The sequence below is a fragment of the Grampus griseus genome (assembly GCF_964374135.1).
Source record: "Grampus griseus genome assembly, chromosome: 2".
Lineage (NCBI taxonomy): Eukaryota > Metazoa > Chordata > Mammalia > Artiodactyla > Delphinidae > Grampus > Grampus griseus.
In genome coordinates this window covers 97,726,268-98,848,003 of record NC_139018.1, presented here as the reverse complement: position 1 = coordinate 98,848,003, position 1,121,736 = coordinate 97,726,268, and the positions used below count along the sequence as shown (strand labels likewise).

Below are 1,121,736 nucleotides of genomic sequence, written 5' to 3'. Positions count from 1 at the left end.
TAGAAAGTGGGCATAGACAGAACCTACCTCAAGATAATAAAGGCCATATATGACAAACACCACAGCAAACATCATTCTTAATGGTGAAAAACTGAAAGCATTTCCTCTAAGATCAGGAACGAGACAAGGCTGTCCATTCTCGCCACTTTTATTCAACATAATTTTGGAAGTCTTAGCCATGGCAATCAAAGAAGAAAATGAAATAAAAAGAATCCAAATTGGAAAAGAAGTAAAATTGTCACTGTTTGCAGATGACATGATACTATCCACAGAAAATCCTAAACATGCTATTAAAAAACTACTAGAGCTCATCAATGAATTCAGTAAGGTTTCAGACTACAAAATTAATACACAGAAATCTCTTGCATTCCTATACAATCACAGTGGAAGTTCAGAAAGAGAAATTAAGGAAACAATCCCATTCACCATTGCATCAAAAAGAATAAAATACCTGGGAGTTATTTTACCTAACCTACCTAACAAGGCAAGAGGAAACTATAAGACATTGATGAAAGAAATCAAAGACAACACAAACAAATGGAAAGATATACCATGATATCAGATTGGAAGAATGAATATTGTCAAAATGACTGTACTACCCAAGGCAATCTACAGATCCAATGCAATCCCTATCAAATTACCAATGGCAGACTGAGCTGGAGGAATCAAACATCCTGATTTCAGTCTATGCTACAAAGCTACAGTAAACAAAACAGTATAGTACTGGCACAAAACAGAAATATAGATCAATGGAACAGGATAGAAAGCTTAGAGATGAACCCACACACCTTTGGTCAATTAATCTATGACAAAGGAGGCAAGAATATACAATGGAGAAAAGACAGTCTTTTTAATAAGTGGTGCTGTGAAAACTGGACAGCTACATGTAAAAGAATGAAATGAGAACATTCCCTAACACCATATACAAAAAAACTCAAAATGGATTAAAGACCTCTTAGAGGAAAACATAGGCAGAGCACTCTGACATAAATCGAAGCAAGATCTTCTTTGATCCACCACCTAGAGTAATGAAAATCAAAACAAAAACAAACAAATGGGAACTAATTAAACCTAAAGGCTTTTGCATAGCAAAGGAAACCACAAACAAAGTGAAAACACAATCCACAGAATGGGGGGAAATATTTGCAAACTAAGCCGCCAACAATGGATTAATCTCCAAAATATACAAACAGCTCATGCAGCCCTATTTATATAAAAAAATTAAAAATAAAAAAATGGGCAGAAGATCTAAATAGACATTCCTCCAAACAAGACATACAGATGGCTAAAAAGCACTGAAAAGCTGCTCAGCACTGCTAATTATTAGAGAAATTCAAAAACTACAATGAGGTATCACCTCACACTGGTCAGAATGGATATCATCAAAAAGTTCAAAAACAATAAATGCTGGAAACATGGATGGTCCTCAAGATTGTCATACTGAGTGAAGTAAGTCAGACAGAGAAAGTGAAATATGATATCACTATATGTGGAATCAAAAAAATGATACAAACGAACTTATTTACAACAGTTACTGGGGGGAAGGGTGGGGGGAAGCGATAGTTAGGGAATTTGGGATTGACATGTATACACTTATATTTAAAATGGATAACAAAAAAGGACCTACTATATAGCACAGGGAACTCTGCTCAATATAATGTAACAACCCAAATGGGAAAAGACTTTGAAAAAGAATAGATACATGTATATATGTAACTGAATCACTTTGCTATACACCTGAAACTAACACAACATTGTTAATCAACTATATTCCAATACATACAAAAAAACAACAATAAATGCTGGAGAGGGTGTGGAGAAAAGGGAAACCTCCTACACTGTTGGTGGGAATGTAAATTGGTACAATCACTATGGAGAACAGTATGGAGGTTCCTTAAAAAACTAAAGCAATCCTGGGCATATATCCAGAGAAAACCATAATTTGAAAGGATACATGCACCCTAATGTTCACTGCAGCACTATTTACAATAGCCAAGACATGGAAGCAACCTAAATGTCCACTGACAGAGGAATGGATAAAGAAGATGAGGTACATATATACAATGGAATATTACTCAGCCATAAAAAAGAGTGAAATAATGCCATTTGCAGCAAACATGGTTGGACTTAGAGATTATTATACTAAGGGAAGTAAGTCAGAGAAAGACAAATATCATATGATATCACTTATATATGGAATCTAAAAAAAATGATACAAATGAACTTATTTACAAAACAGAAACAGACTCACAGACATGGAAAACAAACTTATGGTTACCAAAGGGGAAACATGGGGTGGGGGGACAGATAAATTAGGAGATTGGGATTAACATACACACACTACCATAGATAAAATAGGCAATCAATAAGGACCTACTTTATAGCACAGGGAACTCTAATCAATATTCTGGAATAACCTATATGGGAAAGAATCTGAAAAAAGTATATATGTATATGTATAACTGAATCACTTAGCTGTACACCCGAAAGTAACACACAATGTAAACCAACTACAGTCCAATATAAAATAAAAATTAAATTAAAAAAAGAAATCATATCAAGCTTCCTTTCCATTCACAATGGTATGAAATTAGGAATCAATTACAAGAATCTAGAAAAAAAAACCCCACAAATATAAAGAAATTAAACAACATGCTCCAGAACAAATGGGTCAAAGAAAACAAAGGGAAATATGAAAAATATTTTGAGACAAGTGAAAATGGAAAGACAACATACCAAAACTTATGAGATGCAGCAAAAGCAGTTCAAAGAGTAAAGTTTATACAGTTTACCCGTGAACAACACACGTTTGAATGGCATGGGTCCACTTAATACATACAATTTTTTTCCAAAATTGTTGGCTCTCTGTATCCATGGGGTCCACATTTGTGGACTCAACTAACTGTGGATTGAGTACTATGTTTACAACCCACGGTTGGTTGAATCCTTGGAGCAGAATATGCAGATACAGAGGGCTGACCATGGGACTTGGGCATCTGCTCATTTTGTTATCCTCAGTCTTGGAGCCAATATCCCACTGATACTGAGGGATGACTATAGTATTAAATGCCTGCATTAAGAGAAAGCAAGATCTCAAACAACCCAATCTTACACGTAAAGGAATTAGAAAAAGGATAAACTAAGCCAAAAGTTAGAAGGAAGAAATAAAGCTCAGAGTGGAAATAAATAAATTAGAGATTAAAAAGACAATAGAAAAGATCAATGAAACTAAGACCTGGTTTTTAAAAAGATAAACAAAATAGACAAACCTTTAAATAGACTGACTAAGAAAAGATGGGATTTAAAATTATAATTGCAAGAGGAGACAAGACAACTGATACGACAAACACAAAGAATCATAAGGCAGCAAAAGCAAAAATCAACAAGTAGGTTTACATCAAACTAAAAAGCTTCTGCACAGCAAAGAAAACCATCAATAAAATGAAAAGGCAACCTACCAAATGGCAGAAAATATTTTCACATCATATGTGCAATAAGGGGTTAACATCCAAAGTATATAAAGAACTCATACAACTCAGTAGAAAAAACCTAAATAATCATATTAAAAATGTGCAGAGGATCTGACTAGACATTTCTTTAAAGATAACATACAAATGCACAACGGGTACATGAAAAGGTGCTCATTACTACTCATCCTGGAAATGCAAATCAAAATCACAATGAGGTATCACTTCACACCTGTTAAAACGGCTACTATCAAAAAGACAAGAGATACGGGGCTTCCCTGGTGGTGCAGTGGTTGAGAGTCTGCCTGCTGATGCAGGGGACGTGGGTTTGTGCCCCAGTCTGGGAGGATCCCACATGCTGCGGAGCGACTGGGCCCGTGAGTCATGGCCGCTGAGCCTGCGCGTCCGGAGCCTGTGCTCCACAACGGGTGAGGCCAACAACAGTGAGAGGCCCGTGTACGGCAAAAAAAAAAAAAAAAAAGGACAAGAGATGGAGACCAAGATGGCAGAGTAGGAGAATGCTGGTCTCACCTCCTCTCACGAGCACATCAGAACTACAACTGCATATAGAGCAACTCTCACTGAAATTGACCAAGGAGCTAGCAGAACAGTTCTACAAGCAAGGCTGTAAAGAAAGATCCACATGTACTCGGGTAGGAAGGGAGGAAATGCAAAATAGGTGGGACTGGTACCCCTAGTGGGGGACAAAGAAGAACAGAGGGCTATCACAGGCTCAGGGATCCTCCCTGGGGAGTGAGGGGTTTGAGCCACGTATTAGGCACCCCAGCCCTGGGATACGACACTGGGAAGATGAGCCCCTTTGCTGTTTTGAAAATCAGTGTGGCTTACTGGAAGAGTGTATGAAACTGAGACTCTGATCTTGAAAAGCACATGCCTTAATTTCCTTACTCCTAGTCATAGCATGAAGCGATCAGACTGAAAACTGCCTGGGGCTCTGGTAGGCTTGCCAAGACTGCCCCAGCACACCCCCACCCAGCCCACGCCAGGCACTCGCTCCAGCCCCTCTTGCGATGGTGCTGCTCTCCACTAGGGTGGAGGCTGCTGTTGCCAAAAGAGTGAGCACACCTAGAGGGAATGGAGCCAGCTTGGACACAGCTCTGTCTCTGGCAGCAGTGGATACAGCCATTTCCAGCTTGCACATTCTGCCCATGTTGAGGAGTAAAACTAGCTCCAGGGTGGAGACCAACGTTGCCAACAGGAGTGAAACAAGCTCAGTAGTGTGGCACCAACCCCTTCGTTCCTGACCCACCCTCTAACAAAGGTGTGAACATGGGGGAAAAGTGAAACCAGCACAGAAGTACAACCCCATGCCCTCAGGCCCCAGTCACATCCCAAATCAAGGCAGAGATTGTCATCATTCCTGAAAGAAACCCAACTTCCTCAGGGGTCCTGCTCCAGCCACTTGGCCCCCAACCCTGACCCTGATAGGATGGTGATGGCCATCGAGCATAGGAGAAACCTCAGCTTGCACCTGGCTCTGGTGTTAGCCAATCCAACTCCAGCCCCCACCTCCCACAAAAGTAGTGGCTGCCAGCACATCCTGGGGTGAAAGATGCAGCTCATGCTCATTTCAGATCTAGCTCTCTCACCAAGCCACTGGGCAAAGGCAGATGGCATACACAAGCTCTCACAGAAGGACATGCCTTCAAGACCAGGAGAAGTAACCCTTTCACATAATTTCATAGAGATAAAGTTAAACAAAATGAAAAGACAGAGGAGTATGTTTCAAATGAAAGAACAAAGAAATAACCTTTAAAAAAACCTAAGAAAACAGATAAATAATTTACCTGATAGCATTCTCATTACTATTGCTTTGAACTCTAACTGACCTGGGGAAAGAACAGATGAACACATGATAATTTTAACAAACAACTAGAAAATATAAAAAAGAACCACTCGGAGCTGAAGAATACAGTAACTGAAATGAAAAACACACTAGAGGGAATTAAAAGGAGATTAGGTGATACAGAAGAGCACATAAGCAATCTGGAAGATTAAATAATGGAAATCACCCAATCAGCACAGTAAAAAGAAACAAATTTTAAAAAATGAGAACAGTTTAAGGGACCTCTGGGACAACATAAAACATACTAACCTGCATGTTATAGGGGTCCCAGAAGGAGAAGGAGAGGAAAAGGTGTAGAATATTATTTGATGAAATTATGGCTGAAAGCTTCCTAAACGTGGAGAAGGAAACAATCCAAGAACAGGAAGCACAGAGTTCCAAACAAGATGAATCCAAAGAGATTCACATCAAGATATATCATAATTAAATGTCAAAAGTTAAAGAGAGAATTCTAAATCCAGTAAGAGAAAAACAGAGTAACATTCAAAGGAACCCCCATGAGGCTATCAGCTGAATTTTTAAGAGAACTTTGCAAGCCAGAAGGGATAGGCATGGTATATTTAAAGTGCTGAAAGGAAAAAAACCTATAACCTTGGATACTGTAGCCAGCAAGCCTATCATTCAGAATTGAAGGAGAAGCAAAGAGCTTATAAGACAAACAAAAACTAAAAGAATTCATCACCACTAAACAGACTTTACAAGAAGTGTTAAAGGGTCTTCTTTAAGTGAAAAAGAAAAGGCTACAATAAGAAATTATAGGAAGGGAAAAATCAGACTGTTTAAGGCAAATATATACTAGTGGCAGTGGATCAACCATTTAAATAAGATAGTATGATGGTTAAAAGACAAAAATTGTAAAATCAACTATAGCTAAAATAAAGTTAACAGATACACATGAAGATGTAAAATACGATATAAAAAATATAAAACGTGGGGTGGGGAGCAAAAAATGTAGAGCTTTTAGAATGTGTTTAACCTTCTAAATGGCTATTAGTTTAAAGCCAGTTGATATAGTACTGGTCAATGTATATGAACTCCACGGTAACCACAAATCAAAAATCTACAATGATTTGGTAAAGTAGCAGGATACAAAATTAATGCACAGAAATCTCTGGCATTCCTATACGCTAATGATGAAAAATCTGAAAGTGAAGTCAAGAGAACACTCCCGTTTACCACTGCAACAAAAAGAATAAAATATCTAGGAATAAACCTACCTAAGGAGACAAAAGACCTGTATGCAGAAAGTTATAAGACACTGATGAAAGAAATTAAAGATGATACAAATAGATGGAGAGATATACCATGTTCTTGGATTGGAAGAATCAACATTGTGAAAATGACTCTACTACCCAAAGCAATCTACAGAGTCAATGCAATCCCTATCAAACTACCACTGGCATTTTTCACAGAACTAGAACAAAAAATTTCACAATTTGTATCGAAACACAAAAGACCCCGAATAGCCAAAGCAATCTTGAGAACGAAAAATGGAGCTGGAGGAATCAGGCTCCCTGACTTCAGATTATACTACAAAGCTACAGTAATCAAAACAGTATGGTACTGGAACAAAACCAGGAAGATAGATCAATGGAACAGGATAGAAAGCCCAGAGATAAACCCATGCACATATGGTTACCTTATCTTTGATAAAGGACGCAGGAATACACAGTGGAGAAAGGACAGCCTCTTCAATAAGTGGTGCTGGGAAAACTGGACAGGTACATGGAAAAGTATGAGATTAGATCACTCCCTAACACCATACACAAAAATAAGCTCAAAATGGATTAAAGACCTAAATGTAAGGCCAGAAACTATCAAACTCTTAGAGGAAAACATAGGCAGAACACTCTATGACAGAAATCACAGCAAGATCCTTTTTGACCCACCTCCTAGAGTAATGGAAATAAAACCAAAAATAAACAAATGGGACCTAATGAAACTTCAAAGCTTTTACACAGCAAAGGAAACCATAAACAAAACCAAAAGACAACCCTCAGAATAAGAGAAAATATTTGCAAATGAAGCAACTGACAAAGGATTAATCTCCAAAATTTATAAGCAGCTCATGCAGCTTAATAACAAACAAACAAACAACTCAATTCAAAAATGGGCAGAAGACCTAAATAGACATTTCTCCAAAGAAGATATACAGACTGCCAACAAACACATGAAAGAATGCTCAACATCACTAATCATTAGAGAAATGCAAATCACAACTACAATGAGATACCATCTCACACCGGTCAGAATGGCCATCATCAAAAAATCTAGAAACAATAAATGCTGGAGAGGGTGTGGAGAAAAGGGAACCCTCTTGCACTGCTGGTGGGGATGTGAATTGGTACAGCCACTATGGAGAGCAGTATGGAGCGTCCTTAAAAAACTACAAATAGAACTACCATATGACCCAGCAATCCCACTACTGGGCATATACCCTGAGAAAACCATAATTCAAAAAGAGTCATGTACCAAAATGTTCATTGCAGCTCTATTTACAATAGCCAGGAGATGGAAACAACCTAAGTGTCCATCATCGGATGAATGGATAAAGAAGATGTGGCACTTATATACAATGGAATATTACTCAGCCATAAAAAGAAACGAAATTGAGCTATTTGTAATGAGGTGGATAGACCTAGAGTCTGTCATACAGAGTGAAGTCAGAAAGAGAGAGACAAATACCATATGCTAACACATATATATGGAATTTAAGAAAAAAAAATGTCATGAAGAACCTAGGGGTAAGACAGGAATAAAGACAGAGACCTACTAGAGAATGGACTTGAGTATATGGGGAGGGGGAAGGGTAAGCTGTGACAAAGCGAGAGAGAGCCATGGACATATATACACTACCAAACGTAAAGTAGGTAGCTAGTGGGAAGCATATGCATAGCACAGGGAGATCAGCTCAGTGCTTTGTGACCGCCTGCGGGGGTGGGATAGGGAGGGTGGGAGGGAGGGAGACACAAGAGGGAAGAGATATGGGAACATATGTATATATATAAAACTGATTCATTTTGTTGTAAAGCAGAAACTAACACACCATTGTAAAGCAGTTATACTCCAATAAAGATGTTTAAAAAAATCTACAATGGCTATACAAAAAACTATAAAGAAAGGAAACAAACATATCACTAAAGAAAATCATCAAGCCACAAGGGAAGAGACTAAAAGAAGAAGAACAGAGAAGAACTAGAAAAACAACCAAAAAGCAAATAACAAAATGGCAATAAGTACCTACCTATCAACAATCTCTTAAATGTCAATGGACTGAATAGTCCAATCAACAGACATAGGGTGGACCCATCAGATCAAGATGGCAGAGTAGAAGGACCCAGAGCTCACCTTTCCCACAAATATATCAAAAATACATCTACATGTGGAACAATTCTCACAGAATACCTACTGAAAGCTGGCAGAAGATCTCATACAACCAAAGCTTCAATAAAGATCCCCATGTAACTGGGTAGGACAAAATGAAAGAGGAAAGGTTCCCTCACCATGGGGACTTCCTTCACCAGCTGGGAGGTACGCCAGGACAGATAGGGAGTTTCAGAGGCTCTAGAAGAGAGTGTAGGAGCTGCCGTGTGGGAAAATAAGGTAGAGAGAGACCAACATAGACCGTCCTGGCCACCTCACTGCACTTCCCAGCCCAAGATGTGTGCCTGCTGTTGTACTCAGTGGCTGGGTGCTGAAACTTGGGCTACCCTGGACAGCCCTGGGGAGAGGATTAGGTTTGAATGCACAGAGACAGGCCAAAGAGCCTGAAGTGTGGTCCACAGCTGGTGGGATGGAGTATAGGTCCACCATAGGAGCCCCATTGTCAGCGTGTGAAGACAGAGGTGTGGGGCTGCCCCAGCAGTCTCATTGGCAGTGCACTCACAGCAGGGCATGGCTCTAGCTACTGCAGACATTGGGAGTGTGCAATCACCAGCAGGGTTTGGGAGCATGCATGCACCACTGGAGGGTCATCCAAGCAAATCAATGGTGCTTCTGCAGTGGAGACGTGTCCACTGCCAGCAGCAGTGGGCTTTGTGGGTGCACACACACAAGTGGAGGTGGGGCTGAAATCTAATCCAATTACTGGGGCTCCCACAGGAGGTGTGGGAGCATAGCTTTGGCAGATTTTTTTGCCAGTGGCGTTGTGAGTGCAGTGCCTGAGGGATGTCCAAGCTGATTACCAGTGCTCTCACAGTGGAGGTGGGTCCCAAGGCAGCACCAGCAACAGTATACTTTGTTGGCATGCATGCCAGGTGTCAGGTGGCATCAGAGTTGCATGTCCTGGTTGATAGCTCCTGGAGAGGAATACAATGACTCCTTTCCCAGTGGGAGCACTCCACTCCTGCCTAACTCACATTATAGCTTGGAATTGGATCTGGGGGCTTCTACTCCAACAACTGGGGAGCAGACCCCATGAAACACACCCCATATTAAGGGAACAAGGGCCAACACACCCTGAGGAAATATGTGGCGGGCATCTATAAGAAAAACAGCCCTCATACCAAAAATATTGTCTTGTGCAGCCTACACAGGGAGGCTCCCACATAAAACAGATCTTCAAGACCACAGTAGATAACTGTTTCTCCTTAATTCATAGAGTCAGAGAAATAAGTAAAGTGAAAAAGCAGAGGTGCTACTCCCAACTAACAAGAGAAACTCCCTGAACAATGAAACAGACCTCTCCAGTCTACCAGACCCCAAGTTCAAAAGTGAGGTCATAAAAATACTAAAGAAATTAAGAAAGATTATTGATAGAAATGCAGATGACTGTAACAAGGAACTAGAAACTGTAAAGAGGAGCCAATCAAAATTACACAACTCAATTGCTGAGATAAAAACCAAGCTAAAGGCAATGAGTAGCAGACTAAACAAGGCAGAAGAATGAACAAGTGATCTGTAAGTCATCCAATCAGAACATCAGAGAGAAAGACAATCAGAAAAAAAATAATGAACGCAACATATGAGATGTATAGGATAACATAAAGCATGCTAATCTCCATGTAATAGGGATCCCAGAAGGAGAAGAGAAAAGGGGATCAAAAATGTATTTGAAGAAATTATGGCTGAAAACTCCCCAAACCTAAACAAGGAAACATACCCAGGTACAGGAAGCACAGAGGGTTCCAAACAAGATGAATCCCAAAAGACCTGTAACAAGACATATCAATGAAAATGGCAAAAGTTAAAGATAAAGAGAAGATTCTTGGGCTTCCCTGGTGGCGCAGTGGTTGAGAGTCTGCCTGCCGATGCAGGGGACACGGGTTCGTGCCCCGGTCCGGGAAGATCCCACATGCCGCGGAGCGGCTGGGCCCGTGAGCCATGGCCGCTGAGCCTGCGTGTCCGGAGCCTGTGCTCCGCAACGGGAGAGGCCACAGCAGTGAGAGGCCCGCGTACCGCAAAAACAAACAAACAAACAAACAAAAAAAAAGATAAAGAGAAGATTCTAAAGGCATCAAGAGAAGAAGAAACAGTCACTTACAAGGGAACCCCCATAAGCTGATTTCTCTACAGAAACTTTGCAGGCCAGAAGGGAGAGGCAAAATATATCCAAAGTCCTAAAAGGCCACCTAAAAAGAAAATTACAGGCCAATATCTTTGATGAATACAGATGCAAAAATTCTTAACAAAATATTAGCAAACCAAATCCAACAACACCTAAAAAAGATCATACACCATGACCGAGTGGCATTCATCCCAAGTTCACAAGGATGGTTCAACATACACCAATCAATAAATGTGATACACCACATCAACAAAAAAAGACAAAAACCACATGATCATCTCAATAGATGCAGAAAAAGCATTTGACAAAATTTAACATCCATTCATGATAAAAACCTTCACCAAAGTAGATATAGAGGGAACATATCTTAACATAATAAGAGCTATTTATGACAAACCCACAGCCAATATAACACTCAATGGTGAAAAGCTGAAAGCCTTCCTGCTAAATTCTGGAACAAGACAAGGATGCCCACTCTCACAACTTCTATTCAACATAGTATTGGAAGTCCTAGGCACAGCAGTCAGACAAGAAAAAGAAATAAAATGTATCCAAACTGGAAGGGAAGAGGTAAAACTGTCATTATATGCAGATAATAGGATACTATATATAGAAAACCCCAAAGAATCCACACAAAAACTACTAGAACTGATAAATGAACTCAGCAAGGTAGCAGGATACAAGATTAACATACAGAAATCAGTTGCATTTCTTTACACTAACAATGAAATATTAGAAAGGGAATGTAAAAAAAATATTTAACTTGCACCAAAAAACCCAAAACAAAACTTAGGAATAAACCTGACCAAGGAGGTGAAAGACTTATATGCTGAGAAGTATAAAACATTAAAAAGGAAATTAAAGATGATTCAAAGAAATGGAAAGATATCCCATGCTCTTGGACTGGAAGAATTAATATTGCCATTAGTATGCTATTTAGCCATATTACCTAAAGCAATACACAAATTTAATGTGATCCCTATCAAATTACCCATGACATTTTTCACAGAAGTAGAACAAATAATTCTAAAATTTATATGGACCCATAAAAGACCCAGAATTGCCAAAGCAATCCTGAGGAAAAAGAACAAAGCAGAAGGCATAACTCTCCCAGACTTCAGACAATACTACAAAGCTATAGTAATCAAAACAGCATGGTATTGGCACAGAAACAGACATATGGATCAATGGAACAGAATAGAGAGCCCAAAACTAAACCCACACATCTATGGTCTATTAATCTTCAACAAAGGATGTAAGAATATAAAATGGGGAAAAGTCTCTTAAGTAAGTGGTGCTGGAAAGTTAGCTGCATGTTAATCAATGAATTTAGAACACACCCTCAAACTACACACAAAAATAAACTCAAAATGGCTTAAAGACTTAAATATAAGACATGACACCATAAAACTCCTAGAAGAGAACATAGGCAAAACATTCTCTGACATAAATCATACCAATGTTTTCTTAGGTCAGCCTCCCGAGGCAATAGAAATAAAAGCAAAAATAAACAGATGGGACATAATCAAACTTAAAAAGCTTTTGCACAGCAAAGGAACCATAAACAAAATAAAAAGACAACCTATGGAATGGGAGAAAATATTTACAAACAATGAGACCAAAAAGGGCTTAGTTTCCAAAATATACAAACAGCTCATACAACTCAACCACAACAGAAACAAACAACCCAATTGAAAAATGGGCAGAAGACCTAAATAGACATTTCTCTAAAGAAGCTATGGCCAACAGGCACATGAAGAGATGCTCAACATTGCTAATTATTAGAGAAAGGTAAATCAAAACTTCAATGAGGTACCACCTCACACTAGTCAGAATGGCCATCATTAAAAAGTCTACAAATAACAAATGCTGGAGAGGGTGTGGAGAAAAGTGAACCCTCCTACACTGTTGGTGGGAAAGCAAGCAGGTGCAGCCACTATGGGAATTACTGTGAAAGTACCTCAGAAAACTAAAAATAGAATTACCATATGATCCAGCAATCCCATTCCTGGGCATATACCTGGACAAAGATATAAATCAAAAAGATACATGCACCTCTATGTTCATAGCAGCACTATTCACAATAGCCAAAATATGGAAACAACCTAAATGTCCATCAACAGACGAATGGATAAAGAAGATGTGGTGTATACACAAACACACACACAACGGAATACTACTCAGCCACAAAAAAACCCAAAATAATGCCATTTGTAGCAACATGGATGCAACTACAGATTATCACATTAAGTGAAGTCAAGAAAGAGAAACCCAAATACCATATGATATCACTTATATGTGGAATCTAAAGTATGGCACAAATGAACCTATCTACAAAACAGAAACAGACTCACAGACAGAGAACAGCATAGTGGTTACCAAGGGGGAGGGATGGATTGGGAGTTTGGGATTAGCAGATGTAAACTATTAAATATAGGATGGACAAGCAACAGGGTCCCACTGTATAGCATAGAGAACTTATATTCAATATCCTGTGATGAACCATAATGGAAAAGAATATTAAAAAAAGAATGATTATATGTGTATAACTGAGTCACTCTGCAGTACAGCAGAGATTGGCACAGCATTGTAAATCAACTATACTTCAATAAAAAAAAAAAAGAAACAGAAAAGAATGACACAGCCGTTGAAGATATGACATAAACCGGTTACCAACTATGCCCAAGATGGCAGAAGATTCAACTTCTGGTAGACCTTGAGCCTCAATATATGCTCATTATAAATTTTAACATGCTAAATGACAACTACAGATACCATGACAGTTCCCAGGCTGACCAAAAAAGGCCAAAAGGTGGGTGGTGGCCGAACTCCTGGAAGTCCCTGACTCTTCTCCAAAATAGTTGGAATAATCCTCCTACTCTTTAGTGCATGAAATTAGCCAGCACATAAAAACTAACCACCCCCTTAGCCTGGGGCCACTTTCACCTTCTGAGACAACCATATTCTACCTATGGAACGTATATCTCTCTCAGTATACCTGTTTTCACTTAAAAAACGAAGTCTACAAATAACAAATCCTGGAGAGGGTGTAGAGAAAAGGGAACCCTCCTACACTGTTGGTGGGAGTGTAAATTGTTGCAGCCACTATGGAAAACTGTATGGAGGTTACTCAGAAAACTGAAAATAGAATTACCATATGATCCAGCAATCCCACTCCTGGGCATATATCTAGACAAAACTCTAATCTGAAAAGATATATGCACCCCTATGTTCATAGCAGCACTATTCACAATAGCCGAGACATGGTAACAACCTAAATGCCCATCAAAAGATGAATGGATATAGAGGATGTGGTATAAATATACAGTAGAATACTACCCAGCCATAAAAAAACACCAAAATAATGCCATTTGCAGCAACATGGATGCAACTAGAGATTATCATACTAAGTGAAGTAAGTCAGAAAGAAAAAGATAAATGTCATAGGATATCACTTATATGTGGAATCTAAAATATGGCACAAATGAACCCACCTACAAAACAGAAACAAGATCACAGACATAGAGAACAGACTTGTAGTTCCCAAGGGGAAGGGGGAGTAGAGGAGGGATACATTGGGAGTTTAGGGTTAGTAGATACAAATGATTACATATAGAATGCATGGGCAACAAAGTCTTATTTTATAGCACAGGCAACTGTATTCAACGTCCTGGAATAAACCATAATGGAAAAGAATATAAAAAAAGAATGTATATATATATATATATATATATATATATATATATATATATATATATATATATATATGTATAACTGAGTCACTTTGCTGTACAGCAGAAATTAACACAACATTGTAAATCAACTATACTTCAACTACAAAAAAATACAAAAACCAAAGTCCTGAAACAGAAAAACCTGCAACCTAGGATACTCAATCCAGCAATATTATCATTTAGAATAGAGGGAGAGATAAAGAATTTCTCAGACAAGCAAAAACTAAAAGAAATACTGAAAAGTCTTCTCTAAATAAAAAAGAAGAATCTACAGTAAAGGGAAAATCACAATAGGAAAGGCCATATATAAATATGGCCTTTCCTACTGTGATTTTATATATATATAAAGTAGATAAATAAGCCCATATATTGATTAAAAAAACAAAAAAACTCTGTGAAAGCGATTATAACTACAATGAACAGCAAAGGATAAACATGAGAATGTAAAATAGGACATCAAAATCACAAAATGTTGGGGGAGTAAGAAAGTGTAGATTTTTTAAGACTGTGTTTGACCTTACATGGCTACAAGTCAACAGTAAGCAGATATAGTTATGGGTTAACATACTTGAAAATCAGGGTGATTACAAATCAAAAACATACAATAGATTCAGAAAACCTAAAAAGCATAATACAAGAGAAAACCATCAAACAACAAAAGGGAAAACAAAAAGAAGAAGAAAGGAACAAAAACGAAATACAAAATCAACTGGAAAACAAGGTTTAAAATTGCAATAAATACATACCTATCAATAATTACTTTAAATGTCAATGAAGTAACTGCTCCAATCAAAAGATGTAGAGTGGCACACTGGATAAGAAAACAAGAACCTACAATAGGCTGCCAACAAGAGACCTACTTTAGGGCAAAGTATGAACACAGACTGAAAGTGAGGGGATGGAAAAAAATATTTCACACAAATGGAAATGACCAGAAAGTGTGGGTAGCAATAGTCATATCAGACACAATAGACTTTAAAACAAAGGCCATAAAGACAGACAAAGAAGGACACTATATAATGATAAAAGGATCAATACAAGAAGAGAATATTATACTCATTAACTTATATGCAAACAATACTGGAGCATCTAAATACATAAAATACTAACAGACATAATTGGAGAAATTGATGAGAATACAATAATAGTAGGAGACTTTAACTCCCATTGACATCAATTGACAGATCTAGACAGAAAAATCAGTAAGGCAACAGAGATTCCAAATGACAAAATAGAACTGTTATCTACAGGACATTACATGGCCCCCCTAGAAAAAAAGCCCAAACAGAATACACATTCCTCTCAAGTGCATTCATTTCAAGGAACATTCTCTAGGATAGACTGCATACTAGGACAGAAAATAAGTCTCAACAAATTTGAGAAGATAGAAATTATTTCAAGTATCTTTTCTGACCCAAACAGCATGAAACTAGAAATCAACCACAGAAAGAGAAATGAGAAAAAAAATGATTACATGGAGACTAAACAACATACTCCTCAAAAAGCTAATGGGTCAATGATGAAATCAAAGAGGAAATTAAAAAACTACCTTGAGACAAAGGACAATGAAAACACAACCATACAAAATCTATGGTATGCAGCAAAAGCAGTCCTAAGAGCAAAGTTCATAGCAATACAGGTCTTCCTCAAAAAAGAAAAAGCCCAAATAAATAACCTAGCCTACCAACTTAAAGAATTAGAAAAAGAAGAAGAAACAAAACCTAAAGTCAGCAGAAGGAAGGAAATAAAGATCAGACAGGACATAAATAAAACTGAGATAAAAATCAATAGAAAAAATTAATAAAACCAAAGTTTTTTTGTTTTTGTTTTTTTTTTTTTTTTTGCGGTACATGGGCCTCTCACTGTTGTGGCCTCTCCCGTTGCAGAGCGCAGGCTCAGCAGCCATGACTCACGGGCCCAGCCGCTCCGCGGCATGTGGGATCCTCTCTGACTGGGGCACAATCCGTGTCCCTTGCATCGACAGGCAGACTCTCACAACCACTGCGCCACCAGGGAAGCCCCCAAAGTTGTTTTTGAAAGGATTTACAAAATCTAGAAACCTCTGGCCGGGCTCACCAAAAAGAAAAGAGAGAGGACCCAAATAAACGAAATAAGGAATGAAAGGGGAGAAATAACTGATAATGCAGAAATACAAAAAATCATAAGAAAATACTATGAACACTTATATGCCAACAAAATGGATAACCTAGATATGGACAAGTTTCTAGAAACATATAGCCTGCCAAAACTGAATCAAGAAGAAACATAAAATTTGAACAGACTGTTCACTAGAGGTGGTCTAGATTCTGTAATAAAAAAAAAAAAGTCCCTGCAAACAAAGTTCAGGACCAGATGGCTTCACTGGGGAATTCTACCAAACATAGAGAGAACTTATACTTATCCTTCTCAAACTCTTCCAAAAGATTGAAGAGGGGCTTCCCTGGTGGCGCAGTGTTGAGAGTCCGCCCGCCGATGCAGGGGATGTGGGTTCGTGCCCCGGTCTGGGAGGATCCCACATGCCGCGGAGCGGCTGGGCCCGTGAGCCATGGCCGCTGAGCCTGCGCGTCTGGAGCCTGTGCTCCACAACGGGAGAGGTCACAGCAGTGAGAGGCCCGCGTAATGCAAAAAAAAAAAAAAAAAAAAAAAAAGATTGAAGAGGAGGGAACACTCCCAAAGTCACTCTATGAAGCCACAATCACCCTGATAACAAAACCAAAGGCAGAATCAGAAAAGAAAATTACAGGCCAATATTTATGATGAATATAGATGCAAAAATCCTTAAGAAAATATTAGCAAACAAATTCAATAACACATAAAAAGGATCATACACCACGATCAAGTTGGATTTATTTCAGGGTCAGAAGGATGGTTTAACATACACAAATCAATCAGTGTGATACACCACATCAACAAAGGTAAAGACAAAAGCCACATGATCATCTCAATAGATGCAGAAAAAGCATTTGATAAAATTCACCACCATTCATGATAAAAAATCTTCACCAAAGTGGGTATACAGAGAACATATCGCAACATAATAAAAGCCATTTATGACAAACCCACAGCCAACATAATACTCAATGGTGGAAAGCTGAAAGCCTTCCAGTTCAATTGTGGAACCAGACAAGGATGCCCGCTCTCACCACTTCTATTCAACATAGTATTGGAAGTCCTAGATACAGCAATCAGACAAGAAAAAGAAGTAAAATGTACCCAAACTGGAAGAGAAGAGGTAAAATTGTCATTATATGCAGATAATAGGATACTATATATAGAAAACCCCAAAGAATCCACACAAAAACTATTAGAACTGATAAATGAACCCAGCAAGGTAGCAGGATACAAGATTAACATACAGAAATCAGTTGCATTTCTTTACACTAAGGTATCAGAAAGAGAAAGTAAATATTAATCCTGTTGGGCTTCCCTGGTGGTGCAGTGGTTAAGAGTCCGCCTGCTGATGCAGGGGACACAGGTTTGTGCCCCGGTCCAGGAAGATCCCACATGCTGTGGAGCGGCTGGGCCTGTGAGCCATGGCCGCTGAGCCTGCGCGTCTGGAGCCTGTGCTCCGCAATGGGAGAGGCCACAACAGTGAGAGGCCCGTGTACCGCAAAAAAAAAAAAAAAAAAAAAAAAAAAAAAATCAATCCTGTTTAAAATCGCATCAAAAAAAAAAGTACCTAGGAATAAACCTAACCAAGGAGGTCAAAGACTTTTATGCTGAGAACTATAAAACACTGATAAAGGAAATTAAAGATGATTCAAAGAAATGGAAAGATATCCCAATTCTCTTGGATTGGAAGCATTAATATTGTTAAAATGACCATACTACCCAAAGTGTTATGCAAATTTAATGCAATCCCTATCAAATTACCTATGACATTTTTCACAGAACTAGAACAAATAATTCTAAAATTTATATGGAACCACAAATGACCCAGAATTGCCCAAGCAATCCTCAGGAAAAACAACAAAGCAGAAGGCATAACCCTGTCAGACTTCAGACAATACTAAAAAGCTATAGTAATCAAACCAGTCTAGTATTAGCACAAAAACAGACATATAGATCAATGGAACAGAATAGAGAGCCCAGAAATAAACACACACACTTACCATCAATTAATCTTCAACAAAGGAGGCAAGAATATGCAATGAAGAAAAGACAGTATTTTTAAATTAAAAAAACTTTTAGGGCTTCCCTGGTGGTGCAGTGGTTGAAAGTCCGCCTGCCGAAGCAGGGGACATGGGTTCGTGCCCCGGTCCGGGAAGATCCCACATGCCGCGGAGCGGCTGGGCCTGTGAGCCATGGCTGCTGAGCCTGCGCATCCGAAGCCTGTGCTCCACAACGGGAGAGACCACAACAGTGAGAGGCCTGCATACTGCCAAAAAAAAAAAAAAAAAAAATTGTATACAGCAGGTTTTTATTAGTTATCTATTTTATATATATTAGTGTATATATGTCAATTCCAATCTCCCAATTCATCCCCACCACCACCCACCCTCCTGCTTTCCCTCCTTGGTCTCCATACTTTTGTTCTCGAGAAAAGACAGTATCTTTATCAAGTGGTGTTGGGAAAGCTGGATAGCTGCATGTAAATCAATTAAGTTAGAACACTCCCTCACACCATACACAAAAATAAACTCAAAATGGCTCAAAGACTTAAAGACATGACACCATAAAACGCCTAGAAGGGAACACAGGTGAAACATTCTCTGACATAAATTGTAGCAATATTTTCTTAGGTCAGTCTCCCAAAGAAATAGAAATAAAACCAAAAATAAACAAATGGGACTTAAACTTAAAATATTTTTCACAGCAAGGGAAACCATAAACAAAACAAAAAGACCACCTATGGAATGGGACAAAATATTTCCAAACAATGCAACTGACAAAGGCTTAATTTCCAAAATATATAAACAGCTCCTACAACTCAATATCAAAAAAACAAACCACCAAATCAAAAAATGGTTGGATGATCTTAATAGACATTTCTCTAAAGAAGCATGGCCAACAGGAACATGAAGAGATGCTCAGCATCACTAATTATTAGAGAAAGGCAAATCAAAAATATAATGAGGTATCACCTCATACCAGTCAGAGTGGCCATCATCAGAAAGTCTACAAATAACAAATGCTGGAGAGGGTGTGGAGAAAAGGGACCCCTCCTATACTGTTGTTGGGAATGTAAATTAATGCAGCCACTATGAAGAAAAATGGAGGTACTTCAGAAAACTAAAAATAGTTTTACCATATGATCCAGCAATCCCATTTCTGGGCATATATTTGGAAAAGATGAAAACTCTAACTCAAGAGGATACATGCACCGCACTGTTCATAGCAGCACTATTTACAATAGCCAGGACACGGAAGCAACTTAAATGTCCATTGACAAATGAGTGGATAGAGAAGACGTGGTACATATATACAATGGAATATTACTCAGCCACAAAAATGAATAAAATAATGCCATTTGTAGCAACATGGATGGACATAGAGATTATCATATTAAGTGAGTCAGACAGAGAAAGACAAGTATCATATGGTATCACTTATATGTGGAATCTAAAATAAATAGTACAAATGAACTTATTTACAAAACAGAAACAGACTCACAGACATGGAAAACACACTTATGGTTACAAAAGGGGAAAGGGGAAAAGGGGGGAGAGATAAATTAGGAGTATGGGATTAACAGATATACACTACTATATATAAAATAGATAACAAGGAAGTACTGTATAGCACCAGGAACTATATTCAATATTTTGTAATAACCAATAATGAAAAAGAATCTGAAAAAGGATGTGTGTGTGTGTATATATATGTATATATGGAACTGAATTACTTTGCTGTACACCTGAAACTAACACAATATTGTAAATAAACTATACTTCACTTAAAAAAAGATATAGCTTGGGTAATTGAGAAAAAAAGAAAAAACAAGATCCATCCTTATGCTGCCTACAATAGACTCACTTCAGAGGTAAAGACACACAAACTTAAAGTGAGGTGATGGAAAAAGGTATTCTGGGCATACTGAAATGACAAGAAAGCTGGGGTATCAATATTCATGTCAGTCAAAGTAGACTTTAAAACAAAGTCTATAACATAAGACAAAGAGATAAATTATATAATGATAAAAGATCAATACATGAAATGGCTATAACGTTCCTATACATATGCACATAATATAAGCACACCTAAGTACATAAAGCAAATATTAACAGACATAAAGGGAGAAACTGACAATAAAAAAATAGCAGGGGGCTTCCCTGGTGGCACAGTGGTTGAGAATCTGTCTGCCAATGCAGGGGACACGGGTTCAAGCCCTGGTCTGGGAGGATCCAACATGCCACGGAGCAACTAGGCCCGTGAGCCACAGTTACTGAGCCTGCTCATCTGGAGCCTGTGCTCCGCAACAAGAGAGGCCACGACAGTGAGAGGCCTGTGCACCGCGAAGAAGAGTGGCCCCCGTTTACCACAACTGGAGAAAGCCCTCGCACAGAAATGAAGACCCAACACACCCAAAAAATATAATAATAATAAAAAAACCAGCAGGGAGTTTTAACACCCCAGTTACATCAACGGACAGATCATCCAGAGAGAAAATCAAAAAGGAAACACTGGCCTCATATGATACATTTGACCAGATGGACTTAGTAGATACCTACTGGACAGTCCATCCAGAAACAGCAGAATACACATTCTTTTCAAGTGCACATGGAAAGTTCTCCAGGATAGATCACATGCTAGGCCACAAAGCAAGTCTCAAAATTTAAAAGGATAGAAATTATAGCAAGCAAGTTTTCTGACCACAGTGGTATGAAACTAGTAGTCAATTGCAGGAAGAAAAATAGGAAAAACACAAACACTTGGAGACTGAACATCATGCTACTAAAAAAACAATAAATCATTGAAGAAATTGAGGTGGAAATCAGAAAATACCTTGAAACACATGAAAATAAAAACACAACTTTCCAAACTCTATGGGATGCAACAGAAGCAGTTCTAAGAAGGAAGTTTATAGTGATGCAGGCCTGCCACAAGAAACAAGAAAAATCTCAAACAATCAACCTAACCTACCACCTAAGGAATTAGAGAAACAAGAACAAAGCCCAAAGTCACCAGGAGGGACATATTAAAGGTCAGAGAGGAATTAAATCAAACAGAGACCAGAAAAACAACGAGAACAAGAATAAAAACAATAGAAAAGATCAAAAACACCAAGAGCTATTTTTTAAAAAAAGGTAAACAAAATTGATAAACCTTTAGCCATGTTCATAACAAAAGAAGATCCAAATAAACAAAATATAAAAGAGGAGAAATTACAACTCATACCACAGAGATACAAAAAATTTCGAAGAAAGCACTATGAACTGTTATATGCCAAAAAATTGGACAAACTAGAAGAAATGGATAAGTTCCCAGAAAGATACAATCTTTCAAAACTGAATCAGGAAGAAGTGGATAACATTAACAGGCCAACTACCAGTAATGAAATTGAATTTGTAATAAAAAAATTCCCCAAAAGCATTCAGGACTGGGTGGCTTCACAGGTGAATTCTATCAAACATATAAAGAAGAGGTACTACTTAACCTTTTCAAAATATTCCAAAAAATTGAAGAGAGGGGAACACTCTCAAATTAATTCTATGAGGCCACCATTAGCCTGACACCCAAACCAGACCAAGACAGTACAAAGAAACTTACAAGCCAGTATCTGATGAATACATAGATGCAAAAATCCTTAACAAAATATTAGCAAACCAAATTCAACAATACATACAAATGCTCATACACCATGATTAATTGGGATTTATTTGAGGGTTCCAAGAATGATTCAATATCCAAATAAATCAATATGATACACCACATTAACAAAACAAAGGATCAAAATCACATGATCATCTCAATAGATGCAGAAAGCACTTGACAGAATTTACCACCCATTCATGATAAAAACTCTCAATTAAAGGGAGTGTAGAGGGAACATATCTCAACATAATAAAGGCCATCTATGACAAACCCACAGCTAACATTGTACTCAATGGTGAAAAACTGAAAAATTTTCCTTTAACATCAGAAACAAGGATGTCCACTCTTGCCTTTTCTATTCACATAGTATTGGCCACAGCAATCAGATGAGAAAAAGAAACTGAAGGCATTCAGATTGGAAGGGAAAAAACAAAACTGTCACAATTTGCAGACATGACACTATATGCATAAAACCCTAAAGTCTCCACTAAAAAAATATTAGAATAAATGAATTCAGTGGAGTTGTAGGACATAAGATTAATACACAGTAATCTGTTCTTTTCTCTACACTAATAATTAACTATGAGAAAGAGAAAGCAAGAAAACAATCCTGTTTAAAATTGCATCAAAAATAATAAAATGACTTGGAATAAACTTAACCACAGAGATTAAGACCTTTACTTTGAAAACTATAAAACATTGATGGAGGAAATTGAAGATGATACAAAGTAATGAAAAAATATCACGTGTTCAGGGATTGGAAGAATTAATATTGTTCAAGTGTCCATATGACCCAAGGCAATCTACAGATTTAACACAATCCCTATCAAAATACTCATGACATTTTTCACAGAACTAGAACAAATAAGCCTAAAATTCCTATTTATCTACAAAATACCCTAAATAGCCAAAACAATCTTAAGAAAAAAGAACAAAGCTGGAGTTATCATGTGCCCTGATTTCAAACTACACTACAAAGCTACAGTAATCAAAACATTATGGTACTGGCTCAGAAACAGACACATAGATCAATGGAACAGAGAGATCAGAACTAAACCCACACATATATGGTAAATTAAACTACAACAAAAAGGAAAATATATACAATGGGGAAAATACAGTCTCTCTTCAATAAATGGTGCTGGGAAAATTGGACAGCCACACATAAATGAATAAAATTAGAAAAATTTCCCACACCATGTACAAAAATAAACCCAAAATTGTAAAGACCTAAATATAAGACCAGGAATCATAAAAATCCTGGAAGGAAGTATAGGTAGTACACTCTGACATAATTCTTAGTAGAATTTTTTTGATCTGTCTCTTCAGGCAAGGGAAACAAAAGCAAAAATAAACAAATTAGATCTAGTTAAACTTAAAAGCTTTTTCTTAGCAAAGAAAACCATGAACAAAATGAAAAAACAACCTACTGAATGAGAGAAGATATTTTCAAATGATATAACTGATAAGGGGTTTACATCCAAAATATATTTAGAATCTCATACAATTCACTATCAAAAAACAACCTGATTTTAAAAAATGGGTGAAGACCTGAATAGATATCTTTCCAAAGAAGATGTACAGATGGCCAAGAGGCACATGAAAAGATGCTCAACATCACTAATTAGGGAAATGCAAATCAAAACCACAACGAGATATCACCTCATACCTGTCAGAAAAGGCTAAAATCAACAAGACCACAAATAACAAATTTTGGCAAGGATGTGGAGAAAAGGGAACATTCATTCACTGTTGGTGGGAATATAAATTGGTATAGCCACTATGGAAAACAGTATGGAGGTTCCTCAAAATATTAAGAATAGAACTACCATATGATCTAACCATTCCACTCTGGGTATATATCTGAAGAATAAAAACACACTAATTTAAAAGGATATATGCACCCCCCCATGTTCATAGCAGCACTGTTTATAATAGCCAAGATACAGAAACAACCTAAGTGTCCATCGACAGATGACTGGGTAAAGAAGATGTGATATTATACATATATAACATATATACAATATATATATAACATATATACTATATATAACATATATACAATATATTATACATATAACATATATACAATATATTATACATATATAATATATAATACTCCATTGGAATATTAGTCATAAAAAAGAATGAAGATTTTCCACTTGCAACAATATGGATGGATCTGGATGTTATCACTAATGAAGTAAGTCAGACAAAGAAAAATAAATACTGTATGTTTTTACTTATATGTGGAATCTAAAAAACAAAAAAATGAAGGTCACAAAACATAGATACAAAGAACAAATGAGTGTTTATCAGAGGGCAGAGGGGTGGGGAGAGCAGCAAGACGGGAAGGGGATTGAGAGGTACAAAATACTACATATAAAATAAGATATAAGGAAGTAATATACAGCACAGGGAATATAACCAATATTTTATGACAACTTTAAATGGAATATAATCTATAAAAATATCTAATCACTATGTTATACACCTGAATTAATATAACATTAGTTATATTATAAATAAAGTATAAATAAATTATACTTCAATAAAAAACAAATAAAAGAGATAATACATAAATTCTGGTTTGGTTGTGGAGAAAATCCAACATTTGTACTGTTGGTTGTAATTAAAAAATTAAAAATAGAACTACTACATGACCCAGCAATCCCACTTCTTGGTATATATCAAAAGGGAACAAAACCATTATGGCAAAGAGGTATCTGTATACTTCCATGTTCGTTGCACATTATTTACAATAACCAAGACATAGAAGCAATCTAAGTCTGCTGACCATAAATGTGTAAAGAAAATGTCAATACACACACACAATGAGGAATATTATTCAGCCATAAAAAGAAGGAAATCTTTCCTTTAGTGATAATTTGCATGGACCTTGGGGGCATTATGCTGAATGAAATAAGCCAAATACACAAATACTGCATGGTGTCACTTATATGTAGAATTGAAAAAAGAGGTGAAACTCATAGAAACAGAATGAAAGTGATTGCTGGGGGCAGGGGAATAGAGGAAATAGGGAGGCTGGTAGAAGGGGACAAACTTTCCGCTATAAGAGGATCTAATGTAAAACATGGTGACTATAGTGTCTTAACACTGCATTGTGTCATTGAAATTTGCTAAGGGTAAAACTTAAGTGTCTCAGTCACACACACAAACGGTAAATATGTGAGGCAATGGATGTGTTAATTAACTTGATTGAGGAATCCCTTCATAATGTATGTTTATGTAGATTAAATCATCAGGTTGTATACTTCAAATATATTACAATTTTATTTGTCAATTTTAACTAAGGAAAGCTGAAAAATGCTATCAGATGATCCTGATGTGTTCCCAAGGTTGAGGACTAACATCAATAACATCTAGAATTTCTTAGTTTAGGCAATTAAGGCAAAGTTGTTTTCAAATAGTGCCTTTTCAAGAGGAATTTTACCAAACACTCTAATGTGTTTCATCATGTTATCAAGTGGCTTTCCAAAATAATGGAAACATTTTTAGCATGATGTGTGTATAATTTCAACGCAGTTATGTAATTTTCCAAGTACCTCATGACTCCACTATGGTAATTAACTGGATAGTTGTGGCTCGCAGGCTCTAGAGAGCAGGCTCAGTAGTTGTGGCGCGTGAGCTTAGTTGCTCCGCGGCATGTGGGATCTTCCCGGACCAAGGCTCGAACCCATGTCCCCTGCATTGGCAGGTGGATTCTTAACCACTGCACCACTAGGGAAGCCCTTTAATTCTTACAATTATGAATGGCCTGGCTAGGACTCCTTGAATCCTACATGAGGCTCTCATCATATTCTTTATCTTCCACTTGTGTTTCTTCCACGAAGTAGCTTATCACAAAAAATAAAATTTACCTTTAAAGAGAGGTTAAGAGAATGTATGAGGGGAACAAGTTGGGCGTTTTGTTTAAGAGAGATGTATTGTACCATCTGTAGGTGGACGGAGCCAAAGGATGGAACATTACTTGAAGCATTTTTCTCATACCCTTGTTATAATCAAATTTGTATTTTCTCAATCACTTTGGGGTTCGGGGTCCACTAATTAGATATAAACAGGTACAAAATGTTAGCCCAGATGAACTATTCAAACTCATTTTGGAATGTTTCCATCACAAAACATCAACGTTTAGTCAAAATGGCATCTTCCAAATTTCTTAGTCTTGATTTACAATAGTATTCAAAGACACCAGTTTCTCTCTTTATTTTCTTCTCAGTAAGGAAGCTGTAAAGTCATGAGGCAATGAATAGGTATTATCTTCGAAAGAAACAACAGAGCTAGGGAGACTCACTAAATAATTCATCATTTCCCTACCTCCACCAAATTCTCTTCATTCCAACTGCAAACTTGAAACTGAAGTGTTCAGGTCTTGGACTTTTAATCTGCCTCTTAATACACTTCCTTCTTCTCTGAAGTCAAAGTACATTTATAACCTATTTATTACTTCAGAATCAACCTTAAACGTACTCTTTTTGGATAAGCTTCAAAATTAGCAGTTTGCAAGGAGTTTGAAATTTTAACTGCCATCTTTCACGTATCCATTCATCTATTTAATGGATACTGAGCTGCAACTATGTGCCAGGCACAGCTCTAGACAATGTGTGGATATTGTAGCATATAGAAAATAGAGAAATAAATCCCTGAACTCACGGTGCAGTGTGGGAGAGAATGTCCCAGGTAAAGACTGACACCAATCTCAAACAGAAAATAATGCAAGGGTATGTCAAAAGTTTTAAAATAAGAGGACATTAAAAAACAAACAAACAAAAAAAACCAAACCAAAAAAAACCCCCCATCTTGACCCAGAAATCTTAAGAAATATAATCTAAGAAATAATGTGGTGCCAGCATATGTATGTACAAAGATGTTCATCATATTTTAGCACAACACTGAAAACAAGGACTGGTTAAATAAATTAAGGACGGGTTAAATAAATTAAGGACAGTTTACTAAATTATAGCGCATCATGTAGTAGAATAGTCTGAAGCCATTAAAAAAGATGCCACAGAAATGTTTCTTATTACACAGAAAGATGCTTATAATATATTGTTAAGTGAAAGTTGAGGGTTTCAGAAACAGACTCACAATTACAAAGAACACACTAGTGGGGAGAGGGAAAGGGGGAGGTGCAAGATAGGGGTAAGGGTATAAGAACTACAAACTACTATGTATAAATTAAATAAGCAACAAGGATCTATTGTAGAGCACAGGGAGATACAGCCATTATTTTGTAATACCTTTGAATGGAGTATAATCTATAAAAGTATTGAATCACTGTGTTGTACACCTGAAACCAATAAAAGATTGTAAATCAACTATACTTCAATAAAAAAAATTGGGGGGCTTTTGAAATTGTATGATGTGACTCCACTTAAACAGTGGTTTTCAGCTGGATACTATTTTGCCTTTCAGGGGACACGTGTCAATGTTTAGAGACATTTTTGGCTGCTACACTGAGGTGATGCATCTCGTGACTAGAGGTCAGGGATAAGACAGTCCCCCACAACAAAGAATTATTTGGTCCAACATGTCAGTAGTGCTGAAGTTGAGAAACCCTGCTCTTAAATAATTACATACAACATTGAAAGGAAACATACATTTTGGATAAATAGGGTCATGGACGTTTTTTCATGTTATTTTTCTTTGTGTGTTTATCTGCATTTTGTTTTAAATGAGCAAGTATTGACTTTGTAATTAGAAACAAAAAGAAACTATTATAAATGTGGTGCTAAATCTTGGACTCATTATCTCAGCCCAGGAATGTTTTTTTATTAAAAAGTTCAGGCATTTCTGTCTTTTTCTACTGCTCTTCTGGCCTGTACACACCTGATTGCTGGTATCTGTGATGCCTCCATTTCTCTGATGGACATGGTTTACTCCTATAACATGGGTTGAGGGACTTGCCTGCTTAGTAATGAGCTATATCCACCAAGGAAGTCATCTGTTCATGCTTAGAATATCATGTTCTTAGACATCCATGAGTTCTATTCTGAGGAAGTCAGAGGACTGTTTCATCCCTCATCACCAAAGTGCACAGTGAATGCTTCGACTGCTGAGAACTCTACTTTGGCAGGTCCAATCCAGGCTTATCTCCCGGAAAGCTGGGGTCTAGTTGAGTCTTTTTTGGTTGAAATATTGTAGCTACCACTTTTTAAGCCACCATGGGCTTAAAAAGATTAGCCATAAAATACCTTTAATGAGTCCCCAGATTTTATCTGCAGGGAATCCAGGGTCAGTGGCATTATGCTGGTTTGTAGAAGTCTACTGTGGTCTCTGCAGAAATTCTCAGGTGACCACCTGGGATTTTTATTACTTTAAATGTGCACGTTTTATTCATCAGAGAATTAACTGTCTCCATTCTTTGATTAAAAGTCACATTACCTTGAGCTTCTCTGTATCCCAGTATCTGTCTCCACTTGTCAAATCCCAACTTTGCTTCAAGACCCATCTCAAATATCTGCTCTTACATAAAGCTTTTCATGACCACTGCTATTGGAAATATTTTCTCCATCCAGTTTTCCCTAACTATGTATTGTTATGACTTTTTTGGGGTATTTATCTCATGTAGTATTATAGACAGTAATAATCTTACTAAAAACAATCTTCTTGAAAGGCAGGGTCTCTTTATTTCCTTTCTTATATACACCAAAGCACATAATAGATACCTGTTAAATATTTGTTGAATGGAAGATGATCATAGTGTCCACAGAATGTTTCAGTGCCAGACCCTTTGCAAAAATGTGTTATAGGTGCTGTTCCCCTAGATGAATCTCATCTCTACTATGGTAACAAGTTTAGTTTAAGAGGTCTTTTTTTTTTTTTTTTTTTTTTTTGGCCGTACGCGGGCCTCTCACTGTTGTGGCCTCTCCCGTTGCGGAGCACAGCCTCCGGACGCACAGGCTCAGCGGCCATGGCTCCCGGGCCCAGCCGCCCCGCGGCATGTGGGATCTTCCCAGACCGGGGCGCGAACCCGTGTCCCCTGCATCGGCAGGCAGACTCTCAACCACTGCACCACCAGGGAAGCCCTAAGAGGTCTTTCTGAGTAATCTGTTTGATTTTTGAGGAGAAGTATTGAGAGAAATTACAGAACTACCATGAAGTGCTGGTGCCCAGCTAGAGAGTTTACTGGTCCTAAAACATTCATCCGTCCATTCAACAAATACATAATGAACACCTACTATGTACCAAGCACTGTTCTGAGCACTGGAGATACAGAAGTGAATAAAACAAAGTAGAAAAAAAGTCACATTACCTTGGTAGGACAAACATCGTTGAGTGGGCAAGGCTGATCACGTTTTCTCTTTCATTGGACTCCTCATTTTTCTAACTAGAGACTGCATATCCTGTGCTAGGAGAGCTTCTTCAAATTAATTTACTGTCATTCTTGTAACATACCCGTTTATTGGGGTCCACGAATGTGTGTACTCCATTTGATCTCATCAAATGTTTTCCCTGAAATAAAGTGTACAATTATCTCATTAGTGAATGGTTTGTTTCTGTAGGTAAGCACCAGTTTATGATGATTCCATCCACACTTGCATCACATTAATTTATTTCCCATTTAATCAGTGTTTAAACTGAACTAGGATCAGGCTGAACAAAACACACAGTTTTGCATAATTATAGTAGAGCAAATGGAAACAGTCATAGGATTTTAGCGTTAGAAACCTTACTGTAGAAGCACAGATGGATTAGGAGATGTTGATAAAAAATATGTCCAGGAATAAATCCTCTATAAGCACTATATTAAATTCCCAATGCCTGCATGATAATTAACTTTGCATTAATTAAAGTTTTCTTCTGCTGTCTACAGCTCTGAGTAGAAATCCTGCAGATTGAACAAACTGTCAAGGCACATCTTGTCATGTTCCATTAAGTGAAATCATTAGATAGTTCAGAAAGGCATTTCTTTCCAGACTTGCCTAGGTGGTAAGTTCAGTATTTATAGCTGTTCCTCGCATCTTCTCTAACCTTTTCTAAGCCAGTGTTGTGGAAGTATGGGTTTGCCTTGTGGGAAGATGCGCTACCTTAGAAAACGGATTTGAGATGGAAGCTTGTCGAGAAAGTCTCTAGATTAAGAATTGCATTTGCTGGTTTTATTTCCTCAAAACTACTAAGAGGCTGAACAAAGTGTTCTTCAGTCAAGGGACTTCCTGAGCTGTAGTCATTTGTTAACTGCCTAAGTCTTTGTCTTAAATATTTTCTCCTCCTCCTCAATAAATCATTCCAAATACTGTTGAAGTCTTACTTTGCACACTGTCACCCAATTTCCCTCCTTCCATCACCAGAGAACCACTCTTTGAAAGTGGATGTATATCTTTCCAGGCACGTCTTCATAACTGCATGTCATTAGCGTATATTCACAAACAATGTATTACAGAATTTTACATGTATATAAACTTTAAAAATTGATCTCATACTGAAGGTATCCTATAATACATTTTATCATTAATCTTTTTTAAGTTATAACTGTGTCATGCACACATGTAGATCTAGTTTGTTCATTTAAATGATGTGTTATATTCCATCAGGGGAATATATGGGAATATACCACAATTTGTTATGCATTGCCCTAGTGAGGGAAATTTAAACAAATGCTTAATTTTTCACTATTGTAAACAATCAATTAGTGAAGATCCTTTTATCTACCGTTTTGCTGAGATTTTAATTTGAGAACGTCTGACTATAAAGCCTGTGCTCTCCCCACCATATCAAATTGACTCTCGAGTGATATCCTTCTATTACAGTTCACTTAGATTTGGTAGAACCCGTTAGTTAAGTATCAAAACTTGGTAATGCCATTTTATCTCCAGATGGGAACCACTTTACTAATTTAATCAGACATGAAGAACAGATTTAATGTCTAAGGCTAAGACGTAGAATACTGAAGTCACTAGCCACATGTGGTTACCTGAGCAGTTGAAATGTGGCTAGTGCAAATTCAGATGTCCTCCAAGTGTAAAATATGTACCAGATTTTGATGAAAAACAGAATGTAAAATCTCATTAACACATTTTTGGTATTGTAATGATAATATTTTAGATATATTAGGTTAAACGAAATATTTTATTAAAATTAATTTCATCTATTCTCTTTGTTAATATGGCCTCTAGAAAATTTAGTTACAGATATGGCCGTCGGAGAGTGCTCACAAGGGATTAGACTGAAATGATGGAGTCTGTACTTCTGGGCGCCAGATGGGGGCAGCAGAGAGTTGCGAGAATCAGGATTCCAAGTAGGGTAACACCAGGCAAACGTGCTGTGCTAATAAGCTGAGAGGCTCAGAAAGGCAGAATGTCAGTGAAGGGGTTAAATAGGGCTACAGTCAGTATAGATCCAGGGATTAGATCCTGGATTCCGATTGGGAGGGATTGAAGCCAGGGCCATCTACAGGAGAGAGTCCTGCTTAAAAAAAATGAAAGTTCTGATACAGCACGGCTTTGAAGTCACACGATGCTCTTTGAACCCTCACTCTGAACTCAGGCAAATTATCTGACCTCTGTAAAACTCAGTTTTCACATACGTAAATTGAGGATGATAGTATTTATTTTTTCAGTTGATGCATATTAAGAGCTTGTCACATATACTGAATGTTTGCTATTATATTTTGAGTCATTGGGAAAGCATCAGAAGTGGTCTGCTCCCTTCTGAAGTAGTAGATACAGGCTACAGTTCTTACCATGCACAGGTTTAACGTGACCCATACAAAGCTTAACGTGAAGTTCTCTCAGCTGAGAAGTGATACATGGGAGTTCTTACTATCTTATCTCCTGCCAAGCTAGAGCCTTAAATTTATTTCCTTTCCTGGCTCTAAGTTGGGGTAATGAATGCATTTGTTCGTCACAGAAGTTTCCAAGTCTTGTGTTAAGTAAGCATTAGGGATGCAGAACTTAGCCAACTGTGGTTAAAATGTTTACAGTTAAGTCAAAGAGATAGAAGGTTTGTCACCTACCAATGATACAATGTGATGGGAGTCAAAGTTGAGTTATGAGAAAATTATGAATTCCATGGAGAGGATGCAGAGGGCTTCAGTGATGATGCTGAAAAGTAGAGGACATTATTGAGGTACCTGTCATTCTGTCCTGTTTCCCCAATCTCCTGAGGTCCAATGTCCTTCATCTCTGCCAATGATCTCCATCACCTACCAGCAAAGTGTCACCCTAGAGTGCATCACCAACAGAAACCGCCCCATTTTCTAAGATCTGAGCTCTGATTTTCTCAGTAGTGCCCAACCTCCTGTCTCACCCTCCTAACTCCGTTCATAGGTGGTCTCTAAAGTGAGATGTGACCATTCAGGGACTTTGTAAGATAATTCAAAGGGGTTCAGAAAGAAAACATTAAATCTTTTATTTATATTTAGCTTTTAATCATCCTTTTATGACATATATATTTTGTGTATTCTTTAATTACACAGTATGTTAGTACAGCAACGCAAGTATGTAACAAACACATGCATATATGTGTATTTTGAGAGTCAGCACAAATTTTTAGTGCTGAGGTACATGTAATCACAGAACTCTGCAGCCAACTGCCTTAATGTATTATTCAGAAGTTGTGGTTTCTAGTGGACGAAACCCAACTCATACTAGCTTATGGAGAGAGGGTACTTACTGAAAAGATCACCTATGTCGCTAGCCTAGGTATGTGAGGTCTAGGTCACAACGATATTGTCAGCGAGCCCTCACTCTGCCTTCTCAGCTCTTTGTATTGGGCAAGATGGCAAATGGAGTCCTGAACTCATACTTTTCCAACTTAACACCCAGGGGCAAAAGACTCTTTGGCGGTAGCAGAAAAGTCCCAGGGGAGACTGACTGATCTGGTTGGATTCCATGTCCATATCTGAACCAATCACTCAGTCCAGGGAATGGAATATTCTGGCCACCTGGATTAGATCAGGTTCTTGGGGAAAGGGGGTGATATGGATAAATCCTATGGGAACCATATGGCAAAGGTGTCCCCTAGGAAAGAGGAAGGGAGCACAGGGAAGCGGGCAGACAGGACACATAGCAGCCTAGGTGAGTGTGGGACTTACTACCCCAGGACAAACAGGTTAGGATAGAAAAGGTCCCATCTGAAGATGTTACGATCCATAATCCAATGAGTAACTTTTCCTAAACTTTAAGTGGGCATGAGAAACAGAAGTAAGCTGCTGGGCTTATTCACAGGCCAAGGAAAGTTTTAGGTTAAATGTGCAAAAAGGAACACTACCGAGTTTAGGTGAACATGATCTCTGATATCCCCAAATGAAAGAGGCTGAGATGTAATTTCTGTTCAGGACTTCTGAGGCAGGAGATAGATGGGCCCCAGGCTGAGCAGCTGCAGCTCGTCCCCTGTGGACACATACTCCATAATAGCAGGATAATAGGAGAGTCCGAGCCCTGCCCAGATACATAGAGACCCCATATTTCTCATTCTTGAAGTCAAGGACACCATCTGGACTATGCATGCACAGAAAAGGCTCCTTGAAGCTCAAAAGGTAGGAGGCGCCACCCCATAGTAGGCGATGTCAACCTACCCATAGGCCTCTTCGCTAGAATCTGTCTTGGCTAAGAGATGCACGCACACGTGGGAGGACCCCAAGATATACCAAATATGGACTCAGAACCAGGCAAAGCCAGATGATTGGCCAAAGGAAACCCGGAAATAATGCCCCATGTAAGTGATTTAACGTACCATGAGGGCGTGACTCTGAGTCCACCTGTCTATCCACACATACTCTTTTTCCTCCTAATAAACACTTAACTTGTTTCACTACTTCCGTCTTTGTGGGAATTCATTTCCGCAAAGCCAAAGGGCCAGGGCCTTGTCACTGACCACTGGCCTAGTGGCTAGGATTCAGCGCTCTCACTGCCGCGGCCCGACCTCAATATGTGGCCGGAAAACGAAATCCTGCTTCAAGCTGCTGCAGGCCGAGACCACCTGAGATCACTTCCAGTGTACTTTCTCTGAGTGTATCCTATGCTGTGCATCAAGTTAGAGGCTGTGGGGTCAGAGCGGCCTTTTCATCTTGACTTTGCCACACGCTAGCTGTGCATACGTGGTCCAGTTTACCAGAACCTCCGAATCGCACTTCTAGCATCTGTACCTCCCTGGCAGAGCTGTGGCGAAGATGAAATGAGACTACCTAGCACAGTTCCTAGTGCTTGATAAATAGGAACTATTAGGGTGATGTTGCTGATGCTTTTGTTTTCCTTTTCAACCAGTTTGGCCAAATTCCTATGGTGAAGGATGCAGGGCTGATTCATGTTTGGAAACCCCACCGAGTCCCCAGAGAGCCTGGCGTAGTAAATGTTAAGTAAATACTTGAATGACCAGTGAGGCAGTGACTGTAGCCTATTCTGTTTCCAATCATTCCCAAGGGGCTCTATTGTGAAATGCTGCTCAGACTTCCAGCTCTGCCAAACGACAAATTATTCTTTGACCAAGAAAATTACTTCTTAGTACTTTCCCTCCAGCCTCCTGAAATATGGGCCAATATTACGGCAGGGAAACTTTTCAGAGTACTGAGACTCCTGCATTGGCCTTGTAAGCAAGTATTAGAATTTTTCATGGCTTATTCTATTGCTTTGTAAAATATTTTGATCTATATTCCCGCACTGACCACGCAAGACCTGAATGAGCTGTTCTCATTAACCTCAGCAAAGACCCTTCCCCTCTATGGACGGGAGGAAAAGGCTGGCATGGCTTGGGATGGTCTGGGCTGCTTGAAGACGTAACTTGGGAACAAAGGTTATGAGTTTTCTCGGGCCAGCTTTGGACTACTGTGACTCTCAGGGTGGAGGAAGTTGCCATGGAAAATAGTTATTTAAAAAGACAGGCTGTTCTTTTGGGAAGTAGTGATCAAGAGAAAGGGGTGTACCTTTGCCTACATGCTGCTGCAGAAATCATTTTTGACAGCTTTTATCTGCCCAAGAACCTGGTAGACTGGAGCTTTTTCCAACAGTGGAAAAAAGGGGTAACTTTCCCAAAATGCTATCAGAAATTCCAGCCTCAGCAAGTTATTATGCAGTCACCCAGGCTCTCATCTCAACCCCCAAATTGCATGCTTACTGAAGACAGAGCAATGATACTGGAAGGGCTGGCGAACTGCCCAGAGAACACTCCTGTCACCTTGGTTTTGAGAGTCAGACAGACAGATGAAGTTGGTGATTTCAGGGCTAATTACCGACTTCAACCAAAGTCATTCTGGACTTTTTTGTTTAAAGATCAGAAAGAGTCTACTTGGAACAAGGAAGCTCCTTGATCTAGTCCTTAGAGATGTAGTCCATCAGTCCAGGCACTGAGCAAAAAATGGAAAAGACCGAATTGAAACCGTGAAGCTGATGGGCAGTATTCAAAAGTACAATTCAGGAGTGATGTCATAAAAATGGTGGCATAGGAGGCCCCAGCCTTTGTTCCCCAACAAAGATTAACAGTTAGACAGCCATCCATGAACAAAAAGAGCTGAGAGAGCTCTGGAATCCACTTAAACTTTAGCAATGCAGTTGAACAAAACCCCTGAGAATAACAGCTCAAAAAGGGAAAGAAGACAGCTTCATCATTTGTGTGCCTCATCCCTTCCCCAAGCTGGAACTGCTCAGCACCAAAAGTGAACTTCCCAGGTAGGGAGGGCTCCCATCCCTTGGAAGAGTTGCAGGGGTGAGCTACCAGCTTCCCCAGCCTTTCAGGGCACTGCGTGAATGTCCTCCACCAGTTTCACCCCACTCCAACTGGCAAAGCTGAGGCATACAGAGACGGCTAGGAACAAAGAAGAGAAGCAGGGGCTACTAGGAGCAACCACACAGCAGGAGTGATCGTGTCTCCCAGTGACCTGATCTGCAGACAGACCTGGCAGCTCTCCCCACTAAAGAAACCAAGGGCCAGCAGAGCTGCCTGGGACCCCCTGCAGATTTCACCAGCTTTTGCCCTACAGGTATTCACACATTCACTGATGCCAGCTGCCTGAGTCCTTGTCTATTCCCAACCCCTCCCCCCAGCCCCCTCTGGAGCCCAGGATCTGTATTGGCAGCCAGCCCAGGCCGGTGCAGCTGTACAAGTGCAAGACATCAGCCTAGATTCCTGCAGCTGATCCCCCCTGCTGTGTGTATACTCAGGGAGAGCCCCTTGGGTAGTGTGCTGGCCTTACACTCATCACTGGGCTTCAATGAAGTGCATGGGCCCAAGGGGACACTGTCCAGCCATGGGAGATAGTCCTACCTCCCACACTCCCCCACAAAACTCATACACTTGTGGGCCTGGAGAAGCCCTTTTCTTCTGTCACTCGCTTGCACTGTACTCACCTGCAGCTAGCCCTTCCAGCTGTGCACCTGCCTAGCCTCAGCCTGACCCCCATAGCTGGCCACCACTGCTGTGCACCAGCAGTGAGACGCCACAGCCAAGGCATGCATAACGATAGCCAGGGCACCTGCACCTGCCAGTATGCCCAGTGGCTGCAGCCTTTTCTGTCTGCTCTGGCCCCCACCACTACATGTGTATGTCTGGGACCAGCCCCTGGCACGACACAGGCACTTGCAGCTGGCCCCTGCAGCTGAGGGTATGTACACCACCAGCTCCAGCTCCCTCTGCTGCCTGTCCTGGTCCTTAGCTCCTGGACTTGGAGGCACTGCTTAGGACCCTAATAGCTATTGTAGCCACTGTGGACACCCACAATGCTCACCAAACTGTGTGGCTGTTGGTGCTCTGCACCCCAGGAGGCTGAGTAGAAGATTTATCACAGTCCCCTGGACCCAGTGCTGCTATACCCCTCCCCTAACACGTGGTACCCTGCACACTGCTCCTGGGGTCACTACATGCTCCAGCATGTCCCTACCTGCAGGTAAAAGTCTTCCCTTACCAGTTAGTCCATAAAGTCTGGAAGAGGTAACTGCTTCTTCAAATGTGCATACACCTATACAAGGCTACAGGGATCACAAAGAACCAGAAATAGGACTCCACCAAAAGATTACAGTAAACCTCCAGAGATGACCCCCACCCCCCAAAGGGAGATCCAGCAATTTCCTGATAAAGAATCCAAAATAATTGTTCTAAAGATGCTCAGAGAGCTACAGGAGAACACAAGTAATTTAAGGGTATCAGGAAAACAGTACAAGAACAAAATGAGAAGTTCAACAAAGAGAAAACATAAAAAAAGAAACAAATAGAAATTTTGGAGCTGAAGAATGAACTGAAAAATCAATAGAAAGCTTCAACATTAAACTTGACAAAGCAGGAAAGAATAATTGATCTTGAAGATAGATCAATTGAAAATATCCAATCAAAGGAGCAAAAGGAAAAAAGAAAAACAGTAAAAAGGACTGGATCAAAATAGCAGTGTAGGAGGATCCTGAACACACCTGCTGCCATGGACACACCACATCTACAGCTACATAGAGAATAGTTCCCTACCTATGAAAGAAATCCAAAAGTAACTGAACAACTCCTACACATCAGGGGAGTAAGAAAAAAACTCACATCAAAGTGGGTAGGAGAGACTGACACAATCTTGCCATGAATCCCACCCCTGTCACAGTGACTCACAATAAGGAGGGAACTCACAACTCTGAGATTCTCTCTGAGGAGTGAAGGGTTTGAAATTGCCACCTCAACTTTTAAGACCTGCAGCTGAGAGATTGGGCCCCCAACATCTAGTTTTGAAAGCCAACAGGGCTTGTATGCACAAAAGCCACAAGACTAAGAACTGGTCTTAAAGGCTTGGGCAGGGCACTCCCAAAGCCCCAAGTGCCAAGCGCATACCTCCCCTAACTCTGCTGCTGGATCCTGGTGTGTGCTCCTGAATGCCTCTGTGAGAGCAAGCTCCAGTAGGGAGGGAGAATGCTTAGGAAACAGGTCATGGATGGTTGGCAGAGGAGAAGCCAAAAATGAGCTATAGGGCTTCCCTGGTGGTGCAGTGGTTGAGAGTCCGCCTGCTGATGCAGGGGACACGGGTTCGTGCCCCAGTCCGGGAAGACCCCACATACCGCGGAGCGGCTGGGCCCGTGAGCCATGGCCGCTGAGCCTGCGCGTCCGGAGCCTGTGCCCCGCAACGGAAGAGGCCACAACAGTGAGAGGCCCGCGTACCGCGCGCGCGCACACACGCACACACGCACACACACACGCGCGCGCGCGCGCACACACACACACACACACACACACACACACACACAGCTATAGCACCACCTTGTGGAATACAAAAGACAAGTTTCAAATGGCCAGCCTGGTGAATATTAAGAACCAAAGAAAGTATAAAAGCTTAGTTAATGTGTCTGCTACTTCGAAGGTAAAAGAAGTGAGTAACTGCAAATATGAAAAATCAAGGAAATATATTATCACAAAAAGAAATACAGTATCACAAAAAGAAAATAATAATTCTTCTGTAACCATACTCAAAGGCATGGAATATTGTGGTCTAAATGATGAATTCAAAATAGCTGTTGTGAAAAAATTCAACAAGTTACAAGAAAATTCAGAAAGGCCGTTCAATGAAATAATGAATAAAATTAATGGAAAGGAGTTCTTTACTAAAGAGAATGAAAATATAAAAAAGAACCAAGTGAATTCTGGAGCTGAAAAATTCAATGAATGAGATTAACAGTGCAATACAGAGCATCTGTAGCAGGGCAGAGTGGATGACAGAAAGCAGTAGTAACTCGGAGTGTAGGAATATAAAAATAGTTCCCTCTCATCTTCTAACTTTACTAAGATTTAAAAAGAGTGAAGAAGGCCTACAAGAGCTATCCATTTCCATCAGAAGGGCAAACATTTGAATAACTGGAGTCTGGAAGAGAAGAAAAGAGAGAAAGGGGCAGAGAGTTTAAAGAAATAATAGTGAGAACTTGCCAAACCTGAGGAAGGAGATGGACATACAAGTCATGAAAAAGACAGAAAACTATCCCATTCACATTAGCATCAAAAACAATAAAATACCTAAGACCAAATTTATCCAAGGAAGTGAAAGATCTGTACAGTGAAAACTACGAGACTTTGCTGAAAGAAATAAAAGATACAAACAAATGAAGGGACATCCCATGTTCATGGATTTTAAGAGTTAATACTGTTAACATGTCCATGCTACCCAAAACCATGTGTAGATTCAACACAATCCCTATCATAATTACAATGACATTTTTCACAGAAATAGTAAACGTTTTAAAATTTGTATGGAGCCACAAAAGATGCCAAATGGTCAAAGCAATCCTGAGAAAGAACCAGAGGCATCACACTTCCTGACTTCAAACTACACTACAAAGCTACAGGAATTAAAGTATGGGGTTGGCATAGACACATAGATCAATGGAAGAGAATAGAGCGCCTAGAATTAACCACCCACCCCAATAAATATTTGATAAGGGAGCAAGGAACACCCAGTGCAGGGAGGATAGTCTTCAACAAATGGTGTTGGAAAACTAGATAACCAAATGCAGAAAAATGAAATCAGACCTTATCTGACATCACTCAAAATTTACTTGAGAGAAATGGGTGAAGGGGATCAAAAGGTAAAAATGAACACCACCCTCTGAACACCTCCCTACATGAGTCATCTGTGGGCTGCTTATTTTGTTTCCCAGAGCTTAATGCCAAAGCTGCATTCCTTTCCCCGCACCCTCCTTTCCTCCTTCCCTTACCATATCAATAGTTAAAAAACTACGTGGGAACACAGTGGATAACGAAGGAAGGGCAGGTAGGGGGAGTGATATTCTATCATCAAGGAAGCTGCAAAAAAGATATACTGTGGTCAAAGAAGGAGAAGACAACAAGAGTAAAGATGGACACACATTCTGTTCCAGTTGTATTTCCTTTCCTTATCCCTAAAACGATTCTAACAGAAATTGGGCTCTGTCTTTTCCCTTTCTCAACTCCTATCCTGGCAAAGACTGTAAGGTTACTTTGCTGGTACAGCTCCTGAGGTTAGGTAAAGATCCAGGGAAAGCAACAAGATTCCAGCATTCTGTTTTTGACCTTAGTCTTGATGCAGAACTACCTCTTTCACATGTGTGCTATTTGGTAATTGTGAGATTTGTTACAGTATGGAAAAAAGAAAAACTTAACTTGAAATGGATCAAAGCATTAAACTTAAGACCTGAAACCATAACACTCCTAAAAAAAACAGGGAAGGAACTCCTCAATACCAGTCTTGGTAAAGACTGTTTGGACATGACACTGAAAGCACAAACAGCAGAAGAAAAAGTGAAAGTATGTCAAACTTAAACACTTCTGCACAGCAAAATAAACAATTGTCAAAATTAAAAGGCAACCTACAAAACTGGAGAGAATTTTTGCAAATCACGTATTGGATAAGGGGTTAATATCCAAAATTTGTAAAGAACTTATACAACTGAATAGCAAAAATCCAATCCATGAAAGAATGGGCAGAGAAACTGAATAGACATTTTTCCAAAGATGGTATACAGATGACCAACCGGTACATGAAAAGATGCTCAACATCACTAATCATCAGGGAAATGCAAATCAAAACCACAGTGAGCTATTACCTTACATCTGTCAGAATGGCTATTATCCATAGACAAGAAATAAGTGTCGGCAAGGATGTGGAGAAAAGGGAACCTTCGTGCACAGTTGGTGGGAATGTAAATTGGTGCAGCCACTGTAGAAAACGGTATGGAGTTTCCTCAAAAAATTCAAAATAGAACTACTATATGATCCGGCAGCTTCACTTCTGGGTGTATATCAAAAGGAAATGAAATCATTAGGTGAAAAAGATATCTACACTTCCCTGTCCATTGTAGCATTATTGACAATAGCCAAGATATGGAAAAACCTGTCCATCAGTGGATGAATAAATGAAGATGTGATACATACATACACACATACAAACATAATGGAATGTACTTCAGCCATTAGAAAGAAGGAAATCCTGCCGTATGTGACAACATGGATGGAACTTGAGGGCATTATGCTAAATTAAATGTCAGACATAGAAAGATAAATACTGTATGACATCACTTACGTGTGGAATTTAAAAGTCCAAGCTCAGAGAAACAGAATGATAGTTACCTGGGGCTGTGGAAAATGGGAAGCTGTTGGTCAGAGAGTACCAACTTCCAGTTATAAGATGAGTATGTTCTGGGGAATCTCACATACAGCATGATGATCCTAGTTAATCATTTTATATTGTATACTTGAAAGTTGCTAAGAGAATAACCTTAAATATTCTAACAATAAATAAATGATTACATGATGCTATGGTGGTAATCATTTGGCTAAACATAAACATAACAAATTGACATGTTGTACATTTTAGACTTGCACAATATTATGTCAGTTATATCTCGATAAAGCTGGGAACCCTCCTCCACCAAACCCAAAGAAAAAAAGTACAATTCAAATCATGTTTTGTTCAATGGGTGGGGGATGGAAAGATTCTACTGGAAATATTAGATATTCCTTAGGTCTGAATTGCAGGATAGGAATTATGTTTGAATTTGGCAACTTATATTTGCTCCATTGCTGGGGAAGAGAATAAATAATAGGGCTTGCATGTATTGGGCAGAAAATCAGGGCTGGAAGCTCCTGATCCCAGCTGAGGAATGGTAGGCAGTGGAGGCCATGACTTAGGGCCATAAATACAGTGGAAAGGCTGCACATCTCTCTGGCTGATCTTACCATGCCAATTTGGACAGATGTGGAAGACAATACAAGTGGAGCTCTGAGGCTGCTGAGGCTACTGTTAACCATGGGCTCAGTCTACCAGTTGGGACGATCTGTGTCAAAGGCAGTGATGAAAGCTGGATAGACAATATTCTTACCAGTAAGAGAAGCTAAGGAGGTTAGGATCGATTCTGGTCAAGGTCTCTAATGGAAGTAAAAAAGGAATGGCTGGGCTTCCCTGGTGGTGCAGTGGTTGAGAGTCCGCCTGCCGATGCAGGGGACACGGGTTCGTGCCCTGGTCTGGGAAGATCCCACATGCCGCAGAGCGGCTGGGCCCATGAGCCATGGCCGCTGAGCCTGCGCGTCCGGAGCCTGTGCTTCGCAACGGGAGAGGCCACAACAGTGAGAGGCCCGCGTCACGAAAGAAAAAAAAGGCATGGCTTACTTTTTCTTCTGTCCTCTTTTTTCCCCCATCTCTACTTTTAGTTCTATCAGGGAAAGGCAGTGGCCTTTCATACATGGGTTAAAATTAGATATTGATTTGAACGGAAAAACTATGTGAAAGAAAATAGTGAAATAAACCTATTTATAAGGATGATTTGGGATATTTCCCATCAATGAAGTAGCAGGAAATAACTTCAGATTATACGCATAGAAATGGGGCAAGGATGATTTAGGTTATGGAAATCTTTGGAAGTAAGTGTCTCTCCACTACCATGAGATTTCACTCAGAGATGATAATCTGGTATTTGTACAGAGCTCTAAACTTTTCATAGCATTTTCATACACTTCTTTCACTTGAGGTGCATGACAATCCTGTATGGTTTGTAGAACACCTATTATTCCTCTGTGACAGATAACTAAACTGTGACTCACAAAGGCCCAACAGACTAGCTCAGGATCACATATCCAGTTAAAGGCAGAGCTATGCCTAGAAGTGGACTCTCAATACTGTTTGCTCTGTTTTCTCTAGTTCTGTTTTAGCACGACCTGCAAATGACATGTTATGCTTTGACATGGACCAGTTTTTGGATGACTCAGACGTTCAGAAAATGTGCTGGATCTTCCTTGGTGGGTGATTCCAGCATATTATGGTGTTTAGAGGAACAGCTAGGGGCTAACAGTGGGAGCAGAGTGGTTGCTGCTTCTTTCTTAGGTGAAGAACGGGACAGTTTAAACTGACTTGAAGGTGAAAACTGCCTCTTGAAAAATCTTTGTTTTGTAAAAAGAGACCATTTGGTTGCAGCCTTGTGCAGGGATAATTATGGCTTGAATCAGCTGAACTTTTGGTGGATACATTTATTTCCACAAAATTATACTTGGAGAGTTTTAAATGACCACAGTTTCTCAAAATATCAGCAAGTAGAAAATGAACAAATCAAATCCCAATTAATTTTCTGGATCTAATATTGCAATGATGGTTTTTAGTCAAATAAAAATATATTTACTCAGAACATAGGGCTTCCCTGGTGGCGCAGTGGTTGAAGAGTCCGCCTGCCGATGCAGGGGACGTGGGTTCATGCCCCGGTCCGGGAAGATCCCACATGCCACGGAGCGGCTGGGCCTGTGAGCCATGGCCGCTGAGCCTGCGTGTCCGGAGCCTGTGCTCCGCAACGGGAGAGGCCACAACAGTGAGAGGACCACGTACCGCAAAAAGAAAAAAAATATATATATAATATATATATTATATATAATATATATAATATAATAAATATATAATATATATAACAATTATATATGTAATATATATAATATATATATTATATATATTTACTCAGAACGTAAGTACACATGAGAATGGGCAAAGACAGCTATATTAGAATTAATTTTTTATGTTTCCTTTACTGTTATTTATTTTCTGCATCAAAAGATATTCACTAGGTACTCTTTCCTGCAAAAGTAGGTAGGGCAAGTATCCCTGTTTTTCAGAGGGCACTTATTTTGTTTTCCATTTTTAAGGCTACCTTAGAGTTGAAAATTCATGTCTTCAGCTAGGGGCCAAATTTGCCATAAGGGCAATCAATGTTTCACATCCAAGAAGGGACATTTATTTATGGTGATCACTGCCATGGGCCTTGGGGAAGTGTTTAAGATAAAATATTCATGACTCTGTCCTTTTCCTCAAGACCAAGAGCTGGTTCTCGTTAGCTAATCCTCCAACAACACAGGCAAGGGACTGGACCCTCACTGCCTCAGTCATTTGATCTGAACTAGGTTTCAGATTTTCTCACCTGTTCATGACTTTATGGAGAAGCTTGAAAGACTTCTCTTACTTGGCTTGATTCGCAGAGTGGTCTGGACTCTGCTTATGAGTTGACCTGGTGGGGACATTGGTCACAAGGATCTGAAGTATTCCTCTGCATCAACCGAATTATACATGGTATATACTGAGAGTGGCAGAAAGCATCTTAACAGGGAAACAGGTAGCAGGAAAAAAAAAAAAGGTTCAAGAAATGAAGTAAGCACAGTGATTTGTCAACGTTGAGACTGATTCTTACAGGTCAGAATTTCAACATGGCACTATTGACATTTTGGGCTAAATAGTTCTTTGTTGTGGGGATACCCTGTGCACTGTAGGATGTTTAGCAGCGACCCTGGCCTGTACCCATACGTGCCAGTAGTACTCCTCCCCACTTGTAGCATCGAAAAACGTCCCCAGACATGGCCAAACATCCCCTAGAGGGCAAAATTGCTCCCTATCGAGAACCACTGTTATAGGCGAACATAGCTGTAGTTGATGACTAGTAGGTTGTGATATAATCAGCCTTAGGTTTGCTCTTTAGATGCTTCTGGGAGCATGACCGAGTTGAAGGAGCATGGGCTTTGCAGTCAATCAAACCTGAGCTTAGATTCCAGTTCTGTCACTTACTTGTCATGTGACACTGGGTAATTTAATCTCAAACTCTTCACCTGTAGTGGTAACAGTGCCTATCTCCCTGGGCCACGTGACAGATACTCTCAGCATTGTGCCAGGAACAGTCAGGGCTCTCTAGATGTTAGTCTCCATTCTTCCCCCCTTTCTTCTTTTCCCTTCTCCCAAGGTGGGCTGTGAAAGCAGGGAAACCAAGGGACTGAGCAGGTGGAAGTTCTGATCCATATTCTATGCCCTTACCTAGTATCAGACTTCTTGTGAGCTCCATAAACTTTAAGAAGGTGAACATTCGAGGTTTAGCCATAAGGAACACCTAAAAGCTTGGCAACTGGAGATGTCTAGGAATATGTATGTGTTTATACATATATACAACACACTGCTCAAGTCATTTGCTGTGTGCCTTTGGGCCACATCTCCACTGGCATCCTGAAAAGTGATCCACTTCGGGAAACTGAGGCAACAAAAGATATATCCTCAGACCATTCTACAGATCTGTGGAGTGACTGGGCTGATGGTCACACTTCCTTATGGACCTGACCCTACAATCCTGAAAACTTATCAGCTCTGACCACTACTGCCAACCTATAGCAAGCATACAACTCTAACTCTGGACCCTGCCCACCAGTGTGGACGTAGTGCTTTTGCTGCACAACACAGGTGGGAGGATCTGAGCTGTGGATGGCTGAAGGAAAGGCAGCTTGTTAGACACTGCACAGGGAGGGGAGAGGCTGTCAGCATGAGAAGTGTGGGAAAAGGAACATCACGACACTGCCTCAAACGACACAGCACTGAACGGCTTGCTGGGAAGCTCCACAAATAGAACCACACTGCATATGGGAACCAGAGATAGGATCAGGAGACATCAGGTGGGGAGACAGTGGACTGTGTACCAGTCTGCTTGCCTTCTCAGCAGTTTTTGCTGCTTAATAGCAGTCTGCAAATCACTGCCCATTTCCTCAGTTTCTACCTCTATAAAGCTTACCCTGCCTGCTTCTAAGGATGTTGTTAACATCAAACGAGGCAACACACATAAACGCACAATTGAAGCCCTGAGCATGGCAGGTGTTACTTTTCTATATGAGGTCCAAAACAGTCAAGAAACAGCACCTGTTGCCAGTATCACAGTAATGGTGACTAATGTAGTAAACATGTGCCAGGAGATTTACATGAATCATTGGTATCTCTACAACTCTGTGAATTTGATATTTTTATTCCCATTTCACCAGTAAAGTGATTTGTTCGAGGAACTCAGTCCTGCCTATTTCCAGAGCTTGTACTCTTCTCACTACCTTACGTGCCTCGCCTAAAGTCTTCGTACATTCATGGGCTGTCAGTACGGTGAGACTGAAGTATGACTCTTAGTTTTTTATTTTTTTGTGGTACGCGGGCCTCTCACCGCCGTGGCCTCTCCCGTTGCGGAGCACAGGCTCCGGATGCGCAGGCTCAGCGTCTATGGCTCACGGGCCCAGCCGCACCGCGGCATGTGGGATCTTCCCGGACCGGGGCATGAACCCCTGTCCCCTGCATCGGCAGGCGGACTCTCAACCACTGAGCCACCAGGGAAGCCCTGACTCTTATTTTTAAGCTTTCCTTTCTTCCTAACTACTCAGTCCAGGAATTTGCCACCTTAGAAATGTACACAAGCTTTGATCTAGTAAAGCTGTTATAAAAGCTTCAGTCTGCAGACTGGCCTTCCCATTTTCCTGAGTATGTGAGTTCTAGCCGAGCAGGATTCCGGCAACCTTGCCATGGCCCTGGGAGCAGCTTAGAAAGCCACCTGTGCAGAGAGTCCCCATTACACACTGAAAACCACAGCAGTTGTAACAAAGCTAAGGATTAGGGATAGTGGGAGGATGAGGTCTTCTTTTTTTTTTTTTTTTTTTTTTTGTGCGGTACGCGGGCCTCTCACTGTTGTGGCCTCTGCCGCTGCGGAGCACAGGCTCCGGACTCGCAAGCTCAGCGGCCATGGCTCACGGGCCCAGCCGCTCTGCGGCATGGGGGATCCTCCCGGACCGGGGCACAAACCCGCGTCCTCTGCCTCGGCAGGCGGACTCCCAACCACTGCGTCACCAGGGAAGCCCGGATGAGGTCTTTGATCTCTGTATTATCGTTCTATCATTGCTATAACAAATCACCACAAATTTAGCCACTTAAATCAATACAAACATATTATTTTACAGTTCTGTAAGTCAGAAGTCTGACGTGAGTCTCACTAGACTAAGGTCAAGGTATCAGCAGGGCTACGTTCCTTTCTGGAGGCTCTAGAGAAAAGTCTGTTTTCTTACTTTTTTCAGCTTCTAGAGACGGTCCTCATCCCCAGGTTCACAAATCTCGTCCTCCATCTCCAAAGCTAACAGCTTTCCCACTGGCTTTCCACCATCACGCCTCTCGCTGACTGACGCAGGCAGCAAAGGCGTTCTCCTTATAAGGGTTCAGGTGATTCGATTGGTTCCACCTGGGTAATTCATTCTCCCCTCCCCTTCTCAAAGTCCTTAACCTTAATCATATTTGCAAAGTCCCCGTTGCCACATAAGGTAGCATACTCACAAATTCTGAGGATTAAGATGTGGACATCTTTGGGGTATTATTTTGCCTACCACAGTCCCCATTCAGATTACAAGTACAAGAGGCATAAACAGGTTTGGGAACAAACACAGCTGACTCTTAGTAAACATACAGCTAACTTATTAGGGGAAGCAGAAGTGTGTGGGTGTACTAGGGAGTGGCTGACTAGCCCACAAAATGTGACTGTTCAGTATGCATTGTCATCTCTGTTTTATAGACAGAGCTGGTGAACATGGTGAAATGTTAAATGGGCGTCAATTAATAAAATTTCTACTGCCATTTGTTCGGCAGGGCAGGTTTGGGAAGCTGAGTTTGATAGTGTTGGCAGGAGCTTGAGTGCTGGTGTTTTAGCCTCGAGCGAAAAAACAATTAAAAACTATCCCTTGATGCCACATAGGAGTGAAGTGAGAGCACCTGCTGGCCTTCAGGGCTGGGCATCTATTGATTTTGAGGTGAGAAGCTGGGTGGTTGTTGAAAGCGAATGATAATGGGCTAAAGAGGAACAGGAATAAACAGATCTTTACGAATTTGAACTTGGCTCAATAATTCTTCTCTATGAAGATGTCTTTTTCCCTGTCCTCAGCCAGAGGTTTTAACATTTTGAGTTCCAAATTCTCCATGTATACGTCTCACTTGCAGCTCTCATAACATGGAGTTATAATTACTTAGTTTTATGCTCAGACTGGGTGCCCCTTGAGGACAGACCCTGTATCTGATTTACTGTTGCATACCATGATCTGGTTCAGCGTCTGTTACAGACTGAGGGAACGAGGGCGTGCAAAATCTAGAGGATTTACACCCATGGTTAGCAGTCGGCGTCATACATAGTCTTCCAAAGAAGTAGAGGGTCCCACTTAATGCCTCATGAGAGGCTAGAAATGGTGCTTGGCAATGGAGGTTTAAATTAGGATCAGCTGTTGGGACTTCCTGGTGGTCCAGTGGTTAAGGCTCCACATTTCCACTGCAGGGGGCATGGGTTCAATCCCTTGTGGGGCGAACCAAGATGCCGCGAGGAGCAGCCAGAAAAAAAAAAAAAAGAAAAAAATTAGGATCAGCTTTTATTGTTGGCAGGGAAGGGGCTGTCTTCCAGATCATTCTGTGGGGGATTGTAGGGTTCTGTTGTGCTGGCTGGTTTTCATTATGTCTTTGACTGGTTTAAAAGCAGATTCAAGTTGACTAGTGCAGCAGAAACTGATAGAGCTAATTGCCCAGGAGGCGGCCAGCAAGATTACTGTGTGATGATGCAGGTGTGTAATCCTTCTAGGCATAGGATTGCTAGTTGTGGTGATTTGCAATGATCACGTAAGGCAGTGAAACACCTAATGCCCCCTTTCTCTTCAAATATGTTTAATGAAGTAGACATGGCATCATATTAGTACAATTAAACAGAGTTGCTTTAAAATGTGTGTTTACTGTTTTTGGCTCAGTTATTTCAGGGTCTGTTCCTGCCAAATTATTTTGCCAGTGGTGCAAACCAGCTCAGACTATTGTTCATAGAGCTGGGATGGTCTACAGTTGTGGTGTATGGATGGTAACCTTGTCACAATTGCAGGTTTGATACTAGATTTCATTTCTTCTACCATTTGAAATTTAGAAGTGGTCTAAACTCATTGTGGAAGTCCTTTGGAAATAGTCCAAATATGTTTTGTGTGGTCAGTAGGGGTGGTCTCTGCTGAATGGTACAGAAATTGGTGGAAAGTACCATGTAGTTTTATCACAATTCTTGGTCTGATTGCTCTTGTCCTCAATTCATTTGAATATTTCTCTCAGGCTGGTTAATGCTACTTCATCTATTTCATGTTGGCCTGTGGTGTTTGATTCGTATACATTCTCAGAATAGTTTGGCCTCGTGGTAGTTCTGAGTCAAATGCAGCAGGAAAGGATGAAAAATAGCTTTACTTTTGCAACTTACTTTCTTAATCAACATTTAGGAGTAAGAAACTAGAAGAAACCATGAGTGACTCCCTGAAGTTTGTCCTGAGGCTGAATCTATTAATCCTTTGGAGAGAGCCAAATCTGAGAATTACCTGCAGCAGCAAAATGCTACAAAAGGTGAGGCAGTTGTTATGTGTATTGGTCAAGGTTCTCCAGAGAAACAGAACCAATAGGATGAATTGAGATATTTACACATTTATACATTTATCTATCTATCTAATCTATAAAGAGGTTTATTGTAAGGAATTGGCTCATGCAGTTATAGAGGCTGAGAAGTCCCTAGATCTTCAGCTGGCAAACTGGAGACACAGGAGATGCTGTGCAGTTCCAGTCCCAAAGATGGCAGGCTCGACATGAAACACCAGTCTGAGCCTGAAGTTTGGAAAAGACCAATGTCCCAGATCATTAAATCAGGAGGGAGGAGTTCCTGCTTCTTCAAAATTTTTTTGTTTTATCCGGTCTTCATTTCATTGGATGAGGCCCCACCCACATTAGAGAGGGCAATTTGCTTTATTTAGTCTATCAATTCAATTGCTAATCTTATCCAGAAACGCCCTCAAAGACATACCAAGAATAATGTTTGACCAAATGTCTGGGCACCTTTTGGCCCAGTCAAGTGGACGTAAAATTAATCTATATGGTATGCAAGAAAGTGTTCCTTCAAGAATCCCCTGATTCTGCCAGAATTTGGTTCTACAAAAATTAAGAGCCTCAGGTGACACAGATTCTTTTTCAGAATGGAAAATAAGCATAGATCTCTACTTATCCGTGTGTCAATTTTAACTGGATAACAGAAGATACCTGATGATCAGACATTCAGTCAAGAAAAATAGAGGTGACAACTTTAAGATACAGCTACAGCAAATTTAAGTTTGCTTTTTAAGATAAGAAGGCAGCTGTCAGATACCACTTCTAGGATAGTAGTGTGAGGAATTCTGTGGACCCATTCTTCAGTGAAATAAGTATACCTTCTGAAAACCATAAAATAAAGCCAAACTATTTTAAAGCCTGGAAAATTTCCAAAGGGCATGCAGTAAATGAAGAAACATTTATTCAAGAAAATATGTGAAACAGAGTAAGATTAGTGAGAGTCCGTGGCACTTGAGCCATGATCAGCTCCCCTCACCACCAGCTTGATGGAAGCACTACTTCTGGTGGGTGTGACTAAGAAGATGGGGCTCCCTCTCCTCTCAGCTTCTGATCAGGGGATGTGGTATTTACCAGGAGGGGCAGGTCTCCAGCCCTTTTCATCCCCTCAATCTCTGAGTTGAAGAGGCTAATTTACTGGTGAGAGAGACTGAGAACTCAGGTGGCTCCCTTCATCCACCCAGCCCTCACTCATTGGGCAGATCTACCCCAGGTGGGACAGGATGAGCATATTGGTCCCCAGTTTCCCTGTCCTGGCTCACTTGTAGAGCAGAGTTTCCAAGCCAGGAGAGGTAAGTCAAGAAGGCCAGAGGCTACCACACCTGCCCAGTGCCTGGAGAAGGAGCTCAGAAATTTTGCCCAAGAGGCAAAAGATATATCTGAAGCTCTCCACAACGGGACAGAATTTATTTGAAAAAGAATGTGGGGAAGTTTAAACCTGGGATGCTCTCCAAAATATGAACGTTTTGATGGTAAGCAAATAAGAGGAGGCTGGTAGCTCTTACAAATTAAAAGCAACAAACTAAATCACAGACAAGTTATTTTAGCAGTGAGAACTGGAGAGAGACCACGAAGAAGATCCTTCTTCAGGTCAGAACAAACCTCAAAAACTGGTTTCAAAAATGACTACTATCTGAATTTAATTGGATGAGATTGCGGAGCAATTTATGCCCAAAGCATTGTTGAAAACAATAGCCCTGTGGGCTAGTGGAGCCTAACAATTAGGTGTGATACCAAGTGAGGCAGACATCTTAACAGAGAGACTCTCAAAGACAGCTCTGCTAAAACCACTTTCATCCAAAAGGCTTCATCTCTGGTGAGGTATTGGACTTCACTAAAATAGTATCCAAGTGTCCAAACACGTAAAAAGGCAAACATGCACAAAAAAGAAAAATCCCCAGAGATGGGGGATGAAATCAATATCCAGAGTTTCTAAAATGTCCAGTTTTCAACAAAAAATTATGAGAGATGCGAAGAAACAGTGTGACCTATGCACAGGGAAAAAGGTAGGCAATAGAGACTGCCTGTGGGAGGGCTCAGACGGCAGATTTAATACACAAAGACTTCAAATCAGCCATTATAAATACGTTCAAATAACTAAAGGAAATCATGCTTATAGGAGTAAAGGAAAGTATGAAGACAGTTTCGTCAAATAGAGAATATCAATAAAAAGATATGAACTATAACAAAGAATCAGGACTTCCCAGGCAGTCCCAGGCAGTTAAAACTCTGCTCCCAATGCAGGGGAAGATCCTGCATGCCCCACGGTGCAGCCAAAATAAGAAGAATCAAATTGAAATTCTGGAGTTGAAAGCACAACTGAAATGAAAAATTCACCAGAAGCGCTTTACAGTAGTTTTGAACTGGAAGAAGAAAGAATCATCACACTTAAAGATAGCTTGATAGAGATTATATAATATGAAGAACAGAGAGAAAAAAGAATAAGGAAAAATGAAGAGAGCCTCAGAAAAATCTGGGAAAACACGAAGCACACTTACATATGTGTAATGAGAGTACCAGAAGGATAGGATAGAGAGAAAGGAGCAGAAAATATTTTCAAAGAAATAATGGCTGAAAAATTCCCAAATTTGATGCAAATGATTAACCTACATTCCCAAGGGGCTCAACAAATTCCAAGTGCGATAAACTCGAAGACTCACACCCAGACACATCATTGCAGAAATGATGAAATCCAGACAAAGAGAAAATCTTGAAACCATCAAGGGAAAAATAACTTATGTATGAGGGAACACCAATAGGATTTGAAGTACATGAATCATAGACTTACAGAGCTGCAGCCTCAGAAAAGAACTTTCACATATGGTGAATCATGCGTCAATACTTTCTAATGTTGTGTGCATTGCAGACATCACGGTCCTCTTTCTCTTTGTACCTAGCTTCAGCCTCATATTCCTCGCAAACAGCCATCCATGCACCCAGTGAGAGTCAACTACTTCATGCATACGAGATGAAATACACTATTTATCATCCCAGCCTCATTTCACAGACGAGGAAAATCAAGGGCTAGAAGTAACACAGAGTCAGAGGCAGATGCAGAAATAGCTCCCGAGACTCCTGACAGCTGGTCCATGGTACCATTCTGCAGTTGTTCAGATCTACCAGCATCACAGGTCCTTTTAAATTTCTATCTGCAGCATCACAGGTCCTTTTAAATTTCTATCTGAGGAGCTTTTAAATAACCAACCAACCTTGTTTGTTCTATTCCATATGAGCAGAGAGCTCTAGGACTGGAGCATTCACGCTTGAAAAGGAGTGATTAATCTGCACCGAGAGAGGTTGTTATATACAGTATATTAAAAAAAAAACCTCTCATATTTCAGGTTTCCCTGGGATTCCCCTGGTGTTCAAAGCTATGTCCCTGAAGTTCTCCTTTCTGTCTCCCCCCTCCACACCCCCGGCAGGCACAGGGGACATCCTGCTGGCGAGGCTGTGCATTATTGGTACCCCAGAGGCAGTTCTAAATGTCCACAGGTAAAGCCTCCCACCTGTCTCAAGTTGTGATCTTCAAAACTGAGAACTGGCAGACCAACAGGTGCATCAGTTTAGCAGAAATTGACAACTGAATGTACCTCATGCCTTAGAATTTTATTTATTTAGTTAGGTTTTCTTCTCTCTCTCCTCTCTTAGTTTGAAGAATCAGCTCTGAGAGCCCAGCGGGCTTGGTAAATCAGTTACATAACAGTCTCCTGCCCCTGCCCGAACTGATTGGGAGATATCAGTGGTTGAGTTAGTGTGAATCACAGCTTCCAAAGAGAATCCGACGAAGTCTCTTTCCACTGTCCCCACTTACCCATTTCTCACGCAGTTCTCTACCCTATGCAAGTCCATCCTACATCCCGGAAATTTCCCTCATGTCACAGGTCTACCTGCTGTGCAGGGTTGATGTTGGCATTCCAGAAGGCTAGGATTGCAACTGTTTTCCTCTTGTTTATTGTCATGAATGTCAGGTGATGTCACTACTGCCTTCTAGTCTTCAACCTCCTACTCATCTGACTGATTTTGCTGAGAGACCAACTTCTACTGAGAACTGATAGATAATAACTGTCTCTAAGGATTGCCTAGAATTACTTTATAAATACTTCAGGGCTACATTTTATTTATTATTTTAGCTAAATCCACTCAGATTGTTCCTACAAACACAGCTGTGTGATATTTGATAAATGGAAATGTAAAAATCTGTCTCATCTATTTGGTTTCTTTTAGATGCTATTCCTGCTTCTTTTCAGATGACAGTCCTTTCAGCTGGGAGCGACTTGCAGTATTGATCCTAGGAAGGCGGCCAGCCACCAGTGGCTTCAGACTGAACCCACACCTCTTTGCATTGAGATCTGGTTGTCTCTTCCCAAAGCCCTGCTGTATTAGTCACTGGAGGGTGTTTATGTTTTTCCAGCTTCCCTTGAGTGGTGTAGCCAACTGCCACGCAGCTTCTGTGCACCTTTGCTATGGTGTAATTGCAAAACTATTGTTTCATTCAGTGCATCACTCTGGATTGCCTTTACCTTTTGTTATACTTATAAATAAAAACATATATTATTTATTACAATTCAGGGAATAGTTCTTTGCTGGGTCTGTGTTTGGGGCAGTTGTAGAAATGTAATGTGGGAGCAAGTGTTTGCTTTGTAAGAAATCTCTGAGAGTGTTTTCTGAGTTAAGTTAAATCCTGGGCCACCGAGTATCTTCTGAAGTTAGGGGAGTGTTTCAGGATTTAGTGAGGCCTTGGTGAATGCTGAAGGATATTAACTCCACCCAGACTGTAGTCTAGTTTCAGCATTTCCGTGATGAATCTCTGGACCAACCTAGATGACAAACTCAGAATCTTTTAGGGTTAACACAAGACAACAACAACAAACATCTTCCTGATTGTATAAAATAATCAACAATTGAGGTAAAAAATTTCGTAGGAAAAGTGGAGGAGGTGATTTGTGTCACATATCTCATCATACCCACTTAAAAAAAATCCCCTTTGGACCTATTTGTTCTCTTCCAAAGCCCTTTCTTGGTTGCTTTGCCTTCAAGGGTTTGCTTCTTTTTTCCTTTTCGGAGCAGCATTTGGCCTCTTCTTCTGAGCTCATTGGTTGATGTTGCCCAATCCCCTTATTGTTAGTCTGGCCACTAGAGTTAGGCCACTAATACTAAATGTTATCCTTTCCACGCAGGTTGTCTATTCAGCCCAACTCATCAGTACCTTGAGACGGAGGAAGAAGTCCTCCTTACTCCAGCTCTTTCTTTAACATTTCTCGAACTGAAAATCTTGCTTTACCTGTTACTGTGTCAGAGTAGTCCCTAGACCTAGTACCGTCATTGGCTTACTCTTCCAGTTTCCTAAAATGCCTTCTCTTTCTTATATAATCTTCCGCAAGTGCCCTGGGACCTGGATTAGAAGAAGCCAACTGTCATTGGCTTACTCTTCCAGTTTCCTAAAATGCCTTCTCTTTCTTATATAATCTTCCGCAAGTGCCCTGGGACCTGGATTAGAAGAGTATGAGTGATGCCAATAGGGAAATCATTTTAAAATATTCCTCCTCCCTGACAGTTAACCAGAAGCTATGAACTAAGTTCGAACCACTTGGGCTTGGGTTGAGAACTCACAGGATGTGTGATGAGAACCAAGCCGCCTTGACAAAATCAGAACATCTGGTTGTTTGGACACCCCGCATCTTCCGTACTCAGCTAGAAGTGCTTTTGATCACTCTTGTCTTTTTGTGAGGTGGAGATGCTTCTGTAAGCAACTGTTGCCACCGTCATTGCCGTACAACATCAAAATGGGCCAGAAAATTTGCTGACATGTCTGTGTGGGTGAAAACAGATGCGGCCACCAGCTTCTTAGAACATCTGCAGGGAGAGGCATCTCCATTAAACACTTTAATGTTCAAGTCAAATTTAGAAGCTAAAACCTCTATGATCCAGGGTTTAAAATTAAGCAGCTGGTCGTTCACAGTTAGCATGTCAGAGACCCAAGGAACTTATTCAGTGAAGACTGGAGAACTAGAAGCTCACACCTGAGTTTGCCTAATGATACTGATGATGAGTGTCTTAATCTTAATGAAGATGAGATATGACATATAACTACAGGAATATGGCTTTGAAAAAAATCTTATAATTATTTAAAGAAGAGGGGTTACTTAAAAATTAAAAAAAATTTTAATATAATTTTTAAAGGTTACTTTCCATTACCAGTTATTACAAAATATTGGCTCTATTCCCCATGATGTAAAATACATCCTTGAGCCTGTCTTACACCCAATAGTTTGTACCTCCTACCCCCCTACTCTTATACTGCCCCTCCCCCAGCCTGGCACCCACTAGTTGGTTCTCTATATCTGTGAGTTGGCTTCTTTTTTGTTGAATTCATCAGTTTGTTGTATTTTTTAGATTCCGCATATAAGTGATATCATACAGTATTTGTCTTTCCCTGTCTGACATATTTCACTTAGCATAATGGAAGAGGGGCTACTTTTTAAGGGTCCTTAACAAAATAGGTTTAAAGATAGTATTTTTCTTGTGTAAACATATTTCATTTCTATACATTAAAGTATAAGATTGAACCATGTGATATTGCAGTAATTGCACGGTTTTTGACTTACAAAAATGGAAATTCCATGTATTTCCTAAAAGCCTTCTGGTAGCTCTGAAGGGTTAGGAGGATGCTATGAATGCTCTCTGTGTTGAAGTCACTGAGCCTCTCCTGACTTGGTATGGAAAACACTGAGTATCTCATCCCCAAATACCAGTTGCTGCCATGAACTAATCTTGCTGCAGTACAGTAGTTGAAACACAGTAAAAACAAGAATAATAACAACATGCATATGTGTATATTTTTTAACAACAAGTACCAGACACGCTTCTAAGTGCCTTACCTTTATAAATTTACATTTAGACCAAACAACAACCCTATGGGGATAATTATGTGATTCTCTTTTTTACGGAAGAGGACACTGGGGTGCATAGAGGATAAGTAATTTGCCTAACATTCCATAGCTAGTGCATGAGGCAGTCAGGATTTGAACCTACCAGTGTGTCTCTAGAGCCTGAGCCATCCCACACTCTAGTATGTGGTAGTAAGCTACACTCTTCATTGAAATAGTCTAGGAAACAGCACATGGGGACCTGACTAAGGCAACAGCAGTTGGGACAGAGATGAGGGGATTGATATGACAGGTGTTAATAGAATTGACAGGATTTGTGCTAGACCATGAATTCGGTCTTGTACATGTGTTGGGTTTGAGTTATTGGGGGAACATGAGGGTTGAGATTTCCTAGCAGACAGTTGAGTAGATAGATCTAAGCTCAAGGGAGAGGATAGCGCTTAATAGGACTATTAAGAAGTCATCAGCATATAGGTAGGAGATGAAATTGTGAGCATGAATATAATCACCCAGAGAGAGTGAGCAGCGTGAGGGAAGATTTCCAGTATCTGCCTTAGATTGGGCTCCCCAGGAGCAGTCCTAGAGATAGAGGTTTGTGTAAAAGTGACTTAATAGGCAAGACAAGTAGGGAAGTAGGGAAGTGGGTCAGGAAAAGGAAGGAAGTCAAGCAATGGATGCAATATTAAACTTCCACGGAGGATGACTTTGCTTTAAATCCAAGGGGAGCTCTGGTGACAGCGTAGTTCTCACTTGAGAGATGTCCTGATTTGGGGCCAAGAGAGATGGAATATGTATACTCCTCATCTGTCAGCACTGGCCAGTGGCTGCTTTTGGTGATGTGAATTCCCAAGCACTTCCAGGTCTAAGTGCAGACAAGCAAAGTGGACTCTAGCACTCTCGGGCAGCGCTCCATCAGAAAGAAGTGGGAGCAGACTGTTGGGAGTGTATTAAAATTGCAAAAGGAATCTGTTGGATCACTGACACTCTCAGCCAAATGACAGAATCCCAGGACGTGTCAACATACCAGGGCCATCCAAGACAGAGGAGTTGAGTCAGCAAATGAAACTGACAAGTAGCAGTCAGGGAGATGAGAGGAGAAAGCTCTGATAGAGGAGTCAAAGAATAAGAGTTTCAAGGAGAGTGAAGTGGCTGATGAGTCACGTGCAGCAGAGAGGCCCAGACTTCAAGCAAGATCAGGGGAATGGACGTTGGATTTGACAATGGAGGTCACCAGTGATCTTTGCTAGGCAACATGGGAGTGTTGGGGATGCAGTGTTGGAAGCCTTCAGTGGTGAGTGAATTGGCATAAGAAAGTAGAGGTAATTTAATTCTCTTGAGAAAGTTGGCAGTGGTGGAGGAGAGCTATAGAAGGGTAGGTTCAGAGAGTTACACAGCTGAAGGAGAGTTTTGAAAAAACTCTTGAAGGGGTTAAGGAGGAGAAGGAAAATGGAAAGTAGAAGATTATAAAGTTAGGTTGCAATCTTAGAGATAAGATATGGGAAGAAAGAAAACTCTTCCACTGGTAGTGGAGGGAAGCATGGTGAACTGAATTCAGACACTGATACATACACTGGTGTGGGAACAAGAATATGGTGGAGTTCATGTCTCATGTTTCAATCTGGGTTCAATTCTCCTTTCCTTCTGGGTCCATAGCACCTTTCTTCTCTGCGTCTTCTGCTATCTTTTAAGTTACAGTTGTTGGAGCTTTGTTTTTCATATTATTGTTTTTTATTGTACGTGAGTTGGCTTATGATACAGGAAGCAGAGTGTTTCCAAAATTTCATTTTATATAATGATCTGTTGGTAAAAATTCAATAAATATCAAAGGAGTAGAGTGTTGTAACACCCAGTTGTTATTAGTGGGGTTCATTATATAATGCAAGATTGTTTTTACTTAAAACAGTTTTTTTCCCTGAAGATTCTAATTTTCACTTGACTTGTAATGATTTTCATACATACATGAAAATAAATGACAATCCACAATATTATTTTGATATAAATTTTAATTTTGGATTCTGGGTGTTTGAAAATGTCATAAGCCAATGAAACCAGTAGCCTCTGATCATATAGCATCTGCTGTGCTAAGTGTGGTATTGGATGCTTTAAATACATCGCCTAATTTTCTTCACCGACTGTGTGGGTGTCCTGTTTTCACCACTGGGGAGGAAACTGTTAAAGATCACATGCTGGTAAGGCTTTAGGTGGAGATCTTTTTAAAAAAGTATTTTCGTTGGTTTAAAAAATTAAACAAAATAAATGAATAAAAACAACAACAAACAAGGATACAGAAGTATACTTGTTAGGAGTGGTCATTCTTTATTGCAGTATAATTGCTTTACAATGATGTGTTAGTTTCTGCTTTATAACAAAGTGAATCAGCTATATATATTCATATATCCCCATATCTCCTCCCTCTTGCGTCTCCCTCACACCCTCCCCATCCCACCCCTCTAGGGGGACACAAAGCACCAAGCTGATCTCCCTGTGCTATGCGGCTGCTTCCCACTAGCTATCTATTTTACATTTGGTCAATTCTTTGATAAATAATATTTTCTATTTGGGGCAATTGAGGTTTTTATCACTTTTTTTTTTAATGCTGTTTAAATATGAGTTTTGGTTATAAGTAACCAGATGTGTTAAACTTGCCTTTCCCTAAATTCAAACCATGATGTAAAGGGGGCTGGAAGATGATGTAAACATAAAGCAGTACATGTATATAGAAATCGTCACTTGCTTTTGTTTGTAAGGCCATCGGTTTTCACAATTTCGTGTGTTTCACTGTCCATAGCTCCCTGGCCTGTGATTCATGCTCTGTCTAGTATACAAGGTTAAGGTAGCCAGATGTCCCAGATTTAGATGTAGATAAACGGTGAGGTTTTACCCATCACCATAACAAAGAACCACTCCATGATTTACAAAGTAATTACTGGGGTTGTAAGATGAGCAATTTTTCTATAGCGGAGTTGGGAGCATTCACTCCCTCCTTCCCGAGGTGATTAGCCTCTGAGATGTTATTTGTTTGGATACTGTTAACAACCTTGAGCAAACATTTCCTCGTGGAAATGAAAGAGCAGCTGATAAGCTGTGAACTATTAGTTAATTAGATTTCCAAAAGGAAATGAGGAGAAACAGCATCTTTTCAGGGTATCATGGTGGTTCACGTGTAGACTGGAATTACAGTCTTTTTCTTAAAAAAAAAAAAAATTGGCCTTTATTTCTATCTTATTTTCTCTCCCTCCACTTAAAACTTTTACTTTTTTCCTTCTGATTCTTCATGTGTCTTTCTTCTTTCTGTTCTCACCAACTCACTGTCATCTGACATGCCTACTTTTTCCTCTGGTTTTGTGGTTCCATATGGAAACTTTTTTTTTTTTTGAGGCTGAAACCTCAGTCCTGGGAAAATGCCCTAACAATTGACCATATATCATAAGAGAACATTAGAGAATTTCTTCAGTCTGATGCTTGAGGAGAAGTAAAGGAAAAAATTCTTCTTGGAGCCTTTGCAGTGCCTTGCATGCGTCTTAAATTTTGGAGGTTGTAGCCAAGGAGAGAGACTCTTCTTTGTCTTGGCTTGCTAGTCTATAAGTTGATTTGGTTTTCTGTCACTTCCTCCTGTGTCATTCTCTATATCCTGAAGTAAGTGGTTAACAACACCATCAATTTAGACAAGTGGCAGCTCAAATCTCTCTCTCTTTCTTTTTTTTTTGTGGCTGCATTGGGTCTTAACTGTGGCACACTGGCTCTTTGTTGCGGCCCATGGACTTCTCCTTAGTTGTGGCGCGTGGGCTCCGAAGCACGTGGGCTTAGTTGCCCCGCGGCATGTGGGATCTTATTTCCTTGACCAGGGATCGAAGCCTCGTCCCCTGCATTGGAAGGCGGATTCTTAACCACCGGACCACCAGGGAAGTCCCTCAAATCTCTTTTTAAGGTCAAAGATAAAGTGAGGTTTGGAAACAAAACCGAGGTACCCTATATATTATTTTAGTAGCAGTTATTCTGTAGTTCATAGAAGTTGGGAAGGCTGGCAATGTGAATTTTGTAGGTTAGTCAGTATGTAACTGGCAAGTTGAGCTAGCATGATGCATGGGATGTGGCCTGTGATTGAGACACACCTTTATTTTTGTCTCCCATCTTCCTTACGAAATTTATTGAGGGAGAGTAATCTGCGCCTGCCATTGGATGAAAATTCTGGCCAACCCATGACCCTTCTGGTTACTCTTAGGTAATAACACGGTCATAGTCACTTTAAGTTGCAAACGTAATCTCAGTTCAGCAGTTGGATTGCCTAATGCTAGGGAATAAATAAACAAACTCTGACAGTTTAAAACATAAAGTAATTTCACCTAGTAACATTAAATTCTTATTATGACATTACATTTTCTCCCCCCTGCCCCCCATGCTAGCTGTTTGCAGGGGGAAAGGGGGACACGGTTCTTCATTTTTCACAAAAGTGAACGATGTTTATTCAGCCTTGTGGGTAGCGGCCTTTGGCTTCCAAGACTCACTAAAAATGTTCCTTTTTTGGAGAAATCTGTTTCTTGCTCCTAGAGAGGTGAAATAGTATAGTCTGGTTAAGAATATGGAATTTTGCATTAGATTTGGGATGACGCTTCTAACTTGGGGAAGTTTCCCTCCTCTATTTTTTTTTTTTTTCTTTTGCAGTACCTGGGCCTCTCACCGTTGCGGCCTCTCCCGTTGCCGGAGCACAGGCTCCGGACGCGGCTCACGGGCCCAGCCGCTCCGCGGCACGCGGGATCTTCCCGGACCGGGGCACGAACCCGTGTCCCCTGCATCGGCAGGCGGACTCCCAATCACTGCGCCACCAGGGAAGCCCCAGTTTCCCTCCTCTAAACTTCAGTTCCTCAACTGTTAAATACACATACCTCATAGAATTGTTGTGAAGATTAAATAAGTTCAGGAGTGAGAAGAGCCCAATAGAATGTCCGGCAGGTATTATCCACTCCATCAGTGTTTGCTCTATGGCCACTCTCCGGGTTTCAAGCCCACATCCCTTCCTGACTGGGGTAGGTATTTCTAGGGCTCTTCCGTGTCCGGTGCTTCTTTACTTCTGGGTCCACAGCATCATTAGTCCGGGAAGATGATTCCCCTCAGGCCTAAATTGGGGCAGGTGGCTAAAAGCAGATCCTGTCAGAGCCCGTCCGTATCCCACTGGCATCTCTCATTGCTGCGCGCTCCCACCCAGCCTCCAAGCACCAACCCCATGACTCTGCCCGAAGGCTTCCTCTGGCAGCTGCAGCCTCCTGTGCACGGGGCACGCCATTTATGGAAGGAATTATGTCCTCAACCAATGAATACCTCAGCTCCTTTGCCCCTTGGGTGGGATAATTCTAAGGCACATGTTCTATACTGTTTCTTAAACTTTTCTGGTGGGATTGAGCTCAATGACCCATAGTGGTAAACTGCTTGACAACACATTCTGTATTGGCTCCCTTCCCTTCCCTGTTGCAGGTGGGGCTTATTAGCATGCACAGTGTTTATTGGGGAGTTCTTTCAGGATCAGCACCTGTGGGAGGGAGGAGACGGAAGCAGAGTAACAGAAGAAGAAGCTGGACCACAACACAGTCCAAACAGAAGCCTCGGCCGACCCCTTAGGGAACTCTGGAGCTGGAGGGGCCCTGCAGAGTTGTCTCCAGTTGGGGTGAGTAGGTTGGATGTTTATAACCTCACAGTGATTAGTCCATGGGTGTGGGCTGTGCCTAGAAGGAGGCCTGACCTCGGGAGAGGCAGTTGTCTTCAGCCAACATGATCTCCAAAGAGGGCCGATAACTGAGGCTCTGCTGTAACACACACAGCCTTCCTACTTGGAGGATCTGGGCGATGCATCAGAGCCCACCAGACCTAGGCTTCCCACTCCTTGCCAGTGTTTTCTGAGAGAATCTCCTAAATAAACCACTTGCGCTTGAATCCTTGTCCCAGTGCCTGCTTCTGGGCGGACTCAAGGCAAGATAGGGCTTTCACAACACTATCTGGAGGGCTTGCTATGTGTCCACTGTGGCTGCCAGGCGTAGAGAACTGGGACGCGACTCCTGCCCAGGGAGTCAGAAAAGAGACTGCTTCGCTGATGGGGGCAGCAAAGAGGTTACTGCGTAGGGATTAACCTACACCTCAGTGTTTGTTGGGGCAAAGGAGAGTGACTGTGAGTGTCTCCTATGGAGTAGAGACGGGCCTTGGGTGAGAGAGAGCCTGTGTGGGCTTGGCTAGGTCCTGGTCAGCTAGTAAAGGGACTCGTGTAGCAAGAAGCTGACAGTGGACACCAGATTCCTGGGGGCTGTGAAAGGAGGCACGTGTGCCTACTCAGTGTAATAAAACCAAGAAGATTTAAAAAAAAAAAAGCGCCAAATCCAATTCCTTCTACCTACATGAATTATAGAAAACCTAATTTATTTGCTCTATAAAGTAACAGTGTCCAGGGGTTTCTCTGGATTGCTAATCTTTTCACATTCACTGCTCCAGCTAATTGCATTCTGGCAGCCAATCCAGAGAACTCTTTACGTGGAGGACTAACTATTCCATTTCAGGGTTATGCTTCCTGATTTTACATTCCCTTTCACTGAACCCACCATAGAGAATAATAGGATAATCAGGGCTTCCCTGGTGGCGCAGTGGTTGGGAGTCCGCCTGCCGATGCAGGGGACACGGGTTCGTGCCCCGGTTCGGGAAGATCCCACATGCCGCGGAGCGGCTGGGCCCGTGAGCCACGGCCGCTGAGCCTGCGCGTCCGGAGCCTGTGCTCCGCAGCGGGAGAGGCCACAGCAGTGAGAGGCCCGTGTACCGCAAAACAAACAAACAAAAACAAAACAAACAAACAAAAAATAGAATAATCAAAGTTGTGCTACCTTTGGTCGCGATTATACTAGTATTATCCTCAATCAGGGCATCACAAAAGTCCCTAATACTGATTTATGTTTTCCAGGGTAGATGTCACCAAGCAACAAAGTTTATAACAGTCCAATAATTCTAATTATATGGTCAAGTATTTGGCATCCTATTGTTTTCCTATGTTGGTCAGAACAGGTTCATTGGAGCCCCAAGGTGTTCAGTCCTTATGCATTATAAGTATTCAATCTGCTTGGTATTCCTCTTGACTAACAGTATAAATATGTCAATTTGGAACATCACTGAAAACCAAATTCAGCAATGCTGCAGGAGAAAAGATTTATTTTTTAAATTAAAACTTGATTCCACACCTCTCCAACTTTGGTATTAATATTATACCTGATTTTCAGAGATTTTGATTTCCATGGACAGTTATATTAATCCCCAGGTACATCAGAAATATTGAAAGATTTGAAAGCATCAACTTACTCCCAATTTGCCTTATATATTTTTTTTATTTTTTTAATTTTTTTTCATTTTAACATCTTTATTGGAGTATAATTGCTTTACAATGGTATGTTAGTTTCAGCTTCACAACAAAATGAATCAGTTATATATATACATATGTTCCCATATCTCTTCCCGCTTCCGTCTCCCTCCCTCCCACCCTCCCTATCCCACCCCTCCAGGCGGTCACAAAGCACCGAGCTGATCTCCCTGTGCTATGCAGCTGCTTCCCACTAGCTATCTACCTTACGTTTGGTAGTGTATATATGTCCATGCCTCTCTCTTGCTTTGTCACCGTTTACCCTTCCCCCTCCCCATAGCCTCAAGTCCATTCTCTAGTAAGTCTGTGTCTTTATTCCTGTTTCACCCCTAGGTTTTTCATGACATTTTTTTTTCTTAAATTCCATATATATGTGTTAGCATATGGTATTTGTCTCTCTCTTTCTGACTTACTTCACTCTGTATGACAGACTCTAGGTCTATCCACCTCATTACAAATAGCTCAATTTCTTTTCTTTTTATGGCTGAGTAATATTCCATTGTATATATGTGCCACATCTTCTTTATCCATTCATCTGATGATGGACACTTAGGTTGTTTCCATCTCTGGGCTATTGTAAATAGAGCTGCAATGAACATTGTGGTACATGACTCTTTTTGAATTATGGTTTTCTCAGGGTATATGCCCAGTAGTGGGATTGCTGGGTCATATGGTAGTTCTATTTGTAGTTTTTTAAGGAACCTCCATACTGTTCTCCACAGTGGCTGTATCAATTTACATTCCCACCAACAGTGTAAGAGGGTTCCCTTTTCTCCACACCCTCTCCAGCATTTATTGTTTGTAGATTTTTTGATGATGGCCATTGTGACTGGTGTGAGATGATATCTCATTGCAGTTTTGATTTGCATTTCTCTAATGTTTAACGATGTTGAGCATTCTTTCATGTGTTTGTTGGCAGTCTGTATATCTTCTTTGGAGAAATGTCTATTTAGGTCTTCTGCCCATTTTTGGATTGGGTTTTTTTTTTTTTTTGTTATTCAGCTGCATGAGCTGCTTATAAATTTTGGAGATTAATCCTTTGTCAGTTGCTTCATTTGCAAATATTTTCTCCCATTCTGAGGGTTGTCTTTTGGTCTTCTTTATGGTTTCCTTTGCTGTGCAAAACCTTTTAAGTTTCATTAGGTCCCATTTGTTTATTTTTGTTATTTCCATTTCTCTAGGAGGTGGGTCAAAAAGGACCTTGCTGTGATTTATGTCATAGAGTGTCCTGCCTATGTTTTCCTCTAAGAGTTTGATAGTGTCTGGCCTTACATTTAGGTCTTTAATCCATTTTGAGCTTATTTTTGTGTATGGTGTTAGGGAGTGATCTAATCTCATACTTTTACATGTACCTGTCCAGTTTTCCCAGCACCACTTATTGAATAGGCTGTCCTTTCTCCACTGTACATTCCTGCCTCCTTTGTCAAAGATAAGGTGACCATATGTGCGTGGGTTTATCTCTGGGCTTTCTATCCTGTTCCATTGATCTATATTTCTGTTTTTGTGCCAGTACCATACTGTCTTGATTACTGTAGCTTTGTAGTATAGTCTGAAGTCAAGAAGCCTGATTCCTCCAGCTCCGTTTTTCGTTCTCAAGATTGCTTTGGCTATTCGGGGTCTTTTGTGTTTCCATACAAATTGTGAAATTTTTTGTTCTAGTTCTGTGAAAAATGCCAGTGGTAGTTTGATAGGGATTACATTGAATCTGTAGATTGCTTTGGGAAGTAGAGTCATTTTGACAATGTTGATTCTTCCAATCCAAGAACATGGTATATCTCTCCATCTATTTGTATCATCTTTAATTTCTTTCATCAGTGTCTTATAATTTTCTGCATACAGGTCTTTTGTCTCCTTAGGTAGGTTTATTCCTAGATATTTTATTCTTTTTGTTGCAATGGTAAATGGGAGTGTTTTCTTAATTTCACTTTCAGATTTTTCATCCTTAGTGTATAGGAATGCCAGAGATTTCTGTGCATTAATTTTGTATCCTGCTACTTTACCAAATTCATTGATTAGCTCTAGTAGTTTTCTGGTAGCATCTTTAGGATTCTCTATGTATAGTATCATGTCATCTGCAAACAGTGACAGCTTTACTTCTTCTTTTCCGATTTGGATTCCTTTTATTTCCTTTTCTTCTCTGATTGCTGTTGCTAAAACTTCCAAAACTATGTTGAATAAGAGTGGTGAGAGTGGGCAACCTTGTCTTGTTCCTGATCTTAGTGGAAATGCTTTCAGTTTTTCACCATTGAGGATGATGTTGGCTGTGGGTTTGTCATATATGGCCTTTATTATGTTGAGGAAAGTTCCCTCTATGCCTACTTTCTGCAGGGTTTTTATCATAAATGGGTGTTGAATTTTGTCAAAAGCTTTCTCTGCATCTATTGAGATGATCATATGGTTTTTCTCCTTCAATTTGTTAATATGGTGTATCACGTTGATTGATTTGCGTATATTGAAGAATCCTTGCATTCCTGGAATAAATCCCACTTGATCATGGTGTATGATCTGTTTAATGTGCTGTTGGATTCTGTTGGCTAGTATTTTGTTGAGGATTTTTGCATCTATGTTCATCAGTGATATTGGCCTGTAGTTTTCTTTCTTTGTGACATCCTTGTCAGGTTTTGGTATCAGGGTGATGGTGGCCTCGTAGAATGAGTTGGGGAGTGTTCCCCCCTCTGCTATATTTTGGAAGAGTTTGAGAAGGATAGGTGTTAGCTCTTCTCTAAATGTTTGATAGAATTTGCCTGTGAAGCCATCTGGTCCTGGGCTTTTGCTTGTTGGAAGATTTTTAATGACAGTTTCAATTTCAGTGCTTGTGATTGGTCTGTTCATATTTTCTATTTCTTCCTGATTCAGTCTTGGCAGGTTGTCCCTTTCTAAGAATTTGTCCATTTCTTCCAGGTTGTCCATTTTATTGGCATAGAGTTGCTTGTAGTAATCTCTCATGATCTTTTGTATTTCTGCAGTGTCAGTTGTTACTTCTCCTTTTTCATTTCTAATTCTACTGATTTGAGTCTTCTCCCTTTTTTTCTTGATGAGTGTGGCTAATGGTTTATCAATTTTGTTTATCCTTTCAAAGAACCAGCTTCTAGTTTTTTTGATCTTTGCTATCGTTTCCTTCATTTCTTTTTCATTTATTTCTGATCTGATTTTTATGATTTCTTTCCTTCTGCTAACTTTGGGGGGTTTTTGTTCTTCTTTCTCTAATTGCTTTAGGTGCAAGGTTAGGTTGTTTATTCCAGATGTTTCCTGTTTCTTAAGGTAGGATTGTATTGCTATAAACTTCCCTCTTAGAACTGCTTTTGCTGCATCCCATAGATTTTGTTTTGGTTTTTTTTTTTTTTTTTTTTTGCGGTACATGGGCCTCTCACTGTTGTGGCCTCTCCCGTTGAGGATCCCAGGCTCCAGACACGCAGGCTCAGCGGCCATGGCTCACGGGCGCAGCCGCTCCGCGGCATGTGGGATCTTCCCGGACCAGGGCATGAACCCGTGTCCCCTGCATCGGCAGGCGGACTCTCAACCACTGCGCCACTAGGGAAGCCCTCCCATAGATTTTGAGTCGTCGTGTCTCCATTGTCATTTGTTTCTAGGTATTTTTTGATTTCCTCTTTGATTTCTTCAGTGATCACTTCGTTATTAAGTAGTGTATTGTTTAGCCTCCATGTGTTTGTATTTTTTGCAGATCTTTTCCTGTAATTAATATCTAGTCTCATAGCGTTGTGGTCGGAAAAGATACTTGATACAATTTCAATTTTCTTAAATTTACCAAGGCTTGATTTGTGACCCAAGATATGATCTATCCTGGAGAATGTTCCATGAGCACTTGAGAAAAATGTGTATTCTGTAGTTTTTGGATGGAATGTCCTATAAATATCAATTAACTCCATCTCGTTTAATGTATCATTTAAAGCTTGTGTTTCCTTATTTATTTTCATTTTGGATGATCTGTCCATGGGTGAAAATGGGGTGTTAAAGTCCCCTACTATGAATGTGTTACTGTCGATTTCCCCTTTTATGGCTGTCAGTATTTGCCTTATGTATTGAGGTGCTCCTATGTTGGGTGCATAAATATTTACAATTGTTATATCTTCTTCTTGGATCGATCCCTTGATCATCATGTAGTGTCCTTCTTTGTCTCTTCTAATAGTCTTTGTTTTAAAGTCTATTTTGTCTGATATGAGAATTGCTACTCCAGCTTTCTTTTGGTTTCCATTTGCATGAAATACCTTTTTCCATCCCCTTACTTTCAGTCTGTATGTGTCTCTAGGTCTGAAGTGGGTCTCTTGTAGACAGCAAATATATGGGTCTTGTTTTTGTATCCATTCAGCCAATCTGTGTCTTTTGGTGGGAGCATTTAGTCCATTTACATTTAAGGTAATTATCGATATGTGTGTTCCCATTCCCATTTTCTTAATTGTTTTGGGTTTGTTATTGTAGGTCTTTTCCTTCTTTTGTGTTTCTTGCCTAGAGAAGTTCCTTTAGCAGTTGTTGTAGAGCTGGTTTGGTGGTGCTGAACTCTCTCAGCTTTTGCTTGTCTGTAAAGGTTTTAATTTCTCCATCAAATCTGAATGAGATCCTTGCTGGGTAGAGTAATCTTGGTTGCAGGTTTTTCTCCTTCAACACTTTCAATATGTCCTGCCACTCCCTTCTGGCTTGCAGAGTTTCTGCTGAAAGATCAGCTGTTACCCTTATGGGGATTTCCTTGTGTGTTATTTGTTGTTTTTCCCTTGCTGCTTTTAATATGTTTTCTTTGTATTTAACTTTTGACAGTTTGATTAATATGTGTCTTGGCGTATTTCTCCTTGGATTTATCCTGTATGGGACTCTCTGTGCTTCCTGGACTTGATTAACTATTTCCTTTCCCATATTAGGGAAGTTTTCAACTCTAATGTCTTCAAATATTTTCTCAGTCCCTTTCTTTTTCTCTTCTTCTTCTGGAACCCCTATCATTCGAATGTTGGTGTGTTTAATGTTGTCCCAGAGGTAAAGATATTGGCAGAGTTATGATTAAAATACTACATTCCCTTAACGTTCAATTAAAAATGAGACATAAAGCAACAGAGTACCCATAGTATAATGCTTTTAAGAGGATTCATTATCTGATCTAAACTATTAAAGTATTAGCAAGGAGGTATATTTCCACTGAATTACTTAACAATGTATTCCTATAGTACAGCTAAGAGATGCACACACATCAATGGTTATCATCAAAATATAAAAAGGAATACATCCACATACTTCCCTCCCTTTTATACTTCCTTCTGCCCCTCTGCTGCCAACCTAATGAACAAGTCCTGGTGTACATTTCTCAGATGGTTTAACAATTCCATGTCCAAGATGCTACTTTTTTTACCAATTATAACAAAGATATTTACAAATTGGTTAATTCACTAGCTCTACTTTTTATCATACACTGTCACCTCAGGACTCCTAAAAAGCCTAGATGTTGCAAAATAATGAATGAACCTTGTCCATAGTAAGCATTGGTACTTTACAAAAATGCACATTTAGACCTATGGTTATAACCTAAAACTGTCTTCTAGGTATGGAGATATTAGCTAAGAGCCCTTCCCTTCACCCTTCCTCTCACCCATCCTCCAGCATATCAGCAACTAAGTACAGGACTATATCTAGCTCCAAGAGGTGGATTAACATAGACGCTCCCAGAAGACACAGCCCTTCCTAAAAACCAACAAAAGGGCATTTATTAAGGGGTTATTTTACTACCTCTACTTTTAATATACTTTGGGCATTAGGACTTGCTTATTCTTTAATACACAGCAATATTAACTAAAACACACAAATAGAACAATGGTTAGACAATCTGAACTTCTCTAAAGACTCATGGGCACAGATCCCTTCTCTGTACTTCCTTCCCTGTCTGCTCCCCGCCTCCCCACCACCCAGTGAATAGTCAGCTTACGCTCCAAGACTCAAGTTTAACAATTTCCACTCCCCCAATACAACCATTCCTATGAATTAACAGAAAAAAAATACTTTAAAAGGTGTTATTTTTAACTCTCTATTTTCAACATGTTGTGTACTTTTACACATCTAGAAAGATTAGATGTTTCAAATACAGATTTAAGTTTGTCCACTATGTATACACGTAGTAGCACTGAAGAAACTGCACACAAAGGCTATAGTCACAAAGTGTCTCCTAAACAGGAACACTCTGGCCTAGAAGCTTCCCCTTCTCATCTCTATCAACCCGGTGGACAAGAATAAGCATCTGTAATGCTTAGAGGGGATTTTAACAATTTTACTTCCTCCAGTTGTTCTCAGAAGTCTTTCCTATGAATTTTAACACAAAGTGTACACAATGTATTTATCGGCTATTTTTGTCATACACTGGCAACCTCTTTAACATCTAGGAAGACTAGATGTTGTAAATTTGGACCCTCTGTCCTTTATGTACACTATGTACACAGCCAAGTAAAACAAAATGCAGAGACACACCAGACAATGGTTAGTCTTGGTATAAAGCCCTTTACACTTTCTTCTTTCTCCCTGAACCAGCACAAATAAAATAATGTGTACTGCTCAGAGAGGTGGTTTGATCACTCCATTTCTAAAAGACAGTATTTCATATGAATTTTAACAAAAGGATATATCTACAAAATATGTTACTTCACTACCTCTACTTTTAACATACTTTGTGCACTTCTAAACATCTAGAAAGACTAGATGTTTCAAATAAGGACTAAAGTTTGTCCACTATATACACAGTAGTGTTGAATAAACTACACACATGTAACAATGGTTAGATCTGAAAGTGTCTTCTACATAGGGACATTCTAATCTAGAACACTTCATTTCTCCCAGTACCTCCTTTCTGCCATCCATCCAACATTGGGCAAGTACAGGCACAGGTGTCAGGCACAGGTGTCACTTAGATGTGATTTACAATTTCACTTCCAAAGGCCCTTTTCAGAAGACGGCTTTTCAATGAAGTTTAACACAAAGTGTACAAAATGTGTTAGTTTACTAACTCTACTTTTGTCATACATTGGCAACCTCTTTAATATCTAGAGACTAGATATTATAAAATTGGGACCCATTGGTCCAGTATATACAAAATATATACAGTAAAGTTAAACAAAATGCATGTAACATACAGAGCAAGGGATAAGTTGAAATGTTCTAGTACCTGCTAGCAAAACATCTTTTGCAATCTTCCCTCCCACCTCCCTAAACCCAATGAACAAGCACAGAGTATACTGTTCAGAGAGGAGGTTTAACAATTCCATTTCCAAAGACAGTATTTCCCATCAGTTTTTAAAAGCTATTTACAAGAAGCATTATTCTACTAAAACTACTTTTAAATACATCAAGCACTTCTAAACATCTAGAAAGAATAGATATTTCATATAAGAACTTACTTGTCCACTATGTACACAGCACTGTTAAATAAAATTGCACACATGTAACAATGGTTATAATCTGAGGTATCTTCTAAATATGACCATTTTGGCCTGAACCATTTCCTCCCTCACTTCCTTCTCTCCACCACCAATCCAGTGGACAAGTACATGCATATGTAATGCTTAGAGGTGGTTGAACAAATTCATATCCAAAAGTCATTTACAGAGGACAAGCTTTCCTATGAATTTCAATAAAGTATACAAAATGTGCTAATTTTACTACTTTGTCATACACTGGCAACCCCTTTAACATCTAGAGACTAGATGTTGCAAAACTAGGACTCAATTTGTCCATTATATACACTATATACACAGCAAAACAAAATGAACATACAAAAAATGGTTTTGTCTGAAAATGTCCAGGTATGAACACACTAGCATATTACCTTTTGCAATTCTTTCCCTCCTTCCTCCAAACCACTGAACAAGTATAGACAATAGTATACCGCTCAGAGAGGTGGTTTAACATTTAACATTCCCAAAGACAGTACTTCCTGTGAATTTTAGCAAAAAGTTATTTACAAAGTGATATTTTACTACATCTACATTTAACATACGTTGGGCACTTCTAAACATCTAGATGGACTAGATGTTTCAAATAAGGACTTAATTTGTCCACTATATACAGAGCAGTACTGAATGAACTGCACACATGTAAGAGTTATAATCTGAAACTGTCTTCAAAATAACAGCATTCTAGCCATTCTAAGACCAACCCCCTTCTCTCTCTCTCCCCTCCACCAACCCAGAGGGCTATCACGCTCAAATTTTCAGAAGACAATATTTCCTAGAAATTTTAACACAAAATGTACAAAATGTATTATTTACTAACTCTATTTTTGTCATACACTGGCAACCTCTTTAACATCTAGAAAGACTAGATGTTGTAAATTAGGATTCATTTGTCCATTATATACACTATATACACAGCAAAGTGAAACAAAATGCGGGAACATAAAAAAGACAATGGTTAATCTTGCCTCACTATAAACACACTGGCACAGAGCTCTTTGCACTTCCTTCTCCTCCCCGCGACCTTGAACCAGTGCACAAACAAACACAGTGCATACTGCGTACTGTTCAAAAAGGTGGTTTGGCCACCCCTCCCCCCCCAAACAACATTTCATACGAATTTTAACAAAAAGATATTTACAAAATGTCTTTTTACTAACTCTACTTTGAACAAATATCAGGCACTTTAGAAGATCTAGAAAGACTAGATATATCAAAAAAGTACTTACTGTCAACTACACATACAGTAGTAAGGAGTAAAATGCACACAGAAAACAATGGTTCTAATATGCAAATGTCTATTGTGACCAGTCTGGCACAGAACCTTCTTTTCTTCCTCCTCAACGTCTTCCATTCCATGTCCTCTAACCCACTGAACAAACGTGGACCTCTGTGGCTCCTGATGTCGCCTCTAGAGGTGGTCAAACAACTCCATTTCGAAAAGTCATTTCCAGAAGACATTTCTTTTCTACGGTTTTTTTAAAGAAACAAATGGGCATTTACAAGACATGTGACTTTAACTCTATCATACGTCGGCAACCTCTTCACATCTAGAAGGCCTATATGTAGCGAAAAGTTTTCTTTCGAAAGGTTGGGGGCAAAGTTGAGAGCAGCTTTTTCATATTATATACACAGGCCTTCTATAAACGGCCAGTAAATCTTCCCAAAGGGTGGCAGGCACTTCCTATTGGCCGCATGTGGTACGTTATTCTACCATTTCTATCTTCCGACATCGAGGTCTTGGTAGGACGACGACCAACTGCCCGATGACCGGCTAACGTTCCACCCGTCGTCCACCGGGGCTCTGCTCACCTTCCGGGCCCGTTAAGGCGTTTGTCCGTCGTTGTCCGGACGAGGTGAGGTCTCGTCCAACTGGGGCAGAGAGGTCACCTCAGGTCCCGGATCCGCGCGGGCTCCAAGGCCTAAGGGTGGCTGAGCTGGCGTCCACATAGAGGCCCCTTCCCCGGGCCTTCGAGGCTCTAACGGCCCTCCGCAGCGTTCCAGTGGCCGCCATTCTTCTCGCCCTGCCACGCCCGACGCCCAAAGGCGCCACGTCCTCGGTGGCCTGCCGGAGGCTTCGCCTAACCCCTGCAGCGTGGGGTCAAGAGACCTGGCGGTGGGCGGGATCTGGGCTCCGAGGGGCCGCCGCCATTAGGTCGCGGAGGTGGGGGTGGGGGAGCAGTTCGTTGCTGCTTCCAGGCTCGGGCCCTGCCAGTGGGCGGCTGCGGCGAGGGCTCTGGGGCTTGGTAAGACACAGCCTGAGCTTGTCCCGGGGGCCCCCCAGTTCACCTGCCGGCCAGAGGCCGGAGGGCCTGGAGGGCCCCGGGCAAGAAGGCCGCGATCCGCTTCTCACCGCGCTCTCTGCCGGAACCGACTTGGCACTTCTCTTTTATATTTTTAATGAAAGAATAAAATTTTGGTGAGTACGGAAGGAAAATAAGTTAAGAAAATGCATTCAGTGTCCAATTATACCAATAGCTCCAACTTAAAACAAATTTAAAAAATGCTAGAACAGTGCTTTAAAAACTTTACTGTACACACAAATTACCTAGGGCCCTTGTTAAAATAAGGATTCTTATTTGATATGTCTGGGGAGGAGGCTGAGATTCTGCATTTCTAACAAGATCCCAGGTGATGTTGCCACTGCTGGTTTGTGGGCCATATTACAAGTAGCAAGGGCCCAGAAGATGTTTTGAAACCCTTGTGAATTTAAGCGAAATGTTCCCTTTAACATTTCTTCATAACCCAATTTGCATAAAGCTAGGTCAGTTACTCAACTGCTCCAGGGTTAGGGACTAATTCTCTCATTAAATCCAAGTTGTCATTGATAGATGAGCCATTATTTTATGTGCTGCTAAGAAGGGAAAATACTGACAAACTATGATGCATGCTGATTTCAGATATGTTAAAATAGGAGTCTTAGAATTCAAGGAATAGGGGGGTTTCTCTGACTCCTTCCCACTTTCCACAGTGAGTGTTTACTCTGTGCCAGGTACTTTTTCTATGAGATAGGTGCTCTGATGATCCCATCTGACAGAGATTTGGAGTGGCAAATTACTTTAAGTGGCACAGCTGGAATTTGAACCCAGGTCTCTATGACTGGAGGGCCAACACTCTCATCTTCTCCCCCACAGGAAAGGCTCTTGTCCCTGAGGAAAATTTCCCACTGTGCTGTCTCCAAAGGCATTCACTTAAGGTAACTGCTCCTACAAGAGCATCTGTGCCCACGGTGTTTATTTCCTTTTTAAACACATTTTCTTTGAGCCTGGCTTCTTGTATTCATCACTCTATTGAAGTGGCTTGTCTTGAACTCACCAGTGACTTTTTACTGCTAAATCCAGCAATCCTTTCAGTCGGAATGTTCCCTGACCTTCTCTATTGGACAAGCCTACCATCCTCTCCTTGAATGTGTTTCTTCTGTGTTTTTGAGTAGCTTGTTGTTTACGTTTGATGCTTCTCTGATATGAGTAAATCACACTTCACTTAATATATTTATCACCAGCTTTGCTTTGCAGCCATGCATCAGAAGGGTATGAAAGAATTCAGGCGGTTCCTGAGTCCTCAGTGAATGAAAGTGATGCATTTTGGGGTACAATACAAACTGTGATTTGGAATCATGGATCTTTCCTGCTAGAACCATCTCTTTTTTGCTTCCACTTTGTGTATACTTTTATCATGGAGTTTACAGTGTTAGGTTCTAATTATATTCACTTGTCTTTGTATCCTGCTTGACTGAAATCCTTGTGGGTAGAGACTGTGTTTTATTTATTTCTATTGCTCCAACCCCTGTCCAATGCCTGGCACACAAATGATTCAACAGTACTGAGGCAGGAATGAAATTCACTATTTTAGTTGCAAGAGTAGCTATTTGCTGATATCCATCTTGTGTTGCAAGGCAATGTCACCTATGAGGTCTCTAGCCTCAGGAAAGATCAGTCAGAATGGGGCTGGGGGCTGTGGTGATGTCCCTTCTCTCTTTTACATGGAGACCGCACAGGTCCCAGATTGAAATTATTCTTGGCTTATTTGCTAGGTTTTTTTTGTTTGTTCGTTTCCAGCAAATTTGGAAGTTTTGATTTTTTCACACAGGAGGGTAAAATAAACTTTTGTATGGAGGGCAAAGTCTTCTAATGCAAAAAAGAAAAATCCATCAATAAGGGTCACCTTATAGTGTCATTAAAAATAAAAAACAACAATTGGATGAAGGACTGTAGGGTTAAATGTTCCTGTCAAGAAATGGTTCTCTAGGAGTTTGAAAGGGTTGCTTTCTGAATGTGCCCAATTTGTCCTCCTCAAGGAACTTCTTCTCCTCATAGCATCTGACTCCCTAAGCCCATTCCCAACTTGGTCTAAGATGATGTAAGCCTGAAGGAGCTTAGCCCCCCTCCTCCCTCAGCCCTTATGGGCTAGCACGATGGTCTCCCATCACTCCCCTGCTTGCTGGGTCACTTTGAGTAGATTTGATTCAGTTCATTGTCTGCTTCTGAAGCCAGCCAGGTAAAGCCACACTCAATGGTAATTCAGCAATATAACAAAGCTGTTTTTAAGAAAAGTCAAATTAAATCTTTTCTTGAAAGAGGAAAGTGACATAACTGTTGACCCACCGTAATTAATTTTACTGCTTGATTTCAGAGTCCATCATACCTATTTCTTCTTTTGTTTGTCAGATGATTTGTGTTCAATCCAAACAACACTTTTCTTAAGCCACTAATTTATCTGCGGAGCTGTGGCTGCAGAATGTTTAAAAACAACCCAGGTAGCTGCAGAGGCCATAGAGAAGCAGTGTGTCAGGAAGGCCAATAGAGGGCACTGGGCTATTTGTGATAACTTTGGAAGGGGTGGAGAAGTCTGTATACCAGCCTTTAGCTTGGGGGGGTTGGGGGAGTGGGGGCGGTGGGGGGGGGTGGGGAGGGAGTAAATGAACACAGCATTTTTTTGTTGTTGTTGTTGTTGTTTTTTGTGTGTGTGTGTGTTTTTTTGCGGTACGCGGGCCTCTCACTGCCGTGGCCTCTCCCGTTGCGGAGCACAGGCTCCAGACGCGCAGGCTCAGCGGCCATGGCCCACGGGCCCAGCGGCTCCGCGGCATGTGGGATCCTCCCGGACTGGGGCACGAACCCGCGTCCCCTGCATCGGCAGGCGGACTCTCAACCACTGCGCCACCAGGGAAGCCCGAACACAGCAGTTTTTATCTCACTAATTCTGTTAGAAGCACAATGGAATTTTAAAAAATGAAGATGGAAAAATTCATCAGCTATATCTTTAGGTCTGAATTCTATGCAATGAAAGTTTTCAACATTGGCTGTTTATCCCTTACAAAGAGCTTAGAGGACCTAACACACTCTTCCTTTTCCTGATATATTTCAGTTTGCCTGGGGGCCATGGTAAAGTACTTAAATTACCCAAAGATTGGTGGTTTGGGAAGTAATAACTTTGTAGAAGACAGTTGAAATAAAAGAAATGCTGAAGATGCAATATCTGGTTTCTAAGGAACATTTTGTATTTCCCTCCGGGATTCTGATTCCCTCTCTCCCTCCCTCCCTCCCTCGCTGAATTCCTTCCTTCCTTCCTATTTTCCTTTAGAAGTTGGAGTGGTTGGTTTGTTTCTTCTCTGGGGGAACTGATTGGTAAGCTTACGTTCTGCTGTGCCTTCCCTTGTATTCTCGGATACCATGATAGACTCTTGCCTGTTGCCTTATCTCCTCTCCGTTCTCCAGAGGCCTCAGTTGGAAAAAGTTAGGAGGAAGGTGGAAGAGGGAGGAAGCCGGGTCAGTGGGGGTTGGCTGAGTTTGGAAGGCATCTTCAGGGGTTCCTCTTGGCTCCTTACCACAGGGCAGCTGCTATGGGCACATGGCCTAACCTCTTTACTCTAGCCCTGGGAGCTCTCTCGCTTTTCACTCCATACACCTCTCCCCATTAGATTTTTCAGGCCTCTAGTATTTGTGGTCTTCTGAAATTGTTTCACATTTCTCTCTTCAGATCACTGTATCACTGTCACAGCTGGCTGGGCAAATAGGTGATTTTCATTGACACAGGTCTAAAGCACCTCATAAAAACAACTCACAGATATATTATCAAAGCAAAGCAAAAAAGTAATTATCTCAGGACTTTCAAATTTGTGATAGCGACTTAAAAGTGCTCTTAAGCAGGGAATGCTCAAACTCTTCCCTCTGAATTAATCTGCACTTAAAGTTAAATCAATCTCAGCTGTTTTGACACAATTAAAATTTTGTAAAGCCTCACAAAAATTACTTCAGTAGATCCTTGGGCTCTCTTTAGGGATAATAATTTATCTTGAATGATTTATTTTGAAAAGAGTCATGTGACTTAAACCAGGATGGTTATGGTAATTTACTCATGTGAAACTAGTGGCAGGTGTGTTGGTTAGGGCGAGCCAGCTGGAAAAGAGGTAGAGAATATCCATAAAAGAGAAGGTTGAGAAAAGGTAAATTTGACCCCCCAAGGAGCCAGCAGGAACAAGGAAGGAGACGGGGGAAGCAAATAAGAAATGTAGAGTAAAATTTGTTTGTTTTTGAGAATTTACCTCAGAGTGTACCAGTGAAATACTTTTAAGAAAGATAATTTATGCAACATTAAATGAATAGAGAGAGTCAAGGAAAGATAAATTGTTCTTTTCTCCTGAGATAGTAAGAAATGGGTAGAGGGAGTAAAGTAGTGTTAAGCTTAGGAATCTTCATAAATTTCCCCCATTTCTAAAGCACATCTTCACTTTCCTCTGAAAATCTAACATGTTGCAACTCTCTAGCAATAAATGCCTTAATACAGGTTGTTTTATAATGAATTTTCAAAGACATCCCTAATTGCACTTCACAGAGTGATGTATTCTATAGGCAATCAAATCACTGTTGGTTAGATTGATACACAAAGGGGACCTCACTCTATGGATTACGTATGATCGAGATGTGGTGTAATCTATTAAAGCCTGAATTCTCATTCTCAGTAGAATTCTATTTTGGATGCATATTTTTACTAATAACCACTGGTGCCATTTGTGTCAGAGCCTGATGTGTGGTCTGGTCTACATAGTAGAAAGGTGGCCAGAGAAAGCCTGTTGTGACCTTAGTCTTTGGCTGTGAAACGGGAGACTGAGGCATCCCCCGGCTTCATTACCAGCGGGGTCCCTCAGCCTGTCTCAGGCATGGTTGCTGCAGATGTTAGTGTTTATAGATGGTATGGGAGGGATGTTGCCCTGCATGCAGTAGGCCCACGACAAGACTTGTGTCTTAGGATGTGCGTGGTTGAGATAGGAAGGGTAACGCAGTGTGCTGGAGCCGCTTAGCAAGGTGTTGTGTTTAGAGAACTGGGAGGGGAGTTGACCCAGTCAAAACATGAGTTTATCAGGCTCAGTTACCTCAAGCCATCTGCCTATTCCATGGGGAGGCTGGGACACTGAGGGGAGCAGTTGTAGGATAGGGGTAGAAGGATGCTGATTGCAGGAATCAGACAGAAGAGATTTCCCTCCTGGTAGAAGCTTAGACGATTTAGAGGACATGACAAATGCTTTGGTTTTGGAAGTGAGACCTTCAGTCTAGATGAAGTTGACAACAGTCCTTCTATTAAGAAAGCTGAACGCTGGGAGGAGGAGAGGAGGTTGGAATCATTCATTGGCATTTTTGTAGGAGTATGTCGTGTGAGGGCAGCAACGCTAATAACTTCATTCTTTGGTGTCTTCTCCTGAAGGCTTGGGAGACGTGCCTTGAAAGTGCAATCAGAAATGAGTAGAGCCAAGAGTTCTTCTGCTAAAGGTGGGAACAAAGAAGTCTTTCTGAGGAGCTCTCACCATTTCTCAGGAAGTCATGAGTGGCAGAATGATAGTGAAATATGTGAGACTAGTAGTGTGAGAAGATATCTGAAAGTTGCATGTCTTTCTGGAGTACTGGCAGTGGTGACTCCCTACCCTTGGGCAGAGTGTGTCAGACTTTGGCTGGTTGCAGCTGTGACAGTACTGTTGGCGGTAAAGGAGCAGTAGGAGACCACTGGGTATCTACAGTAGCAACAAGCAACCTCTACTATTTGTGCCAGAGACATTGACCTTCAATTACATGTGGGTTCTTAGATCTCATCCAGATGGCTGAAGCCATTTTACATATGACCTTTGCATAAATGTGATACAATTGTGCATATTTTAAGGATTTTTATAGGATTTGGTAACCAAAATACATAAATCTATTCCTCTCTGCTACACTCAGACATATTACTTTGGTATATGAAATGAAAGCTAAAAGTTGACACAATTAAAAGAAATGCATATTTGATTTCAGATTAATTGAATGGAAGGTAGGAAAATGAAAGTGCATTAACTCTAACAGTAGCTTTAAACAGAATAAACAATGGACTTTCAAAGGATTATGGTTAACCTTAAAATGCCAAAATGAAACCTGAAGCAATTATTGGTAATATAGATGTATTATTATTTTTTTTTTAGCACATAATCTTTTTTTTAACATCTTTGAGTATACTTGCTTCACAGTTCTGTGTTAGTTTCTGCTTTAAAACAAAGTGAATCAGCTATATGTATAAATATATCCCCGTATCTCTTCCCTCTTGCGTCTCCCACTCTCCCTATCCCACCCTTCTAGGTGGTCACAAAGCACTGAGCTGATATCCCGGTGCTATGCAGCTGCTTCCCACTATCTATTTTACATTTGGTGGTGTATATATGTCCATGCCACTCTCTCACTTCGTCCCAGCTTGCCCTTTCCCCTCCCTGTGTCCTCAAGTCCATTCTCTACGTCTGTGTCTTTATTCCTGTCCTGCTGCTAGGTTCTTCAGAACCATTTTTTGTTTTTTTTTTTAGATTCCATATATATGTGTTAGCATATGGTATTTGTTTTTCCCTTTATGATTTGCTTCACTCTGTATGACAGTCCCTAGGTCCATCCACCTCACTCCAAATAACTCAATTTTGTTTCTCTTTATGGCTAATATTCCATTGTATATATGTGCCACATCTTCTTTATCCATTCATCTGTCGATGGACACTTAGGTTGCTTCCATGTCCAGGCTATTGTAAATAGAGCTGCAATGAACATTGTGGTACATGACTCTTTTTGAATTATGGTTTTCTCAGGGTATATGCCCAGTAGTGGGATTGCTGGGTTGTACGATAGTTCTATTTTTAGTTTTTTAAGGAACCTCCATACTGTTCTCCATAGTGGCTGTACCAATTTACATTCCCACCAACAGTGCAAGAGGGTTCCCTATTCTCCACACCCTCTCCAGCATATATTGTTTCTAGATTTTTTGATGATGGCCATTCAGACTGGTGTGAGGTGATACCTCACTGTGGTTTTGATTTGCATTTCTCTAATGATTAGCGATGTTGAGCATTCTTTCATGTGTTTGTTGGCAATCTGTATATCTTCTTTGGAGAAATGTCTATTTAGGTCTTCTGCCCATTTTTGGATTGGGTTGTTTGTTTTTTGATATTGAGTTGCATGAACTGCTTGTAATTTTGGAGATTAATCCTTTGTCAGTTGCTTTGTTTGTAAATATTTCCTCCCATTCTGAGGGTTGTCTTTTCGTCTTGTTATGGTTTCCTTTGCTGTGCAAAAGCTTTGAAGTTTCATTAGGTCCCATTGGTTTATTTTTGTTTTTATTTCCTTTTCTCTAGGAGGTGAGTCAAAAAGGATCTTGCTGTGACTGATGTCATAGAGTGCTCTGCCTATGTTTTCCTCTAAGAGTTTGATAGTGTCTGGCCTTACATTTAGCTCTTTAATCCATTTTGAGTCTATTTTTGTGTATGGTGTTAGGGAGTGTTCTAAATTCATTTTTTTTACATGTACCTGTCCAGTTTTCCCAGCACCACTTATTGAAGAGGCTGTCTTTTCTCCATTGTATACTCTTGCATCCTTTATCAAAGATAAGGTGACCATATGTGTGTGGGTTTCTCTCTGGGCTTTCTATCCTGTTCCATTGATCTATATTTCTGTTTTTGTGCCAGTACCATACTGTCTTGATTGCTGTAGCTTTGTAGTATAGTCTGAAGTCTGGGAATCTGATTCCTCCAGCTCCGTTTTTCTTTCTCAAGATTGCTTTGGCTATTCCTGGTCCTTTGTGATTCCATACAAATTGTGAAATTTTTTTTCTAGTTCTGTGAAAAATGCCAATGGTAATTTGATAGGGATTGCACTGAATCTGTAGATTGCTTTGGGTAGTAGCGTCATTTTCACAATGTTGATTCTTCCAATCCAAGAACATGGTATATCTCTCCATCTGTCATCAGTGTCTTATAATTTTCTGCATACAGGTCTTTTGTCTCCTTAGGTAGGTTTATTCCTAGGTATTTTATTCTTTTTGTTGTATTGGTAAATGGGGGTGTTTCTTTAATTTCTCTTTCAGATTTTTCATCATTACTCTATAGGAATGCAAGAGATTTCTGTGTGTTAATTTTGTATCCTGCTGCTTTACCAAAGTCATTGATTAGCTCTAGTAGTTTTTGGTAGCATCTTTAGGATTCTCTATGTATAGTATCATATTACCTGCAAACAGTGACACCTTTACTTTTTTTCTGATTTGGATTCCTTTTATTTCTTTTTCTTCTCTGATTGCTGTGGCTAAAACTTCCAAGACTAGTTGATTAATAGTGGTGAGAGTGGACAACCTTGTTTTGTTCCTGATCTTAGAGGAAATGCTTTCAGTTTTTCACAATTGTGAATGATGTTGGCTGTGGGTTTGTCATATATGGCCTTTATTATGTTGAGGAAAGTTCCCTCTATGCCTACTTTCTGGAGAGTTTTTATGATAAATGGGTGTTGAATGTTGTCAAAAGCTTTTTCTGCATCTATTGACATGATCATATGGTTTTTATTCTTCAATTTGTTAATATGGTGTATCACATTGACTGATTTGTGTATATTGAAAAGTCCTTGCATTCCTGGGATAAAACCCACTTGATCATGGTGTATGATCCTTTTAACGTGCTGTTGGATTCTGTTTGCTAGTATTTTATTGAGGATATTTGCATCTATGTTCATCAGTGATATTGGTCTGCAGTTTTCTTTCTTTGTGACATCTTTGTCTGGTTTTGGTATCAGGGTGATGGTGGCCTTGTAGAATGAGTTTGGGACTGGTCCTCTGTCTGCTATATTTTGGAAGAATTTGAGAAGGATAGGTGTTAGATCTTCTCTAAATGTTTGATAGAATTTGCCTGTGAAGCCATCTGGTCCTGGACTTTTGTTGGTTGGAAGATTTTTAATCACAGTCTCAATATCAGTGCTTGTTATTGGTCTGTTTTTCTTTTCCATTTCTTCCTGGTTCGGTCTCAGAAGGTTGTGCTTTTCTAAGAATTTGTCCATTTCTTCCAGGTTGTCCATTTTATTGGCATAGAGTTGCTTGTAGCAATCTCTCATGATCCTTTGTCTTTCTGGAGTGTCAGTTGTTAATTCTTCTTTTTCATTTCTAATTTTATTGATTTGAGTCTTCTCCCTTTTTTTCTTGATGAGTCTGGCTAATGGTTTGTCAATTTTGTTTATCTTCTCAAAGAACCAGGTTTTAGTTTTTGATCTTTGCTATTGTTTCCTTCATTTCTTTTTCATTTATTTCTGATGATCTTTATGATTTCTTTCCTTCTGCTAACTTTAGGGGTTTTTGTTCTTCTGTCTCTAATTGCTTTAGGTGTAAGGATAGGCTGTTTATTCGAGATGTTTCTTGTTTCTTGAGGTAGGATTGTATTGTTATAAACTTCCCTCTTAGAACTGCTTTTGCTGCATCCCATAGGTTTTGGGTTGTCGTGTTTTCACTGTCATTTGTTTCTAGGTATTTTTTGATTTCCTCTTTGATTTTTTCAGTGATCTCTTGGTTATTAAGAGTGTATTGGTTAGCCTCTATGTGTTTCTTAAAGATTTCTTAAAGATTTTCCCCTGTAACTGATATCTAGTCTCATAGCACTGTGGTCAGAAATGATACTTGATATGATTTCAGTTTTCTTAACTTTACCAAGGCTTGATTTGTGACCCAAGATATGATCTATCCTGGAGAATGTTCCATGAGCAATTGAGAAGAAAGTGTATTGTGTTGTTTTTTGGATGGAATGTCCTATAAATATCCATTAAATCCATCTTGTTTAATGTATAATTTAAAGCTTGTGTTTCCTTATTTATTTTTATTTTGGATCATCTGTCCATTGGTGAAAATGGGGTGTTAAAGTTCCGTACTATGATTGTGTTACTGTCAATTTCCCCCTTTATGGCTGTTAGCATTTGCCTTATGTATTGAGGTGCTCCTATGTTGTGTGCATAAATATTTACAACTTTTATATCTTCCTCTTGGATTGATCCCTTGATCATTATATGTAGTGTCCTTCTTTGTCTCTTGTAATAGTCTTTGTTTGAAAGTCTATTTTGTCTAATAGGAGAACTGCTACTTCAGCTTTCTTTTGATTTCCATTTGCCTGGAATATCTTTTTCCATCCCCTCACTTTCATTCTGTATGCGTCCCTAGGTCTGAAGTGGGTCTCTTGTAGACAGCATATGTATGGGTCTTGTTTTTGTATCCATTCAGCCAGTGTATGTCTTTTGGTTGGAGCTTTTAATCCATTTACATTGAAGGTAATTATCGATATGTATGTTCCTATTACAATTTTCTAAACTGTACTGGGTTTGTTATTGTAGGTCTTTTCCTTCTCTTGTTTTTCCTGCCTAGAGAAGTTCCTTTAGCATCCATTGTAAAGCTGGTTTTGTGCTGCTGAATTCTCTTAGCTTTTGCTTGTCTGTAAAAGTTTTAATTTCTCCGTCGAATCTGAATGAGATCCTTGCTGAGTAGAGTAATCTCAGTTGTAGTTTTTTCCCTTTAACTATGTCCTGCCACTCCCTTGTGCCTTGCTGAGTTTCTGCTGGAAAGTCAGCTGTTAACCTTATGGGGATTCCCTTGTGTGTTATTTGTTGTTTTTCCCTTGCTGCTTTTAATATTTTTTGTTTGTATTTAATTTTTGATAGTTTGATTAATATGTGTCTTGGCATGTTTCTCCTTGGATATGTCCTTTATGGGACTCTCTGTGCTTCCTGGACTTGATTAACTATTTCCCTTCCCATATTAGGGAAGTTTGCAACTATAATGTCTTCAAATATTTTCTCAGTCCCTTTCTTTTTCTCTTCTTCTTCTGGAACCCCTATCATTCGAATGTTGCTGTGTTTAATGTTGCCCCAGAGGTCTCTGTGACTGTCCTCAATTCTTTTCATTCTTTTCTCTGTATTCTGCTCTGTGGTAGTTATTTCCACTATTTTATTTTCCAGGTCACTTATCTGTCCTTCTGTCTCAGTTATTCTGCTGTTGATTCCTTCTAGAGAACTTTAAATTTCATTTATTGTGTTCTTCATCATTGTTTGTTTGCTCTTTAGTTCTTCTAGTCCTTGTTAAACATTTATTGTATTTTCTTCATTCTATTTCCAAGATTTTGGATCATATTTATTATTATTACTCTGAATCCTTTTTCAGGTAGACTGCCTATTTCCTCTTCATTTGTTTGGTCTGGTGGGGTTTTACCTTGCTCCTTCATCTGCTGTGTGTTTCTCTGTCTTCTCATTTTGCTTAACTTACTGTGTTCGGGGTCTCCTTTTCGCAGGTTGCAGGTTCATAGTTCCCGTTGTTTTTGGTGTCTGTCCCCAGTGTCTAAGGTTGGTTCATTGGCCTGTGTATGCTTCCTGGTGAAGGGGACTGGTGCCTGTGTTCTGGTGGATGAGGCTGGATCTTGTCTTTCTAGTGGGCAGGAATGTGTTCGGTGGTGTGTTTTAGGGTGTCTTTGACCTTATTATGATTTTAGGCAGCGTCTTTGCTAATTGGTGAGGTTGTGTTCCTGTCTTGCTAGTTGTTTGGCATAGGATATCCAGCACTGTAGCTTGCTGGTCGTTGAGTGGAGCTGGGTCTTAGCATTGAGATGGAGATCTCTGGGAGGGCTTTCACCATTTGATACTACGTGGAGCTGGGATCTCTCTGTTGTATCAATGTCCTGAACTCGGCTCTCCCACCTCAGAGGCACAGGCCTGACAACCAGCCGGAGTACAAAGGCCCTGCCAGCGACATGGCTGGTTTCATTTGATTAAACGCACCATTCCTGTTTGTCATTACGACTGTTAGCCTGTTCATCCACTGCCATCCTATGTCTTCATTCAAGTGACTGATTAAAATATTCACCACAGGTCCACTGGGAGGCTTTGAGGGTTGTATTGATTTGGAGAGGGTCCCTTGTTCAGCACTCCTGCTCAGATTGTTCTGAATCAATCACCACACCAGCACTTAGCCAACCTAGACGTATTATTAATATCAGCTGTAACCCAGGTTTTGATTATGTAGGAAAACAGGCTTAAACTTTTGGCAGATAGTAAACTTAAAAGTTCAAGCAAACCCAAGTTTTTACATACTGAAGATGTAGGGAGCATTTCTATTTGAAGAACCCAGATTTTTCCTCCACAGGGAATACACTGAAACTGGAATTATCCCAGTGATCATCAAATGTGACTTCATTCTTTAGAAAGTAACTATGTCCTTATTTTTCTGAATCCTCAAATTTATAATTTTTCCAAAGTATTGTATTTGTCAAACTGTGATGTAGGAACCTTTTTTGGACATGTGCAGGCTTCCATTAGCTTTTCTTCTCCTTTAAAAAACTTTCTTGATTCTCCTCCTACAGGAGGTACCTGAATTGTCATAGTGCAAATAAGCACTGTGGTACTGTGGTGAGTGGGATATCTTTCCTTCCTTTTTTTTAAAAAAAATTAATAAATTAACTAATTTTTGGCTGCATTGTGTCTTTGTTGCTGAGTGCAGGCTTTCTCTAGTTGTGGTGAACGGGGTCTACTCTTCGTTGGGGTGTGTGGGCTCTTCATTGTGGTGGCTTCTCTTGTTGTAGAGCATGGGCTCTACGTATGTGGGCTTCAGTAGTTGGGGCACACAGGCTCAGTAGTTGTGGCGCACCAGCTTTGTTGCTCTGCAGCATGTGGGATCTTCCAAGACCAGGATTGAACCTGTGTCCCCTGCACTGGCAGGTGGATTTTTAAGCACTGCACCACCAGGGAAGTCCTGGGAGATCCTTTCTTGCTACAACAGTGTGATCCCTCTAGTGATGGATCTGGGGCATGGAGGCAGGACAAATTAATGGGCTGAATTTGATGGAGCTAATAGAATGGTTTCTTATAGCTTCAACAGGGCCAAGATAGAATCTTTGTCTTGGCAAGGTCACTCAGCAGGACTGCAGGCCAGGGTCAAGATGTCAGCACTGTTGTCTCACCTTCTTGCTTCAGTATTCTAGAGTATGGTGTCTGCCATGCTTGTTTCCATTCCTCCTGATAAGGGGAGCAGCATTTTTACTCTTCTGGAAGTAGAGGAGGGGAGAGAGACTGGAGCCCCTACCTTGGGAAATTAAATTATACTTCATCAGTTAGGGATTTGTGTTTTATGGAGGAATGTGATTTGCGTTTTAGATGACTGTACAACAAACCAGTGACAAGAGTTTGATTGCAAATATCCAGTGTAACTTTTTGGAATAGGGGATTGAGGTTGAAGATAACAGCAAGATTGAGAGAAAGAGAAAAATAGAAAAAGAAGCAATAGGGCTCAGAATATTACCTGAAAATAACATGCAGATGCATAGTAACAACCTGCAAACCCATGACATCTTTCTAATGGCTTCACAACTGGATGCTATCTTTAGGAAAATGTAAGTGAAGATTATTAATTGGGGATGGATGGAATCACCAAAAGTGAGTACAGCCTTTTTTGGTGAATATTTTTATTAGTTAAAATGAATCATTATCAAGGAAAGAGAAACAGGGTTTCTTCCTTTAAGGAATTTATCCTGTCAAAGGAAAAAAGAAGACAAATACAAACAAGACAGAAAAGAATGAACATTCACTAGACACATTATTTGCTAGGAACTCTACTTATAGTATACCATATTTTTGCATGCACCATATTTGTTACAATACTATGAAGTATGTGTTATTATTATCACATATTTTGATGATAAAAATGGAGACTTAAGAGGTTAAAAAGCTTGCCCAAAGTCACACAGCAGTTAAAAGACAGATCCAGGAAACTGACTTCTGATCCCAGACTCTTTTTCTTTTTTTTCATGAATGTATGAACTTTATTTTACACACAATATTATCTCTTGGTTTCCAGATCAGCTTCTCTTGTCTGTTAACTGATTTATCTCCATTTGCAATGACTTATGTCATTTCCCCCCTCAAAAAGGTCTTCATTGTCAATTTTTACAGAGAAAAAAGCAAAAACAGGAAGAAAGATCACATTGCAGCACTGGAAGCCAGATGTCACGGCCTTTGCTCTCAGATGTCACCAGGCAGAGCTCCCAGAGTCACAGTGGCTCATTATCTGAGATGAGAGATGAGCTCTGTGGGTCCTGTAACCCTAACAGGGGGAGCTTCTGCTGTGGCTGGTTCTGTGGTAGCTTTTAATTCATCCTCCATGATACCAAATGCCATTTTTGGTGGTAGCCTACTGGTGTTGACGCTTGTTTCTGTATGCCAAAGTTTAAAGAACCACACTATGAAATAGCTCCAGAATGTGCCTTGTAACATTTAGTCACAATAAGGGCATTTACCTACTTCCCAAATTTCTGTTGCTGTTGTTCAACTCTTTTAGCAAGTTTCAGTTATATGATACAGTGTTATCAACTTTTTTTTTTACATCTTTATTGGAGTATAATTGCTTTACAATGATGTGTTAATTTCTGCTTTATAACAAAGTGAATCAGTTATACATATACATATGTTCCCATATCTCTTCCCTCTTGTGTCTCCCTCCCTCCCACCCTCTCTATCCCACCCCTGTAGGAGGTCACAAAGCACAGAGCTGATCTCCCTGTGCTATGCGGCTGCTTCCCACTAGCTATCTATTTTACACTTGGTAGTGTATATATGTCCATGCCACTCTCTCACTTTGTCACAGCCCACCCTTCCCCCTCCCCATATCCTCAAGTCCATTCTCTAGTAGGTCTCTGTCCTTATTCCTGTCTTACCCCTAGGTTCTTCATGACATTTTTTCCCCTTAAATTCCATATATGTGTGTTAGCATATGGTATTTGTCTTTCTCTTTCTGACTTACTTCACTCTATATGACAGACTCTAGGTCCACCCACCTCATTACATATAGCTCAATTTCGTTTCTTTTTATGGCTTAGTAATATTCCATTGTATATATGTGCCACATCTTCTTTATCCATTCATCCGATGATGGACACTTAGGTTGTTTCCATCTCCTGGCTATTGTAAATAGAGCTGCAATGAACATTTTGGTACATGACTCTTTTTGAATTACGGTTTTCTCAGGGTATATGCCCAGTAGTGGGATTGCTGGGTCATATGGTAGTTCTATTTGTAGTTTTTTAAGGAACCTCCATACTGTTCTCCATAGTGGCTGTACCAATTCACATCCCCACCAGCAGTGCAAGAGTGTTCCCTTTTCTCCACACCCTCTCCAGCATTTATTGTTTCTAGATTTTTTGATGATGGCCATTGTGACTGGTGTGAGATGATATCTCATTGTAGTTTTGATTTGCATTTCTCTAATGATTAATGATGTTGAGCATTCTTTCATGTGTTTGTTGGCAGTCTGTATATCTTCTTTGGAGAAATGTCTATTTAGGTCTTCTGCCCATTTTTGGATTGGGTTGTTTGTTTTTTGTTATTGAGCTGTGTGAGCTGCTTGTAAATTTTGGAGATTAATCCTTTGTCAGTTGCTTCATTTGCAAATATTTCCTCCCATTCTGAGGGTTGTCTTTTGGTCTTGTTATGGTTTCCTTTGCTGTGCAAAAGCTTTGAAGTTTCATTAGGTCTCATGTGTTTATTTTTGTTTTTATTTCCATTTTTCTAGGAGGTGGGTCAAAAAGGATCTTGCTGTGATTGATGTCGTAGTGTTCTGCCTATGTTTTCCTCTAAGAGTTTGATAGTTTCTGGCCTTACACTTAGGTCTTTAATCTGTTTTGAGCTTATTTTTGTGTATGGTGTTAGGGAGTGATCTAATCTCATACTTTTACATGTACCTGTCCAGTTTTCCCAGCACCACTTATTGAAGAGGCTGTCCTTTCTCCACTGTACATTCCAGCCTCCTTTATCAAAGATAAGGTGACCATATGTGCGTGGGTTTATCCTGGGCTTTCTATCCTGTTCCATTGATCTATATTTCTGTTTTTGTGCCAGTACCATACTGTCTTGATTACTGTAGCTTTGTAGTATAATCTGAAGTCAGGGAGCCTGATTCCCCCAGCTCCGTTTTTCGTTCTCAAGATTGCTTTGGCTATTCGGGGTCTTTTGTGTTTCCATACAAATTGTGAAATTTTTTGTTCTAGTTCTGTGAAAAATGCCAGTGGTAGTTTAATAGGGATTGCGTTGAATCTAGATTGCTTTGGGTAGTAGAGTCATTTTGACAATGTTGATTCTTCCAATCCAAGAACATGGTATATCTCTCCATCTATTTGTATCATCTTTAATTTTTTTCATCAGTGTCTTATAATTTTCTGCATACAGGTCTTTTGTCTCTTTAGGTAGGTTTATTCGTAGATATTTTATTCTTTTTGTTGCAGTGGTAAATGGGAGTATTTTCTTGATTTCACTTTCAGATTTTTCATCCTTAGTGTATAGGAATGCCAGAGATTTCTGTGCATTAATTTTGTATCCTGCTACTTTACCAGATTCATTGATTAGCTCTAGTAGTTTTCTGGTAGCATCTTTAGGATTCTCTATGTATAGTATCATGTCATCTGCAAAGAGTGACAGCTTTACTTCTTCTTTTCCGATTTGGATTCCTTTTATTTCCTTTTCTTCTCTGATTGCTGTCGCTAAAACTTCCAAAACTATGTTGAATAAGAGTGGTGAGAGTGGGCAACCTTGTCTTGTTCCTGATCTTACTGGAAATGCTTTCAATGTTTCACCATTGAGGACGATGTTGGCTGTGGGTTTGTCATATATGGCCTTTATGTTGCTGAGGAAAGTTCCCTCTATGCCTACTTTCTGGAGGGCTTTTATCATAAATGGGTGTTGAATGTTGTCAAACGCTTTTTCTGCATCTATTGAGATGACCATATGGTTTTTCTCCTTCAATTTGTTAATATGGTGTATCACATTGATTGATTTGCATATATTGAAGAATACTTGCATTCCTGGGATAAATCCCACTTGATCATGGTGTATGATCCTTTTAATATGCTGTTGGATTCTGTTTGCTAGTATTTTGTTGAGGAATTTTGTATCTATGTTCATCAGTGATATTGGCCTGTAGTTTTCTTTCTTTGTGACATCCTTGTCTGGTTTTGGTATCAGGGTGATGGTGGCCTTGTAGAATGAGTTTGGGAGTGTTCCCCCCTCTGCTATATTTTGGAAGGGTTTGAGAAGGATAGGTGTTAGCTCTTCTCTAAATGTTTGAAAGAATTCGCCTGTGAAGCCATCTGGTCCTGGGCTTTTGTTTGTTGGAAGATTTTTAATCACAGTTTCAATTTCAGTGCTTGTCATTGGTCTGTTCATATTTTCTATTTCTTCCTGATTCAGTCTTGGCAGGTTGTGCCTTTCTAAGAATTTGGCCATTTCTTCCAGGTTGTCCATTTTATTGGTATAGAGTTGCTTGTAATAACGTCTCATGATCTTTTGTATTTCTGCATTGTCACTTGTTACTTCTCCTTTTTCATTTCTAATTCTATTGATTTGAGTCTTCTCCCTTGTTTTCTTGATGAGTCTGGCTAATGGTTTATCAATTTTGTTTAACTTCTCAAAGAACCAGCTTTTAGTTTTATTGATCTTTGCTATCGTTTCCTTCATTTCTTTTTCATTTATTTGTGATCTGATCTTTATGATTTCTTTCCTTCTGCTAGCTTTGTGGGTTTTTTTTTCTTCTTTCTCTAATTGCTTTAGGTGCAAGGTTAGGTTGTTTATTAGATGTTTCCTGTTTCTTAAGGTAGGATTTTATTGCTATAAACTTCCCTCTTAAAACAGCTTTTGCTGCATCCCATAGGTTTTGGGTCATCGTGTCTCCATTGTCATTTTTTTCTAGGTATTTTTTGATTTCCTCTTTGATTTCTTCAGTGATCACTTCGTTATTAAGTAATGTATTGTTTAGCCTCCATGTCTTTGTATTTTTTACAGATCTTTTCCTGTAATTGATATCTTGTCTCATAGCATTGTGGTCAGGAAAGATACTTTGTATAATTTCAATTTTCTTAAGTTTATCAAGGCTTGATTTGTGACCCAAGATATGATCTATCCTGGAGAATGTTCCATGAGCACTTGAGACAAATGTGTATTCTGTTGTTTTTAGGTGGAATGTCCTATAAATATCAATTAAGTCCATCTTGTTTAATGTAACATTTAAATCTTGTGTTTCCTTATTTATTTTCATTTTGGATGATCCAATGATGTCCATTGGTGAAAATGGGGTGTTAAAATCCCCTACTATGATTGTGTTACTGTCGATTTCCCCTTTTATGGCTGTCAGTATTTGCCTTATGTATTGAGGTGCTCCTATGTTGGGTGCATAAATATTTACAATTGTTATATCTTCTTCTTGGATCGATCCCTTGATCATTATGTAATGTCCTTCTTTGTGTCTTCTAATACTCTTTATTTTAAAGTCTATTTTGTCTGATATGAGAATTGCTACTCCAGCTTTCTTTTGGTTTCCATTTGCATGGAATATCGTTTTCCATCCCCTCACTTTCAGTCTGTATGAGTCTCTAGGTCTGAAGTGGGTCTATTGTAGACAGCATATATATGGGTCTTGTTTTTGTATCCATTCAGCCAGTCTGTGTCTTTTCGTGGGAGCATTTAATCCATTTACATTTAAGGTAATTATCGATATGTATCTTCCTATTCCCATTTTCTTAATTGTTTTGGGTTTGTTATTGTAGGTCTTTTCCTTCTCTTGTGTTTCTTGCCTAGAGAAGATCCTTTAGCATTTGTTGTAAAGCAGGTTTGGTGGTGCTGAACTCTCCTCAGCTTTTGCTTGTCTGTAGAGGTTTTAATTTCTCCATCAAATCTTAATGAGATCCTTGCTGGGTAGAGTAATCTTGGTGTTGTAGGTTTTTCTCCTTCATTACTTTAAATATGTCCTGCCAGTCCCTTCTGGTTTGCAGAGTTTCTGCTGAAAGATCAGCTGTTAACCTTATGGGGATTCCCTTGTGTGTTATTTGTTGTTTTTCCCTTGCTGCTTTTAATATGTTTTCTTTGTGTTTAATTTTTGACAGTTTGATTAATATGTGTCTTGGTGTGTTTCTCCTTGGATTTATCCTGTATGGGACTCTGTGCTTCCTGGACTTGATTAACTATTTCCTTTCCCGTATTAGGGAAGTTTTCAACTCTAATGTCTTCAAATATTTTCTCAGTCCCTTTTTTTTTTCTCTTCGTCTTCTGGAACCCCTATAATTCGAATGTTGGTGCATTTAATATTCTCCCAGAGGTCTCTGAGACCATCCTCAGTTCTTTTCATTCTTTTTTCTTTATTCTGCTTTGCAGTAGTTATTTCCACTATTTTATCTTCCAGGTCACTTACCCATTCTTCTGCCTCAGTTATTCTGCTATTGACCCCTTCTAGAGTATTTTTAATTTCATTTATTGTGTTGTTCATTGTTGCTTGTTTCACCTTTAGTTCTTCTATGTCCTTGTTAAATGTTTCTATTTCCAAGATTTTGGATCATCTTTACTATCATTATTCTGAATTCTTTTTCAGGTAGACTGCCTATTTCCTCTTCATTTGTTAGGTCTGGTGGGTTTTTACCTTGCTCCTTCATCTGCTGTGTGCTTCTCTGTCTTCTCATTTTGCTTAACTCACTGTGTTTGGGGTCTCCTTTTTGCAGACTTCAGGTTCGTAGTTCCTGTTGTTTTTGGTGTCTGTCTCCAGTGGCTAAAGTTCGTTCAGTGGGTTGTGTAGGCTTCCTGGTGGAGGGGACTAGTGCCTGTGTTCTGGTGGATGAGGCAGGATCTTGTATTTCTGGTGGGCAGGTCCACGTCTGGTGGTGTGTTTTGGGGTGTCTGTGGACTTATTATGATTTTAGGCAGCCTCTCTGCTAATGGATGGAGTTGTGTTTCTGTCTTGCTAGTTGTTTGGCATAGTGTGTCCAGCACTGTAGCTTGCTGGTCGTTGAGTGAAGCTGGGTGTTGGTGTTGAGATGGAGATCTCTGGGAGATTGTCGCCATTTGATATTACGTGGAGCTGGGAGGTCTCTTGTGGACCAGTGTCCTGAAGTTGGCTCTCCCACCTCAGAGGCACAGCACTGACTCCTGGCTGCAGCACCAAGAGCCTTTCATCCACACAGCTCAGAATAAAAGGGAGAAAAAGTAGAAAGAAAGGAAGAGGATAAAAGAAAAATAAAATTAAATAAGGTAAAATAAAATTATTAAAATAAAAAAATAAATTATTAACAAAAAAATTTTTTTTAAAAAGTAAAAAAACACAAAAAACAACACCACCACCAAAAGGACGGATAGAACCCTAGGACAAATGGTGAAAGCAAAGCTATACAGACAGAATCTCACACAGAAGCATACACATACGTACTCACAAAAAGAGGAAAGGGGGAAAAATAATAAATCTTGCTCTCAAAGTCCACCTCCTCAATTTGGGATGATTCGTTGTCTATTCATGTATTCCACAGATGCAGGGTACATCAAGTTGATTGTGGAGATTTAATCCACTGCTACTGAGGCTTCTGGGAGAGATTTCCCTTTCTCTTCTTTGTTCACACAGCTCCCAGGGCTCAGCTTTGGATTTGGCCCCGCCTCTGCATGTAGGTCGCCGAAGGGCGTCTGTTCTTCACTCAGACAGGACGGGGTTAAAGGAGCCGCTGATGCGGGGGCTCCGGCTCGCTCAGGCCGGGGGGAGGGAGGGGTGCGGATGCTGGGCGAGCCTGCGGCGGCACAGGCCACCATGACGTTGCACCAGCCTGAGGCGCGCCGTGAGTTCTCCCGGGTAAGTTGTCCCTGGATCCCGGGACCCTGGCAGTGGCGGGCTGCACAGGCTCCCCGGAAGGGGGGTGTGGAGAGTGACCTGTGCTCGCACACAGGCTTCTTGGTGGTGGCAGCAGCAGCCTTAGCGTCTCATGCCTGTCTCTGGGGTCTGCGCTTTTAGCCGCGGCTCGCGCCCGTCTCTGGAGCTCCTTTAAGCAGAGCTCTTAATCCCCTCTCCTCGCGCACCGGGAAACAAAGAGGGAAGAAAAAGTCTCTTGCCTCTTCGGCAGGTCCAGACTTTTTCCCGGACTCCCTCCCGGCTAGCCGCGGTGTACTAACCCCTTCAGGCTGTGTTCACGCCGCCAGTCCTCTCGCTGCGCTCCGACCGAAGCCCGAGCCTCAGCTCTGCGTGTGAGAAGAGAAGCCTCTCGGGCTGGTGAGTGCTGGTCTGCACCGATGCTCTGTGCGGGAATCTCTCCGCTTTGCCCTTCGCACTTCTGTTGTTGTACTCTCCTCCGCGGCTCCGAAGCTTTCCCCCTCCGCCACCTGCAGTTTCTGCCCGCGAAGGGCCTTCCTAGTGTGTGGAAACTTTTCCTCCTTCAAGGCTCCCTCTCACAGGTGCAGTTCCCGTCCCTATTCTTTTGTCTTTGTTTATTCTTTTTTCTTTTCCCCTACCCAGGTACGTGGGGAGTTTCTTTCCTTTTGGGAGGTCTGAGGTCTTCTGCCAGCATTCAGTAGGTGTTCTGTAGGAGTTGTTCCGTGTGTAGATGTATTTCTGATGTATCTCTAGGTGACAAAGGGGTAAACTGGACGTTTTTGCTGGTAGCCTCGTGTGAACTGTATCCTGTCAACTCTTCCTCTCTCACAGAGACTGATGTTGATATTTACAGAAGATTATTGGTCCCTGCTAGTGTTGGAGGGTCTCCTGCAGAGGCAGGGGGTGGCTTCATCTCACCATGAGGACAAGGGCACTGGCAGCAGAAGTTCTGGGAAGTACTCCTTGGACTGAGCCCTCCCAGCGTCCGCCATTAGCCCCACCAATGATCCCAGACTCTTAGTCACTGTGCTTTACTCTCTTATGGACACCTTCAGTGCTCTTCTGTTGCTCATTAGGGAATAAACCCATCTTCATCTGTGCCAAATGGTTGAGAAGCTGAAACACGAAAGATGGTCAGCATGATTTGGTTGACAAGAGTCGGATGAAGCTGAAGATGTGTGGTTTTATCGCCAACAGACATTTAAAGAGGCAGAAAATATGAACTGGTCTTATATGGAGGCAGTTGAATAATTTCTTGGACTGATTCCAAGTCTTAATTTCCTCTTTTTAAAAAAGTAATTTCCCTAATTTTCTAGACCATCCTCTAATTATGGGGCTCACAGACGTTTATTCATTATATTAAAAGTGCAAGTTTTAATGGTGCCATCTTCAGAGACTCAAACAACAAGTAACAATTAGCTCTGTGGCTCTTGGCCAAGCAGTGCTAATGCCTGAATTCATCTCATATTTCACTTGGCCAGCCTATAGGATGGAGTTCTCCTATGGTAACTTTCCTTGCATCTTGACTCTCTGCCTTAAATGTCTCTACCAAGGAAATGAGCCACTATCTGGGCCTCCTTCCTTGCAGTCGTTGGTTTTAATGACACTTGCAGTCTTTCCCACAATTTCTCAAGGTGACAGGTTACTTATGTATAACCTGTACATTTATTCATTCATTTAGCCATTTAGCACTTCTTTCTTCCCTCCTTCCCCTCTCCCTTCCTTTCAACCATCCTTCTTTCTTTCCTCTTTCATTCCCTTCTACCCTTTTTTCCCCTTTCCTCCCTTTAACAAATAATTACTAGGTTCTCAAGAAATGCTAAGCCTTGTACTGAGTTCTGTGGGGGATACAAAGATATATAGATAGATGAAAAAGTTTTATGATTGATTTGTTCATTTAATGAATATTTACTGTGTGCCAGGCTCTATTTTGCAAGCTAGAAATGAAATCTCTTTTGTCAGTGAGTTGTTTTCCTGGGTGTGTATTTGAGAGACAGACAAAAAATATATGCCAAGTAGTAGTCAGAGCTATAAATAAAAATGAAGCAGAGAATGAAGAGAGAGGTGAGGGGGATAGGGTGGTTTGGGAAGGCATCTCTGATAAAATGACGTTTGATCAGAGATACATTTATCTGAGGGAAGAACAAGTACCAGGGCCCTCAGGGAATTCATTTCTAATAAGGAAAAAAGGTGTAAAGGTAAACTCATGTAACAGAAGGTGGAACAGGTAAGTGATGTAAGGGAGGGATAGATGAAGACCTGCTGGGTGAGTTCAGAGGAAGGGAAGATAGCTGCCTGCTGGGGAGGAGGTGCTATGAAGAGCACTCCCCGCTTCCTAGGGGGTAACTCACACACTCTGACACCTCAGGGCAAAGCCTTTCCCCCCAGGCCCTTTCCTGAATTGACCATTCTCCTCCGTTATGAGATAGTTGTGTGCACACCTAATTAGGGTGCCCTTTGGTTAAGATGCTGAGGTTGTAATAGAGACAAAAAGAAGTTACATCATCTGTCCACTTTCCCTTCTGGCTTTAGACTCCTCTAAATCGTGTTTCTTCTTTATAAAAAGACTAACCATCTGCTCATGCCCAATGTTGGCCACCAAAGGCTAGAAGGCAAAGAGATTACTCTTGTTTTTAGATAACTGTGCCTTGTGCTCAAGATTAGGACACCTTTATTTTTACTTGCTTTGGTCAGCTTGGCAAGGTCCTAGCTCTTCTACTAGGATGCAAATACCCCAGTGAAAAAGGAAAGACTTTAACGCAGTATCAACTCACATTTGTCTATTAGCCAGAGAGAGTGCAAACAAGGAACTATAAAAATAGAATCCAGAAGATTATATCATATTTTTATTTTTAAAATGGGATGCTGGCAGGAAAGGAATATAGGACTCTAAGTGGAGAGGTAATGAATAGAAAGAGTACAACGTGGTGGGAAGGAAGAAGGAAAGAGAAAAAAGGATATTATTTAATTTCACAGAGATACATATCCAAATCTTGAAACTGATCCAATTGGGACCTTTTGAGATACAGTGATAGATACATTTAGAAGAGCAAAACTACCTTGATAAGCTGCTTGAAGCAAAGATGGGATCCTAGGGTGGGGCATGGGGACCTCCAGGAGCTGAGGCAAACTCATAATAGCTGAAGCGGTGTGCCTTAGAAATGAACAGGAATTTAGAGGGGACTGAAGGTAGAGGGGGAGACAAAAGAGAAGGGAGAGGGAAGAGAGAGGGTGGCTGGTGCCCAAGTCAAGGAAAAAGCCAAGCGACCTTTAGCAATACAAATATCTATTACTGAATTTTAAATGATTTCTGCTGCTGCAGTGTAGATTTTTCTTTCCCAAACCTTCAATAATATTTTCTCTTTACTCAAAATGCCTTGATTGGAGGGTGCATTGGGTTGAAATTAAGGGCAAGAACACCTGAAGGCAGAGCAGGGTTGAGCCAGATGGGAGTGGAGGGTGAGAGAACTGCTGATCTCAGTATTCACTCAACAGACACAGGGGCAGAGGTAGCCATTATAATGAGGGCCCCCCTACCCCTAAGCCACAGAAATGAGCAGAAATCCCAAGGATGCCACTGCATTTTTCTACAATAGATAATGTGGAGATTTTAATCTATCTTTATCTAGATATTAAGAAATAGGTCAACACCAGTTGATATCCGACTTACATCTACTTGAAAGACTATCATAAAATTTTATAAGGATGTTAGTGAATCAGAACTTTAGAAGAGAATTTGAAAGCTGAAACTTCAGTGTTCAACATGAAGGGGAAAGGAATATTTGAAGTGTAGCACTAAGCAGCTCTTCCTTTTAGTAGATGGGAATAAAGCTGTCCTTGGTCAATAATTATCTTTTTTGTCTGTCTCTCAGGAGGGTCTTTCACAGAAGTGGGGCTTTGCTACGGGGACTCTGGAAGTGGAGGGGTTCTACACTATTTCTTCTCATAGCACTGAGGGCACATTTGAAAACTTTGAATATCCTACTCCATTTCTTTGCTTTCAAAGCTGTGGAAAACCCCAACTATCTAGAGAGGACAAACTTGTGTAAGGCTGAGCAGGGAGATTCCTGAGTCATTACCATGCTCTTTGATTTGAATACTGACTAGCCAGGAGCAGTGTGTGTTCAAACCCTACTTTCAGTCCTGTGTGGAGATTTCTGACTTCTGATAATATGATTCACCCAGGGTGGGTTCCTGGCTCCCTTTCTGTAACCAACATTAAAACATTGCAAAAGCCAGAGGGAAGTCAGTGGGCCTGATAAACTAATAAAAACAGACAAGCAAACTCTAAGGAACACTGAGGCAAAGATCACATCTGGGTTACAAAGTGTGGGAAATGGCAGCATGTTTGGAAGAGCGTTGGACCAGACCGCTACTGCCCAATATGGTATAGCCACTAGCCTCAGGTGGCTATGGGGTATTTACAATGCAGCCAGTCTGAATTGACATGAGCTGCAAGTGTAAAATACCCCATTCCCCCACCTTCCACCAGATTTTGAAGACTTAGTATAAAAAAGGGAAGGTAAAATATGTCACTAGTTCATTTTTATGTTGCTTACATTTTGCGATGATAATGTTTTAGATATGCTGAACTAAATAAAATATATGTATTAGTTTTTTAGGGCTGCTGTAACAAAGTATAATACTATAGACTGGGTAGCTTAAACAACAGAAATTTATTTTCTCACAGATCTGGAGGTTAGAAATCCAGGGCCTAGGTGTCAGCAGAGTTGGTTTCTTCTGAGGCCTTCCTTGTTGGCTTTTAGATGGCTATCTTCTTCCTGTAACTTCATATTGTCATCCCTCTGTGTGTTTCTGTGTCCTAATCGCCTTTTTTTTTTTTTGCGGTACGCGGGCCTCTCACTGTTGTGGCCTCTCCTGCCACTGAGTACAGGCTCTGGACGTGCAGGCCCAGTGGCCATGGCTCACGGGCCCAGCCGCTATGCGGCATGCGGGATCCTCCCGGACCGGGGCACGAACCCGTGTCCCCTGCATCGGCATGTGGACTCTCAACCACTGCGCCACCATGGAAGCCCTTGCCTCTTTTTATAAGGACACCAGTCTCACTGAAGTAGGGCCCATTCCAGTGACCTCATTTTAACTGAATTAAGACCTCCTTAAAGGCCCTAACTCCAAATACAGCCATTTTCTGAAGTACTGGAGGTTAGCTTTTCAACATATGAATTGGGGGGTGGGTGCTAATTCAGCCTATAACATTATTAAAATTAAATTCACCTGTTTCTTTTTATTTTTAAAAAATGTGGCTACTAGAAAATCTAAAATTCCACATGTGGCTGCATTAGATTTCTATTGGACAGGGTTGCACTAGACTATAACTCCAAAAGGGCAGACTGCTTTATATGTTGTTCACTACTGAGTTTCCTGGTACGGACAGAGCCTGCCATGACTACAAGCTCAATCACAATGGTTGAATGTAAAATAAATGGGCACACTACAGACAGTAGACAGGGTGGGAGAGGATTTTAGGTGGGAATCTCTAGGTAAGATTCCTTGCCCTGGTTTTTACTTGAGTGGCTTGTGGTTGGCTGCATTGCTACCATGAAGTGGGAAAACAGTAGCCATCCTGACAGCTATCCAACAGCATGGAGGTGAGTCTGGTTGGGGCAGTGGGAGTTTATAGTAGGTGCAGGCAGACCTACTGGTCTTCAAGCCTTCTCTCCTCCTCAGCACCCTTCTCCACTTTGAGAGCTGTGTGCTAGCACGAAGGTCTTGAAGGTTAGTGTTTAGAGGGTTACAGACTATAATATCAGAATTTCCGAGGAGGCCAAAACCTGGAGTCTTCTTTCACAAAAGTGATTTAAATTTATTTATTTATTTTATTTTTGGCTGCGTTGGGTCTTCGTTGCTGCGTGCAGGCTTTCTCTAGTTGCGGTGAGCAGGGGCTACTCTTTGTTGCGGTGTGCAGACTTCTCATTGCGGTGGTTTCTCTTGTTGCAGAGCATGGGCTCTAAGGCGTGAGGGCTTCAGTAATTGCAACACGTGGGCTCAGTAGTTGTGGCTTGTGGTCTCTAGAGTGCAGGCTCAGTAGGTGTGGTGCATGGGCTTAGTTGCTCTGCAGCATGTGGGATCTTCCCAGACCAGGTCTTGAACCCGTGTGTCCTGAATTGGCAGGAGGATTCTTAACCACTGTGCCACCAGGGAAGCCCCTCACAAAAGTGATTTAAAAAACTATTTCAAAAAATGTTTTGAAAAATTAGATGAGCTAGGTTTCTTGAAGAATATGAAATTACAAAATTGGTGTCAGAAGAAAGAGAACATTTGAATTTGAAGTAGTAATCAAAGACCCTCACCCCTACCCTCATCCCCCAAAGCTCTAGACAAAGATGGCTTTATGGGAGAGTTCTACCAAATTTTCAAGGAAAGAAAATCAATGTTTTATACATTTTAGAAATAAAGAGGAAAACCTCCCAACTCATTTTTTAGGCTAGTATGACCTTAAGCCAAATAAAGACAGCACAAGGAAAGATAATTACAGGTCTGCTTAAGAAAGGCATGTGGAAATCCCAAATAATCTATGAAACTAAGTGTATTGGTGTATGACAAATATCAGATCAAGTAAAAGGATGGTTTAACTTCAGAAATCCCAGTTCACTGTCTTAATTGAGTAAACAAGAACTCTTTCATGGTTATCTTGATGAATGCAGTGGAAGCTTTTGATAAATTTCAACATCTATTAATGATTCAAAAACAACTCTGCATCCTCTGCTCTTGCCATGTCAGCTGAGTTAAATGCTTCCCACAAGTCAGTTGTGTTTGTTTCCAAAGCTCTTTGTACCAGTTGTACTTGATATTGTAATTATGTAATTTAGTTAAATATTATATAAACCAAAGTGTGAAAAGAGAATTGTTTCTCTGAAAGCTCAACTGAATGTTTTGGAAAGACTTGTTAAAGGAAAGCCACTAATAAATATTGTGATCAGATCATTGTAATTTCTATCATATTAAAAGCAAAGGCTTTGGTCCTACATCAAAAGATTGATGAATGAAAATGGATTTATATGTTAAAACAAAAATTTTAATGAGTGCATCACTTTATATAATTCTCTCTCCCTACTGTTATTTTATTCATTTACTAATTGCTCTCAATTATGTCAGATACAAGGGCTCTCATTGTATTATTTTGATAACACTGTCTGAATTCCCAGTAACACCCTGTCCATTCTTTTCAGCCTCTCACTTGATTATGAAGAGGACTTGTAAGTGAATTAATTAATATGATTTCATCCTACCTAGCCTGCTGTGTCACAGCAGGAGTAGGAAAGGAAATGTATTTGACTGCCTATGTTAGGACTCCTCTCTCTCTCTCTCTGAAAATAATTAAATCTACAAAAGTCAGAGATTTAAGGATCGTAAACATTCCCATTTATTTTTTCTCACCTCTGAAACTTTTCTCATGTTTCTGTCAACTTTGTATTCCTGAGTCTGAAGAAATACAGTATCTGAAACCTCTTTCTCTTCCCCCTTTGCCAATAGATCTCAGCCACTAGAACTATTTTTTGTTGTTGTGGAAATGTACTGGCATACAATTCTATAACTTCTTGCTTAAAATTGTGCAAATTGAAATAGCATTCCAGAGCCCAGCTTTCTGGAAAAATAACAGTGTTTCAACTTTTTTCTTATGGTAGGAGGGAATTTTGGAGAAAAGCGTTATAGAAAGGTGTTAAATATGATTCAGTTGTGAACATATATGCTGGTCTCCTGCCCATCACTTTCTTTTTTGATACATGTGAAAATCGTCTATTTTTCCCTTCACAGTATGTACAGAGAAAACCAAAAGTGAAGAGTAAAATAGGAGATGGTCAAGGTGCAGTTTCTTTCTTTTTTTAAAAAATGGCTTTCTTGATATATAATTCACATATCATACAATTCAACCATTCAAAGTGTACATTTCAGTGGCTTTTGGTACTTACAATAATTTCTTCTTCCAGTTTTATTGAGACTGTAATTGGCATATAGCACTATACAAGTTTAAGGTGTACAGCATAATGATTTGACTTACATACATCATTAAATGATTACCGTGATAAATTTAGTGAGCACTCATGATCTCATATAGATACAAAATAAAAGAAAAACAAAACTTTTTTCCTTGTGATGAGAATGCCTAGGATTTATTCTCTTAACAACATTCATGTATAACATCCAGCAGTGTTAATTATATTAATCATGCTGTACGTTGCATCCCTAGTATTTATTAGCCTTATAACTGGAAGTTTGTACCTTTTGACCACCTTCATCCAATCCTCCTTCCTGCCACCTGTCACCTCTGGTAACCACAAATCTGATGTCTTGTTTTCTGAGTTTGTTTGTTTTTTGAAGTATAATTGACCTACAACACTGTGTTAGTTCCTGGTGCACAGTATAGTGATTTCATATTTCTATTCATTAAAAATTGATCACACAATAAGTCTAGTTACCATCTGTCACCACACAAATATATTATATTATTATTGACTATATTCCCTGTGCTGTACATTTCATCCCCATGACTCATTTATTTTGTACCTGGAAGTTTGTACCTTTTAATCTCTCTCACCTTTTGACATCCGCCTCCCCTCTCCCCTCCCCTCTGGCAACAATCTGTTTGTTCTCTGTATCTATGGCTCTATTTCTGTTTTGTTATATTTGTTCATTTTTGTTTTTTAGATTCCATATATGAGTGAACTCATATGGTACTTATCTTTCTTTGTCAGACTTGTTTCACTCAGCATAATACCCTCTAGGTCTATCTATGTTGTCACAAATGGCAAGATTTCATTTTTTATGGCTGAGTAATATTCCATTGTGCATATATAGCACATCTTCTTTATCTACTAGGTTACTTCCATATCTTGGCTATTGTGTACATAGGGATGCATATATATTTTCAAATTAGTGTTTTTGTTTTCTTTGGAAAAATATCCAGTAGTGGAATATGGTAGTTCTACCTTTTAATTTCATGAGGAACTTCCAAACTGTTTTCTGTAGTGGCTACACCATTTACATTCCTAGTGAACAAGGGCTCCCTTTTTTCCACATCCTCACCAACATTTGTTATTTGTTGACTTTTGGGTAATAGCCATTCTGACAGGTGTAAGATGATATCTCATTGTGGTTTTGATTTGCATTTCTCTAATAATTAGTGGTGTTGAGCACCTTTTCATGCACTGGTTGGCTATCTGTATGTCTTCTTTGGAAAAATATCTATTCAGGTCCTCTGCCAATTTTGTATTGATTTTTTTTGTATTTTTGATGTTAAATTGTGTGAGTTCTTCGTATATTTTGTATATTAACCCCATATCAGATGTATTGTTTGCCAATATCTTCAATTCAGTAGGTCTCCTTTTCATTTTGTTGATAGTTTCCTTCACTATGCAAAAGCTTTTTAGTTTGATTTAGTCCCATTTGCTTAATTTTGCTTTTGTTTTCCTTGCTTGAGGAGACAGAAGCAAAAAAAAAAAAAAAAATTACGTTGCTAAGACCAGTGTTAAAGAGTGTACTGCTTATGTGTTATTCTAGGCGTTTTATGGTTTTAGGTCTTACATGTAAGTCTTTAATCCATTTTGAGTTAATTTTTATAGATGATGTGAGAGTAGTCCCATTTGATTCTTTTGCATGTAGCTGTCCAGTTTTCCCAACACCATTTATATATGAAGCTGTCTTTTCCCCATTGTATATTCTTGCCTCCTTTGTCATAGATTAATTGATCATGTAAGTGTGTGTTCATTTCTGGGCTCTCTATTATGTTCCCATGATATATATGCTTGTTTTGTGCCAGTACCATACTGTTTTGATTACTGTAGCTTTGGAGTATAGTTTGAAATCAGGGCGTGTGTTTCTTCCATTTTTGTTCTTCTTTCTCAAGACTGTTTTGGCTATTTTGGATCTTTTGTATTTCCATACAAATTTTAGAGTTATTTGTTTTAGTTCTGAAAAAATGCCATTGGTATTTTGATGTGGAATTCATTGAATCTGTAGATTGCCTTGGGTAGTACGGTCATTTTAACAATATTCCTTCTTCCAATCCATGACTATGATATATCTTTCCATTTGTTTGTTTTTCCTTCAATTTCTTTCATCAGTGTCTTATAGTTTTCCAAGTACAGGTATTTTATCCCCTTGGTTAGATTTATTCCTAGGTATTTTACTCTTTTTGATGCCGTTGTAAATAGTATTGTTTTTTAAATTTCTCTTCCTGGTAGTTAGTTGCCAGTGTGCAAAAACATAGAAGATTTCTATATATTAATTTTCTATCCTGCAACTTTACTAAGTTAATTTATTAGTTCTAATAGGTTTTTGAAGTTGTCTTTAGGATTTTCTGTATAGAGTATCATGTCATCTGAAAAAATTGACAGTTTTATTTCTTCCTTTCCAATTTGATTTATTTGATCTCTTTTTCTTGTCTCATTGCTGTGGCTAGGACTTTCAATACTATGTTAAATAAAAATGACAAGAACGAACATCCTTGTCTTGTTCCTGATCTTAGAGGAAATGCTTTCAGCTTTTCACTGTTGAGTATGATGTTGGCTGTAGGTTGTCATATATGGCCTTTTTTATGTTGAGGTATGTTCCCTCTACACCCACTTTCTGGAGAGTTTTTATCATAAATGGATGTAGGATTTTGTCAAAAGCTTTTTTTCTGCATCAGTTGAGATGATTATATATATATATATATATATATATATATTTTTTTTTTTTTTTTTACATGAAAGTAGGATTTATTGGTGGGCACGAGTAAGGAGGGGACAGTGCCAAGGTACTCATGAATGCAGGTCCCACCATTTGCCGAGGGGCTCATGATTAGAGATGTATTTGACCCCACAGCCATCTCGGCTGATCCACTTTTCTGCCACCATGTTTTCGAATACATCCACATTAAATTTAGTAAATGTCCACTTCTTAGAGATGTGGATCTTTTGTTGGCAAGGGAACTTGAACTTGGTCATGCATAGGGCCTCAATCATATGCTCTTTGTTCTGCAGCTTGATGTGGATGAACATGATGACTTGGCCAATGGGGACCTTGGCCACTTTTCATGGGGCTTTTCAAAGGCACCCTGCATACCTGTCTGGAGCCTAGATTGGGGAAATCATGTCAGACTAAATGTCCACTGGAAAGGGCTATCTCCAAGGTCCCTTAGGGCCACCCATGCAAGCAACAGGCTGCATACATTACTGAGGAGGCCGCTGTTTGCAGCCATTGCATACTGGGTCCCTAGGTTATATGATATTTATTCTTCAATTTGTTAATGTGATATATCACATTGACTGATTTGCAGGTTTTGAACCATCCTTGCATTCCTGAGATAAATCCCACTTGGTTCTGGTGTATGATCCTTTTAATGTACTGTTGAATCCAGTTTGCTAGTATTTTGTTGAGGATTTTTACAACTGTATTCATCAGGGATATTGGTCTGTAATTTTCTTTTTTTTTAATATTGTTGTTGTCTGGTTTTGGTATCAGGGTGATGCTGACCTTGTAGAATCAGTTTGAAAGCATTCCTTCGTCTTCCGTTTTTTTTGAAATAGTTTGAGAAGGATAGGCATTAACTCTTCTTTAAATGTTGTGTAGAATTCCCCTGTGTAGCTGTCTGGTTCTGGACTTTTGTTTGATGGGAGATTTTAAAATTAATGACCAATTTCAAGCCCAGTAATTGGTCTGTTCATATTGTATATTTCTTCTTGATTCTGTCTTGTGAGATTGTATGTTTCTAGAAATTTATCCATTTCTTCTAGATTGTCAGATTTGTTGGCATATAATTGTTCATTGTATTCTCTTAAGATCCTTTGTATTTCTGTGACATTGATTGTAATTTGTCCTCTTTCATTTCTGATTTTATTTATGTGGGCTCTCTTTTTTCTTGGTACATTTGGCTAAAGGTTTGTCAGTTTTGTCTGTCTTTTCATGGAACTAACTCATTTCCATTGATCTTTTCTATTTTTTTTTAGTCTCTATTTCATTTATTTCTACTCAGATTTTTATCATTTCTTTCATTCTACTAACTTTGGGCGTTGCTTGTTCTTCTTTTTCTAGTTCCTTTAAATGCACATTTAGATTATTTATTTTAGGTTTTTCTTGTTTCATGAGGTCGGTATGTATTGCTATGAACTTCCTTCTTAAAACTGCTTTTGCTGCATTTCATAGATTTTGGGGAGTTGTTTTTCCATTTTCATTTTCACAGCAGTTTTTGATTTTCTCTTTGATTTTTTCATTGACCCACTGATTGTTTAATAGCATGTTTTTTGGTATCCACGTGTCTGTGTTTTTTTTCTTGTAGCTGATTTCTAGTTTTGTACTGTTGTGGTTGGAAAAGATGCTTGATATGATTTCAGTCTTCTTAAATTTATTGAGACTTGTTTTGTGGCCTAATATGTGATCTACCATGGAGAATGTTCCATGTGCACTTGAAAAGAATGTGCATTCTTTTGCCATTGGGTGTAATGTTCTCTATATGTATTAAGTTTATCTGGTGTAATGTGTTGTTTAAGGCCAGAGTTTCCTTACTGGTTTTCTGTCTTAATGAATATATCCATTGATATAAGTGAGGTATTACAACCCTTACTATTATTGTATTGCTGTCTATTTCTCCTTCTGTTTCTGTTAATATTTGCTTTATATTATTAGGTGCTCCTATGTTGGGTGCATAAATGTTTACAAATGTTGTATTATCTTGTTTGATTGACCTCTTTATCATTATGTAATGCCCTTCTTCGTTTTTTGTTGTAGTCTTTGTCTCAAAGTCTACTTTGTCAGATGTGAATATTGATACCCCATCTTTCTTTTCATTTCTATTTACATGGAATATCTTTTTCCATATCTTTTACTTTCAGTCTCTGTGTGTCAGTTCTGCAGTGAGTCTCTTGCAGGCAACATATATAGGTCATTTTTTTTTAATCCATTTAGCCATACTATGTGTTTTGATTAGAGCATTTAGTACATTTACATTTAAAGTGATGATTGATAGATATATACTTATTGCCATTTTATTAATTGTTTTCTTGTTGTTTTTGTAGTTCTTCTCTGTTCCTTTTGTCCACTTTTAGTCTCTTTTCTTGTGGCTTGATAATTATTTTTAGTGTTATCTTTGGGTTTCTTTTTATTTTCTGTGTATCCATTATAGGTTTTTAGTTTGCAGTAACCATGAAGTTCATAGGTATTGATATATATAGTAGTTTATATTATTCTGATATTTGCTTATATTCGAACACATTCTAAAAGCAGTTTTACTTTGTCCCCCCCACCACACATTTTATGTTTTTGATGTCATATTTTACATATTTTTTGGATATATCTTTCTTCTTTGTGTATTCCCTAACTACTTATTGTAGTTATATAGTTGATTTTATGACTTTTGTCTTTTAACCTTCATGCTAGCCTTTTAAGAAGCTAATCCTCTGCCTTTATTATATATTTGCCTTTACCAGTGAAATTTTTTGTTTCATGTATTTTCTTATTTCTAGTTATGAGATTTTCTTTTCTGCTTAAAGAAGACCCTTTAACATTTCTTGTAAGGCTGGTTTAGTGGTGATGAACACTTTTAGTTTTTGCTTATCTGGGAAGCTTTTTATATCTCCTTCAATTCCGAATGATATTCTTGCCAGGTAGAGTATTCTTGGTTTGAAGTTTTTTCCTTTCAGCACTTTAAATACATCATGCCTCTCTCTCTCTGGCCTGCAAAGTTTCTGCTGAAAGATCATGTGATAGCCTTATAGGAGTTCCCATGTATGTGACTAATCGTTTTTCTCTTGCTGCCTTTAAAATTCTGTCTTTATCTTTAACCTTTGCCATTTTACTTATGATATATCTTGGTGTGTATCTCTTTGGGTTCATCTTGTTTGGGACTTCCTGTACTTTTTTTTCCTGGATATCTGTTTCCTTCCCCAGGTTAGGGCAGTTTCCAGCCATTATTTATTCAGATAAGTTTTCTGCCCTTTTCTCTGTCTCTTCTCCTTCTGGGACCCCTATAAAGAGAATGTTATTGTGCTTGATGTTGTCCCAGAGGTCCTTTAAATTATGCTCATTTTCTTTAGTTTTTTTTTGGTTCTGCTGTTCTGATTAGGTGATTTCCATTATTTTGTCTTCCAGATAACTTATGTGTTTTTCTGTATCGTCTAATACAGAAATATTAGACAATACAGATGTTGATTCCTTCTAGTGTATTTTTCATTTAAGTTATTGTATTCTTCAGCCCTTCATCCCTGATTTGTTCTTCTTCTATATTTTCTCTTTGTTAAAGTCTCACTGTGTTCCTACATTCTTCTCCATGTTTGGTGAGCATATTTATGACCATTCCTTTGAACTCTTTATCAGGCAAATACTTATCTCCATTTCACTAGGATTTTTTTTTTTTTTTTTTTTTTTTTTTGGTGTGTGTGTGTCTATGAGTTTTTAATCATGTTCTTTCATTTGGAACATATTCTGCTGTATCCTGCTTTTGTTTCTTTCTGTGCTTGTTTCTATGAATTAGGTAAAACGGTTATTTTTCCCATTCTTGAAGTTATGGCCTTGTGTAGGAGTGTCCCCTATGTGCACTGTGATTGCTGGGTGGCTTTGGCAGGCAGGCAGGGGCTGGAGCAGGCATAGGCTGGGGGTGTCCTGGGGCATGCCAGGCTGGGGCCACCTTGGCAGTATGGCTGGAGCTGTAGTGGATGTGGCCTGGGGGGGTGGTGTCCCAGATCATACTAGACTGAGCTGGGTCACCTTGGCAGAGTGGCTGAAGCTGGAGTGGGCGTATGCTAGGGGCATATTGCAGCAGCCAAGGCAGGTTGCCATTTACTTTAAACTGCTACCGCTGTTCTGGGACTCAGAGTGAGTGAGTCTGTGCTTGAGTCCTTTAAGAGTGGAGTCTCAGTTTCCTGAAACTCTCCTGCTCTCAGGGACATAAGCCCTGTTCTTTTTCAAAACCAGATATTATGGGGGCTCATCTTCACAACGCTGGTTTCCGGGGCTGGAGTGCCTGATGTATGGCTTGAACCCCTTGCTCCTTAGAGAGGACCTCTGCATGTGTGATATCCCCTCCTACTTATGGGTTACTGTGCTAGATGTATGGGTTCTGACTCAGTTGTGCCTCTGCCTTTCCTACCTATGTCAATGTTGTTTTTTCTTTATATCCTTAGCTGTAGAAGAACTTTTCTGCAAGTCTTCAAGTTGTTCTCAGGGAATGGGAATGGGAAAAATAACTGTTTTGCCTAATTCATAAACAAGCACAGAAAGTCAAACAAAAGGAGGAGACAGCAGAATATGTTCCAAATGAAAGAACAAGATTGAAAACACACACACACAAAACCCTAGTGAAATGGAGATAAGTATTTGCCTGATAAAGAGTTCAAAGGAATGGTCATAAATATGCTCACCATATTTGGAGAAGAATGTAGGAACACAGTGAGACTTCAACAAAGAGAGAGAAAATATAAGAAGAATAGATCAGAGCTGAAGAATACAATAACTTAGATGAAAGATACACTAGAAGGAATCAACAGCATATTAGAGTTGTAGTTTTGGTGTACCCATGGAAGGAGGTGAGCTCAGGATATTCCTACTCTGCCATCTTTATCCCTCCCTCAAGAGGTTAAGCAACTTGCCCCAAATCACACAGTAAATAAGCAGGAGAGCAATATTGTGTAGGAATATTTATATTTTAACTAGTAGTCAAAAACCTTGGATCCAGTTCTGATTTACCACTAGTTAATGACTATATGACCCTGTATAAATCATATAAGCTCTGCAGGTCTGTGTCTTTATGGGTAAGATGTGAAGTTGGAATACTCAGGGTCCTTTGCTTTATATGAATTCATTTAATGTTAAGAATAGTAGAATACAGACAACTGAATAAGCAGGGAAGATGTTTCTCACTTGAACATAATATTTTCTCTTATAGCAGAGTCCAAATGATTTTCCATTTTAAATAGCGAAAGTAGATCTTATCAAGTATTTATAGAAACTGCAGATTGCTCAGACATGCAATCCAATACCTCATTTGATACTCGTGAAAGGCAAATGATGACTCAAACTTTAACACATGCTTGAGCCAATTCAGTGAACAAAGGAATATCTGAAAATGGCTCAAGTTTAAAGGAAGCCATATGTTTATTGAATGATATGACTTTGGGGACCACTTGAGAAAATAAAGTTTTTCTAAAATCTTCACAGTTAAGCCTAAAGCATGCATCCTTACAAATGTAAATTCTCTTAGTTATCAGTGGCATAGTATACCTCTATAAAAACTAAAGGGAGGAAAATGGCCAACTGGAAATTGTTGATATTACTTCTTGACAAGGACTCATTACTGTCATGGAGCCCTATGATTTCTTTTCCACTGAAAAATTTTAAGAACCAGAAAAGTTTAAAGAAGAGTACAGTTAGTATCTATATACCCTACAACTATATTCAACAATTGTTAACATTTTACCATATTTTCTTTATCCCTTTCTATATCTAAGTTTTGGTAGAACCGTTTGAAAGTGAGAAGCAGATATAACTTGCTCCTCTATACATTAGCATGCATCACTTTAATAATAGGATTATTCTCCTGCATATACACAATACTGTTATCTAAATTACAAATAGTTTTATAATGTTTATATCCAGTCCACATCTTATAACATTCTATTCTATAATATTTGATGTCCTGTCCAATATTTAGTATCCAGTCCAATTTCTCCAGTTGTCCAAAGAATGTCATTTAAATGTTTATCTTTTGAATGAGGATGTAGTCAAGATTCACACATTGCATTTGGTTGTTACGGATATTTAAGATCTCTTAATTGAGACCATCCCCCTGCCCTCTTGTTGTTGTTGTTGTTTTGGTGGCATTGATTTATGAAGAGTCCAAGCCAGTTGTCATGTAAAATGTCCCAAATTTTGGATTTTTTGATTGCTTGTTTATGATGTTATTGAACTTGTACTGCTATTTCCTATACTGTCTGTAAATTGTAAGGTAGGTCTGGAGGCTTGATTAGATTCCAGTTAAACCTTTTTGGAAAGAATATTTCACATGTATTGTATATTTTTAATTGCATCACATGACACAGGCAAGGTTAGGTTGTCCTGCTGTTAGAAACTCAAGGTTGGCTATTTGGTTAAGGTAACTACTTATGCTCTATTGTAAAGGTATATATATATTTTGATTTGCAATTTGCAAGTAATCTATGGGGAGAGACTTTGTACCATGGGACATTTTTTCAATCAGTGGTTTTATTGTCCATTGAGGATCCTTGCCTAAATCAATTTTTACAGTAGGGGTAGCAATGTGGTGATTTTCTAATTTCCATTACTACTTTTACATTTATTATGAAATAAGAACTTTTTTTTCTCCTCTTTTTTTGTCTCTCTTGAGTTTCATTATGGTTCATGGACCGCTGTTTACTCAGAACATTATATTCATTACTGTCATTATTCTTTTTGATGCTAATTTGTTTCAAAGGCCAGTGGAAGACCCTTCAAGCTGGCTCTGGGCCTCTTAGTCTTCAAGTGCTTCCTTGCTTTTTAACATAATGAGATGCCCTAGGCTAATCTTGTACATTTCCTTCCCAAGACCTAAAATCAACTGATTTTCACAAAGAACCTCAGTATATGTACTAGTGGAAAATTAGAAGCCAAGATCTAGGGGCTAGATATCTTCATTTCTACTGAACTATGATTGTGTTTTGAGTCTTTTCAGTGGACAGAGATAGGAATATATTTTAAAAAGTCATGAGTTCATATCCATGTTTGTAAGTAGATTTACTATTACAGCATTTTTCTTAGTTCTGTTTCCTTTATTATCCATGTTTTCTCAAATATATGGAGTGGGGGAAAAAAGGACAGGGAAGGGACAAGAGGCAATTAACAGAACAGTTTCAGGTAGAGTGCCACAGGGGGAAGTTTCAGCCTGATCCTGCAGGGGAACTCTGGAGGTTAAGTTAAGGGCAAGGGAGCTGGACTTTTATCCTCAACATTTGTCAGTAACTCTCAAGAGCTGCTCCCAGGGAAAGTAAATTCTGAGGCACTTGGTTCTCTGCAAGTGTAGGTGAGGGTCTGACACTGTCTGCTACAAATTGTAACTCTGGTTTAGAATGGAATTCCTAACCATCATTTTAGAAAAACAGCCATAAATATTGTTATTAATCAACCATAAACAGTAGCTCCATCTATATTTAATAAAACTTTCTAACGGGTATTTAAACGAATAACCAAATAACCACATAAATGTGTATTTCAGATGAGGCTTATCATTATGTGCAATACAAAGTTCTCCTTAATTCCTGCTTTATTTCTACTTCAACAAATCAGAATTCACTGTCATTAAGGTCATGATATTTATAAGGGGTTCTCTCTGAGGAGAATTTTTCGGGGGCGGGACCTAGGACAACTTGGTGGATTTTGGGAAACAAATTCAGAAATTTCAGTTTTGTTGTCCTGTTCTCATTGCGGATTTTCCTGTAGAAAAGAGGCAGTAAAGACCACTCATGGGCTCTTATATATTGCCTTGGAAACAGGCTTTCTATTTCCTTGAGCTGCCATCTCAGTGGCAGCAATGGCAGCTTCACCTTGTTTCTTGACAAGATTCAGGCAGATCCATCTTCAATTTGCACGAGTCAGCTGATTTGCATTGACTTTTCTCGTTCTTTACTCCTACCACGTACCATTGTTTTCCAGCATCAAAAAGACAGAAAACTCTGGGCAAGTTTAGCTTTTTAAGTCTCTGAATCACAAATTCCTTTTCTGCCGCAAAGTCTGTCCTTTGCCCTAACAAAGGATCACGATCACTTCCTTAAAAAATGAAAATGCATAAAGTAGTGGAGCAATTCCCCCCCAACCCCAAACTGACATAATGGGGTTTACCTCTCCCAGTGAGCATGTTTTTTCTTCAAAAACTCCTCTTGGGGGCTTCCCTGGTGGCGCAGTGGTTGAGAGTCTGCTTGCCGATGCAGGGGACACGGGTTCGTGCCCCGGTCCGGGAGGATCCCACATGCCGTGGAGCGGCTGGGCCCGTGATCCATGGCCGCTGAGCATGCGCGTCCGGAGCCTGTGCTCCACAACGGGAGAGGCCGCAAAGTGAGAGGCCTGCGTAACGCAAAAACAAACAAACAAACAAACAAAAAAAACAACTTCTCTTGGGAGGCCATTTACTTATTCCAAATAATTTAGGAATTCATTCTTTGGGATCATCAACTAAATTGCTGTAGGTTGGGTTCCCCAGAAGCAGACACTTTCAGCAGAGTTTGAGGTGACAGATGTTTATTAGAGCTCAACTCCTGTGAAGGGATGGGGAAAACCAGGATTGGGTAGAGGGAGAAATTGAACTGTGATGCAGGCCTGACGAAGACTTGACTAACCTGGGGCAGACAGCTATGCGGCAAGGCTTGCTTGTTAGGGTGTTTTGATTCAGACCGCAATGACTGTGCCTTTATACTCCTCCTTGCTCAGTCACTGGAAGCAGGCTGTCCCCAGAGTGGCATGACCTTGGGCAAGGAGGCTCTCTGCAACTGAAGCAGACCCTGCAGGAGTGGACAGCTGGAAGGGGCACGTGGGGTGGGGACACATATATTCATGTCTAGCACATAGAACCAGTTGCAAGCCCAAGGAAAAACTCAACCTTATTACAATATTGTTCCATCTCTTGCTCAGCTTTACTGAATGTGAGGACTGAAAGGTTTATAGAGACTTCCTGGTCTAACCACTCCCCTCTCCCCCACATTTTAGTGATGCCTGAAATTTCCCCCCGAAATGCTGCACTGACATAAGGTGGCACGATGCCTTCCTGTACCCCACTTTCCCCACCCAGCTACCACCCCTCCTACTCACCTTCAAGGAACACAAATGACTTTACCACTTCACAGGTATATTTTCTCACTTAGATTGGCATAAGAAGGGACAAAAATTTGAGGGAAAGAGAGGAGAAGGAAGGTAAAAATTGGGAGGAAAAGATTCTTTGGGGTTATAACCATGATTTGTGAGAAATACCCAGAGAAGCCTAGATCAGTCCCCAAATGCTGATGGGTAATTGGAGAACAAAACAGACTTCATGAAAAGGTCCTCTGTCTTTTTTAAAAAAAATTTTATTGAAGTATAGTTGATTTACAACGTTGTGTTAATTTCTGCTGTACAGCAAGTTGACGCAGTTATACCTTTCAACCCTTTGTTGGAACTCTTGCAAAAATTATGTAGAGATTTGATTGGGGAACCTAAGGAAAAAAATGTTTTAAAGGTCCTCCTTCACTGGTATTAATGGCCAGATCTATGAATAGGTAGGTCACCTCCAACCCCCATTCTCTCAACAGAGTAGCTGTGTGACAGTTCTCATAAACCATTCATTCATTTATCCATCATGTGTTTTTTGAATGCCTACTATGTGCTAGGCCCCATGCCAGGCTCAGGAGACAGTGGGGAACTGTACGATGGCATAAACTGGCTCACAGCCAAAGTTGGCCAACAACTTCAGCCAGAACTTCTGGCTGTTTCCCTCCGATTTTGACATCTTTTTCCAGGTTGTGCTACACCTATTCATTTACGTGAAGGTGTTCTAAAGCTCAGTGTAACAGTTTTATTTTTGTTTTGAAACATTTCACTTCTCTTAATCCAAAACCTCTCCTTCCGGGGTCTGAGGGAAGCTGAGGATTGGCTTTTATTGTTAATTTTCCTCCCTGTCTTCTCCCTTTTTTCCTTCTCTGTCTGCTCCTCTCTCCTTCCTTTGCTGTTCGTGCTGGCAGTCAGGATTCTAAGGAAGGACGGTGCTGGTCTGGAGAAGGTGAGGGGGTGGGAAAAGGAAAGGGAGGATTGGGGGATGTCTTCTGAGGCTTCCATCAGGAAGCTGGTGGACTGATTAAGTCCATTAATAGTAATAGCTAATGATTCTGTAACATCAACCATGTGCTAGCACATATATTAACTCATTAAATCCTTTGAACAATCCAGTAAGTTAAGTTCTTCTGATATTTTTAAATCCCTGCTTTACAGATGAGGAGATCAACATACAGAGGTCCACACAGATAATTGTCAGAGTTAGGAATGAATTTAAGTTCTTTACTCCACACTCTAAGCCACTACACGCAAGTACCCTTTGAAAGTGAGGGCAGCTGTCTGCTGAGGCACCTCTAACTCAGTGCTTCTCAACTGGGGGCAGTTTTGCCTCCCTGGGGACACCTGGCAATGTTTGCAGGCATTTTTGGTTGTCATGACTGGAGGCAGATACTTGGGGCATCTAGTGAGTAGAGACCAGGGATGCTGGTAAACATCCTACAGTGCACAAGCCAGCGCCCTATGACGCAGAAGTATCCAGACCAAAAAGTCAGTAGTGCCAGCTGAGAAACCTTGCTCTCTCTGGATGTATACCCCCTGTGAAGCCTGAGCAGAAAACCACAATGTGACTATTATCTATCTTTGGCAAGAAACAAGGATGGTTATAAATGCAACCAAATACTTCACTGGCTTTTGGCATTCATTCATGTCATACTGTTGACTTATATGGAGCTACTCATTACCTAAACTCCTTGGAGGTAGTTTCCCCCTCCTTCATTAATTATTTCAAGTTACCTATATTTTTCAAAAAAATTTTTTTGAACCAAGATGTAGAGCGTTAAGTTTGGCTGTTTAAGGTTCACCTTGTTTGTTTTCCCCTTTTTTTTTCCAGGGTCCATCTTTTTGAACCCTGATTTTGCTTTCCAGTATATAGACTAACACTGTCAACTTGGTGCCATTGGCAGATATAATAATTATGATTTCTGTGTCTTCATCCATGCTGCTAATAAACAGAGGGGGTCACCATCTGAGCCCTGGGACATACCACTAAGCGCTGTATTTCAGAGCACTGTTTCATGAATGCACATCTTTGCATCAGCGCTATCAGTGATATCTGGGAAACTTAAAAATAATTCCTAGGCCCGATTTTGGACATTCTGTTTTCATGTATTCTGTTTTCATGAATCATGCATCTTTAAAGCACTTCCTAGGGTTGTGATTTTGATCAGCAACAATGCTGGGAACCATTGTTCTAATTTGACAATAATCCATAGCTTCAACTGGCAGTGAATTTCCCTTACCTATTTTTTTTTTTTTTTTTGCGGTACGCGGGCCTCTCACTGTTGTGGTCTCTGCCGTTGCGGAGCACAGGCTCCGGACGCACAGGCTCAGCGGCCATGGCTCACGGGCCCACCGCTCCGCGGCATGTGGGATCTTCCCGGACCGGGGCACGAACCCGCATCCTCTGCGTCGGCAGGCAGACTCTCAACCACTGCACCACCAGGGAAGCCCTCCCTTACCTATTTTATCCATATTTCTCCTTCTAAAGATGGATGTATATTGATTAACCACGGCCTGTATAACAATAGAAGTAATGTTGATTTGCAATAATATGGGACCTAGAAGTACATTGTGATTTGTAGGCATTAAAAAAGTGTTTGCTAAGTAAATGAATGACTGACTGACTGACTGACCGAATGAATAAATGACCAGTTGTGGTGTCTAATGCAGTCTTTAATTTCTAAATGAATATTTGCTAAACAATGACACCCAATTTGCTGGTCTATAATTTCTGGAAACCAAAATTTTCTCTCCCCTTGTCCCTGTCCCTCTTGGAAAACTGGTACAACATTTCCTCTCTCTCCCTTTAGAAGCCTTTTTCGTTCTTCATGACTTCTCAAATCATTGATGGTATAAGCACTTTAAATGCCCTGAAGGTAATTCATCTGGATTTGAACGGTTGGATTCCTTTAAATAGCTGGGCAGAACATTAATTCTCTTTAATGTTGGACTTAGTTCTTCCCACTCAGTACTTGTTTTATCCTTTCTGGTTTGGAAATCGTTCTCCCTTGTGAGATGGTTTGCAAAATAAGAATTCAATTGCATGGCTCTCTCTGTTTTGAATCATCTTCCCTAATTAGTGATTCTACTCCATCCTCGCTTAGTTTCTCATCGGCAACTAAGGGAAAAAAACCCCAAACAACAAAACTCAAAAAACTTTTTTTTAAAGCACTGTTCACAAGCTGCATCTGATTCTTGGCCAGTTTTGCTGACACTATTTTTCCAAGTGTGTGGCTCTAACTTATTCCCTAATTAAGTACCTCTTCCTCCTTTTATAGACGAGGGTTTCTCCACAGTGACGCAATTGACATTTGAGCCAGATAATTCTTTGTTGTAGCAGCTGTCCTATGCATTATAGGATATTTAGCAGCATCTATGGCCTTTATTCAATAGATGCCAGCGGCAACGCCTGTGATAACCAATAATGTCTCCAGAACATTGTCAAATGTCTCCTGGGGGGTAAAATTGCTCCCTGTTGAAAACCACTGCTATAAATATTACAAAACAAAAACAAAACCCCAAAACCTGAACCCAAGTGTAGATGCAGTGAAATATTTGTTTCTGCTCCACAATTAAATAGAGTTTTACTTCCTAGAGTATTGCTTCATCCTTAAAAATGGCAGTGGCTATTTTAGTTTAGGATGGAAGACATGGGGTACACATACTGAAACAGGAGGGAAAGGGGCAGGGCACAACTTTTAAAAGAATAACATAGCCATAGGATATGACAAAAACTGCTTACAACTAACTAGATCAAAGATGGCGGAAGATTCCACTTCCAGTAGATTCTGATCCTCGTTATACACTCACTGTAATACATTAGCATCTAAATGACACACCCACCAGCGCCATGACAGTTCTCAGGCCAACCATAAAAGGTTAAAAAGTGTTTGGTGGCCCACTTCCTGGAAATCCCCACCCCTTCCCCAAAATAATTGTAATAATCCTCCCACTCATTAGCCTATGAAATTACCCAGCCCATAGAAAGAAACGACACCATATTTTGGGGCCTCTAGCCTTCTAGACGGCCCACACTCTGTGGAGTGTGTTTCTCTATAAATAAATCCACTTCTTACCTATTACTTTGTCTCTCACTGAATTCTTCCTGCCATGAGACATCATGAACCTGAGCTTCATTAAGTCCTGAGACCAGGTGTGTGATGTCAATTAAAAGACCATGGGTTCAAGTCCCAATGTGAGTTACATGGTTTCAGCACTACCAGTCTCCCGTATGGGAGTCACTGCAGGCATCACTAGTTGGTCTTTTTTTTTTTTAAATCACTGAGCTGTATGCTCCCTCATAGTCCCTCTCATTACTGGGCTCCAGGTAGACAATTGATTGGCATTAGAGTATGAAATGGAACCCATTCACCACCCATTCATTTTAGAGTTTCTTGTAGGACATCCAGGATTTTTCTTTGAACCCTCTTGAAATTTGGTTCCGAAACCCTGGGGCACATGCTTGACTGTACCTAATGTCTCATTTCTTTATCATCATAAATCTCAAGGTTAGAGGGTTATTTTCTCACAATATTCCTGTCAGTTTTAACCAGTTTTTCTCTGTTGATCAGAATCAGGTCCAGAGTAACAAATCCTCCTATTGCTGCTTCTAATTTATGAGAAATGAAGTAACCAAAATCTGTCAGACTATTTTTCATCTATCATACTGGCAAAGCTCAAAACTGTTGAAAATATACAGGGCTGACAAGGATGTAATGAAATGCATTATAGAGAATGATACAACCCTTTTGAAAGACAAACTGTTAATATCTATCACATTTCTAAAATATGCTTTCTCTGGCCATCATCAAAAAATCTACAAACAATAAATGCTGGAGAGGCTGTGGAGAAAAGGGAACCCTCTTAAACTGTTGGTGGGAATGTAAATTGATACAGCCACTGTGGAGAACAGTATGGAGGTTCCTTAAAAAACTAAAAATAGAACTACCATATGACCCAGCAATCCCACTACTGGGCATATACCCAGAGAAAACCATAATTGGAAAAGAGTCATGTACCACAATGTTCATTGCAGCACTATTTACAGTAGCCAGGACATGGAAGCAACCTAAGTGTACATCGACAGATGAATGGATAAAGAAGATGTGGCACATATATAAAATGGAATATTACTCAGTCATAAAAAGAGATTAAATTGAGTTATTTATAGTGAGGTGGATGGACCTAGAGTCTGTCATACAGAGTGAAGTAAGTCAGAAAGAGAAAAACAAATACCGTGTGCTAACACATATATATGGAATCTAAAAAAAAAAGTGGTTCTGAAGAATCTAGGGGCAGGACAGGAATAAAGACGCAGACGTAGAGAATGGACTTGAGGACATGGGGAGGGGGAAGGGTAAGCTGGGACAAAGTGAGAGAGTGGCATGGACATATATACACTACCAAATGTGAAATAGCTAGTGGGAAGCAGCTGCATAGCACAGGGAGATCAGCTCGGTGCTTTGTGTTTACCTAGAGGGGTGGAATAGGGAGGATGGGAGGGAGACACAAGAGGAAGGAGATATGGGGATATATGTAAACATACAGCTGATTCAGTTTGTTATACAGCATAAACTAACACACCACTGTAAAGCAATTATACTCCAATAAAGATGTTAAAAAAATCGTTATACATTAAAATCCAGAAGAAAAGGCTGAGGTCAGCCTGTGAGGCAAAAGCAGTAAATGGAACCACAAAATAAAAGGTCAGTCTCTACGGGAAAGCAATTTAGAAGCTGTTGCCAGTGACAGAGAAGCTTCTCAATATACCGTATATCACCTCTATACATTAAAGGTACTGTATATTTACTTCAAGAAAGATAAACCTAACAGCCAAATGCAAACAAGAAAATATGCATCTTAATATCTAATTACCATTCAGGACCCCAATAATTTAAGGAACCCACTGAAACATGTTAGATTAATGTTGTTATAACTTGGTTTTGATTATAATACTAGGATTTTCATTCCCCCGAGTCATTACAATCTGTTAATTAAAAAGATATCTATTACAGCTTCTTTTTAAAATTGTCACGAACTTTTATTCTAGGAGTGTCTCTAGGATTAAAGTTCATTCTGCTTTTAGTCTCATATGTTTCCACATCAACTGTACTTGTACCATAACTGATGTCTCTAACAGGAAAAGATAATTTATGTTTAGTGTACCATTCCATAAAATCGAGTATGTATATGTGTGTTGTGTGTATAAAGTTTTTAGAATCATTTATTTTGAAATTTTACAATAAAAATTCTGCTAGTCAAAATATTAAACTTAAGTTCTCTAGACATTTTATCATTCCTGAAAACATCTGGGCAAAAGGTTTTAGAATGGATCACAGCATGGTACAAACAGATATCATGACTCAGAATATAAGTGAACAGAAATCTATGAGCTGCTTAGCAGACTGGAAAATTATTAGCTGGTATAATATGCTAAAACTTCATGAAATTAAGATAAGTGCTTTCTGCAGCCACGGTAAAGCTCTGGTCACATTCTTTAAGTTCTTCTTACATAGACATATAACTAATAGCATAAGCAAATTTCAATCAAGTAAGAAGAGCTTAAGTGTAGAAAATACATGATCAACCCAGTTTCTTCCTTGCTGTACCACAGGGCATAGCTACATGCCATCTGGTGATTATTAGGCAAGAAAGCTGCCATCTGCCACTTCTTCTAATACATAGGAGAGAGGTAGCACTCCCCACCCTGTAAGCCTAGGAGATTCTCTTATGGCTGTTTACATGCCCCAGAGCTCCAATTGGAGATAGAATTTACTCTGTGTGTGTGTGTATGTGTGCACCCAACATATTCAATACCAAAGTGAGATAGCCCTTTCTTACAACCTCTTAAGTGGCATAGGAGTCTGTGTTTGGCCAGGTGAACTCACCCTACAGCAAGCCTCTTCTATTCTGCCTGACTCAAAGCCAAGATACTATTAAATACAACCTAGGGAGACAAAACTGGATTGTAGCCATAAAAATAGATTACAAAGTGGACAGAAATAGAATCTAAGGTGTGAAAAGGGCTTGCTTGTCCTTCTGCTTTACATCCCTTCAAGGGAAGGTAGAAGCTAAATCATCCTCATACTTTTTCCATAGTCTCCATAGGAGTATTTTTAAGGCGTCATATCTTTCCTTAGGCCAGACAGAAGTTCATTTCCTTACATTAAAAAAAAAAAGAACGCATAAAATTATTTCAAAGGAGCCTTAGCTAAGATCCAAATTTCAACTATTTCTAGACATCAATGTGACAATAGGGAGGGAAAAACAGGATGTATAAACAGACATAAATTTTTCTCCAAATTGTGTCAGGCCTGTCAGTTTCTCAAATCTTTGCATATAATGGGTGCTTCATATATATTTCTTGAGTAAATGAATGAATGACTGAATAGAATAGACTGAAACGAATGACTCCATAGAATGGGACCAAGTGACTCCACTTAAGGATTCAATCTCACCTACAGAAGTTTTATATTCTAAAGAAGTAAATAATGAAATTTTAAAAATTCCCTAAATAACCTGCAGTATGACTCTTCTTAAAACACCAGTACAGCAGGCTGATGTAGTACAAAGATGACAGGAATCTGATTCTGGATTTCTAGGTTCTAGTCTCAATTCTTAAAGTTATTGTGAATTTTGGAGTGAGTCAGTTGGACTCTCTAGGCCTCAGTCTTCTCTTCCATCGAAGAATCACTCCTATTTGCACAAACCCATCGAGGGCTTTGGATGCCAGGAAAACCTATAAGACACTGAATGGAAATGGAGTCATATGCATCCACAGAAGTATTAAATGCTTATCAGAAATCTGTGTAGAGCAAGCTGCTAAACAAAATAAGCTTTTTCCAGGCAATATTTATAAAACCTTTGCATAAAGTGGCACAGGAGAACTTCTACCTCCAACCAAGATGAAGTAACAAGGACTGGATTTACCCTATTGCCTTGACAACTAAAAAGCAGGACAAATGAATGAAACAACTCTCAAGACACTGGATATCAGAAAACAGAAAAAACCCCCATGATCCCAAAAAGAAACAGAAAACAAACGTGGTGAGATCTAATATTGCCGCCATCTTACTGCCTAGATAAAGTTTCTAGGCCAAGGCACAGGATTCATTCAGAGCCCAGATGTAGCCCTGAGTTTAGGAGACAAAGCTGGAAATCTGGGGAGGTCAGGACAACCAGAGTTCATAGGAAAGGTTATCGGAGAAGAGGCAGTTACACAGAGAGAGAACACTAGAAATCTGCAGAAAGTCTACTTCAAGACTTCACTTGAGTACTGATCATCACATACACATTTTTGTTAGAAAACCACCCCAGTCTGAGCAAATAACAACCTAAAAGTAATAGAGGCAATAATGCTTGAAGTTCACAAAGGGATGGAGATAGTGTCTGTTCCCAAAAGTCAAAATGAGAGTATTTCACACCCTGCAGGGCATCAGTCAGAGTTCAAAGAAGAGTCTCACCTCAGTGGGTGGAAAAGTAACTCTAGAATAAATGCAGTTCTGATCTCACCTAACAGAGGTTTTAAAAAATGTCTCAAGATCACTTTATTTCCAAATAGCTGAATTACATCCCAGAACAAAGTTCATGAATATTTATAGGAATACAAAATATCCAGTACATTATAGCGTAAAATTCGTAATATCTGGCTTCCAATAAAAAATTACCAATGATGAAAAGAAAATATATCCCATAATGAGGAGGATATTTAATCAATCAAAATGGATTCCCAAATGACACTATAGAATTAGTAGATGACTATTAAAATAGTTGTTATAACTATATTTCATACACTTAAAAAGCCAGAGGAAAGATCAAACTTGTTAAGCAGAGATGTTAAAGATATAAAAAGTGACTCAGGAAAGGGTCCAAGATGGTAGCTTAGGAAGACCTTGAGCCCACCTCCTCTCACAGACAACACTGAATCTACACCTACATATGGAGCAGTTCCTCCTGAAAAGACCTGAGGGCTTATTGAACTTCTTCTTTACATAGAAGGACCATATAAAAATGGGTAGGAAAGATGGAGAAACAGTGTCCATGGAACCCCACTCCTGAAGTTGTGACCCACAATAGAGATGGCTATTACTGAGGGACCGGAGCCCTGAGACACAGCAAAAACCCAGCAGTTTAAAGGAAACCTAGACCATACAGAAAATAAATCCATTTACTAAATTTAGAGCTTCTGCCAAACAAGTGGGGAACTGCTGGAGTCCTCTCTGGGGTTGGAGGTACCTGAGAACACCATTGTTTGAATCCCCCCAGGACTCCTCCTGGCCTGTGTCCACTCTAGCTCCAGCTTTCCTGCCAAGGCAGCCTTGATGTAGTGCTCCCTAGGACTGCCCCAGGCCTGTGCCTGTTCCACTGCCAACTGTCCCACCAAGGTGACCTCAATGTGGCCCTCCCCAAGACTACCCCTGGCCTGTGCCTGCTCCAGCTGCAGCTGTCCTGCCAAGGAAGCCTTGGTGTCTTGGTTCCCAGGGACTGCCTCAGTCCTGGATCCACTCCACCTCCAGTCACCCCACCAAGGCAACCTCAATGTGGCTCTTTCCAGGGACTGGCACTGGCATATGCCTGCTCCAGCTCCAGCTGCCTTGCCAAGGCAGCTGTGGCACCACACACCCTGGGATTATCCTTGACCTGCACCCACTCCAGCTCCAGCCATCCTGCCAAAGCTGCTGGGCACAAGCAGTTTACACAGATGATGCTCCCACACAAGGCCACTCCTTCAACACTAGGAGAGGTAGCTATATTGCTTAATTCATAGAAACAAACACCAAATGTCAAACAAAATGAGGCGACAGGAGTATGTTCTAAATGAAAAATCAAAATAAAACTCCAGAAAAAACCCCCTAACAAAATGAAGAAAAGTATTTACCTGTTAAAGTGTTCAAAGAAATGGTCATAAGGATGCTCGCTGAACTTGGAAGAATGGAAGAACTCAGTGAGAACTTCACAAAAGACTTAGAATATATAGAAAGAACCAATCAGAGCTGAAGATTACAATAACTGAAATGAAAAATACACTAGAGGGAATCAACAGCAGATTAGATGATGCAGAAAAGCAGATAAGTGATGGAAGATGGAATAGTGAAAATCACCCAGTCAGAAGAGCAAAAAGAAGAAATAATTTTAAAAATTAAGGAGAGCTTAAGGGACCTCAGGGACAACATCAAGTATACTAATGCTTGCGTTATAGGGGTCCCGGAAAGAGGAGAGAGAGATGAAGGGACAGAAAACATATTTAAAGAAATAATGGCTGAAAACTTCCCTAATCTGGGGAAGGTAACAGACATCCAAGTATAGGAAGCACATAAAGTCCCAGATAAGATGAACCCAAAGACATCTACACCAAGACATATCATAATTAAAATGGCAAAAGGACGAAGACAGAATATTAAAAGAAGCAAGAGAAAAACAGAGTCACACGCAAGGGAACCCCCATAAGGCTATCAGCTGATTTTTCAGGAGAAACTTTGCAGGCCAGAAGGGAGTTACATGATATATTTAAAGTGATAAAGGGAACAAAACATAGTATCTTAAGTCTTATCCACAGAAATCAGACAAGAAAAAGAAATAAAAGGCATCCAAATAAACCTGTTACTACTTGCAGATGACATGATACTATATATAGAAAAACCCTAAAGAGGCCACCAAAAAAGTGTTAGAATTAATCAAGTAATTTAGCAAAGTTTCAGGATACAAAATTAATATGTAGAAATCTGTTGTATTTCTAGACACTAATTAAGAACTATCAGAAATTAAAATGAAGAAAACAATCCCAAGTACAACTGCATCATAAAGAATAAAATACCCTGGAATAAGTTTAACCAATGTGGTGAAAGACATGTACTCTGAAAACTAGAAGACATTGAAGAAAAAATTGAAGATGACACAAATAAATAGAAGGATATACTGTGCTCATAGAATGGAAGAATAATATTGTTAAAATGTCCATACTGCCCAAAGTGATGTACAGATTCAATGCAATCTCTATCAAAACACCAGTGGCATTTTAAACATAACTAGAACAAATAATCCTAAAATTTGTATGGAACCATGGAAGACCCCGAGTAGCCAAAGCAATCTTGACAGAGAAGAACAAAGCTGGAGGTGTCATATTTACAGACTTGAAACTATACCACAAATCTACAGTATTCAAAACAGTATGGTACTGGCACAAAAACAGATCAGTGAAACAGAACAGAGAGCCAAGAAATAAACTCATGCTTATATGGTCACTTAATTTACAAAAAAGGAGCAAGAATATGCAGTGGGGGAAAAACAGTCTCTTCAATAAACGGTGTTGAGAAAATAGACAGCTACATGCAAAAGAATGAAATTGGACCCTTTCTTACTTGGTCTAATAGGTAGTATGCTCTTTGACATTAATCTTAGCAGTGTTTTTTTTAAAGATATGTCTTCTCAGGCAAGGGAAACAAAAGCAAAAATAAACAAATGGGACTATATAAAACAAATAAAAAAACAACAAAACAAAACAAAACCCTTTTGTACAACGAAGGAGACCACCAATAAAGTAAAAAGGGAACCTCCTGAAGGGGAGAAGATATTTGTAAACCATACATCCAAGAAGAGATATATATCTTAATTATATAAAGAACTCATACAACTCAATATTAAAAAAAACCCAACCTAATATAAAATGGGCAGAGCATCTGAATAGACATTTTTCCAAAGAAGATATACAGATGGCTGACAGGCACATGAAAAGGCATTCAACCTCAATAATCATCAAGGACATGTAAACAAAAACCCACAAGACATCTCACACCTGTAAGAATGGCTATTATTCGAAAGAAAAGTAACAACAACTTTTGGTGAAGATGTGGAGAAAAGGAACCCTCCTACACTGCTGGTGGGAATCTAAATTGGTCCAGCCACTATGGAAAACAATATGGAGGTCCTTCAAAAACATAAAATCAGAAATACTATATGATCCAGCAGTTCTATTTCTGGATATTTATCTGAAGAAAATGAAATCACTAATTTGAAAGATGTATGTACCTCTATGTTCATTGCAGCATTACTTACAATAGCCAAGATATGGAAGCAATCTAAGTGTCCATCAACAGATGATTGAATAAAAAATATGGTATGTATGCACACACACACACACACACACACACACACACACACCAAAGACCCAACAAAAACCTCATAGAACTAGTGAGTTCAACAAGATCACAGATTAAAAAAAAATCAATTGTATTTCTAGAATCTCAAGGGACCCTGAATAGCCAAAACCACACCAAAAAAGAACAAATTTAGAGGGTTTACACTCCCTGATTTCAAAGCTTATTACAAAACTACAGTAATCAGAACAGTGTGGTACTAATGATTTGCAAGTGATATTTGTAAAAAATAACAGAAGATCTTTTGCCAACAAATTGCCTGATAATCTATCAGTTGGGGATTGGATTAATATTCACCCCCTTAAAGACTAAGACAAAGGCAGAGGATGAGGTAGGGGTGGCATAGATATGGATTTAATGAGAGACTATACTAAGGGACAAAGCAGAGGTACAAACAAAGTTCCCATAGGAACAAAGGAGGTAATCTTAAGTCTTCCTGGAGGCATACAAGAAGCCATTATAAACAAAGTGGTAATATTGGAATTGCTTTAAAGGATGAGTGGGAATATGACAGGTGGAAAAAGGACAAAAGTGAATAGTAGGGCGAGGGAACAGAATGAGCACATGGCATAGAGCTGTGGAAGACTACAGTTGGGCTGGGAAATGGTGGTGGTCAGAGCCCAGCTCTATATTAATAATGCCCATATTCCCATTGTCTAGGGCTGAAATCCATTAAATGTGCAAATTAACCTCTTCATTATCCACTTTAGATTCTGTGTTAGGTTCCTATTTCTGCTGTACAAACCACTACAAATTTAGCAGCTTAAAACAACACAAATTTATCTTACAGGTTTGGAGGTCAGAGGTTTTAAAATTCAAGGTGTCAACAGGGTGTGTTCCTTGTCAAGATATTAGGGAATAATCCTTTTCTTCACCTTTTTTTTTTTAACAACTTTATTGTGTTATAATTGCTTTAAAGTGTTGTGCTAGTTTCTACTGTATAACAAAGTGAATCAGCTACATGTGTACATATATCCCCTTTCCCATCCCTCTAGGTAGTCACAAAACACTGAGCTGATCTCCCTGTGCTATGCAGCTGCTTCCCACTAGCCATCTATTTTACATTTGGTAGTGTATATATGTAAATGCTATTCTCTTCCGTCATCCCAGCTTACCCTTCCCCCTCCCTGTGTCCTGAAGTCCATTCTCTATGTCTGTGTCTTTATCCTGTCCTGCCCCTAGGTTCATCAGAACCTTTTTTTTTTTTTTTTTTAGATTCCATATATATGTGTTAGCACATGGTATTTGTTTTCTCTTTCTGACTTACTTCACTCTGTATGACAGACTCTAGGTCCATCCATCTCACTATAAATGACTCAGCTTTGTTTCTTTTTAAAGCTGAGTAATATCCATTGTATATATGTGCCACATCTTCTTTATCCATTCATCTGTTAATGGACACTTAGGTTGCTTCCATGTCCTGGCTATTGTAAATAGTGCTGCAGTGAACATTGTGGTACATGACTCTGTTTTTGAATTATGATTTTCTCAGGGTATATACCCGGTAATGGGATTGCTGGGTCATATAGTAGTTCTATTTTTAGTTTTTTAAGAAAGCTCCATACTGTTCTCCATAGTGGCTGTATCAATTTACATTCCCACCAACAGTGCAAGAGGGTTCCCTTATCTATACACTCTCTCCAGCATTTACTGTTTATAGATTTTTTGATGATGGTCATTCAGACTGGTGTGAGGTGATACCTCATTACAGTTTTGATTTGCATTTCTCTAATGATTAGTGATGTTGAGCATCTTTTCATGTATTTGTTGCCAATCTGTATGTCGTCTTTGGAGAAATGTCTATTTAGGACTTCTGCCCATTTTGGATTGGGTTGTTTGTCTTTTTGATATTGAGATGCATGAGCTGCTTGAATATTTGGAGATTAATCCTTTGTCAGTTGCTTCATTTGCAAATATTTTCTCCCATTCTGAGGGTTATCTTTTCGTCTTGTTTATGGTTTCCTTTGCTGTGCAAAAGCTTTGAAGTTTCATTAGGTCCCATTTATTTAATTTTGGTTTTATTTCCCTTTATCTAGGAGGTGGGTCAAAAAGGATCTTGCTGTGATTTATGTCATAGAGTGTTCTGCCTATGTTTTCCTCTAAGAGTTTTATAGTGTCTGGCCTTACATTTAGATCTTTAAACTATTTTGAGCTTATTTTTGTGCATGGTGTTAAGGAGTGTTCGAATTTCATTCTTTTCCATGTAGCTGTCCAGTTTTCCCAGCACCACTTATTGAAGAGACTGTCTTTTCTCCATTGTATATCCTTGCCTCCTTTGTCATAGACTAGGTGACCATAGGTGTGTGGGTTTAGCTCTGGGCTTTCTATCCTGTTCCATTGATCTATATTTCTGTTTTTGTGCCAGTACCATATTGTCTTGATTACTGTAGCTTTGTAGTATAGTCTGATGTCAGGGAGTCGGATTCCTCCAACTCCATTTTTCTTTCTCAAGATTGCTTTTGCTATTAAGGGTCTTTTGTGTTTCCATGCAAATTGTGAAAATTTTTGTTCTAATTCTGTGAAAAATGAGATTGGTAGTTTGATAGGGATTGCATTGAATGTGTAGATTGCTTTGGGTATTATAGTCATTTTCACAATGTTGATTCTTCCAAGACAAGAACATGGTATATCTCTCCATTTGTTTGTATCATCTTTAATTTCTTTCATCAGTGTCTTATAGTTTTCTGCATGCAGGTCTTTTTTCTCATTAGGTAGGTTTATTCCTAGGTATTTTATTCTTTTTGTTGCAATGGTAAGTGGAGTGTTTCCTTAATTTCTCTTCCAGATTTTTTGTTGTTAGTGTATAGAAATGCCAGAGATTTCTGTGCATTAATCTTGTATCCAGCTACTTTACCAAATTCATTGATTAGCTCTAGTAGTTTCCTGGTAGCGTCTTTAGGAATCTCTACGTATATTACCATGTCATCTGCAAACAGTGACAGCTTTACTTCTTCTTTTCCAGTTTGGATTCCTTTTATTTCCTTTTCTTCTCTGATTGCTGTGGCTAAAACTTCCAAAACTATGTTGAATAATAGTGGTGAGAGTTGGCAACCTTGCCTTGTTCCTGATCTTAGTGGAAATGTTTTCAGTTTTTCACCATTCAGGATGATGTTGGCTGTGGGTTTGTCATACTTGGCCTTTATTATATTGGGGAAAGTCCCCCTTATGCCTACTTTCTGGAGGTTTTTATCAAAAATGGGTGTTGAAGTTTGTCAAAAGCTTTTTCTGCATCTATTGATATGATCATATTATTTTCATCCTTCAGTTTGTTAATATGATGTATCTCATTGATTGATTTGCATATATTGAAAAATCTTGCATTTCTGGGATAAACGCCACTTGATCATGATGTATGATACTTTTAATATGCTATTGGATTCTGTTTGCTAGTATTTTGTTGAGATTTTTGCATCTATGTTCATCAGTGATATTAGCCTGTAATTTTCTTTTTTTGTGACAACGTTGTCTGGTTTTGGTATCAGGGTGATAATGGTCTCATAGAATGAGTTTGGGAGTGTTCCTCCCTCTGCTATATTTTGGAAGAGTTTGAGAAGGATCAGTGTTAGCTCTTCTCTAAATGTTTGATAGAATTCACCTGTAAGCCATCTGGTCCTGGGCTTTTATTTGTTGGAGGACTTTTAATCACAGTTTCAATTTTAGTGCTTGTGATTGATCTGCTCATATTTTCTATTTCTTCCTGGTTCAGTCTTGGAAGTTTGTACTTTCTAAGAATTTTTCCATTTCTTCCAGGTTGTCCATTTTATTGGCATATAGTTGCTTATAGTAATCTCTCATGATCCTTTGTATTTCTGGAGTGTCAGTTGTTACTTCTCCTTTTTCATTTCTAATTCTATTGATTTGAGTCTTCTCCCTTTTTCTCTTGATGAGTCTGACTAATGGTTTATCAATTTTGTTTCTCTTCTCAAAGAACAAGCTTTTAGTTTTACTGTTCTTTGCTGTTGTTTCCTTCATTTCTTTTTCATTTATTTGTGATCTGATCTTTATGATTTCTTTCCTTCTGCTAATTTTGGGTTTTATTTTTTGTTGTTGTTGTTCTTTCTCTAATTGCTTTAGGTGTAATGTTATGTTGTTTATTTGAGATATTTCTTGTTTCTTGAGGTAGGATTGTATTGCTATAAAGTTCCCTCTTAGAACTGCTTTTGCTGCAACCCATAGGTTATGGGTCACTGTGTTTTCATTGTCATTTGTTTCTAGGTATTTTTTGATTTCCTCTTTGATTTCTTCAGTGAACTCTTGGTTATTTAGTAGCATATTGTTTAGCCTCCACGTGTTTGTATTTTTTATAGTTTTCTTCCTGTCGTTGATATCTAGTCACATAACATTGTGTTGGAAAAGATACTTGATACGATTTAAATTTTCATAAATTTACCAAGCCTTTATTTGTGACCCAGGATATGATCTATCCTGGAGAATGTTCCATGAGCGCTTGAGAAGAAGATGTATTGTCTTGTTTTTGGATGGAATGTCCTATAAATATCTATTAAGTCCATCAAGTCTAATGTTTCACTTAAAGCTTGTGTTTCCTTATTTATTTTCATTTTGGATGATCTGTCCATTGGTGAAAGTGGGGTGTTAAAGTCCCCTACTATGATTGTGTTACTGTTGATTTCCCCTTTTATGGCTGTTATCTTTTGCCTTATGTATTGAGGTGCTCCTATGTTGGGTGCATAAATATTTACAATTGTTATATCTTCTTCTTGGATTGATCCCTTAATCATTATGTGGAATCCTTCTTTGTCTCTTGTAATAGTCTTTATTTTAAAGTCTATTTTGTCTGATATGTGAATTGCTATTCCAGCTTTTTTTGATTTCCATTTGCATGGAATATTTTTTTCCATCCCCTCACTTTCAGTCTGTATGTGTCCCTAGGTCTGAACTGGGTCTCTTGTCTTGTTTTTGGATCCATTTAGCCAGTCTGTGTCTTTTGGTTGGAACATTTAATCCATTTACATTTAAGGTAATTATCAATATGTATGTCACCAGTTTCTTAATTGTTTTGGGTTTGTTTTGGTAGGTCTTTTCCTTCTCTTGTGTTACTGCCTAGAGAAGTTCATTTAGCATTTGTTGTAAAGCTGGTTTGGTGGTGCTAAATTCTCTTAACTTTTGCTTGTCTGTAAAGATTTTAATTTCTCTGTCAAATCTGAATGAGATCCTTGCTGGGTAGAGTAATCTTGGTTGTAGGTTTTTCCTTTTTATTACTTTAAATATGTCCTACCACTCCCTTCTGGCTTGCAGAGTTTTTGCTGAAAGATCAGCTGTTAACCTTATGGGGATTCCCTTGTATGTTATTTGTTGCTTTTCCCTTGCTGCTTTTAATATTTTTTCTGTGTATTCAGTTTCTGAGAGTTTGATTAATATGTGTCTTGTTGTGTTTCTCCTTCGATTTATCCTGTATGCAGTGTATCTTGTCCCTCTGTTGGGCAGGACCATGTCCAGTGGTGTGTTTTAGGGTGTCTATGAACTTAGTATGACTTTAAGCAGCCTCTCTGCTAATGGGTGGGATTGTGTTCCTGTCTTTTTTTTTTTAATTTTTATGTATGTATGTATGTATTTATTTATTTATGACTGCATTGGGTCTTTGTTGCTCCATGTGGGCTTTTCTCTAGTTGTGCTGAGCAGACGCTAGTCTTCATTGCAGTGCGTGGGCTTCTCATTGTGGTGGATTCTGATGTTGTGGAGCATGGGGTCTAGGCACATGGGCTTCAGTAGTTGTGGCATGTGGGCTCATTAGTTGTGGCTCATGGGCTCTAGAACGCAGGCTCAGTAATTGTGGTGCACATGTTTAGTTGCTCCGTGGCATGTGGGATCTTCCTGGACCAGGGCTAGAACCTGTTGCCCCTGCATTGGCGGACGGATTCTTAACCACTGCACCACCAGGGAAGCCCTATGTTCTTGTCTTGCTAGTTGTTTGGCATGGGGCATCCAGCACTGGAGCTTGCTTGTCATTGGGTGGAGCTGGGTCTTAGTGTTGAGATAGAGATCTCTGGGAGAGATCTCGCTGATTGATATTACATGGACCTGGGAGGTCTTTGGTGGTCTACTGTTCTTGAGTCAGCTCTCCCACCTCGGAAGCCCAGGTCTGACACCCACCTGGAGCACTAAGACCCTGTCATCCACATGTTTCAAAGAAACGGAAGAAAAAATGGAAACAAACAAACAAACAAACCTGAACAGATAAAACCCCAAACCAAATGGTAAAAGCAAAACAATACAGACAAAATCACACAAAGAAACATACACACACACACTCATAAACAGTAAAGAAACAAACAAGAACAACAAAAAAGAAAACCAACTCTCAGAACCCTAGGACAAATGGTAAAAGCAAACCTATTTGGGGATTCCCTGGTGGCGCAGTGGTTGAGAGTCTGCCTGCCGATGCAGGGGACACGGGTTCATGCCCTGGTCTGGGAAGATCCCACATGCCACGGAGTGGCTGGGCCCATGAGCCATGGCTGCTGAGCCTGCGCGTCCGGAGCCTTTGCACCGCAACGGGAGAGGCCACAACAGTGAGAGGCCCGCGTACCGCAAAAAAAAAAAAAAAAGCAAACGTATTCAGACAAAATCACACAAAGGAACATACACACTCACAGAAAGAGAAAAAAAATTTTTTTAAAATAAAGAAAAATTAAAAAAAAGAGAGCAACCAAACCAATAAACAAATCCACCAATGCTAACAAGCACTAAAAACTATACTAAGATAGACATAAAAACCAGAAACAGATCAGGCGCACAAAACAAACCCTGCAGTTGCTCCCAAAGTCCACCACCTCAATTTTGGGAACATTCATTGTCTATTCAGTTTTCCACAGATGCACGTTTCAAGTTGATTGTGGAGATTTAATCTGCTGCTCCTGAGGCTGCATGGAGAAATTTCCCTTTGTATTCTTTGTTTGCACAGCTCCTGGTGTTCAGCTTTTATTTTGGCCCTGCCTCTGCGTGTAAGCCGCCCTCGGGCATCTGTTCCCCACCCAGACAAGAGGGGGTTAAAGCAGTGGCTGATTAGGCCTCTCTTGCTCACTCAGGCTGGGAGAGGGAGAGGTATGATAGTTATAATTAGAATGCGGGTTCAGCCTGTGGTGGCAGAGGCTGGCGTGACATTGCAACAGCCTGAGGCGCTCTCTGTGTTCTCCTGGGGAGGTTGTCCCTGGACCCCTGGACCTTGGCAGTGGTGTGCTGCACAGGCTCCCGGAGAGGTGTGGGTAGTGACCTGTGCTCGCACAAAGGATTTTTGGTGGCAGCGTTAGCATTTCACGCCTATCTCTGGGGTCTGAGCTGATAGCTGTGGCTCGTGTCCATCTCTGGAGCTTGTTTAGGTGGTGCTCTGAATCCCCTCTCCTTGTGCACCCTGAAAGAATGGTCTCTTGCCTCTTTGGCAGGTCCAGACATTTTCCCGGACTCCCTCCCAGCTAGCTGTGGTGCACTAGCCCCCTTCAGGCTGTGTTCACACAGCCAACTCCAGTCCTCTCCCTGGCATCTGACCGAGGCCTGCGCCTCAGCTCCCAGCCCCTGCCCATCCTGGCGGGTGGGCAGACAAGCCTCTCAGGCTGGTGAGTTCTGGTTGGCACCGATCCTCTGTGCGGGAATCTCTCCACTTTGCCCTCTGGACCCCTGTTGCTGTGCTCTCATCCATGGCTCAAATGCTTCCCCCCCCCCCCCCCGCCAACCCCTCATCTCCACCTGTGAAGGGACTTCCTAGTGTGTGGAAAATTTCCTCCTTCACAGCTCCCTCCCACTGGTGCAGGTGCCGTCCCTATTCTTTTGTCTCTGTTTTTTCTTTTTTTTCTTTTGCCCTACCCAGGTACGTGGGGAGTTTCTTGCCTTTTGGGAGGTCTGAGGTCTTCTGCCAGCGTTCAGTAGGTGTTCTGTAGGAGTTGTTCCACGTGTAGATGTATTTCTGATGTATCTGTGGGGAGGAAGGTGAACTCCACATCTTACTCCTCCACCGTCTTGAAGATCTCCTCCCTTTCTCTGCCTTTTCCAGCTTATAGAAGCTGCAGTTATAGAAGAAAACGATTCAAGGTGGGAATGAAGCCTGCTCCTGCATCTCTAGGAGACTTCTCTCCTGATGCTGAGCTGCGTACTGATGCCCTTCCGGCCAGAGGCTTTCCTGTACTAAGAAAGCAAAAATATGACCATCTCAGGATGGAAGGAGCTAGAAACAGCTGCACAGATGTGCCCAAGTCACCCTGGCTTCTTAGAGATCTTAGTTTCTAACAACTTTCACTTTTAGTTATGTATTTTTCATATAATCAATTACGTCTTTTGGGCTGAAGATGAACAATACATCATACAACCAGGGAAAGAGATCAGTTTTGTTTTGAAAATTCAGTATCCTATTAAATCTTTTAAATTGTCTTATAAAATATTTCAAGCTTGGATTTTCTGTAATTTAGCTTATAATAACCACTGAGGGAGATCTTACAATGGTTGATTAGGCTTTAAAAGCTTTTCCTGATTATCTTCAGAAAGACCTGATTATCTTCCTGCTTCTGGGGGAGAGGGTCTATTGGGGAATGCTCCACAAATGAAGTGTGAAGGGGGAAGGGTTGCCTCTGTTCTTGTGTTAACTTGTAGTAAGTGAATAGCTAATACAACTTTGTTTCTTCATTCATTCAGTGTATTTACAGAGGCCTTTGCATGTGCTAGGGTCTATGCTGGCAGTAAGCATAGATATGAATTAGACACAGATTGGCTTTCAGGGGGCTTCCAGTCTAGTATGATAGATAGATATGGAAATATCATATAAACTAAGTGCAAGAAAATGTCATGGATTTTTCTGAAGCATCTATATAGTATACAATGAGGATAAAATGGGAATGGACCCATGATTTTATTATCAGAAAATGGGGGAGCATCACTTGATATCCTTGTAAGTTCTTACCCAGAGTAGCAGACATATGAATGAAACAGCATTCTGAAGGAGGCCTGCCAGTATCCATATACTGGTTCAAGACTCCCGTAAATATTTCTGGAGTATCCACCTTAAGTCAAGAACTCTTTGATGATTAAGAATTTATTGACTAAATGGTCAAGTAAAAAGGGAAATTCATTACAGAAGAAGCAAAGAAGGAGAATATTCTTCTTGCCAAAAGAATAGAGAAAAGGGAAATAAAGAGGTAGTGAAAATTCAAGGGAGTCTACCTTAATATTAAATATTTATCTAGTAGGTGTTGAAAGTTTTTCTATACTCTAATCAGGCTTATGAAATTTGAAACAACCCCATAAATGTAAAAATATGAGATTTCTTTTGTGGCTTTCCTTGCAGTGGTAAAAACAGAATATGTGACTTATAAAATAATCTTGGCTTTATAAATCTATGGGGAATAGCTTAAACTCTCAAGTGTTCTTATATTTCTTGAGAAAGAAAAGATATTATTTTCTATAACAGTCATTTTAAACCAAAGCAGCAGTAGATGATTTAATATGGGGGAAAAAAAAACCTAATAACTTATTAGAAATACAGGCTAAGAATAGGCAGTTCATAGAGAAAGAAATATGAATGGGTTATACAGATATAAAAGATATTCAGCATTACAGTTAAAGATATGCAAAGAAAAGCAAGGAGATACCTACCTGATTGCCAACATTTAGACATTTGATAATATCTGGTGTTGAAGAGTGAAGAAGCTGTTAACCTCGAACATTGTAGATGAGAGAAATATGGGTGCAACCATTTTGGAGAGCAGTTGGATGCTAATAGAATTGAAGATGGACACATATCCTGTGACCTAGTAACTCCACATCCAGAAATTTATCCTAAGATAAGTGGTCAAAGAAGTTAGGAACAAAAATGTTTCTGTAGCCTTGTTTCTAATAGCAATACCAAAATGTAACTATCAATTGGAGATCAGTTAAGTAAATTCTGGCTGATTCATACCATGGAACATTACACCACTATTAAAGAGTAAGATATAAATACATTTGTGCTAACATAGAAATATCTCTATCATTACAAAGCAAGATGCAGAGCCGTGTGTTTGTTGCCTGTAAATGGAAGATATTTTAATGGGTACCCAAGAAACTTCTAATAGTGGTTCTACAGGGAGTGGAATGGGTGGATTTGGAGTAGGAAGGAGATTTACCTTTTATTGTATACATTGGATTCTGTTTCACTTGTTTCCCTATGTATATGTTTCTTTTTTCAATTAAAAAGAAAAAAAACTAGTTTAAATAGTAGACAGAAGAGCTCAGTGATGGAATGGTAGTGTCAGAGGACTATTTGTAGTCCACGAAATACAGAAAAATTCATCTACTTAGTCATTCTGAGCTCTAACAGTACTTCTAATTCTTTTTCTGCAGCCTCTAGTGAACCTCCAGATAGCGTTCACCAGTGCTTCCTTGACTCTCTCTTGGTTTCCGCACATTAGAAAAAACAGCCACGTCCATCAACTAATGAAGGATAGATAAAATGTAGTATACCATACAATGGCATATTATTTGGCAGGTAAAAAGAAATGAAATATTGATACATGCTACAACATGTAGTGTGAATGGCTGAACCTGGAAAGTATTAATGGTGAATGAAAGAAGCCAGACACAGGGGGCCACATACTTTATGATTCCATTGATGTGAAATATCCAGAATAGGTAACTCTATAGAGACAGAAAGTAGATTAGTGTTTGCCTAGGGCTGAGGGGAAGGATTTCAGGAGTGACTGTTAAAGGATGTGGAGTGAGGTTAGGGTTATTCACACAGCTCTGTGAATAAACAAAAGGCTGTTGAATTGTATACTTTAAATGGGTGAATTGTATGGTGTGTGAATTATATCTCAATAAAGCTGATAAAAAAAGGAAAGGTGAGGAGAACTTACAGAGAACTGAAAATGATTCTGGAATGACTATGTGATACCTGTCTCTCTAATGTGATTATCACTGTAGTTCTCTTTTTGTTCTTCCTTCCTAGCTTTCTTTTTCATTCATTCATTCATTTACAAATATTTATTGAACACCCATTCTGTATCAGGCATTATGTGAAATGTTGCTTATATAGTTGTAAAGAATACACATGTAGGCTTTGCTCACATGGAGCATCCAGTCTATTGGGGAAAAGAGATATTAAATAAATATTTACACAGATACATGTCTGACTACATACTGTGCTCTGAAATCTGAGGGAAAAGGCTAGGATGCTGTAGGAGATGGAGGGGAGATATGATCCAGATTTGTGAGTTGTTGAGGGCTCCCTACAAAGTGACATTGAAACTGAACTCTGAAGGATAAGTAGGAATTAGCTGGGTGAAGATTGTGTTGAAAAGCATTCTAGGCAGTTGGATCTGCCTGTGTCAGTGCTCTGAGGTGTGAACTGATTTGGTGCTCTTAAGGAAGGGCAAGTGGGTCAGAGCATGGTGAGCAAGGGAGGTGTTGTGTATTTCATATTTGATAAGCAGAGAAAGGAAAGATTCCTCAGGCATTTTGGCCATATCATATTAAGTTTATGAAAGAAATAAGAACCACTTAGAGTTTTAAAGTGGAATTCCGGCATGATATTTACAATTAAAGATATTGTTTTGATTGGTGAGCTGAGGGCAGCGTCAGTGGAAGTGCAAACACCAGTTTGGTAGTAATTGCAGTGTCCAGATGAGATATCATGAAGGTTGATGATAGAGGTGGCTAAAAGCAGATGGATTTAAGATATGGTTCAAAGACTAAGACTTGATGGATTAGACACAGGTGATGATGTAGGTATCCAGGATGACTCCCAGATTTTTGGTTTGAAAAGCCAGTATCATTAACTGAGTTGGGGAAGAAAGAAGTAGGAGCAGATTTGGAATGCTACAAATGGTATTCTCAATGCCTGTAGGTGGATCACTGTAAATATTATTCAGTGGGCAGAGTTGCTTCCTTCTTGGATTAAAAAAGAATAAAGACAGATCCTCTTGGCACTTCATGGATAATACAGATAAACCCTGCACTAATTGCAGACATTCAGGATGATTCTGTTGAACTGTGTCACATACTGTACTGTGTGGGCTAAATTAATTACATTTACTTTTATCTGTTTTTATGTCTCTTTTCTTTGTTGGGCTGAGCTCCTTGAGGACTGCATCTGCTTTGTATTCATCTTTTGAGGTCCTAATGCATAGTGCAGATTTTGGTAATAAGCATGACATACTGAATAAATGAAGGGAGAGGGTACATAGCAAAGTGTTCAAACTAACATGTTGACCTGGAAAAAGAAGAGGGAGAGAGGACAGTTTATGGGCAATGACTCAAAGATGCAGGGAGAGGATGGGCCTAAAAGCACAGGTTGAAAAAATGGTGCTGTACAAAGGAAGGGATAACCGCCACCCTTTTTTTTTGAGACACTAGTAAGGAAGAGTGAAGACTCCTTCTGGCACAAAGATGAAGCAAAGACATAGATGTCATTAGAGTTGAGTAAAGGCTAAGTAAAGAGAAGCCTAATGGGTTGGATATAGAAGTTTTTCCAGAAGATAACAGGACTTTGAGATGGAGAAGACAATTGGAAGAGTACAAGTTATCAATGAATGGAATGGTCAGTAGGCTTCCCAAGGTCCATAGGATAAAAAGCCCCTTATGACAAAGACACTGCCCACCTTTCAGCTCCATGTTTCGCTGATTCCACTTTCCTAAATATTTTTCATGTTCTCCTCTGCTTCATGTCCTTTCATGTGCTCTTCCCTATTCCTTCTTCATCTACTCTTTTTAGAGAATTCTTGTTCATCCTTCAGGACCTACCTCATGTCTCATATCCATTTGGAAGCACAGTTAAATGCCCCTTCTGTGAGATCCCACACATCCTGAATTTATCTCTGTCACAGGGCTTATCAAATTCTATTGCATTGTCTGTGTACACCCGTTTTATTTGGCACACTATGAGTTCTTTGAAGGCGCGACCTCTGCTTTGCTCATCTCTTTGCTTCCAGCACCTAATTTTTACAATGTCTCCAGGAGGTGCTGAAGTATGCTCAGTGAATGAACTGTAGATATCTTGTCTTTTGAACAGGAAATATGCATGGTACATTTTCAGACATAGCCACGATGAGGACTGACTCTGTGCATTGGGCATCTCCTTAAACTGTCACTTGGGAACAAGACTCAGTGCTCTATAGCCTTATGACAAAAGGAATCTGGATAGTTCAGAAGAAGGAATGGTTAGCAAAGAGCAACTGACTTACATATAAAAGAACCAAAAGCTGCATATAGATTGGTCTGATTAGATAATTTCAAAAGAAACAACACACACAAAAACGTACAACCAGGGGCTTCCCTGGTGGCGCAGTGCTTGAGAGTCCGCCTGCTGATGCAGGGGACGCGAGTTCGTGCCCCGGTCCGGGAAGATCCCACATGCCGCGGAGTGGCTGGGCCCGTGAGCCATGGCCGCTGAGCCTGCGCATCCGGAGGCTGTGCTCCGCAACGGGAAAGGCCACAACAGTGAGAGGCCTGTGTACCGCAAAAAAAGAAAACCAACACAACCAGGCTTTTCCCACATGGAGACACCAGAAAAAAAAATTCATCTTCAGAATTTCATGCACTCTTAAGGTTGTATGTGACTTTGAAGGACAAAGTAGCATGATTTTGAACTATTCTCTGCTACATAGAAACAGCTTTGTTGCACATAAATACACTAATGGGATTTTACCAGTGTCTTTAAAAAACTGATGAGTGTACTAAAAAATCATTTGTGGCTGTAAAGAACTTGGTAATGCCTAACTGTTAGAAGCAGCATGAATAGTAGAGAGGGATCCCAGCTCTGCCTCTAACTAGATTTGTGACCTTAGGCACGACTCTGAGCCTCAGTTTCACCATCTATATGTAAAAAAGAGTTGGAGTAGGCATTCTTTAAGAGACCGCATCCTGCCGAAATATTCAGAAACTGTATCCATTGGCTCTTTGGAGTGTGTGTGTGTGTGTGTGTGTGTGTGAGCATGTTTCTGTAATGGAAAACAGTGGTCTCTGTAAGGCTCAAAGGGTTAAGGTTCTGTAAAAACAAAAGAGAGTCATAACTTATTGATTCAAAATCCAGTTATTCAAATTCCTAATAATGTGGTCATGAGGCAGTCCTCACTGGAATATCTAATTATTTGAGTTTCTAAACATGAAGAGGAATAAAACTGAAGAGAGGGCTCTGGAATCAGCCAGATATGGTTTGAATCTTGGTTCTGCCACTGACTTTGCCATTTTGGGAAAACTATCTAACCTCTTTAAATCTAATTCCTCATCTGTAAATGTGGTCAGTAACGGTCTCTGCCTCTGTAAGGACTTGAAAGGATTAACTGTAATATAATATTTTAAAATACTTAGCACAGTGTTTGGCCTATTGTAAGTGCTAAATACTAATATTAATACTTGTATTTCAATTTGGTCTTGTATATGTAAAATATGGTTTTAACTGATCTGTCTTACCAGAACTCGGGCCAGGAGGGAGTCTTTTGAGGGCATATGAGGAAAGAGCAGCTGGGAGTGACCACAGATCTTCAGACTAAGAGTAATTCAAGATTTTCATTTTTACAGATGAGGAAATAATATCTCAGGGCAGTTTTGACATACCCAATGTCATACAGATAAAGTCACACAAAAATGCAATATAAAGAAAACCATAGGAAGATGTTGTATGAGGCCACTAACATTACATATAATGACATCACAATCTATAATAAGCTTTCTGTATGGTTGAATTATACACCTGAGTAACAGTAGGTGTGAGCTTTGGACCTAGGTTGATTTCTCTACATGCCCAGTTTGGGAATCTTCAGCTTAAGTTTCTAGATTTTGTTGTTTTTTTAGGAAATAGGATCCCAAAAGATCCTACCCACTTCATTCTTTAAGGCTGTTACTACATGAGATAAAATATTCTCAACCAAGATGGGCAACAGAATTCCCTGGGAAAATTTAAAAAATTTCCTGATAACTTGGCCTTACTACCAGAACTTCTGATGTTTAGATCTGCAGAGGGGAATGTCTCAGAATTTTTTATCTCACTTTTTCTTAAGAATTTCCAAATAATAATTTTAATATATACAGTTGGTTCTTGGTATCCACAAGTTTCACATCTGCAGATTCAACCTACCAAAGATGAAGGATATTTGAAAAAAAAAAATTTCCAGAAAATTCCAAAAAGTAAAACTTGAATTTGCCTTGTGGTGGCAGCTATTTACATAACATTTACATTGTATTTACAACAATTTACATAACATTTACATTGTGTTAGGTATTATAAGTAATCTGGAGGTGACTTAAAGTATGAGAGGGAGGACCTTCAAGAAGGCTGAAGAGTAAGACGTGGAGATCACCTTCCTCCCCACAAATACATCAGAAAGACATCTACATGTAGAACACTCCTACAGAACACCTACTGATCACTGGCAGAAGACCTCAGACCTCCTAAAAGGCAAGAAACTACCCACATACGTGGGTAGGGCAAAAGAAAAAAAAAACACGGACAAAAGAATAGGGACGGGGCCTGCAGCAGTGGGAGGGAGCTGTGAAGGAGGAAAGGTTTCCACACACTAGGAAGCCCCTTCGCGGGCGGAGCCTGCGAGTGGCGGAGGGCGGAAGCTTCGGAGCCACGGAGGAGAGCGCAGCAACAGGGGTGCGGGGGGCAAAGCAGAGAGATTGCCGCACAGGGGATTGGTGCTGATTAGCACTCACCAGCCAGAGAGGCTTGTCTGCTCACCCGCCGGCACGGGCGGGGCTGGGAGCTGAGGCTCCGGCTTCCATCGGATCGCAGGGAGAGGACTGGGGTTGGCTGCGTGAACACAGCCTGAAGGGGTTAGTGCACCACAGCTAGCCGTGAGGGAGTCCGGGAAAAGTCTGGAGCTGCCAAAGAGGCAAGAGACTTTTTCTTCCCTCTTTGTTTCCTGGTGCGCGAGGAGAGGGGATTAAGAGCGCCGCTTAAAGGAGCTCCAGAGACGAGCATGAGACACTAAGGCTGCTGCTGCCGCCACCAAGAAGCCTGTGTGCGAGCACAGGTCACTATCCACACCCCTTCTGGGGAACCTGTGCAGCCTGCCACTGCCAGGGTCCCGGGATCCAGGGACAACTTACCCGGGAGAACGCACGGCGCGCCTCAGGCTGGTGCAACGTCACGCCGGCCTCTACCACGGCAGGCTCGCCCCGAACTCCGTGCCCCTCCCTCTCCCCTCATGAGTGAGCCAGAGCTCCCGAAGCAGTGGCTTCTTTAACCCCGTCTTGTCTGAGTGAAGAACAGACGCCCTCAGGTGACCTACACGCACAGATGGGTCCAAATCCAAAGCTGAACCCCAGGAGCTGTGTGAACAAAGAAGAGAAAGAGAAGTCTCTCTCGGCAGCCTCAGGAGCAGCGGATTAAAACTCCACAATCACCTTGATGTACCCTGCATCTCTGGAATACCTGAGTAGACAACGAATCATCCCAAATTGAAGAGGTGGACTTTGGGAGCAACAATATATATATATTTTTTTCTTGTTCTTTTTTTGTGAGTGTGTATGTGTATGCTTCTGTGTGTGATTTCGTCTGTATAGCTTTGCTTTTACCATTTGTCCTAGGGTTCTGTCTGTCTTTTTTTTTTTTTTAAGGATAGTTTTTAGCACTTGTTATCATTGGTGGATTTGTTTTTTTGGTTTGGCTGCCCTCTTCTTTTTTTTTAATTACTTAAAAATTTTTTTTTAATAATTTTTTTATTTTAATAACTTCCTTCCTTCCTTCCTTCCTTCCTTCCTTTCTTTCTCTCTCTCTCCCTTTTATTCTGAGCCATGTGGATGACAGGCTATTGGTGCTGCAGTCAGGCGTCAGGGCTGTGCCTCTCAGGTAGCAGACCCAAGTTCAGGACTTGGTCCACAAGAGACCTCCCAGTCAAATAATATCAAATGGCAAAAACCTCCCAGAGATCTCCATCTCAATGCCAAGACCCAGCTCCACTCAACGACCAGCAAGCTCCGGTGCTGGACACCCTATGCCAAACAACTAGCAAGACAGGAACACAACCCCAACCATTAGCAGAGAGGCTACCTCAAATCATAATAAGGTCACAGACACCCCAAAACACACCACCAGACGTGGACCTGCCCACCAGAAAGACAAGATCCAGCCTCATCCACCGGAACACAGACACTAGTCCCCTGTACCAGGAAGCCTACAAAACTCACTGAACAAACCTTAGCCACTGGGGGCAGACACAAAAAACAAGGGGAACTACGAACCTGCAGCCTGTGAAAAGGAGACCCCAAACACCGTAAGTTAAGCAAAATGAGAAGACAGAGAAGCACACAGCAGATGAAGGAGCAATGTAAAAACCCACCAGACCTAACAAATGAAGAGGAAATAGGCAGTCTACCTGAAAAAGCATTCAGAAAAAAGAAAGTAAAGATGATCCAAAATCTTGGAAATAAAATGGAGAAAATACAAGAAAAGTTTAACAAGGACCTACAAGAACTAAAGAGCAAACAAACAATGATGAACACACAGTAAATGAAATTAAAAATTCTCTAGAAGGGATTAATAGCAGAATAACTAAGGCAGAAGAACGGATAACTGACCTGGAAGATAAAATAGTGGAAATAACTACCACAGAGCAGAATAAAGAAAAAAAAATGAAAAGAATTGAGGACAGTCTCAGAGACCTCTGGGGCAACATTAAATGCACCAACATTCGAATTATAGGGGTCCCAGAAGAAGAAGAGTAAAAGAAAGGGACTGAGAAAATATTTGAAGAGATTATAGTTGAAAACTTCCCTAATATGAGAAAGGAAATAGTTAATCAAATCCAGGAAGCACAAAGAATCCCATACAGGATAAATCCATGGAGAAACATGCCAAGACACACATTAATCAAACTATCAGAAATTAAATACAAAGAAAAAATATTAAAAGCAGCAAGGGAAAAACAACAAATAACATAAAAAGGAATCCCCATAAGGTTAACAGCTGATCTTTCAGCAGAAACTTTCCAAGCCAGAAGGGAGTGGCAGGACATATTTAAAGTGATGAAAGGGAAAAAGCCACAACCAAGATTACTCTACCCAGCAAGGATCTCATTCAGATTTGATGGAGAAATTAAAACCTTTACAGACAAGCAAAAGCTAAGAGAATTCAGCACCACCAAACCAGCTTTACAACAAATGTTAAAAGAACTTTTCGGGCTTCCCTGGTGGTGCAGTGGTTGAGAGTCTGCCTGCCGATGCAGGGGACATGGGTTTGTGCCCCAGTCCAGGAAGATCCCAAATGCCATGGAGCAGCTAGGCCTGTGAGCCATGGCCGCTGGGTCTGTGTGTCCAGAGCCTGTGCTCTGCAACAGGAGAGGCCACAACAGTGAGAGGCCCACATACCGCAAAAAAAAAAAAAAAAAAAAAAAAAGAACTTCTCTAGGCAGGAAACACCAAGAAGGAAAAGACCTACCAAAATAAACCCAAAACAATTAATAAAATGGTAATAAGAGCATACATATCAATAATTACCTTAAATGTAAATGAATTAAATGCTCCAACCAAAAGACATAGACTGGCTGAATGGATACAAAAACAAGACCCATATATATGCTGTCGACAAGAGACCCATGTCAGACCTAGGGACACATACAGACTGAAAGTGAGGGGATGGAAAAAGATATTCCAGGCAAATGGAAATCAAAAGGAAGCTGGAATAGCAATTCTCATATCAGACAAAATAGACTTTAAAACAAAGACTATTACAAGAGACAAAGAAGGATACTACATAATGATCAAGGGATCAATCCAAGAAGAAGATATAACAATTGTAAATATTTAGGCATCCAACATAGGATCACCTCAATACATAAGGCAAATTATAACAGCCGTAAAAGGGGAAGTCGACAGTAACACAATCATAGTAGGGGACTTTAACACCCCACTTTCACCAATGGACAGATGATCCAAAATGAAAATAAATAAGGAAACACAAGCTTTAAATGGTACATTAAACAAGATGGACTTAATTTATATTTATAGGACATTCCATCCAAAAACAACAGAATACACATTCTTTTCAACTGCTCATGGAACATTCTCCAGGATAGATCATATCTTGGGTCACAAATCAAGCCTTAGTAAATTTAAGAAAATTGAAATCGGATCAAGTTTCTTTTCCAACCACAACGCTATAAGATTAGATATCAATTATAGGAAAAAAAACTGTAAAGAATACAAACACATAGAGGCTAAACAATATGCTACTAAATTACCAAGAGATCACTGAAGAAATCCAAGAGGAAATCAAAAAATACCTAGAAGAAATGAAAATGAAAATATGATGACATATAAAGTATGGGATGCAGCAAAAGCAGTTCTAAGAGACAAGTTTATAGCAATACAATCCTACCTCAAAAAACAAGAAACATCTCAAATAAACAACCTAACCTTACACCTAAAGCAATTAGAAAAAAAACAAAAAGCCTCCAAAGTTAGCAGAAGGAAAGAAATTATAAAGATCAGATCAGAAATAAGTGAAAAGGTAATGAAGGAAACAATAGCAAAGATCAATAAAACTAAAAGCTGTTTCTTTGAGAAGATAAACAAAATTAGCTGGACTCATCAAGAGAAACAGGGAGAAGACTCAAATCAACAGAATTAGAAATGAAAAAGGAGAAGTAACAACTGACACTCCAGAAATACAAAGGATCATGAGAGATTACTACAAGCAACTTTATGCCAATAAAATGGACAACCTGGGAGAAATGGACAAATCCTTAGAAAAGTACAAACTTCCAAGACTGAACCCGGACGAAATAGAAAATATGAGCAGATCAATCACAAGCACTGAAATTGAAACTGTGATTAAAAATCTTCCAACAAACAAAAGCCCAGGACCAGACAGCTTACAGGTGAATTCTATCAAACATTTAGAGAAGAGCTAACACCTATCCTTCTCAAACTCTTCCAAAGTATAGCAGAGGGAGGAACACTCCCAAACTCATTCTACAAGGCCACAATCATCCTCATACCAAAACTAGACAAAGATGTCACAAAGAAAGAAAACTACAGGCCAATATCACTGATGAACATAGATGCAAAAATCCTCAACAAAATACTAGCAAACAGAATGCAACAGCACATTAAAAGGATCATATACCATGATCAAGTGGGGTTTATCCCAGGAATGGAAGGATTCTTCAATATATGCAAATCAATCAATGTGATACAATATATTAACAAATTGAAGGAGAAAATCCATATGATCATCTCAATAGATGCAGAAAAAGCGTTTGACAAAATTCAATTCCCATTTATGATAAAAACCCTCCAGAAAGTAGGCATAGAGGGAAATTACCTCAACATCCTAAAGGCCATATATGACAAACCCACAGCCAGCATCATCCTTAATGGTGAAAAACTGAAAGCATTTCCACTAAGATCAGGAACAAGACAAGGTTGCCCACTCTCACCACTGTTATTCAACATAGTTTTGGAAGTTTTAGCCACAGTAATAAGAGAATAAAAAGAAATAAAGGAATCCAAATCAGAAAAGAAGTGAAGCTGTCACTGTTTGCAGATAACATGATACTATACATAGAGAATCTTAAAGATGCTACCAGAAAACTAATCAATGAATTTGGTAAAGTTGCAGGATACAAAATTAATGCCCAGAAATCTCTTGCATTCCTATACACTAATGATGAAAAATCTGAAAGTGAAATTAAGAAAACACTCCCATTTACCATTGCAACAAAAAGAATAAAATATCTAGGAATAAACCTACCTAAGGAGACAAAAGACCTGTATGCAGAAAACTATAAGACACTGATGAAAGAAATTAAAGATGATACAAACAGATGGAGAGATATACCATGTTCTTGGATTGGAAGAATCAACATTGTAAAAATGACTATACTACCCAAAGCAATCGACAGATTTAATGCAATCCCTATCAAATTACCACTGGCATATTTCACAGAACTAGAACAAAAAATCTCACAATTTGTATGGAAACACAAAAGACCCCGAATACCCAAAGCAATCTTGAGAAGGAAAAATGGAGCTGGACGAATCAGGCTGCCTGACTTCATACTATACTACAAAACTACAGTAATCAAGACAATATGGTACTGGCACAAAAACAGAAATATAGATCAATGGAACAGGATAGAAAGCCCAGAGCTAAACCCATGCACATATGGTCACCTTATCTTTGATAAAGTAGGCAAGAATATACAGTGGAGAAAGGACAGCCTCTTCAATAAGTGGTGCTGGGAAAACTGGACAGTTTCATGTAAAAGAATGAAATTGGAACACTCCGTAACACCATATACAAAAATAGACTCTAAATGGATTAAAGACCTAAATGGAAGGCCAGACACTGTAAAACTCTTAGAGGAAAACATAGGCAGGACACTCTATGACATAAATCACAGCAAGATCCTTTTTGACCCACCTCCTAGAGAAATGGAAATAAAAACAAAAATAAATGCGACATAATGAAACTTAAATGCTTTTGCACTGCAAAGGAAACCATAAGCAAGATGAAAAGGCAGCCATCAGAATGGGAGGAAATATTTGCAAATGAAGCAACTGACAAAGGATTAACTTCCAAAATTTACGAGCAGCTCATGCAGCTCAATATCAAAAAACAAACAAACCAATTCAAAAATGGGCAGAAGACCTAAATAGACATTTCTCCAAAGAAGATATACAGATTGCCAACAAACACATTAAAGAATGCTCAACGTCATTAAACATTAGAGAAATGCAAATCAAAACTACAGTGAGATATCATCTCACACTGGTCAGAATGGCCATCATAAAAAAATCTACAAACAATAAATGGTGGAGAGGGTGTGGAGAAAAGGGAACCCTCTTGCACTGCTGGTGTGAATGTAAATTGATACAGCCACTATGGAGCACAATATGGAGGTTCCTTAAAAAAGTAAAAATAGAACTACCATACGACCCTGCAATCCCACTACTGGGCACATACCCTGAGAAAACCATAATTCAAAAAAATCATGTATCACAATTTTCATTGCAGCTCTGTTTACAATAACCAGGAGATGGAAGCAACCTAAGTGTACATCAACAGATGAATCGATAAAGAAGATGTGGCACATATATACAATGGAATATTACTCAGCCATAAAAAGAAACGAAATTGAGTTTTTTGTAGTGAGGTGGATGGACCTAGAGTCTGTCATACAGAGTGAAGTAAGCCAGAAAGGGAAAAACAAATGCCGTATGCTAACACATATATATGGAATCTAAGTAAAAAAAAAGGTCATGAAGAACCTAGGGGCAAGACGGGAATAACGACACAGACCTACTAATGAATGGGCTTGAGGACACGGGGACGGGGAAGGGTAAGCTGGGACAAAGTGAGAGAGTGGCCTGGGCATATATACACTACCATATGTAAAATACATAGCTAGTTGGAAGCAGCTGCATAGCACAGGGAGATTAGCTCGGTGCTTTGTGACCACCTAGAGGGGTGAGATAGGGAGGGTGGGAGGGAGGGAGACGCAAGAGGGAAGAGATATGGGAACATATGTATATGTATAACTGATTCACTTTGTTATAAAGCAGAAACTAACACACCATTGTAAAGCAATTACACTCCAATAAAGATGTTAAGAAAAATAAATAAAATAAAAAGAATGAAAAGAGTGGGGTTTTTTTTTTGGTAATGATATGGAACAGTCTCTAAGATTTACTGTAAATGAATGAAGTAACGTGCTGAAAAAAAAAGTATATGGGAGGATGTGAGGTTATATGCAAATGCTATGCTATTTTATCTAAGCATTTTAAGCATCTGTGAATTTTGTTATTCGTTCCAGGGGGTCCTGGAACGAATCCCCTGTGGTTGCAAAGGAACTGCTCTATATAATATACAAATTAAATAATGGAAACACTGTGCTGCTGGAGATATTTTTAAGATCAGAATTTGCACATATAACGTGTCCCATTGTTTATATTGGATGACAGTAGAAGAATCCAAATCTCTATTTGTTAAAAAAAAAATCTCCCCTGGCAATACTGATGTCCATTGGGATTGAGAACTTTTGAAATAGGGAATTAGCTTTAGAATTCAGTGCTAATTTGTAGGTTTATTGATTCTTATAGATTATTTATAATCACTGTATTGTTGGTATTTAAGGGTTATTTTCCCCAGGTAGACAAAGGAATGATTGATAAAACAAAATGAAAGAAAACACAGAGAATGTATTCTAATGTCTTAAAGGATGTTTATATGGTGTAGCTTCCCAAACTCAGACAGTAAAATGCCCTTTATTCAAGCTCCTGCTTGACAACTGTCAGTGGTTGACCAGCCAGGGGAGGTGATGTGGCATAAAGGAAAGAGCTTTAAGCTTGGAGCCAGGAGGCCAGGAACCCTGGGATTCTGTTCCAACCTTGCTGCTTAATGAGCTCTGTAACCTTTATCACTTATTTCACCTCCTTGAGTTTCTGTTGCCTCATCTATAAATTGAGGGGGACTTGAACTAGATTCTTTCTATGATCCAGTGTCTCAAAATTCAGTGGTTTATTTAATGTTCTAGTAGTTACAAAGCTAAATTCTTAATTTTGCATTTCAGAATCAAGCTCCTAAATACTTGAGAGTAAAAGCAGAGGATTAGATTGATCCAGGGTGAGGTAAGGCAGCAAATCAAGACAGTAAGCCTGCTAACTGGGTGACTCTCAGGAGTGACTATGCCCATGGGGATCCAGGATATGTAGGATATGCTGTGAATCTAGGAACTGGTGATTATTTGGGAAAAATTAGAGGGCTCAAGATACTACAGATAGTGGTAAAGTTGAAAAATGGGTGTGTGGGGGGGAATACGATGGTAACTGATCTATAGTTGAGTAGAAGTTTTGGTCGGCAAATGGAATAATGGAGTCTGATTTGAGGTAGAGCAGTTCTGCATGCTGACCAGGAAGGTCCAGTGTTGGCCATGGGGTTGAGTTTTACTGTGGAGATGAGATAAAGGTCACTGGTACAGAGGAAATCAAGGAACTGTCTGAACTCGACCTGTATAGGTTGTCCATACCAATTTGGGGATCTACCAGAATGGTGGTAGTATTAGGAGTAGGGAGGAAAACTATAATCAGAAGTCAAAATTCTCAGTGAACGTGAGGCCATGATCAGGAGTGTGGTGGGAAACTAGGACAGTGGTCTTCATTAAGGGAAGAAATGAATGACTTGAGAGACTTTTGCATAAGGGTGGAAGAAGAATATTCTGGAAGTAACAGTGGAAATAAGAGTGATGCTTATATTCTCACTTGGTGGCAGTTTGGAAGAACAAGCAGCTCCTATCTGAGAGCCCATATTATGCTGTGATGTTATTCTACCTAGAGATCATCACATCCACTCGGGCGGCTGCCGTGGCAGAAAGAATAGGCCCTTGAACCTTTCAAATTACTTGGTTGCCCTACTTTTAAGACTTTTGCTTTTTCCATCTAATTTCCCCAATGTTGACTTTCTTTGTGAGTTAAATATTCTCCCCAGCCCTCAAACTTCTTTTGAAGATTTAGAGATATTTTGTTCGTCAGCCTAAATAGAAGCTGATTTCTTCGAATGGATAATTCAGCTAATCGTTGCAGTAATGTGTATTGATTCTTCTTGCTCTAGCAGCTGGATCAATGTGAGGAGTGAATGTCATTCTTTCCTGTGCTGTCTACAAACCCAGATATATTCACAAGAGAGGCCAATGGTAATGACTGTGAAGTTTTACTTGAAAGAGTTGTAAATAGTCTGTTACACCTTTGAAAAACTCAGGACAGAAATCCGGTTATGCCTGTTTGTAGCCAGCGCATTGTCAAAGATCAAAAATTCTGGGATCTTTGGTTCTACTTTGGTATCCAGAAATGGAGGACTTCAGTTCTTGCTTCTTCATGCTATAGGATCATGGGACAAACTTCTAGAAATCTAGATCACCTTGAACTGCTTGACCTGTGAATATGCAGAATTAATACCTATAGTCTTTCAGAGATGAATATAACCATTTATCTTAGATTGAGATAGAGTTAAATATAAACAAAATGCATAATTTTGTAGTAAATAAATGTACTATAAAAACAAATATTTAGACCTTAGTTTAACATCATTTTTCCACAACTGAGCAAACAAAGTCCAGAGAAACAAAGAGACTTTCCCTAATCCATTCAGCATGGTGTTGGCGCTGGGGTCCAGGTATACCAGTTGTCTTTTGTTACTTAATAATTTTCAATAGAGGTATTAGTGGAAACTGTGTAGTTTGAAGACCAAGCAGTACATTGTTCCATGTTGGTATTTTTAATTTTAGATAATATTTAAAGAAGGATCAAAAATGTTCAAAAGACAGGTTTTTGGGGAAGGCTTTAAATCCTCTTTGGTAAGGGAGAAGGTGATGCTGAGAGTGGTCTTGGTGTATGCAGAACATGGGGTTTGTGTAGGGGTCTGGGATAAATTGGGTGTTGGTAAGCTACTCAGGAGGCCCAGTTCTGGGAAGCAAAACAAGCATAACCATTTACGGCTCGGGGAAATGTTGGAAGATGATGTCTAGATAATGCTAAACTGAGGAAGTGGACCCACTCTGTGTAAAGGGACTCTCTAGTGGTGCGGTTTCCAGACAAAGTGTCTTGGACTTCCTTGACATGATGATGGTGTAAATGTCAAAAATTTCCAAATAGTCCTAAAAACTACCAGATGGTGTTTTCTTTCTCTCTTTTTTTTCTTTAGGGAAAATTGTTGGAGAATTTAGGGAGATAGTAGTGGAGTGGCTAGAGTTAAGTTGCTTAGTGTTTTCAAATGGTATCACTGAGATGCTATTTATTTTACCCAGCAATCCAATATGGTGTTGACAGAAGGAAGGTATCTGCTCAATTTCCCTTTCTCAGGGAAAAGTTTATTGCCCATAACTCTATACATTTTTACATACTGAGGATATTACATTTATAGTGAGGAAATAATTTTTAAAGCTATGTCTTTTCTTAGTGCTGCTGTTGGTTGAAAAAGAGAAAAATTCAATTTATCAGGAGAATATATTGGTCATACACTGTGAAAAAATTAACTTATTTTGACTGAATTTTTTTCCCCTGGTGAGTTGACTGATTTTTGGACAAAACTGGCTGACTTCTTTGGCACGGTTCACTCATAGCCATAGGATAGCCTTTGCAATGCAAAGTGAATTATAATAAATTCTTGTTTTATTTGGAATTGTTGGGGTATGGTCTATTCTGATGAACTAAGAATTATCATTAACACCATAAACAGATAAGCTCTTTTAGAAGAAATATCTTATGTTGAAAGTAATATAACTTTTATAGTTCAACTACTGACTCACTCCATCAAGGTTCTTAGAAGCGTGCACCAGAAGCTGACTATGGCTGGCTAAGCGGAAAAAGTTTGTTAAAATGTTATCCGGAAGCTCATAGATTCATTGGCCTGACTGGAGAAACAGGGCTGAGGTTAAGTTCCCAGGAACCATGTCCAAAACTACACCTCAGCAACACACAGGCACTTTCCCCAGCACCAGTGCCACTTCTGCACCAGAAACTTGGCCTTCCAGTTGTTCCCAACCCCCAAATCTGGACACCTTTTCTGTCACCCACAGAAATGAATCATGAATTCCTCCTTTATAAAGTTTCTTACTTCTGAATCTTAGTCACACATGGAGTCTAGAACACATGTCCATGTGTTACCTTCTAAGGGGGTTGGGGTAGTGATTTCTCTAGGTTCTACCTCGATATGAGATACAACTTAGAGGATCTTCCAAACATAGCAAGGTGTTCAAAATATGCTGGGTCTCTAGAAAGCTTTACAAATACCCAGCTACACTGTGTGTCTTTGGGCATGCCACCTAATCTCATTAAGCCTCGGTTTCTCCTTTTGTAGAGTGGGATTAGTTATTCTTCCTCATATCTTTTCATAAAGCTAGTATATAAGCAAATTTGTTGTCCAAATTTAAGTCTAGGGTCCCAGAATTACCTTCTTACTTCTGAGAATTTGTGACTAGCCATGACAGGTCTGATTTTCATTTTGGCTCCCATGCTTTCTGGAGTAATAACATTGCTATAATAACATTGCTGGGGAAATTTGTAACTTCTTAGATGCCCTATTTATCATTGCATTTTTCACTGTAGAGCACTAGCCTACCAGAAAAAAGATAGGTAGTTCCTCTTTGCTTATTATAGAGGATGCCCAGGCAAGATAGGTGGTCTTCCCCAACCTAGGATTCAGTGCATTTGTGTGCCACTACATGAGTATTGGAAAATGAAAGTTATGGCTCAGCATATTACAGAGCTTTATTTACAATAGCTTCTCCCAAATCGACTGGAAAGAATTTTGGTCCTCAGTGTGGGAAAATGTAATCAGTAAGGCTTAGGCTATTTTATATCTTTCTTGAGTATTTGTTAATGTGCTAGAACTGTGCTAAGTGCTTCCCATACATTATCTCATTAAGTTCTCACTACAGTCCTATGACATATACGCTCTTACCATCTCCATTTTATAGATCAGGAAACTGAGTCTCAGAAAGAATAGGTAATTATTCCAAAGTCACAGGGCTGTAAGTGACAGATCCAGGATGTGACTGGAAGTCTATATGATGCTATATCTGGTGCTCTTAACCACTATGTATGGTATACTGTGAAGCCCTCAGAACTCTGTTCACACAAACGGCTAGTCAGACCTGAAATGTAGAGCATCCCTGAGTCCTTCCAAGTAATGTTTGGTTCTGGTGAAGTTAGGACCCCAGTCTGCCCAGTGTCTGTAATTTTGTTCAAAGGGTCATCTTTATTTCTCATTTGACCTTTTCCTGTGACTTGATTCAGATTTAGGTTTGTTGTTCTCCCTCATACAACTTTTCCTAGTTTTTATTTTCCCGGACCCAACTTGGTTCCTGTCTTGGGCAAAGATATTTTTTTCTCACACTTCATTAATTTTTGACCATGGATAGCTTGGGACTCCATTCCTAGGTCCTCCTCAGGGACTGGTGCGACTATATGATGCTTCCTTGGCCCTCAAAAATGAGGCAAGTGAACGCAGAACCTTCTTCCATCACGAGAAACATTGTCTACTTCATTACCTTCAGTGCCACCGTGCTATCCCCTTCCTCTACCTCTCTCTCTGCCTTCCCCAAGGTGCAGTTGATGCCCTCTGAGTCTATTTTTTCTATTCTTTCTACTTCAGAAAGGAAAATCTTATCCATTCTGATAAGGGGTTGGCTTTAACCAACCCCTGTGCTGAGGACTTCCAAATCAAGACTTTTAGCTCTAACCTCTTTCTCAACTTCTATTTATATATCTCTAGTTGCTAGTAGATATCTGTCTCAATAACTCTTACTCATAGCAAACAAACAAAATTCTTATAAAACAAAATAAAATAAAACTCTATCTCTTCTTTCTCTTTTGCCTAATTCCTCCTTTCCAGTTTATTTCCCACTACTTTTATCCAATATTAGAACTACAAGTGTCCCTACTGGTATCTTAGGAACAGATATTTTGAAGTTGAATAGTTCAGTATTTTTCATAAAAGGACCATAGATTCTTATCTAATATGCATTTCCATCCTGCTTTTCTGAGCTTCAGTAAACAAAGGAGTTCACCACGAAGGGTAGAGTTTATCTTGGACACTGAGCGGTAGGTGAAATCAGAAGGTTTGAACCAATGAAATATACTGGAGTGGAACAACCAGATAACTGGAAAGGTAGAACATTATTGATTTTTATAAAGATGTGCTTTTGAGGTCAGTGAACTGACCTCTGGCGAGTGGTTTAGTACACCCTTGTCATCCCATGTGATTAAAGAAGCAACCTCTTCTCCTGTCTCCCTGATTCTAATTCTCTCATTCTAACATACCTTTCATCCCAATAGTGAATAGTTAGGATTTTTGGGGGGTGGGTGGGAATGGGAGTAGAGGTTTTTATCAAGGTGCTAGTTATAAAAACTACTGGATTGATAGGTAAGTTTTAAATGGATTTGTCATACACTTTGACAGATCCAAAAGCAGATTTTATGACTTGCTTTAAAATAAAACTCAACTTAATTTTCCCATTATACCTCAAGAGACTTGTCTTTTTGGTCTTGCTAACAATCTCATGACATATTATTCCTCAGCTGTGATGGATTGATATAGAGTAGACTTGCTTTTAGTGCCAAAGAATCCCCAAGGCACCTCTTCAAATCAGGTTCATGAATTATTGTCTCCTCTGAGTCCATCACATTATTAATTACAATCAGGAATAATTTGTGTCTATTCTGAAACCATGAATTGTTCCCTTAATGTTGAGAAATTATGATATATATTTACATATATATATATAAAATGATAACATGGAGCTATAGTGCACAAGGTAATACAAATATTTGGGGACACATGTTGTGATGTTTAGAGCTGGCCAAATCTCTGAAGTTATTTGTAAAGCGTGGAAAGGAATGTTCTTTGTCATCCTTATGGGTAAAAACTACCATGGAATGTCAATAAATGTATCCTGGTCTTATCATGGAATGACAAAATGGGCTCATCTTTATATTTGTATTATACGTGCATAATATACATTATATTATGTGTAATATACTTATAATTATTTATAATTAAATAAATATGCATTTATATTAATTTCCAAATCAAAATGATATTTGAAACTTTTCCTGGCATTAACTCAGTTCCTTATCCCACAGATATTTCTGTGACCCCCCCCACGCAAGATGTGTCTCACATGTGCATACAAACTAGTTCATCAAATACAGTGACTACCAGTATATTTTTTCAGTTTGTTTTGAATTGCGGTAAATAAAATATAATACAAAATTTGCCATCATAATCATTTTTAAGTGTAAAGTTTCATAATGTTAAGTGTATTCATATTATTGTAAAACAGTTGTCCAGAACTTTTTCATCTTGCAAATGTGAAACTCTATATCCGTTAAAAACAACTTCCCTTTTTCCCTCCCCCAGGGTCTGGTAACCATCATCCTCCTTTGTGTTTCTATGAATTTGACTACTGTAGATACCTCATGTAAGTAGAATCATACAGTATTTGTCTTTTTGTAATTGACTTATTTTTCTTAGCATAATGTCTTCAAGGTTCATCCATGTTGTAACATGTGACAAGATTTTCTCCATTTTGTAAGGTTGAATAATATTGCATTTTTGTATATAGCACAGTTTGTTTATCCATTCATCCATCAATGGACATTTGGTTTGCTTCTACCTCTTGACTATTATGAATAGTGTTGCTATGAATATGGGTGTGCAAATATCTATTTGAGACCCTGCTTTCAATTCTTTTAGATATACATCCAGAAGTGAGATTGCTAGATCATATAATAGTTCTATTTTAAATTTTTTGGTGAAGTTTCATACTGTTTTTCGTACTGGTTGCACCATTTTATAATTCCATTAACAGTGCACAAGGGTTCCAATTTCTCCACATCTTTACCAGCACTTGTTATTTTATTTTTTTCTAATAGCCATTCTGACAGGCATGAGGCAATATCTCATTGGGGTTTTGATTTGCATTTCTTTAATGATTTGTGATGTTGAGCATATTTTCATATGCTTGTTGGTTAATTGTATACCATTCTTGGAGGAATATCTATTCAAGTCCATTGCCTATTTTTATATAGGACTATTTGATTTTTTGTTGCTGAGTTATTTGAGTTCTCTGTGTATTCTGGATATTAACCGCTTATCAGATATATGTTTTGCACATATTTTGTTCCATTTCCTAGGTTTCCTTTTCACTCTGTTGATTGCGTCCTTTGGTGCACAAAAGTTTTAGGTTTAATGTAGTCCCATTTGTCTATTTTTGCTTTTGATGCCTGTGCTTTTGATGTCATAGACAAGAAATTGTTGCCACATCCAATGCCATAAAACTGTGCCCATGTTTTCTTCTAGAACTTTTACAGTTTTAGGTCTTTAATTTGTTTAAGTTAATTGTGATATATGGTGTAAAATATGGTTCCAATTTTGTCTTTTTCATATGTGGATATCCAGTTTTTCCAACAGCATTTGTTGAAAAGTCTGTCCTTTCCCTATGGAATGGTCTTGGCTTCCTTGTTGAAGATCATTTGACCATGTATGCAAGGGTTTATTTTGGGGCTTTCTATTCTATTTGTCCATTTCTTCTGTCTTTATGCTACTGTCACACTGTTTTGACTACCATAGCTTTGTAATATATTTTCAAGTCAGGAAGTGTGAGACTCCCACTTTGTTCTTCTTCAAAATTGTTTTTTCTATTTGGGGTCCCTTGAGATTTCACATGAATTTAATTGTTTAAATTTCTGCAAGAAATGTGGTTGGGATTTTGACAGGGATTACATTGAATTTGTAGGTTGCTTTGAGTAGTATGGACATCTTAATATTAAGTCTTCTAATCCATGAACACAGGATATCTTTCCATTTATTTGTATCTTTAATTTCTTATAGCAATGTATAGTTGTGTTCTGTATAAAAGTTTTTAACCTCCTTAGTTAGGTTATTCCTAAGTATCTTATTCTTTTTGATGTCATTGTAAATGGAATTGTTTTGATCACCAGGATTGGTTCCAGCCCCCTTTACTGATCACACATGAAAAGCTGCTTGAGGAAGTCTTGCCACTGTTTATGCTGCAAGTGTCCATTGTGGACATGGCATTGTCCACTCCAAGCATGTTGTCTTCTTATGTCCCACCAAATACCAGTGCTTGGGGCACCAGAATGTTGCCAGTCTCTTTTGCAGAAGTCAGTGAATGGTCACCTCTGCCACATTGACCTCTAAGCCCTCAGACTGTCCTGCTTATGCCTCATCTCTCAATGTCCATTTGCTTCTGTTCCTCAGCCCTTGACCAGACTCTTACAAAGATTTTCATCAATTTTAGGACATCACCCTGTAATCTTAAGGCTCAAATCTAGTATTAGGGCTTCAGTTAGTCAGAAACACTTTGTTTACATACATATATGCATCTTTGTTTATATATATAATCTGTGCAGCTTCAGTCTAACTTAAATGGACAGGACAATATTGGGCAGTAGAGAAAGAGGTCAAGAATGCTTGTAAACCCTACCTGTTCCATGGAAACCCTAAGCCCACATAGAATTAGTTCAGCAGATTAACAGAGCTAGCTTCAGCCTCTTGACTGAATAATTTCTGAACTTTCTTTGCAGATTTCAACAATTTCTTGGTCAATAAGACAGTCTGGCATAAGTTGAAATGGTCATGTAAGTTTCCTGAGTGGCTTTCTGCTCTAGAAAGATGAAATCCTACAAGGGCCATGGGCTAAGGAAGTTCCGTTTGGGAACAGTATGGCCACTGCATTGGAAGAAGAGCTAGGACTGAAAGGATCAAGATTCTTTTTTTGGTTTTAAATAAAATTACTTATTTATTTATTTTTGGCTTGTTGGGTCTCTGTTGCTGTGTGCGGACCTTCTCTAGCTGCGGCAAGGGGGAGCTACTCTTCGCTGCGGTGCACAGGCTTCTCATTGTGGTGACTTCTCTTGTTGTGGAGCACGGGCTCTAGGCATGTGGGCTTCAGTAGTTGTGGCTCATGGGCTCTAGAGTGCAGGCTCAGTAGTTGTGGTGCACGGGTTTAGTTGCTCTGTGGCATGTGGGATCTTCCTAGACCAGGGATTAGAACCTGTGTCCCCTGCATTGGCAGGCAGATTCTTAACCACTGCGCCACCAGGGAAGTCTCTCTTTCTTCACATCCTAGGCTTTTCTGATATTCACCTGCTGGGTAGGTGGCTTGCTGGGAAATATGTAGGCTGGAACCAAGGGATGCCATTGCCTAGACCTGCTCTCTGAGTAAGCAAAAGGGAGCCTGGCAGCATGGGCAAGTGCCTGTTTCTAAAGTTAATGCAGGTAGAAATAATTTTCCTCAGTTGTCCTACTCCATAGCTCCCTTCTGCCAACCACACACACACTTAGTGAGTAATCCAGATTATTTTTAGGATTTACAGATATGTGTAACTTCACTGACAAGTGTCAAGATATGCACTCTTTGGCCTTTGTGTAGGTTTTAAGACTATGTTTTTGGTTGGGAAGCTGGCTCAGGTTTATAAATCATCTGGATATGATTTGGATCTCTAGATGAGAAATGACTAAAACTAGTGTAACATAGTTACACTAGTAACTTATTATAACTAGCTCCACAGAATTGAATTGAGAAAGAAGAGCAGTACATTCATTTCAGTAGAAAATTGACTCAGTTGAAAGCATGATATATTGACATCTTTGGTCATAAATATGACGGGTATTGGAAAGAGAGATTTAATTCTTCCTAAACTAAAAAAAGTCATTGTGGATATTGGTTTGGTACATTTCCCTATCATTACCTCAAGCATACTTGATTTTGGGGAAAAGATGAAGTAATCAGTAATATCCAACTATTTACCTGATGGAAATAAAGTCACCAAACGTTATTGCAAGTCCGTGGTAAAGATGGTTCAGACATGCTGGCAGTGAACCAATATCAAATAAATTATTTATTTTCCTATTGAGTATGAGTTCTGAGAGGGTGTTTGGAGTGCTTTGTACACCACAGATTGCACTACCTCAATTATTATGGATGATTTCACTGGCAATGGCTATATCACCCAACTGACTACATCAGTTGAGGGGCAGAGCAGCCAGAGGTTTAGCTCAAGGTGAAAAGCTTAGAAAGGTCAGAGTCAGCATCATGCTCCAGCTTTGGATATGACAGTTCCCACTGTCCTAAGGAAACTTTATTCAGTGAATACTTTTTGAATTTCTCTTGTATACTACATCTTGTGCCAGGCACTGGGGAAATGAAAATGAATGAGATGTTGTCCTTGCCCTTGAGAAATGTCAAGTGCTGATAGGGGAGACATATATACAAACAGTAATGACAACAATAACAGTGTTAACTATAATGATAGCTAGTGTTTATGTAACGGTTACCACGTGTCTGGCACCATTTTAAGAACTTTATATGTATATTAACTAATTTAAATGGTAAACTAAAATTCAGTGAGATAAGTGGGAAATATATCACAGTAGGGAAATATATTAAGGACCGTGGGAGCACAAATGAAGGATCAATTAATTCTCTCTGTGAGGATAGGAAGATGAGGTAACTCTACAGAGAGGAGATAATATTTAAGCTGGGCCTTGAGGAATGAATAAGAGTTCACTGGGTTGATAGGAGGCACAGTGGAAAGGGAGGGTTGTCCAAACAGAAGGAAGAACTTAAGCAAGTGCATGAAATTACGTAGTGGTTTCAGGACACAGTGGAAATGTACCTTCAGTGCTGTAAATGACTATCAGGAAAACTTAGAGGGAAGTAGTATGTAGTTTATGACACTTGGAATAGGAGTACTTTGGAAGAATAAGCAAGGGAAAAATGTATTTCTTACCACTGACTAGTAATACAGTGAATATAGATGAGTTCTGGGATTTTGAACATTTCAGAAAGTTAGTTCTTCTTTCTCTATCTTAGCTACAGAATCAATTGATTTTCAACAGAGAGGGGCTCGATTTTTTAATGTACCCTTTCTCTTTCCTTTACTCAGTGAGTGACATTTTTTTTCCTAAGAAACAGGTTCTCTTGCAGCTCTATTTTCAGAGTTATTCATGCCTGCTTTCTTCAGGTGAATACAGTTTGAAAGACCAAGGTCTTAGGACAATCTCCCATTTGCCTAATATTTACCTCTCTGAATCAGACCACAAAATTCTGAATATGAAGCCCATAATTCTACCTGATAATAGAACAGAGAGTATAATATCAGATGGCAGGATTTTCTTCCATGATATTAGCCTCAGAGAGCATGTACTCGGTCACACCTTCAGTTTCACTTAACTGACTAGGGGATGAATAGTCTAACTTATTTATGGTTTCAGACATCACTATTTCTTGGAGATAATAAGTTTTTAGTTTTTCAGATATGTAAAAAGTACTTGAGAGAAATATATCCTTAAATCAAGTTTTTTTGGTAATTTAGGTGATGCCTTTTAAATCTTGTTTCCACTCTAGTGAAGGGCATAAAGATGATCTGAATAATTGGGAAAACACCATATTCATGGTTGAATATTTTAATATTGTAAATTTGTCATTTTCCCACAAATTAATATACCAATTAAATTCAATTCTAACTTAGAATTTTAGCAGAACTTTAAAGAACACAAAAAGCTTATTCCAAAGTTTATAAGTAAAAGGTCTTATATATAGACAATCCAAAGACTCCACCAAAAAATTGCTAGACCTAATAAACAAATTCAGTAAAGTTTCAAAATATAAAATCAACATACAAAAATCAGTTGCATTTCTATACACTGACATGAACTATTAGAAAGAGAAATAAAGAAAACAGTCCCATTTACAATAGCATCAAAAACAATAAAATATTTAGGAATAAATTCAACCAAGGAAGTGAAATATTTATACACCAAAAACTGTAAGATGCTGGTGAAAGAAATTGAAAACACAAGTGAGTGGAAAAATATCCCATATTCATGGGTCTGAAGAGTTAATGCTGTTAAAATTTTCATACTACCAAAAGCCATTTACAGATTTAATGCAATTCCTATTAAAATTCTAATGGCATTTTTCACAGAAATAGAAAAGAACAATTGTAGCAATCATTTAGAACCACAAAAGACCCTGATAGTCAAAGCAATCTTCAGAAAGAGCAAAGCTGAAGGCATCATGCTTCCTGATTTCACACTGTTTCACAAAGTTATAGTAATCAAAACAGTATGGCATAAAAATAGACATATACCAAGGGAACAGAATTAAGAGTGCAGAAATAAACCCATACAGATATAGTCAACTAATATTTGACAAAGGAGCCAAGAATACCCAATGGTGAAAGGAAACTCTCTTTAATAAATGGTGTTGGGAAAATTGGATATTCATATGCAAAAAATGGAACTGGATCTCTATTTTACATCACTCACAAAAATTAATTCAGCGCTTCCCTGGTGGCGCAATGGTTGAGAGTCCGCCTGCCGATGCAGGGGACACAGGTTCGTGCCCCAGTCCAGGAGGATCCCACATGCCGCTGAGAGGCTGGGCCCGTGAGCCATGGCCGCTGAGCCTGCGTGTCTGGAGCCTGTGCTCCGCAACGGGAGAGGCCACAGCAGTGAGAGGCCCACGTACTGCAAAAAAAAAAAAAAAAAAAAAAAAAATTAATTCAAAATGAATTGAGGACTTAAACATAAGACTAGAAACAATAAAACTCACAGAAGAAAACATAAGAAAAGAACTCCTTTGATATCAGTCTTGACAATAATATTTTTGGATATGACACAACAAGCCCAGACAACAAAAGCAAAAACAAAAAGTGTGACTACATGAAATGGAAAATCTTCTGCACTGCAAAAGAACCAATCAACAAACTGAAAAAATCATCTATGGAGTGGGAGAAAATATTTGCAAACCATCCATCTGATAAGGAGTTAATCCAAAATATATAAGGAACTCATACAACTCAGTAGCCCAAAAAACTAACAATCCAATTTAAAAATGGGCAGAGGACTTGAATAGAGGGTTTTTCCAAAGAGGACATACAAATGGACAACAAGTACATGAAATGGTGCTCAACACTACTAATCATCAGGGAAGTACAAATGAAAACCATAGTGAGATATCACCTTACACCTGTTAGAACAAGAGATAACAAATGCTGGTGAGGTTGTGAAGAAAAGGGAAACCTGGTGCACGGTTGGTAGGAATGTAAATTGGTGCAGCCACTATGGAAAACAGCATAGAGGTTCCTCAAAAAATTAAAAATGGAACTACCATACTATTCACCAATCCTACTTCTGTGTATATAACCAAAGGAGATGAAATCACTTTATCAAAGAGGTATCTGGACTCCCATTTCATTGCAGTATTATTCACAATAGCCAAGACATGGAAACAACAGAAGTGTCCATATATATAGATTTCATCATTAAAAAAGGAGGGAAATCCTGCCATTTGCAACAACATGGTGGACCTTATGCTAAGTGAAATAAGGATGTGCTCATTTTTCTCTTTGCTAAAATGGGCAAAATTAATAGCAACAAAACAGTAATAGTATCTAACGTTTGATGAGTGCTAGGTCCAAGCAAGGTACTATGGACTTCAACATGTATAATTTCCTTGAGTTCTCAAAATAACACTTTACCATGCCCATTTTATAAAATAGTGAAGGCAGGGAAAATGTGAGACTTACCCAATGTCACATAGCTAATAAGTGGTGAGGACCAGACTTGATTCCAACCTATTTGGCTCCCAAGTCTGTGCTCTTAAACTGTATGTTACACGGCTATTTATCAAGCTAAGCTATGCTAAAGAGATAAGGATGTAAAGAGATACAAAGCGAACGTTCCCTGCCTTTCTTAGAGAGGTTGGAACAGGAAAATTCATTCATCTTTGACTAAGTAGGGAGTCACAGTCTGATATTTCTCAAAAGGCAAAACAACCTTAACCTCCCTTTCAGCCTATTTCGCGCTGCCCAGGGTGCAGCCTGATGCTCCAGCCAAATGGATCTTTTGTGTTCCCCACCCACATGCCATGATTTTCCTCTTTGCACAGTTGCTCATGCCTTTGTCTAGAGTGTCCTTCCTGGTCTACAGAAGTCCCTAATGCATCCTTTGAGGTCCAGGCCAAGAGTAACTGCCTCCATGAGAATTATTGCTCTTTGGATGGAATTTCCTTGAGTGTCAGATTGTATGTTTCTGCTCAGTCTTTTCTTAAATTGTAATTACTGCAGCTCTTTGTGTCAGGAAGGAGCATGGTTGCTGAATTTAAATTGATTGTTATAAAAAAAAAATTCCAGGGAGCACTTACCTAACAGAAGAGAATATATGAGGAAGGATTAACAATGAACTTGCCTTTTTCCTGTCAACCAGCACTGTTTTAAGCAAAACCTGAGGGCATATAAATGTGAAATGTTATTTCAAATGACTAGAAATTTATTTTAAACGTGATTTTTCTCTTTTAGCACAAATGGTGAACTGAGGAAATTATAAACTTAAACTGTTGTAACATATTTGATTGTGAAAGAGCAGCATGTAAGGTGCCAGGAATTAATTTCTCAGGGAATGGCTTTGGAGACTGTCTTCTTTAATTATAGATTAAAGCAGACCTTGGCGGTGTCCTTTTGGATCAATATAAATACAGAGCATAAATCAATACTGTTACACTGTTACACAGTGTAGTGTAGAAATTCTTAAAAAGAAAATGAAAATTACAAATTGTCTTAAAGAAATAATGATTTTTACTTGACAATGACTCCATTGTAACCAAATTAAAAATTAGTGCTGTATAAATGCATCTGTGCTTAGATTGCCTATTTGTTCATTAGAATGTGCTCATTTTTCTCTTTGCTAAAATGGCCCAGAATTAGAAAGCGGTGTATAATTCCAGTTCTGTCATTAATTAGTGGGAAATTATTTTAATTTCTTAGGTTCTAGTTTCCTTACCCTTAAGAGAGTTGGACTAGATGGCTTCAAAGATTCTCCAGTTTCTCAAACGTGTTATGATCCTCTTATAAGAAGGATCTTTGAAATTTTACTGAATCCAAAGAGTTTGAGGAAATATTAGCATATGGGAGGCGTTGAGATGAGAGGAGGGAAGGTTGGTTAAAAAAAAATAAAGAGTAGAAGTGTTTATTTGCTTAGAGTAGAGAGGAAAAGCTGGTGTGGAGGGAAATGTCAACTTAACTGGTAGAGACACTGAAACTTCTACTTACATTGAATTTCATACTTTGCAAAAATGTTTCAGGTACATGTTGTGTTTGAGACCCTTGATAAGGAGTTTCCAGTCTCAGAGGCAACTGGAAGCATTTCAGGTTTCTGAGAAGGATGATGTGTTTGAAATGATGCTTGAGCAATTTGGTGACTTCTTAAGGGAATATTTGTAAATCAGTTAGAGCAGTGCCTGGCATATCACAAGTGTTATGATATGTTAAAACAAAAATGGAGGTTTTGGTGGGAAAAGGGAAAGCCTGGTTGGGAAGCCACTGCCATCATCTTTGTCCTGGGAGAGTAAGTAAGACTTGTTTTCTGAAGATACCGAAGGTACTTGGCATTTCTCAGGCTCCCCTGGTTTCCTCTCTCTCTTAATTTTCATTAGGTGATCAAAACTTTTTTCCCCATTTCTAAGCATAATCTCAACTCGCTGGAGCTGAGCCATTTATTTATTTCTTTTTAGAATTTCTTTTTAAAAAATACAATATAGAGTACAGAGAACTGTAATAGAGAGTGCATAAAGTGCATAAGCTTTTATTTTCAAATAAGATAACTTATTCGGAATAGTTTTAGTGAAAAACATGTATAGTTTGTAGAAAGGTTGGATAATAAACACATTTAACTCTGAGTCAAGTGCCTATGTTTAGTCCTTCCTTTACCATCAAATGACTTGGTATGGTATTGGACAAATCATGTGATTTTTCTGAGCCTTGGTTAACTCATTTGTGAAACAGAAATGCTAATAACTAATCTCCTATCCATGGAACTGTTATCAGTACTTAGGACAGTGCTTGGCATAGACAAAACACTTTACAAATATTTCTTGAATGAATAAATGGACTTTAATTTAGATAACATGTGTGGATATAGGTACCACTGTATAAATAAAAGTTATTTTTAATGTAATGAATTCTCTGTATGTCAATCCTAATCCCCCAATTCATCCCACCCTCCCCTTGCCTGCCATGTCCACATGTCCATTCTCTAAATCTGCATCTCTATTCCTGCCCTGCAAATAGGTTCATCTGTACATTTTTCTAGATTCCATATATATGCGTTAATATACGATATTTGTTTTTCTCTTTCTGACTTACTTCACTCTGTATGACAGACTCTAGGTCCATCCACATCTCTACAAATGACCCAATTTAGTTCCTTTTTATGGCTGAGTAATATTCCATTGTATATATGTGCCACATCTTCTTTATCCATTCATCTGTTGATGGACATTTGGGTTGCTTCCATGTCCTGGCTATCATAAATCGTGCTGCAATGAACATTGTGGTACATGTCTCTTTTTGAATTATGGTTTTCTCAGGGTATATCAAAAACAGTAATCAAAACAGCATGTACTGGCGTGAAGACAGGCATATAGACTAATGGAAGAGAATAGAAAGGCCTCAAATAAATGTAAGCATATGCAATCAACTGATCTTTGACAAGGGTACCAGTATTACACAGTGGGGAATGGATTGTCTCTTCAACAAATGGTGTTAGGAAAACTAGATTTTCATATGCAAAAGCATGAAATTAGACTCTTATTTTACACCATGTACAAAAACCAATTCAAAATAGATTAAAGACTTAAATGTGAGACCTAAAACTGTAAAACTCTTAGAAGAAAATATAAGGGAAAAACTTCATAAAACTGGTCTTGACAGTGATTTCATGGATATGACATCAAAAGCATAGGTAACAAAAGCTAAAATAAAGAAACAGGACTACATCAAACTAAGAAGTTTCTGCACAGGAAAAGAAATAATCAACAGAGTGAAAAGGCAACCTATGGAAAAGGAGAAAATACTTTCAAGCTATATATCTGGGGCCCTCCAATATTAAGAGGTAAGGGAGAAAGGAGAAGCCAGGAAAGGAAATTGAAAAGAAGGGAGCTGTGAGGTAGGAGGAAAATAAAGAGATTATAGTAGCATGGAAGGCATGTAAAGAAAGCATCAAGGAAGAAAGAGTGATGAACTGTGTCAAATGCTGATAAGTCAAGTAAGATGAGGTCTAAGAATTACCATTAGATTTATCAACATGGAGGTGTTGGTGACCCACTTAAGAGCAGTTCTGATGGTGTGATATAGACCAAGAAGAGCTGATTGGGGTGGGTTGAAGATAGAGTTAAGAGAGAGGAATTAGAGACACAAATTATGGAGCAATTCTTTGAGCATTTTTGCTGAAAAATTGTGCAAAGAATGAAGCACTAACTTGTGGGGAAAGTGAGTCGATATAGACCTTTTCTTTTTTTTTTAAATGGGAAAATAATGGTATGTTTGTGTTCTGTTTGGAAAGATTCAGTAGAGATAGAAAAATTGATGAGGGGGAACTTCTGGAGAAGTCCTTCAATAGGTGAATGGAGTGGTGTTTAGTGTGAAATTGGACGGGAAAGTTTTAGATAGGAATATGTTTATCTCTCTTAACACATGGAAGACAGAGCATGCAGGGGTGATACTGTCAGATGGATTGATACGTTAGTTAGAGTCTGAGTATTTTAGTAATCAGTAATGACAGGTCCAGCATATGACCCTGGGAGTCAGAGGTTGAGGTAGGATGAAGGACAAGGTGATGGGGAAGAGGAAGTTGAGGAACAAAGAGACCAGGGTATTTGGAAGATTGCTCATAAGTCTGTTGAAATTGCCAAAAATTAAAACAAGAGTAGAATGACAGTGAACTAAGAGCTAAAATCAGTGAGAAACAGGTGAGATTGGTCTGGGGGTTGCTGAATGACAGTAACAGTGGAGTATAAAAGATGATATAATCTGATGACTTGAGATTCAAAGATGGAGATCTTTAGGGAGGAGTGAGGGAGAATTAAAGTGGCAATGAAGAGCAAGGATGACACCTGCTGCACCCCTACGTCCAGTGGTTTGATGGTTGTGGAAGAAAAAACAGGCTTCATTGTGAGAGCTTCATGGAAGTAGCATCCTCATGGAAGACTGGTTTTAGTTAGAAGAAGATAAAAAGTAGAGGTAGAGAGAGGGCATTTTGAGAATGAGTGAATTCCAGAGAACATGGCAGACTGATTTCAGGAGTTGGGCAGGGGTGAGAAGCAGGGAGAAATAGGAGACATGTAGAGCCTTAAGGATTAGAATGTTGGCAGTAATGGGCAGTCTTGGAATCTGGGGATTCTTATAATGACATATAATCAGGGATAAAGGGCTTAAGTAGATTATTGTGTGTGGATTCAAGCAAATAGCAGCAGCAAAGCTGTGAGAGTTGGGGAGTAGGGAATGCAATTATTAACACATTTTTGTTCATATTGGAACACCCTGCAGCCAAGCTAAACATGATGTAATTTATGATAAACAACTCTCACTTGCACAATAGGAGACTGTTGAAAATGCCAACTCCCTGAGGGAAAGTCACCAGTGGCTCAGCTCCCTAGCAAAATGTCAAATACTTGGCCTGATTCTAACTAGGGAAAAGCAGGAGAGCAGTGTTTCCTCTCAGTCCATTCATCCCTCAGCCAGGTTATCATTGCCTGTGATGTTAAGGCAAGAGGCGACAGGAGAGAAAAAAGTTGTGTGGGTGTGAGTGACCTTCCACTTTCCAGGAGAAAGGGGATCATCTCCAGGCAGTGACACTCAGCCAGGTGTGAGGTACTACCATGTGCCCAGATGGATACATTACTAATTTACTGGGAAACCTTCCAGATTTACCAGTTTCTGGTACCTCCATGAGAAGCTTATAACAACTTTATAGCAAAAGCTGAAGGTGGAGAACTTCCTTGGGTGTGAATACTCACAAGTGTGTTGCTAGAAGGACCAAATATTAGAACTAAGCAACCTAAGTGTCCATCATCAGATGAATGGATAAAGAAGATGTGGCACATACATACAATGGAATATTACTCAGCCATAAAAAGAAACAAAATTGAGTTATTTGTAGTGAGGTGGATGGACCTAGAGTCTGTCATACAGAGTGAAGTCAGAAAGAGAAAAACAAATACCGTATGCTAACACATATATATGGAATCTAAGAAAAAAAAAAAAGATCATGAAGAACCTAGGGGTAAGATGGAAATAAAGACACAGACCTACTAGAGAATGGACTTGAGGATATGGGGAGGGGGAAGGGTAAGCTGTGACAAAGTGAGAGAGTGACATTGACATATATACACTACCAAATGTAAAACAGCTAGCTAGTGGAAAGCAGCCACACAGCACAGGGAGATCAGCTCGGTGCTTTGTGACCACCTAGAGGGGTGGGATAGGGAGGGTGGGAGGGAGATGCAAGAGGGAGGGGATATGGGGATATATGTATACATATAGCTGATTCACTTTGTTGTACAGCAGAAACTAACACAACATTGTAAAGCAATTATACTCCAATAAAGATGTTAAAAAAAAAAAAAGAGAACCAAGAGGGGGCCTTAGAGATCACTAGAGATGAACTGGTTTCACAGCATCCAAAGTTTTATATTTTGTAGGGGAAATTTTATTATGTCCAATATTTAGAAATCTTATGAGGAAGCACAGTATACTTAGATAAAAATAAAACTTCATTGGGTAGTTTTTGAGATGCTTCTGAATTCCTCCTGAATTTCACTTTATGAGCGCTCATGTGTACCTTTGGGGAAACTCAAGGGATTTTGTAACGCACAATTTTGACAGACATTGATCTAAATGCCTTCTACTGGCTTGGGTTCCTTAAAACAGCATACTCTGTGATGAGGATACAAGTGCAAGTTGTTTATTCAAGAGGTGATTCCAGAAAGTGGATTCAAAGTGAGGCCAGTTATCATAGATCGTATGGTTTTCTTCAGTCACAGGGAGCTGCACAGGGGCAGGCATAGTATAGATGGCAATTTGTGTTGTGGTTTTGCCAGGGCAAATGTAATGACGTGAGAGAAGGGCAAGGGAGATGAAGGGATACAAAGGAACGAATTCATTGCAATTATTTACCAAAGAGTAAGCTGGGTAAGGAGGGAAGAGGAGATATCAGTAGATGAGGGAGAATGAGACATTGGTAGGATCAATGAATTGGAGGTCGTATCTGGGGTCATAGTATTGATGGAGTCGGGGTACCAGAGGGGTGTGAGCTGGAAGGGAATATGGTGGTCAGGGAGTAAGATGCATGAAATTGAGTTCACAGAGGGGTCGCAGTTATTGGTCATGACAAGGTCATTATGGACATGACCATGGGAGTGAGTGGTTGAGACAAGGTGGCGGGCAAGGTCATTTGAGGAGAGGAGCTCTAGGAACTGAAAGTCTAAGGGTGTTGGAATCATCTATTTATATATGGAAATCTCCTTGAGTTAGGACTGGAAAAGTGTTGTATAGCAAAGAGAGTAGAATAAAATCTACCAATATATGTACGAGGGCGTATCTGGGTGGTGAGTTATACTCACTTTAAATTTATTTCTTACACTTCATGTATTACTTTTATAATCAGAAGTAAATGATTAAAAAAGATAAATTGTTTCAGTTGGGGTTCAGTCAGGAAAACAGGAATTTTATATAATTTTATGCAGCTATTTGGGTGCATACAAATCACAATGGAGCCTGGAGGAGTGAAAGGGGATCAGCCATCAGTTTTCAATTTTGCCATGTTCCCATGGTCCAAAGTCAGAGTGCCGTTACCCGAGAGTTGGGAACCTGCAGGAAACTGCTGCTGACTTCACAGTTTCTTCACATCTTGAGATGAGTGAATGGCAGGGGACTGCACAGGGTGTTGAAAAACTTATCTGTGTAAAGCCCACGCATCTGGTGGTACTGCTGGAGGGAGAGGAAAGTGGCTTCTGCCTCTTTTGCTCCTCTCAGATCTCATGTTAATGCATCTCACAGGCAAAACGTAATTAATGTCCATCTCTCTGCAGGCAAGGAAACCTGCAAACTGCAGTTCTGGGTGACCGTCTCCTGTGATACAGCGAGAGCATAGAAGAAGAATGGGAATGAATGTTGACTGTAGAACCAGGCCAAAACCAAACCAGACAGACTAAATAATATCCAGCCTAGCAAACATTGCTTCATAGAGCCAAAATGCATTTCATGGCTCAGTTTGTACTGTCCCCTCTTAAGCTTGGCACTTTGCCTTTTTAACTGAAATTCTCCCTGTCTTGTGTCTTTCTAGCACGGATTTTTGTCACTGTAGGATCCAGCATCAATGAAAAGGTTTCTTAAAAACTGCACGTATGTATGTATGAATGTGTGTGTGTGTGTGTGTGAGTGTGTTACCTCATAAATATTACCTAGATTAAAAGGCAGGAAGGATTAGGGTTTCATCGGAGGCAAGTTACCATTGTATCCAGTTTAAAGAATCAGAGGAGTGGAGTGAAGGGAGTGAGCAAAATGGGCCAGGGAGGTCAAGAATAGCTTTTCAAAGAAGGCAGAATTTAATTAGGGCTTGAAGGACAGGGAAAGAGAAAAAGATATGAACAGGGTGCTGGAAGACTAGAGTGCTAGTTTTGGTTCTGCACATAACTAGTTTCTTGACTCCGGTTGTCATTAGGGCTGTTTACAAACATTGCTGCTCCCTTCCCTCTGGCTAGGCACCAGGCTTGCACTTCTCTAGCCCCTTGAAGTCAGGTGTGGCCATGTGACTTCCTTTGACAATGAAATGTTAGTGGAAGAGGCATATGCTACTTGTAGGTAGAAGCATCAACTTGCTTGTGCCTGATGCCGACGTTCCTTTTCCTCGCTGTGGTCGTCCTGCAAGCATGTGCTAAAAGGGAGCCTCTGTTACTCTGGGTCCCTGAGGGATTATGAAGAGATGTGCTGGGCAAGGAGTGTGAGAAAGAAATACACCTTTGTAGTGTTAAGCCACTGGGAATTTTGGAGCTCTTGTGTCAGTGGAATAACCCTACCCATCTTACCTATTAGGGTGACCTTGAGCAAGCCCTTTCATGTGTGGGAGCCCCAGTTTCCCACGGGTAAGATGAAAGATTTAGAATAGATTGTTTTCAAGAATTTTTCTTTTCCAGCAGCAGATTTCAAAGGAAATCCACCAGGAAACCTAAAATGTAAATGGCTCCCAACAGAGCTGGGTGTCCTCTCGGTGAAAACCACTGGATAGAGACTTCTAACATTTTGTCCAGCCCTGGCATGTTTTAAGTCTCTTGGAAGGCTCATAGTCTACCAGTTCCGGTCAGCTTGGCCAGCTTCTCTCTCACTGGAGCAAATCTAACTAGTATGAATTTCAGTAGCATAAACCTGTTTTCCGGAGTTTTCCACTTATGGGTAAGGTGAACATCATGATTCTGGTTAGAGAACAATCTGTGTGGTCTGACTTACATAGCTTTCTGGTTTCCCCTTGATGCACTGCGGCAAAGGCAGCTAAGATGACCTACTCCTTGGCAGGAAACCAGGCATGTGACTGACAGATGATGCTGAAGATCTGCCACTGAATTCCATTACTGATGCTAACATGGACTCAACTGACCTCTGCAGGGGAGAGACTGAAAAGTCTTATCAGTGAGCATGATGGTGTTTCAGAAGCTGGGAAAAGAACTGTTAAATAGACATAGTGCAGCCTACAGAGGTACCGATGGTTTGACTGGGTGAGATGGACACTGAATTATGAACTTTTTCTAAAAGAAAGGACCTGTATGACTCCTGACGTCTCTCTCTTTCTCTCCTCATTCTCAGTGGTAAAATGATTGCTGGCTTCAGACAACCTGGGTTTGAATCCCAAGTCATCTACTGGTTGACCATGGGCATATACCCTAATGATTCCACCTCAGTTTCTTCTATTGTAGAATGGAATAATAACACCTTCTTGGCCAAGTGGTTGTTAGGATTAAATGAGATGAAGCATGCAAAACACGCGGCACTTGCTTCTTTCTCACTTCCACGCTCCTTATTTTCTGTTCCCTTATTTTTTAAATTCAAACAGAAAGTCACAAAAATTATAATCATCCTCATCAGTTCACTCAGTCCCATGTAATTAATTTTTTTTCATCTCGATCTTTTGTTAGCAGTTTTATGAATTCATCAGTTTTTCATTAGCGTTCTGAAAATGCTTAGTCATTCAATTCAGCAGTAGAGTCAGTTACCAGAAACCTGTACTTGTCAGAGCCTTTTCCATGAATTCCTTGAAGATGAAATCTTTTTATAGGAACATTTTTGTGACAGCAACAGAGTACAGCCAGAACTGTCTGTAAATGACAGAAGACATAAGAATGACCACGGTTAAAGATTTGATGAAAGTTCATAATAATACAATTGACAAGGAAATTTAGTTATTTCTGAGATATACATTTTAAAGTAATAACTAGAATTATGACTTATAACATTATACCAGAACATAAGATTTTTAGAAATTTCATGTAATGTTTGAAACATTTATATTAACATACTTCCATACAAATAACCCAAAGAAAGTTTAGTATTAGTTTTTTGTTTGTTTTTTTTATACTGCAGGTTCTTATTAGTCATCAATTTTATACACATCAGTGTATACATGTCAATCCCAATCGCCCAATTCAGCACACCACCATCCCCAGCCCACCGCAGGTTTCCCCACTTGGTGTCCATATGTTTGTTCTCTACATCTGTGTCTCAACTTCTGCCCTGCAAACCGGTTCATCTGTACCATTTTTCTAGGTTCCACATCCATGCGTTAATATACAATATTTGTTTTTTTCTTTCTGACTTACTTTACTCTGTATGACAGTCATTAGATCCATCCACGTCTCAACAAATGACTCAGTTTTGTTCCTTTTTATGGCTGAGTAATATTCCATTGTATATATGTACCACAACTTCTTTATACATTCGTCTGTCGATGGGCATTTAGGTTGCTTCCATGAGCTGGCTATTGTAAATAGTGCTTCAATGAATATTGGGGTGCATGTGTCTTTTTGAATTATGGTTTACTCTGGGTATATGCCCAGTAGTGGGATTGCTGGGTCATATGGTAGTTCTATTTTTAGTTTTTTAAGGAACCTCCATGCTGTTCTCCATAGTGTCTGTATCAATTTACATTCCCACCAACAGTGCAAGAGGGTTCCCTTTTCTCCACACCCTCTCCAGCATTTGTTTGTAGATATTCTGATGATGCCAGTTCTAACTGGTGTGAGGTGATACCTCATTGTAGTTTTTTTTTTTAACATCTTGATTGGAGTATAATTGCTATACAATGGTGTGTTAGTTTCTGCTTTATAACAAAGTGAATCAGTTATACATATACATATGTTTCCATATCTCTTCCCTCTTGTGTCTCCCTCCCTCCCATCCTCCCTATCCCACCCCTCTAGGTGGTCACAAACCACCTAGCTGATCTCCCTGTGCTATGCGGCTGCTTCCCACTAGCTATCTATTTTACGCTTGGTAGTGTATATATGTCCATGCCACTCACTCACTTTGTCACAGCTTACCCTTCTCCCTCCCCGTATCCTCAAGTCCATGCTCTAGGAGGTCTGTGTCTTTATTCCCATCTTACCACTAGGTACTTCATGACCTTTTTTTTTCTCCTTAGATTCCATATATATGTGTTAGCATACGGTATTTGTTTTTCTCTTTCTGACTTAATTCACTCTGTGTGACAGACTCTAGGTCCATCCACCTCACTGCAAATAACTCAATTTCATTTATTTTTATGGCTGAGTAATATTCCATTCGATATATGTGCCACATCTTCTTTATCCATTCGTCCGATGATGGACACTTAGGTTGCTTCCATGTTCTGGCTATTGTAAATAGAGCTGCAATGAACATTTTGGTACATGACTCTTTTTGAATTATGGTTTTCTCAGGGTATATGCCCAGTAGTAGGATTGCTGGGTCGTATGGAGTTCTATTTTTAGTTTTTTAAGGAACCTCCATACTGTTCTCCATAGTGGCTGTATCAATTTACATTCCCACCAACAGTGAAAGAGTGTTCCCTTTTCTCCACACCCTCTCCAGCATTTATAGTTTCTAGATATTTTGACGATGGTCATTCTGACCCGTGTGAGATGATATCTCATTGTAGTTTTGATTTACATTTCTCTAATGATTAATGATGTTGAGCATTCTTTCATGTGTTTGTTGGCAATCTGTATATCTTCTTTGGAGAAATGTCTATTTAGGTCTTCTGCCCATTTTTGGATTGGGTTGTTTGTTTTTTTGTTATTGAGCTGCATGAGCTGCTTGTAAATTTTGGAGATTAATCCTTTGTCAGTTGCTTCATTTGCAAATATTTTCTCCCGTTCAGAGGGTTGTCTTTTGGTCTTGTTTATGGTTTCCTTTGCTGTGCAAAAGCTTTTAAGTTTCATTAGGTCCCATTTGTTTATTTTTGTTTTTATTTCCATTTCTCTAGGAGGTGGATCAAAAGAGACCTTGCTGTGATTTATGTCAAAGAGTGTTCTTCCTATGTTTTCATCTAAGAGTTTTATAGTGTGTGGTCTTACATTTAAGTCTCAAATCCATTTTGAGTTTATTTTTGTGTGTGGTGTTAGGGAGTGTTATAATTTCATTCTTTTACATGTAGCTGTCCAGTTTTCCCAGCACCACTTATTGAAGAGACTTTCTTTTCTCCGTTGTACATCTTTGCCTCTTTTGTCATAGATTAGTTGACCATAGGTGCATGGGTTTATCTCTGGGCTTTCTATTCTGTTCCATTGATCTATATTTCTGTTTTTGTGCCTGTACCATATTGTCTTGATTACTGTAGCTTTGTAGTATAGTCTGAAGTCAGGGAGTCTGATTCCTCCAGCTCTGATTCTTTCCCTCAAGACTGCTTTGGCTATTCGGGGTCTTTTTTTCTCCATACAAATTTTAAGATGATTTGTTCTAGTTCTGTAAAAAATGCCATTGGTAATTTGATAGGGATTGCATTGAATCTGTAGATTGCTTTGGGTAGTACAGTCATTTTCACAATATTGATTCTTCCAATCCAAGAACACGGTATATCTCTCCAACTGTTGGTATCATCTTTAATTTCTTTCATCAGTGTCTTACAGTTTTCTGCATACAGGTCTTCTTTCTCCCAAGGTAGGTTTATTCCTAGGTATTTTATTCTTTTTGTTGCAATGGTAAATGGGAGTGTTTCCATAATTTCTCTTTCAGATTTTTCATCATTAGTGTATAGGAATGCGAGAGATTTCTGTGCATTAATTTTGTATCCTGCAACTTTACCAAATTCATTGATTAGCTCTAGTAGTTTTCTGGTGGCATTTTTAGGATTCTCTATGTATAGTATCATGTCATCTGCAAACAGTGACAGTTTTACTTCTTCTTTTCTAATTTGTATTCCTTTTATTTCTTTTTCTTCTCTGATTGCTGTAGCTAGGACTTCCAAAACTATGTTGAATAATAGTGGTTAGAGTGGACATCCTTGTCTCGTTCCTGATCTTAGAGGAAATGCTTTCAGTTTCTTACCATTGAGAATGATGTTTGCTGTGGGTTTGTCGTATGTGGCCTTTATTATGTTGAGGTAGGTTCCCTCCATGCCCACTTTCTGGAGAGTTTTTATCATAAATGGGTGTTGAATTTTGTCAAAAGCTTTTTCTGCATCTGTTGAGATGATCATATGCTATTTTTTCTTCAGTTTGTTAGTATGGTGTATCCCATTGATTGATTTGTGTATATTGAAGTATCCTTGCATACCTGGAATAAATCCCACTTGATCGTGGTGTATGTTCCTTTTAATGTGTTCTTGGATTCTGTTTGCTAGTATTTTGTTGAGGATTTTTGCATCTATATTCATCAGTGATATTGGTCTGTAATTTTCTTTTTTTTGTAGTATCTTTGTCTGGTTTGGTATCAGGGTGATGGTGGCCTCATAGAGTGAGTTTTGGAGTGTTCCTTCCTCTGCAGTTTTTTGGAAGAGTTTGAGAAGGATGGGTGTTAGCTCTTCTCTAAATGTGTGATAGAATTCACCTGTGAAGCCATCTGGTCCTGGACTTTTGTCTGTTGGAAGATTTTTAATCACAGTTTCAATTTCAGTGCTTGTGATGGGTCTGTTCATATTTTCTATTTCTTCCTGATTCAGTCTTGGCAGGTTGTGCATTTCTAAGAATTTGTCCATTTCTTCCAGGTTGTCCATTTTATTGGCATAGAGTTGCTTGTAGTAGTCTCTTAGGATACTTTGTATTTCTTCTGTGTCTGTTGTAACTTCTCCTTTTTCATTTCTAATTTTATTGATTTGAGTCATCTCCCTCTTTTTCTTGATGAGTCTGGCTAATGGTTTATCAATTTTGTTTATCTTCTCAAAGAACAAGCTTTTAGTTTTATTGATCTTTGCTATTGTTTTCTTTGTTTCTGTTTCATTTATTTCTGCTCTGATTTCTTTCCTTCTGCTAAATTTGGGTTTTGTTTGTTCTTCTTTCTCTAGTTTCTTTAGGTGTAAGGTTAGATTATTTACTTGAGACTTTTCTTTTTTTTTGAGGTAGGCTTGTATAGCTATAAACTTCCCTCTTAGAACTGCTTTTGCTGCATCCCATAGGTTTTGGATCATTGTGTTTTCATTGTTATTTGGTATTTTTAAATTTCCTCTTTGAGATTCAGTGATCTCTTGGTTATTTAGTAATGTATTGTTTAGCCTCCATGTGTTTGTGTTTTTATGTTTTTTCCCTGCAATTCATTTCTAATCTCATAGCGTTGTGTTCAGAAAAGATGCTTGATATGATTTCAATTTTCTGAAATTTACTGAGGCTTGATTTGTGACCCAGGATGTGCTCTATGCTGCAGAATGATCTGTGCGCACTTGAGAAGAAAGTGTAATCTGCTGTTTTTGGATGGAATGTCCTATAAATATCAATTAAGTCTATCTGATCTATTGTGTCATTTAAAGCTTCTGTTTCCTTATTTATTTTCATTTTGGATGATCTGTCCATTGGTGTAAGGGAGGTGTTAAAGTCCCCCACTATTTTTGCGTTACTGTTGATTTCCCCTTTCATGGTTGTTAGCATTTACCTTATGTATAGAGGTGCTCCTATGTTGGGTGCATAAACATTTATAATTGTTATATCTTCTTCTTGGATTGATCCCTTGATCATTATGTAGTGTCCTTCCTTGTCTCTTGTAACATTCTTTATTTTAAAGTCTATTTTATCTGATATGAGTATAGCCACTCCATCTTTCTTTTGATTTCCATTTGCATGGAACATCTTTTTCCATCCCGTCACTTTCAGTCTGTATGTGTCCCTAGGTCTGAAGCGAGTCTCTTGCAGACAGCACATATATGGGTCTTGTTTTTGTATACATTCAGGAAGCCTGTCTTTTGGTTGGAGCATTTAATCCATTTACGTTTAAGGTAATTATCGATATGTATGGTCCTATGACCATTTTCTTAATTGTTTTGGGTTTGTTTTTATAGGGCCTTTTCTTCTCTTGTGTTTCCTACTTAGAGAAGTTCCTTTAGCATTTGTTGTAGAGATGGTTTGGTGGTGCTGAATTCTCTTAGCTTTTGCTTGCCTGTAAAGCTTTTGATTTCTCCATCAAATCTGAATGAAATCCTTGCCGGGTAGAGTAATCTTGGTTTTAGGTTCTTCCCTTTCATCACTTTAAGTAGATCATGCCACTCCCTTCTGGTGTGTAGAGTTTCTGCTGAGAAATCAGCTGTTAACCTTATGGGAGTTCCTTTGTATGTTATTTTTCGTTTTTCCCTTGCTGCTTTCAATAATTTTTCTTTGTCTTTGATTTTTGCCAATTTGATTACTATGTGTCTCGGTGTGTTTCTCCTTGGGTTTATCCTGTATGGGACTCACTGTACTTCCTGGACTTGGGTGGCTATTTCCGTTCCCATGTTAGGAAAGTTTTTGACTAAAATCTCTTCAAATATTTTCTCTGGTCCTTTCTCTCTCTCATCCTTCTGGGACCCCTATAATGTGAATGTTTTTGCATTTAATGTTGTCCCAGAGGTCTTTTAGGCTATCCTCATTTCTTTCCATTCTTTTTTCTTTATTCTGTTCTGCAGCAGTGAATTCCACCATTCTGTCTTCCAGGTCACTTATTCATTCTTCAGCCTCAGTTATTCTGCTATTGATTCCTTCTAGTGTAGTTTTCATTTCAATTATTGTATTGTTCATCTCTGTTTGTTTGTTCTTTAATTCTTCTAGGTCTTTGTTAAACATTTCTTGTATCTTCTCGATCTTTGCCTCCATTCTTTTTACAAGGTCCTGGATCATCTTCATTATCATTATTCTGAATTCTTTTTCTGGAAAGTTGCCTATCTCCACTTCATTTAGTTGTTTATCTGGGGTTTTATCTTGTTCCTTCATCTGGTACAGAGCCCTTTGCCTTTTCATCTTGTCTGTCTTTCTGTGAATGTGGTTTCTGTTCCACAGGCTGCAGGATTGTAGTTCTTGCTTCTGCTGTCTGCCCTCTGGTGGATGAGGCTATCTAGGAGGCTTGATGGGAGGGACTGGTGGTGGGTAGAGCTGGCTGTTGCTCTGGTGGGCAGAGCTCAGTAAAACTTAAATCCACTTGACTGTTGATGGGTGGGGCTGGGTTCCCTTCCTGTTGGTTGTTTGGCCTGAGGCAACCCAACACTGGAGCCTACCTGGGCTCTTTGGTGTGGCTAATGACAAACTCTGGGAGGGCTCACACCAAGGAGTACTTCCCAGAACTTCTGCTGCTTGTGTCCTTGTCCCCATGGTGAACCATAGCTCCCCCATGCACCCTGCCTCTGCAGGAGACCCTCTAACACTAGCAGGTAGGTCTGGTTCAGTCTCCCCTGGGGTCACTGCTCCTTCCCCTGGGTCCTGATGCACACACTACTTTGTGTGTGCCCTCCAAGAGTGGAGTCTCTGTTTCCCCCACTCCTGTCAAAGTTCTGTAATCAATTCCCACTAGTCTTCAAAGTCTGATTCTCTAGGAATTCCTCCTCCCATTGTCAGACCCCCAGGTTGGGAAGCCTGATGTGGGGCTCAGAACCTTTACTCTAGTGGGTGGACTTCTGTGGTATAAGTGTTCTCCAGTCTGTGAGTCACCCATCCACCAGTTATGGGATTTGACTTTACTGTGATTGTGCCCCTCCTACCATCTCATTGTGGCTTCTCCTTTGTCTTTGGATGTGGGGTATCTTTTTTGGTGAATTCCAGTGTCTTCCTGTCGATGACTGTCCAGCAGCTAGTTGTGATTCTGGTGTTCTCACAAGAGGGAGTGAGAGCACGTCCTTCTACTCCACAATCTTCGTTCCTCCTCTCCTGTTCCTTTTAGTTTCCATCTGTTTTGCAATTCCTATGATACATCTTTCCTGTTTAACATATTGGTTGTGTCTTCACAAGTATCAGATGTTTACTTATTTGAAGTTCTGTGGGTATCACTTTGCACCATTATGTTCAGGGGACTTTGGAAATTTCTATCCTCAATGTTTTATGAGGATGTGTGTTGAAGATCCATTTTAGCTTTTGCCAAGTACCTACTTGTATGGTGGAGACGCCTAGTTGCACTTTCTAATTAGAAGAAGGTCATGGAGTACAATGAAAACTATATACCTTAAAACTGGCTCTTAAAACTCTTCCTGTGTCCTCAGCAAGGGGAAGAAAAGTTCTCAGAGTGTCCTAAGTGGCGTTCACTCTTCATTTGCTATAGGGTAAAAGTGGCAGCCAGAAATGGTGTACAGAGATCATAAAAGGCCATAAGTTTGTGACCTGAGAGGTCACTCTGAGAGTCACATGTAAATGGGGCAGCCTGGTGGTGTAAGGAGTGGGATAGACAACAATGCAATGAAAGTGGAGTGAGATTCAGATACAGAGGGCCTGATCTTGGTCCTTGACTTCAATATGGACCTTGATAAAATTTTATAATGTTGTTGGCCCTCAGTTTATTCATCTATAAAAGGAAGACATTGCCTAAGAGCAATGTTACGTGCATGAAAGAAGATAATATATGTGAAAAATACTTTGTGATCTCTGAACTACCGTCCAATGGTTAGGAGTCATGATCACCCTTTCATCTGTTACTGGGTGGATATATGGGTAATACCTTACAGGGGGCCCAAGAGCCACATCCAGCAAGATGACTCATGGGCAACGTCTCTGAGGCAGGGCTGTTGACTTTGGCTCTACTGCTCTCTAATATATTTGGCATGACTCCTGTTTGGTGACTGTGGGGCTCAAAGTACAGTACTGACAAATAACTTGATGAATGTCTTCTAGAAAATTGAAAACAGAGTTGAGACTACAATTTATACTGAGCAGATCCCTGTATCCTGGTTAGTTAGCTAGTGATAAGAGAGTGAACATGAGATTATAATTGGTATAAATACATAGCTCTGTAGCATCATCCATGTGGATTCTTGCAGGTCTTCCTGCAAGACTTGTATCAGATAAAAGACAAATCTACTCACAATGGATATTGACAAGATTTGGAAAAAGAATCAGAGGTTATCATTTCCCTCAGATCTTAGACACCCATGTTTAAATCCTTTGGGCTTTGTGTTGTTTTCATCACTGGACAATGTCCCTGTCAAAGTATTTATCACTCACTTGTGGTTTTATCTGACAAACATGTATTGAGCATCTTCTGTACATAACCTGCCATGTTAGGGAGCCATGGATTTTTTTTTTCCCCTCAACATTTTATTATGAAAATATTCAACCATAGAGAAAAATTGAAATAATTTTATAACTAGCAACTGGCTTATACAGTTATATATCTAAATAAATTTTTCTTCTATTTTTCCATCAATATATGTTACTGTTCCCCCTAAATTCTTGAGTATGCATATCAGAAATTATGGAGGATTTTTGAGCAGGGGTGTAATAAGATTCAAGCTGCGTGTCATGTAAATGTCTCCTATGAAAATATGGGTGTGATGGTGCTGGTCCTGGTGATTGTGCCCTTCTCACTGCCTCTGTCCTTCTCTTATTTTTAGGAGAATCAGTCATTGACTAACATGGTGGGAATGTCAGAGAGTTTCCCTAAACTGAATGGGAGAGATAAGGATGGTGCTGATCTATAGAGCATGCTTTCACACATGTACTGAAAAGACAATATTGGCATGTGATCATGTGGCATAGGACTCCTCAAAGTTTCTTGGCTTAATTTATCCATTTTCCAAAGTATGCAGTTACTTTACTAGGAATTTTATCTGTATTCTTTCTCTCTTGTTATTTTCACAATGGTCCTTTGAGTTGGCATTACTACGCCCATTTTTCTGATGTGCATACCGAGTATGAGAAAATTTAAGTCATTTGCTTGAATTACTTGACTGGGAAGTGGTACTACTGGATTTATACTCTAGAGACACAATGTTCTTTCCCCTTCATTGGCTGTTGCCTAAAGCTGGTACTTATTCTACCCCTTGTAAGCCACAGTGCTTCAGAAGGAAGTATTATAGAAGCAAAAGAAATCAGCAAAAATTATGTCTCTTCTAACAGACAAATTATAGGATTCCACAGTCCCATGGTAGCAATTATCCAATGTTCCTTTCAGTCTATGAACATTGGTGAGGAAAGATTTCCCTCTTGGGCAGTCTGCAGATTTGCTGTTGCTGGCACAGATATGCATCTCTCTCCTGGCCTGATCTCTGCCGATCTGATTGGCCTCTGTTCACCAGCGGTATTCTTTCCCAAACATCTAGGGCACTCACTGCCTTTCCTGATCAAACCATAAGGAGCCCTGAAGATTTTCCAACTTCATCAGGGACTACAACACTTTCCCAATGCTCATGTCTTAGTAATATGAAATCAGATTAGGAACTTGTTCCTTGAGGCCATTACTCTCAATTTATGTGTCAACTTTATTTCTTTGGTGGTAGGAGGTGGGAAGAAATAAGGAGAGCTTGTTACTTCTGAGAGATTTACATCTGCCTCTTTTTTTAAAAAAAAAATGATTAAGGACATATAAATTTACCTTCTTTTACCATTTTTAAGTGTGCTAGGATCAATAGTGCTAAGTATTTTTGCACTGTTGTGCAACAGATCTTAAAAAGTTTTTCATTTTGCAAAATGAAAACTATGTATCCATTAAACAGCAACTCCCTATTTTTCCTACCTCCCAGCCCCTGGCAGCCTGTTTCTATGAGTCGGACTACCTTAGATACTGCATATTATATTGGGTGGGCCAAAAAGTTTGTTCAGCTTTTCAGTAAGATGTTGTGGAAAAACCAAAATGAACTTTTTAGCCAACACAGTATTGTACATATCATATCGTATTTTACAGAATTCATTTTTCTGTGACTGATTTCACTTAACATAATGTCTTCAAGGTTCAGCTATGTTGTAGCATATGACAGCAGCTCCTTCCTTTTTAAGGCTGAATAATATTCTGTTGTACGTATATACTGCATTCTATTTATCCATTTATTTGTCAGTGGACACTTGGGTTGCTTCTATCACTTGGTTATTGTGAATAATGAGACTATGGATATGGGTGTGCAAATATCTTTTTGAGATCATGCTTTCAATTCTTTTAGATAAATATCCAAAAGTGGGATTGCTGGATCATATGGTAATTCTATTTTTCCTTTTTTTGAGGAACCTCCATACTGTTTTCCACAGTGGCTGTAACATTCCCACCAACAGTGCAGGTGGGCTTCCCTGGTGGCGCAGTGGTTGAGAGTCCGCCTGCCGATGCAGGGGACGCGGGTTTGTGCCCCGGTCCGGGAAGAGCCCACATGCCATGGAGCGGCTGGGCCCGTGAGCCATGGCCGCTGAGCCTGCGCGTCCGGAGCCTGTGCTCTGCAACGGGAGAGGCCACAGGAGTGAGAGGCCCACGTACCGAAAAAACAAACAAACAAACAAAAAAAACAGTGCATAAGGATTCCAATTTTTCCACATCCTCACCAACACTTGTTATTTTCTGGGGTTTTTTGTTTTTAAATTTTTATTGGAGTATAGTTGATTTACAATATTGTGTTAGTTTCAGGTGTACAACAGAGTAAATCAGTTATACATATACATATATCCACTCTTTTTTTTTTAGACTCTTTTCCCATATAGGTCATCATAGAATACTGAGTAGAGTTCCCTGTGCTCTACGGTAGGTTCTTATTAGTTATCTATTTCCATTGTGGTTTTGATTTGCATTTCTCTAATTATTAGTGATGCTGAACGTTTTTTCATAAGCTTGTTGATCTTTGTATAACAGCTTTGGAGAAACATCTATTCAAATCCTTTGCTCATTTTAATAGGGTTATTTGTTGTTTTTTACTTGTAGGAGTTCTTCATATATTGTGAATATTAACCCCTTATCAGGTATATTATTTGCAAATATTTTCTCCTATTCCACAGATTGCCTTTTCACGCTGTTGATTGTGTCTTTCGATCAGGTTTGCCTCTTTTTTGAAGATCAGTTTCTACAGTCAGTATCAGAAATGCTTCTCAGATTAGGACTTATTACCTACCTCTAGTATAGCACCTACTACATTTAACTATTTATCATTTAATTACAATCTTTAAAGGCAGGTACTATGTACTATTCAACTTATACTCTTAGTGCCTAGATCAGTACATGTTTATAATGAAAATGAAATAAAATTATTCTCCCTCTTGCCTCTTATGTATGTATTTGGCATTTGTTTACCCAGAGACAACTCCTTCTCTATGCTGGGGCTATCAGAACAGACCACCTCATTAGTTAGGTTTGAATGGGAGGATTCCAGCAAGGTGAACTCTTAGAAACAGGAAGTGGTCACCAACCAGTTCCACTGGTGAAGCATTTTCTAAAATCTGCATATTCTGGTGATTTGATTTCAGCTCTCCCTGGGGAACAAGGTAGTTATAGTTCAGAATTCTTTCTTTAAGTATGACCATACTAGCAAGAGAGCTCTAGTAAATTCCTAGTTTTTCCTCATTGGGTTTTGATCATTTTTGTGGTTTCTATAGCTCCTAGAATTGGGTCAGGCATAGAGAGTACCAAGATAGTCCAGGAAGTATAAACAGTATTGGGCAAAATACAACAGCACATTAAAAGGATCATACACCATGATCAAGTGGGGTTTATCCCAGGAATGCAAGGATTCTTCAATATACTTAAATCAATCAATGTGATAAACTATATTAACAAATTGAAGGAGAAAAACCATATGATCATCTCAATAGATGCAGAAAAAGCTTTTGACAAACTTCAACACCCATTTATGAAAAAAATTCTCCTGCAAGTAGGCATAGAGGGAACCTTCCTCAACATAATAAAGGCCATATATGACAAACCCACAGCCAACATCGTCCTCAGTGGTGAAAAACTGAAACCATTTCCACTAAGATCAGGAACAAGACAAGGTTGCCCACTCTCACCACCCTTATTCAACATAGTTTTGGAAGTTTTAGCCACAGCAATCAGAGAAGAAAAAGAAATAAAAGGAATCCAAATTGGAAAGGAAGTAAAACTGTCACTGTTTGCAGATGACATGATCCTATACATAGAGAATCCTAAAGATGCTACCAGAAAACTGCTAGAGCTAATCAATGAATTTGGTAAAGTTGCAGGATACAAAATTAATGCACAGAAATCTCTCGCATTCCTATACACTAATAATAAAAAATCTGAAAGAGAAATTAAGGAAACACCCCCATTTACCATTGCAACAAAAAGAATAAAATACCTAGGAATAAACCTACCTAAGGAGACAAAAGACCTGTATGCAGAAAACTATAAGACACTGATGAAAGAAATTAAAGATGATACCAACAGATGGAGAGATATACCATGTTCTTGGATTGGAGGAATCAACACTGTGAAAATGACTATACTACCCAAAACAATCTACAGATTCAATGCAATCCCTATCAAACAACCAATGGCATTTTCCACAGAAGTAGAACAAAAAATTTCACAATTTGTATGAAAACACAAAAGAGCCCGAACACCAAAGCAATGTTGAGAAAGAAAAACGGAGCTAGAGGAATCAGATTCCCTGACTTCAGACTATACTACAAAGCTACTTTAATCAAGACAGTATGGTACAGGCACAAAAACAGAAATATAGATCAATGGAACAGAATAGAAAGCCCAGAGATAAACCCATGCACATACGGCCATCTTATCTTTGATAACGGAGGCAAGAATATACAATGGAGAAAAGACAGCCTCTTCAAAAAGTGGTGCTGGGAAAACTGGACAGCCACATGTAAAAGATGGAAATTAGAACACTCCCTAACACCATACACAGAAATAAACTCAAAATGGATTAAAGACCTAAATATAAGGCGAGACACTATCAAACTCTTAGAGGAAAACATAGGCAGAACACTCTATGACATAAATCACAGCAAGATCCTTTTTGACCCACCTCCTAGAGAAATGGAAATAAAAACAAAAGTAAACAAATGAAACCATAAGCAAGACAGCAAAGGAAACCATAAGCAAGACAAAAAGACAACCCTCAGAATGGGAGAAAATATTTGCAAATGAAGCAACTGACAAAGGATTAATCTCCCAAATTTACAAGCAGCTCATGCAGCTCAATATCAAAAAAACGAACAACCCCAAAATGGGCAGAAGACCTGAATAGACATTTCTCCAAAGAACATACACAGATTGCCAACAAACACATGAAAGGATGCTCAACCTCACTAATCATTAGAGAAATGCAAGTCAAAACTACAATGAGATATCATCTCACACCAGTCAGAATGGCCATCATCAAAAAATCTACAAACAATAAATGCTGGAGAGGGTGTGGAGTAAAGGGAACCCTCTTGTACTGTTGGTGGGAATGTAGATTGATACAGCAACTATGGAGAACAGTATGGAGGTTCTTTAGAAAACTGAAAATAGAACTACCATATGATCCAGCAGTCCCAGTACTGGGCATATACCCTGAGAAAACCATATTTCAAAAAGAGTCATGTACCACAATGTTCACTGCAGCTCTCTTTACAATAGCCAGGACATGGAAGCAACCTAAGTGTCCATCAATAGATGAATGGATAAAGAAGATGTGGCACATATATCCAATGGAATATTACTCAGCCATAAAAAGAAATGAAATAGAGTTATTTGTAGTGAGGTGGATGGACCTAGAGACTGTCATACAGAGTGAAATAAGTCAGAAAGGGAAAAACAAATACCGTATGCTTACACATATATATGGAATATAAAAAGAAGAAAAAAAGGTTCTGAAGAACATAGGGGCAGGACAGGAATAAAGACGCAGATGTAGAGAATGGACTTGAGGACATGGGGAGGGGGAGGGGTAAGCTGGGACAAAGTGAGAGAGTGGCATGGACATATATACACTACCAAATGTAAAATAGATAGCTGGGGGAAGCAGCCACGTAGCACAGGGAGATCAGTGCAGTGCTTTGTGTTCACCTGGAGGGGTGGGGTAAGGAGGGTGGGAGGGAGACACAAGAGGGAGGACATATGGAGATATATGTATATGTATAGCTGATTCACTTTGTTATAAAGCAGAAACTAACACACCATTTTAAAGCAATTATACTCCAATAAAGATGTTAAAAAAAAAAAGAAAGCCACTCCTAGAGAAAAGTATGGAAGGATTGAAATATTAACCCTGATTATTTCAAGAGGTATAATGGAGGGAAGGGGGTAGATCCTTAACCCTTCGGTCCTCCCTCTATCCCTCTCTCTCTCTTTCTTTCTTTCCTTCTCTTTCTTTCATTGTTACTAAAAGCTATGCTTTCAAGTTAATAAATTAAATGAATTGAAAACAATAACAATGAAAATTCCCCAAACTCCAAAACTAGAATGAACCACTAGTGGCAGCTGGGTTCTAAACTGCCTGATTAGATGGGGATCCAGACACTTCCTGGTATTAATACTATGGGTGAATAATAGTCCTAAAACGGGAAGAAGGAAAGACAAGGATGAGGAAGGATGCAAGCGATAGAGTGTACTGATGGTTAAAACCACACAACTCTGCTATTACACTGAGAAAGGAGCCCAGACAATATGTAGACAAATCAATGTGGGTGTATTCCAATAAGCCTTATTTACAAAATCAGGCAGCTGACTAGATTTGTCCCACATGCTACCATAGTTTGCTGGTACCCCTGTTTTAGAGGGAAGGAAGAATTGAGGTAAAACTGGCAGCCATCTGGGATTCCATCAGTCAGGCTTGCCTGGAATAGAGAAGTTCTCTGTATTCGGTTGCTTCCAGTGACGTGCTTTCTGGTTCCTTGTGATGTCTCTAGGTATACTGGTATGAGGTGCTGAGACTACAGCTGAAGGTTTCCGTTAGCTACAGAAGACCAATCATACCTTATCTCTGGGAAGATGTGTGACTAATAAATTTAGTCAAACAGTTAAATATTTTAATGAATATACCTTATTTTGGACATGTCGTACAAAAGTGAATTTAGTTGTTACCAACGTAACCACCGCACACAGCTTTGATGAGGAGCTCAGGTCAGGCAAAGCCAGGCCAGCATCAGTTCAGCTGCTGTGGTATCGACTCATTTGTCATTTTCCTGTGGGTCTTGCAAGGGGTTTATAGCATCCCTCTGTAATGTCTTTGTGTCTGAGGCTTTGCCGACCTCCTTGCAAAACTCATCGTTTGAACTTTTTCTTGATGTGGTCTTTTGAGCAGTTTGTTGCCTGCTCTATCTTCAGTTGGGGCAGGAGTCCTCTTCTGCTCCCTTTGCTCTTCCTTCTGCTATTGTGACTTTAAGTTGTCAGCCTGTAAATGGCTCTTATACAGACCATTGGTGCTATTTCTGTTGTGTGGCTGCTTTCTCGTGGTATGCAGTTTAGTTAGTCTTTCTTTTTTGTTTCTCAGGACAAGGCAGGCATATAGATAACGGTCCTGAGGCTCTCTTCTTAACAAACTCCATAGAAAGTAAATGGCCATTTATTTCTCTCAGTATAACCCATAATTTTGGAGTAAAATAGCTGGGCTCTTAGTAACGACCTTTAAGAGCAAAAGAAAGACTTCATATTGTCCTGATGGCTAGGATATTTCTGAGTCTCTTCATTTCAGCCTCTTTCATTTCATTTCATTTCTTCATTTGAAAGATAAGAAGATCAAAGGGGGTTTGTCAGCCCCTTGACTGTTAGCAGCTGTAGAAGAGCTGTTTGCTTGTAATTCTTCACTGCTGTCTTTACAGCTGCTTCTCCTTTCTGATGCTCCCTTGCAGGGGTGAACGTAGGAAGGTAAGATGTTCTGACACTGTCATGCTGAAGCCTGGTGGAGGGCCTCCAGAGTTTTGGTTTGTTTTATTGTAGAATATAACCTGCTGTTGACTCTGGCTCTGTTAGGGCCCCAAGAGAACCTTACCTACCCTGAGAAAGTACTAATTAGAGATGGAGAAAACTTTGTTTTCTGTGATGATGTGTTATAAGATTTTTAAAATGTTCACCTTCCAGGAGAGTTCCCATTGCTGATATTATTGATGTGGTTATTGGTCTCTTTGTATGAATTGAAATCACATGGTGTCTTGGTTGCCATATACACTGAGGAGGAATCGTGAAGTATTAACCAATCAACTTTCTCTTGCTTGTGCTCTGGATCGTTCTATATACAGGCAACGTGATCAAAGGTCCATGGCACTGTGTTTTAGATAAACTTGGAGAAGAATAAATATTTTACAAATTAAAGCATCAGAAGAATTTTGAAATGGTCTCCCTAACACTGATCCCAGAATATGACCAAAGAGAGGAATGGCCTGATCTGAAGTTATTCTTTCATCCTAATGTTTGTAAATGAGCACTAGAGCACAAAGTGCCACGAGTCCTCAGCTTGCTAAGCAGCTAAGATTGGTTGAAAAAAGAGTGTGAACCTCTGTCCAAAAGCATTCACCTGTCCTGGGGAACCGGTAAGGCTATTCCGCTTTCCAGTGTTGACCATTGAACTCCATTTCATAGGTCTTGACTTGAAAAGCTTGAGCACCATGTCAAGAGTGTTTAATGTAGTCAGACTCATTAAGAATGAAGAAGAAACTAGGTATCATAACAGGTAATAATAGTGCTACAGTTTTTTTCTGTGCTCAGGAGCTGTTAGGAATAGGAGAGGAGGACCTACGGGGACTACATTTGAGGATCTGGTGAACTGAAATTATCAAGGAATGGAAAGGTCCCTTGAGGGGAGGGACCTACTGTTTATGGGTTTGACCCTACATGAGGGGTGTGGGGTGGGCCCTTTTCCCAGTGTGGAAGCCTAATCCAACCTTTTGGTGGGACTGTGGGCATCTACAAAGAACACCTGGGGGGATAACAGGTACCTAGTTCTTATAAGAGTCATAGAAGAACCCCATGGGGTTCAGCCATGTAGGGCCCTGTGCTCAAATCTTTCCACTTAAGACGCATCTTCAAGCCTCTGTGCAGGACCCTGCACAGCCCTTCCATGAGGTGAGGGTTTGCCCAAGAAAAGAACTCCAGGTTGAGTGAATGAAGGAGGGAGGATCATTCTCACAGAATAATGTAATGAAAGAGCACTGGACTCCTCTGACTTTAGGGCTTTCAGACCTGGCTCAGCCACTTAGCAGCTGTGTGACCTTAAAAAGTTGAACTATCTGAGCCTCACCTTCATTCCTTTCCTGGAAAATGAGGGAGTTACATTTTATAACTTCTAAGATACCTTCCAGGTCTAGGATTCAATAAATATAGGAGGTTGGGATTTGAAGAAAAAGTTGAAAATCAACAAGCAAGGAGAGGTCTGACTCCTTTAAAAATGCCCCACATGATCACTGGTTAGCATGGCCTTTTGCTTTCTCAGATCTTTGTTGAATTATATGGGTTTTTTTTTTTTTTTCTAGGCCAAGCCATTCAACTCTTAAATTTGGAGAACTGTTGAGCAGATGTCTCCTCCCCAGCTTCCCCAAATTACGGCTTTGGGTGAGTCGAGTTCTTACGGTCAAAACCTACAAGTCATTCCTCATGCTACAGCCTGTGTCAGAATTTGTCATCCAACCAATTGCAGTCATTTCCTGGGTCTCTTTTGTGGATCAGGCACCAAATACAAGGTCCAATAAAGGCACAAAGTACAAAAGAAGCTTTATATTAGGAAAAGTAGATATGTAACCCATGGGCTGCTACTCCCTGCTTCTACATTCATGATAGACACAGCCTCAGTATCTTCTTCAACACAGCATTCCAATCAATCACTCCCAATTAAAGTTGGCTTATGGAATGAAACTCACATGTCATCTATATTCTCCATTAGTATTGCAATGACATCTCTGATAATTGTGTTTAACTCTGTATTCCTAAAACATACTGGTTACTGACCACAGGTAACTTAGCTCTCTGAAACCCTCACTAAGATTTCCTCTATATCCATCACCACAGGGCCATGTTTGTTTTGCTGTTGTCTATGCATGGGAATGATGCCTGTCTCCAACACGACTGCTAGTTCCTACCCCATGGGGAAACACACGGCTTCCACTAGCAAATATCTGTCAAAGGCCAACTGATATCAGTACACAGCAGCTGGTGGGAGCGAATATGCTTCCAAAGGGTTTCTATGGTTTCAACGACCTAATGAAATGTTTTGTTATAGAAAGATGGTGATTTCAGTAGAGCACAATGACTGTTCTGCTATGTAGCCTACAGATGTTTAGTAGGATTCAGATATACCAATGAAAACACCTGAAACACTATTTTTTTCCACTTGGAAAAATTTTCAGATGTCCTTTCAACATTATTAAATGAGTCACAATCTTTTTTTTAGGACAGAAAACTCAACTTAAGGTCACTTCTGATCTTTACTTACTTGGAATCAAGTGAAAAAAAAAATGTTCTAAAATTTTTTATCCAACAATAACAAATACAGCATTGAAGACATCAGCTGCTGAGAAGGATAAATCAACACTCCCAAACTATGTGTATTTTGAGTCTATCTCTTTCCCTATAGGCATAAGTGTCTCTTGAAGTAGGTTTGTATGTTAATTTTCAATGTGTCAGGAAAGGAAAGGTTGGTATCTTTTGGAGGAATATAATTAAAAAAAGAGTCTTCTCTAAATCCAGAAATTCTCTTCGCAAAGTTAGTAAGAGAAAGAAAACACTTTTATTGCTGAATAAGCATTAAACCAGAATGTGCTGAGTGTCACAGGCAATCAGCTTTAAGAGACTGCACTGACAGAAAGGAATCACATCTCCTTATATAGCAAAGAAGATACAACCAATTACATACATGTTTTCAAGATAAACAATAACTGGTCTTCAAGTAAGAGAACTTGATAACACCATTTGTCACACACAATTCATCTTAACTTTACCTGGTAATTGGGGTGACCGTCTGTATTAGCTAAATTGCTTTATTCAGTAGAAAAACAAACTCATCTCTTTATGATAAGGAGGTAGTTTTGCAACTTGGAGCAATGTGCCCACTGAAATTAGGCTCATACCTCCTAGTAGAAACTAGGAGATAAGGGTGCTATCTTCTTTGATGTTTGCATTTCAAACAGATGACTCCCCTGTCCTTGAGAAAGACATTCTGGGTCATAAAATAGACAAAAGACTAGCTGATGAAAAGCCCATCTGGTCTTTAAAAGGATTTATATACATTTCAAAGAGATGAGAAAGTACTTACAATTCCAAATTTTCAAAGAAAAAGGAGAGGGAAATCTATTTTCAACAGGGAGAATTGTCTTATTTTAAATTTGTATGTGTCCTTAATCACCTAAACACTCTAGGAAGAGTGTAGGAAGACTCTAAGAAGGTTGAACAGGACTGTAGGAGTTGACTGATAAAAGAATCCACCTAGAAAATGAGAGTCTTGGGAAGAAGGAGGTGGCTCACCCATGTACAGATCTAAATAGATTCCCTGGCATAAAAATTCTGTAGGACCAGGAAGGACATGGAAACTCAAGGACGTCAAGGTGGTACTTCCAGGGGTGAAAAACCAATTTCACTGAAGCTCAACCCACCACTCTTTCCATTTTTGTTCCCTTGTCTATGAGTTGCAACTGATATTATTTAGTTAATTTCTCTCCTTTGCCATTAAAAATATTTCCTTATGTAGCCCCCATCCATCCTTTCTATGTTTATTCTTCTTCCCTTTGTCCCAATTTTTCTTCAAGCCTCAGTTTACTACAGGTTTTAGCAAAACCTCACACTTTTTTCTAATTCTAAGACTTCTTTTATAGTCATACCTGATTATGCATCTTATTTCCAACTTTTGGAATAATATTTCCAAATTTTTACAAATTAATGTGAAATTAATTTGTGAGAATGTGAGCTCCCCAGAGAACCTCCTGGGTATCTATTCTCTCATTCCATAGCCTTCTCTCCTACCTATTTCCATTTTGAAAAAAATCCCATATAACACTTATTTGAATACATTTCTTATCCTTTTAATCAGGACTTGATGCTATATCATCAAAATTATCTTAAAAATCTTCCAGCTTTGTGAGTCATTTTCTTTTATGGAGACCAGAGCATGGAATCAATCTTGCCTTTCTTTTGAATGTCTTGGAATCTGGCTTCCCAGATAGTGTATACTCTTGACTTGGCCAACTTTCCCTTTTTCCAATTATTGCAAAAATCCAAGGTTATATGATTCCTTTTCCTCAAGGTTTTGACATTTTCATTTGACTAACTATTTATTCCCTGTTAGAGAAACAGTTTCCACAGATGACTCTCTATACTTTCAGAGAGAAACACATTTTGGAAGCAAAGTCCAGAGTTTCTCAGATAGGATTTGACCAAATGTGGTGTGTTGATTGTTGATCTTCTACATCACTTGTATATATAAAGTTTATAATCTGCATAAAGGTTTAATAAATCATATGTTTTCTGAACTTGGTATGTAGTCTGTTGTATAATTTTGCAGGTTTTCATTCCTCCCCCCAGTCTGGTTGTTCCTAAAATCAAATGCTTGACAGGTTCCTTTCACTCTCCAAAATATATATATTTTTCCTGTAGGTATATATTTTTTGATAATGAAATTTACTACATCATCTCTCCTAATGAGCTGTTTCTCTTGAATCTGGGCTGTGTTTCCTCTGCTGTATTCTAGCTGTGACCTCTCACCAAAGCTTAGTGTAATCTCTGGAGCATATTTACCACTTCCTACCTCATATAACACTTGTTTTTATACATTGCTTATCAGGCTGTAACTAACATAATGGGTATAAACTGTCTTCATTTTATTTTTCCCTGTGGTGCCTAGCCTAAAGTTTGATACAAGGTGATTGATAACTATTAATATAAATAAACGAGTGAAGGCACAGCCTGTTAGTCTTAATAAATACATTAACATAAGACTAATATTTGAAAATAACTTTTTTCTCTTGTTAAGCTTTAATAGAGTAGTCAGGCAGATAAAGAAATAGAATAGTTTAGTAGCAAGAACAGGACAAGCAGCCCAAAATTAACTGACAAATCAGACACAAAGACCAAACAGGAGTAATGTAGGTAAGTTTATAGGAATCAGGAACAAATAAAAATGGAAGTAAAATCAGGGAAGAGTGATTTATTAAGCAAAACTAGTTTGGGAAGCCTTTTTTTTTTTTTTTTTTTTTTTTGCGGTACCCGGGCCTCTCACTATTGTGGCCTCTCCCGTTGCGGAGCACAGGCTCCGGACGCGCAGGCTCAGTGGCCATGGCTCACGGGCCCAGCCACTCCGCGGCATGTGGGATCTTCCCGGACTGGGGCACGAACCGTGTCCCCTGCATCGGCAGGCGGACTCTCAACCACTGCACCACCAGGGAAGCCCTGGGAAGCCTTTTATAATTAGTTATTTTGTCCATGAATCCATGAATAATACATACAGCAATAGTAAGTAGAGTTCTTATCCTTCACAGTTACAATTCTGAACAGAATAGTGTCTGATAGCCCTATGCTTTGAACTCTAGCTTCTCAGCCTTCTAACACATATTGTGGCTTATTTGGATGGTGAATGGGAAAGAAAGACTGTGCTCTCTACTTTCCCTAGAGAAGGAGGATGGGACGATATCCCCTGGGCTTAAAAAGTAATTTGTGAGAAAAAAGAAAACCAAACAAAATTCTTCCTCTGATCATTCATTTAGTTTAAGGCCTTACATAGTAAACCCTGTTTGACTTACTCTTGTTAAAAGCATGACCACTTGAATGAGGATGACCTGATAATGTACCTTCCAGTGATGGGTATGTTCCTCCAGGAACTTCACCTGCCTACTAAAACAATTACCAAGATAGTTTAAATTCAACAAGACGCTTAAAGAAATTTATAGGACATGAACACCATGTAAAACAGAAATCATTCCCTTTTGAAAGGTTTTGTCCCTTTTCAGGTGAAGTTCAATCATGGGCAGTGGCTGGGGTAGTATTTTGAGAGTCAAAGACATCATCTCTCAACTATAAATCCTGCCTCATCGGTAGCTGCTGATTCTGCTCATTCATCAGGACAGCCTAGCCTTGGTAAAGAGGCTTTTCCAATTGCAAAAGGAGGTTGAAAACAGAATATGGGGAGAATCAATTCGTCTAACCCGTATGATGATGTCCCAGAAGGAGGCAGGGAGGGTGCTTCCTGTAAGTTCAGAGTAGACAGTCAATCCAGGGAACAGGTAACTTGCAGGTACTGGAGGAAGAAACAAATTATTCTATCACTGTGCTCCAGATGCTCCGGAGGGTGCCCTTTGGACGGAGTTTCTCTCTGAAGAAAAAGTGAGAAAGAAGTTTTTCAACTCCCCTAGGCCATGCTCCTTTCTAAGCCTATCTCTGATCCCCTCTTTAGGAAACTGACTTGAATTGCTGGGCCAGGTTAAGTGAATGTTAGTGACTCCACTCTCTGACTTATATTGAAATGTATACCACTATTAAAAAACACAAACGTATGAAATAATCCCTTATCTTGTTCATTACAGGAAGCTCTCTGGGTCAGAGACAGAATATTTTCTCTGCCCTTAGTGACTTTTGACTTTGAAAGTTGCTGCCCTTTCTTTTGCTGGCATTGCTGTAGTCTGGTGTATGGATACATTGTCAGCTGTCTTTATACAGCAGGAGTTTTGATAATCTTTACTTGATCTCTTATTGAGAATCTGGGTGCCCTATATGTAGATGCAATACATAGTTCTCTACATGGAGTCATTTCTTTTTGAAGGGAATCTTTGAGAATTACCTTTAAATATCTTCTCTCAACAATCTTTCTGAAATTCTCAAATTTCTTTCTCAAATTCTTTTTCATTTGGAAAAAGTCCAGATTTATTTAAAAATGAGCATATGTTAGCATTTTTAATTAACTCATTAAACAAATATTTGTTAATTACTCACTCCATTCCTACGCACTCTTCCAGGCACTGGAGATAGGGAGATGAACAAGATAGAGATGGTCACAATTCTCATGGACCTTACATTGTAGAAAGAGAGGAGGTGGTGAAGGTTGAAAAGGAACACAGATGTACAAATACTAGAATATACTTTAGGATGGTGTAACTGCTCTGAAGGAAATAAAATGGGGTAATAGAGTAAAGAGTATTGGAGGTAGGTGGAGAACACCACTTCAGATTGTGTGATTTGGAAACATATCTTTGACACCAGATTTAAGACTTCAATGACAAAAAAGAGCCAGCCATGGGGAGGTCTGAGGGCAGAGTGTCCAGGTAGAGGGACTAGCAACGGCAGATCCTGATGTAGAATGAGCTTTGCAGGTTTGAGAAACTGAAGGCCACTGTGCCTGGAACTAGTAACTGATGAGGAGAGTGGGAAGGGATAGGATTTGGAAGGTAGTGTCTCAGGATGATCTTAATTATCAGAAACCAAGCATTATGATTCAAATTGGCATAGACAATTAGGAAATAATTTATCTCACATGGGATGTTTGAAGAGCCGGTGGACTCCAAGGTTAGTTGATTTAATAGCTCAATGACATCATTAAAGATGCAGGTTTCCCCATTTTTTTGCTATGCCATTTTTTTGCCGTTTCCCACTTGATCTCAAGCTGGTTGCTATATTTAAGTACAATACATGCAGGAGAAGAGAGGGGTCTGTGCCTTCCTTTTAGGATGAGGAAGGCTTTCCCAGAAGCAGTTCATCTAATTTCGTCTCATGTAACTTTTGGCTGAGTATGGTCTCATATCCATTTCTTAAAAAACTGGGGTAACAATGGAGTACCATTCTTGGTTTTGCCTAGTGGTTCTCAAAGTGTATTCCCTGGAACAGCAGCATGAATATTACCTGGGAACTCAGAAATACAAGACTTAAGGAATCAGAGACTTTGAAAGTGACATCCAGTTACCAAAGTTTTTACAAGCCCTCCAGGTGGTTCTGATGTATGCTCAAGTTTTTTGTTTTTTGCTTTAAGCTTTTAAGTATATATATTTGAAGTGGAACAAGGTATAAACTTGTGAGATTTGTTGACAATTGTGCCATAGCCCTAAGTTTGAGAAAGCCAAAGAGAAGTGATCATCAGAGCTTCTTTGGATAAACACTTCAGTCTGAGAAACCTCAGACTAATTTTACTATGCCTTTGAGAAGGAGAGAGGAAAGTAGATTTTTATTTACACCTGGAGCATTAAAGCTTTGCTTCCTCTTAGTGAGTTTGTGGTGGAAATCAGAAGTCACCTGGGATTTGAATAAGATTGACTCATACTCCTACTTCAAGCCCTGGCGCAATCTGCTGCCTTCTCAGAAAGTTTATAACTTCCCCAGAAGGAAGTTTGTCCTTCTTTTCTCTTTTTAAAAAAACTTTAAAAAGACAGACATTATTTTTTAGAACAATTTTAAATTTACAGAAAAACTGAAGAAGTAGTACAGATAGTTTCCATATACCACCCTCCAATTTCCTCTGTTATTAACATTTTACATTAGTTTGCTATATTTGTAATAATTAGTGAAGCAATTTTGTTACATTATTGTTAACAAAAGTTTGTAATTTATTCAGATTTTCTTATTTTTATCTAATGTCCTTTATCTGTTCCAGGATCCCATTTAAAATGCCATGTTGCAGTTAGCTGTTGTTTCCTTAGGTTCTTCTTGGATATGACAGTTTCTCAGATTTTCTTTTTTATTGTTTTTTATAAATTTTTATTGGGGTACAGTTGATTTACAGTGTAGTGTTAGTTTCAGGTGTAGAGCAAAGTGAATCTTTTATACATATACATATATGCACTCTTTTTTAGATTCTTTTCCCATATAGGCCATTACAGAGTATTGAGCAGAATTCCCTGTGCTATACAGTAGATCCTTATTAGTTATCTATTTTATATACAGTAGTGTGCATGTGTCAATCCCAATTTTCCAACTTATCCCTCCCTCCGCCCTTATCCCCTGGTAAACATAAGTTTATTTTCTATATCTGTTACTCTATTTCTGTTTTGTAGATAAGTTCATTTGTAGCTTTTTTTTAGATTCCACATATAAGTGATATCATATGATATTTGTCTTTCTCCATCTGACTTACTTCATTCAGCATGACAATCTCCATGTTGCTGCAAATGGCATTATTTCATTCTTTTTTATGGCTAAGTAATATTCCATTGTATACATGTACCACGTTTTTTTGACCCATTCCTCTTTTGATGGACATTTAGGTTGCTTCCATGTCCTGGCTATTGTAAATAGTGCTGCAGTGAACATTGGGGTGCATGTATCTTTTGAATTATGGTTTCCTCCAGATATATGCCCACAAGTGGGATTTCTGGATCACATGATAACTCTATTTTTAGTTTTTCAAGGAACCTCCATACTGTTCTCCTTAGTGGCTTTACCAGTTTGCATTCCCACCAACAGTGTAGGAGGGTTCCCTTTCCTCCACACCCTCTCCAGCGTTGATTGTTTGCAGACTTTTTGATGATGGCCATTCTGACTGGTGTGAGGTGATACCTCATTGTAGTTTTGATTTGCATTTCTCTTATAATTAGTGATGTTGAGCATCTTTTCATGTGCTTTTTAACCATCTGTATGTCTTCTTTGGAGAAATGTCTGTTTAGATCTGCCCATTTTTTGATTGGCTTGTTTGTTTTATTGATATTGAGTTGCATGAGCTGTTTGTATATTTTGAAGATTAGCCCCTTGTCAGTTGCTTCATTTGCAAATATTTTCTCCAGTTCAGACTTTCTTATTTTTTGTTGATTGACAGTTTTGAGGAGTAATTGTCAGTCATATTGTAGTATGCCCTTCTACTAGAATTTGTCCAATGTTTTTCTCATGACTATACTGGGGTTATAGGTTTTGGGAAGGAAGATTACAGAAATGTCATTTTCATCAAAGGTACATACTATCAACATGATTTGTGACTGTTGATGTTGACCTTGATCATCTGGCTGAAATAGTGTTTCTCAGATTTCTGCTTTATGGTGAAGTATCTAAATAATTTATTTGGAATCTATCTGCATGGGAGATTGTTTCTTCTCCCCATTTATTAATTTATTCAATCATTTATTTATATTGGTATGGACTCATGGATATCATACTTTGGATTATAACCCAATACTACTTTATGTATTTTCTTGCTCAGATTATTCCAGTGTTGAACATTGGGAATTCTTTCAGTTGGCTTCTGTGCCTATTTGATATACCTCTACCAGGTGTGTGTGTGTGTGTGTGTGTGTGTGTGCATGCATGTGTGTATGTGCGTGCATGTGTGTGCACATGTGTGTGTGTTAGCACTTCCTTACTTTATGACACTACAAGATGCTCCAGGATCATCTTTAATATTTCCTGTTTCTGTCCTAGAATCAGCCTTTTGACACTCAAGTTTGACAACCACTGGTTTAGGCCAATCATTTGAAGAAAGAATATATGTTAGGGAGAAAAGCATAAGGACCACCACAGGAATCAGACCATTAGAAATGTAGGCCAAGTAAAGAGTTAAATGTTATTCTAAGTATAATTAAATGCCAGTGGAAGTGGCATTAGGGGAGAGGGGTTCTTTGATCATCTGCTAAACTGAGAGTAGACTGTAAAGAAAAGAAGAGCAAAAGCAGAGAGACAACTTAAGAGGTTATTACACTTAATCTGGAAAAAAACTGACAATGGCTTGAAGTGGTAACAACAAAGATAGTGAGAGGCGGCTGGACTTGGAATGTGTTTCAGAGGTAGAACCAAAGTATCAGCTGATGGACTGATGAGTGGTATGTGGGGGTGGGGTGGGGGGATGAAGGGAACGAAGAGAGAAATCAAGGATAAAGGTGAAGGACAGAAGAGTCAAGGAATCAAGAGCAAAGGGTGATTGGTGGTGCTGTCAAGTGGGATAGGGAAGCTTGCAGAGTTTCAGGTTTTCGGTTTGCAAATTAAGAGTTCTGTGTTGGATGTTAAATTTGAGATACCTATTAAACACACAATTCACATCAAATGGACTGCTTGCAGTTTTGCAAGTAGATATGCAGGTTTGGACTTGGGGAGAGGTCAGGGTTGGAGACGTAAATTTGGGAATGCTTAGCACCTAGGTAGTATTCAGAGTCATGTAAATACATGATAATCCTTTTTGGGGAGAATTTGAGTAGACAAATGGGTGAGGGATAACACTCAGAAGTTGGGCAGAGGAGGAAGACCCGTGAAAGGAGACTCTGAGGGAGCAACTAACAGAAAAAAAAACAAAACATGGAGCCTGTCCTGGTGTCATGGAAGCCAAGGTAAGAATGTTTTTCAGGAAGGAGTTAGTCGTAACACTGTAGAATGCTGCTGAGAGTGAGGAAGATGAAAGCAGAGAATTGCCCATTGATTTGGCAAGGAGGAGGTAGTTGGCAATTTTGTTGAGGAGCTGTTTCAGTGGAGTAGTGGGGATGAAAGTTCGTTGGTCTGGTTTCAGAGGGAATAGATAGTGAGGAAGTTGAGAGTGACTATCGACAACTCTAAACTGATTTTATTATACAAGGTGTCAAAAATGGGATAATAGCTTTGTGGGCTCAAGGAAAATTTCTTTTTAAGATGGGGAATATTTGAATATGCTTGTATGCCAGTGGGAATGAACCAGTCGAGAGGAGTATAGTAGTGTAGAAAAGAGAGGAGATAATTGTTATTTAGCAGAGAATCAAGGGACTTTAGTATGGGATGGTTACATTTTGATAGGGAAAGAGAAATAGGAGAAGGTCTGAATAATGTGAGGTCCTAGTGACTAAAGAGAGTAAGTGAAGTATGCCAAAGACAAACTTTAGCTTAAATTAAACTTACGTATAGGACTTGGGCCTGCTGCAATTCTGACTCTTAAATCTGTATCTGAGTTTTTTTGGGTTTTTTTTTGCGGTACGCGGGCCTCTCACTGCTGCGGCCTCTCCCGTTGCGGAGCACAGGCTCCGGACGCGCAGGCTCAGCGGCCATGGCTCACGGGCCCAGCTGCTCCGCGGCATGTGGGATCTTCCCGGACCGGGGCACGAACCCGTGTCCCCTGCATCGGCAGGCAGAGTCTCAACCACTGCACCACCAGGGAAGCCCCTGAGTTTTTATCATTAAGAAAATGCTGATTTAATTGATATTAATACAGACATCAATTGCTATCCAAGCTCACTTTTTAAATATTGAAGCGTAGTTGATTTACAATATTGTGTTAGTTTCAGGTGTTGATCGACATCTTTCCTGCATGCCCTTAAACTAAGGGGTTATACAGGGATGAGTGTATTGAAAAGATGCAAAGCTGGAGCATGACTAAATGTGCGATTTATACATGTTTAAGAGAAACATTCCCACACTTGAATGCTGTTCCATGACAGAGAGGGGAGGGGCTGAGAGACAGGTGTTGAACCTATTGTAGACATTTTAATTTAAAAATCTGTTTTTCTTATGGGCTTTAAAAGATGAATGACTTCCACCCACTTATCAGTCTGTGTTTCATTTCTGTGTTCTTTCTAACTGCTGGTCTCTGTGTAAGTGCCCTTGATAATTTTGAGGCTGGTCCTTTTAGAGGCATAGTGAGATGCTGTAATATTCTCAGAAAAGCAAGATGAATTCCAGTGTGTAGCCATTGTGCAAAGAACCCTTTTCTAAACCACAGAGAGGCCAAAATAGATAACTTATCTTTACTTTGAATATGCTGAAGGATGCCAGCTATTTTGTGGAAATATGCATCCTATGTTTTTTCTCTGTAGTCATCTAATTACAATCTGATGTTTTGTGTTCTTTAGCTAATCCAGTAAATCCTCACAGGATGCCTGCATTATCTGATTGTTAAAATATGGCATTTGGATATAAAAATAAACTTTCCTTTCAGACAAGCAAAAAAAAAAAAAAGAAAAGATACAAAGAAGTACAAATGAAATTTACTTAAATTGAAAAACATCCTGGGTAATTAATTTACCAAGGGAGATTGAAGGAATTAACTACAAGATAGAAGAAGCAGTATAAACAAGAAAAGAAATATATCTGAAAAAATCAAGTGACAACTGTAATTGGCTTCTGAAGGACAAAGAATTAAGATCAATTTGAAAGATCAAATTGAAAGAGTAGAAGAAGGTTAATTGGAAATAGTTATTTATAGGTTTGTATCTCTTCCATTCCTTAGTTTGTGAAAGTACAGACTGTGTTATGCTTGTGTAGACAGAGAATTGTGTATGAAAACAAATAAGCACATTCTGGTGATTTTTCAGAACTATACTGACAGTACCACCTTTGAAGAATTGCATTATGACTTTCTAGGACAGTACGGAAAGGTCTGCAATTGACAAGTTGGCCTGAGGGAAGGGAAAGAGCAGAACAATTACCAGAATGCTGGTAGCACATGTGCCATATCCCATCAGCAAAGACATTATTCTCTCCCTTCCCAGTGCCTCCTTTCAACCCTGTATGCACACCAATATTTGTCTTTCACGACAAGGAGGTAGCTATTGTAGAAAGGAGGTAGAATGGGATGGTTAAGAATCTAGGATTTGGGGTTAGGTAACCTGTGTTTGAATCTCAGCTTATTGCTCATTATTTAGCCCGCTTTTGAGTTTCAGTTTTCTCACCAGTCAAACAAGAAAAACAACAGTACTCCTACTCTATGGGGTTGGTGGGAGGTTTACATCCAATAATACACAGAATTACACTTTTTAAAGAAAATATTCCCTCATACATGGAAGAGAAAGTAAGTAACATTTCATCACCTACAATGTCCAAGGTGTTTTACATTATAAAATTTATTATTCTTAGAACATTTTGAGTTAGTTGGTTTTTTCTCCATTTTATGGATAAAGACACTGAAGTTTATCAGGATTAAAAACTTGCCTAAATCCACTCAACCAATGGGTTAATTAAACCCCAGTTTTGTCTGATTCAAAACCTATGTTCTTTTCCTTACATTGTGCTTCCATTCACTCAACTAATTTTAGGTTGAGGTCAAAAGTAAAACCCATGATTTTAAAGCTAACATAATTTTGATTTGTATTGGAATACTGTTGTATGTCACTGCTATGTCCACTATTTATTTTAACAGAGGTTTTCACGGTTGGCTGCAAATTGGAATAACCTGGGCGGATTAACAATATTATTGTCTGGATCCAACCCAGGGATTCTGAATTAATTATTTTGTGGGGTTTAGGCATTGAGATTTTTAAGCTCCCTGGATTATTCTAATGTGTTGTCAAGATTGAGAAACATTGTACTACAGAAAACTACATTCCCCACAGCCTTTCTGAGCAGCAGTGGTTATGTTTTGGGTCATGTAATCCTGCAATACTTACTCTTTCCCCCACAGTTGGCTGGTTAAATGCCCATGGCATGCCTTTGTACTAAAAGATAAAACAGGTTAATCAAATGCCCTCTTTAAAAAAAATTAATTGGGAAATACCAAGCAAAGAAGGTTGTAAGCTAATAGTTCCCAAACTTCATTGGACATTAGAATCACCTGGAAGCTTCTAAAACTTCCAATGGCCTGTCCTGACGCATACACATCAAGTCAGAATGTCTAGGTTGGGAGCCGGCAGTTTTTAAACATCCCAAGTAATTACAAGATGCATCAAAATTTGGGGGCCACTGCAGTTAGTGGTGGGAGCTTAAGCCTAATGGTCATAGTGTAGAACAGCATTTCTCAAACTTAAGTGCTGATTCTGATTCAGTAGGTCAGGGGTCAGGCCCAAGTTCTGCCTTTCTAACAAGCTCCCAGGTGAAACTGATGATGCTGGTCCACAGACCAGATTCTGAGCAGCAGTAAGAGAGTCTAAGAAAGCCTGGGGGGGAGGTACAAACCAGAAGGAGGGAATGGAGATTATGAGATTAACAGCAACAAAAGATATAGGACGTGAGATGGATGGACTCTAGGAAGAGGAGAATGGAACAAATACTTCTTGAATTAACGTTGGAACAGCACTGCAATAAAGATCCCTGAACTCCTGATTCTGAGCTTCCTAGAGGTTGCTTGAATATAGAAGGACTTTTAACTTCGTGTTGTTCCTTAAAATCTAGTTTGGATTTCCCGAGTTTCTTGGCAGGTGTGTTTTTATACTGAACTTTCATTGACTGAAGCAAGCTGTAGCAGACACTATGAATTACTCAAGATGGTTTCTCTTTTCTCTTTTGTTCACTTATTGTCTTAGTTATCTGTTGCTGCAAAACAGATTATCATCAAAACGTGGTGGCTTAAAACAACAAATATTTATAAACATATTCCTGTGGGTCAGGAATTCAGGAGCAGCCTGTTTGGGAGTTCTGGCTCAGGATCTCTCATGAGTTTGAATCAGGATGATGGCAAGGGCTGCAGTCATCTGGTGACTTGGCTGGAGCTGGGGGATCTGCTTCCGAATGGACTGGCTCACGTGTCTATGCACTGGAGGCCTCAGCTCTTTACCATGTGGGATGCTCCTTGGAGTGTCCTCACAACATGGCCATTTGTTTCCTTCGGAGTGAATGATTCAAGAGAGAGACTGACCAAGATGGAAGCTGCAATGTGTTTTATGACCTACAATTTAAATCATACACCATCACTTCTACTTTATTGTTAGTTAGAAGTGAGCCACTAAGTCCAGCCCACAGTCAAAGGAAGGGAAATTAGAGTCCAGCTTTTGAAAAGAGTGTCAGAGAATTTGTGGACATATTTAAATAACCACAGGTGTTTACTTTTTCACATAACCATGTGTTTTAGGGAAAGCTGCTTACATTGTCAGCTGGTTCTCAAAATGGTTCCCAAAGTGCATGAAAATTGCTTTGGGAACTGAGTATGCAAGTCCTTGGGCCCTACTCTAGAAGAACTGAATAAGCATCTCTGGGGCAGGGCAGTACTCTGAATCAATACATTCTCCAGGTGATTCTAAAGCACACTCAAGTTTGAGAACAATCACTCTCAGCTGGTCTTGATAATTCAATTACCATCCTCAGCTTGTGCAATTAGCCATGAGTATATATGTGTTGGGGGCTGCTGGGAAAGGTTTCGTTTCCGTAAAGCAGCAGCTACTGGGCGTGCTTGGGTGTGCGGTGTTGAATGGCTGCAAGCCATCTTGCTACCAGCCTGAGGAGGAAGGCGTCCGTTAGAGCAGGGGTGGCAAAACTTTGGAGAAATATACCTGTGACCTGGATATACCTTGACAGAAGTCTGCATTATGAACTGTGACTGGGTGAGCTGATAAATTTCCTTATTCATTATGCCAATTCGAAGCAATGTTTTCTCTTATTTGATGTTGATATCCTGATTGACAAACCGAGTATTTGTAACTTCAAGTGTTTGGTTCAGTGATTTTTATCAATCCTATCTGCATATTTGGGTTATAGGAACAGTTTTAAAATATACCACTCTTGGACTCACCTTTAGAGAATCTGAGTGCAGTAGTGCAGCATGGAGCCCTGGCAGTGGAATTTTTTCATAGGTGATTTTGAAGTTCAGGCAGCATTGAGAACCATTGGTAACAACAACTACTAAAGGTCTGCTTGTCCAGGTGTTGAAAAGTTTTTCTTCTAACATTCCTGAACTCTCCCAGCATGAGAATTTCATGAACGAAGGAGTTGATTAGCAGTATCCTTATAAGAAGTGGAATAGTGCTTGCTTGCTTTTGTTCTTATACAGCTGATACTAAAATAATCTTTGCTAGGTTAACATGACTACTTTTCTAAATTTACAAACTAATTCCTTTTAATTAAGTGACTTGTCCTGAACTCTAATACTTCTGGTTTCTCAGTCCCCGGGTGGTTATAGGAGCATGTCTGTGAGGAGTGTTTCTTGTCAGTTCTTGAAAAAATCAGTTTTGCTGCTTTTCCTTTGCTTCCCATAAGGCAACACCAGCAACACTTACTGTAAAATCATTGAAAAATTATTTTCTGCCTAGGTTTTGAATTTTTCCGTTTCTCCACCTATTTCCCACCATCACTTCTCACCTTGTAATTATTTCATTCTGCAATAGTTCACTAAGAGACAGTAACAGAATTTTCACAATAACATTGTTGGAAGCAACTGAGCATTGCTGGTAACTTCAGTTCATCACTTGGAGAGTGGAAAAACAAAATATGGTGGATATGCTCCATGGAATACTTTGCTGCAGCTAGAAGTAATGAACTAGATGTACATTTAACTGTAGGATTAGAATTCAAAAAGGTAGTGTTGAGTGAAAAACATAAGTAGGGCTAAGTCTACAGTGTAATGCAATTTTTGGAAGTTAAAAACACATTGACCTCAAGTAACATGAATATATTTAAAGAAATATGTATAGTTTCTGTATGTTTCTACACACATGCACCGTACATTCAAATAATACATATATATATAGATAGATAGATACTGTTAAACACAGTATGTTTCCTGTAAGGGAGGGGAAAGGAAGAAGACTAATGGTGAAGAGGGGAAATATAAGCAAGAATCTCCTAGGGAATAATAATGAGAGTATTCCACAGACAGAGGAATTATCCAAGATTTGTACCTGAGTTCCATCCCCAACCACCTTGTAAATGTCTCTAAAACCTTGAAATATGCTGTGGGATTTGAAAACCCTATTTGACTTTGAGAACTACAGATTAAATAGGAATAAACAAGACAGTTTAAGCCTAAGGGCTTTGTATAAACAAGTCTCAGGGTGACTCTGTTTATGCAGGTCTTAGGCTGTACAAGGGGCCAGCCCAGGGCGAAGGAGGAGTTAAAATGTAGCCAGTGTTCTACTTGCTGTATGAGAACTTTTTGTACTTCACAGGAAAACATGATATGGACTAGTGGAGCCCCTGCTGGGACTTTTATTTTGGGAGTTTAGTGTAAGCTCCAGGAAAGAGGGATTCTATTTCCTTTCTACAGTGTGCCAGTGCTTAGCTCGATACTGGGTCGCATGGTTAGTCCCTAATAAACGTTTGTGGAAAGAATGAATTTTAAGTGTTTGGCACAGTATTGGGGCAGCTCGAAGTTCCTGGAAATCCCAGTTTCTTTAAGTGGAGTATTCTGGTGAATCTGGTTCAAGACTTTGCTCATGCATATGCATACAAATTAAATATTTTTGGTAGTTTGGAAAAATGCTTTAAGCAAAAACATGTCAGTATGTAGGTAGTATGCTCTAGTGGTCAGGGGTTTGGGCCCTGGACATGGGCAGGGTCAATTTGAAAACCTTAGCCCTGGAACCACCACCTTAATCAACAGCACCTAGGAACTTGCTAGAACAGTGTTGCTTAGGGTCTTACCCAGGTGTACTGAATCAAGCTGAAAGTGGCGGCCCCCACCATTTGATTTAACAAGATCTCCAGGTGATTCTGATACAGGCTAATATTTGAGAACTCTTGGCTTCAACTGTTAATTGTACTGCATTTCATCCCCTCTACTATTAATTGTACTGCATTTCATCCCCTCTACCTTTTCTTTTCTTTGGGACCCATTTGATTGGAGGCCCCAAATAATTGCTGTGTTCTTATTCTTTTTCCATTTGCAGGCAATGGAGAAACAAAAAGTCTTCTCTTTGGCATATAGTATTAAGGTTGGTTTTGGGTTCAGTGGGACCTGATTATATTTGTTGTTCAGGTCACTTCCCAGAGAAGCACATATATGGTCTGGAGACTAAAAGACCTAATAGAAAAAGGTGAAACGAAAGTAGTCATCCCTTTCATTGTAATAAATAGTTCTTTCTACTCCCTTATTCTAGTATTGTTCAAGTTGGCTGTGGGTAGTGTTTTGAAATATGCAAAAGATAAGTTAAATAAGAAGAGAGGGTCAATAGCTAAGATCTGAAAATCATGATGGGACGGAAGAAATGAACCAATTACTTGGAAAATAAGTAAATAGTAAACAATAGTAACTCAATAGTGATATATATGCAAGAAATAGTTTTGTTACAGGGAGGGTCATGGTACCGAATAGGTAATTGAGTTAAGGAACATTGTTTCATCTTGGTTTGTTTTGACAAACGAAAGCAGTGACTACCGTCTAATGGTAATACAACAATTGCCTTTTACTGCCAGAGACCTAGAAGCTTCTCTGAAGTGAAAAATTAATGGTAACATACCAGTAAACAAGAAGTATTATAATTGTATTATCACTGGCCCACAGAAAGCCTCTTATTTTTACTTTTGTATTCTCTTTATTGTTCCTTCTACTCCCTCAGGTAACCATTCTGTGCATTTTATGTATATTCTCTTTTTGGGGTAAAATTTGTACTTTGTATACATTTAAAAATTACACAAAATGTTAAGTATACAAGAGTAGAGAGAAAAATAATAATACTCCAATAATAATAAACTCATGGCCCAGATTATCTTATCTATAATTTCTCCCCCCTTAACTACTTAGCCTGACCCTACCCAAATTACTGTGAAGCAAATTCCAGACTTCATTTTTTATCTTACGTATTTTAAACTTAGATAAATGATATTTTTATAGTATTTTGTATATTCCTTAACATGGTTTTTTGGTGACCTATCTTTGATTGTGGGTACATCTAGTTTACTACTTCTTACTACTTCATGGTATGCTGTGGTTTATCTAGCATATATTGTGTATCCATTTTCCTGTTGTATTGGGTTGGCCAAAAAGTTTGTTCAGTTAATGAACATGTTCAGTAAAATTCTTGGTGAAAATGAAAAATGTCTAATTTTTACTTAAAGCTGAATGAACTGTTTGGCCAACCCAACAGCACCAGAGAGAAAGCTGTATTTCCTTCATCTCCATCCTATCACCAGTAGAACTGCAATAAACACCTTTATACATGCCCCCTAAAGGCAGTGTGAGAATTTTTGTGATAAATGCTCAGGTATGGCATTTTAGGTCAAAGAGTATGTAATTACTTGATTAAGTGCAGCCGGATTGGTGCGGACATTCTAGAGCTCAATCTGTACACTCACCAGGGGCACTTGGCATTCTCTAGCAATTTTTTCCCAGTTTATTAGGCATAAAGCGTAAAATGATACTGCATTATTGTTTTAATTTGCATTTTTCTGATTACTAATAGGTGTGCCCATCATTTCACATGCTTATTAGATTTTTGGGTTCTTCTGTAAACTGTTGATATCCTTTGCCTGTTTTCTTATTGGACTTACAGTGATTTACAAGAATTCATTTTTTTAATAGTTAGACCCTTGTTTACTTTGTACATTGGTAGTATCTTCTTCACATTTGTCATCTGTTCAGCTCTTTCCATGGTGTCTTTGTGTAGAAATTCTTAATTTTGGTACAAATTCAGCCGTTTGTTTTGCCTCGTGGTTTGTGTTTCTGTTGGCCTAAGAAATTCTTCCTTGCTTTTATCTTGAGGATATCTTCCTGTTTTCTTTTGTTGACTGTAGAGTTTACGTTTCATCTTTAGGTCTTTGTTCCATTTGGAGTCTACCCTTTTGAATTAAGTAGGAATCCATTTTAATTTTTCTAAATGCATGAACCAGTTTCCCTAGCTCTCTTTAAATCATCCTTTCACCATTGATTTGGGGTGCCCCTTTTTTATTACATACTAAGTTCACATATGTAAATGAGTCTATCTCAGTTCATTACACTATCCCATTAGGTTATTTCTGTTTTTGTACTAGTTCCATCCTACTTTTTATTGGTGTTTATTGTATAGCTTCATGTCTGTGCTACAACATCATAACATTTTTTTAGTTTTTCCTTCTCAAGGCTGTTTGTGCCATTATTTTCATACACATTTTAAAATCAATGAGTTCCTTGAATCCAGTTGGAGTTTAGATTAGGGTTACATTTGATTAATCTGGGGGATGAAATCTCATAACGAATCCTCTCACCTGTGATTGTGGAAGTCTCCATCTATTTATATCAGTCATCTTCTATTAGATTTTTCATTAGATTTTTCAAATTTTTCTCTATAGAGGACTTAGTTTTTTAAAGCTAAAACCTGGGTACTTTGTTTCTGTTGCTATTAAAAATAACTTATTTTTATGTTTCCTAGATGATCATCTCGGGTTTAGAGAAAGGTATTGATTGTTTTGGGGGGTAGGCAGATTTTTGAATCCAATCTTAACTGAATATTCTCATTCTAATAGTTTCTCTTGATTATTTCTCATCATCTTCTTCCTTAATGTATTCTGCAGTGTTTTTGTAGATATTCTTTTTTTTTTTTTTTTTTTTTTTTTTGCTGTACATGGGCCTCTCACTGCTGTGGCCTCTCCCATTGCGGAGCACAGGCTCCAGACGTGCAGGCTCAGCGGCCATGGCCCATGGGCCCAGCCACTCCGCAGCATGTGGGATCCTCCCGGACCCGGGCACAAACCCATGTCCCCTGCATTGGGAGGCGGGCTCTCAACCACTGCACCACCAGGGAAGCCCTTTGTAGATATTCTTAGTCAGACTTGGGAAATTCTTCTTTATTCCTGGATTGCTGATGTTTCCTTTTGAATTCATGAATGGATGTCAAATTTTAGCAGAAATAGTTTTGCCTCTATTGAGAACTTTTTTTTTTTTTTTTTTTTTTTTTTTTACTGTTAATCAGTTGTTGGCACTTCTGTCTTCCACAGGCTTTCTTTTGAAAACTTACTTTCTTGTGTTCTGAGTGCTTCAATCTGAGCTTCTGACTTTAAGTCTTGAACTTCTGCCATTCTTCTTATTCCAAATATTTTGAGTTAAAAAATGTCACCTATTGTTACTTAGAAAGCTTTTATTTTTATTGTGGTAAAAACTCCTAACATGAGAGCTGCCCTCTTAAATTTTTAAGTGTGCAATACAGTATAAACTACAGGCCTGATACTTTACAGCAGATCACTAGAACTTACCTTGAATAACTACAACTTTGTATCTGTTAAACAGCTACTTCCCATTTTCCTCACTCCCCAGCCTCTGGAAACCACCATTCTATTGTGTTTCTGTGAGTATGACTATCTTAGAAAACTAATAAGTAGAATAATAGCTGTATTTATATTTCTGTGACTGGTTTATTTCACTTAGCGTAATGTCCTTCATTTTTTATTTTTGATCTACTCACTTGTCAATGGACATTTCAGGGGTTTCTGTGTCTTGGTTATTGTGAATAAAGCTGCAGTGAGTGTGGGAATGCAGCTATCTCTTGGAGATCTTGATTTCAATTCCTTTGGATATATACCCAAAAGTGAGATGGTAGGTCCATTTTTATCTTTTTGAAGAACTGTCATACTATTTTCCATAGTGGCTGTACCCTTTTGCATTCCCACCAATGGTGTAAATTTTCCAATTTCTCCACATTGTGGCCAGCACTTATCCTTTCTCCCCTATTTTTTTTTTGATAATAGCCATGCTAACAGGTGTAAAGTAATATCTCATTGTGGCTTTCTTTTACATTTCACCGAAGTTAAGCATCTTTTCACCATTTGTAAGTTGTCTTTGGAGAAAGATCTATTCAAATCCTTTGTCCATTAAAAAAAGAAAATCAAGTTGTTTGGGGCTTATTTAATTTTTCTGCTAATGAGTTGTAGGAGTTCCTCATATTTTGGCTATTAACCACTTACCAGATACATGGTTTGCAAATATTTTCTTTTGTAGGTGGCCTTTCACTCTGAGGTTTCCTTCGCTGTGGAGAAGCTTTTTAGTTTTGTAGTCCCACTTTTCTATTTTTGCTCTTTCTTGTCTGTGTTTCTGGTGTCATATCAAAGAAATTATTACCTAGACCAATGTCATAAAGCTTTCCCCCTATGTTTTCTTGTGGAAGTTTTATAGATTTAAATATAACACCTGAATCTTTAATCAATTTGAGGTGGTTTTCATATATGGCATAAGAGAGGTCCAATTGCATTCTTTTGCATGTTAAAATCCAGTTTTCCCAGCACCATTTGTTGAAGAGACTGTCCTTTTCCTCCTTGTGTGTTCTTGACATCTTTGTCAAAGATGAATTTGCTGTAAATGTGTGGGTTTATTTCTGGGATCCCTATTCTGTTCCATTGGTCTATCTGTTTATACTATGCTGTTTTCATTGCTGTAGTTTAGTAATATAGTTCGGTATTAGGAAATGTGATGCCTTCAGCCTCTAGCTTTTTACTTATGCTCTTGTGCTCTCTTATTATTAGCTATTATGTACAATCATGTATATTGGAAAAGGACCAAAGGTCATCTGCATCCCTCCCTGTGAATTCAAAAGAGAGAAGCGGGGAGAGGTGAGTGAGAGGGCAGAGAATCCCAAACATCACAAAACTGCTGTGTGCTATTACCACTCCTCTAGGTCAGACTTTTGCCTTTAAACTCCAGAGGTACTGAAGTTAGGATATGAGGGGATTGGGATATGACATAACCATCTTGGGGTTTAGAGAAGTAGTAAGTGATGAATGAATGCTGAAGGATGGCTCTTCTCATTAAGTCCTCAACTTAGGAGGGTTCTATGTTGCTCTGGTTTTATTCTGTCCATGCTGGTCCCAGTGAACTAATGACTTTTATGATGGAGAGGCTGGCAACTGTTTTTCCAGTGTAATGTGGGGAGAGAAATAAGCAGAATTTAATTCGAAACCATCCTTTCACTGACACCCTCATCCAAGACACTCATCCTGAAGAGAATGTGATCTTCCAAGTACACAGCCATGGGAGAGAAAAAGAGTAAATGCATGATAGTCCAAGGGTAACAATCTTTTACATGAGGCCAATAGTGAAAAAATTCATTGCGTCTCTACCCTGAATTTAAAAAGGAAAGTATACTTGTCTTCCTCAGGAAATTGTGTTTCTATCAGTAATAGGACTGATGCATAATTTATGGCATTTTGTTGGCTGGAAAGTCAGGAACAATATATTCAGCAAACTCTGCAGAATTTGACTATAATGTTCTGACTCTAAACAAATTTTTGGGTGACATGAGATTTGGTGGAATTGAGTTGAAGAAAGTAGGTTGTGAGAATTGGCAGGAAAGCTAAATCTTGTGGGACAGGTAGGAGTTAGCCCAGGGAAACTGCTGGCTAGGAGGGAGCACTGTGTGGGAGCATAAGAACAGTGTGCGGCATATCTGTTCAGGAGACCACAGGTATTCTAGAAAAAAGATTGTGATTAGGTGAGAAATGATGCCGGGGAATGAGTGAAGTTGGAGCCAAATCATGGTAGGTTTTGTGTAACATGCTAAGGATTGGAAATTTATCTTACAGACAATGAAGTATATTGGTAGTATTGATGAAAAGTAAAATATATTGTAATAGACAAGGGGAATTTATTTGGTTAAGTAATATTACATGGGTAATAAACCTAAGTGGTTTGGACTTAAAGATACAATTATTTGTATTGTTTTGTTTTCCATAGGTGGGTTTGTTTTTTTTTTTTGTAGGTAGGTATGTTCCAAATATTACATGGAGCATACTTAGATATGATTCCTTGTTTATCTGAAATGCATACTTAACTCGGAATTCTGTTTTTATTTGATCTATGAATAGTATGTATTAAGTCAACAGAATCAGGTGAACATGACGCAGGCAATAAAAGAATATCTTGATCAGGAAGACGCGAGATGCTTGTCTGATAAAGAGATCATTTTTGATAGTTTAGACCACAACAGAGTGAGAGGCTTGCTTGGAGATTTGTAATGAATTTGTACAGAAGTACCTATGGAAAGGGGTTTGAATTGTGGCTGAACTCTTGACTCTGAGTAGGTGGGAGCCAGTGGAGAAGTGCTCCCTGCTTCTTTCACTGGGTATATGGCTTGAGATGGGTTCTATGAGGGTCTCACAGGATGGAGCAACCAGCCACTTGGTGGCAGCCATTTCTACAGATCCTTGTTCTGGTTCTCCTTCCTTCTTTTTCACTTTAGTGTGGTTTTCTAGGGTTATATATCCAAATAAAGTACTCTTACATAAGGAAAAATGAAACAAGGAAAAATCTCCCCCAAAATAGGGATCAGAGTAAGATGGTAGAAGTAAATCGAAGTAATTAATCACTAGCTTCAATAGAGAGTATAATTAACAAAGAGATTGTTAGGCTAAAACGGATCTCTAGCCTGTCAGGAAAGGTTAAATATGCCAGATGTATACTAAATTAAAAGCTATGGTAGCTACATCTCAGACAAAAAGCATTTTTAAGGGTATAGAAGATGCCTACAAATTTAAACCTAAGAGAGCCCAATACCTGTAAATATTTAAAATAAAAGTAGATAAAACTGAGAAGACTGAGAACCATTGTAGTCTAATTGGGATTGTAGCAAAATGGACAGCCTTCATTGCTCTGAATCCCATTTCTTATATCTTAAGGCCAGCAAGGAAGGGTGAGACAACCTGGAGCTGCAGATTGAGGGGGTAGTTATCCAGTCAAATGTAGACAAGTGGTCAAATAAAATGAATACTGAAAAAATGGAGTGAAAACAAATAGGTCACTTCAGATCTTTGTAAAAATAGTTTTAGAAATGAAGTCAGATTTTGGAAGGTCTAAGACTGAATGTGAAGTGGCAGTGTAGCTGTAGGGAACTCTTGCATCTCTTTCATGCCACAGGCTGCCACAGGAATCTTGGTGGGGTAATGAGCCTTCTTCAGCCATATTGCCTTTTCTATTGCCCTTACTGTGCTCAGATCGGGGTTTCTCTCAGAGGCAGCAGCTCTAAAATTCCCAGCCATAAACGAGGCACAAGACCACTAAATTCTAATTTCCAAACTTAAAGGAGTATTTAAATTATTCTCTTTCAGTAAATCATTGGACTAAGGGAGAGTGATAGGGTAGGACAGTATCAGTCAGGATTTATCAAGGAAAACAAAGAACCCACACTAGATCATTTAACAGAAATAATTTATTATAACAAATTGGTTACTTAGATGACAGAAGAACTAAAGGAGCAACTAGGGGTTCTCACAGAAACTTGGGGCCATTGTGGGCTGGAAGGGAACAGGGAGGGAAGGTGGTGATGTCTAGAACTGTGGAGAGGGCTGCCACATGGGGAGCTAGGACTGCAGAGGGAAGGGTTGTTCAGTGGTAGCTGGAGCCATGGAACAGGCAAAATCGTTGCTGGAGGCATTGCCTGAATTAAAGCAAGAGGCAGAAATATTCTCACTCCCTTTAGTCTTTTATTAGTGTCTCCAGTTAACTGATGGTGCCTGGAAGGCAGATGGCAAGGGAGCTGAGGCATAAAGAGAATGGGAAATAGGTCTGAGAACAGGCAGGCAAATGACATCCTGAGTAGGCAGGAGTGGAGCATATGCATTCTTTCCTCTCTTGCCTCTGCCCTAGGATAATCCTCTTCCTCCCCAGCTAATCAGGGAATAAATAAATACTTGCTCTTCTTATTATATAGTAAGTGGTACTTTGAGTTTCTATCTCGCACAGCCTTTCAAATTTGAGAGGTAAGAATATGGTATCTTTTCCTCTGCAGTTGATCCCACACCACTAAGCTGTTGTATTGCCTATCTAGGGAGGAAAAAAGGAGGGCTATCTACTGGATACTATTGGTCCCAGAGTCCGGACAGGGCTTGAATTTCCAGGTAGGATTTAGATGACATAAACCACAGACGTAGCATACAAATTTGTACACAGTGCTCCAGATGTAGCTTACCTGCTTATGAATACATGACACTTTTTTTTTGAAATACATTTTTGTGTTTTTTATCATTATTGAATGGTGAAAACAGATAAAGGTATCATCTTTTTTTACTGAGTTGAAATGCATATATTCCAACTGCACTGTCACTGTTTATCCATTACACCATTGGAAATGCCACTGTAGGCTACTAAGGGGGAAGCCAATATATTTCTACTGTTTATAATTAGAGTACAGACTGAAGGGGAAGGGAACCAAAAATCTCAAAAACTGAAGTTTATATAGAGAGAGTATATTGACAGAATATAGAGTATACTTGTATTGGAATGAATTGAAAGACAGACTGTAAAAAGTTTATGTTCTGGGGCTTCCCTGGTGGCGCAGTGGTTGAGAGTCCGCCTGCCGATGCAGGGGATACGGGTTCATGCCCCGGTCTGGGAAGATCCCACATGCCACGGAGCGGCTGGGTCCGTTAGCCATGGCCGCTGAGACTGTGTGTCCGGAGCCTGTGCTCCGCAATGGGAGAGGCCACAACAGTGAGAGGTCCGTGTAACGCAAAAAAAAAAAAAAAAGTTTATGTTCTGAAAAAAATGTTTCAAAGAATAAAGCAATTGAATTTAGATATATTTTAAAGGAACCAGGGATTGACTGACTCTTCATCTAATAAAATTTTACATCTTAAAACTTTATTTTTCAAAATCTCCTTCAGATAACCGGAGAATAATGGACTATTAATATTCATGTATTAATATTTTCACTTAGCTAACACTAGCATAGTTTAGATGGATTTATTTATTTTTTCATTTCAACTGAAAGTTCATTCTACATTAGAATCCTATTTTTTTCCACAACTCACACACTGTAATTTATTTTTACAAGAGATAAACTGACACCAAGCATTGTAAATGGATGACCACAACAAAAGCAACAATGATTGCAATTACCAAACATGAAACGCACTCATACCATGTCATAATATTGACATTCAGTCCAGTAATCCTCCACTGTAACAGCTCCTTTACTTTGCAGTGAAAATTGATTTGTATATTTTTTGCCTCTGAGTCCTTGAAGGATTTTTTTTTTTAATTCAAACAGAAAGTCACAAAAATTATAATCATCCTCATCGGTTCACTCAGTCCCATGTAATTATTTTTTCATCTTGATCTTTTGTTAGCACTTTTATGAATTCATCAGTTTTCCATTAGAGTTCTGAAAATGCTTATTCATTCAGTTCAGCAGTATAGTCAGTTACCAGAAACCTGTACTTGTCAAGAGTCTTTTCCGTGAATTCCTTGAAGATGAAACCCTTTTATAGGAACATTTTTGTGAAAGCATCAGAGTGCAGCCAGAACTGTCTGTAAATAACAAAAGACTTAAAATGAGCACGGTTCAAGATTTGATGAAAGTTCATAATAATGCAATTGACAAGGAAATTTAGTTATTTCTGAGATATACATTTTAAAGTAATAACTAGAATTATGACATAACATTATACCAGAACATATAAGATTTTTAGAAATTTCATGTAATGTCTGAAACATTCATGTTAACATATTTTCATACAAATAACCCAAAGAAAGTTTAGTATTTTTTTGTTTTTTTATACTGCAGGTTCTTATTAGTCATCAATTTTATACACATCAGTGTATACATGTCAATCCCAATCGCCCAATTCAGCACATCACCATCCCCACCCCACCGTAGTTTTCCCCCCTTCGTGTCCATACATTTGTTCTCTACATCTGTGTCTCAACTTGTGCCCTGCAAACTGGTTCACCTGGACCATTTTTCTAGGTTCCTCATACATGCGTTAATATATGATATTTGTTTTCCTGACTTTACCCTGTGTGACAGTCTCTAGATCCATCCACGTCTCAACAAATGACTCAATTTCATTCCTTTTTATGGCTGAGTAATATTCCATTGTATATATGTACCACAGCTTCTTTATACATTCATCTGTCAATGGGCATTTAGGTTGCTTCCATGAGCTGGCTATTGTAAATAGTGCTGCAATGAATATTGTGGTGCATGTGTCTTTTTGAATTATGGTTTTCTCTGGGTATATGCCCAGTAGTGGGATTGCTGGGTCATATGGTAGCTCTATTTTTAGTTTTTTAAGGAGCCTCCATACTGTTCTCCATAGTGACTCTATCAATTCACATTCCCACCAGCAGTGCAAGAGGGTTCCCTTTTCTCCACACCCTCTCCAGCATTTGTTGTTTGTAGATTTTCTGATGATGCCCATTCTAACTGGTGTGAGGTGATACCTCATTATAGTTTTGATTTGCATTTCTCTAATTATTAGTGATGTTGAGCAGATTTTCATGTGCTTCTTGGCCATCTGTATGTCTTCTTTGGAGAAATGTCTATTTAGGTCTTCTGCCCATTTTTGGATTGGGTTGTTTGTTTCTTTAATATTGAGCTGCATGAGCTGTTTGTGTATTTTGGAGATGAATCTCTTGTTGGTTGCTTTATTTGCAGATATTTTCTCCCATTCTGAGGGTTGTCTTTTGGTCTTGTTTATGGTTTCCTTTGCTGTGCAAAAGCTTTGAAGTTTCATTAGGTCCCATTTGTTTATTTTTGTTTTTATTTCCATTACTCTAGGAGGTGAATCGAAAAAGACCTTGTTGTGATTGATGTCATAGTGTTCTTCCTATGTTTTCATCTAAGAGTTTTATAGTGTCCAGTCTTACACTTAGGTCTCAAATCCATTTTGTGTTTATTTTTGTGTATGGTGTTAGGGAGTGTTCTAATCTCATTCTTTTACATGTAGCTGTCCAGAATACATGATACATTTATTAAAGGTATCCATCAAGACAATATAGCTTGATCAGAAAATTTTACCTTTGTTAAATTAGCCTGAGTTTGTTTTAGCTTTCTTAGGCATTTCAATACGTAGAATTATTTGGAGCTTTTTTTGGTATCAACTGCTATCAAGCTTAGTTTTACAAAGCATTCTTGGATATTTTATTCTCTAGGTCATAAAAGCAAAGCTCTTATGTCTATTCTCTGGGAGATGATGAGATTTTGACTGTTTCATGTAACAAATTAACTATTCCTCCTAGCTTATCTACAAAATTGATAGACTTTTAGAATCTTTTTCTAGGATGTTGATAAAATACTGATACTATTGGTTCTCTTAACATCTATTCACTAATTGGCCCCTTTTGGGCATAGTTATTTGATTAGAAACCTGCCTAGCCATATACTCTGCCAATCCATGTTTTTCCACCTTACCCAGAGATGATATCTGTGATATCAATCAGTAAATAAATAATCAATGATCAATAAATGCTGCAAACTTGCAAACCTATTTCTTAGGTAAAGCCATTAATTTAACAGAGCTTGTTCTTAATGAGTTCATACTGCTTTATAGTGATGACTGCTTCCTATAAGTGCTCACAAATCATTTGATAGCTTATTAATAGAACTTAATGGGAGAATCAAGCAAACATACTGGTCTAATGTTCTAAGGAAACATACTAGGCATTTTTTCTTTAGAACTATTTCCATTCTGTATGACTTCACAGAGAATAAAATTAGTGCTTCTGGGAACCCATAGACAAGGTGTTGTAGTGTTATGAATAAATAACATGAATTTTCTTGGGGTGGGAACAAATGAGATGTTCTTCCCATGTGTAGGGTTCCTTTATTTTGTAAATTTGGAAAAACGTAACAAATGGGGGAATCAAAACAATAGGAAAATTGAGCTCACTTTCTCCCATGAACACAACAAAACTATGATTGTATGTAGAACAGCTCTTCTACAATTAAGGACATAAGGGAAAAAAGTACACTAAGATGGGTAGGAGAGGAAGAGAACTGTCTATTCAGGACCTACATCTCTGGTGGATAACCCAATAGAGGAAGAGGATATCACAAACTTGGAGGTTCTCTCTAAGGAGCGAGGGATTTGAGCTCCACATTGAACACCACGGCCCTAGGGACCAGCACTGGGAAGATGAATCCCCTTAACTGGTTTTGTAAACAGGCAGGGCTTACCATCAGGAGAGCTGGAAGAGTATAGGAAACTGAGACTCTGCTCTTAAAGGCTATGCGCACAAACTTGCTCAACATATCAGTGCAGGGGCAGCAGGTTGAAAAGCACCTGGTGCTCTAGCCAGCCTGCCAAAGCCACTCCAGCACCTACCTTCTCAGTCTGTGCCTGTATCTGGCTCCAGCCCGTCACCAAGGCGGTGGCCCCTGGTGCACCCTGGGAGAAGCCTCGGCCTATGCTGGGCTCTGGCTCTAGCACACCCCCAAAAAACCCCTGGCCTGTGCTGAGCTATGGCTCCAGCCCCTACACCCTGCCAAGGTGGCAGCCCCCAGTGTGTGCTGAACTTTGGTTCTACCAAGGTGGTGGCCCCACTGCACCCTCAAAAAAGCCCCAGCTCATGTTCACTTAGTTCCAGCCCTCCTATCAAAGCCACTGGGCACTTGCAGTCTGCATAGTCTGCCTGCTCCTACCAAGGACACACCTTCAAGACAGAGATGTAACTGTTTCTAATTCTAATTCGTAGAGACATGAAGTCAAACAACGAGAAGACAAATATATCCACCACCGCCCTCAAAAAAGAACAAAACCCCAGGAAAAAACCCTAATGAAATGGAGATAAGTAATTTACCTGATAAAGGGTTCAAAGCAACAGTCATAAAAGTGCTCACCATACTTAGGAGAATAGAGGAACACAGGGCTAACTTCAAAGGATTAGAAAACATAAAAATAACGAATCTAGACCTTAAGAATAAAATAAGTGAAATGAAAAATACACTAGAGGGAATCAGTTGCAGATTACGTGATACAGAAGAACACATAAACTATCTGGAAGACAGAATAGTGGATATCACCCAGTCAGAACAGCAAACAGAAAAAATTTTTGTTTAAAGGGCCTCTGGGACAAGATAAAATATACTAACATTCCCATTATAGGTGTCCCAGAGGAGAGGAGAAAGAGAAAGAAGTAGAGAACTTACCTGAAGAAATAATAGCTGAAAACTTCCCTAACCTATGGAATAAAGAGGCATTCAAGTCCAGGAAGCACAGAGTTCCAAATAAGATGAACCTAAAGGGGTCCACACTGAGACACATATTACAAGACAAGCAAAAGCTAAGAGTTCACCACTAAACTGGCTCTAGAAATATTAAAAGTCTTCTATAAGCGGAAAAGGAAAGGTCACAAATTCAAATATGAAAACTATGGGAAAAAATCTCATTGGTAAAGGTAAACATACAGTAAAGGTAGTAGATCAACCACTTATAAAGCCAGTAGGGAGGTTAAAAGACAAAAGTTGTAAAATCATCTGTATTAACAATAAGTAGTTGAGGGATACACAAAAAGTATAAAATATGTCAAAAATACTACACGTGGTGGGGGGGTGTAAAAATGCATTTGAACTTAAGAGGTAATCAACTTAATAATATATACACACATATGTTCTATACGAACCTTATGGTAACCACAAACTAAAAACCCACCATAAATGCACACACACACAGAGAAAGGAATCCAGACATTAACACCTAAAGGTAGTTATTAAATCGCAAGAGAGCAAAAGGAACAAAATGAACTACAAAATCAACCAGAGAACAGTGAACAAAATGACAATAACTATATGGCTATCAATAATTACTCTTTACGTGTAAATGGGCTGAAGCCTCCAATCAAAAGACAAAGTGGCTGAACAGTTTAAAAGCAAAACCAAGACCCATCAATATGCTGCCTACAAGAGGCTCACTTCAGATCCAAAGACACACACACACTGAAAATGAGGGGATGAAAAAAGGTATTGCATGCAAATAAAAACAAAAATCTCCAGTCGTAATACTTACATCAGACAAAATAGATTCTAAAACAAAGCCTGTGAACAAGAGGCAAGAGGACATTACACAATGATAAAGGGATAGAGAGCTCATTCAATAGTGAGTAACAATAATCTGAAAAACCGTGGCTTAAATTTGGACTTGTATATACTTGGTAAAATCTCGAGAGATGGGCAGTCCAGAGCTGGCAGGGCATCCCATGATTCTGTCAGACGGAAGTTCCTTCTCTTGTTCATTTCATAATGGCAGGACGGCAGTTCCACCTTCAGCCTTGTGTGCACATCCCAGGCAGGAAGAAAAGTATGTGCCTACTTTTCCAGCATATGGTGGGAATAAGCATAAATAGTCTAAAGCTTGAAACAGAATTGTACAGAATATCGTATTTGGTTTACTAAATGGAGAAAATGGAGGCCCAATTTCCCAAGGTATACAAGTAGTGAAGCAGGAAGTCTGGGGTTCATTCATACGTTTCTAACTCCCAGATTCATGATCTTTCTCATATTTTTTTTGCCATTTTAGTAGCAATGGTTTAAATTGCTTCTTGACTTCAAAGAAATATCAAAGAAAAGATTCACCCAAGAACTAAATATCGTGATCTCATGTGGCTCTTCCCTCCCCCACTTCTCATTCATAACTAGAATTGTCTTTTTCTGAGAGCGACCCTTAGCAAAGTGTGCTCTGTGAGCCACCTCCATTAGGTTTGCTTGGTGGCGGTGGCAGTGGTGATGGTGAGGCTTGTTAAGCACACGTTACTAGAACCAATCACAGATCGAGTGAATCAGACTCTGGGGGCTAGGTCCCCTGAAAATGCATTTTTTTCCTTTTTTTAAAAATTTATTTATTTATTTATTTATGGCTGTGTTGGGTCTTCGTTTCTGTGCGAGGGCTTTCTCTAGTTGTGGCAAGCGGGGGCCACTCTTCCTTGCGGTGCACAGGCCTCTCACTATCGTGGCCTCTCTTGTTCTGGAGCACAGGCTCCAGACACGCAGGCTCAGTAGTTGTGGCTCACGGGCCCAGCTGCCCTGCGGCATGTGGGATCCTCCCAGACCAGGGCTCAAACCCGTGTCCCCTGCATTGGCAGGCAGATTCTCAACCACTGCGCCACCAGGGAAGCCCTGGAAAATGCATTTTTAATAATCTGGACAAGTGAATGTCATAACCATTAAACTTTCAAACACTATACTGGAGGATAATTTTATTTTTTTAATAAGGATTAATTTTTAAAAACATCTTTATTGGGGTATAATTGCATTATAATAGTGTGTTAGTTTCTTCTGTATAACAAAGTGAATCAGTTATACATATACATATGTTCCCATATCTCCTTCCTCTTGCGTCTCCCTCCCACTCTCCCTATCCCACCTCTCTAGGTGGTCACGAAGCACTGAGCTGATCTCCCTGTGCTATGTGGCTGCTTCCCACTAGCTATTGGTTTTACCTGGGTAGGGCAAAAGAAAAAAGAAAAAACAGAGACAAAAGAATAGGGACAGAACCTGCAGTGGGAGGGATCTGTGAAGGAGGAAAGGTTTCCACACACTAGGAAGCCCCTTCGTGGGCGGAGATTGTGGGTGGCAGAGGGGGGAGCTTCGGAGGATAATTTGCTGCTGAGAACAAATTTGTTCTCTGAGTTGTAGCTGCTTCTATGTTTTATAGGACTTTGGTGTTAAATTAAACAAGAGCATCATCCTGTCTTGCAGCAAAGGGATTCTTACCTCTGCTCTGGGAAGTGGTCCCACACCTCCTGCAAGGCATGAAGAAATGATTTCTTCCAGCAAGTATAGTTGATGAGACTGGTGTGTGTGTGTGTGTGTGTGTGTGTGTGTGTGTGTTTTGGGTAATAAAGCATACTGGTTAAAATTTTAGACTCTGAAGCCAGAATAACTAGGTTCAAATTCTGACTCTACCACTGAACTAGTTATAAAATCATGGGCAAATTACTGACTTCTCTGTGTCTCACTTTCTTCTGTAAAGTGGGAATAATACCTACCTTATGACCGATGTAAGGATAGGAGAGTCAAAGCATGGAAAGCACTTAGAGCAGTGTCTGGTTTTCAGTAAGTTCTCAATAAGCATTGACTATTAATTACGCTTTTGTGATGTCCTTGGTGAGAGTTTTTGTAAGGCCTCTTATCACCCTTTTACCTGATAATCTATTTCTTCTAGAAAGGGTATGTGTATATGTGTAGGGAAGAGATAGGATGGATCTGCATGATTACTTTTGTTACTGGCCAACAGCTTATGGCTTAGAGCCTATTAATGCAAAGAACAGAGCTTGCAGTGGTTCTCAGGCAGACTGTCATCGTAGCAGAGTTCAGTTGAGATTAGTTGGCTAACTCTTTAGCCGTTTCCTCGGAGCAAGCAGGACGGTGGGGAGGTGGGTCACAACTTCTCTGAACCTCAACTCTTTTTTTTTTTTTTTTTTTGTGGTACGCGGGCTTCTCACTGTTGTGGCCTCTCCTGTTGCGGAGTACAGGCTCTGGACGCGCAGGCTCAGCGGCCATGGCTCACGGGCCCAGCCGCTCCGCGGCATGTGGGATCTTCCCGGACCGGGGCATGAACCCGTGTCCCCTGCATCGGTAGGCAGACTCAACCACTGCGCCACCAGGGAAGCCCTGAACCTCAGCTCTTAATTGAGGAATACTTGATAGCATCCGTCTTACCTCAGAGGAAAGCTGAGACTAATTAAGGTATTTCTGTGGCTCAGCATTTTAAGCTCTTAAGAGAATGAACTGTGTTAAAGCATTATCATCACAGCCTGTGGTTTATGTAACTATGATCCCCGAAGCACTTACTTTTTCCAGTTTGGAATGTGTACAGCAATCCCAAATGCACTAAAGTGAGTTAATGATCAGATGGTAGGTCACTTTTATGCATGGGTAGAAAGAAAAATGAAGTCTCCATTTTGGGTCCATGGATTTGATTCAGCAGAAGGCAGAATCAGAGACCTTAGTTCACATGTCTATTGAGATATGTTGTTAGAGAGACTTTGCTGTCTCCTTTAGGATGCTGAGGACAAGTGAACATACAATAGATCTGTCTTGGTTATGAAGAAACAGTGATAGGTGAATGTGCTCATTTGTGAGGTAGAAACACTTTTTCAGATGTCATCTCCCCTGCCACCAACTATTCTGTGCCTTAATTCCACCCCACCTTTATCTATCATGTAGCAGCTTTATCTATCATGAACATTCCTGCTTGGAATTCCTCTTGATAACTGGTTATAGAAAGCTCTGTGCTACTGTGAGGGTTGCTACAGGAAGAATCATATGGCGATCACTTCTACAGTGTCCTCAGACATGGCTTTCTTTTATTTTCTCTCATACCCTGTGTACTCCTAGTCTTGGAGGTGGGGTGGATATTCTTGTTCATTAATGCTGCTTTCCAACCACGGTTTATTTCTCCCCCATCCCTTCTTGGGGCTTTTGAAGCATCTTAGTGCCTACTGCTCCTTGTAGTAGTAATTTATGATTCTTTCCCTTTCACTTTGATTTTAGCGCCTGACTTACTGTATTTAGTTTACCACCACTTCTGTTACCAAGTTTTAGAATTTCAGTATCCATAGGAATGATCCATCCAATGTCCTGACCTCTCAGTTCTTTAAACTCCTCACCTCTAATGCTTCTGTCTTCCAGCCTACCTCTACCCCTCCTCTCATGTCATACCAGTTTAAAGCATCCTACTCTGACCATCACCTCCTTTCTTTCCAATTTACCCTCTAGGATGACCCCTCCAATAATTTACTATACAGAATGTACTACAGTTGACCTTACCACTTTTTAACTGTTCATCAACTCCCTCAAAGGGCCTTACTTCCTTTTCCAGTTTAGATACCATCTTCCATTATTACTACCATTCTTATGCATCTGTACTCAACTCTCTTGAGACCTTCTTCATTTCTGCTCAGTTTCACACTTGCACCCAAACACCTGAGAGAGGCTAGAAGAACAACACACAACCATGCTGACTTCTCTCACATTAAATTCATATATGTATCAAATAAATATGCAGTGGGCTTTCAGTGCTGCCAAACAATCCTATTGTATTTTCTTTGTGAATTCATTGTTCTGCTCCTGTCCTCAAAGATGATCTCATAGCTCTGCTTTCTCAGTCTCTAACATTCCTTCCCCTTCCTTGCTCTCAGTTAATGACCTTCTTACACGTGATGATAGAAATAGCATTAAGAGTGCACCACATCTTCCAAGCACAGAACCTACTGACATGTATGCATCTGTGCCCTTATACTCTGCTTCTATCCAGTGTTGATATCTAAGGCCAGCTCCTCAACTTATGCACTGGATCCCATTCTCTCTTACCTGCTTAAGGACTTCACTCATTCATGTGTTCATTCTTTTTTGTATCACTTCTCCTTTCTAGTGCAACATTCCCAGCAGCATACATGCGTATGATATTTCCCATCTTAATCTTTTCCATTTGATCTACGCACACTATTCCAGTAGCCACCCAATTTCCCTGCTCCTTTTACAACAAACATTCAAAAATGTTGTATAAAGAAGATATTTTACCTCCTATCCTCTTTTGAATACGTCCATAGGATCTTCACTTCACTGAAACTGTTCTTTCTAAAGTTATTATCTCTTCAACCCAAATGGTCAATTCTCACTTCTAATCTTTATTATTTAAACTGCTGATTACCCCTCCCCCACCCAAAATGATTTTTCTTCTGTTGGTTTCCGGTATCCTACCCTTTGGAATTCTACCCTCCACAGTAGCTACTTCTCAGCCTACTTTGCTGAATACTAACTTTCCCAGCCTCTAAATGGTGGAGTGTCCTCAGACCTTTACTCTTCTCTATATATGCATTCTGGGTGATCTCATATAGTCTTATAGCATCAAATATCATCTGTAAGCTGACCTCAAAATTTATATCCTAGGCTCAACCTTCCTCCTGAACTCCAGATTTAACTACATATATCACTACCAGACAGAGCCATGTGATGGTTAATGGGCATCTCACCATGGCTAAAACTGATTCCCACTACCCATAAGCCATTCCTCCTCACGTCTTCCTGCCTGCATGAATGAAAACTACACTTTCCCTATTGCTTAGGTGTAAAATACCAAAACCAAACAAAAATCCCAACCTTTAAAATTATTCCCTTGCTTCTCATTCTCTTATACCACTGCCAATTCACCAGCAAGTCCTGTGGCTTCACATTCAAAATATGTCAAATCCAAACATTTCTACCACTTCTCCAGATACCACCCTAGTAACAAGTCACATGCATCTCTGTGTGGATAATGGTGAAGACTTCTTCACTGATCTTGTTGACTCCACCTTTGCTCCTATGATATATTCTCCCCATGGCAGAAGAATGAACTTTTAAAACTTAATATTCTGAAATATTACAGATCCACCAGAAGTTGCAGAGTTAGTACAAAGAGGTTTCAAGTACATTTCACTCAGTTTCCCCTTATAGTTATATGTTATGGAATTATGGTAAAATATCAAGAACAGGCATTAGACATTGTTACAATGTACATATGTAGATTTGTGTCACTTTATCACATGAGTAGGTTCCAGTAACCACCACTACAATCAAGATACAGAACTATTCCATCATCAGAGATTTCCCTCTTGCTACCATTTTATAGTCTCTCACTCTCACTCAGCATCTCTAAGCCTGGCAACCACTCATCTGTTTTCCATCTCTATAGTTTTGTCATTTTAAGAATGTTAAGCACGTAAATGGAATCACAGGGTATGTGATCATTTGATACTGGCTTTTTTATTTAGCACAATGTTCTGAAGATCCATGCAGTGTCACTGAGTCAATATTAATTCATCTTTATTGCTGAACAGTGTTTCGTAGTCTGGATGTAGCCCAGTTTGTTTAACCGTTAATGTATTGAGGGACTCACCCACTAGTTCAGGAATATTAATGTGCAGATTTCATTATGAACATTCTTGTACAGATTTCTGTGTGGACATAATTTTTTATTTCTCTGAGATAACTGCTCAAGACTGAGAATGCTGGATCACGTGGTGTGAGTTTTTTAAGAAACTACCAACCTGTTTCTCAGAGTGGCTTGTAGTTTCATACAGTCACCAGCCATGTAAGACCAGTCCAGTTTCTCAACATCCTTACCACGATCTGGTATTGTCACTTAAAAAAATTCAGCTATTCTGATAGGTATATGATATTTCATCATGGTCTCAATTTCCATTTCCCTAATAACTGGTGGTGCTGAACATCTTGTGCTTATTTGCCATCTCTATATTCTCTTCAATGAAATGTTTCTTTTTGTCTTTTGCCTTTTTATTTTTTCCCAGTTTTACTAGTACATAATTTAAATATGACATATAAATTTAAGGTGTACAATGTATTGATTTGATACATTTATATATTACAAAATGATTACCACCATAGCATTAGCTACCACCTCCATCTTTTCACACAATTACCATCTCTATTTTTTGTGGTGAGAACATTTAAGAATCACTCTTTTAGCAACTTTCAAGTATATGATACGGTATTAGGTCTAATTGCCATGCTCTGCATTAGATTTTCCAGACCTTCTTAATCGTGTACATGAAAATTTATATTCTTTGACCAATGTTTCCGCACTTCCCCTACTCCCAAGCCTCTGGTAACCACCACTCTACTGTTTTTCTGAGTTCATCTTTTAAAAATTCCATGTAAGTGAAATCATAAAATGTTTTTTTCTGTCTGATTTGTTTCACTTAGCATAGTGCCCTTCAGGTTCACTGATGTCACAAATGGCAGAATTTCTTGTTTCTCATGGCTGAATAATATTCCTGTGTGTGTGTGTGTTCACATCTTCCTTATCCATTCATCTGTTGATGGACTTTTAGATTATTTCTATATCTTGGCTATTGTGACTAATGCTGCAGTAAATGTGGGAATGCAGGTATCTCTACAAGATCCTGAGTTCATTTCCTTTGGATATATACTCAGAAGTGAGATTGCTGGATCATATTGTAGTCCTGTTTTGAGTTTATTGAGGAACTTCCATACTGTTTTCCATAGTGGCCGTACCAACTTACATTCCCATCAACAGTGCATAAGGGGTTCCTTTTCTTCACATCCTCACGAGTATTTGTTAATTCTTTTTCATGCTAGCCATTCTAACAGGTATGAGGTAATATCTCATTGTGGTTTTGATTTGAATTTCTCTGATTAGTGATGTTGATCACGTTTTCATGTACCTGTTGGTCATCTGTATGGCTTCTTTGGAAAAAGGTTTATTCAGTTCTTCCTGTTTAAAAAGATTTTTTTTTTTTTTTACTATTGGGTTTTATGAGTTCATTACATATTTTGAATATTAACTCCTTACCAGATAGGATTAGCACATATTTTCTCCCATTCCACAGGTTGCCTTTTCATATTGTTGATTGTTTCTTCTCCTGAGCAGAAGTTTAATGTAGTCCCACATATTTTTTATTTTGTTGCTTGTGCTTTTGATATCACATCCAGGAAATTTCTGTGGAGACCAGTGTCAAGGAGATTTATCCCTATATTTCCTTCTAGGAGTTTTACAGTTTCAGATCTTATATTTAAGTCTTTAATTTGTCTCAAGATAATTTTTGTGTATAGTGTAAGATAAGGGTCCAGTTTCATTCTTTTGCATATGGCTGTCCAGTTTTTTCAACAACATTTATTGAAGAGTCTGTTCTTTCCTCATTGCATATTCTTGTATCATTTATCATAAATTAATTGACCATATATGCATGGATTTATTTCTGGGCTCTCTATTCTGTTCTAGTCATCTATATATTTATTTTTATGCCAGTATCACACTATTTTGATTACTACAGCTTTGCAGTATAGTTGGAAATCAGGAAGTGTGATGCCTCTGGCTTTGCTCTTGCTCAGGAGTGTTTTGGCTATTTGGAGTCTTTTGTGGCTTCATACAAATTTTGGGATTGTTTGTTCTATTTCTGTGAAAAATGCCATTGGAATTTTGTCAGGGATTGCATTGAATTTGTAGACTGCTTTAAGTAATAAGGACATTTTAACATTATTCGGCCAATCTGTGAACATGGGATAGCTTTCCATTCATTTGTGCTTTCGATTTCTTCCATCAAAGTACAATAGTTTTCAGCATAGAGATCTTGCACCTCCTTGGTTAAATTTATTACTAAGTATTTTACTGCTTTGGTGCTGTTGTAAGTGGGATTATTTTCTTTATTTTTCAGATGTTTTGTTATTGGTGTACAGAAATACAACTGTTTTCTGAATGTTGATATTGTATCCTATAACATTACTGAATATGTTGATTACGTCTAGTAATTTTTTTTGGATATTTAGGATTTTCTGTACGTTAGATCATATTATTTGCAAACAGACAATTTTAATTCTTTTCTATTTGGATGCCTTTTTTTGGTCTGTTTGCTCTAAGACTTCCTGTTCTTTTAGAATGATTTTTAAAAATATAAATATGATAATATTACTCCCTTTCTTCCTGCCTTGAGCATTCTTCCTCTATAGTTATTTCATTTACATCCTCACTTCACTTATGTCTATGTTCAAATGTTGCTTGCAGAGAGAAGCCTTCTGTGACAATTTTACCTAAATAACCCTCCCTTTCCCCGCTGTCCTGTTATTGTAACTTAATATATATATATTTAACACTTATACTACCTAACAGTTTTGATTCAGTTTGTTTCTAATTTTGTAATGAAGAAGGTACATTAGGGCACGTGCTTTGTCTATTTGTTTAATGATTTATACTCAACATCTAGAAGAGTTATTGGTATGTACTAGGATGTTACAAATTATTTACAGACTGAATGAATGAATTGCTGTGAAACATTGTCAGTGTCTAATACTGGCCAATATCTTCCCCATAAAATTTTACATCTAATGTGATAAAAATCCTTTCAGAAGCTTATTTAGAAAGACATGTTTGTTTTTTCCTTGAAAATCACATATTAGTCATGGCCCCAGCAATAATAGATGATAATTTGAGGTGAGTTTAACACATGGATTATTTAAAAGTTATGGGCAGGGTGTTGAAACCAAAAGGGATGGTGCCAAACATCAAGTGAGTGACATCTGGAAGTTACTGTCCTTGGCTGAAGGTGTGAGGGAGGGAATGTTACCAGAGCCTGGAAGGAGATTTATGTGAAGAGCTGCCTCTACAGGAACTGAGATGTTGGATGGAGGTGTGTCCTCAGCCTGAAATGACCTTGCATGGGAGGGATCCAGGGAAATAAATATTCTGACCTCACTCCCCTAAATTTCTCTGACCTCTAGCTGGGCTCTCCAAGACCAGAACCCTGAGGGAAGGGAACCAGTTGATTAAGTCCACACAGGCCAGCCTCTTTAAGCATGGAGCAAAATGAAGAAGAATGGAGAGTAGATTTGGAGGGGAAATGGAAGATAAACAGCATAACTAGGATGCTTCTATCTTGCATCCCATTATTTTGCTGGACACATCGACTACAAGAGTGTCACATTTATAATAGTGTGACACGTCTTAATGTTCTGAGCAATCTCTTGCTTGATTAACAAGAAGTCTAGTCTTTTCTTCCAGAAGTCATGCATGTGCACAGAATGGTTTCTCTATTCTGATCAGAGACGCTGCCTTCTTCCTTTTACCTCCTGACTATGTTGTGGTACTGGGCTGACCAGGTTCTTTGCTTCTGTGGCTTTTAAAACTGTTTAGATATTAACCCTCAGGTCTGAACAGAAGGGAGCTTGTGCTACACTACAGGGCCAGGCGTTTCTGAAAGGTTACCCAGTGCTGCTGGGCTCTGACCACATGGTTGTGTCTTTTTCCATTGTTCTCTTCCTGTAGTTGAGAGTTAGTAAGGTTTAGTTGAGAGTTGGTGGAGGAGAGGCTGATTGAGGAATGGTCACACAGCCTCACACTAGACCTGGAACTATTATTTCCTTGGATGTGAAGGTCTTGTTTCCCTGTCTGATCCATTTTCTAGACTTGTGGTTTCATGTTGGTTTTCATTCAGAGGTCCACTTGCCTTTCCTTTCTGTTCAGGGCCTTCTCCAAAGACCAATAGACAGATGGATTCATCTACCTGTTGGACTTCAGTGTAGACCGAGGTCCAGAGATAAGTATCTCTAAATGGGTTGAGATCAAATCTTCTCCCACAGGAGAATGAGGGAATGGGTTAAGTTGGGAGCATACCACACACTGTTTGTGTTTTAACTCTTTTAAACTTGGAGATTTTTTTTCTTAAGAGCACATGCAGATCTCTTTTTTCTTTACTATCTGAAAATATTCCATTTGATAAAGATATATTCCAGTATGGATATATCATTGTTATATTTAATAGTTTAATTCTAGTTTTTAATTAATATACTATGAAAATCATTTTACAAATATCTGTACATATATGTGAGTACACTCATAAGAAAAAAATTATGGTAAATGTCATTGCTGAGTCAGTGTTTTGTGCATTTACAGTTTTGATAGATATAGTTCAATTAAATAGTTCTGTTGCCTAAGAAATGTAAGGCTGTTCCAATTCTTATGCCTTTCCTCCTTTCAAAGGCATTTGGTATATCCGGTTCTGGAGTCCATCTAGGGTTCTAGAATGTATCAGTAAAGTGGCTTGTTTACGGTTGGCTTTCCAAAGTCATTCCACTTTATCAGTTCAGCTAATTAAGGACTATTTAATACCCACTTTTTATTTCTAAAACTTTGGTTGACAGTTCTGACAGTTCTCATCTATTTCTTTTCTCCTACTCTTTATCCATGTATGTAGTGTATTTTTATTACTTTGTTGTCATTTTAATAGGGATTTAGAGTGACAAAGTAGTGTTCAATGCATTATGTTGAACCAGACACACAGTCTTATGTTTACTCCTAGGTATTTTATCGTTTTCTTTCTTTCTTCTTTTGGTCATTATTTATTTTATTGAAGTATAGTTGATTTATAATGTTTCAGTTGTACAGCAAAGTGATTGAGTTATATCTATTTTTCAGATTCTTTTCCGTTTTAGCTTATTACAAAATATTGAGTATAGTTTCCTGTGTTATACATGAGGTCTCTGTTGGTTATCTATTTTATATATACTTACTTAATCTTTTTCTTGTAAAAGTCACTTCAATTTTATTCAAGCTGGTTGTTTTTATATAGAATATTTTATTTTTGTAACTGCTTTTTAGATAATAAATTCTGATTATTCTTAAAATTTTCCAATTCAATATCATTTGATAATAGAAATTTTACTTTAAAAAGATGTTCGAAGTTATCATGAAGGACAACAGAGTTTGGGCACCACCAACTTATACATCTTTCTGGTTATGTTTGAAAAACTACCTATCTTATTTTCACTATGGTTATTCTAATATAAACACATTAAGAACAGAGGCCATGTTTTAAATTATTTTGTATTCCCAGTAAGTGTCTGGCATAACTTTATCCATCCATCCCTTTATCCATATGACATATAACACCTCTGTAAGTAAACAAACAGATTTTCATGTATGAAAGGACCCTTTCAGTAATATTTACAAAATAAACCTGATTAAGCTAAATAGCCCAGGGATACTTATATTCAAATAGGACAGTACAGAATAGACCCAAAGGAAGGACTCTTGAATCATGGGCATTCTGGCATTGTGACTGGTGTGCAGGGCCCTGTAGTGGCCCTCAAGTCACTTGATGTACATGGCCAACTGGAAGGGAGATTTTCAAAGCCACTTCTGGGCAGATGTCCACTGGGTTCTGCCCATCAGCCCTTGTTGGATATGGCATTCTTCATCCACTTTTTCTAGATCAAGCCTTAAGGGGCTCATAGCTGTAGCAATGTTGTGGAGCTGGCAACTGTTAAGGCTTTGTCATATGGTGGATAAAACCCAGGATCAGAAGTCAGACCTGGCTGAAGTCCTAGCTCTGCTCATTGCTGATAGTGTAAACTTAGATCACTTGACCTTGGTAAAACTCATTTTTCTTATCTGTGAAATGGGGCTAACTTTTAGGGGTTGAACTGTATTCCTCCAAAAGATACGTTGGAGTTCTAATCAGTGGTTCCTAGGAATGTGACCTTATTTGGAATGAGGGCTTTCTCAGGTAAATCAAGTTAAGACGAAGTCATTATGGGGAGCGGTAATCCAACATGACTGCTATCATTACAAGAAAGAGAGAACACTGTCTGAAGACAGACGCAAAGAGAACCTAGTGCTGTGAAAATGGAAGCAGAGATTGGAGTCATGCAGCCCCAAGCCAAAGAATGCCTGGGGTTACCAGAGCTGGAAGGAGCAAGGAAAGACCCTCCTCTAGAGGTTTCAGAGGGAACATGGCCCTGCCAACACTTTGATTTCATATTTTTAGGCTCTAGATGTGTGAGGGAATAAGTTTGTTTTTAAGCCACCCAGTTAGTGGTAATTTATTATAGCAGCGCTAGCAGACTAATACAGTAATCATTCCTACCTCACAAGGTTTTTGTGAGGACCCAATGCCATAATGTATGTGAATGTATGTGAAAGCAATCATGTACCATGAAGATGAGCAAATGGAACTTAGTGTCATTCCCATGCAGCAGGAAGGAGGGGTTCACATTTCCAGCTCTGCTCGGTACTCTGGCACTACCTCTTTTCTTCCAACTTATGACTCTGTAAGAGGCCACCTCTGGACATCTAATGTAGCACTTCCTCTTGGTGCAGGTGCAGACTCACCTGTGGGACATCTATGTCCTGTTTAATTTTCAGAATATTCTTGTCCTGTGACCCTTACTCTGAACTCTTTTTTTCCCCTTTAGCTTTGAGTGACTGTTCTGACAGCTAGGGGAACTTACTGCTTCCCAATTCATGTCCTGGGGAAGGAAAACAGGTATTAAAGTCAAGATCTGCGGGTGATTCCTACTTTGAATATTCCTACAAACAACTTGTGTGTAATGTCCTATGAAAGTCAGACTGAACTGGATTGACCTCACATTTGCTGAGAAATGAAGTTCACCCTGAAGACCTCCTCACTGATGGCCCTGCCAAAACTGACAATTTTTCTTCCAAGTCACCTTAGCTGACTTTTGCTGTTCAAGATGTTATAAAAAGAGTCTTCAAATCTGCATGAGTATCCGTGTACCTGTCATGGCTGAGATACCAATTTAGAAATTGCTCTCAGTCAGAAATTATCACCCGGTGCCGTCTCGTTCTTGCTGGGTTAGAATGTAGGGAATAGCTTGATGGATAATTCTTGCCCCTAACTGCCACCCTCAGGTGCTTTCCCACTGGCTTGCAGTGTTGTAGGCTGCTAGCAAAGACAATAGATGAAATGAGGGAACAAAAATCCATTTTGTTCAGTCTATGAGTATATAAGTAATGCTGATCCTGTCTTGTCATAGGGAGGGGCACTCTGAGATGCCTAAGAAGGAGATGGAGATACATATAATTATGACTTCTGTTCTATTTGAAGGTGAGGTTTTCCTTGAGGAATGGGTAAAATAACCTATCCTTAATGAGCTCTCTTCCTTCTTCTCTTTCTAGTGGAGGATACCTTTCACTCATAGCCTTCGTTAAGGCTATTCAGGGATGCAGTTTTGTTTGTTTGTGTTTTTAAGGATTTAGGGGGAAATGATACACAGGAATATCTGACGATGGTCAGCTTAGAGTTCAGGAAACCAGATAGGAATGTGGAGCAGAAGCCCAAGCAAGGAGTAAAAACGATTATGTGAATGTTTCGCTTGGCTATTAATAATAATGCCTAATAATAACCCCTAAAGCTCAGAGGCTTATCAAAATAAGGATGTATTTCTCACTGATACGTTTGGGTCTTGCTATTACAGCTTTCTTGGGCTTGGCTTGGTTTGACTGGGCCTTGGTATGGACAATGATTTAGGTTCAGGTCTGTTCCATGTATCTTTTTATTCTGGGCTAGTGGCTACATGGTGGACGGCAGAAGTACCAAGAAGACTGTAGGAGACTTGCCAGGCCTCCTTAAGGACTCAGCTTGAAACTAGCACACTGGCTCTTCTTTCCTCATTTCATTGGTGAAAGCAGGCTCATGGCCAAGCCCATGAGTAGGATGAGGAAGCATTTGCACCTACTCTAATGAGAGGCACTTGCCAAGTTACATGGCTAGAGGCATGGATTACGTATTTACTGGGAGGTACTGAAGAATTGGGAACAATTGATGTTTCTCAGGTGGCAGGACAGGATGGCGCAAGGGGCTCAGTGAAAGTAAAGAGCCTCCAACCACTGGCCTTAGTGCCACCTGTATTAGTTTCTTAGGGCTGCCTAATGAAGTACCACAAACTATGTGACCTAACACAACAGAAATTTACTGTCTCAAAGTTCTGGAGGCCAGAACTCCAAAATCAAGGAGTTGACAGTGTCACGTTCCCTCTGAATCCTTCTTTCACTCTTCCTGGCTTCTGGTGGTTTGTTGACAATCTTTGGCATCCCTTAGTTTGTAGGTACATAACACCAGTCTGTGCCTTTGTCACATGGCATTCTCCCTGTGTTTCTCTCTTTACGTGTCCATTATCTCTTAAGGACATCAGTCATACTGGAGCAGGGGCCACTCTGCTCTAGTCTGACCTCATCTTAACTAATTGTATTAACAAATGACCTAATTACCAAATAAAGTCACATTTTAAGGTACCAGGGGTTAGGACTTCAAATCTTTTTAAACTTTTTTTTTTGGTGGGGACACAATTTCACCTATAACATCAGCAATGTGAAATTTTTAAGTCTAGCACTGTACCAAATGTTATAAAAAATGAAATAAAAATGTGTCATTATATCAGGTATATTTCTCTACTTATTACTAATAGTCCTGACCAAGTGAATGTTTTCTTTATATGTGCGAGTGAATAATTATTTATATATGTATTTATTCTCATTAAGAGTACAGTTTTTAGAAACAGCTGGGTCTATCTAAATAAAAGAGAGGAGGTATTTTATTCCACAGAATATTGTTTTTGGAAAAATCCTCTAAGGGATTAAAAAAGTACTCAGTTCTATTAAAATTTCTTAATTATGATCACATTTTCTTGAGTAACAACATTCAACATTGAAAGAATATAAATGACTTTAAAAAAGTATTGTCTGTTTTCCAGAAGCATTCAGGCAACTTAAAGGACCCAGGGTAAGTCCTAAAGCTGTTTTATTAACCTTGCCTTGTTCAGTACATAACTATTTCTAGGATAAACTTGCTTTCCAAGAATCAAATTTTCTGTACTCATGCGTGGTATTTTATTGTGTGATTTGACAAAGTCTTACCAGCCTTTGGACAGGAATGTCACCTTGGCTTAAGTTAGTGGTTCATGTACCTACTATATATCTTAGCTTCTTAGCTCCAAAAAGCTCTCAAATATTTCTGACAGTCCTCAGGAACCTAGCACATGCTCACAAACAGTGCTCTCCGTTCCTTGGAAATTCAAGCTCTGTCTTCCTCTTACCCTTTCTCCTGCCCTTGTAGCTGTGTAGAGGGCACATGAGCAGTGCCTTCTGGTTCTTGCAGGAAAGTACTGATGCTCTCGATCCTAGGGATCTCTGCTGCTGTGCCTCGTGCTGCCTACCCTAGCAGTTCCAACATGGTTCTTCTTGCCTTGGGACTGCACTGTATCTTGCCCATGAGGAGGAAGAGTGTTCCTCTTCCCCACTCTATGCAACATTTTAACCTCTGAGCTGTAAGGAATACCCTGGGATCCCTTGTTCTCATGGAACCCAGCAAGAGAGGGCTGCTCTACCCCATTCTATGAAATGTTTTCTTACTGTGATAAGAACACACAATGTGAAGTCTACCTTCTCAACCAGTTTTTAAAAATTATATAAGTATTCAGGTGTACGGTATTATAATTTGACGTCTGTATACACCGCAAAGTAATAACCCCCAAAAGTCACCATCCATCACCAAATGCACCTTCACCCCTTTTGCCCAGCCCCGTTTTCTCTGGTAATCACTGATACGTTCTCTGTCTTTGAGTTTGCTTTTATGTTTTGCTTTTCAGTTTCCAAAAATGAGTGAAATTATACAGTATCTGTTTCCTTCTGACATATCACCTAGCATAATACCCTCAAGGTCCATCCATGTTGTAGAAAATGGCAAGATTTCATTCTTTTTATGGCTGAGTAGCATTCCATTTTGTGTGTGTGTGTATATATCAAGCACACCTTCTTTATCCATTCATCCATTGATGGACACATAGGTTGTTTGAATATCTTGGCTATTGTAAATAATGCTGAATATATCTTTTCAAATTAGTGTTTTCATATTCTTTGGATAAATACCCAGAAACGAAATAGCTGGATCATGTGGTAGTTCTTTTCTTGAGGCATCCCTGTAATGTTTTCCATAGTGAGCAACACTTTACAATGCCACCAACAGTGTACAAGTATTCATTTTCTCCACATCCTCTCCAACACTTGTTATTTCTTGTCTTGTTTATAATAGCTGTTCTAATGGATGTGAGGAGATATTTCGTTGTGGTTTTTATTTGCATTTCCCTAATTCCTGTTAACCAGTTTTTAAGTGTACAGCATCATACTGTTAATTATAGGCACCATGTTGTACAGCAGATCTTTAGAACTAACTCATCTTTTATAACAAACTTTATGCCCATTGAATAGCAACTCCTCACTTCCCCTTTCCCCTAGTTCCGGGAAACCCCATTCTACTGTTTCTATGAGTTAGACTAAATACTTCATGTAAGTAGACTAATGTAATATTTGTACTTCTGTGACCAGCTAGTTTCACTTAGCACAGTGCCCTTCAGCTTGATATATGTGGTCACGTGTGGAAGGATTTCCACCTTTTTAAAAGATAGATGACGTTCCATTGTATTTATTTACTATATTTTCTTTATCCATTCATGTGTTGATGGACAGTTGGGTTGTTATATCTTGGCTATAGTGAATAATATTGTAATGAACATGGGAGGGCAGTTATCCCTTCAAGATCTTGCTTTCAATTCTTTAGGATATGTACCCAGCAGTGGGATTGCTGAATCATGTGGTAATTCAGTTTTTACTTCTCTTGAGGAAACTTCATACTGTTTTCCATAGCAGAAGTTACATTGTACTTTCCCACCAACAGTATACAAGGGTTCCAATTTTCTCTAAATTCTCACCAAAACTTATCTTTATGTTTTTTAAATAATAAGCCTCCTAACAGGTGTGAGGTGATGTCTCATTGTGGTTTTGATTTGCATTTCCCTGATGTTTATTGATGTTGAGCATTTTTTCATGTATCTGTTGGCCATTTGTAATTTCTCATCGAAGAAATTATGTAGCTTTTTGACCAGAGCTGCTAAGATTACTCTGGGACCCCTTCCCTCCTCATGGAACCTGGCCTAAAATTGCTGCTCCACCCACTTTCCTCTTATGCTCTCAGCTGTGCACACAAAGTCCTTCCCTTGTTTTCTCGCCACAGAACCTCAAAACAGTACAAAGGAAAGTGAATATAAACAAGTTAAAAAGTCAAACACACGCTTAAGGAAATTTCTGGAGGACACTTGCTAATCAATTCATTAGTTATGTCTGAATATCTTTATAGGCTTGTACTGGATCTTCCTTAAAAGAAGTATCACTTCCTTATAGATAAAACAACAGAATAATGGAATAAAATTCAGGAGTAGTATTAGGAGGAAACTATCCCTGGAGACCACAGTTTTGGTAGGAAAAAAAAAGTCCAACTGTGAGTGAGAAGAGCTGACACTGTTGAAGCCTGATAATTTCCAGCTGATTGGCTTAAAAGAACGTTCCAATGTTAATTCCTTGATCTACAAACATGAGGGAGTTGGATACTAAAGCACTATAGCTGGTTTATTAAAACATAATCTGAGGATAGGATGGAATGAAGAAGTAGAGTGATAGAAAAATTAATATTTTTAATATTAACTGCTGAGAGTAATCTGGATCTGGAAGTCAGGGGACCTCAGCTTTGTTCTTGAATCTGATAACAATCAGCTGTGACACTTTAGTCAAGCCACATGTCTTCTCTGTGCTTCACTCTCCTTGTAAAATATGGGTATTACTCGCCCTACCTCCTCTTAGGGCGACTATGAGACTAGTTCATGTAAAAGAATTCTGAAATAAGCAGAATGGGATGAATAAGACACGTATTAATCAAGTGATCGATGTTGTGGTCACTGCTTCTCTTGTCTTTTTTTCCTTGGGAGATTAACATGGCTTCTGTTGGCTCCAGATGTCTCTCCCAGTAAGTCTATGAATGACCGAAGGCATTTCACCTTGGAGACATAGATCATCTCATCCTTCACTTTTCCAATTTATGGGGTGAGGTTAGACTAGTTTCTCTTCCAGACAGTGCCAGTAGAGATCCAAGTTGTTGGAAGAGGATAAAAGAGGACAGTGTTGATAACAAAAAGTCGTCACGGCTTTTTTTTTTTTTTTTTTTCAAGGGAGAAGGAAACTTGGCAACAGACACACTGTCTTGTCTAGTTAGATTGAAATTAACAAAAAGTTAAAATGCAGTGGCAAGGGCAATAGTCATGTCACGGGCATTTCTCATTTTGGCTAAGAAGGAAAGATCTGTGAACTTGATGTAAATGTTAAAATGTCACTAGGATGAGGGAGAATATATATACCAATTTCTCCGATTAAGGACAGAGAGATTGACTTTTTGGCCGTTTATGTTCTAGAGTTAAGAAATTTAGTTTTGCCCTGTATTGGAATAACGGAAAGGAAAGGGAACCATCACTGAGTAGTCACCTAGTATGTGGACTGATTTAATCTTCACACTGACTCTATGAGGTAGATGTTTTCATTCCTCCAGATGAGGAATCTGGGGCCCAGAGATATTTGCATGTGTCAAACACCCAGTACGTGATGGAGTCAGTGGTCAATTCTAGGACTAACGCTGAACCAAGGCCCCAATTTTCTTTTCCTCTATGACTTTCAACTGAGTGAGAACTATTGATAAGTTATTATATTTAGACCTTTCTTTGGCTGCTATGCTTAGCTGAAGAAATTAAGAGAGATTTTGTTCTCTGAAGTGTGACATAGGACTATCTTCAGGAGGTTCTTGGCAAGTGACAAACCCATGTAATTACTCCATGCCAAACTCTCCCCTTTAGCATTGCCTGATTTTGTATTTATGGCTTTGATTCCTTCATATTTTGGAGTCAATGACATTCATCTCTGCAGCCATTATGGGATAGAGACTGGAGGATTGGCAGAACTACGGAAACCTATACATAGGGATGATATTTGAGCTGAGCCTTAGAAAACAGATTTTACAAGTAAACAGGGGCATGGGATGCTGGAAGAGAGAGTTCACACTGAGACTGACTGGAATAATCTCACAGAACTATGGCAATACACAGTATATTGGTTGGACATGCACTTGGGTATTGTACAGGGTACATTTGTAAGATAGAAGATGAAGCTGAAAGTATAGCTTGGGGTTCAAGTGTGAAGGGTCTTGAATGCCATTCAAAAGGGCCTGGACTTTGTCTTGGATCATTCATTCACTGACTTACCCATTCATACACTTAAACATTTATTAAACTTCTAACATATGCCAGATGTTGTTAGAACTTGTTCATATGGTATAATAGTTTTGTTCTAAAGGTCTGGTGGAAGAAACACACATTTTTGGTAAGTGTTTATTTAAAGGAGTATAACAGAAACATGGGACAATATGGAGAAGCTAGTTAGAGCTAATGGAATCTGGAAAAGTTTCCCAGAGGAGGTGATATTATAAGTTTCAAAAGATGACTAAATATCAGAAAATTAAGGAATATGAGGGGGTGGTGAGTGGAGAGATCAGACCAGGCAGAGAGACCAACGTGTACAAAAGCATGGAAACGTGAAAAAGCATGAATCTTGGAGGGAAGAGCTAGTCTGATGGATTGTGTGGAATAGAGATACTAGCCTGGAGATGGAAGCCAGGGCCAATCTTAGAGGGCGTGGAGTTCAACCATGTGGGCACTAATCATGCCTATGTAATAAAGCCCTAATATAATGTAGGACACTGAAGCTGGAGTAAGCTTCCTGGGTTAGCAAAACGCCATGTATATTGTCATACAGTGATGCTGTCAGGGTGTTGGAATTCTGAGAACAGCTGAAACTTCACATTTGGAATCCATCTATACTCTGCCCTATGCCTCTTTTCCTTCAGCTCGTTCTAATTTGTATACTTTTTAAGGTAATAAATGTAACTATGAGTACCATAGGTTTCAATGAATTCTGTGAGTTTTCTAATGAATTTTCAACACTGAGGATGATTTTGGGAAACGCCCAAACTTGCAGTTGGTGTCAGAAATGACAATGATCTTGTATGGACTTTTCCCTCTAACTTTGTAGTCGTACCCTAATTTCTTGCTTAGAGACATAAAAAAAACTTTAATTAGTGCTGAGACAGTAGGGATGGAGAAAAGGGAATGGATTCAAGACATTTTAAGGATGGAAGCAACAGGATTTGGTAACTGATTAGGTGTGTGATTATGTGGGGATATGGCTTGGGGAGTAAAGGGGAAGGAACATGAGTTCTGTTGTTCAGGATATGTCTCACTAACTTTTGAACATGCTCTTGTCTCTCCCATTAGAAAACAAAACACAATAAAAATCTTCCCTTGAAACCATATCACCTCCCATCAAACTGGCCTGTGTCTCTGCTTTATAACTTAGCCTCTCTGATAGAAAGTTGTCAACATTGCCATCTTCATTTTCCATTTTTAGTCATTCTTCAAGTCAGCCCAGTCTTGATTTCCCTTTTAACACGATACCTAATTGATCTTCCTAAAGTGACAAATTATATTTATTTGTCACACTTCATGAAAAATTGAGTACTTAAGTATCTTGAAATTTCTAATCTCCTTTTCCGCATTGAAACATTGGTCTCTTGAATTACGATTCTTCCTTCTCCAGCTTTGCCTTCTACCTCTTTGACTACTACTTAATCTTATTTGCCAGCCCCTCTTCCACTAAAAACTTCTAAGTGTTGGTGTTCTTTAGCATTGTATTTTATTATGTTTTTTTGCATCTCACCTTCTGTCCTCTCCTAACTTAAGACCATCTATTTCATCGGCTTAAAATGCCAGTGAGTCCTAAATTTGTTACTAAACCATGCAATTCTTCTTAGATTTAGATTCCTGTATCCAGTTTCCTATTAGACCCTTTTCTTGGATACCCCGTAGTTCTCCCAAATCTAACATGTCCCAGACAGTGTTCTGTCTTTTCATCAGGCCTTTGCCTTGCCCGGTCACTCATCTTTCCCACAAACCAACCTGCTTCAGGAGCCACTCATTGGACAGTAATTCTTGATACCCTGCTCTCCATCACTTTACATTCAATCCTTTATCAAATTTGCCAATTCCACTTCACAAATCCACCATGTTCTCTATTTCTACTGTGGCTACCTTCTGCAAGCCATGACATTTCCTGCTGACTACTAGGATGGTCTCCCAGTGTGTCCTGTTTCTTCCACTCTGTCTCCCCCAGTATTAATCCATTCTTCCCACAAGGTCTAGAGAGATACAATTAAAAATTTAAATGTTTCTGTAGTATGTAAGAACCTCAAGGGAATTCTGCATCTGGGAGAAAATCTAAAATATTGAACACAGTCTCTAATATCCTGAATAGTCTGTCCTTGGAAAACTTCTCCACGCTTATCCTTCCATATTTTCCACATTGCTCACTATGTCATACCCACCTGGTGTTCTTTCCATTTCACAAATGAACCAATAGCAATATTTCTTCAAAGTTTTGGATTTGCTATTCCCTTTGCTGAGAATACTTTCCTCACCTCCCCCCCCGCTTTCTCCCTGTGTCCTATTTATCTTTTGGGTCTTGGTGTAAAAAGCTGTCTATGCTCAATGTATCACTCAGATTAGACTAGATTATTCTGTTTTTAACAACCCTAAAACAACAGTGACTTGTTTCATTCACCATTGAATGATGCTCCAAATTCTTTCTTTCTTTTTGAATTTTATTTTATTTTATTTTTATACAGTAGGTTCTTAATAGTTATCTATTTTATACATATTGGTGTATATATGTCAATCCCAATCTCCCAGATGCTCTAATTTCAACATGATGTTTCTTATTCTGAGGCAGGGGAAGAGCACAGAGAAGATTTTGAACTGGTTCAAAAACGCTTCCTGATGAACCTAGTGGCAGGGCAGGAATAAAGACACAGAAGCAGAGAACGGACTTGAGGATATGGGGGGGGGGGAAGCTGGGATGAAGTGAGAGAGAGGAATTGACATATATACACTACCAAATGTAAAATGGATGGCTAGTGGGAAGCTGCTTCATAGCACAGGGAGATCAGCTTGATGCTTTGTGATGATCTAGAGGGGTAGGATAGGGAGGGTGGGAGGGAGGCTTAAGAGGGAGGAGATATGGGGATATATGTATACATATAGCTGATTCACTTTGTTTTACAGCAGAAACTAACACAACATTGTAAGGCAATTATACGCCAATAAAAATACTAAAAACATTTTTGTTCTTAAATGCTGCTGCCTAGAAATGCTGTATCATTTCTGCCTACGTTTCATTGGACAAAGCACTGGCACATGTAATTTTAAGGGGCCAGGGAAATATAATTCTCCCATAGGCCTGGAAGGAAAAGAAAACTGGCAATATCAGTGATTTGAGCCCCGGTATTGTCTACTATGCTCACTGCATTTGTTCTTCATGAGATCTTACAGCACCCTGTTGCTTGATTTCTTTTTTTTAAATACATTTATTTATTTTATTTATTTTTGGTTGCATTGGGTCTTCTTTGCTACGTGTGGGCTTTCTCTAGTTGTGGCAAGCGGGAGCTACTCTTTGATGCAGTGCGGGGTCATCTCATTGCAGTGGCTTCTCTTGTTGTGGAGCATGGGCTCTAGGCGTGTGGGCTTCAGTAGTTGTTGCACGTGGGCTCAGTAGTTGTGGCTCACAGGCTCTAGAGCTCAGGCTCAGTAGTTGTGGCGCACGGGCTTAGTTGCTCCGCGGCATGTGAGATCTTCCTGGACCGGGGCTCGAACCCTTGTCCCCTGCCTTGGCAGGCAGATTCTTAACCACTGTGCCACAAGGGAAGCCCTGTTGCTTGATTTCCAATTGTGTTTCTCAGAATTTGAAATATTTGTAGGTGTTTTCAATGTTTGTCTCCCCATTGGATTCTGAGCTCCATGAAGTCATGGTCCATGCCTATTTTATTCATCACTATTTTACTCAGTGCCTAGCACAATATTTAGATTAGAGTAGATACTCAGTAAATACTTAGTGAATGTTGAAGGATATTCTGGAGATGTACAGCATCATTTGATGCCACACAGTAGGAAATTGGAAGTTCAGGTCTAAAGTAAGACAGAGATCCTTCTCTTCCATATCCTGGGTAATTTGAATTTTGTATCTTTTTTTTTTGATCTTTCCTATTGATTTTTTTGGTGTGGTTTAAAGGTATATCTCTAAGTGGTGGCTCTAGAGAATACAGTGTACTTAATTAACTTACCATAGTCTATATCTTCAGGAAGATCACAATGTGTGAACTTTGTAAAACTATAATCCTATTTATCCCAACTTCTCATCTTTAGTGCTATCGTTGTCATATATTTGACTGTTTTATACCTACCATTTGGTGTACTTATTTGGGCAGAAATCATGATACTATGTTACTGGTGAAAAGATAAACATACAGATCTTTGGAATAGAATAAGAAATTCAGAAATAGACCCACACAGCTATGAGCAATTAATTTTTTAAAAAATTTGACAGAGATGACAAGGTAACTCAATAAGGAAAGAATAGTCTTTTTTACAAATGGTGTCAAAACACTTGGATATCCATATATAAAAAAGTAAACCTGACTTGTACCTCTTATTTACAAAAATGAACACTAAGTATATCACAGACTTAAATGTAAAACTTAAAACTACAAAATTTCTGAGAGTACAGGAGAAAATCTTTGTGGTCTTGAGTTAGGCAATGACTTAGAAAACACGAAGAGGATAAAGTGTAAACAAAATTAGTGTGGATTAAAGTCCATCAAAATGAAATACTTTTTTTCTTGAAAGACATTAAATAAAAAGACAAGCCACAGACTTCAAGAAAAAATTTACAAAATATGTACCTGACCAAGGATATACATCCAGAATACATATAGAATTTACACAACTCAATAAGAAAACAAATACCCCATAAAATCACAAAAGATTTGAACAGACATTTCAAAAGAGAGAGATGACAAATTAAAAAATCCCTGACATCACTAGTCATCGAGGACTTGCAAATTAAAACCACAATGAGATGTCACTACATATCTATTATAATGATTAAAATTAAAATATCAAGTGCCAAGTGGATGTGGAGCAACTGGAAATCTCATAGCTTTTAGACTTTGCTAGTGGGAATTCAATAATGGTAGCCTTACTTTGGAAAACAGTTCAGCTGTTTCTTATAACATTAAACATTCACTTACTATGTAACCCAACAGTTTTACTCTTGGGTATTTATTCAAGAGAAATAAAAACATGTCACCAGAAGAGTTTGGTAGAAAAATGTTTATAGCAGTCTCATTCATAATTGTCCAAAACTAGAAGTAACCCAAATTCTCATCAGCAGGTGAATGAATAAATAAATTGTGGCTCATTCATACAATGAAATCCTATTCAATAATAAAAATGGTTAAATTAGTAATATAGGCAACACAGTGCATGAGTGTCATCTGCATTATGCTAAAAAAAAAACTTGAACACAAAAGATTACATACTATAAGACTGAATTTATATGACATCTGGAAAGGCCAGACTATAGAGATAGAAATCAGATCACTGCTGGGTTGGGGGTGGGAGTAGTGATTGATAACAAAGGGGAATGAGAGAATTGCTCACAGATCTTCCAGCTCTATACCTAAGAAGGATGAATGACTGAAGTTTACTGTATGTAAATTATACCTCAATCAACCTGACATTTAAAAAAGATTCTGTGTAGGTATACGCATATCACATACATATGCATATATATGTGTGTATGTGCATATAGATGCACACAGATATTTTTATTTGCTGGAATATTTTGTCATTGGATATCTTTCCACTGTTTTCTGGCCTTCATTGTGTCTGATGAGAAGTTAACTTTCTTTCTCAATCTAGTGTTCATCTATGTAATGCTGCTGTTGTTTTTTCCTGTTAATGCTTTTGAAATTTTCTCTATTTTTTAGCAGTTTGCCTATAATGTTCCCAGGTGTGGTTTTCCCTGTATTTATCCAGCTTAGGGTTCTTGAGCCTTACTTATTCTCTACCTATTATCTCTTTGCTTCAGTTGGGGTAACATGTATTGAACTAGAGTCAAATTGACTGACCTTTTTACCTGCAGTGTATTAATAATCTATTGTTATAAACCACTGTGAAACTTAGTGGCTTAAAACATTATCAGATTATAATTTGTCAGAAGTGTATGTATTGACTGTACATTCTTCTGCTGGATGCATCTAAATTCACACATGTAGTTTCATTCAGCAGGGGAATTGGCTGGAAGCTAAGCTTAGCTGGGAGAAGGTTATATCTCTTTGTCACATGGTGTTTCATACCAGGCTTCCTCATAGCATGCCAAGACGTTCAATATCTGTTTAGGTGTAGCTTCAGGTTAAGGCCTTAGAAGAAAAACTAACAACTGCTGCTGCGTTTTCTTAGTCAAAGAAAGCTGCAAAGCCATTTTATATTTAAGGGGTATAGAAATAGTCTCCCATCTCTGTATGAGAAGAGTGGCAAAGTCACATCACAAAAGGATATGCCTACTGTGTTGGAATTCATTTCTGGCCACTAAACAAATTTCTACATGCAGTTTTCAATCTGCTTCTAAGCTATCCAATGAACGTTTTATTTTAGGTACTCTATTTTTTCAGCTCTAGGTTTTCTATATTTTGTTTTCTATATTTACATTTCTCTCCTGAAATACCCTCTTTTCACATATTCATATTTTCCTATAAATTCTTTAACATTTTTATAGTAGTAGACTTAAAGTCCTTAGTTAGTAATTCTTCTGTGGTTTTTATTTGCTATGCTTTCCTTCTTTTAAAAAATTTTTATTGGCGTATAGTTGATTTACAAGGTTGTGTTAGTTTCAGGTGTACAGCAAAGTGAATCTGTTGTACAAATGCATATATCCATTCTATTTTCGATTCTTTCCCATGTAGGCCATAACAGTGTATTGAGTAAAGCTCCCTGTGCTATACAATAGGTCCTTATTAGTCATTATTTTATATATGGTAATGTGTATGTGTCAATCCCAATCTTCCAATTTATTCCTCCCCCTCCCCTTACCTGCCAGTAACCATAACTTTATTTTCTACATCTGTAACTCTATTTCAGTTTTGTAGATAAGTTCATTTGTAGCCTTTTTTTAGATTCCACATAAAAGTGATACCATATATCTGTCTGACTTACTTCACTCAGTATGAGAATCTCTAGGTCCATCCATGTTGTTCTAAATGGCATTATTTTGTTATTTTTTTATGGCTGAGTAATATTCCATTGTATATATGTACATCTTCTTTATCCATTCCTCTGTCAATGGACATTTAGGTTGCTTCCATGTTCTAGCTATTGTGAATAGTGCTGCAATGAACGTTGGGGTGCATGCATCTTTTTGAACTATGGTTTTCTCTGGATATATGCCTGTTAGTGGAATTGCTGGGATGAATGGTAGTTATATTTTTAGTTTTTTAAGGAATCTCCATACTGTTCTCCATAGTGGCTGTATCAATTTACATTCTCACCAACAGTGCAAGAAGGTTCCCTTTTCTCCACACCCTCTCCAGCATTTATTGTTTGTAGAGTTTTTGATCATGGCCATTCTGACTAGTGTGAGGTGACAGCTCATTGTAGTTTTGATTTGCATTTCTCTAATAATTAGTGATGTTGAGCATCTTTTCATGTGCTTTTTAACCATCTGTATGTCTTCTTTGGAGAAATGTCTATTTAGATCTTCTGTACATTTTTTGTTTGGGTGGTCTTTTGATATTGAGCTGCATGAGCTGTTTGTAAATTTTAGACATTAATTCCTTGTCAGTTGCTTCATTTGCAAATATTGTCTCCCATTCTGAGGGTTTTCTCTTGGTTTTGTTTATAGTTTATTTTGCTGTGGGAAAGCTTTTAAGTTTAATTAGGTCCCATTTGTTTATTTTTGTTTTCATTACTCTAGGAGGTGGATCAAAAAAGATCTTGCTGTGATTATGACAGAGACTGTTCTACCTATGTTTTCCTCTAAGAGTTTTAAGGTATCTGGCTTTACATTTAGGTATTTAAACCATTTTGAGTTTATTTTTGTGTATGGTGTTAGTGAGCGTTCTAATTTCATTCTTTTACATGTAGCTATCCATATAGAAGAGGCTGTCTTTTCTCCATTGTATATTCTTGCTTCCTTTGTCATAGATTAGGTGACCATAAGTGCATGGGTTTATCTCTGGTCTTTCTATTCCATTGATCTGCATTTCTGTTTTTGTGCCAGTGCCATACTGTTTTGATGACTGTAGCTTTGTAGTGTAGTCTTAAGTCAGGGAGCCTGATTCCTCCACTTCTGTTTTTCTTTCTTAAGATTGCTTTGGCTATTCATGATCTTTTGTGTTTCCATACAAATTGTAAAAATTTTTGTTCTAATTCTGTGAAAAATGCCATTTGTTATTTGATAGGGATTGCATTGAATCTGTAGATTGCTTTGGGTAGTATAGTCATTCTCACAATATTGATTCTTCCAATCCAAGAACATGGTATATCTCTCCGTCTGTTTGTGTTATGTTCGATTTCTTTCATCAGTATCTTTTAGTTTTCTGCAACAGTTCTTTTGCCTCTTTATGTCGTTTTATTCCTAAGTATTTTATTCTTTTTCGATGCAGTGGTAAATGGGATTGTTTCCTTAATCTCTCTTTCTGATTTTTGTTATTAGTGTATAGGAATGCAAGAGATTTCGGTGCATTAATTTTATATCCTGTAACTTTACCAAATTCACTGATGAGCTCTAGTAGTTTTCTGGTGGCATCTTTAGGATTTTCTATGTATAGTATCATGTCCTCTGCAAATAGTGACAGTTTTACTTCTTTTCTGATTTGGATTCCTTTTATTTCTTTTTCTCTGATAGCCATGGCTAGGACTTCCAAAACTATGTTGAATAATAGTGGTGAGGGTGGACATCCTTGTCTTACTCCTAATCTTAGAGGAAATGCTTTCAGCTTTTCACCATTGAGTATGATGTTAGCTGTAGGTTTGTTGTATATGGCCTTTATTATGTTAAGGTGTGTTCCCTCTAAGCCCACTTTCTGCAGAGTTTTTGTTTTTTTAATCATATATGGGTATTGAAATTTGTCAAAAGCTTTTTCTGCATGTATTGAGATGATCATACGGTTTTTATTCTTCAATTTGTGAATATGGTGTATCACATTGATTGATTTGCATATATGGAAGAATCCTTGCATGCCTGGGGTAAATCCCACTTGATCAGGGTGTGGCTGTGCTTTGGGTGATTATGGGTCACATCTGCCTACTTCTTGTCATGTCTCAACTTTTTATTACACACTGGATATTATGTATAATACATTGGAGAGAATTATCGTTTTTTGGCTTGGTTTTGTAGATGTGACATAGACTGCCAGATATTTCTCCAGCAGAGAATTGAATTCAGTGTGTGCCACCATGATGAGCCACATTCAAGTTTCTACACAGCAAGGGAAGGAGAACACGTTTACAGAGAGGAAAAAGAACTTGGGAGGGCTATAGTAAATAAAGAGTCTATGGATTTTCATTGACTGAGTCCTTGCTAGGAAGGAAGAAAACTTCTTCCTTCAGGCTCTGCTATTCTGGCAGGGCATGAGAGCTTCCCCTTCTGGTCTCCCAACTCTATTTAATTGAGGTGTCTGTTCTTTTTTAAAAATAGTTTCTAAAGCCTGAAGGTCTTTATCCATGATGTGGTTACGGTAAGGGGCTAATTATTTAGATTTTTCCTGTAATCCAGTTGAACCAGACAGGTAACAACTTGAACTGGATTGAATTCTTCTCCGTTCAACCAAAACCCCAACCTCCTATACCAGCACTGTCCCTTTGATCTGGCCAGTAGTTCATCTGGGATGGGATTAGGCTCTAACACCAGATGGTGTTGGTCTACCTTTATATTCAACTCTGGCAGGGTCATAGGATTGAAGCTCTGAGATTGTATAGGATTACACTTTCTCTCTGCTTCATAGTCCTGCATTCTCAGCTGCTTCTGGGGTGGAGAGTTACTCGGTCAAGTGATTTGTGTTCATGTTTTGGGCTCTTTGAGATTCCAACTGATACTTAGGTCCAATGCTGTAGTCATCTCTGAAGTCCCCCAGCCTACAGCATGCCTGCTCTCCCTTTGCTCTTACACAGATCAGATGCCTGTCCCCAGTTATAGAAGCTGCTACAACTTTCTGCTCAGTTCAACCATATTTTCTTGATTAGCCCTATAGAAAAATAAAATTTTATCTAGGTTTATCTTGTTACCATAGGAGTGAGGTTCTTTTTACCCTCTCTATCATCACTGGAAATGAAAAGCAGTATTGGGTTTTGACATGATTATGGGTAGAAGTACCTCCTGAACTACAGAGATATTGATCTGTATCCTGGAGGTTCTCTAGTTTCATGTTAGTGGTTATTGAATTTCTTTTAATTCATGTAATTTTATGCTGTAGCACATTTGGTAAAGTTTGCAAGGAGTTTCTTTCACTGCAATAAAGATTATTCTTTGTTCTTTATATGGCCTGTGGACATCAAAAAGATAATGTAAGAGTGAAAGAAACATGGGAAAATGGTAAAAAAAATATGAATATCTATGGCTAAATGACATAGCAACTAAATACTGCTTTTTCTGGGTAAATTTCCAGACATTTAAGTGTAGACAAATTGAGCTACAGCTGTGTGTTATAATAATGCAAAATGGTTCCTAATATACTCAGAGCGATTTTCTTGCCCTTGACAGTGGGAGGTAACTCTGGAAGATGTCCTGTGTTTAATAAATAAAGGTAGGGTCTTTACTTCCACACCTGATGCAAGCACTTGGCTAAGGGGTCTCATAATTACCTAAGGCAGTAGTGGGAGGAGAGTACACATGCAAAACAATAGTACGCATGTGAAGGAGGAAGGCACTGGACACCAAAAAGTCTGTATGGCAAGACGATAGCATTGTTGTCAATGTTGTCTTTGGAAATACGGCCTGGAATAAATGTTTCAAGAATGAATAATCATTTTAGGATACCTAACAGCTCAGCCCTGACCTTGAGATTGACTCAGAGATGTGCTGGCCTCTACACTACCTGAAAAATGGGCTCAAGTATGGCTTTATGTGCTCTTCCCTAAAGAGCATGCCTGCTTTTACCTTGCAATTACTGGAATAAACAATTTCTATTTGTTCATGAAATTGAGGCTTTAGTTCTATTGGTACTTTTTTTTTTTCCTACGAGTAGACTATCTTGTATGGTCCTGATTCTGAGAGGTCCTGTCCTAGGTCCCATCTTCTTTCTTGCTCTCTTCGGTGACAGTCTTAATTTTACCTTTTGAGCAGGGCCAGATCTTTCTCTTTTTCTCTGTCTTTCCCTCTCTCTTTCCCCCCTCCTACCCTCCCTCTCTCCCTCTCTCTCTTCCTTGCCACCCTTCTAAAGGAAGTTTAGGGTCTAACTGCTGGACTACTGACATTTTGTTATGTTAATTATGCTAATAAATAGAAAGAGCTAGAAACTTGGAGTAAAGCAAGAAATTTCAAACAAGAGAAGAGTCCTAGAAAGTGGAAGGGACCAGGAAATCAATGTTTTAGGAACTTCCTTTGTTTGGGATTGAGTTAGACAATTTGGGGGGAAGCATTGCCATCAGGAGGAGAGTGAGAATTGCCAGGATGAACTAAAGCATTTTAAAGATTTTAAACTATATATTAAGTAGGTAGTTAAGCCTTTCACTACAGATAGAAATTTTTTATTTTTTAAAATTGTGAGAATCAAAATTGTCTTTTATTATCAAGCAAGGGCTTGTGTGGCCAAAGAGCTGAAAGCCAAATCCTTACAAGCAGGTGTTTGCAGCAAAGTAAAGGTTTATTTGCAATGCACCAAGCAAGGAGAACAGGCAGCTTATACTCAAAAGGCCTATACTCCACAATGGCTTTTAGGAAAGCGTTTTTTTATTTTTTTTAACTTTATTTATTTAATTTATTTTTGGCTGCATTGGGTCTTTGCTGCTGGGCTTTCTCCAGTTCTGGTGAGTGGAAGCTACTCTTCATTTCAGAGTGGGGACTTCTCATTGTGGTGGCTTCTCTTGCTGTGGAGCACTGGCTCTAGGCACACAGGCTTCAGTAGTTGTGGCGCACAGGCTCAGTAGTTGTGGTGCACGGGCTTAGTTGCTCCACGGCATGTGGGATCTTCCCAGACTAGGGATCAAACCCGGGTCCCCTGCACTGGCAGGTGGATTCTTAACCACTGTGCCACCAGGGAAGTCCAAGGAAAGGGTTTTAAAAGACAATATTAGGGGAGAGAGTCTTAGGATGTCTGATCAGCTTGTGGACCTTTTTCTGATTAGCTGGTGGTGAGATAACAGGGTGATGTTTTGGGAATCTTAGTAGTCAATCTTCAATCTTCTGGTTCCAACTAGTCTGGCATCAATGTGCTTGTGGTCATCAAGTAGTCACCATCCGCCTCCGGGTGGGGGTCTTAGTTTCTGCAGAACAGCTCAAAGATATACATCAGATTGTTATCTATACCCCTTCTGGAGGAACTAGGAGTCCTGTGAGTCTATTCTAATCATTAATTGTTTGAGTTTGCTCCTTGGATCTCAGGGGAAGGCCTAAGAGACTAAAACCTTTTTTATTCAAACAAGAAATGGGGGACATGGAGGGGCTTGTATACCTGGGAAGGCCCTGCTTGGTTTCAGTCCCCACCTTTCTTTGATACTCCTCAATCCTGAGGAGAACAGGGATGGCATGAGAAAGAGAATAAAGTTTTGGATAGAGAGATTAATCATAAACTTGGTGAGGGAACTCAGTTTTAGGGGGACTCAGTTTAATTGTAATTGACACTATGCCACTTGGGGGCCCCAGTAATATTTGGGATATACTTTCAAATGGTACTCTATCTTTGTACTATAATCAATAAGAAATTATTTACAATTTCTTCATATCTCTCTCTGAAAAAACAAAAACAAAACCTCCTGTACCCTTTCACCCATGGACAACTGGATTTCTACTTAAAGAATTTAATGCCTTTCTTTTCAAGCTTTGTTCCATTTGAAAATGTAACGCTTGCAGGACTTTAAATTTGTGTGCACATTATCAAAAACAGGCCTGTCTCCTAATTCCCAGCCCAATGTTCTAATCTCCACTGAGGAAGTAAGAAGCCAAGTTTTGTAGAGAATGTTTTCTCATTAAATAAATGATAAAATTATTTATCAAAACAACCAAAAGTTTGTGTACACAATTTACCCTGCAGGGTAAGGGATGTATCATATATTGGTGGTGCAGCACAAAGTTGAAGAGAGACCCTAAATGGGGCTACACAATGCCACTGGGAAAAGGGGAAGAAGAAGGAACAGGGAAAAAAGATGAGAAATGTGGCCAATTTCACAGCTTTGCTAGGAGCTTGTTGTATTGCCAGTAGTGTAGATACTGGCTCCAGGGCCCAGAAGGCTTGTTATATTTTTGTTATTTCATAAAGTTAGGGCATTTGGGGACAAAAAGGAAGTGGAGAGGGAGTAGGTAGGACTGGGAATGGAGTTTCCCACTGAGGCAAGTTTGACCTCTTATTTGAAGAGTCAGGGGAGAAAACTAACATTAGGTTAATGAGAAATAACATTAGTAACATGAATTGTAACTCATAGAACTTGAGTATTTGTGTGCCAGGCACTGTGCTAAGCCCCGTGCTTCCTGCCACAGCAATGAAGTTCAGTTATTTAAACTGGATAAATGGGTTTCTCTGCAGCACTAGAGACTCTGAGTTAAAGCAATACACCTCCTACTTCTACATTTCCTCTGCCTTCCTTTTCTTCCTTTTTAAAGTTCATTTAAACTTGCTATATTGTTTGACTGTTAAACTGCTTGAAACCTTTTTTGGAAATAAGATAGGATATAAATAAACTAACAACCTTACACAAACTAGTTAAGCTATAGTTGCATGGATATTTCAGCCTCTTGCTTTTCTTTATAGTTCCTTTTTCTGGCTCTAACCAAAGCTCTCTTTCATAGTTTTCTGGCCACTTAGGAAGTTATCTTTTGGTGTGGCCTCCAGGCCACATTCCTGACTCTCACCCATATCCTGAATCACCAACTGTAGTCCTTCTGTGAAATGTTCCTTTAATTATGACTCATGGCTTTTTGGTCTCTTAAGTTCTCTTTGACTTTAAAATACTGTGATTCTGTGAGTCCCTGGTACTATAATTATTGATCCTTGGTAGGCAGCTTCTTTTAAATACTTCTAGGTATTCGCTGATCCTAGGAATCAGGGTATGACAGGGCTGAAAGGTAAAATAAAATCTTTGAGTCAACGATACCTTCTTTTAATTTTCTACTCTTTCTTTTGCAGAGCTCCTTCTAAATACTGGCTTCATATTTATATTCATCAGTTTTTATAAAACATAAGCCAAATTTCTATTTGTTTCCGTTTTCAAAATCAATTGGTGAAAGAAGGGCATGTGTCAGCCAGAAGCAAGAAAATTCCTTGTGGGACATGAAATGTTAGCTACCAAGTAAATTGTAGATACATAGAGATGATCAAGCCAAGTCTCTGCATTTTACAGATAAATAAACTGAGGGCTATCACATGTCAAAGGGCTCTGAGTTGTATGAGGGGTGGGAAACCTGGCATGGGCCTTTGCCTTGAGTCTTTGCCTCCTACAGTGTGTGATCTTAGTTGAGTCATCTCCCTTCATGGTGGGAACACCAGAGACAACCTCATGGAGTACTTCAGGAGACATAAAATGGGTGAGAAAGTTCATGATATGTTTGCCAGTGAAGATAACTTCTGTACAAGTATGAAGCATCATTACTGTGAATTGAGGTACTTGATAGCACATATGACTGCTCACAAATGAAACCTAAAAATACTCCAGTATGTGGGATGTAACTTTGAAGGTGTCTGTGACAATAAATGCAGAACCAGAAATAAAACGGGATACAGGGTGTTGCTTAGCAATACAAATGAAAATGGGATAAAAAGAGTTCTTTAGCAGAGAAGAAGTTGGTTACTATTTATAAAATAGATAAGCAACAAGGATTTACTATATAGCACAGGGTATTTTACCCATTATCTTGTAATAACTTATAATGGAATATAACCTTCAAAAGCACTGTATCACTATGGTAACACAGTATTGTAAGTCAACTATACATCAGTAAAAATGGTTGTGCTCTGCAATATATTTTCTTTCTTAGAAATTATACATGCTTGCTATACTCATGTTTCTTCATAGGAAATAGGGGGGAAATGCCTCTTAGTGCCTTACATGAGAAGAAAAATCTTAAAATTTTATGTCATCTCTATAGATAATTTCTACTCTGGGGTAAGTAATCAAAAGAGATCAGAATGCCTATCCCCTATGAAAAAGACACTAATTTGAATGCTTGAATGATGGCCTTGGGGAAATCTTTCTTGTTTCTGCGCTTACTGGGTATCCAAAATTGCTTGGACTTTTGAAAAGGGGAATAAATGTCACTAGTCTGAGGAACAGTTTCAGTCATATTCAGTTTTCACTTAATCTAATTTTGGACAGAGAGTAAAGGGGCTTTGGAAAAACGCTTTTGGCCTGTCTCAATATCTCACTTTGATTTTGTACCAAATAACAATAAATAAGCATAAAAAGGAAAAGAGCTATCTGTGCTCTTGCAAAGGGCCCAAAAGAACAGAAGAAAGAATGATTTAAAGGATGAGAATGAGGGATATGGCTTTCATAGAACTTTTTTGGAGGGGCGTATCTGAAAGATAACTATGCCTTCCTGTGTGTCATTGGAAAGGAACCAGTTTACATATATAATTAGCTAAGCCATAAAACAGGTATCATATTCTATATGAAGGTATAGTAAGACAGGAAAGGGTGTGCAATGTTAATTGTAGTTGTGTTAGATTCCTTAACAAAATACTCCAAACTGGGAGGCTTATAAAACAGAGATTTATTCTCACAATCTGAAAGCTAGAAGTTTGAAATCAAGGTGTCGTCAGGACCATGTTCCCTCTGAAGGCTCCAGGGGGGGAGTGTTCCTTGCTTCTTGTAGCTTCTGGTGTGTGTCAGCAATCCTTGCTGTTCCTTGGCTTGTAGATGCACGACCCTGTCACAAGTCCACCTTCTCCTTGTGCCTTCATTTCTCCTTCCCTCTGTCTATAACTGCTTTATGCCCAAATTTCCCCTTTTTGTAAGTGTGCCAGTCATATTAGGCTCCAACCTAATCGCATCATGTTAACTTGATTGTTTTTGTAAAAACCCTATTGCTAAATGTCACGTTCTGGGATGTGGGGCCAGGACTCTATCGTATCTTTTGGGAGACATGATTCAACCCATTCCAGCAGAGAAAATGGCATTGTTCAATAAGCGTTTATCAACGTGTCTCTTAGTACCTAAAAAAAGAAAGTCCTTCAACAGAGAATGTGAATATTCTAGTTTGGCAAGAATATTACTACAAAGAGGAAGAGTGGTTCACTAGGTTACCCCAGTTTGATGAAGGCAGCACCTATTAATTGTATTCAATGCCTTTTGCTCAGTTGCTGTATTGTTCAAACAAATAGGGAATTACCAATTAGATTGTTGATGTATTTCAAATCTAGCGAGAGTATATCCTGCCCAATGAGCAAAGCTTACCAGGTGTAGTGACAGGCCCCACAAAGCCTTTAAAAAATTGGGAACATGGGAGTGCTGCTCTCCAAGATCCTGGTTGCACTTCTTTTGGATACATTCCTAGCAGTGGGATTGCTGGATCATATGGTAGTTATATTTTTAATATTTTGAGGTACCTCCATACTGGTGTCTATAGGGGCTGCACCATTTAAAAAAAAAACACCAACAGTGTGTAAGAATTCCAGTTTCTCTACATCTTTGACAACACGTTTTTGTTTTTTTTAAAAATTTACATGGTAAGATTTTAATTTGGTAAAGTATTGATAATTAAAAATTTTGACAATGTTTAAAATCTTAAATAATTGCATTTAGTTGAGTTAACAACTACACACAACAAAATGCACATTGATATAAGACAGACTTAGTAAACTTTGGTCATTAAATTAAATTTTTTTCTATAATAGTAATTTACTAAGGAATTAGAACTAGTGAAAATATGTTTAATGAAATTTTTTTTTAAATTGGGGTAGAGTTGTTTTACAATGTTGTGTTAGTTTCTACTGTACAGTGAAGTGGAGTTCCCTGTGCTTTACAGCAGATTCTCATTAGTTATCTATTTTGTACGTATTAGTGTATATATGTCAATCCCAATCTCCCAATTCATCCCACCTCCCTCTTTCCCCCATTGGTGTCCATACATTTGTTCTTTGCATCCGTGTCTCTATTACTGCCTTGCAAACCTGTTCGTCTGTACCATTTTTCTAGATTCCACATACATGTATTAATATATGATATTTGTGTTTCTCTTTCTGACTTACTTCACTCTGTATGACAGTCTCTAGGTCCATCCACATCTCTACAAATAGCCCAATTTCATTCCTTTTTATGGCTGAGTAACATTCCATTGTATATGTGTACCACATCTTCTTAATCAATTCATCTGTTGATGGGCATTTAGGTTGCTTCCATGACCTGGCTATTGTAAATAGAGCTGCAATGAACATTTTGCAGCTCCTGCCTCCATTTTTTTTTTTTTTTTTTTTTTGCGGTACGCAGGCCTCTCACTGTTGTGGCCTCTCCCGTTGTGGAGCACAGGCTCTGGATGCACAGTCTCAGCAGCCATGGCTCACGGGCCCAGCCACTCCACGGCATGTGGGATCTTCCCGGACTGGGGCATGAACCCGCATCCCCTGCATCAGCAGGCGGACTCTCAACCACTGCACCAGCAGGGAAGCCCTCAAAGCAGTCTTGAGAAAGAAAAACGGAGCTGGAGGAATCAGGCTCCCAGACTTCAGACTGTACTACAAAGCTACATTAATCAAGACAGTATGGTATTGGCACAAAAATAGAAATATAGATTAGGAAATTCTATTCTTAAAAAAAAAAAAAAAAAGGATGGGGTCTTCCAAATATTTCTGCAGAGGAGGTATCCTCTCTTGGGAGGAAAAAGTCCTAGAATAACTTATGGATGGTAAAGCTCAGTACCCCAACATGCGTCACCTTATCTGGAGTGCTTCAGTGGGCACTGACCCTAATTGGGCTACTTGTTAATTTCCCTGTACTTCTGTCCTAATTTTAGTTCTGTATCCTTTAGAGAAGGGGTCTTCATGTTGAGTAGAAATATGTAGAGAAATGCTTTATTGTAAGAAAAACCCACAAGAGCTTTTAGGGAGGGTTTAGGGATATATGGATACCACGTATAAAAGGAGTAAGGGGCGCTTACACTGTGACTTCTGTGAGTGGATATTTAGTTCTCCTAATATTAGCAGTAAAAATAAAAGACTGGAGCATTTTTTAGGTAACAGGAAGTTCAGTGCAAAGAGTGAAGACATTACTCTGTAGCCAGTTTTTGGGCAGAGAAATACTGAATAACCTTTGTGAAAAGTTTTTTTTTTTTTAATTAATTTATTTTTGGTTGCACTGGGTCCACTGCTGCGCATGGGCTTTCTCTATTTGTAGTGAGTGGGGGCCCCTCTTCCTTGTGGTTCACAGGCCTTTCACTGAGGTGGTCTCTCCTGCTGCGGAGCATGGGCTCCAGGCACGCGGGCTTCAGCAGCCGTGGCCTGCGGGCTCAGTAGTTGTGGCTCGCCGGATCTAGAGCACAAGCTCAGCAGCTGTGATGCACTGGCTTAGTTGCTCCATAGCATGTGGAATCTTCCCAGACCATGGCTCAAACCCATGTCCCCTGCCTTGGCAGGTGGACTGTTAACCACTGCGCCACCAGTGAAGTCCTGGAATTGCTGGAAAGAATAAGAAAGCTAGCTGGTCATCTGGGACCTTTAGGGGATAGTAAGTGAAGAGTGACTGGGAATTTGGAGGTACTTAAAAATAAATGAGTTGGCCTAACATTTATTTCATCTCTTATGGTTTATAGAACTTTAGATTTCAGAGAGCATGAAGGTCTGTATGTGATTTTTTGTATGAGAGATTTAAGACCAAGGGAGATTAAGTAACTTGGCCAAGGTCACAAAAATGGCCAATGATGGAACGTAGCACCCAGGAATCCCAGTTTCTAGGCTGATCCTGTCCACATCCCTCCCCACTGCACAGCAATGTTTTCTTTTTTAAGATAGTTTATTTATTTATTTATTTATTTGATTAATTATTTATATTAGAGTAAAATTTCTTTACATTGTTGCGTTAGTTTCTGCTGTACAGTGAAGTGAATCAGCTGTATGTATACATATATCTCCTCCCTCTTGGACCTCCCTCCCACCCACCCATCCCACCCATCTCTCCCATCTCACCCATCTAGGTCATCACTGAGCACTGAGCTGAGCTCCCTGTGCTATACAGCAGGTTCCAACTAGCTATTTTACACATGGTAGTGTATGTATGTCAAACCTAATCTCCCAATTCGTCCCACCCTCCCCTTCCCACAGCAATGTTTTCTATCTCTTCCTTTTGCTGCTGTCCTCTGCCTACAGCTCCCTTTAAGCCACACCCATGGAAGAACAAGAGAAGCATGGAATCTTTTTATTTGCTAGTAGGTAGCATCCTATATAGGTATCAGCCTATGGTGTGCCTCATAATCATCCTCACTCCAATCTTTTTAACTCTCATCCCTGCTAGCCTTCATTCTGGGTCTCCATTTAAACAAGAATTAGCCTGAATGACTAGAAACTCAACGTAGAAGTTTCAAATTCTAAGGACCCTCCCCTTTTCTCCCATAGTTGAAAAGAACTTTCTATTAATTTAGCTTTTGAAACATTTAGCTGCCCAGTCCTTGAAAGATATCCTTTCAAACAAAACCTGAAGCTGTGGAGGCAAAATGGAAACAATTGAGGTCTATGGGTTATTCTAGAATAAGTACCAAATAGGTGGGTGGACCAAGGGGAAATCTCTGTATTTACTAACATTTAATTAACTTCATTGTATAATCGATTGCTTACATATTAAGGCACCTATGTGTTTTTCAGTTTCCATTTCAAGTTAAGTGAAGTCTTAGTGCTGCTTCTGGAATTCAGTTTATTTTGACCTTCCCTCACTCATGCTTTGACTATGTGACACTTGTATATTTCAGGATCGGTGCCAGTCAGTACAGGGACACTAAAAAGAGTAAACATTTCGAAGTGTTCTTCCATCAGTGCTCAGTATTTGAGGTTTACCACAGTTGAGGCTTACTCACAAAGGGCAAGTCTAGAGTTGAAAGGTGATGATCAAATCCAACTCCTTCATGTTATAGATGGAAAGCGAGACTGAGAGTTAGCTGACTTCAGGTGACTTGGATGTACTGGTGTAAGGGAGCCAGTGTTTGTTTCCACAAAGTTCTCCTGCTGAATTCCATATTGCTATGGTGTCTAGTTTCAGTTTCTTGCCAACTGAGGGTAAGTTTTTCTAGGCTCAAACATGGCTGGTTATGATGACGGTAGACCCTCTAGGGATGAAGTATCTTTGCCATCGACTCAGGAGTGTGGTGTGGTGAGAAGGGTATGGGTTTTGGAGCTAGATTCCTAGTACCACCACTTCGTAGATCTGTCATTGAACAAGCTTAAAGTCTGAAACTCTGATTCTTCATGTGTAAAATGATCTAAAAGTAGCTTTCTTAGAGGTGATTTTGAAGATGAAATGAAGGTAAGTAAAAACAGCTGTCATAAATAGAAATTAACATTCACCCAACCCCTTCCCCTTGTAATCTCTTTTGGATGAATTTGTGGTTCTGCTGAAGGTATGTGCTCTCCAAAGGCTCCCTGGGAACAGGGTTGATGGCAGTGTGAGGGGTCTGGTTTTGCAGAGAGGAGTTGGGAATATTTTAGCATAAAAATTATTTCTTTAGTGGCCTTAGTTCCCCTTAGGTCTGGGATAGAGCTTGTGAACAGGATCCTTGGAAACTAAATATAATGGTCTCACTGGATTACTGTTTATAAAACATTTTACTTTGCTTCCAGAAGCTGTAACAAAACACTCTCCATTAACGTTGCTTTCCTCCGTTGCCTCTGAGAGACAGGCGTTGGCCCCTGTGGCTAAGTTCTCGATCAGAGTACCCTTGTCACGTAATAAATTCATTTGTAATCTGTTACCTTTGATGTGTTGGCTTCTTGGGGCTTAATTTTCTCAAGCTTTACATGTTTCCTATGTTTTTCCAAATGGAATTGTAATGCTCTTGTGGAAACACAAGGCATCTTGTGTATTTTAATTAGAAATATTCTCTACATAGCACTTAGTGTAAGAGTATATGATATTATGGGTGCCTAAGGAATGCCAAGACAGTTCCTCACTGTTCATTTAGAGTCACATTTGAACTTGTTGGGCTAAGCTAGTTTTCTTTGAACACATTCATGGTGAAAATTTTTCTAGTGAAAAAAATGAAAAGATGGTCTTTGCAAAATGAGCAAGTCTGCTTAGTTTTTGTGGCCACGGAGTGCAACTATGTGGAACAGACATAAATACTTTTTTGGTTTTCTATCCTTTCATTGTCTCAGTTGCCTGTTCATTTTTCAAGTTTAATGACAACTTAGTGACTTTATATGAAAAGTAACATTGTGGGTCATCTGGAGAACAAAGAGAAGTCACTTGTAAGTGCCACGGGTGCTCTCGTGATGTTGACAGTCTGGTGATTTCTGTATTTTTGTTATATCAAAAATTAACAGATTATACCTTTTCTTCAGAGTACTGTTTCCATATAGATGGGCTCATAAGAGGGGAGTAAGTTTACTTGCCAATATGCTATCTTACCCACTAAGAGGCGATACATTGTGTGTGTGTGTGTGTGTGTGTGTGTGTGTGTGTGTGTGTAAACATACCAATGACATCCTCTGGCCTTCCTCTGCCATCATGTATTAGGTACAGGTGCTGAAGTCTGTACTGGTAAAATGGTCACAGGGCATTGGTTTGGTTCACCAAGTTGTTGTCTCATTGGCCAGAAAAGTGGGGAGATAATGTAGGCAGAGGGAGGGGGTAGGAGAGTTTACTATCAGTTTCTTAAAATGAGTTTTATTATTTCAATTTTTGATGATGGTGGTTTATAAAATGTTTTAGTACACAAGGCTATTTGGAAAAATTGAAAAGAGTCAAAAGCCAAAATAAAACAAAAATTATTTAATACCATAGCCCAGAGATAAGCAAAAGTCATGGCTGGTATAGCTTTTACGAAATTGTACATGTACTATACATATATATATACTTTTGTTCATAAATATGCCTCATCATTTAAAATGATGACAGTTGACCCTTGAAAAACAAGGGGTTGGACTGCCTCGGTCCACTCACATGCATAAATTTCTCATTAAACACGTAATGTAGTACTCCAGGATCTGTAGTTGGTGAATCTGCAGATACAGAACTGTGGACATGGAGGGCCGAGCATAAAGTTATATGCAGATTTTTGATGGGGGGGTTGGTGCCTTTCACCCCCTGCATTATTCAAGGGTCAACTCTATAAAAGTAATCTAAATGCATGATAAAAACAATATTTAATGATATGAAATAAAAAGTTAGTCTTTTGCCCAATACCACCTCTTCATTGCTCTTTCTACATGCAGAAGTTTTTGACCATTTCTGTTTTTTATTCTTGTGACAGCACTTTCATAGCTCCAAACAATAATCTTATAACTCCATTATAGATTTATCAGGGGATCCCCACACTAGAAAAGAAATCTAGCTCACAGACAGTAATAGTCATCTCTCCTCCAATTTACAAACTTTAGTAAAAAATATATTGGCTTCTTTCATTTGCTTAGTACTATAAATAGTAAACTTAAGTATATTTTTATTGATCCGATAAACTTAAATATACGTCTCGACTCCCTCACAGGTAAAATGTATAAATGTGCATTTCTAGCAATCCTCCCTTTTTGGCTTTATCTACAAGTTGTGTTAATTACAGGGACACAGTTGATAATTTTGTGAACAACTCCAGGGAGCACCATTCCTTTAGCATATGTTCACATCGTTATTGCAGTAAACTGTCTTGCAGAGGGGATACTATTTTGTAATTCATATAAATATACCATTCGGCCAAGAATAGACAAGATAAATTTTGTGTAGAATATTCCACAACTATAATGAAATGTTTTGTCCATATGTCTATGCTAAAACCTGAAAACCAATAAATATGATAACTTTGTATATTTATTCACTCTGGAATTATGAAGTGTGATATGAGCCTTCTGGAAATGTAGACTCCGAGGTGACTGAAGGTCCGCTGCTTATAGAAGAATGTCCTAAGCATAAAGGTCAAAGAATTATCTTGTTTTACATGCCTTCGCTTGATTTAAAATCATGTTATGTTTCAGTTTGCTTCATATTTTGACCATAAATGTTTTTGTTTGGCTTTTTGTCCCTCTTGAGTTCTTAATTTCAATTTTTGTGACTCTTGAAAGCCTATCATTCAATCTTAAATGAGATATTTGTTAAAGCTACTTTCTTAAAGTCCTCCTTCTAGGAATGCTTTGACTTCTTGTTTTCGTTTAGATCCATTGAGTCTAAATTTCTAGGTCTGAAGTTCAGGTTTTTTCCTAAGATACATGATGTTTTCAACCTTCTCCCTGCCTTTGGTTAGGTTCACAGCTTTTTGGATCCCATGTTTTCCTTTATTCTAAAATTCTTACTGTGTTTGCTGGTATGTATCCTCAAGAGATTTTGTTAGAAAATGTGCATGGGAGATAACTTTGAGTCTTTAAATGTCTGAACTTCTTCCACTCCTATTCCAAAACAAGGAAAAATATACTCTGGAGTACGACCATCCATGCTGAGAGTCTAATTCTTCCCTGGTTGAAGAATTGGTCAGTATACTGGTTGGTCAGTATACTTACTTTTAAAGAGCACATCTTCCTTTATTGCCTAGATATGAACACTATGCTGCCAGCCTTTCTTAAAGTGATGTGGTTTTACTCCATCATTTTTAATGGTTTCTTAGTAGTACACTATTGATTTAACTGATAATCAGTGGGAATCTAGATTGTTTTTTTTTAAGAACTTTTGTTCCCAAATGATGCTATGAAGAATGTGCTTATCCTTATTTAATAACAACAAACTCTTATATACAGGATACTGTATGCCGGTATCTGCCTATGAACTTTATATATACTAAATTATTCCTATAGTAACCCTAGGAGGTAATTACTATTATTAGTTCCATTTTACAGATGGGGAAACTGATGCACAGAGAGGTTAAGTAACTTATACAAAGTCAAACAGCTTGTAAATGACAAAGTTAAGGTTTGAAGTCAAGGAGTTTGGCTTGAGTCCCTGCTCTTAATCCATCTGCTCTTTCCTTCACATAAGTCCCTGGAGGTGGAATTGAGGGGTGGCAAAGAGGGCATCCATCCCATCTTTATTAAAGAAGAAAGCACTCCTGGTAATTATTTACTAGGCACATAAGCATCAGAATGTTAGAGGTGATAATAATCTGAAGTTTTGAGTAATGAAAATTGAAAATTCCAAAGACTGGCTCAAGAGTGGCTCAGAGGGCTTCTCGGTGCTCAAGGAGCCAGCTCTGAGAGTTGAAGGAATCCTATCCATTTACAGTTCTGTGGTGGAAAACTGCATTCTGAGCTAGCAAAACTCGATTTTATCATCTCTGCCTCGTAGGAAGCTTTCTGTTGTACCGTTTATTCCCTAGAGAGGGAGGAAAAACTAAGCCGAAATAAAAATGAGGTTAGTTATGGCCTAGCAATTGCACCATGCTGAAAGTGGCATTTGGAACACCCCATCAGAGCTCATACTTGTACATGCCACTTTAAAAGTGTAATCCACAGTTTATATGGTTTTATTAAAAAGAGGGCTAATGTGTTTAGGGAAATAGAACCCAAGGCAGGGGAAGGGATATTAATGTATAAAAGCCCAAGGGCTGTCAAAATAACCTTGCAGTGATCTGATATTTATTTTGAGATTATACTGTCATTCAAAGAAAATTTATTGCTGAATAGTGGCTGAATTTGCCCCCCCTGCCTACCCTCTTTTTAAAGGGGAATGAAGGTTTTGAATGCCTCTAATTAATTCATCAGTTTCTGCTGCCAGATTTCTACATGCCAAGAGAGGAAACTTTCAGAAGCTGATGCTACAAGGAAAGCGGCAATGACTAAAAATTTTTTTGCTACATCTTCTTATTTGCTATCAGGCAATGGAGTAGCATTAGAAGATTACTAATAGTGAAGGATAAAGGAGTAGTCGGTGTAGTTTAGCTAATGAAAAAGCCTTTTGAAAGAGTTAGTGTTTAAAAAAATGGGCAAATTAGATGCCCAAGAAAGTGTATGTCTAAGGAAATAGTAACAACCTAGAATTCCATCACTAACCCTAGTCTTTTCCTGAGTTGCTGAGTTGCAGCTCGGTTTTAGTGATATGTATTAGAAAAAGTTTTTGTTTTTTTGAGAGGATTTTTCCAAAGATGTGCATAGGAATATAGAAAAGAAAGAATTAGGTATACCTAGAGAATGGAAAGATGGGTATATGCTACAGAGCTGGATTCTGCAGGGTCAGACTTGTCAGTGTGTTGATGCAGGTGAGATGGACCAGGGACATTCTCAGTATTTTTTCCTATTAGTCAACTTCTATCCTCCATCCCACTTGTACACATAGGACATTGTTCTCTACCAGAATAACTTCTGATAGAATCATGTTCCTCTAAGTAGTGAAATAAATTTCAAAGTATTTTTGAAATATTTCAAACATAGGAGCAAAGTGTTAATCTAAAACACAGCTGAAGGCAAAAAAACATTGTGGAAAAAAAGTTGGGAGACTTGACCTATGAGATATCAATATTATTTTACTTCAACTTAATAAAACCTTGTGGTATTGGTATAGGTAGAAAAACAGATTAATGGGATTGAATAAATCAGTGAATAAACCTGCACACATATGGAAATCTGATAACAAACAAATGGTATTCCAAAGGCATATATACCAGACACAGTCAATAGATGATCTAAATTTGGGAAGCAGAATTTAGAATAAAATAGATCATCTTTATGACTTCAGGATAGGGAAAGGTTTCTTAACATACAGAAAAAGTTCAGAAGGGAAAATACTGGATAACTTTAGCTACATCAAAATTAGAAATTACTTTTTATCAAAAGATGCAAAAAGAAAATCAAAAGACAAGCCACAAACTGAGAGATAAGTAATACATATAACTGATAAAAGAATAGTATCCAGAATATGTAAAAAGCTCTTAAAAATCATTAAGATGAACAACTCAGGAAACAAAAGATAAGGGCAAAAGATAAGAGCAGGCAATCCTCCATCAGAAACTGAATGGCTGGTAACCTATGACCAAGATGGCTGAGATGTTCCCCTCAGCTTGACTAAACTTAAACAGGCTTCTCCCCGACTCTAGGCTCCTGAAACTTCTCATCGTAAATTCTTCCTCTGTGCCTTTGAGATGTAAATTTTTAAAAAAGCCTCTTGCCAGTTTTATAAGCTAAGGATGTTTTTCTCAAGAACCTGGGGGTCAGCCCTTTGAAATGTAATCATCAAGAGAGACAGCACCCCAGGCTTCCCTGGTGGTGCAGTGGTTGAGAGTCCACCTGCTGATGCAGGGGACACGGGTTCGTGCCCCTGTCCGGGAAGATCCCACATGCTGTGGAGTGGCTGGGCCCGTGAGCCATGGCCACTGAGCCTGTGCGTCCGGAGCCTGTGCTCCGCAACAGGAGAGGTCACAACAGTGAGAGGCCCGCGTACCGCAAAACAAAAACAAAAAAAAGAGAGACAGCGCCCCTACACCCCCATCTCTGTGGGAGGGAAGCACAGATGGTCCAGTCACAGAGAAGACAATTGAAAACTCAGAGATAATTGGATGTGTTGGACACATACCATGAATTGACCTCCCTCCTAATGTCCTCTAGTACTCTTCTGCTAGCTCACCCCAGCTTTTAAAAATCCTCCTGCCCTTTCTTTCAGCAGACTTGAGTTCAGACTGCATTCTCTCTACCATTGAAACAGCCTTGAATGAAGTCTCCTTACCTGTTTAAACTTGCCAGTGCAACTTCTGCTTCGATACCCCTAATCAGGAAAATTATAAAACTACACATACATACCATTTCATAGCCACAGAATGGCAAATGTTAGATTGGAGAGCAATAGGAGCTCTTCTGCAATCTTGGTGTAAATATAAATTGGCATAATCCTTTTGGGGTACAATCTGACAATCTTGATAAATTGAAAGTGTGCCTATCCTCTGATCCAGCAAACCCATTTTTAGATACTGTAAGAGGAAAATTTTTCCTCTCCCCTCTTAGGTTCTTTTGGCTGGTCTAATAATTAAATTGACATAAGACAGAGTAACAAGAGAAAAACAAACTTAATTTTGTATGTATAGGTGCCCCACATAGACAAAAGAAGCTCCCAGAAGGTCAGGCAATTGAGGATTATATACCATCCTGAGCTAAGGAGAAGGAGGGTAGGTGTCTGGAACTACAGAGGGGAGAAGATGGGAACTACAATTCACAGAAAGGTGGGAAGAGCAAATATTTGGTAAACAAATGTTTTGCATGCCATGCAGAAACAATGGGGCCCAGAGAGGACTTTGAACGAAGAGGTCCTGCTGAGCTCCCCCCAGCTTACCACACCTCGACCATACTCTCTGCAGTTATCTCTGGTGAGAATTCTTTTCCTGAACCAGACTCATCATCTAAATTCTTTTAGGCGGTTAAGGGGGAGGTAAAGAGTTCTTCTTGAATCTATTGGGACTTTATTTTTAGCTCAAAATAATGCACATGCCAAAGGGACACATTCTGGGGTGGCTTTCCCTGAACACCATCAATACATACCCTAAAGAAACTCTCCTTCAGGTACACAAGGAGATATGCAGAATAGTACTTACAACAGCTATGTTTGTAATTAAAAATGAAAAGAAAACTGGAAACAACCTAGTTGTCTATCAGTGGGAGAATGAATAAAAATTTATGGTATAACCATAAAATAGAATACTGTAGAGCAGTGCATAAGTCAGAAATAGAAAGTTAACTAAAGAAATGAAGTTTCAGAAAAATATACACGGCATCACATCCCGAAAATAAAAATTTAAAACATATTGCCTAGGGATCCATACATATCACCATGCATTTCCTAATTATTTTGTGCTGTGATAAACTTCAAATTTTGAGAGTAATTACCTCTAAAGATAGGGGTCGGGACAGGGTGAAGGTGATGGGTCTGGGAGGAACACATGGGCTTGACAAATGGGTTGTGAAGTGTTTTGTTTCTTGAGCTGAATGGTAGAAAGGAGATAAAATATTCTTTATACATTTAATGTCTGACATTTTCTTTTATAATAAACCACAGAAAATGATTTTGTGGCAAAGAGTTGGGTGCTTATACCTCATTATGTCAACATCCAGATGTCACTTGAAGTTTTACTGTGTCCTTGAAGTAGAACACTCTTTGATCTGTAAATGGGATTCAGCCAAGTTTGGGCCAGTCATTAGATATAACTGTCTTCCCATCTCTGGCTCTGGAATACGGTATGATCTCCGAGTCATCAAAGTATACTTCCGGACATGCAAGGCTCCTCAAGGAGTGGGGGAAACGCCAGTACTTGGTACACAAGTCTTAGGAACAATCCTTGGCTCTGTGAGTCCATTAAGCCTCTTTTACCTCAAAGGCAGGGTGGTGGGAGATGATCATACTGAAGGTCCAAAGTGACTATGACTGAGCTAAGAAGGTGGACAGGGGCCTGGGGTTGGAGATGGGTTCCCTCTAATATGTCTACCCTTGTTACTCCTCCTTACTTAGCTCAGTTTTCATGATGAGGGACTGCTTTTTCTACAAGTTGAGAAGTTCCTGGGAACACAGGTGGATGTTGGCAGCATTTTTAATGAAGTCCCTGGCTAGGAGGGGTACTTGTGGTAAAGCCTGCAAATGAAGGTTGGGGGTGGCAGTGCTGGGGAATGCCACTGCTGTTTGTTTTCTCCTCACTGCTACACAATTTAGGCAAACCATGCAGAGGGATTTGGGATGAAGGGTGAGGTATTGCATCATTACCTAGTTGGGAAACCTATTAGAAAATGCTTTCAGATATGTAAGAAGACCCTAATATAAGGATCCTCATTTCAGGACAGCCATATAAGTTCCCAAACTAAAAGAAGCAATGTCTTCTAAGTGCTATGTAGTTGCTGTTACCTTTCATTAAAAAACAAACAAAAACAAAACTGTCTTACAAAATGGCTTTCGATTATCGAGAGAGATTAAAGAATGGCTTTTCCAAGTTCTCCATGGCCCACTCACAACCTTCAACTGATTTGAGCAAAACAGGAAGCATTAAATGCAAGAAAAGAGTGCTACTTGGGAGTTCTGTGGACGTAGTAGGCAAATGTGGAGTGGTGCTGACTCCCCTTCTTCATATCATTGACCTGGTGGTCCCAAGGCAGAACAGTGATGTGTGTGGTGATGATGGGTTTTTTTGTACCACATCTTGGATGATTGTTATGGGAGAAAGGATAGAAATAGGGTTAGAGGGGCCAACCCCTATACAGTAAAAATTCCACATATAACTTTGTAGTTGGCCGCCCTTATCTGCAAATTCAACCAATTGTGGATTGTGTAGAACTCTAGTACATATTTATTGAAAAAAAAATCCATGTATAAATGGATCTGCGCAGTTCAAACCTGTGTTGTTCAAGGGTCAACTGTATATAGTCATCCTTCAATACTCATAGGGAATTGGTTCCAGAGCCCTGTGGGTACCAAAATCCAAGGATGCTTACATTCCATACATATATGGCATAGAATTTGCTTGTAAGCTACACACATCCTCTTTACTTTACATCTTCTCTAGATTCCTATAATACCTAATACAATATAAATGCTATGTAAATAGTTGCTGGCATATGACAAATTCAAGTTTTGCTTTATGGTACTTTGTGGAATACTTTTCTGAATACTTTACATCTGAACTTAGTTGAATACTCTCTGTGGAACCTGTGGATAAACAGAGCCAACTGCATTAGATCTTTGTCTCCTTTCTGGCACAGAGCTCTCCAAACTCTTGGCACTTCCCAAGAGAAGAGAGCAATAAAGGTGTCTTTTATGTTAATGAGGTGACTTTCGGAAAGCACCTAAGGATGGGGCCTGGTTGCCAGGAGAACCAACCTTGTGATTAGAGGACTTACAGTCCCACCTCCTGACCTCTGAGGAGAGGAGGGGCTGAAGGTTGAATTAATCACCAACGGCCACTGACTTAATAAATCATGCCTATATAATGAAGCCTCCATAAAACCCCCAAAAGACAGGATTTGGAGAGCTTCCAGGCTGGTGACCACATGGAGATCTGGGAAGATTGTTGTGCTCCCAGGGGGCCTGGAAGCTTCACAACCCTTCCCCACATACCTTGCCCTGTGCATCTCTTCCATCTGGCTATTCCTGAATTATATCCTTTTATAATACACTGGTGATCTAGTAAGTAAAATGTTTCTCTGAGTTCTGTGAGCCATTCTAGCAAATTAATTAAACCTGCAGAAGGGTTGTGGGAATGTCTGACTTGTAGCCAATCATTCAGGAATACAGGTAGCAACCTGGACTTGGAACTAGTGTCTGAAGTTCGGGGAAGGGATTGTGCGAAGCCCAATCTATAGCATAACTGCCCCTTTATACTCACTGAACAATAACGCCCTGTTTATATAACTCCTGTCAGTGGAATTATGTACTATTTGTCCATTTGTAACTAGCTTATTTTGCTTAGCATAATATCCTTTAGGACCTTAACTGCTAACTTCCTGAGAAAAAAATAGGGATTTTTCTCATTTTTCTATTGTCCAGATATATGCATAAATAAATTAGAAAAATGAGTTTGGTATGGCCAGAAATACTCACAAAAAACTCCTAAGAGGAAAAGGCAAGGTCTTGAGAAAAATGGGGAATATGATTCTTTGGTTAAAATAAAAAAACAACTAAGAAATATCTAATACATGTTACAAATATGTGAATATTTGAGCAAGGAGAAAATGTGGAAGAACACACACTAGATTGTTTCTGTTGGTTACCTTAGGATATGGGACAGAGTGTGGGGGGGATAGGATTAGACTTTATATGTTTTTCTGATGTTTCACATAATAGTGATTTGTTGAAAATCATAAAGTAAAAAGGCTTAAAAATATTAAATGATATAATGGATGTAAAGCTATTGGCACTCTGCTTCATAGATTGGTTGCCTTCATTCTTTATTCTTTGTCCTTTGGTGAAATTTCTGGCTCTTTCCCTGTATATTTCCGTTCTCTACCAGGGCTCTGCAGACTTTGGAGGGATGTAAGTAGCTCTTTGTTATATGGGCATTAGAGATGCTTCAGTAGTCCCAGCCTGAAGCTTGAGATTTCATTCTTATTTATAGTATACCTATACACAATTTCCATTGAGGAAATCATTCAACAAATATTTGTGTGACTATTATACCCTAGATATTCTGCTAGGCCTTGGTGACATAATAGGGGAATAAGCTAGGCCCAGTTCCTGCCCTTAAGGAGGTTACATACCGGTAGAATGGTCCCTCCAGAAGGGACAGGAATAGTTACAAGCAGAGATGTTCAAGTTATTATCTGAAAGGGACCCTGGGCTTAAACCTTGGACATTCTGAAAATGTAACAAAACTAGTCATTTAACAGAAGACTTTATGCCAAAAAGAATAAGGTTTCCCAACTAAGGAACTTCTCTCTCATCCTAACTGATAATCAGGCAAAGCCCAATTCAGTCTCATCAAGGAGTTTAATGCTTGGGTTTAATTTGGTGAGAGTGAAGTTAGTATTCTATCAGTGGCAACAAATGGCAACCATCATTATTCCACTTGAGTGCTTTATTGCAGCTTGAAACACCCTGAGCTACGCATATGGGGTTTCTGCTTCAGCTCAGCAGTAGGCAATACAGCATATGCAGTCTCCCTGGGATTCTCAAAACCTGCAAAGGAAGTGACAGCTGCTTTACAGAATCTCCCCCTTCTTTTCAAATGTGTTCCACAACAAGAACTTCATCCGGCATCATGTTAGAACTTCTGCTTCAGCAGATGTCTAGAGCCCTAAAATAAAAAATTCTCTATTTAATGCTTCTATTAAAAGTCCCTTGTGGCCACACACAGTAGTGATCGCCACATGACTGAAAACACTTCAGGGGAATATGGTACAAAATGCAAATTTGGAACATGTTGAGATGTGAATCTCAAATATCTGAAGTTACCCTGCTATCTCAGAGGACTTGGGGAAATAGTCATTTGGGGAGAAAAGCAAAGATGCAGCCCAGAAAAGAGATTTGAGTGTGAGTTGTACTATGTGGTCTATTTAAGAAGGCAGCATGGAAATCCCATCTGCTTCATGGAAGTAAGCCATTCAGAAAGTATGGATGCTAACTGCTCAGATTGTAGGACTGGAGGATGATCAGAACCTTGCATTTAAATCTTCCTCATAGCCCATTTGTGTTTCCTTCTTTTCAGTCTCTAGAAGTTGTGGATTGAAAAGAAAATACCTGTCAGGAAAAACTGTGAAAGATGTTGAAATGGGCAAAGTAAGATTTGTCTTGCCTAGCTCATCCATCTGGGATATAGCTGTCTTTCCTTGTTTTGAGTTACTTTACAACCCTGAAAATTGTAGCAAACTGATGATCATATAAATGGTTCTTGCTTACAGAAGTGCAAAGTAATTGTATCCAGTGAAATGCAGTTATTGATTGCCACATCGGTTATTTATTGCCCATGTTACATTATTTTTGAATTCATTTAAGAGTTCCTTCTTTCTATGTGTCTACTCTTTGGGGTTCCCTTTGGATTTACTGTAAAATCTCACTGGCTCCCTCATAAATAAGTTAAACATGATGTATGATACATGTTTATTTTATGTTTGTATGGAAGTTATGATTTAATCTTAAAAATTATCCCTTACCACATTTCTGGGAGAGATGAATCGTTATGTCCTAAACATATCCCAAAGAAGGTACTACAAAATGTTGGTTCCACTGGATTCTAAGAGGGATTTTATGATCAACTCTATTTGGGAAGTGTAGGATTAAACAAAATCTTTACTGAGGCATCTTTCAGTCTTAAATATGCCAAGGTTCAATATTAATCTCCAGGTAGAGGATGTAATTTTCCGAGTTTTGCCAAACCACTTGGATAAGGAATTCTCTGGGAAAGGAATGCTTTTGAGAAAACCTGTCTCAGGAAGAATTGCTAAGGAAGTGCTGAACCCAGCTTGGCTCTGGTTTGGGAACGTAGATAAAGTAGAAAATTTATAAGAAACGAAAGGAAAGGTGGACAGGGGCCAAAATAAGCTTTATCTTTGTGGAGTTTCATGTTGGATTGGCCTTGCTGAGTCATTGGCCACAAATGATGTGCCCAAATCTCTGGCACTTTTGTGGTCAGAGAAATGTGTGCCCATTAACATGTCTTATACAGGGACTATAGCCACACTCAGAAAGGATCCTGATAGGTTTTCCTAGAGTACCCAGGACCACTGAAGCCATGCCCAAAGTTTGGGTTTAGGACAGATCTGCAAAGCTTACAACCAACCAATCTGGGCAGATGATGGTATTTGGAGGGGTGAGGAAGTCTGGTGTGGTTAGTGGAGAAGAAGAGCTATATGTTCTGCTCCTGGTCATTTCTGAATACTTGGAAGGTTCCCACATTCATCAGGTCATCATGTATCTTTGATTGGCTTTTGTACCTAGCATTGCTGTAGTTGTGCTAGGGGCTAGCGATTAAGAAACATGAGCTCAGAGAGTGCTATTTTCGAGAACACATGAAGGGGCTTCTCTTGCCTCTGACTTCATGGGCATGCCATGAGTCTTCAGCACCAGCCTAGGTCTAGTTCAGACTTCCTAGTCTGATACAGATTTGTACTCCTAAGCTTCCTGACACTTTCCTCTGGCCCTGGGATTGGGCCAAGAACACAGAAATCTAATTGGACAGCTATATGGTAGTTTTCACTGGAAACTGAAAAATATCTTTGTTTGGAACCAGAAATGTATCTTGTAGATGAATATTGATCTTCTTCACCCCTTTATTTTTTTTAACATCTTTATTGGAGTGTAATTGCTTTACAATGGTGTGTTAATTTCTGCTTTATAACAAAGTGAATCAGTTATACATATACATATGTCCCCATATCTCTTCCCTCTTGCGTCTCCCTCCCTCCCACCCTCCGAATCCCACCCCTCTAGGTGGTCACAAAGCACCGAGCTGATCTCCCCGTTCTATGTGGCTGCTTCCCACTAGCTATCTATTTTACGTTTGGTAGTGTATATATGTACATGCCACTCTCTCACTTTGTCCCAGATTACCCTTTCCTCTCCCCATGTCCTCAAGTCCATTCTCTAGTAGGTCTGCATCTTTATTCCCCTCTTGCTCCTAGGTTCTTCATGACCTTTTTTTTTTTTAGATTCCATATATATGTGTTAGCATACAGCATTTGTTTTTCTCTTTCTGACTTACTTCATTATAAATGACAGTCTCTAGGTCTATCCACCCACTACAAATAACACAGTTTCGTTCCTTTTTATGGCTGAGTAATATTCCATTGTATATATGTGCCACATCTTCTTTATCCATTCATCCATTGTTTGATACTTAGGTTGCTTCCGTGTCCTGGCTATTGTAAATAGAGCTGCAATGAATATTTTGGTACATGACTCTTTTTTTTTTTTTTTTTTTTTTGTGGTACGCAGGCCTCTCACTGTTGTGGCCTCTCCCATTGTGGAACACAGGCTCTGGACGCACAGGCTCAGCGGCCATGGCTCACGGGCCCAGCCGCTCTGAGGCATGTGGGATCTTCCCAGACCGGGGCACGAACACGTGTCCCCTGCATCGGCAGGCAGACTCTCAACCACTGTGCCAGCAGGGAAGCCCCATGACTCTTTTTGAATTACGGTTTTCTCATAGTATTTGCCCAGTAGTGGGATTGCTGGGTTGTATGGTAGTTCAATTTTTAGTTTTTTAAGGAACCTCCCTACTGTTCTCCATAGGGGCTGTATCAATTTACATGCCCACCAACAGTGCAAGAGGGTTCCCTTTTCTCCACACCCTCTCCAGCATTTATTGTTTGTAGATTTTTTGATGATGGCCATTCTGAACAGTGTGAGATGATACCTCATTGTAGTTTTGATTTGCGTTTCTCTAATGATTAATGATGTTGAGCATTCTTTCATGTGTTTGTTGGCAATCTGTATATCTTCCTTGGAGAAATGTCTATTTAGGTCTTCTGCCCATTTTTGGACTGGGTTGTTTGTTTTTTGGATGGTGAGCTGCTTGTAAATTTTGGAGATTAATCCTTTGTCAGTTGCTTCATTTGCAAATATTTTCTCCCATTCTGAGGGTCGTCTTTTCGTCTTATTTATGGTTTCCTCTGCTGTGCAAAAGCTTTTAAGTTTCATAAGGTTCCATTTGTTTATTTTTGTTTTTATTTCCATTTCTCTAGGAGGTGGGTCAAAAAGGATCTTCGTGTGATTCATGTCCTAGAGTGTTCTGCCTTTGTTTTCCTCTAAGTTTGATGGTGTCTGGCCTTACATTTAGGTCTTTAATCCATTTTGAGTTTATTTTTGTGTATGGTGTTAGGGAGTGTTCTAATTTCATTCTTTTACATGTAGCTATCCAGTTTTCCCAGCACCACTTACTGAAGAGGCTGTCTTTTCTCCATTGTATATTCTTGCCTACTTTATCAAAGATAAGGTGACCATATGTGCGTGGATTTATCTCTGGGCTTTCTATCTTGTTCCATTCATTTACATTTCTGTTTCTGTGCCAGTACCATACTGTCTTGATTACTGTAGCTTTGAAGTATAGTCTGAAGTCAGGGAGCCTGATTCCTCCAGCTCCGTTTTTCATTCTCAAGATTGCTTTGGCTATTCGGGGTCTCTTGTGTTTCCCTACAAATTGTGAGATTTTTTGTTCTAGTTCTGTGAAAAATGCCAGTGCTCATTTGATAGGGATTGCATTGAATCTGTAGATTGCTTTGGGTGGTAGAATCTTTTTCACAATGTTGATTCTTTCAATCCAAGAACATGATATATCTCTCCAACTATTTGTATCATCTTTAATTTCTTTCATCATTGCCTTATAGTTTTCTGCATACAGGTCTTCTGTCTCCTTAGGTAGGTTTATTCCTAGATATTTTATTCTTTTTGTTGCAACGCTAAATGGGAGTGTTTTCTTAACTTCACTTTCAGATTTTTCGTCATTAGTGTATAGGAATGCAAGAGATTTCTGTGCATTAATTTTGTATCCTGCTACTTTACCAAATTCATTGATGAACTCTAGTAGTTTTCTGGTAGCATCTTTAGGATTCTCTACGTATAGTATCATGTCATCTGCACAGAGTGAAAGCTTTACTTCTTCTCTTACAATTTGGATTCCTTTTATTTCTTCTCTGATTGCTGTGGCTAAAACTTCCAAAACTATGTTCAATAATAGTGGTGAGAGTGGGCAACCTTGTCTTGTTCCTGATCTTAGTGGAAATGTTTCAGTTTTTCACCATTGAGGACGATGTTGTCATACATGGCCTTTATTATGTTGGAGAAAGTCCACTTTATGCTTACTTTCTGGAGGGTTTTTATCATAAATGAGTGTTGAATTTTGTCGAAAACTTTCTCTGCGTCGATTGAGATGATCATATGGTTTTTCTCCTTGAATTTGTTAATATGGTGTGTCACGTTGATTAAGTATACTGAAGAATACTTGCATTCCTGGGATAAACCCCACTTGATCATAGTGTATGATCCTTTTAATGTGCTGTTGGTTTCTGTTTGCTAGTATTTTGTTGAGGAATTTTGCATCTATGTTCATCAGTGATATTGGCCTGTAGTTTTCTTTCTTTTTGACATCCTTGTCTGGTTTGGTATCAGGGTGATGGTGGCCTCATACAGTTAGTTTGGGAGTGTTCCTCCCTCTGCTATATTTTGGAAGAGTTTGAGAAGGATAGGTGTTAGCTCCTCTCTAAATGTTTGATAGAATTTGCCTGTGAAGCCCTCTTGTCCTGGGCTTTTGTTTGTTGGAAGATTTTTAATAACAGTTTCAATTTCAGTACTTGTGATTGGTCTGTTCATATTTTCTATTTCTTCCTGGTTCAGTCTCAGAAGGCTGTGCATTTCTAAGAATTTGTCCATTTCTTCTACATTGTCCATTTTATTGGCATATAGTTGCTTGTAGTAATCTCTCATGATCCTTTGTATTTCTGCAGTGTCTGTTGTTATTTCTCCTTTTTAATTTCTAATTCTATTGATTTGAGTCATCTTCCTCTTTTTCTTGATGAGTCTGGCTAATGGGTTATTATTTTTGTTTATCTTCTCAAGGAGCCAGCTTTTACTTTTATTGATCTTTGCTATCGTTTCCTTCATTTCTTTTTCATTTATTTCTGATCTGATGTTTATGATTTCTTTCCTTCTGCTAACTTTGGGGTTTTTTGGTTCTTCTTTCTGTAATTGCTTTAGATGTAAGGTTATGCTGTTTATTTGAGATGTTTGTTTCTTAAGGTAGGATTGTATTGCTATAAACTTTCCTCTTAGAACTGCTTTCGCTGCATCCCGTAGGTTTTGGGTTGTCATGTTTTCATTGCATTTGTTTCTTGGCAGTTTTTGATTTCCTCTTTGATTTCTTCAGTGATCTCTTCGTTATTAAGTAGTGTGTTGTTTACCCTCCATATGTTTGTATTTTTTACAGATTTTTTCCTATAATTGATATCTAGTCTCATAGCCTTGTTGTCGGAAAAGATACTTGATACGATTTCCATTTTCTTGAATTTACCAAGGCTTGGTTTGTGACCCAAGATATAATCTATCCTGGAGAATGTTCCATGAGCAGTTGAGAAGAACGTGTATTCTGTTGTTTTTGGATGGAATGTCCTAAAAATATCAATTAAGTCCATCCTGTTTAATGTATCATTTAAAGCTTGTGTCTCCTTATTTATTTTCATTTTGGATGATCTGTCCATTGGTGAAAGTGGGGTGTTAAAGTCCCCTACAATGAATGTGTTACTGTTGATTTCCCCTTTTATAGCTGTTAGTATTTGCCTTATGTATTGAAGTGCTCCTATATCGGTTGCATAAATATTTACAATTTTTATATCTTCTTCTTGGATTGATCCCTTGATCATTATGTAGTATCCTTCTTTGTCTCTTGTAATAGTCTTTGTTTTAAAGTCTATTTTGTCTGATACGAGAATTGCTATTCCAGCTTTCTTTTGATTTCCATTTGGATGGAATATCTTTTTCCATCCCCTCACTTTCAGTCCGTATGTGTCCCTAGGTGTGAAGTGGGTCTCTTGTAGACAGCATATATACGGGTCTTGTTATTGTATCCATTCAGCCAATCTCTGTCTTTTGGTTGGAGCATTTAATCCATTTACATTTAAGGTAATTACTGATATGTATGTTCCTATTACCATTTTTTTTGTTTTGGGTTTATTATTGTAGGTCTTTTCCTTCTCTTGTGTTTCCTGCCTTGAGAAGTTCCTTTAGCATTTGTTGTAAAGCTGGTTTGGTAGTGCTGAATTCTCTTAGCTTTTTCTTGTCTGTAAAGTTTTTAATTTGTCCGTCAAATCTGAATGAGATCCTAGCTGGGTAGAGTAATCTTGGTTGTAGGTTTTTCTCCTTCATCACTTTAATTATGTCCTGTCACTCCCTTCTGGCTTGCAGAGTTTCTGCTGAAAGATCAGCTGTTAACCTTATGGGGGATTCCCTTATGTGTTATTTGTGTTTTTTTCCCTGTTGCTTTTAATATTTGTTCTTTGTATTTAATTTCTGATAGCTTGATTAATATGTGTCTTGGCATGTTTCTCCTTGGATTTATCCTGTATGGGACTCTATGTGCTTCCTGGACTTGATTAACTCTTTCCTTTCCCATATTAGGGAAGTTTTCAACTATAATCTCTTCAAATATTTTCTCAGTCTCTTTCTTTTTCTCTTCTTCTTTTGGGACCTGTGTAATTCAAATGTTGGTGCATTTAATGTCCCAAAGGTCTCTGAGACTTTCCTCAGTTCTTTTCATTATTTTTTCTTTATTCTGCTCTGCAGTAGTTATTTCCATTATTTTATCTTCCAGGTCACTTATCTGTTCTTCTGCCTCAGTCATTCTGCTATTGATCCCTTTTAGAGAATTTTAAATTTCCTTTATTGTGTTGTTCATCACTGTCTGTTTGCTCTTCAGTTCTTCTAGGTCCTTGTTAAACGTTTCTTGTATTTTCTCCATTTTATTTCCAAGATTTTGGATCATCTTTATTATCATTATCCTGAATTCTTTTTCAGGTAGACTGCCTATTTCCTCTTCATTTGTTAGGTCTGGTGGGTTTTTACCTTGCTTCTTCATCTGCTGTGTGTTTCTCTGTTTTCTCATTTTGCTTATCTTACTGTATTCGGGGTCCCCTTTTCACAGCCTGCAGGTTCGTGGTTCCCTTTGTGTGTGTGTGTCTGTCCCCAGTGGCTAAGGTTGGTTCAGAGGGTTTTGTAGAGTTCCTGGTGGAGGGGACTAGTGCCTGTGTTCTGGTGGATGAGGGCAGATCTTGTCTTTCTGGTGGGCTGGTCCATGTCTGGTGGTGTGTTTTGGGGTGTGTGTGGCCTTATGATTTTGGACAGCCTCTGCGCTAATGGATGGGGTTGTGTTCCTTTCTTGCTAGTTGTTTGACATAGGGTGTCCAGCACTGTAGCTTGCTGGTCGTTGTGTGGAGCTGGGTCTTGACGTTGAGATGGAGATCTTTGGGAGATTTTCACCATTTGATATTACGTGGAGCTGGGAGGTCTCTTGTGGACCAGTGTCCTGAACTTGGCTCTCCCATCTCAGTGGTACAGCCTTGATTCCTGGCTGGAGCACGAAGAGCCTCTCCTCCACACAGCTCAGAATAAAAGGGAGAAAAAGAAAGAAAGAAGAAGATAAAATAATTATTAAAAAAATAATTATTAAGAAAAAAAATTTTTTAAGTAATAAAAAAAACTAAAACGGACAGACAGAACCCTAGGACAAATGATAAAAGCAACGCTATACAGACGAAATCACCCAGAGAAGCATACACATACACACTCACACAAAGAGAAAAAGGGGAAAAAATATATATGTATCTTTGCTCCCAAAGTGCACCGCCTCAATTTGGGATGATTCGTTGTCTATTCAGGTATTCCACAGATGCAGGGTACATCACGTTGATTGTGGAGCTTTAATCGGCTGCTCCTGAGGCTGCTGGAAGAGATTTCCCTTTCTCTTCTTTTTTCGCACAGCTCCCTGGGTTCAGCTTTGGAGCCGCCTCTGCATATAGGTCGCCTCAGGGTGTCTGTTCTTTGCTCAGACAGGACGGGGTTAAAGGAGCAGGTGATTCGGGGGCTCTGGCTCTTTCAGGCCGGGGGGAGAGAGGGGTACGAATGCGGCGGCAGAGGCCAGTGTGACGTTGCACCAGCCTGAGGTGCGCAGTGCGTTCTCCCGGGGAAGTTGTCCCTGAATCACGGGACCCTGGCAGTGGTAGGCTGCACAGGCTCCCAGGAGAGGCGGTGTGGATCGTGACCTGTGCTCGCACACAGGCTTCTTGGTGGCAGCAGCAACAGCCTTAGCGTCTCATGCCCGTCTCTGAGGTCCGTGCTTTTAGCCGCGGCTCGCGCCCGTCTCTGGAGCTCCTTTAAGCAGCACTCTTAATCCCCTCTCCTCGCGCACCAGGAAACAAAGAGGCAAGAAAAAGTCTCTTGCCTCTTCGGCAGCTCCAGACTTTTCCCGGACTGCCTCCCGGCTAGCTGTGACGCACTAGCCCCTTCAGGCTGTTCACGCAGCCAACCCCAGTCCTCTCCCTGGGATCCGACCGGATCCCGAGCCTCAGCTCCCAGCCCCCGGCCACCCCGGCGGGGGAGCAGACAAGCCTCTCAGGCTGGTGAGTGCCGGTCATCACTGATCCTCTGTGCGGGAATCTCTCCACTTTGCCCTCCGCACCCCTGTTGCTGCACTCTCCTCTGTGCCTCCGAAGCTTCCCCCCTCCGCCACCTGCAGTCACCGCCCGTGAAGGGGCTTCCTAGTGTGTGGAAACCTTTCCTCCTTCACAGCTCCCTCCCACTGGTGCAGGTCCCGTCCCTATCCTTTTGTCTGTTTATTCTTTTTTCTTTTGCCCTACCCAGGTACGTGGGGGGTTCCTTGCCTTTTGGGAGGTCTCAGGTCTTCTGCCAGCGTTCAGTAGGTGTTCTGTGGGAGTTGTTCCACATGTAGATGTATATCTGATGTATCTGTGGAGAGGAAGGTGATCTGCATGTCCTACTCTTCCGCCATCTTGAAGCTCCTCCTCTTCACCCCTTTTTTGTCTGTGTAAATGGAAAGCTTGTATATCACCATTGAAGTCTGCTGCTATGTATGTACTATCTTGGATTACCCTACAAAAGAAAATTGCATAGCAGCGATGAATGCTGTAACCTTAGCAGAAGTCTCCAGGAGAATTCGTGAATTCTGTTAATCTGTGGGTGTGGAGAGCTGATGCACTGAGGTGCTGGGCAGCAGGCGCTGGTGATGACAGCAGGAGCAGCATCTGCAGAGAGCAGGTGAAAGCTTGCTTGAGTAGTACTTGAAGAGCTATGTATTTCTGAAAGAATTAAACAGTATATTGAATTTTTACTGCTGCGTTTTTTCACTTGAGTTATCATGAACATTTTCCCGTGACAGTAACTATTGTTCAGAAGTATTTTTTTATACTTAGTAATATTTAATTTTGTTGACCTAGTACAATTTATTTAATCAAATCACTATTTGTTTCCAAGTCTTTGCTCTCACAAATAGTAATTTAATTGACCCTCTTTTACATAGGGCTTTCAGCAAACCTCCAATAATTGCTTTAGGATAAATTTTTGTAATGTGAAATTAATATGTCAAAGCGCATGCACCTCTTTCATCGTGAAAGGTTGAGTCAAATTACAATCTCACCAGCACACTATGAATAAAGCTTATTTCACTGATAGTAATGTTTTTATGGCCTGGCTGTAAGGACATGAGATCACAGTGTTGGGAAAACTTTGAGCAAGAAGGCAGAGAGGGCCTTGATGAGGTGATTATCCTTTTTTTGCCCTGATGTAGCTCCAGCCTCTGGGAGGGAATGTGATCAGAAAACTCAACTGTGGACCACTGTTCTCTGTAGCCTGGTCCCCTGGCCAACAGCCAACTGATTCTGGAGGGCAGCTGGTGGGAGGCTGTGGGCTAAGAGACACTCTGCCCGTGGATGCCTAAAGCTGGTCATTCTCTGGCCAAACCCCAGGGATTCAGATCAGGGCCAGTGTGTCCCTGCATTCCTGCTAAAGCGTGGCTGAGGCCAGCTTCCAATCGGCAGCTGCTCTGCTACTCAGAGTGGTTTCAGGTCATCACTGTCACGCATCTTGAGGTGTGCTGAGCTTTCAGGAAGGTAGGAGAGGTAAAGTACCCACACTCGGAAACAGAGCAAAATTAACCAGCGGAGTTAAAATGGCCCAGGGCTGAAGGAACCCAGCCCTGTGCTCTGTGCCTGCTTGATTTTAGCTTTCACATGTGCAACTTGGGCTATGCATTTGCCACCTCTCCTTTGATTCTGCTGCTTTGGGAAGTAAGGATCTTGAAACATGTTTTGATCCTGCTAGGTTGCAGTCTGCCATAAAAGAGTATAACTAAATTCTGGTCTCATGAGATTAAAAGAGATCTGAAGTTTGAGACCTTTCTCTATCTCAATTAAGTGAATATACATCCTCTGTTAGAATACCTCCACTGCGCTGCTCATCTGTGCTATTTTTCTTATGCTATTGAAAAGTCTAGCTCATAGTCTGGGACTGTGTACAATAGTTTTGTAGAACATAGAAGTGAGGCCAGTAGATGCAGAGCATGGCTCTTCTTCAACAGATAAGTAGGGCTATATGTTTATTCACCTGTGAGTCCTACATATGTATCATTCTTCTTTTCTCATTCTGTCCCTTATTTCTGACCTAATAGAAATTCCTAATTGGAGGCTTCTTATATTCATCTCCATTTTGTAGATAAGGAATCTTTATGACAATTAATTTGTTGAAGGTCATGCAGATAGGCAGTGCTAATGCAAGAAACTTGCAGATATTCTTAGAACATTTGATTATGCTGTAAGAAAGCCTCCTTTTGTTTAGGTCATTTTCTAGGGTGTTGCTAACCTTGGATAGTGGGCTGAACTATAGGTGAAACAACTGTGAAGATCAGTCAAAATAATAGAATAGACATGCATCTCTTTTCCATCATATTAGGAGGAACCCAAGAAATAATAATGCTTGACACTTACCTAGTGCTTGTCATGTGTCAGGCAGTATTCTAAGTGCTTTACCTATATTATCTAGTTTAAATTCATAACAACTCTGAGGTAGACACCATTATTTCCCTAACTTTATAACGGGGAGAAAAATAGAAAGGAAAAACCCTGGATCAGGGAGGGAAGGAAAACCATGATTGGTACAGAGAAAAGCTTCAGGTAGAATGGGGTCCATTAATGAAGACACTTGGGTGCTGGTGATATTAAGTCCAGTTATTATTCTGAAAATTCTTAGGAAAAAAAATCCTCAGAATGTCACTCAAGAATGAGACACTGGGCTTCCTTGGTGGCGCAGTGGTTGAGAGTCCACCTGCTGATGCAGGGAACACGGGTTCGTGCTCCGGTCCGGGAAGATCCCACATGCCGCAAAGCGGCTGGGCCCATGAGCCATGGCTGCTGAGCCTGCGCATCCGGAGCCTGTGCTCTGCAACGGGAGAGGCCACAACAGTGAGAGGCCCGTGTACCGCAAAACAAACAAACAAAGAATGAGACAGTGAGCAATTGGCTGGTGAATGCATTTCAGACATACTCAGTGAAGGAGGGAAACATGGCCCAGGGAACAGAGTAGAACGCCCAGGGTATGGAGTCACAACGACCTCAGTGTACAGAACAATGAGGTATTGCAAATCAGTGAAGAACAACCCAAAGCCCAGCTGAGGAATATCTGGGGATTAGTTAAGGGAGGAGATTTTCTGAAGAGGTATCAGGCCAGGACCCATTAGCATTAAGAGAACTATAGAGCAACAATTTCATGCATCCCGGGATGTACAGCTTGGACACCTGTTGTGTGGGAGAGGTGGAACAGCATAAGCATCCTACGTAATCAGTCAGGAATGCTATTATGACTTTTCCTCAGTTGAAATTCTGAACAATGACATTACTGTTTAGTGAATGGATTAAAGTATAAAGAGGAAATATGGACATTTGTTCCTGAGAAACTCTGTGTGTCCACAATAGTTCTGGCTGGATTTATGAAAAAATACTTAATTCCTAAAACTATTGGGTCCTCAGTATTGCCTTTTCCCTTTCTTGAGGTTTCCATGTTACCCAGGTCTCCCTTTTTGTCTGCTGTGAAGTACAAACCAATTTGATCTTTCTCTGTTTTTTAAAAATTATAGTGAAATAAATATAAAATTTGCCATTTTAACCACTTGTACGCATACAGCTCAGTGGCATCTGGCACACTCAGATTGTTGGGCAACCATTACCACCATTCATGTCTCAATTTAGTTTCAAAAAAGGCACATATGTATTCCTTCTTTCCCTAGCAAGAGAAATAACTTGACTGCTGTTAAAGTCTATTTTTCTTTGCCTGCATCCTCAGCAGTCACTTGAAAAGTATGATTGTTTTCAAAGTTTTAGCTATTCTGAATAAAGCTGCCATGAACATTCATGTATAAGTCTTCGTGTAGATATATAGGGATATATAGTCATTGTTTTGTAATAATTTTAAATGGAATATGATCTCGAAAAATACTGAATCACTATGTTGTACACCTGAAACTAACATAATATTGTAAATCAGCTATACTTCAATTAAAAATATTCCATACCTAAAAGTTGTTTCTAAACTTAATAATACTAAGCTTTCCAATCAATGACAATGGTATATCTCCCCATTTATTTAGGCCTTCATTAATTTCTTTCAAGAATATTTTGTAGTTTTCATTGTAGAGATCTTACACATATTTTATTAATGTCTCTAATTGTTTCACGCTTTGATACTACTATAAAAGGTATTTAAGAAAGTTTATTCCTGACCATTCATTCCTACCATATAGACATGTAATTAATTTTTGCTTATTGACCTTAAATTCTACATACTCTCTAGACTCTCATGTTCTAGTTACTTTTTTTCCATAGGTTTCTTAGGATTTTCTATGTATATGATCATATCATCTGCAAAAAAAATACAATTATTTTTCTTCCTTTACAATCTGTCTGACATTTATTTACATTATTTACTTACTAACTAGACCTCCAGGACAATATTAAATCGAAGCAGTGAGTGTGGATATCCTATTTCAGTCATGAAAGAAAGTATTCAGTCATGGGCCAATAAATATGTTAGTTGCAGATTATTTTCTTTCTTGTAGATGACCTTTATTAGCACGAAGATGTTTTCACATATTTTTAGTAGTTGAAATTTTTTTCTATAATAAATCAATATTATAGATTTTGCAATGATTGAGATGAACTTTTCTGTTTTTCCACTTAAGCTATTAAAATGGTAAATTACATTAATAGATTTTCAAATGTTAAACTAACCTCACATTTCTAGTATAAACCCTACTTAGTCATGATTTATTATTTTTTACAGTACTGTTTGATTCTATTTGCTAATTTGTTAAGTTTGCGCCTATATTCATGAGAGTTGTAAATGTTTTTTCATGGTAATATCTTTGACTGGTATTGTATTAAAGTAATGCTGGCCTCATAAAGTGAGTTGGGAGGTGTTCCCTCATTCTCCATATTTTGTAAGATTTTGTCTGGTAGAATTTACCAGTGCAGCCACCTGGCCTGGTGTTAGACACTTTTTTTTTTTCTTCTAGAGGGGAGGAAGGTTTTTAATTATAAATTCAATTTCGTCAATAAACATAGGGCAATTCAAATTTTCTGTGTTTGAGTCAGTTTTACTAATTTGTGCCTTTCAAGAAATTTTCCCATTTTATCTGTTAATGAATTTATTTGCATGAAAATTTTAATGATATTCTCCTAATATCCTTTAAATATCTGAATAATATGGAATGACGTCCTTTTAAATTCTTTATATTTTTAATTTGCTCTCTTCTTTTCTTAGTTTAGCTAAAGATTTATCATTTTGGTCAATCTTTCCTAAAAACCTAGCTTTTGATTTAATTAAATTATATAATTTTCTGTTTTCTAGTTCATTGATTTCTTCTCTGTATTTAATTTTTTCTACTTATTTGGAATACAGTTTGCTTTTGTGTTTCTGTCCTATGAAGGTGGGAGCTTAGATTTTTGGTTTTAGAACTTTTCTAATATGTATAAGTATTTAAAGCCACAAATTTCCTTATAAACACTGATTTAGCTGCATTTCATGAATTTTGATTCACTGTTTTCATTTAAGTTCAGTTCAAACTATTTTCTATTTCTCTTTTTTTTTTTTTTTTTTTTTGCGGTATGCAGGCCTCTCATTGTTTTGGCCTCTCCCGTTGCGGAGCACAGGCTCCGGACGCGCAGGCTCAGCAGCCATGGCTCACGGGCCCAGCCGCTCCGCGGCATGTGAGATCTTCCCAGACCAGGGCACGAACCCGTGTCCCCTGCTTCGGCAGGCGGACTCTCAACCACTGTGCCACCAGGGAAGCCCATCTATTTCTCTTTTGAATTATTGTTTAGTTCGTGTTATTTAAAACTTTCTAAATAATTTTGAATTTTTCTATTTTAATGATTTCTAATTCAATGTTATTGTAAACAGAGAATATCTTAATAATTTTTCCCTTTAAATTTCTTCAGACTTGTTTCCTGTCCCAGAATATTTTATGTTCTTGCGTATGTTTCATGTATATTCCATTCTTATTGGATGGAGTGGCCTGTAAATGTCATTTAAGTAATGATTCATAATATCATTCATGTTTTATTTTTCTATGCTGGCTTTCTGTTCATTTGCTGTATTGATTACTAAGAGGATGGTTGAATCTACAGCCCTAATTATAGATTGTCTATTTCTCTTTTAAGTTCTGTCAGTTTTTATTTATTTTGAAGTTCTGTTATTGAGTGCATTTGTTTTAGGATTATTATGCCTTTTGGATGAAATATCCACTACTTCATTCTTCTTAATATTTCATGTTCTGAAATCTACATTTTCTGGTATAGCCACTGCAGCTTTCTGATTAATTTTTGCATGAAACATATTTTCCCATCCTTTTACTTTTAAACTTTCTTTGTCATTATATATATATACATATATATATATTTATATGTATATGTTTTTATACATCTCTACTGGAGTATAACTGCTTCACAATGCTGTGTTAGTTTCTGCTGTACAACAAAGAGAATCAGCTATATGCACACACATATCTCCATATCCCCTCCCTCTTGTGCCTCCCTACCACCCTCCCTATCCCACCACTCTAGGTGGTCACAAAGCACCAAGCTGATCTCCCCGTTCTATGCAGCAGCTTCCCACCAGCCGTCCATTTTACATTTGGTAGTGTATATATGTCAATGCTACTCTCTTGTTAAGTTACAGCCTCCCCTTCCCTCTGTGTCCTCAGGTCTGTTCTCAACCTCTGCATCTTTCTTCCTGCCCTGCAACTAGGTTCATCAGTACCATTTTTCTAGATTCCATATATATGCGTTAGCATATGGTATTTGTTTTTCTCTTTCTGACTTACTTCACTCTATATAACAGACTCTGGGTCCTTCCACCTCACTACAAATAACTCAGTTTCGTTCCTTTTTATGGCTGAGTCATATTCCATTGTATATATGTGCCACATCTTCTTTATCCATTCATCTGTTGATGGGCATTTAGGTTGTTTCCATGTCCTAACTATTGTAAACAGAGCTGCAGTGAACACTGTGGTACATGACTCTTTGAATTATGGTTTTCTCAGGGTATATGCCCAGTAGTGGGATTGCTGGGTGATATGGTAGTTCTGTTTTTACTTTTTAAAGGAATCTTCATACTATTCTCCATAGTGGCTGTATCAGTTTACATTCCCACCAACAGTGCAAAACGGTTCCCTTTTCTCTGCATCCTCTCCAGCATTTATTGTTTGTAGATTTTTTGATGATCGCCATTCTGACTGGCGTGAGGTGATACCTCATTGTAGTTTTGATTTGCATTTCTCTAATGATTAGTGTTGTTGAGCATCTTTTCACGTATTTGTTGGCCATCTTTATGTCTTCTTTGGAGAGTTCTTCTTCTGCCCATTTTTGGATTGGGTGATTTGTTTTTTTTTTGATATTGAGCTGCATAAGCTGCTTGTATATTTTGGAGATTAATCCTTTGTCAGTTGCTTTGTTTGTAAATATATTATCCCATTCCCAGCGTTGTCCTTTCGTCTTGTTTATGGTTTCCTTTGCTGTGCAAAAGATTTGAAGTTTCATTAGGTCCCATTTGTTTAGTTTTGTTTTCATTTCCATTACTCTAAGAGGTGGGTCAAAAGGGATCTTGCTGTGATTTATGTCATAGAGTGTTCTGCCTATGTTTTCCTCTAAGAGTTTTATAGTGTCTGGCCTTACATTTAGGTCTTTACTCCATTTTGAGTTTATTTTTGTGTATGGTGTTAGCAAGTGTTCTAATTTCATTCTTTCACATATAGCTGTCCAATTATCCCAGCAGCATTTATTGAAGAGGCTCTCTTTTCTCCACTGTATATTCTTCCCTCCTTTGTCAAAGATAAGTTGACCATATGTGCATGGGTTTATTTCTGGGCTTTCTATGCTGTTCCATTGATCTTATTTCCATTTTGTGCCAGTACCATACTGTCTTGATTACTGTAGCTTTGTATATAGTCTGAAGTCAGGGAGCCTGATTCCTGCAGCTCCGTTTTTCTTTCTCAAGATTGTTTTGGCTATTTGGGGTCTTTTGTGTTTCTATACAAATGGTAAAATTTTTTGTTCTTGTTCTGTGAAAAATGCCACTGGTAATTTGATAGGGATTGCGTTAAATCTGTAGATTGGGTAGTATAGTCATTTTCACAACGTTGATTCTTCCAATCCAAGAACATGGTATTATCTCTCCATCTGTTTGTATCATCTTTGATTTTTTTCATCAGTGTCTTATAGTTTTCTGCATACAGGTCTTTTTCCTCCTTAGGTAGTTTTATTCCTGGGTATTTTATTCTTTTCATTGCAATGGTAAATAGGAGTGTTTCCTTAATTTCTGTTTCAAATTTTTCATCATTAGTGTATAGGAATGCAAGAGATTTCTGTGCATTAATTTAGGAATGCAAGAGATTTCTGTGCATTAATTTTGTATCCTGTTACTTTACCAAATTCATTGATTAGCTCTATGAATTTTCTGGTGATATCTTTAGGATTTTCTATGTATAGTATCATGTCATCTGCAAACAGTGTTTTACTGTTTTACTTCTTCTTTTCCAATATGGATTCCTTTTATTTCTTTTTCTACTCTGATTGCTGTGGCTAAAACTACCAAAACTATGTTGAATAACAGTGGTGAGAGTGGGCAACCTTGTCTTGTTCCTGATCGTAGAGGAAATGCTTTCAGTTATTCACCATTGGGTATGATGTTTGCAGTGGGTTTGTTGTATGTGGTCTTTATTATGTTGAGGTAGGTTCCCTCTATGCCCACTTCTGGAGAGTTTTTATCATAAATGGGTGTTGAATTTTATCAAAAGCTTTTTCTGCATGTACTGATATTATCATATTTTTTATCCTTCAGTTTGTTACTATGATGTATCACATTGATTGGTTTGCATATATTGAAGAATCCTTGCATTTCTTTGACAGATCCCGCTTCATCATGGTATATGATCCTTTTAATGTGCTGTTGGATTTTGTTTGCTAGTACTTTGTTGAGGGATTTTGCATCTATGTTTATCAGCAATATTGACTGTAATTTTCTTTGTGACATCTTTGTGTGGTTTTGGTATCAGGGTGATGGTGGCTTTATAGAATCAGTTTAGGAGTGTTCCTCCGTTTGCTATATTTTGGAAGAGTTTGAGAAGGATGGGTGTTAGCTCGTCCCTAAGTGTTTGATAGAATTCCCCTTTGAAGCCATCTGACCCTGGGCTTTTGTTTGTTGGAAGATTTTTAATCACAGTGTCACTTTCAGTGCTTGTGATTGATCTGTTCATATTTCCTATTTCTTCCTGCTTCAGTCTTAGAACACTGTACTTTTCTAAGAATTTGTCCATTTCCTCCAGGTTGTCCATTTTATTGGCATAGAGTTGCTTGTAGTAGTCTCTCATGATCCTTTGTATTTCTGAGTGTCACTTTTTACTTCTTGTTTTTTATTTATAATTCAGTTGATTTGAGTCCTCTCACTCTTTTTCTTGAGTCTGGCTAATGGTTTATCAATTTTATCTTCTCAAAGAACCAGCTTTTAGTTTTATTGATCTCTGCTATTGTTTCCTTCATTTCTTTTCCTTTTACTTCTGATCTGATGTTTATGATTTCTTTCCTTCTGCTAACTTTGAGGGTTTTTTGTTCTTCTTTCTCTAATTGCTTTAGGTGTAAGGTTAGGTTGTTTATTTGATTTTTTCTTCTTTCTTCCTGTAGGATTGTATTGCTATAAACTCCCTCTTAGAAGTGCTTTTGCTGCATCCCTTAGGGTTTGGGTCATCGTGTTTTCATTGTCATTCGTTTCTAGGTATTTTTGACTTCCTCTTCGATTTCTTCAGTGACCTCTTGGTTGTTTAGTATCATGTTGTTTAGCCTCCATGTGTTTGTATTTTTTACATTTTCCCCCCTGTAATTGCTATCTAGTCTCATAGCGTTGTGGTTGGAAAAGATGCTTGATATGATTTCAGTTTCCTTAAGTTTACCAAAGCTTGATTTGTTAACTCAAGATGTGATCTCTCCTGGAGAATGTTCCGTGTGTACTTGAGAAGAAAGTGTATTCTGTTGTTTTTGAATGGAATGTCCTATAAATATCAATTAAGTCCATCTTGTTTAATGTATCATTTAAAGCTTGTGTTTCCTTATTTATTTTCATTTTGAATGATCTGTCAATTGGTGTAAGTGGGGTGTTAAAGTTCCCTACTATTATTGTGTTACTGTCGATTTCCCCTTATATGGCTGTTAGCAGTTGCCTTATGTATTGTGGTGGTGCTATGTTGGGTGCATAAATATTGTAAATTGTTATATCTTCTTCTTGGATTGATCTCTTGATCATTATGTAATGTCCTTCCTTGTCACTTGTAAGAGTCTTTATTTTAAAGTCTAATTTATCTGATATGAGTACTGCTACTCCAGCTTTCTTTTGATTTCCATTTGCATGGAATATCTTTTTCCATCCCGTCACTTTCAGTCTGTATGTGTCCCTAGGTCTGAAGTGGGTCTCTTGTAGACAGCATATAGATTGGCCTTGTTTTTGTATCCATTCAGCCAGTCAGTGTGTTTTGGTTGGAGCATTTAATCCATTCATATCTAAGGTAATTATTGATAGGTATGTTCCTATTACCATTTTCTTAATAGTTTTGGGCTTGTTTTTGTAGGTCCTTTTCTTCTCTTGTGTTTCCCGCTTACAGAAGTTCCTTTAGCATTTGTTGTAGACCTGGTTTGGTGATGCTGAATTCTCTTAACTTTGCTTGCCTGTAAAGCTTTGATTTCTCCATCAAATCTGAAGAGATCCTTGCTGGGTTGAGTAATCTTGGTTTTAGTTTTTCCCATACATCATTTACATATATCCTACCCCTCCCTTATGGCTTGCAGAGTTTCTGCTGAAATGTCAGCTGATAAGCTTATGGGGATTCTCTTGTATGTTATTTGTTGCTTTTCCCTTGCTGCTTTTAATATATTTTCTTTGTATTTAATTTTTGATAGTTTGATTAATATGTGTCTTGGCGTGGTTCCTCCTTGGATTTATCCTATATGAGACTCTCTGCACTTCCTGGAGTTGATTGACTATTTCCTTTCCCATGTTAGGGAAGTTTTCAACTATAATCTCCAATATTTTCTCAGACCCTTTCTTTTTCTCTTCTTCTTCTGGAACTCCTGTAATTCGATTGTAGCTGCTTTTAATGTTGTCCCAGAGGTCTCTGAGACTGTCCTCAATTCTTTTCATTCTTCTTTCTTCATTCTGCTCCATGACAGTTTTCTCCACCATTCTATCTTCCAGGTCACTTATCCTTTGTTCTCTCTGTTATTCTGCTATTGATTCCTTCTAGAGTAGTCTTAGTTATTGTGTTGTTCATCACTCTTTGTTTTTTCTTTAGTTTTTCTAGGTCTTTGTTAAATGTTTTTTGTATTTTTTCCATTCTATTTCCAAGATTTTGGATCATCTTTATTATAATTACTCTGAATTCTTTTTCTGGTAGACTGCCTATCTCCTCATTTGTTTGGTGTTATGGGTTTTTCCTTGCTCCTTCATCTGTTGCATATTTCTCTGTCTTCTCAGTTGTTTAACTTACTGTGTTTGAGGTCTCCTTTCTGCAGGCTGCAGGGTCATAATTCCTCTTACTTCTGTTGTCTGTCCGCATTGGGTGAGTTTGGTCCAGTGGCTTGTGTAGGATTCCTGGTGGAGGCGACTAGAACTTGTGTTCTGGCGAGTGGAGCTGGATCTTGTCCCTCTGATGGGCAGGGCTGCATCTGATGGTGTGTCTTTTGGTGTCTGTGAGCTTAATATGACTTTAGGTAGCCTGTCTGCTAATGGGTGAGGTTATGTTCCTGTTTTGTTAGCTGTTAGCTGTGAGGCATCCAGCACTGGAGCTTGCTGGCCTTTGGGAGGAGCTGGGTCTTAGTGCTGAGATGGAGCCCTCTTGGAGAGCTCTCACCAGTTAATATTCCATGGGGCCAGGAGTTCTCTCGTAGTCCAATGTCCTGGACTCAGCTCCCCCACCTTAGAGGCTCAGGCCTGACCCCTGGCCAGTGCACCAAGACCCAGCATTCAATAGTTTTTCTGGTGCCACTGTTTCACATGTAGATGTATTCTTGATGTATTTGTGGGGAGGAAGGTGATCTCCCCATCTTACTCCTCCACCATCTTGAAGATCTCTTGTCATTATATTTTAATTTGGTTTTGTGTAGACTGTTTATAATTGGATCTTGCTTTTTCATCAAGTCTGACAATCTCTGTCTTCCAAATGGAGTGGTAAGCATATTTATATTTCATATATACTTACCTATATGGTTAGGTTTAAATCTACTATACTATTAGTTTTCTGCTTGTGTCATTTGTTTTTTCTCCTCTTTTCCCTCTTCTGTCATCTTTTGTATTAGCTGAGCATTTTTCAGAATTCCATTTTATCTCTACTATTTAATTATTAATCATCTCTCTCTTTTTTTTTTTTTTTTTTTTTTTTTGTGGTACGCGGGCCTCTCACTGCTGTGGCCTCTCCCATTGTGGAGCACAGGCTCTGGACGCACAGGCTCAGCGGCCATGGCTCACGGGCCCAGCCACTCCACAGCATGTGGGATCCTCCCGGACCATGGCACGAACCTGTGTCCCCTGCATTGGCAGGCAGACTCTCAACCACTGCACCACCAGGGAAGCCCCATATCTCTTTTAAAAATTTTTTTTTAGTGGTTGCCATAGGTTTAGAATATTCAACTGTAAGTTTTCACAGTTTACCCTAAAAAATATTAATGTCCTATCACTTCATGCATAAAAAACTTGCAAGAGTATAGTTTAATTTTCTCCCCACCCATCTTTAAAATTTTTTTTGTCAGATTTTACTTCTACAGGTGTTATAAACTTCAAAATATATTGTAATTTTTGCTTTAAACAGTCATTCTCTCCTAAAGAAATTTTAAAATGTGATAGCCTGGTTTATATTTAACTTACTCAGCTATCATTCATCATTGCAGGTTCTCTTCTTTGTTTTCTGTCCATCTGTTGTAACTTTGTTTTTCCTGTAGAGATTCCTTTATTATTTCTTGTAGTGAAGGTACACTGTTGAAAGAGTTTCTCAGGCCTTACTTGTATAAGTCTTTGTTTTACCTTCATTTAAAAAGAATATTTTTTTGTTGAATATGGAAAACTAGGTTCATGGTTGTGCTTTTTCCTTTTAGCCCCTTAACATTGTTTCATTATCTTCCTGCTGGAATGGTTTCTATGTTGAAATCAATTTCTATGTTGATATACACAAAAAAGAAATTTTTGGTATATATCATAATGTGTTCAACCCTATCTGCTTTTATGGTTTTCCCTTTATCACTGGTCTTCAGCAATTTGATTGTGGTATGCTTTAGTATTATTTTTTTGTGTGTTTATTCTGCCTGAGTTTCATTGAGCTTCTTGGGTCTGTGGGTTTATAGTTTTAATTAAATTTGGAAAAACACTTGGCTGTTGAAAAATTGTTTCCCCCTCCTTCTGGGGCTCTAATTACATATATATTGTATTACTTGAAATGTTGCACAGGTCACTGAGTGAGGCTGCATTATTTTTTTCGTCTTCCTTTTCTCTGTGGCTCCTTTTGGATAATTTCTGCTGCTATATTTTCAAATTTACTAATATTTTCTTCTGTAATCTTTAATATGTTGTTATCTGAACCTAATAACATGTTTGTTTCAAGTATTTTAATAATAATTTGTTCATTTTGGGTCTTTTGTAAATCTTCCATTTCCTTTCTTACTGTGTTTGTTTTCCTCTAAATCCATGACCATCTTTCTGTCACATATGCCCATGGTGCTGTAAGCTTCCCTTTCTGTGGTATCCACCACAATTTAAATTGCTCAATTTAAAAGCCTTGTATTTATAGATAGCTTTAGCATTGTGAGGAAAGTGACCAAGTTTGTCTTACTCTCCAAGATATCCTCAGAATTTGTCAGTGTCTGGCACAGAGTAAATTCAGTAAATATTCATTGAAAGAATTAATTAGTGAATAAGTGACTTTAAAGAAGTCTTATTTTCTATCCCTTAGATCCTAACCCCACGGTCAAATAGAAATTTTGACTCTGGCATAACGCTGCCAGAATGTATGAGAATAAGGCCCAAGGATGGATAAATGATTCACCCTCATGATCAGAGTGAAAAATTATTAACAACCAGGGCAGAAATTGTTACTCTTGGGGAACAGGTTAGCAGGAGGCAGGGCTACAAATAAGAAACAAATTTTTCTATTTGGAAATGAACTGGAATCCAGGATTTTGAGAGCATAGAAGAGAGGAAAGAGAGAAGACAAAGCAGCAGTACTTCTGTAGGTTGGAGCTTGAATTGCAAAACAGGTCAAGGGACCTTTAAAGAACAAAGGTGGCTAATACAAATTTTTAAAGTTCTGTTTGATCCAATATAAATCCCACCCGTTACTCAAACTGAAAAGGCTTGTCTAAGTTATGGGTACCCAGGCTGTGTGTGTGTGTGTGTGTGTCTGTGTCTGTGTGAAAAGAGAAGTAGAATGTAAAAAAATGATTACTAATCAACTGAAGAAACTAAGTCCCATGCCTATTAGTTGAAATTGGGAATAGGGATAGCATGCCTGGGACAGGAAGACAACTCAGAAACTGAGCTAGTTCAGTGAGAGCTTGGAGCCAGAAGTAACAAAAATAGAAGCTCTCCCTACCCTCCTAGGAGTGTGCAAAAATATTGTGAGGTCATGAGAATTTCTGCTAAGAAAGAGTGGGAGTTTGTGTGAATGTTACCTAGATTTTAAGAGACGTGGTAACTTCGCAACATTTGAGTCACAAATAATATTATTCATTGGCATTGTATTACATGCAGATGTAATGCTTTAAAAATGTTATTATGTAACACTCATAACTTCTATGAGAGAAATGGTGTTAAAATCCAATAGTAGTGATGGAGAGATACAGTTTTAGGAGACTGTAACTTATTTAAGGTCACACAGCTTGAGAAGAGGACATTAGTAGGAAATATTCTGGCAGGTGGCTCAAGGACAGGTGGTTACAGTAAAAAAAAAAAAAAAAAATGCAAAATGGAAAACTCCAGTTCCTTTCTCAGGAGAAAGACCCACTGAAGGGTCCAATTTGACAAGTCAATTTTTCTACTTTTTAAATGTATGCACGGAAGAGTCCCAAAGTTGCCATTATTTCTTTTGCACATGTCTTGGCCTGGAAGCTATCTTAGTGAGGCTGATGGTATGATGGCTAAGAGTGTAGGAACCAAATTAAAGTTCTAGATTTGGATATTGATTCCAAAACTGGGTATGTAATCTTTTATCAGCTCTTCAGCTTCTGAGCCTGAGTTTCTTCATCTGTATAATAGAGGACATTAGTACTAATGTTGGCTGTTCTTGTGAAGATTAAACAAGATACTGAGTATAAAAAGCTTAGCGCTGCTCCTAGCACGTAGTCAACAGTTAATAACTTATAGTTGTCACATCTCCCCTATTACATTCTGACTTGATTGAGGGATTAAAAAGACGAGGAAGAGAACAACACTTACTCAGGACCTACAGTGAGTTAGGCATCCTTTTAGATACTTTACATACATCATTTGATACTCACAGAAGCCCTGTGCTGGGTTCCATGTAAACTACATTTGGCAGCGAAGAGAACTTCAGACTAAAAAGGTAAAGTAACTTATCCAAAATGACTCACCCATATGAATTTGGCTATTAACCCAACTTTTAGGTGAGAAAACTAAGGCTGAGAGAAGGGAAATGTATTCATATATTCATTCACCTAACATGTATTGATGACACATTTGTGCCAGAAGTTCTCTCACTCCAAAGCTTATATCCCACAATTACATATTGGTTTCCCCAGTTTGTGTCCCCATATGGGGGGCAGGTAAGTCTGAGCACTTTGGGGAAATTAGTAGGAAGCTGGTAAGGAATCTATTTACATGAGATATTCTACATGAAGGCTTTCTGTGTGATGGAGGAAGTTCAAACATAACTTCTTGGGAGACATACTTAAGGAGGACAATATATTGTGTGTCCGCAAGTCTAGCCCAGGTTGAATCCTCAGGGAGAGACCACCTGTAGGATAAAGGTACTTCAGTTCCCACTTGACAATTGTAACCCAGGGTTGAGGATATAGACCCACTTGTTAAACCTATGTGTGGAGTACAAGAAATTTAGTTGTAAAGATGACTGAAGTGAATACAGGCATTTACACCTACTTTAACAGAATCATACTCTTCTGGAGAATATTGGCAGCTTTAGAATTGGTGCTGTGTTATACTTAAGGGCTTTGTGGATAGTGAGCTTCAAGGGGAGAAGGGTAAGAACCTGGTGAGATTGGAGGAAATCTTTTAACCAAGCTACAAGGGGCAGCTCCAGGCAGAATACCCAAGTGTGTGAGAGGGTTGTTTGGTTGGTGTAATGGTCATTGTACTTGAAGTCCTGATAGCATTTCAATCTCCTCCTAATGTGATTTGGAGAATTGTCCTCAGCTCTAGTGGTGGGCTTGACTGAACTAAAAGTATTTTCATCCCTCTTGGTGATGATTGTCTCAGAAAAGGACATGTTATCTTAAGGATGCAAGGAAGAGTATACTGAGTCTTCTGGGAAAGTGTTTGTCAGTTTCCAGTTTTTCAGCCTCGTGGGAAATTGGTCTTTCTTCCCCTCATACATAAATGAGGAACCTATAGCCCCAACTTGTTACTGACAAACAACTACAAAGAGAACCAGAATTAAGATGAAGCTGTACATGGCAGTGGAGAAATAGAAAGAATGCAGGTCTTGGATGATGTGGTTGAAGTGGTAGATCAATCAGTCTTGAACCTATTCTACTTCACCTTTTGTGAATTTTTTTTGTAGTTCTGTAAGTTGATTGTAGTTGACTTTTAATTTTGGCTGAAGGCATCCTGATTTGGATAATGGAATCTGACAAAGATTTTCCAGTTTTGTTTTTGTAACTTAGGTATTAGCCAACTTTGGTCAACACATGATCTATGAGTAGGAAAAACAGCTAAATATAAACTATTGCTACTAAATTAGTAGAAGGGTTGAACTTGGAACAGATGACAGTCTTATTTGGAGGTGGAGGTGTAAAGAGAAAATTATGCTTGGAATTAAGACTGGGTGATGATGGGATGACAACTGACAAAATTAATGCCTTGATGAATTTTTAGACTTGGTTATTCACTGAGAATAAGGGATGTGGTTCACAGGACTTTAGGAGGATGATAAATGTTTTAACAGCTGATATTTGAAATGGGAAAAATGAATGGAAGATAGGTACTGAGAGGCACTGAGGGCCCAGCTGATGTTGAAGATTATAAATTTAGAATGGGGTTAATCATTTTGTTTATAAAATTGTCTCCAGCAAGGCTTGGGCAAGCAAGAAACAGAAGCACAAGGAGAGTAAAAGGACAGTAGGGAGTACTCAAAAATTGGGAATTGGAAGAGCAGGTGCAGTGGAAGGACTAACTCCAAGAGAATTGAAAATTCTAAGAGTAGAGTGTTATATTTTTTAAAAATAAAAAACATTCTTGGGCATATTAATTTTAAACAGTTTTGAATAATATAATCTTATTTGATAACTACAATGATATTGTGAGGCAGAATTAAAAAATTATTTTATTGAAATATAGTTGATTTACAATGTTGTGTTAACTTCTGTACAGCAAAGTGATTCAGTTATATATATATATACACACACACATACACACACACACACACATATATATATATATATACACACACACACACATACACACACATTCTTTTTCATATTCTTTTCCATTATGGTTTATCACAGAATATTGAATATATTACCATGTGCTATAGATTAGGACTTTATTGTTTACCATTCTATATATAATGGTTTGCATCTGCTAATCCCAAACTCCCAATCCATCCTTCCCCCTTGGCAAGCACAAGTCTGTTCTCTATATCTGTGAGTCTGTTTGTTTTGTAGATAAGTTCATTTGTGTCATATTTTAGATTCCACATGTAACTGATATAATATGGTACTTGTCTTTCTCTTTCTGACTTACTTACCTCGTATGATAATTTCTAGGTCCATCCATGTTACTGCAAATGACATTATTTCATTCTTTTTTATGGCTGAGTAGTATTCCATTGTACATATGTACCACATTTTCAGCCATTCATCTGTTGATGAACATTTAGGTTGTTTCCATGTCTTGGGTATTGTGAATAGTGCTGCTATGAACATAGGGGGTGCATGTGTCTTTTTGAATTAGAGTTTTGTCAGATATATGCCTAGGAGTGGGATTGCTGGATCATATGGTAGCTCTATTTTAGTTTTTTGAGGAACCTCCATACTGTTTTCCATAGTTGTTGTACCAGTTTACGTTCCCACCAACAGTGTAGGAGGGTTTGCTTTTCTCCACACCCTCTCCAGCACCTGGTGTTTGCCGATTCTTTAATGAAGACTCTTCTGACTGGTGTGAGGTGGTAGGTACATCATTGTAGTTTTGATTTGCATTTCTCTAATGATTAGCAATGTTGAGCATCTTTTCATGTGGTGAAACAGATTATTAATTCTAGTTTACTGATGAGAAATTTGAGATCTGGAAATCAAATTCACTCATTCATCTTGCTCATTTATAAAACTCTTTTAAAAAATGTGTTAGTTCTATACCGGATTTGGCTTTAGGCACTAAAAATGCAGAAATGTGGGCGATAGAACTTCCCCTCAAAATGCTTAGTCTTTGCTGGGAGTAGAGACAATGTAGTAATAAATAGGACAATACCGAAGGAAACATGACTATCTATGGAAACACAAAAGGTCCCCTCAGTTAGACTGTGGAGTTAGAGAAGTTTTCCTGGGGTGGGTAAGGTGTGAGTGAGGTTTGAATGAAGAGTGTGAGCTGGCTCGGTAGATGAAGGGGTGAGCAGAGGGGATAGAGTTACAGGGAGCAGCAGGTGTAAAGGTATGTACTTATAAGAGGGAAGGATGAGTTCTGGGAACTGTAGCAGTCCTGTGTAGCTGGAGAGTACAGTTCAAGAGGAGAAACCATGGGAATTAAGTGCAGAAATGTAGGTAGCAGCTAGATAACAGTCATACTGTGGAGTTTGTATTTTATCCTAAAGACATGGTTCCTCTGAAGGATTTTAAGAAGAGTGCATGATAATAAGCAGTATAAAAGATGAAATGTAGGTAGTATACTTGAGACAGAGAAATCAATTATGAGCTCTGGTATCTGGTAAGAAGTGACTAATGGGTTTTAAGATGATGGGAAGACTCTGAGAGCCATTAAAGAGGAACTGACTGAATTTCATAGGTGTGGGTAGTAAGAGAGGTAGGAGTCTCATATAACTCTAGAGTTATTAGATGAATTGCAGTGCTTACAAGTCAGATTATGGGAGGAATTTGGCAGCTGATAATTATTTACCTGCTCTCTCCATGAAACTCCACTTCATACCTTAAAGGCATCCTCATAGTGTGGTTCTCCCCATAGAAGCTACACTGATGTAATTAAAAGTGGAGGAAAGCATCAACTTTTGTAAAGCCTGATATTATAAATGAAGATATACCAGTGTCCTTAACCCAAGTGATCATGCAGGATCTTCAGTACCTTTCAAAGTCATCTTGGGACTTCTGGGAATTCCTTTCAAAACATCCTGTCAGCCATAATACCATGGAGACCTTGTGTCCTTGCTTCAGCATCCTGTGTCTCCTACCCTCAAATCCATTGGAAAGGGTTTTAGTGTTGTTTGAGCTGGAACATAAGGACGCCATTTTCTGTGCCCAGGGTGCCTTCTCCTGTTGTCCTCAGAGCCATTGTCTTCTGCAGGTGGTGGGAGGTAGGATCTCCATGAAATAGTGATGTTCTCCATTCTGTGTCTCACTTTGTCATCTGGCCCCTAAACAGCAACACAGCTAGTGCCAGCAACTCAAATGGTCCTTTAGTCTATAGTCCTAATCCTGCTCTCCTTGATATTTAAAACCAATCCCAAGGGCTGGATGGGGGAACATCTCCCTTTTTCTGGCCTACTCTAATTTTCCAAATTAGACAATTGCCCCAAACAAAGAGACTTCAAGCATATCATCTCATGTAAAGAAATCCCATAGGGGTCTTGAAGTCTCCATTAGTTTTACAAAACCTCAAGTTGTGTTTGGCTCCACTGACTCATCCTGGTGTAATTCATTTTCTTTTTTCATCTCCAACCAACATGCCTTCATATTTCTACCTGTCCACACTCTTCCACTTTTTTCTTCTCCTTTAGAATATACTCTTTTTTTTTTTTCTGTACTGAGAGCTGTTATTCCCTGAGGGGACATGCCTTCTCCACTGCAGGTTCCTGGAAAGGAGAGGATGTGCTTTGTAGCAGTCTCTTATTATCCTGCAAAGATATTCTTCATATCGTTTGCCTCCTGGGAAGTTGTTAAGAAGCTAGTTTTCTAGCATGTCCTTTTTCCTTCATCCTTTGCAGGTTTGATGTATTATTCTCAGTATGTACAACTCATTTTTAGCCCATAGAGTATTCATGCTGTAGGAAACCCTAGAGAGAGTACCCTATCTACCCCTTCTCTCCATCCTCCCTCAGCTTATAGATAACAGTGTCCCAGAGAGGTTTCCTTGGGGTCAGAACCAGGACTGGTGTGGACTCTCCTGACCCCCATGCCAGTGTACTTAGAATCATGAGAGGTGGGTGAGGTGAATCAACTTAGATCCTCACAATAGAGTTATGAGATGAGGTGCTTGCGAATTCATTTCACAAGTGAAAAAAGGGGAACTCAGAGACTTAACATCTCCAAGTTCATATATCCGGTTAGCAGTGGAGCCATTTTGGATCTATATTCTTTACAGTGGTTCCCTCTGACTTTATGAAAATATGAGAAATTGTGTAATTTTAAATTAAACTTGTAACCTAGGTCCATACTATCCAAGCATGTTGAGGCAGATACACAATATATAACCACATTTTTTGGACCCCTGTATTTCCTGAAATCTGGAGCTGTTCCTGTGAATTTGTTGAATGAGAAATGAACTGTTAATTTATCCCCAAGCCTTAAAAATGCCATTGGGGAAAAACCTTAATAAAAATCCATCAACTTGGCAGGAGGATATTTTATTTCTGAGAGCTCACCTGTCTGTGTTGGATGAACTCTGAGACTAGAGACAGTATATTTCAAGTTTATCAATTGCATTTTCTTGCCAAAGCTGGGAAGTTTTCTCTGATTTGGGCTGGCTATTTCTTCTTTGATGGGCTGATTGACATGTCTACTTATAAGTAAGAATTTTTATAGTTTTTCATTTTTGAGGAAAATTAGGTCTGTTCCTCATAATATGGGAATGTGTGTACATTTCCATCAGCCTCCCATGTAGTTAGGAAATCCAACTAGTAAAAGTGTCCTGCAAATTTAATTATCTCTAATGGACAATCTTTGACTTTATGCAAACCCTGGGTTATAGAACAGACCTCTTCCTTATGCCATGAGCTCAGGCAAAATTGATGCTCTCAGGGCCTCTATTTTCTGTTCTTAGAAACTAGGTAATCTCTGAAACCTCTTCCAGATGTAGGACATTAAGTCCCTTGCCTTTCTGTGACGTCACCTGACTATAAACTGGGAGTAAGAGGCCTGTCTTGTCTAGTTAGGAGCTGAGTAGTTGCTATAAAAAATAAATGAGATAATGTATATGAACGCTGTTTGGAAAGCAAAAATGATGGAGAAAATGATAGGTGTAATTATTATTTAAATACCCAGATTATTTTTCATTTTTTTCCTAAGTAGCTAGCTACTTAAGTATCAGACTTTTTCTAAGAAGACTTGATACATGATTTTTTTTCTCTTTTGGAAGGCAAAGGACTACAGGAGATTGTGCTCTACATAAAGTCTTTAAAACTCTGAATTTTTATTTTACAAAATGATTCAGAATACACAGAAATGCATCTCACCTTCTCCCCCTGGGTCAGTGTATTCTGTATGACAGGACTTAGCTGTTGGGAGTATAGTCACATTGAACCAAGTATATTCTGGGCTTCTTCTGAAAGAAACAAAGAAACAATTGTACCGGGAGAGGCCTGGGGTATGTGTGAGAAGATGGGTTAGTAATATTTATAGTAGAAGGAAAACATAGAAATCAAAGGTTCATGAAATCAAATGTCTTTGGAGTCAAGTCAGTTACGTGAGTGAAGTGGGACAGTGAAGGACTGTGTTGAACTAATGGGGGCAGCATGGCGTCTCCAGCTGATTAATGCTATGTTGGGAATGTGGGACGAGTGTTGGTGATACTTGAAGAAAAGCTAAAATCTGGATTTTAGGGGTGAACCTTTCTGATTTTGAAATGTTGGAGAATGTGCTTCAATTTAGGGCAAGATCTAGTCTATAGACTATGGATTGGAGGTCTCTGATCTCGACCAAGCCCTGTCACTTAAAGTAATTTTTTGTTCTCTTGTCTATCAAATATGTATTGAGTACTTACTATGTATTTGGAAATGTTCATAGCTTTAGGGATACAAAGAGGAGTAGAGCCCAGTTACAGGGAAGTCAGTGATACAAGTGATGGTAATCATATAATATAGGAGGGGTACAATGATAGAGGTGTGTCCAAGATAAAGTAAGAAAAAACACATGAATTTAATTCACTGTATTAGGTGTCCTATATTCTCTTAGCACCATCAACAAAATGAAAAGGCAACCTGATAAAGGGGAGAAGATAATTGCAAGTGATATGCCTGCTAAAGGGTTAATATCCAAAATATGTATATAAAGAGCACATACAACTTAATACCAAAAAACCCAAGCAACTCAATTAAAAAATGGGCAGAGGACCTAAATAAACAATTTTCCAAAGAGGACATATAGATGGCCAACAGGCACATGGAAATATGCTTAACATAACATCAAGGAAATGCAAATCAAAACCATAATGAGATATTACTTCACACCTGTCGAAGTGGCTATTATCAAAAATACAAGAAATAACAAGTGTTGTCAAGGATGTAGAGAAAAGGGAATCTTCAGGCACTGTTCATGGGAATGTAAATTGGTGCAGCCACTGTGGAAAGCAGTATGGAAGTTTTTTAAAAAGTTAAAGTAAAAAAAAAAAAAAAAAAAGTTAAAGTAGAACTAGCATAGGATCCAGTAATTCCACTACTGGGTATTTCCCCAAGGAAAACAAAAACACTAATTTGAAAGATAAATATACACGTCTGTTCATTGCAGCATTATTTACAATAGGCAAGATATAGAAATAACCTAAGTGTCCATCAACAGATGAATAGTAAAGAAGATGTGGTATATATAAATACATAATGGAATATTACTCAGCTATAAAAAGGTGAAAATTTGTCATTTGTGACAAGATAGATGGACCCTGGGGGGTATAATGCTTAGTGAAATTAAGTCAGACAGAGAAAGACAAACACTGTATGATTTCACTTATATGTGGAATGCAAAAAATGAAGCTAATGAACAATTAAAACCAAACGAACAGACTCACAGATACAGGGAAAAAACTGCTGACTACTGGTGGGAGGGAGGAGCAAAATAGGTGAAGGGGATTAAGAGGTACAAACCACTAGTTATAAAATAAATAAGTTACGGGCTTCCCTGGTGGCGCAGTGGTTGAGAGTCCGCCTGCCGATGCAAGTGACACGGGTTCGTGCCCCGGTCTGGGAAGATCCCACATGCCGCGGAGCGGCTGGGCCCGTGAGCCATGGCCGCTGGGCCTGCGCGTCCGGAGCCTGTTCTCTGCAACGGGAGAGGCCACAGCAGTGAGAGGCCCACGTACCACAAAAAAATAAAAATAAATAAATAAATAAGTAAGTTACAAGGATGTATGTACAGCCCAGGGAATGTAGTCAATAGTTTATAGTAACTTTCTCTGGCATATGATATATATATCAGACTACTATGTTCTATATCTGAAACTAACATAATATTGTTAGTCAAGGGTATTTCAATAAAATACTTGTGAAATACTTTACAGTTTAAAAGGTGCCTTTTAAAAGTAGCGGTAGTGACAAATAATTAGTTGTATTAGAAAACATCTGGAAACACTGACAGCTGAATTTGCGGTGGTCCCAGCTGAGCTACATAGGGATGAATGTGTCTGATTTTTTTTTTTTTTTAAGGAATATGAAGGGGAGAATTTTTTTCTTTTGATTGAATGACAAAGGAGGAACTGTTTCTCAGCTTCTGGGGAGGATGAGAATAGAGGGACTGAAATGATCAACCCCATAAGATTTTTATTTCTTATTTCTTTGGCATGTAAGGGAGAGTTATTTCAAGCAAATCCAGAGGGAGTTAAGCTCTTTTCTTTATTTTAATTGAAATATCCAATATTTGACATACAACATTGTGTAATGTTAAGATGTACAACATGCTGATTTGATATATTTATATATTGTAACACGATGGTACGTGGGGCTATAATTAGTACTGCTATCATGTTACATAATTACTTCTTTTTAGTGGTTGGAATAATTAAGATCTAATCTCTTACCAAGTTTGATTATAATATGATATTCTCTATATTCACTGTACTGATCTTCAAGCTATTTTTTCTAATGGACATTGGCTTGTGGAGTCTGGGAATATTGTATAGATCCACCAGGAAACAAAGCATGACATGGTGACATTGGAAATATTTTCCCAGTTTCTTCTTGGAATGCAGCATTTTGCAGCATGAGGAAGGAGGACATTGGGCATGTGGAATGGACAGCATCATTGCAGACATTGGCATTCTCTAGGGATAGGGATCATCAGACAGTGGAAGCCTGAGGTACTGTCATGAAGCTTACTGAGCAAAGGACATTGCTCTTGGAGAGCAGGAAAGGAAAGTCGTGGCAGCTGCCTTAGGATGACTGTAGTTCTTAGATCAGCCTGTGCATGTCATATACCCCTCGGAACTTCCAGAAATAATGGAAGCCAAACAAGGGAGAAACTTTTAAATCCAAATATTCTTCATAAACAGATGAGGGCAAAGGTAGGAAATTGGCTTATAGCTGTTAATATCACTTCATTTGTACTAATAAATGTGACCTAGGGACGTTGAGATTATATTAACTTTCTAGAGTATATTCACTTTTTGCTCACAGCATTGCTATACCAGCATAGAGCACATGAAGCTTTTCTATTCATAATGAAACGACATTATTTCCCGATGTTATTCTCTTCCCCTTCTAGGTGCAGAGAGCAGAGTCTCCCTACTCTACAGGGTTGTGAGAGACTGCCTTTATTCATCACTTGGAAAATCAGGTTACCTGAATTGCACAGTTGCACTAGGGTGTTACATTCTTTAATAAAATTTCAGTATACTCTTCAGACTCACTTGGGAAAGTATCATTAGGCTGCGAATATTTGTTAGTGCCCAGTCGGCACAATCCTGATATCACAAGATGCTGTGAGGTTAGTGCAGGATTTTGTAGTGATTTTTCACATGGAAACTGTTGAAAGGTGGTTGCATTACAAAGATTTATGAAAGCGATTAAATACTGGAACATTTTCCAGGTTGGAAGAGAAGTTATTTGGGGCTGGTATGAATTTATTTTCCCATGGGAAAATGGGGAAGTAAGCAAGAGATAGATATTCGGTCCATCCTCAGACATGTTCTCGACTCAGAGGTATTGAGTTAGCTCTTACCCTTGCCTGCATTGCAATCTCTTGTTCTCCCTTATTTTTCTTCTTTACACACTTATTTGTTCTTTTTCCTTCTCCTGGTCCCCATAAGAACATGTGTCATAAAAGTAGATCTGGACCTTCTCTGCTTGCTTGCACTGTATTCCTGTCATAAGATGATGCCTGGCAAATAGTAGGCACCCTCAAATATTACAATATCAGTAATTTTGATACCATTTGGCAGGATTTCAATAGAAAACTTGGTAAACAAAAGTTTCATGTTAGTTTATATTTTTAAACTGTTCATTTTGAGCTAATTTTAGAAAAGTTGCAAAAATCCTAGTGTTTCCATAAACTGTACTCCATCATCCCCTATTTTAACATCTTACATAAACATAGTACAATTACCCAAACCACTAATATCAATGTAATACTGATACCAGTAGTATCAATATAAAACTACCAAGTAATCTACCTACCTTATTCAAATTTCATCAGTTTTTTTTTTTTATAATGCCCTGAATTGGTCCAAGAACCAATCTCGAATACTGCATTACTTTTAGTTATCATTACTAAGTTATCTCCTTAGTTTACAACCTCTGACAGTTCCTCAGGCTCTTTTGCTTTTCATGACCTTGATATATTTGAGGTCTACAGGTCAGTTATTTTGGAGAATGGTCCCCAATTTGTGTTTCCTGATGTCTTCTCATGATTAGATTGAGGCTATATATATTTGGCAAATATACTACAGAAGTGATGATGTGACATTCTATGCATTATTTTAGGGGGTACATGATGCTGATCTATCTTATTGTTGTGACGTCAGCTTTGATCACCTGGTTAAGAAGGTGTCTGCCAGGATTCTTCACTGTAAAGTTATTTGTTCTTCTCCTGTATGATAATCTATGATAAATATGATACATATTACATATGTATGATAAGTGCAGAGGTTCTTTGAGACTAAACAAATACTATACCCTTTCTCATCACACTTTTGCCCACTAATTTTAATATCTGTTGTTCTCACCTGCAACAGTTATTGCTGTAATGTTTGCCTAAAGGTGATTTTCCATCATTCTTTCTACATTTATTGATCAGAATTCCTCTGTAAGGAATTGGTCCAACTTCTCCTCCATTTATCTAGCTGTTCAATTATTTATTTATATCAGTATGGATTCATGGATATTTAATTTTTTCTATGGGATAAAATCCAATATTGTCATTATTTTATTGCTCTCATTGTCCCAAATTTTGCCATTAGGAGCTGTTTCATGTTGTCCCCTGTTTCCTATCAATGTGGCCCATCAATTTTTGAGCACTTCCTTACTTTCTGGCACCACAAGATATTTCAGGCTCATTTTGTATTTTCTCAGCCCAATTGATCTGGAATCAATCGTTTTCCCCAAGGATTCCTGATTCCTTTTATTGGAGAATGGTGTTTAGAACCCAGGATCTTGACTATAGATTTGCTTATTGATTCTGGAGTATCATTGTTTCTAGGCCCTTTTGGCAGCATACAGAGAATATATGTATTCATAAACATGCATATACACACGTGCACAGACACACATCTATATTTCCGTTTCTATTCATAAGAAGCTTATTGATGTTTACTATTGATGGTGTTAAATTAATAAATTAATCTGGGGGGAACTGACATCGTTAGAAGTTGTCATTTCTAATAGGTGAATTTCTTTCCGTTTGTTCAACTTGATTTTTGTGTATCTAATAGGTGTTTAACAATTATTCTCACATAGATTTTGTATGTTTATTAGGTATGCACATTTATTAAGCACATAATCTTTGTCCCTATGATAAATGGGGTTTTCTCTACAATTACATCTTCTAACTTTACTGTTAGTGTATATGAAGGCTAAGATGCCCTTATTCTTCTGGAGATGGTTTTAGAATGCCCATAGGTCCTTTCACTAGCTTCCATCTTCTGCATTCTTAGCAGTTTTTCTCACCTTGCTCGCCTAAAAATCTCAAGATGAGGTAAGAGTGGGGCAGAACATTAGAAATTGCATACTAGATTTGGTGGTTTCTCTTCTCTGTTATTTTGAAGTATCAACGTTGTCTGTCTTGAAATTAAGCTGAGAGTGTGGTCTTTTATAGGTGTATTTTGTCCCTTCCTGTTCTGTATATATATATATATTTTGGTAGGAAATACTGAGAAGCAGGTAGCTAGGTGGCTACTTGGAAGTCTGAGGTTGAATTTTTCATTTTTGAAACATTTTGAGTGTCAAGCTTAGCACAATTGTGTTTTGTTGTAATTTATACTTGTAGTTTTACCAGGTTTCTTCTTCCTTGCTTTCTTTTCCACCTGTATATAGGTAGAGTAAATATAAATAGAGTTCAGATTGGAACTTAAGCTTGAAAATTCAGACTGATGGGGCAGAGAACAAGAAAAAGGACTGAAGAGTTGTGGGAGAATGAGAGGTTGGGAATACAGGGCAGGAGAAAAGCTTAAGTGAGATTGATAGGGAACAGGCGGAAAGCATGGAGGGAGGATGGCTTGCTGACTCATTGTGCCCCTCACTAGTGCTCCTTGGGTCTCAGCATCCAGGGCTATGTCCCCATCCGATCTGAGATTGCTTTCTCCCCTGACTTCTACTCCCTTTACTCAGAGCCAGGCTCTAGGTTCAGGCAGAGGAAGTCCTGCTGGAAATTTGTCTATGGACTCTATCTGTCCGGGCAGGGAACACCTTCTCCCTAATGGGTCCTCTGAAAATTCCAGATATCCATTGTTTACATCTTTTCATGTGCCTTGGTAGCACCTTTAGGATGAGAATTGCTTAGTCCCTAGAGTCCTCTTTCTCTCTGCTGAGTGTCTGTATTTGTAGCTTTGCTTTAATACCTACTGGTACTTTGACTACCCATCTTAGGCTCTTCACCTTCATCTCACCATTATTTTATTTGTATTAATTTTTTAATGATTAATGGGTTCTTATAAGTGAATCTACTGAATATCAGGCTCTGTTCTAGCACTTAGTGATGAATATAGAGGAGAATTATGTACAGTTCATACTCTCAAATTTTGTATAAGACTTAAAGCATACCCGAAAAAATTTAGTACAAGGCAGAACGTACAGAAGAAGGGCCTTAACATTCTCTCTTCTTTAAATATGTTTTATGTCAAATTTAAGGAAGGGGAGGATGGCTATTAGAGATGGTTTCTGGGGAGGAGACATCATCCTTCCCATCTCCCCTTAGTCTTTCTCTAGAAGATTCTCTCCCCTGATTCTAATCTGACTATTGCCTGGCTGTGTCTTTGTTCTTTAAGCAGCCCAATTTTCCCTTACCAAAAAAACATTGAACTTGCCTGCCACCATCATTCAGGCCCCTTAATTCTCTGTTTAACTTCCTTTGCTTCACTTGGCTGTCTGTAACTCTTCTTTTATTCATGCTAGAAGGTGGAGGTGGAGCTCTCAGCTCTAAGTAGGATGTTTAACAACCTGTTGGCCCTTCTCGGTTGTAAACCAATGGATAGAGACTGGAGGAACCTCATGAGACAAAGGATATTACCCTTTGTGTCATTTCAAAATACAGGGTTTGTAATGGATTAAACTGGAGGAGTGATTTGGGCCTGAGGCTAAGGTGAGATCTTCTGCCTTTTTTTACTCCTAAGTTTAGATATTAGGAGCAGTCTTGGAGAAGGTTAAACATGAGGAGTAAGCCGCAAGCACATTCTCCTAGCCATGTAAATAGAGGTTTGAAGTTCACTTCACTGCATTTGAAGGACAAGAGAAAATAGATGGGCCAGTACTTTTTCAGTGCAGTAGTACTTGCTACCTAGATGGTGAAACTCAAAGCACCTTAGTTTGTTACCACCCCTCAGCCTGCATTGTTGTTTCCAATGCTGCCCTTTGTTGGGGAGTGGAATGTAGAAAGGAGCGACCACGTGGAAACATGAGGATAGTGGAATATGTTTCCTAGCCTGCTGGAGCCCATCTGACTATCTCCCATGCCTATGCACAGTGCTGCCTCTGTGTCTCTGTCAGACAAAAACATGGCTGAAACCACACCTGTTTACCTTTCATCCTGGGCCAATATGCAGCCTTATTTTAATTTTTATTCTCTATAACTCAGATATTAACTCTCTTTTCAATGGTTTACCTGGCAGATAATTATGGACCAGAACATGGCTAGCTTAATTATAAAATTGGTGTGTGTGTATAAAAAATTTTCCTCAAATAGTGTTTTGGTATGTAACAGAGTTTCAGAGGGGAAGGAGCAGATACCATACCTACTTTAAAGATATCATCTCTGGAGGTATCTTACAGAACTTGATGAAATTGTGTCAAGAGCCATCCACTTGGCCTCATGCCTTGACATCCTATGGAGTGACGGGTCAGGGAAAACAGTCATAATTTCTTATGCCTGTAGAGCCATTTCTGGACTACAGTCCTCTTTGCTTCTTAGCCCACACATTGCTGAGGCTTTTAGGTGCCCCATGTAAAGGTTTACTTCTTCCAACACTATCTCTAATTCTGTCTACATTTCAATTTTCTCTATCTTCCTGATTCTCTGTTGTCTTCTCTCCACAACTTCTTCAACAACCTTAGTCTTCACTCTGTGACTTACTTTCCCCTTTATTTTGTTCCGTAAACTTTTTTTCTCCATACTTGAGGGTAGAATTCAGTCTTCTGTCCCTTCTAGTACCTTTGGCTTTAGCTAAGTGTTAAAAATGGGCTTTCCTCTTCCTTTCTATTTTTTTTAAATAAAATATCTAGTGTCCATACACCTTGCTACAATGAGCACTAATGTTTTTTCCAAAGTCCAGTACATGTGAGAAATGAATGTTTCTTCAGTTAACATACTCCCCACAAAATATTCACTCTGGTGTTAATGTGCTAAAGTGACATTCACCTCCATACCATGCCTGCTTTTTGCTTTAACTGGAAGTGCCTTTGTCTAACATTTTAAACTTTCTAAGACAATTGGCATAGCCCCCAAGTAGATTGAGTTTGTTCCCCAAATTTCTTCCTTATTTAAAAATGCCTGTATGTGTGATCATCCCAGTTTGTAAACTACCACTACCAAGAATGTATTATAATTCAAACATGATGTTTGAATTACAAGGAAAAAGAGATTCTCCTGAATCTTTGGAAACCCCTATAGTTTTCTGCACGTGGGCTTTCTCTAGTTGTGGCGAGTGGGGGTTACTCTTCATTGTGGTGTGCGGGCTTCTCATGGAAGTGGCCTCTCGTTGTGGAGCATGGGCTCTAGGCACAAGGGCTCAGTAGTTGTGGCTCGTGGGCTCTAGAGTGCAGGCTCAGTACTTGTGGTACACTGGCTTAGTTGCTTCACAGCATGTGGGATCTTCCGGACCAGGGCTTGAACACGTGTTCCTTTCATTGGCAGGTGGATTCTTAACCACTGTGTCACCAGGGAACTCCCAACCCCTATAGTTTTGATAAAATGTTTATAACCAGCAAGCATCTAGTAAACTCTACTTGGGGTGATTATCATGACTTAAAAGAATTGGATTATCATGAAAAGCAAAATCACCATTCTATGTAAATTATGAAAGCAGTGTTGCCAGGGACTGAGACTCATATCTTTAGATCATTTTCTTGGAAAAACTATCATAATCTGTTCTTTAAAGGTATTGGTACAGTGTGCAATCCTTTCACTAGAAACTTTGAAATATGTAAGGCGTCAAGAGACTTGAAATAATATATTAGATACCCAGCTTATAGAGAACAAATTTTTGACTCATTTGGGAACAGATTGAGCGATGGTGAAACATTAAACAGCTTTCAGTATATGATTAATTCGACCCCTCTATGCAAATAAAGATAATAAAAATGTCTCATAAGAAATATGTGAGGCAAAAGGAACTTATTCTTACTCCTCACTGACAGACAAAGCAATGTTGCATCAGTAGTAATGAAAAAAGGTATCTTGAATCCTAATGCTTGGTGAAAAAAATCCTTCATATATTTTATACCAAATATAGTTTTATAATGTGCTGTGAAAGGTAAAATGGCAGGATGTTTCTTTTCTCCATTGAGAGTTTGAAAGGTTTATGGTTCCAGCTCATTAGTCAAAATTAAGTAAAGTGAGAAAAAAACAGTTTTCTGATGGAATTTTTCAGTAAGCTTGTCAGAAAAACAATAGTGTGCATGAGCAAGCAAGTGAAAGTTTGGCAATATAGACTTATCATTTAATGAGGAACCAAAAACGGAACCAGAAACAAATAGAAGAACAAACAGAAAACACATTCAACCTTTGTGAAAGGTCTTCACTGTTATTACTACAACACAAAAAAGCCAGCACGATATAGTAGAAAAAACCCTGAACTTGTCACAAGCCTTACAAGAATATCTAAACTTTCTGGATCTAGGTTATCTCACAGAAGATAAGTCTAAACTAATTCAGTGGTTCCAAAACACATTCCTCAGATAAGTGCTAATTGATGATAAATTTCTCATGAATAGAAGGAGAAAAATATTAAGGATATTAAAAAAAATTTCATTCTAAGGACTGGTTTTTAATTTTATATTTTATTCTTTTGGGATTAAAATGTAATAGTAGCTAGTGGTAATATTGAAATCCTAACTTGAAAAATGTTGACAACTCTATGCTAATGACAAAGGTGTTTTTTTTTTTCTTCTAAACCTTATGTTGTTTTGATAAATGAAAAAGAAAATTAGAAAACTCAAGATTGTAGGATTTCTGTGCGGTTTCCTGCAACCTCTAATTTTGTATGTACTGTGAACTCTTATGAAAGCAACTGCTACAAGTAATATTATCTACAATTTAAGCAACATTTTGGGCAATACTTTCAACAGTCATTGTAGGGGTAGCTGAGGTAATGGAAACGGTTGAAATCTGAAACTCTCCCCAGCTCCCCACAATTAAATGGATCAACAAGAAGATAAGTTAAAACCACACAGGTCTTATGCCTTTAGAGTACCTGGAATACAAAGGGCACTAAAACTTCAAGTTACCTGCAAATAGAAATGTAAACACTAATTTTCAGTAGAATTGTCTTTTAAGTTTCTGCCCCAAGCCTTTGTAAAACAGCTATCTGGGAAAACTGTATGGAAGAAAGAAGAGAGGATAGTGCTATGAAATCACTTCCAGAAAGAGAAAGTCCTAGATTTTCACACTTAAAGATGACAGTAATGAAAAAAAAGGAGTCATAGGAGATCAGAGCACTGACATAGGGAAGGGATTTAAAGTGTATGCTGGGATTTAGGAAGAAGTCTTAGAAAGGGAAATACTTTAGGAGAAAAGGAGAATAAAAATGAGGAAGTCGTCATCCTTTGGAAACTGACTGGAAAAGGAAAAAAAAAAAAAAAAAAAGGAAATTTCAAACCCTGCCAGACAACACTAAACAATGGAAGGACAAAAAAGTCCTTCTCCCTGACTCCCGCAAAAAGTCCACATGTTAAGGAAAGTGCTACACTGACTAGGGAACGCATTCTTGAATTAGATATCTTATAAATCACCCCAAATGCTAGCTCTGTCCATGCAATGCAAAGATGCAAGCCATCTTATCTATACAAAGCTATTTAATAAAAAAATAGAAAATGAGAATAAAAACGTTTGAGCTGATGATAAATTTCCCACAAAGCCAACCACGAAACAGAAAACAAAAGTATTATAATATTTCAAACGGAATTAAATATCCATAAACACATACGAAGTAACACAAATCAGAAATTCAAAATTTACTAACAAATGGATAGTAAATAAAAAGAAATAAGAATTGATTGGTGGGCTTCCCTGGTGGCGCAGTGGTTGAGAGTCCGCCTGCCGATGCAGGGGACATGGGTTCGTGCCCCAGTCCGGGAAGATCCCACATGCCGCGAAGCAGCTAGGCCCGTGAGCCATGGCCGCTGAGCCTGCGTGTCCGGAGCCTGTGCTCTGCAACGGGAGAGGCCACAACAGTGAGAGGTCTACATACCGCAAAAAAAAAAAAAAAAAAAAAAAAAAAAAAAAAGAATTGATTGGCATCAGTAAATAAAACAGTGAAGTAAAAATGTCAGCAATGACTAAATTGTAAGTGCCCAAAAAAGAATGGATAGAAATGAAATTTAACAAAGGGCATTGAATGAAGCCATCAAAAATAGCTACTAGAATGAACATGAGAGGAAAAAAATAGTGTATCAGAAAGAAAGTGGCTGAAATGGATGTTAGGTAAATGAAATCCAATATATGTGTAATTGGAATCTATGAAATAGAAAAAAACAAATAAAACTATAAATCAAAGTTTCCAGAAATAAAGGACCCAAATTTATTTATTGAAAGGATCTATGAGGGAACCTTGGAAAATTTATCTTGAACAATCAACTCTAACATATATCCTATTAAAATCATTAGACTTTAAAGACTCAAAAAATTCTCAGGGTCTTCAGGGAAAAAAGAGCAAGTGACTTAAAAAGCCAAGAGAATTATACTTGCATTAGAATTCTCAAAAGCAATAAATAAGGGAACAATGGAGCAGTATTTTCAAGAAACAAGGAAGAAAAATGTAAACAATAGATTTTACATTTAAAAATCCTGTCCTTCAAGTGTCAAGACTATAGAAAAACAGTTGGGAAAACAAGGACTCTGATAATTTGCTGGTGAGAATAAAAGTTTATACTACTCTTAGGCACAATTTGGCAACATTTGAGAAAACTAAATACGTATGTGTCATTTGATATAGCAATCCTGCTTGTAGGAAACTATTCCAAAGAGACCCATACAGCAGGATACACACAATGCATATGCTTAGGTACATTTACTACAGCATTATGTGTAATTGAAAAATATTAGGAACAATATAAATACCAACAGATAGAAGAGTATTTAATCTATGGTACTTTAACACAATGTAGTATCACAGGAGTATAAAAAGAATGAGGGAAATTCCTATGAACTTATATAGAATGATTTCCAAGATGTATTGTTAGGTGAAACAGTGTAAAAGAGTATCTCTAGGATGCTAACTTTTGTGTAGGAGAGAAAAGGAAGTGGCAAATACATATGTATCTACTTATTTTTGTAAAGACAGTCAAAGGAAGAAAAAAATAATAATAAAATTGTTTACCTGCATTGCATGTATGGGAATGAGGTGGAAAAGATGGAGAAGGGAGTGTTATTTCTTTAAACATATCTTTAAGGCCGAGAGAATCATACCTAAATTAGACTTCTCAGAAGCAACAAACAAAGTAAGGGAATAATGGAGCAGCATTGTCAAGAAACACAGAAGATAAGTATACACAAAAGATTGGTATGCTAACACATATATACAGAGTCTAAAAAAAAAAAATGGTTCTGAAGAACCTAGGGGCAGGACAGGAATAAAGACACAGACGTAGAGAATGGACTTGAGTACATGGGGAGGGGGAAGGGTAAGCTGGGATGAAGTGAGAGAATGGCATGGACATATATACACTACCAAATGTAAACCCAATAGCTAGCGGGAAGCAGCCTCATAGCACAGGGAGATCAGCTCGGTGCTTTGTGACCACCTAGAGGGGTGGGATAGTGAGGGTGGGAGGGAGGGAGACGCAAGAGGGAAGAGATATGGGAACATATGTATATGTATAACTGATTCACTTTGTTATAAAGCAGAAACTAACAAACCATTGTAAAGCAACTATACTCCAATAAAGATGTTAAAAAAAAAAGATTGGAACATGTTAGTGTCTTTCACATGTAGAAAAAAACCACACACACACACACACACACACACACACACACACAAGAAAACAAGCCTCAGTGGGGATGAAGAAAAGGATTCCCTATAATGAAATACAAATATAAACAGTTACCCCCAACTATACTCCAAATTAGCAACAGAAAAAGATAACTTCTGAAGAGTCTTTTGACAGTATACTTTCAAACTAAAGAGAAAATAACTGATGACCAGATATACTGAACTCTGAAAAGTAATTTTATTTTTGTAGTCATATGGCTTAACAATTCTAAAATTACTTTCCATGTATAATATATAAGTAAATATATTTAAGGTAATGGGTGCCATATGTCTCATTTTGGGGGAAAGGAGTTAAAAATTTAGAAAAAGGGAAGATTTGAGTGAAGCATAGTGATGGATTGCAAGTACAGCTATCAGTATGGATGCATAATGTGTGTGTGCTTGTTCATACATGTGTGTATACACATAAATTGATTTCCTAACACTTCTGTTAAGATGTCTTAGAAGCAAGACACATCAGCAGTGGTGATCACATGTAATGGCCAGGTCTTGGTTCGAAATATCATTCTCCAGTAAAAAGAACCATTTCTTCTTGGAGACATAGCTGATTTCAGAGCTGAGGGATGGGAAGTACAACATAAACTTAAAACATCTTGCTGTGCAAAAGAAAATACTGCTCAAAGTATTATGGGGACAACTTGAGCATCAACATGATTAATGATCATAATGGACTATATCCCATTGAGCAAAATAAAAATTTGTTAGTCCACACTAATATACATTTACAAAAGAAAACAAAAGAGAGACATGGGGGGAGGAGACGTTTTTCCTTGCAGCAAAACGTCAACTTTTAATCGTTATTTTTACCTCTATGGTAGTAATTGATTCAAGCAAGAATCATCAGTGCTGTTGAAGAAAATGATTTCCACAAAATATACACCTAATTCTGTATTAAATCCAAAGGGAAAAATAGTAGCTTTGCATAGGGGAAGCTTGGCAGACCCAACCTTAACCAAGTAATTAGTTACCGTCTGCTCGAATGGGACAAACTGACATCACGTACCTCCTGATAGGTCTTGAGAAAGGCAAAACATAACTTCAGTTTCATACCTTACCAAACATGCATAAGCAGAATATAAGCATGAGAAAACATCAGAATTGAAGGACATTCTATAAATTAACTGGCCTACAAACATCACTGTTTTTTTTCTTTTCAAAAACATCAAGGTCATGAATGAAAAACAAACGAGTGAAGTCTTCCTGTTGAAAGACACTAAAGAGAGATGATGACTAAATGCAATGTGTGATCTTGAATCAGGTTTTTTCCCCCCATTAAGTGATCTATAAAGAATAGTACTGTGAAAATTAGTGAAATTTGAATAAGGCTGGTAGTTAGATAAGAGTATTGTATCAATTTTAATTATTGATTTTGATTACACTGTATTTATGTAAGAGAATATCTTTATTCTTAGGAAATGCACACTACAGCACTTATGAACAAAGGACTTCAGGTCTGCTATTTACTTTCATATATAGTTCAGAAAAAAATGTGAAGAAGGAGAGAGGTAAAGGTAGTAAAATATTAACAGTGGGTAATCTTGGTAAAGGGTAAATGGAAACTCTTTGAAGTCTTAAAACTTTTATTCAAGTTTGAAATTATTTCAAAATGAAAAGTAAAAAGCAACCAAAACCTTAAAACTAAAGCAGAAAGTCAATGCATATACCTTTAGTACTTATGCTTACAAATTGCAGTATCTTTTTACCATTTCAATTACAATAGCCTTTAATAATTAGACAATACCATATCAGTAACATATATATAATTATATATATACACATATATACATATTTAGAAGCCTAGAATGTGAAAATGAATAAGATAGCAATAGATGATATAGATAGAAGTATCTATATTATGTATCTACTGATAAATTATCATTTGAACAACCTCTGTGTTTGTCCCTTCTCCTGCCTTTTTTGATTATCGATCAGTTTCCAGTGGTTGTTAGAAAAGGTAAAAAATAATTTGCTCATGTGCTAACCCAGTGCAGGAAGAGAGCTCTGAACTTTATACTTTCAAATGAGAGAAAGAAGATTGGTATGTGTGTTTTATTTTGGGCCAATATTTTAACTTCAGCTTGTTTTCCTTTTATTGTTCAAATTATTCTTTACTGTTATTACTGTTATATATAGTCCATTTTTGTATTTAGTGACGTTTATGATATTTTTGCTCACCATTTCTTCTCCAATTTCAGTTCTTCTTTTAGAGTTTAATACTTTTGTTTTTCTTCAAATATATATTTAGTAATTCCTTTAGTAAGAATCTGTTGTTGCTGAACTCTTTTTTGTTTGTCTGAAAAATGTTAATTTTGCTATCTTTCATTACTGGTTAAGCAGTTATAGGATTTGAGGTTAACAGTAATTTTCTCTTAACACCTTGAAGATAGTTTTTTTGAAGATACTGTTTGTATCTTTCTATATTTTACTTAGTGTAATTATGGATTTTCTGTAGATCTACCATCTTTGTCTCTGTTTCCTTTTATGATACTTCTTTGTCTTTGGTGGTCTGCATTTTCAGTATGATAGATATAGCTAGGTATAGACTTCTTGTTGTTCATTTTACTATAGATTTGTGATTCATAGCAGAGGTTTTACAAGTTTCACTAAATGATAAAAATTTCTCAGGGAATATCTCTTCAAAATATTCCCCATTTACTGTATTCTCTCTTTCAGGAACTCTAACTACTGGTACTCTTTCTCATTCTGTCCACCATAGTCTCCTATTTTCTTTCAAGATTTCAGTCTCTATCTCGATATCTCTGTGCTTCATTCTAGGCAATTTCTTCACCTATATATAAACCAGGTAATCAAAGTGTGGTCTGTGGACCAATGCTGGTTTATGGTTTGTTTGCCCATGAGATAAATAGAGAAAACGAGTAAGCAATTGGAAAGTTTTATAGCTGTTTGACATTGTTGTGACATTATTGTTGTTATTACTTTAAGTATATCAGCCTGAAATAGTGTGCAATTTAAAAAGTGCTGCTTTACTACAGTCTGAAGTGCACAGCTGCTTATACACATACACATATTTGTAAGTGTGTTTATTTCCTGAACTGTCATTGGTATTATCTTCAGAAAAAAAGGTTTAGGTATTAAAACTTCTTTGTATCTTCTCTATTTATAACTCTTCTCTGTCACTTCATTTTGCTTATTTTTCTCATCTCTCTTGTCCTCTTTTTAATAGTGTCTGATCTGCTTTATGTAGTTTCCAAAGTATTTGTTTCTATAACAGTTGTGAGTTTTCCCTCCAATCTTATTTCTGACCTCAGCATGTTTTTTTTTTTTTTCTTGCTGTGGTCTTTATCACTTATTTCCACAACTATTATGCATCTGTTGAGCTATTTTGAAGGAGGTAATTATTTCAGTCCTTCGAATTCAGTTGCTCTGTTTGATTTTTGTTTCCTCTATGGCAATTTCTTTTACTATGATTTTCTTTTATTTTCTTATTCTTTACTCCAAACATTAAAATAAAATTGTGACATGCTTATATAGCTCTAGTGCTGGTTCTTTTTCCCTTATTACTCATCTTTGAATGAGATGAATTTTTTCTGCAGTACCTCTTTGCAAGAGATTCATGCTGGGAAAGAGCTGTCATGATGTTTTAGGCTGGCCACCAGAAATCTTCCTTGTTCATAACAAAATTTCTTATAATACACTGCATATGTAAGTGGGAATTTTGGGCCTTCACTTATCTCTGGTCATCAAGATTTGGAAGCTATGGGATCTGACAGACATGGTGCAGATCAAACCCTTGCTGTTAAACTCCAGATGTTACTGGTTTTGCCTTTTGGGTGTTCCATATATTTGAAGACGTGATCTCTGACACCATTCTCTGAGAGTGCAGCCTGAGATGTCCTCTCATAGTCGTTTTGCATGCTTGCTTGACTTTAGGGCATTTGGAAGGTCTTTGATATATTCTGTTTTGAGGTTGACTTACCTAGTTTCATTAAGAATGTTTCCATTTGTGTTTCTTGTTAAGCTTGTTTTGGGGTGATGTTTGAAAGGAAATCACCACCATTTTATAGGTAGAAGTCTCATAGTTTTTTTTCTTTTAAATGTGATTTTTATGATAACCTCAGAAAAATAACTAGAAAAGGATTCATTTTGTAAAAATTTAGAGTACATTTGTTAAGATTTCGGTTGTATAATACAACATACCTATTGCTTTTTTTTTTTAACTCCATGTAGGTAGAAGTGATATCTCTATTACATTTTTATGGTTGCTTCATTTCCTAGTAAGCTAGAAAAGTGTGCCTTTTACATTAACACAAGAATTGGATTTGCCAGCAAAATCATACCTAAGAGGCAGACAATTTGATTGGCTTGAATATCTCACCATTATTGTTAGCTCATTGTTTTGAGTAACAAAGTTTTTTAAGTTTTCCCTTAGATTTATATATTTCCTACATAAATCACAAGTCTGCTTGTGCTGGAAGCATTATGGTAACTAGGGCCTGTGGAGATTACAAAGAAATGAAGACTGGTTGTCACCTAGTTCAGCAACTGACGTAATTTTGGCAAAGACCTGTGAGGTTTGTCAGATTAGGGAAGTATGGTGTGGGGTGTATAAGGATTCCCTAGGGGGGATGTGACACCTCCCCGTGATACAAGATTCTAGTACCATAAAGTTGGATGATAGGGCATTTGACCCTTATATGAATACTTGGGGATCACAAAAAGTCTAGATTCAGATTCCCATGTATTTATTGTTTATTACATACTTGAGGTTTTCTCATCGATAACCTTATTTAATAAATATAGTAACCCTTAAGGTAAATGCTGTTACTCTCACTTTATGAATGAAAAAAAATGAAAGGCAAGGAAGTCATATGGTTTTCACAAAGTTACACAGGCCAGTTCTTGGAAGAGCTGGGATTGGACCTGAATTTTTAAACTTCTACACCAGAGTTCCTTCCACTCTCTCATTCTGCTTCTAGGTGTATGGTTTCCTGCTATACAATAATTCTTTTTCCTTTCTTTTATTGAATAAATTGGATATGTAACATTGTATAAGTTTAAGGTATATAGCATGTTACTTTGATACATTTATATATTGTAATATGATTGCTTATATATCAGTATTTATCATTGTATATAATTACAATACAATACTGTCCGTATTCATTGTACCTTGCATTAGATCTCTATGGCTTATTTACTACTAATTACAAGTTTGTACCCTTGAACACCATTCTCTCTTACCCCTTCTCACCCCCAATAACCACCATTTTACTTTGTTTTTGTCAAATATTAGTCAACAATATATGCTGGAGTTTAATTATGGGCTCTTAATTGTATACCATTTGTCTATGTGTCTATTTTTGTGCCAGTACCATACTATATTGAGGTGTATGGCTTTTTAGCATAGTTTGAAATCTGGAAGTGTGATACCTCTGGCTTTGTTCTTTTTTCTCAGTATTGCTTTGGCTATTTGGTGTCTGCTGTGGTTTCACACAAAATTTAGAATTGTTTCTTTTATTTCTGTGAGGAATGCCTTTGGTATTTTGATGGCGATTGCATTAAATCTATAGATGGCTCTGGGTAGTACAGCCATTTTAACAATATTAATTCTTCTGATTCATGAAAATTGTATATCCTTCCATTTGTCTGTGTCTTTTTCCATTGCTGTCAGCAAAGTTCTGTAGTTTTTACTGTACACATCTTTCACGCTTTTGGTTAAATTTATTCCTAAGTATTTTACTGTTTTTGATACTATTGCGAATGGGATGGTTTTTCTTATTTTTCAGATGCCTTATTAGTGTAAAGGAGTGCAATTAATTTCTGTTTGTTTATTTTGTATCCTGCCACTTTCCTGAAATCTTTATTAATTCCAACAGTTTTTTGACTTTGGGATTGTTTGGGACTTATATATATAAGATTATATCATTAGCAAAGGATGACAGTTTTACTTCTTTCCCTTTAATTTGGATGTGTTTACCTCTTTCTTCTTGCCTAATTGCTCTAGGTAAGACTTCCAGTACTATGTTGAATACGAGTGGTGAGAATGGGTATTCTCGCAGTGTTCCTGATCTTTAGGGAAACACTTTCTGTTTTTCTCCATTGAGTATTATGTTAGCTGTGGGTTTGTCATATATGGCCTTTATTATGTTGAGGCATGTTCCTTCTATACCCAGTTTGTTAAGAACTTTTATCGTGAAACGATGTTGAATTTTATCAAGTGCTTTTTCTGCATCTGCACATGAAATGATCATGTGATTTTTATCTTTTATTGATTTGATTAATTACATTTATTGATTTGCATATGTTGAACCATCCTTGCATCCCAGAGATAAATCCAACATGCTGTATAATCCTTTAAATGCATTCTTGAACTTTCTTTGCTAATATTTTATTGAGAATATTTGCATTTATATTTATCAGGGATATTGGTCTATAGTTTTCCTTTCTTTTGGTATCATCTGATTTGGGTACCAAAGTGATGCTACCTTCGTCAAATGAGTTTGGAAGTATTCTCTCTGCTTTGGTATTTTGGAAGGCTTTGAAGAGGATTAGTGTTCATTCTTCTTTAAATCTTTGGTTGAAATCTTCAGTGAAGCTGCCTTGTCCCAGAGTTTCCTTTGTTGGGAGTTTTTTGATTACTGATTCAATCTACTTGTGTTTTGTTTTGTTTTTTGCGGTACGCGGGCCTCTCACTGTTGTGGCCTCTCCCGTTGCGGAGCACAGGCTCTGGATGCGCAGGCTCAGCGGCCATGGCTCACGGGCCCAGCCACTCCGCGGCATGTGGGATCCTCCCGGACTGGGGCACGAACCCGTGTCCCCTGCATCGGCAGGCGGACTGTCAACCACTGTGCCACCAGGGAAGTCCTGGGAAAGCACTTTTAGAGGCCAGGTGAGGGAGGGGAGTCACAGGGCATGTGATCAGCTTGTGCACAATTCTCTGGTTGATGGTGAGGTAACAGGGTGGTGTCATAGGGGTTAACATTAGCCATCCTCAGGCTCCAGTAGGTCTGGAGGCTAAGGGGCTCATGGTCATCAAGTAGTTAACTTCCAATTGGTGGAGGTTTTAGCATCTCTTAAAACAACATAGGAAATGTGCATCGGATACCATTATCTAGGTACTTCAGAGAGAAGCTAAAGATTCTGTGATTGCCATGTGACTTTTTTGGAGGTGATGGATATCTTCATTACTTTGATTGTGGTGATGATATCACAGGTGTATGCATATGTTAAAGTCATCAAATTGTATGCATTAAATGTGTGCAATTTTTATTGTATATCTATTATATTTGAAAACTGTTAAAGTCAGTATAAATAGAGAACAAAAATAAAATGTCAGGGCAGAATTAACTTAAGTATTCTATAGGAATTACAATCAAGTTTTCAACCACTCAGTAGTAAACATAAAGAACTGTGGGGCGTGTCTTAGCTATACTAAGGCTGTGGCTTATTCCCATTTGAATGACTTTTCTTTTGGAAGGACGTTAAGCAGTGTCCATTGACATTTCATGAGATTCCTCAGCACTTCATGAAACCAGATATGGAGATGAGAATCACTCTGTGTGTGCATTTAAAAAAAAAAAAACAGTGTAAGAATTTAAATGCATAATCAATCTCTAGAGAGCTACAGAAGCACCTGATAACAACAGTTCCTTAGGGGCTGGTAACTGGGTGACTGGGGGCAGTGGAGAGAGGATAACTTTTCATTTGTGAAATTTATAGATATAGGACATAGGAGATAGGGTCTTTATACAGGTAATCAAGTTAAAATGACATCATTAGGGCAGACTCTCATCCAATATGACTGATGTTCTTATATCAAGGGGACATTTAGTGACAGATACTGACAGATCACCATGTAAAGATGAAGCCAGAAATAAGAGTGATACTTCTGCAAGCCAAGGAATGCCAAGGATTTCCAGCAAACCACCAGAAGCTAAGGGGCAAGCATGAAACAGGTTCTTCCTCAGAGCCTTCAGAAGGAACAAACTGTTAACACCTTGACCTTGGACTTCTAGCCTCCCAAACTGTGAAATAATAAATTTCTGTTGCTTCAGCTCCACCCAGTATGTGTTGCTTTGTCACAGTAACCCTAGCAAGGCAATGCAATCTGTATGCAGTGATCTGGGAGAGGGCATTTTTAGCAGAAGGTCCAGACTTGTTATGTTCCAGCTCTGTCATAGACTAGCTGGGCGACCTTAAGCAACTTAACAACTTTGAAATTGTCTTCTTACATTGTTAGTGGCCTAACAAACAGTCATCTTCACTGTTATAGTTTCTTTGCTAGCAGAAATTACACTAGAGTGTGAGAATCCTGATAGTTGCTTTCCCAGCCCCCATTATGGTCTGAGGGACACAAGGAAAAGTTGTCTGGGAATGGCTTTCTTCCTTCTTAAAATGAAAACAAGAAAGGAAACAGCTTTCTTCTTCCTTTCCTGTCAGACATTATTTCTACATGTGATGCCTGAAACTGTGGCTCCCATCTTGTCACATGAGATTAACAGTCAACACACTGGAGGTGACAGGACAGAAAGATGGGACACTATTGCTTCTCACTGATGTCACAGAAACTGAACCCAACCTGGACTTTGCTCACCCCAGACTTCCTGGACTTGCCAAACTCTGTTCAAAGTGCTTTGCAGGGATTAACCCTTTTTACATTTGCAGCAATCCTAGGGTGGAGATACCATTATTTTCCCATCTTACAACTGAAGCTGAAGCATAAAGTGCTTGAAGTAAATTGTCCACAGTTGCCCATACACCTAACAATAGAACAAGGATTTAAAAACCAGCATTCTGTCTCCAGAGGCTGCCCTATTAAGCACCACACCAAAACTAGTGTGGTGTGGTGGTTAAAAAAACCACTCTTTTTTTTTTAAAAGATTAATTTATTATTTATTTTTGGCTGTTTTGGGTCTTAGCTGCGGCACGTGGAATCTTTTGTTGCAGTATGCGGGCTCTTTGTTGTAGCACGCGGGCTTCTCTCTAGTAGGGGCTTGTGGGTTTTCTCTAGTTGTGGTGCATGGGCTCCAGAGCATGTGGGCTCTGTAGTTTGTGGCACATGGGCTCTAGTTGAGGTGCACGAGCTCATTAGTTGTGGTGCACAGGCTTAGTTGCCCCACGGCATGTGGGATCTTAGTTCCCTGGTCAGGGAACCTGCGTCCCCTGCATTGGAAGGCAGATTTTTACCATTGAACCAACAGGGAAGTCCCTATAATCGACTCTTGTTGGGAATTCTTTTTTTTTTAATTTAATAGATCTTTATTGCTTCACAATACTGTGTTAGCTTCTGTCATACCACAAAGTGAATCAGCCATATGCATACATATGTCCCCATACATCCTCCCTCTTGAGCCTGCCTCCAGTCCTCCCTAGCCCACCCCTCTAGGTTATCGCAAAGCGTGGAGCTGATTTCCCTGTGCTATGGTGCTGCTTCCCACTAACTCACTGTTTTACATTCAGTAGTGTATATATGTCGATGCAACTCTCACTTTGCCACAGCTTCCCCCACCCACCACATGTCCTCAGGTCCATTCTCTACCTCTGCATCTTTATTCCTGCCCCGCAACTAGGTTCATCAGTATAATTTTTTTTTTTTTAGCTTCCATATATATGAATTAGCTGAAGGTATTTGTTTTTTTCTTTCTGACTTACTTCACTCTGTATGACAGATTCTAGGTACATCCAACTCACTACAAATAACTCAATTTCATTTCTTTTTCTGGCTAAGTAATATTCCATTGTATATATGTGTCACATCTTCTGTATCCATTCATCCGTTGATGGACACTTAGGTTGCTTCCATGTCCTGGCTATTGTAAATAGAGCTGCAATGAACATTTTGGTACATGACTCTTTTTGAATTATGGTTTTCTCAGGGTATATGCCCAGTAGTGGGATTGCTGGGTCGTATGGTAGTTCTATTTGTAGTTTTTTAAGGAACCTCCATACTGTTCTCCACAGTGGCTGTACCAATTCACATTCCCATCAGCAGTGCAAGAGTGTTCCCTTTTCTCCACACCCTCTCCAGCATCTATAGTTTCTAGATTTTTTGATGATGGCCATTCTGACCGGTGTGATATGATATCTCATTGCAGTTTTGACTTGCATTTCTCTAATGATTAATGATGTTGAGCATTCTTTCATGTGTTTGTTGGCAATCTGTGTATCTTCTTTGGAGAAATGTCTATTTAGGTCTTCTGCCCAATTTTGGATTGGGTTGTTTGTTTTTTTGTTATTGAGCTGCATGAGCTACTTGTAAATACTGTTTGGAGATTAATCCTTTGTCAGTTGCTTCATTTGCAAATATTTTCTCCCATTCTGAGGGTTGTCTTTTGGTCTTGTTTATGGTTTCCTTTGCTGTGCAAAAGCTTTTAAGTTTCATTTGGTCCCATTTGTGTATTTTTGTTTTTATTTCCATTACTCTAGAAGGTGGGTCAACAAGGATCATGCTGTGATTTATATCATAGAGTGTTCTGCCTACGTTTTCCTCTAGGAGTTTGATAGTTTCTGGCCTTACATTTAGATGTTTAATCCATTTTGAGCTTATTTTTGTGTGCAGTGTTAGGGCGTGTTCTAATCTCATACTTTTACATGTACCTGTCCAGTTTCCCAACACCACTTATTGAAGAGGCTGTCTTTTCTCCACTGTTTATTCTTGCCTTCTTTATCAAAGATAAGGTGACCATATGTGCGTGGGTTTATCTCTGGGATTTCTATCATGTTCCATTGATCTATATTTCTGTTTTTGTGCCAGTACCATACATTACTGTAGCTTTGTAGTATAGTCTGAAGTCAGGGAGCCTGATTCCTCCAGCTCCATTTTTCGTTCTCAAGATTGCTTTGACTATTTGGGGTCTTTTGTGTTTCCATACAAATTGTGAAATTTTTTGTTCTAGTTCTGTGAAAAATGCCCGTGGTCGTTTGATAGGGATTGCATTGAATGCGTAGATTGCTTTGGGCAGTAGAGTCATTTTCACAATGTTGATTCTTCCAATCCAAGAACATGGTATATCTCTCCATCTATTTGTATCATCTTTAATTTCTTTCATCAGTGTCTTATAATTTTCTGCATACAGGTCTTTTGTTTCCTTAGGTAGGTTTATTCCTAGATATTTTATTCTTTTTGTTGCAATGGTAAATGGGAGTGTTTTCTTAATTTCACTTTCAGATTTTTCATCCTTAGTGTATAGGAATGCCAGAGATTTCTGTGCATTAATTTTGTATCCTGCTACTTTACCAAATTCATTGATTAGCCCTAGTAGTTTTCTGGTAGCATCATTGGGATTCTCTATGTATAGTATCATGTCATCTGCAAACAGTGATAGTTTTACTTCTTTTTTTCCAATTTGGATTCCTTTTATTTCTTTTTCTTCTCTGATTGCTGTGGCTGAAACTTCCAAAACTATGTTAACTAATAGTGATGAGAGTGGGCAACCTTACCTTGTTCCTGATCTTAGTGGAAATGTTTTCAGTTTTTCACCATTGAGGACGATGTTCACTGTGGGTTTGTCATGTATGGCCTTTATTATGTTGAAGAAAGCTCCCTCTATGACTACTTTCTGTAGGGTTTCTGTCATAAATGGGTGTTGAATTTTGTCAAAAGCTTTCTCTGTATCTATAGAGATGATCACATGGTTTTTCTCCTTCAATTTGTTTATATGGTGTATCACATTGACTGATTTGCATATATTGAGGAATCCTTGCATTCCTGGGATAAACCCCACTTGATCATGGTGTATGATCCTTTTAATGTGCTGTTCGTTTCTGTTTGCTAGTATTTTGTTCAGGATTTTTGCATGTATGTTCATCAGTGATGTTGGCCTGCAGTTTTCTTTCTTTGTGACATCTTTGTCTGGTTTTGGTATCAGGGTGATGGTGACCTCATAGAACGAATCTGGGAGTGTTCTTTCCTCTGCTGTATTTTGGAACAGTTTGAGAAGGATAGGTGTTAGCTCTTCTCTAAATGTTTGATAGAATTTGCCTGTGAAGTCATCTGGTCCTGGGCTTTTGTTTCTTGGAAGATTTTAAATCACAGTTTTAATTTCAGTGCTTGTGATTGGTCTGTCCATATTTCCTAGTTCTTCCTGGTTCACTCTCAGCAGGTTGTGCATTTCTAAGAATTTGTCCATTTCTTCCAGGTTGTCCATTTTATTGGCATAGAGTTGCTTGTAGTAATCTCTCATGATCTTTTGTATTTCTGCAGTGTCAGTTGTTACTTCTCCGTTTTCATTTCTAATTCTATTGATTTGAGTCTTCTCCCTTTTTTTCTTGATAAGTCTGGCTAGTGGTTTATCAATTTTGTTTATCATCTCAAAAAAACAGCTTTTAGTTTTATTGATCTTTGCTATCGTTTCCTTCATTTCTTCTTCATTTATTTCTGATCTGATCTTTATGATTTTTTTCCTTCTGCTAACTTTGGGGTTTTTTTTGTTCTTCTTCTCTATTTGCATTGGATGTAAGTTTAGGTTGTTCATTTGAAATGTTTCCTGTTTCTTAAGGTAGGATTGCATTGCTATAGACTTCCCTCTTAGAATTGCTTTTGCTGCATCCCATTTTGGGTCGTCATGTTTCCATTGTCGTTTGTTTCTAGGTATTTTTTTATTTCCTCTTTGATTTCTTCAGTGATCATTTCGTTATTAACTAGTGTATTGTTTAACCTCCATGTGTTTGTATTTTTTTACAGATCTTTTCCTGTAATTGATATCTAGTCTCATAGCATTGTGGTCAGAAAAGATACTTGATAAAATTTCAATTCTCTTCAATTTACCAAGGTTTGATTTGTGACCCAAGATATGATCTATCCTGGAGAATGTTCCATGTGCAGTTGAGAAGAATGTGTATTCTGTTGTTTTTGGATGGAATGTCCTATAAATATCAATTAAGTCCATCTTGTTTAAAGTATCATTTAAAGCTTGTGTTTCCTTATTTATTTTCACTTTGGATGATCTGTCCATTGGTGAAAGTGGGGTGTTAAAGTCCCCTACTATTATATGTTACTGTCGATTTCCCCTTTTATGACTGTTAGTATTTGCCTTATGTATTGAGGTGCTCCTAGTTTGGGTGCATAAATATTTACAATTGTTATATCTTCTTCTTGGATTGAGCCCTTGATCATTATGTAGTGTCCTTCTTTGTCTCTTCTAATAGTCTTTATTTTAAAGTCTATTTTGTCTGATATGAGAATTGCTACTCTAGCTTTCTTTTGATTTCCATTAGCATGGAATATCTTTTTACATCCCCTCACTTTCAGTCTGTATGTGTCCCCAGGTCTGCAGTGGGTCTCTTGTAGACAGCATATATATGGGTCTTGTTTTTGTATCCATTCAGCCAATCTGTGTCTTTTGGTGGGAGCATTTAATCCATTTACATTTAAGGTAATTATCGATATGTATGTTCCTATTCCCATTTTCTTAATTGTTTTGGGTTTGTTATTGTAGGTCTTTTCCTTCTCTTGTGTTTCTTGCCTAGAGAAGCTCCTTTAGCATTTGTTGTAAAGCTGGTGTGGTGGTGCTGAACTCTCTCAGATTTTGCTTGTCTGTAAAGTTTTTAATTTCTCCATCAAATCTGAATGAGATCCTTGCTGGGTAGAGTCATCTTTGTTGTAGGTTTTTCTCCTTCATCACGTCAAATATGTCCTGCCAGTCCCTTCTGTCTTGCAGAGTTTCTGCTGAAAGATCAGCTGTTAACCTTTTGTGTTATTTGTTGTTTTTCCCTTGCTGCTTTTAATATGTTTTCTTTGTATTTCATTTTTGATAGTTTGATTAATATGTGTCTTGGCATGTTTCTCCTTGGATTTATCCTGTATGGAAGTCTCTGTGCTTCCTGGACTTGATTAACTATTTCCTTTCCCATATTTGGGAAGTTTTCAACTATAATCTCCTCAAATATTTTCTCAGTCCCTTTCTTTTTCTCTTCTTCTTCTGGGACCCCTATAATTCAAATGTTTTTGCGTTTAATGTTGTCCCAGAGGTCTCTGAGACTGTCCTTAGCTCTTTTCATTATTTTTTCTTTACTGTTCTCTGCAGTAGTTATTTCTACTATTTTATCTTCCAGGTCACTTATCCGTTCTTCTGCCTCAGTTATTCTGCTATTGATCCCATCTAGAGTATTTTTAATTTCATTTATTGTGTTGTTCATCATTGTTTGTTTCCTTTTTAGTTCTTCTAGGTCCTTGTTAAATGTTTCTTGCGTTTTCTCTATTCTATTTCCAAGATTTTGGTTCATCTTTACTATCATTATTCTGAATTCTTTTTCAGGTCGACTGCCTATTTCCTCTTCATTTGTTAGGTCTGGTGGGTTTTTATCTTGCTCCTTCATCTGCTGTGTGTTTTTCTGTCTTCTCATTATGCTTATCTTGCTGTGTTTGGGGTCTCCTTTTTGAAGGCTGCAGGTTCGTAGTTCTGTTGTTTTTGTTGTCTGTCCCCGGTGGCTAAGGTTGGTTCAGTGGTTTGTGTAGGCTTCCTGGTGGAGTGGACTAGTGCCTATGTTCTGGTGGATGAGGCTGGATCTTGTCTTTCTGGTGGGCAGGTCCACGTCTGTTGGTGTGTTTTGGGGTGTCTGTGGCCTTATTATGATTTTAGGCAGCCTCTCTAATAATGTGTCAGGTTGTGTTCCTATCTTGCTAGTTGTTTGGCATAGTGTGTCCAGCACTGTAGCTTGCTGGTCGTTGAGTGAAGCTGGGTCTTGGTGTTGAGATGGAGATCTCTGGGAGATTTTCACCATTTGATATTACGTGGAGCTGGGAGGTCTCTTGTGGACCAGTGTCCTGAAGTTGGCTCTCCCACCTCAGAGGCACAGCACTGACTCCTGGCTGGAGCACCAAGAGCCTTTCATCCACGTGGCTCAGAATCAAAGGGAGAAAAAGAAAGGAAGGAAGGAAGGAAGGAAGGAAGAGGATAAAATAAAATAAATTAAGATAAAATAAAATAGTTATTAAAATAAAAAATAATAAGAAAAAATATTTTTTTAAAGTATAAAACAAAAAAAAAATGGACAGATAGAACCCTAGGACAAATGGTGAAAGCCAAGCGGTACAGACAGAATCTCACACAGAAGCATACACATACACACTCACAAAAAGAGGAAAAGGGGAAAAAATAATAAATCTTGCTCTCAAAGTCCACCTCCTCAATTTGGGATGATTCATTGTTTATTCTGGTATTCCACAGATGCAGGGTACATCACATTGATTGTGGAGATTTAATCCGCTGCTCCTGAGGCCGTTGGGAGTAATTTCCCTTTCTCTTCTTTGTTTGCACTGCTCCTGGAGTTCTGCTTTGGATTTGGCCCCGCCTCTGCGTGTAGGTTGCCTGAGGGGTCTGTTCTTTGCTCAGACAGAATGGGGTTAAAGGAGCAGATGATTCGGGGGCTCTGGCTCACTCAGGCCAGGGGGAGGGAAGGGCACGGAGTGCGGGCGAGCCTGTGGCAGCAGATGCCAACATGACATTGCACCAGCCTGAGGCGCACCATGAGTTCTCCCAGTGAAGTTGTCCCTGGATCACGGGACCCTGGCAGTGGCGGGCTGCACAGCTCCTGGGAGCAGAGGTGTGGATAGTGACTTGTGCTCACACACAGGCTTCTTGGTGGTGGCAGCAGCAGCCTTAGCGTTGAGAGCTCACTTTGATAAGGGAAATTAGAGTCCTGCTAGTGTTGGACAGTCTCCTGCAGAGGCAGGGGCTGTGACTCACCATGGGGACAAGGACACTGACAGCAGAAGTTCGGAGAAGTGCTCCTTGGCGTGAGCCCTCCCAGAGTCTGTCATTAGCCCCACCAAAGAGCCCAGGTAGGCTCCAGTGTTGGGTTGCCTCAGCCCAGACAACCAAGAGGGGGAGAACCCAACCCCACCCATCAACAGTCAAGTGGATTAAAATTTTTTCGCCACATATTCTTTATCCATTCATCTGTGGATGGACATTTAGATTTCTTGCATGTCCTGGCTATTCTAAATAGTGCAGCAATGAACATTTTGGTACATGACTCTTTTTGAATTATGGTTTTCAGGGTATATGCCCAGTAGTGGGATTGCTGGGTCATATGTTGTTCTATTTTTAGTTTTTTAAGGAACCTCCATGCTGTTTTCCATACTGGTTATATTAATTTACATTCCCACCAACAGTGCTGGAGGGTTCACTTATCAGTACACCCTTTCGAGCCTTTACTGTTTCTAGATTTTTTGATAATGGCCATTTTGACCAGAGTGAGGTGATACCTCATTGTGGTTTTGACTTGCATTTTTCTAATAATTAGTGATGTTAAGCATCTTTCATGTGCCCTTGGTCACCTGTATTTCTTCCTTGGTGAAATGTCTATTTAGATCTTCTGCCCATTTTTTAACTGAATTGTTAGTTTTTTTGATTTTGAGCTCCATGAGCTGTTTGTATATTTTGGAGATTAATCTTTTGTCTGTTTTTTCATTTACAAATATTTTCTCCCATTCCGAAGGTTGTCTTTTTGTTTATGGTTTCCTTTGCTGTGCAAAAGCTGTTATGTTTCATTAGGTCCCATTTGTTTATTTTTGTTTTTATTTCCCTTTCTCTAGGAGATGGGTCAAAAAGGATCTTGCTGATTTATGTTATAGAGTATTCTGCTTATGTTTTCCTCTAAGAGTTTGATAGTGTCTGGCCTTACATTTAGACCTTTAATCCATTTGGAATTTATTTTTGTATATGGTGTTAGGAAGTGTTGTAATTTCATTGTTTTACATGTAGCTGTCTAGTTTTCCCAGAACCGATTATTGAAGAGGCTGTTTTTTCTCCATTGTATGTTCTTGCCTCTTTTGTCATATATTAGGTGCCTGTATGTGCGTGGGTTTACCTCTGGGCATTCTATCCTGTACCATTGATCTATATTTCTGTTTTTGTGCCAGTACCATACTGTCTTGATTACTGTAGCTTTATGATATAGTTTGAAGTCAGGGAGCCTGATTCCTCCAACTCCATTTTTCTTTGTCAAGATTAGTTTGGCTATTCAGGGTCTTTTGTGCTTCCATACGAATTGTAAAATTTTTTGTTCTGTGATGAATGCCACTGGCAGTTTGATAGGGACTGCACTCAATCTGTGGATTGCTTTGGGTAGTACTGTCATTTTCACAATATTGATTCTTCCAGTCCAAGAGCATGGTATATTTTTCCATCTGATATTATTTCATCAGTGTTTTATAGTTTTTTGAGTACAAGTCTTTCACCTCCTTAGGCAGGTTTATTCCTAGGTATTTTATTCTTTCTGTTGCAATGGTAAATGGGAGCATTTCCTTAATTTCTCTTTCAGATTTTTCGTCATTAGTGAATAGGAATGCAAGAGATTTCTGTGCATTAATTTTGGGTCTTGCAAACTTAACAAATTCATTGGTTAGTTTTAGTAGTTTTCTGGTGGCATATTTAGGATTCTCTATGTATAGAATCATGTCATTGGCAAACAGTGACAGTTTTACTTCGTCTTTTCCAATTTGTATTCCTTTTATTTATTTTTCTTCTCTGATTGCCTTGGCTAGGACTTCCAAAACTATATTGAATAAAATTGGCAAAAGTGGACATCCTTGTCTTGTTCCTGATCTTAGTGGGAATGTTTTCAGTTTTTCACCACTGAGTATGATGCTTGCTGTGGGTTTGTCATATATGGACTTCACATTGATTGATTTGTGTATATTGAAGGATCCTTGCATCCCTGGGATAAATCCCACTTGATCATGATGTATGATCCTTTTTTCCCCTTAATTTATTTTATTTATTTATTTATTTTTGGCTGCATTGGGTCTTCCTTGCTGTGCACAGGCTTTCTCTAGTTGTGGCAAGCAGGGGCTACTCTTTGTTGCAGTGTGTGAGCTTCTCATTGTGGTGGCTTCTCTTGTTGTGGAGCATAAGCTCTAGGCATGTTGGCTCAGTAGTGTGGCTTGTGGGCTCTAGAGTGCAGGCTCAATAGTTGTGACGCACGGGCTAGTTGCTCTGCAGCATGTGGGATCTTCCTGGACCAGGGCTTGAACCCGTGTCCTCTGCATTGGCAGGCAGATTCTTAACCACTGTGCTACCAGGGGAGCTTGGTGTATGATCTTTTTAATGTGGTGCTGGATTCTGTTTGCTAGTATTTTGTTCAGGGTTTTTACATCTATGTTCATCAGTGATATTGGTCTATAATTTTCCTTTTTTGTGATATTTTTTTCTGTTTTTGGTAACAGGGTGATGGTGGCTTCATAGATTGAATTTGGTAGTGTTTCTCCCTCTGCAATTTTTTGGAAGCGTTTGAGAAGGATGAGTGTTTGCTCTTCTCTAAATGTTTGATAGAATTCACCTGTGAAGCCATCTGGTCCTGGACTTTTGTTTGTTGGAGGATTTTTAATTACGGTTTTAATTTGATTACTTGTGATAGGTCTGTGTATATTTTCCAATTCTTCCTGGTTCGGTCTTGGAAAATTGTACCTTCTCAAGAATTTGTCCATTTCTTTGAGGTTGTCCATTTTATTGGCATATAGTTGATTGTAGTAGTCTCTCATAATCCTTTGTATTTCTGTAGTGTCAATTCTGATTTCTCCTTTTTCATTTCTAATTATTGATTTGAGTCCTCTCCCTTTTTTTCTTGATGAGTGTGTCTAGAGGTTTATCAATTTTGTTTATCTTCTCAAAGAACCAACTTTTAGTTGTATTATCTTTGCTATTGTTTTCTTTGTTTCTATTTCATTTATTTCTGTTCTGATCTTTATGATTTCTTCTGCTGACTTTGGGTTCTCTTTCTTCTTCTTTCTCTAGTTGCTTAGGTGTAAGGTTAGATTTTTATGTGAGATTTTTCTTGTTTTCTGAGGTGAGATTTAATTGCTATAAACTTCCTTCATTGAACTGCTTTTGCTACTTCCCATAAGTTTTGGGTCATCATGTTTTCATTGTCATTTGTTCACATGTATTTTTTTTTTTCCTCTTTGATTTCTTCAGTGATGTCTTGGTTATTTAGCACACTGTTTAGCCTCCATGTATTTGTGTTTTTTTTACAGTTTCTCTCCTGTAATTGATTGCTAATCTCATAGAGTTGTGGTTCGAAAAGATGCTTGATATGATTTCAATTTTCTTAATTTTTATGAGGCTTGATTTGTGACCCACAATGTGATCTGTCCTGAAGAATGTTCCATGTACACTTGAGAAGAAAGTATATTCTGCCACTTTTGTGTGGAATGTCCTATAAATATCAGTTAAATCTTTCTGGTCTATGGTGTCATTTAAAGCTTGTGTTTCCTTATTTTCTGTTTGGATGATCTGTCCATTGGTGTAAGTGGGGTGTTAAAGTCCCCCACTATTATTGCATTACTGTTGATTTCCCCTTTCATGGTTGTTAGCATTTGCCTTATGTATTGAGGTGATCCTATGTTGGGTGCATAAACATTTATAATTGTTATATCTTCTTCTTGTATTGATCCCTTGATCATTATCGTAGTGGCCTTCCTTATCTCTTATAACAGTCTTTATTTTGAAGCCTGTTTTATCTGATATGAGTATTGCTACTCCAGCTTTCTTTTGATTTCCATTTGCATGGAATATCTTTTTCCATCCCTTCATTTTCAGTCTCTATGTGTCCCTAGGTCTGCAGTGGGTCTCTTGTAGACAGCATACATATGGCTCTTTTTTTTGTATCCATTCAGCCAGTATTTGTCTTTTGGTTGGGGCATTTATTCCTTTTACATTCAAGGTTATTATCGATATGTATGTTCCTATTACCATTTTCTTAATTGTTTTGGATTTGTTTTTGTGGGTCTTTTTCTTCCCTTGTGTTTCCTGCTTAGAGAAGTTTCTTTAGCCTTTATTGTAAAGCTGGTTTGGTGGTGCTGAATTCTCTTAGCTTTTGCTTGTCTGAAAAGCTTTTGACTTCTCTATCGAATCTGAGTGAGATCCTTGCTGGGTAGAGTAATCTTGGTTGTAGATTTTTCTCTTTCATCACTTTAAGTATATCCTGCCACTCCCTTCTGACCTGCAGAGTTTCCACTGAAAAATCAGCTGATAACCTTATGGGGGTTCCTTTTTATGTTTTTTTGTTTTTCCCTTGCTGCTTTTAATATTTTTTCTTTGAATTTAATTTTTGTGAGTTTGATTAATATGTGTCTTGTGTATTTTTCCTACGGTTTATCCTGTATGGGACTCTCTGTGCTTCCTAGACTTGGGTGACTATTTCCTTTCTCATGTTAGGGATGTTTTCAACTATAATCTCTTCAAATATTTTCTCAGACCCTTTGTTTTTCTCTTCTTCTTCTGAGAGCCCAATAGTTCGAATGTTGGTGTGTTTAGTGTTGCCCCAGATGGCTCTGAGATTGTCTTCAATTCTTCTCATTCTTTTTTTTCTTTATTCTGCTCTTCGGCAGTTATTTCCACCATTTTGTCTTCCAGCTCACTTATTCGTTCTTCTGCCTCAGTTTTTCTGCTATTGATTCCTTCTAGTGTATTTTTTCATTTCAATTATTGTGTTTTTCATCTCTGTTTTTTCTTTTGTTCTTCTAGATCTTTGTTAAACATTTTTGTATTTTCTCCATTCTATTTCCAAGATTCTGGATTATCTTTACTATCATTACTTTGAATTCTTTTTCAGATAGATTGCCTAGTTCCTCTTCCTTTATTTGATCTTTTAAGATTTTACCTTGCTTCTTTATTTGTGACATTTTTTTTACCGTCTCATTTTTTTCTGTTTTCTTTTTATGAGTGAGATTGTGTTCCTGTTTTACTCGTTGTTTGGCCTGAGGCTTCCAACACTGGAGTTTGTAGGCTATTGGGTAGAGCTGGGTCTTGGTGCTGAGATGAGGACCTCTGTGAGACCTCACTCCAATGAATATTCCCTGGGGTCTGAGATTCTCTGTTAGTCTGGTGTTTCAGACTTGGAACTCCCACCACAGGAACTTTTGCCCAATTCTGGGCCTTTCACTCTGGGCTTCCTCCCATCTCCTTGGGCATCAGAGTGCCCCACCAGTGGCTGGCAGGTGCCTTAGTTGTGAGGAGATGCTAATTTCATGTCTTCTCACACTGCCATCTTGACTCCATCTCTGTTTCCCCTTTTTGTACTTATAACTCCCTCCTCCAACAGTAAGAAACTTAGGTCCCCTTAATAATTTTTTAAAATAAATTTGTGATTTTGACATAATTTTAGACAATGGAAAAGTTGCACAGATAGAACCAAGAGTTCCTGTATACTTCTCACCTGGTTTCCCCTAATGTTATCATCTTGAATAACCCTGGTACTATAACCCTGGTACATTTGTGAGAAGTAAAAAATTAACAGTAGTAATTAAACTCCAGACTTTTTTCATATTTTACTACTTTTTCCATTGATGTCCTTTTTCTGTTCCAAAATCCAATCCAGGATACTGTATGGCATTTAGCCCTCGATATTTTTAAAGATACTATCCAAATAGTGCTGGATCTGCAGCATGAATATAAGGTGTAGGCCTCTTTTCTGTGCCCGTTGATTTAAATTCAAACCTGTGGCTTTTCTGAGTAAAACTGAATTTTTATCTCAGTTTGAAGGAGAGAGGTTTAGAGATGTCAAGACACACTAGTAGGAAAAGCCACGTGAAGTAGTCACTTTCTTTCCCACACATAATAAAACTCCAAAATCACAATATTTCCTTTACAAGAACATGGACAATGTGAATAGTGACTTTATTTTCACTGAGTGGGGTGGGCTCAGATGGACCAGGAGAACTAAGCCTCTGGTAGATTTTAGTTTATCCTTCTCCCTGAAATGAGCCAGGCTGGGTATCAGAAATTTTTAAGTGCATTATTTTAATTGTACAAAACTTGGTGTAGTAATTGTTCTCTTCATTTCTGGAGTTGAGAAAATTTAGTCATGAAGTATTTAAAGAAATTTTTAACATTACATAGCAGCCAGCCTCAGGGAAAAGAAGCATCAGACCCCATTTCCCTGATTCCAAAACTGTGCCCTTCCAGCTGTGTCACATGGCCACTGCCCACCATGGGATCAGTCAGAATAGAATGTGTGTATGTGGAAGTACTTGTAACCTTCAAAGTGGAACAAAAGATGAGGGTTACAATCATTGCAAATTTTAATAATTTCCTAATTTGTTCTATAACCTTTTTTGATTCCTGCATGTGTGAATTTACATACAGGTAAACCATACTTAGGTATCACAGTTTGAAGATACTCTGAGCAGATGCTTTATCCTAAAATATAAATTTTTTTGTCTCATGTGTAAGTGCAGCAGAGGGTCTCTATTTTTATATATTATGGATTTCTAGAAACTTATGTAACTGCTAAAAATTGAACAACAGACTTAATATTATAAGAGGATTTCCTTTCACAGAATGCCAAAAATACAGAATCCCTAAATGTATTTTGACTTTTAGATGTCATGTTTCAGACTGTGTTATAATAATTTTGTTTACTATTTTTAATTTTGTTGTTTTTTGTGAAGAAAGAGACTTGACCTCTCTGGCCCCAATATACTTAGCAGTGAGTGCACAATTAATACTTCAAACTGATGAACCTCTGGTTGGGGATAAAGGTGCTTGGCTTCTAGCATATCTAAAAATATACCTCTTTATCTAACTTCTATACCACTTATTACCTTTAGAAAGATACTTAACCTCTTTGGCCCTGATTTACTCATCAGTAAAATGGGATATAATAATCACACCTACCTGATAGGGTTACTCTGATGATTCAGTAGGATAATACGTGTAAAGCTTGTTAAGTAGTGCTTGGCATATAGTAAGTACTACATAAACCATCTGTTAAATAAATAAGGCTAGTGCTTCATTACAACAAAAATGTAATGGTAATAAACCTTCATCGATTTCTTTCTATATTGCCATATTTTACCTCAGTACCGTGGAGAAAAGTAGCTTGTCTTAGTTACATGAATAGTTAAGTAATAGAGCCAGGATTCGCATCACAGGCCTGAATCTGAAGCCTACTCTTCCTCCCCCTAAGCCTTCCAATTTTCTGAGATGATGAAAGAATTTAACATGATTCTCCAACTTCCCTCCTCCCTGCCTCAGAATGTTTCTGTCATGCTCCTTTCCTTTTCACCCTTGAGTTCCCTCTCTTATCCCAGAGGTGTCAAATCCCCTTTCTTTTCCAGTGTGAACTTGTTCACTTTGTGGATGATTCCCTCCTCCGAGACTCTGCCTTTTCAGTCTCTTTTTTGATCTCTAGTCTTTCTTTTCACCTGTGACTCACCTCTTCTTCCACGTTTAGTCTACATCCTCAGTTCAGCCTGGTGTAGGAGTCACATTCTAATCTCAGGTCTGCCCCAGTTGTGTTCATTTAGACACACAAGTCCAAAGTTTCTCAAGTCCCTCACTTAGATAGCAGAAGACAACTCCAAGTTTCCAGCTCATTTATCGTGTAGAACAATTGAAGGCAAATTGTAGACTTCTCACATCTGGGCTGTGCTTGTAGGTAGAGCCTCAGAATTCATAACCAAGGAGTTACCTAGGTAAGTAGATGTTCTCGCCCTAAGAATGTTCTGCCATCCTCTTTTCCCAGCTGGTTCAAACTACAGTGTTTTTCTTCCTCTGAGTTTTGGGACACAAACTAGCATGACTTAGTGTTTTAGAGTGCACACGAGAATATTATTAGATTTTAGAAGACTCACTATAAAAAATGTATTCTTTCTTGTTCACATTAGCATTTCCTGAAAGCATTTGTCCACTGAACTTTTTTTGCATTAAGCTAATACAGGGTTCTCCAGAGAAACAAAACCAATATGGGGGGGAGGGGCAGAGAGAGAGAGATTGATTGATATGTTAAGGAATTATTACACAGAATTGTGGAGGCTGGCAAGTTCAAAATATACAGGAAAGGCTGGCAGGCTGTAGACCCAGGGAAGAGCTGCTGTATTGCAATTTGTGTCCAAAGGCAGTTTGCTGGCAGAATTTTTTTTTTTTTTTTTACTCAGTCTTTATTCTCCTAAGGCCTTCAACTGATTGGATGAGAACCACCAACATTATAGAGGATAATATGCTTTGCTCAAAGTCTACTGATTTAAATGTTAACACTCATCTAAAAATATCTTCATAGAAACATCTAGACTCATGTTCGAGCAAATATCTGGGTTACATGACCTAGCCAAAGTGACACGTACAATTAATTGTGACAGCTAATTAACCTAAAAATAGTATTTTATGGACAACATAGTTTATTTTTTATAAATTTATAAATTATTATTTTTGGCTGCATTGGGTCTTTGTTGCTGCACACAGGCTTTCTCTAGTTGCAGCAAGTGGGGGCTACTCTTTGTTGCGGTGCATGGGCTTCTCATTGTGGTGGCTTCTCTTGTTGCGGAGCACGGTCTCTAGGCACATGGGCTTTGGTAGTTGCAGCACACAGGTTCAGTAGTTGTGGCTCACAGGCTCTAGAGTGCAGGCTCAGTAGTTGTCGTGCATGGGCTTAGCTGCTCCTGTGGCATGTGGGATCTTCCTGGACCAGGGCTCGAACCCATGTCCCCTGCACTGGCAGGTGGATTCTTAACCAGTGCACCACCAGGGAATCCCAATGGAGAAATTATTTTAGAAATACAAGCCAATAGTATTTTAATGCTAGGCCAAGGGGATTTGGACTTTATCCTGTAACTAAAGAAGAATTCTAAGTTTTGAGCAGAGCTGTGACATGAAATTCAGGAAGATTATTTCAAAGGAAGATAGATCACAGAAAGGGGAGACGAAGTAGGGAGGAAAAAAGAGAACTTTTTTTTAATGGTCTAGGCAAGGTGAATTATGGGATAAGCAGGAGAGTGATAGCAGGAGTGGGGAAGGCAGAGTGAATTTCAAAAACATTTTAGAGGTACAGGTGAGAGACTGGGTCAACTGACCAGATTTGGGGGCTAGAGAAGGGAAAGTTCGGTGATAGTGCTAAGGCTTTCAGCTTTGGTAACTAAGAGGATGGTCATGGCACTGGAAGAAGCAGAAACAGTGCAGGAGAAGCAGCCTTTATAGGTGCTGGTAGGAGCTCATATGTGGATAAATAAACAACAGTCTGGCTTCTTAATAATTTAACATTTATTTGATTGCTTATAAAGACAGTTGAAAGCTGGAATTAATAACTTCATGGGAGCTGCATGAGGAGAGTACAGCTATGCATATCACTTTATTATTGTGTCAGGCCAAATTTTTTTTTCCTTTCTAAAAATGAGGAACAGAAGAGATATTGGCAAAAAAACTAAATGCTCTTCAGCCGCTAGCTCTTTGCTCAGAAGTGGTGAATGCTGACTAGTGGGCATTCACAAAACCAGCCCAGGCTAGCAGTTATTGCTGAATTCATCATAGGCAATATTGCTGAGGCAGGGAGAATCAAGGTCAAGAGGCTTGTCAGGATTTGATAAAGTCAGTGGCCCATAGGAATAACAGTTCTATTTCTTCTTTTCAATTTTTTTCGGTTTCATCTGCCCTCATTCTTTGTTGCAATGAGCAATTCCCTAAGTTTGGCTTAACCCGCTGGCTCTGACAAAGATACTGTTCTCATTTTCTACACTGTTTACAGTTATTTTCCTTTTGTATGGTATCTTTGAGATGCCTACCAGCAGATTTGCACAAAGGAATTCTGCCAACCTTGAATTTTTAAGAGGGGGGTCAGGAAATGATTTACATAAGCCTATTACTGTCAACCAGGATGGGTTGAAGGAAGTCACAAGAGCCCAACTAGTTAGAGTTGGAAGAGATCATCTAGGCCGTTGCCCTCATGCCACAGATGAGCAACCAGAGGTCTGGAGAAGTTAAAAGACAGTTTGTAAGGTAAAGGCAGGGCTTGGAGCAGGAAGCCTGTGGCCTGATTTCCAGTCCAGAACTCTTCTGCTGCACCATGATCTAAGCACCCAGCCTTGTGACAGACCCTCTGCAGGATACAAGAGAAGTGCAGGCATGAATTATATGTTTGAACAACAACAATAAAAATTTTCTTAGATAATAAAAGGCACTGGCTCTTCATGCATTGGGAAAGCTTTAGGTTCATTTTTGCCAGATCATCTCAGTTTGAGTTTTTCCACCAGACTTACAAAATATTGTGACCATTTAAAAATCCTTTTCTTACTAAATCTCTAGATTAGGGCCAGGGACAGTGACGACGATGACTTGGTTAGCAAAAAAGGAATTGCTACATTGCCCTATGCTTTTCCCAACTTACCATATATATACCAGCAAATCTTTTGACTGCCGTGCTGCCTGGGATGTATCTGGTCAAGAAGAATTACGTTTGTTAAGGCAACATGTGTTGACGTCCCTCATGCAAATTGTCCCTGAGTCGTGGCATATTTTTTGAGTCTAGGGGTTGTTTACAATTGTTGACTTCCTTTGACATGTGCTTTTGAACTGAGGACTTGTGTGTAAAATACAAGTGGCAAATGTGTTTGTGGGCTGCGGGGAGTCACTGTGACCAGTTATGTGTGTGTGACCTAGAATCAAACAAAGCAAATCCCAAATCATCTAGGTGGGAAGAATAGACATCAAAATCATTTTATTAGTTCTGGGTTGGATTCAGATGTGAATTATTTACACAGGGAAACAGGTTGAAGGACTAAAAATGTAGGACAGATGAGTAGTTTTGTATAAGAGCCCACTATGCACATATATGTGTAAAGAATACATAAAACGTGAAAGTGGAAGGATGCTGGGTTCTCTGCAAAGTATAGCATTTAGGGCTTTAGACCACCTGGAAAGCTAAGGCCAGGAGTGAGATGGGAGGGACTAGGTTTGATGTCTCTTGAGAAAGACGTAAAACAGGAGCTAAGGAGCCCAGGAGAATTTCGATGTCAAAGCACAGATAGGATAGGCAGTGCAGGCTCTGCAACTGGGGTTAGTGAGACCCAGAGGAGCAAGGAGAGCCTGATGGGCCAGCAGAAAGCATAGCTGGAGAGATGGAGGAAGCAGTTAATATGATACCTGTGGGTTTATCCATAGTAGAGGAGTGTTTTACGGCTGGATTAAAGGATACCAAGCTGACTGAATATACTGGGAGCCAGGATTTGGAGGTTTGAGTTTTTGCTCTACTATGTATAATTCTGTGGCTTAAATTTATAATAAATGTTTCATAGAAAAACCTCAACTTCTCTGAAACTCAGTATCCTTACTTGCAAAATGAGTGCAATGATGCTCTTCTGAGTTGTTAATAGAATTAAATGAGAGTGTGCATGTGAAAGCCCTGGCTAGTAACAGCCTATATGAAAAGATACAGTTTTGTTTATTGAAAAGGAAAGGTGAATGATAGCTTTAGGATATATGTGGTCATTCCTGTGCCATAAAACCATTATAAAACAGTTGTAAATTATATGTATTTCCATTACAAGGTTAGGAAGTGGCTGTGAGAGGATAGTTTCTTGTCCAAAGGCTTCTTACTTAATCAGAGAATAGTCTCTAAATTTTGAAGAAGAGCACTTCTCTCATAATATATTCATTTTACTCCCTAAATCAAGAGGATATAGGTATACACTGACAATTTAAAAGGTAGAATTTATGTATTTCTTTAGTGTAGAAATCATCATTATACCCTCAGAGCATCAGGAGAATCTATCATCTATGCATTTTTTATAGACTCATTTGGGAAATGTCATGGCTTATCAGAGCCACATAAATCAGAGCTTGCTGAATTAATTCAATCTTTAAATGTCACCTGGAGATGATGGAATAATATTGAGTCAATTTTTTGTGTGTGAGATTAAATAAAAGGAACAAAAGCAGGTAGAGAAATCACTAAAACTTTGAAAAAAATTACTTGAGCTAGGAATAGATATCGCTGGATATAAGAACTTGCAACTTTTCTTAAAATGTAGGTTCAAACACAGCAGGCTTCACTTTCTTTTCATATACCTTAAGCAATAAAACTTTGGAACTATTGCTCTTCATAAATGTTTTCCGAATTCTCTCATTTATTTGCCATCTCTATTGCCACATATTCAAATTCTGGTGAAGCAGCCAGGGTAGAGTAAATTATGCTGCAGTCATCAGTGGTCTCCAAATCTCGGTGACAACAAAGGTTTTTTTCTCCACTGTACCGCAGGTCCACCCATTGTTCTTTTCCAGTGAGCAGGAAACCCCCTTGACCGTAGGTTGGGTTTGAGGTCAGCATTACAGCCTGAATGTGGCAAGCGGAGTCCTGACAAAAGGAAAATGTTGGCAAATGAGGCTAGCAAACATGGGCTGCTAGTGAGGGCAATAAAGGCGAGGAGGAAAAAATTACTATCTGTGACCTTGAGAAATGTTGTCTACTTGGGCTGATGGTCTTGGTGTTGGCTAAAGGGAGTAGCTAGAGGGGAAAAGGAGAGGCCTCAGTGGACATCACTCTGGTATGTGATGGTTGATAGAGCAGTCTTCATTTGGACATCTGTAGGTGTCCCACCCACAAACGGGAAAGAGCCAAGGCAAATACACACACACTTTCACTTCGATTTGTGGCAAAGCAAATCACATGGACATTCTGAATTCAAAAGGGCAGGGATATATAATTCTCCCACAGTGTGGGAAATTGAGAACAATCGTAATTGTGAATAATACCTGGATTATTGACAAAAGATACATGCATCCCAATGTTCATAGCAGCACTATTTACAGTAGCCAAGACATGGAAGCAACCTAAGTGTCCATCAACAGGTGAATGGTAAAGAAGATGTGGTACATATACCCAATGGATTACAGCCATAAAAAAGAAGGAAATAATGCCATTTGCAGCAACACGGATGGACCTAGAGATTATCATACTACGTGAAGTAAGCCAAGCAGAGAAAGCCAAATATCATATGATATCACTTGTATGTGGAACCTAAAAAAATGATACAAATGAACTTATTTACAAAACAGAAATAGACCCACAGACGTAGAAAATAAACTTATGGTTACCAAAGGAAAAAGGGGCGCAGGGATAAATTAGGAGTTTGGGATTAAAATATACACACTACTGTATATAAAATAGATAACTAATAAGGACCTATTATGTAGCACAGGGAACCATACTCAATAACTTGTAATAACCTATAATAGAAAGACTCTAAAATATATTTATTTATTTATTTATTTGAATCACTTTGCTGTACACCTGAAAGTAACACAACATTGTAAATCAACTATATTTCAATAAAAAATGAAAAACAAAACTAAACAACCAAAAGGGCAGGGATATATAATTCTCCCTCAGTGTGGGAAATTGAGAACAATTGTAATTGTGGACAATACCTGGATCTATCCTTCAAGTATTTTCTCTAGGGGCATTATATCTTTCAAGTAGTTCCCTGGCCCCAGTGAAAGTTTCCTCTCTGTTCTCTAGACACCTGTGATATTTTCTCCTTCCTTTCAAGGCACATGTCCTTTTTCATCTTTTATTATGGTTATCTGTGTATGTTTTATGTTCTGCCTGATAGGTGGTGGATGAGCTTTTTGGGGCTATAGATTATACCTTACTAATGAACCTATGTCTAGTAATAGACATTGTACTTAGAGCAGTGTTTAATCTTTTTACTCAATTAATGGGTCTGGGTAAGAAAATAATCTTTCATGTTTCTACACATGTATAAGAAAAGCTTTCTTAGATCAGTCACCCCCAGGTATTCTGACTTGAGTAAGAAGGCAGTTTTTAACAAAGATGGAACAGAATCTCCCCGTCACTTCATATGCTCCCCCCCCCCAACTTTACTGTAATATAGTTGAGAAATAAAATGTTAATATTTAGATGTACATGATTATCTGATAAACATAAACATTGTGAAATGATTCCTACCATCTGGTTAATTAGCATATATATACTTTCTTGCGTGTGTGAAAATGCTTAAGATCTATTCTATTAGCAAATTATAGTTATACAATACAGTATTATCAACTATAGTCACCATGCTCTACATTCCTATGAAAAAATGCTGTTGGCATTTTGATAAAAATTGCATTGACTTTGTAGATTGCTTTGGGTAGTATGGACATTTTAAAACATTCATTCTTCCAATCCATGAACACAGGAGGTCTTTCCACTTACCTATGTGTTCTTCAATTTCTTTCATACACCTCTTACAGTTTTCAGTGTATAGATTTTTCACCTCCTTGGTTAAATTTATTGTTTTTGATGCTATTATAAGTGGGATTATTTCCTTAATTTATCTTTCAGATAATTGTTGGTATATAAAAATAAAACTGATTTTTCTATTTTGAATTTTGTATCTTACAACTTTACTGAATTCATTTATTTAGTGGAGTCTTGAGGGTTTTCTATATGTAAGATCATGCCATCTGCAAATAGAGACAGTTTTATTTCTTCGTTTCCACTTTGGGTGATATTTCTTTCTTTCTCTTGCTTGATTTCTCTGGCCAGGACTTCCAGTACCATGTTGAATAAAAATGGTGAGAGTGGGCATCCTTGTTTTGTTCCTGATCTTAGAAGAAAGGCTTTCAGCTTTTCAACATAGAGTACAATGTTAGCTGTGGATTTGTCACATCCGGCCTTTATTACGTTGAGGTGCGTTTTGTTGAAAGTTTTTACCTTGGAAGGTTTGAATTTTGTTGTATGCCTTTTCTACATTTATTGAGATGATCCTATGATTTTTATCCTTCATTTTTTTAATGTGGTGTATCACATTGCTTGATTTGTGTATGTTGAATTATCTGGTATCCCAGAACAAATCCCACTTAATATAATGTATAATCCTTTTAATGAGATGTTGAATTTGGTTTATTAATATTGAGAATATTTACCTGTATGTTCATCAAGGATATTGGCCTGTAATTTTTTTTTCTTGTGGTGTCCTTGTTTGGCAGTATCAGCATAATACTGTCCTTGTAAAGTGAGTTTGAAAGTGCTCTCTGCCTTTCAATTTTTGGAAGAGTTTGAGAAAGACTGGTGTTTGTTCTTCTTTAAATATTTAGTAAAATTCACCAGTGAAACTATCTGTATTTTCTTTGTTGAGAGCTTTTGAATACTGATTCAATTTCTTTATTCATGGTTGGTCTGTTCAGATTTTCTATTTCTTCATGATTTAGTCTTGGTACATTCTATGTTTCTAGGAATTTATCCATTTCTTCTAGGTCGTCTAATTTGTTGACATATAATTGTTCATATTCATTTCTTAGATTCCTTAGTGTTCCTTTGTTATTCCTTTTAATGACTTTCTTTCATTTCTGATTTTGAGTAGTCTGTCTTTTGCTAGTCTAGCTAAAGTTTTGTCAATGCTGTTTATCTTTTCAAAAAACTAGCCTTTAGTTTCATTGATCTTTTATATTGTATTTCTAGTGTCTATTTCATTTATTTCTGCTCTGAACTTTATTTCTTTCATTCTAAATTAAGACTTAGTTTGTTCTTCTTTTTCTAGTTCCCTGAGGTACAAAGTTAAATAGTTATTTGAGACCTTTCTTTTTCCTTAATGTAGGTGTTATCACTATAAATGTCCCTCTAGAACTGCTTTTGCTACGTTCCATAAAATTTCAGTATGTTGTGTTTCCACTTTCATTTGTCTCAAGGAATTCTTTTGATGTCCATTTGAAATTCCTTTTTTGACCCATTGATCAGAATTACCCCATATTCTTGCCTCCATATGTTAAGTGGAAACTGAGGAGTAGGTGGAAATATGGCAAATGAAGAATCACTAGGGAGAAGAGGTGTGCTGTATTTAATTATGTTTTCTTTGGCTTTAGATTGTGCAAGATACGTAGGGTCTGTACTTACAGCCCGTTAAGCACTACTCATGATCACTGATAGCAAAGAATATGCTGTTAACTCAGGCCTGAGCAAGTGAACTTCTCCTTACTTGTTAATACTTTCGGAATTGCTGCTACTTTGAGTCTTACCAGGTTTTTTAATTGACAATTTGTTAGAGTAGTTTTAGGTTCACAGCAAAATTGAACAGAAAGTACTGAGAGCTCCCATATATTCTCTTTCCCAGTCTTATTAATTTTTACTCTCAGACTTCTTCATACCTATTTAATGAACAGTTATCCCTTAGCAGCAGGTTGGGTCTGATACTGGGTGCGCCCTTTACCCAGCCGGCCACGTCTTGATGGGAAAAGCACAAGAAAGGTTTTGTTAGCAAATACTGCTTGCTTATGAGGCAATAAAAATGAGTAGGCAATATGGCTAGAGAGAGAAAGAGGAAATTACTAAGGAGAGCCTTGGGGAATTGCTGCCCCACCTTGGCACTAGGTTAAGGAGGTGAGGATGTGGAAGTGGGGGTGACCTGGAGAGAAGGCTTAATCAACTTCAGAAAGACTAGAGGTTTTTAAGCACACAATCCCATAACCTTCTTTTCTCCAATTGTATTTGTCTTTATCTTTGTCCTAATCCTTTCTTTATACCTATCTTTATTAGCTTTTTTGTTTTTCCTCTTGGAAGCCAAAATCCATCCTCACTAAATGGACACAAAAGCTGCATTTGTCACTTTGAGACTCTGTCTGCTCTTAGACAGGCTGTCTCTGGGCTCACACTCCATTAGCAAAGGCAAATACAGTCTCAAATGCTAAGTCCTCCAGTCCACAGACTGGAGTTGGTATTTAAATTATATAGTGTACATTCCTTCTGACTTAAGATGATTACATGTGTGAAGGCTCAGAATAGTTCATTGAAAGTTGACTTAAAACATGCATCAGAGAAAGATATCTTAAATGTATTCTTTCTGTAAAACTCTTATCACTCTATTATTACTTCCAGGAGTTATATGTCCATACTTTGAAATAGTACTTCCAGTTTTTAAAGTGCAAATACACACTGGGTTTTCACTTACCTATCAGCTCTTAGGAGTCTGCACCCAGTCTACTTAATACGGAGAGAAAGAGGGCTGAGAGCATTTTCAGTAATTTAAAAAGTAAAACAATTACAGATTTGACAATATATATTGTATAAAATATTAATTTGGGGAATAGAAAACAGAAGTAAGAAGACACAGTCAAAATCAGTGTCTTTGAATGCAGTTCAAAATGTTGTTTTAAGGGTTAAAAACCATCAAAAGACCATTCTGGAAGAGTGTGTGGAATTAGTGATCACCTGTCATAGGTGACTGGTTCAACATGTGCCAACTGATAATGAGGGTTAGCATTGTTTTTTTTTTTTTTTCCCATCTTTATTGGAGTATAATAGCAATACAATGGTGTGTTAGTTTCTGCTTCATAACAAAGTGAATCAGTTATACGTATACATATGTTCCCATATCTCTTCCCTCTTGCGTCTCCCTCCCTCCCACCCTCCCTATCCCACCCCTCCAGGTGGTCACAAAGCACCGAGCTGCTCTCCGTGCTATGCGGCTGCTTCCCACTAGCTATCTACCTTACGTTTGGTAGTGTATATATGTCCATGCCTCTCTCTCGCTTTGTCACAGCTTACCTTTCCCGCTCCCCATGTCTTCAATTCCATTCTCTAGTAAGTCTGTGTCTTTATTCCTGTTGTACCCCTAGGTTCTTCATGACATTTTTTTTTCTCCTTAGATTCCATATATATGTGTTAGCATACGGTATTTGTCTTTCTCTTTCTGACTTACTTCACTATGTATGACAGACTCTAGGCCCGTCCACCTCATTACAAATAGCTCAATTTCGTCTCTTTTTATGGCTGAGTAATATTCCATTGTATATATGTGCCACATCTTCTTTATCCATTCATCCGATGATAGACACTTACGTTGTTTCCATCTCCGGGCTATTGTAAATAGAGCTGCAATGAACATTTTGGTACATGACTCTTTTTGAATTACGGCTTTCTCAGGGTATATGCCCAGTAGTGGGATTGCTGGGTCGTATGGTAGTTCTATTTTTAGTTTTAAAGGAACCTCCATACTGTTCTCCATAGTGGCTGTACCAATTCACATTCCCACCAGCAGTGCAAGAGTGTTCCCTTTTCTCCACACCCTCTCCAGCATTTATTGTTTCTAGATTTTTTGACGATGGCCATTCTAACTGGTGTGAGGTGATACCTCATTGTACTTTTGATTCGCCTTTCTCTAATGATTAATGATGTTGAGCATTCTTTCATGTGTTTGTTGGCAGTCTGTATATCTTCTTTGGAGAAATGTCTATTTAGGTCTTCTGCCCATTTTTGGATTGGGTTGTTTGTTTTTTTGTTATTGAGCTACATGAGCTACTTATAAATTTTGGACATTAATCCTTTGTCAGTTGCTTCATTTGCAAATATTTTCTCCCATTCTGAGGGTTTTCTTTTGGTCTTGTTTATGGTTTCCTTTGCTGTGCAAAGGCTTTGAAGTTTCATTAGGTCCCATTTGTGTATTTTTGTTTTATTTCCATTTCTCTAGGAAGTGGGTCAAAAAGGATCTTGCTGTGATTTATATCATAGAGTGTTCTGCCTATGTTTTCTTCTAAGAGTTTGATAGTTTCTGGCCTTACATTTAGGTCTTTAATCCATTTTGAGCTTATTTTTGTGTATGGTGTTAGGGAGTGATCTAATCTCATACTTTTACATGTAGCTGTCCAATTTTCCCAGCACCACTTATTGAAGAGGCTGTCCTTTCTCCATTGTACATTCCTGCCTCCTTTATCAAAGATAAGGTGACGATATGTGCGTGGGTTTATCTCTGGGATTTCTATCATGTTCCATTGATCTATCTGTCTGTTTTTGTGCCAGTACCATACTGTCTTGATTACTGTAGCTTTGTGGTATAATCTGAAGTCAGGGAGCCTGATTCCTCCAGCTCTGTTTTTTGTTCTCAAGATTGCTTTGGCTGTTTGGGGTCTTTTGTGTTTCCATACAAATGGTGAATTTTTTTGTTCTATTTCTGTGAAAAATGCCAGTGGTAGTTTGATAGGGACTGCATTGAATCTGTAGATTGCTTTGGGTAGTAGAGTCATTTTCACAATGTTGATTCTTCCAATCCAAGAACATGGTATAACTCTCCATCTATTTGTATCATCTTTAATTTCTTTCATCAGTGTCTTATAATTTTCGGCATACAGGTCTTTTGTCTCCTTAGGTAGGTTTATTCCTAGATATTTTATTCTTTTTGTTGCAGTGGTAAATGGGAGTGTTTTCTTGATTTCACTTTCAAATTTTTCATTATTAGTTTATAGGAATGCAAGAGATTTCTGTGCATTAATTTTGTATCCTGCTACTTTACCAAATTCATTGATTAGCTCTAGTAGTTTGCTGGTAGCATCTTTAGGATTCTCTATGTATAGTATCATGTCATCTGCAGACAGAGACACTTTTAAACTTCTTTTCCGATTTGGATTCCTTTTATTTGCTTTTCTTCTCTGATTGCTGTCACTAAAACTTCCAAAACTATGTTGAATAAGAGTGGTGAGAGTGGACTTCCTTGTCTTGTTCCTGATCTAGGTGGAAATGCTTTCAGTTTTTCACCATTGAGGACGATGTTGGCAGTGGGTTTGTCATATATGGCCTTTATTATGTTGAAGAAAGTTCCCTCTATGCCTACTTTCTGCAGGGTGTTTATCATAAATGGGGGTTGAATTTTGTCAAAAGCTTTCTCTGCATCTATTGAGATGATCATATGGTTTTTCTCCTTCAGTTTGTTAATATGGTGTATCACGTTGATTGATTTGCTTATATTGAAGAATCCTTGCATTCCTGGAATAAACCCCACTTGATCATGGTGTATGATCCTTTTAATGTGCTGTTGGGTTCTGTTTGCTAGTATTTTGTTGAGGATTTTTGCCTCTATGTTCATCAGTGATATTGGCCTGTAGTTTTCTTTCTTTGTTACATCTTAGTCTGGTATTGGTATAAGGTGACAGTGGCCTCGTAGAATGAGTTGGGGAGTGTTCCTCCCTCTGCTATATTTTGGAACAGTTTGAGAAGGATAGGTGTTAGCTCTTCTCTAAATGTTTGAAAGAATTCGCCTGTGCAGCCATCTGGTCCTGGGCTTTTGTTTGTTGGAAGATTTTTAATCAGTTTCAATTTCAGTGCTTGTGATTGGTCTGCTCATATTTTCTATTTCTTCCCGATTCAGTCTTGGCAGGTTGTGCGTTTCTAAGAATTTGTCCATATCTTCCAGGTTGTCCATGTTATTGGCATGGAGTTGCTTGTAGTAATCTCTCATGATCTTCTGTATTTCTGCAGTGTCAGTTGTTATTTCTCCTTTTTCATTTCTAATTCTGTTGATTTGAGTCTTCTCCTTTGTTTTCTTGATGAGTCTGGCTAATGGTTTATCAATTTTGTTTATCTTCTCAAAGAACCAACTTTTAGTTTTAATGATCTTTGCTATCGTTTCCTTCATTTTTTTTTCATTTATTTCTGATCTGATTTTTGTGATTTCTTCTGCTAACTTTGGGGTTTTTTTGTTCTTCTTTCTCTAATTGCTTTAGGTGCAAGGTTACGTTATTTATTCGAGATGTTTCCTGTTTCGTAAGGTAGGATTGTATTGCTATAAACTGAAAGATCAGTAGTTAACCTTATGGGGATTCCCTTGTGTGTTATTTGTTGTTTTTCCCTTGCTGCTTTTAATATGTTTTCTTTGTATTTAAATTTTGACAGTTTGATTAATATGTGTCTTGGCATATTTCTACTTGGATTTATCCTGTATGGGACCTCTGTGCTTCCTGGACTTGATTAACTATTTTCTTTCCCATATTAGGGAAGTTTTCAACTATAATCTCTTCAAATATTTTCTCAGTCCCTTTCTTTTTCTCTTCCTCTTCTGGAACCCCTATAATTCAAATGTTGGTGTGTTTAATGTTGTCCCAGAGGTCTCTGAGACTGTCCTCAGTTCTTTTCATTCTTTATTCTGCTCTGCAGTAGTTATTTCCACTATTTTATCTTCCAGGTCACTTATCCATTCTTCTGCCTCAGTTATTCTGCTATTGATCCCTTCTAGAGTATTTTTAATTTCATTTATTGTGTTGTTCATCATTGCTTGTTTCATCTTTAGTTCTTCTAGGTCCTTGTTAAATGTTTCTTTCATTTTATCTATTCTATTTCCAACATTTTGGATTATATTTACTATCATTATTCTGAATTCTTTTTCAGGTCGACTGCCTATTTCCTATTCATTTGTTAGGTCTGGTGGGTTTTTATCTTGCTCCTTCATCTGCTGTGTGTTTTTCTGTCTTCTCATTTTGCTTATCTTACTGTGTTTGGGGTCTCCTTTTTGCAGGCTGCAGGTTCGTAGTTCCCGTTATTTTCGGTGTCTGTCCCCAGTGGCTAAGGTTGGTTCAGTGGGTTGTGTAGGCTTCCTGGTGGAGGGGCATGGAGTGTGAGGCGAGCCTGCGGCGGCAGAGGCCAGCAGGACATTGCACCAGCCTGAGGTGCGCCGTGCGTTCTCCCAGGGAAGTTGTCCCTGGATCCCGAGACCCTGGCAGTGGCGGGCTGCACAGGCTCCCCGGAAGGGGGGTGTGGATAGTGACCTGTGCTCGCACACAGGCTTCTTGGTGGCAGCAGCAGCAGCCTTAGCGTCTCATGCCCATCTCTGGGGTCCTTGCTGATAGCCGCAGCTCGGGACCGTCTCTGGAACTCCTTTAAGCAGCGCTCTTAATCCCCCTCCTCGCGCACCAGGAAACAAAGAGGGAAGAAAAAGTGTCTTGCCTCTTTGGCAGGTCCAGACTTTTCCCCGGACTCCCTCCCGGCTAGCCGTGGTGCACTAACCTCCTGCAGGCTGTGTTCACGCTGCCAACTGCAGTCTTCTCCCAGAGCTCCAACCGAAGCCTGAGCCTCAGCTCCCAGCCCCGCCCGCCCCGGTGGGTGAGCTGACAAGCCTCTTGGGCTGGTGAGTGCCGGTCGGCACCGATCCTCTGTGTGGGAATCTCTCCACTTTGCCCTCCGCACCCCTGTAGCTGTGCTCTCCTCCGCAGCTCCGAAGCTTTCCCCCTCAGCCTCCCACAGTCTCTGCCCGCAAAGTGGTTTTCTAGTGTGTGGAAACCTTTCCTCCTTCACGGCTCCCTCCCACTGGTGCAGGTCCCATCCCTATCCTTTCGTCTCTGTTTATTCTGTTTTCTTTTGCCCTACCCAGGTATGTGGGGAGTTTCTTGCCTTTTGGGAGGTCTGAGGTCTTCTGCCAGCGTTCAGTAGGTGTTCTGTAGGAGTTGTTCCACGTGTAGATGTATTTCTGGTGTGTCTTTGGGGAGGAAGGTGATCTCCACATCCTACTCTTCTGCCACCTTCCCGGAATCCTTACTACCTCTCCATTTATTGTAACTTTGGAGCAAATATGAAATTTATGAACATATAGTAATACTTTCAGATATATACTTGTTTATTGTGTAACTTGTTCTCTCTTTGGTAACATGTTGAACTAACATGATTTAAAAACACTTACATAACTTGGTATATTTGGAGGGCATGAATATATCTGACCCCAGGGGATATTTTTACAACTGTCCAATAAGATAGGAAAGAATATTTCTGAGAGAAAAGGATGCAACCGTAATTATTTGTTTATAATTTATTAAAACCATCTTGCCCAGATTATTAAGTGAAAAAATTTTAGAATGTCACGTAAGTCATATGTCAGGATGAACCCATATAATTAAAATGTGGTTTACCAATTTCTTTTCTCACATTATAAATTATTGACATTGTGATTGCATTAGTGCAACTGTGTTAATTTCTCTTATATTTAAAATCTGCCCCACAGGGATGGATTTGCTTATAATATTGGTGAACCAAGAGATGGGTTGTGAGATTCACTGCTAAGGTTGATCTGACTTGTAAAAAGCTAATATGTTTATGTTAATGCAGTGTTAGGTTTATTTTTCTCTTCTGTATAATTATCCAGTAGCTATATGGATCTCAGGTTCCTTTGGTGGGGGTGGGGGAGAGGTGTCAATGCTTTTATAGAATAGAAAATTTAAAAACCAGACATTGGCTAAAGTTGAATTGGAATGAGTAGAATTACATACGTGGGTGGAAATATATAAATTGAGATAATCTGGAAGACCTGAAATAGTCACGTGAAAGAGGTTCAAGAACAAGCTTTCAGCAAGATGCTGCATTTGCATGGGTGACAGTCTGACAGCTACTAGGGTGAGTTCATCTCCTGGCTATTCTATTGATGTCAGGATGCATGCATTTCATTTACAAGAATTCAAGTGCATATAATCATCAAAAAAAATGAACCAAGAAAGAAAAAAAAATTAAAGAAAAATAATCATTTACATTGTGTGAGTGAGTACACCAGTAATTTCCCTCAATAAGCACAAATGGTCTTTCCCTCAGTGGTTCTTAAGTTTCTTATACCTTTTAGAGTTAGCATCTTGCTAAACTAAGTGGAACTTTAGTGTTTAATCATGGCACTGTTTTAAGGGGATAAAGTATCTACTTAAATGAATGCCACACACTTCAGAATGATTGACTCAAAGGCTGGAAGAAAAAACGGCAGTGATTCACTTATTGAGATACTTCCCCCCACCCCCCAATTTTATGGGATTTTCAAGGGTAATGATAACGAGTTTTCCGCCTTGCAGCTTAATGTTAGAACCTAACCTGGAGGAAGTTATGACTCCTCTGTATTACAATTAAGAAGAAATATATTTGGCCAGGGCAAGGTGTTTAATTAAGGCAGATACTGGACACTGCTAGATACTGCAGATCTGGGCAGCGGGCATTTCAAGTCAGCAGAGAGCTAATGGAGCAGTCTGGCAGGTCCAGAGTGGTAATCAGTTTTCAGAAATAAACAGTGACATGTTAGGAGAGCAGTTACTAGGATTTCAGGCTTGAAACAGATATATTGGATCAATTTAAGGTTATGTTATTAAGGTTATTTAAGGTTATGTGTCAATTATGTACCATAAACGTTTCAGCAATTACTTTGACACAAAATCCAAAATACTTTATTCCATAATCAGGTTCTTTTAAGCCTATTTGTCTTGGTTCTTTAGCTCCCTTAAGTATGTGACTATGTTGGTGGAATCAAGGATTATTTAAAAAATAATCTTATACAGTGCAGCTCTTGTTAGACTATAAATACACTTGAGGGGAAATTTTTCTTTGCTCCTTGAAAGACCTTAAGAGGAGAAAGAAAAATTACTGCAGGGATATAGAAAAAAATATGGCCTAAATAAAATAGTGAGATTATTTTTTCTTCTTTTAATCTGGCAAGTGTTCATAACAGCTTCCTTAGGAAAAGATGATTGTTGTAGATGGTTTGCCCAAGGAAGCAGATGCTAAGGTGGAAATAAGGGTGCAGGAAGTTTATTAGGGAGCAGTCTTGGGATCAACTCCAGTTGAGGCAAGGGAACTAGGAAGATTTGGGCTGTGATGCGGTCATAGTAAGGACTCAGGTCTGAAGCTGGGAAAGCCCCTTCAGAGTTGTTCCTTTCTGGGGGAAAGTTAAGCCCTTATGTCCCCATATCAACCAGTCCTTGGGTAGGGGATGACTGGGGAAGAGGGAATCTCATTCTTTGAGGCCATTTTTAGCAGGAGAAGTAAGTCTCTCCGTCGTGAAGTAGGTGGGGGAATGCCACATTCACAGCAGTCCATGTCTTGCCCTTGGACCATTTGTCTCCCATAAGTTTTGGGAGTAGCTCCTTCAGGGCTCCGGTGGGCCACTTTATTGGTGGAAACTCATAAAAAGAAACGTTAATGGGAGAAATGGCACCTCCTGCTACTATAGTTGGCCTGGAGGCTAAACTCGGTTAGGATCCTTGCTAGATACCTTACCCTTGGTTAGTTCCTTAACTGGTTGAGGAGATGTCCTGGTGGATGACCTGCATCCCTGAGGAGACCCAGTCCCTGTTTACCATACCTTTCTTAGGGTATGGCTGTGGCAACTGTGGATTTGTGATCAAAAGTGGGTGAGGGAGTGCTAAGATACAGCCTTCACCCGAGTGCCACACGTTTCTCCCTACTGCAGCCTGTAACAGCAGCCCTACCTCTTCTTGATAACTAGGCCAGTAACCCTTGCCCCTTTGGGTCAATCACCACAAAAGATGGTGACCTCTCCTTTTTTGTTGCTGGCCCTGGACACATAGTAACCAAAGTGTCCAAGTAGCAGCCGTATCTTCTGACCAATGGGAGTTCTGCTATATCTACTGATGGAAGATTCTTCCTCTAAATCTGCAGAACCCAGAGTTTTGGGATTGGTAAGCACACATTCCCCAAATGGCCACTGGTGGTGATGGTAGAGGGGGCCATTACTGTTTTAATGCCTTTATTCTGAAACACATATGTTCTTTCTTGCGGCAGCAGTGTACCATATAATGGTCCTTGAGTTAGCATACTGAAGGATGGTGCCCCATGCTAGCAGGATATGGTCTCTCCTCTGGGGCCTCAGCAGCACCTTCAGCAGGCCATCCCAACACATTATTAGGCCAGCAACGTGTGGGGAGTGAAGTAAGTACCAGTGGATTTCATGGCTGTGTACGTGCCCACAGCCTTATTTCCTTTGGTGCAAAGTGAGTTTCTTGGTCTGGTGGAGGAGGTGCAGTGTGCTCTGGCAGTGGATCAGATGCTCTTTCTGTAAGGCCTTGGGTAGTGGTACTTACTGAAGCCCTACCTGGAATGTGTGGTGATTCCTGTCAAAATGAATGTGCCATGTGGGGGGCAGAAAGAGTCCTGTGTAGCCACCTGACCACGAGATGGCCAGTTGGTTTCCAAGAGATAGTGCTGTAACAGGGCTCGTTATTGATCTTCATTGCCTCATTTGGCTATGGCAGTAGCTAGATAACCCTAGTTGAGTGAGATTTTGTGCTCCAGTAGTTCTTTTTTCACAGGAGATATGTTCCATTACCCCCAGTGGATGCCTGAAACTGTAGCTAATACTGAACCCTGTAGCTAATACTATGTTTTTTGCTATACTAGTGGGTGGTTAGTGTAGATACACTGTCACATCCGGGTGGGACAGATTTCATCATGCTACTCAGAACAGCACGTGATTTAAAACTTATGAATTGTTTACTTCTGGAATATTCCATTTGATATTTTCAAACCATGGTTGACAGTGGGTAACTGAAACTGTGGAAAGGGAAACCACAAATAAGGGGGGTCAAGACTACTGTATTTGGTTCATGCATGCCTCCTCTCTCCATAACAGAGTTTATCTTGAACGTAACCTTGAAAATTTTGTTCTGCTTTCCTGCTTTCAGAACTGCTATCCATAATCCCCATGAATAGTGCTTCTGTGAATCATCCCAGGGAGGTATGGTCTACTCTTATCAGTTGCCTGTTCACATGGCATTTTCATATTTTTTTTAAACAAAGAATTTGAGCAAGTTGGTATCTTACTTTCAAGACTCAAAATCAGACACTAATTCAGAATCAAATTTATTCTTAAAGTAATAATTTTTATATATTTAGAGATTTTTTTTTACAGTATTGAAATTAATGTCAGTTGAAAGTTTGTGAACACTGATCTGTGTACAAATAATCCAGTAGAGGAATGCAAGGAAATGTTCCCAGGAACATAAACATCTTTAATAGAACTTGCTATTGTGTTTCAAAAACTCTGTTTATGGATACAGTTACCCAGTGTAAATAATGTACTTTTTTTGTCCTAAATTTTTCAATCTAGGTTTGCTCCACAGTAGAATTAGAATTTGAAACACTGTGTCTGCAAACTTAAGGAAGTTCAATTGTGAGTTGAATTTCTGCTTCCAAATTCATAAGAGTTTAAAAAATGAACTGTCAGTTAGAACCTTGAGGAACTTTCTTGAAAATATATGGGCAAGAAATGTTGCTCTAATTGCTCTGTTGAAAGAGTACGGTCTTAGGAACTCAAACTAATCAAAAGCCTCAATTAACAGAATTTTTCTCTTTTTTTTTTTTTTTTTGGCCACATTTGTATTTCATGAGAAGGAGGCAAAGAGTGAGAAAATAGTTCATATTCATGATCTCTCTCCAGAAAAGCATCTTGCAGGGATGCATGAGCCTAAATGGATTTAGTCCAATGTTAGCAAATCCCATATCTTCAGTCCCTGTACGGAGTAATCATGTTTAAAATAGTGACTTGGTGGTACTGAAGGATCTAAAATGATCAAAGGAAGATTCAGTAATGTTCAGGAGACTGTTCTTATTTAGAAAAAAAAATTTAAATAGTGAAGAGTTGAGAGACTGACAAGTTTTTGAAATTGATTAATCAGCTAATCCATTTCCCAAGGATTCTGCTCACCTAAGGTCTTAACTGTGTTTGAATTACCTCATACGTCACTTGGAGGCAACGTATCCTCAAAAGTTCAGGCAAAACTTCCTTAAAACTCTAATTTTATTTGAGCTCAGTTTTTATTTGTATGTCTGTTTTTTTCTTTTCTTTTTCCCTTTTTTTTTTGCATTTCTGACTTCTTCAGGGTTACTTCTTTCCTCTTTGTGGGGGCATTTTACACTTCTGTTGCTACCTCATTTCAAAATATTGTTTATTTCTAGAATTCATAATTAAAAATTTTTAACCACATCAAATATATAAGGATTTTTGGTGGCTCTGGGTAGAGTGGTCATATCAAACAAAAGTCAGAGGCCACCTTGCTCACCCAATCTAACTTCCAGCCTTCCTCTGGGGCCATCCCTCACTCAGAACTTCGACAGGGTGGTCTTCTGCTCCAGTAGTCCTCCCCAGAGAATGTAGCCCCCAGTCTAGAAAGGAGTGACTCCCTCAGGCTCATCAGTTTCATGTACATTCTGGCCTCCTCCCTTCTCTGCCTCATTGGGTTCTAAGGAATAATATCTACCTCAGATTGAGTTTTTATTTCTTATAAAATGATTATTTAAAATTGGCTCCTCTCCACCTAGTCCTTGAAAAAAAAATGGCCCTTGATTCTACAGTTTTAACAATCTTAATTCAAGTTCAAGTGCCTCATTTTACAGATGAAATGGAAGCTCAGAGAAGGAAAGTGATTTACCCCCAAATATTGATCTATTTAGAAGCAAGCTAAAGCTGTAACTTTGGTCTTCTGCACCTTTCTACATGTGTCATTTTTGTTCCATTTGAGACTGGGGTGATTGTAATGATGAGGGATCACAGGATTGCTTATACACCTTGTATAGCTGTCTATTAGAACTATCAACCTGAATATATGTTTTCTACAATACTTAACCATGTAATAGAAGGAGATAATGTGATTTCCTGTCTTGTAAATTATGAAAAAATACCTCCTGTATCTTCTTTTTTTAATGTTTGGCATATTGTTACTCTTAGAGATAAAAAACATTGCCAGAGTGTAATTGGGCATAAATTTTGCCTGTTTGTTCCTCCCTTTTAGTAGATGCTGACACAAAGCAATAAATAGTTATATGGAATTAGGAGAATAAAAATTTATAAGAATATAACTTGCCAATAAGTTTAATGATGGTGATTCTTTTTTCCTACTCAGTGGAAAAAATTGTTTGGCTTTTGTGTCAAACAATTTTTAGCTTGTTTTTCTTTTGTGGCTGGGTTTATTTTAGTCATGCAGCAACCAGGTGGTATGAGAACACAAAAAACTGCAGGAAATTAAAATTTAGCAGATAAATTTGAAAACCATGTTCACTTAGCAAACAAATGCCTTTCAAAATTTCCCAACTTTTAATAAAACTTGAACCCACAGAAAAGTTGAAAAAGTAGTGCAATAGGATACATATACCCTTTACCTATGCCCAGTAATTACTAACATTTTCTGGCATTTGCTTCTTTTTATCTCTTCCTCTCTCCACACACACACACGTGTTTTGGGGGGCTGCATTACTTGAAAGTAAGTTGCAGGCATCAAGACACTTCACCCCGAAGTACTTCAGGTCTTTTTCCTAAGAACAAAGACATTTTCCTATGTAACTACAACAACAATCCCAGAAAAGACATTTGCCACTGATAATTGGTATTATGTAACGTACAGTCTAAAGTAAATGTCTTTTCTTGTTCCTAAATATTCTTTATATCAATTGGGGATCCCTTGTAGGACATTTGAACCTGTCCCAGACATCTGTTGAGACATTTGGTCCATGCCAAATAGTCCTTTGTATTTGCTCCTGTCCAAAATGTTCTCTATTATATCTGCTGATGGGGCTCAGGGCAGGCCATCCCCAAATATGCCAAGGTGGCACATTGATTATTTTGAATTAAAGTTACTTGAGAAACAGCTGGCACAAGAACACTCATACCCTCCTTTGGTTCCCTGGAAGTGGAAAACAAAGCTTTCATGGGAAGGTATCCTTCCTGTGCCAGGAGGATAGAAGGCTGGAGATAGGGAGTTTGAGGCTGAGGAAACTATATAAACAAACGTTGTTACTCTTCATTAATTTGCTACCCCAAACAAAAACTCCTTTGTCTTGCCAAATCTTCACAAATAATTGATTTTGTCTGAAAGGGTAGGTGAACAGCATGCTTTAGTCACTTCTTAGGTCCCATAGCTAAGGGGCCTCTGTATGTACAAAATTAAATTTGATTTTCTCTTGTTTATCGATCTTATGTCAATTTGATTATTAGGCCAAACAAAAGGACCTATAAGGGTAGAAGAAAATTCTTCCTCCCCTATACTGTTAACAGTTTCAGTTATACAGATTTCTTTTTGTCAGTATTGTCCTAAAGTTGATGGCCATATTTGAGCGTATCATTAAGCACCTAGTAATAACTTGTTCATTGCTTTGCTGTTCATATTTTAACACGTCAATAAATCTCCAAGGATGCTGCACTTCCATCAGCTTTTGAAATTTGCTGTACCAACCTTCCACTGCATTGTTTGTCCTGTGATTGCCATCCAGCTCTGATTTATAAACATTCCAAGTTTCTGATGGAAATCTTGGAACCTCTGTTTGTCTTCTGCTCCTGCCATGCCTTCCATGGACATACACTCTCTTAACATAATACATTAAGTCATCTAAATTTTCTTCTCCCTTCTCTACAATATAGTCAAATTTTCATTTGAATCTTCCACAGACACAGATGAAGTCCAAACAACATGGATGCACATTATAGATGTTATTTTCCATTGTCATATACTCACATGATAGACCCAAAGAAGATTTTTGCACCACAGTGATTGTGAAAAGTGAAATAAGCATCCTTTTACTTGTGCATCTATTAGGAGTAGTTGAATTGCATTCATATTTGCAATGTCAAGTCCCTCATGCACAATGAAGAGTTAATGTAGAGATTTAATTCCCATACAAATGCAAGTACTTCATTCTATATGTATCTACATGTGGTTCTAGTCTTTTCATTGTTAATGTATAAATCAATGGTGTAGTGTAACCCAATACTACACTGTGCCCAGTAAGTAACTGAGTGAACTGTGTTGTGCTGGCTTGAAGGTACCATCACTGAAAAATCTGTTTATGTCAATGTGTTCATTGCCTGTTTTACATAGAGACTTGACCAAACTCCTCCTTTCAAACTCCACCCTTATTGAATGTCTCAGCCACATCCAACCAAATGCCCAGTCACACGTTAATGCACCACGCATCATGAGATTCCATCCTTCTCTATCTTTAGGACTCTTCCTTGGAAGGCTTAGTTAATATAAATTCCACTCTTTTGCAAGATTTGAAGCCTGACCCATCTACCTAACTCCATGCGCTAGTCTACTGAGGCAAGAAGGGTTACTCTGGCCTTAAAGCCACAACACAATGAGATATATTTGAACCCAGTGACATTTTCTAAGCGTGGAAATTTTTGACAGGACCAAATATCAAGGGTCATTGGACATGGACCAAATATGCTCATGGACATTTTTGATAGGACCAAATTTCAAGGACCTTTTGGTGGAAAGCAAATGTCTAAATGGGCATTTTGGACAGGGTCAAATGTCTGTAATCTCAGGGAGCACATATTGGATTTTCTTGCCATGTGTCTAATCCTTTTAATCTAGAATATAACTCATACTCTGCCTTTTTTTTTCTCTGCCTTCTAAAACATTGACATTTTTGATAATACTAGATCAAATATCTGTATGGTGGAATATTCTTCAAACTGGATTTGTCTAATCGTTTCCTTTGGATCAGGTTGTGGTTAAAATATTTTGGAAAAATTTGCCATTTTTATATATTTACCATTTTATCACACCAGGAACTTCATGTCAGTTTGTCCTAATAATGGTGAAGTTATTCGTTTTAATGTAGGTTTCTACTTTGTAATTAAATCTGTTGAATAACAATTGGAGAATCTATGAGTATCCTTTTTTGTTGTTTTGTCTTTAGCAAATTTTAGCCTATGGTTTTAGGATTAGTTTCTTTCCTGCATCTTGCATTACATTGATGGTTACAAAATGGTGATTATTTAATTCAGTCATTCTTCTAGATCAGAGGTCTATACTTTTTTTTTTTCTGTAAAGAGCCATACAGTAAATATTTCAGGCTTTGTGGGTCACATATGTTCTCTGTGGCATATTATTTTTTTCTTTTTTTTAATGGAAAAAAATATTCTTAGCTCATGGTCTGCGCAAAAACAGCCTATAGCAGGATATAAGCCATGGGAGGCAATTTGATGACCTTTGTTGTAGATGAAGCTGAAGAGCTTTCCCTTCCCTTGTAGAGTGTGTGTGTGTGTGTGTGTGTGTGTGTGTGTGTGTGTGTGTGTGTGATTGTAGCACATGGACTCTTTTTTTATTTAGTGTGAAATAATCCATTATGATAATTATTCCTTTTGATGCTCAGATTGTCCTGATTTGTCCAATAGGAACAACAGCTTCTGTGATTTTGACAGGTCTCCTTTAGTCTTTGACCACCTCCTTCCTTTTTGGGTAATACGTTGTTCTTTTCTTTCTTTTCTCAGACCTGGAAAAAAAATTTTCTCCAAGGAGCCCACTTTTCTTCTAGTAATGAATGGTATTTAGAAAACCAGCTCTCGTAGCTAAAAGTACTCATTTGTGTTGAAGTATCTTTGCTGTGTACTTTCAGTGAACAGAACTAGGAAGTGTTTGTGTGTCTGTGTATACATAATTTCTCATTTAATATTTTCTTCTTCCATATTGAAAATCTTGCTTCTCAGCATCAACATATTTGCTGTGTCCTAAGGTGCATGCAAAATTGTTCCAAATACAACTACCATATGACCCAGCAGTCTCACTACTGGGCATATACCCTGAGAAAACCATAATTCAAAAAGAGTCATGTACCAAAATGTTCATTGCAGCTTTATTTACAATAGCCAGGACATGGAAGCAACTGAAGTGTCCATCAACAGATGAATGGATAAGGAAGATTTGGCACATAAATACAATGGAATATTACTCAGCTGTAAAACGGAATGAAATTGAGTTATTTGTAGTGAGGTTGATGGACCTGGAGTCTGTCATACAGAGTGAAGTAAGTCAGAAAGAGAAAAACAAATACCATATGCTAGTACATATATATGGAATCTAAGAAAAAAAAAAAAGTCATGAAGAACCTAGGGGCAAGACAAGAATAAAGACACAGACCTACTAGAGAATGGACTTGAATATATGGGGAGCAGGAAGGGTAAGCTGTGACATAGTGAGAGAGTGGCATGGACATATATACACTACCAAACGTAAAATAGATAGCTAGTGGGAAGCAGCCGCATAGCACAGGGAGATCAGGTTGGTGCTTTGTGACCACCTAGATACGTGGGATAAGGAGGGTGGGAGGGAGGGTGACACAAGAGGGGAGAGATATGGGAACATACATATATGTATAGCTGATTCACTTTGTTATAAAACAGAAACTAACACACCATTGTAAAGCAATTATACTTCAATAAAGATGGTAAAAAAAAAAAATACCACAATGAGCTATCACCTCACACCTATTAGAATTGCATTGTTAAAAACCCAAGAGAACAAGTGTTGGTGAGGATGTGGAGAAGAGGGAATCCTCATGAGCTGTTGGTGAGAATGTAAAGTGATGCAGCCACTATGGAAAACAGTGTGCAGGTGCCTCAAAAAATAAAGGTAGAACGACCATGTGATCTAGCAATATCACTTCGGGTGTATATCCAAAGGTAATAAAAACAGGGTCTCAAAGAGATATTTGCATTCCCAGCATTTTTCACAATAGCCAAGATATGGAAACAACCAAAGTGTCTGTCAGTAAATGAAAGGGTAAAGATGTTATACTATATACTCAATGATATACTATATTCACCCACAAGAAGGATGGAAATCCTGCCGTTTGTGACAACATGTATGGTCCTAGAGGACATTATGCTAAGGTAAATAAGTCAGACACAGAAATACAAATAATGTATGATATCACTTATATGTGGAATTCTAAAAAAAACTGAACTCATAGAAACATAGAGTAGAATGAAGGTTACCCAAAACTGGGGGGTGGGGGAAATAGGGCAACATAGGTCAAAGGGTACAAACTACCAGTTAGAAGATGCATAAATTCTGGCAACCTAATGCACAACATTGTGGTTATATTATTACTGTAGTATATGCTTGAAAGTTGCTAAGAGAGTAGATCTTAAATGTTTTCCCCACAAAAAAGAAATGGTAGTTGACATGACTGAGATATTAGTTAATATTGTGGTGGTACGTCATATTGCAATACATAAATATATCAAATCAACATTTTTTACACATTACACTTATGCGTTGTTGTGTGTCAATCATATCTCAAGAAAATTGGGGAAAATAGTGTAGAAATTCTTAGAAGTAACTTAGAGTTGGAAGTATTCAGTTTTTGATTGTTTGGTGTAAATTCTTCTGTGTAAAGTATCTGGGCATGATGCTCTCTGTGTATGAATGTCAGAGTGAGAGAAGTAGGGAGAGATTTTTTTGATAATTTTATTTTTCTATAGAATTGGTTTGTAGATTTAAAAAATCTCTATTGAATTTAGTTTGATAAATTGCATTTTCTTAGAAAAATTTCATTTTTATCACCTTATTTGCTTTCTGATATCATAGTTGCTATCTGTGTGAGGCTATACATATTTAAATTAATTACAATTAAATTAAATATAAATTTTAGTTCTTCAGTCATACTAGCCACATTTAAGTATAAAGTGTTTGGTAGACACATATGGCTACTGGATGGTGCGGCTGTAGGACATTTCTATCATTGCAGAGTTCTGTTATACAGTACTGAACTTAGAGTTCTAAATTTATTTGTACAGTGTTCTACAAAATAATCATTTATGGTTAAAAGGTTTCAATTATTATTTTTCTCTTATTTTTATTTGCTGTTTTTATATTCAATACTTTTCACTTTCTTATTGATTGATTTATATATTTTACTTTTTTTCCAGGAAGCAATGCTTTGATGTATTATATCTATTTTAGTTTTATACTTTTATCTCACATTTTCCTTTTATAATGCTTTCCCTTGATTGACTTTTTTCTTCTTTAACAATTATGTTGAGTTGAGATTTTAAATTATTCTTGTTTTTCTTTTTTTTTTTCTTAACATCTTTATTGGAGTATAACTGCTTTACAATGGTGTGTTAGTTTCTTCTTTATAACAAAGTGAATCAGTTATACATATGCATATATCCCCATATCTCTTCCCTCTTGAGTCTCCCTCCCTCCCACCCTCCATATCCCACCTCTCTAGGTGGTCACAAAGTACCAAGCTGATCTCCCTGTGCTATGCGGCTACTTCCCACTAGCTATCTATTTTACGTTTGGTAGTGTATATATGTCCATGCCACTCTGTCACTTTGTCCCATCTTACCCTTCCCCCTCCCCATATCCTCAAGTCCATTCTCTAGTAGGTCTGCATCTTTATTCCCATCTTGCCCCATGACCATTTTTTGTTTGATTTTAGATTCCATATGTATGTGTTAGCATACAGTATTTCTTTTTCTCTATCTGACTTACTTCACTCTGTATGACAGACTCTAGGTCCATCCATCTCACTACAAATAACTCAGTTTTGTTTCTTTTTATGGCTGAGTAATGTTCCATTGTATATATGTGCCACATCTTCTTTATCCGTTCATGTGTTGATGGACACTTAGCTTGCTTCCATGTCCTAGCTATTGTAAATAGAGCTGCAGTGAACATTGTGGTACATGACTCTTTATGAATTATGGTTTTCTCAGGGTATATGCCCAGTAGTGAGATTGCTGGGTCATATGGTAGTTCTAAATTTAGTTTTTTAAGAAAACTCCATATTGTTTTACATAGTGGCTGTATCAATTTACATTCCCACCAACAGTGCAAGAGAGTTCCCTTTTCTCCACACCCTCTCCAGCATTCATTGTTTGTAGACTTTTAGATGATGTCCATTCTGACTGGTGTGGGATGATATCTCATTGTAGTTTTGATTTGCATTTCTCTAATGATTAAAGATGTTGAGCATTCTTTCATGTGTTTGTTGGCAATCTGTATATCTTCTTTGGAGAAATGTCTATTTAGGTCTTCTGCCCATTTTTGGATTGGGTTGTTTGTTTTTTTGATATTGAGCTGCATGAACTACTTATAAATTTTGGAGATCAATCCTTTGTCAGTTGCTTCATTTGCAAATATTTTCTCCCATTCTGAGGGTTATCTTTTCATCTTGCTTATGGTTGCCTTTGCTGTGCAAAAGCTTTGAAGTTTCATTAGGTCCTATTTGTTTATTTTTGTTTTTACTTTCATTTCTCTAGGAGGTGGATCAAAAAGGATCTTGCTGTGATTTATGTCATAGAGTGTTCTACCTATGATTTCCTCAAAAGTTTGATAGTGTCTGGCCTTACATTTAGGTCTTTAATCCATTTTGAGCTTATTTTTGTGTATGGTGTTAGGGAGTGTTCTAATTTCATTCTTTTACATGTAGCTGTCCAGTTTTCCCAGCCCCACTTATTGAAAAGGCTGTCTTTTCTCCACCATATATTCTTGCCTCCTCTATCAAAGATAAGGTGACCATATGTGCATGGGTTTATCTCTGGGCTATCTATCCTGTTCCATTGATCTATATTTCTGTTCTTGTGCCAGTACCATACTGTCTTGATTACTATAGCTTTGTAGTATAGTCTGAAGTCCAGGAAACTGATTCTTCCAGCTCCCTTTTCCTTTTTCAAGATTGCTTTGGCTATTTGGGGTCTTTTGTTTAACTTATTTTCATTTAAATTTTTTCTTTGATCAATGCGTATATTTTGTCCCATGGATACTGACGTGGAGTGCCTTCATCATAATTAATTTCAGAATTGTCTATTTTGGTGTGCCTTTCCCTATTCAACAAATTGATTGATAGGGAGGTTTTCAATTTTGAGAAAGAACATTTAAAAATGTCTTACTGGGCTTCCCTGGTGGCGCAGTGGTTGAGTGTCCGCCTGTCGATGCAGGGGACGTAGGTTCATGCCCTGGTCCGGGAAGATCCCACATGCTGCGGAGTGGCTAGGCCCGTGAGCCATGGCCACTGAGCCTGCACGTCTGGAGCCTGTGCTCTGCAACGGGAGAGGCCACAGCAGTGAGAGGCCTGCGTACCACAAAAAAAGAAAAAAATTCTTACTAATTCTTAATTTTATCTCATTTTGATAAGATAATGTTTCTATCTATTTTGTGAAACTAATTGAGACATTTTTGGGATTAGATTTTCATAAATGTCTCGTGTGGTTAAGAAAATATACATTTTAGGGATATAAAGTTTGATATATATATATCCATGAGATCTATCTTAATGATAATTATTTAAGTCTTTTATATTTCTCTTTTTTCTTGACTTGACCCATGTTAGGCTGAGAGTAGTATGTTAAAATCTATGGTGTGCTTCTGTCAGCTCCTTTTTGCATGTCTGTAGTTTCTATTAATAAATGCTGTTGCTTTTTTATTTTTTGTAAATAGATTTGTAACTATTATCTCTTTATTATAAATTGTGGTTTTTGGTGTTACAAAATATTATTTTTTGTTTCACTTTATTGTTTTGGCATGAATTCTACCTTATGTCTGATATCATTATTGGCCTTGTGTACATTTGACCATTTACTGCCCTTTATTCTTAGTATTTGTGGATCACTTTGTGGTAGGTTTGTCTGTTGTTTAGTGTAGAGCTTCGTAGTTTTTGAGAATCAACCTGAAGTCTTTTTTTTTTTTAAACAGGTGAGTTAAGTTCATTTACAGTTACTCTGATGGGTTATAAATGTGATCTCAACTTTGTCATTTTTTTCTGTTTGTATTGATTTATACTATTTTATTATATTTCTTCTCTATGAGGTATGTTTTTTTAAAACTCCTTTTAAACTTCTTTTGTTGTCCTCTAAGAGTTTTATAGTGTCTGACCTTACATTTAGGTCTTTAATCCATTTTGAGTTTACTTTTGAAAGCATAGGCAGAACACGCTATGACATAAATCACAGCAAGATCCTTTTTGACCCACCTCCTAGAGAAATGGAATTAAAAACAAAAACAAATGGGACCTAATGAAACTTAAAAGCTTTTGAACAGGAAAAGAAACCATAAACAAGATGAAAAGACAACCCTCAGAATGAGAGAAAATATTTGCAAATGAAGCAACTGACAAAGGATTAATCTCCAAAATTTATAAGCAGCTCATGCCGCTCAGTATCAGAAAAACATACAACCCGATCCAAAAATGGGCAGAAGAGCTAAATAGACATTTCTCCAAAGAAGATATACAGATTGCCAACAAACACATGAAAGGATGCTCAACATCACTAATCATTAGAGAAATGCAAATGAAAACTACACTGAGGTATCACTTCACAGCAGGCAGAATGGCCATCATCAAAAATCTACAAACAATAAATACTGGAGAGGATGTGGAGAAAACGGAACCCTCTTTCCCTGTTGGTGGGAATGTAAACTGATACATCCACTCTGGAGGTTCCTTAAAAAATAAAAATATAACTGCCATATGACCCATCAATCCCACTACTGGGCATATACCCTGAGAAAACCATAATTCAAAAAGAGTCATGTACCACAATGTTCATTGCACCTCTGTTTACAATAGCCAGGACATGGAAGCAACCTAAGTGTCCATCATCAGATGAATGGATAAAGAAGATTTGGCACATATATACAATGGAATATTACTCAGCCATAAAAAGAAACAAAATTGAGTTATTTGTAGTGAGGTGGATAGACCTAGAGTCTGTCATGAAGAGTGAAGTAAGTCAGAAAGAGAAAAACAAATACCGTATGCTAACACATATATATGGAATCTGAAAAAAAAGGTTCTGAAGAACCTAGGGGCAGGACAGGGATAAAGACACAGCCGTAGGGAATGGACTTGAGGCTGCAGGGAGGTGGAAGGGTAAGCTGTGACAAAGTGAGAGAGTGGCATGGACATATATACACTACCCAATGTAAAATAGATAGCTAGTGGGAAGCAGCTGCATAGTGCAACCGAGATCAGCTCGGTGCTTTGTGACCACCTAGAGAGGTGGGATGGGGGGGTGGGAAAGAGATGCAAGAGGGAGGGGAGATGGGGATATGTGTGTATGTATGGCTGATTCACTTTGTTATAAAGCAGAAACTAACACAACATTGTAAAGCAGTTATACTCTAATAAAGATGTTAAAAATTAATTAAATCAAAAAAAATTTCTTTCGTTGTATTGGCAAGTTTGAATTTTTGTTCTTGTTGTTCCTTTATAGTAATATTTTTAATGGTAGTTTTAGTACTCTTTTCCTCATTTGAACTTTGATTTGGGTTTGGATTCTTTAGTTTGTCAGCTTCAAAGGAATATATTTTGATTCCCACTTCCTACCTGTTGATGGGGGGGAAAAAAGCACAACCTAAAGGTGGTGAGTTATGTTTAATTCAGTACCTTACAGAGGACTGTACCTTGAGAAACCTCTTCTCAGGTAGCTCTCATGTACTTTTCTGAAGAGGCCAGGATGCACAAAAGTTTTTGCTGAAAAAACAAACAAACAAACATGTGGTTCAAACATCAAAAGATTACTGCACTTCACAATCCCCACCCCCAACATCTCAAGTTCATGATTTTAGTGCTTTTCTATGCATGGGAAGATGCAAAAGTCTGGACTCATTAAAATTAATCCTTAGATGTGCATCTTAACTATGGCCAGTATCCTGTTCTTCTCTATCCTGATTCCTTTCAGGGCACATTAGCATGGGCGGCTTCAGTGGCTGATGGCTTGATAGTGGGCAACATTTGTTGTTTACTGGAATAGCAGGCAACATTCTTTATTTACTGAAATGTCAGGTGACATTCTTTGTCCACATTCCTGTGGGCAGTCATTGTGCTTATTCAACTTTCCTTGTTCTCTTTTCCCTCTCCTCTCCTGTTTTTATGGTGTTATTTACATGTGTTTTCCAGCCATGTCTGTACCATTGTTTTAGATTAGATTTACTTTAAATATATTGAACACAATCCCATCCTTTTGTCAGTCATCTCTTGATGGCATGAAGCTAGTTCTGCAATAGATTTTACCAGGAGATTTTGTGAATACAGTATTCCATGAGGTCTTTGATATTTAAACTGTTTCCTAAATCTTGATGCTTGATGGACAACTTGGTTCAATTGAAAAATCTTCAGTTTATGCTTTGTTTCCCTGAGTTACTTGAAAGTACTCCCGCACCATGTTCTTGCTCTCTGTTGTTATTGAGATATTTGATGCCAATTTTATTTTTTTTCCCTTTGTAAATCACCGAATTCTTTTGCCTGGAGGCCCAAAGGATCATATTTTTCATCTTTAAAGGTTCTTTTGATATATAGATTTAGATTTTCTATTATTTCTGCAACGTTTCTTGGGTTATGTTTTTAAATATTCTGTTTCATTATGTTTTCTTCAGTGACTCCAATAATTTTTTAGAGCTTCGCTTACTTACCATATTTATCACCATCCCTATAATCTTTTTTTTTTTACTCCTCCCTTTACCTTATTTTCATTTTCTTGGATATTTTCATATTTCTTTTTATTTCTCCTTATTATATTTTAAGTTGTACTTATTCTCTTGCACAAAGCTTAAATTTTGCCTTGATTTTAGAGACGATTTTTTGTTCTTCTTCAATTTCCTTCATGAGTTCGGTTATCATTCCATAGCTTCCCTTTTTGTCCATTAACATTCAGAGATTTAAATATTTAATTCAAAACCTTTTAAAATATTTGCAAATGCTTCTTTAAAGATATTTAATTCAGCTTGGCATATTGTGTTTCAGACTTTTGGTGCTTTGTGTTTACATATTTGATGGAGATTTTTATCAGCTAAAATGTTTTCATTTATTTTTTTCTTAGAATAGCTTTGTATGGATGGCTTCTGCCATTTGTCATTAATTTTAAATGCCTTACATTTTCTGGGATTAGCAGTAACAGATGATTCTGCCTGTTACTCTGAACTTTTGGTAGTTTCCTACATGTCTTAGTTAAGAGCACCCTGTTCTTTTGATGCTGTAAAATCTTTAGTAGATTTTTTCCAAGGGGAGGGGTGAGGAAAGAAGGGGGTGATATGTCTTTTAATTTTGTGATTGTTTTTTCCATAGGAGCCATATTTCCACTGCTTCCTTCTTCACAGGCCTTAAGAAATAACACTTCCCTAGATTGGTGCCATGAGTCCCACACAGTGGGACTAGAACTCTGATCCTCAAAGTCTCAGACTTGTTCTTACGGTTTCCCTCATTCAATATGTGACTCCCTCTGGGGTTGGTTTTATCTGTATTCCACCAGGGCTAGGACCCCACTGTTCTCTCCTCTATTCTGTACAGTCTCTACCTGACTGTCTACTCTTGAGTGGAGTTCAAAGCTGAGTGCTAGTTTCAGTTATTTGCTTTACTTACATGTGTATTGAATTATACTGTATTCTTTGCCTCCCAGTTTGTGCTTTGACATAGTTTATGGGCAGTTTTATTTGTTTGTTTCTCTCTGTGGTAGTTGTATGATGGGTAAAGACATTAGATTTAGGAAGTTGCCATTATTCCATAGGAACCCTGTATTCTTTCAAATGAATATGTTCATTGCCTTTACTTAAAATACTGAGCACAAATCTGAGTGCTCACTTGAAGCGGGTGTAGCAATTATGTTGTTAGGGAAAGGTTTGCAGACTTGAGCTGGGATGAGACAACTGGGTTGATATCTCAAACATTAGATCATTTGAATAACTACCTTATAAATGGTGTTTTTACACAATTTCAGTGCCTGCATTTGTATTTTAGTTTACAAATGGTCTGGTGTCAGGAGAAGATCAAATGACCTGAGAGCACAGTATTTGAAATGGAGAATTGTGTCAGTAAAATAAATAATTCATCCATTAAGTACCTGCACTCAAGTAGTCAGGACAAGATCTAAAACTGGTAAACATATGTCACCTTTATAAGTATTATCCTAAAACTGTTTGTTAGCTGTAAGCATAGTAAGTATATAAAGAAGACATTTTCTTTAATTATTTTTGGTATTGTATTTTTAAGTGCACTAGTGGAAAATTAAGTATTAAAAATAATGATTGGTAGTTAGAAATTAGTCTGTCGTTAGAAAGGAAAAATAATGATAATGATGGCAACTTAAGTGACAGTCATGTTCAAAGTAAAAAGATTTACAAAAATTAAACATATTACACAAAACTATATTACTTACTATTAAATTTATTATAAATGAATCAGTTTTAACAAGTATCACTTTTAAATACTGTTGATACTGGAATTTTTTTGATCTTATAGTTTTGTTGCTAATTTTAAAATTTTAGATGGTTTTCTAGTTATATAAGAGCTGTAAGTATAGAGTTTATTCTCATTTTTGTGTTTGTAGATATTTAAATAAAATAATTTCAATATATGCTAGGAGTCCATGAGAATTGTTTCCCTTTAAATTGTGTCTGCATTACTCAAGTTTGAGAAACCCTGTTATGGTATATTATAACTTACATTGTTATGGTGTGATATGATTTTCATTAAATAGAGCTGAATTCAGTTCACCACCCTGTCACTTATAAGCTTTCTAAGCTTTAAATTCCTTACATCTAAAATCTGGAAAATGATTTCAATATCACAAAGTTGTTTAAACGAAAAGAGATAATATATGTGCAGTGATAGTAGATGTTTACAATATTGTAGCAATTATTGTTACAGTTGTGATTTACAGGCAGTTAAGTACTGCTGTGAGAATCACTAACTATTGAAATTCTACCATAATTTTCAAATGGGCTCTCTCTCCACTCTCCACATGAACTCTTTCATAGCTCCTCCTTTCTCCTCAAACTCCTACTCTGAGTTGCTACTATATTTGCCTCAACTTCAGTGGGAACAAAGGAGCAATGGAGCCACTAAAAAAGAACTCTCTCTTTTATATCGCGTCTAGAATATACCAGTATCCACACTTAATTTTTAAATTTCTTCCCATTACAAGGATGATGAGCTCCTGCTCTTTTCAAAGACCATTCTCTCTAAATGTGTTCTATTCCACCCTGCCTTTTAAGGACTTCTCTTTCTTGGATATCTCTTCTTTCTCTTGCATTATCAAACTTTTTGCCTATTATATTACTCGTACCAGAATTCAGACAAGCTCCTTCCCTTGATTCTAGATTTCTATGTAGTGACATATTTTTCTGTTCCCCCTTTTCACTAAAACTCTCAAAGGACTTTATATCTTCACACCCTCATGTCTCACTTACTCTTCAGTCCACTTCAGTCTGATTTCAGCCCTACTACTCCCTTTAACCTGTTTTTGCCTTATTCACCAATAACTTCTATATTACCAAATGGATCTGGGTAAATTTTTTTTTGACAACACTCTATATATTTAAGGAACACAACTTGATGTGTTGATACATGTATAGTATGCATTATGAAATCATTGCCACAACCATGGTAATTAATTTATCCATCACTTCATATAGTAACCTCTTTTTTCTATTCCTCCTGGTGAGAACATTTAAGATCTACCCTTTTAGCAAATTTCAAGTATATATTGATAGTAAAACATTGTTAAATATAGGCACATTGTTGTACATTAGATCTCCAGAACTTATTCTTTTTGCATAACTAACACATTGCATCCCTTTCCCAATGTCTCTCAATTTTCTCCTACCCCAGCCCCTGGCAACCACCATTCTACTCTCTGCTTCTATGAGTTTGACTATTTTAGATAGTACTGATAAGAGAAATAGACATGAGAAATCATGCTGCATTGCCTTTCTGTGTCCGGCCTATTTCACTTAGCATACTGTCCTCCAGAAACCCTCCACGGCAGAATTTCTTTCTTTGTTAAGGCTGAGTAATAATACATTGTGTGTGCGTGTCTGTGTGTGTCTGTCTGTCTTTATCCATCATCCATTGATGACATTTAGGTTGTTTCCGTGTCTTGGCTAATTTGAATAATGTTGCAATAAACATGGGAGTGCAGATATTTCTTTGAGATTCTGATTTCATTTAATTTGAATATATACCCAGAAGTGGCATTACTAGCTTATAAAGTGGGGTTCTGTTTTTAATTTTTTGAGAGGGATCTGCACTGTTTTCCATAATGGCTGTGCCAAATTACATTCTCACCAACACTGTACTATGATTTCTTTTTCTGTACATCTTCACCAATACTTATCTTTGATTTTTGATAGCAATTCTAACAGGTATTAGGTGATATGTGTTGTAATTTTCATTTCCCTGATGATTAGTGATGTTGAGCACATTTTCATATATCTGTTGTCTTCTTTTGAGAAATGTGCATTCAAGCCCTTTGACCATTGTTGGATTTAGATTTCTGTTGGATTATTTGGGTTTTTGTTTGTTTGTTTTTGCTATTGAGTTGTATAGATTCCTTATATATTTTGGATATTAACCCCTTAACAAATATATAGTTTGTAAATATTTTTTCCCATTGCATATGTTACCATTTCATCTTGTTGATGGCTTTCTTTGCTGTGCAAAAGCTTTTTAGTTTGCTGAAATCCCACTTTTCTATTTCTGCTTTTGTTGCTGGTGTTTTTGGTGTCATATTTTTTAAAAATTACTGTGCAGACCAATGTCAAGAAGAATTTTCTCTGTTTTCTTATAGTTTTCCAGTTTTAGATCTTATGTTTAAGTCTTTGATCCAGTTTTTGTGTACGATGTGAGATAAGGGTCACAGTTTATTCTTCTTCATTTAAGTATCCAGTTTTCTCAGCACCATTTATTAAAGAGGTTATCCTTTTCCCATTTTGTGTTCTTGACACCTTGTCATAGATTAGTTGACTCTATGTGGGTTTATTTCTGGCCTCTCTATTCTGTTTCGTTGGCAATATGCCTGGTTTTATGCCAGTGCTATACTGTTTTGATTATGTTACTTTTGTAATATATTTTTTAATCAGGATGTATGATGGCTCCAGGTTTGTTCTTCTTTCTCAAGATGGCTTCAGCTATTTGGGGTCTTTGTGGCTACATAGGAATTTTAGGATTGCTTTTACTATTTCTGTAAAGAATGCCATTGGATATTTTACAGGAATTGCATTGAATCTGTAGATCACTTTGGATAGGATGGACATTTTAACAACACTAATCTTTTCCATCCGTGAATATTGTATGTCTTTATATTTATCTGTGTTTACTTTAATTTCCTTCATCAGTGTTTTATAACTTTTGATGTACAAGTCTTTCATCTCTTTGGTTAAGTTGATTCCTAAACTTTTGTATGTTGATTTATGCCTCCTTCAACTTTACTGAATTAGTTTATCCTAACACTTTTTTTGTTGTTGTTGAATCTTTAGCATTTTTTTACATATATAATGCCATCTTCAAACAGAGACAACTTTACTTTTTTTTTTTTTTGATGCTTTTTATTTTCTGAGCGGACATTATTGCTTTGTTGCTAATCTTAGAGGAAAAGGTTTCAGCTCTTTCCCAGTGATTCCGATGTTATCTGTGGGCTTTTCATATATGGTCTGCATTGTGTTCAGTTCCTTCTTTACCTATTTTGTTGAGAGCTTTTATCATGAATGGTGGGTGAATTTTGTCAAATGCTTTTTATACATCTATCGAGATGATCATATGATTTTTTCTTTCATTTTCGTTAATGTGGTGTTTCACGTTGATTTGTATCAATATATGCTGAACCATCCTTGCATCCCAGGAATAAATTACACTTGGTAATGGTGTTTGATCCTTTTAATGTGCTGTTAGGTTTGGTTTTCTAGTATTGTATTGAGCATTTTAACATCTACGATCATCAGAGATATTGCCCTTAGTTTTATTTTCTTGTGGTGTTCTTGTCTGGTTTTCATATCAGGGTGATGTTGGCCTCATAAAATGAGTTTGGAAATGTTCCCTCATCTATTTTTTGGAAGAATTTATGAAGGATTGGAGTTTATTCTTCTTTGAATGTTTGGTAGAATTCACCCATGAAGCCATTTGGTCATGGGATTATCTGTTGGGAGGTTTTTGATTACAGATTAAATCTCCTTATTTGTTATTAGTCTGTTTAGGCTTTCTATTTCTTCTTGATTCAGTTTTGATAGGTTGTATATTTCTAGGAATTTATCCATTTTTTTCTATGTTGTCTTATACATTGCCATATAATTGTTTATAATACTCTCTTAAGATTTTTTAATTTCTGAGGTAACTGCTACTATGTCTCCTCTTTAGTTTCTGATTTTGAGTCTTCTCTCTCTCATTGAGCTAAAGATTTGCCAGTTTTGTGTATCTTTTCAAAAAACCAAGTATCAGTTTTATTAATTTTTTTCTATAGTTTTTCTGGCCTCTATTTTTGACTTATTTCTGCTCTAATCTTTATTATTTCCTTCCTTATGCTAACTTTCAACTTAGTTTGTTCTTTTTCTAGCTCCTTGAGATGTATAGTTACATCTATTTGAGATCTTTCTTATTTTTTAATGGAGGCATTTATCACTAATGTTCCCTCTTAGTACTGCTTTTGCTTCATCTTTTAAGTTTTAATACATTATATTTTCATTTTTGTTTGTTTCAGGATACTTTTAAAGTTCCCTTTTTCACTCAATTGATTTCCTCTTTCACTCAATTGTTCTTCAAGAGTCTGATATTTCTCACATATTTGTGAGGTTTCCCTTTTTATTATTGTTATAGATTTTTTGGTTCATCCCATTGTGGCTGGAAAAGATGATTGAAATGATTTTGATATTTTTAAATTTGTAAGGACTTGTTTTGTGAACTAGCGTGATCTTATCTGGAGATGTTTTGCAAGTGCTTGAGAAGAATGTGTATTATTCTGCTGTTGGGTGGAAAGTTCTTTATATGTCTGTTGAGGTCCATTTGTTGTATGTGTTGTTCAAGTCAGCCATTTTTTGGTTTGCTTTCTGTCTAGATTTGTATCCATTATTGAAAGTTGGTGTTGAAGTCCCTCCTATTATTGTATTGTTAGTATTATCCTTCAGATCTGTCAGTATTTGTTTTATATATTTATGTGCTCTGATGTTGGGTGTCCATATATTAATAATTATTATACCTTCCTGTTGAATTAAGCCCTTTATCATTATCTAATGATATTTTTTTCTCTGAAGACAGTTTTTGACTTTAAGTCTATTTTGTCTGATGTAAATATAGCCATTCCAGCTTTCTTTTTGTTACTGTTTGCATGGAATATATTTTTTATCTTTTCACTTTCCACCTATGTGTTTTTAAAACTAAAATGAGACTCTTGTAGATAGTATGTTGCTGTTTTTTTTAATCCATTCAGCAACTCTATTCTTTTTGATTGGGACATTTAATTCATTTACAATTAAAGTAATTATTGATAGGTGAGGACTTATCACCATTTTGTTAATGGCTCTCTGTTGTGCATTCCTTTTGTTTCTCTCTTCCTCTATTACTGCCTTCCTTCATTATTTTATGACTCTTTAGTGATTTGCTTTGACTATTTTCTTTTTTTTTCATTTGCTGTACTTATTACAGGCTTTTTCTTTCTGATTAGCTTGAGGTTTGCATAAAATATCTTTCAGTTATAACCGTATATTTAAGTTGATATCAGCCTAACTTCAACCACATACAAAATCTCTGCACTTTTACTCCCACTTTTTGTGCCAACACTTTGTATTCTTCTTCTTATATTGTGTGTCCATTAACACATTATTATCTTTAACTTTTATGATAGGGTTAAAAGTAATTTTTTTGTCCTATTCTTGAAATATACTTTTCTTTGGGCTCTAAATTTTGCAGTTTACTGGTTTTCCTCTTACCTGTCAAAATATTTCTCAGCTTTTCCTAATGGATCAGGACTGCACCTCATTGCTAGGCCCTATTTTCTTTTCTCTTTAACATTTCTGCTTGTGTGAGTTAACCTATGTCAATGTCTTTAAATGCTATCTATATACTGTTCTGATCACCTTCTTTTCACCTTGTTGGTGGAGGAGGGATCCAGTCCTAAATAGTGTAAGATGGCTGAACATGTGACACCCCACACTTGGCAGAAGAGATTGGAAACAGTTTTTTGACACATATATTCACACCCTGGTAGGAGGACATGGAGACCATGTGAAGTACTGAAACATGCGGGTTGCACAAGGGAATCTAGTGGATAAGCAGGGGCTGTAGGAAGCAGGCTTTGTAGTAATAGGATGGTGGTGTACCCCACCTGGGTGGATGTGGTTGGCTTGTTTGAATAATTCTGCAGGCTGTCAGGTGAAATTCTTAGGTTAAGGACTGGGTGAGGTAGAGCTGTTTCAGGTGATATGGGAACCAACTGCCTGGGGACATTTCCTGCTGGGTGGAGGACCATTTCTGGGGAGATCAGGAAAGGCCTCTGGGGCCTTGTGAGCCTCAAAGACTCACAAGTCTTAAGTCTTAACACTCAAGTGTTAAGGGAGCACTTGAAATTTGAGGTCTTACAATATACATACCAATGTTCCTAAATGTATATTTAATTCCAAATCTTATGTCTGTGCTCTATACATTTTTATCCTACTGCCTCCTTACAGTTTCCACTGACATATCTCACAAGCAAGTTAAACCTAATATGTCTGCAGCGCCACCCTCCCCCCATCACCCCACCTTAGTTTGCCTGGTTCTCTGCAAAATTTTAGTGATTTTCCCATGGATTCACTGACTTTCCCATTCTATTTCTGTTGGTTTTCTTTGACTAATGTCTTCTTTCAGTCCAATAAATTTACTTATTAAACAACACTGCCTGTGCAACACAGGTTATGCCACCTCACTGTTTCAAATTCGTTAAGAACTTCCTACTGCATATTGAATAAAATATAAAGTTGTTATCATGATCTATGATGGCTTGTAAGATATAGCCTCTGCCTCAGTTTCCAGTGTCTTCCTTTCCAATCTCTCCTTTGCTTGTTATACAGTAGCTCCCTGTCAATACTTCACTTCTCTGAGTTCCTCAAGCTCTTTCCTACCCTAAGATCTTAAAGACATGCTGTTTCCTCTATCAGGTCTCCTTTTTCTCATTTATTTTATGGTGATTCCTCCTTATCCTTCTGTACAACCTCCCAAATCTATACTTCCCTCAATTCATTATTCTACCTAAAAGCATCCTGTTCTTTTTCTTTAAAAGATATATCAAAGTTTACAATACATATGGACTATGTGTTGACTATTTATTGTTTTATACCTCCAATATGAATAAGGACTCTTCTTTTAGTCATCAGTGTATCTATTTTTTGACACTGTTTTGCACACAGTATGGCTCAAGAAATATTTATCGAATGAAGAATTTAAGAATGAATACATTAAGAACTTAATTGAAGCACAGGAATTTGTGGGTCAGGTTTTACTTTAGTTTAGCCCAGTAGTTCTCAAAATTTTGTTCTGAAGCTCCCTTTACAGTCATAAAAATTATTGAGGACCCCAAAGGGCTTATTAAAATGCCAGTTATATCTATTGCTATTTATTTTATTAAAATTAAATTAATATATTTTAGAAATGTTTATTACTTCATTTAGAAGCAATGATAACATCATTATATGTTAACATAATTTTATGAAAATTTCAAAAGCAAAATCAATTTAGGTCAAATGGTTGACATTTTTTACATTTTTACAAATCTCTAGGGACAACTTAATAGAGGAAAGCTGGATTTTCCTATCTGATTCTGCATTCAGTCTATTGCCGCATCATACATCATATAGCCCCTGAAAAACTTCACTGTACACTCAGGAGTGGATGAAAGTGAAAAAGGCTAATAACATCCTAGTGTTTGACCTCATGGACCCACTGAAAGAGTGACCCTGAACTGTATGAAAATTATGGTCTATATCATCAAAAATTTGTTGAATGGGAGTGGCATGTACTCTTCCTAGACACATTCAGAAGTTTAGGTGAAAACTGGGCCAGAGTCAGAGAAGTAACAATCAACAGAACTGGTTTCTAATTCAGGTCTTAAACACAACACTGTAGCATTAGATATGCCTATTTGCTTAACTTCTATGGGAATTAGTTTCTTCCTCTATAAAATAGAGATAATTGTACCTTTGTTAATTCCTCTACAATGATGATACATGTGATATGGCAGTTGTAAAGTGGCTAAAAGAAAAATTAGCAGAGGCAGACAAATACACAAAGTTACTTGGTTTCACCAGCCCTGCTTCACAAATTGAATAATAGATGTAGGATTTTCTCTCCACAAGGCTTCTTTCCTGGTAGATTTAGTTTTTCATTGTGCCCTCAGGGCTAGAGGAAAAGTATTGGACTGATTAATGATTTTGTGATGGTCTCTATTTTGAGTGGAAAGTGTGGATATAGGTGAGAGAAATATTGCTATGATTTTGTGAAAATCTATTTTCCATGAAGTTCATTTTTTTATGTAATGCAAAAAAGTCAGTTGTGATCTATTTCATGTTGATTCTCTATTCACTGAGAAAGAAGAGATTAAGTGGCTGTCTCAGCAGTTTAGCTGCCCCTAGCAACAGCTCTGCGGCAGCAAGAACATCTTTTCTAACAAGGTGTTTCCTATACAGAATCAGAGATGAATGTCATGACAGTTTTCTTGTCTCAAGCCTCACAACGTAACTGTCCTGTTTTGTGAAGTCTTGCTTCTGGTAAAATTCAGACTCATATGCAATACATCTCTAAAAGTCATCAGATTTTGTAGTGCAAATGAGAATTTAATGTTTCAAAGAGTAAGTTACTGTTTCTTCATGTGGTTAATAGACTAGAAAATAAGGACAACATTTGTACTGTTGTTCAAATCCTTAAAATGGCCAAATTGTAAACTAGATGTGTTTCCAAATTGTTGGATTGTCACAACTTCAATAAATCCTGAAGTTAATGATAATCCTGAAGGTTTTACAAGGGAGGGAGATTAGCTAGTACTACATCCCTACCCCACCTACTCAAACTCACCCAGTGAGACACACACACACACACACACACACACACACACACACACACACACACACACACACACACACACACACACACACAGTCGTGTGAGAGAGAATTTAATGAGCCTAAAATGACAGGTGGTTATCCTGCCCTTTATTATGCTCTTGATAATCTGATACTTCATTCCTATTTACTTTAGAACAGGGGTTCTCATACTTCCATGTGCATCAGAATCACCTGGAAGCCTTACTAAAATACAGATGCCTGGACACCACCCCCAGAATTTCTGATTCAGTAAGTTTGGGGTGGGGTCCTAGGATTTGCATTTCTTACAATTTGCCAGGTCCAAGTTCTGCACTTTGAGAAATACTACAGAAGCCTGATAGAGATCTTATTTTCAGATAGTGCTCTCAGCTTAGACACACCAGCCTTCAAGTATTTACTCACTGTATGACCGAGGACAGTTTTGTTTTTCTATGCCTGAATTTCTTCCTCTGAAAAGTGGGCATAACACATCACAAGTCTATTGCAAGTGTCATATGAGATAAAGAGTTTAAGACTGGTACCTGGATAGGTGAGTGTTCTATAGTTCTTAATTTTTTTTTAAGAATTAGCTTCAATTCAAAGTTGGATTCGCTGCATGTTTGCAGTGTGAGTATTTTATGTTGATGATTGAAAACACATTTACTATATTTAGGTACCCAACCCACAGGTGGAGAGTCTAACAATGAAACAAAAATTGAGACTGGTTTATTTTCTCAATTCCAGGGAGGGAAAAATACCTTTTGTAATTTTTTATTTTTCAACCAAAATTTTAATTCTAGATTTTCCACAGACCCTACGATATTTTCGCCGAAACCGAACTGCATAAGTGCCTTAGCTCTTATTGGATAAGTCATAATTTTTCTGTATATGTGTTTTAGATTATCTCATCATATATGGTTTCTTCTCTAGCTTTCACACCATTATCTGTAGGAGTGAAGTGTGGATCCCAGGTCTTTAAATATTCTTGCTAAGAACCACCCCCCTTCCTCAACAACACTCACTGCCTCTCTGTTGAATCCTGCTCAAGGATCCAGAACTAATCAGATTGTGCCCTTCATTCTTCTATCAATTGTTCTGTGAACCCCGATATTTCCAAGTCACGCCATCATCCATATTCATCCCTTATTCCAATAAGTCTCTACTTTTTTATGCAATCTTTCTCCTTTCTTTGTCCCCAAACCTTCCAATGAATACCCTGGGACTCTGCCTCTTATTAACACAACTCTCTGAAGTTTTAACCTATTTACCAAACATTTGTTCACCTCCTTGCTCTCTGACACTTAACCCTCTCTAAAGAAACTGCTTCCCATGAAACCTCTGAAGGAGGGGAAGGGGTGTTTTTTCCCTCTGTTCTTTTCTGCCACTGGGCCTGGAGATAGTTAGATACTCTCTTGGTACTTTTCAGACCATTCTCCTTAAAAATACTCAGATTTGAGGTTCAAGCTATCGGATTATGCTGTTCATTACTCCACCTTGCTACAAGCCTCCATAGACCTCCAGGTCTCTTTCTCTCCAACATTCCTTCAAACTCCTACTATCTGGCAAATTTATTCATATTCACTCTCTCTCTCTCTTTCTCTCCAGTGTGTGTATATATACACACACACACATACTGGAATGTATATGCGTGTGTAATTTTATTTATATATATATATTTTATACATGTACAGAGAGAATGAATTTGCTATATACTAAATGGTTTAATTATCCACATATCTGCCATCTCAATTCTTTGACTGTGATCCAGTGTTCACATCCTTAACCTTAACCCTATCTCAGGCATTCGCTTCTATGTTCATAACGTAGATGTTGCCATTACCAGTGATGGCACTCCTCCAACATCTTCATTTTAAACATTATACTCTTCAAACACTATTCCTCTTTTTCCAACTCACTCTCTCTAGTGTCCAGACCCCCCAAATTCTTAAGCCCAACTAGGATCTACAATCTATTGATTTTAGTACTGTTGCAATATTTCCACACATTACATGTCCTCACTTCCACTTTCATATAGAGTTTATAATCCATTATCATAATCACCACTTTGCAAATGCCTTCATGGCCTCTTTCTTCCTATAATGTATGCTTCCAGAAAATTCTGAAAACTGGCTAAATCCAATTCTCTTCCTACTCCCCAGGACTGAAACAATGTTGACTGCTTTTGTATATGTATATGTTTTTTATTTGTTATTGGTCAATTGTGTATGCCTCTATTGAAGGTCAACCCTTTACATTTACTCTGGATCCCATCCCCTCTCAAAGGCATGACTCAAGTGACTGTCCAGCCTGTCTCTTTTTCATTACCGATCTCCCCCCTTTACTGGTTTATTCAAATGAGCAATAATTTTCTCAATTAAGAATAAAAGTTACTTAATCTCACATCCCTTCTCTGTCCTTGTTCTATTTCTCTAAGCTTCTTTCAGTAAAATACTCAAAATAGTACCCTATACTTGCTGTCTCAATATGTTTAGTCTCCTTTTCCCCATTCTTGTTTTTGTTTTCGATAGGTAAAAAGTGCATTTATTTAGGAAAAACACACTCCACAGACAGTGTGGGCCATCTCAGAAGGCAAGAGCGGCCTCTCCATTCTTGTTTGAAATCGCTTGAATCAGACCTTTTGTCTACTGCTCTACAGAAGTCTTGAAAGTTAGTACTATGTTGTTAGATCCAATGGTCAATTCCTAGTCTTTGTTTTACATAATTTATCAGTGTTATTTGATCACTTGATTTTCCTTTAATATCTTTTTTCACTGGTTTCTTGATATCAACATCTGGTTTTCCTATTCCACTAGCACTTAATCTTCAGTTTGATTTTTCTCATTTTCAAAACCTCTGAATATTGGAATATTCCAGTGTTCAGTTATCAGACCTCTACTATTTAGTTTTCATACTCCCTAATGAGGTGATCTCACCCAACTTTAAAGACTTTAAATCAGCTGTTGACTTCCGAATTTATCTCTGCCTCTCCCAGAATACAGATTCATATATTTTATGACATGCTCAACATCACCCTGCAGATGTCTAATAGCTATTAAAATTTATCATTTCTAGAAATGAACGCAGCTACACCACGCCTTGTCTTTCACATCTCATTTGATAATATTTTCATCCTTCTTTCTTGCCTAAGCCAAAAACTGTGAATTCATCTGTCATCTCCATGTTCCTTTTGTCAGCAAAAGCTGTCAGATCTATCTTCAGAAATCATTTAGGATCTGACCACATCTTGCCATTATTATGTCAACACTCCAATTCAAGCACCATCATTTCTTAGCTAGGCTGTTTCAGTAGCCTCAAAGGTGGTCTCCTGGCTTTCTTCTGCCCCACACCCTGCCTTTTACTTTCAACATGGAAATCTGAGTAATCTTTTAACAGTATAAGTCAGATCATGTCATTTACCTGATTAAAACTTCTCAGTGGCTTCCTGTATTTCAGGGTAAAAGTCCAAGTCCTTATAATAACCTCTAAGGCCCTAAAAATTATAGCTGTACTCTTTCCATTCTAACCTAATTTAGAGCACATGTGTTCTGGTTTACATACTGTTCCCTGAATGTACCAGGCATGCTTCTACTCCAGGACCTTTGTAGTTGTTTTTTCTCTCTGCCTTGAGTGCTCTTCCCTCAGATATCTGCATTGTTCACTTTCTCAATCCCTTCAGGTCTTTTTATAGCGTCACTCTATCATCTGGACAATAAAACAGCATTTCTCCTTGCCCACTCCTCTGAATTCCTTTTACCTTATTTTTCTCTGTAGCCTTGGTCATCATCTGATAAAATGTGTTTTGTATTTATCTTTGTGTTTATTCATTGCCTGTCTCTCTTAACAAGAATGTAAATTCCATGAGGGCTGAAACTTTGAGTTCAACACTGTATCCTCAGTACATCGAACTGTCCTTGGCACATAGTAGGTGCCTAACAAGTATTTGTTGAATGAAACAAATTAACTACATATTAGCACTTAAAGACAATGACTTGAGTGTTAAATTAAATGGACCATGTAAGCTGCAATTAGTTTTTATTTTGTGTCTGATGATTCTTAAAATAGATTTTGCTTACAGAATCTTAATTGCCAGATTGTGGTATGTATTTAAAATTCTCTGTATTGATGGTAATGATGAGTGTAATTATGATAATGACTTAAGCAATGATAATGATAACACAATCTCTTCCCTTTTAAAGATTTTAGTTCAGTTAAGTAGGGGGAAAAACATGAAAAAATTAAGCAAAACTTTCCTGTGTCCTTGATGACTTTTTTCTCTGTTTAAGTGAAAAAGTTAAAAAACCTTTGAATTATGAAACTGAAATTATTTTTGATTTTTTAAATTAATTCTTATTGGAATATCGCTGCTTTACAATGCTGTGTTAGCCTCCACTGAACAACAAAATGAATCAGCCATACACGTACAGATACCCCCTTCCTTTTGGACTTCCCTCCTATTTAGGTTACCACAGTGCCTTAGGTAGAGTTCCCTTTGTTATAAAGTATGTTCCCATCAGTTGTCTATTTTATACACAGTATCAATATATAACATTTAAAGTAGAAAATGTGTATATTGCTAACTGGTTCTTATTCTTACTTAGTACATTGTAGTGAAAAAGTTTCAGAATCTTACCTCTCACACTTCTTATGAGTAGTAGATTCATAATATGCTATTTTCTGTGGCATGCAAAGTAAATATTAAGAATTATTAGATTTATTTATAACTACTCTTATAGATATTTGCTTTAGGGAGTAGAGGTTGGAGATTGCTTAGACATAGAGGTTGTTTGATAAATGTGGTCCTAGTGGGAACCAGAAATGATTTATTACTTTTCTGAGAAAAATTCAGCAAATGATAGAGAAGACATGGTGAAGATAAACCCAGAGAGGAAACAATATTAGTTTAGGGCTTGACAAGGGATGGTCTCTGGCAAACATCCCAGACTCCTAGAATTTCAAAATGCTATATCATAGGAATAATAGTGAACCAGTAATAGTTCAGTCTTCACAAGACCGAAGCCTAGCTTTACATCCTTTCAATTTGTAATTGGATTAATATCATCTTGGATTATGATGTCTCTAACAAAAGTAAGTCGTCTCTGTAAGAAAACAACTTATCCTATGTTGAGTCTTAAATTATCTTTCCTGATCCTCATTTATAATGTGTAGGACTCAATAAAGAATAATGAGATATAACAGAAGACAAGATATTTTTGAAATCCATAGGATATAATAGGTAACTGAAACAGACTCCATGTAATGGAGTTTTAAGACACAAATTTGAATATGATTTTGATTAATATGTTCAAGAAATTGAAAGATTAAATTAAGAGTTTAGGAGGAGAATTTGTATAAAAATGAAATAAATGATGAAGACAAAATTCTAGAACTGAAAATATAACTGAAGGTAATAATTCTATGAATGGGTTATACTGTAGGTTAAATACAACTGAAGAGAGAATTACTGAAATAAAAGATAAAATTTTTAAAAATCCATAGATATTTTCATGCAAATATACAAAATGCAAAAAATTATATGAGACATACATAATATAATTAAAAGTTATAATATACGTAAAATTAAAGTATCAGAAAGAGAAAAGAAGAATAGCTCAGAAGTAATACATGAACAAAAATAAGATAGAATTGGGTAAACCTAGGTAAAGACATGAGGCCACAGATTCAAGCCCCAAGTATATTAGATAAAAATAAAATATAGTTGTGGCACATTATACTAATATCTCTTTTCTGAAAAAGATAAAATATCTCTAAAGTGGCTAGAGAAACAGAAAAAATAACCAGAAAGGAGCAGCAATAAGAATGCTAGTAGATTTCTGAACAGATGGAAGCCATAGGCAAATGATATATCTTGAAATCATTGCGTGAGAATAACTGCCAACCTAGAGTTCTAATACAATTCAATGTTCATTTCATTTTTAAAAAAGACAAGAAAGTAAACATTATTACACAAAAACTAAGAGAATTTTTAATAGAGCCACACTAAAATATATACAAATGGGTGTTATTCAGGCAGAAGAAAAATGAGAACAGATTAAAGTTCTAAGATACAAGAAATAATCAAGAGATGATAAAAAGTAAATATGCATGTTAATTTAATGGAAAGGTGACTAAAAATAATGAAAGAATTATATTAAATGCTTAAAAATATAGAGAATTAAAGTACGTGACAATAATCACTAATAACCCAGGAAGGAATAAATGGGGTTAAAGCATACTTAAACCAAGGATATTATTTGTGAACCAAGATGTTCTTCAAAGAAACAAAACTACAGAGATTTGATTGTGCCAGAACTCAGGAAATGCTGTGCACATGTGCCTTCCAGAAGAATATACTAGGGGCTTAGCTTCATCCAAACAGAAAAACTTTGGCAAAAAGACTGACAGTATTTCATATATTTAATTGTAGAGCTAAAGGTAGGGTTGTGGATTAAAGAATATTACATAAACATTGCATGTTATAGCATGAGAGAACAGAGAAAAATGAGGAAATAAGATCACTGAATGTCTTATAGATAACAAGTGGAGTCATATGATACCTTCTGTAACTGACATATCAGATAGCAAACGGGTAAGGAAAAAGGTGCTAAATAAGGTAATAAGAATAATAAAAATAGAATCTTTTCTAAGTAACAAAGTAAATTTTTAAAAAGCAGAGAGCACAACAAATAGAGACAAAATGCAGTCAACACTACACAATACAGTAATTACAGCATATGATATTATGATAGAACAGACACCAATTGTAAAAGTTAGAGTTAATGGGTTTAACTTGCCTGTTAAAAATGAATTTGCAAATTTGTTCATTAGGAAAAACTTAACTCTATACCAGATATGAGATACACCTAAAAAGCAGTGATTCATAAAGGCCATTCAATTATATGAATGGACAAAGATTTACCAGGTAAATGGAAAAAATAAAAAAACTGGTATTGCAATCCTGACCTGAGATAAAGTGAAATACAAGCCAAAACACTTAATATGACATACAAAAATATAATTTAATAGCTATGAATATCTTTGCATAAAATAATGCACAAAAACCTACATAAAACAGAACTACAAAAGGTTCAAGGAGAAATACAGAGAAAAATATTAATAGTACATACTGACATCACTTTGAGTAAAACAGGTCAAGCAGACAAATATGTAAGGATATAAAACACCTCAGTAACATAAGATTTACTGGATATGGATTGAACCCAAATACTAGAAAATATTATTTCTTTTCTAACATATAGAACTTTCACAAAAATTGATCATACTAAGGCACAAAGAAATATTACTGGGTTACATAAAATAGAAATATGTATTAACTAGAAATATTACAAATAACAGTCTCAGTTCAAAATACAGTGAAAGTAGAAATTAAATATAGACCTGTAAACAAAAAGATCTTTTTATATAGAGATAAAAAAATACGTATATTTTTTCTTTTTGAGTTTTTATTAATTTCTTTATTTTTGCTGTGTTGGGTTTTCATTTCTGTGCGAGGGCTTTCTCTAGTTGTAGCAAGCGGGGGCCACTCTTCATCACGGTGCACAGGCCTCTCACTATCACAGCCTCTCTTGTTGCGGAGCACAGGCTCCAGATGCACAGGCTCAGTAGTTGTGGCTCACGGGCCTAACTGCTCTGCGGCATGTGGGATCCTTCCAGACCAGGGCTCGAACCCGTGTCCCCTGCATTAGCAGGCAGACTCTCAACCACTGAGCCACCAGGGAAGCCCAAAAAATACATATGTTTTAAAACTGGAGGAGCAACAAACCGAAAATCTAAGAGAAAAATGGGTGAAAGATATGAATAGACAATTCATAGACAGTTGTCTATGACAATTGATCTCTAAGCATATAAAAAGATAGTCTATTTCACTTTCACTAAGAGAAATGATATATCTAGGGAGACCTTTTGATGGGAGGCAGCATATTTGTTTACTCTTAAAGTGTCCCCCCAGAAAGAATGCTTATTTGTCCCAAGAGAAAAATAGTGATTATACCATGGTGAATATGGCCAACCCCTTGATTAGGTGATCAAAAATTAATTGTCACTAATAAAGGGCAGTTGGACTTACTGAGCCTCCAGTTGTAATACTTTGAGGGTGCATCACCTATGTAGTGTTCTGAGTTAGAATGCCTAATATGAATGTAATCATGGAGAAACATGAGCCAAACCAATAGGAAATTTCCATTAAAAGAAAGAGTTACTGTATTATTTTAAAATGTTAATATTCTAAAAGACAATACAACAACAACAACAAAAGCTGTGGGAATATTTCAAATTAATGGAGGTTAACTGAGACAGGAAAACTAAATGCAATACCTGACCCTAGACTGCATCCTGTACTGGAGGGGAAAAAAGGAGTCAATGGACAAAATTGGAATTTGAATGGTAAATTATCCTATCAATATTATATTTACTCAAGTTGATGACTGTGCTATGGCCATTTAATATCTCTATTTTTAGGAAATGCATTTTAAACTATTTATGGGTAAAAAAGCCATGATACATGTAGCTTACCACCAAGTGGTTCAGAAAAATAATGCATACCTAGAGTGCTGAGCTCTAGGCAGTGGAGATACTGTAATGAAAAGAAGGAATATGATCATTGTCCTATGGGAAAATGCATGATGGGAAGCAGACATTAAACAAATAATAACGGTAAGAACTGTATACATCAAATGGGATAACTGCTATAAAGGATTAACAGATACATAATACTAAATAAAAAATACATAAACAACAAGGACCTACTGTATAGCACAGGGAACTATATTCAACGTCTTGTAGTAACCTATAATGGAAAAGAATCTGAAAAAGAATACACACACACACACACACATATAACTTAATCATTTTGCTGTATACCTGAAACTAACACAGCATTGTAAATTAACTATACTTCAATTTTTTAAAAGTGCAGGATGTTAAAAGAAAACTTTTGAGTCACTCTTTAGTGATTTAACCTCTTGGTCATAACTGGTTGAATGGAAAGGAAGGAACCCAATCCAGGTAGATCACTTAGATGGTATGCTGGTCATTCTTATTTTGCCTCTCCCCAATCTCTTATCTCCTTACCCTGCCATTCTGTTCCTTTTTTAACCTTCTCTGCCCTTCTCTGTGCCCATGAGGTTGGCCACTATCAACTTACTGGGAGTCCCTTGCCCTCTGGCTTCCAGTGGGTCTGGAATATGGAGCATAGTGGTCTGGATGTTACCTTGCTCTCTTTCTGCCTCATCACTATGGTTTTTACAGTGGATGCATCTGTCTTTTAACTACAGCTCTTTTGGGGATACCTCCTCCTCCAGTGCTCCTCCTTCTTGTTCTCTCAGACCTAATGGTGATAAAAACTTACTTCCTTTGCTAGATCTTGGGTGCCTTAATCTCCATTATTTGTTCTTTAAATTTTTCCTCCATTGCTGTAAATACGCCCTTAATTAAATTCTGAAAAACAACAGCCAAGTAAGCCTTCTGTTTTCTGTTGGGACTCTGACTAATACAGAGTGCTTCTCTTTTAATTTGCAATTAGAACTAAGATCTAAGTCTTAGTTCCAGATTTGGTTTCTTAAATAGAGGTTATGAGAAAAGTTCATTGTTATGGAGTCACCTTACATCATGTGAATGAACCTAGAAAGAGGAAAAGCTGGTGTTTAAAACAGAGAACTGAAGCAGATGTGCAGAGACTAGAGACTGCAAGTGAAGATTACCTGGGTTCTTATTACTTTCCAGCTGCTGATTTCATCCTGAGGGCCAGCGGCATTCCTGCATTTGTGTCCAATGAGACAACAGTATTATAGTTATAAATTACTCCATTATTTTCCAAGGACAGACCAAACTCGTTTTATTTTTGGCACTATGAAATTTTATTTTGTGCTTGAATTTTTGCTTCTTCTTCAAAATCTGTCAAAACTGTGTTGATAGAGTTCTCAGCATTTTCCTACTAGAATAGAAAAGTAAAATCATGTAAAGTAACTTAAAAAAATACTCTGGGAGGATATATAACAAATTTTCATTTTTTTTTCTCTGTGTATAGGATTTATTTTTCTCTGTATTGTCTTTATTGATAAGAATCACGTAGCACATAGAATTAATACATTTTCACTTGAAAATTTATTCGGATAATCTATAAGTGTATGAAAAATACTTTCAAATGTGTTCTTGGATGATTGGGAAAGTGATATTAGGCATAATTTTACTTGATTCATTCAATTTACAGATGAGAAAAAATGAGCAGACTTGAGCAAAAGTAATGAATGTATTTTATATTTCAAAATGAATAAAACATGTACAGTAATCCATTATATTATGTTAAGATATATAAAATACTATATTCCCTTTCACTTGAAACTTGAATTCAATATTGGATTCAATATTGATGGGAATTTCTTATTGTTAATGATGTGCTTTAAAGCATTTTCTACCTAAGTGGTGAGCCCACAACAAGCCTCATGAATCATAACTTAAAACAGCCAGGGGAGGAAGTTTCATCTATTGTAATTATGGAAAGAGAATCAAGCAAATGTATTTCTAAAATTATGCACACTTATAGAAAATCTTAATGGGCTGTTATAAATCTGCAGATAAGTAGCTGTAAATACTTCCTAGAAGTGAGTGTGGTGAAGGGAGACACTGCACTAAAATCAGAGAACTGGCTTCTCCTTGTGCATTTGCTGTCGGCTTATGGCTTCAGTTTCTCCATCAGTGTATTTGGGAATATAACTCCATTAATGACTCCCCTGCCTATTTCATCCAGTAATTTTGAGACTCTTTGTAGTTAGGTGATGTGTAAGTACATTAATGTGTAAAGTTTCCTGCAGCCAAGTTGTTGTAATTTTAATTGTTACGTTTAGATTATGAAGCAAAAACAGTAAACCAGGGATGTTTAGTTTTATGCAGTGTATTAACATCTCAATTTACATGAGCTCTACGTGCTCCAGGTGCTTTCATATACATGATTTTATTTGATTTTTGCAAAAGTTCTGAGAACCAGGTGCAGAAGGAATCATTTCCTCCCCTTTTTTTCAACATGGTGAAACTGAGGTTCAGGGGTTTTTATTACTATTGCAGTAATAATACAAATAGGTGGTGTTTTTGAGTATTTACCACGTGCTGGGCATTGTAGTATGGTTAGATGATGTGCCAGCAGTCGTGCGGTCATCCAGTGGTGATGAGTGGATGTGTAACAGGATCTTCTGACAATTCTCCTGTGTTTTCCACTATGCCATTGTAGATTTCAGATTTACACTCTGATAATTTGTTAGATCTATTTATCTGAGTACATTCAGATTCATACTTGAGTGTAATATGAGTTTCATTCTTAAATGCTTTCAGTCTTTCACCATTGAGAAGGGATGATGTTTGCTGTGGGTTGGGTTTGTCATATATGGCCTTTATTATGTAGAGGTAGGCTCCCTCTATGACCATTTTCTGGAGAGTTTTTATCATAAATGGGTGTTGGATTTTGTCAAAAGCTTTTTCTGCATCTGTTGAGATGATCATATGGTTTTTATCCTTCAGTTTATTAATATGGTGTATCACACTGATTGATTTGCATATATTGAAGAATCCTTGCATCCCTGGGATAAATCCCACTTGATCATGGTGTACTATCGTTTTAATGTGTTGTTGGATTTTGTTTGCCAGTATTTTGTTGAGGATTTTTGAGTCTATGTTCATCAGTGATATTGGTCTATAATTGTCTTTTTTTGTGATATCTTTGTCTGTTTTTGGAATCAGGGTGATGGTGGCCTCGTAGAATGAATTTGGGAGTGGTCCTCCTGCAATTTTCTGGAAGAGTTTGAGAAGGATAGGTTTAGCTCTTTTCTAAATGTTTGATAGAATTAACCTGTGAAGCCATCTGGTCCTGGACTTTTGCTTGTTGGAAGATTTTTAATTACAGTATCAATTTCATTACTTATAATAAGTCTGTTTATATTTTCTAATTCTTCCGGGTTCAGTCTTAGAAAATTGTACCTTCTCAAGAATTTGTCCATTTCCTCGAAGTTATCCATTTTATTGGCATTATAGTTGTTTGTAGTAGTATGTCATAATCCTTTGTATTTCTGCGGTATCAGCTGTGATTTCTCCTTTTTCATTTCTAATTTTATTGATTTGCCTCCTCTCCCTTTTTTTCTTGATGTGTCTGCCTAGAGGTTTATCAGTTTTATTTATCTTCTCAAAGAACAAACTTTTAGTTGTATTGATCTTTGCTGTTGTTTTCTTTGTTTCTACTTCATTTATTTCTGCTCTGATCTTTATGATTTCTTTCCTTCTACTGACTTTGGGTTCTCTTTCTTCTTCTTTCTCTAGTTGCTTAGGTGTAAGGTTAGATTGTTTATGTGAGATTTTTCTTGTTTTCTGAGGTGAGATTTAATTGCTATAAACTTCCCTCTTTGAACTGCTTTTGCTACTTCCCGTAAGTTTTGGGTCATCGTGTTTTCACTGTCATTTGTTCACATGTATTTTTCTTTCCTCTTTGATTTCTTCACTGATCTCTTGGTTATTTAGTGCACTGTTTAGCCTCCATGTATTTGTGTTTTCTACAGTTTTTCTCCTGTAATTGATTGCTAATCTCATAGTGTTGTGGTCGGAAAAGATGCTTGATATGATTTTAATTTTCTTAAATTTTCTGAGGCTTGATTTGTGACCCCAGATGTGACCTATCCTGGAGAATGTTCCATGTGCACTTGAGAAGAAAGTGTATTCTGCCACTTTTGAGTGGACTGTCCTATAAATATCAGTTAAATCTCTCTGGTCTGTTGTGTCACTTAAAGCTTGTGTTTCCTTATTTATTTTCTGTTTGGATGATCTGTCCATTGGTGTAAGTGGGGTGTTAAAGTCCCCCACTATTATTGCGTTACTATTGATTTCCCCTTTCATGGTTGTTAGCATTTGCCTTATGTATAGAGGTGCTCCTATGTTGGGTGCACAAACATTTATAATTGTTACATCTTCTTCTTGGATTGATCCCTTGATCATTATGTAGTGTCCTTCTTTATCTCTTATAATAGTCTTTATTTTAAAGCCTATTATATCTGATATGAATATTGCTACTCCAGCTTTCTTTTGATTTCCATTTGCATGGAATATCTTTTTCCATCCCTTCACTTTCAGTCTGTATGTGTCCCTAGGTCTGAAGTGGGTCTCTTGCAGACAGCATGTATATGGGTCTTCTTTTTGTATCCATTCAGCCAGTCTGTGTCTTTTGGTTGGAGCATTTAATCCATTCACATTCAAGGTAATTATTGATATGTAAGTTCCTGTTACCGTTTTCTTAATAGTTTTGGGTTTGTTTTTGTGGGTCTTTTTCTTCTCTTGTGTTTCCTGCCTAGAGAAGTTTCTTCAGCATTTGTTGTAAAGCTGGTTTGGTGGTGCTGAATTCTCTTAGCTTTTGCTTGTCTGTAAAGCTTTTGATTTCTCCATCAAATCTGAATTAGATCCTTGCTGGGTAGAGTCACCTTGGTTGTAGGTTTTTCTCTTTTATCCCTTTACATATATCCTGCCACTCCCTTCTGGCCTGCAGAGTTTCTGCTGAAAAATCAGCTGATAAGCTTATGGAGAATACCCTTCTAAGTTATTTTTTGCTTTTCCTTTGCTGCTTTTAATATTTTTTCTTTGAATTTAACTTTTGTTAGTTTGATTAATATGTGTCTTGGTGTGTTTCTCCTAGGGTTTATTCTGTATGGGACTCTGTGCTTCCTGGACTTGAGTGGCTATCTCCTTTCCCATGTTAGGGAAGTTTTCGACTATAATCTCCTCAAATATTTTCTCAGACCCTTTCTTTTTCTCTTCTTCTTCTGAGATCCCTATAATTCAAATGTTGCTGGATTTAGTGTTGTCCCAGAGGTTTCTGAGATTGTCTTTAATTCTTTTCATTCTTTTTTCTTTATTCTGCTCCTTGGCAGTTATTCCCACCATTCTGTCTTCCAGCTCTCTTACTCGTTCTTCTCCCTCAGTTATTCTGTTATTGATTCCTTCTAGTGTATTTTTCATTTCAGTTATTGTGTGTTCATCTCTGTTTGTTCTTTAGTTCTACTAGGTCTAGCTAAACATTTCTTGTTTTTTCTTGATCCGTGCCTCCATCCTATTTCCGATATTCTGGATCATCTTTTCTATTATTACTCTGAATTCTTTTTCAGGTAGGTTGCCTATTTCCTATTCATTTATTTAGTCTAGTAGGTTTTTACCTTGCTCCTTCATCTGTAACATTGTTTTATCATCTTTTTTTTTTTTCTTTTTTTGATGTGTTGGATTGTGTTCCTTTCTTACTGATTGTTTGGCCTGAGGCTTCCTGCACTGGAGCTTGTAGGCTGTTGGGTAGAGCTGGGTCTTGGTAACGAGATGAGGACCGCATGGAGACCTCACTCTGATGAATATTCCCTGGGGTCTGAAGTTCTTTGTTAGTCCAGTGGTTCAGATGTAGAGTTCCCACCATAGGACCTCAGTCCCAACCCCTGGCTCATGAACCAAGATCCCGCAAGTCTCACAGGGTGGGAAAAAAAAAGAAGAAGAGTAGCAGAACAATAACAAAGAGTAACAAATAAAATAAGATTAGAAAACTAACGGATATGTTAGAAAAAATAAAACTATAGATGAAACAACAACCAGAAGGTAAAACAGAACCACAATAGCAAAAAAGAGGAAAAAAGAGAAGGAAATTAAAAAAAGCCAGAAAAGGCCTTGGCTGTGGGTGGCGGGGCTCAGGCAGGGGTGGGGTTTAGGCAGTAGGTGTTTCTAGGCTTAGGACTCATGCAGCTGGAAAAAGGCCTGGGGGGGCGGGGCTTAGGCTCACCGCGGCCGGAGGGGTCCAGGATTGCCTCTGGCCTGGGAGTGTGGAGCCCCACGTTTAGGGACCCCAGGAGGCTCCCTGGGCCGGATTGGGTGGGGGAAACGCTAAGCATGTTCCCGCCGATCCTCCAATCCCAGAGGGCCCCTCCTCATCTGCCTCTCCTCCTATTCCCCCTTCCTCCCTCCCACCTATGCCCCTAGGACCTATGCGCCTGGAGGGGGCCCTGGAAGGCAGAGGACCTGGCTGGGAGCCCAGCAGGCTTCCCTGGGGCCCGATTGGGCAGGGGACACACTAGCCACTCTCTCCTGTGATTCTCCATGCCCAGGAGCGTCCCTCCGGGTATGGGAACCCCTGCCCTCTCCCTGTCATCTCCCAGGGGCTCCAGTCTTACACAGCCTCCACTCTCCTCCTTCCTCACTCCCCGCCATGTCCTACCCAGTCAACTCAGGGGTTCCTCCCATCTCCTTGGATGTCGAGGACCCCCACGAGCATATGGTAGGTGCCCTAGTTGTGGGGAGATGCGAACTACGCCTCCTCCAACTCTGCCATCTTGACTCCGCCCCCTAAGATTATATTTACTGTTGAGAATGTGTGCATGTGTGTAATCTTTTATTAGATGTTAGAAACATCTGTTCTTTCATCCAACAAACGCCCATACTTATGTAATTTATTCTAATACTTGTGTCTTCAGAATTTCAGCAATGTATTATTCATTTTCTGAAAGCATTATCTGCCTGAAAGACATTTTAGTGACTATACCTTATTCAGTAAGTAATTTCAGCCATGTTTAAGGCTGCAGGTAGATCAAGTTCTGGCCCCAAAGCCATGACCTTTTTTTGGCTTGCACTGTGAAATAAAAAATCCCAGAAGAGGTTTTTCATTTTTAAAATTATATTTTATGAAATATGTCATATCTGGGTTTAAGAATAACATGATTTGCTATAAAATTGTAGAGATTTGTCTTCAGATTCTAGGTGACTAATTTTTCAGGGTGGTGATACATTGTTAGCTACTGTCTCAAGTTACAGTGTAACCTTAGGATGAGGTTCTCTGGTAACAATAGTGTATTTAGATGTAGATTTATATTTAAAATAATCTTGACAAGTCCAAGTTTTTGGAGCCTACTTCTTGTCAGATGTAACTAGACTGTCATATTTTTAATCTCAAAGCTGACAAAGGGCTTGTACTTAGAGTAGGAATAGCATTGGCTCTGCTTTTGTTTGTTGCCTGCTTCTGCTTTCATATTAGTATTGTATCCAAACTGATTTTTTTTGCAGAAATTTTAAAGTGTGTGTGTGTGTGTTTTTTTAATGAGGGTTAATTTGGTCAAATACAGACAATACAAACTGAAAATCCATTTAATCAGTTGTGCATATAATGAAATATGTTGCAGTATATTAAAAGGAAGCATGTAAGTAGAGGTGTCACTATCATCAACTCTGTGTGGGGAAACTTCCCCACCTACTTTAGGGTGGCACAGTACTGGGAATGGACCTGACACAGACATAGGGTATTGATTCATATAGTAAATGAGATTAAGTTCTGTGTTCGTTTCTATACATGTATAACTGTAAAATAAAAATTGGGATGTTTTCTTATCATGCTCCAGTGGATCATCTTGTCTAACCCCTAAGATATGAGATAGCCCACTTTTGGACATGCCTGGTCTAGGCAAGTTGGTGTGGGAAAAACCAGTGGCAAATGCTTTGAACTCTAATGAGTCTGGTTCTGAATCTTGACACTCCTAAGGCTGTTTGGTTTTTATTATTTAGGTAATAAAATTCTCTTTTTCCCTCAGATTTATTGAGATATAATTGACATATAACCTATGTTATATAAGTTTAAGATGTACAGCATAATGCTATGATACATACATATATTGTGAAATGATTACCACAATAAGTTTAGTAAATATCCATCTGCTCACATATTTACACTTATTTTTTCCTTGTGAGGAGAACTTTTAAGATTTATTTTATTAGCAGCTTTCAAATATACAATACAGTACTGTTAACTATAGTCAACATGTTGTACATTACACTCCCAGAATTTATTTATCTTATAATTGAAAGTTTGTACATTTTGACCACCTTCACCCCAGTTCCCCACTCCCTACCTTCTACATGTGGTAACTACCAATTCATTCTCTGCTTCTATGGGTTCCTTTTTTTTTTGATTCCATATGTAAGTGATATCATGCAGTCTTATAATATACAGCTACATATTCCTCAAGGCACAGAGACTCCAGAAGACAGATAATATACTTGTTACCAGTTATTAATATTCTCTGATGGGGCGGGGGGCAGATATATGCTTTGTAGGAAATCCCTTGCCCCAAAATCTATCTTTCTGGCTTCAGTTTTATAACAGATTCACTCTTTGGCATCAGCAGGAGGCATGTATCTTCAGTGCATAGGATCATGCCTTTACTCAAAAACAACCTTACTTTACTAACTTTATTCTGTTATTGATATTCATGTGTGGATATTTTCTATATTTTATGTTTCATATGTCAGACCAGATAGGATATGAAAATGAAGCTGTTTGTAACTAATATAAAACCATATACTTCCTGGTTGGGTCTACTTAATCAGCATTAGATTGATTTTCTCTCAAAAAATTCTGGTAACCTCCAGAAAATAAAGTATCATAACTACTTCCTAAGCATAGTCATTTTTGGTACTTCCTGGTTTCTTAGCTTTAATGGTGACTACTCTTCCATCACACTGATGCCCTTCAAAGGCAAAACTATCAAAGCCTGAAGTAGTTGCTTCTATCTGCCTGCCAAAGTTGTCTCTGCTCATGGTCCAGAGAGTTGATGTCTGAAATGAGGGCACTGAAACTGTACATTCTCAATGCAAAGGGCACTGTTACTGCAGCTCTTTCCACCTATTGGTATCATCACTGAGGCTACAAAAGTTGGTGAAGACAGGCTGGTGAGATCTCCATGTGAAGTAGTTTTGTATTTCACTTTGCTTGAGGACTGTAGCAGCCCTGTGTTGAACCCAAGTAGGTGCTAATAAAATATTTATTGAGGAAAAAAAAGAATCTTATGGTATGAAATTACATATTACATTAATGACCCCATACTATCATTTGCAGAACTCATCAAAATTATAATTAATTGGATTTGTCTGTAATTGTTTATTTACCCCCTAGTTCTAAAACTATCCCCCTACCCAGTAAGCGTCCTGAATCTAGAGCCCAAATCATGTTTAATTGCATCATTCTGTTTGCTTCTTGGAAGATCATAGTTAAAAGAGTAGGATAACCAGAATCTTTCTTCCCATCCTGGTCTACTGTAGTTGATCAAACCTCTGTGCCTTAGCTTCTGATTCTTAGGATGGAATTTTCCCTATGATGCTCTTTTGTCCTTTAGGGACATCAACTCTTAAAGGGCTTCTCTCAAATCTCTTCATATTTGCCTAGGCACCCTACATCCATGGCCTGGATATGAACTACAAATGTGAAAGCACAGACTTCTATGTTTGCCGATGAGGCAGTAGAAGAACATAGGAGACAATTTATCTTGTACCACTCTGAATATAGAAGAGTGAGACTTACAAAGCCCCGTTCTAAGTGCTAGGTGACATGTGAGAGCTGGAAGGTTTGAGAAATTTTAGATTTAAACTTTTCCATAAATTGTTACTGGTAATGATGTTGTAATTTTTGTTACTCTTTGCATTTTCATATTTATTGATTTGAGTAGACATAGGCAGTTCAATAAGAAGAAAAGGACAAGACAAATGTGCTTTGTGAGCAGCAAAGTGACAAAACATTAGTGGCCAAAATGAGGATATATGGGAGAGCCAAGGGCAAAATTAAGATAATGGAAAAATACAGAGTACTCAGGATTTGTGCTGATAATTTTTTTCTGTGAAATTTGAATTGTGTGGTATAGCTGTCTAACTTATATGAATTACTGGCTTGTACTGGCTATTAGAAGTATCTGCTGAAGTCACATGGATTGAATTTGACCAATGGGACCTTATTTCAAAATACAAAACGTAGCGTAATAAATTCCAGTTGGGCTGGGTAAGTGAAAAACTTAGTCATGAAGCAGCAGAGAAAGGCGTGATCAACAGAAACTGGGAATTTAGACAAGGAGAAAAACTAGCTTGCAAAAAATGTCCGTCACTCACTGCCGGAAAATTAAAGTAGCCTCACTTAGACTGAGTGATGCAAGGTACAGTGAAATTTTAAAATGCCTTAGAATTGACGCATACAAGAGCTGTGTTTTTCAGTGTTTCAGTTTTTGTGTGTGCTTTGAGTGTATATTCAACAGATAGTGGAAACTTTTGGACTGTTTGGGAGAAATGGCCAATCTCACAGTAGAGATATCTGGGGGCAGGATATCCTCTTTAGGCCCAGGAGAAAAGGACTGAGCTATTTTCTAAGCAGGCATAAGTCTATTTGCAGTGATCGGCAGGAACTGAGCTACATTCTCATTGTAAGAGCTGTGTTTGCCACAATATCACTAATAAGAAGGGAGTTCCTCTAATTGATAAATACTATGTAGTTTCTTTGGGAAATCGTAGCATTATGCCATGACTGGTGCATTTAAACAAGCACTAAGAGAAGTAAAAGGTGGATACATAATAAGACATTGGTGATTCCCAGGACCTGAACTCAAAGAACCAGGGACAGGACCTGAAACTAAGAATTATGACTCAAAAGAGGATATATAATAGTTGAGGAACATGAAGCCTTTTTTGTTTCTTTGTTTTCATATTAGCCTATTGGGTTAATCTAGTTCCTTGAAGGTAAATCTAGGCTTACTTTCTTGCAAAATTTCAGTGAATGACTTTCACTCAGGCTACCAGGCTATCTAGAAGATGGATCAAGCCAGAAGATAATGGCCTTTTTTTTTTAAAGACCTGCTTGTTTCTTAAGACTATAAAACCTTTATCAAAAAGATTAACTTGCAAGTGAAAGCACCATTTTTTTTAATGTGTTTTGTGTCTACTATGCATCACTGTGGGCTGTAAGAAACAGAAAAATTTATTGGTACTGGTGGTAGGAGATTCAAGGGGACAGTTTTCATTCACGGTCTGCCAATGATCCAAAATGGATGGTCGAGTTTTAGCTAATATAAGCTAGAAAGAGATTAAAAAAAAAAAAAAGGATAGTAGAATAGAAGAAGAAAGGGAAAAAAAGAAAAAAGAAAGGAAGGAAGGAAAAGAAGAGAACACAGAAAAAAATGAAAATTAAAGTGAAAGGGGGTGGGACAGGAAAATATCATGTGTTCCCTTTGACCCTCATTTTTCTGCCTAGGTATTTTCCAGATGTATCAAAATTTATAATTTATTTTTTACTATGAAGGGCAATTCTTAGTGTTTCTTACTGTATGGGTCTGTGCTAAGAAAGTTTTTGTGTACTGAGTACAAACTATAATTTATGTGACACTATTTCTGTTACACGTTTTGAAATACTGACCATAGGTTTATTACCGTCATTTGCACTCTCAGAAAATCTAGATTGGGACCATTACTCCTAACTTCTGTGTTAATTTAGGGAAATTAATCCTGTTAACTCTGGTACCAGAGTGTAGAATATAGAAATGCTCAAGAGTTCTCTAGATCTGCCAGAGTGGGCTGTTGGCCATTGGGCACTGCCTCACCCTGTTGCTCATATGCATTTGCTGATTTGTCTTGTGCCAATACCCTCTGGTCCCCTTCTACAAGGAGTTCTCAGGTTGCAATTTTTCCTTCTTTCTATTCTTTGATTCCCTGAGAGCTTAAATATACTCTCTCTGGCTCTTAGAAGCTCTTTTCTTAGCATTCAGCTTTGTGAAAGTAGAAATCAAACTATTTAAAATATGTAGCTGTATTATTATATTTCAAGTAATTAATTTAGCAAGCCATCAAAGAAATACGGATATTTGACTCTTTTTTTAAAATAAGTTTATTTATTTATTTTTGGCTGCACTGGGTCTTCATTGCTGCACACGGGCTTTCTCTAGTTGTGGCTTGTGGGCTCTAGAGCGCAGGCTCAGTAGTTGTGGCGCATGGGCTTAGTTGCTCCATGGCATTTGGGATCTTCCCGGACCAGGGCTCAAACCCGTGTCCCCTGCATTGGTAGGTGGACTCCCAACCACTGCGCCACCAGGGAAATTCAGATATTTGACTCTTAAAACCATGTTCTGAAAATTTATAGTCTCTGGAAAACATGACCTCTTCTAATTTATATAGTCTTACCATTGTGTCTATGAAATCATTCAGCACACTGATAAGGTCCTGTGTGGGGTGTAAATTGGATGCTACTGCATTGTATCGTACGTCCCATAAACTGAGAGAAGAATGGTCTGAAATAATTTTCTTCTGTAAATCCATGAACCCTCTTCTCACTTTCAACTTATGTGATTTTGCTAATTTCTAAGAATGTATTCTTTTCTTCTAGGTGGCCCAATTTGTTGGTGTGTAATTGCTCATAGTAGTATTTTACGAGCCTTTGTATTTCTGTGGTATCGGTTGGAACTTCTCTTTCATTCCTGATTTTTTTCTTGGTGAGTCTAGCTAAAGGATTGTCAATTTTGTTTATCTTTTCAAAGAACCAGCTCTTAGTTTTTTTAATCTTTTCAATTGTCTTTTTAGTCTTTATTACATTTATTTCTGCTCATCCTTATTATTTCTTTCCTTCTACTAACTTTGTGATTCATTTGTTCCTTTTCTAATTCTTTTAGGTCTAAAGTTAAATTGTTTATTTGAGATTTATCTTCTTTTTTCTTAGACTTCTACATCTTTAAAAATTTTTTGTATTCTTCAAAAATTTTTTTATTTTTAATATAATTTTTAAAGATTACTTTCCATTTGCAGGTATTAAAAAATATTGGCTCTATTCCCCATGTTGTGCAATACATCCTTGAGCCTATCTTACACCCAGTAGTTTGTATCTCCCACTCTCTCACACCTCTTCCGGCCTCACTCCACTGGTAACCATTAGCATTTTCTCTGTATCTGTGCATCTGTTCTTTCTTGTTATATTCACTGGTTTGTTGTATTTTGTTTCTTGAGGTAAGCCTATATAGCTGTGAACCTCCCTCTTAGAACAGCTTTCGTGGTATTGCATTTTGGTATGTTGTATCTGTTTTCAGTTGTTTCTAGGTAGTTTTTGATTTCTCTTTTGACTTTTTCGATGTCTCAGTAGTTGTTCAGTAGTTCAGTGACATGTTTATTTTCTTCTTGTGATTGATTTCTGGTTTCATACCATTGTGGTCAGAAAAGATGCCTGATATGATTTACACTTTCTGGAATTTATTAGAAATTATTTTGTGGCATAACATATGATCTATCTGAGGAAGTTTCATGTGCACTTGAGAAGAATGTGTATTCTCCTGCTTTTTAGATGTTACTTTTCACATTTAAAAATTTTGTATATCTTTTAACTAATTACTGTAGCTTTAATTTTACTACTTGTCTTTTAACCTTCTTAGTAGCTTTATAAGTGATTAATTGACTATGTTTACTATTTATTTACCTTTTCCAGTGAGATGTTTACCTTTGTATGGTGTCTTGTTTTTAACAGTGTCATTTCTTTTCAGCTTTCCTCTAATATTTCTTGTTAGACCTGTTTAGTAGTGATGAACTATTTTAGCTTTTGCCTGTTTGAAAAACTCCTTCTCTCTCCTTCAAATCTGAATGATAATGTTGCTGAAGAGAGTATTATTGGTTGGAAGTGTTTTCCTTTCATCACTTTGCATATGTCATGTGACTCCCTTCTGTCCTACAAAGTTTCTGCTTAGAAATCTGCTGATGGCTTTATGGAGTTTCCTTGTATGTAGTAATTTGTTTGTCTCTTGCTGTTTTTAAGATTCTCTCTTTAAATTTTGATGTTTTAATTATAATGTGTCTTGGTGTGGATATCTTTGGGTTCAGCTTATTTGGAACTTTTTGGTCTTCCTGGACCTGGATGTCTGTTTTCTTTCCTAGGTTAGGAAAGTTTCCAACCATTTTTTCCTTCCCTTCCCTTCCCTCCCCTCCCCCTCCCCCCTTCTCTCTCCCTCCCCTCTCCTCTCCTTTCCTTTTTTGCTATTATTTCTTCAAATGAGATTTCTGCCCCTTCTCTCTCTCTCTCCTCTTCTAGGACCCCAATAATGTGAATGTTATTCTGCTTGATGTTGTCCAAGAGGTTCCTTAAGTTATCTTCATGTGTCAAATTCTTTTTTCCTTTTTGTGGCTTTGTGCACGTGAGTTCCATTGCTTTATCTTCCAGCTTGCTGAAACATTCTTCTGCTTCATCTAGTCTGCTGTTGAACCCCTCTAGTGTATTTATCAGTTCAGTTACTGTATTACTCAGCTCTGTGACTTCTGATTGGTACTTTGTTTTCTATCTCGTTGTTGAAGTTCTCACTGTGTTCACTCATCCTTCTTCCTAGTTCAGTGAACATCTTGATGATCTTTATTTCAAATTATTTATTAGGGCACTTACCTGTCTCTATATCACTAAAGTCTTTTTCTGAGGTTTTGTTTTGTTTTGTTTGGAACATATTTCTCTATTTCCTCATTTTGCTTGATTCTCTGTGTTTGTTTCTGTGTATTTGGTAAAACAGCTACCTCTCTCAGTCTTGAAGAAGTGACCTTGTGTACATGATAACTCTCCTTGTTTAACTTTGCCCTTGGTTGTCTCCAAACCTTTGTGATTGTCTAAACTGCCTGATTTATTCTTAATAAATAAGAATACCCCGATTGTTGAGGGTGCCCCAAGATCTGTCAGTGTTTCAACTGGAAGTGTTTCAACTAGTTTCAGGCTGATTGGATGCCAGAACCTCAGGCAGCACCTTTTTTTTTAATTTATTTATTTATTTATTTTTGGCTGCATTGGGTCTTCATTGCTGCATGTGGGCTTTCTCTAGTTGCAGGGAGTGGGGGCTACTCTTTGTTGCTGTGCTCAGGCTTCTCATTGTGGTGGCTTCTCTTGTTGTGGAGCACGGGCTCTAGGCATGCAGGCTTCAGTAGTTGTGGCACGTGGGCTCAGTAGTTGTGGCTTGTGGGCTCCAGAGCACAGGCTCAGTAGTTGTGGCGCATGGGCTTGGTTGCTCTGCGGCATGTGAGATCTTCCTGGACCAGGGCTCGAACCTGTGTTCCCTGCATTGGCAGGCAGATTCTCAACCACTGTGCCACTAGGGAAGCCCAGCAGCAGCTTTTAAAGTTTATAAAAATATGCAATCCTGTGGGGCTACAATCCCTGCAGGTCTCCAGGCCAAAAGATCTGGAGGTGACCCTAGGAGACAGTTGTAAAAATTGGGGCTCTAGAAGAGTGTATAAGCTCATTTCTCAGAAATTTCATTGAGCCATAACAAGGCCAAGGGGATATGCAAGGATGGTGCATATCACCATCCTTGCATCTCCTTAGCCTTTAGATGGCGGGGAAACCTGAAGTCTGTGCCTCAGGCTGATGCTTTGGGCTAAGTAAATAGCCCTTTTTCACAGGAAGAATGGAGTTGTGTTTCAATCTGTTGTCTGCAGTGCCCAGGGTGTGGTGGCCTGGCAAGAATTGTCTTTTCCAGTTGTTCTAATCCCATGGAACTCAGGAACATCAACCCCCTTGACCACCAGGACCAAGTGATCAAGTCCTGTCCCTTGTGTGGATTGTGCAAGGCAACTGGAGAGTAGAGGCGAGACATGCTTGCTGGCTTTAGAAAGGCAGCGGGAGAATGTCTTGATTGTGCATGAGTTAAGGTTTCAGTAATGCAAGGGAGAGTGCCTTGTCTGTGCACATGCACTGGCTTCAGTCTGGGAGCAGGTGAATGCCAGATTGCTCCAGCCCCAGCTTGGGGCAGGGGAGTCCCACAACCACCTGTGGTTCACAGACTTTAGCTAGGCAACGGTATAATGCTGCAACCATTCCCATGTGCCTGCCCCAGCCAGAGAGTAAGAGAGTGCTGAAACTGCCTGCACTGTCTGGCTTTAGCAGGGCAGTGGGATACTACCAGGACTGCTTTCCCCCATGTCTTAGAAAGGTGGTGGGAGGGTGCCGTGGCTGAGCTCACCTGCCTGTTCCAACAGATTAGGTTGAGGACGTTACGGCATCTGCCAGCACCTCTGTCTCTGTGGAGAATTTTGACGGTCTCCTGCCCCTCCAGACAACATTTTTAGTTAGCAAATGAATCTCCTTCACGTATAGTTTAGGTACTTTCCAAACCGATATTGTTTCATTGGGTTTCATGGTAAGCCCTTGAAAAGGGGAATCTCAGTTTCCGATAGCACTTTGGGTCCCTTGGACTTCAGCTCTGTTGGTTTTCTAAGCCAGACATTTTGGGAGCTTGTCTCTCCAGTGAAGATTCCAGGGTTTGGGGGTACCTAATGTGGGGCACCAACGCCTCACTTCTCCGAGAGACACCTGTCTGGTGAGATGCCTCCCTGTTGTGTGTTGGTACACTGGGGCTGGGTATTTTTTTGAGTGACTGTGTCTCTGCCCCTCTTCCCCTGTTCAATGTGGTCCTTTGATCCTTTGTTGTGGAAAAGAGCTTATCTAGTTTCCAAATCTTTTTCAAAAGGAAATGATCCATATGGAGGTGTAGATTTGGTGTGTCCATGGGAGGAGGAGAGTTAAGAATCTTCCTGTGTTGTCATCTTGGACTCCTCTTCAACTTACTTGATCTTGAAATGAATATACCTTGACCCTCTTTTCCACAGTACAAAATAGTTTGTTGTATTTAAAATGTCATTAGTGCTTATAATTGTCTTGAAGTAAGAGGCAGTTTTATCACCTTATTTTAATATCAAATTGTTTTCCTTGGTGAAATTGAGCTTACATGACATTTGAGTAAAATACAAAACTTGTAGCTAAAATCCAGATATTTCCAAGTATTTCCATGTTCATCTTATAGAAAAAAAGTCTATGTGATATAAATGATTTTTAACCTTTCTTATAATATTACTTTTCCTATAACTATTTTGAAATCCAGAGGGATGCTAGTCCAGCCATAATGATGAAGTTTTATAAAGAACTAAATATTCTGACACCAATCCTCTTTGGAATATTTTGCTTAAAATATTTTCTAGCCTAGCAAGCCTTCTTGATGGCAAAAACAAATGTCTTGTGTTAGTTTAATGTGTGATTTATATCAGTTTCATTAATCTTCCCACATGTACTTCAAGAATAAAGCCAGATAATGCAGAAACATTTTGTTTAAAATACAAAGTAAAGTTTTAACAGATGAAAATCTTTAGTGGAGATTCAGGGGTATATTAGGTGGTGATTGGTTAATGACCATAGTTCTTTATATCATTTTATAAAGACCAAAATAAAAATTCACATCACAAAAATAACACAGAATAAGTAGAACTAGAACTCTGAGCATGAAAGATAGAAGCCAAGTTAATATAGTTGCTTACCATTTAATAAAATGAGTGTACGTGAACCCCAGATGCTTGCATAGATGTATTATTTTTTATTCATTCATTCACAGATAGGTCTCCTGTTTATGCTATATATTAATATTATATATACTATATATTAATATACTATATATATTATTATAGTATATATATATACTATTAATATTAATATACTATATATATTATTATCATGGTAGGAATAATAAAGATTTTATTTGATTTACAAAGAAAAATAAACTCCTTAATATTATCCAAAGTCACAATTTAAGGATTCTCATAGGCTTGAAATTGTAGAATTTTAGAATTTCAAGAGACCTTAGGGAGATTATTTGGCTTGGTCATTTTACATTTGAGGAAACCAGGATCCAGAAGCCTGATGTGACTCTTTTGATTTTATTGCCACGGATCAAGGAGAATTTGGTTCTTATTCTCATGACAAACATCCCTTGCTTCAGGTATAGAGGACCATGTGCTCTACAGACAACAGCTCAACTTTCCTACCATCTTCAAGTGTATGAGAACTACTATGAACACAAGCACAAAATTATAGTAATCATAGCTACCATTTATTGGGTGTCTTCTATATACTGTCCACTTGACAATATTATTTATTATTCTAACAACTTGTGAGCTGGTAATTCAGGTTTTTAAAAAATTAATTTATTTATTTATTTTTGGCTGCATTGCATCTTCGTTGTTATGAGCAGGCTTTCTCTAGTTGTGGCAAATGGGGGCTACTCTTTGTTGCGGTGCACAGGCTTCTCATTGTGGTGGCTTCTCTTTGTTGTGGAGCATGGGCTCTAGGCACGCGGGCTTCAGTAGTTGTGGCTCACAGGCTCTAGAGCACAGGCTCAGTAGTTGTGGTACATGGGCTTAGTTGCTTCACGGCATGTGGCATCATCCCGGACTGGGGCTCGAACCCGTATCCCCTGCATTTGTAGGTGGATTCTTAACAACTGCACCACCAGGGAAGCCCTTTTTTCTTTTTTTAAAGATTTATTTAGGGGCTTCCCTGGTGGCGCAGTGGTTGAGAGTCCACCTGCCGATGCAGGGGACACGGGTTCATGCCCCAGTCCAGGAGGATCCCACATGCTGCGGAGCAGCTGGGCCCGTGAGCCATGGCCGCTGAGCCTGCGTGTCTGGAGCCTGTGCTCCGCAATGGGAGAGGCCACAACAGTGAGAGGCCCGCGTACTGCAAAAAAAAAAAGATTTATTTAGGGCTTCCCTAGTGGCGCAGTGGTTGAGAGTCTGCCTGCCGATACAGGGGACACAGGTTCGTGCCCCAGTCCGGGAAGATCCCACATGCCGCAGAGCAGCTGGGCCCGTGAGCCATGGCCACTGAGCCTGCATGTCCAGAGCCTGTGTGCCACAACGGGAGAGGCCACAACAGTGAGAGTCCCGCGTACCACCAAAAAAAAAAAGATTTATTTATTATTTATTTATTTATTTTTTGCTGTGTTGGGTCTTAGTTGCAGCACATGGGATCTTTGTTGAGGCATGTGGACTCTTTCATTGCCAGGCGTGGGCGTCTCCATGAGGGCTCTTATTGAGACATGCGAGTTCAGTAGTTGTGGCACACATGCTCAGTTGCTCCATGGCATGTGAGATCTTCCTGCACCAGGGATTGAACCTGCTTCCCCTGCATTGGAAGGCAGATTCTTTACCACTGGACCACCAGGGATGTCTAAGTTTCTTATTATACTGATGAGGAACTAAAAACGCAGAAAGGCAAATTACCTTTTTCAAATCCATGTACAAAGTAAGTAGCTGAGCCAAGACCTGGTCTAACTATTTCTAGCAGTTTCAGGAGAAGGAGTTGGGAGGAAGAGGAGATGTGAGTTTTTCCATAAGTATATAAAATATTCCCAGGGTGAGTCCACATAATGGGAGACTTGGAGGGACTTGAACTTCTGGTGGTGACTGAGATAAACAGCAGTATCAGACATGAATGCTTTGGTTTTTAAGAGTTGGTTAAGTCTAAATTTAGGAGATGACATTTACTCTTTATAATTAAAGATATGTAAAAACTAAAGTATACATCTATGGCATTAGAATTTTCTGTTTGCTAAAGAAAATTTGAAAGTGATATGTATTACAGTTGTAGAATCTATTCACATTTCCAGCATTCCATTTTACTCTTTCTTCATAGGCTTTATCTCTTTGACGAGATTTCCCATTTATTCATGCATATTACAATCCTTTCCACTATGTCATTCAATATATTAATCATAGATATTTTTAAGTCATTGTCTGAAAGTTCCAACATCTGGTCATCTCTGGGTCTAGTTATATAGGCTGCTTTTTCACTTGACAATGGGTGGTTTTTATTTTAACCTTTTTATATGTCATATTTTTCAATTAAATACCAAACATTGTATAGAAGAAGGGTAGAAACTGAGGGTAAATAATATTTGTGCCTGGAAATGGACCCACCTCTTCCTCTGTCAAATCAAGTCTGGGGAGTTGAGTGAACCTAGTCAGTAGTCGAGCTGGGTTTGAGTTTTGTTGCAGTAGATGCATTCAGTGTACCATAACCTTTAAATACTTCTAGCAGTGGGCTGCTGCTACCTTGGGCTTGGGGTGACACAAAGTCTTTCTCAGTGTTCATATTCCACTTTCATAACCACTTTACATATATGGGTCACAATGGGGATCTCTCTCTACACTCAGCAGCAGACAACTTTTGCTACTATCCTCCTTGACCACTAGGGACAGTAGGATTTTCTAAACCTGGTGTATGGCTTAAGGCTTTTGTTTCATATAATGGTTCAGAGAATGGACACATTTTGTGCCTGTGCACCACCAAAGGGGCTCATTTGGACATCCTGCTCGGATTCCAGTCTTTCTTGTGAGCACCTGGTGGAGGCTTATGAAAGAGTTCATGAATGAATATAGATGCTCCTTGTGTCTGTGCTTCCAGGGATTATAGACTGTCATGTAATCCACAGTCAGCCTTTAAGGATTATTTAATTTTTTGATTTCCTCTTTTTCTTTCTTGGCAGGTTGCCTCTTTCTCTTTGTGTTTTGTCAAAAGTGAAACCGTTCTGGTGTCCCATCTTTCCTTTGGAACTCAGTTCACTTTATTTTTCTGAAACCTCAGCTCTTGGTAGGCTTAAGAAAATACATGATTCTGTATATTTTTCCACCTTTTTCTGGTTGTTAGGATGAGAGTTACATTTTTTGTAGCTTTCCATTAATAGCAGTAGAACTCCCTTGGCAATTTATATTAAGAAGATGTGAGTATAGCTATCCATCTTTTCTTATTCTTGGCTCGGCCTCAGTTTGGGTACTGTTTAGCATATTTCCTTGTCATATAAAAAATATGAGTCAGGACTTGCAATGAGGTTGGGTGTTTCAGTGAACCTAGAAGCTTGTGCTTATAGCCAGACAATACTAGGTGGAAATCACTAAATGCCACTTTGAACAATAGCTTATTACTCTGTAACATAATAAAAAATGGCATCATTTTCATACTATTGTTGTGAAGATTAGAATATACTTGTTCATGAAACAAACCTTTTTTTGAGTATCTACATTATACCAGACACCACTGAAGGTGCTACAAACACAGGGATTACAAGAGAGAAGCAATACTTTGCCTTTACAAAGCTTGCATTCTACTGGGAAGAGACAGATTCTAAACGCAAAAAAATAAAAGTTCAGGTAGTAATAAGTGCCTTGAAGAAAAATCAAGCAGGGAAAGAAGAGAGAGTGAAGGGGTCAAGTGCGAGCTGTTAATTTTGGGTGGTCAGCATATGTGAGTAGGTGACTTCTGACTAGAAAGTGAATGGAAGGAAAGAAAAATCAGCCCTGTGAAGGCAAGGAGAAGAGAAGATCACTCTAGGCAAAGGAAACAGCAAGTGTGAGGCCCCGAGGTAGAATGAGCTTAGTGTACTTGAGCAACAGAAAGTCATTTTGACCACTGCAGAGTGGGAGAGAGGACAAGTGGAACAGGGTAGTTTGGAAAGAGGCAGAAGCCAGATTATGTAGGGTTTGTCAGGCCGGGTTAAAAAAATTGTATATATGCATGACTCTAACCCCCAAATTGACAAATAGTGGGTATTTAAGAAATGTTAATTCCTTTATCATTTTTGGTTACTCATCTCCATAGATGAATCTATTTATCCCACCCTAAATGAATGAAGGGCATAAAAGGGATGGTGATACACTCCTCTGGAATCATGAATTTGGATAAGTTAGTCTAACACTACTACATATAAAATAGATAAACAATAAGGACCTATTGTGTAGCACAAGAAACTCTATTCAATAACTTGTAATAACCTATAATGGAAAAGAATCCAAAAAAATATATATATACATATATGCATGTGTGTGTATATATATACATGTGTATACATATGTATATAAGTGAATCACTTCGCTGTACACTAGAAACTAACACAGCATTGTAAATCAACTATACTTCAATTTAAAAAAAAGATAAATCTAAACTGAGAAGACTGTGTGGAATTTAGGAATCTAGGATTTTTGTCTTCCAACTTGGTCCTAATATCAATACTCAGATATGTGCTGGCTGCAACTAGAATCCTAGGCAAAATCTCAGAGTGGTCAGAGTTTGTGTTCTCACTTAATTACTATTTTTCTTCAAATGCTCTTCTGCCCTATATATAGCAAATACCTTCATATCACCCCGTGAAAGCTCTTATTCCTAAAGCCAATATGTGAATTAGGAATTGAAATAAAACTTAGAGACTGATGACTAATACTTTTCTTTTTATTGGAATATAGTTGCTTTACAATGTTGTGTTGGTTTCTGCTGTACCATGAAGTGAATCAGCTATATGTATACATATATCCCCTCTCTCTTGGACCTCCCCTTCCACCGCCCGCCATCCCACCCATCTAGGTGATCACAGAGCAGCACCAAGCTGAGCACCCTCTGCTATACGGCAGGTTCCCACTAGCTATCTGTTTTACACATGGTAGTGTATAGATGTCAAACCTATAAACTCCTAAACCCTGTCCATATAAACACACTCCTACAGGGAGATATGCATTTCAGACAAAAGTTGCTGATAAACGTGAGAAAAGGTATTTTTGAGCAAATGTATCTTGCGTATTCAAGCTTATTTTCCTCAATCCACGTGACTCTGGAAACACAATACGTTCAACACTGTTTATTAACGTGCAGACACCTTATCTGCTCTTCCTTCACTTTCTTTAAAAAGTCTGCATTAAAACAACAAGCAAACAATTACTTTCATTTCATATCGAAATTGGCTCAGCATGCCACAGAGACAGGTTTCAAATCTACTTTCTCATATAATCCTTTTGTTTCCTATTTTAACAGAAAAGAGCGGACTTAGATTAAAAATAGAAACTTAGAGCCAAGGCTGAAAGGCAGCATAGGGGTATCTTGTCCCACCACCCTCCAAAGCTTCTGCTCCTCTGTAGCCCTGCTGCAACATCTCACTGGCTCATCAATGGTTGGACAGACTCCACTGGTCACTCTAGAGGACCCAGTGTCTCAAGAGGAGGCCCACTGAATCTTGGGTTATTTATTTTAAAGTTCTTTATGTTAGTAGATATATACACACACATCTCATAATTCTCTCATCCTAAACTATTCATAAACATGGCATGTTGGATTCTGAGAGACTCAGTGTTCTCAAAATGCTGATGTTTTTCCTTCAATTATTTTATCTTCCTCTTCTGGGTAATGTCTCTTACCCTCATGATTTCTTCTCTGGTACATTTTACATACTTATATCCTTCTGCATTTCTATTGTCAGCTTGTCAGCATTTTAATTTTTTTGGTAGAAGAGCATAACTTTATTACTAGCACTATCACAAGAAAAGATAAGTTTGCTTGTTGATTCATTAAATAAATAGTTATTCAGAGCAAGGCATTCATCTAGGCCCTGAAGGTACAACAGTGAACAAAACGAAATTTTGTAAGTTAGATGTTGTAACACCTGACCACATGTGTTCACCTATTTGCATTTTTATCCCCCCAAACTTTACACAGGTCCTCTATATACATATACATGTATAATTCCCTTGGATGTCAAGAGTGAGAAATTCTCTAATTTATGGGATTTATTTATTGTTATATCATAAATATCAGTGAGACTAAAGTAAGAACCTCGCCATAGGCCTTTTATTATTGCTGAGAACTGGGTACTTTCCCCCCTCCTGTAGTCTCAGTGGATTCATCTTTACTCTGGTGTCTTCAGAGCCTCAGTGCTTTGGGACTCTGCCTTCTCAGTGGAGTTCTCTTGACGGTGCTGTCTCTTCCTGTCTCTGAAACTCAGAACTTTGCTTTGAACTAGGCTTTTCAAAGCAGTATACTCCAGGTGACATTCCTGCTCTGAACTACCTCTTAAATTTTCTTTAGTTCCTAAGAAAATTATAATAAATATCTATTTTATGAGTTGAAAGTCTCATATTGAAAACCTCCTTTGAGATTTCTTTGTATACTCTTTTGCTCTCTCTCTTTTTAAATCCTCAGGCTGTATTCTCAACCATGCAATTTTTTTCACTCTTGTATGTTGCCTTGTGTTTATGTGAAAAATATTTCCTTTTTGGTGAAAAATCTTTCTACTAGCCTTTCAAAACTGGCAAGTACAAGCTGGACTGAAATCTACGGTTGTTATCCTCTGTTGTTTTTTTTTTTTTTTCATGCAGAAACCCTGAACTCCTCTGCCTTTTCTCTTGTTACAGATTCATGACCCACCTTTCAGTCAAGTGTTTTGCCACATAGCCTGTTTTTACATAGGGCAGTAAGGTACCCTGTTGGTAGGAGCTGTCCACAACTAATGTACAAGAGAGAAAGGGTCACCAGGACCATATTATCATTTTCTATCAGCCAGTAAATTCCCCACGAATATATTTTCCTTTCTACTTCACATCGACATATATACACTACCAAATGTAAAATAGTTAGCTAGTGGGAAGCAGCCTCGTAGCACAGGGAGATCAGCTCAGTGCTTTGTGTCCACCTAGAGGGGTGGGATAGGGAGGGTGGGAGGGAGACGCAAGAGGGAGGAGGTATGGGGATATACATACATGTATAGCTGATTCACTTTGTTATAAAGCAGAAACTAACATACTGTTGTAAAGCAATTATACTCCAATAAAGATGTTAAAAAAAATATTTCCTGTCTTCCTTCTCCTTCCCCCCATCTCAGTATTATAAACCAGTCATCATTTTCAATTTCTCCCATCTCTTTCTGAGTTCCCCTCAGAGATTTTCTTTTCCCACAGAAGATTATCCTGAATAGATTGGGGCACATTTTACCTGGTCTGTTGGTTCTTTCTTCTCCTTTGTTCTAGTTCTGAACATGTGTGCCTGCCTGTACTTATCGTTTAATGGTCTTTAGCAACTTGAACAGGTTAGTTTTCTAAAGCACAAATTATACAAGATTTTGCTGCATTTCCCCCTGGCCCTCATAAGATCAGTGGTGAACTTGTTTTAAAAAGAGCTGAGATTTTTTTTTCTACATATTATATTCCATTTATTTCCAGATCCATAAAACATGGTTTTTGTAAACCTTATCTGAACCTAAGTGAAAAGCATCTGGCATTAGTTAATCTATCCGTCTCTTGTCTAATTTTACTCCATCTTTGTATTTCTGGATCCAAAATTTTACTTAATTTTTTTCTTAAATAATGTTTTTATTACTCTTACAACAAGCTTTTTTTTTTTTTTTTTTTTTAAGAGAATTAAAAAAATATCTTGGGGGCTTCCCTGGTGGCGCAGTGGTTGAGAGTCCGCCTGCCGATGCAGGGCACACGGGGGGTTCGTGCCCCGGTCCGGGAGGATCCCACATGCTGTGGAGCGGCTGGGCCCGCGAGTCTGGAGCCTGTGCTCTGCAACGGGAGATGCCACAACAGTGAGAGACCCACGTACCGCAACAACAACAAAAAAAAAACAAAAAAAATCTTGGGTTCCTTCTTCCTATTGTTACAATTCCTAAAGTTATATGTGTGTTTACCCCTGACTCAGTGCTGAGTCAAATGCTTTAATTCCTAAACATTTTTAAGTGCTGTGGAAAGACAGTAGACACTGGAGGCAAGCACTGCAATTCAAATAACTTCTATCCTGGGTTCTGATCATGAGACCTTGATATCCAGCTCCCTTAAGTTCCAATTTCTTCTTTTGTAAAATGCAAACAATACCTTACAGGACACTTAAATGATAAAAATTAGAGATAATATATATAAAGGTTGATTGTAAACACATACACATATTAAAGGTAATGTATAGAAAACATCTAACAGCATAGCTGGCCCATAGAAAGTGTTCATAAAATGTTTGGTATTTATTATTTCAGCAGATGAGTGCTTTGGATTTTATTTTCCAATGAAAAATAACAATGATCACATAATCTCTTGTACCTAGTGTCACAGCTAAGTTTTCTCCTCTTTCGGAAGTTTTACAGATTGTCTTTGTTTCTGGTGTTCTCTTTTTCACCAAGACTTCTAGGATTCCAGAAAACAAAACAGCCACACCAAATATTTTCTTCAGATTTTCTCTTTCCTTTTTAAGGCTTCCAGCTTTGCACTGTCTCTTCTTTTAATTTCCATTTTTAAGTGGCTCTGATCCCTTGCTTTTCACTAGTGGAGGTCTGAGAGGATGTGGGGAAGGAACAGATAACATGAAGTCTCAGCATATCTAATCGTCCCCAATTTATGACTTTTCTTTTTGCGCTCAGTTTTTCTATCTCCTTAAGAAAGCAAAGTCATAAGGCTCTCTTCCAACACTGTGGCCTCCAAATCTACCTCCTGTCATTGATCACTTTGTCTTTTCCCAGTAAAACTTCTTGGTTTAGAAAATGTACAACAACCTACAAGTATCACCATTACTGTCTTGTAAGTAAGAAAATTAGGACTCGCACAAGTTATTTGCAATGGGCAAATAAAACTGGCAAGCATGTCTGGGTCTCACGTGACTTCAATTATGGGACTTTTTCTACCTGGCCAATAGGTGTGTCTAATTCAGCATTTCTCAAACCTGGCTAAACATGATAATCACCTGGTAGCTTTTAAAAGCAGTATTACATGCCTGAGATACACCATGAATGATTCAGAATCACTGAGACTCGGGCCAGGGTCTCTGTATTTTTAAAACCTCCCTCAGAGATTATACTGTACAGACAAGGTTGAGAAACATTGCTCTAATGAGCCGTCTAGTCCTAGCATGCCTTTATTTATTTATTTATTTTCTTCTTTTTATCTTTTGCTTGCTTTTATTTTTAAATTCAATTTCTGTGGTTATGAAATCAAAGAAATAATTTTCAAAATAACGTTTCTCTTTTTTTCAGTGAAATTTTTTCTTTAACCGCACAAAAAAAGTAGAGTTGCTCTGGAGTAAGAGTATGGAGATCTACCTAATCAGGATCCCTCAGTCTGCATCTCAGAGCCCATAAGGCCACCTACACTATTTGAAAACCCTTAGCCTAGGAATAGTAGGCAGCAGCGCAAGGTGTGTAGTGAATACATTACAGGGATACCTGGACTATAACCCCTGAAGTTCTTGGGTCGTCTGGGCAGGATGAAGACAGTAGCACTGTCTGGCCAGTTGCCTGCAGTAATTTAGTGCTGTATAAACATTCCCATTTTCTATGTATGCATTGGTGTGAAAAATATTGGGAAGCAGTGGTCTAAGAAGTTATTTTAAAAAAAATTTTTAATAGACCTTTATGGGAGTATAATTGTTTCACAATGCTGTGTTACTTTCTGTTGTACAACAAAGTGAATCAGCTATATGTATACATATATCCCCATATCTCCTCCCTCTTGCGCCTCCCTCCCACCCTCCCTATCCCAACACTCTAGGTCATCACAAAGCACTGAGCTGATCTCTATGTGCTATGCGGCTGCTTCCCACTAGCTATCTGTTTTACATACCGTAGTGTATATATGTCGATGCTTCTCTCACTTTGCCCCAGCTTCCGCCTCGCCTCCATGTCCTCAAGTCCATTTTCTATGTCTACGTCTTTATTCCTGCACTGCCACTAAGTTCATCAATACCATTTTTTTTGTTTGTTTTTAGACTCCATATATACATCTTAGCATATGGTATTTGTTTTTCTCTTTCTGACTGAATTCACTCTGTATGACAGAATCTAGGTCCATCCACCTCACTACAAATAACTCAATTTCATTTATTTTTATGGCTGAGTAATATTCCACTGTATATATGTGCCACATCTTCTTTATCCATTCATCTGTCATTGGACATTTAGGTTGGTTCCATGTCCTGTCTATTGTAAATAGAGCACAGTGAACATTTTGGTACATGACTCTTTTTGAATTATGGTTTTCTCAGGGTATATGCCCAGTAGTGGGATTGCTGGGTCACGTGGTAGTTCTATTTTTAGTTTTTTAAGGAACTGCCATACTGTTCTCCATAGGGGTTGTATCAATTTACATTCCCACCAACAGTGCAAGAGGGTTCCCTTTTCACCACACCCTTTCCGGCGTTTATTGTTTCTAGATATTTTGATAATGGCCATTCTGACTGGTGTGAGGTAATATCTCATTGTAGTTTTGATTTGCATTTCTCTAATAATTAGCGATGTTGAGCAGATTTTCATGTGCCTCTTGGCCATCTGTATATCTTCTTTGGAGAAATGTCTATTTAGATCTTCTGCCCAGTTTTTACTTGAACTGTCTGTTTTTTTGATATTGAGCTCCATGAGCTATTTGTACATTTTGGAGATTAATCCTTTGTTGTTTCATTTGCAAATATTTTCTCCCATTCTGAGGGTTTTCTTTTCGTCTTGTTTATGGTTTCCTTTGCTGTGCAAAAACTTTGAAGTTTCATTAGGTCCCATTTGTTTATTTTTGTTTTTATTTCCATTTCTCTAAGAGGTGGGTCAAAAAGGATCTTGCTGTGGATTATGTGAAAGAGTGTTTTTCCTATGTTTTCCTCTAAGAGTATTATAGTGTTTGGTCTTACATTTAGGTCTTTAATCCATTTTGAGTTTTTTTTGTGTATGGTGTTAGGAGTGTTCTAATTTAATTCTTTTACGTGCAGCTGTCCAGTTTTCCAGGCACCATTTATTGAAGAGGCTGTCTTTTCTCCATTGTATATTCTTGCCTCCTTTGTCATAAATTAGATGACCATATGTGCATGGGTTTATCTCTGGGTTTTCTATCCTGTACCATTGATCTATATTTCTGTTTTTGTGCCAGTACCATACTGTCTTGATTACTGTAGCTTGGTAGTATAGTTTGAAGTCAGGGAGACTGATTCTTCCAGCTCTGTTTTTCTTTCTCAAGATTGCTTTGGGTATTCAGGATCTTTTGTGTTTCCATACGTATTTTAAATTTTTTTGTTCTAATTCTGTGAAGAATGCTATTGGTATTTTGAGAGGGACTGCACTGAGTCTGTAGATGGCTTTGGGTAGTATAGTCATTTTCGCAATGTTGATTCTTCCAATCCAAGAGCATGGTATGTTTCTCCATCTGTTTATGTCATCTGTGATTTCTTTCCTCAGTATTTTATAGTTTTCTGAGTACAAGACTTTCATTTCCTTAGGCAGGTTTTTTTTTGAACACCTTTATTGGAGTATAATTGCTTTACAATGGTGTGTTAGTTTCTGCTTTATAACAAAGTGAATCAGTTATACATATACATATGTTCCCATATCTCTTCCCTCTTGTGTCTCCCTCCCTCCCACCCTCCCTATCCCACCCCGCTAGATGGTCACAAAGCACCCTGTGCTAGGCGGCTGCTTCCCACTAGCTATCTACCTTACGTTTGGTAGTATATATATGCCCGTGCCACTCTCTCACTTTGTCCCAGCTTGCCCTTCACCCTCCCTGTATCCTCAACTCCATTCTCTAGTAGGTCTGCATCTCGATTCCCGTCGTGCCCTCAGGTTCTTCATGACCATATTTCTTTTTTTTGTTTTTAGATTCCATATATATGTGTTAGCATACGGTATTTGTTTTTCTCTTTCTGACTTACTTCACTCTGTATGACAGTCTCTAGGTCCATCCACCTCACTACAAAAAGTCAGTTTCATTCCTTTTTATGGCTGAGTAATAGTCCATTGTATATATGTGCCACATCTTCTTTATCCATTCATCTGTTGATGGACACTTAGGATGCTTCCATGTCCTGGCTATTGTAAATAGAGCTACAATGAACATTTTGGTACATGACTCCTTTTGAATTATTGTTTTCTCAAGGTATATGCCCAGTAGTGGGATTGCTGGGTCATTTGGTAGTTCTATTTTTAGTTTTTTAAGGAACCTCCATACTGTTCTCCATAGTGGCTGTATCAATTTACATTCCTACCAACAGTGCAAGAGGGTTCCGTTTTCTCCACACCCTCTCCAGGATTTGTTTGTAGATTTTATGATGATGGCAATTCTTACTGGTGTGAGATGATATCCCATTGTAGTTTTGATTTGCATTTCTCTAATGAGTAATGATGCGTTGAGCATTCTTTCATGTGTCTGTTGGCAATCTGTATATCTTCTTTGGAGAAATGTCTATTTAGGTCTTCTGCCCACTTTTGGATTGGGTTGTTTGTTTTTTAATACTGAGCTGCATGTAAATTTTGGATATTAATCCTTTGTCAGTTTCTTCATTTGCAAATATTTTCTCCCATTCTGAGGGTTGTCTTTTGGTCTCGTTTATGGTTTCCTTTGCTGTGCAAAAGCTTTTAAGTTTCATAAGGTCACATTTGTTTTTGTTTTGTTTTGTTTTTACTTCCATTTCTCTAGGAGATGGGTCAAAAAGGATCTTGGTGTGATTTATGTCATAGAATGTTCTGCCTATGTTTTCCTCTAAGAGTTTGATGGTGTCTGTCCTTACATTTAGCTCTTTAATCCATTTTGAGTTTATTTTTCTATATGGTGTTAGGGAGTGTTCTAATTTCACTCTTTTACATGTAGATGTCCAGTTTTCACAGCACCACATATTGAAGAGGCTGTCTTTTCTCTGTTGTATATTCTTGCCTCCTTTCTCAAAGATAAGGTGACCATATGTGCGTGAGTTTATCTCTGGGCTTTCTATCCTGTTCCATTGATCTATCTGTCTGTTTTTGTGCCAGTACCATACTGTCTTGATTACTGTAGCTTTGTAGTGTAGTCTGAAGTCAGGGAGCCTGATACCTCCAGCTCCCTTTTTCTTTCTCAAGATTGCTTTGGCTATTTGGGGTATTTTGCGTTTCCATACAAATTGTGAAGTTTTCTGTTCTTGTTCTGTGAAAAATGCTGGTGGTCGTTTGATAGAGATTGCATTGAATCTGTAGATTGCTTTGGGTAGTAGAGTCATTTTCACATTGTTGATTCTTCCAAACCAAGAACATGGTATATCTCTCTATCTATTTGTATCTTTAATTTCTTTCATCAGTGTCTTATAATTTTCTGCATACAGGTCTTTTGTCTCCTTATGTAGGTTTATTCCTAGATATTTTATTCTTTTTGTTGCAGTGGTAAATGGGAGTGTTTTCTTGATTTCACTTTCAGATTTTTTATCATTAGTATTTAGGAATGCCAGAGATTTCTGTGCATTAATTTTGTATCCTGCTACTTTACCAAATTCATTGATTAGCTCTAGTAGTTTTCTGGTAGCATCTTTAGGATTCTCCATGCATAGTATCGTGTCATCTGCAAACAGTGACAGCTTTACTTCTTCTTTTCCAATATGGATTCCTTTTATTTCTTTTTCTTCTCTGACTGCTGTGGTAAAGCTTCCAAAACTATGTTGAATAATAGTGGTGAGAGTGGGCAACGTTGTCTTGTTCCTGATCTTAGTGGAAATGGTTTCAGTTTTTCACCATTGAGGATGATGTTGGCTGTGGGTCTATCATATATGTCGTTTATTATGCTGAGGAAAGTTCCTTCTATGCCTACTTTCTGGAGGATTTTTACCATAAATAGGTGTTGAATTTTGTCAAAAGCTTTCTCTGCATCTATTGAAATGCTCATATGGTTTTTCTCCTTCAGTTTGTTAATATGGTGTATCATGTTGACTGATTTGTGTGTATTGAAGAATCCTTGCATTCCTGGGATAAACCCCACTTGATCATAGTGTATGATCCTTTTAATTGTGCTGTTGGATTCTGTTTGCTAGTATTTTGTTGAGGATCTTTGCATCTATGTTCATCAGTGATATTGGCCTGTAGATTTCCTTGTTTGTGACATCTTTGTCTGATTTTGATATCAGAGTGATGGTGGCCTCGTAGAATGAGTTTGGGAGTGTTCCTCCCTCTGCTATATTTTGGAAGAGTTTGAGAAGGATAGGTGTTAGCTCTTCTCTAAATGTGTGATAGAATTCGCCTGTGAAGCCATCTGGTCCTTGGCTTTCGTTTGTTGGAAGATTTTTAATCACAGTTTCAATTTCAGTGCTTGTGATTGGTCTGTTCATATTTTCTATTTCTTTCTGGTTCAGTCTCGGAAGGTTTTGCATTTCTAAGAATTTGTCCATTTCTTCCGGGTTGTCCATTTTATTGGCATAGAGTTGTTTCTAGTAATCTCTCATGATCCTTTGTATTTCTGCAGTGTCAGTTGTTACTTCTCCTTTTTCATTTCTAATTCTATTGATTTGAGTCTTCTCCCTTTTTTTCTTGATGAGTCTGGCTAATGGTTTATTAATTCTGTTTGTCTTCTTAAAGAACCAGCTTTTAGTTTTATTGATCTTTGGTATCGTTTCCTTCATTTCTTTTTCATTTATTTCTGATTTGATCTTTATGATTTCTTTCCTTCTGCTACCTTTGGGGTTTTTTTGTTTTGTTTTGTTTTGTTCATCTTTCTCTAATTGCTTTAGGTGTAAGGTTAGGTTGTTTATTTGAGATGTTTCTTGAGGTAGGCTTGTATAGCTATAAACTTCCCTCTTAGAACTGCTTTTGCTGCATCCCATAGGTTTTGGGTCATCGTGTTTTCATTGTCATTTGTTTCTAGGTACTTTTTGATTTCCTCTTTGATTTCTGCAGTGATCTCTTGGTTATTAAATAATGTATTGTTTAGACTCCATGTGGTTGTATTTCTTACAGATTTTTTCCTGTAATTGATATCTAGTCTCATAGTGTTTTTGTCAGAAAAGATACTTGATACCATGTCAATTTTCTTAAATTTACCAAGGCTTTATTTGTGACCCAAGATATGATCTATTCTGGAGAATGTTCCATGAGCACTTGAGAAGAATGTGTATTCTGTTGGTTTTGGATGGAATGTCCTATAAATATCAGTGAAGTCCATCTTGTATAATATATCATTTAAAGCTTGTGTTTTCTTATTTATTTTCATTTTGGATGATCTGTCCATTGTTGAAAGTGGGGTGTTAAAGTCCCCTACTATGATTGTGTTACTATTGATCTCCCCTTTTATAGCTGTTAGTATTTGCCTTATGTATTGAGGTGCTCCTATGTTGGGTGCATAAATATTTACAATTTTTATATTTTCTTCTTGGATTGATCCCTTGATCATTATGTAGTGGCCTTCTTTGTCTCTTGTAATAGTCTTTGTTTTAAAGTCTATTTTGTCTGATATGAGAATTGCTACTCCAGCTTTCTTTTAATTTCCATTTGCATGGAATATCTTTTTCCATCCCCTCACTCAGTCTGTATGTATCCCTAGGTCTGTAGTGGGTCTCTTGTAGACAGCATATATATAGGTCTTGTTTTTCTATGCATTCAGCCAGTCTGTGTTTTGGTTGGAGCATTTAATCCATTTGCATTTAAGGTAATTATCGATATGTATGTTCTTATTACCATTTTCTTAATTGTTTTGGGTTTATTATTGTCGGGCTTTCCCTTCTCTTATGTTTCCTGCCTAGAAAAGTTCCTTTAGCATTTTTGTAAAGCTGGTTTAGTGGTGCTGTGTTCTCTTAGATTTCACTTGTCTGTAAAGGTCTTAATTTCTCCATCAAATCTGAATGAGATCCTTGCTGGGTAGAGTAATATTTGTTGTATGTTCTTTCCTTCATCACTTTAAATATGTCCTGCCAGTCCCTTCTGGCTTGCAGAGTTTCTGCTGAAAGATCATTATTAATTTTTTGGTGGTTTTTTTGGCCTTTTCTTCCACTTTATTTCATATTCCCACCACAATAATGACTCCTTTAATTTAAACTAAAAACCATAGAGGGTTCCTGAAAGGGTGGCAGCAAAGGAATGAAAGTGTCAAAGACTGGGGACAGGTGGGGTGGGGAATCAGTGGATTGTCTTGACTGGACTCTTGAAGTTGCTGGCTGCTTGGAGCTGCAGCTGGTAGGCCATAGGATGGATCTTGAAACCGTAGAGCCTGGACACAACCTGGTTCGCGGGCCTCTTGGGCCGGTACTCAGGGTGCACCATAAAAAGCCTATGAGGGAAACCATTGTTATTTGTTGTTTTTCCCTTGCTGTTTTTAGTATTTGTTCTTTGTATTTAGTTTATGATACTTTGATTAGTATGTGTCTTGGCGTGTTTCTCCTTGGATTTATTCTGTATGGGACTCTCTGTGCTTTTTGGACTTGATTAACTATTTCCTTTCCCATATTAGGGAAGTTTTCAACTATAATCTCTTCAAATATCTTCTCAGTCCCTTTCTTTTTCTCATCTTCTTCTGGGACCCCTATAATTCGAAGTTGTTGCGTTTAATGTTGTCCCAGATGTCTCTGAGACTGGCCTCAATTCTTTTCATTCTTTTTTCTTTATTCTTCTCTGCAGTAATTATTTCTACTATTTTAACTTCCAGGTCACTTATCCATTCTTCTGCCTCAGTTATTCTGCTATTGATCCCTTCTAGAGAATTTTAAATTTCATTTATTTTGTGGTTCATCACTGTTTGTTTCCTCTTTATTTCTTCTAGGTCCTTGTTAAATTTTTCTTGTATTTTCTTCATTCTATTTCCAAGATTTTGGATTATCTTTACTAACATTATTCTGAATTTTTTTCAGGTAGACTGCCTATTTCCTCTTCATTTGTTTGGTCTGGTGGAGTTTTGCTTTGCTCCTTCGTCTGCTGTGTGATTCTCTGTCTTCTCATTTTGATTAATTTACTGTGTTTGGGGTCTCCTTTTCTCAGGCTGCAGGTTCGTGGTTCCCATTGTTTTTGGTGTCTGTCTCCAATGGCTAAGATTGGTTCAGTGGGTTGTGTAGGCTTCCTGGTGGAGGGGACTAGTGCCTATGTTCTGGTGGATGAAGCTGGATCTTTCTGGTGGGCAGGTCCATGTCTGGTGGTGTGTTTTGGGGTGTCTGTGGCCTTATGATGATTTTAGGCAGCCTCTGTGCTAATGGATGGGGTTGTGTTCCTGTCTTGCTAGTTGTTTGGCATAGGGTGTCCAACACTGTAGCTTGCTGGTCATTGAGTGGAGCTGGGTCTTGGTGTTGAGATGGAGATCTCTGGGAGATTTTTGCTATTTGATATTACATGGAGCTGGGAGGTCTCTTTTGGCCCAGTGTCCTGAACTTGGCTGTCCCACCTCAGTGGCACAGCCCTGATGCCTGGCTGGAGCACTAAGAGCCTGTCTTCCACACAGCTCAGAATAAACAGGAGGAAAAAAAGAAAGAAGATAAAATAAAGTAAAATAAAATAAAGTCATAAAAATAAAAATAATTATTAAAAAAATTCTTTTAAGTAGTAATAAAAAAAAGATGGACAGATAGAACCCTAGGACAAATGGTAAAAGCAAAGCTATACAGACAAAATCACACACAGAAGCATAGAGATAGACACTCACAAAATGAGAAAAAGCGAAATATATATATATATATATATATATATATATATATATATATATATATCTCGTTGCCCCCAAAGTCCACCTCCTCAATTTGGGATGATTCATTGTCTATTCAGGTATTCCACAGATTCAGGTTATGTCCGGTTGATTCTGTAGATTTAATCTGCTGCTCCTGAGGCTGCTGGGAAAGATTTCCCTTTCTCTTCTTTGTTCGCACAGCTCTCGGGGTTCAGCTTTGGATTTGGACCCACCTCTGCGTGTAGGTCGCCTGAGGGCGTCTCTTCTTCAGTCAGACAGGATGGGGTTGAAGGAGCAGCTGATTCGGGGGCTCTGGCTCACTCAGGCTGGGGGGAGGGAGGGGTGCGGAGTGCGGGACGAGCCTGCGGCGGCAGAGGCCAGCGTGACGTTGCACCAGCCTGAGGCGCGCCGTGCGTTCTCCCGGGGCAGTTGTCCCTGGATCCTGGGACCCTGGCAGTGGCGCCCTGCACAGGCTCCCGGGAGGGGAGGTGGAGGGTGAGCTGTGCTCACACACAGGCTTCTTGCTGGCTGCAGCAGCAGCCTTAACGTCCGATGCCCGTCTCTGGGGTCCGTGCTGATAGCTGCAGCTCGTGCCTGTCTCTGGAGCTCCTTTAAGCAGCGCTCTTAATCCCCTCTCCTCTCGTACCAGGAAACAAAGAGGCAAGAAAAAGTCTCTTATCTCTTCGGCAGCTCCCGACTTTTCCCCGGACTCCCTCCCAGCTAGCCGTGGCGCACTAGCCCCTTCAGCCTGTGTTCACGCCGCCAACCCCAGTCCTCTCCCTGCGATCCCACCGAAGCCCGAGCCTCAGCTCCCAGCCCCGCCCGCCCCAGTGGGTGAGCAGACAAGCCTATCGGGCTGGTGAGTGCTGGTCGGCGCCAATCCTCTGTGTGGGAAACTCTCAGCTTTGCCCTCTGCACCCCTGCTGCTGCGCTCTCCTCTGTGGCTCTGAAGCTTTCCCCCGCCACCCCGTCTCTGCCAGTGAAGGGGCTTCCTAGTGTGTGGAAACTTCTCCTCCTTCACTGCTCCCTCCCAGAGGTGCAGGTCCCGTCCCTATTCTTTTGTCTTTGATTTTTCTTTTGCCCTACCCAGGTACGTGGGGAGTTTGTTGCCTTTTGGGAGGCCTGAGGTCTTCTGCCAGCGTTCAGTAGGTGTTTTTAGGGCTTGTTCCACATGTAGGTGTATTTCTTACGTATTTATGGGGAGGAAGGTGATCTCCGCATCTTACTCTTCTGCCATTTTGAAGCTCCTCCCTTAGGCAGGTTCATTCCTTGGTATTTTATTCTTTTTGTTGCAGTGGTAAATGGCAGTGTTTCCTTAATTTCTCCTTCTGATTCTTTGTTGTTAGTGTATAGGAGTGACAGAGATTTCTGTGCATTCATTTTGTATCCTGTAACCTTACCAAATTCACTGATTAGTTCTTGTAGTTTTCTGGTGGTATCTGTAGGATTTTCTGTGTATATTACCATGTCACCTGCAAACCGTGACAGTTTTACTTCTTCTTTTCCAATTTGTATTTCTTTTTCTTCTCTGATTGCCATGGCTAGGACTTCGAAAACTATGTTGAATAAGAGTGGTGAGAGTGGCCATCCTTGTCTTGTTCCTGATCTTAGTGGAAATGTTTTCAGTTTTTCATCATTGAGTATGATGTTTGCTGTGGGTTTGTCATATATGGCCTTCATTATGTTGAGGTAGGTTCCCTCTCTGCTCATTTTCTGGAGCGTTTTTATCATAAATTGGTGTTGAATTTTGTCAAAAGTTTTTTCTGCATCTATTGAGATGATTATATGGTTTTTATTTCTTAATTTGTTAATATGGTGTATCACATTGATTTGCATACATTGAAGAATCTTTGCATCCCTGAGATAAATCCCACTTGATCATGGTGTATGATCTTTTCAATATATTGTTGGATTCTGTTTGCTAGTATTTTGTTCAGGTTTTTTGCATCTGTGTTCATCAGTGGTATTGGTCTATAATTTTCTTTTTTGTGATGTCTTTTTCTGGTTTTGGTATCAGAATGATTATGGCTTTGTAGAGTGAATTTGGGAGTGTTCCTCTCTGCAATTTTTGGAAGAGTTTGAGAAGGATTGATATTAGTTCTTCTCTAAATGTTTGGTAGAATTCGGTGGTGAAGCCATCTGGTCCTGGACAATTTTTGGCTGGAAGCCTTTTAATTACAGTTTCAATTTCTTTACTTGTGATAGGTATCTTTATATTTTCTAATTCTTCCTGGTTCAGTCGTAGAAAATTGTACCTTTCCAAGATTTGTCCATTTCTTCGAGGTTGTCCATTTTGTTGGCATATAGTTGTTTGTAGTAGTCTCTTATAATCCTTTTTATTTCTGCAGTGTCAGTTGTAACTTCTCCTTTTTCATTTCTAATTTCATTGATTTGAATCCTTTCCCTTTTTTTCTTGATGAGTCTAGTTAAGGGTTTATCAATTTTGTTTATCTTCTCAAAGAACAAATTTTAGTTGTATTGATGTTTGCTGTTGTTTTCTTCATTTCTATTATTTCTACTCTGATCTTTATGATTTCTTTCCTTCTACTGACTTTTGGTTTTCTTTGTTCTTCTTTCTCTGTTTGCTTTAGGTGTCAGGTTAGATTGTTTATTTGAGATTTTTCTTGTTTTTTGAGGTGAGATTGAATTGCTATAAAGTTCTCTCTTAGAACTGCTTTTGCTGTGTCCCGTATGTTTTGGGTCATTGTGTTTTCGTTGTCATTTGTTTCTCTGTATATTTTGATTTCCTCTTTGATTTCTTCAGTGATCTCTTGGTTATTTAGAAGCACACTATATAGCCTCCTTGTATTTGACTTTTACGGGTTTTTTCCAATCGATTTTGTAATTGATTTCCAATCTTATAGCATTGTTGTCATAAAAGATACTTGATACGATTTCAGTTTTCTTAAATTTTCGGAGGCTTGATTTGTGACCCAAAATGTGATCTATCCTGGAGAATGTTCCACGTGCACTTGAGAAGAAAGTGTATTCTGACACTTTGAGGTGGAATATTCTATAAATATCAATTAAATTATCTGGTCTATTGTGTCATTTTAAGCTTCTGTTTATTTACTTTCTATTTGGATGATCTATCCACTGGTGTAAGTGGGGTGTTAAAGTCCCCCACTATTATTGTGTTACTGTTGATTTCCCCTTTCATGGTTGTTAGCATTTGCCTTATGTATTGAGGTGCTCCTATGTTAGGTGTGTAAGCATTTATAATTGTTATATCTTCTTCTTGGATTGATCCCTTGATCATTATGTAGTGTTCTTCCTTGCCTCTTGTAACATTCTTTATTTTAAAGTCTATTTTATCTGATATGAGTATTGCTACTCCAGCTTTCTTTTGATTTCCATTTGCATGGAATATCTTTTTCCATCCCTTCACTTTCAATCTGTATGTGTCCCTAGGTCTGAAGTGGGTCTCTTGTAGACAGCATATCTTTGGGTGTTATTTTGTATCCGTTCAGCCAGTCTGTGTCTTCTGGTGGGGCATTTAATCCACTTACATTCAAGATTATTATCAATATGTATGTTCCTATTACCATTTTCTTAATTATTTTGGATTTGTTTTTGTGGGTCTTTTTCTTCTCTTGTGTTTCCTGTCTAGAGAAGTTCCTTTAACATTTGTTGCAAAACTGGTTTGGTGGTGCTGAATTCTCTTAGCTTTTGCTTGTCTGAAAAGCTTTTGATTTCTCCATTGGATCTGAATGAGATCCTCGTTGGGCAGAGTAACCTTGGTTTTAGGTTTTTCTCTTTCGTCATTTTAAGTATATCCTGCCACTCCCTTCTGGCCTGCAGAGTTTCTGCTGAAAAATTAGCTGATAACCCTATGGGGATTCCTTTGTATGCTATATTTTGTTTTTCCCTTGCTGCTTTTAATATTTTTTCTTTGAATTTGATTTTTTTAGTTTGATTAGTATGTGTCTTGGTGTGTTTCTCCTAGGGTTTATTCTTTATGGGACTCTCTGTGCTTCCTGGACTTGGGTAACTATTTCCTTTCCCATGTTAGGGAAGTTTTCCACTATAATCCCTTCAAATATTTTCTCAGACCTTTTCTTTTTCTCTTTTTCTTCTGTGACCCCTATAATTAGAATGGTGGTGCATTTAGTGTTGTCCCAGAAGTCTCTGAGGTTGTTCTCGGTACTTTTTATTCTTTTCTCTTTATTTTGCTCCTCAGCAGTTATTTCTACCATTTTGTCTTCCAGCTCACTTTTTTGTTCTTCTGCGTCACTTATTCTGTTATTGATTCCTTCTAGTGTATTTTTCATTTCAGTTATTGTGTTGTTCATTTCTGTTTGTTTGTTCTTTAGTTCTTCTAGATCTTTGTTAAACATTTCTTGTATTTTCTTGATCCATGCCTCCATTCTATTTCTGAGATTCTGGATCATTTTTAGTATCATTACTCTGAATTCTTTTCGAGGTAGCTTGCCTATTTCCTCTTCATTTATTTGGTCTTGTAGGTTTTTACCTTGCTCCTTCATCTGTGACATATTTTTTGCCATCTCATTTATTTTTTCCTTTTTTTTTATGAGTGGAATTTTGTTCCTGTTTTACTGTTTTTTGGCCTGTGGCTTCCAACACTGGAGTTTTAAGCTGTTGGTTAGAGCTGGGTCTTGGTGCTCAGATGAGGACCTCCATGAGACCTCACTTCAGTGAATATTCCCTGGGCTCTGAGGTTCTCTGTCAGTCCAGTGGTTTGGACTTGTAACTCCCACTGCAGGAGCTTTGGCCTGACCCCTGGCTTGTGAACCTGGATCCTGCAAGCTGCATGGGGTGGCAGAAAAGAAACAAAAAAAAGAAGAGTAAGAAAGTAAAAAATAAAATTAGACTAGGAAACTAGCATATATTTTAGAAATAGTATAAAAATTAAAAAGTAGGTGAAATAACAAGCAGAAGGTAAAACAGGACCACAAGAGTAAAAAAGAGGAGGAGAAAAATAAAAACGTGGAAAAGGCCTTGGCTCTGGAGGGCGGGCCCTAAGCAGGGGCAAGGTTTGGGTGGTAGGCGCCTTCTATGCTTAGGGCTCATAGGGCTGGAAAGGCCCTGGGGGGTGTGGGGGGATGTGTTTTGGGCTCAACAGAACAGAAGGGGCCCAGGCGTGCGTCCTGCCTCTGGTCTCAGAGGGTGGGGGACCGGCCTGGGATGTCAGCAGGCTCCCTGGGCCCGAGTGGGTGGGACAGACACCCTCTGCTCCTCTCCTGCTCTTCCAGTCTCAGAAGGCCCCTCCCGCCTGCCTCTCCTATTCTCTCTTTGCATTCCACTTATGTCCCCAGGACCAACCCAGTCCAGAGGGCACCTTTGAGGACATAGGACCTGGACCCGGCCTAAGAGCTGGGCAGGCTTCCCCAGCTTATTGGGCAGGGGAAACACTGGGCATGCTTCCCCCTGATCTGAGCCCCTGAGGGTCCCTCCAGGTATGGGAACCCTTCCCCTCTCTCAGCCACCCCTCAGGGGCACCAGTCCTGTCTGACCTCTGCTTCTCCTCCTCTCTCAGTCCCCTCACCCTGTCCTACCAGTTCTCTTGGGGATTCTTCCCACCAGTGTCTGGCAGGCACCCTAGTTGTGGGGAGACATGAACTCCGTGTCCTCCCACACTGCCATCTTGACTCTGCCGCCAGAAGTTATTTTTAAGTCAGTTTTGTCACCATAGAGATGCCTACAGATTTCACTGCACACACGCTATAATTGATAGTCCAATGAACAATTTGCAGTATCTTTAAAATTTTTTTGCCAGTTTATCCATTCACTGTTTTTGCTTTCTTTTGTTTTCCTTTCTTCCCAGTGCTTATTTTGTATTTCTTTCTGAAAAAGCATGTAATTAAAAATTAATCCACAACTGGTTGTAACAGAAGATAACTAAACCAAGGAATAATTTCTGTCACTATTACTCGATTTCTCAGGCGGTACTAGCCTTGTTGCTATGTATTTTTTACAATAGAAACCTTTTTACTCAGACTGGAATACATTTTTGCATCCAGCTTGCCACGTGCTTGTAGGAGATTCCCAGCAGGCACACACACACCCTGGGTCAGTGATTCTCATCTTATTTCATGTATATTATGAATTGATGTTAGGTGTAACTTTGGGGTATGAGTGAATTTCAGCTGTCATCTCTAGGGCAGATTACCTAGAATTAGATCCTGCCATTTCAAATGCTATTTGTCTTCATTAATCTTCACTCTTGCTCTATTTGTCCTAAACAGTTAACGTGACCTGAATAGCTTAATGGTGCCTGTTTGCTGGCAGGCTGGCTAAGACTGAAACACAGTCATCTCCTCCAGACACTGTTACCTGTAAATCTAAGTAATATTAAATCTATTCTTTTTGTAGATTTGTTGTAATTGTTTTTCATTTAGCTTTTCTTTTAGTATTATCTTTTTGGTAATTTAGTATCAAGACTGCTGCTGTCCTCCTATTTTATTTTTATAGAACAAGAAGTATGTGTGATAAAGAACCACCAGACAGACTCTTGAAATCTAAACCAGTGTGAAAATTTCTGTTTAATTCAACAAGGATTTAATGAGTTACAACTATCTTCTGGGCAGTTGTTTTACTAGATTAAAAGTTCTTTAAGGTCAGGAGGAGTGTCTTAATCTCCTTCATTCTTCACCTCTAACACAGCGCTTAATATGTAGTAGGCCCTAGAGTAGGTAAAGTTTAATGATAAACTGATGAACTGGAGAATACAAAAGATGTACAGTAAAGGTTAATTGTCCTTAAGGACTATAACAATCTTTTTGCAGAGAAGATAACTCCCTGAACAGAAAGCTTCACATATGCCATATATTTTAATGCTCTTAACATCACTGTGAGGTAGGTGATATTATCTTCTTCTAGAGATAGATAACAAGGCTCAGAGAGGTGAAGGAAGTTACACAGGTCACAGGATGTATTAGTGGAAGAAGTTTTTCAAATCTGAACTACAGTTTGATTCTTTCCTTTAACTTTCCAGCTTTCGGATTAATAGGTTGATGTCCTGGCAACCTCCAAAGGGCACTAATAGTTTTAGTTTCTTAAATAACACTATTAATTCATAAATTTTAACAAATATATTTGCTCTTTCAATCAATAGCAGTCATTATTCTTTTTGATGCTTATTTTTCTACTTTTAACCACTCTGTTTCTTCAAGATGGCCCCAGTATACTTTAGACACTAGCCTAGTAAATACTCTGACATTTTTCTTTCTTTCTTGCGCAAAAGTGTGCACCATGTTCCTTTTGTAAATTACCTTATCAAGATCTGGAATTAGCTATTTCTCCAAGGAACTTTGGCTCTAGTGAATTGGTTTTTAGAGACCATAATTTGGGCAATTGTGATATTCATTGCTACTAGGTTTTCATTACTTCTAGGCTATTTCCATGGGCAGAGCTAGAAAATACATTTTTTAGAGAAAGAATTTATGAGTTAATACTGATATTTATAATTCAGGACTAAAAATGCAAGTTTTTTTAAAATTAATTACAGTATGTTTATATTTTTCTCTTTAAACTGAATATCTTAGTTCTGAATAATGTTAGCATAATTATTTATTTTCCTTATTCTACATTGTATATATAATTGCAAAATAACAATAGTATTACTAACCATAAGGCAGCCATTCTTACACCTTATTTTTCACTGATAAATATCCTGAAGGTCAACTGTATATAGAGAGATTCCTCATTAGTTTTTTCATAATTTATTTTGAAATCTTTTCAAACTTACATTAAAGTTGTGATAACAGTAAAAGAAAAACAAAACAAAAAACCTCCTATATTCCCATATTCCCTTCACAAAAATGCCCCAGTTGTTACTTTAGCACATATGCTTCATCAACCATACTCTCTTTCTTCCTCCTTCCCTCCTTCCCTCTCTCTCTCCTTCTCTTCCTCCCTCCCGTTCTTTCTCATATATACATGGGAGAGAACAACTTAAAAAGAGGTGGATTAGAGCTCTGGTTTATATTACATCTTCAATCAAGGACAATAAATTTATAGAGAAATGAAAAGGAGAGAGAGAAAGAGGGAATAACCAGCAATGACACTTGAGATTGGGTGGGCAGGGAAGGCTCCAGTGAGTGGCATTTCAGTTAAGAGTCAAAAATCTGCTAGGGGATCTCTGAAACATGAGGATGACTGCAGGAGAGAAAGCAGTTGGGCACATGGAGAGGAGTCATTCCACCATCCTGAACCCTATGGCCTATGAACAGAATGTCATTTGTGGGTGCTCTGCTGGCCTATCACCTACCCCATGGTTAGTGATATGCTCAGCTTGGCACCAGATAAATTATGAGGAAAAGCAAAGTAGGAAACATTCTCTTTGACCTCAAGAAACTTACCACCTGGCTGGAGAGGTGAACGTAATCTGTGAAACCATCAGAGACTATTAGAGAGTTGGGGGATTGGGGAAGAAGGAACTAGGGATGGAACTGGGTGTGATTTGTTCAGTGGGTGGAGAAATGGTGAAGGCCTGATGGGCCAAGAATTGAGGCGGGTGGATCTGTTTTGCAGAGAGGCAGAGCACGGTCCTGGGGTCAGGAGCTGTTCTGAATCCCGGCTCCTCCATGTACCAGCTGGGTGACATCGGAAAGTTTTTTTCTCTCCGACCCTCAGTTTCCTAATCTGGAAATCACATCTTATTTTTTTATTTTATTTTTTTTTACCCTTTATGTTGTTGTGAATATAAATGAAGTAAGATATATTCAGGACTTGGGAGAGTGAAACGCCCATGCTTCACAGTCAGGTAGGTGGACCCTCTCCCACTGGTAGCACTTGGCAAATTTCCAGTGTGTGCTGCAGCCACTAGCTCAGCCTCCTGGTTAATAACTGGGGGCATTTGCTAGCAGTCCAAATCTGTGCTCCCTAATTAACAGTATTGACTAAATGATAGGTGGAGTTTGTGGAAACCACAATCTGGGTTTGTAAAGGAAAATCAATCTCTCTCTCCCCCACTCTCCCTCCCTTTCTTACTTCTTTCCTCTCTCTCTCTCTTTCTTATTGAAGTATAGTTGCTGTACAATATTACATGTTTCAGGTGTATAGTAGAGTGATTCACAATTTTTAAAAGTTATACTCATTTATGGTTATTATAAAATAATGGCTATATTCCCAGTGTTGCAGAATATATCCTTGTTGCTTATTTTATACTTAATAGCTTGTACCTCCTACTCCCCTACCCATTTATTGCCCATCCTCCTTTCTCTCTCCTTACTGGTAACCAATAGTTTGTTCTCTATATCTGTGAGTCTGTTTCTTTTTGTAAAGTTCACTAGTTTGTTGTTTTTTTAAAATTCTGTTTATAAGTGATATCATACAGTATTTGTCTTTGTTTGACTTATTTCGCTTAGCATAATGCCCTCCAAGTCCATCCATGTTGCTGTAAATGGCAAAATTTCCTTCTTTTTTATGGCTGAGAAGTATTCCATTGTGTGTGTGTGTGTGTGTGTGTATGTATAATATATATATATATATATATCACATTTTCTTTATCCATTCATCTGTTGATGGACACATAGGTTGCTTTCATATCTTGGTAATTGTAAATAATGCTGCTGTGAACATTGGGGTGTGTGTGTGTATCTTTTTGAATTAGTGGGATTTTTTATTTGTTTGTTTGTTTTCGGATATATAGCCAGGAGTGGAATTGCTGGGTCATATGGTAGCTTTATTTTTAGGTTTTGAGAAACCTCCATACTCTTTTCCACAGTGGCTGTATCAATTTACATTACCACCTATAGTGTACAAGTGTTCCCTTTTCTCCACATCCTCACCAACATTTGTTATTTGTGTTCTTTTTCATGATAGCAATTTGACAGGTGTGAGGTGATATCTCATTGTGGTTTTGATTTGCATTTCCCTGATGATTAGTGATGTTGAGCATCTTTTCATGGCCATCTACATGTCCTCCTTGGAAAAATGTCTATTCAGTTCGTCTGCCCATTTTTAAATCTAGTTGTTTGTTTCTTTGATGTTGAGTTGTGTTAGCTATTTATATATGTTGGGTGTTAACCCCTTATCAGTCAAATCATTTGCAAATACTTTCTCCCATTCAATTTGTTGTCTTTTTGTTTTGTTGGTGGTTTCCTTTGCTCTGCAAAAGCTTTTAAGTTTAATTAGGTCCCATTTGTTTGTTTTTGCTTTTACTTCCTTTACTTTAGGAGACAAATCCAAAAAAATACTGCTGTGATTTATGTCAAAGAGTGTTCTGCCTATGTTTTCCTCTAGGAGTTTTATGGTATCCAGTCTTACATTTAGGTATTTAATACATTTTGAGTTTATTTTTGTACACAGTGTTAGAGCATATTCTAGTATCATTCTTTTACACATAGTCGTCCAGTTTTCCCAGCACCACTTATTGAAGAGACTGTCTTTTCTCCATTGTGTATTCTTGCCTCCTTTGTCATAGATTGATTGACCAGAAGTGTGTGTGTTTACAGAAATACGTTGTTTACATTGATCTTATATTGATAAACTTTCTAAGTCTTCTTACTATTTTGAATAATATTCTTATACATTGTTTTTTCCGTATAATCTGTGAATAAATATGGTGTTATTTTCTGCCTTTTCTATCTTTATAACTTTCTAATTATTTGTACCTTTTTTTTTTAGTGTTTCTTGTAGGGTTTACTATATATACATATGGTAGAGATACGTTGATATACACTTGTATATATATTATACGTACACATTTACAATTGTATCACTATCACTAATTTTTCATTCTAACTTCAAATAATCTCCCATTTCACATATGGTTTAAGAACCACAAAAGTACACTTCTATTTCTTTCTTCCTATTCTTTGTTACTTTTCCCTTAATTTTACTTACACATTTATTGTACACCTCAGAATACACGTTTACTACATTTTGCTTTAGGCAGTTATATTTATTAACAAATTATTTTGTAATTTTAGACGTACAGAAAGTTGCAAGAGGAGTACAGAGATTTCCTTTATACCCTTTACATTATTTAAGGGTGGCATCTGAAAAAACACCTGGTTCAAAGACCAAAATCAGGAAATTAACATTGATTTAGTACTATTTATTCCTTTAAGACTTCAATCAAATTTTGTAAACTTTTTTGCTCATGTACTTTTTCTGGTCCAGGAAGTTATTCAGGATCCCGCATATGATACAGCTGTCACGTTCCCTTAGTCACCTACAATCTGTGACAGTCCGTCAGTCTGTCTTGGTCTATCATGACATTGACACATTTGAGTTACTATGAATAGATGATTCTTGCTTGCCACACTCATTGCTGTGGTGGTTGCCTATTGGATATATATATATTTTTTGGCTTCATTGAGTCTTTGCTGCTGTGCACGAGGTTTCTCTAGTTGTGGTGAGCAGGGGCTACTCTTCATTGTGGTGCATGGGGTTCTCGTTGCAGTGGCTTTTCTTGTTGCGGAGCAGAGGCTCTAGGTGCATGGGCTTCAGTAGTTGTGGCATGCTCACACAGTAGTTGTGGTGAGTAGGTTCAGTAGTTGTGGTGCCTGGGCTTAGTTGCTCCGCAGCATGTGGGATCTTCCCAAACCAGGGCTCGAACCTGTGTCCCATACATTGGCAGGTGAATTCTTAACCACTGCACCACCAGGGAAGTCCACCTATTGGATATTTTCTATTTCCCTCTTTATTTATACATTTATCATTTGGAATTCTATAAGGAAGAACAGTTTTTCTTATCTTTATCTACCTGTCTGTTTACTCAGTTATTTATATCAGGATGAATTTATGGATATTTATTCTATGGGTTATAATTCATTATTGTCATCAATTATTTTGTTACTCAATTTGTCCCCACTTTGGTCATTTGAAGTCCTTCAAGGTTTACTTTTTTATCCTTTTATTGCAAATTGTCTGGTCATGTCTTTTGTCCATTTTTCTGTAAGATTTTTATTTCTTTCTCAATTTTTAGGAATTCTTTACATATTAGGGATATTAACCCTTTGTCTTTGGTATATGTTGTAAATATTTCCTTTCATTTTATTAGTTGTCTTTGAGTTTCTGGGGGTTTTTTCCTATGAAAACTTTAGAAATTTCTATGTAGTCAGGTTTTCAATTTTTTCTTTCTTTTTCTTTTTCTGGAGTTTTGAGTCATAGTTCAAAAGTCTTTCCCTACACAGAGGTGTTAGATAAATTAATCCATGTTTTCTTCTAGTACTTGTAAGGTTTATTTTTATATTGAAATCGCTGGTCCATTTGGAGTATTCTTATATATGGTGTAAACTGTGAATCTAATCATAGTTTTTCCCAATACTACCTAGTTGCCCCAGCTTCATTTATTAAAAATCCCACCTTTGTTCCAGTGGTTTGAGATGCCGCCTTTATTATATTATTTTATCACATACTATTATGTATGAAAATCACATGTGTTTGTTGAAACTCACTATATGAATTGTTACCTGGTCAGTCTTTTATATATTTTTTAGATGACTCAGAGGAAACTATATTCTCAAATTTTTGAGTGCATGTTTCTATTTGGGCCCATGAGAGCTAATTTATTGATTGTGTTGCTAAAATTTTCTATTGCCTGACCTATCATTCACTAATAAATAGATGTTAAAATCACCCGCTATGCTAGTATTTTCATTTGTCCTTGTAATTCTGTCTCATTTTCTTTTAACTAGTAGTATTAAGGGAAGATAACTTTAGAATTATTAAATTTTTCTGGTTTGTTGAAGCTTTTCATTAGTATGTAATGAACCTGTTTATTGCTAATAACGCCTTTTGCTTTAAATCGTGTGTGGTGTGATATTAGTATAGGTTTCTCGGGTTGTTTTCTTAGTGTTTGGCTGGTGCACTTTTATTCATACTTTTATTTTCATTCTTTTATATACTTATAACTTAGGTTTGTGGCTAAGTGGCTTTCTAAAATCCAGCCTAGTACTTATTGTCTTTTAAAGGAAAATTTTAAACCCGTTTGTTTTTATTGTGATTACTAATACATTCAGATTCTTCCCTACCAAATGCCAAGGAATGCTATCAACTCAGGACTACCTTAAATTAAGTTCTCAAGAGTTAGAACATTTATCAGGTAGAAATATGATAGAATTTTTTTGTTTTATTGTTTTTGTTTTGTTTTACTGTGTGGGTGATAGACATTTGTCTAAACTTGTGTGAGGGTTTGCCTTTGGTAGCAAATATTCTTGGGAGTCTTTTTCTCTTCTCTACTCAGAGTCTAGACCTAGACCATTTCTCTGGTATCTTCCTTTGTTTTAGAGTTTGTCCCCCTGTCTTCCCTACTACTGAGTGTGTATCCCCTTTGGGATTCTGTATTTTTGTTTTTAATTATTTATTCAAGTATAATTGGTTTACAACGTTGTGCTGGGATTTTGTATTTTTGAAAGGATCTCTATTCAAATGTTAGCCAGACCTAAGGCTTCTCTTTATCACCTGTGTAGTCATTAAAACTCAAGATCCTGTGTAATTGGCAGCATAAAAACTTGAGATTTTCTCTGAACATCCCATTCACATAGTGAATTACCTATTGTTTCCTCTGGAATATTTCACAAATACATGAAATCAAATGTTTCTTTAACTGGACATTTGCTTTCCCTTCCACATTGGATCTTCCTCAGTCTTCCCAGTCTTCATTCAGTCACTGACACCACCATCTATCCACTTACTCAGACTGCAAACTGAGAATTAGTCTTGCCTTCCTCCATTTCCATTTCTGTGTACAAACCATCAGCCAGGTGTACTGATTTTACATCCAAGTGTATCTCAAATCTAATTCTCTGCATCAATCTAGACAAGAGTCATCATGATTTCTGTAGACTATTTCAATAGCCACCTAACTGGTCTTCTGCTCTAGAGCCCCTTTAGTCTATCTATGCCACATACACCACACACAGGGAGATATTTTTAAATATATATTTAATCATGTTACTCCTTTATAATGATTTATCATCATGCTTAAAATAAAATCTAATTTCTGTATTATTTCCTTTATAGCCCTATGTTATTAGGCTCCTCTATTTTTGTGCAATCTAAACTCCTTCTCCTACAAACTCTGACAAAACGGACTTTCCCCAGGGCTGTCCTGAGTGTTCTACTCCTTGCTCTTTTGATTAGAGAAAAACACTTCAAACAGCTGTGCTAAGAAGCTTATTTATTCTTTGCATTTCTGTTTACATGTCATAACTATAGAGATTTCTTCTCTGACCACCTTATCTAGGTCTCTTCTTCTGGTCTTGCTGTTCTTTTTCATTAAATACTGTTGGGGGTTTTTTGTTTTGTTTTTTTGGTAGCACTTACCATAGTTTGAAGTTCTATGTTGTTTGGGTGGTTTGTGTTTAATTTAAAAATTATCTTAAATTGTCTTATTCTTGGGCTTCCCTGGTGGCACAGTGGTTGAGAGTCCACCTGCCGATGCAGGGGACATGGGTTCGTGCTCCGGTCTGGGAGGATCCCACATGCCGCGGAGCGGCTGGGCCCGTGAGCCATGACCGCTGAGCTTGCATGTCCGGAGCCTGTGCTCTGCAACGGAAGAGGCCACAAGAGTGAGAGGCCCGCGTACCCCCCCTGCCAAAGAAAATTTTGTCTTATTCTTCATTAGAGAGTTAGAATGATGAGCATAGGGTTTGTGCATCTATGAACTCTTATATTCCCAGCATCACACATAGTAGATGTTCACTAAATATTTCTTACTTTATTAGTCCTGGCTACAAAATTAATTTCCCTAAATATTACTAGATCTCTCTTTGGAAAGATAAACCTTGTAAATTTGATTCAGAATCCAAAGTTAAGGATTTGAGTTTTGTTTCTGTCACTGGCAGCATATCACTTCATTTCTCTGATTCCCAACTTCATCTGTAAATAATAGGCTTGGGTTCTCCATGTATTAGGATAATTCTCCCATTAACCAACTAATCTAGGGTTTTGGGGTACCATAACACTGGGAAAAGAGTTAAAGTATCTTGTGGGTTTTATTTTTTTCCCTACATGACTCCCACGATGTAGTGTGAATCAGACTATGTCTTGGTCTAAGCTTGTCTTAGAAAGAGGAGAAAGTACGTGATTGTTTATAAGTTCAATAATATATTTGTTTCTCAACTGGGTCCCTTTTCCATTTTAATCCATATAGCAAAGGGTGGGAGAAGAAGATCCTGATGCCTGTTTTTCCTTACAGCTTTATCTTCTTTGATATTTCATGATTTATGACTTAACTAAATAGATCATGAAGAGACTATTGTGCATTTATGCCAAGAATCAAAAATCCCAACTTCTTTATATTTTACGTATCATATAAGGCATTGTTCTGTCGATATCTCTTTCACAGAGGGCTGTAATTGGCTCCAGGAAAGGTTGGGTCACCATGGTATTCTGTAGCAATTAACAGGCACTGCTGACAAACTTTCAGCAAATATATGCCCTTTCAACTCCATAATGCTTTGAGAATATAAAATCAGACACCAAGTGTAGAATAGGCTAAGGGTCAAATGCAAAGTTTTTCTGTTTGACTGCAGTTCAATTTTATTTTAGTACTTGAATTCATAATTAATATTTGGACTTTGTAGTAAGAGGGCTTTGAAATTTTAAATTGCTGAAACATCTCTAACTTCTAAAGGTGTACCTTCAGACCTAATATTCTTTTATTTTACTGTAAAATACACGTATCAATTTTTTGATAAAGTTGAGTTTTTGTAATTCTTTAGAATATAAGTTAGACAATAAAATAATTTGTAATTATATGATGACATGCAGTTAAATTATTTAGAAACAAGTCAAATTAATGGCTTGTTCAGACATAGAACAATGCAAGGAATTGTGTTCTAGGTAAGAGTGAATCAATGTATATTTTTATTGTGTTTTTGTGGAAAATAAGACAAACATACATTTGAATTCCATTTCTGTAATTTAATAATTAAGTGACCTTGAGATACCTAAGTGATACATTGCCTCCTGCTACCAAATTCCTAGAGATTTTCCTATTTTATTTTTTAGTGAAAATGATAAGTACCACTTTTAGTTCAGGATTAACAACGCTTATAGCCATATGCTTAGGGGTTAATGAACAGGTTTGTGTCGTTCCTTTTATTGTTTAAATGACTCTAAATACTTCTGTTAATTTGGAGGAATGGCTCCCAAATGTATATTGAATATATTAGATTTCCATTCATTTCCATAAATTGCCTTTCTTAAAAGTGTTAAGAATGGGAACAGGGATAGAAAACTCAAATTTATACTGAACACATGTGTTTTTAGTAAAACCTATAATGATTTGCTTTTACTTATTGGAAGCAGCAGAATGTAATGCTTGATAGCTTAGACTTTGGAGTCAGACCGACTGGTGTGAGTTCTAGCTCTGCCATTTGTTGGTTTACTTATTTGTTTAGGATGAGTGGCTTGACCCAATATGTGGGAAATGGGCTGAGAGAGGTTAAGTTCTTGTCTGAAATCACACAGTTCTTACTGTAATTAGTCCAGGAGAGGATCTAAGCAGTCTGTCCCCCAGTCTATTCTTTAAAAAAAAAAAAAAAAAAAAAGTAATGTATTTACCTGTAATTTACCTTAAATGTTAATCACAGAATCTCACTGAAGGCATTTTATGCATTATAATAATTCAGTACTGGTAACTGGATGCTGTTGCTGTCAGTCCTGTGTCCTGGACCCTCTCTGATCCCTGTTTCTTGGTTATCATACACACAGACAGCCTTGTGTGGTGTCAAGGTCCATGTGAGGCATATTTTGCTGTAATGTTTGTCTTAAGGGAGACTTACTATTATTGGCATCTTTAGTGGCATCTGAGAGCTGGCCATAGAACATTCTTTTACGGGATTCTAACTTATCCAAGAAGTGTGTCAGTGGCAGGGAAAATAGACATGGTATGAAGGATGCTTTCCTAAAGGAATTTCTGAAGCAGTAGAAATTAGTCTGGCTTTTCGAGTGTACTTTTTGTGCATTTTAACTGAAATGATGGATTTGCCATTCTCTCCTCTCTGCTACCTCTTGATCTAGTCAGGACTGGATCTGAGATGAACTCTAGAGCTTTCTAACACAGATTTCTGGAAAGCTTTTGGCTTCCAGGATACTTCTGTAACATTCAAATGTCACATAAGGTACAGAATGACTTTTTATTATTTTAAACTGTTGTTCAGAAAAGAATACAATATTATATTCTTTTACCTATGTAGCATGATATCACTATATAGTCTATAAATATACATGACCTCTATTGTCAATGACTGTTATATTAGTTTGCTCACATATTTGGTCCAGAGATCCCTGAGGATCCCCAGTGCTAATTAACAGTGTCTGAAACCAGTAGAGTTTCTTACCATCATTGTAAATAGCCTTGACCTTAAATTATTATTTCAATTTGACTCCATTTGGAACCCCCATGCTTGTTCTATAAGGTTTGGTCAGTCACCTAGAAGCCGACTTTTCTTATATGTCAGTATTTCTTCCTAAAAGGACATATTAAGAGAAACATGCTTTAGCATCATCTCTCTGCACTGTTAGCAGCCCCCTGCTGTCAGTGGCTGCCAACTGCTTTGGGACATCCATGGTGACGATGCATTGTCCCCAGACTGGCCAGAGAAAACCCAAGTGATCCCTCAAAAACAGACATGAAAAATTCAAATCCCACTGTGAGCTCACAAATCTTTTGGAATTCAAGAATAATGAAAAGTTAATTAAGGTTTTGTCATAAAGAGAGAATAGCAATACCTAATGTGTAGCTGTGGGTTACCATCTGCATACACAGTTACATTCCCTATGCACAGCTAATCTGGTCCTGCGAGGCTAAGAAATAGGCGCTCTGCCAGATGTTTTGTCAGGTGGACAAATAACACAGCAGGTAGGAATATGGGTATCAGAATCAGACTAACTCACGTTCTCCTCCCATAAACCTCTCCCACTTACCGGGTGTGTGACCTTGGACAAGTTACATAATCTTGCTAAATCTCAGTCTCACCTGATGAAGGGTGATAATGCTATTTATTTAATGCATCTGTCATGAGAATTCATAATATAAAATATCTAGAAACTTAACACAGTTTCTGGAATATGGTATGTGCTTTTTAAACAGGAACAGTTATTATTAAGGAAAGAAAACAACTCAGTTGTCTAAAAGATTTTCCAGGTTCTGTGTTTCTAAGTAGCCTGCAAATCAATCACACACTATCTTCCATCCCAGCAAATGATGCTGATAGCTATAAAGAAAATATTTTCTACATTCCACGTTTATTTTCTTAAAAAATTGCTAAAGCCAGTGGGAGTAGTAAAATGAAATTGTGCCATTTGCAGAGATGTGGATGGACCTAGAGACTGTCACACAGAGTGAAGTAAATCAGAGAGAAAAACAAATTATAATATCGCTTATATGTGGAATCCAGAAAAATGATACAAATGAACTTATTTGCAAAGCAGTAATAGAGACATAGATGTAGAGAACAAATGTATGGACAACAAGATGGGTAGGGTGGGATGAATTGGGAGATTGGGATTGACATATATACACTACTATGCATAAAATGGATAACTAATGAGAACCTACTGTATTGCACAGGGAACTCTACTCAATGCTCCGTGGTGACCTGAAAGGGAAGGAAACTCAAAAAGGAGGGGATATATGTATACGTATAGCTGATTCACTTTGCTGTGAAGCAGAAACTAACACAGCATTGTAAAATAACTATACTCCAATAAAAATTAATGAAAAAATATTTGAAAAGGGACTACCAAATATTTGAAAGAATATTTGAAAAGGGACTACCTCAAGATATAGCTGGATACTCTGGGTGGTCAATTAATACTTATTCATCTTAAAAACAAACAAACAAAAAAACAAGTTTGATCAACACCCATTACTGGAAAAACTTGATTTATAACAGTTACAAATAGACCTCTTCTAATTGCACAATTACCCAATATTCCCAGAAAAGAATGTAAATGTCCGTAACTGGATTGGATTAGACATAATACTAGACTAACCACTGGTCAGATGATCCGATCCTAAAGGAAGTGCCAGGACAGGCCATGGACAAGTTTGTGCTGGGTGTGCGCTGGCAGCTGCCTGATAACTCTAAATTTGAAGCATAAAAAAAGCCATAGTGAAGGCCAAATGCCCACTGACATATTCAATCAAGGTTTCCTGATGTCCTGTCCTGGAAAACACCTGGATATAGTTATCCAACTGTTTCTGGGAGTTTGGCTATAATTGTCTGGCATTTTTCTGTAGTGAGCACACAGTGAACTAATAGTCCCATGGACTGGCGCTAAGCAGCTTTTAAAGCAAGAGTAAATGTCACTTAGGATTACATTTCAGATCCCTGTGTCAATCAGCTGGGCTTAACAGGACCCTGAGAACAAAGTCAAGCGGGGGCGGAAAAATAGATGTCATTAGTGCTAAGGGAAACAAAATAGCCTTTGTTCGTACGTTTCATCTATGAGAGCAATCTCATGATCTCATTCTGTTCTTTCAGAGCTGGTGATTTCAGTAATAAAGCTTGGAACCTGATGTGTAGAAATTCATAGCATGCTGTATTTGCTGAATATTCTGAATCTGCCTCTCACGCTTCACTCTCCAGCTTTATCTTACTCTGTTTAGGTGGTTGACCTCCAGGGATGGTGTAAACCAGGCTCTTTTTCCTTTCAGCTCTTGGTTGAGATGCCCAGTGGGTGCCTGGGGAAGAAAAAGAGGCTGGAGTGTTTATTTCTTTAGTCCCCTCTCTGTGTCTCTCTGCTTGAGGTCACAACTCCTGTTGGATGGCCCTTTCTTGGAACTTTCAGTGATTGTCAGTAACCGTTCTGGCTACTTGCTTCCTGTTGTTGCTTACCCCAGGATGCCTCATCATCCTTTGTGGTTTCCCTTAATTCTATCTTTTGTGAATAGTCCCTTTATTCAACTCTGTGCAGTCATCCCTTTTGAGTGGGCTATTTCCTGTTGTGACATTGTTTCCAAAGGAGCCTAAAGGAGCCGAAGAAAGAGTGGCTCAGTGTGATCATGGATTTCTATCAGTTTTCCTTACATGCCTGTTGGGAATTAGAAAATTTAGTAACCTGGGTGTCTGTATATTCCTGACTGTTAGCTCACAGCCTGAGGGGGAATTGAGCACTTGAGTACTTGGTGGTATGGAGAAGTGAGCACAATGTAGACTTGAGAAAAATAATACATATTTGGAAATTAATATATTTTTAAATAACCCATGGGGCAATAAAGATTTCATGAGGGAAATTGGAAATATTTTGAGCTGAATTAAAATGAAAACAGAACATAAAAATTATGATGTTAACTTTTTTCAGGATGCATGCAATTCTAACGTATTAAAATCAATTATATTTCTATAGTCTAGCAAAGAACAGTTAGAAAATAAAATTTTTAAAATTACCATTTAAAGTGGCATTGGAGAACAAGAAATAATTAGGGATCGTTGGCTGGAAAAAAAATGCCCGACATGAGAGTTGTGAGTTAAGTTTTATTTGGGGCAAAATGAGTTCTATAGCCCAGGAGACGGCATTTCAGATAGCTCTGAGAAACTGCTACAAAAAGGTGGGGGGAAGGTCAGTATATATGTGATTTTGGTGAAGGGGGAGTACATGCAGTCAAGCACATATTTTTTGCAGAAGGTATCTGCTAGTCTTGAGAAGGTTACTGCTGGTCGCGAGGAGCAGACATCACCATAAAGGACTTTAGTGCTTTTCTAGACATGAGGAGATGCAAGACTTGGGATCATAAAATTGTCTCCTGAAAATATCTAACTATCTGAAGACCTGTTCTGCCAGTTCCCCCCGCACCCTCCCAGCACAGAGTGCCTCATTTCTGATCTTCACCCTGAACTCCTTTCAGGGGGTGTTGAAGGTCAGCAGCTGCAGTGGCTGATAATTTAATCCTTGTAGAGGTAGCTGGCAAGTGCCATTTGTAGGTGATAGGTTTCATTTAACAAAATATGTGCTTAACCTATATCCTGAAAACTACAAAACCCTGCTGAGAGAAATTAACATAAGTGTTCATGGATCAGAAGATTCAATACTATTCAGATGTCAGTTCCCCTCAAAATGCTCTGCAGATTCACTGAAATGCCAGTTAGAACACTTATAGTCTCTTTTTTTTTTTTTTTGGTAGAAATTGAGCTGCTTCTAAAATTTACATGAAAATGTAAGAAAAAAGAGAAAATACAGGGGAATTAGAATATCCTAAATAATTTCTAAAAAGGAAAAGTTGGATGATATACTGATTTAAAGGATTTCTATAGTTATAACGATCAAGATAGTGTGGTATTAGTATAAGAAAAAAAATAGATCAAGGAAATGCAACAAAAACAGAGTAGAAAGTCCAGAAATAGACATACATATTGTGTGTGTATGTGTACATAAGTTGACAATATATGTATTTTTATTATAATTTTTTAAAAGTACTTGAAATTTTACCTTATGCTATATGCAAACATAAATTCAAAATGTATCAAAGACGTAAAAGTTAAAACTAAAAAAACTTATCAAAGAAAGCATAGGATAAAAAGGGTAAAACTTCTTGACCTTGGTATAGAAGATCTGTTAGGACACAAAAACCATGATTCACAAAAGACATAAGTTGATAATTGGACTAAATTGAAATTTAAACCTTCTCATCAAAAAATACCCTTGAGAAAATGAATAGGCATGAAGCAGAAGACTAAGATGAAATTGTATGTTGTGTGTATGTATGTGTGTGTGTATTCAACCTATTTATAAGACTAATTAAAAATGGGCGAAAGATTTAACAGATCTTTCACGTATGGGGGTATGTAAATGGCTAATACCTACGTGTGAATATGCTTTCTATCACTTACTATTAGGGAAATGAAAAGTAAATCTTCAGCAATATGACTGCATACCCCCTAGAATGACTGAAATTTAAAATGTCGATAATAATGTGTTGGCAAGGTTATAGAGCAACTGGAACTTTCATATATTGTTTTAAAAATGCCAAATCATAACAACCATGTTGGGAAACATTGTGGACATTTTTACACAATTAAATAAATGTACATTTAGCATAAACGCCAGTAATTCTACTTTTAGGGATTTAGTCAAAAGAGAAGGAAACTTATAACTATACATAGTGTAGACTCTAATATTTGTAGCAGCAAGACTTATAGTAGCCAAAACTGTGAACGACTTAAATGCCTATCGGCAAGTATAAGGATAAATAAGTTCCATTCAGTGGATTGGCACTCAATAATAAAAATGAGCAATGTACTGATACATTCAACAATGTGTATTAGTTTCAAAAATATTAAGTTGAATAAAAGAAGTCAACACAAAAGTTATGTATTGTATGTTACACTTATGTAAAATTCTAGAAAAGACAAATCTAATTTATAGTTACAAAGAGCTTATAAATGGATTTGGAATTAGGAGCAGGAATGGCAGGATTGACTAAGGAAGGGGGGCAAGGGAACTTTTTAGGATGATGCAAGTGCTTGTTATCTTGATTGTAGTGTTGTTTACGTGAGTGTCTACATGGGTCCAAACTCATCAACTGTACCCTTAAAATGGGTGCATTTTATTGAATGTATATTATACCTTACTAAAGTTGATTAAAAATAAAATTAAGAATATATACAAGTATTTCTATTGTTTATTTTATGTTACCAAAGAGTAACAAAAGAAAAATTGTAATGAATTTATCATTTTTAGAAAATAAACCACACAATGGTTGATAAACACATTTTTCTTTTAAACTGAAAAACAATTTACTATCCACGAAAAATAAAAACTCCTTGCAACCATGATGGATTTTGCTAATTAATTGAGTTTACCTTAAATTTTAGTTTAGTGTAGTTTTTCTTCCCCCTGCGGGGAGGTTACTGAAGAGAAATACAAGGGCGTATTTTCATGATGTGAAGAGATACCAATAACTTGAAATAACTAGGTGGGATTCCTCCATAAGATTTCTATAGGCATTACAAACCAGTTATCTAGCTTTCTTTTTTTCATATCTTCCTGATGTCTGAATTCTTTTTGTTAGCATTTGTGCCTCTCACCTGTGATCTAAGACCTCCTCTATATTTAATTATCCACGTCTCTCAGAAGTTACCCTCCTACTAAAGCATCATCTTCCTATGGAATCGTTGTTTTTGCATCTACATTTTAAGAATTTCTCTTTGTAAAACTATTTTTTATCTGCTTTTATTATAAAAATGATGTGTGCTTATTATTACAATTAAAAATAAGAAAGCATATGAATTAAAAATGAGAGGTTTTCCCCGTCCTCTTTTCATTGATGAAGTAAACACTGTTAAAGGTTTGCTGTGTATACTTTTCTATGTCTATAGAAACATAAATATAGATGTAAGTCATATATATAGTAGGTTAATAGGTAATCATATTTTATATAGTATTCTGCAACTTGCTTTTTTATTTAACAGTATAAAGTGAACATCTTTCTAATGTGTGTGTGTATAATTGTTTCTCATGGCTGCAGAGTATCTTATAACATGCATGAACCACAGTTTATTCAACCATTTGTCCATTAATAAACATTTGGTTTGTTTTGGTTTTTTCCTCTTTTCTATTATAAGCAGTGCTGCTCTAAACATTTCTCTACATATATCTTATATAGTCAGGTTTTTGTTTCTTTGCAATAGAAATCTAGACAGATCTGAGCAGGACCCTAAACACCTTCAGTTGTTTGCTCATAACTTTCAAAAATCTGTGTATAAGGAAATAGGGGTTCTTTTTAAAAAGTGCAAACTCTGGCTTACCCACCTCCTACCGCCAATGATTCTGAGATGGAACCCAAGACTTTCTACCTTTAAACAAACATCCTCAGTGTCTTTAAAACAGACATTCTTAGAGCCACATTTTAGGAAACACTTCAAATCTTAATTATCTTGGGCAAGTTGCATAGCATTTTTGAGTTTCACTTTCCTCATTCTCCCACACTAGAATGTAAAATCCACCAAGGTGAGTAGTGTTTATCTGTTTAGTTAACTGATGTAGAGCCTAGAACCATGCCTGGCACATTGAAAACACATAATTATTTGATAAGTAAAAGAATAAATAAACTAATGAATAAATCTGTGAAATGGAATTCATACCTACTGGATAGGATTGTTTTTAGGTTTCAGTACAATAATGCATCTAACACTAAACTGTAAACAGTAAGTATTAACTCATTTTTTTCCCTTAAATTTTCAAAATGCCAGCTACAACTCAATGGATAGTGTTAAAACAACAATAAGTATAATAAAAGAAGGAAAATGAGCTGGCCAGTTCAATGACACAAACATGATATGCTGTATTTTTTTTTACATCTTTATTAGAGTATAATTGCTTTACAATGGTGTGTTAGTTTCTGCTTTATAACAAAGTGAATCAGTTATACATATACATATGTTCCCATATCTCTTCCCTCTTGCATCTCCCTCCCTCCCCCCCTCCCTATCCCACCCCTCCAGGCGGTCACAGAGCACTGAGCTGATCTCCCTGTGCTATGCGGCTGCTTCCCACTAGCTATCTACCTTACATTTGGTAGTGTATATATGTCCATGCCTCTCTCGCGCTTTGTCACAGCTTACCCTTCCCCCTCCCCATATCCTCAAGTCCATTCTCTAGTAGGTCTGTGTCTTTATTCCTGTCTTACCCCTAGGTTCTTCATGACATTTTTTCCCCCTAAATTCCATATATATGTGTTAGCATACGGTATTTGTTTTTCTCTTTCTGACTTACTTCACTCTGTATGACAGACTCTCAGTCTATCCACCTCATTACAAATAGCTCAATTTCGATATGCTGTATTTTTTTAATGGAAGGGTTATATAGGTCATTCTATACCCTACCGTTTCTTTACCAAAAAATCCGTCAAGATGGGAATATTAACTTATTTCAGTAGCTTTGTGGAATGTGAAAAATATGTCATAGAGCACTAATGTTGCTTGCTATCATAAATCAAACTGAGTGTGTGTTTGTAGAGCAGAGGGATATTTCTGAGGATAATGGGAGATCTATTTAGTTTTTAGAATTATCTTGACTAGTCAAAATTTAAGGACAAAACATTCTTCCAGATACAGTGAAATATATTATTTATCCGGATCCTAACTGACATTATTTTTGTCTGGGCTATTTTCCTTTCCATTGTTAACAAAGGAAATGCATTGGTCTAAGAGGTAGAGAAAGCTTTGCAAAGTTTTAGGTTTACTAAGTTATGGTGGAAAACTTCATCTTCTCATTCATATTAACTTATTGTTTAATTGGTCATTTAACTTCATACTCTGGGAGCTTCTGTGAAACAGTATAGTCATTCATGTAGTTGTAAATACAGTTGTATTGCTGGAAAATTACTGGAGTTCCCAAAATAGAAAGTTAAGATTTAGCCTTAAGAGTTTTAGAAACAAGATAAACATAGAATTTCAGTGCAACAAATAGGTAGTATTGTACTGGAAAGAGTAAAAGAAACTCATAAGGCATTTTGTGTGTGTGTGGGGGGGGAGGTCAAGTTAATTAGCTTGTTTTATCATAAAAATAATGAAAGCACTTTCAAAATATCAGCTATTTCTCATAAAAAAATTAGACCAGGAAGACATTTTACAAGTGAACATAACGTTAAGGTCATATCTTTATAGTGAGTTAAAGTGGAATATTATGGAACATCTTGATGAGGCAGATTATTTTGTCAGTCATTCTGAGTAATTGAGGGAGGCTTGGGAAGTTAACATATAGGTAGATTCCATTATGACTTATGATTGGATGTGATTTCATAGAACTGATGTTTGTTAATATAACAATCTAAGAAAAAAAGGAAGGAGCAGCATTTTTGCCCCAAAGGGGAATGTTTCCTATTACCACATGTTTCATCTCAGAGGTGAAAGTAAAACTGATGCAGAGAGAAGGTAAATAACTTGCTCAAGGTATATAGCTACTAAGAAGCACAACCAGAACAAAAAATGTCATTGACATAACAAATAAAATCCTTGAAATTTCTGACTCAGATTTATAAATTAAACTGGTTGCCAAATAATCTTCTACCATTTCTTTGGTGGAGAATATTACATTAGTCAGCTGCGTGTTGTTTCCTAGACACCTTTTCATGAGGAAGGTGGGCTTATCTGGACTTCATCTGACTCCATAGATGGTGATGGCTAGCTCATACAAGCAGGGCTGCCTTGTACATTTCTGGTATCCAGCTGCCCTAACCACATTGCCTCTTCTGAAACCTATTTTTATCAGGATAAATATCTATATATCTAAATATTTGGATTTGTTTTAGACATTGAGTATTTTGCTCTTTGGCAGGAATTGTGACTGTTAGCAATTTCAAACTCTATGTTGTAGTTTTACCTACGTGAGAAAGAAAGTGTGGCTTCTTTGGGTGCTTAAGTGAATTCCCACATCCATGGTAGGCAAGCCTAGCTGTGTTCTTTGTGCAGACAGAATGTCCCCTGGGTCCTGCTGCAGATTCTCAGAATGTTTTAACTCCTCGTTACCACCACTATGGTATCTGTCTATTCAGTTTGAACGTGGCTGGAGCAGGTTGAGCCAAGTGGGTGGGAACTTGATCCAGGTAAATAAACAGGATTAGATGGTGTTACCAGCTGAGTCGGCACTTTGAACAAAGGCTCAGGGTGGGAAAAGGAAACTGGAGGAATTGGTGAATCTGTAGTGTCCATGGGTTTGTTTTAATAATGATGGGAGACTTTCTTGAAGGGGGTGGGGCTTAATCTGCCTTCTGTAGATGTCTGAAATCAGCCTGGTTTAACTGTTTCAAAGGAGCCAGGGTTTATTTGGTAAGGAACTGTGGAATTCCTTATCCATCAGGGAGGCATGAACGTGGATAGGGAGCTGGCTGTCCAGTGGGAAATACATACAATTTTATGGTTAAAATAACGTGTTCACTGAGCAACCACAGAGTCAGAAAAAATAATCTTTGATAAAAAAGGCGTCCACCTCCAGACTTCAGATTCTCTTCCTTGCATAGTAGCAGATTTCAGTGCAACTTCTTCTCTAAGTAATTAACATATGAAAGATCCATCAGAGGCACACACTGACTGAATGCATTAGGAGCCATTAAAAAAAAAAATCAACAAAAAAGACAATATTTCCAGTATGAGGAAGTAGGTATGCTTGTATTTGTTCAATGACTAAGTTAATTAATTAACTGTTAAAAGTTTTTTAGATGTTTGTTCATCATGTTTGTCCATATTTCATCGGCAGTAAAAGACAGAGTAAAACTCCAGCAACTATCTGCATGATGTAAATGAAAAGCTATCCTCAAAGTGCTGGGTGATATTTTTCTCTGAGATGACCTTTAGCAAGTGTCATGCTGTGTTCTCTAGAAGTTGTTAACTCTCATTACAGACTTCACACACCCTCAACGTCAAGCTTCCTACATTATTTGTGACACGTCTCCAATCACAGAACGTTCTTTAAGTAATGCTCCCAACGTTTCAATCTTGCCATCTCTCATGAGAGTTTGACCCAAGCAAACATTTTTTCATAAAACAACAAACAGAAATTTATTTAAATCTGTATTTAAAAAACCTCATAAAATCTTTTATTTAAATGCTATTCAGAATGTAATGCAGTTTTCTGAAAAAGGGGGAAGGGAGCTAGTATTCACTGAGGGCCTGCTTTGTGCCAGGGGCCTGTCATGTTTTTTCCTAATCAATTCTCAAAACAAATTCAAGAGGTGGGTGTTAGGCTCTATTTACAAAAGAGGAAATTGAAAGTCAGAGGTAAAAACGCTTGTTCAAGGCCACATAGTTAGTTAATGCTCAGCAAGGATTTGAACCTGAGTCTGCAAGACACCAAACCTCTTCCTCCTTCTCTTACACTCTTGTCATTCGGAGGGAATTACCAAACTTTAGGGTGGCATGGACTCTACAGCTGCAAAGAGAAGTGTTAAAATATACTTATGTTCAGGAAACAACTAACTTAGTACCTAGCATCTCAAAACAACTGAAATCAAACAACAACACAAAACAAACACCACCACCAAAAACACCAGCCTAATGAAAGTCCTCATATCTTCTGCCAGCGGAGATTTGAGATGTTTTGTCCAGACAGTTTTAAAATACCAACAAGAAGTGTTCAACTATCTAATTTCAGAAACAAAAATATAAAATCATTAAAATAAATAATGTTCAGTCCCACACAATATCCAAAGAAAGGAGAGATTTATTTGAATCATTTAGTTTTCTCTGCCAGGATTCATGTAATTATTTAGCATTTTGATAACATTTTCAGTAACTTATATTCTGTTTAATAACAATCACACACGCTGAAAATTCTCAAAGTAACTATGGACACATAAGAAAAGTAAGCACTCTTGTGGGATGCTTTTTTTTCTTAAATGGATGATAATTAAATATTGTGTTAATAAGTATGCGAAAAGTATTTACCGAGTAACTGAGTTAGAGGCTTTTTATGTCAAGACCACACTGCAGTTGGTAAAAGGGACAAGGATCAGAACAGAAAAGCAAAGGTCAAAATCAGCAACAAAACTTTACCGCATAAGCCCCATATATGAAAAAAGAACAAGCTATTTGACATTAAATGCAAAAGAAAGTTTAGTGTAAAACAAACAAGTTCCCTGGGGAAGGGTTAATTAAAGGGACATTTTAAAGTGTGTGCATTCAGACAGGATCTCAATCTCACTAAGCACTGTGTTGAAGCTTTACATGGTTCTATTTCTGAAGGAGTCCATTTTCTCTTCATTTTTCTTTTTATGATGATGGCAGATAAAGATGCACTTCCGGAACATGTGCCGATACTGGAGGTTTTGCTTGAGAGGAATTAGAATTCTCTATTTCCAGTTCAAGACCAGGCTAACAGATGTTTATTTTCTCAGGAAAAATAAGTTTTTGTGGACTTTTCTGGTCACTCAGTTTTTCTGTGTATGCTTTTAGCCTTTGCAAAGGCCACTGCTATCAAGAAATAAGAGATACTGTCATTGGTTCAATGAAGACTTTTACCTAACTGACAGAATTCAATTGTCTGTTTTTCAAGATTAAAAAAAAAAGTATCTTTAAAAATTATTATTAATGCTATAGAGATTGAATTAATCAAATTCCTAGGTTAATGATGCACTATTATTTGTACATTTAACTCTTTGCTCTTGTTCAACTTTACCCGTTCATTTCATCTGGCTACTTCCTTTCCTGTTCTTCCAAAAGTAACCAATTTAATGTAATCTATGCAAATGTGCATATGTGCATTTTTAATACAAAGGGAATATTTCCTCAAACATAACTTTGGGTGGTATTTTTTGGACTGTGAAATATTTACTGCTGTTTTAAAATTTCTTCAAATTTGTAAAGTAAATAAACTTATTTAATATAAAAAATAATAAAAATTACTCTTAATGCAAATTGTATGAAATATGAAATAGAGAGGAGTAAAATAAGGAAAATGTAATCCATGACCCTATCACTCATTATTAATATTTTAGGATATTTATATATTCATTCATTTATTATGTCTGTTTAATCTCTCTCCACATGTACACCTCTTTCAGCACCTATTTTTTGCCAAGTACTGCATAGGAATGCAGTAATGAGCAAAACAGATAAAATCCATGCTCTCAGAGCATCCAGTGTGTGTTTTGGGAGAGGGCACAGGTAAATATCAACCAAATAGTCACACAAATATGTAATCGCCACTGTGATTTAGTGCTATGAAGAGAAATATATGACACGATGAAAGATATGAAGAGGAAATATCAGATAACTAGGAAGAAATAAACATATATGATAATGAGATATTGAGGAAAGTGTATCTTATCAGATAAGTTCCTCAATGAAGAAGATTTGAGACAAGATTAAGGCTGAGTGGAAAATAAGAAATAGAAAGTGTGGAGTAAAGAAAGAAGGGAGGAAAAGAACTTCCAGGCAAAGGGAACAACCTATGTCAAGACTCCAAAGGGAAATGCAGAAGGTGCATTTGATGAGCATAAAGAAGGTCAGAGAACCTGGAGCACAGAATACAATGATGAGGAGTTACCAGACACCAGACCATAGTTTTTCTTTTAGGTTGTTATCAATTTTGATCTTTATCGTAAAGGCAATGGAAAGTCATTGTACTGTTTTTGTTTTGTTTTGTTTTGTTTTGCGGTACGCGGGCCTCTCACTGCTGTGGCCTTTCCCGTCGTGGAGCAACAGTCTCCGGACGCGCAGGCTCAGCGGCCATGGCTCGCGTGCGCAGCCGCTCTGCGGCATATGGGATCTTCCCGGACCGCGGCTCGAACCCGTGTCCCCTGCATCGGCAGGTGGACTCTCAACCACTGCGCCGCCAGGGAAGCCCCATTGTCCTGTTTTAAACAAAGGGCTTATATAATGAGATTGGCTTTTTAAAACCTCACGCTGCTTGCAAAGCTGCAGGGAAAATTGGAGGAGAGGCCAAAATGGATTCAAGTAGAAAGATTTGTAGGTTTTGATAGTAGTACATAAGAGCTCTGACAGTTGCGTAGACCCGGCTGATAGTGGAGAGAAAGAAAATGTGGGCAAGTTTGAGAGATACCTAGAAGCTTAAACAGATAATACTGGTCACGGATTCGGTGTGAGAGGTTAGGGAGATTGCCTTACATTGACCCCTAAGTTGTTGGTTGACCTAACTCAAAAGAAGATAAATACTGTGACAGGAAAGAGTTAAGGTAGTTGGGTTTGAGGGAAGTTTCTGAATTTAGGTTTGAGCATGCTGAGTTTACTGCTTCAGACTTTTACGAGGTATCAGTAAGCAATTGCATGTGGATGTTTAGGGTTCACACAAGTGGTCTATGCTGGTAAGATGTATTTGGGGTTCCTGGGGCAAGATGGTAATTGAAGCTATAGGTATGGCTGGCTATGCACAGCTGGGTTTTTTTTTTTTTCTTTTGCTTTTTAAGCCAATTCCTCGCTTAAAGTGATAGTGCCGAAAGAATAATGTCTAATAAGCTTGTGATCAGATGTGACTTAATTTTTTCCCATAGGAAAAAGGAGCTATAACTCTTCCTTATACACTAAAGTTTGGGTACAGGATGAAAACAATTAAGGTTGTTTTAAATATTTTAAAATATTTTTGTCCTGTTCTTACACTGAAATTTTATTACCTCATTTATGCTGTAGAGGAAATAGCACATGCCAGCTAGCACATACAAGCTAGAGCACATACTCTATATAATAGTGACTTGAACACACAAGGAATTATTTTTCTTCATGTAAATGGAGTCTAGAAATTGCTCTCTGGAGTCAGTATATTGGCTCCACAGTCATCAGGGTTCTAGGTTTAGAACATGACTTAGGACCTTAAGGTTACCTTATGATCCAAGATGGCTGCTACACCTCCAGCCATCACACCTGCAATCCTGGCAGCAAATATAAAGCAGAAGAGAAAGGTACTGTCTACCCACAGCTACAAGGGAAGTTGAGAAATACCATCTTTTAAAAGGCTGCTTTTCCATCTGAAATAATGTCTATTCTCCTCTTCTGTTAGTGAGGAAGAGGGAGACAAGGAATATGGGTAGGCATATCTTTCTGTCACAGAACATGTGGAGATTGGGTTTAATTCCAGGTCCTGCTGTTAATGGGCTTTATTACCTTTAAAAAGCCCTCTGTGAAGAATAAATGGCATACTATATGTGAAAATGTTGTTTAGTAAATGATATACAATCTTAGCCATTGTTATTATTTCCAAAGTGACTAGCTCTGTAGGTACTTGAAAAGTAGTTCAATCTTTGTTATAAATGTTGAAAGACTACTTAGATTTCAAAATTACTGCTCTAGAAATAAAAGTTATTCTTTTAAATGTATGACTATTGCTTTTCCATAGCTATAATAAATATATTTTTGTATCTTGCTTTCCTGTTTAATATTACATTCTAGGCATTGCCCGTTTTCGCATAATGCCCATAGCTATCAATTTTAGTGGCTGTATAAAACAAAAAAATCATTATTTTGTAAATTTGCTGTTATTTCAGTAATTTTTATGAGTGGAGTGAAGAGCCCACTTCATTTTTTCTTTGATTCATGCATTATTGCATTCTTTTAATATTCCAGAAAAGAAACTTTTATGGAGTATAATCTATTAACATTTTGAATCACTGTTGTACACTTGAAACTAATATACTGTAAATCAACTGTATCTCAATAAAACAATACAAAGGCAAACGAAAAAATTTCAGAAAAGTATTAAATACTGTAGAAAGTAGGAACTTTTGCCTTTTTCCTCATTTTAAAGGGGTCATTTCTTTGGTGAGAGTTATTGATTTACTCCTATTTTCTCTAAACTGTAATCTAGCATATTTGTTAAATTTCAAGTTTGTAGCTTCTAATGAGAGAATCATTTAAATTTTATATATCAATGTGATATATTTTATTAATGGACTTCCTAATGTTAGATCTTTGTATTCTTAGGAGAAATTTACGCTCATAGATAATTTTCTTGCAATGCTATTGAATAGTTTGAAATAATTTTAATTATTAAAAAAATTTAGTTTACTAGTCTATTAGTTACTTGTGGCATGTAATAATAATAAGAACATATGTTTTTTACCATGTGCCATTTATGATTTCAGCATTTTATGTAATTCATTTAATCCTCTCAATAATTCCAGCACTGGGAATATTGTTATCCCCACTTTGCAGATGAGACAGCTGAGACACTATTTCTACCACAGTGGAAATCAGTGTTAAATTAGCTTCATAAAATACATTGAGAAGTTCCCTTTTTTTTAGTACTCTGATATTTCTTAGGGTATAGAGACGAGCTACTTCTTGAACATTTGAATGAACTCACCAGTAAGACCAAATTCCCCCACAACCTTTGGGGAGGAGATTCTTTTAAATTATTTCCATGTCTTTCATAGTTATAGCTCAGCCAACTTTGCTGCTTCATCATGAGCTGCTATTGTATGGCAGAAAGTGGCTACGTGTTTGGTAACTCTGGGTGTCTCTCAGGGAACACGGGATGCCAGCTTTGCTCAGCCTCCCTTGCAGCCAGGGGCCTTTCAGTTAGGCCAGTGGAATGTGGATGGAAATGATGTATGCTACTTCCATGACACCCTTAAAACGGTCCATGTGACTGACTTCCATGGTTATCTTCTCTCTTGTCTAGATGGCTGTAAGTGGAGGAAGGATGCTAAAGTCACTGCTTAAAGAAAAGCTGCCCAGGAGGCAACCAACTCACAGTCAGTTTGCCGTGAGTAAGAAATAAACCTTTATTGTTTTGAGCCACTGAGACACATTGCTTGTTACAGAAGCTAACGTTATTTACCCTAATATAGTTGGTAAATAAAAGTTTGCCAGAAAAGTGGACATTTTATCCATGCTTTCAAATTTATTAGCATGGAGTTACAAATTGCTTAAAATTTTAAGCCTTTGTGTTGTTACTTTTCTTTTTTAAAAAGTTATACTTTTCTCAATCCCAATTTTGTCTATTATTTTGCTTATATTTTCATCTTTTCACTTTTCTAAAGAAGAGATAATTTTATAGTTTACTTTATTAGCTTTTAGTGTGAGGCTAGTATGGCCTGTATGCTTTCTTTTTTCTCCCTTCCTTCCTACATATTTAATGATATTTCCTTTGTGGCAGAATATTTGATTCATATTTTTTAGATATTCCATATAGGCTTGAGAGAATATGTGTATTGTTTATAATATTTGCCGATTTCAAGAGTGACTTAATTCTTTCTAGTTTAAGTGTATTATTCAAATGTTATGTATTTTCCATTATATTTCAGCATGTCAATATCTTTTAAAATTTCAACCAGTGTTTTAGTCCTTACTCCTGTGTCCTGGATTTACTCAATTTATTCCTTTATTTTTTAATTTTTTAAACATGTTTATTAGAGTATAATTGCTTTACAATGTTGTGTTAGTTTCTGCTGTATAACAAAGTGAATCAGGTATATGTATGCATATATCCCCATATCCCTTCCCTCTTGCATCTCCCTCCCACCCTCCCTATCCCACCTCTCTAGGTGGTCACAAAGCACAGAGCTGATCTCCCTGTGCGATGCAGCTGCTTCCCACTAGCTATCTATTTTACATTTAGTAGTGTATGTATATATGTCACTGCTACTCTCTCACTTTGTCCCAGCTTACCCTTCCCCCTCCCCGTGTCTTCAAGTCCATTCTCTAGTAGATCTGCGTCTTTATTCTTGTCCTGCCCCTAGGTTCATCAGAGCCATTTTTTCTTTTTTTTTTTAGATTCCATATATATGTGTTAGCATACGGTATTTGTTTTTCTCTTCTGACATACTTCACTCTGTATGACAGACTCTAGGTCCATCCAACTCACTACAGATAACTCAATTTCATTTCTTTTTATGGCTGAGTAATATTCCATTGTATATATGTGCCACATCTTCTTTATCCATTCATCTGTTGATGGACACTTAAGTTGCTTCCATGTCCTGGCTATTGTAAATAGTGCTGCAATGAACATTGTGGTACATGACTCTTTTTGAATTATGGTTTTCTCAGGGTATATGCCCAGGAGTGGGATTGCTGAGTCATATGGTAGTTCTATTTTAGTTTATTAAGGAACCTCCATACTGTTCTCCATAGTGGCTGTATCAATTTACATTCCCACCAACAGTGCAAGAGACATATAATATTGTGTAAGTTTAAGGTATGCAAAATGTTGATTTGATACATTTATAATTTGCAGTATGATTGCAACTGTAGTGTTAGCTAGCACCTTTATCACATCACATAATTATCATTTTTCTTGTGGTGGGAATAATTAAGGTCTAGTCTCTTAACAAGTCTGAAGTTTATAACACAATATTGTTGTCTATAATCACTTCCCTATGCATTAGATCTTCTGGACTTACTTATCTACTAGCTGCAACTTTGTACCCTCCTATATCTCTCCTATTCCGCCACTGGGGAATCATTTTACTCTCTGGTAAACATCATTTTACTCTAGGTTTTTAATGAGTTTGGCTTTTTTTAGATTCCACATATAGCGATATCATACAGTATTGGTCTTCCTATGTCTGACTTATCTCATTTAGCATAATGTCCTCAAGGTCTATCCATGTTGTTGCAAATGGCAGAGATTCCCTCCTTCTTATGGTTGAATAATATTTCATTGTGTGTGTGCGTATCATATCTTCTTTATCCATTCAGCCTTTGAGGGACATGTAGGTTGTTTCCGTATGTCAGCTGTTGTGAATAATGCTGCAGTAAACGTGGGAATGTATATCTTTCTTTGGTATCCTGTTTTCATTTCCTTTGGACATATACCCAGAAGTGGAATCGCTGGACCACATGGTATTTCTGTTAATTTTTTTAGGAACCTTCATATTGTTTTCCATAGGGCTATACCGATTTATATTTCCACCAAGAGTACCCAAGTTTTTCCTATTCTCTACATCCTTGTTGACATTTGTTATCTCTTCTTGATGATAGTCATTTTCACAGGTAAGCCATGATATCTCATTGTGGTTTTGATTTGTGTTTTCCTGGTGGTTAGTGATATTGAGCACCTTTTTACACAGCTGCTGATAATTTGGATGTCTCATTTGGACAAATTTCTATTTAGTCCCTCTGCTAATTTTTTTTTCCTATAGTATAGTTGATTTACAATATTGTACTGGTTTTGGGTATACAACATAGTGATTCAATATTTTTATAGATTATACTCCATTTAAAGTTATTAAAAAAATAATGGCTGTATTTCCCTGTGCTGTACAATATATCCTTGATACTTACTATTTTATACATAGTAGTTTGTGTCTCTTAATCCCATACCCCTATCTTTCCCCTTTCCCCACTGGTAACCACTAGTTTGTTCTCTATATCTGTGAGTCTGTTTCTGTTTTGTTATATATATTTGTTTGTTTTATTTTGTAGGTTCTACATGGAAGTGATAACATACAATATTTGTTTTTCTCAGTATGACTTATTTCACTAAGCGTAATACCCTCCAGGTCCATCCACATTGTTGCATATGGCAGAATTTCATTTTTAATGGCTAAGTAGTATTCCATTTTGTGTGTGTGTGTGTGTGTGTTTGTGTATAGCACATCTTCTTCATCAATTCATCTGTTAATAGGCACTTAGGTTGCTTCCATATCTTGGCTATTGTAGGTAATGCTGCTATGAACATTGGGGTACATGTATCTTTTTGAATTAGTGTTTTAGTTTTTTGAGGAAGCTCCACACTGTTTTCCATAGTGGCTGAAACCAATTTACAGTCCTGACAACAATGTACTAGGGTTTCCTTTTCTCTACATCCTTGCCAACATTTGTTATTTGTAGACTTTTTGATGATAACCATTTTGATGGGTGTGAGTGTATATCTCATTGTGGTTTTAATTTGCATTTCTCTGATGATTAGTGATGTTGAGCATCTTTTTCATGTGCCTGTTGACCATCTATATGTCCTCTTTGAGAAAATCTCTATTCAGGACTTCTGCCCATTTTTAATCTGATTGGTTGTTTTTTTGATGCTGAATTGTATGATGTTTATATATTTTGAAATGTTAACCCCTTATCAGATATATGGTTTGCAAATATTTTCTTCCCTTCAGTAGGTTGCTTTTTCATTTTGTTGATTGTTTCTTTTGCAGTGGAGAAGTTTTTATGTTTGATGTAGTCCCATTTGTTGATTTTTACTTTTGTTGTTTTGTGCCCTTGGTTTTATATCCAAAAAATCATCACTGAGAGCAATATCAAAGAGTTGCTTCCCTATGTTTTCATCTAGGAGTTTTAAGGCATCATGTTTTATGTTTAAGACTTTGATCCATTTCAAGTTAATTTTTGTGAGTAGTGTAAAATTGAGGTTCAATTTCATTTTTCTGCATGCGTTTATCTAGTTTCCTCAGTACCATTTGTTGAAGAGACTATCCTTTTCCCATTGAATATTCTTGGCTTCCTTTTCAGATATTAATTGTCCACATATGTGGAGCTTTAATTCTGGGCTCTCTGTTGTTCCATTGATTGTGTGTTTATTTTTATATCAGTACCATACTGTTTTAATTACTATAGCTTTGTAGTATAGTTTGAAATCAGTAAGAGTAGTGTCTCTAGCTTTCTACTTCTTTATTCTTATAGTTTCTTTGTCTAAGCCCAAAGTTGGCAGAAGGAATGAATTAAAGATCAGGGTGGAAATAGAGAACAGAAAAACAATAGAAAAGATCATAGAAATTAAGAGTTGATTTTCTCAAAAAGATAAACAAAATTGACAAACCTGTAGCTAGACTAAGAGAAAAAGAGAGAAGACTCAAATAGATAAAATCAGATATGAAAGATAATACAACTAATAGTATAGAAATATATAGGATCATAAGAGACTACAGTGAACAATTGTATGCCAATAAATTAGACAATCTAGAAGAAATGGATAAATTCCTAGAAACATACAACCTGCCAAGATTGAATCAGGAAGAAATAGAAAATCTGAACATACCAATAATGAGTAACGAGATTGAATCAGTAATTAAAAAACTTCCAACACAAAATAACACTAGGACCAGATAGCTTCACTCGTGAAATCTACCAAAAATTTAAAGAAGAATTAATGCCAATCCTTCTCACACTCTTCCAAAAAATTGAAGAGGAGGGAACATGCTCTATGAGGCTAGTATTACCCTAATATCACAGCAAGATAAGGAGACTACAAGAAAACTTAGACCCATATCCCTGATGAATATAGATGCAAAAATTTTCAACAAAGTATTAGCAAGCTGAATTCAGGAACATATTAAAAGGATTATACACCATGACCAAGTGGGCTTTATCCCTGGGGTGCAGGAATGATTCAATGTATTTAAAGCTCTATCCTTGTGCTGCATGTTCATGTAGTCTGTCTCACACATTTGGACCTGCATGAGAGGTTCTTTGGGATATAAAGCCTATGAGTGGAACTCGTAAGTACTGCCATATTGCTTTCCCAATTGGCTGTTCAAGTTTACACATTCACTAGTATTTTTGGAAGGTGAATTTCTTAATAAATTTTCCAATTAAAAAAAGCATTTTAGAGGTTATTTGAGGTTCTATACATGTTTTGGCCAGTTTTGGTATTTTATATTTTTCTACACATTTATCCACCTCATCTATTTTTTTAAAGTAGTTTTATTCATTATTCCCTTATTATTATTATATTTCTTTTGGGTCCATAGTTCCCCTTTTCATTCTGTATTTTATGCAGTAGTATCTTCTCTACTATTTTTCTTAACTAGTCTTGCCAAAGGTTTATCTATCTTATAAATCTTTTCAGGGAACTAGGTTTAGGTTTTGGTTTTGCTAAACTTTTACATGGATTTTCTTTTGTAAGGAATATCCGGGTGTCTGATTTTTTTCCTTAAACTTAATTGTATAACTTTCTTCTTTGTTGCTTCTTTGGCCTATTTTCTTGATTGTCTTCCAACTTCTTGAGTTGGATACTTCACTTATATTTTCAATAATTTCTTGTTTTTAAAACAAATATATTTAACGCTATAGAATTACTTCTATGTATTGCTTTCACATATAAATTTTGACATGTAGTGTTTTTATCACAATTCAGCTACAAGTATTTCTTTCTTCCTTCCTTCGTTTATTTATTTCTTCCATAAGACAAAGATTATTTGGTAAGATGCTAATTTTCAAACATACGTAATTTTTAGCTTTCATTTTGTTATTAATTCATATTTTTATTGCATTTTGTCAGAACACATTCAGTGTGTTCTTGATCCTTTGGAATGTTTTGAGTTTGCCTTTGTAGCCTACTAGCTATTTTTCTAACTGTTCTGCTGCTGCTCAAAAGCAAATCATATTCTTTGTTTGTAGGATATAGAATTCTCTGTATGTATTTCATACCTAAGATTTACTAATTGTATTGTTGAGACCATTGATGTCTAAGACTATTTTAGTGGGCTTTATAAATTTTTGAGATGGGCATAATATTAAATTCTCCAAGTATATTTTCTGGTTTCATTCTTTTTAATCCTCTAGGTTTATAGGTTGTTGCTTAAATACATTTTGATATAGTCTGTATTGTTAAGTGAATGTTTGTTTATAATAGCTATATTATTGTCCCTCTTTTTTTCCCCTTGAATTTAAAATTGGAATTAGACTATCCCAGTTTAGATCTTGATTTCCTTAACACCTTCATGACATTAGGCAATCTACTTAACCATTCTAAGCCACAATTTTCTTATCTTTACAATGGTTATTATAATACCAACCTCATAATGGTATTGTGAAGATTAAATACGTTGATACATCTAAAGCATTTAGAATAGTGACTGGCATATTCTAGTTCTCAGTTAATGGTAGTAATTAGTTATTAAGCATTAAGATCAATAAAGCATAAAGGACAACTGAATAAAAGAACTAACCACTCAAGGGAGAAATACTGATAAAGTAAACATAAGTAATTTATTAAAATATGATTACAATAACAAATATAAAATAAAAATGTCTTTGTCTTGAAAGTTTTCATATTTAAATGAGTTCACTTCAGGAAAAAAAAAGAAAAAAACACAACTGGAAGCCTAAGAAAGGCCAGGAAGCTGAAAAACAAAACAAAACAAAAAACTCCAAATCCCCAAGAAATAAGTGTATTAAATTTCTTGACTGGTAAGTGTGAGATAAGTTATTTTGTGTGTTTATGATAATAATGACTATAAATAACTTTGTGAAAAAACTATAAATCATTAGTAGAATTTTAAATGGAGTATCTTTCTTACAAATTACTGTAGAAGAAAAACTTTAACAAAACATAGTCAATTCCCCCCAATTTGTTGAAGAAGGGAGAGATGAGCCCCAGGACAGAGTCTTTGGCACTACAGAGCCACTGTTACCAACTCCTAATTGGTGCTGCATCACTAGGAAACATCTAGTTGTCAGAGGTTTTTCTCTAAACTCTCAAAAAGAAGGAACACTGGAGGGACACTGTCTCCTTAAGTTGTAATTTTTTAGCCTTGGGAGTTTAGAAGGGAGAGCGACAGAGGAGAGGATCATCATGCAGCCAACCTGTTTACACCGGGTTTAACAGTGCTTTCATAGTGCTGGGTGGTTCATGCCCATTTCTAAGGTGAAGGCCATGATTACTTTGAACCACGGTAGAGGCCAGCAGTGCTGCCAAACATCCTATAGTGCACAGGACAGCTCCCCGCGACAAAGGATTATCTGCTCCAAATGTAATATTTTCTCTCATTATTTACTTCTCTTGGCTATGCTCATTTTTAAAGCACTTTACTTTGGCTTTCGTTCTTATAGTTCATAGACGCAATGTCTTCTTGGATCTTGTTAATGACATTAATGAGGGATTGTTCAAAATATCATGTTGATTTTTGAATCAACTTTTTCACATTTCTGCTGATTTGAGTGAGATATATTTTGTATTTTTATTATTTCTATTGAGAATAAGCATCTCTAAATATATTTATTGTCATTTGTGTTTCTCTTTTGTGGATTGCTCATTGATTTTTCTATTGAATTTTTAAGTAATTCTTAAAAGTTTGTGCCACAATGTAGTTGAGTTCATTATTAATTAAGCATATTAAAATATTTTTTGTTTGGCTGTTCATCTAACTTTGTTCCTTTTGTCACTGAAAAGTTTTAAATATTAGTATGTGCAAATTTATCATTTCTTCTCTTTTCTTTTATGCTTTAAAATTCCTGTTTAAAAAATTGTTTCTAATTTCTATATGGTGAAGATAAGTTTTTCTTCTCAAACATGACTGTTTGATTATTATTAGGTGTGCAATTCATCTGGATTTCGTTTTATTTTTGTTTTGCATTGAGATCTAGTTTTATCTTTTTATATAGATATAGAATATATACATTCATTAAATGTATATTAATGTATACATTTATTAAAAGTCTACCCTACCCAACATGATATCAAATTCTCACATATTCATAGATCTATTTCTAGGGAATCTATTGTATTTCATTGTCTATTTATGTGTCTCTATGCAAAACCTACACTATTTACTACAGCATTATGACAAATCATGAAATCTGTTAGAGCTGTGCAGCTGGGGGGATACTTGATCATTTTTCAAAATTGCCTTGACTTTTGCTTCCACATGAATTCTTAAATTAGCTTGTAATCTATTAGAAAAATATGTTGTTTTGTAAATTAAAATATAATGAAACTTGTAGATTAATTTGGAAGCAATTACCATCTTTATAATATCGAGTCTTGTCATTCATAAAGAGACCTATGTTTTCTTTTGTTTGTATTATCGTCTATGCCCTTTAATAGAGTTAGAATTTCCTTATACAAGTCTTTATGCATTGTTTGTTAGATTTCTTCCTAGGTACCTTAAAATTTCTGTTGTCAATGTGAATGGAATTTTTTTCTTTTTTCTTTTTTTGCGGTACACGGGCCTCTCACTGTTGTGGCCTCTCCCGTTGCGGAGCACAGGCTCCGGACGCGCAGGCCCAGTGGCCATGGCTCACGGGTCCAGCTGCTCCGCGGCATGTGGGATCTTCCTGGACCGGGGCACGAACCCGTGTCCCCTGCATCGGCAGGCGGACTCTCAACCACTGTGCCACCAGGGAAGCCCCTCTTTTTTCTTAATATATTTTATAATTGGTTATGAATGTGTCCATATATCTATATGAGCATAAATAAGTAAGAATGTGTATGAATCTCGCCAAGTCATTTAAACTCTTCAAGGTTTGGTTTCCTCATACATAAAACTGAGATTAAAAACATATTCACAGGATATGATTCATTAGAATTAAATCAATTCTTCTAGGTATACGAACAAAAAAGATGACTAGCATTTGTTAATGTTTTTAACCTCCCTTTTCTATAATGCTACATTTTAAAGAAAGAATGCTCAACCATCTAATATCATCACTAAAAAATATGTGAGAATTAGCTGGCTAATTTAGATACCACTTTTGGGATAAAAATCACAATTTGGCCTAAATTTATCCCTTTGCTTTCAGGAGGCAGCCCTAGAGGACTGATTTTAGAGTATTTAGAAGTGCCCCAGACAAGGTACTGGTGTGGGGCAGAGAAGATAGCTTTAGGAAAATTAGCTCATGCGGATTCCAGTTTCCTATTATGCAATTAACTAGTTGATATTAGGCTAGATATTATATACCTTTGAGGCTTAGTTTCTTCTCTTGAGTGAAGAATTTTGATTATCTGTATGATTATTTTCAGCTCTTAAATTTTATAATTCTGTCATATCTTTTTCAAGAAATACCAGTGTAGATGTTTACAACTTGGGCCTATATTAACTTTTCAAACTTGTGGCCTAAATGACTTTCTATAAAGAAGACAAAAGACCAATGTATTATGAGTCTTTTTATTTCAGCTATCTCAGATCAGAATTTTGGCAATTTAAAAAATCTAATTAATTAGCGTTGTAAAATGGTCAAAGTGTACCATGTAAATAAAGATTGTCAAGTTAGATTTAAAAAAAAGACCCATATATGCCACATAGATGCTGTCTACAATGATCATACTTTAAATATAGTGATACAGATAGTTTAGAAGAAAACAATGGGAAAAGGTATACAACTTAAACCCTAATTTAAAGAAAGCTACACTACTATCAGTTATTGCAGACTTTAGAACAAAGAAAATTACCAGGATGAAAGAGGAACATCACATATTTATAACAGAGTTAACTCACTGAGAAGATAATCATAATCTGAAATGTATATGTACCTAACAACACAGTTTCAAAATAAACAAAACAAACAGAAGAAATAGAAAGATAAATAGAAAGATTCACAATTATATTTGGCGATTTCAACACTCAAAGTAACTGGTAAAACAAAAAAGAAAGTCAGTAAAATATTGATGATCAGAAGAACACTACCAATCAACTTGACTATGATTGTTAGATTTCTTCATAGATGCCTTAAAATTATAACTTCTAACGTAAAATTATAAAATTATAACAACAAAATAGACTTTTCTGGTGCATATGGAACAGTTACCGTACATATCTTGGGTCATAAAACAAATCTTATCAAATTTAAAAGAATTGATATCATACAAAGTATACTCTCTAACTTGTAAGGAAATGAAACTAGAAATAAGTAAGAGACAATCTTTGGAAATTTAACAAGACACATAATTTGTAACTTATGAGTTAAAGAAGTCAAAATGGAAATTGGAAAATATTTTTAACTGCATAAAGACAAAATACAGCATACCAAAATTTGTGGAACGAAGCTAAAGCAGTGTTTAGAAGATTTGTGGCATTTAAGTGCTTATATTTTAGAAGACAAAAGGTACCAAATCAATAATCGGAGGCCCCACTTTAATAAATTGGAAGAGAAAATTAAACCTATATCAAACAGATGGAAGACAATAATAAAGAACAAAAGACATTGAAATTCAAAGCAGAAAAAAATAGAGACAATGAAATCAAAGCTAATTCTTTTTAAAAGATTAATAAAATAGATAAATAGAAATGGAGGAAACAGTTTCAAAATCTTTAGGAGGCCATAAATACCCTGATAACAAAACAAGACACAAACATTATAAGAAAAGAAAAATATAGATCAATAGAATTCATGAATATAGATATAAAAATACAACAAAATATTACCCAATTGAATTCATCAATATACAAAAAGACAATACATCATGACCAACTGGGGTTCATCTCAGAAATGCAAAGCTGCTTCAAGAGTCAAAAAATCAGTCCATGTAGTTTACCACATTCACGGACTATAGAAGACAAATTATATGATTATCTGAATTGACACAGAAAAAGCATTAGACAAAATTTAAAAGTCATTCTTGATAAAACTGTCAGCAAAGTAGGAGGGAACTTCTTTAAGCTGATAAAAGAAAACCTATAACTAACATCATATTTAATGGTGAAGGACTGAATATTTTCTCCCTAAGACTGAGAACAAGCCAAGCTTACTGCTCCTATTAAAGATTGTACTCAGTTGTAATATTGTATGCCATGAGAATAGGTTAAAATATGAAGTCAGTGTATTAACAAATGGATAAAACTAATGTAAAAAATAAGAACTGTGCCTCTTCTTCCTGCTTTATATTATATATTGTGGTGTGAATACATTATGGAGGGAATTCAGCTACACTAAATAGTTTGAGACCGCTGAAGCCAAATTCTTTCTAGGGTCATTTTCAGTGCTACAAGTTGTAGTTGTATATGATATGATTAAATGTACATAAACAGTTTTTGCCTGTTCTCAGAAAGAAAAAAATAAAAGAAAAGAAGGTACTGGAAGACTTAACCAGTGCATTAAAGAAAGAAAAGCGATAATATGCACACACATGGAAAGAAACAAAAATGCCTCTCTTTGACATGATTGTCAATGTAGAAAATCCCAAGGAATCTATAAAAAAGATCCTACAAATAATAAGGAAGATTAGTGAGGTCGTGGGGTACCATGCTAATATACAAGAATCAATTTTTATACTAAAATGAACAATTGAAATTTGAATTTTTTTCTCAAATTACTGCTTACACTATCATACATGCACACACAGAAGAAATATTTGGTAGGATTTTTATGCTGAAAACTAACGTTGATGAAAGAAATTAACAAAGACCTAAATAAATGGAGACAAGGTACTGTGTTCGTAGATTGATGACTCAATATTGTTAAGATGTCAGTTGTCCCCCAAATGATTTGTAGATTCAATAAAATCCCAATCAAAATTCCAGTAGTGTTTTAATTTTTTTAAGAATGCAAAATTACTAGAACAGCCCACAACAATCTTAAGAAAAAGAACAACATGGAAAACTCACACTGCCTGAGTTCAAGACAACACAAAGCTATAGTCATTAAGACAGTGTCACACTGGTGTTAAGGAAGGGATTTCAGAAATAGAGATTTTAAAAATAGACCCACACACATTTGGTCAATGGATTTATGACAAAGGTGCAAAGGTAATTCATAGAAAGTGTAGTTTTTTCAATAAATGGTGTGTGGTACTGGAACAATTTGACTTCCCTGTGCAAATTAATTAGTAGATTAAAAATAATGAAAAAAACAGACAGATAAACCTCAACCCAGACCTCGCATCCTATAATTAAAATAAATAACCTCAAAATGGATCATGGATCATAGACCAAACAGTAAAATCTAAAACTATAAAACTTCCTTAATAAAACATGGGAGAAAATCTTTATGACTCTGAGTGAGGCAAAGAATTTTTAAATATAACAACAAAGCCATGATCCATAAAAGAAAAATATGATAAATTACTTTTTCAAAATTTAAAACTTTTGCTCTCTGAAAGACACTCTTAAGAGAATGAAAAGAGGAGCCACAGACTGGGATGAAATACTTGCAAATCTCATATCTGACAAAGGACTTCTATACCCAGTATGCAAGGATGTCTCCAAATTCAACAATAGTAAAACAAAAAACTAGTTGAATAAATGGACAAAAGATTTGCAGACACTTCACCAAAGATAATATATGGATGAGAAACAAGCAAATGTAGAGATACTCAACATCATCAATCATCAGAGGACTGCAAACTAAAATAGAAAACTAAAATAGAAAAAGGACTGACAATACCAAGTGCTTCAAGGATTTGGAGCAATTGGAACTCTTACCCATTGCTGCTGGGAATGTAAAATGATACAATCACTTTGGTAAAAGTTTGACAGTTTTTTATAAAGTTAAATATATAATACGATCCAGAAATCCCACTACTTTGCATTCACTTAAGAGAAATAAGCACTTATGGTGACACAAAATCCTGTACACAAATGTTTATAACAGCTTTGTTCACAATCTTACAAAACCCAAAAACAACCCAGATGTCTTTGAACTGGTGAATGAACAGATGCTCTTTTGTATGCCCATAAATGGGATACTACTCAGCAATGAAAACAGTTGATACATGCCACAACATGGATGACTCTTAAATGAATAATGCCTAGTGAAAGAAGTTAGGTTCAGAAGGTTACCTACTGTCATGATTCCATTCCATGGCATTCTGGAAAACATAAAACCAGGGGGACTGAAAATAGAGCAGTGCTGCCAGGAGCTGAAGGTAGAAAAAGAGTTTGTTTACAAAGTAGTAGGATAATGGAATTTTGGAGGATGATGGAACTGTCCTATATTTTGCTTGTTGTGCCTGATACACGATTCTATGAATTTGTCAAAACAGAAACGTTTACCAACAGAGTTAATTTTAGTATACGCAAACTAAAATATATATGATTCTTTAAAAAGATCCCTAAGCATTACTTTCTTTTTCTACATTTGTTTCTAAGAAGTCATTCATTGCAAGATGAACCATTATTTACTATTAAAAAAGGAAAAAAAGCACCCATTAATCTATAGTTTGACAATGATTATAAAATGTATCCTGATTTCAAAATCGTCATAATGTGAAAAAAGTATATTTTAAAATATGTATAATATGATATTTACAAATTGGAGCTTATTCTCAGACTTCTATCCAGGGATATTTTCTGAGTCCTGCATAACTCTGATTATTTTTCGTTATTTGAGTATGAAGATTGAAACTACTATATTAGTCCATAAAAGTGCTAGTATAGTCATCTTTATATAAGAGAAATTAAAAGGAGAAAATAAACCTCGCTTCAAACATTTTTTTTAAAAAGGCCAAATGCAAAACATTAAGCTAGGATTGTCATTTATAAATGTACCTCATTTAAGGGAAATTCAATATATAAATTATCCTAGAAATAGATGAGTTAGAGCAGGTTGCGATGAGGACATCTGATTACTTATCTTAAATAAGAATTCATCAGAGCTCCTTTAAATAATAAATGTTCCACTGTGGTTTTAAACACCTCATTTTAGCCAAATTTGATTATCATGTGTTTCTTTGAGAACTTCTAATGTGAGTTTCATCTGTAGATGAAAAACAGAGCTTTGTCTTTGTGCATTTTATCTAAAATATGATAAATAAATTGCTTCACACTTTAATGGAGTCTATAGTTGACAGAGATTGCTGTGAACTTCAGAGTGGTTACTAATTTGGGTATGCAAACACAACAAGCTTTGTTTTGGAGACAACAAATACTTGTATCTTGGGAGAAACAACAGACTGCAGAATTCATAATTATTTCATAATTAGGACTGATACTTTATGATATTAATAAATAGACTCAATTCATATCATAACCATTAGTGTTTGATATATATTGTGCACACACACAAAGACGGAATGAATAGATCCAATTAAACAAATACTGGAAAAACTACTTAGCTCATAATTTTTTAAGTGATCAATGCAAACGCAAACTGCCATTTATTCAAGGGTGTGCTGCTTTATGACATTAATGTGCTCCTAAAGAGCTCAAGTCAGTGTTCTGTAAAATTGTTATAAATCTTGAATGAATCTTGCAATAAAATAATGAAACCTTTTGTCATGTAAGTTTTTATTTAACTGTGTTGCTTGTCTATATGTTGAATGTTGAATTTTCTTCATGGCTTAACAGTATTCAGAGACGTACAGACAGGTAGATACATCAGCTTTTTTCTTATTTTCAGGGTAATTATCCTGTAATATGTGGCTTTTTCCATGAATACAACTCCCGGAAAAATTTTTTTCAAATTCTAATGAGATACTAGAACTAAACACTGTGAAGAGTGTTCTATCCAGTAAAAAGAGCCTGGATTTTTTATTCTTAAATAGAGGAATGATGTTGCATACATGAAATAAAAAGGCAGAAGATACAATGAAGTATTGCATGTGCTCAATATACATCCATTTATTAATGCATATGCCAGAGGATTGCATTGTACTATGCATTTGGAGACGTCATTAACAAAGCACTTGCTTATCAATTTAACATGAATTAGTGGATCTTACTGTCTGTGTTTTCACACCCAGTAACAGCATGGTTCTGAGAGTCATGATACTTTTCATTTCTGTTCTTAACATATCAGACCAGCTTGTTCACAAAGCACAGTCACTATAACAGGATCTTGTTCCTGCATATGTATGTTGCCCACTAACAGTTATGACCATAAGTTACAACTACAAAGTCCTGTTCTACAGCCAAGTACTTAGGTACAGATTCTAAAAAGTCAAACCATAAAAACAGAGAAAATGCAAATATTCATAGACTATTTCATATTCACACTCTAACCTAGTTATATTTTTATCTACCGAGCTGTAATAAGTTGTTTTCCTATTGCATTGTATGCATCTTGGGCTTATAAATAACATAAATTACAAAACTGTAAGCAATTTCTTCAGACTTCATTTTACATTTTTCACTAAATAGTTGAAGACATGACTTTTTGCTCCAGTGCAATATATAGTAATGCTGCATTCAGTAAAAACTGTTGAATATTTCTAAAAAGAGAAAAGCATTTAACTGATTATAGCACTCAGTAAATAAGGAGTTAGTCATAACTGTCAGAAGGAAAACACTAACAGTATAATTACTTATCATAGGTAATTTAAGAAACAAACCTTCCATCATACTCCTAAACCATTAGTCGTATGACTTTCTAAAGAATGAAATTTAGTAAAGCCAAGACATAATGCTAGATGGCAAATGCTTCAACTTACCTTTTTTTTTTTTTACAAATGTGATGTGACCTTGGCAGTTTTAAAGTTCTGTTGATATATCAAACACTGTTAACAAACTATTTAGCATTACTTTTTATAAGTTTGCTTTAAGAGCATTTCTTCACAGTGATTTCAGAAAGGTTGGAAACCGGTTGGCATAAAATATTTCCCACATTTTCTATTTTAATATGTATGCAAAAATCATCACAATATACCTGCAACTATAAAATTACAAATGCTTTCTAGAAGTAACTGCATTTCTAGTCATGATAGAAAAGGGTATTTGTAAGACATCTATAATGAGGTAAGTCTAAATAAAATAGAATTTGAGTAACAGATGCTTTCATACCTACTGGCCATATACACCAATGTAACAAGGACAACTAATGGACCAACTTAAGAGACTGTTTTTTAGTATGTTTAATGGATGAGAAATTGGTAATGAAATAAACATTTTAAAAGATGCTCTGGATATTTCACTTTACATCATAATTTTGGCACTTCATGGAACATTTATTTCTCAAAGACCAGAAGTGGTATAAAAGTTCCACAGGTTTTCCACATACCTTGTAGACATTGTTCTTGAGTACTGGCAAACACTGAAACGTAGTGAAATAAACATTCCCGTGTATTTGCACATGCATGCAGTAGTCAAACAGTTATAGTTTATGAATTCTCATAGATGCTATCTTGCAGTGTTTGTTTCAAGCACTCTCTTCAGCAGATCTTGTTTCAGATTTAAGTTTTACAAATTCTTTAGCCACATTGTCACTGGTCCTCTGCGAGAGGATTCTAAGGATAGTCAAACCAGTTTCATCCATAGAGACGTTTTTCAATAGGGGATACCATGCCCCGTGGCTTCCTTTTTCTGCTATGTTCTGGAGCTGAATTACTGTCATTCCGATAATTCGATCTTCTCTGGCAAAGCAGTAATCTTTAACTGAAAGGTGAAGTTCATAGGCCCGTGGGCGGTTTTCTTTACTCAGAATGCTGTGTGGATTAAAAATATGGATTTTGAGCATTTTCAAATAGGGATCAATATGGTTCTAATAGACTGTTGAAAATTTTATATACTGCTCAGAATATTATATTGGCAAATAGAGTATCATTGTCTTTGAACTCTGATGCAAATATCCTTTAAATTTTACTTAGATTGTGTTTACATAGCTGTCACTCTGCAATCGAACTTAAAAACTCCTTCCTTCCCTAGATGGAAATAGGAAATCCATCTAAAAATGCTTTACTGCCCTGATGTTAAGGATATTAATAGAAACTGGAATTAAAATATTATGTTGTAATTAATCATTGGAGGCAAGGTCTCCCCAGTGATATAGGGGTAGGAGGCATTACTAGGGGTCATGGAAGCTAGGCCAGGGGGGATGGGTACCTTTTGGAAGAATTTCTGTGCCATTTCAACATCCGTTATTACAATTTCCTTTCTTTACCTCAGACCCCTGGATACGCTATTATATCTAGGAGCCTTTTCTCAGGGGAATACACTGCACAGACTATCAAGCACTGTTCACAAGATGTTAAATTGCATAAAAATCTCCAGAGTAAATCAGTTCCAGCAGAGCCTGGTGCTTCAATGCCAGCTCTTTCCTATGGCAACAGTTAGACCTGTCAAGATTGGGACTGAGGATGGTCCACTTTTTTCCATCTCTTGACTACTTCCTTCCTCCCTAAGACTATCTGATCAGTCACTATTATCTCTTACCTAGACTACTGCAATAGCCTTCTAACTTATCTCTACTTGTTTGGTCTTGCCTTCCCTATAGTTACTTCTCTATACAGCAAACACAATAATCATTAATGATGTAAATCAGATTGTTCAAACCCTCATATGAAAATCCTTCAATGTCTCCTATTGAGCTTAGAATGTGACCCAGGCTCCTTTACCACTGACTTCAAAGCCCTGTGTGATGTAGTACCTGACCACCTCTTCAAATTCATCTTATCTCACTCCCTTGCCCACTACATACTGTTTCTTAAATATGCCAGGCATGCTCCTGCTTAGAATCCTTGCACTCGCAATTTTCCTTGTCCTAAAATGCTCTCAACTCTCTTCCCTACATGACTGGTTCTTTATTTTCTCAGGTTCCTATTTAAAAGGCACATGCTCAGAGAGGCTTCCCTGAACACCCCGTCTAAGCAGCCAAACCATCACTCTATTGCATCACCCTGTTTTAATGCTCTGCTTAGTACTATCATATGATAACTTTATTTATAATGTTGTTTATCATACGTTCTTTACCTCTAGAGAGTAACTTCCACGAGAGCAAAGTCCTCCTTCTACATATATCCAATGCCTATACTATTGCCTGATACATGGTAGACACTGGACAAATACTAAACAAATGGAAGAGAACTAAAAACAGAGCCTTGTTCATTTGCCTTGGATCAATGATGAACAGGAATCCTTAAACCCATAGGTTTTGCTTTCCTTAGCAAAGCCCAGTGCCATTCCTACCCTGTGAGTCGCTCATAAGTGTAGCTCTACAATGCCTATTGCCTGGTTGAATAAAGGAGTCAGGTCATAACTTACAACTGAAATGTTTCGTTATATTTTGGTGACCATGTGTTGCTTTTTGTCTTTGTGCCTTGTTTTCTCTTCTTGTCTCCGAGGTTGGGTCCCAGCATACAAACTTCCACAAAAGGGCGGAACGTTGCAGTGGTCTGCCAGTTTAAGTCATTAATAGCAATCACTAAAAGCCAAAAGGAAAGAGACAGGAATATAAAGTATTAGCAAACCAATGTGTGGAATCCTAGACTCTCCCTTTGATCCTTAGAGTGAATTTTTATTTTTTAAAATGATGTATGAAGTTGTAACTTGCATTTGATAGCACCCTAACCCCACTGACAAGGAAAAGCCATTTACTCTCTGGGCTGCACGCCTGATGGTGCTCTCAGCTCTAAGCCATGTGGCACTGGGATGGCAAATGTGAGCTGTAATTGAAAGGACAATCATTAATACTGAAAAGTTGTGATTCTTGTTTAGGTGAAAAAATGATGCTTTTCTTATTAAAATTATATGTTCATCATAAAATATTTAGAAAATATACAGAAAATAGATTTTAAAAATATATAATTTTATCACTCAGAAGAAATGAGTTAATATTTTGGTATGATGTTTTCAATCTTTATATATAGAATGGGATCATAATGTATTGCAGTCTTATAAGTAGCTTTATTTTTTAAGCCCATCACGGGTAGCATTCTAATTTATTATATATTTTCCAACAGCAAATATTTCATTATATGTACATTTCATTCTATATTTACCCAATCACTTGTTGTTGCATATCATGGCGGTTTCCTAATTTCAGGCATCATAAATAATACTTAAATGAACGTTCTCATACAGGTTTGCTCATCCTTTGATGATGATATCCTTAAGGAATTGTCTTACAATTAAATTTGCTAATGTAAAAGGTTGATAAAACTTTTACCATTTGATATGCATTGTCAAAATATTTTTCAAATATATTTAGTGACACTGGAATATATAGTCATGCCCACTTTTCTGTATGATTACCAGTACTGTATATAATCTATTATAGCCCATAGCAGTGTTATTTTATAATACAAAGATACATTAGGTAATGCAATTTTAAAATATGTTAGAAGGCCATGGTTTTGATTAAAGTAGATATTATTTAAAGTGACTAAGTCTATAATAATATAAAAATAGAACATGGTTCTATTGAGGAAAGTATTAATCATTAAATTGTATCTTTGAAATGACCCCTCTTTTCAGACTGTGCTTTTACAATATAAAACCAATTGATTCAACCACCCATTTAAAAAAAATCAAACAGTTGTTGGAAATCACATAGAAAAAGTAGGTAGATTATGTGGATAGTAAGAACATGCTGACTTAACATCTAAAATGTCATTGGCAAGTTGGAGCTAACCACAGCACCAATGTTGAATGTATATCATAGCCTCAACCATAGAGAACATGTTCAATGTATACAGTTTTGAAATGTAATCACCAATGTATTTAAACCATTTAGATATTTCAGGTAACATAGGTTAAGTACCTGTGCCATTCATTTGTTTCAGTTTTAAATCAAAAGTTCTAGATTCATGAAGAAATTCCGAGCATGCCCTGAAATCATTTAATATAGATTTTTAAAGAGAGATTCAAGAAAAAACATTTTTGATATAATTATTTCCAGAGGTTAAAGTCTCATAGGCTGTTTTATCTACCTGGACCCGAAATATACCTTTTATAGTGACTTTATGCTCTCCTGTTCCTGGGGTGGCGGTGATGTCCACATGAACAGATATCTGGCCCACTGAATCTCTGGAGGAGGGACCTGCAAATCAGCAAAAGTTTACTGGCCTGACCTTTCAGACCACTTAATAATGGACATCAGCACTCTATGCACAAGGGACTGTAAAGTGTGATCATAGAAATAAATGGTTCTTTTCGTTAACAGCACATAATAGATTTTGATAAATGTTCACTAAATTAAATTTGCTATGCAGGTTTGAGGCTTGGGTATAATCATATTTAGCTAAACTTTCATATAGTACTCAGATACCTTAAGGCACACTCTTAGTATTACTATTGTTAAAAAAAAAAAAAAAAGGCAGTTGCCTTACTAGGCACGTAATAAAGCTCTCCTCCATTGTTGCTTACGTACAAAGATGTATCATGCCTTTCATTCCTTTGTGAAGTGCTTTTCTTCAGTGTACCACACCAGAGCACCCAGGATACAAAGATGGCTCTACAGAGCACCTGCCCTCACGAGGCCCACACTAGACCAGGGGAGAGCAACATATACACATACTGCTGCATATAGTGTGATACATTCTAAAATAGATACATTTACAAGGTCGACTGATGGTATAAAAAGGAGTAGTCAATTCTACCCTGATAAACGTTAGTCAAAGGTTAAGAATGTTGTATTGGAAAGTGCCTGTGATTTGGGATCAGATAAGCTTGAATTCAAATCATAGTTATGCTGCAACTGGTTCTGTGATTGGAATTTGCTATGTTCTCAAGTCTTGGTTTTCTCATTCGTAAAACAGGGATAACTACATCAACTTCATACACACACACTTATCTATTAACATATCACCTATAAGCATGTATATTTTTTTCACAAATAAAAGCACATGCTCTAATTATCATTTACCTTGCCTTTGTCTTTTCACCTAAAAATATATTAAGAAGATCATTCCATTTCAGTATACATAAAGCTAAGCCCCATTCTTTAATATAGTCTGGAATATCACTGCATTAACTACAAAGTCAGTGTTCCCAGATTACTTGCTTAAAAATGAATCACTAATCTGCTTACTAATGAAAACATTAAAATATTTAAAACATTTAAAATAATGTTTAGCCTTTATTCCATTATACAAACATCCATTATTTATTTAACTACACTTTGGTTGTTTCTAACCTCTTACTCTCATGAGCAAAATGTAACAAATAATTATTTTTCATATTTACAAGTTTATCTATAGTATAATTTTAGAAATGGTATTTATTTGTCAAAGGTAGGTGGAATTCTAATTTTGCCCCATAGAGATTTTAACCATTTACAATATATATGAGAGTAATAAGAATCTTATTTTTGTAAAATTAATGGCTAGTGACCAAGCTGAAAATGAAAGGTTCTAAGAGACTTCCAATTTCTAACTTCAGGAAATCAGTGGATTTCAGCCGGAACCTCTTAACAGGACCTGCTGAGAAGAGCTGCTTCACCACAAGCAGCTCTCTCACCCACACCCCACCCCAGCCATTTGATAATAAAAGAATCGAAAGATAGAAATGGATCACTTTGGGCATTAGCCAAGGGACTGTTCATTGTTCTGTGGGAAGGGAAGAGAGGAAATGTTTCCTTTTCCTGAGGTGAAGGAAAGAAAACGCCAAGAGAAGTACTCCTAGACTCCGGAAGTGCCAGCAAGATGAGCATTTCATTTTTTAATTGGCTGCCTACTTAGCAGACCTGGACATGGCCCAGTGAGGAACAGCAAGCCACAGAGTATGCCAGGACCTTCCCCTCTGCTTAAAGTCATGGTTGCTGAGAAATACGGCAGATGGCTCCTGAATGGCCTTTAAGTGCCAGAGTTGGGGACAAGAGAGGGATAATGTGATTGTAGGCTCTGGTTTTATCAGGGGTTGTCACAGACGTGGTAAAGAGGCAGGCCTCTCAAAGGAATGTGCTATGCCCAGGTGAGGTGCAGCAGGAAAAAGTGGCCAGGTATCGAGTCTCGGAAGAGTTCATCAATGCCCTGGGGAACTATTTGGAAATAAGTTTCACACCAGCCAGTTCTATCAAGCAAGCTTGTACTTCCCCTAGGAGAAGGAGCTGGAAAAGCTCTACCACTAACTGAATAGACAATGACCTTTAAATAGATAATGACCACTAATGGCCACCAATGAAGTTTATTTATTTTATTTATTTTATTTATTTATTTATTTATTATTTTTGGCTGCATTAAGTCTTAGTTGCGGCACACGGGATCTTCGTTGAGGCATGTGGGATCTTTCACTGTAGCATACAGGCTCTTTGCTGTGGCTCATGGGCTTCTCTCTAGTTGTGGCCTCCATGTTTTCTCTCTCTAGTTATGGTGCGTGGTTTTCTCTCTCTGGTTGTGGCGCGTGGGCTCTCTAGTTGAGGTGCACGAGCTCAGTAGTTGTGGCGCATGGGCTTAGTTGCCCCTGGGCACGTGGGATCTTAGTTCCCCGACCAGGGATTGAACCCACATCCCCTAGGTTGGAAGCTGAATTCTTCACCACTGGACCACCAGGGAAGTCCCCAACCATTGAAGTTTAAATAAAGAGTCATCTTTCTCTTTTCTCTCTTTCCTTCCTCCTCAATATCAGGGAAACTACGTCCAGGAGAAAGAGGAAAGGTACACATTACAGAAGCTCATGTCTTCCTCCACCTCCTGCTTCTACTGCTAGAGTCACCATTTCCCCCTGCTTGCGTAGAAGGAAGGAGAGCTTTATATCCAATAAGTGATTAAAACTTCAATGTGAGCAGAACAAGGTCTTAGAACCTGAATAACTTTCTAATAGTGCAAGTAATTAACATGGTATGTACCTGGGTGTCGATATCAATGAGGGAGGTGTCTATGCAGTAGAAAGTAGGGCTCATAAGAGAAGCTGGTAACACTTTTTGGAAAAATAAAATAGTTTGATATCATTCCTAAACTGGTGACATATTTATGATATGAAAAATAGAATATATCTTCCCATTATTCAAGTCTCCTTTTGTGTATTTCAATAATGTTTTACATTTTTCTTCATGTGAATATTAAACATTTTAAAAGCTTATTCCTAGTTGTGGTATCTCATCCTATTTTAAATGGGACCGTTTATTCTATTATATTTTATAACAGGAAGGCTAGTGATTTTTTTATTCAGCCAACTGAATTTTTAATGAAAGATTTACATTTACCCCTTTTGAGTAAATGAAATACAATCATATTTTCAGTGAATGACACTTCTCCTTTCCATTTTTTATACCTCATATTGTTTGCCTTGGCTAATTTTATTAGCTTATGTTTCTAATACTATATTCCATTGACAGTGTTAGACGTGGACATGCTTGTTATCCTCCATTTGGCTCTCCAAATTCATTTTCCACCCTTCTCTACTCTGCCCTTAGATGGACAATTCAATGGTCTCCTCTATACTGTACTGCCGCTGAGAAGTCCTGGCAAGGCAGGGGAAGGAGGGAGTAGAGTCGGGTCAGGTATTTATTTCTTTAGTCTCCTTCCTGTGGGGTCACCTTTTGCTGGCTGAATCCTGCAACCAAAAATCAAAATTCCCCTCACCAGCCCTCAACAGGAGACAGTCTCTTTCCTAGTTTTAGGAGCTTCTTCCTCCCTTGTTATTTTTGTTGCAGGGAGGTTAGTTGACTATTTTTTCTGGTCTCTTTATATCCAGCACATACCTTTGTCCATAGTTTCTCTATTAAATCCTTCTCAAATAATCTTAATTGAGTGTGCCATCTGATTCCTACTGCGACCTTGGCTACTAGAGTTAACATCTTTGATTTGCTCATAACTTTAATGGAGATGCCTCTAGTATTTTCACAATATTCTTAGGCCTTGAGGAACACTGAGACAATTTTTTTTGGTGGGGGAGACAGGACATAAAATACGGATACTCACTACTTAACTGTTATATCATGATAGATTTTACAGGGGAGAAGATGCTTAAGGAGACTCTTGAAGGTTGGGTTGAAATTCACTGTTTTTAGACAAAGGAGCAGAAAATAGCATGCGCCCACATGTGGATGCATAAAGGAGAATGGTGTGTCCTGGAAATTGCAAGGAGTTCATTATGGGTGGAGCAAGCATAGATGGAGTAATGAGGAAATATTAAAGAAAATGTGGGTCCTCTGAATGCCATTTAAAAGTTGTTAGACAAAAATAAATAAATAAAAGTTGTTAGACATTATCTTGGAGATACAGAGAAGCCTGTTAAGTTTTTGGCTATGGGTGGCATAGTCAGACCTAGATTTTGAAAGAATTTGTCTCATCTGTGTAAAAGATAGATCATTTTTATCACCCTATTCCCTTCTGGAAAACCTCCCACTTGTATCTTATTACATCTTGAATCAAATCCTAAAACCCAGCGCCTTGCAAGGATGCTTCTGATGACCTTTCCTTCATCTGCACTTCTCGTCCACGCTGTTGTCTTTGGCTTCATTCTTCAAAACTTTCTTCATGTTTTCATCCACTCAAACCACGTGTTTGGAAAATCCTCCCTCCATTATCTTATGAAGCTCTGTCCAAACACCTCTACTGTAAAATACTCATCTTTTGTTATTCTATAAAAATAATCTGTAGTTATATTCCTGATTTCCTCAAATACTATAACATAGTATAAAAAAAACTGGGCAGTGAAATCAGACTTCCCTGATCATGAATCTGGTCTGTCACTCATTAACAGTTTAAAACTCCATAAACTTGCATTTCCTTATTTGTAAAGTGGGGATAAACACACCTACCTGGCAACATTATGGTGAGGCTAAAAAGGGAAAATTTTGAAAAATATGTAGGATATTATGTGCCTTGCACATAACAGCTATCTGGTAAATGGATCCAAGTTTATGATGATAATAATTCCTAATAAGAGTATTTCAAAGTTACTAAATACCTCAAAGATTCATAGAAAAATTATGGAGAAAAATCCATTGATGCTATAGTTATCTAAATCAAATACTGCAATAAGACAACATGGGTGACTGGAGTTTTCCCCAACAACTTTGGAATTCTGACTTTCTTCAGTAAGATTTTCTGGGCTGAGTACGCTAGAGATGGAAGGTTTTTAAGAGCCCTCATGTTGAATGTCTATTAGGGAATGTTCTTCCCCACTATGATGTATCAATAAAACCTTTGGTTAATCAAGAATTCAGTGAAATGAGTTTTCTTGATTACTAAAGGTTTTTTGTTTAACTATTGCTGAAATCAGAGTAAATGAGAGATGGTGTCTCAGCAACACTGAAAATACATCCAGATTGTGTATTTGTCTCTGTTGTTACACCAAGGATCAGAGCCTGCTCAGCACCTGGGTTTGTGGTTAAGACTTTTATGTGTGGTCTTATTATGTATTACTATAAGCAGTAATGTAGCAATGGCTGGTTTCTGCCCAGAGTAAACATCTAGAAATTATGGTCAGGAAAGTTATTGATTTAACAGATTTGTAATTGAGAAAAGCCTTCCATCAGAGCACTCACCAGGAGGTACCATTTCTTCATCTGAGTTTCTAACCAGAAACTGTACCAAGGTAATTTAAAGGCTTTAACTCTGTTGTTATAGAATTTGATTTGTATTGGAGAATATATAAAAATTGAATTAGGAAAATATGTGGTTTCTCTTTGGTGCTCTTACTTATGGAGGAGAAATTTTATGCTGTTTGAAAACAACTAACAGCTAAAGAAATGTGCCTAAAGCTTTTTAAAAGGTACTCTAAATGCATAGATATGTTTTTCCCTTTCCCAAACTGCTGCTCTCTCGTCCTCCACTTGTACATCCTAACTCTGTGCGTGTGTGTGTGTTTTCTAAAAAGATTTGGAGGGCTGCATTGGTGGGGAAAAGCATGTTAAAAATCAAACTTATGTACTCAGCAGTCCCTGAACAATTTTGTGGAATCTCTTGGGTGGAAACATTGACTAGAAAATACACATTTCCTTTTCTAACATAAAATGTGAAATTTACTGCTCAACCAAGTCAAACATAGTCTTGAGAGCTGCCTGCTTAATATGGTACAACCCTAAAAAAGTGGAATTAGGAATGTGACCGTCTTCTGACAATTTTGAGTAGATGCAACTAGTGTAAAAGGTTTTATCATTATTACAATTATTGCTTAATAGTCATGCTATTCATAATTGTCTCCTGAGAACTCCAGGTTTGTGTTTCCATGGCACAGTGTTTATATTATGCCTAGCACTTATGTTATGCCTAGTATTGTAGTTACTTATGCAGATATTTTTCTTCCTAACTATATTCCATAATGGCAGGAAGCCTCTATTCATATTAATAATCCATACTTCTTATCTCTAATTCATACAATAAACATAATATTCTTTTGATACATATTAAATGGCCAGTTTATATTTATTCATTGATTAACATGCAAGCAGTCCTCACTTTGCACGGGTTTTCATGTTCCATGATACGCCTGGATTTCAGTGCCCACAGTTTAGTTAAATAGCACCCATTTCCCACTGACACATTCAAATTTTAGTTACCATGGCCTATTGAACGTGTATCACTGCCTAAAGTACAAACTTTGCTGCTAGTTTCTTAATCCACAAATCATCATATAAGTAACAGATAGGTATTATCCTCAGCAAGCAATGACATCACTTCTCTTTTTTTTTGCTTTTTTTTTTTTTTTTTTGCGGTACGCGGGTCCCTCACTGCTGCGGCCTCTCCCGTTGCGGAGCACAGGCTCCGGACGCGCAGGCCCAGCGGCCATGGCCCACGGGCCCAGCCGCTCCGCGGCACGTGGGATCCTCCCGGACCGGGGCACGAACCCGCGTCCCCCGCATCAGCAGGCGGACCCTCAACCACTGCGCCACCAGGGAAGCCCGACATCACTTCTTTTAAAGTCTGTTGGTGATTGGTCACTGTGCCCCTGTTCGGTTCACACATAGCAAAGTGTGTAGCTATGTTACTGCCTTGTTTTCCAGTGATAAAAACCTGGATAATCAAAAGAGGGAATGAGCCAGAAAAGAAGAAAGTGCAACTAAGGAACAAAAAGTGATAACACTGGAGTGAAATTTGTATAGAATGTAAATGGATTAATAGAAAAAAATTACTGACCTTGTGAATGTTGACATTACTGCCCATGCCGGGCCCTAGAGAAGCAGACAAGGAACTTAATGAAAAGTGACCTTATTGACATAAATGAGAAAGAAGATGAAGATGTCCTAGTAGAGGTGACATTGGAGAAAAAATTCACATTAAAGGAACTCTGAGATATGTTACCGCGTCGAAAGCAGGAAGGATGAACTGCTGGTGACTGGTCCAAACTGTGGAATGACAGTTCACCAAGGCACAGAAAAGATGCTGCGCCTTATGGTTATGTGATGAGTGCTGTTCAAACTACACTCGATAAGATTTTAAAAAGAAACGAAGTGCTTTAATTCTCCATGTTTCTAATGCTTCCAATTACAGCATATTAAATAGATGTTTTCTCTTTTTTCATTTCCCTATACATTTATAGCTGACAGCAAAAGATTTTGTTTCTTTTGACAGAATGTTTTCAAAAGTCTTGGGAGAATTATAATTTTCCCCATTAATTAGCAAGATTGCTTTGAACAGTTTCAGTTTGCACAGTGATTTTTATGATTGTACATATTTGAGTTGATTCATTTAATACCTTTGCAGTTGCTGAAACAATACCTTTGTAGTTGCTGAAACTATGGAAGCTGCTTAATTCAGTCAGATGTGATTTACATCTGTGTTGCACTGTGCAATAGATTTTTCTTCCCATTTGGTGGGGCTGGTTTGCTATAACCTTGATCTGATCCATCTAACATTTGCATGGTGAAATCTGTTGACTGCCTATCCCTGAATAAAAATGGTATTGAATAGAAGCATCTTCAAGTTGAAGAAGGTATATATCAATCAAGCAGTTATTTTCCAAAAAGAGAAGAAAAGGTAACATATAAGAGATTTCCACTTGTGACGGAATGAAATATGAAAATAATCTAATATGGAGCTTGTTATTCATCTATTTAACATTTTTGAGCATTTAATGAAGATTTAATCAGAGGCTATGCCTGTTACATAATCTTGTCTATTCTAAATCCATAGAAATTAGGCTATTGTGCCTCAAATCAACATCTGGGTCCCTAGAATGTGTCCTTTGTCACCAACATTATTGGATCATGAATACCAAACTCTCTATTCAGGAATGAGTAACGCTCATGTGAGTAAACATTGGCAAAGGGCAGGAGGATGAAAGAACTGATTGTTTAATTTGAAGTTCTCTTTAGAAGAACAGCTTTTGATAAAAAGCTTTTTGATAATAGATCCTGATTACTATCAGATTATAATATAGCATTATATAAGCACCCCTAATAGAGTTAGTCTCTCACCCAACATAATTTTAATACATTCTGTGAATGAATAATTTAAAAAACACTTAGTAATGATTATTCATGTAATGTTTTAAATAATTACCTCCAAGTCTCTATTAGCATCCTGTAAAATATTAGATGAAAAGTATCACAGCTGCTCAAGTCATTTGTACAAGTTTACCAAACTGCTTAAGCCCCTGACAAAGGGGTTTGAATCAGTCCTCATGGGACTTTGCTGGGCCCCTCAAAGGAAAGGTGTGGTGAATTCATGAGGGATGACCACTCTGGCAATGTCATAGTTCAGTATCAGCTGACCTGCCCTACTTCTCCTCCCACCTTCAAGTCTAGGGCTCCAGGTGGGAGTAACTTACCTCCATTCAGGTTTCTAGGTCGTTAGATATCATCAGAGGTGGTAGGAGTAGAATAAACCAGGAAGTGGCTTGACTTAAGCTCCATTCCTTCTCTTATGCCTTTTGTGCTTTCCTCATGTTCCTCCCTTTTTGTTTGCTCATTATCTCCATGTTATTTAAGATTTATATTTGAAGTAATTCATGGTCATGATAACAATTATGGGTACAATTTTTGATTACTTGTGTGTGCCAGGCATTGTGCAGAATGCTTTAAGGATAAGATCTTGCTCTGATATCAGATAAAGGTATCGTGTACGTTTTATAGATGGTGCAGTTGGGCACGGACGTTAGTTACCTGTCAGAGTCAGTAAATGGAAAACTGAAATTTGACCTCAGATCTCTGACATGCTGTGATGTTCATAGAATAGCTTCTCTTCTACTCTTTTCCCCTCCCCCTTCCTTTTTTCACATCAAAGAGGAGAAAGCAAACTGTCTTGGTGGTTTTGTTTTTTTTGTTGTTGTTAATGGCATTTAAAGTCTTGGTGAACTAAAAGGCAGAAGAAGATGTGAAATCTAAGACAAAGAACATACTGCATAGACAGAAAGCATCTATGTATCTTAAGGTTATTTTTGTGTGTGTGATAATATTTAGTTTTCATTTGCAGCTTTTTATATTAAGCCCCATGGTAATCATTCAAATGTATATTTAAATTAATTTTGTGTTCTGGGATGTTTATGGTTTCATAGCTCTCTGTGTTTTATCCTTAAACCTACTATTGATTGAAACATCTTATATTGTTACTTTATATCAGTGAGTTTCCATGCTATAGCATGCTTAAATGTGTGGCTGAAAAATTAATCAGTGATTACTAAGATTTGAAATGTGTCAAATCCTGGAAGTAAGTCACTATGCTAGTTGGGTATCCTTTTAGAATTGTTTTGGAAAGTTTAGTTATCTTAACCTGAAATATTTTAGTATTGAAAAATATATAGTTTTAATGTTAGAACTAGAGTGGGCCTTGGAAACTATCTGATCCGATATCTTTGTTTTAGAGGTAAGGAAGTTGAGGCTAAGTGTCTTGTACAAATTTCCATAGCTTGGCAGTTATCAGTGGTGGGTCTTGTTATTTTCAGTGAAGGTCTCTTTCCACTGACAAACTAGCTTGCCTCTAAAAAGGTCTTCCGGGGCTTCCCTGGTGGCGCAGTGGTTGAGGGTCCGCCCGTCGATGCAGGGGACGTGGGTTCATGTCCCGGTCCGGGAGGATCCCACATGCTGCGGAGTGGCTGGGCCCGTGAGCCATGGCCGCTGAGCCTGCGCGTCCGGAGCCTGTGCTCTGCAGCGGGAGAGGCCACAACAGTGAGAGGCCCGCGTACCGCAAAAAAAAAAAAAAAAGAAAAAGAAAAAGAAAAAAAGGTCTTCTGGAATTCACATAATGGGACAGACTTTCAAAGAATAGTAGAATTTGGGAAGTAGGTAGGATATGGATATGGACAGTCACTGCTGTTTTTTCCTGGTGGAAACTCAGAAGTGGCGAAAATCAGAAAATTAAACTTTCGATTTTGACTAGTGCCTAAGAATTATTTCTAATCATTATCTATTTCACCTGATCTGTTAGCATCTCTCTCTTAAGATCTTTTCATTAACAGCATGACTACTAGCAAACACTACTACCTGGAGGAGAATGAGATGAGAAAGATTACTCTCATAAGGCAGTACGTATTCACACCATGTAAATCATTGTTGGTAGGAAGAGACTAGAGTAGGATACGTTTTGAGGGATGAGAGCTTCAGGTCATGTCTTTTCTTCTTGGTAGTCACTGAGGATGTCAATAAACGTAGTAGTAGATACTGAGCTAGTTTAGATAAGTGAAGTCAGGCTAGGGGCTATGCACCCCACAGCTTCAAATGATTGGAACTATCAGTAACCAAGGATTTTTGAGATGTGGCTAAGGGTAATCCAGTTTACTTGAATGTATGATGTGAACAGATCTTCTTCTTTGAGGATAAATATACATATAAAACTCAGGGGCTTCTGAAAAAAAATTCTACAGCACAAGGAAAAGGTAACAATATCTCAAGTACTCAGGCAAAAGCCTATTGCTGGAAGTGATGCTCCTGAAGAAACCACAATGAAAAATGGAGTCATGATCAAATGCATAAGAAAAAGCAAATTTCTTGAGCTTAAAAAAAGCCCTCAACTTCTAAAGAATTCAATTTGTTTTAGAAAAATTAAATAGCACAAACTATACCTATGTATATCCAGGTGAAAAGGAGAAGAAGAGAAGGAGAAGGAGGAGAAAAAGAAGAGGAGGAGAAAAGGAGGAACAGGAGGAAGAAGAAATGTATCCAAGAAGAAAAGGGAAAGAATTTCAGCTGGCCTGTAGTTTTCCTCACAAAATAAAAATCAGAAGGAAATGAGCAGTGCCTACAAAGTTATGAGGGAGAGAGTCTATAATCATAGAATTTTAAATCTAGGAAAGTTGTTTCTATGAATGAAACAAAATGTAATTCAAGAGGCAATAAAATTTATTTTACACACACACGTGTGCATGCGCGCGCGCACACACACACACACACACACACACACACACACACACACACACACACACACACACACACACACACACACACACACACACACACAGTTTCCCCAGAGACTATGACTTGGAGACATATTTCAGCCAAAAGAACCTCAGACTGGGGAAGTTGTGTTGTAGAAAGTATGTTAGTAAGCAATAGCATGATTTAGATAAACTATCAGGTGGATATCAAATGGATATACCTTCCTTATTAGATTTGAATTTATTATGGCAGGCGTAGTCTTATTTAGTTTTATATTCCCAGTGTCTATCTCTGTGCATGGCATAGTGAAGGAGCTCCATAAGAGGAGAATGAACAGAAATTTGGATGATGTGTGGATTGAACAGGAAGGCAGGTGTTAGGAAGGGATGAACTCTTTAATGGGAAAGTAATTAAAAAGTTTGTTCTCTTTGTTTTAGTGTTTCAGTGTTGTGTAAGTGAATCAGTGGTAAAATAATGAAATTATAGGTGTGCTTAAAGCAGATTTTCCTTATCAAATAAATGGGTATTGATCTATGTCTGGCTTCCATCACACAGAAGTATTCTCTCTCAAGTTACCATCTTTGCAGGAAAAATGTGCAAATAAAAACAATTCATGTGAATAGATGACTATGGAGTTTAAATTTGCTTTGTAGCAGCTTAGAGATGCTCATGGCAATCCCTTCATTATAGAGGTTCTGGGAGTTTGGGGTTGTGGGTATTAGCTATGGAGCTAGTCTTACCTTGAGTAAAATTTCAAATTTTAGAGATTTTATACATATTTTGCTAAATTTATTTGTAAGTATTCTTTTACTCCTATTTTAAATAGGATTCTTTTTTATTTCACATTCTAATTAGCTATTAGTTTTGTAAAGTTATGCTGTTGAGTTTGTATACTGATTTTGTAGTGAACGATTTCATGGAAAAGCCTTATTAGTTTCAGTAGTTTCCCTATAGAATTGCTTATGCTTTCTATGTAAATAATTATGTTGTCTGCTTATAAGGACTTTTATTTTCTTTTTCAATTCTCTTGTTTTTGTGTAGAGAACAAGATGATAATCTCCCTAATTAATTTTATATGTATATAACATTGAGATAAAAACTTAATATGGAGAGTATAAAAAGAAGACCTAGCTAAACTAATTTATATATCTAATACAAAAATTCTAAATAAAATATTGATAAAATGCAACCCTATCACCAAGTAGGGTTTATCTTAACAAGAAATGGTTGTTTTAAACTATTATCCTAATAAATATCACTAGAAACTTTTCTCATAAATTCTGAAAAAGCATTTGATAAATTTCAGTGCCCATTCATGATAAAATCTCTTAGTTATTCAGATTTGAAGGATGGTTCCTAACTGTGATAAAGAACATTTCTTTTAAAACAACTGACATCATACCCACATGTGAATCATTAGAAATTCCCTTTCAAAATTGGGAACAAAATAAGACTATGCAAAATAAGAATAAATACAGGGTCTGAAAGTTTATGTGGAGGCAATGATTAAAAACGGAAAAGTCAGTATGGCTCCTGGAAATGGTGACATTATTTTTTTTGCAATAACTAAAATAACAATTTAAAAATTATTTAATGAGAGTGTTTCTTGAATTAATTTGATAAGAGATTAAAACATAATAAACAAATAGTTACATGATTCTGGATGACAGTATATCATTCTCAAAGCAGCCAGAAAAAAAAAATCCCTGAAATAAAGTTAATTAAAGATGTGATAAAACAATGAAATTTCATATAGGCATAAAATAATAATTACATGAAACATATCTGTAAACTTTACAGTTAAGACAAAATGTCTTAAGGATGTCACTTACTTGCATATTTAGTTACAGACTTACTGCAATTTTAATCAGAATCCCAAAGGCTTCAAATTTTTTTTTTACAGAATCCAAAGCTCACGTGAAAAGCAGTGACAATAGAAACTAAGAACTTATTAAAAATAGAACTATTAAAAGTAACTAAGAATTTTTAAAAACACTAAATGAATAGTAACTAAGAACTTTCTCTCCTTAAAAAGAGAGAAATGAAAATGTATTATTCTTATAAAATATTAAAATACTTTATTAAGCAACAATAATTAAATCAGTCTAATCCTGGGCTATAAATGATCAGACAGAATAGGATAAAAGGTCCAGAAACAGAATTCCAATATATTTAAGGTATCAATGGCAAAGGAATCATCAGTGGGACAGGGCAGAATTATTCAGTAATTGGTAGAAGAATAGGTTACTATTTGGAGGAAAACTTTATATCCTCACTGTATATCATATACCAAAAATAAATTTTGATATATTAAGTTAAAATTGAAAAATACAACTGAAAAAGGAAGAAAATATAGATGAATTTTATTTGAAATCTGCATGTGGAAAGGTTCCTTGGGCTTAAAATTAAGGAAATAAATCACAAAGGCAAATATTTGAAAATATTTGTATGTCAAAAGACATACTATGGAAGTAATCAACTGAGTGAGAAAATGTTTGCAACAAATGTTATAGAGGGTTACTATCCTTAATGTATAAAGAAATCACACAAATTGATAAACTCAAAGGCACCATTAAAAAATGAATAAAGGTCATAGACAATTCACAAAAAGAAATATTCAACTAGTTAAAAAATATTGAAAATGTTTATCTTTTGTAATCAAATTAATGTATATTACCTATTACATTAACAAATATTTTAAACAAATACAACCACCCAGAACTAGAGATTTTTGTGGAAAAATCTAATATTCTAATCAACTTTTGATTGGAACAAATTTATAGTTGGAAAGCTACTTGGGTATTACATGCCTTCTAGATATTCAGAACTTTGGATTCAGTAATTCCATTTATGGAATTCTATTCAAAACATAATTCTAAATACAGAAAAAATTTGCCTGGAAAATTTTTAGTAAATGTAATTTAAAATATTGAATGAAAATGAGAAATAAACTTAAGTATTTTGTAATTGGGGAATACATAAATTATGAATTATCTGTGTGATTGGATATAAGCATGACACATTGACAAGGAGTTATCATACAAAATACTTACGTTGGAATGCTGTATGAAAGGGATACATAATTTCCTATAAAGTTTCTGAAGTATTTAAAACAAACATAAGATGAAATTGCAAGAAAATATATCAAAAGTTGAATAATTTGTGAATAATCTTTTCCTTTTTAATACTGTTCTGAATTTTCTATTTTCCAATATGTATATATTACCTTTATAATCAAAATACAAGAAACCTAGTTAAAACAATGTTTTAAAACTTGTGTCAAGAAACTTTGGGGCTTCCCTCGTGGGGCAGTGGTTAAGAATCTGCCTGCCAATGCAGGGCACACAGGTTCCAGCCCTCGTCTGGGAAGATCCCACATGCTGCGGAGCAACTAAGCCTGTGCACTGCAACTACTGAGCCTGTGCTCTAGAGCCCGCGAGCCGCAACTACCGAGCCCACATGCCACAACTAGTGAAACCCATGCACCTAGAGCCCATGCTAAGAGAAGCCAATGCAATGAGAAGCCTGCGCACTGAAACTAAGAGTAGTCCCGCTCGCTGCAACTAGAGAGAGCCCGTGCGCAGCAGTGAAGACCCAATGCAACCAAAAATAAATAATAAATAAAATAAATATTAAAAAAAATTTTCTATAAAAAAAAGAAACTTCGATTTCATACTGGCTAAACCACAAAATTTATCAATAACTAGGAATTTTTAACTCCTGATTACTGATTATAGAGTTTTGAAACAGCATATGCATATATTTTTGCAGAAGAGTTTGATAAGGAGATTAAAATTAGCTTAACCTTTCAGGATCCTACAAGTTCCCCCAGAGATTAATACTTTTTAAAAAACTCAACCAGCCTATGCATCGACCTTCTGACTTATTTAGATGTTATCTTCTCCCTCATATTTAATCATCAAATTTCTTGAATGTACCATCTACACTTGCTCACTTATGTCCAAGCAAGTTTTAAGTCATCTCTTGTGATCATATAGCATAACTCTACTGGAAATTTTGAGAGTCCCCAATGATCTCTTTTTAAACTATATAAAAATATATTTTTTCCAATTCCTTGCTATTTTCCATGTCCTTGGCTTTGACATATTTGAATACCTCCTTGTAGTCTTATCCCTCTTGACTTCCTTCACTGTCTACTTTCTTGATTCACTGTTTACTTCTCTGGTTTACTCCTTTTCTTCCATCTTTGTAGCCACCTTCTTTCAGCTTTTCGTTATGTGCCATTCCCCCATATCAGTCCTTGGCTCTCTCCTCTCTTTTCTCAATACTCCTTTCCATAGCGTTATAGTTTCAACTTTCATCTTTATTAAGTTTAAAAAATATATTTCTAGTCCTTATCCTCATCTTCCAAATGAACTCCATTTCTAATTGTCTAACAGATACAATTGCTGGATGTTTTCCCTCTTAGTTTAATCTCATCAAATCCAAAAATTGACCTATGGTACTCTCAAACCTACTCCAGTTCTCAGCTTCCCCATTTCCAACCGGATGACACTATTCTTTCTGCTATCCAAGCTCAAATCACTGAAAACCTGATGGAACTTTTCCTTTCTGCTTTATTTGCTGATCCTAACCAGTAACTAAATCTTTCCCATTCTTCTTCTTCTTTTTTTTTTTTTTTTGCGGTACGTGGGCCTCTCACTGTTGTGGCCTCTCTCGTTGCAGAGCACAGGCTCTGGACGCGCAGGCTCAGCGGCCATGGCTCACGGGCCCAGCCGCTCCGCAGCATGTGGGATCTTCCCGGACTGGGGCACGAACCCGCGTCCCCTGCATCGGCAGGCAGACTCTCAACCACTGCGCCACCAGGGAAGCCCTTGCCAATTATTCTTTACAGAGTTTATTTGATTCAATCTCTACTTCAACATTCTACTCTCTTAGTTTGTGATCTCATCACCAAATCTGGTATCTCTGTCACCTTCCAAGAAGTCATTTTGCTTTCATACATTTCTATTATATTTTATATCACTTAGCAGGACTAAACTTCCCAAGATACAAATTTCTTCCTATTACTCTTCTTCTCCTAGAACCAAGGCTTCCTGTTGTTTTGAGGGGAAATTCCACATTCCCTAAGTAACTCTTGGCTTTAGAAATTCTGCCTCCATCAATTATGATCAAATTCATCCCTCACTACACTCAACAGTATCCCTTTCTGCAAGCCTTCCTTCCATATATTTAAGTAGTACCCCCCACCTGAACTCTGCCATCTCTTTATGGCTTTCCAGTCACTCCAGCCTATATGGTTGACTGTCACTTGCATCCACTTCTGTGTTCTTATCCATACCACCCATTTTCGTACTCAATATTCTGCCTCATTGTGTACTCCTGTGTCTGTTCTACTGATTGATTGAACTTTATTGCATCATGAAGTTACACCAAGATTAAAATTGTTTCAATGTTAAATTAAAAAAAACTATATCTAAATTTTTAAATAATATACATTATTGGCAAAATTGGTGGGATAACATATATAAAAAATTAACTGGAAAGCAAGTTTTGGAGGCAGCGTGCATAGCAAGTCTCTGGGCCACACTCCTTAGATTTGAATTCAGGCTCCACCACATATTAGCTGGGTGACCTTGGGTAAGTTGTTGAATCTCTCTATATTTCAATTCCCTCATCTGTGAAATAATAATAGTAGTACCTGACTCCTTCAATTGTTGTAAAGATTACATGTTATCACCTGTAAAGAACTTACAAAAGCGCCTGGCATATAGAAAGTCCTCTGTATTATTGTGGTTGTTTATTAGAATATTAAATCGTTCCCTTTGACCTAGCAATTTCTTTCCTATGAACCTGTCATACAGAAATATTTGCATAGATACACAAAGAATTGTATGGCTAAAGATTTCATGGCAACATTTTTATAATGGCTAAAAAATTTAGATACAACCTATATGTTTATAAGTAGTAAAATAGTGAGTACATCATCATATATCTTATTATGAGATATTATGAATCCACTCTAAAGGGGGGAAAATCTGTATATAAGACATGAAAAGGTGTGTATGAAAAATCAAATAGCACAATAGTATGCATTGTGCTACTATTAAATGAGAGATCATTTAATATCATAGACTGCATTGCAGGTCAAAAGGCTAAAGAACTAGAGGCTAGTGTTCTAATAGGAAAATGTAACTGTCCCCAACTTTGAGGCAGTTACTCTGCAGGAGGTGGGCATACATACACAAATTAACTCCTCTGCAGAAATGCACCAGGGCTTGGTAATGTATTGCTCTGAACGTTTTCTCAAGAACTGGTCTAATCTAATGTAATTCGGCGAAGACAGCATAACAAGACAGAAGGAATTGTAACGGACAGAATGAATAACATTTGTCAGAAAAGAAACAGAATAGATATGGTTCCACTTCCCAGCAGGTACGGTGAACATAGAGAACTTCATGCAAGAAACCCTCTGTGTTTCCTTTTCTTCTTTCCTTTTCTTTACCTTCTTTAGTCTGTTTTGCTTACTGATCGTTATACAGTACTGAATAAGACTTTGAAATCTGGATATATAAAAATTGAGTTACTGTATAGAGTTTAAAAATAAATGAATTAAACATGGTTTCTTCATTTGGTTACTAATATATTAAACTGGCCACTTGGCTAGGTTTTGTGGGGGCAAAACCCCATGAAATGAGAGCACTGCATTTCCTCCTTATACAGCAGTGGAATAACATAGATACATAAATAACCCTACTTGAAGATTTTTGTAATTTTAAATCTGAATTTGTAATCTGAAAGATTTGGGTTTGAATTCTGGCTCTGTTGTTTATTAGCTTTGGCCTTGGGTGATCATTTTAATATCTCTGACACTCGGTTCAGCTGTGGAACTGAAAATAATCACATCTTCTTCATAAGATGAAAAGGACAAAATGAGGTAACATTGGCTGAACTCGCTGTCTAACATATATCAGGTGCTTATAAATGTTAATTCCTTTATGTTTTTTCATTTTAATTTGGAAAGATCTATTTTATTTTTGTTTAAAAAACACATTTTATATTTATAGCAAATACTAATATGTCTTATTTTAAAGGAAAGTATCTTGAATATACTGATTAGATTTTAGCTTTGATTAATCTAGGCCTTAGATTTGATTAAGAAGAAAAATTTTAATATCTACTCTTCAGTAATGCTATTTTCTTAAAAAAGTCTTGAACCTCTGAAAAAAACTTGAACCTCAGAAAAGTGAAGAGATATTGGCTTTTTTTCCCCTAGAGAATACATACTTTTTTTTAAAATTGGGATATAGTTGCTTTACAGTGTTGTGTTAGTTTCTGCTGTACAGTGAAGTGAATCAGCTATATGTATACATACATCCCCTACCTCTTGGACTTCTCTCACACTCCCCCATCCTACCCCCCCATCCCACCCATCTAGGTCACCACAGAGCACCGAGCTGAGCTCCCTGCTCTATACGAAGTTAGTCAGAAAGAGAAAAACAAATATCGTATATTAACGCATATACGTGGAATCTAGAGAATACATACTTTTGAGGAGACTTTATGTTTTGAAGTAAACACACATAAAAATACAAAACCAACTATTTGTCTGAAACCATCAGGAAAAAAGCCAAAGGCCTTAGAAATAATTCCCAGTGATTGTGTTCTTTATAACTGCCATCACTCTAAAAACTTCATAAGTTCAAACAATGCTGAGGAACTCCATTGTAGGGTAGAGCATTACAAATTATTTTTCTTTTTAAAGAAAAGTTTGGATCCGACTCTGAAAAAGGTCAAACATGCATGGAGAAATACAGATAAGGACAGAGTTTTGAAGGAATTTAAATACCGGCTTCCAGTAATTTCCCCAGTCCAATACACCCCTGCACCCTGTGGCTCAGTTCTAACTTGAAAGTTGTTAGCATTTTTACAATTCATTTTCCTCTTTGTTTAAACTATTTAGAATTAGACCTCAGTCAGAGCCTACAACTGGTTGCATTCATGATGCAGAATTTGCCTTAGAACTGAATATCACTGCTCTAAAAAAAAAAAAAAGTCAATTTCAATGTATTATCTTTTCAAGTAAAAAAATAAATAAATACAGGATGTGAAGCTGAGGTCAAAGGCCATTTCCTACAGGAAGCTCTCCTTGACCTCTCCACCAGAAAATAATCTCTCCTTGATACAACTTCATTTATAATCTCTTTAATGCTTTAGTATTTTCTACTTTGATTATAGTTATTTGTACACAAAATGCATATACTTCCAATTCAGTAAACTGTAAACTTCCTAAGGATGGGGATTTTGATAGATTCCTCCATGTGACCACCATGCTTACCCCAGCACTACAAAGTCAAGATGGCCTCAGTAGTGGGGCACAGCAGAGGGCACGGGAACAGACTCTGGAGGATCTTGTAATAACCTATAACAGAAAATAATCTGAAAAAATATATATACATATACATAACTGAATCACTTTGTTGGACTCCTGAAACTAACACAATATTATAAACCAACTATACTTCAATTAAAAGAAAAAGATTTAGAACTAGAGCTTATTCTGGGGGAATCAGGGAGACAGAAGGAGAACCCCTTAAGGATAAAGACATCAGTGATCCCCAAAAACTTCTACCACCCCAGTCAAAAAGTGTTTACAGCAAATATCCACCTAGACTCAGAGGTGTTGTAGCTGTTACTTTTTTCTGGTATAAGAGTACTTGCAATTTCAAATTCTTAGTTGTTTTCCTTAATTGAAAATAACCTACAAGTGTTAGGATGCATGGTTAAGCACAGTTTAGGCCATGGTAGGAAATTATGCATTCTTTAAAACTTTCCAAGATTTTTAAATGACACGTGAAGGTTTTCTATAATATTGGGAAAAGCAGGCCATCTGATGCTATACAATGTGGTGTTTACAAGGTCAGGGCATGAATGACAATGGGGCCAGCCAGTCCAGTGTAGGATTAAGAAAAGGCCAGCTCCATGAAGAGATGGGCAGGGGTCCAGGTCTCAGATCAATAAACTGAGGGTTAAAGCAGCAGAAGCAAATCAAAGGTCTGGAAACCTTGGTATCAGGCATCTGTGGCCTGAGGAGATCAAAGGACCTATGAATAAGTGGGAACGAACACTTGGAATTTGGTAATGAAGACAATGGAAACACTGTATTTAGGAAGTCAGGTAAAAAAATAAATCATGCTCAGGACTGAGGTTTCAACAAAATGTATTAGAACAGAGAAGGTCCTTGTGTTTTTACTATTCGTGTGTGAAGGTGTTTGGGGTGAGAATGGTTATAGGTCTGGATTGGAATATTAGCAAGAGAAGTGATTTTCTGTGTATGGCTAAGAAAGAGTTCAGTGCTACAAATAGGGTTCTGGTAGCAAATTAACTGTGGATTGATAAACAACCAGATAAGAATCTCTCAATATACAGAATAAGCAGGTTTCCCAAAGTTGCCAGTCAACTGATTTTATGAATATCAAGTATTTTTCTCATTAAATATACAAGAATCTATTCCTTCAAAAATACATTCCATATGATAAAAAATCATACTAGAATTCTGAGAAGATGGCTCAAAACAGTGTCAGCCTAATTTCTGGATCTTCCTAAATCCATAAGAAGACACACAGAGCAACTACTTGGTGAAACTACAAACCCAAGGGAAACATTTACCATGTAACCGGTGCCAAGGTAGCCCATGAATCCCTAATCGTGAGAATGCAGGAGCCACCACCAACAGCCACTAGGCTTTTGTGTAACTGATGGTTGTTTGGAAGAGAAGCATGGGGACATCTGACAGATTTGAGAACCAGAGCGCCCGAAACTAGCCAATAGGTACTCACCAGATGGTTCCAGGGCCCAATTTGAGATAGCTGCTGGAACTTGGAGGGGAAATGCCCAATCCACGAACAGGAGAGGGCACAGAGAACAGAGTGAACATTGAAGGGGCAGGAACACCCCAGCTTCTATGCACTCTCTACACTAATCCTACCTATTGCTTTACCTAAGGGATGGAACTTGAGTCTAGTCAAGCCTCTGGACCCAGTGGCTAATTCGTAGGAACACAGAAGGATATGCTGAATCACACTCTAAATCTTCAATCAGGAAAATCCAGACTATGGGAGATTCTGAAATCAAGCAACCCATGTTCTTCAAAAGGTAAATTGTAAAGAAAGAAGGTGGAGGAGGAACTTACAAATTAAAGGGACTTAACAGGTATCCAATAAAAAAGAACGTGCAAGGTGAAATGCTAGTGTCTAAATAAACTCTCTTGGGTATAAAACTACGAACAGATGCTAAGAATTGATTACTATAAAAGTCAAGACACTGGTTACATTTGGAGGAAGGCTGAGGGTGTGATTGGGACAGGGAACATGGAGACGCTTCTGCGGTGGCTGGCAAAGTTCTCTTCGTTGACCTCTGTGGTTCTTACATTTGTTTTATGTGGTTCTCTTTACTTATTTTACAATAATAAAAAAAAACCTTAGAAAATAAAACCTATTGATACTATAATCTCAAAGTAAAAATATTAAAATATGCTATCTACTTGATGGCGGAACGGTGGTGGCCACTTATTCCTGTGCCTTACTTCTACGAGGTTGGCTGTGGGTGGGAGGATTTTCTTCCTACTCTCAGCTTGCTTTAACCCTGTCTCCCTTTCAGCCCAGTGAATCTAATCTATTGTTCTCAGTGAAAGCTAGAAACAATTGTGTTTATTACTCTGAGTAGTGTGTTAAAGAGCTATTATGGTAATTAAGGTGCTTCAGAAATAAAGTTATCCCCTCCAACTCCAGGCTGCACAGCTCCATGGAAACCACCTATGGCTTTGCTTCCTTTGGATGCTTTCTCGGTCCTCAGAGGCCAGTAAGGAGCTAGTCTGTTCTCCAGAGCTGTTAACTGATGGAGAAAGAATTGCCTCTTGAGTGTAAGCCAGGCTAAACCAGACAAGAAGAGGGCTAGTGGGGAGGGCAGGAATAAGACCGGGGAGCTGGCTGTGGGATCACAGAAGAGAAGTAGGGCGAGGGTGTGAGTCAGCCTCTCACTGACGGGGCAGTGCGTGGGGAGGACTGCAAATCACTGCAATAGACTGCAAAACTAGGCACTTCTCATCCTCACTCTTCCCTCACCTTTTCCTGCTTCCACGTCTCCATTTTGAGGGGGAACAGGGCCTTAAATGGTTGGCAGTAGCCCTAGAATGACACCTGATTTTATTGTTGGCCAAAAAGTTTGTTCGGTTTAAAGTAAAAAAAAAATTTCCATTTTCACCAAGAACTTTATTGAACAACGTATTCATTAGCCGAACAAACTTTTTGGCCAATCCGGTATTTCCTTCTGCCTGCTGTTAAATTAATTGAACAGCCCTGACAGAACTCTTTTAAGGTGGGGCTAGGGCGGAAGGCAGATGTCCGGACCATTCTACCATACCCTCAGAATCAAAGAGCGTAGTGGTAGTGATCAGGGAAGTCTGGTACTCTGTGATTACCAAAACTTTACTACTTTTTTTCCTGCTGACAGAGTTGGTAAAAGCCAAAGTTAATTTTTTTTAGCTGCCTATAGAAGACAGTGATACAAATAAGGCTAGTGCTACACCACTCTGCCCAATGTTTATGTCTTTCTTTTATTCTCTGCTTGTTGATGACTATACAAATCCTACTCATCCCTCAATGTCAAGCTAGGTCTTTGTTTCTCCCATGTCTCCTCAGCCCATTCCTACCATCAAATGTACTCTCCCTTCTCTAAACCGATAGCACTGCCCTGTAATGCTCTGATAAGCTTGCCCTGGATTATTAAGTAATTTTGTTTGTGGCCTATTCCCCCAGGAGGTTTTCTTCTCCTTGATATTAGAAACCCTATTACATTGTCCTCTGGATTCCCTGTAGCATGTAGCAGAGTTCCTGGCATATAGATTATCAAAATATGTTTGTTGTTTATTTATTTTACTGATATCCATTGCATGACATGCCAACCATTCCTTGGAACTAAAGAATTAATTGCTAGGAAGAATGCAGTAGTTCACTCTAATCTAACCTAATCCATTAGACTGTAGATGACCTAAGATTAGAGGCTGCAGTATTCGGTGTTGTGTCGCTAACATCTAGAATAGTGCACGGTCCATGATAAACACTTAGCTATGAATGAATAAATGATCAATCTATGGAGTTCTCTTAAAGTATAAAAGAGGTGAGTTTTTTTGTTTTTTTTTTTCCCCAAAGAGAGAGGAAAAAAAAAAAAAACTTGTATAAGAAAAAAAAAAAATACTGATTAGGTGAGGATGTTCCAAATTCAGAAATGTTGTTTATCAATAAAACACATAAAAAAATAAGGTACCAAAAAGTGAATTGTAGTGAGTATTCAGGTGTTACAGTTATTATGTATTCAGAAATATGAAAGTTCTATATGGACAAAGAAATCTAAGAGGCACTTTATAATCTAATTTAATCTACCTGAGCTCATCCTGTTCTCAAACTAGACCTTCTGTTCCTGACCTTCTGGCCTGCTCCCTCCATATCCTGAACCCAGCCTAACTCTCTGCCTTTGGTGATATGATATTGTGTTCATAGAAAGTCCTTGCTTCTCTAAAGCATATGCCTCTATCAAGATCCATCTCTAGACTTCTCTCTTTCACCAGTGCTCCTTGGATAACAACTCTATCCTTCTGGGATTTATAGAGCCTCGCTCTAATGAGATGAAGGAGCAGTCCACGCTAATAAGAGCTGCTTTGAAATGACCCTCTAACGGTCCCATGCTTACCTGTTAGCTCTGGTAGATTAGACCAAGACTTACTCTGGTAGGAATGGTGTCCATTATTCTCCATGGCTCAAAGCATTTAATAGAATAAGAGGTTAATAAACGATTATATGTCTGCTATTTTACACCTATGAAACCTCTTCCTAAAAACAAACAAAAATCATCAAAACACTCAACCACTTTAAAAGCAAGAGAGGAAATTAATCGTTTCAAGGTCTCTAACTTAAATAGTATAGATTATGTGCTCTTCAAGTTTACTTGCAGTGGTTGGGGAGAGACAAGAGAGAAAGAATGAGAGGTCCATTTTTTCTTTAGGGTATAAGTAATCTCAGGAAGAAAAGGAGCAGATATCCTTCATTTCTATTCAGGACAGAAACATAGATAAAATAAGCTTAACACATATCCAGAGAAAATGTGTCTAGATGTGAGGAAGAACTTTTCACTGTACAAGGGATTGAAAACTAATTGGGCCACCTAAAGGAGATTCTCATAAACAGTGTAGACCAACAGTGTTTCGGTGGTTTAAGCATTTGATTACTGTAGGAACAATTGCTCTCTTGAGATTCTCCCAGGGCCCTGGATCCATAATGGTCTAATATTATTGGAGAATCTTATTTTTCAAAACTTGGACAGTTTTACCAGAGTTAGAGAGAAAGTTCTTACCTGTTATATACTGTTGTAGATAAAAACAGTAACAATGACTGCAAGGAGATACTGAAGAAATAGAAATTACATTGGTGGTTTATAAAAGATACAACGCCAAAGCGAAAGCAGGAGGAGTCCAATGCGGAAGAAATTGCTTAGCTTTTCTCTTCTTGATCTGAACCTCTGAGGCTGGCATAAATGCTCATGGGTAGTAAAGAATGTACTGGATGTGGAAACTTGAAGCAGGGATTTGTGTCTTAATCATTAGTGATGGGACTTTGCTTGCGTCTTTTCACCTCTCGGAACCTCAATTTTTTCATTGATAAGATAGGAATGACAATATTTCTCTACCTATGTTTTTGTGAGGATCAAGTAAGATCATGAACACAGATATATTTAATAAACTCTAAAATCTGCTATTACTGTAAGGTCTGATTATTCTGAGAGGGGTTAAGCGGGAAGAAAGGATTTGGTGAGAAGAATAATAGAATGGACTGTTTTGTTTTTTTTCGCACTAGCACGATTGCTGATTTTTCATTCAATAAATATTGAGCACCAGGCGCCCGGGGTACAGCAATGAACAGAACAAATACCGCTGCCGTCATTTTTGAAAGAAAACAAACTCTAAAAATTCATGAGTATGTGTGTATGCGTGTGTTTTAGTTTAATCAATATTTATACATGGCGTTATGAGTCATCTATACCAAATGGGCTTTGTAAATATAAGAGATTTCCATGAACAAATATATGTGGAAATATTGCACACTAGGTCCTCTTCTCAATGCATATTAGCAAGTTAAAAATGAGGGAAAACTGCTTAACTTTTAAGACAGAGGTCACAACACTAATTTGACTGCATAACTTATTTTTTCTTGTTTCTGGATTTTTTTCCCTCATATCTTCTATCGTCATGCTGAGGAACAATTAGAAAACAGTAAAGTATTCTTTATCTGGTAGCTCTTAAATAGAATAACTCAAGTGGCCATTTTTTTTTTTAAGCCTAACAACCCAACGACCCCTGCATCCTCTCAAAGGCTAGCCTCACTGCAACACAGCAAACATCTACTGTGTGTCTGCTCGGTAATAAATTTCATGAATGACATATGCAAGCAGCCAAATCCTTCTAAAGACAGAAGGAAAAATTTAGGAAATTTAGTAGAAATTATAACACCAAATTGAATTTTACAATACTTGAGCTAAATCAGGATACATTTCCTAAATTCTTTTAGGAAAACTTTAATAAACTCTTCCTAGTGCTGCTTCCTTTAGCTTGATTCCACAGAACGTCAATCCACCCAAACCATACATAGAATGCATGGAAATGTCCCTGGAGAATATAAAACTGTAGGACTGTATTCAGGTAGCTTTTTACTCTGAATTTCTATAATCCTCAAGCAATCTTCTAGAACCTTAGAATTAAAAAGGACCTTAGAGGTTAAAATCTTCCATTCATCGCAGCAGTCCTTTCTACAATATGCCTGGAAAGTCCTGACCAGTCTTAGCCTGGCTATTTTCTATCATGCAGACATTACTACATAAGAAGACATCCCATTCCTTACGTTTTTCCTAATATTAAGCCAAACTCTGCCTTGCAGGAATACATCTAATACCTCAATTTAAAAAAATCATTATTTTGCTCCATGAAAATTAGATATAATTGAAAAATGGCTTATATTATTGGCTAGACATAATAGTATTTTTATACAGTCAGAATCAGAATTTTATATAATGTATCTGCTTTTCTAACGTTTAGAATCATCATTAATGTAAGCAGTTCCCTGTGATATTTCTGATGTAATGTATTAACACATCATTCTGTAATTTACGCAAATAACATTTGGAGTTCTTTTTATGTGTTAGGCAGTAGATTGCCAGTTCATGAGAAGATCAAAATCCAATTCTTTTTTTTAAAATTATTACCTTTCACACAGCTTGGGCACTTCTGCCCCCTTCTGCAATGCTTCAGGATGTGACGATTCTCCATGCCTAGCAATTCTCCCTCTCCTTCCATACATCTTCCCCCAGACATGTCTGTGGGGTTCATAAACAGAGAGCCCCAAACCCTGGGCTAAGATGAACCCCTTGTGTGTGGAGGGCCTGAAGCAACAGAAACTCTGGTCTGGAGGTGCTGTGGATGCCTTTCTACCAAAGGATGCTGGGTCTTAAACGGTTTGTCCTCCAGCTGTTGTCTCCTAGTGAACCTGGTAGGATTCCTCTGGCTCTTGCCTTTCTCTGGGCACCTAGTTCTGTGTAATGTCTCACACATGATCACACTACTTGTCCCTAGAGACCTTTCTTGTTTGGCCTCTTGAGTTGTTGTTGTGCTTGTGTCTGCACACGTGTGTAAGCAGAGGGTAGCTCTTCAGAGTAAGTCTGGACCTAAAGTCATTTGACATATTTTTATTTAAATTCCCATTCATAGATGAAAAAAAAATCCACAAAACTAAAAACACTATAATTGGCTTGCCTCTGTGGTCAGCTTTCTACGGGGACAAATTATCTAAAATTCACAGGGAGGCATGTTTGGCATGTGTTACAGGAAAGATTCTTTCTAATGTAACATTTCTGGGAGAAAGAATGCCCACAGTTGTATTAAGTATATTTATATGCCACGAAAAGGCAACATTTTGGTAAATATAATCTCTAAAATGGAACTTACACATATTTCTGGTTTGAACTTTCATGCTAAGTAGCTCAACCCCAGTCCAATTCAGCGAGACTCAGTCATGTTGGATGTTTGACCAAAACTGCCAGTTAGTTCAGTCAAAACACTAAAACCAAACACTCAGTAGACAACTATAATTGCTACTGAAGATGCTTTTTTTATTGAAAGTTCTTAAAGCCATTTTTATATTTAATATTTGTTATGCTGTGAGAAAATCTGTTAGCCACCTAATCATTTTTCAAGAGATGGAGTGAATAATAAAAGGAATAGAAGATTATCTTTCAATTATTTGGCTACATTTCTATACAATATCAAGTACAAATCATTCAAAAATTGAGTCTGTCAAATGAGCCAAAGAATGAGACTAATAGTAGCTGTCCAAGAACTTTAAATTATTTCTGGAGAAAAATGTTATACACTTGTGACGTACTTGCATCACTAAAACCACTCTTAGCATAAGGGCTAGGAGATAGATTTCCATAGAGTTTTCTTGGCAAAATAAGAGATGAAAACACAACTGCCTTAATTTAAACAAAAACAATAAAATATCACTAGTTCTGTAATTAAGAATCCAGTTATAAAGTACTTATTAAGTATTAGGCATTGTTTTAAGAGCTTTATATATATGAATTCATTTAATCTTCTCACCAACCACACTGGGGGTACTATTCTTATCCTCATTTTACAGATAAGGGAATTGAGGCAAAGAGAAATGAATAACTTACCCAATGTTACATAGTTAATAAACGGCAGAGCCAAGTTTTGAAGAAATAGATAATATGACCATATGCACAAAGGAGACTTCAATTTGCTTGAGAAAATAAATTAAAAATATATTAGCATTTCCTTCGTATTTGAGCAGATAATGCTTTGGGTTCTAGGGCTAATTGCTGAACCATCTTATCTAGGGATTTCATATCTCTACAACTTTGATTCTGCCTGATCCAGGAATTAGACAAAATCCATCTTCCTGAGACTACAGTGTTTCACCTATGGTCAGTGCCCAGGACCAATGTTATTAGCTTTTGAAACTTGGTATAACAAATATCCTCCCTAGGAATTTGGTTGTCTGGGGAAGGGGGCAGGGTGACATATGCCTCCTGGGATGAACCCCATCCTAACAGAAATGTCTATAAATTGAGAAGTAGGGGGAGGGTACAGAGGCCTTTAACACGGAAGTTATAAAACTACATAATCTTTTAAAACATTGCAAATCCATACTGTGTCCAAACTGCCTTTTACACCAGCCATTTTCAGTAAGTTGTATTAATTGCTTGCTGGTTGTTTTTAAGAACTGGGAAGGAGTGTAGAAAACCCTGTTTCCCACAGTAGACTCTGGGCACATAGGAAACTTCAGACCGTATAAATATTTCATGGGTTTTCTGAATGACACTGGTAGAAGGAGATTCTGCCATCTGATATTCTGTCATGTCACTTCATAGCTATCGTATCAAATCAACATGACACAAAAGTCGGAAGTTGAAATCTAAGTTTGAATCCCAATCAACAGACTAACACAATTTACAATGGTAGTAAATGATTGCTGGAAGGAAACAAATTATCTGGGTAGCGTCTAGCCATATGGTGTATAAAATGAATCTATGAATGATTAAATGTTGAGTGAATGAATAAGGGAACTGATGAAAAGTGGCTGTGCTGCTGGTAAATTAATGTTGACTGATGGCTTTAACAGTCTGTCCAACCTAGTTATATCCCTCAGTAGGTGATTCTTCTGTACATTCACCTTTCTAGTTCCTGTCTTCCCAAAGATTGGGAGGAAAAACTATTTTTTATCTATACTTCCCAAACACTCCACAGTGCGAGGGAAAAGATTTAGGCAATATATAAACATCTGTTGAATTAATGTCTATAGTTACCCATCTCGGTCACTGTTGTATCCACACAAATAATAAGAGGTTCTCTTAGACTTTATTACATCTTAATTCTGCTGCTCACATAGATTAGTAATGGTAGGCTAATGACAAGGCGTAATGACTATGGGCCAAAATTGGTTTTACTCGTATGTCCAGAGCATTACTCTAAATATTAGAAAATTCAGCTTTCTGATAAAAGCTTTGGTTAGTGGGCTGGTTAGTGAAAAATGTCCTGTGTTTACAGTTTGAAAAATTTGGAGTTGAGCCCAGTTCTACTACTTAATATTGATGTGACTCTTACAAGTCACCCAATCTCACCCTGAAGACCTGTCTTCTCATCAGAGAATGCGTATAGTCCCCTGTTCTTTACAGGATCACTGAGAGGATCAAGTAGGATACACAGGTATGCTTTGTATAATGGACATTGGGACCCTGTTTGTCTAGGATTCACTAGCCTTCCCATCTAAATAACTGCAACTTTTTACCTGCTAATTTCCAAACTGGCCTACTCCAAAGGAAAAGAAAAATTGACATTCTTCATTTGCATTTCCAGTACATCCGTCTATTCTTTTGAATTTCTTCATAGTGGCTTTCCTGCCTTTCAGCACCATTTTCTTTCCTTTCTTGAACGATGTAGGACATGATGCCTATAGTTTTGCTCTGCTTAGTTTGATTCTACCTTGGGGGTTATTATTGCTAAGGGGGATGCTCTATCAAGTTACCTTGTCTTTTCAGTTAAAGAGAATTCAAGGTGTTTATAAACCAAGGGAATGAAATGACTTCCAGTGGAAAATGAAATGAGGCATAACCACACATAAGACAACCATGCAATTTAGAGCTAGAGGATCTAATGTATTCTAAACCGATCACAAAATTTTACATTATAAACACATACGTAAATGGCCAAGTTTTCCCATAGAAATTGGCTTTTCAATCACATCCTATTGTTCATGAACAAAAACTGAACTGAAAGTAATTGAAAATAACCCCTTTTGTATGGAGTCACAGGCAGGAGTCAAGTTTCTAGGTTCTTCCAGTATACTAAAAAGGCAATGTCATTTGATGTGAAAGCTAAAATATGAGGAGAATGTGAGGAAAATATGCAGGCCTGAATGTCAACTTTGGCCCAGAAGAAAGTGTTTTTGTTTTCTTTCATAAAGACTTTTCTGTATCTTACCTTTTAGGGTGTGTGTGTGTGTAGTCTACATGAGGCTCTTCCTTTGAGGCTGTAAAGCACATACTTTCATTTGGAAAAAACCATTTTTATTGACTCCATACTTTCTTCTTATGCTTCTCCAGTGCTCTTATCTAGAGGTTTCAGCCTGGACACACTAAAAAAATGGCCTGAAATTATTGTTTGCAGCTAATGCCTTGAATGAGTTACAGGTGGTGTCATTATAGGGCGTGCCTCTACGTAGGGCTTAGCAACAGTTCTCAAAGTGTGGTCCCTGGACCAGGAGGCATCGGCAGCTCCTGGGAACCTGTTACAAATGCAAGTTCTCGGACCCAACTCCAGACCTCATGATTCAGAAATTGTAAGAATGAGGCCCAGTAGTCTGTGTTTTAACGAGCCCTGCAGGTGATGCTCATGTGCACTAAGGTTTGACAACCACACATTTATTGTTACAGAAACCCCCAATGAAGTAATTAACGCATTTCTTAAGTACATGTAAATGGTCAACACCCTTAGGTCTTTCGATGGTACTGAAGGCCATCACCCAGTTTACCAGTAGGCTAATAGCAGTGGTGCTCATAATTCGTATTTTGCCTAGTTGGCCCTTGTCACGAGCATGATGATCTACCCACAGGACTCACAAGGAGCTGTAAACTTGTCCCTTCTGAAGTGCTCAGACTCAGAGACCTTTGAAGGTGCTAGGAGCAAAAGTGCTTAAATGGCACTGATATTTACCCTGCCCTGATCACCTTCTGTTTCCTGGCCCCGGCTTTTCCTCTGAATGGTGGCTTGCTCCGTGATTTCGCTTATCCTCCCTTGCTCTGTGCCCTTCCTCAGAGCTTGCACCCTCTCCCCAGGATTCAGGAATCACTTCCTGAATGTAGTTGAAGTACCAACCACTCTCTCCACTACCTTTCCCATCTGCCCAGTGGACACAGTCCCTTGTATGTCCTGCTATTAACACTGACATAAATAAAATGGAATTTATCACTTGCATCAAAACAGCTCCCCATCAACACTTCTACATTTTGCTTAGCGGTAGGTTTCACTGATCTACAGGTTACCTAAGTTTACCACTCTATCTCCTTTGTTTGCTTTATTTTGTAATGACCTGTAGTTTCTTCCTTCGTGATGTTTCTCATATTCATCCCTTCTTGTCTGTTCCTGCTATTACTACATTTAGACTAAATATTTAAACTGCAAAACTATTTACCAAGAGGTTCCCTTCCCTTCCCTCCCCTCTTCCTCTCCCTTTCTCCCTCCTTCCCTTCCTCTCTCCATCCCTCCCTTCTTTTCTGCATTCTTTCCTTCCTTTCTTCCTTCCCTCCTATGCAAAAGTAGATGGCACAGCATGAGTCCTTTAGGTTAATCTGTTGACCTCTCCTTTCTTCTGGGCCTTCTAGAGATTGACTGCAGGTCAATCTCTACACTCCTGGGTCTGACATTCAAAGCTCTCTAAGTTCTGATCATAACCTATTTCTTCCATCTCCCCTCTATTCACTCCTCCCTACAGACCCTTTACTCCGGTGGTTCTCAAACTCAGTTACCTGGAGGGCTGGTTAAAACACAGACTTTTGGGCCTTAAACCTGGAGTCTCTAACTCAGCACTGGGGGTGAGGCTTAAGATTTTGCAGTCCTAACAAGTTCTCAGGACCAAATGCTTGTGTCCTTTCAAAATCCATATATTGAAGCTCTAACTTCTAATGTGACTGTATTTGAAGACAAGGCCTCTAAGAAAGTAATTAAGGTTAAATGAGGTCATAAGAGTGGGGGGGGGGCCCTGACCCAACAGGATTAGGGTCTCTATATGAAGAGACACGAAGAGAGTGTGCTCTCTCTACCATGTGAGGACACCAAGAGATGACAGCTACCTCCAAGCCAGGAAGAGGGCTCTCACCAGAAACTGAATCTGTTGGTACCTTCAGCCTCCAGGACGATAAGAAAATACGATTCTTTGGTTTAAGCCACCCAGTCTGTGGCATTCTGTTACTGTGGTCTAAGCTGACTGACACACCGGGAGCCCTGACACTGCTACTCCTGGGACTCCACATTGAGAAGTACTTCTTCTTGTAGACGTGGACTCTGTGCCTTGCAGACACGCCCTCCTCTTCTCCTCTTACCTGAACCTCAGACATTTGTCAAAGCCCACCTTGAGCCACGCTTCTCTGAATCCTCCCAACTCTCCTGCCCACAGTCATTTCTCCTTCCTTGGAAGCCCTTAGTACTTGGTCTTTAGATTCACCTGGTATTTAGCGTAAGCTACCTTGTGTGATGCTTTTTCCCTCTCATGTAGTTGTTTTTATCTTCATGGTAAGCTCCTTGGAGCAGAGAGTTTTCCCCGTGTCTCCTACCAGCATAGCGCTTTGTGCATATACCAAGTGTTCAAAAAATATACAATTATTTGACAACCATGGCATATATGGAGAAGAAGTTCACAGAAACTGCAGGTGTGAATCCTTCATGTCTCAGTGTGGTAGGTTTCTCAGTCACTCTGAGAGCCCCCTGGTAATGAGGTACAGCTCACAGAGGAGCATGTGATTGACTATTGGCTTCCTTGCTCAGACAGCTGCATCCTAAGACAGTTTCTCTCTGTTCATGTTTGTAAAAGAAAGAGGTACTTTTTAGACAGTGTGTCCAATATCAGTGATGCACTAAAAATTAACATTTATTGAGAGATTGCTGTGCACTAAGCACTTCACGTGTATTACCACTGTGATCCTCCCAGGACCCAGTGGACTTTGGAATTGCTGTGTTATCCATTTTACAGATGGGAAAATTGAGGCTTAGAGAAGTTAAGTGACTTGTCTCAAGGTCATATAGCCAAGCAGAGGTAGAGCAGATGCTTGGGCCATGACTGCATGGTTCCCCATTTCCCTGTTTTAACCAACATACCAATTTCTTGCCCCTTCTTCTCCATAAATAGAGACCTTTATGCCAGAGGGTTATACAAGCTTGACTTTCAACCTTTAAAGATTGAGATTTACTATTTCCATTTTACTTAACACAGTTCTTATTTCTTTTTCTAAGATAAATCAAACACTGAATAGCAAGGGCTTAACTTCTAGTGCCACGGGATAACCAAGGGAGAAAACATCCCATATCTTTTCTTGGAAGTTAGTTATAAAGGGCGCATAGAGGTTGTAAAGCAATAGTCTGCAATTTTCAGTTAATGCTACTGAACCCACTGGTCACAGAAACCTGTTCTCAGTGAATAAAAACAGATGTTACGGCTCAGAGGATCCAGAGAAATTGTCTTGTGTTTTGCTTTCTTGACTCAGTGATTTGAAGAATGTTTTTCTGACATCTCAGTTTGTCAGCATTTCCATAAAATTCCCAACAACTCATTCTAACCTCTGTTTCACTTTCTAATCAGTCCTAAAACAAAAATAACTATAAGAAAAACATTGAAGAATATCATAATTACCCATAATAAGAAAGTGTTAGATAATTTTAAGAATACCTGTTTTATCACTGATTTAGCATTTGCTTAATTTTAATCAATGCATTACAGAATTACTCTGGTCATTTTCTTCATAAAATAAGATTTATAAATAATTAAATTACATATACACATATAGCATATATATGCTTGTAAATACAACACGTATGAGTAGTTCATACTCTGTAAAATTCTCCTACCAACAGAGCAATTTTGAGATCCTTAGAATCGTAAGGAGAAGGTTTAATTGGGCTGTTTATTTCATCCCACAGATTTAAATCCAAGGCCCTGAAAGATATTAAAACCTACCACGTTGAACTGATTATACCTTGGTATTCAATGAAACTAATTTACTTTGCAGATCAAAGTGTGTTCTCCACATATTTCTTTTAAAATTATGATTCAACAGAAATGCCTGGACATACTTTGATAATTTGAAAGTGCAGAAAATTATAAGCAGGCAGAAAAAAACCAATTTCACCACACAGAAGTAAATATTGCTTTATTTTAATACCCTATAAAAGAAATTTATTATCCTAAATTTCTATCAATTTGACAAGATTTATTTCACCAGCTCATGCTTATTAGAGTGCTGAATTACATCTTGAACCTACTCGCATGTCTCCATAGTTATTCGCACAGCCTAGCCTCCAACCTGGCTGCCTTCTTTTGTCTTGTCTCCCTTCAGTCTTTTTCTGCACACTGTACCCTTGCTCAAATCACTTCAATGGCATCTACTGCTCTTGGGTGAAATGCCCATCTCAAAAGAGCACCCAGAGGCAGTGTGGAATATCAGACCAATAATCTAAAGACCTCTGTCTGACTTTGCAGGGCTGTTCTCAGACTCAGGTGAGAAAAAGGTATTTGAAGATGCCTATAAACTATAGTAAACTCCAAGTGTGAATGGTTTTTCTTAGATCTTTGAATGTAATGCCAATGTCAAGTGCTTTTTGTTGTTGTTTGTTTTTAGAAACAAAATAATTTTTATTTAATTTTTTGGTTTAATTTTAGAAAAATATGCACATTACTCATTATCAGAATTGTTTAAATCCAACTTAGCCTTTAAGATGCAACTAACAGAGTACTTAAGTGAGAAAGCAGTGTTCTAATACCACTGGTATTCTGCATAGTCTTGGAATGAGATCTAGCTCTCACCCAATTGAGAAATGAAAAGATACCTTTCCATTACACACAGTTGTATGGGTAGTGTTATGGAAAAATTAATCTTTCAACTAGTTATACTAAAAAATGAAGGAAGCAATAATGAAAGTACCCCTTTTCTGACCTAGAAATATGCATACTTAGATAAGCGCACAAAGAATGATAATTTCCCCATTACATGACATACAACAAACATCTGCTTAGTCTGTGCTATGAGGGCTCTTAAACTTTGCAAATGTCACCAGTGGCTCCCAGTTGTCTCAATATGATTTCCAGTTTTCAGACATGAAACGGAGCAAGATAAACTGCATTATGAGAAAGTGGGAGCTGGGATTTTGTTGACTTGGCCAGAGTATAACGGAAATATTCTTGTGAGTGAAAAGCTAATATACGCTTCCGTTCATTCTGGGTAGCTCAGTCATCAAAATGCAATGTTTTCTGTTTCTCATTCCAAAGATAATTATTCTGATGCTTGATTTGTTTATTTTAAAATGTTAATCTTTGATGACCTGAGTGAAAGAGTTGGCATGGAAGAAAAACCTAGCAAAGCCATGAAGATTTGCCTTTGTATGCATCGGGGTATCATTAGCAAACAGATGGAAACTCAAATTAGGGTAATTTTGGTTGCTTTAAGAAAGAGACAGTTTGTGAAGGTTTAGGTGGCGGGTTGAGGGATAGTGGGGTTGTTAATATCCATAATCCCTAAAGCCTGAGGGGCGGAAGTCATTACTGTGGTCCACAAGGAGAGTCTTCTAGGGAAGGCAACTTTGAGAGGCTTAGAGTCAAAGGACAAAGTCAGCTTGAATGAATGGATCATGCCCAGAGGGAGCGGACAGAATGAATACCTTACCTAACTCTTTCCTCCCCCAGAGCTTTGCAGGGGCTCCCTACTGGCTGAACCCAATGGGAAACAAGGAGTAAGAGAGTCTATTGTTGTAATCAATACGCCCCAGCCCCAGGGAGAAAGTAGGGTGGATTAGAAGGGGCAAATGGAAGATATTCAGCACAGCCTTTCATTGTAGTTTTAACTAGCATCTAACACAAAGGCTGGCACATGGAAAATGCTCCTAAAAATGAGTCAAATGCAAGGGTATATGAATATATCTGTGACCTAAACGGAACACAGTAGTGTATTTCATTTTTTACTGGTTACGTTTAAGTTCATGTAACAGATTGAATAACACATGGTGATTTCAAGAGTTTAATACAGATGCGAGATCTTATTCTCTCCATCTAACTTTATATAGCCCTTTGTATTTCTCCAGTGCACTTACTATCTTCTACCTTGTAAAGAAACTACTAAACACTATCAGCCATCAAACTGTAAACTTCTCTCTCTCTCTCTTTCCTCCCTCTTATCTCTCCCTCTCCCTCTCTTTTGGGCTGTAAATATACTTGCTTTCAATAAAGATTTGTAATGGCATCAATTCAAATATGAGGACTGTGTCATATCACACAATTAAAAATTTTCTGCATTTAATTTCCCAGCATTTATTTTTTCTAAAATTCACTAACGCACCTACTTTGTATCCGGTACTATACTGAGCACTTAGATTTGAGGGATGAGTAAGCAAGGCCCTGTCTTCTAGGATTTACATTGGGAGAAGAGAGAAATGTAGATTAGCACTCATGATATGACTTTATGTGCAAGGGGAGTGTTACAAAATGATCTTTCTGCTGGTGGGGGACAAGGGTGAGAAGAGTAGAAAAGAGAAAGACCAAAGCAGCAACAGCCTAAACACACACACACACACACACACACACGCACACGCGCACACACACACACACCCCTCTCCAGAGGAGTGAAATCAGCCTATGTTAGAAAGGGTTTTTGGAAAGCAGGATGCATTTTCTTATTTTCAACTTAGATTACTACAGTACAATTACTTCCAATTAACATTCAAAAGATGCCTTGGCCACTAAGTCTGCCCAGTAACTGGGGCCAGAATGAGAAGAAACTGGGAAGCAAGGAAGACGTTCGGAGATAGAGTTTGTTGCTGATGTGAAAAAGATACCAACTGAAAGATTATCTCCGGAACAGAAGGGAGCTTTAGTCTTACCAAAATGAGAAGTAAGAAGTATGAAGTGTAACCCCAATTATTCAAAACTATGGAGAAGAAAGCGCGGGGTGGGTGTAGGAAGTAATAATACATTCTGCTTTCTTTGCTGATGAAAATAAGTGTGAAATAGTGGGAAGGGCGTTGTCTCTGCCACTTATCTATATGACTTTAGCAAGTTTCTTAATCTATTTGTGACTCATTGCTTAACCGGACAAGCATGGATGAAGTTACTCACCTCGCAGGACTGGTTGGGAAGACTGGCACAGTGGTGGACAACTTGCTTTCAGTGCCCAGTACTGCTCAGCATTACTGTAACCCTTATCTAACACATTTCTACCCTGGGAAAGGATTCAGTGTGCTCAGACCGTATCACATCACCACTCGTACTAAAGTTATTTGTGTACAGCTTTTTGACTGCACTGAAGAGCCTCACCCAGCGTTGAATGTCATCAGACCAACTGCAATATTTGAAGAGCCAAATCGCATAAATTCTCAGTTTTTCCACTGCATAAGAAATCTAACCTCTTGTCTTAGAGGGCAGTGCTAGCTAGTGGAATCCCACTGTCCCAGGGATAAGACAGGGGCATAGACGTGTTGGAGGGGATTCTGGTGATCTCTGAAAGGCTTATTAGCTAAAATGAGAGACCACTTCTGACTGTGCTTTCAAATCAGTATTAAAGTGAAGATGGCTAACTGAACTTTATTTAGCCTGAAGACATTCCTCAGCATTTTCTCCCATAGGTGGCATCAAGGTGAAGTTTCAGCTGTGGCCTTTGGCCTAAAGGCTAATCTCTTTATTTTGATGCCAGCTCTTCTGCCAACTAAATATTATTAATGTTAAATTCTACATTTCTGATAAGAAGAGACCTTTTCTACAGTGAACCACTTCACACGGGGTTTCTTTTCTTCTTATGGACATATCTTTTGTAATTTGAAGAACATAATTAGAGACAATTAATGCTTTATACATAATGAATGTATTGAAGCATATTCGTAGATTCAAAATGTGAGTCAGTAGCTATCTGATTTACATTTCAGATTAAAATATATTATACTTTACTTTAGCAGGAAACAAGTTATTATAATGACCAAAACGATCTGATTTAAATTTTAAGAAATTTCAAATAAGCAAGGACTCAAAGATATTGCTCATAAAAAGTTAAAAAGAGGACAGATTATAGAATAAAGACATTTCACTTCATATATTTTAATATATACAGTCTTTTTTTTGCTTTATGAGCCATTTGTAACTTAGACATAAAAAATCCCCTTTGTCTTTAAAGCTTTTTAGATTTAGGTTCCTCAAGCCGTAATAAATGCTCAGGTAAGGAAACAGTATGACACAGGATAGGTCAGCAATTAATCATTCTGTGCCTCATTCCAAATTGTGTTATCCATTGAAAAGAATTCTACTTAATATGTTAAAGTTTTACACATTTTTCACTGTCTGCTACTGCATGAAATATTCAAAGAGCCCTTGGTATAATGAAATAGCTGTTAGAGAAGCTTTTTTAAAAGTGATGATGAATATTGTAATTAAGATTCAAGAAATGAATTTTGTACCAGCTTCTAAAACTGTAAGTAACACATTTTTGAGAAACCACAATAAAAAAGTATAAATTTTCAAGCTAACTACCCAATTTAGGCCATAGGGCCAACTCCAAGAGAAGAACATGGTAATTACTTTAAATATTAAAATAATTTCTACTAACGTTACACAAAATAGTTAACGGTGCAAGGAACTCTAAGGTACTTTTAAACCCTATTAGTGGTGATATGGTGAATTTTGCTTTAAAAGCAAAATAAACATTTTTTCCTCATAAAAATATACTGTGGATATGCTTGACATGTTGGGATTTTAAAATTAAGAATGCAAGTATATTCTTTCCTGGACAGTTTCTGAATCCAGAATGCCTTCCTCTTTCTACCTCCTCATGACTCAGTTTTCCCACTGACTGTTCTGCCTTTCCGGTCTTCCAAGGCAAATTTTTCCCTCTTCTAACATGACATGTTACATCACTTCTCATGTTGTTTCAGTCTAGTATTAGAGCAGGGTGTCCCAACCTCAGCACTGTTGCCACCTGGAGACTTTAGATAACTTCTTGTTGTGGACTGTCCTGTGCACTGTAAGACGTTTAGCAGCCTCACTGTTCTCCACCCACTAGATACCAGTAACATGACCACCACTCCCAGATGAGACAACCAAAGCTCTTCAGATATTTGTAATTAATTGCCCTGGGGGGACAAATTCACCTCTGCTTGAGAACCACCATATTAGAGCACCTGGTGTTGTACATAACACTATGTTTAGCTTTGAATATATGCCCCATGGTATGGGACTTTATTCAGAGGTGATGCTCAGTAAATAGTTGTTAAGTGAATGCAGCATAATATGGTGTTTTCTTACTGCAGTACCTTGCTAGACTAATAAACATGATACTCTTTAAAATCGAACTCTCAGTTTCACTTGAGGACTTAAGAATACTTCTCTATCCATTTGGCATTTGTTTATTTTCCAATATTTGGAATAGAAGGAGGAGAGAAGACAGTGTTTTTCCAAACTGATGGATTTCATTTGAACTCTGTGCTCATAAATTTCTAATGAAACTCTATTCCTTTTTTTTTTTTTTTTATTACTGGAGAAAGAGGAGATCTAAATCTATTCTAAAAAGAGATCAAAGAAAGAGGAAAGGAAGGTGAAAATGGAGAGAATGGAGCAAGGGAATAAAAGAGGAATAAAATAAAGCATAAGCGAGCAATATACAGCAGGTTTTTCTATACTCACAAGCCCATTTATGTAAAAACTGAATTAAAAATATTTTTAAAGAAAGTATGTCTTCCAATTTGAAGACAGTGAAAAAATAATTCATTAATTATTCATTGTTTTTTCCCCGTATATTTAATGTTACAATTAATTTGCTAACACAGATCAGGAAAAAACAGAAAGGAGAAAGAGATGTGAAAGAACATTTTAACAAGAGAGAGGGAAAGAAGCAAATGGAGTAAGGGAAGATTTTATGAGAATATGAGAACAAAATATGGATGTTTTAAAAAGCACAGTTAAATTTCTAAAGGATTCCAAGTTCTTTTACACAACATGTTGATTAAGTAACAGTTGAATGATGATTCATTAATACTTGTAGAGTATGAGTTAGAAATGAAGGAGACAAAAAATCAGTTTGATTTGTCAGTCATAAAGTAAATGAAATATGTAAAATTTGTTTCCAAATAATGTTCACTACTTTACAAGCTGAGTTTCTCTAATTAGTTCTGTATTCTTAACTTAAGAAATCATGAGAGAAAAAGCTCAAGTAATGGGGAAAAATTCATTCAGGGTATTTGGCCTTTATAATTTAATTAGCATCAAGAAGATGCAGGCATCATGGTTAAGTGCACAGGATTTAGATCTAGAGGAGCTGACCTGGAATCTGGATCCTCACTTTCCAGCAGTGTGACACTGGATTTGGGTTCCCCCGGGAGCAGAAAGTTGAGACAAGCATTCCATGGTAAATGGTCCATCTGGGAAGGCATCCTCCCTGAAGGGATGAAGCTTCATCTCACAGGGGAACTCTGGAGTTTGCGTAGAATTCATTTTAGAGTTGTCCCAACTGAGGAAGCTGATGTTTTGTCTGTTTTTTAATCTGCCAGCTTCCTATCTTTCACTGGTTGAGGGCTGCTTCCTGGGGGTTAACTGTCTGACAGCCCAGCTTACCCTGAATGGGGCTCCTCAGGCAGAGGGTAGCAGGGGTTTGCAGTGTGTAGCACCAGCTCCCATTTCAAATTTTATATTTGAAAGATACCGTAACACCAGTATGGTCTTTCTAAATTATATTAACAAAATATAAATTAGATTAACAAAAACTGAACAATAAATATTCACGGGTATTTGGTACTGAGCCAAGTTCTAGAAAATTACTTGAATAATTGCAACAATATTTACACTGGAAACTGAGACTTCATTTGGTCATTTTGGACTCTTCCTGATACTAGGATAGCAGGTACAAAAAAGGGAGAGTTGATCCTACTATTAATTGTAAATGTGCATCTGCAGGGAGGATACCAAAGGAATCCAAGGGGTGGCACCCAAGTTCCTCTCTTTCAACACACCCCATGTCAAATGTTCATAGAAGAGTAGAGCAGCCCATGTAAATAAGACCCTTGAGAATTCAACTCTTCTATGTTTCTCTGTCAGTTAAAAAACCCTGGAAGCTGAGGTTCTTTAGAAGCCAAAGGAAATATGGGCTGGCCCCGGGCATTTGGAAGTCATACATACGACCCATGACCTTAGGGACTGTTACAGAAATGGGGATTGCATCCTTTAATATGTTCTATTTGGGGGTATGTCATACAGAATTCTAACATTCAGTGAATTTTCCTCTCTCTCTCCTTTCCCTATCTTATAAGAGATACGGTGCTGTTGCTAACTTTATTATTCAGTCTATGGTAATGAGTATTGCGATAGGATTGTGATAGAATTGGAAGAAAGGAATTGGATAAAAACTCAAACACTGCATCCATTAATTGACGAGACTTGGCTCGCCTCTGTTTTTGATTGAACAATGGTTATGTTCTGTTAGCAGTGTTTCTTCCTCCTCCCCTCCCCCCAGCTTGAAAGTATGAGCAAGTATTTGAGCAGGTAGAAAGGAGAATTGTAGAGAGAGGGCAGGTGACAGTGGAGAAGTCTCCATTATCACCACAGACGTGGAAAGCATATATGAGCTGCGGTGGGTCCCACTGGAGGAAGCTGGGCTGCAGCCTTCTGGCTGGGACCCCATTCCAGAGGGCTGGACACTAGGAGTAGACACTCAAGGAGCAGGAAGCCACAGTAGGTGCTGCAGGAGGCAAGAACTGAGGGCTCCCTGAAGGGAGCTGAGCAGATAGGAGGATCCCTAGCACGGGGCCCTCAGGAAGCAGGTACTGGACGCAGCTGTACAGGGGGCATGAAAGACATCGCTCTCCTCCCCTTCAGTGTCTGCCCCCAAAACCCTGAAGCAGAGAGGGGTCTAGAAGATGATGGGGACGGGGGAGCAAAGTGCACCTTCAAGTCTCCTTCACACCTCAGGTCCTTTGGGCCTGATCATGCTGGGCTGGGGGGCAGTCGGAGGGATGACAAGGGAGGGAGGGAGGAGATGGAAATAGTTTCCACCCAGCATGGTTGAAGGTAACTATCAGAGAAAAGGCAAGCCATTTCATATCCATAGCCTACCAATTTCAATTATGCCAAAAAAAAAAAATTGTGTACTTAGAGAAAGCCAGAAAAGGGAAGTAAAAAAAGAAAAAGAAAGACCCAAGACGAAAATAAGTTATGTTGTCAGGGATTATTAGGATTACGAATCCTCTTATTCCCCCCCGCTATTTATTTTTGATGTTGCCAAACAATTCATACAAAAGAAAATCAACACGTGTGCCAAATTCCATACACAATTGATACACATATGTAGTTTTTTTGGTGTAACATCTATGTTGAAACATGGGTTGTGTGTATATACACATAATGTATACCTGTAAAAGCAGAGCTAAGTTTTTATACACTCACATTCTTCGGGAATAAAGCAACGACACTATTCTGATAAGATGTGTTAGAACTGCATTCATATTTACACAGTTTAGAAAACCTTGAGGGATCATGGGTTCAAGGAGTAATGTATATCTTGACAAGGCTTTATGACTCAACTCTCTTCTCCTTTCTGGAACCATCCTAAAAATGTAAGCTGGGTTTGAAGATCACATTAAAAGGAGCATAGCATTTAGTCAGATACTATCAGAAAGCGCAGAGTATAATATTAAAGACAGGTCAAGCACCTACCTAGCACCTACCTACCTTGGCATTATCTTCCATGTAATTAGAAAAATGAAAATATCCATGACGAAACATAGACAAGTCTGGAGCATTCTCATCCGAGGAGAAAGATCCGTATGCTTCCTTTGAAGGAGCTCTCATGAATGAAGACAGTGTCCTCTTATTTCTTTTTATTATATCTGGGAGGCAATTTATTATGTTCTAGAGTTTGAGCCTGCATATGGCTTTTTTTGTTTTTTGACTCAGAGGGACATTTTCAATAATCTCTCAGAAATGCCAGATCTTAAATACATGGAATTACCAAAATATGATAAATCACAAAGCAACTTGAAAGAAAGGTTGTTTAACAGTAATATCCTAGAAGCTTATGAGGTGGGAACTTTGCCACATGAAACAGATCTGAGTTTCCAATAAAATACTTGGCTCTTGGCTCATTTCAAAGTAAAAGTTAAAATTTTTCTCATATAAAATTAGGATTAAATGAGTTTGCCCTCCTGAAAACCCGACAGCAGGAGATTTTTGCATTTGAAGTCAGGATTTGGGGAATTATGCTCTTACTTTGGAAGTTACAAAGACCAACAAACACTAACTCTTTTGTTCTAAATTGAGAATATCAGTTATGGATATTCAAAACTAGGGTTTACTAAATTTTATGAAATTAGAAGCAAGAGCAAAGCTCAACCACTCTATATAGTTTTAGTATTGAGCATATCCCAGTGTTACTGAAATTATAAAATAATGTGCTAAAGATTGGGCAATTTTCTATGAATAATAATTACCCATTCTTATTGCTGCTTTAATTTATTATAGTCAAATTAGAGATATTATTTATAATGATTTCTATGTTGAAGTTTAGTTGTGTTCAGTTTACTTATTCTCACATCCAATGTGTTACTTACTCTGTGAGGTTTGAGTGTCTATGAATTTCTTTATCAAGGCATCAGTTGTTTGGGTATAAAGACTGAGAGCGTATCTCAGAGACTGAAGATCTGGGCTTTTCTCCAAGAAATTCTTTTTCAGGCCATTTCCTCCTGCATGAAAGTATTGCTAAAAAGAAAAAAAATAATGTAAGCAGAGGCATTTAGAAAGAAGTATTAGATGAGGGATTTTATTGCCATAATCGTGAGGCTCAAATGGAATAATACAGTATGATCAACATGAGGTAGATACAAAGAAATAGCACCAGCTGGCCACTGCCAAGTCATCACCACGTAGTTCAGGTTCCCTCAGTATCTCTGAAGTGTTGCTCTGCATCACAGACATCAGATCCTCACAGCTTAAGACTCTTCCTCTCATTCAACACTTAAGTTAAAGAAATGGGATCGTGAAGATGCAGTGGCCAGCATGCTTACAGAATGCCAGGTTTAGATACTGTGTCAACTTGGTTGTTGACTTCCGTTTCCAGAACATGAGAAAAACATCCAGGGTTGTCAAATTTCATAAAGAAGGTATCTCCTGGTCATGTATTTTCTAGATACTAGTTTGCAATTCTAGGACAGGTGCCCACTGCTCCCATCTTCCCCATGATCTAATCACACAATGGTGCACACATAGGCCAACCTGAGGATGCACAGTGGTCCTTGGAAATGCAACATCTCCTGAACCTTGTGTCTGAGAAATGCAATGAAACAGTTTCTTTCTTCTTCTTTTTTTGCTCTTGTCGTCCAGCAAACTCAAAGCATTGCAATATTTATAGGTAAGGTAACAGAGAACATATATATTTGACAATAAATGAGGTGATTGAGGGATATGAGCATTTCTAATGCTGCAGGTATTAAGCACAGACATCACTTTGGAGGACTCACTAGAGATACGTGATAGGACTAAGGATGTTATTTCCCAACCATTTAGAGATGATAATGTGTTTATAGTGTTCTGCTAATGTTAGATAAATGGTTCTCTCTCTCTCCCTGTACCAACAAAGCTAAACTACACCCTCATTGCAACCTGCCTCGTACAATCTAGGATTCTCACAGAATGGCATGTTTTGGAAAAGCTCAACAAATGATTCTGATACACTCTCCTAAACGGATATATGTTATCCCTCTATCCCATTTCTTAAAAATTTCTGAGGTGAAACATGTCAGTGAACTGAAAATTCATAATTGTCTTAGTTTTCTTCCCTAAGTAGAAACACATTCTGAGCATTTGTAGGCATCTGAGTGTAATTTCAGAGACCGTAATGTAGAGAAGACTAAGGGCACAGGCCTGAGGAAGTAGGCAATGGTGATATGATCTGAAGAAAGTTTGTTACAACTGCAGACACCCTCCTCCCAAAGAAAAACCCATGGCCACTTACAGTTCCTTTCCACTCCATCTGGGCGCACTGTGAAAACACAAGCTGCACCTAAAGCTACCTATGGTTATGAAGAGGAGGCACAGCAAAATGGGAAGAGCCTTTTCTTATTTTTGAAGAGTCAACAAAGATGTAATATTTAAACTTGTTCTATACCTTGATCTTCTTATATAAATGTTAAAATATTTTCACATGTAGAAAGTATTTATCAAAGACTGAGAGTCTGGAATTGTTTCAGGTGCTTTGGTGGATGAAAAAAAATATCAGAGTTCCTTTCTTTAGGAAAGGTGATATGATACTTAAAGTGGAAAAATATTAAATGAGTGTATTGAAAGGGGAAGGTTTCACTTGGACTTGATTGTTTTCCCTGGAGGAGTGGTGGGGTGAGCTCTGGAGCTCTGTTTACGTAATGACCCAGGGAAGTATCAGATGAAATAACATACCCTAACTGTAAAGAGCAGTGGGATAAACTGAACTAGGACTAGGTAGCATCTGTGGAGGGGAAGGCATTCTCCCTCTCAGTGTTTCCCAGACAAACTTCAGTTTTGTCAAACCTGAGCATAAGTGCTGGAGAATTAAATTAGTAAAGTACAGGAAGAATAACGAGCAGCAGCTACAATGATGTTTCACGATCTCCTGGCAACTGAGAGTTGTTAGAAATGCAAATTAATTATTTCTGGTGGGATGCAACTGATGACTGTTTTGTGGCTAGATCTGTTTTGCCTCTATTTGTAAATTTATTTCAGCTTTCCTCATTGCTTATCTTTATGTGTGGTTCTTGGAAATCTTCTTTGAGCCAGTTATAAGATCTTACTGGTTCCCTCATTAATTGATGAGTTAAATAATATTCTGGACAAGTTTTATAACTGCATGAATGTCACAGTTATACTCTAATTTTTTAAATTAATTTTTATTGGAGTATAGTTTATTTACAATGTTATGTTTCTGCTGTACAAAAAAGTGAATCAGTTATACATATACCTACTCTTTTTTATATTCTTTTCCAATATAGGTCATTACAGAGTACTGAGCAGAGTTCCCTGTGCTATACAGTAGTTTCTTATTAGTTAACTATTTTATATATAGCAGTGTGTATATGTCAATCCTGAACTCCCAATTTATCCCTCCCCCCTTCCCCCTTGGTAACCATAAGTTTGTTTTCTACATCTGCGACTCTATTTGTTTTGTAAATAGGTTCATTTGTACCATTTTTTAAAAAGATTGCACATACAAGCAATATCATATGATATTTGTTTTTCTCTTACTTCACTCAGTATGACAATCTCTAAGTCCATCCATGTTGCTGCAAATGGCACTATTTCATTCTTTTTATGGCTGAGTAATATTCCATTGTATATATGTGCCACATCTTCTTTATCCATTCATCTGTCAATGGACGTTTAGGTTGTTCCCATGTCCTGGCTATTGTAAATAGAGCTGCAATGAACATTGGGGTACATGTCTCTTTTCGAATTATGGTTTCCTTTGGATATACGCCCAGGAGTGGGATTGCTGGATGATATGGTGGTACTACTTTTAGTTTTTTAAGGAACCTCCATACTGTTCTCCATAGTGGCTGCATCAATTTACATTCCCACAAACAGTGTAGGAGGGTACCCTTTTCTGTGTTTTTTAATCACAGTTTCAATTTCAGTACTTGTGATTGGTTTGTTCATATTTTCTAATTCTTCCTGGTTCAGTCTTAGAAGGTAGTATCTTTCTAAGAATTTGTCCATTACTTCTAGGTTGACTATTTTATTGGCATATAGCTGCTTATAGTAGTCTCTTATGATCCTTTGTATTTCTGCGGTGTCAGTTTTAACTTCTCCTTTTTCATTTCTAATTTTATTGATTTGAGTCCTCTCCCTCTTTTTCTTGATGAGTCTGGCTAAAGGTTTATCAATTTTGTTTATCTTCTCAAAGAACAAGCTTTTGGTTTTATTGATCTTTGCTATTGTTTTCTTTGTTTCTATTTCATTTATTTCTCCTCTGATCTTTATATCTTTCCTTCTGCTACCTTTGGGTTTAGTTTGTTCTTCCTTCTCTAGTTCCTTTAGGTGTAAGTTTAGATTTTTTACTTGAGATTTTTCTTGTTTCTTGAGGTAGGCTTGTATAGCTATAAACTTCCCTCTTAGAACTGCTTTTGCTGTATCCCATAGGTTTTGGATCATCATGTCTTCATTGTCATTTGTCTCTAGGTATTTTTTTATTTCCTCTTTGATTTCTTCAGTGATCTCTTGGTTATTTAGTAACCTATTGTTTAGCCTCCATGTGTCTGTGTTTTTTACGTTTTTTTCCCTGTAACTGATTTCTAATCTCATAGTGTTGTGGTCAGAAAAGATGCTTGAGATGAGTTCCGTTTTCTTAAATTTATTGAGGCTTGATTTGTGACCCAAGATGTGATCTATTCTGGAGAATGTTCCATGTGCACTTGAGAAGAATGTGTAATCTGCTGTTTTTGGATGGAATGTCCTATAAATATCAATTAAATCTATCTGGTCTATTCTGTCATTTAAAGCTTGTGGTTCCTTATTAATTTTCTGTTTGGATGATCTGTCCATTGGTGTAAGTGAGGTGTTAAAGTCCCCCACTATGACTGTGTTACTGTCGATTTCCTCTTTTATAGCTGTTAGCAGTTGCCTTATGTATTGAGGTGCTCCTGTGTTGGGTGCATATATATTTATAATTGTTGTATCTTCTTCTTGGATTGATCCCTTGATCATTATGTAGTGTCCTTCCTTGTCTCTTGTAACAGTCTTTATTGTAAAGTCTATTTTATCTGCTTATGAGTATAGCTACTCCAGCTTTCTTTTGATTTCCATTTGCATGGAATATGTTTTTCCATCCCCTCACTCTCAGTCTGTATGTGACCCTAGGTCTGAAGTGGGTCTCTTGTAGACAGCATATATATTTATTTTGATTTTGTATCTATTCAGTGAGCCTGTGTCTTTTGGTTGGAGCATTTAATCCATCACGTTTAAGATAATTATCGGTATGTATGTTCCTTTGACCATTTTCTTGTTTTAGGTTTGTTTTTATAGGTCCTTTACTTCTCTTGTGTTTCCCACTTAGAGAAGTTCCTTTAGCATTTGTTGTAGAGCTGGCTTGGTGGTGCTGAATTCTCTTAGCTTTTGCTTGTCTGTAAAGCTTTTGATTTCTCCATCGAATCTGAATGAGATCCTTGCTGGGTAGAGTAATTTTGGTTGTAGGTTCTTCCCTTTCATCACTTTAAGTAGATCATGCCACTCCCTTCTGGCTTGTAGAGTTTCTGCTGAGAAATCAGCTGTTAACTTTATGGGAGTTCCCTTGTATGTTACTTGTTTTTCCCTTGCTGCTTTTAATAATTTGTCTTTAATTTCTGTCAGTTTGATTACTATTTGTTTCAGTGTGTTTCTCCTTGGGTTTATCTTGCCTGGAACTCTGTGCCTTCTGGACTTTGGTGGCTATTTCCTTTCCCACGTTAGGAAAGTTTTTGACTATAATCTCTTCAAATATTTGCTTGGGTCCTTTGTCTCTCTCTTCTCCTTCTTGGACCCCTATAATGCAAATGTTGGTGCATTTAATGTTGTTCCAGAGGTCTCTTAGGCTGTCTTCATTTATTTTCATTCTTCTTTCTTTATTCAGTTCCACAGCAGTGATTTCCACCATTCTGTCTTCCAGGTCACTTATCCGTTCTTCTCCCTCAGTTATTTTGCTACTGATTCCTTCTAGTGTATTTTTCATTTCAGTTAGTGTATTGTTCATCTCAGTTTGTTTGTTCTTTAATTCTTCTAGGTCTTTGTTAAACATTTCTTGCATCTTCTCAATCTTTGCCTCCATTCATTTTTCAAGGTCCTGGATCATCTTCACTATCATTATTCTGAATTCTTTCTCTGGAAGGTTGCCTATCTCCACATCATTTAATTGTTTTTCTGGGGTTTTATCTTGTTCCTTCATCTGGTACCTAGTCCTCTGCCTTTTAACTTTATCTAAGTTTCTGAGAATGTGTTTTTTGGTCCACAGGATGCAGGATTGTAGTTCTTCAAAAGCTCAACTTTAAATAGGGTTTCTCCATTGGCCTCTGTAGCAGCTTGCACATACTGATTAAGTTGTTAGCTGTCTGTTTCAGAGCTGTTGCCTTGTCCTTTTATTTTCAAATACTGTTGATTTGGCTCAGTGTTGGCAGGTAAATGTAATGTCTCTAAGGCCAACCACGCCAGCTGCAGCAGATCATTGTAATTCTGTTTCTTGTGCCATGTTCTATCCTTTTAACTTACAACTGAAACTACCTGCAACTGGTATGACTAATCCAGTCGAATTAGAATTTTAGTATTTAAGAAAGTTAATATTTTCATCGGTACTTGTGTAGAGGTTGAAGGATTTCACATTACTTTAAATAATTAAAAAGAAAACTAAATAATTGAAATACAGTATTTTAACTTAAAAAGAACTAATCTCCCTGTAGGAATATTACCTGTTTTGGCTTGCTACATTTTCCTACACCTTGTTAACATTTAGTTAAATAACGAAACATAGAAGCAAGGACACTGATTTTAGAGTTTGGAATCTTTTCTCAGCTCTGCCAATTACAAGCAACTCTGTGGCCTTAGGCAAACAAGTTAAACCTGCTTAGCCTCTGCTTTTTCATCTGTAAAATGGGAATGATCATTCTTGATGTACCTAACACCCAGGATGCTTATAAGGATCAGGAGAGAGAATTTACGTATATGAAAGATGACTGAAATAATGCAAACACTATTTCAGTCTATAGTCTACAAATTCCATAGCATTCTCTTCCTTCAGATCTCACTTTCTCATGTCCAGCTTATTTGCTTAAATTCAGCTAAAGAGGAATTAAGGATCATGTCTTTGGCAGCCTGGGTAGCATCTACTGCTTCGGTATAAGAATATCTTTCTCATGAAGTCTCTGCCTTACAGTATTCCCTTTGCTGGGCTCCCAGCAGACACTGAATCACTAGCTCTTGAGGCTACAATTCTTTTAAGTAGTACTCCTCTTTCTCCTGAATTCCTTTTCAGTCAACATTACGGTTAGTGCCTTGTAGTATAGTCAGGGCGAATTTCAGAATCAGAAAAGATAAGAGGGTCTCAAAGCAGGTAAAGCAGGTGTAGCATGGGGACCCCAGAGAAAAAGTTGGGAAATAAGGAGACTGAAGACCTGACCTCAGACTCTGAGGTTCAGAAGGACCAGGGTCAGACTCTGGTCCTGGAGAACAAGATAATGATGTGGATCCATTTGCTGGATCTTGGACATCAGGCAGTAGTTTTTTCCTGAAGAGCAAGGCAAGTGTCTGGTGGTTGAGGCTGAACTAAAATATCATTGGATGACCTGGGAAGGAAAATGGGATAGTTGAGCTGTCAACACGTAGATCAGGGGGATCTGCTTGGGGATCAGGATTGTCCCAGAGTTTGGGCAGAACTAGTCCTGCAGGAGGTGGTCATTTGTCCCCACCAAGAAGAATTAGAGAAATGCTGGGGTTAGGAACAGGAGCCAGGCCTGTCAGTACATTGAATGCCATTCTCTATTTTCACAGAACATATTTTTCTTGCGCTCTCTCTTAGAGTCATCCATTGACCTTATAAAATCCATGAGGGCTGAATTCTGATTTTAAAAATCTTACTTTTTTTTTTTTTTTCATGGTGTGCCTCGGAGTTATTTTTTCTACTATCACTTCCTTATTTGTAGCCATTAGTGCTTCTATAACTCCATAGGGTCAGTCATTTCTTATTCATATTTTTGAAAATTATTTTCAAAAAGAACAGGTTTTTTCTTTTTTCTTTTTTCATGTTTACCATTAAAAAAAAAGCTTTTGCAAAATGTTTATACTTCCAGCCCATACTCTGGCTGCATCTTTAGAAACTCCATCACTGTCATCTCACTGCTGAAATTCACACTTGCCACATTCCACCAGGTGTCACAAAATAGTCACCTCACAAATTTCATTTTGCAGTTTTTGACACTGAAGCAGCAAAAGATGTCCTCTTATTAAATGCTGAAACTACAAAAGTCATGAAGTAATAGTGTTTTGAAGGTGTCCAATTGTTATACAAATAGAACTCTGTTTTAATGACTACCGTTGCAGTGTCTGTTTCTATCCAGTGAGATTATTCTGTGCTTGGAAAATGGCTTGTGGTAGCTCACAGTTCTTTGCTAAACTATTCACACATCCTTGATAACAGATGCTTCCCCAAGTGAAGTACATTGGACACAGTCCAAATTTAGGAGATGAATTAATTTTTCACTCTTTAATAAAATTTCACATATAAATATAAAATTTATGTATATAAATCTATAAAGAATCACATGAAAACAAAGAACTTCTAAGTTATGTTTTGAGATCTGCCTATATTTAGCCCACAATCCAATAACTTTTGGTTAACCTCTGGCTATGAAAAATTGATGAACACAATGCAATGCCTTTGCGTTTTCAGCAGAAAACTAAATTATTGTCCTTACTAAGAGAGAAGAGAAAATTGATCTTTCCAAAACCATTTCAGCAAGCATAGAAAACACAAACGGAAATTCTGTTAACCCTAAATCCCCTGAAGTATCTATTTAACTGGGCTTTGGGGGTACATGTCTTTCTTTGAAAACACCTGTTAAACATAGATTTCAAACACATTTTCTAAAGGTAGACAAAGGAAGCAACTCTAAGGGCAGAGCAATATGGATGTAATAATGACATAGTATGGCCTAAGTCTGACACACTCCCAGAATGTATGTGTACAACTGTCTACTGTGTCTATGGATGGCACAGCTCTACAGACATGCATATGGGGGTACCTTTCTCTGAGGGTACACAGAGAACTCTGGATCCATATCCAGGGACACTATAACCTTACCTTGATGGTAGCCAGGACCACCTCCATTATAGTACACTGTCTCGGTGTCAGACCCTTGGTATCCTCTCGAATCATGTGCTCCTGGAAAACAAGTGAAAAACTGCTTATAAAATTACCAGTTCATTTATTTAACAACTGTTTTCAAACAAAATCTGTATATAATCCCTGTATGCAGATATTTCCCATTTGAGATATCTTTTTCATATGAACACATTTTAGAGGATGATTTTGTCAGATATTTACTAAAAATCCATTTTGCCAAAAGAAGAAATGCTTTTGAATGTTTTAATTTTAAAATGCTTTTAAATGTTTACTTAAAAAGCAGTGCTTTGCATAGGTGGCTTTATTTTTCACCTGCAAGCCAATGGTAGGGGAAAAAAAAGAGATAAACCTGGAAAATGTGTGTCCAAGCTTTTCCATCTTAATTCCTGCTTTCTGTTCTGTCACACAGAGGAAGGTCCATCATGTAAGGGATTTAGGAGGTAAATTTTAGCCTCATTCAATTATCACTGATAAAACCTACTTTAAGTATAATGCTCCCACTTTTTCTTTCTCGGACACCCTTAATGCTTAGTCATTACCAGGAAAATTCCTAAAGAATTAACTGATTTCGGCTCTGGAGATTTTCTATATTTTAAAGTCATTTTTCAATATTTTGGAACTGATTTCCATATTAACAATGCATTTTCCTCATTGTTCACTATGAACTCTCTCTTTATTTAAAACTATTTTAGGGAAATGATGGTAGAAAGTTGAAGACAACAATAAAGGAACTTTGTCTAAAAGAAAAATTTAGAAATTCCTGACCCCCATATTGATATAATCTCCCCAGGGCGTCCACTCTTCTATGTCAACAACATTCAACAAATATTTATTGAGTGCTTATTATGTGCCAGCACTGTTCTAGGTGACAGATATATTGTTTCATGAAAGACTTTTATCCTCCTGGAACTTAAATTCTAACTTATGTAAGTGCCTCTTTGTGAATTAGAAGGAAAGCTGATGTAGCTCTGAGAATACATGACTTGGTCAAGGGATCAGTGCTTTTGGCTAGTAATAAAAGGTGCCTCTTTTTCTACAGGGCACAGCTGCACATCAATACATGTGGCTTAGCAAGTGTTGCATGGTCCCTAAGTTGGCTGTCATTCACTCCCTTAGTGGGACAGTTTTGTGCAATGTACGAATTGTACAGTCACAGACAGTGGCTCATCCTTCTATTCTAGCCTTTGTCTTACTCTGTCATTTAGTAGAGGCCATGACCTTCTGAAGATAATCTATATGTTTTACTCACTTCTGCAGACTTTCAGTGCCTATCTTGGCAATTATCACCTGCTAGCCCCTCAATATGTTTTTCATAATTGAATTGTACTTCTTCAGCATATCCTAAATGATTCAATATGCTTGAATGGAATCACACTCCTTTGAATATTGTTGAAAACATGGTATAATGCTGGACCCATGATATACAATTCTGCATCTCACTGCCTCTTTCTCGGATATAGGGATTTCAACACAAACATGAGGAGTCCATTTAATATTTTAAAAATATTTAAAAAATGGGTAGTTAGAATATTAACTACCCATTGAGACCCAAAAGAAGGATGGAAATCTTTTGCCAAATTATAGAGAGAAATGCTTTACTTTATATTAAATAAATCTCTCTGACTTCATCAATCTTGACTGGCTTTTTGATGAGGTCAGATTATTTTTTAATAGATGCTAATACATAATATATGTTAGTGCTATAGAAAAATACAATTCTTGCAAGAAATGATTTTCTGGGATTTAGCAATAGCTCATTGAAATAAGGTAGTCTCTGAAAAAGTCTTGTAATGAGTTACTCCTTGCTTGCATAAATTCATAGTCTCAGATGTATTTTTAGTAACTGGTTTTGATAAAGATGTATTCATTTTTTAAAAAATGTTATGCCAAATAAATCTGATCCCATAAAATAGTGGTAAGTTGGGCATACTTAATATACATACATTATAAAGTTCCAGAGGATGAAGTAATATAGAATATGTCAACATGTGAATGAATGTTTGCTTAATGAATTAATCCTAAATCATAATCACATGCAGAAAAGCAATTAGTTTCCCTCATTGTTCTATTTTCCTTGTTCTTTTAAGTAAGGTAGTCATTTGTTAATATTTCTATATAGGATTTCTGAATTTACTCATCAATACAATTATTTCAAATGATGCTTTTCCTGTGGATCAAATATGCTTTCAAATTAATACATGAAAATGAAAAGACCCATGATTTAAAATGAAAACATTGAAGGTGACATTCTAGTAAAATATGGGAAAACAGCTTTATAAAATTTGCAGTTCTGCCTAGAAGAGAACATAGGAAAACATTCTGACATAAATTGTACCAATGTTTTCTTAGGTCAGTCTTCCAAGGCCACAGAAATAAAAGGAAAAACCAAGAAATGGGACCTAATCAAATGTACAAGCTTTTCAGCTACATAGCACAGGGAGATCAGCTTGGTGCATTGTGACCACCTAGAGGGGTGGGATAGGGAGGATGGGATGGAGATGCAAGAGGGAGGGGATATGGGGATATACGTATAGCTGAGTCACTTTGTTATAAAGCACAAACTAACACACCATTGTAAAGCAATTATACTCCAATAAAGGTGTTAAAAACAATAATAAAAAACAAACCAAAAAATGTACAACCTTTTGCACAGAAAAGGAAACCATAAACAAAATGAAAAGACAACCTATAGACTGGGAGAAAATATTTGCAAGTGATGTGACTGAGAAGGGTTAATTTCCAAAATATACAAACAGCTCATACAACTCAACAATAGAACACCAAACAACCCAATCAAAAAATGGGCAGAAGAACTAAATAGACATTTCTCCAAAGAAGACACACAGATGGCCACAGGCACATGAAAGGATGCTCAACATTACTAATTTTTAGAGGAATGCAAGTCAAAATTACAATCAGGAATCACCTCACACGGATCAGAATGGCCATGATTAAAACTCTACAAATAAGAAATGCTGGAGAGGGTGTGGAGAAAAGGAAATCCTCCTACATTGTTGGTAGGAATGTAAGCTGGTGCAGCCACTATGGAAAACAATATGGAGGTTCCTCAAAAAACTAAAAATAGAGTTGCCATACAATCCAGCAATCCTACTCCTGGGCAAATATCCGGACAAAACTACAATTCAAAAAGATACATGCACCCTTATGTTCATTGCAGCACTATTCACAATAGCCAAGACATGGAAACGACTTAAATGTCATTGACAGATGAATGGATAAAGAAGATGTGGTACATATATACAATAGTACTACTCAGCCATAAAAAAGAATGAAATAATGCCACTTGCAGCAAAACACGGCTGGAACTACAGGTCATCATATTAAGTGAAGTAAGTCAGAAAGAGGAAGACAAATACCATGATATCGCTTATATGTGGAATCTAAAATATGACACAAATGAAGCTATCTACAAAACAGAAACAAACTCACAGACATAGAGAACAGACTTGTTGCCAAGGGGGGGTTGGGGGAGGAATGGATTGGGAGTTTGGGGTTAGCAAATGCAAACCATTATAATATATAGAATGGATAAACAACAAGGTCTTACTGTGTAACACAGGGAACTATATCCAATCTCCTGTGGTAAACCACAAAGGTAAAGAATTTTTAAAAGAATGTATATATATGTATAACTGAATCACTTTACTGTATAGCAGAAATTAACACAACACAATAAATCAACTTCAGTTAAAAAATTTTCAATTCTGTGTTTTGGCTAGAGTTTTAATTTTTTAGATAACAATATAGAGGGCTTATTGCTCTGTAATTCAAATAATAACAACTAAATGGACCAAAAATTTAAAAATCAAGGGACAATAATTGGAAAACATGATTTAAAACTAAGTTATTTTTCCATGGATATGGATAACATGAATATGGATAACACGAATTATTTCCATAGATATGGAAACTCATAGATATGAATTTTTCCATAGATATGGATAACACGAATCTATTTTTAGTCCTTCAGATTATTTCAGTCTTAATGAATTTAACTCTTTTAGGACATTTTATTCATAATTTGCATTTAGTTCATTATAATCAAAAGAGAATTCACTGAATTGAGGAAATTTTGAGGCCATGAAGGGACCTAAAGTGTGATGTTTTCTGTGGACTCTGATTTTTCCCAGTTAGCGAGCATATGCCCACTGAGGATCCGGTCTCTCCCATTTAGTGTTCGTAAGATTTGAACAGGGCTGCCTGCACCCCCAGCTCAGGGGTGGGTGGGTATGTGAATTAAGCCAAATAGCATATGCCATTCCCCAGGCCACAGTGGTTGGCTTGGGAGTGGTGATAATATTCTATTAGAGTTGATGATGTGCCAGTGGATTTTGCTGGAATTTCTTGCACCAAGGGGGGGGGTGTTCTTTTTTTTTTTTTTTAACAAGATTTCAAGTTCAAAAATGTTAGATATAAGCAGGGAACCATCTTACAAACAGGAAGGGAGGTTTGTTAAAGCAGTAAGTCAAACAAGGAAAGAGCAGAGTTGAGAGACAGTGAGTAACTGGGTTCTGTAACATTGTTTGACTTCCTAATCAAGCAGTGATGGAAACCACCCAGGAGTATAAAGTTTCATGGAGCAATGAATTCCTTTCTTGCTTTTGTTAGTCTGGCTTTCCATCACTTGAAACTGAAATAGTTATAGCTGATATAACAAACATTCAGTTCAGAAAACTGAAGCTGGGGGAGATGGAATATGTTTCCCGATGTCACACAGAATGCTAGACACATAGCCAGGGCTATTTCTTTTGTAATAAGCCACTGTGATGTTTCACTTTCATGGTTTTCTATGAGAAACTTCAATACTATATAAATCCATTTTTCAAAGTAGGGACTAGAAATGTCAGGGAGGTAATAAGAGGGATAAAGAAAGCAATGGAGATCAAGATCCAAAACGATAGTTTGACAGTGACATCTACCTTCTATACTTTCCCTCTGAACCACCGACATCACTGAATACCTGTGAGAATTTTATGTCATGGTTATGTCTTCTAAATGGATTATTGGCTTTTAATGTTTTTCTGACAAAGGGGATAAGGTGATATAATAAAGTACTGACATTATAGGGCACCTATTTTATCTCAGTAAGTAATTATACAGTCAAATGCATTATCCTTTGCCTGTGTTGTACACACAAAACAGTGCCAGTGATACCTAACCCTGAGCTGCCAGCTGGGGCAGGAAGCAAGATAACCTCTGTGAGTGGGAGGTGGCAGACTCTTGACAGGCACCATGCAAAGATAATGCATGCATTAGCTCATGTATCCTCACAACAATTCTCTGAACCAGGTGCTAACATTGTCTGGATTTTACAAATGCCAAATCTGAAAATTAGGTTAAATACTTTGGGCAGTATCACACGCTTGGAAGCAGCTGAGGTAGAATTTGAGCCAAGGTGGTCAGTATCTGGAACCCACCCCCATGCTATACTATATTCTAATAGGTAGTAATGGAACAGGAACAAATATTTCAGCTACAGGCACAATGTTGGCCTATATGTGGTCCACTGATACATGAATGGATAAAAAACGTGGTATATACTTACAGTAGAATATTATTCAGCCTTTAAAAGGAAGGAAATCCTGCCATGTACTACAACATGGATGAACCTGCAGGACATTATGCTAAGTGAAAAAAGCCCATCACAGAACTGCAATATATATTTTAACCAATCAAGTTCCTATTCTAGAGGGGAAAAAACCTGAGGTTCCCTGCACAACTGCAAAGTCTTGTGAGTCTCAAGCGATAATAAAAGGTAAGGTTATTTATACAGCAAATCCTTGCTGTAATGGGGTTGATTATGTCGACAAGTTCAATGTCTGCTTTGATGAGTTTATTTTCCCGCATTAGGTTTCTTGCCTTAAGAGTTCTCTAGACTTTCCTGGATTTCTATGAAGCATTCTTTGCCTTTATTCATACAAAGTCAGTTTACTATAGAGAAGAAAATATGCTCTCTAATTTAGTCTAACTTAAAGCAGTAATGCTTCATACTTCAACACAAAGTCAAAAATTCCCAGTTGCTCTACGAATTGGAAAATATGAGAAATATGGAGTGTGGGGAGAAGAAGACAGTACAGTTCAGTCCCTAAATTTTGATCTGATTCATTCTTAAAGCAGATTGTGAGATCCCAGACACACATTCTCCTATAGTCCTGCCATATTCAATACCATTACTAATAGGAGGTTGGTTTCTCACAGAGTTGTAGTCAGCTCATTACTTTTCATTGACAACTAGTAATTGCTTTATTCTTATTACCTTCAGTTTGGATAGTTGTCCCAGATCTTTAGCTGCAATGAAAATCATCTGGGGTCCCTAGAGACACACACATGGAGAGAAGAGGACTCAGTCGTAAGATCTTCAGTAACTCTCAAAGTAGAAATGTAGTCAATAGACAATGTACTCTATTTTTCTTATTATATTTGTGACTTTAATGCCATAAGCCCTTAACTGGTCTATTTTACAACTTGGATCAAAGATATCTAGTACTGCTGGCAATACAACTATCTTCACAGGCATCCTACTTCTGGAAGTTTTAGTCTGAGTTACTGAATGGGTTACTGCTAGTGTATCCAGCTTAGTGTAGTATATGTATGACCTCAGAGAGCTTTATCTTTTCTTTCTTTATTTGTAGCAGAGGCAACTACTTCCCTCCACTCCCCACCCCCCAAAATTAATCTATGCAAAATGTCAAGATCCACAGCTGAAGAAGGTGGAGCTGGTCCACCTGACATGCCATCCAATCTCTCAGAGCCCTGCCCTCGTAACTCCTCCCTCAGCCAGAGGTTTTCTCTAGTACCCCAAGGCCCTGGGGAGAGCTAGAAAAACATCAGAATAAACATCAGAAGCACTACTAGAATACTCAACAGTAGCCTAGAATGTTTTCACAATAAGGAAAACCAGCTATTCTGAAGTAGTAGTCTCCATGTTTTTATTGGAGCCTGTATATTCATTGAGAAATCCATACTTGGAGATCTTGATGTTCGAGAAAATTGAGGTGATGGTTAGCTTTCCTAGGGAAGATCTTATATCAAAAAATGAAATGTCATATACAGCACTTCTGCTATTATAACATGATAGATGTAGTCTTGAAAAAACTTATATTCTATAAAATTGTGCATTAGAAATAGTAGGGCTTTTGGGGAAAATAGGAGGGGGCAGTGCAAAGTCCATGCAATTTTGTTACCAAAGAACTATCAAAAACAATAACTGCTACTTTGGGAGACAGCATGAACAGCTCAAAGGGAGCTCAGTGAAGCTGGTGGCTACCTCGAGGGATATTAAAAATGTAAAAACACCCCCAAACAACAGCACAATAGAGTATAACGTGGGCTGAGACAATGCCTGCAGAAGTGGAGCTCTGAGCACAGGGACAGGGTAGCCTGCCATGTGTGAGAAGCTAGGTGCATGTATCTGGATACAGACCAATGTGCAAGTCTGCCCCCTTCCTCTTTTTTATCTTTTTAAAAACAGGATGAAAGGGCTCCTGCCTATGTAGCAGCCAAGCTGAGTGCTCTTTCCTTTTCTGCTGAAGTATATAGCTCTTCTGTTATATTCCCAACCCTCTCACCTAGAAAAATTTACTAATAAAGCAACCCAACTTGCACATTGCACTGACATCATTCCTCTATTGGCAAATTAAGTGACAGGTAACTGGTGTTACAGAATATAGCAGAATAAGGGGTGTGTGAGAATGTGGGGTGTGTGTGTTTCTGTATGTGATTTGGCTACCCACACGTGTAGGCTATAATGATTATACCATACACTCATGGCATGAAGCAAAACTCAAAGTGATTTATATTTAACACTCACTGTCTGGCCGTAAATCAACACAAACATATGAATCTTTGCACCTTGGAACACTTTACTATATAATCTCACTGGATAAATATGGACTGAGTGTGCATGATTAATGGTGTCAATATATATTTTAGTTTAGTTTATAATTACTCATTATTTGCATCAACTTATCGTCCTCAGTCACAGACAAAAAAATTATTCCATAGCAGGTGCTTGTTAGGGTTCTTTCTTTCCTCGCTTGGATACGCTGAGTTAGCTGGACAGGGTATCCACTTGACCACTGTCTGACTTTTGCTGCCAACTGATCTTTCTGCTTCTTTTTGATTTCACTGTGTATGATACAATCACATTCTTCAAATGCACTAAAAGATGTCTCCTGTATTAACCACCAAGTGCGAAGGTGATAGATAAAAGCAAAAGGGAAAAGTAAAAAAAATTCCAGATAGCAGTGTTGGCTTTATCTTCTTCAACTGTAAAATTGCAGAAAGAAACACAGCAGGCATATTCTATCAAAAATCTATTTCCCTGGGGTGGGGGGGGGGTCATAATAAAATTAAATAAAAATTACATGTGTAGACCAGATAACTCTACAAGTGGAACTTTGATACATTTGTTTTTCAAGAGATAACGTTTGAAATGTCAAGCCAGTGTGAAGTATGACTGCTATTGCCACTATTTAAAATTGATTTGTGATGGGGGTGCGGGAGGATTGCATTGGGAGTTTGGGACTAGCAGATGCAAACTATTATATAGAGAATGGATAAACAACAAGATCCTGTTTTTTAACACTGGGAACTATACTCAGTATCTTGTAATAAGCCATAATGGAAAAGAAAAAAATTGATTTGTACAAGGTGATGTCGTTGGAATGATCATTGCTAAGACACTGTATACCACGCCCTTTTTCCCAAAATGAATTTAATTACTATTTCGTCTGGATCAAAACCATTCATTGAAACAAAAAACAATTAGATGGGCTGTTGAAAATATAATCAAATGTTAGTTTGAATACTTACTGTTTGATCTGTCAGAGGAGGGAGGACAATTTGTTTTTCTATTTTGTTGAGAACTAGCTTCCACAGTTCTTTCAATATTCGCTTCAGGACTGTTTTCTCACAGATTTTTGCTGAGAGACTTAATCTGAAATGAAATAAAACACACAATCACTTATAAGTCTTTTATTGAGGTATCATTTGATCAGAAATTCACATTTTCAGCACTGACATTCAAATACCTGAATAGGTCTTTATAATTTTCAGATGCTAAATTTCATTTCATTTACGGAGAAAAAATACATAATGTCAAAAATCCGTTTCATCATATTATACATCATTAGGTAATTCACTGTTTGGTAGAAAATGAATTCAGAGTATTTCCTTTCTTAAATTGCATCCTAAACTGACATCAAGGCTCCCAAAGTACACAATTTTTACCTGCATTCCAGACTTGTATTTACTACATGCTCCATGTTCATGGTACAGGCCAAACACCAAAGAAGCACATTTTCATCACTATCTGGCACTGGACCAACATAACAACATGGCAAACATGCATATGATTTCACTCAAGAGCAAAACTTTACCAACTTTATTTATTTTCCAGATTTATTGAGATACGATTGATTATATAACATTGTGTACGTTTAGGGTGCACAAGATAATGATTTGATATATGTACATACTATGAAACAATCACCACCATAAATTTAGTTAACATTCATCACCTCACATAGTTATTTTGTTTTGGCTTGTGATAAAAACTTTTAAGTTTTACTCATAGCAATTTTCAAATGTATAATTTAGTATAGTTTCCTATAGTTACTATACTACATATATGCTGTGCATTACATCCTCAGGACTTATTTATCTTATAACTGGAAGTTTGTACCCTTTGACGCCCTTTACCTATTTCCAGCCAGCACAAATTTGTTCTCTGAGTTCAGATTTTCTAGATTCCCAATTTACCAACTTTAATAGGTTTAAGGTATTTCTTACAAATTCTTCTCATGGTGAGATAATGATGGTAACATCATCTAGCATTTATATAACACTTTAGTTGAGAAACCTCTTCTGCAGATTTCTCACTTATTATATGAGTATCTAGTATATCCATTTTAGAAATCAAAACCCAGCTCAGAGACGTTGGGGAACTTGTCTAAGGAAGTGAGGCTAGTAAGTGAGGGCTGAGAGCCAGTACATTGTCCAATGCCCCATGCTACCCTTGGTAAATGTACTTGTGTGTGAAGGCCCAGCAATACATGAAGGCACAGTGCTGCATAAAGATTTACGGAATGTACCATAATATGATGCTGAACTCTTCGAGACTCCTTTAATAAGAGTTAATCAAACCTGTTGCACAGAGGGCCAAAGGTGGGGGGCATATATTTGAAGGTACCCTCATGGACTTTCTATAGTGCTACTAAGTACTCTGTACTTTTGGACTCAGAATTTATAAACTGGGTTCTGATAGAGACAGAATTGACTTTTAAATATTTAAATATATAATTAACATTTAAGGAATTAATATTTAAAGGCATGTGATGTGTGAGAGGCAAAGGGAGAGATTTCCTAAACACATTTTCATGAAGAAGTATTTCTCCTATCACTGCTGTGTATAGATACCTAATATATAAAAATACATGAAAGTGACCTCCCCTGGTTTAAGAGGAGAGTTGGGGGTCCCTGAGGCATAGCTATGGAACTCTGCCGCCCCACTGGTTTGGAAACCATTGTTCAAAGGTTGGTAGTTTTAGCTTCCTGGTAGATAGGCAGTCACTATATGGACATAGGGTAGAAACCAGATGATGTTCATGGAAGAACAGCAGAACCTACCCCCAGAGAAATTCCTAGGATGATTTGAGACGCAACAAACCTGCCCATTTTACAGCAGATGTGTCATTTCCATTTCCAAAAGGTCTGAGTTTAAAAATTGATCTTGTTTTTATGGTCAGCTGATGTACTTGGCATGCTAACTAACCCTGTTTAAACTAGAGCTGAACCAACAGGAATAAAATTGTTGACATGTTTGCGGCTCTGCATGGGATTTCTGCTGGCTGGAAATGGCCCTTATAGCTTGTTTTATAGAGTGGTGAGGTCTTGATGGAGAAAATGGAACATAAAGAAGAGGCTGCACAAAGAGAGTCTATACATTTATAATATAACAATTTTTAAAGGGATTGTCTCAAAACCACCTTGAAGACTTACTTTGGCCCTTAATCGTTCATTTTAAATAACAAAAAATAGAGGGGAAATCTAGCAACTGCTTCCTTAATTTAGTCAGAGTTAACCAACTTGATAATGCAAGCTGAACACATAAATTTTGGAACCTGAGCTATCTATTTTGGCTGACCACAGAACCAATTAACCAGACCATTTTCAAATGCCATGTAGACTAGCTGCTAATATGATTTCCTGTCACATAGTTGATCATTATTAACATGAAAACATATCCAGCTGCTTCTCCTACCCCCTGGAACACCCATCCCCTATGTCCATACATCTAAACCCTAACTGCCTTTAAAGAAGACCCAACCCAAGTGGAATTTCTACTGACCATCTGAACAGGAGATTATTACTTTACACCTTATTGCATTTATTCTACTTTTCTTATTTTTTCTTTCTAAACTCTTAGCTCCTTGAGAACAGAATTAATATCTAACTTTTTAAAAAAAGTCCTCTAACAAGTGGCTTTATGGCTGTACATTCTGTATTAGCCCAGAAAATTTCCACAACTCTCCATGCCTCGTATAATATCTCTTTCCAAAATTTTAAAATCTTTTACAATATTTTAAAGCTCATTGATGTTTTTCTATTTTTATATACTGTTTCTTTCTACTAAGAATTAGAGGAAATTACATATATGATGATATGATAAAGTATAATTAGAAAGAGAAAATAAGACTGAGGAAAATAAGAATCTAAATATCCTGAAAAGAAGAGCCAACCCACTTTATGTATTAGCTCTGTTTTATAGATGATGAAATGGATTCAAGGTCCCTCAACTAGTAGATAACTGTATTAGGATAACTTCAAACTTTTTGCTGCCTGGAATTCCAAATAGGAGTTCCAGTAGGAGTTTTAAGAAGGTCAGGATTGCTTTGTTCTGCCCTCTGCTCACCATCACATTCACAACTAAATGGTAGTTTCTGTGATTCAATTAAGTCTTGTCCATAGAAAAGAGCCATATAAGATGACACAAGTTTCAAGGGGTTATATAGGAAATGAGGTGATAAAAGTGTCTATTAGGAAACTAAAGATATGAAGACGCCTTTCTCTCTTTCTTCCTCTTCTCTCTCTTTTCTTCCTCCCTTCTACTTTTTTCTTCTACGCCACTTGACTACCTGCTTCCTGCTAAGCTACCTAATTACCTATTCACCTATCTTCTAGATATTTCCCCATAGCAGACAGAAAATAAGACTTAATTTTTCTACCAAATACTAAACCTAAAGTGATAAGAACATTAGTCTTACTTACGCAGTAAGGTTATAAGCAAAGGGAAATGGAATTAAGGTAGAAGTCATAAATATATAGAAGAGGTTCTCCTTACTAATTCCTTCTTTGTTATCCTTATCTTTAAGGAAAGGTACTGTATCCCTCTTATTTATCTTGGTCTCTTTGGCGTTAATTAATTTTCCACAACAATATTAAATGAGGTAATATATGTAAACTAGTAGGTATAATACTGGTCCCATGTAGGCATTCAAAGTTATTTTTTGCTTTTCTACCTTCACTTCTGGTTTTAAGTAATCACCATTTAAGAAATCATACCTCTTGCTGCTTAGATCAATGGTTGCCAATTGTGAACACACTTTAAAATGGAGGTGCCTGGACCCTACTCCAAACTTACAAAATTAGAACTTCGAAGAGGAGGGATGGAACAGAAGCAAAATAAACCAACCTTTTTGGTTCAGAACACTGTCTTAGTTGGTCATAAAGACCTTCATTCCCACCCACTCCCACCACTACTGGACTGGAATCTCCATGGAGTCAAGGACCTTGACTCTCCATCATCACTGTCCAGTGCCTAGATTAGAGTTTGAAACAGGTGGACACTCAGTAAATAGTTATAGAAGGTGGGGTGAGGCAGCAATCTACTTGCCTCTGAGCTGAATTAACTGTAGTTACATTTGTGCTATTCTCTTCTTCAGCAGGTTTCTGACATGAAATCAGATATTCTGGAGTCAACTCAGTCTTTCTCCATGTCCAAGAAGTTGCAGAACAGTATGTTATCTGAGAAGCAGGAAATCCTAAATCTCTCTATGCCTCAGAGCAGCAACCTCCTTAGTTATCCATACTTATTTCCTCTCCATTTTTCCTTTTCTGTACATAGTCATTCCATCTAGTAATGAATTAAGAGTTTTTCTTTTTTAGTGAATTGATCTACTTCTGTAGAAGCCCTTTTAAAGCTGTCCTACATAGAGGAAAATATGTTTTTTTCTCTCAAATCCATATCAGGCAAATTGAGGGCAGCAAATAAAGAGGAAACTGGGTAGAACACTTACATTTTGTCCAAGAAGTCCATGAGAGGTCTTAATACAACCTCTGCATCCATGGCTGTACTGTTCTTATTAGATGCGGTATTTCCAGTTGCTCTCATTTGATTTAGTTCAAAACTCATCTGTTTTATGCACTCTTCAATGATAAGCTGGAAACTGAAAATAAAGAATATAAATTCTGGAATAAGAGCAAACATTTATGCCTTCCTTTGCCTGTGTCTGTTAAATTCACCCCAGGGAGTTTGATCTTTTTGCAATGGTGTGATAGCCCTTGCTCATTAGTTTTCAAACTTATTGTTTAGCTGCAAAAAATTTTGTTGCAATGAAAGCTTACTTAGAACGCTTATATGTAAAGTAGGTAAGACTGATGCTTTTCAGGTCGAATTAACTTGAGTGGGAGATCATTCGGCTCCCATCACTCACAGTAATAGCTGAGATGTCCCTCTGAGCATCTTTTGGAAAAATGACTGTGAGTCATTTTTGCAAGATGACTTGCATCTGGGTACACCTTCTTCACTTAGCCTCTGGGACTCCACACCCTCTTTAGCTTTCCTCCAACCTCACTAGCTGCTCCTTCTCCACTGTCTGACCTCTAACTATTGTAATAAGGTTGCCAGACTTAGCATATTAAAACACAGAATGCCTAGGTAATTTTAATTTCAGATAGTGAATAATTTTAGTGTAAGTATGCCCCATGTGATACTTGGGACATATTTATACTAAAGACTGTCCATTTTTATATGAAGTTCAAATTTAATTGGGCATATGCTGTAGTTTATCTGGCAACCCTACATTGGCAATCCCACCTCTAGGCTCAATCCTTGGACCACACCATTTCTCCATCAAAAATCACTTCCATGGGGCTCCCCTGGTGGCACAGTGGTTAAGAATCCTCCCGCCAATGCAGGGGACACGGGTTCGAGCCCTGGTCCGGGAAGATCCCACACGCTGTGGAGCAACTAAGCCCGTGCGCCACAAATACTGAGCCCGTGAGCCACAACTACTGAGCCTGCGAGCCACAACTACTGAAGCCCACAGGCCTAGAGCCTGTGCTCCGCAACATGAGAAGCCACCACAATGAGAAGCCTGCACACCGCAATGAAGAGTAGCCCCCGCTCGCTGAAACTAGAGAAAGCCCGTGTGCAGCAACGAAGACCCATGCAGCCAAACATACATAAATAATAAAATAAAATAATTTAAAAAAATCACTTCCTTGGCAATCATATCTAGTCTCATGATTTTCTTACCGTCTGTATACTGGTGATTGCCAAATATACATCTATAGATATGACTTCTACTCTAAAATACAAACCATTATTAAACCGCCTATGTAGCCTTTTTACTTAGATAGAAGTCTAATGAATTCTTCTCATCCAATCTAATGAAATTTTCAACATCTAATCTGTCGGCAAATCTTTATGAAGTATATTAAATCTGAGGATCTATTATTACTTCCACAAAGCTACTGCAGACCAAGCCACCATTATCTTTCACCTGAACTTGTGTAATAATTTCCTACATTATCTCTCTGTTCAACCCTCTACAGGTATCTTTTAAAATAGAAACCAGATCATGTTCCTCTCTTGCTAAAAACCTTCAATGGCTTCCAGATCCACTGGGGGAAAAAAAAAAAGCCTAGAATGTATTTCATGGAGTTAATTAAATCCAACATATTCTGGCCCTGGAAACTTCCCTGATGTCATTTCTTGCCACTGTTCCCTCTGCTTCATTGCAGTCCCACCACAGTAGTCTCCCTAGTGTCCTTAGAATTCTCTGAGCACACTCTTATCTCATGGCCACTGTTATGTTCCCTCCTCCATGCAATTTCTCATGGGTCTGTTAGTCCCTCACTTATTACAGGCATAAGCCAAATGTCACCTCCTCGGAAAAGTCTTTCATAAATACTCCACCTGAAATGAAATTCCTATCATTCTCCATTTCCTTACAGTTCTTTATTGCATTCTCCATTATTTGACACATTACATAGTTTTTATCTATTTGTTTGTCGTCTATTGCTCCAAATAGAATATAAGCTCCATGAGGGCAGGACTGTTTTTTTCAGTGTTATATACCCACACCATGAGTTCCTCAAGAAATATTGGCTGAATGTATCAATGGACCATCCTCCTTCCACCCACCCCTATTAAACGTGTTGAACAGATAAATGACCTGTTTAACAACACCCCATGACCTCCCCCACTTAAACCCTATGCTCTACATGCCTATAATGCCCCACCAACCCCCCAAAACAAGACAGGAATATATAAATACATAGAATTTAATTAATCTATCTGACAGTGTGAACATTTCAGTGCTCAAAGTAAGACAGACCTAGAAAATAAACCCTAATCGTACCAATGAATTACTTAGACATATACCACTTATATAGACAGACATCTCCCTAGATCTATCAGCCATTTCATTAAAATTTTAATACTAAATCTAACATAAATTATACAGGATAACTATATACATGTTACATCATTATATAAACACAACTTGTTAATGTAGCTTAAATTCTAAAGCAAGGCACTGAAAATGCCTAGATGAGTTTACTAACTCCATAGGTTTGTTCCCAGCCTTTCTATTAGTTTTTAATAAAATTACACATGCAAGCATCTGCACCCCAGTGAGAATGCTCTCTAAATCATTACTGTTAAATGGAGCAGGTATCAAGCACACTAATGGTAGTAGCTCATAACACCTTAACCACACCCCTATGGGAAAGAGCAGCGATAAAAATTCAGCCTTAAATGAAAGTTCGACTAAGTTACATTATCTAGGGTTGGTAAACTTCGTGCCAGCCATCTTGCTCATATGATTAACCCAAATAAATAGAAAACCGGCGTAAAGCCTGTTAAAGAGTAATAAAAAATAAAGTTAAATTCTAACTAAACCCTAAAAAGCCATAGCTAAAATAAACTATGAAAGTGACCTTAGTATTTCTTGATTACACGACAGCTAAGACCCAAACTGGAATTAGATACCTCACTATGCTTAGCCTTAAACCCTAATTATAATAACAAAGTTATTCACCAGAGTACTACTGGCAGCAGCTTAAAACTCAAAGGACTTGGCAATGTTTCACACCCCTCTAGAGGAGCCTGTTCTATAATCAGTAAACCCCGATAAACCTCACCAAGCTCTGCTAATTCAGTCTATATACTGCCATCTTCAGCAAACCCTAAAAAGCGATAAAAGTAAGCATAAATACTATACATAAAAAGTTAGGTCAAGGTGTAACCTATGGGATAGGAAGAAATGGGCTGCATTTTCTGTTTCGAGAATGTACTTCTCACACACGAAAGTTTTTATGAAAACTAAAAACCAAAGGAGGAGTTAGTAGTAAATTAAGAATAGAGTGCTTAGTTGAACAAGGCCATGAAGGACGCACACACCACCCATTACCATCCTCAAGTATTATAACAACTTCCTATAACCTATTAACAAACACCAAGTATATGAGAGGAGACAAGTTGTAAGGGTAAGCATACTGGAAAGTGTGCTTGGATCAATCAAAGCATAGCTTAAATAAAAGCACCTCGTTTACACCTAGGGGATTTCATAATCTATGAATACTTTGAACAACTCTAGCCGAAACCTCCACAAATTTTACTAACACAAGCAAATTAAATCAATCGTTCACTCAGCATTTAAAGTACAGGAGATAGAAATTTAAAACAACCTTTGGCGCTATAAAGAAAGCACCGTAAGGGAATGATGAAAGAAGCATTACAAGTAATAAAAAGTTTACCCCTTTTATGTTTTGCATAATGATTTAACTAGTAAACATTTAACAAAGAGAACTTAGCTAAATACCCTGAAACCAGATGAGCTACTTATGAACAGTTTGTAGAACAAACTCATCTATGTAGCAAAGCAGTGAGAAGGTTTACAAGCAGAGGTGACGAGCCTAATGAGCCTGGTGACAGCTGGTTGTCCAAGAAAAAAATCTTAGTTTAACTTTAAAATTACAAAAAAATTAGAAATTTTAATGTATTTTTAAATGTTAATCTAAAAAGGTATAGCTTTTTAGAAATGGATACAACCTTATCTAGAGAGTAAATAAACAACACCATAGTTGGCTTAAAAGCTCCACCAATTAGGAAAGCATTCAAGCTCAACAATAACTTTATCTTAATATCAACAATAAGCAAATCAACCCCTAGTTTTACACCGGACTAATCCATTAGCCAATAGAAGCAATAATGTTAATATGAGTAATAAGAAGTATTTCTCCTTGCGTAAGCTTACATCAGTAACTGATATTATACTGATAGTTAACAGCAAATAAACACAATCCAACATTAAATTATTAAGTACACTGTTAACCCAACACAGGCAAGCACCCAAGGAAAGATTAGAAAAAAGATTAACACTGTGAAGAGTAAGCCTTAGAATTACTGTTTTCATTCTTCACATCCTCTACACCAGGTTTGGTGGTTCCTACCGAGGGAGCAGCAAATAGTAAGAGATTTAAATAGTGGAGACCTTAAGCATATCCACCATTCCTCTATGTTGTCTGTTACTTTTGTACCTCCAACAATAGGAGTAATTATAATACACATTCAGGCAGGCAAGAAAAAAGCCAGTTAGGATAATGGGGGTAAATAAAAATTTGGGAAATGATCACATCATGGGAATGGTGATGAGAAGGAGGGAGTTGATTTTAGTATTGAAATCAAGTCAGTCCCATTCCTCTTTCTCCACACACAATGATTACACAGTTCATGTTATTTAAGAAGGATCCAAATGCATCAATTCCTCACATTTTATATAGAAGTTTAGGAAGTTTCACTATATAATGCTGTCATTATTCATTAAATAGAAATAATATAAATATTTATTAATGTATGTATGCATTCTACAAATGTTTAATTAATACTGTGTGCCAGTCTCAGTTACTAGGATACATCAATGAACAAAACAGATAAAATTCCTTATTCTTTTTTTTTTTTGCGGTACGTGGGCCTCTCACTGTTGTGGCCTCTCCCGTTGCGGAGCACAGGCTCCAGACGCGCAGGCTCAGCGGCCATGGCTCACGGGCCCAGCCGCTCCGCGGCATGTGGGATCCTCTCAGACCGGGGCACGAATCCGTGTCCCCTGCATCGGCAGGCGGACTCTCAACCACTGCGCCACCAGGGAAGCCCAAAATTCCTTATTCTTATGGCACATATTTGACCCTTTATTTTTGAATTTACATTATAAAAATATTATAGTGTGTTGTTAAATATTTCATTTTTCTAGTTTTTGGTTTTGCTACCTAATATGGGAAATCTTTGATGTATTTTATTTTATTTATTAACATCTTAATGGGAGTATAATTGCTTTACAATGGCGTGTTAGTTTCTACTTTATAACAAAGTGAATCAGCTATACATATACATATGTCCCCATATCTCTTCCCTCTTGCGTCTCCCTCCCTCCCACCCTCCCTATCCCACCCCTCTAGGTGGTCACAAAGCACCGAGCTGATCTCCCTGTGCTATGTGGCTGCTTCCCACTAGCTATCTATTTTACGTTTGGTAGAGTATATATGTCCATGCCACTCTGTCACTTTGTCACAGCTTACCCTTTCCCTCCCTATATCGTCAAGGCTGATATATTTTAAATTATCACAACTTGGGTGTTTTTCTCGCTCCTGATACAGCAGGTTTATAAACATTGGTCCGTATTTCTGAGCATGTAGTCAAGGCCTGATTCTACTTCCACCATTGTGTTTTGGCTGTTTCTGTCTTTGGCCCCTGACTTCTCTGTGACTTTCTTTACTAGTGATACCACCATTTCTGTCCCTCTGCATTTGGCTCTTTGATCCTTGGATCTCAGTTTGCCTCTGTGGATGTGGTTCATTTCTTGGCTCTCTGTGTATTTATCTCATTCAATGGAATATGCTGTTTCAGGTTTAGGTTCAAAGGAAGCTGAATGCCTAACCACTTGGCTTTTTTCTGGCTGGACCTGCCTTTGGACTTTTGTCAGGTAGTGGTTGGGGGGAAGGGTGGCATTGGGGGTAGTGAAGAACACCCAGGCTTCAGATGTGAGAAGGGGGTGATGGTGGTGGGTGTATTTAGTGAAGGGTAGTGGTGGTAGATACTTGGGGCAAGAGAAAGGAAAGGTAAATAATGTTGGAAAACTTGACCTAGTTGATTTACTACTGGGCATCATTGATCCTGCTGACTGCAGTAATAATCACCTTTGAAATAGCTACTTTCTTTTGAACTTATTCTCAAATCAGTTTACTGGGCTGGAGGATAGACTGAGCAGAAGGTATGATACTCATGATCCAAAAATGTACAAACAGGTTCTTACAACAGACCCATATGGTAAACACCCACCAGAAGCCAGCTCTGTGTGGGGAGATGAGGCATATGGAGGAGGGATTACCAAGAAAATAAAAGAGAATGACCTTCTACCTTAGCATGAATCCAGGGTGAATCAACACCTGCATTTGACCCGAAAATCTTTTGTCTCTATCAATTTTTGGTAAATTCACCTAAAGAGTCTTTTTTTTCTATCCATTTTATAGTTGAGAAGTTTTTATTAATCAGCAGTACCAGGTAATAATGACAGAGTCTGTGAGCACTCAAGATGCCAAACACACAGAAGAAATCCTATGAAATATTCCTAAATTTTTAATCTACTTAATCCAGCCAGCCACTGGCATCAAAGATATCATTAAAAGAAATGTAATAGATCAAAAAACCAAGCTGCAAAATGCGTGTAAGCAGAAACCTAAGTGGCACAGGTTTTGAAAACGTTAAGAACATCCTTAAGATATCATTGAAGTCCTGTTGCTGAGTCTCAGTTCCCAGGTGGGTGCCTTTGCGTGTTATCAGGAACCTGGGGACCCGGGCTTCAGATGTTTGCTTTGGCTCTGTCCTGGCTTTCCTGAAAAATCACCCTACCAGCTACATAGGGTAGAATAATTTAATTGTGGGTTTTAATAACGGTAGATGAAATGGATTTGGGGCAATTAATTATGCACTTAACTTTAAAACGCTAGACCACTAATTTAGACTGTAAGAAGGGTGGATTCAGTTTGACTTCACAGCATAAAGTCCAGCATGAAATTATCCAGTTTGACTTCACAGCATGATCACACTGATCATTATGGACTTCCCACCTACCCTGAGTGTGTGATGCAGACCTGGCTGGCAGTATGGGAAATAAATCTATGGCAACAGATATAATAATTAATCTTTTTATAAGGAAAGCATGACATGTGGCCTGTTTACTTCAATAATCCTAGCTCTCTTAGAGCTATATTTAAAAAACAATGAAGAAATACAAACAGGGTAACGAGGAGTTTCAATATCTAGGTTAAAATAGCTGACTTCATATGACTAAAGTACTTCAAGTGCCCTCCTAAAGGCATCTCTCCTTATTTCATAACTGAAGTTTGCTAAGTTTTTCCAATCATAATATATATTTCAGCCTTTGTAACCTGAATATTCCCCAATCTTAAACAAAACAGAATAAAAAGTACTTGTTCAGGGGATGATTTGGATACATTACAGAAAATAATTTGAATATCCTTTTTTTATTTAATTATAGTTTCTATTCTGTTTAGTCATCTTACTTCCCGTAAGGTTCTGAACACCTCTATCTATTCCTGACCCTTTTTATCTCCCTTAACTTTGCTAAATAATCTCTATTTTTGCCTTTGTAGCTGAAGGCAACAGTCCTTCTGCTAATCACATATCAACTTACAACTAGAATAAAGAGAGGTAAGCCTCTAAGTGTCACCCCAAGTCAGAGCCAACGAGCCCCCAAATCTCTGGGACAATGTCTGCCTCTCCAACTCCTTGTAAGCAGAAACTTCAAATTACTTATTAACATTTAGGCCAACTATGCAGGATCATCCAGGTCAGCTAACAACACAAATCAGAAGGCAGAGCTACGACCCTAAAAGCTCAATACATCAAGACTGCATCTGGCCCAGCACTTAAACTTTGAGAGGGGGTTCCATGAAAATAATGAACACACCTCTGATACTGAAGAGAAGTCCAAGCATAGGATTTTTCTTTACTTTGCCTCATTTCTACATTTGAGAAAAAATATGATACTTTCAGTGTCTTTTTTGTTTTAGTCTTTCGGATTTAAGAGTGGCAAAACTAATCAATGAATGTGTGTTAAGCATGTATCTTTCCAAAACACACTAATAAGTGATGACTGAGATTCAAAGAGATAACTAGCCCTCTCCATAAGAGTAAATTTCAGTCTTATTTGAGAACTGAAGACATAGCTTCAAATAATAAGTCAACATTTATTGAACTAATATTTAAAGCAAATTCTGTATGAAATTAATGAACCTCATCAAAAATGTGTTTCATTTACCATTGCATTAAAAACAAAAACAAAACAAAAAAAAACCCCACATAGGAATAAACCTACATAAGGAGGCAAAAGACCTGTACAACAAAAACTGTAAGATGCTGAAAGAAATCAAAGACCACACAAACAGGTGGAAAGATACTGTGTTCTTGGATTGGAAGGATCAATACTGTTAAAATGACCATACTACCCAAGGCAATCTTCAGATTCAATGCAAACCCTATCAAATTATCAATGGCATTTTTCACACAACTGAAACAAAAAATTTTAAAATTTTTATGGAAACACAAAAGACCCTGAATAGCCAAAGCAATCTTGAGAAAGAGCAGAGCTGGAGGAATCATGCTCCCTGACTTCAGACTATGCTACAGACTATACTACAAAGCTACAGTAATCAATACAGTATGGTACTGGCATGAAAACAGACACATAAATCAATGGAAAAGGACAGAAAGCCCAGAAATAAACCCATGCACTTATGGTCAATTAGTTTATGACAAAGGAGGCAAGAGTACACAATGGAGAAAAGAGAGTCTCTTCAATAAGTGGTGCTGGGAAAACTGGACAGCTACATGTAAAAGAATGAAAGTAGAACATTCTCTAACACCATATACAAAAATAATCTCAAAGTGGATTAAAGACCTAAATATAAGACTGGATACTATAAAACTCTTAGAGGAAAACATAGGCAGAACACTCTTTGACATAAATCACAGCAATATTTTTTGGATCTGTCTCCTGAAGTAAAGGAAATAAAAGCAAAAATAAACAAATGGGACCTCATTAAACTTAAACACTTTTGCACAGCAGAGGAAACCATCAACAAAATGAAAAGACAACCTACTGAATGGAAGAAAATATTTGCAAATGATATGACCAATAAGGGATAACTTCTAATCTATTTTAACATTTGCTGATGAGATGACAGCTTTTTCCTATAGATCCAAAATGAAGTTTATCTAGGATGAACTTCTCATTCTTTAGAAACACACCATAGGCAAGAAAAGTTAATTAAAAAAAAAAAAAGACAAAACATAGATATGTCAGTAGTTTCCCATGAGCTAATTGCATTAACATTTCTAAAGCCTAAAACAAATCATCCTGACTTAATTCAGTTATGGGGTTAAGAGTTCAGTTCTTTCGAAGTGAAACCACACTGATGTGTATGGCATGAACACAACTCATACTTGTTATATATGTGAGGATTTTATCTCTGCCTTCCCTCCTCCCTCTATTCTTTCAACAGCCAATTGCTAAGCTCTAAACACTAGAATTGCAAATAAGAATGAGATGTTAAGAAACATACAATAAAGAGAGGGAAGAGGAAAGTTAACCAGAACTTAGAGCATAGTGTTGTAAGTGCTACTCAACTGCAGGATACTGGGGAGCAGGAGTTCTGGGGAGCAAGCAGCAAGACATCACTATAAAATCGCAGGGTCATGGAAGATTTTCCAGAGGAGGTGATGCTTAGATTGAGTCTTGAGGTTAAACGGACTTAGACAGTCAGAGGAGAGAGACAGTGTTGAAGGCATGATTATCATTAAATGAAACCTAATACATTTGGATAGTAATTACTTAGGCCACTTACCTTTCACCATAAGTGACACTGAGCTCATCCAGAACTCCACTGAGTTTAACCTGAAGTTCTTTTAGAATAGTACTAGCTTCAGGATCTAGCTGCAAAGAGACCATAAACAATATTACTTTGGAGTTCTGAGAGAGCATGCCTTTTATCTCTTAGAACATTTTGCTTATTACAAGGTAAACTTCAAACAATATAGCATACATATACTGTTTCCTTTCCTTTCCTTTTTTTAACCTTTGAAATCAAATGCAAAATTTAGATAATTCTAATGAAACCTGAAGAGTTCTTACATTTGAAAAAATTGATTGAAATGCATAGCATGCATACAAAAAAGAGCTAGAGAGCAAAGCCTTTGTTGGTTACAGCAGTGGGATGCAAGGTATGACAGAATATCCTACAGAACTTGATAACTTCATAACTTAGAAAACTGGTTATACATTAGTTGAACATATGTGTTGCTTGAAAATATATTTTCATTTTTAATATCCCTGTAAATAAATAGGCCCATTGAAAACTTTAAAAATGGCTAAAAATTAATTTTTGCATATTGTGTTGTGCCTTATTTTTCCAAGTATGGAATTAAAAGTAATAAACAATTATCCTGTTGCTCCAGTGTGTTTCTCTGGAGGTGACAGGGCTAACTTTTCTTCCTGGATGCCAACTGGTAACTCAGAGTTCAAGATTCAAAGTTTCCCATTTTATTTATTTATTTAAAAATTTTTCTTTCGGGGGGAGGGGGCAAAAGAAAAATAATTAAATCAAGAGAACATTTTATGCTTACTCTTACAATGTAGAAGCCAATTATTCTTTTTAACTGATTTCAGTGCTAAAATAATATCAATCAATATTAGAAAATAACATAATATAAATGAACACAAATAAAACATCAAACTATTAATGTGGGAGTATTTTTTAAAAATTAAAGGATGAACACAAACTTTACCAGCATTTAGAAAATTTTATCCTGTTTGTTACTTTAATTTTTGCAAACTAGTTGTCAAAATAGAATAACTTATAATAGATGTAGTGTATCTAGCTGACAGAAATTCATGTAAAGGGAAACCTAGAATATTCTCTGAAATTTAAGCCAATCTTCCTTTGAATCTTCAGAAATTCAATTTCCTACCATTAGCACCTATAGTTCTTGCCCAAGCTGAACTATTGTTGAAGAGAGGGGCATAGGATGAAGACAACTTTGGGGAGTAGAGAAAGTTAAAGGAGGACTTGGTATAAACAAGAGAACCTAAGAACACCAAATACATATATGACCCAAATCAGTTTAAACTCCTGGGAGGCAACCCAGGACCAAAAAGTGTCCCTAATAGAATACACTGATCATAAATCTTATAACCCTCTAGGAACATTTTCTAATACTAAGAAACTATTAGGAAGAAGTATTATTTACACACCTCAGCATCTGGGTAGCTCTATGTTATGCTAACTTGATTAAAAACATTGGAGTAGAAACCAAAGATTGCATTTGACATCTGATTCTTTACTGGTTATGTCAAACCAATCCTTAATGTCAATTTTCACTCAAATCTAGGTGATTTCAGGATTGGTTAGTTTCTGCTCCTTTATCAGAGCCAATGTGATTCTTCTGGACTAATTTTTTTCTGTCTCTGTCATAAGAGATTACCCGCACATGCACAGGCCACCTTAACAGATGCAGACTTCTCCAGCAGTTGGAAACTTACAATATCCCTAAGTCTCATACTTTGAGAGTTCCATTCACCTATAACCAGTTGCAAGGCAGTGATTCAGAAAAACAATTAGATATTACCCGTTTTTAAACAGCCCTGACACTGATGTGCATTTAAACATAATTAGCCTAATAAACCATATCTCCTCAACCCTTAACCAAGAAAACATATGTGAACTGCCCACCCCAATCCTAGGGAACCTTGTAAGCTGAATGTTTTTTTATCACATGTTCTTGCTATTATCCTAATACCAATTTTAGACCAACTTCACTTGGATAAAAATGTTTGGGAACAGAAAATGAGAGAAGACCTCCCATAGAATTTTCTTCATGCCCCACTCCGTGCTAAACCGTGATAGGTGGTTGTTCCCCACCCACATATCTGCCACCTCCAAGGAATGGCTCTGACAGTAGGGTTTTCTTCAGGAAATTGGGTTGCTTCTTATTTAAAGTATGTATTTTGTTTCCATATTAGTTTGATACGCAGATTGAGTTAGTTTGTTCACCTGTTAAGACAATGACTTTAAAGTCATACAGAAACGGTTAGGTAGGTCAGTTGGACGAAATTATGCTCTTTTCTTATGAATCATTTTAGTCTACCTTAGGTATTTTGTGAATGGAAATTTTCTATCAAATAATTGGTTATTACTTGAAAATCTGAAACTGTCAAAATACAGCAATTTAAATACTGAATGACAGTTTTCATTTCCTGAGAGAAGCATGAGTTTCTAAGCAGGTACAGACAGAATGTCTTGTCATATAAACAGGAAAAAAAAAAAAACACCAGAAAAGCTCTTGTTTCAGTTAGGTATTTGACATTTATCTGATCCAAATCATAGGATTAAACCATTAAAATAGAAGAGTAATTTTGAGGCCAATATGCAAATTGCAGGTCTTTTGTAATAATGGGCATAAATAGCATACCCATCTAATTATAAAACAATCTCTTTGGCCAGCAAATTTACCAATTCTTGAGTTCTTCTGCATTTCTTTATGTGTCCAAATTGAGAAAAATTCCTTACTCCTACAAACTCCCTAAAGTTTCTAAGAAATAATAATTTGGCATGGAGAATTTATTGACTAAATTACCAATAGCGTATTTTACAAATTATTGGCTACCTTGGAAAGGTAAAAAGCTACCTAATTTTTTTCACAAATGTTTAAAACTTAGCTTAGTTCTGTAAGGAATATGACATCAAACATCAAAAGTAACTTGCGCCTTTTTTTGTATTTTAGAGTTATTAAAAGCAAAAAGAGAAACAGAAATAAGAAAAAAGATAATATTTCAAGCATTCAAAAGTCAAGGTTAATAAATTTATTTTAAATTAGAAACTGTATTAGAAAGTGTACCTGAACAACTTGGCTGGCAAAGTTATTTACGCCACTGAGATACTTTACACTATTGAGCTGTGGTAATATGAATGACTTCTGGAAGAGATAGCTAGAAGGCAAAATATCTTTGCAGTTTTTTGTCCTCAAGGCTCACTTCTACTTTTCCTTTAAAAGACAATTTACTTATCACCTCCTTTTACAAATCTGACCCCAGATGTCACTCACCCCAGGCAGTCAGTGGCTCTAGTTTCTGTACTAACTCTGCTGTGCACTCTTACTGCGTATACAGCCCTCTCTTTTAACTGTTCTCCTATGAATCTCTCTCTCCCACTAAACTCTGTCTTACTTAACTTTCTCTCCTGAGTGTCTGTCCCTGCAAGCCTAGGCATTTATCAAATATTTGAGGAAGGAGGTGAGGGCAGGAAGAAGCATGAAATGATTCCCTCAAAGGGAATCTTAATATCCAGAGTGCCCCTTCTCCTTAGACTGATACTTTGCGTTGACTATTAGTAGAATACTTTTGCATTTGAAATCTTTCATTCCTTAGCCACCACATATTCTGGAACTACCAAGTTAGTCCTAATTTCAAGTTTTTGTGTCATTGCCAGACCATGTCAGATTATGCCCTGATATTTGTTCGGTTCTAAAAATATGGTTACCATACCCCCACTATATTTTTGCTTCCTAGCATAAATTCTTTCCCTAATGGACCTATAGAGAGTATATGTTTTGCACCTTCACCCATGTATCCTGGTGCTTCTCATTTGTAGGATGCTAAATAGCAAGTTTATTTTTCAAAAGACTGAGGCTTGAGAATAATAAAAAAGACATCAGGGGAAAAATGTATAAATGTCTCTTGGGTTGAAAGAAACATCATGTGTGAAGAGGTCCCATCTTAAAAGAAGCATTTTCAGCCTTATCAATTTAGAAATGAATGGGATCTTGGCTTTGAAATCGAACCTAGCTTTACATATGTCTTGCGTACTTATCACAGTAATTAGGAACAGTGTAAATAAAACCTTAAACAGAAATATCCCTTCATCCTAGCCACCTTTGGGATTGTTTTACGGAGCGGGTGGCGGTGGGAGAATGACAGCTGCATGACCTTCCCTTGCAGCACTGTCTCCAGTCCTCAATTCCCCAGATGCTCATGTCGGTTTGTGAAATACTGCGGCAGCTCAAGGCAGGTGCCCCGTTAGTATTTCACAGTCTGCCTGATCCAAACAAGCAAATGAGAACAAGTAGGAAGTGCAATCGTCTTTGAGTTTGGAGGGGAAACAGTCATAAGACGCGTACTATCACAAACTTCATAAAAGAATCTTTCTCCTTCCTTCTTCTGCTCATGGAATTGCAGGTCAGAGATGTTAGACAAAGATACAACACGTTACAGACACTACACAACAGAGTTGTGACAGATTTTTGAGATGTGAAAAATAAACCAGCGATACACCAAGAACCAGTAGTGCCACAAAGCACACTGCAGAAGAAAACTGATATCAAGTTGACATTGTGCAGTATGGTAAAAGACATCTGCAGCTGTGAAACTTTACATATCGTCAGCATATACAAAAATATATTTAATAGTGTATATATGACTATATATACACATTACAAAAGGCTACTGACCATCTCCCTCCTCCTATTCACACTTCCGATGTATTTACTGAAGTATTCTGTTGCGGAGTAATGATCACCTTAGCTGTTAATGGTATTTTAGATTGTTAGCATTTCCTGTTCTTTAGCTAAGCCATGTAAAAACTTGATTATGTCACTCTCCGTAGCAAAGAGATACGCTGCTAATGACCTCTGAGATATTTGGCAAATGCAGGCATAAAAACATACCCACCTCTTTTCCTCCCATGGATTCAAACATTTTTTCCAGCTGAACCCGCAATTGTTGAATATTGTTCATCAATATACAGGGCTTTAAATAAAGCAAACAAAACAAAAAATACATTAAATTATTGAATGAGTTTACCTTCAATGTGATAGTATACAACTATCACCTAAGTTCAATTCTATTTGGCAAACAGAATAATTATGCTATTTTAAGATTATACTTTTTAACAGTTAAGAATTGAAGAGAGAAAATATGACCACTTTGGGGAATGAAATTTAATAATATACTTAGACAATAAACCATTGGAGACCTATTACTAGAAGTTATTTTATTCTTAGCATTGTGGCATTTTGTACTTCAAAATTAACCAAATTCAGTTCACTTTTTTAAAGATTTACTTTAAGAAAAACAAACTAGTTTAAACTATTCTATTATTTCACTGTTTCAAAAGCTAAAACACCATCTGAATTTCAGAAATGCAAAAAAAAACAAAAAACCCAAAAAACCTTTAATAAATTCCATCGATAAAGGCCACCCCTTGGTATTCAAGGCCCTTAGTTATACAGCTCCAAACCATGCTTGTCTTCTCCTCTCCCTCTACTGTACTATGATGAACTCTCAACTACAAGAGGCTTGCTTCCCACCTCCCCAACACCTGTGCTTTCCAGACTCCGTGGCTCGGCTTAGCATGTAGGCCCTTCACTTGAACTTCTTCACCTATTTCAGTCATGTCCATCATTCAGGTTAGGGCCTTTGTTTTCCCAGATTGTATCTTTTTTGTCACTCACTTGAGATTGTATCTTTTTTGTCACTCACTTGACATTTGTTTTATTTAACTTCACGTTTGAGTTGCTTTTGACTGTCTTGCCAGCTGACCTTAAATGCACTGTATGTGCCTCTGTGTCCTTTTCTGCTTTTTCTTACAGAGTACTGCACGGAGCCTCACACATAATACATGCTTTAAAAATGTTCCTTGACTTGTTTCCAAGGAGGCAGAAATATAACAATCACATTAAGATGTAAAGCTTTCTGACAGGACTAGATGTGTCCTCAGAATAGTAGAAATTAATTTATAATGGAATTCAGAATAGTTATGGAATAATTTAATATTTGCTACATACTGATTCTGAAGAGCCAGCATATCAATGGCAGAAAAGAGTGAAAGAAAGGAAAATGGATATGCCTTCCAAGGTGCTGGGAAATGAGCCAATAATGAGTCAGAGAGAGGCCTGCAAAGGACTTCCAGGACATCAGAGAGGTGTTAGTGCTCATCAGTGGAAAGATTTTATTATTGTTTTAACCAAATTACTGACCTTTGAAAAACTTTCTATTTGACTCTTAAAGTGACCACATCCTAACTTCAGTTTACGAAAACAATTTAGAACTGCTACTCTTAATTCCAGGCACTTAAATATTTTCTTTTTTTTAACACAGAGATTTATCTCCTATAGATTTTGTTCAGTAAGCTGAACCACAATGTTCTACAAATGATTCAGATTGCCAGCTGTGATGGAGAGTCACTGGATCCAGGCCTAATCCTTTCCGTGGCATGTATGATCAGATTTTCAGGGTTTCCGCATCTTGACCCAATGTCAACAAACTGAACCAACAGAGCTTTTTCCTTTAGGGTATAGGGCCATTGGGGTTTTTTCTTTTTCATTGCAGAGGGGAAAGAACTAAGGAAGAGCATGACTCAAGGAGAAGCAGGAAGACTACATGGGTAAAGGTGTAATCATCCTGCTTTTCATGGGTCTAAGTTAGCTGGGTAGTCTCTTTTATGATTATTTGATATTAGCATTCAAGCTTATCTCTTTTGACACATGTAATAGTACTTTAGTTCCAGCTTTACAAATTAAACCAACCTCCAAGCCTTCTTAATATAATAATTTCCGATGGCAAAGAGCTACTAAGAAGCCAAATGAACAAAGACACTTGGGCTCACTTGGCACAGATTGCCACTGACCTGGGTAAGGCTACATATAAAAAAAGAGATGCAGTTATCCAGACGGAGATAAAAATAAACATGAGACTTTCCTCTTTGATTAAGCTTCCCCTGACCTTGACATGTTCAAATTTCAATTTTATTGAATCAATTTATCAAAACAGTACTGAGAATTGAATTACACAACTCTACCTTAAACCTAATCGGGGAACAACTTTTACTTTAAAGACTTCAGTGGTAAACGAAAAACAAGCAAAGACAGCTAAAAATACCCATAGTAAAGGGAACATTAACTGAATTTAGAAGCATCATTTGTTGGTGAGTTTAGTTAGATAAAAATAACCTATGTTTGAAGTTAATTTTTAATCTTTGTATATTTTGGCTTTTCCCCTAAAAATGTCATAATGTATTTCATTTGCTCTAAACCTGGAACAAAGTTAGGAACCTAAAGTGCAATGAATATAAAAGTTAGATTTGCTCAGACTATGGCCATTTCTACATGACCCAAATATATTTTTTTTTACCAAAGTATAGTTGATGGACAATATAAGTTACAGGTGTACAGTATAGTGATTCCCAATTTTAAAAGGTTATACTCTATTATAGTTATTATAAAATATTGGCTACATTCCCCATGTTGTACAATATATCCTGTAGCTTATTTTATACATAATAGTTTGTAACTCTTAATTCCCTACCCCTATATTGCCCCTTCTCCCTTCCCTCTCCCCACTCATAACCACTAGCTTGTTTTCTATATCTGTGAGTCGGCTTCGTTTTGGTTATATTCACTAGTTTGTTGTATTTTTTAGATTCCACCAAATTATGTTTTTGAGTTGAAAAAGATTTAAAAAATAAATCAAGCATTTCTGATTTAGATAATGCTGCTTTGCTATAATGTGGAGTGTGGAAGAATGGATTGAAAACTTGTGACCCATTCCAAATTTAAAATGTCACAGAAGAAAAAAAATTCTGTCACAGATATTCTGTTTAACTGTCGTCTATAATTCTGACCCCTGGGAAAGCAAGTGTTATGGTCATCTCTTAGAAGATGTCTCTCTTTAAAAGTTTCTAGTGCAATTTGCAGATGAAATAGGAATATTGTCATATATATACAGAGAAAATAAAAAATAATAATGTTTCAATGTTCTTGATATTTAAAGAAATCTGTAACAGCAGTGATATGTACACACACAAATGTATAAAAGCACTTCTTCAATTTACCTCAGCTGAAAGCTTAAACTAAGCAGCTAACTGATATCCTTTCATGGAAAAGCTAAAATGATACTTGGCATTTGAATGAGAGTCTAAGACTGGTCAAGATATCAGTAATTAGGAAAGAAAAGCATTGAGGAAGGAAAAGTAAGTTCCTGTGCTATAATATTTCAATGACTTTTTTAAAATTTGATTTTGAAAAGTATAAAATATAAAGGAAAAATACAGAGAATAATACAATAAATGCTGATTTATCATTTTTCTCCTTTAAAAAATAAAATATACTATAAAGTCTGCAAGGGCCTTTTAAGGCTACTTTTCCTTTCTGAATGACAGGAATTAGCCTTAATAATTCACAGCCACCTTTCAAAATCTTCAGTTTGGCTGTCCTAGTAAATCAGAAGCTTTTCTGAAATTATCTGTCACTGTTTTGATTTTCAATATAATACTTTTCAAGTGTATTATAAATTTAATTGTAGCTATATGCTTTCAATAAATAAATACTCTATCTTGCCTATTAGAGTATTTATATAACCAATGGCAATTAGAACTCACTGCTGAGATACCTGGGAGTTTCAGTAAAATTTCTAGGTAGCATTTTCCTTTAAGGAAAAGAAGCATCTTTTGGGACCCTCAAGAACCATTAGGACTGACTTATCTTAATGAGCTCTCAGCAAGAGGTCAAGGAGGTTTCAGCAAGAATTCTCTTTAAGACTTGCCTGATAGTGGGAACTGATTTTTTGAGGGAGAAAAAAACACCCTGATTTTTGTCTTGAAAAATCTAGTACTGATTTTTTTTTTTTTTTTTTTTTTTGCGGTACGTGGGACTCTCACTGTTGTGGCCTCTCCCGTTGCAGAGCACAGGCTCCGGATGCGCAGGCCCAGTGGCCATGGCTCATGGGCCCAGCCGCTCCGCGGCATGTGGGATCTTCCCGGACTGGGGCACGAACCCGTGTCCCCTGCATCGGCAGGCGGACTCTCAACCACTGCGCCACCAGGGAAGCCCTAGTACTGACTTTTAAAATATTTTTTTCAGTCTTTAAAAAAAAAATCCTATGTTGCTGACAGATTTCTCCTAAAATTATATATGGTGAATAGAAAGATTTTACCCTCTACCATAAAATAACACTGATTATATTCTAAATTAGTTTATCTTACTTCTCTTCATTCCTTTTATTAAGCTGCAATACTGGCTTAGATTTTATCAATGTTTTCTCAATCATCCAAAAAATAAAAGGCTAAGTTAATAATTCAGAGTATAAATTAGCATCACTCCTTACATTAACCATCCTTTTCAATTTATTTGAAAACTGAAAGGCTAAATTATACTCATTTTGGTATTGGTGCCAAAACTACCCTAGTTGGTATTAACAATAAACAACTTTTTAACTCCTAGGTCCCAGCTCCAGTGTTTACAATGATGAGGGTTTTCAGCTGTTTATATGAGCCTTATTCCTTATCATCATGGAAAACCACAAGCTGGCTGGCATTGAGATGCTCTCAACCTTCCTTTGAATTCTATTTTGTACCAGTTCAGGACTACTAGGAAATTTTCAAACAATTTCTTGAGATCCCTATTTTCTATCATCCTGTATGAGAACAGAAAGAAAACAACTTCCTTTGCTTACTTATTAGTTTGAAGAAGTGGTTCTCAACTGAGGAATACTTGAAAGTAGAGACATTTTTACTTACCACATTTTCCTTATCACAGTATGAACTGAAATCACTTGATACAATTGCAGCATACTGAAGCAGAACTTTATTGATGGTCTAGGAAAAAAAATTGTGAAATGTATCCAGGTAAGTAAAGACCTATATGTATGTATATACAGATATATGTATCTACACATACACACACACACACACACACACACACACACACACACACACACACACACACACACACACACACACACACACACACACACACACACACTCCAGGTTATGTTAACTGGGAAAACTTTTCTAATGTCATTTTCAGCTGAACAATGGCCATAAGTAGTGATTAAATCTACACCCTTGCCAAAAGAAGGATCTCAATTTAACTATTATATTTAGATGACAATTTGTAATATTTCTGAGTACATTTGGAAGATATTCCACGTGCATCCATTCCATTTTAATACAACCAGCTCCATCACAAAATTCTTTATTTCTAACTTATCTAAATACTCAGAAGGTATACTGTTTGGTGGTAACCTCCTCTATGCTTGGATACTTATTACCTAATGCCCCCTAATGATTTTTCTTTTCCTGAATGAATGACACTTCATGCTTTCATCATCTCTCATGGTTTCTAGTTCCCATCCTCACCCCTGCGCCCCTCACACACACACACACACACACACACGCACCCCTACCATGACAAAATTCCTTGTGATGGTTATTTTTTCAACTTTCTGCCTTGTTCCTAAATACCTCATTATGAGAGGGGTGTCAGAACATTCCCATATATGTCACTTAGCAATGAATATTTTCAGTAATTTTCTATGATAAGGAGCCTTACTAATAACAAGACCACCTCTTAAGACCTAAACTTCAGCTTTTGTTGCACCACACTATCTCAATACATTTACCTTTAATTAGTAAGTTATTTATTGGTGCAATATTTGCGAAAAATATTGCCTAATCCTTCCCCTCTTTCTGTCTTTTTCATCTTAATTCTAAATTCTCCTTCTCCAACTAATAACTCTCTCTGAGCCTAAGGATGCCCTCTGCTCCCATTAATTATGCAAAATAAGGGAAAATGAACAAACTTTGTTACATTTTATTTCAACTACTTAAAGAGATATTGATGAGTTTGCACCCTACTGCTGTTACTTACAGAGCTTGAATTATCATAAGTCCAATGTGGACATGATTTTCTTAGAAGAGAGAAAGCAACAAGAGCAGTAGATACAGACCATCTCTTTCCATAGAAAAGCAAAGACAAAAAAGATTTTATTTTTTGTATAACCTATTCGTCTGAATTTTCTTTGCGGCTCAAAATCAACTTGGGGAGACAGTCCAAGGAGTTAAACTAAAGGAGAGATGTTTAATTTACAAAGCTGAATTCACCGAATGTGACTATGAACTCGTTTTATAGACTTTAAAAATCACAATGAAAACCTGAAACCTGAAATTAGGGATAACAGAAAATCCATAGTTTGTGGAAGTACAAGGTAAAGTGATAATATGCATCAATTTAAATGGAAGACTGGCTTTGGAAAATATAACATCTTATCAAGCAGCAGACCAATAAATCTAGGAAAACAGGTGGTGGATCAGACTGAAGTATCTTCCAAATGCACCTGTCCAAAACTTATTTTAGATGTAATGTTGAAAATTACTTTGGGACTTCCCTAATGAGTGCTGATTTACTCATACATATGAATACTACTCTCAATTTACAGGTTCTTATGATAGTGTTACCTGCAGGAATCATTTCACTATATGGCAAGAACAAAAACCAACAGAAGCCTGACTTTAGGAGCTTGTTGCAACTCAGACTATCACTTGTTCAAGATTTAGTTTGGGCAGGGGAATCCAGACATCCATTTCTGATTATTCTTAAGGTCTTCCCCTGGTCTAATTCTTGCCTCTACTTTATAGGAAAAACCTAGTCCCTTGAATTCCTGCTGGGAGGAAACTGATCCTACAATCTCGCATCCACTAGCCTACAAATGCCAGTGGTTAGCAAGTCCGGATAGGTTGCATTTAAGGAAAAGGGCTCAGCCATGTAGGATGTAGTTTAAGGCCTTGTGCCCATAAGAGTTGTGAGTACACTGGCTATAACAACATCCATTTCTTTGTGAGTATACAAAGTACACCGGAATGAAAGTGTTCATGTACAATTCAGGGGCAACCTCGATTTCATTCTAATTTATTCAACAAAGTAAAATCACTACTATACATTAGTTCTTTAATTAATACTAGTGAGTACAGTTGAACCTTAAACAACCAGGGGGTTAGGGGCGCTGACCTTCCGCACAGTGGAAAATCTACTTATAACTTATAGTCAGCCTTCCATATCTGTAGTTCTTCCATATCTCCGAATTCAACCAACCACAGATCATGTAGGACTGTAGTATTCACTATTTAAAAACTGCGGACCCCCATAGTTCAAACCCACGTTGTTCAAGGGTCATCTGTAGTTAGTTAAGACATGTCTACTTCAGGCATGTCTCCAACAGTATCATAACCATCATCTGGGAACTTGTTGGAAATCTAAATGCCCTGATCCAGTCCCAGATCTACTGAGGCAGCAATTCTGGGGTTGAGTCCCAGCAATTTATGTTTTAACAAGCCTCCAGGTGGTAGTGGTGCAAGCTGAAGTTTGAGAACCATTGTCCTACCTAATGCACAGCAGGGTGGAGATAGCTCTTCAGAGAGAACCAGTTGATGGAAGGGGTACCTAGGAAGGCCTGGAAGGTAGGATTTCTGAGTGTGTGAACTTAGGTCATGATTTTCTTTTTGGTGGACTGTTGGGCTTCGGCAGTGGGGACAGTATAGAGAGAAAGACAGAGAGAGCCCCTGCTTGTGCCCTCCCTGTTCCTACACTCTGCCTCTAAAACAGCCAGTGACGTCTGTACAAATCAAAATTGACTCTCGTTCAGTCTGGACTCTTCCCCATTGCACTCATTTATTGCTAATTAAAATCTGTCCTTACAACTTTAACTAGTATCTGGCTTTGTTTATTTTTGACAAAGGCTCCCCCATAGGGTTGCCCAACCGGTATCTGATGTTGGGTGGGCAGGAAGTAAATCTTTGTTGTGTTAAATCATACAGTTTCTTGGTTTCCTTGTTACCTCAGCAAAACTACCCTACTACAGTTAATAAAGATGCTGCCTCCTACAAGAAGCCCTTTCCTAATCCACCTGTCAGTGAACCAGGCTTAAACTTTTCTAAGAGCCAGAGCCAATGACAGGGTCAGGCTCAAGCCTCCCATTCATAAAGGGTCTCAAATTTAGACTTTTTGTGAGAACGCAAATGAAGTAATCTACTCTTGTGTTGGCGTCTGTGGTTGAAAGCAGTGGCATGTTAAATGTATACATCTTTTAGGGGCTGAATTTTGTCCCTCAAAATTTATATGTTGAAACCCTAACTCCTAATATCTCAGAATATGACTGTATTTGGAGACAGGGCCTTTCAAAAAGTGAGTTAGTTAAAATAAGGCCATTAGTGTGAGCCCTAATCCAATATGACTGGTGTCTTTATAAGAAGAGAAAATTTAGACACACATAGAAACACCAGGGTTGCAGGTACACAGAGGAAAGACTGTGTGAGGACACAGTGAGAAGATAGTCATCTGCAAGAAGCCCTGAGAGCCCTCAGAAGACAACAAACCTGCTGACACCTTGATCTTGGATTTACAGTTTCCAGAACTGTGAGAAAATTAATTTTTACTGTTTAGGCCACCATTCTGTGGTATTTTATTTATGGCAGCCCTAGCAAATTAATATGTCTTAAATATTATACAGTTTCACTGAGTTTTGGCATGTCTTTATTTTTTAACATGATCTATATATATCTCTCTCTACCTATCTCTCTCTCTATATATCTATATAGAAGATAGAGAGATATAGATATACACTAGGCCTTTTTCAACCTCTGAGATACCCTGATTATAGCATTTGACTTTTTCATAGTTGTTTATAGGTTTGGCCATCTCATTATAGGTTTTTGAGGTCAGAGATTGTGCTTCTTCACGACTACATCTCTTAAAGTGGCTAGTAAATTGTGCAAGTGAGGCAAAGAGTAAGCCCTTGTCAAATAAACAGCCAGCTGAAACCTCTGCCATCATCCAACCCATGAAGCCAGGCTTATCCTTAGGGCCATCAGGCATAGGGGTGTGTAGGTCATTGCCCTACATCCCTACATCTGTCATATCAGTACCGTGATTCAAAATCTCCAAATATTCACTGTTTCTTAAACTGTTCAAAAGATTAAGTATAAACTTCTCAGCCTGGGAAGCAGAGCTCTTCAAGATCTGGACCCATCCTCACTCTCCTAACATTCCCCACTACTTCTCCCAGAACAGATTTTTTTTTTCCTTTTCTTTTCCTTTTTTTTGCTTTTTTGCCAGAGGATTGTTTCTCCCTGCTCTTCACGTCACGCTCAGCTTTTCCTTTCCCTTTGTTCCTGCTATTCCCGTGGCTTACAATACTTTTCTAACTTCACCTTTTTAGGCTGAATGAGCCCTGTTTTCCCAGGGAAACTGTATTTCAGCTCTCATTAGTTTTCCTTCCGCTCAACTTACTGTGCACTCTACCGTGCTTGAGACTGAATTGTGGACCTCTTCATGCCATCTTCCAATTAGTTCCTGTCATGTGGTCTTGAGTATTTTATATATATATATATAAAGATTTGAAGGGCCAGAGACAGCATTTTTTATTTCTTATACTTCCCCAGAAACTTTTGCAAAATAGTAAGTACTTTGCAAGCCTTCTTAGACAGTAAGAGGAGGAAGAGGTCTTCAGAGGAATCTGGTTGCTCAAAATCAATTTGCCAACTAAGAAAACTAAACTCATAAAAATCAAGGGACTTTGTGACCTTGCTTGTGACCACCTAGAGGGTGGGTGGGAGACATAAGAGGGAGAGGATATGGGGATATATGTATACGTATAGCTAATTCACTTTGTTATACAGCAGAAACTAACACACCATTGTAAAGCAATTATACTCCAATAAAGATGTTAAAAAAAAAAAATCAAGGGAACTGCTCAGACTCACACTACAGTTATTGGCTGATTTGAAGTTAGAACTCAGTTTTCATTACTCCAAGTTCAAATACTTTTTATCGTACTACTGATTAAAAAAAATACCTGCGATTTGAATATGAAATTCCAAGATTTATTTTCAGCTACAGAGCTGAAATAGAAATTAATTTGGCCACCTAAGGTAGTCTCATCAGTTACAAATGACTGAGTCATTCATGTGAATAACAGATATTTTAAGATGATAAATCCATACTTAGGAAACAGGAAGGGTAAAAAGAGAGTTAGATGACAAACCTGAAACAGCCTATTTTTACTGGAATTAGAAAATTAAATTGGGGTAGTAGTCAGACAAGACTAATGCTACAAAACAACAGCATTTTTCAAATTCTGTGCAGGAAAATAACAACATGCCATAGTCCCAGCGAAGAAAGGATTCATTCCATTTAACCTACCTTTGCAAATCTTCTCATTAAGTGAGCTAATGCTTCAGGATTGGGGCATTCCAGTTTCTTAATAATCTCAAAGCTCTGATTAAGCTGAGCAAAGACATCAACCACAGAGGAAGAAAACAGTGCGTGATCAGATGTCTGCTGGAACTGAGGGGAGAAAAGGTGAAACCATCCTCATAAGCGTACTTTAGAGGGACTGTGGAAGGAATCTTCATTATTTCACAAAAACAGCTCAATCTCCTATATCATGTACTTTCATTTCCCAGTAATACAATGCTTGCTCATTTTAAAATCATCCATCTCCTTTTCTGGAAAGTGTAGTAAAACTAATACCATGGGGCAGGTTGCTATTAATTGGTTTCTCCATTACTGAATTGAGGGACTGGTTCTTTCAATTTCTCATTCCCCACAGGCATTAGGATGGTTTAGCAAGCCGATTGTTGCTCAAGACATTTGATTTGCTCCAGAGGGATTGGGAGGGTGTCTGTTCCTAATCTTGGAATCCTGGAAGGGTTCCAGAACAACAGGGGAGCTTTGTATAAGCCCACTGAACTTGCAGATTCAGACCAATTCAAGGAGTAAAGAATCTTGGGGTAAAAGGGTGATCGATTTTTTTTAAAAGCAATTCCCTAGGGTTCTTATCAGCATTTAAAATTGTGTTTTAATTATATTTTGGTAATGAGAGGATTAAAATTAAACTTAATAGCAATAAGCCTAAAAATTCCCATTAGCTTAAAAGTGAGCAGTGTAAATGAATCTTGACAATAAGCAATCTGAAAGTCATTTAAACTCACTCCATCTTTTTTGTCTCTTCCCAGGGCTCCATTAAGGAACTCCATTGACACGTCTTCATTTTCATCTAGCCACTGCATGACAAAAGGTTCAAACCACCTGAAAAAAAAACAATAGTATTGCATACTATAAAAGATGTCATTTGCACATGATTAACAGTGAATACTGCTCTTTTCTTATCTGAGAGTAATTCAGGACCAAAAATCTCTTTTCATTCTCTTTTTCTAGTTCTGCTACCTTGAAGACCTTTAGTTTCACTTCTCAAACATATCCCCTTCTCAAAATTCCTTGGCAGTCCAGCGGTTAGGAGTCCAAGTAAGCTTCCACTACATGGGGTACAGGTTCATGGGTTCAATCCCTGATCGGGGAACTAAGGTCCTGCATGCTGTGCAGTGTTATCATATACATGTATGTGTATACACACACACACACACACATATATGTGTATATATATATGTGTGTGTGTGTGTGTGTATGTGTATGTGTATGTATATATATATATATATATATATATATATATATATATATATATATCTCCTTCTCTTTTACCTTCAATCTCTACCTTTCTCTTGGCCCTTCCAATGCTGCCTCAAATATGCTTAGTTTCCAATTCCCACTCTACAATTCCCTTTACAATTCAAAATCCTGTAAAATGTAGATCTTGTGTGCTATGTCCCCCACTGTGCCATTCTCTCATTTCTTAGGGCTTTACCATCTGGCTTTCATCTACATGGACTCATCTCCTGTAACTGATTCTGGGTGCTCACCTTTAACTTTTAGTGATCTGCAATCCACCAGTAGGTGGGTTTTGTGAATGGTCTAAGTTTCAAAGTTCTTTTTTCCGTATGGATGTACAGTCGTCTAGCACCATTTATTTAGAAGGTCATCCTTTCCCCCACTCCTTTGAGTTGGCATCTTTGATGCAAATCAGGTAACAGCAATGTGTGGATTTCTTTCTGGACTATTTTGTTTCATTGGTCTATTTGTCATGCACAACACCATACAATTAATAATTACCTTTTGAATAAGTCTTGGTGACTGAGCGCAGTTCTCCACAACTTTTTTACTTCCTCTTTAAGATTGCTATGGCTAGTCTTAGCACTTTGCATTTCTATGTATTACATATTTTTGAATGAACTTGTCAATCTACACAAAAATAGCTGCGGGACTCCTTATGGGATTGCTTTGAATCTGTATGTCAATGTGGGGAGAACTACCTCCTTTACAATAATGCATCTTTTTAGGAATATTGTATATTTTTATTTAGTTCATCTTAAGTAATCCTCTCAGTAATATTTTATAGTTGCCTCAGTAGAGGGCACGCACATCTTTCATCACATGAGTTTATCACGGTTTTAATGTCATTCAAACGGTATTGTTTATATGTAATTTTCTAACTGTGGCTGTCACATAGAAATTCAATGAACTTACTACAATCACTTTTTAGATTCTCTTAGTTTTCCTATACTTTCTTTTGAATTTTCTAGGTGTATAAATATGTCATATACACATATGGATAGCATCATTATATGCTTTTACAGCCATTACACTTTTCTCTCTCTTGTCTTATTGTACTGCCTGGGACTTCTAGCACAATGTTAAATAAAATTGATGTTATCAGCTATTGGTCTCGTTCTTTTTAAAAAAATTTATTTTACTGAAGTATAGTTGATTTACAATGTTGTGTTAATTTCTACTGTACAGCAAAGTGACTCAGTTACACATATATATAATCAGTCATTCTTGATCTTGGGGAAGTTTTCAAAATTTTATCCATGAGAATGTACAGTTTCTTTTTTGAAGGGTGGGTCTTTTATTAGATTAAGAGAGTTCCCTTCTATTCCTCACTTGATACAAGATTTTTATAATAAATTAATGTTCTATTTTATCTAATTATTGTTACATATTTAGTGTAATGATTGTAGCGATTTTCTCCTTCATAATTTAAATGTGGTGATTTACATTCATTGCTTTTAAAATGTTTAATCTCATATTCCAGGAATAAATTTCCCATGGTCATGTTCTATTACTCTTTTTATAGACCACTGAATTCTATTGGCTAATATTTCATTTATTTTTTTAAACTATGGTCAGAGACAAATTGGCCTGTAAATATTCTTACTTGTCATGTTCTCAATAGGTTTTGGTAGTGAGGATATGCTGACCTCAAAAAGGATTTGAGAAGTATTCCTGCCTTCTCTGGAACAGTTTGTGTAACATTGCTGATATTCTTTCTTAAACAGTTGGAAGAATTCCATTTGGAGCCATCTGGGCCTGGAGTTTTAATTGTGACATGATTTTTATTTAAGGATTCAAATTTTAAAATAGTTATAGACCCGCTCAGATTTTATCTTTTTTCCTATGCTAGCTTGGTAAGTTTTCTTTTTAAAGGAATTTGTACATTTTGTCTAACTTTTAAATGTGCTACCATAAATACTCTTAATAATTTTTTATCTTTATAGCATCTTTAGTGACATCTTTTCCTGAAAATGGTAATTTGTGACATATCTTTTTTCACTGGCCTTACTAAGGTTTTTTTGATTTTTATAGTCTTCTCAAAAACACACTTGGCTTTTTAATTTCTCCTTCAATTTTCTACTTTATTTTTATTCCAGGTCATGTTGATTATTTTCTTTTTCTACTTTCTCTTGACTTGACTGGCGTTTAAACATTTCTTCTGATAACTTATATGACTGATTTTATAGCCTTTTTTCCTTTCTCTTTATAGAACTAGAGCTATAAATCTTCCTCTGTTTACTGTTTTAGCTGTAATCCACAAGTCTTGACATGCCATATTTTATCACTTAGTTAAAAATATCGTGTAATCTACACTGTGATTTGTTTTTTGACTTATGAATGATCTAGAGTATCTGCTTAATTTCCCTATCTGGTGACTTTCTAGTTATCTTCTTGGAGCTGATTTTTGGCTTAATTCACAGTGGTCCAAGAACATACAGTATATGCTTCAATCTTTTAAAATTCATTATACCTGCTTTTTGGTCTATCAGATAGTCTATTTTGGTAAATGCACCATGTACATCTGATAACAATGTGTATTTTCTCATTGCTGGTTATAACTGTAGATAGGTAGTGTGTGTGTTTGTGTGTGTGTGTGTGTGTGTGTGTATATGTGCGTAAACAATATGAAAATTTGTGGAAACTCTGGGTGACCAGAAATAGATGGACAGATATCATGTTGTTGAAATGTCTTTTTTCTTAATGACATTTTTTGTCTGATTCTTCAGTTTCTGAAAGATGTATAATCTCCAAATAGAATTGTAGATTTGATTTTTCATTTTACTTCTGACAATTTTTGCTTTATATATTTTGCTGACATGTCATTTGATACATACAAATTTAGAAATGAAATATCTTTTTATTTTTGAAATATTTTAATTGAAGTATAGTTGATCTATAATGCTGTGTTAGTTCCTGGTGTATAGCAAAGTGAGTCAGTTATGTATGTTATGGTTTCATATATATATGTGTGTGTGTGTGTGTGTGTGTGTATATATAGATATATATATATATTCTACTTCATATTCTTTTCCATTATGGTTTGTTACAGGGTATTGAATATAGTTCCCTGTGCTACACAGTAGGACCTTGTTGTTTATCTATTTTATACATAGTAGTTTGTATCTACTAATCCCAGACTCCTAATTTATCCCTCCCTCCCCCTTCCCCTTTGGTAACCATAAGTTTGCTTTGTGTCTATGAGTGTTCGTTTTGTAAATAAGTTCATTTGTATCGTATTTTAAGAGTCTACATATAAGTGACATCATATGATATTTTTCTTTCTCTGTTTGACTTACTTCACTCAGTATGATAACCTCTATGTCCATCCATGTTGCTGCAAATGGCAATATTTCATTCTTTTTATGGCTGAGTAGTATTCCACTGTATATATGTACCACATTTTCTCTATCCATTCATCTATCAATGGACATTTAGGCTGCTTCTATGACTTGCCTATTGTAAATAGTGTTGCTATGAACTTTGGGGTGCATGTATCTTTTCAAGTTAGAGTTTTCTCCAGATATATGCCCAGGAGTGGGATTGCTGGATCATATGGCAACTCTATCTTTAGTTTTTTAAGGAATCCCCATATTGTTTTCCATAGTGGCTGCACCAATTTACATTACCACCAATAGTGAAGGAGGGTTTCCTTTTCTCCACACCCTCTCCAGCATTTATTTGTAGACTTTTTGATGGTGGCCATTCTGACCAGTGTGAGGTGGTACCTCTTTGTCATTTTGGTTTGCATTTCTCTAATAATTAGCGATGTTGAGCATCTTTTCATGTGCCTGTTGGCCATCTGTATGTCTTCTTTGGAGAATTGTCTATTTAGGTCTTCTGCCTATTTATTTTTAAAGTTTGAACAAAAAGAAAAATGATATTTATTTATTTGTTCTGCCCATTTTTTGATTGGGTGGTTTGGTTTTTTTTATTGAGTTGTATGAACTGTTTTTATATTTTGGAATTTAATCCCTTGTTGGTCACATCATTTGAAAATATTTTCTTCCATCCCATAGGTTGTCTTTACATTTTGTTGATGGCTTCATTTGCTGTGCAAAAGCTTATAAGTTTGAGTAGGTCCCATTTGTTTATTTTTGCTTTTATTTCTATCGCCTTGGGAGACTGACCTAGGAAAATGTTGCTATGATTTATGTTAGAGAATGTTTTGCCTATGTTCTCCTCTAGGAGTTTTATGGTGTCATGTTTTATGTTTAAGTCTTTAAGCCATTTTGAGTTTTTTTTGTATATGGTGTGAGGGAGTGTTCTAACTTCATTGATTTACATGTAGCTGTCCAGCTTTCCCAACATCACTTCCTGAAGAGACTGTCTTTTCTCCATTGTATATTCTTGCCTCCTTTGTCAAAGATTAATTGAGCGTAGATGTGTGGGTTTATTTCTGGGCTCTCTATTCTGTTCCATTGATCCATATGTCTATTTTTGTGCCAATACCATGATGTTTTGATTGCTGTAGCTTTGTAGTATTGTCCGAAGTCTAGGAGGGTTATGTCTCCAGCTTTGTTCTTTTTCCTCAGGATTGCTTTGGCAATTCACGGGTCCTTCATGTAAATTTTAGGGTAATAATTAGTTTTGTGAAAAATGTCATGGGTAATTTGATAGAGATCAAATTAAATCTGTAGGTTGCTTTGGGTAGTATGACCATTTAACAATATTAATTCTTCCAATCCAAGAGCATGGGATATCTTTCCATTAGATATCTTTCCCATCTTTTTGTTGAATTGCTCCTTTAATCATCATGAAAAATTTCTCTCTCTCAAAGTGTTTCTTATCTTAAAATCTATTTTGTCTAATATCAGGATAGCTGTGTCATTTTCCTTTCAATTATTTTTTTCATCCTTTCACTTAACATTTCTAGGCTCATGTTTTAGGTGAATAAATTGTAAGCAAGATCTTTTGGGTTTTGCTATTTTATCTAGTAGGACAATACTTGTTGGCTAGAGTATTAATCTATTTGCATTTAATGATTATGCTTAATTTTCTGATACATTAAATTTTAAATCTATCATATCTTGCTTCCCTCACCCTCAGTTTCCTACTTGCTCTTCCTTCTTTTCATTCTCGTTTCTTGCCTTTTATGTAACGTTGTTTTATCCTCCTCCCCTTCCCCATTATCTTATTGATGCATAGTATTATATTATACCTTAAGGGGTTACACTATAAATTATAATACACATCCACGATATATTCAAAGCTTTTTAAAATGAGTATTTTACACTTTTTAAACAAGTCAAGGATCTTGTATTACTCAGTGTATCACTCTCCTACCTTTTCATGCTATTGCTGTCTTCTATTTTAAACTTATTTATTATTTTTGGCTGCATTGGGTCTTCATTGCTGTGCGTGGGCTTTCCCTAGTGGTGGTGAGTGGGGGCTACTCTTCATTGTGGTGCATGGGCTTCTCATTGCGGTGGCTTCTCTTGTTGCAGAGCACAGGCTCTAGGCGCACGGGCTTCAGTAGTGGCTCATGGGCTCTAGAGCACAGGTTCAATAGTTGTGCCACACAGGCTTAGTTGCTCCACAGCATATAGGATCTTCCTAGACCAGGGATTGAACCTGTGTCACCTGTATTGGCAGGTGGATTCTTAACCACTGCATCACCAGGGAAGTCCTAATCCTATGTATATTTTATTCTACAGATTTAAAAAATTTTATATAGTTAATGTGTTTATTTTTAAATTTTTTTAATGTGCTTTAAATGTACACATTTGTTCACCTTCTTTAATGATTGTAATTCTTTACTATATTAGTGTATTTTTATCTTGAGTCATTTTCCTTGTCTGAAAGCTTACAGTACATTTTTGGTGAGAGTCTGCTGGAAATAAGTTCTGTCAACTTCTCAGTTATATAAATGTTTTTATTTTCCTTTATTTTTGAAGGCTACGTTTGACACTTGTAGAATTCTAAATTGTTAGTTGTTTTCTTTCAGCACTTAAAAGATATCATTGCATTGTATTCAGGTTTCAGTCACTTCTACTGAATAATCAGCCAACTGTTTTATTGTAGCCCTTTTGAAGGTAAAGTGTCTTCCCTTTCTTGACCCAGTACATTTAAAGATTTCTTCTTTTTGATTTTAAGCAGTTTTCTATGATGTAACTACAGGTAGTTTTCCTTGAATTTACCCTTCTTAGGATTTACAGAAATTCTTAAACTGTGGCTTCATGTTTTTCATCAGTTTTGCAAAATCCACATCTAGTAACTCTTCACACACTGCTCTAGTACTGTTTCTCTCTTCTCCTTTTCTGGAACTCAGGTCTTTGTATATTAGACCTTTTTAAAATTTGTCCCATATATCCCTGTTCTATTTTTTCTATATTTTGTATTTTTTCTATGTTTTTATATGAATATATTCTTCAAAAATATGTTCCAGTAATTTTAAGCCCTCTTCTGCTATGTATATTCTGCCATTAGGTCCATCTATCACATTCCTAATTTCATCCTATTTCAGTTCTACAATGTCCATTTTATTCTTCTTATAGGTTCCATTTTTCTGTTGAAATTCTCCCATAATTTGAAGTACACATCAAACTCTATGTCTGATAAGACTAATTTCTCTTTTTTCTCTTGGATTCTAGTCATTTGGTCCTGTTGCCTGGCAGTCTTTAATCTTTTGTTAAATATTGTGCATTGTCTATGAAAAATTGTGGAACCTTTGGTTGATCATTTCCTCCAAAGGGGATCTGAATTTCTTCTTGTAGACAGAATGTACAGAGATCACCACAATCTAGAAAAGACTGGGTTTTAGACTGGGCTATTTCCAGTTTGCCCTTATTTTTAGGACAGAGTCCCTTCAGGGATCTCACCTGAAAACCTGGGATGTTTATAATGCTTCTTCTTTCTTAGGAAGCCTTGCTTTCTAATTTTTATCTCCCCAGCATTGTGAGACTACTGAAGTCTCTGCTTGGTTTTTAATCTCTTAGTGCCTGCTTTCTACTTGTTTATTTCTGCCTCACTCTCCACACACGGGCAGATTAAGAATCAGAGAATACCTCAAGAAGAAACTGCATGCAGCATGCTATACTTACTTCTCTGTAGTTCCTGTTATTCTAGGATGTTGGTCCCACAAGACAAAGCAGCCTTCAGAGCCTTGAACACCAATGTTTGTTTCTCTAGCCCAGGGAGATCACTATAAACTCTGGGTTACTGTTCTCTATTTGACCACCATGACTTATATGGCAAATTGGTAAATGCGTGTAGATGGAGAGGACTGGAGAGAAACTGCAGCAAATACAGGGTTCACCTCAAAGCATTTCTTTTCTCAGGGACCTTAGCTTCTCAATCCCTGGTTGCCTCAATTGCTCTCTGATACTGTTTAATTTTATTTTGCTTTTATAGTTGGTCTTCAGTGAGCATGTTAGTCTGATTTAAGTTAGTGTAGTTTAGTTAGTCTACACAGAGCCAGAAGCAGAATTCTCTTGGCAAATAGCTCCCTTTTTCATTTCCCTATTCCCAGTCAATACCAACGCTTAGGCACATGTACTGCATGTTTAACTCTTCCTTCTTTCTTTTACCCTCATGTGTCTTTAGTAGACAAATTCTGTAAATTCTATCTTTGAAATTTCTCTCCCATACATCTTCATCCTTTACATTTTTACTGCAATCCCTCTATTATGTATATATACCCTTCCCTACCCCCCTCCATTCTCTACCTTTTCCAACCCCCACAATGCCTAATAAAAGTGGTAAAAGCTTCACAGTATTTATATAATCTAGTTCAAAACCACGTTTCCTACATTACTTTCTACTAATTTTGTAAAGATACCCTGTACTCCACTGAAATGAAACTATTTCCCATGGACCATAGCCCATGTACTCCTTCCTCCATAATTATGCTCATAACTTTCCTTTCGTTTTCTTGCCATAGCCCAAACATTTCAAAGTCTGTATCAAATGCTATCCCATCCATAAATACTGTGTAGAGTCATTGAAATGGGGTAATATCTCTCTTCTGTGAGACCCCATTGCACTTTGCTCATATTACTTGAATTAGTAATTATTTCAATTTGCCTTGCTTTAGCAGGATTTTTGTTCTTACACTATCTCCTTGAGTATAAGCTCCTTTCAAGGTGAAGCCTTTATTTTATTCACTGTTGTCCTACAACACTTGGCACAGTGCCTAGAATTTGGAAGCCCTCCCTCAACAGAATAAAACAATTCTGACAAATATAAAATGCAGAGTATTATAAATCTGTGTGATTACAATTGTACCTGATAGATTCATGTTTCTGAAAATGTCACCTGTTTAATAATGACTTGTATTTTAGAAATATAAATATCTAAGACATTTTTAGGTTTGAAATAAAGAGTAATTTGGACTATATAGATCAATACACAAGCACCCCTCATTTTCCCAACAAAATTTGAGTTCAAGCACTTTTACAAGAAATAATTTCATCATGTGAGCCATTGTGTATTATGTATTACGTATTTCTTTCTCTTTGAGTTGAATATCCAAGTAAGTCATACTTGAAAAATGCAACACAATTCAATTAAATATGGTTCCCAAAGGTATGCAAATCATTTAATGTTAATTTTATGACAGAAATGTCAGCATTCAAATGAAGATTATGTGAAGAGATTTTAGGACTGCATAATTCAGGTTTAATTTTACAGGACTATGAATTGAGAATAAACTTGCGGGTGAAAATCACTACTTACAAGGAATATTCAGGAACGGCATCCTTGAAGGCAGGAAGTTCTCGCACATATTCAATATAAAACCATTTCACTTTGAAATGCAAATTCATATAATCGGTACTCTTGCATAACCGCTGCTTTTCATGTTCTGTAACAGATAAAATCAAATATTTAATAAAGTTTGGTTTGCCAACAATGCTGTGTTCCAATCTACTTTTATTATTCGTATTTCAAAAAGGAAGAAAATAACATATCTGAGGTTAAAGCAAACTGAATTGCTAAAGACAGACCTGAAAGTTTACAAAATGAAAAAATCATCCGTTAGGTCCTATGTAGAATAGCTCAGGCAGTAATGAGAAATGACTTGAATGGTCTAATGTGCCTTCCTGAAAAAGGTGAAAATTCTGGTGAGTTAAACAGTGATAATGTATCAGCATTTTTCTATTTATCTGCAAGCTTTCACATTTTGACTACTTTTAGCATGATGCAAAGTGCCAGAAAGAATGAAAACTTGTAAGCATGAATAAAACATGAATCAAACTAGGAGGCATAATCCCTGATTAATACTGGAAATGGGAATGAGTAGATCGCATTTTTGGCCTGGATATTTAATACTTAGAGAATTAAGGAGAAGAACTATATTTAACTTCTAAGCCAGCTGATTTCTTCTTCACCTTTTAAGTTCAGCAAAAATTATTTTGTACGCTGTGACCTTTTTTTGACATTTATTTAGCAGGAGTTTCTTTTTTTAAAATTTTTATTGGAGTATAGTTGATTTACAAGGTTGTGTTAGCTTCAGGTGTACAGCAAAATGAATCATATACATATATCTCCACTTTTAGATTCTTTTCCCATAAAGCAGGATTTTCTAATATGTGACTTTTTTCCTCTCTCTTGCTCAAAAAGGATAGCTTAACACTGTTACTTTGATCTGAACATATAGTAATATAATACTGGGGAATAGAGACAAAAATAATGTTACTGAACACATTTATCTCTGCTCAATATTAATATGTTGGCCAATTCTGGCTCTAAGTATAGGTACAACCAAACCCCAAATATCCCTAACTATATGTAGGTTGAAAATGTCCTCTGAGAAGTTCTGGTTGAGGTCTGTGAATCTCCTTCAAGCTAAGGGCTTTAATTTATAATAGGAACGCCCTTTAGTTAATATTCCAGGCTGAAAACACTAACTGAAGCAATTAGATTGTTATAAGGTAATTGAGGTTATCCTTGCTTTTCCAAACTCACTATAAAGGGACTTAAATCCCAATAATAAACACAAGAGGTAACACAACCCCAAATCGAACATTTTCAAATTATCTAAGCAATGATTAATTCAAGACAATTTGTAGAACCAAGAAAGAGGCAGAGACACAGAAAAAACATACATCTATACACAGAAACAAGAGTAATATACTAGTATCTATAGACCAAACTCCTAGACAAAATTATGAACCAGGTGACTGGCAGCCGCTGTGCAAGGATGGGCCTGGCAACCAACCAGACTGGGAGCCAGCCATGCCTACCAGACTGCCCCCAGTAGTCTACCCTCCACAACAGAAGGATCCACACACATAGGGGCACCCCTAGAGCATACAGCTCTGGTGACCAGTGAGGAGTGGGCTGCTGAGACACATAGGACATCTCCTACAAAAGGCCACTTCTCCAAGGTCAGGAAACATAATCAACCTACCAGATACATAGAAATAAAAACAGCAAATTAGACAAAATGAGGTGACAGAGAAACATGGTCCAAACAAAGGACCAAGATAAAACCCCAGAAAAAGAATTAAGTGAAATGGAGATAGACAGTCTATCTGAGAAAGAGTTCAAGGTAATGATTGTAAAGATGATCAAAGAACTCAGGAGAAGAATGGAAGAACAGAGTTATTAGTATATAAATGTTATCATTATTACTATGATTTATGTCATAGAATGTTCTACCTATGTTTTCTTCTAGTTTTATGCTTTCCAGTCTTACATTTTAGGTCTTTAATCCAGAAGTTAAAATTGTTTAACAGAGATGAAGAATACAGTAACTAAATGAAAAATACACTGCTAGGATTCGACAGTAGGTTAAATGATACAGAGGAACGGATCAGTGAGTTGGAAGACAGAGCAGTGGAAATCACCAAAGCTGAACAGAAAAAAGAAAAAAAGAATAAAAAGAAATGAGGAAAGTTTAATAAATCTCTGGAATAACATCAAATATTCTAACACTCACATTACAGAGGTCCCAGAAGGAGAAGAGAGAGAAAGGGGCAGAGAACATATGTGAAGATATAATAGCTGAAAACTTCCCTAACCTAGAAAAGGAAGCAGACCTCAAAGTGCAGGAAACACAGAGAGTCCCAAACAGGATCTACCCAAAGAGGACCACCCCAAGACACATTGTAATTAAAATGGCAAAAATTGAATATAAGAGAGAATATTAAAAGCAGCAAGGGAAAAGAAACCAGGGAACTCCCATAAGGCTATCAGCTGACTTTTAAGCAGAAACTAAAGTGATGAAAGAGAAAAACCTACAACCAAGTTTACTCTATCAGGCAAGGCTTTCATTTAGATTTGATGGAGAAGTCAAAAGTTTAACAGGCAAGCAAAAGGTAAAAGAGTTCAGCACCACCGAACCAGCTGTACAAGAAATGTTAAGGGCCTTCTATAAGTGAAAAAGAAAAGGCCACAACAAAAAACATGAAAATTACAGAAAAAAAAATCTCCTTGGTAAAGGCAAGTATCCAATAAAGGTGGTAAATCAACCATGTACAAACCTAGTAGGAAAGTTAAAAACCAAAAGTAGTAAAATCATCTATATCCACAATGATCAGTAAAGGGAAAACTAGAGAGCTACATGTAAAAGAATGAAATTAGAACATTTTCTCACACTATATATAAAAATAAACTCAAAATGGATTAAAGACCTAAATGTAAGACTGGAAAGCATAAAACTTTCCAGGTAGGTAGAACATTCTATGACATAAATCATAGTAATAATTTTTTTGGTCTGTCTCACAGCCAAAGGAAACAAAAGCAAAACTTTAAAAATGAGACCTGATTAAACTTGAAAGCTTTTGCACAGCAAAGGAAACCATCAACAAAAATGCTAAAACCTACTGAATGGGAGAAAATATTTGCAAATGGTATGACTGATAAGGGGTTAATATCCAAAATATATAAACAACTCATACAACTCAACATCAAAAAACCCCCAAACAAATTAATTTTAAAAATTGGGCAGAAGACGTGAATAGACAATTTTCCAAAGAAGACAGAGATGGCAACAGGCACAGGAAAAGATGCTCAACATCACTAATCATAAGATAAATGAAAATCAAAACCACGATGATGTATCACCTCACACCTGTCAAAATGGCTATGTTCAAAAAGGTTATAAATTACAAATGTTGTCAAGGATGTGGAGTAAAGGGAACTCTAAGTACATTGTTTGTGGTAATGTAAATTGGCGCAGCTACTGTGGAAACAGAATGGAGTTTCCTCAAAAAACTACAAATTGAACTACCATATGATCCAGCATTTCCACTCCTGGGTATATATTCAAAGAAAATGAAAACAGTAATTTGAAAAGATACATGCAGGCCAGTGTTCACAACAGCATTATTTACAATTGTCAAGATATGCCAACAACCTAAGTGCTCATCAACAGATGAATGGATAACGAAGATATGGTGTACACGCACACGCGCGCGCGCACACACACAGACACACACACACACACACACACAGGAATATTACTCAGCCATAAAAAAGAATGAAATCTTGCCATCTGCAAGAATGTGGACCTGGAACATATTACGCTTAGGGAAATAAGTCTGAAGGAGAAAGATAAATACCATATGTTATCACTTATAGGTGAAATCTAAAAAATAAAACGAATGAATACAACAAAGAAGCAACAGACTCACAGGAAGAGAAAACTAGTGGTTACCAGTGGGAAGATGGAAGATGGAGGGGCAAGATGGGGTAGGGGATTAAGAAGTACAAACTACTATATATAAAATTAATAAGCCACAGAATGTATTATATATCACAGGGAATATAGCCAATATTTTATAAAACTATAAATGGAATATAATCTGTAAAAGTTTTGAATCACTATGTTGTACACCTGAGACTAATATAATACTGTAAATCAACTATATCTCAATTTTAAAAAAAAGAGTGCATGTAAACTGAGATTGGATAGAAAACATGTAACCTCAGTGAAGAAAAAAAAGGCTGAAAAGAAAATTTTAAAAGTTCAAAGATATGTTTAAATATTTTAAAACAGGAAAAAATTAAAGACAACAGACATCATGTGACTTGGGAAATGTATTATTTGGTGCCACTGTGAATAGAACACAAAATATTTGAAATATTTTATTATAATGGCATAATTAATCATTTTGCTGAAATAAAGGTGAAAATATACATTTCTAAAAGAAAAATATAATTTATGACTTATTTGTATCTTCACTGGAAATACAAACACTGCCTCTTAGGACACCAAAATATGCATATTGATAATTCAATTGTTACCTTTGATATTTTGCCAACTTTCAGCATATTAAAAAATAACTGGTCCAAATTTTTTTTATTGTATCAATATGAAAGTAAGTTTATTTTTTTTCTTTTTTTAGAAAAATTTATATTTGGCTGCATAGGGTCTTCATTGCTGCATATGGGCTTTCTCTAGTTGTGGCTAGTGGGGGCTACTCTTCATTGCGGTGTGCGGGCTTCTCACTGTAGTGCCTTCTCTTGTTGCAGAACACGGGCTCTAGGCGCGCGGGCTCAGTAGTTGTGGCTCGTGGGTTCTAGAGTGGAGGCTCAGTAGTTGTGGTGCACAGGTTTAGCTGCTCTGCGGCATGTGGGATCTTCCCAGACCAGGGCTCGAACCCGTGTCCTCTGCATTGGCAGGCGGATTCTTAACCACTGCACCACCAGGGAAGCTCAAAAGTAAGTTGACTTTTTGAGGTAAGATGATAGAGCACATTTCATTTAAAAGTATATTAGCTTGATTTAGAACTGATAAATATTTAGGTCTATGCTATGTGGACCTCCATTTATGCTCTTGTCTTTGCAAGTGTTAAAGGTGAGAGCCTGGAGATGTATTACCTTTTCTAAGAGTTTTTGCACATTATCAGAATCCTGAAGGGAAGGGTAACCAGTTCCATCTAATAACAAAAATGTTTACTGAGTGTGTAGCTTGTGCCAGGTCACATGGGAGGCACTAGAGACGTAAAGATGAAGGACCCATATGCACAGAGCTTAGGGAAGAAGGGTGACATGTAACAGGGAATTTAATATAGCATGGCAAGTGCCGTGATTTGATATGTATAGGAGGATGTGGTCTCTCGGAGGAGATGACTTTAGCCCAATTTTACGCTTTAGGTGAACAATTAAATACAGAAATTATTTGCTGTTAGTGGTTCAGTGCACAAAGAGGAATTTGAGCCAGATGATACATATTATATAAGACAAAACTTCATATAAGAAATGCTATTTAATATATGTGTGTCTCCTTTGCAAAATTTTATAACTATGGTTCCAATCAAGGCTTTGGGATTTTTCCTCTTTCTACTCATGTTCTGGTAGCAAGTTTGGGTGAACCCTATGTTGTGTCATAAAAGGAAAACATTTGCCAATCTCTGCCCCTTACAATGAAGTCGCCTCTGTACTTTGGAGAGTAGGTAAAAGCCAGCTGTGGGCAGTCCCCAGTCAGATTTCTAGACAAGACCTGCAGTTTATTTGCTTAACCATTTACACTTCACTTCTCCATAAATGCAGCAGTCTTGCCTTCTTCCCTATTTGGGCACTCTGCTCAGAGCTTACAGCCCTCCCCAAACCCACTCTCCTGGACTCTGCAAGATCTCTGCCCTCCTACATTCCCCTCATTCCTGATGTTCCCACATTTCCAGGAAAGGAACACTTCTATTTGTCTAATATTCTGTAGCCACACTGTAGGTAGGCCCCCCAACTCTTCTTCCCCACCTACCATGTCCCTTCTACTGAGAACAAACACACGAAAGGAGAAAAGAAGAGACCAATTATCTTTTAAACAGATGAAATCTTGTTTTGGTCTAGTCTGGAGACCATCTTTTCTAGTTCCTAAGAATGTATGTGATATGATAACTCAAATTATCAGGGTTTTAGTACCCCCCTCTGCTAAAAAACAAACCTTATAAGAATTACTAATAGTTTTCTCCTTAAAGAATAGCTTTCGAGGGGAAAACCTTCAAGATGGCGGAAGAGTAAGACGTGGAGATCACCTTCCGCCTGACAAATACATCAGAAATACATCTACATGTGGAACAACTCCTACAGAACACCTACTGAACGCTGGCAGAAGACCTCAGACCTCCTAAAAGTCAAGAAACTCCCCACATACCTGGGTAGGGCAAAAGAAAAAAGAAAAAACAGAGACAAAAGAATAGGGAAGGGACCTGCATCTCTGGGAGGGAGCCGTGAAGGAGGAAAGGTTTCCACATACTAAGAAGCCCCTTCGCAGGCAGAGACGTGGGTGGTGGTGGGGAAGCTTCATAGCCATGGAGGAGAGCGCAGCCACAGGGGTGCAGAGAGCAAAGCGGAGAGATTCCCGCACAGGGGATTGGTGCTGACCAGCACTCACCAGCCCGAGAGGCTTCTCTGCTCACCCGCTGGGGTGGGTGGAGGCTGGGAGCTGAGGCTCAGGTTTCTTTGGAGGTCAGATCCCAAGGAGAGGACTGGGGTTGGCTGCTTGAACACAGCCTGAAGGGTCTAGTGCACCAAAGCTAGCCGGGAGGGAGTCTGGGAAAAAGTGTGGACCTGCCTAAGAGGCAAGAGGCCATTGTTTCAGGGTGCATGAGGAGAGAGGATTCAGAGCACCGCCTAAACGAGCTCCAGAGACAGCTGTGAGCGGCGGCTATCAGCACAGACCCCAAAGACGGGCATGCGATGCTAAGGCTGCTGCTGCAGCCACCAAAAAGCCTGTGTGCAAGGACAGGTCACTCTTCACACCTCCCCGCCCAGGAGCCTGTGCAGCCTGCCACTGCCAGGGTCCCGTGATCCAAGGACAACTTCCCCGGGGTGGGAACAGACAGCATGCCTCAGGCTGTTGCAACTTCATGCCAGCCTCTGCCACAGCAGTCTCTCTCCGCATTCCATACCTCTCCCCACCCCCCACCCTGTCACCGGCTTGAGCAAGCCAGTGACCCCTAATCAGCTGCTACTTTAAATCTGTCCTGTCTGAGCAAAGTACAGATGCCCTCAGACAACATACACACAGAGGTGAGCCAAATCCAAAGCAGAACCCCAGGAACAGTGCGAACAAAGAAGAGAAAGGGAAATTTCTCCCAGCAGCCTCAGGCGGAGTGGATTAAATCTACAAAATCAACTTGATATACCCTGCATCTTGGAATACCTGAATACACAACGAATCATCCCAAAATTGAGGTGGTGGACTTTGCAAGCAATGATATGTGTGTGTGTGTGTGTGTGTGTGTGTGTGTGTGTGTGTGTGTGTGTGTGTATATATATATATATATTTTTTTTTTTTTTTTTCTCTCTTTTTGTGAGTGTGTATGTGTATGCTTCTTTGTGTGATTTTTGTCTGTATAGCTTTGCTTTTACCATTTGGCTTAGGCTTCTGTCGGGTTGTTTTTTTTTTTTTAGTATAGTTTTTAGCACTTGTTATCATTGGTGGATTTGTTTTTTGGTTTGGTTGCTCTCTTCTGTCTTTCTTCCTTTTTTTTCCTTTTTTATTACTTTTTAATAATTATTTTTTATTTTAATAAATTTACTTTATTTTATTTTATTTTTTTATTTCTTTTTTTCTCCCTTTTCATCTGAGCTGACTGGCTGACAGGGTCTTGGTGCTCAAGGTGGGTGTCAGGACACGTGCCTCTGAGGTGGGAGAAGCAAGTTCAGGACATTGGTCCACTAGAGACATCCTGGCTCCATGTAATATCAAATGGTGAAAGCTCTCCCAGAGATCTCCATCTCAACGCCAAGACCCAGCTCCAGTCAACGACCAGCAGGCTACAGTGGTGTCCACCATGCCGAAAAACTAAAAAGACAGGAACACACCCGACCCATTAGCAGAGAGGCTGCCTAAAATCATAATAAGGTCACAGACACCCCAAGACACACTACCGGACACACACCTGCCCACCAGAAAGACAAGATCCAGCCTCATTCACCAGAACACAGGCACCAGTCCTCTCCATCAGGAAGCCTACACAACCTACTGAAACAAGCTTAGGTACTGGGGGCAGACACCAAGAAGAACGGGAACTATGAACCTGCAGCCTGTGAAAAGGAGACCCCAAACACAGTAAGTTAAGCAAAATGAGAAGACAGAGAAACACACAGCAGATGAAGGAGCAAGATAAAAACTCACCAGACCTAACAAATGAAGAGGAAACAGGCAGTCTACCTGAAAAAGAATTCAGAATAATGATAGTAAACATGATCCAAATCTTGGAAATAGAATGGAGGAAATTCAAGAAACGTTTAACAAGGACCTAGGAGAACTAAAGAGCAAACAAAAAAAGATAAACAACACAATAAATGAAATGAAAAATTCTCTAGAAGGAATCAATAGCATAATAACAGGCAGAAGAGCAGATAATTGACCTGAAGGGCAGAATAGAGGAAATAACTACTGCAAGCAGAAAAAAGAAAAAAGAATAAGAATTGAGGACAGTCTTAGAGACTTCTGAGACAACGTTAAACGCAGGAACATCAGAATTATAGGGGTCCCAGAGGAAGAAGAGATAAAGAAAGGGACTGAGAAAATATTTGAAGAGATTATAGTTGAAAACTTCCCTAATATGGGAAAGGAAATAGTCAATCAAGTCCAGGAAGTGCAGAGAGTCCCATACAGGATAAATCCAAGGAGAAACACACCAAGACACATATTAAACAAACTATCAAAAATTAAGTAGAAAGAAAAAATATTAAAAGCAGCAAGGGAAAAACAACGAACAACATACAAGGGAATCTCCATAAGGTTAACAGCTGACCTTTCAGCAGAAAGTCTGCAAGCCAGAAGGGACTGGCAGGACATGTTTAAAGTGATGAAAGGGAAACCTACAACCAAGATTACTCTAACCAGCAAGGATCTCATTCAGATTCGATGGAGAAATTAAAACCTTTACAGACATGCAAAAGCTAAGACAATTCAGTACCACCAAACCAGCTTTACAACAAAGCTAAAGGAACTTCTCTAGGCAGGAAATACAAGAGAAGGAAATGACCTACGATAAGAAACCTAAAACAATTAAGGAAATGGAAATAGGGGCATACATATTGATAATTACCTTACATGTAAATGGATTAAATGCTAAAAGACATAGACTTGCTGAATGGATACAAAAACAAGACCCATATATATGCAGTCTAAAGCCACACACTTCAGACCTAGGGACACATATAGACTGAAAGTGAGGGGGTGGAAAAAGACATTCCATGCAAATGGAAATCAAAAGAAAGCTGTAGTAGCAATTCTCATATCAGACAAAATAGACTTTAAAATAAAGACTATTACAAGAGACAAAGAAGGACACTACATAATGATCAAGGGATCAATCCAAGAAGAAGATATAACAATTGTAAATATTTATGCACCTAACACAGGAGAAACTCAATACATAAGGCAAATTCTAACAGCCATAAAAGGGGAAATTGACAGTAACACAATCATAGTAGGGGACTTTAACACCCCACTTTCACCAATGGACAGATCATGCAAAATGAAAATAAATAAGGAAACACAAGCGTTAAATGATACATTAAACAAGATGGACTTAATTGATATTTATAGGACATTCCATCCAAAAACAACAGAATGTGGGCTTCCCTGGTGGTGAAGTGGTTAAGAATCCGCCTGCCAATGCAGGGGACACGGGTGCGAGTCCCGGTCCAGGAAGATCCCACATGCCGTAGAGCAACTAAACCTGTGAACCATAACTACTGAGCCTGCACTCTAGAGTCGGCATGCCACAACCACTCAGCCCATGTGCCACAACTACTAAAGCCTGCATGCCTAAAGTCCGTGCTCTGCAATAAGAGAAGGCACCACAATAAGAAGCCTGTGCATCGCAGTGAAGAGTAGACCCCAGTAGCTGCAACAAGAGAAAGCCTACACACAGCAATGAAGACCCAATGCAGACAAACAAAAACAAAAACAAAAAACAAAAAAAAAACAACAGAACACACTTACTTCTCAAGTGCTCATGGAACATTCTCCTGGACAGATCATATCTTGGGTCACAAATCAAGGCTTGGTAAATTTAAGAAAATTGAAATGGTATCAAGTATCTTTTCAGACCACAGCGCTATGAGAATAGATAGCAATTACAGGAAAATAATCTGTAAAAAATACAAACACATGGAGGCTAAACAATACACTACTTAATAACAAAGAGATCACTGAAGAAATCAAAGAGGAAATCAAAAATTACCTAGAAACAAATGACAATGAAAATACGAAGACTGAAAGCCTATGGGATGTAGCAAAAGCAGTTCTAAGAGAGAAGTTTAGAGCAATACAATCCTACCTTAAGAAACATCTCAAAAAAACAACCTAATCTTACACCTAAAGCAAGTAGAGAAAGAAGAACAGAAAAACCCCAAAGTTAGCAGAAGGAAAGAAATCACAAAGATCAGAGCAGAAATAAATGAAAAAGAAATAAAGGAAACAACAGCAAAGATCAATAAAACTAAAAGCTGGTTCTTTGAGATGATAAACAAAATGGATAAACCATTTGCTAGACTCATCAAGAAAAAAATGGAGAAGACTCATAAATAGAATTAGAAATGAAAGAGGCGAAGTAACAACTGACACTTCGGAAATACAAACAATCATGAGAGATTACTACAAGCAACCATATGCCAATAAAAAGGACAACCTGGAAAAAATGGACAAATTCTTAGAAAAGCACAACCTTCTGAGACTGAAACAAGAAGAAATAGAAAATATAACCAGACAAATCACAAGCACTGATTTGAGACTGTTATTAGAAATCTTCCAACAAACCAAAGCCCAGGACCAGATAGCTTCACAGGTGAATTCTACCAAAACATTTAGAGAAGAGCTAACACCCATCCTTCTCAAACTCTTCTAAAATATAGCAGACAGAGGAACACTCCCAAACTCTTTCTACGAGGCCAGAAAAAGATGTCACACACAAAGAAAACTGCAGGTCAATATCACTGATGAGTACAGATGCAAAAATCCTCAACAAAATACTGGCAAACAGAATCCAACAGCACATTAAAAGGATCATATACCATGATCAAGCGCGGTTTACCCCAGGAATGCAAGGATTCTTCAATATACCCAAATCAGTCAATGTGATATACCATATTAACATACAGAAGAATAAAAACTGTATGATCATCTCAATATGTTCAGAAAAAGCTTTTGACAAAATTCAACAACCATTTATGATAAAAACCCTCCAGAAAAGAGGCATTGAAATAACTTACCTCAACATAATAAACGCCATATATGACAAACCCACAGCCAACATCATTCTCAATGGTGAAAAACTGTAACCGTTTCCACTAAGATCAGGAAGAAGACAAGGTTGCCTACTCTCATTACTATTACTTAACATAGTTTTTGGAAGTTTTAGCCATGTCAATCAGAGAAGAGAAAGAAATAAAAGTAATCCAAATTGGAAAAGAAGACGGAAATCTGTCACTGTTGGCAGATGACATGACACTATACATAGAAGATACTAAAGACTCTACCAGAAAACTACTAAAGCTAATTAATGAATTTGGTAAAGCAGCAGGATACAAAATTGATGCACACAAATCTCTTGCATTCCTATACACTAATGATGAAAAATCTGAAAGAGGAATTAAGGAAACACTCCCATTTACCATTGCAAGAAAAAGAATAAAATACCTAGGAATACACCTACCTAAGGAGACAAAACATCTGTACGTAGAAAATTATAAGACACTGATGAGAGAAATTAAAGATGATACAAACAGATGGAGAGATATACCATGTCCCTGGATTAGAAGGATCAACACTGTGAAAATGACTATACAACCCAAAGCCATTTACAGATTCAATGCAACACCTATCAAATTACCAATGGCATTTTTCACAGAACTAGACCAAAAAACTTCACAATTTGTATAGAAACACAAAAGACCCCAAATAGCCAAAGCAATCTTAAGAAAGAAAAACGGAGTTGGAAAAATCAGCCTCCTGGACTTCAGACTATACTACAAAGCTACAGTAATGAAGACAGTATGGTACTGGCACAGAATGAGAAATATAGATCAATGGAACAGGATAGAAAGCCCAGAGATAAGTCCATGCACATATGTTCAGCTTATCTTTGATAAAGGAGGCAAGAATATACAATCGAGAAAAGACAGCCTCTTCAATAAGTGGTGCTGATAAAACTGGAGAGCTACATGTAAAAGAATGAAATTAGAACACTTCCTAACAGTGTACACAGAAATAAACTCAAAATGGATTAAAGACCTAAATCTAAGGCCAGACAGTATAAAATTCTTAGAGGAAAACAGAGGCAGAACACTCTGACATAAATCACAGCAAGATCCTTTTTGACCCATCTCCTAGAGAAATCGAAATAAAAACAAAAATAAACAAATAGGACCTAATGAAAGTTAAAAGCTTTTGCTCATCAGAGGAAACCATAAATAAGATGAAGACAACCCTCAGAATGGGAGAAAATATTTGCAAAACAGGCAACTGACAAAGAATTAATGTCCAAATTTACAAGCAGCTCATGCAGCTCAATATCAAAAAAACAGACAACCCAATCCAAACATGGGTAGAAGACCTAAACAGATATTTCTCCACAGAAAAAAATCTACAAAACGTTAATGCTAGAGAGGGTGTGGAGAAAAGGGAACCCTCTTGCACTGTTGGTGGGAATGTAAATTGATACAGCCACTATGGAGATCAGTATGGAGGTTCCTTGAAAAACTAAAAATAGAACTACCATACAACCCAGGAATCCCACTACTGGGCATATACCTTGAGAAAACCGTAATTCAAAAAGAGTCATGTACCACAATGTTCACTGCAGCGCTATTTACAATACCCGGGACATGGAAGCAATCTAAGTGTCCATCGACAGATGAATGGATAAAGAAGATATGGCACATATATACAATGGAATATTACTCAGCCATAAAAAGAAACGAAATTGAGTTATTTGTAGTGAGGTGGACCTCGAGTGTGTCATACAGAGTGAAGTAAGTCTGAAAGAGAAAAACAGATTCTGTATGCTAACACATATATATGGAATGTAAAAAAAAAAAAAAGTCATGAAGAACCTAGGGGCAGAACAGGAATAAAGACACAGATGTAGAGAATGGACATGAGGACACGGGGAGGGGGAAGGGTAACCCGGGACGAAGTGAGAGAGTGGCATGGGCTTATTTATAGTACCAAATGTAAAACAGATAGGTTGTGGGAAGCAGCCGTATAGCACAGGGAGATCCGCTCAGTGTTTTGTGACCACCTAGAGGAGTGGGATAGGGAGGGTGGGAGAGAGACGCAAGAGGGAGGAGATATGGTGATATATGTATATGTATAGCTGATTCACTCTGTTATAAAGCAGAAACTAATACACCATTGTAAAGCAATTATATTCCAATAAAGATGTTTAAAAAAGAAAGGAATTGCTTTCACACTCATAGGAATTAGTTTCTGTTCTTTTATGCTGCATGTCTCTCATGCACCATCAACTAATATTTACAGCTCTGTGGACAGGAACAAGAGACCAGTACCAACTGTTGTTACATTTTGCCAGTTCAACCATACTAACTGACATCTTTGCATGCACTATGCACTTTAGCTGACATAGCAAGAGGTTTTCAGCTTACTGAGTTAGTTTGTGAGGTAGGTTTGATCTGAAGAAAAATGCAATTGATAATGGAAATGGTACCCGCCTATATAATAAGGTGCACCTGTTTTGTCCTTAAGTAGAAAGTATTAAGTAGAATTTAACTTTTTTCAGCAGTGACTTGTGGTGATCATCAAGAAACTCAGTATCTGTGGCAGGTTTAACTAATTAGATGATTATCACACTAAGTCCTTTACCTCCCAGTCATACAACCAGACTACATTTCCCAACCTTCCTTGCAATAGGTTGGGCTATGACTGACTTGTGGGCCAAAGATAATATATGCTATTTTCAGCCTTGCCCTAAAACACCTCCTGTGAAATCTGCTGTGCTTGCCTTTCCCTCATTTGTGGCCAGATGCAGAAGATCCAGCCAAGGATTCCAAGGTTCAAGGGGATCACAGAGCTGCTAGAGGGTTGAAGTCTGGATCCTTGAGCCACTTCTCAGAGGAGAGCCACCCAATCAGAAATACCTTCTTTGACTTGTACAAGTAAGAAATAAATAAGCTGGCACTGTGTTAAATCATTTGTTATGGAGTTTGGCTATGTGGGGTTATGTTCTGTTGCATCACACAAAGGTTTTTGATAGGTTAAGATGCGCTTATTAATTAACCTCCAAATTATTTTGCTTTCTAATTTCCTGTTTCACACACACACACAAACACACACATATACATATGTAGTCAGGCTGTCCCCTTGCTTTATGGAACTGTATCAATGTAAGAACCTTTAGCAGACCCCACTGTGAATTGATCCACCATCATGTAGGAAATCAGTGAATCAGACTTAAGAACTTAAGAAGTTTCATGTTAAGAAAATAGTATATAGGCTCTGAGAGAGGAATTATCATAGAAGTAATACATTTTCCAGGTAGACTAATATTACAGTTAACCTTCCTGTCAGCCTCTTTTCATACTTGTAGTCTCTCAGCTATATTCTGAGTAGTTATCACCACTTGGATGATTTTATATAAAGTGAGCTGTTATGTTCCAAAATCTATATGCCTGTTTTCCTCATGTCTTCATGTATTCCTCCCATAATGTGTAATGATATATTATAAGGAGATATTTCAAATAAACTACAATTATATCTTAACCACCACATACCAAATATTGATTTAAGATATTATAATATCAAATTCAAAGATATACTTCAAATTATCTTTAATTCTCACGAAGTATCTTCTGCTTAGTTGTAGACCAGTCACAAAACTGCATTTATCTCATATGATGTGAACAACAAAATTTATTTAGCCATCAGTTCTCCTACATTTTAAATTTTGGCAACAAATATTTAACTTGCTCATTACATTTACAAGATAAAACATTTAATTAATTTTCTGAACTGCAGTATAATAATTTTCTACAAAATTTAATATTTGATGAAAGAAAACCCTTAGAATGGGAGAAAATATTTACAAATGAATCCTGACAAAGGATTAAGTTCTAAAGTATACAAGCACCTCATGCAGCTCAATATCAAAAAAACAAACAACCCAATCAAAAATGGGCAGAAGACCTAAACAGACATTCCTCCAAAGAAGATACACAGATGGCCAACAAACACATGAAAGGATGCTCAACATCACTAATCATTAGAGAAATGCAAATCAAAACTACAATGAGATATCACCTCACACCAGTCAGAATGGCCATCATCAAAAAATCTACAAAAAATAAATGCTGGAGACGGTGTGGAGAAAAGGGAACCCTCCTACACTGATGGTGGGAATGTAAATTGATATAGCCACTATGGAGGTTCCTTAAAAAATGAAAAATAGAATTTCCATATGACCCAGCAATCCCACTACTGGGCATATATCCTTAGAAAACCATAATTCAAAAAGAGTCATGCACCACAATGTTCATGGCAGCACTATTTACAATAGCCAGGACATGGAAGCAACCTAAGTGTCCATTGACAGATGAATGGATAAAGAAGATGTGGCACATATATACAATGGAATATTACTCAGCCATAAAAAGGCACAAAACTGAGTTATTTGTAATGAGATGAGTGGACCTAGAGACTGTCATACAGAGTGAAGTAAATGAGAAAGAGAAAAACAAATACCATATGCTAATGCACATATATGGAATCTAAAAAAAACGGTAATGATGAACCTAGCGGTAGGGCAGGAATAAAGATGCAGACATAGGGAACAGACTTGAGGACACGGGTTGAAGGGGAAGCTGGAATGAAGTGATAGAGTATCAATGACATATATACACTACCAAATGTAAAACAGATGGCTAGTGGGAAGCTGCTGCATAGCATAGAGAGATCAGCTCAATGCTTTGTGATGACCTAGAGGGGTGGGATAGGGAGTGTAGGAGGGAGGCTCAAGAGGGAAGGGATATGGGGATATATGTATACATATAGCTGATTCACTTTGTTGTACAGCAGAAACTAATGCAACATTGTAAAGCAATTATACTCCAATAAAGATATTAAAAAATTAAGCTTTGAATTTCAATGAGAAGAATATTTTACTACCAGAATAAAAATTTCATTAAAATAGTACAAGGAAAAACTTGGCAACTTAGAAGACTATTCCTATTTGCCTTTAGATGGTGTTTACCAGCATTTACTTTAAAATAATGTATCTTCTTCTGAAAGTTATTGTATGCATGGGATTTTATCTACAATTATGTATCAATTTACAGGATAGGGGTGACATACACTCAATCCATTCTCATGCCAAAAGCAAATTTGCTGCCATCAATCATCACAGTGTCATTTTCCAGTTCTTAATCTGTGACATCATTTTATTGCATAAACACTCTGCGTTGTCCTAGAGTTGGTAGTTCAATTCTGTAGGGCTCTCTTAAACATCCCTCTAAGTGACAGGCTGCTCTATCTCTAAGAGGTGATGATATGGAAGGTTTGGAGGGAATACCAAATAAAGAGTTGGCATTAGGGGGTCAATGCACATGATGGTTTGTAAGATACTATGTGCTCACAAACCCCAAACCCTATCACTCAGAAATTTTGATTGTAAAAATAAATATGTATAAGACTTTTACAGATAATATACACATATAAACATCTATCAAAGGTAAGCATAAATGTATATTAACAATAGACAGATGGAGATCATGGGCTCTTTTTCATACACTGAGAATGCTAATCCATGTAACTAGAAGCAAAAAGAGAAAGGCGAGGGCGGGGAGGGGAGAAGAGAGAGGGGGGAGAGAGAGAAAATAAGAATTACAATTTTCCATTTTAGAGCAGCTCTATAAAGGTTTTGTAATATCAGCACATCTTTGGAGGTGAGATATTATGTAAAGTTATGGCTGCCAAAGTAAGGTATTGTACTTACAAGGTAATAAAGCTTGGAGTAATAAAATAAAATGAAAAAATAAAGGACTATACATAATAATATGTTAGCAAAAAGTAATTTGGACCAATGTGAATCTTCCAGAGAAGGAAATCAGCAAACAAGAGAAAAGATTAGCCATAATGATCGATTACTGTAGTCAACTTTCTTAAGAATCAATGACAATGAAGGAAAAAATATCATTAATTTTTGTAGGGTAGGAAAGAAGATATGGAAGTTTCTTTCATGAAACATTTCTGGTAACTAAGCCTTAGCAAAACACTAGGAAAAAAAAGCCAAGCAAAATTAGGAAAATACTGCCTTACTCCATGACCAATGAAACTGATGGTAGAAGCAGCATTATACTTGTAGCTGGCAGTCCAACTCAAAATTAAAACTAGTATCTCAGCAGAATCCCAGAATGAAACAAGGCTCCCTGGTAAAGTAAACCAGAAGTGATGTGAGGTCAGACATACTTCACAGCCATACACTCTGATATATCTGCTTAGAATTCTGGTGTAGATCTACAACCCACAAATCTAGATTGGTGGGTTTCGAATAAGACTGGCTATATCCAGTGGAACCAAAAACTCTTGAACCCCTTTCAGCATCATCCAAAACTTGAACTTCCTGTTTCTGGATAAGAAACCTGTTCACAAATGAGCTGTGCAATTCAATCACCCTTTTGACATCACATGTTTCTTTGCCAAAATTAAACAGTACAACACCAACATTTCCTCTATAATCTTCATCTACGACACAGACTCCTATATCTGTGAAATGTTTTACAGGCAAGCCAGAGTGTGAAACCGCTCTTCCATAATACTCAGAAGGAAGGGCATACCATTTTATATTAGCTTGGAAGAATTCTGCATGATTTGTCTGAGACATAGACCTTGAAAATTCAGGAAGCGGTATGAAGTCAGGACCACATAATCTGGTGCTAGGAAACTACAGATGGATAGTTATAAGGAAAAAAATGGGACGAGACAGACTTCAGACTATACTACAAAGCTACAGTAATCAAGACGTATGGTACTGGCACAAAAACAGAAATATAGATCAATGGAACAGGATAGAAAGCCCAGAGATAAACCCACACACGTATGGTCACCTTATTTTTGATAAAGGAGGCAAGAATATAAAATGGAGAAAAGACAGCCTCTTCAATAAGTGGTGCTGGGAAAACTGGACAGCTACACGTAAAAGAATGAAATTAGAACACTCCCTAACACCATACACAAAAATAAACACAAAATGGATTAAAGACCTAAATGTAAGGCCAGACACTATCAAACTCTTAGAGGAAAATATAGGCAGAACACTCTATGACATAAATCACATCAAGATCCTTTTTGACCCATCTCCTAGAGAAATGGAAATAAAAACAAAAATAAACAAATGAGACCTAATGAAACTTAAAAGCTTTTCCACAGCAAAGGAAAACATAAACAAGACGAAAAGACAACCCTCAGAATGGGAGAAAATATTTGCTAATGAAGCAACTGACAAAGGATTAATCTCCAAAATTTACAAGCAGCTCATGCAGCTCAATAACAAAAAAACAAACAACCCAATCCAAAAATGGGCAGAAGACCTAAATAGACATTTCTCCAAAGAAGATATACAGATTGCCAACAAACACATAAAAGAATGCTCAACATCACTAATCATTAGAGAAATGCAAATCAAAACTAAAATGAGGTATCACTTCATAACAGTCAGAATGGCCATCACCAAAAAATCTACAAACAATACATGCTGGAGAAGGTGTGGAGAAAAGGAAACCCTCTTGCACTGTGGGTGGGAATGTAAATTGATACAGCCACTATGGAGAACAGTATGGAGGTTCCTTAAAAAAACAGAACGACCATACAACCCAGCAATCCCACTACTGCACATATACCCTGAGAAAACCATAATTCAAAAGGAGTCATGTACCACAATGTTCATTGAAGCTCTATTTACAATAGCCAGGACATGGAAGCAACCTAAGTGCCCATCGACAGATGAATCAAAGATGTGGCACATATATACAATGGAATATTACTCAGCCACTAAAGGAAAGGAAATTGAGTTATTTGTAGTGGGGTGGATGGACCTAGAGTCTGTCATACAGCGTGAAGTAAGTCAGAAAGAGAAAAACAAATACCATATGCTAATACATATATATGGAATCTAAAAAAAAAAAGGTTATGAAGAACCTAGGGGTAAGACAGGAATAAAGACACAGATGTAGAGAATGGACTTGAGGACACGGGGAAGGGGAAGGGTAAGCTTGACGAAGTCAGAGAGTGGCATGGACATATATACACTACCAAATGTAAAATAGATAGCTAGTGGGAAGAAGCCACAGAGCACAGGGAGATCAGCTTCGTGCTTTGTGACCACCTAGAGGGGCAGGATAGCGAGGGTAGGAGGGAGACACAAGAGGGGCGAGATATGGGGATATATGTATAGCTGATTCACTTTGTTATAAAGCAGAAACTAATACACCTTTGTAAAGCAATTATACTCCAATAACGATGTTTAAAAAATAATAATAAAAAAATGGGATGACATGTGAAATTATTTTTAAAAAGAGAGCTGGCCAACAAGCTGAAACATAGTGGTAAAGTACGGGCACCCAGGGGGGTGCTGGGAAGATGGCAGAAGAGTAAGACGCGGAGATCACCTTCCTCCCCACAGATACACCAGAAATACATCTACACGTGGAACAACTCCTACAGAACACCTACTGAATGCTGGCAGAAGACCTCGGACCTCCCAAAAGGCAAGAAACTCCCCACGTACCTGGGTAGGGCAAAAGAAAAAAAAGAAAAAACAGAGACAAAAGAATAGGGACGGCACCTGCACTAGTGGGAGGGAGCTGTGAAGGAGGAAAGGTTTCCACACACTAGGAAGCCCCTTCGCAGGCGGAGACTGCGGGAGGCGCAGCGGGGAGCTTCGGAGCCGCGGAGGAGAGCACAGCAACAGGGGTGCGGAGGGAAAAGCGGGTAGATTCCCGCACAGAGGATCAGTGCCGACCAGCACTCACCAGCCCGAGAGGCTTGTCTGCCCACCCCCCGGGGCGGGCGGGGCTGCGAGCTGAGGCTCAGGCTTTGGTCAGACCGCAGGGAGACAGGAGTTGGCGGCGTGAACACAGCCTGAAGGGGTTAGTGCATCACGGCTAGCCAGGAGGGAGTCTGGGAAAAGGTCTGGAGCTGCCGAAGAGGCAAGAGACTTTTTCTTCCCTCTTTGTTTCCTGGTGCGCGAAGAGAGGGGTTTAAGAGCGCTGTTTAAAGGAACTTCAGAGAAGGGCGCGAGCCGCGGCTAAAAGCACGGACCCCAGAGACAGGCATGAGACGCTAAGGCTGCTGCTGCCACCACCAAGAAGCCTGTGTGCGAGCACAGGTCACTATCCACACCCTGCTTCCACGGAGCCTGTGCAGCCCGCCACTGCCAGCTTCCCGGGATCCAGGGACAACTTCCCCGGGAGAACACACGGTGGGCCTCAGGCTGGTGCAACGTCACGCTGGCCTCTGCCGCCGCAGGCCTGCCCCGCATGCCGTGCCCCTCTCTCCCTCAGCCTGAGTGCGCCAGAGCCCCCGAATCAGCAGCTCCTTTAACCCCGTCCTGTCTGAGCATAAAGCACGCCCTCCAGCGACCTACATGCAGAGGTGGGGCCAAATCCAAAGCTGAGCCCCTGTGACCTGTGAGAACAAAGAAGAGAAAGGGAAATCTCTCCCAGCAGCCTCAGAAACAGCAGATTAAAGCTCCACAATCAACTTGATGTACCCTGCATCTGTGGAGTACCTGAATAGACAAGGAATGATCCCAAATTGAGGAGGTGGACTTCGAGAGCAAGATCTATGATTTTTTCCCCTTTTCCTCTTTTTGTGAATGTGTATCTGTATGCTTCTGTGTGAGATCTTGTCTGTATAGCTTTGCTTCCACCATCTGTCCTAGGGTTCTATCCGTCCATTTTTTAAAAAATTTTTTATTAATGATTAATTTTAATTACTTTACTATACTTTATTATATTTTACTGTATCTTCTTTCTTTCCTTTTTCCTTCCTTCCCTCCTTCCTCCCTCTCTCCCTCCTTTCTTTCCCTCTTGCCTTCTTTCCTTCTTTTCTTCTTTCTTCCTTCCTTCCCTCCCTCCCTCCCTTCTTCCTTCCTTCCTTCCTTCCTTCCTTCTTCTACTAATTCTCCCTACTTTTTCTCCCTTTTACTCTGAGCCGTGTGGATGAAAGGCTCTTGGTGCTCCAGCCAGGAGTCAGGGCTCTGCCTCTGACGTGGGAGAGCCAACATCAGGACACTGGTCAACAAGAGACCTCCCAGCTCCACATAATATTAAACGGCGAAAATCTCCCAGAGACCTCCATCTTAACACCAGCACCCAGCCTCACTCAACGACCAGCTAGCTACAGTGCTGGACAACCTATGCCAAACAACTAGCAAAACAGGAACACAACCCCACCCATTAGCGGAGAGGCTGCCTAAAATCATAATAAGTCCACAGACACCCCAAAACACACCACCAGACGTGGACCTGCCCACTAGAGAGACAAGATCCAGCCTCATCCACCACAACACAGGCACTAGTCCCCTCCACCAGGAATCCTACACAACCCACTGAACCAACCTTAGACACTGGAGACAGACATCAAAAACAACGGGAACTACGAACCTGCAGCCTACAAAAAGGAGACCCCAAACACTGTAAGATAAGCAAAATGAGAAGAGAGAAAAACACACAGCAGATGAAGGAGCAAGATTAAAATGCACCAGACCTAACAAATGAAGAGGAAATAGGCAGTCTACCTGAAAAAGAATTCAGAATAATGATAGTAAAGATGATCCAAAATCTTGGAAATAGAATGCACAAAACGCAAGAAACATTTAACAAGGACCTAGAAGAAATAAAGATGAAACAAGCAACGATGAATAACACAATAAATGAAAAGAAAAATACTCTAGATGGGATCAATAGCAGAATAACTGAGGCAGAAGAACGCATAAGTGACCTGGAAGATAAAATAGTGGAAATAACTACTGCAGAGCAGAATAAAGAAAAAAGAATGAAAAGAACTGAGGACAGTCTCAGAGACCTCTGGGACAACACTAAATGCACCAATATTCGAGTTATAAGGGTTCCAGAAGAAGAAGAGAAAAAGAAAGGGACTGAGAAAATATTTGAAGAGCTTATAGTTGAAAACTTCCCTAATATGGGAAAGGAAATAGTTAATCAAGTCCAGGAAGCACAGAGAATCCCATACAGGATAAATCCAAGGAGAAATACACCAAGACACATATTAATCAAACTGTCAAAAATTAAATACAAAGAAAGCATATTAAAAGCAGCAAGGGAAAAACAACAAATAACACACAAGGGAATCCCCATAAGGTTAACAGCTGATCTCTCAGCAGAAGCTCTGCAAGCCAGAAGGTAGCGGCAGGACATACTGAAAGTGATGAAGGAGAAAACCTGCAACCAAGACTACTCTACCCAGCAAGGATCTCATTCAGATTTGATGGAGAAATTAAAACCTTTACAGACAAGCAAAAGCTGAGAGAGTTCAGCACCACCAAACCAGCTTTACAACAAATGCTAAAGGAACTTCTCTAGGCAAGAAACACAAGAGAAGGAAAAGACCTATAATAACGAACCCAAAACAATTTAGAAAATGGGAATAGGAACATACATATTGATAATTACCTAAAATGTAAATTACCTTAAATGGACTAAATGCTCCCTCCAAAAGACACAGATTGGCTGAATGGATACAAAAACAAGACCCATATGTATGCTGTCTACAACAGACCCACTTCAGACCTAGAGACGCATACAGACTGAAAGTAAGGGGATGGAAAAAGATATTCCATGCAAATAGAAACCAAAAGAAAGCTGGAGTAGCAATTCTCATATCAGACAAAATAGACTTGAAAATAAAGACTATTAGAAGAGACAAAGAAGGACACTACATAATGATCAAGGGATCAATCCAAGAAGAAGATATAACAATTGTAAATATTTATGCACCCAACATAGGAGCACCTCAATACATAAGGCAAATACTAACAGCCATAAAAGGAGAAATCGACAGTAACACATTCATAGGAGGGGACTTTAACACCCCACTTTCACCAATGGACAGATCATCCAAAATGAAAATAAATAAGGAAACACAAGCTTTAAAGGATACATTAAACAAGATGGACTTAATTGATATTTATAGGACACTCCATCCAAACACAACAGAATACACATTATTCTCAAGTGCTCATGGAACATTCTCCACGATAGATCATATCTTGGGTCACAAATCAAGCCTTGGTAAATTTAAGAAAATTGAAATTGTATCAAGTATCTTTTCCGACCACAACGCCATGAGACTAGATATCAATTACAGGAAAAGATCTGTAAAAAATACAAACACATGGAGGCTATACAATACACTACTTAAAAACCAAGTGATCACTGAAGAAATCAAAGAGGAAATCAAAAAATACCTGGAAACAAATGACAATGGAGACACAACGACCCAAAACCTATGGGATGCAGCAAAAGCAGTTCTAAGAGGGAAGTTTATCGCAATACAAGCCCACCTTAAGAAGCAGGAAACATCTCGAATAAACAACCTAACCTTGCACCTCAAGCGATTACAGAAAGAACAAAAAAACCCCAAAGTTAGCAGAAGGAAAAAAATCATAAAAATCAGATCAGAAATAAATGAAAAAGAAATGAAGGAAGCAATAGCAAAGATCAATAAAACTAAAAGCTGGTTCTTTGAGAAGAGAAACAAAATAGATAAACCATTAGCCAGACTCATCAAGAGAAAAAGGGAGAAGACTCAAATCAATAGAATTAGAAATGAAAAAGGAGAAGTAACAACTGACACTGCAGAAATACAAAAGATCATGAGAGATTACGACAAGCAACTCTATGCCAATAAAATGGACAATCTGGAAGAAATGGAAAAATTCTTAGAAATGCACAACCTGCCAAGACTGAATCAGGAAGAAATAGAAAATATGAACAGACCAATCACAAGCACTGAAATTGAAACTGTGATTAAAAATCTTCCAACAAACAAAAGCCCAAGACCAGATGGCTTCACAGGCGAATTCTATCAAACATTTAGAAAGCTAACACCTATCCTTCTCAAACTCTTCCAAAATATAGCAGAGAGAGGAACACTCCCAAACTCCTTCTACGAGGCCACCATCACCTTGATACCAAAACCAGACAAAGATGTCACAAAGAAAGTAAACTACAGGCCAATATCACTGATGAACACAGATGCAAAAATCCTCAACAAAATACTAGCAAACAGAATCAACAGCACATTAAGAGGATCATACACCATGATCAAGTGGGGTTTATTCCAGGAATGTAAGGATTCTTCAATATATGCAAATCAATCAACGTGATACACCATATTAACAAATTGAAGGAGAAAAACCATATGATCATCTCAATAGATGCAGAGAAAGCTTTTGACAAAATTCAACACCCCTTTATGATAAAAACCCTGCAGCAAGTAGGCATAGAGGGAACTTTCCTAAACATAATAAAGGCCATATATGACAAGCCCACAGCCAACATCATCCTCAGTGGTGAAAAACTGAAAGCATTACCACTAAGATCAGGAACAAGACAAGGTTGCCCACTCTCACCACTCTTATTCAACATAGTTTTGGACGTTTTACCACAGCAATGAGAGAAGAAAGGAAATAAAAGGAATCCAAATCAGAAAAGAAGAAGTAAAGCTGTCACTGTTTGCGGATGACATGATAATATACATAGAGAATCCTAAAGATGCTACCAGAAAACTACTAGAGCTAATCAATGAATTTGGTGAAGTAGCAGGATACAAAATTAATGCACAGAAATCTCTGGCATTCCTAAATACTAATGATGAAAAATCTGAAAGTGAAATCAAGAAAACACTCCCATTTATCACTGCAACAAAAAGAATAAAATATCTAGGAATAAACCTAACTAAGGAGACAAAAGACCTGTATGCAGAAAATTATAAGACACTGATGAAAGAAATTAAAGATGATACAAATAGATGGAGAGATATACCATGTTCTTGGATTGGAAGAATCAATATTGTGAAAATGACTCTACTACCCAAAGCAATCTACAGATTCAATGCAATCCCTATCAAACTACCACTGGCATTTTTCACAGAACTAGAACTAAAAATTTCACAATTTGTATGGAAACACAAAAGACCCCAAATAGTCAAAGCAATCTTGAGAACGAAAAATGGAGCTGGAGGAATCAGGCTCCCTGACCTCAGACTATACTACAAAGCTACAGTAATCAATACTGTATGGTACTGGCACAAACCCAGAAAGATAGATCAATGGAACAGGATAGAAAGCCCAGAGATAAACCCACGCACATATGGTCACCTTATCTTTGATAAAGGTGGGAGGAATGTACAGTGGAGAAAGGACAGCCTCTTCAATAAGTGGTGCTGGGAAAACTGGACAGGTATATGTAAAAGTATGAGATTAGATCACTCCCTAACACCATACACAAAAATAAGCTCAAAATGGATTAAAGACCTAAATGTAAGGCTAGAAACTATCAAACTCTTAGAGGAAAACATAGGCAGAACACTCTATGACATAAACCACAGCAAGATCCTTTTTGACCCACCTCCTAGAGAAATTGAAATACAAACAAAAATAAACAAATGGGACCTAATGAAACTTAAAAGCTTTTCCACAGCAAAGGAAACCACAAACAAGATGAAAAGACAACCCTCAGAATGGAAGAAAATATTTGCAAATGAAGCAACTGACAAAGGATTAATTTCCAAAATTTACAAGCAGCTCATGCAGCTCAATATCAAAAAAAACAAACAACTCAATCCAAAAATGGGCAGAAGACCTAAATAGACATTTCTCCAAAAAAGATATACAGACTACCAACACATGAAAAATGCTCAACATCATTAAACATTAGAGAAATGCAAATCAAAACTACAATGAGATATCATCTCACACCAGTCAGAATGGCCATCATCAAAAACTAGAAACAATAAATGCTGGAGAGGGTGTGGAGAAAAGGGAACACTCTTGTACTGCTGGTGGGAATGTGAATTGGTTCATCCACTATGGAGAACACAATGGAGGTTCCTTAAAAAACTACAAATAGAACTACCATATGACCCAGCAATCCCACTACTGGGCATACCCTGAGAAAACCAAAATTCAAAGAGTCATGTACCAAAATGTTCATTGCAGCTCTATTTACAATAGCCCGGAGATGGAAACAACCTAAGTGCCCATCATCGGATGAATGGATACAGAAGATGTGGCACATACATACAATGGAACATTACTCAAACATATAAAGAAACAAAATTGAGCTATTTGTAATGAGGTGGATAGACCTAGAGTCTGTCATACAGAGTGAAGTAAGTCAGAAAGAGAAAGACAAATATCGTATGCTAACACATATATATGGAATTTAAGAAAAAAAAATGTCATGAAGAACCTAGGGGTAAGACAGGAATAAAGACACAGACCTACTGGAGAACAGACTTGAGGATATGGGGAGGGGGAAGGGTGAGCTGTGACAGGGCAAGAGAGAGGCATGGACATATATACACTAACAAACGTAAGGTAGATAGCTAGTGGGAAGCAGCCACATGGCACAGTGATATCGGCTCGGTGCTTTGTGACCACCTGGAGGGGTGGGATAGGGAGGGTCGGAGGGAGGGAGACGCAAGAGGGAAGAGATATGGGAACATATGTATATGTATAACTGATTCACTTTGTTATAAAGCAGAAACTAACACACCATTGTAAAGCAGTTATACTCCAATAAAGATGTTAAAAAAAAAAAAAATACGGGCACCCAAAGAAGCTATTGGCATTAATTGACAAGCCATGGAGCAAGGGTATAAAAAATAAACAAAAACAAGCTTCATTTACATTGTACTTTTATCCATAGGCCTAGCAGTCCTAGCAATAGAGGCAGTACAGAGTATTTCCGTGAAAGTTAGTACTTAGGACCAAAATGTGGATTTCATTCACTTGTGTAACATATCTACTGATTATCTACTGTGAACCAGGTACTATGCTGCATACTGAAAGTACAGCAAAGAAGAAACCAGAGCATTCCTGGAATTTTGGAATTTATAATATAGTGAGGAGAGGCAGACAATAAAAACCCCTCAATATAATGCGAAGTAGTGTAAGTGTTCTGGAAAAATAAAATGCAGGGTAAGGGCGCAGATGAGCTGAGCGTACATTTTCTTCAATTGGGCGCTAAGGGAAGATCTCTAATGAGGCGACATGAAAGCAGAACTGAATGAAGTCAGAGAGCAAACCATGCAGCCATCTTCTGGAAGTGCATTTCAGGTAGAAAACATAGCAAGTGAAGTAGCCCTCGAGCCAAAGAGTGTCCTTGACAAGTTCAAGGAGATGCAAGGAAGCCAGTGTGGCTGAAGCAGAGTGAGTGATTGAGAGTGGTGAGAGCTGATTTCAGAGAGAAGCTAGGGTCAGGTCACATAGGATCTTGAATTCTATGATAAGGACCTCTCCTCCTAAGAGTTATGGAATAACGTTGGAGGTTTTTGGTCTCATTTTACATTGGTAAAACATCACTTTGGTTGCTGTCTGGGGAACAGATTACAGGGATCTAAAAGTGGAAGCAGCAGTGTATAGAGGAGCCACTGCAGTAGAATGAACAATGGACAGACTTGGCTGTTTGGACTTGGGTGGTAACAGTGATGACTGTGGTAGATGTGGTGCAGCATAAAGTCTAATCCTGGTTCTGTGTCTTTCCATCATATAACCTTGCCTCTTACCTCTTCTCTGCCTAGATAAGCTTTCTAAGAACAGATAACACAACAGATAAGATAAATGTTTGATTCCTCACACCACCTTGTCTGCTCAGACAAGGATAAGATAAATGGATAGATGGATGGATAAAAGAATGTAAAGGTTGTATCCAGTTCTTTTGCCATCTCTATTCCTTCATTTTCTCCTCAGTTTTGCTGAGAATAGACCAGGTCATCAATCAAACTGATTGAGGACATGTTTAACATTGGACATGGTGTAAAAGTTTGCTGGTGTATAGCTTCCCATGGGGAAAAGCCACTGGTGTGTCTTAAAAGACCTAATTTTCTGCCTTAAAATAAAAAGCCCTGTGTATATCAATAAACTTTTTATTAAGAATTATCAATAAAATATAAAGTTTTATTCCATATACACAGCTCATAAAAAATGCTCATAATCAGTTTTATGTATTTCTCAGGTTATAACATATATTGCAAAATCATTGCTTGTAGCTTCTTCTTAAAAGAGTTAAATCTTTATGGGTTTCATTTCTTTTAGTTTCCTGTACACTTTCTCATTACTTATTTAAATGTAACCTGTAGTTGAGATTCTGTTTTAGGATAAAATTGATTTCTATCAATTATTTACAATTTATAAAAAAAATAGGGATTTATCTTTTTGGTAGATTTCAACTAAGTCATTTTCTCTTTGCTTTATGAGTTGCAATCATCTGTTTATTACTTATAAAGGAAATGGAACTAACAGATAAGTCATGAACAGTTAAAAAATGCTTCACAATTTATATTTTAGCCACAAGTGATTAAAATATCCTAAATGCTTGATTACTTTTAATTTTATTATTGGTGGTAATGGTTATTTTTTAAACTTCATTAATAATTTCCTTGGGAATTCTCACTTTAAAAAAAGACAATGGCCTTAAACATGTGAAAAATGCATAACTTCGTTCATACTTAAAGAAATGAAAATTTAATGAGATGGTAGTTATCTATCAAATTGCTAAAGTAGAAAATACAGTGTTCTGCTTTTTAGGGAAAAGTTAGCAATATATTTCAAAATTTTAAATGTGCATATCTTTTGGCAATTCCACTTCTAAAATTTCCTGTCTAAATATACTTGCACATGTAAACAAAAAATATATGTACAGTTATTTATATTAGCAAAGTATTAAAAATAGTCTAAATATTTATTGATATAAGAAGAATTAAGTATGTTTTATACAACCATTCTATTGAAAACAATATAATTGTAATAGAGAATGAGGTAGATCTAAATGTATTTACATAGTACAAACTTCAAGTTATATTGTTAAGTAAAATAGCAAGGTGAAGAAGAGTATGGATAATATATTACCACTTATGTAGAAAAGAAAAAAGATACGTGCATACATACATGTGTATGCTTAGAATATTTCTGGAAATACAAAAGAAACTGGAAACAGTGGTTAACTTGTCAGGTAACAAAAAGAAACTTTTCACAGAATATTTTTTGTACTGTTTTAACCATGTACCTGTATTTTCAAAAACTAGTAGCTTATTTAAAAAATACAACTAGAAAAAGTAAAGAGCAAAACAGACAATTTAGGAAAATAAATCAGTACTTAAAGCCTAGCTTAATAAAATCCTCTAGGATGCAGGGATAATTCTTAGAGAAGAAAATTAGAGAATAAATGATTGATACAGTAGTCAGAGAGACTTCTATAACTAGAGAGGAGAGATCCAACATAAGGAGAAAAAAAAAGTTAAACAAATGGAACAGAATCAATAATAAGATGCATAATTAAAGAGAACAATCTTTTAGTGGGAGAGAGAGGAAAGCAAGTATGAAGTTAAGAAATTCTCTACTAGTGAAGAGATACTCACGTCTAGGTACTAATGAATAATAAATAATAAATAAAAATAAATAATAAAACATCTGCCAAAATGTTTGAAAGACAAAATAAAGGAAAAAAATCTTTTAGGCTTATAAACAGAAAAGCAAGTATATAAAATTATTTAAAGCATGCTGACCTGTGATCCTCTCATTCCCTAGAGGCTATGGGATAACAAAACAACATCTACAGAGTCGTGAGAGGAAAATTTGCAGTGGACCGAAGAATTTTATATACTCATTTGTTTTTGGCATGAAGGCAAAGTACATACAGCTGAACTGGCTCTACTAATCAACATGCAAAGATGTGGAGGGATTGGTTCCTTCTTTCATGAAGCATGTAGATAAACCATAAAAGTGATACATCTTATCATGAATCATTTTTCGTTACAGAAATAAATCTATTTACTGGACACAAGGAGTTCTTTTGTTCTAGCCTCTCTCCCCCTCAGGCCAGACTTGTACCAGATTCAGAAGCCTAATTAAATAGGAATTACAATTTTTATTAAAGGATAAAACAGCCACCATCTATGCCAAGAAAAATGACTGAATGAAAAGATCCAAAAGGTTATTATGGGTACCTCTGGATAACTCTTCTCCCCTATGTACTTGTATTTAAATAAGAATGATTTTTCATGTTTATTCTGGAAATGAAGATACATATTCACTGAAAAATATTCAAACAATACAGAAAAGTTCAGAGAAAAATATCAATTACCATAAATCCCATGATTCACAGATATGTTGTTAAACTGTGCCTGATTACCCTTCAGGATAACACTGTATGAATTTATGTATCTAAAATATATGTGTGCATACAATTTGTATAAATGCTTTATGTTCTATAACCCACTCCTTTCACTCAACAGTCTTCCATGCCAATAAAATTAATGTCATCATTTAATATGGTTTTTAAAAACTATTCTGTGTGTATTCTTGGGCATACACTTCTACATATTTCTGTTATATTCTCCAGATTGGTCTGAGCTTAGAGAATAAAAGATCTTTCTGTTGCATCATACGACTTCATCAAGGGGGTTGATACACAAAAAGTGAGTTTCAGGTGGATTGTAGATCTAAAATAGAAAGGTAAACAATAAAGCTTTTAGAAGAAAATGTAAGAGATTATTTTCATAATCTTGGGTAGGCAAAGATTAATTAAAGAGGACAAAAACAGTACTACTAATAAAGGAGGTTATTGATAAATTGCACTGTTTAAACTTAGAACCTCTATTTTTCAAAAGAAATCATTAAATGACATGTTAAAAAGGCCATACTACCCAAAGCAATCTACAGGTTTAATACAATCCCTATCAAAATACCATGACATTTTTCACAGAACTAGAACAAATAATCCTAAATTCATATGAAACCACAAAAGACTCAGAATAGCCAAAGCAATCTTGAGAAAAAAAGAACAAAGCTGGAGGTATCACACTTTGAGACTTCAGAAGATACCACAAAACTACAGTAATCTAAACAGCCTGGTACTGGCACAAAAACAGATACACAGATCAGTGGAACAGGATACAAAGCCCAGAAATAAGCCCACACACCTATGGTCAATTAATCTACAACAAAGGAGGCAAGAATATACTATGGAGAAAGGACAGTCTCTTTAACAAGTGGTGCTGGGAAAACTGGACAACTACATGTAAAACAGTGAGATTAGAACATTTCCTCGCATCATAAAGAAAAATAAACTCAAAATGCATTTAAAAAATAAAAACAAGCAAAAGGCAAACAAACAAAAATAAAGAAAATAAGTAGAATATTTCTATAACATGAAGACGAGAAACCATAAAGCTCCTAGAAGAGAACATAGGCAGAACACACTTTGACATAAATTGTAGCAATATTTTATTGGCTCTGTCTTCTAAGGCAAAAGATAAAAGCAAAGATACATAAATGGAACCTAAGTAAACTTAAAGCTTTTGCACAGCAAGGGGAACCACTGACAAAAATGAAAAAAATCTACTGAATGGGAGAAAATATTTGCTAATGATATGACTAACAAGGGGTTGATATACAAAATATATAAAAAGCTCATACAACTCAACATCAAAACAAAACAACAACAACAAAAAACACCAAACAACACAATCAAAAAATGGGTAGAGGACCTGAATAGACATTTTTCAAAGGAGACATACAGATAGCCAACAGGCACATGAAAAGCTGCTCAACTATGCTAATTATTATAGAAATGCAAATAAAAACAAGGTACCACGTCTCATCTGTCAGAATGGCTATCATCAAAAAGTCTACAGGGCTCCACTGGTGGCACAGTGGTTGAGAGTCCGCCTGCTGATGCAGGGGACATGGGTTCGTGCCCCTGTCCGGGAAGATCCCACATGCCACGGAGCGGCTAGGTCCGTGAGCCTTGGCCGCTGAGCCTGTGCGTCCGGAGCCTGTGCTCCACGATGGGAGAGGCCACAACAGTGAGAGGCCCACGTACCGCAAAAAAAAAAGTCTACAAATAAAAAATGTCGGTGAGGATGTTGAGAAAAGGGAACCCTTGTACATTGTTGGTGGGAATGTAAATTAGTGCAGCCACTATGGAACAGTATGAAGCTTCCTCAAAAAACTAAAACTAGAACTACCATATGATCCAGCAATCCCACTCCTGGGCATATATTCAGAGAAGATGAAAACTCTAATTCAGAAAGATACATGCACCCCACGTTCTTAGAAGCATTTTTACAACAGCCAAGACATAGAAGCAACCCAAGTGCCCATCAACAGACAAACAGATAAAGAAGATGTGGTATATATATACAATATAATATTTCTCAGCTATAAAAAGAATGGAATTCTGCTATTTGCAGCAACATAGATGAACCTAGAAAATACTATGCTTAGTAAAATAAGTCACATACACGTGGAATCTAAAAAAATAATACAAGTGAATGTATATGCAAAACAGAAAAAGACTCACAAATTTAGAAAACAAACTAGTGGTTACCCAAAGGAAGAGGGAAGGGGGGAGAGGCATATTAGAGGTATGCAATTAAGAGATACAAACTACTATAAAATAGATAAGCAACAAGGATATACTGTACAGCACAGGGAATTATAGCCATTATCTTGTAATAACTTTTAATGAAGTATAATCTGTGAAAATACTGAATCACTAAGCTGTATACCTGAAACTAATATAATATTGTAAATCAACTATATAAAGACATTATTAAGAGAATAAAAAAGCAAGTCATAGACTGAGAAAATATTTGCAATACAAATATCCCATAAAAGGCTAATATCTACAATATATAAAGAGCTTAAAATTTTTAAGAAAATGTCAGAGAGCTCAATTAAAAAAATGGACAAAAGATTGAAAAGGTAGCTCACAAAAGAAATAACTAAATGGCCAAAAACCTTATGAAGAAGTATTTCACTTTCTTAGTCATCGGGAAAGCAGAAATTAAACTACAATTTTAATTATCATTACACATCTATCAAAATGGCTAGAATGAAAAAGACAGGCAATAGCAAGTTGGTGGAGATGTGGAGCAATTGGAACTTGTATACACTGTTGATGGGCCAGGTAACTGGTATAATCACTTTGGAAAACTAGTTTGTAATATCTACTAAACTGAACATATGCATCTCTATGACTTAGTAAGTCCACTCCTTGGATATATCCATGACAGATATGTGTACATATATATCCGCTGAAACGTGAATAAGAACATTCATAGCACCACTTTAATAGTCTAAAATTGGAAACTACCCAAATATACCTCAATAGTAAAATGAATAAATAAATAGTGGTATATTTGTACACTGGAACATAATACTGTAATGAGAATGAACAGACTATGTGGGTAATATCTCAAAAAAATAATGTTCAATGAAAGAATCCCAGCACAAAATAGAACGTATTCTATGGTTTGATGTAAATGAAGCTCCACAACAGGCAAAAGTATTATATCATGTTAGAAGTCAAAATAGTGAGTAATTTTATCAGAGGCATTAGGTAGTGACTGGAAAGGAACATGATGGGGACTTCTGAGGTTCTGTTAACAGGTAAGTGCACTGTGTATAAATCTATCCAGCTGGACACCTATTATTTGCACAATTTCTCTATGCATGTTATAGTTCAATAAAATGTGTACTCAGTAAAAATATACCTCATCCTTTAGGCATTGGTCATTGATTGAAGGTACTGCATGTACTGGAGGATTTATGAACATATAAATTACATGATGTCAACTGCACTATATCTAGGCCAACACTTTTCAGAATAGACAGAGTATGAAAAACACAGCATCTTGGTATTTTCCCCCTTCTTTATTGAACTTACCATCAATAAAATTCCCACCTGAAAGTTAAAAATACTAGTCAAATATTTTGTTTACATTTGCAATACTACCTTTATATAATCAATTGCTCATATTCATTTACCTAAATTTTTCATTGTGTCAGCTAACAAATTTTTATGTGAAAATTAAGACAAAGAGAATCAATATATGTAGGGAACTATTTAAGCACAGACTTATTCTTTTCTCTTTCCCTTTTTATTTATTCATACTACATTGTAATTTAACTTAATTCAACAAGTATTATTGTTTGTGATGTGCAAGCCACATATTGTGCTATGGGAATACAAAAGAAGCCTAGGATATAATCCCCACATTTAAGCAAAAGTATAGAAAAACTCATGTCTTTGGGGTTAGATGGATGCACTGGAGGAAAGATTTGAGACAGCAAGGGAGACAGAGACATGAATTTTTGTCTTGAATCCATCACTTACTGCCCTGTCAACTTGGGCAAACCATTTTACTCCTAGAAGGCTCAGTTTCCTCTTGTGTAAAATGGGACTGTAACTCTATCCCCCTTTCAGGTTGTTTTGTGAAAACTCAGTGAGATAACACTGTATAAATGTGCCATCACTGAAATATACTTTATAAATGGCAGTAATTGTAACAATTAATTGTAGTTGTAACAAGAACTACCATATTAAAAGGCTATTACAGTAACTTGGTTAAAAAGGATTAGACACAGAAAATGACATTGTTTAGCCAATTTTTCATCTCTATTATTCAGAAATAGTGAATTGTACAATATTTTATTTTGATATAATGTAAAAATTACAGAAAGGTTGCAAGACTAGTACAATGAACTCCCATATATTCTTTACTCAGACTCAACAATGGTCAATATTTTGCCAAATTTGCATTATGTCTCTATTTCATATATATTTAATATATATACACATACATATCTAGATGTATAAAAATATATAATTATTTTTATGAAATATGGTAAGGGAAATATCCATTGATTTCTATGTTCTTGAATATTTATATGTATTGAATTTTGTCAAATAACTTTTCAGCATCCATGGAGACTATCATCTGCTTTTTCTTCTTATGCCTATTAATATGTTATATATTAGTGGATTTCCCAATAATAAACTAGCCTTTTGTCTTAGTCTGTTTGGGATGCTATAACCAAATGCCATAGACTAGGTGGCTTATAAGCAACAAACATGTACTTCTCACAGTTCTAGATCTAGGAAGTCCAAGGTCAAGCCTCCAGGATGGTCATGTTCTGGTGGAGGCCCTTTTGGTCTTGCAGAATGTGACTTCTTTTATCTTCACAGTGTGGAAGGGGCTTGGTAGTTTTCTGGGGCTTTTTAAAAAAAGATCCTAATCACTTTATGACTAGAGACCCTGAAGATATCTCCGTTATCTTTAAGATCCAATAAATTTACCAGCATCTGTTTCAAAGTTGACAATTCCAAGTTGATTTTCTAGTATTAAGTCAGCCTTGTCAGTTTGTACCTGGAAGTCTTTTATTTCTACAAAATTTTCTTTTATTACAGTTTTAAACATAAATTCTATTGCTTTCTTTTGTTTTTCCTTCTCCAGGGACTCTATTTCCACATATTAGATTTTCTTTACTTATCTTCCATTTCAACAACTGTCTCTGACTCTCTTTACTTCTTTGGAAACTCCAATTACACATATAAGAAATTATCACTTGCTAGTATTAGTCCATGCTGACCTCTCACTCAGCTCGGGAGTCATACTAATGATTCCTTGTATTTTCTTATTAACTCTTACTCTAATCAAGCTATAATATGGAGACTCCCCCTTTTTTTTTATTATCATGTTAACCCTAGTTTTTACATCAGTGTTTGTAAAAACTAGGAGCTCAAAAAACTTTGAATAAATGAATTGGAATTAATCATTCAAGGGCTAAAAGGATTGGATAAATAACTATGGAGACCACTACATATAAATAATTATCTTATGATGTATTCTTGGTGACTGAATATATATATATATAGGATAATCTGAGGATGAGTGGAGTCACAAAATAGTACAGTTCATTTGAAATCTGGGAATTTACCCTGTTCTCTTCACTGTCTCATTAGTTATCATTTGTTTTTTGGTTCATTTATTGCTTCTTTCAAGCTGAAGTACCTCACAGACTTATTCCAAAAGCAGATAACAATAGCATCAATACATATTGCATGACACTGAATGCTGCTACCAGATAAGTAATATCAATTTAATATACAGAAAAAATTCTAGGGATTGGCGAGGAGGGGGCGGGGTGTGGCCAGGCCAGCTCTGGGGACGCCACATGCTGCATCTGCCCCCAGGCACGCCCGCCGCCGCTGCCCTTGCTGCAGAGCCATGAGGAGCCCTGTGGAGCTGAGCTCACGAGCTAACCCTAGCCAGGGGCCTGGAGCCAGCCGGCAGGCATCCTGGAGGCAGCAGCACAAGGAGGAGCCTGACGCACATACTTGGCCCTGTGGGGGGTGCGGCGTTGGTGGCTCCGGCCCCTGGACCAGGGAGTGGTGGCCCAGGACCCCGCATCTACTTTCAGAGCCATCCTGGGGCTGCAGGCGAGGGCCCAGGTGGCACAGACGATGAGGGACCAGTGAGGCGCCAAGGGAAGGTCACAGTCAAGTACAACCGCAAGGAGCTACGGAAGCGCCTCAACCTGGAGGAGTGGATCCTGGAGCAGATCACTCACCTCTACAACTGCCAGGAAGAGGAGATCCTGGAGCTGGAAATTGATGTGGATGAACTCCTGGACATGGAGAGTGATGAATGACACCCGAGCTGCCAGGGTCAAGGAGCTGCTGGTTGACTGTTACAAACCCACTGAGGCCTTCAGCTCTGGCCAGCTGAGCAAGATCTGGGGCATGCAGAAGCTGAGCACACCCCAGAAGAAGTAAGGGTCCTCAACCCAGGTGAACCATGGCTCCCACAGGACAATTGCTGACCCCCAACCTCGTAGCAACAGCAATACCAGGGGAGCCCTGTGGCCAGGCCTGGTGTCATGAGCAGGGCTCCCCATGCCCCTGGCCCAGGGGCCTCTTCCCTGCACCCTCAGTTTTCCATTTTTTGGGTTTTATTATTATTAAACTGATGGGACTTTTTGTGCTTTTATATTGACTGTGGTGCAGGCCCTTTAGCAGAGCTAGGATATGCCTTTGATGCAGTTAAAAAAAAATTCTACTGTATATATATAGCAAATCAGCTTCCATTATCCTTGGAGCTAGACAATAAATGAAAATTTTAGTGAAGCATGTTATTATAGAAGTTTTAAGATATAGAGAAAAATCAATGTGTGAAGACCTCTGAAATTGTTTATCCTTTAAAAAGCACTCCATTTGTGAGTTCTTAATACCTTTTCATCAGTCAGGAAAATAGTGAATAAAGTTGCATTTCTCTTAGTGTTACATTAATTTAACTCTCATTTTCTACCAAAAAATCCAACAAATTTATCTGAAGCAGTACTGCCTATATGTGTGGGGTTGCTGTTGAGAAACTAAGCTGTTCAAATGAAGTCAAGTAAAAGGCTTTTAAACTTAAGACCTGTCTTTTTCCTTGTACTAACTATATCCACTATAAAGTTTAAAAAATATTTAACTCATATACAATACATTTTGGTCCTTTAGAAGAATCAATTAAATCCAAATAAAAATATATCAATCTGACACTTTATCTACACAGTTAATTGATTACTAAATATATACTAATTGTAATGTTTATTTTTAAGAATGGGAAGATTTATTAATACTTCACTAAAATATCAATATAAAATAATTGGACCTGCCTCTGCAGCAGACCCTCCAACACTAACACAGAATAGGCTTTTGTTTCCCCTGGCTGCTTTCACTAAGGCATGACCCACAGGAGTCTCCTCTCAATGTCCAGAGATAGCCTCATCCACCAGAGGGCAGACAGCAGAAGCAAAAAGAACTACAATCCTGCAGCCTGTGGAAAGAAAACCACATTCAAAGAAAGAAAGACAAAATGAAAGGCAGAGGACTATGCACCAGATGAAGGGACAATATAAAACACCAGAAAAACAACTAAATGAAGTGGACATAGGCAACCTTCCAGAGAAAGAATTCAGAATAATGATAGTGAAGATGATTCAGGACCTTGGAAAAAAAAATGGAGGCAAAGATTAAGAAGATGCAAGACATGTTTAACAAAGACCTAGAAGAATTAAACAACAAACAAACAGAGATGAACGACAGAAAAACTGAAATGGAAAATACACTAGAAGGAATCAATAGCAGAATAACTGAGGCAGAAGAACGGATAAGTGACATGGAAGACAGAATGGTGGAAATCACTAGCACAGAACAGAATAAAGAAAAAAGAATGAAAAGAAATGAAAACACCCTAAGAGACCTCTGGGACAACATAAAACGAACCAACATTTGCATCATAGGGGTCCCAGAAGGAGAAGAGAGAAAGGACCTGATAAAATATTTGAAGAGATTATAGTCAAAAACTTCCCTAACATGAGAGAGTAAATAGCCACCCAAGTCAAGGAAGGGCAGAGTCCCAGCCACAATAAGCCCAAGGAGAAACATGCCGAGACACACAGTAATCAAACTGACAAGAATTAAAGACAAAGTAAAATTATTAAAAGCCAAAAGGGAACAACAACAAACAACATACAAGGGAACTCCCATAAGTTAACAGCTGATTTCTCAGCAGAAACTCTACAAGCCAGAAGGAGGTTGCACCATATACTTAAAGTGATGAAAGGGAAGAACCTACAACCAAGATTACTCTACTCAGCAAGGATCTCATTCAGATTCAATGGAGAAGTTAAAAGCTTTACAGACAAGCAAAACTAAGAGATTTCAGCACCACCAAACCAGCTCTACAACAAATGCTAAAGGAACTTCTCTAAATGGGAAACACAAGAGAACAAAAGGACCTACAAAAACAAACCCAAAACAATTAAGAAAATGGCAATCGGAACATACATAACGATAATTACTTAAATGTGAATGGACTAAATGCTCCAAACAAAAGACACAGGCTCACTGAATGGATACAATAACAAGACCCATACATATGCTGTCTACAAGAGATCCACTTCAGACCTATGGACACATACAGACTGAAAGTGAGGGGGTGGAAAAAGATATTCCGTGCAAAAGGAAAGCAAAAGTAAGCTGGAGTAGCAATACTCATTATCAGATAAAATAGACCTTAAAATAAAGAACGTTACAAGAGACAAGGAAGAACACTCCATAATGATCAAGGGATTAATCCATAAAGAAGATACAATAATTATAAATATATATGCACCCAACATAGGAGCAGCTCAATACATAAGGCAACTGCTAACAGCTATAAAAGAGGAAATCAACAGTAACACAATAATAGTGGGGGACTTTAACACCTCACTTACACCAATGGACAGATCATCCACACAGAAAATTAAGGAAACACAAGCTTTAAATGACACAATAGACCAGATAAATTTAATTGATACTTATAGGACATTCCATCCAAAAACAGCAGATTAACTTTCTTCTCAAGTGCACACAGAACAGTCTCCATGACAGATCACATCTTGGGTCACAAATCAAGCCTCGGTAAATTTAAGAAAATTGAAATCATATCAAGCATCTTTTCTGACCACAACGCTATGAGATTAGAATTACAGGGAAAAGAAAATGTGAAAAACATAAACACATACAGGCTAAACAATATGTTACTAAATAACTAAGAGATCACTAAAGAGGAAATCAAAAAATACCCAGAAACAAATGACAATGAAAACATTATGATCCAAAACCTATGGGATGCAGCAAAAGCAGTTCTAAGAGGGAAGTTTATAGCAATACAATCCTACCACAAGAAACAAGAAAAATCTCAAATAAGCAATCTAACCTTACACCTAAAGGAGCTAGAGAAAGAAGAACAAATAAAATGCAAAGTTAGTAGAAGAAAAGAAATCATAAATATCAGAGCAGAAATAAATGAAACAGAAACAAAGAAAACAATAGCAAAGCTCAATAAAATTAAAGGGTGCTTTTTTGAGAAGATAAACAAAATTGATAAACCTTTAGCCAGACTCATCAAGAAAAAGAGGCAGAGGACTCAAAGCAATAAAATTAGGAATGAAAAAGGAGAAGTTACAACAGACACTGCAGAAAAAAGCATCATAAGAGGCTATTACAAGCAACTCTATGCCAATGAAATGGACAACCTGGAAGAAATGGAGGAATTCTTAAAAAGGTATAACCTTCCAAGACTGAACCAGGAAGAAACAGAAAATATGAAAAGATCAATCACAAGTAATGAAATAGAAACTGTGATTAAAAATCTTCCAAAAAACAAAAGTCCAGGACCAGATGGCTTCACAGGTGAATTCTATCAAACATTTAGAGAAGAGCTAACACCCATCCTTCTCAAATTTTTCCAAAAAATTGCAGAGGAAGGAACACTCCCAAACTCATTCTATGAGGCCACCAGACACCAAAAACAGACAAAGATACTACAAAAAAGGAAAATTACAGACCACTATCACTGGTAAATATAGATGCAAAAATCCTCAACAAAATACTAGCAAACAGAATCTAACAAACATTAAAAGGAACATACACCATGATCAAGTGGGATTTATCCAAGGGATTTTTCAGTATACGCAAATCAACTAATGTGATAAACCATATTAACAAACTGAAGAATAAATCCATATGATCATCTCAATAGATGCAGAAAAGACTTCTGACAAAATTCAACACCCATTTATGATGAAAACTCTCCAGAAAGTGGGCATAGAGGGAACCTATGTAAAATAATAAAGTCCATATACCACAAACCCACAGCAAACATTATTCTCAATGGTGAAAAACTGAAAGCATTCCTCTAAGATCAGGAACAAGACAAGGATGTCCACTCTCACCACTATTATTCAACATAGTTTTGGAAGTCCTAGCCACAGCAATCAGAGAAGAAAAAGAAATAAAAGGAATACAAATTGGAAAAGAAGAGGTAAAACTGTCACTGTTTGCAGATGACATGACAGTATACATAGAGAAACTTAAAGATGCTAACAGAAAACTACTAGAGCTAATCACTGAATTTGGTAAAGTAGCAGGATACAAAATTAATGCACAGAACTCTCCTGTATTCCTATACACTAATGATGAAAAATCTGAAAGAGAAGTTAAGGAAACACTCCGATTTACCATTGCAACAAAAAGAATAAAATACCTAGGAATAAACCTACCTAAGGAAACAAAAGATCTGTATGCAGAAAACTATAAGACATTGATGAAAGAAATTAAAGATGATACAAACAGATGGAGAAATAAATATACCATGTTCTTGGATTGGAAGAATCAACATTGTGAAAATGACTATACTACCCAAAGCAATCTACAGATTCAATGCAATCCCTATCAAACTACCACTGGCATTTTTCACAGAACTAGAACAAAATATTTCACAATTTGTATGGAAACACAAAAGAGCCCAAATAGCAAAAGCAATCTTGAGAAAGAAAAACAGAGCTGGAGGAATCAGGCTCCCTCGGATTCCAGACTATACTACAAAGCTACAGTAATGAAGACAGTACGGTACTGGCACAAAAACAGAAATATAGATCAATGGAACAGGATAGAAAGTCCAGAGATAAACCCACACACATATGGTCACCTTATCTTTGAGAAAGAAGGCAAGAATATACAACAGAGAAAAGACAGCCTCTTCAATATGTGGTGCTACGAAAACTGGACATCTACATGTAAAAGAGTGAAATTAGAACACTCCCTAATACCATACACAAAAATAAACTCAAAGTTGATTAAACACCTCTTAGAGGAAAACATAGGAAGAAAACTCTTTGACACAAATCACAGCAAGATCTTTTTTGACCCACCTCCTAGAGAAATGAAAATAAAAATAAACAAATGGGACCTAATGAAACTTAAAAGCTTTTGTACAGCATAGGAACTATAAACAAGATGAAAAGACAACCTTCAGAATGGGAGAAAATATTTGCAAACGAATCAACAGACAAAGGATTAATCTCCAAAATATATAAACAGCTCATGCAGCTTAATATTAAAAAAACAAACAACCCGATCAAAAAATGGCCAGAAGACCTAAATGGACATTTCTCCAACGAAGACATACAAATGGCCAAGAGGCACATTAAATACAAGTCAAAACTACAATGAGGTATCACCTCACATCAGTTAGAATTTGCATGATTAGAAAATCTACAACAACAAATGCTGGAGAGGGCATTGAGAAAAGGGAACCCTCTTGCACTGTTGGTGGGAATGTAAACTGATACAGCCACTATGGAGAACAGTATTGAGGTTCCTTAAAAAACTAAAAATAGAACTACCATATGACCCAGCAATCCCACTGATGGGCATATACCCAGAGAAAACCATAATTCAAAAAGACACATTCACCCCAATGTTCATTCCAGCACTATTTACAATAGTCAGGTCATGGAAGCTACCTAAATGCTTATCGACAGATGAATGGATAAAGATGTGGTACACATATACAATAGAATATTACTTAGCCATAAAAAGGAACGAAATTGGGTCATTTGTAGAGATGTGGATGGACCTAGAGAATGTCATACAAAGAAGTCAGAGAAAAACAAATTTCCGAATATCGTATATTAACGCAGACATGTGGAATCTAGAAAAATGGTACAGATGAAGCAGTTTGCAAGGCAGAAATAGAGACACAGATGCAGAGAACAAACGTATGGACAGCAAGGGGGGAAAGCCGGGGTGGGGGGGTTGTAGTGGGATGAATTGGGAGATTGGAATTGACATATACACTAATATGTATAAAATAGATAACTAATAAAAAAATTTTGGAAAGCACTTGCAAGGCAGTTTACATCTCAGAGGGAATTTCTCTATTCCAGGAAGATTTCTTTCAAGTAGCTAATAAAAGGTGAACACATCAGCAGAAAAATGGTCAAACTCATGAATGGAAAAGGAAATACAAATGACTAGACAGGAAAAGATGATCAACTGTACTTGTTGTTAGAAAAGGAAAATCCAATCCCAAGATAATTTCACCCAGGAGATTGATAACAATTAAGCATATTGATAATACCTGGTATTGGCAAGATATGGAGAAGCAGACACTTTCAAAACCATTAACAGAAATCTTTAATGATACAACCTTACTGGAAATTATTATCAATACTGGAATTACATTTCTTAGCCCACTGCTTTTTTCTCTTCGCAATCACTACTGTCTTCATTTTTTGTGACCTTGATAACTATGTAGATGACCTAGTTAGTGTCTTGGTTCTCAGCTCTGAGCTCCACTCTCCCTTGGGTTTGTCCTCCCTCCCACAACAGCCATCCCTTTCTATGGTCTGACCTTAGATCATGTCGGTACCAACAAGCGCACTCACTCTAAATCTCAATTTTTAGCATTCTGCTCTTTGAAAGGCATCGTGCTCTTTGACTACTACTTTACCTCGCTCCTTCTTATACCCACTGAGACCCACATTTTCTCTCTAAATGACCTCATTCATAACTTTACTTTCTCTTTAACTACCTGAGAGTCTACGGTCCATGACTGTAATCTCTTTTTTTATATATACCCTCAAATACTTGGCGTCTCCCTTTGTCATACTCTCCTGGCCAAGGACAAACCTGTGTAAAACCAATTCCTTATCTCTTCTGTGTCTGTATCCTAGTGTCTCAACAGGACTGGAAAAAACATCACCATGCTGGCTGTTGTTATCTAAAATAATGGCCACAAATGTCAAAAGGGCCCTCCATATGGACAGCCGTCTCCACAGTTCACTAAGCACTTGGTCCCTATGCTCTGAGAGTATTATTTTATATTCCTGTTTTTCTCTTTCCATAAACATACAAGAACCCTTGTCCTCTCTTCACTCTTAGCAGATCACTGAGATTCCACTACCACATTTACCATTTTGCCTCCTAAAGCCATGTACTTTTCCTCTCCTCTTGCTACTATGACTGAACTACCTCTACTACTACCTAAAGCTAAGCAGTCCACTTTGTGTACTGAATAATAGCCAACTTCTCCCACTCAAAGACTTGGCTGTTGCAATCATGTACTATCTCTTCTGCATCATAAATTTTTCCTCTGTGCAACTGAATTATTCCCATAACCACAAAAACATATGACATATTTCTATTATAAAATGGATTTTTAACACTAAAATGAAGACCAAAGGGATCAAAGAATTAACATACATACAGAAATAACATTAGAAACTAACAACATATTTTGCTGGATAACATTGAAACTAAAAGAAACCATAAAGATAGATCCTATGATATTAAAAAAACCTTATAACAAAAATAATGCAATTTAAATGGAATCCATCCTGAAAAAAATATATGCAGCAATAGTTTTAAAAATTAAAAGCTATATTGTATAAAGAAGCCATACAGATTAAAAATTAAAATAGTATTCATTGAATTAAAGACCAATATTTCAAGGGCAGGGACATGAATTAAAAAAAAAACAAGTAAAATTAGTTAACAAACATACGAAAAAATGTTCAATTCCTTAGTTATGAAAGAAATTCAAAGTATAAACACATAACGAGGTACTACTTTATTAAAACAGCAAACTTAAAGTCTTTCCAATATTCTATTCTGTTGAAGGTGGGCTGAAACAAGCATAGCCATCCCCTGGTGACAGTGCACACTGGTGAAAACTTCAGTACATGATTTGGTAACACATTTCAAGAAATATACACAGTATTAATCATACTGTTGATATTCAATGATTCTACTGGGAATTTGCCCCAAGGATGTAAACAAAATGAGGAAAAATCATAATACAAGAACATTTTCATTGTAGCGTTATTCATTGTAATTTAAAGAATGCTATTAACCTGATTATCCAAAAATAGAGAGTTGGTTAAAAAGCTGAGGTTTACGGATGTGGTGAAATATTATGTAACTACTGAAAAGATTCTGAAACTCTATCAATATGCCAAAATTCATAAAACATGAAAAAATACAGAAGTGCATTTATACTATTATTACAGTTATACAAAATTCTGTGTGCATATGTAGCAGTAGAAAATGGAGAAGAAGGATCATGGCTAACTTAAAAATCTATTTCTGTTATGATTATTGAACAATAAAACATAAGTTAAATAAATTCAAAATTACCAACAAAGGAACCATTTTTCTTGCATCGTGAAGCAGAGAATTATTGTTTCTATTTTATATTTTAATTGAAGCTTTAGATTACCCAGTCTAATGAAAACTGGCAAAGGCACTGGCTTCTGACTTCTCCTTTGGGAACAGTAATATACCTACACATAAATGGCATTCATGAAGAATTAAGTAGCTATTCAATGCAAAGACGTTGGACATAATATTGTTATTAATGGAATCTTACCAACGTATTTTATATTTAGAACAATTCCATGTAGAAGAGAGGGAGAGGGAGAGAGGGAGAATAAGAGAGGGAGAGAGGGAGGGAAGAAGAGACAGAGGGGGAGAGAGGGAGAGAGAATTTTAGACAGACCTTATGCAGCAGGAGAGAGGCAATTTGAGAAGCTTCGCATCTAGGAAGGAATCCATAGGGAAGATGATCTTGTCTTGTACTAGTGAAGTTCTGAGTGGGTTTGAGAAGAAGGGAGAAAAGAGGAGGACACTTAAAAGTAGACTGTTGGAGCTTTGACCCTGCAGAAGAGGAGTAAGGAAGAGTGGAGCACTTAGTCTGATCTGAGGATGTGAGTGGGGTTCCTGGGCTCAGAGTGACGCTGTCAAGTACAGCAGAGGAAGAACAGCTTTGGAAAAAGGATGAATTATTGATTTCACTTTGGGATTCTAGAGATATTTCTCCACCACCAACCCTCTAGAGAGGCTAATTGTAAGTCACAGATACATAGATCAAAGCAGTTCAAAAGGCAGAGAAATTGTACCTAAATACAAATATGAACTGTGGATCCACGTGGATCATGTGCCTTTAAGGCAAGGGTATATGCATTAAGATGTATTCTACTTAGCATTTTAGCATTGAGGAGATTATGAGTATATGAATCCAGGAATTCACTCAGAAAGAGGATGCCTCACATTGACTAGCGTAGAGGGGTGAGCCATACTTAAATCTACATTTTAAAAATGTGCATGCTTATAATCGGTGAGCACAAAGCCTTGGAAAAAAGGGAACTGAAGGTTTAAAATATAACTCTTTTGTAGACACAGCACTTTCTACTAGAAGAAAAGGCAGCAGATGGGCATCTTTATATTGTGATCCCCTTTCCATCCATATTTTAGTAGAAGAATCAGGGCCATTAGGAGACACTCATAGGAAAATCAATTGAATTTGTAAGGATTTAATCACAAACTTTATGAGGCTTAGAATTTACTGTAGGATCATAGCTGCTGGTTCAGTAATTTGACCTGAAAATCTCACCTGGTCTGGGCCAAAAATGTGGCCCTTTTTCTTCTTTTTACTGAGAAAGCCTATAGGCTTTCCTTACATGTAAACCCCATCATATACTTTGCTAAGCTGATGATTGCTTGGGATCTATTTACCTTATTTCTACTTATAAACACACTCACCCCTGCTAACTAGACAAATTTCTGAGTTTTAGATAGTCAAAGAACATAAGATAAAAGATGTAAGGACATAGGAGTAATTACTTTATTGTATACCCAAATTGTAGCAATACTTAAACATAGTCAAAAACCATTTTTAATTTCATGGGTTTCAAGTGATGATTTTAATCATTATCCTATAAATGTATAATACAAACTATACTGGACAGATTCTGGAGAAGGTGGTTTATGCACCTCAGCTGTGTCCTAACCACCTGTGTGACCTTGAGCAATCGTTTGATGTTCCTTGTTACCAGTGTTCTTGTTTACAACCGGACAGAGTTGGACTAACTGACCTCCCTCTGGTAGGTCTTAAATTCCAACTCGCCTGATTCTCCTCATAAAAGATTCCCTATCACTCAACTTCCTCCATGGCCTGACTTTTGGGAAAATGGCCCAACTCTGAAGATGTAACATATGGGAGCCTGGAAAATAAACAAACTATATGGATCTGGGGAACGGAAGGGCTGTAATGTGAACAATCAAATCAATCATAAATGAGACTCAGATTTTTATGATAAAAATACCAAATGTTTGAGTATTAAAACTTTTATAAATTTTGGAGCATCTCTTGACTGAGTTTCTTTGCAGCTTATGTAATAGATGCAGCAACAATATTTAGCTGCTGTTGAATATGTATGTCAAGCTTGCCAGCTGGAAATTATTTCGTGACTAAAATATCACACATAGAATCAAAGAGCTAAAGATGGACATGCATTTCCTCTTTTGGAACCTTCTGGGGACTTGCCAACATAGAAAATAGTTGAGGCTCAGTGGTAACTACTGAGAGCAATTATCCAAAAAGAAACTCATTTTACCATGGGGAAGAAGCATGTTTGTTACCATACACACCCAACTGGTGAACACATCCACACATAAGCCAAATACTCTCACTGCAGGCAGCCAACAGAGAAATGTAAATTCTAAATTTCACAAGCTATAGACTTATAGGGTTAGTAATGATATTTAAAATCAGTAGTTGAAAAGATTTTGCAATACATTTACTGGTTTTAAATTTTTTCATTATAACAGGTCTTTCCATCCCTTTTCAACTGGTTAACTCCTGCCTGTTCTTGAGATGTCAGCTGTAAAATAACTTCCTTAGGGAATACTTTTCTGAATTGCCTGACAAAATAAAATGTCCCTCTCAGCTGTTCTAATAGCACAATATACTTATCTTTTATAGCAGATATCACAGTTACTTTTACCTAAATAAGCATGAATATTTGATCAATACCTGTCTTCTTGACAAGACTCCTGCTCCATAAGGGCAGAGATTCTCTCTTTTTGGTCCCAAGTACCTACCAGAGTGCCTGACACAGAATAGACATTTCAATATTAGCTCACTAACAAGGATGTATTGTACAACACAAGAATATAGCCAGTATTATGTAGTAACTATTAATGGAATACAACCTTTAAAATTTGTGAGTCACTATGTTGTTCACCTGTAACTTGTATAATACTGTACATCAACTATACTTCAATTAAAAAATAATATTAGCTTAGTTAGTGGTCAAATAAATGAGTAACATTTTTTTGTGGATGTAAGGAATGCATTTAAATAAAAATTATAGGTCAATTCACATCTTAAGAATATTTTTGCAGTAGCCTTCCTTTAATGATCTTACCAAATGACTATTTGGTACTTCCTGGGATTACAGATATGGAGTCTACATAATCTGGATTCTCTAAGACTGTTCCACTTTCAAATATGTTGTTCCATTTTATATGGAAATACTCTCCTACTTGTCAGACTACCTGTCCTGTTATTTTGTTAAGAAGAAATTGTAAATGTAACTACAGGATATTCTGAATTCCAGAAAATGCTACTTTACTAGAGAAAGTAATTTGCATAATATAAAACCAACAGTCTTCAAAACTACTTTCTCAGCTGAAATCAATTCATATTATATAGATTGCAGCACATATTTTAAATAGATCTGTTTTACAGAATGTAGATATTACAAGGATGGTGAGACAAAAATTCATTTCATCAAACTTTGAAGTTTAAATAAAAGAGTTTAAAATAAATAAAACCAGATGGATGTATATTAGTGGCACATCCTGACAAAATATGATAATGCATACTTGACACTCTATTAGATATTCTAAATATTCAGACATTATAGAAAGAGGAAGTAGTTCTAGGTAAATTCTGAGAACCTGTATAAAGACAGAGGACAAATATTGGAAAAGTACTGTGATTCAGAGAAGTAAAATTGGTAGAGGTGGTCTTTCAATACAGTTATACAATATTCAAGGAGATCTGAAATTTTAAAATTTTAATTGTGTATTCTGGAAATTTTGCTCATGTTATAAAGCTGAATGGAATCAGCTTTATACATTACTTTTCTTGAATATGTAATTTAACGAAACCACACAGTCACCAAAATAAATCCCCAAATCTGATACTCTCTTTGCAAAAATTACTCCTTCTTGAGTAGTGGGTTAAGAAATCACTTTGTTTGCAAGGGCAATGAGAAGCAAAAAAATATTGCTGTTATTGTTTTGGGTGTTATCAACTCCTGTCCAGATTTTCTCTAAAGAGAGTTTGCAGCATGTTTCATGCTACGTGAAATTCCCCATGGAAAGACCTGGATCACTAAGTAGGCAAAATCTGTCCAAACCCACGCACCAACTGTTCTCTCAGTTACACTAGCTATTGAATATAGCTGCCAAGTTCCAGAATCTCTCTGTGGAATAAGCGAATGAAAGACCTCCATTACCCTGCAGGCTCATTCTGCTTCTTCAAATTCCTGAGATAGTATTTAGTGTAGTTATCAATCTCAGGGGCTCAGTCTTCCACGGAGTGCAAAGAAAATGTGATTTTAATTCTCAAACAGTTGTATTCGGTTAGTACAAATTTAAGCAAGATACCCCCTTCAAAAGGAATGGCGTATGAAATATGACTTGACAAGTCATTTAACCTCTGTGTACCTCAATTTCTATTAGTATTTAACACTGATTTACCTCATAATATATTGACAAGTTTAATAGCCTAATGAGCAAGTAGCACATTTAAAAATGTTTAAACTTATAAATGAAAGGCAGAATTCAATATGAAAGGAGCATGCAAAGACTCATAAATACAATTTTAAGATTTCTATATTTTATCCCAACTCATCTAAAAACTTTGAAAGCTTATTCCAGTTGGGTTTGGCTACCAAGAACTAACCAAAATATTTAAGATACCATAATTTGAAGAGTTTAAAACTAAATGTAATAATTCTTTATCACCCTAAGTGGAATAAGAGTTGGTAAATCATAACTTTAAAGGGTAGAGTGCACATAGTTTATTTTTCCTTATTCACAAAAAAAGTGAATACAGAATCTGAGACTACCACTCATCAAATATTTCAACTCACTATTAAAGACTGTTTTATGGTTAAATTAAAGATATGCTCGAGTATGAAGCATGCTCTGAAAAATGAAATGATAGTCAATTATACATTTGTTCATAGGTTGATACTCTCAAATTGCCTTATTATTTTTGGTAATAAAGTATTTTGGTGACAAGTGTGCATTTCAGTATATCATATGCCTTCGTTTAACTGTAAAAGATAAAATACCTTAAAATTCAATTTTTATTATCTAAATAAAATCTCTTACATTTCATCCACAACTATATTACTCTTCAGTTTCTGATACTTACTTTTAAGTGACATGACATATTTCTCCTTAGGCAAATAGAAGCAGATTAAAGGAATAGCAAAATGGCAATGCTACCATTACACTGACTTCAAAGTTTCAATATCGATTTCCCATACAGATAAAGAATAAGAATTAGTAGATGAGGGCTTCCTTGGTGGCGCAGTGGTTAGGAATCCACCTGCCAACGCAGGGGACACAGGTTTGAGCCCTGGTCCAGGAAGATCCCACATGGCGCGGAGCAACTAAGCCTGTGCACCACAACTACTGAGCCTGCGCTCTAGAGCCCACAAGCCACAGTTACTGAGCCCACGTGCCACAACTACTGAAGCCCGAATGCCTAGAGCCCGTGCTCCGCAATAAGAGAAGCCACCGCAGTGAGACGCCTGCGTGCTGCAACGAAGACCTAACGCAGCCAAAAATAAATAAAAAATAAAATAAATTTAAAAAAGAATTAGTAGATGATAAAATCAGAAATTAGTGAACGTGGGTAGAATTCAACGAAGGGAAAAACTAATTAAAATTACAAGTACATAAATATTCATAAATAATATTGGTACCTATTCAGAATGGAAATTACCTGTCTGCGCATCTACATGACAGAATCTGACAAAGACAAATGATGCAGATATCGCTAGTTATAGTTAATATATTAAGCCTACATGTAACTTTATGTTTCCATATTTACTTACATGAAAACACATTTTATGGTTCATGAGAAATAACTATTATAATTTGAGAAAAATAATGGACAATGTGTTAAAGTTAAATCTTTGCATTTTTGAAAAGGTAAAAAAAATGGCCCACATGGGAAGTTCATAAAAGAATAATCCTTTAACATGTTAGCCTCGAGGTGTCTCTAATTTTCTTTTCAGCCTAAAAAATGAAAACATCTATATGACATTCCTGCTTATAAATCACTTTTTTTTTTATAAATCACTTTTTAAAAGAGCATTATTGAGATACAATTTACATAGCACAAAGTTCATCTGTTTAATGTATACAATTCAAAGAGGGTGGGCAGACAGGGTGGGCACCCCTGCTAAGGGTTGCAAGCTTTCTTTTTGCAATGATGAAATGTTCTAAATTTAGATTATGATGATGGTTGCACAACCTTGTAAATATATCAAAGCACTTCAAGCACTATCTCATTTCATGCTACAAAAGCCTTTTAAGAGCCAAGACTCCAGGGAAGGATGGCATTCATATGTAAGAAACTTTAAGAAATTATACAAGACTTGGGTAACATGGGACACAGCAAAAGAAAGGAGGCATAGGAGGGAACAACTGGTAACTGCAAGGCAGCAACCCACCAGGACTTAGTTAACGACCCTTTTATAGTTGCTGGTGGTACTGCAGCAGACAGAACACAAAGGCCCTGCTTTTACGGAGCTTATATTCTATAGGGGAAATGGACAAATAAGCATGCCTGTGGGTGATAGATTGGGGGTGGATCGATTTTCCTATTTTACAAGGTGGCAAGGCTTTCCTTCCTAGAGACCTGAAGTGGATACTGCAAGCAGAGGGGATAGCACATGCAGAGAACCTGAGGGAGAGATGTGTTTCATATGATTAGGGAAGGGCAAGAAGGTCAGAGTGGCTTACTCAAAGTGAAGGGCTGAGACTGCTGAGTTCAGAGAAAGCCACCAGCCACTGTGTAGGGCCTTGTAGTCCAGGGTAGGGACTCTGGATTTCATTCTGAGTGTGATGAGGGTTATGAGCAGAAGAGTGACATGATTTGATTTTTGTCAGTTCAAAGCAAAGAAACAATAAAGAGATGTTTTCAGAATTGGAGAAATATCTGAGTAAAGATGTTTTAAGGACCCATTGAGTACCAGGCAGAATTAACAATGGAAAAAACTCTTCCACATATTTTCAACATAAGAAATTTCAAGTTAAAAATATCTAGTAAGCACCCAGGCTGAAGCAAAACAGAACAGATTGTGTGCAAAGAAAAAAAATGTCATTCTGGTCTTATATTCCTTTGTTATAACCCTGAACACCACAAGGCAATAGAAAAATGTTTATAGAGTTCTGAAAGAAAACAAGTATGACCTAACAATGACATACTTAGCCACTTAGCCATTCAAGTACAACAGAGAGATATTATCAGACATGCAGGGTCTTAGAATATAAAACCATGTATACTTTCTAGTAAGATTTATAAATATATGCTAGAAAAAAAACTAAATCAAGATCGGGGATGACATTGTTTCAAAAAAAATTCAAGAATAAAAGAATTCAAGAATAAAGCAAAAGTAGGATAAAATGCAATACCACATTTTCACATAAAAAGTATTTTGGTTAATTATAATGTAAAAACTTAAAGGTATAAAAGTATTTGTATGTCAAATTTGAGGAAAACATTTATTCATTCATTCTTTTTTGTGCTTCTCTGTAACTTTCAAATTTCCCATAATTGCTTTTTTCAATCATAAAAATATTACAAATTTTTAATAAAGAAACCATCCTGTCATATCCTCTGGTGTCTAATAAAATGTTATGTTCCACATTTTCTATATATTCTAAGAGGTGAAAAAATAGTTTTTAGATCATAAAATACATAGGTATTTAATTTAGATCTAACTAGTTCAATAGTTTTCAACTCATGTTTCAGCATTGAGTACTCCATTCAATGTTAATATTCATTGGGCACTTATTCATAGGCGCCAGGCAATCTTCTAACCATCTTGTTTGTAGCATCTTATTTAATCCTCACAATAATATAATTTATCAGACAATGAAATTGAGGCACAGAGTTGATACAAAACTTGCTGGATGTCACATGGATAGTAAGCAGTGGAGATGGATTTTGTACTCATCCTGTGTGATTAAAGCCAGTGTTCTTTGTTACTTAGCACTCTGTGGAAGATATCCTCTGAAATAACACCAACTGATCCCCGCCTTCAGGGGACCCTTGAGTAATCCCCTCCTCTTGAGGGTACATTGGACCTAACGAATGACTACTAATGCATAGAATACAACAGAAATTAGGAGATAACACTTTTGTGGTTGGGTTATAAGAGACTGTGAATTCCACTTGCTATAGACTCACTCACTATTGCTTTTTTGGCTTGAACACTTCGATTAAATAAGATGTCATGTTAGAGATGTCCCCTTGGCAAGCAACTGCAAGGGAAGAAGTGAGGCCATCAATCTAACAGCTTTTGAGAAACTGAATTATGCCAACTACCACATTAGAGAGCTTGGAAGAAGATGCTTCATCAGTCGAGCCTTCAGATGAGACCACAGTTTTGAATGACACCTTGATTTCAGCCTTGTAAAAGACCCTCAAATAGAGGTCACAGTTGAACCATGACCAGACTACTGACTGTGGTAGGCAAAATAATGCACCCCTCAAAATGTTCAGTTGGAATTAAGTTTGCTAATAAGACGACTTTAAGATAGGGAAACGATCTTGGATTTCTAGATAGGCTCAACATAATCACTAGGGTACTTAAAGGTAAAAGAGAGAGGCAGAAGGGTCAGTGTCAGAGTGATGCAGTGTAAGACAGACTTGAATAAATACTGCTGGCTTTGAAGATGGAAGGTGGCCACATGCCAAGAAATGTGGGAAGCCTCTAGAAGCTATAAAAGTAAGGAAATGGATCCTACCCTACAACCTCCAGAAAGAAAGGCAGCCCAGCCAACACTTTGATTTATCCCAGAAAGACCCACATCACACTTGAACTACAGAATTGCATGAAATAATCATTGTTTGAAACACCAGTTCTGGGAATATTTTGTTACACAGCAACAGATATCTAATAAACATACTCTGTCACACAGAAGAAGAATCAGCTGCTTTGTAGTCTTTCTGTCTGAACACCCCATGTGCCACCAAAGTAGTCACTAAACTTTTGACCTAGAGTGTCCCATAGAGCACAAAAGCTAGAGCAACTGAGCTAGACTAACTTCTCAGGAGATGTAGAAATTCCTCTCAACAGTATCACTATGAGGGACTACAAATATTGAGAAAAGAATAACCCAATATTATAGGCCTTGTTTGTCTTTGGGTCTTTTAATGCAATCTCACAATGCCAGGTAGTACTTGTAAGATTTTCTTAGGTTGGGTAAGAGATGATTTTTTTTTGGAGAAGTCAAATTTTTTTAAAAATTGAAGTATAGTTGATTTACAATATTATATTAGTTTCATGTGGACAACATAGTGATTCAATATTCTTATACTACATTTAAAGTTATTATAAAATATTGGCTATATTCCCTGTGCTATACAATATATCTTTGTTGCTTATTTATTTTATACGGAGTAGTTTGTTAATCCCTTACTCTCACCTTGTCCCCCCTCCTCCTTCTCCCCAGTGGTAACCACTAGTTTGTTTTCTTTATCTTGAGTCTGTTTCTGTTTTGTTATATTCATTCCTTTGTTCTATTTTTTAGATTCTACATGTAAGTGCTAACATACAGTATTTGTCTTTCTCTGTCTGACTTATTTCAGTAAGCATAATATCCTCCAGGTCCACCCATGTTGTTGGAAATGCTAGAATTTCATTCTTTTTAATGTTTGAGTAATATTTCATGCTGTATATATACCACATCTTCTTATCCATTCATCTGTAGATGGACACTTAGGTTGCTTCCATATCCTGGTTATTGTAAATAATGCTACTATGAACACTGGGATGCATGTGTTTTTTCAAATTACTGTTTTCATTTTCTTTGGATATATATCCAGGAGTGGAATTGCTGGATCATATGATAGTTCTATTTTTAGTTTTCTGAGAAACCTCCATTCTGTTTTCCATAGAGCTACACCAATTTACATTCCCACAAACGATGTACTAGGGTTCCCTTTTCTCTACATCCCTGACAACATTTGTTATTTGTGTTCTTTTTGATTATAGCCACTTTGACAGGTGTGAGATGATATCTCATCATGATTTTGATTTGCATTTCTCTGGTAATTAGCAATGATGAACATCTTTCCATGTGCCTGTTGGCCATCTGTAGGTTTTCTTTGAAAAGTGTCTATTCACATCTTCTGCCCATTTTTTAATTCAGTTGTTTATTTTTTGATATTAAGTTGTATGAGCTGTTTATATAGTTTGGATATTAACCCCTTGTTGGTCATGTCATTTGCAAATACTTTCTCCCATTCCGTAGGTTGTCCCTTTGTTTTATGGTTTCGTTTGCTGTGCAAAACTTTTAATTAGGTCCCGTTTGTTTATTTTTGCTTTTGTTTCCTTTGCCTTAGGAAACAGATCCAAAAAAAAGATTGCTACTATTTACGTCAAAGAGGGTTATGCCTATATTCTCTTCTAGGAGTTACAGAACTATATAAAACTGTAAAGTTCCAGGTCTTACATTTAGGTCGTTAATCCACGTTGAGTTTATCTTTGTATATAATGTGAGGAAATCAAACCTCTGGTTTGATGGTTTCTTTAGTGGCATGCTTGTGTCCCTTTCTCCTAGATTTTGTGTATTTAATGTAGGTTTATGATTTGTGATTACTATGGAGTTCATATATGTTGACCTATAACTATATCTACTTGTTTTAAACTAGTCACTTAAGTTCAAACACATTCTAAAAGATCTATATATTTTTACTCCCCCTCCCAAGTTTTGTGTTTTTGATGTCATAATTTACGTCTTCATGTTTATCTCTTAAGTGTTTATTGTAATTATAGTTAATTTTATGATTTTTTTTTTTTGTCTTTTCATCTTTGTACTAGCTTACTTAAGTGGTTAATCCACAGCCTTGACTATATATTTGCCTCTACTAGTGGGACTTTTCCTTTCCTATAAATTTTTGCTTTTGTTGTTTAATTTTCTTTTCCGCTTAGAGAAGAAACTTTAACATTTCTTCTAGGGTTGGTTTAATATTGATGAACTCTTTTACGTTTTGCTTGTCTAAGATGTTCTTTATCCATCCTTCAATTCTGAATGATAATCTTACTGGGTAGAGTATCGTAGGTTGCAGGTTTTTCCTTTTTAGCACTTTAAAAGTATCATGCCACCCCCTTCTGGCTTGCAAAGTTTCTGCAGAAAAATCAGCAGATAATCTTAAAGGGGTTCCCCTGTATGTGACTCTTTATTTTTCTCTTTCTCTTGCTGCCTTTAGAATTCTCTTTTAACTTTTACATTTTAATTACATGTCTTGGTGTGGGTCTCTTTGGATTCATGTTGTTTGGAATTCTCTGTGCATCCTGTACCTAGATTCCTTCTTCAGGCTTGGGAAGTTTTCTATCATAATTTCATCAAATACATTTTGGCCCTTCTTTCTCTCTTTTCCTTCTGGAATCCCTGTGATGTGAAAGTTATTACACTTGATGTTGTCTCAGAGGTCCCTTAAACTGTCCTATTTTTAATTTGTTTTCCTTTTGCTATTCTGACTGGGTGATTTCCATTATTCTATCTTTCTTTCAGATCACTTATGCGTCCTTCTGTACCACCTAGTCTGCTCTTAATTCCTTCTGGTGTGTTTTTCATTTCAGTTATTGTATTCTTCAGCTCTGAATGGTTCTTTTTTTATATTTACTAATTCTTTTTAAAAATCATCACTGTGTTCATCTATTCTTTTCCCTAGTTCAGTTAACATTATTACTATTGCTTTGAAACCCTTTATCTGGTAAATTATTTATATCTGTTTCATTAGGTTTTTGCAGGGTTTGTTTTTGTTGTTGTTATTGCTGTTGTTGTTCTTTCATTTAAAACAGATTCCTCTGTCTTCCCATTTTTCCTTGACTTTCTCTATCTCTATGAAATTAGGTTAAGCAATCATCTATCCCAGTCTCAAAGGAGTGTCCTTGTGTAGGAGTGTTCCTTTGCAGTCTGTGTGTGCCCAGTGGCTCTGGTGGGAGAACTGGACCTGAAATGAGCATGAGTCACATCTTCCCCCAAGGTGTGCTAGCAGCTATCACCTTGGTGGGAGGTGGGGCTGGAGATGGAGTGGCTAGAGCTAGAGCCAGGTGTGAGTCAGGGCTTCTCCTATGCTCAGTGGCCAAAACTGCCTTATCAGGGGTACAGGCAGGTCCCAAGGTGCAGGAACAGAAGCCCTGAGGTTTGGGTTCAAGCTGGTTCTGTTCCCTGTAAGTGTGCTCTCCTCCTCCCCAGCATCAGCACCTTTGCCCCCGAAGGGAGCAACGCTGGAGAGAGAGGGGGCAGAGTAGGTTCTTGGCATGGGTTGGGACCCATGCTTTGGCAGTCCCTGCAGACCAGAGTTCAAGACTGCTTCCAATCTGTCACCTGCATGAGTGCCTTCACCCTGTTCAGATGCAGTGCTGGGTCAGAGCCAGCTCTGTCCCCCATACCTGCACACTCTCCTTGGCAACAACAGCCTTTGCCCTAGTGGGGAGCTGCGCTCTGGAGCAATGGGGGCTGGAAAGGTCCTCAGCGTGGTCAAGGGTGCATGCTGGGGCAGTTTCCAGAAACTGGCCAGGGTCCCAGGCAGTCTCAATCTTCTTCCTCCACCATGCTTCGGCAGCAAGCAAGCGCATGCATGCTCTTCATGGGTGGACTCCAAGTTTCTCACAGCCCCCGTCCCCTCCGCCCCTACTGCCAATCTCACTGATCTTCAAAACCAGCCAAGAGGACTCATCTTCCCAGTGTCAGACCTCACAGCTGGGGTGCCCAGTAAGCGGTTCAAACTGCTCACTCCCCAGGGAGGATCTCCAAGCCTGTGTAAGCATCCCCCTTCTTTGTCCCTTCCTAGGGGTGCAGGTCCTGACCTGATCGCTTTCTTTCCCTTCCAACCTGACTCCCTGTGGATCTTTCTTTTCGGCGTTTGTTGTAGAAGAGTCTTTCTGCCAGTCTCCAGTTTGTCTTCAGTGAGAACTGCTCCACCTGTACGTGAATTTTTGATGTGTTCATGCGGGGGGAGGTGAGCTCAGTGTCTTCCTACTCCTCCATCTTGATCTCCTCTGGGATGGTACTTCTTCAGCCTCATGTGTAAGTGGTGATTCTCCTGTGCTTGTCGTTTTCCTGCTTGCATATGACTTACCACTGGTTGCTTCTCTTTGCCTCTGAAGAATCTTCACACATACCTCCACCCCATAACCTTGTGCCCAGCTTTCATTCATTTTGCTTTCTGCCTCTGTGTTTCTCTAAGCCCGAGAAGTGGTTCTTGGTCATCATTTTGTGGCACCCTTCCATCTATACAGTGATTTATGAGGTATGACACAATGAAGATTTTATTCATCATAATGATGCTACTAAAGTTTATAGATAAGTTACTTCACTCTTTTTAAAAGAAGAAACTATTATTTTAGGTCTTGTATTATGATTATATTATAATAAATAGTATTTTATTTTAAAATATATTAAAATAATTTCACTCATACTCTCTTAATGCTAAAGTTGTTCCTACTGGGAGAGAAATGGCTGGAGTTTCCTGCAGCACATGCCGTTTGTGTAGCTAGTCAGCCTCAGCTCTAGTTGGACCTATTTAGAAGTCAGGATTAGCATTTTGGAGCACTCCAATGACAAGTAGTGTACAGTGCCCTGAAGTCCCTTGGGGAGTTGGAGAAGAGGGTTCCCAACACAGAGCACAGCACAGTGGACTCACCTTCTCCAGCAGACATCTCTGTTCTGTCTCCAAAGTGCCTCTCATGCTCCAACCTGCTCTCTCCAGCATCAGACTGTCACCAGGTATAATCTGTCTTCCTCTCCCACTAAGCTTCTAGAAATGCCCTCTTCTTGCCCCTTTTCAGCTCTTTTGCCATCTTGAATAGCCCATCGTTATGAGATTGATATAAGTCCGAGGTTACACCACCACAAGCCACTCACAGGTAGTTTCTTAATAGGGTGAAAACTATGTGCATCTTGTTTCTATTATGCTTTCAGGGTCTGCTCTAAAGCACAAAGCGACTTTAAACAGGGCCTTTTCCCTTCTTCTCAAGTTATAACCAGGCATCATACATAGTCTATAACTGGCAGTCATCCCAAGAGAACCAACAGGAGGTCGGTCATTCGTTCAGAGCTTTCCCTGGAATGTCTCCAAATAAAAAAACATGGCAAAAGCATGGTTTCTGGGCTCCTTATCAGGAGAAAGCTTCTGGAAAGCTGGTTTATACCAATTGCCATCACCTTCCTGGGTTTTCATTGTTGCCAAAACATTCTCACTTGCTGGGTATTGTGGATCTCCAAACAAAGACAAAGTTTCTTGATCAAAATATTAACCCAGAAGCTACAGATATTTGTATTCTTTGATTCCATCTGTATATCTGCAGGCACTGTTGCACTTGTGATTGATTTGATTTGATTTAATGAGGAGAGTCAATTTAAAAGTTCCACAAATAAAGTCAAGTAGTTTAGATAATGTTCATGTATTGCTAAATCATCTTGTCTTCTTTAATACCTACCAGGGGCTGCAAGGCAGCAATTAGGATCTTACGGCCAAGATATTTAAATATTTATATTTCCCATTTGAGTTTCTCTAAACTAATTTTAACAATTACTTTCAATTTGTTATTATTAATTTTTGTTTTTTAACTAAAACTGCTAATAGGGAAGAAAACTCTGAGTTTTTGTTAGTTTTTCTTTACTTTTCTTTTTATTTTCCCCCTATCTTTTCCCAGATGAGATGTGGATAAAAGATAAATAGCAGGAAAACAACAGAGGGGAAAGTGAAGAGTTAAATACATATTTTTCATATAAGTGGTAATTTACTATGTTATGCTATTGACATATGCAAACCCATTTCTTTGTTTTCAGCAACTGCCAACTTTATTTTCTTAATTGCACTCTTACTAAATTTTCCTCCTGGCAATTATGACCTACTACAGATTTCACATTCAAATGCTCCATTCAAATACCTTGCCCAAGGGATGTGATAATTGGCCAGGAATATCTTAATTAGTTTTAAGAGAAAAAATTGTTATGTTTAAATATAACATTCTCATTATAGGTATTTAAAAATAAAGAGTTAGGTACACAAAAACAGGACCAAAATTGTGTCAAATTCCCATTTTATTATTGGGGAAATTATGTCTATACTCTATTGGTATTTGAAAATTAATGAATATGGAAATAAGTCTGGATGTTCTTTTGTGGGATTTAAGTCTTACTGCTGTGTATTTTTAAATGATTCAAAAATTTTTATTTGATTACCTATCATGTTCTAGGAATGAGGATTCAACTACAAATGGGATTATAAAGTTTCTGACTCCATGAAGCTTGTTTTTAAGTTTCAGAGCAGTGTTTTTAAACTGCTGGCCCAACTCAACAATGGGTCATAAAATCAATTTAGAGCACTATAACCAAAATTTTAAAAAAATATATAGGTAATTTTAGTTAGTATATTTACATATATATATATACACACACACACACACACATATAAATTGAAAAACAGAATAAGAAATAAATTTTGAGGGTTTATATTACCTCTACACTTGTCAAGACTCCATGTGTCATGAAACTTTTGTTTTGGTTGTGTGTGTATCTGGGTGTGTATATATACTGTGCTATTGTAAAAATGTAGTTTTTGCTTTGGATTGTGACCCAAACGCTTACAAATAGTTCCATAAAAGAAAGAGAAAAAATTAGTAAACAAGTGAACAAATAACTAGGCTAAATAAAAAGATTCAGATACAGTAAGTGTTTGAAAGAAAAAAGGGGGTGGATTTTGTGGGAGTGGAGTGAGGGATGGGATGGTCAAGGTAGGTTATGATAAGTAATGAAATGTGAACTAAGACCTGCAGGGTGGGAAAGAGCCCGCTATACAGAGAGCAGGGAAGACCTTTAAAGGTGGAAGGAAGAGCCAATGTGAATGCCCTGCTGTAGAAGCAAATCTGGCCCAGATGAGGAATAGGCATGAGGGTGCTGTGGTTACAGATAAATGAGAGGGAAAGGGAATGAGATGCACTTGGAGGGTGAATAGATTCAGACTACACAGCATGATAAGCCATGGTTTTAAAAAAAATGGGTTTTGGTTGACTGAAAGGGGAAGATTTTGGAAGCTTTTATATGTCAGAGAAAGTCTTGATCTAATTTAAATTTGTGTGGGTTAGTCTGGATGTTATGAGCACAACGGATTAAAGGAAAGCAAGAGTGGAAATGTGCAAAATATTTAGGGGGCTATTACAGCTGTCAAAGCAAAGGAGGTCTGTGGCTAGAACTAATTGGAGGTAGTGGAGATGGAGAGAAGGGTACAGAGCTAGGTATGTTTTGGAGGTAGAACAAGTATCGTTTGCTTATGGATATCTGTGTGTTGTGTCTCTGTGGATGGTGGTAGACTGAGAGAAATAAAGGAATCAAAGATAATGTCTAAAAACTATACAAATGGTGGCATCTTTTGCTGGAATGGCAAAGGCCAAGACAGGAATAGAATTTGGGTGGGGAGGTTTTAATTCTAGAGGTTCATTTTTTTTTTTTTTTGGTACGCGGGCCTCTCACTGTTGTGGCCTCTTCCGTTGCGGAGCACAGGCTCCGGACACGCAGGCTCAGCGGCCATGGCTCACGGGCCCAGCCGCTCCGCGGCATGTGGGATCTTCCCGGATCGGGGCACGAACCCATGTCTCCTGCATCGGCAGGTGGACTCTCAACCACTGCACCACCAGGGAAGCCCTAGAGGTTCATTTTTAACAGGTAATTTTGAGATCAAATAGACACAGTTTTCATCCACAGCACTGATTCAATTTTATAATTATATATTTATTTGTGTAATTATTTGCTCATTACAGAGTAAAAAGTTCCTCAAGGTGGGAGTCATGTTTATTTTTTGTGTTGTACTGATCCTTGTTTTCCCAGCACAGCGCAAGCATGCAGGGAATATCTACTGACCTAATGACATAAAGGTGTTGTTATTAATGAACACTTTTATGAATGTCAGTGATGGACTTTCCTTTGGTGATCATTTTTTTTCAAAGAAATCAAGTTTTAACAGAAGAAAATTTCTACCTGCCTAATGGTGAGGCAAGAACAATGAGATGTCTTTACAGAACCATGAAGCCAGGGTCATTGACTAGTTAATCACTTGCTTCTACACACCAGCCTTCTAGAACAGTTGTTTCTCACACTTTAGCACACATGAGATTCATTTGGAAGTCTTGTTAAAATAGGGAAAGCTGAACCTTATGCTCAGAATTTCTTATTCAGTAGGTCTGGGGTAGGGTCTGGGGATTTGCATTTCTAACCACTTCCCAGGTGATACTGGTGATGCTGGTCCAGGGGAAATCAGTGCTCTAGCAAGAAAAGGTTCTTAATCTGGGGTTCACAGATCCCTGGAAAAAGTCTACAAAAGCGCTATGGGGGATTTACATACACATCCCTGAAAAGATATATACACATTTTTCATGTATATGCTATGTGCATCTTTCTGGTGATAGAGCCTGAATATTTCATCACGTACTCAAAGGCCTTCAACACTTAATTAAGAGTAGTGGTACTCAATCTTGGATATATAATAGAACTCCCTGAAGTCTTGGCTCTTCTATTCAATTGCTGTGTGACTTTGGGCAAAATACTTAACTTCTCTGTGCCTCAAGTTCTTCATGTATAAAATGGAGCTAACATAACAGTACCTACCTTATGGGCTTGTTATGAAGTTCAAATAAGTTAATATTTGCATATCATTTAGAGAAGTACTTAGTAAGTGCTAAATAGGTGATTGCTAAATAGGATTATAAACCTTAGAGTATTCTTTTTTTTAAAGTCTAGGATCCACCTCTGGTGATCCTAATGTACAGCCAGGGATGACAACCACTGCTCTGTAATGAAAAGAGAGCAAGAGATAGATGAGTGCCTTTCTTGAGAATGTGGTGTTAATTTCCTCTCAGCGTAGCAGACTTCCCTTCCCAGAGGAGCTTTGCTAGGAAACTAGAGAGGGCTAGCAAGAGCCCTAGCATCTTGGAAGTGAATTCTCTTCCTAAAACCTCAAGAGCTGGTTCATGCTGACCTTTTTTCTTGTGGTAGGGGGAGGGGCTGAGGCAAAGCAGCAGAAGGAAGAAAGTTGGTTTTATCCAAGCTGATTATTTCTTTTGTTTAAAATCAATGCAAACAATAAAAGCCTGTCCTAATATAGGAAAATGCTAACATTATAAAGAAATGATCAGAGAGGTAAATACTAACTGTGTGAGCAAACTAGCCTTCGAAATGACACCAGTGACCCTTGCTTCCTGTAGTTCATGTCCTTGTGTGCTCCCTTCTACACTGAATGTAGCTGAACTGTGTGATCAATAAGATATCGCAGAAGGGACAAAGTCTAACTTCCCAGGCTAGGTTGGAAAAGACATTGCAGTTTTCCCACCCTTTGTCTTGCGTTGTTCACTCTGGGAGAAGCTAGCTGTCACACAGAGAGGACCGTCAAGCAGTTTGTGGAGAGGAAAACAAAGAACTGAAGCCTCCCACCAACAGCCCATAGTGGCTTGACAGCCACGTGGGAGAGCCACGTGGGAGAGCCACGTGGAAATTGACTCTTCCAGCCCATCAAGCTTTCAGCAACTGCAGCCCTGGCTCCTATCTTAACTGTAACCTCACAAGAGACCCCAACCCCAAACCTCCTATTCTGCAGAAACCATGAGAGATACTACATACTGATTTATGTTTTAATTCACAAAGTTTTGGGATAATTTGTTACGCAGTGATACATAACTGATGAAGTAAACTTAAACTTTTATTTTTTAGATGCCTGAGCTGAGAGTTTCCCTTTGGCCATTTTGGTGCCACTGCAGGTGATCTGCTCATTTTATTTTTCCTAACCCTTTAAGTCCATGTAAGATACAAGGAAATGGTTAGCGAGTAAAATAGGCACACTCTATGCGGAGAGAAAGAGAACCCAGTCTCCTGCTTTGTGTTTTCCTGAGGCCTCACATCCAGAGAGAAAATAAGTAACAAGACTCTTGAGCTGTACCAAGCTCAACAGTTAGGGGTCAGCTATGCAGGACCCTAATTGAGTCGACAAAGCCTAATACTATCTTAAAAGAAAAATGCAAGAAAGCTCAAAGTTTCTTAGGAGCACAGATGGCCAGGTTGCCAATCTAAACCCCCCTGAATTGTTGGTGTCCACTACTGTTCTTTATTTCAAAACCGAATAAACCAAAGAATAATGTGAGAAACGAGTAGATTTTTCCTGGTTAAGGCTGAGTTTGGGCTGAGAGAAAATGACCATGAAGACCTTTAAGTGCTATTTATATACTGGTCATATAACAATTTGAAATAGCTGAATAGGTGTTGCTCCATCACTCGGTTCTAATAAACCAGGTTACTTGGCTTTTGGAAAATAATTTCCATCTACCTGAGATTTTGCTGAAGTTCACCACTGTGGGTAGACAGACTTAAAAATGGTTGCACTGAACCTCAGAACATACATGGGGTGTGTCTGACAAAAATATTTGCATATGCAGCCAGAGAGATCACATCCATAGCCTAAATTAACTTAGACCTGTTTTTGCTGTGTGATTACCTTCTGAGTTGGAGATTTGGGGACCCAGAAAAAGTGGTTGATCAGTTAATTACATCCTACTCTGATATGCTCACTTCTATCCAGGGAACACAATATAGTACTCAGATCAGCATATTTTAATTAATTTTTACCAAAATCAATTATAAGGCGAGTTAGTAGGTGATTACAGGGTGAGATTAATGATAGCATTACAAACACTCCTGGTCACTTATTTTTTTCTTTCCTGTTATCTAGAAGCCAAATATTGTAGTCAGCATGTTCTAGATTAATTACACACACAGCTCATCCTCTCTGTCTATTCCAGAAAAACAAAACAAGTAGTTTCAACTTAACCATGGGGGGCAGAGAAGAGGAATTGCCAGAGAGGAAGCAACTGCGAAATGCATTTACTCTAAGTGTGAGCAGGGCTCGGGTCTCCCCAGTTGAGGTCATTTGAATGAACACTGATGCTTTCCTTTAGAGTAAAGATGAAATGAGGCAAGAAACCCCTAACTGTCTGGGAAATAACATGTTTAGAAGGTGAAAAGCAGAGTCAAATAAGCTTCATGTCTAGCTTCCATTTTATTTCCTTTTAAGTGTGTGCCCACTTCCAGCTCACCAGGGTAAGCAGGATTTAGTTTGCCGTCCCCACCCCTCCTAGTTTTAAATTTTAATGCTTTTTCTCCTTATTCTGATTTCAGGTCTTTTGGAAGGGAGAAGCAAGATGTCCCAAACACCTTAGTGTGTGCAATCTGCTGGTAAGTCCTGAGTGTACCAGGTGCTCGAGAGGATAATAAAGAAGGGGTGAGGGACTGGTGGGGAGTAAGGGGAAAACATAAGACAAGTGGAGGAAGGCAGGGCTGAAACCCATCTGTCTACCTTGGTCTTGCCCTGTTTTTTTAACATCTACTTTCACTGATTTCTATTTCCTTATTAAATTCCAGGGGGTTGGCATTTAAAGGTTTTAGACTTTAGATTATATAATTTGACAGCTAATTTTTATTAACCAGCCTGTGAAATCTGTTTGATGGCTAAAATTTGGCTCTAACTCATAGAAGTAGAATTTTACCCTATGTTTTGCATGCTGTGCTTGCTAATGTGAAATAGTTTGTCATATGTTGGGAAGCCTTTGGCTAAGGATTGAATCTCAAAGGCTTATGTGATGAAAGACATCTTGTTGAACTGGAGCTTTGATATGCTGTTGCCCAAATATCAATATGGACAATTCAAGTGATGAATAATGTACTTTAATATAGAATGGACTGGAAATTTATAGGAAGTTTTAACAATGTGCATTCCTAGGCTCTAACATAGATGAAAATCACTCTGAATCATGTAGTTAACCTGCACACACATTCATATACACATTGTTTTAGTGCACCTTGGATTTTCATTGAATGATTATTTATTGAGCCCCTACATGTGCCAGGCATCTGTTAAGGACTGAATATGGTCAATGTGGACCCTTCCCTCAAAGAGGTCAAAACTTCATATAATTGAGAATGTCACTAGTAAGACCATCTATCCTACTTAATAAAAATTTTCTGTAAAATATATATGAAGCATGCTGGACAGTTAAATGTGAAAAATACTGTTATGCAAAGCCTTACCAACATCCCCAGTTAAAGTCACACGGAAAAGAAAAATAAAACATAAATAGATGGCAAAGCTAGTTATCTCCTTTCTATAACATTTAGCTTTTACAGCATTATGGTTCAAAAAAAGCATTAAATGTTTCAAAATACACTGAGTTTTGCTCTATTCAAAATAATAAATAAAGATGTAAAGAAAGATGTTAACATTAGAGGAAATTTATTTGCCTTTGTTGTAATTTGACTCCAAGGCAAAAAAATGAAAAATTACTTGACATGAATGGTGTATGAGCTTCTATTTTTCCTTTGAAGAGGAGATTAAACACAATAAGCAACTTTTTCATTCTTTTCTAATGAAGGTTCACTTTCCTCTATGTTACTGAATACTCCTGGACTTTTCTTAACCTAAGAATTGTATGCCTACTTGGCTGAGTCATCAATATCTTTCCTGTCATTTTTCTCCCATTGAGTTTTGTGCTAATGGACTTGGCCCAGTCCATTCCCTTCCTCCCTTTATTTTCTTGAAAATTACTTCTCTTCTCCTTTTAAAAATTATTATTTTAATTCTTCTTTTCTTTCTCTTTACTTACAAAATTTAAAAATTGATATTTACAAATCAGTCTGCTCCTTGAACTTGTTTTTCTTTCCTAATTTGTTCTTACATAGTTGATACATCCATACCATCCCTCCACTTTAACTTTGCATTATAAGGGACATTTTTCTGACTTACTTATATATCTTCAAAAATCATTGTGCGTTCACTGGTCAGAATGGCCACCATGAAAAAGTCTACAAATAACAAATACTGGAGAGGGTGTGGAGAAAAGGGAGCCCTCCAACACTGTTGGTGGGAATGTAAATTGATACAGCCACTGTGGAGAACAGTATGGCGGTTCCTTCAAAAACTAAAAATAGGGCTTCCCTGGTGGTGCAGTGATTGAGAGTCTGCCTGCCAATGCAGGGGACACGGGTTTGTGCCCCGGTCCGGGAGGATCCCACATGTCGCAGAGCCGCTAGGCCCGTGAGCCATGGCTGCTGAGCCTGTGCGTCCGGAGACTCTGCTCCGCAGCGGGAGAGGCTACAATGGTGAGAGGCCCACATACAGCAAAGAAAAAAAAAAAAAAACTAAAAATAGAACTACCATACGACCCAGCAATCCCACTACTGGGCATATACCCAGAAAAGATGAAAACTCTAATTTGAAAAGAAACATGCACTCCAGTATTCATTGCAGCACTATTTACAGTAGCCAAGACATGGAAGCAACGAGAGTGTCCATCAACAGATAAATGGATAAAGATAGTGTGTGTGTATGTATACACACACACACACACACACACTGGAATATTACTCAGCCATAAAAAAGAATGCAATAATTCCATTTGCAGCAACATGGATGAACCTAGAGATCAGCATACTAAGTGAAGTAAGTCAGACAAAGACAAATATTATATCACTTATATGTGGAATCTAAAAAAATGATGCAAATGAACTTACAAGACAGAAATAGACTCACATAGATAACAAACTTGTGGATACCAAAAGGGAAAGAGAAGGGGGAGGGACAAACTAGGAGGTTGGAATTAGTAGATACAGATTACTATATATAAAATAGATAAACAACAAGGACCTACTGTATAGCACAGGGAACTATATTCAATATCATGTAATAACCTATATTGGAAAAGAATCTGAATATATACATTTAACTGAATCACTTTGCTGTGTACCTGAAGCTAACACAACATTGTAAATCAGCTATATTCTAATTAAAAAAAAATCATGTGTGTTCATCTCAGCAATGGAAGAAGGTACTATGTTGATTATACATTCCCTAGATTAGTAGTTCTTAAATTTTAGCATGCATCAGAATCATGTGGAGATCTTATTTAAAAAAAAAAATCAAAAACAGATTGCTGGGCCTCAATCTGAAACAGTAGGTGTGGGGTGGGACCCAAGAATTTGCATTTCTAACATCTTCCCAGGTGATGCTGATGCTTGCTGGTCTGGGAACCACACTTTGAGAACTACTGGCCTAGTGAACCAGGAAAACTTAAGAAGTACCAGTAAATACACTTTGTTCTTTTTTTTATTTGGGGGTGTGAGGCAAATATAACACAGGATCCCTCAAATAAGCTGTCACATATAAACTGATACATCAATACAGAAGTCATGTTTCAGTTCATGGTTTGACTCATGTGACCTGCAATTTAAATGAACAGAACTGGTCTTTTTGCAATAATGAACACTGAGAGTTAGTAACCATTTACTTTTGTTTTGTTTTCATTTTTTGTCCATTAATCTAGACTTGGAATTCTGTGTGAAGATATGTCAAAACAAATTAGTGGGTTGCTGTAGAAAAGCAGGTGGGGACTGATGAACAGAGTGTGACTGGAAGAGGTATTTCACAATTTGTTAAGGAAGCAAAGCATTATAATCCTACCGTCTTCTCTTACCACACACAAATGCATGAGCAACACACACACATATACACACACACTGTTTCTGTGGGTAAATCAAAGGTATTTAGGGTTTTTTTCCCCCCACATCTGTGATTATTAAAACCTTCCTAGAACTGCTACAACCACAACATGTGGTAAAAATAATTATCGGGACTACATACTTACAAACATTTCTCCTTTATATGAGTGATTGTAACTGGTTTGTGTGATGTGTGTCAAATTGTGACTGGAAATTTGAGTTTGGGAATGGAACGTATATCTTTGCTTTTGTCTGTTTGTAGACATAGGCTTATATTCATGCATGCATTCATTGATTCATAACATTTTTTATTAAAGGTCAGAGAAAGGGACAGTAGGAAGATTCATACAAAGATGAATGAGAGCTCAGGGCATGGTGGATGATGTATCTGTGAAGTGAAGCACATGCATAAATAGTACAATAGGAAGTATTCAATATTATGGGAGAATAGGGAAGAAGTACATACTTCTCAGGGAAAACTTGACAGAAGTAACATTTGAATTGGACTTTGAAGAATGCAAGAGTCTTTGCTGGGGATGGCAAGTAGGAGAAAGCCTGGGCGGGGGTGGGGGGCATCATGCACACCTCCTGGGGAATAAACTTGTGTAAGGATTTCAGGGAAATTTTAAACAGGTGGATGTAGGTAGAGCATATAGTATGTGTATGGAGCAAAGTACTAACCACTAGGGCTGAAATCAGGTACAGAAAGGAGAGGAGGGAGCTGGTGTAAGCTAGGCTAAGGAATCTGGACCTTATCCAGTGGTTCAGGAGGTGTCTACAAAGGAAGACCCGTATCAGTGAAGGCAGAAGCAGGAAAGATGTGTCTGAACAAGAACAGCAGTAAGAATCATAGAAAGAAAAGTTACTGAAGAGAATTTCATATATAGAGCTTTTAGTACAGATGTGCTAATAGGATGCAGAGAAGAGAAGTCAACCACGATTTCCCAATTTTTAGTTGAAGCGACTGTACTGTTTATGATGCCATTTGATAATAGCAGGAATGCAGAAGTGTCTTAAAGTTGTGTTGAACTGTCTCTATGGCATTCTGGCAGCCATTGTCAAAGTACCTAAGTCTTAGCAAAAAGCTTTCAGAACAGGAAAATGACTTATTAGTCATATGAAATATAGGATAGAATTTGTTCAGGTATAAGACATTATCCACTGAAAGCTAATATTTTATCAGTGAGCATTGTATTATTTCTTTGAGTCATTCAACAGTTGCTTCTGGACAAGAGTAATATTGAAGATTCTCAACAGGATGAGGGAAAGTCACCTGTCATCTCTCCTTGGTTGAGAAATACCAACATCTCTGTTACTTATGGGAATTGCTGTACCTCTGAGGAGTGTTGCAACAGGGAAGGACACCAAACAGGTTGAGAACCACTACTGTACGAAAAGGAGGTCAGAGAGATCCTTTACAAAGGGCTCCCAATCTTGGCTCCAACCACAGTCTCTGAAGAATACAGAGGCATAGCTTTAATCTCTGTCATTCCAATAAGGTTAAGAAAGATTGAGAGGAGGAAACAGGAGACGAAAGAAATCAGTTGTTTCCAGGGAGGTTTTACTGATTGCAGAAATTAGTCAGAAGCCAGTCTTTTCTACCAAAATATGAGGATCGAGATAAATTGACAACCAGTGACTTGTGAGAGTAAACTTAAAAATCAGCAGAAAATTACTGATAGGAAGACAAGAAAGGTGACAAGTATCAAATCATAGTTTGAGGGTATGAGCTAGACCAGAAAGATGTTAAGGACAAGAATATTCTAAGGGAGGCTAGAGAAGTTCATGGGTCAATAGTTCAGTTCTTTCCGTATAGCCAAAGTGGTCAGCGAGACCAGGAGAGATGTGACCATGACTTTGTGTTCTCATTGTTTTCGTTCCTACAAGGTCAAGGTCAATGTTCTTAAATGCACAGGGTGGCCTGAGACCCGTATGTGGGTGAAGGGCAATAAAAAAAATTATAGTTCTTTGAGAGAAGGCCTCCGAAAATAAATGTAAGAGAGTAAGATATGCTAAAGATATTCAATATGCAAATACTCAAATTCATACATCAAGAGAAGATAGTGCATGGAAACGGTGAGAGCAGAGTTAACGGCAACAGTCGTGCTTATTAGGATGATGAGACAGTGAAAGATTACAAAGGCAGTCTAACAATTTTCACCTATTGATGAGGACCAACATGATAACTAAGCAGCAGACCAGAAAGATTGGTGGTAAAAAGATAGAATGTCCAGTGTTAAAACCTTGCTGCTACTCGGTGTGTGGTGCACTAACCAGATGCCTGGGCATCATCTCAGATTTTGGCAGAAATGGATAGAACCACCTACCCTGCCCCCAAAAAGGTCTACTCAACCAGAATCTTCATTTTAACAAGATTCCCGGGGACTACTGTACACATTAAAGTTTGAGGAGCTCTGATCTGGGAGACTTTAAATAAGGCCAGGTGAAAGATGATTGTATTCTGCATATCATAATTAATTCCATCTCTGCCTAAGTTAATTAAGTAAAACAGTCATTTTTAACTAACCTATTTTCAATGATTTTTAATTATTTTTCTATTCAAAGATTCATCTGAGAATGTGGCAAATGCTTTAGATACTCTTCTCCCATCCCATCCATCCTTACAAGCGGATGCAATTTCAGAATATGACTTAAAGCCCAGCCACAAATTCCAATTTAAGGAGTAGTATTTAAAGAATCCCAAGCACTACTCTACAGAATTATTAATTAGAAACCACCTGAATGCTTGAGGACCCAATCCACCAAATGGCTGCTATCTTGGGGCCTAGCTGGGTTTGCTTTTAATAGAGACTTTGAAGACACCCACATATGTTACACAATCAGGGCCCTGAACAGGACTGCCTTGATTGCCAGGCAACCCAGTTCTATGGATACCAAGATGACATATAAAACGTGTGCCGTCAACTGCGACTGCCAAGTAAAACTTTCAGTCACAGGCATCTAGACATTTGGGTGGTATTATAAATCATCTGAAAGTTTTTGTTTACTAAATTATAATCCTCAAGATTGTGATAATGGCTAATGTCTGAGTATTTATTATGCACTAGGAAACTATCCGCTCTTTGCCCCCATATCTCTCTCTCTTTCTTCCTTTCTCCTTAAAATAACCTTGTAAGGTAGGTATTTTTGTCCCTCATTTTAAAATATGGAAACTGAGACTTACTTTAATAAACTGTCCAAGATCATAGCTAACAAATGAATGGAAAGTAGCGGAGCCTGAACTCACACATAGATCTAACTTACTGCAAAACCTGTATTTTTACCAGCCAGGCTAAAGACTATAAAAGCCTTTAGAATAACTGCTTTAGAAAAAAATTCTGCAAAACCAACTCTATTTCACTATAAAATGAAATATTTCATCAGGGACTTTTTTCTTCCTAAACTATCTTTTTCACAGAAAGTACATCTTTTGTGTAAAATCTGTAAAATAATTTATTCTGGTTCATTCAGCAAGTTATCACCAAAGTTTTATACTGCTCATCCAATTTGTAAGGTGATTAATGTCAAATCTGAAAACAAAATAAGATGGCTCATATAGACTGAGTAAAGTTGGAGGAAAAGTTATTTTACTTTTAAATTAAATTATTCTTTTCGTAGCAGCTGATGAGTTCATGAAGTAAAGCAAAACGCTGCATCAAAAAGCCTTAAGTCCATAAATTCTACCTCGCTTCTCTGTTGACCTGACTTCATCAGAGGTTACTTACAACTTGGGCTCAGGTGCTTTAATCATAAGACAAACTATGTAGCCCAAATTATATAACAACACAGAGTCTTTCTAGGCCAATAGCCTGAAGCACTCCTCCACAGTCAATTAATTTTAACAACATTCTATAAGGCAAATAGGGAGAGTAAGAACATTACTATCACATGCAAAAGAGCCTGCCAGAAGAATGTTTTTAAGTATATGCCCTCTATTCTGTGAGGTATTCCTAGTCCTTATTTTCTTTAATAATTATTATTCATGTCACATTTTTTAAAATGTCACAGTATGAAGCCATCTATTACATTGAAATGGTGAAAGGGAAGGACGGAGAGATAGGGAACAAATGAACATGGATTTGTAAACACTGTCCTAGGAGTTTTAACCCTTAAATGACCCCTAAAGGAGACTGTTTTGAGACTTTCACAGATCCTTCTCCATTTATATAATAATAATGCTCTCCTCCCATTAGCACCGTGATTTTGAAGTATAGTATATTTGAGGTATCATGTAATCCTCACACCAACCTGGGAACTCTTATCACCTTTTTACTGAAAGGAAAACTAAAGTTTGGAGATGTTATACATTAATTGCCCAAGCTGGTGCAGCTCATAAGTGAGAAAGCTTTCTGAAACTGGGTTTCCCAGACTCAGATCTCTTGCTGCCTCCCAACTAGCAATACTAGAAATGTTTAGTTTGAACGTAAGTATCTGGCTTTGTCTGTGAGGCTCTTTGTATAAGGTTGTCCCATTTGTAATTTGATTCAAGTAAACTAACACATACTAAGCTTCTATTAAGGTTCAGTGAATACAGAAATGAGAAATACAATCTTTACACTCAAAAGCCTTCTCATCTGGTGTAGAAGATACATAAACCAGGAACTGCAATCTAAATTACTCCGTCACTATGCTCATTATGCCTTCCTGAAAATGGGTGTGAATGTGCAAACCAGTGAACTGGACACTTTAGGTGAATTGTATGGGATGTGAATTATATCTCAATACAGCTGCTATTAAAAAAATAAAATAACAAATTAAAAAAACATTAAAAAATTTGTGTTAAGGAAAGGATTTTTGTCTCCAGAAAACCTAAGATAATCACAAAATAATTACTTACCCTTGATCTTGGACCTGACTTTTAATAATACAATCTCAGCATTTTGGGATACTGCTTTTGCACAAAATTATTAACCTCTAATCAATAAACATCCAACCAAAGTTATGGTGCTTTACATGTAGCATTTCTAATTTCATTGTTGTTTCAAACAAACGTTATATTTTTTGAGATTTACATTTCCTGACATAAATATTATACTTAGTTGTCTAAAATTACTACTTATTTTTTAAAGCAAAGGTAACATAAAATAAAACATCCAATAGTTGCACAAATGTTATATAAATAAAGATAGAGGCCCTGTCCAAACGAAATGTGCACTGGTGGGCAATGCCACTGTGGAACGGTCCCAAATAGTCAAGTTCCTCTGAAATACGGGCAGGAGCGGCTCCTTGCCCATTGCCCAGCCCTCTGATCCAGCGTGAACTTTTCATTTTACAGGTGAGGACAACGAAACACGAAGGTGTTGACCTCTTAAAATATTCCCAAGATCACATAGAAAAGGATCACAAACAGAAGTCTCTACTGCTTTTTCTACCACTACACTGAGTTGGGATTAACTGGTAAAGTCTTTACTGATGCAACACATAGTTATCAAGTAGTTTCTATTTTCTAGGCTTCATTCTAGGCAATATAGATATGTTGATAAGCACTGTGGCAAGGAAGACAGATAAGAAGCCCGAGTAAACAAGTAAATAAAGGATAGTAATTAGTTGCTATGCAGAGGATTAAGATAAGGTTATTCATGGAGGTGACTTTAGCTCCTGAGCCCTACATGGTTGCTTGTGAAGAGTGGTGGGAAAAGAAATCCAGGCAGTAAACGAGTTGATGAAAAGGTTGTGGTTGGTAGGAGGCAGAGGTAGAGAAAGCAGGATTGATCAATACAATGGAGAAGGAACGCTTCACTGCGGAATAAGGAGTTTGCATCTCTGAGCAAGTTCTGGTATAATTTTAAGGATAAGTCCTAATTTATCTAATTAGGTGGTAGACCCAGACTTTACCCGAAAATCAGGTATTAAAATCTATTGTGTACCTTCTTTTTCAAATAAGGAAAAGTACTGTATGCTTCCTCTGTGTGCCCTAGCAAGAAGCTGACATTTCAGCAACACTAAGAAAAAAACAGTGGCACAATGAGCACAAACTCAGTCATCTTCCACTCTGCGGTCCCAATGCCTGTTCTAAGCTGCCAATCTGAACAGGACATGTACCTCCTGAAATCCCCTAATGGTCTGTCATTTCTCTTAGCAGAGAGTCAAACGCCTCATCATGGCCCACAAGGCAGCACATGCTGGTCCCTGCCAATTTCTCCAGCCTCACTTCCTGCTACCTGTTGCTCAGAGGACCAGCTGAGTTCTCTTCTCAGATGAACCCTGTGCTCACTCTACTTGTTAATGCTTTGTCCTTGACCAGGACAAGACAGAGATGCTTCTTGCTCAACTCTTCCCAAAGTGAACTCCTACTTATACTTCAGGTCTTTTTCAAGACAACACTTCCTCAGACGAAGTTCCTCTAGAAAACCTGCCTTGCCCCCTTGTCCTAAGTCTGACTTAGGAGCTTCACCTCCAGATATTCCATCATCTTTAGCACTGACCACCCCCACATTGCAACCGTCTACATATTTGCAGCTGTCTTGCATAATCTTGTTGAGGGCAGGGACCATAGCTGTCCTGTTCATTGTTGTATCTTCCATACTGAGTGCAGTCTGGGCATTAGCATCTAGGGGCTTAATACATAGTGAATAAGTGCAAAGAAAACTTTCTACTAGGTTTTAAATTCCTAGAGAGCAGGAACCCTTAGGCTGGTTAAACATACTACCTCCAACTCTAAACACAAGGTGAGTGCTCAAAGAAATTTATAGTTTTTCAACTGAGAGCTGCATTTCCCATGCTTTACATTCTATGATTTGAGTATATTGAAAGTGGATTTTCTGGTGAAGAGCCCTGCCATTGTCTTTGCACCAGCTTTGGCCATACTTTAACCTGCCCAGCCATCGGATACCATTTCTAAGTCTAGGCAGACAAATATCTGAACTAATATTACTCATCTACCTTCTCAATATGGTCTGATTTATGCCATAAAGTATTCCTGCATCTAAACTTTGTCCTACATATGAAATACTCACTATTATCCTGCAACTTAGACCATTTGATTTAAAATGCATTTCTTCAGGGCTTTTAAATACTTTGCGATCTTTATCTTTCCACAATGCGGAAATCAGTTTCAGAACTAAACTGATCACAGTGATTGATGTTTTGATGCAACAGTTCCTTACATTTAAAATCAAGAACACAAAATCAAAATTTAACTAAAACGTATACTCTTAATAAGTTTAAATATTTGTACCTACCTTCTAGTGCATCTTTCATATCCTGAGCAAAAAGGGTCCACATAATTTCAGCACTTATTTTTCCCATGTTCAGTTCTTGAGGAAACCTAAGAGCAAACACATATATTAGTAGATCAAAAAGAAAAATGTGTCTGAAAAAAAACACTTCACATTACACAGACACCACGGTAATTATTACATAGTTTACAAATACTTTTACTTATGAGATTTCTCTTTATAAATTTTCAGGGGTAGGGAAAAAAAGCTGAACACCAGAGTGTGGCGATAAAGACAATTAGTGGGTGAAAGGAAAACAGACTTCATTACGTCAGTGCCACTGTAATGTTGCCCAGGGTTCCTGATGGATGTCTTATGCTGTGTGTCTGCTTGTGTCTAAAGAGTCCCTTTAGTTTTATCAAACACTTTGTCTTCGTATGTCTCAATTTGAGGATAGGCCAGATGAATCTGAGGAGCAGATACCATATAACAGCAAAAACCACAGCTCGCATTCATCTGTCAGCCATTTTTCTCGAAGCAAACTTGAGTGCTTCCATTCTCTATTTGCTTAAAGCAAATTATTTCAAGAAAGATTCCTCACTCCTCTGGTAAAATGGCCCATGGTGGACCCATTAATCAGGACTCCAGAACTATCAGGCAGGCTGTATATTTTAGATCAAACAAGCTTAAGCCAAAGACAAGATTCCTACTGCTGCTGAATATGTATTCTGTTTGTATGTGTTTTCAATCTCATGATAAGCCCAGCGAAAATAATTTCATTCATTTCATTTCATCGTAAACACTCAGCCCATGCCAAGATGCAAGACTGAAAGTATTTTCTGTTCTAACAAATATATATTACATATTTTATGCATTGAATATATTATTTATAAAGTGCATGTATATAAATGTTTATATACATATATACAAGCTAACATATTAAGGAAATATAGATATATACATATATACATATATATGTAAAGTAACAAGAATAACTCTCACATTCATTTATTTTTTATTTTTAAGATTTTTTTGATGTGGACCATTTATTTTTTTTTTAAAGTCTTTATTGAAAGTTAAGACTTTTCCTTCCTATGCAGGGGGTGCAGGTTCAACCCCTGGTCTGACAACTAAGATCCCACATACCTCACAGCCAAAAAACCAAAACATAAAACAGAAGCAATACTGTAACAAATTCAATAAGGACTTCACATTCATTTATATCTTTGAGTCCAAATCAAAAAAAGAGAAAAGAGCAATATAACCCTGAATGGGATACAAAGGGTTACTTAAGTAAATATGACCTCAGTATAACCTCAACAAAGAAAAGACCACATATCCTACATACTATTTCACCAAACCACAGCATGTTTCATCAAATATCCCTTACTAATTTCCATCTATCAATTTATCTAATAATGTCAACTGATACTTTAAAACTTAAATGTGGATGCATTATTAAGTATTAATACAGAACACTTCCTATGATCAAAAAATAAATATAACCTAGATATATACAAAATTAGTTTTCAACAATAAATTTTACCCCCTTTATATAAAAATAACCTTTGGCAAGTAATGTTTCATTTGTGGATAGCTAAGAATATCCCATATATGTAGTATATTAACTTTTATGTAATAGTTACACAACAACAAAATTGTAAGTGATATAATTACAGTGATTTAAGCTCGTAAAATGAGGAAATCTATTATTTTAATTTTTTGACTCCAGAATAAAGAATGTATTAATTCTGTTTATGGTGCCCTGATAAAAAAAACAAAGACATTGGGAGACCTTCAAGATGGCGGAAGAGTAAGATGTAGAGATCACCTTCCCCCCCAACAAATACATCACAAATACATCTACATGTGGAACAGCTCCTATAGAACACCTACTCAATGCTGGCAGAAGACCTCAGACCTCCCAAAAGAAAAGAAACTCCCCATGTACCTGGGTAGGACAAAAGAAAAAAAGAAAAAACAGAGACAAAAGAATAGGGACAGGGCCTGCACCTCTGGGAGGGAGGTGTGAAGGAGGAGAAGTTTCCACACACTAGGAAGCCCCTTTGCTAGTGGAGACTGAGGGTGGCAGAGGGGGGAGCTTCGGAGCTTCGGAGCCACGGAGAGCGCAGCAACAGGGGTGTGGAGGGCAAAGTGGAGCAATCCCCACACAGAGGATCGGTGCCGCCCAGCACTCACCAGCCCTAGAGGCTTGTCTGCTCACCCTCCAGGGGCGGGTGGGGCAGGGAGCTGAGGCTCCGGGCTTCGAGGTCAAGGTCGGATCCCAGGGAGAGGACTGGGGTTGGCAGCATGAACACAGCCTGAAGGGGTTAGTGCACCACAGCTAGCCGAAGGGAGTTCAGGAAAAAGTCTGGAGTTTCCAAAGAGGCAAGAGACCATTGTTTCAGGGTGTGTAAGTAGAGGGGATTCAGAGCACCGCCTAAACGAGCTCCAGAGATGGGCGCGAGCCGCGGCTATCAGTGTGGACCCCAGAGATGGGCATGAGATGCTAACACTGCTGCTGCAGCCACCAAGAATCCTGTGTGCAAGCAAGGTCACTCTCCACACCTCCCCTCCTGGGAGCCTGTGCAGCCCACCACTGCCAGGGTCCCACGATCCAGGGACAACTTCCCCGGGAGAACACATGGTGCGCCTCAGGCTGGTGCAATGTCATGCTGGCGCAATGTCATGCTGGCCTCTGCCGCAGCAGGCTTGCCCCACATCCATACCCTCCCACGCCCCGGCATGAGTGAGCCAGAGACCCCGAATCAGCTACTCCTTTAACCTTGTCCTGTTTGAGCGAAGAACAGATGCCCTCAGGCTACCTATAGGCAGAGGCGGGGCCAATCCAAAGCTAAACCCTGGGAGCTGCAAGAACAAAGAAGAGAAAGGGAAATCTCTCCCAGCAGCCTCAGGAGCATGGGATTAAATCTCCACAGTCAACTTGATGTACCCTGTATCTGTGGAATACCTGAACAGATAACGAATCATCCCAAAATAGAAGTGGTAGAATTTGGGAGCAACAGTATATATATATTTTTCCTTTTTCTCTTAGTGAGTGTGTATGTGTATGATTCTTTGTGGAATTTGGCTGCATAGCTTTGTTTTTACCATTTGTCCTAGGGCTCAGTCTGTCATTTTTTTTAGTATAGTTTTTAGCACTTGTTATCATTGGTGGATTTGTTTTTTGGTCTGGTTGCTCACTTCTTTCTTTCATTCTTTATTTATTTTTTCTTTTTTTATTACTTTTGACTTTTTAAATTTTTAATAATTTTTTATATCAATAACATTATTTTATTACTTTTCCTTCTCTTTTTTTTTTTCTCCCTTTTCTTCTGAGCCGTGTGGCAGACACGGTCTTGGTGCTCTGGCCATGTGTCAGGCCTCTGCCTCTGAGGTGAGAGAGCCGAGTTCAGGACACTGGTCCATGAGAGACCTCCCGGCTCCACGTAATATCAAACGGCAAAAGCTCTCCCAGAGATCTCCATCACAACGTGAAGACACAGCTCCACTCAACAACCAGCAAGCTACAGTGCTGGACACCCTATGCCAAACAACTAACAGGACAGGAACACAACCCCACCCATTAGCAGAGAGGCTGCCTAAAATCATAATAAGGTCGCAGATGCCGCAAAAGACACCACTGGACATGGTCCTGCCCACCAAAAAGACAAGATCCAACCTCGTCCACCAGAACACAGGCACAACTCCCCTCCACCAGGAAGCCTACACAACCAACTGAACCAACCTTAGCCACTAGGCACAAACCAAAAACAACGGGAACTACGAACCTGCAGCCGGCGAAAAGGGGACCCCCAAAACAGTAAGTGAAGCAGAATGAGAAGACAGAGAAACACACAGAAGATGAAGGAGCAAGGTAACAACCCACCAGACCAAACAAATGAAGAGAAAATAGTCAGTCTACCTGAAAAAGAATTCAGAGTAATGATAGTAAACATGTTCCAAAATCTTGGAAGTACAATAGAGAAAATACAAGAAACATTTAACAAGGACCTAGAAGACCTAAAGATGAAACAAGCAACGATGAACAACACAATAAATGAAATTAAACATGCTCTAGAAGGGATCAATAGCAGAATAATTGAGGCAAAAGAACGGATAAGTGACCTGGAAGATAAAATAGTGGAAATAACTACTGCAGAGCAGAATAAAGAAAAAAGAATGAAAAGAATTGAGGACAGTCTCAGAGACCACGGGGACACATTAAACACACAAACATTCGAATTATAGGGGTCCCAGAAGAAGAAGAAAAAATGAAAGGCACTGAGAAAATATTTGAAGTGATTATAGTTGAAAACTTCCCTAATATGGGAAAGGAAATAGTTAATCAAGTCCAAGAAGCACAGAGAGTCCCATACAGGATAAATCCAAGGAGAAACATGCCAAGACACATATTAATCAAACTATCAAAAATTAAATTCAAAGAAAAAATATTAAAAGCAGCAAGGGAAAAACAACAAATAACTACAAAGGAATCCCCATAAGGTTAACAGCTGACCTTTTAGCAGAAACTCTGCAAGCCAAAAGGGAACGGCAGGACATATTTAAAGTGATGAAAGGGAAAAACCTACAACCAAGATTACTCTGTCCACCAGGATTTCATTCAGATTTGAAGGAGAAATTAAAACCTTTACAGACAAGCAAAAGCTAAGAGAATTCAGCACCACCAAACCAGCTTTACAACAAATGCTAAAGGAACTACTCTAGGCAGGAACCACAAGAGAAGAAAAAGACTTACAATAACAAAACCCAAACAACTAAGAAAATGGTAATAGTAACATATATATTGATAATTACCTTAAAGGTAAATGGATTAAATGCTCATACCAAAAGACATAGACTCACTGAATGGATACAAAAACAAGACCCGTATGTATACTGTCTACAAGAGATCCACTTCAGACCTAGGGACACATACAGACTGAAAGTGAGGGGATGGAAAAAGATATTCCATGCAAATGGAAATCAAAAGAAAGCTGGAGTAGCAATTCTGATATCGAAAAAATAGAATTTAAAATAAAGACTATTAAAAGAGACAAAGAAGGACACTACATGATGATCAAGGGATCAATCCAAGAAGATATAACAATTATAAATATTTATGCACCCAAAATAGGAGGACCTCAATACATAAGGCAAATGCTGACAGCCATAAGAGGGGAAATTGGCAGTAACAAAATCATAGTAGGGGACTTTAACACCCCACTTTCACCAATTGACAGATCATCCAAAATGAAAATGAAAAAGGAAACACAAACTTTAAATGATACAGTAATCAAGATGGACTTAATTGATATTTATAGGACATTCCATCCAAAACCAACGGAACACCTTTTCCTCTCAAGTGCTCATGGAACATTCTCCAGGACAGATCATATCTTGGGTCACAAATCAAGTCTTGGTAAATTTAAGAAAAGTGAAATTCTATCATGTATCTTTTCCAACCACAATACTGTGAGACTAGATATTTATTGCAGGAAAAAATCTGTAAAATATACAAACACATGGAGGCTAAACAATACACTAATTAATAACCAAGAGATCACTGAAGAAATCAAAGAGGAAAAAAAAAAACCTAGACACAAATGACAGTGAAAACACAATGACCCAAACTTACCGGGTGCAGCAAAAGCAGTTGTAAGAGGGAACTTTATAGCAATAGAATCCTACCTCAAGAAACAAGAAACATCTCAAATAAACAACCTTACTTTACACCTAAAGCGATTAGAGAAAGAAGAACAAAAAACCCCCAAAGTCAGCAGAAGGAAAGAAACCATAAAAATGAGATCAGAAATAAATGAAAAAGAAATGAAGGAAACAAGAGCAAATATCAAAAAAACTAAAAGCTGGTTCTTTGAGACGATAAACAAAATGGACAAACCATTAGCCACACTCATCAAGAAAAAAAGGGGAAAGACTCAAATCAAAAGAATTAGAAATGAAAAAGAAGTAACAACTGACACTGCAAAAACACAAAAGATCATGAGAGATTACTACAAACAACAATATGCCAATAAAATGGACAACCTGGAAGAAAAGGACAAATTCTTAGAAAAGCACATCTTCTGAGACTGAATAAGGAAGAAATAGAAAATATGAACACACAAATCACAAGCACTGAAATTGAGACTGTGATTAAAAATCTTCCAACAAACAAAAGCCCAGGACCAGATGTCTTCTCAGGTGAATTCTATCATTTAGAGAAGAGCTAACACCTATCCTTCTCAAATTCTTCCAAAATATAGTAGAGGGAGGAACACTCTCAAACTCATTCTACAAGGCCACCATTACCCTGATAAGAAAACCACACAAACATGTCACAAAGAAAGAAAACTACAGGCCTATATCAGCGATGAACATAGATGCCAAAATCCTCAACAAAATATTAGCAAACAGAATCCAACAACACAATAAAAGGATCATACATCATGATTAAGTGGGGTTTATCGCAGGATTGCAAGGATTCTTCAGTATACGCAAATCAATCAATGTGATACAGCATATTAACATACTGAAGGAGAAAAACCATATGATCATCTCAATAGATGCAGAAAAAGCTTTTGACAAAATTCAGCACCAATTTATGATAAAAACCCTCCAGAAAGGAGGCATAGAGGGAACGTCCCTCAACATAACGAAGGCCATTATGACAAACCCACAGCCAACAGCATTCTCAATGGTGAAAAACTGAAACCATTTCCACTAAGATCAGGAATAAGACGAGGTTGCCCACTCTCACCACTATTACTCAACATAGTTTTGGAAGCTTTAGCCACATTAATCAGAGAAGAAAAAGCAATACAAGGAATCCAAATCAGAAAAGAAGAAGTAAAGCTGTCTCTCTTTGCAAATGACATGATACTATACATAGAGAATCCTAAAGACGCTAAAAGAAAACTACTAGAGCTAATCAATGAATTTGGTAAGGTAGCAGGAGACAAATTAATGCACAGAAATCTCTTGCATTCCTATACACTAATGATGAAAAATCTGAAAGAGAAACTAAAGAAACACTCCCATTTGACACTGCAACAAAAAGAATAAGATACCTAAGAATAAACCTACCTAAAGAGACAAAAGATCTGTATGCAGAAAACTGTTAGACACTGATGAAAGAAATTAAAGATTATAAACATATGGAGAGATATAGCATGTTCTTGGATTGGAAAAATCAACATTGTGAAAATGACTCTACTACCCAAAGCAATCCACAGAGTCAATGCAATCCCTATCAAACTACCAATGGCATTTTTCACAGAACTAGAACAAAAAATTTCACAATTCACATGGAAACACAAAAGACGCCGAATAGTCTAAGCAATCTTGAGAAAGAAAAATGGAGCTGAAGGAATCAGGCTCCTGGACTTCAGACTATAGTACAAAGCTACAGTAATCAAGACAGTATGGTACTGGCACAAAAACAGAAATATAGGTCAGTGGATCAGGACAGAAAGCACAGAGATAAACCCACGCACATATGGTCACCTTATTCTTGATGAAGGAGGCAAGAATATATAAGGGAGAAAAGACAGCCTCTTCAATAAGTCATGGTGGGAAAACTGGACAGCTAAGTGTAAAAGAATGAAATTAGAACATTCCCTAACACCATACACAAAAATAAACTCAAAATGGATTAAAGACCTAAATGTAAGGCCAGACACTATAAAACTCTTAGAGGAAATCCTAGGCAGACACTCTATGACATAAATCACAGCAAGATTCGTTTTGACCTACCTCCTAGAGAAATGAAATAAAAACAGAAATAAACAAATGGGACCTAATGAAACTTAAAAGCTTTTGCACAGCAAAGGAAACCATAAACAAGATGAAAGACAACCCTCAGAATGGGAGAAAATATTTAAGAATAAAGCAACTGACAAAGGATTAATCTCTAAAATTTACAAGTAGCACATGTAGCTCAATATCAAAAAAACAAACAACCAAATGAAAAAAAGGGCAGAGGACCTAAGCAGATATTTCTCCAAAGACGATATACAGATTGTCAACAAACACATGAAAGGACGCTCAACATCACTAATCATTAGAGAAATGCAAATCAAAACTACAATGAGATATACCCTCACACCAGTCAGAATGGCCATCATCAAAAAATCTACAAACAACAAATGCTGGAGAGGGCATTGAGAAAAGGGAACCCTCTTGCACTGTTGGTGGGAATGTAAACTGATACAGCCACTATGGAGAACAGTATTGAGGTTCCTTAAAAAACTAAAAATAGAACTACCATACAACCCAGCAATCACACTACTGGGCATATACCCTGAGAAAACCATAATTCAAAAAGAGTCATGTACCAAAATGTTCATTGCAGCTCTATTTACAATAGCCAGGAAATGAAAGCAACGTAAGTGTCCATCAACAGATGAATGGATAAAGAAGATGTGGCATATATGTATACAATGGAATATTACTCCACCATAAAGTGAAATGAAATTGAGTTATTTGTAGTGAGGTGGATGGAACTAGTGTCTATCATACAGAGTGAAGTCAGTCAGAAAGAGAAAAACAAATATCGTATGCTAACACATATATATGGAATCTAAAAAAAAGAAAAAATGGTTCTGATGAACCTAGGGGCAGGACAGGAATAACGATGCAGATCTACTAGAGAATGGACTTGAGGATGGGGAGGGGGAAGGGTACTATGGGACGAAGTGAGAGAGTGGCATGGACATGTATACACTACCAAATGTAAAACAGATAGCTAGTGGGAAGCAGCTGCATAGCACAGGGAAATCAGCTTGATGCTTTGTGTCCACATATAGGGGTGGGAGAGAGATGCAAGAGGGAGGAGATATGGGGATTTATGTATATGTATAGCTGATTCACTTTATTATAAAGGAGATACTAACACAGCATCATAAAGCAATTATACTCCAATAAAGGTGTTAAAAAATATATTATATAAAAAGTAAACTAAAGAGCATTATCTCTCATAAAATTGATGAAGTCCTCAATAAAAAATGAAAAATTCAATCCTTAAATATATTCAAAGGATAATAATATCATGAGCCACAGACTTATCCCAGAAATGCAGCATAGGTTCAACATTCAAAAATGAATCAATGTGATACATCATATTTACAGACTAAGGAGAAAAATTTTAGCATGTCAATAGATGCAGAGAATGTATCCGACGAACTTCAACATTTGTTCATGCTAAAAACAAAACAAATCAAAAACAAAAACAAATATCCTAAAACTAGGAAATTAAAGGGAACTTCCTTAACCTTATAAAGAGAATCTGCAAAAACCTACAGCTAATTCATACTAAGATAAGGATCAAGGTAATGGTATTTACTCTCACTATTCCTATTAAACACTGTACTGGAGTTCCTAAAGATTGTAAACAGGCAAGAAAAAGAAATAATGTCAGAGGCATATAGAAATAAAACTATTTGCAGACAACATGATCATCTACATAGAAAATCTCCAAAAAACTACAAAAAAGCTACTAAATAAGTTCAGCAAGGTCACAGAATATGAAGTCAAGACACACAATCATTGTATTTCTATATTCTAGCAATGAACCATTGGAAATTGATATTAAAACAGCAATATATTTACAACAGCAGCAAAAGATGAAATACTTAGGCATAAATCTAGAATATATGTACAAGATTTATATGAGGAAACCTGCAAAGTACTGAGGAGAAACATGAAGTAAAGCTTAAATAAACGGAGAAATATGTTGTATTCATGAATTGGTATATTTAATGTCATTCAAATGTTAATTTTTCCCAAGTTGATTTACAGATTCAACACAATCTCACCCAGAATTCCAGCAGAACTCTTTTTGTAGAAACTGACAAATTCATTCTAAAATTTACATGGTGAAGCAAAAGAACTAGAAGAGCAAAAATGGTATTTATTAAAATAGCTGAAGGATTTACAACACCTGTCTTCACAGCTTACTATGAAACTATAGTAATTAAACAGTGTATCTTCAAGGTAAATTAATTTTCAATAAGATGTTACATTAATTCAATGGAGAAAAGATAGACTTTTCAATACGTCTGCTAGACTAGTTGGGTATCCATATGCAAAAATTAAAAAAAAATTGTAAACCTGGACCCAAACTTCACAACATATTAAAAAAAACTCAAAATGATCACAGACCTAAACACAAAACCTAAACTATAAATCTTCTAAAAGAAAACACAGAAAATCTTATGATCTTGCATCAGGCAACAGTTGCTTAGATCTGTCACAAGTGCAAACCATAAAATAAAATACTGATAAATTGGACTTCATGAAAATTAAAATCTGCTTTTAAAAAGAAACTGTTCAGAAAATGAAAAGAAGAGCAATTGACTAGGAGAAAACAATTTGAAGAATATCTGATAAAGGACTTATATCTGGAATATCCAAAGTACTCTCAAATCTCAATAATAAGAAAAAAATTGCCCAATAAAAAATGGACAATTGATCTAAATGACAATTTAGCAAAGAAAATAATTAGATAGAAAATAAGCATATGAAAGTATGTATGGGTGGTGATGTGATGAATTGGGATAGACATATATACACTAATATGTATAAAATGGATAATAAGAACCTGCTGTATAAAAAAATAAATAAAATAAAATTCAAAAAAAGAAAAGAAAATATGTCAACATCATTAGTCATTAGGTACTTTCAAATAAAAATTATTGATATAATGTGATACCACTACATATCTACTAAAATAGCTTCAAAACAAAACAAAACAAAACAAAATGACACCTGACAATACGAGGCTGGGAAACGTGTAAAGATACAGAGAAGTTGTATCTTTACAGCTTCTGTAAAGATACACTGGAATTCTGATACACTGCTGCCGAGAATGCAAAATATGACAGTCACTCTGGAAAGCAGTTTGGCAATCAAGTTAAATATATTTAACTTGATTTAAATATTTATCAGCAGTCCCACTCCAGGTATTTATCCAAGAGAAATGAACCTTATACTTATACAAAAACTATGTATGTTGCTTAATTTTCAATCACCAAAAACTGCAAATAGCCAATGTCTTTCAGCTGATGAATGGATAAATAAATTGAGATAGGTTCATAAAATACAATCTACTAAGTAATAAAAAGGAAAAAATAACTGATACATGTTAACAGTGTGGATGAGTATCAAATGAATTATGCTAAATGAAAGAAACTGGACTCAAAAAAACCTATATAACTGTATGATTCCATCTATAATATATTATTGAAAAGGCAAAAGTATAAGGACAGAAAACATATCAGTGGTTGCCAGGGGCCTGGGATAATATTTTTATCACCATTTTTTGGGTGATAAAAATATTCTGTATCTTGGTTTTGATAGTAGTTATATGACCATATGTTTGTTTTCTATTTCATCAATTTCTGCTCTTCATTATTTTTTACCTTTTACTTTTGGGGGGTTTAATATGTTGTTCATTTTCTATTAAGAAAGATACTTAGATAATTAATTTTGGGGCTTTGTTCCTTTCTAACAAGTGTATTTAAGGTATAAATTTCTTTTAGGAACTGCATTTAGCGGCATCCTAATATGCTGTATTTTCATAGTAATCCAATCAAAAGTTTTTACATTTTTAATCCTGATTTCTTAACTTCCAACTATTCGGGGATTTTCTAAGTATCTTTCAGTTGCTGTTTTCTACCTTAATTAAACTAAGGTTAAAGAACATATTCTGAATAATTTCAATATTTTGCAATTTGTTGAGACAATTTACATCCAGCATATAGTTAATTTTGATAAGTCTTTATTTTTCATCTACTGTCTACTTGAACTTCCTTCTGAATATTTTCTTCTGGACCATCTTCATATTTACTAATTCTCTCTTCAGCTGTGTCTAACAACTGGTAAATCCATATGTTCAGTTATTAATTTCATTTGTTGTAGATTTCAGTTCTAGAATTTCCATTTGATCCTTTCATTAGTTTTAAATTCACTGTTTCTCCATTTTCTTACTTAATTTCTTAAATATATTATAGTTATTATAACATCTGTATTTCTAGATTCTATTACATTAATCTCTTAAAATGCCTACTTTTTAAAATTTTTTTTTTGGGGGGGGCTGCACCACATGGCATGCAGAATCTTAGTTCCCTGACCAGGAATGGAACCCACGCTCCCTGCAGTGGAAGCAGGGAGTCTTAACCACTGGAGCATCGGGGAAGTTCAATGCCTACTTATTTCTGATTGAAAGAAGTGTGTGTGTGTGTGTGTGTGTGTGTGTAAATTTGAGTCTCTGGGTGATACTGGTATTCTTTCAGAAAGGATTTATTTTTCTTCTGGCAGTAGTGTTTTAAAGTTGGTAGAGATGACCTTAATCCAATTAGGGACTGGGCTTATTCAAAGCAGGTCAATATTTTATTCATACTGTCTCCTAGGACATATCCCTTCATACCCAAACTGTATGCTTGGGAGGTTTCACCAGGACCCACTACTCTATAGGGCCTTATTTCCTATTATTCTACTGATCCCATGTTCAGCTTTCTCAGTTTTTCAACTGGCACTTTCTCAGGCTCTCAGCCTCTGCCTCTAGGCAGATCAGTTGATGTCTCTAGGGGAGAGGGTCGGCATATACCTGACACATTTTTCTAGAAAATACATGCATATATCATAAAGATATAAAGAAACTCATGGGGGTAAAAAGATCAAACCTATTCTAATAGTTAGGTTTGGGCAAGTAGTAAAGGGAATTGAATTCAGGGAGGCATATATACACGTCTTCAATCCAATTTGCAATGTTTTGTTTATTTTAGAAAAAAACTAAAAAGTTTGTAATTTTACAAGCAGTAAAATAAGAGGTAATATAATACAAATGAGTGCTAACATATTTAGCATTTAAGAAGTAATATTTGTTAATAAGTTGCTATTAATTGAAGGCCTAGCATGTGCTATGCACAGCACTAAGGGCTAAATAAAATACACACGGTCCTTGCCCCTCAGAAGTTTACAACCTAGTAGAAATGACAGTAAAAAAAAAATATATATATATATATGTATAAAACATATCATATGATATATATTTGATAAGTCTCACAAAGAAAGCTAGAGGGTGAAACAATAGAGCTTGCTATGAAAACAGTGGTTTTAGAAAATCAAGGGTTTGGAGAAACAACTCCTCCTCTTTACTGGTTCTTAGGGGCTGTGACATCAGCTTATTTTCAATGGAGGGTCACTCCTGTAGCCTGTACAGAGATGCGAAGCAGCAGCATGAACAAGTTTGGCAAGAGAAGATTCAGAACTTCTGGTATCAAGGACCAACAGTGATAGGAACCTTGGTGTATGCTGTAAATGATAGTGACTGCCATGATATCAGAGGGGAACAGAAGAAGAGCAACATGGGGAATGGGAACATAGATAATAAATAGAAAAGGAGACTGCAGAACATCAGCTGTAGGTGAGAGAATACAGAGGAGCTAGACCAAGCAGCAAGGGCAAAAAGAACCAAAGATATCCTGAGTGGCTGCTGTTTTTCTATTCTTGGGTCTACACTTGGGTGATGTGACTTAAAGAAACATGGGTCACTACTATATATAAAATAGATAAACAAGGACCTACTGTATAACACAGGGAACTATATTCAATATCTTGTAATAACCTATAATGGAAAAGAATCTGAAAAAGAATAGATAAAGGTATGTATAACCAAATCACTTTTCTGTACACCAGAAACTAACACAATATTATAAATTAATTATATTTCAATTAAAAAAAAGAAACATGCGTCATAATGGAAAGGGACATTTTACTTAATTTGCACTAAGTACAAATTACTAAACACAATAAAGGTAAGAGTATATGATGCAGAAGTATATACCGGTGCAGTCATTCACAGAAGTTATTTGAAGAAAGTTAAGATTTGTATGTACTTTTCGAGGAGGATAAAGATTAACTGGTGGAAAGGATAAGCTATGCACCCCAGTAAATGATTGTAATTACCATAAGAAAAGACTATCAAAGTGACTTTTAAAATATTTTTCCTTTAATCTAGACTGTTCAATCAAATAACTTCAAAACAGGGAATCTAAAAATAAGCTATTAGTGTCGGGATTTTCTCAGTTGCATAAGCAATGTCAAGTTTGATTTTCATTCTTGAAAAACTGAGGTTTAAGGGTTCTCATTATTACTGTTGAGGATTTAACAAAAACTTAAACCAAAACCAAACTACCACTTAAAATAAAAACAACACACAAAAAAAATACACACTAGATATATAAAAGGCAAAGGGATAATAACTCTTAATACAAGAAGAATTGTTACAAATCTGAAGAAAAAGAGGGATATTAGAAAAAATGGCTGGGATGAATGGACAATCTAAAAATTAAACAACACAAAAACCTAGTAAATATAGAAAAAGCATGCTCACTTCTCTAATATTCAAAGAAATTTCAATTAAAATAATAGTAAAATTTTTTTACTAGGGACATTTCAGGCTAGAAAACAAGCAGAAAATATTAATGAAAATTCAGGACCTGTTTGAACCTGATTTACAAAAGCTATTTAATGACTCTCTACAGGCTTTCAGTTTTTATGTTATTCCGATACCTGCATTATTTCCACTCCCTTCTCTCCTGTGTCCCAGGAGTCCCCTCCATAGACTGCATCATCATGGTGTTATATGAAACTACAAAATAATATGCACCTATTAAAAAGAGCAAGAATAGGTCTGCCTATATTGACATGAAAAGATGTCTGTCAAGCTGTTTTAAGTGAACAAAGCAAATTACAGATTAGTGTACATATTATCCTATATTTTGTAAAAAAAAAAAAAAAGAGTAAAAATAAATATTATTAAATGAATTTCTATGCTTATACATGCACAAAATAGTAGTTGGAAAAAATACACCCAACTACTGAAAATTTGTAAGGAGTGGGTAAGGGAGTCTTATTTTTGGTTTTTATTTGTTTTCTTCATAAAAATGATACATAAACATTTAGAACTTTCACTTTCTACTTCGAATAGGCCTGTGAAGTTGAATATGATCATTTTAATAAACACAAAAATTTAAATAAATTCTGAAATAAACATCAAAGGGCATTTTACTAAATACTATAATTATTTTTATAAAGCTAAATAACATTCATTTATTTCTCACAAAATTCCTATTTGATTGTTGTCATTCTCATTTTTCAAATGAGGAACTGGTGGTTAGAATTAGAGCCTTGAGCTCTTTTCCCAAAGCTCATGATCTCTCCAATAAAGAAGCAGCAAATATTCAATTTTTTTTGATACTTAGAAGAGGCATAAAGATAACTTTGACTACACGCATTTTAGACTTAGGAACGTTGGAGATTAAGAAACATGTCCTAAAACAGGAAACACATCAATGACAGAATCAATAATAGAGCTTATGCTTCTTGACCATATTTCTTTTTCATTCTTTTTCTTATGACAATAACAGAAATTCCCAAGCATTGAAAATGTCTTCACAGCTAATTCTTTTGTTTTGTTTTGTTTAAGCCTATTGATTTTGCCTTAAAATATTCACAGTTCAAATCATTAGCTTCATATTTTATGTAATCGTCTATCTTTAAATTTAAATCTCAAGATTTACTTCTTGCCAAGCTCTGATTCCATACAGAAGATAATCTTTGGGGTCTGAGACATTACTCTGATATCTGTTTTACAAGTTTTGCTTATTGTGTATTATGACATGCTAGCTTCAAATTTGGTTTTCTTACTATTACCTATAGGAAATAATAGATATCCTTGTGCTAGAAAAAAATAACTCAAAGATCCTTTGTTTACCTAATCGTTACATAAGTTCTTCTGAAGTCTATATTTTTATTTTACTTTACTACCTCTCTATGGTATTTCTGGTGCATGTGGAAGTACTTCTCTGGCTCTGTCTTACATAAATCCTAGTTAAATAAAAAACCTCAGTAGTCAGCCCTGAATCCAGATAGCACACTTGGTCATTCACCTCTTCCGCAATCCACAGCATCTTCTCCTTTCTACTCTCCTGTGGATTCTTCCTTTGACATACCCTTAGAATTTGTCCCTGCCCTGCTCCTACCGTCACATCTCCAGTTCAAGTCTTTACCCTCCCTTGCCTCAAGAGCTGAACTAACGTGTTAGTTTATCTATCTGCTCCATTTCTTCCTCTTCAAATTCATCCTCTATACTACCACCTAATTTACCTTTTAAGAATATAGGCTGTAGTATTTCAAACCACTACTTTAAAATCATCAATTGTTTGTCACACATTCATTAGCATAGAGAAGTTTCAATTCATTAAGATGACTTGCCTGGCCAATGACAATCTGACCCCCACTTTAACTCTATCTCTACTCTCCAACACTTTCCATGCTCTAGCCACCCAGACTACTTATAATTTCTTAACATATCTGATGTCCCATGTCTTCTGATCACTTTCCCCTAACTGTTCTCTCTCTTCCTCAATTTCCATTTGATCATAAATACTTTGTTCCTTCAAAGCACAGCTCCTCCCGCTAAAGTCTTTTGTTGTAATGAACGCAGAATTAGCAGTGATTAATTAGCTCTGAGGGATAAGGGCAAAGGAAAGTTTACAGTGATTATAAACTGAATCATAGCACACTTAATATTAACAGTTAGTGATAGCATTGGTGCTTTGTACTGTGTAAATTCCATAATTTTACTGTTGCCACAAGATTTAACTTATCTAGTCTAATTTTATTGACATTTGCTTTATAGTTCAGAACTGATGAAGTAACATGAATTTTTTTTCTCTTTAAGCAGTTTTGGCTAGCATTAGAAAACAATTCTCCATCTAGCATCTCTTCACTAACAGATAATATTAATTGTGCTTAATCTTCTATATACATATTTTTATATTTGCATTTATTTATTTGTATATATGTATGTATGTATGTATGTATGTATATTTCCTCTCCATGCAAATTAAACAGAAGCCAGGATATAACCTGGTGACAACATCTGCAAAGCTAACAGTTTCCAAAATAACTTCTTTATTCCTACCTACTCACTGAAAAAGGGGAGAAAAATTCACAACTATATACAACCAATAAGAGAAGGAAATCAGAGCTTGGAATGAGAGGACAGACACCTAGTATTTCTCGTAACAGATTTTATCAAGTTCTGAGTAACTACTAGCTAGATTCTATGTTTCCATTTTTAAGGGGCAACAAAATAATCATATTCCCATAAGAGTGTATTTTTGCACTGTGTTCAAATTTCCTTTGTAGATATGAAAATATATAATCTCACTCTGGCATCAAATTTTATATGCTATGTCTATATGGTCTCCTCAGTATCAAATAATGATTCAAATGGCAGAGTTGTTTTCTTCCAACACATTCCACAGTTGAATATTTCTGTCTTTTCTTTGGGATGGCTAAGAAGTCTACACCATTTGCACATTTGCCAGAGGCTTATTTTCTGTAATTTAACGCAGTTCTGGCTATTTCCTGTGCACAAGTCACAGAAGTGTAATGTAGTGGTTAAGCCTCAATGTAATCCAAAAGACAGAGATTTGATTTCTCCTCTGCTACTTAACTAATTGACCCAGTGGAGCACTGAGTAATCTCTTTAAAACTCAATTTCCTCATCTGTCAAATGGGGATGATAATAATTGCAACTTGGGCCTTTCTAGGGCTGTTACGAGGATTAAATGAGATTTTACATGTATATAACTTGTACAGCCACTGGCCCATAGTGAACACTCAATAAAGGCTTGCTGCTCATGACAAGGAAATTTTAACTATAAATAAGACATACAAGAAAATATTATTTAGACTCCACTGATTTCTAATGTGAAAAAAATTATCACAGAAAATGAATGGAAGTTTACATTTGTGTTGCTAGTTATTAGTCTCCAGAAAAAAAACTGCTAATAAAATTAATAGCAATAAACTTGATTGCACAGGGAAATTATTATATACTAACAGGAGTAAACTGGTTTCACAAACTTCAGAAATCTCTAGCCATACACTAACAATTTATATGCTAATTATAAATGAATTCCAAACTATGATACAAGCAGGACTAAAAGAGTTTTTAACTTTCCATGACCATTTCCTAACCTCGTAGAAATTAGTATATATATATAAAAGTTAAAACAAGTACCCATATAATATGGTATATTAAATACTCATATTTCATTATTCATATTTAAAAAATAAAATTGGTCCTCTTCATCCTGGTCCAAGTTAATGTACACAAATTGAATTCTAGAATGTATAGCTTCACCTCTTCTTCATTTTCCATGTAGTTATAGCTTAACTTAGTCTATTATTTACAAAAAGAGGTTTAATGAAATAACTGATCCATTCCAACATTATTTGAATGTCTCCTGTTTTTAATTTGCAGCAATTAATACAAAGCATAAATGTTTTAAACCTTGACTCCTATGAGACACAACAATTTAATAACCCAATTTATCTTGAAAATGTCTTAGTGAAATAAGGAAAACACAATCTTCTACTGCCAAATTTGATAATACTGATTCATTAGTCACAACAGATAAAATTAGAATCCATTAAATGTGAAGGTTTTTTTTTTTTTTTTGCGGTACGCCGGCCTCTCACTGTTGTGGCCTCTCCCGTTGCGGAGCACAGGCTCCGGACGCACAGGCTCAGCGGCCATGGCTCACGGGCCCAGCCGCTCCGCGGCATGTGGGATCTTCCCGGACCGGGGCACAAACCCGTGTCCCCTGCATCGGCACGGGGACTCTCAAACACTGCGCCACCAGGGAAGCCCTGAAATATTGTTTTCACATGCAAAGTTTGCCTTTGAAGATAAGTGTATTCATTGTTACAAATGAGTAAGCAATGGTTCTGATATTATGTGTCATGTATGCAACTGAAGCTTCATTGTCACAGTCAGAAGTCAAGACATTTAGCTTGCTCCGCTCTTTTAACATTGTTATCTTTTTTTAAAATCAGTTTTTGTTAACATGTTCTCCATTTAAGAGAACTAGACTTGCCTTAGTGCAATTAACTGCCATTACCATGGAGAGAGAGAACCACGGATAATGAACTTTATTAAGTAGGACTCTACTAGTAAATTACAAACTAGCCTTACAAGTTAAGCTATATTAAAGGGCAACTAAAACGTATCATAACATTGCAGTTCAGGGTGAAAGTTAGCTTAAGCATTTGGAGTGTGAACTCAACAACTGGACATTTCCTGTGGTGATCATCTTTCCTTTTGTACTTAAGTTCTCTTGTACTAAAAAGCAAGTAGGTCACTAATGCCATTTAAACCCAACTACCCTTTTATCTTTTTGTTTTCTCTTTATTTACATCTACAACCTAAGGTATTATTTAATAAACTTGGATCTTTAAATACATAATTTAAAAATGGAAAATAAAATTTGGGATGGATCTCGATTAACTACTGAAATCAGCATTTTGTAAGACACACCTGGCAGTGGCAAAGGAGGTGGAGATGGCAGAAACAGCTTTAAAAAATGTGGGTAATGTGCTTGGGGTGAAGAGTAAACAGAATTTACTGACCTCAGGTCATGTTTCTCAAGCTACTCCAGTGTTTCCAGATTACAGACCTGGGGAAAGCAAGTCCTCATATTCACGTTGGAGGCAGGGAGCTTGAGGCACTGAACGCCGAGAGATGGGAGTTAACATCTGATGAGCATCTAGTCAATGACAAGCACTGGGCTAGGTGCTTCTAAGCATTATCTCCTCGAATCCGGATAATGGTCCTCTGTGTTTTAACTCCCAATCTTTCACATGTGGAAAACAGTCCAAAAAATGTTGCAAAACTTTTCTAAGGTCTTATGGCTCAGTCTCTCTCACGCAAAAATATTAGATCAATAAGCCACTCAAGCCACACTGATCTTTGCATACTTAAAACATAGTCCTCTTTCTTTATTTTTACTTATTACTGAAGTACTCATCTCATTAAAAAATACTAAGATGGTTTACAAAATATAATAAGATGAGATTTGTCTTCAAAGTAGAGACCTTAATGCTTGTTGGATGACTGACCGACAAACATCTTGCCTGCCCGAGCAGCAGTGGAGGGAGACCCTTCCATCTAAAAGTTGTTTCCCAAGTGTAAGGTATAATTATGAATGGATCTCAAGGACACTGCATTGTTACAAAGATTGCTTAAAACTAGTTCCCTTAAATCCTCTATCGTTCAGCATTCACTTTTATCTGTCTGTATTCATTGAAAAAGCACATGTACTGTCTGATTGTTCCTGTCTGGTGCCAATAAAATTCATATCAAATTTCTGCTAAGAGTTTCCCACAATAAACTTTTAGCAGGCCATTTATGGTAAAGAGCTTGGATGTGATTTTACTAAACCAAAGTAACCATCTATTGTTCTGTCTCAATTACATGTTAGGAAGGGAGAAGGGAGTATCACTGAGAAAAACCTGTAATTGCCCTTAGACAAAGGCAGAGGCAGGGTAAGTATGGAAGTGGCAAATTTTATACACCCAATGAACATGAGTTTGGAGCCCAGCAGAACACTGCAGGCCCCCCCTCCGTCCACCCCCAAGTACTAGAGAGTTGTTTTACACATACTAAAACTGCCACCAGAGGTAAAAAAGCTAACTGCATGATGACCAGACTGTAGCCATGACATAAACTGCTCCAATTTCAACAGTACTGAATCTATGGGTAGCACAATTCCAAGAACTGGCCTCAAGACAATGAGATTAACATTATTGCTCATAATAATCTATATCTTTGTGGGCATCAGAATAATTATAGCTTGCCCTGCCCATATATGTAAGCGACAACTAAAATTGTCAGCATAGTTGTCAGCAAAGAGATGCTACAGACCCACGTTGACAATTTCCACTCTGAGAATACAGCACCCTATGTCAGTATGAAGAAGGTACAGAAGATAGACGTTGGCCCCTAATCCCATAGAAATGGAATGACGTTCTGACAAGTGAGGATCTGTCAGCAGCTCTTTGCAGGAAACCACCCTCAGCAGGAAGCCCCTGTTCCTGTCACTTTGGCAAAGCTATATTGTAACTAACTTTTAAACCAGGCACCCCCATGCTCTACTTATCTCTGGCCCAAGTGCACCTTTCAAATCTTTTAATCAATACCTTGCCTGACTTGTCAGTTCTTTCCATTGATCAAAGAAGTAGAAATGAAGAATAAGCAATGAAATGCAGAAATGAAGATTACCAGATCTCTCCCCTAGCTTCCCCTCCAGTCATCTCCCGAACAAACTGTGTGACCAAACTGTGTGAATGAGATACCATCTAGAGGAAGATCACAAGAAGTCAACGAGCCTGCACGCAGTGGGGGGATGGTGACAACTCTGACCCCCTATCTCTATGATTAACTGAGATTACTTCCCTCCTTTCCCTTAAATGTTTCATGGTCAAGCAGAATTTTTGGAGGTGGTTTTTGGGGGATGTTGAGTCCATCATCTCCCCAGACTATGGACATTCTGATTAAAGGCGCCTGTCGTTTGCTGCCAACATTTGTGAGTGTGTAACTGATTTTGTAAGTGGGAGCAGCAGGACCCCCATTCGATAACAAGTGGAACTTCATCTCTTCATCTGACACTATGCTAGGGTGGTAAAAATAAGAAAAGACATGGTCTTTTCCTTCAAAAACTTTTTAGCATAGTGGAAGAAACAGATTTATACACATATACTCATAGTACCATACTATAAATGCAATGATAGAATGTAAATTCATGGATGAACCATAATGTGGCACCTATACATCTTGGATGCATTAGGGAAGACTAGCTGGAAGAGGTAATACTTCAGTTAAGTCTTAAATCTTAAGGGTAAAGCAAAGTGTGGAGGGAACTTGGAGTTAGATACTAGAAAGTCCGTTAAGTGTTTTGTAAAACTATCTTTGCTGAAGAAAAAAAATAACTAAAAAAACAAAAACAAACAAACAAAACAAACAAACAAGAAACCTGACTAACCAAATTACTATTTCTCATTCTCTCTAACCTAAGGAAATACTGGCCACATACCAGGTGACAGCAACTGAAATATGGACATGAAAGCAAAGTGTTGCAGTCTGTTTGCCTTGCCATCTATGGGAATCTGCAGCTCCATCCAATAACTAAAGGAGCCACTTTTACGGCATCAACTCTTCCTACTGTTTCTCCCATTGATTAAGCCCCAATCACATGGCCTTTCTTGCTGCTACTCCAGCATGCCAGGCTTCAGCTCTGAAACTTTGTACTTGCTATTGATTCTCCTGTTTACAGTTACCAAAGCTTAGTTTATGTTTGCCTTCCTCTGATCCAGGCTTTAATTCAAATGTCACTTTCTCCAAGAGTCCTTTTGTAGCCATTGAAATTGACATATTAGCACTGATCTTCACTTCTGCCAAGTCATTGTTTTCAGTATTATCTTGCTTTACCTTCTCCATAGCATTTATCAATACCTGAAACACGGTATTATCTGTTTATTTTTAGGTGCCTTGCTATCTAACTCCTCCCCCCCCCCCGGAAAAGTAATAAAGAACTTTTTTTGTCTTGTTTATTGCTGAATCTCCAGTTTGTAACATATTGCCCAGTAATCAACATAAGTTAAATGAATGAAACCTTCTAAACCAATGGTAGCCATCACTATCTCCAAATAACAGCTCTGCAACAGACCTAGAGAACAACCAGTTTAGAATCCAGCAGGAGGACACAGGGGGCCTCCAGGGAGAAAATATGTTTAAAAAAAAAAAGAGAAGAAAAATGAGGATATAAAAATAAAATGATATTAGACATAGAAATGTAGAAAGGTGTGAAGTTAGAGTCTATAGAGTTATTAAATGTGGGCCTTGGTTCTGACATTTCTTGCACCTAATCCACAAGGGAAAACTGATCATTTTTGTGTATCCCACATGCTTGGGAAGCAAGGTTTTTAACACAGAGAATTCTAGAAAAAAAAAATTCTTTCCTGGTTTCTCCTGAGGGCGCCAGTGAGTACGCACTACACAGTTACATTTTTCTTACAGTAAATTACAAATTGTGCGCATTTTGTCTATTGGTTTATATACAACTACAACTGGTGCCATCATATGGCATATCTTTCACTTTAAACTTTTGTCATTATTGTTTCAGGTTTATCATGACCAGATTCAGATTAATCACTGAGACATCAGAAATGTCTGGATGGACCTAAAGGATTAATGCCCTGACTTACGGGATTTTTCCCTACAGTTAATCGTTTTGTTAATGCACAGGGTTGCTTAGATTCTAATTCTGCCCCTTACTAACTGTGCCTCAGTTTCATCGTCTGCACTTTGGGGATGTTAACAGCACTGGTTCTATTATAATTACATTTAGGATTCAATTAAACATTAAACTGTAAAAAATGCTTAGTACAGTGTCTGGCTCCAATGAATTTCCCATAGTTCCCTATACGATGGTTGTAATATTTATAACGTAGATATCTAGTTGTACATAAATCATCTGGCAAGCATAATAAACTGAAAATCCAAGATGAACCTTTTGTTTTCTCTATGATGTGCAGTCAGGGAGGCAGAAAATTGCAATCTTCAGAAGTGACTGAATTAGTACAATTCTTAGTTAGCAATCTTACAACAGTACTCTTATGCTCTTAGAAAAATATTCTTATTCTTTCCAGATAACGTGTTATTGTTTTGGGAATTTGCAGAGAAACACCTTATCTATTTTAAAATTTAAGTCGGCTGTAATTAACGTTAGTAAAAGCTTTCAAAATGACTTCTTTTTTGTGTGTGTGCTTTTATTCAGGTAGTGTTAGCCCAGGTTTTCAGATTTTCTGGCTATCCATTCTCCCCAATGTAAACCCTAGCTCTGCAGAACTGTTTACTCATAGGAAATATATTGTTTGCTTATATCCCAGCAATTGAAATTGAAGCATTCCTTTACACTTCAACAGCAACCTAACTGCAACTATAGTGGAATACACATGTTGCTCCATGTAATATCATAATGGTTTAGTTATGCTACTTTGGCTATAAGGATCACAGCTCAAGTAACTGCAAATAACTAGAAGGTAATTTTGATAAGTATACTTTGCACAATGGAGAAACAAGACTAAACTGCCTTGCCACATTGTACTGGAACCCAAGGAAAGCTGAACTAGGTTTAACAGATGGAGCAAACACCAGTAGTCAGTCTCCTTGCACCAGGAACAAAAAGCTCCTTCCGAGGTGAAGGCATTAGGGGAGTGCGGTGAGTGACCACAGTCAGGATCCTCACCTAAGAAGTCCACCAGGGCTTCCCTGGTGGCGCAGTGGTTGAGAGTCCGCCTGCCGATGCAGGGGACACGGGTTCGTGCCCTGGTCCGGGAAGATCCCACATGCCGCGGAGCGGCTGGGCCCGTGAGCCATGGCCGCTGAGCCTGCGTGTCTGGAGCCTGTGCTCCGCAACGGGAGAGGCCACAACAGTGAGAGGCCCGCGTACCGCAAAAAAAAAAAAAAAAAAAAGTCCACCAATACCAAGACTCTGCTATTCTCATCGTTTCTGCTTTTCCTTGCAAGCATCCTTTCCCTTCTTTTACTGAAAACTGCCTTCTCCTTCAACCATGTTTATCTCCTGGCTTCTATTTACACATCATTTTGATTTATTCTTAATTTTGGATCACTTACTATAGCCATCTCCAAACTCATAACCTTTCAATGTCTATTCTTGTCAACTATCTCAATCTCTGGATTTCTTAGTCTAATTCCAAATCTAGTTTTTTTATTAGATTACCTTAACAAGGGATTAAGGTGAGGAATTTGATCTCAGAATGACCTGTGATTGTGGCAGGCACAGTTTAAGGTTCATGTTTGATTTTGTATATCTCTTTCCCGATTAAATCTTTGTGGCCCCAGCTTTGCATAGTACCTGGCAACTATCAAATATTCAATACATATTTATTTAAATGAGAATTTTAATGAAAAATAATAAAAGTAAATAGAGCAGAAAAAAGAATGGAATAAAAATCTTTAAAAGAAAGAATTGAATATTTGCCTTATCTTTCCTATACTTGTTCTATTTCAGGGTAATGATACAAGAAATTTTCATATACTGCGATATGGGGAAGTCATTCTGGCTTATATATATGAGTTAACTTGAATTTTATGCTAACTAAAACAGCCTGTTTGTGGCCTATCAAACATAAGCTGTGCTTGTGTTTTAATTATTAAAAAGCAGGGTGTACTGAGCAGAAGTAAAGAAAGACCATGTTAAAGATTAGATGCCTCCCTTCCCGGGGCACCAATGCTGGTACTCCTTCGATGATAAGACTCCCTTCCCAGGTGCCAAGGCTATACTGACTCACTGTGTACGTGCTGATTTGTTTTTTTTTTGACACCTTGAAGGAATGTATCCCTGGCTTGTTTCATGTTCTTTGTTCTGGCAAGATATAAAACTGTGCTGATAACCATGCTTCTATGGAGCAGTTCCTTGGAGTTTTCTGGGAGGCTGTTTTCTAGGCTAGAGTTCTCAGTTTGACTGAAATAAAATTCTTTTCTATTTCTAATATAGGTTATTTATTGATTATTTTCATCGACAATAACCAGATAAGCAGCCCTAGTTGATGAAGGCAAGTCCTTCTTTACAGAAAAATTCTAACTAAATAAATGTTGAACAAATAACATTATAAAATCACAATTTTGCCATCCCTAATTGAATAACTTATTCTGAAATGATTATAAATAAATGAAAGCATTAGAGGAGAGGTCAACAGAAACACTGAAATGGAAGGATCAGGCTGGCAGCACTGATCAATCTTGGCATGGCCACAGGGGGAACAACCAGACTTAATGTGACCGCGGATGTGATGGAGTATGAAGTACACAGAGTCACCTGTGAGTTATTCTTGAAAAACAAACAAACAAAAAAGGAATCTGAAAGATAGCCTTTAAGCTAATGCTCAGCTATGGGGCGTACAGAATACGGTGGAACAAATTAAATATAAGAAAGAGACAAGCAAAATGATCCAGAAAGTAGAACATTCTAAAGGACAGTGAACATGGCTTCTTTAAGAAAGTAGTGGCATGGATAAAAGAGAAGTTAAGGGAGAGGAATTACGAGGAAAGAGACTTATGACACAAAATAACCAAAATGTAGTATGTGGACCTCATCTGAATCCTGACTAAAACAAAACAAATGTAAAAAGGGATTTTTAAAGAAAAACAGCAACATTTGATTATGGGAAGGGGTACACGATACTAATGCATTACTGTTAGTGTTATTAGTTGTGAGAATGACATTGTCATATGTAAGAAAATAACCGTAATTTTTAGGGATGAAATGATATATGTCTGAGATTTGTTTAAAAGAATTCAGCAAAGGAAAAAAAATAATAAAGCTCAATGTATAGGTGAAGAAAATATGACAAAATCTTACTAATCGTTGAGTTTGAGTTATGGATATACAACTCCATTGTATACTCTCTCTACTTTTTAGCATAATGAACAGTTTAGTAACAAAGTTTTAAATAGAAAAATAATTTAGGGAAGCCACAGTGCAAGCAAAGACATCAACAGCTTTAATACTTTGAAGAGCATTAGTTCCAAAACAGAAAGAAGAAGATGTACATCTTTGATCAAAGTAGCTTAAACCCAATTTTCTCACTGCAGCAAATGAAGCATACTATGTTTTAAAACATAAAATTTGAAAATAATGTTATGGCTCATCCCACAGCCTTGACAAAATAAAAGCAGCATACCTCATCTTCACAAATGAAACAGCAGATTTTTGAAAATTGTTCCATTTTCTATTCAACATATTGGAGCCTCTCTGATATATACTCTTAATGCAGAGAGAAAATAAATTGAGCCTTCACTGTGGCTCAATACTTTGGAAAGATGCTAAAAGAAATTACAGACAATAATAACATACATGCAAATACACAGGACTGTAGAATGGATGAAACATATTTTTGCTTACATTTTGGTCAGCATTACAAAAACAAAGTAATGTTAAGTCACAATAATTTAAATAATCAGAGTAAAATTACACGAATATTTTAAAAGATATAAGATTTCTTACTTTCAAGCATATTTAGTGAACCTCCCCTACATTATACATTTGGTTGTCATCAGTCTAAAGGAATTTCACAGCTAAGTATACAATTGCCTACTGCATATGATTCATGGAAGCCATACAGATAGCCAAATCTCTATATATCCAAATATAACTCACTGTATACTTCTTTTAACTATGTACTTCCTTACACTGACTTCCTCCTGAATTTATTATCTCAATTAATGGTGCTCCCATAAATACAGTGTGTTCACTGTCTCCATCTTCTTTCCTAACCTTCCACTCAATGCAGTTAGTCAAAAAGATCTCTTGATTTATCTCCTAAATATTTCTCAGATCTGATCCTACCTCTCCATCATCTTATCCAAAGTCCTCATATTTTCTCACTGGATTACTGCTGGAGCCACTTAACAGTTATCTACACTTACAAAAGAAAGAACATAATAAGAAATAGAGAAGACACCAATTTACTTTAAAACCAAAAACAATATTGAGATTTAATGAAACCAAAATCTGTTTCTTTTTTTTCAGAAGACTAATAAAATTCATAAATGGCTAGCCAGTTAGACAGGAAAACAGACAGAAAATACATAATATCAATATTAAGAATGAGAGAAGAGAAATGACTTCAGATTTTATAGACATTAAAGGCATAATAGAGAAATGTCATGAGCAACTGTACAACAGCAAATTGCCACTTAGATTAAATGGGAAAATTCCTTGAAAGACAAATAACAAAAACACAATCAAGAACAAGCAGTTTTGGGAGGAACCAAGATGGCAACATAGGAACTTCCCTCCACCCACAGATGCAATGAATGTACAACGACACTACACATGGAGAAATTCCCACTGAGTGGACTTCCTGTGGGACTTCCCACAGGAAGTCCTGTGGCTCACAGGACTACGGCAAATAAAGACACATTTGTCAGTGGGTGCACATCACTCCCTGTGGCTGTCTCCTCAAGGCTCAGCCCAGAAAGAGCAGGCAAAAATTCCCATCTCCCAGTCTTGCCCTGGAGGGATTTGACTGCATACTTTACAAGTTGATGCCTGAGGGTCTGGCTTCTAATTTAGCATGCATCTAGAGGCTGGCTGAGATCTTTCTTAGAGCCCAGAGGAGCTGGTGGGCACTTCCCTGCATTCTCCCTCTTGCTTGATCCAACAATGAAACCAAACCACCAGTACTTCCCTGGAAGGAGCCTGTCCACATATTTAATGTATCAACTTTTATGGCTGCAAGCTGAGGGATGGGTTCCCAAATCATGTAGCTCTGACAGCCAGTGGGTCTTTCATTCACAAGTCCCACAGGACTAGAGCAAACAAAACAAGCAGCTTTTCAACAGGTGCAGAAGCACCCTGCTTGTCCCTCCCCCACTGTCATGGCTATCCACCTGGGCTCACTGCAGAGGAAGCAGGCAATAATGCCCATCTTCCAATTTCTCCTTCCAAGGGGCTTAACTATATCTTTTCCCATCTATTGCCTGAGGGTACAGCTTTTAGTTAGCCTGCATCTAGGTGCTGACTTTTATCCTTTTCCTTGAAACACTGACCAGTCTTGGCACACCCTCAATTAGGGAGCCACTAAGAACAAAGATGGCAGCTTGGACAACCATAAAGGTTTGAGAGACAACCAGGAGCTTGGGCTGGGCTGACTGATGAGACAGTCTGTCTAGACTGGGAGAGGTGGTTGTCTAATCTAATGTGCAGAAACCAACACAAAGAGTCAAGGAAAATGAAAAAAAAATAATAAGGAAATATGTTCCAAACAAAAGAACAAGATAAATCACCTATAACTGACCTTAATAAAATAGAGATAAGTGATTTACCCAATAGAGAGTTCAAAATAATGGTCATAAAGATGCTCACTGAGGTCAGAGAACAATGCATGAACAAAGTGAGGATTTCAGCAAAGAGAAAATATAAAAGACAAAGAGAGAATCCTAAAAGTAGCAAGATAAAAGGAGTTTGTTACACTGAAGGGGATCCCCATAAGACTATCAGTGAATTTTTCAGCAGAAACTTTGCAAGCCAGGAGGGAGTGGAATGATTTTTCAGAATGCTGAAAGAGAAAACCTGCCAACCAATAATATTCCACATGGCAAAGTTGTCCTTCAGAATTGAAGGAGAGACAAAGAGTTTTCCAGACAAAAGCTGAAGTTAATCACTAATAGACCCATAGATATACAGATCAATAGAACAGAGAGTACAGAATTGGACTCACACATATAATTAATTGATTTTTGACAAAGTTAACAAAGCAATTCGATGGGGATAGGATAATTTTTCTAACAAATAGAGCTGAAAAGATTAAACATATGAAAAAAATCCCAAATAATCTTAAACTCTATATCATACCGTATAAAAATAACTGGAGATGAACCACAGATCTCAATGTAAGATATCTAGAAGAAAACTACAGTATTGCAACTTGACTCTGGGTGTTGCAACGTTTTCTTAAGTAGGACACAGAAAGCCCAAATTATAGAAGAAAATAATCAACAAATTGGACTACTCTATCAATTATTTTCTTAAAAACAGCTCTCCAAAAGAAACTAGTAATAAATGGAAGAGAAAGTCACAAACTAGGAGAAAATATTGCAACATTTACATAACAGTAGACCTTTATTTAGTATAATTAAAGAGCCATTACAACTCATTAATAAGAAGATAAACATCCCAATTTGGAAATGGCAAAAAGATTTGAACAGACATTTCACCAAAGAAGATATATGTATTTCAAATAAGCAGATGAAAAGATGGTCAATATCAGTACTTAGGAAAGTGCAAATTAAAACCACAAGGAGATAACACTACACTTATTTGAATGGCTAAAAGTAAAAAGTCTAATTGTACTAAGTGTTGGAAATATACAAACACTTTGGAAAGTGGTTTGGCAGTTTTAAGAAATATTAAACATGTACATATTACATGACCCAAGGAAAATAAAAGAATATGTCTACACAAAATCTTGCAAACAAATATTCACAGAAACCTAATCTTGAAAAAAAATCCAAATTTACCCCCTAACCTTAACCCTAATCCTAAGAGATGAATGGATAAACATTTTGTGGTGTATCTATATAGTAGAATATTACTCAAAAATAAAAGGAGATGAAGTATTGATACCCACAACCACCTGGATGAATCTCAAAACAGTTGTAATTAGTGAAAGAAATTAGACAAAGAAATGTACATAACATATTATTCCTTTATACAAAAGGATAAAAATTTCTAACTAATTTGTAGTATTAGAAAGCAGACCATTGGTTGCCTGGGGTGGGTTGCATAAGGCACACAGAAACTTATTGGGGTTACAGATATCTTTATTATCTTGATTGTGGTGATGGTTTCATGGTTAGATGCATAAGTCAAAACTAATCAAATTTTTAACTGTATTCAGTTATACCTCAATACATCTATTTAAAAGGGAGAGAGAGACCCACATTGAAAGATCTGAAAATACTGTGCTTAATAGTTTTCAGTTTCAATGAAATAGAAACACCTGGAAAGCCACTTCATAAAATTAATCTTTAAAATGTGAAGACGTATCACTCAAAGAAATACTCTAGTACATCAGTTAATCAATGGAGTAGGAACAGAGAGAACAGATACCAATTACACATATGGATTTACTTTAATGTATTCATTAATTCAACCAATATGTATGCCTGGATACATACCAGTGTACAAAATAAAACAAATCCTTCCCCTCATGTTTACTTTCTGCAACTATTATAAATTGTTATCAAACTTGAATACGCAAATGCCTGCAATATTTTTTTAGCCAAAATAACCATGAATACTTCATTCAATTAATTATTTATATCAATAATCTTAGATATTAAAAACAAGAAAGATATCAAAATAAGACCTATATTTTTAAATCATCCGTTCTCTTGCCATTACCTTCAAAATAAAGACCAAAACTTGTTTTAGCTGGACATGTCCTTCACAAACTGACCTGTGCCTTCATACTCTGGTGTATACAAACCACGCAAGCGATACTTTATTAATAATGCAGACTTCTGTGCCAAATTCAGATCTTAACTCCGTAGATTTGGGATGGAGCTCAGAATCTGCATTCGCAACTATCAGCCTATTTGATCCTAATAGTCTAACTACCCAGTGAGATAATTAGTGATGCCTAAATGTGATGACACATTGCACAAATAAAGAAACATGCATGAATGGAAATCTCACCAAATTACACAAATGCAACATTGGCCACTAAGAGCACACCTTGCTATCTAGGTGAGTTCACTTAAAATATAGATTTAATTAAATGAGAAACAAAATGCAATGATCCTTAGTAAGCAAAAAATCTTTAGAACATCTTCAAAATCTGAGCAAATACAATCATAAAGCATAGATTCCCAACAGAGGGAAAGCGTTCAGCTTTATTAGAACTAGGTTTTCACTGGAACAAAAGTGACTACAAACTGACACTATAAACAAAAATAAAAAGCAAGACAAAGACATTTCTCTTCTTTCCTTGTGTCCTTGCTCATTTTTATACTTAGTAGACTTAATTTAGCTCATAATTTAAAATTTATTTTTGCCATAAGTAAACGCATTCCCTCCACTTCCTTTAACAGTCACAAAAAAGTAACTAAAATCTTTGTATATGTTTAATGGTATATGATTAAGGATGATTCTGGGGAACTTTGATTCCATGATTTTATAATGTATATTTTAATAGTCATATCCTGAATATTTGGTAAATGTAAAGAATTCATTTGATTAAAAATAAAATCCTTTCTAATAACTTTTAATTAGCATCCCTCAGCAGATATTTGTTTTCATTCCATTCTCATTAATCAACTACCTACCCCAGCCCGAGGGCACAGTCTTAAAACAAGTTATTGATGTCCCTACCTTTAGGAAATCTACTGTATCTTCAAGAAAGATCCAAAGAATGAATGACAAAACATATCTAGCCCACAAAGCTGTCCAGGAGGAACTGAGGACATGCCATAAGTTAAAAGAGAGGATCTAGTCCTGAGCTATCAGAAGAGAATAAGAGAAAGTCTCTACAGATGGTCATCATGATACACTCTGGCATCAGGCAGAAAAGGTGGATATAAGGGGAAAAGGAAGAAGAAAGTGTAAAGGTAAACCTAACGATGCTGTCATTGCCTATCAAAGAGAGGATTACTTTCTCCACATTTAGAAGAAATTCAGGGCAGGTGAAAATGGGTGGTGAAGAAACAGGAAAGGATAAAAATTGGAATACTTACAGGTATTTCTTCTATAATCGGAATTTCATTGTATTCCACACAAGCTTTTTGACCCTAACTGTCTTGACCAGTACAAAAAATTAGAAATAATAAAACCAGTTCTCCATATTAAGCCTGAATGTACATCATGGTCTGTCTACTTCTGCTATTCCTGCTGCCCACAGGTTTTCAGGTATGACCAATATGTCAGGATATTCTCTCCATTACCAGATTGCAAATGCCCTGCGGGCAGAGTCAGCTGTTATTTTGGTTGTATAGTTCTCGACGTGTGGGTGTGAAATAAATCCTAAATGTGCAACATTAAAGGTGGACTGGATCTTGGAAATTATCTGGTAATATATCCTTATTTTATATATGAGGAAACTGAGACCCAGGGAAATTAGATAATTTGCCCAAGGTCTCATAGCTAGTGTTAAGTTGATAAGTTGATGATTTCCGAGTCTTCTAGAACAGCCACGAACTTTAATTCATCTGCCTTGCTAACCTGCTCATAATTTATAAATTCTATGCATGGAGGCATAGGCTTAGGTTATTTGAGAAAATGGACTTGTTCTCTTAAATACTGCATTAAATTTGTTACATCTAGCATACACAACTATTTTGAAAGCAAGTTTTTTTGAAAAATCCTTACTATTAGTAAAGTCACGGTGGAATATGTTAATACTCTTTAACATTCTTTTTAGTTTTGGGGGATTGCATTTTTTTTTATTTTAAGACAATGAAAGAAACCAGTGGAAAGAAGAAATTTTTCTACATCAAATAAAAATAAATTTGTGGGAAATATTTGTCTCCATATCCAAATAATCACTCTGTATGAGGCTGAAACTAAAAATTCATAATATCACTGAATTAATATTTACTGATAAAAGTAAAAATATACTGCTTTCTATAGCTTGATTTTGGAAAAGTTTGTCATTGTCATGAGAGTATAAGCCATACTTCAAATATTTTGTTTTCTTAACTTTAGTGGAATAAAATCCATTTATTACCAAAACAGCGTACTTACTGATTCAGGACAGGAGTGTAGGCAGTTTTATCCTCATCAATAATCGTGACCATCAGTGTAATAAGTTGGGGCCAAAAATCCAAATTCTTGGTGGTTGGTCCCTGATCTTCCCGAGGAATGTCCCGTTTCTTACTCTGCTCACAAGATCACGCAACATGCAAAAGAAAAGGTTAAATGGTATGACTTTAGTTAGATGTCACTGTCAAACAGGAGGATTAGAGAAAAGGGGTAATGGAACAACTCTCAGATCATGCTGGCCAAAGCTATTAAATTCAGGTTTCCTCTCTTCATTGAATGCATCCCATAGGGTAAAGTCACAATGGCCAGGCTTGAACTCCTAAATACTTTGGTTCTGGAATGGAGGTTTCTCTTCCTCTATTGTAGTTCATGACCTTAGGAATTATTATTGTAGAAATTATCCCTTTAATGTGGCTTCTTCCAAGGCAAAAGGTTGAATTCTGTTTGTACAATGAGGTGTGTGTGTGTGTGTTGTATATAAAATTTGTCCTGCCTAAATATTTTGTCCATAGTCACACTGGTAGTAAAGTGGGCTGAACTCAAGCAAGACTGCCTCGTTACAAAGCCAGTACTGTTAAATACGACAGCATATACAAGTTGCATGAACGGTCTGGAACACTCTCATTCCACTCACAAATGTATCTAGTTAACAAAAACTTCCTAAGTCTATCTTTCTTTTTTGTGCATGTATGTGTATTTAAATCATATTGGAATCCTTCTTGATTTACCATACTGAATGAATTCTCCACTCTCACCTCTAGGAAGAGTGTTGCCTCAATGATCTAAATTTACAGTGAGATTAACAGAGTATAATAACAATTTTGAATGTTTAACATCTAAACTTCATATTCAACAAGCACAATTCCTTTGAACACACAAATAAATTATTCTGGTCACTTTGTTTGGTGGGCATTCTTCTTATAACACGTCTTTCACATGTACTTTTTTAAATTAGGCAAAAAAGATAAAGACGAGACAATTTTCACTCAAGTATATGACTCAGTGGGAAGCATATTGTTTCCTTGTTTTTGCTAAATTATTTATAATCTTATATATCCAGGATATCTGAAAGCTCCAATGTGTAGCTCAGGAAAGTTATGGGCTCTCATACAAAAGGTGGATTCGATTTTACTTGATCCAATCTTTTGCCCTATCCAACTACCATGTCTTTTCCAAAGAACAGCCACCCTCTGCTGAATGGTTGTATGCCTATCGTCTAATGCTGCCCAAGACAGGTAACCAGATTTGGATGAGTCATCACACTGTTATATTCTCACTTAAGTTAAAATATAACCCTGTGTTAAATCCACTTACTGTTAGAGACCTCATACACAGACTATAATGCACCTTTAGGGACTTTAATTTTCCTAGGGTGCTTCCAAATGCTGTTGATTTACCTTTAAGCTCAAAATTTAACAGATACTAAAAGTCGAAGAGCTAAAATAGTCAAAAAAATTAGTGGCTAGGACAAATTACTTCAAATTGGCAGAATGAACTATAAGCAGTCTCCAAAGGATCTTAAGAATCTTATATATCTGGTCCCTGAGAACCACTTGAAACTCTGGCAGCCTTCCTCTTTTAATTCCTTAGGTACACCAAGGCACATCAGAAGATCTTTAATAAGAAAAAGGCAGCAAAAAAGGCTTACAAATGTCTCACTTTGCCTATTATTAAATTACATTTTCTATTGAAATTTATCTTTCTTTTACGAACAAGAATTTATTATGGTCACAATAACATAATTATTTATTCATTACATTAAGCTCAATAGATTTCCTTCTCTATGATGTAGTTAGAAAGCCAGAGAACCTGGTGAGTTGTGAAGATTGTAAGTAAAATTAGTTCTAATGGCAACGGTGGACTATATGAGAATACTATCATTAATCATCTTGATGTGTATATAGCCAAACTATATGCCTAACGTTTCAAGTAATGTGAATAAATAAAAATAAATGACTACTGATGACATGTCTAACACCAGAGTCACTTATCATCATTCTGCAAAGAGTGATCTGGGAAATGGCAGAGACCAAAGTAGTTGAATATACATTAATTCCAAAGTCCCTTAGTTGTCACAGATTACTTTTTTATGACATCAGAGGATTACAGTTGGTAATGATTTTTGCATAAAATTCTGTATGCTGCATCAGAATAAACCAAACCTGATGCTGAGTCATGAAGTTTTTACGTACCACATATCAGTAGCATAAATCATGCTTTATGTATTTTACTAGTGCATTTGAATAAACTGCATGTTTGAAACATGTAGTACAACCATTATATAAGAATACTTGACTGCTTAGGAACTCAGTTTTTCTAAGTAGCACTTTATGAATAGTTAAGAAGTCTATTGGGGCATTTGAAATTGTGGTTGGAAAAATTAAGATAATGGCAGTAGAAATTCTGAAAGCTAGTAATAAGTGTATTAATATTTACTAAAACCCCTATGAATTAATATGTATCACAAGAAAAATTTAATAAAATATATTTATATTATATAAAAGTATAATATATATTAACCTCATTAATAACAAATAAAATACAATAGGTTTATAAAGCTATGACTTAGTATGTCAATCTTAATATGGTCATTGTTATTATAGTGTCTAAAAATTATTTTGTTAATAGATAATTGAGGAAAGAGAGATGAAAGACAAGACTGTGAAAGTATAATGGGGAGAGAAATTTTTAAAAGTAGAAAGTCACCAGGGTGTAGGATCAGCTGAAAAACCTTCTAGTCATCATATTTATAAAGGATATTTCAATACAAAAAGCTTGTACAGACAAGCTGATAAGATGTACATTATACTTTCACAATATCAAAGAAGAAAATATGAAGATACTCCATTAAGAAGAGATCAATATACAGAGAGAACCATTATATGTAAAAAAGTGTTGAAATAACAGATTATATCTTCATGGTAGTAGGACCTAGCAACACTTCTAAGGTTTCTACAACATATTTCTGTTCCATCCCATGTATTTGTTCAATAAGCATACAATTTTGAAATACCTCCTCTAAGGAGCTGGCCAGACAAGGGTTGGGGGGAGACATTTGGTAGAGTAATGCAGTGGGATGTTTAAATGCAAAGGCACATGACACTAATTGGGGAATTACTAGCAATGTGAGGCTGCAGGCTTTTGACAAGTTTCTCTAACATTAGTTCTACTGGATATTAGTGAGTATCTCTCTCTCTCTCTCTCTCTCACACACACACACACACACACACACACACACACACACACACACACACACACACACACACACACACACACACACACACACACACACACACACACACGGTCCATGCTCCAATTGAGGAAACTTTGCTTAAATGAAGTTAAATACGTTATTTGCAGACTTCTTGTAGTAAGATGCTAATGTACATTGTGATTCTCTAAGATGGTGGTTCTCAAACTTTAGTGTTTTTCAGCATCACTGGGCAGGCTTGCTAAAACACAGATCGGTGGGCTCTACCACCAGAGTTTCTGATTCAGTAGGTCTAGGGTGAAGCTTGAGAATTTGCATATATAATAAAGTCTCAAGTAATTCTGGTGCTGTTGGTCCCAGGGCCAATTTGAGAGTCTTCTACTCCCCTCCTATTCCCCACATCCCATCCTGTAAAACATTCCACGAAAAAGTGTTCCTCTGAGTATACTTTGGGAAACAAAAGGCTAGAGAGATGCAGGGGTCAAATACTGAAAGACATTTTGTGTTATATGAAGGGATTTGCATTTAAACTAAATTTGATGAGGACTATTATATGATTTTAAACACGGGAATACTTAATTACAGTTGTGTTTTTAAAAAATGATTTGGCAGTAGCAGGAAGTTTAATAAATTAAAACTTATGAAATAGTCAATAAATAAAATTGATAGGTTTATGAAAATACTTATGAAATAGTTAGGTAAAATTAATAGAACTCATTATGTAAATGGTGAGAAAGAAGAGAGAGAGGGAAAAGTCAATGGAACTATCCATAAGGTAATTAGGTAAACCAGCCTGGAGTTTAGAAAGCACTCTGGACTATGGATATAGCTTGAAGAATTCCAGGATGTATGTGGTAGCTGAAATTACGGAGTAAACAAGTTTACTCAAAGAGAGAGAGAGAAGACTACATGGCTAGAGGAAAAACCTTGGGGATAAAGTCTAAAAGAGAATAACATTTTATGAAAGAGGGGAATAGATGGGGGAGTGAGGCCCCTGTTGAAATGGGAGAAAATGGGATCCAGAGTAAATGTTGGAGGATTAGACTTGAATGTAAATGAAGAGCAAGGCTTCCTGAGTCAGGCAATAAAGAATCTTGCAGATAAGTCTTGCTGATGGTGAGAAAGGACAGCTAGAAATTTCTATCCTGAGAGAAGAGGAGGAGTAAATAGTAAAAGTTTGAAACAACCTCTGCAAGGAATGAAAGTGGGCCTTGCATTGGACCCAGAGTGGCCCTGCCAGGGAGCTGAGGAGCGCTGTTGAGGGTGGGTCCCTGCACTTACAAGGATGCTACTCTGGACCATCATGAGTTTCCTCCAGGACTGGATTCAGAAGTCAAGGAAACAGAGTGTTGGATTTAGTACTGGAGGGCAATGAAGTAGGAAAAGGATTTAAGTGTTTGACCAGAATGGTTGGAGTGTTGGAACAAATATATTTTATGGTCCAGAGGAAGGAAGAAGAGAAATGGGAGGGAAGATGCAGGAGTAGATCTAGAAAAAGGAGGGAGGAGAAAGGAAGGACAGCAGATTGTTGGAGGAGGAAGTTTGTGTTTAGGCATTCAGACCATGGCGGGGCAGGGATAGAGATCACGTAAAGGGCTCTAGAGTGGAGGTCGAGAAGAGCTGAGGAAAATGATACCTCAGGTAAGATAAGGAAGCTGTGGTAACTCTAAAAAGAACTTACAGAATTTGTGTGTGTGCGAGCAGGTGACTGCTGCAGTGTACGTAGAAAGATGGTCTTCTTTCAAGGTAAGTGATGGCTGAAAGTTTTGGCAACAAGGCTTATAGATGGAAAATCAGGACAGCGTGAATATAAAGACACAAAAGAAAATGAAATAGAGGTAAGCCTGAGTATTAAAAAAGAAATAAGCTTTAAATTATAACAAAAAGGCTAGCAAAGTAAATTAATATTAAAATATGAACTAGATAGCTCTTTTATAATAAGTTTGCAACATCCTCTGACTCTGAGTTGGCTGTATGTCTTCTCATACTTCGGAGATAAGGACATCTTAGCCCTAGCAGTTCACAGGTTAGAAAAATTGGAACTTTGTTACTGGTTTTGGAAGCAGAACATAAAGTTTCAAATGCTCAGGGGATTTGAGATCTTTATGAAGAGCAACGTGGACAGTTTATCAGCCAGGAGAAAGGAGGACATTTATACTGGCCTTCACTTAGGCAGGATTAGATACAGTTTCTCTAGGTACCCTTCCCTCAGCAGGTGGAACATTTTTTACATCCGTGGAGACACGCTTCTTGCTTCTCTCTCCAAAATATTATTGCCTTTCCTTTATCGTCTAATAATACTTCTACCATCTCCAAAAACAGCAACAGAGGCATCTTTTTAACTCATTCCATGGTCAGTTCTGACAACAAACTTGCAGCCTTGGAGACTGAATATACAAATGAACAATGGCCAGACCACATATGACAGAAATCTGACCCACATCTCCGGAACAACCAGTTTGGGAAACCAACCCAAAATCTCTGCAACAGTCGGCCCAGAATGATCAGGACTTGGTCAATGACTGCCAGTTTCCTTATATTTTACCCTGACTTCTAACTCAGGACCAAGCATTGAAAGCCAAATATGTCCCCCAAATCATGCACACAAGATGCCTTCTTCTAGCTAGGTGACTCCCAGTTTCCCCAGGCCAACAAGCTCTGATCATACTAGACCTGAAACCTTCCCTGCTGTTTTCACTATAAAGCTTTTCCACTTCCCTGTCTGCTGTTGAGTCTCGGCCAAATAAAAGTGATGTTGGCCGCCCTCGCTCTTTGAGTAAGATCTGAATAAATGCCCTCTGTCTGTTCTCATTTGGATGGTCTTCATTGATTTTCAAACATCAAAGCCAAACATTAAAATCCTGATTTCAGAGATGAAGAAACTGAGGGTTACCTTATTTCTGACCGCTTCTTCTTCACTGAAAACAGAACACGTAGACCACATTAAAAAATGTATAGCTTTGGTTTTCTCTTTATATCCTCAACTCCAAGCCCTGGTTACATAGTTTATAGACACAAATGACAACCATTACCTCCTACTAATAAAAATGGGCTGATTTTTATCCTGAGTTATATATCTTGAATGAGAAGGAATGATTTCAGAAAATAAAATTATGGATGCTTATGTGAAATCCCTGCACAGGTCCTGCATTCTTGAGACTCACAACTGCTCAGCATTCATCTGCAGTTTGAGAGTTACAGGCACAAGGAGGGTTTGGTTCTAAGTTAATTGCCAGTTGTTTCCCCCCCCCAGTTTTAGAGCTTTCTTTTTTTTCAACCATTTTTTAAGTATATTTAATTTACATTGTTGTGTTAGTTTCAAGTGTACAACAAAGTGATTCGGTTGTATGTATATATACGTATAACTTTATAACTTGTAATAATCTATAAAGGAAACTTTAGTAAGAACTTTGGGGACACTGGATACTGATGAATGATGAAAGAGTATTAATTAACAAAGCTCCGTAAATTAGGAGTTTGGGATTAATATTAAAAAATAGATATAGATATGGATATCTATTCTTTTTCACATTTTTTTCCATTACAGTTTATTACAAGATATTGAATATAGTTCTCTGTGCTATACTGTAGGTCCCTGTTATTTATCTATGTTATATATAGCAGTGTGTATATATTAATTCCAAACTCCTAATTTATAGAGCTTTCTTAATTGATACTGCTTTATAATCAGTATCCAATGTCCCAAAAGTTCTTACTAAAGTTACTAGTTAATCCTTACAGTTCATATAACTGCAGTCATTTTATCTGCTTCTCCCAATTAGTGTTGGTTTAATTCCATTCAACTTTGGGCAGGATGGACAACTAGACATGGACATAATAGGAGATCCAGAGAGTGAAGTTCCAACACTTCATAGACTCCCACTCTACTTGCCCAAATATAGGAAACCATCAAAATGACACTATAGTGTCCAGAATGACTTCACTAAAATTGCTTATCTTGGTAATTCCAGAAGGCTAAATCCTTGTTTGACTGATTACACTTAGGGAAAATGATGTGAGTCTCTGATCAAGGTGTGAAGGGGTAGATAGGAAATTTAAAAAAGCAGGATGTTAAAATATTTCAGGGAGGCTTGTACCTAGAACAGGAAGAAAATAAACAAGGAGAAAGATTGTTAAGATGTATTAACTGTATGTGAGAAACTTGGTCACCACACCGAAGAATTCTACAATTCTTTGTCAGCTCAGACAAAGGCAGTCAACTGGATTCCAGGGTCTTGCATTTGGAGTAAAATCAAGGAGACTGTCCACAAGCAAGATAAGAGAGGAAGAGATACAGAAGTTTAAATCAGCGAGGAAGTAAATGCAAATCTTTTTTGCTCACTTCTTAACAGCCAAGAACTCACAGACCTACCCACACTGCTATACCTCTTCTGTTCTTGAGTCACAGTGTAGTACTGAAAAGGCTACTGAAACATTTACTGCAATTTCTGCATTCTACAGATGAGGAAACAGCCTGACAGATGAGGAAACTGAGCCTGACACAAATTACTCAGCTAAATGGCAGAAGACAGAGTTGGATTTTGTTTGTTAAGGCATAAAGAAGCAAATTAAGTTATTGATCAGCAGGTTCGTGACCCCTCCAATTAAAAAGTTTGAAAATGACTGCTAAATGGAAGCATTAGTATTTGTAACTGATGACCTAAGTCTCCTTATACATCTTAAGAGCTAAGATAAATGGGGCATCCATTTTAAGGTGGTGCCAATATTTCCCACTACTTATTGAAAAAAAATTTTTTTTCCCTTTGGCAAAGTTTATTTCATCTCTTACTTAGACCATTTGCAAGTTTATCACCTTTTTATCTACCTAATTCTTCGAAGGTTTTTCCACTATTAATCTTAAATGCCTTCTTCACCACTGAATTTTCCTGATATATAGTAAGTCACTTAAACTTGGTCATGAATGGGAGAGACTCTGGGAAGTTATTCTGAATGAGGCTTAGTGCCTGGATTCTCTAATGAGCTGTATCGTGATCATACACATAATGAATAGCCCTGAGTATTCTGGTTATGTGTGAGTCAACCTGAGTTTACTTTCATCATAAAGTTGTGCCGTTGTTGCTTTCTGGGCTAACTGGGGCAGAGTCTAAATTCCAGTTGCCATAATTAATTGTATAACTAGCTTTTAAAATCCATAGCAAAAATGCTTTGGGACAATGTGAATTGTAACTTTTGCAGAAAACTTAAAAGAAACATACCAAGCAGTGAAATCTGAGACTACATGCAAAGCTGCCACTGCCCAGTGTTTTTCTAAGTCTGGTCCATAGATCATTTACATCAGAATCACCTGGGTTTCTTATTAGAAATACATACACTTGATTTTAGAGTCCCTGTTGCAGACCTACTAAATTAAGATAACTAGAGTTATGCCTGGGAGTCTGGACTTAACACGTACAGCTCTGCTCTTCCGAAATCCTCACATCCATAGGTAGAGTTCACTACTAAATTGTCAGTAAGTCAGTTAAAAATAGGCCTGTTTTTGTTTGTTTTTTTTTTAAAGGAAGGGTGATACAGCTCTTCCTGGATGCCAATGTCAGTCATAGGTTGCTAGATTTTGCATTCTGTGTGATAACAAAAGACTTCTCTTTTATCTTTACATATGACGAATTTCCAACTACATAGTTATCTAATTTTAAGAGGAGGTTGAGTAACTTATTGGATATTTATGTGGTGCCCATTCCAGGTGTTGATAGATTGCTATGCTAATCCCTTTGTAACACATTACTTTTTAAATTAAGAGTCACTAGGAAATTACTGTTATACTCAAATAACTTAATTTACTGTTGCTAATTGAGAACAAAAAAATTGAGCACCTAGTGGTCTCAATAAGAGTAATTACTAAAAACCAAAAATATGTTAATATGGTTAGAAAAAAACAAGGAATTTCCATATATTAGAATATTGTATTTGTATTACAGCAAAACAGAATCTTCACTGGGTCTTTTCAGCTTCAGTAAGTCTGAGATATCCTGACACTTAAATTGCCAAAACTGCATTTCAAAATCTGGACACTCCATGTGGTTTTTAAAATCTCTATATGATTCCTTGAATTTCAATAGACTGTACATAGTTAATGATCTATACATACTATAAACTGTCATAACTTTGAATGTGGACTTTAAATATATCCACACAAATTAGTTAACAGTATGGAATAATAGGAAAAAAATTGAACATGGAATCAGGAACTTATATTCTGTTCTAAGCTTATATTAATTTGTCCAAACTTGGGCAAGGAATTAATTTCTTCAAATTTGGATTCTTAATATTGAAATCAGAGTATACATACCTAATCCTATTTTTCTGGTAGTTCTAGCAAGTATATAAGTAGAACATCTTCAGTAAGAGACATTTATTACCGTAACAGGTGAATACTCACTTTTAATTAAATTTATGGTAAATGCTCTGCTAATTGACAAGGTTCTTGTTCAAATTCTGAGAGATGTATAAGACAGTTTCTTGAACATAAAATATTAATATTTTAATGGATAAACTAATAGTTTTCCCCTTTTCTCTTTACAAAAATTAAACTTGCATTAAAAAGCAAAAAAAATGTAATAGGTCACATCTAGAAGGCATTTATTTTCAATTTAAGATATTACATATTAAAGACAACTAGTAGTACTGAGACCAAACTCAGGAGTACCATGAGAGATGACTTCAAATACATGATGGACTGTGGTATAGAAAAAGATTAGAAGAGAAGTTGGATTTGTCTTGCATGGTCAAGAAAATAAAACTAGAACTTGTGAGTAAAACTTTCAATAGAGAAGATTTTAGTACAACATAAGGAAAAAATGTCTAAATATCAGATCTCTACAAATGTTATAAACCTCCAGCCATTTAAAGGTATACAAGAAATCCTTTGTCCATGTTGTATCTAAAAATTGACCACAATCTCTGAGTTTCTTTTTAATATACTGTCTATGATTATACTCCAGTAACTAAATTCACAGAGATGAACACATAAGTTTTGAGCATTTGATGGGATGTTGATTACGAATACGTTACTTTTTTTTATGGCCTTACTGATGTGCAATTGATATACAAAAACAGCATTTATTAATGTACACAGTTTGATGAGTCTGAACATATGTATACATCCACGATAGAATCACTAAAAACAAGGTTATAAACCTAGCCATTGCCTCCAAAAGTTTCCTTGTGTCCCTTTCCTCCCACCCCTTTCCCCTGTAGTAAGAATATTTTACAGGAGCCCTATCCTCCCAACAAATTTTTAAATTCACAATATCATGTTATTAACTATAGGCACTATGTTGTATAGCAGATCTCTAGAACTTGTACAACTGTAACTTAATACCCATTGAATATACGACTACTATTTTTAAAGGGTAGAATACACTGTGGCAGAGAAAGGATAGCTGTTCACCATATCTGTTTCCCCTTTTCCTTGAGTACACAGCTAGACTACTGTGGAGGATTTAAGATGCCTTTAAATTCTTTGATAATCCTTTCATAAAAGGTATGCCTATATTTCCTTCCCTTGAATATGCGTGACTTTGACCAAAAGAATATGGCAGAAGTGACCTATCTCTGTGTCGAGGCTGAGGTTTTAAGAAAACTGGCAACTCCCAATTCCTATTTCTTGGACCACCTGCTCTTAAAATCCAGCCACTAAATTGTGAGGACACCCAAGTAGCCCCATGGAGAAGTCCATGTGGAGAAGAACCAACAGACCTGGTGCAGTTCCCAGATGACAGACAGAATATCTTGCTAGCCATATGAGTAAGCCTCTGGGAAGTAGATTCCCTAGCTCCAGTCAAGCCAGACCAGCTGAAGCTGCACAGAGCAGAGGTGAGAATTTGACACCCAGACCTACCCACATGACAGATCTGTGAGCAAAATAAGCTACTGTTACAGTTTTCAACCACTACGATTTATGGTGGTTTGTTAACTAGAACAGAATTTAATGCTGGAAGTGGGGTGTCAATGTTAAAAACCTAAAACCTGTGGCATTGATTTAGGATTGAATGGTAGGCAGCAGCTAGAAGGGCTTCAAGGATAGCATTAGTGAAATCGGAAGACTTGCTGGTGAGAACCTAAAGGACAGTGAGGATATTGTTATTTTAGGCCAGATAAAAGGTGACTCCTGTTACTTAGCAGGGAATATTTGTCAACATTGTCACCTGCAATAAATATAGAAAGCAGAAAATGTGAGCTGGTGGATTTGGCAGAATAATGAATCTGTCAAGTGGTTTCTCAAAGTCATGTAGAACATAAAGCTGGAAAGAGAGATGAGCTAAAAAACAAATGAATCATTTTCCGAGCAGAATTCCAAGGAAATATAAAGGAACCAGGACTTTCTGGGTTCAAAATGAAAACTTTTTCATCCTTAATCTCCCTAGAACACAAGACTTTCAAAGCGAGAAAGAGTTTCAGGAAATGTATCAAACCCAGGGTACTTTACTAGCATGACTCTATGGTCATGCAGAGATGTCTAGGTCCAAAGCAGGGTTCCTGAGAGGGTTATGAATATTTAAAGTGTATGCAGTACAGCAGACACAAGAAGAACTACAATCCTGCAGCCTGTGGAGAAAAACCACATTCACAGAAAGATAGACAAGATGAAAAGGCAGAGGGCTAGGTACCAGATGAAGGAACAAGATAAAACCCTAGATAAGCAACTAAATGAAGTGGAGATAGGCAACCTGCCAGAAAAAGAATTCAGAATAATGATAGTGAAGATGATCCAGGACCTCAGAAAAAGAATGGAGGCAAAGATGGAGAAGGTGCAAGAAATGTTTAACAAAGATCTACAAGAATTAAAGAACAAACAGAGACGAACAATACACTAACTGAAATGAAAAATACCCTAGAAGGAATCAATAGCAGAATAACAGAGGCAGAAGAACGGATAAGTGACCTGGAAGACAGAATGGTAGAGTTCACTGCTGCAGAACAGAATAAAGAAAAAAGAATGAAAAGAAATGAAGACAGCCTAAGAGACCTCTGGGACAACATTAAACGCAACAAAATTCGCATTATAGGGGTCCCAGAAGGAGAAGAGAGAGAGAAAGGACCTGAGAAAATATCTGAAGAGATTTTAGTCGTAAACTTCCCTAACATGGGAAAGGAAATAGCCATCCAAGTCCAGGAAGGGCAGCAAGTCCCATAAAGGATAAACCCAAGGAGAGACATGCCGAGACACACAGTAATCAAATTGGTAAAAATTAAAGACAAAGAAAACTTACTGAAAGCAACAAGGGAAAAACAACAAATAACATACAAGGGAACTCCCATAAGGTTAACAGCTGATTTCTCAGCAGAAACTCTACAACCCAGAAGGGAGTGGCATGATCTACTTAAAGTGATGAAAGGGAAGAACCTACAACCAAGATTACTCTACCTGGCAAGGATCTCATTCAGATTCGATGGAGAAATCAAAACCTTTACAGACAAGCAAAAGCTAAGAGAACTCAGCACCACCAAATCAGCTCTACAACAAATGCTAAAGGAACTTCTCTAAGTGGGAAACACAAGAGAAGAAAAGGACCTATAAAAACAAACCCAAAACAATTAAGAAAATGGTCATAGGAACATATATACCAGTAATTATCTTAAACATGAATGGATTAAACGCTCCAACCAAAAGACATAGGCTTGCTGAATGGATACAAAATCAAGATCCATATATATGCTGTCTACAAGAGACCCACTTCAGACCTACGGTCACATACAGACTGAGAGTGAGGGGATGGAAAAACATATTCCATGCAAATGAAATCAAAAGAAAGCTGGAGTAGCTATACTCATAAGCAGATAAAATAGACTTTACAATAAAGAATGTTACAAGAGACAAGGAAGGACACTACATAATGATCAAGGGATCAATCCAAGAAGAAGATACAACAATTATAAATATATATGCACCCAACATAGGAGCACCTCAATACATAAGGCAACTGCTAACAGCCATAAAAGAGGAAATCAAAAGTAACACAGTAATAGTGGGGGACTTTAACACCTCACTTACCCCAATGGACAGATCATCCAAACAGAAAATTAATAAGGAAACACAAGCTTTAAATGACACAATAGACCAAATAGATTTAATTGATATTTATAGGACATTCCATCCAAAAGCAGCAGATTACACTTTCTTCTCAAGTGTGCATGGAACATTCTCCAGAATAGATCACATCTTGGGTCACAAATCAAGCCTTAGTAAATTTAAGAAAACTGAAATCATATCAAGCATCTTTTCTGACCACAACACTATGAGATTAGAAATCAATTACAGGGAAAAAACGTAAAAAACACAAACACATGGAGGCCAAACAATACGTTACTAAATAACCAAGAGATCACTGAAAAAAATCAAAGAGGAAATAAAAAAATAACTAGAGACAAATGACAATGAAAACATGACAATCCAAAACCTATGGGATGCAGCAAAAGCAATTCTAAGAGGCAAGTTTATAGCTATACAAGCCTACCTCAAGAAACAAGAAAATTCTCAAACAAACAATCTAACGTTACACCTAAAGGAACTAGAGAAAGAAGAACAAACAAAATCCAAAGTCAGTAGAAGGAAAGAAATTGTAAAGATCAGAGCAGAAATAAATGAAATAGAAACAAAACAAGAGCAAAGATCAATAAAACTAAAAGCTAGTTCTTTGAGAAGACAAACAAAATTCATAAACCATTAGCCAGACTCATCAAGAAAAAGACGGAGAGGACTCAAATCAATAAAATTAGAAATGAAAAAGAAGTTACAACAGACACTGCAGAAATACAAAGCATCCTAAGAGACTACTACAAGCAACTCTATGCCAATAAAATGGACAACCTGGAAGAAATGGACAAATTCTTAGAAAGGTATAAACTTCCAAGACTGAACCAGGAAGAACAGAAAATATGAACAGACCAATCACAAGTATTGAAATAGAAACTGTGATTAAAAATCTTCGAACAAACAAAAGTCCAGGACCAGATGGCTTCTATCAAACATTTAGAGAAGAGCTAACACCCATCCTTCTCAAACTCTTCCAAAAAATTGCAGAGGAAGGAACACTCCCAAACTCATTCTATGAGGCCACCATCAGCCTTATACCAAAACCAGACAAAGACACTACAAAAAAGAAAATTACAGACCAATATCACTGATGAATATAGATGCCAAAATCCTCAACAAAATACTAGCAAACAGAATCCAACAACACATTAAAAGGATCACACACCATGATCAAGTGGGATTTTTCCCAGAGATGCAAGGATTCTTCAATATATGCAAATCAATCAATGTGATACACCGTATTAACAAACTGAAGAATAAAAAACATATGATGATCATCTCAATAGATGTAGAAAAAGCTTTTGACAAAATTCAACACCAATTTATGATAAAAATTCTCAAAAGGTGGGCATACAGGGAATCTACCTCAACATAATAAAGGCCATATACGACAAACCCACAGCAAACATCATTCTCAATGTTGAAAAACTGAAAGCATTTCCTCTAAGAACAGAAATGAGACAAGGATGTCCACTCCCACCACTGTTATTCAACACAGTTTTGGAAGTCCTAGTCACAGTAATCAGAGAATAAAAAGAAATAAAAGGAATACAAATTGGAAAAGAAGAAATAAAACTGTCACTGTTTTCAGGTGACATGATATTATACATAGAGAATGCTAAAAATTCCACCAGAAAACTAATAAAGCAAATCAATGAACTTGGTAAAGTTGCAGGATACAAAATTAATGCACAGAAATCCCTTGTATTCCTATACACTAATGATGAAACATCTGAAAGAGAAATTAAGGAAACACTCCAATTTACCATTGCAACAAAAGGAATAAAATACCTAGGAATAAACCTACCTAGGGAGACAAAAGACCTGTATGCAGAAAACTCTAAGACACTGCTGAAAGAAATTAAAGAAGATACCAACAGATGGAGAGACATACCATGTTCTTGTATTGGAAGAATGAAAATTGTGAAAATGACTATACGACCCAAAGCAATCTAGAGATTCAATGCAATTCCTATCAAATTACCAATGGCATGTTTTACAGAACTAGAACAAAAAAATCTGAAAATTTGTATGGAGACACAAAAGACCCCAAATAGACAAAGCAGTCTTGAGGGAAAAAAACGGAGCTGGAGGAATCAGGCTCCCTCAGATTCCAGACTATACTACAAAGCTACAGTAATGAAGACAGTATGGTACTGGCACAAAAACAGAAATATAGATCAATGGAACAAGACAGACAGCCCAGAGATAAACCCACGCACCTATGGTCAAGTAATCTATGACAAAGGAGGCAAAGATATACAATGGAGAAAAGACAGTCTCTTTAATAAGTGATGCTGGGAAAACTGGACAGCTACATGTAAAAGAATGAAATTAGAATACTCCCTAACACTGTACACCAAAATCAACTCAAAATGGATTAGAGGCCTAAATGTAAGACTGGACACTATAAAACTCTTAGAGGAAAACATAGGAAGAACACTCTTTGACATAAATCACAGCAAGATATTTCTTGATCCACCTCCTAGAGTAATGGAAAAAAAAACAACAATAAACAAATGAGACCTAATGAAACTTAAAAGCTTTTGCACAGCAAAGGAAACCATAAACAAGACGAAAAGACAACCCACAGAATGGGAGAAAATATTTGCAAACGAATCAGTAGACAAAGGATTAATCTCCAAAACATATAAACAGCTCATGCAGCTCGATATTAAAAAACAAACAACTCAATCCAAAAATGGGCAGAAGACCTAAATAGACATTTCTCCAAAGAAGACATACAGATGGCTAAGAAACACATGAAAAGCTGCTCAACATCACCAATTATTAGAGAAATGCAAATCAAAACTTCAATGAGGTATCACCCCACACCAGTTAGAATGGGCATCATCAGAAAATCTACAAACAACAAATGCTGGAGAGGGTGTGGAGAAAAGGGAACCCTCCTTGCACTGTTGGTGGGAATGTAAAATGATACAGCCACTATGGTGAACAGTATGAAAGTTCCTTAAAAAACTCAAAATAGAATTATCATATGACCCAGCAATCCCACTATTGGGCACATACCCAGAGAAAGCCATAATTCAAAAAGACACATGCACCCCAATGTTCATTGCAGCACTATTTACAATAGCCAGGCCATGGAAGCAACCTAAATGCCCATCGACAGACGAATGGATAAAGAAGATATGGTACATACATACAATGGAATATTACTCAGCCATAAAAAGGAATGAAATTGGGTCATTTGTAGAGACGTGGATGCAGGTAGAGACTGTCACACAGAGTGAAGTAAGTCAGAAAGAGAAAAGCAAATATCGTATATTAACGCATATATGTGGAACCCAGAAAATGGTACAGATGAACCGGTTTGCAGGGCAGAAATTGAGACACATAAGTAGAGAAAAAAATGTATGGACACCACGAGGGGAAAGCAGCGGGGGTGGTGCTGGTGGTGATGGTGTGATGAATTGGGAGATTGTGATTGACATGTATACACTGATGTGTATAAAATGGATGACTAATAAGAACCTGCTGTATAAAATAATTAAATTTAAAAAACGGAATATGAAGTCACACACACAGAAAATAAATAAAAAAATAAACTGTCTGCAGTAGACTTCCTGAGTATCTTAAGCAAGTTCCTTTCAGAATTTTTGTACTAGAAAAAAAGGGGCTTGTAATAATCTTACAGGTGTGCCTCATGGCTCCTTTCAACTATACAAAAAGATTTCTAAGAATCTTAATTGCATTGTCCTACAGCACATGACTTTTAATCCAAGGTAAAGGTCTGTCTTAGAAAGAAACATGGGTGTTGCTTTTGTCTAATAGAATGTCCACAGATATTTGAAGTAAATTATTATCACTTTGGACCTAAAGAGACTAATGAAAAGAGGGCTTTAGATTCCAAATTTCTACGGGTAGGAAGCAGGCTAGAAGTCTACCCAAAGGTTCTTACAGAACAGGATAGATGACTCAAGGGCGAGGCCAAGAACTCAGAGAATGGAGCCAAGAGTCACAGAGAAACCCCTCGAGAGCAGGATTGGGCCCCAATGAGTAACAGGCAACATGTTTCTGCTTAGATTTCAGAATTTCCATGGACATGAGATCATCATCTCTCCCCTATTTTTGAACAGAAATGTCTGTTGAAACTTACACTATTTCTATCTCACCATTGTCTATGGGGCATGTGGGAGGTGGCAGACAACTTGGCTCTTTAGCTTCCAGGTATTTAGGTAAAGAGGAATCACACTTCAGAAACAGGACCCAAGGAGCTTTATCTCTATCTGGATGTGATTTAAAGGAATCCTGAATCTCAAGTACGAGCCTGATGTTGAAATAGCATGAGAATTTGTGAAGTGTTGGAAGTGAGTGCATGAGTACAATTTGCACTTGAGAGAAATGTAAAGAATCCTTGGAAGGCCCACAGGGAAATGCACCAAGGCCTCAAGATAACAGCCTCAGCTAAGTTTCTGGATGACAGTTGTTACCAACTTTCTAGCCATGTGTATAAGCCATCTTGGAAGTGGACGCTTCAGGCCCAGCTGAACCACTTAAACTAGTGTTGCACGGAGCAGAGATGAGCCATCCCAGGTGGGCCCTCCCCAAGCTGCAGATGCAGATTCATGAGCAAAATAAATTATTGTTTTTTTTCCAGCTGTTGAGATTGGTATTGGTTATTACAGAGCAATCAGATAACCAGAATAACTATATTTCCTAGCCCCCTTTGCCGTTAGTTGTGGAAATATGACTGAGTTCTAGCCAATAGAATGTGAGCAGAACTGCTTAAGCCTCTAAACCTTCCACTTACAACCCTCTATGCTCTTCTTCCCTCCCACTTTTCTATGCAAAACCATAGCCACTTTACTACCATGTTCAAGATGGTAGAATCACAGGACAGAAGGGACCGGATTCTCTAAATTACTGCTTGGAGGAGTGAAGCAGATGCTTGTGGACAATAGTGTCACATCTCTTAAGCCCACCGCATTTCAATGAAACTACGGTGAGTAATTCCATGTATGATGTCAGGGTCCCACATCAAGCACTTGCTGCAACCTTTCTCTGATTTGCTGCCTGGGGCTTTTTATAAAGTCACGGAAGGCTCTTCTGTCACATTCAGGTGTGGCCCAGACGTGTAGAGGAGTCAACAGCTCAGCCTGCCTGTATTAATTTCCTAGGGCTGCCGTAACAAATTACCACAGACTTGGTGGCTCAAAACAATAGAGACTTACTCTCTCACAGCTCTGGAACCGAGAAATCCAAAATCAGATCCAACTGGCTTGTTTCTTTCTGCAGGCTGCCAGGAAGAATTCCTTCCATGCCTCTCTCCTAGCTTCTGATGACTGGGGGCAATGTTCTTTGATGTTCTTTGGTTTGCGGATGCAGTAACTCCAATCTCTGCTTCTATATTCACATGCCCTTCTTCTGTGTATTGCTGTGTCTTCTTTTCTGTCTCTTATAAGAACACCTGTCACTGGATTTACTCTAATCTCTAGCTGCTTGACCTTAGCTACATCTGCAAAGGTCCTTATTCTATATAAGCTCACATTCTGAGGTCCTGGGTGATACCATTCAACCCACCACACTCCCCATCATCCACTGGGACAATTCTGAGGTACGTGCCATGTAATTTCCCAGTGGGCTTCCAAAGGAACAGACCTCAGCTGACCACAGAGACAACCAGCTCATGATGCACCCTTTATTGCTTTTCTGTATTCTTTACCTCATTTTCCCTATACACTCAACTTCTCCTTCCTGGGATCATGTCTCAGATAAACTACCTACAAGTCCTTCTTTTAAGTTCTACTTCCAGAGAACCCCAACTATGACAGGAATATCCATTTTTACAAACTGTACATGAGTGAGAATAAAACGTATCATTCCCATTTGAATTTAAGGTTTTTTGTCTTACCATATGCTTTGATCTGTAATAAGACAAGCCCATTTTTTCTTTATAAAATTTAAACTCCTGTTTTTTTTCCTATGTTTCAGACATCATCCACATTTTTCTTTTGTTTCTGTCATTGTTATCTTCTCAAAACCTTTCTGTCCCTAAAGGAATCAGAGAAAGCCTTATGTTTTCTCTTAGGCTTAGCCATTCTTAGATGTTTCAGGAAAGCAATTGTTAGATATTTTATTCTTGAAATTGACATAAATAATTTCCCTCCAACACCTAAGTTCCTATAGGTACTCATTCATGGAAAAGGAATATAATTTCTTTGAAAGGAAGCAGTTACTACTAGATACAATGCTGCAGCAATCTGAAGTATACTCAGTGCCTCTTTTCAATGGATTAAGAATTCTCTTAAGATAGAAATAATAAAGTCTCTCACTCCAAATACAAAAGACCCAAGGAAATCAAATAATCACATGGAGGAAATACAATTATGTGGTTGAAAAAAGAGAGAAATTTTGCTGCTAAGCAGGTGTATTTTTTCCTACTGTCTTGTAACAAACTGCCACAAGTTTAGCAACTTTAAACAACACGTTTATTGTCACCCAGTTTCCATAGGTCAGGAGCCCAGGCATAGCATAACTGGGTGCTCTGTTCAGTCCCACAGAGCTGCAATGAAGGTGCTGGCCAGAGTTGGGATCTTATCGGAGGCTCAGAGTTCTCATGCAAGCCTGCATGGTGTAGCAAAATTAATTTCCTTTTACATGTAGAGTCCATGGCAGCTTGATTTGCCAATGTCTCTGACCCCAGAAAAGGCCCGAGCTTCCTTTTAAAGAGCAAACCTGATGAGGTCAGGCCTACCCAGTGTAATACCTCTTTTCATTAATTCAAAGTCAAACTGATCAGGAACCTTAATTACATCTATAAAACCCTTTGCCTTTAACATACAATCTAATCCTGGGTTTAGGTTTTTGCTTAGGTTTATGGGTTTTGGCATATTCTATTGGCTAAAAGCAAGTCACAGATTCTGCCCACAGTTAAGGAAGAAACACTATATAAGAGCATGACTCATTGAGAGTTATCTTAGAATTCTGCTAACCTCTACAGGGCAAAAGTTATTTTAATACTTTATTCAGGAGGAAAATGATATCAAAGACCCTAAGCTTGCCTTCTGAAAGGCAGAACAGATATTCTGAATAAACCTCTCAATTGCCAGAACTGGGGTATTGAATGAAAGTCTGTAATTTGTAAAATATACAGCCATTTTGGAAAACAGCTTGGCATTTTCTAGTAAATTATGAACCTATTCCAACTCTCTGTAATTTCACTTATAGGCACATATCCTAGAGAAACCCTTGCATTTATTCACCAGGAGACATATGAAGAAATGTTTAGAGAAATAGTGTTTATAATAGCCACACTTCTCCAAACTGGAAATACTCCAACTCTCCATCATCTATAGAATATATAAATAAATTGTGATTTATTTATATAATGGAATCTCCATAGAGTACTGCAAATGAATGGCCAACTGAATAATGGATACCATGGTACTCTGCTCAGATTCCCTCTTTAGGGCCTGGCACCAATCCCCCTGCTACTGGTAATATCGGCTGCTGAAGGCTTATAGCTGTGTGCTTCAGTGGGAATTGCCCTCAGAGATAAGAAACTGATTCACCCAAGATTTCTCCTTCTTTCAGAAGGCACCACAGATGACTGACTTATGCTCTGATACTCAAGTTCAGTTGCTTTGCCTCAACTTTGTCCCTCAAAGCAGGGACAGCTTTGAAGGGCCATCCCTGCTCCAGACCTTCCTACAGGATTGCTGAGCTCTTGCCATGTAACCACATGGCAAGCCAGCTTCTCCCTCTGCCCGATTCTGCCTTTACCACCTCCTTGCAGGTATATTTCTCTAGAGTTGTGCTGTCCAATACAGAAGCCCATTAGCTACATGTAGATATTTAAATTTACATCTAAATTAAATTAATTCAAGCGCTCAAGTCATATGCAGCTTGTGGCCATGGCTACTACAGGAGGCTGTGTAGATATAGAGCACAGTCACCATTCCAGATAGTTCTAATGCACAGCCCTGCTTTAGAGCACTCTTGGGTGAAACTTCTGCATGCAATTCCCCACCTCAGAATCTATTTCCAGGGAACCCAAGCTAAGCTGAATTGTTACACACCCCAGTACATATGAATCTCAAACATAAGGCTAAGGAAAAAGATCATGACAGAAGAACATATTCAATATGATCTCTTTTATATCAATTTAAAAGAAAGTAGTATTAGATATTAACTAATTTAGACAAATGTTTATATGTGGTGAAACTATAAGGAAAAGCAAAGACATCATTAACATAAGCTTTACCACAGTGGTTATTTCTGGGAACCAGAAGCTAACAGGGAAACCTTTTTCTAAATCTGGGCTACAAATACTTAAGTGTCCACCTCATTATTATTTTTTTAAAACATAACTGTTCACTATTTTTTACTTACGATATTTTTCAAAATAAAAGTATTAAAAAATAATCTGAGCTCTTATGGAAAAGGAGATTGATTCTTTTCGTATTATTTTTAGTTCTATCAGTAAGATAGAACCCACTGATAAAACATATTACCATTATTAAGGAGTCTTTTATTGTAAAGCCATAGACAGATCCTGCGAGCTCAACAATTACACATGCAAATAAGCTTAGAGACATCAAACAGAATGGTAAGATCTATAATTTACTTACATATTTCTATAATAAGATGTCTTATCCACAACAGACTAGTGAAATAAGAACTGCTGATAAGTCTCAGACCAGTCAAAAAAGTTTCGAGACGAGTTGGGTAAGTTTATTCAATTTGGGAACTTAATAGGGTGCCAGGTTGATGGCAAGAATGGGCAATGAGTAGAACATGCGTTGAATTAGACTTAAGAACTTCTATTCTACACATCTCCTTCAGATGCTTGATAATTATTCCAAATAGGAAAATTAATGATTAGTGAAAATTTACATTTTAATCAAGATTGATGTTTTAATTTTTAAGCTTATGTCAGTGGGATTTTTTTTTTGAATTTAGTTTTTTATACCTGTGAGAAGTTTAGATGCTTATACCTTATCCAGATACCTAGGTGAGACACTGTTACTAGAGGCCAAAAAGCTGTAAATAGTCTTTGGAATGCTGGCTTATAAACTGAAATCTACAAATAAAAATATGACAAGATGTCAGTTTAGAAATCAGAATGATTCAACTTGAAAACACCAAATTCCTGTTTTGTCAAAAGTAGGCTGAAAGTCAAGATGCAGGCAGGGGTAATTTGAGGAGAATTGGCATGGAGGTATCTGCAGATGTTGTCATGATATAACAGTCAGATTGCTCATAGAGAGTTTGAGAGTTGAAAGGAGGTTTAAAGATCTCAAGTTCTATTTTTCTCTAGGCTTAATGCCAAGTAGCCAAACTTTACCTGTATGTCCAAAATGTCTGTGTTTCATTGTATGGTATTTATTGATTTTCTGTAGTGAATTAACTGCTTGAGGGTAATTCAAGGTTCCAAAATTTATGTTGAACTTAGCAAAAATAGACAGTTACTAGGGCTTTGCTTTTCTAAAATTGACTGTTTCTCATTGTTTAACAGCCATGCTAAATGGAGCCAACTAAGAAGAGTAGGTATCAGTTCATTTACATCACTTACTGAATAAGCAACACAAGCCACCATACTGTTTTTCGTTTTGTGTTGTTTTAATGTGTGTAGAGAGATGGAAGTAGTTAACATGGAACCAAGCAAATACTGTTACAGAAATACCAAGTGCTAGCTCTACATAATATATCAGTGATAATGACACAAAAACTCAACAACAGATACTAAGCAGAATCAATGAGCTCACAGGAAACAAAAGTTGCCCATTATTTCTTACCACTCTGTAAAACACAAGGAGGGTATGTAGTTAACATAACTGAGGATCCCTGACTAACCAGAGTTTCTAATACAGTCAACTCTCATTTTTTAAAAAAATAGTAGAAAATGATACAATGGGTAATTAGAAGAGTAAACAGGGCCTCATATATTTTTGTTCTCCTCCTTGAGCCATGTGAGCTGACTGATCTGAGTGGCACTTTTATTCATTGTTTATCCACCCATTAGTGAAGTAATAAATTAGGGAAAGTGTCATAAACAAAAAATAGAAAAGGTGAATCTAAGGCTCTTTCAAACCAGATAACGCATCTGCAAATAACCAAAAGGAGACTGTGCTTTCTTCACACTATCTTTAATTTTACAGTTGATAGCACCCATCTAGAATTTCCTGCTGCATTTATCAATTCAGTGGGTAAACATAAAATTTGTGGTGCATATTTTTAAATTGTATGGCTTCTTATTAATGCCTGAATCACTACTTACGAGTTTAGTGTTGCATGGGGAACAGTGATCTAAAAGTCAATTAACAATTTAATTGTAAATGTGGCTGTTAGGCTGGATTGCAATAAGCAAGAAAGGAAAGAGCTTAAGTAAAGGGGGTACGTTTGTTGACGGTACCAAATTAATTAATCTCCAAATTAACCTTACCCCAAATAACCTCAGTTCAATACTACCAGCATTAAAATAAAATGAGAACGTAACACCATACCATTCAACTGGTGAATACCAACATTCAAAATGTACTCCTCTTTGGCTAAAAATCCTTTAATCCACAAAGTCTATTTCTGTAATTTACTTGTGAATATAAAAACACAAAGATGTTCAATTTTATCAAGTGCGGTGGCTAGACAAAATTAATTATTTTTCTTCATTTGTGGCTCTGGGAGGTTTTTATAAGGTATATTAGAATAAACCATTCCTTCATGGAGGAAATGATTCTAATTGTCTTTTATCAACAATATAGTAAAATGCATCTATAGTTGTTTAACACAGTAATGCCATACTGATTCATTCATGTTCTGGACTTTATGAAACAGACTCCTCAGGCTTAATAATAATAGAAAGGATTTAATTTAATAAGTTCCGACTCTATTTCAGTTACTGAAATAGGAGCACTTCAGTCATGACAGAAACTATCACACTTAATTATTTAATTATTAACCTAAATCTATTCTGTGTAACAAAAGGCCAAATCTCCCATGCTGAATGAATGATCTGTATTTAGTGCAGATACCAGGCATATAGCAGACTCACATTAAATAGTTAACAATAAACATGAATTAGGTGTTAGCATCACCACGTTTTGGGGGTGGGTAGAGGAAATGAAGCTTAGAAAAATTAAACAACTTGTTTAGGTTTTACTGATTTTCAACTGTTTAAACCCAGTTTTGTCAGGAGAAGTGAATATTCAAAGCACCAAGAGTCGCTACACAGAGGAGACGACATTTGATTTAATTATAGAAAGAAGGTTTGATATTTGAGAAGCTACCAAGGGAAAAAGATGGGGTAAAAGGAAACATGCCTTGATTCCCACAACAGCAGAAACAATACTTTGTAGATCTGTGAACAATCTGTTCTATGGATGATGCTGTGTTGTTCTCAAATAGTCAGTAATGGCGCCACAATACCATCAGTGGTTTCAGAGGGGGGCAAGAATATAAGACAAAGTATCAGTGGTGAGAAATTTCTGCTGAGTCATTGAAATGCAGGGCTGGGACTATGGTGAGGCAAGTGAGGTGCCTTTAGTATAAAATTTAAGTGTTAACCCTACACTTGCACAACACAGGGAGGCTTATCCTAGTGGACCCTGGTCCTGGCCCAGCTGGACTGTTTTAGTACAGTGTGAATTTCCATAGTCTAAGTTCTAGAGCTATGCTTTCTAATTCAGTAGCCACTAGTCAAATGTGTTTATTTAAATTTAGATGAAACTTAAAAACAATTAAAATTTGGTTCCTCAATTGCTGTAGTCACAGTAGCTATAATTTGTTGAATTATTTGCATTTTCCCTCTAGGAACTTTTAAGTATTTTTTTGAATTCATTCATTCTATCACTATTTGTTGAGCAGATAACACATGCAAGGCACGGTATGTAGGCTGGGGAGGGGGAAGAAAGGGATTCTTAGAAATGAATCAAACTCAAATCCTCCTTCCAAAAGGCCTGTGGTGTAATAGGTGAGCTAAGACCTGCAAAAAATACAATAATATAAGGGAAACAAATTCCCAAATAGGAGTTCAGAGTGGCGAGAAATTATTTACTGTTAGATCTATCAAAAGATCTTTATAGAAAAGGTGGTATTTAAATTGAGCTTTTAGGGGTACATAGGGTTGGGAAATGTGAATACGGCAGCAGGAAGACCTCTATTTAAAAAAAAAAGGCAAAGCAGGAGGAAAACATGAGCCATGTATGGGAGGAACTGTTTGGTTCGCTTGGAGTATAAGGTGTGTGGGAGCTGGCGTACTTTCTTATGTTTTGTTGGTACCTTCTGTTCTATCTTCTAAGACACAATTTTGATATAAACAGATGGTTAATATAGATTTGAACTAATACGTAATATTTATTTCATTAATAGCTCATCTTATGCACAATTAAATTCTGTGAACTGTACGGCCACTGTTAGCTCCTGAAGTTTGATAACATACAGCCAGTTTTCCCATGAGGAGATAGCCATGTTAGAGCCCCAGAATTCCAGATCTAAGTTGGTCTTACAGAAGAGTGTCTTGCTCTGTTTTGTGGGGACATCAGGGCCCTGCAGCCCTTAGCTGACTGGGTGTATTATATATGTATATAATTGAGGGCTGTCCAAAAATGTTTTAAAGACAGGTTAGCTAGTTGTTAGAAAAATGAAGAAAACATCTTCAATGGATTTTCTGTAACATCTGTGAGCTCTGAGGCATAGTGCCACATAAGATATCATCCATTTTCAAGATGATTTTTAATAGAAATATCTCTGGGAGACCTTCTCTTCCCATCAATGTGGCAGACTTCTTTCTTCTAGCAAATTGGAATTACAATTACTGCCAGTATTGGGGGTCAGTTAATCATTTTCAAACCAATTAACTGATACTATTTACAATCTTAGTACCACATATTATAGAAACAAGATACCACAACCAAAACACTACAGGCACCACGTACAGGTGTGTGTGTGTGTGTGTGTGTGTGCACGTGCACACGCGCGCACATGTATCTTGTGCACATAAGTAAAATATAAAATGTTTTTATATTTTACTGGGGATCTGACTTTGGGATGGAAAATGAATCTCAGGGAAAATACAAAGCAGGATTAAAATCCACATCTGTAAAGCCATAAGGGAAATCTGGAAGGGCTAAACGTAAGTACCCTAAGCTGATAGCTTCTTTATAACATTTTGCCATGTTATGGAACAAAATCTGTTGTACAGCAGGTAGAGAATGCATCAACAAAATTATATGCAGATAAAACATCAGCAATTAATTCTGAATCACAGAATAGTTATAATGACGATGCTTTTAAAATAAAACAAGGTCTTTGTATCTGAGGGAGAGATGCTTGATTTTTAAAAAAGCCATTAACAAAAATAGGAAATAAAATAACACACATAAGTAATGTCCCAAATTGCTTTGCTTGTATGAAACAACTGAACAAATTAACCTAGAACACTTTACCTAAAGTGCTGCAAATGTCAGAAAAGTTAACATAATTCTAAATATCTTCGAAATGTGGAAATGAAACTAATACATTTTCCTTTCTTTATAAAAACCTATGATATTTTTCTAACAGAATAAGATGGGTTGTCCAAGTACTGAGCCTTCAGGAAGACAAATTCTAACTGAAGAAGTTCTGAAGAATGTTTCTACTATGTTCACGAAGATGAACTGCTGCTGGGGGTCAAGTGCTGGGGGTGGGGATGAAGGGCAGGCGGGGATCCTCAAAAATTTTTCACGTAAGGACTGACCCGAAAGGCTCGGACTCTTCTATCAGAAAACCTGGGTCTCCCAGCTTGCATAGCTGACATGCATAAAATTGTAAAGCAACATGGACTTCTAGGCTAGCCCAAATTCCTAGGTAATACAAAGGATATCTTGCAAATATAAAACATAAATTTAGACAAATAAAAAGAAAATCTACTTCAATGCAGAGCCCATGGGCCATAACCAATTCAGTCAAAGCTACTGCTCCAGGCACAGCGCTGGAGTCAGCGACAACGTATGGAAATGCAGGACCCTGCATCGTGGTTATGACCCAGTTGGAGTGTTAATAAGGCCTAATCCAGTAACAGCACACTGAGTTGGAGTGTTCTTATGTCCAGGCAAAAGTGGTTCATGTATGCTATACTATTACTCATTCACCGTGTTCTAGTTCTCACAACTCTTGGTCAGTGAGAATCAATCACTAGATAAGTATGTTACCAGCACTTCCTAGACAAATTACATCGAATAAGGTCCATTAAGTCATTTAATGGGGAACACAGTAAGTACAATCAGTGCCATATTACAGTTCTAGTGCTCCGAGGTGAACATTAGATATGGTGCCTCTGTTTTCATTAAAGGTTTAAAATTTTTTATTTAGAGTCATATGAGTCTGTTTCCATAAAAGAATGTTACTCAACTGAATTCATACTGTCCCTCACTAAAAGTACAAACTGTCATCTGCTCAACCTGATTACAAAAGCACCTGCCACTCAGAAGATGAGAGGAAATACATTTGACTGTGAACAAAATAGCATCAAATCCCACTAGGCTCCCTACACGGAAGACAAATGGACATTGAAATGGGGTCTGTTCAAATACTGAGAACGCGGGGCTTTCATGGAAGCTGATGCTTTTCCTTCTCATAGTAGCTCTGAGTGTAATTACTTATAAATAAAATGCGATTTTTAATCTCAAACCCTGAATTATTTTCATGCAATTTAATTTTTCTTTTCATTTCAGGTCATTTTTCTGCCTAACTCTTGGCTAGCCCCCTAATTCCCTTAGGTCCAGCTACCACATAATAGACAACATGCCACAGTTTGTTATCTTTAAATAGCAAGATACATGCATTTAGTTTCTCCCACGGATTCTATTTCTTTTTATTTTTTACTGCATCAGTCAAGCAAAAAGATCATTTTCTCATGATTTTGTTCTCCAGGGATACACAAAGGTCAAGATGGAGTTTCTAATCAGCATTAAATGACCACAGAACCTATACTGAGTTGACATAACTTCAGATGAAAAAGAAGGAAACATAAATTTTAGTGTGCTTTCACGCAAATGTATGATTCTTATTGGACCTTTCAATACACTGAAAATAGCTTGTGATTCCCCCTTATTTTCTATTAACATCCACTGTGTCCTGGGTCCCCAAATTAGAAGCCATTATTTAAGAGATAAGACTTTAATCTTTCGGTATGCATTATTACTCAACATAAGCCAAAGACCTAAGGCATATTTTGTAAATAAATTATTTTAGCAAGAACAAGTCAGATTCCATACGAAAAGTTAACTCAACCAGATTACCCTAATAGCCTAGTAGGTACTCTCCTTGCTTCCAGTCTCACCCCTCCAATTAATTCTCGATTCTGCAGCCAGAGCCATCTTCATAAAACTCAAATCTGATGCTCCTATTTAAAATTCTTAGTGGCTCCGCGTTTCCTGCAGGACAAATCCAAACTCCTTAACTTGGCTTACAAAGCGTTTGCTTTCCTCTTCAGCCTTTCTATCACCAGAACTACTTTCACTATTATTAGTATCAGTATCACTATTATTAGTAGTTGTGACACTCCTGACCCTTGATTAAGCCTCACGATCAGCTCTACACTGCGGCTGGTCCAATTCGCTGGAGGCTTCACTCCTGGGAGGGAGCAAACCCTCACATAGCTCTGAGGTTTTGCATGTGTGGGACCCTCCTTTATTTGTAATATGCTCTCTTGCCTTCTGTCCCTCACCATGTCTTCCTTCTTTTATCTAACCCACCCTGCTTGCTCAACTCCTACTTATTCTTTCTGTTTCCTTGGAAATCACTTATTCCTGAAAGCCTTCCTTGATCCCCTCTTCCCCACCCACCCCAGCCCAGGGCCTTATCTGAGCTTCCTGCATGCTCAGAGAACACCCTATCTTTCCTCCCTCAGCGAATTTTCCACATTGCTTTGTAATTGCCCCCTTACTTGTCTGAGTTATATGGATCAGGGATTCTCGAACAGGCATAGGCATCAGAATCACCTGTGGGGCTTGTCAAAGCAGATTGCTGGACCCCACCCTCAGAGTTTCTGATTCAGTAACTGCTGGCGGGGGCCCATGGAAACGCGTTTCTGACAAATTCTCAGGTAATGTTGCTGCTATGGGTCTATGACTACATTTTGTGAAACCTGCAGTAGGAAATAAACTTTGAAAGCAAAGCTCTGAGTTATTCACCCTGGCATAATTAGCATCTAGCCTAATGCTTTATATACAACAGGAAATGTACAAGTGTTTATTGCATGGATTGGCAAATTTAGGGCTTAAAATTAGCCTACATGTAGAGATACTGGTGAAGGCCTTAAAACTTTATCTTTGGCACTTCCCTAACTCAATATTGACTACATTTCCTGGTATTTCAATACCTACCACTACCATCACCACATTTTCACATTGTTAATTTTTCAACATTTAAATTGATGATGAGAATAATTTAGATTGCATATAGACTGAATACAGAATCCCCTCAATCTTTTATTTATTTATTTTAACCAAAAAGAGTTAGGTATCTTTGGGCAAGAACATAATTAGCACAGACAAGCCTACATGGCTTTTGGTGATTACTGAGGAAAGACTAACATTATATTAAAAAAAAAAAAAAAAAAAGGAAAATGTGTTTTGTAAGAAAATGCTATTCCAAGAACAAAGTGAACTTATATGCAAACCAGAGAATAGTTTGTATTTTCCCCTGGTTTTTTCAGTGGTTACCTCCCCAGGTCACTTCCTCCTAAAGAGTTTAACACTTCCTAATTTATCTGTTTTTATAACTTTAGGAGCTTGAAGTTTTGTTTGTTTTTTTTTTCTTTTTTAATGCATGTGCTTGATGAAATCTCTTTTAGTTTCTACTCTGTCTTTTAAAATATTTATCAGTGTACAAAGAGCTGTATGAAAATATGTAGTATTAACATTAGCTGGATTTTTTTTTAGAATTTTAGGTAATGAGGTTAGAACAGAAAAAAAAGTCATCTTGTTCTTAATGCTGAGCTTGACAACTACTTTCAAATTTAACATCTCATTAAAACAATTTACAGGATGACATGTTATAGATACTATAGGAAAACAAGAATCTTCTTATAGTACTCCAGGCTGTAATTTAGAATGAAATAGAATACAAAACAAAGATATCATTGGTTGATTTGATTCTGCACTATAATTCGTATTTAACTCATTTCCAAAGTTGCAGTAAAGCATCAGTTTAAAACAAGATTTTCCATCACACCTCATTTCAAAATAAATTCCAGGTGAGTCACAAGTTTAAATATGAAGAAACTATAAAAGTTCTGCACAAAATGATGGGATAAGATTTTTAACGTAATCTCAAATTAGGGAAAGTGCTGATATAAAAGACTGTTTGGGGTTGTTTAAGGAAAGTAGGATGTGTGTTTTTATTAAAGAAGGTATGAAGAATGGAATTACATTGTATGAAGGAAACAGAAAGTCTGTCTGTCTTAGAGCTGGTTGTTTCTGGATGGAGACAGAATGTGATGGAAGGTTTGTGGGAAGTGGACCCAGAGAAAAGAGTTTTGTGCATGGTCAGGATTGACTAGGTTAGAATAAATTTAATTGAGTAAATGAATTTTAAAAGTAAGCTGGTGCAAAACCTGAATTTGACTTTTCTGTTAAAAGGACAAGTTTTCTTAAAATGCTGAGCTGCCTTTGATAACAGATTGTAAGTTCCTTTGCCTTTTAAGTGATCAGTTCTGTATTTGCCGTTGAAATCTTTTATTGTCACTATGGCTAAGAAATAAATAACTATTGTTTCACAGTGACCTATGATCCTATATGACCAAGTACTTCAAATTCTTTTTGGTATTTTTTTTGACAAAACTTCCTAAATCAAATTCTAATGAAGTCCTTTTGACCACTAGCTAATTTGGGGATGCTTCAAAGGGCCCCTGAAATATCCCAAAGAAAGATATTAGACTAATTAGATTCATTTGATATGTTAAATTATATGTGAAGTATTGTCAAATGAGTAATAAATCTTCTTAGGTTATATTGTATGGTAAATGTTATTAATAAAGATATTCTAGAAATTATATGGAGTTCCTAAAAATCTGATATGTCCTGGTGAAATGTTATCAGTTATAATTCTAGTTATTATCTGAAAGTGTTATACGTCACAGCAGTAACCAAGTTTCTTTGTCAATTGCACTGTAATCAGATTTTAAACATGCCTTCTCTTAAGTCATTTGTCATAGACAGTTATGGTTTTACTGTAATGTCTTTACAAAAATCTTTTCAAGAACATTTTGAAGAAGATTTATAGAAAAGACTTTTGGATAAATACAAGTTTCTGACTTTCACACCATAATGCTGAACTGGGTGAGAAATTTAAAAATTCTAATGGGAAACCTGATGCCTTCATAAAACTGTTAACAAAAAAGAATTAGTTACATACGATTGAGTGAACTGGTGAATGTGGTTCTAATTTTATGGTTTCTATTTGAAAAAAAATTACCGGCTTAAAAGTGTGTTTTCCAGATATAAGGAGACCCTTCCCCTCAAACTAATTATGACTTAACAGTAATTTGGTAAATTATATCTTTGCAAGCAGAATTGAAACATTTATATATTCTATCTACTCCAAACTCTTAGGATCCCAGGAGCTTTATCAGATAAATCAGGAAGGCTACCTCCTAACAGGTACAGGCCACTCAGAGGGCCTTTAAAACTTCAGGCTGAGACTCCTTATAAAAATTACAGCAAAGACAATTAAAGAAAAAAAGTGTACATGATCAATTACCGTTATATACATCATCAAGACATGTTTCTTGAGACCAGACTTATTTTGTAAACAAATTAGTCTTAATTTAGCTATATTTGGTAGAAATTAGGGTAATTTTAAAGAAGAAAAGATTGTTTCAAGAGGGCAGACAGCAGAAGCAAGAACTACAATCCTGCAGCCTGTGGAAAAAAACCACATTCACAGAAAGATAGACAAGATGAAAAGGCAGAGGGCTATATACCAGATGAAGGAACAAGATAAAATCCCAGAGAAACAACTAAATGAAGTGGAGATAGGCAACCTGCCAGAAAAAGAATTCAGAATAATGATAGTGAAGATGATCCAGGACATCAGAAAAAGAATGGAGGCAAAGATCGAGAAGATACAAGAAATGTTTAACAAAGATCCACAAGAATTAAAGAACAAACAAACAGAGATGAACAATACAATAAATGAAATGAAAACTACACTAGAAGGAATCAATAGCAGAATAACTGAGGCAGAAGAATGGATAAGTGACCTAGAAGACAGAATGGTGGAATTCACTGCTGCAGAACAGAAAAAAGAAAACATAATGAAAAGAAATGAAGAGAGCCTAAGAGACCTCTGGGACAACATTAAATGCAACAACATTCGCATTATAGGGTCCCAGAAGGAGAAGAGAGAGAGAAAGGGCCAGAGAAAATATTTGAAGAGATTATAGTCAAAAACTTCCCTAACATGGGAAAGGAAATAGCCATCCAAGTCCAGGAAGGGCAGCAAGTCCCATAAAGGATAAACCCAAGGAGAGACATGCTGAGACACACAGTAATCAAATTGGCAAAATTAAAGACAAAGAAAAATTACTGAAAGAAACAAGGGAAAAACGACAAATAACATAGAAGGGAACTCCCATAAGGTTAACAGCTGATTTCTCAGCAGAAACTCTACAAGCCAGAAGGGAGTGGCATGATCTACTTAAAGTGATGAAAGGGAAGAACCTACAACCAAGATTACTCTACGCAGCAAGGATCTCATTCAGATTTGATGGAGAAATCAAAACCTTTACAGACAAGCAAAAGCTAAGAAAATTCAGCACCACCAAACCAGCTCTACAACAAATGCTAAAGGAACTTCTCTAAGTGGGAAACACAAGAGGAGTAAAGGACCTATAAAAACAAACCCAAAACAATTAAGAAAATAGTCATAGGAACATACATACCAATAATTATCTTAAATGTGAATGGATTAAATGCTCCAACCAAAAGACACAGGCTCACTGAATGGATACAAAATCAAGATAAATATATATGCTGTCTACGAGAGACCCACTTCAGACCTACGGTCACATACAGACTGAGAGTGAGGGGATGGAAAAAGATAGTCCATGCAAAAGGAAATCAAAAGAAAGCTGGAGTAGCTATACTCATAGCAGATAAAATAGACTTTACAATAAAGAATGTTACAGGAGACAAGGAAGGACACTACATAATGATCAAGGGATCAATCCAAGAAGAAGATACAACAATTATAAATATATATGCACCCAACATAGGAGCACCTCAATACAAAAGGCAACTGCTAACAGCTATAAAAGAGGAAATCGAAAGTAACACAGTAATAGTGGGGGACATTAACACCTCACTTATACCAATGGACAGATCATCCAAACAGAAAATTAATAAGGAAACACAAGCTTTAAATGACACAATAGACCAAATAGATTTAATTGATATTTATAGGACATTCCATCCAAAAGCAGCAGATTACACTTTCTTCTCAAGTGCACATGGAACATTCTCCAGAATAGATCACATCTTGGGTCACAAATCAAGCCTCAGTAAATTTAAGAAAACTGAAATCATATCTAGCATCTTTTCTGACCACAACACTATGAGATTAGAAATAAATTACAGGGAAAAAAACGTAAAAACCCCAAACACATGGAGGCTAAACAACAGGTTACTAAATAACCAAGAGATCATTGAAGAAATCAAAGAGGAAATAAAAAAATAACTAGAGACAAGTGACAATGAAAACATGATGATCCAAAACCTATGGGATGCAGCAAAAGCAGTTCTAAGAGGGAAGTTTATAGCTATACAAGCCTACCTCAAGAAACAAGAAAAATCTCAAATAAAAAATCTAAACTTACACCTAAAGGAACTAGAGAAAGAAGAACAAACAAAACCCAAAGTTAGTAGAAGGAAAGATATCATATAGATCAGAGCAGAAATAAATGAAATAGAAAAAAAGAAAACAAGAGCAAAGATCAATAAAATTAAAAGCTGCTTCTTTGAGAAGATAAACAAAATTCATAAACCATTAGCCAGACTCATCAAGAAAAATAGGGAGAGGACTCAATTCAATAAAATTAGAAATGAAAAAGGAGAAGTTACAACAGACACTGCAGAAATACAAAGTATCCTAAGAGACTACTACAAGCAACTCTATGCCAATAAAATGGACAACCTGGAAGAAATGGACAAATTCTTAGAAAGGTATAAGCTTCCAAGACTGAACCAGGAAGAAACAGAAAATATAAACAGACCAATCACAAGTAATGAAATTGAAACTGTGATTTAAAATCTTCCAACAAACAAAAGTACAGGACCAGATCACTTCACAGATGAATTCTATCACACATTTAGAGAAGAGCTAACACCCATCCTTCTCAAACTCCTCCAAAAAACTGCAGAGGAAGGAACACTCCCAAACTCATTTTATGAGGCCACCATCACCCTGATACCAAAACCAGACAAAGATACTACGAAAAAAGAAAATTACAGACCAATATCACTGATGAATACAGATGCAAAAGTCCTCAGCAAAATACTACCAAACAGAATCCAACAACACATTAAAAGGATCATACACCACGATCAAGTAGGATTTATCCCAGGGATGCAAGGATTCTTCAATATATGCAAATCAATCAATGTGATACACCGTATTAACAAATTGAAGAATAAAAACCATATGATCACCTCAATAGATGAAGAAAAAGCTTTTGACAAAATTCAACACCTATTTATGATAAAAACTCTCCAGTAAGTGGGCATGGAGGGAACCTACCTCAACATAATAAAGGCCATATATGACAAACCCAGAGCAAACATCATTCTCAATGGTGTAAAACTGAAAGCATTTCCTCTAAGATCAGGAATGAGAAATGATGTCCACTCTCACCACTAATATTCAACATAGTTTTGGAAGTCCTAGCCACAGCAATCAGAGATGAAAAAGAAATAAAAGGAATATAAATTGGAAAAGAAGAAGTAAAACTGTCACTGTTTTCAGGTGACATGATACTATACATAGAGAATCCTAACAATGCCACCAGAAAATTAACAGAGCAATCAATGAATTTGGTAAAGTTGCAGAATACAAAATTAATGCACAACAATCTCTTGCATTCCTATACACTAATGATGAAAAATCAGAAAGAGAAATTAAGGAAACACTCCCATTTACCATTGCAACAAAAAGAATAAAATACCTAGGAATAAACCTACCTAGGGAGACAAAAGACATGTATGCAGAAAACTCTAAGACACTGCTGAAAGAAATTAAAGAAGATACCAACAGATGGAGAGATATACCATGTTCTTGGATTGGAAGAATCAAAATTGTGAAAATGACTATACTACCCAAAGCAATCTACAAATTCAATGCAATCCCTATCAAATTACCAATGGCACGGCACTTTTTATGGAACTAGAACAAATCATCTTAAAATCTGTATGGAGACACAAAAGACCCCGAATAGCCAAAGCAGTATTGAGGGAAAAAAATGGAGCTGGAGGAATCAGACTCCCTGACTTCAGACTATACTACAAAGCTACAGTAATCAAGACAATATGGTACTGGCACAAAAACAGAAACAGAGATCAATGAAACATGATAGAAATCCCAGAGATAAACCCACACACCTATGGTCAAGTAATCTATGACAAAGGATGCAAAGATATACAATGGAGAAAAGACAGTCTCTTCAATAAGTGATGCTGGGAAAACTGGACAGCTACATGTAAAAGAATGAAATTAGAACACTCCCTGACACCACACACAAAAATAAACTCAAAATGGATTCGAGACCTAAATGTAAGACCAGACTCTATAAAACTCTTAGAGGAAAACATAGGAAGAACACTCTTTGACATAAATCACAGCAAGATCTTTTTTGATCCACCTCCTTGAGTAATGGAAATAAAAGCAAAAATAAACAAATGGGATCTAATGAAACTTCAAAGCTTTTGCACGGCAAAGGAAACCATAAAAAAGATGAAAAGACATCCCTCAGAATGGGAGAAAGCATTTGCAAACGAATCAACGGACAAAGGATTCATCTCCAAAATATATAAACAGCTCATGCAGCTCAATATTAAAGCAACAAACAACCCAATCCAAAATGGGCAGAACACCTAAATGGACATTTCTCCAAAGAAGACATACAGGTGGCCAAGAAGCACATGAAAAGCTGCTCAACATCACTAATTATTAGAGAAATGCAAGTCAAAACTACAATGAGGTATCACCTCACACCAGCTAGAATGGGCATCATCACAAAATCTACAAAAAACAAATGCTGGAGAGGGCATTGAGAAAAGGGAACCCTCTTGCACTGTTGCTGGGAATGTAAATTGATACAGCCACTATGGAGAACAGTATGGAGGTTCCTTAAAATACTAAAAATAGAATTACCATATGATCCAGCAATCCCACTACTGGGCATATACCCAGAGAAAACCATAAATCAAAAAGACACATGCACCCCAATGTTCACTTCAGCACTATTTACAACAGCCAGGTCATGGAAGCAACCTAAACTCCCATCGACAGATGAATGGTTAAAGAAGATGTGGTATATATATGCAGTGGAATATTACTCAGCCATAAAAGGAATGAAATTGAGTCATTTGTTGAGACGTGGATGGATCTAGAGACTGTTATACAGAGTGAAGTAAGTCAGAGAAAAACAAATATTGTACATTAGCGCATGGCACCTAGTAAAATGGTACAGGTGAACTGGTTTGCAGGGCAGAAGTTGAGACACAGATGTAGAGAACAAACGTATGGACACCAAGGGGGGAAAATCGTGGTGGGGTGAGGATGGTGGTGTGCTGAATTGGGCGATTAGGATTGACAGGTATACACTGATGTGTATAAAATTGATGACTAATAAGAACCTGCAGTATAAAAAAACAAACAAAAACAAAAAAAGATTGTTTCAGTGAATATTAAATTCCAGTTTTGTTAATGGAGGTTTGCATTTACTAAGACTTGCTTCCCAGATAGTTCCTTGCTGTTATGTTATATTAACACAGAATTTAATTGAATTATAAACAGGTCATTCTAGGTTTGTTTCTGAAGCTTATCTTAGTATTCTATCTTTCGATGAAAATCAGATGCCCCACGACATGCAACCAGTGGATTATGCATACTGGAAAAGACATACTTTAAAGGACCATCTCCAACCCAGATGAAAGGACCCCTATCATGTACTCTTAACTAGCTCATACACAGTGAAAGCAAAGGGAATGGACTCTTGGATTAATTCCAACTTGCAAAGGGCCCCTGCACTGGACTGGTCTATAGAGAGGACTGCTGACCTCAATTTCATCTTAAAACAACACTCAAACAGAGGGAAAGTACACTCATACCAGGACGGGAAGAAGACAACATCAGAAGTAGACAGCTGGCCTAAGATCCTGGATCTGACTCGTATGATCATTTATAGTGTCTTCTTGACTTCTTGGACCTTTACCTATGAATCAAATGTTTTACTCTCATAGGCAGAATCCTATGCTAGCTTTTTTAAAATACATTTATTTATTTGATTTTTTAGTTTTGGCTGTGTTGAGTCTTCGTTGCTGTGCGTGGGCTCTTCTCTAGTTGCGGTGAGTGGGGGCTACTCTTCATTGCAATGCAGTGGCTTCTCATTGTCGTGGCTTCTCGTGTTATGGAGCACAGGCTCTAGGCATGCAGGCATCAGTAGCTGTGGCCCGCGGGCTCAGTAGTTGTGGCTCATGGGCTCTACAGCACAGGCTCAGTAGTTGTGGCACAGGAGCTTAGTTGCTCTGCGACATGTGGGATCTTCCCAGGCCAGGGATAGAACCCGTGTCGCCTGCATTGGCAGGTGGATTCTTAACTACTGTGCCACCAGGGAAGCCCAATCCTATGCTAGTTTTAAAAATCAACTCAGTTGTTGGGTTTGTGCCCAATTACCTGTGTCTAGTACTTCTGGGTTACCTTGGTGGATTTCTCCACTTCAAGGCTCTAATTGGTTGGCCCTAAGGAAATTTATTCTAGAAGAAATAAATTATAGTCCTGTTCAGGCCACTGTGGATATTACTAGGTGGGATCCCCTCACCTAGCCAATTAGTAACACCTGCTCTGACCCTGGCCATAAATATGAATTTTCTTGCAAAGTTATTCAAGCTTAGTCAGAGCAACAAGCAAAAGTTCAGCTAAGGAATAAAACCTCCCACAATTGTGGGATGGTTTTACGTGCTTAACACCAGGCTATGTTCATTTAAGTTTTAAGGCCCCCCTTAAAGCCTAGTAACATTAGGAAATTGGGCTGGGAGCCATATGGACAGTGCCAATATATAATTTCCCTGAAAGATAAGGATTGGTATAGAAGAGACTAAGTCAGACGACCTGGGGATATAGTGGGCCACACCTAATGGAAGTTCTTGGCTTAATTCCTACTCACGACTTTACTAACACTACTAGCTATGTTATTTGTATTTTCCCTATTTTTACAAGATTGCTGTGTTTGCATTACCAAATGTGTGACTGAGCCTCCAACAAAAATATATAGCTCTATATGAGATCATTGATTGTAATAGTGCAACTCTAGATATGGGAAGATGCAACAAGAGGGAATTTTTTCCTGGACCATACAGACCAGTAAAACAGGTGCTCCAGGGCTTCCCTGGTGGGGCAGTGGCTGAGATTCCGCCTGCCGATGCAGGGGACACGGGTTCGTGCCCCGGTCCAGGAAGATCCCACATGCCGCGGAGCGGCTGGTCCCGTGAGCCATGGCTGCTGGGCCTGCGCGTCCCAAGCCTGTGCTCTGCAACGGGAGAGGCCACAGCAGTGAGAGGCCCACGTACCACAAACAAACAAAAAAAGACAGGTGCTCCAGAGATTTTTGGGTACTGTTAATAAGGCCTAGTCCAGTAACAGCACATTGAGTGGCCTATCAACCAAATCTTCACCAGACCTGGGAATGAGCATTCCTAGCACTAAGGGACAAAATGTTCATGAAATGCCTCCCAAACCATGGTCGAATGTATGAACATGAAGGGGCCCTGCCAACTACAAACTGGCACTTGCAATTTACCTCTACATGGATTAAATCATGAGCTGCTGTAGATGCTGACCTTAAATACCCCCTGAAAGAAGTTCAGGGTGGAGATCAGGAATGAGGTACTCTGTGCTCTAGGAAAAACTGGCATAACAGATCTTCAGACAGTTAGATAATTTCAGGAGGTTTAATGAGCCCAGGTTCTGCTGTCCTCATATCTAGAAAAGCACTAAAATCCTTCACAGTGACATCTGCTCATAGTGAAGTCAGATTGAGTAAAAGAGGCAATGAATCAAAAGAGGCAATGAACCAAAAACTGTGTTTTAGTGCATGCTACTATAGTGCAAACTCCTGCCTCCATCAGTAAATTTAGTACAAGAACAAGGAAGTATAGTTGACCCTTGAACAATGCAGGAATTAGGGATACCTACCCCCTGCACAGTCAAAAATCCTCCTATAACTTTAAAGTCAGCCCCCCTGTCTGCAGTTTTGCATCCATGCATTAACCAACTGTGGATCCTATAGTACTGTAGTATGTATTTATTGAAAAAAAAATCTGTGTTTAAGAGGACCTATGCAGTTCAAACCCATGTTGTTCAAGGGTCAACTCTGCTGACAGAATTTTAAAGAAAAGGAAGATCTGAGAGCAGTCCAAGTTGGTGATGTAGGAAGATCCTGAAATTTCTCATGGACTCAGGGAATCAACAAGCTACATATGAAACAATTTTCTCTGAAAAAGACCTGAAAACTACGAGAGCAGCTCCTTCACATCAGCAAAGGAGAAAAGGGTCACACTGAGGCAGGTAGGAGAGGCTGGGGCACAGTCTCACTGTAAATGCCACCCCCATCTCAGTGACCCACAATCAGCAGGGAACTCACAAACCCAGAGCTCTTCCCTGAATAATGAAGGGTTCATACCCTACATGCAGCACCCCAACTTTAAGACCTGCACCTGAAAGATGAGGCCCCTAAACATCTGGTTTTGAAAACCAATAGAGCTTAGGTCCCGGCTGAGCAAAGGGCTGTAGCAAACTGAGAAATGACTCTTAAAGGGTTTTTTCACAGACTCACTCACTTCAAGGCCCAGCACAGAGGCAGCTTTTGAAAAACGTCCAGGCTTTATGTGAAAGAGATTCATTCGCTAATCTCAGAGTGTTGGGGATCTGTTGGGATACCATCTGGGAATGGAGGTGCTGGTGGGTGCCACTTGCATACTCTCTCTTGCAAAGCTGGTATATTTTTTTCCACTGGGTGCCATCTTTATCTTCCAAATGGTGGGGCACCATCTTTGTTCTCCCCCTCTGCCTTGCTAAGGCTAGTGGATGCCATCTTTATTTTATTACTCTAGACCTTTATTTTTTCTTACTTTTGCAGGTGCCGTCATCATGCTCTTCATCTACCATGCACCACAGTACCAATATCTCCTTGAGGTAACCTTTTATGCATGTCTGGTACCCTGGCTTTTAAGGCTTTAGCCCAGGGAATGTGCATTGGTTACCTGGCTCTGGAGACCAGTGGAAATGGCATTCCTGGGTCCCAAGAGACTCTACCACTTGGAGAAACAGTTCTTGGCAGGCTACCACCCTTGCACTGCACTGCACAGATACAAGACTGAAACACACCTTCATTCTCACATCACAAGAAAAGAAAATTACAGGCAAATATTCCTGAGGAGCAAAAACAGATGCAAAAATCCTCAGCAAAATATTGGCAAACCAAATTCAACAATACATTAAAAGGATCATATACCACAAGCAAGTGGGATTTATCCCAGGGATGCAAGTATGGTTCAACATCTGCAAATCAATTAACATGATACACCACATTAAAAAATAAATGATAAAAATCATATGATCATCTCAATAGATTCACAAGATGTATTTGACAAAATTCAACATGCATTTATGATAAAAAGCATCAACAAATTGCATATAGAGGGAATGTATCTCAACATAATAAAGTCCATATATGACAAACTCAAAGCTAACATCATACTCAGTGGTGAAAAGCTGAAAGCCCTTCCTCTAAGATCAGGAACAAGACAAGAATGCCCATTCTCAACACTTTTATTCACCACAGTATTTGCAGTGCAAGCCAGAGAAATAAGGCAAGGAAAGAAATAAAAGGCATCCAAACTTGAAAGGAAGAAGTAACTGTCACTATTTGCAGATGACATGATATTATATATAGAAAACTTTAAAGTCTGCACCAAAAAAAAAACCACAAAACTGTTAGAACTAATAAATGAACTCAGTAAAGCTGTAGGATACAAAATTAATGTACAAAATCGGTGGCATTTTTATACACTAATAAAGAACAATCAGAAAGATAAATTTTTAAAAATCCCATTTACAATTGCATCAAGAAGAATAATATACTTCGAAATAAATTTAACCAAGAAAGTGAAAGACTTGTACAGTGAAGACTATAACACAGTGATGATAAAAGAAACTGAATAAGACACAAAGAAATAGAAATATATTCTGTGCTTATGGATTGGAAGAATCAATAATGTTAAAGTATCCATACTACCCAAAGCAATCCACAGATTCAATCCAATCCTTGTCAAAATTCCAATGGCATTTTTCACAGAAACAGAACAAACAATCCTAAAATTTGCATGGAGCCACAAACAACCCCAAACACACAAAACAATCTTGATAAAGAAGAACAAAGCTGGAGGCATCATGTTCCCTGATTTCAAACTATATTACAAATGTATATTAATCAAAACAATATGGTATTGACATAAAAACAGACACACAGATCAACAGAACAGAATAGAGAGCCCAGAAAACAAACCCATATAAATATGGTTAGTTAATTTATGACAAAAGAGCCAAGAATATACAATGGGGAAAAGACAGTCTTTGAATGAATGGTGGTGGGAAAACTGAACAGTCATATGCAAAAAAAGACTCTGGACCAGTATGATACACAAAAATTAACTCAAATGAATTAAAGACTTGAATGTAAGACCTGAAACCATAAAACTCCTAGCAGAAAATATAAGAAGTAAGCTCCTTGAAATTGGTCTTGGTGAGGATTTTTTGGATTTGACACAAAAGGAAAGGCAACAAAAGCAAAAATAAACAAATGGGACTACATCAAACTAAAAAGCTTCTGCACAGCAAAGGAAGCCATCAGCAAACAAAAGGCAATCTACTGAACACTAGGAAATGTTTACAAATCATATCTGATAAGGGGTTAAAATCCAAATACAGCCATACCCTTTAGATATTGTGGGTTTAGTTCCAGACCACCACAATAAAGTGAATATTGCAATAAAGCAAGTCAAACAAATTTTTTGATTTCCTAGTGTATATAAAAGTTACGTTTACACTATACTGTAGTCTATTAAGTATGCAATAGCATCATGTCTAAAAAAACAACACATATACCTTGATTAAAAAATACTTTATTGCTAAAAAAATGCTAACCATAATCTGAGCCTTCAGAGAGTTGTAATCTTTTGGCTGGTAGAGGGTCTTGCCTCGAAGAAGTCTGTAATATTGCTAGAGTAACCAAAATGTGACACAGAGAGGGGAAGTGAAAAAATGCTATTGGAATATGGTGGATAGACTTGCTTGATGCAGTGTCGACACCTTCAATTTGAAAAAAAAATGCAATATCTGTGAAGTACAATACAATGAGGCTTGCCTGTATATAAAGAACTCATTCAACTCAATAGCCAAAAAAAAATTCACTTGAAATAGAAAAGAGCAGAAGATATGAATAGATATTTTCCAGAGAATATATAGAGACGGCCAATAGGTACATGAAAAGATGCTCAATATTACTAATCATTAAGGAAATACAAATTAAAAGCACAATGAGATATCACCTCACCCCTGTTAGTATGGCTATTATTAAAAAGACAAGATATAATCAGCATTGGTTAGGATGTGGAACAAAGGGAACCCTTGTATATTGCTGGTGGGAATGTCAATTGGTATAGTCACTATGGAAAACTGTATGGAGGTTCCTAAAAAAAGTAAGATAGAAAACTACCATATAATTCAGCAATTTCACTTCTGGGTATTTGTCACCAAAATCCACCAAAAACACTAATTTGAAAAGATATACGCAGCCCCATCTTCATTGCATCATTAGTTACAATTGCCAAGATTGGAAACAACCTACATGTCCATCAATAGATAAATGGATAAAGAAGATTTGAGATAAAGATATATAGATACACATACATCTACACCTACATACATCTACATACATACATACATATACGTGCATACACACACACAATGTAATACTATTCAGCCATAAAAAAGAATGGAATCTTGCCATTTAGAACAACATGAATGGACTCTGAGAGTGTTATGCTAAGTGAAATAAGTCAGACAGAGAAAGACAAATACTGTATGAGTTCACTCATATGTGGAATGCAAAAAGAAACACAAGCTCATAGATACAGAGAATAGATGGTTGGTTGCCAGAGGTGGGGGGTGAGGGTGTGGATGAAATGGGTAATGGGGTTCAAAAGTTTCAAGCTTCCGACTATAAAATAAGTAAGTTATGGGGATATATTGTACCACATGGTTACTACAGTTAATAATTCTGTATTGCATATTTGAAAACTGCTAAGAAATTAGATCTTAAAAGTCTTCATCACAAGAAAAAGCATTTTTGTAACTCTTTACGGTGACAGATGTTAATTGGACTTCCTGTGGTGATCATTTTGCAATATATACAAATATTGAGTCAATGTTATAAACTTAAAGTCTATATTTATAATAATGTTATATGTCAATTATACCTCAATAAAAAGTACTATAATAAAAAGAAAAAAGAAAATGAAGATCTTCTGAATACCTATGAGTAAGGTTATTCACAAGCACTATCACATTTAATCCTCACAGCAATCCTATGAAGTAAGTGTTGTTATCCCCTTTAGCCAAATGAAGAAATTGAGGCTTAGAGGAATTAAATAACTTGCCCAAGACTCAATATTGTTCTAAGCTGATGTGGGGGGACAAGGTTCTATTTGAATGCAGGTGCACATGATTTCAAAACTTCATTTCTTCCTAAGACAAGCCCACTTACTTGCAAAACGGAACAAGATTCTTTGTTGACATGAGGCAGGCAGGACCACCTATATATCTGTAGGACTTATGGGAACTATTTCCAGAACTGAAGAAGGGTCTACCTCCTTCATCCTGGACCAGACACCAGCCCGTTTTTGCCAACAGGTTGATGTGTTCCCAGGGTTTTTATGGGACTGGCTTGTGTTTGAAGCACTGGACTAAATCACCAAGTACAGCTAGAGTAAGTGCCAAGAACAGAGCCCTGAGCCTCCAACATTTAAAGGCCTGGTGAGGAGGGGGTTTGTAAAACGTTCAAAATGGAGCAGCCACTGGGGTTGCAGGAAAACATATAAAGACGGTTGTTAAACACTTAGAAAATAGTATTTCAAGAAAGATGGAGTAGTCAGCAGTAACGAATGTTACTGAGAGGTTGAGTAAAATAAGGCTAGAGAATTGACCACTGGTTTAGGCAAAGTCGAGGTACTTGGTGACCTACTTAAGACAGTTTCAGTAGAAGCAGATAACTGAAGCCCAACAAAAATGGGTCTAAGTTACCTCTTTTTCTGAGATTAAAAAAATAGAACATCTTACAGTATTCCAGATACTGCCTACCATACTGTCATTTTGAGCACAGGTTAAGAGAATGTTTTATTTATTTCTGTTTTGTAACACTTCCCTGCTGTATTCGGATACATAGTTCCAGAATTAATACCTCCATGGAAGGATCTGCCATGGCAGATTTCCAGAAATCATATTATTATAAGTTGTACTCCTTCCTACATCCAAGACTAGGATGGTTCTTTCTGTTATATATTCCAACAGCACATTGTATTTTCCCTTCCCAGCACCTGACATTATTTTAGTTAGTGGTGTAGTTATTTTTTAAATATCTACCTCTCTGGCTTGACTGTGAGTCAAGGACTACTCACCGTCCTTTCCCTTATTCTTGTTACTGCTCGTTTCCTTATTCTAACAGTGCCTGGCACATAACAAGAACTCAACAAATCTTAGTTACTGTATATTTGTGAATGAATGTGTGACTTTTAAATCCTTTTCCCCATATGGGACAGAGAACTCAAAACCAATCTTCCATATGATTTGGAATGCTTCCCTTTGGCCACTTTTACCATTGCCAAAATAAGAAATTAACTAAAGTTAGAGTTTTTCACCAGATGAAAATTTAAAGGCAATAAAACAGAATAAAACCTGAATATTTAATAACATATTTTAAAGAATGGTGAGGAAGCTGAACTTCTCCGTGGAGAGCCATGTGGTACATTTGAGAAAAATCAAATGCAGCAAGGAAATGGAGAAAGGGACCAATTCACTTCGTTGTGAGATTCCATTATCCTTTAACTTGCTCTGCAGAGTGAGGAAAATTGGATTACCAGATTATAACAGTCTATTTTGCCTTTGCTGACCACGTATTAGAGAATATGTATAGACACCAAGTATGGGAGGTGGCTAAATTACATATGTATTATAGAAGTTAGTATAATAGATAGTTTGCTGTATTTTTGCTTTATACTTTCCATTTGACACTGTTCTGAAGATAAGGAGCTTTAAAAGAAAACTGCCACTAAATATAAGGATCTTTTAATGGAGCCTGTCTCATCATTACATTATATATCATTTTATTAATGTCATCCCATTTTACTCAAACGAGTTTATTGTTGCTGATGATGTTCCAAAACGATTAATATGATAAAAAGTATTAGGAGGGTATATTCTGCCTCTAAACACACACACACACACACACACACACACACACACACACACACACAAACCCCTTATTTAAAAAGCATGTAAATAAAGTCAAAACAATGAGGACAACAGTACCGATGCCTACTGGGAGGCTGCATATATTGATTTTTTTAAATACATCAAATGTTACCATGTAAGGGCCCTTTTAGATGGCCCAGAGTTCCTGATCTCCTCCTTTAGAATTTCACATTTGCCTTTCAACCCAAGGTCTGCATTTAAGTAAAAATCACCGAGTAAATAATGATATCTCAACTTGAATTCTATTTTTACTATATTTTTCTTTTAATTAATTATGTTTCTGCATTGTTTTCTAACTTAACAGCTACTTGAAAACATATAACTTTCTGATTTTAAGGATTTAAAAGTCACTCATTGATTCACAAATATATAATAATGAAAGTTTGTTGAGTTCTGTACTAGAGAGGAAAAGTATCATTATGCTTATTTTAGAGATAAGAAAATGGTTAATTAGTGATTGCTTTGCTACGTCTAGTTAGTGAGTAGAAGAGCCACAAATTGAAAAAAATAGTTTTAATTACATGTATTATAAATAAAAATCACAACAATTACATTCAGTGTTTTTGGAATACCTATTATATGTGAATGCTATACCACACATGAAGAATTCATTGATGGGCAAAAGTGACATAATTCCTGCTCTGGTGGGGTTTACAGTCTGTACCACCATATTGTCTCTTCTATGATCTTAATTGCTATATTATTTTACTAATGATTCAGTAATATCACTAACATCTCCTTAGTTTTTCTCTTAAAAGGGAATTACAGTAAGTCCCCTACATACGAATGAGTTCTGTTCCAAGAGTGTGTTCATTAAGTCTAACAAATTTAGCCTAGGTACCCAACTAACACAGTTGGCTATATAGTACTGTACTGTAATAGGTTTATAATACTTTTCACACAACTAGCACATAAAAAACAAACACAAAAAATAAAGAAAATATTTTTAATCTTAGAGTACAGTACCTTGAAAAGTACAGTAGTACAGTACAACAGCTGGCACTTCTTAGCATCATCAACTACATCACTGCTGCTTTTATGCTTGCTTCTGGACATCCTGGGCTTGAAATAAAGATACTGTACTACTGTACTCTATTCAGTACTGTAAAGTACACAAAAGCTCAACCAGTTGTAGAGGATGCATATGTGTACGCCAGACATGTGAACTAACTTAGATGATTGGACAGGTTAATGCACATTTGCGTCTTTGAAAGTTCGCAACTTGAAGGTTCGTATGTAGGGGACTTACTCTATATTAAGAATTCTGTAAATTCTGGGCAGCTGGGAAAGAGCAGCCTAAGCCATGAAAAATAATACAGACTACTAGGCAAAAACATTCCTTAAGCAGATTTCTTACCTACTATAGCTCTTTGTGCAATTTAATTTGCAGTTGACGTTTATTTTCTTTTTCTCTGGGATACTTATCAAAAAGAAAAAAATCTAAAGAAAAAAATTAGAAGTAGTGACAAATAAAATTTTATTTTATTTAATATTTGCTTAATGTCAAGTATCTCTTGAAGAACTTATTAAAATATGGATTCCTGGGATTCTTCTCAGATACCCTATTTTATTGGGTCCCAGGTGGTCAAGTTCCCCAGGTGATTCTTAGGATCAGGGCAGTTTGGGAAATATTGAACTAGAATCAAGCAAGTATAAGAAAATGTATGTTTCCTTCTTTATGTTTACTGCACTTTTCATGAATTTCAAGTAATCTGATTTACTAAATGCCCCATCTGAATCAACAAATGTGTTTTAAAAGTAACAGATTCAAGACCCATTGATTTTCCAGTTAACACAGTGTGAAAGAATAAATTGTGAGATGACTCGACTCCATGTATAACCTTCAATGAAACACCATATTCCAAACACCTTAAGACGTTAAAAAAATACCAAGAAGCACATCATAGATTGATTTTTTTGCCTGTAATTATTTGTGAATTATGTATACCTTTAAAGAATAAACATTTCTAAAGTGGGAACACATTAAAACAAAAATCACATAATGCAGTATCGATTCTAATAGGGTAGCTTTATGGCTACAATATTATACAGTTTCAGGGGTCATCATTCCTATTATTGTGTATGACCACGTGAAGCAGGTAGTGCCAATAATAAATCTAACCCAGTTCTATACTTGTTGGATACCAAATTCATATCAATTTAAAGGTTTTATGAAGATTAGGTACTAGATTCCAAATATATCACAAATACAGAATATTTTTCTCCAGAAATTTAGACTTCATGTATTCTTTTTTTACTGGAGGTAGGGAAAACATTGAAATCTCAAATACAGATATTTTGACTATGCACAATTCATATATCCATCTCTCTTGTATATCTATCCATCCACCCAACCATCCTTCCATCTACTCCTTTTTCATCCATTCCAAAATTCCATCTCCTCCTGATCTACATAAGATCATATACTACGTTAGATGTTTATCTATTTCTCTGATCTTGTAAAATGTTATTATTGTGATGTGTGTTTACTTTAAATTTACTTAACTAGTATTATGCTATACAACACCTTCTGTTTCTTTTTTTTTTCCACTCATCAGTATGTTTTTAATTTCTTTCCATGTTACTAGGTAAACAACTCACTCATTTCTTCTAACTGCTCCATAATATTCTATGGGTAAATCCACCACATTTTATGTATCTATTCTTCTATGAAAGACATAAGGATTGCCTCCAACTTCTAAGTATCACAAACAATGCTAAAGTGAATATTCTACTAAATATCTTCTTAGGGATCTTTGTGCAAATATGTCTAATATATAGATCTAATATCAGGATTGCTGGTTCCTAGTTTCCATGCTAACCAAAAGTTCATGAGAGCGCCAATGTCTCCATTTCCTCATGAAATGGAGACATTGGCATTATGTAGTTTATTAATTTTTGCTGACCTGTTAGATATAAGATTATAGCTCACTGATGTTTTGACTATATTACTTTAATTAATAATGAGTTTAAGAAACTTCTCAAAGCTTATAAGCTTCTTGAGTAAGCATTTTTATAAATTGCCTGTTTGTTTTTTGTGCCTATTGTTTAAAATGGAATATCTATCTTTTTTGGTTGCTATTTTGGAATTCCTTAGTCCTTTGTCAGCTTTTGACACTGCAAAGATTTTTTGCAATCTTTCATCCTTCTCACAGTGTACATTTATAATAAATTGTCAATTTTAAAATAATTAAATAGATCAATTTTTCTATTTAAAATTTGTGCTTTGGAATTTTAAAAAGTCTTTCCTACCATGCATCAGAAAGGTATTAACCTATACTATCATTATTATTACATTAACACTTCTCTTTTTCATCCTCTTAAGTTCACATTGGATATGGTATTAGGCAAGAAACCAGCTCTTCCCACAAACCCCTAACCCCTAGCTCCATATGGTGAAACAATTTTCCTTACACTCTAAATGTCTGTTCCTTTTCCTAGTAATCTATGTGCCACAATGTTTAGTGTAAAGAAATTCTGTTGTTCTTGTATTTGTTGAATGAGATTTATTCTTATGTGAACCAATAGCTTTTTGTAGATTCTGTTAGTTTTCCTACACGTATAGTCATATGACTCATAAATTATAACAGTTCTTTTCTTTTCTAATTTATATTCTCATTTCTTCAACTATTATGTTACACAGCAGTATTAATAGGATAATTATCTGTATTTCTCAAATGAATGTACCTAAATTTCATCTGTTAATGTTAGCCATAGTTTTTTTTTTAATGTAAACTTAAATAAAAATCTGTTCCATTCCTAATTTTTTCAGAGTTTCTTTTTTAATCGTAAAGAGGCATCAAACTTAACCATACACTCATTCTACATATATTGCATAAATGTATGATCTTCCCCCTTTAGATAACTATTATAGTGACTTATATTGATAAATTTTTTTCCTAATGTCAAACAATCCTTGAATTCCTGGGATAAGATTGTTTGATCTGGTTGTATTTTAAATATGCCATTTGATAATTTATTTAGAACTTTAAAACAGTGTTCATTTACAAAATGTGTCTATAATTTTCTTTTCAAATATTGTCATAATCCAATTTTAGAATCAAGATTACACTAGTCTTACTGGCACAACTTACTCTGCATGTTGTTTATTCTCTCAGAATTTATTAAGGTTTCATTTGTGGCTTAATTTTTGACCTCACTTTGTTAGAAAAATTGAAATACACAATGATGGAAACATAACAGTCTAATAATTTTTGAGGTTTTGGATTTTCACGTCCCTGTCTTCTTCACCAATAAATAAGATACCACTCATTTTGAACATTTTATAGGAATTTATATATTGCTTATGAAGCTGGCACTTAAGAAGAAACTTCCTACTTATAAACTTTCTTCCACATATTTTATAATAAAATTTAAAGAAAAGTTAAGCTTAAAATGTGTCTGTATTTACTTAGTTCTAGTGTAATGACAATAATCACAGGAGGTAGTGAAAAAGTACCTTCTTTTCAGAATGAACATCATTCCCTAAACTAATGCTACTGATTGCATAAGAAAGTCCATTGCAAGGGAAAAAAAATCTAAGAAAAGTCAGGGACACTTTCTAGCTAGTTACTTAAGGATTACTATTTAACTAACATCTCAAGAGTTATAGAATTGAAATTTTTCCACTTGTAAATTTCAAAGTCACATTTTATTTTAAACTTTCCTTTTATTACTGAATTATTTAGAATTGGCTAGAGTAAAAACAAAAGAAAAAACAAACAAAAATAGCTATGGCAACTTTTTTGGCTAAAATAACAAAAAGTACACATCTACAAATCAAGGGAAACTTTCTGAAACTTGACATGCATACGTTCATGTAAGTTGCCAATTTAAGATATTGTGAAGGGTGTTTTCTTTTTTCTAAAAAAGTTTTCAGAAGATATCTTGGTCAAAATTTTTAAACGAATAGCAGTAACATACTGCATACATACAGATATTTTTGCATAGAAGTTCTATTAAGTAAGCAGTTATTCACTGATTTCTGCTACTGTATGTGAGGCACAGAGCTATGTACTACAAGTTAAATAATAAACAAAATAGTTTCTATTGTCACTAAACTCAATGTTTCCTGTGGGAATCAGACAAGTTGAAGGACATTTTAAGATGTGAAAAAATAGAGGGTGCTTTGACCACATGGTACAATCGAGTTTGCATTATATATAGTAGAAATAGAAAAGCAGAGGAAAGAAAGGCATTCTTCTGTTCTTTAAAAGCATTATGATATTCATTGCACTATTATTTGTAAAAGTGAAACACTGGAATTGATATGTAAATTGTGGTGTATTTATGTGATAGGTAGCTGTAAAAAAAAAAAAAATCAATAAACTGTACCTAAATGTATCAGAATACATAGTTTGCAAAACGTAACACCAAGCTTTAAAATTTACAGAATCATTCCTACCAAATAACTAAACGTTTTTTAGTCTGGTACTGGAGTTAGTACATGGAACCATATCACTACACTGCTTGTTTGTACAAGTGTGGTATATGAGAGAGACATACTCATATACTCAAATGGTTAATAGACACGTATAATAAATGTTCATGAAGATGAACCAGAAAGCTAATATCAAATTAATAATAGAGACTGCCTCAGAGGTAAGAGGCAGGGAAATTTGTTTTGGGAGGGAAACAAAGGGACTCTATAGGCACTCTAATATGCCAGGCACTAGTGTAGGTTCTGAGGACACCTCAGGGAACAAACGACAGTTTCTTTAAGATAGAAAAAAAAAAAAAAAGACCAAACATTTCAAACAGACTTGAAAATGTATTGGCTTGTCCTCTCCTGGAAGATCATCTGTATGAAAAGAAAATCCATAATCTGAAGGTTGCTTTAGGTGCAACAGCAGGGGAACTAGTTGGACAATCCTAACGGTGATTACTACGAAGCTGGAACACATTCATTTTATTAAGTTCCACGTAAGGAGATCCTCTATTTGGGGGTGAGTGGGAAAGACTTTTTAATACTCCAAATTTTAAATAGAAAAATTGGTCTATTTGATTATATTAAAAATGAGAATTTCTTACAAATGTACGCTGTGACAAAGATAAAGATGAAGGATTGTGAACATCTTTGCAATGTCAAAAGCTGACGAAGAGCTAAGTAACTTTAGAATAGCAACCAGAAAAAGAGATTCTATTTTAAAATATAAGCACAAGCTATGAATAGGTAATTTATAAAAATGGTTACTCAAAAAGCTAATAAGCTTATGAGAGATTCTTAAACTCATTATTAATTAAAAATACAATTTGAACATTGGGCTAGTTTATAGATTGATCCTCATGTGTCTTTATGCAAGAGATCAATCACCTATGTCCACATTGCCACACCTGAGTTCTTAGTTTTGCTAAACTGAAGGACAAACATGGGCATGGTGATTCACCCAAGGTAAAGGCTGCTCCATGAGTGTGCAACCAGCCTGTTTTAGCTATTTCTTCTAACTGCAACAATTTCAACTTACCTCTCAAGTTTGTTTTTCATTTTTATTCTGAGCACTATTTTTATATGGTTCTTCAAAACCCCTCTGGAGAAAGAAAGAGAGCTTCTACATTTAAATAATCAGAATTATACTGTGCCTAACAACCCTGAAACTCTTGTTTCTTGGTTTCAGGCATTACATTATCTAGAGAGAACTCAGATGAAAACAGAAGTGGCATGAATACTAAAAGTATGTCTTGATGAAGAAACTGAGAGTTGAAGAGGCTGACTACCTCATCCAAGGCGACCAAACTAATAAGCAGTAGAGCCAGGATCTAAACTCAGGGGTTCAAACATCATGTTCTTGACCACAGACTTTGAAGTGGAGTCAGTGAAGTAGAATATAAATAAGTTACAGAGTGCTGTTTTTATAAAATTTCTTTCTTACTAATTATTTAATCAACTGTACTCTGTGTAAAGCACAGCGTTGAACACTGGGGCTACAAAGATGAAACTCACAGCCTAGTAGGGAAGACAAGCCAGACAAATATTACATTATATTCCTAATAAATGCATCACGGTAAGTGTGCTAGTGGTGACATGTCAGGGTATCATGAGAGCAGACAAGAGCAACTCCGGCAACTCCGGCTTCGAGTTAGCCACGAAGGGGTTTGGGGAGGTGAAGCAAATCCAGGTAGATAAAAACAATGCGGATGGAGGCATCATGGAGTTTAGTGTCCTGAATCACAGAAAGCAAGGGGAAAATTACATTGAAACAAGGAAAGCTAGTCAGAGCTCACATCTTAGAGGACCTCTGAATAATTGCAAAGTTTAGACTTAATCCCATGAGTGAATGGGGGTTACAGATAGGACAGTCATATATGTTTTAAATAGATAGTTTGGGAGGCAGGTTGGAAATGGATTTGAAGGTCTATTAGTCAAAATAAGCCAAGTTTGTTGTGGTAACAGATAAATCTCCTAACCTCAATAAGTTACTGCAGTAATGGGTTATTGCTGAAGCTGGCTGGATAGCCGTCCTCCACCTGGAATCCATACCATGTGTGCCCTTCCAGGTTACTACGCAGAAGAGAGAGAGCTGGAGGAAACTTCAGGATGTTTTTATGGGTTGGGACTAGATGTAGCTTTCATCAGTTCCTCCCATATCTTGTCCAGGACCCTGCAACACTACCCCATACAACTGCAAGAGGCTTTAGGCAAGGACTGAGAGTCTCCTATGATAGAGCACTTCTTTCAGTCTTGTTTATAAAGGGCCAAATAACCTGTAATTTATTATTGTATCGTTTGAGAAAAGTAACTGTTTATTCATTCATTCAATTTATTCGACAAACACATTTCTGAGCACCTACTATGATCTAGGCACTGTTGCAGGTACCAGGGATACAGCATTGTTCATGTTACTTTCCTCTCCACTCACGATGATATGTGTAAGGACAGAGTAACAGAGTAAGTGGGGTGGAAGGTGCAATATGGGCAGATCCTGGGTCTTACTGCCATTGAAAGGACTTTGAACATGACTAAAATGAAGGGACTTTAGAATATTATGTGGAAAAGAATGACATAATCTGACTTACTTTGTAAAAGGATCATTCTTGCTGCTCTGTTAAACATAGGCAGAGGTTGTAGGGTAGAAGCACTGATCTCTGTTAGTAAGTTATGTAGTAATCCAAGTGAGCAACAATGGTGACTCAGACCAGGTGGGAGCATGAAGGTGGTGAAAAGTGGTTAGATTCTGGATGTATTGTGAAGATAAGGTGTTTGATTTTGAAAATAAAGTCATCAGAATTTGAGGACAATTCAGATGTATAGTGTGAAGGAAAAAGGTCTTAAAACTTGAGCTCCTGGGAGAATGGGGTTACAGTCAACTGAGGGGAGATAAGCCTTAATTATTAAAATTTTTCCAAGATGGTTCCAGAAGGGCTCTAGGGAGTATTAGTTTCTTAAATTATTCAGGCCCAATGGGTGCTTTCTTTAGAATTTCAAATGATAACAATGTTTAAGGAAAAGTCTTTTTCTTAGATTTAAAGCTTAGCTCCAAACAATCTCCACATGGACAAGATTTGATATAAAATCTATAAATCTTCCCACATAAAACGAATACCAGTTAGTTAGAAAATCATGCAAACATTGTTTTTGAAGCCAAATAAGCAAATATTAAGCTATATTAGATTCATTTTGACGTGACAATTTATTTGCTTTTTATTAGAGGTATGTTTGCTTTATGGGAACTGCACGTATTTCTATATATCTTATATAAATAAAGCTGTTATTTTACTATTATTAGTATTAACATATTAGAAAGACACTAAATAAGGTATGACACTTGACCGTGATGATTTGATTCATCCACTGAGTGTGAATTAGTAGGAGAGGAGGTCATATTTAAGTTGGATTTTTTGAAGGCAGAGGATGGGGGAAGAACATTTTAGGCAGACAGAACAGGATAAACACATGAATGTAAAAGAAGATGGCCAGTTCATAGAAAATAATAGAATTTAGGGCTCACGAGAGGGACCAGTTTGAGTTTGGAATTGCAAGGAGTAGGAAATTAAAGGTGGTAAAGCCTGGTAAGATTATTATAAAGTTATGTATGGGTAACTTATATGGTATAATAAAAAGTTTAATTTTTATATTTTGGGTAGAATAAAGATGATGTTGAAAATGTAGAGGAAGAATTGAAAGAGCTTTGTGGGAGGAAGACAGAGAGTAGGGAATAGACAAAGGGAAGACATTAGAAAGCCACCCAAGGGGAGATTTGAAGTCAGAGAAAATTTAATCCCTAGAAATCCCAGAGAACCAAGTTTCCAAACAAGAGCACACATAGTGGGAATGTTAAGCTAAAGTTAAGAACAGTTATGTGGTTTTATGTTGTTTTGCTTATACAATGACAGACTCCAGCTTTAATGTTTTCTCCTATTAGGCTAAGGAGTCAGTGACCCCAGAAGGGATGAATACTGTAAGAAACCCAGCCTGAAACCTAGCTTGAAAGAGTCCTATGCGCCTTCATCCAACATCGGCTTTCTAGAATCTGCCCCACTCAACTAACCAGGAAGTTCCACAGGTAACTGCATGGTTTTCAATATCTATTTGAGCAACTGCATTCTTCAGAGAAGTGGATAGACAATAGATACATCTTAAAGAGCCATCCCCAAACAATAGTTCTATAGAAGTAATAGCGATATATAAAAATCATAGTGTGCATTAAAAAACTTCAATGCAACAAAAAGACACATCACATATAAAGAGAAGTAATATATGAAATTACATAACCAACAAAGATTAGTATCCAAAATATATTTTAGAATTTTCTACAGATTAATAAGCAAAAGACAGGCAAGCCAAGAGAAAAATCAGCAAGGAATTAATAGGCGATATACAGAAAATAAAACTGAAGTGTTCATTGAGCATATGTGAAAAGACGTTCAAACTCACCAGTATTAAAACAGTGTTCATTTCTGAAGGAAGAGGAAGGGAGGAGAATGGAATTTGAAAGAGCTACAAAGTGAAATGCCAGTTTATGTCTAACATTTAATGGCTTTAAACAATAAAGAGCAGAGCAAATATTGCTAAATGTTAACAGTTGGTCATCTACGTGGTAAGCACATGCATGTTTGATTTACTTTCTGTATTTTCTTTTTAGAAATATTTCTTAAAAATAAATTTACATATGTGACAATGTTACCATCCTGTTCTATAAATATGTCCCAATCTATCAGTTTTATGAGAAAAAATGATAAGGGAGGCAGATGAATTAGGGGAAGGACATAGAAGTAGGAGTTGAAATCCTAAATTCTAGTCCCAAATCTGCCACTTGCCCACTGTGTGACCTTGAGAACATCATTTAATTCTTTTGAAACTAACTCCTCACCTGAAAAACTTGAACAACAATATCCACCTTTAATACATGAAGTTATTTTAAGGAGTGAATTATTTCACTCTCATATATAAGAAAGTGATGTTCAAATGTGAAGAAAAGATATGGAAATTCTTAAAACCTGCAGTTAACATGAAGTTGAATGAACATACTTTCCCACTTACTGTCATTCTAAACTTATGGAAGCAGACATTAGAACAGAAAGTAGACACACATCTTTTCTTACCGGGTCTATTAGCTGGGAATAGAGTTCATGGCAATTGTCAAAAATATACTTGTACGTAGAATCCAGGCAAGCCCTGACACAGTCTTTCACCACCACGCTGGCCTTTGGGGGGCTTTGCAGCTCCAGAACCTGGTAGACAAAATATTTTCTTAAATTCAAAAATAAAACATTGTATAAACCATACAAACAATCAAACAATATTCAATAAACACTTTTAGTTGAACTTTCTGTATTCAGGAGAAATGTGGTCTTAGAAATGTTTTAAATGTTTAAACACCCACCTTAACGTCCTAATATAACAACTCAGAGAAAACGAGCATAGTTGTAAATATTCAAATAGAAATACTTAAAGTGACCAATCACAATATCATTCATTCATTCCATTCAACCAATCAACAAATATTTATCATCACCTACTATACATCGGACAATGGTGATACTGCAGTGAGCAAAAGAAACAAAAATCCCTTTCCTCGTGAAGCTAAATTTTAGTAGATGATAAACAAAAGAAATCAGTAAAATATATTACATGATGTTGCATGCTGAAAAAAAAAATAAACCGAAGAAGAGGGATAGAAAGTGTTTCAGTGGAATAGAATTTAATACAAAGGACTTCAATAGGAGATCAATTCAGAGAAGTAACAGGATGGAACCAGTGGAAAAATTGCAAATAGACTACTCCAAGAACCTTGGCTTTGAGCAAGGTGGGAAGAAAGTAGACTATCTGAGCAGAAGAGGAAAGTGACCTATTTTTTTAAAAGGCTCCCTTATGCTGCCATAAGGCCGGCTATGGACAAAGCAGAAAGACCAGTGATGAGAAGAGCTCAATAATTCAGTCATGAGAAGACAGTGCTTGAACTATGGTAGAGCAAGGAGTTGTTAGAAGAAATTCTATTCTGGTTAATTTTGGAAGGAACGGGTAACAGAATTTGCTGACAGATTGGGTGAGCAGTGTGAGAGAAAGACACCCCAAGTATATGATCAGGTCACCCAAGACGGCTGTCCTCTTGCTCTCTGGACATCTCCTGCTCCACGAGTGCCTACTTCAGCCACACTCTACTACCTGACTGACCTTCCTACATACTTGCCCCAGGCCCCAGCTAATGATTGGTCTAACTTTAGCCCCGATGGAAACCTATCAAAGGGGTGGTGAGGGATATGCCCCTCTGCTGGTTTCCCTGGTAACTGAGGGGCCAACCTGACATCAATTCCCCTATAACTGGTAACCTCCCCTTCCTCCCAGGAGTGAAGGCTGCCTTCATGGCCGGCCAAGAGCTTGGAGCACACAGTGAGGTCTCACTCTAGGACCTTGCTTCAGACACATAAGATCCCCCATCCATTAAACCATTGACGTCTCTGTTGCTGATTCCGGATTCTTTCTTTGGTCTTGAAGATGGGCAAGTACAGGCCTTGTCGGCCTATGGGGGGTGGCCTAACACCAAGGTTTTAGTCCTAAATAACTGGTACACTGGAGTGGTCTCAACCTAGATGAGCAAGACTATCCTTAGAAGATCAGGAGCTCAGTTTATGACAGGTTAAGATTGAGAAGCCTGTTATGCATACAAGTAGATTTCAAACAGACATTTGGGTAAATGAGTCTGGAGTAGTAGAGATGCCTGAGCTAGTGATATAAATTTGAGAATTATTAGCTTAGAGAAGAATTTAAAGAAATGAGACTAGATGAGTATGGACAGAGAAGAGAAGGGGTCCAAAAAAGAAATGCTGGGTAATTCTAGCCCTATGACATTAGACAAATGAGAAAGAACAAAGCAATGGAGAAGAGAAAAAAGGCAGCCAATGAGATAGGAGAAAAAAGAAGCAAGAGGGGTGTCCTGGAATCTAGAGAAGAAAGGCTTTCCTGGAGGAGGGATTGATAAAATATATTACGTGATACTGAACACTGTAGGATGAAGACTGATGACTGACCACTAGATTCAGCAAAGTGATAGTCACTGGTGATTTTGACAAGATCATTTTTGGTGAAGTGATGGATTAAAAGTCTAATTGGAGTAGGTTCCAAAAATAAGGGTGGATTTGAAGATTTAATATTTAAAAATTTTTAGTTCTCTAAAGATTGATCTATAGATTTAATGCAATCCCAACCAAAATCCCAATAAGAACTAATATAATCTATTAAACAATTCTGAAAAGTAACAAAAAAGGTGGCGGACTAAAACTATCTAATTTTAAGATTTGTTATAAGGCTTCAGTAATCAAGACAGCATAGTAATGGTAAAAGTATAGACATTTGGACAGCATAGAGAGTCCAGAAACAGACCCAAACAAATATGATCAATTGATTTTTTATAACGATGCAAATGAAATTCAATGAATAAGGGATGATCGCTTCAATAAATGGTGTGAAAACTACTGAACATCTATATACAAAAAAATGATCCTGACCCATACCTCACAACTTATTAAAAAAAAAAATTCTCAAAATGAACCCAGGATGAAACATAAAAGGTAAGATAAAACTTTTAGAAGAAACACAGAAAAATCTTTGTGACCCTAGTTTCATCAGTAGCACTACCTGTAAATAGAAAGACTGATAAAGTAGACTTTATCAAAATTAAAAACTTTTGCTAGGCAAAAGATAGTTTTAGAGAATGAAAAGACAAAACACAGACAGGGAGAAAACATCAGCAAATAAAGTACCTGACAAAAGACTTGTATCCAGAGTAAATAAAGAACTCAATACTCAACAATAAGAATGAAGAGTGGGCAAAACATTTCAACAGACTGTTCACAAAAGAAACTCAGATGGCAAATCAGCTCAAGAAAGCATGATCAACACTGTTAATTAATATAGAAATAAAACTAAGACCATAATAAGATATAACTTCATTCCTATTAGTGAAACTGAGCAGGACCCTGTGGGGCTCCTGGTCATGGAAGTCTTTCTCACCCCAATTTCTTGTTTGTAGGGAATAGACTCCAGCCTCCATGACCCTCCCTGAGTTCCAAAGGGCAGATTAGAACAGTTGCTAATCAGGGAAGGGAGGGGATGCCCAGACAAGGGAGGAGCAGTCAAGAAACAAGAGTGCAGCCTTGGGGCCAGGTCATGGCTCTGCCTCAGGGATGCACGTAACAATATCTTTAAGTTCTTTATAGAACTAAAACCCCCAACAAGTGGAAGATGCCAGCATTCTTCATTCCAGATTAAAGGAACCAGAGAAGCTCTTCAAGAAGGCTACCAGGTTAAAGGAACCACAGAAACTCATCAGACTACCTGAGGCCAGATTAAAGGAGTGCAGGCCCTTCACACACCCTAATCTTACCTGCAACCTCACCCTTGAGCTGTTGCTATAAAACTCCTTGCCAAATCCTCCCAGGTAGGGACACATACTTTTCGAGGGCAGGATCCCACTGTGTCCCTGCTTTGCCTGGAAAAGCAATAAAGCTATGCTTTTCTACTTCACCCAAAACTCTGTCTCTGAGATTCGATTTGACACTGGTGCACAGAGGCCGGCTGAGTTTTTGGCATCATTAGAATGGCTAAAAAAATAAAATCAAATCATGGAAAATGCCAAGAGCTTTACCAGAAGATGTAGAACAACTGAAATTGGCATTTCTTGTAAAGTTTTACATACATTTACCAAATGACCAAGGAATCTCTCTCCTTGTTATTTATCCAACGAAAGTGAAAATTTATGTTTACACAAAAATATATATATCAATATTTTTAACAGTTTTATTTGATATGACCCCAAACTGGAAATAACCCAAATGCCTGTAGATCATATATAACAAAGAATTACTACTCAGCAATAAAAAGGAATGAACTGTAGATACACTCAGGAAGAAGGCTGAATAGCCAATATGTTACACTACATAGATTATTATTTCATTTACACGATGTTCTGGAAAAGGTAAAACCATAGGGGGACAATAACAGATCAGGAGGTGAGAGAGAGATTGACTATAAAGGACTAGCACAAGGGAATACTGGAGGCTAATAGGACTGTTCTATTCTATATTTTTATTGTAGTGGTGGTTAATACAACCACACATGTCAAAACTAATAGATCACTATGACAAAAAGAGTGAATTTTACTGTCTATAATGAGGAGAAAAAGACAAAAGAAGGAGAAAACTTGTTCAGAAGACAATTCAAGAAAATAAATTGGAAAGAAAAAGTAAAAAGGACTATTTTAAAGGGTTTTGGTATTAAAGGAAAAGAAGGATAAGGGTAGTAGCTGTAGAAGAAAATGGAGTCAAGCAATATTTTTAGGACTGGAAATAATAGCACGTTTGGTGATGGGGAATATCCAGTAGAGTGTGGAAGACTGATAATTCAGGTGAGTGAGGAAGATTGCTGGACCACTGTTTTAGTAACTCAGGAGAAGAAATTAATTACATCAGTGGAAGATACAGCTTTTTTTTTTTTTTTAAGGAGAACAAACAGCTAAGCTATCATAATAAAAAAAAGAAGGAACAGAATATGGACACAGATGCAGCTAAGTAAGTAGATGGGTGGGTGGTGGGAGCATGTGGTCAGACCTTGAGGAAGCTCTCCAGTAGTTGCTCCTGTTTTTCCAGTGAAATCAGAAGCAAGGTCATCAGCTGGTAGTGAGGGTGGGGGAGGAGGACTTGCAAGTTTGAAATGATTTTTCAATTCAATGATTTTCAATTCAAATGATTTTTCAATTCAATTTGATTTTTCAATTCAAATGATTTTTCAATTTCAAACAAAACAAAAATGATTTGTTTCCTATACACTGCAAGGCTGGTGACTGAGGAAAGGCAGATATTGAGCACTGTGCTGGCACTCTCCTCCCTCACTCCCATTTTCCTACCCCCCTCAATGGCAATGGCAGGCGTCACTTGTCAATGAGAGCCTGGATCAGTTCTATCACCCTCTATGCACTGTTCCAGCAGCTACTGCCAGCAGATCAGAATTGATGTAAATTCTATTCATGCCAGTCACCTAATTTTACCATGACTTCAAACCAAATGAATTTTAATTGAACTTTAAAGGATGGATGGTTTATACAGTATGGTTTTGTTTTCTTTCTCTCTTATAAAATACCAATTTTATTGTTTTAGTGAAGATAATCACGGGCAACTGAAAAGAAGAAAAATAATTATTTCTAATTTTATCTGTACAGGAATTTCCTGAATAAAAAATCATAAACTCTCTTTCAAAGGGCAAAAATGTTTAGCCCATAGCCTGACAAGTAGTTTTAAGAAAGGCTTTACATGAATTGTCCGGCTAGCCAAATTATAATTGCAGACAACTTGCTATTAAAGCAGAGAAGATATACCTAAAAAGAAATATTTGCATAGGTTGGTAGATAACAGTTAATTATACCAATGGATTAAACAATCACACATATTCCTATATAGACATTCTCAGTGCAGGAAATGGGAGTTGCTACAATAAGGGTAAACTTAAAAGAGACTACTCTCTTGCAATGAAAAAATCGGCAAGACATCTCAGTTAAAATTGAAATGCAAAGTGAACTCCATTTCCATTTAATGTTCTTAGGGATTTTTTTTTTTCCGGTAAGTGTCACGTCCACTCACTAGAGAGCTCTGTTTAAGATGAATTTAACTTAAAACTAAATTTGAGCCAAATGTATCAGAATATCTTAAGTGTCTAGGATAATCTCTTTTTCAACACACATTATGTTGGAAGATTCATTTAGCTCAGGCAAAGGCACCACATCTTAATCAATGGGGATGAACAGTATTGATCAAGAGAAGGGTAGCGCTTCCCTGGTGGCGCAGTGGTTGAGAGTCTGCCTGCCGATGCAGGGGACACGGGTTCGTGCCCCGGTCTGGGAAGATCCCACATGCCGCGGAGCGGCTGGGCCTGTGAGCCATGGCCGCTGGGCCTCCGCGTCTGGAGCCTGTGCTCCACAATGAAGAGGCCACAACAGTGAGAGGCCCGCGTACCGGGGGAAAAAAAAAAAAAACAGAGAGAAGGGTAAAACCAGACTCTACCAGGGAATAAATGTATGTCACACGAAGACAGCGACAAAAATAAAAGATGTACCTTCATCCTAAAAAAGGTGATACTTGTTAGCAGGTCAACAGTTGATTTCAGGTCTTGCAATCTTTCAGCATTGCTGGCGGGAAAGTTTTCCTGTTTAATTAGGAAACAGAAAATGGGTAAATTATCAGCATTAAGTCTCCAGTGGCAAATAAACTACAACTAACTTTCTGTGAAAGAAAATGGTAAGTAAACTGTGTAAAATTTAAAAAGTATCACCACAGTATTCTCACAATATTTTTACTGTAAAATATCACAGAAAATAAACAAGTTGGAAGTATTCTTGTCTTACTCTTAGAAAGCCATATTCTTCTATTTATTCCCACCATGTAATAAAAATGTACAAAATAATATCATTAATGCAATGTTATGAGGTTATTCATCCTTGTTTCACAAAATAGGTTTCCTGCTGAAAGAGGGAGGGTGAGCATATATTTGAAAATATTTTTTATAATTTTCTCAAGATGGGTTATTTTTTCCAAAATCCTTCTGGGAAATTTTACATGTCCTATATTTACTTTTAGTCACAAAGAAGCTAAAAGTAAAAAAAAAAAGAAAAGAAGACTGCACTGCATAGTCTCTCCCTGAAGTACTGCAGATTTAAACAAAAAGTTTTTGTTAGTGAAGTTTGGTGAGAAATGTGAGATAAAAATGCAGATGTTCAGAATTTTGAAGGAAAGGAAAGGAAAGGAATTATGAAAATATTAAGGAAACAATTTCAGCATTGAGAAATTTCTCATATTAACGTGCTTTCAGATAGGCTTTTTAAAGAGCCATTAGGAAAACCACAGGTAACTTTTAGGAATTCATGAACTCAAGCAGAGTTGGAGTGTCAAAGTGATGATGAATGAGGCGGCCTACAGGTCCTTCTTGCCCCCAAATATCATTTTCATTGCCTGTCACAGCAGTTCCCTTCTCATAGTGTTGGCCCCAGTTCCGACATGAAAGGTAAGTTTGACAAAATTTGGTATTATAATTTCCGGAAATGTGCAGTTAAGCGATCCATCAATAAGAGACTAAAAATTGAATGTAAGAAAGATACATATGTACAAATATGGAAAGATATTTATTATAGAATAAATTGTTAAAGAATGTAATAATTATTACTATAGATTTTCTGGCAAATAAAATTTGTAACTAAATTTTTTGGTAACTGTATTTTCTAAATAAAATTATATCTGTGTGTTTACAAACACACACATGAATATATTTGTGTATGTGTGAGTTTGTGTGTGTTTCACCTGCAGGTGAAGTACAGAATTGTTGACAATGAACTCTGTACAGCTTCAAAAAACACACATTGTATTGATCTAGGAGTGAATTAAGTGGTGAATCCCAGAAGGAATATCAAAAGCTGAGGAAATATCAGCTGGATATCTTAGTAAGAAGGGGTGAGCTTTTAAGATGAGGACTGGGTCACATGTCTACTTCATGAATTAGCTGAGGGCCACTCAATCTAATGGTTATTAAAAGAATTATAAAATTAAACCTGTACATGAGTGTGCACACACCCACACCCACACCCACACAGAGTACTTCAGGCTGATGTGGAGCAAGGTACCTAAACAAGAGATGTCTACTTGATTACTTAGGGGACTCGTCTAGTGTGACAGGACCCAAGATTCCAAAATCATTACCTTTACTTTTCCATTACATAGTGGATAACTTTTTTTTTACAATGTGACAAGAAATCATCTGAGCCAAACACCATATTTTACCTTTAGGCAAATAATTTTGTACATACCCTATACTTTGACAGGTCAATCCTTAAAGAGTTATGCAACTGGTCCAGTAGTTTTATGAATTTTTCCCTCTGTGCAAAGCAAACACAAAATAGGAGAATGGAAATCAATGATAATTCTAAATGTAGTCCTCACAACAAAATCTCTGTGAGTTAATGTCCCCATTTGATAGAAAGGAAGGTTCAAAGATGTCAGTGATTTCTCCACGATCATAGAGCTGGTATGTGACATAGCAGTGATTCAAACTCAGGTCTCTGACACCAAATCCACACTCTTTCCTGTAAGTCACACTGCCTCTCTGTGATGAATGAGACAGTATCCAAAGAGCTGAGTCATGAAGAAAGAGTCCAGACAACTGAATTGCCACCGTACTCCTTCACAGCAGTATGAGTCAACAAGAGAATATAACCCACCCCTCTTCCCACCTCCACACACCACACCACCTCCCCAAAATTAAACTATAGTTTTTTTAAACTTCTCCCACCTATGGAAGGTGGACTAGCTGCTCTTTGTGTCAAAAACAATTGCAAAAAGTATTTTCCTTTTGGTAACGGACTTCATAATTTGAAAGGATCGACTGTCTTTAAAGTATGTTTAAGATTTAGTGCTAAAAAACTATAAAATATCAGGTCAACAAAAATTACTAATGCCTCCCTCTGATGCTGTATCAGGGATGGACTGACTTCTTCATAGAAGGATTTGAAGATGATAAAGGATAAGAATTAAAACGTTTTGCTAATAAGCATAAGGATATAGTTGTGTGGATTAAGTAAATTAGATAAGGTAAAAAACCATCAAAGTCACACATGAAAACTTTACAGTAGACAAAGCACCATTCTGAGTCTCCGATTCCTAAATAAAAATGAAAAAAAAATAGGGGGATGGTAGTAAATGACTAAAGGCTCCTCCCTAGACTAATATTATGTAAACACCAAATTACACTTTGGAACATATTAGCAAAAGTAGAAATTTTTCCTAGTAGTTTCACGAACAAGTTGGATTTATGGGGTATATAACTCTTATCCCTTTAAGTCACTGATCTTGATGAAATGAGATGAATATTAACGGGAGTTGATAAATTGTTCCTAAGTTGAAACTTCAATTTTCTTAATAAACTGCCTTTTATCAGGTTTATATATCAGTGAACAAAGTTTGAGTATTGACTCTGTGTTAATAACCCTTGTGGAGGCAATGAAGGAGCCTAAGAAATGACCCTTGCCTTCCAGAAGCTTGCTATCTTGTTAGGCAAGTAAGACTCTCCAGTAAAGCTGCCAGAAAATACGATGAATGTCTTAGAGTTTTCTTTCTTACTCTCTATCATACCTTCCTAGGGTAGCAGGTGACCTATGTTGCCCTTGATTAACCCCCATCCTCCATCAATGTGGGTCAGTGGATCTCAATCAAAATAGAAAAATAAAAGAGCTGCTACAATCATCGGTTTAGGCCATAGTAGTTAATCATTCAACGACTGTAAAAATCAATGTGTTTGTGTCAGTCTCTGGAGGCTTTATATGACCTCTGTGATCGGTATGAATCATTAAGACAGCTGACATGACCCTAGTAAACCACGCTATGACCCAAATCACTGGCCTTGTTGTGTACAGTGGGACCAGCTGTTCTGGTTGTCTGCCCGATATCCCTTCTTCTCTTCCTAACAGAACCTCAAGAGTCAAATATGTCCTTTATGAAACACCTACCCTCCCAGGCCTCTTTTACTCTAGCAATGGCCATGTAGCATGATTTTGGCCAATGAGATGTATACAGTTTATTAAAGGGGATGGAACCAGCCAGCATATTACCGATGAATTATTATTTAGAAAGATTCTAAAAGAATGCTCTGCAGAGTTGTTGTATTAGTATTTGCTATATAATTCTTTGTTAGGCCTTTTTTCCATTTGCCCTTTGTGTTTTTCTCACCTTAAACTCAGATGAGATACTAGAAGGTCAAATAGTCATCCCGTGGCTATAAGACGAAAAGCTAAACAAATGGTAAGAATGATGAGGCAGGAAGCTAGGAGCCTCCACACCTCATCCTAACTCTGTTTGCCTACCCTTTCAAAAAATTACAATCCTGAGCAGCTGTACTGGCCCTGAATTCCTTATTACCTTTGGACTTAGGTTACATGGGAAAGAATATTGAGTCAGGTTTGTTGAATTTATTTCATGCAGCTGAAGAGAATTCTGACTGATACAGATCACACATTTAGTCTTCCAACCTAGGTCTTCAGTGCCCAGCTGGAAAATTTACATTCCAGAAAAATAGAAAACCGTGGAGAAAACTGCCAGGCATGTTGTCGCTAAATCCCAAACAATATCAGATGATGTGAAATTAAAATAAGTGAGCTCCTGATAGAATTTTCACAGACATTTTTTAAACAGAAGGACAGCCTGAAATTTTATTTCATTTGCCATATTTCTATTTAACTTGAGTGAGATTGCCTTTGTGAGAGCACAGGAGGCCTATCACCGACATGGTGTGATTTGAGGAATAAGAAAACACTGCGATTAAAAAATGTTTCTCGGGCTTCCCTGGTGGCGCAGTGGTTGAGAGTCCGCCTGCTGATGCAGGGGACACGGGTTCGTGCCCCAGTCCGGGATGATCCCACATGCCGCGGGGCGGCTGGGTCCGTGAACCATGGCCGCTGACCCTGCGTGTCCGGAGCCTGTGCTCCACAACGGGAGAGGCCACAACAGTGAGAGGCCTGCGTACCGCCAAAAAAAAAAAAAAAAAAATGTTTCTCGAGGGACATGCCACAATATCTGAAACTGTCACGTTATTCAGTTCTTTGCATTTGGTAAGGACTGCATATGTCTGCTATTAGGGGCTAAATCTATAATATTAACATTAAGCATTATCTGTTATCAAGTATTTAGGTTTAATTAGTTGACAAGAATAACTCTAGACCAGGGGTCAGCAAACTGTATGTAAAGAGGCAGATCGTAAATATTTCCAGCTCTGTGGCCTCTGTCACAACTATTAAACTCTGCCATTGTAGCGCAAGAGCTTCTATAACCAATATATAAACAAACGAGCATGGTTGTTTTCCAATAAAATTTTGCTTATGGATACTGAAGCGTGAATTTCATATAATTTTCATGTATCACAAATGACAATCCTTTGATTTTTAAAAACCATTTAAAAATGTAAAAGCCATTCTTAGCTCATGAGCTGTACAAAACCAGTTGGTGGGCCAGTTTTGACCCATGAGAAGAGGGGAGATTTTGAGTAGGGGGAGGCAGTTACTACCCCACAAGGACACTCTTAGCAAGTTTCCCTAGGACACTGGGAGCCGTGGAAGGAAAAGCTCTTATAAAGAAGATGTGTAAAAACCTCTGCATCATCTGCAGCTTCCCTCTCCCATTCTTTTGCTTCTCAGTATCTCAGTCCAGCAGCAGCAGTAGATTTAACCTGAAGCTAATGATGCTTAAGCTCTCAGGGTCCTCGCTTGATTCAGCTTCCCTGGGAGGAGCCCTAGCTGCATGTGCAACCTGCTCTTAGGTTTTCATAAATTTACAAGAATAGGATAAAATTATTCTGACCTGAACCAGCAAATTATAAAAAGTTTTTTCCAGATCATATCGAAAGCAGTCATTCTTTAAGCAGAACAGAAACATTTCAAGTAGAATTAATGTGTAAGCTATTTTGATAAGTTTTTTATAATTTAATTAATGCTAATCATATGAACATACTGGAAATACATTTGCATTTCTTGTTGATTTGAGATTAATATTCATACCAATAGAGATACCATAAAATTATAAAATGCCACTGAAACAATGCTATCAATGACACACTAATAGATGACATAAATTCAAAGAGTATATAAGAAGTCACTTAATAGGTAAACTTGAAAAGCACTGAGATATTACTGTTCACTGAGCATGAAAGCCTAACGTTTCTCTCAGTCTGACTAAACTTTAGACAAGCTTCTTCTTGACACTAGGTCCTAACCTCCCTTTTTTATTTTTAGAGCATTTTCTTTTCTTTTTTTTTTTGGCAAATTGTTTTAGACATCATTTTTTTTTTTTTTGCATTTTCTATGATTGTAAGCATTTCCTGTCACTTTATCAGAAAGTTCGGGTTTCCCAGGGATTTGGAAAAGGAACACATATGTTGGGGCATGGCTGTGTGATCAGGAGGAAGTGCTGATTTTTTAAAATTATTATATAAGTTTCAGGCAAACAGTATTACAATTTGACATCTGTATACACTAGAAAGCAATCACCACCACAAATCTAGTTCCCATCCATCACCGTATAGTTGAATTGCTGTCTGATATACATTCTATCTCTCCCCTCTGCAACATTTCCTCTACAGAGTGACCTTTCTAAATCAGAAATTCAATCAGATTCTACACGATGCCTCAAGAATGAAGTCCAAACATCTGAGTGGGCATTAAACGGCCTCAGCAATCTAATATCAATCCAGTAACACAATGTTCTCTTATATTTCCATCTTTTATTCTATCTGCACTATTCACTAGGCAGGCTACCTTACACACACTTTGAACTTAGTTTTGTATCTTCTCCTTGTCTTTACTTCAAAGACCTAAGGTAGTTTTCCTTCTACTTCTTGGACTTTGAAAAATACTACTCATTCCTAAAAGCACTGTTCCTTTTGGCAAGCTTCCATGAGCCTCTGAAGAGTATCCATCACTTTCTCCTCCTCAATCTCAAAGCAAATTTACAAGTATGAACTCCTTTGACACTTATCCCATTTGGGGAGTGATTTATGGTTACTGTTACACATGGTTAGGTGACTATCCCATTAGAGTACCCAGAGAACAGAGGTAAACATTTATCTTCCAGTCCCTCTACTACCTGCCATAGTGCCTTAAATGAGGTATCACATAAATATGTCTTGAATGAACAAGCAACCAAATAAAAGAATACCTGTAATGAAAAGGAAATATTTATTAGCATACTTGTTTTTGCAGGGCACTGGCTATGTCAGAGGGTATCTATGCTCAAGAAAAAATTGAGCTAAACATCAATTTTACTAATAATTTGCTATTTGTGTCTTAAGATAACTAACTAAATAAGTTTCCTAAAGACTTTTCTTCAAAGTTGAAAAACTGACCCCCACTTCATGGAGTTTTCTTCCTTTCCAACTCTTGCTCTACCCACGGTGTTTTCAACACCCATGGAGATGTTTTATCCAATCAAGTTCTTTGATAATCTTGACTCCCAGCAATCTCTGCATTCAAGGGTGTGCAACAAAACCATCTCTCCAAAAGAAAAAAGCCTTGATTTTTAGCATTTGACAGTTTTCATGGTATAAATACTCTCAGTATTTCCAGTTTCAAGATGGCTGTACTCAACAACCAGCCTGCAATAGTCCTAAAAATTCAGCAATCACTGCCTGTTAGCAGGTACAAACTAGCTCCAGTACACCACTGTTTTTACACTCAGTTTTCAACAACCTACTCCTAGAGATACATCTTGGACCTGAGGCTTCCCCCTTTGAAATCTTAACTACATGGATGATGTTCCTACCCAAATCCTTTATCTCTGTCTCTATCATGGTGCCACTTATCAAACCTAGATCCCATGGTGAATCACTTCAACTTTCTTTTGCTAGTGTCACCTATATGCTAATTCCCTAACCCTTCGATCATCTCTATTTTTTGTGTGTGGGGGAAATTTCAACCTTCTGCTATATGTTACTACATCAGAATCTGAATGCTGAGAAATTCTGAGAAAAACTCACAGCCACACGAATTGTTGTAACAACAGATTTATGCTAGGAATTCCTCTTATGTGATCCTGAAGCATTTGTCTTTCTATTCCCTTCCCTTTTTCCAGCCTCCTCTACCTTGTGCATCTCTATCATAGCCCTTGTCTTATATATAAGCATTTCTTGTCCTGTAAACAACCACAGAGAAGGTTAGGGAAATACAGTACGATTCCATCAACTTTTCACTCCTATATCAGAAGCTTAGCATTCTCTGCAAGGACTCACACACCATTTCCTCAAATTTCAGAATAGGAACTTGTCCTTTCTTATTCCAAAGAATGTCCCTCCTTCCATCCTCTTGACTACATTTACTTCTTTCTCCTCTGAGATGTTATTATATCACTTATTCTCCATCTGATAAATTTGCAACTTCATTCTTGCAGCTAGTTCCTGTCCTAACAATCTATAAATATGTTAAAATTTATCTTATTAAATAATAAAAACTCCTACCCAACCACACAGTAAAAGTAACATCTCTTTTTTCATGGTAAAACCTTCTCACTCTTGACCAATCTCTCTCTTACCTTCTCATTCAAGTTGCTTAACAGGTTAGTCTCTATTTCATCACCCACTTTCCCTCTTTTAATCATTATTATAAAATACAATATAGAAAAATGTACAACTTTAGTATAAAGATGAATACAAAACAAAAACAAGAAAATATTAGCTGTAATCCCACCAAGTGGCTACACTATTGGCATTTTGGCACATTTTCTTTCAGGCTTGTTTCTAAACCCGTATATATATATATGTATATGTATATGTGTGTGTGTGTGTGTGTGTGTTCAATGTTGGAATTAGATTATATATAGATTTTTATATGTATATATTTTCATTTGTCATTTTTAATGGGCATTGCTCAATTATATACACTTTTCTTTAAAAGTTTGATTTTTTAAATGACTGCATTATATTTTAGGGAATAAATGAACCCTAATTGACACAGCTATTCATACATGCCATTCATTGAAGATCTCTATGAAATTAGGCTTTAACCTCAACTGCTTCACTTAGCAATGACCTCCTAATTGCCAACGCCAACAGGCTCATTCCTTTCGCCATCTTACTTGAACTTTTTGCAACAGCTGACAATGCAATATATTCCTCTTTTCTTAAAATATTTTTACCTTGTCTTTAATAACGTCAGATTTTTCTCATCATTTTTACCCAATTTCTCTAATCATTTTCCTCAGCAACTTTGCTTCTCTCTCATCTCCACACTCAATGGTTCTGTTCTTTTCACTTTATTCTTGAACATTTTTCATCCAAAGCATGACTTTAAATAACATTTGCACACAAAAAGTTTGGATTGGAAAGAGTAATGATTTCCTTTTCTTAAATATTTGTTTGTTTTACAGTCCTCATAGGTAAGAAAACTTTTCCACTGGTTTATTTTTTGAGATTCAAAAATGTCTGGATTCCACCTTTGGGAAAGATAAAAAGGGGCCAATATAATAGTGTTCCTGCCTGATTCACAAGTGACAGTATCAACTTCAGAAGTCAGGTAAATAAGAACTTCAGGCCAAGTGAAGGTGGGAAGCTTTATACTTATTATATTTGACTGAGCAACTAGCATTATTTTCAATAGGTAGAGAAAAATTTAATCAAATTTACACATCAAATCACTAACTTATCAAGATGTAGTCTGAAGAAAGATTTCTTTTTTGACCCTGTCCTACAATACGTTATTTGATTTACAAAGTGAACTTTGTTATAACTATGCTGCTACTGAAACACTGCAAAGTAGTGAAATCAATCTGGCTTCTCTTCTTTGGGTCAGCATGAAGTAAAGGAGCATACTATCTCATTTTCCCCCAGGTAGCTTTTATGGAAATTAGTCATATAAACACATCTTCTTTCTCAGAGGTAGAAAGGCTCAGTGTTCCACAAGGTTGGCTTATTCTCTACAGTATACCCAGGCAGAATATTAAAAGCAAAACAATTTCATGAGGTTTTTATAACAAAAACTATTCTATGATCTGGTGATGGTCATAATAGTATTTTGTTGAGCTGACTAGGGAATTTTCTTTGGTCTCAGCTCTTACAAGAGCCAATCTGTCTAACAACAGTAGAAGACAGGCAGGAGAGATGAAATCCTCATACCTTATATTTATAGAGCACTTTCAACTCTTAGAAACTAGCTTATCTTTTACTTCATTTGATTTTCATCTTAAATTTGAGAAACATGTCAGAGCAATAAAATTTCTACCCTCATTGAACATATTGAGATATTGAGGCTTGAATGACTGAACTGACTTGTCAAATTTGAATACAAACTCAAACCCCATGACTCTTAACCCAGATAGTATTCTCTTCTACCAGTATTTATTTTGACTGTCGTTAAATAACAATTAGTTTTTCTTTTAATCCATTCCAACTGATCTCACATACTTCACATGTGTTTTCTTTTAAATGAAAAGAACAAGAAAAGAGTAAACATAGCAGCACATTTTTTCCCCTATTGGCTTTACACCCTTTTATTAGCTGGGTCTCATTTGTTTCTACTTTATGACACACACCTCAAAATTTGATTTCTAACAACATGATCAATAACACAAATCTATTCAGTGAACCGATTTGGAAGTGCAGTGAAAAGAGTAACTATGGTGTCATGGAAATCACCTTCCTACAATGGATCTTAGTTTCCTCCACAAACAAATGAGTACAGAACCACCTGTCTCACAGGGTTATTGAACAGAGCTACCGCCTACCAACTGCCCTGGTGAAAACCTTGGGACTCTTTCCAGGCATCCTTCCCTTTCTCTCACTGTTCACATACCTAAAGACAGCAAGTGCTGTTGATTCTATGCCCTGAAAAGCTCTGGAATTTGTCCTCCCTACCCCATCTCCACTGATTCTCAGCTTAGATCTTCACCACTTTACTGGAATTACTGTTTATTTATATCCTATATCTAGTCTTGTCAATTTCAATTTAATTATGCTTATGGAGAACGGGTTCCAGCACCAGGTACATCAGATAAATACTTGAGACTCCTTAGGATCCTGCATTTTTACTTTTCAGTGTGTTCTTGATGCATTTGATTGTCAGGTGGACAGTTTTAATTAGATACAGATAGTTTTCTTGGCTTCTTTATACACCTAACATTTTTTTTACTTAGATGATATGCCTTTATCCATCAGTACCAGCAGAAACCAACAGGAAGTGCAAATGGAACCCAAAAGGCTCCAGAGAAGCCAACTGAGCTCACATTTACGAGGGAATGATATCTTCCATGGTTAATCCCAAATTTGCTTACATGGAGGATTTTCTATAAATCCTAGTACTCTGTCACAAAACGTTATGTTTTCCTCCATTGGAAAAGCCATTCCCGATATGAAGATTTAATCTAACGAAGATACCTACTGACTGTCAAATAAAGGTATTTCACTGAACATGTTTCAAATAAACTTTAAGCTTTAGTCTATTACACTAAGAGATACTCCTTAAGATGTACATTCTGCAGTAAGATTCTAAGAATATCTGGAATCCACAGCTCCTTGAAAATCTAAGTCCCATAAGTTATGAGGAATTTTCAAGTTCAAAAAATAATACTTACGCCAAAGTTGGTAGCGGCAAATCGATCTGAGGCAGAAACCTGTACATTTGTTGTAACAGTTGTGTGAGCATAGAAAGCATTTATATTTGCCAGCAAGGTACTCATTACAGCAGGGACACCGGGGCACATGTATTTAGAAGACAGACATGAAAAGTGCCTGCAAGACAAAAACATTAAGTGCTTTAAAAAGAGAATCTAATTAATTCACATAGCAGTGTATCCTCTAACGTCAGCAATTAAGTAATTCCTCTACTCTATCTATGAAAAGGAGAGAAAACTCTTACAATTACTAATTGAAAGAGAAAGCAATTTCAGCCTTTTAAAAACTTCTCATTCACAAATGTGAAGTGGCTTAATTAGAATGTGATTTGCCGCAAGGATATGTGCATAATTTCTTTCAACTGGGAGTGCTGTGTGTACATACAAAAAGTGCAATTTCCAGTGGAATCTAACACTGTCGAAAAGCAATAATCCAGGAGTTTCCCTTTCTCTGGTAACTCTGTCCTCAATTACTTCAGCTCCTGAAATGCTGAATTGCAACCAGAATGTTCTTTCACACTTGTATTCCTCTCACACCGATAAGGTAAACAAGAGGCCCTCCTTTCATTGCACACTGACTGAACAAGTCAACTTAACATCTGACCTGAGTCCAGTTTGTGAGCTTTTGTTATTAAGGAGTATCTTCCACAAGCAGTTTGTTTATTGAGGTTTTGCTAAAGCCAGAATTTAATTAAGCAAACAAATGAACAGTGAAGACAAACTGAATTATGCCAGCTTTATGCTTAAAGACCATTTCTTTTAAACATTGAATAACAGTATCATTTACAGACATCGGAAGCATCAAGTGTTCAATTCCATTACTTCTCTCAGGAAAATTTGTTTCATTTGAATTCTAACAAAAAACTTAAAAATTGAAAGCACAACTTGTGATAAAAGTGAAAAGATAAAATACGCATGGAAGAAAGAAATTTTCATTACCTAATCTGATCCTATTTTGCTCTAATATCTCAGTAATTTATCCAACACCAAGGCATCTCTGAATTTTGTATTATTGAACACAAGCACAGAATGTACCCACATAAATAAATGCTCCAAGTGGCAGCTCAAAAGAAATGGATGGAGGTCCTGGAAATGTTGCTTTTCTTAGACTTTAGCCAGGCCACTCATCTAACTTCGATTAGCTAATAAATGTAGGCTAAATTTTTTTTTTTTTTTTTTTTTTTTTTTTGCGGTACGTGGGCCTCTCATTGCTGTGGCCTCTCCCGTTGCGGAGCACAGGCTCTGGGCACGCAGGCTCAGCGGCTCCACGGCATGTGGGATCCTCCCGGACTGGGGCACAAACCCGTGTCCCCTGAATCAGCAGGTGGACTCTCAACCACTGCGCCACCAGGGAAGCCCTAGGCTACATTTTTAAACACGGATCTTTGAGGATCATGAAGAGCAAAGTATGCCATGAGAGTTACATGATCTGTGTGATGTAACCCTGGAATTAGATGATCACTACTTTCTTCTTTTAGGTAAATGATGCATATTTTGACTTTATTATACACTACTTATAATTTATATCTATTAAGAATACCATAAGTGACATAAATATATTAAAAATAGAAATTAAATAAAAACTAGCATATGGTATCACATTTCTTTCTTTTTCCATAACTGTCAAATAATTAGATTTGTTAGACCCAAGTCAGAGGTCAAGAGATATGGAATATGCAATGCCTAAATGGGATAGTGTGGGAGATGGCAAAAGGGAAATATACATACCTAGGTGGGAACAAGAGACAGACAATCACCAACTGTCAAAATAAACTGGTGAGGAACTCAAAGACCAGAAGTTTATTTTCCTCAGCATGCATTATCTATTTAAAGAGATTTTGGAGGTCACCAGAATGAATAATCTTGTTCTTGGTTTTAAACCAGAATGAGTATTCTCCTAATGCAGGTGTGTTACTTAGTCTGTACTGCTTGCAGCTGCCACCCTGTGATTTTTGTTGTCCGGTAAGAGCAGTAGCAACAGCTTAGCAGGTACTTTAAGTAGAACAATGGAGGAACATATGAATATTCTGCTTAAGGCATTCCACGGTGTGAATATGATAAGTGAAATAGAAAGTTCTATTTTGAAGATGATGCAATTATAAGGCATCTTAGGGAAAAATGAGTGCCATATGGGAAGACCAGGGATATCAACAACCAAGCTTTGTCTATTTTATACTTTGACTTGATTCAGCCAATATCTTAATGATGAAAATGCCCTATGAAACTGTGGCTTTGCAATCCCAAAGCAATGTTTTATAACCAAAATGAGAGGTTTAACAAATAATTTATGTTAGATATGAAAAGTTATGGGTAATATAGGCAAAAAGCTATGTAAATAAATGTAATTTAGAGTTTCTTAGTTTAATGAAATATTTGCTATGTGTTTATAATTTAATGTTAATACATATTATTCATAAACAATTAGAAAACAGGAAAATAAACTGCCATTCACACTGCTGTTCTCTAAAAAATAAATTCAATTTATAGCCAAATAGTATAATTATAATACTTTCTCTTATCAGAATTCATGAAAAATAGAATTATAATTGATTCTATTGTTTTTCCACTCTTTAACCTTTCATTCATTTTTTTTTAATGTTAAAGGCATCTGGGCAAAGTATTCTCCCTTTAACAACTATACATTTACTATATTTCTCGGACTATTCTTCCTGATAGGGATTTTGAGTTGATTAAAACATGGTCCTGGTGTAAAAAATTAATGTATACCCTAATTGAGAGGCATGCACATTAAAACCTCATTTTGTTACACAAGAGAAAGTGCTGTTACAGAGGTATGTAAGGGTTTGAGTGGGCCATGGGATGGAGGAATGAGGCCTGGAGATGGATGGCAAAGGTCCAAAGGTTGAGTTGAGTCCACTAGTGGTGAACCTAGTATAGGAGAAGTCAGAGGGAAACATCTGAGTCAAGGTCTAGAGGATGAGTGATTACGTAATGGCCACGGTAGAGTGGAGAGTTTAGTGTCCCTAGAATTTACTTTGATAGGTATTTACTGAACATGTCTGAAAGCCAGATACTCTATTAGATACTGGGTATACAGTAATGAGTTTACTTACAGATTAGTGGGAGAATCAGTGACACAAGAAATGTAATACAATTTTGAGAAAGTTATGAAAAAGAAAAGCATAACAGTGCTATGAAACACCAAATTAGAGTGTGTGTATTGTACCCTGGTGGTGGGGGCGCTGTCTAGGAAGACTTCTTGAAATGATGCTGGGCTAACAGTTAATGTATGACTAAGAGATAGCCAGAGCGAGCACAGGGTTTGCTATTGCTGATAGATAAAGAATATAAATATTCCAAAGGAATGCAATAATTAAAACCAAGACACAATGGAAAGAAACAAAATATTGTTTACAATGAACCCTAGCAATTTTAGGCTGGTGGAGCCCAAATTTCCAGGAGCACCTTCTAGACCATTATATGACCAGAGGCAAAGTGAGGGGTATGTACGATAGTCTTGTGCAATATGGTAGGCAAGCTGGACCTATTATATAGGTCAGAAGATTTTTTCAAACAAAACTCAAAACTCAAAATCTTAGAGTCAATATAAGTGAAAAATTACCTCCAACAATCTCTCATTGTTTACATGGGGTAGGAAGTGACATCATCAGAGTTGAGTTTAAGATAGATTTGGTGGGAGGGGATTTTAGGAGGATGGCTTAAGGAAGGTGAGACTGAGAAAAGAGTCCAATTAGAAGGCTATAAAGGGAAGAGATGATGGGTGTCTGAACTAAGACAGTAGCTGTAGAGATAGGGAGGAGGGAATATATTTTAAAAATATTAAGAGAGGAAAACTGTTAGGACTCAGTGCTTGATACGGAGTGAAAGAGGAGAAAGAGAAGTGATGAAGTTCCAAGGCTTCGGTGTGGAAGACTGGGTGAGGGGTGCTTCTGCCCAGTGAGCTGGGAACTATAAAGGAGAAAAAGGGGTTGTAAGGTCGGGTCATGTGTCCAGTCGAGTTTGAGCTTAAGGTGCTTGTAGGATTTCCATAAAGTAATGTCCACTGGGTTACTGGAGACCTGGGCTGGACACTTAGATCTGGGGATCATTTCAAAACCACGAAAATGGGTAAGATCATCCAGGGGAATTATACAGAATGAAGAACAGTGTCAGGAAATGAAACCTGGGAAACACCGATATATAAGGGACTAGTGGAAGACGAATAAGTAAATTCTATGACTGGGATCAAACTTAAAATGATAGGGACTTCCCTGGTGGTGCAGTGATTAAGAATCTGACTGCCAATGCAGGGGACACAGGTTTGAGCCCTGGTCCAGGAAGATCCCACATACTGTGGAACAACTAAGCCTGGGTGCCACAACTACTGAGCCCACATGCCACAACTACCGAAGCTCGCACACCTACAGCCTGTGCTCCGCAACAAGAGAAGCCACTGTAATGAGAAGCCCGCGCAGAGCAATGAAAAGCAGCCCCCGCTCGCTGCAACTAGAGAAAGCCCATGCGCAGCAACGAAGACCCCATGCAGCCAAAAATAAATAATAAATAGATTTTTTTAAAAGTATGTCCTTTAAAAAAAAAAAAAAAGTAGGTCAAAGGAAAGCCAGGGCAATGGAATTAGGGAAAACATTGGAATAGGAGGTTTGAAGGATGAAGGATGATTGATGCTGATAGGTGCACTGAAAGAGTCTTATAAGGACATAAAATAACTATTGAACTTGACAAATAAACATCATTGTGACAGCAACAACATCAGTGTTAGTGGAGTAACGGGGTTGCACCGAGACGGAATAGGATGAAAAGTGAGAAGTAGCAGAAGATGACCAAGGAAAAATGGATCAAGGATAGATTTTGTTGGTCTTTAGCTAAGGAGCTTTGACTTTCTCATGTGAACTACACAGAGTTAGCTGAACTTCTCACAGAGGGAGGGGATACTGTCAGATGAATTTAGAAAGATGACTCTGAAAGGGTGTAAAAATGGATTGAAATGAGTAGGTATTGGAAGCAGAAAAACAATTTAGGAGGTGTAGAAGCAAAACATGACATTTCTGCCCCACTTCAATATGACTAAGCCCTTCATATACCACAGTCATAAGGAACAAAATATTTTCCACCTTGAGATAATCTGAAAATCACAGAATCACATTATTTCTGGTCTCCAAAATATAAAACCTCAAATATTTCTCTAAAACCTGAACTTCCTAACAAAACAGTTTTGAACTGGAGTTTAGCCATGCTATATCTGAAAATGTATTAAATCTCATTATATGACCTCTGAAAGTATTAAAACCAGGTGGAAAGCTGCTGTTTCCACCAAGAACAGCATAAGAACACCATGTAAACTAGGTAGCCTTAGGAATGTTACGTTTTTGTTTGGTTTGGTTTTGCCAGTGCTTCTAAAGTCTCATTCCCTCTCTGTACTTGTTGTAATTAAATATTTCTTTCCTTTTCTAATTTTTTTCTCCCTAAGGTCACAGAGCAGTGAGATGATTAAGGATTAGAGTTCAGGCAATGTAAGCTCAGAAGCATCTTTCTTAACCACCAGGGTGATCTTCTCTTAATTTATCCTCCTCCCTCTCTAACGTTGTGTATTACTTGTGTATGTATCTGTTTCTTCCAGAATGTGTTTAGTTCATGCTTAATTGTCATCTAATCCAGCCCACTTCTAGCATAGTGTTTTCTTGTACACAGGAGTTGGCCCATAGTATTTAATGAAAACAAGTGACAGCGATATGAGTTAACGGTATTTATGTAGCGTTAGTGTATAGGACATGTGCTTGTTTACTTTGAGTATGACAGTTTATCACAACATCCAAGTGCTTTGTGAACATTGGGCTGAAGTGCATAGCAGATAATGCCATAATGATCACAACTCTGAAAGTGAACTGTATTCTGATTTTAACTGGTACACTGAGAGCAGTATTTTAAATTTTCCAGAGCATTAGGCATGCATTCATCTTAAGAGACTGGACAGAAATATTGTACTTTTTGATTCAGATTTAACTGAGATGACTTCTGGGGTATGATGCAAGGTACCCAGCTGTTCATGATCTACCCCTCTGAACCTCCCATGGAAAAGGCCATGAAAACAAAAATAAATGATGTAAAGTCATAGCAGCACTGGAAATTAGGGGTATCAATCAAAGGTTTCCCTATTTCTGGGAGGGACTTTGCCTAAGTTTAGGGCAGCTGGATAGACTGAGAGATATTCGGTGACTATTCTGGTCTAAACTCCTAAAATATTCACCTGACTAGAGAAGAAACGGGAAGATATTTCTGGGAACCATACACTGTACACCCCCATATCAGAAATGCGAGGCCTAGGCGGCTGGCCAGCAAGGCTTTTGATCACTTTCCTATTCCATGGTAATGGCTTCCAGATGCAATAAAGCTGTCACGTGTTTCCCACACCTTCTCACTTTACATCCATTAAAGAGTACACAACTCCCAAGACTGCAATACAGCCTGTGCAATAGGGAATGGGCAACGGGATTAGAAGCTAGTTAGAAGAAAGGGTTGGAAGAATACCGGGAACAGTATACCGTGGGGATTAACTCTAACCTCTTATGTTCTGCTCTAGCAAGACAAGAATTCACAAGTTGTTTACATTATCCAGGAAAAGAAATCCAGCTCTCATACTTAAAGAGCCCACCAATAGGAGCAGGTAAATATCTTTGCCCAATCTAAAAGCAAACTGCATTAGAATAAAGTCATGGCACACAGGGAACCTTTTTAGAGGCTCACCTGCCATTATAAGATCTGCAGGTGAGTACTGGTAACACGCTGGTGGTCTACAAATACTGATTCAAAGGACCCTGTAAGTTGCCAAACAAGCAGGATGCAAACATCTTTGTACATTATTATCTCAACAGACATACAAGCGCTTGTGTGTGCATGCACACACACACACACACATTTATACAACAAAAATAACCAAATAAAATGGTCACAGTGTCATCTCTCGGTGGAGCTACAAACTTTTGTTATTTAAAAAAATATGTCCTTTTTTTTTTCAGAGGGGAAGATGGCAGAAGAGTAAGACGCAGAGATCACTTTCCTCCCCACAGATACACAAGAAATACATCTACACGTGGAACAACTCCTACAGAACACCTACTGAATGCTGGCAGAAGACCTCAGACCTCCCAAAAGGCAAGAAACTCCACACATACATGGGAAGGGCAAAAGAAAAAAGAATAAACACAGACAAAAGGATAGGGACGGGACCTGCATCAGTGGGAGGGAGCTGTGAAGGAAGAAAGGTTTCCACAAACTAGGAAGTCCATTTGCGGGCAGAGAATGCGGGTGGCGGAAGGGGGGAAGCTTCGGAGCCACGGAGAAGAGCATAGCAACAGGGGTGCACAGGGCAAAGCGGAGAGATTCCCGCACAGAGGATCGATGTCGACTGGCACTCAACAGCCTGAGAGGCTTTGTCTGCTTACCCGCCAGGGCAGGCGGGGCTGGGAGCCGAGGCTCCGGCTTCGGTTGGAGCACAGGGAGAGAACTGGGGTTGGCGGTGTGAACACAGCCTGAAGGGGGTTAGTGCACCACGGCCAGCCAGGAGGGAGTCCGGGGAAAAGTCTGGACCTGCCGAAGAGGCAAGAGACTTTTTCTTCCCTCTTTGTTTCCTGGTGCACGGGGAGAGGGGATTAAGAGCGCTGCTTAAAGGAGCTCCAGAGATGGGCGCGAGCTGCGGCTAACAGCCCGGACCCCAGAGACGGGCATGAGACGCTAAGGCTGCTGCTGCCTCCACCAAGAAGCCTGTGTGAAAACACAGGTCACTATCCACACCCACCTTCCAGGTAGCATGTGCAGCCCGCCACTGCCAGGGTCCCGGGATCCAGGGACAACTCCCCCGGGAGAACACACGATGTGCCTCAGGCTGGTGCAACATCACACCGGCCTGTGCCACCGCAGGCTCACCCGGCACTCCGTGCCCCTCCCTCCTCCCCGCCTGAGTGAGCCAGAGCTCCCAAATCAGCGGCTCCTTTAACCCCGTCCTGTCTGAGCGAAGAACAGACGCCCTCCGCCAACCTACACGCAGAGGCGGGGCCAAATCCAAAACTGAGCCCCGGGAGCTGTGAGACCAAAGAAGAGAAAGGGAAATCTCTCCCAGCAGCCTCAGAAGCAGCGAATTAAAGCTCCACAATCAACTTGATGTACCCTGCATCTGTGGAATACATGAATAGACAAGGAATGATCCCAAATTGAGGAGGTGGACTTTGAGAGCAAGATTTATGATTTTTCCCCTTTAACTCTTTTTGTGAGTGTGTATGTGTATGCTTATGTGTGAGATTTTGTCTGTATAGCTTTGCTTCCACCATTTGTCCTAGGGTTCTATCCGTCTGCCTTTTTTATTCTTTAAAAAAAAATTTTTTTTCCTAATAATTATTTTTTATTTTAATAACTTTATTTTATCGTACTTTATTTTATCTTCTTTCTTTCTTTCCCTCCCTCCCTTCCTACATTCCTCTCTTTCTCTCTTCTTTTTCTCCCTTTTATTCTGAGCCGTGTGGATGAAAGGCTCTTGGTGCTCCAGCCAGGCGTCAGGGCTCTGCCTTTGACGTGGGAGACCCAACTTCAGGACACTGGACCACAAGAGACCTCCGAGCTCCACATAATACCAAACGCCGAAAATCTCCCAGAGATCTCCATCTCAATGCCAGCACCCAGCTTCACTCAATGAGCAGCAAGCTACAGTGCTGGACACCCTATGCCAAACAACTAGGAAAACAGGGACACAACCCCACCCATTAGCAGAGAGGCTACCTAAAATCATAATAAGTCCACAGACACCCCAAAACACACCACCAGAAGTGGACCTGCCCACCAGAGAGACAAGATCCAGCCTCATCCACCACAACACAGGCACTAGTCCCCTCCACCAGGAAGCCTACACAACCCACTGAACCAACTTTAGCCGCTGGGAACAGACACCAAAAACAACGGGAACTACGAACCTGCAGCCTGCAAAAAGGAGACCCCAAACACAGTAACATAAGCAAAATGAGAAGATAGAAAAACACACAGCAGATGAAGGAGCAAGATAAAAACCAACCAGACTTAACAAATGAAGAGGAAACAGGCAGTCTACCTGAAAAAGAATTCAGAATAATAATAGTAAAGATGATCCAAAATGTTGGAAATAGAATAGACAAAATGCAAGAAACATTTAACAAGGACCTAGAAGAACTAAAGATGAAACAAGCAACGATGAACAACACAATAAATGAAATTAAAAATACACTAGATGGGATCAATAGCAGAATAACTGAGGCAAAAGAACAGATAAGTGACCTGGAAGATAAAATAGTGGAAATAACTACTGCAGAGCAGAATAAAGAAAAAAGAATGAAAAGAACTGAGGACAGTCTCAGAGACCTCTGGGACAACATTAAACGCATCAACATTCGAATTATAGGGGTTCCAGAAGAAGAAGAGAAAAAGAAAGGGACTGAGAAAATATTTGAAGAGATTATAGTTGAAAACGTCCCTAATATGGGAAAGGAAATAGTTAATCAAGTCCAGGAAGCACAGAGAGTCCCATACAGGGTAAATCCAAGGAGAAATATGCCAAGACACATAATAATCAAACTGTCAAAAATTAAATACAAAGAAAACATATTAAAAGCAGCAAGGGAAAAACAACAAATAACACACAAGCGAATCCCCATAAGGTTAACAGCTGATCTTTCAGCAGAAACTCTGCAAGCCAGAAGGGAACGGCAGGACATATGTAAAGTGATGAAGGAGAAGAACATGCAACCAAGATTACTCTACCCAGCAAGGATCTCGTTCAGATTTGATGGAGAAATTAAATCCTTTACAGACAAGCAAAAGCTGAGAGAGTTCAGCACAACCAAACCATCTTTACAACAACTGCTAAAGAAACTTCTCTAGGCAGGAAACACAAGAGGAGGAAAAGACCTACAATAATGAACCCAAAACAATTAAGAAAATGGGAATAGGAACATACATATCGATAATTACCTTAAATGTAAATGGACTAAATGCTCCCACCAAAAGACACAGATTGGCTGAATGGATACAGAAATAAGACCCATATATATGCTGTCTACAAGAGACCCACTTCAGACCTAGAGACACATACAGACTGAAGGTAAGGGTATGGAAAAAGATATTCCATGCAAATGGAAACCAAAAGAAAGCTGGAGTAGCAATTCTCATATCAGACAAAACAGACTTTAAAATAAACACTATTAGAAGAGACAAAGAAGGATATACATAATGATCAAGGGATCAATCCAAGAAGAAGATATAACAATTTTAAATATTTATGCACCCAACATAGGAGCACCTCAATACATAAGGCAAATACTAACAGCCATAAAAGGGGAAATCGACAGTAACACATTCATAGGAGGGGACTTTAACACCCCACTTTCACCGATGCACACATCATCCAAAATGAAAATGAATAAGGAAAAAAAGCTTTAAATGATACATTAAACAAGATGGACTTAATTGATATTTATAGGACATTCCATCCAAAAACAACAGAATACACATTTTTCTCAAGTGCTCATGGAACATTCTCCAGGATAGATCATATCTTGGGTCACAAGTTAAGCCTTAGTAAATTTAAGAAAATTGAAATTGTATCAAGTATCTTTTCTGACCACAACGCCATGAGACTAGATATCAATTACAGGAAAAGATCTGTAAAAAATACAAACACATGGAGGCTAAACAATACACTACTTAATAACGAAGTGATCACTGAAGAATTCAAAGAGGAAATAAAAAAATACCCAGAAGCAAATAACAATGGAGACACGATGACCCAAAACCTATGGGATGCAGCAAAAGCAGTTCTAAGAGGGAAGTTTATAGCAATACAATCCTACCTTAAGAAACAGGAAACATCTCAAATAAACAACCTAACCTTACACCTAAAGCAATTAGAGAAAGAACAAAAAAACCCCAAAGTTAGCAGAAGGAAAGAAAACATAAAAATCAGATCAGAAATAAATGAAAAAGAAATGAAGGAAACAATAGCAAAGATGAATAAAACTAAAAGCTGGTTCTTTGAGAAGATAAACAAAATTGGTAAACCATTAGCCAGACTCATCAAGAAAAAAAGGGAGAAGACTCAAATCAGTAAAATTAGAAACGAAAAAGAAGTAACAACTGACACTGCAGAAATACAAAAGATCATGAGAGATTACTACAAGCAACTCTATGCCAATAAAAGGACAACCTGAAAGAAATGGACAAAACCTTAGAAATGCACAACCTGCCAAGACTGAATCAGGAAGAAATAGAAAATATGAACAAGCACTGAAATTGAAACTGTGATTAAAAATCTTCAAACAAACAAAAGCCCAGGACCAGATGGCTTCACAGGCACATTCTATCAAACATATTGAGAAGAGCTAACACCTATCCTTCTCAAACTCTTCCAAAATAGAGCAGAGGGAGGAACACTCCCAAACTTATTCTACGAGGCCACCATCACACTGATACCAAAACCAGACAAGGATGTCACAAAGAAAGAAAACTACAGGCCAATATCACTGATGAACATAGATGCAAAAATCCTCAACAAAATACTACAAAACACAATCCAACAGCACATTAAAAGGGTCATACACCATGATCACGTGGGGTTTATTCCAGGAATGCAAGGATTCTTCAATATACGCAAATCAACATGATACACCATATTAACAAATTGAAGGAGAAAAACCATGTGATCATCTCAATAGATGCAGAGAAAGCTTTTGACAAAATTCAACACCCATTTATGATAAAAACCCTGCAGAATGTAGGCATAGAGGGAACTTTCCTCAACATAATAAAGGCCATATATGACAAACCCACAGCCAACATCGTCCTCAATGGTGAAAAACTGAAAGCATTTCCACTAAGATCAGGAACAAGACAAAGTTGCCCACTCTCACCACTCTTATTCAACATAGTTTTGGAAGTTTTAGCCACAGCAATCAGAGAAGAAAAGGAAATAAAAGGAATCCAAGTCAGAAAAGAAGAAGTAAAGCTGTCACTGTTTGCAGATGACATGATACTATATACAGAGAATCCTAAAGATGCTACCAGAAAACTACTAGAGCTAATCAATGAATTTGGTAAAGTAGCAGGATACAAAATGCACAGAAATCTCTGGCATTCCTATATATTAATGATGAAAAATCTGAGAGTGAAATCAAGAAAACACTCCCATTTACCACTGCAACAAAAAGAATAAAATATCTAGGAATAAAACTACCCAAGGAGACAAAAGATCTATATGCAGAAAATTATAAGACACTGATGAAAGAAATGAAAGATGATCCAAATAGACGGAGAGATATACCATGTTTTTGGATTGGAAGAATCAACATTGTGAAAATGACTCTACTACCCAAAGCAATCTACAGATTCAATGCAATCCTTATCAAACTACCACTGGCATTTTTCAGAGAAGTAGAACAAAAAATTTCACAATTTGTATGAAAACACAAGCAATCCCGAATAGCAAAAGCAATCTTGAGAACGAAAAACGGAGCTGGAGGAATCAGGCTCCCTGACCTCAGACTATACTACAAAACTACAGTAATCAAGACAGTATGGAACTGGCACAAAAACAGAAAGATAGATCAATGGAACAGGATAGAAAGCCCAGAGATAAACCCACGCACATAAGGTCACCTTATCTTTGATAAAGGAGGCAGGAATGTACAGTGAAGAAAGGACAGACTCTTCAATAAGTGGTGCTGGGAAAACTGGACAGGTACATGTAAAAGTATGAGATTAGATCACTCCCTAACACCATACACACAAAAAAAGCTCAAAATGGATTAAATACCTAAATGTAAGCCCAGAAACTATCAAACTCTTAGAGGAAAACATAGGCAGAACACTCTATGACGTAAATCACAGCAAGATTCTTTTTGACCCACCTCCTAGGGAAATGGAAATAAAAACAAAAACAAACAAATGGAACCTAGTGAAACTTAAAAGCTTTTGCACAACAAAGGAAACCATAAACAACACCAAAAGACAACCCTCAGAATGGGAGAAAATATTTGCAAATGAAGAAACTGACAAAGGATTAATCTCCAAAATTTACAAGCAGCTCATGCAGCTCAATAACAAACAAATAACCCAATCCAAAAACGGGTAGAAGACCTAAATAGACGTTTCTCCAAAGAAGATATACAGACTGCCAACAAACACATGAAAGAATGCTCAACATCATTAATCGTTAGAGAAATGCAAATCAAAACTACAATGAGATATCATCTCATACCTGTCAGACTGGCCATCATCAGAAAATCTAGAAACAATAAATGCTGGAGAGGGTGTGGAGAAAAGGGAACCCTCTTACACTGTTGGTGGAAATGTAAATTGATACAGCCACTGTGGAGAACAGTATGGAGGTTCCTTAAAAAACTACAAATAGAACTTACTATATGACCTAGCAATCCCACTACTGAGCATATACCCTGAGAAAACCATAATTGAAAAAGAGTCATGTACCAAAATGTTCATTGCAGCTCTATTTACAATAGCCTGGAGATGGAATCAACCTAAGTGTCCATTATCAGATGAATGGATAAAGAAGATGTGGCACATATATACAATGGAATATTACTCAGCCCTAAAAAGAAATGAAATTGAGCTATTTGTAATGAGGTGGATGGACCTAGAGTCTGTCATACTGAGTGAAGTAAGTCAGAAAGAGAAAGACAAATACTGTATGCTAACACATATATATGGAATTTAAGAAAAAAAAATGTCATTAAGAACCTAGGGGTAAGACAGGAATAAAGACACAGACCTACTAGAGAATGGACTTGAGGATATGGGGAGGGGGAAGGGTAAGCTGTGACAAAGCGAGAGAGTGGCATGGATATATATACACTACCAAACGTAAAATAGCTAGCTAGTGGGAAGCAGCCGCATAGCACAGGGGGATCAGCTCGGTGCTTTGTGACCACCTAGAGGGGTGGGATAGGGAGGGTGAGAGGGAGGGAGATGCAAGCGGGAAGAGATATGGGAACATACGTATATGTATAAGTGATTCACTTTATTATAAAGCAAAAACTAACACACCATTGTAAAGCAATTATACTCCAATAAAGATGTAAAATATAATATATATATGTGTATATATATCCTGTATTTTTAAAAGTAATTACCATTAGCATGTTTTACTACCATAATCAGAAAAATATTTTAGTTATATATATATTTATAGTTTTTAAATGTTAATTCAACTTTTGCTCTATTGTTGATTTTATGTCTCTTTGTAACTTTTAGCATCAATAGAAACAAAGTAATACAAATCCTTTTAAAATTTTTGCTTGACTAAAGTAAAAATTTCTTTTGTACTTTGCTTTGCTAAGCAAGCCACAAAACCTTTAAAGTAGGTAATGTAAAAAGCCTATATTATTCTTTATGTATCATTAAGTAAGACTTTTGTGAAGTTAAACAAATCACCCATAAAATAATTTTTTCTTTCAAAATTTACCATAGACCGAATTTCTGAATGAGTAAATGCAAAAAATGCCATAAAATTACTATGCAATAGATGCCAGTTTTAGTACAGTAAATAAAATATATCAAGAATTTTAAAGATATTAATGAAATGATCTTGGCTCATAACTTCCTAATGCAAAATACAGGGCTGCGAATGGTGAAGATATGAAAAAGTGACAAAACGAGAGAGTGGCATGGACATATATACACTACCAAACGTAAAATAGCTAGCTAGTGGGAAGCAGCCGCATAGCACAGGGAGATCAGCTCAGTGCTTTGTGACCACCTAGAGGGGTGGGATAGGGAGGGTGGGTGGGAGGGAGAAGCAAGGGGGAAGAGATATGGGAACCTATGTATAACTGATTCACTTTGTTATAAAGCAGAAACTAACACCATTGTAAAGCAATTATACTCCACTAAAGATGTAAAAAAAAAAAAGGAGAATGAGAAAAACCCAATATTTCACTTAATAATATTGTTCTTCCCATTAGATTTTTACATCAGTTTCAATATCAAATTATCATTACTATGGTGTTTTTCTTGGTAGATTAAAACTGTAAACAAAAATTCTGTTGTTTTTTAAAAGGAAAATAGATCAAATTCATAAATATGAACCTCCTAAATTTGGTCAGAACTTAGTTGAACATGTCTCAATATACCTAAAGATTAAAGACACAATACTCAGGAAGTAGTTGTCACATTTTTGAACTTATATTAAAATGTTCGAGGCCTCCCTGGTGGCGCAGTGGTTGAGAGTCCACCTGCCAATTCAGGGGACACGGGTTCGTGCCCCTGTCCAGGAAGATCCCACATGCCGCGGAGCGGCTGGGCCCGTGAGCCATCGCCGCTGAGCCTGCGCGTCCGGAGCCTGTGTTCCGCAATGGGAGAGGTCCGCGTACCGCAAAATAAATAAATAAATAAATAAATAAAATGTTCTTCATAGAATTAGTGACTCAGGAGATAAACCATCAGTTGGAATACCAAGATTAAAATGTTAAGCATTTGATATTAACTAAACAAATAAAACACAATCTCAGAAATAGAATTTTCAGGTCACTCTAAGAAGTGTAATCTTTTACCTGGTTGGTACAAATTATCTGTCCTTTTTTAGAAACTGTGACCAGGAGCTGGGTAAGTTAAGGACAGCAGCTGTCATTACCAAACCAATAATTTACGTTGAACTTGCCTTTCCACGTTCACTTTTAACCCTAAATGATAAATGATTAGGCAGCCAATATAATATAGGTAGTTGTGATACCAACCAGGGCCCTGTGGGTCTCCTGGGCACAAAAGTCTTTCTATGTCCCCCCATTTCTTTGATTACAGGAAACAGGCTTCCTTCAGCCTCCATGACCCTCCCTGACTTCCAAGGGGCAGATTCAAGCAGCTGTTAATTAGGGAAGGGAGGGGATGCAAGGCAAGGGAGAAACCAACAGTCAAGAGAAACAACAGTGCAGCCTTGGGGCAGGGTCCCAGTTTCCCATCAAGTGATGCACACAAAATATCTTTGAGCTGTTTTGTAGATACTGAAACCCCCACCAGGTGGGAGAAGTTATCCGTTAAGATGGTGTGCTGCCCACAAGCACAGAGACCCCAGACTGATTGGAACCAGAAGGTTGATGATGCTGACTCCCACTTACCTCACCACCAACCCATCAGAAGAATGTCCACAAGCTGATCATGCCCTCTTTGAACCATTACTATAAAACTCCTCACTACCCTCTTCAAGTTGGGACACACAGTTTTGAGGCCATTAGCCCACTGTGGCCCCCTTTGACTGGCAAAGCAGTAAAGCTATTCTTTTCAGCTTCACCCAAAACTCTGTCTCCAAGATTTAATTTGGTGTCGGGGTCCAGAGGCCCGATTCAGCTTCAGTAGTATGCATCAAAGTACACATTTCTTAGATGAGTGAAGGACAGAAAGAAAAAAGAGACAAATTTCAAAGAAGTAAAGATATTCATTAGGGTTAGGGGCTACATTTCCTAGAAATCTTGCAGAAATAGTCACCAAAAAGCTTTTTTTGGTATGTGGAGGGGAGTGGGGGTGGGTAGGGAGGGATAACTGGTGGTCAATTTAGAGTTATAGGTACCATGGCATAGAGATGATTCATTCTAGTCCTTTCCCTGTTCTGTGGCCTTAGAAAAGTAACTTAATCACTCTTAGATTCAGTTTCTCCATCTGTAAAATCAAAGAGCTATTAAAGATTGTACGGATTAGATATTCTAACATGCTATGAATCTCTGAATACAGGTAACACATCTGGCCTACACATACACATTACTTTTCCCTACCAACAACATTTGGTTCATTGGATCCAATGGTTAGTTGGGATGACAAGGAAGCAGCGGACAAGGGAGTCATCCTGAGGCATCCTTTGCTCTTTGAGAGTTTTCAGCTAACAGACTTCTATGTGATCTTTAATTTGGCAGTATTTGCCTCTGAGTTTATGCGTGCCCATTCTTTATGCAAGGTTACTGTCAAGGCAAACTTACTTGCTTCTAACCATCACCTTGAAAATCATTTCCTTTTAAGGCTGCAGTTCTAATACTACTTAAATTATTCCCAGGGGGAGAGGGGAGCGGGGAACAGGATTAAAAGTACAATTAACAATTTAAAATGACTCAGTATATCCCTGCAGCAAACCATTCCCTCAAAAAGCACACCTTCAATAAAATAGGTCAAACAGTACTACTGAATAATCTCTCAAAGTGTTTAACATTTCCCCAAAAAGACATGATTAAAAAACAGTGGATTAATAATGTTAAAATCACTTGACTTTGTTTTTGCCAGAAAATGGGGTTAGTGTTAAACCAATTTAACAAACGGAATTTCAATGCCATGGGAAAATTAGTCACAAACTCCAGAAAGATGCTTAGATAGCCAAAAATGAGATAGTTACTGGCATGTTTTCAGCTGAAGCAACTGCTACATTATCAACCATTCATTCTCAAAATACTGTTAACAAAATATTAGGAAATTATTTGTATTTCAAATAACAAATCTGGATTCAGCTCACTTGCTATTGTCTTATTTTTTGTTTTCATCAAAACAATGATCTAACTCGTCTGCCTTTCCATGGACAATTCTGCCTAATCACACCCATCTTGTGGTTTCAAAGGATGGGAAACGCCTCTGATTCAAAAGATTTAAAAATCAGTTATTATGAAAATAGGAACAGTATGATTGGAAACAAGCACTAAAATGCAAACAATGATTCTTAGATCCTTAGAAGAGATTTCAGAGAAACAATGTAAGATGAAAGGAAAGACTATCTGTATTTCTAATGTTAGAAATACACTAAAATAATATTTATCACATTTGCTCTTGAAAATTCAGATTAGCATGCATTTCAGTGATTTTATTCATTGTTGTCACTAAACAGGGGCTAAAATATTTAAAATCACTTCTCCTCTGGCCAAAAGCATCATAGCTTTTCACAGATGCTATGGATTGCTCAAACTCAGTTATGGAGGTTTTGAGTATCTGGGCACTGGTGAGGGACAGGAAAGTAATGAAATAAGTAGGGTTTAGAGAAATGATGGAAGTTGAAGAGCAAGTAAGGATGGGACCCTCAGGCTGCCTATCAGCTTTTTCTGAAACCTCTCCTCAACTGTGCCTGGACTGGTCCCTCCATGTCTACACCCTTACAGCTCCCATGCATGCCCCCATATACTGTCTTCTTATTATGCAATTTATTGGTTCGGCTGCCAAAAAGGTTTGTTTGAGTTTTTCTGTAACATCTTACAGAAAAACCAGAATGAATTTTTTGGCCAACCCAATATTCTTCCTCTCCTCCCCAGATTAGGAGCTCACTGGGGACAAGAGCTTCTTTTATTGCCATATCCGCAATGTGCTGTGTAAGTCCTCGTACTTATATCCTCAGACAATGTCTATCAAATAAATGAATTACATCTTCTGGAATGTGGGGTCTGTAAGAGCCTGGAACTTAACTTCTTGCTTGCTGATGTACTCTCAGTGCCTTTAAAATTTCCTGGCATATGGTAGGCACTCGACAAATATTTCTTAAAGGAATCAATAATTCAATTAAGCAACACCCTCCTTAGAAAGCAGGCTCATAGGAGACCTTCAAGATGGCAGAGGACTAAGACGTGGAGATCACCTTCCTCCCCACAAATACATCAGAAATACATCTACACGTGGAACAACTCCTACAGAACACCTACTGAATGCTGGCAGAAGACCTCAGACTTCCCAAAAGGCAAGAAACTCCCCACGTACCTGGATAGGGCGAAAGAAAAAACAGAGACAAAAGAATAGGGACAGGACCTGCACCTCTGGGAGGGAGCTGAGAAGGAGGAAAAGTTTCCACACACTAGGAAGCTCCTTCACTGGCAGAGGTAGGGGGTCATCGGGGGGAAGCTTCGGAGCCACGGATGAGAATGCAGCAATAGGGCCTCAAAGGACAAAGTGGAGAGATTCCAACACAGGAGATAGGTGCCGACCAGCACTCACCAGCCTGAGAGGCTTGTCTGCTCACCCACCAGGACAGGTGGGGGCTGGGAGCTGAGGCTCCGGCTTCGAAGGTCAGATCCCAGGGAGACGACTGAGGTTGGCTGTGTAAACACAGCCTGAAGGGGGCTAGTGTGTCACAGCTAGCTGGGAGGGAGTCTGGGAAAAAGCCTGGAACTGCCTAACAGGCAAGAGACCATGGTTTCGGGGTGTGTTAGGAGAGCAGATTCAGAGCACTGCCTAAACAAGCTCCAGAGATGGGCATGACCTGCGGCTATTAGCACAGACACCAGAGATGGGCATGAAATGCTAAGGCTGCTGCTGCAGCCACCAAGAAGCCTGTGTGAAAGCACTGGTCACTATCCACACCTCCCCTCCCTGGAGCCTGTGCAGCCCACCACTGCCAGGGTCCCGTGATCCAGGGACAACTTCCCCGGGAGAACACACGGCACACCTCAGGCTGGTGCAACATCTCGCAGGCCTCTGCCGTCGCAGGCTCGTCCAGCATTCCGTACCCCTCCGTTCCACCCCCTCCCCCCACCCCCAGCAGCCTGAGTGAGCCAGAGTCCTCTAATCAGCTGCTACTTTAACCCCGTCCTGTCTGAGTGAAGAACAGACACCCTCAGGTGGGGTCAAATCCAAAGCTGAACCCCAGGAGCTGCGACCAAAGAGAGAAGGGGAGATTTCACCCAGCAGCCTGAGGACCAGTGGATTAAATCTCTACAATCAACTTGATGGACCATGCATCTCTGGAATATCTGAATAGAAAATGATTAATCCCAAAATTGAGACACTGGATTTTGGGAGAAACTGTAGACTTGGGGTATGCTTTCTGCATCTAATTTGTTTCTGGGTTTTATGTTTATCTTAGTTTAGTATTTAGAGCTTATTATCATTGGTAGATTTGTTTATTGATTTGGTTGTTCACTTCCTTTTTGTTTATATATATATATACACACACATACATATATTTTTTTTTCCTTTTTCTCTTTTGTGAGTGTGTATGGGTATGTTTATTTGTGTTATTTTGTCTGTATAGCTTTGCTTTTACCACTTGTCCTAGGGTTCTGTCTGCCCCTTTTTTTGTTTCTTTGGGGGTTTTTTAGTATAGTTTTTAGCGCTTGTTATCACTAGTGGATTTGTTTTTTGGTTTGGCTGCTCTCTTCTTTCCTTTTTCCTTTTTTATTACTTTTTAATTTTTAATATTTTTTATATTAATAACTATTTTATTTTATTCTTTCTTTCTTTCTTATCTTCACCCTTTTCTTCTGAGCTGTGTGGCTGACACAGTCTTCATGACAGGCCTGTGCCTCTGAGGTGGGAGAGCCAAGTTCAGAACACTGGTCCACCAGAGACCTCCCAGCCCCATGTAATATCAAGTGGTGAAAGCTCTCCCAGAGATATCCATCTCAATGCTAAGATCAAGCTCCACCCAATGACCAGCAAGTTACAGTGCTGCACACCCTATGGCAAACAACTAGCAAGACAGGAAGACAACCCGACGCATTAGCAGAGAGGCTGCCTAAAATCATAATAAGGTGCAGACACCCCAAAACACACCACTGGACACGGTCCTCCCTACCAGACAGAAAAGATGCAGCCTCATCCATCAGAACACAGGCACCATTCTGTTCCACCAGGAAGACTACACAACCCACTGCACCAACCTTAGACAATGGGGGCAGACACCAAAAACAATGGGAACTACAAACGTGCAGCCTGTGAAAAGGAGACCCCAAACACAGTAACATAAGCAAAATGAGAAGACAGAAAAACACACAGCAGATGAAGGAGCAAGATAAAAACCCACCAGACCAAATAAATGAAGAGGAAATAGGCAGTCTACCTGAAAAAGAATTCAGAGTAATGACAGTAAAGATGATCCAAAATCGTGGAAATAGAAACGAAAAAATACAAGAAACGTTTAACAAGAACCTAGAAGAACCAAAGAGCAAACAAACAATGATGAACAACACAATGAATAAAATTAAAAATTGTCTAGAAGTAATTGATAGCAGAATAATTGAGGCAGAAGAATGGGTAAGTGACCTGGAAGATAAAATAGTGGAAATAACTACCACAAAGCAGAATAAAGAAAAAAGAATGAAAAGAATTGAGGACAGTCTCAGAGACTTCTAGGACATTAAAAGAACCAACATTCAAATTATAGGGGTCCGAGAAGAATAAAGGGAAAAAAAAGGGACTGAGAAAAAATTTTAAGACATTATAGTGAAAACGTCCCTAATAAGGGAAAGGAAATATTCAATCAAGTCCAGGAAGCAAAGAGAGTCCCATACAGAATAAATCCAAGGAGAAACATGCCAAAACACATATTAATCAAACTATCAAAAATTAAATACAAAGAAAAAATATTAAAAGCAGCAAGGGAAAAAACAATAACATACAAGGGTATCCCCATAAGGTTAACAGCAGATCTTTCAGCAGAAACTCTGCAGGCTAGAAGGGAGTGGCAGGACATACTTCAAGTGATGAAAGGGAAAATCCTACAATCAAGATTACTCTACCCAGCAAGGATCTCATTCAGATTCAATGGAGAAATTAAAACCTTTACAGACAAGCAAAAGCTAAGAGAACTCAGCACCTCCAAACCAGCTCTACAACAAATGCTAAAGGAATTTCTCTAAGAAGGAAACACAAGAGAAGAAAATGACCTACAAAAACAAACCCAGAACAATTAAGAAAAATAGTAATAGGAACATACATATCGATCACTACCTTAAATGTAAATGGATTAAATGCTCTAACCAAAAGACACAGACTGGCTGAATGGACTAAAAAAAGGGACCCATATATATGCTATCTACGAGATACCCACTTCAGGGACACATACAGACTGAAAAAGAAATACTATGCAAATGGAAATAAAAACAAAGCTGCAGTAGCAATTCTCATATCAGACAAAATACACTTTAAAATAAAGACTATTACAAAAGACAAAGAATGACCTATATAATGATCAAGGGATCAATCCAAGAACAAGATATAACAATTGTAAATATTTATGCACCCAACACAGGAGCACCTCAATGCAGAAGGCAAATGCTAACAGCCATAAAAGGGGAAATCAACACTAGCACAATCATATTTGGGGACTTTAGCACCCCACTTTCACCAAAGGACAGATCATCCAAAATGAGAATAAATAAGGAAACACCAGCTTAAAATGATACATTAAACAAGACGGACTTAATTGATATTTATAGGACATTCCATCCAAAAAAACCAGAATACACATTCTTCTCAGATGTTCATGGAACATTCTCCAGAAGAGACCATACCTTAGGTCACAAATCAAGCCTTGGTATTTTTAAGAAAATTGAAATCATATCAAGCATCTCTTCCGACCACAATGCTATGGGGCTAGTTATCAATTACAGGAAAAAAAAATGTAGAAAATACAAGCACATGGAGGCTAAACAATACACTACTTAATTACCAAGAGATCACTGAGGAAATCAAAGAGAAAAACAAAAACTACCTGGAAAAAAATGACAATAAAAACACGATGATCCAAACCTATGGGATGCAGCAAAAGCAGTTCTAAGAGGGAAGTTTATAGCAATACAATCCTACGTTAAGAAGCAAGAAATATCTCAAATAAACAACCTAACGTTACACATAAAGCAATTAGAGAAAGAAGAACAAAAAATCCCAAAGTTTGCAGAAGGAAAGAAATCATAAAGATCATATTAGAAATAAATGAAAAAGAAATGAAGGAAACGATAGCAAAGATCAATAAAACTAAAAACTGTTTATTTGAGAAGATAAAAAAATTGATAAACCATTAGCCAGACTCATTAAGAAAAAAAAGGGAGATAACTCAAATCAACAGAATTACAAATAAAAAAGGAGAAGCAACCACTGACACTGTAGAAATACAAAGGATCATGAGAGATTACTACAAGCAACTCTATGCCAATAAAATAGACAACCTCGAAGAAACAGACAAATTCTTAGAAATGCACAACCTTCTGAGACTGAACCAGGAAGAAATAGAAAATATGAACAGACCAATCACAAACACTGAAACTTTGATTGAAACTTCTGATTCAAAATTGAAACTTTGATTAAAACTCTTCCAACAAACAAAAACCCAGGACCAGATGGCTTCACAGGTGAATTCTATCAAACATTTAGAGAAGAGCTAACACCTATCTTTCTGAAACTCTTCCAAAATATAGCAGAGGGAGGAACACTCCCAAACTCATTCTTCGAGGCCACCATCACACTGATACCAAAACAAGACAAAGATGTCACAAAGAAAGAAAACTACAGGCCAATATCACTGATGAACATAGATGCAAAAATCTTCAACAAAATACTAGCAAAGAGAATCCAACAGCACATTAAAAGGATCATACACCATGATCAAGTGGGGTTTATCCCAGGAATGCAAGGATTCTTCAATATATGCAAATCAATAAAGTGATATACCATATAAACAAATTGAAGGAGAAAAAACATATGATCATCTCAATCCATGCAGAAAAAGCTTTCAACAAAATTCAACACCCATTATTCATAAAAACCCTGCAGAAATTAGGCACAGAGGGAACCTTCGTCAACATAATAAAGGCCATATATGACAAACCCACAGCCAACATCATTCGCAGTGGTGAAAAACTGAAATCATTTCCACTAAGATCAGAAAGAAGACAAGGTTGCCCAATGTCACCACTATTATTCAACATAGTTTTTGAAGTTTTCTTCACAGAGATCAGAGAAGAAAAAGAAATGAAAGGAATCCAAATTGGAAAAGAAGAAGTAAAGCTGTCACTGTTCGCAGATGACATGATACTATACATAGAGAATCCTAAAGATGCTACCAGAAAACTACTAGAGCTAATCAATGAATCTGGCAAAGTTGCAGGACACAAAATTAATGCACAGAAATCTCTAGCATTCCTATACACTAATCATGAAAAATCTGAAAGTGAATTTAAGAAAACACTCCCATTTACCACTGCAACAAGAACAATAAAATATCTAGGAATAAACCTACCTAAGGAGACAAAAGACCTGTATAGAGAAAATTATAAGACACTGATGAAAGAAATGAAAGATAATACAAATAGATGGAGAGTTATACCATGTGTTTTGATTGGAAGAATCAACACTGTGAAAATGACTCCACTACCCAAAGCAATGAACAGAGTCAATGCAATCCTTATCAAAATACCACTGGCATTTTTCACAGAACTAGAACAAAAAATTTCACAATTTGTTTGGAAACACAAAAGATCCCGTATAGCCAAAGCAATGTTGAGAAAGATAAAGGGACTGGAGAAATTAACCTCCCTGACTTCAGACTATACTGCAAAGCTACAGTAATCAAGACAGTATGGTACTGGCACAAAAAGAGAAATACAGATTAATGGACCAGGATAGAAACCCCAGAGATAAACCCGTGCTCATATGGTCACCTTATCTTTGATAAAGGAGGCAAAATATACAGTGGAGAAAACACAGCCTCTTCAATAAGTGGTGCTGGGAAAACCAGACAGCTACATGTAAAAGTATGAAATTAGAATACTCCCTAAAACCATACACAAAAATAAGCTCAAAATGGATTAAAGATCTAAATGTAAGGCCTGACACTATCAAACTCTTAGAGGAAAACATAGGCAGAACACTCTATGACATCAATCACAGCAAGATCCTTTTTGACCCACCTCATAAAGAAATGGAAATAAAAACTAAAATAAACAAAAGGGACCTAATGAAACTTAAAAGCTTTTTCACAGCAATGGAAACCATAAACAAGACCAAAAGACAGCCCTCAGAATGGGAGAAAATATTTGCAAATGAAGCAACTGACAAAGGATTAATCTCCAAAATTTACAAGCAGTTCATGCAGCTCAATATCAAAAAACAAACAACCCAATCCAAAAATGGGCAGAAAACCTAGACAGACATTTCTCCAAAGAACATATACAGACTGTTTATGTGTGCAAATACATGAATGAATGCTCAACATCATTAATCATTAGAGAAATGCACATCAAAACTACAGTGAGATATCAACTCACACCAGTCAGAGTGGCCATCATGAAAAAACCTACAAACAATAAATGCTGGAGAGGGTGTGGAGAAAAGGGAACTCTCTTGCACTGTTGGTGGGGATGTAAATTTATACAGACACTATGGAGAACAGTCTGGAGGTTCCTTAAAAAAACTAAAAATAGAACTACCATGCGACCCAGCAATCCCACTACTGGGCATATACCCTGAGAAAACCAGAATTCAAAAAGAGTCATGTACCACAATGTTCACTGCATGTCTATTTACAATAGCGAGGACATGGCAGCATCGTAAGGGTCCATCAACAGATGAATGGATAAAGAAGATGTGGCACATATATACAATGGAATATTACTCAGCCATAAAAAGAAATGAAATGGGTTTATTTGTAGTGAGGAGCATGGATCTACAGTCTGTCATACAGAGTGAAGTAAGTCAGAAAGAGAAAACAAATACCATATGCTAACACATATATATGGAATCTAAGGGGGAAAAAAAAAGGTCATGCGGAACTAGGGGCAAAATGGGAATAAAGACACAGACCTACTAGAGAATGGACCTGAGGATATGGGGAGGGGGAAGGGTCAGCTGTGACAAAGTGAGAGAGTGGCATGGACATATATACACTACCAAACGTAAAATAGCTAGTGGGAAGCAGCCGCATAGCACAGGGAGATCAGCTCAGTGCTTTGTGACCACCTAAAGGGGTGAGATAGGGAGGGTGGGAGACGCAAGAGGCAAGAGATATGGGAACGTATGTATATTATAACTGATTCACTTTGTTATAATGCAGAAACTAACACACCCTTGTAAAGTAATTATACTCCAATAAAGACGTTAAAAGAAAAAAAGATTAAAGACCTAAATATAAGGCCAGGCACTATAAAACTCTTCGAGGAAAACATAGGCAGAACACTCCATGACATAAATCACAGCAAGATCCCTTATGACCCAGCTCCTACAGCAATGGAAATAAAAACAAAGATAAGCAAAACGGGACCTAATGAAACTTAGAAGCTTTTGCACAGCAAAGTAAAACATAAAGGGGACGCGCTGACAACCCTCAGAATGGGAGAAAATGTTTGCAGATGAAGCAACTGACAAAGGATTAATCTCAAAAATTTACAAGCAGTTCATGCAGCTCAGTATCAAAAAAACAAACAGCCCAATCAGGGGCTATTCAGAAAGAAGCTGTCACTATTTTATAGCATCATTTTTTTTAGGCAGCAACACTGTCCTTGGCAAAAAAAAAAAAAAAGTCCTTTTCTTTTGTGTGTGTTTTTATTCCTGTCAGTGAGTGCATAACATTTACAAAAATACATACCAGCAGCAGTCATTACTAAGGGCTATTAATTCTGTACCTAGGCAAACACTCTGCCACCAATAAATGCTAACAAATATGATGCAAATGACCGAACCAATACATACTGCTTAACACAAACTAGCTTATCCTTCAAATGAACGACAGAAGACCTGGATGGACATTTCTCCAAAGAAGATATACGTATTGCCAACAAACACATGAAAGGATGCTCAACAGCGCTAATGGCTAGAGAGATGCAAATCGAGACTACAATGAGATATCACTTCACACCAATCAGATTGGCCACCATCAAAATATCTACAGACAATGGATCCTGGAGAAGGTGTGGAGAAAGGGGAAACCTCTTGCACTGTTGGTGGGAATGTGAATTGGTACGGCCACTGTTGAGAGCAGTGTGGAGGTTCCTTGGAAAACTAGACCTAAAGCTACCGTGCAACCCAGCAGTTCCACTGCTGGGCATGTACCTTGAGAAAACCATAATTCAAAAAGAGTCTTGTATCACAATGTTCATTGCAGCTTTATTTACAATAGCCAGGACATGGAAGCAACCTAAGTGTCCATCGACAGATGAATGGATAAAGAAGATGTGGCACATATATACAATGGAATATTACTTAGCCATAAAAAGAAATGAAATTGAGTTATTTGTAGTGAGGCTGATGGACCTAGAGTCTGTTATACAGAGTGAAGTAAGTAGTCAGAAAGAGGAAAACAAATACTGTATGCTAACACATATATATGCAATCTAAAAAAAAAAAAAAGTTTCTGAAGAACCTAGGGGCAGGACAGGAATAAAGACGCAGACATAGAGAATGGACTTGAGGATGGGGGGGGAAGGGTAAGCTGGGATAAAGTGAGAAAGTGGCATGGACATATATACACTACCAAATGTAAAACAAATAGCTAGTGGGAAGCAGCTGTGTAGCACAGGGAGATCGGCTCGGTGCTTTGTGTCCACCTAGAGGGGTGGCATAGGGAGGGTGGGAGGGAGACAAAAGAGAGAGGAGATATTGGGGTATATGTATAGACATAGCTGATTCACTTTGTTACACAGCAGAAACTAACACACAATTGTAGAGCAATTATACTCCAATAAAGATGTTACAAAAAAAAAAAAAGAAAGAAAGCAGGTTCATAGCTCTAACAGATACAATGACTAGTGGCTTTAAAGTAAAGTGTATCTCAACAGTTCTGGTTCAAATGTGAATTAGATAAAGATGACCAGTGCCAAAGTATATGTTGTTTGTTAAGCATGCCAATGTAAGAAACAATGACCTAATGCTTTTCTGTTATTTGGTATTATAGAGGCATGACTATAGCCTAACTGAATCTCAAATTTTGTGAGACATCTTGGGCTTCATTTTAAAAGAAATGAAAGACTTGTTAAACACTCAGTTAAAATGTATTTGCTTGACAGAAATCACCTCTAGAGGACGATTTAATCCTTAGTGCTTGACATGAAATTCCCGATTGTGTTCAGAGGTGAACAGGTGGTCTGTCAGAATATTAAGAATATATATATTTGTATAAACAGATGAAGAACATCTAAAGCTCTCAGAATTCTCACAATGTAAACAGGTTTTTTGCCCGACCTCATGCTAAACATGTGGAATAATGTGCTCCTTTGAAAAAGAGAGCAGACTCTCATTCTTACTGTCACAAATTGGAAAATTGCTTTTATGTTAGATGGATGGTTGAATTTACCATGTGGGAACAGATCCTCCAGGTACTTGATCAATCACTTGTCCAAACAGGAAAACTGTAATCCTTTTCCTCCAAAACATGAATGCTCCAAAACAAAAGAGAGATTTTTATGGGACAAATAGAACTAATACATTGTGCCCTCATAGCAAATGTTCTCTGGTAAAAAGGAAGAAACATTTACAGTAAGCAGGAGGTACCTTGGAGGACTGGAAGGTTCGGTATTAATGTTCAGTTTATTTACTAGCAGAATAGATTCAGGCTCCTGCTTATGAGGAGAAATACACAAGGGGAAACTTTAATAATGTACATCCAGACTCTATGGCTTAATACATACGTCCCCTTTATTTATTTGTGCTCCAAATCTATCTTCAAAGAAATGGGAGTATGCTTGAAAGAAACCAAACAATCTCTAATAAAGGAGCAAGATTATGAAGTTACCTGGGGATCTGGCTAAGCATAAGGGGACTTTAAATATCAAAAGAAACTGTGATTTGATTCCTTTTTCTGATCCAATGTTGTCTAGGGAAGTCTAAAGAATTAAACAGTTTTGTGCTTTCCCAAACTTTTAAGTATCCATACTATATAGAGAGGACATTTCTTTCTTCCTTGAAGCTGAGTTTCTTAATTTTGTGTTTTTTAAAATAAGAGGGGATACTTCTGAGATAGGCTTGATAAATCTAGGTCTGTTTTATTGCTGTTTGGTTGGTTTTCTGGTTATGTTTCTTGATCCCCTCCAGCAAGGTTTCAAAACAACAGAAAATTACCGATTCAATAGGCAACGAGTTTAAATTCAAAGATAAGTTGGTTATTCATCAAGTCTTTTTTGTTGTGGCTGCATTATTCATTGGCCAACAATAGTTTAGGACTCAAGTTACAAACGTATCATGTGGAAAATACGATCAAAATCATCTCTGAAAGTTATGTTTCAAAACCTGACAAAAGAATGCCAGTACTGTGAAATTTCTCCAGATTACAAGAAATGAGCACTCAATACAGTATGCTCTAAAACACTTAAATGCAACATAATTGGCAGAATAGATATCTACACCAGCTTAATTAAACATTCAAGTTCCACTTTGCTTGTTTTTGGCAACTGAAAATTTCTGACATGAAGGAATATGCCAGGAGAGGTTAATAAATGTAATTCTGATAAACAATTTCTACTTCTCATACATTCAATTACAAATATGTTCTGCTTCTCTATCATGCACCCAGAACTTCTTACAAAGCACTAATAAAAGATGTGTAACTCCTTCATTCAAGATTTCAATTTGTAAATCTTTGAATAGAATTCAAGTGCCCCTCTAAGGGACTCCAGTCTCTTTATCTCTCTTAAGCATGATTATATTGATATATATGCAATTATGATAGCTACACACTGATATAAAATGAGTACATATGTATTTTCCTATTAAAATAATTAATTTCATCAAGTAATGATCACTAATGAATAGTAAATGAAAAGATTATATCTATGTTGGTAGCAAATTTTTTTTAGGAGTTATCACATTGTCAAACAACAGGATTTTTTAAAAAAATATCCTGGTGAGATGATAATTTTTGTGCCATAAAAGCAAAAATTGCACTGGACAAAATTAAATAGGAGAGCAACATTTTATTCAAGGCTATGCAATAGGGAAGATAAACCAGAACTTAGTCTGAACTTAACTTCACTGAAATAAAAAATGAGAAAGTTTTTTTGTTGTTGTTTGTTTTTTTCCCGCTACGCGGGCCTCTCACTGTTGTGGCCTCTCCCGTTGCGGAGCACAGGCTCCGGACGCGCAGGCTCAGCGGCCATGGCTCACGGGCCCAGCCACTCTGTGGCATGTGGGATCTTCCCGGACCGGGGCACGAACCCGTGTCCCCTGCATCAGCAGGCGGACTCTCAACTGCACCACCAGGGAAGCCTGAGAAAGTTTTTAAGAGCTGAGGTCGACTGATGGAGGGGAGAGTCTCTAAGAGCTGGAGTGGGGGGAATCCCAGTCATGTGTGTTTTCTAACTGGCCTTACACAAAGCAACAATAAACTTTCTCTCACCCTCATGACAGGAGGTAGCAGTACAACTTGGAGTAAGGCAGCTACCCAAGTTACGATCCTACGCTCCCACAAAGACTGAGAAACAAGAACTATCTTCCTTGATGAGGACATTTGAAAGGGATGTCTCCCAGGTCCTTGAGAAAGCTGGTCCCGGGCTGAAAAACTGGCAAGAGGCTTTAAAAATTTTTGTATCTCAAAAGGACAGTGAAAAAATATAGTAAGTTTTCTAAAATAAATGCTCTGAGGAAAGTGAAGGTAGGGCCCTCTGAGGTTAGACTTTCTGGATTCTTTAAGGGCCAAGGTGAGGGGGAGGCCTGGGGCCTAGAGGCAGAAAGAAGCCTGTCTAAAGTTTTGTCAAGCTGAGGGAAATGTCAAGGCCATCTTGATGAGTACTCAGTGCTAACAGAAACATTTAATAAATAAAAATATCAAATCAAATGTGTAACCAGCAGTAGAGGTAATGTGCCTCATTTTGTTACTGTCAAAGTGCAATTATCAATTTATCCCACGAAAAGCAGGCATTCTTTTTCCTTATGTTTATCTACCTTGCTCTCACTCTTTAGACAAGCAGTTGGCAATCTAAAGTCCACAGCCAAACTCAGCCCATAGATTCTGTTTTTAAAACAGAGTTTTATCAGAGCACAGCCATGCTATTTTGTTTACTTAGTATCTACAGCTGCTTATGCACTAGGAATGTAGAACTGAGTGGCTGTGACAGACACCATAGGACCCACAAAGCTGAAAATACTCTCTGGCCTTTACAAAAAAAAAAAAAAAGCTGACCTCTGCTTCAGACAATTTTCAATGTGAGCAGGGGCTTTGTCCCACTGACTTATAAGTATGATGGGATCCAAATTCACCTGCAAGTCACTGGATACCAAAAAGCATCCAAAACTATTTTTTATTGTTATTGTTTACTTAAGTTAAAAAGGTAATAGAAAAATGAAAGTAATAAGTTGAAGGATCTATGATTCTTCTCTTTTAAACTACCATACATTTACCATTTTTTTCTGTATTAACATGGTTGTGTTTCTCAGAATATCAGAAACACGGCGATGAAGAAATCCGACATCAGCTCACAGACATATTTTGGAATAAATTTAACTTGATCCTTTCTTTTACTGGGATTCTTTCCCGAAGATTTTTTTGTTTTTGTGGGTTTTTTTAAACATAGTTCTCTTGGCAGTACAGTTCATTTACTTTAGACTATTAAATCATGGTTACATTTTAATTGTAATCAAATTTTATACTAGTTGCTCTGATGAGTTCTTATAGCCATTGACATAGGACAGAGCAGACAGCTGTCACAGACTTCATCATGGCTGCCCAGCTTCAAAATAGGTTGCCTCAAAAGGAATGAGCTCCCAGAGATCGGATGAAGATGGTGGAGGAGTAGGATATGGCGCTCACGTTCTCCCACAAATACATCAAAAATACATCTACACGTGGAACAATTCTCACAGAACATCTACTGAATGCTGGCAGAAGACCTCAGATTCCCAAAAGGGCAAGAAAATCTCCACATAACTGGGTAGGACAAAAGAAAAAAGGAAAAAAAAAAGAGAGAAAAAGGAGTCAGGACGGGCCCTGCACCCCAGAGAGGAAGCCGTGAAAGAGGGAAGGTTTGCGTACCCTGGGAAGTCCCCTCACTTGCAGGACAATCAGCCAGGACAGAGGGGGAGCTTTGGAGCCTCAGAGGAGAGCACAGTAACTGGTTTATGGAGGGCAAAGCAGAGAGAGACCTGCACAGATGGTAGGTGCCGCTGCCCTGCACTCTCCAGCCTGAGATGCTCATCTGCTGGGGCTGGCAGGGTCTGAGTGCTGAGGCTTGGGTTTTGGAGGTCAGGCCCTGGGTGAGGACTGTGATTGGCTTTGTGGAGACAGCTTGAGGGGGCTAGGGTGTGGTGTGACACAACTGAGGGAGTATGGGAAGAAGTCTGGGCCTGCCAGAGAGGCAAGGCACCATTGTCTGGGGGCACATGAGGAGAGGGGCAGGACCAAAATAGGAGCTTCCTTCTCCAGGAGAGTGCTCTCAGGTGGCAGGGCACTGCCTACACGAGCTCCAGGGGCAAGCGTGAGACACGGCTGCCATTTCAGACTAAAGAGGCGGGCGCGGACCACAGCTGCTGCCGAGGATCCCATGATTGGGCACCAACCGCTGCCCCCACCTTCCTGGGAGTGCACACAGGCCATGCACCTGCACACCCCCTATCAAGGGGATAACGGCCAGCACACACTGAGGAAAGCGATGGCAAGCATCCAAACCAAAAACAGCCCCTAAGTCAAAAGATATTAAATCCACACAAGCTATGCAGTGATGCTCCCAAATATAAATAGCCCTCCAAGACTACAGTAGATAACTGTTTCTCTTAAACTCAGAGTAAGAGAAATATAAGCAAAATGAAGAAGCAAAGGAATGATTCCCACTTAAAAGACCAAGAGAATTCCCCTGAAAGAGCAAACAATGAAACAGACTTCTTCAGTCTAATAGACACAGAGTCCAAAAAGGAAGTAATGAAAATACTGAAGGAATTAAGAAAGGCTATTGACAGAAATGCAGATTGCTGTAAAAAGGAACTAGAAACTATAAAGAGGAGGCAAGAAAAATTAGAAAGTTCATTTGCCAAGATGAAAGCTGAGCTAAAGGCAATGAATAGCAGAATGAATAATGCAGAAGAAGAAATAAGTGATCTGGGAGATAAAATAATGAAAATTAGCCAATCAAAACAGCAGATTGAAAACCAAATTTAAAAAAATGAAAGCAATATAGGAGACCTATGGGATAATATAAAGCATGCCAATCTAAGTATAATAGGGATTCCAGAAGGAGAAGAAAGAGAAAAAAGGACTGAAAATGTATTTGAAGAAATTATGGCTGAAAACTTCCCAAACCTAAATAAGGAAACAGATATCCAGATATAGGAAGCATAGAGGGTCCCAAACAAGATGAACCCAAACAGACCTACACCAAGACATATTATAATAAAAATGGTAACGTTAAAGATGAAGAGAGGATTCTAAAGGCAGCAAGATAAAAACAAAGTGTTAATTACAAGGGAACCCCCATAAGGCTATCAGCTGATTTCTCTACAGAAACTCTATAGGCTAGAAGGGAATGGCAAAATATACTCAAAGTCTTGAAAAAGAAAAATCTGCAACCTAGAATACTATACCAAGCAAGATTATCATTTAAAATAGGAGAAATAAAGAATTTCTAAGACAAGCAAGAACTAAAAGAATACAGGATACTAAACCTACCTTAAAAGAAATGTTGAAAGTTCTTCTCTAAATTGAAAAGAAACAAGCAGATATAGGAAGGAGGAAATCACAATTGGAAAGTAAATCACTTAAATTAGCCAGTATACAGATGATTAAAGAAAAAAAATAAAAACTACTGTGAAAGCAATGATAAACACATGGAACAGCAAAAGGATAAACATGAAGATGTAAAAAAGAACATCAAAATCATAAAATGTGTGGAAGGAGAGTAATAAAATGGAAAATGTAGATTTTTTTTTTTTTTTAAGAATGTGCATGTAGATTCTTTTTTTTGGAATGTGTTTGAGCCTATATGACTATCAGTCTAAAGCAAGCAGATATAGAAAGGGGTTAACATACTTGAAAAACAGGGCAGCCACAAATCAAAAACATAAAATAGATTCACAAAACCCCAAAAGAACACAAGCATAAAATTAAAGGAAATCATCAAACCACAGAAAGAAAAACAAAGGAACAAAGAAGAAGCACAGAATCAACTGGAAAACAAGGTTTAAAATGGCAATAAATACATATGTATCAATAACTATCTTAAATGTCAATGGGCTGAATGTTTCAATTAAAAGATATAGAGTGGCAGACTGGATAAAAAAACAAGAGCCTACAATATGCTGCCTACAAGAGACCCACCTTAGAGCAAAGGACACACATAGACTGAAAGTGAGGGGATGGAAAAAGATATTTCATGAAGATAGAAATGACAAGAAAGCAGGAGTTGCAATATTCATATCAGACTTTAAAACACAGGCCATAAAGAAAGATAAAGAAGGACACTATATAATGGTAAAAGGATCAATACAAGAAGATTTTACACTCATCAATGTACATACACCTAATACAGGAGCACCCAGATACATAAAACAAATACTTTGAGAGTCCGCCTGCCGATGCAGGGGACACGGGTTCATGCCCCGGTCCGGGAAGATCCCACATGCCACAGAGCGGTTAGGCCCGTGAGCCATGGCTGCTAAGCCTGCGCATCCGGAGCCTGTGCTCCGCAATGGGAGAGGCCACAACGGTGAGAGGCCCACGTACTGCAAAAAGACAAAACAAAAATCAAAACAAAAAAATCCCAAATACTAACAGACATAAAGGGAGAAACTGATGGGAATACAACAATAGTAGGAGATGTTAACACCCCACTCACATCAATGAACAGATCTAGACAGAAAATCAATGAGGCAACAGGATCCTAAATGACACAATAGAACAGTTAGTCTTAATTGATACTTTCAGGACATTACATTAAAAAAAATACATATTCTTTTCAAGGGCACAGGGAACATTCTCTAGAATTAACCATGTACTAGGGCACAAAACTAACCTCAAAAAATTTGAGAGTATAGAAATTATTTCAAGCATCTTCCCTGACCACAATGGCCTGAAACTAGAAATCAACCACAGGAAAAGAAATGAGAAAAAAACGATCAAATGGAGAGTAAACAACATGCTACTAAAATACCAGTGGGTCAACTAGGAAATCAAAAAGGAAATTAAAAAGTACCTTGAGACAAATGACAATGATAACACAACTACACAAAATCTACGGGATGCAGCAAAAGCAGTTTTAAGAGGGAAGTCCATAGTGATACATGTCTTGCTCAAAAAACAACAAAAATCTCAAATAAACAAGCTAACCTACCATCTAAAAGCACTAGAAAAAAAAGAACAGACAAAACCTAATGTCATCAGAAGGAAGGAAATAATAAAAATCAGGGTAGAAATAAATAAAATAGGGATTAAAAAATAGGAAAAAAATCAATTAAACCAAAAGATGGTTCTTTGAAATGGTAAAAAAAAAAAGACAAACCTCTGGCCAGGATAATCAAGAAGACAAGAGAGAGAACCCAAATAAACAAAATAAGAAATGAAAAGAAGAGATCTCAACTGATACTGCAGAAATACAAAAAATCATAAGAGAATACTATGATCGATTATATGCCGACAAATTTGACAACCTGGAAGAAATGGACAACTTCCTAGAAACATACAGCCCACCAAAATTGAATCAAGAAGAAATAGATAAGCTGAACAAACGGATCACTAGAAATAAATTAGAATCTGTAATTAAAACAAAACAAAACAAAACAAACTCCCTACAAACAAAAGCCCAGGACCAGATGGCTTCACAGGAGAATTCTACCTACCACACATACAAAGAACTTATTCCAATCCTCCTTAAACTCTTCCAAAAGATTGAAGAGGAGGGACCACTCTCAAAGACATTTTATGAAGCCACCATCACACTGATACCAAAACCAGACAAAGATACCACCAGAAAGGAAAATTACAGGCCAATATCTTTGATGACTATAGATGCAAAAATTCTCAACAAACTATTAGCAAATGAAGTCCAACAACACATAAAAAAGATCATACACCATGACCAAGTGGGATTCACCCCAAGTTCACAAGCATGGTTCAACATATGCAAATTAATCAATGTAATACACCACATTAGCAAAAGAAAAGTCAAAAACAACATGATCATCTCAATAGATGCAGAAAAATCATTTGACAAAATTCAATATCTATTCATGGTAAAAACTCTTACAAAAGTGGGTATAGAGGGAACATATCTCAACATAAAAAAACTATTTATGACAAACCCACAACCAATATAACACTCAATGGTGAAAAGCTGAAAGCCATCCTGCTAAAATCTGGGACAAGCCAAGGATGCCCACTCTCACCACTTCTATTCAATGTAGTATTGGAAGTCCTAGTCACAGCAATCAGACAAGAAAAAGAAATAAAAGGTATCCAAATTGGAAGGGAAGAGGTAAAATTGTCACTATATGCAGATGACATGACACTATATATAGAAAACCCTAATGATTCCACACAAAAACTACTAGATCTAATATATGAATTCAGCAAAGTGGCAGGATACAAGATTAACATTCAGAAATCAGTTGCATTTTTTTACACTAACAATGAAATATCAGAAAGGGAATGTAAAAAAAATAACTTTTAAAATCACACCATAAAAATAAAATGCCTAGGAATAAATCCTGACCAAGGAGGTGAAAGACTTGTATGCTGAGAATATTAAAACATTAATAAAGGAAATAAAGAGGATTCAAAGAAATGGAAGGATATCCCATGCTCTTGGATTGGAAGAATTAATATTGTTAAAATGGCAATACTACCCAAAGCAATCTACAGATTTAATGTGATCCCTATCAATATACCCATGATATTTTTCACAGGAGTAGAACAAATAATCCAAAAATTTATATGGAACTATAAAAGACCCAGAATTTCCAAAAGAAATCCTGAGGAAAAATAACAAAGCAGGAGGCATAACTCTCCCAGACTTCAGACAATACTACAAAGCTACAGTAATGAAAACAGTGTGGTATTGGTACAAAAATGGATAATGGGGGAAAAACGGATCAATGGGGGAAAAAAATGGAGAGCCCAGAAATAAACCCACACACCTATGGCCAATTTATCTTCAACAAAGGAGGCAAGAATATAAAATGGGAAAAAGACAGTCTCTTCAGCAATTGGTGCTGGGAAAGTTGGACAGATGCATGTAAATCAATGAAGTTAGAACACATCCTCACACCATGCTCAAAAATAAACTCAAAATGGCTTAAAGACTTATTTAACATAAGACATGACATGATAAACTCCTATAAGAGAGCACAGGCAAAACATTCTCTGACATAAATCATACCATATTTTCATAGGTCTCCCAAGGCAATAGAAATAAAACCAAAAATAAACAAATGGGACCTAATCAAACTTACAAGCTTTTATGCAGCAAAGGAAACCATACAAAAAAATCAAAAAGACAACCTATGGAATGGGAGAAAATATTTGCAAATGATGCGATCAACAAGGGCTTAATCTCCAAAATACACAACACATATTGTATGCAGCTCATACAACACAACAACAAAAAAACAAACAACGCAACTGAAAAATGGGCAGAAGACCTTAATAGACATTTCTCCAAAGAAGACATACAGATGGCCAATAGGCACATGAAAAGATGCTCAACATCACTAATTATTAGAGAAATGCAAATCAAAGCTACAATGAGGTACCACCTCACACCAGTCAGAATGGCCATCATTAAAAAGTTTACAAATAACAAATGCTGGAGAGAGTATGGAGAAAAGGGAATGCTCCTACACTGTTGGTGGGAATGTAAGTTGGTGCAGCCACTGTGGAAAACAGCATGGAAGTTCCTCAGAAAACTAAAATCAGAACTACCATATGATCCAGCAATCCCATTCCTGGGCATATACCCAGACAAAACTACAATTCAAAAAGATACAAGCACCCCTATGTTCATAGCAGCAATGTTCACAATAGCCAAGACATGAAAACAACCTAAATGTCCACTGACAGATGAATGGATAAAGAAGATGTAGTATGTACATACAATGGAATACAAAAAAAGAATGAAATAATGCCATTTTCAGCAACATGGATGTAACTAGAGATTATAATACTAAGTGAAGTCAGAAAGAGAAAGACAAATACCATATAGTATCACTTATATGTGGAATCTAAAATATGGCACAGAAGAACCTACCTAGAAACAGAAACAGACTCACAGACATACAGAACAGACTTATGGTTGCCAAGGGGGAGTGGGAAAGGGAGAGGGGTCAACTAGGAGTCTGGGGTTAGTAGATGCCAACTATTACATTTAGAATGGATAAACAGCAAGGTCCTACTGTATAGCACAGAGAACTACATCCAATCTCCTGGGATAAACCATAATGGAAAAGAAGATAAAAAAGAATGGATATATGTGTATAACTGAGTCACTTTGCTATACAGCAGAAATTAGCACAACATTGTAAATCAACTACACTTCAATTAAAAGAAAAAGGAGTGAGCTCCCTGTTACTGCAGGTGAGCAAACAAAGGGATGATAACAACTAGTGAGGGATGCAAAAACAGGGTTTCCTGATTCAGAGGAAGTTTCAACTGGGTGACCTCTAAGTTCCTCTTCATACCTAAGAATCTGTAAGCCTTTGTTATTTAGCATGAGGACATTCTGTAAACTGAAAAAGCATACACTATCAGAAAATTTTAAAAAATCATTCTTACATATGATGTTCTAGAAATATGACTGTTGATTAAATTCTCTGAGCAATAAACCTTGAAGATTTTGGTCTAATATATCCATCAGGTTGGCTGAAAATGATTGAGTATCTGGGCCAGTATCTATTCTGTTCACATGAAAATATGATTTGATCTCTAATATGAAAAAATGGTCCTAATATATGTACATAGTTTACATATTATACATGGTTTATATCTGAACAGAATGCACTTATAAACTTAGACCAGGTTTCAAAAGATAAACTCTGGACAAGTAATATAACCCCATTCTAAATCCTTACTGAAACTCCTCAGTAAGGGGTGTGTTTCTCTATGGCTCACTTCTACAGGATCACATTTACTGTAGTGTTTGGGTTCTATGGGTGGTCAATAAATCTTGGTTTCACCAAAGTAGCAGCACTGAGATAAATATAGGAAGGAAGGATATAGTCTAAAGTTACGGTCAACACCATAAGGACTCTAGATGTGTCTCTGATGCTAACAGGCTCTGTAACCTTGGACGACTCACTTTAATCATCAGGCTTTAGTTTTCTCAGATATCAAGTAAGGCATTGGTTCTCTAACTTCAGAGTGTACGAGAATCACGTGTTGGGAATATTAAAACACAGATCGCTGGGCCTCCCCTTTAGAGTTTCTGACTCAATAGGTCTGAAGTAAGGTAGAAATTTTACAGAATAAGAATAAGAATTGGGAATATGATGGTAGTGAGTTACCAAATCCTTAATACTTTATAGCTGTAATAGAGAAAGTAGCCAGCATCCAATCAATTACATCCAAAATGTAACTGTCTTTTTAATCAAAATTTCATTTGATTTAGAAGAAGGGAAATGAACACTCTTTCTAGTCTCCCTTTGGATTTCAACAGAGATTTTGATAATGTAAATGTTCTATAATACTTACGTCATAGCTTGATAAATGGATTCAATCCCGTAACGCATGGCAAATTCATCAACTATTTCTTGGGAGGCATCATCAAAGAAAACCTTCCAGGCTTCATCCCCTTTGACCTCTGGGATTTTCACTCCACCATTAGATTTCACTTCAGTCAAGTAATGGAACAAATTCTAAAAGTAAGTGGTTTTCAAATGTTCAGTTTTCTCAGACTAGGCCAGATATATTTAACTGTAACTTTCAGTCAATTATACTTATAATTGCAATATAATGTTTCATCAGCATCTATGAATAATAGAAATGTCTCAGATTTTCATTCTAATGTACCTCATCTTTATACAAATTCTGATTTTATTCCTGTCTAAGTTTATACGGAATCAATGATTTAAGTGTTTCAGATATACCAAATCATTTTAGAAGGAAGTAAATGTTTTTTCATGTAAACATTTCTACATTCCGGAACATCTTTTGCATTCATGGGCTCTGAGTAAATTACAAAGCTCTGGACGAATAATGTGTTTGGGCTATGTTAATACACCATCTAGGTATGCAAATAATACTAAAGGACTTTGGCTGCAAAATGGCATGAGTCATGACAATGAATTCAGGTTGAAAATAAATATTTTTAGAACTTTGAAATGAAAAAAATCACTACAAAGAATTCCTTTCTGCTTTGAAGAAGTTGAGAAACTGCTGCATGGAGGCAGCCTGGGTCACTGAAGGACCCTGTCTTGGATTTCACTTCTTTTTGTGTCTTGGACCAACAGAAGACTCTGAAAAACAAAGCATGATGCTGTGCCTGTGATCCGAAATTTCTACCCGCATTTTAAGGCCAGTGTTGGCTCCCCATCCTGCCAGTTCAAGGGATTTATTGGTCTAAAAACTGAACCACCTTTCTTGACGGATTATCACTGGCTATACTGGAGTCAGGAAAGTAAGGTTTGGTTCTCTATCTAATGACTGTATAATGTGTAAATGACTTAAATATTGTTCCTCATTTCCTTCTTTCATAAAATGGAGGTGAAAATAATTACATATATACATTTTCATAGATATAGTTAGGAAAAATCATGTACAAAGGCAAAGATTCTCCCAGCTATCTTTTTCTTTCTTAGGAAGGTACTTCCTCTGTACCCTTTGAACATGGGAAAAGGCATATTCCTCAGCTTCACTTCATATTTTTTGATACATGGGATGTGTCATTTGGATCAGGGAAAAGCTCTGGTGACATGTCTAACTAAGCTCTCAGTTGCAAAGCATCCAATAATAAAAGCCCAAGATTATCTGTCTGTGCCTTTACACTGAGGCGCAAACGGGAACTGATGAATCTGCCCTTTTGACTCAAATTGGGTGGTCTCTACCTCTCTCTAAGCCAACCAGGCTCCTTGTATTGGGTAGTATATTCTCTACTATCCATGGATGGAAAACTCCATTCTGATACTCGCCACCCAGATGTGTTTGTGCAAAGGGTAGTTAAAATGGAGGAGGCTTCAGTATGTATAAAGCCCTCTGTTGTACTCAGAAAAAGAAAAGACAAAATTACTGCTAATTACATTAGCTCTCCAAACCCATTGCTACAACGTCAGAATTTTTATATTTAATAGATAATACTAATTAAATCTTCAACAAAATCTGAACACTTACTCAGAATTCTCACAAACTATCATGATTTGGATCCTCTCCTCCATTATTAAAGTACTATATATTTACAATGCTTCCAAAATATCATGACTTATTTCTTCAATGAATGATTTCTAATATTCTTCTTCCTCCCTGGAAGAACGGTAATTTAATTTGGTCTACTTGTTCATTATCACCTTATTGCCTCATTTATTAAAACCCGCCTCGTATGTTTGTTCTAAATCTCATTCAAAGACAACCAGCTCGGGCTTCCGTGGTGGCGCAGTGGTTGAGAGTCCACCTGCCGATGCAGGGGACACGGGTTCGTTCCCTGGTCCGGGAAGATCCCACATGCCGCGCAGTGGCGGGGCCCGTGAGCCATGGCCGCTGAGCCTGCGCGTCCGGAGCCTGTGCTCCGCAACGGGAGAGGCCACAGCAGTGAGAGGCCCGCGTACCGCAAGAAATAAAAAAAGACAACCAGGGGGTTGTCTTCAGGGGGTAATACATAGGCTATGGGATACCCTAGCACATCACTCGCTATAGTACAGAGTAAGAACTTCAGGGACAATTTTACAAACCTAATTCAATTCTATTTTTAAAACGAATATTTTGTTGCATGATCCATAAACAATACAATCTTTCCTAGGTTTTGTTATTAATACAATTCAATTTACTTACCTCATGTAAACATGTATATTGTAAATGATACGGAGCAACCTTCTCCTCTCCTTTTATTTCCACATTGATTTTCAATCGAATGGCCCCAGACACAGCTGATTTATCTGTCCGTTTCTCTGATAAAGCAAAAAATAACTGGTCAGTGATTTTTGACATCATGTTTCTTATACAAGTTCTCGAAGGCTTTAAAAAAGGGCTTATATTGCTAAAAGCCATTTTTCTAGATCAGGTCTGATTAACCATAATGATTCTGCTAAATACAATTTAAAATAATGCGCCTAATATGTCGCTGGGATTGTCAAACTGTGATATAAATATTTCAAATAGAAAAGCTCAATAAGAAGACCCTACCATTCTGATATAAATTTCTGTGTACTAGATCAGTTTATACAATGAAATTAATTATTTGGGCAATTAAAAGCAAAATAACTAAAAGAAAAAATTAACGAGGAAAGTATTTTATCTAAAAGCCCCACTCTTTCTTTCTGTCCTTGAAAAAATGAGTCAAAGCTCTAACAAAAACATTTGTTATTAGGTTTGTCAGTGATTCATGAAGACCTATAGTCTACAGCCTGTGTTTACTTATGTGTTAGATTCACTCTTTCTTTGAATGGAATCTGTATGTAGCCAATTCAGTCTAATAATGTGTAAGTGTATGCACGTGTGTCTAATATGAACTGAGTAGTAGCTCTGAGAGAAAGAAAACCATAGTCACAAAATTCCTCCGGTGTGAATGTAGGTAGGAGACGTATGTCTGATACCTACTGCCCTGATGAAACACATAAAGGAGCAAGCTGACCCATCTCAAAAACAAAAGATAAAGAGAGAGAGTGACACAAAGTCAGCGGTGAAGACTTCTTCAATTGCCCCTTTTTCTAAGCATAACTGTATTTTTAGCCAAATAAGATACAGTTAAATCACATAGGCCACTTTCTTCTTGTGGAATGTCTGATGACTTTCATCGTTAATATTTAATAGTCATTGTGTTGTGAAGGTTCTTCCCTTAGGACTGCCAGGATCTTGAGAGTTTCTCCTATTGGCTGGGAGATAGTTGATTCTCAACAAATGCTGAAGTTCTCTGCTGAACCCAAGAGAAAGTCAAGTCCTGAGACCTTTCTGTCACAGACCTTTTCCTGGAATCACAGGGGAACATTTTAACTACCATCATCACATCTGCTTAGATGCCTAGGACTTTTGGCCAAGTCCTCCTTCCATGGTGGAACGGATTCTAAGTAATGAGGAAGGAAGAACATTGCACAAAGAATGAAAATATGGTACTAATGGGGATGGAACCCACTGTGGGATTTTATACAAAGCTAAGAACTGTTCTCTCTCCTTCTAAAGGTTAAACATCAGCAATGACAGCACAAAAGTAAGAATTGAGGATGAGCAGGCAAAGGTGTCCATGTTTGTTGCATCATGTTTTTCTTTCCATTGACTGAAGGACTGTTTCTGCACAAGAGCTGGGTGGCAGATTTTATTAAAAGCACATTCAAATTCTTTTGCAAACTAAATATACCCTTGTAAGTTTTGTCAAAAGAATAATTTGAGGAATTTCTGTTCTGAATTCTAACTCCCTCAATTCAAGAACATGTTAACTTATTGCAAAAAACAAAAACTCACGTAGGCAAGCCTCTTTAATTAAAATGCAACCTATGAGTATTGTGCAGAGTTAATGCCCTGAAGTTTACCCTTGCCTAATATCTCTGTTTTCATATATAAAGTTATTTAATAGTATAAACAAGATACAGGAGGATTATCATTATAAGTGAAGCAAAACCTCTATGCCAATAATGGAGAAGCACCAATTTTCTTTAAAGATTTCCTCAAAATAAAATATTTTTTGATAACGAGTTTTTAGTCTAGCTTGAATCATCTATGTTCAGATAAGTTATATATCTCTCCTTCTTTAAATTATTATATAATTCAGATATTCATTAATTTTGTGGCCTTACCCCTTTACTTTGCCAAATATTACATTACTTGAAGTACGTATGTTTTTAAAAAGTCAAAAGCACTCTTTAATTTGCTAAGATAAGTTGGTATCCTAAATGGAAACACTTCGTAATCCTGGGAGTATGTAAACCTTTCTTAGATTCACAACCAGACCTTAAAAATTTAATTAAAACATTTCAGATGATATGATAAAGCCATTTTGGATCATATCCTTTATAGAAAATGAGGTGATCCATATATATTTACTATTATTAAGTCAGCACTGAAGATTCTAGCTTATTATTCAATTGTAGTAAAAGTCAAATTAAAACTTATCTTTATTCAATTCTTGGTTCCATAATAAAATTCCATTTTAAAATCATGTCAATTAAACATACTCTCAATATCTTCATCATCAGAATAAGAAGTCCACATGTGTATCTGGCTTTGCCTGCTAAAGCCTACTTTTATATCATCTTTGCAAAATATCCAAAATACACTTTTCCTTTATTGCCAAAATTCATTAAGGAACTAAAAGGAAATAACTCAGACATTATAAAGTCATAGGTTATTTATTTTCTACACATTTGGCAAGGTTTTTTGAAGCTATACTTTATGAATTAAAAATTCAGAATGGGATATTTTTCTCCTAAAAGACACCCAGTTGATTCCTAGAAAGACTTTTCTCTTTTCATCTCAAATTTACCAATATCTTTCAATAATACAGAGTTTGAATAATTATCACCTTAATTTCTAATGAAACTAAACTGCCTGAAGTCCATGAGAATGTTCGAGAAAAGCACTGGTTATTTTTACCTATATAGGAATATAATACCTTCCACAGATATTCTGGAATTTTATTTAACATTTTTCAAGTAGATATAAAGACAGTCACCTAAATTGTACCAGACATCCATTTCTCCACTCAGGGTCCTCACTTCTACAATTGTTTGTCCCAGAAAATCATCTGACTCCTTTTTGAAATGTTGCTTCACTCTGGATTTAATGTCATCATCTTCATCCCACACTCTGACTTTGATTCGATCTGTGGAGTTATGGCACTCACTGAAAACAGATGTGGATAAGTTAACAACCGTGGTAACTTCTCTAAATGGCATCTGATGTTAGCAACTTGTTTTAAATCTATCTAAGCCAGAAAGGCATAGTATATTACATAGTAAATAAGATTTCCCACAGACTATTCCACCCATGGGATGTTGCAGGTTATCAGGGATATTGAAAAAAAGTTGTGATAGTTAAGTAATATTAATAAGAGAAAATCCTACCCCATTCCATTCTATTTCCTTTAATTGAACAGGACGTAATCAAATATGGATCAGAAATCTTTGGGATATTTTCTCTAAGGTATATATCTTATTTGCAACAGTTATCTATGATAACATGTCCATGCTCAGAAAATTGTGTACCATAAAGATAACTTAATTGCAATGGGTGTTGAGGAAGTGGACATCACAGAGTCCTATTGATAAGCTAAAAATCCCAGTAAGCATGTAAGATATTGTTAAATCAAATCATCACATATGGATACCCAGCATCTTTAAACATTCTCCTTCCATTTTGGCTACATTTCTCCTTATGTTCCTCGTCTTCTCAAGACAAGCTAGATCAAATACATTCTTAGATTCCTTTGTAGTTATGGTCCAGATATTTGACCTGCATTCAAGCAAGATCTGAACTCAAATTGAGCAAAGCGCGCCAGTGACTGTATTGTGGGGTTTTGCTCTTTCAGCAACAATAGTGGTGGTCTTTTGTACTTTATTGTAGAGTCTCCAGTATTCAGTCCTGAGGGACAAAGTATTGATCAATGGTGGCAATGATGTTTTCTCCAAAGAAACCCCATGATATAATTGGACACTGTTTCTGCACAGTAGATTTAGAGGTGGGCATTTGGACCTCTCCAAAAACTCCTGAGTGACCTAAGAGTCTATGAAATAATTTTTTTTTCTGTGTAAGCTAACTAGAGTAGACTCTGTTGTTTGCAACTAAGAATACTGATCAATGAAATAATTTTTAAAGAATGAAGGGAGCTTCAATAATAGGCCTTAAAATGTGAAATTGACTCTCTGGAGGAGACAATGAAGGCAAACAGTGAAGATTTAATTACCTCAGGCTCGAAAGCTAATGCATTTTGAAATGCAGTAGCGAAACTGCTGGTCAAACTTTTGCTTGCTATACTTTGGAACTGTGACCACATGCCAACTGAAGCTTTTTTATTAGCGTGAATGGTAGGAATAAAATTCAGAATACTGGCATGTGCTTATTAAATCTTGCTGCTTTCAAAAGTGTACTGTGGTAGAGATGCACTCAAACTAGAGCTAGAGAGTCTCTAAGCAGAGATGCCAAGGGAGCACAGCTACCTTTCCCTACAAGCAGAGGCTCACTCTGCTTGTGTCCTGCAATATAAATTGACTGAGAATATCATAATTTGGAACCTTGCAGGGTTGAGAACAGCCAGCTGCTTCTGTATACAAAATGTATGTATACAAGCAGAGGTTTCTGAGTGCAACTTCAAAAACATACGAAACTGTTGCCCCAGGGTGTTTCATACACTTTCCTTTAGGAAATCTCTAAGTGACAATGAAGGGGAACTTAGTGGCAAAGATCAGATTAATGGTGTTGCACCTTAGCATGCAGTTTTGCAGGGGCTGAGGCAGCAGCCATTAGGTTAAGAGTGAGGAATTGGTCAGAACAAAGGAGTCAGTAGCAACAAGTTACATTTTCCAGGCTGATGTGGTTACTCATAAAATGGTCTTGAAACCCACCTCCTGGAAGCCTGGTAAAATTTCCAGAGTCTGGTATTTTCCAAATGTGCCTCAGGCTCACTACAGCTGTATTTAAAGTAATTTCTGGGTCCTTGAACTCACAGCAAAAGGAAATGGACTCCAAGGAGAATCTATTCCCAGCTAGGAAAACCATTTACCTGGATTTCCTGGGATGGTCCCAATTTATGGTTTTATAGATATGCAATGCCTTTTAATTCTTTTTCGAGCCCTCTTTCTTTTACTTTCATTTTAGTAGGCATTGGCACATTGGTCAAGGAAGGTCTCCCCAGATGTAGAACCAAGGACTTGGAGAAAAAAGATAAAAGAAATTCGCCAAGAAAGAAGTACCAGGGCCTGCCAAATTGGCTAGCCAACTAACTACTTCTGCTGCTAGCATCAGGAAGTCCTGAGTAACCCACCCAGCAGGACTCTATTATTTTTGCTATGTACCACCGACAGTCATATATTTTCTACGTTCCCTCTTACTGAATAAGACTTTTTAAATTGCTATTATCCTATTTTCTTCTCTCTCCACAGTAATACATTGGGAATGTCAGAAGAAGATGACTTGTCTTTAGTGTATAGACCTAAGGATCACAAAGAACCAAACATGTAGCTGAGGGAGAGATTACCCAAATATCCTAGACTTCAAGATAAATACAGTAACTGGATATAATTTGGGGATTATCTGCCTTGGAAGACAGAGGATGAATTCATTTTATTTAAAGTCCAGAGAAAGATATAAATATTGTGTATAAATATAGAATGCTCAGAGAGGTGGAAGGTGACAGATACAGTAAGTTCATTCACTCAGCAACCTTTTAAGACCTCCTTCCCTTTCCTGCTTCTGTGAAATATGCCAGTCTCCCCTGCAACTAGAGATGACCACTTGACATAGTTCTGCCAATGAGATATAAGCAAAAATCTTCTTGCCCTATTCTGTTTTCTTCTTTTATTACTCTGGAACATGCATGTAGAACATCCTCCACTAAAGATGATAAAACAGGAAGATAGATTTAGCTTTTTTCTTCAATGGAATAATTGAGTTACCAAACTAGCCCTCAAATGCCTATACATGGAATTCTTGTTGAATGAAATAAATAAATCTCTTTTTGACTAAGCCACAATCATGGCTTAATGTGAAGCTGAATAAAATTCTAATTGAATCAGTGGGAAAATAATTAAATATCTACCAAGTTCATTTTGTTTCATTATATATTAAATGATTTAAAATGTTTAATTTATTAACTCTTACTATTTTTGTACTTGCTGTTTTATTCCTTAACTATTTAACATGTGTTTCACAAACCTTGACTTTTATGAAAATATAAAGGCTTGCAGTTTAGATGGAAAACTGGAGGCTTATGTAGGAAAATTTGATAGAAATATTTTTACACACAAGGGAAAAGTCTATCACATAAAATAGAGAGAAAAAGCATACTCCCATTAAATCTTACTCCACTAGATCATTCCCCACCTGATTAATTAGCTAACAAAGACTCCTGGTTTAGTTCACCAGCTTGTGATTTGACCTTTCTATAAGAAGAGAATAAGATATTTTACTGCATAAACTCTTGATAAATAAAATAAGTATTATTAAAGCCATTTGCTTTGTAGTTTTTTTTTTAACTAAAAACAATCTGCATCTTAAAGAGTAGTTCATATGTCTAATTTTGTGTTTTTTCATTGTTAAAGAGAGGAATGGTTTGGTTTCCATGGGAATAAGTTATTTTATTCTTTCCCAAATTAAAGCAAAGCGTTTCCCCCTTCTGGACTCAGAATTATTGTGTGTGTTTGTGTTCTGTTTTTTCTTTATTTTTGTTTTCAGTTCACAGATACCCTATCTCTGTACAGCCAACCACTATTTGGCCAATTTTCTTTTGGCAGCCATCCAAAAGACTAATTTCCTTATAATTATTTATTCCAAATTTGAAAATGGTCTTACTGTAAACATTTTTAGATTTAGAGTTTCCTGGATATGGCCCAAATACATATCTCCTATAATTAAGGCAAAACAAAAAACAAAGACAAAAAGCAAATAAAAAAAAAAAAAACCAAAACAAACCCCAAACCCACTCCTTACCCAATTTATAAGAGTTTAACCTATTCTGAGAAGGACTGCTTTACCTAGAGAAATGCCCATGAATTTCATAAAGCCAATAAAGCCTGATTTCAACGGAACAATGAGCTGTTGCTCAAGCAGTCATCCTCCAATGGGAAGTCATTACAAAAGTAGTGTATGAGCAAATGACCATTCAAAAATGAGAACCGTACCTATAGTCAAGCTAGTTCTAATGAAGCAACCAAAATACATCTCACACAGCAACTATACCAGAAAAAAAGCCAATAGTAAATTATGTTGCCATTAAAAATCATGTTAAGAGTTTATAAAATTCTAGCTATATATTTTAAGTATAGTAAATGAAATTTCTATAATATTTTAATGCTATTATACCAGATTTTGTTAATAGACACATTAATAAGAGAGATATTAAATATTTATGTGTTTTTATATACCTATATACCCATATATGTGTATGTATATATATATGCATTGAAACAAGCTGTAAGGTTATATGTCAAAATATAGGTGGTAAAATTAGTGAAAATTTTTATTTTATTCTTTACATTTTCCTATCACAATCAACAAAATTGTATTTTAAAATATCTAGTAATTGTAAATAATCTCATTTCAACTCAAGCTGGAAGTCAGGGCACTGACTGAGAAAATCATCAGCCAGAAACCTGCAAGAGCCATCCTTAGGCAAAGCAGCAGCAGCCTTTCAGGCAGTGATTGAATTCTCTAGTTACAGCTTAGTTCCTTAAACTCTGACCCACCAAATGGAAATATGTGAGACACCTGATGTGCACATTTCCTCTCAGTGATTTATTATGAATTATGTAACCCGCTTCCATCACAGTATATGTGTCTTGTTATTGAATTAAGAGCCCTAACCCTATTATCTTTTAATTGTATTATAATAGATAGACAAACTCTAAGTTCAAAACCCAGTGCCAGTGCACAGCGACTTTCCCCACTGCATTTATCAAGGACAATTTAATTATGGGAATTAGGATGGAAAAAAAACCCCTGGTCCTCAACATTTTACTTTTGTTTAAGTTTTTCTGAGGATATTCTATGTAGTAATTGGACGTTGTAGATCCATTCTATTAATCAATGACATGGAAGACAAAAGAATGAGACTAAGAAATAAATTATACTATTAGAGGCACTTTTGTAAAAGAAAAGGAGCTGAAGAGGAATTCATATGCTGACATTTAAGGATTGGTTGAATGAAGTCCTAGTACTGTAATAGGCCAGAGAACCAAAGGACAAAGTATGATCTTATAAGATATACCAATTTTCCTGCCCCACCTTCCAGCCCCACAATTAGACCATCAATACCTCAAAGTCCTGTATTCTATTTTTATATATATTTTTATATCTAATATTTCCTTCACAGGTACTAATGTTGCAGATAAATTTATTTTAATAGCTGTTTTGAGACTTATTCAATATTAAATATTACAAAATATTAATTATGTTAAAATAATAAAGGTAAGAAACTGGTTTGTTTAGAAAAATATTGTCCATTTTGCTGTGCAAAGAGAGAACACTTAGGGAGAGAGATCAGAAAACAGGAATATCTATATGATATCACTTTTAGGTGGAATCTAAAAATCTGAACTAATAAAAACAGAGAGCAAAATAATGGTTACCAGGGGCTGGAAGGTGGGGAAATAGGAGAGATGTTGTTTAAGAGTACAAAATAGTCGATAAATAAGTCCTAGAGATCTAATGCACAATATAGTGAATATAGACAACAATATTATATTAATCACCAAACTTGCTAAGAGACTAGATCTTAATTATTCCCACGACAAAAATGGTTATGGTAATCATGTGATGTGATAGAGGAACTAGTTAATGCTACAATGGCAATCATATTATAATATACAAATGTATCAAATCAACATATTTTTCCTTAAATTTACACAGTGTTATATGCCAAATATAATTTAAAAAGAAACAACACGTAGAAAACAGGAGAATCAAATTACTCTTTCAAAAAATAGGAGAAATATATATGCATGCGAATGTGTGCGTGTGCGTGTGCGTGTGTGTGCGTGCACGCAATAGGGATGGTTTCTACTCACCACCTCTTTGGTTCACCACACGTTTTTCCCAACTCAGACCCTTTGTTCATTGTGTTTCTTAGAGCAAGGATGTCTTTTCCCTACTCCTCTACCTAATGAACACTTAGCTGTCTTTCAAGACTCAGATAAAATATCACCTCTGTGTGAAACTTCCCTAAGAAAAATTTTTCCAAACCCTAGTACCTACAGCAAATCGATATGAAAAAACTGTTTATCAGAAACATAAGAGAAATATCATATGTCACAGTAATCATACTCTTCTTTATTGTTGCTCATTAACTATTACAAATGTGCATATTCCAATTAGTGGCTAATTATGCAGCTGAAATCTAACCATTTGCTTTAAGTTGGAAATAAGATCCACTTTGGATATATGTTTGACATTTATTGGACATGTGATTAAAGGCATTATCTTTTCAAACCTGATTTTTCTTTAAGTGGTGACATGCATTTTTTTCTTCAACTAACTTGTCCATAAAGAAGCTGCACAGCAAAAGATAATGTAAATGTAAGGAGCCAAGGACAGTGTATGTTGTCACTGTTCTGTGGCTGTCCTACTCTAGCTCTAATATTCCAAGGTCTATGATTCACAGAATAAGTTATGCCTTTTTCATTTTACTTTCAAGGCCAATGTGTATTAGGCATGATGGAGTAACAGAACAAACTTGGAAAAAGATCTGCCTGATTCAAATTCCATTTGAGCCACTTACTAGCAATATGACTCTGGGCAAGTTATGCAATTGCACTGAGCCTCCACGCCCAACCTATAAAACTAGAAGATTGATATTGATCTTTTAAACATGTTTAAATATATAAAAAAAACACAGAACTATGCTGGGCATTTAGCAGGCTTTAATTAGATCTAGCTAACTAATGCAGCTAAGTACATCATTCAAACATATAAATATATTTTGCCTTTAACAGCAATAGACAAGTTACTGAAAAGATATAAAACAGGGAATTTTTTAATTAGCCTAATTATCAAAACACTGAAAATTAAATCATTGATATATATTGATATAATAAAATTTTATTCAACTATTAAAAACACTGTTTTAGGTGAAGATTTATTTCAGGGGTCTCTATACTGTTCCATTGATCTATATATGTCTGTCTGTATTACAGTACCACACTGTTTCTGTTACTGTAGATTTGTATTATTTTTCCCCATAACAAATTTTTAAGTGTACAGTACAGTACTGTTGGATACAGGTACATGGTTTATAACTAATCCCAGAACTTCTCTTGCTTAATTACGACTCCGTGCCTACTATTCACAATAGCCAGGACATGGAAGCAACCTACGTGTCCATCAACAGATGAATGGATAAAGATGTGACACATGTATATAATGGAATATAACTCAGCCATAAAAAGAAACGAAATTGAGTTATTTGTAGTGAGGTGGATGGACCTAGAGTCTGTCATACAGAGTGAAATAAGTCAGAAAGAGAAAATTAAATACCGTATGCTAACACGTATATATGGAATCTAAAAAAAATAAATGGTTCTGAAGAACCTAGGGGCAGGACAGGATTAAAGACACAGATGTTAAGAATGGACTTGAGGACACGGGGCAGGGGAAGGGTAAGCTGGGACGAAGTGAGAGAGTGGCATGGACATATATACACTACCAAATGTCAAACAGATAACTAGAGGGAAGCAGCCACATAGCACTGGGAGATCAGCTCAGTGCTTTGTGACCAACCTCGAGGGGTGGGATAGGGAGGGTGGGAGGGAGACACAAGAGGGAGGGGATATAGGGATATATGTGTATGTATAGTTGATTCACTTTGTTTTACAGCAGCAACTAACACAACAATGTAAAGCAATTATACTCCTATAAAGATGTTAAAAAAAAAAGAAAACTCTGTGCCTATTGATTAGTAACTCCCCATTTCACCCTCTCTCCAGCCCACAGAAACCACCATTCTAGTCTTTAATTCTGTGAATATGATGATTTTAGATATCTCATATAAGTGTAATAATGCAGTATTTGTCTTTCTGTAACTGGCTTAGCATAACATCCTCAAGGTTCATCCCTACTGTCACATATTGCAGAATTTCCTTCTTTTGTAAAGATGAATAATATCCCATTGTATGTATATATCACATTTTCTTTATTCATTCACCTGTCACTGGACATTTAGGTTGTTTCCACATCTTGGCTGTTGTGAATAATACTGGGCTTGGAAGCACTAATATCTCTTTGAGATTCTGATCTCAATTCTTTTGGATATATACCCAGAAGTGAGATTGCCAGATCAATGGTAGTTCTGTTTTCAAATGTTTGAGTAGACTCCATACTTGTTCCCATAGCAGATGTACCATTTTGCATGCCCACCAATAGGGTACAAAGGTTCACACAATGGGAAAAGATAGATAGGAACTGGGACCACAGAGGAAGGTCCCATCCAACAGAAGCTTGAATCAGGAAGGAAACCCACACATCACTGGTGATGCTGTCCAAGGCAGAGAGAAGGAAAAAAAATACACTGGCTTCTCCCATCCTCCCACCCTTGATCTTATTGCAGTGCTTCCTCATGGCCAAACCTAGTGGGCAGGGAAGTCTGGGAAAGGTAGCCTTTAGAGTTCAGTTCCCTGAGATAAAGAACACACCAAAGACATTTCAGGGAATAAATGGTATAGCAAACAGGTAAATGACCAGCACATATGCCAAACTCATGTAGAAAATGCCATAAAGAAACACATAACACTATGCACTTGGTTTGAAGTGTTTCTTTGTTTCTCTTACTCCTTTTAGCATTGCTGTGCCTTTCCCTAAGAGGTCTTTACATTTGCATCTTCACAGATAAAACCCTTTAACGCTAAAAGCATTTTTCTACAGTGTATCATTCAACGTCCTTATTTCAGGAAAGGAAACTGATAAAAAGAGAATAATAAACATTTTTGCACTAGGTAACACAATGAGTGATTTGGAAAGAAAATTATGAGTATAAAAATGCTTTGAGGGCTTCCCTGGTGGCGCAGTGGTTGAGAATCTGCCTGCCAATGCAGGGGACACGGGTTCAAGCCCTGGTCTGGGAAGGTCCCACATGCTGCAGAGCAAGTAGACCCATGAGCCACACTACTGAGCCTGCGCATCTGGAGCTTGTGCTCCGCAACGAGAGAGGCCGCGACTGTGAGAGGCCCGCGCACCGCGAAGAAGAGTGGCCTCTTCTCGCCGCAACTAGAGAAAGCCCTCGCACAGAAACAAACACCCAACACAGACAATAATTAATTAATTAATTAATTAAATTTTAAACAAGAAAAAAAGAAAAGAAACTTGTTTAAAAAAATGCTTTGAAAAAATAATAGTGCTTTATAAATATGAACCATTTTATTATCATTAATGTTATATAGTCACTCTGTATAAGCATATGGATGCTTTAAAACTTTTTTAAAATACTGTTTTTCAGAAAGATGGAGCATCCCTCTACCAATTTCCACTGCAGTGAGCACAATTCATATTATCACATATTTGCATTCAGTGCCCTACTTGACTCAATGAATGTTACTGTCAATATTTTAATGGAAAGATATTGCTTAGTGTTAGTTTTTACCTTTAAAAGGTTTGATACTTGATCTATATAATTGTATTTAATTTTAACTGAATTTGTATAAATGCAGGATCATACTCTACATACCATTTAGCATCTCCACTTTTTAAATTTAATATGTCATGTCCATCCTGACATATACACATATACATCATTCTTTCTAATGATTATATGATATATTCCATTATATGGATGTTTTCTAATGAATTCATCCCCTATAGATAGTAGATGTGTATTTAGGTGGTTTCCAATGTCTTACTGTACTGCTATACAGAATGCTTTGTATGTATATCTTTATGAACTTATAAAAATATTCTAGTCTGACAAATTATTAAAAGTGGATTTTTTAGGTTGGAAGTCATGTCAGTTACATACACATCTGTATACAGATAGACACACACACACACACACACACACACACACAATTACTAAAATATTCTGCAGAAAGCATATATGTGCTTACACTACACCTGTTTCTCTATACTTTCATTAGTACTGAGTACTAATTACTTTTCAATCTTTGCTAATCAGAAAGCTGAAATATGCCTTCTCCTATTATATTGACTTTTAGGGAGTCCATCTGTTATACATTAAATTAAATATGAAAAAAATGAAATATGTATGTACATTTCTACAAAATTTTCCTCTTTCCCACACCAGTCCAATTGAAAAGGAGAAAAAAAAAAATGAATGAAAAGTGCCCTCCCCCACCATATATCAAAGAGACCTCTGAAGAGGAGCTTATGATTATTTCTTGCCAGAGAAAAAGGGTTAAAATAGCCAGAATCTGGACCTGGCAAGAGAACAGAATCAGTCAGCATGCTTTCTTATAGGCACTTAAGTTGCCTTTCTCTGAGATGCTCCCCTTCACTCTTCGCTAGAAAAGAACAGCTGCTATTCTCCTGAGAAACTCTGAAGCAATGATGGGAATGTCAGCGGCAAGCTGCAGTTACATCAGTTGCCTGAGCAGACCTTATCTGAACACCACACTTGAATGAGAAGCAGCGATGATAAAGGTAAATACTATTAACTAACACCCCTCTCATTCCAAACATCAGCAACACAGCAACAGTGCACAGGCTAGTGGAAGACTTCTGCACTAATCACCAAGGAATTGCTAAAACAGAGAAAAAACATTAGGAAATCCTACCATCCAATTAACTTTTCCACTTAAATCTAAGCTCAACCAATTATTGGGAATGGAGCAGTAATGTTGGGTATACTTCAGACCTCTCTGGACTCTTTTGCTGGATGTTATGGAAAATACAAAGAGAGAGAATTCAAAAAAAAACCAAGTCACCACACAAACACAAAAAACCACTTGACAGCACCTGTGTTATTGTGGCAATGGTGCTCATCAATAGTAGCTACCCTTCATCATTAAAATGTAAACTCAAGTGTCTTGAAAATTAGAGTTCGATCTACATAATTATGAACCTTTAGCCAAAAATTTAGATAAAAAATACATCTATTTGAATGTTTTCAAACTTCCAAAAGAACACAACTTGATCAACTATAAACACAGCTTAAAAAGGTACCAAAAAAACTATCCTCCAGATGATATAAAGGTATGACTGATTATTCACAAAGAATTAATTTCAACAGAAGATATTACATTAGGTTAAACCATATGAAATTGCCATTACTGCAGGTCAAAAGAGTTGACCATCAGCAATTTCATACGGCTTGGCCTAGTAATAACTAGTTCCATATAACAAAATCTTGTTTGTGTCCTAGTTGAACATACACTTTGTACTTGGCAAGTACAAGAAATTCTATGAAATTAAAAAACTAGTGCAATCACATAACAGTCTGATCATTAAGATACTGAAGAAATTAGTGGTGGTGGTATGACAGGGAAAATAAAGAAAAGTACCAAGTAACAAAGATACTCAAGATATCCTAAATTGGATGTATTTGAGAATGGTACTGATCCTAGAGGGGACCACCTAAATACTACTGTAAAACATTTTTCCAGAAAGTCAGCCACTCCTCAGGGGACTTCCTTATCCCTCCCCCACCAGACAATGGATTAATTTTGACTATTCAAGGAAATTTCAAGATCTTAAGCCCATGTGAGAATATTATCCTGACCTTAAAGTAGGCAGCAGTCAAAACTTCTGGCTATTAAAGAACTTCTTGGGGTTCTAGAAAGATCAGATCCATATTTATCAGGGACAGTAGATAAATAAAGAGGATAAGATTTTACATAATAGAAGAAAAGATGTAGGGTGCCAGCATTTTATAAAGGGCACAGCAGAAGCCAGGCAAGACTGTCAGAGGTCTAAGGTCAAGGCCAGATGGCCATAGATGGTAAGGAAAGCTAGCCAGGTGTATAGATAGCATTCACATAAGAGCTACTCTTGAGTTGCACTGATCCTCCATCCATAAATGTAAAGTCTTCTAAGGGGACTGACTCTTTCTGCTTGTCCACTGGCTATTAGCTGTACGAAAGCATGCCTCATTCTAGAGTAGTCCACAGCCTCTGAAATCTCCTGGAAAGGCAGTGCATAAAAGTATCAGCGACTTAACCTTCCCCCAATTTACCATTTCTCCACAACTTTACTCCTGTATTATGAAATACTGTGGGTTCTAATCACTTAGTTTCATTTCAATCTTTGTGACTAAATATACCACTGAAAAATAAACTTGGACTAGTTGTTTCAATTACTTGTAGGAACAAAGCAAGGTATAAACAATAGCTTAAAATCAAACATTTAATTAAACATGCTTTAAATCATATTAAATACGGCCCTTATATTAGCAGTGTTGAAAAAATAGTGTCTCGTTCTTTGAAGGAATTTTCCCAATACATGAACTTAATTATTTGGCAATGGTAAAGTTTCACAAAGTAATATACCTATGATGTCAGAAAGGGTCTTAGATACCATCTTCAGATAAAAACACATGTTAAATGTCCCCTCAGAATTAGTGGTAGTTTTCCATCTTGTGCTTTCTTAATTTTATCTATAGTTCTGTGAGGACAGATTGAAAAAGGATGTCAAAATCTAGTCTTAGTAAAAGCTCAAGAAGTTATTCTACTGCTTATTTCAGTGCTTTAAATAAGACAAAATGCATTTTGTCCCCTTTACTGTCCCTTCAATTCCAACTCTAATCAAAAGCATCACCAAAAGTAACATATCATGAAGACTAAAGGCACTGGTAAGGTTTCATCAGGCAGGAAAACATATACTGGTGATGCTAGTAAAAAAGTAAATGCTTGACCGCTGCAACGTCATGCTGGCCTCTGCCGCCGCAGGCTCGCCCTACATTCTGTACTCCTCCCTCCCCACGGCCTGAGTGAGCAAGAGCCCCTATATCAGTTGCTACTTTACCCCGTCCTGTCCGGGCAGGGAATAGACGCCCTCTGGCGACCTACATGCAGAGGCAGGGCCAAATCCAAAGCTGAACCCCAGGAGCAGTGAGAACAAAGAAGAGAAAGGGAAATCTCTCCCAGTAGCCTCAGAAGCAGCGGATTAAAGCTCCACAATCAACTTGATGTACCCTGCATCTGTGGAATACATGAATAGACAACGAATCATCCCAAAATAGAGGCGGTAGACTTTGGGAGCAACTGTAGACTTGGAGTTTGCTTTCTACAACTAATTTGTTTCTGCTTTTATGTTTATCTTGGTTTAGTGTTTAGAGCCTATTATCACTGGTAGATTTCTTTACTGATTTGGTTGCTCTCTTCCTTTTTATATATATATATATATTTTTTTTTCCTTTTTCTCTTTTTGTGTATGTGTATGCTTCTTTGTGTGATTATGTCTGTATAGCTTTGCTTTTGCCATTTGTCCTAGAGTTATTTCTGTCCCTTTTTTTTTTTTAATATAGTTTTTAGTTCTTGTTCTCATTGGTGGATTTGTTTTTTGGTTTGGTTGCTCTCTTTTTTTAAATTAATTTTTAATTTCTTAATTTTTAGTAATATTTACATTTTACTAACTTTATTTTATTATTTCATTCTTCTTTCTCTCTCTCTCCCTTCCTTCCTTCCTTCCTTCCTCCTTCCCTCCCTCCCTTCCTCACCCTTTTCTTCTGAGCCATGTGTCTGACAGGGTCTTGGTGCTCTAGCCAGGTGTCACGCCTGTGACACTGAGGTGGCAGAGCCACGTTCAGGACATTGGTCCACCACACATCTCCCAGCCCCATGTAATATCAAATGGAGAAAGCTCTCCCAGAGACCTCCATCTCAATGCTAAGACCCAGCTCCACTCAACGACCAGCAATCTACAGTGTTAGACACCCTATGTCAAACAACTAGCAAGACAGGAACACAACCCCACCTATTAGCAGAGAGACAGCCTAAAATCATGATAGTTCACAGACACCCAAAAAGAGACCACCAGACGTGGTCCTGCCAACCAGAAAGTCCAGATCCAGCCTCATCCAGCAGAACACAGGCACCAGTCTCCTCCACCAGGAGGCCTACACAACCCAATGAACCAATCTTGCCCCCTGGGAGAAGATACAAAAAACAACACGAAGTACGAACCTGCAGCCTGCAAAAAGGAGACCCCAAACACAGTAAGTTAAGCAAAATGAGAAGACAGAGAAATACACAGAAGATGAAGGAGAAAGGTAAAAACCCACCAGACCAAACAAATGAAGAGGAAATAGGCAGTATACCTGAAAAAGAATTCAGAGTAATGACAGTAAAGATGATCCAAAATCTTGGAAATAGAATGCAGAAAATACAAAATACGTTTAACAAGGACCTAGAAGAACTAAAGAGCAAAAAACAGTGATGAACAACACATTAAATAAAATTACAAACTCTCTAGGAGGAATCAATAGCAGAATAACTGAGGCAGAAGAAGGGATAAATGACCTGGAAGACAAAATAGTGGAAATAACTACCGCAGAGCAGAATAAAGAAAAAACATTGAAAAGAACTGAGGACAGTCTCGGAGAACTGTGGGACAGTATTAAATGCACCAATATTCGAATTATAGGGGTCCCAGAAGAAGAAGACAAAAAAAGAGACTGAGAAAATATTTGAAGAGATTATAGTTGAAAACTTCCCTAATATGGGAAAGGAAATAGTCAATCAAGTCCAGGAAGCACAGAGAGTCCCATACAGGATAAATCCAAGGAGAAATATGTCAAGACACATATTAATCAAACTATCAAAAGTTAAATACAAAGAAAAAATATTAAAAGCAGCAAAGGAAAAACAACAAATAACATAAAAGGGAATCCCCATAAGGTTAACAGCTGATCTTTGAGCAGAAACTCTGCAAGCCAGAAGGGAGTGGCAGGACATACTTCAAGTGATGAAAGGGAAAAACCTACAATCAAGATTACTCTACGCAGCAAGGATCTCATTCAGATTCAATGGAGAAATTAAACCCTTTACAGACAAGCAAAAGCTAAGAGAATTCAGCACCACCAAACCAGCTCTACAACAAATGCTAAAGGAACTTCTCTAGGCAGGAAACACAAGAGAAGGAAGAGACTTACAATAACAAACGCAAAACAATTAAGAAAATGGTAATAGGCAGATACATATTGATAACTACCTTAAATGTAAAAGGATTAAATGCTCCAACCCAAAGACACAACCAGCTGAATGGAAACAAAAACAAGACCCATATATATGCTGTCTACAAGAGACCCACTTCAGATCTAGAGACACATACAGACTGAAAATGAGGTGATGGAAAAAGATATTCCATGCAAATGGAAATCAAAAGAAAGCTGGGGTAGCAATTTCATATCAGACAAAATAGACTTTAAAATAAAGATTATTACAAGAGACAAAGAATGACCTATATAATGATCAAGGGATCAATCCAAGAAGAAGATATAACAATTGTAAATATTTATGCACCCAATATAGGAGCACCTCAATACATAAGGCAAATGCTAACAGCCATAAAAGGGGAAATTGACAGTAACACAATCATAGTAGGGGTCTTTAACACCCCACTTTCACCAATGGACAGATCATCCAAAATGAAAATAAATAAGGAAACACAAGCTTTAAATGTTGCATTAAACAAGATGGACTTAATTGATATTTACAGGACATTCCATCCAAAAACAACAGAATACACTTTCTTCTCAAGTGCTCATGGAACATTCTACAGGGTAGATCATATCTTGGGTAACAAATCAGGCCTTGGTAAATTTAAGAATACTGAAATTGTATCAAGTATCTTTTCCAACCACAACACTATGAGACTAGATATCAGTTACAGGAAAAAAATCTGTAAAAAAAATACAAACACATGGGGGCCAAACAATACACTACTAAATAACCAAGAGATCACTGAAGAAATCAAAGAGGAAAACAAAAAATACCTACAAACAAATGACAATGAAAACACGATGAAAACACGATGACTCAAAACCTATGGGATGCAGCAAAAGCAGTTCTAAGAGGTAAGTTTATAGCAATACAATCCTACCTCAAGAAACAAGAAACATCTCAAAGAAACAACCTAAACTTACACCTAAAGCAATTAGAGAAAGAAGAACAAAAAACCCCAAAGTTAGCAGAAGGAAAGAAATCATAAACATCCCATCAGAAATAAATGAAAAAGCAATGAAGGAAACGATAGCAAAGATCAACAAAACTAAAAGCTGATTCTATGAGAAGATAAACAAAATTGATAAAACTTTAGCCAGACTCATCAAGAAAAAAAGGGAAAAGAGTCAAATTAATAGAATTAAAATGAAAAAGGAGAAGTAACAACTGACACTTCAGAAATACAAAGGATCATGAAAGATTACCATAAGCAACTATATGCCAATAAAATGGACCATCTGGAAGAAATGGACAAATTCTTAGAAATGCACAACCTTCTGAGACTGAACCAGGAAGAAACAGAAACTATAAACAGACCAATCACAAGCACTGAAATTGAGACTGTGATTAAAAATCTTCCAACAAACAAAAGCCCAGGACCAGATGCCTTCACAGGCAAATTCTATCCAACATTTAGAGAAAAGCTAACACCTATCCTTCTCAAACTCTTCCAGAATATAGAAGAGGGAGGAACACTCCCAAACTCATTGTACAAGGTCACCATCACCCTGATATCAAAACCAGACAAAGATGTCACAAAGAAAGAAAACAACTAGCCAATATTACTGGTGAACATAGATGCAAACATTCTCAACAAAATACTACCAAACAGAATCCAACAGCACATTAAAAGGATCATACAGCATGATTAATTGGGGTTTCTCCCAGGAATGCAAGGATTCTTCAATATATGCAAATTAATCAATGTGATACAGCATATTAACAAACTGAAGGAGAAAAACCATATGATCATCTCAATAAATGCAGAAAAAGCTTTTGACAAAATTCAACATCCATTTATGATAAAAACCCTGCAGAAAGTAGACATAGAGGGAACTTACCTCAATATAATAAAGGCCATATATAACAAACCCATAGCCAACATTGTGCTCAATGGTGAAAAACTGAAAGCATTTCCACTAAGATCAGGAACAAGACAAAGTTGCCCACTCTCACCACTATTATTCAACATAGTTTTGGAAGTTTTCGCCACAGCAATCAGAGAAGAAAAAGAAATAAAAGGAATCCAAATGAGAAAAGAAGAAGTATAACTGTCACTGTTTGCAGATGACATGATCCTATACATAGAGAATCCTAAAGATGCTACCAGAAAACTACTAGAGGTAATCAATGAATTTGGTAAAGTAGCAGGATACAAAATTAATGCACAGATATCTCTGGCATCCCTATACACTAATGATGAAATATCTGGAAGCAAAATTAAGGAAACACTCCCATCTACCACTGCAACAAAAATAATAAAACACCTAGGAATAAACCTACGTAAAGAGAAAAAAGACCTGTATGCAGAAAACTATCAGACACTGATAAAAGAAATTAAAGATGATACAAACAGATGGAGAAATATACCATGTTCTTTGATTAAAAGAATCAACATTGTGAAAATGACTATACTACCCAAAGCAATCTACAGATTCCTTGCAATCCCTATCAAACTACCAATGGCATTTTTCATAGAACTAGAACAAAAAAATTCACAATTTGTATGGAAACACAAAAGACCCCGAATAGCCAAAGCAATCTTGAGAAAGAAAAACGGAGCTGGAGGAATCAGGCTCCCTGTTTTCAGACTATACTACAAAGCTACAGTAATCAAGACAGTATGGAACTGGCACAAAAACAGAAAGATAGATCAATGGAACAGGATAGAAAGCCCAGAGATAAACCCACACACATATGGTCACCTTATCTTTGATAAAGGAGGCAAGAATATACAATGGAGAAAAGACAGCCTCTTCAATAAGTAGTGCTGGGAAAACTGGACAGCTACATGTAAAAGAATGAAATTAGAACACTCCCTTACACCATACACAAAAATAAACTCAAAATGGATTAAAGACCTAAATGTAAGGTCAGAGACTATAAAACTCTTAGTGGAAAACATAGGCATCTTGCTATTTTTTATTTTCCCCATTTTTGTCCCATTTTCCCTTTTATCTGTTTTTTTCAATTATTTTTTATAACTGAATTTTATCTACTTTGTTTTCATATTAGCTATTAATTCTTTTGTTTTGTCATTATAGTTGTTACTTTAGTATGCATATTTAAGTTATCACAATCTACAAATGTTTTATACCCTTTAATATACAGTGTAAGAACCTTATAATAGTATATTTTCAGTTTTGTCTCCTAGACCTTTATGCAATCATTATCATATATTTTAGTTATTGCATTAACAACTCAGGAATAAGTTATTACTTTTGTGTTAATACTTACCAATCTTTTAAATAAATCTAAATAAAATGTAAGAGCGTAATATATATGTCAATGAGGTTATTATTTCCAGAGTTCATTCTTTTTCATGCCTTTATATTGATCTGTATTTTCCTCTGGCATCACATTTCTTCTGCCTAAGAAACTTCTCTTAATATTTTTTGTAGTGCCAGTCAGAAGGAAAGGAATTCTTTCAGCTTTCATATGTATGGAAAGCCTTTATTTTGTCTTTGTATGTTTTAAACCACTTCACTGCCTTTTTTTGAAGAGTGTTTTCTCTGTGTTTAGAACTCCAGTTTGACAGTTTTTCTTACAACAATGAAAAGATGATGCTCCATTGTACTACTGGTTACACCATTTCTGAGGCTATCTTTATTTTTCTTACTCTGTGTATGGTGTGCCTTTTTTCTCTGGAAGTTTTCATGATTTCCTTTTCTTCACTGGTTTGGAGCAATTTGACTATGGTGTGTTGATGTAATTTTTTCATGTATCTTATGCTTGAGATTCATTGAGCTTCTTGAGCCTGTGGGTTTATAATTCTGATCAAATTTGGGAAAAGAAAGTCCATTATTTCCTCAGATACTTTTTTATACCCATCTTCCCTTCTTCTCCTTTAGGGAACTCCGATTAGATGATTTTTGGCTTCTTGAACCAGTCTCAACTGTTCTGTTTATTCTTTGAAATTTTCTGTATGTTTCATCTCATATTTTTTTATTATTATGTCTGTAAGATAAATAATCTTTTCTTCTGCAATATTTAATCTGCGTCATTCCTATTCAGTGTACTTTCCATTGTACACAATGTATTTTTCATTTCTAGAAGTTCATTTTCAGTCTTTTGTAAAAAATATCTTCAGTATCTTCACTTATCTGTTTTCACGTTGGGTTTTTTGTACTGGGTTTTCCCTGGCTCTCTTTGGGTGGTTGTTTTGAATGATTGGCACTAGTAAGGGAATGAGATAGTGTGGAAAGGGCACTTACTGCGGTAATAGAAGATGAAGATAAGAGTCTTCGTTCTTTTACTTTCCTTGTTTGGATGAATTCTTTAGCAACAATCTGTTTCCCTCCCTGAGTCTTAGCTTTCTTATTTATAAAATGACAATAACAACAACAACAACAGTAATGGCAATGCTTCGTAAGGTATTTGAGAAGTGTAATACATGCGGTAGCAGTTAAGATACAGTAAATGGTTACACAAATATCAGTGACTATAATTATGATGATACTTTCAGTGATTTGGGTTTTAGATTTTTCTTCCTAGCCATTATATCTCAATAAGGTGATTACTTATCTAGAATTTCTTTTGTCCAATATTATCTTGTTTTATACACCCTTTACACAGAGATAAATGTTCTATTGTCAAGCTCAGCCAGGATGGCAGGACCAAGGAGAATTGTCCATTCTCCCCTAATTTCCTAGCACTGACTCTTTTCCTAGCTGATATGAGTCTCAGCACAGTCTCCCCACCAATTAGAATGAGAACTCTGTATGAGGAAGCAACTATTGTGCATATTTACCTCAATGTCTGTAGCATCTAGGAGAGTGCCTCACACATAAATATTTGTTGAAAGAATTATTTTTCTAAAGAGGGTCGGAGCTGGTACTGACACACACACACAAAATGCCCAGGAAGTTGGACTTTACATTGTACAGTTCTAAGTCGGTAGAGATCTGCACATTTCCAATTTGGCTAGGGATAGCACTAGCATGTGAGTCTCCCTTCTCTGCCTTCAAAATGGTTGGTCCACATGTGGGCACATCCAAGAGGTGGGGGGATGAACCAAACAGAGGATGGCTGGCTATAGTGATTGGGTCTTGAAAATGCTACAAAAATCCAGATGACTGTAAGTACCTTTACTTACATTCTATATATATATATATTCTACTCAGGGGGAATTGGTTCAATCCATAGGCTCAAATTAGTCACCAGGAGACCACCCACGACTTGTATGGTTTGTTTCACAAAGAGGAATTGGGCTAACTGCTTAAAAATGCAAAGAAACTGTAAGCACTAGAGGTAGGAAACACATGACCTTAGTGCTAAGGCTATTACGAACCACATGGAAGCTAATTAATGAAAAGCTATTGATTAGACATCAGGAATCAGACTGGAGTACAGAGCGGGGAGGAAAGAAGGGAGGGGAAGGGACACAAGGAGGGACAGTGACAGATGAGAGGCAGACAGGGAGAGGGAGAGACGGAGAGAGAGAAGAGAAAATATATAATGGAGGGGCAGAGATGGAGAAAAACACATAGAGATGGACAAACATCAGAGAAAAATAGAGAAAATAAATAAGCATAATAATTTCTGCCCTTTTGGAGTTCTACTGTTTGGCTTTTCCTGGACTCCTGCAAAGGCTTTCTGTAATACAATTTGTTTCTTCCTAATTCCTTTTCTATGGACCAGTTTAAATGCAGACCCTTTCTTCCCACCAAGAGGGATCTCTACAGAATAGACCCCATTGCCCCAAGAGTTTGCTGTTTGTAATTTAACTGCTCCCTAAAGATCTGGGGGATTTTGTTTGAATTCTAGTTGATCCTCAGTTTAAAACTAAGTAAAGTATATGTTCCTCTGTATCTCAGCCTATAGAATATCAAGGATCTGTCCTGATCCAAAATTTTATGGTTTGTTGACTATAAGTCAATTCTTTTTGGTGGCCCTAAGTTCATACTTCATTGAATTCTGTCCAGACCTCTTTCCATACACCTTCCTCTCCTTACTAACCCTTAAGTTCTGGTATGAATTATTCATGAAGTAGGTGCTAGTCTATTGGCTCTGCTGTATATGGATGAGTAATGGTTCAACCTTGTTTACTAAGTGAAAGGCAGTACTGGTTATTATATCCCCGTTGCCAGGCATATTCACAATGTAGACAATGGTAAGTAAACAAATTTGTAAGCCCGTGAAGTGTGACTAAACTCCTTCTTGCTTTAGACAATCGTGGGACTATCTTCTTGACAAATGACTTCCTGATGCATCATTGTAAGCTAGCTCAGACGACTGAGGAAATGCTCCCATCCACATAGCCCAGGAAAGGCCTCCGCTAGTAATCCAGGCAATAAATCAAATCCTTGATTACATTCAGGCTGTCATTTTAAAATATTAACCTGCCATGCTCTGAAGACATTTTTATTTAACTGTAGTATTTAAATGTTATCTCCTATGGAGCTGAGTTTATGCTTAATTCATACTCAGCCCTGGGCTGAGCAGCACATGGCACAGTGGAGAGCCTTGGGCCTGAGGCACTCGGTGTGCCACCCCATCTGGGTAGCTGTGAATGCAACATGGGTGGCATATGCTTCAAAGGGCCAAGACAATCAAACCTCTACAAATAACAGCATTATGAATTTTGGGTGCTTATGTGTTAAAATAGCTTTCATGTACACTACCTCCTAACAATAACTTCATTGAGTCAAGGTGGGGAATACTTTTTGTGCACAATGCCCACTGTGAAACTGAGATTCAAAGAGGTTGAGGGTTTTCCTGGAGGTCAAGAAGCATGCTGGATCCAGAATAGTTCTGGAACTCAGGTTTGTAAACCTGAAGGCCAGAGAGCTTTTGGGTATAACATGAAATTACTCAAGTCAGTACTTTCCGTGGACCCAGTACAGTGCTTTGCATATAAAGGACACTCAGGAAATGAGGGTGGGATTTAACTGCTACCCCACAAAGCAAGTGAAGCTGGTTGTTCAGTCAATACATGAGTAGAATGTTTAAACACCACTGCCGTGCCTATTCAACACCACCATGAATAAATGAGGGCGTGTCCACACTCTTACCACAGGCAATGTATTGACTAGACTCTGTTATTAAAATAACTCTTTACTCCAATGGTTAATATTGACACCAATCTAAAAAAGATAGCCAATACGTACCAGCTACTGCCCCTCCAGGAGGGAATCAGCATATTTTGTTTTTATTTCCTATGTTAGCAAAAGTGAGGGACCAAGGATCACTGTAGAGTTCTCTAGAAAGCATAGTATCAACACATATATAAAATTTAAGTCTTCTAACTACAAAATGTCTTATTCAAATCGGCAGACTATACTTCCATTTTCTCTCTAGAACCCACTGGGAGAGACTGACTCCTTTTCCTCCTGAGGGAATGGTTTATAATAAGCATAACCATTTCTTTAATTATAGCACAGGAAAATAAAATCGGGTCATAATTAATTATGAAATGATCGAATCCATAACTTACTAGGATCCAAGAGCAAAGATAAGGAGCACCTTAGATTTACGTAACACTATATCAATTTCAAAGTGCTTTCATATAGATTAGTGTAATTAATTTTTATGTGATATTTTAAAAATAACACGTTTACAACCCCTCCTACCCCACATTTCTGCAAGAGCTTAATTGGTCATGTCTCTGTTCTCTGTAAACACTGTCCAGAGTGCCACATTCTAGAATCACACATCCCTAGTCTTTTGAAGATTAAAATTTCAAACTTCTTTTTTTAACCCATGGCAAGAGAGGTAAAATTAAAATTGAAATTACTTAGCATTAATCTTTTGAGGGCATCAAAGTGCCATTAGTGGGGGAACCATTAGGCTTTCAAACAAAAAAAATTGAAAAATTACTTCATTTGCATTTTTGTCTTACCAGCTTTGTGACTGCCTGCCTGGTTCAGGTCAACTGCACTTTTTCCAGAGGAAGAGTCTGAAGGTGGGGAAAGACACACCTCTTTATTTCTACTTGTATCTTATTTTTGCCTTCACAATAGGGGGCTGCTTTGTAGTCTTGTCTCTACTATAACCTGTCTAAGCTTTGATTTTCTCATCAGTAAGATGAGGGATAAAGTTGGATAAAACCATGGCTCAAAACTTCACCCAGTTTCAATTCTCTAAATTCTTCTTTCAGCAGTACTTCCTTCCTACAGCACCTTGTTCATCAGACTCCTCTTGGTCTCACTATCCAGGTTGGAACCTTTTCGGTATGAAAGTTTTACTGCCATTTCTGCTCTAAGTCCTGACTCTCGGCACAAAGGATGTGATCATGTTATTAACGCTAATAATTATAAAAATACAACTGCCATTTTGAATATGCTTAACAAGTGACAAAAGCTCTATATACATTATCTCAACAAATATATCAGTCCTGGGAAGTATGTATTATCCCATTTTCTCCATATTAGAAAAGCTAAAGCTCAGAATTGAAGCAAATTGCCCAAAATGCAAACTAAAGCCATACGATGAATAAGCCGTCCTATTTTCAGAATGTCAGGACACGTTTTTACACTCTGGTTCACAGGGCAGAACTGTCAGGGTAGTGGGAGGCCTGGGTGAGTTCATCTGCGACATGTACGCATTTTTCAAAATCTGCACATAAATACACTATGAACTCATTTCCTCCTTCCTTATAAAGGAAGACAAGTTTGCAACTATCACACCATTTTCATGCTCAAATGAAATCATGGACAGGTAGATTCAAAATAGTATTTCTAGAACCAGTGATATAGAACATTGATAATAAAAATGGAATCTTGGAGTTCAGGTAACTGGCAACAAAATTAATTACTGTTGAAAATTTAGGCATTCATTTTTTTATATTCTAGAAGGAAAATATGGAAAATATTTGTGAGCATGATTTCACTTAAAGCTCATAAATATTTTGTCAGTAAAGTGAAAAATGTGAAAAATATTCTATATATATATATTATATGCACAGTCTAGTGCAATGAATTCAAATTTCTTCCTTGAAAAGGATGCTGTTTTAAAAATACATGTATTGTTGGTGCCTCCTATCAAAAGGAAAACAAGTATACAGTAAATTACATGAAAAACTGCCAGTTAGAATACTGATTACTCATGTTTTCAATATCCATTCCAGTATACTCAGCCCATCAACCATGAATCTTTCTAGCCTGTCCAGTGGGAGCAAACACTATTCCTGATGTGACTGAACACTGGGCACTGTCATATCTAATTCTTTTGGGTGGACCTTACCTTGGTCTTGGGAAGTTTCCTCATATGCATGCACTTATCATTGTTCAGCTGATTTGTCAAAGGGGGTCCTTTGCAGGATTATAAAACTAGAATATTTCTACTACTGCATTTCTTTAAAAGGATGCTTTATTTCATAGACTGCAACTGAAAACCTATGGGTCACATACCTCCAAAGGCTGTACCCTGTTTGACATGTTCTGTGTTGGCTTTCATACTGTTTTATTTTGTTTTGCTTATCAATTAAATTCAAAGTTCCAGACTTTCTATTCTAGTCAAGAGGGAGTAACCAGGACTAGAGATTCCCCCCACATGAAAAGTCAAGAAGTGAGCGAAATATATAAAACATTGTTTCTCAATATACTGAAGATCTGTCAAAGAAGAACAGTGATTTCAAGGAGGTAAAAAAAATTAACAAGGTGAGCCTTACCATTACTTCAGCTTACTTCCCTGAGGGAGTTTCCAGGCCACTGTGCAAAGAGAGAAAACCCAGGTGGAGTCCACTGGACTCTCTGAGTTGGAACGACAGAGTTGAAAATCTGAAAAAGCCAATGTAGCTAGAAGTCACAGGGCATACATACTATCAAAAAGAAGAGAACTGAACAGAAAGAAAGCAACAATTTACTTCAGGCTCATCTTGGGCAATCCGCTGAGTAATAAGTGCACGCATGTGATGAAACTACCCAAAGCCAGGTTAAAAGCCACCCTTGAAAGGATTAGACGTCACAGTGCCCAACACTCACCAAGGCTAGAAATAGTGTTTGCGTCCACTGCACAGACAAGAAAACCTTATCATTCATGAGTCAGTAGGTGGAGGACATGTTAGAGTCTTGCTTCAGTACTGAGGAATAATTAGCCTGAAGCTGAGTGCTATTTCATTCCCACTTAACAAATTTTAAAAAGCAAGACCTACCTAAAGAACTATGTGTTTCCATGTAACTTAACTATGTCTCAGAACAGAGCTCAAGAATATTTAGAGGATGCCAAAAGTATCCAGCAACCAACAAAGTAATATTTGCAAAGTCTGTCATTCAATATAAAATTACCAGGCACATGAAGTAGCAGAAAAACACAACACAAAATAAGGGAAAAAACATTATCAATCAAAACTGACCAAGAATGGACACAAATGTTAGAATTGTCAGTCAAGGGCATCAAAACAATTATTATAAGTATTGCGTGAATCAGAAAGCTAAGTAGAGAGAATCAATGTCAGGAGAATGAGAAGACAAGCCACAGACATGGAGAAAGTATTTTCAAAAGGCACATGTGATGAAAGACTATTATCCAAAATATTCAAAGAAATCTTAAAACTCAATAATAATAAACAACTTGATTAAGAAATGGGCCGGGGGGGTTCCCTCGTGGCGCAGTGGTTGAGAGTCCACCTGCCGATGCAGGGGACATGGGTTCGTGCCCCGGTCCGGGAAGATCCCACATGCCGCGGAGCAGCTGGGCCCATGAGCCATGGCCGCTGAGCCTGCGCGTCTGGAGCCTGTGCTCCGCAACGGGAGAGTCCACAACAGTGAGAGACTCACGTACCGCAAAAAAAAAAAAAAAAGAAAGAAATGGGCCGAAAACCTTAACAGACACCTCACCAAAGATAATGAACAGGATTGCAAATAAGCAAATGAACAGATGTTCCACATGGATCGTCTCAAATGAAAATCAAATTAAAACGAGGTACCATACGCACCTACCAGATCAGCCGAAATTCAAAATACTGACAATGTCAAACGCTAGAGAGGATGTGGAACAAGAAGAACTGTTATTCACTGCTGGGGAGAACACAAAATGGTCCAGACACTATGGAAGACAGTTTGGCCGTTTCTTACAAAACTAAACATACCCTTACCATAGAATCTAGCAATCATACTCCTTGGCATTTACCCTAAGGAGCTAAAAATTTATGTCCACATAAAAACCTGCATATGAATATTTATAGCAGCTTTATTCATAATGGCTAAAACTTGGAAGTAACCAAGATGTTCTTCAGTAGGTGAATGAATAAAAACACTCTAGTACATCAAGGCAATTAAATATTATTCAGTGCTGAAAAAGAAATGAGCTATCGAGCCATGAAAAAAAAACACAGAGGAAACTTCAGTGCATATTACTAAATGAAAAAAAAAAGTCAATCTGGAAATGCTACGTACTGTATGACTCCAACTATATGACGTTTTGGAAAAGGCAAAACTTTGGAGACAGTAAAAAGATCAGTAGTTGCCAAGGATTTGGCGAGGGAAGAGGAGTGAATGGATGAAGCGCAGAGGATTTTTAAGGCAGTAAAAGTACTTTGTATGATACCATAATGATGGATACATGTCATTATACATTTGCCCAAACGTATAAAATGTAAAACACTATGAGAAAGGTAATGTCTACTCTGAATTTTGAGTGATTATCTTGTGTCAATGTAGGTTTATCAATTGTAACAATATACCCACATGCTGGTGGGAGATGGTGATAATGGAGGGAGGCTATGCATGCATGGGGGTAGCAGGTACATGGGAAATCACTACACATTCCTCTCAATTTTCCTATGAACCTCCTCCCCCCCAATAACATCTTAATTTTAAAAACAATTAAGTAGAGATATGGAAGATACAGAGACTCAATTTGAACTCCCTGACATGGAAAATAAATGTCTGAGATGAAAAACACAGTGGCTTGGATTAAGAGTAGATTAGACATTACAGAAGAAAAGGTCAGTGAATTTGAATGCCTAGCAATAGAAATAATTTGAAGTGAAACACAGAGAAAGGAAGGGAGGCAGAGAGAGAGGGAGAGAGAACATAAGCGCATCCGTGGCCTGTGGGACAACTTGAAGAGGCTTAATATAAGTGAAATCTCCAGAAGACAGGGACAGAAAGAATATTTAAAGAAACAGTGGCCAAAATTTCCCCAAATTTAAAGAAAACTGCAAACTCACAGGCCCAAGTAGCTCAATAAACCCTAAGCACCAGAAACACAAAGAAAATTACACCATGGCGCACTGCAATCAAATTGTACAGGTGAGTAAAGAAAACAAAACCTTAAAAGCCATTATGGGGGGAAAAAGACATGTACAAGGTAGCAAAGAAGACAACAGATTTATCATTGAAAATAAGGAAGCGAGGCAAACACAAAGACAATGGAACAATATCGGCCAAGTAAAGTTTTAAAAATGACATTCGGAATTATATGATTCTCTCAATAGATGCAGTAAAAGCATTAGACAAAATGCAACATTGATTTCTGATCAAAATTCTTAGCCTACTGGAAGTAGAATATGTCTGTCTTAACTGGCAAATTTGCATCTGCAATAAGCCCAAAGCTAATATCACAGTTATTCAAGAAAGGAACGTCTTCCACCTAAGATCAGGAACAAGGACACGATGTCTGCTCTTATCACTTTTACTTGGCATTATTCTGGAAATCTTAGCCAAGGCAATAAAGCAATCAAAACCGTACCAGGCTTTCTTTTGTGTGAAAAACGATAAGTCAATTAAAAACTTCACATGAAAATAATTCAAAGGTTCTAAAATAAAATAACTTTGAAAAAAAGAAAAAGTTGGAGGGCTAGCACTACCTGATTTTAATACTTTATTTATTATAAAGTATAACTAATCAAGACCATGTGGTAGTGGCATATACATGGAGAAAAAGATCAAAATAAAAAATCCAGAAACAGAAATAATCTCCACACATATACAGAAAGCAGAATTTTATAAAAGGTGCAAAAGCAGTTTAGTACAGAAAGGATAGTGTTTTCAAAAAATGGTGCAGGAACCACTGGATTTCCATATGCGAAATAAAGAACTTGGGTCTATAACTTATACCACATTAAAAATAATCACATCAAAATGTATCATAGACCAACATGTGAAACATAAAAATATAAAACTTATACAAATAAAAACACACAAAAATAAAAATGGGCAAAATACTGGGATAGTTAACTAATGAAGACACATGGATAGCATATAAACATATTCTAAGATGCCTGAAATCATTAGTCGCTAGATAAATACAAAATAAAAGCAGTATAAGATAACAAGACACATGTATTAGAATGGCTAAAATCCAAGACTGGCCTGACATTGTAAGGATTTGTGTGACCTGGAATTCCCATACATAGGTGGTGAAAATGTATACAGAATGGTACAAGCACTTAGGAAGAGTCTTAAAAATTAAACATGCTCCTAATATATGTTCCAGGTATTCTAGTCTTAGGTATTTATTCAAGAGAAATGTAAACATATGTCCATATAAGTGCTCTTAACAACTTTATTTTTTAATAGCTAAAAACTATAAACATACCAAATGGCCATTGAAGGTGACTGCATAAACCAACGGTTATATTTTAATACAATGAAATGCTACCTGGCAATAAAAAGAAATAAACTATTGCTAAACCCTACAACATGGATGGATCTCAAAACAGCTATGCTGAGTGAAAAAAAAACACACAAAAGAAGGACGCATGCTGTAAGATCTATTCACATAAAATTGTAGAAATGCAAAAAAAAAAAAAAGTTCTATAGCACCATAAAGTCAGCCAGTGATTGCCTGGCATGGGGGGGCAGTCAGGAGGGATGGCTTCAATGGGGCATAAAGAACCTTTTTGGGTTGACAGATATGTTCATTTTCTTGTCTGTGGTGACAGCTTCATGGGGTATACATATGTCAAAACTTAAATTGTACAGTATGAAGATGTAGACTTTTTTTTCCCAATTATACTTCAATAAAGTTCTTTTTAAACTTTCAAATCTCCAGCTTCTCCTAAGAAACTGGAAATTCTAGCTGCATTGCAGCTGCAGGACTGCATGGCAGTGGAAGCTGTCTCTTTCCCAAGTCACTTGCTCTCAAGTTTCCCACAGTCCTTGTCCCTCCCCTTTTTTGCCCTCATCCTACTTTAGTCACTTAACTTGACTGCCTTAGGGATAAGAATTTATGACTATCAATTGATTTCTTATCTTCTCTTAACAAACAAAGAGATATTAAAATGGTTTCTCCCAGCAGTCTGAAGTAGAAATCATAGAAAGCTCTTAACTTTTTCCATGGTACTCTCTGTTATTGGGTCCCAACTGATTTTCCACACCCTTTTCTTAACACTCCCTTCATCAGCCAATATACATGTGAAATTCTGTATTTTATATATACTCTTGTCCACATTCCCAAACAAGCTGTATGTGTTGAGTTTGCTTATTTAGCATGTTTATGAGATCCATGTGTAAACTATTAACAAAGAAAGAAGGAGAGAAAAAGAACAGTCTGCCTTTAAACTCACAGTTAGGGCTTTTCATTTCTACCAAATGGTAATTGGAAGTTACCTTCTCTCTCTCCAATAAGGGCTAATAGAAAGAAAAGAACCCTTGACAAAAAATGATTTCTTGCTGTTTGGTACAGGATATAAGAGGTTTAAAATAAATGACCTCACAGAAAATGAGAGGTTTTAAAAGTTATCATCAACAATTTCATCAGTACAGGCTGGTGTAGCTGTAATGGGCCAGGTGATGCCCCAAATCTTTCTATTGTCTTTAGTCATCAATCTTCAGATGCCAAGCTATTGCTGAATCAAGCTTGTAAATTCCTTACTAGATTGGGTCAACCCAAGTTACAGATCATGTCATAATCTTTTTTTTTTTCTCCTGCAAACTCACCTTAGCTGTGCCAACTTTTTTGTTTGTAATATTTTTTTTAATTCACTTGCTTCCCAAGATGAAGAATAAATAATAAATATTATGAGGTTACTGAGTTCATAATATTAGTTTCACTTTTTTATAATTTATGCATAGATACAATTAAAAAATGAGATAATTATTGCTTGCATACTGTGAATGCCTGTCTTAAATTTATCCTGAAATATTTTAATATTTGTAATAGTTTCATTATTTACTTACAAATAAAACTTCTCATCCCATACTGGATTCAAATTTCCAAAAATGGTTTTAGTTCTTCTTTTGTTCTTTCCGACTTGAACTGTAACATAGGGGTCACTTGACCCTGTTTTGTCTTTTGCCTGCAAGCCTTGTGCAGAAACCACTGAAATAAACCAAATTCAAACTTTTAATATAAAGATTTCCTCAGAAACAAAAAAAATGATAATGAAGGAAACATTTTCTATTTCGTTGTCCCCTTGGTTTGCAATGCAACCCCATTGCTTTCATTTTCATGAGCAACAGGACTTAACAAAATGTTTAAGAAAAGAATGAATCACGGAACATTAAAACCTTCCTTTCCTGAATATTTGCTTTTGCCTGTAATGAACAGTAGTGGTATACATATATATGCATATTAGCTATATACTCATATATATCACTGCACCATGTATAAATGAGAATGCACATACAATAAGCAAATTACCCAATGTAATTCAAAGGTCTGTGATTTAAAATGTATTTATTTATTTATGAAGTTACTGTCAGTATTGATCAACTCAACTCAGTAACAGAAGCTTCTTTATTTTACCTTTTGAATACAATATGAATAAGTTAAAAGGCGTGGTAAATATCAACATGTAACATATGCAGTTGCTGTTACAAGCAACTTCAGAAGTTCAAGTTATTAGACATCACTAAACTCAGATTGCCAAATCAAGGATCAAATGAATGAGGGATACCGATCCAGGAGTATATAAAACAATATTTGTTTTCTCATTAAGAAAAACTGACCGAAGAGATTACTGGCTACTCTTGTCATTTATCAGTGGCAGGCAGCAACAAAGCTAGTCTCTTGTAAACTGCAGGGTATTGATGAGTATATTACAAAATAGAACTTTCTTCCTCTTGAAGCGCTTTTGATTAGAACAAGACATAGACTGAAATGATTTCAATTATCTAGTACACATTTCAGAAATTTGAAGTACCAATTAGACTTCAATATTGACAAGATTGAAAAATTCTACTTATCTTACCTATAACTATTAGTAGCAGTGATTTCTAAAACATATAAAAATCTCAATATGGAATGAAAATTTTAAAAAAGACTTGTTTTTACCTGTAATGGTTATTTTTGCTGACCACTTAGATGTCCCGTCCAGTACACTCTGTTTGGCCGCCTTTGTGTACTGCACAAAATCTTCTTTAGAAATCTGAAACATTTCCTGAATTACTTCAAACACCTCTGGCCTGTTTGTCTCCCTGATCTTCATTCTTTCTTTCATGGCTGTAATAATGGTCTGAGTCTTGTCTTCCGCACCATGCTTAGAACTCTTTTCTGCCGCTCCTATAATAGAAAAATCAACGGTGATGTAAATACACATGAAGTTACGTTTTGAGGGACCAAGAGAGGGAGAAAAAAAAAAGGAAGAACATGAGAATGAATGAATGCTTTCATTGTGAGAAGTCAGGGTGGCTTTTTAAAAAAATATCAGGGGAACAAGCTCTATGCTGAGGCTAGTCCTTGTGTTACTGGCAAGGAAATGGACCTCCACGATCCCAGTTTTTTCAGTTGTATTACTGAACTGAATCACAGTTGTGCAAATATTTGGTTTGAATTTTTAAAAACAAATTTCAAAACCAAAAGGAGCGCACACAATCGAATCTGTTATATACCACACATATTTACTCACTGAGTAACCAAAACAAAATTGAGAAACAGACTGGATGCATACGGCAAATATCACTTGAAAATCAATATTTCAAATACTTGTGTTCATCTAAAGTACCTAATTATTTTTAATTGATGAAATTTATCATAATGAAAAGCTTAAATTTTTCCCTGCAAAATAAACACCACCACTATTTGTTATATTGAAACATAGGGTAAAATTTTACTTGGAATGAAAGTAATTCGGCTATTTAAAAAGGATGTGGAAACCACTGGGCTGGACTACCTCTACCTCATGGACGACAGACTTGAACTCTCATTCTGTGATATGGCCATAGTTTTAAACAGGCTGAATTTTCACTTTCCACTCAAAACTCTGTTTTGTTTTCTAAGACATTGTTTTTCCATGATCGGTCTCAACTTTCTGGGCACTTTTGTTTATAACACAAATCCTGGCAATGAAGGATTTCCAAAAGCCAATGCTTGGGTCCCTCACCTTCTCCAACTACCAACCGGATAGTCTTATGTGGCCTCTGGGTTGCTCAGTATTCCACAGGCAAATAGTGGACCCTGATTCCAGCTCTCATGTTTCCTTACTGAGTTTGAAGCAGGAAAGCAAAAGCCCATGTATCAGGGTCTATAGGAACTGTCGCTGCTGAAACCAAACACTTTTTGGTACAGAAGCAACTGATACATAATGAAAAGAAGAAGAAAACTGTGTCTATAGGTGGTAATCATTCCAATTTTTATCTCCATTACTGTAAATACTGCCCAACTTGTATTATATTTTTTGAAATATTGTATTTCTGAAATAAGCATACTAACAGAGTTTAGAGACTGAATGTGATAATTTATCTGTACAATTCCTATCACAAAGGATAGCCTCAGTAATGTTCTTTGAGTCTACTTCTGTGAGTGTTATGCCCAATTTAAGTACAGAAGCTAAGACAAAATACAAAAAATCAACTCTGAACTCTCCTTGTAATAAATTCATCTAAAATTTAACAGCAGTATTTTAGTGAACATCTTCATTTGAAAATAAAACATTTATTTTCTAAAGTAGAAAAAATACATTCACAGTAATCAAGGTATAATTAGAGTACACTAAAAGAGATGAAAAATCTATTGGCAGAAAGAGCAGTTTCCCTGTCTTTACCTTTTTTTTTTAACCTTTGAGAATTTATACCACATTTAAAAACAGTACTAAAAATTAATGTATTCCATTTAAGATATAATTTGAAAGGACATTCTAAGTGTCCTAGTCATCTGTTAAAGCACGCCCTCAAACACCCACACATTGGTGAACTGTGCACCTTTAAGCAATTAAGCATTTTTGTAATTTGTCAGTAATGGTTTAGCTCCACAGAACATTAATTCTTACATGGTAAAATTAGCTTAGGCTACACTACATAGTTACAACTCCCCAAAAGGCTATTTTACTTCAAAGTATTGGAATATTCATTAAAAAGAAAGAACAGCAGTGCCTTGAAAAAGTCACCTTACAAGATTCAAAGTGCCTCAAAAGTTTGGTTTGTAAAGGTCATTCTAAGAATGCTCAAAAATGTTGACTTCCCCCAGATTTCTAAACAACTATTACTGTTGTGGCTATTATGCCCTCAAAGCTCTAGAAAAGTGTGTTAAAGTTCCCAAGAGTTAAATGTATTTTGGATTGTTTTTCTAAATTCAGGAAGAGCCAGCTGACTGCCATCCACATGATAAATGTTCATTCTAGTAATAAGTACCAAATTCAAGGCTGGAATGTCAAGAGATTTTTCTTCCTAAGAAACCAAATCTCTACTTAAAAACTGCCGCTTGAATTCTTTTAAGGAATTAACTAGAAAGCTTGACAATTAGCTTTGAAATCATTCACCAATGCTTTTGATGTTGGAGTAGAATATCTACTCAATATGTACAGACAAGATACAGACCCATAAATTGTGAAATCGCCAATCTAGGAGAGCAAGTTAATAGAGACTTATGTTTGAGCATTTTAACTGTTATTTCTAGAAAAGATATATAGCTTTTTTTAAGTTCTACTTTTATATTTTTGATCTGAAGAAAGTGATTCAAAGTAGATCTATTTAGTTCAGGGATACAAGACAAATTTATATTTTTTGTAATTCATCTACAATGACTTTTCATTGCCCTGTTATTTATTGAACCTATATATCTCATCTTATTTCTCTAATGGTAGTACGTCAACCAGAGATCAACAATAAAGGAGATCAAGAGATATTACACAGTGAAAGCACTTGGTAGAGTAATACGTACTTTACCAAGTGCTTTCACTGTGTAATATCTCTTTTGATCTCCTTTACTGTTGATCTCTGGTGACATATTACTGTATTTCAATGAAGCTGCTAGAATGCAGACAAAGAGAATGGACTTGAGGACACAGGGGTAGGAGAGGGTAAGCTGGGAGGAAGTGAGAGAGTAGCATTGACATATATACACTACCAAATGTAAAATAGCTAGTAGGAAGCAGCTGCATAGCACAGGGAGATCAGCTAGGTGCTTTGTGACCCCCTAGAGGGATGGGATAGGGAGGGTGGGAGGGAGGCTCAAGAGGGAGGGGATATGGGGATATATGTGTACATATAGCTGATTCACTTTGTTATAAAGCAGAAACTAACACACCATTGTAAAGCAATTATACTCCACTAAAGATGTTAAAAAAAAAAAATCAGGCTCTGAATCATAAAAAAAAAAAAAAAGAAAAGAGTAATACATTATCCAAATGGAATGCATCTTTGTTACTTTTAAAATCACTTAGGGACTTCCCTCGTGGCGCAGTGGTTAAGAATCCGCCTGCCAATGCAGGTGTCACGGGTTCGAGCCCTGGTCGGGAAGATCCCACATGCTGCAGAGCAACTAAGCCCGTGCGCCACAACTACTGAAGCCTGCGTGCCTAGAGCCCGTGCTCCGCAACCTGAGAAGCCACTGCAATGAGAAGCCCGCGCACCACAATGAAGAGTAGCCCCCCCCCCCCCGCTTGCTGCAACTAGAGGAAGCCTGTGTACGTTGACAAAGACCTGAAGCAACCAAAAATAAAAAAAAAAATTAAAAATAAATAAAAACACTTAATTTACAGATTAATACAATTATGCACAACAAAACTGCAAGAGATTTCAACCTTAGACAGGGGCAGACTTATCCCACATAGCTCCCTTCCACCTAATTTAATGGAACAGCCAATTAACTAGAAACCTTCATTTTCTTTAATTTTTATTCATTACCCAAAGCATCTAAATTGCATATAAAAGTCAGTTTCACCACTTTTACATGGCAACTTACAATTTCAGTTTTCCTTCCAAATAATTATCTATATGCATGTAACAAATGTATGATTCCACCGTGGTCTCAGTCTCTTCTCTTTCCTATTTTTCTGAACAGCTGTTGTAAAACATTTCTACTCTTTTCAAGTCACCTACCACCGCCATTACTCTCCATTCTCAGCATATGATTTTATCTCTTCCTTAACAGAAATGCAGGCTTTCTAAATTCAGTGGTCACTTTTTCTCCCCTCCCCCATGGAAAAAAGCTGAACAACAAAAGCCAAACTTGATTTATAGCATTAACAGATTTCTGTGGTGTAAATACTCCTAGCATGGCTGATTTCAAGGAACTGCCTCAGAATTCTTCAATATTTATCAACCAACACTGACACAACTATCTGAATACACACACACACACACACACACACACACACACTACTCTTCAAGGCCAACCACAAGTAAAGGTGTATTCCAAGTATCTAACACATCGCTTGGAAAATAGGATACACTCAATAAATAGAGAAGATAAAATGTTTATTGGGGGAATCTAAAAAAGCCAATATATTTGAGTATTTAATTGGCTCTGGGTTTAATTTAATGTGCTATAAACTTCTTGCACACTGTGACCACAAGGCCAAAATCCTGGAAGAAACAAGAATGAATTCTATCTAAAATGGTAAACATGTTGTGGAATATATTTTATGAAGAGACAAAATACACCTGGTCCTTGGCTTCAGATTTGGGATTTTCAGAAAACAAATGGGTGCCCACCATTATAAAGCAGAATTTGGTTGGCATATATACTTCATGAATTTAATAACATAAAGCAAGGGCATAAATCCAATTATAAATGCAAAAAAATCAATCAAGACGATCACTTTTTTTATTTTTTGCGATACGCGGGCCTCTCACTGTTGTGGCCTCTCCCGTTGCGGAGCACAGGCTCCGGACACGCAGGCTCAGCGGCCATGGCTCACGGGCCCAGCCGCTCTGAGGCATGTGGGATCTTCTCGGACCGGGGCACGAACCCGCGTCCCCTGCATCGGCAGGTGGCAGGCGGACTCTCAACCACTGCGCCACCAGGGAAGCCCAAGACAATCACTTTTAAATAAGGCAAGAGAGCATAGTGCTCATGGTGCTCTGGATATAGAACACCACAGCCTTGTGTGTGAATCCTGATTTGCCACTTACTAACAATTTGAACTTGTGCTCGTTAATTTCTCTGTAAGCCTTAGTTTATTGATCTGAGAAACACAAGGAAATAATAGTAGTGTCTTCCTTTACAGGGTCATTGTAAGGATTAAATGAGATAATGCATATAGTTTCAATAATAATAATTGAATAAGTGTAGGGATCTCAGAATGTCCAAGAGGTGAAGTTATAAGCATTTGTTAATGAATTTCACATTAGCAAGGAATTTTAGGGTTCTGAGCTTCATAATTACTTGCCCTGTGAAGCAACTCCTTGAAAACTTGTCCCTGGACAGTGCCATGCTCAGTGCCTGCCACAGGCTAAATGCTTTATAGCTATTTACTAGATGGGAGTCAATGAAGTCCTTGAAGATAAAAGACAACAGAGTTCAAAGAGACTGCAGAAGATAATAATAACAATAATGATAATAATAATTTATTATTAACATCCTACCTGTGTTTGAGGCTGGTGAACCCAGAGGTAGCAGGTGGTTAATAAACCTGGAAAGCACACTCAGGGTCTGATATTGAGGCACGTGTCTCCCTAAGAGTGTCTAGTATGAGAAACTTTATTGCTTTTCTTTTTTTTTTTTTTTTTACCAGTAAAACCATGTAGGTGGACCTGCTTTTGACACTTCTGTTTTTCTTTCCCATGAAATCATGTAGGTGGGCATGTAGTTGGTGCTTGCTACCCTTTCCCTTTAGTTGCTTTACAACCAAGATAATCTTAACCCTCCTCTTTTAACATACCTTCAATCTTTCAAGGAACAGCCCCAGACTCCCCCGTCTTCAAGACAGCCGCCTCCTTTTTCTTGTAAGATCAAAGCAGCACACTCCACACGATTTCTCACAAACAACAAAGGACTGATGATTAACAGGCAGGTAACCGGAGGAGCACAGATCGAGCAGAGCATCATCTCCCACCCCTGTAGGTGGGGAATGTGGGCAGGGAGCCTCCTTTGGAGGAACTGCCACCTTCTATAAAGTGACTTCACTGTCAGTAAGCCTACAGCCCCAAACAAAGAAAAGCAACCTTTCCTCTCCTCTGCTTCCGCTATATCAACCCCACCAGATTCGATCATCCCATTTTTAGTAACTGCAAACTTTTAGGAAAAGTTTAGAAACGTGCCTGCCAAACGCCCCCCACAAAATCAGGAATACACTCCCACAATTCTTTGTCAAAACTCCATCTCATGAGTGTTATCTATATACTCACTTCCCCAACGTTTCCCAGTCATTTCAGAGTCCAGAACTACCTATAAGCTCTAAGGGAACAAATTAATTGTAAAAAAGGTGGGGGGGCAACTTCAAAAACATTTTTACTATGCAAAGAAAAAAGAAGGAAGGGAGAGATTGGAAGAAGAAAGATCTTTTTGGTCTCACCAGTGTTAGTTACATAGATTTCTTCATATCCTTTTCAAAAAAAAGAAAGAAAGAAAGAAAAAAAAGATAACAAAGAAAAAATTAAACTTAGGATTTCTTTCTTTTTCTCTTTTTTTAAAATAGCCTCTGACACCTGTGAATTCGGCTGACACATCTGGTTCACACTGTGGCTGGAAGCTGGCCTGGTGCTCACCACTAGGCAGTAATGCTTTCCAGCTGGGTATAAGGACTCTCATAGGACACCATCCTCACACATGGTCCCTCTTAAAGCAAGACAAACAAGGCCACTCTCTAATTTTTTCTAAGCACAGATGAAAACCAGGTCACTGTGTAACCACAAAATACCAAACATCCCTCTCCTAATATGAGTGACTACTGCTTCTTTACTAAGTACAGCTGCTAGCCTCACTCTGCTTTCCTCGTAGATTTTTTTTTTTAATGTACACAATCACAGAATTGTCCTCACTTCAAGGCAAACCTGATCAAGAGAAATCCTCTGCTTTTTTAATGCCCTCTTACTGAGATGCCCTGTGGTTCACCCTGGTGTGCATTCTCCATGAAGTGATGGGGAATAAACTGAACTTTTAAAACCATAGGTGTGTTCCTGGTGGTCTTTAGCTGGAGGGCATTGACAGGTATTATTAATTTCACATATATGGAAAATGGTGCTCAGAGAGGTTTTCAAAAACTCTACTTGTGACAGGATTAGAAGGCAGATCTTTCTCAAATAGTTCAGGAGTATGAAAAAAATGTATATAGATAGACAGGTAGCCTTCGCTTAGGTTACATAGAATATGTCTGTGACATTATGTAAGGCATACTCACCCTTTTTGTGCCCCGAGTCCCCTATCCCAAAACCTGAAAATGCTACATTATAAGGTTATTCCTTTGGGTTAAGGAACTGACCATTGTACTAAGCTAACTTAACTACTGATTCCACTTTTATCCAAATTAACTTATCAAATCATTTCCTCTTTAGTATTGAAAAGTCAGTGTAGTGAGTGAGTTGTGACTGGAGATGGTGGACTGAGGGTATACCCCGAGCTTGGTGGGTTGGTCATAGAGGGAGGCCTTGAGGAGTCATGATCGGGAGCACGGGGAAGTCAAGGTCTGGGCAGCACAGAATGTCTAAAAGACAGGGAGGGGGGAAAGCACTGGAGATAAAATTTAACAACTTTCCATTTTTCCCCCTAGGGTCCAATTTGCATATTTCTTTATAAATTAGGAGAGATCACTAGGCTGGGAGTTCAGAGACCTTAGTTGTAACCCTACCTATGTTACCATTTGATTCTTTTTGACAAGATACTGAACTGTCTGAACTAAGTAAAATCAGTAGATCGGGTTCTCCAATCTACTGATCTCAAAGGCTCCCTTAATGATCTACGGTTCTATGGAAAGATGATCTTTAAACCATTTCACGCTATTTCTAATTGTGTTCGCATGCCCTCATTTGTTGCTTCCCCAACACTTATTATGCAGCTAGCTGTGCTTAAATGTGTGCTAAATTATGGGGAAACAAAGACTGGTCTCCACCCTATAGCAGTAGACACGCAAAATCCTATTTCTAAGCTTCCTAAGTATATTCATAACATAAACATACTTTGTATAATTGCTGTTGACAGAGTAGAATGTCAAAAGTTTCGAACATATTACATCTAGTCACCTGAGTTAAGTTTTAGAAAACATGTCTGAGTCCAGGGACAACACTGATTACTTTCTTTCTAGATCTGAAAACCCAGAATAATGCTCCCATCCATAGCTGTTCAACATATACAAATAACTGACCGTCTTAAAAGATAGTGTGGTTGCAAATGTGGTAGCACAAATATGAAAAAAAATCAGTATCTAGTTTGCAGCCAGGAGTGCACTAGCCAGATTTTGTGAATGTTACGAATTCACAATGGCTAATAATTAGCGCACGTAAGCTTAACATAATGTCAGTGGGAAACACAGAACAAAACAGCACATCTCACAAGATGCTGCTTTCCTGAACTCTTGATGAAATACTTTCTCTCTTTATGCAGATACTTGAAATTTCCAGTTAGGAAGTAAAACTAGGCAGAATATTTTTTCAGTGGGACTCTGGGATTTCTTCTTTGGAGATGTGTAAGAAAGTGCTAGCCAGTTGGGTTAGCCTCCATGGTTATTTGCATATTTTTCTGATTTTGAAGTTATCTCTTTTCTACTGTAAAAAGATAATCAAGGAAAATATTTTATATGTGATCTCTCTTTTTACATATGTCTCACTCTGCATACAACCTCAACCCAGCCAACATATACTTTTTTTCACTTTTTCCTAGTTTAAAACTGCCACCATAACTGTTTTGGCAAGGTCCTTATGAGTTACGTGAATATCATTCAGGGTCGGAACCTGCTCCTCCATTAGCTGCGTTTCAATTCTTCCATCACCAAATGCCATTTCCAAAAAAGAGTAAATGTATTTCCAAATAATAGGACAGAAATGAGTTAATTCAAGAAAAACAGGTGAACTCTACCCACCGCTACTGGCCTGGAACAGGGAGGGGTATGACAGATCAGTGCTCTTCTCTCAAGCATTGCTAAGTTTTCCTCTGCTATCCTTTGCTCCTATCTTCCACTTCACATGGCTGTTAGCCTCAGGCCAGGAAGGCAGTCAAGCGTAGAAACCACCAGGTAGAATCAACTAGACAGGAGCTGAGATGAGGCTGTTTGCGGAACCTATTTCCATGCATCTCTGCACCTGCATGGAGGTACTAGAACACTGAGTGGGATATTATCACCTGGTCTAAATTCCCTTGACTGCAACTGTGTAAGTCACAGACCCAAGACTTGATGGGACTGAAATACCAAACTCAAATTAATTTGAAGTAACTTTAAATACCCTTTATTTTGTACAGGTCATTAGTCAGACCCAAATGTAGACTTATTTTTCCTTTTGTTTTATTCTGAGTGTATGTGTGTATGCACGTCGACAGACTGCAATTTCTTCAGAAAATTAGCAAAATAATGAGGGTTCTAGAAACCTAAAGAAGACTATTATCTTCAAGTATTTGAAAAACTATCATATATGATAGAAGTCAATTTATTAAATATTTTCTCCAAAGGTAAGATTTGGCTTAATGAAAAGAATTTGCTATAAGGCAAGAGTTGGTTCAAATTTTATTTTATAAGCTAGAATTTTCTAATATAAATTAAGCCTCCTGCCAAGGTGTTAAATTTTCTCTGTAGATGCTCAAAGAGAAATTGAATGACCATTTGGAGAAGGAAATCAAAGAACTTCCTTGTGCTTACAAGTTGCAGTATTAGCTGTATTTTCCAACTCTGATTTCTCTTAATTTTTTATTCTCTTCTTTTCTTTCAATTTTGGCGCACATGGAAGTATTTCACACAATGTGTCACATTGCAAATTTCTTGCTTAAAGCAATGAAAAGAGAAATTTCTTAAGGAAATGTCACTGATTTTGTAGGGACAACTTTAAATTTTATTGATAGTTATTGTGGCAAGCGGTGAAGTTGAATTCATTTATTAGCAACACCTCTTTCCGTTCAAGGTGAGAACACGGGTTTTAGGGAAAAATAAGGAGGGGTGATCAGGAAAATATCCTCTTCCTGGGGCATACATGTCTACCCTCATTTTGTCTGCACTGTTTTTGATTCTTCCAATTTACATGGGCATTTTAATGAATAACGTCGGCACAAAGCTCGCCTAGTGTATTTAACCAACACCAAATAATACCAAGAAATGGAAATAGACTATGAAAGTGTTTCTAAAGTTTAATGAATGGGTGGCATCTCTCTTCTCTGAAAGACTTAAAGAAGAATGAACTCATTTCTTAGGTATTATCTGCATCATTTTTTTTTCTTTAAGGGACTCAAGCCACGTGTTTCTAGATGGCAATATTTTTCCTATCTGTTTTCTCAAAATGTCAACTGCCCTAATGTGACTGTTTCTTAAGATGCCTGTTCACAATTCAGTTTTTAAACAGGTAGACTGAATTTTAATTGTATTATGAGATTTTGCAAGTAAACTGGCTGAGTAATACTGAGTCAATCCGCCTTCTTCTAAGCACTCATTCCTAAATATGCCTTTTATTTTTCAAAGAAGGGGCACTATTTTGTTTCAAAAAACACATTCATTACCATTAACAGTCTTAGGCTGATCTGACTGTGTAGGGAGAATACTGATCAGGTAGAGGAAAGTGTACAATATGTGTGACTGTTACTGCAAGAGCCAGCTGTGCCAGCATTTCTGATTTAATCTTTATTTTGACATTTTCCTCTGTCCTCCCTCAATTTCAGGCAACCTATGTACCTTACAATGACTGCATTCCTATAAAGAACGAACAAAGGGGACAATATTTAGATGTAAAAAAAAATCATTTGAAAATGAAAATCCATGTTTAAATAGATTTATTCAGCAGTGCTTTTTTAGTTATATATAAGGTCAGCAGACAAATCCAGCAGTGAAAAGCCAATAATATGTATTTTAGAGTATGATGTTTTGGCATTTCAGGACCTAATCTAAAGTACCAGTATAAAGGATTTTCTTTTGGAAATGGAAAATTTAAGATAACCTGTCATGAAAGTCAAAGTGACATGTACCTATTCAGAAATGTAAAAGAATGGAGAGGCGATTAATATTCATTGAGCATCTACTATGTGCCAGACTCTTAGCAGCAACTATTTCATTTAATTTTCAAAATAACCCACTGAGGTACATTTTATTATTCCTATTTATTTGGTGGAAGAAAATGAAGCCCTGAAAAGTTAGAAAACCTTGCCCAGGGTCACCTATCTGGTAAGTTAGATTTGTCTTTGACATCAAATGCAAGACCTCCCAATTCTAAGGGCTGCACAGGGACAGCAAAAGAGCACGGCTCTTGCCTGCAGAAGGCAGGTGTCAAGTAGGTTTGGAAAAGAATTCCAGTTGCTGTCATCGCAGGGGTGTGTCTTAACCCGTTTGAGGAATGTGACTTTACATGTTCCCACTGACCACGTGGGGCTATTATGAGATAAAAGTGAGAACAAAGATTGGAAGTCACTGTGAAGTTTTCTACTTGGTCCGAGTGCCACTGAACTCCAGGTGGTTATTCTGAGGAATCTGAAAGTGCCAAGGTCAACAGTGTAGGAAGACACAATCATTTACATGACTTGGCGGGCAGTATGTATATCTTTGTGTGAATGAATAGGCTGGGGGTGAGTAGGATTTGTTGAGAATTAGCAGGAGCTGAAAATGCATAGGGTGAGACCAGCTCTGCACACCTGCCTCTTCACCTAACCGAATACTCACTCTGCAAACAGTCCGCGTTCAGGAGGTCCTGACACTTTTCATGGCACTTCACTCCGCACTCTGAACACTTCATGCCTTGCCGGGCAATGCCCCACAGGAGCCCTTCACACTCGTAACAGTAGGTAGGTGTCGTAGCCGTCCAGACCTCAAAGTTGTGTGGGGTGGTGGAGGACATGGGGTAGATCAGTGCCTGCAAAGTCTTCTTGAAGACATGTATTTTCTGTGAAGATGAGACAAGTAACCAACACGAGCCACATCAGTGGATCTAGAGAATTTCATCATAAAACCATTTTACAACTTTTTCCTGAAAACGCTATTTTGAGGGGACCCCTTGATTATTGATTTAAGTGAGGGCAGTCATCAAAATAACTCTGCACACTTATTCTTTGCTCAGTGTTCTAGGGCCCAATTCAGTTCTTTGAACATAAAGAACTCCCCAATCTTCATATTGGACTGGGCTCCCTGCTGTGTAAGCTTCTTTCATGGCAGCACAGAGCTCTTGTTGCTTGATAATGACTATGTCCCTCTATCCTGTGAACTCCATGAGGGCAAGGATGATGAGCACACTGCTCACTGCTGGATCAATCCTCAGAGCCTAACCTAGTCTCTGGCTTGAGATAGATGTTCAGGAAACATCAATTCAAAAAAAAAAAAAAAAAGGAATTATATTACTATCCTTGGTCTAAATTGGTTCTTCTGGTTCTTGGTAAAAGTATGAAGTAATGGAAAATATTCTCAATGCTGATTTTAACCCTCTAGAAACACTCCCTCCCCTCTTTTATATTCTACCCAGGCCTCATCTCCCTGATTCTATACCCTCTCTAACACTACACCCCTCCCCAGTCCCAAAGTACACTTCTTCTATAGACCTTTCCACAGAGAACTGCTTTCATCACCTATTCCTTAGGAAGGAGCTCATCAACGAATTGATAAGAAAGCCCTAGTAGTAGATAAAGGTTAAATGTGGCACTCTCCCATGGTGCTTTATATTTTAAAGGGAGATAATATTTAATAGCACATGGAAGCTGTTGGTAGAGTGAGCACTGAACGAGGAGCCAGGAGGCCTGAGTTCACGAGCACAGGCCCCATCATGTGACATATGAAATGGGCTTCAGAAGGCAGGAGCTCTCTTCCCTATTTCTCTAGTGCCTAAACAGTGCCTATCATCGTCCTTGGGCATAGTAAAGTTACAACACATTTTCTGTGTGTGAAATTAATGAATGTCTGTTACTTAAGAGTCTTGTGATCTAGGAAGAGACTTAAACTCTCTAATCCTCACTTTCCTGTACTACCTATCTACCATATTATGTTGAAGATCAAACAGTGAGATGGTAACAAATATAGTCCATAGACTTCAAACACTAAGAAAATACTAAGTATGGGCTTTCCCTGGTGGCGCAGTGGTTGAGAGTCCGCCTGCCGATTCAGGGGACACGGGTTCGTGCACTGGTCCGGGAAGATCCCACATGCCGCAGAGCGGCTGGGCCAGTAAGCCATGGCCGCTGAGCCTGCGCGTCCGGAGCCTGTGCTCCACAACGAGAGAGGCCACAACAGTGAGAGGCCCGCGTACCGCAAAAAAAAAAAAAAAAAAGAAAATACTAAGTACTAGTGTTGATAGTGGAGACTTGTTTGGATGTGTCTGTCCATTTGATTGTCATATCCCACTATGCAGGTGACGTCCTGGTAGAAAGACTAGCACTCTCTGAAGTTACAAATACAAATAACTTCCCACAACTACCTGATGCATAATGAATGTTTATTTACATAAATCCTGTAGGAGTCCAGCTGATAAGCAATGCTAAAAAGGAAGCACTTGTATTTTGCATTAATCATCCTTAAATCTCATTTCAGAATGTCTTCCCACAGTGCTGAAATGGCTAACTTGTCATTATTTTTCAAATCCATAGTACGGCAACAGCATATTTCCCTTTATTAATACATTCCCCTCCTTATGTATTTTCCCAGAATATGTTTGTTAATGGTGGAAGGAGGTTCCCTACCAGGCAGTTAAGCATTGCTAAAAAAATTTTCTAGCTTTTGAACAGCAAGATGCAGCCTTGCTACTCCATGAGGGGCTGGTCAAAGCTCTTTATATTTCAAGTGAGTCTACAGAGCAACAGTATGTTCAAACTATGGGAAGTTCTCAAGTAGAAGACCCCTGTGTTAGGGTTTGTATCGACAAAACAAGTGGATCCATCACTTTTTAATAAAGACAGTCTAAGCCAATAAATCTCTTGGCTTCATTCCCTAATGAAGATGCCTTGTCTTGAAAAGAACTGTTAAGAGTTCTTTTAGAATTAGAAGTATGTATTATGCATCTTTGCTTCCCATTTACTGCCTAGCAGAGTGATATTCAATATCATCAAAGTGACTTGAATGATTCTCGGCATAACAGATTTACAATCAGCTCTCCATTGACAGTTTCATGTTCTAGCTGAGCTGAGGGGCTGGAGGACCGTGTAATGTGTATATGTGGTGTGTGTGTGAGTGTAATACAAAATTTTGGGTTGAGCCAAAAAAATAAGAATGGACTTTAGGTATATTTGAGATTGCATAATTTGTTGTCTTAGTAGGGGAAAACAACAATTCTAACTCACTGGAACACTGGGTGGGAAGAGAACAGTCTGCTACTGAACGCAAGTGAGAAATACATATTAATTTTGAAAGCAAAGCTGGGCAAAGGGTTGATTTTGAACATGAATTCATCTGTATAATTTAAATTTGATGATGAACACACTGTAATTCCCTATATCCATTTTCATTTTATTGAATTCAAGTGACATATAGTCAGTGCTCTAAATCCTTAGGCTATAGTAGGAGTAAAAAATATAAGGACCACTTGCTAAAAAATTAAATAGGCTGAAGGAGGGCTTCCCTGGTGGTGCAGTGGTTGAGAGTCCGCCTGCCGGTGCAGGGGACACAGGTTCGTGTCCCGGTCCGGGAAGATCCCACATGCCGCGGAGCGGCTGGGCCCATGAGCCATGGCCGCTGAGCCTGCACGTCCGCAGCCTGTGCTCCGCAATGGGAGAGGCCACAACAGTGAGAGGCCCACGTACCACAAAACAAAAACAAAAACAAAAACAATAAATAGGCTGAAGGAAAGCAAGTGAAAGACAGCTGAGAAGGTTTCATTGAAATGTTTGGTTTGGTTAAAGAGGGATGGTCCATTTCATGAAAAGAGCAAGTGAAGCTAATTTCAAAAAGAAAAAACATGGAAAATTTACTAGACAGCACATTGAAAATCAATTGAATGGGGCATTAGAATAAACCATAACATGTGAAAGCTGTAGAAGCTGGAGAAAAACACTAGGTAATTCACTACAGGGTACATATCCCCAGTCTCAAAAAAATAATTATGAGTTTTTTCACTCTTGAGCTTTGGGGATATGGGCACATGTTTACCAAAGCTTGAAAAGTACTCTAAAATAAATGGCTAAAGAGAAATCAAGGAAACACTCCCATTTACAATTGCAACAAAAAGAATAAAATACCTAGGAATAAACCTACCTAAGGAGACAAAAGACCTGTATGCAGAAAACTATAAGACACTGATGAAAGAAATTAAAGATGATACAAACAGATGAAGAGATATACCGTGTTCTTGGATTGGAAGAAACAAGATTGTGAAAATGACTACACTACCCAAAGCAATCTACAGAGTCAATGCAATCCTTATCAAACTACCAATGGCATTTTTCACAGAACTAGAACAAAAATTTCACAATTTGTATGGAAACACAAAAGGCCCCAAACAGCCAAAGCAATCTTGACAAAGGAAAATGGAGCTGGAGGAATCAGGCTCCCAGACTTCGGACTATACTACAAAGCTACAGTAATCAAGATAATATGGTACTGGCACAGAAACAGAAATATAGATCAATGCAATAGGATAGAAAGCCCAGAGATAAACCCACACACATTTGGTCACCTTATTTTTGGTAAAGGAGGCAAGAATATACAATGTACAAAAGACAGCCTCTTCAATAAGTGGTGCTGGGAAAACTGGACAGCTGCATGTAAAAGAATGAAATTAGAACACTCCCTAACACCATACACAAAAATCAACTCAAAATGGATTAAAGACCTAAATATAAGGCCAGACACTTTTAAACTCTTAGAGGAAAACAGAGGCAGAATACTCTATGACATAAATCACAGCAAGATCCCTTTTGACCCACCTCTTAGAGTAATGGAAATAAAAACAAAAATAAACAAATGGGACCTAATGAAACTTAAAAGCTTTTCCACAGCAAAGGAAACCATAAACAAGATGAAAAGACAACCCTGAGCATGGAAGAAAATATTTGCAAATGAAGCAACTGAAAAAGGATTAATCTCCAAAATATGCAAGCAGCTCATGCATCTCAATATCAAAAAACAAACAACCCAATCCAAAAATGGGCAGAAGACCTAAACAGACATTTCTCCAAAGAAGATATACAGATTGCCAACAAACACATGAAAGGATGTTCAGCATCAATGATCATTAGAGAAATGCAAATCAAAACCACAATGAGGTATCACCTCACACCTGTCAGAATGGCCATCATCAAAAAATCTACAAACAATAAATACTGGAGAGGCTGTGGAGAAAAGGGAAACTTTTTGCACTGTTGGTGGGAATGTAAATTGATACAGCCACTATGGGGAACAGTATGGAGGTTCCTTAAAGAACTAAAAATAGAACTACCATATGACCCAGCAATCCCAGTATGGGGCATATACCCTGAGAAAACTATAATTCAAAAAGATTCATGTACCACAATGTTCACTGCAGGTTTATTTACATTAGCCAGGACATGGAAGCAACCTAAGTGTCCATCGACAGATGAATGGATAAAGAAGATGTGGCACATATATACAATGGAATATTACTCAGCCATAAAAGAAAACGAAATTGAGTTATTTGTAGTGAGGTGTATGGAACTCGAGTCTGTCATACAGAGTGAAGTAAGTCAGAAAGAGAAAAACAAATACTGTATGCTAATACATATGTATGGCATCTAAAAAAAAAAAAAATGGTTCTGAAGAACCTAGGAGCAGGACAGGAATAAAGACGCAGATGTAGAGAATGGACTTGAGGACATGGGGAGGGGGAAGGGTAAGCTGGGACGAAGTGAGAGAGTGGAATGGACTTATATATACTACCAAATGTAAAACAGATAGCTAGTGGGAAGCAGCCACATAGCACAGGGAGATCAGCTCCGTGCTTTGTGACCACCTAGAGGGGTGGGATAGGGAGGGTGGGAGGGAGACGCAAGAGGGAGGAGATATGCAGGTATATGTATATGTATAGCTGATTCAGTTTGTTATAAAGCAGAAACTAACACACTATTATAAAACAATTATACTCCAATAAAGATGTTTAAAAAACAAATAAAATAAAATAAAATAAAAGGCTTATGAAAACATTTCTTATTCCAACAAAGCCTAAGATGGAATGATGGTCACTTTAGAAACTGAGGAAATGAATGGCTAAGGAAAGCATGAAAAATACATCTGATAAGGGACTCATGTCTCAGGGGAATACTGCATACTGGGGGAAAGAGTGTATTTTTAGCAGCAAAGTAAGACCGGATCAAACAAGATTATAAGGACATAGTGTGGAGTTTTTGTGGAATAAGGCAAAAGATAGGATATTGGGCACTGAATAAAAACAAAGCAGAAGAAAACAAGGGGAAACAGTCAAATTAGCCATGGGCGATGGGAAATGGAAGCCTGTAACTGACCTTTAAGAGTTGGATTAAAGGGAAGAGAAAATATATATACACACGTACTTTCATACATACACACATGTACTTAGAGTAGGCAGTAAGATAATAGGGTGTAGCTACTAGGATCCGAGCTGATGTGAAAGGATGGGAACTGGTTATGTTATCAAGAGAGGGTCTCTGGCCTAGGTAAACAAGGAACTAGACATATGGAGAAGGTGGTCTGAAGAACAAGCAGAGCTCAATTACTGGAGTTAGGACTGAAGGACAGAATGGATTCAGCAATTTGGGAGACCTCCTGCTAATCTATTTTAAGTGTTTCTAAACTTTTCAAATCTTCTACAACAAACACATATTATTTGCTAAAATGTATGTATGTTCTGATAATAATAAAATGCATGCTCACTGAAAGAGTAATTTATAAACCCAAACAAGCATTAAAATAAAAAATAATTTAATTTTTCAAAGTTAGGTACGGTTTGATGCATGTTCTTCCAGTAATTTTTCTATTTATAGCCACGATATCAAGCTTTTGCAATGAAGTAAAGAACAATAAACATTATTTTTATATTACTAGTGTGATTCCAAAAAGTAAGGCAATTTTTATTGCTTCAACACTGCTTTAATCTGCAGAAATGATTACTCTGCTTTCACTCAGGTAAGACTTAGTAGCCAAGTACAACCTTTGGACTCCAAAGAGGAGGATGCTCATATTTTAGACATAGATTTTGTTAAAAACTCCTGCTCTGAGAAACTGGAATTTAAAGTGAGTTGCCCTAATATATCACTTTTTGAACAATTAGGACAGGGAATGAATTGCCTTTTCTATTGATAACTACATGGGGAAATTAAAATGAGTCCGAGAAATAAAGCAATCAAGCCTCCTTCAGGGAACAATTACCATTGTCTTTGGACCACCAAAATTCCAATCTACAAACTGTTAACACTTATAACAGGAACAAAGCCTGACTGTCTCCATTTGCCACATACCTTTTCTCCTTTTCCCTCTCCTATGTTAACCAGCAACTTAACTAATGAAGTTCTATTTTTCTCTGCATCCTGTGGGCTTCCCTCATAGAACTACATAAACCATCTCTTTCCTATACTTGAAAACAATCACATTTAGATAATTCCAGGAAAAAAGTATGCTTCTTTTTTTCAAGCATATTTCACATAGTTGATGCATGATTTTAGAAATCTACTTACTGTCCTCTAAGTATCATTTTGCTATTTCTGGACAAAAGCATCAGAAAGATTTGCAGAGCAAAGATTAGGTACAATGTGACCTTTGAAATTGGTCATAAGCATGAGGACAGAACAATGGTAGAATAAGTTCCTGAGTATAAAAACAGACATAATTTCACGACTGATTTACTCATTAGACTAATCATTACATAAGACTGACTGTAGAAGCTAAAATTACTTGGGTAAAATTTTTTGTCACAGAAAGTGCTAACAGAGACTAAAAGTTATGTGCCTATACATGGAAGACTGTAAGTAATTTGTTTTTACTTATATTGTTTTATAACAGGTACTAATTACCAGTGACCTAAGTAACTTATGGACTGAGTCCAAATAAAGAAGGTAGAACAGTGATAAAATAGATGGTTCAATAATTTAAGGAGAGGACAATATAGTATATACAGTCTGAAGTACAATATGGTTCCATGCCAATACATGACATGGAACTTGATCTGATAACAAATTAGGGTAAATTTGTCATGTACTATATAAGTATCACTTTTTCTCCAATTCAAACTTTCAATGAAAATATATATATATACAAATAAAGAAGGTGGTATGAGATGAGTAACTCATTAAATATAAGCGGCCAAAATAATTTGAATTTCTCCACTGGGAGAAACTTTAGGCATTTTAATCTGGAAAGTCTAATTCTTACCAGTCGGGGCAGAGACTGAGTTCTTATAAATCTTCTGACAGAGGCCATGAAAGAACAGGAAGAAGGGTTAGGATATTATAAAAGGAAGAGAGGCAAAGGGGTGACCCTCCCTCTTAAAGGGAACCCATTCTATTGTTCTCTTGTAAAACCAAGAAAGTCAATCGTGTAGCTATGTAAAGCTGTGTAGTGAAAGTAGACAATCATAAAAATAATAACTAATATTTATGCATCCAAAATGGCTGAAGTGCTGTCTATCTGCTATCTCATTTGATGCCCCTCCAAATCCTCTAGAAATATTAGTATATTCATTTTGTTTATTGGAAAACTGATCTGGAAACCTGGCAGATGAAGTTGATATAGCCCACTAGGTAAGTGTTGGGAAAAAAACATTTTACTTTGTAGAAGGGCTGCAAAGAAAGATTCCCCAGGCACCTAAATACATAAATAAATAAATGGGACTTAATGACAGATTTAAAAAAGCAGATTCTGTGGAAACCTAAGAAGTATGTTTGGGATCCAGTTAAACTCCATGGGCTTGGATCTTTGGGTTTTCAGACCATTTTCAGATAGGACATTTAGACTTGACTTCTACCTAACGTGGGCATTGAGGGTAGTAATCAGAGACTAAGCATTTTCAGATCTTTATATATTTTTTCAGGACAGAATTACTGATCAACTTTAAAATTTGAAAAGTATTTTAATTAAACATTTAAAAATAAGAGAACTGGGCTTCCCTGGTGGCGCAGTGGTTGAGAGTCCGCCTGCCGGTGCAGGGGACACAGGTTCGTGCCCCGGTCTGGGAAGATCCCACATGCCGCGGAGCGGCTGGGCCCGTGAGCCATGGCCGCTGAGCCTGCGCATCCAGAGCCTGTGCTCCGCAACGGGAGAGGCCACAACAGGGAGAGGCCCGCATACCACAAAAAAATAAAAAAATAAGAGAACTAAGCTCAAATTTATTATAATAAATGTAAACTGAATCCAACCATAAAAAGACAAATTCTGAGATTGAATTTTAAAACTAAGCTATCTGTTTTTATGAGATATGCATAAAACACATTAAGATTTAAAGAAAGGGCCAGAAAAGGTTCTATCAAGGAAGATATTAACCTAATTACTTCAGTGAGCTGTATTAATATCACATAGAATATGTTTAAGGAAAAAACATGTAAGAAATTAACAGGATTGCTACCAAAAGTTGAAAGAAACAATTTATCAGGGATATAGAAGTCCCAAAATTTATGTACTGAACAGAAAAAGCTCATATGGGATATCTACAGTGCTGATCATGTACTAAGCCACAAAGCAATTTTCAATTAAATACTAAAGACTGAAAATACAGTCCACGTCCTCTGAACACGATACAGTAACAAAAATAAAGCCCTTATGTTTGGAAGATTAATGAATACACTTTCTAAGTAACTGATGAGTCAAAATATTAATCACTGGACAATTTATGAAATAATTCTATCTCAACAACAATAAAAGCACTATATATCAAAACTTGTATGATGCAGCTGAAGTGTGCTGAGAGGAAAATGAATAGTTTAAAATGCATTTGATAGAAAAGACAAAAAGAAAATTAGGTTATACAAGTGTGGTAAAAATATAAACAGAAGCAACAAAATGATAGACACGAAATCTTTGAAGTTTAGAAGGAGGAAGAAAATGAAGAAGGAATACACAAGGGATGGAAATATTCTCTTTTTAAAGCTGAATGATGGATATAAGGTGTTTGTACTGTTATTTACTCCCTTCATTTATGTTGTAGATATTATTTTGTGTGTATGCACTAGTTAATAGCAACAATAAAAATTAACAAACTACATATTCAACTTAGTAAGTTAGAAAAATAGCTTCAGGGAAAATATAAAAAGTAGAAGATGAGTAAGAGCAGAAATAAATGAAATATGAAACAAAGAAACAAAATATGGAGTCAACAAAACAAATGCCAGAGAATCTCTTGCAGTACTGACTCTATAAAAGAGAGGAAAAAAAATACAAATAAATAATAAGATGAAAACAGCACAAGCTTTTATAAATGATACAATTATATGAACAATTTGACGGTATTAAGTTTGCAAATTTAGAAAAAAGGATAACTTTCTGGAAAAAATATAAATGATTAAAATTGACTCAAGAACAAATGTTTAAATAACATGGATAGAATTGTTATACTACATAAATTGATTTAGTAGTCATAAAACCACCCTAAAAAATCAAAAACAAAAAAATGTGCAAGACGGTTTTAAAGGCAAGTTTTGTCAGTCTTTCAAGGTTAGCAACACTTACTTTATGCATATCACCCTAGAGAAGTGGAAAAGGAAAGCTTCCCTACTTATTTTATAAAATTCGTTTATTCTTGATGCCACAATTGTTCAAAGACATGGTAAACCATAGGCCATTTTACTAATGAATACAGGTGCAAAAATCTTACATAATTAGCAAACATATGAGAAAACTGATGTCAAGAAAATTTCAGTAACTTGCGTAAGTTCCCTCAGCTAGTAAATGGTGGACTTGGACCAACATGCTTCTCAAGCCAAGGACCATGATTTCCTTCTCTTGAAGAAGGAAAGAAGCAGCCCCAATAGCAATACTACTTGTAAACAAGAGATAACCTGTATATTTGGTGTCATTGCTGATGACTCCCCTGTCAGTACTCCCTGCAATCTGCCCCTCAGTTGCAAAGGTGACAGGGAGGCACTGGGCTTAGCAGGTACTCTGGATACTTCATCCTAAGACCCTGTTCCACTGCCCTGCCACTGCTGTGCCTGGCAAGACATTTCTTTAATTCTCCCTCATTGTGAGATAAGTATTATTACATTACTTTAACGATGAGATAAACAAGTCTCAGGGAGACAAAGCATATTGATAAGAAATGAGTTCTCAAAGGCAGTAGGAGGTGGAGCTGAGATTCAAATTCAGGCCACATCACTTCAATACTTGTTCACGTGGTATGAAAGGATTCCTGTTCCTGAGCGGGAGTCCGGAATCCCTGGGTGAACTGAGCCTGCAACTTCCAGATTGAACCCCAGGCCCCAGACAGGTGTTCTGACCTGCTTCCTCCTTCCATGTTTCTTTCTAGGTCATGCTAGGAATAGGACCCAGCTCTGATATCCTGTTTATCCCCACACCTAGTTCTTGCCAGTCCCTTTTCTTTGGCCTGAATCCTGTTATTGGAAGAAGGACCTCTATCCTCCTAGACAAATCAACCCTTTATGAGAACTGACACTCCCTATAAGCCTGGCCTTAGGCCAGCCTCCTAAACATGGACACCAACCCAGATAGAACAAACAGTGTTCTAGAATCTCTTTTAGCCTTGGTGATTTGGATTCCTCACTCTACCTGAGTTTCTCATAACCATCATCTAAGCCTGTCTTAGTCTAAATACCCCTGACTACTAAAAGCTTCCATTATGAACTATAGCAACAGTGGGTACAGAACATAGTATCTCAGCTCCTCTCTCACTATAAGCATCATGACAGCAGGGATTTTTAAATGAGTTGTTCTCTGCCTTATTTCCAAAATCTGAAACACTGCCTGAAACACAGAAGACAGTCAATTAATATTTGTGGAAATAGTGAATGGATTTACTGTGACTGTGCTACTCTTGGCTCTAAACCTAGGAAACTACCCCTGAGAAAGCAAGCACAAAGCTGAGCAGTGCAGTGCCAGGCGGATTATTGTTGTGGTATATGGATACTAGACTGTTATCCTGTCTGGTGTTATCAAACCAGATGGGAATATTTCAAAGCTGTAGTACTTAAGGGCTGATTAGACGGAGATTCCCAATCAGTCCCAGTAGCTCCTTGTGGTGACTAGGAATTGGTGATGGACGGGGCGCCTGGCAATACTTTGCTCACTGCCAACAGTGTGTCAGTGGAGGTGGTGCTGGCTGACCCACTGTCATCTTGCATCAGACTTTATAGCCCTTTCCTTCCTTGGAAGAGATGACTGAGCGTTTTACCGCACATCTCTTTAATTCAAGTAGAAGGGCTACCATTTTCCACATGGCCAAGCCTTTTTTCTTCATGTAAAGGCAAATATTTCATGCTTCACATTGAGGGTGCCTGGGACTCACGAACTGGGAAGTGGAAAGTATTTGCTCCAGCATTTATGTTAGTTGCCCATGTAATGACTTAATGTGACAGCTTGTCAAGAGTGGCATTTAATATGCCTGTTGTACAGAAGTCATATTTCATTTGCTTTTTGAGACATGAGCCCCAGGAATACGGGCTCTATGAGTTTTAGAGGGAGCTGATGATGGACTCTGTTCATCCACTCAACACCCACACAGAAATATCTTCTACATAGGTCTTCTGAAACTAAAGAAGCAAAATGATATGTTTAAGTAAAGGAACAATAGATCAATAGCTAATTTAACTGTGAAGTGAGGGTGTGGTCTCTGTCAGAGCCTCAGAAAATGTAGTAGCATTCCTCTCATTTCTGTCGCTTTCCTCTTCACTTTTCATAGGAATGAGTATTTGTGCGTTAAACCAAATAGCAAATTTTAAAATATAAGAAAGGAACAGTCTAGGAGTCTATCAATAAACACCTTCCATCTTGATCATTTCCTCAAAAGCAAAGGACTGGATACTTTGAGATTCAGCAAGCAATATGAAGCTTTCTCATATACCAGAGAATGTTTACTTTCTCTCGTAACCAAACTATAGTGAAAATATTACATGGCATCATAAACCCAGTAGATAAGAAGCAGCCCCTGGGAAAGCAGCCATATTTTAAAAATCCTACGGCACAATAAAAAATGTTCTGAACTTGCTGTAGCACCCAGATATCCAAAGGGACATGTACTATTGCTGATGTAGTACTTAAGGGCTGACTGGGTTGGGGAGGGCAGCTTGCTGATAGACACCTAGGAAAGGTTGGCTTTGGGTGGAAAATGACAATGACAGGAAGAAGAGAATGAAAAATATAAATAATGGTGTTTAAATGGCAAGTGTATAGAGATTTAAAACAAGTAATAATAGTGGCCACATTTTTATTCTCTAAGAATGACAAAGTCTCTAAAATTGGGGGAGGTAGAGTACCTAGTTGCAATAAAGGAGGGCACAGATAAATTGTATTGGATAAAAGCCCCAGCAGAGGGACTTTCCTGGTGGTCCAGTGGTAAAGAATCTGCCTTGCAATGAAGGGGACATGGGTTCGATTCCTGCTCAGGGAACTAAGACCCCACATGCTGCAGGGCAACTAAGCCCGTGTGCCACAACTAGAGAAGAGAAAATCCGAACACCACAACTAGAGAGAAGCCCATGCACCACAACGAAAGATCCTGCGTGCCTCAACGAAGATCCCAAGTGCCGCAACTAAGACCCGACGCAGCCATAAAAATTAATTAATTATTTTTTTTTAAAACAGCCCCAGCAGAGTGGCTGTGCAGGATGCATTTACCATGGCACAACACCCACTGCTCATTGGAATCACCTGGAAGTTTAAACAAACCAAAACAAAACAAAAAAACCTCTTCTATCCAGACTATATGTGAAGCCAATTAAATCAGAATCATGGGAGTGAGACTCAGACATAAGTATGTTTTAAAGCTCCCCCAGGTGATTCTAATGAACAAAATTCAAGAATCCCTGACCCTACTTGTACCTTTTAATCATGCTGGTTCTTTCATTCAACAAGAATTGACAAAGCTTCTATCTTACGTCAGACAGTGTACTAAGCAATAGGGATGAAAATATTTAACAAGAACAACTAACAGGATATAGTGCTACCTTCATGGAGTCTAAAAGGAAAGCCTTATGCAAGATAATCAAACTGTAGTAACAAAAATAATAAGAATACCAGCTTGTATTTATTGTTTACTGTACCCTAGGCCGTGTAAGCGTGTTAAATATTCATCCACTCCCTTAATCTTCTGTATTATTATCACCTCACTATACACATGAAAGAACTCAGGCTCAGAGAAGTTACATAACTTATCAGACATAACAATGCTAATTTAGTGGCACAGATGGGACTCACTCCAAGCAGCCTTCACTCTTAACCATGCTACACCATACTATACTATGGAGGTCATGATTAAATGCTAGAAAAGCCCAGTGGAAGAAACTAATAATTGAGCCAGAAGGGGAGGAGGGTGTTTGGGAAAGCCTCCAAAAGGAAGCAAAACGTGAACTATGTAAAAACTTAGCAGGATTTTTTAGGTGGACGGTGACAAACTGTGTTAGGATGAAATGGCATTTGTAAAGATGGGAAGGTGCATGCGTATTTGAGCAGCACAGGATAATTTGTACGATCGTGCAGCTGAGGACCTGAGAAACTTTGTTTAGGGTCAGACTTTCCCCACGTTCCCAATGATTCCTAGAACTCTGGAATGAACACAACAAACAAGCAGCCCAGGCAGAATGCTTTTCCCCAGACCACGATCAATGCATAGTTAGTAACTGACTCTGCACCTACCAATTCCTCATTATTTAGAGATGTCCTAATCACCATAGCCAGGGAGAGTCCAGATTTCCGGGCAGCCAGGGTCTTAAAATAGAACCAAAAAAACACAGAATTATGAGGTGACTGCTATGTACCTATTACTCAGCAGAAGGTGAAAGTGTAAAAGTACAGACTATCGCTATTGACACTTTAGTCAATAGGGACCTACCATTTTCAGTAGTCAGCCAGTTCATCCAGAATGTGGAATCATAGGACATTAGAGCTGAAAAAGTCCCTTTAGATCATCAAACCTAGGCTCTACATTTTACAGATGATAAAACTGAGGCCCAGCAAGGCAGGCCTGAAGCCCAAGTTTTCTAGGCTAGCAAGAGGCTTCTAAGACATTGTTTTTCCCCAAGACAATCATAATCACATTCCTTCATAAAACATAACCATTGATACAGAGCCAGCTGATCTGTCTGATAGCCCTGAATCACGACTGGTACTAGATGATTCTTGAGTTGTCCATAGTTCCCTGAAATATGCTTCCACATCTGGCCAGAATATTTTCTTCCAAGGGTCCATTTTGCCAACTGAGAATCATCAGTAGACTTGTTTTCTTCACTCAATGTTGGTAACTTAGGTGATTTTAAATAAGAGTCACATCCCTTTAGTTTCCCCTGTAAAATAGAACCATTATGCTGCTCCCACCTGAAACATATACAATATAATATACCCGATGGTGCTATAGAGAACTCTGGAAATCAGGAGTGCTATGTGGGAATATTAAATCTTCTCTCCCATTAAGAACAAAGGGAAGTCACAGTGGAATAAGAGATCTGGTCAGAAATATATCTCCTTGGAGCTACAAAGCCAGTGTGCCCAGTTAGGTTGAGTACAGTCCTAAGTGAGCAGGTGACTCACTCCTCACTTGTAAACTCCTACCATCTCCACTCCTACCACGTAAACTTATACAGGACTTACCTCCAAAGATGATCTTCCATCTCGGACAACTACTGTCCCTAAAGTTATGTTTTTATTTTATTTTAGTCTGCATTTGTACCTGTTGTTTATGTAAATTGGTCTGTCTTTCAGAATTGAACTAGATGTTAAACCTTGGAGAACCCAAACTTCTTATTCGAATATGTCTCTTTTTATTTCCCCATCTTGCTCTCTTTGATCCCATGAATAAGAGCAGTGTACATTTGAAAAGACTGCCAAGTATTAATTAAATAAAATGAAAGTCACTTACCATGGCCTGAAGTGTCCAAGTGACAGAGAAAACAAAATATAAATAATTAGACATATGACAGGTGAGAAAAGAGTGTAATAATGTTAAATAAGCCTAACACTTAAAAATAATGTCACACTATAATGGCAGGAATCTGAGCTAATTGTACAGACATATCATGCTTTCCAGCGAAAGATTTTTCCAGGCAAGATTTTGCCTTTCCTAATTTAAAACTAAAGTGATGACCTTCAGATGAAGGTTTTCATAGCAAAATTGAAAATGACTGGTATCAAGAAATTGTGCACGTTGTTGCTAAAAGGAAAACTTCAGTTTCTCTGAGGGAAAATATATTTTAATATAATAAACTACTAAGAATGAGCCTCCAGCAAAACATGAAAACATTGTGAATGATAGAAAACATTTCTTTTTCATGTTGATGGGCTATTTGTTTTTAGAATTTAATACAGACTATTATCAATTCTTTGCATCTCTAAGCAGTCCCCAGCCTATTTCCTATAGGAGAGTTTGTCATTCAGAGTTATGTTCAGGGCTAATAAAGGTTTTAATGACTTGGAAGCCATGGTTTTCTCTGGAGAGTGGAACAGCTTATTAATTTGGCTAGACTTGATCTTAATATATGAGAATAAGGAAGTGATTAATATTATCTGCATGCTTCATAAAGCAGTTTACTGAGTTAAGATGAAGACTGTCAAATATAGCCTTCAACTGCAAAGTAAACTTGTGGTCACCAAAGCCCAGGTGCAGCAGCCCACTTTCCATGCTGTGTGATTTCTTTCTGCTCAATTATAGGGCCATTTTAACTCAATTTGTAATTTCAACTAATATTAAGAGCTGTCAAAAGGTTAGAGTTATTTCCTCCATCTAAGAGATTTTAAAGAAATAATAAATATAACACTTGGTAGCATCCAGCTTCTGCTGTGTGTTATTCTATGAAATATTTACAGGCTAGGCATTTAATGAGAAGGACAGTATGACATCTAATAAAGATAAAGACAACGTATGCAGTCAAAATGAATTAAACAGGAGTGACTCACCACATCTCGTACAATAGGCAGAGTTTTTTTCCTTCGGAGATCTGGCATACTATCAATACCATAAAGTCCCCAACCGGCTCTGAAAGAGGGCACAAAGGAATGATTTTAATGGTTAACTGACTCTTTATAAGAAAAATTCCACTCTTTGTAGTAAAAAGGCTGTGAAAAAAGGTTAAAGGATTATCATGCTGGTTCAGACAGCAGCAAAGATCCAAGACTCAAGGACCATTATTGAGGTACCAAAAAGGACACTACCACACATAGTGATCTCTTGCCTTCTTAGATAGTTCCATACTTTGAAACTTTATAGATGGCCTGATTTGACACATTGTTTTACTGTACCACAGAGAGGACAACTGAAACTGTTAGGTATATGGAACTTTGCACCTCCAGGAAAAACAGAACCAAACCAGTTTTGCTGAAAGTTTGGTCTGTCTGCAATGGTAAAAAAAAAAATTACTTTTATTGTAAAGATACTATGTTTTGTGTATATTGCATCTTCACAGATTGAACTCCAAAGTGGCATCTCAAGGATTCAGAGACACATCTAAAATATTAGTGATTATTCCAATACCAGAATTTCCACTTATCTGAAGTATCTAAAGATAAATGCACAAGATTATAATAATTTGTTATACAAGAATGTTCACTGCAACTTTTTTTTTGTAGTTAACAACAAAAGCTAGGTCACCTAAATATTCAACAACAGTATACCGACTGAATGAATTACAGTATATTATACAATGGGAAGGATGCAATCGTTAAAGTGAATAAGGTAAATATATATGTGTATATATGAAAAAATACTTATAGTATGTTCAGAAAGCAAGTTTGCATATTATGTTTCGTATGGTCCCACATTTGTATGTGCATTTATATATACACAGAACATTTCTAGAAATATATTCACTAAATTGGTAAATCATAGTTACCTCTGTTGAGTGAGAGAAACTGGGTGATAGAAAAAGAGAAGACTCTCCCTATGTTATAAATCTGTTAATGTCCAATGTTTTTATAATAAGCATGTGCCGTCTTTGCAATTTAAACTAATTTTAAAATATATTAACATTAATACTTATTAAAATAAGTTTAATAGATTGAATTGGGGATTTTTTTTTGCGGTACGCTGGCTTCTCACTGTTGTGGCCTCTCCCGTTGCGGAGCACAGGCTCCGGACGCACAGGCTCAGCGGCCATGGCTCACGGGCCCAGCCGCTCCGCGGCATGTGGGATCCTCCCGGACCGGAGCACGAACCCGTGTCCCCTGCATCGGCAGGCAGACTCTCAACCACTGCACCACCAGGGAAGCCCTGAATTTGATTTTTTATTGCATTAAAGCTAGTCTTTTTATACAACCAAAAAGGGGCTAACGTCATTGATGACAGCTACTCCTTCCGCTCACTTGAACTGCAAAACCCCTGCTAACCTCTAGCTGAGAGTCAGCTTTTGCACCAGAAACACCACAATTCATACTGTTGGGTTTAGATGGGCAGCTCTGCCACTGGAATAGGCTACAACAGCCAAAAATAGGTTATCAGCATTTTACTGTCCAGTTTTCACTGACACAGATTGTTTCTTCATTTCTGCTGCTTAATTTAACAAAGGGAAACCTTTGTCTTATTGGATCTCTCTTAGAAGCCAGTCTTAATTCAAATACTTCCAGTTGTACCAATTTGGTGATCTTGGACAAATTACAAAGATGCATCATACAACTCATACAAAATATTAAAAGCAAAATATTAATAAAGATGAGATGGTAATAAATAGTAATAATGCCATAAACTACATGTCTGAAAATGAGGACCAAATGCAGTAATAAATGTGAAATATTAAAACCACTGCACACAGGTAAGAAAGATGTCAGTGACGAACAGAATATACTTAAGGTCACACACCTGAACTAAAAGTTACCTGTAGATCATAGAATACAGGACAAGAGTAATTGTGGGGCAGAGATCAAGGAAGAGGAAAGAAAGAAGAGGGGGAAGGAATAAAAGATGGGAGGGGAGACAGTGTGTGGTAGGGGGAGATGACACGTAAGTAGTCCACCACTGAACCTGTGAAAAAGGAGTTAATACAGCTTCCATCGTTTTCTAGAATAATGCCAATTGACACTCTGTAGGTTAAGGGCTGTGATAGTCACGGTGACAGTCAGAGATGAAGAACTGCAATCACAAAAGAATCATTGGCAGCATCTCCTTATGAACTGCAAGAAACTGCAGAGTATAGGAGGAGGAAAGGGCAGTGAATATTTTGTTTTCTTTGCAACACTCACCTTCAGAAAGACTACTGCTCTCTCAGTGTGACGTCTTTCTTCCCTCCTATCCTATTTCCATATTCTTGCCTTCTCCCTGCCTTGACCCTCCCACATCCCAAACATCAAATATATGGGAAAAGGATTATGTGAGCGGGTTCCTAAAAGGATTTTTCCAGTTTCATTTGCTCCAGTCTAAGGCTCTGATTTCAAGCAGTTTCTACTTTCTCTCCTCTGTGAACAGGATAATAATGGCATAAAATGTACCTCAATAAATGTCTTTCCACCACATTACATAGCAACCATACTAACTGCCTCCAAGTGTTTTGAAGTTACTTTAATAACTCTGTAAAGAAACACATTCAATTGTGATAATGGTTGAGAAAATTATTTATAAACTGCCAAGTGTTATATAAATGAGTTATGTGTTTTCTTCCTATCAATAACAAATTATTTATTTTCTTTATGTTTTCCTTCTTGTGGAACTTAACTTCCCAAGTCAGCCTAGAATTTTGAGCAACCTCATATTTTCACAAATTCAGGAATCAATTACACATATATATGTTCCTGAACCTCACACTTCACCCTTATGCTTCTCTCGTCAGAACAGAGATATCCAAGAACTCAGGCCAAACTTGAACCCAAGTTAGAAGACGTGGATCCAAAATGCATCTCTGTGCCCTCTGAGTTTGTCATTTACTTTCATTAAACCTTTATTTTTAAATTGCAATGCAATAAAAATGTTCCCTTAACCTTCACAGATAGTCCCCAAAATGTTTTTTATCAGGCTGTGTTTCCTTATAATTTTACATTTTCATCATTACTATAAGAAGTTTGTATAAATGTATACTTTAATGAGCTTATCCATCAAGTAATAATAAAACTTTTATTTCAAACCTGAATCTTAAAAAATAAATAAATAAATAAACCTGCCCTAATAGCCTCACCTCATGCATAGAGAAGTGCTTGGTGAATACTGTGAAGCTCTACACAAATATCTTCGTAGTATTTACTGAGAGACTTCCTAACCAGGAGAGATCTGGGAGCGATTAGATAACAAAAAAATGGTGAAGCCTGGAAAGAACAGTAGGTAAGTAAATTATTGCCTTATAGGCAAGAGGTCAAGTTCATGGATATCCGTTAAAGAAATGAGCCAGGCTTGATGATCTGGAGGTCACAGGGAGTCATCAACACAGGCAACAGCAGACAAGTAATTCTGAAGGGAAGTCTAATTCTAGGGAAGAAGCTGTTTGATTTCAACCCTTTCTGGTATAGCTGATTGGATTAAGCCATCTTTAACTGTAGTAAGCAAACTAGCTAATTCTAGCTAATATTTATGTGGCGCTTACCAGGAGCCAGAGAGAATGCTATCCATCATAGACAGTCTTTACAAGCATTACCTCATTTTATTCTCAAAAAATCCAATAAGGTATAACTACAATTATGTCTCTCACTTTATAAGTGAGGAAATGGAAGCATAGAATAGTTCAGAATCATCCCAAAGGTCATTATCTAAGTCAGAGTTAGCACTGCCAGGATTTGTCTTACCACACTCTACTGCTTATATGATTACATTATTCCACATTTACAACAATAATATGAGTTGAGGTTTCCCATTAATCCCATTTTACCTTTAATAAACCGTAAACTGAACAATTTCCCCAGGCCTAGAAATATCTGGCAGAGCTTGATTTCTATTGCAGGAGTGTCTTGCCTCAAACCTCATGTTCTTAATAACTAATGTATTTTTTTTTTTTGGTAGGAGGAAATCAGAGGCCTGTCCTAGTAAAGGTGCTGCTAGTATTTGAATTTTAAAAATGTATTCTAAGGGTATTATCTTTGAATTAGAAACACTGTATTACTGTATAAGATAGTCCCAATCCTTCCCAAGTGGTTCCTCTCCAGCTATTCAAGTGTTCTCCCAAGGAAAAAGGAGACCTTTAGACTACAGGAGTTACAAATGAGATAAAAGTATCAGGAGATCTACAGAAATATCTGGAACGTCAATGATCACATATAATTGACAATGGATATAATCTTACAGGCTAAACTGAGATGTGTTCTAATCCAACATTTGTTGTATTAAAAAGTCTTCATATTTTTCATGGTTTTATTCCTTAGTTCTCTGCATAATTATACTAAAAGAAGTTTACTGAGTTTAATAACATCTGAGTATAAAAGTATATGGCTATATACCTTGACTTGGATTAATTATCTTGTTACAGAAAAAAACACATATTGTCTAAAAGATATATACAGTATTCTGTAATTTTTAAGAAATCTGATACACAGGTAGAAGAGGTAAAGCTGATTTTTACTAAGTACATAGTAATTATTTTTAATCCAAAATTGATCTGATAACATACGGAGTCTCTACGGATTGAAAAAGAACTCTGAGAAGGCACAGGGAGAGTACTGCATGAAAACAATTGAGCAGGTTTCCCGAAAGTAGTACTTTCTGATTACGGGACAAAGATGTGCTACTTCCGCACGTGGATGCTTGATGCTTAATTGGTAATATTCAGAGACTTGCTGATTTCCATTAGAAATCAGAAAATTGGTAGACTCTGTTTATATCCAAAGGAGTTGTTAAATTAATTGAAGACTACAGGCCTGAAAAAACAAATTATAGTGCTTCTGTTTATTTCTATGTTTCCAAGGCATTTATTGGGCAGGGCTATATAATTAATCTTTTTTTAGCATTATGGAATATTAAGGCAATGTAAAGGTTAACAATAAATCATATGAACTCCCTCTCCTCTAATACAGCTGTGCTCTCAGCCTTTTAAAAACAACTCTTTGTATTTATTTCATTACTTAATGGTGATAAACATACAATGATCTACATTGCTTTTTTGCTTAACATGATCTATTTTACATACATTTTAACACACTTTTCTTGATGATCATTATATACTTTAATTATTCCCCTGCAGCACATTAGGATATGTTATATCCTAATATTTTTTTTTCATTTTTTTTTCACCTTCTGGAAAAGATTTCCATTACTGTCAACACCGAATGAGTTATTTATGTTTGTGTAATTGATGACTCATTCCTCACAGCCAATTAATCACCAATTCCTAATGATTTTTTGATTCTTTATCTCATCAAAACTAAGGCACCATCTATCATAAGATAAAGCATTATTTTATACATCATTGTGAAAAAATCAAATTAATCTGACACCATGCTTTCTTAGCAATTAGAATTTAAATTTTATACTAATTGAAAGGGCACTCTTTAAGTGACTTTGTCTATGGCATAGATTACTGTCATATGTCATGCACATTGTTCTATATATGAAAAGGAAAATATAAGCAAAACAAATTGTTATTCCTTAAACTTCTCATTCAAAATTCAACCTTTCAGAATTACTCTGCAACCCAGAATTGTCACTGTCTGGGACTTTTTCCAACTTACTGTCTTTTAAGCCATCAAGAGCAACAGTGATCGGGCATTATGGGAAACAGTGCTCCATTACTGTCTCTTGTATTCCCAGAAGCAGATAGTTCTGCTGCAGATTTCAGCGATGATGGGCTCTCAACCTTACCAAAAGCATCAAAAGAGACAAACGAGACTGTGATCCGTCCTCCAATCATCATTGCTTTTCTAAACTGAAGTATTAAGAGATTGCAATTGTCCAGCCATACCACTAGCAATAACAATAAAATGATTACACTTTCCCAGGGCACTTTTAACTAAGTTTACAAGCATGCAGGCTTGTAAACTCTTACAACTGCTGCTTGGCTACTAATGTTTTTAAGACACCATCAGTTATTAAAATGCATCTCCATTTGTTATAAAGTATAAAAATGTGCATTGTAGAATTGATAAAACAATTCAGCTGTCTCCCTCTTGAACTCTCCCACTGACAGTGCCCTAGTCCAGGCTTTCCTATCTTAACTAATCTTAGAATTTTTGCAGCCCATTTTTTACATTGCCAACGGAGTGATTTTTCTAGAACACAAATTTGAAGATGTCTTTTTTTTAATACTCAATATGCCTTATACCTACAAGTGCCTACAAAGAACAAACCCCTGTACATCCCACTAAGGTACGATGTCTCCTCCAGTCTCATCTCTTTCGACTTCTCCCTATACTTCCTTGTTCCAGTCATCTTGAACTCCTTGTAGATCCTCAGAGGCATCACACTGTTCCCTACTTGTCTGTGTTTACTCTGCTATTTCCTCTGTGGGTACTGGCCTCCTTGCTGAGTGTCATAAGCTAACACCTACTGACCTCTCAAATGAAACTTGAACATAATGCTCATCAGTCCATAGGGTAGATGTAAGTACATCCTCCCCATCTCAACCAACTCTACTTGACTGTGACCTCAACATCAGGATGCTCAGTGGAAGGGGCTGGGGAGTGAGAGGAGGAAGAAGGGGGGAAGATCATGCCTCCCGCTTTTCAGTCGGGCTTCTCAGCAGCTGTGGGTTAAAATTAAATATTTGTTACTGAGAGAAGGATATCCTACTTTTTGATTGAACGGGGGCAGAAAAACATTGGAGAACAGTTGTTCTAAGTCTTCTGCCATAACCCCTGTAAAACCGCATTCTGTTTGTTTACATGGAAGTCCCTGCTAGAATATAGGTTTCCAAAAGATGAGAAATAAATCTTACTCTTCTCTACTCCCCTAGAGCCAACCCTGGCATGTAGCAGGGAAGACCGAAACATGGAAGGTCAAGTGACTAGGCCTTGACACTGGAGAGATGAGACATTAAGCAAGCTATGGTTTTTATGATCTCTGCTTCATTATCTCTGAAATAACACCTAAAAAGAACAAGACAGAAGCCAGAGGACCAGGGAGAAAGGTAAGGACCACACACTGAAGTGGGGTAGCAGGCAAGGACTTAGTCATTGGAAGAACATAAGAGCCTAGTTACTCCACCAGGAAATATTTTGCAACCTCTATGAACCTTGATTATCTCATGGAAAATGCAAAATTTACCTTCACAGTGGTATTGTGGGGAGCACTGATTGAGAAGACCTGTGTAAGCAGATTATGCATTACTGGTAGCAATTATTTTATCATAGACTTGTATAAACAGGAACATTATTGAAGTTGATGGAATGTTTGCTGGCCCACTGCTGCCCTACGGCTAGTCACATTCCTCCAACTAAGGAACAGATTAGTAACAGTCTCTGGCAGACATGCACTTGTGGGTAGCTATCTACTTAAATAATTAAAGAAACAGAAGGGCAGAAAGATAAATTTGCGATTGCATTCCATGCGGTATTCTGAGCGCTATTAACTTCCTCTTCTGACTCAGCTTTGGTCTAGACTTCTTTCCTCTGCTGGTCTCGTTTTGGTTAGTGCCTCAGCCCTGAGGAGCATGCATCTTGGCTGAGCTTATTCCTTGCCTAACGCTCATCTACAATCCTGGTCCCAGTTATTTAACTTTATGTTGAACAAAGGTCTCACAGATGCTCCAACCAAGTCCATTTTTTTTGTTAGCTCTAATCTTGAAAAACACCGCTTTTATCCTCTCAAATAATTGTCTAAGCCCTGACTTAAAACAGAAATAAAAGTCAAAGCATAAAGCTTCCCCCTAGTACTAATCATGCCAGACTCCTCTATCTTCTCTTCATTACTTCTTGGGTTCTCTGAACTGTGGCCATCAAGTACGATATTTGTCTTTACTGAAAATCACATCTAGTCCTCTAAACTACCACTGATGATCTCTGTGGAGGGAACTACATTATAGACCAACATGATGTCTCTCAGTAAAACTGGCACAGCCATATTTCCTTTTGCCTTGGAGTGATCACTAGTTCCTTGCTGGAGAGTGAGATGAGCCAGTCCTATGTATCTACCTAGTTCCACATTCCTAGGTTCAATCAACTGCAGACTGAAAACATTTGGAAAAAAATAATCCAGAAAGTTCCCAAAAGAAAAAAATTGAATTTTCTGTGTGCTAGCCACTATTTGCATAGCATTTACAACTATCTAAATAGCATTTACATTCTACTTGCTATTGTAAGTAATCTAGAGGTGATTAAAAGTATACAGGAGGATGTACATAGGTTATACAGAAATACTACACCATTTTATACAAGGAACTTAGGCATCTTCAAATTTTGGTAACTGTGAGAGCCCTGGAACCAATCTCCCACAGACAGCAAAGGGTGAGTGTAATCGGCTTGAGTTTAGAGGCCATGGTTGTATAAAAAATATAGCAAATTATGTGCAGTGGGACAATGCTGTTCCCATCTGCAAGGCCAAAGGGAAATGAAACTTTGTCAGGTACAGCATATTCTTATCTAACAACTCTTGATCATTCTGGGCAAACATCAATAAAATAGTGAACTGGCAAGTTGAATTGCCATCATTTTTTTTTTAACATCTTTATTGGAGTATAATTGTTTTACAATGTCGTGTTAGTTTCTGCTGTATAACAAGGTAAATCAGCTATACAAATACATATATCCCCATATCTCCTCCCTCTTGCGTCTCCCTCCCACCCTCCCTATCCCACCCCTCTAGGTGGTCACAAAGTACAGAGCTGATCTCCCTGTGCTATGCAGCTGCTTCCCACTAGCTATTTTACTTTTGGTAGCATATGTATGTCCATGCCACTCTCACGTCATCCCAGCTTACCCTTCCCCCTCCCCGTGTCCTCAAGTCCATTCTCTACTTCTGTGTCTTTATTCCTGTCCTGCCCCTAGGTTCTTCAGAACCTTTTTTTTGTTTGTTTTAGATTCCACATGTATGTGTTAGCATATGGTATTTTTCTCTTTCTGACTTACTTCACTTTGTATGAGAGACTCTAGGTCCATCCACCTCACTACAAATAACTCAATTTCGTTTCTTTTTATGGCTGAGTAATATTCCATTGTATATATGTGCCACATCTTCTTTATCCATTCATCTGTTGATGGACACTTAGGTTGCCTCCATGTCCTGGCTATTGTAAATAGCGCTGCAATGAACATTGTGGTACATGACTCTTTTTGAATTCTGGTTTTCTCAGGATGTATGCCCAGTAGTGGGATTGCTGGGTCATATGGTAGTTCTATTTGTAGTTTTTTAAGGAACCTCCATATTGTTCCCCATAATGGCTTTATCAATTTACATTCCCACCAACAGTGCAAGAGGGTTCCCTTTTCTCCACACCGTCTCCAGCATTTATTGTTTGTAGATTTTTTGATGATGGCCATTCTGACTGGTGTGAGGTGATACCTCACTGTAGTTTTGATTTGCATTTCTCTAATGATTAGTGATGCCATCATTTTTAAATGGTTTCCTTTCTCTTTCTTGCTTTCATTCTATTACTCTTTCTCTAGTTCATACAGTAAATTTGTATATGAATTGACTTCACTGAAGTAGGCAAGGAGCATGTTTGTTTTGCTGAGTGCCTGGAGTACAGTGGGTATCAATAAATAGTTTTTAAGTGTTCTTGAATATTTCCACAAACCTGTCAGCACTTTCAAGTAAAGACATCCATTTTAGAACCAATTATCTTTCCTGCAAATTATTTTGGATGTCACCTTTTGATGTCTCAGATTTTTATACTATCACCATTTGTCCAGCTGCAGAGGCTTAAACTCCTTAATAACAGCTAATCCAAGTTGAAAAACTTAAGCCACCTACGAAATTATATATTCTAACAGTCTTGTATTTTAGGCATATAGAAACTCAGCTGCAAAAAACTTTAAATTCTTGTTCAAGATACCCAGCTTACAGCAGCTAGCTAGAAATTCTCAGGACTCCAGAACATCACTAATGCCCTTCCCTCCTCTCCTTTGCTTCTAATATCCAAGAGGTACCAAGTCTTGTCCATTTCCATTCATCACAGTTTCTTTTCCTTCCCCACATTGTCTCTCATTTGTATCTTTCTTTATATTTGGATCACCACAATTTTTGTTGTGAATGTTATCCTATTATACCTGGAATTCTTTCCGTTGACTTTCTAATTACTAACTTCCTTATCTGCAGTTCATCTTGAACAGAACTGCCATGTCCATCTTGCTGTGAGTAGGTAGCCATGAGGCTAACATGATGAAAGCAATGTTTTAAGAAGACCAGTCTGGCAGTGCTGTTCATGATGGATTAGAGGACAGATAAAGGAGACAGAGAGATGGTCTAAAAGATTGCTGAAGTAATTCTGGATTCCTTAATGAGGGTCTTGACCGAGGTGGTTTCACCACTTTCTTTTCAACCCCTTCATTCCACTTTATGAACTCTGGTAAAATTTCCAATTCAAACTGCTATGATATTTTAAAGAGTAAATGGCCTCGTTGCCAAGGAGAGCCTTTGTATTCCACTAAATTACATTCTCCTTTCCTAGGCATTGATCTCTTACCACTCTGTAATGTTCCTTAGTACTTTAAGCAGGCTTTTCCTTTCAAATCCTTGTTCTTTTGAAACACTGTTTCAGAAATGCTTACTACCTCATTATTCATTTTTACATTATTTTTCAAAAGCTATCATTTTTAAGTTTTTAAAGACAGAAAGGGGATGTGAAAGATTCACCATTCTGTTAGTAACGGGGATTGCAGGCTATATTTCTAATTATTAAAAATATTTTTCATAGCAAAACAACCAAATGGTCCTAGGTTTTAGCACACAATGAGTTGCAGAAGTGAAAACCTATAATGCAGCTGTTAAACACTCCCCTGAAAATTTCTCAAAGTTAGTCTTACGGGGACAGTGTCAGGTGTCAGGGATTAACTTCTAACAACTCAATTATTACGTGTACTTTCCAGGGCTCACTTCCTTAACAGATTGTTTATCAGAGAGACAATATAGCATTTTCTAAGGCTTGCAATTCCCTACACAAGAAACTTTTCTTACCCCTCCCATAACATTATCTGCACCTAGATTAAACTCATAACATCACATACTACACAACAGAAAACAAATAAAATATGCAGCCCCCAAATTTTCTCGTGACTAAGCAATTGTTATTATTTGGGAAAAAATGTCCCTTTAATTAAAATTCTTACCACATAGGGTCTTGATTTAGGGTGTTAGTTTTTAAACTCCTAAACTAGGCTTCTGTGGCACAAAGCTATAGTAAATATGAAATTGTGTGTATTAATGTTCCTTGGTTTAAAGCTAATTTTCTTAGTAATCTCTCTCTGGAAAAACTCAGCATTCATTTACATATAGTTTATAAAATATAATCATTCATAAATTAATGAAATACCAGCTTCTTAATATGCTTTACTTAGAGGCCATTAAATACAATCAAATATACAATAGCAAAGAAATTACATTTCTCAAAGCTGAAACCTCAGATTCCTTTTAATCATAATATTCTTTAGAAATATGCTGCCCTGAAATATTTAATCCCCTGAAATTTTAAACAATCCGTCTCCTATCAATAATGAAATTTAGTTTCTTAACAATCTCTCTCCAATCACTAATGAAAATTGGTAGTACCTAAAGGCAGAGACTAAGCCATTAGGTGGTTGCCAGACTTTCACAGCCCAAGCAGCCTCTTATTCTCAATATTTTTTGAATCCTTTTTATAATTTGCTCTATGCTAACAGAAACACTAAACATGGCCCAGAATTTAGCTCAGAATAAAGACACACCCTACCCAGTGGTCTACCTTTGATAGGTAGTACAAAGAAAGATCCTGAGGCCCTGCTCACCACAAAGGAAAAAGAACAAAGAGTGAAGAAAACTCAAGCTCTCGTGTATCTCAGGAAGTACCCCGTTCACAGATAACATAACGGACTCAAGCCCTGGTCATAGGTTATCCCATGGCTGTCTCATTATTTTAAGGGGTATTACAGAATTCTTGCAGTAGAATTAAAATATACTTTTAGAAAAACAATAAATATATACCAAGTACTGGTTTAATGAATTGCCAACCAGGAAGTGGGTGCTGGAGGGATTCAAACTGAAAAAAATATTCAGGGACAGAATATTATAATATTAATTATTTATTTTTAAAAATGTTTCTCTGGCCACTGATTCCAAGTCTGTTACTTCTCTCACTCAATAGCTTCATCTGTGCTCTGACTCCCTGGATCTCACATCCTATGGCTGGAAAACTTCTGGAACCAGTGGACTCAGCGACATTCTCATACCTATGAAAGTTTCAAGCATAACCACCTATTATGCTTAGTAAGTTAAGAAGTGGCTTCCCTAACCTATCCATCTGCTGCAAAATCATTCCTCTGCAACTCATGCAGGTACTCAGAGGAGTGACTGCCCAGGGTTGTACAAGGGATCAGAAGCCTATGAAGTTAACAAAATTCAACTGCGTGATCTTAAACAACTTTATTTAACAGCCAAGGACCAATTTGACCATGCTACCACTATACTCAATTTACTCCTTCTATAATGATAATTATTTGCTCATATCTGATTTTCACTCAGATTATGGACTTCTCAAAAACAGGGACTATATACAACTTATTTTTCATCTCTAGTATTTAGTATAGGATTTGACATATATTACTGTTAGTACACATACTACTTAGTAAATAACAGTAAAAATTAATGATTGGAAGAATTCTTTTCAGTTATTTTTTAGACATTCCTTTTTAAGGCAAATAAACGTATACATTTAGAATCTCAAGTAACTAGAAATCAACACTGTCCCAGTTCTCTTGCCTGCCTCAGGATCTGGAACAAAGATTATTATTCCAGAAGGTATGCTTCTCTGAAAATTGAAAAACAAATCAAGTCATTATTTCTCTAATCCAAAACATTGTTCTTACTGTTCTTAGCTTTACTTACCCAATGCAGTCAGGGGTTAAATAGAGAATAAGTATTGTTTGTTCCTGATGGGTATGCCTTGCATCTTCAGGTACAGTTACTGGAATTGAAATGGAGCTTTAAAAAGCACATACCCAGCCAAAAGGTAATTCCAGTTATTTAAACAAAGGCAAATCCATCTGTGTTTAACCTACTGTGTCATCAACTCTGCTAGCACTGTCAAACTAGTATTCTAGAAACACTTTTTAAAGCCAGTATTTCAAACAAACAAACAAACATGGATGTAATTAGAAGGGAAGAGAGACGGAGGAAACCAAACCCTGCAGATTTGGGGGGTTTGACTGTGCTGACTGGAGAAGCAGAGCATGGGAAAACCTTGTTTATTCTGCTTGGCTCCTAGGAGTAACATCTTATCATGTTCATGATCAGCAATGTTCTCTCTGTATATGCTGATATTGGAGCTGGATTTCAATGACTGTATATGAGTCTCTGGATTTGAGCAAGAATCATCTGGCCTGTGGTGTTTAAGTATAGTTACTTGAGAATGGGCATATTTCTTAATATGGTCATCAACACAAAAATGATACAAAGATCTACCTGAATTTTTCCCTTAGTTGCATGCCTGACTGCCCATGCATCCATCCCATGGATCTCTTCTCAGAAGTTTGGTACAAGAACTCAGCAACTTCCATGCTCACAATACATGTCAAGTTTGTTTGTAAAGTGCAAGCAATATGATAATGGAACAAAGGTAGCATCCTTAACCAGCAGGCAAGTGCTGGCCACAGGATATATCAGCTCCTGGAATCACAACTTGGTAATTTTTCCTCCTGATGCAAGATAAATCATTTGAGCCAATACAATTAGGGTCCCATAAAAAATGCATACGTCTTAAGAGTGAGCGAATAAGCCAGTGAGAAGTAGTCTACTATAAGCTCTTGCCTTATAACCTGGGGGCAACACAGAAGGGAAAAATAGACTTTGGCACCCATCAAAATACTGCTGTAGGGGATGGAAGCTGAGGTTGCAACCTGATCTGAGTCCTGCTCACAGGCTAGGCAGCTCTTATGCAAACTTAATCCTTTTGATTTTCTCTAGAAGAAGCAACTAAGACTATATTTATCAAATATGGTATCCCTACCTATAAGTCTCACTAGCATTGCATTCATTACACTTTTTATCTTGAGAGAGAACACTGAGACAAAAAATGAGAGTTGGGGGGAATGGACATTTGTTACTATTACTTCCATTTTATCCAATGCAACCCGTGGTGTACTGGAGCTGGTCTCATGGCTCTGGAAAGCAGACTGTATAAATCTTTCCCCAACTCCACATTCAGTGATGTCACTTTGATAGCTTGAAATTGGCTATGGTAGGATTACTCAGAGCAGGAAAATAGGCAAGCAATACAAATTAGGGCCTTATTCTTTAGTGGAGAGCTGGCTGTAAAACACCAGCAGACCACTAATTACAACTCTCGCTAATAGTCCCAGGAAGGAACTCCTAGAATTTGACACTTCACTAACTGAACTAACTCCCTTGTTCCTATTCATCTCTATCTTTGACTGATGTGGGTCCTTACTACCTTTCGACATCATCTTTGTATGAATATCTGAGTTCTTAGTGTCTTCCTCAGAAACTCAATTGAAAGGGAAATCAGCACAAAGGGCACACAGATGGTCATGTTATTTTCAGCAATGACTTCTTGATTCTCTGGTCAAATTCATTCATTTCAACACTTACTGATTTCCTACTGTGTACACAGACTACTAAAGTGCTGTGGAGTGCTGGAGACAATTTTTCATGGGTCTCTTGAATTTCTGTACACCTTGTGAGTGGAGACTGACTTTGTTCTGGATTAGCCTTTCACAGATGTTCGTGGCATGTATATAGAGATACCGCACTCTTCTGGAGTAGAAGACAGATGTGTGTGCTGACCAGTATAGTAAATACAGTGCCTCCTTCTGGGGCAAAATTTGGCTTGTTTGCTTTCAAAAGATTGGGGCTTCCTAAGCTCAAACACTGACACAAATCCACTGTGTTCCTTGCATCCACCTAGGTCTGTCACCACATTGCCCCTGTGGGGTTTAAGGGACAAGAGAAATTGTTGCAAACATGAAGCTCATGCTATCTGCTGTGTCATGAGTAATGAAGTTCTCTGTCTCTGATCCAGGTGCCTCGTGTCTTCTGCCAGCATCTATGAAATTATGGTAGGGTAACTTGTCACCTAGTCTGTAGGGTAAAGTATCAGGGCCTTCATAGTTTCTGACATGGAGAACATAAAATAAGGTTATTCATGTTCTTAAAGAGACATATAAACTTGTTGAGATGTGATTATGTATAAATACATGTAATTATAAAGCACTGACTTGCATACAACCAAAATACATAAAGCTACATCAAGTAGTACAAAGGGGGAAAGATCTGTATCATAAGTACTTGAATCTGTCATCATGAAAAAAATTATGGTATGGCACTGAATTTCAATAAAAAGTAAATAGTTTATCCCACACAACCCTCATTCATGATCATGCTTGTAGAGGGAGCATTAATCATCTAATTAGTAACATGGCAACTAATTTAAAGAACCAAGATAGAAAAGACATTCAACAAAATCACTGATTAGAAAAATTAACACTTGTTTGGCTGGACAAAAATTTTTACTCTAGTAAGTTGTTTATATAATAAATGATATTAAACATTTCTTCAATTTGTTGATCACCAACAATAGGGCAGGTAGTGCAATAGAGTCTTTACAAGTAGTCTTTGTAATACAGTAGCTTTTCAAGTAGGAATTATTATTTCTATTTTATAGGAGAGAAAAGTGTGTTCAGAGAAGTTAAATAATTTATTCAAAATTAATATAGCTACTAAATAGCAGGAAATTGATTTAAATAATATTACTCAAGTAGTTACACAACACAGTGTCTGACATACTTTTAATAAAATAAACATATATTGATTAACATGTGACTGACTCTTCACTCTATCTTTGGACTATTTAGGAGAGTTTATAATTGGAGTATGGAACTGGGGCTCCAGAGGGCCTATAATCTCCTCTAATATCAAGTAAAGTTAATAAGGAACTTCAAATGGGAGAGCTAGAAAATAATTTTTTTTCCTCTTTGGGTTTCTGGGACATTTACCCCATTATACCTCTAGTTTTACTCTGGAACCCTCTTTCCTCAGGCAATTAAACCTCCATAGAGCTAAACTTTTAGAGTGGAGTGAGACAAGGGCAGACGGAGTTCAGGATGAGAGTTGAAGACAGAAGTGCAGTATCCCAAGGACACTTAAGTTCAGTACAGGAGCACCCAGAGCCTGAGCCATAAGGAGGGGGAGGGTAAGGTGCTCAAGGTCCAGAGAATGGCCTAGTTAACCACGGATTCATTTTGCCTAAAGAAGAACCTGCTTCTCTCTTGGAGACTCTGAATTACCCAAAGCAAGACTCCTTGCTCCATTTCTGTTTGACCACATGGACAAACACTGATAAGCATAAATATATGGGGGCCAAAATAATACACAGGTGGAGAACCAAAAGGCAATTTTATTATCTTTTCAACGAGACAAACTTACCACTATTTAATACTGCAACATGCAAACTGCCTCTACTCCCCTGCCAAAATCCACGCCCACCTCAACACGACCAATCCCCTTTATCCAGCTTTATTTTTTTCTATTTTCATAGTTCTTATGACTATCTTACACGTCACATAATTTACTTATGTTTATTTTTTATTATCACCCCTACAAGAATTCAAGCTGCACAAGGAGCAGGATCTTTGTTTTGTATCCAAAACATAGTTGCTCAATAAATATTATGGGAATGAATGAATGAATAAACAACCATTAACTGTTCAAAAATAACAATTATTTATTGGGCTCTTACTATATGTCAAGTACTGTTATAGCTTCTTTACACACATTAACTCATTTAATGCATACAATAAATCTATGAGATAGAATTACTCTTATCCTTGTAAGTTAGCATACTACAGTACAAAGATGTTAAGTATCTTGCTCCAAAATCACACAACTACTAATTACAGAGCTGAGTTTTGAACCTGGGAGTCTGGTTTCAGAGTCAATCCTCCTAACCACTGCATCAGTGATGGATATTCATAATGATGACCTGAGCCATTTCAAGAAAGACAAATATTATGTATTAATTATTTTAAGAAGGCAGAGATGTATGTAGTACTTTTAGAAAGATACTTAACCTAAATTATTAGAATAAAATATTAATTATTTAGGTATCTTTAACTGGCACTTCAGTTTTCTAGATAATTAACTCACATGGATTATCCCATTCCCTCAAATACCTGTTTAATTGTAGAATTCCAGTGGGCATATTGTTTCCATAATTTCTTCTCTTCTATCCTTCCCCTAATTCTTCTCCCTTTTCTGCTCCATTCCTGTCCTTCCTCTTTTCTAATTCTTGATGATCACCATCATCATCGTCACTATCATCCTCACCAATATCAACAAAGTGGTGCTGGGAAAACTGGACAGCTACATGTAAAAGTATGAAATTAGAATACTTCTTAACACCACACACAAAAGTAAACTCAAAATGGATTAAAGACCTAAATGTAAGGCCAGACACTATAAAACTCTTAGAGGAAAACAGAGGCAGAACACTCTATGACATCAATCACAGGAAGATCCTTTTTGACCCACCTCCTAGAGTAATGGAAATAAAAACAAAAATAAACAAATGGGACCTAATGAAACTTAAAAGTTCTTCCACAGCAAAGGAAACCACAAACAAGATGAAAAGACAACCCTCAGAATGGAAGAAAATATTTGCAAATGAAGCAACTGACAAAGGATTAATCTCCAAAATTTACAAGCAGCTCATGCAGCTCAATATCAAAAAAACAAACAACCCAATCCAAAAATGGGCAGAAGACCTAGACAGACATTTCTCCAAAGAACATATACAGACTGTCAACAAACACATGAATGAATGCTCAACATCATTAATCATTAGAGAAATGCAAATCAAAACTACAGTGAGGTATCACCTCACACCAGTCAGAATGGCCGTCATCAAAAAATCTAGAAACAATAAATGCTGGAGAGGGTGTGGAGAAAAGGGAACCCTCTTGCACTGTTGGTGGGAATGTAAATTGATACAGACACTATAGAGAACAGTATGGAGGTTCCTTAAAAAACTAAAAACAGAACTACCACATGACCCAGCAATCCCACTGCTGGGCATATATCCTGAGAAAACCATAATTCAAAAAGAGTCATGTACCACAATGTTCACTGCAGCTCTATTTACAATAGCCAGGACATGGAAGCAACCTAAGTGTCCACCAACAGATGAATGGATAAAGAAGATGCACATATATACAATGGAATATTACTCATCCATAAAAAGAAATGAAATTGAGTTATTTGCAGTGAGGTGGATGGACCTAGAGTCTGTCATACAGGATGAAGTAAGTCAGAAAGAGAAAAACAAATACTGCATGCTAACACATATGTATGGAATCTATTAAAAAAAAAATGGTTCTGATGAACCTAGGGCCAGGACAGGAATAAAGACACAGATATAGAGAAATGACTTGAGGACACAGGGGTGGGGGGTAAGCGTAAGCTGGGACGAAGTAAGAGAGTAGCACTGATATACATACACTACCAAATGTAAAGTAGATAGCTAGTGGGAAGCAGCTGCATAGCACAGGGAGATCAGCTCAGTACCTTGTGACCACCTAGAGGGGTGGGATAGGGAGGGTGGGAGGGAGACGCAAGAAGGAGGGGATATGGGGATATATGTACACATGTAGCTGATTCACTTTGTTATACAGCAGAAACTGACACAACACTGTAAAGCAATTATACTCTAATAAAGATGTAAAAATAAATAAATAAAGGGAATTCTAATGCAAAAAAAAGTTTTCAGATTAAGTAGCACATCACCTAGATTTATTTAAGAAGCACAAAATTTATTTTTTTAGTGTAAGTGGTCTTTAAAACATGCTGCAACTAAAGGCTTACTCTGCAAAACTCCAATAAAAGAAACTAATTATGCAAAAACAAACAGAAAAGCAAGGTGTCCCTGTTAACTTTAAACTGGCTCATTGTATTATATGAGAATGAGAATTCTCATATTGTGAGACCCAAAACTTTAGTGATAACTTTTATTTAGGACTCAAGCTATTCCTGTTATTTCAGATACCTTGGATTTTATTTTCCATTAGAAGTGCGTTATATTTTAACAACACCAGCACAATGCTTTATATTGGGAGTTATAAACATAACTGTAGGTCACCACATCGTAGACTTCTGACATTCATGAATTTTGCTCTTGCCAGAGCAATTTCATAAGTCAAGAGCCCCTGCCTTGCAGCTTCATTTTGCTGTAATTTTCCAGATTGTTTCTTTGACCACACGAACAGTTGACTCCTTATATTCACTATATGTATTAGAAGCACTGTGAGACTCCCATTTTTATATTACACTTGCTGACAAGTGCCACAAATAACTTTAACGCAATTTACTGTCTGGTCTAGACAGAATCATATCTGACAGGTGTTTCCTTCACCTGATCCTGGTTTACTGCCCAACTATGAGGATGATATGCTCTGTTTTGGAAGCAGAAGAAAAGTAATAGAGTCCTTAAATATTGTGAGTATTGATTCATGGTCCAAGCCCTAATAACCAGCAACAGTTAAATATCTAAACAGAGACAATTTAATATTGCAATTCATTAACCATTTTCTGAGAGGGATGCTAGCCTACACTGAACTGCTTCAAGAAGGTAGAGGTGAGTTCAGAATAATCACAATGGGGAAAAAAAAGCAAATCTTTGCTGTTATGGAAAATAACTTCTATTTATGTAAATGAGAACTTAAGCTCATTGGAGGACAAGCGGTAGGAGCCTTAAGAAGATCAATTTAGGCACAACAAGTGGGTGGTAAATGAATAGCACAAAGAGGAGGAGAGATACTATTACAGAACAAAAAACACCCAGAAAAATCATTATCGATACTATTGTTAGTAAGGTAATTTTTCAGTTTTTGTATAGAGCCTAACATTAGGAATATTGGTACTCCTAGAAAATTGAGTATTTACTATAAATCCAATCTGCTAGGCATTAATACTTTAATATCATTGATTTTTTTATTCTGTTATCTTAGATGACAGTAAATGCTTGATAGAAAATCAAATTATACCCTGATCCCTCAAAGTAAGAACTTAATAGTTCAGCTAGAGAAATTTGTCCTTAGCTATGCCTAGTTTAATCCTATACCAGTCATACATTCTCAGAAACACAGCTGTAATTTAAACTGATTTAATTACCTTCTTGTCATCTCACTGGTAAGGGAATTTTAAAGGAATACTACAATGTACTCTGTCCCTGTGTTGTTGTGCCCTATAACACACTCAGAGAAAAGGGCTTGGAAAGGTGAGGGGTCTGCTTGCCAAATCATATTCTGAATAGTTGTAAGTAAGGAGTCTGGCTCCTAGTTAAAAACCTATGTGTGATTTTTCAGGCCTCACCACAGGCAATTATGAAGCTCTAAGTATCAGCCCTCATGGGGTGAAGCTGCCCTCCCCCAACCAGACTGGGTACATGGCCAATGCACTGCTATTTCTGGAGAGAGGTGCGGTCAAGGACTCAGTCCCCTGGTTGGTCATTGCCTTTCACATATTTAGATACCTAGCCCTGGGGATTTCATTCCTAGGTCTCTCTGAGGCCTTGGGCAGAGGTCTTCTTTAGGTGTTTCTCAAGTTCTCCTTATAGGGAGAGGGAAATCTTAAAGATATATTTTTCCCTACTCTGATTCAGTACTCAGTACTTTTCCACCTCTAACCCTTTCCCCTTTTCCTCTCTGTTAAACACACATCTCAGGATCAATAAAACTGCTGGAGCCCTTTGTACGGGGCTCTCTGAACAGTGAGGACTCCCAGGTCTGCACTGATCCCCATGGCCCTTGATCAGGGTTCCATGGGGGAAATGGAACAGGGAGAATCAGCACTTTCTCTGGTTTTCAACTCCTGCTTATACCATCACAGTAAGTGATTAAAGTCGTAACTCTTTCAATTTTTGGCTTGTTGCTTAAAGCAGCTGTTCTGGAGACCTGGCAGCTCAGCTCTCACCTACCCCCACTCCAGCTCACCTGAGTTCCTGACAGTAAAAAATACAGATATTTTGCAAAAGGTAGAGAAAATTCAAAGGTGATATGACAAGGCTCTTTAAATGTTTAAAGAACAAGTTCCATGACAGAGAAAAGAGACCTGTTCTTTGCTGCTCTAGAAAGCAGAACTAGGACAAATTGGTGGAAATGACAGCAAGTTAGAAATTCAATCATCACCAATCACTATAATTACAATAAATGTGGGAAAGAGCCAATATTTATAGAGCCTTTACTGTGTGCCAGGCATGAGGCATGATGCTAAGATATGTACAGAAAGCATCTCATTTTTTTTCTCACTGTTAACACTTTTGAAAAATGAGAATCTAATGTTAGTGGAAGGATTGCTTAATGATCTCCTTCCCAATGGAAATAGACAAGGTGAGGTATATTGTCTATCTATTATGATAGTGCAGGAAAAAAATATCTTACACTGTGGGAGAGGATGAACTAAAAAGCCAAAGTTTCCCTGAACTGGCTAATCATCAAAATCACCTAGAGAATTAAAATAAATGGAAGATAGAATGTGTTTGGTTTTTAAAACAGAGGACTATACTACCAATCATCACTCCTTTTACTACATTCCCCTGACCCAAGAGGTAATTTAGCAGGATTCTGATTAAAGAGATCTAGAGAGAGCCATGACATATATATATTTTAAAAGATCCTTCAGTACTCTGATTATGAATCAGGATTAGGAAACATTACTTCCAATATCTCCCAATTCAAGAAGTCTGAGAGCAAATATTAAAATATTATTATTAAAAGAATAAGGCTTGGGCTTCTCTGGTGGCGCAGTGGTTGAGAGTCCGCCCACCAATGCAGGGGACACAGGTTCGTGCCCCGGTCCGGAAGGATCCCACATGCCGCGGAGCGGCTGGGCCCGTGAGCCATGGCCGCTGAGCCTGCGCGTCCGGAGCCTGTGCTACGCAACGGGAGAGGCCACAACAGTGAGAGGCCGTCGTACCGCAAAAAAAAAAAAAAAAAAAAAGAATAAGGCTTATTTTAGGATTATTTTCACATGTCATTTAAGCTGTGCTATTATGAAATAATTTATATGTAACAATGTAGGTGACTATATATGATATAAATAAACACTCTTGTATTTACTACTTAGTTCAAAAAAATGTTTCCAATATTATTTGCCTCTCTTCAACCTTATCCCTCTCCTCCAGAAGTAACTATCCTGAATTTTCTGGTAACAATTCCCTTGTTTTCCCCAACACTACTCTGTTTTAATTACTAGAGTTTTAAACTAAGTTATTTGACTGGTAGGATAAGTGTCTCTACCTTGTTCATTTTCTTAAGGACTGTGTTAGCTTATTTTCCTTTCTGTCTTCTGTAAAATTTTTAGATCACATTTTCAATTAAATTTTAAAACCTGTTGAGGTTTGAATTATATTAACTACCTATCAATTTACAGAGAATTGATATCTTCATTGGATCATCTATGCAATGAGCATGATTTCTGTATTTATACCTTTTTAAGTGCTTTCAGTTAAGTTCTGTGTTTTTCTGTAAATGGCACAAATATTATCCACTAGATTTTTCCTATGGTCCTTGTACTCTTATTCACATTGTCAATTCTTCCTTTTTACTGAATTGCATTTCTAACACATTACTGCCAAAAAATAGAAATGCAATTGACTTTTGTATATTAAGCCTATCCAGTATTCTTTCCAAGCAGGCTTATTAAAACTAATAATTTGTTTCAAACTTGATTTTTATATGTAGACCATTGTATAATCTGCAAATAACGGTAGCTTTGTTTCCTATGTCAAAATGTTATAGCTTTTCTTCTTCTTTTATCATGGTGCTGTTTAGACTCTCCAAAACAATGCTGAATAGAGGTGGTGCTATAACAGACTTATTTCCTCATTGCTGGCCTAAAGTAAATTGTTTTAACATTAAGCATGACATTTCCTATAGGTTTTTGTTATATAAATTCATCAGGTTAAGAAATTTTTCTTTCTAATTCAATAGGATTTTTTTCAAAAACCACTAATGGGTTATCAATGCTACTGAATGATTATTCATCATCTGTTGAAATGGTCATACAATTTTTCTCCTTTAATCACCATATAGGTTAAATTATCTACTGTTAAAGTTGCACTCCTGGGATAAACCTAACTTGATCATGATTTATTATCTTTTTATACAAAATACTGGATGCTATATAATACTGTAGTTAGTAATTTTCTATATACATACATGACAGAGCACAGCGTGTAACTTTCCTGCTGCTTATTTTCCTGGTATGATTTGACCCACATGATTATACTAGTTTCATAAAATAAGTTGGAAAATGTATCTTCTTTTTCTATTATCTGCAAAAATGAGTGTAAGATGAATCCTTCTAGGGTCTGCTTTTTGTATGGATCTCCACTACAAAGTCTCACTTACAGAGGTCCCAGGTCCTTTTTTCATATGGCCTGCTTACCGCCAAAGCTAAAGATGTACGCTTCCAAGATTAGCAGATACCCCTGGGGCAGGTGATACTTTATGTTTGCTTGTCTCTCTGGATTTGCAGTTCCCCTTGAAATTTATGAGGGTTTTCCTTACTTTCTTGCAAGCTCAGCAATACATTTAAGAGGATGATTTTTATATTTTATTTAGAAATGAGTGTGTGCCATACCTTGAGTGGGGAGAAAGATAAACCTCATCTTTAATTCACAGGAGAGCTTTCCCACCATAATGTAACATCATCTGCTTGAATGACTACAGGGGAGTATTCCTAGAGCCGGTGAATCTGGGATGAAACAAAGATGGCCAAGACTATGCACTACTACAAGAAGGGGTGAGAACATATGCATTTGCAAAGTGGCAGCAATGAGACAAAATAAGATGCAGTTGCAGTACAACAAGCTTTGTAGCTTATTTTACATTAATTCAGCTTCAGTGTACTCGAAAGCAACAGGTTACTTTGAGCAATTTAAGCAACTGCAACAAAATGCCCTCTCTGCAGTCCTTAGCACTCTCTCCTTTGGCTTCACTTTCCTAAAACCTTCTCATACTCTGCCACTCAAAACAAAATGACTTTATAAACATCCCTGAAAAGAAAGTACAAATAGAATGGCAATGAGATTGATTTGCTAAGAGTATGAAGACTGAAGAGCAAGTAGTAGAGGATTTTGAATATTCAGAGGAGTTGTTTGGATTATGTAACATTTGACTCACTTTGTGCCTGGGAAGCTTCGTGATACTAATGGTGTATTTATTGATCCATCTGTGGTACACAAGGGGCTACTCTGTCCTCCTCCCAATACTCTACCTATCTGATCAAAAAGTGCAGAATTGGCCACTCAATATTAACTGAATGAATAAAGAAAGGGCTGGTATACCCATGGCTTTCTTCAAAACCATCAGTATTTATTATACACTGGTTCAATATCAAAGCTACAATGGAACAGTAGCTTAGAATGGTGGTGTCTGCATTGTTGAATGATCAAATGACATTCACACCTGCACTTTGTCTGCCAGACAGGCTTCTACTTAGACAGTGATGTGGAATATAAACAACCCTCCTATTGTGGGCATACGCTTTTTCCTTTTCCAGCAGAGTTGTTTATGGAGTAGTTAACAATTGGAGAATAATCAAGATTGAAATTCTACCTTCCTTATATGTGCAATATCAAAGATTTGGGGGGAAGAACCAAAAAATCATAAACACATACACACAAAACACTCTCATCCTGAAAGACTAACTGAACTCAAGGCATGAAAGACCAGTAGTGAAACATAATTTTTGATGAAGGAAGACATTACATAGAGAGGAACTTTAAATTATGGAATCAATCATAATTTCCTATTTGTCTTTTATTGAAGATTTTTGTTTGATAGTTTCTTTTAACCTTTTTCTCAATAAATGTGTTCAGTGTTTAAAGTTGTTTTAAAAATATATTTACGTTTGTAATTTTTTTAGACAGTATCCTGCTCCATTTCAACCCCTCACCCCACACCTGACACCCAATACAGCAGTAAATGCACTTCATGGCATTTTACCCAGAGTTCACATTGAAATTTCACCAACTAACTCTGAAGCAATTTGAGTTCAAGGGAGAGTTTTGCATCATTTTGTTTTAATTTATAGGATCAAGCAAAATTATCAAATTCTCACATGGCAGTCAATGTAGAAAAGTACCTTAAAGCTGCATTCTTCATTATGTGTTTATCTAACAGCTTCAGCTTTAAAACTTCTGTTATTTATTTAACACTAAAAACATCTTATGATTAAATTATGGATCAATATTGTTCTTGCTATAGAAAATGCCAAAGAACATTGAAAATAAAACCTATTTGACAAATGAAAGAAGATTTATTACCGCTGAGTGAGAAATCATCCTTCCACAAAGAATGAAGATTAAGAGTACATGTCAGGGAAAACAACAAGTGAGCTTGATAAAGCAGGTTTTTGCTAATGACCTTAAAAGGACCTTTAAAATGTGATCACCTACATCCATCACTGCTCTAATCTAAAACATCATCCCCTCTAGACTGGATATTGCATAGTCTCCTAACACAGAGCTTCCAGAGTGATCACTACACATGTAAGTTAGATTCCCTAATTAAAATCCCCTCACTGCTTCCCATTACCCTTAGAGTATAGTCCACGCCTCACATTGGCCTTCTTTCTGTTCTCCTATTGGACTAGGCTCATCTCCTCCTCTGATCACTTTGCTAGGCCAGATCTCAATATCCAGGTATTAAATCGTGTTATCTTGAAAAACAATCCGAAATGTTACCTGGCACTCTCTAGCATATTATCTTGTTTTCCATAGCACTTAACATTATCTGATACTCCTAATTTACTTGTTTGTTTCTCTCTATATATTAAAATTTAAGTTCCAGGACAGCGAGATCTCTTGTGACAGTTACACCAGTGCCTGAAACACTGTAAGAGGTTAATAACCATGTGTTGAATGGATGATTAAAGAATATTCTCCAATATTCAGTAGAGAACTACTGTAACTTCTGAGCAAGGGAGTGACATGATAAATTGTTCACACACACGTAGCACTTGTGTGAAAATACTATTAGATTTAGAAGAGGGTGCAGATAGGATGGTCAGCAGAAATCCATGGTGAACTGTTATTATTAAAGTGAATTTAAATGAAGAAAGACCATTCAGAGAATTTATATTGTCTGGGAGCAAATATGGAAGAGTATACCAGTATTAGCACAGTCTTAATACTTAAGGAAACAGGTAAGCAGGATTATAAATGCTAAAGAAAGAGTAAAACTGTTTATATTCTGTATGAAAATAGTGTGAAGAAAAATTAATGTATTTTTAAATATTTCATTTTCATTTGTCTAAAATACTCATTTTTAATTTATTAATAATAAAGGAGACCTTTATTAATCAGAAATCAAGTCCAGATATGCACATTTAGGAATCATTACTATACAAGTAAACGGGAAATCTTCACAGAAAGATGAATTTCCCTCAAGACAAGGCCTTATACTGAGAGAAGGGTAGGTTCCCTTACCTCTTACTTGCCTCAGTTCCCTTATCATTAAAATGGAGATAACGGTAGACACCAGTAGATTATCTAGCTCTTCAGCTGGTTTATTTGTAAAGGGTAAAACAAAAATGGCAGAGCAGGTAACAGCCAGAGGATGCGAGTGTAGGGTCTTTTGGTAGGTGGGCAAGAGGAAACATTGAAAAGCAGTAGGGCTGACGGGTGACTCAACACAGATGGAAGCTTCTAGGATAGAGGTGGGTGAGGGGCAGAGAAAAAGGATAAGAAAGTGGTGGAAAGTGAACAGCTATAGGGAAAAGGTAAATAGGGGAAGCCTTTGAAACAAAGAAGTTATTTCCTCAATGAGGAGGCGTCAACGTATACCAAGTAACGGCAGGAAACCTGTGCCTTATATACTCAGACTTTGTAGAGAAGGGAGTCATGAAGTGTGGATATCACGGCAAGCATATCATGTGGTCATTACGAACCAATGGTGAGTGAGACTGAATTTCTGATTCTTAAGGAGATATGTGAAGACTCTGATCAGAACTTTTACAAGAACAATTGTTCCTAAAAGATCAAAACTTTTTTTCTCATTTGTCACATTAAATATCACCTCAGTTAGTACTTCATAAAGCAGAATAAAATTTTATAAATACTGGAGCCCCAATTGTAATGATCATGAAGCTAAGATGGTAAGCTATCTAGAAAAATACTAGCGGGGCATTGATAATGTAGTGTAATACTGTTAGCAGAGTAATTTAGAGTATGAGCTTTGAGTTGCTTAGGTCTCTATTTTGAAAATAGATAAAAATAAATAGCACTGCCTCCTTTCCCTTTTCATTTGGAATTAATGAGACAGAGAGAAACAAATTTGATTTTAGGTAAAACCAGGAGATATTTCTAATTCAAACCACAGCATATGAGAAAGGGCTGCCAAATGCAGTGAAGGCTGAATAAGGTACAACATGAAACAGCAGCCCTACAGCTACAGCTCTCAGATGAAACTAATAGGACACAATGTTCAAAATTAGATAAACCTCTTTGGGTAATAAAGCCAATAATCCTTTGTAATGGTGAAAAGATGTGCCGTGGACACTGCATGGTGGTAAAGTAAACCAAGGAAGAACCAACAAGAAGAGGAATTATCCAGATATAATAATTTGAAGAATAAAATGTTGCAGAAGAAAGGGTGCACTGTGAGCAGTCTGGCAGGTGCTAGTCTCAGCTGTCAGGAGAGAAGTAAAAGGTAAAAGAATTCACATAGGGATTCCCTGGTGACACAGTGGTTAAGAATCAGCCTGCCAATGCAGGGGACACAGATTCGAACCCTGGTCCAGGAAGATCCCACATGCCGTGAGCAACTAACCCTGTGCACCACAACTACTGAGCCTGTGCACTAGAGCCTGTGCGCCCCAACTACTGACCCCGTGTGCCACAACTACTGAAGCCCACGCACCTAGAGCCCGTGCTCTGCAACAAGAGAAGCCACCGCAACGAGAAGCCCACGCACAGCAACGAAGAGTAGCCCCCACTCGCCGCAACTAGAGAAAGCCCGTGCACAGCAACAAAGACCAGTGAAGCCAAAAATTAATTAATTAAATAACTAAAAATTCACATATACACAACTCTGTCATCAGGTACGGCTTGTAAGTCAAGGAGAATATACTCTTGCCTGGGACACTGCTTTACTGGTAGATGCCCCAAGATGGACTCATGTCTTTTTTAAAATGACTGAATACTAACAATAATGGAACACTAACACAAGACTGACAGAAAGACACAACAAAAATAAAGGTGAAAAGGAACAGGAAAAACAAATGACAATACGAATGTTTCCAAGATATAAAAAATTTCCCCTAAAGAAAGGAAAACTGTGACAAGCACACTATCTTGCATTTAAGAAATAAAGTGATTTCCTTTGCTGTGCAAAAGCTTTCAGGTTTCATTAGGTCCCATCGTTTTTATTTCCATTTCTCTAGGATGTGGATCAAAAAGGATCTTGCTGTGATTGATGTCATAGAGTGTTCTGCCTATGTTTTCCTCTAAGAGTTTTATAGTGTCTGGCCTTACATTTAGGTTTATAAATCCATTTTGAGTGTATTTTTATGTATGGTGTTAGGGAGTATTCTAATTTCATTCTTTTACATGTAGCTGTCCAGTTTTCCCAGCACCACTTACTGAAGAGGCTGCCTTTTCCCCACTGTATAATCTTGCCTCCTTTATCAAAAATAAGGTGACCATATGTGTATGGGTTTATCTCTGGGCTTTCTATTCTGTTCCATTGATCTATATTTCTGTTTTTGTGCCAGTACCGTACTGCCTCGATTACTGTAGCTTTGTAGTATAAACAAGATGAAAAGACAACCATCAGAATGGGAGAAAATATTTGCAAATGAAGCAACTGACAAAGGATTAACCTCCAAAACTTACAAGCAGCTCATGCAACTCAATATCAAAAAAACAAACAACCCAATCCAAAAATGGGCAGAAGATCTAAATAGACATTTCTCCAGAGAAGATATACAGATTGCCAACAAACACATGAAAGAATGCTCAACATCACTAATCATTAGAGAAATGCAAATCAAAACTACAATGAGGTATCACCTCACACCAGTCAGAATGGCAATCATCAAAAAATCTACAAACAATAAATGCTGGAGAGGGTGTGGAGAAAAGGGAACCCTCTTGCACTGTTGGTGGGAATGTACATTGATACAACCACTATGGGCAACAGTATGGAGGTTCCTTAAAAAACTAAAAATAGAACTACTATATGACCCAGCAATCCCACTACTGGGCATATATCCTGAGAAAACCATAATTCAAAAAGAGTCATGTACCACAATGTTCATTGCAGCTTTATTTACAATAGCCAGGACATGGAAACAACCTAAGTGTCCACCGACAGATGAATGGATAAAGAAGATGTGGCACATATATACAATGGAATATTACTCAGCCATAAAAAGAAATGAAATTGAGTTATTTGTAGTGAGGTGGATGGACCTAGAGTCTGTCATACAGAGTGAAGTAAGTCAGAAAGAGAAAAACAAATACCATATGCTAACACACATATATGGAATCTAAATAAAAACAAAAATAAAATGGTTCTGAAGAAGCAGGGGCAGGAATAAAGACGCAGACGTAGAGAATGGACTTGAGGACACGGGGAGGAGGAAGGGTAAGCTGGGACGAAGTGAGAGAGTGGCATGAACATATATACACTACCAAATGTAAAATAGCAGTGGGAAGCAGACACATAGCACTGGGAGATCAGCTCGGTGCTTTGCGACCACCTAGAGGGGTGGGATAGGGAGGGTGGGAGGGAGATGCAAGAGGGAGGGGATATGGAGATATATGTATATGTATAGCTGATTCACTTTGTTATACAGCAGAAACTAACACAGCACTGTAAAACAAGTATACTCCAATGAAGATGTTAAAATAAATAAAGTGCAACAATTGCCTTTATAAAATAAGACTTTATCGGATATATACACAAGCTCAGAGAAACTACAATTAGAGAGCATTTAGAGATAAATCATTGGAAGTAGTAGTAAAGAAGGTAGGAATCAAAGAAGAAAAACGATTATAGAAATGACTAACTAGAAGAAAAGGAGAACAGGCACTGCTGAAAATACAGAGTCAAGGAGGATAAGATTGAGAGGAGTGAGCAAACTGCAGTGGAAATAATTTCAGCATATAAAACACTTTTAAATAATAAGGTAGATAGGAAGACCAACAAAAAGAGATCCCATCCATTCATATTCAGTACTTCAAAGGTAAATGACTAGAATACTAATAATCCAGTAGTCTCTTCTTATCCATGGGTGATACATCCCAAGACCCTCAGTGGATACCTGAGACTGTGGATAGTACCAAACACTATATATACTATATTTTTTTCCTGTGATAAAGTTTAATTTATAAATTATGTACAGTAATAACTAATAATAAAATAGAACAGTTATAACAATATACTGTAATAAAAGTTATGTGAATGTAGTCTCTCTCTCAAAATATCTTACTGTACTGTACTCACCCTCTTCTTCTTGTGTTGATCTGAGGTGATAAAATGCCTCTGATGAGAAGAAGTGAGGTAAATGACACAGTCTTAGGCTACTACTGACCTTCTGATGATATACCAGAAAGAGTACCATCTGCTTCAGGTGATCCTTGGGACATGATAATGTACATGGCTGGGTGTCAGGAGCAGACATTATCCACAACTGGGGATCCCAGGTAGGATGGAGTGGGAAGGCACAAGATTTCATCATGCTACTCAGAACAGTGCCCAATTTAAAGTTTTTAAATTGTTTTTTTCTGTAATTTTCCATTTAATATTTTTGGACCATGGTTGACCACTGGTAACTGAAACTATGGAAGACAAAACCACAGATGAGGATCTACTGTAGTAATAATTATAATGTATTGTAAAATACAATATTCCATAAGTAAATAGACATTTCAAAACATGTTGAAGATACATTATGTTCCAGACTAAAGGAGACTCAGAATAATATCAAGGTATAGCTTATTAAAATTACTGAACCTTAAAGATAAAAAAAATACTTGGAGTGAGTAGGCAAAGATTTTAGTTACCAATAAATATTGGGGGAAAGGAGTTATCCTTAGATTCCTTCACAACAACATTCAGAATATAGAACTGCTTGTAAGTTCCTCAAGAAAAGAAAAACACACAAATATTATTTTAACCCAGATAATGGGTACTATGAGTTGGTTAATTTGATCTCCAGACTATCTTCCATTTAGTATGTATTCCAGGACTGCAGATAAGGGAAGGTAAAAACTCCACTCCCCAGACTCCCGTGCAGATATGGCTATTATTTCAAATTAGGATCCAACAATTACATGGACTCAAGTGAGATTTAGAAAGCAGAATTGCTGCAGAGTCCATTTTCTGCCTCTTTTTAGCAAGCATGACAGGTTTTTCTGCAGCAACATTTCATTTTTCATTCTTCAGGTTTCTAAGTTCAAAGGCAGGTATGATGGTTTCAGCAGCAGTGACAGCTTCTTAATTCTGGCTTCCTAAGCTCTAAATTGCAGCTATAGGTTTATGGATTTAATTCAGCATTTGCAGTGGTTGCCTCAGATATAATAATTCTGCTGCTGGGTAAGTTCTGTGTTATTCTGCAAGACATTTCTGAAGGCTACTTAAAATACTTAAAATGGCTTTGTTTCCTGCACTGTATTCTGATTAATAAGCCAGTTAAATTATTGCTCAATGATAAAGGCAATAAACAAACTTTTCTTAAACGTTGAGAATTTAGAGAATACAGTTACATGAGCCCTTCATAAAAGCAGTAGAAGAAGATGAATTTAAACTAAGGTGAATGGAGAAACTCTGGCAAAAGGAATAGGGAGAAACTGAGTCATTTTACCTGTTATACAAAGACAATAACAATGAGTATTAATGTCATAATTGCAAAAGGTATGTAAATAAAAGCCCTGATGAGGCAAAAATGATGTAACTGACAAAAACTAGGAGGAGAAGGGAAAAGAAGGTGAGAAGTAGTTCAAGCTGGCTGAAATTTTTATTTTTAGAATCATGGGCCAGGCTAGCATTTAAATCTAAGTTCAGAACATATCTAAAAGAAATAATAAAATCACACTTGGGTGGTAAAGAAAAAATTAAAGGACTAAACTAATGTGTACTAAACTAATTCTAGCCTTATCATGAGAAATACTTCAATATTGTCTCAAATTCTAGAAGACTAATTATAGATTAGAAAGAGAAACTTTACAGATTACTAGAGAAATACAGACTACAAACTGAAAGAAATCATACTTATAAAGAGAGAAAATATAAAATGGAAAAAGATGATAGCACTAAGCCAGTTTATCAATAAATGTAAATGGTTTAAATATTGTAACATTAGGTCAAAAAGCAGAATTCAACTCTACTATATGAAGAAAGAGACACCTAAAACAGAACTAAATGGCATATATAAAAATAATAGTCTTTGTAGCATGTTAGTAATAAGAGTGGAAACAACCTAAATGTCCCTCATGGATATTATGATACATTATAAAATGGAATACTGCACAGCTTCTAGAATATATAAGGTAACTATATATCTGCTAGTATGGAAGAAACTCTCTGCTACATAAAGTTAAAAAAATGCAGGATAGCATATATGATATTCCACCGTATGTTTTTTACACACATAATGACATACATAAAAATGCTTGTAGAGCAAAGAATATCACTGGAAGAATACGTAAGTAAATGGATGACAGTGGTTGTCTCTAAGGAAAAGTAATGGGTGACTAGAAGTATAGGTATGGGAGATTTTTCTTATCACAATGCATTTTTGGTGTTGTTTGAAAAGCTGTGTATATGTATTGCCTTCTTTTTAAGTAAACCTTGTTTTGAAAGCAACAACTTTCAAGTTAGTAGGTCTTGGATCAGAGTCTTGGCTCTGCCACTTACTCATTGTGCAGCAACTGATCATTGCAGTAGCCCACTTAGTGGGTGTGGCCTACTATAATACTATACCACTATGTGGTATAAGCCACTATGGGTGGCTTATAAACCACAGAAATTTATTTCTCACAGTTTTTCTGGAGGCTGGGAAGTCCAAGATAAGGAAGCCGGCAGATTTTGAATTCATAGACAGCTGTTTTTTTTCTGCTGTAACCTCACATGGTGAGGGCTCTTTTGGGGTCCCTTTTATAAAGACAATGATCTGCCCTCATGACCTAATCCCTTCCCAAAGACCCCACCTCCCAATGTGCTCACATTAGGGCTAAGCATTTCAACATATGAATTTGGGGAGGGGGACATAGACATTGTCTTTGTTTTTTAATTGGAGTAAATTTGCTTTACAATATTGTGTTAGTTTCATTGCTGTACAATGAAGTGAATCAGCTATATGTATACTTATATCCCCTCCTTCTTGGACCTCCCTCCCACCCCCCACCCATCCCACCCATCTAGGTTGTCAGAGAGCACCGAGCTGAGTTCCCTGTGCTATACAGCAAGTTCCCACTAGCTATCTATTTTACCCATGGTAGTGTATTTATGTCAAACCTAATCTCCCAATTCATCCTACCCTCCCTTCCCCCACTGGGTCCACATGTCCGTTCTCTACATCTGCGTCTCTACTCCTGCCCTGGAAATAGGTTCATCTGTACTATTTTTCTAGATTCCACATATATGTGTTAATATACAGTATTTGTTTTTCTCTTTCTGGCTTACTTCACTCTGTATGGCAGACTCTAGGTCCATCCACATCTCTACAAATGACCCAATTTCATTCTTTTTTATGGCTGAGTAATATTCCATTGTTTGCAGGGGGTAACATTATTAATAAATTCATATGGTTAATGTATCTCGCTCCCTATAGTTATATAGATATAAATATATATTCATAAATGTAGTTGTTTTAACCATCTGCAGGAACCACAAAACTAGAAACTCTGACCTTATTGAACTTACCTATTACCCTATAACCCTAAGGAGTAAGGCATTGCCACACTGAACATTATCATGAAATTCTGTAGAATCAGTTCTGGCCCCTAAGCCTTCTTACAAATACAAAAACATTAGCTAAAAAGACCATTTATCTGAAATGTTACATCGTATTTTTATTATTTTTTCCCAAATTATCTAAATCAGTTCTATCTTTGCAGTAGAATCCTTTCCAAAACATGATTTATTAAACTGAAATATGTATCTAGTGGCATCAAAAAAGTAAAGATGCCACAACAAAGTAGCTGTGGGTGACAATGAAAACTTCAGCATAGGCACATGGTCTGACAGACTTTGCTGCAACTAATATTGACTTATGACCAGAAAAACTCTTGAATCAAATAATTCAAATTTTTCTCTTAATTATCTTGTTTCTATTTGCCCAAAATATCTAGAAAACTGCCTCAGTTGCCGCCTTCATTCTGCCTCTGTTGACATAGCTCCACACCCTAATATACTCTTGAAATTTCCTCATAACTTCTATTGAAGTAGTTATTACTTATGGAGCTCATTTTCCTAATAGTTATAAAAGATTCAGTAGGCAACTGGTGCTATGAAGGTGCTGTTTTTCTTGAAAGAGCAATTAAAATAAATTGAATTTTTAAAAATGGTAATATCAAAGAGCTCACTTTTTACGAAAAGAAATTCTAAATAGAATATGAACAGGCAAGCGGAACACCCACATCCTCCAATTCATTTCTCCCTTGTGTGCTGAGGCAATGTTTATTTTCTGGGTGAGGAGAAGAAAAAATTTCCTAAGCCACTTTTATACATTCTACCCTGATTCCCGACACTGATCTGCAGGACAAAGAAAATGAGCTTCTCACATGTAGAGAACAGATGGCCAGTACTCACAATAACCAATGGGATGTCCCTGATATTTTATTTATTTATTTTTGGGTGCAGATATCCCTAAGTTTTCTAGTGATAAATTTTTTTTTTTTTTTTTTTTTTTTTTTTTTTTTTTTTGCGGTACGTGGGCCTCTCACTGCTGTGGCCTCTCCCGTTGTGGAGCACAGGCTCCGGACATGCAGGCCCAGCGGCCATGGCTCACGGGCCCAGCCTCTCCGCGGCATGTGGGATCCTCCCGGACCGGGGCACGAACCCGCGTCCCCTGCATCGGCAGGCGGACCCTCAACCACTGCGCCACCAGGGAAGCCCTCTAGTGATAAATTTTTAATATAATTTAGCCAAAACCAATTTTCAAATCAGTAACAGTCCTGATCTTTAATGTAATTTTATCAAAAGAGTATTATATAAATATATGCTTTGTTGCTAGAGAATTTGCAAACTGCAACAACGGGAAAGCAAACCTGAACTGCTTCCTGATAAAAACTCCTATTTGGAAAAGACAATAATATTTAAGTATTAGTGATTTCCCCTATTGGTGATAATTTCAAATTTCTAATACATGTGATTACTCAAAGAGGGTATCTAATAAACAGAGATAATAATACAAACCTATCCAGCAATGAGGCTCAAGAGAGATCACGTACATGAAGCTCGTAGCAGAGTCCCTGGCACATAACAGATGTTTAGCAAATGATGGCTAATATTATACACAAAATTGCCACAGCAAAGCAGTATTATAATAAACAGCTTAGGCTCTGGAGTCAGGTAACCTGATTTTGAATCCCATTCACATTTGCACTTAGGAGAAGTAAATAACTGATATTTGAAAATTGTTTAGCAAGTTAACACTCACAAAAAAAATTCAAAACAAATATAGTTTACTGTATTCCATCATCATCACAAATTATTTAAATCAAATTCTATTATAATTACATAGATTTTGAGAATGATAAATAAAATCTCTTCTTATATAATTACTATTTGCCTATTTCTATTTCATGGGTGAGATGAAAGTTCAGCAAGTATTTTGTTTGCTTTTATATGCATCGCAACTGGAAAATACTTAAATTGGGGGTTTATCCAAAACGAGGTCAGATTATGTCTTCTTATGTTATTGAAATTAACTTCTGTTGTAATGACTTTTTACTTAGTTTAAACGATGTAAGAAATTTAAACAGTTGTTTATTGAGTCCTGCTATGTACCAGGCATACTCTGCTGGACACTGGGGAACCACTGGTAAAAACATACAATCTACTTCCCGGTGGCCCTCACCATCGGGTGGAGAGAGAAGACATTGATCAAATCATTATATTGATAAAAGTATAAATACAGCTAGCTGAGTGATGTAAAACAGACATACATGGTGCCATGGTAACTTATTATAGAAGAAAATCATATCATCACAGAGGTCAGAAAAGGCTTTCCTTGAGAACATGCTAGCTGAGATATGATGGATGAACAGGAGTTACCTAGGTAGAGAAAAATAGGCAGACTGCTCTAAGCAGAGAGGGCATCCAAGACAAAAGACCAGTGGTAAAGACAGCTAGTCACACTTTAGAAACTGACTATTCAGTGTGACTGAAAGGCAAAGAGCAGGACTATAGCGTTATGGAGAAGTGTCAGGCCATTTTATGGATGGCTTTGATCTTTAAGAGCAACGGAAAGTCGTTAAGGAATGTTAAACAATTCACAATGTATTCTGAAATAGCCCATGATCTGGAGAACACCTTGATGTGGGGCAAGAATGGATGTCAGGATGGACACCACATGAGAGACTATGGTAGATGTCCAGGTCAGAGTAAGAAGTAGTGATGGAGAGAAAAAGAAAAATTTCAGAGATTTTGCTTTAATTTAAAAAATACTCTCAGACATGGCTATGTATCCATTTGCACACTACTTTATACAAATAAACACCATACCAACACTATACGTGTAAAAATGATACCAAGCCTGTCTGCAGTGTGTGCTATAGATCGTAGTAGTTTGTGATTAAGGGCAATGTGCATTAAGTAACTTTAAAGTCAAAGACGCTCTTTTTCAACAAAATAATAGAGATTTTCTCCAAAAATCTTAAAGATATTAAATTGTTCTTATATGGAGATTGATCCATCCTTACTCCCAATCCATAATTAATTTTCCCACAGTGGGTGTGGGTTTATTCTCAGTTATAATGTATCATAATATAAATTATTCCACTTGAGAAAAGTTACATTCTGTGATATAAAGAGATACATTTGCTTTTTAGAATCCTGAAATATGCTGTATAATTGAGGAGAAAGTATTTTAATATTGCTATACTTGACTGATTTCCAGTTATTCTGTGTAAGACATAAGTTTTCAAATGTCAAATATATACCAGAATTTATTTTATTTTCTCCATCTACTTTGAGTGAAATAAATTTAAACTAGAGAGCAAATGGATAATGAATCAAATAGAGAATAGGAAAATACTTTGATTTGCTTGTTAACTTTATTTATTAGCATCTGTTACTTCAGAAACAAACTAAATCAGATGTAATACTTCATGTGATGAAAATGCATGGTCAGTATTTCACAGACTATTATACTAAAAAAATTGTCATACATTTTAAGATTATGCTTTTTTCAAGTTATGAATCTACTTGCAATTTTTTTTCAAATATTCATTCCTCAACTAAATCATTTATTTAACATTTAAGATACAGCTAATGGGTCTTGTCCTTCATGAAGACTTCCAAGTCTCACTCAAACAAAACCAACCATTCCTCCCTTTGTGACCCTGCTCAACGTAGAATTTACCTTTACTCTAATACATACCAGTGTCTGCAATGGTTGTTCTCTAGTAATAGACTGAAATGTTTTTTTCATCTCACTACATCTGGGGCCTAGCACAAAGACTAGCATATATTATGTGCTCAATAAATATTCATAGTGTGAATAACTGAATTTCAAAACATGGTTCATTACTCATATTCTCTACAATGTTTCAATAATTCACAACTCTCAACTTTATAAATTCTCTAAAGATGGATAAATTTCTTCCTGATTTTTAGCACAAACCAGCAATATACTGGCCATTAATAACCTTGTCATTCCATATGTAAATATTCAGGCAAGGCAAATAATGATAACCATTTCTTCAGAAAGAAATGATTGAAAAATCATATATGTATTAAACAACATTTCTTAAAAACAATGTTTTGTTTTGTAAAGACAAGCTGCTCTTCCCTGATTACACAGATAATTAATAGCATAGTCAATACTGGATCCAGTTTGCCTAAATTCAGAAAAGTGTTGATACTCATTGCCACATCTCTTTTTTCTCCTTTATTCTATCTTCCTTGCTTCCTTTGGGGTCAATTTTTAAATTCTGTTATGCCATTTTTCTTCTCTATTAGCTTCTTTGTATTATATGTTATTACATATGTTATTACATGTTACAGTGCTAATTCTACATATTAAAACTGTAACCTTGCTTATTAAAGTCAACCTCAAATTAGTACCTATATCACTTCCTTAATGATGAATGAAACATAATACTTTAACTCCATTTATACCATATCATTGGCATTTATTTTATTGCTATATATGTTATGGACCACATATGGTATTATTTTATTTACATTTAAACAGTCAATATTCTTTCATAACTATGTATATATTTTCCTTTTCTGGTGCTCTTTAGTCTTTCCTAAGGTTTCATGCTTCTATTTGGAATTATTTTCCTTCAATCTAAAGAACTTCTTTTAGCATTCCTTGCAATAAATGTATGCTGCTGAATTCCTTCAGTTTTTGTTAAAGGATATGTTCTTTGATTATACAGTTTTACAGGATAGAGTTCTAGGTGGACTCAGGGTTTTTTGGGGGCACTTAAAGATGTCATTTTATTTTCTTCTAGCATCCATAGTTTCTTTTGAAAAATCAGCTATAAATCACATTCTCTTCTTTAAGAGTTTATACATGTGATGCTTAAATAAATATTTATTTTGGAGTTAAGTTATCAGGAAACAGACTCATAGAAGAGAGTACACACTGGAGTAAAAGTGGAAAATAAGGTTCTTCTTGTTTCTACTTTTCCTCTGAATTAGTTTAGGGCCTCTCTTTAATCTTTAAATGATTAAAGATTTATGGCATGGTGAATCATGCCATAACAACAATATGGTTATTTCTGTATTTATTTATTATACATATGCTTATATTAATATAAATAGCAGCATGTAGTCCTTTCCTAGAGGATGAAAAGTTGCCTTAGCCCATGTTTGTGTGTAGGTGCTTATGAAATCCTGAATTATAAAAATCCTCTTTGGGTATCAAGGTAGAACCCAATGAATTGATGTAGTCACTATCCCAGTCAACACATACAGTACCTCTGGTAACTATTACTATCACCATCATTTTTTTTTATTACTATTGGTAGTTGGGCTAGTAGTGACAGTATTTTATAAAACAGTACCTGTATAGGATCAATTCCCTTTAGCTATGTTACCCCTTACACAAGTGCATAGTATAATCCTAAAATACTTGTCCACACTGTTAGATAGATACAGATGGTTTTTCAGATCTTCCTTCAGAATGTCTCTGAAATATTTTAAGTTTTCAGATTCCTAGGCTATAACCAGAGAAAAGTATTCACTTGAGATGTTAGAGTTAAGCAATCCAATTACATATCCAGCTTGCCAGTTTAAAGATAGTTTAGTAATATCAGTCAGTACTCCTGCTATTCGTTTGATAAAGGCTATTAAACTCTCTTCACCTTAACTGGGTGATTCTTCATGGGTAGCATCTATGCTTCTTTTATAACACTTCTTGCTCCATAGAACAAGGTGGAAATCATGACTGCATGGTGAACTAAAAATTTAATTCTATATATGATGTCATAGTCCTAAAATATTAAATCCATACCATTTTTGTGGTTTAAGGTACTATTTGATCATATTAAACCTATTCTTCAATATCAAACTTTCATGAAACATAGCTCTATAGACCTAAATTTTTTTTTTCATTCTCTCTGGTCTTACTGTGAATATAAATTATTAGAATTATAATTTTCTCCTTAAGAACTTTTTGAAAGGGCTACATCTTTCAGCAATAGTTCCAACAATGTTTTTATACATAATATCTGCAGAAATATTATAAAATGTGAATAAGAGTTAAAGAAGATATTATAAAAGGTGATTGCAGGTTACAGGGTCAATGTAAGCCAGATCCCAAAACTCAAAAAGATTGAAGCAGAAAGCCAGGACAGCCCAAGTCAGAAGGCATATAGCTTCTTTCATAGAAGGTAATAAGCCCAGTACCTTCACTAGAATTGGCTCTTATCTTCCAGAAACCACCAGGCTACAGTGTGATTCAGAGATGCTACCAAAAAGTGGGAAATAGTTTCTTAGACATCATGGGAAACAACTACGATAAAGTTTAATAGAGACAAAAAATCTACAGTTTGAAGACTGTGGCTGAAAAATGTTAGACTGTCTGCCCCTTAAGATTCTTTGCAGAATGTTAGAATCTCTGATTCTATGAGGTTAAAATAAAGGATATTATAAAAACATAAGTGACGTAAAGGATAAACATCCACACTGAGTAAAGAGGAGACAGTTTGTCTAAGGGGTGGGGGGGAAGAGAAACCCGATATATGGCAGACATTATTTTGGGCACTAAAAATATGTTCTGCAGTAGTACTTCTCAAGCAAACTACGGTGAAGGGCAAGATTTAGTTTTTAAAAATCCTATCCATAATAAACCACTATGTGGTATTACTGCTCATAGCTAGTATGCAGTTTGTATCACATGCTTCATACTCCTATTTAATCAGATGAGCCCACTGATCATGGATCTGAGTGTTAGAGCAATGTCAAATCACTTTAATATTTTTCTAAACCCTTACTCTCAGCTTCTGTATATATCCTTGTGGAATGGTAAGAGTTCTTGGACCACAACAGGGTTTGGCGGGGACAACGTGCCTCTTTTCTTCTGACAGCTTCTCTGTTCAAATACATCCTTATTTCTTGACAAGAGGAAATCTTATTCTAATTGGTCAAGTTCCAAATGTCAGGTCAGCTATAACAGCCTAGAATCATTTTGCATTAAAATATGACTTCCATGTCCTGGTTATACATTAAGGTAATGATCTTACTCTTTCTCTTCTCTGCCTTCCACTCTCCCCAAAATTTCTACTCCTTGAAATTTGGTAGTTTGGTAGACCCAATCCTACACAGCTGGTGCTATCACCCTCTCTTCAGTTGAACACCCAAGTTGACTGTCTGCTAAAGGCAATAAAATAACGGTATGATTCCAATATTTATATTCAGACTTTACAGGGAGGTTGAGATTCACTTCGGTCTCTGGCCTAAACTATGTGCTCTATATCAGTTTTACCAGAGAATCCTACATTAAGGTATCAAACAGTGGTCTAGATATTAAGAAAGAAATATTTTGTTTTCATTGGCAACTTGGAATTCCACATAAAAAAAAAAGCTGATGGAGAGATGGATTTCAAAGGTTACTGGTCATTATGCCATCAAATATAATTTTAAAACAACATAAAGGAGCTTAGCTGATAAACTAGCATGTCAGAGGTAAAGTGTCTTATTGGGAGAAGCAGGCTCTAGGTAACGTATGACTGCAACTGATACTAGATGCACAGCAAAGAAGATTCTTTTGCCATCAGGAGATACTCATCTCAGAACCACAGATCTTTGGCTTACTGTTTTTATGCGTACTATCAGGGCAAATAAGGTATTGCTCCTAATGCTAGGTTGTCCACCATGGAGTCTGTTCCTCTTGTGCTTGTCTTGAAACATTTTTTGCTCTTTAGTCTGTTTCTCATCCATGGCTAATCAATAGTTTCTTTTTCCATGATAAGTTACTTCCTGTTGCAACAAGAAAATAAGTGGTGTAAAGGAAGTATTTTGGCCCCATTGGAGTAATGAAGGTTAGCCAAGGCCTGGGAACTGGGGAGCTGAGCAAACACAAAGGTATGCATCAGCCTGCTTCTCACCGCCACTGGGCTCACAAGTTTGGGAAGTGCAAGTAGAAGCATGTGGGGTCAGTAGGCTGGAGCTTGACAAAAGGGTTTTGCAACATTTTCCAAAAGCAAAATTTTATCTTATGTGAGGTTTCTTCTAAATCAATTGAAAATCCAAGTTTGTGAACTGTGGCCAGTTGGCATCTTAGTGAAACTGAAATCAAGACCACTTCTCTATTCTCACCTGCTTTATCTATGTGTACAAAAAAATTGTTCATGACTAGAAAAAGCAAGAGGAGAATATACTTTTGATAAAGAAATTATCAAAAGTTACTTCAGAGGAAATAATGGGTTCTGAATTGTATGGCTCTGGGGCTGGTGCTATGATTTTCTCATGTGCCCTGCTGGCTCTTTAGTGCTTTGGACAAGTGGAACTTGGGAAAGACTGAGTCCTGGATTAATTGAATGCTGGAGATGTTAAAGGAGCTAACCGGATCCAGTGAACTATGTCCTGGGCTACTGATCCTGAAGAAAGAAACCAGATTCTGGAGTCAGACTTCCTGGATTCAAATCTCTGTTTCTGACATATATTACCTGGTAAGCCTGGACAACGTATTTAACCTTCCTGTGCCTCATTTTTCATAGTACTTCTTTTATAGGGTTACTGTGAGGATTAAACAAATGATCTGATACATTCAAACTCTTAGAATAGCCCTTTTATAAATGTTAATCTTTGGCAAAAATTGAAACTTGCAAGAATGCTTACAGAGGTGTTATAAAAATAGCAAAAAAAAACAGCTCCAAAACCTCAAAACATTCTAGGTGTGTTTCAGTCAAGGACCAATAATCTGTGGCATATTCATACAGTAGAACACTACTCAGCCATATAACTACAAATAACTACTAATACAATCAACAATTTATGAGCTAAAGAATCTGGACTCAACAAGCACTTACTGTATTACTCCACTTATATTAAATTCAAGAACATGTATAGTTAATCTATAGTGACTGAAAGTTGCTCAGTGATTGCCCATAGCTTAAGGTTAGAGACTGATTATAAAGGGACAAGAAAAAATATTTTGCAATGATGGAGATATCCTGAATTTTTATTTGTTTGCTGTTCATACAAGTGTGTGTCCATTTGACAAAACTCATTGAATTATACACTTAAAATGGGTTTGTTTTAATGTATGTAATGTATATTCCCATCCTTGCAGTTTTCCGCTACCCGCACTTTGTCTATCATCCCTCTGTAAGCAAACCTCATTTCTCCTGTTTTGCAATACCATCTGCTTCCTGTTCAGACCCTAACTGAATCTGATATACCTTATATACCTCTAGACATTCAAGTATCGTCTATCATACAAAGCTAGGCCAATTTACTCATTACATGTTTGTGAAAGAATGGGGATTCCTGAAAAGAAGTGTCTTTGTTGTCAAAAAATACCTAGTGCACAGGGGTCACCTGAGGAGTATTCACTGCAGAGCTCTCTCTAGCAAGGTACTGTGCCTTCCAAGCACCATCACTAATTAACATCTCAAGAGCTTCAAGAATAGGATACACATTGTCACAGATAAAATCCTGTAACTTGTTCAAATGAAATGGCTGTCTCTTTCTAAGAAAAATAAGCCATTTTAGGGGGGAAAAAAGGCAATTAAAAACTCTTACCGATGTTTTTAATCTTAAAAAAGTCTCACAGTACCACATATGATAATAGCATTTGTTTGAAACGCACTAGAATATCTAGATAATTTCCTTTTCTATATTTATACTCCCTCCATACTATATTTTAGGAGCTCGTGGTTTTTTGCCAAATGTGTAAGTTGAAATTGATAGTCACCTGTGCAGCTATGAGCTTAATGATTGTTTTTCTCATTTTTTTCTCCTCTTAGCACCATATAGTTTTATTTCTGAGAATCCTATCATTAGACAAACTCTCTATTCCATTAACATGTGTGCTTCTCAAATATAAATGCCTCTCAAGTGGAAATCTATTTAGTCACTATCAGACATGAATATCATAACAGAGAGAAGCTTTTCTTACTTCCTTCTAAACAGACAGGTGAGAGCGAGGTCTTATCTGAAAGAAACAGGAACTCATTTTGATAGCATTCTATTTTTTAAGAAGTATTTATGGAGCTCCTACTATACAATACACTCCGTGCTAGGTGTAGAAGTATGGTGATTGACAAAAAAAAGATATCCTCCTTGCTGATGTGAAGCTTACCACCTTGTTGGAGAGGAGAGAGACATCAAACACATCATCACAAACAAGATACACATTCACAAACTGTGAAATGCTCCCTGAAGGAAAAGCACTGGTCATTATGGGAGAGAACAGGGGTACCTAGTAAAAACTCTAGGGCCAGGGAGAGCATCTTGGAAGAAGGGTCCCATACACAGAGATCTAAGGTATGGACAGGAGTTGGTGAGGAGAAGTGAAAAGTGCACAAAGAGCACGCCTGGCAACGTGAATAGCAAGTTTAAAGCCCTAAGGCTGGAAAGTGGACTTGTCATATTTGAGGAAACAAAACAGGCCATAATGGTGAGCAGTAGGGTGAAGTAAGGAAGGAGGGGCATGAGATGAGTCTGGGGAGGCAGCCTAGGCCTCTTCCAGGTCGTGTTAAATGTATTGAGTTTTAATTCTAAGTGCAATGCGATGCCATTATTTACAGAGAATGCCCCTGGAAACACCAGAAGTCAATTGAATAACTATTGGAATTGATAAGAGAGCTTAGTAAGATGGGCAGTAATGTGCAAAATGCTATAAAAAAATCAATAGTTTTTCTACATAGAGAAAATCCCATACTTAGATAGAGGCTGGGTTCTGAAAAGTTGTTCATAATTCCATTACTGTGTAAAATCAGGGGGCTTCCCTGGCGGCGTGCCCCCGGAAACACCAGAAGTCAATTGAATAACTATTGGAATTGATAAGAGAGCTTAGTAAGATGGGCAGTAGTGTGCAAAATGCTATAAAAAAAATCAATAGTTTTTCTACATAGAGAAAATCCCATACTTAGGAAGAGGCTGGGTTCTGAAAAGTTGTTCATAATTCCATTACTGTGTAAAATCAAAATGACCAAGAGAAATTAAGCTTAGCCGTCGGATGCATTTCAACCAATAGGCTTCTGAATTAGTCCACCAGATACAGTTGGTCCTTAAACAAGAGGGGAGTTAATCTGCCTATAATTTATGATTGGCCCTCCACATCCAGGGTTCCTTCACATCTGTTGGTTCAACCAACTACAGTCCCTATAGTACTGCAGTATTTACTACTGAAAAAATATCTGTGTATAAGTGGGCCCGAACAGTTCAAACTTGTGTCGTTCAAGGATCAACTGTTTATCTTACGCAGATAAACATTCTCTCAGGTCAGCCTGTTTTAAAAGGACAATTTTTATCTATATGGGAAAAAAAAGTAAGCAAATACCTACACTCTTTGATGGTCTCTGTCAGGTTCTACTTCTTTACTAGATAGGTTACCTAGAAAAGTTTCCTTGCCATCTGTTTGATGTTGTTCCTATCTAGATGGGCCTTCAGCCTATCCAACCTGTTTCAGCAGCAGGACTCGTCATGCTTACACTTCTTCTGAATTAACATTAGGTTAAAAAGTGACCTGAAGGCTAAATATGTTGCACATTTTTCCATATGCATGTTGGCTATTCATATATGTTCTTTTGTTAAGTGTTTGTTGAAATCTTTTGCTCATTTTTATTGGGTTAAATTATTATTATTGAGTTGTAGGATTTCTTTGTATCACCTGCATGCCAGTCCTTTATCAGGTGTGTGTTGTGTTAATATTTCCTCCTTACACATGGCTTATCTATTCATTTTCTTAATAGTGTCATTTCTTGAGCAGAATTTCACTGAAGTCTAATGTATTCTTGTTTTGTGTGTGTGGTGTGAGTTCGAGGTTGAGGTTCCATTTTCCCCCCATATGGATATTTGATTATTCCAGCACCATTTGTTGAAAAGGCTTTCTTTTCCTATTGAACTGCTTTGTCACCTTTATCAAAAATCAGATAAGCATATTTATGTGGGTGTATTTCTGGACCCTATGCATTCCATTGATATATTTTCACTTTTATGCCAGTTCCCACTGTTTGATTTTTATAGTTTTATACTATATCTTGAAGTACCATATATCCTCAAACTTGTTCTTTAAGATTGCTTTGAATATCAACTACTTTACATTTACCTGTACATTTTAAAATCAGTTTGTCAATTTCTATTTTTTAAAAAAAAGACTCCTGGGGGCTTCCCTGGTGGCCCAGTGGTTGGGAGTCCGCCTGCCGGTGCTGGGGACGCCGGTTCGTGCCCCGGTCTGGGAGGATCCCACATGCCGCGGAGCGGCTGGGCCCGTGAGCCATGGCCGCTGAGCCTGCGCGTCCGGAGCCCGTGCTCCGCAACGGGAGAGGCCACAGCAGTGAGAGGCCTGCGTACAGCAAAAAAAAAAAAAATAAAAAAATAAAAAATAAAAAATAAAAAAAAAAAAGACTCCTGGGATCATGACTGGGTTTGAATCAGAATCAGATTGGAGAAAACTGACATTTTTACAATTTTGCATTTTCCAATCCACGAACATGGCGTATTAATTTATTTAACTTCTCTCAACCATGTTTGAATTTTTTTAGCCGCAAATTTGGCATATCATTTAAATTTTATTCCTGTATCTGTTATTTGTTTTGATGCAATTTGATGACATTTTAAAATTTGCATGCTTTAATAGTTTGCTTATAGCACAGAAAAATAAAATTGACGGTAGTTATGTTAATCCTTAATCTCTACTGCCTTGATTATTTCACTATTAGTTCCAGTAATCATTCTGTAGACTCCTTAGGCTTTTCTACATAATCATTCCCTCTACAAATACAGACAGTTTTAGTTCTTCATTTCCAATCTTTAACTCACTTTTTTCTTGCATAATTTCCTATACTTAATTTGAAAAGTTGAGGAATTAGCCCTAAAACTGAGAGAAAATGGAAAGTCTAGAAACAATCAAAGTGATTTGGGTACAAGTACATATGATTCGGCATAAATACTTAAATTTCAAATATGTGGAAAAATAAGGTGTTCTTTAATAAATGTTATAATTAGATAAAAGGTTGGGAAAAAATTATTTTGATCTCATACCATTCAAATAAATTAATATAGACTAAAGATACAAATGTTTGCTTAAGAAGACTGGAAGAAAATCACTTTAATCTTGGTATGGGGAATAGTTTTATAATTATTTTCCAGAGAGGGTAACCAGGAGAATGTTAATAAACAAAATGAAAATTTCTTCAAAATGACACTATACATACTATTTAAAATACTATAAGCTGGAAAGTATTATTATATACAGCCAAAAATACTCTTAATATATGAATAATTCCTATAAACCTTAATTGAAAAGATAATTTACCCCAAAAGATAAATGGGAAGTAAACAGCAGAACAATCACAAAATAAAAAGTGCAAATGGCAAGAAACAAGAAAATGTTTGACTTCACTGGTAATAAAAAAATTTTTAAATGAGATGTGTTTTTGACCTTTCAGATTGACAAGAGAGAGAAAATTATAGTATAAATAATATATAACAGTACAGGAAGAAAATTAAAATCCTCCTTGAGAGCAATTTAGTAATCCAGTAATTACAGTTCCAGTAACTTATCTTAGTGAAATAATTTTGAAAGCACATTATTTGTAATAATGAGAAAGAAATAACCTAAATATTTAATGATAAAGTTTACTTAAATTATGTATCATTATATTTGATTATATGTGATATTACGTAAAAAATGATAAACCTTTATTGGATGAGAAAATGTCTACAATACCTAAGTTCTGAAATAAGACAGGACTGGGATTAGGATACAGTTCTGCCATTTACTCATTGTGTGCCTTGGATTTAAGGTCTACCCCTCAATTTCCCCATCTGTAAAATGACAATAATGGGAATTACCTAATATAGTTGTGAGAATTAAATGAGACATTTAATTAAAAATAGCAGTACCCGGCACATAGTTAGTGCTTATTACAGTTTTTTTAATGCACAGCCTTCCAGAAATATTATAAATATATGCATATAATTACATATTGTTGCTAACACATTTAAGCAAACATAATTAGATTTAAAATATTACATGAATCAATTCCATTTTTGTTTTATATATAGAGGGGAGAGGAGAGTGAGAGGAGAGAGGGAGAAAATGAATTTCTAGAATACACAATAAATTGTAAACAATGGCTAATCCTGGGAAGTGGGAAAGGAGATACTGAGAAAGAAGGGATGTGGATTTGGACTTTTTATTGATTTCACTTTTGGAGCTCATGGAAATTTTGAAATGAATATGGATTATTTAAAAATACACACACAAACACACACACAATATTAACTCTATCTCTGGACTGCACGATCTTGAAAGTAATTTTGATGTATACTTTTCTGTATTTTCCATTTTTAAAATAAATTATTTTAACAATATTCTGTGACGTACAAAAACCTAAACACATTGGTACCTCATTAGTTAAAACACCAACTTATAAAATATCATGATGAAACCATTCTAAACTAGAACTACCTGAATTTTTTTGCTGCTTGAAAATCAGAGTTCTCATTGTTTCTAGTCCTTCAGTGCCAACTGAATTGGTTGCTAAGAAAAATCAAATCCAAGTAGTGTACAACAATTCAGAGCATTTAACACTGTCCTTCAAATTCAACAACGCACGTACATAACATAATTGTTAGTGAAAGCGGCCCCTCAAGAGGGCAATGGTTCTGGAAACCCTGTTGAACTGAACAAAGGCTGTTTCTACTTTTAAAACCTGTTCTTATTTAGGAGATGTTAGCTCCATGTTTCCTTCCTTTTCAGTTTTAACACTGTCCACCTGACATTTTAAGGAAGCAAATAACTTTATGAATAATAACTTCCAAAATAAATTGGTATTATAATTTACATTGCAGAACATAATACTCCAGCTAGAAAAAGAAATTCTTTTTCTATGCTAGCTAATGAACTAGATAATAATTGATTTTTCAGGTTGCAAGTAACTTCACTCTCCAAGTTTATTACTCAACACATGATTACAAAAGAGATTGTAACCTGTTAGAGAAAAGGATACATTAAAACAATATCTAGCACAGCACTGAGCACCTAGCCTATACTGGATAAATAACTTCCATTAGATTGATGACAGAAGCAATCCCAATTCTCAAATAGCCATAGTAGTAAATTTGCACAAGAGGCTCTGGTTATAAAATAAAGCAATGTGTATAAGATAGAAGACAAGAGACTGAAAAGAAGAACAGCAGATGTTCCAGAAGATTCAAAGTGCTCTGGCGGTAAAGTTTAAAAATGATTTAGACCCATTTAAAAAAAAAATAGAGGGAGAGGGTACTAGTTTCCTATATGCTGCTATAACAAAGTACCACAAATTTAGTGGCTTAAAAATAACAAAAATGTCTTATTTTATACTTCTGGTCAGAAATACAAAAATCAAAGGATCAGCAGGGCTGTGATCCTACTGTTTGCTTTTGGGGAGAATCAATTACCTTGCCTTTTCCAGCTTCTAGAGGCTGAAGCTGCCTTAGCTTGTGGCCCCTTCCTTATATCACTCTGACCTCTGCTTCCCTTCTTTACATCACATCTCCTTTTTTTGACTCTAATGCTTCTGTCTCCCTTAAAAGGACCCTTATAATTACATTGGTTCCATCCAGATAATTCAGTATAATCTCCTCATTTCAAGATCCTAAATTCAATCACATCTACAAAGTTCCTTTTGCCAAGTAAGTCAATATATTCATAGGTTTCAGGGTTTAGAATGTATACATTTTTGCGGGGCCATTATTCTGTCTACCTTGGAGAGGGAGAGAGAAAGAAAGAGAAGAAAATCCCAAAATATGGCGTAACTTTATCTAGATGTCTCATCTCTTACCTGTTCAGGTAACATAGGTTGAAAAGTTAAAATTAAACACAGTGCCCTGAATTGTTCAACGTCTGTTTTCTCTAGATATCCCCTTCATGCTTAATCTAGTTGAATTTGAATAAGGGATCATTTAGGAAACTATTTTAAATTCAGAGTAGTTTAAGAGCACAGCTCTGTAAGGGATTAGAGAGCTAATGAATTAAGTGGAAACTAAAGCACATTAACTAGAATGTAACTAGTTTGCATTAGATGCAAGAAGGAGGTGGGAGATGATTTCTGAGTCTCGAGACCCCAGGAGACTTTTTGCACTAATATCCAGGAACTGTCTATGTTCTTGAACTGGCCTAAACATCCTTGCCAGGAGAACTTCTGGCATGAGGCCACTGTAGTTCAAATGTCTCTCCCTTATTACAAAGACTGGCCCAGGCAGTCTCTCTGAATGTCTTTTGGTTTTTCCATTCATGATTTCATAAAGGCACAAGCTAAGGGAATTTGGTCTTAGATTCTGCAATCACAAGGGATGAGCCCTGGAGGGAACCAAACAGGAAAATGAACAAGTCTCTACCTTTCTAATGAAATTACCAAGAATTGTATTTGAATCTCATGCCTGGCCTCACCTTAACCCTTTGAGTTATAGATTGTTATCTGGTATATGGAAAAATATCTTAAACATCAATTTGTCATACACACACAGAGATTTACACACAGATTTACAAATAACAACAATATGACTCTACAATATGTAATTTCCTAATAGCTAGAGAACGTAGAACAGAGAATTTTGGATAACCAACATAAAATTTATGCTCCAACAAAACCACAAATCCCTCTATGGCAGAGACATGCAAGTGTGTGAAAACAGTCAAACTTCTAATGATAACTGAGAAAAGGCCTATTGTATCCAATAAAAAATAAAACATAAAAATACCAAAAGAAAAAGGAAAACTACCCAGCCTATAAAAATATTATGATGTTTATTCCCATTGTATGAGAAATTGTGACAGTATTATTAATTCTCCTATTTCATTGAAACATTTAATAAATATTTAAACTTAGGCCAGCTGCAGTTTCCCTGGATAATATCATTAGCTTCAGGAAGTCGTACACCACTGTCAAACTAGGCACATATGCCAGGCAGCGGGTCATGGCTTTATGACTAATGCTAGCCTAAGACCTCATTCTCTGTGCCCAAATTCACCAGCTTATTTATTCTTATTATTCAATTTACAGAATGACACTAAAATTAAATATAGATCCAAAGAGTTATTTATAATAACCCATCAAGTGTGGACCAGCAAAGCACTCAATTTTGGGGCTGTGCTGCTACCCACATTGGCTTTTCTTAGCACATTTTAAACTGACATACAGTAGTTCAATATGAATGTGATGTTACAAAGGGTATTCACTGATGTGAGCACTTAAGTTCTCATTAAAGTAATTTGATCTTTAAAATCTAAAGTATCAAGAAGCTATGAGAACAATTATTAACGACCAGCATGTAATGATCATCTGTTTTTTATATGCTATATATTGTGTAAAACACTTACATATGCTGATTCACTTAATACTCATAGCACTGAAATGAGGTAGAAATTGTAATTATTCACTTATACAGATGAAGAAACTAATTTTAGAGAAATTAAGAAACCTGCTCATAGGTGTACTGATAAATAGCTATTTAGCTAGAATTCCAGACATCAGAATCTTACACCAGACTTAAAGTTCATGAATTCCATTTCTAAATTTAAAAAGAGAATAAGTTAGTCTCAGAACATCAGTCAAGGATATCCTGGAGTGATCAACCACCTATCACAGTTTCTATGACACAAGCATATGCTGTAACATTCTGCTACTTGACACAAGGAAGAAAGAAGTAGTATACATTGTCATGAGGATTTAACAACATTCTTCTTTCTTAGTCATTCTGCGTAGGTTTCTATACCCTATCTGTGCCATTTCCATTCAGCTATCAACTTCTGCAGAATTCAATCTCTAATCTCTACACCAATCCCAAACTTTCACCCATGATCTAGTCCCTCATTCCTAGAAGACTACCGAACATTTTTATTTGACTATCCACTTCATATTCCCCCAGTTGAAGATGCTTAAAGTCATCATTTGTTCTGAAAAGTTAGTCCTTATGCTTTTTGTCCATAATATTTCAAGTCTTCCAAGTATCTGGTTTCTAGTACATATTATACACAACTTCCACTTCAATCTTCATAGAAATTTTTTTTTTAACTGTCGTTCAAGTGCCCTCCCTGGCTTCTGATTGTCTAAAACCGGTGCTTTCCTCAAGGACAGGCTATGCAGGTGATACAACATCCAAGAGAAGAGGAAGGTGCACATGGCACTTCCCCTGATTCTGGTGAGCCAACATATCCTTTGGGTATTTGGAGTTAGAAAATCTGTTTAGAAAACACAAAAACACCCATGCTCCATAGCTGATGTTCAAGGTCTTTCCCAATCTGGTACCGGCTGATTTTCAAAATCCTTATGTCCCAATAATACCCCTCATGAACACCCTATTCATCTACCAAAATGGATCACTAATCCCCACGTCCAAGTCACTGTTAAGTAGGACCTTTAAATACTAAGAGATCATTCATGTATATTTTGGCCACAAGGCCATCTGGTTTTTCTTTCCTGTTTCCTATGGTCCCTTATAATTCACACGCCAGTCTTATCCCCTCAACTATCTTCTCAGCTTAATGCAACATGCACAAGAAGAGAGATGGCCTTATGCTTTGCACCCTCTAATCAAAAAAGACCCTTAGAATAAAGAGTGCTTTTGTTCTTGGTGTACTCTCAATAAATGTATTGACTTATCTCCAAAATTATACAGTCCTCCTAAGTCTTTCCTCTCTACTCAAGCCATTGATATTTATATCAGATTTTTTCTGTGTTTATGCTGTCTGGTTCAATGGTCTCAACAGAATTTGGATAGAGAAACTTGGAAATTATTGTATCAGAATGTTTATTAGTTCTATTGTAGCCTGCTCAGTAGTGAGTATGAGACAGCCAAAGTATAATAATAAGACACATTGCCATTAGGGTGATGTTTAATGGTGTGATGCAGGAAGTGTCCAGTTTCTAAGCAGTGGTCAGATCTGTTTTCAGCTCTGACTCCAAGAGGTTCACCCTTTCTGCCAGAGATAGTGAAATAAAAGCCTGCCCATGCCTCAGCTTGCAATAGCAGGAAAGAACAAGCTTATCTCATTTGAGATGACAAGGCTAATATCTAGTGAATAAAAGCAGAGAACTAGACTGTAATACACACTAAAAGGGGGGAAGTTTGTCAGTATCTGCCACATCTTCAGTCAAACATCAAAGATTTTTAGAAAAGAGAGGCAACCCTGCTGAGTTCTACTTACTGTAGCTTCCTCAAAGGGTCAAGAGAACAGATTTTGTATTCTATCCGTTTCTCCTTTTCTCTCAATTCAGATCAGAAATGGACTCTCCACTCTCTCTCTTAAGTCCCCTCTCTTCCCTGTTCCTTTGTCTTTGAGATATGACCGTTGTATTTTCGAAGGGCAAACAATCATGTCTAATGAAATATGTCGAGCAAGAAACTGAAGTAGGAAACTACTTCTCCAAGCTTGAATCCATGCATTTTTTCAGGCAGAAGCCCAGAGAAGTAGAGCTGCATAGAAAGAAGTATATTGCCTAATTTAATTCCCTTAACAAGAGTTTCTAGTGAGCTACACATGAGTTACAGGTATGCTGATCTTAGAGAAACCACCTTAGTGGCCATTTGGGGCACCCAGAGTCCCTCGTCTCCTCGAGGATGGCCACCTCAATCCAGTTTGCTCAGGGCTTTCCCGGGTTTAGCACTGAAAGACCCGTGTCCTGCAAAACTCTTCGGTCCCAGGAGACCCTATCTCTGGCCACCATAAGCAAAGCTTTTACTTTTCCGGTAATGTATCATAAAACTATTATATTTGTATGTGCTGGGTGAAAAAGCTGAGATGCATTAAACGATCCTGTGAGCTAACTGTTATGATTATAATCCACATTTTTCAAATGAGGCATCATGACTTACAGATTAAATGACTTGCCCAAGCTCACCCCGCTAATAAATGGTGGAGTCAAGATTGAAAAAGAGGACTTCTAATTCCAAAGCTTGTATATTCACTGATATACCACATTTGCCTTTTGCTCAGAGATGATGCAGGATATTCCCCTCCTCAGGTCCCATTGGCTGAATGAAAGAACTGAAAATATTATTAGCCCTTACTTAGTGTTCTGTCTCTAGTGTGTACCCTTTGAGTTGTTTGTACTCAGTTGGGGAGGGCAGGGGGACTCAGCAGTTTTGCCCGGATCTCAAAAGAACAGCTAAAAGTCACATATACCCTTTTTTCTCCTTACAAGTCACTTATACAAGTTTTTAAGGCTGGATAAGGATAGCTTAAAACACACACACACACACACACACACACACACACACACTCCTTCCCCCTACTATTCAGGTCTTAGTCTGAACTGCCAACAAAAGGCTACTTTTGTTCCCTTTTGATTAGACATTTCACAGGAATCCCCCTGTCCTTCCCTGAATTCTGCTGCAAATCACTTTCATTACTGCTAAGCCAGCTTTACCACCAAATATGTCTAAGTCTGAACCCCAATTACGAGTACTGCTCACGTACTCTCTTCAAACTCTGTATAAATCAACGAAGGCAGATACATACCTTGGCAAGAGCTTTCACAGATCTCACCACATTGATCAAATCTGAGTCTCAACTCTGACCCAGACAGGATACTCTGTTGTGTATAATCTGTGGTTTCATTCATTCCTGTGCTATAGCTTTGGTACTTCCTATACTTTTATTTTAAATGTAGAATTAATACACATTTATTATAGAAAAGTCAAAAATATATAGAAGATATAGAGAAAAGCAAATATGTAAATAAACAACAAAAAATATTCCAAATCCCAAAACCCAGCAAAAGATAGCTACAGCAAATACTGTCAGCCCACTTTTTTTTTTAAACTCCTTCTAAGCACTTACATTTCCAGTGAGACAAACTCATAGACCAACTAACATATTTCATCACTTCTGACATTTCTGCTTTTTACCTATGTGAAGTTTATAAGGGACACTGTATGTCTCTCATGGTATACTTGGATTAATTTGCATTTCCAGAAGAAATTTTATGTCTCCATTTTTTTTTTTAACTTCCTATACTTGATACAAATAAATGCATTTTACTAAACTTGGGGATTCTTCTGAAACTTGAGATTTTGTAGTTGTCACTGTAGTTGTCACCTGGTACAATTATTTCAAGTTTTGTTTCCTGAAGGAATCTTTATATGCAAAGATTATGAGGCAGATGGTGTCACCCTGTGTGAAAAGATTTATACTCACATCATTCTGAGCAGCAATGGCTTCTACCAGTCTCTGCTTCGGCCTTTCCTGCCTGGGACCTTAGAGTCTAAACATCAAGATAACGAGCAGGAGTTGCAGTGATGCTTATCACGGTTGACAGAGTTATGTCAAAGTACTCCGGACAAAAGAACCTGTCCGCTACGCCTGAGCACACTTGCTTCTGAAGACTAATGTGTATCTAAAAATTGTCTCTTGTACTTTTGGCAGATGAGTCTGTTCTGTTAAAGAAAACTATACAATCTTGTGAATATAAATTCATAGCTTCTTCCCTTCCTTGTCATCATCATCTACTAGTTATTGTTCAACCATTATGTTCCCAGAACAACTGAGTCATTTTCACAAGATGCAGGAGTTCAAAGTTATAGATATATTATTCAAAAGATTAATATATTTAATATCTATAGTCAGGCATTCAAAGTTTCCACTTGCCTGTCCAAACCCATCTTCCACTTTTCTCCTGCATGCATTCCGGCAAATTATTGTCCAATACATTTTCTTGCCCATGATGCTATTTAAGCGTTTGTACTGCTTCCTGCTCTGACTTTTCTATATCCAATTATCAAAATCCTACAGAAACTTCAAAGCCCAATTCAGTGCCATCTTCTCCATAAAGTCTTCCCTGATAACTCCAAATCAGAAATATCTTCCTTTTATAAATTTTCAGAGCACTTTACCCACTGGAAAGTAAGTCACACTTTACCTTGTACTGTAGCTGAGGTAAGTGGTTAAATACCCAAAAATGAGATTCTGGCATTTTCATAGTAATTCCTACTTTTTTATTATTCCAAGTACAGAGACTATCATATTGTAAGTAAAGGTAAATACATGGAATAACATTCTATTTTCTTCAAATTATGAGAAATATGTTACTTTTGAATATTTAATTATAGGTATACATAATTATGGTAGATCATTAAAAAAAAAATTGGCCTCAGTTCATTTCTCCCATAAAGAGTCAGGGTCTATGTCCATGTTCCTTGAATCTGAGCTGAATTTATTACTTTTTCGGGACAACAGAACGTAGCAAAAGTGCTGGTTGTGAGTTCCAGCCTTGGCTTAAAGTAGCCTTGCTGCTTCCACTAGTTTTCTTAGAATCCCGTCACTGCCATATGAATAAGCTTGATCTGGCTGGCTGGACAATGAGTGACGTAGAGCCAGCTCTCCTCTGTTGCCCAGATAACAGCCATATACCCACAGACATGTGAGAACCAGCCGCTGTCCAGCGGACCACACATGCCTAAGTGAATGAGACAAGACTAGCAGATGCATTGTTTTAAGCTACTGAATTTTAGGGTGGTTTACTACACAGCAACATGTGTCTGATACAGTGATTATACTAGGAAAGGATGTAATAGAATCTTAAGGTTAGAAGAGGCTTTAAAGAATCAAACATCTGATATTTAAATTCCCTGTGCAGCATGTCTAACAAGTGATCACCCAAACTACTTAAATCTCTCTGGAAATGGAGAATTTAGTTTTTACAAAATCTCTTACTGTTGGAAATTTCTTCGCATATTGAGAAGTCTGCCTGCTCATAATGTCACCGGTAAGCCATGGTTTTCCCTCTGAATCTCAGGACAATTTATCCCTTTTTCCACACCTAATCCTTTGAATATCTGAAGACCTTGAGCACATTCTCACCACAACTTTCTCTTTTCCACATTCAGTGTCCCTGGCTCATTGGTGGTTTTTCCTATGGTATGATTTGAGAGCCCTTTTCAACCTGTTTGTTTGATCTGCAAGCCTTCTCTTTTGTCTACACCCTATTCAGGTGTTAGTCCCTGAACTGAGCACACAGTCCTGAGAAGCAGAGGAGCTCAACAAGTGCACGGCTTTCTGTCCCGTTCCAACCCTGCATTTCTCTCCATGTGCTCTATGGGGGCTTTCCCTGCAGGCCCCCTGCACTAGTACCACAACCTTATTTAATTTGCCACTAGATTCAATGAACACTTTGGAGTTCTTCATACGTTGATGTTAAACTGTATTTGCTCTCTCTCTTCTATAGGGTCTGAGTTCAAAGCCCACGTTTATCCCTAGTTGTGATAATTAGGGCTGTTGAGAAACATTCCAAGTCTTTCGTCCTTTCAGACACATGATAGGATTGCACCTCAACCCTCCCTTTAAAGTAGTTATTCTACGTGATTTGCTTTGTCCATTGTAATATGAACAGAAGGGAGGCATGTCACGTCTAACTGGAAGTTTTACGAGTTAGAGTCCAGTGTGCCACATCCTAATTTCCCTACAGTGAAAACATGAAAGTGTGTGTTGAGACAAACCTTTGCCAGCCTGGTTCCCTGGGCAACTCTCAAGTACATCCTCCTCCCTTGTTTTATATGCACTGAAAACGCAGTATGAGTGAGAAATAAACCTTTATTTAATACACTAAAATGGGGTAGTATGGTAGGCTATTGCATAGTAACTTAGTATATCAGTCAGGATAAACTATTTATACTTCATCTTGTTATATTCAGTTGTACTATGCTAAAAATCTTTTAGATATTAACTCCATTATCTAATAATACTAGTTATTTTGCCCAACCATGTCACCCTCAAATCCTACAATCAGATCTTTCATATTTCCATTTAGTTCAACTAAAAATAACCTGTCTAATACTCTGGGTTCAGTCATTCAATCCATCACTAATTCACCTCAGTGATATTATGAAATATTACATATTTCTAGGGGATAATACAAAAACCCTTAGCAAACACTTTCCTGGAATCTAGATAGAAATATATGTACAACATTTATTCGATACTCCTATTTAGAAACCTTGTCAGACTAATACATAATGAAATATCAAGTTCAAAATATAATATATAATTACAAAGAACTGATATAGACTCAAGCATCATCTATTGCAGATTACATCAGTGTGGCATAATAGTAAAGCAGCCAAGCCCTGGAATATGTTAGACCTAGTTCAAGCCTCAGCTCTAATAATCACTATTTCACCTTGTCCATATTTAATACCTCTAAGCCTCAGTAACCTCATTTGAAAAATAAAATAACTGTAACATCTACCTCGAAAAGTTGTGATGAGGATTAAAGAAGATAATGCATAAATAACGCATAGATATGGGTCTGTTATACTCTGTAACACTAGAAAAAATATTAGTTGTTATAATAATTATGAATTTAAAACATCATCCCCATTTTTAAAATATCTAAAATGCTTCCTTATATTCCCCCTATAATATTTCATACTGTTTCTAAATGCTAAGAAAGACTAAAAACCAAGAACTACCTACTGGACATCAATGTAGAATTGGTCATATCTGAGAATTACGGTTTGAACAACAAGCTGTTCAATATTTAAGAACACACCGTGGATTAAGCAAACCTGTTACTTCAAATAAGGAGTAATTACAAGGTATGGAGGCGAACTATTTTGTTAGCAGAGACGATTACTGTTTTTCTGCTCTACTCTATTGTCTGCCTATAAGAGGAATCTCTATTATCTGCCTTCATGGAATATGGTATTCATTTATTAAAAGATACTTAAAACCCCATTCAACATATGCTTTACCGGGATATACAATGATCAAGCTCATTTTTTTTCCCCTAAGATAGTTCACGTATGTTCGATGTACTCAATAGCCGTATCAATTAAGTTTTGGAAAGAATCCTCTGGTTTAGGAAGCAAGGTAGTCATAACTGCCATCTTACCTAGAGGAGTTATTTTCAATGATTTTGACTAATAGCTGGTAATTTTCTAACACTTCCTGTTGGGTGTGTTTTTGCTTGGCAGTCACCTAAAGATAAAAAGAAAAGCAGGCCGTTTCTGAGGGGCCAACCAGTGCTGTAGGCAACAGTTCTGGAAGGCTCCAGGGTGAGGAACTGGCTAAACGAAAGCTGTCAGCATTGATGATGGCTGGGAGTGGCTGTGCTTTCCTTCCCTGGAATGAAGGCATTTTCTGCATCCAGGGCTGATATGGATGAAGAGTCATACACATCTTCTCGATCAAAATTGTAAACCTATCTTCCTTAAAAATAAGAGAGTGGCCTTTATGTGATGAGTGAAATCCTGCAACCCAGGATGATCCTGAAGTTGCATATTCTTATGAACAATTTAATAACAGAAGTACAAATGTACTCTGGGTGAGGAATTCTCCATGGACTGCTTTCTTGGCACAGAAAAGGGTCTCATTTAGAGTAGACATCAGGTCTCTTGTGGATGGCAGAAGCTTTTCGCTAATATCATTACCAGAAGATTGGAGAGCCTTGTACAGTATCCCTGGATTGACAGTGGGTCATACTCAAGTGTCCTTCTGCATTTGTAGTCAGAAAAAAAATGTTAAGCTACAAACTCAGGCAAGGTGTCAATCTCTAACTTTGTGAACTATAAGCTAGTAGTAATGAGGTAACAGGTCCATTTTCTTAATCCTTTGAATGAGTTCTGTGAATTATTTGCCAATATCTATGTAGGAAAAAATATGACTGAAAGAAATGATTTATAATCCATTCCAAGAAAACTATGGCATCTATAAGCCTGGTTTAGACTGTAACACTAGACACTAACAGGGTCTGATAATGTGGTCCTGGTGTTTCATAGGTTCATACATTGAAGGAGTCAGTCTAGTGGCTGGTCTTTGTGGCTAACATAAAAATGTACTCTCTAATGACCAAGATTTTCTCAATAGAGGTACTGGGTGCTCTCTGAGTAAGTTACAAGAGTCTAATGAAGCATTTCAGCTCACCATGAACTAGGAAACTGATGGCTGGTGGTAGGCCAAAATTAGGCAGGGTTTTTTGGTTTTGGTTTTGTTTTGGCCATGGGAAGCTAATGGCTTAGCAATCAGTATTTGACACATGGGTTTTAGAAAGTTGATGGCCTTATCTATGTCAGTTTTCCTAGTTAAGAGGCTCTCTGTGTAGGCCAAATCTTGGTGTATAGAATATAACATTTCTGCTTGGCAGGAGGACTGCAGGCAGAGTGTTGAGCACTAGTGGACCTGGTATAACCCAGAGTCTGTGGTAGGGTTGGGACTGTCTCAGCCTCATGTGAGATTCTTTTCTAGCTGATATAACTACCCACTGTCATGATTATGTCTGACATTAGCTATGAGATGCCAGGTTTCATTCTTTCTGTAATAGATTAAGCAAGACAACTCCCTTTATTATTTTTATAAAGGACAAGGTGAAAAAGTTCGTTCAATTATTAATCACCAAAGTTCTCCTTTCTCAGGTAGTAAGAATGGAGTTTATTACAGGAAATCTTTAATACAGTGTGAATTTATATCTAGAGTTTTCTAAAGTGGTAAGGTTTTCTGATAAGAGAATGAAAGGATAAAATTTATCTTAGCATAATTAGAGTAATATTTTTTATAAATTTTCTCAGTAGAATCTTCAAAAGTTTCTCCAAAATGGAGAAAAGGAGATTCACAATCCAAAACAAAGTGGCCTCCTAGTCAACTAGGGTTACATCTACTGTGAGAAAAATCCCCTGATGATATTTTTTCCTGTAAGGGCTTAGTAACATTGAGTTTGAGGGGTGGGTTAAGCTGCTTTTAAAACTCAGAGTACTTCTCATGTGTGTCTGATCCTCAAACCACAATTATTTCAGGAATAATTTTTCTTAAAATGTGGTAGACCTGAATCTCTTAGAAAGTAATTCTAACCAACTGATCGAAGAGACTGCCATTCTAAAACAAAATTAACTTATGAATGAGGTCCTAAATGGGCAAAACACTATCATAAACTTTATAGAAGGAAACCTAAGTAATAAAAGACCAACTCTATGCCTTTAAAGAGCTTAAAATCAAGTCATCAAGGATATGAGTCTTGTTAAGGTTATGCAATTTAAGAAATTAATATGGGCCATAGGAATGACACAAACAAGAACACAGATAAGGTAGATAATATTTCTCTTTTGTACAAGAGAAAAATAGAAATGAAGAAGTATATTGAAAGCCATGTACAAAAAGCCATACTTTACATTGCAGAAATGAGGAGTCATTAGACACATTTAAGTAGAAAAAGACTGTGTGTTAAGGAGATTAATCTTTAACAGTGTATAGATTGGACTTAACGTGGAGGAATAAATTGATGCAGGAAGATCAGCTAGAAGATAAGCTTGCAACTGCGTAGGTAACAGCTACTGAGGACTTAAACTAGACTGATGGCAATCTGAATAAGTTGAAAACAGTACAGGCATGGTGATTGAATTGCTGTACAATTATGAATTGTGAAAGTAGATCCTGTTTGCATCTGATAACCCTTATAACAATTAACAGTCCTAATCCTAACTCACTTCTCTCTAAATCTATAGTGAACTCCTCTACCAAAGCCCCTGGGGAGAAAAGGAGTTCTTCCATGAAAACACTAATCAGAAAGTCAAAGAAAAAGGCCTCCATTTTTCTCCAAAGAGTCACCTGCTACTGTGAGTGAAGCAAACTTACGCCAGGGCTGTCATTTTCTTGGTACTTGGCAAACCTGGTTCAGAGAATGTAAGAATGTTTAATGCATGATGAACCATTGACCCAGGGAAAGGTTTATAGCTCTGGAAAGAGCCATGATCTAGGCTTAGGAGAATTTCTGGCCCTGTCATTTAGAAGTAAGAAAATTACCTGAGGGGACAGGGAAAAATTTCATTTATGGGCTAGACAGGAAAAAAACAAAGAGTTTTCAGCTACCAGAGAAAAGACTGCTGCTATGAGAAAAGATGGGTTAGGAGCCCCTTAACAGTCTAGCTTCCATGTTAAGTGACTGATTTCATGCCCTGACAAAACACGGAGATCAAAACTAGCACCAGGGAAGGTGGCGTGAAGACAGAAGATGACATCCTAAAGTTTATAGAGACTACAGAAGCAATACCAGCACCAATGACAAATATCAAGAGTATATTAAACCTGCTATATCCATATATTGTACCACCTAACTCACGTCAGGTGTAACAACTACAACAAAAACCATGATTTGAATCAAGGTAAACTTAAAAACAAAGGAATTGTTCAGAACTTTGGCTAATGATTGCCTTATTCACATTCACAAAGTTATCCGTTCATGGCAATAACTGAACAACCTTGGAAATCTCACCACTTATTTCATGTATTTTTTTTTCTTTTGCTATTTTACCTATTTGAAAGGGAGGTCAAAACAGAAGCTTTTCTTTTTCTATTTGTCAATCTCTGTGTCATCGAAGTGACATTTAAAGACATCAAAATGTCTGATGCTCAGTAGCCACGGGCATGTATCACTCAGATATTCCTCAGAGAAAATCTAGAACAGTTGGATGACAGCCTTCAGTAACCACACCTCCAGAATCAACTGCAGCGTTCACTTGAGGCCAAACTCTCCCCAAGCTGCTGTCAGTGTTCAGTGAGTGAACTTGGTGAGGGGAATAAGCTGCCCCTGTATGCTCAAAGTGGGACTCCTGTAACAGACAGCCTCACCTCTAGCACTCCCCGTTGGTCTGACTGACACTTTATTGCAGTCTCATGGCAGTTTCATTGCAGTCAGTTTAAGTCTTTTCATACCTAGTCCTCCTCCTTTCTCCTCCCTCTTTTCCAGGCATCAGACCTATATCATGGTCCAAGGCACTTCTTGCCTACTCCTGTTGTCTGTCTCTCCACTTTACTTGAGATGTTTCTCCCCCAAAAGCTCTTGTACGTCTGTCACCTCGGTATGACTCTTAGCTTACATATATGACAAGTTACCAAACTCTTACAAAAGCACTAAGATGTTAAATGTTAAATGTAATGATTTCACTGAAACAAGCATCTTTCCAGCCTTCTCTTTTTCTGTGCATCTTTCCTCTCTTCCTCTCAGTTCTTTTCCAAGAATCTGTCTGAATTTTTATTGTAACAGATAGGAAAAATAAAGTTTGGCATGTATTTTCCAGCAACACTTACAGGAGATGTACAGAGAATGAGCAGAAATCAGCAGCACTGTTAATTCCATTATCGGGTTTCAGTGTGTATAGATTGTGCTTTTATTGACACTTCAGAAGTGAGAGGGAAGGATGGACGTGGTTTGGCTCTGAACTCATTAGGGATGCTGACGGCAGAGAGGTGAAGGATATAGTAGCCTTGCCCTGAAGCAGCAATGACTCCCTATTTTCAGAGTCTGTTCCAGTGTCAGTTTCCCAGGACAACAGAAATTTTAATATTGAGGATTACAGCAATATTTTACTCTACTAAAATATATATATTTAAATACTGATAGGGAAAGTAAAATAAACAAATATTTCTGGAATAAGTTGTGACTGAAAGCTTGCATTTTAATGTACTCTTCAGGTTCTTCACGAGGAACCTGCCTTCAGATAACAGCAAATTCTCTTGTAGACTAAAAATTATCACCTCTTTCCCATACCATCATAATTCCAAAATCCCTTGCTAAGCCCTTGAAATAGGAAATTTCTGGAAAAATAATGTGGAAAGGATCTAAAGAATTGAAATGAAAAGATGACCTATTGTAGCTAGACATTTACACAGCATACACTTAACAACAACATGGATGGAGATTAACTCTGTTGCTCTGGCAATGATAAAAGTCCATATTCAGATATGAGTTAAGAAAGCAAGTTGTTTTCAAGTGATGGATGCCACAGGAAGGTAGGAATTTAAAGAACTGTAAGCTCATAAACTCAGATAAGCCTCTAAGACTATGACATACAAATGTTTTTTAAATTTAAATTGGGATTCAACTTATTTTCTAAAATAAACATTTTATTAGTTTTGTCACAGTATCATTTTTTTATAAACTTAAAGACAGTATATGTGGGGTAGTGGGGAGAGAGTAATCCATTTATAACCTGAATTTTCTATAAATAATCCATAGTGAACTTTTGTCACAGTTCGTTTTTATAACATATTTAAATTATTGTGACATTACAGATGTGAATATAAATCTTCACATATTTAAAGGACATTGAAATGTTTGTATACATAAATAATATCTAGTTACTTATTTGAAAAATCTCAGTAAAAATGATGTTATTATCCAGGAGCTTTAAATTTGAAACTTAAAATTTTTCATATGTTTAATTTAAAGAAAATAGCATGTGGATGTTATTTAACAAAATTCATTTGAAGAGGATGAGAATATTATAAAACATAACCGTGAGACTATTTCTTTTCCCCTCCAAAAAACCCTAAACCATATATCTAAATTTTGCTTCTATTTCTATTGTACACAAAAATGTTCAAATTTCAACACCTATAAAACAATTTAACTATCTATCCTGTGCATTAGCTTTGGTCCACACATTACACTTCGAAAATTGATTATATGTTTGTTCTAGTATCATTTACAATAATGACACAGAAATATTCTGGAAAATTCATTAATAGATGAACAAACATTACATAAATGTTTCGAAATATTTACATCGCTTATGAATAATGAAGTGCAAAGTTTTACAAGGTATGTTGTCAAATAGTAAAAAAGAAAAGGTAAGGAAAAAGAAACCCACAAGTTGCAGATGAAATATAGCATAGTAATTAAGATCAGAGACTCTGGAACTAGACTAACTTTAATACTGACTTTGCTACTTACTAGGTGTATGAAGAGAAAGGTTTGGTTTTGGTTGCTTTTCTTTATTTCTTTGTTTTCAACTACGTTATACATCAGTTTCCTCAGGTAAAATGGAGGTCAAAATAGTACTTACCTCACAGAGCTATTGTAAGGAACAAATGAGTCATTATATATGAAACAATTGTAATGATATCTGCTATTATGTCAGCACTAAACTAGTGCTTCTTTATATATAGAATGGCCTAATTTATGTTCAACGCACAGAGACAAACAAAACTATTATTCTATATGAACTTATAGAACATATATGTTTGCAAGCACACAGAAAAAGGCCTAACAACACACATGCCAAACTGATACCAATGTATCATTAGGGGCATTAAAGGAAATCCCTTGCTGTTTGAGTATCTTACATAGAAAATATAATTAATACATTATTTTGTGATTACATTTTAAATACTTTATACACTCATTAAATGGAACTATAAAAAATAATGGTGAAGATTACATTTACTCACTTATTGACATAAAAAAAATGTTCATGCACATATCGTAAAGTGCAAGCAAGTAGATCAAAACACTATTAATTTTATTAACATGAACTCAGTAATGTAAAATTATACGGTTATGTTTTGTGTATGGAATGATCATGTTAATGTTTATTCATATAATTAAACATAAATATACACAAATCTATACATTACTTTTTTTAAAACACTATAAAAGCTATTTTACTGTGAAAAGAAAGCAACAGCAAGGCAAGCTAATTATGCCATCATGCAACATTCTGCATTCAAAATACATATGTTGAGAACCATTGATGAATGGAACGAATTAGAAAGGTTATGAATGTACTTACCCACCAAACGCCTGAAGTGCAGAGAACTGGGAAGCATCCAAATCACTGCCACTTACTATTCGAGCCTTAAACGAAAATGGAGAAAAACAAAAACAAAACAAAAGAAAGAGGCTTTTAGCATCCTATAGCTGTGTATACATGAATTTGGAACACGCGTCAACTGCACTAGACACGTAACACCTAGTATGACAGATGCTAAGCAGGGTCAGCTTCAAGTCAAAGCTACTGTGTTTTTGTGAGTGGAGGTTTTGAAATTAGCTGTCAGCATTCAGACAAAAGCACTGGCAGAGTCGAGGAAAATATCATATTCCAAATACTATTTGCCCTTAAAACTTGGTATGTGCAGTGAAGATCATGAATCAGTCAGAGAGATCATGATTCGCCAGACTTAAAAACAGATGCTGAGTTTGACCGTAGCAGACCCCTAGGTTGGCAAGTGTAAGCTAAAGTAAGCGAAGCTGGCAAGGGGTAACCTCTTCATAAATGCAACAGATTGGGGCACACTTAAAGGACAACCAAAGAATGGAAAGCTGGGATAACATGCACAGTTCACAACTAAAACAGAAGAACCAAAACAGGTCTAATATGTCACAAACAAACATGTACAAAAGACAAGATCCCTCAGGAGGGAAGAAAAAGTATGATTTAAAACCTTTTCATCCACAGAACTGCTATCTGAAAGAGAATCAGGAAAAGAAGGAATAAATGTTAGATGGAGTACTTTTCAAGAAATCATTTAAACATATACATGAACAAAGTGTTAGTGTTATATAGTTTAAAATCATAAATGAACCCCAAGGGAAGAAGGATAGTTGGTCCTCACAATTTAAAGAGCCGGAAAATGTGCCAGAATGCTTGAAAAGTATAAAAGAGTGATTACAGGACTTAACGAAAGACAATGTGTCGTAAAAAGAAAAGAACAGTTTAAGTATCAGAATGCCTAGGCTCCAGTTGGGGCTCTGCCACTTACTAAGCACACTGGGCAAACTACCAAATTCTCTGGAGTCTGGAGGCTAGACCTAACTCTGAAATAAAGTCACTAATACTTTGCTTTTTGCCTCCAAACTTTGTGGAGAGGATCAATTAAGAACAATATATATGAAAGTAAACCCCAGGTGACTATATAAACTAAAGATGTTTTATTGAGGGATTATTTATGGCTTCTTATAGAACTTCAGAACTGAAAGATTAATTAAGTATATTTCATCTTGCAAATAAGAAAACTTGCCTGAAAGGATTAAATGACTTAGGATCCCAAAACTAGTAAATGACAGAGTGGGACACAAATCCCGGGCTTCTGATCCCCCACCTGCTGCCCTTTAGATCCAATGTCTCAGGTGAACTGAACAAAACAGTGAGGGGCGGTTGATCCACAGTGCTCCAGTGCAACTTAAGATAAATCACAAGGTCAACATTTATCACTTTCAACTGCTCATGGGCCCAAGTAGATGAACAATGTACTACTGTTTGTTTGTTGTTGTTTTTTCCTTTTTGAAACTCAAGTCTAAATCTGTAAGGGTCATCATAGCATGGTCCATTTCTACCTTACATAGTGTTATTGCTTTTTAGCATAAAGCTGGAGGGATTTCTGGAGGGATTTCTCTATGAATACAAGTTTGCAGAAAGCTAGAGCTGGCAAGACCTTACAGTTCATGTAGTCCAATCCCCTTATTTTTATAGATGAGCCCCAGAGACAGAAAGATTTCCCTGAGGTCATGTAACTCAATGATGACCTTTATTGATAAAAATCTGAAATGTATTTATTTTCCTGACTCATTAAGTATGAACCAGTTAACATAACTAAATATTTTTGTGCAATATTTAAGATTTTACAATATCCCAGGGTTCTATCTTTGAATATAAAACAGGGTAAGGCACAATATAGAGTAATAAAGCAAATCTTATTTATGGCCATAAGCATTTTTAAATACTTCACAAAATACAGAAAATAAAATTCAGCACAGTATCAGAAGAATAATATATCACAGCCATGAAGATTTTTTCATAAGCATGATTTAAAATCACTGATGAATTTAACATGACATATTAACTGGTCATAAAATACATATCTGCATTTCAACAGGAACACAGAAGTTATTAGATAAAATTTCAAAATCTTCCAAATAATTTTTAACCTATTTAAAATAGGATTGGAATGAGTCTTAAGTTTAATATGCTAAAAACATCTTTCAGAATCAACTTAAGTGCAAAATATTAGGGCATCCCTATTATTAAAACCAAAACGAAAATGTTCACTACTGTATTTTAACTTAATTCCAGAAATTCTGACCAATATATTAAAACAGAAATAAACAACACCAATGTTGAAAGGTAAAATACAGAGTTATTATTTTTCAGGAATTACAGTATTATACCCTGAAAACAAGCCAAACCAAACCACCTGGAAAACTATTAGGATAATAAAATAGGTGGCAAAGTGAATATATAACCAACACATCAAATAACAACATTAAGTTATTTCCTACTAACTAGCAATAACTAGTTTGGAATACAAGAACATTAGATCTCATTTCAAATATCCAGTACTGTGACACAGTCTTCCATTCTAACTGGCTTCTATAGCAACCACTTGACTATATAAAGGTAATCTTACCAAAGTTGTTATTTTTCAGCTGCTAAATGTGGTAATACATTAACTTTTCATTCATTGATTCATTCAATGTTCATTCATTCTTTCACTGAATACATATTTTTATTAATTATCAATGAACCTTTGTTGTTCACTTTGACTCCTTTCTTGTCCCCATTTGAAACCTTTCTGAAATACAAATATGATGTCACTTCCCTTTTTAAAACCCACCAATGTCACCCAATGCCCATTTGAGAAAATTAGATCTATATATACTAGAAATTCATGGCTCACCAGTCCTCATTCACATCCTACACTTTGGCCACAATTAAATTCTTGCCCTTTAGTTTCCATGACATGTCTTTTAAATATGTACCTTTGCATTTTCAGTTTCCTCCCCCTAAAAGAAGTTACTGCTTTCTTCATCCAGCTAACTGCCTGTCAGCCTCCAAAACTCAGTTGAAGCACAACCCCCTCTCCTGGAATCTTGTCACTTTTCAGGGATTCATGGTATTTATACATGAGCGCTGCACACTGTGTATTCCTCTTGGCTAACCCTCAAAATTTCCCAATTTCCTTATCTGAAATTATTCTAAAAAAGTGTCTCAATGATACTTTATTTAAGCTTTTTGTCAACTTCCATTATATTCCTGAAACACCAGATGACTAATAAATGTTTGCTAAGCAGTGAATGTACAACCTTACATAAGCTATACAACTTTATTGAAGTATTTAAAAATCCATATAAAGAAAATTATTATTTCATCTTTCTGTATAGGGAGGATGAATTACTTTCTAACAGATTTATAGATTTAACAGTTAAAATCCTAATGGCAAGTTGTTGTAACTTGAAATTATTCTAATTTTAAGTATAACTAGGTCAACAAACAAGTAAAAACACATAAGATTGTTTTAAAGGAGATTAATGAGGGCAGATTACACAAATATTAAAAGTCTATAATAGCTAAAATATTATGGTTGTGGCAAAATAATAGAAGATCAATGAAACATACGTATACATCCTTATGTATACTCTAAAGTAATATACCCTTATACTTAAGAACTTAGTGAATAAGAAAGGACATATTATTATCAAAGAAAATGAGAAACATTAGTTAATAAGTGATGCTTATGGGGGCAGAGACAAGATGGCAGAGTAGAAGGACTTGAGCTCACCCCCCTCACCAAAACACCAAAATCACAACTGACTGCTGAACAACCATTGACCAAAAAACACTGGAAACTACCAATAAGACAAAGAAGAAGCCAAATGAGACACTAGAAGAAGCACAATCATGATAAAATCAAATCACATATCTGCCAGGTGGGTGACCCACAAAATGGAAAACAATTATATGACAGAAGTTATCCCAGAGGAGTGAAAGTTCTGATCCCCACATCAGGCACCCCATCATGAGAGTCTTGCATCAGGAGGAGTCCCCAGAGCATCTGGCTTTGAAGGTCAGTGGGGTTCTGATCACAGGAATTCCACAGGAATGGGAGAAACAGAAACTCCACTCTTGGATGTTGCACACAAGGTCTTGCGCACACCCAGACACAGGGGAAAAAGCAATGACCTCATAAAAGCCTGGGCCAGACCTACTTGCAGGTATTGGAAGGTCTCCTGCAGAGGCAGGGGGAGGCTGTGGCTCACTGCAGGGGAAAAGATAATGGAGGCTGTAGTTCTGGAGAATACTCATTGGCAAGAGCCCTCCCATAGGTCACCATTTTCCCACAAGACCTGGCACCACCCAATGGCCTGTACGCTCCAGTGCTGAAACACCTCAGGCCAAACCACCAACAGGGTGGGAACACAGCCCCACCCATCTGCAGACAGGCTACCTAAAGTCTTCCTGAGCCCACAGCTTCCCAATGAACACACCCCTTCACATAGCCCTGCCCACCAGAGGGACAAGACCAAGCTCTAGTAACCAGTGGGCAAGAACCAGTCCCTCCCACCAGAAAGCTGGCATAAGCCCCTTAGACCAGCATTATCCATCAGGGGACAGACAGCAGAAGCAAGAAGAACTAAAACCCTGCCTCCTGAGGAACAGAAACAGCAAACACAGAAAGTTAGACAAAATGAGACAGCAGAGGAATGTGTCCCAGATGAAGGAACAAGATAAAACCCCAGAAGAACTACTAAGTGAACGGGAGATAGGTAATCTACCTGAAAAAGAATTCAGGGTAATGATAGTAAAGATGATCTAAAATCTTGGAAAAAGAATGGAGGAACAGACAGAGAAGATAGAAGAAATGTTTAAAAAAGAGCAAGAAGATCTACAGAACAAACAGAGATGAACACTACAATAACTGGAATAAAAATACACCAGAAGGAATCAGTATCAGAATACATGAATCACAAGAATGAATAAGTGAACTGAAAGACAGAATGGTGGAGATCACTGCTGCAGAACAGAATAAAGAAAAAAGAATGAAAAGAAATGAGGACAGTCTAAGAGACCTCTGGGACAACATTAAACACACCAATATTCTCAGTATGGAGGTCCTAGAAGGAGAAGTCAGAGAGAAAGGATCTGAGAAAATATATGAAGAGTTAATAGATGAAAACTCCCCTATCATGGGAAACGAAGCAGTCATCCAAGTTCCAGGAAATGCAGAAAGTCCCAGGCAGGAAAACCCCAAGGAGGAACATGCCGAGAGACATAGTAATCAAGTTGACAAAAATTAAAAACAAAGAAAATATTAAAAGCAACGAGGGAAAAGCAAAAATAACATACAGGGAATTCCCAAAAGGTTATCAGCTGATTTTCAGCAGAAACTCTACAGGCCAGAAGGGAATGGCAAAATATATGTAAAGTGATGAAAGGGAAGAACCTACAACCAAGAATACTCTACCAAGTAATGCTCTCTTTCAGATGTGATGGAGAGATCAAAAGCTTTATAGACAAGAAAAAGCTAAGAGAATTCAGCACCATCAGAACAGCTTTGCAACAAATGCTAAAGGAACTTCTCTAGGTGCAAAAGAAAAAGCCACAACTAGAAACAAGAAAATAATGAATGGAAAAGCTCACCAGTAAAGGCAAACAAGAGTAAAGGTAGGAAGTCATCCACACACAAATATGAAGTCAAAACCAGCAACTGTGAGAAGAGGAGAGTATGCAGGACATTGGAAATGCATTTGAAATTGCAGGACATTGGAAATGCATTTGAAATTAAGGGACCAGCAACTTAAAAAAATCTTGTTTGTATACAGAATGCTATATCAAAACCTCATGGTAACCACAAAAACTACAATAGATACACAAAAAATAAAAAGGAATCCAAACACAACACTAATGTTAGTCATCAAAACACAACAGAAGGGAAGAGAAAGGGAAGGAAAAAGACCTACAAAAACAAAAACAAAACTATAACAAAATGGCAATAAGTACATATCGATAATTACCTTAAACATATATGGATTAAATGTTCCAACCAGAAGACAAAGACTGGCTGAATGTATACAAAAATAAGACCCATATATGTGCCGTCTACAAGAGACCCACTTCAGATCTAGGGACATATACCAACTGAAAGTGAAGGGATGGAATAAGGTATTCTATGTAAATGGAAATCAAAAGGAAGCTGGACTAGCAATACTCATATCATACAAAACAGACTTTAAAATAAAGACTGTTACAAAAGACAAAGAAGGACACTTCATAATGATCAAGGCAACAATCCAAGAAGAAGATATAATAATTGTAAACATATATGTACCCAACATGGGAGCACCACAATATATAAGGAAAAAACTAACAGCCATAAAAGGAGAAATCGACAGTAACACATTAATAGTGGGGGACTTTAACACCCCACTTTCATCAATAGACAGATCATACAGGGAGAAAGTCAAAAAGGAAACACAGGCCTTAAATGACACATTAGACCAGATAGACTTAATTGATATTTATAAAGCATTCCATCCAAAAGCAGCAGAATACACATTCTCCCTACTGCACATGGAACATTCTCCAGACCTTACCACATGCTGGGCAACAAAATCAAGCCTAAGTAAATTTAATAAAATTGAAATCATATCAAGCATCTATTCTGACCACAATGCAATGAGATTAGAAATCAACTACAAAAAAAAACTGGAAAAAAACACAAACACATGGAGGCTAAACAATATGCTACCAAACAACCAATTGATCATTGAAGAAATCAAAAAAGAAATTAAAAAATACCTAGAGAAAAATGAAAACATGACGATCCAAAACTTATGGGGCTCAGCAAAAGCAGTTCTAAGAGGGAAGTCCATAGCAATTCAAGCTCACCTCAAGAAACAAGAAAAATCTCAAATAACCTAAACTTACACCTAAAGCAACTAGAAAAACAACAACAAACAAAATACAAAGCTAGTAGAACAAAATAAATCACAAAGATCAGAGCAGAAAAAATTGAAATAGTGAAGAACAATAGAAAAGATCAATAGAACTAAAACCTGGTTCTCTGGAAAGATAAACAAAATTGATAAACCTTTAGTCAGGCTCAACAAGAAAAACTCAGAGATAGAGGGCTCAAATCCAAAAAATTAGAAATGAAAAAGGAGAAGTTCCAATGGACACAAAGGATAATAAGAGAATACTACAAGCAACTATATGCCAATGAAAGGAACAACCTAGAAGAAGTGGACAAATTCCTGGAAAGATACAGTCTCCCAAGACTGAGCCAGGGAGACATAGAAAATATGAATATGCCAATCACAAGTACTGAAATTGAAACTGTGATGAAAAACTCACAACAAACAAAAGTCCAGGACCAGATGGTTTCACAGGCAAATTCTCTCAGACATTTAGAGAAGAGTTAATGCCTATCCTTCTCAAACTATTCCAAAGAATTGCACAGGAAGGAATATTCCCAAACTCATTCTATGAGGCAACCATCCCCCTGATACCAAAACCAGACAAAGGTACCACAAAAAAGAAAATTACAGGCCAATATTACTGATGAACATCGATGCAAAAATCCTCAACAAAATACTAGTAAACCAAATGCAACAATACATTAAAAGGATCATACACTACGAATAAGTTGGATTTATCCCAGGGATGCAAGGATTTTTTTAATATCCATAAATGAATCAGTGTGATACAACACATTAACAAAGAATAAAAATCATATGATCATCTCAATAGATGCAGAGAAAACTTTTGACAAAATTCAGCACTCATTCATGATGAAAACTCTCCAGAAACTAGATATAGAGGGAACATACCTCAACATAATAAAGCCCATATATGACAAACCTACAGCTAACATCATACTCAATGGTGAAAGGCTGAAAGCATTTCCTCTAAGATCAGGAACAAGACAGTGATATACACTCTTGCCACCTTTATTCAACATAGTTTTGAATTTGGAAGTACTAGCCATGCCAATCAGAGAAGAAAAAGAAATAAAAGGAATCCAAATTGGAAAAGAAATATAACTGTCACTGTTTGCAGATGACATGATACTATACATATATAATCGTAAAGATGCCACCAGGAAACTACTAGAGCTAATCAATGAATCTGGTAAAGTTGCAGGATATAAAATTAATACACAGAAATCTGTTGCATTGCTATACACTAACAATGAAAGATCCGAAAGAGAAATTAAAGAAACAACCCCATTCACCATCACATTAAAAAGAACAAAATACCTACGAATAAACCTACCTAAGGAGGGAAAAGATTTGTACTCTGAAAACTATAAGATGCTGAAGAAAAAAATCAAAGATGACACAAACAAATGGAAAGATATACCATGACCGTGGATTGAAAGAATCAATATTGTCAAATGACTATACTATCCAAGGCAATCTACAGATTCAATGCAATCTCTATCAAATTACCAATGGCACTTTTCACAGAACTAGAAAAATCGTTAACATTTGTACAGAGACACAAAAGGCCCTGAATAGCAAAAGCAATCTTGAAAAAGAAAAATGGAGCTGGAGGAATCAGGCACCTTGACTTCAGACTATACTACAGTCATCGAAACAGTATGGTACTAGCACAAAAAAACAGAAATACAGTTCAATGGAAGAGGATAGAAAGCCCAGAAATTAAACCATGCACTATGGTCAATTAATCTACAACAAAGGAGGCAAAACTATACAATGGAGAAAAGACAGTCTCTTCAATAAATGGTGCTGGGAAAACTGGACAGCTACATTTAAAAAAATGAAATTAGAATATTCTCTAACCGCACACACCAAAATAAACTCAAAATGGATTAAAGACCTAAGTGTAAGACTGGATACTATAAAACTCTTAGAAGAAAACATAGGCAGAACACTCTTTGACATAAATTGCAGCAAGATCTTTTTTGATCTGTCTCCTAGAGTAATGAAAATAAAAACAAAAATAAACAAATGGGACCTAATTAAACTTAAAAGCTTTTGTACAGGAAAGGAAACCATAAACAAAATGAAAAGACAACCCACAGAATGGGAGAAAATATTTGCAAACAATGAGAGGGACAAGGTATTAATCTCCAAAAGTTACAAGCAGCTCATGCAGCTCATTATCAAAAAAAAAAAAAAGAAAGTAAAGAAAAATCCAATCTAAAAATGGGCAGAGGACCTAAACAGACATTTCTCCAAAGAAGACAGGCAGATGGTCAACAGGCATATGAAAAGATTCTCAACGTTGCTAACTATTAGAGAAATGCAAGTCAATACTACAATGAGATATGTAACATTTAACACCAGTCAGCATGGCCATCATCAAAAACTTTACAAACAATAAATGCTGAAGAGCATGTGGAGAAAAGGGAAACCTCCTACACTGTTGGTGGGAATGCAGATTGGTGCAGCCACTGTGGAGAACGGAAGGGAGGTTCCTTAAAAAACTAAAAACAGAGCTACTACATAACCCAGCAATCCCACTCCTGGGTATGTATCCAGAGAAAAACATGGTTCAAAAGGATACATACACCCCAATGTTCACTGCAACATTTTTTTAGAATAGCCAAGACATGGAAACAACCTAAATGTCCATCAACAGATGAATGGATAAAGATGTCGTACATATATACAATGGACTATCACTCAGCCATTAAAGTGTGAAATAATACCTTTTGCAGCAATATGGATGGACCTGGAGATTATCATACTAACAGAGAAAGACAAATATCATATGATATTTCTTATATGAAGAAAATAAAAAAATGATACAACTGAACTTATTTACAGAACAGAAACAGACTCACAGACTTGGAAAACAAACTTATGGTTACCAAAGGGGAAAGGTGGGGATAGGAATAAATTGGGAGTTTGGGATTCACAAATACACACTACTATATTTAAAATAGATAACCAACAAGGATCTGGTTTATAGCAGAGGGATCTCTGCTCAATATTCTGTAATAACCTAAATGGAAAAAGAATTTGAAAAAGAATAGATATAGATGTATAACTGAATCACTTTGCTGTACACCTGAAACTAACACAACATTGATATCAAATATATTCCAATATGAAATAAAAATTATAAATAAAATGTTACTTAGAACATTGGGTAAATATTTCTAATACTCATTTGTATCTCATACATATATCATGAAGTTCCAGATGTATTATTAAATTTAAACTAATTCAAGTAAGAAAAAGTAAAAATAAAAATGTATATTTAGTAAGCCTATGGAATAAGAAGATATGCTCAAACTTAGAGGTAAAAGAATACAACAAAGAGAAACGTTTGATAAATTTATATTCATTTACTATTTTTGTTTACAAAAACAAGAAAATAAAAATATTTTTTGCTGAATACATGTATATTAATATGTTCAATGTATAAAGAACTCTCACATGTCTATAAAAAGTGACACTAATACCCCAATAGATACACGGTCAAGAATGTGACTAGATAATTCACAAGTTAGAATGCAATAGTCAATAAGCATGAAAAATTAACCAGTTTATTAAAACTATGCCTAACCATGATCATAAAATTAGCAAAGTTAAGAATAATCATATTAATTTCAATGATATTGAAAATAATTACCAAGGTCTTTGAGGATATCAAGAATCAGGCACTCTGATATAGGGTTGGTAACAGTGAAAATTATATTTGTCAGAAACCTTTTAGTGATATCTAGCGATAAACTTTGTTCTTATGGGTAAATTCCCTTTTTGGAAGTTGATGCTAAGGAAATTAAATTTGTTATGGACTGAATTGTGTCCCCCTTAATCCATATGCCAAAGTCTTAACTCCCAGTACCTCAGAATACAGCCTTGTTTGGGAGTAGAGTTCTTGCAGATATAATTAAATGAGGTCATACTGGAGAAGGGTGATCCACAATCCAGTATGACTGATGTCCTTATAAGAAGGAGAAATTTGGAGACAGATAAACACACCCAAGAAAAACATCACATAAAAATCAGAGTTATACTGCGAAGCCTAAGACCTACCTACCAAGTGTCACAAGAGAGGCCTGACAGATCCATCCCTAGAGCCTTCAGAGGGAGCACTGCCTTGTCAATACACCTGCATCTAGCCTCCAGAACTATGAGACAATTTCTCTTGTTCTCAGTCACTCAGTTCATGGTGCTTTGTTACAACAGCCCTAGCAAACTAAAATAATTTTAAATACTGAAGAAAATCTATGTGTGAGGATCTGCATTGTTTCATTATTTACAACAACAAAAAAAAACTGGACAAACATACACAGCCAAGTATAGAAGCGTGGGTTGAAAATTATGTTCTATGACCTAGATGCAATAATTTGCTATTATCAAAATAAATGCATTTAAAGACTATATAAAGATGTAGGAAATATTATATATGTATATTATATATACGATATATATATACATTTATATTATACACGTTACATATGTATGTAATCAATATACACATTCTCACAGTGGCTTTGTTCCTTGATGAATTGCCTTTTACTCTACATGTAGCTATTTTGCTTAGTTGAATTCTGGTTAAAATTCTAATTACATGCTGGATACTCCCCATAATGCTTCTCCTAATGCTCCTTGTCTTAGAAGTTCTATCATCTCACATCAAGGTCATTTTGCAGTTCAGTGACTTGATATCTTTAATATAGACCCATGGTGCCCCCATGTACTTATAGTGAAACCTCCTCTATAAATGGGATTACAGTGAATTTCTGTGACTGTATGCTTCTTAATGTCTCAAAATAACATAGTTAATTTTTTTAAACATAATATTTATCAGGTGAACATCATTATTCTAATCAACCATGCTGCATGGGAACCAAGGAAACTAAAATCTTTAGCATGTAGGAGTGCACATGATGTAAGTTTAATAAGCCCATCAGAAGTTCTTGTGTGAGCATCCCTGAGAAGGAAATCTGAATGTGATTTAGGCAACATGTGACCACCTTTGCCCTCAGTTTTCCCTCATATAAGTGAACTAAGGTTTGACTAGCATGTATCTGAAACCTCTAACTCTAAATTTCATGCTTTTGTTTGCATATGTATAATAAAACTTCACTATAACAAAGTGTATTTACTCACAAGCTACCACAAAAATATTTAAAATTAGTATCTAATGCTTAAATGAGTTATTTATAATCATTTCACATTCTCCTAAGATAAAAGTAAAAATTGTTTCCACTCTTGATATTTTACCCATAACACCACACCTTTGGAAGGAAATTTGGTAGAAGAGACCTCTAAGTTTGTAAAGAATCTGAGTTCTAGAGTCATACCTGGCTTAGGAGTTTCATTAAACTTCTTTGCTCTATGGTTCTTCATTGATAATATATAGCTTCCACTGGTAGTAATATTTCAGTATGTGCTTTGGAAATATGTTTGCTTTACTTACCAGGACATCAAAGTATCTATCACTTTTACAACATGTACAATATATGCCTGAGAATCATGAAATGGGAGCTGAAGACAATTCAGAGAAAACGTTATAATGTTATCAGAGTACTGTTGAGTTGCCATTAACTTTTACAGAATACCTACTATGTGCTACATAATCTGCAAAGCACATTATCTGCTCTTTTATTGAATGCTTTGAACTGTCTTATAATGTATCAATATTCCTTAGATGCTGCCAGGGCAAAGGAAATGCTGTGAGCATGGCTCACATTTCAGTTCTAATTCTGGATGCAATAGGGTGGGTGCTAAGTCAAAGATTAATGCTTATTAACTCATCTTACACTTTTGTTCAAGGAGGTAACCTGAAAAATTGAGTCAAAAATATGAAAGATATCATATGGGAGCAAGAGAAGAAATCTCTCTCTCCAGCCAGAGAGGATAAGGGGTTTAGAAGGAATAGTAGATTATTTATGAGTGGGTCTTTGTCAAATGAAAGCATTCTTGGCAGAGGGAAAGTAATTTTAAAAGGCACTGAAGCTTGAAAGAGTATAGTGTGTTAGGAACTAAAACATGGGAATGTGAGAGTAAATACTAAGAAATAAAAGGTAGATAAATGGAGCTCATAGTATGAAAATCTTCACATACCTTATTAAGGAATTTATACCCTAATTGCAATTTGAAACCACAAATAGCTAGACAGTGACATATAACATGAACAGAATTTTATTTTCTGTTTTAAAAAATCCAAACCAGTCCCCTTGACAAGGCAGAACAAGACGATATGGAATGGTCTGCTAATTGATCCACATATACCACAATTTTACACAGATACACAAATGGTAAGTAAAGTAATTTTTAAAACTTTAAAGCATATCTAAACTCAAAAAGAAGAACAATCTCCCAATATGTACAAATGAAGTAGAAATTCAGCACTAACTATGAATGAAATAAAACCCAAAATTGCTTACAGGGGTATTGCAACCATTCATTCATTCATTCAGCAAATATTGATCAAGAGCTCCCTAGGTGCTAAGCACTGTGCTAGGGACTAAGGATACCAAACTTGAAAATAAAGATAAAATTACATAAGCAGTGGTGATATTTAACGTTAAGTCTACATCACAGAATCTGCACAAGCAAAGCTAAAAATCTTCTTGAAGCTACCTGGGTAAATCAGGAAGTCAAAACCGTATAAATACACTCATACAGTATAAACGAATGAGATAAAAATTATCTATGGCAATGGAGAAACAAGGAAGTTTTCCATCCACTTAAAGACATAAACAAAAAAAAATTTACAAAGGAAAACCTGAATCTCAGGCCTGTACCAAATGCGGTTTCACAGTTCACATAGAAATTAAATACATTTATTCTTTTCCCATAAAATACTAATAAAAATTGACAACGCACCTTGCCACAAAAGAAACCTCAACATATTCCATCAAAGTGTTATCCTAAAGACCAATTACATAAGAAATCAACAATGGGTCAGTGATTTAAAAAAACAAAAAACCCCTCCATTTTGAAACTCATTAACACTTCCCCTTAAGATTTACAGAGGATAAAAAAAAATGGTGTAAATCATGAAATGTGAATAGCTAAACTAAAATTAAGCATATACAGAGACACACACATATATATATATTTGTGGGATAACTGTGGTATGATAGAGTTGCAGACTTAAATGTTTTAAGCAAATAAAAAAATTAAAACAAAGTAAAAATGCACCTCAAGAAGCTAAAAAGAATTATAGCATAACCCACTACTACTAGCTAACACTACTACTAGCTACGTAAAAGCCCGAAAGAACCTATAGATAAACTATTAGAACTAGTAAGAATGTTCATTCTGGTCACTCCCTATAAAAATCAACATACAAAATGAAATAACCACGTTTATATTTTAATGAGAACAAACTAGGAAATATATACCAAAAAATTTTTATTCACAATAGTATAAGAATAACATTATGTCTATAAGAGCATCTAACAAAATAAGTTCAAGATCTTTACAAAGGAAATTATAAAAACATCTTTGAAAGAGATAAAAGACACAAATAGAAAACTATATAATTTTATGGGTAAGAAAACTCAGTACCTAAAGATATAATCTCCTAAAATTAATATGTAAAGACTGTGCACATGGAATCAATACTACAGTAAGATGTGTTCATAAACTTCTATAAAACACATCTAAAATTTAGGTCAAAAAATGAAATTTAAGAGTAGCCAAGACAACACTGTGAAAAGGAGTATACAACATTGCCCTACAAGTATCAAGGGTAATTAAAAAGCTATGAGAAAAGGGAACACTCTTGCACTGCTGGTGGGAATGTGAATTGGTACAGCCACTATGGAGAACAGTATGGAGGTTCCTTAAAAAACTACAAATAGAACTACCATATGACCCAGCAATCCCACTACTGGGCATATACCCTGAGAAAACCAAAATTCAAAAAGAGTCAGGTACCAAAATGTTCATTGCAGCTCTATTTACAATAGCCCGGAGATCAAAACAACCTAAGTGTCCATCATCGGATGAATGGATAAAGAAGATGTGGCACATATATACAATGGAATATTAGCCATAAAAAGAAACGAAATTGAGCTATTTTTAATGAGGTGGATAGATCTAGACTCTGTCATACAGAGTGAAGTAAGTCAGAAAGAGAAAGACAAATACTGTATGCTAACACATATATATGGAATTTAAGGGAAAAAAATGTCATGAAGAACCTAGCAGTAAGACAGGAATAAAGACACAGACCTACTAGAGAATGGACTTCATGATATGGGGAGGGGGAAGGGTAAACTGTGACCAAGTGAGAGAGTGACATAGACATTTATACAATACCAAATGTAAAATACATAGGTAGTGGGAAGCAGCCGCATAGCACAGGGAGATCAGCTCGGTGCTTTGTGACCACCTGGAGGGGTGGGATAGGGATGGTGGGAGGGAGGGAGATGCAACACAGAAGAGATATGGGAACGTATGTATATGTATAACTGATTCATTTTGTTATAAAGCAGAAACCAACACACCATTGTAAAGCAATTATACTCCAATAAAGATGTAAAAAAATTTAAAAAAACATTTTTAAAAAGCTATGAACACTGGTACAGTGTAATACTGTCACAAAACATATTTAAAAAACATTGGAATCCGAGAGCTCCAAAATACACAAGTACACATATACATGCAGACTTATATATAAAAGAAATAGCAGCGCAAAACCAGGAGGAATTAATGAAGTTGCCATAAGTGGTTTTCCACAAAGAGCAATCACATTCCTTGACTTCAGACTATACTACAAAGCAGTGTTTCCTACAGGAAAACATAGGCAGAACACTCTTTGACATAAACTGTAGCAGTATCTTTTTGGATCCATCTCCTAAAGTAAATAAAAGCAAAAAAAACCAAATGGGATCTAAGTAAACTTGAAAGCTTTTGCACTGCAAGGGAAACCATAAACAAAATGCAAAGAACATACTGAATGGGAGAAAATATTTGCAAATGATATGACCGGTAAGGGATTAATATCCAACATATATTAAAAACTCATACAACTCAACATCAAAAAAACAAACAACCTGACTAAAAAATGGGCAGAAGAACTGAAAAGACGTTTCTCCAAAGAAGACATACAGATGGCCAACAGGCACATGAAAAGATGCTCAATGTTGCTCATCATCAGGGAAATGCTAATCAAAACCACAGTGAGATACCACCTCACCTGTCAGAACGGCTATCATCAAAAAGACTTCAAATAACAAATGCTGGAGTGGATGTGGAGAAAGGGAACCCTTGTATACTGTTGATGGGAATGTAAATTGGTGCACTCACTATGGAAAACAGTATGGAGGTTTCTCAAGAAACTAAAAATAGAACTACCACATAATCCAACAGTTCCACTCCTGGGTATATATCTGGAAAAAAATTAAAACACTAATTCAAAGAGATACAGGCAGGCCAATGTTCATAGCAGCACTATGTACAATAGCTAAGATATGGAAGCAACCCAAGTGACCATCTACAGATGATTGGATTAAGAAAATGTGGTATATATACACACAATTGAACATTACTCAGAAATACTGCTATTTGCAGCAACGTGGATGGACCTAGAGAGTATTATGTTGAGTGAAATATGTCAGAGAAAGAAATTGTTTATGACATTACTTATACATGAAATCTAAAAAATACAAACAAATATATATAGCAAAACAGAAACAAACTCACAGATATAGAAAACAAACCTGAGGTTACCAAAGGGGAGAAGGAAGGGTGTATGGACAAATTAGGAGTATGGGATTAAGAGATACAAAATACTATGTATAAAATAAGTAAGCAACAAGGATATACTGTATAGCACAGGGAATTATAGCCATTATCTTCTAATAACGTAGAATGGAGTATAATCTGCAAAAATACTGAATAATTATCCTGTATATCTGAAACTTACATAGTATTCTAAATCAACTATACTTCAATTAAGAGAAAAATCATTTTTTCCAAGACAGTTAGCAATCTAACACAGCCATTTTAAAGGACATTTTTGTACATTTCAAAATAAAAATAGAATGTAAAATTGTACTTTAGAAAAACAAGATGTGTGTCTATATATATATATATATACATACATACACACATGCATATATATATTTTCACATACATACACACAGGATTACACAGCCATAGAAAAAGAAATTCTGCCATTTGCAGCAACACAGATTGACCTAGAGAGTATTATGCTTAGTGAAATATGTCAGAGAAAGACAAATACTGTATGATTTCACTTACATATGGAATCTAAAAAATAACAGGAATGTATATAGTAAAACAAAAACAAACTAATGATACAGAAAAAAAAAAAAAACTACTGGCAACCAGTGGGGAGATGGAAGCAAGTGGCAAGACAGAGGTATGAGATTAAGAGCTACAACTATTATGTACAAAATAGATAAGCAACAAGGATACATTGTATAGCACAGGGAATTATAGCCATTATTTTATAGTAAATTTTAATGAAATATATAAAAATACTAAATCACTATGCTGTCCACCTGAAACTAATAATACTTTAAATCAGCTACACTTCCATTAAAAACAATATTAGATTCATTTCTCAAAACATATGTGTGAACACATTTTTGGTTCATTGAAACCTAAATGTGAACAAAACCTCTTTATTTAAAATATAGAATATATTTTATATAGTCTCATGAGAAAAAGTTTTAGATAAGACACAGAAAGCATAAATCATAAAGGATAAGAATAATGAATTTATCACCTCAAAAGTAAAAGACAACAAAAACATCATGAAAGAGCTGGAGAAGATATTTGTAATACATAGTGGATCAGCTTAGCATCCTTAATAAAAGAACTTGAACAATAACCCAGTAGAAAAATAGAAAGTGCATTTCAACATGCAATTCATTAAGAGGAAATCTGAATTAATAAACATAGGAAAAGATGCTCAAAGTCTTCAACTATGAGGATTGTGCAAATTAATACGGCAGTGATATATTATTTCCCAACCACTGAAATGGAAAAAAATAGCATCTAAGACTGCTATGTTGTTATGGATGGACACTTTCATCCATGAGGTGAAATTTGGTAGTGCTGTTGGTAGTAAAAATGTACATGATCACTCTAGAGAACAAAATCTCAGTAAGGGTGACATTTGCTTACCTTTTTGCTCAACAATTCTGATTCTAGGTATGTGAAATGAAGAAACTCTTGCACATATGTACCAGATTACATGTAGGAAGACTTTTATTACAAAATTACTTATGATAGCAAAAAATGATACAGTATAAATACCTATTAATATGAAATGGATACATTTTAATATATTATTGGTAATATGATAAAAACATTAAAATAAATGACTTATACATTAAGTGACTTAAACCAATAGACATCAATATGAATAATTTTCAAGAATATAACACTGAGTTAAAAAAGCAAGTTGCAGGATCATCTAGTATGACATCATTTGTATTAAAATGTTTAAATCACAAAGCTCCACTTTGATAGTATTTATGCATAGTAAAATTATGACAACATAGTCTAGAAGAACACACATGATATTTTTTATGGTGACTGTCCCTAGGGAAGGAAGGGTATGAGTTTAGAGGGCCAAATAACCTTTAAGGAAGAGCAATACCTCCTCTCATGACTCTATTTACCACCAAAGATAACACTTCTCTCTGCCTCCCAGGACTGGCTCCCACTTATCCTCAAATTATTCTTTGGCTTTCCATCTGCTGATATCATAACATCTTTTGATGACAGGGACCTTTCCTATCAATTACTGGTATAGCAGAGTATAGAGCAAATAACATGGAAACAGTAATTACTTCTTAGAAACCTATTATCTCAGAACCAAAGGGCTTTTAGAGATCATATTGCCTACTGGTTTTCAAATTGTGTTCCCAGAAGCCTTTGGGTTCCCAAGAGGCTCCAGGGAATGAGAAAGGAGCTTAGAAGCTAGGACTCTGCACCCACCACCCCTGATTCAAGTACAGCATTTCTGATATTATCTGCTTTGTAACTGGGGTTCCAAGTAAGGCTTTGTCCACAAAAACAGTTCTCTTCAACAGGAGGATGAAAATCACTGGGTTTACACATTATTATTATTTTTATAGGCAAATAAGAACAGAAGTTAAAGTCATTTTCCAGCAAGGTTACATAGTTCTATGTTTAACTGATTTGATGCCTACAGAATTCTCAGCACGATGGAAAGCTGTTAAGAAGGTCCATGAGAGGCTTTGGTTTCTATGTCCATCTAAGTATACCATACAGAGAGGAGGATGTTCCGCCAAGTGTCAAATCAGAGGTGAAATTATGTTTAATTTGCCAACACAGGAACTCCAGTATATATTCAGCAAAGAAAGAAGGTAGAACATGCTCTCTCAAATTTTGGGGTGTGCATCATGCCCTGCTCCAACAGTTGGAAGACAAAGAGTCATCACCCTCTGGAATGGGCATGAACTTTTGGAATCACTTAACCTAGCAACCTAGTGATAACCTTGTAAATAAGCATTACGCATTAAACAAAGTGAAATGGTGTGTGAGTGTTTGGAAAGCAACCATTTATTTTTCTGAAGTTGCAGGACTTCAGGACTAAGTCAAGTTTCCATCCCTGCCTGTTAGCTTGGTAATCTCTAATGGAAGTCATTCCTGAGGCTAATCAGTTCTCTTCAAGGAAATCACTAAAGAAGGGGGATAATTATGTTAGGCACCAAAGCTCATGAGGAAGAAAATTCACAAAAACCAACTTTGATCTTTACTCCAGGATTCGCTTAATGGTGTGGAAAACTAATAATCATTAATTTTCACCAAAAGGTGTCATGTGGCTACAGCTATAATGTTCAAATAACATTCAATTATATTTTTCCTGATGAATGGAAGTCTCTTTTAATCATCTTGAAACCAACTACCACAAAATGCATTTTTTTTTTTAATTCCTGTAGTATCTTCACCCTAAATGCTCAAAACACAGAAAGCAATGCCACCTCCCAGGCTATACACTAAAGACACAGAAGTTGATTTTGCAATTCAGACGTCATTCAACCTAACAAACCAAATAATGGCAACATTTTCCTCTATTGTTCCTGGTATAAAATCTTTGAAAATTACTGTTTGTCTTTTGTAATATTTTCCAACTTAGGAATTGTCTGTTAATATTTCTACTTTAAACAGAAGGCTCTGCAACCATACTTGGAGATGTTTAGAATAGTCCTTTTCTTCCCTGCTAATGCCCAAGGAAGATGGTGTAGCCACCAAGCAAAGTGACTGACGGAATGAACTGTAACCACGTAACTGATTTTGCAGGGGGAGAGGGAAGAGTCAACAGTAATACCACAATCTCACCTTTGCAGCTCAGAAACCACACCGTTTCATAATGATTCCACATCTTACCAAGAAGCACATACACATAGGGCTTAAGAGGTGTGGATTATTCTAAAGATTATTAAGTACAAAATTATTTGTATTAGCCAGAAAAAAATAGTTTGTAAAACATTTACCTCTGCTAGCAGGGAAGTTGCTATGTCTAGCTTTTGGTTTTGTAAAGCATGAGTTGGAGGCTGAGACAGGCACAGGTGAGAAACATTTTTATCCTAAGTAGGAAACATCTGTCAGGGCAAGGTATGCAGAAGATAAAGGTGGGTAGAACACCCCCATGTGGAGGTGGAAACTACAGTAACCTCACTCTAAATGAAGGAACTGAAGGCTTGTACCCACATTCCATGTTCTGGATCTCACTCTATCAGAATTCCTCCCAGCTGAATGTATAAAAGCAAACCATCCCAGGATGGAACAGCGACATGGAATGCCTCCTCCTTTGGGTTTGTTGAGTGCCTCTGTCTAAAAGATTGTTTGAATCTGTGGTATTCCCCACAGTAGACTCCTCCTCTTGTAATCACTAAATCAACCAATGAAGAGAAATTCAGCTGACTGTAGGAATTTACCTCTTTTTAATCTATAGTCCCAATTTTTCAGACATAATAGAAATGGAGAGAAAACAGCAAGTTACAGCTTAAAGAAGGACAAGCTTGTTCCTTTGACCATTATAATTCTTATCCACCTTGGGAGGTGAATCTATATGCTATGGGGAAACAATTTATAGGGAACTTGGTACAAACTGAGACTTGAAAACAAATCTACTATAATACTATGACTGTTATACCAGATAATATTTTCATGACCTACCTTGTCTGAGATTTTTAAATAAAAGGATTACTTAGTAAAAAGCATTTTGTTGAACTACCAAAAAAACACAATTGTCAAATCATTACCTCCAAAACTTTGCTATAGAACCAGAAAGAAAACAGTCATTCCTACACAGCAGAGGGAAAAAAAAAAAAAAAACTAGATAAAACTCGTATTCGTTACACACTTAAAAACGTTCCTCTGACATACGTTTTTTCCTGTTTTACAATATGTGGTATCAAAGTCCCAGATACCATCGTTCTCTCATCTTCACTCATACCAACTGTCAGTAACTTTTAGCATAAAACAACAACATTTCTATCCTCTCAAGACTCAAGGGGCACCATCAAGCTGGCGGAGGAGTAAGACGTGCAGATCACCTTCCTCCCCACAGATACATCAGAAATACATCTACATGTGGAACAACTCCTACAGAACACCTACTGAACGCTGGCAGAAGACCTCAGACCTCCCAACAGGCAAGAAACTCCCCACATACCTGGGTAGGGAAAAAGAAAAACGGAAAAACAGACACAAAAGAATAGGGACAGGAACTGTACCTCTGGGAAGGAGCTATGAAGGAGGAAAAGTTTCCGCACACTAGGAAGCCCCTTCACAGGTAGAGACTGCAGGTGGCGGAGGGGGGGAAGCTTCAGAGCCACAGAGGAGAGCACAGAAATGGGTTCAGAGGGCAAGGCTGAGAGATTCCCACACATAGGATCGTGCCGGCCAGCACTCACCAGCCTGAGAGGCTTGTCTGATCACCCACTGGGGCAAGTGGGGACTGGGAGCTGAGGCTCGGGCTTCAGAGTTAAGATCCCAGGGAGAGGACTGGGGTTGGCGGTGTGAACACAGCCTGAAGGGGGCTAGTGCGCCACAGCTAGCTGGGAGGGAGTCTGGGAAAAAGTCTGGAGCTGCCGAAGAAACAAGAGACTTTTTCTTGCCTCGTTGTTTCCTGGTGTGTGAAGAGAAGGAATTCAGAGCACCACCTAAATGAGCTCCAGAAACGGACACGAGTCATGGCTATCAGTGCAGACATCAGACTGGTATGAAATGCTAAGGCTGCTGCTGCAGCCACCAAGAAGCCTGTGTGCAAGCACAGGTCACTGTCCACCCCTCCCGTCCCGGGAGCCTGTGCAGCCCGCCACTGCCAGGGTCCCATGATCCAGGGACAACTTCCCCAGGAGAATACATAGCACGCCTCAGGCTGTTGCAACTTCACGCTACCCTCTGCCGTTGCAAGCTTGCCCCGCATTCTGTACCCCGCCCTCTCCACAGCCTGATTGAGCCACAGGCCCCTAATCTGCTGCTCAATTAACCCTGTCCTGGCTGGGTGGGGAACTGACATCTTCAGGCGACCTACACACGGAAGCAGTGCCAAATCCAAAGCTGAATCCCAGGAGCTGTGAGAACAAAGAAGAGAAAGGAAAATTTCTCCCAGCAGCCTCAGGAGCAGCAGACTAAATCTCCACAATCAACTTGATGTACCCTGTACCTGTGGAATACCTGAATGGACAACGAATCATCCCAAAATTGAGGCGATGGACTGTGGGAGCAACTGTAGACTTGGGATTTGCTTTCTGCATCTAATTTGTTTCTGCTTTTATGCTTATCTTAGTGTTCAGAGCTTATTATCACTGGTAGATTTCTTTATGGAGTTGGCTGCTCTCTTTGTTGTTTTATTTTATATAAATATATATTTTTTCCTTTTTCTCTTTTTGTGACTGTGTATGTGTATGCTTCTTTGTGTGATTTTGTCTGCATAGCTTTACTTTTGCCATTTGTCCTAGGGTTCTGACTGTCCATTATTTATTTTTAGTATAGTTTTTAGCACTTGTTATCATTGGTGGATTTGTTTTTTGGTATGCTTGCTCTCTTTCTTTTTTTATTAATTTTTAATACTTTTTTTTACTTTTAGTAACTTTATTTTTTCTTTGTATCTTTGTTTCTTTTTCTACCTTTTCATCTGAGCCGAGTGGCTGACAGGGTCTTGGTGCTCTGGCTGGGTCTCAGGCCTCAGCCTCTGAGGTGGGACAGCTGAGTTCAGGACACTGGCCCAGCAGAAACATCCCAGCCCTGCATAATATCAAATGGCAAAAGCGCTCCCAGAGATCTTCAACTCAATGCAAAAACCCAGCTCCACTCAATGACCAGCAAGCTACAGTGCTGAACACCCAATGACAAACAACTAGCAAGACAGGAACACGAACCCACCCATTAGTAGAGAGGTTGCCAAAAATCCTGATAAGGTCACAGACACCCCAAAACACACCACTGGATGTGGTCCTCCCCACCAGAAAGGCAAGATCCAGCCCCATCCACCAGAACACAGGTACCAGTCCCCTCCACCAGGAAGCCTACACAACCCACTGACACAACCTCACCCACCGGGGGCAGACAGCAAAAACAATGGGAACTATGAACATGCAGGCTATGAAACAGAGATCTCAAACAGTAACTTAAGAAAAATGAAAGGATAGAGAAATACACAGCACATGAAGGAACAAGGTAACAACCCACCAGACCAAACAAATGAAGAGGAAATAAGCAGTCTACCTGGAAAAGAATTCAGAGTAATGATAGTAAAGGTGACCCAAAATTTTGGAAATAGAATCGAGAAAACACAAGAAACATTTAACAAGGACCTAGAAGAACAGCAAATAAACAATGATGAACAACACAATAAATGAAATTTAAAATTTCCTAGAAGGAATCATAGCAGAATAACTGAGGAAGAAGAACGGGTAAGTGACCTGGAAGATAAAATAGTGGAAATAACTACTGCAGAGCAGAATAAAGAAAAAAGAATGAAAAGAATTGAGGACAATCTCAGAGACATCTGGGACATTAAATGCACCAATATTCTAATTACAGGGGTCCCAGAAGAAGAAGAGGAAAAAAAAAAGGGACTGAGAAAATATTTGAAGAGATTATAGTTGAAAACTTCCTTAATCTGGGTAAGGAAATAGTCAATCAAGTCCAGGAAGCACAGAGAGTCCCATACAGGATAAATCCAAGGAGAAACATTCCAGGACACATATTAATCAAACTATCAAAAATAAATATGGAGAAAAAAAATTAAAGTAGCAAGGGAAAAGCAACAATTAACATACAAGAGAATCCTTATAAGGTTACAGCTGATCTTTCAGCAGAAACTCTGCAAGCCAGAAGGGAGTGACAGGACGTATTTAAAGTGATGAAAGGGAAAACCCTGCAATCAAGATTACTCTACCCAGCAAGGATCTCATTCAGATGTGACAGAGAAATTAAAACCTTTACAGACAAGCAAAAGCTAAGAAAATTCAGCACCAACAAACCAGCTCTACAACAAATGCTAAAGGAACTTCTCTAAGTGGGAAACACACGTGAAATAAAAGACTTACAATAACAAACCCAAAACAATTAATAAAATGGTAATAGGAACATACATATCAATAATACCTTAAATGCAAATGGATTATATGTTCCAACCAAAAGACATAGACTGGCTGAATGGATACCAAAAAAAGACCCGTACATATGCTGTCTACAAGAGACCCACTTCATACCCTAGGGACACATACAGACTGAAAGTGAAGAGCTGGAAAAAGATATTCCATGCAAATGGCAATCAAAAGAAAGCTGGAGTAGCAATTCTCGTATCAGACAAAATAGACTTTAAAATAAAGCCTATTACAAGAGGCAAAGAAGGACATTACTTAATGATCACGGGATCAATCCAAGAAAAAGATATAACAATTGTAAATATTTATTCACCCAACATAGAAGCACCTCAATACATAAGGCAAATGCTAACAGCCATAAAGAGGAATTCGACAGTAACACTATCATAGTAGGGGACTTTAACACCCTACTTACACCAATAGACACATCATCCAAAGTGAAAAATAATAAGGAAACACAAGCTTTAAATGATACATTAAACAAGATGGACATAATTGATATTTATAGGACATTCCATCCAAAAACAACAGAATACACTTTCTTCTCAAAAGCTCATGGAATATTCTCCAGGATACATCTTATCTTGGGTCACAAATGAAGCCTTGGTAAACTTAAGAAAATTGAAATCACATCAAGTGTCTTTTCTGACCACAATGCTATGAGACTAGATATCAATTACAGGAAAAAAATCTGTAAAAAATACAAACACATGGATGCTAAACAATACATTACTAAATAACCAAGAGATCACTGAAGAAATCAAAGAGGAAATTAAAAAATACCTAGAAACAAATGACAATGAAAACATGACAACCCAAAACCAATGGGATGCAGCAAAATCAGTTCTAAGAGGGAAGTTTATAGCAATACAATCTTACCTTAAGAAACAGGAAACATCTCAAATAAACAACCTAACCTTGCACCTAAAACAATTAGAGAAAGAAGGAAAAAAAACCCCAAAGTTAGCAGAAGGAAAGAAATCATAAAGATCAGATCAGAAATACATGAAAAAGAAATGAAAGAAACAATCACAAAGATCAATAAAACTAAAAGCTGGTTCTTTGAGAAGATAAACAAAATTGATAAACCATTAGCCAGACTCATCAAGAAAAAAAGGGAGAACACTCAAATCAATAGAATTAGAAATGAAAAAGGAAAAGTAACAACTGATACTGCAGAAACACAAAGGATTATGAGAGATTACTACAATCAACTATATGCCAATAAAACGGACAACGTGGAAGAAATGGACAAGTTATTAGAAAAGCACAACCTTCCAAGAATAAACCACGGAGAAATAGAAAGTATAAACAGACCAATCACAAGCACTGAAATTGAAACTGTGATTAAAAATCTTCCAACAGGGGCTTCCCTCGTGGCACAGTGGTTGAGAGTCTGCCTGCCAATGCAGGGGAAACGGGTTTGTTTCCTGGTCCGGGATGATCCCACATGCCGTGGAGTGGCTGGGCCTGTGAGCCATGGCTGCTGAGCCTGCGTGTCCGGAGCCTGTGCTCCACAACTAGAGAGGCCACAACAGTGAGAGGCCCGCATACCGCAAAAAAGGAAAAAAAAAAAAAAAACTCTTCCAACAAACAAAAGCCCAGGACCAGATGTCTTCACAGGCCAATTCTATGAAACATTTAGAGAAGAGCTAACACTTATCCTTCTCAAACTCTTCCAAAATATAGCAAGGGAGGAACACTCCCAAACTCATTCTGCAAGTCTACCACTACCGTGATACCAAACCTAGACAAAGATGCCACAAAAAAGAAAACTACAGGCCAATATCACTGAAGAACATAGATGCCAAATCCTCAACAAAATACTAGCAAACAGAATCAAACAGCACATTAAAAGCAAATGGGTTTTATCCCAGGAATGCAAGGATTCTTCAACATAAGCAACTCAATCAATATGATAAGCCATATTAACAAATTGAAGGAGAAAAAACTTACGATCATGTCAATAGATGCAGAAAAAGCTTTCAACAAAATTCAACACCAGTTTATGATAAAACCCCCCAGAAAATAGGCATAGAAGGAACTTACCTCAACATATATATATGACAAACCCACAGCCAACATTGTTATCAATGGTGAAAAACTGAAACCATTACCACTAACATCAGGAACAAGACAAGGTTACCCACTCTCACCACTATTATTCAACATAGTTTTGGAAGTTTTAGCCACAGCAATCAGAGAAGAAAGAGAAATAAAAGGAATCCAAACCAGAAAAGAAGAAGTAAAGCTGTCACCATTTGCAGATGACATAATACTATAGAGAATCCTAAAGATGCTACCAGAAAACTACTAGAGCTAATCAATGAATTTGGTAAAGTAGCAGGATACAAAATTAATGCACAGAAATCTCTTGCATTCCTATACACTAATGCTGAATAATCTGAAAGAGAAATTAAGGAAACACTCATTTACGCTTGCAACGAAAGAATAAAATACATAGGAATAAATCTACGTAAGGAGACAAAAGACCTGTATGCAGAAAATTATAAGACACTGATGAAAGAAATTAAAGATGATACAAATAGATGGAGAGATATACCATGCTCTTGGATTGGAAGAATCAACATTATGAAAATGACTCTACTAACCAAAGCAATCTACAGATTCAATACAATCCCTATCAAACTACCACTGGCATTTTTCACAGAACTAGGACAAAAAATTTCACAATTTGTATGGAAACACAAAAGACCTCGAATAGCCAAAACGATCTTGAAAAAGAAAAATGGAGCTGGAGGAATCAGGCTCCCTGACTTCAGACTATACTACAAAGCTACAGTCATCAAGACAGTACGGTACTGGCACAAAAACAGAAAGACAGATCAATGGAACAGGATAGAAAGCCCAATCAATGGAACAGGATAGAAAGCCCGATCAATGGAACAGGATAGAAAGCCCAGAGATAAACCCATGAACATATGGTCACCTTATCTTTGATAAAGGAGGCAAGAATGTACAGTGGAGAAAAGACAGACTCTTCAATAAGTGGTGCTGGGAAAACTGGACAGCTGCATGTAAAAGAATGAAATTAGAGCACTCCCTAAATCTATACACAAAAATAAACTCAAAATGGATTAAAGACCTAAATGTAAGGCCAGACAGTATAAAACTCTTAGAGGAAAACACAGGCAGAACACTCCATGACGTAAATCACAGCACGATCCTTTTTGACCCACCTCCGAGAGAAATGGAAATAAAAACAAAAATAAACAAATGGGACCTAATGAAACTTAAAAGCTTTTGAACAGCAAAGGAAACCATAAACAAGACCAAAAGACAATCCTCAGAATGGGTGAAAATATTTGCAAACGAAGCAACTGACAAAGGATTAATCTCCAAAATTTACAAACAGCTCATGCAGCTCAATATCAAAAAATCAAACAACCCAATCCAAAAATGGGCAGAAGACCTAAATAGACATTTCTCCAAGGAAGATATACAGATTGCCAACAAACACATGACAGGATGCTCAACATCACTAATCATTAGACAAATGCAAATCAAAACTCCAATGAGGTATCACCTCACACTTGTCAGAATGGACATTATTAAAAAATTTAGAAACAATAAATGCTGGAGAGGGTGTGGAGAAAAGGGAACCCTCTTGCACTCTTGGTAGGAATGTAAATTGGTACAGCCACTATTGTGAACATTATGGAGGTTCCTCAAAAAACTAAAAATAGAATTACCATACAACCCAGCAATCCCACTACTGGGCATATACCGTGAGAAAACCATAATTCAAAAAAGGTCATATACCACAATGTTCATTGCAGCTCTATTTACAATAGCCAAGACATGGAAGCAACCTAAGTGTCCATCGACAGATGAATGGATAAAGATGATGTGGCACATATATACAATGGAGTATTACTCAGCCATAAAAATAAACGAAATTACGTTATGTGTAGTGAAGTGGATGGACTTAGAGTCTGTCATACAGAGTGAAGTAAGTCAGATAGAGAAAAACAAATACTAACTAGTATGCTAACACATATATCTGGAATCTAAAAAAAAAAAAAAAGATTCTGAAGAACCTAGGGGCAGGGCAGGAATAAAGATACAGATATAGAGAATGGACTTGAGGTCATGGGAAGGGGGATGGGTAAGCTGGGACGAATTGAGAGAGTGGCATGTACATATATACACTACCAAATGTAAAATAGATAGCTAGAGGGAAGCAGCTGCATAGCACAGGGAGATCAGCTTGGTGCCTTGTGAACACATAGATGGGTGGAATAGGGAGGGTGGGAGAGAGACACAAGAGGGAGGAGATATGGGAATATATGTATATGTATAGCTGATTCACTTTGTTATACAGTAGAAACTACCACACCATTTTATGTAAAAAATTAAATAAAATACAAAATAAATCTCAAGTGTTTTTTAATGTGAAGTTTCACTTCCAAAGATGCTTCTGCCCTGTTTATGTAATCCAGAATGAAAATAAGGAGACTCGAAGAGATGATCTAACCTATTCTCATGTTTCCTTAAAAGAGAACAAAACCATGGCAGAGTAATGGGAATTATTCTCTTTAATATAAAGCCCTGAGAGAAGACTCTACTTCCCTTAAGTGTTGTATATCACATTAATTCCCTTTCAACTGATAGCTGCATTTTCATTCTGTAAGAAAGCAGCAGTACCATTGGAAAGCCAATTCTGCTGTTCTCAGCTGGGTTCCAAGTTTGAATTAATATCATAAATTTTAAAGACTGCCTTCTTCTACTGCAGATTGTGAGCTCCTTAAAAATGGGAACCAGGTGGTCACATTTATAAGGGACTCCACATTCCATCTCTGTGCCTGGCACATACTTGCATACATCAAGCAATACATGAAAGTACTACAAGTGCATGAGAAACTGTATTAAACTGGCTTGAAAATGTTCATAGTGATATTTGAGTGATTATCATTTAAGATACAATATAAATCCTTTTTTGTTACAGGCTTTTCTCCCCCTTGTGCCTAGGTAGCCCTTATTTTCAGCCTTATTCTATTCAACTATTGGTGTATTAAACATTAAAAATTCAGGCACAGGCTTCCCTGGTGGTGCAGTGGCTGAGAGTCCGCCTGCCGATGCAGGGGACACGGGTTCGTGCCCCGGTCCGGGAGGATCCCACGTGCCGCGGAGCGGCTGGGCCCGTGAGCCATGGCCGCTGAGCCTGCGCGTCCGGAGCCTGTGCTCTGCAGAGGGAGAGGCCACGACAGTGAGAGGCGTATCGCAAAAAAAAAAAAAAAAAAAAAAATTCAGGCAATGGCTCAGGCATACAATTGCAATAAGGGGTTATGATTTGAAGTAAAGAAAATGGTGCACAATATTCGCCACAATTTCTTTTCCTATCAATGCAAATAGGTGTTGCAATGCATGTGCTAAGTTTTTGATATTTCTGTACACAAGAATGTATTTGATGTCAGTATGGTCAGATGCGGCTGCTGCAAGGAACCTACAAAACAAACTAATTTGGAGAATTTGCATTTCCAGGAATGTGGCTTCACTCTAATAATAGTTTTCATGACACACAGTAGGGGAACATAAATGGGCAAGAGTACCCCCTGATCCAGTACTCTGCTATGTGGAGCAGAGTCTGAAAACTCAAAAAACAAGGCAAGTGCTCTTTGCATCCTGCCTGCCTGCCAACTGCCAGTGCACCCTCAATCAACTTTCACTATTGTCCAATTGCTTTTATTTTTTTTTAACTATAGTTGATTTACAATATTGTGTTAGTTTCCAGTGTACAGCTTCAGATTCTTTTCCGCTACAGATTATTACAAGATACTGAATATAGTTCCCTGTTGCTATACAGTAAATTCTCATTGTTTACATATTTTATATGCAGTGGTGTGTATCTGTTAATCCCATATTCCTCATTTATCCCTCCCCATCTCCTTTCCCCCTTGGCAACCAAAAGTTTGTTTTCTATGTCTGTGAGCTTGTTTATGTAAATAAGTTGATTTGTATTAATTTCTTTATATTCCACATAAGTGATATTACAGGATATTTGTCTTCTTGTATCTAACTTGTTTCATTTAGTATGATAACCCATGTTGCTACTTTTGACGTTTTGGCCAGTTTAAGCCTGAGTCATATGGTAGGTATCTATTAACTGTCTTTTCAGAGAACAAAAGGAAAAAAAGAATGACTGCAGAAAGAAATTCAGTGGGTAAGATGAGATGACGAGATAGCACATGGAACATAAAATAAGCGAATAACTTGATTTGGAGGATGACTTCTGCTGGAACAAAAGAGAAAAATAAAGAATAAGAATGTATGTGAAATGATGATTATATGCTACTTTTATTCTGAGCAAGTCCATTGCAAGTCATTCTGTGTAAACTGTCAGCTCAGAGTCACGTTTTAACAGCACACCTGAAAATATCTGCACTTGATGTGTTTTTTTAAGATTTAGAGGAGGCTAGGTAGTCATTGGGGTATTTCAAGTTCTTGTCTTAATAGTTATTCTCTTCAAGGTGGCTTTAGGATCAGTAATAATTCGCTTTTATAAGGGAAGTTATCTATTCCGATAAACCCAAACTTTAGCCTTCAAATTCTGCTTTATATATCATTTCCTATTTCTCTAAACATGAGTCTCAGAGGTCTTAAAATTCTTTCCCATTTCAAATAAAGGCAGATGCTTCTGAAATGGAATCACTGTATTACTTATATTTGCTCCAAGAGTCAAGGGATCAAGAAATACTGCTTTACCAACAGAATTATTAGAGCCCATTACAAGTACATCATTGAGAATGGCCTAGTACACATTGCAATCGCTGCTTTTCAAACTTTAAGAACATAATATCTACCTAGCGACCAACTCTGCTTGGGTGAGCCTCAGGCATCTCTAATTCAGTAAATCTAAAATAGAACTGACCTATTCCTCTGCCAATCTTCCTCCTGCATTCTCTTTGTTTAAAAGAAGATAATGGCTTCCTCCCAGTCATCAAGTCAAAAGCCTTAAAGTCATCCTAGACTTTTTATTCTTTTCATTACATTCACCCCCATATTCAATTGGTCACTCAGTCTGGTTGAAATCATCTCCTAAATCCCTCTCACATTCACATTCTTCTGCTGAGTCCTATCAGTGCCATATTCAGATTTTCATGATTTCTCCAGTGGTCAGTATGGTTTTCCTGCCTCTGGATTTTTAATTACAAACTAGTAGAAAGTCTTTTGGTCATTTGTAGTAGACGATGGTGTTTTATTTAAACCTTTCTATTCCTTACCCGAGGGCTTTAAAATATAACATGGAAATTGTGTTTAAACTTGATGAATTGGCCCCAAATACGTACCTCTTCTCCCTTGTGTAATTTCACTTAGGTGATATATTAAAATATAGAAAGGGCCTCAGAATGAAAGAAGCAATAGGAAAGATAATTAAGTGAGTAGTTACTACAAGAAAGAAACTTATTCTAATCACCAAAACCTCTGACATATCCCAGACTGTGAGGTGCCAGGTAACAAGGAGTGCACACCAGAAGAAAGAGGATGAAAGCAAGAGAAAGACTGACCATCTGAATACAGTATTTGGACCCCTGGGTTCTGTTCACCATCATGCACAGTCAAGCTGTCACACCTCAGGAAGGAGAGCCAAGGTTTGTTCTCATGAAAAATTGAATCTGGGAGTCTGTGGATCCAAAAAAGCCAGGCAAATGCTGGGAATGAGATAAGGACAGCAAAGTTAAATGAAATCCTATATACGAACCACTGAACTTTAAGAACTCTTTCCCCATCTGCTCCCAGAACCATAGATGACCTGTAGTTAAGAGAACTAGAGGCTCCTCCTCTAGACAAAGTAAAGAGCCTCAGAGACAAGATTCCCAGAAAGTGACATCTGCAACACTTTCGGACACAAACCAATGAAAATTCAAGCTTGCCACCAGATTACCCTACAGCTTTTCGAAAAACTTTCTATAGACAAAGACATTTCCAACCGTGAATATGCCCCAAAAAAGGAAGATAAGAAGTGAGCATTGTATGGATTCTTTCTCAGAAATGTTCTCACTTCCATGATAACAGAGTCAACTTCGAAAAGAGATACAGCATCCAGGTATCTTATGAGGACAATGAAGGGAATTCCACAAATGGTTGCCAACAGAAGTCCCAGCAAGAACAATGAAGCAGGGATCCAGAGCAAAGAACAAAATAAGACTTAACAAAATATCATAAAAGCTCTGTATGTTTGGGAAATAATACTTAACAGTTGTCTGATAGGTATGATGGTACACATAGGAAAAAAATGATGGTGTCATAGAAAACTAAGCAAATAAACAAAGCAGTCAACTCTAGAGAGAACACAAGATGTTCAACTAAATAAGTTTAATGGTAGAATTCTGATGACTTTGAAGTCAAAAGTATATCATCATACTAAACAAAGAACTATTTCAATAAATGAGAAATATAGAGCATGAGAAGGGTGAGTAGAAAAGAAAGATGCTAAAGAGTTTAATATATATCTACTATGTAAGTTTAATAAAGGATGATTAATATTGAGAACCAATAGTGGTATAAGCACATTATCTGGACATAGGGAGAAAAACCTTTTGAGGGGTTGCTGTGAGGCAAAGTTCTGAGAAGGGGAGACAGAGGTACTGTCTACTCAAATTTCATTCAGTCTTTTAGGTTACTGATTAAAAGCAATGCATTAACATTTAAATAATTTTAATAATAATTTCATTAAGCAGGCTTTGTTGAATGATATATTTTTCTACCCAGCTTCTTACTTTTCCTAATAGGTGAGCAGAGACAATATCTTACATGTAGTTCACATTTGTAGTTTTCTTCACTCTTTGTCTGGGTTTATGTTTCCATCTGGTATGACTTTCCTGCTTCCTGAAATACTACCTTTAACATTTCTTGGCATGTGAGTCTGCTGGTATCTTTTACCCTTTGGCTGCTCTAAAACTTTTTTTCTTTTAAATAAGTAGAAAAAACAATCCTAAAGTTTATATGGAGCTACGAAAGATACTGGATAGCCAAAGCAATGCTGAAAAAAGAAGAACAAAGCAGGAGGCATCACACTTCCTGATTTCAAGCTATATTCTAATATTATAGCAATCCAAACAGTATTGTACTGGCATTAAAAACAGACACAAAGACCAATGGAACAGAATCAAGCGCTGAGAAATAAAGCCGTGCACATATAGTCAACTAATATTTGACAAGGGAGCAAAGAATACTCATGGAGAAAAAACATTCTCTTCAATAAATGGTACCAGGAAATTTGGATACTCATACAAAAATAATGAAACAATACCCCTATCTTACATCATTCACAAAATTAACTCGAAATGGATTAAAAATTTAAATGTAAGACTGGAAACCATAAAACCCCTAGAAGAAAATGGGAAAAAGGTTCCTTGACATGGGCCTCCACCACAATTTTTTTGGATATGATCCGAACAAGATAAAAAATAAACAGTGGGACTACACTCAACAAAGCTTCTGCACAGCAAAAGAAATAAAGAAAATGAAAAGACCACCTACAGAATGGGAGAATATATTTACCAATCATATATATAACAAAGAATTAATATCCAAAATATAAAAAGAAATCATACAACTCAATAGCAAAAAACAAATAATCCAACTGAAAAATAGGTAAAGGACCTAATAGACATTTTCCCAAAGAAGGTATACACATACGGCTAACAGGTACATTAAAAGGTGCTAAACATCACTAATCATTGGAAAAATGCAAATCAAAACCACAAGGAGACAACTCCTCACACCTGTCAGAATAGCTATTATCAAAAGGACAAGCAATAACAAATGCTGGCAAGGCTGTAGAGAAAAGGGAATACTTGTGCATGGTTAGGGTGACTGTAAGTTGGTACAGCCACTATGGAAAACAGCATGGAGATTCCTCAGAAAAATAGAACTACCATATGATCCAGCAATTCCACTTCTGGGAATACATCTGACAGAAACAAAAGCACTATGTCAGAGAGACATCTGTATCACCATGTTCTTAACCACATTATTTACAGTAGCTAAGACATGGAAATGATTTAAGTATCAATCAACCCATGAGTGGATAAAGAAAGTGTGGTATATACACAATGGAATATTATGCAGCCATAAAAAGAAGGAACTTCTGCCATTTACAACAACATGGATGCATGTTGAAGGCATTATGCTAAGTGAAATACATCAGAGAAAGACATAATATATGATCTCATATGTGGAATCCAAAACAAAAGCAAAACAAAAAAACCCATAGAAGAAGTATGGTATGTATGAAAGTGAAGAGTAAATCCTAAGAGTTCTCACCACAAGGAAGAAAAACTTTTCTTCTTTTGTATCTGTATGAAATGATGGATGTTAACTAAACTTACTGTGGTATTTCACATTATATGTAAGTCAAAACATTATGCTGTACAGGTGTAAACTTATACAGTGCTGTATATCAATTATAGCTCAAGAAAACTGAATAATTTGAAAATAAAAAGTAAAAAAAATTTAACTTAGGGAAAATGCAATCTTTATAACGTTCAGTCATCCTGTGCAAGAACACGAGGTATCTTTCCACTTGTTCAAGAGCACTTGTGTCTGTCAGGAGTTTCAAGCTACATTTTAAAATTGCTTTCCAATAAATTTAGGAGGTAAACTGAGTTTTTAGAAATGTGATAACATACAAAATGAATATGTCACATTCTATGCAGTAAAAATAACCAGTATCTTATAGCCACTATGGAGAACAGTATGGAGGTTCCTTAAAAAACTAAAAATAGAACTACCATACAACCCAGAAATCCCACTACTGGGCATATACCCTGAGAATACCATAATTCAAAAGGAGTCATGTACCACAATGTTCACTGCAGCTCTGTTTATAATAGCCAGGACATGGAAGCAACCTAAGTGTCCATCAACAGATGAACGGATAAAGAAGATGTAGCATATATATACAACGGAATATTACTCAGCCATAAAAAGAAACAAAATTAAGTTATTTGTAGTGAGGTGGATGGACCTAAAGTCTGTCATACAGAGTGAAGTCAGTCAGAAAGAGAAAAACAAATACCATATGCTAACACATATATATGGAATATAGAAAAAAAAATTGTTCTGAAGAACCTAGGGGCAGGACAGGAATAAAGACGCAGACGTAGAGAATGGACTTGAGGACACAGGGAGGGGGAAGGGTAAGCTGTGACAAAGCGAGATAGTGGCATGGACATATATACACTACCAAATGTAAAATAGCTAGAGGGAAGGAGCCGCATAGCACAGGGAGATCAGCTAGGTGCTTTGTGACCACCTAGAAGGGTGAGATAGGGAGGGTGGGAGGGAGACGCAAGAGGGAGTGGATATGGGAATATATGTATACGTATAGCTGATTCATTTTGTTATATAGCAGAAACTAACACAACACGGTAAAGCAATTATACTCCAATAAAGATGTTAAAAAATAAATAACCAGTATCTTAAATGCTAATATGACTCACATTATAAATGATGTTTTAAAAACCTGTAGCATTTGAAAAAAATTTATCCATGTCAGCTGTAGAGAGATGCTCTGGGCAGCCAGGAAATGCCAGAAATACAGGGTTATTTTCTTTCCTCGATCCTCCTCTCAGGGCTCTGCGGGGAGCCAGATCTTCCCCCACCTAAACCATAGCATCTCTTCAAAGGTAAATAGCTTCTCCCTCTTGGAGAGGCAGAGAAGGAGGCTGATATAACTAACAGAGTCAATGATCTGAGACAAAAACTTTCCAAATAGAGTGGAGGAGAGAAAGTGTGTAAGGATTTATAAGCAGGACAGCAGAGAATTTACACATATCCATCCACCCTTTCTACCCTCACGCACAAACATACCCACAGAGGACAGAGAATGACAGAAGAATTGATCAAGACACAGAACAAAGGTCTGAGAGGGACAGAACAGAGACCCTGGCTCTGCCACCGTAGCCAGGGAATTGTTAGCAAATTCCCTCTGTGAGAGAAGTGTTGTGTTCTAAGCCCAAAGCACCTTGATACATTAGATGTCTAATCAGTGGTAATGTTTTACTATTTAGAAAATTTTGTCCATGGCTGACACTTGTTATTTTGAGAATGCTGTTCACTACAAGTCCCACTTTAAGACCCTGATAAGGTTCTCTGAAAAAAGGCAAAGCTCTCCCTGCCCATTAGGCCCTGACTCAGGGACAGACAGCCTGCATTTGGCTTCTCCACCCCCATCCTATCTGGAGGGAGGAGGGTGCCGGCTGGATGACTGACAAGCCCTACTCAGCCCACCTGATGCTCAGGCCTAGTGAGATTCAGGTGAGCTCATTAGTCCTGGATACAAGGGTCTGAAGTTGTGCGAAGCCTGGGTCAGGGGACCACCCAATGCAGCCGACCTCACTTCACAGATCCAGGTCTGCTCCTAATTTACTCTGTGACCAAAGCAAACCCTTGCTGTGTCTTATCTTTCTGATCTGTCAAGTGAGAACAATGACACGTGCCCTACCTACTTTACCGGCGTTGAATAAAAGGAGACAATGAATGTGAAGATGCATTAAAGAGAACTAAAAGTGCTGTCTGAAAGGAAGGGACTCCCTAGAGTGCGTCAGTGTCCTAATTAGGGAGTGAGGGAACAAACAGATAACTTTCAGACATGTCTGTCATGGATGAAAAAATATATCCATTCACTTAGTGGCCGAGTCACTATTCTAGCCACGGTTTTATGTATGTTAGATCATTTAAAAAGGGGTGAGTAATCTGTGTTCCACAGCTGAAAAGACTTCCAGGCTCCCATAACCTGGCAAACAGACTTCAGAATGAGGCCATCCCCTCATGGCTGGCAGGGGACGCCGAGAACACGGAGGAAGAGGTTGAGTCAAAGGGAAAAAGTTATTGTCACTCTGGAAAAGATTCTGTAGACCCCTGGAGAAGGAGTATCTGTTATATTTAACTAGGAACCAATATAATCAAAGAAAGCCCCACATTTAGGTCTGTCCCTTTTGGTGTGAGCATTGTTCTCTGAGTTCATGCCCATGAATAGTAAGCATCGTTTGAGCGACTCAATACTTGCAAGTATTCTGCGGTGTAGAGATTCGTGAAATGCTTCTCCCACACAAAAGTCCCGAGCGCGATCTCAGGCAGAGGAAATAATTCAAGTAGTGGCCCTGCTGCGGCTGAAGACGCGGCTGCCCACCCGGGGACCCCGCCCGGGCCGCTTCTCCCGGACTCAGATCGATTTCAGGTCAACAGCCCAGAAGAACACGGCCAGACTGTGAATATCGGCCTCTTTGGACCCGAGCCTCCCGTTTCCGGGCTTTTCCACCCCAAGCGAGGTGTCCCTTTTCCTAACCTCTATCCCCACTGAACAGACCTTACCTTAGTCACTTATACTTCTACTACAAACACATTTGGGTTCAGGAAACATTTGTCCTTTGTATTAGAATTCAATCTTTTAAGTATGGAAGTGAAAGGTCTTATGTGCTATTAAAAGAATTTCAGGGGCTTCCCTGGTGGTGCAGTGGTTGATAGTCCGTCTGCCGATGCACGGGACACGGGTTCGTGCCCCGGTCCGGGAAGATCCCACAAGCTGCGGAGCGGCTAGGCCCGTGAGCCATGGCGGAGCGGCTAGGCCCGTGAGCCATGGCCGCTGAGCCTGCGCTCCGCAACGGGAGAGGCCACAACAGTGAGAGGCCCGCGTACCGCAAAACAAACAAACAAAAAAGAATTTCAGCCATCAGCAAATGGATGCGGGGAGGCTGGCAGAGGCACATCCAGTTGCCCTTGAATCTCACCCCTCCCGCAAGGGAGGCCAGTCCCGAGAGGGAACTGAATGTACTTATTTGGGGTGCTTCGGGGTCACTTGCGTCATGGGGCACAAGGGGAGAGGGGAGGGCTTTCTTCCTCCCTCCAGGGCCGCTGTCTTACCTGCTCTCCGTCCTGGAGCCGCCGTGGCCTCTGCAGGTCGCCGCTGTGACCACACGGCCGCTCTCGGGTCTCTCCTCTCCTCCGGGCTCTCCCTCCTCTGCCCCGACACCTCCCCCTCGTCTCGGAGCCCGTGCTCACTGCTACTCCCTCCTCAAGCCCGCCTTGCCTATTTCAAGTTCTCTCCCGCCCACGCTTCCCCCGGGGGGGATCCCAGGTTGATCCAATCAGCAATGATACCCGCAGGTGCCGGGACTTCAGGGAAGAGGACTGGGCGGGGCCTCAGATGGAAGCGGGCAAAGTGAAATGGGGCCTGGCTCGGGGACAACTGGGAGCCCAGGTCAGCCACAGCAAATCAGGCTCAGGTGCCCGCAACGTGCGCGGAGGTGGGAAGGTCAGCGCCAAGTGGAGAAAACTGTTGGCATTAATTACAGGTCCTGGCATACCTAATAAAGAGCAAAGAAAAACCCAAAAGCTTGGTTTCGGCTGGAAATACACTACCAATTGTATTGTTTATAAACGTCCCCCAATCACCACTTGTTCTATTAAATACAAAATATAAAATTAACTTAATAAAAAAAAGTTTTGTTCTTTATTCCCTTTTTTGAGCAGTTTGCTTATGACGTGCCTTGATGTGGTTTTCTTCATGTTTCTTGTGTTTTGCCAAAAGGAGAAAACCCATGGCAGATTTCTAAAATTTTAAATCCCTTTTCTTTTTTATGGAAGACATTATGAAAAAGTGTCCATGCCCCTTTCTTGAATTTCCTTTGATGGTGTTTTGTCAATCAGAATTCTCCAACTGAACACTCAGGGGATCCAGGAGTTCTTTGTTTTCTGCCGTTGGAATCCGAGAGTTGAAAGTGTTTTATCAATGATATACTTGCTAATCTTTGCAGGTGTCCTGATGGGATTCTGGTTTGGCAACTAATATATATCTGATAACAATAATTGAGATAAACAAACATCATTTTTCCATTATTCCATTTATCCTATGTGTACCTAGTGAGTGGTGACTCTTGTGAAAGTTACCAGAAAAAATTTTCAGGTATTAGGGCTCAATTTATTAAAGAGTGAAAAATGAGTTATTTTTTATTGATATACAACTCAGTGAGATTGTTCTCAAGCAGGTAGGACAATGTAGACGTTCTTCCTTCAGTTACGTCAAGATACTTGAAAGCTCAATTCTATAAAATGGTAAAAAAAAAAAATAGCAGCTACTAATTATGAAGCACTTACCCTGCAGCAGGCAGTGCAGTGGGAAGTTTGAATCTACTATCTCTCATTTTTATAAAGACCTTAAAGAAATTATCTCCATAGCACCAATACGAAAACCAACTTCTCCAGGTCACATAGCTAGTAAAGAGTAAAGCCAGAAGTCTCAGAAAGGAATGTCTTCTTCCAAAGCCTGTCTTATTTCACTTAAAATTTTTTCATGGTATAAAAGAAATCATTCTCTTTTGGCCGGTAAAAATTAATTGAGCCACTACTGTCCTTCAACAAGTAGTTAAATCACCTGCAAACAACAACTTCAACAAGTAGTTAAATCACCTGCAAACAATAGTTCTTGCTACTCAGCAAAAATTTCAGTTACTTAACTGAAATCAGTTCCTCTAAAGAGGCAGACAATTAATGTTTTCTTATACAGCTATGACATAGCAGATAGTATGCTGTATTATTTCACAAGTATTATCTCATGTATTTTTACCAAAACCTTGTAAGCTGCATATTATAATCTTCATTTACAGATGAGGAAACCCAAGTTCAAGTAAGTGATTCCCCATCAGCCAGTAAGTTGAAAAGCCTGGGTCTGAAGTACAGTGACTGTAAAGTCTTTCAACTGTATCCCACTATCTCTTATTGTAGCAAAGAGCCTAAAAGATGCTAAGAGATCAATAGTCCTTAAGGTATTACTTTCCAGCAAAGTCTCCCATCCATTATTTTACTATCCATTGAAGTAAAATAATGTCCTTGATTTTTAGTTAATTCTAAAGTGCTGAGGGCAGTCATCATTTTTAGTTACTTCAAATCTGTGCTCTTTACCATAGGGTAGTTATCAGTGGCCTTACCACTTACTGAGTACATTAAAAAAAACTACAAATCCAGATCCAAAATGGGCCTCCTTGAAGTGACCAAAATCATATAGTCACAAACTGAGAAAAAAATAGATAAAAAGAATGAAGTTTTAGTGTACAAAAAGGGCAATTTAGAAAATAGAAATATGACAAAATGTCCATCAAGTTTTTCATCGAATTTGAGCAGACCCTTAAATTGCTATCAAAGAACAAATAGCTGAAAATATCCAACAAAGCAATAAAAATTATAATAAATACTACTTCAAGTAATATTTAATATAAAGTAATTAAGATTGAGGATTTGGTTTAGAAACAAACATACCAATGGAACAGAAGCTAAAGCCTCCAATAGACCCTGCATATATCTATCTATATAAATATATATAGATATTTATATGTATTTTATATACACTAGGTATAAGACAGGTAGCATCACAGATCAATTGGGAAAAAATGGAAGACTGAGTAAATTATGCTGGGATAATTATACACACATATGAAAAAATAAAATTGATTTCTATTTCATGTTATTCCTTTAAAATGTCCAAATTAAAGAACTATCTATAAAAATTAAAATTCTAGAACTTTTAGAAGAAAATTTAAGAGGATATATGACTTCAGAGTAGGGAAAAATCTTTTCAACAAAATCCCCAAAGACACATCTCATAAAGAAGGAACATATTAAATTTTACTGCACTAAATATAAAACCTATCAAAAGTCACCCTAAAAGGGTGAAAAAAAGGTCACAATCTGTGTTAAGGTATAATTAGCTGATTTAAATGACAAGGGATTATGAATAATTTCTACAACTGAGAGATAAAAGGACAAACAGTCTACTAGAAAAAGGACAAAACCTCTGAATTGACAATTCCTTTAGATAAGCAGAAATTCATAAATTATTTTAAAAGTTGGCAGTGATATGGCATCTCCTTATGCATTTTCATAAGCTGCCAGTGGGAGTGTAACTGGGTACAGCAAATTCTGGAAGCAATTTGGCAATATCAAGTTGGGTTAAAGATATGCATTTCCATGACTGGACAATTCAATAATTCTATATATTCCTTAGAGGCTCTCTTCCATGGAAAACATGTATAAGAATGTTTATAGCAGCAGTATTTTTAAAAAGTATTTTAAAAATCCTAATATGATTGTAATAAAATGTGGCCTACTAGGAAGTAGGAGAAATGAATAAGCTCAGACTACATATATCAAGATGGATGAATCTCATGAACATATAGTTCAGAGAAAAAAAGAAACTGCAAAAAAAAGGAGCATTTTAAAACTTAAAAAAACTCACTATATGTCAAGCATTATTGTTTTTTTAGATACTAAATCACTTATGCTCTCGACAACCTAATAAAGTATTATTTTTCCCATTTTATAAATAACAAAACTGAGATAACAAAAAGTAATAAAACTTGTAAGAAGATGCACTAGACATGGTTTAAAAATACATACATATGTAGTAAAAGTTTAAAGAAATGTAAGAAAACGATAAACAACAGATAGAGAATAGTAGTTATTTACTAGGAAGAGAGAGAGAAAGGGGGATATAGAGATACACACAGGGTTCACTTCTATTTGCAATATTTTTTTTTTCTTAAATTGGGTGGTTGGTGCATAGGCATGTTGTTTTTTTACATTTTTATGTCTGAATAATTTTCATGTCAGAATAATCCGTATTATTTTTTAAATAACACACCCTAAATTGAGGGAATATAAGAGACAGAGAGAGTGAGAGAGGTTTGTATGCAAAAGCAGTGTGTCCTTGGTCATGTCCCTTAATGTCCCTGAGCTTTGTTTTCTTTTTAATTTCTAAAAGTAAAATACTATTGTGTTTTCAAATAAGATAATTAATTTCCACACACTGTGTAAACTATAAAATGTCCTATACATACCACCAGGTATGGCTTTTACTTGGAAGAAATAGTGTCCACCTTGTGTCAGGAGATAGAGCAGGCTTTGTGTCTAAGAAGGGGATGGTTTCCACTCTCAAAGCCTCAGGATGAAGGTGATGAGGTGCGCTGGGCCCAGTCACCCTGGTGCGCCCCTCAGGAAAAGTGTAAGTGTAGGGGTGTGTGTGTGTGTGTGTGTGTGTGTGTGTGTGTGTGTGTGTGTGTGTGTGTGTGTGTGTGTGTGTGTGTCTGCACAAGTGCATGTGCATGCCTCTGGGTATGTGAGTGTATGGGTAGATGTGTTAGGAGAGTGTGTGTCTGGGTGTGTGTGTCAGCGAGTCACCCAGTAGTCATAACTGACAGACCCCAGGCCTGTGATGGGCATGCAACACCACGGCTGAACAAAGCACTGTGGAAAGGTCTTTCTGTCTCAGATTTGCACCCTGAGAAACTGTCCGACTATGAACCTCAGTCACAGAAGACACAATCTGCCTTCCTTCCAGAACAAAAGGAGTATTGATCTACTAACGCCATCAACAGGTTTCCAGCAAGAGACAGGTACCGCATCTGGCCAAGGGATCACTTATTTTCCACGTGACACCAGTGCTATGGCAACCACAGAGGCAGAGAATGCTGCTCTCCAGGAGAACTCATCAGATTTTCTTCTTCGTTTTTATCCCATGAAACAAGAGCCACCAGGACTAAGTGAACACACTCAGGGTTCCTATTTTTAGAATACGAGGACAGTAGGGGTAAAGAAAGATGCAGAGTAGGAAAGACAGATGCCTTCTCAACAGTAGAATGGGCACTCAGAACCATTTAATTTAAATATGTAAAAGACTGTGGCTTTTTAAAAATACTCCAAGCTGAGAAAGTAAAAAATACTAGATACATACAGAAAAGGTTTTTATTGTAATTTTTAAATATTTGTTTTGCTCTTGCACTCCCCAAAAGGAGGCAAGAATCTTTCCCCATGGACAGCATATTCACAGTTGTACAGACATGTTTTAGAATTAAGGGGATGAGTAATGGGTCTGGGAATCATAACACAGATGTACAGGAGCAAGTTCCACAGAGCAATGATGTTTTCAACCTGAAATTTCTCCAGCCAGATCACGAGGCTCTCAAGGTACTTCTGGATGCCCTATGACACTTTCTTTGAAAGTTGGAAAACTGAATTCTAATGAAAATACTATACAGTAGCACAGACATTCTCAGGTTAGACTGGGTCTCCAGTTCCTAGGTAATTATATTAAGAAGGATCTGGTAAAAGTTTATATGCATTGTCCCTAAATGTGGAAAAATAAATACTGGACTCCAAGACATAATATTTTGGTGTCACTGTGTTCATTTCTTTATTTTTATGATTTGCAGAAGTTTGCTTAGCCCGAGTCCTGGTTTTCTCACTTGTAATATGGGTATATTAAAATCCATGCCTCAGATACCTTACACAGGATGATACGGGCATTAAATGTGATAATATATGTCCCAAAACTCTGTAATGCAAAAAGCACTAAACAAAGGTAGCTGGCTTAGTAATTTGAACAGATAAACCCTACCAGTGTTTTCAGAATTCTGTTCTTTGGTTCTCTAGGTCCCCAAGGGGGTCTCAATAGTGGAAAGAGAATGAGGAGGACAAATGGTATGGACTCCATGTCCCACAGCCTTTGATCTGCAAAAGTTCCACTTATCTTGTCTACATATTGGAATTACGAATGCAATTTTATTTAGTAAAAAATGTAAGTTTTTCAGCTTTAAAAATATTTGTAAAGCGTGGCCCGGTCCGGGAAGATCCCAAATGCCGCGGAGCGGCTGGGCCCGTGAGCCATGGCCGCTGAGCCTGCGCGTCCGGAGCCTGTGCTCCGCAACTGGAGAGGCCACAGCAGTGAGAGGCCCGCGTACCGCAAAAAAAAAAAAAAAAATTTGTAAAGAACAGCTATAATCAACAGGGGAAACAGTGGGAACTCTCACAGACCAAAGGGACAAATCTCCATTCTAATACAACAACATAGCAAAGAGAGGCTGTAAAAATAATCACAGGTTGTGAATCAGGAAACACATTTTGCTGTCTCCCTGTGCTACAAGTCAAGCAAATGACCTTAAGCAAGTCCTTTAACCTGCACAAACCTGAGTTTCCTTATATGTAACATGAAGGTAGTGCTCTCTAGTTACAAAATTATAAAATTTAGTCCTGGAAACATTTGATCTAAGGACTTGCAATACATCTATAAATTTCTCTTTGAATAATGATTAACTGCTAATAAAAAGGGCTAGGAGAAAGGGGGAGAATTTTAGAAATATGATGCAGGCTCTGTGGCAGGTACTAGAAACAGAAATAACACACAATTAAGTCCTATATGCTTCCACCAAATTAACCAGGGGCTGGGAGGAATCCCAGTCAGTGCATCAAAATACAAATTCTGGGCTTCCCTGGTGGCTCAGTGATTGAAAGTCCGCCTGCCGATGCAGGGGACACGGGTTCGTGCCCCGGTCCGGGAAGATCCCACATGCCGCGGAGCAGCTAGGCCCGTGAGCCATGGCCGCTGAGCCTGCGTGTCTGGAGCCTGTGCTCCGCAATGGGAGAGGTCACAACAGTGAGAGGCCCGCGTACCACCAAAAAAAAAAAAAAAAATACAAATTCTGCTTTTCATGTGGCAAAGCACCCACAAGAGAGAAAATTGTTGCCGTCCTGGACTGGGAATCAAAAGACCCTAGTTTTGTATTCAGTTCTGTCACTCTCTGCTATACGCCTTTTGGCAGATTGTTTGCAGTACTTTAGCTCATGGTGTGGAGTTTGTATCTTATACTACTTGCAATGGACAGCTGTTGGAGACTTTGAACCAAAGGAGTGATGTGATTTGATTTTTGCATTTAAAACAGAGGAGCGTTTCATTTCTGCCTATGGCAGAGTAGCTAATATCAAACTAACTCCCACACCAGGAAGAAATATAAACTCTGGTTTTTGAAAAAAATAAAGAACTCTATGAAGGCATCTGACAATTTTCAAAATACTGGTATTTGAGGTGACAGGATTCCAGACATAAGAAAAAAAATTACATGAAGACTAAAATTCTGTAGGCAATTTCCCCAGAAGCATCTGCTAATCCCTAAATTGCGCAAATGTGAGTGAGACACCAAGGAACCAAACAGAAAGCAGTTGCTAAGAGACTAAAATGCTAAGGCAGATATTTCAGCATTTCTCTGGTTCTGGGTAGATCAAAATTAAAATTCAGGAGCCTTCAAGGGAAGGGAACACTACTGTTATGGACTGAATATTTGTGTTCCTCAAAATTCATATGTTAAATCCCTACCCACAAATGTGATGGTGTCAGGAGGCGGGGTCTTTGGAAGGTAATTAGGATTAGGTGAGGTTATGAGGGTGCAGCCATTGTGAATGGGATTAGTGCCCTTACAAGGGTCAAGAAATAGCTTTCTTCTGCCTTCTACTCTCCACCATTTTAGGACACAGCAAAAAGATGGCCATCTGTGAACCAGGAAATGCACCCCCCTGCAACACACCAAATCTGCCAGCATCATTATCTTGGATTTCCACCCTCCAGAACTATGAGAGGTAAATTTTTTTGTTTGTTTTTTTGTTTAATCACCAGTCCATGGTAGTTTGTTATAGCAGCCTGACAGACTAAGACAACTGCTAAAGGCCTCGAGATTTCTATTGAAATCCCTGAAGAAATCTACTCTAGGAATAGGATAAAATTGGAAACAGACCAGTCTCTAATGCAGCAAAGTGATCTGAACTTATTCTGACTGTATTCTGGAAAATAAATGAACTCTTAGTAGACAAAGATAAGGTCATTTTAAAACTATACAATTTTTTACACACAGTAATGATGATTCAACTGAAAAAAAAATGTCAGGAGATAGTACCAAATAACTAAATGTCAGGAGATAGTACACACAGTAATGATGATTCAACTGAAAAAAAAATGTCAGGAGATAGTACCAAATAACTAAATGTCAGGAGATAGTACCAAATAAACAAATGTCAGGAGATAGTACCAAATAAACAAATGTCAGGAGATAGTACCAAATAACTAAAAATCAAGAGAACAAAAGGACAGTGAAAAAAAATTAACACAGGTTATCCAGATATTGGAGTTATCAAAGATAAAAAATTATATTTATATATATATATAAGGAAATACATAAGATGGAGAATTTCACCATAAAACAAATATATACAAAACAAATCAAATGAAATTCTAGAATTAAAAATTACAAAAAAACTGAAACAGATTTAAGAACAAATATTGGTCTTTGGAGTGCTAATAACGTCCTAGTTTTTATCTGGATGCTAATTATTTGGCTGTACACTTAATATTTATGCATTTTACTATATGTGTATTATACGTTATACCTCAATAAATACAGTTTTTAATTAATTCCTCCTGCTGTGTGGAAAAAGGGCTGGGGGGAAGGTGTTGACAAGAGGGATGGACAAAAGTGAAAGCAGGGAGACCAGTTTAAAAGCTATGTAGTTAGTTCCCAAAAGAGATCATGGTGTGGATTATGTAGTACTGATAGAGAAAGAGACACATTTCAAATAATGGTAACTGGATTTCTAATACATCTTCGAATATTGAGAGTTCTTCTTTTCTACATGTTAATTTTGAGATGTCTGTGAAACATCTGCCATATAGGTAACTGGATGCATAGTTACTAAGCTCAGAGTGAAGATCTGAGCTAAAGATAACTTATCAGTATAAAAATTGTATTTAAAGAAAACCATAAGACTGGATGAAATCACACAGGGAGAGAATATAAATGGAGAAGAGAAGGGGACCCATGTGTGAGCCCTGAAATACACCAACATTTAGAATTTGGATGCAGGAATTGGGGAGAGCAAAGAACACCTAGCTCTCTATTCTGTTCTAATGTTCTATGTGTCTGTTTATATGCCAGTACCATTCTATTTCGATGACTATCAAAATCAAATACAATTTGAAAACAGAAAATGGGGAGCTTCCAGCTTTATTTTTCTTGCTCAAGATACTTTGGCTCTTCAGAATCTTTTGTGGTTCTATAGGAATTTTTAGGATTGTTTTTTCTATTTCTGTGAAAAACGCCACTGGAATTTTGATAGGGATTGCATTGACTATGTAGATCACTTTGGGTAGTATGAACATTTCAATAATATGAATTCTTCTAGCTCATCAGCATGGGATATCTTTCCATTTATTTGTGTCTTCTTCAATTTCTTTCATTAATGTTTTATAGTTTTCAGTGTACAGATCTTTCACTTTCTTGGTTAAGTTTAGTTATTCCTAAGTATTTTATTCTTTTTCATGCTATTGTAAAAGGAATTGCTTTCTTAATTTCTTTTTCAGAGAGTTTGTTGTTAGTGTCTAGAAATGCAATTGATTTTGTACATTGATTTGTATCCTACAACTTTACTTATTTCACTTATTAGTTCTAATAGATTTTTGGCGGAGTCTTTAGGGTTTTCAATATATAAGATCACGTCATCTGCAAACAAACACAATTTTACTTCTTCTTTTCTGATTTAGCTGCATTTTATTTCTAATTGCTCTAGATAGCACTTCCAGTATTATGGGGAATAAAAGTGATGAGAGTGGGCATCCTTGTCTTGTTCCTATCTTAAAGAAAAGCTTTCAGATTTTCACTGTTCAGTATAATGTTAGCTGTGAGCTTGTCATATATGACCTTTATTATATTGAGGTACCTTTCTTAACTAAAAATGGAACTACTGTATGATTCATCAATCCTACTTCTGGATATTTATCCAAAGGAATTGAAATCAAAATCTCAAAAAGCATACATGTACCCCCATGTTTATTGAAGCATTATTCATAATAGCCAAGAGGTGGAAGAAACCTAACTGTCCACTGACAAATGAATGGATTTAAAAAAACATGGCATATATATACACATATACAACAAATTATTATTCAGCCTTAAAAAAGAAGTAAACCCTGGCATTTGCAACAACATGGATAGACTTGGGGAACACTATGCTAAGTGAAACAAGCCAGACATGGAAGAACAAACACTGTATGATATCATTTAAATGTGGAGTATAAAATAGTCAAACTCATAGAAGAGATTAGAATGGTGGTTGCCAGGGGCTAGGGGAAGGGGAAAAAGGGAGGCAATGGTCAAAGGGCACAAAATTTCAGTTGTGCAAGATAAACAAGTTCTAGAGACCTACTATATAGAATAGTACTTACAGCCAACAGTACCGTGCTTTATATGTAACATTTGCTAAGAAGGTAGATCTTATGTTAAGTGTTTCTACCACACACAGAAAATAATGATAAAGGGGTGGGGGGTGACTTTGAAAAGTGATGGATACGTTTATGGCCTTGATCAAGGCAGTGATGGTTTCATGAGTGTATACTTACCTCCAGACTGACTGAGTTGTATCCATTCAACACGTACAGATTTTTACATGTCAATTATACCTCAATAAAATAGTACAATTTTTACAATAATTATTTAATTAATTAGTTAATTTAGAAAAGAGAACCCTGAAAAGGAGTGTCAGTGGGGCAGGAGAAAAGCTGGTGAATGTGTTGCCAAAGAAGCCAAGAGTGGAGAAGCTGTTAATAAAGAAAGAGTGGTCCATCATATTAAACTATACTAAGAAACTAAGTAAGAAACAGGCTAATATTTGACTGAGTGGAGTTCATTGCTGACTTTGGTGAAACTGTTTCTGCGGGTAGTGGTAGCAAAAACCTGAAAGGAGCAAGTCAAAAAGAGAATAAAAGGTGAGAAAGTAGACATAACAGATAGAGACAACCCTTTCAGTATGTGAAAGGGAGAAAAAGAAATTGAGTGGTAGTTGGAGGAGTGTAAGAAGAATGTTTTGTTTTAAATATGGGATATATTAAAGGATGCTTCCACTTTAGAGGAACAAAATGTTTGAAAAAAAAATCAGAGTGAATTAGTGAAGACTGCAAGTGAAGGGGAAAGGAGGGCTCTTCTTCCATTTTAATCAGAAGGGAAATCACTGGGTGCAGATACACATACGTTTAGGAGTTCAATGATGGAAAGATGGGTTTTCTTATTTGAATGCTTCTATTTTCTCATTAAAGTTTGAAAGTGTTCATCATTGTGAAGACAAATATTGGAAGTTTAAAGAAAGTGTAGAACTATGAAAACGTCATCTTGGAGAATTAGGAAGCAAAATTGTTGAGGAAATGAAGCAGAGGCTGGAAAGGGCTTCTCTGAGATGCATGGCCATGAATTTACAGTGATACCACTTATCAGGTCTGCTTTCTTTTCATGCAAAGTTCAGCAGCACAGGTGTAGAATACAGCGTAGGAGCAGGAGGAATGTTAGATTTAACCACGGCTTAGATTTTTTCATAGGAAGCATGTGAAAGAAAAGAGGCATCGTATCCTTTTTGGATGCTATAGCCTCTTACACTGAAATATCCCAGAAAGTTCTGTCATCAAATTGCAAAGAAGTTGGGGGTGAGAAATTTGGATTTGCTGTCACTTACTGTTGTTCTACTCAGACAAAATTGCTCTTTTCCAACTAAAAACTTCTACCAGTTCATCAAGTGCTATCAAATTCTTCGGACATCTTTGGTTAAAGCAGAGACTGCTGAGCTGTGGTAAGTCTTCTCAGAATGATTCAGGTCAGTAAAACACATAAGGCACTCACAAATTGCAAAGTAACAGAAATAACGATCCATTCTCTAACTCCAAGTTAAAGAGGCAATTGCAGTCATACCTAAATCCTCAACTATTTCAAGCTCTGCTGATTCTCTTTAGCAGTGCATTGCAGAATAAAAATGTCCTTCAGGGGTTCACTGATGTTTGATGAAAAAGATGGAAATCTCTATTAGGAAGATCATTATTTGCAAATTATCAAAAAGAAAACCTTAAATTGCTTGCTTAAAATATTTCCTGGTAAGATGTTTTTAAAATGTGCCTATGGAAAGGTTAATCACTTGCCTGTATGGTTTTCCAATATGAATTGGAAAAGTGTAATTCTTCATGACATATCAATCTATCTTTTACTGGTGTGTATTCCTTTCTTTATAACCTATTGAAAGAAACCCATGTAAAGTATCAATAAAAACATAAAATCTCTATCCTTGCCAAAACATGGGATGTTCACATGAATAAAGATTGGGGATCTGATGACTGTTGCAGTTCCAGGAACATAGAGGAAAGGAAGTTAGAGAAGGAATCACCAGACCCAGCTATCCCAGAAGGACCACCCCAGGCTACTATGATTGACTAGGACCACTGAATCTGCCATGAATTGTTCCTGATCTCTGTACTGGTGAAAACACATTCTATTCTTCTGTAACAGGTAGTGCAATTGAAACCAATATGGCAGAGAAGCTTTCATAGTTATTCAGCATACATGGCTCTACAGGAGGGAGATTTAGTTTAGTTTTGTGTTTTAATCCCGGTGTCCCTACATACAAATGAGTATTGTAGCCTTCACAACACTCATTTTGCAAACAAATTATTCCAACAATGATGTCAATGTTATTTTGATGAATTTCTCTTAGAGATGGCATATCAGTCATTTAAGAATAGAAGTCTCATTACTAGACACAATTAATCATTTCAAATCATAGATGAGTTATAGACAGACTTGAGGCCATAGCTCCTTATGGGTCTATTCCTAGAATTTGCTATGAAGACGAGTGAGTTATTGGAACTTCGGGTCCTCTGACATTTTCTACCTAGAAAACAATCCGTTACTCTGGGCCCCTGATACCTTTACAAGTTAAAGAAAGAAAAACTGTCTGAAAGCCATTAAACTACACACAATACCAGGCATAGTAACTAATCAGCATCTCACAATCTTCTTACAAAGATCTGTCCCAAGTTCCCCATTAAAACAACCAATTTTCTTACATATTGGTAAGAATGAGGTAAGTCTATATCTCCTGTCATAGGAAAATCTCTGAGATGTACAGTTAAAGTGAAAAAAAAAAGCAAACTAACAAATAGCACACGTGATGAATAGGTAATTTTAAGAGAAATGGATACCATAACAATTAGACAAAGTGAACTCCTTTAGGGAAGGGGTGGTGACTACCTTAGCAAACTACATTTTTGGGGTCCTCAATAAATATTTGTAGAATACACGCAATGCTAGAATAGATCTATAAACAAACTACTGTGATAACACAGAAGAGAAAGGGTCAAATTTTCTCTATTTAAGACATTTGGAGAAGGGAAATTCTGTATCTTAACTAAGTCTTTTTAAAAATCTGACTTAAAAATTTGCCAGGTGATACACGAATTTATTTTTAAGGTGGTGTGAAAAAATAGAAAATATGTATATTGGTATCGGCCCCTGGTTCCTGGCACAGAGCTCCTGAAACTCTTATAATTTCCTGGGTGATGTGTCTTTTGTTCTAATGAGCTGACTTTTGGTGGGCTCTTCAGGATGGCGGACAGTCACCAGAAAGATCAAGCCATGATTAGAAGCTTGGAACTTTCAGCTCTAGAAAGGGGAAAGAGGCTGGAGATTGAGTTAATGATCAATCATGCCTAAGTGATGAAACCTCCATAAGAATCCCAATAGTAGAGGATTCAGAGAGCTTCCAGGTCAGTGACCATAGCTACACGCTAGGAGGGTGGTGAAGCCCAACTCCACCAAGATAGGAAAACAGAAGCTCCTACACATAGGACCCTTCTGGACTTGCCCTATATGTCTCTTCATCTGACTCTTCATTCATATCCTTTATAAAAAGCCAGGAAACATGTTTCCCTGAGTTATGTGAGCCATTCTAGCAAATTATTGAACCCAATGAGGGGAGTGTGGAAATTCCAATTTAAAGTCGGTCTGTCAGAAGCGCAGATGACAACCTGGAACTTGCAGTTGGGGTCTGAAGTGGGGACACAGACTTCACTTGTGAGATCTGATGCTAACTCCATGTAGTTAGTGTCAGAATTGAACTGAATTACATGATACCCAGCAGGTGTCACGGAGAATTGCTTAATGTGTGGGAAAACACCCCACACACTTGGTGACCAAATGTGAAGTGTGGTAGAGTGATAATAAAGAAGAAACACAGGAGTGTGTTTTTCCTGTATAAGTAGAAATTGGATTCAAACATTACAGATAAAAGAGATAAGTTTTTTCCTCTCAATCCAAAACTCCCCCCCACCAAAAAAATATAACCATAATCATTAATTTATCATATATCCTTCTAGATAGTTAAAAATATATTTACAGGGCTTCCCTGGTGGTGCAGTGGTTGAGAGTTCCCCTGCCGATGCAGGGGACACGGGTTCGCGCCCCGGTCCGGGAAGATCCCACATGCCGCGGAGTGGCTGGGCCCGTGAGCCATGGCCGCTGAGCCTGCGAGTCCGGAGCCTGTGCTCCGCAGCGGGAGAGGCCACAACAGGGAGAGGCCCGTGTACCGCAAATATACATATATATATTTACATACATATATGTACATAAAGAAATATATAGGATTTTCCTTTTCTTTTAGCCTAGATCTCTCTTACTGTGGGTTTCGTTCTACCTCTGTCCCGGGAGACTGGAGGAGAGTGAATGAGGGCTGGAAGAGCATGAGATCAGGCTGACGAGGAAGGCAGGAGCCAGACCGTGCTAAATTTTAGGCAAGTTAAGGAACTGGTGTTTAGTCTATGTTATTTTTAGATGCTTAAAGCAGGAAATTGTCATAATCAGACTATGTCTAAAGACCACTCTTGCAGTTGAGTGGAGACTGTATCAGCATGGGGCTTGATCCATACATTTTTTGAAAATAACAATTTCTTTAGTATCATAAGATTAAAATTTCCAGTTGTCTCAAATGTCATAACTTTAAAAAATTATTTTAAAAATAACTAAAAAAATATTTTAGTTTGTTTGAATCAGGATTCAAATTAAGTCCACACATTGTGACTGGCTTGTTGTCTCTTTCAACCTATTGGTTTTGCGTCTCTCTCTCTCTCTCTCTCCCTCTCTCTCTCTCTCTCTCCCTTCCTCTCTTCCTCCCTCCCTCCCTCCCTCTCTCTCTCTCACTTTGCTTGCAATTATTTATTTAAAAAAGATGATGGGGAGAGAATTTGTTCTATAGTTATAGCGTTTCCCACAGTTTGGATTTTGCTGATTATATTCCTGTGGTGTTGTTTTCCATGAAACTCTATTTCACTGTAATTTCAGGAAGTTGGTATTTGGGTTTAGATCCTTGATCAGGTTCAGGGACAACTTATTTGGTGAGATTACCTCATGGGTGGTGATAAGGTCTCCAATTAGAAGGCATATAATGTCTGGCTGTCTCTCTTTTTGTGATGTTAGTGGCCCGGAAAAGGGGCTTGATCCACATTGAAGAGAGAATGAGAGTGAAACACTGGGAGACAGTCAATATTAACAACTAGGGAAGTTTTCCTGTGCAGGGGAGCAGAAAATTGGCACTCTTCCAAAGCAGGCTCCCAAACACCATACCCAGCATGTCCCCCTTTTAAAATTCCCCTGGCAGTAGTTGAGGCCACAGTTCTTGGTCTATCACAGATTATTTTTTTCTAATAGACAAATGAGCAGTATCAAAGATCATGGGACCAACCCTGGGACCGCTGACCTAGCACAGTCCAACCCACCTCTCCAGATTTTACTCCTCTCCAGCCAGATAGCTTCAGAAGCTAATTAAAGTCTTAAGCTATTCCTCTAACACACTAGTAGTTGCTGAAGCACAAAAGCTAAGGAGAATCATTTCCTGTATCACCAGAGGAACTCCTTCACTTCATTTCTAAATGAAGTATAAACTCTGACTCAACATTGAAGACCCTGATGCATCTTCCTTATTGTTGCCTCCAGTATGGCCTCCAGTGTGGCCTCCACTTACCCTCTCTTCTAGTCAAATAGAGCTGCTCTCTGTACCTGTGCCTACTAATGGCCCCCTCTGTGCTTTTATTTACTCTAATCCTTACATATCAAAAGATCAATTCCTCAGTTACACATGGCCAGGTGACATGTGTCTTTCAAAGCTCAATTCAAATCATTTTCTCTCTGAGTCTCCAGCCAAAACATAATCTTTCCTCCTCTAAAATCCTACAGGACTGTATTATCTCTTAGCATTTTAATTTTATTCCTTGCATTTTATTTATGTATGAGCTTGTTCAAGCTCCCCTCCAAGACCCCAATTCAGCCTTTTGAATATGTCTTCTACCTAATAGAAGTCAATAAATATTTACTGAATAAATAGTAACTACAGTTGTAATTGAATATTAAAATAGGACACTTCTTACCTGTTTCAGCTGAGTACTCTAGGCTAGGCTTTCTCGAAAGTTACTGTGAATACAAATCACCTGGGGACCAGGTTAAAATGCAGATTCTGATTCAGTAGGTCTGGGATGGGACCTGAAACTCAGTATTTATGCAAAGTCCCAGGTGAGGCTGCTGCTGGTATTTGTACTATCCTTTGAATATCAATCGATTGAATAGGTGCCAACTATTCCCACATTCCACAGTAGGACCACAAAACCAGGAAAGTTTGCCTACACTGCAAAGAAGCTTGCTTAATGCTAGTTTAGTGACATGGAGAATAAAATGCACCTCTAGCTTGTAAGAAAGCTCAGAGGGGTCAAGAGGGGGGCTCAGAACTTAGATGAATTCTGGAGAGAATATCGCATACTGAGGATGTTACACACCCTGGCATACCATAACCTGTGGGAAATATAGAGGAGAGTCTTTCATCTCTCAAGCCTTGGGAAAAGGTCTTGAATGGGACTAACATAGAGTTTGATTTGTATCCCTCAGAGTTTCAGAGACACTGCCTGAGAAATCTAAAGGGAAAGAGACTATGACCGTCTATCTGCTGAAGTGGACAGTGTTCTTCAGTGAGCCTGCTATGTTGGGGCACCCTGCATGCCCAGAGTTTGTTGGACAAAGGATGTGTGAGTGTTTCCCATGGAGCAGATGTGGACACAACTGTGAAAGAGTCAGTGTGGGGTTGGCTCAGATGTTCAAGAAAGCCATCAGAATGTGTTTACGACCTCCCCACAAAGATGCTTGAGCTGTCTGGATAGATCCCCCAGAGAGGAAGGAGAATTTAAGCAAATAGCTAGGAGTTTTGATTTTGGCCATATCAAGAAACAAGAGTGAGAGGCCCCCAGTAATGAAGGGTTTCCCAAACAACCAAGAGAAAAGGACTCAGTTTTAAAACTTGCCAAAACTCAGAGATGGCTCCATAGACCTAAACTGAAGGGAGGAAGAACTTTAATAAAACTTTAATAGACCTTTGGTTTATAACATGGAAGTGGGTACTTCAATTGATGAACTGAGATGCTTTGGTAAATTAAAATGTTCAAAAAACTTTTTTGTTATCTAAGAATAACATAAAAGTTAATGATATCTACTGAAGTTTTCATCGAAGAGCGTCAGAAGAGAATGTTCCCCCAAACAAGTTTGAAGGAAGAGTAGGAGACAAAAACAGTGATTTTTAAAGTTTTACTCTGAGTCCAGCTTATTTAAAGACATAATTACACAGTCATCTCAAAGCTTGATACAAAATACACAACTTCATGAGTTCCAGTTGGTCTTAAACCTAAGCTGTCTTAGCTTGAAAGGTGAAGGTGTTAACCAAGTCCGCCAAGAAGCTGATGTCCAGATGGGAATGGTTAGATGCAAAAATATTTATTGAGGGTGACGTTTGTTAAGGAAAATAAAGAGGGAGATGGAACAGGCTGAGAGAGCTGTCAAGTGGAGATGCAGAACTGACCTTGACCCTGGGAGAAAGAGAGAGAAGGAAGGTTGGGTGAAGTGTCTTAGACAGCAGTGTGGTGCTAAGACAGTCTGGCAAAGCCTTTGGAGAATCCTTACATCAAAGTCACCTGTCAGAGAAGCCCCATGTCACCCAGTAAGCAGGTCTGCTTTTGCGTCTCTGCCCTGCTCAGTCATTGGCTGGCGTAGCCCATAGGAAGGCTGGCCTAAGTGGAAACACAGTAATGGATCTCAGAGCCCAGCAGCTGGGACCGTAGGTCAGTTATGCCCCTCACAGTCAGAGATTCGAGAGGTGTATTCTCATAACTTCTACAGTGCTGATGCCTATTTTGTATTTATTTACTTACTTATTTTTCCCATAAGACCTTGAACTAAGAAAACAGCATTTTGAGGATGAGCCATGGCTGGTTTATTTTCAGAAGACGTTACTGATTGAATTACTCTCGGACAATGCCAATGTATTTGTAAAGCTGAATGTGACTACTTCCCTTCATAATACTAATATGAGCATACACTCAACAGCAGCAAGAGGCAGGCACATCAAGTCCAGAATATACCTAAATTATAGCAGAGGGAGAATCTGAGTAACGCTTTCCAAGGACTCTCACATCATGCTAAGCCAGACCATTGCAGCACCCTCTATAGCATTTCGTAATTATTCACCAATATGAACAAGATCGCAAAATAAAAACTCATTTAAAACTAAAAGTTGTTCTCATTAAGCTGTTCACTTCAAGAGAGCATCGTTAATATCCAGCCTGACAAAGGTTATAACCCATGCTCTTTATTAACTGCTAATCATCAAATTACACCTTTACATAAAAGCAAAGGACAATGTAAAGAGTAAGACTGATGCAAAGCAAACACAACTAGTTTAACTCTTTAGCCATATCTACATAAATAGATATAAAACTAAAGAGCCCTGGGGAAAGTGAAAAATTAATTCAGTCATTTGATCTATGCAATAAGAAATAAATACGTTAAACATGTTTGAATGACTCAACTATTTGGAAATAGCCTTTGACTGTATTGTCAAAATAGCCAAGATTGACATATTTTTTAAAAACATTTTACTCATAATTTTTAGTATTCTATAAATATAGCCCTAGGGATGAATAACAGCAGCACAAATATAAGTTGGAGTAAGACTGGTAATCAAGAATTGATGCCAAACAAGGATAAGACCCTAAGGAACCTAGCATCATCGGGCATAAGTGAAGGGAGACTAAGGGGAACTGGAATACTTAAATCTTAGAGGCTAGGAGATTCTTCCAAGATCATTTCACCTTTCCCTGAGGGAAAGATACTGTCAAATACTCTCTAAGCAAAGAGAACTTTTTCCTATCTTTGTCATAGAATAACTGGAAATTTAGAAACCATTTTCTACTGAGGTCTCCAATGCAGTAATGTCAAAATCCATACTAAAAGACAAATCTGCAATGACATCATAGGTAACTATGTCCCCTATAATCCCACTACACCTTGTATATCTTTTCATTTACAGTATACTTCAGCTTACGTTTTATATATTAATTATCAAATGTCGATCTCCCCCAATATCTACTAAATATATTGAAGGTATGGAGCACTTCTTTTCAACTTTTACATCACCTGCAACTAGCAACGTCCTTGACGATTAAGAGGAGGGATTTTCCAGGTTTAAAACTTGGCTCCAACACTAAATGTGTTCCCTTGAGCAAATTTGTAAACCTCTTCAAGACACAGTTTAAAAGAGGGATTATAACACTCGCTGTGCTGGTGCGAGCATAAATGGAATAATGTATGTAACGATTTAGACTGTATCAGATACAGTTATTATAAAACATTGATAGTTTATTTACTATCATTACTTTTTAAAATTTTAGCAGATACTCTGTAAATATTTGTTGAATGAATGTGTTTTGTGACCTTATCAGCCCAGTAGTAGCCCCTATTGTTTTGGCACTGAATTCAAAATTTATTAATTCTTGAACTACTTTCAGCCATTGATGTCATTCCTTTCTTTTTTTTCTGCCCATCTTATTGAGATATAATCGACATACAGCACTGTATGAGTTTAAGGTGTACAGCATCATGATTTGACTTACATACATCATGAAAAGGTTACCACAGTAAGTTTAGTGAGCATCCATCATCTCAGAAACAAAATAAAAGAAAAAGAAAAACATATTTTTTCCTTGTGATGAGAACTCTTAGGATTTACTCTCTTAACCACTTTCATATATAACACACAGCAGTAGTCATTATATTCATCATGCGTAAATGACATCCCTGGTACTTATTTATCCTACAACTGGAAGTTTGTACCTTTCATCCATCTTTATCGAATTCCCCCTCCCTGACCCCTTGCCTGTGGTAACCACAGATCTACTCTCCTTATCTATGAGTTTATTTGTCTGTTTGTTTTGAAGTACAAGTGACCTACAACACGTTAGTTCCTGGTACATAACACAGTGATCTGATATTTCTATACATTACAAAATGATCACCGTGACAAGTCTAGCTATGATCTGTCACCACACAAAGGTATTACATAGTTTATTGATTATATTCCCCCTGCTGTAAATTTAATCCCCATGACTCATTTATTTTGTAACTGGAAGTTTGTATCTCTTAATTTCCTTCGTTTATTTCACTTATCCCCCCCACCCCTGTATAGCCCCTAATTTTTGAAGATTATGGAGGTTTACAGTAAAAATAAGTCATGTTAAATACTTGAATTCACGATACCATACACTGTCATCCTTAAATTGTTTGTTCAGGTAGCATCCTAAACTACACAGCTTCAGGGAAGGGGTTTTCAGGGATCTCAGGCCCTGTCAGTAAGGTGGGCAAATCATAGTCAAGGCTTTGAAGGGTGGCAATGTGGTAAGAAAAAATTGAAAAGACATCACAACCCTCTTTCTGGCTCCTAGGAGAGAGGTTTTACATCCAAATTCCTAAATCTAAGAAGTATAGTAAATTTGATTTTAATTCAAACCAATATTGATATAAAATTTCTGATATTTAAGGAAAGAAACATGGGTGGGTGTATAATAATCAAAGTCTGCCAGTGATGAGAACACTCAAAATTAAGGAATAAATCTCAACAGGAAAATTCCAGTAGCAGAAACCAAGGCAAATGGAAAATTTTAAGACCTGTGCAAAAAAGTGATGTCTCCTGAAAAGCCAATCAACTAAAAAACGTTAAAATCCAATAAAGTTTCCAGAAAGAGGACAAGTTACAGAATAAGTATCTAGACATTGATAGCTTTTCTATATATTGTACTAGCAAAATCCGGAAAAGAAACTGAAAACATTGCCCGTTCAAAGGAGCAATAAAAATACAAAACTTATAGAAATAAGCATACTAATAAATATAAAAAACGACATCCAAAACCTACAAAAATTTACAGAGAGATCAAAAATAACCCTCAAGTAAATGTAAAAGTACAGAATAGTGAAGATGGGAGGATTCACCATTACAAATATATCGTCTTCCCTAATGAATCCACAAGTTTAAAGCAACTCCAATATAAATTTCAACAGATGATTTAGAGCCTATGAACAAACTCTAAAATCCATCTGGAAGAATAAATGGGAAAAATAGACAAGAAAAAATGCTGTTGATGCTCTACAAGGACGGAACTGGGGAGAAGATGTTACCTGAGACAGTACAAGGTAAGAAGGACTGGAGGGACATATCAAGGGAGGGTCTTAAAAGGAAAGAGGAAATTCTAAGTGCAGGAGGGACAAGTGCAAATGCTAAATTAAAAACAAGAGGCAGGGCCAAGCCAGCGCCACAAAGCCAGAGTTCAGAGAGAGCCAGAGAAAGTCAGAGGAGACCCAGGGAGAAGGGCTGTGGGAGGTTGCCAGGCAACCCCTAATGGCCTTGGAGGAAGACGTGTGATTCTTGGTCATCGCGGGGATGAACTTTAGAACTTACAGAACCAAGAGACTTCTCTGGAGGTCCAGTGGTTAAGACTCCATGCTTCCATTGCAGGTTCGATTCAAGGTCGGGGAACTACGATCCCGCATATTGCGTGGAGTGGCCACAAAAAAAAAAAAAGAAGGCTCCAAATTCTCCTTAGTGCTCCTCGGCCCATCATCATCAGGTCCCTACCGACACGTGCCAGTTGCATCACACACATGCTATCTTGGAGGAACAGAGTCAAGCTGGTTCCTCCCAGAGCTGGAGCACTTAACTAAACTTCAGGCAGCTTAGCACAGTGATGGGAGTCTCCAGTCTGAGAGCCCTTCCACAAGGAGCTATCCAATGCCCTGTTATCCACCATCTCTATAGAATATCAACATCCAGATGGAAAAGGGGGGAGGGTAACTCCTATCCTTCAGAATTTTCAAACATTTCAATGTTGGGCAGTGTGCAAAATAAACTTCTTGATAAATAATTGGTAAGAGCATGAATTTGAGCCAGGGAGAATGAGCTTGAATCCTGACTCCGCCACTTTCAAAATGTGGATGGTCACGTAATTCCTCTAGGACTCTCTTGGGTAAACCAGCGTTAATAGCTTGAAAGCAAATATAAAAAGCATTTAGAAGTATGGTCATATGGTGTTATAATCGCATTCGCTCTTATTATCTTAGATAGGACACTCAGTATCCAGCAGACAGAGCTTCTTGTCCCATCATTCTTAAGCCTTTTTATCAATGTTTTTTTAACAGTATCTAAAGAAATCCTCTAGAATGGCCTACAAGGCCCCAAGAGAAGGCCCATATAGAATGTATTCTCTCTCTGCAATCCTGAAGTGGTTCCATTTTCAGTGAGTTGCATCACTTTGGGAAGCATCAGATTATCGTTTGACATTTGCAGGTGATACATATACCCTCAGAAAAAGAACTTTAACCAATGTCAGAGTTCTTCTGTACATCAGCAAAGGAAACACACATGCGCCTCAGGCTCTTTGTGTCAGGGGCAAAGTCTTCCCAGTAATACTGGTCAGAGCTCTGCTGCCTTCCTCTCTCTCAGACATTCCACTCAGGATTGAAACATCACATTTGGAAGTCCCTTTGCCTGTCGTGATCCTATTCCCACAGGGGCAGGAGGAGGTGGGAAGGCAGACATTTTAATGACACATCGGAGGATGGTCAAGGGCACTGAGGTATAGCATAGGATGGGACCATAATATTGCCAATTCCAGCATCAAGTTTCTGGAACTTTCATGATGTTTTTCTTCCCAGTTATCTGGCCCCAAAGCCAGGTGGGGTCAATCCCAATTTTTCTTCTGTCTCACTGGTGTGAAACGAGTTCCTTATTTTCCTCCTCACAGGCATTGAAAGAAGGAAGAGTAGTTTACTTATGAAAAAGCAGAAAATGTTTAAGTCCTCATTTATTGTTTGCAATATTAGTGCTGAGTCACTACACATGACATTGTCTCCACTCTCTCTATGCTTAGAAATTTAAAATTAAAAGATAGACAAAGGGGATTCATTCTCTTCTTAACCAGCAGTCCTAACTCCCATGTCAAAATGTAAACTTAAGAGAATATTTTGGAGAAAGGAAGTACCATGCAATGGTAAGAACTATAGTCTAAGAGTAGGTAAACCTGTTTGTACCTGAGCTCTGATTAAGCAACAGTATTAACAACATATAACAACAATAACAATATTAATGTTTTGTGAGAAAAAACTTAATGTTTCTATGAATCAGCATGACTCCCTCTCCAAATAAAAGCATTTACTGTTTGGAAATACACTGACAATCACATTTTGACCAATGCTGCCTAATAATGCTGCTCTCTCTCCACAGTCAGAATAGCACGTTCTCCCTCTGCCCATCTTTTCTTAAGAGTGAAAAAGTGACCTCAGACTGAAGGCCAGTGATACAGGCAAAGATGTGTGTGTGTGTGTGTGTGTGTGTGTGTGTGTGTATGATCCCTGGGAACTGAATCTGAAGAATTAGGGCTGTGAATGGACACGATTTTGGAGACTGAATAAAGAAAAGAAAGAAAAAGAAGGAGCTCAGAGGTGCTTCTACATCTATGCCTAATGTGTTTTTAAAAAATGGCAATTCACTTGATAAAAACACTATGGGAGCCCATTTTAAGGCCATTTTCAAATCAAAGGATGTATGTAATTTCCTGGATTCCTAAACTACATGGGGTTTCGTTTGTACACATTTCAATAGTCAAATGGATGTGTTCTTAAATACTAGATGCAAATTTAAATAAATGAAATCACATTCTTTCCGTTTGGTCTATATTTTGTTTTAAACAATATTGGAAATTGTCTCTAAGCTTTTTCCCTCCCACTATATGTTAACCAGAATTGATTATAGTTGGAAATTATTTGATAATTTTCCCAGTCAAGGAAATTTCTAGTGGAGATAAAAGCTTTGGTCAGTAGAGAAAGTGAGCTTGAAGAAGATGAAACAGAAAGATGTTTTAAATTCAGCCTCTTAGGTGTCAGGGCTAATCTGTAGTAATTCTCTTTTGTGCTGAGACAAGACTCCGCCTAAAGCAACTGCTCTATAGGTGTCTCTCGGTGGTAACTGAGGCAGTTTGGGCACAGGAAATCCACCTGTGGCGGTAACATTCATCAAACTAATTTAAGTCTGTAAACTGCACATTTGCGGACTTTAGGGACTCTTCGACACTACACACTACTTAACAGATGTTCATTAATGAGAAAAAAAGGAAATAGAAATGATCACAAATACAATAAGGAAAGAACAAAGGGGGTAAGGATGAATGGAAAATTCATGGTTGCATATTTCAACCTAATACAGATGATAACTTTCTCATAAATGGAGCTTTGTAAAAATGCAGAGATAGCTTCACAGATAATGAGCTCCCAGATAATGAGCACCCAGATACCAGTAGTATTCAAGGACAGGCTAGAAATCCATCTGTCACATTTGATGAACTTGAGGATTTCCATGGGCTCTCTAAAATTTAAGATTCTTTGATTCTACCAAAAAAAAAAAAAAATTGATTTCTTGCTCTTTCGCCAAAGCAAAGTACATGCTAAGACAAATGATTCACCTCGCGAAGTTAGAATTAACATTACAATATTTAACACAGAGACAGACTGTAAGCCTGTTCCACTGTCTGGAGCAGAATTTATAAAAATAGTGCTTAACATGGGAACAATGAAAAAAATACGTGAGAGGAGGTGAATGACACTTGTCTGAATCAGGTAAGTTCAATTTTCGTTGCTAGGAGAAAAGGAAACAGTGCTTCCAGCAACTGACAAGCACTGAGCTAGAAAATCAGCAGCACCTATAGTACATGTGAAGCCAATGGTAACGTTTCAAACCTACAAAAACCAATACAATTTCCGTGGCAGCACAGTGCTGCATTTCAACAGATTTATGGTTCCTTTCTTCATCTCCCCAACTTTACCTCCTTTAAATTCTCATTTTAGGGAGATTACAAAACAAACACAAGAGCTGAGCAGAGATTTATGTTCCTTCCTTTGATGGGGAGTATCAAACCCATCTAATCTCCCAGTCCTTTGCTAGCATTTTGAGTGGCCTAGCAGCCTTGATTTTATCATTTTGTTGATAAAGTTTTGGTTATGCCATGTGACCCTTAAGGGGATAGGAGACATTATTACTGAGAATCTCAGAAACAGATCTCCTTAAAAAGATCTTTTTGGGTGTTCCATACTACCAACATGTCTTTCTTCATGCAGATTCTATTAAAACATGCCATCCTATTAGGGATGAAAATAAAAAGGAGCAGCCAGACAGCTCTCCAGAGTTCTCTACCAATACTTTCATAATTATTTTTAAATTTTACTTTGTTTTTAAGCATTTTAATTGTGCAGATAGAAACTGCACTACACAAAACACAAAGATCATTATATGGTGAATGCCCACATAACCCCCACAAAGGTCAAGATACAGAATATCTCCAGTATCCTTGAAACTCATCTTGTGTCTCTTCCAAATTATTATCTCCTCCTGCTTTCCTAAACACTACAATCCTGACTTCTAAGTTAATCACTTCCTTACTTTTCTTTTCAGTTTTACTATATGAGCTGGAATCCCTAAGTCTTATAATTTAGATTGTTTGGTTTTTGAACTTAGATAAATGGAATCATACAGTGATGTGTTCTTTTGAGATTGGATTTTTTTCCCTCAAAACTTGGTTTGTGAGGTTTTTCCAAGTTGTCTGTGCAGTTGCTCTTCATTCCTTTTTATTACCATAGAACAAGTTTTCTCAGCCTTGACACCATTGACATTTTAGGCCAGATAATTCTTTGTTAAAGGGGGTTATCGTATGCACTGTAGGATGTTTAACAGCATTCCTGGCCTCCACCCCTCGGTGCCAGTAGCATCTCACCCACCCGCCCACTTAATTGTGACAACCAAAACAGTCTCCAGACATTGCCAAATACCCTCTGGGGGTCCAAACTGCCCACTGTTGAGAACCACTGCTGCAGAGTATTTCACTGTATGACTGTTCCATAATTTATCCCTTCTACTGTTGGTGGGCATTGGGTTGTTTCCACTTTCAGGCTGTTACAAATACTACTACTCCTAATGTTCTTATTCATGACTATGTCTTATGAATGTTCTCTTGTATATCTAGGAGCAGAACTATCGATATGAAGTCATAGAGTATGGGTCTCTTTAACTTTGAGAGATAAATCTAAATTTTTTTCTAAAGTGGTTGAACCTAGTGACACTCTCATCAACAATCCATAAATGTTCCTACTGCTGCACACCATCACCAACATTTGCTATTGTGATCATTTACATTTTTAACTCTCCTGGTGGCATACAAATGTATTAAATTTGTAGTTTTAATTAGTATATTACTGATCACTAATGAAGATGAGTGCCTTTATTTGTATGTCTACCGGTGAATTGACTGTTGTTTTTGTGCAATGCCTTTTCATCTCTCCTGCTCATTTTTCTACTGGGTGCCTAATTTGCAGAAACTCATTATATATTTTGAACACAAGCTCTTTGTCAAATATATGCTCTATCAGTCTGCTAGGGCTGCCATAACAGAATACCACAGACTGGCTGACTTAAACAACAGAAACTTATTCTCTTACAGTTCTGGGAGATGAAAGTCCAAGATCAAGATGCTGGTTGGGTTGGGTTCTGGTGAGACTGCTTTTCCTGACTTGCACATAGATGCTTACTTACTGTGTCCTCACATGGTCTCTCTCTGTGTTCATACTCCTAGTATCCCTTCTTACAAGAACACCAGCCCTATTGGATTAAGGCCCATCTTTATGGCCTCGTTAGCTTTAAGTACCTCCTTAGAGGTCCTATCTCCAAATACAGTCACACTGGGGGTTAGGGCTTCAACGTACGGCTTTGGGGGGGACACAATTCAGTCCACAACGTATGCTTAGTAAATATTTTCTGTCACCTTGTGCCTTCCTCTTAATGCTATCTTTTTTGCTTATTTGTTTTCCTCACAGATGTATTTTAATTTTTATTTTACGTTGGGATATAGTTGATTTACATTAATGCCATCTTTTGATAAATACAATGTCTTCACTTTAGCAGTAGTCCCATTTATCAGTCTTTTTCTTTATAATTAGTGCTTCTTTGTATTTTAAGAGATCCTTTCATAACCAAAAGTCATAAAGATAATTTTCTATATAACCTTTTAGAGCTTTACTGTTTTGCCTAATAATTTATTTTTGTGTGTGATATGAGGATGGGATGGAATTGAGATTCATTTTTCCCATATAGATATCCAATTTAACCAGCAGCATTTATTGAAAATACCATCCTTTCCCCACTGCTCTGTGGGACGTACTTTGTTGTTAGTCAAGTGTCTATAATACATTGGTCAAATTCTGTGTTCTTCAGTCCTGCCCTTTGGTCTATATTTTTATCCTAGGATCAAAACCACTCTGATTTTATTATTATAACTTTGTTATACATATTAATATTCAAAAAGCAAATCCTCTCACTTTGTTCTTCTTTATAAAGAATTTCTTACAAATCTTTATCTATTTAGGGGTACAAACTAGTGTTTGAAAGTGAAATTATCTGGTACCTGGAAATTGCTTTAAAATATATCAGCTAAATGATAGGGGGACTAGACAGAATAAAATTGACAAAGTGTTAAAAAAATTTTAATCTACAAAATAGGTATATAGGGTTTTCAGAATTTTTTACTTTCATAAATTTTTGAAAATATTTTAATATAAAATTAAAAACTCTATCCTATATATCACCAAAGGAATATATTGAATATTCTTTGTCCTTGCATTTAAAAAAGCCTTGTTAACTAAAGTTCATTGAATTGTACACATTAAATAGGTGAATTCTATGGTGTGTTTTGTATTTTTTACTTATCAACTATATCTCCTACGGATGATAACAGAATTCTTTTATTTATTTATTTATTTATGCCTTACATCAATGGCCAGGATCTTCAAAACACTATCTAGTTGGAGAAGTGATATCAGGTGTCCTTGTCTTGTTTCTGATCTAGGGGAATTTTCAACATTTCACCCCTACATATGACTGATGTATTGTACCATTTTATAGATACTCTTCAGATTGAGGCAGTTAATTTTCACCAGTTCACTGGACATTAGTCAAAAATAGATGTTGGTATTTATCTAATACTTTTAAAATTTTATCTCATGAGGTAATCATATGATTTTTTCCTTCATTCTGATAATGCTGAATGCTATGACTTCCTATTTGAATGTTATTAAACCTGTGTTATTAGAAGAAATTCAGCTGGTTTATGTTATCCTTCATATATACTGTTAGATTTGGTTTGCTAATATCTATTTAGAATATGTGTATTTATATTCATGAACGCTATTATTCTGTATTTTTTTCTCATAATGCCCTTGTCTGGTTTTACTATCAAAGATGTGCTGCCCTAATGAAATTAGCTGGAGTGTTCCCTTTTTTTCAAGACTTGGGAGAAGTTTGTGAAAATTGGCATTATTTGTTCTTTGAAAGTTAGGTATACTTTTCCAGTGATGCTATCTGGGCCTGGAGTTTTACTTGTGAGGAGATTCTACATTATATATTTAGTCGCTTTCATTGTTACTGGACTATTCAGACTTCCTATTTCTTATTGTGCCAGTTATAGTAATTGCATTTTTCTAAGCATTTGTCTATTTCATTTAAATTTTCAAGTTGATTGTTCTAAGATTCATAATGTCCTGCTATGATCTTTAAAATGTCTGAAAAGCTTGTGGCAATGCCTCTTTTAATTCTTCACTTTGATCGTTTCTTTCTCTCTTTGCTCTTGATCAGTTTCACACAGTGTTTAGCAGTTTTGTTAATCTTTCCAAAGAACAAACTTTTGGCTTTGTTAATTCTAATTTTATATTTGTTCTCTTGCCCTTAATTTCTACCCTTATCTTTCTTCTTTTCTATTTTTTTGTGGGGATTTTTGTTAATAGTTTCTAGAAATGAATGCTTATTTCAGTGATTTTCAGCCAGTCTTCTTTTCTAATATATTCATTAAAGATTATAAACTTCTCTCAAAATCTGGGTTTACTACATTCCACAGTTTTTTTGTTTGTTTTTTAAAATTTATTTATTTATTTATTTGGCTGTGCTGGGTCTTCGTTGCTCTGCGCAGGCTTTCTCTAGTTGCGGCAAGCGAGGGCTACTCTTCGTTGCGGTGGCTTCTCTTGTTGTGGAGCACGCGCTCTAGGCATGTGTGCCTTAGTAGTTGCAGCACGTAGGCTCAGTAGTTGTGGCATGCAGGCCCTAGAGCGCACGGGCTTTAGTAGTTGTGGCTCGTGGGCTCTAGAGCACAGGCTAAGTGCTTGTGGCACACGGGCTAAGTTGGTCCATGGCACGTGGGATCTTCCTGAACCAGGGCTCAAACCCGTGTCCCCTACATTGGCAGGCAGATTCTTAACCACTGTGCCACCAGGGAAGCCCCATTCCACAGTTTTTATATAGCATTTTAAATTATCATTGTGTTTAACATATTTGCTAATTTTCATTGGAATTTCTCCTTTGATTCAGGGGTTGTTTCTAAATGCATTCTTTTTTTAATTTTTAATTATGGAAAATTTAAAACATATATAAATATTGAGATAATAGTTTAATGAATCCACCTAGGGCTCATAATCCAGACTCAATAATTATCAACTCATGTGCATTTTTTTTCATCTTTATTCCCCTCTACTCCCCCCGCTCAGGACTATTTTGAAGAAAATCATTGGTAAATATGTCATTTGTAAATAGCTTAAAAATACAAGGACTGTTTTGCAAAACATAACCACATTATTCTTTAATATAACCCCAACGTTGAATCAATTTCAATTTTCCCAATTCTCATAACCTAGTTTGTACAGTTTATTAACCAAATAAGCCATAATACCTGTATTTCACAATTGATGGATATATCAGAAGTGTATTTCTTAATTTCCAAACGTGTGGATTTTTAAGGGTCTTTACATTATTCATTTCTTGCTGAATTTCATGTGGTCTAAGAACATATTTTAATTTTATTTCTTTGGAATTTGATGAGACTTTCCTATATTTGGTCATATTTTGGAAACATTCTATGGGTACTTGAAAAGAATTTGTATGTGTATTCTGCATTTTGGGGATTAGGTGCTACAAACATATCCATCAGATCTAGTGTGTTGATGGGTTTTTCAAATCTTTAATGTCTTTACTAATTATTTTCTGCCAGTTCTATCAGTTACTGAGAGAGATGTAGTCAACAGCTACCATTCTAATAGTAGCTTTATATATTTCTTCTTCTATTCCTACTGATTTTTGCTTGTATATTTTAAAACTAAGTTATTAGGTACATATAAATTTAAGATTATTTACCTGGTGAATGGATCTTTTGTCATTATGAAGTATCTCTCTTTATCTTTAATCATCCTTTTTGCCTGTCTTCTTTATCTTGAGATTACCATAGTCACAATAGCTTTCTTTTGTATATAATTTGTATGATGCTTGTTTTTCCACCCCTTTATTTCCAAGCTTTCTGAATCATCATGTTTCAGATGTGTCTCTTTACATGCCTAAAAAATGGCAATGGCAGTAGAGAGGACAGTTTCAGACCCTAGGCCCCTGAATTTAGAAAAACAGGTGGAAATAATCCAGACATGAGGCTGGAAATTTGCAAAGCCACAAATCAATAGTTTAAATAAAACATATGATTTAGGAAGAAAAGAAGATGGGTATGCCTCCATGTTCATTGCTCCTGAGTTATAAAGACAATACATAAGCCCATAAAATGCAATTGCAAAAAGGGATCTTTGAGAAAATCAAACCCTCCCCTCATTTTCTGTTACAAATGAGGAACTTAGACCCAATTGATCAAAAGGAATAGACTAATAGAATGAAAAAGTACAGAACCAAAGAAAAAAAGGTGATGAGGAAATAAAATTACATAGGCTTATTTGTTTAGGTAGTAATGTCTTATTTAGCAAGTTGGTTTGTAATTATTGTTATTAAATTTAATTAGATATTATGGGTCCAACAAAACAGCTATTATTTGTGCCAATTACTAAATTAGTATTTTAAGAATGAGTATTGCTGAAGAAATACAATTTGCAAATAAGAAGATGCATTAAAAATGCACCATGAGAAAGAAAATGTTTAATAATCTGTATTAAGAATGGTACAGATGAACCTATTTGTAGGGCAGGAATACAGATGTAAATGTAGAGAACAGACATGTGGACACAGTGGGGGAAAAGGAGGGTGGGACCAATTGGGAGATTAGGTTTGACAAAGATATACTACCATGTGTAAACTAGATACCTAGTGGGAACCTGCTGTATAGCACAGGGAGCTCAGCTCGGTGCTCTGTGATGACCTAGATGGTGGGGTGGGGAAGGGGTGGAGGGAGGTCCAAGAGGGAGGGGATATAAGAATATATATAGCTGATTCAATTCATTGTACAGCAGAAACTAACACAACATTGTAAAGCAATTTTACTCCAATTAAAAAAAAAAGCATATTTAGCATTTTCTAAAAAAGATATTCAGTGAGAAAGAGCCTATTCATGCTGGGCATTCCTGCCTCCTTTTTCTTTCCCTTTACCTCCAAGGCTCTTTGGGGCCCATGGATATAGGGGTAAAAAACTCATGGTCTTGGAGCTTCCCTGGAGGTGCAGTGGTTGAGAATCTGCCTGCCAATGCAGGGGACACGGGTTCGAGCCCTGGTCTGGGAAGAGCCCACATGTCACGAAGCAACTAGGCCCATGAGCCACAACTACTGAGCCTGCACGTCTGGAGCCTGTGCCCCGCAACAAGAGAGGCCGCGACAGTGAGAGGCCCACGCACCACGATGAAGAGTGGCCCCGCTTGCCGCAACTAGAGAAAGCCCTCGCACAGAAACGAAGACCCAACACAGCCAAAAATAAATACATACATAAATTAATTAATTAATTAAAAACTCGTCGTCTTCTCAGAAGAACCCTGGACTTGTTGCCTGAAAACTAAAATTTGAAACCCAGTTTAGTCATTGACTAGCCATGCATCCTGATAAATCACTCATCTCTCAGATGCTATTTTCTTATCATAAATACGGGGATAAAAATGTCCATTCCATGGATTAGAAAACAATAGACTGAAACAAAGATGACTATACAAGATGAGCTTTTATAATCATTTATCTAAATCACTCTTTAATGTTAAATTCAACTTATGGAAAGAAAGCAGGTAGAAATATCTGTTCAGCTACATCCATCTCTTTCCCCTTCATCCCTCCTCCACAGCCAAGAATATTATCACAAGGATTTGACCTAAAACAGAACGTGGTAGTGAAATTAAAGATGAGTGTGCATTTGTGTGTTGGAGGGAGATGCTAATGACAACAATTCCAATTCCTAGTTTTCTTACATTGAAACAAACTCATTATGAAGTAAAAGTAGAGACTTTCTCTCCTTTGCTGGCAGCCTCCTGGGCACCTGGTAGAAAACTGAACTACTTCTATTTCACTACCCAATAAATGTGGTGTTTTCCATGGAATTGTAAGCATTTGTAAAATAATTTTCCTAAATACTTTCTACATTTACAGAGGACACTTAAATACAAGAATCTGAGTGAGGAAAGGCAATTAAATACAATTAAAGGCAATTAAACACAAGAATCCGGAAATGGAAAGAGGTGGCCTAGAACTGTAGGAGACCCTATTCATGGACTCTGCCATGACCTAGCTGTGTGACTTCAAGAAAATTACTAAGCACCCTTGTCTATACTATGAAGCCAACTAACTAGATGGTCTCTAAGATCCTAAGATTCAGTTTTCAGATTAAAAAATAATCATGATTTGCATTTTTATGTATCTAATATTTGAAAATTACTCTCTGGCACTATTTTAACTCTGGAGCTAGTAGTTTTACAGAGTGCTTTTAAATATGTGCACACATTGATATATTTTTTTAAATTGATCTAAATGACACATGAATTCTTTGAATTAATAAATTGCAGTACAATTGGCCAGACTGATATTCTATTTACAATGGCTGCTCAACACTTCCAATAGTACTAACAACCATCATATATGAAAAGCTCCTATATAAGCCTGAGTGGCAGGTGAAACACTTTATGTATACTCTCTTCCTTAATCCTTTCATTACTCTGTGAGTAATATTAAGACATTTTCCATGATATGCTATCATTTATATGTGGAATCTAAAACAAATGATACAAATGAACTTATTTACAAAACAGAAATAGACTCACAGACACAGAAAACAAACTGATGGTTACCAAAGGGTAGAGCGGGGGAGGGGGGAAGATAAATTTAAGAGTTTGGGATTAACAGACACACACTACTATATATAAAATAGGTAAACAACAAGGACCTATTGTATAGCACACGGAATTATACTCCATATCTTGTAATAATGTATAATGGAAAAGAACCTGAAAAAGAATACATTATACATAAATGTATATGTATAACTGAATCACTTTGCCGTACACCTGAAACTAACACAACATTGTAAATTAACTATACTTCGATTAAAAAAATTTAAAAACATTTACTGATGAGGAAATCGGGGCTCAGGTCACAAGCAAATGTTGGAGCACAGGTCTGCCTGGCTCCCAACTGCACAATGTTGATGATACTAAAAACCTGCATCACCAATAAGACAGTCCTTCAGGGTGATCGATTCTTAAAGAACTGTGAATAGGAAGAGGCTGTGGACCTACGGCAGTTTAAATTGTTGGCAAGGTCGTAAGAATTGGTTAGTAAATTCATTATCCAGTTACATAATTACACCTACAAGTAGCAAAATGTTCTTTTATACAGATCAACCTGAAAGACCCGAAACTGCACATTACCCAAGAGAAATGAGAATAAAGCTCTCTTGTTACAAGTTCCTAGATAATTCAAATCCCTTTCTCAATTTCTCCACCTACCCCAGGCTGTACTTTCCATTCAAATCACCTCAGTATGAAACAGAAAATGTAGTGGCTTGAAAGAAAGGGGGGATAAAAAGGCCTTGTGTTGTCTATGCAAATCAAGCCCCATGTAAGAGTGACATGGCAAACTCCCAAACTGTTTGGGGGATGTGCACAATTTTCCCCTTCTCATGCCCTATTGCTTCCATTTAGCTAAGAAGTGGGTGTAAAGTACAGCCTCAACAGTTATCAAGGCATTTTCTGGACACTCTGATGGAGAATTCACGTTGCCCTAGATTTTTATCCCCAATTTTATCTACAGATAAACTTGGGGGCAAAATACCTATAGTGTGGAAAGTACAGATTTTCAAAAAAGAATCTAGCAGGCTTATTTTGGGCTGGGGTTTTGGCAGCTCAGACATGTTTGAAACAACAACTGAAATTGCAGACTACATTGTTCTAGAGCATATGCCTCCTTGCTCCTTACCCTCTACTTCCACAGACCTATCACAGATGAGCCATAGATCAGGCTCCTGGTTTCCACTCCTGCACCTGGGAAAACAGGGGCATATAAAGTCCATGGTAGAAACGATAATGGAAGAAAGAAGGTCAGGTTCTGCAACAGAGAAGGGAGATACCCTCAAGTGCAAGAGAAGCAAATCCAAGGTCATCTTAGGAAACCAGGTAGAGTGAAATGGGTTTGCTTCACAAGGCAAGAGAGGGAAGGACACCAAAGTTTGAATTTTATATAATTTTCCCATGACAAAATATTGTTCTTCTTTTGACTTTTGTTTTTATCCATTTTAAAATGTAAAAAAACATTCTTGGGCCAGAGGCCCTGCAAACAGGCAGCAGGCCACATGTGGCCCATAGGTCATTGCTTCCTGCCTCCTGGGTCAGGGCAAGCCATGCAAAACTGATTGTACAGAGTGCCTCTATATGCTTAAAAGTGGACATTTAGGAGGTAGTTGCAGAAAATCAAATGGAGAATCTGATTTAGGAAATCAATATTTTAGACAAAAATACTAATAAAAGGAAATAATGGCAATAATCATTACTTATAGAGATCTTACTATGTTCTCGCCACTGTTCTTTACGTCCATTAAATCTTTGATGAAGTAGGAACTATTATTATCTTCATTTTATACATAATAAAACTGAGACAACAAACACAAGAGTAATAAGGTAGCTATAGCTATCCATAAGCCTTTATCTGCAATTCTGAAATTCCCAAAGTTGAGAAACAGACAAATTTATTGTAAGACCTGACCTGATTTGATAGCAAAACCTGACTGAATTGACATGTGGTTATGCATAATTTTTTATTTCTCTCTTAGGGTTAACATTCATACACTTCATGGTAGAAATATTAATTTGTTTAATTGCGGATACTGCCCCGACCCTGTTGGACTTGTTCCATAATAGTTGACAGGTTAATAGCATTACCTTCCTAGGGTTTAAAAAACCTGACTTTCCAAACATATCTGGTTCCACGGATACTAGATAATTAATTGTGTACCTGTTTTAAGTCCATATTCTCTACTAAAGGATCAATTGATTCTCATGAATGATAGTGTGGTCTAGTAAAAAGAAAACTAGATTAATATAGTTAGGAGTTTTGGGGTATAATTCATCCTACTACTAATTAGTTGGATCCTTAGAAATTTGTTCCACACTCTCTGGGTCTCATTTTCCTCGTCTTGATCAGGGGTTATAAACTCAAATACCTATCGGGCCAGGCAAGACATGTACATGGGAAAAGCAGAGCATCTGTATGTAGCTCCTGGGAAGGCAAAGGCCACAGAAAACTGGAAAACACAGGCTCTGGCTTTTGCCATGTGAACACGTATGGCCCACCTCTTCTGAAAATTTCTTTTAAGAAAGACCCAAAGCCAGATTTGTGTGTGAATTGACCAAAATTCAAAACAAAACAAAATAAAACAAAAAACTACGCAGGTCTGTAGGATAAATGTGATACCCACACTGCAACCCTCACCTGGCTGATGGCTGTAATAATGTCTTACACCACATTCGGACTTGCCTTCCTTTCCTTGGGGGTTTCTCCTGCGGCTGGAAGTGACTTACCCTTCTCCAACCCCTGCAACACTTACCTATTCCACTTAGTCAGCTCTTGGCATGGGTTGCCTTTCGTTTTCAGTTATCTTTTCATATTGTCATGTCTTTTATCCTTAGCTAGATACTAAGATCCTTGAGGATGGCAATGTATCTCTGAATTTCCATAACAATTGGCACAGTGCCTTGAACACAGCAAGGGCTTAATGAAAACATTTGGATTGATGTCAAAACAGGCTATAAATAGCTGTGGCTAAACCAGAGCAGCCCTAAGTCTGAGTTACTTGGGTTCCTCACTCCTGGTGGGAGATACTGTGGTAAAACCATTCAACAGGGGCTTTAGAACCCAGCAGACTTAATGCCAGCTCCTTTGCTTCCAGCTCTGATTCCCTGCATCTCAGTTTCGTCATTTGTAAACTGGAAGGTGAACAATAGCTAACTCATTCTGCAGATTAAATGAAATAATGTATAAAGTATGTGGCATGAAACAGATGTCAGTAACTGCTGATTTTCTTCCTTGCTTAGGTGGCTAAGGGAAGGGAACGTTTCTTACAGAACACTGAAGACTGTTCCTCCTACTACGTGTGTGATTCCTCATCATCTACAGAAAATCAGGTCCAACCGCTACAGAATCCCCAGGGGTCCGGTCCACCTCACAAGAGCTCAAAATATGATCGAACTTTATGGTGTACCTTGCGTGATTTCAAATCATCTATGATTTTCTGAATTGCCTTGAAAAAAATCATTCTTTTCTTTCAAAGCCATCGAAATACCTCTGTGAGCACAAGACTTGTGGCAAGAAGATATTTGTAGTTTCAGAAAACCGTATGAGGCAAACTTGGCGAAGCATCAAACCATGTGTGATTTTCAACATAAGCATCAGAGAATTTAGTCAAGGATGTGATGCCCAGGATTATTTTGTGCAGAAAGTAATACATTTGTAAAATAAACAGTCTCATTAGGAAATACGTACAGCCCTTCAGTATGCATAGACACTCTTGCGATGCCATTAATGTCTATCCACATGGGCTGCACCAAAAGGAGACTGCCGATGACCGCAATCTAAAGAAGACTGTAAGCAGGTCTCCTAAAATGCCATAGGCTGTTAATCATAGAATCTCAGTCTAGAAAGAGACTCTAACAGCCACCTTGTCCAGCTCTTATCTCTACACTTTCCTGATGGTCACCCTGCATCTGCTTAAATACTTTCAACCTGATTGAGAGCTTGCTCTTTCCCATGATAACCTTTGTCATACTGAGAAATAAAACTGAAACAAGACCAGCTTCCTTAGAGCTGCTTCCTATTCTCCCTTAGTCTGGTCTCTACAGATATAGAGGCTATTCTAAAGTGTAAGCATCCACATGTGTATGCATATATATATATATATATATATATATATATATATATATATATATATAGTATATCTCATTATACTCCTAGGATCATTTAAGATGTGATAGGTAATAGAGAATAAGTCTAGTGCCCTTTTTTACATGTTGTCATCTTGATGGCAAAACCCATGCATTGTGCCTTAGTTTAGAATGCCTAAAACAGACATAATGCCCTGTGCACAAAGACCTCTCAAAAAATATTATTCACTAATCATGTAATTGCCCTCATTAAGGGATCAAAAATGTAAAGGGAAAAAAATTCCTTTCTGACAATTCTAGAGCACCTTCCTGAAATTCAGTGACTACTACAGTTATAGTAATTTGTTCGCTCTTGGTATGTGCAGCTTATGTTTTGTCATTTTTGAAAAGGAAATTATACATTTAGTATGGTCTGCCTGCGGTAATTAGAAGAGCAGACCCACTTGTCTCCTTGTAACCATGAGGTGAAGACAACACTTTCTCCTTCAGCAGAGATCAAGACTGATTTTATAAAGAGCCAGAGATAAATATCAGCTTTTGCTGGCCATACAGTCACTGACGCAACTACTCAACTCTGCCATTGTAGAGTGAAAGCAGCTGGAGACAATCTGTAAACAAATGGTCCTGGTCATAGCCAAGCTGCAAATAAAACTTTATTTACAAAAGCAGGTGGTTGCCTGGATTTAGCCCATAGGCACAGCATGGCGGAGGGGAAAGAACAGTGGCCCAGGAGTCAGGGTAAGGGAGTTCTAGCATTGGTTCTTCCTCTAGCTACCTGTAGGATGGCAAGCAATCCATTCCCAACTTTGGGCTTGAGTCTTCATCTCTAAACAGAGCAGATTAGAAGGTTTTTAACTGCACTGCAATTTTGAAATATCTATGAGCTATTTCTCAAAATCGCTCAAACAGTTGACGCTATTGAATTATCCATGTTGCACTGCAGCTACATTCAGAATGGTTTATCAACGCTTTCCTTAATACTGATTAAACGAGTTCCTAAAGGGCCCTCCAGAAATTCAGTCAGTAATGTAGGTGGCAGGAAGGGACAGGAAATTTCTCGATAGAAACTGCCCTTTGCAGCTTCTCAATAACCCCAATCTAGAGTTACTAGATTTAGGAAGTATAAATTACTTGCTGTTTATCTGAAAATTACATTTAACTGGACACCCTGCATTTCATCTGGCAACAATACTCCAGTTCCTTAACTTGAGAAAGATGTCAGACTGTAGGCACTGCTACAAATGTATTCTCACGTGTATTGATCTCATATGATTCACAGTACTCCACCTGTAGGGCAGAGGGAGGCTTATCTTCATTCTAATCCAGGGAAAGCTGAGGCCCAAGGACTTGAGAATTATCCAAAATCAGAGGGTTAGTGACACATAAGTCTAAATACCCCCTACTAACTCCAACAGACACAAAGTTAATTTATTATGGAATTACTGTCTACTTCATACAGTAGACACTCATAAAGATTTACCTGTCAACAGTATAAACCTTCTGTTTCCCTTTTGTTTTATCTACACAGTGCCAACATTTACAGCTATTTCCTAAAACAGTATTCAAATGACGCATCATTGGGACAAACTTTACCTGTTGCAGCATGACATTGGCTGAATCAAAGAATTCCCCTTCTCTGGGAGAAAGGGCATTTTAAAAAATCCATTGAAGAGTCAAATAGTTTAACAATTTTATAACACATTATAAGACTTAATTAACTCTGAAAATAGAGGATCCAAAATTAGGTGTGGTATGTGTTATCCTAAAAGACAATCTAGTAGACACACTTGTTCTCTCAGAAGTTAAGTAAATGATTAAAAGGGAATTTTAAATATGGCATTGGTCTAAATATTCAATAATGTTATGTAGATAATCCAGTTTTCCTTAAGGTAAAAGTAATCACTTGAGACAACATCACTTTCAGGGATACTCAACCATGATTAAGAAAATAGTCAGTCATCAAATTAAACTAAACAGGGGTATGGGGAAGAATTACTGTCTTAATAATCTTAGAAAGTCATTTACCTTGAGAACGATGGGCATCAGCCAGGGCTATAAGCTAAAAGACTGTCCAAGCAAGCATGAGATGGAGTGAGTATGACAATACCTTGAATTAACACGGCAAAATCTATTCTGCCTACATTTTACACAGCCAAATGCGAATTTCTGTATTCCCTTTAAACATTAATGCCTAGATTCCAGTGATCAGATGGGCATTTCTGTGAGAGAATCTCTGCCTTTTAGAATACTGTGCTGGACAAAATTTGGCGGACATCCCGACTCTAACATGCCTAGGACTTCTTTTTTTCCCATTCCTCAATTTTGAGGGCAGAAGTCCCCCAGTTGGCCCAATTTCTGGTTTCTGTTTCTCAGAGAAAAGAAATGCTCTGTCGATTTAGTCATTAACTTCCTGGAAATGGTCATCTGTAGGTACAGAGTGTGATGTCTCAGCATCACAAAACCTCACTCTACAGGTCTCAGTTAACACAAGCGGGGAGGGCTCTGGGGAACTCCTCTGGCCACCTTGGGGTGGGGCTGAGGGCTGGAGGCTGAATGAAATCTTTGGCTCATAGCACCTCTCTCTGTGTCCATTTAACATAATAAATGTGCAGACACATTGAATTGAAACATGAAGTTCCAAACCTAGAAAAGAAAGTTTGAAAACAGTGGGGACAAGATGAGATTGCTCCAAACAAACATAAGCCCCAACTCTACCAGGAAAGGATTTTAAAAGCCTATCCCATATTCACTGGAGAAATCAGTCATCAGCAAAGGGAAAAAGAAATTAACCTTTATCTAGTACCTCTTTTATACTAGGCTGTTGACATGTACAGGAAAAGCCTTAGACCTAGCCTTAATAAATCTACAGCTACTTACTTATTGAATTAGACAATACGTGATTATTTTTTGTTGAAATTAACCATAAAAGTGAAATAAATTACTCTGAGAAGCTGCTCTGGCTTTACTTTGGTGACTGGTTTAAGGACTTTTTTTTTTTTTGGCCTTTTTTTCCTGTTTGCTTAAGACTGGCTCAAATATCGTTAAAGCCATAATTAGAAATAAAGGAATTCAGATCTGCAAAACTTTACCTGGATGTTCATGCAAATAGACAGTAAAAATTTGTGGGTATAGTTAATTAATCATGCAGGAAAAAAATAAATTCAAACTGTGCTTGCTTTTTCCCCTAAGCCAGTATTATAGTCACTTAATATATACCTCCCTTAATAGTAGTTAATAAGTCATTCAGCGACAGGCACAGTAGAGAGTGACTAGATATTCACCAATAGCATTTCCTCTTTCTATTTGCAGAGGAAGAGTACATTTCCCAGGTCACTTGCACTTAGACTAGGGCCTGGGACCAGCTCTGGCCAATGGAATAGCCTGGCCCCTAAAAGTTCATGAGGTCCTGGACTTTCTCCCATTAACTGGAAGTAAAGGACTCCATGATCATGAAGCCACCCTAAAGAAAGTGTCCAGATGCCTGTGTCCCTGTGTATCGGAAGACAGCGTCCTAATACACATTGAGCTGTCCTGTGAACAAGGGATGAATCATGTGTTAAGCCATGAGATTTTGTGGTTGTTTGACACAGCAGCTTACCAGGATTACCCCGACATCAAGGCGGGGGTTAACATTCTGAGTCCTCTTAGCAGGATCATCATGACAGAAAAATAGTCTCAGATGCAAAAGTGAGCAGCAAGGAAGTGGTGAACAGTGAGGGATGGCGCCAGAGACCATGGCATGCAGCAAAAACGGAAGAGTGGAGTTGGGGACCTAGAGAAGCTGAGACTGTTGGCAAATCAAAGGCAGAGATAGCAGAGGTCGATGCAGCTCTGGAGAACATGTCTTGGAGCTGGATCCCTTGTGAGGACTGGGAAGGCAGGCCACCAACAGGGAGGAGAGCCCCTGAGGGCTTCCCTGACTGTACCTGCTGTTTATCTCTCTGATCCAGGCTAGCAGGTGACCTCCTGTACAGCCAGACCAATTGTCATGCATACTGCAGTCCAGAGCCTGGAGAAAGACACTGTGGCTTACATATCTGATCTGGAGGCCTAGATTCTAGTTCAGAATTCCAAGGATATCACGAAATTGGAATGAATGAATATTAAACCCCGGCAGTTTTCTATAATAAAACTATTATTAGTCAGCTAGAAATCCCTGCAGAATGAATTTATTTATTTACATATTCCATTTCTCAAATACTCTGACCTCTCCAATTTTGAGAACTAAATACAAGGCTTTCTTCAATGAAAGCTTTCTCACCTGGTGATGGTCAACAACAGAAAATTAAAACATTTAAGCTTTTGGCCGTCACATCCAAAGAGATGAGAACTCTCAAACTAAAGCCTGTTTCCTGAAGATAAATTAAACAGTACCTCTAGTGATCCCTACTTAACTGCTCTTAACAAGATTTTTATGTGGTGGTTCCTGCTGACAGATTGAGTGCAGAGGAGCGAGAAGCACAGGAAATGGGGGAGGGAAGTGACGGATGTGAGTAAATATGTATTGGGAAGATTTCCATTTAATTCTTCTGAATGAGCTTCTGGCTTATGTTAGCATCATCTCTTGGGAAATCAGCCACTTTGCATTTGTTTCACTGCTCCTGCCTGCATATTGAATGGAACAGTGCAGACTCAATAGGAATTTATTCTCTGCTGATCCTAATGAAGTGGAGCACAATGGAAATTTGAGGCATTGACTTGCCAGCCCCCTACTGTCAATGCTAAAGTGAGGAGGGACCTCCCCATGCTCTCCTCTTCTATTTCCTCAAGCTTTAAGGATGTGACCATTGCTTCATAATCTTTTTAGCAACACATTGACCACATTTATGTAGAGCCTGTAGGTCTATGGACAGGCAGAAATAACCAAAATGAAATCATGGCAAGATCGTGGAGCCATGGATCTCTATGTCACCATGAACTAGCGCTACGACCTGGAGGCAGTATTTCTAAATAATTCTTTGTCCCTTACCTTTGCAGGCAAAGCTTCTTTTGTGAGACCAATTTTACCAAAAGCTGGACACAAAAAGCCATTTACCTTAAGAATCTAAAGGAAGGAAAGAAAACTAAAGAAGGAAGATGGTGAGAAGTTAGACATAAGAGAAGTAATTGAGTCTCCTCCATCCAGTAACTTTTGCACCTGGTTGTGGGTCAGATCTCAGAAACTCATGGGTGGCAACACACGGCGATTGTTCTCTCCATAAAACTCCTATTGTCCTTTGTTCCCCACAAAATACCTTATTTCCAGGTTGTAGTACAGTTATTTGCATACCGCCCCTTTCCCCTCCTCAGTGACAGCCTCTTTAGGGCAGCCTTTGTGTCTCTCATCTTTGTATCCCCTGTGTTATCTGTGGTTGATCCCATTGTCACTTTTCTGCTCACACGCACAAAATGTGGATTTAATGGAAGCACAGCATTTCTTCCACACACTTAACACAAAGAGTAGTCGTTTTTTTAAAGGTCAAGTTATTTTTGTAGCATTTCCTGTGTACCTAGAATTCCTTCATGAGAGAATCTCCTTTAAAGTTTTTTTCTAATCTCCAGGAAATGGAAAATGAGTGAGGGAGAAGTAAGTAGGAATGTTTAAAAAAAAAAAAAAAAACTGGAAACAAGCAAACAAAAAAGCACAATAGCTATCCTTGACTGATTACCAATAGCTTCTATGAGGAATCTAAAATAAAAGTGAGAAACAGACAGTATCGCTTTGGCTTATACCTTCAGCACCTCTGTCCTCCTCCATGGTGCCCTGTGAAAGCTCACTAAGCCCTCTTTCTGCCTGAATCTTTCCCCATCACCCATCCCTCCCCATTACGAAGTCCCACACCTCCTATTCAACCTCATGTATGTCTGGCTTTGGAATTACCCTTCCCCTAAATCAAAATTCTCATTTTCTTTAGGCACCTCAGCCAAGTTAGAATGAAAGCTAATTAAGCTAATTCACATTAAGCTTATGACTAATCATCTTCCCACATACTCTTTAACCTACTCAGGAATGTTTTCTTATTAACTCGAACTGATGAAATTTCAGTCAGTGTGGAAGAGAGATTTTGGAATAGGAAGACATCCTCTCTCTTCCAGGAGGAAGAAAACCGAAAACCATAGATTTTCCCTTAATCCATCCCTACCAAGATTCCCAGGGCCGATCCCTGATAGGAACGCATGGGCCTTTCTCTCACCTCTCAACAACTTCCCGAGCCTTCAAAACCAATGAGCCTTCCTAATTACAATTTTGCCTATTGGTGAAAGGAGCTGGGATAGAACAACTGGGATGTCAGCCTTATCCCAAGCTAGAGCAGGACCTCCTTGACTCAGTTCCCGGTATTTGCAAACAATCATTATAGAAGTACTATAGTTTGCAAAATTTATGGTGGATCGGAATCACCTGAAGGGCTTGTTAAACTAGACTGCTAGGCTCCACTTCCAAAGTTTCTAATTCAGTATATTTGGGTGGGGCCAAAATTTTGCATTTCCAACAAGCTCCCTGGCAATGCTGATGCTGCTGGCACAAGGAAACATGTGAAGAACCACCATATTTATACAAAACTTCCCTTCCGTATGGAAGAGAAAGAACACTCCAAAAGGAGGAAGGGCATACTCAACAGCATAGAGGTGTGAAAAGCGTTTCACATGTGATAGCAATGGCATTTTTCTTTCCCTGGAGATTGAATTTTGTAGAAAGTAGGGGAAGGAGAATGGAGTTGAGGAAGTTTGGGGCTGGAGTGAAGAACCCTATCAGTTTAGAATGTGGTGCTGGGATCGCCTTCTATGGGAAACTGTGACCTCTGAGTTGTTAGGAGAATAACACCTAGAATGGGAATTGTTAAAAGATGTATGGAGTCACCTTGAGTCATTCCCCATCTTGGCATAAGCTAAGAATCAAGTTGCTGGTGTATAATAGAGGAGGCCTAAATTTTGAGATGTATTTTTCATTTTATAAACATCAATGACCTTGATTTAACTGACATCCCTGTGGTAAGCAGAAAGGGTGAGAGGGTCTCTGCCTCATCCATTTCCCACTCCCTACCCCTTTCTTCTTCCTTGATGCTTCCTGCCTCCAAAGCATTCTAGAACCTTAATGGGGCTGTATTTATAGAAGATGATAGAATAAATATACTTTTCCCTATTCTATACTCAAAGAATATACTCCCTATTCTATGCCATTGTGCATGAAAAGGTTTTGTGGAATGAGATTTTTCTTGTCACATTCTCTTGTCCCCATATTGGGGCACTCATACCCAGTTCTCTTCACTATCTTGCTCCCTTTGTTCTATCCCACTTAGGCATGCCCAAGGGCTTCCTGTACCATTTTCCTAACAACAGAGGTAAGATTCCAAGGTTTGGCCATGGACATAGGGGTATATACTTCCTCAGAGGCCTTTAGGCTGGTCTTTGTGCTCCAACCCAACTTTAACAAGAGAAATCTGATATTAAGAGAAATGAGAAATGGTTCAATTAATCAGTGAAAAAAATTCCTGATCAAGGGCAAAAGGTAGGCAAGCTTCCAAAAGCAAAAAGAAAGTATTTCTTACTTCTGTTTGTACAACCAAAGTGTACTGCATAGAGTCTATATTTCTTCCAGGAACCTGAGTTCTAAGGAAGCACAGTCATCGATCACCAACTTAGATCGGGTTCTCCCAGAATCAGACCCTGAAGTAGGATATAAGTGCAAGTAGTTTACTTTGGGAGGCAGTGCTAACAAGCAATGGCAGAGAATTGGGAAGTGAGAAAGGGCAAGGAAGAAAGCCAACACAGAAAAGTTAGCTCCAAAGGGAACTGGGGCTTATTCCTGCTGGGCATTCTAGAAAGTGATATAGAACACAACTCAGAGTTGTCCCATGTAAGAGCAAGGAAGCTGGGGGCTATATCTACCAACTCCCTCTAGTTGTTAGTTAACAGCTGCTCCCAAGATGTGAACACCCTGTCCCCAGATGGTTCATGCATGCTCCTGCAGTCAAAGAAATCAGAGACTCACAGATGCTAATGGAGGATATCCAATGAATGTGGGGAGAGCACCCACAACTCCCCTATAGTAATTTGGGGGATTTATCCTCTTTCATCATTCAGTTGTCCTAAAATTCCTTGTTGTAAAGCAGGAGGCATAACCCTCCCAGACTTCAGACAATACTACAAAACTACAGTAATCAAAACAGTGTGGTATTGGCACAAACACAGACATGTGGATCAATGGAACAGATTAGAGAACCCAGAAATAAGCCCACACACCTACGGTCAATTAATCTTTGACAAAAGAGGCACGAATATACAATGGGAAAAAGACAGTCTTTTCAGCAAGTGGTGTTGGGAAAATTAGACAGCCGCTTGTAAATAAATGAAGTTACAACACAGCCTCACACCATATACAAAAATAAACTCAAAATGGCTTAAGGACTTAAACATAAGGTATGACACCATAAAACTCCTAGAAGAGAACAGAGGCAAAACATTCTCTGACATAAATCGTACCAATGTTTTCTTAGGTCAGTCTCTCAAAGCAATAGAAATAAAAGCAAAAATGTATAAATGGGACCTAATGAAACTTACAAGCTTTTGCACAGCAAAGGAAACCATAAACAAAATGAAAAGACAACCTATGGAATGGGAGAAAATATTTGCAAATGAAGCAACTGACAAGGGATTAATTTCCAAAATATATGAACAGCTCATACAACTCAATAACAAAAAAAGATGACCCAATCAAAAAGTGGGCAGAAGAACTAAGTAGACATTTTCTCCAAAGAAGACGTACAGATGACCATCAGGCACATGAAAAGATGCTCAACATCACTAATTATTAGAGAAATGCATATCAAAACTACAGTGAGGTACCACCTCAAACTGGTCAGAATGACCATCATTAAAAAGTCTACAGGGACTTCCCTGGTGGTCCAGTGGTGTGGGTTCAACCCCTGGTCAGGGGGCTAAGATCCCACATGCCTCGTGGCCAAGAAACCAAAAAACATAAAAGAGAAGCAATATTGTAACAAATTCAATAAAGACTTTAGAAATGGTCCACATCAAAAAAATCTTTGAAAAAAAAGAAGTCTACAAATAACAAATGCTGGAGAGAGTGTGAAGAAAAGGGATTCCCTCCTACACTGTTGGTGGGAATGTAAGTTGGTACAGCCACTGTACCAAAACATAATGGAAAACATTATGGAGTTTCCTCAGAAAAATAAAAATAGAACTACCATATGATCCAGCAATCCCACTCCTGGGCATATACCTGGACAAACTACAATTCAAAAAGATACATGCACCCCCCTATTTCATGGCGGCACTATTCACAATAGCCAAGACATGGAAACAACCTAAATGTCCATCGACAGATAAATGGATAAAGAAGATGCGGTACACATATACAATGGAATACTACTCAGCCATAAAAAGAACGAAAGAATGACATTTGCAGCATCATGGATGGAACTAGAGATTATCATATTAAGTGAAGTAAGTCAGAAAGAGAAAGACAAATGCCACATGATATCATTTATATGTGGAATCTAAAATATGACACAAATGAATTTATCTATGAAACAGAAACAGACTCACAAACATAGAGAACACTTGTGGTTGCCAAGGGGGAGAGGGGGCCAGGGAAGGATGGAGTAGAAGTTTGGGGTTAGCAGATGCAAACTATTATTTTATTTTATTCTGTACTATTATATACAGGATGGATAAACAGCAAGGTCCCAGTATATAGCACAGGGAACTACATTCATTACCCTGTGATGAACCATAATGGAAAAGAATATAAAAAAGAATGTAAATATATGCATAACTGAATCACTTGGCTGTACGGCAGAAATTAACATAACATTGTAAATCAACTATACTTCAATTAAAAAATCAAATAAAATAAAATTCCTTGTTGTCACATAAATTGTACCCACTGGAGGCAAAACAGATATTTGAGTTTCATGATTCAGTTTGTATTAGTGTCACTGTAACTCTGTTCCATCCCATTATTTGATTGACTATTAACATTTTCCTAGAAAATGTATGTAGGAATAAATTTATCCCCCAAAATCAAATACCACCTATGCAAAGATATCATAAAGTCATGAAAATTAGTTCTATAAAACAACTCAGAGAAGTATGTTCAACACTTTCCAAATACATACTGACAGTAGAAAAACAAAATCAAATACTCGCATTTTTTCTAGACATGGTTACAGACTAGAATCTTCAGTCGATCAGCTTGAAGTACCAAGCAAATCTTTGTCATCAACACAACAATAGTACTTGCTTATGTGTTTTGTAGCAGTGCATATCAAAAGAAGAAATTTTAAAAATAGAATCTCGAGAAACGCAGTTCCCCAATGTAAACACTAACTAAAGTATAACCAAAAAGTTAGTTTGGTATAACTTTACTAGAGAAATTACAGAAAGAAGACAGGACAAAATACAACAATAAAATTGGCAAGGGCCAACTCCCAGACAGCTAATTTAGTGTTCAAGGAAACTGAAATATACATAAGTGAGATTTGTATTTTGTTTATATACTACCAATGAGTTGTTTTAACCAATTTACAAGTGAGGTAGGAGTATTCTGCTATAATGAATTAATTACATGATATCATGTTTTAATGAATATAATCAAATCAATTTGCCTTTGTAGACAAAGAGTGACTTTTGTAATGTAACATGTAGCATGACCAAGTTTAACTCCTAAAATAATGCCTGTTTATCTATAGACTATAATTATAAAACAAGAAAATAAATAAAACTATCTAGCAACCTTGATCAAACAATGCAGGCCACACTTGGTTCAGATATTGCGATAGATTATCCAACTCGCTGGGTAGCAGACTTCATGGGCATTAAATAAAAATAAAAATCAACTATGCAAAGTCAATTGAGTTAATGCCTAGCCTTCATCAAGAACCAACAAGAAAAAATAATAACCAAAAACAAATCTTGGTGAAAATATCATTTGGGGTCTCATCTAGATAGCAAGGTATAGAAGGAAAATACATATTTCAGGTAAAAAAACTGCTATTGTGATATGCCTTTATGTTTAAAAACAGTTGACTTAGCATATTGTAGGAATGACAGAGAGAAAATGGAAAGTTATTAAGGAGTGAAGAAAGTGTCAAATTTGGTTCACATGTCAAATTTAAATTATAAACAATGAGGGATGCTTAACATCCAGTTTAATGATCCCAGATTTTTTATTCTGCAAAAGTATAAGAACTTTTAAAATACAAAGTCTTAGATTCATCACTTTTAAATTTATTCACAGAATTATATTTGAACCAGATTATGCAATTACTAATTAACAGGGTGTGGCCCTAAAGTAGACATTATAATAGAAAAATGCAAAGACACATCAGTCATGGTCATTGACAGCAGTAGCTTATAGCCTAAGAGAGAGAGATTGACAAGAGCAAAAGAGTGGATGGATATTCTGATGGAAGTATCTTTTGGGTATGTGGGTCTGGAGAATAGAGCTGTCAAATCATGGGTGGGCAGGGAAGCATATGCCCCAGAAGGCTTTATAAAAAGTGTGACACTTGAGCTAACTGTTCATTGTGGTGTTTATATTTGCCTTTTTGTACCGATCAGTCCAACATTCCTAGAACACAGCCCAGGTTAAGGATAACAGAGTTTAAGAGTCAATTGGATTTCTATATTTCTTTTTCTATATCCTTTTATTTGGACAGTAACCACTTCAGTGAGCATCCTATTTCTATCATTAGATAACTATAAAATCAAATAAACAATTACGTTGAAGACATTGCCCTAGATGGTAAATGAAAGCAAATCAAAAAGGAAAAAACGAGGGGGGAGTCAGTGGTGAAGCACAGCCTGTGCAATCCAAGAAGGGAAGGGACCCACAAAATGAACTTTGACACGTAAAGAGTTAAATACGAAAATTTAAGATAGTGTTTGACACACAGAAAGGCATCCTTCCTCCTTGGATAATACATATCAACACCATAAGCATGTCATTTGTCATTTATCATTCAATTTATATTATAGTGCATATGTATATAGAGGTGTATATTTTATAATATATATAGTATATATATTGTATAGCACTATCTATCTATATATTACAATCTTTATGAAATTATCAACAAGATTTTTGAGGTCAACAAGCTGAATTTAAAGTTCATGTGAAAAAAACAAACAAAACAGAAAGCCAAAAAAGAAAAACCATGAAATACGCAGCTATATGGTCATCAGCAGGCCTGTCCAGATACTGAAATATACACCAAAGCCTCTGTCATTGCAAGACTGTGGTGTAGCACGTGAATAGAGAGATGAAGCAGTAGAAAAAAAATAGAAAGTTCAGGAGAAAATGCCCAAGTACATATAAAATTTTAGTACAGATCTTCCTCAACTTATGATGGGATTATTGATCCTGACAACTCCATGGTAAGCTGAAAATATCTTAAGTCACGTATGCATTTAATACACATCGCCTATTGAACATCATAGCTTAGCCTAGCTACATCAAACTTGCTCTGGGGCTTCCCTGGTGGCGCCATGGTTGGGGGTCTGCCTGCTGATGCAGGGGACACAGGTTCGTGCCCCGGTCCGGGAAGATCCCACGTGCCGCGGAGCAAAAAAAACTTGCTCTGAACATTTACATTAGCCAACAGTTGAGCAAAATCATTTAACACAAAACCTCTTTTGTAATAAAGTGTTGAATGTCTCATGTAATTTATTGTATACTGTACTGAAAGTAACAGAATGGTTGTGTGGGTACGGAACGGTTGTAAGTATATTGGTTGTTCACCCTCATGATTATGTGGCTGAATGGGAGCTGCAGCTCGCTACCACTGCCCAGAATCATGAGAGACTATAGCACATTGCTAGCCCAGGAAAAGATCAAAATTCAAAATTGGCAGTACTGTTTCTACTGAATGTGTATCACTTTTGAATCATCATAAAGTCAAAAAATCTTAAGTTGAACCGTCATAAATCAGGGAGCATTTGCATAGTACACAGGCATACCTCATTTTACAGTGCTTTGCTTTATTGCATTTCACAGATGTTGCATTTTTTACAAATTGGAGTTTTGTGGCAACACTGAGTTGAACAAGTCTATCAGTGCCATTTTTTTTTCTAACAGCATTTACTCTCTTCATGTCTCTGTGTCACATTTTGGTAAATTTCAAAATATTTCAAAGTTTTTCATTATTATTGCATTTGTTATGGTGATCTGTGATCAGTAACCTTTGGTGTTACTATCATAATGGTTTTGAGGCACCATGAATTATGCCCATGTAAGGTGGTAAACTTAATAGATAAATGCTGTGTGTGTTCTGACTGCTCCACTGACCAACATTTCTTCCATCTCTACCTCTCCCCGGGCCTCCCTATTCCCTAAGACACAACTATCTTGAAATTAGGCCATTTAACAACACTACAATGGCCACTAAGTGTTCAGGTGAAAGGAAGAGTCGCATGTCTCTCATTTTAAATCAAAAGTTAGAAATGATTAAGCTTAGTGAAGAAGGCACGTCTAAAGCCAAGACAGGCCAAAAGCTAGGCCTCTCGCGCGGAACAGTTAACCTATGCGTTCACGTCATGAATGCATAGGAAAAGTTCTTAAAGGAAATTGAAAGTACTACTTCAGTGAACACACAAATGGCAAGAAAGTAAAACAGCCTTACTGCTGATATGGAGAAAGTTTTGGTGGTCTGGATAGAAGATCAAACCAGCTACAATATTCCCTTAAGCCAAAGACTAATCCAGAGCAAAGCCCTGACTCTCTTCAATTCTATGAAGGCTGAGAAAGATGAGAAAACTGCAGAAGAAAAGTTTGAAGCTAACAGAGGTTGGTTCATGAGGTTTAAGGAAACAAGCTCTCTCCACAACACCAAAGTGCAACGTGAAGCAGCAGGTGCTGATGTAGAAACCGCAGCAAGTTATCCAGAAGATCTAGCTAAGATCAATAATGAAGGGGCTACACTAAACAACAGATTTTCAATGTAGATGAAACAGAACAGCCTTACGTTGGAAGAAGATGCCCTCTAGGACTTTCACAGCTGGAGCGGACAAGTCAATGCCTGGCTTCAAAGATTCAAAGGACAGGCTGACTCTCTTATTAGGGGCTTATGCAGGTGGTGACTTGAAACTGAAGCCAATGCTCATTTACCATTCCAAAAATCCTAGGGCTCTTAGGAATTATGCTAAATCTGTTCGGCTTGTGCTCTATAAATGGAACAACAAAGCCTGGCTGACAGCCTATCCGTTTACAACACGGTTTACTGAATATTTTAAGTTGACTGTGAGACCTACTGCTCAGAAAGAAAGATTCCTTTCAAAACACTACTGCTCATTGACAATGTATCTGGTCACCCAACAGCTCCGATAGAGATGTGTAATGAGATTAATGTTGTTTTCATGCCTGCTAACACAGCATCCGTTCTGCAGCCCCTGGATCAAGGAATAATTCTGACTTTCAAGCCTTACTCTTTAAAAATACACTCTGTAAGGTTACCATACATATTCACCGCCATAAACAGTGATTCCTCTAATGAATCTCAGCAAAGTGAATTGAAAACCTTTTGGAAAGAATTCACCATTCTAGATGCCATTAAGATCATTCATAATTCATGGGAAGAGGTCAAAATGTCTACGTGAAAAGGAGTTTGGAAGAAGTTGATTCCAACCCTCATGGATGACGTCAGGTGTTCAAAACTTCATTGGAGGAAATAACTGCAGATGTGGTAGAAAGAGCAAGAGAACCAGAATTAGAAGTGGAGCCTGAAGATGGGACTGAATTGCTGCAATCTCACGAGAAAACTGGAATGGATGAGGAGTGACTTCTTATGGATGAGCAAAGAAAGTGGTTCTTGTGATGGAATCTACTCCTGATGAAGATACTGAGAAAACTGTTGAAAGGACAACAAAGGATTTAGGATATTACATAAACTTAGTTGATAAAGCAGTAACAGGGTTTTAGAAGACTGACTCCAATCTTGAAAGAAGTTCTGCTGTGGGTAAAATGCTATCAAACAGCATTACATGCTGCAGAGAAATCATTCATGAAAGAAAGAGTCAACGGATGTGACAAACTACATTGTTGTCTTATTTTAAGAAATGTCCACAGCCAGCCCAGCCTTAAGCAACCATTACCCTGATCAGTCAGCAGTCAACAACCAGTCAAACCTTCCACCAGCAAAAGGATTACCACTCTCTGAAAGCTCAGATGACAGTTAGCATGTTTTAGCAATGAAGTATTTTTTAATTAAGGTATATACATTTTTTAGACATGACGCTATTGCACACTTAATAGACTGCATTATAATGTAAATATAACTTTTATATGCACTGGGAGACCATAAAAACTGTGTGACTTGCTCTATTGCAATATTTACCTTATTGCAGTAGTCTGGAACCAAACCCACAATATCTCCATGGTATGCCTGTATTAAAAAGGTGTCAACTAGGGCTTCCCTGGTGGCACAGTGGTTGAGAGTCCGCCTGCTGATGCAGGGGACACGGGTTTGTGCCCCGGTCAGGGAAGATCCCATATGCCATGGAGCGGCTGGGCCCGTGAGCCATGGCCACTGAGCCTGCGCGTCCGGAGCCCGTGTTCCGCAACGGGAGAGGCCACAACAGTGAGAGGCCCGCGTACCGCAAAAAAAAAAAGGTGTCAACTCAGTCCACTAGGTAAAAAAAATAGACCTTTAAATAATTAGTACTGGGACACTGGATGGTGATTTGGAAAAATAATGAATTTGAATTTATTCCTTATACCATACACCAGAATGAACTCCAAATGTATCAAGGATACAAATAAAATACATGAAACCCTAAAACTGCTAGAAGAAACTGGCCAATTCCCTTAGAACCTGGGTATGAGGAAAAGCTTTCTAAGTATGACTGAAATGCAGATGTAATAAAAGATTGATAAATATGACTAAGTATAAAATTTGAATACAACAAATATTCACAATAAGCAAAATAAAGACAAATGCAAAACTAGGAGAAAATGTTTGCAACATAATCATAGCTAAAGGAGTAACAATCAATACAAAAACTACTTTAAATGTTGAAGGAAAAAGCCATAAGAAAAATGAACAAAAATTATAATAATAGAGGCAGTTTACAGGAACATATATAAATAAGCCTGTGGGAAAAAAGATGCTTGATTTCATTCACAGCAAGAGAAAAACAAATTAAAATTACATTGAAATAGTTCATAACTATTGATTGGCAAAAATATTAAGTTTGCCGGCACACATTGTTGGTGCGGCTCTGAGAAAACAGGCATCGCATACGTTACTGGTTAAAAAAAAATCACCATTAAAGTTATAACTACAACCTTGCATTTTCAATGATAAGGTCACATTTATCAATGATAAGTTCCAACATATTTTTATTTGACTATGTGAAAAATGAAACATAGAAAATAAGAAAAAATTTTCTGGCAATCATTTGGATCTAAGAGTTCCAACACCTGATACTGTAGTATTGTGACTTCTTATAATGCCAAGCCCCAACTCCACCATGCTAAACTGAGAAGTAGAAGACCAGGTTTTGAAATATTAGTCTTCATAAATCTTACCACATAATCCTCTACACCACTGAGAGCACTGTACTCCCAGGACAGACAGGCTTCAGTTAGAATGAAGTACTAGAAATGTTCCATTACCCAGAACTGGGCCCAGCAACAGCCTCTTTTGACAGATGACATCAAATTATTCATATAAACCCAGATGTTTTGCGTGCATTTGAGAACACTTATTCCATAGCCTCTCAGAATCTTCCCCCAGGTTAAAACTCTCTGGGCATGACTGCTCAACTCAACTATGAAAGAGTTAGAGTTAATGCCCCCACCAATTAGAAACAGCATGGGGGAATTTACACCACAGCTCTGAGGGACATCGTGGGGCTCCTGTGAAAATGTTGTAAAAGAGCTCTCCCATGAAAGTTTGTCACCACAGCTTCTGGTGCCTGAGTAAGAGAATCTGTCCAATTTCTTCTCTGTTCTCATTCAATTTTCCTCAAAAATGGCAGGCTAATTTAAATGATAGGAAATAAAAGCCAAGTTAGAACTTAGCTCCTAAAATACACTAAAATGCATTTTAGAGAGGTAAAAGAAGCAAAAAATACACTGATAAAAATAAAATCTAAAATATAGGTGCATCTCTCTCTGATTTCTGAATGAGAAAAATCTTCTAAACTTAAAAAATGAAGACATGATATAGGAAAATATTATTAATATACTATCATATACACAATTTATGGATATCAAAGATAAACGATTAAAGAACAAATATTTAGTTAGAAAAATATTCACCCCAAATATAAGAGATCAATATCCTTACTATGTAAACCACCAAGAAAACATTAAGAGAACATAAAATTCTCAAAAGGGAAAACGTAAGTGCCAAATATAAATTTCCTCAAGATGCAACTTCAAAATGCATATAAAGCATAAGCAATGTGCCATTTATTCACTTATCAACTTCAAAAAGTCTCAGGATATTAATAGATAACAGTTACATAGTGCTTATCATGTCCAAGTCACTCATCTAAGTGCTTTACCTATATTAAGTAATTTAATCTTCACAACAACCCTGTTAGGGAAGCAACATTATTTTTAACATTCCCATTTAACGGAGAAAGAAAGTGAGGCACAGGAAGTGAAATAACTTGTCCGAAGTCACACAATTCATAAATCAGAGAACTGGTATTCAATCCAAGCCAGTCTGTCTCCAGATACCTGCTCTTAACCACTGCGCTGTCCCACCTCAGGTTGACAGAAAGGATGTGGTGATTCAGGCATATTCATTCATTATTGAGTAGAGGCATTTGGGGACAAAATTTCTGAAAGACAACTTTATATGTATATATCAAGAGTCCTGAAGGTAATTTTCAGCTTTTGTGTAATATTTTGACTTCTAGGAATCCATTCTAAAGAAATTATATTTAAAATGAAACAGATTTATGCACAGAGAAGCTCATGCCAGCGTTATTGATAATCACCAATAGAAAATAGCAAACACATGCCAAATATTACAAGAATGTTTAATTATAGTTTATAGAAACAATGGAATATTTGGCAGCCAATAAAAATGACATTTATTATCAGTTTTCATAATATGGGAAATATTTACGACACACAATGCTAAGCAAAACGAAGGATACAAAATTTTATGTATACTACTATTTATATTTAAAAACACAGAAATTTATTTATTCAAATTAGTGAGCAAAACAAAGTTTCCTGCTGTGATAGAGTTAACTTTCCCGTGGAAAAGGCAAACAATGAACATAATAAGTAAATGAATTACATAGTGCATTAGAATATGGACAGGTGAAAAAAGGGAAGAGCAGGATGGTGGGAATTGGGAATTCTGGGTTCATGAATGCAGGTTGCCAAATTAAATACAGGAAAGCCTCACTGAGACAGTAAAGTTTGAGCAAAGACGTAGGGGAGGTGGAGGATTTAGCCATGTGAATACCTGAGGGAAGAGTATTTCAGGTTGAGAGAACAGGTAGAGTGAAGGCTTGGCACCAGATGCTGTTGGTACCCCACCCATATTCTGGGTGTGGACCTCTGCACACCTAGAGACAGTTTACTGCAAATACCTGTGACTCACTTCCTACAGGTCCCTATTTTCAGCCCTTGGAGCATGCTCAGTCAGGATGTGAGACAATCTGGAAATTAATGGTCCTGGAATCAGGACTCAACCAATGACAGCTAAGGAACTGATGAAAAACTCCCCCCAGGTCCCCTGCCCTTGGGTGGGCTAACTCAGAGACATGTTGCACATTATCCCCTAGAGCAGTGTTTCTCAATCATCAGTTAGGACATATGAACCACCTGAAGTCCTTGTTAAAATGCAGATTCTGATTCAGTAGGTCTGGGGTGGGGTATGAGATTCTCATTCTGACAAATTCCCAGGTGATGGCAGTGCTGCTGGCTCACAGACCATACCTAAAGCAGTGAGGTCCTAGAATTATTCAGTGGGTCTGGGTCCGCTTGATCACAGCAGTAATACACTCTCTATTGGCTTCTTTCCCACGCCTGATTCATTTCTTCTCTCCCACATAGTGTTAACCTGGCATCACCTTTAGAATAAACTAGTTGCATTCACCTGTCTTAGGGTCTGCTAAGACAAGCCTATACCATACCCTGAGGCAGAGTGCTCTGGTGAACTAGAGGACACAAAGAATCCAGAGTGGCTGGAGCAGAGTGAGGGGCTCAGTAGCAGGAAAAGGAAAAGAGTTTGTAGCGGTAATGGAAGAAGATGATATTGGACCAAGGTAAGCGTTCTGGCTCTGACTCAGAGTAAAATGATGGGCCATTAGTACAGTTTTCAGCTGAGGATGATATGATAACATGCTCTGCCATTAACAGCCTCACCCAGGCTACTGGCAAGGGTCAAGGGCAAATGCAGGTACAATAGGCTAATTTGGAGGCCACCGCAGTAACCCATGGCAGAGATAACAGAGGTACATGGTAGAGGCAAGGACACGGGAGGTGGCGGACATATGAGGGGAAGTATAAAGTCAAGTAAACAGCTGGATCACAACGCTCTAGAGTTTGGGAAAGAGGTCTGTGGTAGGAGATATAAAAGTGGCTGTGTTCAGCATATACGTGGCTTTTAAAATCACTGGACTGAATGAGATCACTTAGAAACCAAGTGCAAGCAGAAAAAAGAGAGTCCAAGAACTGAGCCCTGGAACACTTTAACCTCGGGAGTACTGGAAGTCCTTACGCTCAAAGTCAACAGTAGCTGTGTCTGTGTGGAGGGCTTCTTGGTGGTGGTGATTTTTCTTACTGTCACTAGCCTGACTTCAGTGTAATGTCTGCGGAACCAGAGATCTGAAGGACATACAGCATCCAATGCTATGTCATTCTATCTCACTGTGGCTCTGCCAGTCAGGAACAACATGAAAAGAATATAGAATTTCAACACCACAAATCAGGCAATAAAGTTGAAAGAGATTTCAAAAGTATTACATATGTGTGTGAATTATCCAATGGCATAGAAAGAGAATATGTTTTGAGCCAGATGGGAAAACATTAAAATGCATTAACACAATAAAATAACTGCAAAACCTAAGCAAGTCATGAAGACAATTACAGTCTCGATAGGAGTGGACAGAAATGTTACATAACGATAGTCTGAACCCAGGAGAGGACAATGTCCTCTAAGGACAGAAAGTTCTTTATAGCAACTATAAAAAGCATGTCAATTTGTAGGTATGTGACACAGGGAGAATCAAATACTGCATCTAGGCCCAAAATTGCTCACTGATGTGTAACCTTAACTAGCCTTAAACAGGAATGTTTAGAATTTAGCACAGGGATGATAAATCAAACACATAATCAGAAAACAACTATAAGTTCAGGAAACTGGTTTTTGTAAAAATGGAAACAATTTATCTATATTTAGTAAAGTATTAGAAATACAGTATTTAAGACAATTTAACTTATTAAGCTAACTTAGAAGCCAGACAGTTCTAAATTTAAATATAATTAACTGATTTTGGAATCGTGATCTTATTCAAAGATAATCTAGTCAAGTTTCTAAACCATGTTGGGATGTTTAAGAAAACTTGATATCCATATTATTTGTAAGCTTATTATATCATAAGAATCACTAATCACTTGGGAAGTTTCTGTTTATCAAAGTGCTCAGAATGGAAACCAAATATTTTAATGTATAAATGCAATTTTAAAAGTTTAAAATTGTTTAGCTAACTTCATTTGTAAATGGAATGTAACATTAATTCAAAGCCATCTTGATTTTAACAAGTGATTTTTAAAATGTTACTGCATCTATAAATAGAATAAGAAATACAAGTTGTACTTAAAAGCATAAGGAAAAGCTATATTTTAAAAAATTGTAACTGTAATAAATGAATATTAATTTTAAAACAAAATATATAACTAGAATTTTCTTGCTCAAAAGTTGTTCTCAAAGGCACCAAAAAAGTTTCACTTTTATACTTCCCACTTTTTGGTAAAAGAATGCAGATTCTCTTGCATTTGTCAAATTTCACCCAGTAAACTTATGTGAGTTTTATTTGGAAAGAAATTTAATAGGATACACACAAAAAAATATGAGTTTAGCAAAACGCTGAATGTACTCCCCTTAAAGACTTTTACAAGTGACAATCTGAGGTGTTAGAAGACCAGATCAGAATGAAGAACTTCCAAAGTTGTTCTTTTACCTCTGAATTTCTATGACTGTGAACTTGGAAAACCGCCAATGACTCAGTTGAAAGGTCCTGGATATGGTAAGAAGAATCACTAAGCTAATGTACCTTCCATGCTTACTTTACTTAGTTCACCTGAAGCAAGTCACTCTGCCTACATGAAGGGAAGAGTTGCCAAGAAACAGAGCCTCTTGTGAAGACTAAATGTGATTTATTTCATATTGTTTGGGCTACGGTAGGACCTAGCATTGGGAGGCGACCTGTCCCGGGGGGTACTTTCTGCATTTCCCAGTTACAACAGTATTTCTAAGTCTGGAAGTCTTCTTGAAAGAAAAATGGCTGCCTCTAGTTTAGCAATCACTGCTTCCAACTACTTTGAGTCCTAGCGCCCCTTTTCAGTATTCACATGATTTGCAAGTTTCTCACTTCAATAGTAGTTGCACTTTTACGCACCACAGTGAAATGGTTAAATGTAAGTGCTTTCTAGTCAGAAAGACCTAGGTATTCCACTCTGAGTTTCTCTATAACGTGCCTCGGGCAAGTACTTTAAACTCTCTATTCCCTGCCTTCCTCAGCTATAAAATTGGGATAATAACAGTATTTTCCTCATTTAGTCATTGTGCAGAAGTAAAAATATATAAAAGGCTTAGCATGATGCTTGTCATTGGGTGAGCAATCAGAAAATGTGCATAATTATTTTGCTATTTTAGCATCTATTGAGTACAGCAAAAGCAGCTTTTAATTCATTTGTACATTGAGATGAGTATATAATTCATTAATTATACAAGCATCTATACACATTTGAAATATAGTAGCAAATTATCTATTTGATAGAGTAACAGCTAACCTGATTTCTAACACTAGAGCTTAGTTTGGCCTGTTTGGGGATGTAGTGTTCTCTTTAAAAAAAATTGTACAATATATATGAGACATTCCCATGACCTCTTCTACAAACACTATTCATGTGGCATTTGGAGACAAAATGGATAGGTTTCTAAGTTTCTTTGGGAATGAATACAAGACTGAAGGTAGGTAGAGACAAGTGTCCCTGGAAAGAAAAGGTTTATGGCCTGGAGACAAACATTTCACCTTGGCTTGCAAGTCCCTAGCACGACAATAACTCCCTGTAACCTCAAGTCCCAGATGGCCAGCCTACAAAATTGCTCAAGTATTACTACCTGACCTGCCTTTTAAGACAGAGGAATTTACGACCACTTCTTCATCTTTTCTATCTCTTTCTGGCAGCCGATGACTTCATCTAAGAATGTAAACCCTGCTCTTTGAGTTAACACCTTCCTTCTCTGTGAAACCTCTTTGTGAGTTGCTCGGACTTTTGGAGTCTCGTTCTGAACTGTCTCTGCTTCCCAGCATCATGCACTCATTCGTCTACTTTTGGATTGCTGACATCTTAGAGATGAAACCCTTCTCATCACCTGTAGAAATCAGCTTCCACATTCCCCTCAGAGTGATGGTGCACTCAGGCATTTCTCTGTAAATAAGGTCAGAGCTTGACACCTCCCTGGTAACAGAGGTGCACACACCCCCAGCAATGGGCTTTAAAGTGGTTGGAATAAGCACAATGGAATTTGAAGGGAGCTCCCCATACACGTGTGTCGCTCAATGGGCAATGAAGAGTTCCTAGGAAGTCAATATGTGAATTAGCAGTAAGTGTTTGCTGGGTGACTCTAAGTTCTCATCACCATCACCAGGCAATTATGGCTTATTTGTTTTTATTATATAAATAATATATGCTTATGATTTAAAAAAGAAAAACATAGGGAAATATCTCACAAATAGGGTCATATAACATATGCTGTTCTACATTTTGGATTTTTTTCAGCTTAAAATATCTCAAGCATCTAAATATACCTCATTCTCTATAATGACAGCAGAGTAATCCATTGTCTGGATACATTATACACTTTTAGCAACTCTCCTTTGATGAATGTTTAAGTTATATACTGCATTTCATATGACAATGGATGTTTAAGTTGTGTATTGTGTTACTATGCTCTGGTGAAAAGCCTTACACATGTGTATCTGAAACATCATTCAGAAAAGAAGAAATGATGAAAGAAAGGGTATGTTTATTTAAAATGCTGGTAGATATTGCTAAATTGTCCTGAAAGTGGTTGCTCCAATTTATATTACTGTTGGGGGCAGGATGGATTTTGAAGTGTTTGTTTCAGACTTCTGGGATACCTTAAGTTATAGGTTATGGGAATGAGATAAATTCTTTCTAGCCTGTCTTTCTCACTCTATGGTCTCCCTCCCAACTTTAACATTTTTATGATCTACACAGTGAAGTTGCACTTAACCGTGGAAGGAGGTTCTGAAGTCAGTTTCTAAGGAGGAAATCTTATGTCGTCAAAATTGCCTTTGAAGACATCTTAAATAGCTCACAAAGTACAGTCTGTATAGTTTTGTGTCAACAAACTTGGATACTAATATGTATTCAAAAATGATAAAATGTATAGTAATGTGCAATGCAAATCAAGCAAACATGCAAAATAGAATTTCACATCATTGTATTCTTAAAGATAAATCCATCTTAGTTCAAGGAGGTACTGACACTTCAAAGAAACTCAAGAATTAAGAATTACTGAGGGAAACAATTAATTCTCTTTCCCATCTTATATTAATCTAGCTACCCGTAGAAAACAGAATTAATGCCAGTGGTTCAAATGAATGTCTTTAAGAAAGGGACAGATGACAGAGTTGTGAGCTGAGTTAAGGCAGCAAAAAAGGGATGGTAAGGTGTCCACAGACTAGAAACAGTGGGGAACGGTTACTGTGCTGGGGGCTTAAGGGCAAAGGGAGGGTAATAGTATATCCAGTGCCCAGTGTCCAGTGTGAGAGGCTATGGTGTCTGACAGAAGCTGTGAACTGAAGAGATAAAACTACAACCAGAACTGAGACACTGAAACAGAAAGTGAGAAGAGATACCCTGACCTCCTTTCCGTTTGGCAGCTGACCTTCTGCAAACCTGACCAGAACCTCCTGGAAAAGGAGATTGAATACAATAGGCAGAGATCAGACTCCAGGAGCAGAGAGTAAGCCAGAGAAGTCAATTCAGGGGCAAAAGATCATTGAATGAATTGGCAGGAGGAACCACTAGCAGTATTTAAATCCCTCTCTCTCTCCATCTCTGTCTCTATTTCTCAAATCTCTCTCTGTCCATGGAGTTGAACTAGTTCAATGACACTATGATGACATTCCACTGTATATAATATGGGGTTTTAATAGTGAGGTCATTCCTGTTCGATGCTTTTCCTAGCCCACAAAAATGAACACCGAAAGGACATATAGGTTACATATACTCAAGAAGCTCAAAAAAGAAAAGGAAAAAAAAATTTAATTACCTAGGTATTACCTAGTATCTGTATCTCAGCTTTTCTCATCTGTGAAACAAGGAGACTGGATTAGAATGGGAGTTCACCATTCTGGCTGGTCTTCAGAAACATCGGAAATCCTATTGACCATACACATTCCCAGATCCTTCTCCAGACCCAATGAATCAGAATCCTCAAGAGTGAGACCCCAGAACCGTTGTATGTAAAATTCACCCAGGTGATGCTGGCATGCATCTAGGCTTGTAAACAACTGTACTCAAGAGCTACAAGACTCCCAGATCCAAAATTCCATGACAATAATATAAAGTTAGAAAGGTGATCAAAAGAATCATTTTTCTTATCACCCAACAGAGAATATTAGAAATTAAGATATATGTATAAACATATATATAAATGATGTTTCTCTAACCTATTCAAAATTTTTAACATGTTCTTTTTTTATTTTTTATATTTTCAGATTTTCATTCTAATGTTGGTAAATAGAAGTTCACTGAGTATTTTTCATCTGTATTTCTTCCTATAAGTTAGGCATTGGTCTCTGATGCAGTCTTATATTAATGGCATCTATGCCATCATTAAGGTAGTAGCTATTTTAATAGTGGCATCCTTTTACTGCAATTCAGCGTGTAGTTTTACAACTGACTACATGAGGAGAACCAGTTTCTAGTAAGTTCTTCAGCACAATTACTGTGTGATCTTGGACAAAACATCTAACCTCCAGACCCTCATTTTCCTCCACTGTTAAATGACAGAATTGGTATAAGTCATTTAGCATGTCTAAGAAATGTCACATTAAATCTACATGTCTTCCTTTGTTTTCTGCTGTTTCATTTTAAAAGAGAGTCTGGATACAAATAAATGTAAAGATATCCCATGTTCATGAATTGGAAGAATTAATATTATTTAAAATGTCCATACTACCCAAAGCAATCTACAGATTTAATGCAATCGCTTTCAAACTACCCATGACATTTTTCACAGAATTAGAACAAATAACCCTAAAATTTGTATAAAACCATAAAAGACTTTGAATAGCTAAAGAAATCCTGAGAAATAAAATAAAGCAGGAGGCATCATACTGATTGCAAGCTATAAAATAGACACATAGGTCAATGGAACAAAATAGAGACCCCAGGAATAAACCCACACACATAGTGTCAATTAATCATTCTTTGACATAGATCTTAGTAATATTTTTTTTTGATCTGTCTCCTCAAGCAAGGGAAACAAGAGCAAAAATAAACAAATTGGACCTCATTAAACTTAAAAGTTTTTGTACAGCAAAGGAAACCATTAACAAAATGAAAAGGCAACCTACTATATGTTCCCACTTATATGTGGAATCTAAAAAATAATACAAATGAATGAATATAACAAAACATAAACAGACTCACAGATACAGAGAACAAACCAGTGGTTACTGGTAGGGAAAGGGGTGAGGGGAGGGGCAAGATAGGTGAAGGCTATTAAGAGGTACAAACTACTAGGTATAAAATAAGTAAGACACAAGGATGTAATGTACAGCATAGGGAATATAACCAATATTTTATAATACCTTTATATGGAGTATAATCTATAACAATATCGAACCACTGTGATGTTTACCTGAAAATAATATAATATTGTAAGTCAACTATATTTCAATAAAAATAAATAAGAGAGTCTGGGTTTTCAAAAAATTGGATACCTTGTGCTAAAGGGAGTGTGATAAATAAACAACTGTCTAATAGTTATTTACACTTCAAACCTGAGTTATCATTTTCCCAATGCAATAGGGAAGCCCAAGAGGTCGGACAAAGTTTCCAAGCATCACTCATGTTTATTCAATCTTGTAATCAGATGTTTTCTTATCAACCTGATTTGATTTACCTTGACATGGAAATGACTTCCTTCCCCACAACTGCTCTTCTTTCTAAATAATTTATATTCACACTGAACAAAGCCAGAGAAATCAAAGCCACCAACAGAATCAAATTACAGTAATAAATGGATACACTGATAACTAATAATACTACTCAGTACTTCTATAATATTTCTCAGTCTGGAAGACATATAGATTCATGTCTTTTCCATAAGAAAAGGAAATCCTTCTAATACCCCATTGACTATTAAAGTTTTGAGCAGAAAAGTGAGTTACCTAAGCAACAGACCATAAGAATCAAGGACCCATGTAACAATTCAGGGTGGTAACAAGCAAAATGTATGACAAAGTTCATCAGTGATATACAAAAACTGCTTTTGCTTAATAATTGGTTTTAATAATAATCTACCCATGTTATTTGATAACGTACTTGACTGTGACTATGGTTAAATTAATGGAGCCAGATCAAAGCTTTACTGTTTTTGGTTTTTATTTCTGTAGTGTCTATAAAAGGCATCAATGAAAATCATTTGCTACCTGCCCAGTTATATATATGCACATTCACTCAGGCAAACACACACTTGTATTTCTTCCAAAATATTTGCACAGAAATAATGCTCTGATTCTTCACATGTCTGTCAGTCCTGCTAACTCCACCTCAAAAATGTAGGAACTTCAAATTGTTTAAAGATGGTTTCATTCAAACCTAACCTTATGTGAGCTTGGTTACTAAAACAGTGCAATTTCAGGATATATGGACAAGTTCTGCTACCCAAAAACTAGATATCCCACCTGTTTGCCAAAGCCTAAAATGACTTTATCAGCAGGAAAACTTGTCACTGTATAACAGAATAGAAAAGGCAAAAATGCAAATATCTTCAAGAGATACAGCTTATTAACTGAAAATTAATTACAATAAATATCGGAGTCATTCTACAAATCAATGTTGGGAAGGGCAGGGGATGATGAAGGAGAGAGCGGTGACTACAGGGCACTTAATAATCAGAAGACATAGCACTGCCAGCCCAGAAGACTGCGGGTGAGGGGCTGGGGTGGGGGGTAAGAAGATGATGATGGAAGCCCCATTCACTTCGACACAATTTTGCCCAGATATTTTTCAACATGCACAGAAGTGTGTTTGCTCACTCACTGCTGTCACTAACAATAATTTCTAACCCAATTCACCTCACTGTCTGAGATCATTTATAAGGTCTCTCAAGCCCAGGCATTCTGATTGCAAATACCTTCCTATTGTTCACAAGAGGCTGTATAGTAATTAAGAGCAAGTATCTGCACACTGGCTCTGATTAAGGTGACTCAGCTACGTAAATGACTACTAAACTTAATGGCCTAAGTAAGTCTCTATTACCTCCTCGGTAAAATGAGGGCATTAATAGTCATGACCGCAGGTCTTAGTTTGGGTTTCCCCAGAAGTAGAGATTGGGACAAGAACATGAGGATAAGTAGTTTCTTTGGGAGGTGGCCCTGGAAGCAGGAAGGAGAAGCAGTGAGAATGAGGCCGAGAGGGAGGACAAAGCCAATCTAAGGGTGCATCACTGGGGCTGCTGCAGACAACAGCAGGCCCTCCAGAGCTGTGGTCTCCTGAAGGGTAGAAGGCTGCAGCATTTAGCTAATAACCACCCAACACCCCTGCTTGAGGATTGCTGATGGGAATCCCTGAACACCAGGGAGACTCCAAAGCAGAAATTCAAAAGAATGAAGGCACCTGCCTGAGGTGGGAGGCTGTCAGTGAAAGATGAGGCCGAGCGCCCATGCTGTGGGACATGACGGCTGCAGCTGAAATCAGAGGAGGGCTCAGGTGGGTGACATGGAGTTCCAGAGACACCTGCTGCACTCCCATTGGTTTGTGGAGACTTAAGTTGAAAAACACATGCAAAGTACTCACTTCTGTTATATAGTTTGAAATGAATAAATGTTACTTGTTATCTTTAATGTGATGACTCCTTTCATCTTCAGCTTATTAGTAGTACTAATTAACAGCTACAAGTTAAATACTAATTAATTAATAAATAGTAATTGTCATTAGTCATCCAGTGATTTAATTATATTTTCTGTCTTCACTTCTAATTATAATTACAATGTCCTTCACAGTATACAGTCAGGTAAATGCTAATAAATATTTTTCTAATAAACAATTGAATAATAATATTTGACTATAAGCCACAATGCCTCTTACTACAGTTAGCTCAAGAAATAATTTGGTTGTTTTTTTAATTGATGTATAGTTGATTTACATTGCGTTACTTTCTGCTGTACAGCAAAGTGATGCAGTTATACATATGCATGTATTGTTTTTTATCTTCTTTTCCAGAATGCTTTATCATAGGATATTGAATATAGTTCCCTGTGCTAAACAGGAGGACCTTGTCGTTTACCCACTTTAAATATACTAGCTTGCATCTGCTAACCCCAAAAGAAATAGTTTTGATTTGACCTGAATTCGACGGTAACCCTATCAAGGAGAGAATCCAGATCTTTGCGTCTTAGGTTTTCTCCCTTCCCATGGCCCTAATTCTGAGCTCATCACACTTCTAGCACTCAATAAATGCTGTTGGACTTACTTGGTTCTCTTTGTTGAAACTGCCCTGAGGCAGTTTCAAGTTAACAAGTTAGAGTTCAGGCAGTTGCTTGTTAGAGCAGTTAACAAGTTAGAGTTAACAAGTTAGAGTTCAGGCAGTTGCTTGTTTTTGCGTTCCATGGAAACATCGATAACTATAGTTATTAATACTGTGTCCAGCGCCTTGTGCCAAGCTGCCTATGCCCAGTCTTCCATGCATTCAAACCACAAAAATAATCACATAACTGGTCACTTCCCAAAGTTCTAGATGGTTTAGTTCAGTTAAGAAACATATGGGAAAGTAATTGTAGCATTGGACTTCTGGCTCGAATTTCTCAGAAATAGTTTAAGATCAAAGGAAGAAGTCTTTACGATTTTTAGGTAGGTTGGCTCCCTACTGAGTACTTACTGGTTTGGCGGAAAACCTATCTTTTCTTTTAAATTTAGTTTAATTTTTATTTATTAATTTTTTTAAATAGGTGACCAACTGTGGAATCAGGTAATGATATCTTTTCTTTTTTTCATTTTTTTTGGCTGCGTTGGGTCTTCTTGCTGCGTGCGGGCTTTCTCTAGTTGCAGTGAGCGGGGGCTACTCTTCATTGTGGTACACAGGCTTCTCATTGTGTTACCTTCTCTTATTGTGGAGCATGGGCTCTAGGCATGCAGGCTTCAGTAGTTGTGGCTCACAGGCTCAGTAGTTGTGGCTCGTGGGCTCTAGAGTGCAGGCTCAGTAGTTGTGGCGCACGGGCTTAGTTGCTCTGTGGCATGTGGCATCTTCCTGGACCAGGGATTGAACCCATGTCCCCTGCACTGGCAGGGGGATTCTTAACCACTGCACCACCAGGGAAGTCCCTTTAATTTTATTTTTATCACATGGAGATACTATTATTATTTACATTTTGTCAGTGAGGAAACTCAGCCACAGAGAAATTAAACAACTTGCCTAAGATTGAACAACTTGTAGGCTGACTCCAAAGCCCATGCTTCTAACCACTCTGTTAGGCCCCCTCATTGCTGGTCACTGATAGATACTGTGACAGATGCCAGGGCACACAGCACAGCCTCTGAAGCCCAGGAGCTCACCACCTATGAGGGGGGCGGCAAGCAAACAGGCACTTTCAGCACAATGAGCTCACTGTTTGTCTGGACCTTGTCCTAAAAGTACTGCAAAGATGGTTTTTTTTTTTTTAATAGATTTGCAGGTTTGTATGTATCTCTGGATACACAGAGGTGACAGATTGTGAGGGCAACAGGGAGAACCAGAGTAAAGAGACAGGAAGACTAGTTAGGAAATTCTAGCAATAGTCCAGGCAAGAGATGATGGTTGCTAGAATTAGGGGAGACACAAGGAGATAGAGAGAATGTGCCGTGGTTGAGAGACAATTAGAAGGTAAAATGGTCAGAGCTTGTTAAATGACTGAATTCAAATTCGAAACCTTTGGCAGAAGCTTCCAGTGAGCCAAGTCTTAAGTCCTGTGCTCAAGCCAGGGCTGCCAGGGGAAGGGAGAAGGAACTTCCAGCCACCTGCAGCATCTGCAGCAGGACACAGGGCACTACTTCCCTCCAAGGGCTCACACACTCAGGAACATCAATAAGAAAGGAATTCAGATGGTTGGCAGCCCAAAATGAGACAAATGTCCATAAAGTGTGCCAAGGAAGCGTCCAAGAAGGATGACTTCCTGACCTGAGCAAACAGGGAGATGTGGTGCTATTTACTGACATAGGAAATCCAGGAGGAGAAACCGGATTAGAAGACAGGAAGAAAAGAGTTGGATGCTAGGCATGATGAGTTTGAGACCTACAGATATGCCATTTGAATGAAGTCCTACAATTCATTACGGCCGATCCCTTTCAATGGCTTTCCATGGTAAGTAGGGGGAAAAAAGTCCCAACTGCTCCACAAGACTCAGAAAAATCTGGCCTCTGGATATTGCACCAGATTGGTTTCATACCATTCTCTGCCTTGCCTGATGAACTCCAGCCACACCAGGCTTTCTTTAAGTTTCTCAAATACATCATACCACTTTCTGCCTTAAGATCCTTGTCCAATCCACTTCCTCTGCCTGGAATGTTTTTTTTCTTTCCCTTAGCCTACTTCAAGGTATTCATTCTTCAGACTTCAGATCAAATGTTTTTTCCTCAGGGGAGTCTTCTCTAAACTTCAAATGATAATATGCCCTCTTAACACTTTGTACTTACTTCTCCAGCAGTTAGCCAAGTTCAAAATGATGGATTTGTGTATTTTTGAAATTTAAATTCATCACAACCACTTAACAAAGACGAAGACCAAATAAGATTTGTCAGTACTGTATCCCAGATGCCCAGCCAGGCAATTATATACGCAGTGAGGAATAAGTGAACTAGTTGGTGAATTAATGACTGAAAGAATAAATGTATAATATACATTTGGGGAAGGGAGAGTTAGCTCAAAGTCATTGATTTGGGACCATCAACGCAAAACAATGATAACAAGCCAGTGGAGCGTATGAAATCATTCAAGAAAGAGTGAAAGGAAAAAAGCACTTAGTATCTATTATTAACTATTAACTGTTAAGCATTTCTTAGTGTGATCCATGAATCATACTGCATTGAAATTAACTAAAGATTTGATCAAGGAATTTATATTTTAGTCCACGTGCTCCAAGTGATCCTCATGCATTCTAAAACCTGAGAACCACTAACTTTAAGAATCAGCAGAGAAATACGCTTGACATAGCCCCAGAAGTTTGTGTTACAGACCAGGTGTTCTAAAGTCCAGAAGGAAGAAGCATAAATGTACACAAGTAGCTAAGAGCATGCTGTTGTGCACAGAACACCAGAGTAGGATTCAAAAGTCCTGGAGTTGATATCTGGCCCCATCGCTTGCCAGTTTTACAACCTACGTAACTACTAGTAATTACCTTAAGGTAACAGAGACTTGAAGAGGTTGGCTCTCTCACTGGTGTTTTATGAGAATTAAATACATGTGATAGTTAATTCTAAAAGACATGAAAATTGCTTTATGCGTTTAGAAAATGCAAAGGGAATGTTGATCAACTTGGGAATTTTCCTACTGATTTTCCTCACATAGTAAAACACCACCCTGTTAACACTGAGTGAATTCACACCCTCTGTTTCTGTTCATGCCCACGTGAGTGTGTGTGTATCTTCAACTGTAATCACTAAAGAACAAAATAGAAAATGAAAGCCATAGGCTTTCCACAAGACATCATTAAGCATCAGAGAACGTGTTAAAGAAAGGGGAAGCTTAACCTACATTTCTGGGAAATAATATCATATTCAGTCTGTCATTTCTTGTTGCCACTATTACATGCAGCCAACAATTTCTTTTATCACAAATTTCACAGAAATGGTACCTGGATAATCACGTTGCCTGTAATAATATCACGTAAAATGGAAGACTGGTCTGATAGCTCGAGTACTGGCTTATGATTTGGGAGAACAGCTTGTAACTGTAGCTCTGCTTAGAAATCCGTGCTGTCAGGTAAATCAACGTTTTGCCACCTCAGGTTTCCATCTTATAAAGCTGAATAGCAATGCTTAATTTCTAAAATCCCAAACCAGGCAGCAGCGAGTAAGCACACAGAATCTGGAAAATAAATGCCTAATTCTAAATCCTGGTTCTGTTACTTAGGTTTTTTTTTTTTTCTCCTCTTAGAAGAATTACAGTGTCTCTGTTTCTCATCTATAAAATGGAGATGATAATAGTACCTAGCTCATAGGATTATTGTGAGGATTATATAACTTAATATAGTATAAAATATTTAGAATAGTGTCTGGCACATAACAAAGCACTCAATAAGTGTCACCTGTTATTAAGCTACCTACCTTATGGGGTTCCTAAGAAAATTAATGTGTGTGTTTGTGTGTGCCAGGGCTACATTTAAAAATAGCCACACACACATCAAGTTTCATACTTTGAAACGAGTACTATCCTTTTTAAAGTAGTAATCATGGTTGAACCGGAGAAGAAGTAAGGGATAAGTTGGGGGCAGTGAAGATGATTGGGGGGAGTAGAGAGAGATACATTTATTCTAAATACAGTGACATTGCTCAAAGTATCTTTGGGATCTTTGGGGACTGCCTACAGAGTCATATCACAGTCGCTGGAATCTGCTGAATGTTAGTCATTTTTATCCTCTAAGGGTTTCTTTTATTTTTGGAAGTAGCAGAGACCCAGCAGGAACCAAGTTTGATGAAAGAGGTGGTTGACAAGATTCCGTAACATTCTTTCCTTTTAAAATGAAGAAGAAGAGAATGCACACCATAGGTTGGAATAAACCAGGGTGAAGAAGTCCATTAATGCATTTAGTTCCTTCTGGTCTTGTAGTCTATGGAGGCAACCTAAGCTAATACCTTATCATGCGGAACAGTTCTGTTTGCGGTCAGGGTATCCCGGCAATCTGAGGCTCAGCATCAAGTCATTCTGCCTGCAAATTGGGCTCAGTCCTTGGATGCCAGTGGAACAATCAAACTTTTTTTTTTTTTTTTTTAACCTATATTAGAGACTCATTCCTGACCATGGACCTAAGTTCAGGCAACTAGGTCGTTAGGTCGCTCTCTGGACGACGTATTTCGTATATCAATCCCGCTGGGATTTGCTTTCCTCTTTTTTTTTTTTTTTTTGCGGTACGCGGGCCTCTCCCTGCTGTGGCCTCTCCCATTGCGGAGCACAGGCTCCGGACTCACAGGCTCAGCGGCCATGGCTCACGGGCCCAGCCGCTCCGCGGCATGTGGGATCCTCCCGGACCGGGGCACGAACCCGCGTCGCCTGCATTGGCAGGCGGACTCTCAACCACTGCGCCACCAGGGAAGCCCTGCTTTCCTCTTAATAATTCCCATTCTGGGATGTTCAGATCCTTTCCTGGTCCCTAACCAGGTAACAAAGGTCCAATAAAAAACAAGACTTCCTGGAGAAAATTGTTGCCCACCTCATGTCCCCAGTTCTCTTTGTTTCTGGCTGTTCTGTACCTCCCCAACTGATAAGCACAGTTAGACTCTCGATGTCTCGGTAGCCATCTGTAGCCTGAGGTATACTTCCCAAGCAGCAGATTTTCTTCTGCTGCACTGAACTTTCTCTCCTCACTTCCTCCTTGGATTTATCTCAGAGTCTGAATCACCCCCGTGGGTGTATCTATTTCAGGTCCCAGCTCCTCCAATTCTAATCTAATCAATAACAATTGATTAGGCTATACTTTGCTGTGTCTTACACCAGACTAGAGAGTTTCTTTATTTTATTCCACACCACATAGAAAATTCTCACATGATTCACAATTTCTATAGAACATATCTATTTGAACCTGCAGAAAGTGTATGAACAATGACATTAGCCAAAACAAACAAACATAAACCTATCCATCTGAGATTTTGACGTAATACCTTTTCTTGAATCTCTGGAATTTGGAAATCGCACTGCAGGCTTTGAAGTGATACTCTTATTACAATCTGGAAATCACCATCTTTCATCGTCAGTTAATATTTCCCTTGAAAAATGTGTTTTTAGCTTCCCTACAAAGACAAGTGTTCCAGGTATATAGCTAGGAGCCATTAATAATTATAGTAAACAAAATCTTTGAACGCTGCATTTTCATTATTCCTGTTAATAGCCGGCTTTCGTGTATCCTTGTGAATTTCTTCCCTACCTCCTGTAAAATGCTTTCATTTCTCAAAAACTACTATTATCGGCACTTCCTCACTCTTAATAAAGTCTTTTAATGTGACAAGTGTCACCCTTCCAGATTCTGTAAACTTCTTAAAAATGTGATAATATATCATCCCAAACGACTATCACTCACTTTATGTTAACAGAGATCAATACTCCAGAAGCTAACACAAAACTGGCTGACCTGAAAAGCACAACTTGGGCTCCTCTGGTGGCGCAGTGGTTGAGAGTCCGCCTGCCGATGCAGGGGACGGGTTCGTGCCCCAGTCCAGGAAGATCCCACATGCCACGGAGCGGCTGGGCCCGTGAGCCATGGCCGCTGAGCCTGCGCGTCTGGAGCCTGTGCTCCACAACGGGAGAGGCCACAGCAGTGAGAGGCCCGCGTACCGCAAAAAAAAAAAAAAAATATATATATATATATATATATATATATATATAAGCTACATCCTTTCATGACAAGACTTGCCCATACCTGCAATGGGATGTCATGGAAAGAGCATCAGATGCTGAATTCTATCATACGTACATCAATTTCCATCAATACTCTTATTAGCTGTGTAGACTTTGACCTGCTTTTGCCTCATTAAGACTCAGTCCTCTCATTTACAAAGTGGGGCTAATACTACCCAACAAGGATTAAATATGTACTTAAAATTTCTAGAGGTGAATAGGATAGGAAGGTGTTAAATATATGTTGGTTCTGTCCCTATCTCTTAGCTCCATCTTACTCTAGCATATACTCTTAAGACCTCTGGGTCCTCTTGGAACATACCACTATGACCTCTCTCCCCACACAACTGATTTATAAACACATTTGTATTCTGAGTCCCAGTCCTGTCTCCTAGAAGAATTACTCCCTTGGGTATTTTGGGCTTTCTGTCTAGCAAGAAGTAGAGATGCCAGCTGTGTCTAATGCCTGTAAGGGCCCTTGGCCACTTCACTCTTCACAGGTTTCCTTTCTAGATCATAATCTATTTCAAAAACCAAGACAATCACTTTATATCACAGGTAATTCTAGAGTATTTAGAAGCAAACAATACTAAACCAAAAGTGTATTGCTATGCACAGCGTTTTAATAGAACATTTTACAAATGGGTTGCCTTCTGCTATTACCAGTACTGCTATACTTGCCTTGAAGAAGGATGTTTCAATTTCAAGGAATACGTATATTGTTCTCTATATTTTAATGTGTATAAATTACCAAAACCTTTTCATAAGTGTAATAACCTACTGCTCTGGAGAATTAGAAAATCATTCTTCATTTTAAGAAAATTATTCCCACGTTTTCTTAGACTGATTCTATCTCTTCTAATTTGAAAAGAAGAGATGAAACGACACTACATGGGAAGGTATAACATTTGCTGCACAGTGCTTAGCAGCACTCTTAAATTGTGCTATGATGCTCACCTGCGTCAGGCAGCATGTTAAAAAGGCAGACCCCATCGCTCCCGACCTAGACTCTCCGCAGGGGAGGCCCAGAGGCAATCAAACATTTACGAAGCACCTCGTGATAGACAAACTTGGGCCAACAAACCTCCAAAACTTAGTTGAACTATTTATTCTTCAACATTAAACCTGGAATTTAAGTAAATTCAACTAAGTTTCTAGAGATGTATAAGTTACACCCTCATAGAAAGAAAGATGTGATTAACGGAGCCAAAGGAGTGAAAAGTCCTGCTTGCACTCTCCATCACATTTTCCCTATTGCACTATATTAAAATATATCTAGTAAAATTGTCTTTTGGATGGAAAGAAAGAAAACTAAAGTTTATTTGAATTCTAAGAGTTCTCCACTTTGTATGGAACTAGATAGCCAAGCAACTTAGAAAGGAGTCTGGCATTTAGACTAGATGAGATAAATAAATATGTGTGGACTAGATAAATTTGCCAGATACTGGGGCAGGCTCTGGCATGACAGTAGCAACAGAAAGAGAAATTCACTCATGGACTTTATAATCTGTCTAGGAGCAGCCTCCTTCAGAACCTACAGACAGCCTGGAAATGGCATTTCAAAACAAAACAAAATTTTTGTTCTCTGCTAGAAAAATTTGCAAACTGACTTTAGAGTCAGGTAAAATGTACTCAGACTTCAGAACATCATCCTTCAAGCAGTTGTTGTACACTATTTATTGGGCTCTACAAGCCTTGATTTAGAAGATGAACCATGGATTTGAAGTAGAAAAACTGGGAATGAACTATTTCATAACAAAACCCTAGTGCCTTTCCTATTAGTCCTGTTTTCTCATGAAAATCCTTTAGCTGGAATAAGGCTCACGGCTAATGCCACCTCCATTTTCATCATGTTTCTCCACCTTCAAACATGAACAAAACAATCTTTGAGGTGAGTAAGCATATAGCTGCTCTAAATAAACAAATTAGCCATCTATTCAATTCTGGATTCACCCCCTTACTAACTGTATGACACTGAACAAGTTATGGAAGTTTTCAGCATCTCAGTTTCCTCACCTGTAAAATGAGATAATAATGGAATCAAATTCATAGTGATGCTGTAGGGAGCAAAGGGATAAAAAGCAGATAAACTGCCTGGAATGTGCCTGGGATATAGTAGTGCTCAATAGTAAGTTTTTATCTCTAATCATACTTCTGAACTGACAGGAGATAAAGTCATAGTCTTAGCAATTAAAGGTCACAGTTTGGATTTGGATTTGGGTTTGACTTCAAAGCTTGTGCTTTTTGTTTAGTATCCTGCTTCCCTTGATTCAGGCATTCATCCAAGGTATTAATTCAGTGCCATCTCTGTATAAAGCACTGGTCTAGGCACAGTGCAAATGAAGGGATGAAAAGACAAGACCTCTGGCCTTCAGATTGCAGTTTAGAAGAGAACATGAGGAATGCACATAAATTGTCATTATATAAGGTGGAAGCCAGAGCCATAAGAGATAGATACAGGGGAATTCTGAGGAGATAATAATTAATTCCAGTTGATGGGTGGTGAAGGGCTAGAGGTAGGGGATCAGATGTTCATCACCATGGTGTGGGTTTCAGGCCAGCTACACAAGCAGGCTCCAGCAACAAAAGAATATGGCCTCATGGGGGTTCTGGCTACACACAGTCTAAAATCTCTTTCCCCACTGGCCTGCTGTTCAAGGTGAAGATTCTCAGAAACACTGGTACCAAACATCCATGTACACTGGGGTCTTTAAAAAAATCCCTCTTGGGGCTTCCCTGGTGGCGCAGTGGTTGAGAGTCTGCCTGCCAATGCAGGGGACACGGGTTTGAGCCCTGGTCTGGGAGGATCCCACATGCCGCGGAGCAGCTAGGCCCGTGAGCCACAACTACTGAGCCTGCGCGTCTGGAGCCTGTGCTCCTCAACAAGAAAGGCCGCGATAGTGAGAGGCCCACGCACCGCGATGAAGAGTGGCCCCTGCTTGCCACAACTAGAGAAAGAACTCGCACAGAAACGAAGACCCAACACAGCAAAAATTAATTAATTAATTAATAAAAAATAAGGAATGATATTTTTTTTAAAAATCCCTCTTTACCAGGACCCTGAAGACAAAAGTTGAAATAAATGATTCGAATTTATGAGCTTGAAATGCCCAAGGTCGCGAGGCCCCTCCACAAGACCACCAGAGTCGAGAGTCAAAGCCAAACGGCAAGGGTCATTTATTGCAGGTTCGAACCTGGACCTCCGCGCACTCGTTGCCGGTGACGCTAAGAGGTCCTGGCGGAGTTCAGTACAGCTCTTTTATAGACCGGTACAAACATAGTCGCCGATTGGTTGACTTTTAAACAGAGACACTAGTCGCCGATTGGTTGACTTTCAAACAGAGACACTAGTCGCCGATTGGTTGACTTTTAAACAAAGACACTAGTCGCCGATTGGTTGACTTTTAAACAGAGACACTAGTCGCCGATTGGTTGACTTTTAAACAAAGACACTAGTCGCCGATTGGTTGACTTTTAAACAGAGACACTAGTCGCCGTCTGATCGGTTGGACGGTTGCGGGGAGGGGGGGGGTCAGCAGGCGTAATTACAGAAGCGAGAGCGGCTGGTTAAGTTTCGGTTTCCTGAGGTTTTGTTTCTTAATTAGAAATACTTAAGGCGGGGCCATGGTCGCAAAAAGAAATAGTGCAAACAGGAGGACTGATACAACCCTAGCAGTGCTGCGGCCTCCACCAGCCCAACGGCAGGGCGTCGGGAGGCTGTGCGCCCAACTTCAGGCGGCGCTCCCAAATGTGGCAAGCCCAGCGCCGCGCCCTGGAATGGTCCTTTTTCGGCCCTTCCCCTCCGGAAAGAACAGAAAAGAAATTCCAGGAAAAGCACAAATTGAATGCAGGGCGTCAACTCAGTCCTATTCTCACCAAACTATAACATAGCCCCCTCAAGCTAACATTTCCATCAAGCAATGACAGGAGAACCGCATTCCACATCGTTTACAGCAAGAGCTCTAAGGTCCAATCTTGCCAGGTTAGTAATGGAGAAAAGGCAGCACTGCTACCTAATGGTGACTGAGTGGTCATGGAGAGAAAAATCTGTTGGCATCTACCCAACGCCCAGTAAAGCAGATGGCTATGGACATGAAACCCATCACGACGACCGGCAACTCATTGGGATGCTCTGAGCCGGGAAGGGGCCTGAAAAATGCCCTTCTTTGGCTGCCCTTCCTCATGAAGCATATTGGCAGCACAGGAGGGGGACAACTGCCTGACTGCTGCCAAAGGGAGAAGAGATGGCCTTTAAAATCTAGGCTACCGCAACCTCCTGCGTAGTCAATCTGGCGCCTTTCAAGCAACCAGAGAGCATCTTAAAGACGGGTGTATGATTTCCTTTAGGATAAATGATATCCAACAGATTCCATTCAAAGCTGGCTCATAGGATAACAAGCCAAGCTCCAAGACTTAGAGGGGTCTGAGTCCTCTGTTGTCAGGCCTGGTGTGTCAGGTATGTGATACCGATTGTTTTACCTTCTTAGGATTCTGAAGTAGGTGGTGTGTGGATAACCAAGTGTATTTATGTCTTCTGAGGATAAATGCCATTGAATGACTAGGATTGTTAGCTATGTAAATGGTCATTATCAGTAACAATCTACCTTGCAGAAGTTTGCTAATTTGGGATATTTTTTAAGTTAATGAAGATCCACTTTTTTCTGAAATGTATAGTTTCATTGTATTTATAATATTGCCTAACATTTCAGATACCTTAACCAGTTAGCATTAAAACATTCATGTGTTGCATCACAACAAACAGATACACAAACATATACACACACACTGCTTATTCTTAATATGCCTTTAAAGTAGACCTCTCTGAATCCATAGTAAGTAAAATACACTGTCAAAAAGCTGACCTGTATTTCAAGAAACAATGAACTGAGTTTCAGTAATAAGAATATCTAATATTAAAAGTCACTCTGAAATAAGATAGACATTATTCCAATACGAATTACATTTACATAAAAATTTTGACTACTTGGCCTTTTCAAATCAATTTTAAAGATAGTTGAGAACTTTTCCCTGAAAAAAATAACAACCAAAAAACACAGCTAATGTACCCAAGATGCCCTTGACTTATATTGTTCTTTAAACAAATTCCATAAGATATGTTGTTTTATATGGACAGAATTTTAGAGCAGAGAACCCTTATAGTTATTTCACTTGTTTTAGGGCCTGAAACAGTTTAACCATAAAGGTATCTGATTATTCAATGATCCACCCATGTCAACCAGAAAATGGCCAGTTTGGAGTAGTATCTGATCACAATTTTGCTTAAGAAAAAGAAGCCATAATCAGCTACCAGCTGAAGAAATTATTATATTATTTCATAATAGCAATTAACACTTGATCATATAAATATATACCTTTATGGAGTATTATGTACAGTCAGTATTTTAAAGATGACAATGCCATAATCAAGGAAACCATTAACAATATGTAATTCATTAAAACTGAGATTATATCAAACTATCCCAAAGATATAAAGAGATAAGCATGCAAATAACATAAATGGTAAGGGACTGAGGTAAGTGCAGATGAAGTTTTGTTGATAAATAAAAAGTCAAAAAAATTTTATTTACATGCAGCTACTTTTCCAAAGTATACGATCCAAAATTGTTCCCCCAGGAGGTCAAGTAAAACTATTAGGTAAGGTACTGCTTTCATTTCCATAATGGGCAAGAGACTTCTACTCCACTCTTTAGGAGGAAGCTACTCAACTCTATCTCCTTTATCCTCCAAAAGAGTGACTTGTGACCGCTCAGGTACAGCCTGAGGGTTTTGGCTCTAGCACCCTCCCTCCGCTGCATCGGTAGGTAGTGAGGGAGGTTGTGGTCCTCCATGGTATGGGCTGGGGTTGGCTGTGCAGAACTAGCTCTTCCTACTGGCAGGCTCCAAAGTATAGATTTGATGGGAAAAGGAGTGGGAAATCTGGGAGTCCATCCTTCCTAATTCTTTAAGATTAATTTTATCTTTCTCCCAATCCCTGTAAAACCTAACAGGACCAAAAAGTAGACCCCAGGCTGCTCTTTGATTTCACTCATCCTTCCTTTGATAACTGATGCAATAAAGTTGGGAATATGAAATGGGGTTTTTGCTTAATCCTAGCACAGAAATGTTGAGCCACAGAGTATAGGGCTTATGACCTATTTGAAAACACTTTGATTTTAAATCATCAAGCCCAACTTGTTGGGGGAGTTGAGTAAAATAAAATCCTTCTCAGAATAAACATGCAAATTCCTTGAAAGTAAATTCCTTCCCCCAAGAGTAAACATAGAACATGCTCTAAAGAACACCACCCAATGGTAAAACACAATGAGCTCATAATGTAGCATTTAAACATAAATACCTCCAGCCAGGATCTTCTCTTCCAATTCTGCCATTTGCTTCTTATAGGCTTTCCAAGCTGCTTCTTTGAAGGAGGGACGAATCTTCTTTGGCTTTATGATTTCCAGGGGCTTTTCAGGGATGTTTTGGTTTTCATCTCCTTTTATTTTCATTTCAGCTGATGTTTCCTTTAAGGGTTCCAATCCCCCTTCACTAGCCACATCATCTTCCTGCCCATCGTAACCCTCATCTTGTGGGGTTTCATAAGGTGTTTCATATGAAGGGTGATCATATTCCTGAATTTGTTCATCTGATTCAGTAATACTAGTCCTGTTTTCTAGCTTAGCAAGGACTTGTTCCATCACCTCAACATAATCTGTTTCATTATCAGCCGCTGGTTCACTATGGTCCTCCTCACGCTCTGCTTTGTAGTAATAAGGCTCTGTGTAGACATCAGAGTCAAGCGTGGTACTTGACTCATTTGCAGTTGACTGGGATAATGTTCGAAATCTCCCAATTAAGGAAGAGCCGCTGTCCTCATACCCACTGAGACTCTGTGTGCTTTTGTTCCATACCACTTCCAAGGCTGATTTAGCCCTCTGTAGTGTGGATCCAAATTTTGGGAAGCTGAAAGCCTTATCAGTAAGGTCAATGCTTAATCGACTATGCCAAGATTTGGGTGGGGCATCCTCTGAATCATCACTTTGCAATTCACTTTGACTTCGATACATCATGGACAACTGGCTTTGGTTTTGGTACAGCTCATTAGAATTAGCTTCCTGATAAGAATTATATTGGCCAACCCACTGTCCTTGTGGTTCATTATCCAACCCAGGGCATGGAGATGAGCTGTCATCTTGGGTTAAATCATAGCTCTCAGAGTCATCGTGAAGGACACTGTGGCACTTTCCCAAGTCTTCTAGGTCTTTATGGTAAACATCTAGTTGTTGATCAGATAGACTGTTTGTGTCATAGTCAAAAACTTCCTGGGTGGATGAATCTAAACCTAAATCAGCTCCTTGCTCTACTTGATTCCATTCCTTCCATGGAGAAAGATCTTCATGTAAAGAGAGCTGAGAATCACTGTAGTGACTTTGGTCTCCAGATGCACACACCATGCTATTACTCACTCCACTGTCCACAGTTTCTGCGTTCTCAACTTCACTCTGTACTTGGACACCCTGAGAAGCCCCATTCAAACACTGATCCTGAGGGCTGTCATACAAGGTAGGCGTGCCGTCCTGTTTCCTCTGCCAAAGTTCCCGGTCTGAAGACGACAGGAGGGAGCTTCCATTAGTTCTAGTGAAAAACTGATTTTCTGAAAAATCCTCCGAATAAGATTGACACAATCTGGAAAAGTCTGACTCAGAACGACTAAGTTTAGTGGTGAAAAAATCACTCTGTGAGTGCCAGAGAGGTGTTGCGTCTGCATAATAGGTTGTGGTTTGCTTTGCCAAGTTATCCGATTCTGGCAAATACAAGGAAATTTTATCATATTCTGATTTATTTGCAATTCTGCTGCTACTAGAAGTTTTATTCTTGGCTCTAGCATTGTGTGATTTTGAACTTGACTTGGAAGCACTTCCTTTTGTTGGAAACTCTGACTTGGAAAGCACAGCATAACTGTTTCTATTGAGGTCAGATTCCAGCTCTCCATCACTGTCATCAGGTGACTGCCAACTGTTCTTCTTGATTTTGGGCTCTGGAGTAGACAGCTTTATATCCATGCTCTCATATGTCTGGGAGGATGGTATCCCTCTCTCTTTTCTTTCTTTGATGTCATGAGTAAGAATATCTGTCGAGATTCCGATGCCTGTTCCTTTGAGTTTATATGATTTTTTTAAGACGGAATCCCTTTGCTGAGGGGTTTCAAAATACACAAGGATGGGTCGAGGCTTTGCATTGGGGCAATCCCTTTGGTGTCCTATCCTCTGAGCAAATTCAACTTTAATAGCATTCGGTGCATCTGAAAAACCCATTTTATCTATGAGAATTTGGTACACTACACTTCCAATGTATTCAAATCTTTCTTCGGGCACATTTAAGAACCTCAGGCTTGCCTTGCTACCCATGTGACCTAAATGTTTAATATAATCATGGATGTCTCTGGTTTCCCTCCGAGACTGGACAAACCCTGTACGGAGCTGCTCAATTTCACTTTGTACAACCTCCACGCTGCTGGAGATCTCATCGATAGAATGCTTGAGGGCATTGACATGCCCTCGGAGTTCAGAAAGTTCTGTTTCAATCTGACTTATTCCCTGAAGTTCCTTAAAGATCATTTCCATGACATCCTGTGTTTGGCTAATGCAGCCAGAGGAACTGAATCCGGCCTCCAGGGCACTGGTCTTTGGGTTTCGGGCAGTTCTGTCCAAAGATTTGCTTCTGATTCCCCAGGTTTTCTTCACTGTGCTCAACTCTGAATCTGAGGAGACACACTCTTGACTCTTTTTCCATTTCCTCAGTTTGCGCAAAGCTCCTAGTTTTAAGCTATGCAGAGTGCGTTCCCCATCGGAGCTCCCTTCTGAGGGTGCCAGGCTGCTTGAACTCTTCCTGTTGCGTCTAACTGGCATCGTGTGTGTTGACTGTGCCTGGTTTTCTGTACTGCTCCTTAGTTCACTGAGTGATTCTGAGTAGGAACTCTCGATGGAAGATAACTCCTGAAGGATATCCTCATTCTCACCACTGGTTATATGAATATTTTTCTGGAGGCCATTGGCAATAGCTACTCGGTAACTGAACGTTGGGGAGAGGGAAAATTCTTTGTTAGCCTTGTCTTCTTTAGTGGATAAGTTGCGAGCGGATGAACACTTTGCAATCTTCTTTACAGTGCTTTTCAAGGTATTAGAAAATTTAGGGGGTTTGGTCTGGCCAGCAATAAGAATGTCTTGATCCTTTTTCAGCTGACGATTCTCTTTTTTTTTGGTTGTATTTCCCAATTTCTTTGCAAACATTCCTTTGCAAAGCTTATGGATGTAAGGTAAAATCAGGCTCTTGAAAAGATTAGCCACCATGGAGAGCAATTAGTGCAAGCTTTTCTGCCCCAAAGAAGTAAATAAGGTATCAGGATGGAAATCTGTAAATCCAAGGCCAGCATCACTGTTCAGATGTTCTGTGAATCACTGAAAATAGCAGGAAGAGCCGCTGTGTCTCTGCCACAATGTCAGTGTCCTGGGAAAACCAGAAGCCCAGCTCCATTTATGAAAGACATTCATTCACTCTTGGAGGAGGGGTTTCGTGAATCGCTTTCATTTCCACATAACTTCATGCAGTACCTAAAAGAAAGGAATGTTAAAATGAATATCAGAATTCAATCCTAGATTTACCCCATTTCCAACATTTTTCAAAGCTATTCAAGATACACAGTGTGTGAAAAATTGCAGAGGGGACAGGGAAATATCTGAATTTCAACACAGTTACTTTTAAAACAATTAGTTAAAGCAAATCAGAACCAATAACTATGTTTAAATTATAATTTTCTTTTCCTAAATCACTTATGGGTGGACACAATTAAAATACTAGTAAAGGTAATAATAATTATTTAGAAAATGTTGTGTAAGGTGACAGGCAATTTAAAAAGCTATATTACCTGCATGGTCTTATCGTTTCCACTTTATATCTTTTCTTACAATTACATTTACTTCTACAAACATAAGCACTTCAGTTTAAATGTATTCCCCCCACCTCAAACATTTAAAATTCATCAAATTAATATTACCCATGTAGGTAAGATTTTTTTTTATTCAGATAATCTTGTTATTCTAGGTATTCAATGATTGATAATTTCTTAAATGATGACTAAAGTAATTCAAGTAAGAAAACATTTCATATGATGACATAAATACCAAGAGAAAATACATCTTGTATAGGCATCAAATTTGTCAATGGAGTATCATGAATTGAAAAAGAAATAGTTATATCAAATTTAGGCATTGTAGTAACAATAACAACACAATAGGAAAATATATTTGAAAATAAGGATAACACATCTCAGTTCTGAGAGGATGTGGCTTGAGAAAGCAAAGCCACCTTAGGCAACCAGTGCAGCCTTGTGGCAGGTGGCAGGAAACCCAACCCCAGGGTTAGGACCATGACTGAAGATAGAACACCAAATCACATAAACAAAATTGTACCACAAATGAAACATGTCTAAAGATAATCAAACACTGGTTGAATATAATTCATCCTATGATTTGGTATTTTATAATGTAAATGACCACACAAGTAAATCATATTTGTGATAGCTAGTTTTTTGAATTACGTGAAGAAGAGGAAGACAGTTTACATTAATTTTGCTGCTTTACCAGCACTGTGCCTTGTATGTGGTAGGTATTCACACACAATTTTGTTGAACTGAACTTACTATTTTATCACTGAAATATATCACAGAATAATAGCAATGACCAAAAGCCTTTGTTGCTATCAAACTATGGATTTGGGTAGATAAATAATCTATTTAATTCTTTAAAGAATACATCACAAACTGCACATTGTTTTAGGAGCCTGATGTCTCTCTATCAGCTCCTTCCACTTGGAAATCTGCCAATTTCACTTTACTAGGGTCCTGCAGGGACTTGAGGAATACATTATCTGGCCAGGAGCCAAGCTTCATAAGAGATAGGGCACTGCAATAAGAAAGGGAAGCAAAAAAGATGGAGGAGAGAAACAGACAGACTCTAAACCCATGTCTTCCAGGTTTCATAAGCTGTTAGAATCTAATTCTGCTTGTCTGAAACAATTTGGTATTCATTCAGAATTACATGCCATGTTTTCTACTAATAAAAATTGCAAGAAATTAATTCCTGAATTAAATTCAAAAAATATTTATTGTATTCCTATGTGACCTCTCCTTGTGGGGAAAAAAAAAGACTTTAGAAAGTTAAGTAATGGAGATATATGTATACATAGAGCTGATTCACTTTGTTGTACAGCAGAAACTAACACAACATTGTAAAGCAATTATACTCCAATAAAGATGTTAAAAAAAAAAAAGAAAGGAAAGTTAAGTAGCAGTAGGGTAGATAAATTATTTTAAAACCAACTTTGACAAAATAAATTGTTCCACTAATCACTCAATCTAAGATCCTGGGTCTCTCAAACCTGGAAACAAATATCTGCTTTTTATTTAAATGAACGCAGCAATTTTGTCAATGCCTCTAAAGTTTTCATGAAATTGTGTCTAGACTTCTTGACCTGCATAACTAGTTCAGAGCTATTGTTCTAGACTATAACGGTTGGAAAATTTTTGAACAGGAAAATTCAATCTACATTGAAGCCCTGCTTCAAAACACAAACCCGTGGACATGTCGGCATAGCTGCACAGACGAACTCACTTGCTCTGTATTCCAACCATACAGAACAGCTTGTTATTCACTACAGGCTCTACGCTATTTCACACCTCAGTAACTCTTCTATTCTCTCTACCTAGAATATCATTCATGTCTAGCTCTTCCTATCTGTAAAAATTGTGTTTCAACTTCAAAATCATTTGTCCAGTGAAGACTTCACTGACCACCCACACTGAGCTTTTCTCTCTCTTTGCCACACTCTCCCACAATCCAGTGCATGAGCAATTCGAATTCTTCTGTATTATAATCTCATTTCTGTCTCCATCCACTGGACTATGTCCTCTTTAAGGGTAAGACTATGACTTGCCCAATTTTAAACATCCTGAACCCAGCAGACATAATAAACATTCAATAAGTGGTTATTGAAGAATTAGTTCAAAAGGTACAATGTTTCAGTTATGCAAGATGAATAAGCCCTGGAGATCTACTGTACATCGCAGTGCTGTTAGTTAATAATACTGTATACTTAAAATTTTGCTAAAAGGGTAGATCTTATGTTGTGTTCATATCACAAAATAATAATAATTATAAAGAAGAAAAGGCAGGAGGAAACTTTGGGTGATGATAGATATGTTTACAGCATAGATTGTGGTAATGATGGATATGTTCATAGCATAAATTTTGGTGATGATTTCACAGATGCATACTTACCTCCAAATTAACCCACATTTCAGCTACTTATTAATGTCTTCACCTGGTTGTCTAAAATTAAACTCCATACAACACCTAGTCATTTTCCCAAATTAGTCTCAACTAATATCATATCATCATAGTTATTAATTTACCCAAGACATATACCCAGGAATCATTCTAGATTCAATATGATCCATCCCATATCCATACCTGATGTATGTCCCCTTATCCCACTAGTGATGCCTTAGTTCTGAACTCCACAATTTCTCATCTGGACTACTACAGTTGTATCCTATATGGTCTTCCTAGCTCTAATTTGGCCCTTCTCTCAAATCCTCCTCTCTAAAATTAATATATTTAAAAGATATAGGGCTTCCCTGGTGGCGCAGTGGTTGAGAGACTGCCTGCCGATGCAGGGGACACGGGTTCGTGCCCCAGTCCAGGAAGATCCCACATGCCACGGAGCGGCTGGGCCCGTGAGCCATGGCCACTGGGCCTGTGCATCCGGAGCCTGTGCTCCGCAACAGGAGAGTCCACAACAGTGAGAGGCCCGCGTACCGCAAAAAAAAAAAAAAAAAAAAAAAAAAGATACAATTCCTTCTACGTAAGACATTACCTTTCTCAGCAGTTTCATTTCCTGTCACTCCCCCAAGCACATCTGCCCAAGGCACTGAAGTAGTAACAGTTCCCTGATTACCGTATTGTTGCCTCACCAATATGTCCATGCTGTTCCTTCTGCCACCATCCCTTTCCCCTTCCCTCTATCCCCACATGCCTCACTCATGAATATCTCTATATATTTATCTATGTATCTTAGATCCAGCAGGGATCAGCATCATCTTGTTGCACCTCTTCAGAGCCCAGCACTTCCTCCTCTGTGCTCCCACAATACCTTGAATGTACCTTTGTTATGGTAACTTACAATACAGTAATTATTTATGTGAAATATTTTATTTATATGTCTATCTCCAAATCTGACTGTGATTTGAAGGGCAGAGGCTATGTCCTGTTTAACTTTAAATATCTATGTTACTTGATATGTAATCGACTCATAATATTTGCTGGACAAATGAATAAATATATGAACAAATGAATGAATGGAGAAACAACAAGCCGATGAATTACTAGATAAACAATAAAGATACAAAGAGCCTGAACTAGCTGAACTGGGCCTTAAATGATCCAGAGAAAGAAAATCAGTATAAGCAGAAGGCAAGTATCCCAAACATTCATGTCGTGTCCAAAGATGGAGAAGCATCCACCTTGGAGAGACATGGGGACTAAAGGGAGATGGGTCTGGATGGGCAAAACCTAAACAGAATGTGGAAAGGTTTGAAACTTAGGTTTAGAAGTGCTATTTGATGAGGAGGCACTAACGGTTATCGGTTTTCAGCACGGCCTCTGGATTCCAATTACCTGCATTGGAATTCCAGTTCTCAGACATATTACAATAGTTGTATGAGCTTGAGAAAGTCACTTCTATACTGCCTTCACTTGTACATTTATTAAATTGTGACAGAAATAGTACCTCCTCATGGGATATCTGTGATGAGTTAACACATGTGAAGTTCTTAGAACAGTATTTAAAACAGAGCAAAGCCCAGTACATATTAGTTGTCATGAGAACGAAGAAGGCTGTTGAAAAGATGCAAGAAGTAATGACGGAAGATTCATAGTGTGGTATCTCTTGTGAAAACTAAGATAGATAGAAGTAGGAGGAAACTTAGGAATCCTGCTAGGTTGGAGGATGAGATGAAAAAATATAGCATATATTTTAAAGAAGAAACTGGAGGGGAAATGGAGAATGCTTTATACCTCTATGGTCCAGTGACAATTTTCCAATATTGAAATCTCACCTTCCTAGTCACTGGGTTCTCTCTCTCTCTATCTCTGTCTCCATCTTTCTCTCTCTCTCTCTCTCTCTCTCTCTCTCTCTTACAAAGCCACAGCTGCCTTGCTAAGGTTACTGAGTCTCAGATATCAGGTGGGGTACTTCCTTTAGACAAGTGGCCAGGGTAGAGAAGGAAGCTAACATTTAATGAACACCTGTTATGTTCCAGAAGCTTAAACTATCCCAATTAATCCTCACAGAAACCTGTTGAAGAAGACATTATTATATGTCCATTTTACAGATGAAGAAACAAGAGGTTCAAAGAGATTAAAAGATACAGCTAAAGTTACACAGCTAGTAAATGGCACCACGTTATCCTCCTTCCCAATAGCTTCCACCAGAGCTTTATGAAAGATAACTAAAGCAAAAAGATATCTTGGGACTTCCCTGGTGATATAGTGGTTAAGAATCCGCCTGCCAGTGCAAGAGAGGTGGATACGAGCTCTGGTCCGGGAAGATCCCACGTGCTGTGGATCAACTAAGCCCGTGCACCACAACTATTGAGCCTGCACTCTGGAGCCCACGAGCCATGACTACTGAAGCCCGTGCACCTAAAGCCCATGCTCCGCCATAAAGAGAAGCCACCGCAATGAAAAGCCCGCGCACCGCAATGAAGAGTAGCCCCCGCTCGCCATAACTAGAGAAAGCCTGCGCGCAGCAACAAAGACCCAACGCAGCCAAAAATAAGTAAATAAATTAAATCTACGTTTAAAAAAAAAAAAAGGATATCTTGGTCCTTAGTCCTGGGGTCTATGAAGCTATCAGTTGCATGTAAAGTGAATGTTGCCAGTGGTAATTGACACAAGTCCTAACACCCGCCACATACAAATCCACATACCTACTCTCCTCTCTAAAGTTCTTTTTTTTTAAAAAATGGGAGCAGCCCAGATCAGGACAAAATCAGCATCAGTATGAGGTATGTGGGAGGCAAAGGGATTGAGAAGGGATGGGGAGACCAACATATCATCACATGATTCTTCACTTGAATTCAAAATCTCATATTTACCCTCCAGTTGTATTACCTTTCATTATACAGCCACACATTCTTTTCAGTAACGAAGTTTGGGGGTAAGATTTAAAGTTTTGGGAAGGAGGATTTTGAAAAAGATTAAAACACTAGACTATTATGAGGTGCCTTAGTAATAATATTTAATTATTACTTACTGTGTGCCAAGCACTGTGTATGTAATTTTCTAAAATTTACCTCATTTCACTTCATTCCCATAATAATTGTGTGAAATTAGTATTATTTTCCAGAAAATGAAGCTGAGGTTTAGAGTTTTGAGGAAACTTGCCTTAATATATGCAGCTAACAAGCAACACAGCCTTGACTCCAGGCCCCAGATTTGGACTCCAAGTGTATCAATTCCAAACTGCCTATTAGGGTTCAATGGGGAGTAAAATATTTTTTGCCTGTATGTTAACAAATCCATTTTGTAAAAGAGCTATTTAGTATGACTATAACAGTAGGCATCCTTGTGGGCTAAAAGAGCTAATGAACATTTGAACAGTCAGCAATTTATTGCTAAATCATTACCAAAACTAAGTTAAAGTATTTTCAGATAAATAAACAATTTTAAGTTCCTTATCAAATCCAGTGAAGTAGGTGAACTGGGTATCGAAATGTTAACTTGCAAGGGAGGGAGAAGACAAAGAAGCACGATGTGATATAGCCCTACTAGGTTGCCTCCCCAAGTCCTGCCCTCTCTACTTCAGCATGATGCTTCCTTCACAGGCCCTGAGCTGAATTCCCACCTCTGGTGTAGGAACCTCAGGCTTGCCACCTGCGTTTCTGACCTTCTATTTATTACTATCTGCTTAATCCCTGCTACCAGCCCAGTAGGGAAGTCTCACTCTTAACTGCTCCTTTGTTGGCAATGACTTTGTGTTAAGCATCCAGGACCCTGTTAGGAGGATAATTGATCTCCCACCAGAAGAGAGCAAGAAAGCCTCTGTTTCTCATTATAGCACCTCAGCAGCAAATACCCTCTACTCTCTGACTGCTGGTTTAAGAGACATTTTTCCAAAAATAAATCAGAGAAATATATGAACATGGTTCACCAAATATCTGTTCAACAGGAAATCCTTGGTGCTTTGGAAAACAGCTGACTGGAAGAAATTTCCCATCAGATGGGAATGAAGAGGTGCCACTGCAGAGACAGAGCAAACCTAACCACACACGGCAGCAGCTCATCAGAGCCAGAAGGCCCAAGGGAAAACAGCACTGGCCAGCGTGCTGACCGCAAACTTCATGAGCAGGATCCTTAAAGCACAACAATGTAACAAACCTGGGTAGCTGGAAATGGAAGGGAAAGCTAGTCACACCAATAGCCACAAGGAGCTGATGAGAGGGACCAGCAGAGGAGCTGGGACAAGGCAGGAGATAAGAAAATAAAAAGATCAAGTTTTCAAAAGCATCTCCTAGAATGTCTTTATTGGATCAATGCAGATTTATAACTGTTTTATATATCTTTTTATATGAAGGAGTAAAAGAATTCTATATCTAATGTAACTGATGGTCACAGGGATGACTATGACAATGAAAACTGCTGAAACACAGTAACACCTGAAATGATGTCCTTGTGAACACTTCATTTTTTGCCTTATGTTAAGGCACAAACAATAAACCAATACATATGAAAATATTTTTCAACAAAAATGAGCAAACTTAAGAGGTTTATCCTAAGCTAACAAATCATTTTTTTAATAAATAGAAAGCCCCATTTCCCCAAGAATGAGGGCCAAATGATTCATGCCCTCTTTTTTCTAGCTAATAAGATATTTCATGAATTTGTTCATCAAACAACAGCCCATCGACATTTTTACTCACCTCCATTGCTGCTACTTTGGTTTAGGAGTGCACAATGACATCTAGTACTAATAATTCTGCAATTCTGTAATTCTTATTTTAATTCTTTGGAACCTACGAAGTACTTTTGTATGTATCAACTCCTGATCTTCTCGGTAACCTTATGAGGATATTATCCACAGTTTATGGTTAGGGGTGGTGAGTCTCATAGATGCTAAAGTAGTTGCCTGGGTCTCCTGACTCCAAAACTTGGTTCCTTCACTGTAATAATGTACCTTCTCCTTACTCTAGATATTTAATATTGCAATAGCTTACTAGCCTCCTAAAGTAATATCCTCTGCCACTCCAAACCATCCCATGAACTGATTTCCATCTAATCTTCCTTAAATATAGTTTTCCTCTTATTCTCCTGCTACAGACTATTGTATACCCTCTATTCTAGGCCTCTTCACGGTTCCGTGGATACACTAAGCTTATTCCTCCATTGTCACTTTTATTCCTGTTCTTCACCCTGCCTAGAATGTCCTCCAACTAATCTGGCCTCAATCATTTAAAAGCCAGATCAAGACTAATCTTTTATGCAATAGTTTCTTTAACTACTTAGTCATCTTTTCTTTTTCATATATCCCATATAGTCTAAACCATGATATTCAGTCTTTCATCATTCTTCTAAACTATTTACCAAATAGCTCTTGTACATGTTTTTCCATTTGTTTAATGCTTATTATATGCTTTACTCTGTCTTGAGTCCTTTGTAGAGATTACTACATTAATGTTTGTTTATAATATCTGCAGTAGGTATTGTAATTGATCCCCACTTTGCAGATGAAGAAACTGAGAACCTGAGTAGCTGGCCCAAAGACACACAGCTACGAAGTGATGCAGCTAGAAACGCAACCCAAACTGACTGGCTTCAGAGTCCTTTCTCATAAACACCAGGCTCTACTGCTATGCCTATAAGAGCCAACCTTAGAGAAAAAAGTGGTCACCTATGGAACATGTTTGAAGAAGAACACCTGCCTCAAGAAGAAGCTATAATTAGAGCTTTATCACCTTTGTTTAAGATTTGGTCTTTCATGAAATGCAAATCTCACCAAGGGGCTCCAAGGTTTTAAGGCATATATCACTTTGTATCTTGGTATAAAAGGTTTATGAGACCATTCCTCAAGAGCAGGAGGGAGAGCAGAGAGAACACAGAAAAGCATGGGGTTGGGGAGAGTCTCCCACCAAAGGAGACAAGTAGTAGGATAGGCCAGATATGAGAGACTTGAGGAGCCTTGAAGTCTTGCCCGCTTACCGTCTTGGCCATGGCCTGGCCCTATTCCAGCTAGAGAACACATGTCTGGAGAATAAGAACTAGGACTTTTTCAGTCTTTGCAACTTCTGCCCACAGACATGTACAGAGAGCAGAGCACAGGTACACTGGCTACAGATGAGCAACTTAGAATGATGCCATTTCAGAGACAAGTTGTTTTAGTTTACTTGGTTTTTATCCTCACAACTCACCATTACCCCTTTTATTTCCCCCCAACTAAAGCAGACGTGGAAACTCAATGAATATAACTGATCAAAGCAGAGGCCCTTTGGTTGAATTAAAGAAGCCGTGCTAGAGTCTTACTTTACCTGCTGTGTCCACACTAGCTACAGCCCATACAGACCCTCTACAGGTTCCTAGGGTTTGGAGAGTACAGTTCAAACAGCACTAATCCTCAAATGTGCACAACGTGAAATGAAAACCCAGAAAGGTCAAAACACTTGCCTAGGTTCCAACAGCAGAGCTGGGACAAAAATGCAGGTCTCCCACCCCAACTTCACTGTTTTTCTCCCTGTGCTGTGTTGCCCTCCTCTAAAGCAATCACATCCATAGGGCTGGCATCTTCCTACCATGGCAACATTCTGTGATGTAGTAATCTAACTCTATCCTTAAATGATTTGACCTTGACCTTGATTCTCTGTAGTCAACATCTGTAATTTTCTGGAGCTAGAAAGTCTTTTGATATTAAAAGAGGCTTCTGTAAGAAAATCTTATGAGCAATTTTGACATGTATTGGAATTCTTACTTGACACTTAAGCCGTATAAAGGAAGGCCATTTAGGAAAAACACCATTCTGCAGCAAAAGTTGCCACTAATTCTAATGTTTCCCATGTCTCTGTCCCACCAGGTTGGTTGGACACATTACCAGCCTAGCATCCTGTGCCAGGGCAGGGCCTCAGATCCCTGTGAGTGCAAATTACACACCCCCATCTAAGCTTCCTAAGCACTTTTTGCTATCTTCATCACTCTGTCTTCAATATTTTTCAACGATTAATCCTTAAAAAAATCCTCACAAGGTAAAATATTACTCTCATTCTAAAAACAAGAAAACTGAGACTCGAAGACCCTAATGACTTACTCAGTGATGGGGCTAGAATATGAACAATATAGGTGTGGTTCCCAAACCATACACAGCACACTGTTCAAGCAGGTTGACGTCAGTTCTATCAGGGAGCACTTCTGTCCTCGGTGAATAGAAGGCGTATTCCATTTGGTGCCCAGCGGAGCTCCAACATACACTATTCATTATGTCAAGGGTGGGGCATGGGATGGAGGCTTAAGCCAGACGGCCTACGGTGAATCCCGGCTATGCTTCAAGCTAGCCGTACACAGTAAGCAAATTGTTTAACCTCTGTGTCCCTCGGCGGACTCATCTGACACATGAGAAAATAACAGTACCAACTCCCTCATGTTGCTGTAAAGATTAAGTAAGAGAGAATTAGAGGAGTGCCTAGAACCACAGAAGTACTCAGAAATGTTAGTTATTATTTGTTTTTACAAATAACAATAAGATCCCAATCTGAGCAGACCTTTCCTCTACCCCCATTTCCTTCCTGACTGTAGGACAGCAAAGAAAGGCCCATTGTAACAAGCCCCCTCTTTTAGAGTTTTCATTTAGAGTGCAAATTGCCCAGTGTTTTTTCAAGGTAGAGTAAGAATCATACTAATTCTGAAGGCCTGTGAGGAAGATAAAAATGTGTAGTGTTATATACAGTTAAAAGTTATTCCTTTTAAAATGTTACATACTCTACAGGAGTGGATGAGAAACTTGTAACAATGATTTTATTGTATTTTGATTCTAAGACATGCATATTTTCACATTTTAACATTTCTGAAACTGGGATTGAGACCACAGATATTTCATATTCCTCACATATAAACCAGGAATTATATTATCTATGTCCTAGGGGTGTTTGCAAGATGTGTAAGATTACGTGATAATGAGAGTGAACACATCTGTCACATTTCTTGGTGAGGCATAGTGTTTGGTTTCATTAATATCCACTTTTTTCTTTATCACTCCGTCCCTTACTTCAGCAAAATGTTATTTAAGCCAAAACTCATGAAGGCAGCCAGAGTGTCTTCAGTTCCTTACTTGGCAAGGTGGATTCCAGGTCCAGGTCAATACCACCCTGCAGAAGTCCTCTGATGGCCCAGGCAGGAGTTAATGTGTCCCTCTGTGTGTATCATGAGCCCACTTGGACACCATAGATACATTCTCTGAACCACACACACACCTGTACTACACTGCATTACGTGTATTATAGCAATAGCATGAGGTCATATAATCTCTCATTTTTGCATCTGTCTTCCCTAATGGAATGTACCAGGGTGCCTGATATTTAATAGTCATTTAATTAATTTTCAATGGGAAAAAAAAGCAATGAAGAAATGTACCAATATTTTATGAACTGTCACTAATCTGTTCAACCATAAACAGAACTCGACCTAAATGTTAGTAGGGTGTCAGGGGAGAGGATTTATCCTGTTCTTAATACAAATTTAATACCCTCTTGGATGAAGTAATTATCACACATTCTGCAAAAGTAAGGTTCAAATTTATAAGATATTATTGAATTTCTACAAGAGTTGCCTATACCATAAAATATTTCAGCCAAAAATATGCCTTATGCTAAAATTACACTGAATATATCTCTAACAAGAAATTATGATTATTGCTGGCAAATTGGTACACTGATCAGATGTCCACATGCCTAATTAATGAAATCTAAGGAGCTCTTCACCTTGGGTGTCTCAATAAAAATCTGTTCACAAAGTATTCTTCATAGATGATTAGGCACTGCTAGCTCATTTTGCTCATTTTTATGGTTTTTGATCTGTCCAAAAAATTCACTGTAATAGCAAGAGCATATCCTTAAAAGCAATACAATGGGTTAGTAGTCAGTGACAATTTCAGACTGATTTCTAACTAACCAGGAGGTGCATGGAAATGTATTCTATAGTCTTAATTATCAGGAAATACAAATTAAAAACCAAAATGATATACCATTTCATACAGATGAAAATGGATAAAATTTTCAAAGCTGGGTTACATACCACATTCTGGAGAGTATGTAGAGCAACTACAATTTTTATGCATTAAACAGGACAATGTTAAAGAATATAACCACTTTAAAAACTTTAGCAGTTTTCTTATAGAATTAAACCTACACTTACACTACGGCCCAGCAACTGCATTCCTATGTAGTTACCCAAGAGAAATTAAGACATATTTTCTCAAACAAACGTATAAGAATTTCTATGCAGCCTTATTAATAATAGCCAAAAGGTGGGAAAATATCCATTAGGAGGAGAAAGGATACACAAATTACAGTATTTTAAAATAGTAGGACTTCCCTGGTCGTGCAGTGGTTAAGAGTTCTGTCTGCCAGTGCAGGGGCATGGCTTCGAGCCCTGGTCCGGGAAGATGCTACATGCCACGGAGCAACTAAGCCCATGCGTCACAACTACTGAGCCTGCGCTCTAGAGCCTGCGAGCCACAACTATTGAAGCCCACGTGCCTAGAGCCTGTGCTCTGCAACAAGAGAAGCCACCGCAATGAGAAGCCCATGCACCGCAACGAAGAGGACACCCTGCTCGCTGCAACTAGAGAAAGCCCGCGCACAGCGATGAAGACCCAACATAGCCGATAAATAAAGAAATAAAATTTTAAAAAACAAAATAGTGGAGCACTAATCAGCAATAAAACCGGAATGAAACACTATTACACGTGAATCTCAAAACGTGTTGAGCAAAGAAGCCAGACAGAAAAGAGTAAATACTCTCCGATTCCTTTTATATTAAGGTCAAAGCAAGACTAATCTATGACAACAGAAACTGAAAATTTGTTGCCTATGAAGGGTGGGGATTGACTTCAAAGAGACATGAGAAAACATTTGGGGGTGATACAAATGCTCTCTATCTTAATTGGGATAGTAGGTGTGTTCATTTTTTAAAATTCTCCACGTTATAAACTTGAAATCTATGTATTTTACTGTTTCTAAATCTCATTCCAGTAAAAAATTATATAAATAAATAAAAATAAATTAAAATATAGCATGTACTTTGATAATGGAAGTAGCACTTGAGAATCAATTTTCTGGAAAGGTGGAAACTGGTTTAATTGAATTTGGTATGAAAATTAGGACTTTTTTGGTTGCCCCAGTTAGACCATGCAGTACTGAAAAATCAGTTGGGCTGTGCACTCAAAGACATAAAAGTCTAAACAGAAAGACATTCTGTTTAGGGAATAAAAGGTTCTTTTGACATCCAGTCTCATCACAAAGGCCAGACTTCAATTCTCATACCTGCTTGGAAATCTAGCTGACACAGAAATGCCTCCATGACTAAGAACAGATCTAAGTTATCCAGAGATTTAACGTCACCCAGTTGGAACAACTACGATAAGTATTCAGAGAGAGATTTATTTCAGCGCTGAATGTTCACTGAACATCCTATGATACAAGGATGTCTTCCTTCCAAAAGTCATATCTCCTCCTGTGCTCTTGATTGAATCATCTCTCACCACCTCTAGAACCATGCTCCAGCAACTATCTCTTCCCTTGCTTGTATTTTTTTTTTTTACATCTTTATTGGAGTATAATTGCTTTACAATGGTGTGTTAGTTTCCGCTTTATAACAAAGTGAATCCGTTATACATATACAAATGTTCCCATATCTCTTCCCTCTTGCGTCTCCCTCCCTCCCACCCTCCCTATCCCACCCCTCTAGGTGGTCACAAAGCACTGAGCTGATCTCCCTGTGCTATGCGGCTGCTTCCCACTAGCTATCTTTTTTACGTTTGGTAGTGTATCTATGCCCATGCCACTCTCTCGCTTTGTCACAACTTACCCTTCCCCCTCCCCATACCCTCAAGTCCATTCCCTTGCTTGTATCTTAAACCTCTTTCTCTCTACTGGGTCTATCCAACCTAAGCAATAAGCACGTTTATATTCTACCCTATTGTAAACAGAAAACAAAAGGCAGCCTTCAGCTTTCCTTCAATGTTGTTACCTCCTCAGGCTACTGTACCTTTCACCTACCTCACAGGAGTCCTGCTGTTTACTTCCTCATGAGTCAGTCATCTTCAACCTCTTGCTGTCCAGTTCCGGCCCCAGAACTCTATTAAAATTTCTCTTTAATTGGGCGTATTGGTACAAAACCTTAATCTTCCCTAACCTCTCTGCTGCATCTGAAACCAGTAACCACTCAGCCTTTCTTTCTACCTCCACGACAATACAGCCTCTCTCTGGATACAGTTATTTTGACCAGAGTGGTTACATGATGGAAACTGGGCCAATTAGCTTTTCTATCTTGGGAACTGGGAGTTGGAACCTGGAGATTTTGTCAGATCTTTTCAGGCATTTCAACAAGGAAGTGATATAACGTTGTGACCTGACCAATCAACCTTTGATCTTTGGAAAAACTGAGCAGTGAAAACATACTTTCAGAACAACAACAACAAAAAGCATGCAGACAGGTCATCAAAAGCAGAGATAAGAGACCACAGGGCCACAGAAGGAGCAGATCCTGTGTTTCTGATTGCTCTTTAGGCCTGTGTCTGGGGCCATTATGAGTCTTGTCTAAGGGATTGTGAGACACTAGCGTAAATAAGTGTGTGTTCTTCTTTACAAAGAGGCCCTAACAAGGTCCTTCGCTGGTCTCTCTTCCTCTTTTCAGACTTCTTTTATTCCCCTCTCTTCTAACTACCAAATTAGTATGTCTGCATCTAGCTTCTGTTCTTTGCATTAATTCCTGTTTCTTGGTTGATCAGTTTGGTCTGAATGACTATTAACATCTCAAATTCAATATTTAAATTCAATAGTCAACATATTCAAATTCATCTTCATCCATAAACTACAAAGTTCTCTAAATTTTTTTGTACAGTACTAATTAGCAAAACCAACATTCTCTTAGGTGTACAGACTAGAACTCCAGGTTCACCTTTGCTTCCTCTATTTATTTGCCCCAAACTTCTAACTGGTTCTAAATCTTCTGGTCCTAAACTTGACTATTTCTCTCATTATCCACACTTCCTTTCCATTCCAGGAGCTACTGCCTGAGTTCAGGCCCTCACCCATGTTCATCTGAGGTCTTTGCCTTTCTTTATAAAATAAAAATCCACAAAAAATTAAACATTTTTATGGAGGTACTAAAATTTCCCCTCACTGTACTCTAAAGAACACTGTACTCTAAAGAATATATTAAAGAAGGGTAAGCTGGGACAAAGTGAGATAGCAGCATGGACTTATATATACTCCCAAATGTAAAATAGACAGCTAGAGGGGAAGCAGCCGCATAGCACAGGGAGATCAGCTCAGTGCTTTGTGATCGCCTGGAGGGGTGGGATAGGGAGGGTGGGAGGAAGACGCAAGAGAGAGGAGATATGGGGATATATGTATATGTATAGCTGATTCACTTTGTTATACAGCAGAAACTAACACACCACTGTAAAGCAATTATACTCCAATAAAGATGTTAAAAAAAAGTATATATTAAAGAACATATATTCACTTAATCCTCACCACAGACTTTTACACTTAACTACTGATATGACTTCCTAGCTGTTCTTCTCACCTCGCTGATTGTACATAACTCTAGATGTGTCCTTATTCTGTAGTAAAAGTGAGAATTTTAAATTCTAATGAATGTCATACAGCCTGCCAACAGAGCAAAAATTAGATGCTTACATAATTAGCATCCTCCCTCCCTTCCCCTTTGAGAGTATTAGATTCAGTGCAATTCTCCTCATTCAATGGAACTTCATTTGATTCTAACTTTTGGGTGAAAGTCAATTACTTATGCTTCAGAGCATGTAAGCAAAATGGGTGTGGCAATTATAAGTAAATTAAAATTAGTGTTTCATTAAAAAGAGGGGCAATTTCATCCTTTTCCTCTATCACAGGGTATATTTAAAGTAAATCTATAAATAAATTATTTCAAACTGCCTAATAGCAAGACATCTTTTAACTTCTCCAGCAAAAATAGAGCACATTCTATATAATGATAAGCAATACATGCCCCCAATAAAGAATTCAACATAACAAGTTCACTTCTTTAAAAATTTCTTATATTTTTTATTATGGAACACTAAATTATACATGGAAAGTCTCTTCAGTTTAAAATTAAAACATGCTTAGCATTGGCCAGCTCTTACTTCAAAGAACATCTGGGAATAAGTAATCACCAGAGAAGCAGTTGTTAACTTGATCTATGACAAGTCTAGGTGCTGGTATAATTGAGATAAGAAAATAGGAAGAAATTAAGAAGGCAATACAAAAATTTTTATATCTCAAATAACCACAGACATACAATATACAATGTCTATCGAAATTCAAGTTTTCAAAAGCCCCTGTTCACAAATGAAGGTAAGCCTTTCCTCCCTCCCATAAAATTACACTAAGATTCAGTCTCTGGTTGTACCTGTGTTTACCTGGCCCCCTGACTCAGCCCAGACCCTTTCCTTAGGACTTGATGACAGCTAGAAAGAAGAGACTCAGAGCAATGATGTAGGAAATTAGAGAGATGATCTCTGACAACAAGGAACCACAATCTGCTAACTTTTAATACATTTAAAAATATAATCTAAAAATAATTTTTAAAAAATTAGTAGTGAGAAAGCCTTCTGAGTAAATTGCTGTGTCACAGAAAAAATGAAGAACACAGAAGGGGTTTCCCAGAGCACATACACTTTCTGTATGTCCTTGATATTAAAATCAAAGTAATCTCGACTATAATATTTGCATTCCAACCTCCCATCCAAGTCTACCCTCAGGATTAAAGGAAAGGTATGGTAGAGCTGTGGTATACCACACAAACACCCTCTCCAGGACAAAGTCACTCATTCACCCAAATGACAAAGGCACGGAGCTGAGTCACTTTCCGAGAATGGCAGAGGCCAAAGGGTTATTGCCCCTCCTCTGGGTCAGCCCACATGCAATGACTAACTGACATGGGCACCCAAATGCCCAGCCCTTTCGCTTTAACACAGAGGCCATCCTAGGATCAGAAGTTCCTGTAGGACTGGCTGAGGCCTCTGTTGCAAATGCATTGTGGCTCAGCTTCTCCCAAAAGAAGCTCTGCACATATATCTCTGTTTCATAGTCTGTTTCCCAGAAAACCTGACTTTAAAAAGTTGGTATGGGGCTTCCCTGGTGGTGCAGTGGTTGAGAGTCCGCCTGCCGATGCAGGGGACACAGGTTCGTGCCCCAGTCTGGGAAGATCCCACATGCCGTGAAGCGGCTGGGCCCATGAGCCATGGACACTGAGCCTGCGCGTCCAGAGCCTGTGCTCCGCAATGGGAGAAGCCACAACAGTGAGAGGCCCGCGTACCGCCAAAAAAAAAAAAAAAAGTTGCTATGAAGGGAGTATGGAGGAAGTAGCTCTAAAATGAGATATTTTACCTGAATCCTCTCTGTTGGACTGGCAATGAGGGCCCAGTCACTGATGCCAGGTAGAAAACTGATAGCCAATGGTGTACTGTGCAGCAGGACAGTTGTTAAAATATTCACTAGTGGTAGACTAGGGTGTGATACCAGTGGAAGGAGATGAACTTGTATGTACAACATCTTAAAGTATTTTAGAGGTTGAGGAGAGGAAGTGATTAGCACTGTGAAATAGAATAGCTGTTGCTGGGGCCTCTTAATGCAGTAGAGAAAGACACTGAAAGGCTTAGAGTGATAAGTCAACAATTTAAGGCTAAATGTAAAGACAGCAGACATCCATGTCACCAGATAAAGAAATTCTCACCTCCTGCAGCAGATGCAGAAAAAAGCTGAGCATCAGACCCAGGAATTAATCATAAGCGTGGCAGAGATCCAGAGAATGTTTAATTCTCAATTTAGGCAAGTTGGCTGTGCCAAGGTTGGGGCCTTAATTGGGAAAAAATGGGACTATGAGTCATTTGCTGGGGACATCTGGGTTGATTCACTTGAAACTTTTTAATCCTCAGATTCCCCTGGATCCTCTGAGACTGCAAAAGTGGCCTCTTCCCCCTGTTAGTGGCTAGTGCTCCACCCTTGCTTAAAGACTGCAAGAAAATCTGTGCGCTCTCCATCAAGATCTACCAAAAACACTCCCATGGACCTCCAGACAGATAACTAGGGAAAAGTCATAACATAATCCAGCTGAATAAAACTGGACTCTGTTAAGGGAGCAAAAAGACAATATGTTGAAGAAACTGAAGGACCTCACCAACATATACACACCAATAGGAACATATAGGAACTGACAGAGTACTTATGAACTGGATTCTGTGAGTACTAGATCCATGTGGAAGCATATAAAGTTAGATAGGGAAGAATTTACTGCTGTTGAAGCAATCTTCTATGATATTGAATTTAACACCTGGCAAAGATCATGGGAGACAGTATTAACACAACTTTACAGTGATTCTTGGAGGCTTGGAAAATGTTATGGTCTATACCAAGTAGAAATAGTAGCACACAGTAGAAAAAGGGTTTGTAAGTCTCAAAGAAGTGGGTGTACTAGAGTAGATATACTATATAAAGCCAAGGAACTGACCAGCCAAAAAATTTTCCATGGGCAAACACATCATTTTTCAATGAGATAAGTAATGCAGTGGTGAGTTTCCCAATGGCATCATTGAGTATCTCAGTGATGACTATCTTCTATAGGCCAGAGATGTTACAGAACTAGGCTCAAATGACAATAGCAATAATAGGATCCCCAAACAATTTAGGTAAGGTAGTAGCATTGAACTATCAAAAACAAAGTGGGTGAAACTATCATAATAAACTGCAATTGTGGGGTGGCAGCCATGAGGCAACTCAGAGAGAGCTATGGAGATGATTAAGAGAATGCAGTTCCTAGAGGCAAGATAGATGCACACCCCTCCACAGATACTCTTTAATTTACACAAGAAAAAAATTATGGATATGTGATTAGAGAATTGAGGACAGCTTCCCCAGTAAGAAGATAAATCTCTTGCCTAGTTTCTGGACCAGAGCCAATACTCAAATCCAGAACCCAGTGACTGAAGGAGAGGCCAGGTCTCCATGAGGTGTGGACCCCACTACTATGACAAATGAATATGGTAATGATTCCCATAGACCTCCAACAAAGGGCCTTACTTGTATAACCACACACTGGGGAAAAGAGAATATCCAGACACTCTGAGGACTGTGAGACACAGTCTGAGTTGGCATCGATACTAAGCGAACTGAACCCTCTTTCAGAGTAGGAGCATATGAGAGCAGGTACTAAATGTACTTAGCTCAGCTATGAATCTCAGTGTGTCCACTGGATCCCTGGACTCACCCAGTGATAATTCCTTCAGTCTTATGCATAAATGGAATGAACACATATGGTAGCTGGCAGAACCTCCGCATTGATTCCTGGGCCTGTGGGATTAGATCTATCATAGTGGGGAAGGCGAGTAAATAAAAAACATTATCACATCTTGGGGAATGCAAAGTTTAGTATTACCCTTAAAGGTTTAAGTGATGGCTGTCTCCATCCTATCTATATTAAACTCATCTCATTTAGTTCACTAGATTTGCCCCTACAAAACCCAGATAGATCCTAGGGGATGACAGTGAACTACCGCAAATTCAAAAAGTAATCATCCCAGTTGCAGCTGGTGTGCAGATGTGGTATCTTTACTCGAGTAGATTAACATAGCCTCTGATACATGGTATATGGTCATTGAACCAGCAAATTTATTCTTTTCTATCCTTAAAAGGAAAATGGTTCAGATGCAGTTCACATTCAGGTGGGGCACACAAGCATGTACAATCCTGTCCCTAGGCTGTGTTTTCCCATGATGAACCACCATGTACCGCCATTTTCTCACCATGTACTAGGACCTAGATCATCTGCGTATTCTGAACGTTACATTGGTCCACTACATTGATGATATCCTGTTAATTGGATCTAGTGAGCAAAACGTAACAAGAAGTTGAACAAGAAGGCCTTGATAAAACACATGAGTTCCAAAGATAGATTAACCTTATCATGGCTCAAACCAGTGTAGTTTTCAGAAGTAGTCTAGAGGATACCCTGCTATTCCTTCCAAAGGAAAAAATAAATCAATGCCTCTCACATTCAAAATGTGGTAGTCTCTTCTGGTTCTGGAAGTAATATAATCCATACTTGAAAATACTACTCTGACTCATATGCTATATGAAGACTGACATAGTTCAGACCCTATGAAAAGAGACATCCATGGTGAAAAACTTACCTTGTGGAATTTATGATGAACCCCAACAGGATAATGTTGACCCCTGGATTCTGGAGAAAGGTCATGACCTCTGCAGAGGAGACCTATATACTATTTTTTAAAACTTCTCAATCTGCAACTGGGTCCAAATATGTATGGAGCACTTGAGCATGTGGCATCACTTAACCATGCTGCCAGAACTACCTAACATGAGCTGAGTTCTGTCTCACTCACCAAATCATAAGATTGGGTGAACCCAATAGCAATCCACTGAAAAATGGAAATGGTATGTCTGGGATTATCAGACAGGACCAGGGTCACAGGGCACAAGTAAGCTGCATGACATAGACTTTGGACATTCACTACTATTCACCAGTGTCTCTCCCTCAGTGTGTGAGTATATGTATGTGTGAGTGTGCGAGTGTGTTTACTTCCCTGTTGGAAGATATCCCTTGTTAGTGGCTAAGGGAAGAAGAAAAAAATATCTGAACTTAGTGCATGGACAGGTTGTCTAGTATGTGGGTATCTCAGTATGTGGATAGTCCACGAAAATGGACTACTGCTACACTATCCCACTCAACATGGCACTGAAAGACAGCAGTGAGGGAAAATCCTCCCAACAGGTAGAATTTGGGGTAGGTTACCTGATCATCCACTTTGTTGGAAAGAGAAGTGGTCCATGGTAAGAATATACGTGGACTCGTGAGCAGTGGTGAATTGCTTGCCTGATTTCACAGGACCCTGCAAGAAGAAAAATTGGAAGATCAGGTTCAAAGAAACCTACAGAAGAGGTATGTGGGTGGATTTGAGGGGAAGAGCTCAAAGTGTGAAATTTTTTGAGTTGCATGTTATGGCCACCAGAGAGTATTCACCATGGAAGTAGCAATAAATAAGGAAGTAAACAATGATTTGACCAAATGTGGTTGAGATAGAGATTATGCATGGACTCAACAGCATGGGCTCCTACTCACCAAGGCTGAGCTTGGTACTACTGCTGATGAATGCCCAACGCTCCAGCAAGAGAGATCAATGCTGAGTACCTGATACAACGTCTTTCAAGAATATCGACTAGTGACCTGGTAGCGATTGATTACATTGAACTTCTACTCTGGAAAGGGCAGTGCTGCACTCACTGGAATCAACACAATTCCAGATATAAATTTGCCTTTCTCACCCACATAATTTCATCTTCGACCAAGGGGACTACTTTACAGTAGTGGTTGTGCAGCAGTGTGCTCCTTACCATGGATTCCACTAGTTCTATGACATACCACATCAAAACCCAGAAACTTCCAGCCTAATAATTTTAATAATAATAGCCTTTGAAAACACATTTGAAGTACCAGCTTAAGAATGACACCCTCATGGAGTGGGTACCATACTACAGAATGCAGTATATATTCTAAATCCATGACCATCACACGGTATTGTGCCCCCAGTAGATAGAATACATGGGTCTGGAAACCAAGAAGTGGCCCTGCTTATTATCACTCTCAGTGTCCCAGTTGGAATATTTGTACTTCCCATCCCTACAACTTAGGTTTCTCTGATTATAGAGCATCTGACTCCAAGAGTGGGACTGCTTCTATTAGGACACACAGTGAAAGAACTATGAAGTTTTAAAATATGGTTTCCATTCGGTCTCTTTAAACTTATGGCAGGAGGAATTGACTCTGATCATTAGGAGAATGTAGGGCCAAAATTACATTATGTAAACAAGGAGGAACACATCTGGCATCCAGAAAAGCCACTGAGGAAACTCTTCACAATCGCCTGCCAGATTTGATGATAAATGGATAAGAATGGCAAGATGACTGAGGTCTCAGATCATTCAGGGATGATAATCTGGGTCACCCCAGGAGGTAAGCCAGCTAGACCAGCAGAAGTGCTAGCCATTGGTAGGAGACACCTAAAATGTGAGGTGTAGGAGGAAGATGATGGGTTGTGGTCTTCAGGGCAGTTGCGATTACTAGGGCTCTAGCTCATTCTAATAACTTTGTTCATGTAAGTTTCCCCGGGATAATAGACCAGCAAGCTATCCCAGATGGTTAACTTGAGATATGAAGCAAGAGTGTCTGAGAGGCACACAGGGCAGACTATAATCGATGCTAGAGTGTGATACCTTCAGGACCAAGGTACACATCCCGAGTCAACCCCTGGAATGGCCCTCAGCTGAAGGGAGTCTTGGTTCCTGGATTGGCACAGACACCAGTTCACAGGTTTCCACATTGTCCCTAAATATGCCCTAGTTTTGATCTTCAGATTATGTGACTCCAGGTCTACAAAATTATTTTCTTTATTGTCACAGTATATCGTAAGTAGCAGAGACAGCTAATGGGTAACAAATATTAATAATAGTAGTTGCCATTTAATATTTGTTTGCTCTGTTCCAGGCACTACGCTGAGTATTTTAAAAGTTATCTCATTAAATCATGGAAACAATCCTCTAAAAAATGTACTATACTATTCCTGCTATAGAGAGGAGGAAACCATGGCTTGCCATAATTCAGTACCTTGCCTAACACCACAATTCTAGAAAGTGGTAGTGCCTACATCTGAATACAGAATATGAAATTCCAAAGCCTTCACATTATATAACTTTTTTATATAGATAATTGGCAAAATATAAAAAGTAATACTTAGGTCTGGGAGAACATAATTTGAATTTAAACTGCCTGATTATCCATTTAAATATACTACTGAACATACTAAATATAGATGTAGTAAATATTCTACTGAAAAGGCATTGTATTGATATATTGTACAGAAGTTAAGAAATTAATTCGTGATGGATCTGTATTAGAAATTGCATCTCTAAGATAGATTCTTCATGTCCTAGCTGAGTCCAAATATGGAACACTATTCTAAATGAAAGGTTTCCTAGCATCTGATAGAGCGCTCAGCCAGATGGTCTGAGCCTTGGAACTGAGGGGCCCAGAAATGCCTAGCCCTAAATATACAAAGTTGTGAAGTGTACATTTTCGGTTCCCAACAACTTAGCCTCATCTTTGTTCACCTTTTCTGCCCCACTCTCTCGAGACCTCAAGTAGGCAATTACCCAGGTCTTAGCTGATCTACCGCAACTTTTGGGAAAGAATCTGATGACTATAGATGTTACTAACTGATGCAACCTAACTTATGTACTTTTCTTGGATGCTTGGAAGAATTTTAGACTCACAATTAAAGCATCAGTATTCTGGGGGTAGAAGGATAAGGATTGTATTGTTTTTTGTTTCCATTTTTCCAAACAAAAGAACTTCATGGCCCTGAAGTCTTACCAAATAAATAAAAAGTCCTTTGTTACTTCTAACACACCTAGTTTATTTTTCTTTAAACTATTTTTTTCATTGTCTACATGTTCACCTTAAATCATTTACACAATAAAAAGAAAACTACAAAGAAAACTTACAATTTTTGCAAGAGGGTATGAGGTAAGAAAAATATGTACATATATCATTACTGAAAAGTTTTAAAAATAAAAGACTCAAATTTTATTACATAACACTTAGGTATGCCTCCAATAAACCCCTTATAAACAAATATGAATATCCCAATAGAAGCTAGGGTTCTGTCACCAATTTCATGGCCAGCAGACGGCAAAGCAGTCCCCTGTCCTCCTGCTCTGCAATTAAACTTCCTAATCTTTTGTTGGGTTCTCCTGAAAGCTCTATCATTCTTTATTTATTCTTTATTCATGGTCTCGCTTTCATAGATGATTCTGTGGATACATGAAATAATTATCTACATGTTTGGAATAATTTAAAACATTCCAAATAACTAAGGAAATGAGACACAAAACAGGCATGTTTTAATAGAGAGATGGACAAAAAAAAATTAGAAAAACAAAAGAATGGAAGGAAGAAGGAAGGGAGGAAGGGAGGCGGAAAGGAAAGAGAATTGGGTTAAGGTGAGGAGGCAGAGATACTCAGAGTTGTCATGGCTTGTTTACCTTCTGGACAAGCTGGTCTGTTCTCCCTTTAGGTGTTCTTCCCCAATTAAGTAATCCTTACGTCATTACCCTGCTAGGGATAGTGCTCATAATCAGAAAGAATCGTGAATATGGTCTTAGACATTTTAGCCCAATTCTTTCCCTGATTAGCATATCATGACAGTTCCAGAGTTCTCCACCAAACTGGAGACGCAGGGGTATTACAGTGTTACGCGTCTATACCTAGGACAGCTCCTTTTAAAAACAGAGGACAGAGTGACCATGCTGTCATTGTTTTCAAAAAAAGGTCCAGTTATGCATCAATATAAGCAAGTTAATACTTAAAAAGCAAGTAAATCAATGGATTGATACTTGCTTTACAAAGATATTTAGCATAATTTTCCAGAAGACAAAAAGCTAGTTCTCTAGAGAATTTAACGTTGATATTAGCTTGCAGATACTTTGAAAACCTATATGGTGCATAAATTAAGGAATATCTGAACACATAGTCAGAAATAATCCTCCCTCTAGTTTGTATTTGGGTTGTGTTTGTATTCAACAGTTAAAAAAAAAAAAGAAAGAAAAAGAAAACAGATTTTATATTGCATAATAAACAAAGCACAAATCCTGTTTGCCAAAGAAGAAATCTATAAATTTAATGGCAAAATACGTGAAACATGAGGAATTACAGTTTTAATTTAAGACTATTGCCCTGCCCTGCTATCTTTAGGAATTGTTTGGACTAATGATTAATTAATTATTTATTTTTGTATTTTTATCCTTCAATTTCTTACCAGGCTATTATTTCAGGCAGGAACCAGAAAGATTACCTAATATTTTTTAACAATTAAGCAGTAGTTGTTAATCAGAATTTGTTGACAGTTTTCCAAGACTGTAATTGAGGTTGCATAACCTTGCCTTCATTGATAAATGCAAACTGAACCATAGTGTTCAGGTGAGAAATATCTGATCACAATTTTGAGGGAAGTTACTTACTCACCAGCTTCCAAAATACTGAACAATATGCTGACATTAAGAAACAGCTCAGTTTATCCTCTAATGTTCTACTCACACCAAGCATGGTACCTGCCTATGTCTTCTCTCCATAATAAGGCTTCAAGCCTCTTCTTTGAAGGACAATTCTTTTCAACCCCAGTACTTGCATGCTGTGTTACACAGAATAGACTACTAGTGAAGATGAAAAAGTAAAAGATATATTCAAGAGGAATCTATTGAGAAATTTAGATTTGCAGTCAAAATTTTTAAAAATACTAACAATGTGAAGATATCAGCCCTTTATTCATTCACCCAACAAATATTTATTGAACACTAGCCATGTGTTGTGACCTGCACTAAGTTGGGGTGCACAATGGTGGGGAAAACACCAACAGTCTCTGACCTCTGTAAGATCAGAATAAACAGGGAGAATTAATTAAGCAAGCAATAAACAATAGTATTTTCTTTCCAACCCACTTCCACCAAAAAAGTGACTCCTTGATGCCTACATGAAATTCAGACCTTCCCACAGCCCCAATCCTCACCATATATTCTCTGCCAACATATCTCTTAACCTTTTGCTTGAATAGAATGTACTTTCATTTCCTCATCAGACCGTTACTGTTGCAATGGGGAGTCTTACAATTCATTCCTTCCACCTGTAATTCATACTTAGCCTGCATTCACATTCACGACTTTGGCAGCCTACCCTTAATTCGCTCTTTGTATAATAAATTGGGTTTAAGTTTCCCTCTCTCAATAGATGTAAGAGCTTTTGATGGCAGGTCCCCTACTTATCATTTTCACATTCCTTCTGTAGAGCCTACCAAACTGCCCAAAGCCTTCTTAAATAGCAGCAAAACCAGCTTGCTGTCCTCCCCTCATTACTTTGTTATTTCCTCTTGACCCACAACATTCACTCTGCCTGGAATATTCTCTCTGATCAATAATCATAACCTATATCATCCCCTCTTTTTGAGAGGAGATACCAAGAAAAACTCTTTTAGCCATTATCTTTTATTGTTAATAATCTCAAACACAGGAAATTGCTGTATCGTATCACATCAGAACCATTTTCACTTACTAGGTCTTTCCTTCCTCTGCAAATAATATATGTAAGCATTCTACCAGTTTTGCAGTGAGGATAAAAATGGCACAAGCCTTGCACTCAAGGAGCTCACAGTCCTGTGAAGAATAGAAAAGAAAAGCACTTGAAATTCAGACCTGACTAGATGGTGAGGGAGAGAGGGTTCAGAAAAGCCAAGTCGTCCGTCCTCTGCACAGGTCACTACACATTAAAACCACACAGACACATCTTGTTTGAAACTCACCTTGCTTCATTTCTGCAAAAGCTGCTCACAGCTCTGTAATTAACCCAGAAGGAATCCCCTAGACTACAAATGTTGTACAGCTTGTCTAATTAGGACAAAGGCAGCCGCTCAAGAGGCAGGATATACATCTCTCAATCAGGAAGATACAAGAGCTGTCCCTCAGGCGGCCTAAGGCATATAGCAAGAAGAGAAAATGTAAACACAGTCACCTTGGTATGCTGGCATTTCTGAAATGTGCATTTTGTGGACATGTTTGGAACGCAAGCTTGACTTTCTCCTGTTGTCTGTGACACTCCTGCCCCACCTTTTTCCAGAGCCACCTGCTGAGGCCTCAGGACACACAGACTAATTTCAGTAGTAATCTAAGTAAAGTGTAATTAAGATAAACCTGCTGGTACTCAGAAATATGAAAAGTGTACCGTCTTTCAGGCATGGAGTTAATGTTCTAGTTTCCCTTCACGAGAATGCTGGCTCTCAATTGCTTTTCTGGGAAAAGAGATGGATTTTGCATAACAGTAATTTCTTTTCTCTCTCTCTTTATGACCAATTTTTTTCCTCACAAAGATAATGTGTTGAGATCTAAGTCTCTGATCTTGGGACATAATAGTTCCCTCGGTGTTAATAATCAATCTACAAAGGGGTTAACTTACATTCCAAAGGTCATTTCAACTACCTCCCAAACCAAATAACTAGGATCCTAGTTATCCAGACAGCCATCTCTCGTCACTGTGCTATTTAACTAAATAGAAAATGACAAACTCAACAATTTCAAATAATTAAAATGTATTAAATAAAGGCCAATTATGATAAGCATAAATTAACATCTTATAATATAGAAAGTGCTAAGGGGAAGGCTTGAGAATCTTCCATGCCATCACAACGAATATATACCATTTTGTACATTTATCATTTTGTACAATATTGCAAACATAAGATATCTTAATGTTTAAATAGTATTATCACCTATAAGTATCTATTATATCTATCCTGGTTCTAAACAAACTGCAACAAATTAGTTAATTGTTCGCTAGCGTTTGAACTCTCGATGAAAAAGGGGTCACAGTATCTCTCCATTAGATTACAGATTGCTTGGTTTTATCACTCATTAATATTCACAGACATACAGTAACACATCTTTTGCAAGAAAATATGAACAGGTTTTCTTTGTTGGTCCATTTTCAACTGATATTAAGCACTACAGTAAATCATCTGTCCTCAAGCCATTTTAGATAACTGAACTAAGAGCTGGAGTTCACAAAGAAAAGGGAGACAATATGTGGATTAACTGAGAAATAATTTTAAAATAGGCATCCAGAAATTGTAAGTACTTTGACAAGTACTCTCTTGGTACTCCTATAGCTTTTTTAAAACCATATCTAGAGTCTTATAATTCTAATTACATTTGACATTTGAAATTTGTGTCACATCTTGTAGACCTTTAAAAATTTCTGCTTTCTAAGAGACAACTTTTCCATTTTCACGGAAGAAAGCTTTATATTCCAAACACAAAAATCAGTAAATATTAGCATGTGGGTAGGGCCGGAAGGGCAGACAACTGGAACTGACTATGAGAGAAATTAATCCAGGCTTATAGTGTCAAGGGTCTTAAGAGGAAGGTAATATAAAAGCCAGTAACTCTCAAGGAAAACTTACAAAGCCAGCCTCAAGTTTTCTCTCCATAGATTCTAGAGTTGGCCACACTTTGCCGCTCCTAACTGACATTCCTTCCTGTCACCATCATTATGGAGAAATTTAGAGATTTCAAGATCAATCAAAGAATTCAGTGCAGGTTTTACTCAGACTCTTCATTCACTCTTTTGGGGGAAATTTTTCTCCAGTATGAAATGTCACAAGTAAAAACAGCTGTGTGTAATCAGCCATACTGCCTCCCATCTTGGAATAAACAGATACTCTAAGAATTCCTTCTAGAAAACTGAAAAAGACCACTGGGAATTCCCTGGACTTTTTTATATAATTGTGTCTATTGCTGAATCCATTGGGAGCTGGATGCCATAAAGCAGAAGCCAGGATGGTAAAGACCAATACTGTGGACACAAGCTGGGTGTACCACAGGACTAAACAGGAGAGAGGTAGACCGCATCCTAGATTATTAGCTGAAGTTAAAAGGGGAAGATTAAGATCAAAGGAAATGAAGGGGGATATAAGGCATAGAGCCAATGAGGAAAGTACTGTTACTAGAAACACCAAACTGAAAAAGTAGTACTTAATCTCTGAACCCCTGATCAAGAACAGGAAGACACAACACAGGGAGTTGACCTGGACTTATACTGTGACAAGGTTCTGACCTAGATAAAGTCAGGCAGGCAACTCCCCTGTTTTTAACTGTTTGTATTCCACCTCTCTTGAAGCTACACTTCTGCCTTTCAGTGTTTATGCTCATGAGCTGCACAGGTACTAGATCCTGACATTTACCTTAGAGTTACTGAGTGTCTCCTAAACTCAGACCTCTAAACAGTGAGAATAAATCAGGGTCACTGGTCATAGGCTAATCTCTCTTCTTGTTCTCAGGACTATTTTACAGTGGTAGACTCTTCATGAAACCCATACCTTCTGTAATATAGAAAATAACTAGTATTTGCTGCCTCTTGATACCATGGAAAACACACATAAGAATGTGAGAATCTCAGGGCCTTTGATTTCAAAAAAAATTTGGGTGTCCAAAGCTATTCCAATTTGTTCTAAATGTAACTGCTGAAGAAATTACTATCTTAAGTCACAGTAGAGGTTTGAATATTTCCTTCTGACTTTACTTTTTTGCTGTTATTTCCTACTTTGTATACCAGCCTCTCTCCTTCCCTTACTAGTCTTTTTCTCTAATAACTGATATTACAGAATTCAAATTAAATATAAAAGCAAACAAATTTACTGAGCACCCCCCTTTTATATACAAGTTAGTGAGCAAGATGAACATAATTACAATTAAGAGTAGCCAGTATTCCTTGGACATTTAATCTATATTATTTATTTAATCTTCATGAAAACTCTATGAAGCAATACTCTTTATGGTGCCATTATTTTCTAGTTGAAAAGTTAAGATGCAGAAATTTTAAGTAACTTGCCAAAGTTTACAGATACTTGATGTGTTTATAGCCTTGCTAGGAATTTTTTTTTTTTCAAGTTACATGCAACAAAATAGGTTTAAACTATAGGTCAAGACCAAAGGTGAAATGTCATGAGAAAGTATATGATGCATTAGTAAATGAATGATGCAAATAATTTAGTACTATGGAATTGTATAAAATTTCAGTATGTGGAAACTCTGAGTAATCTGTTTAATTGGGGCAGAGACTGGGTCAGGGATCAGAAGGTAAAGCTGAAAAAGGCAATCTGGGATGTGCTTGGGAAACGTGTCTTTTTTCCACACTAAGGAGTCGAGGCTTCATTTCATATACAATGTGGTGTCCTTGAAAGTTTCTGAGCAGGGAGTGAGCGACATGTGCCATGGTCAAGGCATTTTTTAGGACAATGAATCTGGCAGTAGTATGCAGAACAGATGCTCAGAGGAGAGGCTTATCACAGACAGAACTGGAAGATTAGAGCAGTATTCTGGTCATAAAGGGATAAGAACTTGAAGGTGGTGACAATAGGGGAAGGAACGAATACATGCCTGGAAATGATATACAGAAGAGAAAAGAAGATTTGATGAGTAATTGAATATGGGTCACGAGGAAGTATAAGGCAGTGACAATGACTTGAGATTTGAGCCTGAGGAAAAAATCAGGAAAAGGAGCTGTTTGGGGGAAAGCAGAGGAGGTGAATCTCTTGACTTTGGTGGGACACCTTAGTGTAATTCCTCTCAATGAGGTAGTACAGGCCACTAAATAAATTCAGCTCACCGAGACAGAGAGTAGACAGAGAGGATCAAGAGAACACTCCAACTCAAGGCTAAGTGGAGGAAGACAGCTATTGATGTTCTGTGTTTATTGTAACCTGTTGTATTTATTCATCAAGCTTTATATGTCTCATTATTTACTATTTGAAAAAAACGTTCTTCACCTACCGTCCAGGAATATTGTGACACTTGATTAGGTATTTAACATGGTCTTCTAATCCTATGGGTTGCTTTCTAAGAAGTAACTAGAATTGAATTTTAATTTTTACATATATGAAATTAATTTACATATTTTGCCTCCTGCCAATCAACCGTTTTGGAAATTAAGAAGGAAATATAAATTCTCCTGTTTTCCCTTCAGCCATGAGAGAGCACCACAACCCCCTTCTTTCTAGTATGTTCTCATGAGTATGCCCATCCAGAAGCGTAGACAGCTGGAAAGAGAGAGAGTAAATCTATTCAAATGTTTAAGTAGAGTATGTACACTCACTTTATTTTTAAAACCTCTCAACAAAACCATTCTATGAACAACTCAAAGTCGTTCTAAGTACCCAAATAACATTTGTTTGTTGTACACAATGGCAGCATTTCAACGTCTATCAAAGCTGCAGCAAATATTTTCTGACTCACAAATACAGGGCCTTATACAAAATACGCAGTTACATGGAATATGAATAAGACAATACTTATCATTGCCTAATTGTTTGAAGGAAAACAAGCTGTCGGACTTCTTAAAAGTCCTAAGAGGATTCGTACCACTTTTTCAGCTTCTCAGGCAGGTAGATGATATTTATAAGCCTCTAGCCTCAGGAGAAGCAAATTAGAATCAAGTAATTCTGCAGCTACATTTCAAATGGAGTCAAACCTACAGAGTTTGCATTACATAGCTTCTGTACAATTTCTAAGTCTGAGAACTGAGTCTTCAGGAGCATCAAATAAGTCTTCCATTACAGATGAGGAAACCAAAGCTAGGAAATGACAGCCCGAGTTTACCCAGCCAGCTGGAGGCTGAAATTGGATTTGACCAATACCAGTATTTTCTCCTAGATAGCAAAAAGCAATGGACTCTCGTTAGAATGTGTGCATTAATTCTCTATCTTTATCTGATTAGCAATTTTTACTAAGTAGTTCTGGTAAACAAAGCAGTTGTTTAGGTTTTCTCAGTTATGTGCCACTTCACAATGACATGATGCAAATCACGTTTGCTCTTCTCCCAGTTTTTCTAGGATCAGGTCAACAGTGTCCTGTCTTAGAAACACGCCTCAGTGATAGTGCCTAAGTCATCAATTCTTCCCACCTGTCAGTACGATAAAAATAGTCATCCCTTTCTGACAGCTTTTCTTTTTCTTTTCTTTTTTTTCCCCTTAGGTATAATAAGCCTTGAAAAGATACTTCTAGAGTAGGTTATTTCAAACTTCTACAATACATAAAACAAAATATTTCCATGCAAAACACTTTTTGTCTACCAACAAGACATGTTGCACCCAGATTTTCAAGAGCCAGAATGCTCAGGAAAAAAAAAAAAAAAAGGTGTTTTATGTAGGAATTGGGCCAATGGAGATTGTCTATTGGGAATAGAGACAGACCAAAGATGAGCTTGTAAAAGTCTAAGGGAAACAAGAAACTATTTTAGAGAGAAACCCATCTTCTCTGATTACTTTTTTTTAATACTTTGAGAATCCTGACAATTTTGACAAAAAAATTGACCAAAAACTCAACAATTTTTAATGTTGAGTTTATTTCTTACTAACCAGCATTTATATCCACCAAATATTTTAATTCTCTATATAGAAAAAATAATATGAAATATTCTCCCATATCAAGATTACAATAATTTGTATATGCTGAGGCTAAACTATACAATATAACTAGGATATGCAAAAGATAGGAAACATATATACCCCTAGTATCATTTTCACAAGAGAAAGAGAAATGACTGTGTGTCTTCATTTCTACTTCTCCTCTGGAGGACTTTTGATATTGAGGCTAGAACACCACCTGTCCTCCTAACTCTGCCTTAAAAGACAAGTTGAGCAAGCACTGCTGTGGCATCATTATCTCCATAGAGATTACGGAACTGGGAGCTCAGTCTCCTGCCTGCTCAAAAGCTACAGACTGAGAGGGCTATTAATAAACCCACCCCCCTTTTTTTAAGCTAGAAGGGAATTGGAGCTTAGCCATCCAAGCACAGAAAATTTAAGATCCAGAAGGATTTGTAACAATAGCAATAATAACAACAGATACAAATGCCTTGATTTTACAATTATTGTCTGAATGATGTTTTAAATTGTATGGTATCAAACAAGTTGATATTAGGTATAAACCATAATACCATTAGAAAGTGACTTTCTATCTGTAAAAGTGTGTTTTAGAAATAAATTTGGCATGTATTTTTCAATCCTCAAAATTTCTGGCTGAAAATTTTTTTCTGGTGGGAAGATGATTCTCACGTTTCAAAGATTCTGGAGAAAGTTTCTCCATAGTGAAGAGAATGGGTTGGAAAGAAGGAATAACAGGTGATGGTATTAAAAGTGTAAGACAATGTACAGGTGGCAGAATGCCTCAGAAAACTCACAGTAGGTGTACGAATTGCATTAACCGAGTAGGTCAATAGAAATGAAAGTGCATGGAGTACTGGGAAAAAGATATTTTCATACCAAAAATGTACTGATAATCAAAATCACAGATTTGCCCTAAATCAGCTAAGACGCAAAGGCTACTCTCTTCTCCACTGACCCTTACACACACACACACACACACACACACACACACACACACACACTTCATATAATCTGTCTTTGAAAAGGGAATTACCACAGTTGTCATCTGTTTACAATGTTCCATGGGCTTTGAAGCAAGTAGGTCCGTGCATCACACACTTACTTTATTGCTTCAAAGACTAGCCACCACAGAAAGGGGTTAGATGGCCTAGAAAGGGAAACACTTTACTTTGTTAATAATAGGCACATGGAAAGTGGATTCTCTAGGCTTATCTAACACGTTTACCTCATATTTCATGGGGGCATGGATTTACTGAATCACTTGCTAATGACAATTTCTGGAAGAAGTTACCAAGTCTCTATAGTCTAACAACTAATAATCAGATGCTAGGAAATAAACCATATCTGCTTATCCATTTTCAAATCCAAGTCCACAATTCTATTAAAATTACTTTCTCAAAAGAGTTCCATTGTAGTATGAAAAGGTAACTTTGTAAAGGAAAAGTTCAAATATTCTTTTAAATTATCTTAGTTTATTCATTAGTTTGAAAAAATAATCATTTAATGGACTCAGTAAAATTACTGTTGTATCGTTGCTATAGTGTTTCATCTACAGATATTATAATGCTCCCCATATTATAAGATGTCAACACAGAAGAAATACACAATTTTTTCCACACCTTACTAATGAACATAAATTCAACTTTTTGTCCATCTTCCAGATCACTCTTCTGGCCCAGGAATTGCTGGTAGTTGCTTACCATGTTTTGATATTGTTATTATAGTAACGTGTGGAATTTCAAAACAACTGATTTCCTCATTTTGCTATATGGCCCAAGTCAGTGCTCCAGACAGCTACGATTTGGCAAAAATGAGATTTTAGTTTTAAAAGAGCAGGGTGGTGATTTACTTTACAATATGCATACATTATAATTTAAATCCCATTTATTTCTATTCCATTTGTACTTTTAAATCATAATAAAGTAGGACCAATAATTAAAAATCAGTGTCCTAGAGCTTTGGCAGGAACCCTCTGTATTAACAAAACACTTAAAAATCTATAAAATACTTTGATATATAAAAAAAGTAGCAAACTTGATCATTCTCATTTCTCTCTTCTAGTAAAGCTCATTGAATTTAAATACACTTATGTATAATGTACTACCAATTTCACCTACTTCTTTGAAAATACTGTATTGAAGTGTAAAAGATGTGAAGATTATTTTTAAAGCACTCCATTTATTATTAATTCAAAATGAGATAAACTTACATTCTTAGTTTTTTAAAGAAATGCAGAGTATTTTCGAAAACTCATTTTATGTGTGGTACCCACCCACCTCTTTCCTTTTTTCCTTGAAAATCCTAATGAGGAAAAGTGACTTTTGAGCTTTGTCATCTCAGCCTAGGTACTAAAAGCAGCCAACATTACTACTGTTGCCATATCTGTCTTTCTCTCTATTATACAAGTACATCGATGATGTAATTGCAGAAGTTAGGGTTTACTCAAGCTGTTGGAGTGAGGGATTTTTTTTAGATTGCCTCCTTCAGCAGGATAGAGCAATTGTAAAACAGAACCAAGTACACAATTTAAGCAGTTCATCTCTGGAAAGCAAATCTGCAGTATCTTCATCTTGAAGGACTGATCAACAGCTCGAAATGCAAAACCATTGGTCAAGCTCAATTTGCTCCAGACTGGATGCTGAGCTGGAAAAACACCTGGGTGACAACAATGCTAGTCTATGACACCTTGGCTTTTAACCCCTTCCAAGAAGTCCTCAACTTTTCTGTTTAGCTCTAATTTTTCCCCCAAATCCCAAGGGATTAGAAAATGTCCTCGCCTTTTATTGCAGCCTTGGTTTTTCCTAAGCAGATCTTCCCCCGAAAGTTGAGCACAAACTAAGCAATCATTTATCATTCTGCATTTAAAATAAAACAGTACCTGAGAAGTCTATGATCCTCAGCAGAACCAACCATATTACAAACACAGGAGAGCTGAGCGTTTAAAAATCATCTACTACACTAGAACCCCCCTGGTTGTTCTTCAAAGTGCAGATAAAAAGAATCGACCAGAAATGACAGACACAAAAATCACATGCAGATGAGGCAGCGCATACCGGGAAAAGAGAACATACCTGAGGGATTCTCCTTTAAAAAAAAATGCACACACCAGCTGGGCTGTTCCTCCCCTCCTTCTGGAGCGCCTGTGTTTTCCTTTCAGGAACACCACTTGCAATGCCGTTTCTAGTCTCCTTTCCTTTTTTTCGGCCACAAATAGTTGAAGCGGAGGCTGCGTCCTAGCGATCCGACTCAAGTGCAGTCAGGCATGCCTGTGGGCTGCAACGGTGTCTGTTCTTGTCAATTCTCTCGTGCTCTCCGGGCAGCCTGCAAAGCAATTTTACAACTTAGCTGCTGGCGCCAAACTGCCTTTCACTCTCCTCATTGCCAAATTCCTTCAGCAGCTCGTTTCTCATCTCTGTCTCTAGGAAAGCCAGAGGGGTTGTCTCCCGTGCGCCGACGAGCGCCCGGGTTCATCAACAATTGAGGGGCAGGAGCAGCGAGGCTGAGTGCGTGCTGGGAACTTCCCAAGCGCTGCCTCGGCCGCTGCTTTGGGGAATGCAGCACAGCCACCGTGCTGCCCCAGCCTCCTCTACCCAGAGCGCCTCGGCTCCCTCTGCCGCTGCCGCTGCCGCTGCACAGAGCAGCTCCTCCGAGCTGAGCCACAGCCCTTGCTCGCAGGAGATGCACTGTGGCCGCTGCCAGGTGTGGCCGTCACCACCGCACTGACAACTAACTGTGCGGGGCGCAGCTTCGTATCTGGGGAAGACGCCTGTAATGCTGGCGCTTCCTCAGCCTAATTTTCCCTGTATCGCTGAGTGATGACCTAGGAGACAATCGTATGGCCAGTTCTGCTAGCCTCGTTTGCAGCCTCTTTTATAACAGAGATAATGTAATAATTACTGGTTTAGATGAGGTTAGCTGTGCTCGGAATCATGAAAAGTACAGTGCGCAGAGTGTAATTCCCAATTAGCCACCAAAAGACAACTAACAGAACACCCTATTTAGAGAGAGGAGATGCTGAGATCTCATCCCAGGTGGTCTTCTTCTTTTTAATGTGTGGAAAATCATTTGAATTAAATCCTCAAAAATCTGAATTAAAGACACATACACAAAGTGGGAAATGGTAGATAACTTAGAATGATCCAAAGGTTTTGTTTCTCACTTAGAAAGACTGCCTTCCCGTTTGATATGAGCATTTTACAGATCTGGCTAGGAACTGAATGGCCTTGCTTTCTTTTTTAGTTTTGCAGGGCAGAGGAGGTAGGGGGAGTAATAGCTCCCACTTTCCATCAATAAAGCATTTTCTATCCTCTAACCCTCCTGTTGAAACAAACACAAAAAAGTACTGGATCTTAAAATAAAGCCTTAGAGAAGCTCAAGTCCTGGAATAATCTGTAGGTTCGAAGCTGCATCTGGTCTGCTGGCTTACTTCTATTTACTTTTCTCAGCTTTTTAGAAAACAGGAGGATGTTTCCAGGACGAAAGAACAGTCGACTATCAGCCGAGATCAACCAGTATAAGAAACACAGACAGATGTGTGTGTCATTTTCCAATACATTTAAGGATGGATATTCCTTGACCAACTTTACAATTGACTCTACTTTGCCGAAATATTTACTCTACAATAGCTGCCAGCAAAATGAATGGTTAACCTTGATATCACAGTTTTGGCTAAACCTGTGGCCAAACACACTCCATTGACTATATATGACAACCAAATAATACCTCTATGACTGTTTTAAAAAATTGTCCCCAAATTTAACACAATGTATGTATCAGGTGCTGGTAGCCAAGTGCTTTCCCACTCCCAGCTCTCAGCCCCACCTTCACAGCAGCACAGCTTCCTCAACCTGCTGCTTAAGTGACTATTAATAGACTTGAGCAGCTGCTCAAGGTCTAATGAGCTGCATCGGGGGGCAAACACTGGGGCAGTGTGATCCCCACCTTCAGCAGCCACCAGCGTGGCTGCCAGGACAAAACTCAGCTGCCCCAGGGTTTTAAGCACTCAACAGTAGGAAAGGAAAACTCTTAGACCTGAAAGTAGATTGTAAGGCAAACCACGACTTTTTTATACAGAAAAATTCAGGCTAGTCAAGACACAGTTTTTGAGAGTGCCCTTCAATACACAGAGGAAAGAAACGCCTATTCAGAGTCTTCTTTTCTTCTTTTTCTGGTGTGCAATACCCACAACAAAGTGCTGAGGCTATGCCCAGCTGAGAGCCCCCAGTACCCAGCATAGTACAATATATATAAGTCCTCAGTAAACTGGGGTATAATGTCAGTGTTTTAAATGTTTAAACCTACAGAAGGAAATACAAGAGGATCCTAACCCTGAGTGGTCTCCAGAATGTGTTATGCAGTGTAAAGAAAAGAGGTGTGAAAAATATTGCTCTAATTCAAATACACTCATAGAGGAAATAACAACAGGGTTACTGATCATCAGTCTGTTTTTAAGACGAATGCTCCAAAGCCAGTGTGTGTGTTCTGATAAATGTACTGCTTAACTCTAATCATCAGCATTCTGGTTACATATTTCAAAATGGAAATTGTTTACATCTCTGAAAGTGGCAGGAATCATGTGTCTGAGGGATACCAGCTGCTAATAAAATAGGTCACTACTGGAAAGAGTGACAGAGCTTGATGACTTCACTGACCTGCAAGGACACCACAGTTCCTAATAGAATTTCCTAGGTGCTTGTTGGGTAGTTTTCACCTGCTGAGTATCTGATTTGAATAATGTGTACTCACAATGATATAAATGCAGCATTGAGTTAGAGTCCTGCACATGCTTATCAATAAAACACAGTCATTTCTGCAGAGCTTTTCAAATTCTTGGATTAGTGACATTAAGCAACACAGGAGAGTAAACGATTGATTTCCATATATATACTTACAAATTCACATACACACACCCCAAAACTTATTCACAGATTGATTAAGACAATAAGATCATGTTTTCCTCTAAGTCTTCCAGCTGTAATTTCAGGAGGAATAAAACGTCGAGGGTACTATTCAACTCCCACGTCCCAGGACATAAGCTGGGCCAGATCATTTGCCTCATTTATGTCTCAGATGGGAGAAAAGCAAGCTGTCTGGATCAATGGTCATTTTTTATTGATAGTAAAGCTTGACGAAACCAAAAGGATGAAGTAAAAGGGCCATTCTTGTATAATTTTGTTATTGCCAGTGCACCTGGCTTTAAGCAACAAAGGAATTCTTGAAAAAGCATAAATCAAACTTGTGTGCACTGAATTGTATTTTCAGCTTTCTAGAAAACCTCGCTTTTTATTTCAGGGAACTGGGAACCAATCGCTAGACCTCACTATTTTTAAAAAACTGTGACCAGTCGTTGGCTCTCTGTATCCATTCAAATGAATTGGTAAAATTGATTAACTGTCAAGATGATTGAGGACAAAAACATGATTACATCTAAAATAGCAAGCTGTTGTTTCTAGCTCTGTGTAACTGAATAATACATAGGGGAACAAATATTTTGGAATAAGCCACCCAGTGCAATTTGGAAATACTTGCAAAATGTTGATTTCATGATAGCAAAGCACACACTAAGTTCTGCTTTTAATGCTTTCCATTTAATTATGGATCACTTAAAAATTGTACCTAGAGCAGAAGTAACTGTGTAACTTCAGAGACTAGGTCACACAAGGTACTGCAGATTTCCTTTGCCCACTCTTTCTTGCTCACTCTGGGAGAAGCTAGCTGCATGTCATGAGGACACTCAAGCAGCCCAGGAGAAAGCCAACATGGTCAGGAACTAAGGTCTTCTGCCAACAGCCAGATAGGAACTGAGACTTCCTGCCAACTGTCACGTGCACGAGCTATTATGAAAGCTGAACTTCTATAGCCACATTCAAGCTTTGACCTGACTACAGCCCCTTCTGACATGCTGAATGAAACCACCAAAGGAACCCCTAAGGCAGAAATACCCAGCAGCTAAGTTATTCCTGAAATTCTGACCCACAGAAACTGTAATATAATAAACATTCATTGTTTAGAAGAAAGAAGGAAAAGAAGGAAGGACGGAGGGAAAGAAGGAGGGAAGGAAGGAGGGAAGGAAGGAAGGAAGGAAGGAAGGAAGGGAGGAAGGGAGGAGGGAGGAAGGAAGGAAGGAAAGGAAAAAGAAAGAAACAAAGAGAAAGAAAGAAGGAAAGAAAAGAGAAAGAAAGAAAGAAAGAAAGGAAGGAAGAAAGAGAAAGAAAGAAAGAAAGAGAGGGAGGAAGGGGGAGGGAGGAAGGAAGAAAGAGAAAGAAAAAAAATGTACCTTTGAAATTTCCAAATGAGGAAATTAATTGACATGTAGATTTAAGTACACTTAAGTGTTTTAAGGTATAAAAATTTTAGGTTCAACAAATTCAATAACAAGATGAGCATATACCATACTTTCCTAGTCAGTATTGGTAGTTTTCTTCTCTGGGCCTTCTTAGCACTTTTATAAACCTCTATTATAGCATTAATTGATTATAAAGTAGTTAACTATTAATTTACTCATCTGTTTGCTGTTCCATGCTAGAAGGTTCCTTGAGGACAGAGATCATGGTCACTTATGTTTCTATCATCAATGCCCAGACGAAGGCCAGGCTCATGAAAGGTAGGTTGAGTAACACTGTGCTTAGTTAGTAGAGCACAGAGTTAATGAGGCTAAGGACATGAGTTGCGTCCCTGTGTAGCCAATTAGTTTTGTTCTATTTCTTGGTCCAAGTGGCACCCTTAGTTCACACCAGCTGTCTCATATATATGTGCCAGATCAAACCTTCTAACTACATACTTCAACAGTGGGGAGTCCGTAACACAATAATAATATCTAAGGTTTAAAGCCCTTACAAAGTGTTTTTCCATGCATTTTCTCATTTGATACTTATCTTTAAAAACCTGCAAGACATAGTAGTCCTGTTATTGGCCCCATATTCACATGATGAAGCTGACTCAGAAAGGCTACATGACTTACCTGATTGCACAGAACTAGTAAGTGATGGAGACTAGGTAACAAATCAGCCATTCAACTCCTATTTTAAGACTGGTTCCAAGGCAAGGAGCTGACAGGTATCTATTTAAACTAACACCATAATAGACGGCAAATGTTGTAAGTTGTTTTTTTTTTAAATAAATAAAGTGAATGAAATTATTCACGCAGATGATCTTTTAGAATATTTCTGCTTGGATAATTGTCATTAGACCTTGGGTAATGATCGTTCACTACTGGATGCTATCTGGCATGATAGCATCTATACTCTCATTCTGATGTGCTGGTTTTTATTTTCCTTATGTAAAATTAGTTGTCAGCACTGTACTCAAGCAAATCACCAGATGAAGGTATCTTTGAAGTGGTTCTAATTTGCTGAAAAAACACAGCATATGGATGAATAGAAAGTTTCCCATTTCCTTATTCCTTTGATTTTAGTTGATTCAGGGAACTATGATTTAGTGATGCAGCACAACATCTAAAAGTTCTGACTCTGGAATCACAGTGCCTGGTTTCTAATCTGAGCCCTAACATGTACTTAACTTTCTGACTTTGGTCAAGTTTCTTAACTTCTCTAAGCTTTAGTTACTTCATCTGTAAAATTGTATAAAAATAATCCCTATTCATTCTCTTGCTGATGAATCAAGGGAGATCGTCCTTGTAAAGCAGTTTGGTACATACATGACTTCTAGTCATGATTCAATAAATATTAGCTAGTAATAATTAATGTTATCAAACGTCTTACCAGATATCACTGTCCTCATTTTCTGCTGTTACTAGCCTGCCTTACATTCATCATGGTGAAGTTTTCAAAGAAGTAAATTATTTTTAAATTATAATAAGAATTTTTTTTAAAATCACAGTTTTAGAATAACAAAGGGCCTATTTTTGATTCATAGCTCTGCTGCTTTCTTCCTGTATGGTCTTATACTAGTTTTGTAACCTCTCTGAGCTTCAGTTTCCTGTGTTTGTATGTACTATGTGTTCAGTATATGTATTCCCTTTTTCTTTTTCAACTTTTTTTAAATCCGACTTTTCTGGGACTAATGAACCAGGTGGTTAGAATCATAAACTCAGAGAAAGTTAAAACAGAGATGAACGTAGCAGTTAATTTGTACTTTTCCCTTCTCATTTTATTAATATATATGAGAACAATTGGCACACTTAACTTTCCCAAGAAAGAATGAATACTGCCTAATAAGCTACATACATATTTCACAGATAAGCACAAGATAATGTCACACTACCTTTTCTATTCTTTATTGATTTCCATATGCAAATTTTAACTTGGTTTGACAAAGATAAAAATTATCATTTTAATGGTTTATATTTGCTTGCTAAACATTTTATGTCCACTAGAAATTTTTACACGCTTGATAATAAAGTTCATATATAAATTGAGCTACCGTGTTCAATATTAGAGGGAACAAATGTCTCACATAAAATATTTATGTATATAGTGATAAATAAATGATTCTTGGGTTTTCTTTTCTTACCTTTCCCTCTAGTGCAAAGGTTAAGGAGTACAATTTTAAATCATACTACTTCCCAGTATTTCAGGAGTTATTCAACATATGCTAATGACTCCAAGGACAGTGGAAATGACCCCAATAGAAGCTTCATATGACTGGATTAGAATCATTACCAACCAAAAACTGCATAGATTCAAAATTTGTGAAGATATATCCTTTTTCTAACCGAATTTGGTACTAAACCATATTTGGTATTAAAGAGATTTTATTTGCCCAGTTTCTGGTTATAAGCAATGGTTCATGGCTTACATTAAAAGTCCTTTCCACCTAGCTTAAACAACTGTGTACGACATATACAAACCATGAGTCAGTACAAGAGCATATTTCTCTGAAATAGTCTAAAATACTTTTATCAAAAATAGATATACTTCAAATATTTTGTTTAATAAAATCGGACATCATAGCCCTCCTCTTCGTGCCATTTCATATTCTGCTCAGTTTCCTTGTTGTTATCTCCAGAGAGCACATTCATATACTCAGCAAAGCCTGGAAGGAAAAGAGCAAAAACAAAACCCTGCTTGCTGGTTTGGAGCCAGGGAAAAAGGCTCTCTTATCAGAAGGTCTGACTCTATGTCAACTGTGAACTTCATGAAGTTTGGAATCAGAGCTTTTCACTTTCCCCGTCTGCCCTTTTTTGTTTCTCCTTCAGCATCTCTTTCTTTTACTTTGGAGTGTTACTGAGAAAAAGGCTCTCTAACCAATGCCATGTTCGAAATTAATAAATTATATCACTTGGGAGGAACAAGAAGTTAAGACAATGAACCCACAGTCTTTCAAGAATAATTCTGAAAGTACAATTGGTACATAGTACAATTGGTAATTTTAGTGTTTAGGACACCTATAAAATGAGGGGAAATAAAGAGCAGCTACCCATTTGTGTTTGTTGTGAGAGTTAAATGCATGAAAAATGTAAAAAGCTTGACAGTTTATCAGCCATTGTTGTTACCGATATAATCATTGTCTTTCTTATGGGTTCTGGAGAAGGAGAAGTTACACCTCTGGAAGTGGTAGGAGGAAGCAATACCTTGTAGTATCAGAGAAGGATCAGATGGGAGATAATAAACAGTCTTCCTCATGTAGATGGATTTTTTCCAGTTTCCAAACATATACCCTGAGAAAAAGGTGTTTTTAAAGAAGACCAGAAAGATCTTCTGCTAAAAATGTCACCCTATTACAATACCTGAAATTCTCACATCTAGTGGAGAATTTTTTAGATTGATAAGTGATCTTATATTAAGTTAAAAATAGTGTTACCTGCAAATACTTTCTCCTTTTTTTTTTTAACGTCTTTATTGGAGAATGGTTGCTTTATAATGCTGTGTTAGTTTCCGCTGTATGACAAACTGAATCAGCCATATATATACATACATCACCATATCCCCTCCCTCTTACATCTCCCTCCCACCCTCCCTGTTCCATCCCTCTAGGTGGACACAAAGCACTAAGCTGATCTCCCTGTGCTATGCAACTGCTCCCCACTAGCTAACTATTTTACATTTGGTAGTGTATAAATGTCAATGTAACTCTCTCACTTCGTCCCAGGTTACCCTTCCCCCTCCCAGTGTCCTCAAGTTGATTCTCTACATCTGCGTGTTTATTCCTGTCCTGTCCCTAGGTTCTTCAGAAACTTTTTTGTTTTTAGATTCCATATATATGTGTTAGCATATGATATTTGTTATTCTCTTTCTGACTTACTTCACTGTATGACAGACTCTAGGTCTGTGCACCTCACTACAAAAATTTCAATTTCATTTCTTTTTATGGCTGAGTAATATTCCATTGTATATTTGTGCCACCTTTTCTTTATCCATTCATCTGTCGATGGACACTTAGGTTGCTTCCAGGTCCTGGCTATTCTAAATAGAGCTGCAATGAACACTGTGGTACATGACTTTTTTGGAATTATGGTTTTCTCAGGGTATATGCCCAGTAGTGGGATTACTGGGTCATACTGTAGTACTATTTATAGATTTTTTTAAAAACCTCTTTATTGGAGTATAATTGCTTTAAAATGGTGTGTTAGTTTCTGCTTTATAACAAAGTGAATTAGCTATACATTTACATATGTTCCCATATCTCTTCCCTCTTGCATCTCCCTCCCTCCCACCCTCCCTATCCCACCCCTCCAGGCGGTCACAAAGCACTGAGCTGATCTCCCTGTGCTAGGCGGCTGCTTCCCACTAGCTATCTACCTTACGTTTGGTAGTGTATATATGTCCGTGCCTCTCGCTTTGTCACAGCTTACCCTTCCCCCTCCCCATATGCTCAAGTCCATTCTCTAGGAGGTCTGTGTCTTTATTCCTGTGTTACCCCTAGGTTCTTCAAGACATTTTTTTTTCTTAAATTCCATATATATGTATTAGCATATGGTATTTGTCTTTCTCTTTCTGACTTACTTCACTCTGTATGACAGACTCTAGGTCTATCCACCTCATTACAAATAGCTCAATTTCGTTTCTTTTTTATGGCTGAGTAATATTCCATTGTATATATGTGCCACATCTTTATCCATCCATCCAATATGCTCTTTGGAGAAATGTCTATTGAGGTCTTCTGCCCATTTTTGGATTGGGTTGTTTGTTTCTTTGATATTGAGCTGCATGAGCTGCTTGTAAATTTTGGAGATTAATCCTTTGTCAGTTGCTTCATTTGCAAATATTTTCTCCCATTCTGAGGGTTGTCTTTTCAACTTGTTTATGGTTTCCTTTGCTGTGCAAAGGCTTTGAAGTTTCATTAGGTCCCATTTGTTTATTTTTGTTTTTATTGCCATTTCTCTAGGACGTGGGTCAAAAAGGATCTTGCTGTGATTTATGTCATAGAGTGTTCTGCCTATGTTTTCCTCTAAAAGTTTTATAGTGTCTGGCCTTACATTTAGATCTTTAATCCATTTTGAGTTGATCTTTGTGTATGGTGTTAGGGAGTGTTCTAATTTCATTCTTTTACATGCAGCTGTCCAGTTTTCCCAGCACCACTTATAGAAGAGGCTGTCTTTTCTCCACTGTATACTCTTGCCTCCTTTATCAAAAATAAGGTAACCATAGGTGCATGGGTTTATCTCTGGGCTTTCTATCCTGTTCCATTGATCTATATTTCTGTTTCTGTGCCAGTACCATGCTGTCTTGATTACTGTAGCTTTGTAGTATAGTCTAAAGTCAGGGAGCCTGATTCCTCCAGCTTCGTTTTTCTTTCTCAAGATTGCTTTGGCTATTCAGAGTCTTCTGTGTTTCCATAGACACTGTGAAATTTTTTGCTCTAGTTCTGTGAAAAATGCCATTGGTAGTTTCATAGGTATTTCATTGAATCTGTAGATTGCTTTGGGTAGTATAGTCATTTACACAATGTTGATTCTTCCAATCCAAGAACATGGTATATCTCTCCAGCTGTCTGTATGATCTTTAATTTCTTTCATCAGTGTCTTATAGTTTGCTGCATACAGGACTTTTGTCTCCTTAGGTAGCTTTATTCCTAGATATTTCATTATTTTTGTTGCAGTGGTAAATTGGAGTGTTTCCTTAATTTCTCTTTCAAATTTTTCATCATTACTGTATAGGAATGCAAGAGATTCCTGTGCATTAATTTTGTATCCTGCTACTTTACCAAATTCATTGATTAGCTCTAGTAGTTTTCTGGTAGCATCTTTAGGAGTCTCTATGTATAGTATCATGTCATCTGCAAACAGTGACAGTTATACTACTTCTTTTCCAATTTGGATTCCTTTAATTTTTTTTTCTTCTATGATTGCCATGGCTAAAACTTCCAAAACTATACTGAATAACAGTAGTGAGAGTGGGCAACATTTTCTTGTTCCTGATCTTAGTGGAAATGGTTTCTGTTTTGCACCATTGAAAACAATGTTGGCTGTCGGTGTGTCATACATGGGCTTTATTATGTTGAGCTAAGTTCCCTCTATGCCTACTTTCTGGAAGGGTTTTATCATAAATGGGTGTTGAATTTTGTTGAAAACTTTTTCTGCATCTACTGAGAAGATCATATAGTTTTTATCCTTCAATTTGTTAATATGGTGTATCACATTGATTGATTTGCATATATTGAAGAATCCTTGCATTCCTGGGGTAAACCTCACTTGATCATGGTGTATGATCCTTTTAACGTGCTCTTGGATTCTGTTTGCTAGTATTTTGTTGAAGATTTTTGCCTCTATCTTCATCAGTGATATTGGCCTATAGTTTTCATTCTTTGTGACATCTTTTTCTGGTTTTGGTATCAAGGTGATGGTGGCCTCGTAGAAGGAGTTTGGGAGTGTTCCTCCCTCTGCTATATTTTGGAAGAGTTTGAGAAGGATAGGTGTTAGCTCTTCTCTAAGTGTTTTATAGAATTCGCCTGTGCAGCCATCTGGTCCTGGGCTTTTGCTTGTTGGAAGACTTTTAATCACAGTTTCAATTTCAGTGCTTGTGATTGGTCTGTTCATATTTTCTATTTCTTCCTGGTTCAGTCTCAGAAAGTTGTGCTTTTCAAGAATTTGTCCACTTCTTCCAGGTTGTCCATTTTATTGGCATAGAGTTGTTTGTAGTAATCTCTCATAAGCTTCCGTATTTCTGAAGTGTTAGTTGTTACTTCTCCTTTTTTATTTCTAATTCTATTGATCTGAGTTTTCCCCCTTTTGTCCTTGTAGAGTCTGGCTAATGGTTTATCAATTTTGTTTATCTTCTCAAAGAACCAGCTTTTAGTTTTATTGATCTTTGCTATTGTTTCCTTCATTTCTTTTTCATGTATTTCTGATCTGATCTTTATGATTTCTATCCTTTTGCTAACTTTGGTGTTTTTTTGTTCTTCTTTCTCTAATTGCTTTAGGTGTAAGGTTAGGTTGTTTATTTGAAATGTTTCTTGTTTCTTGAGATAGGATTGTATTGCTGTAAACTTCCCTCTTAGAACTGCTTTTGCTGCATCCCATAGGTTTTGGGTTGTCGTGTTTTCATTATCCTTTGTTTCTAGGTATTTTTCAATTTCCTCTTGATTTTTTCAGTGATCTCTTGGTTATTAAGTAGTGTATTGTTTATTCTCCATGTGTTTGCATTTTTTACAGATTTTTTCTGTAATTGATATCTAGTCTCATAGTGTTGTGTTCAGAAAAGATACATGATACAATTTCAATTTCCTCAAATTTTTCAAGGCTTTGTGACCCAAGATATGATCTATCCTGGAGAATGTTCCATGAGCACTTGAGAAGAAAGTGTATTCTGTTTTTTTTGGATGGCATGTCCTATAAATGTCAATTAAGTCCATCTTGTTTAATGTATCATTTAAAGCTTGTGTTTCCTTATTTATTTTACATTTTCGATGATCTGTCCATTGGTGAAAGTGCGGTGTTAAAGTCCCCTGCTATTATTGTGTTACTGTCGATTTCCTCTTTCATGGGTGTTACCATTTGCCTAATGTATTGAATTCCTCCTATATTGGGTGCATAAATATTTACAATTGTTATATCTTCTTCTTGGATTGATCCCTTGATCATTATGTTGTGTCCTTCTTTGTCTCTTGTAAGAGTCTTTATTTTAAACTCTAGCTTGTCTGATATGAGAATTGATACTTCAGTTTTCTTTTGATTTCCACTGCATGGAATATCTTTTTCCATCCTCTCACTTTCAGTCTGTATGTGTCCCTAGGTCTGAATTGGGTCTCTTGTAGACAGCATATATATGGGTCTTGTTTTTGTATCCATTCAGCCAGTCTATGTCTGTTTGCTGAAGCATCTAATCCATTCACATTTAAGGTAATTATCGATGTGTATGTTCCTATTACCATTTTCTTAATTGTTTTTGAGTTTTTTTGGTAGGTTTTTTCCTTCTCTTGTGTTTCCTGCCTAAAGAAGTTCCTTTAGCATTTGCTGTAAAGATGGTTTGGTGGTGCTCTCTTAACTTTTGCTTGTCTATAAAGGTTTTAATTTCTCCATCAAATCTGAATGAGATCCTTGCTGGATACAGTAATCTTGGTTGTAGGTTTTTCCCTTTCATCACTTTAAATATGTCCTGCCACACTCTTCTGGCTTGCAGTTTCTCTGAAAGATCAGCTGTTAACCTTACAGGGATTCTTTTGTATGTTATGTGTTGCTTTTCCCTTGCTACTTTTAATATTTCTTTGTATTTAATTTTTGATAGTTTGATTAATATGTGTCTTGGCGTGTTTCTCCTTGGATTTATCCTGTATGGGACTCTCTGTGCTTCCTGGACTTGATTGACTATTTCCTTTCCCTTAGTAGGGAAGTTTTCAACTATAATCTCTTCAAATATTTTCTCAGTCCCTTTCTTTTTCACTTCTTTTTCTGGGACCTCTATAATTCAAATGTTGGTGCGTTTAATGTTGCCCCAGAGGTCTCTGAGTCTGTCCTCAATTCTTTTCTTTCTTTTTTCTGCTCTGTGGCAGTTATGTCCACTATTTTATCTTCCAGGTCACTTATCCGTTCTTCTGCTTTAGTTATTCTTCTATTGATTCCTTCTAGAGAATTTTTAATTTCATTTATTGTGTTGTTCATCACTGTTTGTTTGCTCTTTAGTTCTTCTAGGTCCTTGTTAAACATTTCTTGTATTTTCTCCATTCTATTTTCAAGATTTTGGATCATCTTTACTATCATTATTCTGAATTCTTTTTCAGGTAGACTGCCTATTTCCTCTTCATTTGTTTGGTCCAGCGGGTTTTTTTACCTTGCTCCTTCATCTGCTGTGTTTTTCTGTCTTCTCATTTTGCTTAGCTTACTGTGTTTGGCGTTTCCATTTTGCAGGCTGCAGGTTTGCAGTTCCCTTTTTTTTTTTGGAGTCTGCCCCCAGTAGCTAAGGTTGTTTCAGTGGGGTGTGTAGCCTTCCTGGTGGAGGGGACTAGTGCCTGTATTCTGGTGGATGAGGCTCGATCTTGTATTTCTGGTGGGCAGGACCACATCCGGTGGTCTGTTTTGGGGTGCCTGTGAACTTATTATGATTTTAGGCAGCATCTCTGCTAGTGGGTGGTGGTGTTTTCTTGTCTTGCTAGTTGTTTGGCATGGGGTATCTAGCACTGGATCTTGCTGGTCATTGAGTGGAGCTGGGTTTTTAGCATTGAGACAGAGATCTCTGGGAGAGATCTCACCGTTTGATATTACATGGGGCCGGGAGGCCTCTGGTGGACCAATATCATGAACTTGGCTCTCCCACCTCAGAGGCTCAGGCCTGACACCTGGCTGGATCACCAAGACCCTGTCAGCCACACAGCTTAGAAGAAAAGGGAGGAAAAAAAAAAGAAATAAAATAAAGTTGCTAAATAAAAAATTAAAAATATTATTAAAAGTAAAAAACACAAAAGGAAAAATAGAGAGCAACCAAACCAATATAAGCAAATTCACCAATGACAACAAGCGCTAAAAACTATACTAAAGAAAAAAAAATGGACAGAGAGAATCCTAGGACACATGGTAAAAGCAAACCTATACAGACAAAATCACACAGAGACATATACATACACACTCACAAAAAGAAAAAGGTAAAATATATATATATATATATATATATATATATATATATATATATATATATATATATAAAGGAAGAGAGCAACCAAATCAGTAAACAAATCTACCAGTGATAATAAGCTCTAAATACCAAACTAAGATAAACATAAAACCAGAAACAAATTAGATGCAGAAAGCAAACCCCAAGTCTACAGTTGCTCCCACAGTCCATCGCCTCAATTTTGGGATGATTGTTGTCTATTCAGGTATTCCACAGATGCAGGGTACATCAAGTTGATTGTGGAGATTTAATCCGCTGCTCCTGAGGCTGCTGGGAGAGATTTCCCTTTCTCCTCTTTGTTCGCACAGCTCTCAGGGTTCAGCTTTGGATTTCATCCCACCTCTGCATGTAGGTCACACTCTGGCGTCTGTTCCCTGCCCAGACAGGACAGGGTTCAAGTAGCCACTGATTAGGGGGCTCTGGCTCACTCAGGCCAGGTGGAGGGAGGGGTATGGAATGAGAGGTGAGCCAGCGGCGGCAGAGACCAACAGGACATCACACCAGCCTGAAGCTCGGCATGTGTTCTCCCAGGGAAGTTGTCCCTGGGTCACAGGGCCCTGGCAGTGGCAGGCTGCACAGGCTCCCAGGAGGGGAGGTGTGGACAGTGACCTGCGCTTGCATACAGGCTTCTTGGTGGCTGCAGCAGCAGCCTTAGCGTCTCATGCCCGTCTCTGGTGTCCACACTGATAGCCACGGCTCACGCCCATCTCTGGATCTCGTTTAGGCAGTGCTCTGAAGCCCCTCTCCTCACACACCCTGAAACAATGCTCTCTTGCCTCTTAGGCAGTTCCAGATATTTTCCCAGACTCCCGCCCAGCTAGCTGTGGCACACTAGCCCCGTTCAGGCTGTGTTCATGCAGCCAACCCCAGTCTTCTCCCTGGGATCCAACTGAAGCCAGAGCCTCAGCTCCCAGCCCCCGCCCATCCTGGCAAGTGAGCAGACAAGACTCTCAGTCTGGTGAGTGCTGGTCGGCACCAATTCTCTGTGCAGATCTCTCTGCTTTGCCCTCTGCACCCCTGTTGCTCTACACCGCTGTTGCTGCGCTCTCCTCTGTGTCTCCGAAGCTTCCCCTCACCCAAACCCCATCTTCACTAGTGAAGGGGCTTTCTAGTGTGGGGAAACTTTTCCTCCTTCACAGCTCCCTCCCAGAGGTGCAGGTCCCGTCCCTATTCTTTTGTCTGTTTTTTCTTTTTTCCTTTGCCCTACCCAGGTAGGTGGGGAGTTTCTTGCCTTTTGGGAAGTCTGAGGTCTTCTACCAGTGTTCAGTAGGTGTTCTGTAGGGGTTGTTCCACATGTAGATGTATCTTTGTTGTATTTGTGGGAAGGTGATCTCCACGTCTTACTCCTCTGCCATCTTGAAGGTCTACTCTCCCATTTTGTATGTTGACTTTTCACTCTGTTGACTGTTTCCTTTGATATGCAGAAGATTTTTAAGTTTGGTTTACTATCACTGTCTATTTTTGGTTTTGTTGACTGTGCTTATACTGTCATATCCAAGAAATCACTGACAAATTCGAAGTCTTGTAGCTTTCCCCTATATTTTCTTCTAGAATTTATATAATTTTAGTTCTCATGTCTAGGTCTTTAATCAATTTTGAGTTAAAATTTGTATAAAGTGTAAGGTTAGGTCCAGCTTCATTCTTTTGCATGTGGATATCTAGTTTTCCCAATACCATTTGTTGAAGAGACTATAGTTTCTCCATTGTGTGGTTTTGGCATTGTTGTCAAAGATTACTAGACCATATATGCAAGAATTTATTTCTCGGCTCTCTTCTATTCCATCGGCCCATATGTCTTTCTCTGATAAGCGTTTAATATCCAGAATATACAAAGAACTCCTACAACTCAGCAACAAAAATTAACCCAATTTAAAAATGGGCAAATGACTTGAATAGACATTTCTCCAGAGAAGGTATACAAATGGCCAACAAGCATATGAAAATAGGCTCAATATCACTAATCATTAGAGAAAGTCAAAATAAAACCACAATGAGATATCACTTCACACCCATTAGGATGGACACAATCAAAAAACAAAACAAAACACCCCACAGTGTTTATGAGAATGTGGAGAAATTACAACTCTTGTGCACTGTTGGTGGGAAAATAAAATGGTACAGCCACTATGAAAAACAGTATGGAGGTTCCTCAAAAAATTAAAATTATCATGTAATCCAGCAATCCCACTTCTGGGTATATAGCCAAAATAGGTGAAAGTAGGATATCAAAGAGATATTCACACACCTATGTTCATTGCAGCATTATTTCAATAGCTAAGAGGTGGAAGTAACCCAAATGTCCATCAATGGATAAATGGATAAAGAAAATGTAGTACAGCTGATCCTTTAAAAATGTGGGGATTAAGGGCACCAACCCCCAGCAGTCAAAAATCCTCATACAACTTTACAGTCTCCTGGGTGTATCTGGGGTTCTGCATCTTCAGGTTAAACTAACTGAGGATCGTGTAGTATTGTAGTAAATATTTACTGAAAAATATTCATGTATGAGTGGACTCACACAGTTGATGTTGTTCTAGGGTTGACTGTATACACATACAACAGAATATCATTCAATCTTAAAAAGGAAGGAAATCCTGTCACTTACTACAACATGGGTGAACCTGGAGGACATTATGCTAAGTGAAATAAGCCAGTCTCAAAAAGAAAAATACTGTATGATTCCCCTTGTATGAGGCACCTAAAGTAGTCAAACTTACAGAAACAGAAAGTAGAATGGTGGTTACCAGGGACAGGGGGAGGGGGAAATGGAGAGCTGGTGTTCAATGGGTATAGGGTTTCAGTTTTGCAAGATAAAATGTTCTAAAGATCTGTTGCACTAGGATATGCATAGTCTTAGCACTACTGAATGGTACGCCTAAAACTGTTGAACATTATAAATTTTACGTTATGTGTTATTAATCAAATTTTTTTAAGTACTGCTATTTGAAGGGGGTATTATGTTAAACTGCATATTACCATATATAAAATAGTTTATCCGGCTTCCCTGGTGGCACAGTGGTTCAGAGTCCGCCGGCCGATGCAGGGGACACCGGTTCGTGCCCCGGTCCGGGAAGATCCCACATGCTGCGGAGCGGCTGGGCCCGTGAGCCATGGCTGCTGAACCTGCGTGTCCGGAGCCTGTGGTCCGCAACGGGAGAGGCCACAACAGTGAGAGGCCTGCGTACCACAAAAAAAAAAAAAAAAAAAAAAAAAAAAAAAAAACTTTATCAAGTTCCTCCTGGAGATGGAGGATAGAATGCTGGAACTGCCTCCATCTTGAGCTCCTAAGAGCACGACCAGTGGTTGCCCTGAGGTGCCTCATATTTCTCAAGTGCTCTCCCTTCCATGCTCTTGTCTTTTTTCTTTTCTTTTCTTTTCTTTTTTTTGTGGTATGCGGGCCTCTCACCACTGCGGCCTCTCCCGTTGTGGAGCACAGGCTCCGGACACACAGGCTCAGCGGTCATGGCTCACGGGCCCAGCCGCTCCGCGGCATGTGGGATCTTCCCAGACCGGGGCATGAACCCGTGTCCCCTACATCGACAGGAAGACTCTCAACCACTGCTCCACCAGGGAAGCCTCCATGCTCTTGTCTTTTATAGGCTTAGTTCCAGTGATCAACTATCCTACTCTGACTCTTCTTCATTTCTTCTTGATCAATTTGCAATAATTGTCCCTTGGCTTCTATATAATTCATGGGTCTGAGATCTCTGGCCCTCCAAAGTTTCTGGTTGGTAAACTCTTTCCCTGTAGAACAGAGGTGGCAAACACAAATAATTCCAATGGTCAGGAAGGTCATGTTGATGGTTTACATTATTTGAGTGTGATAAAATTCAGAGAAATGGGGACTGTAAGAAACTGCAGTGTACAAGCCCTATAAAAGGGATAATGAGAGGCACACTGGACAATAAGATCTGCTTGTTCTTTTAAATACGCCATAAATCTGGGACTTTATATAAAAACTTTCAATTTTAAACAATTCCCATGCAGAAACAAAATAAAACAAAACAGAACTGTGGGTTCTTTGCAGTTGATTGGCCATCAGCTTCTGATTATTGCTATAAAACTCAAAGAGATAAGAAATGTGGATATTCTCCCAATCTCAAATTACATACAAAAAGAGGACTGATTCCTCTTTTCTCATGGAGAGACCCAGATATGAGACCTTATGAAACCTTATGAAACCCTAGGACTTAGGCTCTTTCCTCAGCCCAACATCCCTCTTGGTGCTTCTTCTCCTTGGTATCAATGGCTTCCACAGGCTATTGTTAGTTGATAGGCTTTGATTCCAAAAGCTCCTCCCATAGTGTTTCAGTGATTTTACACACCCTCTTGCCTTTGTCAGTCATTGTCTCAGGTGTATCTGCTTCCCCAACCATCTTCCCTGGGTTCTTCCTCATCTGAGAAGTGTTTGATATCTTTCGTGTTTCCACTGTTCTTACTGGTGTCATACTCTCATTGATAGAAGGCTTCCAAAGTCAAGGACCCCTGCCAAATTTACTGAAGGCAACTGTGAGCTGAAATTTTAAAATTACTTAGGAACCAGATCTCACAGAAACAATCAGAACCCACTGAGGTTGCCTAGAGAAATGAGTGTCTAGAATGCAGCATAGTTCAGTCTCTTATGTCCTCTCTAAATTATCCTCTGGTATGCCACGAGTTGGGCCACATTCCCCTCTGGCCCAGAGTGCAAGGACATTTTTCCTCTTAGTATCCAGATGCAAGTCTCCAAAGCCATGAGGACAATCCCATTTTACCATCAGAAACATTCCCATTGTGCACAGGGTGCATAAACTAATCAACATCCAGATATAATTATCGATTCTCAGTAGTTTTTCCAAATAAATATGCAAAATATTTTGAGATATAGAAGCCATAGGAAAATAAATGAAGCTACCTGTTTAAGAACAAAGACTTTATAGGGCCTACAGATTGATTTTCTTGAAACAACCCATCACAATTGATACTGTTCCATATTATCACTGACTCCATGAAACCACTAAAGCAATCTCAACATATTGGCTTGTGTCAAATATAGTTTATGGTCAAGAAAAGCAAATACTTCATTAAAGCAAAAGAATTTAATGTAATTTATTCTTCTCCTTCCTTCCTGTCTCCGCCTTAATCTGCATGATGAGCTCCCCTTTAAGTTTAATTCAAGGGAACACTATTTAAATTTAGACAGAGTAACTAGGATAGCAAAACCAAAAACTCACAGACATAAACAAAAATAGTTGACAAGATGTCCTCATTCTAAAATATAAATGGCTATAAGATCCTCCTGGTATCATCTTGTGTATGCAAAGAAACAGAAGCCACAAGGAATGTGAAAAACTTGAGAACAGGAGAACCCCAAAATAAACAAAGACATTCAGGTGAAAGCACAGCAGGTAATTTGAAAACAGCAGCTTCATACTTCAACTCAGGATGAATTTTTAAAAATATGTTCTTGAAAACCAATTTTGTGAAAAAGTGAAGAACAAAAAAGGAACACATTCAAACCCCATACACAATGTGTATATGAAGCAGAATAATATCCCTCCAGAAATAAAAACATGACATAAGGACAAGCCCACAAAACAGATTTTTAAAAGAGGTAAACTAATATTTCATAAAAACTAAAATAAATTTAAGAAAGTGATATAAGATATGAAATAATAATATAAATTAGAATTAGGTAAATCACAGTATGTTTATAAAACTCAGAAAAGAATTAGAACTATATTTTCTCAAATTATTTCTTAAAAGTAAAAGCAAATTTCAAAAATGAAAAAAACAGACTTTAGATATACAACTCATCACCTTAAGAGAAATATAAGTAAAAGGAATAAATTTTTAAATAAAAATTATGGAAAATAGTAAAAAGAATTCACGATAAAATGGCACCTATAAAAATTAGGCAAAGAAAATTGAACAGACATATAATAAGACGACCTGAAGAAGAAAAAAAAATAGTAAAATCTTTAAGGAAAGTTTCCTGAAATTTAAAACAAACAAAAAAATGAAATCTGTTGTTATGAGAGATCATACTGCCTGCCTGGGAAAATCAAACCATAAAGATTAATACCAGCACATATTCTAGCAAATTATTTGGATATTCAGACAAAAAGACCAAGTTATTTCTATGGGAAAAAGTCAGATTGTTTTCTGACTTTTTGACATTTTATACCAAAACAACAATGGAGTAACAAAATTAAAATACCTCAGGAAGGAAAATATGAGCCATAAATTGGACATCTAGACAAACTGACTTTCAAGCATAAAAAATACAAACTGCTTTAAACATAAAAAATTCAAGGAGAAGATCCCACATGCATGCTGCAACTAAGAGTTTGCATGCTGCAAAAAAAAAAAAAAAATCAAGGAATATTATTCTTGTGATTTCTTCTGGACAAATATACTGTAAAAAGAGTTTCAGATAACCAAAGTAAGTGGGTGCATTTTGGCATAGAAAAACTGGTGGCAATTTGTATGGAAACACAAAAGATCCCGAATAGCCAAAGCAACCTTGAGAACAAAAAACGGAGCTGGCGGATTCAGGTTCCCTGACTTCAGACTATACTACAAAGCTACAGTAATCAAGACAGCATGGTACTGGCACAGAAACAGAAATACAGATCAATGGAACAGGATAGAAAGCCCAGAGATAAACCCATGCACCTATGGTTACATTATTTTTGATAAAGGAGGCAAGAATATACAGTGGAGAAAAGACAGCCTCTTCCATAAGTGGTGCTGGGAAAACTGGACAGCTACATGTAAAAGAATGAAATTAGAACACTCCCTAACACCATACACAAAGATCAACTCAAAATGGATTAAAGACCTAAATGTAAGGCCAGACACTATAAAACTCTTAGAGGAAAACATAGGCAGAATACTCTATGACATAAATCACAGCAAGATCCTTTTTGACCCACCTCATAGAGAAATGGCAATAAAAACAAAAATAAACAAATGGCACATAATGAAACTTAAAAGCTTTTGCACAGCAAAGGAAACCATAAACAAGGTGAAAAGACAACCCTCAGAATGGGAGAAAATATTTGCAAATGAAGAAACTGACAAAGGATTAATTTCCAAAATTTACAAGCAGCTCATGCAGCTCAATATCAAAAAACAAACAACCCAATCCAAAAATGGGCAGAAGACCTAAATAGACATTTCTCCAAAGAAGATATACAGATTGCCAACAAACACATGAAAGAAGGCTCAACATCACTAATCATTAGAGAAATGCAAATCAAAACTACAAGGAGGTATCGCCTCACACCAATCAGAATGGCCATCATAAAAAATCTACAAACAATAAATGTTGGAGAGGGTGTGGAGAAAAGGGAACCCTCTTGCAGTGTTGGTGGGAACGTAAATTGATACAGCCACTCTGGAGAACAGTATGGAGGTTCCTTAAAAAACTAAAAATAGAACTACCATACAACCCAGCAATCCCACTACTGGGCATATACCCTGAGAAAACCATAATTCAAAAAGAGTCATGTACCACAATGTTCACTGCCGCTCTGTTTACAATAGCCAGGACATGGAAGCAACCTAAGTGTCCATCGACAGATGAATGGATAAAGAAGATGTGGCATATATATACAATGGAATATTACTCAGCCATAAAAAGAAACAAAATTGCGTTACTTGTAGTGAGGTAGATGGACCTAGAGTCTGTCATACAGAGTGAAGTAAGTCAGAAAGAGAAAATTAAATACCGTATGCTAACACATATATACGGAATCTAAGAAAAAAAATGGCTCTGAAGAACCTAGGGGCAGGACAGGAATAAAGATGCAGACGTAGAGAATGGACTTGAGGACACGGGGAGGGGGAAGGGTAAGCTGGGACGAAGGGAGAGAGTGGCATGGACATATATACACTACCAAATGTAAAATAGACAGCTAGTGGGAAGCAGCTGCATATAGCACAGGGAGATTAGCTGAGTGCTTTGTGACCACCTAGAGGTGTGGGATAGGGAGGGTGGGAGGGAGACGCAAGAGGGAGGGCATATGGGGATATATGTATAGGTATAGCTGATTCACTTCATTATAAAGCAGAAACTAACACACCACTGTAAAGCAATTATACTGCAATAAAGATGTTAAAAAAAAAAAAAAAGAAAAACTGGTGGCATTGAGCTTCAATAGTTACCCTCACAAAAAGAGAGACAATCGGATAGCATGTGTCTTCTTATGAAAAAGTATATACAACCACCTATGAAATAGTCCTACCAAAGAAGTTTGAACCTGCGTCTAATAGAGCCATTGGATTTAACTACTGATTTTTAGGAAATATAAATTTTAGATTGTGTTAACTCATGCCAGAGGGATCTGATCAACAAAATCCAGGATGTGGGAAATCTATAAAACAAGTAAGCCTAGTATTTTCTTCAACAAATAAATTTCAGAAAAAGAAGAAAATAAGAGAACCTATAAAGTGCACTTGAAAGATATAACAAGTAAATTCAATGTTTAGGTATTATTTAGATTCCGATTAAAAAGAAGGGAAAGAGAAAGAGGAAAGGGGAAAGAAAATTTTTGTGAAATAACTGGAAATTTAAACACTCAAATGGATATTCAGTGATATTAGAGGATCATTGCTAATTTATGAAGCAATGGTATGAAAGATTGTGTTACAAAGAGTTCAAATACTTTTAAAATGTATACTGAAATATTTAAGGATGAAATGATATAATATCTGAGATTTGCTTCAAATTAGACAGGCTGAGAAGGAGTGGATAGGGGTAGAGTTGAAAGATCAGTCATTGGTTGATAGTCATTGAAGCCAGTTGACAGGCACATAGGAGTTCATTGTAATAATCTGCCTATATTGTATGTTTAATATTTTATATAATAACATACAATTCAAGTCATCTTATGCCTAGTGATCACACTGTAAAAGAAACAGTTTATTTGGGGCTGTATGGCCTGTGTGAGTGCAATGAACCAAATATTTCTATACCTTCGTGAATAAAAATTATTTGGGCTTTATTAGCATCATCAGAGAGAAAACATAAGGTCATTAGCCTCATTTTCTTGCACAATTGCATTTTCTTGGTTAAAAGACATGCATCTGGGGGCAGAACACAGCCAAAACTATCCCAATCTTTAGACCAGAAACCATTTTTCTTTCCCTAAACGGGAATTTATTTGTTAAAGATATTGAACTTCAACAACATAACATCACAGATTTCTAATGAAACTCATCATTAAAACATCAAATTATGTTAATCACAACATTTCGGTACACCAGGTGTGCTTTGAACAGTTTAATATTGCAGCAATGAGTACCAGTATGTTAATGAGAATTGAAAGTTATGATGATTAGAATTGCCTTTAGGGTGACCATGAAGGCATAAACCATTTTTAAATGCTTTGAGACTTGAGTTTAGAGGGTCCTGATGTGATATTTAACAAGCTTCACAGAGAAAAATCTTAATGACAACTGTGTTATGACAACAGTACTGTGAATGACAAATGCATCTCCACCATTGGGGGGGTGGGGGGAGTCTTTTCCAAGCTTTGTCTCCACAGAAAGTGTGGAAATCCAGAAATCATCTTAGTTTGTAATACACGTGTGTCATGGTAGCTGACAACATGGCTTTGAGCTGTGCTAACATCTTCCCCCCAGTGACACTGGCTCCTGTCAGAGCCTCTAAGGTGCCCAAGGGTTGTAAGTTTGTTTGTTGCTTGTCAAATCTTCATCTAGTGCTGACTCGAGATAAGATGCTATTTCTAAAACACTACTCGGAGTTTTAGAAAAGTATGGCATTTCATACTTTTAATAATGAAAGTGAAGTCCTGGTTTAATGTGATAGATTTCTGGTTCACCTAAGCACTCAGGCATGTTTTATTAAGTTGTGTATTTAAATACCTGAGAAGAACACCTGAGCATCACCTCAGAATTTATTTTGCCTGATTGAGATGCCTTACGTGTCCTCAGAGCATAGAGAAATATGGGATACTCAGTAATTATTTGAAGAAAGAACATTTTTATCTACTTTTCTTAGATACCCAAAGGGACAACTCTGTACAAATAGCTGTTAAAAATACAGTGTTTGTACTAAATAAAATTCTTAGATGTAAAATACTACTTCCACAGAGAGTTCAGGATTTAGGGAAACAGATCAACCATACCGACTCTTTTCAGCAAGTAGATAAACATCCCTGCAAAATTGTTAATTTGCTTCCAAACCCTTTTTATCAAGCTGTTTGATTTAGTGGTCCCCTGAATACCCAGTTCAGGACAAAGAGGTAGATAGTCTTTCCCCTGAGAATTCTCAAGGCACATTCTACTCCATAAATATGTTGGTCCTGTCTGATTTTATTTCCTGCAATTGTAACCCATTTTTGCTCCCCCAAGCTCACATCTTTCATCTGTCAAACCTCCAAACTCTAAAAGCGCAATGGGTAGAGACTATTTCCTTCCAGAACAGATGGGCCTGCTTGTGATTTGCCAAACTCCAAAAGATTCTTCCCCAAATCCTGCCAGAAAGAACTTGGGTGCTAAATTAGATGCAGAAAATCTCTCTGTCTTGACACAATTGCTTGACTGTAAATCGTGTTTCTGGATATAAAACCATCCAGCCTGTTTTATTTCCATTTCCATGTGTAGCACTCAATTCCCCTGACAATTTCTTAGTCATTTTAGGTTTATGAACTGTGAACTTCAGTCATTGGCTCCGTATTCCTGTACATCCACCTTTGCTAACTGAAATATGCATCAGACTTGCTTGAACATCTCATCTGTCCTTCAGTTCTGCAGACTCATCCTATCATAAGCCTTCCCAAATCCACTCTTATTGAGGTTTCTTTAATAGGTATTATTACTATTTTTCTGTGTGTGTCTTCTCTTTCCCGGAGTCTGTACTCATTGTGAGTGAAGGATAATATTTACCAGGATTTTACCATGTGTCTTATAGAGTTAAACTCTCTACATATATCATCTCATACAGACATGTCAACAACACAGTCAGGTAGGTACCCTTATCATCCCTATTTCACCAAGGAAGAAACTGAAGCTCAGGGAGGTCACAAAATTTACTTCAGGTCACACAGCTCTTAGGGGTTCAAATTTAGGCAGGCTCCATTTAATTCAAAACTTAATGTATTCTGTTATGCCAGCTATTTACTACGAAACTAGAGCATTTTTACAACAAAAGTCTTCAGTATAATTTTGGTAAAGTATGAAGACACAGGCTGACGGTCTTCATATAACACAATAATTTAAAATTTGAAAACTTAAAAATAAGGTTTCATGTAAGGGAGAGTTTGAGCATTTGCCCCTATGAAAGATAAAGCTAATCTGAGCCTTTCTCGCAGCTGATGTTCGCCCCCTGCTGGCATATTTAATTTGTGTTTCAGAAGCATTCTCTGCAAAGCCAGAACCCTTCTGTAGGGTCATTAAAACATAACCTACCTTCTGTCAGTTTAGAATGAGGACAATAAAATCAGCCTTCTGACCTTAGTAAGCCAATATGGAAAATCAAGCAATGGAAAGAACTACATGAATAAGCTCTATTACGATTCTTTGCAGGTGGAGATAACCTGCTACCTTTCACTTCTAGGCAGTCTCAGTTTTGTCAGGTGCAAAAGACAGCACAAGAACTCTTATTGGTTATTCCCTTCAGGTGGTTCTGATGAGGGCAGCAGAGAAGAAAAGGCTGATATTCTAACCAAGGGAAGAATTAATTAAAGCAGAGGCTCACCTCTGTGATTCCATTTTATGCCTGAAGAAAAAAAGACACTAAAAACTTTGGCATTTACTCCAATCTATTCCTCTCTTCTCTTTAATAATGCAGGATTCCTTTTTGCAGGCAGCAGTTGATGAACACTGCAACACTGAAATGGAACAGTCAGCATCTTGTAAGTTTGTCTGCTTCTTGAGACAGATGACTGTCACTCAGTTTGCTAAGGTCCCCTTTAGAGCTAAGGGAATTAGACATGTGCTCTGCAAGAAACTGGGGTCGTTCCAGAGTGTAACGAACTCACACCTACACAATATACATGTATGAAAATAAAATTTAAAATATTAAATCATATGCTTGAAAGAAATCATAAATTTATAATGAGACAGTGAATATATAAAAATATTAACTTGCTCAAATAGCATCAGTATGCTAAAAGGTCAATACCTAAAAATAATTAGCAAATTAGTAGCTTTCAATCTATGCTTCCTGTTCTATTTTTCACGTTTATTTGTCTGATTTCCTCATTAAAGTTGTTAGTGTGGAAAGTGATATTCCTTAATCCAGAAAAAAGCTTAGCACTGTGAGATGTTAGCCAGATACTAGAGTTTAGACAAAATATAATCAGGGGTCTAAGATTACTCCTAAAGCTTGATAATATAAACAGAAGCAAAGAAATAAGGAAAGGCATTAAAAACAAGGAAGAGGAATAGATGAAGAAAGAGTAGCAAACAGGTTTGTAATTTCTATGACTTCTTACTTTCTCCCAAATTCTTGACGCTGTGAGGTTGGTTTGTAGATTCCTCAGGCTGATGCAGCACCCAAAATAAAGTTTATTTTGCTACAGTACATATTTGTATGAGGAGCATTCTCTCATATATTTGTGGTAAATAGGACACTTAGTTACAAGGTTTTCAGGAATGTTTGTTATAGCAGTAAACTACCCAAAGATAAAAAGTGTTTTATGTTAGGCACTCACATACATTAAACAATTTAATACTCTCAATAACCTCATTTTTTCTCTATTTTACTATTAGGGAAATGAAGGCTTAGTGATGTCACACAGTAACAAAATCAGGATTCAAATGCAGTTGGTAAACCTGCTCTTAACAACTGTGTGCCATTTCTTCGAGGTCCCAGGGATAAAAGCACACCCCTGTCCATTTATTCATTCACCTTCAACATGAAGAAGTTAAGGGCAGTGTTTTTCAGACAAAATAGCTAGGACTGTAGCAACTCTTTACAAACAGGTCCAGTTTTTAGGAGGTCAGACAATTTGGAGAGGAAGACTGTCAGAGCCCAGTCCTGTGGGAGAGGAAGGACACCACCAAGGCCTCAACGATTCACAGCCAGGACCTGGCAGGAACAGGTATTCCTTCCACAGGGCCACGCTCCATTGTCAGGGGTGCCTCAGAGAGATCCAGGGAATTGTTCACTGACCACTGACTGCAACAAAACCCCAGGGATTAAGGACAGGTTGAGGGCAGGAGACATGGGGGCCACCAGAAAGTAGGAAGTCACTCAAGAGGTGAATTTTGCTTAACTATATGTTTTAGGCAAAGTAATACTTACACAAAGAGAGACTTTTGAACTTTTAAAAATAATTTTGTGATTTATCCATCACAAAGGATAATTTAAAAATAGCTACATCATATTCTTTGCCTGTTATACAATATATAAAATGAAGGAATCTCACTTATATGTGGAAACTAAAAAAAGCTGAATTCACTGAAATAGAGAATACAATGGTGGTTGCCAGGGGATCGGGGTGGGGGAAATAGGGAGATATTGGCCAAAGGGTACAGAGTTTCAGTTGTGTAAGATGAGTAAGTTCTGGAGATACAATGTACAACATAGTAAGTATAGTTAGCAGTGCTGTATTACATACTTGAAAGTTGATGAGAGAGTAGATCTTAAATGTTATCACCACACACACACACAAAATGGTAATTATGTGAGGGGATGGAGGTGTTAACTAACGTTACTGTGGTAATATTTTTGCAGTACATACGTGTATCAAATCATCGTGTTGTATACCTTAAACTTACATATGTCATGTCTCGATAAGATCTTAATAGAGCTGTGGGTAAAAAGCAGCAAGAGAAAAAAAGCACTAGGGAAGATGTGGGAGTGAGAAGTTGGCTGCAGAGAAGATGAGTGCATCTGTGGCAGGTAACTCAATGGACAAACTTGATTTGATGTTAGCATTAATTTAAATGAATATGAAAGAACTGACTATTAAAGTGATAAAACTGGACAAATTATGCCCCACCTAAAAACAATCTACTTCAGGATCTAAATTGTTATGGGTGGTTAGTTACTATTAAATTTGCAAGCTGAGTCGTTTCCAGACCGCATCCTTTCTTCACATTGTACTGATACATGTTTATAGTAATCTCAACTGTATTTTCATCACAGTTTGTGTGTACATTCCAATGTATAGTTCCTGAGCCTCTTATTTAGAAAGTCTTTACTTAAATGGTACACTAATGACCTAACAGGTTTAATTAAACTTTGAACACAACAGAGTACAAAATAATTTTTTAAAGAATAAGGAACACTGGTTTCATGCCGGTGATCCTGTGGAAGCCAAGCTACCATTCAGAGGAGAGAGATTCAATGGTGTGGGTTCCATACGTAGAAGCCTACTATAGGATCCTAAACAGTTCTCACTGCAGCCCTCTAAGGTGGTTGGTCACTTTATTACACAGATAAAGACAGAGGTTATTATCTGTCTGAAGTGACAACTGCAGCATGGGGATCCCTACCTAGATCTCATTCTATTCAGATGCAAATGGCCCTTTGGTAACTGTGTAGAATTGGTGAAAATGGTATACTACTTAGAGACAGTACATCACCTTAGAGCCTGCAGTTAGCCAGGGTAAAAGTGTGATCTCAATGGTCTCTTTGAGTACAAACTATTTTTTTTAATGGGAAAAGTAATGCTTATCCAGGGAGTTTTAAATGCTGCCTTCTAACTAATTCACCACATTTATTAAAATGTCCTATTTTTTTCTCTTCTAAAATGTAATCTCTAAAGATTTGCATCTTCGATTTAATTTTATTGCCGTGATACCCAGCTCAGATTTTGTAATGAAGTCCATGGAAAAATGTAAATGGAAATTCAGTTTATGAAAAACTTGTCTGTAAGATTTATTCTGATCAACACGGATCATTTGTGTCCTATTGAGTTTCTACTTTAATATTGCAGCTTGGATCTGTTTTCTGTTGTCAGACTTTAATACACAAAACATTGCTGTAAACTCTCTCAAGTAACACTACCTACAATTATTTGTCAAACTGGGTTAGAAAGCCTTTGTTTGAGCCCTGAAACCCAAAGAGAGCACCTTCAGCCTTATACAACTGTGGGGAAGCTTCTAGGTGTGGGTGGAAAATCAATAGTGAGGGTTAACTGAAGAGGCTGCCACCATAAGGAGGAGCAAGAGAGAGAGAGAAGACAGGAGGGACCCGGGATGGGGATCAAACAGCTCGAGTCTTACCAGAATGTGTGAAAGACCAGGCAAGCCAAGAACTCTGTTTCCTCATCAATAAGTTGAGGTATAGGCATTAGAGGTGTTCTAATTTCCCTCAGAATATGAGCCCTGTCCCTGAAAGGCAGCCCGAAGCCTTCAAGACCAGGTAAGAAGTCAACAACAGTGAACACAGGCATTCTGACCTTGACAGTGAATGAAACAAGGAGACAAAGAATTTTGTAAATTAGACAGTCATGCGGAACCATGAGGCTGAATTCATTTGAAATTTAGAGTTAGCTTTTCTTTTAATTTAAGCATAGTTGATTTACAATATTGCATTAGTTTTAGGTATACAGCAAAGTGATTCAGTTATACATACATATGTATATATCTATATTCTTTTTTCATTTCTTTTCCATAGTAGCCGATTACAAGATACTGAATATAATTCGTGCGCTATACAGTAAATCCTTGTTGTTTATCTATTTTATATACGGTAGTGTGCATCTGTAAATTCCATACACACAATTTATCCCTCCCGCACTTTGGTAACCATAAGTTTGTTTTCTGTGTCTCTGAATATGTTTCTGTTTTATAAATAAGTTCATTTGTACTATTTTTAAGATTCCATATATAAGTGATATGATATAATGTTTGTCTTTCTCTGGCTGACTTAACTTTACTTAGTATGATAATCTCTAGGTCCAGTAACATAGGCAAAACATTCTCTGACATAAATTGTAGCAGTGTTTTCTTAGGTCAGTCTCCCAAGACAGTAGAAATAAAAGCAAAAATAAACAAATGGAACCTAATCAAACTTATAAGCTTTTGCACAGCAAAGGAATACACAAACCAAATGAAAAGACAGCCTACGAACTGGGAGAAAATATTTGCAAACAATGCAACTGACAGAGGATTAATTTCCAAAATAGACAAACAGCTCATACAACTGAATATCAAAAAAACAAACAACCCAACCAAAAAATGGGCAGATCTAAATAGACATTTCTCCAAAGAAGGCATACAGATGGCCAACAGGCATATTAAAGATGCTCAACATTGCTAATTATTAGAGAAATGCAAATCAAAACTACAGTGAGATATCACCTCACATCGATCAGAATGGCAATCATCAAGAAGTCTATGAATAATAAATGCTAGAGAGGGTATAGAGAAAAGAGAACCCTCCTACACTGTTGGCAGGAATGTAAATTAGTGCAGCCACTATGGAAGACAGTATGGAGGTTCCTTAAAAAACTAAAAATAGAGTTGCCATATGATCCTGCAATCCTACTCTTGGACATCTATCCGGAAAAGACGAAAGCTCTAATTTGAAAAGATACATGCACCCCAATGTTCACAGAGGAACTGTTTACAATAGCCAAGACATGGAAGCAAACTAAGTGTCCATCAACAGATGAACGGATAAAGAAAATGTGGTATTTTATACACACACACACACACACACACACACACACACACACTGGAATATTATTCAGCCATAAAAATGAAATAATGCCATTTGTAGAGTTAACTTTTGAGGAGAAAGATCATTATATGTTTCTAGAGCTATCCAAGTTTGAGGTGGTTCTGATTCTAGAAACTTAACCCCAACCCTTTAAACATTGTGTAACAGAGAAGAACAAACCTGACTCCATATTGAATCAATTCCATTAGCTCTAACCCTTGTGCTCTGTTGCCTATGCTTAGTCATGCTGGCTCTGCACCTTTCTCTAAAAGAATGTTGCCTATAGCCTGAAATCTGCATGGAAGCCCTTTCTCAAGGCTCTGCCTCCCAGGCTTGAACTTTAAAGCCATAACACCTTTCCTTCATATGGAGATTAAAAGTTGCAGAACAGAAAATAACATTTGTCTTGTTGGTGGTTTATAGAAATATCATGACCTGACCTACATGGACAGCTGCACCAAGAAGTCTGCAACAGTCACACTCCCTCCCCTTTTAGTATAAAAGAAGCCTGAATTCTAATTCAGGTAAGGTGGTTCTTTGGGACACTACTCCTCCATCTCCTCAGTCTGTTGGTTTTCCAAATAAAGTCACTATTCCTTTCCCCAACACCTCATGTCTCTCAAATAATTGATTTATTGGCTTGTCATGTGGCAAGCAATATGAGCGTGGACTCTTTAACAATTGTTGAAGCTAGCTTCATAAAAGGAAACTGAATGCTAAACCTTGTCTGAAACTCCCCACAGTTTATCTCCTTAAGCAGTAGCTCTATAAATTTTCAGGCTCCTACTAAATTATATGGGAAACAAAACTTAAGCACTGTTTGACTAGCTCTTCAAAAATGCTCTGAAAATAAGGAACAAGACCACCCTCAGTCTCTGCCTTTTCCACCCACCAAAACAAACAGTTTAAGCCCACATTGTAATATTTGACCATAGTTTGCTGTCTACGAGATCTGTATTGATGCCTCTTTGTTTCCCACTAGACTACTAGCTCCTAGGGGTCAGGGATTGTTTGGTGTTTGCTGCTGCCTTCTACACAAGGTTTAGCACTGTTTCTGGCACCTGCTAAGGAAGAGCAATAAATGTGTGCTGACTTGAACCAAATTTAAAATAAGGCGAAATTCCTCTCTTTCCTTTATTCATTTAATATGTCACTATAATTGAATGTTAAACAATAACCACAAAAAGGAGTTGGTGTTTATATCATGCTAGTCAGAATTTCTGAGGTATCAAACAAAATGATTTGCTTGGAGTCGGGGAGAATATTCTATTGTAGTACAATCCACATAACATAAAATTAACTACATTTAGTGTGTTCACAATGTTATGAGCATTTTTAAAATTAGTCTAATAAAGAAAATATTTACAAAGAAAGGAGTCACTACCTTTAAAAACACTATTTGAGCACATTTCCATTTCTGTAAATTCTCACTTTGCTTATGTTAGAATTTCAGAGAAAGGATGTCATAATTAGTATACATTTAGTAATAGTATAATAGTATATATTCTTTGGCATTTATTTTAGTGATAAAATATTCCTATGAAGGCAATACCAGAGTGTTTTGAGCCTTATGGGTAGTACTCCGAGCTCCTCGAGTATTTTATAAGCCTGGAGTGCAGGGCATTCTCGTTTATACACACCTGCCCCCAAGCACACTCTGCAGCCCCATGAACAACCCAGCCAGCAAGGCTGCCTCTCAGTTCCATGACCTCCTCAACTTTGATGATCTTGTCCTCCATTCTACTTCCACCATCCATTCCCTGGACCATCTCATGATATTGTCATCACCTATAATTCTTCCAACTACACAAACATTCTCTGCTCAGAGTTTCCATTAGGTTTTTGGTTCAACTGCCCCCAGTATGACCAGTCTGCAAGCTCAATGAGCTATCCATCCCTTTGAGTTCCCAGGTTTGTCCCAATCCTTAAGCTTCTTTTTTTTCACTTGTCAACTTACACAGCTTAAGACCTGTCATTTCAATGATACCCTTGCCAGTCCCGTAAACTTCCTCGCCCCTCTTTGGTTTACAGCCAAACCCCATCTAAGACAGGGTCACATGACAGGTAAGGACAGAAATCTGGAGCAAGATGGTGTATGTCTGTTTTTGATCAATGAGCATTCTGAGCACCCAGCCTAGTGCCTATGTGTTGTAGGCAGTAAAGATATATTTGCTGTGTGAACACCCCATCCCTTAATATTCTTAAATGGGTGAAATCTGATTAAAATGACCAGGATTAGGAGGTAGCAGGATGGGACAGATAGGCGATTGTAGTATTACCAGACCACCCAGCTGGTTGCGTGTGTATAAAGCCTCAGGATTTTCAGTACCAACTGCTTCTCTCTCTCTCTGTGCCCTCCACCTTCCTTGTATTCTTGAGCTGCTGCCACCATCCACTTACACCCCACCACATCATGACTGCCCCCAAATTTCTGTAGAGAATACTCTAACGGTATTTAAATGTTTGGGACATGGAATTTCAACAGCCCTGTCACTTTGATTGTGTTTCAGCCAAATGAGATTGCTCTAATTACCCACATCACTTTGGCTGGAGCAGTTTCAACTTTTCTCATTTCCTCTCACTCTAATGAAATAACAGGAATATAGCAACTGAAAAATCATGTTTCTTACTAAACCTGTCTTATAATTTCGTATTCCTTAATTCAGCATGTTCAATATTGAAGATGATTCCTAGGTTGCTCTTTTCCCATTATGACTTTTTTCCTAGTTAGATTCAATATATATAACTCTTTGGGAAAAAAATAATAACTTTGATTCCATCACATAAAAAGAGGCAGAAATCTTCACAGAGAAGTCCAGCATCTCTGTCTACACAGGTGAAATACTATAGATAATTGAAGATATTATCTACATAATTCCTGCTCAGAATATACACTCACCTGAAATTGCCTCACACATAATAGCACTGATATTTTGGTGCTTCTGTGGATGAACATACATATTGCAATTCTCTTCTTATATTTTCCAAAATATCAAAAGTAGAACCAAGAAGTTGATTTCAGATGTCCTAGCCGGCTCACCTTAGTATTATAATTGGACTGTGAAAATATGCTGATTTCTTGATCATTTTGACCTTTGATATGGACCTTTCATTTTGACTTTGATATCACCATAAATTATGAAAGCCTTAAAGTAAGATAACAGTACCCTAACAGCCCAAGCAAGGCCAGGAAACACATCATTTATTTATCATAATTTTTGAAATATAAACTTGGTCGTAGCACTTTACTATTCATATACATTTTCTCCCTTCGGCTTGAGAGAGTGAGAACTACCTATCCCTAAACATATACCAAATCACTGAGGAGAAATCTTACTATTCTTTCCTAAGCTTATCCTGGGAGCCATCTAAATGTTTTTTGTTCTGTAACAAATTTTGTAACAAATTTGTTCTGTAACAAATCTAGCTCATAACTTCCATTTGAAGTGTACAGTTAGAAGACAAAACCTGGAAAGTTCACTCAAGAGCAAGTTGTAAAGACGTATGGCAACATCTAATTTTGGATTACATCTTCATCAGAAGAGGCTGTCTGATAGCAGGAAAAGCCCTGAGACCTAAAGTGAGAACTCTGGCACCTGAATTCCAGGTTAATCAATTTAAAACTGTGTAATAATCAATAATTACCAACAAATAATCAATTTATACCTTGTGAAAACACTTTTAAACTTCCGTTAATACTGCCTTTGCTCACACCAGTTAGAATGGGCATCATCAGAAAATCTACAAACAACAAATGCTGGAGAGGGTGTGGAGAAAAGGGAACCCTCTTGCACTGTTGGTGGGAATGTAAATTGATACAGCCACTATGGAGAACAGTAATGGAGGTTCCTTAAAAACCTAAAACTAGAACTACCATATGACACAGCAATCCCACTACTGGGCATATACCCAGAGAAAATCATAATTCAAAATGACACATGCACCCCAATGTTCATTGCAGCACTATTTATAATAGCCAGGTCATGGAAGCAACATAAATGCCAATCGACAGATGAATGGATAAAGAAGTTGTGGTACATATATACAATGGAATATTACTCAGCCATAAAAAGGAAAGAAACTGGGTCATTTGTAGAGACATGGATGGATCTAGAGACTGTCATACAGAATTAAGTAAGTCAGAAAGAGAAAACCAAATATCGTATATTAATGCATATATGTGGACTCTAGAAAAATGGTACAGATGAACCAGTCTGCAGGGCAGAAATAGAGACACAGATGTAGAGAATAAACATATGGACACCAAGGGGGGAAAGCGGCGGGGGTAGTGGTAGTGGTGTGATGAATTGGGAGATTGGGATTGACATGTATACAACGATGTGTATAAAATGGATAACTAATAAGAACCTGCTGTATAAAAAAAAAAATACTGCCGGGCTTCCCTGGTGGCGCAGTGGTTGAGAGTCTGCCTGCCGATGCAGGGGACATGGGTTCGTGCCCCAGTCCGGGAAGATCCCACATGCCGCAGAGCGGCTAGGCCCGTGAGCCATGGCCGCTGAGCCTGCGCGTCCAGAGCCTGTGCTCCGCAACGGGAGAGGCCACAACAGCGAGAGGCTCGCGTACCGCAAAAAAAAAAAAAAAAAAAAAAAAAAAACTGCCTTTGCAACTATCAGTCACTGATTTAAAATAGACCTATACCTATCCAAACCCCTATTATGTGAAATTACTATGCTAAGTAGCAATAGTTCAAAGAGAAACATTGCCTCTACCCTCAAGAAGCACATAGTTTAGTGAGACCAATAGACAAAACACTGTATCAGCATAGATTTAGAAAGTGAAGCATGCTTTGAGAACGGGCAGAGAAACATCTGACTTGGTCTTTGGCTGATGGTAATAGCTTCTGACAGGTGATTTAGATAAATGAGATGGCATATGTAAAACTGACAGGCACATAGTAGTTATTCCTCCTACAACCCATCCCTATGAGAAATTCAGGCTCTTTAAAGGATGGGTAGGAAATGATGAATGAGAAAGGAGATGATGGTAAGGGATGAGAAGAGCTGCGCTGCCCTGCAGCTCCTTCCATCCAAAGCTCAGAGCCAGAGCCGTGCGTAGTGACCTGGCGGTGGTGCACCTCTCCAGAGTCATGGCACGTGTCTGTTTACCAGCTCACTGACAAGAAACTCTGGATTCTGTTCTGACATTGCTTCTAGGGGATATAAGAGCAAGGGGAGATTTGTGATGAGGAAACCTATCATCACTAGATGTCTTAGAGGTCAAGTAGCGGGAAACCAGAAAGCACAAGCAAAATGAAAATCTAATGTGTCGGCAAGTGTTAACAATTGTTATGGGACAGGTAGATCATATCTAAATATCTACTCTGCCTCTGAGTCATTGCCGCCAGTCCCTGACACAGGGCAACTGCCCCCAATTTGTAATGCATCCATTTTTGGAGCAAATTTGTTCAAGCTTTAGCCTAGTCCAAAAAGGAGAATCTTTAT

General features: G+C 37.6%; 1 protein-coding gene and 1 pseudogene across 2 annotated transcripts; one reads left to right on the top strand and one right to left on the bottom strand.

Annotated features, from left to right (window-relative positions):
• Positions 1 to 474,516: 474,516 nt before the first annotated feature.
• On the bottom strand, positions 474,517 to 1,050,594 carry UNC13C (unc-13 homolog C; the record flags this gene model as incomplete). The annotated part of the gene is made up of 31 exons (XM_082648355.1): positions 474,517 to 474,802; positions 476,358 to 476,517; positions 478,042 to 478,134; positions 521,714 to 521,861; positions 529,951 to 530,031; positions 536,270 to 536,326; positions 538,828 to 538,951; positions 543,312 to 543,461; positions 553,225 to 553,313; positions 558,102 to 558,179; positions 562,945 to 563,022; positions 568,403 to 568,546; positions 569,194 to 569,290; positions 578,384 to 578,510; positions 654,361 to 654,446; positions 687,522 to 687,655; positions 744,146 to 744,274; positions 750,147 to 750,236; positions 751,888 to 751,956; positions 761,180 to 761,336; positions 800,544 to 800,707; positions 802,833 to 802,948; positions 805,663 to 805,832; positions 835,867 to 836,008; positions 836,963 to 837,190; positions 848,631 to 848,850; positions 862,668 to 862,739; positions 864,921 to 864,999; positions 930,399 to 930,463; positions 931,051 to 931,073; positions 1,047,603 to 1,050,594. The coding sequence occupies 31 exons, from the start codon at positions 1,050,592 to 1,050,594 to the stop codon at positions 474,517 to 474,519; spliced, it is 6,648 nt and encodes a 2,215-aa protein (XP_082504481.1).
• Positions 612,240 to 615,503, top strand: LOC309818502 (protein phosphatase 1 regulatory subunit 14B-like; annotated as a pseudogene). Its single transcript has 2 exons — positions 612,240 to 612,267; positions 614,930 to 615,503. The product of its transcript is annotated as a protein phosphatase 1 regulatory subunit 14B-like (transcript).
• Positions 1,050,595 to 1,121,736: the final 71,142 nt, after the last annotated feature.